Source organism: Bufo bufo, chromosome 3 (genome assembly GCF_905171765.1).
Source record: "Bufo bufo chromosome 3, aBufBuf1.1, whole genome shotgun sequence".
NCBI classification, from domain to species: Eukaryota; Metazoa; Chordata; class Amphibia; order Anura; family Bufonidae; genus Bufo; species Bufo bufo.
Genome location: NC_053391.1, coordinates 624121080 through 625142652, shown reverse-complemented (window position 1 = coordinate 625142652; position 1021573 = coordinate 624121080). Strand labels below are relative to the sequence as shown.

Below are 1021573 nucleotides of genomic sequence, written 5' to 3'. Positions count from 1 at the left end.
AGCGGCCTAACTATTGTACGCTATTTAGCGCAGGATGCGCTACAAATAGATATTGCTTCAACACACAATAGTCCTTAGAAGGACTTTTGGATCTGTAAAGTTTTAGCTATTTAGCGCAGGTTGCACTAAAAATATAGATTGCTGCTGCCACACACAATAGTCTTTAAAAGGACTTTTGGGTCTCTGAAAAGTTTTGGTGGTAAAATTATTCTTAAATCACTCCCTACACTGTCTGTCCCTTCCTCAGCATAGCTCTCCCTGACTAAGAGTGAGCCGAACATGTGTCATCGGGTGCTATATAGCACCCGATGACGCGTTCTGGCCAGCCAATCACTGTAATGCCAGCAGCCAACATGGCTACGGCATGACAGTGAGGGCAGTACTTACCTGCACGTTTATTGGCTGCGTAGCAAGCAAAAAACATGCGGGGCGGAGACTCGAGCATTGCGCTCAAGCACATGCGGTATTCGGCCGAATACCGCCATGTGCCGAGCATCGAGTTGCTCGAGCTGAACTGGTGTTCGGCCGAGCATGCTCGATTATCACTAGTGGTGATATCCGCTCTTTACCCTGACCTAGAAGTGAAGGTGCAAGAGGCCCAGGGAGACGCATCGGATTCTTGTCCCTGTGGGAAACTGTTTGTGCCATCGGAATTGCATCACAAGATGTTTGAGGAACATCACTGTACGGTTCTTACGGGAGACCCTGGGAGCAGATCCTCTGCCGATTTCATCTCTAGTAGATTCTGGTGGCCAGGGTTGCGTAAGTGTGTTGAGGACTATGTGTCAGCCTGTAGTACCTGTGCACGCGCTAATTTGACACATACTCAGAGTTCCGGATCTCTACTTCCGTTGCCCATCCCGTCCAGACCATAGACTCGCTTATCCATGGATTTTATCACTTATCTACCTAATTCTTCAGGAAAGACAGTTATTCTGGTGGTAGTTGATCGCTTTATTAAAATGGAGCACTTTGTAGCATTGCAGGGCTTACCTAATGCTAAAACACTTGCAGAAGTGTTTATTGACAACATTGTGAAACTCCATGGCATTCCCTCTGACGTCGTCTCGGATCGTGGGACTCAGTTTGTTTCCAGATTCTGGAAGGGGTTCTGTACTCGACTGGGGATACAACTGTCCTTTTCTTTGGCTTTTCATTCTCAGTCGAACGGACAGACGGAGAGCACTAATCAGAGTCTGGAGACTTACTTGAGATGTTTTGTCTCTGAGAACCAGGAGGGGTGGTCTTTGTTTTTGTCTTTGGCGGAGTTTGCCATAAATAATCGTAAACAGGAGTCCACTGGGAAGTCGCCGTTTTTTGGGGCATATGGGTTTCACCCACAGTTTGGCACATTTTCTGGTTCAGATACTGGTATCCCTGAGGAGGAACGTTTTTTGTCCTCATTGTCATCTATATGGCGGAAAAATCAAGATAACTTGATGAATATGGGCAACAAGTATAAACGTGTCAGAAAACATATGAATGGTCTGGACCTAAGAGTGGGTGATTCTGTGTGGCTGTCCACAAGAAACATTTAGTTGAAGGTAACTTCTTGGAAGTTGGGTCCAAGGTTTATTGGTCCATATAAGATCACTGCCATTATTAATCCTGTAGCTTTTCGTCTTGAACTTCATCAGGCCATGAAAATTCATAATGTGTTTCATAAATCTTTGTTGAAGAGATATGTTGAACCTTTCGAGCCATCTTCCTTGCCACCCGCTCCTGTCATAGTGGACGGTAGTTTGGAATTTCAGATCGCCAAGATAATTGACTCTCGAGTTCTCCGTTGATCTCTTCAGTATCTTGGTTACTGGAAGGGTTATGGAGAGGTTGTGGGTACAGGCAACTGACATGAATGCCAGTCGTTTGGTGAAAGATTTTCACAGGTCTCACGCGGATAAGGTTGGTTCTGGGTGCCCGGAGGTCACCCGTAGAAGGGGAGGTACTGTCACGGACGTACTGAGACATACGGACGTCCCGGCGACAGTAAGTGGCAGGAGATCTGTGAGACTGGCAAAACGTGGCTTGATCTGACAGGTTTTCCTTGTGGATCAATAGGAGTCTGTGTGGTTTCTGGTAATGGCCACACCCCTTGCCTCCAGGAGTTGCTTATGTGGTCATTTAACCTTCCTTATTTATAGTTGCTTCTCCCACTATGCTGTGCGGTTTATAGCTTCTGTGCCTGTGGATTGTTTGTAGTTGGTACTCGGCTGAGTTCCTGGTGCTTCCATAGCCTCTTTGAAGTTAAGTCTTTTCTTTTCCTTTTGTATTTTGTTTGGGTTCTGTGTGTTGCATTTCCCTATTGTTTGTATTAGGCCTGAAGTAGACTCCTGTTCGTCCTTCCTTTTGGAGGAACAGGTAGTCTCGTACCTGCCATTAGTACCAGGGTCCTATAAGGCTAGACAGGACTCTAGGTATTCCTGCATATGAACTCACCTACCTTTGGGGCCTGTTCATAGTGGTAGTCAGTCAGGATTTTGGTTAGATTTTTCCCTAGGAGGTGTCCATCTTCCTTCCCTAGTTCTCAGGCCTGATTCCCTGTTTCCCCCTTCCCTCCTATGCTCGGTGTGGTGTTTTCCTCCCACACCGAAGCGTGACACTTTCTTCCACTCCTCAGCTTTATACTGTTCACACTTTTCAAACCTAATTTAGATTTCAATCACTTTTCGTGTCGATTATAATTAACACATTTTTATTTTAGCTCCGGCTTTTCACCTTTTACTTGTTGTTAATTGGCTGAGAGCTTTTTATCCGCGTGTTGCTGAGATTGTATTATGTGTAAATTTATTCTGAGATATTTAATACAAGCCATGTGACCTTTCTCTGACAATAAGGAACTTTAAAGTGCACTGAATATGCACTCATCAATGACAATAGGTACAATATTGTACATACTAACCATTGTGATATGTAAATTAGCTAATTTACATACTTGTTTCCCATTGAGCATTACTTGAAAATCAGTCTCTGTTCACTGCTGTGTTTCTTCAATGAAAAACAGTACCCCCACTAAATTATTGTCATATTAACTTGCTTGATGAGCATTTTTAGACATACAATGCATTCTGAAAGTCTTTAGACCCTTCACATTTTGTTATGTTGCAGTCTTTTGCTAAAATAAAAATAAAAATTCAAGTTTTTGCCCATCCTTTTGCACTCAAAACCACTTAGAAAGTGAGAACAACATTTTAGAAATCTTTGTTAAGTGGAGAGAAAAAACTGAAACATTGCATTGATATAAGTATTTAGACACTTTACTCAGGACTTAGTTGAAGTCCCTTTGGCAGTGATTACAGTCTCCAGTCTTCTTGGGTGTGATGACACAAGGTTTGCACATCTGGATTTGGAGATTTTCTACTATTCTTCTCTGCAGATCCTCTCAAGCTCTGTCAGGTTGGATCGGTACTGTTGGTGGACAACTATTTTCAGGTCTCTCCAGAGATGTTCAGTTGGGTTCAAGTAAGGGCTCTGGCTTGACCACTCAAGGACATTCCCAGAGTTATTCCTAAGTCTATGATGTCTTAGCTGTGTGCATAGGGTTATTGTCTTGTTGAAAGGTTAACCTTTGGCACAGTCTGAGGTTCAATGCACTCTGGATGATGTTATCATCTCCATTCAGCTTTCCCTCAAACCTGACCAGTCTCCCTGTGCCAGCAGATGAAAAACACCCCCACAGCATGATGCTTCCACCACCATGTTTCACTGTAAGGATAGTATTGGACAGGTGAAGGGCATGGCTTCCTCCAAATATAACACTTAGAACTGAATCCAAAAAGTTCAAACTTGTTTCTCACAGTCCTTTAGGTGTTTTTTGCAAACTCCAGGCCGGCTTTCATGTGTCTTTTATTGAGAAGAGGCTTCTTTTTGGCCACTCTGCCATAAAGCCCAGATTTGTGTAGTGTTGCAGTGATGGTTGACCTTCTGGAAGTTTCTCCCAACTGCACACATGATCTTTGGAGCTCAGCTAGAGTGACGATTGGGTTGTTGGCCACCTCTCTTACCAAGGTCTTTCTCCCCTGATTACTTTTTGGTGGGACTGCCAGTTTTAAGAACAGTCCTGATTGTTCCAAACTGCTTCCATGTAAGAATTATGGAGGCCACTGTGCTCTTGGGAACTTTCAATGAGGCAGACATTTTATGTACCCTTCTCCAGATCTGTGCCTCCATAAATACAATGTAGTCTCTGGGCTCTTCATGCAGTTGTTTCCTCCTCATGGCTTTTTGCACTGATATGTGTTGTCAGCTGTGACATCGTATATGGTCAGGGCGATGTCTGTCCAATAAACAGAATTGACTACAGGTGGACTCCAATAAAGGTGTAGAAACATCTCATGGATGATCAAGAGAAAGAGCTCAATGTCAAGTTTCATAGCAAAAGGTCTGAATAATTATGTCCTTACAAAATTTTAGTTTTTTCTTTTATAATAACTTTGCAAATATTTCAAAAATGTTGTTTTCACTTTCTCATTATGGGGGATTGAGTGCAGAATGATGGGGAAAGCTTGATTATTATTTTTTATTCTAGCACAAGGCTGCGGCATAACAAAATATGCAAAAAGTGAAAGGGTCTGAAGACTTCAGAATGCACTGTATCATGAAGATATGTTCATTGGCTCAAGGATTGGTTAGATTCTGTTCAAATAGGCTCCGCTCCAAGTATGACCTACCACCCCTAGCTGAAGTCATTGGCAAAACTTGCATCGGTCTGGTAGGTGGGTGCTGATATTAAGCAGATAGATAATGGTGGTCGCACTGCCCAGTACACAGAGGTTCGTCAGGTAAAGGTATATAGCAGGGATTGCCAACCTGAGGCTCTCCAGCTGTTGCAAAACTACAACTCCCAGCATGCCTAGGCTACCTACAGCTATCAGCCTACAGCAGGGCATGGTGGGAGTTGTAGTTTTGCAACAGCTGGAGAGCCTCAGGTTGGCCATGCCTGGTATATAGGATATCCAAGCTCTTTACAATGCAGCCACACAATAGAGTTCAGGGATCGATGCACCTGGGGACATCAAAACCGCTGTAATGGAAATTTGGCGCAAAATAGTGAAGTTCCACAAGGATCGAATTCCCAAGGATTTTTATTTATACTCGCAAGAAAGTGAATTATAAAAGCATAAAACCAGATGGTAGTTCCTCGTATAGCACCCGACCTAGGTTTCGCCGGTCAGCTTCGTCAGGGGCGATAATACCACCCCTTTCAGGTGTGGTATTTAAGGGCAGTGCATAAAGCACGCCCCCCTTTTTTTTCCCGAGGTTACAACATATTCTTTAAAAAACAGTAAAACTCTTTTCCAGCAATAACATACAATTCAAAGATCCATATAATCAGCATATGCAAAATATAATCAGCATATACAATGGGACAATAAATCTCATCCCTTTTCTTGATAAAACGCAATAACTAAATCTCTCCTCCTTTCATTTCCAAGTTACCACCCTTTTCATTGATAAAAGGTCACATGACCATACCTCCGATCACATGATCGTGTTCTTCCAGTAACATTTTACAACTCCTGTTACTCTAGTCACATGATCCATAGAGTAACAGTGTGTTAAATTGGGTAATGCAAATCTAAAATCCATTGGCTCTTTAGTAGCACTTTTTTTATCCCACATTTCCACTTCTTTTTATATTTTCTCTAGTTGATTATGATCGTATCCTTTCTTCTTAAACCTACTCTGAATTACTCGACTCTGCTCTCTATAGTCGTCAACGTCAGTACAATTTCTCCGAATTCGGATAAATTGTTATCATTGTGACTGATACCTGATATTCACACGCTCAGTATTAGGCAATGATATCACACTGTAACATTAAGAGGCTTTGCTGCATAGCCTCCTTTATGATTTGCTCTCTATTTCTAATGTATCATATTTTTGAACCATAAGACGCACCCAAGATTTAGCCAACAGAAAATCAGAAAATAATATTTTCTATATTTAAAACCTTCCCTGGTGGATTAATGAAGTGGAGGGGTCAAGGTCAGTAAACTTTGCGTTCTATCATAGAAGGGCTCAATAGTTTTGGTCAGCTTCTGCTAACCTTAGCGTGTCATCTGCTGATCATTGAAACAAACAGCATGGTGCATTTTCTGTCATTGCTCTGTAGTGTCCCCCCATGCTTGTTATGCTAGATTGTTCATTTTTTTAGGTAATTTTTTACTCTCCTTCATCATGACAAAATTATACAAATACACGCACACAGCTCTACAGCACACACATTTTATATGCACAGCTCTGCTGCATCCGCAGCTGACATACACACACAGCGCTGCTACATACATGACAAATGACAATGACAAACATTTGCATTGCTGACAAACAGTTCTGCTGCATGCACACATGACACATACACTCACCTAAAGAATTATTAGGAACACCTGTTCTATTTCTCATTAATGCAATTATCTAGTCAACCAATCACATGGCAGTTGCTTCAATGCATTTAGGGGTGTGGTCCTGGTCAAGACAATCTCCTGAACTCCAAACTGAATGTCAGAATGGGAAAGAAAGGTGATTTAAGCAATTTTGAGCGTGGCATGGTGGTTGGTGCCAGACGGGCCGGTCTGAGTATTTCACAATCTGCTCAGTTAATGGGATTTTCACGCACAACCATTTCTAGGGTTTACAAAGAATGGTGTGAAAAGGGAAAAACATCCAGTATGCAGTCCTGTGGGCGAAAATGCCTTGTGGATGCTAGAGGTCAGAGGAGAATGGGCCGACTGATTCAAGCTGATAGAAGAGCAACGTTGACTGAAATAACCACTCGTTACAACTGAGGTATGCAGGAAAGCATTTGTGAAGCCACAACACGCACAACCTTGAGGCGGATGGGCTACAACAGCAGAAGACCCCACCGGGTACCACTCATCTCCACTACAAATAGGAAAAAGAGGTTACAATTTGCACGAGCTCACCAAAATTGGACTGTTGAAGACTGGAAAAATGTTGCCTGGTCTGATGAGTCTCGATTTCTGTTGAGACATTCAAATGGTAGAGTCTGAATTTGGCGTAAACAGAATGAGAACATGTATCCATCATGCCTTGTTACCACTGTGCAGGCTGCTGGTGGTGTAATGGTGTGGGGGATGTTTTCTGGGCACACTTTAGGCCCCTTAGTGCCAATTGGGCATTGTTTAAATGCCACAGGCTACCTGAGCATTGTTTCTGACAATGTCCATCCCTTCATGACCACCATGTACCCATCCTCTGATGGCTACTTCCAGCAGGATAATGCACCATGTCACAAAGCTCATATCATTTCAAATTGGTTTCTTGAACATGACAATGAGTTCACTGTACTAAAAATGGCCCCCACAGTCACCAGATCTCAACCCAATAGAGCATCTTTGGGATGTGGTGGAACGGGAGCTTCGTGCCCTGGATGTGCATCCCTCAAATCTCCATCAACTGCAAGATGCTATCCTATCAATATGGGCCAACATTTCTAAAGAATGCTATCAGCACCTTGTTGAATCAATGCCACGTAGAATTAAGGCAGTTTTGAAGGCAAAAGGGGGTCCAACACTGTATTAGTATGGTGTTCCTAATAATTCTTTAGGTGAGTGTATACACACAGTTCTGCTGCATGGACAGCTGACACATACACACACAGTTCTGCTGAATACACAGCTTGAATTTGTCAGCAGAACATCCTCTGAAAAAAAGGAAGATTGTAACTGACACCAATAGGTCCAGATTTTGTAAATTGTCTGTGCCAAAAATCTGTCTAAAAGGTGGTGCAATTTCTGGGGTTTCAACACTTTCAGAGTCATGTTTGACAAAGCGGTGGGACTTAGCAGAAATGGCTGGAGCTTTGTGGACCAAGATGTGCCATTTTGTGCCAAAATTGGGCCCCAATTCTGGTGGAAAATTCTGTCTCAGAGGAAGCCAACCAATATTTGGTATAGAATCAGAGAAGAAAAGTGTATGCTCCGGCACCACATTTATCATCAAGCCCGAACCCTGGAGATAAATCTGGTGCAGGTCTAGACAGCAGAGGATGTCCCCTTGACAAAGGCTCATAGCAGCCGAAACATGTCACTTACCACATGTATGTGACCATTAAAATCACTTGAAAATTATAACCAAGGCGAGTGCCGGTCCTTTCTATACAAGTATCTGCGGACCTTCCCTGGACACGCGCACCGCATCACCGACAGCGGAGTGCCGCCTGTATCTTCCTTGGATCTGTACCCTCGTCACAGTCACAGTCCTGGGGATAAATAGATGATGGGAGAGATCTCTGTACTGACCCCTGATATATTTATACATAGTTATTAGATCTCCCCTCAGTCGTCTTTTTTCTAAAGTGAATAACCCTAATTTTGATAATCTTTCAGGGTACTGTAGTTGCCCCATTCCAGTTATTACTTTAGTTGCCCTCCTCTGGACCCTCGCCAACTCTGCTATGTCTGCCTTGTTTACAGGAGCTCAGAACTGTACACAGTACTCCATGTGTGGTCTGACTAGCGATTTGTAAAGTGGTAGGACTATGTTCTTATCACGGGCATCCATGCCCCTTTTGATGCAACCCATTATCTTATTGACCTTGGCAGCAGCTGCCTGACACTGGTTTTTACAGCATTGTTTGCTGTTTATTAAAATTCCTAGATCCTTTTCCATGTCAGTGTTACCGAGTGTTTTACCATTTAGTATGTACGGGTGACTTGCATTATTCCTTCCCATGTGCATAACTTTACATTTGTCAGTGTTAAACCTCATCTGCCACTTATCTGCCCAAGCCTCCAATCTATCCAGATCCCTCTGTAGTAGTATACTGTCCTCTTCAGTGTTAATTACTTTACACAGTTTAGTGTCATCTGCGAAAATTCATACTTTACTATGCAAGCCTTCTACAAGATCATTAATAAATATATTGGAGAGAATTGTGCCCGATACTGACCCCTGAGGTACCCCACTAGTGACAGTGACCCAATCTGAGTGTGTACCGTTAATAACCACCCTCTGTTTTCTATCACTCAGCCAGTTACTTACTCACATACAGACGTTTTCTCCCAGTCCGAGCATTCTCATTTTATATACTAACCTTTGATGCGGTATAGTGTCAAATGCTTTGGAGAAGTCCAGATATACGACATCCATTGATTCGCCGCTGTCAAGTCTAGAACTTACCTCCTCATAGAAACTGATTAAATTAGTTTGGCATGACCGATCCCTCTCGAAGCCATGCTTATATGGCGTTATTTGCTTATTTCCGTTGAGATGCTCTAAGATAGCATCTCTCAGAAAACCTTCAAACAGTTTACCCACAACAGATGTTAAACTTACCGGCCTATAGTTTCCAGGCTCTGTTTTTGGACCCTTTTTGAATATTGGCACCACATTTGCCATGCGCCAATCCTGTGGGACATTCCCTGTCAGTATAGAGTCCGCAAATATCAGAAATAAGGGTCTGGCTATGACATTACTTAATTCCCTTAGGATACGGGGGTTTATGCCATCCGGTACTGGCGATTTGTCTATTTTAATTTTTTAAGTTGCTGTTGTACTTCTTCCTGGCTCAGACAAGACACTTTTAATGGGGAATTTAGTTTTACATTCTGCATGTCATCTGACAGTTTATTTTCCTAAGTGATTACATTGGAGAAATTTTTTTTTAACAGCTTTGCTTTCTCCTCGTTGCTCTCTGCGACTCCCTCCTCATTACTCTTTAATGGGCCGACACCTTCAGATTTATACTTTTTAACATTTATATAATTGAAGAACATTTTAGGGTTAGTTTTACTCTCTTTGGCAATTAATCTCTCGGTCTCTAGTTTGGCCGCTTTTATTTGTTTTTTACATGTTCTATTTTTTTCCTTATAGTTTTTCAGTGCTTCCGTGCAACCCTCCTGTTTTAGTGATTTATATGCTTTCTTTTTTGTCATTTATTGCTTTCTTTACAGTTCTATTTATCCACATTGGTTTCTTCTTGTTCCATAACCTTTTATTCCCATACGGTATGTACCTCTGACAATAAGATTTTAGGATGCTTTTAAAGATATCCCATTTTGTGGCTGTATTTTTTATTTTTCAGGACTTTGTCCCAGTTAGTTAGGCCTATGGCCTCTCTTAGTTGGCTAAATTTAGCTTTTTTGAAGTTTGGCATTTTTGTTCCTCCCTGAAACGCTCTTTTGAATGATAATTGGAAGGTTATTACTTTATGGTCACTATTTCCCAGCTGTCCCCCAACCTGCACGTCTGTTGTTCTGTCAGGCCTATTGGTTAATTCTAAGTCCAGTATGGCCGTCCCTCTAGTCGGGTCCTGAATCAGTTGGGAAAGGTAATTGTCTTTGGTTATTGCCAAGAACCTGTTTCCTTTATGAGATATACAAGTTTCAGTTTCCCAGTCTATATCTGGTTAGTTGAAGTCCCCCATAATAACCACCTCATTATGATTTGCCGCCTCGTCTATCTCGTTTAGTAGTAGATTTTCTGTGGACTTTGGTATATTAGGTGGTTTATAGTAAACTTCTATTAGTAATTTATTTGTCACGGCCACGGTTTTGGCCGTGACTCCTTGGGAGCCGCATACTGTTGCCCGCGGTTTTGGGTTGTAGTGTCAACCGCAGCTTGAGGCATAAGGTTGTTAGCTTCAAGTGCGGTTGCCGCGGACAACAGCTATGTGTGCGGTTCCCTCAGAGTTGTGTGCACGTTTGTAAGCACTTTTGTATGTCTGTGTGCACTTTGTTTATGTTTGGTGTGCACTGACATTTTCCCTGCACTGTGGCTGTCCGTGGCAACGTTTGGTGGTATGATGTACATGTGGTGGCAGTGTCCCGGCCTTCGGGCTGACTCCCAAGACACGCTTGCCACCCATGTCGTTGCCTGCGGCAACAGCCACAGTGTGTTTGTTGTTTGGACACTTCCCCTTTAAGTTATGTTTTCCCTTCTGTGGTTTTGGAAGGGTTAACTCCCTTTCAGTGTGTGTGAGTCACGGGGTGTGTCTGATTGTTGGGTGTGGCCTCTTGGCCCTATAAAGCCTCAGTTGTAGGCAGTAGCCAGAGAGGGTGTTTCAGCCATGCTGGCTGTAGACATCCTCCTGGTTACTTACCAACTGCCAGTGGGGGCCAACCTTCTGGTCATAAGCTAAATATATGTCCTTTGGTGTCTGGAAGAAGTGTTTGGTTTTATGTTTCTTGGGTGGTCCTGGGTTCCCGTGTGTTGTGTGTTTGTGTGCTGAGTCCTGCTGTCTGTGGGCAGTACATCCACATGGGTTCCAGGCTTGGTTGTCTGTGGTAGGTCTCTGCTATGTTTGTGGCAAGTACCTGCCATTGCCATAGGTTGCATTGGTTTCCCCTTGCTTGCAGCTTGGCCAGTGAGACTCCTGTTCCTCCGTATCCAGAAGGAACAGGATGTCTTACTCTGACTCCTAGCCCAGGGACCAGTCGGAGGGTAAGTTAGGGCTCCGAGGTTCCTGCGCATGGGTCCTCCTACCTTCAAGGTCGGCCCATGCAGGTAGGAGTTAGGGTCAGGTTAGGGACGCTGTAGGAGGTGACCTGCTCCCTAATCCTGTTTGTCCTGGTCAAGCAGCGACCATCATCCTTCGGCACACGGCTGAGGGTTTCCCCCATCCTCAGCCGTGACATTATTGTTGTTTTTAACTCCATGTATCTCTACCCACAGTGACTCCACATGTTCCTGTCGCTCACTTATATCTTCACGGAGTGTGGGCTTTAGACAGGACTTTACATAAAGGCAACCCCCTCCCCCTCTCCGGTTTTGACGATCCTTTCTAAACAGACTGTAACCTTGTACATTAACTGCCCAGTCATAGCTATCATCCAGCCATGTCTCAGTTATTCCCACTATGTCATAGTTCTTCTCACACATCACAAATTCCAGTTTCCCAGTTTTATTAGTCAGGCTTCTGGCATTAGTATACATACATTTGAGAGGTTTATGTATATTTTTTACCCTACTCCTTTCCTTGTGAACTGTTCTAGTCCCTACTTCCATTCCTCTTCCAGTCCCACTACCTTGCCCCCGGTCTCTATCTGCACTATCTTCCCCTCCCATAATGTAATTATCCTCCCCCCGGTCCCTAGTTTAAACACTCCTCCAACCTTCTAGCCATCTTCTCCCCCAACACAGCTGCCCCTTTCCCATTGAGGTGCAGCCTGTCCCTACGATAGAGCCTGTAGCCAATAGAGAAGTCGGCCCAGTTCTCCAGGAACCCAAACCCCTCCTTCCTACACCAGTTCTTCAGCCACTTGTTAATCTCCCTAATCTCCCGCTGCCTTTCTTGTATGGCCCGTGGTACAGGCAGTATTTCGGAAAATACTACCTTTGAGGTCTTTGCCCTAAGCTTTTGACCTAAATCCCTGAAATCATTTTTAAGGACTCTCCACCTACCTCTAACTTTGTCATTGGTTCCGATATGGACCATGACCGCTGGATCTTCTCCAGCCCCTTCCAGTAATCTGTCAACCCGATCCGCGATGTGTCGAACTCTAGCGCCAGGAAGACAGCACACTGTTTGGCGATCACGGTCTTTGTGACAGATTGCCCTATCTGTTCCCCTGTGACGGTATCATCCGTGTCACCGTCTAGTATTCCCTTCTCCCCTTGAAATAGCACAGCCAAATAATCCACAGAGCAATAGATCGCTATTATCGCTAGTATCGCTGGTATCGCCGGTATCGCCAAATAAGTCTATACATTAGCCCAAGCTGAATTCTAGAAATACTTTACTGGAAGGCCTCACATTGAAAAAATACAATTGCTTTTATCCCCTGCTCCCATGCAAGGGAGACACCCACAACAAACATACATTAACCCATAACACAAAGGTTACAACCCACATAGACTCCTCCCCTCGGCCTGTGATATAATCATGGTACACCATGGTTAACATAATCAACACAGGCAGGAGAATACACATTGCCCTCTGTCCTGAGAGACAATCGAATTACAACTCGGTTGTCTCCAGGACAGAGGACAATCGCCGATACACACAGAGAGACAATGGAACAGACATCACTTACTCAAACATACAATGTCCCACCCTTTACAATACACATAGACATTTAACACATCCCAAAATGGCACGAATTAGACCAGGAATTCAAAAGTTAGTACAAGTCTCTTTGGCCTGGCTGTACTCATGGCTTTTCTGCACAAAACCGGTGCATTCAACATGGGACCATAATTAAATGGTAAGAGGCTGGCAAGTAGTCCTCTCCAAGCACTTGTGGCCACCTCAAAAGAGGGGAGTTTGTCACATCTTCCTTTCCCTTTGGGTTAAGATTAAACAGGTATCTGACCTCCTGTCGGTCAGTACCTAGATTAGTCGGGAAGCCCACCCACAAAGAAACATTAGCAGAGTTGCCCACCCACAGTAAATAGTTAACAGGGTAGCTCACCCACCAGGGACTGTACTGGTCTATAGGTCCCAGGTTGTGGTGAAACAGTTCTGCATCCTCAGTCTCCCTGGTGCAGCTAGGCAAACCGCTGGGGCTACTTGGGGAACAGCGGCCAGCGGCGTTCTGCACTGATGCCAGCACTTCTGCTGGAGCGAGGGGGGTGCAAGCCAGTCCTGTAACAAGGGGGTCGGTGGAGCAGAGGCTAGCGGCGCTCTGCCCTGATGCCAGCACTTCTGCTGGGGTGAGTGGGGTGCAAGCCAGTCCTGTAACAAGGGGGTCGGTGGAGCAGAGGCTAGCGGCACTCTGCCCGGATGCCAGCTCTTCCGCTGGGAAGGGATCAGTGGGTATCGCAGGCTCATCCCCTGCCCCCAGAACTTGGTTGGAGGGATCAGTGGGTATCGCAGGCTCATCCCCTGCCCCCAGAACTCGGTTGGAAGGATCAGTGGGTATCGCAGGCTCATCCCCTGCCAACAGAACTCGGCTGGAGGGATCAGTGGGCATCACAGGCTCATCCCCTGCCCCCAGAACTCGGTTGGAGGGATCAGTGGGTATCGCAGGCTCATCACCTGCCCCCAGAACTCGGTTGGAGGGATCAGTGGGTATCGCAGGCTCATCCCCTGCCAACAGAACTATGCTGGAGGGATCAGTGGGCATCGCAGGCTCATCCCCTGCCCCCAGAACTCGGTTGGGAAGTAGCTGGGAAGGGGAGGGCTCGCTTACCTCCTCCTTCTGGTATCCCTGCGGAGATGGCTGGGGATCTGCACCGACCATCCAGCATCCCTGTAGGACTGGCACAGAGCCCGCGGTCTCATCTGCGCCCGTGCAGAGGGGCTTGTGTTCCCCTTTTCCCGGTATCTCCGGCTGCTGTTGGAAGGTTAGGCCGGTTGCCTCTCCTCCCCAGGACTCTGGTTGCTGTAGGGCAGAGGGACCCAGCATCTCCTCCCCCTGGAACTCAGGTTGCCGCTGGGGAGAGAGACCGGTTGACTCCTCTCCCTGTGATATGCACTGCCGCTGGAGATCTGGGCAGGCGGCCCAGCATCCCTGTAGGGCTGGTAGAGAGACCTCGGTCCCATCTCCACCTGCCATCTGTGGGTCCTCCCCGGACAAGTCTATGAAGTTGCTCACCTCTGAGGTTGGTTGGGCAAAAGAGGGTATAATTTCCAGGCAATCCTCTGGGCTGAGGGATGGTGGTTGAGCTAGGTTGAACAGTTGACGGTAGCTCTGCTCCAGCTCCCACTCCATGATGAATAGATGAATCAGGTCTGGCCCAAGGTCGTCCGCTCGGGGAAGGTCCAGCTCGGTTTCCCTGATGTCGTGGATGTCCCAGAACCGACATTCTGTGGGGCATCCAAAGTCATCGCCCTCATCAAAGGCTTCCCACAGTAAGCCCGGACCACTATAATCCTCTCCCTCCGGCAGATAGTGGTTAGTCATCCATGGGTTGCGCTGGGTGGCATACCACTTTAGTGCCTGGTACGCTTTGTCCAGCCACAACTCCCTCCAAATCAGGGTCCACAGTTCTGTCACCCACTCAGCCAAGGGTTGCTTTCCTAGGAAGGGTGACCGCAGGGCCATGAGTACCTGGAACCTCTGTTCCTCACCGGGAAGGCTCTCTCTCCGCTGCCACTGTACCTCCTCCAAGGCGTCATACCACAGCCCCTTTCGAGTGGCATCTCTGTAGTCCAGTATGCCCTCCTCTGATACAGGCCCATCCTGTTGGGCCAAGTACTGCTGCAACCTCCAGCGAAACTCCTCTTCCATGTTGCTGTGGATAGGAACGCTGCCCGGTAGCTACCTCTGTCCCTTGAGCTCCTTCAAAGCCAGGGTCGCTGCACGAGTGCCAGCGTTGCCCTCCATGCACCATACACTAGTGCCTTCCTTGAATCCTCTGTGCAGAGAAAAAGAAGGGAAAATCCCGCTGCTTGCCACCAGTTGTGACGGTATCATCCGCAATAAATCGCTATTATCGCTAGTATCGCTGGTATTGCCGGTATTGCCAAATAAGTCTATACATTAGCCCAAGCTGAATGCTAGAAATACTTTACTGGAAGGCCTCACATTGAAAAAATACAATTGCTTTTATCCCCTGCTCCCATGCAAGGGAGACACCCACAACAAACATACATTAACCCATAACACAAAGGTTACAACCCACATAGACTCCTCCCCTCGGCCTGTGATATAATCATGGTACACCATGGTTAACATAATCAACACAGGCAGGAGAATACACATTGCCCTCTGTCCTGAGAGACAATCGAATTACAACTCGGTTGTCTCCAGGACAGAGGACAATCGCCAATACACACAGAGAGACAATGGAACAGACATCACTTACTCAAACATACAATGTCCCACCCTTTACAATACACATAGACATTTAACACATCCCGAAATGGCACGAATTAGACCAGGAATTCAAAAGTTAGTACAAGTCTCTTTGGCCTGGCTGTACTCATGGCTTTTCTGCACAAAACCGGTGCATTTAACATGAGACCATAATCACATGGTAAGAGGCTGGCAAGTAGTCCTCTCCAAGCACTCGTGGCCACCTCAAAAGAGGGGAGTTTGTCACATCCCCTAATAATGGAGTCTCCCACTACCAGCACCTGTCTGCCCTGCCCTGCTCTCCTGGTTCTCTGCTTACTGGAGCTGACATTCCCCTGACTGGCAGAGGAAGTATCCGGCTGCAGCAGTGCTGTCCCTGAACCGACATCCCCCTCATCTGCCAACGTGCAAATTTGTTGGGGTGTGTCAGATCAGGGCTAGCCTCCCTGGCACTCTTCCCTCTACCCCACTTTCTAACTCACTTTTCTCAGCCTCATCTCTGTCCAGGACTGCATACATCATGCAAGATGTGCACTGGACTGCGTTGTCAATTGTGCAACACATACTAAATGGGGATTACAACAGTAAAAAGTAAAACAGTAAATATGATTTAGAATTAATAGTGAAAAATGGTGGCTCACTGAGGACGTGATCACAGAATTGGTGCTGCTAACCCGCAAGAGGGACACCCACCCTCTGGTCAAAAAGCAGTAGTTATAGAATAGATAAGGGTGAGCACTCAACAAATGGCACTTGGAAATTAAAAGTTTAATTAAACACTAAAATATTAAAATACAATAAAATAATATACTGTTAGATGAAGGATAAAACGGTATAGACAATTTCATATATAAACAATTTCATATAAACAGTTGACATGTGTTCATAATTCGCATAAATATGCATAAATACACATTAGACCTATTCAGTATGCGTGACTTTTGATATAGGTTGGTTCAGTCAATAGCTTGAATAGGTGATCCCATTCAGCTGTTTCTTGGAACAGTTGAATAATCAGTTAATACAGCTCCAGTAATAATGTGTTGATATATATTATTATGTTCACTCCATGTCCTCGATAAGTGATCCTATTCAATTGTCTCTTACAGCAATTGGTGCTGGATAATGGATAAAGGCACCTCCAGTGACGTCATTCAGTATCATGCAAATTAGTTAGATTTGGCGTTTGCTGGTCTCCAATATAGTGCCGGCCTAACCCGTATAAGGGCAGATTGCGGAGGTAGTAGATTCTTACCTACCTCGTATCTGATCTCCAATATAGTGCCGGCCTTATCGGTATAGGGGCAGATTGCAGGGGTAACAGGATCTTACCTTCCTCGTGTCTGTCCCAAACTTTCCTCTCATCCGGTGCGGTACCGATAAGGCCGGCACTATATTGGAGATCAGATACGAGGTAGGTAAGAATCTACTACCTCCGCAATCTGCCCTTATACGGGTTAGGCCGGCACTATATTGGAGACCAGCAAACGCCAAATCTAACTAATTTACATGATACTGAATGACGTCACTGGAGGTGCCTTTATCCATTATCCAGCACCAATTGCTGTAAGAGACAATTGAATAGGATCACTTATCGAGGACATGGAGTGAACATAATAATATATATCAACACATTATTACTGGAGCTGTATTAACTGATTATTCAACTGTTCCAAGAAACAGCTGAATGGGATCACCTATTCAAGCTATTGACTGAACCAACCTATATCAAAAGTCACGCATACTGAATAGGTCTAATGTGTATTTATGCATATTTATGCGAATTATGAACACATGTCAACTGTTTATATGAAATTGTTTATATATGAAATTGTCTATACCGTTTTATCCTTCATCTAACAGTATATTATTTTATTGTATTTTAATATTTTAGTGTTTAATTAAACTTTTAATTTCCAAGTGCCATTTGTTGAGTGCTCACCCTTATCTATTCTAACACTAATGATTTAGAATTAGACCCTGTCTGCTGTAGTTGAAGGACTACCTAGAATTAAGCCAACAACACACAAGGAAAATATATCCAACCTTATATATCCAACCTTAGTTTCCTGCTCCTTGTCTTAAACTCCACTTAATAAGAAGCCCACTTAGTACAGCAAGCCTCAGGAAGAGCAAGCTCTGGGAGAGTTCAGTGGTTCAATTTATAGCACCTGGTTGTCCAGGCCACTCCCCTGGGCCTTAATCAAGCAGAGAAAAAAAAATGGGTTTAAATGGCAATACACAGCAGAGAAAAAAAAAGTTTTAAATGGCAGTTCTAAAATGCAAAAACTTAACTTTCAAGGATCTCTGCTTCAAACCACACTCAGCCACCTGCAATCACTCCCACAAAATCACACTCAGCACCAGAACTCCTTTTCTTTAACTCCACATGACAGTATTTTTCATTTGCGCGCTCTCTGCATTTTTTGCTCCACTCATTTCTTTTGGGGCCATGCACCCATCGGTATTTTGTGTGGCTGTTCTGAAAATTGTAGAGCACGTCTCATTATTGTTTGTATTGCAGATGAGAAAAGTCATTTCTATTAATGGGAGTGAGAAGATACGGGAAGCACACGGAAGGTATCGATATTTTGCAAGGCGTGATATTGTTAATCGATATGCAAATGAGCTATTAAATGCACCAAGGGGTGGGCCTAAACCACTGTGTGCACCCTTGCTCCTCCTGCTTCCTCTGCCAGACCTCCAGGTGAGACGACAATGCAGGAACCTGGCCTTGTCAATCAACAAGGAGAAGGAGGGTCTGGCAGAGGACGCAGGAGGAGCAAGGGTGCACACAGTGGTATTGGCCCACACTCTGTGCACTTAAATGCTAATTTGCATATGGATTAAAAGGCTTTTTCTCAACGGATATCATTACATTCAGCTGAGCTAGCCCTACAAGGCACGGTGCCTGGTTTACCAGTGACATCAGTGCTGAACAATGTTGTTTCCTCATAAATGCCACGATAACGGGAAATGTGTCTATGATTTTATTCAAGTCCCCTTTGTCTAATATTATATTTTGTTTAGACATCATAAACCATTCAGAGTGACAAATATCCATTGATTTGGGGCAACTGGACAGGTACAAATATTTTTTAAATCACTCTGTATGTTTTTTATTGTGCTTATTACATATGTCCATATTACATACATGCTGTCCACAGCCATCACTTTATATTTCCATACTTTATATATCTTTATATATAAAGAAAGACGTATATACACTCACCTAAAGAATTATTAGGAACACCTGTTCTATTTCTCATTAATGCAATTATCTAGTCAACCAATCACATGGCAGTTGCTTCAATGCATTTAGGGGGGTGGTCCTGGTCAAGACAATCTCCTGAACTCCAAACTGAATGTCAGAATGGGAAAGAAAGGTGATTTAAGCAATTTTGAGCGTGGCATGGTTGTTGGTGCCAGACGGGCCGGTCTGAGTATTTCACAATCTGCTCAGTTACTGGGATTTTCACGCACAACCATTTCTAGGGTTTACAAAGAATGGTGTGAAAAGGGAAAAACATCCAGTATGCGGCAGTCCTGTGGGCGAAAATGCCTTGTGGATGCTAGAGGTCAGAGGAGAATGGGCCGACTGATTCAAGCTAATAGAAGAGCAATGTTGACTGAAATAACCACTCGTTACAACCGAGGTATGCAGCAAAGCATTTGTGAAGCCACAACACGCACAACCTTGAGGCGGATGGGCTACAACTGCAGAAGACCCCACCGGGTACCACTCATCTCCACTACAAATAGGAAAAAGAGGCTACAATTTGCACGAGCTCACCAAAATTGGACTGTTGAAGACTGGAAAAATGTTGCCTGGTCTGATGAGTCTCGATTTCTGTTGAGACATTCAAATGGTAGAGTCCGAATTTGGCGTAAACAGAATGAGAACATGTATCCATCCTCTGATGGCTACTTCCAGCAGGATAATGCACCATGTCACAAAGCTGGAATCATTTCAAATTGGTTTCTTGAACATGACAATGAGTTCACTGTACTAAAATGGCCCCCACAGTCACCAGATCTCAACCCAATAGAGAATCTTTGTGATATGGTGGAACGGGAGCTTCGTGCCCTGGATGTGCATCCCTCAAATCTCCATCAACTGCAAGATACTATCCTATCAATATGGGCCAACATTTCTAAAGAATGCTATCAGCACCTTGTTGAATCAATGCCACGTAGAATTAAGGCAGTTCTGAAGGCAAAAGGGGGTCCAACACCGTATTAGTATGGTGTTCCTAATAATTCTTTAGGTGAGTGTATATATGTATGTATTGTGGGGACTCGCTCTGGTCGACAGGATTAGCGGATGCAGTATAGAGGCAACAACAAGTTCTTTGGATCAAACAGTTCAGTGTTTTATTCACACTTTAGGCAAGTGACAAAACAAGCAGTCATATTCAAACAAAAAGTCCCCTTGCGGTGTTGGTGGTAATTCACACCATGCGGTAATTCTGCCTCAAAGAGTCCTTGCTGATAGCAGCACCAACCTGTTTTCACCCCAAACAGGTAGCAAGCCTTCATCCAGACACAAGGCTCCCAGATCCCGACACAGAGACATGGCTTCTGAGCCCAGCTGCCTATTTAAAGGCAGCCAGGTTCTGCCAAAATCCGGACCGGCATTTAAAATCTGGTCTGGTATTTGACCTTACCTGACTGTAAATCAGCCCAGCAGCACATGCTGGGAGGAAAAAAACAGTTTTCCCAGACGAAACCTCTCACTGTGTCACAGTATGTATGTTTTGCGATCACTGAAAAACGCAACCTTCGATCTCAACGAAACTTGGTATACACAAGCCTTGCTACCTGGAAAGAAATCTTGTGGGGGTCACAGCTCTCTAGCACGTACCATTCCTGAGATATTCCCAAAAAATCCAAATATCTCACATCGCATGACATACATTAGCCAACAGAAGCCTGCAGGTCTTTCTCTTCACATTCCAACTGCCATACACACGGTCACATGTCCCTTATCAGCCAATAGAAGCTCGCAGTCCCTTAGTCTCCACAAACACACAGTTTGACACCAGGTTTCCAATAACAACCCAGCCATTTTTCTTCACTGCTGCAGGTCAGCTCTAAAGGGGCAGGGCGCTGTGGATGACACTGTTAAGAAAGCGGAGTGCTGTGGAGGTGACAGTTCAGGGGGTAGGTAAGGGGGCCATTCAGGCCACCCTCAAAATACAGACTTAAAACCCCGCCCCCAGGTCCCGCTAAACCACGCCCTAATCTGGTTAGGCCATGCCCCATCCCACTCCGCAACCGACAGGGATTGAAAAAATGAAGGTAAATCAACTTCTGTCAGCTGCAGGGGTGGGAGGGACGGTGACTTTCTCCCTGCAGCTGACGCTCAGACAGCACAGTGCAGCCCCCCCCACCACCGCAAACACTAGCACTGAAGACATTTTACTGTACTTGCTATACAGCTATACAGGAGGCACGTACCTCTCACATCCAGTGCCTCCCAGGTGACGTCTCCTCCGATGTAGATCTTCTCATCATCGTCTCCATTCGGTCCGGACAACTTCTCTCAGCCGCCTCGTCTCTGCAGAGTGTGACACACAGATATCTATCTCCCCCTACTGTTATAATACTGTTATAATGCTCACCCTGACGTGCCCCAGTATTTATATCGCCCCCTATTGTTATAATGCCCCTAAAGTGTCGGGGGCCTTCATCGGGCTGTTCTCGGAACTGCCTGCTCCCGGGGACCGCATTTAATTTCAGACCGGCTCCCGACACAGGCACAGGTAGGGGCTTTCCTGTGCATCGCCGGAGTTGTGAGTCAAGATGGCAGCCCGAATGTGTTCGCTGGCGAAACACTGCGAACTGACCATCACTGTTTATAATGCCCCCTGTAGTTATATTCCTCTGTTTAGTGTCCTCAGAAATTATAATTCCTCAGCCCCTCCACCATACAGTCCCATGTAAATAACATTATTTCTCTCCCTCCTACATAGAGTCCTATGTAAATACCATCACGCCACCTCTCCAGCCCCCTCCAATATACAGTCCCATGTAAATAACATCCCTCTCTCCCTACAGCCCCCTCCAAATACAGTTCCATGTAAATAATATCACACCATCTCTCCTGCCCCCTCTAATATACAGTCCCACGTAAATAGCATCACCCCCTTCCGAGCCGCATTCAACATACAGTCCCATGTAAAGAACATCACCCTCTCCCCAGCCGCCTTCAACATACAGCCCCATGTAAATAACATTACCCCTCAACATTTAGTCCCGTGTAAATAATATCACTCCCTTCCACAGCCCCTTCAACATATAGTCCTATCTAAATAACATCACCCTGCCCTAGCAACCTCCAACATGCATTCCTGTGTAAATAACATCACCCCCTCAATTTTAAGTCCCATGTAAATAACTTCCCTCCCTTCAGCCCTAACATACAGTCCCAGTTAAATAACCACAACTCCCAGCATTGCTCTGCCTCTCCCTTCACTTACCTCTCCTCATGTAGAAGACCTCACCACAGCTTCTTCCCAGGACTTCTCTTCACTGCTGAGCCATCCTCTCCTACACTGGTCACATGATGGTGACATCATCGCATGTCCTTTTCAGCTACTGCATTTAGAACTGATCACATGACCTGTGATGTCACCACAGGTCCTTCAGCTCTTGCAGGGCATTAGATTTAATTGTATTGGCATCCTGAGGATGGCAATACAGTTGTATCTATCTGGCAGGAAGGACATTCGGGGCCTGGGTCAAAATATAAGGGGCCCAGGGCCCGAATATTTTAACCTAGCAACGCACCTAACAACCCAGCCATTTTTCTTCACTGCTGTAGGTCAGCTTTAAAGGGGCATGGCACTGTGGATGACACTGTTAAGGAAGCGGAGTGCTGTGGAGGTCACAGTTCAGGGGCAGGTAGGGTGGCCATTCAGGCCACCCTCAAAAGACGGACTTAAAAACTCCGCCCCCAGGTCCTGCTAAGCCATTCCCCCTCCCACTCCACAGCCGACAGGGATTGAAAAAATGAAGGTAAAACTCAACTTCTGTCGGCTGCAGGTGATCGAGGGAGGGTGACTTTTTCCCTGCAGCTAATGCTCAGACAGCACAGTGCAGCTGTCTGAGAGTGAGCTGTTCAAAAGAACATCCCTGTGTCCGTCGGATGGAGAACAGGGAGTCTAAAAGCCGGACTGTACGGCCTAAAACCGGACCTCTGGCCACCCTAGGGGCAGGCTGCTGTGGAGGTCACAGTTAAGGAGATTGTACGCTATGGAGGTCAGTGTTAAGGGGCAGATTGCTGTAGAGGCAGGGCCATCTTTAACGCGAGGCAAAAGGGGCAGCTGCCTCAGGCCCAGTTGCTCCTGGAGGGCCCAAGGCAGCTGCCTCTTGAGCCCCACTGGCCACTGCGCACAAAGTCAATGACATTGGATTTTCATAAAATATCTTGTGTGTCCCGATCCTATCCTTCACTATGGGAGCAGCATGGCTCGCATAGTGAAAGCCTTACTTGCTTGCTCCTCCTCCCGACCTCCCCTGCCCTTTCACGAGACGGGTACTGTGGAGGTCACTAATAAAGGGGCGGCTGCTGTGGAGGTCATTGTAAAAGGGGAGGGCGATGTAGATGTTACTGTCAGGGGCAGACTGCTGTGGGGGTCACTGTTAAAGGGCGGGGGGTAATGTAGATATCACTGTTATAGTGGATACTGTCGATATATTTGAATGACATACACAAACATTAAATGAAATACACCCGTGCGAAGCCGGGTCCTTCTGCTAGTTACTTTATATTTGTAAAACATGGAAGCGTAGCACATAATGATGATAATGTCCCATAATTACATCTTTACCATGCTTCAAAGCAGCTATTGACTTTATGTCATCCGTTTTTTGAGAGGGTAACTTCATTATACCGGGTATGACATCAGCAGCGAATTAAGTCGGATTACTGTCAAATTACAATTCATGAAAGTAACACAGTCCCATTTACCTAAAGCGGCAATTTTCTGCTAACTCCCCATTCATTTTTACGTGTATTTTTGCAGAGTATGAAAATTCTCTCTGCTTTTGAGTTCTTCCTTTAGCTATACTGTATATTCTAGACTAACAGGAATTAGAGCAATAGTTTCATTGCTATCAACTGATTCTGCAACGTGCCACCCCCCAGGGCATTGTCGGGGTCCCAGTGTATAGGAATTGCCGAGTGGTGATGCGGCCCTAATAGTTTGTGTCACGGTACTTCTACCTGGATACCGTCGCTCCCCAGCGTTAGGCTCCGTAGCATGCAAGGAGTTATAGTTTGAGGAATAAGTCGAGTCCAGACTTGGTGAAGTTTAACAGTTTTACTTGAATAAACTAGTGTCATCCAAAAAATTCAAGATATTTCTCTTGGCTCCAGCAGGTAAATTGGCAGGCTTTCTCTTTCTCTGCTGTGCTAATCTCTGGCTTCTGTCTGTTTACTGGACTTTTTGACAGTTCTGGTACCTTTGGGTGGGGTGCCTTTGATCATTGACCTCCTCATAATACTCCATCTATGAACTGCCTGGAGCCATGGTGCTCTCCGAGCTGCTTACCTTGGAAGGATCCTGCTGCAGGATGGGGGAGGCTCCCCTCACTGCATCATGTCTGCTTTCCTTCCAACTCTCAACTGCCTCTAGTTTCCTGCAACACTTCTCCTGGTAGAAAGCAGGACTACCCCGTTTCTGCCCAAAGGGGGAAGAATGGAATAGTAAGTTCCATTCTATTTAAAGGTACTCTCTGCCAGATACACTGCCACCTGCTGGACAACCAAGCATTAAATACAATACATAACAGTTACATAGCAATATTATTAAGGCACATTATCAGAGGACCTGGAATTAAATACACAGATGCCATTCCAGACAGTAGCTAGGTGTATGATTGGTAGTGCCCCCTCTGGGGTACTACAATCCTAAATACATTTTATTGCACAAAATTAGTATTTCTCTCCTTATTGAAACCAATACAGGGTTTAAAGGTGGTTTGTCACCAGGAAGTTTACTGATAACCAGGCACAATGTGCAGCTGAATGTAACAATATCTTTCACTTAGCGACCTGTGGCTTCATTCTGGAGAATAAATACTTTTAATCCATATGCAGCGGCGTACTTCCAATGGAGGCAGACCACGCAACTGTTATTGGGCCAGCACTGAACTCCTTTCCCTTCATGATGTAAAAGCACTGCATTTTATGCAGAAGCCACTAGGGGCAGCTCAGTGCAAAGAGAATATTTCAGCTTCCAGTAAACAGAACTGTATAAATTCCTCCCCCTAGTGGTGGCTGCAGGTAGATAGCTGTATAATAGAAGGGAAGCAGGAGACGTATTAATGTATTTTTGCCAGTTGTCTGGTGTGAATACATTGAGAAATATGATGTTCAAAATGAGTAAAAGATGGGTTATGAGGGATTAGTAGTACAGCATAAGTCAGAAACCATAACTTGACACCCCGCAAACCGCAGGGTTGGTAGAACATAACAGTAGCCCAACATGTTCACCTCTCCACCACAGTCAGTGGAATTAAAACCCAAGCAAGCACGCGGTGCGCAGGGACCCCCGCTGAAGTAGATTCATATCCCTGAAATTGGTGGATCATTTAATAAGATGCATCTGATACCAGAAAGTGAGTTGAAAACATTCCTGAATGCACCTTCTAACCTGGAGGGGCAGTATATCTATGAAGCTCTCCCAGCATGCAAAGAACTGCTTCACATGGAGCTCCTTCCTGGAAGATGCCTCCACCCAGTCCATCTTCATTAAGAAGGAGACTTTCTTGAGAAATAGCTAAAATGGTGGGGGTGTGGGGTCAATCCATGTGTGGAGGATAGTCTTGATTCCTGCCGCTGCTATCAGACATAATGGTTTTCTACTACCAGGGGTGCAACGTGTAATAGTCGGGTCAATGTACCCAAAGATAGCCCATGTAGGATCTAAAGGTGCTGCTGATGTCAAATGGGTGGTGGTAAATGTGTGGGCTTTACGCCAGAAAGATTGTATCACCGGGCACAGCCACAAATAAAGCAATATATCTGCTCCTGTCTCTTTATATCGGAAGCAGTTGTCAGATTCAAAGACACCCATATGGTGCCTTGAACTGGAGAGATGTATGCCCGGTGATAAATCTGTAGGGTCACTACCCTGTAACAGCTGGATGGCAAATAATGAAGATTACGTTCCAGAGCCTGATATAAGCCCATGTCCATATGCAAAGGAGCAGTGCGAACCCAAGCCAATGTGTGCAACCTTGCTTCTCCGGCTTCCTCTGCCAACCTACCCCTTGACAGGGTCAGGCAAGGTGACTATGCAGGAACCTGTCCTTGTCAATCAAGCAGGAAAGGGAGGGGCTGGCAGAGGAAGTAGGAGGAGCAAGGGTGCACAGAGTGACTTGGGTCAGTGGCGTGCCTAGGGTATTGGGCACCCCTGGCGGGTACTTTCTCTGACACCCCCCTTCCCCCCGCCGAAACCATAAGAAACTTTATTTTTATATTTATTTTGTTTGAAATAAAAAATGTATCGCTAGTAAACAGAAAATTGCTCGTAAATAAAAATTTAAAGGCAATCTGTCACCATGAAAATACAATGTAAGCTTGGTATTACATATTTTGTGAAGGAAGGTGAAGAAAAAAAGGCTGTTTTTGCACAGCTTTTATATATTTTTTTACAGGTTCACCTGACAGGACGGATCATGTTATATTTTTATAGAGCGGGCTGGAGTTTTCACTGATGCCGGTGCACCCTGCCCTGATAGTAGGGGCTCAGCTGTCAGTGACAGCCGGACCCGTGCCGTTGATCGGACGGGCATAGCTCCTGCACCTGCCCGATCAGCCCGCCATACCTGTATAGAGCTGGGACTCAAGTCGCGTCCTGCAGCGCCTAGTCCGTCTAGTCTGCTGCCTCTTGCCTGCACACTGTTCTGCCACAGTGCCACTGTCTGCACCACTCCTAACTGCCACACACCACAGTGCTTTTTGCAGGCTCAGCTCAGCGGCAGTGTATCTGCAGACACACACTGTGACACACAGAACACTGGTGAGGTGGTCACTTCACTAGAAGGCACAGGCCGCACAGCACAGCTGTTTTCTTGCTCAGGAGCACTGGCGCAAGCAGCTACAAGGAAGATGGGAGGTTTTCCCACCTGGAAGGTGAGCGGCGGACGGCGGCGAGCATACAAGTGAGATAGGCGTGAGAGCGCTCGCTGACTTATCAGGGGCGGATTAAGTATATCATAGGCCGGGGGCTGTTTACCCATCTTGGGCCTCATCTGTCCATTTGCCCCGATCGTCCCCTCTTTCGCGTTGTGCACCATGTTTATTTTTTTTATGGTAAATATTAAAGAAAACTATGCCACGTATATAGTGTCGTTTCCCATTACCCCTGAGGATGCCAGGGATCTGGCAAACATTTTGGGGGCAGCGTATGAAGCGATTTTAGAGGCCGGCTATCGTCAGTGCTGACCCTAAACCATAGAGGGACAATAGAGGGCTGAGTGGTGATAGAACCATATTCCTGGTGCAGGAGTGACGTCTATCATATAAGACCCCCAGCCCCTCATAGTGTATAGCGTACAACACTCCGCAGTATACAGTGTAATACCTCACTTTATACAGTATATAACATCGCCCAGTATACAGTACCCCATAGTAAGCAATACACAGTATACAGCACCCCACAGTATGCAGTATAGCACCCTATAGTATACAGCACCTCACAGTATGCAATATATAGTATAGCACCCCACAGTATGCAGTAAAGCACCCTAAAGCATACAGTACCCCACAGTATGCAATATATAGTATAACACCTGTGAGATAGTGACAGATCTCACAGAGGTGAGAGGCAAGGAAGGGGTGGATAGTGCAGTCCACCACCCCTATTCCACCACAGGTGAGACCAGCTGGAGGTGCTCGGGCTGGCATAAAGCACCTCCCAGGGTGTCAGTCTAGGGGTAGGAGATTCGTTGTGCAACAGGGTCCTGCTGGAGGCTCTGTATTAGGTGTCTCAGCTGGGCTGGCTGATGGACCACGGGCTAGGTGCTAGCAGGAGCATTGGGGGACGCCGTGACGCCTGGGCGCAAGGGTCATGAGGCCGGAGTTTGAGGGACTACTGGGCCACACTCCCCCGTAAAGGTACTGGATGTGAGACCGTGTGTGAACAGGGCTCTGTACAACCAGGCGGCTGTGGGACAGTGGGCTGGGAAAGCCGCTTGTAATTACCGTGTGCGAATGGTGCTTTAAGTAAGGTAGGAAGATACCTTGTTTAGTGAGAGCCCAGCCGGGCAGGTGTTTATTTTGTATGATTTATGTTTGTTTTGTTGAGGTGCCAAATAAAAGCGATGTTTGGACCTTAAACTTGGTGTCTGGCGAAGATACTTGTGTGAATGACCCCCGGAGAAGAGCTAACCCCCCCACACACCCCACAGTATGCAGTATAGCATTCTATAGCATACAGTATAGCACCCCACAGTATACAACACCCAACAGTATACAGCACCCCACAGTATACAATGCCCCACAGTATATAGTACCCCACAGTATGCAATACATAGTATAACACCCCACAGTATGCAGTATAGCATCCTATAGCATACAGTATAGCACCCCACAGTATATAGTAGAGCAGTATAGCACCCCACAGTATACAGCACCCCACATTATACAGCACCCCACAGTATACAGCACCACACAGTATACAGTAGAGCAGTATAGCACTCCGCAATATACAGCACCCCACAGTATACAGAACCCCACAGTATATAGTATATAGCACCCCACAGTATACAGCACCCCACAGTATACAGTAGAGCAGTACAGCACCCCACAGTATACAGCACCCCAGAGTATACAGTATACAGCACCCCACAGTATACAGCACCCCACAGTATACAGTAGAGCAGTATAGTATCCCACACTATACATCATCCCACACTATACAGTAGCTTTCAATATAATAGCATAACAGCCCCTGTCACCTTTTCCTGATGTAATCTTCACAAAAAAAGCTCCGCAATTATGGCAAACTTCTCCTGCAGCAACACTCCTGATAGAGAGAAAGGACCTTTGATTACCTCATAGCCATGTGACCAGTAATATCAATATGTTACTGGTCACATGGTAATGATGTCATCAAAGGTCCTTTCTCCTAAGAGAATCACAGCTCTCCTTCCTTGCAGAGATGTTGGGCTGGGCGCTGCTGCTCAGGCAGCACCCCCCTGTATAGCTGACAGTCTGACCCCCCCCCCAGGCACGAGACTGACTTTGGTCCACCCTCGGTGCACTTCACTGCTCATTTGCACATGGATTAAAAGTATTTTTCTCCAGAATAAAGCAACAGATCGCTACATTCAGCTGAGCTAGTCCTACAAGGCATGGTGCCTGGATTGACAATGAATTTCTGGTGACAGCTTTCTATCAACTACACATGCTGCAAAGTTATTCTTCTTGTTTAACAGGCATTGCTATAAGGTGACTGAACATTTGTACCGAAACACAATTTAATGGATTCACTGATGAAATGCTGTTATAGTCCATACCAAGACTTTACTGCTATCCCAAGGGACCATTAATGAAGGTGGAAGTTCAGAACTTCATGAAAGGTCCAACAAATAAGTTATATGGGAAATGCCTGAGTAGCCATTAGTTCTCCAAGACTAATATCCTGCAGGTCTGGAAAAAGGCCATTCATTCCCAAGAGTTGAAGGTCTAGAGAATAAATTGTAAGTATGTCTTGTAATATTGGCGTCATATTAGTTAGTGCTCTTTACATCTACAAAAATACTAGTAGTAACTCTTATAAAATGGATAAATCGAGCAGGCAATGAACCACCCTGCTGCCTACCTAACATACCGAGGCTATTTGCTCCAGCTGTAGTCTTTTATTACCGTTACATACGTGCTACATACGTGTTATGGTGCCCCCTATTGTTCTTTTGAGTCCCTCTCCATATAATGTGTAGGATGTTGGTGAGAACACGGTAGAGATTTGGCTTGAACAGCACGAGGTATCTCTCTGCCGCTTGAGTAAGAAGATAAAGATTTCGAGGCCGGGTTACTGAACATGTGTGACCACCAGCACTGAATGCATTAGATGGATGTTCTGTGAAGGAAGAGAACACCAGGGGGCGCCATAAAAAGTATGGAACAGTGACATCTAGACACAGGAGCATTTTGTTTTAATGATTCCAATTGAAAAATTATTAGATTTTGTGTTGAGTGGGAATGAATATTTACTCAGGAGACATCCCCTTTAAGGTGATCACACATATTGGATTGCAGCATTCTAGATCCTTGGCCCCCTCACTAACAAACCGATATATAAGTGAATATATTTATGTGTTCTATGAAGGATGTCTACAGGTTCCTATGAATGACTGTACATCCAAGACTCTCCTCCAGCACATTGGAGGAGATTTACAAGTACTGTATAGTGTTTTAGACACTTTTAGGGACTCGTCTGACAAGGAGTATGGCTATACTGGAAATGGTGCATTGCTTATGTTGTTTAATTTGCATTGTTGTATTTGGCGCATTTTTGGAGTAAAACTAAGCCAACAAATAGGTGGTATAAAGTTAGAGTAGACTAGGGATGCTCAACCTGCGGCCCTCCAGCTGTTGCAAAACTACAACTCCTAAAATAGCACAGCCCCAGCACAGCTAGAATAGCTGTAGGCTATCCAGGCATGCTGGGAGTTATAGTTTTTTAACAGCTGAGGGGCCGCAGGTTGGGCATGCCTAGACTAGATAGATTACAGGTGCGCCAAATTTATTATCATCCAGCATCAGTAAAAACATCTGGTACAATTTAAGACTTACTCTTAGACGGTGTTAGTACATCTTTCCCAATGTATTTCCATAGATTATTGTAAGATATAGTGGGGGAGCCCCAGTGGGTCCATAGACATTGGAAATCAGACATAAAGAAAAACTTCAATATGAAAGAGATTCTTAAAATGTTCTAGTTGGCCTATAAGACATGTCTGTTGACAAGTTATCAAGAGGAAAATATTCAGGGGATCCTGAGGGGCTGCATAGAATCCTTCAGTCCCTAAGACTTGTTGGAAGTGTCTAGAAGTCAGGGGGACCGCCATAAAAAACTGCATGAATCTGGAGCTGTTATTTAGTTATCCAGCCATGAGATGTTACCCCTTTACCTCTCCTCAAGGGGTTTTTGGCTAATGCTACTAAAGTTCTGTTAGGACATTTCATTTTGCTTTTCTGATTTAGGATTTTTCTTTCCTCTCTGTTCCTCTAGTTCCCCTCTACACTTCCTCTATTACTACCTTTTCTTTTCTTCACCTTACTTAACATACATAAGCCATATACCTTTGGATTGTCTGGTGATGTTATATAGCGGTGCACCTAGCCTTTCTGCTGCCTGAGGTGAAAACTGAAACGGCGCCCCCCCCCCTCCCCCAATACCCCCAATGCCAATTTGTTAAAGGGAACCTGTCACCGGGATTTTGTGTATAGAGCTGAGGACATGGGTTGCTAAATGGCCGCTAGCACATCCGCAATACCCAGTCCCCATAGCTCTGTGTGCTTTTATTGTGTAAAAAAAACGATTTGATACATATGCAAATTAACCTGAGATGAGTCCTGTCCCTGACTCATCTCAGGTAATTTGCATATGTATCAAATCGTTTTTTTTACACAATAAAAGCACACAGAGCTATGGGGACTGGATATTGCGGATGTGCTAGCGGCCATCTAGCAGCCCATGTCCTCAGCTCTATACACAAAATCCAGGTGACAGGTTCCCTTTAACCTAACCCCTTTACCAAAATGAAAACGCTCATCACCCATGGCCCTTCTGCTGCCCCCCTCTTGCCCCTTCCTGGTGCTGCCTGAGGTCTCATTGGTGGTGCACCCCTAATGTTATATCACCAGACGAAGACTGGGAACTTAAAGAGGCCCTGAAAAAAAATCTGAAAGTGGCTCCATGTTGTAGGCGGCTCTAAATTGTTAGAAAGTGGCGCCATAATGCAGCACAAAATATCAACCCAGCGAACCAAATACCACAGGGCAGCACAGTATACTGCCCCAGCAGCAGAAAATTCTTCTCCAGAAGTTGCCCTTCTATGGTGGCCAGAACCAGCTGCCAAGTTCTGTCCTTCTCCAGTTGTCCCTAATTAAGATATGGAGAAGGGTCTTGAGGAGGTGAGGCATGGGCCATGGCACTGAGCCCTAAATTTAATGTGCTGCCTGGTCTTTCAGCATTACCAACAACTCAGGAGAATACAGCACCACGTACCATACCTATTACATCTAATAGTGTTTTCAGTATTAATAATGTCTCCTATTGTCTGCCCATTAATGACCCCTATAGTGCCCTGTATGCTCCTCGTGTGGCCTTTTGGGCAGCCCCTGGGTATCGGCCCACATGGCAGTTTCCTGGAGCGGTCTATGGCCAGTCTACTCCGTTTATCATTGTGCTTTTCACATTACATTGTTTATTTTGGTGTCACTGTTTTTTTCATATTGTATATTAATACTATTTGAAATTGGCAACAACAATTTACTTTGGTCGTTGCCATTACGGCACATGAACCAATCGGCACTTGTGTCAAAGGTTCACTTCATGACTTCTTCACCCTATTTTATATTGTGCTGTATTCTACAATATCAATACAAATGTGATGTTCTCTAAATTTTTAATTACTATCGCTTAATCTTTTTTCATATACTGTTTCCACGGATTACCTGTATAACCTGATTAGGATGCTTCTACAATATGTAACAAGACTCGAGTGCATAGAGAACGATACAAATATTACAGATTGCATCTGATTGTTGCTATGGACAATACTCCTACTTGTGTGCGCAAGGTTAGTCCTCGTATGTCAGGAGCACTATTAGACATTAGCATGCATTAACCCGTCCTATTATGTGCTATTATGGTTGTTTCCAGATAATTACATTTGGATTTTCACTGCCGTTTTGCAGTATGAGTAAACGGACCTTTCTTCTTCAGATGGAAACTGCATGACGATTGATGTGGTCAATGATACTGAATTAGGGAAGTGTTTGTATCTAAATATTGATGGAGAGATGTAAGTGCGGCTGATGCACTGAACGGCTGTTATGGTCTTATTCCCCTGTTAAAGGGGTTGGCTCATTTCACACTTTGATGGCATATTGCTAGGATATGCCACCAAAGGTGTTTTCCCGGGCTTTTAATATTGATGACGTATTCACAGGATAGGTCATCAATATCAGATCGGCGTGGGTCCGACACCCGGCACCCCTGACGATCAGTTGTTCGAGGAGATGCGCGCGCAGTGTGCACATGCCATCACCCTTCTGTCTTCCTTCTCGCCGCTGATGTCTATGGCAAAGCAGCGGTGAGCAGGAAGAGAGAAGGGAGACGTCACGTGCGCACTGCGCGCCGTCTTCTCATACAGATGATTGTCGGGGTACCGGGTGTTAGCCCCTCGCTGAGGATAGGTCATCAATATTAAAAGCCCGGGGAACCCCTTTAATATCACATAGGTACGGATCTCTGGGACCTGCTCCTATCTCTAGAATGGGGCCCTCAAAGTGAATGGAGAGCAGCTGTGCATGCGCAGTCATCCTGTGTTCACCACTATGGGAGTTCCGAAAAACATCTGAGCGCACTGGTTTGGCTCTTTTTTGCGCAGTGCACTGTCCATTGACCGCTATGGTACTTCAAAAAACATCTGAGCGCACTCACTCGGCTATCATAAGAGAGCATACCGCGCATGCGCAGCTGCTCTCCTTTCACTTCAGGGGCACATTCTGGAGATAGCAGTGGATCCCAGAGGTGGGAGCAGCACCTATCTGACATTGATGGCATATCCTAGCGATATTAGGTGAGCTAACTCCTATAAGACTTTATTTTGATGTAGATTATCATGGCACCATGCATACATATGTCCTTACGGTGGTATATTCAGTTATGAACATGGAGCATTTTCATGTGTTCAGGATCAATGGAAGAAAGCATTTCCTTGATGCTCAGACAATCAATCATGGATGTTCTGACCCAGGGATGGATCTATGACATCAGGTGTTTTTCACATACAGCAGACAAGCCCATAGACTTCAGAGATATGCTGAAATCTGTCCTTTCATAACTGTGTTGAAAAGTGAAGTCAACTAAGCCTTTCAATCCAGAGACATCCTGCAAAACAAAAAACAACTTCATGGGAATCAATCCGTGTAAAACATTTGCAACATTATAGGCATACACTTGCGTAGGTCTGTGGCACACGTTTGGCAGTAAAATTCCCTCTTTGCTCTGTGCTTTGTTCTTCAGCCACTTACATGCAGTACACTTGGGCAGCTGACGGTTGTGTGACACAGCTGACACCCACTGGTAGTGTCCATTATGAGAGATGCTTAACCCCTTTGGATGTCACTGTGCACAGTTAGATGGAGGGGTCTCCACGTGACCCCCAGATTGGTCCACCACGTCAGGTGCCGTTTGATTGTCAGGGCAGCCTGGGGCATTGTGAAGACTCTAGGGCTGCCCATTGTAATCTTCCTATTAAAGGGAACCTGTCCGCATGTTTGGGGCTACTAAATCTTAGTTGTGTAATGGCATTTTGGTGGTTTAGTGGCCCAAAACTAAGTGACAGGTTCTGTTTAGGCCCTGGAAGCACAGGAAGATGTCATAATTCCCACAGACTGCAAAAGTAAAGTATTCCAATGTGTGGATACGATTGCAGCATGTTCCAGTCCCCTGTGGGGACTAAAAATTATAACTAGGGATGAACAAATCGACTTTGGATGAAACATCCGAAGTTGATTCGCATAAAACTTTGTTTCAATACTGTACGGAGTGAGCGGAGCAAGTGGTACCTTGGAACCGAACCAGAGTTCGGGAAATGTTTTTTTACAGTATAAATCAATTTCTGAAATTATTATGCGAAGTCAAGTCTCGCGAGACTTCGCAAAGTAATGACTTCGGCTCATCGAAGCCAATACATTCTAATACTGTACGGAGCACTCGCTCCGTACAGTATTGAAACAAAGTTTTATGCGAATCGACTTCGGATGTTTCACCCGAAGTCGATTCGCTCACCCCCGTATTATAACAACAAAAAAAAGGTTTTTTAAAATCTAAAAAAAAAAAGGCTTGAGGAAGGCTCCAGCATAGAGCTGAAACGTCGCATGTCCTGTCTGGGTAAATAAAGATTTTTCTACTTTTTATCTCATGGAGTGCTGCCCGCTTTTTTGACTTAAAAAAAAAAATTCAAAAAAAAAAATAAAAAAAAAAATATATATATATATATATATATATAAAAAATTTAGATCATCCCACTTTGCAAATGTTACAAATAAAAATAAACAATAAAAAATAACCATCATTATTACCACTGCATCCAAAATGTCTGAACTATTAAAACATAAAAGTATTCTGCCCCCAATCGCCATTTTTTTGGTTACCTCGCCCCCTGAAAAAGAAGCAGTCAAAAAGTCACATGTAGTCCAATACAGGACAGATAAAAACTACAGCTTGCCCCACAAAAAGATAATTTCTCACATGGCTGTGTAGATTGAAACATAAATTTAGTGTCGGCATATGGCTACAGAAAAGGAATAATTTTTAAAAAATTTTTGAAACTACTAAACTATAAGAAAAACTATATAAATTGAATATCAATCTATTCTTACTGACCATACAAAAAAATGTTGACATCAACTTTTTGGGCACAAAAATGAACTCCCCCACCCAAAAAAATAAATAAAAATTTGATGGAATTTTCAATACATGATATGATAAATATAAAGGATACCACAAAAAAATACAACTTGCCCCACAAAAAAAAAATCTCATATGCAGCATGTGAAAATAAAACGTGTGCCTCTTGGAAGGGTTAAAAGTTGTCCCGGTGAGTTGAGTTGCAATGTTTGATGGCTAAGAATTAGTCACGTGACCAGTGTTTGCGCACAACAAGAGTGCCACCTTCAGGTTCAAAAAGTGTAGATGCTTAAGTACACTTTATTATATGTAATGTTTTAATAAACAGCTGTAATTTTTATCTTTGTTGAAAGTAGGTGCATGGGTTTGGCTGGAAAAGTAGTTCTATTTGAAGCTCTTATTCCAGTTGCGTGAACCATATCAGTCTACAAAAGTTTACGATTTCATGCTACGTCTGGAGTCCATCAGAACACAGTAAAAACCACATCAAATGTGCTGCAAAAACATATTCAGCAAGTCATAAAATATCCCCCAAAAAAACATCAAAATAACTGCAGATCTCTCTACCACCAGCTAAGAACAGTGGGGGTCAATTACTTAGGGCTGGCATTTCACCAGTCATTGAGGCATTGGCTTGGATCTGGTGTAGATTTTCGTTAATTATATAGTTGTCTGGTGTAAATGATAGTAAATGTGTAGGGCCATGGGACCCCCGTCCCTTCTGAAAAGCGGCAAGCGCAGTGGAGAAATGCCAAAAGTGGCAAATCTTTGAGCAAAATGCTCTAGGTGACTTTTGTACAGCAAAAAAATGGTTTACACGTTTTGTAAATGACCCCTGGTGGTTCATAATAAGGCCTCATGCACACGACCGTACGTAAATCCACGGATCCACAAAATATGGATACTGGCCACGTGCATCCCACAATTTCCACAAGCCCCATTTTAAAAATGCCTATTCATGTCTGCAACATGGACTTTTTTTCGGGACAGCATGCGGTGTGCTTTTTGCATCGGCCCCATTGAAATGACTAGGTCCGCATCCGCTCTGCAAAAATTGACCAAAAATACAGTTGTGTGTGTAAGGCCAAAAAAGGGAGCTAGGTAATCCTGGTATTCATGGGAAACAAGCAAGGTGCAAATCATTGGTATCTAAGAGTAAAATCAATACTACAACTGCAAAAAAAAGCTCCAAAATGATTCCTTTACTGGCTGTGCTCGGTATTGCCTCCCAGGCCTATTCACTTGAAAGGGGCAGAGCTGCGCCTAGGCCATGTGACCGGTGAACGTGACGTCACTGGCCTAGGGAACGGCTGCAGCGCTCACCGGATCACCACATCCTCTTCAAACAGCTGATCGGTGGCAGGGTAGGGGGTGTGCTGAGAGACGGGGTAAAGGAAAGGGGGTGGGTTCTTCTAATCTGTGGGCACCAATCAGCCTAGATGAACGTTCAGCAGAGGTCAGAGGGGGCCCGAGAACCAGCCCTCAGACTGCATTTGTTATATAGTGTGAAATGTAAGAGCTGTAGAAGCCAAACAGTAATCTATTACAAAATGCTTATTAGCCTCAAATTTATGTTATTTTTTTAAATTGGCTCCAAAGGTGCCCATAGTTAAAAGTGTAATGTAATGAAATAAAGATCAGACATCATACAGGACATGACAATCTCTTTCTAACAAAGTTGAACCAGCCCTGTACCTCACATGGGTCCAGAGCAGGGCCGGACTGGGACAAAAAATAGGCCTGGGCATTTTTGACTGAGCAGCCCAATCACATGACCCCCAACAGGCCCCACCCCCTTGCAGTCTAGGGGCGGAGCCAAAACCGGAAGCACAATTGAGGGGCAGGGCCAGCCACCAGTAAGATAGGAAGGTTTCAGCCAACACACAAGCTTTGCAACAACCAACATACAGACCTTGCAACAATATAGGAAGCTACAGAAAAGTCTTATAATATCCTCAGTGGATCTCAACCTCCCCATCCTCCACACCCTGTACAGGTCAGTGCCCCCGAAATAGCACTCACAGTTCTCCAGCAACTCTGGCAAATACCACCAATTCCGTACAGGCGAACCACAACACCACCTCACTGACAGCTTTTTCCTGGTCTGTCAAAGACAATACTCTATTGGCTGGGAAGTCTGCTGTGATACGCAATTTCCGCTCCAAATTGAAAGCTTTGTTGGTAGCAGAGAATGCTGACACTCAGGTGGATGCTTGCAGAATGTGGAGCTAGCATACAGGTAATAAAATGTTATCAGAGGCAGAGCAGACAGATGTAAACGAGCGCCGGTCTGTCAGGTACTAGTGCAGTATGCATCAGCCTGCTCAGATGACTAACGCTCGTTTACATCTGCCTGCTCGGCCTCTGAGCAGGGCAATGAGAGGGAGGAGCTACCTCAACATCTGCATCGGGCATAACGGCCGTGCCCGGGAAATGGAATAGCGGCCGTGCCCGGGAATAGCGGCCGTGCCCGGCCGAACACAATCAGGCTAACCAGGGGTCAAGTCCTGGGAAAAAAAGTGTGGGAACTCACCCAAGTGCCTCCGCGTGATGTCACAGCACGCGGCGTTCGCAAAGGGCAGGGGTGGTCGGCTGGAGCAAGCAAATACTGTATTTTTTGCCCTATTAGACGCACCGGCCCATAAGACGCACCTAGGTTTTAGAGGGGGACAATAAGAAAAAAATATTTTTCATTACACCTCAGGTCAGACCACCAATCAGACCCCCAATGTTAATCAGACCTCAGCTAACAGCCCCAATAATATCCCCAATGTTAATAAGACCCCAATAAGACCTCAGATCAGACCCCAATATGAATGACCCCCAATCAGACCTCAGATAATAGCCCCATGCCTCATAGCAGCCCCCAATAGCCTCATAGCAGCCACCAGTGCCTCTCCATCAGCCCCCCAGTGCCTCTCATCAGCCCCCCAGTGCCTCTCATCAGCCCCCCTGCGCCTCTCATCAGCCCCACAGCGCCTCTCATCAGCCCCCCAGTGCCTCTCATCAGCCCCCCAGTGCCTCTCATCAGCCCCCCAGTGCCTCGTCTCATCAGCCCCCCAGTGCCTCTCATCAGCCCCCCTGCGCCTCTCATCAGCCCCACAGCGCCTCTCATCAGCCCCCAGTGCCTCTCATCAGCCCCCCAGTGCCTCGTCTCATCAGCCCCACAGCTCCTCTCATCAGCCCCCCTGCGCCTCTCATCAGCCCCACAGCACCTCTCATCAGCCCCTCTGTGCCTCTCATCAGCCCCCCAGTGCCTCTCATCAGCCCCCCAGTGCCTCTCATCAGCCCCCCAGTGCCTCGTCTCATCAGCCCCCCAGTGCCTCGTCTCATCAGCCCCCCTGAGCCTCTCATCAGCCCCACAGCACCTCTCATCAGCCCCCCTGCGCCTCTCATCAGCCCCTCTGTGCCTCTCATCAGCCCACTGCCCATAATATATGGAAAAAAAACACTTACCTCTCCTGCTCCTGGACGCAGACGCTCCTCTTCTCCTGCTGTCGGCTGTGCTGTGAAGGCTGCGCACAGCATGACGTCGTCACATCACAGAGCGACTCACTCCTGTGCGCACTCTGCGCAGCCTGCAGAGCCGACAGCCGAGGACCAGGTAGCGGTGAGTACAAAGCATTCACCGCTTCCTTCCTGGTCCTTTTGCCCTGAAACTTGTTGGAACGGCGTTCCTGCCATGAAAAAAGTGCAGGAACGCCGTTCCCACCCGTTCCCCCTCGACTCGAGCCCTGAGGTGGCCCGGTCTGCCCTGTGGCCAGTCCGCCCCTGATGCCTAGAGATGCGTGTCTGCCCTGTCGCCCTCATCCAAGACTCCAGAATCATAATTAGGCTTTCCTTCACCAAGATTCAGTTCACTGCATAGCCCCGTACCTGGGGCCCAACCTTGGCACCTAACACAGGCCCACTCCCTGCCAGCATTCTATCCTCTTACTCAGTGTCTCACAACTGATAGGGGTTACACACTGTAGTTCGTTCTTCCTGACTAGCAAAAAAAATAATTACATCAGAATGTTGTATTTGAGCCTGGAATTCCCGTTCTTTTGGAGTAGCAAGGAAACCTGGCATCAGGACATTGTATTAGGGCTTGGGACTCCCCTCTAAGAGCTAAAACTGAGAGCTGCTTTGTATGAGCATCCCTGACTCATTCAGACTTAGGTCACCCTTCTGTTACAGGGACAGCCATTCATCTGAAATGAAATACCTGGCTGGATGTGGATGGTCGAGGCTTCCCCCTGTTTTCTGGAGATGTTGAGAGAACATCAGCTGATGACTCCAGTGGCCACATTTTCAGTGAACAAGGAGTGAAGGAGTGACAGCTCCTTTAACTTAGGGGTTTGCTACGAGGTCTGAAATAATTTAGGGTTCTGGTCAGAGGTTAGAATACATTTTTTGGCCTGGTTTGGGTCTGAATTAATTCAGAGGTCAGGTCTGGGGTCTCAATTATATATACAGCAAACTGTAATGCACAGTGTGCTCTGACTGCTTTTTCCTGCTTCCAGTACATCAACTTCAGAACTGAATGTTCACTTGTCACCTTATATGTATAATCCACAATTGATATTGACACAATATAATGTTATTCAGTTCACCTACAGTATGTGGTTCCAATGTTATGGCTGATCGGTGTGTAATGTACTGTGCACCGCAGTTGGGCAGCCATATAGCAGAGCAAGTATTTATTGCAACTTTAATTCTGATGCCCTTTCCTTAGGTGAGGCCATCAGTGCTTGATTTCTTGGAGTCTGCCATGTCCCCTTCATAGTATACACAGGCACAATGCACAGCCCCTTTCTGCAGACCATGCCCAATTCTAATAGGCCACACATCCTTTTCATGACATGGCACTGCCCCCTCGGTGTACATTTGGGTGCCAGAGCTGCATCTGATCCCACACACAGGTTCATGTAGGACTGTAGTACGGGAAGTGCCAGAATGCTTCCGTGATGCCCAGACGATTTGCCAACTCATGCAATAGATCTCTCCGTTTTTCAGGAGCCTCCTGGATAGTCTTCTTTTTTCTTTTCTTTTTTCTTTTTATCTCAAACACAGAATTAAATTAAACATATCGCAAAAAAAGGTAAATACAAAATCAGAGAAATAAAAATTTAGAAAATTTAGAAAAAGAGTCTCTTAATGGCTTGGATAATTAAAGCATCCCAAAGTTACAGATTTTTAAAACTAGGCTCTGTCAGGAAGGTGAAAAATAACAGGAACGGGGTGAAATCCATCTAGTGGGATTAATAATAATGCTTATTTACGGCATAGTGAAATAAAAAAAAAAAAATTTCTTTAACCATATGTACCCTGCTATAAACAAAAAAGTTGAAGTATTTCAGGGGAAAAAGAGCAAAAGTATGGACACTAATGGGAAATGTAATTTGCATCAACCCTACCAACACTTTGCTATGGGGGTAATAATTGCTCCACCTCACAGTCGCACACATCAGTTGTGCTGCACTCAGGGCTCGGGCTGTTGTGTGCTCCTCCAGTCCCAGGCTGTAGAGAACAGAGAGCTGCTGATTGGTGGATTAGAATCTGATCAACCAATCAGCACTTCCCCTCAGAAACATGAATGATAATTGCTGTTACCAACTGTCATTCCTGGTTGCCGGCTGCAGGAGGAGGAAGATGTCTCCCAGCTCTGCTGCATCACCCCCTCCCCCCGCCTCTGTCTGCAGGAGAGAAGCATCCGCGTGTCTGTAGTGAAGTCTGCGACCCCTCTTTAGATCATGGTAGGTTCTGACATTGCAGGAGGGGGATCATTACTGGACCAGGGAACTGTATGGGAGGATTTATGTGTATGAAGAGGTTCATCTAAACCTCTGTATAAGACGAGTGGAGCTGTTCATAGCAGCCAATAAAGTTCCAGCTTTCAGACTATTTGGAAAGTGCCTTTGGTTCATCTATTCACTGCCCCCTCTATCGTACTGGTCACTTCCCACCCTAATTTACAGATCACTGCCTTATCTTACAATTCACTTCCATATATTACTGGTCACTGTCCTAACTCACTGGTTATTACCCTACCTTACTGGTCTCTATCCGCCCGATTTTACTGTTAACTGTCCTAATCTTCAATTCACTGAGATTGATGATGTAGAACACCAAAGAAGATATGTTGGGAATTATGGGTTATCTCAATGTCCTGTTTTTGGGTATGGTCACGAATCAGTAAAATCCGTTTTTTTACACTACAATTGGGGTTATGGATGATATTTATTGTGGGTGACTCTCACAACTTACACATTATTAATTATTGTATCGCCCATTATCGTATGTATCAGTGGTCCTAATAGTCTGACATTTCCATTGTCCTGTCTTACTGGTCATTACCCTATCATACTGGTTATTATTCATCCTATCTTACTGGTCTCTGTCCTATCTTACTGCTTACCATCTCCCCTATCTTCCTGGATGCTGCTCTATCTTACTGGTCAATGTTCCCCCTATTTCACTGGTCACTGTCAATGGTCACACAAACAACAGCAACCATGATAACACCAAGGTAAGGAGAGGCGATGATTAAGGCTACTTTCACACTGGTGTTTTGGCTTTCCGTTTGTGAGATCCGTTCAGGGCTCTCACAAGCGGCCCAAAACTGATCAGTTTTGCCCTAATGCATTCTGAATGGAAAAGGATACGATCAGTATACCTCAGCTTGCCTTCGTTACGTCTCCATTCCGCTTTGGTGCCCGTCTGACGAAACGGAGCCAAACGGATCCGTTCTGACACACAATGTAAGTCAATGGGGACGGATCCGTTTTCTATGACACAATCTGGCACAATAGAAAATGGATCCGTCCTCCAATGACTTTCAATGGTGTTCAAGACGGATCCGTCCTGGCTATGTTAAAGATAATACAAACGGATCTGTTCAGAACGGATGCAAACTTTTGTATTTGTATAGAGAGGACCGTCACTCACTTTAGTTATGATTTTCAAGTAATTTTAATGGTCACATACAAGTGGTAAGTGACGCGTTTCGGCTACTATGAGCCTTTGTCAAACATAATCATTGCAAGCAACAAACAAGTTTAAATAGCCCGCGATGGAGCCGGAAATGACGTAGGTAACCATGGCAACGTCGTAAACAAAGGGCACAACAATACAGAAATAAGATTTTTGTAAAAGAATGTCATTAGTTGTCAGGGCACCATGCTTTATAGTGCTGTATTTTGCTGCACATTGTTATAGTGGTGTATAATGCTAGAAGCTGCAAAAAAATCCGCTGGAAAAAATGTCATAAATTCACAAGGCACCATGCTTTACACTGCTGTAACATGCTAAGCATTATGTTGTAGGTACAGAATGTTACATAATAATGAATATTAAATACTTCATGCTGAATGGTAAGCTTGCGTAATACTATATTATACTTTACAGTGCTAAACACCATACTTTACAGTGCTATATTTTGCTGCATATTGTTATAATGGTGTGAAATGCTAAAAGCTACATACTGCAATGAATTCGCAGGTACAGAGGTCATAAATATACAGGACACCATGCTTTACAGTGCTGCAGCATACAAAGCATTATTGTGATGGTACAAGATATTAGATATTAAACACTATATGCTAAACGGTGAACTTACGCCCTGATCAGACACTAAATGGCACAGATTTTGGAATGCATCAAGTTCTCTGTGGAAGAAAGAATAAGGGAACATGTTGAAAGGGTAACTACAGACTATATCTTAAAGGAAACTGTTCAGATCATAGTCACGATTTAACCCCTTAGGTTCTAGGGTTTGCAGGCGATGAATCCAGTAGGCTTCTCGTTTTTTAAGCATTTTAAGCCTGTCCTCTCCTCTCCGGGGTAGTGATACGTGTTCTATTATTTATAGTGTTTAATATCTAATATCTTGTACCATCACAATAATGCTTTGTATGCTGCAGCACTGTAAAGCATGGTGTCCTGTATATTTATGACCTCTGTTCCTGCAAATTCATTGCAGTATGTAGCTTTTAGCATTTCACACCATTATAACAATATGCAGCAAAATATAGCACTGTAAAGTATGGTGTTTAGCACTGTAAAGTATAATATAGTATTACGCAAGCTTACCATTCAGCATGAAGTATTTAATATTCATTATTATGTAACATTCTGTACCTACAACATAATGCTTAGCATGTTACAGCAGTGTAAAGCATGGGGCCTTGTGAATTTATGACATTTTTTAAAGCGGATTTTTTTGCAGCTTCTAGCATTATACACCACTATAACAATGTGCAGCAAAATACAGCACTATAAAGCATGGTGCCCTGACAACTAATGACATTCTTTTACAAAAATCTTATTTCTGTATTGTTGTGCCCTTTGTTTACGACGTTGCCATGGTTACCTACGTCATTTCCGGCTCCATCGCGGGCTATTTAAACTTGTTTGTTGCTTGTAATGATTATGTTTGACAAAGGCTCATAGTAGCCGAAACGCGTCACTTACCACTTGTATGTGACCATTAAAATTACTTGAAAATCATAACTAAAGCGAGTGCCGGTCCTCTCTATACAAGTATCTGCGTACCTTCCCTGGACACGCGCACCGCATCACTGACAGCGGAGTGCCGCCTGTATCTTCTTTGGAACAAACGGTTGTATTATCTGAACGGATCCATCTGTGCAGATCCATGACGGATCCGCACCAAACGCGAGTGTGAAAGTAGCCTAATTATTATGTCCACTGCTTTTGGTAGTTCACAGCACAAGGAGAGATTTATCATTCCTGTACACCACAAAACTGATAAACAAAAGTTGCAAATTCTGTTTAAAAATGTTTGAAGGCTACTTTCACACTAGCATTGTTTGAATCTGGCGTTCAATTCCGACACCGGAACTGCCCACTGGATCCGGAAAAACGCGTGAAGACTGATTACATTTGAATCCTGATCAGGATTTTGATCACAATAAAAAAATGCATTGGAAAAAACGGATCCGCCGTTTATGGACTTTAACTTTTTTTCACATTTTTCGGGTTTAACATGCAAAAGCCGGATCCGGTTTGACTGAACACACGGTGCCGAATCCGGCGTTAATGCAAGTCAATGGGAAAAAGACCAGATCCGGCGTTCAGTCAAAGTGTTCAGGATTTTTGGCCGGAGGTGCTACGGTTTTCTGAAAAGCCTGATCAGTCAAAAAGACTGAACTGAAGACATCCTGATGCATCCTGAACAGATTGCTCTCCATTCAGAATGCATTAGGATAAAACTGATCAGTTCTTTTCCGGATTTGAGCCCCTAGGACGGAACTCAGCGCCGGAAAAGAAAAACGCTAGTGTGAAAATAATGTTTTTACTGCCAGCCTCTCCATTTTTTGAAAGGGGTGGGCTTGGACATCAGCCCCAGAAGATTTACTTGATGTATGCCAGTTTTCTGCTCTAAATGATCGAAGTGCATCAGAGGATGCACTTAATTTTTAATTAGGCATGACCTTCATGATAAATCCCTCCTGCTCTTGATAAATCTCCCCTGAGATGTTTGGTGAGTGGAAAACAACTCCAAACATGTTCTGACAGTTGCAGGCTATTGTGGGATGATGGGAGTTGTATTACTATAGTAGCACTTGCTGAGCCAGAGGTTGGAGATCATTGTTCTAGAAGTTGAAATAATTTCTTGCATCAATCGTTTTGGTTTTGGTTTATTTCTAGTTTATATCAAGTTTTATAGTTCTCCTCTATTGCCTCCACATCTGCCTGAAAATGATTTATATGTTGTATTCCTTGCAGGTGTGCACATGTCCATTTTGTAGGAAGGATGACATCACAGCTACAGAGTTGACCGTCTGATAGCCTAGCTCAACTACCCACCTCTCCTGAAGACCCCTCAGTCGAGTGGAGGACATCATCTCTGAAAGAGGGTCCCACAGATGCATCCTAGCAGTTTGAGCACCACTCCTACAAGAAGAGTCAATGCCCTGAGTGATTTCACTGGGGAATTACTCCGGGTGGTACTTGTGTTGGGATGCACCTCTGGCTGACTATCATCATTCTATATAATGATTTAGGTGTGTGCTGTCAATAACCCCATAAAGATTTGTGAATGTTTAGATTAAATGGCTACTATCAGACAACCAGGAATGGATGTATAACATCCCATGATCTATGCAGCTTATCTGGATACTTCATGCAGTACGGGAAGTCTAAGTGGCCATTTATGGACAGGTAGGAAAGATAGTTAGCTAACAAATGAGAAATGCATATATGAGTGATAATGTAATGATCAAAAGAGGAGAAAATGTGGCAGGAAATAATTAACTCTGATTTCTTGTATTAATCATTATCAGAGTTTTGGTTCATGTCTGGTTTCTTTCCACTTTCCTGCTTCTCCTCTATTGATATAACATTCAATTATTGCCTGGAAATGATTAATATGTTATATTCCTAGTTGATGGTGTGGATATGTCCATTTTGTAGGAAGGATGACATCACAGCTACAGAGTTGACCGTCTGATAGCCCAGCTCGACTACTCACCTCTCCTGAAGACCCCTCAGCTTTTTGAGAGTTGGGTGGAGGACATCATCTCTGAAAGAGGGTCCCACAGATGCACCCTAGCAGTTTGAGCACCACTCTTACAAGAAGAGTCAATGCCCTAAAAGCGTGATTTCACCGGGGATTACTCCGGGGTGGTCCTTGTGTTGGGATGCACCTCTGGCTGGCTGTCGTCATCCTTTTAGGTAGATAATGAAGTGAGTGCTGTAAATAACCCCATAAAGAAGCGGGAATGTTCAGATGACATGGCTACTATGAGGTGGTCAGGAAGGGATATCTAACATCCCATGATGTATACAGCTTACCTAAATACTTCATGCAGTACATCCAGCTTAAGGGGCCTTTTCTAGACAGCTAGGACAGATAGTTAGCTAACAAATCAATGAGAAATGCATATATGAGTGATAATGTAATGATCAAAAGAAGAGAAATTGTGAAAGGAAAGAATTAACTCTGATTTCTTGTATCAATCATTATCAGGGTTTTGGTTCATGTCTGGTTTCTTTCCACTTTCCTGCTTCTCCTCTATTGATATAACATTCAATTATTGCCTGGAAATGATTAATATGTTATATTCCTAGTTGAGGGTGTGGATATGTCCATTTTGTAGGAAGGATGACATCACAGCTACAGAGTTGACCGTCTGATAGCCCAGCTCGACTGCCCACCTCTCCTGAAGACCCCTCAGCTTTTTGAGAGTTGGGTGGAGGACATCATCTCTGAAAGAGGGTCCCACAGATGCACCCTAGCAGTTTGAGCACCACTCTTACAAGAAGAGTCAATGCCCTAAAAGCGTGATTTCACCGGGGATTACTCCGGGGTGGTCCTTGTGTTGGGATGCACCTCTGGCTGGCTGTCGTCATCCTTTTAGGTAGATAATGATGTGTGTGTGTGTTGTCAACAACTCCATAAAGATGTGTGAATGTTCAGATGAAATGGCTACTATGAGGCGGCCAGGAATGGATGTCTAACATCCCATGATCTATGCAGCTTATCTGTATACTTCATGCAGTACAGGCAGTCTAAGGGGCCTTTTCTAGATAGGTAGGATAGATAGTTAGCTAATAAATCAATGAGAAATACATATGTGTGATAATGTAATGATCAAAATGGTGAAAAACGTTAAAGAAATAAATTATTTCTGATACCCTGCCTGCCTGTAATCTAATTTTATTCATATTAATAATATATTCTGTTGTGCTTGAGAAAATTATACATATATACTCATAAAACCTTTTTTAACAAGAAGACCTCATATCTTGAGGACCCGTCGAGCCTACCATCAACCCCCCACATTCCAAGAAGACAGAAGACAAGGACACATATCTCTGGAATATGACTGCTCGCATTCTAATTAGTTGTTTACCATGTTCAATACTACATGCTCTTTGCATGCTGTATGTGACTATATTGTAATCTTACAATATATTGTCATATAACTTTATTGTAATCCCCTGCGGGGACCCTTAAAATGAGTGGAGAGGCAATTCTACTTGAACTAGATGATCGCGATAATTATCTTATGAAGAATGCCTTCGTTAAAGTGGGCAATGTTAACCAGTTGTTGACTGCCCATTTATATACATCTGGGGGGGTGTTGCATTTAACTCCACAAGGACATTTCTGAGTGTCCTTGCAGAGTTAGGATACTTTCACATCTGAGCTTTCACTTTCAGCTATTGATATCCGTCATAGGATCTCAAAAGTGGGGAAAACGCTTCAGTTTTGTCTCCATTTTTTTTGTCAACGGGGACAAAACTGAAATGAAGGGAACAGAGTGCACCAAAATGCATTCCGTTCCATTTCATTGTGTTCCAATGATGCACACAAAAACGCTGCAAGCAGAGCTTTTGAGTGCGTCCTGGGATGCAGAGCAAAACGGATCTGTCATGACTCACAATTGTGACAGATTCGCTTTCTCTGACACAAAAAAAAATATTCTGTCATGGCTATATTAGAGATAATACAATCGGATCCGTTCGTAATGGATGCAGAAGGTTGTATTATCATGACGGAAGCGTTTTTTCCTGATCCATGACGGATCCAGCAAAAATGCAGATGTGAAAGTAGCCTTAGCAGTTGCAAGGACATCATGCAGCTGCAGAAGCAGTATTCCCCCTTAGCTGGGGCTAATAGGTTGGCCTCTGTTACAGGAGAAATCAGCAATTAAAATAAATGTAAAAATGTATAAGAATTATAAAACACCACCAATCAGGGCCATTGCAGGGGTCCCAAAAGATCCAGGGCCCAAGCCCCAATTCATATGGCTCCAGTCGACACCCTACCGCTTGCACTAGCACTAAAGACATTTTAGGCTACTTTCACACTTGCGGTAGCAGGGTCCAGCAGGCATTATAGTGATTGGGGCCGGAGCAGACTTCCGGTGGCATGGTGGGTTAGCGTTAGCACGGATCCGGCAAAAGCCCCCTCAAAGCCCCACCAATAATAATTCCTTTCATTAGTAATAGAGCCCCCTACAGTGCCCCTGTTATAGGACACATCAATTATTAATATTTGGAATTTAATATTAATAATTAATATTAATAAATAGGCAATTACTACTGACTCCGCCTACTTCCTATCTCTATGTCTCTGTTCCTTTACCTTTCTGAACTGCGTGTCTGTACTAAACTATAGTGGTATTTTGATTACCGTATTTTTCGCCCTATAAGACGCACCTAGGTTTTTGAGGGGGAAAATAAGAAAAAAAATGTTTTAACCAAAAGGTGTGCTTTTGGTGGGTTTTGAACTAATGGTGGTCTGTGCATGACACTACTATGGGGGATCTGTGGATGGCACTGTTATGAGTGGATCTGTGGGTGGCACTGTTATGGCGGGATTTGTGGATGGCACTGTTATGGGGGATCTGAGGGGGGCACTGTTATGGGGGGATCTGTGGATGGCACTGTTATGGGGGGGTGATCTGTGGATGGCACTGTTATGGGGGGTGATCTGTGGATGGCACTGTTATGGGGGGAGATCTGTGGATGGCACTGTTATGAGGGGGGTGATCTGTGGATGGCACTGTTATGTGGGGGTGATCTGTGGATGGCACTATTATGGAGGGGATCTGTGGATGGCACTGTTATGGGGGGTGGATCTGTAGATGGCACTGCTATATATGTGCCACCCACAGATCCCCCACCCCATAACAGTGCCATCCACATATCCCCCACCCCATAATAGTGGCATCCACAGATGCCCTAATATACTGGAGCTAAACCTGTGGGAGGGGCCGGTGGAATGCAGGTGCGGTCACTGTACTCCGGCCCCACCGCTCACTCACTGCTTTATTGCCTAAACCTTTTATAATAATAACTTTAATTGAAGTTCCGATTCCCAGCCCCATCTCTACTACTTACTAAATGTCCTGTAGCAGGCAGAGCAGGGCGGATGGCCGGCCGTAACTCACTGATGTCACGTGCCTGCGCCGCCTACTTTATGAATGAAGTAGGCGGTGTAGGCACGTGACATCAGTGAGTTACGGCCACCCGCCCTGCTCTGCCTGCTAGAGGACATTTAGTAAGTAGTACAGATGGGGCTGGGGATCGGAACTTCAATTAAAGTTATTATAAAAGGTTTAGGCAATAAAGCAGTGAGTTAGCGGCGGGGCCAGAGAACAGTGACCGCATCGGCCCCACCGCATTTGCGTGACACCGGCCCCTCCTCCCTCCCACCTCCAGCTGATACATCGCAGTCTGCGATGCTGCAGCATCACAGACTGCGAAGTAAAAAGGCAGCTTTCTCCCCATAAGACACAGGGGCATTTTCCCCGGGAAAAAGTGCGTCTTATGGGGCGAAAAATATGGTAAATACATTTATTAAAACAATACAAAGTTTACAGTCCATTATTTTCTACTACGTATATATTTATATACATGAACTATAAATATACAGTATATATTTATACATATATATATACGGGGGGCGTGGCCTAGACTGGGAGCGCAATGGCTCACCAAAAACTTGGCAACCATCAACCCCTGTAAGACCCCACTCCACAAAAGATGCCTAAGAGGAGTAAGAAAGAAACTCCTAAGCTTCTTACAGCTTTTTTTCCGACGGCGAACAATGGTGCTCGCGATCCCGCCACCGCGAGACAGGCCGCTCCCGATGGAGACGAGCCGCAACAAGAGAGGACGGAGAAAGCACAGCTCAGTCCCACAGAACAATGCGGTACCTCTTCTCCCATAAGGTCAGATCATAGTTAAGGGGAACAAAGCCCGAGATCCTCTCCTTGCCCTTCATCCGTGAGGGCCCCTGCTACGGGGCATAAAAGGAGCAGCAGACGTGCCACCAGTCCGCCATATTCTCAGCTAGAGTCACAGGAGTCCAGATTTGCTGTATTGCAAGACTCGCCGGAGGATGAAACGCAGGAGGATGAACTCACCTTCACTACTACTAATCAGGCTGCCACCGAAGCCTTCCCGATAAACGCCATGAGAGCGTTAAGGCAATCTATCCAAAAAGACATTACACAAGCACTCACCAACATCTCAGCCACTGTAGATGGCTTGGGAGAACGTATTGACCATATACTGTAGAAACAAAATTGGGGGAATTCTCCTCGGCACACAACAAACTAGTTGATGCTCACAATACCCTATCAGGGGAAATGGAGGTCATGAAATCCAAAATGGCGGACCTAAACGACCGCAACTGCTGCAACAATGTAAAATTCTGCAGCATTCCAAAATCCGTATCAGCAGACAACTTGGCAAAATTCCTTCAGAAACTGATCATCACTACACTCCTCCATGCTACATATACGGATGTACAGGTGAAACTTGAAAAATTAGAATATTGTGCAAAAGTCCATTTATTTAAGTAATGCAAATTAAAAGGAATTGCATTAATGCAGCTTAAATCACAAATGCTTAGCCTAAACATTCTATCTACAGTCAAAAGTGAAATCTCGTCTAATACTCAATTCCCCTGGGCTGAACAATCCATCACATATGCAGCGTCCCACTAGCTTATGTGGGAACTGCAAAAGCTTGTTTCTGTCATCTGTAATTTCATGCTGCATTGTATTATCATGTGAAATCCCTTTTTACCAGGCTGTCAGGTGCACCACATGCATCTCACCACTAGATGGGGGTAGCACCACCGTGTATATATAGTGCAGTTCAGGCCTAGTTAGGAAGTTGAGTCAGTTGAGAGAAGAAGTAGGAGATGAAGGAGTGAGAGTGCAGCTGCTAGCTGTAAACACATGCAAGGCAATTCAAGGGAAACAGAGTGGATATAAACACAAAGGACAACAGCCATTTATTCAGGCTTTAAGGACCTTTGGATCCAAGGTGAAGGACTTACTAGCTTCTGGCAGCCTCACCATTAAAGAGCTGGAGAAACAGAACCAGATTAAGGAGCTGTGAGGCAGTGACAGGCCTCACGGCTGCTAGGGGAGAGATATGGCAGGAGTTTCCATTTCTTCGCTGTCAATCAGCAGGTCAGAGGCCGCACTAGGTGGAACAATCAGTCTGGGATAAGAGCCCAGTCCAGACTGTTAGGAGGAGGAAGAGTCTGTGTGCAGCAGAGGCCTGGGAAGGCTCTGTACAAGTGGGCTCAGCCGAGCTGGCTGAGGGGCCACGGGGCTAGGTGTTAGCCTGAACTTTGGGGGACTCCGCGAGGTCTTGGAATCGACGGTCGCTAGGCCAGAGTCAGGAGGTCTTCTGGGCCACAATCCCCCAAAAGGTACTGGACTTTGTTACAGCCTGGAAGTGCTGGATTGTTAGGCTGGGAAAAGCTGCATGTTCTTCCTGTGTGTGAACGGGGCTTTCAGTGAAGTACGGAGTCCTCATGTTTAGTTAGAGCCCAGCCAGGCAGGTGTTTTATTTGTATTGTTTGTTTTGGTTTTGCTGAGGTGCCAAATAAAAACAATGCCCCTAACCCTGTGGTCGATGAAGATCATTGTGAGAATAACCCCCGAATAAGAGACGATCCTTTACATATGGTGGAGGATGCGGGCAATAACAGCAGCAGGTTGCTAGGGGCAACGACCTGATGGAAAAGAGCAGGTGCTGCTGAATGTTGCCAAGGAATTGCTGTGTTGCTGTGCAGTGATTTAAAGGGCCGGAAGCCTGCTTGTTCGCTGGAGCAGGTGCTGCTGGAAAACTGCTGGTTAATCTGGACCTTTTTTTTTCTGAGGTGAAAGCTGTGCAGGGATTTAAAGGGCACAGTAAAAGAAACTGACCTGTCAAAATGGCTGCCAAATGGTGGAGCGCGTGGGAAAAGTCCTGTATGATGATAATCGGGGGGATCCCGCTGGGGGTTATACTAGACTCCTGCCAACAAATGTCTCAGGTCCTGCCCGAAATTCTGGACTTTGTAACAAGAGGGCCAGAGACAACAACTAAGGTGTTACTTACCTTTATAACAGACTATGGCCCTGTGCAATGGGAGCTCTTAAAATGTGAGACCCTGGAAGTGGAGTTTGTGCTTGGCAAAGACTTCCCATTATTTTGGCAGCTGTGGAGCGGAGAAAATGCTACAAATTGTGTACCTGGAGAATCTGATGAACAGCAGATATGTGCCGTTGCCAAGGGCAACCGTCGGGAAGACAAAGAGGTGGAGAGCGGTGCGGTTTTCAGGAGTGCATATCTTCCCTGCGACTGTGTCCGGGGTCCTAGAGAGGAAGTGCGGAGGTGCAGTAAAGCTGTTGCTAGGAACAACCACAACCTTGATGAGTCCGCGGGAGAGAATGTCACTGCTTTACTGGAATGGTTGATTACAAGGGGTAAGATCGTTCCAGCAATTACTTGTATAGCTGACAAAGTGACAGTGAGCTCAGCTCTGGAGGGTGGGCATGTTAATGACCAGTGCCCTGGTACCTCAGAAGCCGTGAACTGGGGTGTGAGCAGGCAGCAATTGCTACCTGCCGAGTCGGGAGGTGTTGAGACACCGGAAATAAAGACTGCTAAACAAATGTGTGACATTATGGTAAAGGACAGTGCAGTCCAAGTGTTGGTGGACACCGAAAGCCAGGTGAGCCTGGTACAGTACATGCCAGCTTGGTAGCTGGGGACTATGCGAGGAAGCTGCACAATGGTTTAAGTGATATGACCATTGAAAACAATGGTGCCAAGTTTGCGGATAGGCATAATGGCAATGTGAACAAAATATATATAAAATATATAAAACAGCCTTTTGTACGTTGCCTTTTTGGTGCGTCGCGAGTTCCAATAGTGAAGTGGGCAATGTTCACATCTATAGATGCGTTTTCTTTAAGTGGACCGCGCTGCACCAGGACAGAGCTGAAAATATCCTCCCTTCCAGATCTCACAGGAATTTCCTGGACATGGGTAAGCAGTCAGTTCACTCGAATTCACCTTTTCTCCAGGAGGATCTGGAAGGGAGGATATTTTCAGCTCTGTCCTGGTGCAGCGCGGTCCACTTAAAGATAATGGCAATGTGGATACTAGTAAAAAATATATGCGGTATAAAAACGCTGATTGATGTTGAGAGCTCACAGCTGAGTAAACCCACTGTAGTGAATGTGCAGGAAACTGTGGCAATGCTGAGGGGTGTACCACACTTACCAGAGGTGGATGTGCAGTCTCCACAGGTTTCTATGATTAATAAAATGTCCCAGGTGGGGATTGACTCATGGGTGCCCCTAGAGGTCAGGGTTAATAATGACACGAGCAGTATAAGTGGCGTATGTGCCGTGACAGTTAGCAACTCAGAGAGTGAGGCTACCATGTCAAGACCCAGCAAAACTAAAGTGGTTACTAGTAGCGACCAGATGACAGTTATATCTGACGAGACGAGAGTTCAGTCGGGTGACAGCCTAGTGACTGAAGCTCATATCCAGACAGTTGTAGATGACCTGACAGGACAGTACAGCTACAAACTTGAAGATGTTTTCGCTCGCTCTGCACAGTCCCTAGATACACTAGAGATGGGGCTAGCGGTTCTCGCAGATCAATTGCAGGAATCTCCAGAGGAGTCACAGAATGAACTGAAGGAACTAGTCACTAATAGAAGTGGGAATTCTCCAAATTCAAGAGAAACTTGCAGCTTCTGAGCGATCCAGACTTCATGCAGAGCAAGAAATAGATGTGCTGGCTTATGAGTTTCTAAACAGCGCCTCAGAAAAATCTGCTCTCTTGGAGGAGAAAATACATTTGGAAGCCAGGATGGCTCAACTTGATCAAGAGTTGCGTGATTGGACCTGGACCACCAGAAACAAATTGTGTCTAAATTGGAGAAGAAACAGAAGATGTTGGACAAGATCCTGGCTAAAGAGAAAACCACCTCGGCCAGATATGCCGAAGAACGTGACCAAGCGGAGACTGATGCTCGAGAGAAGGCGACCAAGGCCCTCTCCTTTGAAGAAGTACTTGAGGAGCGAGATGAATTTGAAGTCCTCAGGTGCTCCGTGAGGTCTTGGAATCGATGGTCGTTAGGCCAGAGTCAGGAGGATTTCTGGGCCACAATCCCCCAAAAGGTACTGGACTTTGTTACAGCCTGGAAGTGCTGGTTTGTTAGGCTGGGAAAAGCCGCATTTTCTTCCCGTGTGTGAACGGGGCTTTCAGTGAAGTAGGGAGTCCTCATGTTTAGTTAGAGCCCAGCCGGGCAGGTGTTTTATTTGTATTGTTTGTTTTGGTTTTGCTGAGGTGCCAAATAAAAGCAATGTTTGGCCCCTAACCCTGTGGTCGATGAAGATCATTGTGAGAATGACCCCCGAATAAGAGACGATTAGAATTGAGCGAACACCTGGATGTTCGGGTTCGAGAAGTTCGGCCGAACTTCCCGGAAATGTTCGGGTTCGGGATCCGAACTCGACCCGAACTTCGCCCCGAACCCCATTGAAGTCAATAGGGACCCGAACTTTTCGGCACTAAAAAGGCTGTAAAATATCCCAGGAAAGGGCTAGAGGGCTGCAAAAGGCAGCAAAATGTAGGTAAATCCCCTGCAAACAAATGTGGATAGGGGAATGAATTAAAATAAAAATAAAATAAATTAAAATTAACCAATATCAATTGGAGAGAGGTCCCATGGCAGAGAATCAGGCTTCACGTCATAGCAGAGAATCAGGCTTCACGTCACCCAGCACTGGAACAGGCCATTGTCAGATATTTAGGCCCCGGCCCCCAGACAGAGGAGAGAGGTCCCATAGCAGAGAATCAGGCTTCATGTCATAGCAGAGAATCAGGCTTCAAGTCATAGCAGAGAATCAGGCTTCATGTCATAGCAGAGAATCAGGCTTCACGTCACCCACCACTGGAACAGGCCATTGTCAGATATTTAGGCCCCGGCACCCAGACAGAGGAGAGAGGTCCCATAGCAGAGAATCAGGTTTCATGGCATAGCAGAGAATCAGGCTATACGTCACCCACCACTGGAACAGGCCACTGTCAGATATTTTTAGGCCCTGGCACCCAGACAGAGGAGAGAGGTCCCATAGCAGAGATTCAGGCTTCATGTCATAGCAGAGAATCAGGCTTCACGTCAGCCACCACTGGAACAGGCCATTGTCAGATATTTAGGCCCCGGCACCCAGACAGAGGAGAGAGGTCCCATAGCAGAGAATCAGGCTTCATGTCATAGCAGAGAATCAGGCTTCAAGTCATAGCAGAGAATCAGGCTTCACGTCATAGCAGAGAATCAGGCTTCACGTCACCCAACAGTAGAACAGGCCATTGTCAGATATTTAGGCCTCGGCACCCAGACAGAGGAGAGAGGTCCCATAGCAGAGAATCAGGCACAGCTGCGTTGGCAACCTCTTGCTCCTCCTCTGCCTTCGCCTTGGGCTTCCACTTGTTCCCCTGTGACATTTGGGAATGCTCTCAGTAGCGCGTCTACCAATGTGCGCTTGTACTCGCGCATCTTCCTATCACGCTCCAGTGCAGGAAGTAAGGTGGGCACATTGTCTTTGTACCGGGGATCCAGCAGGGTGGCAACCCAGTAGTCCGCACACGTTAAAATCTGGGCAACTCTGCTGTCGTTGCGCAGGCACTGCAGCATGTAGTCGCTCATGTGTGCCAGGCTGCCCAGAGGTAAGGACAAGCTGTCCTCTGTGGGAGGCGTATCGTCATCGTCCTCCGTTTCCCCCCAGCCACGCACCAGTGTGCTTCATCCTCATCCTCCTCCACCTCCTCCTCATCCTCGTCCTCCAGTAGTGGGCCCTGGCTGGCCACATTTGTACCTGGCCTCTGCTGTTGCAAAAAACCTCCCTCTGAGTCACTTTGAAGAGACTGGCCTGAAAGTGCTAAAAATTACCCCTCTTCCTCCTCCTGGGCCACCTCCTCTTCCATCATCGCCCTAAGTGTTTTCTCAAGGAGACATAGAATTGGTATTGTAACGCTGATAACGGCGTCATCGCCACTGGCCATGTTGGTGGAGTACTCGAAACAGCGCAACAGGGCACACAGGTCTCACGTGGAGGCCCAGTCATTGGTGTTGAAGTGGTGCTGTTCCGCAGTGCGACTGACCCGTGCGTGCTGCAGCTGAAACTCCACTATGGCCTGCTGCTGCTCGCACAGTCAGTCCAGCATGTGCAAGGTGGAGTTCCACCTGGTGGGCACGTCGCATATGAGGCGGTGAGCGGGAAGGCCGAAGTTACGCTGTAGCGCAGACAGGCGAGCAGCGGCAGGATGTGAACGCCGGAAGCGCGCACAGACGGCCCGCACTTTATGCAGCAGCTCTGACATGTCGGGGTAGTTGTGAATGAACTTCTGCACCACCAAATTCAGCACATGCGCCAGGCAAGGGATGTGCGTCAAACCGGCTAGTCCCAGAGCTGCAACGAGATTTCGCCCATTATCGCACACCACCAGGCCGGGCTTGAGGCTCACCGGCAGCAACCACTCGTCGGTCTGTTGTTCTATACCCCGCCACAACTCCTGTGCGGTGTGGGGCCTGTCCCCCAAACATATGAGTTTCAGAATGGCCTGCTGACGTTTACCCCGGGCTGTGTTGAAGTTGGTGGTGAAGGTGTGTGGCTGACTGGATGAGCAGGTGGAAGAAGAGGAGGAGGAAGCCGAGTAGGAGGAGGAGGCAACAGGAGGCAAAGAATGTTGCCCTGCGATCCTTGGCGGCGGAAGGACGTGCGCCAAACAGCTCTCCGCCTGCGGCCCAGCCGCCACTACATTTACCCAGTGTGCAGTTAGGGAGATATAGCGTCCCTGGCCGTGCTTACTGGTCCACGTATCTTTGGTTAGGTGGACCTTGCCACAGATGGCGTTGCGCAGTGCACACTTGATTTTATCGGATACCTGGTTGTGCAGGGAAGGCACACTTGATTTTATCGGATACCTGGTTGTGCAGGGAAGGCACGGCTCTCTTGGAGAAGTAGTGGCGGCTGGGAACAACATACTGTGGGACAGCAAGTGACATGAGCTGTTTGAAGCTGTCTGTGTCCACCAGCCTGAATGACAGCATTTCATAGGCCAGTAGTTTAGAAATGCTGGCATTCAGGGCCAGGGATCGAGGGTGGCTAGGTGGGAATTTACGCTTTCTCTCAAATGTTTGTGAGATGGAGAGCTGAACGCTGCCGTGTGACATGGTTGAGATGCTTGGTGACGGAGGTGGTGGTGTTGGTGGTACATCCTCTGTTTGATGGGCGGCAGGTGCCAACGTTCCTCCAGAGGCGGAGGAAGAGGCCGAGGCGGCAGCAGCAGAAGAGGTAGCAAGGGGAGCCTGAGTGAGTTCCTTGTTTTTAAGGTGTTTACTCCACTGCAGTTCATGCTTTGCATGCAGGTGCCTGGTCATGCAGGTTGTGCTAAGGTTCAGAACGTTAATGCCTCGCTTCAGACTCTGATGGCACAGCATGCAAACCACTCGGGTCTTTTCGTCAGCACATTGTTTGAAGAACTGCCACGCCAGGGAACTCCTTGAAGCTGCCTTTGGGCTGCTCGGTCCCAGATGGCGGTGGCCAGTAGCAGACGGACTCTCTTGGCGGCGGGTGTTCTGCTTTTGCCCACTGCTCCCTCTTTTGCTACGCTGTTGGCTCGGTCTCACCACTGCCTCTTCCCACCCGTTCCCCCTCGACTCGAGCCCTGAGGTGGCCCGGCCCACCGGGAAAATGCCCGGTCTGCCCTGTGGCCAGTCCGCCCCTGCCTTGTTATGAGGGTCATTCACTACAGGGACACTGTTATGGAGGGGATCTGTGGATGACACATAGCATAAGATGCTATATATGTGTCATCCACAGATCCCCCCCCATAACTGTGTCATACACAGATCCCCATAACAGTGCCATCCAGAGACCCCAATAAGAGCCACCCACAGATCCCCCATAAGTGTCACCCACAGATCCCCCATAAGTGTCACCCACAGATCCCCCATAACAGTGCGTCACCCACAGATCCCCCATAACAGTGCGTCACCCACAGATCCCCCATAACAGTTCGCCATCCACAGATCCCCCATAACAGTGTGCCATCCACAGACCACAATTAGTTCAAAACCCACCAAAAGCACACCTATTGGTTCAAAATATTTTTTTTCTTATTTTCCTCCTCAAAATTCTAGGTGCGTCTTATGGGCCGGTGCGTCTTATAGGGCGAAAAATACGGTATTACTTGTCACATTATTTGCATTCACTTTATACCTTTATTTATAGATTATCATATTCATTAATTATTCACATATTTGTAATCACGTTGTTTACAAACATAGATGGCCCCCAATAATGTGCCAGTAACAAGTGCCCCCATAGATGCCCCCAATCATGTGCCAGTAACAAGTGCCCCCATAGATGCCCCCAATCATGTGCCAGTAACAAGTACCCCCATAGATGCCCCCAATCATGTGCCAGTAACAAGTGCCCCCATAGATGTCCCCCAATCATGTGCCAGTAACAGGTGCCCCCATAGATGCCCCCCAATTATGTGCCAGTAACAAGTGCCCCAATAGATGCCCCCCAATCATGTGCCAGTAACAGGTGCCCCAATAGATGCCCCCCAATTATGTGCCAGTAACAGATGCCCCCATAGATGCCCCCCAATCATGTGCCAGTAACAGGTGCCCCCATAGATGCCCCCCCAATCATGTGCCAGTAACAGGTGCCCCCATAGATGCCCCCCCAATCATGTGCCAGTAACAGGTGCCCCCATAGATGCCCCCCAATCATGTGCCAGTAGTAGTACCATATAAAAAGATAAACACTTATACTTACCTCCATCAGGCTGGCAGCGATGCGATGCAGGCCTCTTCCAGCCTGTGTCTCGCGCTGTACGGCTCAGGCAGCGCGATGATGTCATCGCGCCGCCTGCACCGACCTCTGATAGGTTGCAGGCCTATTGCCTGCAGCCTATCAGAGGAACGGGGAGGGAGACACCTCTCCCCTGCCCCGCCGCAGCACTTCCATCTGTATAGCTGTCCTGAGGACGGCGATACAGATTACTATGGAGATGAGCGCTTCCACAATGGAAGCGCTCATCTACCTGTGCCCTGCCGCCACCCCCCACGTCACCAGTGGCCAGCGAGGCTCAAGAGATAGCTGCCCGGAGCAGCTGCCCCTTTTGCACTGCGTTAAAGACGGCCCTGATTATAATCTGTGTATTGTTTTTTATGGATTTCATTTTGAGTGGGGATAATTCCAGGTCTGCGCATGCGCTATCATCTACTTGATGCCACTGGCATCTATCCTGTGATGATTCTATCACGAGATTTGCCGGCATCATCATGTGACCTGACGATGGATCACGTGACTGACTTGTCACATCACACATATGCGACCCGCTCTGCAGGAATTTTGTGATCCAGGTGTGCATAATTAGTGATAATGGATATCGAGCACTATGATTGGTGGTTACAAGAATTTAGTGTGTGTCCTGTAGTGATGACGCCACCCCCAGACGAAGGTTCGCCGAAACGCGCTTCGGGGTTGGCGCCATCCCGGAGGAGGCACATTATGGGTAATTGATTCTGCCTTTTGTATTTTGTAGCATTGTTTGCACTTGCACTTTAGTTCTTAATTTAATGTTGGAGCAGCATGAATTAGTAACATAGAAACATAGAAACATAGAATGTGTCGGCAGATAAGAACCATTTGGCCCATCTAGTCTGCCCAATATACTGAATACTATGGATAGCCCCCGGCCCTATCTTATATGAAGGATGGCCTTATGCCTATCCCATGCATGCTTAAACTCCTCCACTGTATTTGCAGCTGCCACTTCTGCAGGAAGGCTATTCCATCCTTTATAGTACCATTGTGCCCCCTTCTGGTTGATGTCGCTTTATACAGTTATACCCACCATTCTGCCCCCTCCCAAATGGCTCCAGCGGCCCCAGCTCCAATCCTCCCCGATACTGCAGCCATGACGTCACGTTTTTGACTGCAGCGATGACATGCCCATATGCTGCACCTGGCTTCAGCGGTACATGGCACGAAACTGAAGTGAGTGGCTGCAGCAGTTACATGCGGTATACAGATATGTCACCATTGTGGTCAGTGGTGTACCTTTCATAGAGACAGACCAGCAACTGATATGGGGCCCGGGGAAGGGGAGGCAGTGCTGAACAACTGCTTCTGTTCTGGACATGAAAACACTGGCCACTAGGGAGAGCTCCGTGCAAAAAGATCTTTACAGCTTCCATTCAGTCAATGGTAATAGTATAAATTCCTAGGCATTGAGCTCCCCCTAGTGGTGGCTTCAAGGAGGCAGTAATATACTGAGAGAAGCTGCAGACATAGTACATAGAATTATCAATGTATTTATGCCAATTGTCTGGTGTAAATACACTGAGAAATATAAATGAAGCTCCAGCATAGAAGTTAGTTAAAGTGGGTGAGGTGGAGTGCAATTTTTTTTATTAGTTTAATTTTTAATTTTTTTTAAATAAAAATTCCTTATGCTCAATAAAAAAAAAAAAATTGAAGTTTGGCAGACCATTGTCGGCCCCTTTCGGTCCTCCCATAGAAATGAATGGAGGGCAGCCATTTACGCGCATTGCGCCTTCCATCACTTTGTGTCCTCTCTTCTAGAGATACCCAAAGGTGTGACCTGCACCTATCAGACATTCGTGGCAAATCCTAGCGAAATTCCACCAATATATGAGATGGGCAAACCCCTTTAAATTTTGCTATGGGGCCCTGTGAGATCTGTGTACACCTCCAACTGCAGTCATAAAAGTGATGCCTGACGGAAGAAATAAGCAGTGGTGCTGGAGCAGAGGGGGTTTAGAACAGTGACTATAACTTTTAATACCATCCCTGCTTTTTACAAAAAAAAAATTACTTGGACAATCCCTTTAAGTACGCCAGGGTCTGCTAAAGTTTATGCCACTAGTTTTCCATTCAAATCTAATGAAATCTGCGATGGAAGCTCTGACACAGATGTGAACAGAGCCCTAGTTGATACTATTAATGTGAGACGGATAGACCTAGATAGGCACAACAGTGAGTATTGATGGTAAGGTCGGACTAATGTGTAGGTACCATCCAGCAGGGGCAGGTTGGCCGTCGACCTTACGGAGAAGTTTCTGTTGTCCCTGACTACTTGTGTTGCCCCATCTTCTGTAGGTTTGGACCCACCGCCAACATAGGGCCACTTTTTTACGTTTTTTCCCAGGGCCACTTCAAGTTACCAGTCCGCCCCCACTAACCAGAGAATAACCAGACTAATATATTCATATTAATGCAAAAGTGGAGCTGTTGCCTTTAGTATCCCATTTCCATTATAGTCCAGAGCTGCAATCATAATTCTGATACTTTTTTTTTTTTTTTAAAGATATGACAACAGTGGCTGACACAATGCAACTCCCCCCATGTCCTAGCACTAAAGACATACAGTATCTTACTTGCTTACATACAGGACTATACAGCACCACATTCCTATTTCATCCAATGCCTCACAGGTGACGTCTCCTCTGATGTAGATGTTCTCTTTCACCATCTTCTCCATTTGGCCATGACGACTTCTTCCAGCCAAGTCCTATCTCTGCAGAGTTTGACAAACTTAGGTTCCTCACTTTTCCATCATTATCTGGTGGTCTCAAGACAGAATAGGGCATAAGTGTCTGATGGGTGGAGATCGGACCACCACTGATCATGAGAATGGGCTCCTCCTCTTGGATGGAGCATGCATGTACATTGTTGCTTCATTCAACAGTGGGACTGCTGGAAGTAGCCAAGTAAAAGTGCTCTGTTCAAACGGGGGAACACTGGGACCCCAATCTAGTGATCAGTGAGGGCCCCAGGATTGACCTGAGCTGATCAAACATTTATCCTCTGTCCTGTGGATAACAGATAAGTGTTTGTCCTTTAACCCCTTAACGCATCACGTACAACACACAGCGTACAACACAGCCTGCACCCAACTGCAATGACCAGGATCGGCGATTGCACTGAACCCGGTTATTTAACCCCTTAGATGCATTTCCTAAAGTCTCGCGCTGCACTGTGTGCTTCAGTATCCAGCACAAACGCAGTACAGAAAAGAGGTTCTTGGGCAGTTGTCTTCCGTACTGTAAGCCTCTTTCCAGTACTGCAGTTAAAGCGCACAGCGCAGCGTGAGACTTTAGGAGAAGTCAGGGCCAAGTGTGATCACGTTTTTACTGCCTGGTCCTGTCAATCAAAGTGGAGAGGGCACAGCAGTTGCAGAGAGAGCAGAGCCTATAGGTGTAATGACAACGCCCCCGTTGCTCCTAGAGGCTCATTTGCATATAGTAAAACATAATTTTTCTCAGCAATGCGGCACATATGAACATGGGACCAACACAGATGCCTTCAGCTGCCAAGTGCACGTGTAACAGGTCAGCCAGAGTCATAGGGACAACTCTGCTGACAGATGCCATTTGAAGGAGCAGTCTGAAGAACATACTGTAGTTTCTTTCCATATGTCCCATTAGCCTTACAGGGAGGGGGAGCTCCTAGGGGTCTGCACATACAGGTCAGTGAGTAGGCTGCTTTGGTGGAGAACAATGGAACAATAACCTCCCCTTCCTTGCTAAAACAATTGTTTCAACATTTTACATTATCACCTAAATTAATTTATGGGTCTAATCTAGGATCTAGTCCGGAATCTGAATTAAATTAGTGGTTATGTCTGGGGGTCTCTGTTAGACTCTGGTCTAGGGTCTCAGTTATTTCTGAGAGAACTGCTGTACCCTGTAAAGCACTTTCTATGCTGTGAACAGGAGCTTCTTTTGGGCATTGTATGGTATGTTGAATATGGGTTCAAGTTACAGTGTCTCAGGTTTAAGATCACAGGGCCCGGACCCTGCTTATAAAAATAGCCAAGCGCTATCTCGGCTATTTTCAGAAGTCCCATAGCAGAGAATGGAGAGGACGCCATGCATGTGCAGTATGTTCTACATTTACACCCGGGCCCTGTTCTTTAGATATAAGCAGGTCCCAGAGGTGGGACCCGCACCTGTCAGATATATACACTGCGTGCAGAATTATTAGGCAAATGAGTATTTTGACCACATCATCCTCTTTATGCATGTTGTCTTACTCCAAACTGTATAGGCTCGAAAGCCTACTACCAATTAAGCATATCAGGTGATGTGCATCTTTGTAATGAGAAGGGGTGTGGTCTAATGACATCAACACCCTATATCAGGTGTGCATAATTATTAGGCAACTTCCTTTCCTTTGGCAAAATGGGTCAAAAGAAGGACTTGACAGGCTCAGAAAAGTCAAAAATAGTGAGATATCTTGCAGAGGGATGCAGCACTCTTAAAATTGCAAAGCTTCTGAAGCGTGATCATCGAACAATCAAGCGTTTCATTCAAAATAGTCAACAGGGTCGCAAGAAGCGTGTGGAAAAACCAAGGCGCAAAATAACTGCCCATGAACTGAGAAAAGTCAAGCGTGCAGCTGCCAAGATGCCACTTGCCACCAGTTTGGCCATATTTCAGAGCTGCAACATCACTGGAGTGCCCAAAAGCACAAGGTGTGCAATACTCAGAGACATGGCCAAGGTAAGAAAGGCTGAAAGACGACCACCACTGAACAAGACACACAAGCTGAAACGTCAAGACTGGGCCAAGAAATATCTCAAGACTGATTTTTCTAAGGTTTTATGGACTGATGAAATAAGAGTGAGTCTTGATGGGCCAGCTGGATGGGCCCGTGGCTGGATTGGTAAAGGGCAGAGAGCTCCAGTCCGACTCAGACGCCAGCAAGGTGGAGGTGGAGTACTGGTTTGGGCTGGTATCATCAAAGATGAGCTTGTGGGGCCTTTTCGGGATGAGGATGGAGTCAAGCTCAACTCCCAGTCCTACTGCCAGTTTCTGGAAGACACCTTCTTCAAGCAGTGGTACAGGAAGAAGTCTGCATCCTTCAAGAAAAACATGATTTTCATGCAGGACAATGCTCCATCACACGCGTCCAAGTACTCCACAGCGTGGCTGGCAAGAAAGGGTATAAAAGAAGAAAATCTAATGACATGGCCTCCTTGTTCACCTGATCTGAACCCCATTGAGAACCTGTGGTCCATCATCAAATGTGAGATTTACAAGGAGGGAAAACAGTACACCTCTCTGAACAGTGTCTGGGAGGCTGTGGTTGCTGCTACACGCAATGTTGATGGTGAACAGATCAAAACACTGACAGAATCCATGGATGGCAGGCTTTTGAGTGTCCTTGCAAAGAAAGGTGGCTATATTGGTCACTGATTTGTTTTTGTTTTGTTTTTGAATGTCAGAAATGTATATTTTTGAATGTTGAGATGTTATATTGGTTTCACTGGTAAAAATAAATAATTGAAATGGGTATATATTTGTTTTTTGTTAAGTTGCCTAATAATTATGCACAGTAATAGTCACCATCACACACAGATATCCCCCTAAAATAGCTAAAACTAAAAACAAACTAAAAACTACTTCCAAAAATATTCAGCTTTGATATTAATAAGTTTTTTGGGTTCATTGAGAACATGGTTGTTGTTCAATAATAAAATTAATCCTCAAAAATACAACTTGCCTAATAATTCTGCACTCCCTGTATGGCCTATCCTATCAATATGCCATAAATGTCCAGATGGGACAACCCCTTTAAGGAGCAACCGTCCAGCCTAGATAGAAATACAAAAAATTCTACTCTTGCAGAGAGGCACAGTTCTTCTAAGGCTATTTCACACTAGCAGTTTTTCTGGATCTGCCAGGGCTCAGCAAAAACGCTTCCGTTACTGATAATACAATTATGTTATGAACGGATCCGGTTGTATTGTCATAAACATAGCAATGATAGATCCATCATGAACACCATTGAAAGTCAATGGGGGACGCATACGTTTTCTATTGTGTCAGATTGTGTAATAGAAAACAGATCCGTCCCTTTGACTTGCATTGTGGGTCATGCCAGATCCATTTTGCTTCGCATCCCATGACGCAGTGGCGTAGCTAGAAATGACTGGGCCCCACAGCAAATTTTTTAATGGGGCCCCCCTCCCCCAGTAATTTTTTCGCAATCCCTTCCTTTAATGACTCCCCCATTTCTATGGGTAGTAAAGATCGCTCTCTCAGACCAGGCCCGGCAGCTGTTCCATCCGTTTTCTACACTGTCTATACTGTCACTGTATATAATTTCATTGTGTAATACTGTTGAGGGGGCCCTGACAAAGTCTTTTAGTCCTCCTCCTCTTCGATGGGCCCCTTCTGGGTCAGGGCCCCAAAGCAGCCACTTCCCTTGCTTCCCCTACAGCTACACCCCTGCCATGACGGAAAGAAAACTGCAGCTTGCAGAATGCATTGTGGAGCATTCTGTTCAGTTACGTTTTGTTCCATTGGCAATGAATGGTGGTTTATTTGACACAACTGTTTCATGATGCTAATGCAGTCTAAAAATTATGGTTGGTCTAGTGAGCAGTAAAATTCTGCATTTCATAATGTTTGAGCTCAGCTTATGGGTAATCTGAAAGCCCCTTTAAATTAAAACAAGATGTCTAGAGTTCTAGATATTGAGGACTTATCATTAGGACAGGTTATCAATATCAGATTGGGGTCCGACAACCAGTGCCCCCATGAACAGCTCCCCTAGAACCTTGAAAACCCTTCAAAGGGAACCTGTCACCATGACATTGCAGTACGATCTGTAGGAAGCATGTTATGGAGCAGGAGGAGCTGAGCAGATTGATTAAATATATATACTGTATATATATATATATATATATATATATAGTGGGGATTCACTCTGGTAGACAGGGTGTGCGGACGCAGTACAGAGGCAAATTACCAGTTCTTAAATCAAACCAGTGTTTATTTGCACATAAAGCAAAAACAGAACGTCACTTTGCAGTCTTGGTGTTAGTTCACACACAATGGAAAGTCCACATAGCAAAAAATCACCTTGTTGGCAGTTCTGCCTCCAGCAGTCCATAGCAGGCTTTTAGGGGGCCCGTTTCCCTTACAGACGGGTCTCAGCCCTCCAGCACGGTACAAGCCTCAGATCCCAGCACACACACCTCCTGAGCTCCAATGTCAGACTGAGGTAATCCCCCTCACCTGGCAGTGCTGGCTGGTTTTTAGGCCTGGCCACACCCGGCCTGGAACATGGGAGTAGTCACCCACCCAGCACTTTGAGTACTCCCATACAGCCATACTAACTATTAACGTGTCAAACAGCAACTTTCCCTGCAAGCGGCCTGCCCTGTGTTCCACTGAGAACTTGAAGCTCTGTAATGACAAGAACCATCTGGTGACCCGAGCATTCCTCTCTTTGGCCTTACTCATCCACTTGAGAGGGGAGTGGTTGGTCACCAGATGGAACTTTCTACCCAACAGATAATAGCAGAGAGACTCGAGTGCCCACTTGATAGCCAGGCACTCTCCCTCCACTATACTGTACCTGGTCTCGGCTGGGGTGAGTTTGCGGCTCAGGAAAACAACGGGATGTTCCTTCCCATTTATTTCTTAAGAGAGTACATCTCCGAGGCCTACTTCAGAGTCATCGGTCTGTACCACAAGCTTTCTCTTGAAGTTGGGCATCACCCAAACCGGTGACCCGCACAGGACCGAGGTACTTAGTCTCCTCTAACCCTATCGCGCATTTATTTGGGTTAGTGGTCAGTCCAGCCTTCCTAAGGGAGTCCACTACAGCCTGCACTTTGGGTAGATGACTTTCCCAGTCTGTACTGTGGATTACAATATCGTCCAGGTAAGCCGACGTGTACCGACGATGTGGACGCAGCACAATGTCCATGAGCCATTGAAAAGTTGCAGGGGCACCATGCAGACCGAAGGGTAGCACCTTGTACTGATACAGCCCTTCCGGGGTGATGGAGGCAATTTTCTCTTTGACAGCCTCTGTTAAGGGCACCTGCCAGTACCCTTTCGTGATGTCCAAAACAGAAAAATACCAGGCTTGTCCTAACCTCTCGATAAGCTCATCCACCCGGGGCATGGGATATGCATCTAATTTTAAAATCTCGTTCAGTTTACGAAAATCATTACAGAACCGGAGTGTCCCGTCCGGCTTGGGTATTAGCACTATAGGACTAGCCCAGGGGCGTAACTATAGGGAAAGCAGGGGAAGCGGGTGCTTTGGGGCCCTGACCCAGAAGGGGGCCCATCCAGGAAGAGGAGGACTAAAAGATTTTGTCTCGGCCCCCTCAACAGTATTACACAATGAAATTATATACAGGACGGATGGAACAGCTGCCGGGCCTGGTCTGAGAGAGCGATCTTTACTAGCCACAGGAATGGGGGCGGCATGAATGGAAGGGGTTGCGAAAAAATTACTGGGGGAGGGGGGCCCTATTCAAAAATTTGCTGTGGGGCCCAGTCATTTCTAGCTACGCCACTGGACTAGCCCACTCACTTTTAGACTCCTCAATGACGTCTAGCCTCAGCATCATCTGCACTTCCTCTGAGATGGCTTGTCGCCGAGCCTCGGGTACCCGGTATGGTTTTAGCCGGACTTTCGCCTAGGGCTCAGTGACAATGTCATGCCGAATTGTGGAAGTGCATCCAGGGAGATCCGAAAAAACATCCGTGTTCCGGCTAATAAACTCCCTGGCCTCCTGACCCTGCTTAGAAGAGAGGATGTCAGCAATTCTTACTGTGGCAGCCACTTCCCTTGCTTCTGACACAGGGGCCGAAACCGCTTCCCCTTGAAAACCTTCAGTACAGGTTTCCCTATCTTTCCACGCTTTGAGTAGATTCACATAGTACACCTGCTCCGGCTTTCGACTCCCTGGCTGGTGTACCTTGTAATTTACCTCTCCAATTTTTTCAAGTACCTCTTAGGGCCCCTGCCACCTGGCCAGGAACTTACTGTCCACGGTTGGCACCAGAACCAAAACCTGATCACCCGGGTTTAAGATCCTGACCCGAGTCTGACGATTATAGATCTGACTCTGGGCTCGCTGAGCGGCCTCCATATGCTCCCTGACAAGAGGCAAAACGGTCTCTATCCGCTGTTGCATCTTGTTAACATACTCAAGGACACTTTTATGCGGGGTGGGTTGCTATTCCCACGCCTCTTTGGCTTCGTCCAACACACCGCGAGGATGTCTGCCATATCGCAATTCGAAGGGCGAGAACCCAGTAGAGACCTGGGGCACCTCTCGCACAGCGAACATGAGATAGGGCAGAAGAAGGTCCCAGTCCTTCCCATCTTTAGACACCACCCTTTTTAACATGGTTTTTAATGTTTTATTAAACCTATCAACCAGACCGTCTGTTTGCGGATGGTAAACGGACGTCCATAACTGTTTGATATGCAGCAACTTACAGAGCTCCCTTATGACCTTAGACATAAAAGGGGTCCCCTGGTCAGTCAGAACCTCTTTAGGTAGCCCCACTCGGAAGAACATTTCCATTAGCTCCTTAGCTATCAGTTTAGTCGACGTACGTAGCAGTGGCACCGCCTCTGGATACCGAGTGGCGTAATCTAGGATGACCAGGATGTGTTGGTGTCCTCTAGCGGACTTCGGTACTGGGCCTACGAGGTCCATCGCGATTCGCTCAAACAGTCCCTCGAAGATCAGGAGAGGTACCAAGGGACTGTGAAAAAGGTGCTGGGGGCTAGTTGCCTGACAGGTCGGGCAAGACTTACAGAATTTGTCCACCTCTCTAAACACACTGGGCCAGTAAAACCGTTGTAGTATCTGGTCCTGTGTTTTCTGCATTCCCAGATGCCCCCCGAGAACATGTTGGTGGGCTAACTCTAACACGAGTTTGATATAAGCCTGGGGCATCACTAACTGTTCAATATGTTCACCCCGCAGTTGGTCCTGGTGAACCACAAAACGGGGAAACACGACTCTGCCCCTCGTTGTTGTGGTTCACAATCTACTATTAATACATTTCCCCAAGCTCGGGATAGGGTTGGGTCTTGGTGTTGTGCAGTACCAAAATTATCCCCAGAGACATTGAGGTCGGCCAGCTCAGGCCCCGGTGGCAATTCCTCTACATCGCCCACCATTACATTCAGTGTGGCCCCCCCTTTTCCACCAAAGTGGCGGTCACCCCTTCCGCTGGCCCTTCGGCCTTGGATTCCCTGGATTCTGGCCTTCCTCTGGAGCCACGCCACTCTGCTGGGGTTACCCATGTCTCATAGGTATCAGTCACTCTCGTAGAAGGCCACAGTGCCGGGAAGTCTCTCTCTATTATAAGTTCATAGTGTAAATTTGTGGCAACTGCCACTTCATGAGTCCACCTGCCGGCCCCTGTGGTTAGAGACACCAGGGCAGTGGGATAGTCTTTTAAGTCTCCATGGATGCACATGACCCCGACTTTCCGGCCAGTATACTCTATTGAAGTATACTCTATTGACCGTACCAGGGGAACCCTTACTAGGGAGTCTGGAGTGTCTCCCACTTCCACCTGGCACAAGTGGTTTAGAGTTTCTGGGGTACCTGCTGCACACAGCTTCCTGGCATATAACGACTGACGGTAGCCATAGTTAGTATCCATGGGTTCCACCTGATGTGGACAGTCAGCTCTAACATGGCCAGGCTCCTGACACCACCAGCAGACTATCAGGGCCAGTTTCGTAGGGGGTACATCCCGGGTGGGTTTGGTTGGTACAAGTTGCCGGGTCTGGGATGGAGATTTACGGGGTTTGACTGCCCCCCTCCCAAAAGAACCCCCGTAAGATTCTTAGTAGCCTCGTAGCGCTCCACCAGATGCACCATTTCCAGGGCATTGCCAGGAGACACATGGCCGATCCAGTGCTGGAGAGGGGGTGGCAGAGCCCTCCAGAACATATCAGCCAATAGTCTATCCAGCATAGCCGTGGGACTCAGCACATCAGGCTGTAGCCACTCTTGCAAGAGGTGGAGGAAGTCATAATACTGGGGTCTCGTAGCCTCCGCCGACTTAAACCCCCACTGATGTACCTGCTGGGCCCGGACCAACACATTCACCCCCAGTCTTGCCAAAATCTCACCCTTTATTTTTAGGTAGTCGGCCGCTTGATCATCCGGCAAGTCGAAATGCACTCGCTGGGAATTGGATGCCAGGAACGGAGCGATGACCTCAGCCCACTGGTCTTGGGGTAGCTTCTCCCTGATGGCCACTTTCACGTACATCGCCATGTAGGTTTTGATGTCGTCTGCGGGGGTCATCTTAGGAATCGCGGCACGGACTGCTTTCCGGGCATTGTGGACGTTCGGGGTTGCTCCTGATGTCTGCAAAGCCATCACATGTTGTAGCAGCAGCTGGTTGGTCTCCTGCTGCTGCTTATTAGCCCTGCCTTGGTGCAGGTTTGTCTCTTGCTGCTGCAGATTAGCTTCCATGAGGGCCTTCACAACAGCCTCCATTTTGTAGAGGGGCACTGGTTGTAATACAGCTGGTTTAATGTACGACATAAACCATGCCTGGAAAAATGCAGAACCCAAAAATATTGGCGTTCACGCCAGCCTCACTGCTCTTGCCCGCATCCTCCACCAATTGTGGGGATTGGCTCTGGTAGACAGGGTGTGCGGATGCAGTACAGAGGCAAATTACCAGTTCTTAAATCAAACTTTCGTGTTTATTCGCACATAAAGCAAAAACAAAATGTCACTTTGCAGTCTTGGTGTTAGTTCACACACAAGGGAAAGTCCACATAGCAAAAAATCACCTTGTTGGCAGTTCTGCCTCCAGAAGTCCATAGCAGGCTTTTAGGGGGCCCGTTTCCATTACAGACAGATCTCAGCCCTTCAGCACGGCACAAACCTCAGATACCAGCACACTCACCTCCTGAGCTCCACTGTCAGACTGAGGTAATCCCCCTTACCTGGCAGTGCTGGTTGGTTTTTAGACCTGGCCTGGAACATTGGGTGTAGTCACCCACCTAACACTTTGACTACTCCCAGTAAGAGCCGTCCCGGATCAACTATGTGCCTTTTGCGCTGTGGCATTAGAAGAATTTTGATATCTCTGACTTTTAGTCTAACCAGACTGTCTATTACTCTGTAATTCCTCTAGCGCCGTTCTATGGAAACAATAGGTTTAAAGAGCACACCAAATGCTTGAAATAACTTCTTTATTAACTTCAACTTTTCTTCATATATAACGCTGCCGCCTCCGCAGCAGATAGTCCATGTACATAAAACATGTTGAAAAGATGTCAGAAAATGGCAGTATGCATAAGATGGTGGTTCAACTGTTCAATCTTGTCATTCAACATAAAATGGTGGATATATTTCTCTCTTAAGTATCTGTACTCTCACTTTAAGTTATTTAAGCACTTTATGATCTTCTTGAGAGGTATATTTATGGTCAAACTAATGGTTCACTTGCTGAATTTGGTCGCAATTTGCAATACGCAGTTAGCAGTAACTATTTGCAGATTGGTTGAGTATGATCTGGTATGGTTGTATGCAATTTGGATTGCAATATGGAATTTGAATTTGGATTGTGAACTTCTTAGTTGGCAATTGAATTTGTGGTTTGCAATTGGTGAAACTGTAAGTAAACACACATATAACTGGTTCAGTATACAGTTCTAATCACTATATTAACAGTAGAAACATTATATAACTGCTTTAAATACTTATTTTGGCCTCAGTGCTTCCATAAAACACTCTTAGTGGAGTGAATGTCTTTTCAGCTTCTCTCTCTGGTGAATAATACAGTCCTGATCAAAAGTTTAAGACCACTTCAAAAATGGCAAAAAATCATATTTAGCATGGCTGGATCTTAACAAGGTTCCAAGTAGAGCTTCATCATGCAACAAGAAGAAATGGGAGTGAGACAAAACATTTTTTGAGCATTCAATTTAATGAAAACAACTAATAAACTGAAACAGGCTGTTTTTTAGCTGATCAAAAGTTTAGGACCACACCTCAAAAAAAAAACTAAACCCCCCCAAAACAGAAATCCAACTTCCAAACATGAACTCAGTAATGAGTAGCTCCGCCGTTATTGTTTATCACTTCAAAAATTCATTTCGGCATGCTTGATGCAAGCATTTCCATGAGGTGAGTGGGAACATTTCTCCAAGTGGTGAAGACGGCCGCACGAAGGCCATCTACTGTCTGGAACTGTTGTTCATTTTTGTAAACTTCCCTTGCCATCCATCCCCAAAGGTTGTCAATTGGATTTAGATCAGGGAAACACGCAGGATGGGCCAAAAGAGTGATGTTATTCTCCTGGAAGAAATCCCTTGTCCTGTGGGCATTGTGTACTGTAGCGTTGTCCTGTTGAAAAACCCAGCCGTTACCACACAGACGAGGGCCCTCAGTCATGAGGAATGCTCTCTGCAACATCTGGACATAGCCAGCGGCCGTTTGACGCCCCGGCACTTCCTGAAGCTCCATTGTTCCACTGAAGGAAAAAGCACCCCAGACCATTATGGCGCCCACTCCACTGTGGCTCGTAGAAAACATCTCAGGTGGGATCTGCTTGTCATGCCGGTAACGTTGGAAACCATCAGGACCAACAAGGTTAAATTTTTTCTCATCAGAGAATAAAACTTTCTTCAACCTTTGAATGTCCCATGTTTGGTGCTCTCTTGCAGTCCAAACAAGCAGTTCTGTGGCGTTCAAGGAGACGAGGTCTTTGAAGATGTTTTATGTTTTTGAAGCCCTTCAGTCTCAGATGCCGTCTGATGGTTATGGGGCTGCAGTCAGCACCAGTAAGGGCCTTAATTTGGGTCGAGGATCGTCCAGTGTCTTGACGGACAGCTAATTGGATCCTCCGGCTCATCAGTGCTGATGAAATTTCACTTGACTTTTTTGTTCCATAACCCTCAGGATCATTTAAGAAATTCCAAATGACTGTCTTACTGCGTCCCACCTCAGCAGCGATGGTGCGCTGTGAGAGACCCTGCTTATGCAGTTCAACAACCTGACCACGTTCAAAAAGGGAGATTTTTTTTGCCTTTGCAATCACAATGTGTGACTACCTGACAGAAAATGACAATGAATCCACATCTTTGCACAGATTTGGCCTTTTAAAGGCATGTGGTCCTAAAATTTGGATCAGCTGAAAAACAGCCTGTTTCAGTTTAATCGTTATTTTCAATTAATTGAATGCTCAAAAAATGTTTTGTCACACTCTCATTTTGCATGTTGAAGCTCTACTTGGAACCTTGTTAAGATCCAAAAATTTAAAATATGTTTTTTTGCCATTTTTCAAGTGGTCTCAAACTTTTGATCAGGACTGTAATATCTAGCAGCTCCTGCTAGGGAATTTCCCACACAGGCTGTGTGTGAGGATGGCTGTGATTGGCCAAGACTCCTGCTGTGTGTGAGGCTGGCTGTGATTGGTCTAGACTCCTGCCCAGCAACAACAGTTTAACTCTATGCTTTCTGTTGTTTCTGCTGTGTCATTGAGCTTACCTCACATCCATATAATGAATCTTAAAGGCATATTATCTTTTCTGCTTCTGTGAACACAATATATATAACTGTTATATGACATCCAAAACATGAAGTCACAGTAAATAACTCTGCTTTTGTCTTTAACACATAAACATATGAACTGTATTAAGGTTATTGGCAGGTCTAGCTGTATAAACATATAAGCTATATTAGCAACCTAGGACAGGTCTTAGCTGGCCAGCTACACTCCCACCAATATTACCTATAATTCTATGTTCTCAGTAGTAGGACTTACACATGAATTTGATGAATTTTCCATCATGTTCTCAACTTCCAAGTGTATTTTATCACTCTCAAGTAGAACAACTAACTTTTGTATAGGACGTTCCAACTTGAGTGGAGTAGTGAGACGTTTTCCTTTTTTTGTCAAGTTTTGAGTCTCCTATTTGTAACAACACTCTTCTTACTAGTTTGTCTTCATCATTTTGAACTTCTAGAACTTTGGCCAAGCTTCTTCTTTCACTAACACTATATCACCAACTTAGACATTTCTTCTGGGTTTTTGCAATTTACTTCTTAGCATAAGATTAGCACAAAGACCCTGTGGGTTGAGCCATTCCATCACTGCATTCAATTTCTCAGGACTAGGGTTGAGCGAACCCGAACTGTAAAGTTCGGGTTCGTACCGAACTTTAGGATTTTTGGACCCCGGACCCGAACCCGAACTTTTCAGTAAAAGTTCGGGTTCGGTGTTCGGCGAGTTAATGGCGCTTTTTGAAAGGCTGCAGAGCAGCCAATCAACAAGCGTTTAACTTGTGTGCCCTTAGAAGCCATCACAGCCATGCCTACTAATGGCATGGCTGTGATTGGCCAGTGCAGCATGTGACCCAGCCTCTATATAAGCTGGAGTCACGTAGCGCTGCACGTCACTCTGCTCTGATTAGTGTAGGGATAGGATGCTGCTGCTGTGAGGGAGAGAATAGTAAAGAATCAGAAGTGCTTGTTAACTCAGCGATCTACATAGATTATGTTTTATGGGTGCAGTGCACAATCTTTTTACCCTGCCCTGAGCCCAGTGACACAGAAAAATAGCTTTTATCCGTCTGTTAGTTAGGTGGGCGTCAGCACCATTTTATGCAAGTTCAGTGCACCAGCACAGCATATGTGCATTTGAGACAGTCAAATACAGTACAAGCTTGAAATACTGCAATAATATTCTGGGTTTAAAAAAAACACCCATTTTTTGCAATACCCTACATCAGGGGCCTTTTCAGCATTTGTCAGTGGGAAATACAAGCTTAAAATACTGCAAAAATATTCTGTTATTAAAAAAAACACCCATTTTTGGCAATACTCTACATCTGGGGCCTATGCTGCATTTGTTAGTGTGAAATACAAGCTGGAAATACTGCTGAAATATTGTGTTATTAAAAAAACACCCATTTTTGGCAATACTCTACATCTGGGGCCTATGCTGCATTTGTTAGTGTGAAATACAAGCTTGAAATACTGCAATAATATTCTGGGTTTAAAAAAACATCCATTTTAGGCAAAATACTAAATTTGCGGCCTTTGCTGCATCTGTCAGTGTGAAATACACGCGTTAGATACTGCTGTTATATTCTGTTTTTTTAATAACACCCATTTTGGGCAAGATCCTATATTTGCAGTGAATGAGGAGAGCGTCAAATAAGGGACGTGGCTCCGGTCGTGGTGCTGCTGGTGGAGTTCCTGTTTTAGGGAGAGGACGTATTCGATCTGTGCCAGATACACGCACAAGTGAAACACCTTCCTCAGGTGCGAGTAGGCGTCAGAACCTGCAGCGGTATTTGGTCGGACTAATGCAGCTCTACGAATGGTGAGTCCAGAACAAGTACAGGCGATAGTAGATTGGGTTGCTGACAGTGCCTCCAGTTCCTTCACATTGTCTCCCACCCAGTCTCCTGCAGAAAGATCAGAGTTGGCACCTGCAGCCAATGTCCATCAGTCTTTTACCTTACCCCCTTGCAAATCAGCCAAGCTGTCTGAGCCCCAAGTTATGCAGCAGGGTTTCCCAGGGCCATCCACATAGCCCTGCCCCAGAAGTGGAAGAAATTTAGTGCACCGATGCCCAACCACTTATGTTTCAGGATGGGTGCATGGGAGGACCACCGCAGCACGTCTCGGATGATGACAAAACACAGGTGCCAACTGCTGTGGCTTTCTGCAGTGTGCAGACCGACAAGGAGGGCAGGGGTGAAGACTGAATGGAAGATGATGTGGAGGACGATGAGGTCCTCGACCCCACATGGAATCAAGGTCATGCAAGTGACCTGTGTAGTTCGAAGGAAGAGGCAGTGGTCGCACAGAGCCACCAGCACAGCAACAGAGGGCGCACTGTGCAAAAGCAGAGCGGCTGTCCCCTAGTCAGTACACCTGCTACTGCCCACCGCAGCAAGGGACCGAGCACACCAAAGCCAGCTCCAAGGAGTTCCCTGGCGTGGCAGTTCTTCAGACAATGTGTTGACGACAAGACACGGGTGGTTTGCACGCTGTGCAATCAGAGCCTGAAGCGAGGCATAAACGCTCTCAACCTGAGCACAACCTGTATGACCAGGCATCTAAGTGCAAAGCACGAGCTGCAGTGGAGTAGACACCTCAAAAACAAAGAAAGGTCTCTGGCTCCTCCTGCTTCCTCTTCTGCTGCAGTCTCGGCCTCTTCATCCACCTCTGGAGTGACAGTGGCACCTGCCACCCCGCAAACAGAGGATCTGCCAGCAACACCACCACCTGGGTCACCAAGCATCTCCACAATGTCCCATGGAAGCGTTCAGCTCTCTATCTCCAAAACACTGGAGCGGAAGAGGAAGTACCCCCCTACCCACCCGCGATCCCTGGCCCTGAATGCCAGCATTTCTAAATTACTGGCCTTTGAAATGCTGTCATCCTGTCTGGTGGAGACGGAGAGTTTTAAAAACCTTATGGCGGTGGCTGTCCCACAGTACGTCGTGCCCAGCCGCCACTACTTTTCCAGGCGAGCCATCCCTTCCCTGCACAACCAAGTGGAGGACAAAATCAGGTGTGCACTGTGCAACGCCATCTGTGGCAAGGTCCACCTAACTATGGATACGTGGACCAGTAAGCACGGTCAGGGACGTTATATCTCCCTAACAGCACACTGGGTAAATGCAGTGGCAGCTGGGCCTGAGGCGGATAGCAGTATGGCGCATGTCCTTCCACCACAGAGGATTGCAGGGCTCTTCTCTTTGCCTCCTGTTGCTTCCTACTCCGCTTCCTAATCCTCAACCACCTCCTCAGCTGGTCAGCGTAACACCTTCACCACCAAATTCAGAACAGCCAGGGGTAAACAACAGCAGGCAGTTTTAAAACTTATCTGTTTTGGGGACAAACCCCACACCGCGCAGGAGCTGTGGATGGGCATGGAACAACAGATCGATGAGTGGTTGGTGCCAGTGAGCCTCAAGCCCGGCCTGGTGGTGTGCGATAATCGGCAAAATCTCGTAGCAGCTCTGGGACTAGCCGGTTTGACGCACATCCCTTGCCTGGCGCATGTGCAGAATTTGGTGTTGCAGAGGTTCCTTAAAAATTACCACAATATGTCAGAGGTTCTGCAGAAAGTGCGGGCCGTCTTCGGCCTTCCCGCTCACCACCTCATATGCGACGTGCCCACAAGGTGGGGCACCACCAGCACCTCAGAAGGCAGGGTTAGCATGGCCGAAATGTGGAAAAGCTTTGTCAGCACGCCACAACAACCAGCACCACCAACTGATATGGAACGTCTTAGCAGGAGGCAGCATTTCACCAACATGGTGGAGCAGTATGTGTGCACACGCCTACACGTACTAAATGATTGGTCTGCCCAGGGGAGGGCTGGCAGCCTTAGTCCTGGGGGGCAAATACAGTCAAGTGGCCCATTTTAGCCCCGCCTATTATTAAAAGCCCCTCCTACATATAATAGGCCACTCCCAACACACACGGTACAGCTGACATTCTATAGTTGCGGCCTGTCTCTACACAACATACGGAGAGGGGGGGCCTGTCCTGGCTGCACTGCCTGCTTATACAACAAGCTACAGCCAGGAAGCTCCTCCGCTCTCCTCCCTCCCCAGATCCTGCTCAAGGCTTGTGGTTCCCCCCCACCATCTGCCACCCGCCCGTGGCCTGCTGCCCCCTTTTGTCGTCCTCACCCAGCTCTGAATCCTCCTTCTGCAAATGGCAGGAGGAGGAGCCGGAGCATCTCCTCTCCTACATAGCACCTCATACCTCTTACATCCAGTGATGTCACCTTTGTTGTAGACGTTCTCTTTCCTCATCTTCTCCATTCAGACCAGACATGATGATTTTTCTGCCATCTCCCGTCTCTACAGAGATTGAGAAACAGACATTAGTTTCCTGCCACCCCCAATACTATACTGCAGAAACAGTCCCCCTGGAAATACTACTACCACACTGATAGTGCCCCCTTAAACAATTATTGGCACACAGTGCTCTAAAAAATAACTGCGCCCAGACACTAATAGTATAAAGATAATGTCCCCCAAAAATAATTGTGCTAAGCTGATACTATGCCAGAGTGCCCCCAAAGTAACAGTGCTCCCCAAAATCCCACCAATAGAAATAATTATCTGCCAGAGCACACTTAGTAGTAATAATGCCCCTATAGTGCCCTAGTAATCATGTTCCTCATAGCCCCCCAGTAGTAGTAAAGCTCCCCATAATACCCCCTAGTAGTACTAATTTTCCCTATAATATGACAGTACATGAAATACCCCCGCTTAGTGCCTGCAGTTGAGCTAATGTCCCCATAATGTATGCCAGTATAAAATACCCCTATATAGTGCCCCAGTAAATGCCCTCATACTGCTCCTCTCCCCCTTCCCCATAGTGTCCCCCATAATATGTCAGTAAAAAATGTGCCAGTAAAATAATGCCCCTTCTTAGTGCCACCATATGCCCCAATAGTGCTCTACTCCCCCATAGTGCCCCAATTAATGCCCCATAGTGCCGCTCTCCCCTTTAGTGCCTCCCATAATGTGCCAGTAAAAAATGCCCCCTTAGTGCTACCAAATGCCATAGTGCCCCCCATAATGTTCCAATACAAAAGGCCCCTTTAGAGCCCCCACTTCCCCATAGTGCCCCCAAATAATGCCCCTATAGTAACACCAGATGCCCCATAGTGCTGCTCTCCCCTATAGTGCCCCCCAGAATGTGCCAATAATTAAAAAAAGCCCCTTTAGAGCCCCCAGATACCCCCATAGTGCTCCTCTCCCCCATGGTGCCCCCCCCATAATGTGCCAGTAAGAAACGCCCCCATAGTGCCAGCTCCTCCAATAGTGCCAGCTCCCCTCATAGTGCCAGCCCCCCATAGTGCCAGCCCCCCCCCATAGTGCCAGCCCCCTATAGTGCCAGCCCCCTTATAGTGCCAGCCCCCCCCCATAGTGCTAGCTCCCCCATAGTGCCAGCCCCCCCTATAGTGCCAGCTCCCCCTAAAGTGCAAGCCCCTCCATAGTGCCAGCCCCCTTATAGTGCCAGATCCCCCCCAAAGTGACAGCCCCCTTATAGTGCCAGCCCCCCATAGTGCCAGCCCCCCCATAGTGCCAGCTTCCTCCATAGTGCCAGCTCCTCCTATAGTGCCATCTCCCCCATAGTGCCAGCCCCCCCTATAGTGCCAGCTCCCCCTATAGTGCAAGCCCCCCCATAGTGCCCCTATAGTGCTAGCTCCCCCATAGTGCCAGCCCCCCCTATAGCACCAGCTCACCATAGTTCCAGCCCCCCCATAGTGCTAGCTCCCCCATAGTGCTAGCTCCCCCATAGTGCCAGATCCCCCCCTATAGTGCAAGTCCCCCTATAGTGCCAGATCCCCCCCATAGTGCCAGATCCCCCCCCATAGTGCCAGCCCCCCCTATAGTGCCAGATCCCCCCCCCCATAGTGCCAGCCCCCCCTATAGTGCCAGCTCCTCCTATAGTGCAAGCCCCCCATAGTGCCAGATCCCCCCCCCATAGTGCCAGCCCCCCCGCAAAGAAGAATAAATAAAAACACTAATACTTACCTCCATCAGCAGCGATGCAAGCCTCTTCCAGCCTGTGTCCCTGCTGTGTGGTGCCCGGCTCAGGCGTCGCGATGATAATGACGTCATCGCGCTGCCTGAGCCGGCCTCTGATAGGCTGCAGGCATTAGTGCCTGCGGCCTATCAGAAGAACAGGGGAGGGACACGCCTCTCCCTCCCCTGCCCCACAGCCTGAGCACACAGCACGGCCGCATTTACATCCAGGGCCGCGCCGCCTGTGGTGATCGGCGGTGCGGCCCTGAAGAATAAAAAATAAATAAAAATTTTTTCAAGACGAGCAGCCGTTTATTTAGGGCGGCCTGGGGGGCAATTGCCTCCCTGCCCCCCGGCCCAGCCCGCCCCTGGGTCTGCCCCCTTCAACTTCTGGGTTTCCAAATTGGGCACATGGCCTGAGCTTGCCCTTTACGCATTGGAGGTGCTGGCTTGCCCTGCAGCCAGTGTATTGTCTGAACGTGTCTTTAGCTCAGCAGGGCGTTATCACAGCAGACAAGCGCAGCCGCCTGTCCACAGCCAATGTGGACAAGCTCACATTTATTAAAATGAACCATGCATGGATCCCATAGGACTTGTCCGTACCTTGTGCAGAATAGACATATATACCGGCCTTACTCAGCCATTGTTATACTACAGCGCAATTGCTCATTGTTGTATTTTTGATATTTCCCACTCTTTTGGGGTGTACCCTAATTTAAAAAAAAAATATTTAAACCAAAAACCAGTGTTGGCTACCTCGTCTTCCTCCACCGCCGCTTCCACCTACACAGCTATGTCCACCTCCTCCTCAACCTCCTACTCCATATGGACCTCCACCTCATACATCAAGATTCTTTTTTGTTAATTTTTACGTATTTTATTTTATTTTAAGTCACTATATAGGGGTATTTTAAGTCATTTGTCTGATTGATTGTTGGGTTACATATCCCAAATTTTTGGCTTTGATATACCCCTGCTCTACCTAGTGGACAGGTTAATAAATTTCACTAATTTGTCTCTTACATTGTCGGGGGAAATTCACCAATTTTTGGCTATGATATACCCCTGCTCTACCTAGTAGACAGGTTAATAAATTTCACTAATTTTTCTGTTACATAGTTGGGTGACATTCACCAATGTTTGGCTGTGATATACCCCTGCTCTACCTAGTGGACAGGTTAATAAATGTAACAAATTTTTCTGTTACATAGTTGGGTGACATTCACCAATTTTTGGCTGTGATATACCCCTGCTCTACCTAGTGGACAGGTTAATAAATTTAACAAATTTTTCTGTTACATAGTTGGGTGACATTCACCAATTTTTGGCTGTGATATACCCCTGCTCTACCTAGTGGACAGGTTAATAAATTTCACTAATTTGTCTGTTACATTGTCAAGTGAAATTCACAATTTTTTGACTGTGATAAACCCCTGTTCTACCTAGTGGACAGGTTAATAAATTTCACTAATTTTTCTGTTACATAGTTGGGTGACATTCACCAATTTTTGGCTGTGATATACCCCTGCTCTACCTAGTGGACAGGTTAATAAATTTCACTAATTTTTCTGTTACATAGTTGGGTGACATTCACCAATTTTTGGCTGTGATATACCCCTGCTCTACCTAGTGGACAGCTTAATACATTTCACTAATTTGTCTGTTACATTGTCAAGTGAAATTCACCAATTTTGGCTATGATATACCCCTGCTCTACCTAGTGGACAGGTTAATACATTTCACTAATTTTTCTGTTACATTGTCGGGTGACATTCACCAATTTTTGGCTGTGATATACCCCTGCTTTACCTAGTGGACAGGTTAATACATTTCACTAATTTGTCTGTTACATTGTCTGGTGAAATTCACCAATTTCTGGCTGTGATATACCCCTGCTCTACCTAGTGGACAGGTTAATAAATTTACAAACTGAAAAGAATGGCGTGGTATTAAACAAGCAGGACATGCTCAAACCCACATGAAGTTGTGCATATATATAGGGGAGCAGATCCTGCACTTGTGGCCCGTTGCTAATGACGATCCCCAGCAAAAATGCATACAGTGGAGGATGACCGCAGCGAACCACAAGTACCACAGTAGACATCCTACACACGATAGCAATTATGTGGATGTGATAATCAATATAACAATATAACAAAATAATAACAAAGACAGGTGCACTCTGCGGTCTTACTAAACCCTCAAACTGATTTTAAAATTGAGAGATTAGCCAACATATCCTATGGTGTAGGACATGTCTGAGCCCGAGCACCGTGCCAAGGTTTCTCAAGTAGCTCGGGGACCTAACACTCACCTACCTGGGCCATATGGGCTATACCAGGAGCCAGTGGGCAAATTACAGGAGCATGAGGCCGACTCACAAACAACTCACCAGTTACCTCCAGCATGTAACCATGCTAGCAATGGGAGGAGTCTGCGAGTCCCACTCAAGACTGGCTGATAAGGCCCAGGCCTCACAGGTGCACCTAAGTGTAACCTGTAGATGGAAAGCAGGCACATTTAAATTGGAGTTTATACACCTCCAGGAATCTCTATATATACAAACTGAAAAGAATGGCGTGGTATTAAACAAGCAGAACGTGCTCAAACCCACATGCAGTTGTGCATATATATAGGGGAGCAGATCCTGCACTTGTGGCCCGTTGCTAATGACGATCCCCAGCAAAAATGCATACAGTGGAGGATGACCGCAGCGAACCACAAGTACCACAGTAGACATCCTACACAAGATAGCAATTATGTGGATGTTATAATCAATATAACAATATAACAAAATAATAACAAAGACGGGTGCACTCTGCGGTCTTACTAAACCCCTGCTCTACCTAGTGGACAGCTTAATACATTTCACTAATTTGTCTGTTACATTGTCAAGAGAAATTCACCAATTTTTGACTGTGATATACCCCTGCTCTACCTAGTGGACAGGTTAATACATTTCACTAATTTTTCTGTCACATAGTTGGGTGACATTCACCAATTTTTGGCTGTGATATAGCCCTGCTCTACCTAGTGGACAGGTTAATAAATTTCACAACTTTTTCTGTTACATAGTTGGGTGACATTCACCAATTTTTGGCTGTGATATACCCCTGCTCTACCTAGTGGACAGGTTAATAAATTTCACTAAATTGTCTGTTACATTGTCGGGTGACATTCACCAATTTTTGGCTGTGATATACCCCTGCTCTACCTAGTGGACAAGGAAATACATTTCACTAATTCTTCTGTTACATTCTTGGGTGACATTTTACAATTTTTGCCATGAATAAACCTCTTCTCTGCATAGGTTACAGGGACCTAAATTGCAAAAAATCGTCTGTTACATTGTCAGGTGACATTTTACCAATTTTGCCATATACAAACCCCTGCTCTGCATAGGTGACTGGGACCTTATTTTTTGTAAAATCGTCTGTTGAATTGGTGGGTGACATGAACACAGTTTTGCAGTGAATAAACCCCTGCTCTACATAGTTGACAGGGCCCGAAATTTTAAAAAATCGTTTGTTCCATTGGTGGGTCACATTAACCAATTTTTGCCGATGAAAAACCCCTGCTCTGCACAGGTGACAGGGACTTAAATTTGAAAGAATTGTCTTTAGTTGGCCCTTTTATTCGATCCTTCTGCTTTAATAACTTCTCCCACATTTCAGCTCGATCACATTGCAGCCATTGACCTCCCTTGAATGTGGTCTCTCTTTCTCATGCTCCCTCTCCGGCGTGGAACCCTGATTCGCCGCTAACTGTGATTAACATGGTAGGCACAGAAAAGAACATCGAAAGTTGATAGAGCAGATATCCAATTCGATCCTGGACATCAAGGGGACATGCGCCATGGTGGAGCAGTATGTGTGCACACACCTACACGTACTGAAGCGAAATTGCAGAAGGCCTCGATGGTAAGGTGTGTCTTTTTGCTGATGACACAAAGATTTGTAACAGGGTTGATGTTCCTGGAGGGATACACCAAATGGAAAAGGATTTAGGAAAACTAGAGGAATGGTCAAAAATCTGGCAACTAAGATTTTATGTTGATAAGTGCAAGATAATGCATCTGGGGCGTAAAAACCCAAAAGCAGAATATTAAATCAGTGATACAGTCCTAACCTCAGTATCTGAGGAAAGGGATTTAGGAGTCATTATTTCAGAAGACTTAAAGGTAGGCAGACAATGTCATAGAGCAGCAGGAAATGCTAGCAGAATGCTTGGGTGTATAGGGAGAGACATTACCAGTAGAAAGAGGGAGGTGCTCATGCCGCTCTACAGAGCACTAGTGAGACCTTATTTGGAGTATTGTGCTCAGTACTGGAGACCATATCTCCAGAAGGATATTGATACTTTGGAGAGAGTTCAGAGAAGAGCTACTAAACTAGTACATGGATTGCAGGATAAAACTTACCAGGAAAGATTAACCCCTTAAGGACACAGCCTTATTTCACCTTAAGGACCAGGCCATTTTTTGCAAATCTGACCAGTGTCACTTTAAGTGGTGATAACTTTAAAACGCTTTGACTTATCCAGGCCATTCTGAGATTGTTTTTTCGTCACATATTGTACTTCATGACACTGGTAAAATGAAGTCCAAAAATTATTTTTTTTTTGCATAAAAAAATACCTAATTTACCAAAAATTTGGAAAAATTAGCAAATATCAAAGTTTCAGTTTCTCTACTTCTGTAATACATAGTAATACCCCCAAAAATTGTGATGTGATTTTTCAGAAATTTACAAAAACCCAATTTTTAGGGACCACTACAGCTCTGAAGTCACTTTGCGAGGCTTACATAATAGAAACCGCCCAAAAATGACCCCATTCTATAAACTACACCCCTCAAGGTATTCAAAACTGATTTGACAAACTTCGTTAACCCTTTAGGTGTTGCACAAGAGTTATTGGCAAATGGGGATAAAATTTGAGAATTTCATTTTTTTGCCTAATTTTCCATTTTAACCCATTTTTTCCACTAACAAAGCAAGGGTTAACAGCCAAACAAGACTGTATCTTTATTGCCCTGACTCTGCCGTTTACCGAAACACCCAATATGTGGCCGTAAACTACTGTACGGCCACACAGCGGGGCGCAGAGTGAAAGATGCGCCGTTTGGTTTTTGGAAGGCAGATTTTGCTGGACTGTTTTTTTGACACCATGTCCCATTTGAAGCCCCCTGATGCACACCTAGAGTAGAAACTCCATAAAAGTGACCCCATCTAAGAAACTACACCCCTCAAGGTATTCAAAACTGATTTTACAAACGTTGTTAACCCTTTAGGTGTTGCACAAGATTTAATGAAAAATAGAGATACAATTTCAAAATTTCACTTTTTTGGCAGATTTTCCATTTTAATATTTTTTTTCCAGTTACAAAGCAACTGGACTGTTTTTTTGACACCATGTCCCATTTGAAGCCCCCCTGATGCACCCCTAGAGTAGAAACTCCAGAAAAGGGACCCCATTTTAGAAACTACGGGATAGGGTGGCAGTTTTGTTGGTACTAGTTTAGGGTACATATGATTTTTGGTTGCTCTATATTACACTTTTTGTGCGGCAAGATAACAAGAAATAGCTTTTTTGGCACCGTTTTTTTTTTTTGTTATTTACAACATTCATCTGACAGGTTAGATCATGTGGTAATTTCATAGAGCAGGTTGTCACGGACGTGGCGATACCTAATATGTATTCAATTTTTTTAATTTATATAAGTTTTACCCAATGATTTCATTTTTAAAACAAAAAAAAGTTTTAGCGTCTACATAGTCTAAGAGCCATAGTTTTTTTAGTTTTTGGGTGATTATCTTAAGTAGGGTCTCATTTTTTGCGGGATGAGATGACGGTTTGATTTGCACTATTTTGGGGTGCATATGACTTTTTGATCGCTTGCTATTACACTTTTTGTGATGTAAGATGACAAAAAATGGCTTTTTTTACACCGTTTTTATTTTTATTTTTTTACGGTGGTCACCTGAGGGGTTAGATCATGTGATATTTTTATAGAGCCGGTCGATATGGACGCGGCAATACCTAATATGTATACTTTTTTTTTATTTATGTAAGTTTTACACAATGATTTCATTTTTGAAACAAAAAAAATGATGTTTTAGTGTTTCCATAGTCTAAGAGCCATAGTTTTTTCAGTTTTTGGGCGATTATCTTAAGTAGGGTCTCATTTTTTGCGGGATGAGATGATGGTTTGATTGTTACAATTTTGGCGTACATGCGACTTTTTTGATCACTTTTATTACCTTTTTTTGGGAAGTAAGGTGGGCAAAATTTCTATTTCATCATAGTTTTTTATTTTTTATTTTTATGGCGTTCACCGTTCGGGTAAAGTAACATGACCGTTTTATATATCAGGTCGTTATGGACGCGGCGATACCAAACATGTGTAGGGAATTTATTTTTTTAATTTTTAATCAGTGATAAATGTGTTTTTTGATTTTTACTCAGGGACCGCAGCGATCAGAAACTGCAGAAAGCGCAACAAACCGCAGGTCTGAATTGACCTGCGGCTTGTTGCGATCGCGGACATCGGGGGGTCACGGGACCCCCCCGCGCATTTAGCCGAGGTGCCTGCTCAATGATTTGAGCAGGCACCTTGTTCCGATCACAGCCGGCTGGGCGGCAGTGATCGGAACAACACATGACGTACCGGTACGTCATGTGTCCTTAAGGACTCGGGAAACATGCCGTACCGATACGTCATGTGTCCTTAAGGGGTTAAAGGACCTTAACATGTATAGCTTGGAAGAAAGACGAGACAGAGGGGATATGATAGAAACTTTTAAATACATAAAGGGAATCAACAAGGTAAAAGAGGAGAGAATATTTAAAAGAAGAAAAACTGCTACAAGAGGACATAGTTTTAAATTAGAGGGGCAAAGGTTTAAAAGTAATATCAGGAAGTATTACTTTACTGAGAGAGTAGTGGATGCATGGAATAGCCTTCCTGCAGAAGTGGTAGCTGCAAATACAGTGAAGGAGTTTAAGCATGCATGGGATAGGCATAAGGCCATCCTTCATATAAGATAGGGCCAAGGGCTATTCATAGTATTCAGTATATTGAGCAGACTAGATGGGCCAAATGGTTCTTATCTGCCGAAACATTCTATGTTTTCTATGTTTTTTTCTATAGTTCTGCCACCTTCAACTTCTGGGTCTCCAAATTGGGCACATGGCCTGAGCTTGCCCTTTACACCTTGGAGTTGCTGGCCTGCCCTGCAGCCAGTGTATTGTCTGAACGTTTGTTTAGCACGGCTGGAGGGGGTTATCACATGTTATATTTAGGGGTGTACCCCAATTAAAAAAAAAAAAGAATAAAAACCAAAAACCAGTGTTGGCTACCCTCTCCTCCTTCACCACTGATTCCACCTACACCGCCACATCCACCGCCTCCTCAACCTCCGACTCCATATGGACCTCGTCCTCCAAGATCATGATTATTATTTTTACGTATTTTATGTTATTTTAAGTCATTTCCATATCCACATTTGTTTGCATAGCACTTGCCATGCTTTTAACCACATTTTGCTGCCATTTCTACCACTTTCCATGCCTTTTTTAGAGCCATTTTAGTGCTCCAAAGTTCGGGTGCCCATTGACTTCAGTGGGGTTCGGGGTCAAGTTCGGGTCCCGAACTCGAACTTTTTTGTGAAGTTTAGCCGAACCCGTCGAACCCGAACATCCAGGTGTCCGCTCAACTCTACTCAGGATCCTTCTGCAATCCGGCATCCGAGATTATGTATCCTAGGAACGGTACAGTAGATTTTTCAAAGATGCATTTCTCTAGTTTGGCATAAAGTTGATTCTCTCTCAACCACTGTAAAATTAATTACATGCTTCTGGAGAATAGATTAGTATGTTGTCCAGGTACACTATCACACAGACATAGAGCAGGTCCCAGAAGATATTGTTTACCAACTCCTGGAATACCGAGGGAGCATTGCAGACCGAAGGACATGAGATACTCGTAGTATGCATCACGAGTGTTGAAAGCAGTCGCCCTCTCGAATGTGGATAAGGTTGTATGCGCCGCGTAGGTCGAATTTTGTGAAGACATTAGCTCCCTGGATCCTGTCAAAGAGTTCGGAGATTAGCGGGAGAGGGTATTGATTTTTGACTGTTACCTTATTCAGACCTCAATAGTCGATACAGGGCCATAAGAAACCATCTTTCTTCTGCACAAAGAACCCGACACCGGCTGGTGAAGTAGACTTCTGGAGATTCTCCTTGACATAATCAGACATCACTTGGGTCTCAAGAAGACCAGGCAGAAGGTTAATCGGACAATTATATGGACAATGCGGAGACAGTGTCTTCACCTCTTTCTTACTGAAGACATCCGCAAAACTGGCATACTGCTGCGGAAGTCCATCTGACCAGAGTGCCAGTCCAAAACTGGAGTATGCAGGCGCAGCCAAGGAAGACCAAGGATAACCGAATTCACGGACGCTGGCATAACATAGAAGGAAATCATCTCTGAGTGCAGAACCCCTATTTGCAACTTAAGTGGCATAGTAACAGAGAGCACAGGTTCAGGAAGTGGAAGTCCATTTACGGAAGCCACTGACAAAAGACTTTCTAGACGGATAGTAGGAAGCTGGTACTGATGGACCAGAGCTTGCTGAATAAAGTTACCTGCTGACCCAGACTCCAAGAATGCAGGCACAGACAGTGTGACTCCCTTGTGAGAGAGAGTCACCGGAACTGAAAGTTTCGGAGAGGACTTCTCCTTGTCTAGGACCACCTCTCCAACTGATCCTAGACAATGGCGTTTCCCGGCTTCTGTGGACAATTACGCACAAAGTGGGCCTTGCCACCACAATACAGACACAGGTTCTCAGTGTAAATGTTCCTAGTCAGACAATCGAAGGCGCTCTATTTGCATGGGCTCTTCAGGTTGGGTGGACACTAGAGGAAGGACTTGCCTCTGGAAGGATGGAGCCAAACAAGGTGCTTTTCTGGTGCATGCAACCTCCTTAGAACATTCTCTGAAATGCATATCTATTCTTGTGGCCAAGGTGATCAGGTCATTCAGAGTAGACGGACGGTCACGACCAGCTAATTCATCCTTAATCCGGTCAGAAAGACCCTCCCAGAACACCGCCAGTTGAGCCTCATTGTTCCATGCAAGTTCGGCAGCCAAGGTACGAAACTGGATGGCGTACTGACTCACAGACGAGGAACCCTGTAGACACAGCAGAGCTGATGCAGCAGAGGACGTGCGGCTGGGCTCTTCAAAGACTAGCCGGATGGTAGCCAGGAAAGACTGAAGATTAGTAGTCTCTGGACCTCCATGTTCCCAAATAGGATTTGACCAAGAGAGTGCCTCATCAGACACCAGGCAAAGAAAAAGAGGGTCAGTCAGCACATGTCAGTCAGCACATCCCAATGCGCAGGTGCGCACTGCCATGGCTAGAAACACAAAGAAAAAAACACAATGCAACAGCACTCTGCAAACCAAATAAAGTACAATAATGCCATAGTAATAGAAAATATTCTGGTGTTAATGATACGCTTATTTTTTTAATTTGAAATTCTTGGCAAATACATTTTGTACAAAATTATTTGGGCCCGTCTGCCACACGTCAAGGCGATCTCTCTAAGAAACAGGAACCTAACACTAAATGCTACCCGTTATGTGCCATAACGACCACCATAAAATTCAGGGAGTGCAGGTTCCACATGCATGCTGGGACCCAGCATGCATGTGGAACCTGCACTCCCTGAATTTTAATGGATGCCATTTTGGCACCAAAAATGATAAAAAGCAGTGGACCACTGCTTTTTATCATTTTTGGTGCCAAAATGGCATCCATTAAATTCATGGGAAGCAGGTACCAACATGCATACTGAGCCCGCTCTATACCTCTCCTGGTACCAGGAGAGGTAAAGAGTGGACTCTCATTGCATTCATTGGAAGCCGTCTGGCCAGGGCTGAGATGAAACTGTCGAGCGGATCCTCAGAAACGCAGCACCTACACAAACAGAGCCCAGAGCTGCAGCGGTGAATGGGAAGCTCTGGCCACAGATCACCGCTGAGCACGGCTCCTGGGACCATGGTGGTAAGCAGGGGAACAGCAGCGCACAGCAGCAGCTGTTACAAAGTCCTTCAATTTAAACCTAATAATCACTTGCTATGGAGATCCAGAGGAAGGCGAAAAACCCCTGAGTACTACTGGTTGTCTTGTCCTTGTATAAGGGGAAAAAAATCCTCCCTGACCCCAATTATGGCGATCAGAATAAAACCCTGGATTGTTGGTACTCGAATCTGCCTGGATGTTAAGTGGTGGACGTCTGGTAGGTTTGTCACAAATCGGTGAAGAAAGGTTAATTCCTGGATGTTACTGGAATGAGGCTGATTTATATCAGCCGCTTTCTCCTGTAAGAAGACAAATAGACATGTCTGAGAATTAATCGGCCACTTGGATATTATATCATGTATTGTTAATAATAAATGCCAGCACAATAGGATATAGTGTAATGTATATAAATCTTATCCCCATCCTTCTTCATCTGATCCTACTCACCCCTTCTATGATATTGATGGCATGAGGGCACATTCCAGGTAGAAATAAAGGAATATCCTACTGCAGTGGCAGATAATAATTATCCAATATGCCTTGGCCATAGAACGGCTCGTCTCCTACACTCTTCGAAAATAGGATGACGCCGAAGGAAAATGAGTCCACCAGATGATTGTAGCTGTAGGAGATCAGCTGAATATACTGGAGAGGGGGTTTATACACAGAGTGCTATGGGGAATGGTCTATATTAGTAATAGTCTAGATAGGGATTCTTTGGGGTCATGAAAGAAGTTACAGAAAGAAGGCCATAATCATCAGCTAACTTCTCATTCCTACTATGTGCATCAATCAGACAGGAATGGTCCTTATGTAGTGTCCCACTAGGTAAAGGTGGGCACTGCACAAAAGGGGTTAATGTGTCTTTATTACATTTAATGTTATGTGTATGCATTTCCCTGTGTTAGCTGGTGTCAGGCCTGTTAGGGTGCAGTTTAGCCTCCCAGACGTTAGAGGGAGCCAGAGAGCCCTAGATATATATAGGAAGGCCCAGACAGGGGAGTGGTAGTTCATTCCAGGGGACTAGAGGAGTTACTTCGTCCACCTGAAGCTCCTGAGGCTAGGATTAGCTCAGTAAAGACACCCCAGTTGCAGGACAGAACCTCCTGGGAGAAACCACAGCCCGTCATCAGTAAAGCAAGTATATTACAGGCAAAGATAAGTAACCCTGATAGGCAGATGCTATATAGGAAGCAAATCAAGGATTTAATACGAGAGGAAGATATATATATACCAAGGATTTAAGCCACCATTTAGGCATCCGGCCCTTGGGATTGAAACCAGACAGGAGTTCTAGAAAAGGACAGTGTACGCTATTTCTGAGGAAAGGTACAAGCTGATTCTGAGTGCATTGTGGAATTACCCTCTGAGTATCTTGCATAATTACTACCTGCCATCGTGTGGAATAAAGCCTGCTTGTAAAGCTGTGATCTAAAGGACTGTGTTAACATCTGTATGTACAAAGTTGGACTGTTCAGTAAAGCAACGTTTGGTTCACTATACCATCTGTGTACCTCAGTTATTCCAACTATAAATCGGTGTGCCACCGTTACAGGCACTGGCGTCACGAATCCAAAAGGGACCTTGCCCCAGGCACTCAAAATACCTGTAACATCCAGGGCACCTCATCCACCATCAGGCCTGGTCCCTACATACCGAGTGTGCCCCAGAGGAACTGTGTCTACCTCTCATTCACTGCCGCATGCCTGCCCAGGGTTCTCCAATACAGTGAGCAACCCTCGATTGCCCATAACCGTGACCTTGCTTCGCTATACCCTGCAGGTCTGGCGTGCTGCGTAAATTGGCATCACGAACAGGATAACGGACATTCCTGCGCCATTGCGGATATAAAACTGTGTGCTAAAAAGATTGCCTTAAAGTGACCAAGCCCCAATTGTTTTATTCAAAATTGCTGGGCCAAAGAACTGAAAAATTAGCGGTGTGAAGATAGTGTTTTCTGGACTATTTGCTGCTTGTTTAAGCCACCGCTAGCTGTCAGTGAATAGACAGCGTTTTGCTAAAGATGGCCGCTGAGCTTGCTTGAATTTACTGCTGCGTCATCTTCATCCTGAATTGGCGGTAAAAGTTGGCGCCTTTTTGCTGAAAAGAGCGGGAAAGGCTCAATGTCGGCGCCACCACCCTGTCTGGACATTTGCATGTCTGCAGAAATGGACTCCGCCTCCCCCATACTGGAGTACCTGGGGGGCGGCCTCCCAGTGCAATGGGAGGATCTGTCTGAACTTATTGGCGCCACCCTGTCGCTCTCCAGAGAAGGATCGAGCATGTTGAAGAGTGAAGACTGCTCTGTTGGGATGTCCGCGCCTGATTTGATAAAGATGGATTGTGTTGGTGTAGAGCCAGAGGACGCTCCACCGGCCTACTCTCCGGGACCGGAGAGACCCGCCTGCCCGCCCCCGAGGACGCAACCGGAGACCTATTATGGCTCCTGGAGAGACTTCTTCCAGCCCTCGTTCAAGTGGTCAGCGTTGATGGCAGAGATCCGGGAGGCCGCCATAAAGAAAACGACAAAGACAAAGATCTACTATGAGGAACTGGCAAAGACCGTTCATGAGCGCCACACTGACACCCAACCCCGCCTGGAAAGGAGAAAGGGGTTGGTTGTGGCCTTCGACAAGAACCGTGGCTACGGTTTCATACAGGACTATACCACCGGCAGAGACTTATGTCAATCGGAGGTCCGTCAAGCGGAGTTACCTCTCCGAATATATGCATAACCTCCGCGAGGGAGAGGAAGTGGAATTCACCCCTGCCGAGGGCCTGCGAGGCCCATATGCCACTGCCGTGACCCGTCCCAAGAAAGAACCGGAGGACTGGGAGGCCGATGAGGACTACTCTGGCTGCGAGCGCGAACCAGCGCGCTCTCCAGAACCGGCCCATCACGCATTCCAAGAGCGGGGCTCTTTCATTGGCCCGAATGTTTTCTGGCAGCCCACAGTATTGGAGAAATGGGTGAGCCCCTATCCATCCCCCGAGCTGCCTCGCCGGGAGAAAACGATGCATGAGATGGAGAATCTGAAAAGACTCCACGTTACCCTGGACAATATCCGGAAGGGTAAAAGACCTGATGCGCCACCTGAGCCTGCAGCGGCTGCGCAGGATGCACCTTCTATGGTACAAGTGCAGGCGGCGACAGCGGAGGACAGCGATCCTGAGACCGAGAGCCTGGATGACCAGATCGTCCGTCTGGAGGAAAAGTTGCGGGAGTTACGCAAAATTGCCACCTGCCAGGATCCAGACGCCACCGAGGAAGGAAGAGGTAAGGGTACCTGTCCCTACCAGTCGGCCACCTTCTGCTACCACAGCTGCGTTGAGGCCCCCAAGAAGGCCCTCTCACCCTGTGACTTGCTGCGCAGAGCCAGTTGTTCCAGCGCCCACCGGACCGCTTGGGCGGCAATACCTAGGCCAGCGCAACCTACAATTGTTATCCCTGCACCGGTGCGGTCAGCAACTGTCATTACCCCTAGGCCTATGGGGCCAATACCTATTAGGGGTCCCTTTATGCTGCAGCTGCCCCCCAATACCGTGTTGTGGGCACATCCGCCTGTGGAGGCTTATTACAGGCCTCATCTACAAGCAGAGCCAGGGAGCACCACTGAGATGCAAAGTGATTATGACATGCCCCTGTGAATTGGCCTGCTAGGCCGTTGATTTATTTGCTTTCATCAAAGGGACCTCATTGCTGAGAATTTAACCCTTTCAGGACAGGAGTCCTTTGTTTTTGGTCCTTTGTTGCTGCTGCCAGTTACCCACGGCTCAGTGGGGGTGGTCACCCACTGAAATACCAATTGCTGCAAAGCCATCTTGTTTACAGGACCTCCTGCCTGCTTCTACCTTATTACACCAAGTTGTGCCTGTTTCTATGTTGCACCTTTAACCCTTTAACCCCCTTTTCAGGTTGAGTAAGGGTATTACAGCACTTGTTTTTATATATATATGCCAATGGAATAATGTGGGCTATTTTTTATGTGCTGTCATTTTATTGTGCAACCTAATTCTAAGGAAACGTGCCCGGAGATAGACTCAAAAGTACATGAGCCTCTGAGATATTGCTACTTTAAAGAAATGTGCCCAGAGATGGACTCCACTGTAAGTGAGCCTCTGTGATCATCTACCTTGCTGGTATCCTGACTTGTCTGGTGAAAGACACTTGTTCTAAATAAGAAAGGAACCTGGGTACGGACTCATATTTGTTCCTTGAGCCTCCAAGGACTTATGTTTATTTATGTTTTCATGGACTATCCTGGTTATTAATACGCTGCACCAGGTCAGCGCCCCTGTTCCCTTCCATTATCCTGAGAGAAGAGAACGACGCCCCTTTTCACCATTCCTTGCAGTTACATTGTTTGTTAATTTTTATGCTGTTGCTGTGATAATTGCCATGTATGCCGGTTCTCATTTTGTCTTTCAGGCTGCAGTATCCAGCCGGGCAGGGCCCCTCCATGTTGCGCCGAGGACGGGCAACGTTATAGCGTGGTGGTATGTAGTGTCCCACTAGGTAAAGGTGGGCACTGCACAAAGGGGTTAATGTGTCTTTATTACATTTAATGTTATGTGTATGCATTTCCCTGTGTTAGCTGGTGTCAGGCCTGTTAGGGTGCAGTTTAGCCTCCCAGACGTTAGAGGGAGCCAGAGAGCCCTAGATATATATAGGAAGGCCCAGACAGGGGAGTGGTAGTTCATTCCAGGGGACTAGAGGAGTTACTTCGTCCACCTGAAGCTCCTGAGGCTAGGATTAGCTCAGTAGAGACACCCCAGTTGCAGGACAGAACCTCCTGGGAGAAACCACAGCCCGTCATTAGTAAAGCAAGTATATTACAGGCAAAGATAAGTAACCCTGATAGGCAGATGCTATATAGGAAGCAAAGCAAGGATTTAATACGAGAGGAAGATATATATATATATATACCAAGGATTTAAGCCACCATTTAGGCATCCGGGCCTTGGGATTGAAACCAGACAGGAGTTCTAGAAAAGGACAGTGTACGCTATTTCTGAGGAAAGGTACAACCTGATTCTGAGTGCATTGTGGAATTACCCTCTGAGTATCTTGCATAATTACTACCTGCCATCGTGTGGAATAAAGCCTGCTTGTAAAGCTGTGATCTAAAGGACTGTGTTAACATCTGTATGTACAAAGTTGGACTGTTCAGTAAAGCAACGTTTGGTTCACTATACCATCTGTGTACCTCAGTTATTCAAACTATAAATCGGTGTGCCACCATTACATGCACTGGCGTCACGAATCCAAAAGGGACCTTGCCCCAGGCACTCAAAATACCTGTAACATCCAGGGCACCTCATCCACCATCAGGCCTGGTCCCTACATACCGAGTGTGCCCCAGAGGAACTGTGTCTACCTCTCATTCACTGCCGCATGCCTGCCCAGGGTTCTCCAATACAGTGAGCAACCCTCGATTGCCCATAACCGTGACCTCGCTTCGCTATACCCTGCAGGTCTGGCGTGCTGCACTTACCTCTGGGGCAATGTAACCAGTCGAGCCTAGACATTCTGTCATTGTGTCCTCCCTAAAAACATTCATTGCTAATAAGCCAAAGTCAGCGATTTTGATGTGTCCGATGTCATCAAGGAGGATATTTTTTGGCTTCAGGTCACTGCAGAAAGAACAACACTTATTGTCGAGGATAATTCATGGAAAGAACTTTACACAATAGATTTGTAAAAATACAACTTGGGGAGTAAAGGATAATATGTTTATGTGTGAATTATCAATGAACGATGCCGTGTTCATGCAGGTATTGGAGTCCGCAGACCATCTCTTGTGAAAGAGTCTGTGGAGTAGAGAGCAGAGGAATGATTACACAGAGGTGTCCTATTCATGTTATATTTCCCCCTTTTGTCATTGTCCTTCACACTGGACTACAATGAACAGGCAGCAGATTTTTATGATTCAGCTATAAGAAATGTACCTTGTTGTCTGCATATCAAACACCTTCCATTCCATAATTAGGTCAAACAGGTCTCCTCCAGCCATATAGTCCATGGCAAGGATGTACTCATTTGGTGTCTCCATAGATGCCCGCATAGATGTTAGGAAGTTGCTCCTAGTGGCAATTCTCAGGACTTCTAGCTCTGTAGAGATTGTGTCCTCTATTTGACTCTTAGCCATGACTTTGACAGCCAGCAGTTCTTCGCTGACTGGATCTGATGCCAAGATGACCTGGAGGAGAATCAAGACAGATCAGACCAAGAAAAATTTTAAGGAATGAAAATTGATTTATTATCAGGATGTGTCTAATAACAAGAAGTAATGTAAAGATATTCTGACACTTAGGCCCCTTTCACACGAGCGAGTATTCCGCGCGGATGTGATGCGGGAGGTGAACGCATTGCACCCGCACTGAATACTGACCCATTCATTTCTATGGGGCTGTGCACACGAGCGGTGATTTTCACGCATCACGCAGCATGCTCCTCTTTGTGCGTTTTTCACGCAACGCAGGCCCTATAGAAGTGAATGGGGTTGCGTGAAAATCGCAAGCATCCGCAAGCAAGTGCGGATGCGGTGCGATTTTCACGCATGGTTGCTAGGTGAACTATCGGCTAAAGGACTATCGGCTAAAGGACCTTTGGTGACGTCAGATCACATGCTCCAATCACATGGTACATCACCGTGGTGATGTACCATGTGATTGGAGCATGTGATCTGACGTCACCACAGGTCCTAGCCGATAGTTCATCTTTTGAGAAGTAAAGAATAGACCGGGAGCTACGCGAACAAGAGGAGAAGGTGAGTTAATTTTTTTATTTTTTTTAACCCTCAATTGATCACCTACTATGCATTCTGTATTCAGAATGCTATTATTTTCCCTAATAACCATGTTATAAGGGAAAATAATACAATCTACAGAACACCTAACCCAAGCCCGAACTTCTGTGAAGAAGTTCGGGTTTGGGTACCAAACATGCGTGATTTTTCTCACGCGAGTGCAAAACGCATTACAATGTTTTGCACTCGCGCGGAAAAATCGCGGGTGTTCCCGCAACGCACCCGCACCTTTTCCCGCAACGCCCGTGTGAAAGAGGCCTTACTTTTCCGTAGGCTCCCTCTCCAAGCTCTTTTTGAAACTGGAGATTGTTAAAGTTGTTTATGATGTTGACCAGTTCTTTCGCCGATGGAGTTTGGCTACTGGCATCACCAAAGTCTTCTACTGTAATAACCACTGTATTGGAGCGTTTAATAAAGCTTCCTTCTGCTGTGAAACATTTCTTTATTACATAAACTCAACATAATAGATAAGCAAGCAGTGTATCCTATGTGGGGCCTCATTTATCAAACGGGAACGTTCACACAGCGTAATTTGCATTTTTTTATATTCCAGTGGATTCCTCTGGTTTCTGCTGCCGTGTTTCAAGGTGAGTGCTGTGCATCTGCTTGTGATTTGGTCCCGTTAATTGGGGCTAAACTTCGAGTAGACATCCACAGCAGTTTCCAGCAGCTGCTGCACCAACAACGGACAGTCGTGGAAATAAACTGTGGCCCCATGAACAGCAGTCTGGCCTCCCGCTGAGATTAGCGGGAGGAGGTTTCACCCTGGGGTTTTTGGTATAGAAGCTGCCCAAATTCTTCAGACAAAAAATGAGACCTATGAGAGAATATTGCCAATAGCAACCAATCAGATTCTATTTCCTAAAATGCCGTGGAACAATAAATGCTGCATTATGATTGGATGCTATGGGCAACAAGGAAAGTTTGAAATTCTTTTGATAAATGAGGCCTGATATATAATAATAACAGTAACATCCACCTCACCCCTGCACCCCTATTACACTAAACTATTTCCATCTTACTTGGTGCATCTTCCTCCAATGATCCTTTGGGAGCAGAGACAATCCATGTGCCTTGCTTGGGCTTTGTGAAGGAGATGTTTTTTTCTGATGACCTGGACTTTTTTTTAAAGCCCTATTTCCATTCACTATTGGTCTGGCATACATAGACGTCTCCTACATTGGACAACCCAGTCTCTGTTGTTTTTGATTCTCTTCTGGGCTGCCTCATTTTGTAGGTTTGGAGTCTCATGACTTACAGATCGGAAGAAAGGGACATGTGTTGGTGTTTTTTGGTGAACCTCTTCCAACTCTAAGGGCTCATGCACATGACCGTTGTTGTTTTGCGGTCCTTTTTTCACGGATACGTTGTTACGTATCTGAGTTTTTTTTCTCTCTGATTTAAGTCCTCTTCCGTTTCGTTAGTCCACAAAACATATCCGTATGGTTTCCGTATGCGATCCGTTTTTGCGGAGCGTTAACGGAAACAGTAACTTATTACTCACCAAACACATGAGCAATATAGGCTGGGCATAGCATTTCTACAGTATGGATCTGCAAAATACGGATGAAATACGGATAACATACAAATGTGTTCCGTGTGCGTTCCGTATTTTTTGTGGACCCATTGACTTGAATGGGGCCTCGGACCGTGATTTGTGGACAATAATAGGACATGCACTACTTTTTTGCGGAACGTAAATACGGAAACGGAATGCACACGGAGTACCTGCCGCTGCCCAAAGAAACGGAACGGAATTGGAAAGAAAATACGTTTGTGTGCATGAGCCCTAACTCTGAACTGATGATCTTTTTTCTGCGTTTTCAGGATCACATCTTTGTTCATCCTCCTTCTCACAAGGACCAGTTCTCCAATTTTCCTCATGGTGTCAAGAATGGTCCTCTGAAGTTCTTCATTGGCAGAATTTGCAGAGTGAGATTTCATTTGCAGAGTGAGATTTCATGAGGTTCTCCATTTTCCTTTTCTCTGTAAGGATTTCATGTCTCTTGATCTTTCTTGCTTTCTCCAGATTCTGTCTTTCAGATGCCATTTTTGTGGTATCTTTGTCCGTATCCTGTGATGGAGAGTCTTTTCACCCTAAAGCGAACAATGGTATCTGTTCATCATTGATTCCTCTCCTCTGTCTGAGAACCCGGTCTCTTTGGGTTCTTCTCCTCTTCTCTTCCTCCACTACAAAATCAGTTTTTGCTTCGTTTATCATGAAACGCATAGTGACCACCTCACCCGCGGGAGTCTGAAACGCATAGTGACCACCTCACCCGCGGGAGTCTGTAAGGCAGTGATTTTCCCAAGAAGGAACTTCGACATATAGAAGGTGGGGATGTCATAGTGTTTCTTGTGATGTCACAGTACTAGGGTTCAGTGGCGTTGCTAGGGCTGGTGTCACCCGGTGGGTGAAGCACCCCCCCCCCCCCCCAAGCTTAGAGCCCTAGCACCTAAGTAACCTAACCGCCAAACTACAGGAGCCATTGTCTATTGGCGGTTGCATATAGCAATCAATCACAGCTCAGCTTCTATTTTGCTACAGGTCATTAATATGAACTCTGATTGGTTGCTATAGGCAACTAAGGACATTCTTTAGTATAAGCCAGCATATGTGTGAGTTAATATGATTTTGATTGCGAAGCTTAGCCAAAATTGTTGTAGAGGCTGATGTAACTCACATGACCTTAAGTGCGTACTAATTCTGTGGGGTTTTATATACTGTCAATTAAAGGGCTCACGCATATGGCGGGTCCGCAATAAACGGGCACCGGCCGTGTGCACCCCGCATCCGCATCAATTGAATGGGTCCGCAATCCAGGAGATGCGGTGCGGAATGGAAGCACGGATCGGAAGCCCATGGAAGCACTGCTTCCGTGGTGTTTCTGTCTGTGCCTCTGCACTGCAAAAAAATAGAACATCTTTTATTTTTTTACAGTGCAGACGGATCACAGACTCATTCAAGTTGAATGGGTCTCGGTCCATCGCGGCCATCCCACGGAAGTTGCCCGTGCATGGGGGACCGCAAATTGCACGGAACGGCTGCACAATGGCCGTGTGCATGAGCTGAAAGACAATAATGCCCCGCTGTGGAGGTCTTTATTAGGGGGGAAGTTGGGGTGTTATGGAGGTCACTGTTAAAGGAGCAGGCTGCTGTGAAGGTCAAAGTTAAGGGGGTGGGCTGCTGTGGAGGTCACATTTTAAGGAGGCGGGGCATTGGTGGGGGTCAGTGTTAGGGGTGGGTGCTGTGGAGTTCACTGTTAAGGGGGCGGGGTGCTGTAGAGGTCACTGCTATGGGGGATACTGACGATATCTTTTAACGACACACACAAATATTAAATTAAATAGTGAAAGTATACCCGTGCGAAGCCGGGTCATCCTGCTAGTTTATATATATAGTAGAGTTCCATGTTATTTTAAATGAATGTACAGTAAAACTATAATGAATAAACATTTTTTTTTTTTTATCTTGCCTTGAAAAACGAGAATGAAAATTGATAAAAAGGTCTTATATATCAAAATGGTAGCAATAAAAAAGGATACTTCTCTCCGAAAAAAAGAAGTCTTTACACCTCTATCCAAAGTTTTGACTCCACAATATGGTGAAAAAAAACTAACGATTTTTTAAATGCTCATAGTGCAGAAGTAGAAAACATTTCATAAAAAGTTAAATACATTTAGTATTGCTGTAATTGTAATGATTGGGGATAAAGGGAATGTTATACAGTGAAAAGTGCAAAATCCTTAGAAATATAATACAAAGTAACAAATCTAACATAGTTTTTTTTAGTAAAGGGGTGTACAGTTTTCCTGTGCACGTGTTTTTAAATGAATTGGGCCACAAGCTAGATCATTAATGTCTTAAATTGGAAATGAAATAAAAGGTATCTTATATCTTTCATTGTTAAAGTAAAGAAATGTTGCTTTCATATTTACTTCTTATGTATTATATTCATATACACTAGAAAAAAGTTAGGTCAGGTACCCTTTCAGTTCATCTAGCACGCAGACCACGCTGATGTAAACAGTTTTGAATGGTCTGACGTAACACTTAGGTGCCTCTCACCTCCCTTAAATGTGCCTGGAACTTGTGTGGCATTCATCATCCGATTCTGCAGGGCATTGTTGACAATGAAAAGGTCATCAGTGTGGGATGTGGCCAAAGGAGTCCACTTCTATGCCTTTCTGTGACTCTTCCAGTCTCTCTGTATCTCTGTTGCAACCTGCTGATGACTTTTCTAAGCTCAGTGGTCACTTCCATCAGAGAACATCCTGCTTGAAGCCTCGCAATATCGAGGTACTGTCGATCAATTGTTAGGTGTCGTCTTGGTCTCATGATGTCAAAATGTGAACAGCATGATGAGGAGGACTGTTTAAATATCAATTCTAATTGAACCAGGACATTTATTGGGCGATTCATGTATCAAACACCTGTTGTGAATTTTGCCGCTAAGTTGTGCAAAAAGTACTGAAACATTGAACAGTTGGATATGTGCATTCAAAAGTTTAGAGAAGATCACATTAAGTTCTCCTGTAAAGGTTAGAGTGCATTTTAGGTTCATCCTGAAATTTCACCTTCAAGCCAAATATCCCTAACTTTTTGTGAGTAGTGTATCAGCCAATCTGTCAGGGTTGAAGTGGCCATAAACCCTACAGGTAAGTTCACTGATCTACCTAATCACATAAAGGGCCGCTGGTGCTCCCTTGTTTTGGTCATTATTAATTGTTGCTTACTTAGTATGCACCAGCAGCCCGCTATATAACTCATTAATACTGCAGCAGCCCCATAGAAATGAATGGGTCGGGATTCAGTGCGGGTGCAATGCGTTCAACTCACACATCGCATCCGCGCGGAATACTCGCCCGTGTGAAAGGGGCCTTAGGTAGATGCCGGCCAGTGTTTATACACACACATGGTAGAGACAGTGGCATAACTACCGGGGAAGCAGGGGAAGCAGCTGCTTCGGGGCCCGGCGTCCAGGCAGCGTGTGTGACAGTTTATTTTCAAGTTCGCTAAATATCGATGTCTTACTGTTCAGGGCCCCTTCACAGCAGCTGACCAGGCCCCCTCGCTAATGTGATCTAATCTTACTGTCTCCTAAAGTCTTCTGATGTGTCTGGGATTCGAACCCACAAACTCCAAAGTCTGAGTGTATCAGAGGCAAAGCATTTACCCTCACAACCATAAAGGCTGCATTACAACTGATTGAAAAAAAAAAAAAAAAAAAAAGAGACTTCTACATATAGCTGGCTAAGTGTACATCTATACACATGACAGCTGCCCCAACACACCCAGCACTGCTATATCTCTATATGACAGCTGCCCCAACACACCCAGCACTGCTATATCTCTATATGACAGCTGCCCCAGCACACTCAGCTCTGCTATATCTCTATATATGAGCAGCTGTCATGTGTATAGATGTACACTTAGCCAGCTATAACAGTAGAAGTCTCATATTTTTTCAGTCAGAAGCAAGGCATTTCTTATGGTCTTGTGGTTAGATGCTTTGCCTCTGATACAGAAGGTCGTGGGTTCGAATCCCAGCAGAAACCTTTTCTGAAATACAAGCACTGACTCCATATATGGACATACAGGGCGGGACACAGGAAGAGGCTGACATGGAGGTAAGTAGAAGTGTTTTTTTTTTTTTTTTTTTAATACCCGACTGTTACTGCCATGGAGGGAGGGGAGGCACCTGATACTGGCACATGGGGGGAGGCACCTGATACTGGCACATGGGGGGGGGGGGGTTGGCACCTGATACTGGCACATGGGGGGGGGGAGGCACCTGATACTGGCACATGGGGGGGGAAGAGGGGTTGGCACCTGATACTGGCACCTGGGGGGGGGGTTGGCACCTGATACTGGCACATGGGGGGGGGAGAGAGGCACCTGATACTGGCACCTGGGGGGGAGAGGGGTTGGCACCTGATACTGGCACATGGGGGGAGGCACCTGATACTGGCACCTGGGGGGGAGGGGGGGTTGGCACCTGATACTGGCACATGGGGAGGGGGAGAGAGGCACCTGATACTGGCACATGGGGGGGAGAGGGGTTGGCACCTGATACTGGCACCTGGGGGGAGGGGGGCTTGGCACCTGATACTGGCACATGGGGGGGAGAGAGGCACTTGATACTGGCACTTTTTTTGTGGGGGGGGGGGAGATGGCACTATGATACTGGGACATGTGGGGGGGGGGGAGAGAGGCACTTGATACTGGCACATGATGGGGGGGCATTATGGGGGACACTAGGCCGGCAGCCTATCAGAGGCCGGACACTGAGGGGCATCTACTGGGGCACTATATATGGGGCATTTTATACTGGTACATTATGGGGGGCACTAGCAGGAAGGGGGGAGAGGAGCACTATGGGGGCATTTACTGGGGGTACTATATAGGGGTATTTTATACTGGGACATTATGGGGGCACTATGGGGACATTAGCTCAACTGGCTCAAATTACAAGGGGGTATTTTTGCACTGTCACATTATAAGGAGAATTATTACTACTGGGGGGGCATTATGGTGGGCTTTATTACTCCCCCATGGTATGACCCCCTAGTAGCAGCACCAGCCTCTCCCTGCTCTGCGACCCCACTGCCCCTTCTCCAAATCCTTATTATGAAATCTTTCTCATTAGGATAAAGCACAACATCAGCTCCGCCGAGCCCCCGGCCAAGTGTTGAAGTGGCGTCCGAGATCCCCAATGGTCAAGTAACTGTAAGTTTTCATGTGAAATATGTTTATGTTATACACATATAGCACCCACTGTGCCCCACAATATACAGTATACCGCTACACTGTGCCCCACAATATACAGTATACCGCTACACTGTGCCAAAGGAGTGGGGTTTATACAGGAGGAGGGAGGTGCGAAGCGTGCTGGGGGGGGCCCTTACAAATATTTGCTGTGGGGCCCAGTCACTTCTAGTTACGCCCCTGGGTAGAGAGTATCAAAAGGGGGCCTTTAACTAAATGGTCTTTACAGGATTAAGAAGCCATGGCTTTCTTAGACCCCTTTCACACGGGCGTTGCGGATTGGGGCCGGATGCGTTCAGGGTGCGTTCAGTGAAACTCGCACTATTTTGCAAGCAAGTTCAGTCAGTTTTGTCTGGGATTGCGTTCAGGGTACTTTCACACTAGCTTTTTTCTTTTCCGGCGCTGAGTTCCGTCCTAGGGGCTCAAATCTGGAAAATAACTGATCAGTTTAATCCCCATGCATTCTGAATGGAGAGCAATCCGTTCAGGATGCATCAGGATGTCTTCAGTTCAGTCTTTTTGACTGATCAGGCTTTTCAGAAAACCGTAGCATGTTGTATTTTTACCTCCGGCCAAAAATCCTGAACACTTTGACTGAACGCCGGATCCGGCCTTTTTCCCATTGACTTGCATTAACGCCGGCGCCGTGTGTTCCGTCAAACCGGATCCGGCTTTTGCATGTTAAGCCCGAAAAATGTGGCGGATCCGTTTTTTCCAATGCATTTTTTCATTGTGATCAAAATCCTGATCAGGATTCAAATGTAATCCGTTTTCACATGTTTTTCCGGATCCGGCGGGCATTTCCGGTGCCTTAGTAGTTCAGTTTTTTCCGCGCGGGTGCAATGCGTTTTGATGCGTTTTTCACGCGCGTGATAAAAAACTGAAGGTTTACAAACAACATTTATTAGCAACCATCAGTGAAAAATGCATCGCACCCGCACTTGCTTGCAGATGCAATGCGTTTTTCACGCAGCCCCATTCACTTCTATGGAGCTAGGGAAAAACGCTGAATATAGAACATGCTGCGATTTTTACGCAACGCAGAACTGATGCGTGAAAAACAACGCTCATGTACACAGACCCATTGAAATGAATGGGTCAGGATTCAGTGCGGGTGCTATGCGTTCACGTCACGCATTACACCCGCGCGGAAAAACTCGCTCGTGTGAAAGGGGCCTTAATCCCACATTTTCATAGGTTGTTTTCTTGTTATTGCAGCTCAGCCTCATTCACTTCAATGGACAGGAGTGGAGCTGTTCGTGAAAGAAAGCAGACATTTTTTTCTAACTGTGTACAACTAGGGATGAGCGAACCCGAACTGTATAGTTTTCGTAAAAGTCCGGGTTCGAGTTCGGTGTTCGGCGCTTTCTTGGCGCTTTTTGAAAGGCTGCAAAGCAGCCAATCAACAAGCATCATACTACTTGCCCCAAGAGGCCATCATAGCCATGCCTACTATTGGCATGGCTGTGATTGGCCAGTGCAGCATGTGACCCAGCCTCTATATAAGCTTGGGTCACGTATCGCTGCACGTCACTCTGCTGATACAAGTGTAGGGAGAGGTGCAGCTGCGACGTTAGGGCGAGATTAGGCAGTGATTAACTCCTCCAAAAGACTTCATTCAGTGATCGATCTACAGCTGTGGATCATTGAACTGCTGCTCACTGTTTTTTGGCTGCCCAGAGCGTTTTTCAGTCACTTTTTTCTGGGGTGATCGGCGGCCATTTTGTGGCTTGTGGTGCGCCAGCACAAGCTATCACCAAGTCCATTTAACCATCAATAGTGTGGTTATTTTTTGCTATATCCTACATAAGGGTCAAGCTTTCATCAAGTGCATTTAACCATCAATAGTGTGGTTATTTTTTGCTATATCCTACATAAGGGTCAAGCTGTCATCAAGTGCATTTAACCATCAATAGTGTGGTTATTTTTTGGCCATATACTACATCAGGGGCAAGCTGAGCCTGTCACCCAAGTGCATTTAATCATCAATAATGTGGTTATTTTTTGGCTATATCCTACATCAGGGTCAAGCTGTCATCAAGTGCATTTAACCATCAATAGTGTGGTTATTTTTTGGCCATATGCTACATCAGGGGCAAGTTGAGCCTGTCACCCAGCGCCTAAAAAATAGGCCTCACATTTATATTCATCCAAACCTGTCATTACTGTTTTAGCTGGTCAAGTTATTTAGTGTCCGTCAAAGCACAGTTTTTGTTCTGGGTTGAAAAACAATTCCCAATTTTGCAATTCTCAAAATTAGTGGTTTCTGCTGTATCAGGCCTACTTTAAATCTATCCCTAAAAGGGTATATTAGATTCAAGGTGCTGATAGGGTAATTCTCAAGAACTTCACACACACGCTACAGTGCAGATCCAAGTCTAATTCTGTCCGTAAACGTATACCTGTCACCCAGCGCCTAAATAATAGGCCTCAAATTTATATTCAGCTAAATCTGTCATTACTGGTGTGCCTGTATTAGTGTAATACGGTACCTAAATAGATAGCCAGATAGTGTTAGGTGTCTGTAAAAAAAGGCCTGAATTTGAATTCAATACATTGGCCCGAATAATATTTTTCTTATTGTGGTGAACGGTAACAATGAGGAAAACATCTAGTAAGGGACGCGGACGCGGACATGGTCGTGGTGGTGTTAGTGGACCCTCTGGTGCTGGGAGAGGACGTGGCCGTTCTGCCACAGCCACACGTCCTAGTGTACCAACTACCTCAGGTCCAGTAGCCGCCAGAATTTACAGGGATATTTGGTGGGGCCCAATGCCATTCTAAGGATGGTAAGGCCTGAGCAGGTACAGGCATTAGTCAATTGGGTGGCCGACAGTGCATCCAGCACGTTCACATTATCTCCCACCCAGTCTTCTGCAGAAAGCGCACAGATGGCGCATGAAAACCAAGCCCATCAGTCTGTCACATCACCCCCATGCATATCAGGAAAACTGTCTGAGCCTCAAGTTATGCAGCAGTCTCTTATGCTGTTTGAAGACTCTGCTGGCAGGGTTTCCCAAGGGCATCCACCTAGCCCTTCCCCAGGGGTGGAAGAGATAGAATGCACTAACGCACAACCACTTATGTTTCCTGATGATGAGGACATGGGAATACCACCTCAGCACGTCTCTGATGATGACGAAACACAGGTGCCAACTGCTGCGTCTTTCTGCAGTGTGCAGACTGAACAGGAGGTCAGGGATCAAGACTGGGTGGAAGACGATTCAGGGGACGATGAGGTCCTAGACCCCACATGGAATGAAGGTCGTGCCACTGACTTTCACAGTTCGGAGGAAGAGGCAGTGGTGAGACTGAGCCAACAGCGTAGCAAAAGACAAAGAGGGAGCAGTGGGCAAAAGCAGAACACCCGCCGCCAAGAGACTCCGCCTGCTAATGACCGCCGCCATCTGGGACCGAGCACCCCAAAGGCAATTTCAAGGAGTTCCCTGGCATGGCACTTCTTCAAACAATGTGCTGACGACAAGACCCGAGTGGTTTGCACGCTGTGCCATCAGAGCCTGAAGCGAGGCATTAACGTTCTGAACCTTAGCACAACCTGCATGACCAGGCACCTGCATGCAAAGCATGAACTGCAGTGGAGTAAACACCTTAAAAACAAGGAAGTCACTCAGGCTCCCCCTGCTACCTCTTCTGCTGCTGCCGCCTCGGCCTCTTCTGCTGCTGCCGCCGCCTCGGCCTCTTCCTCCGCCTCTGGAGGAACGTTGGCACCTGCCGCCCAGCAAACATGGGATGTACCACCAACACCACCACCTGCGTCACCAAGCATCTCAACCATGTCACACGGCAGCGTTCAGCTCTCCATCTCACAAATATTTGAGAGAAAGCGTAAATTCCCACCTAGCCACCCTCGATCCCTGGCCCTGAATGCCAGCATTTCTAAACTACTGGCCTATGAAATGCTGTCATTTAGGCTGGTGGACACAGACAGCTTCAAACAGCTCATGTCGCTTGCTGTCCCACAGTATGTTGTTCCCAGCCGACACTACTTCTCCAAGAGAGCCGTGCCTTCCCTGCACAACCAAGTATCCGATAAAATCAAGTGTGCACTGCGCAACGCCATCTGTGGCAAGGTCCACCTAACCACAGATACGTGGACCAGTAAGCACGGCCAGGGACGCTATATCTCCCTAACTGCACACTGGGTAAATGTAGTGGCGGCTGGGCCCCAGGCGGAGAGCTGTTTGGCGCACGTCCTTCCGCCGCCAAGGATCGCAGGGCAACATTCTTTGCCTCCTGTCTCCTCCTCCTCCTCCTCCTACTCAGCTTCCTCCTCCTCTTCTTCCACCAGCTCATCCAGTCAGCCACACACCTTCACCACCAACTTCAGCACAGCCCGGGGTAAACGTCAGCAGGCCGTTCTGAAACTCATATGTTTGAGGGACAGGCCCCACACCGCACAGGAGTTGTGGGGGGGTATAGAACAACAGACCGACAAGTGGTTGCTGCCGGTGAGCCTCAAGCCCCGCCTGGTGGTGTGCGATAATGGGCGAAATCTCGTTGCAGCTCTGGGACTAGCCAGTTTGACGCACATCCCTTGCCTGGTGCATGTGCTGAATTTGGTGGTGCAGAAGTTCATTCACAACTACCCCGACATGTCAGAGCTGCTGCATAAAGTGCGGGCCATCTGTTCGCGCTTCCGGCGTTCACATCCTGCCGCTGCTCGCCTGTCTGCGCTACAGCGTAACTTCGGCCTTCCCGCTCACCGCCTCATATGCGACGTGCCCACCAGGTGGAACTCCACCTTGCACATGCTGGACAGACTGTGCGAGCAGCAGCAGGCCATAGTGGAGTTTCAGCTGCACCACGCACGGGTCAGTCGCACTGTGGAACAGCACCACTTCACCACCAATGACTGGGCCTCCATGCGAGACCTGTGTGCCCTGTTGCGCTGTTTCGAGTACTCCACCAACATGGCCAGTGGCGATGACGCCGTTATCAGCGTTACAATACCACTTCTATGTCTCCTTGAGAAAACACTTAGGGCGATGATGGAAGAGGAGGTGGCCCAGGAGGAGGAGGAGGAAGAGGGATCATTTTTAGCACTTTCAGGCCAGTCTCTTCGAAGTGACTCAGAGGGAGGTTTTTTGCAACAGCAGAGGCCAGGTACAAATGTCGCCAGACAGGGCCCACTACTGAAGGACGATGAGGACGAGGATGAGGAGGAGGTGGAAGAGGATGAGGATGAAGCAGGTTCACAGCGGGCTGGCACCCAACGCAGCTCGGGCCCATCACTGGTGCGTGGCTGGGGGGAAACGCAGGACGATGACGATACGCCTCCCACAGAGGACAGCTTGTCCTTACCTCTGGGCAGCCTGGCACACATGAGCGACTACATGCTGCAGTGCCTGCGCAACGACAGCAGAGTTGCCCACATTATAACGTGTGCGGACTACTGGGTTGCCACCCTGCTGGATCCCCGGTACAAAGACAATGTGCCCACCTTACTTCCTGCACTGGAGCGTGATAGGAAGATGCGCGAGTACAAGCGCACATTGGTAGACGCGCTACTGAGAGCATTCCCAAATGTCACAGGGGAACAAGTGGAAGCCCAAGGCGAAGGCAGAGGAGGAGCAAGAGGTCGCCAACGCAGCTGTGTCATGGTAAGCTCCTCTGAGGGCAGGGTTAGCATGGCAGAGATGTGGAAAAGTTTTGTCACCACCCCACAGCTAACTGCACCACCACCTGATACGGAACGTGTTAGCAGGAGGCAACATTTCAATAACATGGTGGAACAGTACCTGTGCACACCCCTCCACGTACTGACTGATGGTTCGGCCCCATTCAACTTCTGGGTCTCCAAATTGTCCACGTGGCCAGAGCTAGCCTTTTATGCCTTGGAGGTGCTGGCCTGCCCGGCGGCCAGCGTTTTGTCTGAACGTGTATTCAGCGCGGCAGGGGGCGTCATTACAGACAAACGCAGCCGCCTGTCTACAGCCAATGTGGACAAGCTGACGTTCATAAAAATGAACCAGGCATGGATCCCACAGGACCTGTCCATCCCTTGTGCAGATTACACATTAACTACCTCCCCTTAACAATATATTATTGTACTCCAGGGCACTTCCTCATTCAATCCTATTTTTATTTTCATTTTACCATTATATTGCGGGGCAACCCAAAGTTGAATGAATCTCTCCTCTGTCTGGGTGCCGGGGCCTAAAAATATCTGACAGTGGCCTGTTCCAGTGGTGGGTGACATGAAGCCTGATTCTCTGCTACGACATGAAGCCTGAATCTCTGCTATGGGACCTCTCTCCTCTGTCTGGGTGCCAGGGCCTAAAAATATCTGACAGTGGCCTGTTCCAGTTGTGGGTGACATGAAGCCTGATTCTCTGCTATGGGACATCTCTCCTCTGTCTGGGTGCCGGGGCCTAAATATCTGACAATGGCCTGTTCCAGTGGTGGGTGACGTGAAGCCTGATTCTCTGCTATGCCATGAAACCTGATTCTCTGCTATGGGACCTCTCTCCTCTGTCTGGGTGCCGGGGCCTAAATATCTGACAATGGCCTGTTCCAGTGGTGGGTGACGTGAAGCCTGATTCTCTGCTATGACATGAAGCCTGATTCTCTGCTATGACTTGAAGCCTGATTCTCTGCTATGACATGAAGCCTGATTCTCTGCTATGGGACCTCTCTCCTCTGTCTGGGTGCCGGGGCCTAAATATCTGACAATAGCCTGTTCCAGTGGTGGGTGACGTGAAGCCTGATTCTCTGCTATGACATGAAGCCTGATTCTCTGCCATGAGACCTCTCTCCAATTGATATTGGTTAATTTTAATTTATTTTATTTTTATTTTAATTCATTTCCCTATCCACATTTGTTTGCAGGGGATTTACCTACATTTTGCTGCCTTTTGCAGCCCTCTAGCCCTTTCCTGGGCTATTTTACAGCCTTTTTAGTGCCGAAAAGTTCGGGTCCCCATTGACTTCAATGGGGTTCGGGGCGTGGGCACTACACAAGGGTCAATTGGGTGACGTGTTAATCCTGCTCACAAGGGACAGAAATATTATATTTGTCTATGCATTTAATGTATTTTTCTGTGTGTTTTTACATGCAAAGTTTCCCCTGTATTGTGCATAGCAGGCCTATTAGGGTGTAGTTAGGCATCCTAGGCACTAGAGGGAGATAGGGAGCCCCTAGTATAAATGTTCAGGCCCAGACAGGGAGGGGGGAGTTCATAGTCAGGAGTCTGTGGAGACAGAAGTGAGAAGGCAACAGCCAGAGATATGCTGAGGGTCTCCTCCTGACATGCAGCTTGATAGCCCTGGCTGCTAGCTATGACTAGGAGGCTAGTGAAGAATCCTAGCCTGCCTGTAGATCAAGTGAGCCTCAGTTAGCTCAGAAGATACCCCAGTAGTATCATAAATATATGACAATGGACTGTTACAGTGGTGGGTGACGTGAAGCCTGATTCTCTGCTATGACATGCAGACTGATTCTCTGCTGACATGAAGCCAGATTCTCTGTTACGGGACCTCTCTCCTCTGCCTGGGTGCCTGGGCCTAAATATCTGACAATGGACTGTTCCAGTGTTGGGTGACGTAAAGCCTGATTCTCTGCTATGACATGCAGACTGATTCTCTGCTGACATGAAGCCAGATTCTCTGTTATGGGACCTCTCTCCTCTGCCTGGGTGCCTGGGCCTAAATATCTGACAAAGGACTGTTCCAGTGTTGGGTGACGTGAAGCCTGATTCTCTGCTATGACATGAAGACTGATTCTCTGCTGACATGAAGCCAGATTCTCTGTTACGGGACCTCTCTCCTCTGCCTGGGTGCCTGGGCCTAAATATATGACAATGGACTGTTACAGTGTTGGGTGACGTGAAGCCTGATTCTCTGCTATGACATGCAGACTGATTCTCTGCTGACATGAAGCCAGATTCTCTGTTACGGGACCTCTCTCCTCTGCCTGGGTGCCTGGACCTAAATATCTGACAATGGACTGTTCCAGTGTTGGGTGACGTAAAGCATGATTCTCTGCTATGACATGCAGACTGATTCTCTGCTGACATGAAGCCAGATTCTCTGTTACGGGACCTCTCTCCTCTGCCTGGGTGCCTGGGCCTAATATATGACAATGGACTGTTACAGTGTTGGGTGACGTGAAGCCTGATTCTCTGCTATGACATGCAGACTGATTCTCTGCTGACATGAAGCCAGATTCTCTGTTACGGGACCTCTCTCTTCTGCCTGGGTGCCTGGGCCTAAATATCTGACAATGGACTGTTCCAGTGTTGGGTGACGTAAAGCATGATTCTCTGCTATGACATGCACACTGATTCTCTGCTGACATGAAGCCAGATTCTCTGTTACGGGACCTCTCTCCTCTGCCTGGGTGCCGGGGCCAAAATATATGACAATGGACTGTTACGGTGGTGGGTGACGTGAAGCCAGATTCTCTGCTATGACATGAAGACTGATTCTCTGCTGACGTGAAGACAGATTCTCTGCTATGGGACCTCTCTCCAATTGATATTGGTTAATTTTTATTTATTTTATTTTTATTTTTATTCATTTCCCTATCCACATTTGTTTGCAGGGGATTTACCTACATGTTGCTGCCTTTTGCAGCCCTCTAGCTCTTTCCTGGGCTGTTTTACAGCCTTTTTAGTGCCGAAAAGTTCGGGTCCCCATTGACTTCAATGGGGTTCGGGTTCGGGACGAAGTTCGGGTCTGGTTCGGATCCCGAACCCGAACATTTCCGGGAAGTTCGGCCGAACTTCTCGAACCCGAACATCCAGGTGTTCGCTCAACTCTATGTACAACCCATTTTAAGACACATAAAGAGTCTTTAGAGTATGCACTATAATTTAATGATGCAAATACAGTCCACCATTTAACATTAAGTCAATCTACAGCTTAAAGGGGTTGTGCCACGAAAAATATTCCTATTCCACATTTTCAAACCAGTATCTGGAGCTGAATACGTTTGTAATTGCATGGAATTAAACATTTTTATGTAGCCAGTGTACGATTCAAATTAAATGTATCTGTATAGTGCCACCTGCTGTTAGTTCTTTTACTTATTTCTTAAACTCACTGAGGTGGTCGCACACGCTCAGTTTAAATCTTTAACCACCACCAGCTGTATCTTCTTTTAGAAGCTGTGACAGTTAGGCTGCGTTCACACGGGCGAGATTTCCGCGCGGGTGCAATGCGGTAGGTGAACGTATTGCACCCGCACTGAATCCCGACCCATTCATTTCTATGGGGCTGTTCAGATGAGCGGTGATTTTCACGCATCACTTGTGCGTTGCGTGAAAATCGCAGCATGCTCTATATTCTGCGTTTTTCACGCAACGCAGGCCCCATAGAAGTGAATGGGGTTGCGTGAAAATCGCAAGCATCCACAAGCAAGTGCGGATGCGGTGCGATTTTCACGCATGGTTGGTAGGTGACAGTCTATTCACTGTATTATTTTCCATTATAACATGGTTATAAGGGAAAATAATAGCATTCTGAATACAGAATGCATAGTAGGTGATCAATTGAGGGTTAAAAAAATAAATAAAAATTAACTCACCTTCTCCTCTTGTTCGCGTAGTTCCCAGTCTCTTCTTTACTTCTTAAAAGATGAAAATACTGGCTAGGACCTGTGGTGACGTCAGATCACATGCTCCAATCACATGGTCCATCACCGTGGTGATGGACCATGTGATTAGAGCATGTGATCTGACGTCACCAAAGGTCCTTTAGCCCACAGCTCATCATTAAAGAAGTAAAGAAGAGACCGGGAACTACGCGAACAAGAGGAGAAGGTGAGTTAATTTTTTTTTTTTTTTTTAACCCTCAATTGATCACCTACTAAGCATTCTGTATTCAGAATGCTATTATTTTTCCTTATAACCATATTAATAATAACATCTACACAACACCGAACCCAAATCTGAACTTCTGTGAAGAAGTTCGGGTCTGGGTACCACAGTCGGTTGTTTATCACGCGCGTAAAAACTGAACATCGGAACGCAATCGCAGTCAAAACTGACTGCAATTGCGTACCTACTCGTGCGGGTTTGCCGCAATACACCGGGACGCATCCGGACCTAATCCGGACACGCTTGTGTGAACCCAGCCTTAGGCCCCTTTCACACGAGCGTGACAGATTAGGTCCGGATGCGCTCAGGGTGCGTTCAGTGAAACTCACACTATATTGAAAGCAAGTTCAGTCAGTTTTGTCTGCGATTGCGTTCAGTTGTTAATTTTTTTCCGCGCGGGTGCAATGCGTTTTGATGCGTTTTTCACGTGCGTGATAAAAAACTGAAGGTTTACAAACAACATCTCTTAGCAACCATCAGTGAAAAACGCATCGCAACCGCACTTGCTTGCGGATGCAATGCGTTTTTCACGCAGCCCCATTCACTTCTATGGGGCCAGGGCTGCGTGAAAAACGCAGAATATAGAACATGCTGCGATTTTCACGCAACGCAGAACTGATGCGTGAAAAACAACGCTCATGTACACAGACCCATTAAAATGAATGGGTCAGGATTCAGTGCGGGTGCTGTGCGTTCACAACACGCATTTCACCCGCGCGGAAAACTCGCTCGTGTGAAAGGGGCCTAAGGGTGTATTAGACTGCCAGATGATCGCTAACGAGCGTTTCTATGGAAGCTCGTTAGCAAATATCTGGCAGTCTAAGGCCCCTTTCACACGAGCGAGTTTTCCACGCAAGCAGGTGCGGAAGCAATAAGTTTTTCACTGATAGTTGCTAAGAGATGTTGTTTGTAAACCTTCAGATTTTTATCACGCACGTGAAAAACGCATCAAAACACATTGCACCCGCACGGAAAAAACTGAACAACTGAACGCAATTGCAGACAAAACTGACTAAACTTGCTTGCAGTTTCACTGAAAGCACCCTGAACGCAGACCTCTTTCACACTAGCGTGACGGATGCGTTCAGGGTGCGTTCAGTGAAACTCGCACCATTTTGCAAGCAAGTTCAGTCAGTTTTGTCTGCGATTGCGTAGTTTTTAACGTGCGGGTGCAATGCGTTTTGATATGTTTTTCATGCGCGTGATTAAAAAACCTGAGGTTTTACAAACAACATCTCCTAGCAACCATCAGTGAAAAACGCATTGCATCCGCACTTGCTTTCGGATGCAATGCGTTTTCACTGATGCCCCATTCACTTCTATAGGGCCAGGCCTGCGTGAAAAACGCGGAATATAGAACATGCTGCGTTTTCACACAACGCAGAACTGATGCGTGAAAAAAACGCTCATGTACACAGACCCATTAAAATGAATGGGCCAGGATCCAGTGCGGATGCTATGCGTTCACGTCACGCTTTGCACCCGCGCGGAAAACTCGCTCGTGTGAAAGGGGCCTAATACTGCCTCCAAATGCCCGATGAATGAGCAAACGCTCGTTCATCAGGCAATTGTAATTTTTAAGTATGCTTAAAAATCACAATGGTAATAGCCTTAAATAAATCTAACAGAACAACTGGAGCAATGAATGGGGAGATCTCTGGATCCATGTGAGGTACAGGGAAGGTTCCAGCTTTGTTAGAAAGAGATTGTCATGTCCTATACGATGTCTGATTTTAATTTTTTACATTAATCTTGGCACAACCCCTTTAAATCCAGAGGTTATTGTGATGTTAACACTTAACGATGTAGATAGCGAGGCGGCACAGCTGTGAACATACACATGTAGCGATCAAAAGGACGGCAATCCCACTGGCCTCCCGATGTAACACGCTATCGGTGGTGCACAGCTGAAGACAAGTAGATGTACATATGCACAGATTCAGAGAAGAGAACACTCAGCGGCACTCACCAGTATGTAGTTCCAACTTTACGCTTTATTCAGTAAAGTTGCAATCAAAGTAAAAGCGGCATGAGGCAGACAGACAAACTACACGCACCAAACAGCGACGGCCGTTTTGCGCACAGCAGTAGATACACCACATATGTGCTCTTACAGTTGATGAAATTCCTAATTCTATACTGTATACCAGCAAACTCAATGACCTTCCTTTGGGAAATTTACCTACACAGTGAACAGCTGCCACATTTTAATTTACCTTTCGGTATACTATTAGTCAGCCAATTGTCTCTTTTGACCGGGATAAACCTACTCCTTACAAGTCTATCTCTAATTGTATGGCTTCTTCTAAAAGATATCAGTGGCTTCTGCTCTGTAAGCTCACCCAAAGTTGTGCCCCTTTTTAAAATATCCCAATTCCTGAAGATCGCAGAACGGATCTGTTCCGCCATAGGGCTATACTTAAAGGAGAACGCAAATCTGGTAGTGTCCCTCTTGTCCTGTATTTGCTTCCTCTTATTCTTTCTTTTAGTGAGTAAGTCGCTCTGGGAGAAATCCTTTTCCACTCTCTTCATATCCCTGTTCACCATTTCTTCCGGATAACCTTTTTTCTAACGGGCGTTGTTTCAGCTCCATTGCTTGTTTATGGTAACCCTCATCCTCACTATTTATTCTCCTAAGCCTAATAAATTGGCCATACGGTACGGCTTTCTTAACACTATGTGGATGAAAGCTGTCGTGGTGGAGCAAGGAATTGGCCGCCGTGGGCTTTACGAAAGTCCTTCGTGACCAACCCCCAACCACGACAGCCACATCTAAAAATTCCAATCGCAAGCCCCCAAAATTTATGGTAAATATCATCCCCATATCATTACCATTGAGGTACTCCACAAACTCCTTGCACTGCGCCTCCGTGCCTTCCCATACTATGAATATGTCGTCCACAAACCGTAAAAATACCTTCAAACGGGATAGGAAAGGGTTCAAGGTGGAAAAAATGAATCTGTCCTCTAATCTAGCGAGATACACATTTGCAAAGGTGCAAGAGACGGAGGTCCCCATAGCCGTACCCAACTTCTGACTATGCCAATCATTTCCAAACCTGAACACGTTATTGGTTACAATAAATCTCAGTGCTTCACCAATGAATTCACAAAACATATGGCTCTTTCCCAAATTGCTCACAATGTCAAGGACCGCCTCCACACCCTCAGCATGAGGCATGCCGGTGTAGAGGCTTTCCACATCGAGGGACACCAGCTGGTAACCCTCCTGCCAATGTATCTCTTTCAATGCCAACAGAAAATCATTGGTGTCCCTAAGATATGCAGGAGCACTAACCAAAGCAGGTCTCAAAAGCCAGTCGACATATTTTATAAAGGCTCTATCACCGAGCCAATCCTGGCCACGATGGGACGTCCCAGGGGTTGGCTCAGCGACTTGTGGCTCTTCGGCAGAAAATACCACCACGGTCTGGCTGGAAATGAGGGTATACATTTTTCCACCAGGTAATTGGGAAGAAAGCCGGCCTCTATGTACTTCACAATGAGGCGTCTAAGTTGTTGTTGGATAACAGGTAATGGGTCCTCTCGTTCCTTTTCATAAGTGCGTACATCCCCCAGTTGCCTGAGGGCTTCGTTCACATAATATTCTTTTGACATTAATACCACATTACCCCCCTTGTCTGCCGGTTTCACAACTATATCACTCTTAGAGCTAAGCCAATACAAGGCTTTCTGCTCCTCATAACTAATGTTGACCTGAGCTAGCATGGACATTTCTCATAACCTGATGTTGAAAGATATCGATGCTACTACCGGCGGGAATAGGGGGGCAAAAAGTGGACTTGAGGGGACCCATTACCTATTATCCAACAACAACTTAGACGCCTCATTGTGAAGTACGTAGAGGCCGGCTTTCTTCCCAATTACATGGTGAAAAAATTTATTGGGATTGGTTCGGTGATAGAGCCTTTATCAAAATATGTCAACTGGCTCCTGAGACCTGCTTTGATTAGTGCTCCTGCGTATCTTAGGGACACAAATGATTTTCTGTTGGCATTGGAAATGATTGGTATAGGCAGAAGTTGGGTACGGCTATTGGGACCCCCATCTCTTGCACCTTTGCAAATATGTATCTAGCTAGATTAGAGGACAGATTCACTTTTTCCACCTTGAACCCTTTCCTATCCCATTTGAAGGCATTTTTACAGTTTGTGGACGACATATTCATAGTATGGGAAGGCACGGAGGCGCAGTGCAAGGAGTTTGTGGAGTACCTCAATGCTAATGATATGGGGATGATATTTACCATGAATTTTGGGGGCTTGCGATTGGAATTTTTGGATGTGGCTGTCGTTGTTGGGGGTGACGGATTGGTCACGGAGGGCTTTCGTAAAGCCCACGGCGACCAATTCCTTGCTCCTCCACGACAGCTTTCATCCACATAGTGTTAAGAAAGCCGTACCGTATGGCCAATTTATTAGGCTTAGGAGAATAAATAGTGAGGATGAGGGTTACCATAAACAAGCAATGGAGCTGAAACAATGCCTGTTAGAAAAGAGGTTATCCGGAGGAAATGGTGAACAGGGATATGAAGAGAGTGGAAAAGGATTTCTCCCAGAGCGACTTACTCACTAAAAGAAAGAATAAGAGGAAGCAAGTACAGGACAAGAGGGACACTACCAGATTTGCGTTCTCCTTTAAGTATAGCCCTATGGCGGAACAGATCCGTTCTGCGATCTTCAGGAATTGGGATATTTTAAAAAGGGGCGCAACTTCGGGTGAGCTTACAGAGCAGAAACCACCGATATCTTTTAGAAGAAGCCATACAATTAGAGATAGACTTGTAAGGAGTAGGTTTATCCCGGTCAAAAGAGACAATTGGCTGACTAATAGTATACCGAAAGGTAATTTAAAATGTGGCAGCTGTTCACTGTGTAGGTAAATTTCCCAAAGGAAGTTCATTGAGTTTGCTGGTATACAGTATAGAATTAGGAATTTCATCAACTGTAAGAGCACATATGTGGTGTATCTACTGCTGTGTAGTTGTGGCAGGTTTTATATTGGTAAAACAATCAGGTGCCTTTATGAACGAGTAAGAGCATCTAAACTCTGTCAGGACAGGTAAGGGGTGCCCGAGATTAATTGATCATATAAGAAATGCCAATGGAAGTAATGTGGATTGTATATCTTTCACAGGCTTGGAGATAGTAACTGCTCCTCTGCAGGGGGGATAGACATCGCCTCCTTCTGCAGAGAGAAGCAAGGTGGATTCTACGGACTTAAGCATTGGGAGAGCTGGGTCTAAATGACTAGAGTTGAGCGGACACCTGGATGTTCGGGTTCGGCAGGTTCGGCCGAACTTGAAAAAAAAATCGGGTTCGGGACCCGAACTTGACCCCGAACCCCATTGAAGTCAATTGGGGCCCGAACTTTTGAGCACTAAAATGGCTGTAAAAATGTCATGGAAAGAGCTAGAGGGCTGCAAAAGGAAGCAAAATGTGCTTAAGAGCATGGCAAATGCTCTGCAAACAAATGTGGATAGGTTAATGAATTAAAAAAACATAAAAGACCTTAAAAAAATAAAAATTAGGAATGATGTAGGAGGAAGAGGTTGAGGAGGCGGTGAATGGGTGGATGTGGCCGTGTAGGCTCATGTGGCGGTCTAGGTGGAAGCGGCGGCGAAGGAGGAATAGGTAGCCAACACAGATGTGTGATATTTTGCATTTTTACATAGGGGTATCCCCCAAAATATTGGGACATATAAAAAAAAACAAAGGAATAAGTGCACTTGAGTACAAGGATGGAAGGTTGAGGCTGTTAGAACTGTCTATTCTGCACAAGGTACAGACAAGTCCTGAGGGATCCAAGCCTGGTTCATTTTAATGAACGTGAGCTTGTCCACGTTGGCTGTGGACAGGCGGCTGCGTCTGTCTGTAATGACGCCTCCTGCCGTGCTAAATACACGTTCAGAGAGTACACTGGCTGCAGGGCAGGCCAGCACCTCCAAGGCATACAGGGCAAGCTCTGGCCATGTGGACAATTTGGAGACCCAGAAGTTGAATGGGGCAGAACCATCAGTCAGTATGTGTAGTCGTGTGCACAGGTACTGTTCCACCATGTTGTTCAAATGCTGCCTCCTGCTAACACGCTCCATATCAGCAGTTGGGGCCGGTTGTTGCGGTGAGGTGACAAAGCTTTTCCACATGTCGGCCATCCTAACCCTGCCTTCTGAGGTGCTGGCGCTGACACAGCTGCGTTGGCGACCTCTTCCTCCTCCCCTGCCTTCGCCTTGTGCTTCTACTTGTCTCCCGGCGTCAGTCGGGAATGCTTTCAGGAGCGCGTCTAACAGCGTGCGCCTGTAGTCGCGCATCTTCCGATCATGCTCCAGTGAGGGAATTAAGAACGGCACATTGTCTTTGTAACGGCGATCCAGCAGGGTGGCCACCCAGTAGTCAGCACACGTTAAAATGTGGGCAACTCTGCAGTCGTTGCGCAGGCACTGCAGCATGTAGTCGCTCATGTGTGCCAGGCTGCCCAGAGGTAAGGACAAGCTGTCCTCTGTGGGAGGCGTATCGTCTGCGTCCTCCGTATGCCCCCAGCCGCGCACCAGTGATGGGCCCGAGCTGCGTTGGATGCCACCCCGCTGTGAACATGCTTCATCCCCATCCTCCTCCTCCTCCTCCTCATCATCATCATCCTCCTCCTCCTCCTCAAGTAGTGGGCCCTGGCTGGCCAAATTTGTACCTGGCCTCTGCTGTTGCAAAAATCCTCTTTCTGAGCCACTTCTAAAAGACTGGCCTGAAAGTGTTAGAGATGACCCCTCTTCCTCCTCCTCGTCCTGGGCCACATCCTCTTCCATCATCGCCCTAAGTGTTTTCTCAAGGAGACATAGAAGTGGTATTGTAACGCTGATAACAGCTTTATCGCCACTGGCCATGTTGGTGGAGTACTCGAAACAGTGCAACAGGGCACACAGGTCTCGCATGGAGGCCCAGTCATTGGTGGTGAAGTGGTGCAGCTGAAACTCCACTATGGCCTGCTGCTGCTCGCACAGTCTCTCCAACATGTGCAAGGTGGAGTTCCACCTGGTGGGCACGCCGCATATGAGGCGGTGAGCGGGAAGGCCGAAGTTATGCTGTAGAGCAGACAGCCGAGCGGCGGCAGGATGAGAACGCCGGAAGCGCAAACAGACAGCCCGCACTTTATGCAGCAGCTCAGACATGTCGGGGTAGTTGTGAATGAATTTCTGCACCACCAAATTCAGCACATGCGCCATGCAAGGGATGTGCGTCAAACCGGCTAGTCCCAGAGCTGCAACGAGATTTCGCCCATTATCGCACACCACCAGGCCGGGCTTGAGGCTCACTGGCAGCAACCACTCGTCATTCTGTTGTTCTATACCCCCCCACAACTCCTCCGCGCTGTGGGGCCTGTCCCCCAAACACATTCGTTTCAGAACGGCCTGCTGACGTTTACCCCTGGCTGTGCTGAATTTGGTGGTGAAGGTCTGTCACTGACCAGAAGAGGAGGAGGAAGCCGAGTAGGAAGAGGAGGCAACAGGAAGCAAAGAATGATGCCCTGCGATCCTTGGCGGCGGAAGGACGTGTGCCAAACAGCTCTCCGCACTGGGGGCCCAGCCGCCACTACATTTACCCAGTGTGCAGTTAGGGAGATATAGCGTCCCTGGCTGTGCTTACTGTTCCACGTATCTGTGGTTAGGTGGACCTTGCCACAGATGGGGTTGCGCAGTGCACACTTGATTTTATCCGATACTTGGTTGTGCAGGGAGGGCACGGCTCTCCTGGAGAAGTAGTGGCGGCTGGGAACGACCTACTGTGGGACAGCAAGTGACATGAGCTGTTTGAAGCTGTCCGTCTCCACCAGCCTGAATGACAGCATTTCAAATGCCAGCAGTTTAGAAATGCTGGCATTCAGGGCCAGGGATCGAGGGTGGCTAGGTGGGAATTTACGCTTTCTCTCAAGGGTTTGTGAGATGGAGAGATGAACGCTTCCGTGTGACATGGTGGAGATGCTTGGTGACGGAGGTGGTGTTGTTGGTGGCACATCCTCTGTTTGCTGGGCGGCAGGTGCCAACGTTCCTCCAGGGCGGAGGAAGAGGCCGAGGCAGCAGCAGAAGAGGGGAGCAGAAGAGGCCTTAGGCCTTTCTTGGTTTTGAAGGTGCTTACTCCACTGCAGCCCGTGTCTCGCATGTAGATGCCTGGTCATGCAGGTTGTGCTAAGGTTCAGAACGTTAATGCCTCGCTTCAGGCTCTGATGGCACAGCGTGCAAACCACTCGGGTCTTGTCGTCAGCACATTGTGTGAAGAAGTGCCATGCCAGGGCACTCCTTGAAGCTGCCTTTGGTGTGCTCGGTCCCTGGTGACGGTGGCCAGTAGCAGGCGAACTGTTTTGGCGACGGCTGCTCTGCTTTTGCACCCTGCTCCCGCTTTTGCTACGCTGTTGGCTCGGTCTCACCACTGCCTCTTCCTCCGAACTCTGAAAGTCAGTGGCACGACCTTCATTCCATGTGGGGTCTAGGACCTCATCGTCCCCTGCATCGTCTTCCCCCCAGTCTTCCTCCCTGAGCTCCTTTTCGGTCTGCACACTGCAGAAAGACGCAGCAGTTGGCACCTGTGTTTCGTCATCATCAAAGACGTGCTGAGGTGGTATTCCCATGTCCTCATCAGGAAACATAAGTGGTTGTGCGTCAGTGCATTCTATGTCTTCCACCCCTGGGGAAGGGCTAGGTGGATGCCCTTGGGAAACCCTGCCAGCAGAGTCTTCAAACAGCATAAGAGACTGCTGCATGACTTGAGGCTCAGACAGGTTCCCCGATATGCACGGGGGTGATGTGACAGACTGATGGGCATGGGTTTCAAGCGCCACCTGTGCGCTTTCTGCAGAAGACTAGGTGGGAGATAATGTGAACGTGCTGGATCCACTGTCGGACACCCATTGACTAGCGCCTGTACTTTCTCAGGCCTTACATCCTTAGACGGCATTAGGCCTGACCAATTATCGCTGTAGATTCTGGCGGCTACTGGGGACCTGAGGTAATAGGTTCAGTAGGACGTGTAGCTGTGGCAGAACGGCCACGTCCTCTCCCTGCACCAAAGGCTCCACCAACACCACCACCATGGACCATGACCGTGTCCCTTATTAGAGGTTTGCCTCATAGTTAGCGTTTACAAAGCAAAGTAAAAAGTGGTTAAGTCTGTTAAAAATAATTAACCGCCAATAAAAACCCTGATGTAGGGTTATTGCACTAAATTTTTTTTTTTAACTCTATATGACAGCGGTATTTGTGCCTAAATGTGACACTCACTTATGCACGGTCTTATCCCAGATGTGCAGTATATTAGAGGGTTTTTTCACCCCAGTAACCAAAAATCCATATTTCTGCCTATATGTGACAGTGACTTATGCACGGAGAATCCCAGGTGTGCAGTAATATTAGAGGGTTTTTTCACCCTGTAACCAAAAAGCCCGTTATTTCTGGCCTAAATGTGACAGTCACTTATGCTTGTCTAATCCTAGATGTGCAGTATATTAGAGGGTTTTTTCACCCCAGTAACCAAAAAGCCATATTTCTGCCCTAAATGTGACAGTCACTTATGCATGTGTAATCCCAGATGTGCAGTATATTAGAGGGTTTTTTCCCCCAGTAACCAAAAATCCGTATTTAAGCCTAAATGTGACAGTCACTTATGCTTGTCTAATCCCAGATGTGCAGTATATTAGAGGTTTTTTCACCCTAGTAACCAAAAAGCCGTATTTCTGGCCTAAATGTGACAGTCACTTATGCATGTGTAATCCCAGATGGGCAATATATTAGAGGGTTTTTTCACCACAGTATGCCAAAGCCGTATTTCTGGCCTAAATGTGACAGTCACTTATGTACGTGTAATCCCAGATGTGCACTATATTTAACAGATGTATTTTTTTTTTAACCCCAGTAAGCAAAAAGCTGTATTTCTGGACTTGCAGACATGTAGATAGCCTGTGCCGGTGCACTATCGTTGCATAAAAAGGCTCCCGATTATGTAACCAAAAATCCGTATTTCTGGCCTAAATGTGACAGTCACTTATGCTTGTCTAATCCCAGATGTGCAGTATATTAGAGGGTTTTTTCACCCCAGCAACCAAAAATCCATATTTCTGGCCTAAATGTGACAGTGATTTATGCACGTATAATCCCAGATGTGCAGTATATTAGAGGGGTTTTTCACCCCAGTAACCAAAAAACGTATTTCTGCCTAATTGTGACAGTCACTTATGCTTGTCTATCCTAGATGTGCAGTATATTAGAGGGTTTTTTCACCCCAGTAACCAAAAAGCCATATTTCTGGCCTAAATGTGACAGTCACTTATGCATGTGTAATCCCAGATGTGCAATATATTAGAGGGTTTTTTCACCACAGTATGCCAAAGCCGTATTTCTGGCCTAAATGTGACAGTCACTTATGCACGTGTAATCCCAGTAAGCAAAAAGCTGTATTTCTGGACTTGCAGACATGCAGATAGCCTGTGCTGGTGCACTATCGTTGCATAAAATGGCTGCCGATTATGTATTGATATTGAAAAAAAAGTTCGTTTTCAGTAGGTAGTTGGCTCAGGGCAGGCTTAAAAAAAATTGTGCACTGCACCCACAAAACACATTTGCTGTAGATCGCTGAGTACAAAAAACAGTTCTTGATAAGATTTCTCCCTTATCTCTCCCTCACAGCAGCTGCAGCCTCTCCCTACACTAATCCGAGCAGAGTGACGGGCGGGCGCTACGTGACTCCAGCTTAGAGGGCTGGGTCACATGCTGCAGTTGGCCAATCACAGCCAGCCAATAGTAGGCATGGCTGTGATGGCCTTTTGGGGGCAAAGTAGTATGACGCTTGTTGCTTGGCAGCCTTTCAAAAAGCGCCATAAAAATCGCCGAACACCGAACCCGAACTTTTACGTAAATGTTCGGGTTCGGGTCCGGGTGCCGAAAACCCTTTACAGTTCGGGTTCGCTCAACTCTATAAATGACAGAAATGATTTGAGTGTTTTCCTCTGAATGATGTCTTGATAAATGCATATACGTGCTACTTGCTGTTGCTGCTGTTACTGAATTCTGTTAATGTCTTTATTTATCATTTTTAACTGACCTTCTATGTAGGCACATGTTGTTGTCTGTTTCCATGGCAGCATACAGTGCCTGTGCTTAAGAGGGCGGCGCCAACATACTCGCTGACGTACAGCCCGATGAAGCACAACTAGCGCAAAACGGTCGTCGCTGTTTGGTGCGTGTAGTTTGTCTGTCTGCCTCATGCCGCTTTTACTTGGATTGCAACTGTACTGAATAAAGCGTCAAGTTGGAACTACATACTGGTGAGTGCCGCTGAGTGTTCTCTTCTCTGAATCTGTTATTGTGATGTTAAGTCACGCATGCTGACAGTGGTTCACATAAAAAGAGAAAAGTCAGGTTTTGCAGGCATTTATTTATAAAGCAATGCACGTGGTACTTTTATCACAGTGAGGAGTGTCACTGGAAGCTGGAAAACAAGCACAAAGTAGATTCAGAATGGAAAATATACAGCCAAACTAATTGTAATGTATGCACCTAGCAGGCTAAGAGCCCCTACTATCACCCTTTATGCATTTGCTCCAATACAGTTTTTCTTGGCATCTGAAAGAATATCTCCACCCGTTTCCGAATATTCAGTGTTGCCTGTTCTGCATACAAAATGCAAACTAGACAGTAATAATAACCTTATACCATCATGTGTGGTTGACGTCTGTAGGGGCAATGCTACGGGAGGCTGGAACGGTATGTGCCCTGGGTGCCAGTGGGCACCAACAAGAGTTACAGAAGAAACAGCACAGCCTGCTCTTCTATTTCCGTAGTCCCCACTACCTCTGGCCGCCTCTTGCAGATGGGAAAGGGTCACACAGTCCCCAATGGAGAGGCAGGTGCGGGTCCCAGAAGTGGGATCTATGGCATATACTGTGGATATGTTTGTTGGCTCCGTAATAGGAAAAGACCTAACTACAGTCTTAGGACTCATGCACTGAACCATATTTTGCATCCGTGTTTGATCTGAATTTTTGTGGACTGCACACGGACCAATTCATTTCTATGGTTCTGCAAAAGAAAAAAGAAAAAAATGGACAGCACACGGATGTCATCCATGTTCTGTCCGTATTTCTGTGTCTGTTTTGAAAATTACAGAACATGTCCTATTCATCTCTGCTTTGTGGAAAAGAATAGTCATTTCTACTGATGGGAGGGAGAAAATTGCGGTATCCGTATTTTGAGAATCTGTGGTTTTCAGACTGCAATGCAGATACTGTTGTGTGCATGAGGCCTAACATACCCGGGGACCAAAACTGAAAAGTTAAAAACATTGTCTTCATTTAACCATTCTCCTCTTATGAGCAGAATACTGCTAGAACAAGAAAAGTGGCAGCGATTCATTATTGGAAAGCCGTCACCTAGTTAAGATATTAAGCATCCCTAGACTGAGGCACACCCTACAGACCTTGCCAATCCTACCAAAACATGCAGATATTAACCAAATCAACTCCATCATATGTTCTGGTAACAGACAATGTATAGCCCTTCAAAAATGTATTGGTGGAATTTATCATAGACCAGTGTTTTACGTGGGTCTATGGTCTCCCCTGTGCTGCTGGAGGAGTGACCTAATATATGCCTCAACATAAATTAACACTAAACTGAAATCTATTTTTCAGTCGTCTTTTACGCCAGAAAACTGGCCACACCCCTTTCTACCCTTGTCACACCCACTTTTCTGGAAATTGACGAGGCAGTGGCAAAATTCCACATACACAAAGGTTTTTGCACAAGTGGTGTTAAAAAAAGTCGTAAACACAGTGCAGTGTTTTGTAAGAATAAGACAATGAGGGGAGTTTGATATTTTGGGCAAGCTATAATCCTGTTGCCGTTACACCGGGGGCGTTGCCGTTACACCTAGAGGCTCCTCTTTCTCTGCAACTGCCACACCCCTTGCACTTTAATTGACATGGCCAGGGATGAAAATATCATCACTCCTGGCCCTGTCAATTAAAGTGCAGAGGACGCAACAGTTGCAGAGACAGTAGAGTCTCTAGGTGTAATGGCAATGGCACCGTTGCTCCTAGAAACTCATAGAAGATGCCTTCAGCTGCTAAGTACATATGACAGATGCCCTTTAATCTCATGTACTCACCCTCCTCAAATTACCCAGCAGGATTATAGCCTGCCCAAAATTTCTAATCCCCTCACTAATTTATAGCATGGAGTCCGGAACTGTATCCATACTAACTTATTCTTGCAAAAAGTAGTTAGCTATACAGACACATATTGGCAGCTTACACTAAAGTTTAACTAAACTAGACATCCAGATAAGGGTCCCTTTTGTGTGCACAATGGCCTAGATTTACTAATGTGTATGTGCCAAAAATATATCTAATCATAATAATCTAAAGTACCATATTTTCCGCATCGGCCCATAAGACGCACTTAGATTTTAGAGGAGGAAAAAATAAATAAATAAATAAATCAAACCCCCAATGTTAACCAGACCCCCAGTGTTAATTAGACCTCAGTTCAGACCCCCAATGTTAATTAGACTTCATCTCAGACACCTTATGTTAGATAGACCTCAGATCAGACCCTCAATGTTAATTAGACCTCAGATCCGACCCCCAATGTTATTTAGACCTCAGATCAGACCCCCATTATTAATTAGACTTAAGATTACACAAAAAATAAATCAACTCACCTCTCCTCTGGACTTCGCCACCATTACAGAGATCCAGCACTCTTCCTACCACGCTGTGCTGTGACCCGATGTCGCACAGCATAAGGTCACACAGCATGTCCACTCCCTCATGCTTTTGCCGCAATTTTTGTGACATGCTTAGCAAAGGGTGGGGCTTAGCAGAAAGGGGTATGGCTTCACATGAAATGGGCTGGGTCTAAGATGCACCATTTTGCCCCAAAATTGCTCCACGATTCTGGCATAAAAAATGCCTGTGATAAATCTAGTGCAAGTGTTGATAGTCTGTCTAAGCTTACAACATGTTTAGGATTAGTAAATTGGCCAATGTTCCCACAAATAATTTATCTAATCCTGGTGATGGCCATTAGATGTTTATTCACCAAATGGATCCAACAAGAAAACTCCTAATATAAGGGTAGTTATTTCTCAATTGAACATTTTAATGGGGTTAGGAGAAAAAACAATACATCTATAAATGGAAAACCTGAAGCACATAATTCCAAGCAGGAATTAGAACACCTGGTGAAGCCCTTCAGATACAATAGATGCTACAGCCAGGAAGACTTAAAGAGCACACGTGGTGTAACTGCAGTCATAGAAGGGGATGGTGAGATTTCATCAATCTCCAGGGCTCTTGGTCAGTTTCTCCAAAAGGGTCATTAAAGTTTCGGTTGCAGACACTGTTTCTCCCTTTCTCAATTGAAACTCTTGTATCATCTGTGAAGAATCAAAGTGCAAATGAATAATATATATATAGTTAGGATATATTATGGAAACTCTGATACTGTTTTCTTTATGGATGAATGTTCGCAAATCTCAATATGGTGGTGCAATGAGGGGGAACGGTGGTGGTGGCGGGAGCCCATTCTAGTAATTGGTAGTGTTCCCAGTCATTATAGGGTTCCCAGTCGTGGTAGGGGTCCCAGTCGATCTAACATTTATCCTGTGGAGATGGGCTAAATTTCCACTGTGGGAAAAGCTCTTTAATTTGTGAGTCACCATATCAGTAGTGTTGATAGAGCACCGTAGTGTAATATAAGTATAATGGAAGTCAATGGGAGAACCCGAGCATTAAACCAGGTACCCCCTGCTCTGAAGAGGGGAGGGTGCCTGGTTCATAAGAAAATGACAAAAATTGTTAGTAACACCACCGAAATGGTTCTGTAACCGGATGGGGAGGATGTATGGAGGCATCTTGGACTCGCTGGTCGCTGCTGGGAACTATGTTGTCCGAATAGTAACATAGTACATAATAGTACTCCACTTTTACATAATGACAAAAATACGCACAAAACCAAGAAAAAAAATAGATTTTAGAGGAAAAACATTATTTCCTGAATATTTACTTGTATAGAAACTGCAAGTGCTGCCAAAAATTACAAGGAAGAGGCACTCCCATACCCCCATAGTTACACATAAAGGAGGGCATCATACACACACTTTAAAAATTATGATTGATGGCCTGCTGGTGACCCTAAAAAACATTAGGAGCAAGAGCCTGCTGATCTGACCATCTAAAACATTATGGGCGGTGACCTGCTGCCGCTTTGGTGACTCTAGTTAACCTGGGGCCGATGGCACGTCTCCGTGACGGCGACGATCCATTCAGATGTCTGGCCTATCAACTTTCGATGTAATTGTCAGCTCAAAACCACTGTAAACTACTGGTAACGGGGAATCAGTGTTTGATTCTGGGGAGGGTCTGAGAAACGGCTACTACATCCAAGGAAGGCAAGCCGGTGTCCCGCAAATCACACACTCCCAACTAGTGGAGGTAGTGACGATAAATAACAATACAGGACTCTTAAAATGCCCTGTTATTGGAATGAGTAATAAAAATTACAGGGAATGTCACTGCAGTATTTTGGATAAGGAAACGTTATACAGGAGAGGCCCTGCTGCCGCTTTGTTGACTCTAGATAACTTCTGCCACGATCCATTCAGATATCTTCCCTATCAACTTTCGATGTTCTTTTATGCGCCTAACATGGTGACTACCGTTAACGGGGAATCATTGTTCGATTTCAGAGAGGGAGCCTAATAAACGGCTACGGCTACTACTTCAAAGCAAGGCAGCATGAGTTGCGGGCCCGCAGGTGAGCTGACCCTGTAAAATATTTTAGGTGTGGGCCTGCTGGTGAGCTGACCCTGTAAAAAATTCTATGCGAGGGCCTGCATGTGAGCTGACCCTGTAAAAGATTTGAGTTGCGGGCCTGCAGGTGAGCTGACCCAGTAAAAGATTTTAGGTGCGAGCCTGCAGGTGAGCTGACCCTGTAAAAAATTCTATGCGAGGGCCTGCATGTGAGCTGACCCTGTAAAAGATTTGAGTTGCGGGCCTGCAGCTGAGCTGACCCTGTAAAAGATTTGAGTTGCGGGCCTGCAGGTGAGCTGACCCAGTAAAAGATTTTAGGTGCGGGCCTGCAGGTGAGCTGACCCAGTAAAAGATTTTAGGTGCGGGCCTGCAGGTGAGCTGAGGAGGAACCGACAAAACTAACTTGATTTTGATGGCTGCATTAATCTGCAGGTGACCGTCATACAGCTCCACAGATTTGTTTCCACATGCATCTTTCTCAAGAATCTGTGGCCTCAGTCTTTTATCCAGACTCTATCATTGTGCCACTATGTAGCCTCCTCATGCTGCCATCTCCACACTATGTCACCTTGCCACTCATTTTTTTATTACCATGCTGCTGCTGATGCTGCTTAAAAGGCCTTAAAGTGATCACAAGGCCCACAATTTAATAAAGGTTTTGGAATCGATAAACCCAACTTGCTTTTGTGGGCTGCATCAGTGGCATAGCTAGAAATGACTGGGCCCCACAGCAAATTTTTGAATGGGGCTCCATCCCACAGTAATTTTTTAGCGACCCCTTCCTTTTATGCCACCCCCATTCCACTGTTTGCTGTGCAATGCCATTTTCTACATTAACTTTTATAAAAATGAAAATGTATAGAAGGTAAATGCTAATAGACTAATTTATAGACTTGTTCACCAGCCTCAGGTTCTTGAGATGATCAAGTGGCTGCCAGCGCTCCACTAGAAATCCTGTATAACCTGTTTATTAGAAAGTAACACATACTACATTAATATTTGCCGAATAAATACTGTACACTCACACAAACAATATATTTAACTATGAGATAGGCAATGTACTGTTAGCTATGTACACCTCAGACTAAAGAATTGTACTGTAGTTTAAAACACATTAGTACATATTACACTATGTATACGCAGAAGTGGCAAATAGTTTATTATTATTATTATTATTATTATTATTATTATTAGTTATTTGAAATCGCCATTAATTCCATAAACATACATAATATAAAAAAAGGTTAAACATACATAATATAAAAAATACAAATATGAAACTATTAACAAACTGGTAAAGAGGGGGACAGGGCCCTTCTCATGAGAGCTTACTATCTGCAAGATTTATGCCTTCATTATGCTAAAGGTCTTCTCCAAAGCCTAATATTTCCTACAGTTTGATTGTTTTGCACAGTTTTATTGTACCAAGATGGTATTTCATTCTTTTGTTTTCTTTGTCTGCCTTCCCTGGGTTTGTTTGGCATCCTTTGGTCCTTAGTTATCTATTAACACGACCAAATTAAACACCAAACGCTCACCCAGAATTACTTCCTTTTTGATGGGGTCTTTTACCACCAGCTCAGGGGCACGGCGATGGGGAGTCCTTGCGCCCCATCATACGCTAACCTGTTCCTGGACTGGCGATCCACCAATCCCCCAGACACTGGACGTCATCATGTGGGCAAGGTACATAGATGATGTCTTTGTTATCTGGAGAGGGACTAAGAATGGCTTTGAAAAATTTGTACAGTTGCTCAATCAAAACGACCTTGGTCTGCGGTCCACATTTGAATTAGGTGATAACACGCTACCTTTCTTTGACATTGAAATTGCATAGGCACAAGGAGGTGAAGTACATACAAAAACGTATAGAAAACCCACAGCAACAAATTCCCTCTTGAAATGGGATAGTCATCATCCCGAGTAGTGATGTCGTGAACATAAAATTTTCCGTTCGCAAACGGCGAACGCGAATTTTTTGCAAGTGTTTGCGAACCGGGCGAACCGCCATAGACTTCAATAGACACGCAAATTTTAAAACCCACAGGGACTCTTTCTAGCCACAGTAGTGATGGAAAAGTTGTTTCAAGGGGACTAACACCTGGACTGTGGCATGCCGGAGGGGGATCCATGGCAAAACTCCCATGGAAAATTACATAGTTGACGCAGAGTTGGATTTTAATCCATAAAGGGCATAAATCACCTAACAATCCAATTTTTTTTTGAACAACGTGGTTTAAAACATCCAGTGTGTGTATACGATCAGGTATGATGTTGTATCGATCAGGTAGTGTAAGGGTTACGCCCGCTTCACAGACTTTGACAGACCAAACTCCCCTTTTAATGCACCGCAAACAACACAAACAGACACCCTGTAACGGTATAAGTGGAGGCCTAGCCACTAGCCAGTGGCCACGATACAGTCTGTGATTAGATCACAGAAAAATATTAAATAGAATTTTTTTTATCTGAAAGGTATTTGAGTGAGTGACACCCTGTAACGGTATAAGTGGAGGCCTAGCCAGTGGCCACAATACAGTCTGTGTGGGCCTGACACACACGGGCTTGCAAATGTGATTAGATCACAGAAAAATATTAAATTGAATTTTTTTTTATCTGCGAGGTATTTGTGAGTGAGTGACACCCTGTAACGGTATAAGTGGAGGCCTAGCCACTAGCCAGTGGCCACAATACAGTCTGTGTGGGCCTGACACACACGGGCTTGCAACTGTGATTTTATCACAGAAAAATATTAAATATAATTTTTTTTTATCTGCAAGGTATTTTCTGTCACACCCTGTATGAATGGTGTGCACACAGTACTGTCTGTGACTGAGCCTGCAGCCTCTCACACACGGGCAGGCAACTGCAATATATATATATATATATATATAAAAAAAGCAGACTGATGTACCAGCCCTGAAAAGGGCTTTTTGGGGTGCTGTCAGGACGCTGTCCTTACAGCAGATGAGTCTGTGGACACAGAACAATACCCTAGCTAACGCTTTCCCTATTGAATCAGCAGCAGCAGCACTGTCCCTCCTCTCACTGAGAATGCAGATTCCGAATGAATCTAAAATGGATGCTGTCCAGGAGGTGGGAGGGTCTGCTGCTGATTGGCTGGAATGTGTCTGCTGACTGTGAGGTACAGGGTCAAAGTTTACTCAATGATGATGTATAGGGGGCGGACCGAACATCGCATATGTTCGCCCGCCGCGGCGAACGCGAAGAAGCTATGTTCGCCGGGAACTATTCGCCGGTGAACTATTCGGGCCATCTCTAATCCCGAGCCACTGAAGAGGGGGATACCAGTGGGTCAATACTTGAGGATAAGGAGGAATTGCTCATCCCTTGCCGATTTTAAACTAAAGCCAAGGGATTTGGAGCAAAGACCTAGACAGAGGATATCCCAGTGCAGCCTTGATAAAGGCCTATCAAAGGGCATTTAAATGTAACAGAACAGGGCTCTTACACCCCCCGCCCGACAGACAATTACTAACCCAATACTCCTCATTGGCACATATGACAGAGCAGCTAATGAGATAAAAAAAGGTGATCTCGAAACACTGGGAGATACTACAACTAGACCCTGACATTAAGAATGTGATCACAAGCAGATCACAGATAACATATCGTAGAGGACGTAGTCTGCGGGATCGGCTGGTACACAGCCATTTCCTGGATGCAACCAGAAATAAAGGTCTGGATGGCTGAGACCGGTGTGAGGTTGCTACCGATGTAGTGGGTGTGTGGCATGCAATTATGTCACGCAGGGCCGTGAGTTCACGGGAGGTGTTGCCCAGAAACGTTACTCCAGCAGACAATTTATAAACTGTCGAACAAGAGGTGTCATATACAAGGCCACCTGTGTATGCGGTTTGGAGTACGTGGGCAAGACTACCCGTGAGTTCAGAAGGCATGTGGGTGAGCACGTGTGAGACATGAAACATTGTAGGGACACCCCTTTGGCAAAACATGTTGAGAGCCACCACAGGGGCATTTTTCCGGGTCTCAAATTTATGGGCATCGAATCAGTGCCGTACACGAAAAGAAGGGGGGACTGGGATAGAAAGATCCTGCAGCGCGAGGCATGGTGGATCTTTGAATTGAGAACTGTACAACCAGGGGGGCTCAATGAGCAGCTATCCTTTGGCTGCTTCATTTAGCCAGAGCCAGTTTCATGACTATACTCATGTCTCCCTCTGGAGTGATAATTATCGCCCTACAGCCCTTGTGCTACCCCAAGTGTGACTGATACGTGGGAGACAGGGAGCGGGGATATGGATTCTAACCATCCAGGCACTGTTTTCATAATTTTGGACAAGTGGGTTTCGGATATCTAATCTGCCTATGATATATCATAGTAACATAGTACATAAGGCCGAAAAAAGACATTTGTCCATCCAGTTGATCCAGAGGAAGGCAAAAAAAATAACTGTGAGGTAGAAGCCCATTTTCCCCACTTTAGGGGAATAAAAAATTCCTTCCCTACTCCAATCAGGCAATCAGAATAACTCCCTGGGTCAACGACCCCTCTAGTAGCTATAGCCTGTAATATTATTACACTCCAGAAATACATCCAGGCCCCTCTTGAATTCTTTTATTGTACTCACCATCACCACCTCCTCAGGCAGAGAGTTCCATAGTCTCACTGCTCTTACCGTAAAGAATCCTCTTCTATGTTTGTGTATTAACCTTCTTTCCTCCAGACGCAGAGGATGTCCCCTCGTCACAGTCCTGGGGATAAATAGATGATGGGATAGATCTCTGTACTGACCCCTGATATATTTATACATAGTAATTAGATCTCCCCTCAGTCATCTTTTTTCGAAAGTGAATAACCCTAATTTTGATAATCTTTCAGGGTACTGTAGTTGCCCCATTCCAGTTATTACTTTAGTTGCCCTCCTCTGGACCCTCTCCAGCTCTGCTATGTCTGCGTTGTTCACTGGAGCCCAGAACTGTACACAGTACTCCATGTGTGGTCTGACTAGTGATTTGTAAAGTGGTAGGACTATGTTCTCATCACGAGCATCTATGCCGCTTTTGATGCAACCCATTATCTTTTTGGCCTTGGCAGCAGCTGCCTGACACTGGTTTTTGCAGCTAAGTTTGCTGTTTATTAAAATTCCTAGATCCTTTTCCATGTCAGTGTTACCGAGTGTTTTACCATTTAGTATGTACGGGTGACTTGCATTATTCCTCATCTGCCAATTCTCTGCCCAAGCCTCCAATCTATCCAGATCCCTCTGTAGTAGTATACTGTCCTCTTCAGTGTTAATTATTTTACACAGTTTAGTGTCATCTGCGAAAATTGATATTTTACTATGCAAGCCTTCTACAAGATCATTAATAAATATATTGAAGAGAATAGGGCCCAGTACTGACCCCTGAGGTACTCCGCTAGTGACAGTGACCTAATCTGAGTGTGTACCGTTAATAACCACCCTCTGTTTTCTATCATTGAGCCAATTACTTACCCACATACAGACGTTTTCTCCCAGTCCGAGCATTATCATTTTTTATACTAACCTTTTATGTGGTACAGTGTCAAATGCTTTGGAGAAGTCCAGATATAAGACATCCATTGATTCGCCGCTGTCAAGTCTAGAACTTACCTCCTCATAGAAACTGATTAAATTAGTTTGGCATGACCGATCCCTCATGAAGCCATGCTGATATGGCGTTATTTGCTCATTTCCGTTGAGATGCTTTAACATAGCATCTCTCAGAAAACCTTGAAAACGGTTTACCGACAACAGATGTTAAACTTACCGGCCTATAGTTTCCAGGCTCTGTTTTTGGACCGGTGTCCATTTCCTGATATACTGTAGTGTTTAGTCTATAGACATTTCATATATATGATAACCCCCCCCCCCATAAGTGGGATTTGTGAGATTATTCACCCCCTCTGCCAAATAGCCATGGTTGTGGATACATAGAAAGGTTTGCTGATGATTTTTATGCCGCTCTAAATGCTCTATAGCGCGCTGTTTGCACTGACATTGAAAGCGCCGCTATCTGATTACAATCTGTGAATAAATTTGCTTACAACGAGTGGAGAGGAGGAGCGCTGGTATCCCGCAGTGAAGACCTCCTCCCCTTTGTTTGAACATCCGCCCACATTGGCAAAAACATTAAGGGGGAGGAACACTTCCTCCCTGACGTCACCTCCCTGGATCACATGGCACGCGCATCATTGAGCCTCAGGGATCATCGGGAGGCGCGGCGGTCATGTGATCCTATGGCGGAGGTGACGGCGGTTGCTGCGCATTGCATGTGGCACTGTTGCTGCCACAAGCCACAATACAGCCGCATCCGTGTGGACCGATAAATGGGGGGCAAAGATAAGTAATATGCTAACTAATGCACTACTGTAAAGGCTTAATTTCCCTATAGCATGTTATTTTGGCACTGTAAACAAGTGGACAAAGGTGGGTGTGAATCTGGAGTTATAAATACTGTATATTCCAGTAAAAGTGATCACCACCTCCGAAACTGGAGTAATAACTAATAGGTCCCCTGATGAGTTGGACCTAACTCGTTGGGACTTTTTATAGGACTTAAGAGTGCTACTGTATCAATATCAATACACTGTTGACAGAGCCCTCCACCACAGCGTGACGAAGCTTGTCAGTCTCCATTGCTGTGCAGGGACAGGGAGGGTCTTATAGGTGTCCACTGGCAATTTGGGATTGTGGATACTGCCTTGCCACCTCAAGGTACATCCAGTGCAGGGTGTGATTAGTCTTCAGAGACCCAGTATTAGCCTCCCCTATCCCTAGTTCCGGGTCACCAATTGCGCAGCGTTTAGGGTTATTTAGGGATTTAATTGATCACAATAAATGTTACGTTTTAATGGTATCTCATTGAAAATATACTGTATATACATCCTTTGGTCCAGTGGCGTAGGGATCGCCATAGCAGCCATAGCAATGGCTATGGGGCCCTACGCCACTGGGGGCCCGCCGGCTCGGGCCGCCGACTGAGGATTAAAAAAAAAAATTAAGAAATTTATGTGGCGAGTGGGCCGTGGCGCTGCGATAGGGGGCGGTCGGAGCCGGAGGCAGAGAGGGAGTGGTCCCGCAGTCTGGGCGGCAGTTCTTCTGACTAGTCCTGGCCGGAAGTGGAGGAGGCAGACTCGGAGCATGCCGTACAGCGAAGCTGCTGGAGTGTGGACAGCTGGCTTGGCACGCAGACGTACGGCACGGTTCGGTTCAAGTGGCTGAGCTGAGGTGAGGGCTGGCTCTGGTCTGGCTGGGGAGGGGGACTGGCACTGTAGCGGTGTGTGTCCGACCGAAGCGTCAGTGGAGAACTGGAGTTATATCATCTGTGAGGTACAGCCGGATCTCAGCAGCATCTTCCCTATTTACACATATACCTGCTCAAGCCTGGCTGCTGCATTTTTTAATAGTGTGGTGTGGTAATGGTTAATGGCATTGGCGAAGACAGAGCCACCTAGTCCGGTATTTGATACCCAGTCCTCCGGAGATCTGTGCTTGATGTCCCTCTCCCTTAGGCCTCTTTCACACGGGCGTTGCGGGAAAATGTGCGGGTGCGTTGCGGGAACACCCGCGATTTATCCGCACCAGTGCAAAACATTGTAATGCGTTTTGCACTCGCGTGAGAAAAATCGCGCGTGTTTGGTACCCAAACCCGAACTTCTTCACAGAAGTTCGGGCTTGGGATCAGTGTTCTGTAGATTGTATTATTTTCCCTTATAACATGGTTATAAGGGAAAATAATAGCATTCTGAATACAGAATGCATAGTAAAACATAGCTGAAGGGGTTAAAAAAATAAAAATAAAAATGTAACTCACCTTAATCCACTTTTTCGCGATGCCGGCATCTCCTTCTGTCTTCATCTGATCTCTGTGCAGCAACAGGACCTTTGATGACGTCACTCCAGTCATCACATGGTACGTCACATGATCTTTTACCATGGTGATGGATCATGTGATGACCAGAATGACGTCACCAAAGGTCCTGTTGCTGCACAGAGATCAGATGAAGCCAGAAGGAGATGCCGGGCCGCGAACAAGTGGATTAAGGTGAGTTAAATTTTTATTTTTTATTTTTTAACCCCTCCAGCGCTGTTTTACTATGCATTCTGTATTCAGAATGCTATTATTTTCCCTTATAACCATGTTATAAGGGAAAATAATAATGATCGGGTCCCCATCCCGATCGCCTCCTAGCAACCATGCGTGAAAATCGCACCGCATCCGCACTTGCTTGCGAATGCTTGCGATTTTCACGCAACCCCATTCATTTCTATGGGGCCTGCGTTACGTAAAAAACGCACAAAGAGGAGCATGCTGCGATTTTCACGCAACGCATAAGTGATGCGTGAAAATCACTGCTCGTGTGCACAACCCCATAGAAATGAATGGGTCGGTATTCAGTGCGGGTGCAATGCGTTCACCTCCCGCATTGCATCCGCACGGATACTCGCTCGTGTGAAAAGGGCCTAAGAAATCGTGCTGATACAGAGGACATTTAAATTCATACATTTCCTACACTGGCACAAATGCGTTGCCAGTGACCAACCGTCTGTGCTCAGTCCTACGCGTAACCGTCACAAGTGCATGAGGAGCTGCGGATGTGGCGGAGAGGTCCGAGAGGTATGTGGGGGTGGGAGATCCGGGAGGGGGGGGGCCATAATTTTTTTTTGCTATGGGGCCCAGTCATTTCTAGCTACGCCCCTGCTTTGGTCCTTCCAGTTTCACCGCTATATGGAAATCCTGCATCATTATCACTCATGAGCAGGCTCGGACAGGCCCACAGGGGTACAGGTTAATCCCTTCGGGCGGCCCCTGAGCAAGGTGGGCCCCTAGTCTCCCATCCCCCTGCACAATTGGCACATAACACAGTAAACTTTACTGCACTAGATATATATATACTGTGTGTGTGTATATATATATATACAGGTCCTTCTCAAAAAATTAGCATATTGTGATAAAGTTCCTTATTTTCTGTAATGTACTGATAAACATTAGACTTTCATATATTTTAGATTCATTACACACATCTGAAGTAGTTCAAGCCTTTTCTTGTTTTAATATTGATGATTTTGGCATACAGCTCATGAAAACCCAAAATTCCTATCTCAAAAAATTTGCATATTTCATCCGACAAATAAAAGAAAAGTGTTTTTAATACAAAAAAAGTCAACCTTCAAATAATTAAGTTCAGTTATGCACTCAATACTTGGTCGGGAATCCTTTTGCAGAAATGACTGCTTCAATGCGGCGTGGCATGGAGGCAATCAGCCTGCGGCACTGCTGAGGTGTTATGGAGGCCCAGGATGCTTCGATAGCGCCCTTAAGTTCATCCAGAGTGTTGGGTCTTGCGTCTCTCAACTTTCTCTTCCCAATATCCCACAGATTCTCTATGGGGTTCAGGTCAGGAGAGTTGGCAGGCCAATTGAGCACAGTAATACCATGGTCAGTAAACCATTTACCAGTGGTTTTGGCACTGTGAGCAGGTGCCAGGTAGTGCTGAAAAATGAAATCTTCATCTCCATAAAGCTTTTCAGCAGATGGAAGCATGAAGTGCTCCAAAATCTCCTGATAGCTAGCTGCATTGACCCTGCCCTTGATAAAACACAGTGGACCATCACTGACTGTGGGTACTTGACACTGGACTTCAGGCATTTTGGCATTTCCCTTTCCCCAGTCTTCCTCCAGACTCTGGCACCTTGATTTCCGAATGACATGCAAAATTTGCTTTCATCCGAAAAAAGTACTTTGGACCACTGAGCAACAGTCCAGTGCTGCTTCTCTGTAGCCCAGGTCAGGCGCTTCTGCCGCTGTTTCTGGTTCAAAAGTGGCTTGACCTGGGGAATGCGGCACCTGTAGCCCATTTCCTGCACACGCCTGTACACGGTGGCTCTGGATGTTTCTACTCCAGACTCAGTCCACTGCTTCTGCAGGTCCCCCAAGGTCTGGAATTGGTCCTTCTCCACAATCTTCCTCAGGGTCCGGTCACCTCTTCTCGTTGTGCAGCGTTTTCTGCCACACTTTTTCCTTCCCACAGACTTCCCACTGAGGTGCCTTGATACAGCACTCTGGGAACAGCCTATTCGTTCAGAAATTTCTTTCTGTGTCTTACCCTCTTGCTTGAGGGTGTCAATGATGGCCTTCTGAACAGCAGTCAGGTCGGCAGTCTTACCCATGATTGCGGTTTTGAGTAATGAACCAGGCTGGGAGTTTTTAAAAGCCTCAGGAATCTTTTGCAGGTGTTTAGAGTTAATTAGTTGATTCAGATGATTAGGTTAATAGCTCGTTTAGAGAACCTTTTCATGATATGCTAATTTTTTTAGATAGGAATTTTGGGTTTTCATGAGCTGTATGCCAAAATCATCAATATTAAAACAAGAAAAGGCTTGAACTACTTCAGTTGTGTGTAATGAATCTAAAATATATGAAAGTCTAATGTTTATCAGTACATTACAGAAAATAATGAACTTTATCACAATATGCTAATTTTTTGAGAAGGACCTGTATATATATATATACAGTACAGACCAAAAGTTTGGACACACCTTCTCATTCAAAGAGTTTTCTTTATTTTCATGACTATGAAGGCATCAAAACTATGAATTAACACATGTGGAATTATATACATAACAAACAAGTGTGAAACAACTGAAAATATGTCATATTCTAGGTTCTTCAAAGTAGCCACCTTTTGCTTTGATTACTGCTTTGCACACTCTTGGCATTCTCTTGATGAGCTTCAAGAGGTAGTCCCCTGAAATGGTCTTCCAACAGTCTTGAAGGAGTTCCCAGAGATGCTTAGCACTTGTTGGCCCTTTTGCCTTCACTCTGCGGTCCAGCTCACCCCAAACCATCTCGATTGGTTTCAGGTCCGGTGACTGTGGAGGCCAGGTCATCTGGCGCAGAACCCCATCACTCTCCTTCATGGTCAAATAGCCCTTACTTTCAAAGTTTTCCCAATTTTTCGGGTGACTGACTGACCTTCATTTCTTAAAATTTCGTAAAGTTTCTTTACTTAGCTGCTTTTTTCTTGCCATAATACAAATTCTAACAGTCTATTCAGTAGGACTATCAGCTGTGTATCCACCTGACTTCTCAACGCCACTGATGGTCCACTCCCCATTTATAAGGCAATAAATCCCACTTATTAAACCTGACAGGGCACACCTATGAAGTGAAAATCATTTCAGGGGACTACCTCTTGAAGCTCATCAAGAGAATGCCAAGAGTGTGCAAAGCAGTAATCAAAGCAAAAGGTGGCTACTTTGAAGAACCTAGAATATGACATATTTTCAGTTGTTTCACACTTGTTTGTTATGTATATAATTCCACATGTGTTAATTCATAGTTTTGATGCCTTCAGTGTGAATCTACAATTTTCATAGTCATGAAAATAAAGAAAACTCTTTGAATGAGAAGGTGTGTCCAAACTTTTGGTCTGTACTGTATATATATATATATATATATATATACATAGGCAATGTACAGGCCCTCAACCAGCCTATGTTCATATAAAAAACTTGATAGAGTATTAAAGAAACTCCCCTCATTATTATTATAGACACAATCGGAACTGAGATGACTTCTAGGTATAGTGGAAAGCTGCCAGTGTCCTCTTTTCCTTTAAGACCTACCTTCTCAAAGTTGCTGCAGGGACCCCCAAATTTCAGTCATCTGGAAGCATCTTGCTGCTGTGTGAGCAGGTAATATTTTAATGTATCTATACGGTGGGCCCCCAAAATAAATTTTAATGGTGGGCTCTAGGCACCCCAGTTCGACACTGCCCATGAGGGTTTGCAGGCTTCACTAATTGCTGTAGTTCCTCCTAGTTCACCTTTGTGCTGTAGACCCCACTAATTGAACACTGAATATTCCAATCCTAGAAAACACCAGGCGCAAGCGCAATACAATTCAGTGGTAGCACATGAGCTTTGAGGACAACTTTGGGCTGGCTGTTGACCTTAGAAGACTAGGGTGGACCCAGCCTTGGTCAGGTTGATGACATTCCGTTGACAAAGGCACAAGGGCAATGTCAATGTGATTTCAGCAGATGTTAAAAATCATCACAGTGTTGAAAAAGCAAGTACCGTACTATACAAGCATGCACGTTTGTATATTTTATTATGATGTTTCAGGTCTTGGAGAACCCCTTTTAAAGGGCTTCTGTCACCCCACTAAAGTGATTTTTTTTTTTGGGCTAGTTAAATTAGTTATATTGCGATATATGAAAATATAATTGTGTTACTTACTTTGATCCAGCAGTTTCTTCAAAAAACAAAGTTTTATAATATGTAAATTCGGTCTCTACCAGCAAGTAGGGCGGCTACTTGCTGGTAGCTGCTGCAGAAATCCGCCCCCTCGTCGTGTTGATTTCCTCCTCCGGCCAGCCCTGTCGGCATTTCAAAAATCGCGCGCCTGTGTTGATTCGGCGCAGGCGCCTGCGCGGATGACATAACCGAAATAGAAGAGGTTAATTCACACAATCGTGATCAATCCTAGAAAAACATCCGTACATCAGATGCATCTCTCAGACTGACCTCATCTCCCCTGACCCAGTGGCTGATCCAGAGCCTGGTCTCGGGAGGGGCACTTCCAGATTATTTTCTGTCTGCCGCCACAAAACAATGGTGCTTATAGAACAGACTCCGCAGTGTAGAGGTATACTGTATATTGTGTGGCACAGTGTAGGCTATATGTGTATAACAAACATATTTCACATAAAAACTTACAATTACTTGGCTTGGCACTTGGGGATCTCGGACACCACTTCAACACTTGGCTGGGGGCTCGGTGGAGCTGATGTGTTTTATCCTAATGAGAAAGATTTCATTATAAGGATTTGGAGAAGGGGCAGAGGAATAGCAGAGCAGGGAGAGGATGGTGCTGCTACTAGGGAACTCATACCATGGGGGAGTAATAAAGCCCACCATAATGCCCCACAGTAGAAATAATTCTCCTAATAATGTGACAGTGCAAAAAATACCCCCTTGTAATGCCCCCAGGTGAGCTAATGTCCCCATAGTGCCCCCATAATGTGCCAGTATAAAATACCCTTATATAGTGCCCCCAATAAATGCCCCCATAGTGCTCCACACCCTCCTTCCTCCTAGTGCCCCCCACAATGTACCAGTATAAAATGCCCTCAGTGTCCCCCATAATTTGCAAGTATAAAATACCCCTTCTTAGTCCCCCCCGTAGATGACCCCATAGTACTCCTCTCCCCCCCTTCCCCATAGTACCCACCATAATGTGTCCCAGTATAAAATTGTACTGTACAGAGCCCCCCATATAAAATACCCCTTCTTTGTGGCCTCAGTAGATGCCCCTATAGTGTCCTTAATAATGTGCCAGTAACAAGAGCAACCCCCCCAATCATGTGCAAGTAATAAGTGCCCCCCCATGTGCCAGTGATAACAGCCCCCCATGTGCCAGTAATAATAGCCCCCCCATGTGCAAGTAATAACAGCCCCCCATGTGCCAGTAATAACAGCACCCATGTGCCAGTAATAACAGCCCCCATGTGCCAGTAATAACAGCCCCCCCAGGTGCCAGTAATAACAGCCCCCCATGTGCTAGTAATAACAGCCCCCCATGTGCCAGTAATAATAGCCCCCAGGTGCCAGTAATAATAGCCCGACAGGTGCCAGTAATAATAGCCCCCCAGGTGCCAGTAATAACAGCCCCCCAGGTGCCAGTAATAACAGCCCCCCAGGTGCCAGTAATAACAGCCCCCCCAGGTGCCAGTAATAACAGCGCCCCCGGTGCCAGTAATAACAGCCCCCCCAGGTGCCAGTAATAACAGCCCCCCCAGGTGCCAGTAATAACAGCCCCCCCAGGTGCCAGTAATAACAGGCCCCTCATGTGCCAGTTATAACAGCCCCCCATGTGCCAGTAATAACAGACCCCCATGTGCCAGTAATGACAGACCCCCATGTGCCAGTAATAACAGCCCCCCATGTGCCAGTAATAACAGCCCCCCCATGTGCCTGTAATAACAGCCCCCCCCCCCCTCATGTGCCAGTAAAAGTATTGTATGTATAAAAAAAAACATACTTACCATGCTGTACGGCTCAGGCGGCGCGATGACGTCACCTGCGCCGGCCTCTGATAGGCTGCTGGCCTAGTGCCTGCAGCCTATCAGAGGAAGGGAAAGGGACACGCCTCTCCCTCCCCTGCCTCAGCACAGCCTTCTGTATCGCTGTCATGAGGACGGCGATACAGATGACTATGGAGATGAGCGCTTCCACAATAGAAGCGCTCATTTCCCTGTGCCCCGCTGCCGCCAGCTCAGGGGGGCAATTGCCCCATTGCCCCCCCCCCCCCTGTATCCGCCACTACCCTGACCAGAACTGGCTGTATCATAGTGATTTCTGATACAGTCAGTTCATATGTGATTGCGGATCTATTGTACTGTACTCACATAATGATCACATATGAACTGACTATATCGTAAATCACTTTGATGCAGTCAATTCGGGTCAAGGAAGCTGCGGTCTGTTTGAGAGATGCGGCCACCACATGGACCATGTTTCCTGGGCCGATCACGGTTGTGTGAATTAGCCCTAAAGGAGTTTTCTGCGAATTAAAAAATTATGCCCTATCCTTAGGTCATGATTATCTGATCGTGGGGTCCGATTCTGAAACCCCTGCCGATCAGCTACTTCATAATATTCCAAGCACCTCACCGTACATTATAGAGTGGTTGTGCCTGCTATTGCAGCTCGGTTCCGTTCACTTGAATGGGACTGAGCTGCACAAAAACTATGTTCCCTATGGATGTGATGTTAGAGGCTAAGACCTCCTGCACATGACCGTATCCATTTTGCAGTCCGCAAATCGTGAATCCACAAAATACAGATGCAATTTTCACGGGACCCACTATCAAAAAACCTATTCTTGACTACAAATTAGCTAAGAATAGGACATGTTCTATCATTTGCAGCCTGGCTTTTTGCGAATTTGTGTACTTTATTTTTTTTATTTTTTTTATTTTTGCAGGCCCAAAGAAATCAATGTGCGATCTGCAAAAAATGCGGATTGGACACGGACGAAAAATAGTGTGCATTAGGCCTTAGAAAAAGGTTGCAGTGCTTAACTGAGCGCCACAGCTCCTTCTAACAGCTAATCGGATGTGGTGCTAGGAGTCGGACTCCCATCCATCAGATACTAATGACCAGTTTGGACGGCAAAGTTTCCTGGAAAACCCTTAATATTTTACCTAGCAACATTTTTTGATAGCGATGAATGTACATACAGTATACAGTGTGACAGGCTGAAAACAATAGATATGGAAAAACAATTTCCTTTTGGCTATTGATTTTAGGTCAAATGCCAGCAGAGCTTAACAGTGTTTGATTTACTGCATATATTTATGTATACTAGGCTCCAGAAAATATATATCTCTTCAAGGGAAACCTGGATGAGACATAAGGAATCTAGGAAAGCTCAGTATCCCTAGCAAAGGGTGGTTTGCTAAAGCTGTGCCCACATATGTTCACAACTACAGCAGCCTGATCTGACAGAGGAACAAACTACTGGAGTTCACCATGTCCAGTGTAGTCGGATAGGGCCGCACACTGCCGGATATCCATTGACTATAATGGAATCCAACGGGGATCCAGCCACTTTGTATCAAAAATGTCGACTTTTGGCCGGACAAAAAGCCCTGAATGCATTTATGCCAAAAAGCAGCCGGATCCCAGTCGGATCTAATTATAAAGTAGATTGGTGGTTGGCTCGCACTCAGGTGATTACGGGCAGGTGCTGCAAACTCACAACTTGGGTGCCCGAACCCAAAAAATGGTAGACAATATAACAAAAAGAAAGGAGTGAGCACTCACACTATCTGGACCATGGGGAATAAATGGTATTTAATAATTCGTACCTACACTCAATTACAATAAAATCACATAAAATGATAATTGGTACCAACATAAAATCACACTGGCGGGTGATAGTTGCGCAAACCTTATGTAATAATTAGTCACAATTCACACTTGACACCACCTAAGATTGTATGGTGACAATGAAACCGCAGGCCGCAACTTAGCAGCAGTAGTGTCCCGGTACAAATTCGTATGGCTCCGGATTAAAGTGTCCACGTACATAAAAATGTCTCTCAATAGAGCAGTCTCTCCACAATTATTCCGGTGTATCCACACAGGGCTATAGATAATATGTGCCCAGTTCAGGTTCCTACCTTATTCCAAGGTTCACCAAACTGTTCTCCGCTGGGCCGTCCTGCCACGAGCAGCAAGTGATGCCGGCCGCTTCGGCGTCTCACGTCACAGATCTCGAGTCGCTGACGTCACAGTATCGCGGGAACAGAAAATTTGGCTGATATGGATGGTAGGCAATTGTTGGGACCTGTATTCAGCTCCTGTGTCCTAGTAAAGTGTTAGTAAGATTCCTTATCGCATGGCCATGCAATGTATTCCATCAGAATCCAGTGGGTTAGGTGGGTTAGGTGGTGACTGGAAGAAGCGCCCACCTAACCCACTGGATTCTGATGGAATACATTGCATGGCCATGCGATAAGGAATCTTACTAACACTTTACTAGGACACAGGAGCTGAATACAGGTCCCAACAATTGCCTACCATCCATATCAGCCAAATTTTCTGTTCCCGCGATACTGTGACGTCAGCGACTCGAGATCTGTGACGTGAGACGCCGAAGCGGCCGGCATCACTTGCTGCTCGTGGCAGGACGGCCCAGCGGAGAACAGTTTGGTGAACCTTGGAATAAGGTAGGAACCTGAACTGGGCACATATTATCTATAGCCCTGTGTGGATACACCGGAATAATTGTGGAGAGACTGCTCTATTGAGAGACATTTTTATGTACGTGGACACTTTAATCCGGAGCCATACGAATTTGTACCGGGACACTACTGCTGCTAAGTTGCGGCCTGCGGTTTCATTGTCACCATACAATCTTAGGTGGTGTCAAGTGTGAATTGTGACTAATTATTACATAAGGTTTGCGCAACTATCACCCGCCAGTGTGATTTTATGTCGGATCTAATTATAGTCAATGAGGATCCAGTGGTATGTGGCCTTACCTGGCTATGCTGGATATGGTGAACTATGGCAGTCTGTTCCTCTAGGTAAATGACAGAAAAAGAGAGAGAGAAAAAAACTGGAAGTGAGATGAGGTGGAAGAAAAGGTATAGTTCCAACGGATATTATCCAGAGCTTTATGGTATAAAACAAATCAGTGTATAAAAACATATATAGAAATAAAAACAAATATATATATATATATATATATATATATATGTGTCTCACTTCACTGGGGAGGTAGTCTATGGGATAAGCTCAAGGCACCCATAGGCTTAACTCCCCTGCCAGGATCACTTGTAGAATCTCAGGAAGAACCGCAGTCACCACGGAAGGTACTGGAAAATTCCCTTTTTTTGGTATCAAGGCTCAATGCGTTTCGGGGGTTTTAAACAAGTACCCCCTTCCTCAGGAGCAGTCAATATACATATACAATAAAGTCATAAGAATATAAGAATGTGTCAAATATATAGGTCTTATATACCTCTGTATTGTGTGTGCCAACTTGAAACATGCACGTGGGGAGGCGGGAGAGGGGAAATTATGTCCCTTCTGGTTTCAGGGAACATGCGTTCCATGGTGGAACGCATGCCCGTTCTTTAGTGGCTAACATGGTTTATCTATGAGTAAGAAGGCTATTAGTTTTTTTAAATGTCTGATAGAACCAGTAATTTACCTATCTTAAAAGTATGTGGGGATTAAGAGAGTAGGGGAGGAGGTATCGGGGTTCAGCCTAGGCCGGAAGTCAGAAACTTCCAGTTTGTTCGCCGGTGGAACACACCCATGGATCGCAAAGGCCAGCCCACGTGACTTCTGGTTCCGGTTGAAAAGATGCAGCGGCGGAATGCCAAGGAATAGGCCCGCCTACCACGTTGGGGCGTGTATTACCAGAACGGGGAACAAAAAGGGGGAGGGGCAATGTCTGTATATCGTGACACTGTTTAGGGGATGAGAAATGGTCGTGTATTCTTATTGGGGAGTATATAATAGTAAAAGGGTAAAATAGCCTCATTGGATAGACGAATCATATTGATAGTATATAAATTGTAGGAGAGTACCTGGGGTGGTGGTAGACGGGAGGTACGTGCCACCAGGGGTCCTGGCCCCGGTGGAGTAAGAGCCGGAAAAGTGCATTTTGCAGCGGTTATGCTGTTAACACAGCGGATCCGGGCCGGCTCTTACTGGGAGCAGGCAGAGATGCGGGTGGGTGCCTGTCTCCCCACGGTCCAGGCCAGGTTTTGCAGGGAAGGGTTAAAATCCGACCAGCAACAAGGGTGTGGGGTGCAATGTGGAGCTTCTGTGTTCTCTGGCTGTGAGAATGAGAGGTGGAGGTGAGCTGGGCTGCACTCTGAGGCCTGTAAAGGACTGTGCGGGGAACCGCAGCTAAAGCCAGGAGGGATCCGTATTCCGTGGCTAGAAGCCGGACCCAGGGACTTACTTCACCAAGGAGAGAAAGGTGACATTACTCCTGGCTTTAAATAGATTTCGCTTTATGTGACGGAAACAGGCCTCAAGTAGCCTGCAGCAGGTTTGGGGCCCATTCAGGGACTTGCTGTGATTGAACTATTATTTTGCTGTTGTGTGTGACCACCCTCCCTATGAACTGCACCGCCTTTCACTTGTATGCACCGTGTGAATAAACAAAGCACCGTGTTTTACACCAAGACCGGTCTGTGTTGCCTCTATACTGAACTGGCTACCACTGCCTACCAGAGCGGATCCCTACTAAATAAACAATAAAAAATAATAAAAAACATAAAAAACATATACTCTAATGTTGGATTCCACTGAGATGAAGCAAACCAATATAATAAATTAAATAAAAATAAATAATGCATTATTGGCATATGGTCATGTGTGATATGAGTATCTGTCCCTAAAAACATGTGATATATCTACCCCTAAAATATGTAATATATATCTCTGCCCTTAAAATGTATAGTGTATATCTGCCCCTAAAAAATCTATATAATATATAAAATTTATTGTAAAATCCCCAATATATAAAATATATGGTAATAGATGATGTATGAAACATATATAGTAGCAACACATATAATGACATACCATATATATAAAAAATCTATATAATATATATATATATATATATTTATATATAAGAAAAAAATATATATTTCACATCAAACATTGTTGTATAATAAAGTGGTGCATATAAAAGGTAATAAAAACATAAAATAATATAAAATAAAATTTTATGATAGGAAGAGAGACCAAATGATCAGACCGGGGATTATTCCCATAAAGATGGATTGCGCACTGTGTGGAGTATGAGTAGTAGATGGATGTGATACTAGTGGTACCCGAAAGTGTCTAATAGTTGGTGTATTCCAAGGACTCATTGAGTCCGAACAGAGATAAAGTATTGAGGCGGTAGATCCAATACATTTCTTTTCTACAAAGGGATTGGTAGGAGTTTGGGATCCACTCAAGGGGAGTCACTTGCAGTGCAGAAGGGTTGCTGTCATGACAGATAGAAAAATGTTGGGAGACACTGTGCGTAAGAACTTTCCGTATAAGGGTACTTTCACACTTGCGTTGTGAAGATCCGGCAGGCAGTTCTGTCGCCGGAACTGCCTGCCGGATACGGAAATCCGTGTGCAAACGGATAGCATTTGTAGACGGATCTGGATGCAGATCCCTCTGACAAATTCATTGAAACACTGGATCCATCTCTCCGGTGTCATCCGGATAAACGGATCTGGTATTTATTTTTTTGCATTTTTAAAGGTCTGCGCATGCGCAAACCGGTAAACCGGAATTGTTTTGCCGGAACACTTAGTGCCGGATCTAACATGAATGCATTTCAATGGAAAATAATGCCAGATCCGGCATTTCGGCAAGTGTTCCGAAATTTTGGACGGAGAAAATACTGCAGCATGCTGCGGTATTTTCTCCGGCCAACTACCGTAAAAGTGACTAAACTGAAGACATCCTGATGCATACTGAACGGAATGCTCTCCATTCTAAATGCATTAGGATCAGTTTTTTTTCCGGTATTGAGCCCCTAGGACGGAACTCAATACCGGAAAACTTTAACGCAAGTGCGAAAGTACTCTTAGAACGGTGCTCATTCATTCTTTCACGCAGAGTTTGGGTGGTTCTGCCGATGTATTGTAGATTACATGGGCATTGCAGGAGATAAATAATGTTACTTGACCCACAGCCCATCTCTTGTTTAACAGCCGGTTCAGACCTGAGCGTTTTACAGCGCGTTCCTACGCGCTGTAAAACGCTCAACAAGGAGAAACCAATGCTTCCCTATCGGCATGGTTCTCATCTGAGCGTTTTACAGCGCGTACGATCGCGCTGTAAAATGCCCGACGCCCCAAGAAGTTCAGGAGCTTCTTTGGGGCGTAGTGTCGCGCGTTCCCGTACATAGACTTCCGGGAACGCGCGACAATGGGCGTTTGCATACTTCTGGAGCAGCGTATGTGAGACGCCGGAGAATCGCGCATACAGAGCGCTCAGGTCGGTACGCTCAAGTCTGAACCGGCTGTTAAAGTGAATGTTTCATTCGAAGAAGAACCTACAATTTATTTTATATTATGCGTTATGATAGAGCAACATTTGCATCTTTTAATATTGGTACGACCCTGTCCTAGCGGAGTTGTCCTTTCTGATCTAGGGATGTGTAGTTTATTTTTTCAGTGGTAACTTCAGGCAGGAGGGTGCAATAATGTTCTTTAATGTTTGTGCTTGTCGATAAGTGATCACAGGGAAACGAGGTAGTTCTTTTTTGAGTACCGGGTCTTTTAGGGGTAAATGTTTAGTTAAAGGGAACCTGTCACCGGGATTTTGGGTATAGACCTGAGGACATGGGTTGCTAGATTGCCACTAGCACATCCGCAATACCCAGTCCCCATAGCTCTGTGTGCTTTTATTGTGTAAAAAAAACGATTTGATACATATGCAAATTAACATAAAAGAATCATATCTTACTTGTGTGACCAGAGAAGAGTCATATTTTCAAGCTCTGACTCATCTCAGGTTAATTTGCATATGTATCAAATCGGTTTTTTTTTACACAATAAAAGCACACAGAGCTATGGGGACTGGGTATTGCGGATGTGCTAGCGGCCATCTAGCAACCCATGTCCTCAGCTCTATACACAAAATCCAGGTGACAGGTTCCCTTTAATATTTGTCTTATAGTCATATGATTAGAATTATACCTTGTTATGAGGCTCACCCAGGAATCTATTATGGTTTTTTATTGTTGATGGGTTTCTTTGGGGTCAATTGGTTTCGGTTTTAGGGCTTCTTTTTGGCTTTCGCTCAGGGTTCTCTTAATGGATTCTTTTATGAGTTGTTTAGGATACCCATTTTCTTGGAAACGGTCTGTGAGGGTCTTAAGTTGCTGTTTTAGGGTATGATCTTCGGAGCAGTTTCAAGTTGGCACACACAATACAGAGGTATATAAGACCTATATACTCTGAGAAAAAATATAAACGCAACACTTTCGGTTTTGCTCCCATTTTGCATGAGCTGACCTCAAAGATCTTAAACATTTTCTACATTCACAAAAGACCCATTACTCTCAAATATTGTTCACAAATCTGTCTAAATCTGTGTTAGTGAGCACTTCTCCTTTGCCGAGATAATCCATCCCACCTCATAGATGTATCAAGGTGCTGATTAGACAGCATGAATATTGCACAGGTCTGCCTTAGACTGCCCACAATATAAGCCCACTCTGAAATGTACACAGTTTTGCCTTACTGGGGGGGTCAGAAAACCAGTCAGTATCTGGTGTGGCCACCATTTGCCTCACGCAGTGCAACACATCTTCGTCGCATAGAGTTGATCAGGTTGTTGATTGTGGCCTGTAGAATGTTGGTCCACTCCCCTTTAATAGCTGTGCGAAGTAGCAGAATATTGGCAAGAACTGGAACACGCTGTCGTATACGCCGATCCAGAGCATCCCAAACATGCTCAATGGGTGACATGTCCGCTGACTATGCTGGCCATGCAAGAACTGGGATGTTTTCAGTTTTCAGGAATTGTGTACAGATCCTTGCAATATGGGGCCGTGCATTATCATGCTGAAACATGAGGTGATGGTTGTGGATGAATGGAACAACAATGGGCCTCAGGATCTCGTCACGGTATCTCTGTGCATTCAAAATGCCATCAATAAAATGCACCTGTGTTTGTTGTCCATAACATACGCCTGCCCATACCATAACCCCATCGCTACCATGGACCACTCGATCCACAACATTGACGTCAGCAAACCGTTCACCCACACAATGCCACACTGCCCTGAACAGTGAAAACTGGGTCTCATCCGTGAACAGAACGCCTCTCCAGCGTGCATTTGCCCACTCAAGTCGGTTACGACGACGAACTGCTGTCAGGTCCAGACCCCGATGAGGACGACGAGCATGCAGATGAGCTTCCCTGAGACGGTTCCTGACAGTTTGTGTAGAAATTCTTTGGTTATGCAAACCGATTGTTGTTGCAGCTGTCCAGGTGGCTGGTCTCAGACGATCATGGAGTTGAACATGCTAAATGTAGAGGTCCTGGGCTGGTGTGGTTACACCAGGTCTGCAGTTGTGAGGCCGGTTGTATGTACTGCCAAATTCTCTGAAGCGCCTTTGGAGACGGATTATGGTAGAGAAATGAACATTCATTGCACGGGCAACAGCTCTGGTAGACATTCCTGGAGTCAGCATGCCAATTGCACGCTCCCTCAAACGTTGCAACATCTGTGGCATTGTGCTGTGTGATCAAACTGCACATTTCAGAGTGGTCTTTTATTGTGGGAAGTCTAAGGCACACCTGTGCAATATTCATGCTGTCTAATCAGCACCTTGATATACCACACCTGTGAGGTGGGATGGATTATCTCGGCAAAGGAGAAGTGCTCACTAACACAGATTTAGACAGATTTGTGAACAATATTTGAGAGTAATGGGTCTTTTGTATATGTAGAAAATGTTTCAGATCTTTGAGTTCAGCTCATGCAAAATGGGAGCAAAACCGAAAGTGTTGCGTTTATATTTTTGCTCAGTGTACTTGACACACTCTTATATTGTTATGATTTTATCGTATATGTATATTGACTGCTCCTGAGGAAGGGGGTACTTTGAAAACCTTGAAACGCATTGAGCATTGATACCAATAAGGCCTCATGCACACGACCGTTGTGTGCATCCGTGGCCGTTTTTTTTCGCGGACCCATTGACTTTCAATGGGTCCGTGGAAAAATCGGAAAATGCACCGTTTTGCAGCCGAGACCGTGATCCGTGTATCCTGTCCGTCAAAAAAATATGACCTGTCCTATTTTTTTGACGGACAACGGTTCACGGACCCCTTCAAGTCAATGGGTCCGTGAAAGAACACGGATGCACACAAGATTGGCATCCGTGTCCGTGATCCGTGGCCGTAGGTTACTTTAATACAGACGGATCCAAAGATCCGTCTGCATAAAAGCTTTTTCAGATCTAAGTTTTCACTTCGTGAAAACTCAGATCCGACAGTATATTCTAACACAGAAGCGTTCCCATGGTGATGGGGACGCTTCTAGTTAGAATACACTACAAACTGTGTACAAGACTGCCCCCTGCTGCCTGGCAGCACCCGATCTCTTACAGGGGGCCGTGATCAGCACAATTAACCCTTCAGGTGCGGCACCTGAAGGGGTTAATTGTACTATCATATCCCCCTGTAAGAGATCAGGGCTGCCAGGCAGCAGGGGGCAGACCCCCCCCCTCCCCAGTTTGAATATCATTGGTGGCCAGTGCGGCCCCCCCCCCCCTTCCTCCCTCTATTGTAATAATTTGTTGGTGGCACAGTGTGCGCCCCCCCGCCCCCCCCCCTTCCTCCAATGAATATCATTGGTGGCCAGTGCGGCCCCCCCCCTCTATTGTAATAATAGGTTGGTGGCCAGTGCGGCCCCCCCTCCCTCTATTGTAATAATTCGTTGGTGGCACAGTGTGCGCCCCCCATCGGCCCCCCCTCCATCTATAGCATTAACAACATTGGTGGCCAGTGTGCGGCCTCCCATCTCCCCCCCCCCTCATCATTGGTGGCAGCGGAGTTCCGATCGGAGTCCCAGTTTAATCGCTGGGGCTCCGATCGGTAACCATGGCAACCAGGACGCTACTACAGTCCTGGTTGCCATGGTTACTTAGCAATAGTACAATAGTAGAAGATTCATACTTACCTGCTCCTGGCTGCTGCGATGTTCGTTTCCGGCCGGGAGCTCCACCTACTGGTAAGTGACAGGTCTGTGCGGCGCATTGCTAAATGAACTGTCACTTACCAGTAGGAGGAGCTCCCGGCCGGACACAGACATCGCAGCTCCCAGGTAAGTATGAATCTTTTACTATTGTACTATTGCTAGTAACCCGCTGCCACCAATGATCGGGGGGGGGGGGGGTAGATGGGAGGCCGCACACTGGCCACCAATGTTGTTAATGCTATAGAGGGAGGGGGGGCCGATGGGGGGCGCACACTGTGCCACCAACGATTTATTACAATAGAGGGAGGAAGGGGGGGGGCGCACACTGTGCCACCAACGATTTATTACAATAGAGGGAGGAAGGGGGGGGCGCACACTGTGCCACCAACGATTTATTACAATAGAGGGAGGAGGGGGGGGGGGCGCACACTGTGCCACCAACGAATTATTACAATAGAGGGAGGAAGGGGGGGGCGGGGGGGGGCGGGGGGGTCGGCGCACACTGTGCCACCAACGAATTATTACAATAGAGGGAGGAAGGGGGGGGCCACACTGGCCACCAATGATATTCAAACTGGGGAGGGGGGGGGTCTGCCCCCTGCTGCCTGGCAGCCCTAATCTCTTACAGGGGGATATGATAGTACAATTAACCCCTTCAGGTGCGGCACCTGAGGGGTTAATTGTGCTGATCACGGCCCCCTGTAAGAGATCGGATGCTGCTAGGCAGCAGGGGGCAGTCATGTAAACAGTTTGTAGTATATTCTAACTAGAAGCGTCCCCATCACCATGGGAACGCCTCTGTGTTAGAATATACTGTCGGAAATGAGGTTTCACGATCTAACTCATATCCGACAGTATATTCTAACATAGAGGCGTTCCCATGGTGATGGGGAAGCTTCAAGTTAAAATATACCATCGGATTGGAGAAAACTCCGATCCGATGGTATAAAAGGGACTCCAGACTTTACATTGAAAGTCAATGGGGACGGATCCGTTTGAAATGGCACCATATTGTGTCAACGTCAAACGGATCCGTCCTTATTGACTTGCATTGTAATTCAGGACGGATCCGTTTGGCTCCGCACGGCCAGGCGGACACCAAAATGACTTTTTTTTTATGTCCGTGGATCCTCCAAAAATCAAGGAAGACCCACGGACGAAAAAACGGTCACGGATCACGGACCTACGGACCCCGTTTTTGCGGACCGTGAAAAAAAACGTCCGTGTGCATGAGGCCTAAAGGGAATTTTCCAGAAGTACCTTCCGTGGTGACTGCGGTTCTTCCTGAGATTCTACAAGCGATCCTGGCAGGGGAGTTAAGCCTATGGGTGCCTTGAGCTTATCCCATAGACTACCTCCCCAGTGAAGTGAGTCACTTATATATATATATTTGTGGTCAAGGCTACGGCCGAGCTCGTGCCTGAACGTGCCGAACCTGACAGAGGAAAACCACCATGCCTACCTGATATGGCTGGAGATGTGCCCTTAGCCATGCCGCGGGTAAGCCTAAAAGGGGGCATACCCTGATGAGTATAAATAGAAAAGGGGAGGGTGGGTGGGGCACCAGGAACGCACGCAAATGGGGAGAGGGCATGCCTCCTTTTAAGGGCGCCTACGCCCCTCCCACAAATGCAGGCTGACATGTCAGCCTTAACCTACTTGTGGTCAAGGCTACGGCCGAGCTCGTGCCTGAACGTGCCGAACCTGACAGAGGAAAACCACCATGCCTACCTGATATGGCTGGAGATGTGCCCTTAGCCATGCCGCGGGTAAGCCTAAAAGGGGGCAAAAAGACAAACAGGTAGGGAGGAAAAACCTTTATTGGGCAGTGAACCGATTTACAAAACCAACTTGTGGAAAGCCTGGGATATCTCGACCTGGGGGTTAGGTATGTATCGTGTGAAGCATGAGGAGCGCCAGCGACCCATTTTTCGGATGATGTGGCCGGGGACGTTGTGTTTTGACGCTGCGGATGCGGCACCAATGCGGAATGAGTGCCCTGAAATGGCCTTGGGGTCGAAACCCCAACCCATAGCCAGAGTGCGGACGTGTGAAATGAATTGCGAAGCGGTGAGGGCTGTGGCCTGAAACGGGAGCAATGGTTGGTCAGGGGCGGAGTCCCCCAGAGCCGATAGCAGACTCTTGAGTACCTGGACCGGGCACCATGTGTTGGCAGAAGGGAAGAAATCCACCTCCACTGGTGGACCTACCTGCGAGGTTTTGGAAGTAAGGAGGTGCAGGGAGAAATGGTCGTGGTGCCAGACTAGTTGACCCCTGGTGAGACCCTTGGACCTAGCTGAAGTGCGGGTGACTTCGCCGGGTCTTAAGAACCCGTAGAAACTAAGGTACATGGCAGCCTTGATGACTATGCTGGGAAGGAGCCCAAAAGGAAGACTATCTAGGGAGGTTGAAAGTTTCCTAAATAGTTCCCCCGATACGGGCTGCCTGCTTGGGGTGGCTGTGATACTACTTTTCTGAACCCCCCTAAGGGTTGCCCTGACTGCTTGGGATAGAAAGACCGACCTGCTTTCGGGGTCTTCCAACATGAAAAAATGTTGGACTCCGGCCAAATACACTTTGATGGTGCTGAAGGACAGCTTGAGATCGAAATGACAGAAGGCTATGAAAGCTGTGATGTACGTGGTTTTGTTGGTGTCTCGACTTGGGTGTAGGCCCCTGAACCTGTTGAAGGTGTTCCAGGCGGTCTTGTAGTTCCTGGCGGTGTTGTGAGACAAAGACTTCTGCATCAATGTTTTTGCTGAATTAATAAAAAGGTTTAATCCAACACTAGCAATTGGTACATCGGAGGAGGAAGCCCCACACGGTCTGCCGCTGGCATGACCTGGAAGAAAGTTTCGTAATTAAAACGAGATAGGGCATCTGCGGCCACATTGTGAACCCCCTGGATGTGCTTGCATGTTACGTGGAAATTGTGCACCAGCGAGAGCCAGACCAGCCTGCGGACAAATGACATGATCTGGGGCGACTGAGACCTGCCCCTGGTGATGATGTCCACCACTGTTTGATTATCAGTGATGAACGCCACCGAAGAGTTGGCCCATTGGCTGCCCCATACCTGGGCAGCCGCCACCACTGGGTAGAATTCCAGCAAAGGGGATGACTGCAAAGCGTCTCTGGCTGTTGATACCTCGGATGGCCAAGGGCCCGCGAACCATTGGTTCCCACAGATCGCCGCGAACCCCCCGGAGGCGGCGGCGTCTGAGAAAATCAAGGTGGACTCTGGCCCTAGCCGAGGAACGAACAACGAGACACCGTTCCAAGAGGCCAGGAAGTTCTCCCACATGGACAAGTCGGCCATGGCTTGTGCGTCTAAGGTGACGAGACTGTCCTGCTCTGGGGCTGAGGGGAGCAATTGGAGAAGCCTGGACATGAAGGCCCTGCCCTGGGGCATGACTTTGGTGGCAAAGTTGAGCATGCCTAAAAGGGACTGCAACTCGACCTTGGTGCAGGTCCTGCAGCCCGCCGCGGTTGAAATGGCTGTCTTGATCTTTGCCAATTTCTCGGCTGGAAGCCTGGCCTCCATCTTCCCTGTATCTAGCGTTATGCCTAGGAAGGTGATTACCGTGGCGGGTCCTTCGGTTTTTGCAGCTGCCACCGGAACATTAAGTCGGCCGAACATGTGCAGCAGAGCCTGGAGTTTGCAAGGCTGGCGGTCTGGGCTTTCAATGATGAGAAAATCATCCAAGTAGTGGATGGTCATAGGGCAACCACAGTGGTTGACCAGGATCCAATGCAATGCCTGCGCGAACTGGTCGAACAGCCAGGGACTGCTCTTGGACCCGAACGTCAGGCGATTGGCAAAGAAGTACTGATCTTGCCACTTGATGCCGTAGAACCCCCAGAGCCGTGGATGAATGGGCAGCAGCTTGAAGGCGTCGGCGATATCTGCCTTTGCCAACCACGCCCCCCGACCTACCTGGAGGATCAGCTGTATGGCTTCGTCTATGGTGGCGTAGCTCATGGAGAACTCCTCAGAAGGCACTAAGGAGTTGAGACTGGGTACACTGGAGCCATGAGGCGCCGACAAGTCATAGATTAAACGTGCTTTATTTGTAAACTGCTTGGTCACAATACCGATAGGGTTGATCCTCCAGAGGTCGAATGGAATGAAGGGGAAGGGGCCGATGAGAAACCCCTTCTCCAACTCTGATTTGATCAGAGTCCCCACCGGCTCCGGGTCCCTGCTCGCTGACAGTAGATTGGGCCCTTCCCAGGAAGTTTGTGGGAGAGCTACTAGCCCCGTGTGGAACCCTGTGGTGAACCCGGAGACCAGGAACTGCACCCAATGCGGCCTATGGTGCTCGCGCAAAAGGGACTCTAACAAGACCACGTTGACCCCGCTTAGTCAGGATGGCCTTGTTCTTTGAGGACACGCCGTCTGCGGGTGAGCCCTGAAACAGCCTGTGCAGACGTGGAGAGCCCTGCACTTGTTGTAATAACAAGCCTCCTGATTAAAATTATTACAAACCTGGCTGTTGCCCAGAAAAACTATTGGCCGGCCTAATTTATCCGTGGTGGCGCCAGGACGTGGGAGGGGCCCGGAGCTACTACGGAGGGATCTGCCCTGGGATGTGGAGGGACCTGAGTTGGGGCACCAGTCCGACGAGTGAGTAATGGACTGGCATGACGTACATGCCGGTGCCCTGAGGCACGCGAAATGTCGGCAAAAGAGTTCCATGTCCATTACCGCCCAGTTCGTAAGGTGCTGGAATTGGACCAGCGAGGCGGCGGCTTTAGCTGAGAACGAACGATGGTAATCGTAAAAAGCCTGCCCACCGTACTTGTGGCCCAACTCCGTGACCCTGTATAAGTAAGTGTCCAACTCTTCCCGCCTCTCAGGGTGGACGGAGCAGATGACATCTCTGTATAAGCTAAACGCCAGGACAAACTCCATGGGGGTTAGCTTCCTGTTGAGGCGGGGGTCCCTTGCTTTGAGGACGATGGACATGTCGCCGCAAGCAATGGTCTTGCTCTCCACTGTGTCATGGGTTGCTATCAAAATAGACGCCAGGTTGACGTCCTTGCCCTCTAAAATGTCCTTCTTGATGTTGCTGGGGATGAAATGGGCCGGAGCTACCTCGGGTGCGCAAAGAACTCTACCTGGTGGAACCAACCCTGCCACGAGGGCCACCGGCAGTGGAGAGGCGACCCGCTCGGATGACAGTCCCTGGTGAGACTCAACTGCCTGGAGTCTGGACTGCACGTCTGAGACTGAGGAGGCAATAGTGTTCATCATAGCGTGCAGTTGTGTCAGAGACACTTGCATAGTGGACATGGAGACTTGCTCCAAGTCCTGGGCTGCTGGCTCCGCCGTGAGTAGCCTGAATAGTTCGGCTTTCCGGGCGGAAGCGGGGTGTTGGATCCCTCTTCTATTAAGCTCCGCAATTAATTTGGCGATCGTCCAACTCCTCAGTGATGAGGAGCAGGGCCGTTCGGATGCGGGTGTCTCCGGGACGGACAGAGCTTCCTCGATATTGGAAATCTGCGACATTTCGTGGCTGTGAGGTGATAAACAAAAAATTAACATCTGAGCTGGAGACCCCAAGTGACAGAACGACGACACCCGAGCCGTGAATGGTGATGAAGAGCGAACTTGGGGCGGGCGAGTGCCTAGAGTTATGAAGGGGGTACTACAGTGGAAGACCTTACCAACCTGAAAGTGAAAACAAGACGTAAGCGCTACGAGGACGTGGCCATTGACAGAGGAGTGAACACATGGAAAAACACCAAACCTTGGGTCGTACCGTAGAAAATAATATCGCACGAACCTGAAAAACAATGATAGCGACAAAATAGTGATTAACCGCATGATCCTGACCTGTAACCGGTAATGGACAACGTAAAACCGGCAGCGTGACGGGAAATAAAAACATGGGAGAAACGTACGCCTGACGACGTGACAGGCAACAGACGGGGTACAGTAGATACGTAAGCCTGAAGCGTAACAGGCAACAATTGGAAAAACGTAAGCCTGAATCGTGACAGGGAGCAGGACATGTATAGAAAAGTGAACCGGAGAGAAACAGGCAAGAGAAAAAAGGAAAAACGTAAGCCCGCGGACGTGGCGGGCAACAGACATGAAATAACGGGAAATGTGAGCCAGGAAAGTGACTGACGCTAGACAGAGAAAAACGTAAGCCTGGAACGTAACAGGCAGCAGACATGTTATGACAGAAACGTGAGCCAGAAACGTAACTGACGACAGAAAGCACCCAACAAGTGAGTCTGCAAACGGAAATACAGACAGCAAACATGAGAATAAGCCCCTTTTTTTTTTTTTTTTTTGTTCCTGACCCCGGCTCTGACGAAACTGAAACGTGAGCCTGAACCGCGACCGGGAACCGGTATGGTATGAGAGAAAAACGTAAGCCCGTAGCGCCAAGGCAATGAGATGACAAGAAATACGTAAACTTTACCAAAAATAGGCCCCAAACATGGCGGAGCATGTTATGACATAGAATCAAGAAGTAATTACCGAACAATGTCCGTAGATGCGGCAGAGCAGAATGGCGGTGTTCGCAGCGGGTGGAATTCGTAGAGAACTTTTTGGCAGACGATGGATGTCAAGCACGGCAGAGTAACCAGAGTCTGCAACAATAACCAGTAGCGTGAGGGGGGCGGGGGGGGAGGGGGGGGGGGGGTGAGGGGGGGGGGGGGCCCTGATGCCATGGTACGACCCTGGACCAGGGAAATGCGTGTCCCTGTGACTGATGAGACTGTGTTTGTGGGAGCTGAGGTGCGAGGTAGCGGGACCGCTGCCGTGGGGTGTGGAGGGTTGACTGGTCTGTAGTTTAGCCAGACAGAGGGGGGGGGGCCCGTGGGAGCCAGCGGAGTGCCAGCCCCTGGCAAGCAGCGGTGATGTATGTGAGCTGGCGAGGGCCTATGATGGGGTTTATGGTGTGGAACCAGTGTGTGTAACAATCCTTTTTTTTTTTTTTTTTTTTAACTTTATTGCTGGCGAACAGCAGCCGGCGCCGGCCAGTGGCTGCATGTGAAAGAAGCGGTGCCCCTGGGTCTCGACGGACCTGCCCGTGGGGAGAGCGCCAGGACCAGCCAGACGAGGGGGTTTGAGCTGCTGTGGCGGCCGGAGCCAGGACGGGAACCCGACAGCAGAGACCGGCGAGATCTGTTTCAGGGCGGCACCTGAGCAAGGCCGAGCCTGGCGTGCGAACCGGGATGCGAGGTGAGTGGTGAGTGGAGCGGACCGGGAAGGGGGGGTAGATGGTCCCGCCGGAGGGGGGTGCGGTGTAGCCTTAAACTTACCCCAACAGCCGCCCGGAAAGCGATGGAGGGGAACCCTCAGCAAAACTTACCTACCCAGCAGAGCAGCAGGACGGGGCGTGACGTCAGGCGGGAAAAAAGCACCAGGAACGCACGCAAATGGGGAGAGGGCATGCCTCCTCTTAAGGGCGCCTACGCCCCTCCCACAAATGCAGGCTGACATGTCAGCCTTAACCTACATATATATATATATATATTTGTTTTTATTTCTATATATGTTTTTATACACAGATTTTTTTTATACCATAAAACTCTGGATAACTTCCTTTGGAATTATACCTTTTCTTCCACCTCATCTCACTTCCATAAATTACATCTAGGTGATTGGTGATTTCTCTCTTTTTCTGTCCTTTACCTTTTGCCTTTTGTAGCAGCCTCTGCCGCATATTCAGCCACTACTGGCAGCCTTCTACCATTTTCCGCAACACAGTTTCCTTTTCTCTCCCCTTTGGTGCCGTGCAGTTACTCTAAGACCTTTTGGATTCCATCCAAAAGAAGTCTGCGACTAACACTCTTTTTTCTTGGGGTTTATTCCTCTTCTCTCTCCCTTTAGTCCAGGCATCCTCAAACTGCGGCCCTCCAGCCGTTGCAAAAATACAACTCCCAGCATGCCCGAACAGCCTACAGGTATCAGCCTACAGCAGGGCATTGTGGGAGTTGTAGTTTTACAACAGCTGGAGGGCCGCAGGTTGAGGATGCCTGCTTTAGTCTGTTCCTCTGCCAGATCAAGCTGCTGGAGTTCACATTGCATATGTGAATGTAGCGTAAGGGCTTTGGTAAATCCTGTTATCAGGCCTGGATTTTTATAGAATAATGCAGGGATGCCCATCCTGTGGCCCTCCAGCTGTTGCAAAACTACAACTCCCAAAATGCCCTGATATCTGTAGGCTGTCCAGAAATGCTGGGAGTTGTAGTTTTGCAACAGCTGGGGGGCCGCAGGTTGGGCATCCCTGGAATAATGGACAGGTTGGGTAGTGAGACCTATCATTCCCTTCCTGGCTAGTACACATTTTCTTTCTAACACAGTCCAACTCATTAGTGGGCTATTTAGGTGTGAGGTTTGCCCTAGAGACAAAGAGACATCTGAGGAGACAGACTGTCTGGACTCTGGAGAGACTGTTACTGTGAAAGCTAGCCTCAAAGTGGACATTTGCACTTGCCGTGAGGGAAAACATGTTAATGTAATTTTCTTCAAATGGTGGGTAGTAAGTCACTACTATAACCAGGAGAATATACTTTATTTAGTTAGTGCTCAGCCAAGCAGTGGTTGATTTGTGTTTTGTGATAGAACACCAATTAGCGCCAACCTTTCATACTGGGTGACATCCATACTCGGAACCTGGAGTAGGCAAGAAAAACTCCAGCACCCAATGTCTCCATAAAAATCCATTTATTGAAAATCCATTAAAAAGCTTGTGTGAGCAGGTACTACATGCATGATTGACGCATTTCGGATTTAAAATCCTTAATCATTATTACATTGATTTAGACTTCTGTGTCACTGCCTCTGACTGCATTTGATCCCATTTTGCCTGCCGCTGCAGAGCTACTTCCCACATTTATAAAATATATATTATTGAATATTAAACACACCTATATGAAAAAGCAAATTCCATTAAAGTGTCTAAATAACAGTAGATATATTAGGACATACAGGCTCGGACTGGCCCACCGGGGAGACTGGGGGTCTGAAGTGGTCTAATGGGGGGGGGGGGGGGGGTCTGGAGAGGTCTGACTGGGGGGTCTGGAGAGGTCTGACTGGGGGGTCTGGAGAGGTCCGACTGGGGGTCTGGAGGTCTAATTGGGGGTCTAGAGGTCTAATGGGGGTCTGATTGAGGGTCTGGAGGTATAATGGGGGTCTAGAGGTCTGATATGGGGGTCTGGAGGGCTGATATGGGGCCTGGAGGTCTAATGGGGGTCTGGAGGTCTAATGGGGGTTTTATAGGGGGTCTGGAGGTCTAAAGGGGGTCTTATCTGAGGTCTGATATTGGGTCGGGGTCTTACCTGGAGGTCTAAAACTGGGGTCTTATAATGGGTTTCATATAGAGGTCTAAAGGGGGTTTGGTCTGAGATGGGGGGATCTCATTTAGGGTTTTATATGGGGGTCTGAAAGAAAGGAGTGTTTTTGTACTTACGCGTGTGGTACGAGTATTTTCAGGGGGACTGTTTCTGCAGGAAAGTATTGGGGAGCACAGTGGACACAGTATTGGGGGTGGCAGCATGGAGTGTTGAGAAGGTGAAGGGGATGATAGAAAAGTAGGAAAGTAAGATGTCTGTTTGTTAAACTCTGCAGAGACGAGGCGCGGCTGAAAGAAGTCACCATGCTGGTCTGGTCTAACAGGAGAAGAACAGAGAAAGCAGCTGTCATAAAAGTGCTGACCTCTCTTCAAATAGCTGATCGCCGGGGGTGCCGGAGGACCCTGGCTGATCTGATATTGATGACCTAGTAGGACTGGAGAGAGGGAGGGGGGGGGGGGGGGATTTCAATATTTGCCTTGGGCAGCAGAAAAGCTACAGTAGGTGCACCAGCGTGAAGGGGGGGGGGGGGGGGTCCAAGCTAAACTCTTGCACCAGGGCCCATGAGCCTTTAGCTACACCCCTGACTATATGAATAGTGGGGTCAGATTCTTCAACCCCCACTGATGGGTCTTGTTCCCCCTTTTTATGGTGTGACAGGCTACACATACGCCCTACTGCTCCATTCATTCTCTTTGGGACCACTGGAAATAGCCAGCACTGTACTCTGCCATCTGGAAGGGGGATCAGTGGGGGCTCCAGCGTTCAGCCCCCCTCGGATTACTTAGTTATCCCCGATCCTGTGGATAGAGGATTACTAGAAAAGTGGACACAGGCCCTTTAACAGGCAAGCATTTCTATTTTAGTTTGACACATATTTTGGCCCAGATTTTACATTTTTATTTAAAAATTATTTTTTACGGATAGGGAATGTGAAAAGGTGAAACAGCTATGACATGACAGCTGATAAGTGTCTGATTGGTGGGGTTCTGACTGCTGGGACCCCCATGATCAAGGGAACGTGGTCTAAGGCTACATTTACACGTCCGCAACGGACAGCGGCAATGTGCGTTTCGCATTTTGCGGACCGCACATTGCCGACACTATAGAATATGCCTATTCTTGTCCGCAATTGCGGACAAGAATAGGACATGTTCTATTTTTTTCGGGAACGGAATTACGGACCCGGAAGTGCGGGTCCGCAATTCCGTGTCCGGGCAGCACATCGTGCTGCCCCATAGGAATGAATGGGTCCGCAATTCCGTTCCGCAAATTGCGGAACGAAATTGCGGACGTGTGAATGGAGCCTTAGGCCGAGTTCACACGAACGTGTGTGACCCGTGCCCATGCTGCGGCCCGCAAATTGCGGGCCGCAATGGATGATCGCCGGCCGTAGGTCAGCCACATGGGATCGCGGACCCATTCACTTTAATGGGTCCACGATCCGCCCGTTCCGCAAAAAGATAGGACATGTTCTATCTTTTTGCGGAACGGAAGAACGGGACGCAACCCCACGGAAGCACTCCGTAGTGCTTCCGAGGGGTCCCGTTCCGTGCTGCCGTTCCGCAATTCCGGATTTGCGGACCCATTGAAGTGAATAGGTCCGCATCCGTGATGCGGAATGCACACGGAACTGTGGCCGTGTATTGCGGGCCGCAATACGGCCACGGATCACACACGTTCGTGTGAACTAGGCCTTAGGCCTAGTTTACATGAACGTGTGTGATCCGTGGCCGTATTATGGCCCGCAAATTGCAGCCCGCAATACACGGCCACAGTTCCGTGTGCATTCCGCATCACGGATGCGCACCTATTAACTTTAATGGGTCCGCAAATCCAGAATTGCGAAACGGCCGCATGGAACGGGACCCCTCGGAAGCACTACGGAGTGCTTCCGTGGGGTTGCGTCCCGTACTTCCGTTCCGCAAAAAGATAGAACATGTCCTATCTTTTTGCGGAACGGGCGGATCGCGGACCCATTAAAGTGAATGGGTCCGCGTTCCGATGCGGCTGACCTACGGCCAGCGATCGTGCATTGCGGCCCGCAATTTGCGGGCCGCAGCACGGGCACGGGTCACACACGTTCGTGTGAAATCGGCCTTAAAGAGGTTGTCTCACTTCAGTAAGTCGGATTTATCATGTAGAGAAAGTTAATACAAGCCACTTACTAATATATTGTTATTATCCATATTGCCTCCTTTCCATCACATTATATACAGCACGTATCCGTGGTTACGACCACCCTGCAATCCAGCAGTGGTGGCCGTGCTTACACACTATAGGGAAAGGCTGGAAGTGCGCATAGGCCAACATCTATAGTGTGCAAGGACGGCCACCACTGCTGGATTGCAGAGTGGTCAAAACCATGGATATGAGCTGTGTATAATGTGATGGAAAAAAGCCAATATGGAGAATCAGAATACATTAGTAAGTGCCTTGTATTAACTTTCTATACATAATAAATGCCATTTGTTGAAGCGAGGCAGCCCCTTTAAGTGTGCTACACTTAAAAGGGTTAGGCAAAAAATGTGTGATAGGAGCTGCATGTGTCCTATGTGTGATAGGAACTGCACGTGTCTTGTTTCTAACTGACTTAAGAGCAGGATATCCATATACCGTATTTTTCGCCCTATAAGACGCACCGGCCCATAAGACGCACCTAGGTTTTTGAGCAGGAAAATAAGAAAAAAAATATTTTGAACCAATAGGTGTGCTTTTGGTGGGTTTTGAACTAATTGTGGTCTGTGGATGGCACACTGTTATGGGGGATCTGTGGATGGTGAACTGTTATGGGGGATCTGTGGATGGTGAACTGTTATGGGGGATCTGTGGGTGACGCACTGTTATGGGGGATCTGTGGGTGACACTTATGGGGGATCTGTGGGTGACACTTATGGGGGATCTGTGGGTGACACTTATGGGGGATCTGTGGGTGGCTCTTATTGGGGTCTCTGGATGGCACTGTTATGGGAATCTGTGTATGACACAGTTATGGGGGGGATCTGTGGATGACACATATATAGCATCTTATGCTATGTGTCATCCACAGATCCCCTCCATAACAGTGTCCCTGTAGTGAATGACCCTCATAACAAGGCAGGGGCGGACTGGCCACAGGGCAGACCGGGCATTTTCCCGGTGGGCCGGGCCACCTCAGGGCTCAAGTCGAGGGGGAACGGGTGGGAAGAGGCAGTGGTGAGACCGAGCCAACAGCGTAGCAAAAGAGGGAGCAGTGGGCAAAAGCAGAGCACCCGCTGCCAAGAGAGTCCGTCTGCTACTGGCCACCGCCATATGGGACCGAGCAGCCCAAAGGCAGCTTCAAGGAGTTCCCTGGCGTGGCAGTTCTTCAAACAATGTGCTGACAAAAAGACCCGAGTGGTTTGCACGCTGTGCCATCAGAGCCTGAAGCGAGGCATTAACGTTCTGAACCTTAGCACAACCTGCATGACCAGGCACCTGCATGCAAAGCATGAACTGCAGTGGAGTAAACACCTTAAAAACAAGGAACTCACTCAGGCTCCCCTTGCTACCTCTTCTGCTGCTGCCGCCTCGGCCTCTTCCTCCGCCTCTGGAGGAACGTTGGCACCTGCCGCCCAGCAAACAGAGGATGTACCACCAACACCACCACCTCCGTCACCAAGCATCTCAACCATGTCACACGGCAGCGTTCAGCTCTCCATCTCACAAACATTTGAGAGAAAGCGTAAATTCCCACCTAGCCACCCTCGATCCCTGGCCCTGAATGCCAGCATTTCTAAACTACTGGCCTATGAAATGCTGTCATTCAGGCTGGTGGACACAGACAGCTTCAAACAGCTCATGTCGCTTGCTGTCCCACAGTATGTTGTTCCCAGCCGCCACTACTTCTCCAAGAGAGCCGTGCCTTCCCTGCACAACCAAGTATCCGATAAAATCAAGTGTGCACTGCGCAACGCCATCTGTGGCAAGGTCCACCTAACCACAGATACGTGGACCAGTAAGCACGGCCAGGGACGCTATATCTCCCTAACTGCACACTGGGTAAATGTAGTGGCTGCTGGGCCCCAGGCGGAGAGCTGTTTGGCGCACGTCCTTCCGCCGCCAAGGATCGCAGGGCAACATTCTTTGCCTCCTGTTGCCTCCTCCTCCTACTCGGCTTCCTCCTCTTCTTCTTCCACCTGCTCATCCAGTCAGCCACACACCTTCACCACCAACTTCAGCACAGCCCGGGGTAAACGTCAGCAGGCCATTCTGAAACTCATATGTTTGGGGGACAGGCCCCACACCGCACAGGAGTTGTGGCGGGGTATAGAACAACAGATCGACGAGTGGTTGCTGCCGCTGAGCCTCAAGCCCGGCCTGGTGGTGTGCGATAATGGGCAAATCTCGTTGCAGCTCTGGGACTAGCCGGTTTGACGCACATCCCTTGCCTGGCGCATGTGCTGAATTTGGTGGTGCAGAAGTTCATTCACAACTACCCCGACATGTCAGAGCTGCTGCATAAAGTGCGGGCCGTCTGTGCGCGCTTCCGGCGATCACATCCTGCCGCTGCTCGCCTGTCTGCGCTACAGCGTAACTTCGGCCTTCCCGCTCACCGCCTCATATGCGACGTGCCCACCAGGTGGAACTCCACCTTGCACATGCTGGACTGACTGTGCGATCAGCAGCAGGCCATAGTGGAGTTTCAGCTGCAGCACGCACGGGTCAGTCGTACTGCGGAACAGCACCACTTCACCACCAATGACTGGGCCTCCATGCGAGACCTGTGTGCCCTGTTGCGCTGTTTCGAGTACTCCACCAACATGGCCAGTGGCGATGACGCCGTTATCACCGTTACAATACCACTTCTATGTCTCCTTGAGAAAACACTTAGGGCGATGATGGAAGAGGAGGTGGCCCAGGAGGAGGAGGAAGAGGGGTCATTTTTAGCACTTTCAGGCCAGTCTCTTCGAAGTGACTCAGAAGGAGGTTTTTTGCAACAGCAGAGGCCAGGTACAAATGTGGCCAGCAAGGGCCCACTACTGGAGGACGAGGATGAGGAGGAGGTGGAGGAGGATGAGGATGAAGCATGTTCACAGCGGGGTGGCACCTAACGCAGCTTGGGCCCATCACTGGTGCGTGGCTGGGGGGAAACGGAGGACGATGACGATACGCCTCCCACAGAGGACAGCTTGTCCTTATCTCTGGGCAGCCTGGCACACATGAGCGACTACATGCTGCAGTGCCTGTGCAACGACAGCAGAGTTGCCCACATTTTAACGTGTGCGGACTACTGGGTTGCCACCCTGCTGGATCCCCGGTACAAAGACAATGTGCCCACCTTACTTCCTGCACTGGAGCGTGATAGGAAGATGCGCGAGTACAAGCGCACATTGGTAGACGCGCTACTGAGAGCATTCCCAAATGTCACAGGGGAACAAGTGGAAGCCCAAGGCGAAGGCAGAGGAGGAGCAAGAGGTCGCCAACGCAGCTGTGTCATGGCCAGCTCCTCTGAGGGCAGGGTTAGCATGGCAGAGATGTGGAAAAGTTTTGTCACCACGCCACAGCTAACTGCACCACCACCTGATACGGAACGTGTTAGCAGGAGGCAACATTTCACTAACATGGTGGAACAGTACGTGTGCACACCCCTCCACGTACTGACTGATGGTTCGGCCCCATTCAACTTCTGGGTCTCCAAATTGTCCACGTGGCCAGAGCTAGCCTTTTATGCCTTGGAGGTGCTGGCCTGCCCGGCGGCCAGCGTTTTGTCTGAACGTGTATTCAGCACGGCAGGGGGCGTCATTACAGACAAACGCAGCCGCCTGTCTACAGCCAATGTGGACAAGCTGATGTTCATAAAAATGAACCAGGCATGGATCCCGCAGGACCTGTCCATCCCTTGTGCAGATTAGACATTTATAACTACCTCCCCTTAACCATATATTATTGTACTCCAGGGCACTTCCTCATTCAATCCTTTTTTTATTTTCATTTTACCATTATATTGCGGGGCACCCCAAAGTTGAATGAACCTCTCCTCTGTCTGGGTGCCGGGGCCTAAAAATATCTGACAGTGGCCTGTTCCAGTGGTGGGTGACATGAAGCCTGATTCTCTGCTATGGGACCTCTCTCCTCTGTTTGGGTGCCGGGGCCTAAATATGGCCTGTTCCAGTGGTGGGTGACGTGAAGCCTGATTCTCTGCTATGCCATTAAACCTGATTCTCTGCTATGGGACCTCTCTCCTCTGTCTGGGTGCCGGGGCCTAAATATCTGACAATGGCCTGTTCCAGTGGTGGGTGACGTGAAGCCTGATTCTCTGCTATGACATAAAGCCTGATTCTCTGCTATGACTTGAAGCCTGATTCTCTGCTATGACATGAAGCCTGATTCTCTGCTATGGGCCCTCTCTCCTCTGTCTGGGTGCCGGGGCCTAAATATCTGACAATGGCCTGTTCCAGTGGTGGGTGACGTGAAGCCTGATTCTCTGCTATGACGTGAAGCCTGATTCTCTGCCATGAGACCTCTCTCCAATTGATATTGGTTAATTTTAATTTATTTTATTTTTATTTTAATTCATTTCCCTATCCACATTTGTTTGCAGGGGATTTACCTACATTTTGCTGCCTTTTGCAGCCCTCTAGCCCTTTCCTGGGCTATTTTACAGCCTTTTTAGTGCCGAAAAGTTCGGGTCCCCATTGATTTCAATGGGGTTCGGGGCGAAGTTCGGGTCGAGTTCGGATCCCGAACCCGAACATTTCAGGGAAGTTCGGCCGAACTTCTCGAACCCGAACATCCAGGTGTTCGCTCAATTCTAATCGTCTCTTATTCGGGGGTCATTCTCACAATGATCTTCATCGACCACAGGGTTAGGGGCCAAACATTGCTTTTATTTGGCACCTCAGCAAAACCAAAACAAACAATACAAATAAAACACCTGCCCGACTGGGCTCTAACTAAACATGAGGACTCCCTACTTCACTGAAAGCCCCGTTCACACACGGGAAGAAAATGCGGCTTTTCCAAGCCTAACAAACCAGCACTTCCAGGCTGTAACAAAGTCCAGTACCTTTTGCGGGATTGTGGCCCAGAAGTCCTCATGACTCTGGCCTAGCGACCATCGATTCCAAGACCTCGCGGAGCACCTGAGGACTTTAAATTCATTTCGCTCCTCAAGTACTTCTTCAAGAACTCTGGCCAAGGAGAGGGCCTTGGTCGCCTTCTCTCGAGCATCAGTCTCCGCTTGGTCACGTTCTTCGGTATATCTGGCCGAGGTGGTTTTCTCTTCAGCCAGGATCTTGTCCAACATCTTCTGTTTCTTCTCCAATTTAGACACAATTTGTTTCTGGTGGTCCAGGTCTACCATCCAATCACGCAACTCTTGATCAAGTTGAGCCATCCTGGCTTCCAAATGTATTTTCTCCTCCAAGAGAGCAGATTTTTCTGAGGCGCTGTTTAGAAACTCATAAGCCAGCACATCTATTTCTTGCTCTGCATGAAGTCTGGATCGCTCAGAAGCTGCAAGTTCCTCTTGAAGTTGGAGAATTTCCACTTCTATTAGTGACTCTAGTTCCTTCAGTTCATTCTGTGACTCCTCTGGAGATTCCTGCAGTTGATCTGCGAGAACCGCTAGCCCCATCTCTAGTGTATCTAGGGACTGTGCAGAGCGAGCGAAAACATCTTCAAGTTTGCAGCTGTACTGTCCTGTCAGGTCATCTACAACTGTCTGGATATGAGCTTCAGTCACTAGGCTGTCACCCGACTTAACTCTCGTCTCGTCAGATATAACTGTCATCTGGTCGCTACTAGTAACCACTTTAGTTTTGCTGGGTCTTGACATGGTAGCCTCACTCTCGGAGTTGCTAACTGTCACGGCACATACGCCACTTATACTGCTCGTGTCATTATTAACCCTGACCTCTAGGGGCACCCATGAGTCAATCCCCACCTGGGACATTTTATTAATCATAGAAACCTGTGGAGACTGCACATCCACCTCTGGTAAGTGTGGTACACCCCTCAGCATTGCCACAGTTTCCTGCACATTCACTACAGTGGGTTTACTCAGCTGTGAGCTCTCAACATCAATCAGCGTTTTTATACCGCATATATTTTTTACTAGTATCCACATTGCCATTATCTTTAAGTGGACCGCGCTGCACCAGGACAGAGCTGAAAATATCCTCCCTTCCAGATCCTCCTGGAGAAAAGGTGAATTTGAGTGAACTGACTGCTTACCCATGTCCAGGAAATTCCTGTGAGATCTGGAAGGGAGGATATTTTCAGCTTTGTCCTGGTGCAGCGCGGTCCACTTAAAGAAAACGCATCTATAGATGTGAACATTGCCCTTCAGGGTTAGGGGCATTGTTTTTATTTGGCACCTCAGCAAAACCAAAACAAACAATACAAATAAAACACCTGCCCGGCTGGGCTCTAACTAAACATGAGGACTCCGTACTTCACTGAAAGCCCCGTTCACACACAGGAAGAACATGCGGCTTTTCCCAGCCTAACAATCCAGCACTTCCAGGCTGTAACAAAGTCCAGTACCTTTTGGGGGATTGTGGCCCAGAAGTCCTCCTGACTCTGGCCTAGCGACCGTCGATTCCAAGACCTCGCGGAGTCCCACAAAGTTCAGGCTAACACCTAGCCCCGTGGCCCCTCAGCCAGCTCGGCTGAGCCCACTTGTACAGAGTCTTCCCAGGCCTCTGCTGCACACAGACTCTTCCTCCTCCTAACAGTCTGGACTGGGCTCTTATCCCAGACTGATTGTTCCACCTAGTGCGGCCTCTGACCTGCTGATTGACAACGAAGAAATGGAAACTCCTGCCATATCTCTCCTCTAGCAGCCGTGAGGCCTGTCACTGCCTCACAGCTCCTTAATCTGGTTCTGTTTCTCCAGCTCTTTAATGGTGAGGCTGCCAGAAGCTAGTAAGTCCTTCACCTTGGATCCAAAGGTCCTTAAAGCCTGAATAAATGCCTGTTGTCCTTTGTGTTTATATCCACTCTGTTTCCCTTGACTTGCTTTGCATTAAACACAGCTACTAGCTGCACTCTCACTCCTTCATCTCCTACTTCTTCTCTCAACTGACTCAACTTCCTAACTAGGCCTGAACTGCACTACAGGGAGTGCAGAATTATTAGGCAAGTTGTATTATTGAGGATTAATTTTATTATTGAACAACAATCATGTTCTCAATGAACCCAAAAAACTCATTAATATCAAAGCTGAATATTTTTGGAAGTAGTTTTTAGTTTGTTTTTAGTTTTAGCTATTTTAGGGGGATATCTGTGTGTGCAGGTGACTATTACTGTGCATAATTATTAGGCAACTTAACAAAAAACAAATATATACCCATTTCAATTATTTATTTTTACCAGTGAAACCAATATAACATCTCAACATTCACAAATATACATTTCTGACATTCAAAAACAAAACAAAAACAAATCAGTGACCAATATAGCCACCTTTCTTTGCAAGGACACTCAAAAGCCTGCCATCCATGGATTCTGTCAGTGTTTTGATCTGTTCACCATCAACATTGCGTGCAGCAGCAACCACAACCTCCCAGACACTGTTCAGAGAGGTGTACTGTTTTCCCTCCTTGTAAATCTCACATTTGATGATGGACCACAGGTTCTCAATAGGGTTCAGATCAGGGGAACAAGGAGGCCATGTCATTAGATTTTATTCTTTTATACCCTTTATTGCCAGCCACGCTGTGGAGTACTTGGACGCGTGTGATGGAGCATTGTCCTGCATGAAAATCATGTTTTTCTTGAAGGATGCAGACTTCTTCCTGTACCACTGCTTGAAGAAGGTGTCTTCCAGAAACTGGCAGTAGGACTGGGAGTTGAGCTTGACTCCATCCTCAACCCGAAAAGGCCCCACAAGCTCATCTTTGATGATACCAGCCCAAACCAGTACTCCACCTCCACCTTGCTGGCGTCTGAGTCGGACTGGAGCTCTCTGCCCTTTACCAATCCAGCCACGGGCCCATCCATCTGGCCCATCAAGACTCACTCTCATTTCATCAGTCCATAAAACCTTAGAAAAATCAGTCTTGAGATATTTCTTGGCCCAGTCTTGACGTTTCAGCTTGTGTGTCTTGTTCAGTGGTGGTCGTCTTTCAGCCTTTCTTACCTTGGCCATGTCTCTGAGTATTGCACACCTTGTGCTTTTGGGCACTCCAGTGATGTTGTAGCTCTGAAATATGGCCAAACTGGTGGCAAGTGGCATCTTGGCAGCTGCACGCTTGACTTTTCTCAGTTCATGGGCAGTTATTTTGCGCCTTGGTTTTTCCACACGCTTCTTTTTTGAATGAAACGCTTGATTGTTCGATGATCACGCTTCAGAAGCTTTGCAATTTTAAGAGTGCTGCATCCCTCTGCAAGATATCTCACTATTTTTGACTTTTCTGAGCCTGTCAAGTCCTTCTTTTGACCCATTTTGCCAAAGGAAAGGAAGTTGCCTAATATTTATGCACACCTAATATAGGGTGTTGATGTCATTAGACCACACCCCTTCTTATTACAGAGATGCACATCACCTAATATGCTTAATTGGTAGTAGGCTTTCGAGCCTATACAGCTTGGAGTAAGACAACATGCATAAAGAGGATGATGTGGTCAAAATACTAATTTGCCTAATAATTCTGCACGCAGTGTATATATACGGTGGTGCTACCCCCATCTAGTGGTGAGATGCATGTGGTGCACCTGACAGCCTGGTAAAAAGGGATTTCACATGATAATACAATGCAGCATGAAATTACAGATGACAGAAACAAGCTTTTGCAGTTCCCACATAAGCTAGTGGGACGCTGCATATGTGACGGAGTATTCAGCTTAGGGGAATTGAGTATTAGACGAGATTTCACTTTTGACTGTAGATAGAATGTTTAGGCTAAGCATTTGTGATTTAAGCTGCATTAATGCAATTCCTTTTAATTTGCATTACTGAAATAAATGGACTTTTGCACAATATTCTAATTTTTCAAGTTTCACCTGTACATCCGTATATGTAGCATGGAGGAGTGTAGTGATGATCAGTTTCTGGAGGAATTTTGCCAAGTTGTCTGCTGATACGGATTTTGGAATGCTGCAGAATTTGACATTGTTGCAGCAGTTGCGGTCGTTTAGGTCCGCCATTTTGGATTTTATGACCTCCATTTCCCCTGATAGGGTATTGTGAGCATCAACTAGTTTGTTGTGTGCCGAGGAGAATTCCCCCAATTTTGTTTCTACAGTATATGGTCAATACGTTCTCCCAAGCCATCTACAGTGGCTGAGATGTTGGTGAGTGCTTGTGTAATGTCTTTTTGGATAGATTGCCTTAACGCTCTCATGGCGTTTATCGGGAAGGCCTCGGTGGCAGCCTGATTAGTAGTAGTGAAGGTGAGTTCATCCTCCTGCGTTTCAACAGAGGCCCCCTCCTGATTATCTGTCACAGCAGAGAAGGATAATGTAGTCTCCCATCGTGCTTTCTGTTTGATAGGGCTGGCGGTGGCCGAGGCAGGGGTAGGCGAGTCTTGCAATACAGCAAATCTGGACTCCTGTGACTCTAGCTGAGAATATGGCGGACTGGTGGCACGTCTGCTGCTCCTTTTATGCCCCGTAGCAGGGGCCCTCACGGATGAAGAGCAAGGAGAGGATCCTGGGCTTTGTTCCCCTTAACTATGATCTGACCTTATGGGAGAAGAGGTACCGCATTGTTCTGTGGGACTGAGCTGTGCTTTCTCCGTCCTCTCTTGTTGTGGCTCGTCTCCATCGGGAGCGGCCTGTCTCGCGGTGGCGGAAATCGCGAGCACCATTGTTCGCCGTCGGAAAAAAAGCTGTAAGAAGCTTAGGAGTTTCTTTCTTACCCCTCTTAGGCATCTTTTGGTGAGCCATTGCGCTCCCAGTCTAGGCCACGCCCCCGTATATATATATGTATAAATATATACTGTATATTTATAGTTCATGTATATAAATATATACGATGTATCAGCTAGAGGGGGGAGGGAGGAGGGGCCGGTGTCACGCAAATGCGGTGGGGCCGATGCGGTCACTGTACTCTGGCCCCGCCGCTCACTCACTGCTTTATTGCCTAAACCTTTTATAATAACTTTAATTGAAGTTCCGATCCCCAGCCCCATCTGTACTACTTACTAAATGTCCTCTAGCAGGCAGAGCAGGGCGGGTGGCCGTAACTCACTGATGTCACGTGCCTACACCGCCTACTTCATTCATAAAGTAGGCGGCGCAGGCACGTGACATCAGTGAGTTACGGCCGGCCATCCGCCCTGCTCTGCCTGCTACAGGACATTTAGTAAGTAGTACAGATGGGGCTGGGAATCGGAACTTCAATTAAAGTTATTATTATAAAAGGTTTAGGCAATAAAGCAGTGAGTGAGCGGTGGGGCCGGAGTACAGTGACCGCACCGGTCCCGCCGCATTTGCATTCCACCGGCCCCTCCCACAGGTTTAGCTCCAGTATATTAGGGCATCTGTGGATGCCACTATTATGGGGTGGGGGATATGTGGATGGCACTGTTATGGGGTGGGGGATCTGTGGGTGACACATATATAGCAGTGCCATCTACAGATCAACCCCCCATAACAGTACCATCCACAGATCCCCTCCATAACAGTGCCATCCACAGATCACCCCCACATAACAGTGCCATCCACAGATCACCCCCCTCATAACAGTGCCATCCACAGATCTCCCCCCATAACAGTGCCATCCACAGATCACCCCCCATAACAGTGCCATCCACAGATCACCCCCCCATAACAGTGCCATCCACAGATCCCCCCATAACAGTGCCACCCACAGATCCACTCATAACAGTGCCATCCACAGATCCCCCATTGTAGTGTCATGCACAGACCACCATTAGTTCAAAACCCACCAAAAGCACACCTTTTGGTTAAAACATTTTTTTTCTTATTTTCCCCCTCAAAAACCTAGGTGCGTCTTATAGGGCGAAAAATACGGTAATCAAAATACCACTATAGTTTAGTACAGACACGCAGTTCAGAAAGGTAAAGGAACAGAGACATAGAGATAGGAAGTAGGCAGAGTCAGTAGTAATTGCCTATTTATTAATATTAATTAATAATATTAAATTCCAAATATTAATAATTGATGTGTCCTATAACAGGGGCACTGTAGGGGGGTCTATTACTAATGAAGGGAATTATTATTGGTGGGGCTTTGAGGGGCACAATTACTATGGGGGGGGGAACTATCTCTTTGGCACTATTATTTTTTCTGGATAGTATTTGGGGGTATTGGGGAGCACAGAGAGCAGCAGTATAATACTTGTGGGACTTGAGGATGGGGAGAATGATAGAAAAGTGAGGAACCTAAGATGTCTATGTGTTAATCTCTGCAGAGATGAGGCATGGCTGAAATAAGTTGTCTAGGAGAAGATGAAAGAAAACATCTACATCAGAGTAGACGTCACCTGGGATGCTCTGGATATGAGAAGTATGTGCTGCTGTATAGTCCTGTATGTTTGATAGTGTCTATGCAGCAAGTAAAGCAATTAAGGCTTTCACACTTGCGGTAGCAGGGTCCAGCAGGCTGTTCCAGCGGGGGAACAGCCTGCCGGAGCCGTGCTAACGCTAGCCCACCATGCCACCGGAAGTCTGCTCCGGCCCCAATCACTATAACGCCTGCTGGACCCTGCTACCGCAAGTGTGAAAGTAGCCTAAAATGTCTTTAGTGCTAGTGCGAGCGGTAGGGTGTCGACTGGAGCCATATGAATTGGGGCTTGGGCCCTGGATCTTTTGGGACCCCTGCAATGGCCCTGATTGAAACATAGAAACATAGAATGTGTCGGCAGATAAGAACCATTTGGCCCATCTAGTCTGCCCAATATACTGAATACTATGGATAGCCCCTGGCTTTATCTTATATAAAGGATGGCCTTATGCCTATCCCATGCATGCTTAAACCCCTTCACTGTATTTGCAGCTACCACTTCTGCAGGAAGGTTATTCCATGCATCCACTACTCTCTCAGTAAAGTAATACTTCCTTATATTACTTTTAAACCTTTGCCCCTCTAATTTAAAACTGTGTCCTCTTGTGGTAGTTTTTCTTCTTTTAAATATGCTCTCTTCCTTTACCGAGTTGATTCCCTTTATGTATTTAAAAGTTTCTATCATATCCCCTCTGTCTCTTCTTTCTTCCAAGCTATACATATTAAGGTCCTTTAACCTTTCCTGGTAAGTTTTATCCTGCAATCCATGTACTAGTTTAGTAGCTCTTCTCTGAACTCTCTCTAGAGTATCTATATCCTTCTGGAGATATGGCCTCCAGTACTGCGCACAATACTCCAAGTGAGGTCTCACCAGTGTTCTGTACAGCGGCATAAGCACTTCACTCTTTCTACTGCTTATACCTCTCCCTATACATCCAAGCATTCTGCTGGCATTTCGTGCTGCTCTATTACATTGTCTTCCCACCTTTAAGTCTTCTGAAATAATTACTCCTAAATCCCTTTCCTCAGATACTGAGGTCAGGACTGTGTCAAATATTCTATATTCTGCCCTTGGGTTTTTACGCCCCAGGTGCATTATCTTGCACTTATCCACATTAAATTTCAGTTTCCAGAGTTCTGACCATTCTTCTAGTTTTCCTAAATCCTTTTCCATTTGGCGTTTCCCTCCAGGAACATCAACCCTGTTACATATCTTTGTGTCATCAGCAAAAAGACAAACCTTACCAGCGAGGCCTTTTGCAATATCACTTATGAAGATATTAAACAAAATCGGTCCCAGTACAGATCCCTGTGGAACCCCACTGGTAACATTACCTTGTTTTGAATGTTCTCCATTGACTACAACCCTCTGTTGTCTGTCACTCAGCCACTGCCTAATCCACTCAACAATATGGGAGTCCATGCTCAATGACTGCAGTTTATTGATAAGTCTTCTATGTGGGACAGTGTCAAAAGCCTTACTAAAATCTAGATATGCGATGTCTACTGCACCTCCACCGTCTATTATTTTATTCACCCAGTCAAAAAAATCTATAAGATTTGTTTGACATGATCTCCCTGAAGTAAACCCATGTTGTTTTTCATCTTGCAATCCATGGGATTTTAGATGTTCCACAATCCTATCCTTTAATAGGGTTTCCATTAATTTGCCTACTATTGATGTCAGACTCACTGGTCTATAGTTGCTCGATTCCTCCCTACTACCTTTCTTGTGAATGGGCACGACATTTGCCAATTTCCAATCTTCCGGGACGACTCCTGTTACTAATGATTGGTTAAATAAATCTGTTAACGGTTTTGCCAGCTCACCACTAAGCTCTTTTAATAATTTTGGGTGTATCTCATCAGGCCCCTGTGACTTATCTGTCTTCACCTTAGACAGCAAACTTAGAACATCTTCCTCTGTAAAGATACATGCATCAAACGATTTAATAGTCATTCTTTCTAGTGGAGGTCCTTCTCCTTTTTCTTTTGTAAAAACTGAACAGAAGTATTCATTAAGGCAGTCGGCTAGCCCTTTATTCTCTTCTACATACCTTCCGTCCTTTGTTTTTAATTTAGTTATTCCTTGTTTTAATTTCCTTTTTTCATTTATATATCTGAAGAATGTCTTATCCCCTTTTTTCATAGACTGAGCTAGTTTTTCTTCTGCCTGCGCTTTAGAAGTTCTTATAACTTGCTTGGCCTCTCTCTGCCTAATCTTGTAGATTTCCTTATCTTCATTGCTCTGGGTTTTTTTATAATTACAAAATGCTAGCTATTTATTTTTAATGATTTGGGCCACTTCTGCTGAGTACCACATTGGTCTCCTCCTTTTTTTGCTTTTACTGACGAGTCTAATGCAATTTTCTGTTGCCTTCAATAATGCACCTTTTAAGTAGTCCCATTTCTCCTGGACTCCATGTAATCCGTTCCAGTCTGATAAGGACTCATTTATGACTAATTTCATTTTTGAAAAGTCTGTTTTTCTAAAATCTAAAACTTTTGTTTTTGTGTGGTGGGACTCTTTCACAGTTCTTATATTAAACCACACTGACTGGTGATCACTAGATCCCAAGGTTTCGCCTACAATGACATCATATACCGAATCCCCGTTTGTGAATACCAAATCCAAAATGGCCTCCCTTCGGGTTGGCTCCTCAACCACTTGTTGTAGAGATAACCCCAGTAGGGAATTTAGAATATCTGTACTCCTGGTAGAACTTGCTATTTTGGTTTTCCAGTTTATATCTGGAAGATTGAAATCTCCCATAATGATAACTTCTCCTTTCATTGTCATTTTAGCTATTTCTTCAACTAGTAGATCATCTAGTTCTTTAACTTGACCAGGTGGTCTATATATCACACCTACACGAGTTACTGCATGGTTAGCAAACTGCAACGTAACCCAAACTGACTCTATGTTGGCCTCACCAACTTGTATTAGGTTAGATTTAATGCTATCTTTCACATACAGGGCCACTCCTCCTCCTTTCTTGCCTTCTCTGTCTCTTCTGTATAAAGAGTACCCTGGTATGGTTATGTCCCAGTCATTTCTTTCATTAAACCATGTCTCCGTAACAGCCACTAAATCTACATTCTCAGATGCCATTATTGACCCAAGTTCATTGATTTTTTTACCTAAACTGCGAGCATTTGTAGACAGGACTCTGAGCTTATCATTTCTTAACCTCTGTGCTTCTGACCTGTTCTGGCATTGTTTCGGGGGGCAATTGGACTCTTTTATTTTCACTCTTTTGCCCCCCCTTCCTAGTTTAAATACTCTTTCGCAAATTCTTGGAGCTGTTCACTAAGTACATTTGTTCCTTTGAGAGAAAGATGCAAACCATCTTTTTTGTACAGTTCCTTTCTATTCCAAGTAGAGCTATCATGAGAAACAAAGCCAAATCCTTGCTCTTGACACCATTTACCAAGCCATATGTTGAACTCCTTTATGCGCCTCTGCCTATCATTCTGAACATTATGCACAGGCAGAACTTCAGAAAATGAAATGGTAGATGCAAAATCCTGTACGTCATTACCAAGTGTGATAAAAGATTTTTTCACCTCTGACACTTCATTGCAAGCCAGGTCATTTGTCCCTAGATGGACAAGAACATCCACGTCCCCTTCCTGCTTTGCTTGCTTAACAATATTAATAATACGTCTTCTATCTCTTCTAGCAGTAGCCCCAGGGAGACATCTCACAAAAGCATTTTCTTTAAGCTCCACACTTCTTATGATTGAATCACCCAGCAACAGCTGCATCCTTTGAGACTTCACTTTATCTTTTTTGTTGCATACATTAGACATAGGAGTCGATGGTTTCTCACCCTCTGTGCTTGAGTCCATATCCATGTTGTCCTTACATTCTGAGAGTGCTGCAAATGAATTATGGAGAACCACCGACTGTGGGACATGTCTTCTATCCACCACTCTAAGACTTCCAGAACCTACATTAACCCATCTGCCATTTCTGGGGGTCCTCTGTGGCAGTGGCATTGCAGCAGTCCTAGCTGGAGTTTGTTTAACAGATAATTTAAATATTTCAGCTTTCAAAAATGCAATTTCCTGCTGCAGTAAGGAGAACTGTCTACAGATCTGACAGCATCCGAATCTCCAAAGAGTGGAACATGAAATAAATGCACAACAATTCCTGCACTGAACCAAGTCTGCCATTTTAAAGAGGAGAAAAAAAATAAAAAATAAAATAAATTTGTAACTTTAAATCAAACAAATCTTACCTTTTTTTTTGTATTGTTTCCACCTTCCAGCCTACCTCCTGACTATCTCCTGCAATATCTCTTTACTAGTACTTAATGTAGTACTTGAAGCTAGTACTTTCAGCTAATGAATTAGGCCAGCTAATGAGTCTGTCTCTATATATACACACACTCCTTCCCAAACTCCTCCCCCAGCAACAAATGTAACACCTTAGTGAGCTAGGCTCATTAGCAAACGCACAATAGCAAACAGCTGACCGAATTCCTTACCTCTTAAGCAATGATCAGCAAAAACAACACAGATGAGCCAGTTGGAGACTCTAAGCCAATCTCTTGCAGTATCTCTTGAATCTCTTCAGTCTGCTGCAATATCTCTTTACTAGTACTTAATGTAGTACTTGAAGCTAGTACTTTCAGCTAATGAATTAGGCCAGCTAATGAGTCTGTCTCTATATATACACACACTCCTTCCCAAACTCCTCCCCCAGCAACAAATGTAACACCTTAGTGAGCTAGGCTCATTAGCAAACGCACAATAGCAAACAGCTGACCGAATTCCTTACCTCTTAAGCAATGATCAGCAAAAACAACACAGATGAGCCAGTTGGAGACTCTAAGCCAATCTCTTGCAGTATCTCTTAAATCTCTTCAGTCTGCTGCAATATCTCTTTACTAGTACTTAATGTAGTACTTGAAGCTAGTACTTTCAGCTAATGAATTAGGCCAGCTAATGAGTCTGTCTCTATATATACACACACTCCTTCCCAAACTCCTCCCCCAGCAACAAATGTAACACCTTAGTGAGCTAGGCTCATTAGCAAACGCACAATAGCAAACAGCTGACCGAATTCCTTACCTCTTAAGCAATGATCAGCAAAAACAACACAGATGAGCCAGTTGGAGACTCTAAGCCAATCTCTTGCAGTATCTCTTGAATCTCTTCAGTCTGCTGCAATATCTCTTTACTAGTACTTAATGTAGTACTTGAAGCTAGTACTTTCAGCTAATGAATTAGGCCAGCTAATGAGTCTGTCTCTATATATACACACACTCCTTCCCAAACTCCTCCCCCAGCAACAAATGTAACACCTTAGTGAGCTAGGCTCATTAGCAAACGCACAATAGCAAACAGCTGACCGAATTCCTTACCTCTTAAGCAATGATCAGCAAAAACAACACAGATGAGCCAGTTGGAGACTCTAAGCCAATCTCTTGCAGTATCTCTTAAATCTCTTCAGTCTGCTGCAATATCTCTTTACTAGTACTTAATGTAGTACTTGAAGCTAGTACTTTCAGCTAATGAATTAGGCCAGCTAATGAGTCTGTCTCTATATATACACACACTCCTTCCCAAACTCCTCCCCCAGCAACAAATGTAACACCTTAGTGAGCTAGGCTCATTAGCAAACGCACAATAGCAAACAGCTGACCGAATTCCTTACCTCTTAAGCAATGATCAGCAAAAACAACACAGATGAGCCAGTTGGAGACTCTAAGCCAATCTCTTGCAGTATCTCTTGAATCTCTTCAGTCTGCTGCAATATCTCTTTACTAGTACTTAATGTAGTACTTGAAGCTAGTACTTTCAGCTAATGAATTAGGCCAGCTAATGAGTCTGTCTCTATATATACACACACTCCTTCCCAAACTCCTCCCCCAGCAACAAATGTAACACCTTAGTGAGCTAGGCTCATTAGCAAACGCACAATAGCAAACAGCTGACCGAATTCCTTACCTCTTAAGCAATGATCAGCAAAAACAACACAGATGAGCCAGTTGGAGACTCTAAGCCAATCTCTTGCAGTATCTCTTAAATCTCTTCAGTCTGCTGCAATATCTCTTTACTAGTACTTAATGTAGTACTTGAAGCTAGTACTTTCAGCTAATGAATTAGGCCAGCTAATGAGTCTGTCTCTATATATACACACACTCCTTCCCAAACTCCTCCCCCAGCAACAAATGTAACACCTTAGTGAGCTAGGCTCATTAGCAAACGCACAATAGCAAACAGCTGACCGAATTCCTTACCTCTTAAGCAATGATCAGCAAAAACAACACAGATGAGCCAGTTGGAGACTCTAAGCCAATCTCTTGCAGTATCTCTTGAATCTCTTCAGTCTGCTGCAATATCTCTTTACTAGTACTTAATGTAGTACTTGAAGCTAGTACTTTCAGCTAATGAATTAGGCCAGCTAATGAGTCTGTCTCTATATATACACACACTCCTTCCCAAACTCCTCCCCCAGCAACAAATGTAACACCTTAGTGAGCTAGGCTCATTAGCAAACGCACAATAGCAAACAGCTGACCGAATTCCTTACCTCTTTAGCAATGATCAGCAAAAACAACACAGATGAGCCAGTTGGAGACTCTAAGCCAATCTCTTGCAGTATCTCTTGAATCTCTTCAGTCTGCTGCAATATCTCTTTACTAGTACTTAATGTAGTACTTGAAGCTAGTACTTTCAGCTAATGAATTAGGCCAGCTAATGAGTCTGTCTCTATATATACACACACTCCTTCCCAAACTCCTCCCCCAGCAACAAATGTAACACCTTAGTGAGCTAGGCTCATTAGCAAACGCACAATAGCAAACAGCTGACCGAATTCCTTACCTCTTAAGCAATGATCAGCAAAAACAACACAGATGAGCCAGTTGGAGACTCTAAGCCAATCTCTTGCAGTATCTCTTAAATCTCTTCAGTCTGCTGCAATATCTCTTTACTAGTACTTAATGTAGTACTTGAAGCTAGTACTTTCAGCTAATGAATTAGGCCAGCTAATGAGTCTGTCTCTATATATACACACACTCCTTCCCAAACTCCTCCCCCAGCAACAAATGTAACACCTTAGTGAGCTAGGCTCATTAGCAAACGCACAATAGCAAACAGCTGACCGAATTCCTTACCTCTTAAGCAATGATCAGCAAAAACAACACAGATGAGCCAGTTGGAGACTCTAAGCCAATCTCTTGCAGTATCTCTTGAATCTCTTCAGTCTGCTGCAATATCTCTTTACTAGTACTTAATGTAGTACTTGAAGCTAGTACTTTCAGCTAATGAATTAGGCCAGCTAATGAGTCTGTCTCTATATATACACACACTCCTTCCCAAACTCCTCCCCCAGCAACAAATGTAACACCTTAGTGAGCTAGGCTCATTAGCAAACGCACAATAGCAAACAGCTGACCGAATTCCTTACCTCTTAAGCAATGATCAGCAAAAACAACACAGATGAGCCAGTTGGAGACTCTAAGCCAATCTCTTGCAGTATCTCTTGAATCTCTTCAGTCTGCTGCAATATCTCTTTACTAGTACTTAATGTAGTACTTGAAGCTAGTACTTTCAGCTAATGAATTAGGCCAGCTAATGAGTCTGTCTCTATATATACACACACTCCTTCCCAAACTCCTCCCCCAGCAACAAATGTAACACCTTAGTGAGCTAGGCTCATTAGCAAACGCACAATAGCAAACAGCTGACCGAATTCCTTACCTCTTAAGCAATGATCAGCAAAAACAACACAGATGAGCCAGTTGGAGACTCTAAGCCAATCTCTTGCAGTATCTCTTGAATCTCTTCAGTCTGCTGCAATATCTCTTTACTAGTACTTAATGTAGTACTTGAAGCTAGTACTTTCAGCTAATGAATTAGGCCAGCTAATGAGTCTGTCTCTATATATACACACACTCCTTCCCAAACTCCTCCCCCAGCAACAAATGTAACACCTTAGTGAGCTAGGCTCATTAGCAAACGCACAATAGCAAACAGCTGACCGAATTCCTTACCTCTTAAGCAATGATCAGCAAAAACAACACAGATGAGCCAGTTGGAGACTCTAAGCCAATCTCTTGCAGTATCTCTTGAATCTCTTCAGTCTGCTGCAATATCTCTTTACTAGTACTTAATGTAGTACTTGAAGCTAGATTGGTGGTGTTTTATAATTCTTATACATTTTTACATTTATTTTAATTGCTGATTTCTCCTGTAACAGAGGCCAACCTATTAGCCCCAGCTAAGGGGGAATACTGCTTCTGCAGCTGCATGATTTCCTTGCAAATGCTAAGGCTACTTTCACATCTGCATTTTTGCTGGATCCGTCATGGATCAGGAAAAAACGCTTCCGTCATGATAATACAACCTTCTGCATCCATTACGAACGGATCCGATTGCATTATCTCTAAAATAGCCATGACAGAATATTTTTTTTTGTGTCAGAGAAAGCGAATCTGTCACAATTGTGAGTCATGACGTATCCGTTTTGCTCTGCATCCCAGGACGCACTCAAAAGCTCTGCTTGCAGCGTTTTTGTGTGCATCATTGTAACACAATGAAATGGAACGGAATGCATTTTGGTGCACTCTGTTCCCTTCAGTTCAGTTTTGTCCCCGTTGACAAAAAAAATGGGGACAAAACTGAATCGTTTTCCCCACTTTTGAGATCCTATGACGGATATCAATAGCTAAAAGTGAAAGCGCAGATGTGAAAGTATCCTAACTCTGCAAGGACACTCAGAAATGTCCTTGTGGAGTTAAATGCAACACCCCCCCAGATGTATATAAATGGGCAGTCAACAACTGGTTAACATTGCCCACTTTAATGAAGGCATTCTTCATAAGATAATTAACGCGATCATCTAGTTCAAGTAGAATTGCCTCTCCACTCATTTTAAGGGTCCCCGCAGGGGATTACAATAAAGTTATATGACAATATATTGTAAGATTACAATATAGTCACATACAGCATGCAAAGAGCATGTAGTATTGAACATGGTAAACAACTAATTAGAATGCGAGCAGTCATATTACAGAGATATGTGTCCTTGTCTTCTGTCTTCTTGGAATGTGGGGGTGTTGATGGTAGGCTCGACGGGTCCTCAAGATATGAGGTCTTCTTGTTAAAAAAGGTTTTATGCGTATATATGTATAATTTTCTCAAGCACAACAGAATATATTATTAATAGGAATAAAATTTGACTACAGGCAGGCAGGGTATCAGAAATAATTTATTTCTTTAACGTTTTTCACGATTTTGATCATTACATTATCACACATATGTATTTCTTATTGATTTATTAGCTAACTATCTATCCTACCTATCTAGAAAAGGCCCCTTAGACTGCCTGTACTGCATGAAGTATACAGATAAGCTGCATAGATCATGGGATGTTAGACATCCATTCCTGGCCGCCTCATAGTAGCCATTTCATCTGAACATTCACACATCTTTATGGAGTTGTTGACAACACACACACACACATCATTATCTACCTAAAAGGATGACGACAGCCAGCCAGAGGTGCATCCCAACACAAGGACCACCCTGGAGTAATCCCCGGTGAAATCACGCTTTTAGGGCATTGACTCTTCTTGTAAGAGTGGTGCTCAAACTGCTAGGGTGCATCTGTGGGACCCTCTTTCAGAGATGATGTCCTCCACCCAACTCTCAAAAAGCTGAGGGGTCTTCAGGAGAGGTGGGCAGTCGAGCTGGGCTATCAGACGGTCAACTCTGTAGCTGTGATGTCATCCTTCCTACAAAATGGACATATCCACACCCTCAACTAGGAATATAACATATTAATCATTTCCAGGCAATAATTGAATGTTATATCAATAGAGGAGAAGCAGGAAAGTGGAAAGAAACCAGACATGAACCAAAACCCTGATAATGATTGATACAAGAAATCAGAGTTAATTCTTTCCTTTCACATTTTCTCTTTTGATCATTACATTATAACTCTTATATGCATTTCTCATTGATTTGTTAGCTAACTGTCTGTCCTAGCTGTCTAGAAAAGGCCCCTTAAGCTGGATGTACTGCATGAAGTATTTAGGTAAGCTGTATACATCATGGGATGTTAGATATCCCTTCCTGACCACCTCATAGCAGCCATTTCATCTGAACATTCACACATCTTTATGGAGTTGTTGACAACACACACATCATTATCTACCTAAAAGGATGACGACAGCCAGCCAGAGGTGCATCCCAACACAAGGACCACCCCGGAGTAATCCCTGGTGAAATCACGCTTTTAGGGCATTGACTCTTCTTGTAAGAGTGGTGCTCAAACTGCTAGGGTGCATCTGTGGGACCCACTTTCAGAGATGATGTCCTCCACCCAACTCTCAAAAAGCTGAGGGGTCTTCAGGAGAGGTGGGCAGTCGAGCTGGGCTATCAGACGGTCAACTCTGTAGCTGTGATGTCATCCTTCCTACAAAATGGACATATCCACACCCTCAACTAGGAATATAACATATTAATCATTTCCAGGCAATAATTGAATGTTATATCAATAGAGGAGAAGCAGGAAAGTGGAAAGAAACCAGACATGAACCAAAACCCTGATAATGATTGATACAAGAAATCAGAGTTAATTCTTTCCTTTCACATTTTCTCTTTTGATCATTACATTATAACTCTTATATGCATTTCTCATTGATTTGTTAGCTAACTGTCTGTCCTAGCTGTCTAGAAAAGGCCCCTTAAGCTGGATGTACTGCATGACGTATTTAGGTAAGCTGTATACATCATGGGATGTTAGATATCCCTTCCTGACCACCTCATAGCAGCCATTTCATCTGAACATTCACACATCTTTATGGAGTTGTTGACAACACACACATCATTATCTACCTAAAAGGATGACGACAGCCAGCCAGAGGTGCATCCCAACACAAGGACCACCCCGGAGTAATCCCCGGTGAAATCACGCTTTTAGGGCATTGACTCTTCTTGTAAGAGTGGTGCTCAAACTGCTAGGGTGCATCTGTGGGACCCTCTTTCAGAGATGATGTCCTCCACCCAACTCTCAAAAAGCTGAGGGGTCTTCAGGAGAGTTGGGCAGTCGAGCTGGGCTATCAGACGGTCAACTCTGTAGCTGTGATGTCATCCTTCCTACAAAATGGACATATCCACACCCTCAACTAGGAATATAACATATTAATCATTTCCAGGCAATAATTGCATGTTATATCAATAGAGGAGAAGCAGGAAAGTGGAAAGAAACAAGACATGAACCAAAACCCTGATAATGATTGATACAAGAAATCAGAGTTAATTCTTTCCTTTCACAATTTCTCTTCTTTTGATCATTACATTATCACTCATATATGGATTTCTCATTGATTTGTTAGCTAACTATCTGTCCTAGCTGTCTAGAAAAGGCCCCTTAAACTGCATGTACTGCATAGAGTATTTAGGTAAGCTGTATACATCATGGGATGTTAGATATCCCTTCCTGACCACCTCATAGTAGCCATGTCATCTGAACATTCCCGCTTCTTTATGGGGTTATTTACAGCACTCACTTCATTATCTACCTAAAAGGATGACGACAGCCAGCCAGAGGTGCATCCCAACACAAGGACCACCCCGGAGTAATCCCCGGTGAAATCACGCTTTTAGGGCATTGACTCTTCTTGTAAGAGTGGTGCTCAAACTGCTAGGGTGCATCTGTGGGACCCTCTTTCAGAGATGATGTCCTCCACCCAACTCTCAAAAAGCTGAGGGGTCTTCAGGAGAGGTGGGCAGTCGAGCTGGGCTATCAGACGGTCAACTCTGTAGCTGTGATGTCATCCTTCCTACAAAATGGACATATCCACACCATCAACTAGGAATATAACATATTAATCATTTCCAGGCAATAATTGAATGTTATATCAATAGAGGAGAAGCAGGAAAGTGGAAAGAAACCAGACATGAACCAAAACTCTGATAATGATTAATACAAGAAATCAGAGTTAATTATTTCCTGACACATTTTCTCCTCTTTTGATCATTACATTATCACTCATATATGCATTTCTCATTTGTTATCTAACTATCTTTCCTACCTGTCCATAAATGGCCACTTAGACTTCCCGTACTGCATGAAGTATCCAGATAAGCTGCATAGATCATGGGATGTTATACATCCATTCCTGGTTGTCTGATAGTAGCCATTTCATCTAAACATTCACAAATCTTTATGGGGTTATTGACAGCACACACCTAAATCATTATCTTATAGAATGATGATAGTCAGCCAGAGGTGCATCCCAACACAAGTACCACCCGGAGTAATTCCCCAGTGAAATCACTCAGGGCATTGACTCTTCATGTAGGAGTGGTGCTCAAACTGCTAGGATGCATCTGTGGGACCCTCTTTCAGAGATGATGTCCTCCACTCGGCTGAGGGGTCTTCAGGAGAGGTGGGTAGTCGAGCTAGGCTATCAGACGGTCAAGTCTGTAGCTGTGATGTCATCCTTCCTACAAAATGGACATGTGCACACCTGCAAGGAAGAATACAACATATAAATCATTTTCAGGCAATTGTGGAGGCAATAGAGGAGAACTATAAAACTTGATATAAACTAGAAATAAACCAAAACCAAAACGATTGATGCAAGAAATTATTTCAACTTCTAGAACAATGGTCTCCAACCTCTGGCTCAGCAAGTGCTGCTAGTAATACAACGCCCATCATCCCATAATAGCCTGCAACTGTCAGAACATGTTTGGAGTTGTTTTCCACTCACCAAACATCTCAGGGGTGATTTATCAAGAGCAGGAGGGATTTATCATGAAGGTCATGCCTGATTAAAAATTAAGTGCATCCTCTGATGCACTTCGATCATTTAGAGCAGAAAACTGGCATACATCAAGTAAATCTTCTGGGGCTGATGTCCAAGCCCACCCCTTTCAAAAAATGGAGAGGCTGGCAGTAAAAACGTCATTTTCACACTAGCGTTTTTCTTTTCCGGCGCTGAGTTCCGTCCTAGGGGCTCAAATCCGGAAAAGAACTGATCAGTTTTATCCTAATGCATTCTGAATGGAGAGCAATCTGTTCAGGATGCATAAGGATGTCTTCAGTTCAGTCTTTTTGACTGATCAGGCTTTTCAGAAAACCGTAGCACCTCCGGCCAAAAATCCTGAACACTTTGACTGAACGCCGGATCTGGTCTTTTTCCCATTGACTTGCATCGGCGCCGTGTGTTCAGTCAAACCGGATCCGGCTTTTGCATGTTAAACCCGAAAAATGTGAAAAAATGTGAAAAAAAGTTAAAGTCCATAAACGGCGGATCCGTTTTTTCCAATGCATTTTTTCATTGTGATCAAAATCCTGATCAGGATTCAAATGTAATCAATCTTCACACGTTTTTCCGGATCCAGTGGGCAGTTCCGGTGTCGGAATTGAACGCCAGATTCAAACAATGCTAGTGTGAAAGTAGCCTTCAAACATTTTTAAACAGAATTTGCAACTTTTGTTTATCAGTTTTGTGGTGTACAGGAATGATAAATCTCTCCTTGTGCTGTGAACTACCAAAAGCAGTGGACATAATAATTAGGCTACTTTCACACTCGCGTTTGGTGCGGATCCGTCATGGATCTGCACAGATGGATCCGTTCAGATAATACAACCGTTTGCTCCAAAGAAGATACAGGCGGCACTCCGCTGTCAGCTATGCGGTGCGCGTGTCCAGGGAAGGTCCGCAGATACTTGTATAGAGAGGACCGGCACTCGCTTTAGTTATGATTTTCAAGTAATTTTAATGGTCACATACAAGTGGTAAGTGACGCGTTTCGGTTACTATGAGCCTTTGTCAAACATAATCATTACAAGCAACAAACAAGTTTAAATAGCCCGCGATAGAGCCGGAAATGACGTAGGTAACCATGGCAACGTCGTAAACAAAGGGCACAACAATACAGAAATAAGATTTTTGTAAAAGAATGTCATTAGTTGTCAGGGCACCATGCTTTATAGTGCTGTATTTTGCTGCACATTGTTATAGTGGTGTATAATGCTAGAAGCTGCAAAAAAATCCGCTTTAAAAAATGTCATAAATTCACAAGGCACCATGCTTTACACTGCTGTAACATGCTAAGCATTATGTTGTAGGTACAGAATGTTACATAATAATGAATATTAAATACTTCATGCTGAATGGTAAGCTTGCGTAATACTATATTATACTTTACAGTGCTAAACACCATACTTTACAGTGCTATATTTTGCTGCATATTGTTATAATGGTGTGAAATGCTAAAAGCTACATACTGCAATGAATTCGCAGGAACAGAGGTCATAAATATACAGGACACCATGCTTTACAGTGCTGCAGCATACAAAGCATTATTGTGATGGTACAAGATATTAGATATTAAACACTATAGATAATAGAACACGTATCACTACCCCGGAGAGGAGGAGACAGGCTTAAAATGCTTAAAAAACGAGAAGCCTACTGGATTCATCGCCTGCAAACCCTAGAACCTAAGGGGTTAAATCGTGACTATGATCTGAACAGTTTCCTTTAAGATATAGTCTGTAGTTACCCTTTCAACATGTTCCCTTATTCTTTCTTCCACAGAGAACTTGATGCATTCCAAAATCTGTGTCATTTAGTGTCTGATCAGGGCGTAAGTTCACCGTTTAGCATATAGTGTTTAATATCTAAATAATATTTAATATAGTATTACGCAAGCTTACCATTCAGCATGAAGTATTTAATATTCATTATTATGTAACATTCTGTACCTACAACATAATGCTTAGCATGTTACAGCAGTGTAAAGCATGGTGCCTTGTGAATTTATGACATTTTTTAAAGCGGATTTTTTTGCAGCTTCTAGCATTATACACCACTATAACAATGTGCAGCAAAATACAGCACTATAAAGCATGGTGCCCTGACAACTAATGACATTCTTTTACAAAAATCTTATTTCTGTATTGTTGTGCCCTTAGTTTACGACGTTGCCATGGTTACCTACGTCATTTCCGGCTCCATCGCGGGCTATTTAAACTTGTTGGTTGCTTGTAATGATTATGTTTGACAAAGGCTCATAGTAGCCGAAACGCGTCACTTACCACTTGTATGTGACCATTAAAATTACTTGAAAATCATAACTAAAGTGAGTGCCGGTCCTCTCTATACAAATACAAAAGTTTGCATCCGTTCTGAACGGATCCGTTTGTATTATCTGTAACATAGCCAGGACGGATCCGTCTTGAACACCATTGAAAGTCATTGGAGGACGGATCCATTTTCTATTGTGCCAGATTGTGTCATAGAAAACGGATCCGTCCCCATTGACTTGCATTGTGTGTCAGAACGGATCCGTTTGGCTCAGTTTCGTCAGACGGACACCAAAGCGGAATGGAGACGTAACGAAGGCAAGCTGAGGCATACTGATCGTATCCTTTTCCATTCAGAATGCATTAGGGCAAAACTGATCAGTTTTGCGCCGCTTGTGAGAGCCCTGAACGGATCTCACAAACGGAAAGCCAAAACACCAGTGTGAAAGTAGCCTTAATCATCGCCTCTCCTTACCTTGGTGTTATCATGGTTGCTGTTGTTTGTGTGACCAGTGACATAGTTGGAACATTGACCAGTGAAATAGGGGGAACATTGACCAGTAAGATAGAGCAGCATCCAGGAAGATAGGGGAGATAATAAGCAGTAAGATAGGACAGAGACCAGTAAGATAGGATGAATAATGACCAGTAAGACAGGACAGTGGAAATGTCAGACTATTAGGACCACTGATACATACGATAATGGGCGATACAGTAATTATTAATGGGTAAGTTGTGAGAGTCACCCACAATAAATATCATCCATAACCCCAATTGTAGTGTAAAAAGACGGATTTTACTGATTCGTGACCATACCCAAAAACAGGACATTGAGATAACCCATAATTCCCAACATATCTTCTTTGGTGTTCTACTTCATCAATCTCAGTGAATTGAAGATAGGACAGTTAGCAGTAAAATAGGGCGGATAGAGACCAGTAAGGTAGGGTAATAACTAGTAAGTTAGGACAGTGACCAGTAATATATGGAAGTGAATTGTAAGATAAGGCAGTGATCTGTAAATTAGGGTGGGAAGTGACCAGTACGATAAAGGGGGCAGTGAATAGATGAACCAAAGGCACTTTCCAAATAGTCTGAAAGCTGGAACCTTATTGGCTGCTATGAACAGCTCCACTCGTCTTATACAGAGGTTTAGATGAACCTCTTCATACACATAAATCATCCCATACAGTTCCCTGGTACAGTAATGATCCCCCTCCTGCAATGTCAGAACTTACCATGATCTAAAGAGGGGTCGCAGACTTCACTACAGACACACGGATGCTTCTCTCTTGCAGACAGAGGAGGGGGAGGGGGTGATGCAGCAGAGCTGGGAGACATCTTCCTCCTCCTGCAGCCGGCAACCAGGAATGACAGTTGGTAACAGCAATTATCATTCATGTTTCTAAGGGGAAGTGCTGATTGGTTGATCAGATTCTAATCCACCAATCAGCAGCTCTCTGTTCTCTACAGCCTGGGACTGGAGGAGCACACAACAGCCCGAGCCCTGAGTGCAGCACAACTGATGTGTGCGACTGCGAGGTGGACCAGTTATTACCCCCATAGCAAAGTGTTGGTAGGGCTGATGCAAATTACATTTCCCATTAGTGTCCATACTTTTGCGCTTTTTCCCCTGAAATACTTCAACTTTTTTGTTTATAGCAAGGTACATATGGTTAAAGGAAAACATTTTTTTTAATTTCACTATGCCGTAAATAAGCATTATTATTAATCCCACTAGATGGATTTTATCCCGTTCCTGTTATTTTTCACCTTCCTGACAGAGCCTAGTTTTAAAAATCTGTAACTTTGGGATGCTTTAATTATCCAAGCCATTAAGAGACTCTTTTTCTAAATTTTCTAAAAAAAAAATTCTCTGCTTTTGTATTTAACTTTTTTTGCGATATGTTTAATTTAATTCTGTGTTAGAGATAAAAAGCAAAAAGAAAAGAAAAAAGAAGACTATCCAGGAGGCTCCTGAAAAATGGAGAGATCTTTTGCATGAGTAGGCATTCTGGCACTTCCCGTACTACAGTCCTCCATGAACCTGTGTGTGCGATCAGATGCAGCTCTGGCACCCAAATGTACACCGAGGGGGCAGTGCCATGTCATGAAAAGGACGTGTGGCCTATTAGAATTGGGCATGGTCTGCAGAAAGGGGCTGTGCATTGTGCCTATGTATACTATGAAGGGGTCATGGCAGACTCCAAGAAATCAAGCACTGATGGCCTCACCTAAGGAAAGGGCATCAGAATTAAAGTTGCAATAAAAACTTGCTCTGCTATATGGCTGCCCAACTGCAGTGCACAGTACATTACACACCGATCAGCCATAACATTGGAACCACATACTGTAGGTGAACTGAATAACATTATATTGTGTCAATATCAATTGTGGATTATACATATAAGGTGACAAGTGAACATTCAGTTCTGAAGTTGATGTACTGGAAGCAGGAAAAAGCAGTCAGAGCACACTGTGCATTACAGCTTGCTGTATATGTAATTGAGACCCCAGACCTGACCTCTGAATTAATTCAGACCCAAACCAGGCCAAAAAATGTATTCTAACCTCTGACCAGAACCCTAAATTATTTCAGACCTCGTAGCAAACCCCTAAGTTAAAGTTGCTGTCACTCCTTCACTCCTTGTTCACTGAAAATGTGGCCACTGGAGTCATCAGCTGATGTTCTCTCAACATCTCCAGAAAACAGGGGGACGCCTCGACCATCCACATCCAGCCAGGTATTTCATTTCAGATGAATGGCTGTCCCTGTAACAGAAGGGTGACCTAAGTCTGAATGAGTCAGGGATGCTCATACAAAGCAGCTCTCAGTTTTAGCTCTTAGAGGGGAGTCCCAAGCCCTAATACAATGTCCTGATGCCAGGTTTCCTTGCTACTCCAAAAGAACGGGAATTCCAGGCTCAAATACAACGTTCTGATGTAATTTTTTTTTTTGCTAGTCAGGAAGAACGAACTACAGTGTGTAACGCCTATCAGTTGTGAGACACTGAGTTAGAGGATGGAATGCTGGCAGGGAGTGGGCCTGTGTTAGGTGCCAAGGTTGGGCCCCAGGTACGGGGCTATGCAGTGAACTGAATCTTGGTGAAGGAAAGCCTAATTATGATTCTGGAGTCTTGGATGAGGGCGACAGGGCAGACACGCATCTCTAGGCATCAGGGGCGGACTGGCCACAGGGCAGACCGGGCATTTTCCCGGTGGGCCGGGCCGCCTCAGGGCTCGAGTCAAGGGGGAACGGGTGGGAACGGCGTTCCTGCACTTTTTTCATGGCAGGAACGCCGTTCCAACAAGTTTCAGGGCAAAAGGACCAGGAAGGAAGCGGTGAATGCTTTGTACTCACCGCTACCTGGTCCTCGGCTGTCGGCTCTGCAGGCTGCGCAGTGCGCACAGGAGTGAGTCGCTCTGTGATGTGACGACGTCATGCTGTGCGCAGCCTTCACAGCACAGCCGACAGCAGGAGAAGAGGAGCGTCTGCGTCCAGGAGCAGGAGAGGTAAGTGTTTTTTTTCCATATATTATGGGCAGTGGGCTGATGAGAGGCACAGAGGGGCTGATGAGAGGCGCAGGGGGGCTGATGAGAGGAGCTGTGGGGCTGATGAGAGGCGCAGGGGGGCTGATGAGAGGCGCTGTGGGGCTGATGAGACGAGGCACTGGGGGGCTGATGAGAGGCACTGGGGGGCTGATGAGAGGCACTGGGGGGCTGATGAGAGGCACAGAGGGGCTGATGACAGGCGCAGGGGGGCTGATGAGAGGGGCTGTGGGGCTGATGAGAGGCGCAGGGGGGCTGATGAGAGGCGCTGTGGGGCTGATGAGACGAGGCACTGGGGGGCTGATGAGAGGCACTGGGGGGCTGATGAGAGGCACTGGGGGGCTGATGAGAGGCGCTGTGGGGCTGATGAGAGGCGCAGGGGGGCTGATGAGAGGCACTGGGGGGCTGATGAGAGGCACTGGGGGGCTGATGGAGAGGCACTGGTGGCTGCTATGAGGCTATTGGGGGCTGCTATGAGGCATGGGGCTATTATCTGAGGTCTGATTGGGGGTCATTCATATTGGGGTCTGATCTGAGGTCTTATTGGGGTCTTATTAACATTGGGGATATTATTGGGGCTGTTAGCTGAGGTCTGATTAACATTGGGGGTCTGATTGGTGGTCTGACCTGAGGTGTAATGAAAAATATTTTTTTCTTATTGTCCCCCTCTAAAACCTAGGTGCGTCTTATGGGCCGGTGCGTCTAATAGGGCAAAAAATACAGTATTTGCTTGCTCCAGCCGACCTCCCCTGCCCTTTGCGAACGCCGCGTGCTTTGACATCACGCGGAGGCACTTGGGTGAGTTCCCACACTTTTTTTCCCAGGACTTGACCCCTGGTTAGCCTGATTGTGTTCGGCCGGGCACGGCCGCTATTCCCGGGCACGGCCGTTATTCCATTTCCCGGGCACGGCCGTTATGCCCGATGCAGATGTTGAGGTAGCTCCTCCCTCTCATTGCCCTGCTCAGAGGCCGAGCAGGCAGATGTAAACGAGCGTTGATCATCTGAGCAGGCTGATGCATACTGCACTAGTACCTGACAGACCGGCGCTCGTTTACATCTGTCTGCTCTGCCTCTGATAACATTTTATTACCTGTATGCTAGCTCCACATTCTGCAAGCATCCACCTGAGTGTCAGCATTCTCTGCTACCAACAAAGCTTTCAATTTGGAGCGGAAATTGCGTATCACAGCAGACTTCCCAGCCAATAGAGTATTGTCTTTGACAGACCAGGAAAAAGCTGTCAGTGAGGTGGTGTTGTGGTTCGCATTTGCATTTATAATGACAGCGGAGCCGGTGCAGTGACTGTATTCTACTACACGGGCCCCGCTCACTGTATAATCGTATCTGTATTCTGTAATAGTTAATTGTGTATATAATGTAATCGCATAATCAGCGCTACTTACAACTACAAGCGCTCGGTAGGTAGCAGAGAGGAGGCAGGCCGGGAGGACGGGCGCTGGCAGCATGAGTCACTACGTCATGCGCCCACGCCGCCTGCTTCATTCATAAAGTGGGCGGGGCAGGCGCGTGACGTAGTGAGTGACGCGCCGCCTGCCCGTCCTCCCGGCCTGCCTCCTCCCTCCTCTCTGCTACCTACCGAGCGCTTGTAGTTGTAAGTAGCGCTGATTATGCGATTACATTATATACACAATTAACTATTACAGAATACAGATACGATTATACAGTGAGCGAGGCCCGTGTAGTAGAATATAGTCACTGCACGGGCCCCGCTGTCATTATAAATGCAGATGCCAGCCCCTAGCCCCTCCTCCCTCACAGCTGATACACCCGCCGCACGGCATCGCAGCGGGTGTATCATTGAAAATACAGCAAAATCAGCAGCATTCGCCCCATAAGACGCACTGCTATTTTTCCCCCACTTTTGGATTGCGTCTTTGCGGCGGTCCTGTTGTTCTGGGTGGACGCGCCGGTGCGTCCTCTCGCGAGATGCGAGATTTCGTGCATTGCCGGCCCGCGCATGCGCATCGCGGGCCGGCAAAAGTTAAAGAAGTATTTCGTCACCAGCCTGCCAGCAACGATCATTGGCTGGCAGGCTGGCGATTTTCAAAAAATCAAATCAGAAGCCAGATAACAGATCATATTAGTAAATATGATCTGTTATATGGCTTCTCTGCTGGTCCTTTTCGTCGGTTGGATCCAGCAGAGAAGCAGACTTCACTGTGAGTACCCACCAACACTACACCTTAGCCCCAGATCACCCTCCATCACCCCCATCATCCTAATTAACCCCTTGATCGCCCCCTGTCAATCACTTAGTGAAAGACAAAAAGTGATCAGTGTAAACTGTCACTTTTTTTTTTTCACTAGTATTGGCTGTTAGGTTTTAGGATAGTTTAGGTCCCTTGGTTAGGTAGTTTAGCGTCAGTTAGCGCCCAGCCCACCGCACCGCAGTCACTTTTATTCGCTGTTTAGCGTATCGCTAATCAGCATTTGTACTTTTATAGTATCTGTAAGTGATCAAAACTGATCACGGTCAGATCTATAATAGTATTAGTGTCACTTTAGTTCGCCCTCCACTCAAAACGCAGTGTTTGCCCGATCAGGCCTGATCGGTCGCCCACACGTGCGTTCACCCACGCCCGCCCCACCGCAGTGACAAAAAAAATTTGTTTTTTGATTACTGCACATTCACTTTACACGCACTGTGGCGATAAAAAAATCAGTTTTGATATTTTTTATCAACCGCAGCGGCCTCCGGTACTTCGCTAGCCTCCCCTTTGTAAGACAGGCTTGCTTTTTTTCTTGGGTAGTCTCAGGGAATACCCCTAAATTTAGTAGTCCAAAATGTCAAACAGGGGGTATTCTTCTGAAGAGGCCTACAGGATTCTGACCCAGTCGGATGAGGAGTGGGAACCCTCATCTGACGAATCTAGCGGGTCAGAATATAAACCTGTAGAAAGCAGTGGCTCTCTGACCCAAAGTTCGGACGAGGAGGTTGAGGTCCCTGGCAGCACCAGGCGTACCCGGCCCCGTGTCGCTAGACCACAGGTTATGCAGGATCCGCTTCAAGAGCAGCAGAGTGGGGCTGTCGCTGCCGGATCACGTGGTGAGGCATACACCAGCAGCGCAGCCCTTCCTGGACCTAGTACCAGCACTGCCGTACAACATGGTGACGTGGCGAGCACCAGAAGGGCAGTTGAAGCTGGTACGGTGGCACGTGCAGTAGTTACCCCGTCGCAGCCACCGCGCAGACAGGCCCGTAGAGCCCCTAGAATCCCTGAGGTGCTGGCAAACCCTGATTGGCAGTCACCAACTTCAGCCGCACCTGTAGTTCCCCCTTTCACCGCCCAGTCTGGAGTTCGGGTTGAGACGGCTCAAATCGGTTCGGCCCTGGGATTTTTTGAGCTGTTCTTGACTGCGGAGCTCTTGGACTTAGTCGTGGCAGAGACAAACCGGTATGCCACACAATTTATATCCGCCAACCCAGGAAGCTCTTATGCCCAGTCTTTCCGGTGGAAACCAGTCCAAGTTTCCGAACTTAAAATTTTTCTGGGCCTTCTCCTCAACATGGGTCTAACTAAAAAGCATGAATTGCGGTCATATTGGTCCATGAACCCGATTCATCACATGCCCATGTTCTCTGCTGCTATGTCCACGACACGATTTGAGACCATCCTGCGTTTCCTGCACTTTAGCGACAACACCACCTCCCGTCCCAGAGGCCACCCAGCTTTTGACCGGCTCCACAAAATTCGGCCCCTCATAGACCATTTCAACCAGAAATTTGCAGATTTGTATACCCCTGAGCAAAACATCTGCGTAGACGAGTCCCTAATACATTTTACCGGGCGCCTTGGCTTCAAACAATACATCCCAAGCAAGCGTGCCCGGTATAGGGTCAAATTGTATAAGCTCTGTGAAAGGGCCACAGGCTATACCCACAAATTTCGGATCTATGAGGGAAAAGATCAGACCCTGGAGCCGGTCGGTTGCCCTGACTACCTGGGGAGCAGTGGGAAGACAGTCTGGGACTTGGTGTCACCCTTATTCGGCAAGGGGTACCATCTTTATGTGGACAATTTTTACACAAGTGTGGCCCTCTTTAGGCATTTGTTTCTAGAACGGATTTGCGCCTGTGGCACCGCGCGAACTAGTCGCGTGGGCTTCCCCCAACGGCTTGTAACCACCCGTCTTGCAAGGGGGGAGAGGGCTGCCTTGTGTAACGAAGAACTGCTCGCGGTGAAATGAAGAGACAAGCGTGACATTTACATGCTCTCCTCCATTCACGCAGACACGACAATCCAAATTAAAAGGGCAACCCGTGTCATTGAAAAGCCCCTCTCAGTCCACGACTATAATGCGCTCATGGGAGGGGTGGACTTCAATGACCAGATGTTGGCTCCCTATTTAGTTTCCCGCAGAACCAGACGCTGGTATAAGAAGGTGTCTGTATATTTAATTCAATTGGCTGCCTATAATAGTTTTGTTCTCTACAGTAAGGCTGGGAGAACAGGATCCTTCCTCAAATTCCAGGAAGAGATCATCGAGAACCTCATTTATCCGGGAGGTTCCGTGGCCCCATCCACCAGTGTAGTTAGCCGTCTACACGAGCGACATTTCCCCAGTGTCGTTGCTGGTACCTCAACCCAACCGCCACCCCGAAAAAAATGTCGTGTCTGTAGCAGGAGTGGAATAAGGCGTGACACCCGCTATTTCTGTCCTGACTGTCCGGACCACCCTGCCCTATGCTATGGTGAGTGTTTCCGGAAGTACCACACACAGGTACACTTAGCATAGGGATCACATCTCACCAGAACAGGCACACAGGGCTATTAGGGCCCTTTCTCTCACAGCTGCTGCAAACCTCTCCTTTCACCTGGGATAAAGTGCATAACGTACTTCGTCACATCTTTGGGCGATTTGCGCTTTGCACATTGTCCCATGGGGAAGGAGAGGTTTGTTCTATAAAGGCAAAAAAAACTAAACAAAAAAAAAATTACCGGTAAGTAAAAAAGTTAAAAAAAGTTAATATGTTCTGTTCTAAAGTTAATAAAGTTATTGCTTTGCGGCCTGTTTTTTTCTTTTTTGTTTTGTTTTTTTTACCTTCCAGGGGGACCAACCGATCGACTAGCTGCAGCACTGATGTGCATTCATTGCGCTGCTGTCAGATTACACGCAAGTCGGTGTATGCGGCGCTGCAAGACGAGATTTCTCCTCTGCAGTAAAAGATACGTTTGCCGAGACATATGAGCTGAGGAGGTGGCGGTGTTCATATACTTTGGCAAACACTTTGTATATATAAAAAAAAAAATCCCGGCAATGATTTATTCATCCACATCGATTGATGTGAATGGAGAAATCTGGTTTGCCAGGGCATACGAGCTGAAGTGGGTATGGATGTTGGGCGGAGCTCCTATGTCCTGGCAGACGCCTTTCCCCTCCTTTTTCTTTTTTTGGCAGAGATTTTTTCATCCACATTGATCGATGCGAATGAAGAAATCTGTGCCGTTCATTTTTTTCTTTCAGCCCAGAGGCTGAACGGAAAAAAAAAATCTCATTACCCGTATGCTCAATATAAGGAGATTAGCAGAAACTTCTAATGCTGGGCATACATGTAATGATTGCGGAGACCCTCAAATGCCAGGGCAGTACAAACACCCCACAAATAACACCATTTTGGAAAGAAGACACCCCAAGGTATTCGCTGAGGGGCATATTGAGTCCATGAAAGATTGAAATTTTTGTCCCAAGTTAGCGGAAAGGGAGACTTTGTGAGAACAAAATCAAAAAAATCAATTTCCGCTAACTAGTCCCAAAATTATTTTTTTTCAATGAACTCGCCATGCCCCTCATTGAATACCTTGGGGTGTCTTCTTTCCAAAATGGGGTCACATGTGGGGTATTTATACTGCCCTGGCATTTTAGGGGCCCCAAAGCGTGAGAAGAAGTCTGGTATCCAAATGTCTAAAAATGCCCTCCTAAAAGGAATTTGGGCACCTTTGCCCACCTAGGCTGCAAAAAAGTGTCACACATGTGGTATCTCCGTATTCAGCAGAAGTTGGGGAATATGTTTTGGGGTGTCATTTTACATATACCCATGCTGGGTGAGAGAAATATCTTGGTCAAATGCCAACTTTGTATAAAAAAATGGGAAAAGTTGTCTTTTTCCAAGATATTTCTCTCACCCAGCATGGGTATATGTAAAATGACACCCCAAAACACATTCCCCAACTTCTCCTGAATACGGCGATACCACATGTGTGACACTTTTTTGCAGCCTAGGTGGGCAAAGGGGCCCACATTCCAAAGTGCACCTTTCGGATTTTACAGGTCATTTACCTACTTACCACACATTAGGGCCCCTGGAAAATGCCAGGGCAGTAAAACTACCCCACAAGTGACCCCATTTTGGAAAGAAGACACCCCAAGGTATTCCGTGAGGGGCATGGCAAGTTCCTAGAATTTTTTATTTTTTGTCACAAGTTAGTGGAAAATGATGATTTTTTTTAAAAAAATTTTTTTCATACAAAGTCTCATATTCCACTAACTTGTGACAAAAAATAAAAACTTCCATGAACTCACTATGCCCATCAGCGAATACCTTGGGGTCTCTTCTTTCCAAAATGGGGTCACTTGTGGGGTAGTTATACTGCCCTGGCATTCTAGGGGCCCAAATGTGTGGTAAGGAGTTTGAAATCAAATTCTGTAAAAAATGGCCTGTGAAATCCGAAAGGTGCTCTTTGGAATATGGGCCCCTTTGCCCACCTAGGCTGCAAAAAAGTGTCACACATCTGGTATCTCTGTATTCAGGAGAAGTTGAGGAATGTGTTTTGGGGTGTCTTTTTACATATACCCATGCTGGGTGAGATAAATATCTTGGTCAAATGCCAACTTTGTATAAAAAAATGGGAAAAGTTGTCTTTTGCCAAGATATTTCTCTCACCCAGCATGGGTATATGTAAAATGACACCCCAAAACACATTCCCCAACTTCTCCTGAGTACGGAGATACCAGATGTGTGACACTTTTTTGCAGCCTAGGTGGGCAAAGGGGCCCATATTACAAAGAGCACCTTTCGGATTTCACTGGTCAGTTTTTACAGAATTTGATTTCAAACTCCTTACCACACATTTGGGCCCCTAGAATGCCAGGGCAGTATAACTACCCCACAAGTGACCCCATTTTGGAAAGAAGACACCCCAAGGTATTCCGTGAGGGGCATGGCGAGTTCCTAGAATTTTTATTTTTTGTCACAAGTTAGTGGAAAATGATTCTTTTTTTTTTTTCATACAAAGTCTCATATTCCACTAACTTGTGACAAAAAATAAAAACTTCCATGAACTCACTATGCCCATCAGCGAATACCTTGGGGTGTCTTCTTTCCAAAATGGGGTCACTTGTGGGGTAGTTATACTGCCCTGGCATTCTAGGGGCCTAAATGTGTGGTAAGGAGTTTGAAATCAAATTCTGTAAAAACTGACCAGTGAAATCCGAAAGGTGCTCTTTGGAATATGGGCCCCTTTGCCCACCTAGGCTGCAAAAAAGTGTCACACATCTGGTATCTCCGTACTCAGGAGAAGTTGGGGAATGTGTTTTGGGGTGTCATTTTACATATACCCATGCTGGGTGAGAGAAATATCTTGGCAAAAGACAACTTTTCCCATTTTTTTATACAAAGTTGACATTTGACCAAGATATTTATCTCACCCAGCATGGGTATATGTAAAAAGACACCCCAAAACACATTCCTCAACTTCTCCTGAATACAGAGATACCAGATGTGTGACACTTTTTTGCAGCTTAGGTGGGCAAAGGGGCCCATATTCCAAAGAGCACCTTTCGGATTTCACTGGTCATTTTTTACAGAATTTGATTTCAAACTCCTTACCACACATTTGGGCCCCTAGAATGCCAGGACAGTATAACTACCCCACAAGTGACCCCATTTTGGAAAGAAGACACCCCAAGGTATTCCGTGAGGGGCATGGCGAGTTCCTAGAATTTTTTATTTTTTGTCACAAGTTAGTGGAAAATGATGATTTTTTTTTTTTTTTTTTTTCATACAAAGTCTCATATTCCACTAACTTGTGACAAAAAATAAAAACTTCCATGAACTCACTATGCCCATCAGCAAATACCTTGGGGTCTCTTCTTTCCAAAATGGGGTCACTTGTGGGGTAGTTATACTGCCCTGGCATTCTAGGGGCCCAAATGAGTGGTAAGGAGTTTGAAATCAAATTCTGTAAAAACTGACCAGTGAAATCCGAAAGGTGCTCTTTGGAATGTGGGCCCCTTTGCCCACCTAGGCTGCAAAAAAGTGTCACACATCTGGTATCTCTGTATTCAGGAGAAGTTGAGGAATGTGTTTTGGGGTGTCTTTTTACATATACCCATGCTGGGTGAGATAAATATCTTGGTCAAATGCCAACTTTGTATAAAAAAAATGGTAAAAGTTGTCTTTTGCCAAGATATTTCTCTCACCCAGCATGGGTATATGTAAAATGACACCCCAAAACACATTCCCCAACTTCTCCTGAGTACGGAGATACCAGATGTGTGACTTTTTTGCAGCCTAGGTGGGCAAAGGGGCCCATATTACAAAGAGCACCATTCGGATTTCACTGGTCAGTTTTTACAGAATTTGATTTCAAACTCCTTACCACACATTTGGGCCCCTAGAATGCCAGGGCAGTATAACTACCCCACAAGTGACCCCATTTTGGAAAGAAGAGACCCCAAGGTATTTCGGGATGGGCATAGTGAGTTCATAGAACTTTTTATTTTTTGTCACAAGTTAGTGGAATATGAGACTTTGTAAGAAAAAAAATAAAAATAAAAAAATCATCATTTTCCGCTAACTTGTGACAAAAAATAAAAAGTTCTATGAACTCACTATGCCCATCAGCGAATACCTTAGGGTGTGTACTTTCCGAAATGGGGTCATTTGTGGGGTGTTTGTACTGTCTGGCCATTGTAGAACCTCAGGAAACATGACAGGTGCTCAGAAAGTCAGAGCTGCTTCAAAAAGCGGAAATTCACATTTTTGTACCATAGTTTGTAAACGCTATAACTTTTACCCAAACCATTTTTTTTTTTACCCAAACTTTTTTTTTTATCAAAGACATGTAGAACAATAAATTTAGAGCAAAATTTATATATGGATGTCGTTTTTTTTGCAAAATTTTACAACTGAAAGTGAAAAATGTCATTTTTTTGCAAAAAAATCGTGAAATTTCGATTAATAACAAAAAAAGTAAAAATGTCAGCAGCAATGAAATACCACCAAATGAAAGCTCTATTAGTGAGAAGAAAAGGAGGTAAAATTCATTTGGGTGGTAAGTTGCATGACCGAGCAATAAACGGTGAAAGTAGTGTAGGTCAGAAGTGTAAAAAGTGGCCTGGTCTTTCAGGGTGTTTAAGCACTGGGGGCTGAGGTGGTTAAAGGGCGGGCACTGTGAAAGTCACTATTAAAGGGGCTATCACTGTGAAAGTCACTGTTAAAGGGGCGGTCACTGTGAAAGTCACTGTTAAAGGGGCAGTCATTGTGAAAGTCACTGTTAAAAGGGCGGTCACTGTGAAAGTCACTGTTAAAGGGGCGGCCACTGTAAAAGTCACTGTTAAAGGGGAGGCCACTGTGAAAGTCACTGGTAAAGGGGCGGACACTGTGAAAGTCACTGTTAAAGGGGCGGTCACTGTAAAAGTCACTGTTAAAGGGGCGGTCACTGTGAAAGTCACTGTAAAGGGGCGGTCACTGTGAAAGTCACTGTTAAAGGGGCGGCCACTGTGAAAGTCACTGTTAAAGGGATGGTCACTGTGAAAGTCACTGTTAAAAGGGCGGTCACTGTGAAAGTCACTGTTAAAGGGGTGGTCACTGTGAAAGTCACTGTTAAAGGGGCAGTCACTGTGAAAGTCACTGTTAAAGGGGCGGTAACTGTTAAAAGGGCGGCCACTGTGAAAGTCACTTTTAAAGGGGCGGCCACTGTGAAAGTCACTGTTAAAGGGGCGGCCACTGTGAAAGTCACTGTTAAAGGGATGGTCACTGTGAAAGTCACTGTTAAAAGGGCGGTCACTGTGAAAGTCACTGTTAAAGGGGTGGTCACTGTGAAAGTCACTGTTAAAGGGGCAGTCACTGTGAAAGTCACTGTTAAAGGGGCGGTAACTGTTAAAAGGGCGGCCACTGTGAAAGTCACTTTTAAAGGGGCGGCCACTGTGAAAGTCACTGTTAAAGGGGCGGTCACTGTGAAAGTCATTTTTAAAGGGGAGGTCACTGTGAAAGTCACTGTTAAAGGGGCGGTCACTGTGAAAGTCACTGTTAAAGGGCGATCACTGTAAAAGTCATTGTTAAAGGGGTTGTCACTGTGAAAGTCATTGTTAAAGGGGCGGTCACTGTAAAAGTCACTTTTAAAGGGGCGGGCACTGTGGAGATCTCTGTTAAAGTGACGGGCACTGTGTAAGTCACTGTTAAAGGGGCGGGCACTATGAAGGTCACTGTTAAAGGGGTGGTAAATGCTAAAGGGGCGGGCACTGTGGAGGTCACTGTTAAAGGGGCAGGCACTGTTAAAGGGGCGGGCACTGTGGAGGTCAATATTAAAGGGCGGCCACTGTGGAGGTCAATGTTAAAGGGGTGGGCACTGTGGAGGTCATATAAAGGATCGGGCAGAGAGTGTCGTATAAAGGATGGGGCAGAGTGTGTCATAAAAAGGATCGGGCAGAGTGTGCTGTATAAAGTATTGGGCAGAGCGTGTCGTATAAAGGATAGGGCAGAAAGTGTTGTATAAATTATCAGGAAGAGTATGTTGTATAAAGGATAGGGCAGAGCATGTCATATAAAGGATCGGGCAGAGCATGTCACAAAAATGATCGGGGAGTGTGTAGTATAAAGGATCGGGCAGAGCGTGTCGTATAAAGGATCGGGAAGAGCGCGTCATATAAAGGATCAGGCAGAGCGTTTCATATAAACGATCGGGCAACGCGTGTTGCATAAAAAATGGGGCAGAGCGTGTCGTATAAAGGATCGGGCAGAGCGTGTCGTATAAAGGATCAGGCAGAGCGTGTCATATAAAGGATCGGGCAGCGTGTCTTGTATAAAGAATGGGGCAGAGCGTGTCATATAAAGGATCGGGCAGAGCGTGTCCTATAAAGAATTGGGCAGAGCGTGTAGTATAAAGGATCGGGCAGCGCGTGTTGTATAAAGAATGGGCAGAGCGTGTCGTATAAAGGATCGGGCAGAGCGTGTCATATAAAGGATCGGGCAGAGCGTGTCATATAAAGGATCGGGCAGAGCGTGTCATATAAAGGATCGCGCAGAGCGTGTCGTATAAAGGATCGGGCAGAGTGTGTCATATAAAGGATCGGGCAGAGTGTGTCATATAAAGGATCGGGCAGAGTGTGTTGTATAAAAGATCGGGCAGAGTGTGTCATGTAAAGGATCGGGCAGAGTATGTCCTATAAAGAATTGGGCAGAGCGTGTCGTATAAAGGATCGGGCAGAGCGTGTTGTATAAATTATGGGCAGAGCGTGTCATATAAAGGATCGGGAAGAGAGTGTCGTATAACGGATCGGGCAGAGAGTGTCGTATAACGGATCGGGCAGAGTGTGTCGTATAAAGGATCGGGCAGAGCGTGTCGTATAAAGGATCGGGCAGAGTGTGTCATATAAAGGATCGGGCAGAGTGTGTGGTATAAAGGATCGGGCAGAGTGTGTCATATAAAGGATCGGGCAGAGTGTGTTGTATAAAGGATCGGGCAGAGTGTGTCGTATAAAGGATCGGGCAGAGTGTGTTGTATAAAGGATAGGGCAGAGCGTGTCATATAAAGGATCGGGCAGAGTGTGTCGTATAAAGGATAGGGCAGAGTGTGTCATATAAAGGATCGGGCAGAGCGTGTCATATAAAGAATCGGGCAGAGCGTGTCATATAAAGGATTGGGCAAAGTGTGTCCTATAAAGGATCGCGCAGCGCGTGTTGTATAAAGAATGGGCAGAGCGTGTCGTATAAAGGATCGGGCAGAGCGTGTCATATAAAGGATCGGGCAGAGCTTGTCATATAAAGGATCGGGCAGAGTGTGTCGTATAAAGAATGGGCAGAGTGTGTAGTATAAAGGATCGGGCAGCGCATGTTGTATAAAGAATGGGCAGAGCGTGTCATATAAAGGATCGGGCAGAGCGTGTCATATAAAGGATCGGGCAGAGCGTGTCGTATAAAGGATAGGGCAGAGTGTGTCGTATAAAGAATGGGGCAGAGCGTGTCGTATAAAAGATCGGGCAGAGTGTGTCGTATAAAGAATTGGGCAGAGCGTGTAGTATAAAGGATCGGGCAGAGCGTGTTGTATAAAGGATCGGGCAGAGCGTGTCATATAAAGGATCGGGCAGAGCGTGTCATATAAAGAATCGGGCAGAGCGTGTCATATAAAGAATCGGGCAGAGCGTGTCATATAAAGGATCGGGCAGAGCGTGTCATATAAAGGATCGGGCAGAGCGTGTAGTATAAAGGATCGGGCAGAGCGTGTTGTATAAAGGATCGGGCAGAGCGTGTCGTATAAAGTATCGGGCAGAGCGTGTCCTATAAAGAATTGGGCAGAGCCTGTTGTATAAAGGATCGGGCAGAGCGTGTCGTATAAAGGATCGGGCAGAGCGTGTCATATAAAGGATCGGGCAGAGCGTGTTGTATAAAGGATCGGGCAGAGCGTGTCGTATAAAGGATCGGGCAGAGTGTGTCGTATAAAGGATCGGGCAGCGCATGTTGTATAAAGAATGGGCAGAGCGTGTAGTATAAAGAATGGGGCAGAGTGTGTCGTATAAAAGATCGGGCAGAGTGTGTCATATAAAGAATTGGGCAGAGCGTGTCATATAAAGGATCGGGCAGAGCGTGTCATATAAAGAATCGGGCAGAGCGTGTCATATAAAGGATCGGGCAGAGCGTGTCGTATAAAGGATTGGGCAGAGCGTGTCGTATAAAGGATCGGGCAGAGCGTGTCGTATAAAAGATCGGGCAGAGTGTGTCATATAAAGAATTGGGCAGAGCGTGTCATATAAAGGATCGGGCAGAGCGTGTCATATAAAGGATCGGGCAGAGCGTGTCGTATAAAGGATTGTGGCCTAAAAATGACATTGGCGACTGCGAGTCCTGGGCACAAGGCTGGCAGTCACTGTGAATGTGCGCGCGGACGTATAGATGGAAGGTACACATGAGGCACTACACAGACAGCTGTGAGAAGCATGCCTGTGACTGCCACGATGCCAGCCTGACCACACAAGGCGCCCTCCACGTCCCGGGCACCTGTTCACCTGTCCATCCTTGTGGTCGCTAGGCGGACTCGGCCCCGCCCCCCGGCAGCGCTGGCGCAGGCGCAGTTCACCCTACCGCAGGCAGGGGGCGTCAACATGGCGGAGGAGTGAGCGGTGTCTGCTCTTATCATAACATCTCCAGCTGCAGCCGCCGCAGTTATCCCGTTACCGGGCGACCGTGACCCGCAGACATCTGGTGGCAGCGGGCGGTGATGGAGGGGGGCTGTGCCAGGATCCGTACCCCGGGGACCGTGGATTAGTCAGTGCATCTCGCGCAGGTGTCTCCCTCTGCTCTCTGACACTGCCGGGCGATCCCTGGGACTGGTCCCCGTCAGCCCCGTTATCTGCGGAGGAGATCGTCATCGTCTGCGGCGGGTCGGCCGCTGTGCGCGGAGGAGACATGGCCGAGCACAAGCTGGGGGCCGGCTGCCCGGACAGGGATGCTGCTGCTGCCGCCCCGGGGGGCTCCGGCTCCATGGTGCTGCCCGGCGGGGTCATGCCCATCCGTAATATGAGGATGAAATTCGCCGTCCTGATCGGGCTCATCCAGGTCGGGGAGGTCAGCAACCGGGACATCGTGGAGACCGTGCTCAACCTGGTAAGCCACACTGTATGAGGATCACTACCCCCATCATCCTGTAATACTTCATTAGCTCCTGATCGCACTGATTTATAAATTTTTTTTAATAGGTAATATGGGTCTCCTATGGCCCATCAGGGGTTAAAGCTGGCATCCTCCGGGGATACTGCGTGGCGTTACGTGTCTCGGAAGCCATGTACAACCGCTTCCTTGATCATTATGACGTCTTGTCATTGGCCTCACCTCAAGGGGTTAACGATCGCTGCTCGGCGTGTTGTCTGATCCAACCCCCCCCCCCCCCCCCCCTTCATTATCCCTGAAGATTTGAAGCATCAGGGTGCATGGAAACCTGGCCCGGTGTCATACGTGTGCGCTGTCATGGAGGTGTTAGAAAGGCGGTGTGATCCGTTAAACGCCACCCCGGCCTGTGGGTGACTACTGGCATCCTTCCCCGGTGGGTGCAGGCCTCGCCACCGTCGTCATCCTCCTCCGACCAGGCCCCTTATTGCATTGCAGGGATGCTTTGTGCCATTCATCGGCACGCTCCGTCCATTCATAGAGATGATTAGGATCCGGGGGGATGGAAGGACCATGTAGCGGTATAATTGCAGCCTCCTACATAAAAGCGAGGCCTTTAGAGGCTGCGACCCCCCCCCCCCCCCCCCCTGTGCTGAATAGGTGGATCTCGCCCGCAAAGTTGTGTCCTCCCCGATTTGATTTTTCGTATTTGATCCTCGCCTCTGTTAGAACTGTCCCCCCCTCCCTCTCCTCCTCCTCCTAGCAAACACGACCCGGTAATCCTTCACACCGCGGCTTTAGCACTGCTTCATTAGTACAGTCTTAAGAGTCACAATTGCAGCTAATGGATTAAAGCGCACACGGCCGTGACATGCCTTCATTGTCTGGCGGCGGCGGGCGCGCGGTCTGTCACTCGCTGACAGGGGAGAGTTCACGGGCAGTGCATCTTGTCTTCTCCAGTCAGGTGTCGCCTCGCTGAAGCCGGCGCCGCCATCTGCTACCTTGTGTCTGACCTGACGCAGGGAGCTGCGGCAGCACAGCGGAGACGAGTGTGGGGCGGTTGATTGGGATGTTTCTGGAGGGCTTTGTGTTAGCTAGGCCTGTCATCAGCTTCACCCGGAGAAATGACTGATTCTGGATAAACGCAGCAAAATATCCGGTGGGGTTGTCTGTAGCCATACTGACCACCCTATAGTATAGGATGGATGTAGAGCGTCCCTGTGGGACGCAGCGGAAAAGCCACATAAACGACACTACTGTGTGCATGGACCTGTAGTATTTAATCCCAATTGGAGATGTAGAGGGACTAGCACTGCACAGGGGAACTGCATGCAGAAAACCCATATAAGCGACACTACTGTGTGCATTATCCTGTAGTATCTGATGGATGCCGTGTGAGCACCAGTGGGGGATGTAGGAGGACTAGCACTGCACAGGAGAACTGCGTGCAGAAAATCCATATAAATTACACTACTGTGTGCATTATACCGTAGTATTGGATGGATGACGTGTGAGCACCAGTGGGGGATGTAGGGGGACTAGCACTGCACAGGAGAACTGCATGCAGAAAATCCATATAAGCGACACTACTGTGTGCATTATCCTGTAGTATCTGATGGATGATGTGTGAGCACCAGTGGGGATGTAGGGGACTAGCACTGCACAGGAGAACTGCATGCAGAAAATTTTCCCTTTCTGAACGCACCCTTAGCCTGACGGACTTCAGGAACCCATACTGACATAGCGGGTACAGGACAGCAGTGGTCAAGATGTCTACACACACTGCACTACAGGTACAAGACTACGGGCTTAGGCTGGCACACAGACTCCAGGAGAACACACAAAGTCCATACAATGCATAGAAGAGACACATGGGACTAGGTCAGAATTCAGACACGGAAAGAACCCGAACCATCCAGACACGAACTTGAGAAACAAATTCCAACGCAGGTCTCAGGCAGACTCCAAATGGATCAAAGCACGGCATGAGATGTGGCACAAGCAGGGCCGGTCACAGAGACTTGTATCAGATGGAGCCAGAACTAAGGAACAGAAATAGCCGATTAACAAGCTCATTACACCAGCAGAGCCCGGGAATGATTAACCCTCGTTATGCAGAACTGAGGAGAGAGGCAAGCACTTTGGCACAATTCACACCCTCAAGAATTAAAGCCTGCATACACGGAGCACTGTCCACATGGACCGCCATAGAACACCACCAAATTCAAACTCGCAGGCAGCCAGCACTGGTGTGCACGGAACAGTGGCGACAAGTGCAAACGCTGTTGTAACATACCTATAGTAATGGACGGATATTGTGTGAGCCCCAGAGGGGACATAGGGGGCCAAGCACTGCGCAGCCATATGCGGTATTTTAATAAATCTCACCCACTCTGTGGAGATGGCCCCACGGGGATCTGCACATAACTTGGCCTACAGAGCGATCTTATCCGTGACACCAGTCGGACGACCAAAGACCGCTGTGTAGCAGTGCGGCCACTGAACTCAAAGGGTTACAGCACGACTCGCAAGTTAACGCAACCCCAGAGTTGCAAAAGAAATTCCTGCACTGCTGGATTTTTTTTTGTAATTCTGGGGTCGCAGCAACTTCTGAGTCGCTCCTCGACCCTTTTCAGTTTAGCGCCCTCACTGCTACACAGCGGTCTTTGGCCGTGCGCTCTCCTTCATTCTGGAGATAGCTGTGGACACGCTTATCTGACATTGACGGCATATCCTCGTGATGCGCTACCAGTGTCCCACATAGGAATATCCCTTTAACAGCAATGTGATCTTTTTGATTGAGACTTGGGGCTCATGCTCACGGCCGTTGACTTCTTTGCGGTCCGCAAATTGCAGATCCGCAAAACAGATACTAGCCGTGCGCGTTCTACATTTTGCACAACGGTACGTCCTGCCTTCTGTAGAACTGTCCTATTCTTATCCGCAAAATGGACAAGAATAGGACATGTTCTATATTTTTGCGGATGCCACGGAACCGACGTGTGCTGTCCGCACCCATTCCTGCCCTATAGAGAATGAATGGGTCCGCACCCGTTCCGCAAATTGCTGCGGACTCGTTCTACGGACGTGTGAATGGACCCTAAGGGAACGATTTGCTCCTATTTTGTGTTTAGAGCCACACCTGGTTTTCGCCTTGAAACCACTGATGGAAATAACTGACCGAACACTGATGTGTGAATAAGCCGAATGCACACGGCCGTGAACGGTCCGTGGTATCCCGGCTTGGCATCCTGCTAAGAGCCGTGCGCTTCATGCCGCCGCTGCACTACAGTAATACACTCGGCATGAAGCGCGCGGCGTCCTAGCCACCAAAGACGCCGTGCGCTCCTGCTCTCAGCGGGATGCCAAGCCGGGATACCACGGACCGTTGACGGCCACGACCGTGTGCATTCGGCCTAAGGCCTAAAGGTATATACATACGGCATTACTGCTAGACGCCCCCTTTAGGCTGAGATCAGGGCCGCGCTCCGCAAATGCGGATGCGGTCAGCACACTGTGTGCTGTCCGTATCCATTCCGTCCCCATAGAAAATGAATGGATCCGCACCCGTTCCGCAAAATTGCGGAACGGATGCGGACCCAATCTGCGGACGTGTGAATGGACTCTTAGGCTCCATTCACACGTCCGCAATGTGTTTTGCGGATACACGGAGCCACGGATCCGCAAAACACGGAAAGCGGCAATGTGCGTTCCGCATTTTGCGGACCGCACATTGCCGGCACTAATAGAATATGCCTGTTCTTGTCCGCAATTGCGGACAAGAATAGGACATGTTCTATTTTTTCGCGGAAACGGAAGCACGGATGCGGAAGTGCGGATCCGCAAATGTGGATGCGGACAGCACATTCCGTCCCCATAGAGAATGAATGGGTCCGCACCCTTTCCGCAAAATTGCGGAAAGGATGCGGACACATTTTGCGGACGTGTGAATGGAGCCTTAAGCGTCTTCCAGATATTGGGGTGGATCTGTGTATTCCTGGCAGGTTTCGATAAGCTTTTCCTTTACCAGAATGGAAAGGAGTGATTTTCTCTCTGCCCGTGTGTGTTGAGTATTGTGTGAGAGCGCCGGGGCTTTCATCAGCAGGAAGCTGATCAGTCTGGAGAGCGGCTGCAGTCGCCGCGCACTGGGTAGGAAGGACAGAAGGGAATCCGGTTCATGATGCCACGCCACGTCACCGACCGGCATCACACCGCCGCCGCCCTTTAATCTCCTCCGCTGCTTGGTTTAAAGGAGTCGCCCAAATGTCATTGAAATAATTGTATTAATGCTCTAATAACGAATACTGATCAGATAGAGGGCTCATTCCGTTCTCACTGTGGTCGCCGCTAGTGTGATTATAACCAGAATATCGTAGGGGTGCAGCGATTGTGATGCTGGTGTTGTATACGGTTTGTAGCAAAAAACAGGTTTTGGTATTTTAGTAATTATTTTTTTTTTTTTTACGTATTATTTTCTAAGAAATAATCTACATCACGTACTGGCCTGAAATACAGTTTTACGCATCCCGTCTAATCTCCATTTAGAGATGCCAAGTTTAGAAGTTCTCCCCTCTCCACAGGATTGTCAATAGCTAACTGATCACTGGTGGTCTGACTGCTAGAACCCCCACCGGTCCCAAGGACACGGATCCCATTCCCCCCCCCATCGATCATGCGCCCTGCCACTACATTTATTCACTACGGGGGTGCTCGAAATAGCCCTGTACTCCGCTGTCTCTGATGCTCCCGACGAGAATGAATGGAGCGGCAGGGCACATTCTCGAGCTGCTGTTCCATCAGAACTGAGGAATCGGACCCCTGTTCTTGGTGCGGGTCCCAGGATTTGGACCCTCAGCGATCAGTTAGTTATCTGCTATCCTGTGGATAGGGGACAACTTCTAAACTTGGCACAACCCCTTCAGGGGGCTACGAGCTGGGAGGTGCACGGACTGTCGGAGGACGCTTTTAATCTGTGATGACGCGTGCTCCTCGTCATAAATTATCTGCATCCTCGGGCAGCGCAGGGGGATATCAAGACCATGCTTGATAAATGACCCCCCCCCCCCCCCCCCAATAGTGTTGTAAAGTGCTGTGATTATAATTGTGTAAGGTTTATTGAGCAGTTTCTGAATGATCCCAGAATTGACATGGCGTGTTGGAGGTTTGTGGCAGACACCCTGTATGTATCATCTCTTCTTATATTCATATCTGTAATGCAGAAAGATGGTCGTCACATCACTGACTAACTGCAGCCTGCCCTCGCCGTCCGTTATTGAAACGCCTACCCCAAGTATAGGACAGGGAATGTAGAATCACTATAGTAGGGAAGTATGTCTCAATTATATTCACGAAACCATGCAGATCAGAGGCCAGTTGTGGAATATTCACACATGGTATTTTATATATATATATATATATATATATATATATATATATACATATACACTGCTCAAAAAAATAAAGGGAACACAAAAATAACACATCCTAGATTGGAATTAATTAAATATTCTTCTGAAATACTTTGTTCTTTACATAGTTGAATGTGCTGACAACAAAATCACACAAAAAAAAAATGGAAATCAAATTTTTCAACCCATGGAGGTCTGGATTTGGAGTCACCCTCAAAATTAAAGTGGAAAAACACACCACAGGCTGATCCAACTTTGATGTAATGTCCTTAAAACAAGTCAAAATGAGGCTCAGTAGTGTGTGTGGCCTCCACGTGCCTGTATGACCTCCCTACAACGCCTGTGCATGCTCCTGATGAGGTGGCGGACGGTCTCCTGAGGGATCTCCTCCCAGACCTGGACTAAAGCATCTGCCAACTCCTGGACAGTCTGTGGTGCAACGTGACGTTGGTGGATAGAGCGAGACATTATGTCCCAGATGTGCTCAATTGGATTCAGGTCTGGGGAACGGGCGGGCCAGTCCATAGCATCAATGCCTTCATCTTGCAGGAACTGCTGACACACTCCAGCCACATGAGGTCTAGCATTGTTTTGCATTAGGAGGAACCCAGGGCCAACCGCACCAGCATATGGTCTCACAAGGGGTCTGAGGATCTCATCTCGGTACCTAATGGCAGTCAGGCGAGCACATGGAGGGCTGTGCGGCCCTCCAAAGAAATGCCACCCACACCATTACTGACCCAATGCCAAACCGGTCATGCTGGAGGATGTTGCAGGCAGCAGAACGTTCTCCACGGCGTCTCCAGACTCTGTCACGTCTGTCACATCTGTCAGTGTGAACCTGCTTTCATCTGTAAAGAGCACAGGGCACCAGTGGCGAATTTGCCAATCTTGGTGTTTTCTGGCAAATGCCAAACGTCCTACGCGGTGTTGGGCTGTAAGCACAACCCCCACCTGTGGACGTCGGACCCTCATATCACCCTCATAAAGTCTTTCTGACCGTTTGAGCAGACACATGCACATTTGTGGCCTGCTAGAGGTCATTTTGCAGGGCTCTGGCAGTGCTCCTCCTGTTCCTCCTTGCACAAAGGCGGAGGTAGCGGTCCTGCTGCTGGGTTGTTGCCCTCCTACGGCCTCCTCCACGTCTCCTGATGTACTGGCCTGTCTCCTGGTAGCGCCTCCATGCTCTGGACACTACGCTGACAGACACAGCAAACCTTCTTGCCACAGCTCGCATTGATGTGCCATCCTGGATAAGCTGCACTACCTGAGCCACTTGTGTGGGTTGTAGACTTCGTCTCATGCTACCACTAGCATGAAAGCACCGCCAGCATTCAAAAGTGACCAAAACATCAGCCAGGAAGCATAGGAACTGAGAAGTGGTCAGGTCACCACCTGCAGAACCACTCCTTTATTGGGGGTGTCTTGCTAATTGCCTATAATTTCCACCTGTTGTCTATCCCATTTGCACAACAGCATGTGAAATTGATTGTCACTCAGTGTTGCTTCCTAAGTGGACAGTTTGATTTCACAGAAGTGTGATTGACTTGGAGTTACATTGTGTTGTTTAAGTGTTCCCTTTATTTTTTTGAGCAGTGTGTATATATATAATATATTTTTTTTGCAACTGTCCTACTCCTTTAATTAAAGCTTGCAGAAATCCATTCAACTGCTGCGGAAACGATGCCATTCAGAAACAAATCTGCTGCATGTGAACATGCCCGTGATCTAGTGGGATGTGAAGAAACCAAATACCGATGGGAACCGAAGAAAACACAGGAAGAACAATCGATCTCCGTGCAGATGCTGTGTGGTCGCGTACCCCCCCCCCAGCGCTCACCACTGGTGTATACATACCACCCTCCATAGACAGTCCCAAATATTTTAACCAGTTGTCACCCAAATCTCCATACCTCCTCTGACTTCATGTGCACGTTAGTTTACTAATGGAGCGACCACAGCTACCTGATGCCTCAGCCACTGCTTCTCTCTGGTTGAGGTAAGGGATTGGAATGAATCCACCATACAGGGTTATCAGGCTGCTCTCCCCTCTCTGGCAAATGGTGCTGTATGTGTCCCTACTGCGGCACAACCTCCTCTACACGGCTCTGGGGGTCTAAAATTGACCAAAAAAATAAAGCTGTCTTGCCTAGCACTACTCTGTATATGTTATTTTACACACATGATGGGGTCAGGTTACATGTCTTACATTAATACTAATCCCATAAACTATGTACATAAAGCAGCGCATGAGTCAGCAAGGTTCATGCGCTTCTGTGGTCTTCATCTTCTTTTCTTACCCATCGAGCCATATAGCAGTATTGTCTCACTAAGCCAGGTAGCTACAATAGGATGAATGGGGAGAGCCTGTGAATACTTGTGCCAAATGTCTGCTGCCGTAGTGGTGAGCACGCGGGGTTATCGTTTTCTGCAGAGAATTTCTTAAAGGGGGTTGTCCCATGAAAAATGTTCTACATTTTTCAAACCAGCAGCTGGAGCTGAATACTTTTATAATTGCATGTAATTAAAAATATTGCATAGCCACTGAGATATTCAATGAATCCTGTATGTATAGCGCCACCTGCTGTTTGCTGTTTTTCAAAATTCTTTGTCCAGCTCACAGAGATGGAAGCACACGCTCAGTTCCATCCTACAACAGCGGCAGCAAAAAGGACACACCCCCTGAGAAAGGTCACGCGCCCTGAGTTGTCAGCTTGATATAAATGTAGCAGAGCAATGAATGGAGACATCTTTGGGTCCATGTGAGGTACAGGGCTGGTTCTAAGTTTGTTAGAAACACACTGTCATGTATTATATGATGTCTGATACCATTTTTTTTTTAAACGTTTCATGGGATAACCCCTTTAACGATTACTTTCTGAGTAGAGATGAGCGAACTTCTGTTTTAAGTTCGGCGTCTAAAGTTCGGCTTCCGGTTAGCGGAGGATCCCGATATGGATTCCGAATTCCATTGTGGTCCGTGGTAGCGGAATCAATAATGGTCATTATTGATTCCGCTACCACGGACCACAACGGAATTCGGAATCCATATCGCGATCCTCCGCTAACCGGAAGCCGAACTTTGGACGCCGAACTTAAAACAGAAGTTCGCTCATCTCTATTTCTGAGTTCTTCCTATGTGTGCAGTTATATTCTGGTGGAGCAGGAAAATGCTTTTCAATCTACTAAAATAGTCCTTTTACTTCCAATAAGAGCAATTTTACACAAGAATAATACGGATGCAAGTTGCAGCCTCGCAGCGGGTCTAATGACTCGAAATAACACTTTTAATAGCAATATTTGATTGATGGGTCTGGTCACTGGGCGAAAGCGGATCCGGAACACGTGGCTGTAACGGGCACAAAAATGTACTTTTTGATTGCGGTTCGCTCGGGTCAGGACCTAGGCAAATTTCACACGAGTGTCTTCGGGCTGGCAAACATGCTGCGGGTGACGGCTGCATTTCCAGGACCAAACACTCCTCCTCTGACCCGAACTCACAGCATCATCCTGACTTCCGATGCTGTGAGTTCCTTCCTGACCCTGGGTTTACTGTACTCGCGTATGGCCCTGGGTACAGAAACAGTAGACCTGCGGCGAGACAGGAGCTCACAGCATCAGGAGTCATGATGATGCCATGAGTTTGGGTGAAAGGGGCAGTGTTTGGTCATTAAATGGAGCGTGTTTCTCTGGCTGAATATGCATAATAGCATGCCTCCCAAGTGTCCCTCTTTTTGACCCAGTCCCTCTGTCCCTCTTTTTCACCAGTATATCTGAAAGCACTGCCCCACAGAAGATTGCAGACACATTCCACGCACGCCTGTGTGCACTGTGTCTGTAGTCCGTGTCCAGAAAAAGCACTGTTAGGCCCCCTGCACACGAACGTGTACTTCCTGTTGCTCTATTGCGGACCGCATTCGCGGATCCGCAATACACGGGTGCCATTCCGTGGGCATTCTGCATCACGGATGCGGACCCATTCACTTGAAAGGGTCCGCAAATCCGGAGATGCGGAATGGTGCAGAACTGAAGCACGGGACGGAACCCTACGGAGTGCTTCCATGGGGTTTCTTCCCGTACTTCCGTTCCGCAAAAAGATAGGACATGTTCTATCATCTTTTTGCGGAACGGCCAGATCGCGGACCCATTAAAGTGAATGGGTCCGCGATCTGCTGCGGCTGCCCCACGGACTGTGTTCGTGCATTGCGGCCCGCATTTTGCGGGCCGCAGCACGACCACGGGGTGCACACGTTCGTGTGCAGGGGGCCTTATTCTGCTGGAAAACAGTTCCCCAGTGCCCAGCTCTGCTGCTCCAAGTGCTCAAAGCAAACCAGACTAAAGAGGGGAGGGCTGCTTTGGTTGCTCATATTTTAGGATTGGTACCAGCTAGAAACATGGCCTTGACCAAGGGTTGGGTGATATACCGCGGTATTAAAAAAAACGGCGATATGGCGATATCGCTGTTTTCTAATTACCGCAGTATTTTGTGACGTCATCGAAACGGTTATGTGCTCTGACCGCTTCTAAATCTGCGTCCGCCCGCCCCTGCACCTTGCATAGCGCTGAGTAGTGACTACAAACGCATTACTTCCACTGGCTCTTGGCTCCTTCTTGCTCCGCCTCCCTTAGTCAAGTCTCCAGACTCCACCCACCATCTGACATCACTGTCTGTCACCCACCCGGGCCAGTTCTATTGTATGTGGCGAACTCTGTGTGAGTACTGGGTGTCTCTGGAGAGACTTTTCCTGCGGCTGCCTCGCTCTTGTGCTCTGATGACAAAATTAGAAACATATTACTTCCCGCAGCAGCCGCCCCCGACTCTCCCTCCTCCTTGCTCCCATATTCAAATCTCTGTCCACCGACATCCCATGTCAGAATCGGAGCACACAAGCGAGGCAGCCGCGGGAAAAGTATATCGTAAAGTATTATTGTATGTATGGTGGCCTGTGGCCACAAGACTTTATTATAACATCTCCTTGTGGCCCCCACCCCCTACAGTGTAACGTCCCCTTGGGGCTTCCCCCATACAGTATAACGTCCCCTTGGGGCTTCCCCCATACAGTATAACGTCCCCTTGGGGCTGCCCCCATACAGTATAACGTCCCCTTGGGGCTTTCCCCATACAGTATAACGTCTCCTTGTGTTTTTTTTCTTTTAAACGGGTATTTTTTCGCAATATATCGTGATAAATTTTTTAATATCGTTATCGTCTGAATATTTTTGATATCGCCCAACCCTACCTTGACCTTGTTTGAAAGCAGGCATTCCAACCTTGCAAACTATACCAGAGCATTATATCCACTATATCAGAAGATATAGCAGTTAAAAATCGAGTCAGGAGTGAAAGCTGTTTTTACTTTCACTTTTCAGCTGGGCACTTGGGAGCTGTTTTTCAGCGGAATAAGGCTACTTTCACACTGGTGTTTTTGGTTTCCGTTTGTGAGATCCGATCAGGGATCTCACAAGCTGTCCAAACCGGATCACTTTTGCCCTTAATGCATTCTGAATCGATAAGGCCTCATGCACACGACCGTATTTTGTTTCCGTGTCCGATCCGTTTTTTTTTTTGCGGATAGGATGTGGACCCATTCATTTAGTTTGCGGACAAGGATAGGCATTATTACAATGGATCCGCAAAAAGAAACGGATGCCATACGGAACGTCATCCGTTTTTTTTTTTTTGCGGATCCGCAATTTGCGGACCGCAAAACACATACGGTCGTGTGCATGTAGCCTAAGGATCATAGTATAGTACACACAGGTATGCTTGGAAAGCGTTTGCAATCTTCTATGGGACAGTGTTGTTAGTTATGTGGGTGAAAATTAGGTGACAGACTCCCTTTAACCACCTCAGCTCCCCTAGCTTAAACACCCTGAAAGACCAGGCCACTTTTTACACTTCTGACCTACACTACTTTCACCGTTTATTGCTCGGTCATGCAACTTACCACCCAAATGAATTTTACCTCCTTTTCTTCTCACTAATAGAGCTTTCATTTGGTGGTATTTCATTGCTGCTGACATTTTTACTTTTTTTGTTATTAATCGAAATTTAACGATTTTTTTTGCAAAAAAATGACATTTTTCACTTTCAGTTGTAAAATTTTGCAAAAAAAAACGACATCCATATATAAATTTTGCTCTAAATTTATTGTTCTACATGTCTTTGATAAAAAAAAAATGGTTTGGGTAAAAGTTATAGCGTTTACAAACTATGGTACAAAAATGTGAATTTCCGCTTTTTGAAGCAGCTCTGACTTTCTGAGCACCTGTCATGTTTCCTGAGGTTCTACAATGCCCAGACAGTACAAACACTCCACAAATGACCCAATTTCGGAAAGTAGACACCCTAAGGTATTCGCTGATGGGCATAGTGAGTTCATAGAACTTTTTATTTTTTGTCACAAGTTAGCGGAAAATTATGACTTTTTTTTTTTTTCTTACAAAGTCTCATATTCCACTAACTTGTGACAAAAAATAAAAACTTCTATGAACTCACTCTGCCCATCACGAAATACCTGGGGATGTCTTCTTTCCAAAATGGGGTCACTTGTGGGGTAGTTAGACTGCCCTGGCATTCTAGGGGCCCAAATGTGTGGTAAGAAGTTTGAAATCAAAATGTGTAAAAAATGACCAGTGAAATCCGAAAGGTGCTCTTTGGAATATGGGCCCTTTTGCCCACCTAGGCTGCAAAAAAGTGTCACACATATGGTATCTCCGTACTCAGGAGAAGTTGAGCAATGTGTTTTGGGGTGTCATTTTACATATACCCATGCTGGGTGAGAGAAATATCTTGGCAAAAGACAACTTTTCCCATTTTATTTATACAAAGTTGGCATTTGACCAAGATATTTATCTCACCCAGCATGGGTATATGTAAAATGACACCCCAAAACACATTCCCCAACTTCTCCTGAGTACGGCGATACCAGATGTGTGGCACTTTTTTGCAGCCTAGGTGGGCAAAGGGGCCCATATTCCAAAGAGCACCTTTCGGATTTCACTGGTGATTTTTTACACATTTTGATTTCAAACTTCTTACCACACATTTGGGCCCCTAGAATGCCAGGGCAGTCTAACTACCCCACAAGTGACCCCATTTTGGAAAGAAGACACCCCCAGGTATTTTGTGATGGGCATAGTGAGTTCATGGAAGTTTTTATTTTTTGTCACAAGTTAGTGGAATATGAGACTTTGTAAGAAAAAAAAAAAAAAAAAAAATCATCATTTTCCGCTAACTTGTGACAAAAAATATAAAATTCGAGGAACTTGCCATGCCCCTCACGGAATACCTTGGGGTGTCTTCTTTCCAAAATGGGGTCACTTGTGGGGTAGTTATACTGCCCTGGCATTTTCCAGAGGCCCTAATGTGTGGTAAGTAGGTAAATGACCTGTGAAATCCGAAAGGTGCTCTTTGGAATGTGGGCCCCTTTGCCCACCTAGGCTGCAAAAAAGTGTCACACATGTGGTATCGCCGTATTCAGGAGAAGTTGGGCAATGTGTTTTGGGGTGTCTTTTTACATATACTCATGCTGGGTGAGAGAAATATCTCGGCCAAAGACAACTTTTCCCATTTTTTTTTTTTTATACAAAGTTGGCATTTGACCAAGATATTTATCTCACCCAGCATGGGTATATGTAAAATGACACCCCAAAACACATTGCCCAACTTCTCCTGAGTACGGCGATACCAGATGTGTGACACTTTTTTGCAGCCTAGATGCGCAAAGGGGCCCACATTCCTTTTATGAGGGCATTTTTAGACATTTGGATCCCAGACTTCTTCTCACGATTTAGGGCCCCTAGAATGCCAGGGCAGTATAAATACCCCACATGTGACCCCATTTTGGAAAGAAGACACCCCAAGGTATTCAATGAGGGGCGCGGCGAGTTCATAGGAATTTTTATTTTTTGGCACAAGTTAGCGGAAATTGATTTTATTTATTTTTTTCTCACAAAGTCTCCCTTTCCGCTAACTTGGGACAAAAATTTCAATCTTTCATGGACTCAATATGCCCCTCACGAAATACCTTGGGGTGTCTTCTTTCCGAAATGGGGTCACATGTGGGGTATTTATACTGCCCTGGCATTCTAGGGGCCCTAAAGCGTGAGAAGAAGTCTGGAATATAAATCTCAAAAAATTTTTACGCATTTGGATTCCGTGAGGGGTATGGTGAGTTCATGTGAGATTTTATTTTTTGACACAAGTTAGTGGAATATGAGACTTTGTAAGAAAAAAATAATAATTTCCGCTAACTTGGGCCAAAAAAATGTCTGAATGGAGCCTTACAGAGGGGTGATCAATGACAGGGGGGGGTGATCAATGACAGGGGGAGTGATCAATGACAGGGGTGGTGATCAATGACAGGGGGGTGATAAGGGAGTCTATATGGGGTGATCACCACAGTCATTGATCACCCCCCCTGGAAGGCTCCATTCAAATGTCCGTATGTGTTTTGCGGATCCGATCCATGTATCCGTGGATCCGTAAAAATCATACGGACATCTGAATGCAGCCTGACAGGGGGGGTGATCAATGACAGGGGGGTGATCAGGGAGTCTATATGGGGTGATCACCACAGTCATTGATCACCCCCCTATAAGGCTCCATTCAAATGTCCGTATGTGTTTTGCGGATCCGATCCATGGATCCGTAAAAATCATACGGACATCTGAATGCAGCCTGACGGGGGGGTGATCAATGACAGGGGGGGGTGATCAATGACAGGGGGGTGATCAGGGAGTCTATATGGGGTGATCACCACAGTCATTGATCACGCCCCTGTAAGGCTCCATTCAGACGTCCGTATGCGTTTTGCGGATCCGATCCATCTATCAGTTGATCCGTAAAAATCATGCGGACATCTGAATGGAGCTTTACAGGGGGGTAATCAATGACAGGGGGTGATCAGGGAGTCTATATGGGGTGATCACCACAGTCATTGATCACGCCCCTGTAAGGCTCCATTCAGACGTCCGTATGCGTTTTGCGGATCCGATCCATCTATCAGTGGATCCGTAAAAATCATGCGGACGTCTGAATAGAGCTTTACAGGGGGGTAATCAATGACAGGGGGGTGATCAGGGAGTCTATATGGGGTGATCAGGGGTGATCAAGGGTGAATAAGGGGTTAATAAGTGACGGGGGGGGGGGGGGGGTGTAGTGTAGTGGTGCTTGGTGCAACATATTACTGAGCTACCTGTGTCCTCTGGTGGTCGATCCAAACAAAGGGGACCACCAGAGGACCAGGTAGCAGGTATATTAGACGCTGTTATCAAAACAGCGTCTAATATACCTGTTAGGGGTTGAAAAAAATCACATCTCCAGCCTGCCAGCGAACGATCGCCGCTGGCAGGCTGGAGATCCACTCGCTTACCTTCCGATCCTGTGAACACGCGCGCCTGTGTGCGCGCGTTCACAGGAAATCTCGCGTCTTGCGAGAGGACGCGCCGGCGCGTCCACTCGGAATGAATCAACCACCTCCAGGACGCGTCTGTGCGTACAGCGGTCCGGAGGTGGTTAAATGTCCCTCTTTTTGACCTGGGGAATTAATGTATAAATGTGCATTAATACATTTACTAAATTGCTTCTTACTAAAGTGTCTGTATGGTTTCTACTAGAGATGAGCGAACTTCTGTTTTAAGTTCGGCGTCTAAAGTTCGGCTTCCGGTTAGCGGAGGATCCCGATATGGATTCCGAATTCCGTTGTGGTTCGTGGTAGCGGAATCAATAATGACCATTATTGATTCCGCTACCACGGACCACAACGGAATTCGGAATCCATATCGGGATCCTCCGCTAACCGGAAGCCGAACTTTAGACGCCGAACTTAAAACAGAAGTTCGCTCATCTCTAGTTTCTACCTGTATACTAGACCAGAACTTCATTATTTGTGCTATTTGGACCTTCTAAACATCTATAATCTGATGATTTATGAGCCAATATTTAAATAGATATTGAAGAGCAAGAAAAAAAATTGCCCGAGGGGCTCCACATGCTGTAAAAAAACATAAAGGAACTTATACTCACCTAACCGATCCCCAGCTGCTGCAGTTCTGATGGAGTCAGTAATTATGCTTTGGGCGGAGTTAGAGGCGTGGCCTAGTATGAAAAATACTGCCGTGATGCACGCCGCACATATCGTCCCTCTTTGCGATTTTTCAAAAGTTGGGAGGTATGTAATAGCGGTATTAGACTTGTTTTCACCCTGACTAATGAAAGTTACCCTCCAGTCACTATTTAATGGGTTATCCCTTGACTAATGTAAAAAAAAACTAAAATCAGACATCATACAGCACATGACAACCTCTTTATAATAAAGCTAGAACCAGCCCTGTACCTCTAATGGATCCAGAGATCTCCACATTCATTGTTCTGCTAGATTTATATCAAGCTGACAGCTCAGGGGGCGTGTCTCAGCTCTCCCTATCACCGCTCAGGGGGCGTGTCTCAGCTCTCCCTATCACCGCTCAGGGGGCGTGTCTCAGCTCTCCCTATCACCGCTCAGGGGGCGTGTCTCAGCTCTCCCTATCACCGCTCAGGGGGCGTGTCTCAGCTCTCCCTATCACCGCTCAGGGGGCGTGTCTCAGCTCTCCCTATCACCGCTCAGGGGGCGTGTCTCAGCTCTCCCTATCACCGCTCAGGGGGCGTGTCTCAGCTCTCCCTATCACCGCTCAGGGGGCGTGTCTCAGCTCTCCCTATCACCGCTCAGGGGGCGTGTCTCAGCTCTCCCTATCACCGCTCAGGGGGCGTGTCTCAGCTCTCCCTATCACCGCTCAGGGGGCGTGTCTCAGCTCTCCCTATCACCGCTCAGGGGGCGTGTCTCAGCTCTCCCTATCACCGCTCAGGGGGCGTGTCTCAGCTCTCCCTATCACCGCTCAGGGGGCGTGTCTCAGCTCTCCCTATCACCGCTCAGGGGGCGTGTCTCAGCTCTCCCTATCACCGCTCAGGGGGCGTGTCTCAGCTCTCCCTATCACCGCTCAGGGGGCGTGTCTCAGCTCTCCCTATCACCGCTCAGGGGGCGTGTCTCAGCTCTCCCTATCACCGCTCAGGGGGCGTGTCTCAGCTCTCCCTATCACCGCTCAGGGGGCGTGTCTCAGCTCTCCCTATCACCGCTCAGGGGGCGTGACTCAGCTCTCCCTATCACAGCTCAGGAGGCAGTTGAAGGATGAAACTGAGCATGTGCGACCTTCTCAGTGAGCAGGACAAAGAAATAAGAAAAAGTGCTATACAGATACATTTTATTGAATAACTCAGTGGCTTTGCTAAATTTTTAATTACTTGGCATTACAAATGTATTCAGATCCAGGTTCTGGTTTGAAAAATGTAGAATATTTTTAGTGGGACAACCCCTTTTAATGCAATACGTGTATTGGGTGGGGGTGGAACTCGTCATCAGCTCTAATGGCTATGTTCATATGCACATGGGGATCGTCGCTGCATTTCAGGATTTTAGGTCAGATAGTAGAAATAATAGTGTAAACATCAACCTAAAACTGCTGATCCTGTGTGTATAAGCAGCACACGTGACAGACACCTTTCGATATCTCTATATGTCAATGTGTGTGCAAATATGGAAATTACATGGACTTTAGAATAGAAGGGGGGGCCCTCTGCCAAGTGTCAGAAAACCAAATCCTGGCACTGATGTTTTTCTTTCACACCAGCCTAAGTAAAAGGAGGTATTCTGAGTCATTTGGCCAAATTTATAAGAAGGTGAACACCTTTTAAAGGACTGTCTCGGATCAAGAAAGAAACGGGCAGTGGTAGGAAATTGTAGAAAACAATGAAAGAAGCAGAACTTGCCTATTAGATCACCTGCCGTTCCTGCGCCGCTGCTTTGGTGCCCCCGCCAGTGTTTACTGTATTGCAGGACTGATGTCACATCAACACGCACGACACATGGTCACAATGCAAAGGCCAGTGATTGGCTGTGTTCGTCATAAGTGTCAACATGACCTCACTCCTGCAGCGGGAACACCTGGGTGAGGGTGCTGGAACGGCGAGTTTGACTTCATGTATTATTTTATAGAATTTTTTTACCATTGCCCTGTGTTGTTGTTTGTGTTTTTTTTTTTTTTTTTGTCTGTCTTCCTTGATCCTGGACAACCCCTTTAATGAATTCTGAATTTGATTTTTTTTTTTTTTCACATACACTCCCTGACAGTCAGATTTACCTGTCGTATGAGCAGGTGCAGATTTGTGCCAAATACTAAAAATAAAATGAGAAAATGTTTCCAATGGCTTGGTCATTTTCCCTGTTCTCATTCAGCAGCTGTTCGCTTGGTTTAGGTCACATTTTGGCCACAATGGTTAACCTCAGCCTGACTGAATCTTCTAGTTTCTTGATAAAGCCTCAAAATACACCGTCTTGGGCATCCTCAGATCTCCAGTTGCGATGCAGCTCAAGCCTTTACTCTAGACTTGAACTTTCCATATGTTTCTCAGGAGATGAAAAGTACTTTCAAAGTTTCCTGAACCATTGACACTTCTTCAGGCGAGATCACTAAGAAACTTTTCTCGGAGAAAAGAGGGGACTCTGAGAAGTAATAGATGTTTATTTTAGGACTTCTTTAAAGTGCTAACCCTTAACTTCTTACGCTTTGGCTGGAAGCATGTGCCCTTTGTGGTGATTATCGCTATAACTTAGAGAAGCCTATTAAAGAACATTGAGAAAGATTTAGGAAACTGCCTTGTTGACCATTTTTCAAGAGGAGAATATAAAATGAAATCTGCAGTATGATTGGTTGCGTTGAATTGGGCCATGTTGTGCTGAAAAAGGTCGACTTTACAGCATATTTTAGGAATGCCATGTAGCACTATGCAACTTCTTGGAACTTAAAGGAGTTCTCTGGGAATTAAGAAAATTTAAAATACTTAAATATTACTTATAAATAAATTCCCAAATACCTTTCATTAGTTATAATGGCTCGTTTTGTTTAGGGAGAAATCATTAGGAAAAAATAAAATGGCTGCCGTCCCATTAGTTCACACAAAACCTGTCCTAATCACACAGGAGGACAAGTTACTTCAAAACACTGAGCAAAAGAGCTGCCTCATCCTCCTCTCTGCTCTGCTCGTCAGGGATTATGGAGGAGCTTGGATTGTGAGGGGTTCTTGGAGAACTTCATGTCCTTTTAACTCTGGACACATTACCACGTTACTCCCACTCTCAGAAGCTGCGTACAATCCCATCTCTAATTGAGAATACGCATAGTAGGCACTTACAGAGTCTAGTGAATTAAATCGGACATCATATAGTACATGACAGTCTCTTTATGGCAACTCTAGAACCAGCCCTGTACCTCACGTGGATCCAGAGATCTCCACATTCTTTGCTCAGATTGTTCAGCTAGATTCTCTTCAGGCTGACGGCTCAGGTGGGCATGTCCTTTCTCGGGGGTTGTGTTTTTTTTTTTTTTTTTTTTGCTGCAGCTCTTTACTTGTAACTGTCACGGCTTCTAACAGAACATATGGCTGGTGGCAGTTGAAGATCTAAACTGAGCACGAGCGACCACCTCAGTAAGGTGGACAAGAAATAAAAACAGCAGGTGGTGTTACACAGATACATTTTATTGAGTAGCTCAGTGGTTATGCAAAATTTTTAATGACATGCACAACCCCTTTAACTCATTATGGGCATCTTGTGGATGCCCTCATTCAGTCTGCTACCATCTCATCGCTTTTAGCAAGTCTAACCAGTTGTTTTTTTTTGGCTGTTTGTTGGTCAGATCAATATAGGAACTACATTGATCCCCTCTCCTTCTTGATTGACAGGCCTGGTTTCTGCACAGTGATCTTGCTTGGTCCTGTCAATCAACAAGGAAAGGGAGGGGCTGTCACAGGAAGTGGGGGGAGCAAGGGTGCACAGAGTAGCTTGGATCAGCACTTGGTGCGCCTAACTGCTAATTTGCATGTGGAATAGAAGTACCTATTCTCCAGAATGAAGCATCCAATTACTAAGGCCTCTTGCACACGACCGTATGCCCTTTGAGACATACGGTCCATGAGTGGGCCATATGTCCTTGAGTGGCATTGATCGCGCGCGGGCGGCCCGACGTGCACAGCTGAGCGTCATTGTAATCTATGATGCTGTGTGCTCCTGTGCGCACGATCAATGCCGGCGAGGGACTTATGGCCCGCTCACGTACCGTATGTCTCAGAGGGCATACAGTCGTGTGCAAGAGGCCTAAGTGTAAGGTATCATTAGACTCAGCTGAGCTAGACCTACAAGACATTGTCTGTGGTTTATCAGTGAATTTCCTGGCGAGGGATCCCTTTAAACTTTACCCACATATAGTACCGCTCTGTGTACTTGGTGTTTATCGTACGCCGCTATCTGTATGAGCTAGACCGTGGAAACGCCAGCTCTTCTCTCCTGCACTGTATCTGAGGAATGCACCTCACTACATCGTCAATCTCATTGAGCTGTCATCTACTCTAGATCTTAAGGAGACGCTCCCCAGCACCTCCTGGTATTCTTATCTTTTTCGGAGCAGACAGCTTGGCGGAGTATTCGCTATCGCTGGCACGGTCATTTTACAGATATGTTAGCCTGGACAGGGATAGACAAAGTACTGCAAGATGTAGGAGCGGGCCAGCAATCCAGGAGGATCCGTTCTGGCTTTTTATTGGTCCGACAAGAAGAAATTTCTAGGCTATCAAGGACAAACAGCCCAAAAAAGTTAGGCATCGAAGTTAGTGCCTTGTCTGCCTGGCCCCTCTCAGCCCTGTAATGTGCTGTATATAAATATCGTAAGGGGATGTTAAAGGGTTAACTTGGCTCTTTTTACAGTTCTGTCTGTTTCGGTGAAGCTCACTTATTAATGGGAGCGCTCCTGGGATGCTGTCCTATTTTGATCGATATCTACGTGGCTCTGGCAGGAGCTCCATCATTGATTTCCCCGCTCTACAGACTTGGTTCTGTGGACTTTCTGTATATATAGAATATAAGAGGCGACGTAACAAACCATAGTGGAAAATACACATTTTTCATCCTACTACACAAAGCCATAAGGTTAGATTATTGGTTCTACAGGAAGTCAGTAAGGTTCCTCTGGTGACATCATACATCCTGATTTTTGGACCTGTCGCTCTGGATAGTGGCCGAGGTCCAGGGATTAGGAAGTCTAACGCAAGAAGAGTCCAAGGCTCTGCTCGTTGAATGTAGGCACCTAAGTCAAATACGGTAACGTTTCGGCACACAGGCCTTTCTTAGGCTAGTTACACACTAGCGGCGGTGGCGGCAATCCAGCATGGCCGGAAGTCTGTAAAGCCCCGACTGTCCCCATTCACTATAAAGGGGACTGGGAGGAGATCCGACCGCATTCCGGCAAATATGCAGAGAATCGGCAGGTAGAAAAGTGGGGTTGGATGGAGCCTTACAAACATCTGGCAATTCCCGGATCACTACCTCTAATGTACAATTAGCCTTAAAAAGGTCTTCTGACATTTTAAAATTTATGACCTGTCCTCTGGATAGGTCATCAGTATCTGACCGGTGGGGAGGTGGTCAGACATCCAGGACTCCCACCGATCAGCTGTTTGAGAAGTTATCAGCGCTCCCAGCAGCGCCGCAGCCTTCTCGCTGCTTTCCATAGACCATGTGACGTCACGTTCATCGGTCACGTGGTCTAGGCGCAGCCTCATAGAAGTGAATGGGGCTGAGCGCGACACCAAGCAATGGCCGCGGAGCTACTGCAAGTGCCAATGTCTTCTCAGATACTGATTGGTGGGGGACCGCCGAAGGATGGGCTATCAGTTCAAAGATCTCAGAAAACCCATTTAAGCTGAATGAAGTCCTGAAACGCTACTGGTTTTTCTTTTTCTTGGAGCGTGAGCCAGTTTATACTTCTTCCTTTTAGCAGAGCCTTGGACTCGTCTTTCAACTTTGGATTTCTTTGGTGGATTTAGGTAGAACCCGTTCCCCCAAGATGGCACCCCACAAATTAACAATATAGGTGTGCCTCAGGTGAAAGTAATATAGTCCTGCCCCTACAGCCGGGGCTAAAATCTGGCCACGTGAACACTGGGGCTCTCTCTGTATCAACCAGGAGCAGAGAGAACTCAGATCCCAGCCGTTTAACCCCCTAGATGCCACAGTAAGGGCCCATTCACACGACCGTACGGTCACCGTGTCCATGTTGCAGACTGCAAACAGCAGTTCTGCAAAACATGTGCACCAGCCGTGTGAACTCCGTATCGCGGTGTGGACCCATTGACTTGAATGGGCCTGCGATCCGCAAGATACTACAAAACATTGGACATGTTCTATTTTATTTTTTTTGCAGTGCAGAGGCACGGCCCGAAATCCCACAGAAGGGCTCCCAATCTTTGCCTCCACACCGCGAAAGATAGGACATGTCCTCTCTTTGACCGTATCCTGCGGATCGCGGACTCATTAAAGTCAATGGGTCCACACCGCGATACGGAGTTCACACGGCTGGTGCACATGTTTTGCCCCCATTCACCCCCTGCCCTCTAAAAAAAAAAAAAAAAAGTCAGTTTGCTCCTCTCCTGACGTATATTTTAGTAACTACTTCTCTGTGTGTTTAACAATTCTGGAGCATCTTTTCTTAGAACTCTCTGCATTGTGTATTTCTTCTGTTATTCCTCCTAGAAATTAACAAACACATTAACTGGGTGTAACCCTTCCCCGTTTTAAAGAGGTGTGCACACACTCGGTGTATGGACACAACTCCAACTGGTAACTCCCAGTCCTCAATTTATTGACACACTTCTAGGAGGAGTTAGGCCCCTTTCACACGGGCGAGTATTTCGCGCGGATTGAACGCATTGCACCCGCACTGAATCCGGACCCCATAGAAGTGAATGGGGTTGCGTGAAAATCGCAAGCATCCGCAAGCAAGTGCGGATGCGGTGCGATTTTCACGCACGGTTGCTAGGTGACGATCGGGATGGGGACCCGATCATTATTATTTCCCCTTATAACATGGTTATAAGGGAAAATAATAGCATTCTGAATACAGAATGCATAGTACAATAGGGCTGGAGGGGTTAATAAAAATAAAATTTAACTCCCCTTAATCCACTTGTTCGCGCAGCCCGGCATCTCTTCTGTCTTTAACTGTGAGCAATAGGACCTTTTGATGTTACTGGCTTCATCACATGATCCATCACCATAGTGATGGATCATGTGACGGACCATGTGATGATCGCAGTGACATCATCAAAGGTCCTATTGCTCACAGGAACAATGAGCTTCACAGTTCTAAAAACAAAACAAAAAAATGCTCCAGAAATGTTAAATTATTTGGAATGAATACACTATTTTCTGGAACAGACATATCGGTAGAGCTGATGGGTCCTCTTTATATCTATCTGCGCAGCGGGCTAAGTGCCGAAAATATCATTTACCCCCAAAAGGAGCCAAATAATAATTTTTGTTGGTGTTTTTGGTCAGCTTTCAGCCATTGCATTGTACTGTGTGGTTTGCTGGCTTTATTACGCAGCTTTCATTCACTTCTCCATGCTGTTTATGTCACAGTTCACACTTCATTATGTCTGGAATCCGAGTCGGCTGGATATATAGTGATTGCTGGACTCTGTTTTTCCTCTGCAATTTTCTGCATGACCGCCATCTTGCTGACGGCAAATGATTTTTTTTATTTTTTTGCTAGCAACGTTCTGCTCAGCACTCTGTTTTGGATTTATAAATGGATTCCTTTAGATTATCCTGTTTTGTTTAAAAAGCCACGTGCTGGATAGCGCGGTCTACGCAGACCCTTTACTAGGCGTTGCCGTGTAAGCGCTGGCTTCCATAATATAATGCTAATGAACACGTCTAGCAGGGCAGAAAGAATATGGAGGAGGGAAAAGCACTATTCATCAATTACCTCTCTGGTGAGGAATTCTGCCGCGGTTTGCCAATTAAAACTAAGGTATAGCGGTTATTACGTAGCGTTGGAATTTATGTATAATGGAGCGCTAGAAATAACGCTTTTAATGTGTCACTATACCTAGAAATGAATAGGGGGGAAAAAAATCAATCCCCTACCTATACATCGTGGACCTGTCGCCTTGTCTGTTTTAGTAACTACTTACATCCGCCATGTGCTAAAATTCTGGAGCATCTATCTGTAGGAGCCATTCCTCTACTATTCCTGCTAGAAGTTATGAATGAATTACTGGCAGTGAAGCTCCAGATGGGTGTTACCAGTTTGGGGTGTTTTACTGCACAGTCTGACACTATTCAATCGGTGCTGTCAGTGTCAGATCTTGTAGGGACCCCCCCAACGGGTAACACCCCTTTGGACCTTCATTGAAGACTGCTAGCAATTCGTTCATAACTTCTAGCAGGAATAATAGAGGAATGGCACATTATAGAGCCATTAGAATAGATTCTCCAGAATTCTTATTGCATGCGGGATGCAAGTAGTTACTAAACCTGACATGTCGGGAGAGGGGACAGCTCCTCTTTAAAGGGGGTTTCCCTTCTTCGGATATTACCATTGGGTACCACTTTCTTGAATTGTGTCACAATGCAACATGCTGCGACAGTCGTAGCATGTTGCTTTGCGACACCATTGACTGTCATTACAAAATATGTTGTGGGACTTTTCAGTGACCAGTAGCCGGACCCTAAAGCCTTCTGTCCAATGTTCTGTTTCCTGTGTTTGCTGAAAACAGCTGGTCGGCGGGGGTGCCACATGTCGGACCGATCAGGCATTTATTGATGACCTATCCTGCAGACAACGTCATTGATAGCAGAAGAATGGAAATCCCCTTTAAAGGATTAGGTTATACGGTACCAGTGTCCAGTAGACAGAGGTCACAGGCCGTTTAGGTGGCCATTTTAGGGTAGGGTGAGCGGAGACAAAGTCATGCCGTGCTTTGCTTGTGCCACTTCATTCTAGGAATCGTGGTCGTCATAGTAGTCAGGTGCCCTGCCAATGGTCATTGATGCCACCAGTATCTTGGCTGGGGCAAGACTTTTAGACTTTGTTTACACGTTAATTTTTATTTATTTTTGTTTTATACATTTTAGTGGCATATTTAATCTTTTTTTTTTATTTTCTTGTGACACTTTAAAAATTGCAGTGTGTGGGGAAACTGCAAGAAATAGCTCCCCGCCTAGCTGTGTTCGGCCTAGCTGAACGTGTATGCGGGTGGAGGAGTTGTTAGGTAGTCGGGGGAGAGAGCTGTCGGATGAACGATTGCGTGGCTGACAACTATTGAATGTGTGTGCCCGGCTGTGTATTGGCAGACTTCTAAGGCCTCTTTCACACGGGCGTTGCGGGAAAATGTGCGGGTGCGTTGCGGGAACACGCGCGATTTTTCCGCGCGAGTGCAAAACATTGTAATGCGTTTTGCACTTGCGTGAGAAAAATCTGCATGTTTGGTACCCAAACCCGAACTTCTTCACAGAAGTTCGGGCTTGGGATCGGTGTTCTGTAGATTGTATTATTTTCCCTTATAACATGGTTAGAAGGGAAAATAATAGCATTCTGAATACAGAATGCAAAGTAAAATAGCGCTGGATGGGTTAAAAAATAAATAAATAATAATTTAACTCAGCTTAATCCACTTGATCGTGGAGCCGACATCTCCTTCTGTCTTCATCTTAGCTGTGTGCAAGAAAAAGACGTGTGGTGATGTCACTCCGGTCATCACATGGTCCGTCACCATGGTAAAAGATCATGTGACGGACCATGTGATGACCGGAGTGACGTCACCACAGGTCCTGTTGCTCCACACAGCTAAGATAAGGACAGAAGAGATGTCGGCTGCGCGATCAAGTGGATTAAGGTGAGTTAAATTATTATTTATTTATTTTTTAACCCCTCCAGCGCTATTTTACTATGCATTCTGTATTCAGAATGCTATTATTTTCCCTTATAACCATGTTATAATGTTATAATGATCGGGTCCCCATCCCGATAGTCTCCTAGCAACCGTGCGTGAAAATCGCACCGCATCCGCACTTGCAGAATAGGGCTGGAGGGGTTAAAAAAAATAAAATAAAAAATTAACTCACCTTAGTCCACTTGTTCGCTCAGCCGGCATCTCTTCTGTCTTTAACTGTGAGCAATAGGATCTTTGATCTCACTGGCTTCATCACATGATCCATCACCATGGTGATGGATCATGTGATGGACCATGTGATGAATGCAGTGACATCATCAAAGGTCCTATTGCTCACAGTTAAAGACAGAAGAGATGCCGGCTGCGCGAACAAGTGGATTAAGGTGAGTTAAATTTTATTTTAATTTTTTTTAACCCCTCCAGCCCTATTGTACTATGCAGTCTGTATTCAGAATGCTATTATTTTCCCTTATAACCATGTTATAAGGGGAAATAATAATGATCGGGTCCCCATCCCGATCGTCACCTAGCAACCGTGCGTGAAAATCGCACCGCATCTGCACTTGCTTGCGATTTTCACGCAACCCCATTCAATTCTATAGGGACTGCGTTGCGTGAAAAACACAGAATTTAGAGCATGCTGCGATTTTCACGCAACGCACAAGTGATGCGTGAAAATCACCGCTTGTGTACACAGCCCCATAGAAATGAATGGGTCATGATTCAGTGCGGGTGCAATGCGTTCAACTCGCGCATCGCATCCGCACGGAAAACTCGCCCGTGTGAAACAGTCTTGCACAGGACAGGGAAATCTATTAAGGGCTCATGTCCACGAACATAAGGGCCCCGTGCCCATGCTACGGACAGCTATTTGCGGTCGTGTGCACTCAATGGTGCAGATGCCGACCCATTGACTTGAATGGGTCCCCAATCTGCACGGTACGGGTGAAGATAGGACATGTGGTATCTTTTGTGGTGCAGAGTCATGGACCCATAAGCCCACTGAAGTGCTTCGTAGTGTTTCCGTGGGCCTCCATTATGGGACTCTGCTATTCAAAAGATACATGTCCTATCTTTGGCCGTGTCTTGCAGGTCACTGACCCATTCAAGTCAATGGGTCCTGCACCACGGAGTGCACACGCCCTGTGCCTGTATATTGCAGACCTGCCGTTTGCGGTGTACAATTCGGGCACGGATCCCTTAAGTTTGTGGGCATGAGCCCTTAGGCGGAGGACTGCTGGGGCCACGGTGCGGCATACTCCATTGGATGTACAATGTTGGGGGGAGGTTTCTCTCAGCCGTCTGATACCCACATCTTTTACAAGTCATGGCTCCAGATCCATGAAGAGAAGGATGGTGACTATCGATGGCTCCTGATTATAGGAAATGTGTCACCAAAAATGTCATCTCTCAGTTAAAACCAGATAGTGACACATCTCCTTTTCTTTTAATATGTTCTTATTTTCTGATTGCAGATATTTTTTTTATTCTATTTTATGAACATAATTATGGGGGCGGCCATCTTGCCTGAGCTGTTGTTAAAGGGGTTGTCCAAGTTATATTTATTGATGACCTATCCTCAGGATAGGTCATTAATATCATATCGGTGGGGGTCCGACACCCGGCACCCCCACCGATCAGCTGTTTGAAGAGAAGGCGCGCCCCGTGCCAGCGCTGCCTCCCCTTTACTGTTTACCTTCTTGCCGTCACCTCTGCAGCGGTGAGCAGGTGTGATTACACCCAAGCCGTCCCATTCATTTCAATGGGACGGATCGCTCCTATTATTATTTATTATTAAAGCGCCATTCATTCCATAGCGCTGTACATAATACAGACAAGTGCACTAAATACAGCGATCCGCTGTCTAGTGCTGGCGGCAGATAGTTATTTGACACCACGATCTGCCGCCTGCAAACGAGAATTTTGATTGCACGATGATTGAGTTGTCGGCGGCAGTATTACACTGCCAGTTGATCGCTAACAAGCATTCGTTAGCGATTATCTGCCCAAAACTTGGGCTTTAGAATGACAGATAAGCAGATAACTGCAGTAAAGTGATCTGTACAGACCAAGAAGTGGTGCCAATTATTAGGCCTAGTGGCCAGTGCGAAAACTGCAGGATTTTATGGTTTTTGTTTAAATATTGATATTGACATGGAACATTTTAAAATATCAAAAATTCTTTTAAAAGTTAAACAATAGGTCACATTCCCTTTGCATTTTCTTTTGTTGCTGCTGGACCGCAGTAAATTAGAGGATATCCTGGTACAGGTTATTAGTACTGAATAATGAGGTGCATCGCCCGGTCTTCTGTGCGATACAGAAATGAGGTTTATCCGCTAGGACTGAGAGATTATATGGTAGATACTGATGCAGGGTCCTGAATTAAAGGGTGATTCCATCTATTCTCTTTATACTCCATTACTGGCTCATTGCTTGCTGTGCTGGGCACGGTGGTGTGAACAGGTGAGATCCAGCATTTATCATTTAGCCGGGTGCTGACTTATCCGTAGTGACCTAAGGTGTCGCCGAGCTGACATTATACTATTATACAGTATGTTTTTGTGTTTTAATGTGCTTGCCTTGAGTTGAAGCTGAATACGAATGAATATTTAGCAGTAGCTAATGGACTGCGTTATGGCTGTGTATATCTATTGCAGCAGTGTTTTTTTTTGTTGAATTACTTTTTTTATGTGGTAAAATTTTTTTTTTGTATATTGGTGTTCCTGAAAAGTTCTCAGTAGTTTGTCTTCTGCGGCCTGCACGTGTTCTCCTACATTGCAGGCTGCTCAGTCCTGCTCAAAGGGTGAACTGTGACAGTTCAATCTCTAGACCACGATCTATTAATCCGACGTGTTTTTGATTTGTTGCTATTTTCTTCTTAACCATTGGGCATGTACTACTGATTATAGGTCATCAGCATCTGATCGGTCCGGGTCTGACACCCGGGACCCCACCAATGAGCTGTTTTGAGAAGGCAGTGGCACTCCTGTGAGCACCGCGGCCTTCTCTCCGCTCACCAAGCACGGCGCCGTACATTGTATAGCGTTTGTGCTCGGTATCACAGCTCGGCATCATTCACTTCTATGGGGCTGCGCCTAGACCTTGTGACCGATGAACATGACGTCACTCAGCCTAGTAAAAGCTGAGAGAAGGCTGTGGCGGCGTGGCGCTGTTGCGAGCACTGGTGCTTTCTCCAGCAGCTGATCTGCGGGGGTCCTGGGTGTTGGCCCCCCCCCCCCCCTTCGATCAGATACTGATGACCTATCCTGAGGATTTCCAGTATAAAAATCTTGGAAAACCTCTTTAAATATAAAACTGCATTTTCAGCTTGTGGTTTTTGGGACGGACACATACGGAGCAGTTTCTTGACACTTTCCATTCATTTCAGTAGGAGATTCATCGCAGATTCCGCCCCAAGATAGGCCATGCTGCCTAAAAGAAACTGCTTCCCATTGAAATGAATAAGAGGCTGGTTTGAGTTTTTTTTTATATATTTTTTTGGGAACCGAAATGCACCAAAAACTCAGTGTGAATTTCCTGGTGACAGTCTCCCCATAAAGGGGTTGTGCAAGAGTGGGTATTGGGGGTGGCTTGGCATACCCTCCTCATTCTGTGGGACCTGCAAAGGGGAGATGACTTATCTGCTTCCCGGTGCCAACTCCCCGCTCCTTCTTCCAACCTGTGACGCTCCTCTGGGCTCCAGCGATGTCATCATCTGTTTTGACATTGCCGCAGCCAATCACAGGCCACGGCGGTGTCCGGTTCGCCTTTGCGACCATTTGTCATGATGCAAGGGGAGCCTGATATTGCTGTGACCTCCAATTGGCTGTGCCAAAACGTTGCAGGTCAGGAGAAAAAGCAGGAAGCCGGTAAAACATCTTCCCTTTGCAGGTCCCGCAGAATGGAAGGGGGGGGATTTCCAAAAACCCTCCCATTCTTGTACAACCCCTTTTAAACATGGTCCATGCAGTAACGCTGAGGATCCGATGGCCGTCTTATGGAGGCCTCCACATTTACTATTGTTTAATTCTGCTCCTTTATCCGCCAAATGAAAAGAAGCATTTCTGCGGTGAAGATTTGATTTATGGAATGGGATTCCCAGTATGGGTGTCATGTTTGTGAACGATTCCATAGTGGAGCCGTGTCAGCGGGCCGAGCGCAATGATGGATTACACAAATTACCAGAAGGAGACCCGTGTAAGATACACAACTTCTAGAGGATATAGAAGTAATGTCATTCATAGCCTTCGCAGCGTCCGACTCTTCCTTCTGAACACAGACCGTCGTCCTGCTTGGCTACATATTGTATTAAAGAGTATTCTCCCTGGCTGACTGCTCTGCGCGACTTCAAAAAGCGACATAAACGATTGCAAATCAGCCGTATGAATAAATAATGCTCCGTATAACCGTGATCGCCGATTACAGGAGATCCATCACCAGACCGGATAACCATGAGCTATGGGTGCGTTCAGCTCCCTTTAAGGCTGCACCGTAATCCACCTCTGCACCGTAATCCACACTATTTGTTGCATTTTGTTTTGCACCACGAGATGCAGTTCAATCTGCCGGCACCAGGTTATAGAGCGGGAGAAGATGAGCGGATTGATGTGTATTTTTGTGGTGGTTTTGCGGCCCCAACCCTAGTGACGGGTTCCCTTTACACTGGCCAAGTGATTGAATCTACCATTTATGTTCTTAAAGGGGTTCTCTGGAACCAGAACCTCCTTTTTTTTTTTTTTGATATTGACAAACGGGGTGCAGGAATTGAAAGTTTTTTTTTTCATTTGAGCCAAAGGGGGCATATTGCTAGGATATCCCCTAAAGTGGTCAAAGCTGCGCTGCGCTTGCGCCCTCCATTCATTTCTATGGGGCCGGTGAAAATAGCCGAGCGTCGCTCTCCCATTTACTTCTATGGGGAGGGCGCTTGGTGGTGGACCGACCGGAGTCCTCCAGTCACCACTTTCCCAGCTCCCTTCTCAATATAGGTGCGGGTCGCAGCGGTGGGACCCGCACCTATCGGACAAAGGAGGTATATCCTAGAGATATTCCCCTTATTGTCTCAGATGAGAATACCCCTTTAAAGGGTTGTGCAGTGCCATGATCTTGATGACCTTTCCTCGGGACAGGTCAGATCTCTGATCGATCAGGGTCTGAAAGCCAGCACCCCCGCCAAACAGAGAGACGCTTGTACATGGAAAAAGCACCGGCCTCTCTGGTGGCCGGGACTGTGGGAGCGCACATAGGCCTGTCCTTTTTTTTTTCTTTAGTATGCAAGCACGGCCACCGCTGCTGGATTACAGGGTGGTCAAATGATTCCAGCCAGCAAAGGAAGCAATATGGACAATCACAATACATTAGTAAGTGCAAGGTGTTCACTTTCTCTACATGATAAATGCCATTAGTTGAAGTGAGACAACCCCTTTTAAAGGGTTTCTGTCACCCCACAAAACTCTTTTTTTTTTTTTTGGATAGTTAGATTCCTTATAGGGCGATATAGGAGAATATAATAGTCTTACTTACTTTCATGCGGCCGATTCTTTATAAAACGAAGTTTTATAATATGTAAATGAGGGCTCTACCAGCAAGTAGGGCGTCTACTTGCTGGTAGCCGCAGCAGCAATCCGCCCCCTCGCCGTGTTGATTGACAGGGCCAGCCGTGATCTCCTCCTCCGGCCGGCCCTGTCAGTAATTCAAAAATCGCGCGCCTCTGGTCATTCGGCGCAGGCGCTCTGAGATGAGGAGGCTCATCTCCTCAGTGCGCCTGCGCCGATGACATCACCGAAAGAGAAGACGTCATCGGCGCAGGCGCACTGAGGGAGTGCTGAGGAGACGAGCCTCCTCATCTCAGAGCGTCTGCGCCGAATGACCAGAGGCGCGCGATTTTTGAATTACTGACAGGGCCGGCCGAAGGAGGAGATCCCGGCTGGCCCTGTCAATCAACACGGCGAGGGGGCGGATTGCTGCTGCGGCTACCAGCAAGTAGACGCCCTACTTGCTGGTAGAGCCCTCATTTACATATGATAAAACTTCGTTTTATAAAGAATCGGCCGCATGAAAGTAAGTAAGACTATTATATTCTCCTATATCGCACTATAAGGAATATAACTATCCAAAAAAAAAAAGAGTTTTGTGGGGTGACAGAAACCCTTTAAGTGTGTGCCGGGGCCTCTTGACTGTGCCCCACCTGCTAATGTCCGTGTTCAAGGGGAGATCAGACATGTTGGATTTCAATAAGCCTCTGGTAGAGCAACTTCCTCTTATCTGCATTGAAATAAGAAACCGAACCAAACATGCGTGTTTACAGGAGAAATGGCGAACGTGCCAGCAGGATTCGGGTTCCCGGCCAGCATATCTTGTGAAATGTCAATTTGATGAGGAGCTTCCCGTCACCTGAGATGGGCTGAATGTTTCCCAAGGTATACAGATTATCCCAGTGCTCTAATGTAGTTTATAGTTTGGCCACCATCTTTGGCAAGTAATGTAGTACTGCATAGCAAAAGGTTCATGTACCTCAACAGCTCATTTTTGTGACTTGCCTGATTTGACATCACAGGGATCTGTTCTAGAAACGCCCGCACGCCCTATAACAGTACTATTTTCCAGGTAGTTCTATTATCTTAGTGCCTTTTACAAGTTTTGCTTTGAGGCATTGCCAGCATTATTCACATTCCAGTATCTGCAATACTGACTGCACTATTCTTTATGGCACAGGTTTATAAATCTTGCTCAACAATGGTCCTTCCCCCCCCCCCCCCCCACCTCCACCTGAATAACTGGATAATTAGGAGGGGGATGGGGCCCATTGAAACCACCGATGTGTAATAATAGGAAAATGTTCGTATTTGTTTGCCGTTAATTTGTCTTCTGTATGATACTTTGTCATTAGCCTTTGGCCGCTTTCACACGAGCGAGTTGTACTCGGAGCGTGAGTATAAGACAGCTCCCGTCCTGACCTCCCAGCACTGCCGGGGTCGCATAGCATTATATTGATTTATGATGCTATGTAACCCTTACAGTTCTGGAATGTATTAGATAACAGTGGCATAATGCTGTCAGTGTTATCCTGTACATTCCAAACCTCTAAGGGTTACATAGCATCATAAATCAAAATAATGCTATGTGACCCCAGCAGTGCTGGGAGTTCAGGACGGGAGCTGTATTAGACCTCTTGCACACGACCAGGGTGGATTTAAATCACTAGTCAGTAAGGCTTGATTTAAATCATAGTTTTCTACATAAAGACCAATTCTTGCTGGTATAACTTATAATATGCAAGTAGATGAAAATTTTAGAATAACAACTTTTCATATTAGTTTGATTAGGTTGATTCTGTATTCATAGGTTTGTAGAAGTTAGGATTAAGGTCTTTTTCTCAACTCTGTTCATGTTATAACATTTTTGCTGTGAAGAAGAGGCATGTGATCTCTGCTGAGTCAAATTCAGTTTTGAGAACTGCAAAAGTAAACCAAGCATCTGTGATAATATCTTGTAGGCAGAAAAACTGCCCAATAATCTTACAAAAACCTCTGTTAAGAGCATGACATTGTGAATGGACAAAGGGGGAAACTAACTCTCCTTAGGGAGAGAGCACCTTTATCAGTGTGAGGAGACTTTTAGGCCATACATGCTCCTCTGGAATTCTGGGAGGGAAGAAATGCAAATGAGCTCTTAACAAGCTCTGCCTCTGATGCCACCAGATATAAGGCAGCTATTCTATAAGTCAATATTCAGCTCTTAAAATAAACCTTGAGACATGACTTGGATATTAAATAAGCCAGCACCTCATCTGCAGACAGCTGTTTCGGACACAGGCCTCCAGTACTCTCTGCTCTGCACTGTTGAGGGGCAATCACCCCGAAACAGCTGTCTGCAGATGAGGTGCTGGCTTATTTAATATCCAAGTCATGTCTCAAGGCTTATTTTAAGAGCTGAATGTTGACTTATAGGATAGCTGCCTTACATCTGGTGGCATTAGAGGCAAAGCTTGTTAAGAGCTCATTTGCATTTCTTCCCTCCCATTGTGAATGGATTAATGGAATTTATTTACCAAAAAAATTAAACATATACAGCCTTATTCTACATAATTAAAAAAACTAATCTTTATTTCATGATGAAATAACCTTTTGGATGGTAGTATATACTGCTCAAAAAAATAAAGGGAACACAAAAATAACACATCCTAGATCTGAATTACTTAAATATTCTTCTGAAATACTTTGTTCTTTACATAGTTGAATGTGCTGACAACAAAATCACACAAAAATAAAAAAATGGAAATCAAATTTTTCAACCCATGGAGGTCTGGATTTGGAGTCGCACTCAAAATTAAAGTGGAAAAAAACACTACAGGCTGATCCAACTTTGATGTAATGTCCTTAAAACAAGTCAAAATGAGGCTCAGTAGTGTGTGTGGCCTCCACGTGCCTGTATGACCTCCCTACAACGCCTGTGCATGCTCCTGATGAGGTGGCGGACGGTCTCCTGAGGGATCTCCTCCCAGACCTGGACTAAAGCATCTGCCAACTCCTGGACAGTCTGTGGTGCAACGTGACGTTGGTGGATAGAGCGAGACATGATGTCCCAGATGTGCTCAATTGGATTCAGGTCTGGGGAACGGGCGGGCCAGTCCATAGCATCAATGCCTTCGTCTTGCAGGAACTGCTGACACACTCCAGCCACATGAGGTCTAGCATTGTCTTGCATTAGGAGTAGGGATGTCCTGATACCGATACCAGTATCGGTATCGGGACCGATACCGGGCATTTGCACGAGTACATGTACTCGTGCAAATGTCCCCGATACCACTGCCGATACCTGTGCGCCGCTTCTATGTGTCCGTCCGCGGCCCCTGCATCTCGCACAGCTAACAGCTTTACAGACAGCAGCAGGCAGTGTAATTGGAGCCTAGAGTGGAAGCTAGGCCCGCCCCTCCCCGCCCTCCAACCAATCAGAGGCAGCCAGCACTGACTCACAGCACAAGGAGCTTAGTGCAGAGACTCAGAGAATCGTCTGACAGTTTATTAGTTAAAAGAATCCAATGAGTCACAGACCGTGTCACCAAGTCCCTGCCAGGCTTCCTGCTCTGCGGCTCCCTGTAAGTCCGTCGGGAAGGGGGGGCATTATTAGCATAGCATTTAGTGGAGCTGTGTGTGTACAGGGTGCATGTAGCAGAGCAGGAAGTCTGGGGTGACACAGTCTCTGACTCATTCGATTCGTTTTAACTAATAAACTATTGAGTCCCTGCAATAACTATACATTGTAATTACATCAGTCTGCTCCACTGCATTCACTGCAGCAGAGCTGTGTTTGCCAGGAGCGAGTCCCTCTAAAGGTGATAGTGTCTGTCTTCTATGGCCCTGGTCCTTCCCTTCCTGCCTGCAAGCTGCACATTGATCTCTAAAAGCAGGCATTAGGGCAAGAAGAAATATACATTACTGTATGATGGCCACAAGACTATTATACTGAGGAGGGGGGGCTTCAAAAATTGTTGTCCTGACTCCTTACAGTAGCGTCTCCTTGTGGCCGCCCCCCATACAGTGTAACGTCTCCTTGTGGCCCTCATACAGTATAACGTCTCCTTGTGGCTGCCCCCATACAGTATGTCTCCTTGTGGCTGCCCCCATACAGTATAATGTCTCCTTGTGGCTGCCCCCATACAGTGTAACGTCTCCTTGTGGCTGCCCCCATACAGTGTAATGTCTCCTTGTGGCCGCCCCATACAGTGTAACGTCTCCTTGTGGCTGCCCCCATACAGTGTAATGTCTCCTTGTGGCCGCCCCATACAGTATAACGTCTCCTTGTGGCCGCCCCATACAGTATAACGTCTCCTTGTGGCTGCCCCCATACAGTGTAACGTCTCCTTGTGGCTGCCCCCATACAGTGTAACGTCTCCTTGTGGCCGCCCCATACAGTGTAACGTCTCCTTGTGGCCGCCCCATACAGTGTAACGTCTCCTTGTGGCCGCCCCATACAGTGTAACGTCTCCTTGTGGCCGCCCCATACAGTGTAACGTCTCCTTGTGGCTGCCCCCCATACAGTATAACGTCTCCTTGTGGCTGCCCCCCATACAGTATAACATCTCCTTGTGGCTGCCCCCATACCGTATAACGTCTCCTTGTGGCTGCCCCCCATACAGTGTAACGTCTCCTTGTGGCTGCCCCCCATACAGTGTAACGTCTCCTTGTGGCTGCCCCCCATACAGTGTAACGTCTCCTTGTGGCTGCCCCCCATACAGTGTAACGTCTCCTTGTGGCTGCCCCCCATACAGTGTAACGTCTCCTTGTGGCTGCCCCCCATACAGTATAACGTCTCCTTGTGGCTGCCCCCCATACAGTATAACGTCTCCTTGGAATGTTATAGTTCTGTTTTTGGGCCTTTTGGTTGGTCAGTAGTTAGAAAATACATGTGTGTGTATTTTATTGTTAAAATTAGTATCGGTAATTGGTATCGGTGAGTACTTAAATAAAAGTATCGGTACTCGTACTCAGTCTTAAAAAAATGGTATCGGGACATCCCTAATTAGGAGGAACCCAGGGCCAACCGCACCAGCATATGGTCTCACAAGGGGTCTGAGGATCTCATATCGGTACCTAATGGCAGTCAGGCTACCTCTGGCGAGCACATGGAGGGCTGTGCGGTCCTCCAAAGAAATGCCACCCCACACCATTACTGACCCAATGCCAAACCGGTCATGCTGGAGGATGTTGCAGGCAGCAGAACGTTCTCCACGGCGTCTCCAGACTCTGTCACGTCTGTCACATGTGCTCAGTGTGAACCTGCTTTCATCTGTCAAGAGCACAGGGCGCCAGTGGTGAATTTGCCAATCTTGGTGTTCTCTGGCAAATGCCAAACGTCCTGCAAGGTGTTGGGCTGTAAGCACAACCCCCACCTGTGGATGTCGGGCCCTCATATCACCCTCATGGAGTCTGTTTCTGACCGTTTGAGCAGACACATGCACATTTGTGGCCTGCTGGAGGTCATTTTGCAGGGCTCTGGCAGTGCTCCTCCTGTTCCTCCTTGCACAAAGGCGGAGGTAGCGGTCCTGCTGCTGGGTTGTTGCCCTCCTACGGCCTCTTCTACGTCTCCTGATGTACTGGCCTGTCTCCTTGTAGCGCCTCCATGCTCTGGACACTACACTGACAGACACAGCAAACCTTCTTGCCACAGCTCGCATTGATGTGCCATCCTGGATAAGCTGCACTACCTGAGCCACTTGTGTGGGTTGTAGACTTCGTCTCATGCTACCACTAGAGTGAAAGCACCGCCAGCATTCAAAAGTGACCAAAACATCAGCCAGGAAGCATAGGAACTGAGAAGTGGTCTGTGGTCACCACTCCTTTATTGGGGGGGGGGGGGGGGGGGGGGGGGGTCTTGCTAATTGCCTATAATTTCCACCTGTTGTCTATCCCATTTGCACAACAGCATGTGAAATTGATTGTCACTCAGTGTTGCTTCCTAAGTGGACAGTTTGATTTCACAGAAGTGTGATTGACTTGGAGTTACATTGTGTTGTTTAAGTGTTCCCTTTATTTTTTTGAGCAGTGTATTTTCCTCAAAAAGCATTTTATATAAAAAAAAAATCTGATTTAAATAAAAAAATATATGATTTTTTTTTAGATTTAAAAAAAAAAAAAATCATAGATTTTTATCCACCCTGTTATGGCTTTTTCGTTGTGTTTTTTATTTTTTATTTTTTGCGGATCCATTGAAATGAATGGTTCTGTATACGGAATGCAAAAAATGGAACGTAAACGGACAAAAAAAAAAACTTTGTGTCCATGAGCCCTTATACTCACGCTCGGAGTCCGGGGTGTACAACTCGCTTGTGTGAAAGCAGCTTTTTTCCAATTATTTAAAGGGTATTTCCAGGACGTCCTCCATGACAGCACTACATGGAGGTTGTCTCCCCCGCCCACTATTGGGACAGGAAACAGAGAGGTTAAAAGCTCCCCCCCCACCCACCATCACCAGTGTTTTTTCCTGTCCCAATAATGGACAGGGCAGAGAGTGGTCTCTTGTAGACCTGTATAATCCTTTTTTCTTTTTCTATTTCGCCGGGCTAAAACCCCTATGCTGGGGTCCCTTAGCCTCCCAGCCCTCTCCAGTACCTGTGGGTCACGCGACTCGCGGCTGGAGGCGGGTATACCAGGGGCTGGGATACGGTAGCCGCAACCCCGCTGGGGCTCTGGGCTGCAGGACGCTCCTCCAGGAGGGATCGCGCGGGAACCGGAGCGCTTCTCTTCTCACTTCCGGGTTCGGCGCTGAACCGGAAGTGACGACTAAGCGCCGGCAGAGGAGTGCGCATGCGCGTGACCTCCGACGCCGGAACCAGCATGGCGGCGCCCTGCGGACGATCCCCAAGCGGCGAGGGACGCTGGAGGCCTAGCGAACGGCCTCGCGTCCATCCAGAATTTGTGGGAGGAGCATCCACGTCAGGAGGGGTAAGTGCCAGTGGCATTTAAAAGTCTGGTGGGCTAGGTGTCAGTCCCTCAGTCATGGACTCGTCTGGTGTGAGAGAGCAGTCCCCAGACCCTCCTGCCCAGGGACATGTGAGTAACCCAGCACTACATGTGGTGAAGCTGGCATATGGGATAGTGATAGGCTCAGGGATTTATGGCCTGTTTTTTCTATCACCATGTCTCCTAGGGAGAGAAAGATCCTACCCTAAAGGTGGACATCAAAAAGAAGCCCAGGAGATGTGCTATTTGCAATAAAAGGCTTCAGGAGTCATATACAAAGAAGCTTTGTACCGATTGTATTAACAAAATGATGAAAGAGGAACAGTCGTCCCTTTTAACGGACATTAGAGCCATCATTAAGGAAGAGGTCAAAGCGTCAGTTTCCTCCTTAATAACGCCTAAGGTGGCTGAACAGACCACCGGGATTAAAAGACCTAGGGAAATCTTGGAGTCAGACACAGAGGTCATAGAGGTGGAATATTCAGGGGAGGAGGAAGAAGAGGAGTCCTTACCTTCCTCATCCCATGAGGAGAGACGCAAGTACTGCTTATCAACTGAGGATATGGATTCCCTCCTAACTGCAGTTAGACAGACTATGGATATCTCAGACGAACCAGCTAAGAGATCCATTCAGGAGGAGATGTTTGCTGGCCTGATTACAAAACAGAGGAAGGTGTTCCCCTTAAATTCTAGCCTAAAACAAATGATCCTGGACGAATGGGAGGATGTAGAAAAAAGGCTGTTTATTCCTAGAGAATTTAAAAGCCGTTTATCCTTCGACAAAGAGGACACTAAAATTTGGGAAGAAATCCCCAAAATCGACGCCCCGGTCGCAAGGGTAGCTAAAAAAAACAGCGATCCCATTCGAAGACTCCTCCCAGCTGAAAGACCCCATGGACCGCAAAGCCGATGGTCTCCTGAGGAAATCTTGGGAAGCTTCTGCGGCCTTGATGTCTACTAACGTGGCAGCTACTTCAGTGGCTAGGTCCCTTTTATTGTGGTTATCTCAGCTGGAGAATCATTTGTCAATGGGAACTCCCAGGGAAGACATTTTGGAGACTATCCCGCTCCTAAAGATGGCGACAGCCTTTACAGCAGACGCCTCAGCAGAGTCAGTCAGGTTCGCAGCTAAAGGCGGGGCCCTTCTGAACACCGCAAGAAGGGCTTTGTGGCTGAAGAACTGGTCTGGTGATCTCACCTCAAAGAATAAGCTATGTGCAATCCCCTTCTCAGGATCATACGTGTTCGGCCCTAGTCTGGACAAAATTCTGGAGAAGGCCTCAGATAAAAAGATAGGGTTTCCTGAGACTAAAACTAAGAAGACGCAGTTTTTTCGTAAAAAATTCCAGCCAAAAAACCAAGCGTATAAGGATAAGGGGAAATCAGGGAGATGGTCCTATCCTAAAGGGGGTAGGGGCAGAGGATTTCTGCTTAACCCCAACACTTCCCAGGACAAACAATGACGCCAGACCAGTCGGGGGGAGATTAAGATCCTTTCTCCCAGCATGGAGCCAGGTAACTCAGAATCCTTGGGTGCTCCAAATTATTCAAGAAGGGTACAAGATAGAATTCATATCTATTCCGCAACACAAATTTGTGCTAACAGGGTACGGAGGAGGTACACAACAGGAATCTTTTAAAAGACGTCGCAAAACTAAAAAATCTAGGTGCAGTGACTCGCGTCCCTGCGGGTCAGGAAGGCAGGGGCTTCTATTCAAGGTTATTCCTGGTCAAGAAGCCGGATGGTTCTTTCAGAACTATAATCAACCTAAAACCTCTAAACGTCTTCATAAAGTACCGTCGTTTCAAGATGGAATCAATAAGATCAACAACACCCCTCATTTCTCAGGGAGCGGTAATGTGCACCTTAGACTTAAAAGATGCATATTACCATGTACCAATACATCCGGACCACCAAAAATTCCTAAGATTTGCAGTAAGGGAAGCAGGCAGAGTAAACCACTATCAGTTTCAGTGCCTGCCCTTTGGGATATCAACAGCCCCCCGGGTGTTCACAAAATTGATAATAGAGATAGTGGCCTTCCTCAGGCTGAAGGGAATAAAGATTGTACCTTATCTGGACGATCTCCTCCTGACCGCAGACTCTGCACCGGTTCTAGCGTCACAAACCCAGACAACAATATCCCTCTTACAGGATCTCGGCTGGATCATAAATTGGGAAAAATCGAACCTATTACCAGAGACCAAGAAGATCTTCCTGGGAACACTACTAGATTCAAACCTACAGAGGTCTTTTCTTCCACCTCAAAAACAACAAAACCTGGTCAAGAAATTGAGAGCATTTCAGGGGAAATCAGTGTGCACCATCAGAAATGCCATGAGCATCCTGGGCCTGATGACATCTTGCATATTTACAGTACCGTGGAGTCAACATCACACGAGAGTCCTGCAGAAGATGATTCTATCGGTCTGGGACGGAGACCACCGATCCATAGACCGGAGGATCCTTATAAAGGAGAATGCTCGAAGATCCCTGGACTGGTGGCAGACATCAAGCAACCTATCAAAAGGCGTTTCCTGGAATCTAAATCCGTATGTCATAGTAACTACAGATGCCAGCCAACAGGGTTGGGGGGCAAAGGTTGGAATCTACTATTTCCAAGGAACCTGGAGCCAGACCATAAAAAACAGGTCTTCAAACTTCAGAGAACTTCAGGCCGTTTGGGAAGCTCTCAGACAGAGTCAGGATCTTCTGAGTGGACAGAACATACGAATCCTGTCAGACAACATGACAGCAGTCTCTTTCCTCAGACATCAGGGAGGAACAAGATACCCTCTCCTCCAGAATCTAACAAACAAGATTTTTTCCTGGGCAGAGGAGAATGTGCTGTCAATCTCAGCCGTACACCTACAAGGTTCAAAAAACCAGTCGGCAGATTTCCTCAGCAGACACTTTATAGATCCAAACGAGTGGACTTTGAACAGACAGGTGTTTCTAGAGTTGACAGCCTCATGGGGATATCCGGACATCGACCTCTTTGCTTCAAGGGAGAATACTCAAACAACCTCCTTCTTCTCCCGGAATCCTGCCGATCACCCCACGGCCGTAGACGCTCTATCTCAGTCCTGGAACATGAAGCTGGCGTATGCGTTTCCTCCTTTCCCTCTGATTTCAGTAGCCCTAAAGAAGATCAGCAGAGAATCGGCCAAAGTGATCTTCATAGCTCCCTTTTGGCCAAAACAAGCCTGGTTCCCGGTCCTGTCCTCCCTGAGTCAAGAGGAACCGGTTCCCCTCCCTCTCAGGCCAGACCTGTTGCATCAGGGTCCAATATGGAATCCGGAAATAAACAGGCTGAAATTAACAGCGTGGCTTCTGAAAGGGACTTGTTAAGATTACAGGGGTTCTCAGAAGAAGTAATAGCCACTATTCAGAGAGGCCATAAACAGGTGACCTCGGCGATTTATAATAAAATCTGGAAAAAATTCTGCTCCTGGATGGCGCTGAGAGAGAAGAATCCTCTACTCCCGAGTGTGGGAGATATTCTTGATTTCCTCCAGGAAGGGTTTAACATGGGTCTCAGGCCCAGTACCCTTAAGGTCCAAACTGCAGCCTTAAGTTGGTTTCTAAACTATTCCCTGTCAGAAAATCGATGGGTAAGCAGGTTCTTAAAGGCAACCACACGGATTAGGCCAACACTAAGGTCCCAGGTCCCTCCCTGGGATCTGTCGCTAGTTCTTAATGCCTTAACAAAATCACCCTTTGAACCCCTACACGACAGTAGCCTAAGAAACCTGACCTTAAAGATGATGTTCTTAGTGGCTATCACATCAGCCCGTAGGCTAGGGGAGATCCAGGCCCTCACCATCCGTGAACCGTACCTTACAATCTGTGAAGATAGAGTCATATTAAGACTAGACCCGTCCTTTATACCGAAGGTAGCTTCTTCCTTTCATCGTAACCAGGAGATAGTACTACCAACTTTCTTCACAGACCCAAAGACCGAAAGGGAGAAGGAGTTCCATCTTCTAGACGTCAGACGTTCTCTCCTTTTCTACCTAGACGTTACCAGTTCCTTTAGAGTGGACTCAAATCTGTTTGTTCAGTTTTCAGGCCGCAATAAAGGCAAGAAAGCTTCTAAAGCAACCTTAGCTAGATGGATTAAGATAGTCATTAAAGAGGCCTATCAGAGCCAGGAGCTTCCCTGTCCCCAGGAGATTAGGGCTCATTCAACGAGAGCAGTCTCGGCTTCATGGGCCGAACATGCGAATGCTTCTATCGACCAGATATGTAGAGCAGCCACCTGGGCAAGCTCCCAAACCTTTTGTAAGCATTACAGACTAAATGTGTCAGGGAATATTGACCAGTCTTTTGGACGTAAAGTTCTTCAGGCTGCGGTCCCTCCCTAGTTTTGGATTAATTTGGTATTCCTACTCCATGTAGTGCTGTCATGGAGGACGTCCTGGAAAGTAAGAATTAGTCTTACCGGTAATGATGTTTCCAGGAGTCCGACATGACAGCACTGGTAGTTCCCTCCCTAATGATTAGAGTAATCTTCCTTTACTTTTTTTCACTATGTTACCCATTATTGTGTGATAATCTATAAAACACTGGTGATGGTGGGTGGGGGGGGAGCTTTTAACCTCTCTGTTTCCTGTCCCAATAGTGGGCGGGGGAGACAACCTCCATGTAGTGCTGTCATGTCGGACTCCTGGAAACATCATTACCGGTAAGACTAATTCTTACTTTCCTCACAAAATGTGAGCCTGCATGCCAACCCCCTTTACATACTTCTTTCAGGTTGTTAATGTTCTAGGATTTATCGGTACAGATTGACTCCAACATCTCTGAAGACGTGTAATTGTTAGGTTTTCTTCTGCATTCCCTTCTACAAGTGTTTTAGATATGATACTAAGATCAAAGCTAAGTACTGTAGTGCAATAACTGTCTCTTCATTTGTATTATTTACAGACTGCATACTATAACCATCGGCAAAATTGACCGTACATGTATGGTGGGAGTTGACATTTTAAACATGGCACTCATTCAGAGCTGAGCAGGCACTATAGCTGGCCATAGACAGCTGTGTTATACAGAAAACACCTGCAGGCAGTGTCCTTAATCGGCAATCACTCCAATCACAGACTAGTAAACCCTCGGATGCTGGGGTCACTTGTGAGATCATTTATCGGAAACAGCATGCTCCCAGTGAATGAATGGCCCCTCCTGCCTGTTCAGTTGCTAAGGCAGCCCGGAGCCTTGTGAAGGCTACCACGCCTGCTGTAGTAAAATGCCTGTTGAGCCCTGCCTGCGGTAGAGCTTAATAGGAACGGGTATTTTTTTTCCATAGCATATGATATAAGCAGTTTTAGTCCAGACGATTCTCGGCATATTTGCCAGGTTGTGGCCAGATGTCCGCCCCCCCCATAATCAAGTTCAGAAAACATAATTTTAAAATCTGTAATCAGAAAATAAAATTGGATTAGAAAAAAAAATGTCACTATCTGGTTTTAACTGGCAGACAAATTTTTGGTGACACATTTAACTAGTTCACATCTGCGTTGGAGGCTCCGCTCGGGGCCTCTGTTGCAGATTCTGTCAAAAAGACCGCAAAAAAATCTTGCATGCAGGATTTATTTGTCTGGTAAAAAGACAGGATCCCTAACGGAAACTGAACGTACTCCATCATAGTCAGTGGAGGGTGTGCTGTGACCGGCACCTGCCGGCGCCTGAAATATCCAATGACAAAGCTCCGTACAGCAAGGAGCTTTGTCATTGGTCGGTTTGAATGGGCTGCTGGACCATTCGGTGCACTGCTGTGGCTTGTGCTGTTCCACATGATCTTCCCGGGAGGGATCTGGAGTGAATGCAGGCAGGGTACTACTATAACCAAGTGATAAAGAACAGGAACGAGGGAAGAGCCACTATATTGGACTGTATGTTATCACTTGGCTATAATAACCTGCTGCCCATTCACTCCACCCCTCCCACAGGCTTAATAACCCTATTCTGAAAGGAGAGGAGATAAGTTATTTACATGGGGCTGTATGTTGGAGGGGGTGATGTTTATTTACATGGGGCTGTATGTTGGAGGGGGTGATGTTATTTACATGGGGCTGTATGTTGGAGGGGGTGATGTTATTTACATGGGGGTGATGTTATTTACATGGGGCTGTATGTTGGAGGGGGTGATGTTATTTACATGGGGCTGTATGTTGGAGGTAGGGGGTGATGTTATTTACATGGGGCTGTATGTTGGAGGGAGGGGGTGATGTTATTTACATGGGACTGTATGTTGGAGGGAGGGGGTGATGTTATTTACATGGGACTGTATGTTGGAGGGGCTGGAGGGAGGGGGTGATGTTATTTACATGGGACTGTATGTTGGAGGGGCTGGAGGAAGGGGGTGATGTTATTTACATGGGCGGTATGTTGGAGGGGCTGGAGGGAGGGGGTGATATTTACATGGGGCTGTATGTTGGAGGGAAGGGGTGATGGTATTTACATGGGGCTGTATGTTGGAGGGGCTGGAGGGATGGGGTGACGGTATTTACATGGGGCTGTATGTTGGAGAGGCTGGAGGGAGGGGGTGATGTTATTTACATGGGGCTGTATGCTGGAAGGGATGGTATTATTCACATGGAATTATATGTTGGAGATGCACATGGGGTTGGAGACCACTGCTGTGGCATCCATTATTTTTGAGTAAGGGGCATATTGAGGTTCAAACTTTGAAATTGGGATGCAGACTTATTATTCAAGATGCCTCCTCTGAACTGAGATTGAATATCTCTATAAAGATGTAAAATGCCAGAAAATTACAAGCTTCTTTGATTTCTGCCTACATGGGTTGCACTGTGCAGAGAGTTTAACCTCAGAAGCAATCTCTGCTAAATGCTGCCAAGAGACCTTTCTTCACCCCATTACGTCCTGGAGAAAATTCCACTTCGGCATTAGAGTTAAAGTGTTTTGTAGCTTATTCCACTTTCCGAGTTCCTGTAGTCAGGTACTTTGTAGGGCTTGTCTGTGTATGGTAACCCCATCTTTATTGTTACCCTTGACCTTTCTCCGCTTTACATCTTCCATAAAGAAACGGCTTTTTGAAGGAAGTCTGAATGCCTTTATACGAAGTAACGCCCCTCACATTAGAGACGTCAGTAAGGCGTCAGTAATGATTGCGTATGACGGTCTAGAATATTTTAGTGAAGTCATGCTAAGGAGCAGTGAAGAGAACTAGCACAGTGGTGTGACAGGGGCAGACATCCTCCATGCTCCGATGCCAGGACCGGCGAGAGTACTATCGGATCACGTGCGGATCTCATTCGGCGGTCCCAGCTGAGATCAGGACTGTGCATGCGCGGATCGTACTCCGACGTATGCACGAGGCCCGGCATCAGACCTGAGAGGGAGTGGCAGAGGCAGAAAGGCGGAGGCTGGGCCCGCCCCTCAGTGCTCACAGAACCTTATTAGCATAAAAATAAAAGTGTGAATTTCTCAAAAACTACTTTGGATTGCTGAAGGTATACTAGAAACTATGCACCCGCCCATGTTCCCACCAATTTCTAGGCACAGAGGTGCGAATATTTTTGTTGTTGACCATAGTTGTTGGTGAGATATAGCTATGCATGGCCCACCTCATGTTGAGATCTGTGAAATTAGAGAAAGCTCAAATATAGCAAATATAGTTCTAAAATATTGTAGAAGGATCCTTGCACAATCCATTTGATAACGCGGAAGGTATCGGTCTAAAAGCCACTTTACACGGGCTGACTCTGCGGGCAATTATTGGGAACAAACTATTCGTTATTGATAATTGCCTACTCGTCAGAGGAGGTGAGAGCTGCATTTACGTGCAGTGGTGATCGCTCTTCCCAGTACAGTTACATTGTATGTGGACAGCAGATCCCAGTTTGTGCTGCCTAGTGCACAAACCTGGTGCCAAAGAAAGCTGGCGTAGTTGCCCATAGCAACCAATTAGATGCCACCTTTCATTTTTCCAAGCTCCTTTGGAAAAAATGAAAGGATCAATCTGATGGTTGCCATGGGCAACTAAGCCAGTCACTTTATTATGTATCATCTCTAATTGCAGTCAGCAGTGTAAACATTCTAGTTGCCATGACTACGTCCAGAGACTTGTAAACATCTGTGTTTCTCTACAGAAATGTCCTTTTACCATATATCTTGTTTTATGGCTTCCTTTATAGTAAAATGTAGCTATGGTCAGATAGTGCCAATGTAACAAAAATGTAGAATCTGACCTCAGTAAATGGCATTAATCACGTACAGAAAGCTAATACAAGGCACTTACTAATGTATTGTGATTGTCCATATTTAAGACCATCTCTACATGCTGAGGATCCACCTGTTCAGTGCCTAAATTCTGACAGAATCTGCTGAACATCGATCAACAATGGGGAATTTTATGTGCGGGATAATGAACCTTGTGCGAATTATAAAACCTACTGCAGGCACCTTACTGCATCGATTAAATTGCAATGGGGCTAAGGCTACTTTCACACTTGCGGCAGTGTGATCCGGCGGGCTGTTCCGTCTCCGGAACTGCCTGCCGGATCCGCCAATTTGGATGTGACTGAAAGCATTTGTGAGACGGATCCGGATGCGGATCCGTCTCACAAATGCATTGCAAGAACGGATCTGTGTCTCCGCTTGTCATGCGGACAGACGGATCCGTCTTGTATTTTTTTTTCACATTTTTACCGGTCTGCGCAGGCCAGAAGGACGGATCCGGCACTAATACATTCCTATGGGGAAAAATGCCGGATCCGGCATTCAGGCAAGTCTTCAGTTTTTTTTTCGCCGGAGATAAAACCGCAGCATGCTACGGTTTTATCTTTTGCCTGAACAGTAGTTTTGACTGAACTGAAGTAATCCTGATGCTTCCTGAACGGATCGCTCTCCATTCAGAATGCAGGGGGATAAAACTGATCAGTTCTTTTCCGGTATAGAGCCCCTGTGACGGAACTCTATGCCGGAAAAGAAAAACGCAAGTGTGAAAGTACTCTAATACGTGCGCCCAATCCTTGACCTGTTTCAGCTGCGTGTTTTTGCTGCAAATTATCTACAAATTTCATTGTAGATTAACGGTGGTAAATCCATACAGTGTGAACATTCCGTAATTACTGGTATGATAAAAAAAAAAAAAAAAAAAATGTATGCTTTTATTTTCATTGTATTTTTATTTATTTTTTTTTTTTTTTAAATCTTTTTCTTTTTTTCACTTTTCTCTTGGACATTGCTTATGTTTCCTGTGAAAGTGCTGAGCCTAAAAAAAACAAAAACCCCAGTGCTTCTCCAGGAATACATTTCTTTGGGACGGCTGCCAAAGCATATTACTAACGGGCATGGTTTGCGGAGTGACAGGTCTGCTCCGCTGCCTGACAAGAATAATGACTAGCATGTTGAACTGTCATCGTGTCACTACCATGAAAAGTGATGCCACATCACCCACTGCTCGGAAACATCTTAATTGCGTCATAAAGCCGATTTGTGATTGTTTTATAGTTTCTGTTTAGAAGGGTGCAGGGCATATTAGAGGGATTTGCGAAATGTCATCATGGGGCTGCTTGTAACATTACCTCGGTGTGACAGACAATGGATGAGCAGGTGTTAGCACCCACCTAAATACCTTTGTCTGCTCAGGAGCACATGCGGTGGGTGTGGGGTGGGGGGTAAGCTTGGTGACTGTCTAGGTGTGTGTAGTTGACAGGAGCACACCGCCCGGGGACTTCTGTCACATAACATTGCGAGCTGACTCTGCTCCATTCACATCCGAGACTCGTTAGCCGGAGCGGAAATGTTGTGAGTCTGATATTTTACGACTGTGAATGTTACATCAGCCTTTGTGTTGTATAATCGCCGCATGTCACAGAGTGGATTTAGGCCCAACGCAACGCACCCATGTCTTGTCCAGGCCTTGTTGTGGCGTATTTCACGTGGTCGTCTGTGTGCTGTAATGATGAGTGTTGTCACCATACCTACGCAGGTGCATTAGTTCCATGTGACTCACTCAGATGTATAAATTCTATTTTACAGCTTCTCAGTTATATCCGTTTGTGGAAAATGTGGGTGAAAAGCATGGTGGGCGCCTGTAGGGCTAAGGCTAGGTTCACATTTGTCAGCGGAGTTCTTCCAGTTGTGTTGTGCTGAAGCAGGGTAAAACTGATGATATTTGCCTGCACCGATCATCCGGCTTCCATAGCCTGAAAACACTGGAAAGAAAAACGACGCATGCTACATTTTGTGTCCAGCTCTGGGAGACATCCCATATTACTACTGATGTGCTGAGAGCCAAAAAACTATCCCAAAGAAAACCAACGGGTGAACCCCATAGTTACAGGGGTTGTCCAAGATCTTACCATTTTTTTTATTGTGGCAGGGCATAGGCTAAAAAAGGAAAAATGAACACTACTCATCTTAACGGCGCCTCTCCACGGGATGTGTGACTTGGCGTCTATATGCACATTACGGTTGCCAGCCAATCAGAGGCCTCAACAGGGATATGTGCTGTAAAAGCACATGACCACGGAAGCTCAGTGGTCATGTGGCGTTTGATGCATTATTGCCCATTTACGGTAGTATTTTTAAATTTTTTATTTTACAACTAAAATGTTTTACACCCACTTTAATTTAAAAAGATGGGTGATACCTCTGAACCATAACCTAAAGCCAAATAGAAAATATATTTTACTAGTAAATCTTACCACTGATGTGAGTGCATTAATGCCAATAAATACCATAAACGGTAAACCAATCTGGAGTGGACGTGGCCAGATGGTCAGGCAATGCAAGATTATTAGATGAGATATTAACTAGATCAGAATCTAATTTTTATTGTTAGTTATTAGATGCTTCAATATGCAATGTTGCTTGAAAGTTTGTGAGCCCTTCAGACTTTTCTATATTTTTGCATACATTTAAAGGGGTTCTGCACTTTGTTTAAACTGATGATCTATCCTCTGGATAGATCATCAGTATCTAATCGGCGGGCGGTCCGACACCCGGGACCCCTGTCGATCGGCTGTTTGAGAAGGCAGCGGCGCTCCAGGAGTGCCGTGCCTTCTCACTGTTTACCGCAGACCCAGTCACGACTTGTATCATCTGGCCTGGGCGGGGCTAAGCCCTGTTTACTTGAATGGAGCTTAGCGTGACGTCACTGGGCCTGCGGTAAACAGAGAGAAGGCCGCGGCGCTCCTGGAGCGCTGCTGCCTTCTCAAACAGCCGATCGACAGGGGTCCCGGGTGTCGGACCCCCGCCGATCAGATGCTGATGATCTATCCAGAGGATAAATCATCAGTTTTTAAACAAAGTGCAGAACCGCTTTAACCTAAAATCTGATTTTCACACAAGTCCTAAAAGTAGATAAAGATAACAAAGGGGTCAAAAATATTAGACTTGGTCATTTATTTATTGAGGAAAATGATCCAATATCACATGTCTGTGAGTGGTAAAACATAGAAACATAGAATGTGTCGGCAGATAAGAACCATTTGGCCCATCTAGTCTGCCCAATATACTGAATACTATGGATAGCCCCCGGCCCTATCTTATATGAAGGATGGCCTTATGCCTATCCCATGCATGCTTAAACCCCTTCACTGTATTTGCAGCTACCACTTCTGCAGGAAGGCTATTCCATGCATCCACTACTCTCTCAGTAAAGTAATACTTCCTTATATTACTTTTAAACCTTTGCCCCTCTAATTTAAAACTGTGTCCTCTTGTGGTAGTTTTTCTTCTTTTAAATATGCTCTCTTCCTTTACCGAGTTGATTCCCTTTATGTATTTAAAAGTTTCTATCATATCCCCTCTGTCTCTTCTTTCTTCCAAGCTATACATATTAAGGTCCTTTAACCTTTCCTGGTAAGTTTTATCCTGCAATCCATGTACTAGTTTAGTAGCTCTTCTCTGAACTCTCTCTAGAGTATCTATATCCTTCTGGAGATATGGCCTCCAGTACTGCGCACAATACTCCAAGTGAGGTCTCACCAGTGTTCTGTACAGCGGCATAAGCACTTCACTCTTTCTACTGCTTATACCTCTCCCTATACATCCAAGCATTCTGCTGGCATTTCGTGCTGCTCTATTACATTGTCTTCCCACCTTTAAGTCTTCTGAAATAATTACTCCTAAATCCCTTTCCTCAGATACTGAGGTCAGGACTGTGTCAAATATTCTATATTCTGCCCTTGGGTTTTTACGCCCCAGGTGCATTATCTTGCACTTACCCACATTAAATTTCAGTTGCCAGAGTTCTGACCATTCTTCTAGTTTTCCTAAATCCTTTTCCATTTGGCGTTTCCCTCCATGAACATCAACCCTGTTACATATCTTTGTGTCATCAGCAAAAAGACAAACCTTACCTGCGAGGCCTTTTGCAATATCACTTATGAAGATATTAAACAAAATCGGTCCCAGTACAGATCCCTGTGGAACCCCACTGGTAACATTACCTTGTTTTGAATGTTCTCCATTGACTACAACCCTCTGTTGTCTGTCACTCAGCCACTGCCTAATCCACTCAACAATATGGGAGTCCATGCTCAATGACTGCAGTTTATTGATAAGTCTTCTATGTGGGACAGTGTCAAAAGCCTTACTAAAATCTAGATATGCGATGTCTACTGCACCTCCACCGTCTATTATTTTATTCACCCAGTCAAAAAAATCTATAAGATTTGTTTGACATGATCTCCCTGAAGTAAACCCATGTTGTTTTTCATCTTGCAATCCATGGGATTTTAGATGTTCCACAATCCTATCCTTTAATAGGGTTTCCATTAATTTGCCTACTATTGATGTCAGTATGTGAACCTTTGCTTTCAGTATCTGCAGCTAAACGTTTCCAGTAATTGTAGTCCTGCACATCGGCTTTGAGGAATTTTATCCCATTCCTCCGTATAAAAAAAAGCTTCAACTCTGTTATGTTGGTGGGCTTCCTCCCATGGACTTTTCTCCAAGTTCTTTCACAATTGGCCATTCCAAAACTTTTACTTTATTGGGCTTAAACCATCCTTTGGTAGAACAACCTATGTAACTTAGGGTCGTTGTCTTGCAGCATGACCCACATTCTCTTAAAGGGAACCTGTCATCAACTTTATGCTGACCTCACTGAGGGCAGCATAAAATAGTGACAGAAATGCTGATGTCAGCGGTGTGTCACTCATGAGCTAAAAGTCAGTGGTTACCGAGGACCAGCCTCATAATCATTGCAGCCCAGGGCTGGAAAAGAGTCAAATCTACCTGAGAAGAGTCCAGGTTATTCATAATTTCCTGCTCTCACCCATCTGCTGATGATTGGCAGTTCTCTCCTAGAGAGAAAGAGAGAAAACTAGGTAGAAGACTGTCAGCCATCAGCAGGTGGGCAGGAGAGCAGGAATTCATGAATAACCATGACTCTTCTCAGGTGGCCGTGACTCTTTTCCAGAAAACAGTGTCCGTGTTTTGCGGATCCACAGAACACTTACGGACGTGTGAACGACATAAAGTTGTCACTGTGATTTTGTAGCAAAAAAAGTCAGAGAGGCACAGAGCATTATCAATCATGTTAATGCTTTGCGTCTCTGCTGTCCGTAACAGGGCTTGGCACTCTTTCACGCAGCGGATTACCCGCATGCCATCCGCTCATGTGAAAGAGCCCTAAAGTTGATGACAGGTTCCCTTTAATATTCAGCTCAGACAGATGTCCTGACATTTTCTTTGACACTTTGCTGGTATAATTTAGAATTCCTTGTTCCATCAATGATGACAAGCTGTCTTTGCCAAGATGCAGCAAAACCGGCCCAAACCATAATACTACCACCACCGTATTTCACAGAAGGGAATGTTAGTTCATAGGGTGAAATGATTAAAGGTGGAGACACCTCAATCATTGTTTCTGGGCAGCCCAGGAGCTGTATGAGGACGAGCGGTAGCGGTAGCCGTCGCTTGTCCTCATACTGTGGAGGTGATCGTGCAGGGCTTCAACTCCCGTAACAAACGGTCAGTTGTTGGCATGGAAGGCTTTCTTCCAAACAATCATCTGTTCATCTGCGCAGTGTAAGTGCACCTTTTAAAAGGATTTTCTGAGAGTTTTATTTTGTTTTCTGATGACCTATGCTCAGGATAGGTCATCAGTATCTGATTGGTGGGGGACCGACACCTGGGACCCCTGCCGACCAGCCGTTTTGAGAAGGCAGCGGCGCTCCGCTGAGCACCGCAGCCTTCTCACAGCGTCATACATAGTGTACAGGCTGAGCTGCCCCTAGGCCACGTGACCGATGAACGTGACGTCACTGGCCTAGGAAAAGCAGCGAGAAGGCTGTGGCGCTCACAGAAGCGCAGGTGCCTTCCTAAACAACAGATTGGCGGGGGTCCCAGGTGTCAGAATCCAACCGATCAGATACTGATGACCTATCCAGAGGATAGATCATCAAAAAAAAATTAAAAAATCGCGGAAAACCCCTTTAACGTTCCATACAAGACTGGTCTCTAAGGAGATCCAGCACCCTGCCTAGATAACACCTTCATGCGTTGTATATAGTATCTGTACAGCCTTTTGTCTACAGGACATTCATCGTGTCCATTGTATTGCAGAAGGTGATCCGGTGCCCTTTAAACCCCGGCACAGTGATGCCAGGCCAGATTTACGCCATGTTGTTTACGCTGGATATTTATGTCTGTGAACATCCGGTCCAGATAAAGCTCCGCTCTGGCTGCTTGATAAATGATTTAATAAATTTTCTTCTCCATTGTTCTGCTGTCGGTGGCTTCTTTTGTTCCATCCTTGTGAGGATTGCTTGGAAAAGAGCCTAGTGTAATTAACCCTTTAGCTGCGGCACACTTGTGTGTACTGTCGGCGGTGCCCTGTCCTCGGAGGTTAATGCGTCCTGGCTCTGAGTAACTAGCAGCCGAGTGACTTTTATGTTATTAGGTTGTTGTAATGTGGTGTTTGTTAAAAAAATTGGAAAGAATGAAGCTGTTGCCGTGGAAACCTGGAAGCCGTTCGAAGGCTCCGCTAAAACTGTCAGCTTTCTATGGTTTTTAATAGCGATTTTTGTGTGCGGGGCGGAGAAGAATCACATGATTGACTTTTTTGTTATTGTAACTTTATATCGCGCAATCAGTTGCCAAGTACCCCCGCGTTTAGTTTGTTAAAAAACATCTATAACCTTCTGATCATAAAAAATAAAATAAAGCAATATAGAGCTACAGACTACAAAAGATGTCTCTTTATCACAGCGCCACGACAAGGGTATGACTCATCTCAGTGCCCGGCGTTCAAGATAGCGCTAATGAAAAAGCGACACACGTGTCTGTGTTTTGTCCGTTTCCTTTCTTTTGGCCGGTGGCTTTATTCATGCCTAGAGGAAGAAATGTATTACCGTAGTGAAAACTGATTAAAGAGACAAGGGGCACACCAAATAATTCAGGGAGTGCAAAGGATGGTATAACTGCATATAACAAATGACCTGACCCAAGAGTGAGTCAAAAAGAGCCACCCCATGAATGCACATCCGACCATAAGGGAGTATTAAAAATGTATATAAAGTTTATTAGACACAACAACAGACACGCATTAAAAAATTGTATACAATATAGAACAAAGTGCGGTATGCAATAAAATGTATGTAACCGACACACACAGGTCCACTGAATTACCAGGGGAGAGGCACAAATCTGTGTTCCCGGTCCCGGACAATATCCAGAAGATGATACGGGCAGAATGGGAGAAGCCAGAGAAGGGTTCCTTTATCCCACGGGGCCTCAAAAGGCGATACCCCTTCGACGAAGTGGACTGTGCCGACTGGGAGGTCATTCCCAGGGTGGATGCTCCCGTTGCTAAGGTAGCGAAACGAACGGTCCTTCCGTTTGAGGACGCAGCGCAGCTCAAGGACCCTCTAGATAGGAAAGCCGAGAGTCTGCTCAAGAGAACCTGGGAAGCTACAGCAGCTCTCTTAAAACTGGGGGTAGCAGCGACATGTGTGGCTCGTACACTCGCAGTGTGGCTTGAACAACTAGAGCACCATATAGCGAATAAGGCCCCTTGGGAGGAGATCCTGGATAGTATTCCTCTTCTGAAGAAGGCTACTTTCTTCCTTGCCGATGCCGCTGCAGAATCGGTTAGGCTTTCTGCCCGCACGGCGGTTCTGTCCAATACCACCAGACGGGTACTATGGCTTAAAGCCTAGTCGGGCGACACCGTATCGAAAAACAGGCTGGTATCTCTACCCTTTCACGGTCAGTACGTGTTCGGGTCCGACCTGGCCAAAATCCTTGAGAATGCCACGGACCGTAAGAAGGGCTTTCCAGAGGACAAATCCAAGTCCAGGAGACCGTTATTTTTTTTCGAGGCCCCAGCAGGATCCCAGGGCTGATAGGAGGAGCCGCGAGGGTCGCGGATTTACGAGAGGCAGGAGAGGAAAAGTTTTTTTTCTTAATCCCAACAGGGGAGATCCCTCTCCCTCTTCATCAAAACAATGACATCACCCCGGTCGGAGGAAGGCTCAGCTCCTTTCTGGGGGTTTGGGAACAAACCATCACGGATCCGTATATATTGGGCATCGTAGAACATGGCTACACTATAGAACTGGATTCCCTTCCTCCGCAGAGGTTCGTCCTGACCAAGCTCACCAGGGGCCTCGAGTCTCCTTTATCCGAGGGCGTAAGAAACTTATTACGCCTGGGGGCAGTAGAAAAGGTACCTGCCAGAGATTTGGGGAGAGGTCACTATTCCCCCTTATTCCTGGTCCGGAAATCGAATGGCAATTTTCGGACCATCATAAATTTAAAACCCCTGAACAAACACATCTCCTACCACAAGTTCAGGATAGAGACATTCAAGTCAGCGGTGAAGCTCATCAAAAGAGGGTCTATGATGGCTACAATAGACCTCTCCGACGCATACTTCCATATCCCAATACAGGTCCGTTCCAGAAGATACCTGAGGTTCGCGGTGGAGCAAGGCGGGACAGTTTGCCACTATCAGTTCAGGTGCCTCCCGTTCGGCATATCATCGGCACCTCGCATATTCACCAAGGTGATGGCGGAGGTCGTAGCCTCCCTAAGCAAGGAGGGGATAATAATCGTCCCTTACCTAGACGACCTGCTAATAGTAGCAGAAACCTCAGATCTCCTTCACAGACACATCCAAGTGGTTCTCTCGCGCCTCCAGAACTTGGGCTGGTTGATCAACCGGGAGAAGTCCGACATGTTCCCAGACCATCGGAAGGTATTCCTGGGTATTCTCTTGGATTCAGTTCTTCAAAAATCTTTTCTCCCTCCGCTAAAGGTACAGAAGCTGAGGTCAAGGGTCCTCCACTTCACCAAGCTGTCCCGTTGCTCAATAAGGCAGGGCATGGAAATGCTGGGCCATCTCACCTCCTGCATCCCCGCGGTAGCCTGGGCCCAATTCCATACGAGACCTTTACAGAAGCTGGTTCTAAAACAATGGAACAGGTATCAATCATCCCTGGACCAGGGGTTGTCAGTGTCCCAGGAGGTAAAGGCTTCACTGGGCTGGTGGCTCAAGACCAAGAACCTGGAATCGGGAGTTCCATAGAGGCAGGAAAGAGTGTTTTCCCTCATGACGGACGCCAGCTCTTGGGGCAGGCGGGCCATCACGGCTTCGAAGACTTTTCAAGGGATTTGGTCCGAGGACCAGAGAAAGATGTCCTCCAACTATAGAGAACTCCGTGCGGTGTGGGAAGGCCTCAGGTCCATCCAAATACAGGCCAAAAATCGCCACGTCCTGGTCCATTCGGACAATTCCACAGCGGTGGCATTTATCCAGCACCAAGGAGGAACAAGACACTGTCATCTCCAGAGGCTCTCAGACCGAATCTTCCTTTGGGCAGAAAAGAATCTACAATCCCTTGCGGCAGTACATCTAAAAGGATCCCTGAATCCCCAGGCGGATTACCTCAGTCGGCAAAGTCTGGATCCAGGCGAGTGGTCTTTGTCCCAGACCGCTTTCCAACAGATTCGGGACCGTTGGGGGAATCCCATCCTAGACCTGTTCGCATCAGCAAAGAATCGCAAGGTTCAGAATTTCTTCTCCTTCAATCGAAGAGACCCATGTGTGGCAATAGACGCTTTTACCCAGAGCTGGACGACGGGCCTAGTCTACGCCTTTTCCCCGATACCAGTAATCCCAAGAGTGCTCCAAAAGTTTCAGTCCGAAAAGTGCAGACTTATTCTGGTGGTCCCATTCTGCCCCAGGAGAAGCTGGTACGGGCTCCTCAGGTCCCTCAGCCCGGAAGATCCCATTCGTTTCCGGCCGGAGGAGGGCCTTCTAACCCAGGGTCCCATACCGCACCCCAATACCAACCTCCTCAAGCTGTCCGCTTGGATTCTGAGCAATCCCTCTTGCTAGGGCTAGGGCTCTCTGAAAGAGTAGTTAAGACCCTCTTACTCAGTAGGAAGTCCAACACCTCCAAAGCGTACCTCAAGGTTTGGAGGAAGTTCGCCTCCTGGGGCGGAGTCAGGTTCAACCAGTCCACCCCTAATATCCTGCTTATCCTGGAATAAATCCAGGATGGGCTGGATTTGGGTCTTGCTCCTAACACTTTGCGAGTTCAGGTGTCTGCCTTGGGGGCCCTCTATAATACCAGCCTTTATGAGGTCCCCTGGGTAGCAAGATTCCTGAAAGCGGCAGATCGACTAAAACCCAGAGTCAGGAATATGGTCGCACCATGGAACCTCAACACCGTCCTTTTAGGGCTGTCAGATGTTCCGTTTAAGCCTCTGCTCTCTCTATCTATTAAGTGGCTCACTCTGAAAACCATCTTCCTAGTGGCCATATCCTCCGCAAGGAGGGTTTGCGAGCTCCAGGCCCTGTCCATACAGGAACCCTTCCTCAAGGTCCTAGACGACAAGCTCGTTTTCAAATTAGACCCCTGTTTTCTCCCCAAGGTGGTCTCCCCCTTTCATAGGTCGCAAGATATAGTTATCCCGTCTTTTTTTCCTAACCCTAAAGACGAGCAGGAATCTAGATTCCACAATTTAGATGTTAGGCGTTCAGTTCTTCATTATTTACACGCCACAGAGGAGTGGCGTATCGACAAGAATTTATTTATCCAGTTTTCAGGTCCAAATAAGGGTAAGAAGGCAGCTAAGAGCTCTATATCCCGCTGAATTAGATGCACCATTTCCGAGGCCTATAAAGCCTCCGTTAGAGAGGCTCCTCCATCCCTTAGAGCCCACTCAGTTAGATCGGTCTCCACTTCTTGGGCTGAAAGAGCCTCTGCTTCGTTAGAACAGATCTGCAGGGCAGCTACCTGGAAGAGGGCCCACACCTTCACCAAGCATTATAGGATGGATGTGTTTGCTGACGAGGTCTTGGCCTTTGGACGTAAACTCCTAGGTGCTGTAGTCCCCCCCCCCCTAAGTTACTTTGTTAGTTCTCAGTTTGTGCTGTCATGGAGACGACTGGGGAAATGAGTATTACACTCACCGGTAATCCGGTTTCCTGGAAGTCTCCATGACAGCACAACTTTGTCCCGCCCTTGTTTTTTCTTTGTCAATAGACTATTTGGCTAGTTTTACGTTCTACCCCTTGTCCTAGTCCTGTTATAATACACTGGCGATGAGGGGTGGGGGTGGGGTGTTTAACCTCTCTGTGTGCTTTTTCCTGTCCTATCAGAGGAAGGCAATCTCAGTTTGTTCTGTCATGGAGACTTCCAGGAAACCGGATTACCAGTGAGATATATATATATATATATATATATATATATATATATATATATATATATATATATATATATATCTATATATATATCTATATCTCTATCTATCTCTCACCTGAAGAATTATTAGGAACACTTCTATTTCTCATTAATGCAATTATCTAGTTTAACCAATCACATGGCAGTTGCTTCAATGCATTTAGGGGTGTGCTCCTGGTCAAGACAATCTCCTGAACTCCAAACTGAATGTCAGAATGGGAAAGAAAGGTGATTTAAGCAATTTTGAGCGTGGCATGGTTGTTGGTGCCAGACGGGCCGGTCTGAGTATTTCACAATCTGCTCAGTTACTGGGATTTTCACGCACAACCATTTCTAGGGTTTACAAAGAATGGTGTAAAAAGGGAAAGACATCCAGTATGCGGCAGTCCTGTGGGCAAAAATGGCTTGTGGATGCTAGAGGTCAGAGGAGAATGGGCCGACTGATAGAAGAGCAACGTTGACTGAAATAACCACTCGTTACAACCAAGGTATGCAGCAAAGCATTTGTGAAGCCACAACACGCACAACCTTGAGGCGGATGGGCTACAACAGCAGAAGACCCCACCGGGTACCACTCATCTCCACTACAAATAGGAAAAAGAGGCTACAATTTGCACGAGCTCACCAAAATTGGACTGTTGAAGACTGGAAAAATGTTGCCTGGTCTGATGAGTCTCGATTTCTGTTGAGACATTCAAACGGTAGAGTCCGAATTTGACGTAAACAGAATGAGAACATGTATCCATCATGCCTTGTTACCACTGTGCAGGCTGGTGGTGGTGGTGTAATGGTGTGGGGGATGTTTTCTGGGCACACTTTAGGCCTCTTAGTGCCAATTAGGCATCGTTTAAATGCCACGGGCTACCTGGGCATTGTTTCTGACCATGTCCATCCCTTCATGACCACCATGTACCCATCCTCTAATGGCTACTTCCAGCAGGATAATGCACCATGTCACAAAGCTCGAATCATTTCAAATTGGTTTCTTGAACATGACAATGAGTTCACTGTACTAAAATGGCCCCCACAGTCACCAGATCTCAACCCAATAGAGCATCTTTGGGATGTGGTGGAACGGGAGCTTCGTGCCCTGGATGTGTATCCCTCAAATCTCTATCAACTGCAAGATGCTATCCTATCAATATGGGCCAACATTTCTAAAGAATGCTATCAGCACCTTGTTGAATCAATGCCACGTAGAATTAAGGCAGTTCTGAAGGCAAAAAGGGGGTCCAACACCGTATTAGTATGGTGTTCCTAATAATTCTTTAGGTGAGTGTACTGTATATATCTTCTTTTTTTTTTATTTTGTTTATTTATGTATTTTTAATTATATGTTGTCTTTGTTTGGAATCTGCATTGCATAAGAACCATCAGAATTTCTACAAATAAAGCAAAGAATTTCAGTTTTTTTTATTTATTTATTTTATTTTTATTTATTATATTTATTTTACCTTGTAAACAATTGAACAGATGGAAAACGGAGATGGAAAACGGTCACCCATTTTTCCGGTCGTTTTATATACATTGCAATTTTTTGGAAAAATAAATAAATAACATGTAATCAGTGGGATTGGTTTTGCCTTCTGTTACCAGTTGTGACTGGTAAAGAGGTTGGAAACAGATGGGGTACAGATTGATGTGACCTGGTCAGCATTGGATCCATAGGTCTGATCGTGATCTTTACAGATTCTGGGTCATGTTCTGCCATATCTGTTTAGGTTGCAACTAGGGATGAGAGAATCGACTTCAGATGAAACAACCGAAATCGATTCGCTCATCCCTAGTTATAAACGTACCGAAAACATATAGTGACGGTATATTTTTATATTTAGGAGGTGCATAGGTTCTGACTGCTATAGGCAAGCATTACAACATTGCTGCTTGCTTCCCATACAAGAAGGCTCTTCAAAAATTCTGTTATTCCCCCCTCCCCCTTCTTCCTTATCTCATCCTACTGAACCTTGTAGATCTGTGAAATAATGAAAGGAAGGGTAACAAAGGGGTTGAGTACAAGGAAGGGAAATGTCTTAAAGGAGTTTTCCAGGATTATGACCCTTTTTAATTAACCCATCCCCCAGCACCAGATACCTGTGTTGTGTCAGTGGGGGTGGTCTAGTGGTCCCTTTTACACAGGACGACGATCTAGCAGTGTTCCTTCCCGACAATATGCTGATCGCTAGCGGAGGAGAAAGGTGCATTTACATGCAGCGATCTCCTTCAGAGTATGGGGAGGAGGCATCACTAATGCCATCGCTCTTCCCCGTACGGTCTCGTTGTTTTGCGGCAGCAGATCGTGTTTACACAGCACAATCTGTCAGCAGGAAACAAGGATTTTGTGCTGCACAGAAGATACAAGTACTCAATAAACAAGCATTTTGCTCATTCATCGGGTAATCTGCGGTGCATGTACACCGCCAGGTCATCTCTAATGAGCGTTAGGGCGGGTTCATCAGCGTTGCGAATTCCGTTATAACATCCTGGATAACGGAAACCAGACAGATCTGTTGTGCTTGCCTATAGACCTCTATTATGACTGATCAAAACAGAACACCTCTAAGACCACTTTCACACGAGTGCTTTTTCCGCGCGGGTGCAGTGCGTGACTTGAACGCATGCCACCCGCACTGAATCCTGACCCATTCATTTCAATGGGTCTGTGTACATGAGCGTTGTTTTTCACACATCAGTTCTGCATTGCGTGAAAAATGCAGCATGTTCTATATTTCACGCAGCCCTGGCCCCATAGAAGTGAATGGGTCTTCAGTGAAAAACGTATTGCATCTGGAAGCAAGTGCGGATGCAGTGCGTTTTTTCACTGATGGTTGCTAGGAGATGTTGTTTGTAAACCTTCAGGGTTTTTTTTATCACGCGCGTGAAAAACGCATAAAAAAACGCATTGCACCCGCGCAGAAAAAAACTGAACGCAATCACAGAGAAAACTGACTGAGCTTGCTTGCAAAATGGTGCGTGTTTCACTGAACGCATCCGGACCTAATCCGTCACACTCGTGTGAAAGAGGCCTAAATGTTTACATTTTGAATTCAGTCTTGCAAATTCTGTTTATAACAGAAAACAATAACGTAATTCTTAACGCTGATGTGAACCCGCCCTTACTAGTAACTGGTTAGTGATGATCTATTCAATTGTCGGCCCGTGTAAAGGGCTCTTAAAGGGAGTCTGTCATCAGCATTTCACTTTTTTAACCCTTCCCACAGCTCCCTAGCATGCTTACATTTAGGCCTCATGCACACGACCGTGGGTCTTCCTTGATTTTTGGAGGATCCACGGACATGAAAAAAAAGTCATTTTGGTGTCCGCCTGGCCGTGCGGAGCCAAACGGATCCGTCCTGAATTACAATGCAAGTCAATGAGGACGGATCCGTTTGACGTTGACACAATATGGTGCAATTTCAAACGGATCCCTGACTTTAGTCCCTGACTTTACATTGATGGGGACGCTTCTAGTTAGAATATACTACGAACTGTGTACATGACTGCCCCCTGCTGCCTGGCAGCACCCGATCTCTTACAGGGGGCTGTGATCCGCACAATTAACTTCTCATATCATAGCCCCCTGTAAGAGATCAGGGGCTGCCAGGCAGCAGGGGGCAGACCCCCCTCCCTCTATTGTATTATCATTGGTGGCCAGTGTGCGGGCCCCCCCTCCCTCCCTCTATTGTAATATCATTGGTGGCCAGTGTGCGGCCTCCCCTCTTCTTCCCCCCCCCCGATCATTGGTGACAGCGGAGAGTTCCGATCGGAGTCCCAGTTTAATCGCTGGGGCTCCGATCGGTAACCATGGCAACCAGGACGCTACTGCAGGCCTGGTTGCCATGGTTACTTAGCAATATTACAATATTAGAAGCATCATACTTACCTCCTGCGCTGTCTGTGACCGGCCGGGAGCTCCTCCTACTGATAAGTGACAGGTCTGTGCGGCGCATTGCTTAATGATCTGTCACTTACCAGTAGGAGGAGCTCCCGGCCGGTCACAGCAGGTAAGTATGATGCTTCTAATATTGTAATATTGCTAAGTAACCATGGCAACCAGGCCTGCAGCAGCGTCCTGGTTGCCATGGTTACCGATCGGAGCCCCAGAGCGATTAAACTGGGACTCCAATCGGAACTCTCCGCTGCCACCAATGATCGGGGGGGGGGGGGGAGAAAGGAGGCCGCACACTGGCCACCAATGATATTAATACAATAGAGGGAGGGGGGGCCGGGGGAGGCCGCACACTGGCCACCAATGATAATACAATAGAGGGAGGGGGGGCTGGGAGAGGCCGCACACTGGCCACCAATGATATTACAATAGAGGGAGGGGGGGCCGTCTACATTGTGAGCTCAGTTGGCCACCAATGAAATTAAAACTGGGGAGGGAGGGGGGTCTGCCCCCTGCTGCCTGGCAGTTCCTGATCTCTTATTGGGGACTATGATATGCACAATTAACCCCTCAGGTGCAGCACCTGAGGGGTTAATTGTGCGGATCACAGCCCCCTGTAAGAGATCGGGTGCTGCCAGGCAGCAGGGGGCAGTCATGTACACAGTTCGTAGTATATTCTAACTAGAAGCGTCCCCATCACGAAGTGAAAACTCAGCTCGGAAAAAGCTTTTATGCAGACGGATCTTCGGATCCGTCTGTATGAAAGTAACCTACGGCCACGGATCACGGACGCGGATGCCAATCTTGTGTGCATCCGTGTTCTTTCACGGACCCATTGACTTGAATGGGCCTGTGAACCGTTGTCCGTCAAAAAAATAGGACAGGTCTTATTTTTTTGACGGACAGGAAACACGGATCACGGATGTGGCTGCAAAACAGTGCATTTTCAGATTTTTCCACGGACCCATTGAAAGTCAATGGGTCCGCGAAAAAAAAAAAGGAAAACGGCACAACGGCCACGGATGCACACAACGGTCGTGTGCATGAGGCCTTAATAAAAACGTTACCTCTGGCATCAATCCTGGACTTATAGAACCATCAAAAACGATCTTTATAACTTATGCAAATGAGGGCTCACAAGTGCCCAGGGGCGGCGTTACACTCGTAGGTGCCCTGCTTGCTCAGCCTTTTCATTGTGTCCCTCCGCCCCTTCCTACCCTCTGCCCGCCCATCCTTTCCCTCTGACCGCCTTTCTACTAACTTGTTATTCCGCCGAGATCCCGCGCCTGCGCAGTCAGTCCGTCGGCGCATGCGCACTGCGATGCCCATTCCTTGTATGGCATCACAGTAATTAATGCGCATGCGCCGGCTTCACGCCGTTAGCCGGCGCATGCGCATGTAAGCATGCTAGGGAGCTATGGAAAGGGTTAAAAAAGTGAAATGCTGATGACAGACTCCCTTTAACTTCCCCCAACATCAGAAGAGGGGGAAAGAAAAATCCGATTTTGGCGCAGACACATTATAGTAAATCACAGCCAATCCGCCATTGCAAATGTACTTTCCGTTTCTATGGCGTTAATGGAATAGATCCCTGATTTTACCCTTGATATTCATTTTAATTATGATATATTACACACACTTTTTCTCCATGTTGCAGCCAACTGTTATTTACATCCTTACCCAGTACATGATAATTTTACATTTCACCTACTTTTATTAGTCATTCATTTGGTACCAATTGTAAATCCTTTCTCTATGGCAATTATGTTACAGTAACACCAGTCAAAAAGGCCAATTCTTGCACAAATCTTATTTTTTTACGTGAGCTTCTTTGCGACCGGGTCTGATTAAAATTAATCTTGATTTCTCTCCTGCTTCCGTGAAAACATTACTTAATAATTAATGGTGGAAATGGATGGCCGGCACCTAATGCATCAGTTCTGCTCCAGGTGACAAGCCAACTGCCTTGGAGATTACCGGTATTTCCTGTTCGGCCTAATACCGGGCTGGCTAATTGGCTACTTGTCTTTTATTTTGCGCCTCTTCAATGTACAATTGTAGAACATCGATGTCATTAATCAACCTGGTCTTGTACAGATAAGGGCACCGACTAGGGTTCTACAGCATATGCTTCTGAAGGTATATGTAATCAAGTCTAATAAAGTAGAAGTATTTAGGATGTCCTTATAGTCTAGCTGTTCACTTTGGCATCGTAGAGAGACGCCTGGTGAGATTCCCTCACTTTTTAACGCCAAGTATAACACTGTATGCCGCAAAATCTTCGTGTGAAAAGTGACGGACATTGACAACTGAGCTCACAATGTAGACGTGAACCAAGAATTATGCATGTAGCACAATTCTTGCTGCCACACCATGGGAACCCTAGTTTGACCCCTTTATAGGTCATTGGATGATGTTTGGATGTGTCATACAACGGATCTGGTGCAACCGAAGCCATGACGACTTCTGTGTGAACAGAGTCTACTTTTCTCAATCTTAAAACCATTATCTTGTACATGGCAAACGCCACCAATGGAGTATTCAAAAATGTTGGGTTCATCCTGCGTCAATCATCACCTATCCACAGCCGAACTCAGTTTTTGACTATCCATGTCAGCCTTGTAGACTGAGCGATCACCACTCCATTTAAATGCTTCCGTAAGGGATGAGTCAGGACCCCTGTTCTACTGATCCAGTGGTTGACCCACACCAGTCAAACATTTCTCATCTGTTCTGTGGATAGGCGATACATGTTTGTCATGGGATAATCCCTTTAATTTGCTAGGATGCCGTATTCTCAAGTTCTTTATTAGCCCGGCATTAAAGGGGTTGTGCTGGCAGTATATACAGTCCTGATCAAAAGTTTAGGACCACTTGAAAAATGGCAAAAAAATCATATTTAGCATGGCTGGATCTTAACAAGGTTTCAAGTAGAGCTTCGACATGCAACAAGAAGAAATGGGAGTGAGACAAAACATTTTTTGAGCATTCAATTTAATGAAAACAACGAATAAACTGAAACAGGCTGTTTTTCAGCTGATCAAAAGTTTAGGACCATACCTCCAAAAAAAACTATACCCCCCCCAAGACAGAAATCCAACTTCCAAACATATACTCAGTAATGAGTAGCTCCGCCGTTATTGTTTATCACTTCCAAAATTGTTGGAAAGACTGGTGAAGACGGCCGCACGAAGGCCATCTACTGTCTGGAACTGTTGTCCGTTTTTGTAAACTTCCCTTGCCATCCATCCCCAAAGGTTCTCAATTGGATTTAGATCAGGGGAACACACAGGATGGGCCAAAAGAGTGATGTTATTCTCCTGGAAGAAGTGCCTTGTCCTGCTGGCATTGTGTACTGTAGCGTTGTCCTGTTGAAAAACCCAGTCGTTACCACACAGACGAGGGCCCTCAGTCATGAGGAATGCTCTCTGCAACATCTGGACATAGCCAGCGGCCGTTTGACGCCCCTGCACTTCCTGAAGCTCCATTGTTCCACTGAAGGAAAAAGCACCCCAGACCATTATGGCGCCCCCTCCACTGTGGCGCGTAGAAAACATCTCAGGTGGGATCTGCTTGTCATGCCAGTAACGTTGGAAACCATCAGGACCATCAAGGTTAGATTTTTTTTCTCATCAGAGAATAAAACTTTCTTCCACCTTTTGAATGTCCCATGTTTGGTGCTCTCTTGCAAAGTCCAAACGAGCAGTTCTGTGGCGTTCAAGGAGACGAGGTCTTTGAGGACGTTTTATGTTTTTGAAGCCCTTCAGTCTCAGATGCCGTCTGATGGTTATGGGGCTGCAGTCAGCACCAGTAAGGGCCTTAATTTGGGTCGAGGCCATTTGGATCCTTCGGCTCAGTGCTGATGAGATTTTTTGGGGTCTTCCACTTGACTTTTTTGTTCCATAACCCTCAGGATCATTTAAGAAATTCCAAATGACTGTCTTACTGCGTCCCACCTCAGCAGCGATGGCGCGCTGTGTGAGACCCTGCTTATGCAGTTCAACAACCCGACCACGTTCAAAAAGTGAGAGTTCTTTTGCCTTTGCCATCACAACGTGTGACTACCTGACAGAAAATGACAATGAATCCACATCTTTGCACAGATTTGGTCTTTTAAAGGCATGTGGTCCTAAAATTTTGATCAGCTGAAAAACAGCCCGTTTCAGTTTAATCGTTATTTTTAATTAATTGAATGCTCAAAAAATGTTTTGTCTCACTCTCATTTCTTCTTGTTGCATGTTGAAGCTCTACTTGGAACCTTGTTAAGATCCAACAATGTAAAATAAAATTTTTTGCTATTTTTCAAGTGGTCTTAAACAGTTGGAGCCCCAGCAACAAAGAACTCCTCTGACTTAACCTTTTTAGTAAGGCCTCATGCACGCAACAGTTTCCAGATTTTGGTCCACAAACCACGGATTCAAAAAATACTTGTAGAACGGCCATGTGTGCATATGAAGCCTTAGAGTTAGTTCACATCTGCGTTGGAGGCTCCGTTCAGACCGGACGAAAAGGTCTTGCATGCTTGACTTTATCGTCCAATGAAAAAACAGAACGGAAACTGAACAGACTCCATTGTAATCAGTGGAGTCTGTTTAGCTTTGGTTGGATCAGGTATTTACCCTATCCGACTCTATGGGCTCTAATGTAGAGGAACAACGGAATACAAAAGTGGTGAAGTGAACCTGGCCTTAGACAGAGAGGTTTTAGGAAAAGGTCTTGTTATTTTATCCAATTTCCATGTTCTTTTTTTTTTTTGCGTGGCTACGGAACGGACATACTGATGCGGATAGCACACGGTGTGCTGTCCGCATTTTTTGCGGACCCATTGAAATGAATGGGTCCGCATCCTATCCGCAAAAAAACCCCGGAACGGACGCGGAAACAAAATACGTTTGTGTGCATGTAGCCTTAATCTGACTCTCTTCTGAGCATTTTTCAGCAGTGAACCTTCTTGGCTGGCTCACACTGATAATTAGAGATATATTAACGGACAGCTGAGTCTATTTCTGGATTTCACTGAAACCCAGTAATTAGCCAACCTATACTGGGCAGAGACAAATAGGAGGTGTTACCAGATTTCTTCTATTTATGCTATTATATCTGAGCCTAATTGAGTGCTTGGCGCTCAATGGTGTTTTGTAGCATAACACGTATAGAAAACGGCCTGGAAAATATGAAAACTCTTCGCTAATCAAATAATGAGTCCATTGCTGGCTTATAAGCGGACGCCACTGCGTTCCAATAACCGCTGCTTTTAACTATTCAGAATCTATCTACGAGTAAATGTGCCAACTGTTCATTCCTCATCATGAGCTTCCTAGTGACAAGCTGACCACGTGCTAGTCAAACGTTTAAGACCCCACACACATAAGAGAAAAGTGGGCCAAACCTGCCCTGGAATCAGGAACGGACAATTTTCCCTTTGTGTATGAATGCCCTTGAGACTCTCCCTGTCTTATGATGTCAGTGAAAAGAAGGATCAGGCATGTTGAAGTTTAATTCCCGATCCTTTTGTTGTCAGGGGAGATAAGCCACTGGCAAAGGCATCGGCTTACTGCAGTGTCCTCACTGACATTACATGTACGCTCTGTGTATGGGGGATCCAGGGAGAATTGCTGTCCGCTATTGAAGCTTGTATGGGCACATTAAGATACTGGTTGGCCGAAATCCACCATATACATCCATGTTCAGAATGCTCTCACAGCCTTGTATAGCATTGTGGGCACTCTGCCATAGGGAATGGTGGGGCTCTCGCTGATAAAAGCCAACCCACAATGGTGGGTAATAAAACTGGTACTGCATAGACAGCATAAAGACTGAAGCATGATAGGCCCATGAACCAATGTACCGAGAACCAAATTACTGTAGGTTTGTGGTTGGAAGTATATTTCCTTTTAGGCCTTTTAAGGCAATAACTTTGAAGTATGGAATTGAATACATGCAGTGCTCCAGTGGTTTCAAAAAGAACCAGATGAAGATCTTTACCTAACCAAAAAGATCACGGTTGTAGAGTCTGGTATCTATTTAGCCTCTCAAATGACAGTAAGGGACCGTTACCTGAACTGTGGGGCTTGGTGATGTCATACTTTAGGTCTTTAGTGACTATATTGGCTGAATATAATATTATTCATGAATTTTCAGTCTGACTAACTTGAAAGTAGTCCCTCATCCTGGTACGCCGTGACACAGCCTTCTTATGTCAGGTATTTCGAGTTTGTAGAGCATCTTGGATCTAATTTCAGTTTCCTTCCTTCCCTTGTGTCAGTAGTTTTGCAAGGATGCCGTGTCTTCTAGAGTCAATTCTCCAAGGAAGCCTTAAGCAGTGTCATTCGTTGTGTCTAAGGAACCAGAATTTGTCCGCTGCCTCTGAGGACTGTCTCACTAGTAACGCTGCATGCCCTTCACTGCTCGCTGCTGTAGAGAGTCATCCATCTCAACCAGAAGGTGAACTGTGCTGACAGTACAGGCGGTGCTAGCTCGCTGATTCATGTGCTTATTACCGCGACACGGCGTATACAAAGGAGCAATATATGATATAGACCTTTTAGGTACAAACAATTAGTCCACTGACATTTACCGGTACCACGAGGCTTCACCATAATGGATCTAAACCTTCATTTAACTAGGTGGCTGTGAATATGTCACGAGGCCTATGTCGTCTCCTAGTAATTGTGTTCTTCAATCCTACTTACAAGGAATAAAGTTGTACTTGATGTTCTGGGAAATGAGTGGATAACACTTCTCTGTAGAAATGTGCTTTATCGTCACATTTACGAGCAGTGAGCAGTTTTTTTTTATAGTTCTACAAAGGCTTAGAAGTCTTGAGGGCAAGATGGGCAAGCAACAAGAAGAAAAATCAGATGGATGGTTGCAATTAGCAGCAATTTTACCGTATGGGGCGTTTGAGCATTTTCTCCCCTCACAATTACTGCAGAGCGCATATAGTGTTTCTTCTGACATTCTTGGCCTTCCTATTAGGGTTTGGGCACACCTTCCGGTTTCCTGATGCAGTTTTGGAAGCCAAAATCTGGAGTTGGTCATTAAAAGAGAGGAAAGGACAGATACAACTTTTCTTCTTCTTCTTTTTTTTTTTTTTTTTTTTTTTTTTTATATTCGCTCCTGGTTTTGACTTCCAAACCGGCATCAGGAAACCTGACTGTCTGGTGGTACCCTTATACTTCATGACTATGGTCGTGTTTTACATGGCAGATTATCTGGGATGAACGTTCCTAAGGACGCTCGTTACCAATAATCTGCTCGACTCAAGGTGCCACAGATCACTCGATGACTGAGGGAACAAAAAAACTTTCATGGGAGTCGAGCGGGCAGGCTGTCCAGATCGTGCACAATGGCTCGGACTGGATTACATGCGTGGTGCAGGGATGGTCACTTTTTTCTCTATACCCAACTTTTAGTTGGCTTATATTCAGATGGAATTTTATGCCAGAATTCAGAAGCAGTTCTGGTGCAATATGGTGCACCCTTTCTTTGGAAGCTCCATCCATTCTGGCTAAGCACCGCACCATTTTTGAGCAAGTTTAGAAACCCTAGTTGCACCAAATTGCACCTATTTTACGCGTAGACACATTAGTCAATCTGGGCCAGTGTTAGTACATGGGTGCCTGTGTGTGAAACCAGCAAAAGGCCCATAGCAGATTGCGACAACATTGTCCGTACTGCGACAACAATCCCAGTACATACTTGGGACACCCCATGGTTCCGTTCAACAGACTTGGACAGCTATTGCCTTCCGATACTGCGACCGGCGATGAAGGAACTGCAAAAATCTGGTCACTAAACGTCTGACCGAAGTAAAATGAATCGCAGCGTCAGTAAGCCCCCGCCTGCCGAGAGCTTTTATTTTTACTTCTTCCTATTCCATTCTCAATATGGCAACTCACAGCAGGACTTCTAGAAAAGCAAATATCACGGAGCGAGAAGAGCCATCGCTTTCTAGCAATAAACAATGCGCATATGTTTTACTGCTCACATGATAGGACTCTTCTTATACCCACATTAGAATGGAGGGAGGATTGCGCAATTTACATCTTCTAGCTATTGGCGGCTTTTTAACGTATGAAGCCATTGTATACGTATTTACCGTCATAAGAATTCAGAACTACTTTTTGAATTCTGCGGCACAGATGGCCGACTTGCAATCCCTTTATAGGAATCCAAGACAGTTTATCACCATCTGACGTTACTTGCTGATAAAAACCTGATAATGTGGGGCAGATCACGTGAAGATATGCCATATCGTCCCCTGGGTCCTGGAGGCGGCCAGTGTTCAGCTGTGATGAAACCCTAGTGGTAATCAAGCTTTTGTTCTTCCGTCTCCCTGCTAAAAATGGCCGCCTTGCTGCTGGTAATCCTATTAAATCAGAGTACGCTGTTCTTATTATTTTCCAAGTCGCTTTTTATCCTTCTTGCTGTCTTCCTTTATAGAGCAATAACTAAAATGGGCAGATTAAAGGAGCATTATGTGCATCGCCCACCGCGAACTCTGGTTAAAATGGAGAAAATCGCTTCTGGAATTTGGTCACGGTGACTCGCAGACACTGAAAGTACAGCGTGTAGTTATTAGGACAGGTTTTATACAGACTGTGCAGGGAAGAAAGAAAAGTTAGTGTCCTCTTGGATAGAAGGGTTTATTGGATGTTTTGTATTGTTCATTTGTAGCATTTTTTTCTAAATATTTTATATATACAGTACATACATAATAGGCTGAGATTTATCATCCCTCTCAGGGCTCATGCACACCACCGTATGTATTTTGCGGTCCGCAAAACACTGATCCGCAAAATGTAAGAATGCCTGTCCTTGTCTGCAAAATGGACAAAAATAGGAGATGTTCTATTTTTTTGCGTAACGGACATACGGAAATGGAATGCACACAGAGTAATTTCCATTTGCAGACCCATTGAAATGAAGGTTCCGCATACGGTCCGCAAAAAAATGGAAAGAAAATACGTTTGTGTGCATGAGCCCTCACTCATCTTCTAGCATAAAAAAAAGTAGCAAACCCTGGGTTTACTGCTTTTTAAACACCATTGTGCCTAAATCTAGGCTCACATGGTGTTTCTATGCCACCCTCGCTACTTTTCCTGTGGTGGGGGCAGAGCAATGGATGGGACCATGGCCCCCGGCGCATTTATTATTTCGGCCAGTTTTCTGGCGTGAATGATGACTGAAATGTACACTAGCTCATAGCTCGTTTCATTTCAGGTTCATGGACTGCCAGAGGATGTACCTAATTTACGACACGGCCTGTGCCTCATCATTATATAATATAAATATTTTTAGCAGTTTTTGTGATACTTGTGGTTAAAAATTAGTCTATTTGCAGATTGTCCCTTCTTGATTCTGTCAGCTGACCACTCATGTGAAGCCTTATCTCTGATCTCCTGACCTTTTATAAACACGTTTAAGCCTTATTCTTATTAGTTTGATAAGACTTTAGCTATAAGGAATGTTTGAGGTCAGGAGATCAGAGATGAGGCTTGGCATGAGCCACTGTAAATCAGGAGGGACAGTATGCAAATGACTGATTTTTAACCCTAGGTATCACAAAAACTGTTGCAAATTTTTAATAAACACTATTTGAAAAAGTGATTTTTGCACCCAAAGTGATTTGAAATGCAATCATAAAAAATTGCCCCAAATGTGCCCATTCCTTTTAAATTTAAAATCTGTTACCGTATTTTCATTTCCTATGACCCTTGATAGCTGATTATTTGTTGATGATCATTATAGACCATAGAGATGGCAATTATCTGGTAAGAGAATTTCCAACATGGGGCCTTTCTCTCTCTGATGGAACAGATTTCCATGGGGAATAATTTAACCATCCATCACAGGTAACCTAGTTACTGGCCCAAGTCATCAGACTAGTCCTATATGACCCCATTATACGTTCCTGTTGGGGCATAGGCTTGTGATGTTATAGTAATATATTATTTCAGTATGCTGTCCATATTTTTGTTGTTGTGCTTAGGTTTTATGTATACTGTATAATATATCAGGCTGTCGTAAGATTTTGACATGGGTCTTACTTAAAATACCTCTTCCTCTGCAGCGAGGAAAACACAGCTAATGAGTTTCATTGTCTGGTAGAAGGCCCTTTAATTAAAATTGTATATTATTGCAGGTTCCTAATTGATCTCTAAGCATCAATTTACAACAAAGACACCCAGCCCCCCCTGCACGAACTGGATGTGGAACGCTGCCAAGCATGGGGATGACATGTCCCAAATGCCAAAATGTGATGTTAGGAGAGGCTTTTCAACAAATTGTAACAGGGATGATCAATTTAGAGTCTTGGCCCGTTACTCCATGGGGTCTCCCTTGACGCAAAGGTGTTGTCTTGTACAAAATGATCCAAATGGTGAGCTTCTCTGGAAAAACAAATGGTTTTGGTTCCTGATACATTTCTATATATTGTAATTTTTAAATATTTTTTTAAATATTTTTTTTTTTACTGCCTTGCGTGTGAAAAATTCGGGGTGGAAATGGATGTGACTTACTGGGAGGAGCGCAGTTTAAACTTTTATACAGATTTATTAATACTAAAATCAGAATGTGGTACAAATTTTGGTCTAAATCTATGCCCACAGCAGTCTGAATTTTTATTTCCTGACTTTAGGACAGTCCAAATGCGCCAAACGTATTAAGATATATGCACCTTTAAAAGGGCTCATGCACACGGATGCGGACCCATTCACTTGAATAGGTCCGCAATCTAGAAGGTCGGTGTGGAACGGAGGCACGGAACCCCACGGAAGCATTACGGAGTGCTTCCGTGGGGTGGGGTTTCTCTCCATGCCTCCGCGCCACAAAAAAATAGAACATGTTCTATTTTTTTTGCGGTGCGGACGGATCACGAACGCATTCAAGTTGAATGGGTCTGGATCTGTCTGCGGAATACGCACGATGTTTCCCATGCGCTAGGGACCGCAAATTGTGGCCCCCAATGCACGGAACGGCCGATTAATGGCAGTGTGCTTGAGCCTAAAATGTGGTATGTTTCTACCTCTCAGCTTTTTTTAATATATATATATAATAGCTTATAAAATAGGGGCTTATGTAGCCTATGTATGGAATTGGGGGCACACAAAGGTACAGTAGGAGCATGCAGCACTAGTGCAGCTCCATACAAAACGGAGCCATAACAAAATGGAAACACTATGAGGGAGATTGATCAAAACTGGTGCTAAGGAAAACTGACTTAGGGTTTGTTCACACACGAGTTTATTTCAACATGGATTTTGGTGTGGCTTCCTGCTGCACTTACCCGACAGTTCAGACTCTCCTTCTGCAGGGTGGGCCCAGCTGCCAGGCTCGCTTCCCAATCTTCACCAGCCAATGGCTTGATAACTTGGGGTATTTCAGGCACCTTTTCCAGTGAAATGGTGCCTGAGCGATAGGGTTGTTAGCTTGCTAAGTACCTTTTAAGGTGTATTACATCCTGCGGTCTCCCTGTGTACCTACATCTGCCAATTTACCTGTATTGACCCTTCATGAAGTGACCTGACCTTGGCCCGTGGCCTGTCCCTGACTGCGATTTTGCCTGCCTCAGGGTCTCTGACCCCAGTGGGTCAGCTGTTAACTACACAGAAAACTAGTGGCCCGGTGGCTGCTCTGCAGCAAAGTCTGGATCCCTGTATAAGGGCTATCGGGTGAAAACTATGGGACTACCAGGTTAACAATCTTAAGTTTAGCCCGAAGCCAAATCTGTCGCTTAACACAGTGGTTCCACACCCATTTCCGGAGGTCCAGGAGTTTTGTCTGTAATATGGGTTCAAGAAAGCACTAGTTTTAGGGTATGACCACCCTTGCCATAAGCGCTGTGTATTTTCTGTAAAGGAATTGTGTTTCAAAACTATGCAGTATTTACGTGGCAAAGAGGTGTGTGAGAAATCTCATGCACATACTGCAGAAAGTGTCCTCAATGAAATCTGCACATAACTTGACATGTGGTGCACAGGCATCGGCCGTGTGCTGATGCAAACCCATTCACTTGAATGGGTCCGCGATCCGCAACATTCAGTCTGCACTGCAAAAAGATTAAATGTTCTATTTTTTTGTGGTGTGGGGCGAAATCCCACTGAAGCGCTTTGTAGTGCTTCCGTGGGCTTCCACTCTGTGCCTCTGCTCCGCATTGCTCTATATCTTACGAATTACGGACCCATTCAAGTGAATAGGTCCGCATCCGTGATACGGAGCACACGCGGCCGGTGCCGCTGTTTGCAGGTCGCAATACGGACACGGGCCGCACATCTGACTTTTACCGATAACCGTTGAGCACAACGCAGTCATCATCATTATTGATCGCCAGTTGAATCATTACCGTGTTGGATGGTGGAAACTCATCCTATGTTTTTGCCTGGAGGTAAAATCGTGACGACGTTCTGAACGCCATCCACGCCTTAATGTCCCGCTTATTTTGCCAATGTAAACCTTTAACTTGCCTGTAAAGTGGATGAGTTTACATGCAGACCACTTTGTGTGCCGTCTTTGGTTAAACCCTTGCATAAAAAATTATGATTTTTAATTTTTTTTGCTGAAGGACTGTTCAGGACATGCAGAAATGCTGGCAGAAGCTGTCCAGCTGGCACGGTGCAAAAGCCATGATTGTACCTCTGTAGTTTCATTACAGCAAGGTCATTTGGAGCAGTCGGAGCACAGAGGGTTATGGGATACTACAGGACCTTTGTTTGCGCTTAATAAGCGTGACGTGAGGGCAGCTGACGGGCTGAGCAGGTGGAAAAGCTGGCAATAATTACAGGCTGCTGAAACGGACTTGATAGATGGCACAGCACCGTATCGATGGAAGCCGGAGCTTCATGATGAACCCCCCAACGTTTCCACCAGCCTACTGATGGCACTGCAGAGCTGCAGACCTTCCACAATTAAAATGCTAAGCTCACATCTGTTAGATGCTAGCAGTGCTGCTAATTAGTATCCTGAAGCACCACCGCATAATAATGCCGGTCTAGAGCGGCTAATGATCTTTATCTATAGACTTGTCAAAATTTTCCTACTGGGGCATCAGCAGCCAGACCGTGGTGTCAGCTGGACCTCACTCATGGTTGGCTTCCATGCCAAAACTGCAAATATTACTCAACTTATCTTATTCCTACACCTAGTAACCTCACAATAGGTTCAGAAAACCTTTCTGCCAAGGTTAGCTTTTAAAGGGATTCTGTCACCAGGAAATGGACCGATAAACCAGGTACAATGCCTTGATGAGGTAGCTCCGCTGAATGTAATAGGTTCCATGTCTGTCAGGTTGATGCTGCCCTAACCATGAGTAGCAGAAAGTACCAACGGGCTCCCGCATAGCAATGAAGTGTGTTTTAGATAAAACAGCAGGGGACGGGGAGGTGTCCTGCTAAAACTAGTGGCCTGGTGACTGCTCTGCAGCAAAGTCTGGATCCCTGTATAAGGGCTATCGGGTGAAAACTATGGGACTACCAGGTTAACAATCTCTGCCTTCTCCCCACCAGGTGTTCCATGATATTTCCCTACCCGTGAAATTTCCCTACCCTTGTCACTTCCTGTTGTGATGCAGCCGCACAGGACATGACGTTCCCAGCTTTGGAAGGAGGTGTGCCGCGCCGCGCAGGCGCACAACGACGGGGTAGGGAAACTTCACACCAGAGTTGGGGAGAAGGGGCCACCTAATGTGCTTGCGCCTTACCTCTCAACTGGCTCCAGATGATCAGACACCGTGCGTGTGCAGTGAGTGGTAGGGATATTTAACAGAACAACTCGCCAGCAGATCTCCCTACCCCCACACTGGGCAGGCGCGGTGATCAGATGGATGTTCGGTATAAGAGATCTCCCTGTCCGCTGATGCGCACGCGCAGTGTATCCCGACGGGAGTAGCTAGCCGCGCTTGCGCACTGGCCCGTAATTTTTCCCTAACCTCTAACCGCTGGTGAGGCTCCCGGCGCATGCGCAGTGTCAGCCGGTGTCCAGCTGAGAGGTAAGGTGCAAGCGCATTAGGTGGCCCCTTCTCCCCAACTCTGGTGTGAAATTTCCCTACCCCGTCGTTGTGCGCCTGCGCGGCGCGGCACACCTCCTTCCAAAGCTGGGAACGTCATATCTGGTGCGGCCGCTTCACAACAGGAAGTGACGAGGGTAGGGAAATTTCACGGGTTTTTTAAATATCACGGAACATCGGCTCAGCATGATGGACAGGTTTCTCACTACATGAGAACAGGTAATGAACAACTCTGTTGGCCCAAAACAGGAGTAGATCCTATCAGAGCAGAGAAAAAAAAAAATTACATTATTTTAATCTATTTTTGGAATATTAAAATGGATTAAAATGTAACGGAACCTGACTTTCAGGTATTCTGCAAACTGTACTTTAAAGGGGTTATCTAACCCCTAAAATGCCTCCCCAAATGCACGGGCCCCTCACACAGATTGTACATACCTCATTCCCCAGCACCGTGTCGCTTCTGAGCCTGCACAGCCGCCGCTGCATCTCCCTGTCATGCGGATGAAAACATCTGGTGATTGGGGGAGCAGCCAATAGCAGGCCGCAACGGGGACGAGCCACCCTAGCATCGCTCCCCATCGCGGCCTGCTATTGGTTGCTTCCCATCGTGACCCGATGTTTTCATCTACACGGTGGGGAAATGCAGCGGTGGCCGTGCAGGCGTCGGAAGTGAGGCAAGTACAATCTGTTTGAGGGGCCCGGGCATTTGGGGAGGCATTTTAAGGGTTGGATAACCCATTTACAGGGGTTGTACGCAAGTGGCCGGACTTACAGAAACGGCCAAAAGGGCTGGTGCTCTGCTATTTCCCTAACTCCCATTGTAGTGAATTGGAACTAAGCAAACGGCGAGATGGGACAACCACTTTAAAGTCACATAAACACTTCAATTGGGGCTTGCCACCATCCTACATGTATGGAAAAGGTCACTTGCATTGTCTACTATACAGTGCACTGCCTCTCCATGCCACACAGACTTGTTTTCACTCTATCCATAAAGAGAAAACATAGACAGGACGAGGACGCTTCAGGACACATGAAACGTTGATGAGGCAGAATAGCTTCCATACCCTCAGTGTATTTTTCATTATTTGCTGCTGATCGTGCTGCAGACATTCTCTCTGGTTTACGTAGGCAGCTGTTATTAGTGCTTACTAAGCATTCTTGCACTTTCTGTACTTATTAGTTTACTTATAGATGATGGTGATCAGACAGTTTCTCAGGAACAGATATCAGAACAATATTTCTGTATCAAACATGAATAGTCAAAGTTTAGATACTTAAGCTTTAACGTTCATGTCCTGGTACTGGATATAAAATGAATAGAGCCCTTAAATGTGAAGTGAACAGAGCCTTACACACCCCCTAAAAAGTTAGTTTATGATTCATTTTATTAATATCATTTTAGATGATGTGGATCATTGTATAGTTGTGCACCCACATAAAAACTGATACCTTTACCATATGTCCTGTCTTCTGGCATTGATCAAGAAATATCTACTCTAGATCATAGAAATATCGAAGAATGACAGAAAAAAAAACCTGGTCCATCCAGTCTGACCTTATATTATTCCTCATCTCAGGATAGACATGAGTTTTTACCAGACATGCTTAAATTCACTTACTGTTGATTTCCCAACTCCCATCTGAAGGGAGTTTGTTCCCTTCCAGTGTAATATTTTCTGACGTTTGTTCTGATTTCCCCCCCCCCCCCTAACTAATTTTTAGATTGTGTCCCCTTGTTCTTGTGTTTTTAGTTTTGTAATAAAATTACTTCCCTTCTGAACCTTATTTATACCTTTTTTTTTAAAGAGCTGAACATTGACTTATAGGATAGCTGCCTTACATCTGGTGACATCGGAGGCAGAGCTCGTTAAGAGCTCATTTGCATCCCTTTCTTCCCAGAAGTCCAGAGGAGCATGTATGGCCTGTAAGTCTCCTCGTGCCGATTAAGGCGTCTCCCCGAGGAGGGATAGAACCCCCCCCAAATCCAGTGAAGCCAGTACTCTCTGCACTGCACTGATGACGAGCAATCACCTCGAAACAAATGTCTGCAGATGAGGTGCTGTCTTACTTATTATCCAAGTCATTTCTCAAGGCCTATTTAAAGGGTCAAATATTGACTTATAGGATAGCTCCCTTACATCTGGTGGCATTGGAGGCAGAGCTTGTTATGAGCTCATTTGCATCACTTTCTTCCCTATTTTATACCTTTTTAGCCTAGTTGAAGGTTTCGATAATTCCCTCTCCCTTCTTTCCTCAAGGCTATACATATTGAATTGCCAAAAGCTTGCATCTTGTCGTCGGAGATAGTATCTGGAAGGTAAATTTTCAGCAAACCATCGGTAGTCCTTCTATTTCAGCATTTACAGAACCTCACTGGTTGGGAGCCAATTAGGATAGTAATTGGACTAGAACCAATTTGTAGCCAGTCAGTATTAGACTACTCGCAGAGATAAAGTGACCCCATAAGATCATTATATCGGGATAATTCATCACCTGAATAGACCTACCTGAGAAGAGCCTGAGCTTCAGATAATGTACAAGACTCACACAGACTCTGGTCAATGGGATCATCACATTTGCAAGACTACTCCAACTTTCATTTTACATCTGTTGGCTATGAACTTGTGATTATAATGAACCCATGCTGTGGTTGTATGAGGAGACCTAATATCACATGGCTGGTATGTAGTGCTGGATCACCAGTCTAAGTTCTTGAAGCTTCTTAAGGTGTGACTTGATAATACAAGATGAGCTGATTATCCTTGTACCTCAAGCCTGACGGTGGGCAGCCCTCAATACAGTCTCCAGTTTTTACAGTAACCTGGTTGTGTCTGAGGGCTCATGTCTCCCCTCTCCTGCTCCACGGCTCTCTGAGTCTGATTAATCTGATATTCTCCAAAGCTTTACTTAATGTCTCTAAAGAGTACAAAGAGTTTTCTCCTCAAAATCACTGTAGAGAAAGCAGAGGCTTCAAAGCCGAATAGATATTCCCTACACTCGGGTCTCTCTTTCATAAAGTGTTTTTTCTCCCCCCCCCCCTTTCTAATTTACCTTGAGGCAGATTTGATTGATGTATCTACAGTACATTAATCAGTCCCATCTTTCATGCCCCGTTTAATGGGAATATTTTCATTAAAAAATACCCCTTTTATTCCATGAGACTTCGGATGTGAGCGTGAGAATAATTAGGACATATTTTCACAGTTATATATCCGATCTCTGTTACAGATTCCGTATTAGGTCTGTTTTAAAGGGGTTGTCCAGGATTAGAAAAGCATAATAGGGCACCTTTACTAAGAATGGCTTTTGACCGGTCTTAGTTGTCCTCCTTGAGCTGCCATGCACCTCATCATAAATTAGGCTCCTATATGGCCGCCTGTTCACCTGTTTTAAAAACGGTGCCGTCTCCTGGCTGACGTAGTTTTCTGTCTACTTTTAAAAAAAATCTGTTTCCAGGTAAAAAAGTAATACATTTGCAGGGGCTGGATATCCCACCATGACGTGCCCCCACTCTCCCCCATCTCCATCCCACCCATCTGTCAAACTTGGTGTAAAAACGCTTGTGTGGCAAAATATTGTTGCACGGCATTTGAAATAGTGGCAAAAATGCCCTTTGTGGCTATTTTTATGTCAGACGAACATAATAAATGACCCACAATGGTTTTCCTCCGAAAAAACAAACAAAAAAAAATGAAAAAAAAAAACGGCATCACACGTGACCATGGATTTTCTGTTGATGGAGCGTGGGCTCATTCAAGTGAATAGAGCTGATCTCCAATACCACACACAACCAGTGGACAGGTGTGGTACTGGTTTTGGAAGCAAGAAACACTTTTTTAAACTTTTTTTTTTCTGGTCAACCCCCTTTCACACGAACGATACGGACTGTGTCAGGATGCGTTCAGTGAAACTCGCACCATTTCACAAGCAAGTTCAGTCAGTTTTGTCTGCATTTGCGTTCAGCGTTTCCTTTTTTCCCGCGTGGGTGCAATCAGTTTTGATACGTTTTTCACGCGCGTCTGAAAAAAAAAACCTGAAGATTTACCAACAACATCTCCTAGCAACCATCACTGAAAAACGTATTGCATCTGGATGCAATGCGTTTTTCACTGAAGCCCTATTCACTTCTATGGGACCGAAGCTACGTAAAAAACACGTGAGAATCGCAGCATGTTCTCTATTCTGTAACACAGAGGCGATGCGTGAAAAACAACTCTCATGTGCACAGACCCATTTAAATAAATGGGTGAGGATTCAGTGCGGGTGCTATGTGTTGACTTTGCACATTGCACCCGTGCGGAAAACTCGCTCGTGTGAAAGGGGCCTTAGTACATGTCCTGGAGCCTCGTTACAGTAGTATGTAGATTTTTATTATGTGTAATGGTGTATGGAATTTTTTTGTGTCTTTGATCTTTCCTGGAGATTCAGGCTTTCATAGTCGTGTGCGAGGAGGGTTTGCATAGGCTGCTTCTATGTGGCTAGCATTTCCTAAAAACAACCACCCAACATAGCCCCTGGAGGCAGGTTTATAAGCATTTCTCTCATAAAGTTGAGTGATTGTATGTGGCATATTTATTTGAGGATTTTTACCAGAGGAATAGAAACTGTGAAATTTGTTTTGTTTCTTTTCTTTAATACCTCCTGTGATCTCTTGAATGTACATGTCTAAAGTGGGCATCCTACTGAGAGCTTCTGAGGACACTAGTCCAATTTCTGACTGGTTCCTGCTATCGTGGAGACCTCAGTAGCGTCCTGTTTTGGGGAAATTTTAGTTAGGTGGGAACAGGTCTAAAGCTGGTCACACGTTAGACGTCTTTTCTGAACAAATTGTTGATCGTTGTCGTCTTGAAGAACAACGCCTGAAGTAAAAAAGAACAATTCAAACAAATACCGTCAGATGTCTGCCACCAGTTGGCATATCAGACTTATTTTGTGTCCAGAAAAGGTGTGAATGGTTGGCAGAAAAGGGTCTAACTTGGCCTTTTTGGTTATCCATAATCCTTGAAGGGGTTGTCTCCATTGCATTCCCTTATCCCCTTGTCCATAGGATAGGGGAGAAGTGCCTGATCAGCAGGAGTCCAATGCTTAGGCCCCTGCCAATCTTGAGAATGTGTGTTTTTTTTTTATTTATTTTTTTATTGCTTCGCTAAATCGGCTAACCCCTTTAAGGAGTTTCTGTATTGATGGTGACCAGTCATTCTCACCCTATGTTCAGCAGTATATCTGAGGTAATGGTACAGGTCCATCAGAGGAAGATGCCAAATTATGTATTTGGTCAATGACAGAATCCTTCATTGAAATTCCAGAGAAGCCATTTTAATTAAGATACACAGATACTTTGGTCCAAATTTAATAATGTCAGTGCACCTAGTTGTAAACTGTGGCGGAATTTGGCCCCATTTTGGCTCATTTTTAGCACCCCTAGCACTATAGAAATCCTCAGCACCTAGGAAAACCTGGGGTGGGCTTATCAGAAGAAGTTGTGGCTTCTGAGAAAGAGGTGGAGCTTAAAGGGATTGTCCCATCTTGTACTTTAGGGGCATATCCACCTCTGGGACCTACACCTATACTTAGAACGGAGCTCGCAAAGTGCCGGATGATGCACCGCGCATACATTGCCACCCTCAATTAATTTCTATGGGAGCACCGAAAATTGCCGAGCTCTGGCTCAGTTACTTCCGTAAGCCCCATAGAAGTGAATGGAACAGAGACCGCACTTGCGCAGTGCACCTCCCATTCTTTTCTTTGGGACTTCTGAATATAGCGACCATGCCGCTCGGCTTTGCACCTTGTTGGCTCTGTTTTACGCATAGGTGCTGGTCCTAGAGGTGACCAGCACCTATCAGACATTGGGGGCATATCAGTATCCAAGATGGGAATTTAGGCGTACGTGTGAAACAACTGTTACGTAGTGCAAAATATTTTTTTGAATGGGGCCACAAATGTATGTCCGTTCATCTGCGCCGCCGATTTTTTGGACAAGAATAGACCATTCTAACAAAGGGCGGAATGCACATGGTTGGTATCCATGTTTTACGGATCTGCAATTTGCGGACGGATACAGTCAAATGGATACGGTTGTGTGAATGCCCTCTTAGAGTCGTGGTGTTGCCACAAGGTCACTGATTACTTTGCTTTTATAATGTGGTGTCCGCCCCTATTATTGGGAGGTTATTACACGTGATGACTTAGAAGATATTACTTAGTATTCTTGATGTTGTTCACCTTGTCGCAGGGTAGAATCTCTCTGTGGTTGGTTTTCACTTCCGCCAGCCGTGTGTTATGCTGAATAGTTTATTTTTTTATAGTTTTGCATAGCTGTTTATTTGAATAAAGCCCTTAGGTTGCTGGTTTTTAATTCGGGCTGTTTTGTGATGAAAAGTGGTTCCTGTCAGTGTGCACCGTGTGCTGAGAAATGCACAAGTGTGTACTTGCATACAGAAGATCTTTTCCATTGTTGCCTGCAGAGCGTTTCCATTCATTCGATTGGAATAAAGGTCAGATAAACCTACATGATCTGTCGTAGGTATGGCTGGACACCTATGGCAATAGCTAGGAGGATTTTCCTCAGACTCCCCCGATGAGCTGTAGTTGATTTGTTTTTAGGAGTTTCTTGTATGGGGTTTTTGATTACAGGAGATTATTGTGCTTGGCCTTTGACGTCTGACCTCTTCGGCATATATACACTGCTCACAAAAAGTTAGATGGACCTCTGAGGAAGCTAGTCCTTGTACTAGCGATACGCGTTAGGATCCCTTTTGCTCTCCTCTCTGATTGGCTTCAGTCATTCCTTGTGCTACCACTGTGTTTCACGATAAGTATTCCACCTAGGTCACAGATATTCTACTCTTTTCCTGTTGTGGCATTATGATTGCATGGTGACTTCTCTGATATACTGTAGCACTTTAATTTTCCCCATCAGTGGGGTTTGCTTCATGAATCCATGTTTTTAACTTATATTTAATAACTATTAGCCTCCTTAAGGGCTAGAACCCTTGTCATATTCACCCTGATAGAGCTCTATTAGGGTGAATAGGACTTTACACTCTCCCTGCTGCCCTGTGCTTTGTGCATTAGCAATGCGCCGCACAGACAGAAGAAAGAGCGACCGGCGGCCACGGCGCACGTGAGTATAATGCTGCTCACTAACATATCATGGCAGCCAGGACTTCAGTAGAGTCCTGGCTGCCATGGTAACCGATCGGAGCCCCAGCATTACACTGTTGGGACTCCGATCGGAACTGCCCACTGCCACCAATGATGGGGGGGAGGAGGGGGACCCTGTGGGATATGGCCGGCACATTCATTGGTGGCGCAGTGGCCACAGTCCCTCCCCTCCTCCTCCTACTCTGTTCTTAGTGGCCAGCGGCAGCCGCGCACAGTGGGGAGGGGGGGGAGGGACTTCCTCCTTCTCCACTGTGCCGGTGTTCTGCCAGATCTCTATAGATTGCCGAAAGTCTATAGCGGAAGTCACGTGCTGCGCAAGCGCACAAGCGCACTTCCACGAATCATCCCTGCAGCCTCCATAGAGACGTCTTAAAGTGACAGTCATCTCCATTAAAATACAGCATCTACATTAATTTGTACCCTCGCGGGCTCACTTCGCTCGCCACGCATCGGGCTCGGCCTCGCTGCGCTCGGCATTTAGTAGAACTAATTCTGTGCCGCCATTGATAGTAAAGAAGGATATGGATGGTAAAGAAAGAGACTATCCATCTCTTTCTTCACCATCCATTTCCTTCTTTACTATCAATGGCGGCATAGAGTTAGTTTTACTAAATGCCGAGCGCAGCGAGGCCGAGCCCGATGCGTGGCGAGCGAAGTGAGCCCGCGAGGGTACAAATTAATGTAGATGCTGTATTTTAATGGAGATGACTGTCACTTTAAGATGTCTCTATACCTTAAGTGTGCGCACGCGCGGTGTGCGGACTACTGCAGTGGAGGCTGCAGGAATGATTCGAGGAAGTACGATTGTGCGCTTGCGCAGCGCGCCACGTGACTTCCGCTATAGACTTTCGGCAAACTATAGACTTTCGCCAGAACACTGGCTCAGGAGAAAATGGTGCGCGCAGAGAGCGCAATCATATCGCGGTCCGGCGATATGACGAAAATCCATATCGTGGCCCAAATTTATATCGCATATCGCCTATATCGCCCACCCCTAGTGAGGCCCACTGGTCCCTCATCCAGTGTAGATGCCCCCTGGACCATGCAAGATGATGAGGCCTGTGGTCAGGGACCATTGCAGGTCGTCTAACACGCAGACCACGCTGATGAAAATAATTTTGAATGGTCTGACGTGACACTTGGGTGCCTCTCACGTCCCTTAAAGGGAGTCTGTCGCCACACGTTGACTTTATAGACCGCTTACATAGCGCTGTAGCATAACTATACATGAGTCAGATGGTACCTTTTTGTGGTGTTGTTCCGAAGTTCACATAACTTCTCCCCAGCCTGTTGCTTGGCTGTCCTGTAAGCCTCTTGCATCATCCAGTGTACTGGGCAAGATCCCGCCGGCGCATGCGCACTGCATGGGGCGATGACGCTGCCCACAATGGTCATCACAGTGTGCATGCCCGGGCCGGCGATGAACTGCGCACTCATCGGATCTCGGCTAGTACACTGGATGACGCAAGAGGCTTACAGGGCTGACCAAGCAAGAGGCTGGGGAGAAGTTATGTGAGAAGAAGGCAGAGAGGCCTGGGCACTTACAGCCCGAATGCCGCCCCTGGGCACTTGCGAGACCTAATTTACATATGAATAAAACTGCGATTTTGCCTCTGTTGAACTTCAGAACAACACAACAAAGGTACCATTTGACTCATGTATAGTTATGCTACAGCGCTATGTAAGCGGTCTATAATGTCAAATTGTGGTGACATGCTCCCTTTAAATGTGCCTGGAGTTGTGTGGCATTCATCATCCGGTTTCCCAGGGCATTGTTGACAATGAAGCGGTCATCAATGTGGCATGTGGCCAAAGGACGTCCACTTCTATGCCTTTCTGTGACTCTTCCAGTCTCTCTGTATGGCCTCATGCACACGACCGTTCCGTTTTTTGCGGTCCGCAAAACACGAAAGCCGCCCCGTGTGCCTTTCGCAATTTGCTGAACGGAACGGGTGGCCCATTGTAGAAATGCCTATTCTTCTCCGCAAAACGGACAAGAATAGGACATGTTTTTTTTTTTTTTTGCGGGGCTACATAACGGAACCACGGATGCGGCACATGGAGTGCTGTCCGCATTTTTTGTGGCTCCATTGAAGTGAATGGGTCGGCACCCGAGCCGCAAAAACTGCTGCTCAGATGCAGACCAGAACGACGGTCGTGTGCATGAGGCCTATCTCTGATGCAATCTGCTGATGACCCTCTGACACTCTAGGCTCAGTGGCCACTTCCATCTGACAAAAATCCTGCTTGAAGCCTCACAATATCGAGGTACTGGTTGATCAATTGTTAGGCGTCATCTTTGGTCTCATGATGTCAAAATGTGAACAGCATGATGAGGAGGACTATACCTAAATGAACCAGGAAATTTATTGGGCGATTCATGTGTCAAACACCTGTTGTGAATGTTGCTGTTAAGCTCCTTGTTAATGAACAGCAAGTTGTGCAAAAAGTACTGAAACATTATACAGTTGGACCTGTGCATTCAAAAGTTTAGAGAAGAAGTTCACCTGTAAAGGTAAGGGTACTTTCACACTTGTGTTAGAAGAATCTGGCAGGCAGTTCCTGCAACGGAACTGCCTGCCGTATCCGGAAATCTGTATGCAAACTGATATCACTTGTTTCCGGATCCGGATGCGAATCAGTCTGACAAATGCATTGCAATACCAGATCGGTCTCTCTGGTGCATGCTCAGACCGGGAAATCGGATCCGTTTTTCCAGAACACTTGCTACCGGATCTGGCATTAATACATTTTAATGGAAATGAATGCCGATCTGGCAAGTGTTCCGGAATTTTGGCCGGAGAAAATACCGCAGCATGCTGCAGTATTTTTTTTCTGGCCAAATACCGTAAAAGGGACTGAACTGAAGACATCCTGATGCATCCTGAACGTATTGCTCTCCAATTAGAATGCATTGGGATAAAATTGATGCTTTTTTTCCGGTACTGAGCCCCTGTGACGGAACTCAATACCGGAGAACTTTAACGCTAGTGTGAAAGTATCCATAGAGTGCATTTTTTTTGTGAGTAGTGTATATTGGGAAAAGTGCCCGTCATTGATGCCAGTGTACTCTTAGGTTACCACTAAGGGTACTTGCACATTTTCCATATTAAGGCCAAGTTCACACTTCAGTTATTTTTCAAGTGATTTCCATCAGTGACTGTGAGCCAAAATCAGTAGTGAAGCCTACACAGAGATGAGGTATAATGGAAAGATCTGCACCTGTTCTGTGATTTTCACCCACACCTGGTTTTGGCTCCCAATAACTGATAGAAATAACTGAAATGCAGATTTCACCCTTTGCAATGGAAAGGGTGAAATATGTGGCAAATCTGCGTCAAAATCCATGACAAAATCTGCAATTAATGATTTTAGCTTTCAGGGATTATTATTTATGGCATCCTTACAGAACACATCACATGTGATCCACACGCTACATCGAATATGAGTTGTCATGTAGTTAATGTGTGACCATACATAATCCTAGGGTTGTTCTTCTTAGGATGTGACCAACCACCTATACGTTATCATCCAGACACTGATAACACTGCATCTCCTTAATCCTGCTCTATCCCACATCTACATATCAGTGGTGTATATGATGCATTTGGTAGAATCAATATCGACATATGGACACCTTTTGTCCTCTCTGTATTAGAGAAGGTCCGCTTGACAAGTTGGGCTCTGTTCATGCCGTGCTTGAGCCTTCAATTTTAAAGGGTTGTCCATAATCTAAAAAAATAATAAATAAATAAATAATAATAAAAAATAAAAAAATATATATATATATATATATACAGTACAGACCAAAAGTTTGGACACACCTTCTCATTCAAAGAGTTTTCTTTATTTTCACGACTATGAAAATTGTAGATTCACACTGAAGGCATCAAAACTATGAATTAACACATGTGAAATTATATACATAACAAACAAGTGTGAAACAACTGAAAATGTCATATTCTAGGTTTTTCAAAGTAGCCACCTTTTGCTTTGATTACTGCTTTGCACACTCTTGGCATTCTCTTGATGAGCTTCAAGGGGTAGTCCCCTGAAATGGTCTTCCAACAGTCTTGAAGGAGTTCCCACAGATGCTTAGCACTTGTTGGCCCTTTTGCCTTCACTCTGCGGTCCAGCTCACCCCAAACCATCTCGATTGGGTTCAGGTCCGGTGACTGTGGAGGCCAGGTCATCTGGCGCAGCACCCCATCACTCTCCTTCATGGTCAAATAGCCCTTACTTTCAAAGTTTCCCCAATTTTTCGGCTGACTGACTGACCTTTCTTAAAGTAATGATGGCCACTCGTTTTTCCTTACTTAGCTGCTTTTTTCTTGCCATAATACAAATTCTAACAGTCTATTCAGTAGGACTATCAGCTGTGTATCCACCTGACTTCTCCTCAATACAACTGATGGTCCCAACCCCATTTATAAGGCAAGAAATCCCACTTATTAAACCTGACAGGGCACACCTGTGAAGTGAAAACCATTTCAGGGGACTACCTCTTGACGCTCATCAAGAGAATGCCAAGAGTGTGCAAAGCAGTAATCAAAGCAAAAGGTGGCTACTTTGAAGAACCTAGAATATGACATATTTTCAGTTGTTTCACACTTGTTTGTTATGTATATAATTCCACATGTGTTAATTCATAGTTTTGATGCCTTCAGTGTGAATCTACAATTTTCATAGTCATGAAAATAAAGAAAACTCTTTGAATGAGAAGGTGTGTCCAAACTTTTGGTCTGTACTGTATACAGTGGGATGCAAAAGTTTGGGCAACCTTGGTAATCGTCATGATTTTCCTGTATAAATCGTTAGTTGTTACGATAAAAAATGTCAGTTAAATATATCATATAGGAGACACACACAGTGATATTTGAGAAGTGAAATGAAGTTTATTGGATTTACAGAAAGTGTGCTATAATTGTTTAAACAAAATTAGGCAGGTGCATAAATTTGGGCACCACAAAAAAAGAAATGAAATCAATATTTAGTAGATCTTCCTTTTGCAGAAATTACAGCCTCTAAACGCTTCCTGTTGGTTCCAATGAGAGTCTGGATTCTGGTTTAAGGTATTTTGGACCATTCCTCTTTACAAAACATCTTTAGTTCATTCAGGTTTGATGGCTTCCGAGCATGGACAGCTCTCTTTAAGTCACACCACAGATTTTCAATTATATTCAGGTCTGGGGACTGAGATGGCCATTCCAGAACATTGTACTTGTTCCTCTGCATAAATGCCTTAGTGGATTTTGAGCAGTGTTTAGGCTCGTTGTCTTGTTGAAAGATCCAGCCCCGGCGCAGCTTCAGCTTTGTCACCGATTCCTGGACATTGGTCTCCAGAATCTGCTGATACTGAGTGGAATCCATGCGTCCCTCAACTTTGACAAGATTCCCAGTCCCTGCACTGGCCACACAGCCCCACATCATGATGGAACAACCACCATATTTTACTGTAGGTATCAGGTGTTTTTCTTGGAATGCTGTGTTCTTTTTCCTCCATGCATAACGCCCCTTGTTATGGCCAAATAACTCAATTTTAGTTTCATCAGTCCACAGCACCTTATTCCAAAATGAAGCTGGCTTGTCCAAATGTGCTTTAGCCCACCTCAAGCGGCACTTTTTGTGCTGTGGGCGGAGAAAAGGCTTCCTCTGCATCAATCTCGCATACAGCATCTCCTTGTGTAAAGTGCGCCGAATGGTTGAACGATGCACAGTGACTCCATCTGCAGCAAGATGATGTTATAGGTCTTTGGTGCTGGTCTGTGGGTTGACTCTGACTGTTCTCACCATTCGTCACTTCTGTCTATCCGAGATTTTTCTTGGTCTGCCACTTCGAGCCTTAACTTGAACTGAGCCTGTGGTCTTCCATTTCCTCAATATGTTCCTAACTGTGGAAACAGACAGCTGAAATCTCTGAGACAGCTTTCTGTATCCTTCCCCTAAACCATGATGGTGAACAATCTTTGTCTTCAGGTCATTTGAGAGTTGTTTTGAGACCCCCATGTTGCTACACTTCAGAGAAAATTAAAAAAGGAGGGAAACTTACAATTGACCCCCTTAAATACTCTTTCTCATAATTGGATTCACCTGTGTATGTAGGTCAGGGGTCACTGAGCTTAACAAGCCAATTTGAGTTCCAATAATTAGTTCTAAAGGTTTTGGAATCAATAAAATGACAACAGTGCCCAAATTTATGCACCTGCCTAATTTTGTTTAAACAATTATAGCACACTTTCTGTAAATCCAATAAACTTCATTTCACTTCTCAAATATCACTGTGTGTGTCTCCTATATGATATATTTAACTGACATTTTTTATCGTAACAACCAACGATTTATACAGGAAAATCATGACGATTAACAAGGTTGCCCAAACTTTCGCATCCCACTGTATATTACACACACACACACACACACACACACACACACACACACACACACACACACTATATGCCATCCCTCTACCCCTTACCTGTGATGGGAAGAGTACCTACCTGCCCACCGCTGCTTTGATCCATCCAGGCTTTCTTTACTGCACTTTGGTCCCTGCATGTAAACTTCCAAAGACTGGCCTCAGAGGTGACCTGTCCCGAAGCAGCATGTAACACAGCAGTAGCTTGTGGACATGTCACAGCCAAGGATATTCATTGACTGTAGCGCTGCACATGAGCCCTAACGTGCCAGAAGTTTACATGTGGGGGCTAAAGTACAGTGGAGACGGCCTGGAACTGAACTAGGCTGCGGTGAGCCGGTAAGTATGCCTCCCTTTACAGGCAGCCCCTTTTGAAGGCCTTATGCACATGTTTGTTTGTGCTTTGTGATCTACAAATCGGGTCAGTAAACACGGATACTGGCTGGGTAGGTCATCAGTATCTGATCGGTCGGGGTCTGACACCTGGGTCCCCCGCCGATCAGCTGTTTGAGAAAGCACCAATGTTCCTGTGAGCGCCGCGGCCTTCATCCTGATCACTTAGCACAGCGCCGTACATTGTACGGTGTCTGACCCCCAACGATCAGATGCTGATGACCTGTCCAGAGGATAGCCTCTTTAAGGACCATTTAAATGAAGCAATGATCGATTGTACTGTTGTGCTGTTGACAAGTAATGATTCTGTATATGGCTGAATGATCGCAGTAGCGATCGCTCATCCCCATGCAGAGGGGTTAATTGCAGCCTGTAAATGCAACTGGTTGGATCGGCCTGTGTAAATGCTCACTTCGTTTTGCCCCACTTATAGTTGTTATGGGCCTGTGTCCGGAGAGATACGTTTTAATTGATCTCCTTATATATCTAGATGTGATCACGTTTCTGATGACAGGTCACGATGTAGTGAGGAGAATGCCAAAGATCAAGGATCAGCAACCTCCGGCACTCCAGCTGTTTTGAAACTACAACTCCCAGAATCCTCCTCTCGGTCCTATGGGAGTTACAAGAACAGCAGATTGAGTGTGGCTGCTGGGAGTTGCAGTTTCAGATCAGAGTGCTGAAGGTTGCCGATCCCTGCCCTAGACAAGCTACAGAAGGAGCATGGAAGTCCAAGAGACCTCCATGTACAGTTTCGGGAGGACTCCTGAATTTATCGCGGGATATGTGGAGGATATTTATGTATGTACCAAGTCTCTGTGCATTGCAGATGAATAACTCCACATAAAGGCGGATTATTAACTCTTTAGAAATGTTGAAGGCTCGTCGGGTGTCAGAGTGATGGGGCTTCTGGTTGCTCAGCATGCTGTTCTGTGAATTACGGGAGTAGTCATGCATCAGTAAGGATAATTACTGTACACAGAAGTGACTTCTTTTCTGCTGGAGGCAAGATTTTGGTCTTTTCACATTCGAGAAGTTTGAACAAAGTTAATCGAGTGTCAAAAACTATTTATATTGTTTTTAAGGTCTACAGAAGGAAATCTTATGTTGTGGTGGGAATATTTGTGCTGTATACTAGTGGGTATCTTTTTATCTAGTGCAATACAGGATGGGGAGAAGGTTTTGATTTAGGGCTTTCCTCGGACTTTGTTGTCGTTGGCCTGTCCTTAGGATAGACCATTAATATCTGATCTGTCATGGTTCGACTCTCAAGACTACCACCAATCAAATGACTGAAAGGGCTGCGCAGCTCTCGGAGTGCCATGTGGCATTTTTTTGTTTACCAGGCACAGCGGGGCAGGTTTTGAAGTGGTTGTGCCAGATATTGCAGCCCAGTCTTATTCATTCAATGGGACTGAGCTACAGAGAGCTGCAATGCCAGGAACAGCCACTAGAAAATGCATGGCGCTGTGCCTGGTAAACAGTAAAGGAGACCCCTTCAATCAGTTGAATAATGCCTTGTGGCTGGGGCCCGAATAATGTCTTGTAGGTAAGACCTGAATAATGCCTTGTGGCTGGGGCCCGAATAATGCCTTGTGAATCGGGCCCGAATAATGCCTTGTAGGTCGGGCCCCAATAATTCCTTTGTGGATCGGGCCCCAATAATTCCTTTGTGGGTCGGGCCCCAATAATTCCTTTGTGGGTCGGGCCCCAATAATTCCTTTGTGGGTCGGGCCCCAATAATTCCTTTGTGGGTCGGGCCCCAATAATTCCTTTGTGGGTCGGGCCCCAATAATTCCTTTGTGGGTCGGGCCCCAATAATTCCTTTGTGGGCCGGGCCCCAATAATTCCTTGTAGACCAGGCCAAAACATACGATAGGTTGCAGTAGGAGGACCTATGGCCATCATAGCTTGAGATTATCAGACTAGTTACTCCACTTGAGCCATTTTGAAATTATTGGTCACCAGCAATAGCAAAAACTTTCATAAATGTTGTTCTCTTTTTTGGCCTGAAACTCTGTCCCTCTTATTACTGGGCTTTGTCTGGTATTGCAGCTCATTCTCATTTAAAAGTATAGGGCTGAACTGTAATACCAGACACCACCTATAGACGAGAGTGGCACTATTTGCTGGAAAAAAAACTGACAGGTTACATGACCGCAAGACATGATGCCAGGAGAGCCCTAAGGGGAGCAGGTCACTGCTGCGGTAAAGAGATGGGCTGTAGCTGCGTCAAAATGTAAGCTTACATCCTGGTAGCAGGGCCGGGGAGAGCAGGAGCAGGTAAGTATACTTCTCTTCACAGGTCTGCCCAAGAGGGGGGAGGTTTGCCAAAAGCCAAGAGGCTGATTGCACCCCTCTCCATTATAATGTAGAACTTTTTTTTTCTTTTTGGCCTCATGCACACGAACGTTGTGTTGGTCCGCATCCGAGCCGCAGTTTTTGCGGCTTGGATGCGGACCCATTCGCTTCAATGGGGCCGCAAACGATGCGGACAGCTTTCAGTTTGCTTTCCGCATCCGTTGCTCCGTTCCGTGGTCCGCAAAAAAAATATAACCTGTCCTATTTTTGTCCGTTTTGCGGACAAGAATAGACAGTAATATTAATGGCTGTCCGTGCCGTTCCGCAAATTGCAGAACACACAATACGTGTTTTTCAGGTCCGCAATTTGCGGACCGCAAAACACGCAACGGTCGTGTGCATGTAGCCTTTATGTAGAATATTTTACTGACATCTTCATTAGATCTCATGCAACGACTGTGTCTGTGTGTTTCGGTCAGCATAAGAATGGATGCACCTCCGTGTTTTTCGCGCTCCAAGCAATAGAATGGGCTGTTCTAGTTCGCAATATGGACGAAAATAGGACCTGCTCTATAATTTTGGAATGGCCACACGGATCCGCCTGGATGTGTACCCGGGCCCATAGAAATGAATAGGTCAGTGTGCTATCCGCAAAAATTTTTTTAAAAAAATCAGCACAAGGATGAGAAATACGATTGCGTGCACGAGCCCTAATTGCGTAATTATGGTTGTGCAATCCCAAAAATGCAATGAATGTTGCTCTTTTTTTTTTTTTTTCTCAATTCCTGCTCTAAATTTCGCACAGCATTTTACAGCTTGAAGAATGTGCGTGGGAGCGCGGACGCTGCAAATATTTCACCTGTACGCAGGAAGCTCCAGTCGCGGTATCTGAAGGATAAAATAGGCGATGACTTTGAAATCCTCCGAATGTCTCCATCGAGCAGCCTCGCAGCGGCACCTCCATGCTTTATTATATCTGCCGCAGCAATGTGTAATTGAAATGTTTTAAGCGTTTCTCGCTGTCAGGAAGTGGCTGTAATTCACAATAGGTGATTTCTCTCTTATACATCAGAGAAATCTCCGCCACCATTACAGCAATCAAGAGCGATTGTTCCTGCTACTCGCTGATCAGATAACCTTAGAACATGAATGAGACTGCGCCGCTTGGGATAGCACATATGCACGAACACGTGAGAGTGCGCACATGTGCCATATGTAGACGTAGCAGAGCTGAACTGGTTCTAGCACTCTGACAGACCACAGACTCTAATCCAGCGTCTCCGTAGTGTCCATCAAAGAGCAATAAGTTATCTATATCCATACATCGTTTTCCATTTCCATCCGGCAGAGGATCTCAAAATCGGAATTAATTGGATCTGTGCCATTTAATACATGAAAATGAAAATCATTGTAAGTTCATAGGTGCCGGATCATTATTATTATTATTATTATTATTATTATTATTATTATTATTATTATTATTATTTTCTGTAACAAAAAATCCGGCACGAAAATCAATGGTGCCGAATCGTTTTTTTGTTTGTTTCCAGTTTGTTTTTTTTCATACACAAAACCGCAGCTTACATGGCTATTGTGTTCACCAAAACACAACAAAATGGAACGGATGCATTCTTATAAAACCGGTTTGGTCGCCATTGACAATGAATGGGGACAAAACTGAACACCGGTTTTGAGATCCTCTGCCAGATTTCAAAAGCGGAATTGAAGACTCAGATGTGAAAGTAACCTTAAAAGGATGCCAACAGTAAGCTGATCATAGAGGGTTTCTGCTGCAGAGACCCCAAGAGATTTAATATGTGGGGGGGAACCTGGCAGCCCCTCCACAGGGGTAACGACACATTGTGTTCAGCCCATTAAAGCAGATTTCCGGAATCAACATATTGATGGCCTATCAGACTACAGATCAGCGGCTACTGCGTGCGCACATAGGCTTCTTCCTAGGCCACGTGACATCATGTTCATTGGTCACATGACAAAGGCGCAGCTAAACCCCGTTTAAGCGAATGGGGCTGAGCTGCAATACCAAGCATGGCCTCTATACAATGTACGGTGCTGTGCCTGGTAAGCGGCTAGGAGGCTGCCGCGTTCACCAAAGCTCTGTTAGGTGCAACGACTTCCTCAAACGCCTCATCAGAGGAAGTGCCGGGAGTTGTACGTACCCCACCGATCTTAAATTGATGACCTATCCTGAGCTTAGGTCATCAATATGTGTGAATCGCAGAGAACCACTTTAAAGGGTCACTAACTTTTCATAGAGACATCTCAAAAGTTTTAATCTGTGGGGGTCTGATCACGGAGATCCCCACTGATCCCTAGAACAAGGGGAGAGTAGCAGACGCCTAGCGCGCTCTCTCTTCTCGCTGCTGGAGATGAGCTCCATAGAAATCAATGGGCCCATCTCAATTCCGTCCTCATCAGCGGGGAGACACGAGCTTCTCTGCCCTTGTTCAAGTGATACTCAGATCCCACCTATGTACATTTTTTAGATATTCCTGCAGCCACCACTAGGGGTAGCTTAGTGCACATAGATTTTTACGGCTTCCGCCAATGGTGTCTGTCAACATTCCTTTGCACTGGCCACCCCAAGTGGCTGCAGCTAGCCAATATTTTTATATATATCTTGTGAAGGGAAGCAGGAGACACAGAGATGTATACGGGGGTGTGTGTGTGTGGGGGGGTAGATTTATCGATGAATTTATGCCCGTTCTTAGGCTACTTTCACATTAGCGTTTTTTGCGGAATCGTCATGGATCTGCAGAAACGCTTCTGTTACCATAATACAACCCCATGCATCCATCATGAACGGATCTGGTTGTATTATGTCTTCTATAGCCATGACGGATCCGTCATGAACACGATTGAAAGTCAATGAGGGACGGATCCGTTTTCTATTGTGTCCGAGAAAACGCATCCGTCCCCGTTCAATTACATTGTGTGTCAGAAATGGCGACTGAACTGATGCATTCTGAGCGGATCCTTTTCCATTCAGAATGCATTAGGGCAAAACTGATCCGTTTTGGACCGCTTGTGGGAGCCCATGACGGATCTCAGAAACGGAAAGCCAAAACGCGAGTGTGAAAGTAGCCTAAGATGTGAATACATTGAGAAATATTGTATTCAGAGAGAGTCCATATTTATGAAGCGCCTGGTCTTTGAAGTAGGTTAAAGTGGGCGAATGTGCAACTTATTGTATTAAAAGATATTTCCATGATTTTAAAAAAATTTAATTTCTTCGTAATCTCACTGGGGCCCTTGCTAGGTTTTTCTATGGGGCCCTGTGATATCTCTGTATACTTTCTGGTAACACCTCTTTCCCATACTGGGAGAGGAATGTGACATGTTACTTGTTGAACGTGCCTCCCTTGTATTGTGATACCTCTTTAGGATAATACAATTTTCTTGCAGTCCTATGTAAAAGCCCAGATCTTCATAGCCCTATTTGCACGCATGTCTACTTGTGTAGGAAACTACAGATAGTTCTCATCTGGAAATATCTCCCCTCGACCTGTGTGCAGTACAGTGACCGTATGAGCACGTTCCTCCTCCTGCACTGAATGAGGGCGGCTGAAATCTGGAGCAATAGGATAAATTGTGCATCGTAGCGGTGACCGATTATAGATTCTATCTATCACCAAACTGGAATAATGCTGACCTGTATATAGGCTGAAATAAATAGGTCCGGATTATTGATCTGATGCAGAAGTGTAACTGCCTCATGTCCGCCTCAGATCCAGCTAGGGTTGGGCGATATAAAAAATATTCCCATGAAAAATTTCTTAAAGGGGTTATCCAATCCTATAAAAAGCCCCCCCCCCCCCCCCCCTTCACTGAATATACTTACCTGGCTCCCCGTTCCCTGCGCCGCTCGTGGTGCCCGCACCGCCACTGCTGCTTCTCCCCATCCGGTGCGGCGCTCCCTAGCGTCACCCGCCATGCTAGAGAGGCTCGTCCCCGCCTGCCATTGGCTGCTCCCCCCTGACACCGGATGTTCTCATCCGTGCACAGTGAGAAGCAGGAGCGGAGACCCAGGTAAGTATAATCGGTGTGAATGGTGGGATCCTGGACATTAGGGAAGGGTCCTCATGGGATTAAGGTCATCCCTAGGTGGTTTATGCTATCAGTTTTGGCGGGAAATTTTCCCGCCATTTTTACTATTGCCGTGTCTGGGCAGATTGCCTGGGATGGCAACATGTTTTTGATTGGTCACTACCATCTGGGTAGTTCTTCCCAGTGGTGGCAACCCTTATTTTATTGGCTGATATTTTAAGCCAATGGATATCTTTGTTTAGGTTGTCAAGACTCTGATTGGCTGGTCGGGTTGAGCTGGTGCAGATAAATATGTGGGTGCAGGTGAAGCTGGGGTCCGTTACCTCATCTGTGAAGAAGGAAGCATCACTGCCCCGCCCGCCCTTCCCGATAGTCTGTCGTTTTTATTTTATTTTTAAGCTGGGGTATGAGTTGTTTGATAAGCTGCAATTTTGGAGCTTGAGCTTATGGCTGATCTCGTGCTTTTTTGTATATGAGGTCAAATGAATGTTTAAATTGAGTTGGTAATGTTAAATTATTGAGTTATAATGAGCTTGAGCTTATGGCTGAGCTCGTGTTTTTGAGTTTAATGGAATTTTAATTGAGTTGTTAATGTTAAATTATTAATTTAGTAAATAATTATTTTCCAATCAAATTGTCTGGCTTCAGTGTTTTTATTGATATAATTAGGAATATGTTAAGTGGGGGTATGACCTTTCATCCCATTGGCCCAGGTTAATGGGGGAGGAGGGTGTCTTTTTATAGGATTGGATAACCCCTTTAAGAAATTTAACGATATATTGCGATAAGGAGACATTATACTGTGATCTGTTCCCCTTGTGTCAGGGGAGCAGTTCACCACTGCAGCCATCGATTGACTGCAGCGGTGTCAAGCCGAGAGAGGCGGCGAGGCTGGGGAGAGAAGGTGCTGGGTCCAGCACTCGGGAGCAGGTAAGTATGCTTCCCTTTGCAGGTCTGATCAGGAAAGGGGTTGAGTAAATCCTGCATATAATATACAACAAGCAAGGGAGCCCGCACAGCTATACCCAGCATACACGCACCTGCCGTGCATTGTGAGGAGTCGTGCACCGAACACATAACTCTAAGCTGTAGAGATCAGGACAAGGTATACAGGAGCATAGGAGTGACCATGCATGGGTGATGTATTATGTTTAAGTTGGGGGTTGTATGGAGCCGTAATACACTGGACGCTCACTCGTGATTTGTAAGGATCATACTAGTGACCTACAGATGGGGGTGTGAAGATGTCTCTTCAGTGAGATGGAGTGGATGGACTTGCTTCGATGTATTGAATAGTTGTCAGCACACCATGGAGCGGCCAGATTTATTAGTGCATGAGGGAATAGAGGGCTTCATGGCAGTAAAGTCTATCTTTTGTTATGTAATGCAGTGGAAGGATTGGTACTTTGGTACTCTCTTCAAAAACAGATGGAACATTCTCTGTGTATCCCTGGGGTGTAATGCGGTAACACAAGAGTGCCCATGCTGCTTTACATGTATTTCTGTTGGCCATAGAGCAATATGGGTCCCACTAGTACTTATAGGTGGGCAGCTATGTCTTTGATTGCCCGTTATAACCAATCACATCACCGCTTTCATTATAATTCTGCTTTCAAAAAATGACAGCTGCGCGGTGATTGGTTTCTAAGGGCAACAGACGGGATTTCTTTCTGAGAGTTTTCAGAAATCTTCCCCATTTAGTGCAAGTCGTTAATATGGGTGCAGTATAGCCTATGTTACTGGGGAGGAATGCCCAAAAATGCTGTGGATCTACTGACCTGGACTTGGGTCACCTTGGCTTCCTTTGCTGCATATAGATGATGTGTTTTGGGGTTTTACATGAAATCCACAAATTAAAGAATATTTCTTACCAGCCCTACTGTACCCTATTTTTCCCGTTTTGCACTAGGCCAGAGTCTCAAATGGTACCTGGTACGTTTTTTGGTACCACATCTGTGGAGGTTCCAAGCAAGCCAGACCAATACCATGCAGACTACTGACTAGTGATTGGTCTGGTACAACGAGGGGGTACCGTATCCACAGTGGAAAACAAATTATCTGGTACCAATACTGAGCTGCAAATGGTAATTGTGCACATAGTACGACGAGATGTGTATATGTCCAACTATGGCTGTCTTGTGTTCATCAGAAGGGGTTGTCCCACGAAGAGTATTTTACATTTTTCAAACCAGCACCTGGATCTGAACAATTTTCTATAGCATTAGCTACTTTATCCAATAAGATGTATCTGTACAGTGACACCTGCTGTTGGTTCTTCTCCTCATTTCTCTGTCCACCTCTGAGGTGGACGCACATGATCAATACCCTCCTGCCATTACCATCAGCCCTATCTTCTGTTAGAAGCAATGACAGTTAGGCTCCATTCACACGTCCGCAAAATGGGTCCGCATCCGTTCCGCAATTTTGCGGAACGGGTGCGGACTCATTCATTCTCTATGGGGACAGAATGGATGCGGAATGGATGCGCGGCCCCGATTTTGGGTCCGCAGCTCCGCAAAAAGATAGAGCATGTCCTATTCTTGTCCGCAGCTTGCGGACAAGAATAGCCATTTCTATGGGGGTGCGGGGCTGGTGTGTTGCGGACCCGCAATTTGCGAGTCCGCAACACACCATGGACGTGTGAATGCAGCCTTACAGGGAGAGAGTTCTAGTAGAAAGGACACCCCATCCCCCCCCCGAGCTGCAAACTTTAAATAAATCTAGCAGAGCAATTGGATCAATGAATGAGGAGATCTCAGGAACCGAGTGGGGTACGGGGCTGGTTCTAGCTTTATTAAAAAAAGATTCAGGGAGATTTATCAAACTGGTGTAAAGTAGAACTGGCTTAGATGCCCATAGCAGCCAATCAGATTCCACCTTTCATTTTTCACCACTCAATTGGAAAATGAAAGGTGGAATCTGATTGGTTGCTATGGGCATCTAAGCCAGTTGTACTTTACACCAGTTTGATAAATCTCCCCCATTGTCTTGTACTATATGATGTCTGATTTTAGTTTTTTACATTAACCATGGGGATAACCCCCCTTTAATTTCCTGCTGGCAATAAGCAGTGGTCAGTACAAGTAATCACAGGTACTTTGCCCACTCGCAGCCATTGACGTCATCGCCCCCAGCTCCGAGCAGTGTTCAATTTGCGTTTTGCGTTCTTTAAAATGAATCACTAATTGCATAATGGTTTTTGCTCACTTCAGACACAGGCGGGCGATTGTCATGGAGGCACATTTCACCTTCCCCAAGACACCAAAACTTAACCTATCTATATATATAAAAATGGACGTATGTATGTATGTACGTATGTGTGTATGTTCCGCGAAAACTCAAAAACGCAACCATCCATTTCAACGCAACTTCGTATACACATCCCTTGCTACCTGGAAAGAAATCTTGCGGGGGTCTCAGCTCTCATATGACGTATGACGGCACAACTACACTGCTACATGCATGGGGGGCAGGGGCCACTATTAAACGGATGGGCGCTGTGGAGTTCACTGTTGAAGGGGCAGGCACCGTGGAGTTCACTGTTAAAGGGGCGGGCGCCGTGGAGTTCACTGTTAAAGGGGCGGGCGCTGTGGAGTTCACTGTTAAAGCGGCGGGCACCGTTAAAGGGGCGGTCACCGCTAAAATGCTGGCCATTGTCAAAGTCACTGTTATCTAATATAAAATTGCAATAAATAAATACCCGAGCAACGTCGGGTCATCAGCTAGTAATAAGACACTACAATCCTGATTGGATGAATGATGGCCGCAATGCTTTATTATGGGTTACCTTAAATAAATTAACACCACAATAAATTATCATAAATAATTAAATATAATTAATTCGACATTAAATAAATAATTAAAGGGAACCTGCCACCAGGATTTTGGGTATAGAGCTGAGGACATGAGTTACTAGATGGCCACTAGCACATCCGCAATACCCAGTCCCCATAGCTCTGTGTGATTTTATTGTGTAAAAAAACCGATTTGATACATATGCAAATTACCCTGAGATGAGTCAGAGCTTGAAAATATGACTCTTCTCTGGTCACACAAGTAAGAGATGACTCTTATGTTAATTTGCATATGTATCAAATCATTTTTTTTCCACAATAAAAGCACACAGAGCTATGGGGACTGGGTATTGCGGATGTGCTAGCGGCCATCTAGCAACCCATGTCCTCAGCTCTATACACAAAATCCCGATGACAGGTTCCCTTTAAATAAAACCATAAGCATAATCAATTAAAGAGGACCTTTCACAACTGTACAAAATAAAAACTAACTAGATCAGTGGGCAGAGCGGCGCCCAGGGGTCCCCCTGCACTTACTAGTAAGTCTGGACGCCGCTCCGTTCGCCCGGTATAGGCTCCGGTGTCTGCGCTCCCTCTGACTGATTTCTTGTATGAGGCGTGTCTTGCTGCAGCGCTGGCCTATCGCAGCGCACAGCTCATAGCCTGGCTATAAGTGACATACTAGTAAGTGCAGGGGGACCCCTGGGCGCCGCTCTGCCCACTGATCTAGTTAGTTTTTATTTTGTACAGTTGTGAAAGGTCCTCTTTGATGAGAACTACATCCACCCAGCTACACTGAGTTCTGCCCCACTAACTCAGCAAAGCGACAAGGAACATATGTTTCAAATTTTTATTATTTTATTTTATATAATTTTATTTAATTTTTTTAAAGGGAGGGAGGGGGGTGATCCTCCTCTTCTTCTTCAAACTGGGGAACACCTGAAAATATATAAAGGGAGCAAGCTTCCCGCCGCATACATAACCACAAATCACAAAGCCGGATTTCTCCGCCAGCAACCAATCAGCATTGAGGATTCTTCAGCCACCACCACATTCAAAACTGGAATTAACCAGTTACCTCAGCACCAAGTTCAGGTATTTCTGCAAATAAAAGAGCGGGCAAAAAAGAATGGTGGGAAAAGAAAGAGGCAATTCCACAGGAATATAGGAGGTGCCTGTGTCCCCCAAGCTAAGCGCTCTGGGGGACTATTCATTCTTGCAGGACACGTTCTACTTCCTGCTCCTCGATTCGAGGTGTCTTGCCGTGGCGGCCTGGGCGATCCCTGATACCGTAACCAGCTCCGTTCTAATTGAGCTGATTTCATTTGCGGCTTATTTTTAGATGTGTGTCTGTGCCGAGCAGAAGTGAATTACTTGGGCTCACAGCAGGAAGCCATAATGAAAGAAAACGCGAGTGAATGCGGATTGACGATAGCACGCTCTCACATGTCAAAAGGCATTGTGTCGCTTTTATTTGAGTTGCGCTTGTGCTCTTTGTGCCGAGGGCCCCTCGTGTGCGCCTGCACAGTCTTCTACAGAATTCGTCATCTGCCATGGGATTTACCATCTGCTGCAGAATTTGATCTAACTGGTTAACAATTAATGAACTCCTGGGTTGGAGGACTTGTGCTGACAGTGGCTTTGTAATGTTAAATTACTGGAAGGTGCGGCACCAATTACTGGAAGTATTGATTTAAATTTTTTTTGCAGGGTATGGCTGTTAAATTCCCTCTGTCGCCCATGTCACGTTCCTATTTGCCGCGTGCGGTGTGATGTAAAATAGATTTGTTTTAGTCTAGTAAAGATATCAGATGCCGATTCCCAGGGAACTGCTTTGGAGTAATGGAAGTGTAAGGTTTATAGGAGCGGCTGTTAGCGGGGATTGTGCCGCGCTTGATTTAGCTGGATGTCCTCTTACAAATTGAGAAGTGTTTTATATGGATGTGCTTTGAACCCCATAGGAATGAATGTGATGAAGACCGCCAATTAGAGGGGAGCGCTTTCATGCCGCTGTAGCTGCTTATTTGGTTTACGTTTTTTTTTTTTTTATCTGATTTTTATGTTTGACTGCATGTTGAAGTAATCTGTCTTTCTCTTCTCCTACCTCCCTCGCGCGTCGCATTTTCCGTCTTGGAGAAGCTCGAGAAGCAGTGTGGGCAGACCACAAAAGGTGCTGCAGACTTTGCTGATGAGATTGGTCGGAGTTGGCCGTTGATACCCACAGGTACAGGCTGAGTTCACATCATCCGGTTTTTAGATGCAGGTTATGAAGCCATAGACGAGAGTGGATTGGCAGAAAAACTAAGATCTGTCCTGTATATGTGTCTCCTTTTATGCTCTACACCTCATTTTGGCTTCAAATCCTAAAACCGGAACGTGTAAACCCAATCATAGAATCAATTCTTCCCTAAGCCGTTAAAGGACATCTGTCAGCAGATTTGTGACCGGTTACATGTGCACTTGGCAGCTGAAGGCCTCATGCACACGACCGTGTTTTGTTTCCGTGTCCGTTCCGTTTTTTTTGCGGATAGGATGCGGACCCATTCATTTCAATTCATGGACCGCAAAACACATACGGTCGTGTGCATGTAGCCAAAGGCATCTGTGTTGGTCCCATGTCCGTATGTGCCCGCATTGCTGATAAAAATGTAGTTTTTATATATATATATATGCAAATGAGCCAAGGAGCAACGGGGGCGTTGCCATTACACCTAGAGGCTCCGCTTTTTGTACCGCTGCTGTGCCCTCTGCAATTTAATTGACAGGACCAGGCAGTGTAAACATGACCACGTCTGGTCTATCGTTCAAAGTGGAGAGGACATGGCAGTTGCAGAGAGAGCAGAGCCTCTAGGTGTAGCGGCAATGCCCCCGTTGCTCCTAGAGGCTCATTTGCATATATTAAAACATCACTCTTCTCAGCAATGCGGGCACATATGAACATGGGACCAACACAGATGTCTTCAGCTGCCAAGTGCACGTGTAACAGGTCAGCCAGTGTCATAGGTACAAATCTGCTGACAGATGCCCTTTAAAGGGATCCTGTCACTGAGGAAATGCAGTCAGATCTGCAGGCAGCATGTTATAGAGCAGGACGAGCTGAGCAGACTGATAAATAGTTTCTGGGAAAAGATCCAGTATAACGTATTCATTCATTTAAACCCCTGCTATTCCTTGGTTTAGGAGTCATGTGGGCGGTCCTATCAGTGATATGCATGGGCAGGCAGAGTTAGCGGTCAGTCTTGGTGTTATTTGGGATCCATGTGAAGGTCCTGCAGCCAGGCTCCATCGTGTACGGTCACCCTAGAAGGACTTAGATTGCCGGTGGTCTGATTACAGAGAAATTGGTCACGTATAAAGATCAGTCCAGTTTCTCTCCGATCAGTCTGTACATTGATGTGTTGATCTGATTTGGTTTTCTGGCAAACGAGACAAATTTCAGTCTGTGCCAGATATCTAAAAGACCACTCTATTAAAAGCTGTAGGACAATGACCATTGGTTCCATCCTAAAAAAAATATCTAGACATGCAGATTATCGCGAACGAACGTTTCTGCGAACGCTTGCTCCCAACAATCTGCCCGTGCAGCAGATTCCCATTCACTTCATAGAGCCTGAGCTGCACCTATGCCATGTGTCCGATGGGCGCGACATCACATAGGCTAGGAGTAGTGTTGGGCGAATCGAGTTTCACATCCTAGATCCGAAGTCGATTCGAATGCTGTAACATACAGTACAGACCAAAAGTTTGGACACACCTTCTCATTCAAAGAGTTTTCTTTATTTTCATGACTATGAAGGCATCAAAACTATGAATTAACACATGTGGAATTATATACATAATAAACAAGTGTGAAACAACTGAAAATATGTCATATTCTAGGTTCTTCAAAGTAGCCACCTTTTGCTTTGATTACTGCTTTGCACACTCTTGGCATTCTCTTGATGAGCTTCAAGAGGTAGTCCCCTGAAATGGTCTTCCAACAGTCTTGAAGGAGTTCCCAGAGATGCTTAGCACTTGTTGGCCCTTTTGCCTTCACTCTGCGGTCCAGCTCACCCCAAACCATCTCGATTGGGTTCAGGTCCGGTGACTGTGGAGGCCAGGTCATCTGGCGCAGCACCCCATCACTCTCCTTCATGGTCATATAGCCCTTACTTTCAAAGTTTTCCCAATTTTTCGGCCAACTGACTTACCTTAATTTCTTAAAGTAATGATGGCCACTCGTTTTTCTTTACTTAGCTGCTTTTTTCTTGCCATAATACAAATTCTAACAGTCTATTCAGTAGGACTATCAGCTGTGCATCCACCTGACTTCTCCTCAACGCAACTGATGGTCGCAACCACATTTATAAGGCAAGAAATCCCACTTATTAAACCTGACAGGGCACACCTGTGAAGTGAAAACCATTTCAGGGGACTACCTCTTGAAGCTCATCAAGAGAATGCCAAGAGTGTGCAAAGCAGTAATCAAAGCAAAAGGTGGCTACTTTGAAGAACCTAGAATATTACATATTTTTAGTTGTTTCACACTTGTTTGTTATGTATATAATTCCACATGTGTTAATTCATAGTTTTTCATAGTCATGAAAGTAAAGAAAACTCTTTGAATGAGAAGGTGTGTCCAAACTTTTGGTCTGTACTGTATATGGGCTCCGGCGAGGTGAACCGTTTTGTTATTACGTTAAGTTATTGTTCAGCCATTGATTTTTCAACTTTAAAACCATTTTAAAACATGGATCCGAAGTCGGCTTCAGTACCGGCTGGTACCTCGGTACCAAAGCCAACTTTGGATCCATGTTTTAAAATGGTTTTAAAGTTGGAAAATCGAAATTTCGAGACTTCAGTGATAACAAATTTTTCTTGCCGGAGCCCATATATTTGACAAATCTCCGTACAGCGTTCAAACGAAGTTTTGAACAAATCTACTTCAGATCTGGGATCCGAAGATCGATTCGCTCAACACTAGCTAGGAGGAGGCCTAAGCGCTCATGGAGCACGGCGGCCTCTTCTTACAGCAGATCGGTTTGCCGGGAGTCGGATCCCCACCGATCAGATATTGATTACCTACCCTGAGGATAGGTCATCCATATCAAAATCCTGGAAAACCTGTTTAAAAATATAAAAAAAAAGAGGCCATACTCCGCCTCACCGATCCCTCACACTGCTGCATTGCTACGTGGTGTTCTCCGCATACTGGTCTTGGCATGACATTCTAGAAATTCCAGAAAAAGCCAGCTTAGTCAGTCACGGACCATACCGGTGGGTTGTCTCATCCAGTGACTGACTGGGTCTTAGATGGTGTTTCTGGCTTGTTGAATTTATGCTGAAGATATCAAATTCAGGTTTCACCCTTTGCAATGTATAGGGTGTAAGCAAATATGCAGCGAAATCTGGAACATATCCGCAAACGGATACAGAATTTTACGGGCCCATACGTGTATCTCCAGGTGCCTCTGAGGTCGCCCCCCCCTTCCCCCCCCCCGAATTTATAGGATCTCAATAGCGGAAGAAAACGCTTCAGTTTTGTCCCCATTCATTGTCATTGAGGTGAACAAAACGGAGTGCACTAAAATGCACTCCGTTCGGTTTGGTTGTTTCCCCATGGTGGACAGAATAACGCTGCAAGTAGTGTTTTTCTGTCCGCAATGTGGTACGGAGCTAGACGGGACGGATCCGTTTTCTCTAAAACGATAGAAAACTGATCCGTCCCCCATTGACTCTCAATGGTGTTCATGATGGATCCATCATGGCTATAGAAGACATAATACAACCGGATCCGTTCATGACGGATGCATGCGGTTGTATTATGGTAATGGAAGCTTTTTTGCAGATCCATGACGGATCCGCAAAAAACTCTAGTGTGAAAGTAGCCCAAGGCCCAGTTCACACATCAGTTATTTGGTCAGTTATCCTCATCAGTTTACTATGAGCCAAAACCAGTAGTAAAGCCTACAGAGAAATAAGGTATAATGGAAAGATTTCCACCTGTTCTGTGCTTCTCACCCGCACCTGGTTTTGGCTCCCAATCACTGATGGAAAGAACTGATCCAATAACTGAAGTGTGACCTAGGTCTTACCTCTGTTTCTAAAGAAGCCAGTATCTTGGATTATGTGCATGTTCTTATTCTTGCAGAGGTAAGGGATATACATAATGGGGTAATTTGACATACACCACCTAGTGCAGCCTCATGAATGAAGAGGAGTTAGCGCACAGGGCCCGATATATGAGAATCCATGCAGGGAGATTATTCTAATCATCGCCCTACACTTAATCCGCTAATTTCCGAAGCTACTGCGCTGCACAACCCGAGGGATCTTCATCCATACTTCCTGCCTCACTGCGCTAATGGCTGCAGATATGGAAGAACGTCATGACAAACAGATGAATTAATAGCGGTGTCTGGAGACGCGACCTCCAATATTACATAGCTGGCTTTAAGGGGCCTCGCGCTTCATGGTGACATTTGCTTTAAGGTATTTAAAGAACACCGCTCACTTTTCTCACTGCGTAATGTTAGCCGAAGCGCGCACTGACGCATGGGGAGCCGACTCTCCGGCTCAGCTGTTAGTCATCTAGTTATTTAACCTTTCCTGCGCAAGCGACTTTGTTGAAATGTTGCCTGACATTATCAGCGCTGCCTCTGTAATGTGAGGAAGAGAATTTCCAGGCTCAGTCTATGGGTGCCAGCTACCTGAGGATGATCTTCTCATTGCTCGGGGAGGCTTGTTGTTTTCTGGTATTGAGATCCGGCAGAGGATCTCAATACCGGGAAAAAAACGTTTTCCTTTTAGGCCTTAATGAATTCTGAATGGAAAGAGATCCGTTCAGGATGCATCAGGCTGCGTTCCGGCAGCATTCAGTTTTGTCACCGGACACAAAACCGTTGCAAGCTGCGGCTTTGTTTCTGGTCATAAAAACAGAAAACAAACGGATTCCGGCCCTGAAAACAATGTAAATCAATAGTCACAGATCCGTTTTTTTTGGAGCCTAAAAAAACTGATCAGTCGCCCATTTATTTTCAATGTATTTACTGTAGTGACGGATCCGTCTTTTTCTGTTTTGATTTCACACAACCGCATCCTAACGGAACGGATGTATCCTGATGACGTGCAGAATCCAAAAGGATCCTTTTAATTTAGGTATTGAGATCCTCTGATGGATCTTAATACTGGAATTAACAACGTAAGTGTGAAAGTAGCCTTAGTTATATGTAATGTATAAAAATTGTTTCCTTGTAATGGAAATGAGATCTCCAAACCTTTGCTTATATGCACCAGTCACTCTAAATAATCAGAGCTGCAGTGTAAAGCATGGGCGAGGGTCTGTTTAAGCACCTCTTATGACATGTCTGTTTTACTAACTGCTTGCACTTTTCATGTAATATGCACTTCTATTATGACTCTATGATTTGCCATTCCTTTATTATTCCTGCTAGAAATTGAGTGGCTTTCTAGCGAGATCCAGTTGGGGGGTTGGGGGGGGGAGGAAATGTCCCTGCACAGTCTGACACTGGCAGCACTGATTGGATAGTGTCAGACTATGCAGGGACACCCTCTCCAAACTGATAACACCCATCTGGACCTTCATTGCAAACTGCTACTAATTAATTCATAACTAGCAGGAATAATAGAGGAATACCATAAGAATAGAAGCCCCAGAATTGTTATTAGATGGGGAATGGAATTAGTTACTTTTTTTCATTTGATTGTTTATATGATTGAGGTCTACATAAATGACCCTGATGTATGAATGTTTGTGCAGTTTGTGTACACCACAGACGGATTGTCTTTCATATGGATGGACCAGGGACATTGTAAATGTGGACACTGTTACTATTCTGTTCTAATCTGGTCGAGGTCTTTATTTTTTATGGTTTCATGTGATCAGCACACAACATGGATTCTACCAGTTCTCAGTAATCCTATTGAACATTGAAATGATCTCGCCCTAATTCCAAGCAGCCAGAAAGGATTTCTTGGGTTTAGATGAAAAGTGAAAACCGCCATCAAACTCCCTATATAAAAGGCTTTTATGTCGCCTGGATCAGGATTACAGAAGGGCATGCACGGTTATGCTGGATTTACCCTGCACAGTTGTCGGGCAGATTATTGGGAACTACTTTTACTATGAAGGCTCCTTCCCAATAATCTGCCCTTGTAAGTGTGCTGCCGATCGCCTGGTCAACAAGCCAACTGCTCGTTCATTGGATGAAATAGTCGCTTATGCGGCACATGGAGCCACAGGGGCAGAGCTTTGCAGGAGGAGGGAGCGTTACTTAGCAGTGCAGTGGGGCACAGTTTAGCGGTGGAACAGGGGCTACCAGGTATACGTTTTCCTGGGGCCCCAGAAATGTCAAATCTACCTCTGGCTGGCGGCAGCGTCGCAGTCTTTTGAGCCCTAACATGTGATTACAGTGTAGTGATGGACTACAAAGACTACTGAAGTGTTAAATTGCCAATCTGATGCACAGTCCGTTCTTAATAATGGACGTTCATGACCTCAATGAGTAGGGGCAGCTTTTATCCTGAGCCAGTAAGGGCCTGTTAACATTTAGTTTTCCCTTCACGTTCCACGTACCTGGCAGGAAAGCTCCTAATGCATCGGCCTTGTGGGTCAGCGGTCGATGTACGCCTACGCAGTGGCATATGTCAGAGAATACTCTACCAGCATAAAACTCCAGGGGAAGCAAAGCATAAATGCGAGTCTGAGGTGTGTTTTATTAGACAATTTGGCCCTAAATTGGCCCATAAGCGTTAGATAGAAGTTGGTTGATGGTTGAGCAAAAAATAATCTAGTGAAGAATTTTTTCACGGGACACGGCCATACACATTTTAGTCCATATCGGCTGTTGGATAATCATTCAAACAGGCCATACATGTTCAACCTGACCAGGCGATGGGCGAAAAATCTTTCTGGGAATGTTCTTTTAAAGAAAGATGATCAGACGAAAGTTTCAAACATGGCTGACTTCTTTTCAGACTCCAGTGGCCTGTCACTATTCTGCTAAAACAATCATTTCTCTTGAATTTCACCCCATGAACTATCGTTTTGGTTGCGATCGTCCATTTTCATCAATTTAGACTGACTATGGATCCCTTAATTATCTGTACGCCTTATGTGGAGATGTCTCCTGGTTGATATGACCCAAAAGATCATTTTAGGCCAAGCTCTGAAGAAATATTGAACGTGACTCCTGTTACCGTCAGACATACTGTAATCTCATCAAGTTCACGTTGATGATAAACCAGACTTTTCCTATCAGCCGCACTTTGGAGGTGAAGTGAAACCCCTCTCACATCACATAATTCATTTTCATGTCTCTCAATGATGGGAGATGTTCTAATTATCAGATATGACACTGCATTAATAAATTGGTAAATGTCTTCACAGCGTGATAGCTGTGATTATGGAAGCCTCACAGGCTGACCTGCTCTTTTGTGAATTTAAGAACATCTTTAATAGGCCGTTTCTCTGTGACAAGTGAATTGGAAAAGCGTTACAGTATTTTCTATGCGAACATAAAAATTTACTTTTTTTTTTGGTCTATCAGCCTGTCTAATGAATGTGTCTACCTAATCTAGGTCTCTATTCAATGTGTCTACCTAATCTAGGTCTCTAATCGATGTGTCTGCCTAATCTAGGTCTCTAATCGATGTGTCTGCCTAATCTAGGTCTCTAATCGATGTGTCTACCTAATCTAGGTCTCTAATCGATGTGTCTACCTAATCTAGGTCTCTAATCGATGTGTCTGCCTAATCTAGATCTCTAATCAGTGTGTCTACCTAATCTAGGTCTCTAATCGATGTGTCTGCCTAATCTAGGTCTCTAATCGATGTGTCTGCCTAATCTAGGTCTCTAATCGATGTGTCTACCTAATCTAGGTCTCTAATCGATGTGTCTACCTAATCTAGGTCTCTAATCGATGTGTCTACCTAATCTAGGTCTCTAATCGATGTGTCTACCTAATCTAGGTCTCTAATCGATGTGTCTGCCTAATCTAGATCTCTAATCAGTGTGTCTACCTAATCTAGGTCTCTAATCGATGTGTCTGCCTAATCTAGGTCTCTAATCGATGTGTCTGCCTAATCTAGATCTCTAATCAGTGTGTCTACCTAATCTAAGTGTCTAATCCGTGTCTTCCTAATCTAGGTCTCTAATACTGTATGTGTGTCTACCTAATCTAAATCTTTTTAATCCGCCTACCTACAGCCATGGCATTATTACAGGTGTTTTGTGCCAATGGCTTTCACAATGGGTAGAATGTATTAGGCGGTAAGTGGATAGTCAGTGCCTGAAGTTCATGCGTTGGATGCAGGAAAAATGGACAGGTGGAAGGATCTGTTAAGGTTTTGACAAAGAGCCAAATAGTGGCGTCTAGAAGTCTGGGTCAGAAGATCTCAAAAACAGCAGCTCTTTTGAGGTATTCCTTGTATGCAGTGGTTTGACCTACCAATTGTGGTCCAATGAAGGACAACCATTTTGAGGGTCATGGGTGCCCAAATGCTTGGTCTTCTAGAGTGGGAAGGGAAGGTCAAATCCTTCTGGTCCGACAACACAGAAGAACTAAGTACTGTAGCACATATTGCTGATGATGCTTACTACGACAGAAAGTTGTCAGGTCGCATAGTGTATTACAAAATATAGGATGTGTCCTATGTGTTTCTGAATCATGCGGACCACGAACCCATTAAAGTCAGTGCATCCACACAGTGATCCGGCATGTGCTTGGCAGGTATCTAAGTTTTGCGGAAATACGGTTATTGTGCGAATGCCGCTTCACAGAGATCCTCTTCTGTTCTTTACTAGGCCTGAATCCTGTGCTGTCCTGAACCCCCTCAGAGTCAGTAGAAGACATATACACAAACTCTCCTGAAGGATACTGAGGGGACACCAGTGATAATGGGGTGTGGATAGGTTTAAGATGTAAGATTACCTCAGGTTTATGTCTCTCATGCCCCCCCTATTTTTGCACAAACCCTTTAGAGAGGTTGTCCAAGATTTTGATGTTGATGGCCTATCTTCAAAATGGCATTTGACTCCCCACACCACAGCTGTTTTCTGGCACCAGAAGCCAATACCAAAACTATACCACTCCATCCATTGTGTAGTGGAGGGAGCTGGTAAAAGCAAAATCCTGGACACCCCCTTTTAATGTAATGTGTGTATCCTGAGTAGGCTCTGGCAGGGAAAAGTGTTAAGTGACTTAAGCAGCTTTTTACTTTTGGGGCTTGTCGCCTATTAGAGCTTCCACTGGACTCGCTGTATATGATAGCTTGTACACAACGCTAGCTTCCTAGAGTTAATTTTAATATCTGCTTTTACACAGGTCACATGACCAGCAAATTATAATAGGATTAAAATACTGAGATTATAATGTACTTCTGGTAAGTAGCACATCCAGCGCAACGTTGTAGTCCTGTGTAATCACACTTATGGAGATTATTGGCTTAACTGGTCCGCAAAGGTCGAGATTGTAAAAAAAATACTTGGGGTCATATATTTATATAGAGAGACATTTAAAAAAAATTGGTTCATCAAGGTCTTCACAATCGGTCTAATCATGGTATATACATACTGGCAAAATCCTAATATATATTGTGATACCATACTGGAACTTCTCAGCCTTGGGCAAAACTCTTGCCTTTACCGGTACATACTGCCACGTGTGCTGTTCTTTAGCTTTTTTTATTTTTTATTTTATCCTGATGTAGCGATATATTTAGACCTGTTTTAAAGGGGGTGTCTCTACAGATGTCCTATTAAACTTCCCACTATGGGACTGATTTGGTAATCCCATCTAAGTCATACGCCAGTGAATCGCATACGGTGGTCTCCACTGACTGTGGGTCTGTAGTGACACCAGGGAAGCATGCAGTATTTTTTTCTGTGATTAAGGATCCCTCACGCCCATTATAGTCTATGGGTCCATGAAGACCAGAGGTGGGACCCACACCTATCTGACACTGATGGCATATCCTAGTGATATGAGGGGAGGGGAGAAGAGAAGAGAGATCTGTTGAAGGTGTATGGACACCATTAGCGACTCTCCACTCTGGTTCATAGTGGAAGAGTCCATCTCCAGGACCTTACTCTATGGTGCCTTTATAGAAAATATGGTCCACTTTGTCCTACTGGGACAGTCGGTTCAGTTGCGTAAGTCTTGTGTACTTTGTGGTCCCCCAATCCTCGTTGTTTTGCTTGGATTCTGCAGACTCCAGCTGTTGTACTTGCTCAGTTTTCTGTGCGTTTGGTTAGACATATTGATTATTGTCTCTCTGCTTTTATATGTATATACACCGCATGGTTCTGCTGAGCATTGATTTATTTTTTTCAGGCTTCTTTGCTTTTGACTTGAAGAACGTGATCTTTATGTATCGGTAAAGACCTCCATGGAGCATCAAAGCATCACTGGTTCATTCAGGTTCTTTTCCTGAAATTATTTCTAGAAATATCTGATTAATATTACAACTGTAGGTTATGGACATGGCTGCCGCTAAGGCTAGAGTCACACTAGTGTTAAAATCTCCTGGCAGAGGAACAGCCTGCTGGAGTTCATCGTATCCGGCATAGCCGGAAAGGGCCTGACCACCGCCATAGTCTATAATGGGACCCGGAGGGGATCCGATCTGTTTTTCTGCATTAGTGCTGGTATTTTGCCAGACATAAACCAGTGCTTGCATTGTCAGCAGAGAGCCATCGGAAATGGAGGGATCCAGTACACAGCTGCTCAGGTTAATGTCCTGTTCACACGTGACGGGTGCTTGGTTTCCACTGTGCTTTTTGGCTGCGCTTTTCAGCAATATGTGAACACAGCCTGATAATGCTGGTTGACGTATATATCAGCCCTATGTTAACCTACCAGTATATGTTGCATATTCATTATTCACAGTAGGACAATCATGCAGCATCCATCACGTGTGCCATTTGCATGTTTTGCCTACGCTCGGGGCACTGCCTTCTACCCTTGAAGTATTTCCTGGCAGGGTGGCTTAATTACAAAGATCCACTATGCCTATTCACTGCTCTAGCAGTTTTGGGGGTATGCCTTAAAGGGGTTGTCCTGTCTCAGGAGGAAACCAGACAGCACACGCAATTCGGCTGTAGTATAGAATAGATCGTTACTTATCCAGCAGATCCTGCGCTGTCGCTCTGCTTACCTGGCTTCCGCAGCGATGTCGCATCTAGAACATGTGACCACTGCAGCCAGTCATTGGCCTCTTCGGTGACTGCTGAGGCCAGTGACTGGCTGCAGCAGTCACATGATGTCAATGTGATGTCACCTCCTGCAGCCGGGTAAACAGAGCTCAGCCAGGAGAACCAGAGCGCCAGCACTTGATCTGTCAGTTAAAAGGGTCATGTCACGAAACATATTCTACATTTTTCAAACCAGCCCCTGGATCTGAACACTTTTTCGTAATTCAGTTTAATTAAAAATTTAGTATAGCCAGTGAGCTCTTAAATAAAATGTATCTGTAGAGCGCCACCTGCTGTTTGTGCTTTTCATTGTTCTTTTGTTTGTCTCGCTGAGGTGGTCACACATGCTCAGTTTAAATCTTTAACTGTCACCAGCTATATGTTCTGTTAGAAGCTGTGGTAGTTACAGGGAGAGAGCTGCAGCAGAAAGGACCCCCCCCCAGCTGCCAGGCAGTGAATGTGGAGATCTCTGGACCCATGTGCAGAACATGGATGGTTCTAGCTTTGTTAGGCTTCTTTCACTCTTGCGGCAGAGTGATCCTCACATTTTTACCGGTCTGCGCATGCGCAGACTGGAAGGACGGATCCAGCATTGCGTTATTTTTAATGCCGGATCCTGCACTAATACATTTCAATGTAAATTAATGGCAACTGATCCGGAATTTTGGACGGAGATAATACCGCAGCTGCGGTATTTCCTCCGTCCAAAACGCCGCCCAGTTACTGAACTGAAGACCTCCTGATGCATCCTGAACGGATTTCTCTCCATTCAGAATGCAGGGGGATATGACCAGTTTTTTTCTGGTATTGAGCCCCTAGGACGGAACTCAGCGCCGGAAAAGAAAAACGCTAGTGTGAAAGTACCCTTAGAACAACCCCTTTAATGGGTGTGTCAAGCACTGCCATCAGCTTTTGAGTTGCACCTTTATTAATTGAAGATTATAGAAACCTAGAAGAGGACTGTTCACACAATGGTGCCCTTTGTTGTAAAGTGAAGGTGGAAAAAGCTTCACTTTTGATATATTGTATAACATATCCAGTGCATAGAAGTGCGTTTTATTTATTTTTCTTACTTTTTAGTGTATTATATAGCATGTACTTTTTTTTTCTTGACCCCTCAACGCTGTACCTCCAATGCTTTCAGGAAAATGTTTCTTCAAGGTCGTTCTCGGTGTAATTCTGGTGGTTTTATACCTGCAATATGGTCAGCAGACCTTTCCCGTCTCCTAATAGTCCAAGCACGTTTAGATATTGAGTCATTTCCGTTCCAAGGAGCTCAAATATAGATTATGGTAACATTAATGCCCTTCTTGGAGGCTGCTTGAATGAGTTCCACTTGATTATGGAACTTCGCTACCAGCTCGAAATCTCATAAAAGCACCACAACAAAAAGAACGCTGACAACGATTTTCTGTGCTCCGCTCATAATTGGTCATTGCTTGCTGAAATCTGCTGAGTACAATTAGACGCCAATTTTTTTTTTTTCCCCGCTACCATGAACAGTTTGTTGTGTAACTAACTAAACCCTGACAAGCTTTTGATTTCAGTGTCGCCTCCTGCCCTTAGATGGTACATACACTATACTGAGTATGGCTCTACGTGAAATTAGTTGTAGGCAACTCCGTTCGTTCATTTATTGTAGTTGTCAGTAAATGTGAATATTAAGAGGAGCTTCTTTAAAGAGGTGCTCCACATAAATGTATGCTTAAAAAAAAAAATCTGATTAATAAAGCAGGCTGAGGTAGACAGTGATTGGTATGGTGTGATGTTTAGGGATGAGCGAACCTCTGTTTTCAAGTTCGGCGTACAAGGTTCGGGTTCAGGCCATCTAAGAATTCCGTTACGGATTCCGCCACCACGGACAATAAGTTATTGTCCGTGGTAGCGGAATCTATAATGGAATTCTTAGATAACCCGAATTTTGTACGCCGAACTTGAAAACAGAAGTTCGCTCAACGCTAGTGATGTCTCCTTTAGGCCTCATGCGCACGACTGTTGCCTGGCCGTGCCACTATTGCGGCCCGCAAACAGCTTGAATGGGTCCACAATCTGGAAGGAGCGGTGCGGAAAAAGCGCCAGCCTCTCAGGTTGCCAGGGCCATGGCAGCGCATATAGGCTAGTGCTTTTTCTTATACGTGTGCAAGCACGACCATCGCTGATGGATTGCAGGGTGGTCATAACCATGGAAACAGTGTATAATGTGATGGAAAAATGAATCCAGCCAGCAAAGGAAGCAATATGGATAATAACAGTACATTCGTAAGTGGCTTATATTAACTTTCTCTACATGATAAATGTCATTTGCTGAAGTGAGACAAACCCTTTAAGGTCTTCAACTCAAGCACCAATTGGCACTGAAAAACAGGCAGGGAAGTTGAGAAGGACATTTGGCTGCAGTGGTCATATAAAATGTATTATTTTTTTTCATCTCTTCTTCTGCTTTACTAATCAGATTTTTATTAAATGCTTTGTCCCACAGAAAAAAAAAATCTACATTTTTCATAACCGCACCTGGACCTGAATACTTTTGTAACTTCACGTAATAAGAAAATATTATAGCTGAGTTATTCAATGAAATCCATCTGTATAGCACCACATGCTGTTTCTACCTTTTCTAATTTCTCTATCCACCCCAGTAAGATGGACGCACATGCTCAGTTTCATCCTTCAACTGCCACCAGCTGCAGCATAAGGACAAGCCCCCTAAGCTGCTAGTTTAAAATAAATGTTGGGGAGCAATTGAAGCAATGAATGGAGAGATCTCTGGATCCAGAGGTACAGGGCTGGTTCTAGCTTTGTTATAAAGAGGTTGTCATGTGCTGTATGATGTCTGATTTTTACTTGATGTAATGTAAAAAATGAAAATCAGACATCATATAGTACATGGCAGTATGTTTCTAACCAAGCTAGAACCAGCCCTGTACCTCACTTGGATCCAGAGATCTCCTCATTCATAGCTCTGTTAGATTTATATCAAGCTGACAACTCAGGAGGCGTGTCTCAGCTGTCCCTATCACAGCTCAGGGGGCGTGTCTCAGCTCCCCCTATCAGATCAGGGGGAGCTGAGACACGCCCCCTGATCTATTACAGCTCAGGGTGTGTGTCTCAGCTCTCCCTATCACAGCTCAGGAGGCGTGTCTCAGCTCTCCCTATCACAGCTCAGGAGGCGTGTCTCAGCTCTCCCTATCACAGCTATGGGTGTGTGTCTCAGCTCTCCCTATCACAGCTCAGGGTGTGTGTCTCAGCTCTCCCTATCACAGCTCAGGAGGCGTGTCTCAGCTCTCCCTATCACAGCTATGGGTGTGTGTCTCAGCTCTCCCTATCACAGCTCAGGGTGTGTGTCTCAGCTCCCCCTATCACAGCTCAGGAGGCGTGTCTCAGCTCCCCCTATCACAGCTCAGGGTGTGTGTCTCAGCTCCCCCTATCACAGCTCAGGAGGCGTGTCTCCGCTCCCCCTATCACAGCTCAGGGTGTGTGTCTCAGCTCCCCCTATCACAGCTCAGGAGGCGTGTCTCCGCTCCCCCTATCACAGCTCAGGGTGTGTGTCTCAGCTCCCCCTATCACAGCTCAGGAGGCGTGTCTCCGCTCCCCCTATCACAGCTCAGGGTGTGTGTCTCAGCTCCCCCTATCACAGCTCAGGAGGCGTGTCTCCGCTCCCCCTATCACAGCTCAGGGTGTGTGTCTCAGCTCCCCCTATCACAGCTCAGGAGGCGTGTCTCCGCTCCCCCTATCACAGCTCAGGGTGTGTGTCTCAGCTCCCCCTATCACAGCTCAGGAGGCGTGTCTCCGCTCCCCCTATCACAGCTCAGGGTGTGTGTCTCAGCTCTCCCTATCACAGCTCAGGAGGCAGTTGAAGGGTGAAACGGAGAATGTGTGGCCATCTCAGTGAGCAGGACAAAGAAATAAGAAAAAGAACAAACAGGTGGTGCTATACAAATAGATTTTATTAAATAACTCAGTGGCTATGCTAAATTTATAATTACATGCAATTACAAGTATTCAGATCCAGGGGCTGGTTTACTGTAGAATATTTTTCGTGGGACAACCCCTTTAAAGGGAGTCTGTCATCAGCATTTCACTTTTTTAACCCTTCCCATAGCTCCCTAGCATGCTTACATTTAATAAAAACGTTACCTCTGGCATCAATCCTGGACTTATAAAACCATCAAAAACGATCTTTATAACTTATGCAAATGGGGGGTCACAAGTGCCCAGGGCGGTGTTACACTCGTAGGTGCCCTGCTTGCTCAGCCTTTTCATTGCGTCCCCCCGCCCCTTCCTACCCTCCGCCTGCCCATCCTTTCCCTCTGACCGCCTTTCTACTAACTTGTTATTCCGCCGAGATCCCGCGCCTGCGCACTCAGTCCGTCGGCCGGCGCATGCGCACTGCGATGCCCATTTCTTGTATGGCATCACAGTAATTAATGCGCATGTGCCGGCCGACTGACTGAGTGCGCAGGCGCGGGATCTCGGCGGAATAACAAGTTAGTAGAAAGGCGGTCAGAGGGAAAGGATGGGCAGGCGGAGGGTAGGAAGGGGCGGGGGGACGCAATGAAAAGGCTGAGCAAGCAGGGCACCTACGAGTGTACGCCGCCCCTGGGCACTTGCGAGCCCTCATTTGCATAAGTTATAAAGATAGTTTTTGATGGTTCTATAAGTCCAGGATTGATGCCAGAGGTAACGTTTTTATTAAATGTAAGCATGCTAGGGAGCTATGGGAAGGGTTAAAAAAGTGAAATGCTGATGACAGACTCCCTTTAAGCTTAACTCCACCTTGAGATACCTGTTTGTTTGTTTGTTTGTTTTTATCTGATTTTAGCCACAATGTTTGGCTGAAGGCCCTTTTTTTTAGGAGGTACGGTAGCTTAGTTGCTCACAGGGAGACGTCGAGAGATAAAACGGATATTACATAATCCGTATACAAAGCAGTGCTTCATCTGGACAACTGCAAAATGGTGTCACAACTGTTCCTCCTGAATAATGTACGCTGTATTAATAAATTCTGATCATCTCCCGTCCTCAGTACCAGGATCTTATTTACAGCACATGATGCTTCTTCTAATACCCTGGTTATTAATGTGTAGATACAGCAGGAATACTGTGTACAGATAATCCTTCATATACAGTAGAGCTGAGTTTGCCATTTCAGCTTTTTTTAGGCTACAGTTTGTGCTCCTTTTGTAAGGGCCCATTCAGACGGCCGTATGTACGGTTCCGCATTTTGGCAAAACTGGTATGGACCCATTCATTTCAGTAGGGCCGCAAAAGATGCGGACAGCACACCGTGTGCTGTCCGCATCCGTAGTTCAGTTCCGTGGCCCCGCAAATAATATAGAGCATGTCCTGTTCTTGTCCGCAATAGGCATTTCTATATAGGGCTGGCCTTGTGCGTTCCGCAAAATTCGGAACGCACACAGCTGGTATCCGTGTTTTGCGGATCTGCAATTTGATGACTGCAAAACACTTATGGCCGTCTGAATGAGCCCTAAGGCTTGTTATATACCTGTATATAAGTCTACTAATCTTTGGTCAGCATTTAGTAGACCGTGTATGCGCTAGGGCATTGTTAGATAAGAATATAAGGGGTGTAGTGGTAGCAGTTGCTCCCTGGCGCTTTTGCTTGAGATGGCCCAGTGGCTTCTTTTCCACATAAGATGTTACTAGTAGGATAAATGGTAGGTCAGGGCCCAATTACAGATTTAGCACTGGGGCCCAGGACCAAGTTACACTTCTGAACGTCTGGGAGACCCCTGTGAATGGGAGCCGAGCTGCAGTAACCCGTCACAGCCACTGCGCAGTGGGTGGAGCTGTCTGATTCCAGCTCTGTTTCCTGTGTTAGTTTAGGCATAGGCTTTGCTGACTGGTGAGGCATATGTCGGACCCCCACCGATATATACATGACCTCTTTTGAGGAGCGGTCATCATAATCTACAGTATGACCTAAAAAAAATCTGATTTTTAAAGAATGTACAGCAAAATTCCTCTAATTCAGTATTCTGATAACCCAGCACTTGCTTCTGATTTAAAGGGGTCATTCGCGATCCGAAAAACATTGCTGCTTTATCCTGAAAACCGGTCCGCACCTGTCCATGGGTTGTGTTAGGTATTGATGCTCTGCTCCATTGAAGTGAATGGGGCTGAGCTCTAATACCACTCGCAACCTGTGGATAGGTGTGGTGCTGTTTTTGGAAGAAAGCCAACATGTTTTGTACCCCTTAAAGAGGACCTTTCACCATAATAAAACATCTAAACTAACTATACAGACATGTAGAGCGGCGCCCAGGGATCCCTCTGCACTTACTGTTATCCCCGGGCGCCGCTCCGTTCTCCCGGTATCTTCATAGTTAGGCTCCACCCAGGGGAACCTGCCGGTGTCTCCTTCTCCCATGCTGTAGCACTGGCCAATCGCTGCTCTCAGCTCATAGCCTGAGAGAAAAAAAAGCCTCTCAGGCTATGAGCTGAGTGCTGCGATTGGCCAGCGCTACAGCATAGGAGAAAGAGACGGCGTCAGGTTCCACTGGGTGGAGCCTAACTATGAAGATACCGGAGGCTATAACCGGAGAACGGAGCGGCGCCCAGGTATAACAGTAAGTGCAGGGGGATCCCTGGGCAGCTCTACACGTCTGTATAGTTAGTTTAGATGTTTTATTCTAGTGAAAGGTCCTCTTTAAGATCACCTTGAACACCAGCTTTACACCTAGAAAGATTTCTGTATTTTTACTAGACTAGCCAAAAATCCAGCACCATGTGTTACTGCTGTGCTTACAAATTCCGCTCTGCTACATCTGTATCTATCTGCATCATACTAAGGCCTCATGCACACGACTGTTTTTGTGGTCCGCATCCGAGCCGCATTTTTTGCGGTTCGGGTGCGGACCCATTCACTTTAATGGGGCCGCAAAACATGTGGAGAGCACTCAGTGTGCTGTCCGCATCCGTTGCACCGTTCCGTGACCCAGCAAAAAAAAAATATATAACCTGTCCTATTCTTGTCCGTTTTGCGGACAAGAATGGGCATTTCTACAATGGGCCATCCGTTCCGTTCCGCAAATTGCGGAAGGCATACGGACGGCTTCCGTTTTTTTTTTTTTGCGGATCCGAGGTTTGCGGACCGCAAAAAAAGGCACGGTCGTGTGCATGAGGCCTTGCAGTGCAGAGCAGAATTGCAGTGAGAAAGACAAAAAAATTAATGCAAAAGTGGAGAAGTTGTCGGTAGCATCCAATCAGAATCTAGCTCTCATTTATCATAGGCCTTTGTTTAAGGGACCATTCACACGTCCTTAACATGTTTTACGGATCCACAAAACACTGACACGGCAATGTGCGTGCCGCATTTTGCGGACTGCACATCGCCGGCACTAATAGAATATGGCTATCCCGTTTCGGGAACGGAAATGGGGACCCGGAAGTGCGGGTCCGCATTTCCGGAGGCGAGTCGCACATCGTGCGGCCCCATAGAAATGAATGGGTCCGCAATTCCGTTCCGCAAAATGCGGAATGAAATTTCGGATGTGTGAATGGGGGCTAAATGTGTGCTACAACTTGATTGGCTGATGAGGGCACCTGGACAGTTCTCTGCATGACTAAGCGTACCGGTGTGGCTGAGTAGGACCGCCCTGAGCATAGAAAAAGTTGTGATTTAAATAAATACATTTTATATTTTACTGAATCTTTTCCCATAAAACCATATATCAATCTGCTCAGCTCCTCCTGCTCTATAACATGCTGCTTTGGGTACTTTCACACTAGCGTTTTTCTTTTCCGGCATAGAGTTCCGTCACAGGGGCGCTATACTGGAAAAGAACTGAACAGGCATATCCCCATGCATTCTGAATGCAGAGTAATCCGTTCAGGATGCATCAGGATGTCTTTAGTTCAGTCATTTTGACTGATCAGGCAAAAGAGAAAACCGCAGCATGCTATGGTTTTATCTCCGGTGAAAAAAAAAACTGAAGACTTGCCTGAATGCCGGATCCGGCATTTTTCCCCATAGGAATGTATTAGTGTATTTAAAATGCCGGATCCGTCCTTCTGGTCTGCGCATGCACAGACCGGTAAAAATGTGAAAAAAGATACAAGACGGATCCGTTCTTGCAATGCATTTGTGACACTGATCCGCATCCGGATGCGTCTCACAAATGCTTTCAGTCACATCCAGATCGGCGGATCCGGCGGGCAGTTCCGACGACGGAACTGCTTGCCGGATCACACTGCCACAAGTGTGAAAGTAGCCTTAGCATTTTCATATGGATAGATTCCCTTTAAATAATGCATATTTTATTAGCAATCTGGCATCCAGCTCGCTAACCCTGGAGCTGAGAAATCTTCAGTAATCCTTTCTGTTTCCTGAGATTAAACAGGAACTGATACTGTTCATGAATGGCTATTTATAGACCCTGGAAGTGCAGAAGATCCTGCTGCCTCAGCCCAGCAGTCTGTGAATGGTACACATAGTCCTGTGCGTGCACACACTGGAACACATATGTCAGGTTCTTTTTAGTTGTTATTGGTGAAGCTGCCACGTCTGGGGTCATCAGTCACTGCGCACGTCTTCATCTGCTCTGCAGCCCTGGAACATGCATTTTCCTGATTACAAGGATATACGTCGGGTAGGACTCCACAGGCAGGAAGGAGGAGGAAGCGGAGGCGGTCAAGATACAACTCTTACAGGAAAGTCAGTATTGTCTGGGGTAAACGTCAAGGGAAATTATAGGGATCATTATAATACGAATGAACAATATATCATAAGAGTTAAAAAAAAAATCACTCTCTCCGCCCCATGGAGAGCTATTTCTGGGGACATCATGTGTCCTGTGTTTATGGCTCCTCTCCAACAGGAAAAGGAACCACTGGAACTCCAGATGTGGAAGGACAACACAGGTCTCAGCTCATCAAGATGAGGAATAGCATATATTATACATATATATATATTACTGGGCAAAGTTTTAAGCAGGTTTGGCAGAAATGCTTCAAAGTAAGAATGCCTTCAAAAATAGAAGCGTTAATAGTGTATTTTTATAAATAAAAATAAAAAATGCAAATTGAACAGAAGAAAAATCCATATTTGGTATGACCAGCCTTTGCCTTCAAAACCGCATCAGTTCTTCTAGGTATACTTGTACACTGTTTTTGAAGGAACTCGGCAGGGAAGTTGTTCTAAACATCTTGGAGAGCTCACCACAGAACCTCTGTGGATGTAGGCTTGATCAAATCCTTCTGACCCTTTATGTAATCCCAGACAGACTCCTTGTTCTTCTTTACACTGAAGATGGTTATTAATGACATTAGCTGTATGCTTGGGGTGGTTGTTCTGTTGCAGAATAAATTTGGAGTCCGACACCTCCCTCAAGGTATTTCATGAAGGGTAAATATCTGCCTGTATTTCTCAGTATTGAGGATACCATTAATCCTGCATAAATCGAAACAAGGAGTCCTGGAGGTGGTAATATGGCCTTTACAGAGCCCCGATCTCAACATGAGGTCTGTCTGGGATTACATTGGAGACAGAAGGATTTGAGCAAGCCCATATCCACAAAAGATCTGTGGTTAGTTCTCCAAGATGTTTAGAACAACCTCCTTCCCGAGTTCTTTCAAAAACTGTGTGTAAGCCTAGCTAGAAGAATTAATGCTGTTCTAAAGGCAAAAGGTGGTCACACTGAATACTGATTTGATTTAGATTTCTCTTTCGTTCGTTCATTTTGCATTTTGTTAAAGAGTCACTAACTTTTCACAAAACGTTTGATATGTCATAGAGGCATGTCAAAAGTTGTGATTGGTGGAGGTCTGATTGCTGAGACCCACACAATCCCTAGAATGAGGGGAGAGAACCTCTAGCATCTCTCTCTTTCTATCCTCGCTGCTAAGGATGGAATTGAGTCAGGCCTATAGACTTCTATGGAGCCCATCTCATGCAGTGAGGAGAGAGAGCACAATATGTGCCTGTTTCTCTCCCATTGTTCTAGGGATCAGCGGGGGTCTCAGCACTGAGACCCCACCGATCGCCACTTTTGATATGCTTCTGTGACATATCAAATGTTTTATGAAAAGTTTGTGACACTTTAAACGGATTCTGTCACCAGAATAAACCCTATTAAAGGGAACCTGTCATGTGGATATTTGATTATAATCTAACTAATTATATACAATCATTAACTACTAAAAAGTGCCTTAGATGTATTCACTTACTGGTGAATGGTTACCTCATAATATACACAAAAAGATGCCACATGCCGCATGCTAATGAGCTGATTTGAGTCCAGCGTGATGTCAGTGAGTTCAGTGTTTTTTTAATTCAGCGCTGTAGCCACTCCCCTGCCCACCTGCTGCTGATTCATATGGAAAAAATCTGTCAATCAGCAGCAGGTGGGCGGGGAGAGTCAGGAGCTCATGAATATTCATGACTCATCATTATGAGCTGGAGCTTTTCAATACAAGATGTTGGCAGATTGACTGGGTCAATTAAAGAAAGTGACCCAGCATTGTGCTAAGAGAATCAGTCACTTATTTATGTTGCCCTTAGTTAGGACACCATCAAACTGGTGACAGGTTCCCTTTAAGCTAGCTGACATTAGCGATGTGCTAATGTCAGCTAAACCTAACTAGCCTATTTCTACTTTTATCTATGCCCCTGTTATGCCAGAAACTTTTATAATATGCCAATTAGCCTCTAGGAGCAGGGGGGCGTTGTTCCTGCTCCTAGAGGCTCTGTTCTCCCACCTTTTTGTCGCCTCCCTCAAAGTCCTGATTGACAGGGCCAGGCAGCGCTCGCATTTGTCTGCCAGCCCTGTGCTCTGGTGAAATCTCGCGCTGTTCAGTATTTGGCGCAGGCGCGGTGAGGAAGCTGGCAGCCTGCGAGCGTCTTTCCCTCACCGCGCCTGCGCCAAATGCTGAATGGTGCGAGATTTCACCAGAGCCCCCCCCCCCCCCGCTCCTAGAGGCTAATTGGCATATTATAAAAGTTAGATTTCTGGCGTAACGGGGGCATAGATAAAAGTAGGAATAGGCTGGTCAGGTTTAGCTGAGATTAGCACATCGCTAATGTCAGCTAGCTTAATAGGGTTAATTATTATCATTTCTATTTTTGAAAACTTTCTTACTTTACAGCTTCTCTCCCCCCCCCCCCCCAACACCTGCCTAACACTTTTGAACAATACTGGGAAAAGAGGTCCACATGCTCTCCTCCTGAACCTTACAGAAATGTTTAACATGTCTATCCATACTCAGGTCCCATTCCTTCCCGGACAAAGATGTTGGTGCCCATCCTCCTCCTCTCTGTTGGTCCCAACTTTCTGACAATGTGTAAAGTGATAAGATTGTGGCCGGGATGACAGAAGTACAGTGCGCTCTGGGAGTTGTGTCTTCAGATTTTACCTCCAGGCTTGAGCAGGTTCTGGTCTGAACTGTGATCTCTCCTGTGTGCAGTGACTTCAGGTGCTGGACAGCTCCCCACTAGTCGTCTACTATCCGTCTTTATTGTGTCAGTCAGTTTACGGTAGGATGAGAAGCTGCAGATTTTCTGAACTGGTACCCCACTGACTATCTGCAGCGGATGACAGTACAATGCCAGTATGTGGGGGTCCTACAAAACTCCCATCAGTCTGCTTTTGGGCATTTCACATTCTTTGGGCATTTTTGTGGCATGTTTCACCCTAAGCAGTCTGTTTTCCTGCTGCTGGGACCCCCACGAGTATAGGGCAGGGATTAGCAACCTCCAGCACTCTAGCTGTGGTAAGACTACGACTCCCAGCATGCACCCTGGCTTGGCTGTCTCAGAGCTCCTGTAGAGATAAACAGTGCATGCTGGGAGTTGTAGTTTCACAACAGCTGGAGTGCTGGCCCCTGGTAGAGTGGAACCATCTTGATGCTGCTGCATACGAGCACGCCGCCTGCTGCTCCATGCAACTCTGCCGCTCTATGGCTCTCAGATTTATCTTCAATACAGGTTCATGCAATTGCAATATGCATGCTCACCGCGGATGTGGTAGTGAAGGGGGGCGGGGGGTTGTTCCTGCACCCCGGTGATCCATGGGGACCCTCACCTGTCCTGAGGACTTTTGCACGCATCATGAAGCCCCTGTGTGCATTGTGTCCTGTTGTACAGTGGTTTATGTATATCAGGTTAGAGGTCCTTTTCCCTAAATATCATGAGTGTTGAGATCCAGGCCTACAGGTTCTTGGTGCACGTGAGTTTTTATTTTTGCACTAATGTACGTGCTCCATGTTCTTGGAAACTTCCCCTTTGCAATAAGCCGATGTCAGGCTTTTGTACATCCTTCTTTGACACTAATCTCTAATGAAAGGGCTTGTAATGAGCAGAAGATCTCTGCTAGGCCAGTCCTAATGTGACACCAATGACTTTCTGGAGATATCGAGAATTAATTGGGGGAAAAAAAAAATCTCTTTTCTTTCATTTTAATAGACGTATTTCCACTGTTCTTTAAGTTCTTTACTCTCATTCTATGTAAGTTCAGCTGCGAATAACCTCATGCTGCCAGGATCACTGATGGGTAATTAAAACCGGCTGTCATGGCGCCCGCCATCGCAATGTGTGGCTATGTGGATGTTGTAATATTTTTTATTTTTTACTCTTGTGGTAGTCGGGTTGTTATCGTAGAGTAATTTCCCTTACATTTAGTGTCCATAGCTTTTCATAGAACGGTCTTGGTGACATGTATAATGTATTTATGTATAAATTTGGCATCTGAAAAAGTTTGGGAAGCTTAGAGGCGTGCAGCTATAGAGGGTGCAGAGGTAGCGGCTTCACCCTGGGTTCTGGACCCAAAATGCCTTTACTACTTAGTATTATAAATATAGATGGGGACCGTTTTTTGATTTTGCAATGGGTCCCAAGAGCTTCCAACAACACCTCTGTCAGTCATTACTCAGTAACACCACCCCTTGGAAGAAATTACACGAGTCTTTTGGTTCAGAAATATTTTTTGGTCATCTTAAGTGTCCAGCATATCAGTTATCCTCTTAGCACCTGTCTACAGGATAGGACAAAATGTACAATCGCTGGGATCCCACTGTTAAAACCCCCACCAACTACTAGAATGACTGTCCAGAGCCTCTCGTTCCCCCTCACTGCACAATCACGGTGAGGATTTTGAATGCCGCTGTGGTCATTCATGTGCACTGCCACACCGTAAATTCTATGGGGCTGATGGAAACTGATGTGCTGTAGTTAATTGCCTTTGGTCAGCCCCATAGAACGGAGTGGCAAGGCACCCCTCCATTCAGACTCTTCCCCTCTGAGTTCATCTAGTGAAGAGGGTTGGGTATAGGCTCACCATTTTAGTAGAGATCCGTGGGGCCCCCAGCAGTCCGGTGGCTATTGCTCATGTGAGCGCTGTCTCGCCTCTTGCATGTTTACTGATCTAGTCTGAACGTGCTGATCTTCTGGGTGAAGAAAGGATTGGACAGGTAGACATGCAAAATGCCCAGTGCTTGGTTTTACTGACCCAGATGCAGAGGACAGATGAACTGCATCCATACCCATCCAATCATTGGCTGATCTCGCCTGATCAGTAGACTCAGATGACGTTTAGCTGTTGTGTTTCGCCCAATGTCGTCTGTCTTTCTTGTTAGCAGCAGCATTTTAGGTTATATTTTAATATCCAACCTCTTTTTTTTTAGTTGTAATCTTCTGTAGCTGTGCTGGGTCTGTCAGACCATCTTAGAGGGACCAGCACTACCTTACATGGTGGTCTAGTACTCTGCAGTAACCACGTGTGCAGGGGGCTCCAGCGGCTTATACTTGTCACTCCTTACTTGTTAGATGGCTTGTACAGTTGTCACAACCCTCTGAGTATGTAGCGGACTGATAAAGGAATTGTACCAGTGGCATACATCATTCTTATAGGGCACCATGGCAGAAACTTAGTATGGGCCACTAGTGAAATTTATTTTTATTTTGAAAATTTAAAGAAAAGTTGCACTCCGCCTCATCCACTTTTTCCACCTTCTCCTTTGGAAAAGAGGCACTTTCCAAATCACTAGTCAGACCACACATGGAGTACTGTGTACAGTTCTGGGCTCCTGTGAACAAGGCAGACATAGCAGAGCTGGAGAGGGTTCAGAGGAGGGCAACTAAAGTAATAACTGGAATGGGGAGACTACAGTACCCTGAAAGATTTTCAAAATTAGGGTTATTCACTTTAGAAAAAGACTGAGGGGAGATCTAATTACTATGTATAAATATATCAGGGGTCAGTACAGAGATCTATCCCATCATCTATTTATCCCCAGGACTGTGACGAGGGGACATCCTCTGCGTCTGGAGGAAAGAAGGTTTGTACACAAACATAGAAGAGGATTCTTTACGGTAAGAGCAGTGAGACTATGGAACTCTCTGCCTGAGGAGGTGGTGATGGTGAATTCACTAAGAGTTCAAGAGGGGCCTGGATGTGTTTCTGGAGTGTAATAATATTACAGGTTATACTGTATTTTTCGCCCCATAAGAGAGACACTTTTCCCCCACCTAAAATGGGGGGAAAACGCTAGTGCATCTTATGGGGTGAATACAGGGCAAAAAAAATAAAATATGCGGCACATTGCTTGTGCGCGGTACATCGTAGGCTGCGCTGCATAGAAACAGCAGCCTGCAATGTATCAGACATCCCTGTTACCTGAGGAGGGAGAGCCCGATGGCCGCAACACGTGCTTGTTGATAGGGACGGCCGCATCTTCTGCTGGGTGGTAGGGAAAGGTCTGCTGCGGCGGGCGCTTGGTGGTAGAGTCAGGTTGTTTGTCTGGTGCAGGGTGATGGAGAACGGCCGGCCCTGTCTGGTGCCGGTTGATAGGGGCGGGGCGGGCTGGCCGGCTGGCAGATTTGCAGGGAGACGTTGATGGGAGTGTGGGAGCAAGCAGATAAGGGGCAGGCTTTCCTGCCACACATGCCTGCTCCTGTGTATGTGCTCTAGAAGCTGATGAGTGGCATGGGGGCTGATTAGAGGTATAGGGTCTTATAGGGGGCAGAGGGGCTGATGATGGGAGGCATGGGGCTGATCTGAGGGCTGAATGATGGTCTTATTTAGATTGGGGCTCTTATCTGAGGTCTGATCGGCGGTCATTCACATTGCGGTCTGAGCTGAGGTATTATTAGGGTCTTATTAACATTGGGGGTCTGATTGGGGCTGTCAGTTGAGTTCTGAATAACATTGGGGGTCTAACTGCTGGTCTGACCTGAGGTCTAATGAACAATATTTTTTTTTCTTACTGTCCTTCTCTAAAACCTAGGTGCGTCTTATAGGGCGAAAAATGCGGTAGTTACTAGAGAGGGGTCGTTGATCCAGGGAGTTATTCTGATTGGAGTCGGGAAGGAATTTTTTCCCCTAAAGTGAGGAAAATTGGCTTCTACCTCTGGATCAACTTGCAGGATAACAGGCCGAACTGGATGGACAGATGTCTTTTTCAGCCTTATAAACCATGTTACTATGTAAAAGAGCGCTCACTGTGATCACCATGTTTTTCAATTGATTTACACAACAGACAACTGGCATAAAAATGCATTGTCAAATCTCCCACATGCAGCTGTAAATTTCCTGCTGAATAAACAGTCTACCTGCAGTCACCACTAGAGGGTGCTGAGTGCATAGAAATATATACAGTTAACACCTAACTCAATGGCAGCTGTAAACATTCTTTGCACGGAGCTTCTCGTAGTGGTGACTGTGGGTAAAATGCTATGGCTCTATGCTCAGAACGGAAAGAGTAGTTCAGTGCCAGGCCCCCATTAATCTTGACTACATAGCAGTCGTCTGGTTTGCCTTCTTGATCAGCATGCCACTGGGTTTTATTGGATTAGAAATACGTTCCTGCTTTGTTCCAGTGCCTGACTGGCCTGCGGGAAGCATCGAGAAGGCCTGGGCGCTACTGCGAGTGCCGCTGCCTTCTCAAACGGCTGATCAGCGGATGTCGGACCCCCACCCATCAGATGCTGATGAGCTATCCAGAGGATAGATTGTCAGTAAGAAAAAGGTATAGAACCCCCTTTAAACATTTGACAGAGCATGTAATTAGACAGATGGTACCGTACCCGAGGATGCTCTCGAATGCTGGGAAAGGCGCAAGCTGTTGAAGGGAATGACTAAATTTTGAAGCATCATGAGTAGAGTCCCAGATGTCAGCAGTGGTTGCCTTCACGTACATAATTTCTTGCATTTTTTTTTTTTGCAATTCAAATGTCTGGTAATCAGTAAAATCCCCTTATTTGGCACTACGCCACCGTTTTTATGTGTATAGAAAAGTTTAGCAGACTTTTTTTTGTTTGTTCCTTTCTGAGCTGCATACTTGACTATTGAAGAAAACTGCAGGGAACCAAGCAGCGGATTATGAAAGACAATCGCCTGCCTACAGGCTGCCACCAAGATTACAAGGAAGTTTTGGCAATCGGAGCAGAAAGGCAATCGCCCGTCGTCACTTAGTTTACAGTTGCCAAAGGCACTGGGAGATGAATGGGGCCCAGTTATGTAACCCCGTGCCTCTGTATCTGTTTACTGAAGGTCACCGTCTCATTTGAAAAGTCATGTAGTGGATTTCACTGCAAATTTTCTTTGAGGAAATAATCGCACCCATTACTGTAGTGTGGAAATACACAGGGACTGAACCATACCTTCTTAAAGGGGTTGTCTGTGAGTGCAGTATAAATGGCCTATTTTTAGGATAAGTCATCAATATGTGATCTCCGGGGGTCCAACTCCTGGCAACTTGCCAGGCAGCTGTTTAAACAGGCTGCTTTGTCCTAGTGAGAGCTGTAACCTCTTCCTAGGCCAGGGCTAGGCAACCTCCGGCACTCCAGGTGTTGTGAAACTACAACTCCCAGCATGCATACTTGCTCTGCTCTTCTCAGAACTCTCATAGAAATGAATGGAGCATGCTGGGAATTGTAGTTTCACAACAGCTGGAGTGCCGAAGGTTGCTGATCCCTGTCCTAGGCCATTGACATCATGGTCAGTGGTCAGATGGCTTATGCACAGCTCAGTTCAATTCAAGTGAATGGGCCTGGCTACAGTACCAAGCTCAGCCACCATACGACGCTGTGCTTTGTATGCTGTGAGGAGGCCACAAGCACTGCAAACATCTGATCGTCAGGGGTGCTGTGAGTCAGACCCCCGCTGATCAGGTATTGATGACCCATCCTGAGGATAGGCCATCAACATTGAACTCTCGGAAGGTCTCTTTAATGATACTGTGTTGAGTTTTCTCCATTCTTGAGAATGAGTGTTCCCCTTTAGTTAAAGGGGTTCTGCAGTTTTTTTAAACTGATGATCTATCCTCTGGATAGATCATCAGCATCTGATCGGCGGGGGTCCGACACCTGGGACCCCTGCCGATCAGCTGTTTGAGAAGGCAGTGGCGCTGGCAGTAGTGTCGTGGCCTTCTGACTGTTTACCGCTGGCCCAGTGACGTCACGACTAGTATCAGTGTCCTGGGTGCGGCTAAGTTCCATTCAAGTGAACAGAGCTTAGCCCCGCCCAGGCCATTGATACTAGTTATGACGTCACTGGGCCTGCGGTAAACAGCGAGAAGGCCGCGGCGCTACTGCCAGCGCCGCTGCCTTCTCAAACAGCTGATCGGCAGGGGTCCCGGGTGTCGGACCCCCGCCGATCAGATGCTGATGATCTATCCAGAGGATAGATCATCAGTTTAAAAAAACTGCAGAACCCCTTTAAGATGTCGGAAGGGTCTGGGAATAAGTGAAGATTAGCTGAAGATCTGTTTGGAGATCACATGGGCAACTTCTTAAACAGGCCTGTTTCACACTGGTGCTTAATAACCGGCCGGCCGCTCTGGCAGGGAACAACCTGTTGGATATCTCTGCTTTACGGCATTGCCAGAAGCATTGCTGTCCAGCCCCATTAACTATAATGGGGATCGGGGGAGATCTTAGCGAACCCCGCTAATATGCAGAGAAATGGCCAGATGAAAACCGCTGTCCTTTTTCGTGTGGGCGATTCTCGACATATTTGCCAGGTTGTGGCTGGATCTCCGCCGGTCCCCATTATAGTGAATGGGGCCTGACAGCGACACTTTAGCTTCCGACAGTGGCGGAATGCAGAGCGATCCGGCAGGCTGTTCCCTGCCAGAGCGGCCTGCCGGTTATTAAGCGCTAGTGTGAAACGAGCCTAACAGCTCGGCGTTGAATAGATTTTGTTGTGGTGGTACGCCCATTTCTCCAGAGTGTCCCAGGAGCCATCTTTCAACAGGACAACGCCAGGCAGCACGTTGCATGTGTGACTGTGAGCAGCCTGTGGCCTAAATGTGCTACCATGGGCTGCAGACTTGTCTCCCATCAAGCACATCTAGGACATCATTGGTCAGAATATGCAAAGGGAGCTGTCAGCAGCGGATCTTGATGATTTGTGTGCCCAAGTGCATTCAGCGTGGCAGAGCATTTCTCAGACAACCATTAATAACCTCATTGATTGCATGCCAAGGCATCAAAGTGTATGTATTACTGCACTTGGTGCTCATACTCTATATTGAATAAATTAAGATGTTTTGACTAATTAGTTTCCATTTGCATATCATTAACATGTCTGATGATCCTGTGATTTCCTTCATTCCATGACTTTTCCTTTTTGGAGTTGCAATTTCAATGTTGAGGAGTGTAGTATTTCTGGCTGCGGAAGACCCAACAGGCTGATACACTACATTGATTACATTGTGAACTATGCAGTTCTTCACTCCTCCTGTGGAGGCACTGCAGGACACACTTGAACACTTGCTGCCAGGTTCACCCTGATTGGCGGGGGTTCCAGGAACGGCTTCATCCTGTGATCAGTTCATTTTTGGGGCTCCAAAAAGTTAACCCCTTGATATTATTTGTTCCCCTTTTTTCCCCCCTAGTTTTATTTTTAATTGGCCATGAAACTTTTTCAGCATTCCCCATGTGGTCTGTAGATACATATCACCTACACAAACCACTATCTTTAAACCGACGACTTCTCCAGCTTTCACATGATACTGAAAAAAATGTCATCTGTGAGAAGGACGATTGTGTTTTTCACAGCGTTATCCATCATATATTTTTGCTGAGTGAAGCACAGCATCTGATCAATCACAATGTTCTCCTCGCCGGCCTTTCCCACAAGCTGAGCAGATTCATCGTAATGCCATCTTCTGCCGCCTGGGCTTGTGTGATGATTGGAACGTGTGAGAATTTCTGTACATCAGGACCTGACCAGCTCTGGTCTGACCTTACATGGCTTAAAGAGAACCTGCAGTGCAACCTGCGGGCAGCATGTTATAGAGCAGGAGGAGCGGAGCAGATTGAGATGGATATATACTTTGTGTATATACAGTATATCTCTTGGTCCTGTCAGTCAAAGTGCAGAGGATGCATTAGTTGCAGAGAGAGCAGAGCCTCTAGGTGTAATGACAACGCCTCCGTTGCTCCTAGAAGCTCATTTGCATATAGTAAAACATCATTTTTCTTGAACATATGAAGATGGGACCAACACAGATGCCTTCACCTGGCAAGTGAACAGGTAACAGGTCAGCCGGTGTCATAGGTACAAATCTGCTGACAGATGCCCTTTTAACTGATTGCAGCCACATTGTATCGTCTCTTAGGGCTCTTTCACACTTGCGTTATTGTCTTCCGGCATAGAGTTCCGTCGTCGGGACTCTATGCCGGAAGCATACTGATCAGGATTATCCTAATGCATTCTGAATGGAGAGTAATCCGTTCAGGATGCATCAGGATGTCTTCAGTTCCGGTACGGAACGTTTTTTGGCCGGAGAAAATACCGCAGCATGCTGCGCTTTTTGCTCCGGCCAAAAATCCTGAAGACTTGCCGCAAGGCCGGATCCGGGATCAATGCCCATTGAAAGGCATTGATCCGGATCCGGCCTTAAGCTAAACGTCGTTTCGGCGCATTGCCGGACCCGACGTTTAGCTTTTTCTGAATAGTTACCATGGCTGCCGGGACGCTAAAGTCCTGACAGCCATGGTAAGTGTAGCGGGGAGCAGGGGAGCAGCATACTTACCGTCCGTGCGGCTCCCGGGGCGCTCCAGAGTGACGTCAGGGCGCCCCAAGCGCATGGATCACGTGATCACATGGATCACGTCATCCATGCGCATGGGGCGCTCTGACGTCATTCTGGAGCGCCCGGGGAGCCGCACGGACTGTAAGTATACCGCTCCCCCGCTCCCCGCTCCTACTATGGCAACCAGGACTTTAATAGCGTCCTGGGTGCCATAGTAACACTGAAAGCATTTGGAAGACGGTTCCGTCTTCAAATGCTTTCAGTACACTTGCGTTGTTACGGATCCGGCAGGCACCTCCGGCAACGGAAGTGCATGCCGGATCCCAACAACGCAAGTGTGAAAGAGGCCTTAGTCTACGTTCACACTCATGTTTTGGCTTTCCGTTTCTGAGATCCGTTCAGGGCTCTCACAATCGGTCCAAAACGGATCAGTTTGCATTCTAACGCATTCTGAATGGAAAAGGATCCGCTCAGAATGCATCAGTTTGCATCAGTTCAGTCTCCATTCCGCTTTGGAGGTGGACACCAACACGCTGCTTGCGTCCGTCTAATGAAACTGAGCCAAACGGATCCGTCCTGGCACACATTGTAAGTCAATGGGGACGGATCCGCTTTCACTGACACAATCTGGCACAATAGAAAAGGGATCAGTCTCCTGTTGACTTTCAATGGTGTTCATGACGGATCCGTTTTGGCTATGTTAAAGATAATACAAACGGATCCGTTCTGAACGGATGCAGACGGTTGTATTATCTGAACGGATCCGTCCATGACGGATCCGCACAAAACGTGGGTGTGAAAGTAGCCTAATTGTTAATGGCCACGCGGTAACCTGCAAAACCGCGCTGCCATTAACCATGAAGACAGAAGAAACAGTGCAGTTGTACTCAGTTGATATAATGCAGGTGTGGATCATAGGGCCACTTTGGTTGCACTATTAGGGTCCTTCAATGGACCATGGGCGGCTGTCTACCTGTGTATGGCATGGGTATAGATCACATCACAGGACATTTCTGGGATCTGATCAGGGGGGATTGTTTTCCTCTTGTATTTCTCAAAAATTAGCCACATGGTTACATTACCCAACTTGCCCCAGACTGACTGAAAAAAATGTTAAAATATAACTTTTAATCAGAATTTTCTAAAATTACTGCAACAGTGCAAAATAAGTGTGCGCTAAAGATAAAAATGAGCCAACATTTGAATATGTGAATATTAGATGCTGAACGCAGGTGAGGGCGCGGGGTGTGCACTACCCTTAGCAGCCTCCTATTGCCGCTTCTTGTAAACTCTGTGCTCTAAGTTAGGGTACTTTCACACTAGCGTTATTCTTTTCCGGTATTGAAATCCGGTAAAGGGTCTCAATACCGGAAAAAAACGCTTCCGTTTTGTCCCAATGCATTCTAAATGGAAAGCAATGCGTTCAGTATGCATCAGGATGTCTTCCGTTCCGTCCCTTGTACGGTATTTTTTCCGGACAAAATTCCAGAACACTACCGCACCGCATTAATTTCCTTTTGAAATGTATTAAGGCCGGATCCGGTACCAACTGTTCTGGAAATTGCCACATCGCCGGATCCGGTTTTCCAGTCTGCGCATGCGCAGTTCTTTCTAGCGTTGAGAAAATTAAATACCGGATCCGTTATTCCGGATGATACCAGAAAGACTGATCCAGTAGATCGAACGTATCCGGATCCGGAAAAATAAGATATCCGTTTGCATACAGATTTCCGGATCCGGCAGGCAGTTCCCTCAACTAGCTTTATTTTTCATCACACATACAGAGCTAGTTCAGATTAAAAGTCGGGTATTGTAGCCATATGGCTAATTATTGAACAATATTTCAATTGATTTGTACCCTTCCCCTGACGGGGTCGCTCTGGACTTTGTTTTTTGTTTCCCCTTGTATTTCGGGATAGTATTATTATAGCGTTGGGCCTCTGAGAATCCCTGCCTGCACCATACTATTATGATACTGGTCCTCCGTGGTAACTGCTATAAAAAAAATAGCAAATAATAACTCATTTCTTTCGTGTTATTAAAAAATCAGCCACAATAATGATAAGAATATTTACCATGTAATAAAAAAAAAAATCCAATAATGTGCCATCTGTTCATTTCCCACCGATCATAAAAGGATGCTTCCTCCTCCCTTGATCGTTTATTCTCTGAGACCTCATAATGTGTATTTACAAAAGCAAGACTTTCCACCATTTTCTTATAGGAGAACTACTCTGAGCTCTTATTAAAGGGGTTGGCCCATTTTGTACATTGGACAGCCTAATGATATGCTGTCTACTAGGTGCGATTCCCACCTCTGGGACCCACACTTAGTCTTAGAACGGAGCCCGCAAAGCGCAGGAGGACTCACTGCACATGCGTGGCTACCCTCCAGTCATTTCTATGGGACTGCCGAAAATAGCTGAGCGCCAGCTCTGCTATTTCTTTCAGCCCCATAGAAGTGAATGGAGCAGTGGCCCCGCTTCCCATTCATTTCAGTGGGATTTCCGAAAATAGCTGAGCGCACTATTCATAGAAAAATAATGGAAGGGCCACCGCGCATGTGCGGAACTCTCTCCTTCATTTTGAGGGCTCCGTTCTGATGATAGGTGCAGGTCCTAGCGATATGCCCCCAATGTCCAAGATGGGCCAACCCCTTTAATATGCAACAATTAGGCATTCTTGTCTGGGACCCACACCTATCAGACATTAGGGGCATATTCTAGCGATATGCCCCCAATGTCCAAGATGGGAATTTCCCTTTTAAAACTTAATGGGTTTTCAAAGAATTAAATATTGATTACCTATTGTTAGGATAGATCATCCGTATCTTATTGGTGAGGGTTCAACTCCCAGCAACCCCGCCGATCAGCTGAAATCTGAGTGCTCCGGCCTCTTTTAGTATGCCAAGCAGAGTACTGCACATTATATAGTGCCTGGTGTTGCAGCTCAGTCTGATCACTAGAATGGGATTGTGCTCCACAAAGGCCGTGTTAACTCTGGACGTAATGTTGCAGGCTAAGGCTACTTGTACACGATCACGCCATGCTTTGCCGCCCGTGTGCATTCCACAATTTGCTTAATGGAATGGGCCACCCATTATAGAAATGCCTATTCTTGTCCTTTCTATTTTTTTGGCGGGGCCACGGAACGGAGCAATGGATAGGGACAGCAGACGGAGTGTTCTCCACATCTTTTACGGCCTTACTGACGTGAATCGGTCTGCATCCCAGCTGCAAAAAAATGTGGCCCGGATGTGGACCCAAACAGCAGTCGTGTGCATGAGACCTAAGGCTACATTCACGTGACCGTTGTGTTTTGCGGTCTGCAAATTGCGGATCTGCAAGACACTGATACCGGCCCGTGTGTGTTCTGCAATTTGCGGACCGCACATGGCCGGCACTTTGATAGAAATGCCTATTCTTGTCCGCAATTGCGCATAAGAATAGTAGATGCTCTATCTTTTTTGCGGGTCTGCGGAACGGAACTACGGGTGCTGACGGAACGCGGTGTGCTGTCCGCATCTTTTGCAGCCCCATTGAAATGAATGGGTCCGCACCTGTTCCGCAAAATTGCCACTGCAATCACCCAAGTTCCATGGCTCCTTCCAACAGCTGATTGGCGGGGGTGCTGGTTGTCGATCCCCTATGGAACTGATATTGATGACCTATCCTTTAGACAATCCCTTTAATGTAACTTAACCATTACTTTAGACACTGCGCTATTAACTATTGAGAAAAGTCAAGATCAAAGGGTTCTGATGTCATAGAGGGGGCTTCCCCTGCTCAGGAACCTCATATGAGCCAGAACACAGGGCCACTTACAATCAGACATCTGAGGGAATGAGCTGAACCCCTGATGCCACCAGATGTAAGGTAACTATCCTATAAGTCAGTGCTCGACCTTTTAAACAGGCCTTGAAGCATAACTTGGATGATAGCTAAACCAGTACCTCATTTGCAGACAGCTATTTTGGGGTAATTGCCCCTCATCAGTGCAGAGCAGAGAGTACTGGCTTAACTGGGTGAGAGGCCAAAGTCAGGATTTGGGGGGTACTATCTCTCCTTATTGAGAGCGCCTATTGGGCGTACAGAGTCTTATAGAGCAGGCAATGCTCCTCTGGAAAAAATGTATGCAAAATAGCTCTTTCCAAAAAGACAAGATTTTGAAAGATAAATAGAATTAGTACCCCCAAAATTCTGACAGTCCTCTCACCCAGTTAAGCCAGTACTCTCTGCTCTGCATTGATGAGGAGCAATCAACCCAAAACAGCTGTCTGCAGATGAGGTCCTGGCTTAGCTGCCATCCAAATTATGCTGTTTAAAAGGTTGTGCATTGACTTACAGGATAGCTACCTTACATCTGGTGGCATTAGAGGATCCGCTTTCTTTTCTTTTTGGAAAGAGCTAATAGCCAGTGACTATATAACTCCTATGTGGAAGGGACGGCTGAAATCAGAGCTCTTGCTTTTTTACCGCTATCTCAAAAACCTCCTAGTTTTTGCTAGTTTCACACTAGCATTGTGAGATCCGCCAGGCTGTTCCCTGCTGGTTCTCTCTGGATCTGGCATTGCTGAGCAGCGGTCTGCCGATTATCGGCATGTTAGCCAGGTTGTGGTTGCATCTCCACTAGTCCCCATTATATTTTAATGGGTCCGGGTGGGAATGCAGTTGCTTGCGGCAATGCTGGATCCAGAGAGACGGCAGGCTGCTGGATCTCACAATGCTTGAGTGAAACTAGCCCAAGTTGATTTTCCCTTTTTAATATTTCTCTATTCTGGCCCCTGGGACATCTCTTCTGTTATCACCTCATTTTTGTCTTAAGCCTTTAAGGCTATGCTGTTCTTCCTTGTCTTGTTCTGTATAGTCGTCAGAATTACATCTCGGCAAAACTTACTTCTGATTTTGCCATCTAAGTCCTTGATTTTCTGAAGACTCCTCGGGGAAATTTCACTTTATATTAAAGTTGAAAAAGGTGAAAGACAAAAAAAGAGCAAAAGACCAACGTTGGAATGTCCAGTTATGCAAGCTTTCTGCTCTGCCTTCTCTTGGGTATAGGACAGAATGAAAGGGGATGTCAAGAAATGTGGTTAATGCGCGTCCCAGGGCCCTGTGCATGTAGCCTATATGGACCCTTTTATATGCAGCCACCCAGGCTCTCTGCACTACTCTACAGACTTTGTTTGGAAGCTTCGTTACAGATTTCATGGGAGGAGTAGTGCCATTTTGTCCCTTAAAATGACAGTCACCCCATTGTAACCTGACCGATCCTATAACGAGCTAATGGGATCTGTCAGGCACCTGTGGTGTCCACAGTATGACTGATCCTGCACTGCCATGGTTTCTGTCAACATGTCGCAGTAATGTCGTGCAACATTTTTTTATAATGATAGTCTATGGAGTCGTCGTGCGGCATACTGCGACAAAGCAGTTGCACTAAAATCCATCCAAGTTGGATTTTTGTGTGTCGTGTCGCAGCATGTCAGTGTGACACCATAGACTATCATTACAAAAAAATGTTGCATGACATTACTGCGACAAATAGTCGCTGTGTAGCCCTAGCCTAACGGTGGTGTACGGGGAATAGCTGTACCGGAGTGGAATGGTAGGTGCCTCTACCATTCCAATAATCCAGCCCATAGTTCTAGACAAGTATTTTCACACATCAGGCGGCTTTTTACCCTTCAAACAGAAAAGGACGCTCTTGCTCTCAGCAGCGTGCTATACATTCTCCGCTACCTGCTTGACTGCTGTCCATACCGCCAGCATTTTCTGTCGTTAGAAGATATCTACTGATTGAAAAGAAAAATTATTTTATTATCAAAAGATCTAATTTCATTATAGAGTTCATTCAACATTTCTTCATACTTTGCTTTCATTTTTGTCTTTTATGTTGAAAATAATTAACTTCTATCATTTATGCATTAAAATTTGTAGTTTCATTGTAAGACTCGTTTGGCTTCCTTTGTTATGCTGTGCAATTTCCTGTAGCAATCAGAAGGTCAATAGATAGAAGTTCTATTAGTAGAATTTCACATCTTTTACCAAATTTGTGTAATTTTGAAAAATGGATTAAAAAAAAAAAATTGTTAAAAGTTTGTAGTAGACCTCAGTTTTATGAGCAGCTTTTGAATCTTTGCGGGCCCCCACTGTGGACATCTTGGGGGTTCTTATGTTGGAAGCAGGAAAACTGGGCAAGTGTAAGGATCTAAGCCAAATTTTGCTGTCTAGATGACTGGATCAGAACGTCTCCAAATGGCAGGTCTTATAGGGTGTTCCTGGTATGCAGTTTTTCGTGCCTACCAAAAATGGTCCAAAAAAAGATAACTGGTGAACCAACGACAGGGTCTTGTGGGATTAATGCTGGACACCTTTACAGTTCTTTTTACGGAGTCTTTCTTGGTCAGATTGGTCTTGGTGGAACAAGGAAGGTGTTCACAATTTTAGACTTTTAAAGGGAACCTGTCACCTGGATTTTGTGTATAGAGCTGAGCACATGGGTTGCTAGATGTCCGCTAGCACTTCCGCAATACCCAGTCCCCATAGCTCTGTGTGCTTTTATTATGTCAAAAAAACGATTTGATACATATGCAAATTAACCTGAGATGAGTCCTGACTCATCTCACGTACAGGACTCATCTCAGGTTAATTTGCATATGTATCAAATATTTTTTTTTTTACACAATAAAAACTAAAAGCACACAGAGCTATGGGGACTGGGTATTGCGGATGTGCTAGCGGCCATCTAGCAACCCATGTCCTCAGCTCTATACACAAAATCCCAGTGATGGGTTCCCTTTAAGGGAGTTTAACGTTGAGGGCCTATCCACAGGATAGATCATTAATATCTAGTTGGTGAGGGTCTAACTCCTGGCATCCTCACCGATCATCTGTTTGAAGAAGCCATGGTGCTCCGGTGAGCACTGCGTCCTTTTTACAACCAGTGACGTGATGTCCGTCGGTCCGATGGCTTAGGGACAGCTCAGTCCCATTCTAGTGAATGGGCTTTGGCTACAGTTCCAAGCACTGCCACTATATGGTAAAGGGCAGTGAACCTCCTTAAACAGCTGATTTTTGGTGGTTCCAGGTGTCTGAACACCACCGATCAGACATTGATAACTCAGTAGGGATGAGCGAACCAGAACCTCACAAGGTTCAGGTAGTGAAGGAATTCCGTTATGGATTCCGTTATAACGGAATTTGATGACAGAATGCAAAATCGAAGCCTTTAAGAGGCATTCTGTTTTGATCTGTCATAATAGAAGTCTATGGGCAAGCATAATGGATCCGTCTGGTTCTATTATGCAGAACTTTGTTTTCCGTCCTGCATAACGGAAACCAGACGGATCCGTTATGCTTGGCCTTAGACTTCTTTTATGACGGATCAAAACTGAATGCCTCTTAAAGGCTTCCATTTTGCATTCTGTCTACGAATTCCGATATAACGGAATCCATAACTGAATTCCTTCACTACCCGGTGAGGTTCGAGTTCGCTCATTCCTAATCCTGAGGATAGGTCATCAATATTTTCCTCCTGTTATGGTTGATGGTTTATGTAGATCAGTCCCATTGTGCTAATCGGGAGGAAACAAGGAGAACCCCCAATATCTGTGATATCTACCCTTTGAACACCGCAAGTCCTGTTTTGCCTAGAATTTCCCATTATTGCCGTAGTCCTTGCTAACGCAAAAAGCTGCAATCTCACCATGTTTTCTAACAAAGTGTGCAAGTGGCAGTTATCGGAAATATAATTGATTTTGACAGTGTCTTGAGGCGACCCCTTTCTGTCTCTGCAGACCCTGGCGTTTGATCTTGTCTGCTTGTCCCCTGTAATTCCGGAGACATTTTATCAATCATTCCAGAATAAAGAAAAATCTTTTTTATATCTCCGACTGAAACAATCGCCGGGGCTTTCCTCTTGTGCGAGTATATAGCTCCCTGCCTCACTTAGAAGACTTTTCATGCACACTTTGTAATTAAACCGCGTCCGCCTCAGGCGCATTCTCTCCCAGCAAAGTTAATGGGCTGTTTATCATAATAGATTTTTAAACTGCCCTATGAATAATAGAAATAAATCTTGGCCGTGAACTCTGCACTGTCTGCCATTGTCATTTTATTAATTTTTTTGAATCGGATCATTTTTATTGTAATTTATAGCTCAATAAAAATACAGTTGGTATAACCAGTACAAGTAGTGTCTTCTAAGTTAACAATCCAATCCTAATAGAACTTCCACTACAAGTCCTATGAGCAATTACAGATGTAATTATGATAATTAATCCAACCCCTCTTCCATGACACCCGCCCTTTCTGTAGTTATACCCCCCTTCCCCATGCCTCCCCTCCCGCACTCCATCATTGGTAGATCGGTTGATAATTAACTGATAAGACCATCCAAAGACTCCATAGCTTATCGAACTTATGAGGACAGCCCCTTTTCAAGAATATTGCTTTCTCATACATCAGCATAGTATTAACCTTGCTTCGAAATTCTTCCTCCCCTGGGGTACACGCCTGAATCCAATGTAGTGCTATAAGTTTCCTGGCTACGTATAAAAGCCTCCCTATTGCAATCCTACTCCCCTTGTCTATTCCAGCCTCAGTCATGTATCCCAAAATGCATACTTTAGGCTCACGAGGGACTCGTATTGAGAAGACTCTCTGAATTAGATCTAAGACCCTTGTCCAAAACTCATCAAGTTTTGGGCATTGCCACAGCATGTGTAGTAAATCTGCTGGTTCTGTCTGGCATCTTGGGCATTTTGCATCTGCTCTGACGCCTATGCGATGTAAAAACACCAGAGTTTTGTAGACCCTGTGTATGATATACAACGTGTTCATTTAAGGACGATTTCGGTACTGCCTCTAAGATGTCTTCCCATTGTTCCTTAGTTATCTCCCCTACATCTCTCTCCCATGCTTGCATTCTAGATCGTGGGTAAGATTACAGAAACGTATCTAGGAGCATTTGGTATATTGTAGATATTCTTCCTTTTTTGTCCCCTCCCGAGATTATTAAGTGAAGAGTGGCATCTCTAGAGCTCACAACACTATCAGTTTTAGACATAGAGGTAAATGCGTGTCTTATCGGCAAATATTGGTAGAAGTTCTCTCTTGGTATATTGTAGACCTCCTGTATGTTCATAAATGTTCTAACTACCCCCTTGTCTAATAAATTACCTATTCTAGTCACTTTGTTTTGCCAACTTTGTAACCCCTTCAGGAGTGAAAATTTAGTAAGCATACGATTGTGCCATAAGGGAGTATACTCTGTAGTGCCCGTGATACCTCTCATTTGTTTGACCATTTCTTATACTTTCCTTATGAGTCGTATTAGCGGAGTCCGTTCATCCACTAGTCGCACTCCCGACCCCTCCAGCAACCACATGAGTTCTTTCCCTCCTAGCTTTTGTCTGACCCGTCATGTATCCGACCCGTCATGTCACTTATGTCTGGATCTATCCAACCCCTGAAGTGCTAACATTGTGCCGCCAGATAATATCGCCACGGGTTAGGTAGTGCCAATCGCCCAGCCGATTTCGCATACTGTAATGATTCCAGCTTAATTCTAGGATGACCCCGCTGCCACACCAGTTCCCTAAAAATAGAGTTGATTTTCTGGAACCTATCTATTGGTATCCATATCGGAGCATTATGTAATACATATAAAAGTTGAGGCATCAGTATCATCTTTAAGAGATTGACTCTCCCCACCACTGACAAAAACAACATGCACCTTGCCCTGTTTTTTTGTAAAAATTTAGAGAGTATTGGCGTTAAATTAAGCTCCTCAAAGTCTAACAGACTGGGTGAGATATTAATCCCCAAATATTTAATGCTGTTTACACGTGGTATGTTATTCTCTATAGCAGTCGCCGAGGAAGTCTGCCCATCCAGAAACATCAATACTGATTTATGCCAGTTTATATTCAGACCTGACAATTTCCCAAAACGTCCAGAGACGCCGACGTGGGTCTGAGTAGAGTATCTGCACCCACTTGTCCGAAGCCCATTTTGCGTAGTGTACACCATAAATACCTCCGCTCCACACTATCGAAGGCCTTTGCTGCGTCAAGTGCTAACAGTGCTCTATCACCTTTATTATCTGCCCCAATCTGCAGACTGGTAAAAACCCTGCGTATGTTAATGGAGGTAGATGTTTGATGCATAAAACCAGTCTGGTCTGGATGTATTATGGTTGATATCACTTTAGACAATCTCATCGCTAAGACCTTGGCCAATATCTTAACATCAGCCGTGAGCATTGAAATAGGCCTATATGAGTCTGGTAGTGTGGGGTCTTTCCCAGGTTTTGGTGTTCCCACTATAAGTGCTTCCTGCATTGATGCAGCAAGAGTGCCCACCTCTAGAGAATATTGAAAGACCTTCAGCAACTCTGGGAGCAACACCCCTTGAAACCTTTTATATATCTCTACAGGGAGTCCATCTGTGCCTGGAGCTTTATCATTGGCCATGCTTTTCAGAGCTTCGTCAAGTTCATCTAAGCTTATCGGGCCTTCTAACAATGCTCTTGCTTCTGGAGTTAGTTTGGGCAAGTCAGTCCCTTCCAAGAAGTCCACTATCTCATCTTCTGAGCATGAAATCTTAGATGTATATAAGGAGCTGTAGAAGCCCTCCAGAGTATCTAGTATTTCCACAGTACCTGTCCTCCTCTGTCCTTGAGAAGCCACTAACTCTGTGATACATGTCAATCCTTGCTGCGCTTTTGAAATGATTGATAATAAATGCCCTACTCTTTCCCCTTCTTCAAGGAGACGCTGCTTAAAAAAAATAATCTTTCTGTCTGCCACTTGGAGCAGGTAGTATCTCAGATTTACCTGGACTTCTTTCAACTGTATACTAGACAGCACTGAAGGAGCTAGCACAAATGCCTCTTTAACTTTCTCATGCATACGTGTATCCGCCTCCCTCAATTTTGATTTATGCCTACATATAGACTGGATTAATATCCCTCTCAGGAAGCTTTTCATGGCGTCCCATATCACGTGCCTAGATGCCATCCCTGCATTAAAAAGAAAATACTCCCTCAACATCTTTCATATCACCCAAACCTGCAACCAAAAAGCGTTGCATCTCCACATCCTGACTCCCGGCCTAGTGTCTGCAGACAGGGATATTTCAATCTTCAGGGGAGAATGATCTGTTGTGGATCTAGGTAAGTATTCGGAAGATTGTACTAATGTTTACATACAGTTATTAGCTAGGGCCAGGTCGATTTTCGATAATGAAGACTGTGTGGAAGAACTGCATGAATGTGCGCGCTTTGCCGGATGCTGTAACCTCCAGACATCCAACAGCCCCACTTCAGTCATTGTTATGTAAAGAGGAGGGGCCCGCCCGCCTTCCCGGCCCAGCAACCCTACAGCTATCTTTGTTCTCGTCAGGTACATTATTAAAATCCCCTACCAGAATCCAAGGAATTCCTGCGTAGGAGGCCAAAAACTCCATTATTAATCTTATTGGAACCACCGAGAACGGAGGGGGGACATAAACACCACCATCTAGAATACAGTATAAACATATAAATCTCCCTTCAGGGTCAACATGTTCACTAATGGCTTCAAAGCGAATGTTCCTGTGTATTAAAATGCTTACCCCTCTGGAATGGGAGGAGAACACCGAATGGCCCTACAATATGTAACGTCTGTTTGGTCAAATGGGTCTCTTGTAGGCATTATATGGCAGGGTGAAATCACGTCAAGTATGTGAATATGCTTTGGCGCTTTGCCACATCGGCCATTCCCCTCACATTCCAGCTAATTATCTTAGTCATATGAGTCATTTCTGAATATAATCCAGTAATTCCACCCCATAAGCCATGCATACGATATATCTATAGAGCTTTGCTCGATCCTTGAGCAAAGCTCAAGGATTACTCCAATGCTGGAGTAATCCCATCTCCCTCCCCCCCCCAACATTTGTTTGTCCCCAATTAGAACATTTCAAACAATGTGCCTGTAATAGGCCTTATAGATTACCCAACATGGGCATAACCACACTGCTTTGCCCAACATATTCTGCAACATGGCCCAGCCCTGTGCTTTCAAATGCACCGACTAGAGTCTCTTGGTAGAGTCCACATGCTACTCACGCTCCTGCGTCAAGGCTGCTGTAGGTACCTCTCCAACGTAGCATTAAGTCCCTTTTTGGTCTGTACTGCCGGTGGCAATACGTTCCTCCCCTCCCAACTATAACATGAGGAACTAGATAGAGAGTAGGGTAGAAGAAGGAAATAGAACAACTCAAACACCCCGTCAGGGAGTAAAACCATAATAGTGTCAGAACAACTGTTCCTCCCGGTCTTGTATTCTTCATGTGCCGACATCCTTCGTCTTCAGCTGATTCTCATGCAGATCCAACCACTTCAGTGCGTCTTCCGGATTGTCGATAAACTGTGTATATCCTACAGCTGCTACTCTCAATTTCGCTGGGAATAACATGGAGTATGGTATTTGAAGGTGTAGCAATCTCGGTTTAATGTCCATAAAGCGAGCCCTTTTTTTCTGGACTCCAGTGGAATAGTCCGGAAAGAATAATATCTGGATACCAATAATGGATAGATCTGGATGGTCTCGTGCTTGTCTCAGGATGGTGTCCCTGTCCTTATAATGAAGTATTTTAGCTAAAATCGGACGTGGTGGTCTCCCACGGGGAAGCGGTCTGGTGGGGACTCTGTGTGCCCTTTCCACAGCATATAGGGATGATAGTCCCTTGAAACACAGAGAGAAAATGCACCAAACCGATAAACCGCTAACTATACTGGCAGGTAATAAATGCAGGTATAAAAAGCTGAGACTTTCGCCAATATGTTCCTATCAGGAAAATATCGGAGCCCATCAATGCACCACGTCACGGTCACTCAGCATGGCAGAGGGTCCTAACCGTTGCTCTAACTATGGTGTGAACAAGGGGTGATAGTCCCTTGTCCTGAAACTTTTGAGATATCCATTTCTCTATATAATCAGTGGCATTCACACCTTCAATCTTCTCAGGAACACCTACAATTCTGATGTTATCACGCTGCGACCTATTCTCTAAGTCGTCTATCTCGAGCTGTTGTCTTGGCCACCATTTTCAGAGGCCCTGTTACATCTTCCAGGTCAGACACCCTTCTTTCCACTTCAGTAGTTCTTTCAGCAATTTTATGTAGGTCATTCCTTTATCAAGGACAGATCCTCCCTTAAGTTCCCCACTTGCAGGGACAGCGATTTAAGAGTGGTATTACAGTTTGCCACCGCCTTCATAACATCCTTTAAAGTAGGCTCCTTTTCAGAGGAATTATGTCGTTCACCAGTCACCCTTTTTTGCTTACTAGGTGTTAGCCTTGCTGGGGTCTCCTCCTCTTGTCTTTCCTTGTCTCTCCTTCCTCAGATGAGAGATCGGGCGCCATGTGCCACTCTTTATTTCCCTCCTGTGTGCTGGCATATTTGCCTCGACTCCTCCTTGCAGATCCTCCCCCTCCTCCTCACCAGCGCCATGTTGGAAATGAACTTCCCGCTCCGACCTGGGCGTCAATTTAGCCTTCCTGGGCATATTTCTGCTCCCTGGAGGATGATACTGCGATCCCCCAGAGTTCGGCAGGAGCGCTTACACATGCGACTCACACCTTGTCGCGTCAGGCCATACCCCTATTGTCATTTATTTTTAATAGGCCCTTCAACTTGGCTGTGACTGTCATGCTGCTCAGTTTAAACTTAGCACTGTGTACGCCGCAGCGACTCTAGGGAGATCGTATTGACATGTAAACTCGCAATCTTGCAGTCCGTGGAGTGCCTCCAAGTCTCTGTGATAATTACTGTTATAATAGTAAATGTACGCTGCGCTCTTCCTTCCTGGAGCATATGTTGTGCGACAGTTCACCGCGCCAGTGTGATCTGTAAAAAGAAGCAGCAAGAGATCTGGGTAAACACCTGTGTGCCTGCTATGCCAACACACCAGAGAGGATTATGGGACTGTGCAGGGCTTGATTAGAGGAGGCGAGTGGAATTTAGTCAGAACTTTGTCAGTTTATGTTCATTTCTTGAGCTGTTTAAAGGGCATCTGTCAGCAGATTTGTACCTATAAAACTGACCTGTTACATGTGCACTTGGCAGCTGAAGACATCTGTGTTGGTCCCATGTTCATGTGTGTCCGGATTGCTGAGAAGAATTCTGTTTTAATATATGCAAATGAGCCTCTAGGAGCAACAGGGGCGTTGCCGTTACACCTAGAGGCTCAGCTCTCTCCAACTGCTGCACACTCTCCACTTTGATTGACAGGACCAGGCTGTGTACGTGATCACGCTTGGCCACGAATTCTGTCAGGCCAACAGCCGGCAATTATGCTGCAACAGGCTGTCAGATTTCTTAAAGGGTTTATCCGGTAAATTTATATTGATGACCTCTCCTCAGAATATGTCACCAACATCAGATCGGCAGGGGTCTGACACCTGGAAGCCCCTGCTAATCACTTGTTAGAAGAGGTCGGGCGCTCCTTGAGCGCCGTGGCCTCTTCCGAAGCCATGTGACATCATCGTACATTGGTCACATGGCCTAGTTACAGCTCATCCCCATTGATGTGAATGGGGCTGAGCTGCAATAGCAAACACTGCCATTATACTATGTACGGCGCTGTGCTTGGAGAGATGCTGGGAGTTGGCTGTGCTCACCAGAGCATCGGCGACCACAGCGGCTCCCTGGAACAGCAGATCGATGGGGGGCCGGGACTCAGACCCCTGCTGAGGATAGGTCATCAGTATCTTTACCTGGATAACCTTTTTAATGCTAATGTGAACCTAACGTAAGGGACACATTTCCAAGCTTTATGCCAGCCACTTAATTTCCGCTTCATATATAGGGCTAAGAGTTCTCATTTATATTTTTTTTCCCGTATCTGGTTTTACGTTGTGGTTATAGTTCAGTAGTGAGGAGATCTGTTAGGTCGCACAGTCTTTTCTTCCTACAGTACAAGGTTAATTGGTTAGCCCGATGCATTCTCCCACTGCAATTATTATGTACATTTGGTTACTTGTAAAGCTTTTAGGAGAATTAATTGTGTACACAAATGAGATTTCCTTGAACATTTCAGAAATGACCTTGAGTCCTGAATCCAGCGATGCTACTTTATTGCTACTGGATGTCGAGACAGTGGAAGGTGACTAAAGCCGCATCGCCTGTAATCCTGAGATCTCTGTATACTTTCTCATAGGCTGTGGAAGCAGAATGTTAGACTACAGGAGGGTAGACCATGGGTCTGCCCTGCTGTAGTCACAGCCTTATTGGAGTACAGAACAGTAGACCCGTGGTCCAGCTGGAACTTAGAGCAACATAGATCATTATGATGCCGGGATGAGGTGTCCCGGGAAATGCAGCATCTTTCATGGACCACACTTGCCCACCTAAAAGCAACTTAAATCCTCATCAAAACCTGAACATGTGAACAGACCCTTCCTTTTCTAATAACCATTTTTTAAGAACTGGATTCCATTATTGGTTACCAGTAGGGTTCATACCAAAGAGCTAATGATGACCATAAACTGTTTACTCTACTTTTTGAGAAGAAGACGTGGAGAATGCTAAGAGTACTGTCAAGTATGTGCTCATGAATACATAACGTTAATTGTTCCTTCCCCGTAAAACAAATTGTTCTTTGTGATTTTTTTTTTGCATATGGGTTGCTTGCTAATGCCTCTAATGAGATACATTGCTTCATTTTAATTAGATATTTGGCATGCAGTCTGTCTTATAATTCTTCCCGTAGACTTACTGTGTAAATGAATGCTGCAGGACATTAATATTTACATTTCTTCTTTCCGTTTCCAGCTGGTCGGTGGAGAATTTGATCTGGAGATGAATTTTATCATTCAAGATGCAGAGAGCATTACCTGCATGTCGGAGCTGCTGGAGCACTGTGATGTAACGTGCCAGGCCGAAATCTGGAGCATGTTCACAGCTATTCTACGGAAGAGTGTCCGTAACCTGCAGACCAGCACTGAAGTTGGCCTCATTGAGCAAGTTCTGCTGAAGATGAGCTCTGTAGATGATATGATTGCAGGTATTGTACTGGAATTTCTTAGTCTAGTGCATTACGTTAGGATGGGAACTATCTATACATGTCCATACAGTCACACCAAATGCTTTCTGATATTTTGCAAGGAGCTATCTCTCAGAGAAAGAGAACCTCAAGCCTTGGAACACGACGAAGAAAAAAACGCCAAACCAAATATACTGTACATCAACCGAAAGCTGTTTCAGGGTGTTTGCCCCCTCGTCATTATGGTCTAGGATTCTGGCTGAGTCTTCATACACAGCTGATCTCCTTAAAGGCCTCTTCACCCCTAGGGAACTTTTCTACAGCCCCCCCTTCCCCCAGTGTGGCTGGACCCGCTTTGGTAATCATACTTACCTGATCCCTGCTGGATCAGGTTTGACTCTGTTCATGTGACCACTGCAGTGAACGCCTCGCTGCAGTAGTGATCTGTCACCTACGCATGAAACTCATTGTGCCATTACTCATCGGTGACACGACAACACTACGACTAGTCGCTGGTTGCAACAGTCCTGTGACCCACTGGGCATGAATACAGGGCAGCAATGGAGCTGGGACCCAGTGTCAGGGGTCAGGTAAGTGTGATTACCACTGCAGGTTCGGCCATGCTGGGGAAGTCTGTAGAAAAGTTCCCCAGGGGTGAACAACCCCTTTAATTGGAGCTAGAACCCTGTAAGATATTTTGCAAACACAGACCCTGGTTAAATACCAAAACAATAGTACAACTAGAGTACTTGGATCATGTCACATGTTTACACGTGACAATTTTTTTTAAGAAGCTGAGAAAATAAGTGGCTGCTGGGAAGTGCAGTTCAGTGCTTCGTCCTGGTGTCTCTGACCCCCCATGGCTCAGCTGCCAACTACTCCGGGATAATCTTCCCTGCGGAGGAGACTAGATCCTTGTATAGGGGTTAAAGGGTGAAAACTAGAGCCAGGATAACATCCTTCGAGATAGCCCAACTGGTTAGTAGGTACAATGGATTCACACTCTCTGCTATTTCACCTGCCATGAGCACCATGGTTATTCATTGTCCCCTGATGGTGGACTCATTAACATTAGGTAAGGTGAGAAAGATCTCTAGTTGCTTAGAGGTTACCTTGGATTTATTTGTGACCTCACAAACTATTACATGGCTTGCTGTTGGTATGATCTTTGTAGGTCAACCACTCCTGGGGAGAGTAATAATAGTTTAGAAATTCCTCCATTTGTACACAATCTGTCTGATTAGTGGAGTCAAAATTCTTTAGAGATGGTTTTGTAACCTTTTCCAGCCTGATGAGCATCAACAACTGTTCATCAGAGGTCCTTAGAAATCTACTTTGTTTGTGCTATGATACACTTTCACAGACCTGTGTGGTGAAGATTAGACTCTGATAGATCCCTGTTCTTTAAATAGGTCGCCTGCTCTCATCTGATTGTCATCCCATTGATTGAAAACGCCTAACACTAATTTAGCCTTTAACTTATCTGCTAGACCTAAAGGTTCACATACAATTTCCACACACACATGTGGTATTAGATTGTTTTCCTCAATAGATAACTGAACAAGACTAATATTTTTAACTCATGTGTTTAATTTGGTTGTCTTTATCTTGTTTTGGGGTGAAAATCCGATGTAGTTTTAGGTCAATTTTATGCAGAAATATTTTGAAGGATTGACAAACATTTCAGCCCCAATCATTTTATTGTCCCTGTGATGTTGCATTCATCATTGGCGTCTGTGGTCATGGAACGTGGGAATGCTTTGAAAGTGATCTTGATACCCAGGGAGAAGCAGTGGGCCCCTTTTAATGTGATAGGAATTTCCAAATTTATTTCCACGAGCCCTAAGTGGGAGTTTTCTGAAATATTACAGCATTATTGCGGTATGTGCTGTGGGTGTAAGATGGAGGTTATATCTATCGTGCTGTCAGGTCGATGGGTTCCATAGGACAGGGTCCTATGTCCACTGAATGTGGTGGAGGTAAATGTTACTTATCTAGTCCATTCTGGTTCCTTTCATCGTTCTCTACTGATCCGAAAACATAACTCCTAAGAACCACATAAACCACACATGTGCAGGCACAGACAGAAGATTATTATTTAGCCTTGCTAGACTTAACCATTATATTAATAAATGTACATTATCCAAAATTATTTTTGTTGCGAACATATCATCCCTTGATTTAGTGGAGTTTACAAATGACTTATGTTGAATTATGTTTTCTCATAATGCAGCTCACTAGTTCCCCTCTGTCGTTCCTTATGTTATCCACACATACACATTTGGGCAAGTCCTCATGGGAAGCCTAGTGACCCTATGTGGATTGCATAAAAGCATTACAGAAAGAACACAGACTGTGCATTCACATAAGATAAAGGTCAGGTTCTATTTCGGCTGACAATCATGTGAAAATTATACTGAAACGATCATGGTAGCTTCTGTCTTCCAAAAATGTGATCTGTTGGGAAAATGTATGCTTTGATCAGCCAAAAATACCAGTGCATGGCCAAGCATTTTGCACAAAACCGATGTCCCTTTCTTTTTTTTCCCCTAAACTATCTTGCTAATTGACCATTTTAGTCTGTTATGTTAAAAGTGGGATCATAAGGTTGAAAAAAGACACAGGTACATGAAGTCCAACATATAATCCTGCTGTGCTAATTCAGAGGTAGGCAAAAATCCCTATGAGGTCGATGCCAGTTGCCCCATATGAAGACATCAGGCGCATGGCACAAGTTTTGGGTCTGCATCTGATCTGCATGTTTTGCGGGTTGCACGCGGACCCATTCATTTCTACGGGAATGAAAAGAATGCGGGCTATCATCTTTGTCTGCAAATTATAGAATATGTCGATAATAGGAAACTGCTGGATGCACACGGCCAGTATCTATATTTTGCAGATCCTGTGTTTGTGGGCCTCAAAATGGCAAAGGCCATGTTCATGGGAGAAGAATTCCTTTTCAGATCCGGCAATCAGAATAAATCCCTGGATCAACATCCCATCTCCAGAAATCTAGTACATATAACTTGTGATATTTTTACATTCATGGAAGATATCAATGCTCTTGAACTTGAATCTTCCATCACAACCTCCTCTGGCAGAGAGTTCCCTAGTGTCACTACTCTTACAGTGAAGAACCCCTATCTATGGTGATGGTAAAACCTTCTTTGCTGTAGATGATGTCTTATTGTGGTTACAGACCTAGGTATAAAAAGATCATCTGCAATATCTATGTGCCGTCCATTCATGTATTGTGTACTTCTTAAAAATAAATATGGCCTTAGAGTAAATAAACCCAAGTTTAACCTATCTTTGGTACTGCAGTCCACCTATTCCCTTAATTCCCTTGGTTGCTCTTCTCTGCACCCGCTCTAGTACCGCTATGTCCTTCTTATACAAGGGTGCACAAAAATGTAATATTCCATGTGTCCCCATACAGCTACATCAGCGGAAAAATCAAAAAAGTTGTGAGTTTCAGAACGTGGCAACATAAAAATGTTTTTTTCCTATAAAGCATATTATTTATATCTCACTATGAATGGGGTAAAAAATGCACACAAAACGCAGTGGAAAAAGACAAGTTCTGGCTCTTGAAATTCATTATTGATAAAAAAAAAAAAAAAAAAATTAAAGGGAATCTGTCACCAGCATATTATCAATTTTTTTTTTTCATGAATCCATGTGTAATAAAGTACCTTATATCCAGATGTCTTGTTCTTTTTATTGTGAGTCTTGTCATTTCTTCATAAAAAGGCTTTTTATGATATGCAAATCAAGCTGTAAGGAGCCCAGAGGGGCGTTATTCTTTCTCCACGGTGCCCAGGAACGCCCCTCTGAAGTGCCGTGCCCGCCGAAATTTGAAAACGAATACCTCCTACAAGTTCAGCTAAATCGCCTCCCAGAGGCGCGGCTGAGTGCTCAAACCCCCTCCCCCCCAGCGCCGCGCTCTGCGGCAAACACCCCGAACCTCCTCTCGCCGCATCCTAAATCCTGCGCAGGCGCAGTGCCGGTGATTGCCTGCGCAATGATAAAAAGACTGAGGGCAACAGCGTCACTGGGACCGGCGCATGCCCAGTGACGCTGTTGAAGCTGTTGCCCTCAGTCTTTTTATCATTGCGCAGGAAATCGCCGGCACTGCGCCTGCGCAGGATTTAGGATGCGGCGAGAGGAGGTTCGGGGTGTTTGCCGCAGAGCGCGGCGCTGGGGGGGAGGGGGTTTGAGCACTCAGCCGCGCCTCTGGGAGGCGATTTAGCTGAACTTGTAGGAGGTATTCGTTTTCAAATTTCGGCGGGCACGGCACTTCAGAGGGGCGTTCCTGGGCACCGTGGAGAAAGAATAACGCCCCTCTGGGCTCCTTACAGCTTGATTTGCATATCATAAAAAGCCTTTTTATGAAGAAATGACAAGACTCACAATAAAAAGAACAAGACATCTGGATATAAGGTACTTTATTACACATGGATTCATGAAGAAAAAAAAATTGATAATATGCTGGTGACAGATTCCCTTTAAGGCTCAAAATTCACCAATACTTAAAGTGGTTTTCCCCGGATTTTTTATTCATGGCCTATCCTTAGGATAGGCCATGAATATCTGATTGATGAGGGTCCAACTCATCACAGCTCCCTCCGATCAGCTGTTCCTGAGTAGCTCCGACTCCGAAACTACATTTCTCCATCCATTGTGTAGTGGACTGAGCGGGTTAATGCAGTGGTGCTCCCTTTGAAGAGAATGGGAGCAGTTGTTTGTGATCCTGTGAGCAGTCAGGCCTCTGTCCAATAAGATATTGATGGCTTATCGTGAAGGTACACAGTCAGTATCAAAATACTTGAATGTATTATGTTGGAACTTTTCCCATAGAAGTTTACAACCTACAGGGAATAGATCCAAGAAGTGAGGGAAAGAAGATGGTAGCACTAGACATGTCCAATGGAGGTAGTGTTGGAGACTTTTAGGCCACGCTTATACAGTTGTCAGAAGATGTCAGTTGTCAGTGAGTGTTTGAAGGAATTAGAGAGGAAGTTCCAGAATAGAGAGAAGTCTGGTATACAAGGCTGTAAGGAGGTTAGTAAAGAGTTTGAGTTACAGGCGATGTCTGTGAATTTAAGAAGAAATGTACAAAACAATAAAATATATGTTATGTTCCAAATACTAAGCCTCTGAAATAGCTAAACATAAAGCTATTGTAAGGTTCCATATTCTATCTGGAGTGGCCTCTCATGACACATATAAGGGATAGACATTAAGGGATAGAAATTTTGATGTCAAGTCAATTAGGTTGCTTTCCGTGTCTGGCATGTTCCACACTCTTTGGGGTCATATACCCAAGGACTGATGTTTTTTTTTCTTCCTTTTTCTCCTCTGATAAGTGATAATTAGAGATGAGCGAACTTCTGTTTTAAGTTCGGCGTCTAAAGTTCGGCTTCCGGTTAGCGGAGGATCCCGATATGGATTCCGAATTCCGTTGTGGTCCGTGGTAGCGGAATCAATAATGACCATTATTGATTCCGCTACCACGGACCACAACGGAATTCGGAATCCATATCGGGATCCTCCGCTAACCGGAAGCCGAACTTTAGACGCCGAACTTAAAACAGAAGTTCGCTCATCTCTAGTGATAATACAAAAGTTGGAAAATTTTACATTTTGTCCTAGTCCGTTACCCCCCCCCGATGTGTTGCAGCCTCTGAAGCTTTCTTGACTCTTTTCATCTCACAGCAAAGCTTCATGAAAGTCTGCTGGGGTATTTAACTGTGAAATTTAGAAGCGAAACAGAATAATGGAAAAAATATATGAAACGTCTCAATTACTTAGTTACATAGTTAATACGGTTGAAAAAAGACATAAGTCCATCAAGTTCCACCAAGGGATAGGTGGGGACGCGAATCCCAGAAAGAAGTGAGACTCCGATTTCTACATGTTTTCATAAGCATTAATGTTGTTTGCTTTTAAGAATTCGTCTAAACTCTTTTTGAAACTGTCCACTGTTCCTGTTGTGACCACGTCCTGAGGAAGTCTATTCCACAGATTCACAGTTCTTACAGTAAAGAAGCTTTGATGCTTCTGGAGACTGAACTATCTTCTGAAAGTGTGGGGAGGACGTCCGACTGACATGAGAGAAGAGGTCATCTCTGGGCAGGCTGAGGTTGAACTAATGTTATTTTTATCTACCCTTTTAGATCTTCTGGTTGACATGTTGGGAGTGCTCGCCAGCTACAGTATCACAGTCAAAGAGCTGAAGCTTCTCTTTAGCATGTTACGAGGAGAAAATGGAATCTGGGTAAGCTGCGGTCAGGGCCGGCATCCTGCGTATTAATGCTTTATAGCTTGAGGTTACCATCAAATGTCTCCTGAGGCACATAGAAGTAAACGTGTTCCTCTTGCTAATTGAACGTCTCTCTAAAGTAACCTCAAATAGCTGGTCTTAAATTAGGTATTCAGTAATCTATGGCTGTTTATGGACATTTGTCTGAGAGTGCTTTTACTTAGCATTTACGGCTTTCTCTGTTTTGGCAGCCGAGGCATGCAGTGAAATTGTTATCAGTGCTCAATCAAATGCCACAGAGACATGGACCCGACACGTTCTTCAATTTCCCAGGACGGAGTGCGGCAGTAAGTGTTTTATTGATGCAAAATTTCTTCAAACAGTATAGGATTTGTGTTAAAATATTAGGTAAGGTCCTGACAGCAGCCATACCTGTAGTTATGTCATCTATCTATCTATCTATCTATCTATCTATCTATCTATCTATCTATCTATCTATCTATCTATCGCTCTATCTCTCTATCATCTATTTATCCATCTCTCTATCATCTCTCTATCATCTATCTCTCTATCATCTATCTCTCTATCGATAGATAGATGATAGAGCGATAGATAGATAGATAACCCTGTAGATCAGTAATGCCTAACTGATGCCCCATGAGCAACATGTGACCCAAGGGGAAGCCGGATTTATATGACACATCCCCCCCACCTCAGGCCTGTGAGTGAGTGTACGTTTTCCTTCTGTTGTATGACCCCTGGCGCTGGTTGAATGTGATTTGTAGCGGAGTTGAGGGCCACATGTGATGCCCCCAGAGTATGTTGGCTGACCCTTGTTGCTCAAGATAAACCATACAGATCGCTTCTGCTCATAGTTGAAATTGTTTGGTATGTGATTGGGTAAAGCAAGTTAGTGGCCCCTGTTAAGGCAGCGGTACCAAGCCACAACTTCTACAGAGACCCTTAATTGTGCTCCATTCACTTCTATGGGAGTTGTAGTTTCACAGCAGCTGTAGTGCAGTCCCTGCTTACATGCCGTGTAGTAACTGCTATTTCTAACCCTCTCATTCTAGGCTATTGCACTGCCTCCTATTGCCAAGTGGCCTTATCAGAATGGTTTCACATTGAACACGTGGTTTCGGATGGATCCTTTAAATAATATAAATGTTGACAAGGATAAACCTTACCTCTACTGGTGAGTGAATGTCTTGGTGTGGTTGTGTTATTAGTTACGTTGTCCAATTGGCTCCTATCGACAGGATATTACTCCGGCCTAGTCCTGCCACAAAAGCAAGTTGTATTGACTACTGGGTGAAGAATGATGGCTGGAGTTTCATATGCCAGTCTAGAAAGAAAAAACTTTGACATGAATTGTGCCATATTTATTAAAATAAAATAATAAATGTCACATTTTGGACTGTCCTAAAGTTGGAAAGCGAAATCTATTTTTTGCCAAAATTTATGCCTTTTTCTGGTTTTAGTATTAAGAAATCTGAACGTTTGAAGACATCCCGCACTAAAACACGGCCTTTTTTTTTTTTCAGTCTGTGACTTTTTATGCATTTTTGAGCAAATTGTGTATTTTTAAAGCCAAAAGTGTGTTGCACAGCTGTTGATGATTTTTCTCTAATGTTTTAAAAAGTTTGGGGGGACATTTATCAAGACTGGCGTATTTTACACCAGTCTTGATTTCATCTGTGCTACTGGAGGATGATCCAAATTTATGCAGAGGCGCATGGCTCTCATATATTTGCTGCATCTTCTGGCAGTGCAAAAAACTCAAATCTACAGCAGTCTCTTGGCTGCGGCAGATTTAAGTCTTTCTTCACACCAGATAACTGGCACAAACAAAGATAAATGTTTTGAGCCACCTGCTACCCGCCCATGACACACCTCCTTTTCTGCGCCACAAAATGTGCAACCTATTTACACCACTGAAGGGGCATAAATAGGTTAGTAAATGTCCCCCTTTGTTTTGTTTTTTGACAGATTCCAGGGCTTTTAAAGGGGATATCCTATGACTAATGTAAAAAATTCAAATCAGACATCATCTAGTACATAACATGGTTATAACATTGTTGGAAGCAGCCCTGTACCTCACATGGATCTGCTAGATTTATATAAAGCTGACAGCTCAAGGGGCGTGTCTTTTCTCCTGCAGCTCAGGGGGTGTGTCTCAGCTCTCCCTATCACAGCTCAGGGGGCGTGTCTCAGCTATCTCTATCACAGCTCAGGGGGCGTGTCTCAGCTCTCCCTATCACAGCTCAGGAGGCAGTTGAAGGATGAAACTGAGCATGTGCGGCCATCTCAGTGAGCAGGACAAAAAAATTATAAAAAAACAAACAGCAGGTGGCGCTATACAGATACATTTTATTGAATAACTCAGTGGCTATGCTAAAAAAAATGTATTGCATGTAATTAGCAAACTGTAGAGTATTTTTCGTGGGACAGCTCCTTTAAGTAGTAATTCTAAGGTCTGTTTCACTTGTTTTGGCTTCCGGTTTTGAGGTCAGGCAGAGGATCTCGAACCAGACCAAAACGGTTCCATTTGATGTTAACACATGCGGATGCATCCGTTCCATTAGGATGCAGATGTAGTACATCGAAACGGATGAAACTGGATTCGGCACTAAAATCATTGTCAATGGGTGACGGATCAATTTTTTTTCTGATCCGAAAAAAAAGGGAACCGGCGTCAATGACTTACATTAGCTTTTGCTGCTGGATCCGGTTTGTTCCGTTTCACAGACCAGACACAAAGCCGCAGCAGGTTTTGTGTCCAGTCAAAAAACGCAGCAAAACGGAACAAAATGCATCCTGATTAGTTTTGACAATGAATAGGAAAAAAACTGAACCGTTTTGGCCCGGTTTTGAGATCCTCTGCCGGATCTCAAAATCAGAAAGCCACAACGCAAGCGTGATACAGGCCTCAGTCCTTGAACTCAGACTGTCCAGAAGAAGGACGCCGTCAGAGTATCCATAATATGCTCATATACATTTGTATGCAATTGCTTGCATATTGTACAGGCATCCGTCCTCAGAGTCCCTATAGTAATCCGTCTCAGATTTCTACCTTTTCCGGGTGTTTTGGTCTATTTTATATGGTCCTTTCTATACCTGTGGGGGGTTTATCATGAAGTCACTTGTCAGATCTTAAAGAAAACCTCAGTCAAGGAGATGTTGGGTTATGTGCCTACATACTGTACTAATAAAAAGAAACTTCAATGTGAAAAGGTTGTCCACTCACCAAACTTTCATCATATGACCTCCTGTCTGGTGCACAGCAATAAGTAGCAAAGACAATTGTGTCGCCAGTTGCTAAGGGTACTTTCACACTTGCGTTGCTGGATTCCGGTGGGCAGTTCTGTTGTCGGAACTGCCTGCCGGATCCGGCAATCTGTATGCAAACGGAAACCATTTGTAGATGGATCCGGATGCGGATCCATCTCACAAATGCATTGCAATACCGGATCCGTCTCTCCAGTGTCATCTGGAAAAACGGATCCGGTATTTCTATTTTTAAAATTTTTAGAGGAAGACCGGATCCGTCAATGCGGCAATTTTTAAGGCGGATCCGGCACTAATACGCTCCGGCAAGTGTTCAGAATTTTTGGCCGGAGAGAAAAATGCAGCAATACAGTAAAAGGACTGAACTGATTCATCCTGAACGGATTGCTTTCCATTCAGAATGCATTAGGATAAAACTGATCCGTTTTTTTCCAGTATTGAGCCCCTGTGACGATACTCAGTACCGTAAAACTTTGACGCAAGTGTGAAAGTACCCTAAGAGTACTTTGACACTAGTGGCAGGGGACTCCGGCAGGCTGTTCCGGCAGGCTGTTCCTTGACTATAATGGGGGCGGAGTTCCGGCGGAAGCACGGCAGCGCACCAGTCGCCTGCTGGTCTCCATTTGGGAACTGGCAGCCAATATATATATATATATATATATATATATATATATATATATATATATATATATATATATATATATATATATATGTGTGTGTAAAATAATAAAATAGATTTTCATTTTATCATTGTTTAATTGTTGTAATGTCTATGCAAAGAAGGAGTTTTGTGTTTCTAATGTGGCTGCCTCCAGTGAAATTATAATTTTTTTTAAAAAAAACAAACAAAATGTATACAACATACAAATAATAAAAAACTAAACAAAAATGACTGTCTTCTAGCAAAACAACAATAAAATACATGAGAAATTTGCTTTAAATTGGCATAGTAATTATGACTGCTGTGCCTCAGTGGTCGGCTATTGAAACATCAAATTTAAAGGGGTTATCCCATGATTAATGTACTACAGGATGTCTAATTTTCATTATTTATGACCGTCTCTTTCTAACAAAGTTACAACCAGCCTTGTACTGCACATAGGGCACGCCATGGGCTATGGGTCTTTCTGGTGGAGGTCCTTGAAGGGGGGCGCGTCTCCCTCCTGCTGCAACTCTCTCCCTGTAGCTGTAGCAGTAGATATGGCCGGTAACAGTTGGTTGGAACATGTGTGACCAGTGATTTTACTTACGTGGACAGAGAATTAAGGAAAAGAACAAACAGCAGGTGGCGCTATAGGGATACATTTTATTGAATGACCATAATAAACGTTTAATTACATACAATGACAGAAGTATTCACATCCAGTTACTGGTTTGAAAAATGGGGAATTCCTGGTAACATGACCTGTAGTGATAGACGTTGCTGTTTTTTGGACAGCTTTTTTCATGCACATCAGTTTTTAAGCTCCTCAGTCTATGTTCACCTCTGGTTCATGTGCTCGGCCTTTCTGCAGTTTTAGGACTTTTTGCTGCTAGCGTTGATAATACATCAAAATGACTGATTTTGATTCTCTGATTTTAGCTTTCGCACCAGTAAAGGCGTTGGTTATTCTGCGCATTTTGTGGGGAATTGTTTGATCGTCACATCCCTGAAATCAAAAGGAAAAGGTTTCCAGCACTGTGTGAAGTACGACTTCCAGCCACGCAAGGTAAATGATGAGAAACAAACCTGTGCCAGGGTCCGCAGTCTCTGCTTTCTCCTTCAGATAGTAGATTCCCATGTGGTGTCCCTCTGTCTGTGTATTAGCCGCTCTCAGTTTAAATGATGGATTTCGGTGCCAATCCTATCTAATATTTAGATGGCTTAGACTAGACAGTCTGAAAATGCACCAAATCTATCACAGTGACTTATCCTGGATGAAAAATTGGGTGCATCTCTAGACACTTTTGTCTAATTTTACCGCACCTATTGATTGGCTTACTTTACAGCAAAACTTTAGGCGCAATTGTGGTGCCTATTGTTGCATAGCAAGCCACGCCCTTTTTCTGCTAAGCCACACCCCTTTCTGCTGAGCCACTTCTTTTCCCACTAAGTCACACCCCTTTCCCACTACGTTATGGCGCCTTGGCATGTACAGCATCTAAACCATTTAATGAATGTGGCTCAATTTGATAAGTAAATCTGCCCCTTGTGTTTATTTTCACTCTCTCTGTTTTTCCCTCTGTCTCTTTCTGTTACTATTTCTGTTTTGTCTTGCTGTCTTTTGTACTCTTTTATAATATCTTGCTGTCTGATGCTGTGCAGCTTTTATTTTATTTTGATCATTCCCTTACCCACCATCCTGCTGTCTCTTCATCATGGTTTATCACTTTGTCTCTTCCTCATGTTAAGGGTCTGTTCACATTTAATTTCTACTTTACGTCAGTTTTTTTTTACACTGTATAGGAGAGCTTTTATATATATATATATATATTATATATATATATATATATATAATATATATATATATATATATGGCACAGCAAAAAACATATACTGTATGTTATATATCTGATTTTCCATGGGAGTCAATCGCCAATGTATGCCACTGTCAGGGGCGAACTGGAAGCTTAAAAAACTAAAAGTTGCCCCATTTTGTAGTTAACAGAAGGTAGGGACAACACAAGTAGGCGGGGCCAGCAATGCCATATTGCGGCATATTATACCACCCCCGCAGAGCTCAATACCACAGTGCATCACAAAATACCTCCCCAGAAGCTGCCCTTCTTTGGTGGCCAGTGCCAGTTGCCACATTCTGTCCTTCTACTCCAGTTTCATCAGGATTTCAATACAGTGGAATTTGGGAGGGGAGCGCCAGATCATTACTTACCATGGTTGGCGGCCATGAAGAGGGCTAAGATGCCCCCCCCTGGGCATTGGTCCACCAGGAAGTTTCCCTGTAGGGTCTATAGCCTTTCCACCCTTGGCAACTGTATGCATTTACGTTGGCATACATGGAGGAATACTCCCTACTGATACCTGAAATGGCAAAAAAAATAACTAGATGTGAGCAGAGCCTTAGATTGTCTATTTCACTCTGTCTATCCCCAGCAGGGGGCGGGATTGGCCATAGACCCTACAGGGAAATTTCCCAGTGGGCTGATGCCAAGGAAGGCCACCCAAGCCCTCCCCAGGCCACCAGCCGGGTACATAATGATCTGATTCTCTCCTACATAAGTAGGCCAGCAGCTGCAGGTGTCCTCCTGAATTCAACTGTATCGACCTCCTCGGGACATTGATACAATTAAATACTGTGTCGCAGGTGGCAGTATTCTGTGCTGCATTGTGGTATTTGGTTCAGCTGGGGCGGTATATTGCTCTGCACTATGGTATTGCTGGCCCTGCCTACATATGTTGGCCCTGCCTAATTATGTTGCCCTGCCTTCAGTCAATTTGGACCTGTCTGCACATGGGGCCACTTTTTTTTTCCAGGGCCACTTTTAGTTCCCAGTACGCCCCTTCTCCCCAGTCGTCTTCTTGATGTTGGTTTGTCTCCCATTTGCTTTCTCTTGCTTTTTATCTCTGTTGGACTGGTTCTGTCTACCTTGTCTCATTGGCATACATTTATTTGTGTGTATTGCGGTGCCTAGTATGGTGTCTCCTTGCCATCCATCTCTTCCTCATTCTACTTGTCACACTTTATCACTTTCTTGCTTTTTATTGCTTTTGTACAGTCTCTTCCTCACCTTCTGTCAACTTCTGCACCGTGTGCTTTTATTTTTCCTTACTACTTTTATCTCTTGCTTTCTTGAAGACTCTGCCTTTTGCTTGTCTCTCCATCACCCTGTCTCTCTCATGTGGTCACCTTTTCTCTCCGCTTCTACATCTGTTAAGTTTCTCCGTGAACTCATTAGTCTAGGCTAATTCCAGTGGAAATATTTAATAACATGTCTCTGGATAACATCCTGTGATTGTGATGTATGCCTTAGAATGGCTTTCGAGCCATGACACAAACTAAATTATGAACCAGCTCTGAAATCCGTAAGTTATATCAATTGAGTTTTAGATTTCCTTTTCACATTTGTTATAATGAATGTTTGAACTTCACTGCTTGCTCCCTTTGGGAATTGAGTAGCTGATTGACAGTGCATTAATTGTACCTTCTGAGAAGGGCTCGGCTCTCTCCGAACTCACACATCATATGCAAAAAATTTGAATTAGAACCTAGCCAACCCTAAAATGAGGCGATTTTACTGCCATTACACAATGATATAAACACCAAGCAAACTCATTGACCACACTGAAAAATATAAGCTTATTCTAATGTAATAGGTAGTTTGAGCATTGAGCATGAGTTTTTGATCTCTCTCTCTAAAAATATCTCCCTCCATGTGTGATGGGTATCAGGTTAATTCAGAACCCCCTTCAAATCTAAGCGATTTGTACTTCAGACCTCTCCTTCCTAGTTTCCTTACAGAAAGTTATCCTTGTCTGCCATGTTAGGGTCCATTCAGACGTCCGGAGATTGCGGACATCAAAACACGGACACCACGCATGGCCGACACTTATATAGAAATGCCTATTCTTGTCCATGGCTGCGGAGAGGAATAGGACATGTTCTATTTTTTTGCGGGGCCACGGACCGAAAGTGCGGATGTGGACAGCACATTGAAAATCAATGCTGACCATTCATGCGGACGTCTGAATGGACCCTTAGAGATACAATAGAGCTACAGTCCGGTCTCAGTCCCTTTGTCTATAAGCCTGCTACTTGCCACTTCCAGGAGTGTAGCTATAAGGGGTGCAGAGGTAGCAGTCGCTACTGGGCCCAGGAGCCTGGGGGGCCCAAAGACCCTTGGGCCACATAAGAAGACACCAGTATTATAGAAAGTGCATGCTGGTCAAGTCACACCTCTGGCTGGGGGTAATTAGTTCAGCCAGCTACTATTTGTTCTATCCATTTCAATAAAATGTAATGGGGGTCTGTAAAGAAGACTTCGGATTAAAAGTGGCTAAAAAATACAGAATATTACACTTTCTTTTGAGACCCAAAATTAAGCCCATATGTGGGAGGTTAAAAGAAAAAGCCGATCACAATAAAATAAACCACAGATATAAATAATTCACATTCATGAGAAGACGACTAAAGAGTAGGCAGACATTTTATTCATAAGATTTGCCCATCGATTTGTCACACTTGAAGGAGGATAATAGACCTACAGAGATGTTGCATATAAAACCTCTGCCTTGAACATCTTCATGTTACAGATTCGAAAATAACGTAACCTATTAATCCTGACTGACTGCAAACGCCAGAAAAATATGCAAAGACTGTAACACTTTTCCTGTGAAGGTGACATATCTGTTAATACTCTGCTGTATTCTGTACTAACATGGTTAATCTCTCTCACGACAGTGGTACATGATCAGCATTGTTCACATCTACAACCGCTGGAGGAACAGTGAAATCCGCTGCTATGTAAATGGCCAGCTAGTATCTTATGGGGACATGGCGTGGCACGTGAACACAAACGACGTGAGTATTGGTTACAAGGACACCGCCTTATGTATGGCTTCGTCATGCCTCCTCTGTAATGTAATTATATTGCCTTCACAATTCCAGATCATTCTATTGGATGGAAATTCATAAACCGGCATTGGAATAAGATGTAATTTTCTAGTATAATGTTTAAAGGCATTGTCCTAGACTTTTAAAAAAGATGGATAAGAGTCATCCATGTATGATCTGACCCCCACGAGTGTGGCTGTTCCTGCTACTACAATTCTGCCTCATTCACTTAAATAGACTGCCACATTGTTCCCTGGATAAATAATGAACTGTCTTTGTGTCTTCATTCTGCTGATTGGTGGTGTCCCTAGAGTTGGACTCCCCACATTTATACTTTGCCAAATAGAAGCCATAACTAGGAAATCCATGAAACCGTTTTAAATATTAACCTATTTTTGCCATGATCATAGTATCTTTTGACCGGGAAGTTCTCGAGCATGTCATTCTATTTCCTTAAAAGGGATCTAACCACTAAGGGGCGAGGGAATGGATGGTGGTGCATGAGTCGAGTCTGTAGAGGAGCCAGCACCACTTTCAGAAAAGACATTGAATTACTTGGGAAGGCATAGGCATTCTCGAAAGACCCAAAGTTGTCCCGCTAAAAGACTATTTCTCATTTTGAAGGAAGTCAAGATTTTGCTGCTTCCATCCTCTCGCTATGGTTTGACAGCAATAATCTAGTTATTTTATTTGAGGTACCTCTTCAGTAGTTTTATGGAGGAGCACCTTCCATGGGCTTCAGGATTGGTTGAAGCCTTTAAAGGGGTTGACAACATTCTGGCTACTGTTTGCCAGTATGTATGTAGAATGATTATATGGCACTTACTGATATAGCATATAGTTAGTACCATGGCACTCGTCAGTTTACTGTATATAAAGCAGAGAATTTTATTGATTCATACAGTCAACATAAGTCCGGACAAACGTAAAATATCTTATTGCCAGAAATACTCATTACAATTGGACATTTTGGTCGTAAGACCTTCTATAGCACAATAAGTCTAGAGCAAGGAAGCAAGTGGATCTGTGGATGTCCGCCTTTCATTAGTTATAATGGCTCATTTTGCCCAGGGAGCAATCATTAGGTAAAATAAAATGGCTGCTGTCCTATTAGTATACAGAAAACCTGTCCAAATCACACAGGAGGACAAGTTACTTCAGAACACTGAGGTAAAGAGCTGCCTCTTCCTCCTCTCTGCTCTGCTTGTCAGGAATTGTGATCCTAAATACAGTTTAATATGAACTTCAGCTGAATCTCTGTAGGAATGGAGCTCATGAGGAGACATGAAGTACAACGAGGAGGGTGGAGGTGTAGTAATGAGCAGCAGCACTTGTATGCAGTCTCCATTACCACAGTCTGTCCCGTCCGTCCTTTCTGTACTTTAGCTGTCTCCTCGTGAACTCCATTCCTACAGAGCTTCGGCTGAACATCTTATCAGCTGTATTCAGCTCTTTAGCTCAGTGTTATTTTTATTTCTCCTATTGATTTCTCCCAAGACAAAATGAGCCATTATAACTAATGAAAAGTATTTGGGAATATATTTATAATAAAGTAGTAATTAAGCATTTTCATTTTCTTAATTCCCGGAGAATCCTTTTAAGAGGGTAAAAAATGTGTACTCGATTTATAAGAGGTGCAATAGTAGAATACAGTTTTCTCTAACCACTGGTGTACATTATGCAAAAGACAGCATATGAACCCCTTGCACCTCCAGTAGCTCATCATAGAGCACCCCGTTATATGTTTAGAATGATCCAGCTTTGAAATCTATTTTTCAAGCACCTGAATCAATCTAAAAGACAGTCGGACTCTGCTTTAAAGAAGACAAAGAGCAGGTTGCACATACGATAAACCCACCCCTATCTCCAATAAATCTTTGACCTTACAGTTGTTGGTTAGTATTCCCTGGAAATATGCATAATATGTTAGTATACTGGATATTGTATGGATTATTATGGTTTTTATATTTTCCTAACATGTGGTATTTTCTTTTTCCAGAGCTATGATAAATGCTTCCTTGGTTCATCAGAGACAGCCGACGCCAACCGAGTGTTTTGTGGTCAACTTGGAGCAGTGTATGTGTTCATCGAGGCCCTGAACCCTGCACAGATCTTTGCTATACATCAACTTGGACCAGGTTATAAGGTGAGATACTTCATGGATGGGTTCTGCTGGATGGCTGCAAGCCTTTTGTTCCCCGATTTTAGTTCGGTGAATGACATTAATACATCTGGCTTCATCAGGGGGTCATACATGAATGAATTGTAGCCTCTCAAGAGCTGCAACTATGATCTCGCTTTTGAGGCCAATACTGTATACTTCAAATGTGTGCAGAAAAAGAGGATTTCTAAGCTCAGATTATAATTTGTCAAATATATTTTTTGATTCCTTTGCTGGCTTGATTCATTTTTCCATCACATTATACACTGCTCATTTTCATGGTTACGACAATAGTGTGCAAGCACGACCACCACTGATAGTTTGCAGGGTGGTCATAACCTCTAAAACAAGCAGTGTATAATGTGCTGGAAATTTTTTTAAAGCCAGCAAAGGTGGCAATGTGGACAATCACAATACATTAGTGAGTGCCTTGTATTAACCTCCTCTACATAATAAATGCCATTTAGTAAAGTGAGACAACCCCTTTAATGATATCTAATCTGATTTAAATGAGCAGTAATTGTAAAGTGCAAACCTTGTAGATTGTATATTGATGATGTGGTTTCATCTGGCGTCCAATAGCAGTATCAGCACTTGCAAGTACACGGATGTAACTCGCTCTCCTCAATGACGTGTATCTGAAGATGGATACAGTAGTATCCAGAACATTACATTGTGAAATATAAAGGCCACATGCGCAGTAAAAGCATTGAGGCCCGTGATATCACCGCAGGATAGTGTCTAGTTGCTGGCTGTTACTCTATACCTTTTAGTAGCAGTCTTCCCATCCGAATGATGCAGCCTGCTGTACTGACGCATTTTTCCCCTGTTCACCCTGGCAGAATGTACAGTAAACATTGATTTCCTTGCACAGTCATAAATCACTTCATCTTCTGATATAGAGCATGCTGGTCGCTGGCGCATCCCCGTGCTGCGCTGCTGGTATTCTCCATTACAATTGGTATTCACCAGGTTACAATAAATTCTAGGACTTGTCATCCGCCTGAGCCGAGGACTGGATATCGATTTCCCTGCGTTCTTAGCTGATTACTTGCGCGTTGTCAATTGCGTGCACGTTGCTGGCGTGTTTTTATTTTAATTTTTTCAGAAAATATCTGTGAGGTTATTAAATATTTAGTCCTCCTAAGGGTACAAGCACATGTTCAGGTTTCCTGATGCAGTCTTGGAAGCTAAAGTCAAGAGTGGATCATAAAATGAGAGAAGATATGAAGAACAGATATGATTTCTCCTCTTTTTTGAATTCACTCCTGGCTTTGGCTCAGGAATACCTGACTGTGTGGCCATAGCCTAATCTGACTATCCCAGTGAGCAGCATGTGGTGTGCGAGCGTCTTCAAACTTGGGGCCCAGATGTCTCTGGAAGCTCCTGAGATAAGGTTATTGATGACAGGTAGCACTTTGCACAACCAATGTTCAGTGATCATTTTCTATTGTTTGACGTCATTGGTTTAATGTTATCCTGGAGAAGTCTATGCTTCAGCCGAATAAGTATACTAATGTTTGAGGTTAGAGTTGTGTAGGAATCTTCTTCTGGTGTCATCCACACAAGCCCATAACCGACCCGTAATACAGAGACAATATTGTATGGGCCAATATGTTACCTTCTATGTGCTAAGAATTTTAACACTGAAGGTTTTCATTCAGATTCGTGTTACCTCTGATTAAAAAAATATCATGCCATGTTTTTTTGGATGAGGTATTATAGGGCTATGCTTCCGTTGAACCTTTGCTTCTTGTTGCATTGAGTCACCATCCAAAAGGACATGAAATGCCTATGGCAGGGGTGGCCCACCTTTGGCTCTCCAGCTGTTGTAAAACTACAACTCCCACCATGCCCTGCTGTAGGCTGATAGCTGTAGGCAGTCGGGACATGCTGGGAGTTGTAGTTTTGCAACAGCTGGAGAGCCTCAGGTTGGCCATTCCTGGCCTATGGAAAGGACATGAAATGCCTATGGCTCCACGTTATGGATCTGTGGGTACACTGATTACCACCGTATAAGGTCAGTGCATGAGGCTTAAAGGGGTTCTTGTTTACCTGCGCACCGTCGACATTGCAACGTTGAGCAGGTGTAATTGCAAGTCGCCCCATTCACCTCAATACACTTGTAAAGGAACGAGCCGTTCTATAGATGTGAATGGGATGGCATCTTGTAGTTACTGACCTGTGGAGAGGATAGTGTGCTCAGTATTTACCCTCTATAGCGCTGCAAGTCTGCCATCTCCATTGCCCTCACTTGATCGTCGGGAATAGATGCGGGCTATACCTCTTAGGTCCTCGCCAGATGTCCTCTTTAGTCTTCCTGTTCAACTGCATACAGTAAATGCAGCTGAACAGGAAGACTTAGAAACATATCTGGATGGAACCTGTAGGAAAGAGCCCGCTTCCATTCCTGGCCGTCACGTGAGAACAATGCAAACATTGGAATTGGCGGCACATCGGAGGGGGAAGTACTGAGAAGGCTATCTTCTCTCCACAGCTCAGCAGACAGGAGGATTTACGCCAAAACCTAGAACCTCCTTTAAGTATGAAAAATGGAAATCAGTTATGGTCAGGATGTTATGACTAATTTGTCCACCCAGTGAAAAGCAGGTTGAGAAAGAACGCACCTACCTTCAAGGTAAAACAGGTGGGATGTATGGAGCTTAGCCTTGGGTCTCCCTTGAATTACATGTGTTGGGTAATGTACTACAGAGGGGAAACGGTTGTATAAATGTCTCTCAGCAGCTTGGTGGATTGAAGAAGGCCTATGTGAGAAGATCTTATCATGCCCCGCAGAGCATGTTTACGTGTGCTCGCCTATCAGCTTGGGCTTTCGGTGTTGAGTCTTTCCTAAATCACTGCAGCTCTTTATGTGCCTCCCCCTCCCCCATGCTGTCAGTACTTGGCTCATTGTTTGGCCAATTATACTACCTCATCCTGTGTGCTTTGTGATTGCCGAGAGAATGCAAAATATGAATATTTTAAATACTACATTTGCAGCCAATTTTCATAAACTGTATAATCACATCACCAGGCTGGTAGATTTCTATTCATTGCAGCATTTCTATTGTCACCTAGATGGTATTAGAGTCCCAGAGACCGAACATGTCACTCATGTAATAGACACATCATGATTGCAGTAATTTCTCGGTGTGACGCCCCCTTCTGCTGCAAATAATGTACTACAGGCTGTACCTGTCAGTCATTTTAAGTAAATGTGTCATCTCTTAGCAGAACTGTCATGGTCAGTGACAGTAATTCCATTAGCAACTTAAAGGGGTTTTCTGGGATTTTAATATTGATGACCTATCCTCAGGATAGGTCATCAATATCAGATCTGCGGGGGTCCGACACCCAACACCCCCGCCGATCAGCTGGTTGAAGAGAAGACCACAGGCTTCCCATCCTTGTTTACCTACGCACTGTCGACATTGCAGGTGTAATTACAAGCCGCCCCATTCACTTCAATACACTTATATAGGAACGAGACGTTCCATAGATGTGCATGGGATGGCATCTTGTAGTTACACCTGCTCACCGCTGCAATGTTGACAGCGAGCAGATAAATAATGGAGAAGGCAGCGCTCACACAGAGCATGGCCTTCTCTTTAACCAGCTGATCGGCGGGGGTCCAGGGTGTCGGATCTCTGCCGATCTGATATTGATGACCCACCCATTAGGCGAGTTTACACAGCACGATGATACAGATGGTCGCTTCCTTCCTGACAGTCGGGTGCTCGTTTAGTGAAGGAGACCTCTACATTTACATGCAGCGATCTCCTTCACAATATGAGGACGAGAGATCGCTATTACGATCGCTCATCCTCATACAGAATAATTTTTTCCTGGGCAGCAGATCGTGGTTTAGACCGCACGATCTGCTGTCCAGAAAGGATAATTGTTGTGCCTGTTGAAACGACAGGATCACCCGAGAATCGTTTCACTCGTTCATCAGTTGATCGGCAACACGTTTAGATGGGCAGATTGTTGGAAACGAGCGTTTGCAGGGATGGTCCACAACCGTAACAGCAGCATGTTATAAAGCTAAAGGAGCTGAGCAAATTGAGATATAGTTATGTGGGGAAAGATTCAGTAAAACTTGTAATTTATACATCTGTTGTTTCTGATTTCAGTTGTACATGGGGATGTGTTATCAGTGATTGATAACTCCCCCTGTATAAGGGCTCATGCACATGACCATAGCCGTTTTTACGGTCCACAAATTGCGGATCTGCAAAACACGGATACCGGCCGTGTGCGTTCTGCATTTTGCGGAACAGAACATACGGCCCATAATAGAACAGTCCTTTCCTTGTGTCACGGATGTAGTAGGGGAGAACACCAAAAGACAACGAGAAGGAAGGGGAAAGACACTAGGCCTCACCGCTAGGGAAGGAAAATGGTCACCACCTATAAATCCCTGCTCCTGGCCCTAACTCCTATCCGTATGGGCACCTCTCGATGGTAAAGATGCCCATACACAAGAACCTAGAAAACCCTGGTGACCCTCGGATGCCCTAAAGTTAATGACAGGGCAGAGACAACCCATTCCTTCCCTGGTGAAGGAACCAGCATCTCACTGAGGCCTAGTAAACAACCAGGAGGGGGAAATACAAAATACAACAAGCGGAACACTTAACTTCTGAGGATGATGGATGAACAGGACTTCAACAAGAACCACACTCCAGCTCTTCCAAAATCAAATAAAGCTATCCAGAGCAAGGAGTGATGGGTAAAGTCAGACTAAATAGGGAGAGGTAAAGGTCACATGATCCACACCTGAACAGGAGGTGTGGACATACCAGCAACACACAGACAAAGTGAAACCAAAAGAGGATGTCAGATCACTAATGTGCAGATAATCTTTCAGAAACATAGAAACATAGAATGTGTCGGCAGATAAGAACCATTTGGCCCATCTAGTCTGCCCAATATACTGAATACTATGGATAGCCCCCGGCCCTATCTTATATGAAGGATGGCCTTGTGCCTATTCCATGAATGCTTTAACCCCTTCACTGTATTTGCAGCTACCACTTCTGCAGGAAGGCTATTCCATGCATCCACTACTCTCTCAGTAAAGTAATACTTCCTTATATTACTTTTAAACCTTTGCCCCTCTAATTTAAAACTGTGTCCTCTTGTGGTAGTTTTTCTTCTTTTAAATATGCTCTCTTCCTTTACCGAGTTGATTCCCTTTATGTATTTAAAAGTTTCTATCATATCCCCTCTGTCTCTTCTTTCTTCCAAGCTATACATATTAAGGTCCTTTCCTGGTAAGTTTTATCCTGCAATCCATGTACTAGTTTAGTAGCTCTTCTCTGAACTCTCTCTAGAGTATCTATATCCTTCTGGAGATATGGCCTCCAGTACTGCGCACAATACTCCAAGTGAGGTCTCACCAGTGTTCTGTACAGCGGCATAAGCACTTCACTCTTTCTACTGCTTATACCTCTCCCTATACATCCAAGCATTCTGCTGGCATTTCGTGCTGCTCTATTACATTGTTTTCCCACCTTTAAGTCTTCTGAAATAATTACTCCTAAATCCCTTTCCTCAGATACTGAGGTCAGGACTGTGTCAAATATTCTATATTCTGCCTTTGGGTTTTTACGCCCCAGGTGCATTATCTTGCACTTATCCACATTAAATTTCAGTTTCCAGAGTTCTGACCATTCTTCTAGTTTTCCTAAATCCTTTTCCATTTGGCGTTTCCCTCCAGGAACATCAACCCTGTTACCTATCTTTGTGTCATCAGCAAAAAGACAAACCTTACCAGCGAGGCCTTTTGCAATATCACTTATGAAGATATTAAACAAAATCGGTCCCAGTACAGATCCCTGTGGAACCCCACTGGTAACATGACCTTGTTTTGAATGTTCTCCATTGACTACCACCCTCTGTTGTCTGTCACTCAGCCACTGCCTAATCCACTCAACAAGACCTTCTAAGATCTGTCACAGGTGTGATACCTTGTCCGTAAAGCAGACAATAATAGGACATGATTTATATTTTTGCGGATGCCGCAGAACGAACATAAGGACGCAGACAGCACACTGTTTTCTGTCCTCATATTTTGCGGCCCCATTGAAGTGATTTCAACTCGCATCGAATGGGAATAAAAAATAAGTTTGTGCAGATGTGCTTTAAGTGTGTACACATAGGTCGCTGTCAGTCACTGATAGGTGTACACAGGGATGGTCCTAAGTTTAGAAATAGCAGAGTTAAATTACACATTTTGCTGAATCTTTTCAAATTACACTGCATTTTTATGGTGACCGGTTCCCTTTAAAATTAAAAAGTAAAAAAAAAAACTTTTAAAATGACAGCACTTTATAATGGGATCTTTATTTCATGTTCTCATTAAAATAATGTTCATGACACTAGATGATTGGGTTGATAATCCTGAAGAGTGCCCTGTCTGCAGTACCTGAGCTCCGAAATATCTTAATGAATTGAATTGGGACATTACATCAATGCCTACAAACCCCTGTAGCAAGTCAGCAATTCATTAAGTCCACTTGGTTGGCTGGAAGTGTATGCCGAATGAACCTGCCAACAAAACCAATGGGACAGAATTCCTAACATGATTAAATATGACGTTCTTGGTTCACTTGGCAAAAGAAAAGGGGAAGAGATTTAAAATGCTTGATGTCTTTTTATTTCTAGCTAAATATAGAGCGGTTCGAGGCCGAGAGAATGAAATGTTTAAGCTAATAACCTATTAGCAGCTGAGCAGAAATCCTGGCCTGAAAAGTAAAGTTTGAAAGTGTTTTTATTAAAGAGGAGTCTTAGTTCTTCTCCCCCAACCAGCAGGAACATCGAGGGGAACGCCTCATTCCCACTCATGACAGTTTTCTTGTATAAAAAAGTTGCAAACACAGGGTGTCATTTATTAAGACCGGCATTTTAGACGCTGCTCTTAACCACTGCGCTGGCGGTGGATCCGCCGAAATTATGTAGAGGCGCCGGCCTCTTCATAACTTTGGCGCATCCACCGCCTGTCTAAATCTACACCAGCTCCCTTGCTGGAGTTGATTTAGAACATTTTCTACACCTAAAACAGGTGTAAAAAGGATAAATGAGACGGGCCTGGCGATACATCCCCTTCTCTGCTCACGCCAGCTGTAAAAAGGGGGCGTGGCATGGTCGGGGAAGCCAGTGTATTTCTCATTTTTCATTTATCAAAGTTGCGGATTGCGGCGCAAATAACTTGGTGTATATCAGTTAGTAAATGACCCCCACAGTGTTTGCGACTTTAACACCACGTCTGCAAAAATTTTGCGCAAGTTCCATTTCTCTGCCGCCATCAGCACTTTCCCAAAAAGGGGGCATGGCAACGGAGGGAGCAGGTCCAGCAGCCCCCCGCATATTTGTCTTCTGTTACGCCAGTTTTATGATGTAAAAGAAAACTGAAATCCACGCCAGCTAGAGGGGCTGGCATAGATTTCAGACTAGGCGCATGGACCATCGAAGGCGTGAGCCGCACCATAACTTAGGCACAACCTCTGGCAACGCTCGGGGGGGTTATCAAAGAAAAGTGTAAAACGCTGATCTATGATATATTGCCCCCTTTGAGATTGGCCATGTGAGTCCTATATCCATCTTCTGCATATTGCTTTCCATGGTTTCTCTTCCTCTTCTTGATGACGCACATATCCGAGGCATAGAGATTGAGGGAAAACTGAAAGGGGGGGATTTATCAAAACTGGTGTAAAGTAGAACAAGCTTAGTTGCCCCTAGCAGCCAATCAGATTCCACCTTTAATTTTTTCAGAGCTCTTTTGGAAAATGAGGTGGAATGTGATTGGTTGCTATGGGCGCTGGCTGCAATACTCAGAGGAGCCATTGGGAACAGTATGGCAGTCTGAGTATAAAACGGCCTTAAACATGGCCATGGATATTGCATGAATATTTACATTACTCTGATTATGAAAGCTATTTAACGTAAGGAGATCGCCTTGAGTACCATTATATCTTCTTCCCCCTCTCTGCAGTGGTTGCGGAGTATGTCGTGCAGCCTTATCTATAGTAAAACATGGAACTATTAGGAAGAATATGCGTAGCAAGCCGTCTGCTGTCCTCGATACAAGGGTGGGGCATAAGGAAAGAGGCTCAATGCACACGGTCAGGATTGCGTGTGGATTTTCCGTAGGACATGTACATTGTATTCTATGAGAATTTGAAATTCTCAATGCACACGATGCAGATTTTAAAATCCACAGCATCTCAATTTATTTTATTTTTCCTGACCAGATTTTCTTCATTCACTTAGTAAAATCCGCATGCAAATCCGCACCGATTGATGTGGATTGACCGCACGGATTTGCCTGTGAAAACCTGCGGATTTCAGTGCGTATTCTCCGCACATGAATCCTGAACATGAATAGGACATGTTAATTTTTTTTTTTTGTGGAGTCACGTGTGCTGTCTGCATCTTTTGCGGGCCCATTGAAGTGAAAGGGTCCGTGTCCGACCTGCCTTTTGAAATAAAGGTCACCTTCCCTTCACCTACCTGCTTGCTTCACCATCACATTCGTTATGTGTACTAAGAGAAAAACGGAAAGTTTCAATCTGTATAATAAAGACTTTTCTGTCGGAGAATCGAGTCATTAACCCCTTAAGGACCCTGGGATTTTCCATTTTTGTGTTTTTTGTTTTTCACTCCTCGCCTTCCCATAGTCCTAACTTTTTTTTATTTTTCCATTCACACAGCCTTATGAGGGCTTATTTTTTGCGGTACAAGTTGCACTTTCTAATGGCACCATTTACGGTTGCATGCCATGTGATAAGAAGCAGGAAAATAATTCCAAATGGGGTAGAATTGGGAAAAAATGCAATTCAGATATAGGTTTTTATTTTTTACACTGTACACTATGCGGTAAAATTGACCTTTTATCTTCATTCTTCAGGTCAGTACGGTTACAACGATGCCACACTTGTATAATTTTTCTTGCGTTTTAATACTGTTTTTTTGTTTTTTTTAAACCTTTGAGGAAAAAAAAAAATATAATTTTATAACCATATTCTGACCCCCTACAACTTTTTTGTAGCTATGTGTACAGGGCTGTGTGAGTGACAGCGGGACGATCTGTTCTTTTCAGTGATACCAATTTGAAGTGTGTGCGACTTTTTGATCACTTTTTATAAAAAAAATTATTGGGTAGTTAAAGTGAAAAAAAAAAGGGAAATGGCTGGTTTTATTTATTTTTCCCGTTACACCATTTGCCGTATGCCATTAATATTGTTATATTTTAATAGTATGGGCATGCCCATGATGTTTATTTTAAGGAAATGGGAGTGATTTGAACTTTTTTTTTTTTTTTTTTTTTTTTGTTATAATTGCAAAAACTTTTTTTTTACATTTTTTTAAGTCACCTTGGGTGACAATACCTGGCAATCATTGTGTTCATTGATGTCTATATAGACACCATTGAACACTTCATTTGCATATACCAATACAATGCTGCCACCTTGTGGCCTGTATTGGTATAGTCATCTAATAGGCACCAAAGCCTGCTTGAGGCTTCAGTCTATTAGATCAATGTATACGGTTCCCTGATCTTAGCCGGGGAACACTGTTACCGGAGCTGAAGTGCGCAACTTCCGCTTCCGGACTGCGCAGAGCGGGCGCCATGTTTGGGGACCGGACTTCCGCCATACATGTACAGCGGAGGTCCTTAAAGGGTTAACAGCTAGATCACGTGGACAATGCCCTGTCAGTATACTTGCCTTACAGCCAGATTGGTAACATTTTACAGCTATAGGTGTATCACAGAGAACTACAATAAAATGTACAGATATAGGTGTATTACAGACAAGGTTAAGCTTCTAGGCTGCAGATTCTTTCCTTCCCTTACCCCTATCTAAATACCGTGGCCAAGGCCACTTGTTAACACCTGCCGTCCTGGAACATGGGGCCTATCCCCCCCCCCGTCACTGGATGTTTTGACGGGGAGAGGCAGCGGCAACCGTGCGGGAGTGACGCGGGTGCCAGGGAGCTTGGTGAGTATAACCTATATGAGGGGCCCGGGCATTAGGGGGGGTCATTATAGAGGTTAGATAACCCCTTTAAGGTTAGGACTCCACTGTAGCTTCTGGTCGTGTGGCAGTACCTTTAATGTTTCGCCCTGGGAGATAAAGATATAGGAAAAGATTACAACAATAATGTCCATGTGGGAATTTATGAGACTGTGATGTGACTTTTCCCACATTTGAAAACACAGGGGTTTTCCAGGATTTGCCCCTTTTTTTTATTTATTTTTTATTAGACCCCCTAGCATGAGATACCAGATCCTGAAAAACCCCTTAAAGATTGCATGATGGTTTCAGTATTGATTTTACAAAGGTGCTGCTCATGTGTGCCCCATCAGTTCCTTCATATGACCTGATATGTTGATCCAGAGGAAGACTATCCAGAGTTCCAACTAAGCAGGTGCCTATGTATTTTCTCCGGGGGAGGGGGAAATCTTGGCAGTATATGGCATTTGCATATGTCGCCTGGAGCAGCTTTGCCAACAATACATTCCGATAATTGTGGCTGAAAATATTGTTTCTGGTAAGAATCACAGTTCACTTTTCCTAACCCTCTAATGACTTGCTTGTTCCCGGTTGACTAATACGTTCCACAGCGCCACTTGAGAGATGTCAATTTCCTGACTTTTGTGCCTCTCCTCTTCTATTTCTGGTGGGATAATGTACGGATGAAATGCGCAGCGTCCCCGCTCCCGACAAACACATTGCAAGTCAATGAGCTCCTGTTTTAAGCGCTTTCATTGTCTTGCTCGTTGTCTGCATGTAGCTGTCATCCGGCTGCAACATTTTAAAGAAGCGCGTCAAATGGAAATGACAGCTAGCTTTCTGGAAGTCTCTTATCTATTCATGCTCGGACAATTTGACAGGGAAATGTTTTACAGCAGCCGCGTCAGTCATTTCGGGGGCGAGATTTTATAAAGGCAATTAAGTGCTACCACTTGAGGAAAGGGGAAAAGGAGGAATTTCCAGTTAAAACAGTAGTATGTCGTGATGCCGAGTAGACTTCATTCCAGGCTGCTAGCTTAGAGGAATGTCCTGAGGGCACGCAGTTAAGGATCCATGGGAGGCGCGCTCCTCCAAGGCCTTTCCATTAAGTCTGATGGTATTTGTTAATACTGGTAGCTATGCATGTGTAAACAGCCTTCCGAAAATGCTTCAGTTCATCTGACTGTATAAACAGTGCCGGGCCGAGAACTGGGGAAAGAACGTTAGAAGTGTGCCGCTTATTAATGTCTGGTGTTAAGTGCACAAGTTATTCCTGTTCTCTGTGTACGTGCCTTGTCTCAGTCGTATTTTATTTCTTTTATGCACTTATATATCGCTACTATATTCCGCAGCGCTTTACAGACATTAGCATTAAGCTGTCCCCAGTGGGGCTCACAATCTAAGGTCCCTATCAGTGGAGTGTGGGAGGAAACCGGACCACCCGGGGGAAACCCACTCAAACAGAGAACATACAAACTCCATGCAGATGTTGTCCTTGGTTGGATTTGAACCCAGGAGCCCACTAGTGCTAACCACTGAGCCACCGTGCTGGCCTCATGAAGACTGTTGATGCCTACTGTCCTGTATTACGGCCCCTTTACACAGGCTAAACAGGAATTAGCGCTTGTACTTTCAGGTGACAATGGTCCGTCTAGCCCAGGCATGCTCAACCTGTGGCCCTCCAGCTGTGGTAAAACTACAACTCCCACAATGCCTTGCTGAAGGCTGTTCGGGCATGCTGGGAGTTGTAGTTTTGGAACAGCTGGAGGGCCGCAGGTTGAGCATGCCTGGTCTAGGCACTCGGCGTTCACCTTAGTGTTTTCGTCGTTTCTGGATTGTGCTGCACTAATAAGCAAACAGGGTGGGGGACAAACAGTTGTATTAATGATCGTCCATTCCCCATCCAGTACACTGCCCTTTAAAGGGCATCTGTCAGCAGGTTTATCCCTATGACACTGGCTGACCTGTTACATGTGCGCTTGGCAGCTGAAGACATCTGTGTTGGTCCCATGTTCATATGTGTCTGCATTACTGAGAAAAATGAAGTTTTGATATATGCAAATGAGCCTCTAGGAGCAACGGGGGCGTTACCATTACACCTAGAGTCTCTGCAACTGCTGCAACCTCTGCACTTTGATTGACAGGGTCAGGCAGTATAAACGTCATCCGCCTGGCCCTGACTTCTCCTAAAATGCAGAGAGTGCGGCAGTTTCAGAGAGAGCAGAGCCTCTAGGTGTAACCGCAACGCCCCCATTGCTCTTAGAGGGATTGATTGTTATATCGTCGGTCCTTGCTTGTTCTGGGCCCATGTACAAGGAATCTTAAGGCGCATTCACATGCGCTGATAAACAAGCAATTATCGGGGCGCGACCATTCCTTTCCGATAACTGCCGGCTATTTAGTGGAGGTGAAGAGCTTAATACATGCATCAGTCTCGTCCACTGTATGGGGACGAGCGATGGCTACTGCTTTCACTCGTCCTCCTACAGTTTTATTGTTTCTGGGCAGCAGATTGCGGTTCACACAGGACGTTTACCTTCCCAGAAATGATGATGTAATGTGCTGCGCAAAATACGACAAAATTAATTTCACCCGGGATTTCAAAACTCCCATTAAAATGAATGGAGAGCACCAAGCTCATGCACAGTGCGCTCTCCTTCACTTTCGGTCGCCGTTCTAGAGATGGTTGAGGGTCCCTGCGGTGGGACCTGCACCTATCTGACATTGGTGGCATATCTTAGCGATATTCCACCAATGTCTCAGATGAGACAAACCCCTTTAAGGGGTTGAGTGGTTCATTATTTTTCCTGGAGTGTCTTTGTTTCTTGGTCCATATTCTCCTGAATATTCCCCTAACATTTTGCAACCTTCTTTTCGTGCAGAGTACATTCAAGTTCAAATCTGAGAGCGACATACATTTGGCCGAGCACCACAAACAAGTCCTGTATGACGGAAAACTTGCGAGCAGTATAGCATTCACTTACAACGCAAAGGCCACTGATGCCCAGCTCTGCCTTGAATCGTCACCAAAGGAAAATCCCTCCATATTTGTGCATTCTCCCCATGCACTTATGCTACAGGTAAGGCATTGAAATGGCATGTTCTCCTTAGTTCCTGTATATCTTGGATGCCCATAGATCTGTTACCATCTTTTATTTCTGTGGGTGCCTTTGAGCAATCTAATTAGCTGGATGGAATCCTTAGGATAGGTCTTCAATATCAGCACTGGAAATAGTCGCTGGAACTACACAGTTCCTTCCACTATATAATGGACTCCACTACATACACTACAGAATAGCTGACTGTCCGGGGAGTCTAACTCCACTGATATGATATTGATGACATATCCTAAGGAAAAATCCTGGAGAAGACCTTTTGAGTCTGAGCCTTCTACTTGCACTCCTCTCCCACCTTCTTCCTGCGTCAACGCAGATGCTTGGACTTTCTTTCCATTTCTGGCACCCTTACCACCGTTCTGTATGAAGGATCACTATTAAAGGGTTATTGCAGGATTTCCTTCCTTCCTTCCTTCCTTTTTTTTTTTTTTTTTTTTTTTTTATACGCCTTTTCCCTGCCGGATATGTTGCTTGGGAACACGTCACTGCTGCTGCTATTTATTGGATGCAGCGGTGCTCATGATTCCAGTCCATGGTAAAAGTTTACATGCAGGGACCAAAGTCAAGTGAAGGCGGTGGTGGAGCAATGAACTGAGTGGCGGAGAACAGTATGCTTCCTTTCACAGGGTGTGGCGAGATAAAAAAAATTAAAAAAAGGAAAGTCTGAAATAACCCTTTAAGGCTGGCCATCTAGTGTTGCTGACCACTTGTCCCCCTACATCACCCATATACACATGCGCAGTGACGTTTCTGTATTCAGTGCCTCACCGCTGCAGCCAATCACTGTCCTCAGCTGTAGACCTCCAAGGGCAGTGATTGGCTGCAGCAGTCACCTGCTGTATCCAGGTTGTGTTACCGCTGCTGTTTGAAAACAAACTGCATTGGGATTACTGGAGCAGCTCTGCAGAGAACGGCCCTGCAGTTAGGGGGTTAGTACAGTATATGATGTGACAAAGTATTTTAATGATCTTGGACAACCCCCTCTAAGGCTCTGATCTGTCAGATTTTTGCTGCTGTTTGAAGGCGAGGACATCCCTGCTGCACTATTAAGAAAAAGAAAAAACGTAAAAATAACCTTTCACTGTTCCTAGAATAAACTCACAGATAAAGAGCCTTATTTATGATATTATTTTATTTTTAGCTGCTGTTTAGTCATAGGTTTGTTTTTGTTGTTGTCGTCTTTCTTACTGATATGTCATGTACATTGTAAAGGTCTCCTCAGCGCTGTGTTTGTTGCTATTCGGTCATGAGGAGCTCTTTGGAGATCAGAAGTTTAGTTATTTTGTGCTGCTAAACAGGTGACCAGGAAAGCGTTCACGGTATGGTTTTTAGACTATGCCAAGGCTCAGAGGAGGCACATCTGTTGCTCACCGACCCATAACATCACATTCTCAAAATAGCTTCTGCTTCAGACAGACTCATTTTACATCTTGCCGTTCTGCGTGAAGACCAATGACATTTGAAGGATCAGGGAGAGGCTTGCATTGAAGTAAAGGATCATTATTGGTTCTAAAGAACCTCTGAATCAAACTCAAAAAGCTGCCAAATGATACAGTATTACCTCCTTGCACAATTTAAAGATATCATAATGAGATTTCAGAGGAAGAGTTGTTGTCTGGCTCCTTCCAATCTTCCTACTTTCAAGATACCTACGTGCTCTATGACAAACATTTGTAATGCGCTTTTCTCACAGGGACTTAAAGTACAGGGGAAGTTGTGTGGCCTGCGCGACTCCTGGGAAGTCAGTGACTGCCATATAGGCGCTTGACCCCAACACACACTAGGGCCAACTTGCCTATTTGTATGTCTTTGGAGTGTGGGAGGAAACCGGAGAACCCGGAGGAACCCACGCAAACATCGGGAGATCATACAAACTCCATGCAGATGTTGTCCTTGGTCGGATAAGAACCCAGGACCCCAGCACTATGCCACCATGCTGCCCTAGAATGGCATAAAGCTATCTTACTGCTTATACCAACCAGTTAGGTTCCAAAATGGAAGCCATGACTTTGTGGTCTCTTCAATGCGTTGTCTATGTAGTCGTATGTACACTAAAGCTCTTTTTCACCCCTTCCATTTAGGACGTAAAAGCTATAGTAACGCACTCAATACACAGCGCAATCCACTCCATTGGGGGCATCCAGGTTCTCTTCCCACTTTTTGCGCAGTTGGACAATCGACAGCTGAACGACAGTCAGGTGGAAACTACCGTCTGGTAAGAACATTTAGTTTTCTATGTAAATTTTGCTGGTACACATCGTTGCACATTTTCGGATTAGTAATGGGTCGATTCCATCAGAGGTGAAGCTCGAGTTTCTCGGTAAATGGATTGTGAGTTTTTAATTGATTGGTGGTGGCCATTTCATCTAGGGAAGACAATAGATTTTGCAATCTTCTGAGTAAATGCACTCATGGGAATGCATAGCAAACGCTAAGAGATGTTCTAATCGTAAAGGGTTATTGATTTATTTTCAATGCGGCTTTTGAGGATTACCACAGAGAGTCTAGTTTGAGCATATTATGAAGGATTGGAGGTGTGCATTGAGCTGTGCATATCTCTGGCAAGGGAAATGATGATCATATTTTAAGATACGCTTAAAGGTTGTATACTTTATGAGTTCATCAGTTATCCTTTAGCCAGCTGTCTTATTGATAGCTCTCTGGTTTTGACTGGTCCTCTGTCTCTGAAGGACATCTGTTGAGCAGTGGATTTAATCCTGAAGATTTTGCAGGACCACCCTTCATACCTTTTTGACTGTGTGCTAATGAATGCATAAATTATTACATGATAGGGCTTGTCTGCTTCAGAAAACCTGTTTTATTGGTCTGTAGGGATTGGTGAAGCTTGTTGTAGATGACCACCTCTTGGGACGTCCGCATGCTTTGGCTTTAGAACTAGCAGCTTCCACTGACATCATTGGTCTCCAAGTAACTAAAGAGCTTGTCGCTCCACTAGTTAGAAAAGTCACTTCATAATAAGCACATCACAAAGCGTCCTTCTGCTGTGAACCCCAGTAATAAGCTGCAATCGTTAGAGAGACCTGGCGGTAAGTGCTAGGTTTTCCTGCAGCACCTCCACAGGAGAAAACTGAGCATTACACAGTGCCTATTTAAATCAATGTGTTACCGCTGTATTGTAGGACAGGACAGGTCCTCCAGAGCTAGAGACACTCTTTACTGTAACCTACTTTATTCTCTGGCCTACAGCTGAGAATCTTGAACAGGGGACCCCCATTTATTAAAGGGTTTCCTTGGAGTATAATATTGATAACCTATCCTTAGGAGAGATCATCAATATCTGACGGATGGGGGTCTGACTCCTCCCATCCCCATTCCGGTGTCTGCCTTTACCCCTTATGGGATTCAATTTGAAGGAGAGAGCCTGGTGCTCTGCAAATGTACAGAAGCTGACCGCTGTAGAGAGAAAACGGCAGAATTTTTTTTAATAAAGCCCAATAAAAAAATTACTATTACCCCAAAATGCAATAATAATAAAAATTGTCCCCCAAAGGTATCCATAGCCCTTTAACCCCCTTCTCCACTTCCCCTGTACATGTACAGGAGAGGTTGGGACTTTAAAGATGGCGCCCTCTCAGAAACTTAGCGGGTTCCATACCTGCCGTGTATGCTGTTTTACACTGCAGACACCCGTAGCCAATGTCCATGGTAACACAAATCATGGTAATTTAACCCCTTTGATGCCGTGGTCACGATTGATCTGAGCGGTGAAACTCTGTTAGTTCTGGTACCCTAACGGCTTCCCCACAACGTGATCGGGGGAGCCGTTCAGTTGCTGTGGCATCCTCTGAGCCTCATAGGAACACAGTGAATTTCCCTTAGAACATTAGACTACAGAATGTGTTTATTAATAGGAACATTAAAGGGATTGTGCAGAATTAGAAAAGCATGGCTGCCTTCATCTAGAAACAGCGTTATACACAGGGGTGGAATCGCCATAGACTCTACAGGGAAATTTCCCGGTGAGCTGATGTCCAGGGGGCCACCTGGGCCTTCCTCATGGCCGCCGGCTGGGTATATAACGATCTGATGCTTTCAGCATTAATTAATACTAGGAGCGTCAGGTACTTATGCACCTGGCCGGCCTTCACAGCGCGTCTTCAGCGCATCTGTGGCGCGGACGGCAGTGTTTTGTGCTGCTGTATGGTATATGGTTTTGCTGAGGCAGTATTTTGTGCTGTACTGTGGTATTTGGCTTTTTTGGGGCAGTATATTGTGCTGTACTGTAGAATTTGGTTCTGCTGGGGCGGTATTTTGTGCTCCACTGTGGTATTTTGTTCTCTGGGGCAGTATATTGTGCTGCACTGTAGTATTTTGTTCTGCACTGTGGTATTTGGTTCTGCTGGGCCGGTATTTTGTGCTGCACTGTGGTTTTTTTGTTCTGCTGGGGCAGTATTTTGTGCTGTACTGTGGTATATGGTTCTGCTGTGGCGGTATATTGGGCAGCACTGTGGTATTTGGTTCTGCTGGGGGTGGTGTTTTGTGCTCTGCTACAACATGGGGCCACATTTAGTTTTTTTTTCCAGAGCTACGTTAAGTTCACATGTCCGCCTCTGGTTATACACATTTGTGGTATTGCAGGTCCAATGACATAAATTGTGTTCAGTTACTGATCGAAAGCAGCCATGTTTTTCTAATCCTGTAAACCCCTTTAAACATATTATTGTTAAGGGTACGTTCACATCTGCAGATTCATGGATTCGGCAGACTATATGCCAGATCCGGGGAACTCTGGCAGGCTCGGACGCCGGAGATGTGAACGTACCCTTCCATTCAGTATTAGAGGACGTGTTGTATTGTTTATTCAGTAGGCCACCTGCTCTCATCATAGAGAACCCACCACTAGTACCTCAGTGGATTATATGTAATCTGCAGGGAGGCCTGGAAGCAAAGTGTTTAATGTCCCTGCAGTTCCATCACAGGAGAACATTACCTGCCCCTGCTACCTGTTAAAATGAATGGACATGGTGGGTCCTCCAGAATGAGAGATGCTCTTTGCTGGTTATGAATGCTATTCTCTGCTATTGACTCACAAGGTCACATATAAGGTCTAGACACAACCTCATTAACCTCAATCAGCAACATCTCATGTGTGTTTATGGCATCTTACTGCTACTGGGTGAAAATAGTGTGACATATTACAGTTCTGTATACGAACCCTTTAAAGAGGACCTTTCACCTCTCCTGACATTCCTGTTTTTAAAGCTTCATGCATTCCCCATGTAATAACAGTTCTGGAGCATCTATTCCTATGGTTCTATGGTGTGCCATTCTTTTATTATTTCTACTAGAAGTTATGAATGAGCTGCTAGCAGTCTGCAGTAAGGGTACAGAGGGGTGTTACCGGTTGGGGGGGTGTCCCTGCACAGTCTCACTCTATCCAATCAGTGCTGCCATTGTCAGACTGTACAGGGACACACCCACAACTCGTAACACCCCTCTATACCCTTACTGCAGATTGCTAGCAATTCATTCATAACTTCTAGTGGAAATAATAAAGGAATGGCACAACATACCGACATAAGAATAGAGGATCCAGAATTGTTTTTTACACTGGGAATGCATGGGGGAGGTGAAAGGTCCTCAATCCAACATCTCTCAAAACTGGATGGCCTTGGTTACTGCGAGTTCAGATTTTCTGCCAAGTATAATCCATTTCACCAGGTGTAACTATCCAAATATCCTAGAAAGCGTTACAAATACAGCTGATTGGAAGGACTGAGCAGGTTCTAGTCACCCTGTGCCCACGTGTCCTCATCCACTATTAAATATAGAGACTGTAGATTAATTTTCCACTGATATTAAGCCTCAGTGTACTTTATATATAAGGATTCCCTTGTAGTAGAAAACCGTACAATTTAAAACCGCACCACTCCCTGTTCAACAGTCCGTCACAGACTGCAAAGCTTCTGGTTGGTGTTTTTTTTTTTTTTTTTTCTTCTTTTCATTTTGAAAAATCTGATTAATTGTACAGAACACATTCTGCTGCTTTAGAGTTTTAGAAACAGACTGTTTGCTATGGATACACAACCTAATTACCGTCTTGTTGTCAGACAGCAAGGCCTTAGCATGCATCCTAGTTTGGCCTTCTTAGGTCTTTTTATCGTTCTGTAGGAAGGTTTAGCTAACCTATTTCCATCCCAAAAATAACCATAAAATAGCATTTACTGATTTGGTGTGATAGTGTATGTATATATATATATATGTATATATATATATATATATATGTATATATATATATATATATATGTATGTATATATATATACAGTACAGACCAAAAGTTTGGACACACCTTCTCATTCAAAGAGTTTTCTTTATTTTCATGGCTATGAAAATTGTAGATTCACACGGAAGGCATCAAAACTATGAATTAACACATGTGGAATTATATACATAACAAACAAGTGTGAAACAACTGAAAATATGTCATATTCTAGGTTCTTCAAAGTAGCCACCTTTTGCTTTGATTACTGCTTGGCACACTCTTGGCATTCTCTTGATGAGCTTCAAGAGGTAGTCCCCTGAAATGGTTTTCACTTCACAGGTGTGCCCTGTCAGGTTTAATAAGTGGGATTTCTTGCCTTATAAATGGGGTTGGGACCATCAGTTGCGTTGAGGAGAAGTCAGGTGGATACACAGCTGATAGTCCTACTGAATAGACTGTTAGAATTTGTATTATGGCAAGAAAAAAGCAGCTAAGTAAAGAAAAACGAGTGGCCATCATTACTTTAAGAAAAGAAGGTCAGTCAGTGAGCCGAAAAATTGGGAAAACTTTGAAAGTAAGGGCTATTTGACCATGAAGGAGAGTGATGGGGTGCTGCGCCAGATGACCTGGCCTCCACAGTCACCGGACCTGAACCCAATCAAGATGGTTTGGGGTGAGCTGGACCGCAGAGTGAAGGCAAAAGGGCCAACAAGTGCTAAGCATCTCTGGGAACTCCTTCGAGACTGTTGGAAGACCATTTCAGGGGACTACCTCTTGAAGCTCATCAAGAGAATGCCAAGAGTGTGCAAAGCAGTAATCAAAGCAAAAGGTGGCTACTTTGAAGAACCTAGAATATGACATATTTTCAGTTGATTCACACTTGTTTGTTATGTATATAATTCCACATGTGTTAATTCATAGTTTTGATGCCTTCATAGTCATGAAAATAAAGAAAACTCTTTGAATGAGAAGGTGTGTCCAAACTTTTGGTCTGTACTGTATGTATGTGTGTGTGTGTGTGTGTGTGTGTGTATATATGTGTGTATGTATGTATGTATTAGGCTACTTTCACACTAGCGTTCTGCTGTCCGCTCGTGAGCTCCGTTTGAAGGGGCTCACGAGCGGAGCAGAACGCTTCCGTCCAGCCCTGATGCAGTCTGAATGGATGCGGATCCGCTCAGACTGCATCAGTCTGGCGGCGTTCAGCCTCCGCTCCGCTCGCCTCCGCACGGCCAGGCGGACAGCTGAACGCTGCTTGCAGCGTTCGGGTGTCCGCCTGGCCGTGCGGAGGCGTGCGGATCCGTCCAGACTTACAATGTAAGTCAATGGGAACGGATCCGCTTGAAGATGACACCATATGGCTCAATCTTCAAGCGGATCCGTCCCCTATTGACTTTACATTGAAGTCTGAACGGATCCGCTCAGGCTACTTAGTTATTAATGCAGACGGATCCGTACTGAACGGAGCCTCCGTCTGCATTAATATGATCGGATCCGTTCAGAACGGATCCGATCAAGCGCAAGTGTGAAAGTAGCCTAAGTGTGTGTGTATGTATGTATGTATGTATGTGTGTGTGTGTGTATATATATACTGTATATATAAAATATTTCCTTACAGTGATGTTGGCATTCTTCAGTTTTGTTTCTGATGCCTGCCGCTTTGTTGACTGTCTGTCTCTTGTAAATCAGTTTCTCAGCCATTGATTCAGTTAATGATAGACTTTTGACTCTATTCACACTGCGTTTGGGAGAAATCTCCCAGTGTATGCCTAAATGTAACGCCTCATCATCAGGGCCAGTATGGCATTAAAAAGCAGCCTAAGCTGCACACAAACACCACCCTCCTACATAACAATTTTCGTTGCCTCCACTTATGTTGTGATAAATAGTGGCATGTAGGGCAGACTGGATCAGACTTTGCTGAATTTGGTCAGGCTCCTCTCTACTCACTAAATGAGTAAACCACACCATTCATGCAAGAAGGGAAATAAGTTGTCAAGGACAGTTGTCACCTCCCCGCCTAAATGGCAGCGCCATACACATGCCACAGTGCATCACAGATACCTCCCCAGAAGACCCAAATAGCACAGTGCACCACATCATAGCTTTCCTGCAGTGCCAATTAAATAGCTTGGTGTGGCACCATGGACAGCAGCATTGTCCCCCTTCCTACCCCTCTCCCACTGGCGGTAGCATTGACCTCTTTCAAACCTCTCTCCCACTGGCAACAACAATGATCTCTTTCCCTCCTCTGTCCCAATGAAAGCAGCATTGATCTCTTTCCTATCTCTTTCTCACTGGCAGCAACAATGATCTCTTTCCCTACTCTCTCCCACTGGAAACAGCACCTTTCTCCTTCCCACTTCTCTCCATGGCAATATTGGCCCCCTTCTTCTGCCTCTCCCCCCTGGCAACAAGATTTTCCATTGAACCATACTTCCCCAATGGTAGTAACACTTTTCCCATCCTCATCCCTCCCAGACTAACAGGAGCACAGATGTGCTAGAGGTGTAGGGAGAGCTCTCTAGCCTTCTCTCAAATCAGCTTGCCAGAAATCTATCCAGTAGGACCGATTATATGTTCAAACCTGTCTGAAATATGCCACTGGTATACCTTACAGTGGCATATACTGTCCATAGGATCCTATGATGTTTTTTTGCAAGATGCCTCTGCAACGAAAGTTTTTATCAGCTACATTTTGTAGTATGCCTGCCAAAGGGACCAAATTTTGGCATACTTCTGATAAATTAAGCTCTATGGAGTTGATTAATATATGCAGTGGGATCTTCTCTTGGTATGTACACCAATTATAGTAGGAAAGCTCCATGTTGACATTGTGAGCCTCCATTGGTGTTCCTCTACTTTTGACAGCAACAATAGTGCATTGGAACCAGGACATTTTTCCATTATAGGAAGAGCATTACTGATGACATTAAACAATTGAAATGAAACAATTGACAGTTTTTGAGAAGATAATTCAAAAGTGGCCACCAATATGGCTGTAGTTTCCTATCACAGTGAAATAGCAGGTGAATAGATTATTATAAAAGTTTCGCTACTGCCCTTATTTTGGTTTTTCGGTAGAAATTCAAGTGGAGAATCTCATATCCAAGTTCTAAAGAACTTACTTTTAGGTTCCAGCATGAAAATATCTAGAAGACCATCTAAGGTATTCCAAAGCTGGATATATCCTTCAGAAGGTGAAATATCAAAAACTATACTCTGTCGTTCACAGGCTCTTTAAATAATGAACATACTGAACCGAAAAATGGCCTCTGTCCTTGTGTATAAATAGAAGCGTCTAGCCGCCCTGCAGGGTCTGCCTCACTCGTATATTTAATAGAAGTTTTTCGAGACCTTCTTTAATATAATATGAGAAATATCAAAACTCTGATGTAACAAATCTCTCTGAGGGCTTGAGGCAGAGGCTTTTCAAATGCTTTATATGAACTTTCTGTTCATTGCTTTTTCTTCCCAAGGAAATCGCTTCATTCTCATGGAGGCTGAATAATCTTCTTAGCCGTGAGAGCACCACAGTTACAGAAATGTGACGGATTATTGGGGGTATAATGTTGAATTTTGCCGTTGCAAATGGGTTCTTTAAAGTGCTTAGTGAACACATGGTGCTAAATCCATTCTAAAATTGCATACTTTTAAGAAGAATTAATTTAGTATTTGCAGACATGTAAAAAGCGGCCTGTTTCGTTACCGGCATTAGGATTTGGGATAATAGACAAAGATCAGATGGTATTGAGTATTTCCATTATGTTCGCTCCCCAAGCTCTCATTCTCGGTGTCCATGGGAGAAATGAGGCAATGTTCTTTGTGGGCTAATTGAATATATTTAAGTTCTAATTTTTCCATTGATTCCACTTGAGGTCTCTTCTTTTCCTTAATGTTATACAGCACTATAGTACATCCTGTAGATCAGGGTTCCTCAACTCCGGTCCCCGGGACCCACCTGCCGGTCATGTTTTCAGGATTTCCTTAGTATTGAGCAGGTGATATAATTAGTGTCAATGCATTAGATATTCATTAGGTGGCCCTGAGTACTGGAGTTGAGGAACACTGCCATAGATGATCTTGGTCATTTAAAGAAGAAATCACACAACATTTTTTTTATTCTATGACCTAAATGTTTATTCTTGGACCTGTTAGAAAAGAACATGATGTAAACTGTAGTGAAGGTAATGTTCTTACAGTGACTGTATTTGTGAGTTATAACCTACCTTCTGCTCCTCAACTGTGTCATGTGACCAACACTCTGACTCTGCAAGTAACGCAGCATCTTATGTGTTGACAGTAAGCCAGTTCTCTATGTATTCCTATAGGAATCTCAATGTCCTTATCATAGGAATGAGTAGAGAAGTAACTTCCTGTCCTGTGTCAGTTGGAGATCAAAGTGCTGGTCACATGATACAGCTGAGGATCAGAAAGGAGGTTATAACTTACAAATACAGTCACTGGTAAGAACATTACCTTCACTACAGTTTACATCATGTTCTTTTCTAACAGGTCCAAGAATAAACATTTTTGTGGGAGTGCTACTTTAAAATATTCCATTTATTAATCTAGAGATTTTTATAAGACCTCATGCACGCAACCTTTTCTATTTTGCGGACTGCAAATCACAGATGCACAAAATACGGGTGCCTTCCACATTTTTTTTTATGGACCCTTTGACTTCAATGTGTTCGTGGTCCACCTTTTTCAGACCAAAATAAGACATGTTCTATAATATGCAGAACAGACATACCGATGCGGTAGTGTGCATGAGGCCTTAGTCATTTTACTTAATCATTAATTACATGGTTGAGCCTCTGTTAACATGTGCATTAAAATTTCTGTTCTTTTGCTCAGTTATACTGTATAGTAGCAGATTACGAAAATAACGGAAATGCTGGATCCATCATATGCAGAACATGAAAGGCACCTGATGGACTCCATTGACCATAATAGTGCCTTCCAGGTTTCTTTGAGGGAATTTAGCATTTTACTGGACAAAATAACACAGCATGGGGCTCTATGGGGCAGATTATTAATGGATTATGAAGTTGCAATCAATATGGTTGCATTTCCTGCAATACCCTCTACAGTCATTTTTCAGATCTTCTATGGATCTACACTCTGCACACCCAGCTTTCCGAGGCGAGCGGATCAGAAACTAAGTAACACGGCACTGAGATGAGCGCATGGTGGGGGTTTCAGTACCTGGAACCCCATCAATCAAAACTTCTGACATACCAAAAGTATTTAGATTTAGGTTCCCTTTCAAGTAAAAAAGAAATAATTGGAAAAATGTGGCCTTATCACTAACTTCTGATGTACTAGGATGTGCTTGTTTTTAAGGTTTGCTTTAAAATCCTTTTCTGGGCTTGTCCGAGATTCTTATCTTGATGGCCTATCCTAAGGACAGGTCATCAATATCCGCTTGGTGGATGTCCGACTCCTGGCACCCCTGCCAATCAGATTTTGGAAAAGGCAGCAGTGCTCCATTGATTGCTGCACCCTCTTCCTAAGCAGTGATGTCTCATGGCCTTAGGCGCAGCTCAGTCCCATGTAGGTGAATGCGGCTGAGATGCAATACCATGCATAGCGGCTATACAATGGACGGTGCTGTGCTTGGTAAGCTGATAGGCCATGGTGCTCGAGGACCCCTGCCAATCTGATACTGATAAACCACCCTTGCTCTGTGATTAAAAAAATAATAAATAATATGTAAAGCAAAAATCTGGCAGCATCCACATGGCGTATCCACATGGGTGCATTGACTGTATTGAATATGAACCCTCTGTCATTTCAGTGCAACACTCCTGGCTTTCCTGGTGGAGCTGCTGAAGAGTTCGGTGGCCATGCAGGAACAGATGTTGGGTGGGAAAGGCTTTTTAGTCATCGGCTACCTCTTGGAAAAGGTAAGATGTTGTATCACAGACTTTTCTAACCGCTCCAGCTATATTGTAAGACAGCTTCACCATTTCTATGAAATCTTGCGTAGCATCTGTGGGTGTCACCTACATTCGCAGTTATTAGATCGTCTCTAGCGGCAAATCCTCCTTATTCCATATTCTGTAAAATGATCCTGGAAATTAAACCCAGTTAACATGAGGGAACGTGTGCCTCATTCTAATGTAGGGTTTCCGGTGTGTGATTCCATAGGATTTGCATGTGCTCAGTAACATTATACCACGGGGCAGCGGCTGATAAGAGATTGAGCTATGGATTACAGATGACATTTTTAAAGAGTTTTCTTATAAAGGGACTCAGTCAGTGACTGTGGAAAAAAAGGTGTATTACTGTTTCAGCAAATCTGTTCTTCACAGGATCTTCAGGATCTCTGCTTGCAGTCATTTCGTTAAAAATGTTATCATTTACGTTCAGGGAATAATAAAATCAGTGCTAAATATTCCGCTCTCCAGTGCAGGTTGTGCTCCTGATTGACTTGCTAGGCAGATTGCTATTTTACCGCAAGGGAGGCTGCACCAGAGCTCTGTAAAAGAGATTCTTAAAATTTCACTTATAAGGGAGGTAGATTGGTTCCACATGACGACATGCCCACGAACGTGTGCCGGTGGGGCCCGTGCTGCGGACCGCAAATTGCACCGTCCGCACCACAAAAAAGTAGTTCTTCCTTGGGGTTCTGTGTCTCCGTTCCACGTCGCACCTTTCAGATTGCGGACCCATTCAAGTGAATGGGTCCGCATCCGTGGCGCGGTGCACCCGCTGTTTGCAGGCCGCAATACGGGCTTGGCCGGCACACGTTTTTGTGCATTAACCCTAACTTGGGATTCCGGTTGTGTGTGGAGCAGTGTGAAAATGTGTATTAATTAGTGTTTCCTACAATGGTTAAAGCTTCTATGTGAATAATCTCTTCAGTTTTTTCAGGTGGTAGTTTGTGTACTGGTTCTCCTTGAGGAGATCCTGCTGGTGTATGGAGACTTATGTATGTGCCGTGCTCCATGGGAAAAAAGTATGCAAATTAGCTTTCTTATATCTGTCAAACCAGAGAGTCCTCTACAAGGAAGAGCTATCCATCTGTGTAGACAGCTGTTTTGGGGTTCTCACCACTAGTATTCGTATACCGTATATGAGTTTCTATGATGTCCCGTCCTAGAGCTAAGGTTTGTAATGTTGTGTTTTTTTTGCAGTCCTCTAGGGTTCACATAACTAGAGCGGTACTGGAGCAATTCCTGTCATTTGCGAAATACCTGGATGGATTGTCTCACGGGGCACCTTTACTAAAGCAGCTGTGTGATCATATCCTCTTCAACCCTGCCATCTGGATCCACACTCCAGCCAAGGTACTGCACCCTCCAGTCTTGTATTATCTTAGTATAAAGTCAGTCAGCGCAGAGGCACAGGCCTCTTAATAAACTTGGCAGTCCATGCGCTAGAAATGTATATTTATGCCACCTATGAGTTGGCGTAGATTAGAATTATCCTTTACTCCAGGAAGACGTAAATGATAGTAAATCTGTTGGGCTGTGGTAGGCTACAACCCCTCCAGCTAAGCCCCACTCACTTTTACAGCCCCTCTTAAAAAGTGATGGAAAGTCGCAAATTATGGCTGAGATATGGCATGTGCCAGAATTTAAGATTTTTATTATTTTTTATATTTTTTTTTATGTCACAGTAGCTTCAGAAACTCCATTTAAATGATGGACAGAAACCTGAAGGGCCCATTATAAGTCTGTCACAATTGGTGTCTCGTATTACAAATCCAGCACTTCTATCGGTTGCGTTGTTCCGCTCTTATGACGGAGAAGAATGATGGAGTAGACTGACAGACTTGAATAGTGTCCGTTATTTGAACTCTCGCCATCCACTACTCCCCGGTCACAGGGATCCCCAGAATTTTACATTTTAGTGCAAAGAAAAAAACATTTTATTAAAACCGGTACAAGCTCTTTGTCATTGAATGCACTTTTTTGTGGTCTCCAGGTGCAGCTTTCACTATACACCTACTTATCAGCTGAGTTTATCGGCACTGCCACAATATACACCACCATCCGAAGGGTGGGAACAGTATTACAGCTAATGCACACGCTGAAATATTACTACTGGGTTGTGAATCCTGTGGACAGTAGCGGGATCAATCCTAAGGGTCTTGGTAAGTAATAATGTCTACAATGTGTTCTTTTCTCTTAGACCTGTATTTTATGGAATGACATTTTGCAGTGTTTCTGTACAGTAGCTATCAGTCTTCCAGTTCACACTGGCATTTAGGCTTACAGATGTGACCAATCCGTTTTTTTTTTTTTTGTTTTTTTTCTGGTTTCTAATGCTGCTTTAGCATCCACGGTAATGTTCTTCCACCATACATACACGGTCCAGCGTGAAGGTGTTAAGTCACTACCAGTCACCTCTGGGTGCTACTTATCTCCTTTGAAAAGAAATAGGAACAGGTGTTGAAATTCAACGTGTCCAGTCCTTCTTTCCCCTCTACAGCATCTGTCAGGGTAAATTCACATTAGGTGGTTGGTCGGTTCTACTGAATTTTGCGGGTTCAGCCGACCTTAATCTAATATATAAAGGCACCTTAAATGTTTATCCCAGAAATGTATTTATCACCTATCCATGGAAAGATTGGATCTTGGGGGTCCGACCACTGTGGCTCCCAGTGATGCCACGAGCAGAGGATGTGGTAGTTCCCTCTCTAAATGGATATGTAATACGTATGTTGGTTCACCTCTCCATTCACTACTATGGTGTAGACAGCTCTCCATCAGTCCCATAGAAGTAAACAAAGCAGTGGACCGACCTGTACAATGCTGCTCTATTCAGAGAGGGGACCCCCTGTTCTCGTGATTACCTCGGACCCCCCACAATCTGAGACTTATCACCTGTCTTATATATATATATATATATATATATATATATACACTGCTCAAAAAAATAAAGGGAACACTTAAACAAGACAATGTAACTTCAAGTCAATCACACTTCTGTGAAATCAAACTGTCCACTTAGGAAGCAACACTGAGTGACAATCAATTTCACATGCTGTTATGCAAATGGGATAGACAACAGGTGGAAATTATAGGCAATTAGCAAGACACCCCCAATAAAGGAGTGGTTCTGCAGGTGGTAACCACAGACCATTTCTCAGTTGCTATGCTTCCTGGCTGATGTTTTGGTCACTTTTGAATGCTGGCGGTGCTTTCACTCTAGTGGTAGCATGAGACGGAGTCTACAACCCACACAAGTGGCTCAGGTAGTGCAGCTTATCCAGGATGGCACATCAATGCGAGCTGTGGCAAGAAGGTTTGCTGTGTCTGTCAGCGTAGTGTCCAGAGCATGGAGGCGCTACCAGGAGACAGGCCAGTACATCAGGAGAGGTGGAGGAGGCCGTAGGAAGGCAACAACCCAGCTGCAGGACCGCTACCTCTGCCTTTGTGCAAGGAGGAACAGGAGGAGCACTGCCAGAGCCCTGCAAAATGACCTCCGGCAGGCCACAAATGTGCATGTGTCTGCTCAAACGGTCAGAAACAGACTCCATGAGGGTGATATGAGGTCCCGACGTCCACAGGTGGGGGTTGTGCTTACAGCCCAACACCGTGCAGGACGTTTGGCATTTGCCAGAGAACACCAAGATTGGCAAATTCGCCACTGGCGCCCTGTGCTCTTCACAGATGAAAGCAGGTTCACACTGAGCACATGTGACAGACGTGACAGAGTCTGGAGACGCCGTGGAGAACGTTCTGCTGCCTGCAACATCCTCCAGCATGACCGGTTTGGCATTGGGTCAGTAATGGTGTGGGGTGGCATTTCTTTGGAGGGCCGCACAGCCCTCCATGTGCTCGCCAGAGGTAGCCTGACTGCCATTAGGTACCGAGATGAGATCCTCAGACCCCTTGTGAGACCATATACTGGTGCGGTTGGCCCTGGGTTCCTCCTAATGCAAGACAATGCTAGGCCTCATGTGGCTGGAGTGTGTCAGCAGTTCCTGCAAGACGAAGGCATTGATGCTATGGACTGGCCCGCCCGTTCCCCAGACCTGAATCCAATTGAGCACATCTGGGACATCATGTCTCGCTCTATCCACCAACGTCACATTGCACCACAGACTGTCCAGGAGTTGGCAGATGCTTTAGTCCAGGTCTGGGAGGAGATCCCTCAGGAGACCGTCCGCCACATCATCAGGAGCATGCACAGGCGTTGTAGGGAGGTCATACAGGCACGTGGAGGCCACACACACTACTGAGCCTCATTTTGACTTGTTTTAAGGACATTACATCAAAGTTGGATCAGCCTGTAGTGTGTTTTTCCACTTTAATTTTGAGTGTGACTCCAAATCCAGACCTCCATGGGTTAAAAATTTGATTTCCATTTTTTAATTTTTGTGTGATTTTGTTGTCAGCACATTCAACTATGTAAAGAACAAAGTATTTCAGAAGAATTTTTAATTAACTCGGATCTAGGATGTGTTATTTTTGTGTTCCCTTTATTTTTTTTTTTTATATATATATATATATATTACACTCAGACACATGGAAAAATCCAGTTTATTAATGCAAAAAGATAAAAAGCCATACACACAGACAACAGTGTCTTTGCTTTCAAATCATTGCGTACAGACCCTTACTCATGTCATAATGATGTAACAGAGGCAGTACTCATATATAACATAAAGCAGCCAATCACACTCCTGTCTCTCATATCTTTGCAAACCCAAGAAAAAACTGGACTATGCAATAAAAAGAACATTTTGTGTGTGTGTGTGTGTGTGTATATGTATATGTGTATATATATATATATATGTGTATGTATATATATATATATATATATATATATATATATATACATATACATATACATATATACACATATACATATATACACACGCACACTATCTAGAAGTTTCTCTATTCAAGTTTTCTTCTGTGATGAGGTTTTCATAACTCTTGTAACAAAGTGTTCATATATATATATATATATATATATATATATATTTATATAATTTTATACTTTTGTAACTATATGGACTTTGCCTCCATGTAGCTGCGACCCTCAGAATTTCTTCTCTTGGACTGAATGTCTAAAACTGGAGAACCTCTTAATTGCTGTGAACCCATGGTGCATCTTCTACATTGGGAGCTACCATGCCTTTTCCTGAGCATCTAATATCCGCAAGCACCGCCATCTGCTCGGTTCTTGGTGTCTTGCCTTACATGCTGTTGTTTCTTTGAGAATAAAATATCGTACATTGTTTCGTAATGCTCAAGGGATACTGGGTATCAAAAATGTGTTGTGCTGTTTGCTTTTCTGTCCTACAGAAGTGTGGGGAAAAAAAACTAACATAAAAGAAGCAGAAAGTGAAGATTAGTCTTATGAGTCTTTAGAAATGAAAGCGTGGGCTGTTCTCCTAGATCTTTTATCTGTGCAGACAGCTTGACGTTAGAAAACCTCTGTCTGAATTGTGTTGAGCAGTCATCGGTTCTTACTTTGTGTCATAGGCAATGATAATACCATGCTTTTTGCTTGTGTTAGGGTTGATGTCCCAAAGCCCAAATCCTGAAATGTCAGCGTTTCCTCCAGATCATGACACCCTAGCGATCATTCATGTAAGGAGTCATGATCCAGAGAAACAATGCAAGGAGAAACCCTGTCATCTTTGCAGAACTTCAGGTAAGTAAGAATTGGTTGCCAGGGGTTTGATCATAACACAAGTCACTGAGTTTACTCCCCGTGTATCACCGTTTGGCTTTGGCTCTTGATTATTTCAGTTGCGTTCAGGGGCGGATATAAAATATGCAACCACAGAGGGGCCTTGAACACAAGGTGGCTACTGCTTACTTTAAAGGATTCACAGTACTCCCTACTGTCTGTCAGATCTCAGTTAAGGAGCTATGCTCATCCCCATCCATGACTCTATTTTCTGGTCCCCGCTGTCAGGAAATTGGCAGGTGGAAAACAAGGGGCCCATATTCAGTTTTGGAAAAAGGGCCCTTTGTTGATGTAGTCTGAAGTGTTTCAGAAGAGTTTTTACAATCTGTGACATAAGGTTTCTCATGCTGTACTGAGTGCTATAAGCTCATGGATCCCCCCACCCTGCTGTTATATTCTTACTTTAGAAATGGCATTACATGATGCCATTAAGATGAAATATAGTCCATGTAATGCAAAGGCAGCTTGTTTCCACCAAAATGGGAGCCACTCTCTGTTCTGGCTCATATAGAGGGGATGGGGGAGGGGTGGGGGGTCAGTGCTGAACAGGGGAGAGGTCCTGGTGCAATGCTCACACATTGTGCTGGTAGATGGATATTCCCCAATCTCCGTGCTCTGTTAAAGGGAGTGTCATCTTTTAGATATAGTGTACAGTAGGAGCAGAATGGCTCCAAGGTTTGGGTCTTTCAGTTCAGTCGTTGAATGAATTAAGGTCTTAAAATACATGACCATGAATGTTGGTAGTGGTACACTCCTTCTATATTGATAGTCTAGCCGTCCAATGTGTAGTGGTTGTCCTCTCCTTCTATATTGATGGTCTAGCCGTCCAATGTGTAGTGGTTGTCCACTCCTTCTATATTGATGGTCTAGCCGTCCAATGTGTAGTGGTTGTCCACTCCTTCTATATTGATGGTCTAGCTGTCCAATGTGTAGTGGTTGTCCACTCCTTCTATATTGATGGTCTAGCCGTCCAATGTGTAGTGGTTGTCCACTCCTTCTATATTGATGGTCTAGCCGTCCAATGTGTAGTGGTTGTCCACTCCTTCTATATTGATGGTCTAGCCGTCCAATGTGTAGTGGTTGTCCACTCCTTCTATATTGATGGTCTAGCCTTAGGATGCAGTAGGTCCTGCACTCCTGGTGATTGGCTTTTCTGGAGTAGCTCTGGTGCTGGAACTATACAGCTCCGTCCAATGTGTAGTGGATTGAGCAGCACTGCTTCCACTGAAGCTTCAGTACCCAGCTCCATCCACTACACAATAGATGGATCTGTGAAGTTCCGACACCAGAGCTACTCCATAAAAGCTGATCAGTGGGGCGTGGCGGGCATCAAACCCCCACCATTAAGATATCCCGAGGATAGGCCATCAATAACCCTTTTAAAGTTTCTGTCTTTTATAGGTAGATTACATTTTATTTTTCTTACATTTGACGCTCGACCACCTTTTACACAATTTCACTTTTCAAAATGACGTTACCTTAACTAATACTTATGTTTTCTAAAGAATAATATTCCTGCCATTTTCATTCAGATGCACAAAATGGCTTCTTCCATGCTTTGGAGGCAGGTTTCAAATGTAGATGGATTTGATCGCTTTACCTGTATTCACTTGCAGGATTTGGATGAACGCCTATGTTAATAACAGGATTCATATCTGCTGCTCTCACGTATTTAGCCAAACAAGCACATCATTTCTTGTAAAATGGATATTCCAAGTAAAAGCAAATATAAATCTCTTCAGTGGTAATCACGGGCGCTCCCGCCACCGCCAGAGCAATTGCCAGTGCATACAAATGCCGTACTTTCTTCCCTCTGCCTCCGCTTGTATCAGGACAGAGCAGTCATTGCCCTCCCGACACTCGCTCACTTCTCACACAATGCAATTGTTGTTGCTGATAAATTTGGGGAAATGTCGTATTGACATTCATAGGACGTTCCCACAATTGTTCCTGTTATGAGAATATTTTACCGTTATTTGCTTTTTTAAGCCCAGGCACAAGAAGCCACTGCAGGATATTGTCCTGTTTTCACCCTCCAGACATTGCACGGCAAAGTACGGTAGGAACTGTATAGTCACATGGAACCTGTCACAAGTTTTTAGTCCCCAAAGACTTACCAGGGTTATATACTTGATGAGAATAGGATTTTAAAGATGCTTTCCTTTGCTAAATTATATTTTACATAAAATTGTAAAATATTGCATTGTATGGTAATTACCACTAAAGAGTCATGGAGGTGGCGTCACTATTCTGAAGAGTCATGCAGTCCAGTCTCCAAATCCACCCTTGCGGACTTGATTGACACCCTCCCGGCCACTGAACCTCACTACTAACCTCTACATAATCCCGTGAATGCTCAGTGCACTGATGAAGCTGGACAGAAAACATGTGTGACAGCTTTTCTTTAACCACTTCAGCCCCCAGTGCTTAAACACCCTGAAAGACCAGGCCACTTTTTACACTTCTGACCTACACTACTTTCACCGTTTATTGCTCGGTCATGCAACTTACCACCCAAATGAATTTTACCTCCTTTTCTTCTCACTAATAGAGCTTTCATTTGGTGGTATTTCTTTGCTGCTGACATTTTTACTTTTTTTGTTATTAATCGAAATTTTACGATTTATTTGCAAAAAAATGACATTTTTCACTTTCAGTTGTCAAATTTTGCAAAAAAAACTACATCCATATATAAATTTTGCTCTAAATTTATTGTTCTACATGTCTTTGATAAAAAAAAAATGTTTGGGTAAAAAAAAAAATGGTTTGGGTAAAAGTTATAGCGTTTACAAACTATGGTACAAAAATGTGAATTTCCGCTTTTTGAAGCAGCTCTGACTTTCTGAGCACCTGTCATGTTTCCTGAGGTTCTACAATGCCCAGACAGTACAAACACCACACAAATGACCCCATTTCTGAAAGTAGACACCCTAAGGTATTCACTGATGGGCATAGTGAGTTCATAGAACTTTTTATTTTTTGTCACAAGTTAGCGGAAAATGATGATTTTTTTTTTTTCTTACAAAGTCTCATATTCCACTAACTTGTGACAAAAAATAAAAAGTTCTATGAACTCACTATGCCCATCAGCGAATACCTTGGGGTCTCTTCTTTCCAAAATGGGGTCACTTGTGGGGTGTTTGTACTGTCTGGGCATTGTAGAACCTCAGGAAACATGACAGGTGCTCAGAAAGACAACTTTTCCCATTTTTTTTATACAAAGTTGGCATTTGACCAAGATATTTATCTCACCCAGCATGGGTATATGTAAAAAGACACCCCAAAACACATTCCCCAACTTCTCCTGAGTACGGAGATACCAGATGTGTGACACTTTTTTGCAGCCTAGGTGGGCAAAGGGGCCCATATTCCAAAGAGCACCTTTCGGATTTCACAGGTCATTTTTTACAGAATTTGATTTCAAACTCCTTACCACACATTTGGGCCCCTAGAATGCCAGGGCAGTATAACTACCCCACAAGTGACCCCATTTTGGAAAGAAGACACCCCAAGGTATTCCGTGAGGGGCATGGCGAGTTCCTAGAATTTTTTATTTTTTGTCACAAGTTAGTGGAAAATGATGATTTTTTATTTTTTTTCCATACAAAGTCTCATATTCCACTAACTTGTGACAAAAAATAAAAACTTCCATGAACTCACTATGCCCATCAGCGAATACCTTGGGGTGTCTTCTTTCCAAAATGGGGTCACTTGTGGGGTAGTTATACTGCCCTGGCATTCTAGGGGCCCAAATGTGTGGTAAGGAGTTTGAAATCAAATTCTGTAAAAAATGACCTGTGAAATCCGAAAGGTGCTCTTTGGAATGTGGGCCCCTTTGCCCACCTAGGCTGCAAAAAAGTGTCACACATCTGGTATCTCCGTACTCAGGAGAAGTTGAGGAATGTGTTTTGGGGTGTCTTTTTACATATACCCATGCTGGGTGAGATAAATATCTTGGTCAAATGCCAACTTTGTATAAAAAAATGGGAAAAGTTGTCTTTTGCCAAGATATTTCTCTCACCCAGCATGGGTATATGTAAAATGACACCCCAAAACACATTCCCCACCTTCTCCTGAGTACGGAGATACCAGATGTGTGACACTTTTTTGCAGCCTAGGTGGGCAAAGGGGCCCATATTCGAAAGAGCACCTTTCGGATTTCACAGGTCATTTTTTACAGAATTTGATTTCAAACTCCTTACCACACATTTGGGCCCCTAGAATGCCAGGGCAGTATAACTACCCCACAAGTGACCCCATTTTGGAAAGAAGAGACCCCAAGGTATTCGCTGATGGGCATAGTGAGTTCATGGAAGTTTTTATTTTTTTTCACAAGTTAGTGGAATATGAGACTTTGTATGAAAAATAAAAAAAATCAAAAAAAAAAAATCATCATTTTCCACTAACTTGTGACAAAAAATAAAAAATTCTAGGAACTTGCCATGCCCCTCACGGAATACCTTGGGGTGTCTTCTTTCCAAAATGGGGTCACTTGTGGGGTAGTTATACTGCCCTGGCATTTTCCAGGGGCCCTAATGTGTGGTAAGTAGGTAAATGACCTGTGAAATCCGAAAGGTGCTCTTTGGAATGTGGGCCCCTTTGCCCACCTAGGCTGCAAAAAAGTGTCACACATCTGGTATCTCCGTACTCAGGAGAAGGTGGGGAATGTGTTTTGTGGTGTCATTTTACATATACCCATGCTGGGTGAGAGAAATATCTTGGCAAAAGACAACTTTTCCCATTTTTTTATACAAAGTTGGCATTTGACCAAGATATTTATCTCACCCAGCATGGGTATATGTAAAAAGACACCCCAAAACACATTCCTCAACTTCTCCTGAGTACGGAGATACCAGATGTGTGACACTTTTTTGCAGCCTAGGTGGGCAAAGGTGCCCAAATTCCTTTTAGGAGGGCATTTTTAGACATTTGGATACCAGACTTCTTCTCACGCTTTGGGGCCCCTAAAATGCCAGGGCAGTATAAATACCCCACATGTGACCCCATTTTGGAAAGAAGACACCCCAAGGTATTCAATGAGGGGCATGGTGAGTTCATTGAAAAAAAAAAATTTTGGCACAAGTTAGCGGAAATTGATTTTTTTGATTTTGTTCTCACAAAGTCTCCCTTTCCGCTAACTTGGGACAAAAATTTCAATCTTTCATGGACTCAATATGCCCCTCAGCGAATACCTTGGGGTGTCTTCTTTCCAAAATGGTGTTATTTGTGGGGTGTTTGTACTGCCCTGGCATTTGAGGGTCTCCGCAATCATTACATGTATGCCCAGCATTAGGAGTTTCTGCTATTCTCCTTATATTGAGCATACGGGTAATGAGATTTTTTTTTTTCCGTTCAGCCTCTGGGCTGAAAGAAAAAAATGAACGGCACAGATTTCTTCATTCGCATCGATCAATGTGGATGAAAAAATCTCTGCCAAAAAAAGAAAAAGGAGGGGAAAGGCGTCTGCCAGGACATAGGAGCTCCGCCCAACATCCATACCCACTTCAGCTCGTATGCCCTGGCAAACCAGATTTCTCCATTCACATCAATCGATGTGGATGAATAAATCATTGCCGGGATTTTTTTTTATATATATACAAAGTGTTTGCCAAAGTATATGAACACCGCCACCTCCTCAGCTCATATGCCTCGGCAAACGTATCTTTTACTGCAGAGGAGAAATCTCGTCTTGCAGCGCCGCATACACCGACTTGCGTGTAATCTGACAGCAGCGCAATGCTTCTGTCCGAATGCACATCAGTGCTGCAGCTAGTCGATCGGTTGGTCCACCTGAAAGGTAAAAAAAAACAAAACAAAAAAGAAAAAACCAGGCCGCAAAGCAATAACTTTATTAACTGTTGAACAGAACATAGAAACTTTTTTTAAACTTTTTTAACTGAACGTTTAACTTTTTTACTTACCGGTATTTTTTTTTTTGTTTAGTTTTTTTTACCTTTATAGAACAAACCTCTCCTTCCCCATGGGACAATGTGCAAAGCGCAAATCGCCCAAAGATGTGGCGAAGTACGTTATGCACTTTATCCCAGGTGAAAGGAGAGGTTTGCAGCAGCTGTGAGTGAATGGGCCCTAATAGCCCTGTGTGCCTGTCCTGGTGAGATGTGATCCCTATGCTAGGTGTACCTGTGTGTGGTACTTCCGGAAACACTCTCCATAGCATAGGGCAGGGTGGTCAGCACAGTCAGGACAGAAATAGCGGGTGTCACGCCTTATTCCACTCCTGCTACAGACACGACATCTTTTTCGGGGTGACGGTTGGGTTGAGGTACCAGGAACGACACATTTGAGAAATGTCGCTCGTGTAGACGGCTAACTACACTGGTGGATGGGGCCACGGAACCTCCTGGGTAAAGGAGGTTCTCGATGATCTCTCCCTGGAATTTGAGGAAGGATCCTGTTCTCCCAGCCTTACTGTAGAGAACAAAACTATTGTACAGCGCCAATTGAATCAAATATACAGACACCTTCTTATACCAGCGTCTGGTTCTGCAGGAAACTAAATACGGAGACAACATCTGGTCATTGAAGTCCACCCCTCCCATGAGCGCATTATAGTCGTGGACACAGAGGGGCTTTTCAATGACACGGGTTGCTCGCTCAATTTGGATTGTCGTGTCTGCGTGAATGGAGGAGAGCATGTAAACGTCACGCTTGTCTCTCCATTTCACCGCGAGCAGTTCTTCGTTACACAAGGCAGCCCTCTGCCCCCTTGCAAGACGGGTGGTTACAAGCCGTTGGGGGAAGCCCACGCGACTAGTTCGCGCGGTGCCACAGGCGCAAATCCGTTCTAGAAACAAATGCCTAAAGAGGGCCACACTTGTGTAGAAATTGTCCACATAAAGATGGTACCCCTTGCCGAATAAGGGTGACACCAAGTCCCAGACTGTCTTCCCACTGCTTCCCAGGTAGTCAGGGCAACCGACCGGCTCCAGGGTCTGATCTTTTCCCTCATAGATCCGAAATTTGTGGGTATAGCCTGTGGCCCTTTCACAGAGCTTATACAATTTGACCCCATACCGGGCACGCTTGCTTGGGATGTATTGTTTGAAGCCAAGGCGCCCGGTAAAATGTATTAGGGACTCGTCTACGCAGATGTTTTGCTCAGGGGTATACAAATCTGCAAATTTCAGGTTGAAATGGTCTATGAGGGGCCGAATTTTGTGGAGCCGGTCAAAAGCAGGGTGGCCTCTGGGACGGGAGGTGGTGTTGTCGCTAAAATGCAGAAAACGGAGGATGGTCTCAAATCGTGTCCTGGACATAGCAGCAGAGAACATGGGCATGTGATGAATTGGGTGCGTTGACCAATATGACCGCAATTCATGCTTTTTTGTCAGGCCCATGTTGAGGAGAAGGCCCAAAAAAATTTTAAGTTCGGAAACTTGGACTGGTTTCCACCGGAAAGGCTGGGCATAATAGCTTCCCGGGTTTGCGGTTATAAATTGTGTGGCATACCGGTTGGTCTCTGCCACGACTAAGTCCAAGAGCTCCGCAGTCAAGAACAGCTCAAAAAATCCCAGGGCCGAACCGATTTGAGCCGTCTCAACCCGAACTCCAGACTGGGCGGTGAAAGGGGGAACTACTGGTGCGGCTGAAGTTGGTGACTGCCAATCAGGATTTGCCAGCACCTCAGGGACTCTAGGGGCTCTACGGGCCTGTCTGTGCGGTGGCTGCTACGGGGTAACTAGTGCACGTGCCACCGTACCAGCTTCAACTGCCCTTCTGGTGCTCGCTACTTCACCATGTTGTACGGCAGTGCTGGTACTAGGTCCAGGAAGGGCTGCGCTGCTGGTGTATGCCTCACCACGTGATCCGGCAGCGACAGCCCCACTCTGCTGCTCTTGAAGCGGATCCTGCGTAACCTGTGGTCTAGCGACATGGGGCCGGGTACGCCTGGTGCTGCCAGGGACCTCCACCTCCTCGTCCGAACTTTGGGTCAGAGAGCCACTGCTTTCCACAGGTTCATATTCTGACCCGCTAGATTCGTCAGATGAGGGTTCCCACTCCTCATCCGACTGGGTCAGAATCCTGTAGGCCTCTTCAGAAGAATGCCCCCTGTTTGACATTTTGGACTACTAAATTTAGGGGTATTCCCTGAGACTACCCAAGAAAAAAAGCAAACCTGTCTTACAAAGGGGAGGCTAGCGAAGTACCGGAGGCCGCTGCGGTTGATAAAAAATATCAAAACAGATTTTTTTTATCGCCGCAGTGCGTGTAAAATGAATGTGCAGTGATCAAAAAATATATATTTTTTGTCACTGCGGTGGGGCGGGCGTGGGTGAACGCACGTGTGGGCGACCGATCAGGCCTGATCGGGCAAACACTGCGTTTTGGGTGGAGGGCGAGCTAAGGTGACACTAATACTATTATAGATCTGACCGTGATCAGTTTTGATCACTTACAGATACTATAAAAGTACAAATGCTGATTAGCGATACGCTAAACAGCGAATAAAAGTGACTGCGGTGCGGTGGGGTGGGCGCTAACTGACGCTAACTACCTAACCAAGGGGCCTAAACTATCCCTAAAACCTAACAGCCAATACCAGTGAAAAAAAAAAAGTGACAGTTTACACTGATCACTTTTTTTCCTTTCACTAGTGATTGACAGGGGCGATCAAAGGGGTGATCAAAGGGTTAATTGGGGTGCAGGTGGGTGATCTGGGGCTAAGGTGTAGTGTTGGTGTACTCACAGTTCAGTCTGCTCCTGTGCTGGATCCAACCGACGAAAAGGACCAGCACAGGAGCAGACAAGCCATATAACAGATCATATTTACTAATATGATCTGTTATATGACTTTGGATTGGATTTTTTGAAAATCGGCAGCCTGCCAGCCAATGATCGTTGCTGGCAGGCTGGTGACGAAATACTTCTTTTAATTTTGCCGGCCCGCGATGCGCATGCGCGGGACGGCTTTGAGCGAAATCTCGCGTCTCGCGAGATGACGCGTATATGCGTGACTCTGCGCAGCGCTGCCACCTCCGGAACGCAATCCTGCGTTAGGCGGTCCGGAGGTGGTTAAAGGGGTTGTCCACTCCTCCGGATAGGCCATCACTATCTGACACCCCGCACCTCTGCCAATCAGCTGTTCTGTAGTAGCATTGGTGGATGGAGCTGGTAACTTCAGCACTGATCCCGTTCACTTCAACAGGAGCAGTGCAGCTGACATATTCTGCAGCACTTTACAGACATGAGCATCCAACTGTCCCCAATGGGGCTCACAATCTAAGGTCCCTATCGGGAAACCGGAGAAACCCACGCAAACACCGGGAGAACTTACAGACTCCATGCAGATGTTGTTCTTGGTCGGATTCAACCCCAGAACCCCAGCGCCGCAAGTCACCAGTGCTAACCGCTGAGCCACCGTGCTGCCCGTTTTCCACCCATTGCACAATGGACAGAGTTGTTTAGTTCCGTTGACAACTTCTGGCCCTGAAGTTGCTGCGGAAAAGCTGATTGGTGGGGTGTCGGATCTCTACCAATAAGATAGCGATGGCCTATCCTGAGGATAGGCCTTCACTTGTATTGGAGAGGCAGTCCCACATGGGACTGCAACACTCCGGTTTTGCTGCCCAGATTTGGGCATGGCAGATCCTCAGTGTTTTACAGTACCCACAAGGTAGATGAGGTTATAAGATCTCGTATCTACACCCTGTGAAAAAATCTGTGGCCTAAATTGACCTGCGGTGTGTATTTTAAATCTGCTGTATGTCTATTCATGTTGCTGATTTCCAACGCTGATTTCGGGATTTGCGATGCCTAGGGTGACATCCACGGCATATCCACAGCAAAATTTGCTACAAATCTTTATGTAATTTATGCTTATTTTGGCATGGATTTGTTTTAGGAGCTGTTTCATAATGCATCATAGTTATTTCTGATAAATGGCTCTTACTATTAAAACGATTTCTCTTTATCTGCCCTTCCTCATTTCCACGCACAGGTATGTAAAGGGTTATTTCTTGCTGACAACCCCTTTTCTAAACACATCCACCTCAGCGATGATCTGTTACAGTCGAGGGGGTAGAGTAGTCCGCCCATAGCATTGCCCTGCAAGCGGGTGCAGCATGGAAAACGTAGGAATACACGTCAGCCATTCGATTGAATGAAGGCTCTGTCCTGTACCTCACATGGATCCAGAGCTCCCCCCATTTATTGCTCTGCTAGGAGCTCAGGGGGCATGCCCTTCTGCTCTAGCACTCTTCCTGTATTTGTCAAAGCGTCAGTAGATATGGCTGGTGGCAGTTGAAGGATGGAATTGAGCATGTACGACCACCTCAGTAGGTGGACGTGCACATTACTATAAAGGGACACCGTGACACGGCGTGAAATAAAGAGAATATCTCACAACTGGCACCTTTTTGTATAAGAAAGTTAATTACTGTTCATCAATTGTTGGATTATGGGTAGCTACGGTATATGCAACCCTAACAGGAACTGCAATAACAGACATAACATTTGTTCAGGAGATCCAGATATCTCACTACACAGGGACCTATTCCAGGTATAAAAAGTTAGGTCATCAATATTTCTTTAGTGGGAGTAACCCAGAGCCCCACCGTGGGTCAACCGAATGAGGGGTCTGCTTAGATGGGGCCTGGCTTCAATCCCAGATACAGCCTGGGTGAGGGTCCAAGTGTTGAAGTGCCCTAAGGCTACTTTCCCACTTGCGTTGTTAATTCCGGTATTAAGATCCGTTTTGATTTTACACATCAGGATGCGTCCGTTCCATTAGGATGCGGTTGTTTGAAATCAAAACGGAAAAAAAACGGATCTGTCACTTAATACATTGAAAGTCAATGACTGACCCGTTTTTTTTTTGGGCTCCTAAACAAACAGATCCATCACCATTGACTTACATTGTTTTCAGTGCCAGATCCGTTTTTTTCAGTTTTAATGACCAGGCACAAAACCGCAGCCTGCAGCGGTTTTGTGTCCGGTCACAAAACGGAATGCTGCTGTAACGGACGACATCCTGATACATCCTGAACAGATCTCTTTCCATTCAGAACTAAACGTCCAGATTGTTTCAGCCAACTTTTCTCTTATGTCTAGGGGCCTTAGAGGGTTATTATTACATGGACATTTTTAGCTGATTGACGGACATATCTGAGTGCGCTTACTTGTCTGTTCTCATAAGTCCCATAGAAGTTAATGGGGAGAGCCACGCCACCTCTCCATTCACAGCGGCGCATGGTGGTGCACCTTCCAGGACATGGTGATCAGTGCTGTACCAGGAAGTCCTCTTTGAAATGTAATAATGATGATATCCGATGTATCACCTTTTACCTTGCTGATATATCTTTCTAGACCCAGAAATTCCTTTTGCTGTAACGTATTAACTGAAGTTGTGCTCGGATCGTTGACTCTGGTGAAGGCATTTGTTTTCCCTGACATGTTTGTTACAAGTCCAGCCAGTTTTGAGATTTGTTTAATGCTTTGCTGACCTTAAAAGGGCTCCCTAGAGCTGGTACGTGGGGTTTGAAGATATTGCAAGACTCGCTGCTGAGACATTTGTATGTCCTGTTAAATTGGCCATAAAATTGGTCTCATGGAATGAGGCTACAAACCGTCGCTGTTTTAATTATCCCAGGCACGGTTGCTGCATATTGACTGTAAAGCTTTGTCAATAATCTGGCAAAAAATACAGCTTTTTGATGTTTTTGAGGATAAAAAGAAACACCATAAGATGGCGACATATAAAATGATCATCTGTAAGAACTGAATAAGTGTTTTTTTTATTTGGGTGGTTGGACTTGGCTATTGGTACAGTCACATCGCTGGGTGTCTGTAGTTGCTAGGGTTATATTTTTAATATTCCTACTGGGAGAGATTTATTGTTAGTGTTTTTTTTTTATTTAGACTGCTTAAAACTAGACGAGGCAGTCAGGAGATGCGCCAGATTTTACACAATCATAGACTTGGCATATCTTGCTAGACAAATCAGATGTTTTTCCTGATGGTACCTTTTGGTTAGCTTCCTGTAAACTTTTTTTTCTGCTGCTGCTATATTGAGAATAGAGGTTTTCTATGCTTAGAAATCTAATACATATTGCTGTTTTATTCACTGCCACAACATATCTAAGTATAGAAAAACCTCTAAAACCTTGTCAATATAGTACAGCTATAACTTTTATTATGGGTTAAAAAAGGGAGAAAAAAAACTGAACGTGGGACATCTACATGCAAGGCTGACCACTTACCTCCAGTCCACAACCTTATCATATTGAGAAAAGTGCTTTTCTATACTTAGAAAGCTAATACATATGACTGTTTTCTTTATAATCCTATATTGTGCCTGTGAATAAACCAGTAATTAGCTTTGTAATCATATAGAACTTAGCTAGTGTATATTATATGTGGATAACTAGCAGTATAAAATAAAGCACATATGATGGCTCATAGTATAGAGTACACATGGATAGCTATCAGTATGGGGCTCATATGGATAACTTGCCATATAGAGCGCACATGAATAGCTCAGACTGTATACAGTGCACATGGATAGCTTGTAGTAACAATTGTTTAGTCCTATCTTAGTTGGTTGCTGAGTGTTTTTTTCATATACTACTGTAAGTATATCTGTAAAATTGTTGGGGAATGAACCTTTACTATTGAAGCCTGTGGATCTGTATGTTCAAGGAAACCTAATATGTGTGAATTTAATAGAACAGCAAACACTTAGCTCTAGGTGCAGTGTATTTATTTTCTGTGTTGAAGATGAACACACCTCACTGAAAATCCTTGTGTGTGATTATAATGTGATCTATCCAGACTGTCCTCTGAGTTCTTACAATGAACCCACTTTTATCCTAAAGTGAATTTCCATCTTTTATCATTAATTTTGGTAAAACATTCTGAACTGATTATTTCTTCAATGTAGTTTATAACAGTAAAAAGTTCTGATATACAGAGCTCTGAATCGCCTGCATAGATCTAGATGTTAACATGCTAGCTGCCTGCAGCTGCCACTAGAGGGAGTTTTTGAGCTAAGGGCATACAGCCTCTTGGATTCAATGTATAACAGTATGCCGTATGCTCCTTCTAGTGGTTTACCATTGGCCTCTCTGTGACCTGGTCGGTAGTACAGAGATGTATTTTCAGGCCTGCTGGTTGCTATTGGAAGCCATTGACAGATTCTTGATGCTCCCCACTAACAGTTCAGCTAAATTTCTCTAATGCGGTGCTTTGTGCGTTATTACATTTAAAGCGAACCTTTCACCTGCATTTCACTTAATAAACTATCAAAAGTACCTTATAGATCATCGTCATTGTGTTAGCACACGGTCTTGTCCCACTTTTCTGCCATGTATATGCATGAAAAAAAATTGCCTTATAAAGTACTCTTCTCCAGCTCCACAAGTCACGGTAGAAGTCAAGGGGGTAGCCCTTCCCTCACTCCAGGCTGTAACTCCCCTGCCCTAACCCCGCCTCTATGCAGTCTAATTGACACCCGGCTCAGTCGCCGGGACCGCGCTTGTACAGGCGGCGCATGCGCCGTCGGACTCGAGCGCGATCCCTTAACTGAATCGCGCATGCGCCGTCCCCGATGCTTGCCTGTCTTCTCTTCCTCACGCACGATTCAGTAACAGGATCGCGCTTGAGTCCGGCGGCGCATTCGCCACCTGTACAAGCGCGGTCCCGGCGACTGAGCCGGGTGTCAGTTAGACTGCAGAGAGGCGGGGTTAGGGCAGGGGAGTTACAGCCTGGAGTGAGGGAAGGGCTACCGCCTTGACTTCTAGCGTGACTTGTGGAGCTGGAGAAGAGTACTTTATAAGGCGATTTTTTCATGCATACACTGCGTGCAGAATTATTAAGCAAATGAGTATTTTGACCACATCATCCTCTTTATGCATGTTGTCTTACTCCAAGCTGTATAGGCTCGAAAGCCTACTACCAATCAAGCATATTAGGTGATGTGCATCTCTGTAATGAGAAGGGGTGTGGTCTAATGACATCAACACCCTATATTAGGTGTGCATAATTATTAGGCAACTTCCTTTCCTTTGGCAAAATGGGTCAAAAGAAGGACTTGACAGGCTCAGAAAAGTCAAAAATAGTGAGATATCTTGCAGAGGGATGCAGCACTCTTAAAATTGCAAAGCTTCTGAAGCGTGATCATCGAACAATCAAGCGTTTCATTCAAAATAGTCAACAGGGTCGCAAGAAGCGTGTGGAAAAACCAAGGCGCAAAATAACTGCCCATGAACTGAGAAAAGTCAAGCGTGCAGCTGCCAAGATGCCACTTGCCACCAGTTTGGCCATATTTAAGAGCTGCAACATCACTGGAGTGCCCAAAAGCACAAGGTGTGCAATACTCAGAGACATGGCCAAGGTAAGAAAGGCTGAAAGACGACCACCACTGAACAAGACACACAAGCTGAAACGTCAAGACTGGGCCAAGAAATATCTCAAGACTGATTTTTCTAAGGTTTTATGGACTGATGAAATGAGAGTGAGTCTTGATGGGCCAGATGGATGGGCCCGTGGCTGGATTGGTAAAGGGCAGAGAGCTCCAGTCCGACTCAGACGCCAGCAAGGTGGAGGTGGAGTACTGGTTTGGGCTGGTATCATCAAAGATGAGCTTGTGGGGCCTTTTCGGGTTGAGGATGGAGTCAAGCTCAACTCCCAGTCCTACTGCCAGTTTCTGGAAGACACCTTCTTCAAGTAGTGGTACAGGAAGAAGTCTGCATCCTTCAAGAAAAACATGATTTTCATGCAGGACAATGCTCCATCACACGCGTCCAAGTACTCCACAGCGTGGCTGGCAAGAAAGTGTATAAAAGAAGAAAATCTAATGACATGGCCTCCTTGTTCACCTGATCTGAACCCCATTGAGAACCTGTGGTCCATCATCAAATGTGAGATTTACAAGGAGGGAAAACAGTACACCTCTCTGAACAGTGTCTGGGAGGCTGTGGTTGCTGCTGCACGCAATGTTGATGGTGAACAGATCAAAACACTGACAGAATCCATGGATGGCAGGCTTTTGAGTGTCCTTGCAAAGAAAGGTGGCTATATTGGTCACTGATTTTGTTTTTGTTTTGTTTTTGAATGTCAGAAATGTATATTTGTGAATGTTGAGATGTTATATTGGTTTCACTGGTAAAAATAAATAATTGAAATGGGTATATATTTGTTTTTTGTTAAGTTGCCTAATAATTATGCACAGTAATAGTCAACTGCACACACAGATATCCCCCTAAAATAGCTAAAACTAAAAACAAACTAAAAACTACTTCCAAAAATATTCAGCTTTGATATTAATGAGTTTTTTGGGTTCATTGAGAACATGGTTGTTGTTCAATAATAAAATTAATCCTCAAAAATACAACTTGCCTAATAATTCTGCACTCCCTGTATACATCACAGAAAAGCGGGACAAGACCGTGTGCTAACACAATGAGGATGATCTATAAGGTACTTTTGATAGTTTATTAAGTGAAATCCAGGTGAAAGGTTCGCTTTAAGGAGTGGTGGTAAATTTTGTATTTGGTTACTGTACCTGTTTTAAAAAATTAAGTTCCTAGAAAACAAGTCACCAGTGCATGTTCTGTGCAGACACTGCACAAGCAGGGAATGCTAATAGATTAGAAGGGATATCGTGGATCTTAGAACTGTGAATGTAGTTCTGAGACAGGGTACAACTCAAGACCAGCCCATTATGTTCCCTGTACAAAACCTGCAATAGTGAGCGCCTCATGTATTTTTATGTAAATGTGTTAATCTACAGAACGTGATGTATTCATTTTTACTTTTTCTATTGTAGATGGCTCCAGACCTTCCCAAAAAGAAATTATTTCCTTGCGTGCATTTATGCTGCTTTTCCTGAAGCAACTCATTCTGAAGGTAAACTATGGGAACTTGCTATTGTATGCATCAGTCACTTACCTACACCTTTACTAGGGTTAGGATGGTTGATACTGGACAGCATGTCCTTGACGTTTTGCACAGAAATGCTTAAAGGGGTTATACCACAACTTGATGAAAATCAGACATCATATGATACATGCCAATCCCTTTTAACAAATCTAGAACCAGTCCTGTACCTCACATGGATCCAGAGATCTCCCCATTTATTGCTCCAATTATTCAGCTAGATTCTCTTCAGACTGACAGCTCAAGGGGCGTGTGTCGTTTCTGCTGCCGCTCTCTTCCCATCATAGTTCGTGGTGGGGATTCTCATAGAATATGCCCTTTTTTCTACAGCTCTCTCCATATCACAGCTCAGGGTGTGTCCTTTCTGCTGCAGCTCTCTCCCTGTAATGGTCACAGCTTCTAATAGTAGATACAACTTGTGGCAGTTGAAGGATGGAATTGAGCATGTATGTCCTCCTGTGTAGGTGGACCTACACATATACTATAGAGATTATATACCAGGGGTACCGTTATAATGAAGAAAAGAGAATATCTCACAACTGGAGTGTTTTTGTAACAAAGTAAATTACAAACTAGTCTTTTATTCTGAATTATGTTAAAATAACATTTAATGTCAACAAATTCCTTTTAACAAAATGTCTCTCCCCCTGGGGGCAACTCTAAATATTGTTGCACCCTAGTGCACTCTTGATGTCATAGTATTACTGAAACTTGGCCCTGAAATCAAAACCATGCCATTGGCAGTTAAAGAATGTCTGTCAGTGGTTTTGACCATGCTAAACATACCTTTTGTGGAGTTTTTATTTTCAGGAGTAGTGTGGATATGAAGATTTATTCAGCCAGAATCTGCTCTTCATGGTCCCAGGAAGTGAAGCTTCACTTTGAAGGGCTTTCTGCCTTGAGCTGCTTCACCGTCCCTTCCTTCTGCTGTGAGTGACAGCTATAGCATCCAACCAGGAGACCACTACAGCTGTAACTCAGAGCAGGGGTAAGGGACTATGAAGCATCTCAATGCAGAGAGCACTTCACATTGAAGCTCCACCTCCAGAACACTTCAAAGAGCAGATTATAGCAGAATAAAACTTCATATTCTCACCACTCCCGATGAGAAAGGATCCACAAAAGTTATGTTTGTCCTGCTTTGCTCAAGCCCTACCTAGTGCGGTTAGCAGTTTAGCATGGTCAGACCTGCTAACAGACTCCATTTGACAACAGAGGAAAAAAAATCATGTGATATCTTTAATATAGTTTATTCTTTTTAATATCCTGTGTAGCCCAGCACTATCTGATATAATTAAATGTGGCTCAAAAAATGTCTGAAAACCTCTGTTTTAGAACCACACAGGAGAGCATCTCGTACATGGGAAATCCAAGACAATCTGTGATCTGATTGATTATTATGGATAGACATTAAAAGGGTTTTCCAAGATTTTAATACTGATGACCTGTCCTCTAGATAGGTCATTAGTTTCTGTCCGTGGGGGTCCCACACCTGGGACCCCTGCCGATAGGCTGTTTGAGACGGCATTGGCGGTCCTGTGTGCGCTACGGCCTTCTTCACGCTTACCAAGCACAGCTCCATACGTTTGATAGTGGCTGTGCATGGTATCGCGCTCAGTCCCATTCACTTCAATGGGATTGAGCTGCACCTAGGCCACGTGACAGATGAACGTGTTGTCATTGGCCTAGGAAAAGGTGGGAGAAGGAGAGTACCGGTGCCTTCTCAAACAGCTGGCAGGAGGAGGTCCCAGGTGTCGGACCCCCACTGATCAGATACTGGTAAACTATCCAAAGGATACGTTAGCAGTATTTTAAAGTCATGGAAAAGCCCTTTAAGCATAATATATTGCCCTTCCTTTTGACCATTATATCGTAAAACACAAGTCTTTCACCATAACGGACACTGATGTCATCTGCGATTATTACTGCCCAAGCTGAGTATAGTAGTCACAAATGCAGAAAACCTTGCCTTTCCAATTCAGACCCATTCCCACAGCCTACATCCGCTCCTCTTAATGTCATTTCACTGGTCCTTCATTCCTCTGACGATAAACATTAAGGCTCTGAATTATTCTGTCTCATAAAATGTTACCTACAGTGTATAAAATTCTTTTCTTTTTTTCCCTTCAGGATCGAGGGGTGAAAGAAGATGAGCTCCAGAGCATTTTAAATTACCTGCTGACAATGCATGAGGTATGCACAGTATCATTAGCTTGTCCGTTTAGTTGTCGGCGGGTTCATTATCGAAGGTTTATCACAATAGTATAAAGTATGTCAGTTATATGGCTCCATCTGAGCAGAGCTTTCCAATTATTTGGTTGCTGTCCCTGTCCCTGGTATACGGTTGACTGTAAAAGCTACCAGGAGCAGCTTAAATTAATGATTTCTTGTAAAATACTGTAAAAGCCAATCACTTTTATTTTTAAATATAAATTTAACAGGAGAAACAAGTTTATAACTTGGTAATTGCCGGCTGTGTAATGCAGATCTGCTCTTCCCGGTTAACGTGTGCTGGGCTTGTGCTTATACACAGCAGCCAATCTGAGTGTAAAGAGCTGCAGTGCAAATAGGGGTGGGAGAGAGGTAAGTATCTGAGCAGTTCAGTACTGTGGTAGTTCCAGGCCCCAGGCTCCTATTTTTTTGGTACACAGACAAGATATCAATTCCTTTACTCCTTTCTAGTCAAAGACTCCCCTTAAAGGGCATCTGTCAGCAGATTTGTACCTATGACACTGGCTGAGCTGTTACATGTGCACTTGGCAGCTGATTACATCTGTGTTGGTCCCATGTTCATATGTGCCCGCATTGCTGAGAAAATATATATCATTTTATATATGCAAATGATCCTCTAGGAGCAACGGGGGCGTTGCCGTTACACCTAGTGGCTCTGCACTCTCTGCAACTGCCGCACCCTCTGCTCCTTTGATTGATAGGCCAGACGTGATGATGTTTACACTGCCTGGTCCTGTCAATCAAAGTGCAGACGGCGTGGCAGTTGCAGAGAGAGAGCAGAGCCTCTAGGTGTAACGGCAACGCCCCCGTTGCATCTAGAGGCTCATTTTCATATATTAAAGGGAGTCTTTCACCTATACTGACCATTATAGAACACTAACACCATTATCAGCATTATAGTCCTCATATTGGAATGCTACTTACTGTTTAGCTGTCCGTCGCTTATTTTCTTAAAAAAAACACTTCTATTCAATATGCAAATTAATTCTGAAGGTGCCCAGGGGCGGCGCTCAAGAGGCCGGTACCCAGGCCTCTTGTCGCTATTCATATGAAACCCCTCCCCTTTCACCCCTCTGGCCCGCCCTAGGTTCTTCAGAAATCCAGCGCAGCGCCGTTCACAAGATTTGTCACGCCTGCGCACTTCATGATGTTTACACTGGCTATAAATAAAACAAAAAAATGCTAAAATAAAAAATGACGGAAAAAAAGACACACAAGGAATGTCTATGGGCTATATGGGAAAAAAAGGTATGGCTTTTAATGACTTGGGCTACTTTCACACTTGCTGCAGTGTGATTCGGCGGGCAGTTCCGTCGTCGGAACTGCCCGCCGATCTGCTGCTGACTGAAAGCATTTGTGAGTTGGATCCGTCTCACAAATGCATTGCAAGGACGGATCCGTCTCTCCGCTTGTCATGCGGACAGACGGATCAGTCTTGTATCTTTTTTCACATTTTTACCAGTCTGCGCAGGCCGGAAGGGCGGATCCGGCATTCCGGTATTTTGAATGCCGGATCCAGCACTAATACATTCCTATGGGAAAAAATGCTGTATCAGGCAAGTCTTCAGTTTTTTTCGCCGGAGATAAAACCGTAGCATGCTACGGTTTTATCTTTTGCCTGATCAGTCAAAACGACTGAACTGAAGACATGAATCCTGATGCCTGATCAGTTCTTTTCCGGTATAGAGCCCCTGTGTCGGAACTCTATGCCAGAAAAGAAAAACGTTAGTGTGAAAGTACCCTTACAGTATGTGCTAAAAATGGAAACTGTGGCTGGTCAGGAAGGTGGTTAAATTGCCTCTGTCAGTATAATCAACCCTATTAAACCAGGCTTGCAGTATTGTGGAGATATCATTACTGTGATTTTTATGCAAATTAAGTAGTTTGAGCATTGAGGGGCCTGCGTAGCTCTTGGAGCACCCCTCGCTGCTTAGTACACTTCCCCCTCTCCTTGATTGACAGAGCTAGACAGCCCTGTCTAATGGTGTCTGCGCTGTGGTCCAGTATTATTTATGGTATAAAAACAGTCATTGGTGGCAGTATTTTAGCTAAATTATATTCTTTCCCCTAGAAATGCATGATTTTGCTAATGCTGTGTGGGCAGTATGTAGACATGCATACAAATAAGGTCTAATATGTAGGCATTCAAGGAAGTGAGCACTATGTGGGAAGGAGAGGATATATACTTTGTGATCCCCCCAGCAGCTGTGCTCCCCCACTGTGTGTGAAGCCAGCCTGTCAGTCCACCCGGAAGTGGAGGGGCGGGTGGCTTCGAAAAACACACTGCCACCAATGACTGTTTTTATACCATAAATAACGCTGGACCACTAATGATTATCAGTGTGTCACAATGCGGGCACCAGACAGGGCTGTCATGGGGAGGGAGGAGTGTACTGAGCACTGTGGGGCGTAGCAGTGCTTCAGGGCTGCGGTACAGAAGTACGGATGCGGGCAGCACGTGGTGTACTGTCCGCATATTTTTGGCTCCCTTGAAATGAATGGGTCCACACCCACGGATGCAGACCCAAAAATACAGTTGTGTGAATGGACCCCAATAGATATATGGCCATACTTATCATTTAGCCATGTAAGAGCTAAAGTGGGGCAAATATAGCTTGTAACTATTAGTCTGGGTATCCTTATATACCCATGCCTCTCAGCCATGCATACATATCAGACATGTGGCATATCACGAGATTGTGGCATATTCACAAACGTTGTGGGGGAAATGAGAGTCTGGCTTGGCAGCTTTGCCCATATTATGTCCCATTTAAGGGGTTATCCAGGAATTTGATAGTGATGGCCTATCGTCAGAGTAGATCAAGAATATATTTAGGTCTCCACCTCCCAGGACCCCTGCCAATCAGCTGTTCAACGAAGCCACGGCGCTCACTGAGTTATGCCACCGTACAACGGTCACGTGGCCTAGGTGCAGCTCAGCCCCATACAAGTGAATGTGACTGAGCTACAATCCCAAGCACAGCCACTATACAATGTACTGTGCTTGGTGAGCTGTGGAGAGACAGTAGCACTCACTAGGGCAGCCTGTTCAAACAGCTGATCCGACTCCCAACCACCAATCTCATGTTGATGACCTGTCCTGAGGATAGGCCATCAATATTAACCACTTCACGACCACCCATTGACTATAAACGTCCTATGGGCGGTCTTTGATCCCTGAATGGACGTTCTGGACGTCAGTGACAGCAGGGCACCCCAGAGAGAAGGCAGGGACAGTTCCCAGGTGCCCCTGCCTTCTAGATCGCTGTATACACAGCGCTCGAGCGCTGTGTATACAAGTCAGAAAGCGCCATGCGCTTACTGTCCCGGCCGGTGGTCATGTGACGGCCTGGGCCGGGAGAGTGCAGGAGCTGACGGGTCTTCCACAGACCTCGATCAGCCTTGCATTGAGGCTGTACAGCGCTGTATTCTGCTGTACAGCCTCTGGGAGGTATATTCCCCCTGTTACTGGGGCTACTATGTCAGCCCCAGTTACAGGAGATATCAATAGTGGAAAAAAAAGTGATGTTAAATGTCCCCCACAAGTTTCACATGTAAAGAAAAAATAAAAATCCCCAATTAAGTAATAAAAAAATAAAAAAAGTTAAATATCGATAAAAATAGACATATTTGGTATTGTCACGTCCGTGACAGCTGGCTCTATAAATATATCACATGATCCACCCCGTCCAATAAACACAATTAAAAAAATAAATCAAAACTGTCAAAAAAAAGCCATTTTTGTCACCTTACATCACAAAAAGTGCAACACCAAGTGATCAAAAAGGCATATGGCCCACAAAATGGTACCAAAAAAGTCACCTCATCCCACAAAAAATGAGCCCCTATATAAGAAAATCGCTCAAAAAATTAAAAAAAACTATAGCTCTCAGAACATGAAGACATTAAAACATACTTTTTTTGTTTCAAAAATGCTATTATTGTGTTATAGTGAAATAAATTTAAAAAAGTATACAAATTAGGTATTGCCGCGTCCATAACAACCTGCTCTATAGAAATATCACATAACCTAACCCCCTCAGGTGAACACAGTGAAAAAAATAAAAACAGTGCCAAAAAAGCCATTTTTTTGTCACCTACATCACATAAAGTGCAACACCAAGCGATTAAAAAAGCGTATGCCCCCCAAAATAGTACCAATGTCCCCTCATCCCGTAAAAAATTAGATCCTACCTAAGACAATTGGTCAAAAAATAAAAAAGCTTTGGCTCTCAGACTATGGAGACACTAAAACGTAATTTTTTTTTGGTTTTTAAAAATGCTATTATTGTGTAAAACTTAAATAAACAAGAAAAAGTATACATATTAGGTATTGCCACGTCCATAACGATCTGCTCTATAAAAATGACACGTGACCAAACCCCTCAGGTGAACGCTGTAAAAATAAATAAAAACTGTGCTAAAACAACCAATTTTTTGGTCACCCTGCCCCATAAAGTGTAATAATAATGATCAAAAAATCATATGTACCCAAAAATGGTACAAATAAAAACGTTAACTCTTCCTGCAAAAAACGAGCCCCTGCACAAGATGATCGGCAGAAAAATAAAAAATATGGCGTTCAGAAAATGGAGACACAAAAACATAATTTCTTTTTTCAAAAATGCTTTATTATGTAAAACTGAAATAAACAAAGACAGATTTTATATCATTGCATCCGTAACAACCTGCTCTATAAAAATAGCACATGATCTTCACTGTCAGATGAATGTTGTAAAAAAATTTAAAATACAAACAGTGCCAAAACAGCCATTTTTTTGTTACCTTGCCTCACAAGAACGTAATATAGAGCAATTAAAAATCATATGTACCCCAAAATAGTACCAATAAAACTGGCACCTTATCCCCTAGTTTCCACTGTAAGGTTACATCAGGGGGGCTTCAAATGGGACATGGCATCTAAAAACCAGTTCAGCAAAATCTGCCTTTCAAAAACCATCCTTTTCTTCTGCGCCCTGCCGTGTGCCCTTACATCAGTTTACGACCACATGTGGGGTGTTTATGTAAACCGCAGAATCAGGGTAATAAATACTAAGTTTTGTTTGGCTGTTAACACTCGATGTGTTAAGGAATTTTTTTTATTAAAATGGAAAATCTGCCAAAAAAGTTAAATTTTTACATTTCATTTCCATTTTCCTTTAATTCTTGTAGAACACCTAAAGGGTTAACAAAGTTTGTAAAATCAGTTTTGAGTAACTTGAGGGGTGTAGTTTGTACAATAAGGTCATTTATTGGGGGTTTCCACTATGTAAGCCCCACAAAGTAACTACAGAACTGAACTGGTACTTAAAAAATTCTAAAATTGCTTCAAAAATTCTAAACCTAAAAAATAAAATAAAACTACATTACCAAAATGATGCCCACATAAAGTAGATATATAGAGAATTTTAATTAATGAATATTTTATGAGGCATCACTATCTGTCTTAAAAGCAGAGAGATTCAAATTTAGAAAACAGTGAATTATCATTAACTTTTGGATTTTTTTAAATAAATAAAGGTAAAACATATTGACTCAAATTTACCATTAACATGAAGTACAATGTGTCACGAGAAAACAATCTCTGAATGGCTTGGATAAGTAAAAGCGTTCCAAAGTTATTACCACATAAAGTGACACATGTCAGATTTGCAAAATTAGGCCTGGTCAGGAAGGGGGTAAATGGCCCGGTCTGGAAGTGGTTAAATTCCTGAATAACCCCTGAATGTGGTAAGTATGATTTGCACTAGTTTGCATATATGAACCCAAATGTTTCCAAACTTTTTGGTTAGCTGAAATTAGCATTCATCTCTGTGAAATGTATAACGGCTCCCGTTGCTGCGGCACAGAAGTGGGTGTAAGCAGAACGCATGTCATTTGGGATTCTGTCTTCTTCCATTACAGGATGAGAATATTCATGACGTTCTGCAGCTGCTCGTGGCTCTAATGTCTGAACATCCCGCCTCGATGATACCTGCATTTGATCAGCGAAATGGAATACGGTGAGACAAGCTGAAAATCAATTAATTCACCATTTTCCTTTTATCTGTGGCATCGGCATAGCTGGATAATCACAGAAATGGCATTATTTGCTTTCCTGAAAATGATTTGTTTAGCTGTGAACCTGAGCTGTCACCAAGGCAAAAAAAGCCTAGCTGCTAATTGTGTGTGCTGTAATTATAATGAAGAACATGCCAAAACATGCCCCGTGAATCCTCTGGATTCTGTCCTCACCAGTTTCTGCGGCCATCTTGTTGAAGACCACATTGTAAGCAGTCCTATTTCTAGGTCATGAAGAGGGAAATTTTTCATTCCCTCCTCTTCACGACACTTTTCTGGCGTAAAAAAAAGTTGCAAATCCCACGTTTGTGACTCTTAAAAAGCCATTTCCAGAAAATTTTGCAGCAGGTGAAGTTTCTACACTGCCCTCAACGCTTTCTAAAGAGTGGGCAGGACCAGTGGGGCCCGCACATTTATCTTTATTCACCCCTTTTTTCCGGTGTCAATGAAGATGGAAATGTACAGCAACTCTGAACTGCCGTAGGTTTCTGTTTAGGCGCATGGACTGCCTGAAGGTGTGCCTAATATGTCAGAAATTAGGCACATCCTCCGCCAGCGCAAGAGATATCATAGGCAGGTGTAAAACGCCGGTCTTTGATAAATTTTCCCTGAAATCTTATCTGGTGCCCCATTTTCTTCATGAATTTGAGTTCTTTGTGGACTGCAGGCATGGCTACACATTGATATCAGCAAGTTTCACTATAGAACAGTAAGTGCTCATGCACACGATCGTATGTATTTTGCAGTCTGCAAAACACGGATCTGCAAAAAATATGGATGACGTTTGTGTGCATTACATATTTTTCTGGCCCCTAATAGAACAGTCCTATCCTTGTCCGTGATGCAGACAATAATAGGACATGTTCTATTTCTTTGCGGAGCGGACATACGGAAACGGAATGCACGCAGAGTAACTTCCGTTTTTTGTTTTGCGGACCCATTGAAATGAATCCGCATACAGTCAGAATGAAAAAATTGAACGGACACAGAAAGAAAATACGTTTGTGTGCATGAGCCCTAAAGCCTAGAAGTCCACAGCAAGGTCGGCAATTCCACTACATAATTAGCACAACAGGATATTGTAGATGGTGCAGAGTGAAGACCTGACGTGCATGAGACCTGTGTGTGGGCAGTAGTTGCTCTCGCTTTTTAAAAGATAAAGTAGATTTATTCAGAATATAAGTGAAAATCCATATATTTCTATATATCATTTCTTGAACCTTCTCTTACAATAGGAGCGCATCTGGCTTCAGAGACCCCCCTACCTACGATCAGCTGATATTGTTGAAAGGCTGCCCAGCCATACATTTGCTCTGCAGTGACCTCTGCAGGTGAACTGTAGTATTACATGTAGTCATTCATATGTATGGTCAACGATCCCATGTGTGGATAGCGTCTGCCAGAGCGAGAGCCAAACTTTTAAGGTGCCCCTACACCAGGGATGGCCAACCTGCGTCTCTCCAGCTGCTGTAAAACTACAATTGCCACCATGCCCTGCTGTAGGCTGATAGTTGTAGACAGTCTGGGCACGCTGGGAGTTGTAGTTTTGCAACAGTTGTAGAGCCGCAGGTTGGCCATCCCTGCCCTACACACTAAATGAATATCAGCCAAAGCGCAAACGGTGGGTCCACAATATAAGGCACCGGCCGTGTGAATTCCATATCACGAATGTGGACCCATTGACTTAAATGGGTCCACAATCCTCAAGATGCGGAGCTGGGGCACGGATCGGAAGCGCTTCCGTGGGCTTTTGGGTCCATGACTCTCCACTGCAAAAGATAAGACGTGTCCTATCTTTTGCCGTATATTGAGGATGAAGCCAATGGGTCCGCGCCGCAATACGGGATTCACACGGCCGGTGCCCGTGCATTGCGGACCGCTATTTTCGGTCCACAGCACGGGCACGGACGGCTTATGCTCATGTGAATGAGGCCTTAAAGATACATTTATCAAACATCATGCGACATGAGATAAATGTGGTATAAAGTACGCAAACACAGACTCTGATGATAAATTCTTCCGGATGTATTTACCTGTCTAGAAATACATGTGAATCCCATTGAATGCATCCTGAAGTCCTACATCACCTCTGAAACATGAAAGCTGTGGGGAGAGGAAGCAGAGAGAGCGCGTTATATAATACTGGCTGAACGCAGGGTTACATAATGCCGGTTGTGACAGGTGCTCCATTTAAATGAAAGAAATCTTTGACATGCCAGCCACGTACCGCCCGTGGTGCCCGTTTCAGCGCTGAGTTATACCTGCTGACTTTATGGCTGCTTTACACAAGAGGATTGGAGGTCAGACTTTCCTTCTATTTTCCTTGCCAAAAACTTGATTGGATCCCAGAATGAAGGAACAGAACCATGCAGAGAATACTGATGTTAATAAGCTCCTTTATACCAGCCTTCAAGGGTTCAGGACATTTCATGGCTCTAAAGACGGCCTGCTGCATTTCAAGGGATTCATTATTTTTTTTTGCTGCAGTTTGGAGCGGTGACCGTTTTGTATTAGAAACTATTTGAAGAACTTTTTCTTAGAGCGGTGCCTGTGAAGGAATCCTAGGCCACACTTAAGCAAGTTGTATGATCTCCCAGTTTAGAAAGCGCAATTTCTTTCAATGAACCGGTCAGGTCTGATATTGCTTTCTTATCATAGCAGTGACGGACACGCTGAATTCACTGTTCTGTCACTAATGTGTTAAAGTGCAGCAGATTTAGAAGACTTGTGTTTTCATCTTGATGGTCAGCAAGATGTCCAATGGTATTATGCAAGATTACTCCAGTCTTCCCGTATCCTACATTAGCTGACTTCTCCCCATGCACAGTAATAAGGAGAAATCTGTCAATCAGCGACTGGAGGCCAGGGGGGAGCCCACCGCCATCAGACTCCTTCCTGTCCATGTGCTGCGAGATTAACAAGCCCTCAAAGTCTGTTGCACTCATGTGACAGATCGCTGAAACCAGCGTCTTTCACTAGAGAGGACCTCACAGGTTCCCTTTAATGTCATGCCAAAATGTGAGACGTTAAAGGGGTTTTCCAAGACTATAACAAACCTCCTGGAGTGGTCGACCCGTGGTGGTGATCATACTTACCTGGTCATGGCTGGTTGATAAGTCTACAGGGAGTGCAGAATTATTAGGCAAGTTGTATTTTTGAGGATTAATTTTATTATTGAACAACAACCATGTTCTCAATGAACCCAAAAAACTCATTAATATCAAAGCTGAATATTTTTGGAAGTAGTTTTTAGTTTGTTTTTAGTTTTAGCTATTTTAGGGGGATATCTGTGTGTGTTCAGGTGACTATTACTGTGCATAATTATTAGGCAACTTAACAAAAAACAAATATATACTCATTTCAATTATTTATTTTTATCAGTGAAACCAATATAACATCTCAACATTCACAAATATACATTTCTGACATTCAAAAACAAAACAAAAACAAATCAGTGACCAATATAGCCACCTTTCTTTGCAAGGACACTCAAAAGCCTGCCATCCATGGATTCTGTCAGTGTTTTGATCTGTTCACCATCAACATTGCGTGCAGCAGCAACCACAGCCTCCCAGACACTGTTCAGAGAGGTGTACTGTTTTCCCTCCTTGTAAATCTCACATTTGATGATGGACCACAGGTTCTCAATGGGGTTCAGATCAGGTGAGCAAGGAGGCCATGTCATTAGATTTTCTTCTTTTATACCCTTTCTTGCCAGCCACGCTGTGGAGTACTTGGACGCGTGTGATGGAGCATTGTCCTGCATGAAAATCATGTTTTTCTTGAAGGATGCAGACTTCTTCCTGTACCACTGCTTGAAGAAGGTGTCTTCCAGAAACTGGCAGTAGGACTGGGAGTTGAGCTTGACTCCATCCTCAACCCGAAAAGGCCCCACAAGCTCATCTTTGATGATACCAGCCCAAACCAGTACTCCACCTCCACCTTGCTGGCGTCTGAGTCGGACTGGAGCTTTCTGCCCTTTACCAATCCAGCCACGGGCCCATCCATCTGGCCCATCAAGACTCACTCTCATTTCATCAGTCCATAAAACCTTAGAAAAATCAGTCTTGAGATATTTCTTGGCCCAGTCTTGACGTTTCAGCTTGTGTGTCTTGTTCAGTGGTGGTCGTCTTTCAGCCTTTCTTACCTTGGCCATGTCTGAGTATTGCACACCTTGTGCTTTTGGGCACTCCAGTGATGTTGCAGCTCTGAAATATGGCCAAACTGGTGGCAAGTGGCATCTTGGCAGCTGCACGCTTGACTTTTCTCAGTTCATGGGCAGTTATTTTGCGCCTTGGTTTTTCCACACGCTTCTTGCGACCCTGTTGACTATTTTGAATGAAACGCTTGATTGTTCGATGATCACGCTTCAGAAGCTTTGCAATTTTAAGAGTGCTGCATCCCTCTGCAAGATATCTCACTATTTTTGACTTTTCTGAGCCTGTCAAGTCCTTCTTTTGACCCATTTTGCCAAAGGAAAGGAAGTTGCCTAATAATTATGCACACCTAATATAGGGTGTTGATGCCATTAGACCACACCCCTTCTCATTACAGAGATGCACATCACCTAATATGCTTAATTGGTAGTAGGCTTTCGAGCCTATACAGCTTGGAGTAAGACAACATGCATAAAGAGGATGATGTGGTCAAAATACTCATTTGCCTAATAATTCTGCACGCAGTGTAAAGACTTAGCACCATGGCTGGTTAATAGAGGATGCACATGACCACTGCAGCCAATCGCAGCGGTGACCTGCTCCCCATGCATCCCAGAGATTGGCTGCAGCAGTCATGTGCCCTTCGGTCAACAGGATGTTGATTTCAGCGCAGCAGAGAGATGAATAGCTGGCTGTGGAGCGATGGAGACTGAACCAAGTGATGAGGACCAGGTAAGTATGATCACCACTGCGGGTCGCCCACTCTTGAGAGATCTGATATAGTCTTGGATAACCCCTTTAAAACAGGTGACAAACTTTTACATGAGCAGCTCTAAACCTGCTCCTCTGACATGTCTGTTCTAGTTCTTGTATTCCCCATAAAAAAAAAAAATCTGAAGCATCTTTTTACAACTACATGGTGTTATTCCCCTGTTATTACTCCGGGAAAATAGTGTATACATTGACAACTAGTTATTACCATTCCCCCTTGTCAGTAGAGTGTACCCACACACTGAATCTGCCAGTACCGATTGAACTATGTCCGAATGTGTAATGGCATGCACCATGGACAAGAGGAATGTCCATTTATCCATAGATTTCTAGTAGGAAGGACAAAGGAACAGCACAGTCCTGCGGTCAGGACAAAGTGACGCTGTAAGGAGTCGACAGTTACTTCAGTTTGATGCATCTGAATATTTGAAATTAAATTAGTTCTGTTCATATTATGCATGGAAATGTCCTAAAACATAGATTCTGGGATGCCGATGCTTAAGTCTGAAGACCTACGTGGCAGTGCCAGCTCCTCATGACCGTGGACAATGAAGCTTTTTCTGTAATTCAGACTTGCTGAAATCTCCGGGACAATAGACCTCTGTCTGTTTCATTCCTGTATGACAAAGTCCCGATTGTTGTGTGGGTCCCGGAGAACAGTGCTGGGCTGTTGTCGATTATTTCTTGTAGTGGATCAAGATAATTATTAGTGGGAGGAATTTCAGCGCTTTACGTATCCCCATTGTCCGGCTTCTGCGGAAAGCCATCTAGATGTACAAACAATACGTATTAGGGGCTCACTGCAAAAACACATAGCGAGAGGAGGTTTAGTGTCATGTAATAATGCGAGGCTGTTCTTCTGGAAATGGCCATCACCCTGTGATTCTTGGAGCAGTCACTGCGGCTTTGTATATAGATCCCAGTTTATATAACCTTTATGTCACTGCTACCATTGTTAAATATTAGCAGGAGAAAAACGAATGAGGCTACTTTCACATCTGCGTTTTCCTTACCGATTTTGAGATCTCGCAGAGGATCTCAAAATCGGAGGAAAACGCTTCAGTTTTTTCCCCATTCATTTTCAGTGGGGACAAAACTGAACAAACCGGAATGGAGTGCGCCAAAACCACAGCAATAACGCATCTGTTTTTAATAATACAACCGTCTGCATCCCTTCAGAATGGATCCGGTTGTATTATATTGAAAATGAACATGCTGTATCCGGCACTATAACCATGGTAAGTCAATGGGTGCCGGATCTGGGTTTTTTGGTGTCCGATAAAAAACTGATCTGGTATCATTGAGTTATATCGTTTTTGATGCCAGATCCGTTTATTTCGGGACACCAAAAAAAAAACTGATCCGGCACCTGTTGACTTACCGTGGTTTTAGTGCCAGATCCGGCATGTTCATTTTCGATATAATACAACCGGATCCATTCTGAACGGATGCAGCCAGTTGTATTATTCAAATGGATGCGTTTTGCTGTGGTTTTGAGATCTCAAAACTGGACAGCAAAAATGCATGTGTGAAAGTAGCCTTAACTGGATTGTCTGTATTTAGATTAGTTGTGGACTGTCCTGTGTGTAGCTTGATGTGGTCATACATTAGCTGTGGACTGTCCTGTATGTAGCTTGATGTGGTCATACATTAGTTGTGGACTGTCCTGTATGTAGCTTGATGTGGTCATACATTAGTTGTGGACTGTCCTGTATGTAGCTTGATGTGGTCATACATTAGTTGTGGACTGTCCTGTATGTAGCTTGATGTGGTCATACATTAGTTGTGGACTGTCCTGTATGTAGCTTGATGTGGTCATACATTAGTTGTGGACTGTCCTGTATGTAGCTTGATGTGGTCATACATTAGTTGTGGACTGTCCTGTATGTAGCTTGATGTGGTCATACATTAGTTGTGGACTGTCCTGTGTGTAGCTTGATGTGGTCATACATTAGCTGTGCACTGTCCTGTATGTAGCTTCATGTGGTCATACATTAGCTGTGGACTGTCCTGTATGTAGCTTGATGTGGTCATACATTAGCTGTGGACTGTCCTGTATGTAGGATGATGTGGTCATACATTAGTTGTGGACTGTCCTGTATGTGGGTTGATGTGGTCATACATTAGTTGTGGACTGTCCTGTATGTGGGTTGATGTGGTCATGCTTTCATTAGTTGTGGGCTGTGCTGTACATAACTTGACGTGGTCATATATTCGTTATGGACTCTGTATGTAGCTTAGTGGTTATACTTACATTGTGAACTGTCCTGTACGTAGGTTGATGTGGTCATACATTAGCTGTGGACTGTCCTGTATGTGGGTTGATGTGGTCATACATTAGTTGTGGACTGTCCTGTATGTGGGTTGATGTGGTCATACATTAGCTGTGGACTGTCCTGTATGTGGCTTGATGTGGTCATACATTAGCTGTGGACTGTCCTGTATGTAGCTTCATGTGGTCACACATTAGTTGTGGAGTGTCCTGTATGTGGGTTGATGTGGTCATACATTAGCTGTGGACTGTCCTGTATGTGGGTTGATGTGGTCATACATTAGCTGTGGACTGTCCTGTATGTGGCTTGATGTGGTCATACATTAGCTGTGGACTGTCCTGTATGTAGCTTCATGTGGTCATACATTACCTGTGGACTGTCCTGTATGTGGGTTGACGTGGTCATACATTAGCTGTGGACTGTCCTGTATGTAGCTTCATGTGGTCACACATTAGTTGTGGAGTGTCCTGTATGTGGGTTGATGTGGTCACACATTAGTTGTGGAGTGTCCTGTATGTGGGTTGATGTGGTCATACATTAGTTGTGGAGTGTCCTGTATGTGGGTTGATGTGGTCATACATTAGTTGTGGACTGTCCTGTATGTGGGTTGATGTGGTCATGCTTTCATTAGTTGTGGGCTGTGCTGTACATAACTTGACGTGGTCATATATTCGTTATGGACTCTGTATGTAGATTAGTGGGCATACTTACATTGTGAACTGTCCTGTGTGTAGCTTGATGTGGTCATACATCAATGTCTCTTTTTACAAATATTCAAATATATTTTGCATGTATTTTGCCCTTTACTTCAGTAAATACTTTCTTCATGAAATAACAATTCTTAACACTTTACATTGCACCATTCCTCTGTTATACCTCCAAGTAATGTATGAATAAATAGACTACTGGCTCTTACCAGTTGGCGTTAGTCCCCATTCAGTCTGACACTGTCCAATCAATGCTTCCAGACTGTGTAGGAGGACACCCATTTGAGAAGGGGAATGTTAAAGGGGTTGTCTTCAGGATAGGATTAATAGTGATCTGTAATGTAGATTACTTTATTGCATTGACCATGGAGACCATGTCCCCCCGTCATGCCCCTCAGTAGTTCTCCTCAGATCGAAAAATAGATGAGATTTCTACATAATTGTTCCAGGAGCCTCCAGACTGACTGCTGACTTCTCTTTTTTGTGTAGTAGTTAATATAGTTTAGGAATTTATACTGAAATAAACAGTTTTTTATAATGTTATTTTTTTAGTTTTTGTAGTTTGCAGATTTGACTCTGAATAGGAACCTGGACCTAATAAAATGAAGTCCAAAAATATCCGGTTGACTTCTTTGAGCATGTGTTGTGTTGTGAGCATGCACTGTAACCTTTGCAGGGAGGGGAAGGAGGTGAGCTGTGTCCATTTACCTAGTCAAAGGTGGATCCTGTGTTATCTGCCTCCAGTGTTATAATTAAGGTGTTACATTTCATTGTAATCCTGCCTGTGATGATAATGAGATGACTACTATGAAATGATCTCTACAGAACAAGACGTGTCAGGCTATTCGCAATCTTGGTGACCCGAGTGCAGTCTGCAAAAATAAGGATTATTGTGTGATAGAAAGTGGCAAGGGACAAAGGAAAAACCAATTTCTCTAAAATGCTTAAAATAAAAACATGATTTAATGTTTGATATCTTTTGTTACACCAGTAAATTCCCGCTTGTGTCTTTTCAGGGTCATTTACAAGCTACTAGCCTCTAAAAGTGAAAGTATCCGAGTGCAGGCGCTGAAAGTCCTTGGATATTTTCTAAAGCACCTCGGTCACAAGTAAGTGTTGATGTGTCCTCCCCGTAGGATGTGATCCTTCTGTTACTATATCACTGCTTCTTGTTTGGCGGTTCTGTTGTAGTTACTCCAATTTGTTATTAAAAAGGAACCTGTCAGTAGGTTTGTGCCGCTCTAACCACCAGCAGCGTGAAATATTGGAGGACTCCCAAACGGTGCAGCATTTCAGAGCCGGGCACGAGAAGAAGCGTCCGCTATGTGGCTCCCTGCCCCGACCTCCAGTCACGCCAACCTAGGCAGAGCCGGAGAGGCGCTGCCCAGCAGACACTTCTCCCTAAGCCCGACTCTCTTCAGCTCAGTTATTAACTGGTAGGGGCTTCTCAGTACTTCAGGCTGCCTATGGTTAGTGCAGGATTCTGCTCACAGATACCTTTTGAAGTTGACTTGTAGTTTTAGAAAACTTCTCTTATGTCTGAAGTTTTGATCTCTGGGGTTGGGGTGCTGAGACCCCTGCTGATCTCTGAAATGAAGGCAGAAGCACTCCGCTTTACATGGCTCTCCTCGGAGATGTCAGCAGAACGGTGTATGAAGTCATTGACCTTCTGTTGGCCGCTCCAGGATCAGCAGAGACGATCAAAGCCTAAGGGGCAGTGCTCTGCTAAATATCGTTCCAGTGACCTGTGGGTGTCTCGGTACCCAGATCTTTACCAATCAAAACTTCTGACGGTTTTCTGAAAATAGAGGTACATTTTAAAGAGGTTTTTCTGGATCATGGGCATTTTAACAAGCCCCTATAGCGTGTGGCAAAAATCACACTCGCCCGTTACCCGCCGCTCTATTTGGCGATCTTCCAAACCTGGCCTGTTTACTTCCAGTCGGGGTACAGACATGGTCATATGCTCTGCAGAAACCAATGACTGTCCTCAGTGGTTACAGCTCCCAAAGCTGCATGTGTCTCTGCACTGCAGTGGCGCTCGCGACCCCGTCTGTAGCCTGGCCCCAAGTAAACAGGCCAGGTACTGGAAGATCGCCAAACGGAGCGTCGGAGCAACCTAGTATGATTTTTATTTCATTGGGAACCAGTGGCCAGAATCCTGAAAAATCTCTTAAGTCATCCTTCTCTCTATTTGATGCAAATAACGTACTAATTTACAATATCCGATTCGGGATTGCTTACACTTTATCCGTTTTTCTTACTGTTTCAGGCGAAAAGTTGAAATCATGCACACTCACAGCCTGTTCACATTACTTGGAGAGAGGCTGATGCTGCATACTAACACAGTGACCGTAACAACGTACAACACCCTGTATGAGGTGCGTTGCGTCTGATGAAGGTCGTAATATAAAGTGCCGCCAGTGGGTTTTGTCATGTCTTTAATTATCTTGCAAGGACAAGAAGGATTGGCTGAAACACCGATATTTGTTTGGCAAATTGTCACTGTGAGACGCTCCCCTTCTTTCCTCCACGTGGTTGATAAATAGTGACCTGAAATTGTTCATCCTGCAGTTTTTTGGTGTCACCTTTCGCTATATCGGATGTATCCGTGCCGCAATAACTATGCACAATATAGAGATAGTTGGTGCTAACACGTGCTGATTTCTTGGTGGGGTTTTTCTTGCTTTCTTACTGTTGGGGGGCCTCGAGCGCCGAGTGTTTTCGTACAGTGATCCATACTATTCAGTATTTGTGCTGCAGCGTACAGTGGTATATAACTTTGTGGGACTGCACGGCTCCAAACTAAACCTGTGACCCAAGTGAGAGCCGAGCTTCTTCCCGGGATTCTGTGCAATGGTCCCTTGTCCTCTTATATTGTGCATTTAAAAAAAAAAAAAAACAGGTGCTTTCATTGTACTTGGGCTAGAATTCTCTTCTTTCATCAAAGCAGTGACATTTCTGTGTGGCGGTATCATCGGGACTTGTTACCCACGTATTAGTCACTCACTTTCATCCTCTGGGCTGCAGTCTCTGTTCTAGGACTTTGTAGCCTCACAATACAAGTGTAAGGGATATAATTGCTTTTCAGTAGATGGCAGTGGTAAAGGGACACTTCTGTCAGGGTATTTAAATCAAATTTTTGACAGTTTTTCATTTTCATTTTGGCAGTAATATACCATAGAAATGAAATACAAAATATTGTCCTTCTGTAGCAGTCAGCGCAGAGAGAGAGAGAAATATCCTATAGAGATGATAAACCTATTATTTAGGTTACTACTGCTGTGCGGGAAAGATGTTATCGTTTAATAAAATAGTAAATTAGTAGAATTAGGATAACAGTGTGGCAACTGAATTGTTCTCTTGATAGATCTAGATAAAGATGCCTACAGAAGAGCATTGCACTGATCAGTGTAATGTGTGGAGCTCTAAGGCGAGTTTCACATCTACGCTAAAGGTATCCAGCAGTGTGTTCCAGCAGAGGAACAGCCTGCCGAAGTTAACCGGATCCAGTCGGTCACTGCCGGAACCAATTCACTACAATAGGATCTGACAAAGGTTTAGCTGGTTTCCGGCATGGGTGCCTGGTTTTGGCCGAACAAAAACTGGTGCATGCCTGCAATAATTTTTGTCCATCCGAAACCCAGCGCTAATGCTGGAAAGCGGCAGAATCCCCCTTGGATGGCATTATAGTCAATGGACTCCTTTAGCGTATATGTGAAAGTAGCCTAAGTCACTCTGAGAAAGACCAGCGAGGCTGTATGCCGCACTTAATGTCCAAACTAAAGAGGAAGTTAAAAAGAGCCAGTATAGGAAGTAGAATACATGGAGCAACTTAAAAAAAAGTTATATCCAGAAAATCATTTACTCATTTTTTGAAAAAATAAAATTAAAAAAATTAAAAAAACATTAAATATTTACATGTAGGCTGTTAATAGGTGATAAAAAAATAATGCTACATGGTAGTGTACCTTTAAAGAGCACCTGTCAGGTAGGGTTAATCCTTTTGATTAAAATGATACCTGTCTGGTGAAAATCTGTTGCGGCGTTCCCAAGAAAAATACTTTTATTGTCAATACAAATGATGGCGTCAGTGCCGTGAGGGGTGGGGCCTAGCCTCTCATGCACCTCACCTCCTCAGCTTTCCAGTGCTGGCCCCGCCCCTCAGTGCTCTGAAGTCCTTATTTGCATAAACAATAAGAGTCTCTTTCTCAGGAACGGTGCAACCGATTTTCACAAGGCAGGCATCCTTTTAATCAGCAGGATTAACCCTACCAATAGGTCTGATTTAATAGAGTTGGTCCTGCTCTTTAATGGTAGGAAGTACAATGTGGAATCTGAGTACACATGAATAGAAGATTCTTCCACCAGGATTCAGGCGCACACATTCTTTATAATATCATGTGGACCACGATGAGACTCTCCTTACCCTGCGTCGTCTGTGCACTGTGGCCCCTGGTTTGAATGTCTGTACCTTTTGGATTTGCTCGCTGCAGTTTTCTTCTGCAGATGGGTGACGTTTGTCTGTCTCCTCCCTGGCGTCACTGTGTAAGCATGGTGGCACCAGAGATGTATGTTTACTTCCTAGCTGTCCTCTGCTTATATCTCTGGGTAATCTCATTATCTGTTTTCCTTACGTTTAGAGAATATTTTAGGATCCATTATCTAGCAGAGTAATGTAATTTCCTAGAGGAAGACGGCTGGAGCTGTGTGACTGGTCTTGTGATGTTTATTAGTCTTGTGCATCGGCCTTCAGCAGCTCAAAATGTTACTTGCCTTTTTAAGGGTACTTTCACACTTGCGTTGTTTGTCATCCGGAAAAACGGATCCGGTATTTATTATTATTCGGATCCGTTTTACCGGAACACTTGATACCAGATCCGGCAGTAATACATTTCAATGGAAATTAATGCCGGATCCAGCATTCAGGCAAGTGTTCCGGAATTCAAATACCGTAAGAAGGACTGAACGTATGCATATGGAACGGATTGCTCTCCATTCAGAATGCATTAGGATTAAACTGATCAGTTTTTTTCCGGTATTGGGCCCCTAGGATGGAACTCAATACCGGAAAAGAATAACGCCAGTGTGAAAGTACCCTAAGCTGGTGATATATCTGTCAGAAATATGTATTTTCCTTGTGGAGAAGAAGTTGTTGGGTTGGGAAGTCTTACAGGCTATGCTTCCTGGGAAAAAGTATGTAAATTTGCTCTCTGGTTTCGATGAAACCCAGAGTAATAGTTTAAAGGGTTATCCCATGATTAATGTAAAAAATAGAAATCGGACGCCCTATAGCACATAACAAAGCTAGAACCAGCTCTCCTCATTTATTAATCAATTGTTGTGCTAGATTTATTTCAAACTGTCATCTCAGGGGCCTCGTCCTTTCCCCAGGGGTATGTCCTTTCTACTGCAACTCTCTCCACCATCACAGCTTTTAACAGAAGATAGGGCTGGTGGCAGTTGCCAGATTGTTCTGAGCATGTGCGTCCACCCCAGCGAGGTGGACAGAGAAATAAGGAGAAGAACAAATAGCAGGTGTCACTCTACAGACATTAAATAAGTGAGTGACTATACTACATTTTTTTACACAAAAGGTAGAAGTCAGCAGCACATGGAGTACACCAATGTGGATATGTTCAATATTATATTGGCGGGTACATGCAGTGTCAGATCCTGGCTCATAACCCCAAATTATATGAGAGAAGAAAAACTGCAGCACTCCTCCAGTCGATGCAACAGCGGTTTATTCACATATAGGCATCAAACAAAGCGACGTTTCGACCTAGATAGGTCTTTTTTTCAGCTTCAGAAAGACTTATCTAAGTCAAATTGTTGCTTTGTTTGATGCCTATACTACATTTTTAATTACATGCACTTACAATCACAGGTCAGGGGATGTGTCCTTTCTGCTCTCTCCCTGTAACTGTCACAGCTTCTAACAGTGGATAAGGCTGCAGGAAGTCAAATGATGGCAACTGAGCATGTGCGGCCACCTCAGCGATGTTACTGAGGACAGAGCACTAAGGACAAACAGCAGGTGGCGCTTTATAGATACATTTAATTGAATAACTCAGTGGTTATACTAATTTTTTAATTACAATAAATTACAAAAGGATTTAGAGTTACAGGTGCTATTTAAAAAAATGTAGAATATATTTTTTTTATGGAAACACTACGGTAATTTAAGAAGTTTTAATGATTTTGGACATTGACCTACAGGGTAGCTTCCTATGGGTGGCACTAGCCAGACAGTGTTGTTCTGTCTGGAGGAGAGCTAATATGTAGATCGTGTATTTCAGTAGGGAGGGGAGGAAAAGCAGCTGACAGACAGTTCTTAGTCTCTGTGGGGTCTACCTGCATCTTAAAGGAGTTTAGAGAGGATCTGTCACCACTCCTGACATGTCTTATTAGGTAAATACATCAAATACTATTCAGGGCAGATTTACGGATGCTGTAGACAGCGTTACTGTAGTATTAAGATGGTTATTATGTATATTTACTAAAACAGACATGGCAGAAAAGCCAGGGCCACCTCATTTACTAGCTTAGCTCTGCTACATCTGTTCACTATTTTATACACATTTAACATCTAAGGTTGTTTTTGTGTCAGTTTTGAGTCTGGCTTTGCTTTGTGTGTCTGCACCAAATTTATGAACTGGCACCCCTTAATAATATATGTGGTGTGAGTGCCATGTGGGTTACACCTTTAGGTGGCAAAGTGGATCGGGGGTTGCCTGCTGGGGGTTGTGATTTTTTGCTAAAGTCGCACACAGTAAATGAGCCATAATCCAGGTCTAATCTCACTGTTGAGCAAACTTGCGATTTGCAAGTTCAGCGTTTGGGTTTTCTAGGAATTCCGTAACGGATTCCATTACCACGGACCATAACTGAATTCTACGACGGCATGCACCGCGGAAGCCTATAAGAGTCTATGGCCAGCATAGACTTCTATTATGACGGAATGCAATACGGAATGCCTCTTATAGGCTTCCGTGGTGCACGCCATCATAGAAGTCCGTTGAGGTCCGTGGTAGTGGAATCCATTAGGAATTTCTTAGATAAGCCGAACTTGCAATTTGCAAGTTCGCTCAACACTAGTCTTAAACCTTGACCACTGTGAAAACTGGTGAGGATCACCAAATATCACAAAAATGTTGCAGTTACCATGACGTGTGACTTTTTTATGCCACAAAACTGGCATATCTGCTTTCATAAATGACCCCCACAGTAAGTATAAGACGAATCATCCAGGACCAGTGGGGTCGATTTATGGAATTTAAAGGAGTTACTTATTTTATTTTATTTTCCTTATATCCGCCCTCTGCTGAGTTGCGCAGTGGTAGCTTTCTGCTGACAGCTTCTTCTGCACCCTTTGAACGGTTCACCCCATGTCAGACCATTATTGTCTGATGCTTTTTCATGTGTCTTTTGTGTAGTGCGATTTATATTATTTAATGGAAACATTTTTATTAGATTGCGTGTAATCAGAACGGCGCAGGCGCAACAATTTTTTTTTTTTTATTATAGTGAACTTGTCCCATTGAAAATGTATTTTCATCTGAAGGCAGTATAGTTTGTAGGAGTCCAGTGGGCGGTCCTTCTCAGTGATTGATTGCTATCTCCATACAGGTGTGGCTGTCAGTCACTTAGAAGGACTGCCCACTGGACTCCGAAGCACAGGACGAGATGAAATTTAGCAATCTGCTGGACTACGTTTTTAATGTGACAGGTTTGCTTTAAGCTCTGCCTTCTAATAAATAAGAAGACAATAAAAAGATATGGACTGTAAAAGTCTGTAAGGTTCGATACTTCTTGGCGCAAAAACTCGACCTCAATGTATTAAAGATAATTCCTTTTTGAGATGTAGGTGACAACGCGTTTTGGAGTGGATATACTCCTAATCCAGATGGCGCGGTTTTCATTTGGATTATTAGGACATGAGCTCGCAGCACAAAATGCCCCTTCTTGTCTCGTGAGCACGGACTTGCAGACTTGAGTATATCCACTCCAAAACGCGTTGTCACCTACATCTCAATTAAAAGGAATTATCTTCAATACATTGAGGTCGAGTTTTTGCGCCAAGAAGTATCGAACCTTACGGACTTTTACAGTCTATCGCTTTCTATTGTCCACTTTATCATTCCTCTTGAGGACTGGCAGCCCCACTAGCAAGGAGTGAACAATACTGGCAGCACCGACCATCTGCTCTCACGAGTAGTGTTGAGCGAATTTGTGTTTTAAGTTCAGCATCGGGTTATCAAAGAATCGCGTTATGGATTCCGCTACCACGGACCATAACGGAATTGAGAATCCATAACACTATTCTTCGATAACCAGAACTTTAGACGCCGAACTTAAAATACAAGTTCGCTCAACGCTACTCACGAGTGTTGTGCCTATTGCTTTCAACCTAGTTCTCAAAAAAATATATATACTACCCAATGAGCGCCTCTCCCTCTTCTTTTTTGCCACATATGCTGCTTCTAATAAATAAATTGCTTATACTGTACCCAAGTGCTTTACATCAAGACAAAGGGGGTCCATCAAAAAATCTCAGTGGGGTCCATGTTTTTGTGCCGATTTAGGTGACTACATTCCACCCTGCTAAGGCCTCATGCACACGACCATATATGTTTTACGGTCTGCAAACCGCAGATCTTCAAAATACGGATACCCTCTGCGTGCCATCTGCATCTTTTTTGAGGATCCATTGACTTCAATGGGTCCTTGGACCTCATTTTGCGGACCAGAATAGGACATGTTCTATAATTTGTGGAACAGACATATGGATGCAAACAGCACATGGTTTGCACCATAAGTGCAATCTGCACAAGAGAATCTTCTAAAAAAGGGATTGTCCAGGACTTAACGGGGTTATCCTAGACCTATAACGCCCAGGCCCCTCATACTGGTCATACTTACCCCTGTCCCCAGAACCCGCGTCGCTTCTGATGGCACCAATAGCAGGCCGCAATGGGAACAAGCCTCCCTAGCATTGTGGGTGGCATTAGGGAGGCTCATTCCCGTCGCGGCCTGCTATTGGTTGCACAATATCCCCAGTCGCCAGATGTTTTGACTGATGGACAACATCACAGGCAGAGAAAGAGGCCGCAGCGCTCGTCTGACAACTGATGGACCACCACTGATCAGCTATTGATGATCTACTGTATCTTGAGGATAGGTTATCAGTTCTTAAAAGGGGTTGTCCAACCCAACAACAAAATTAAAGCCCCAGAAAAATAATAAAATACGCCATGCACCTGCTGATAGCCCATTTATTTTAGCACCACCATTATGGGTGCACTTACTGGTCGTTAGGCCAAGCAACCCCTTTAGTGAAAACTAATTGCTGAAATGTTTTATTTTGTATAATACATACAGTGCAGTAAAAAAACACCACCTTTAAAGCTAACCGTTCCCTGGACGCAGGAGTATTTTCACGCTTTGAGAAGGCATGTTAGGTTTGAGCGTCCTGTCGTTTTCTGGATTTGTAGAAGGTATGGCAGAATATCATCTGACAACATTTCCAGTTCCATGCTTGTGGCAGTCACGCTACTCCTCCTGACTTTCTATGTAAAAATATTCAGCTGTTCTTGGAAATTGGCCAGGATTTAATTATTTCTTCCTCTCCTCTCTCCTTCCAACAAGCCTCCATTTTGAAGATGGATCACAGATCTCTAATGCTCTCCTAAAAGCCCCTGTAGTGCAGCTTGCGTGATTAAATTTGATATCGTTTTAGTCAAATGCACACAAAGTGCTCAGAAACCAGTGTGACTGGGAACAGATATGTCTCTAGCAATTATAAAGTATATGACATGAGAAGAAATTGGTGACATTAATCTGAATAATTACATCCATAGCGGTTACGTTTCCCATGTCCTGATGAAGCAAGCACCCAGAGGAAGTGGTGTGCTGGCCCCTGTGCCTCCCTGTATCCAGCTCCTCGTCCCTTCAGGACAAGAATACAGAGATGCTAGAGAAGGTCTCATTAGTGCACTTGCATGTTCCATTTTGTTTTTCATCTTCCAAAAAGCCAGGTAGGAACATTTTGCCCACAAAGTGTCCTTATGTGTAAGGCTGGGTTCACGTCACGTTTTTCTATCCGTTTAACACATAAAAAATAAATAAATACGTTAAGTGGATGCCTCAGACTGATGTTATACCGTGGCAACCTTTCACCGTTGTAAAAAAAAAAAAAAAAAAATATGCGTTTTTTTTAAACAGACTGTGCAGGATACAAGAACGCGGTTTGCTGCATTTTTGTATCCTTTTTTTCCTAACGTATACGTCAAACAGAGGTATAAAACGTGATGTGAAACCGCCCTAACTACTCAATAATTGCGGCAACACCAGTGACCCCAAGATAGTTCACCAGCCTCATATATTGCCAGGCACAATCACGGCAGATTGCTGGCGCCTTCATTGTCTCTACAGTAAAGAGCCATCGGCTTATTCTGCAGAGGTGACATCACTAGACAGATGTAGAAGTGAGCTTAAATCGCAGAAGGGATTGTGATGTGTGCTGCTACTGTGGTGTGAATAGTATAATCCCAAATAGTCACAGCACTCAGCAATAGTCTGGCTTATTTTAGGGTGCTCGTCACGGTTCTTTTCCTGACTCCACCTCAGGATCCACACTTGTAGTATATATACAAGTAGACAGCACCCCAAATGGTAGATATGCAAATTAGTGTATTTATTCAGCCGGACATGGTGATACACAACAATACAACGTTTCGGGCTAAAGGAAAGGCCTTCATCAGGCTGGGTTGTGACCAGGGTCAGGGAAAGCCTGTGCTACTGTGGTGTGAATAAGGACAATGCCGATGACTATAACTTACAAAAAAAAAAAAACTTTTGGAGCCAGTTTTTAGTGAATTTAGATGTATTTTGCACATAAAAAAAACTCTTTTGTAATATGTTTTTATTAAAATTTTTAGCTGCAGCTACAAGGTTTCACCCTGCATAGCAGCTGTAGAATACCTTTCTGTGATAAATACATCAAGACCGAGTGTATAATTAATTGCTTGTTCTCCAGCCCCTCTCTCTCTTCGTCTGAATAAGCTTCTTAGCTGATGCCACAAATCATCTTAAAAAAATGTCCAGGAGAGCGGATGGAGAACAAGGAATTACACAGCCAGTCTAAAGGATTTATCACTGAATGGTATTCTGCAGCTGCTATGTGCTGTGAAACCTTAAATGCATTGTGCAACCAGTACATATTGATGACCTATCCTCAGGATAGGTCATCAATATCAGATCGGTGGTGGTGTTTTCAAGATTACACTCCGCATTGGCTTAGAAGTCTCGGCAGTGAAGTGTAATTACAGATGCTTGTTCCATTCACTTGAATGGGGTGAACACTTGTAATTACACTGCACCGACGCTACAAGCGAGATGACGCGCAGTGAAATCTTGGAAAGAAAGCAGTGCTCTTATAAGAGACACCTTCTCTCCAAACAGCTGATTGGTGGGGGTGTCTGGAAATGGACCACCACCGATCAGATATTGATGAACTATCCTAGCTCATCAGTATGTACTGGCTGCACAACCCCTTTATTATACAAAAGCTAAAATATATATATATATATATATATAAATATAAAATGTTTATTTATTTTAAATAATACCTATTACAAAATCATCTAAATCATAAAAAAAATAAAAAGTATTCAGGCGCAGAACCGCATTCTGCGACTTTGCCCGGCTCAGAATCTGTCTTGCATCTAGAACTGGCGCTGGATGCGCTGAAGTTATGGAGAGGCCTGCGTCAGCTATGGGGCTTTATTAAGACTGGTGTCTAAAACCTCGGTCTTAATAAGTGTGCCCCATAGTCTCTAAAGGTGTCCATAACCGTTAAACAAAATATCCTACTTTGAAAAGGTCATACATTCTTAGGTACACTTTGTAGATAGGTAAAGAGAGGGCAGCAGGTGGTGGAAGGTCTAGATGGATAAATAGAGCTCGGTATGTGGATTGACTTGGCTGATGCAGAAGAGACAGTGGGTGTCGAGAAAATGCCGTAGATTGAAGTTTGGTAGGCATGAAATGACCGTGGGCCCGCACAATACAGGTCTTTGTGAAGAAAATGACTTGCACCTTAAAGATACTCATCATAGCAAAGGAGTGGAAGCTCCCAAATCACATCAGGACATGCTTCTCCATTAGGGGTTGTGAAACACACCACCACCACCACACCTGTCCATGGGTTGTTTTTGGTATTTGTGCACTGAAGTCATTGGGGCTGAATGTTTTTGGAAGGAAGCAGCCATTTTTTTTTTTTTTTTTTTTTTTAACCCTGGACAATCCCTTTAGTTTAAATGCTGCATTCACATCCAAAGGAGAGAAGCCTAAAGGTTTCTGTTATTACTGCCACATTTAGGATTTATACCCAGAAACTGTACCACAAGTGAATTGCATGGTCCGGGCATATAAACCAAAACTCATCTGTTTTACTGCGGGCCATAATAATGGTCATTACAGTATAGGAAATTCATCTCCGAGACAAATGTTCTATTTCTCAGCACTGCAGAGATGTACTGTATTTGTTGTAAGGTTAAATGTGACTCGTCTAAGCTCCTCCATGATGCTGTACTCCTTGTCTTCAGCTATTTGAGACAGTAGCTCTAAGTATTGCATTTACACAATGTGATGCACATGACCTTTAAAACTCAACAGATTTTTTTCCTTTCTCTTCTCCAAGGCATATGTGTTAGGAAATTAGCGGCAGCGTTTAATGCCTATTTCATTCAGTGTCAGAATATGTACAGTGGAGACACTAATGCTTAGTTTTGCCCTTACTAAACGGTGTTGATTAAAACCTGTGAAGACAAGTTCTTGTATTTGCAGTGAATAATCGCAATGGCCAATGAAAATTCATGATGGCTACTAATAATTCACAAGCACCTCCGTTCTTGGATCTTCCAGACAGCTGTCGTTTAGACCACAGTGTTTGACTTCATGTCTCATCCACATGGATTCCTCCAATCTTTACTAGAAAGGCATTAAGGGGATGGGCCACTTTCTGGCTACTTTTGACCAATGTGTATGTAAGATGACAATATGACACTAATATGGCCTTCTATGCTGTACAGACAGGAGACCTGTCCATAAGATGGCCGCTGATGGACCAGGCAAAAATTACTCCAGACACCTCACTCGGCATACTCCACTCTTTCCAATTCTGACGGGATCGCACAGCATTATAATTATTTATAATACTTTGTTTCCATGCGACACCTTGAATCTACTGCATTGTTCTGACATAATGCCATCGGTGTAATTCTGTAGATAGATATCTGGCAGGGACACACAGCATACCGTGCGATTCTGTCAGAACGGTAAATTCCACCTACCCACATACTGTAACTCGTTTCTCACTCATTTCAGTCTGGCCTTAGCATGCCAAAATACTGGCAGATCATGGACATAAAAAATAAATAAAAATGGAATGTGGGATGAGCCTTAATCGACCAATCTGAGTCATGCAGATTAGCTCTCTCTCCAAAAAGAAGAGAAAGCTGAGCCACTAATGCCACCTGATGTAAGATATCCTATAAGTCAGTGCTCAACCTTTTAAAAAGGCCTTGAGGCATAATTTGGAAAATAGCTAAGCCAGTACCTCATCTGCAGACAGCTGTTTTCGGGTTGATTGCCCCTCATTAGTGCAGAGCAGAGAAAACTGGCATAACTGGGACTGAGGCCTTAGTCAGAGGTTGCAGCTTGCGTGTAGATCCTGCACACTTGTAGGTTCCCTAAGCTTGCGCCCCATCTGGTTCCATAAATGCTTAATTGGTGATAAATCTGCTGACTAGGCAGGCTAAGGAAGTATTGCAATCTGGTGAAGACATTCCTGGGAAACCCCTGTGGGTGAGCATTATCCTGCTTGACAATGCCAGTTGGAAGCCCTACCATGAGAGGCAATACATGTGGCTGCACATATCACTAAGATGTTAGAGTCCTGGGAGTGAAAGTGTGGGAGCTGCTCGTGCTTGTCAGAGGATCAAATTATCCTCTCTACTGGTGGTCTTCAGAGCTGTTTGGAGCCTGTTCACCATGTGTGCATTCCCTCATGTAACCAAGCTCTTACCACCTCCTAACAGCTTGGTCAGAAAAGCCTAGATGAGGGCAATGACGATCCTGCTCATCTCATTCCAATAATGTGCCACCTCACAGTCTGTCAACTGAGCAGAATGGCTTTGAGTGAGTCATAGAGGCATGTATAGTAGTCACTGATCTGTCACCAAGAGGTGATACTTGATGATGGCCACATTCTCATCTCATTCTAAATGTATACTAATATGATGTTAATAAGGAAAATCTGAATAGAAGTTGTAATGACTAAATGCAATTCTTATTCCCTGCAGATCTTGACGGAGCAGGTTTGCACTCAAGTTGTCCACAAACCTCACCCAGAGCCAGACTCAACTGTAAAGATTCAGAATCCAAGTAAGAAGCGGTGAATGTAGATATGACCTGATTCTACTTACCGTACATTTGTTTTGTCTGTTAGAACGTGACATGTCCATCTCACCAGGTTACTATGTTGTAAAACTAACCTGTGTGTCATCTCCTACCATTGCCTTCATGAATTTTCTGCCAGCAGACAGAGCTCATCCAGAATCTTGTGCTCACCAGGCTGTGTTATCGAACGTGCACAAGTCTTAATTTCATGATCTGTCTCCTTATTAAAGTGTAGCTTCGTTTTAGTAGAAAGAAAGAGATGGGACTTCTTAAGTATACTTATCAGAGGAGCGCTGCCTTGTTACAAAGATCATGCCCTGTGCTCTAAAATTCTTGCTTTGGAATGTCGTAAAATAGGGCTTGTCCACTTTCTTTGCTTCTCTGCTCCAAAATGTTGTAACATTTAGCTTTTTTTCATCATTCTAGTCTTGAAAAGTGTGTGGGAAGTGAGCATGGTTGAGCTGATTTAAGCTTGATTTATTAACTGTGACTATAAAAAAAATAAAAACTTATCAGCCGGCCATGCCATCAGTCCTCAGCGACATCGCCCACTTCTATGCCATCAGTTCCTCCCGGTGCCATCGGCTTTCCCCGGTAGTGATGGACGAACATCGGCGGAGACCGTTCACGAACGTGATCAAATGTTCGAGAACCGCAAGTTCGCGACCGGCCCCATTTACTTTAATGGCAGGCGATCCTGAAAAACCTTCAGCTCATATTTGCAGCCACCAAATACTTACTAGAAGTGCACAAATAGTCCCACCACATGGACAGTGATATACCAGAGGGGGATCAATGACAAAAATTCCCACAAAAAATATGTATCTTAATCAGGGGCCATTTTTATGCGTCTTAAAAGGGAAATTCTCTGAAATGTGTCCTGTTGGAGCCTAGAAAAAGGCTATTTTAGGCCACCAGAGTACGTTGTTCCAATGTCGTTTGTCTCTATCTGTAGCTGAGGTAACGCAGCAAAACCGCAAAAAAATTCTGTACTACCCAAATGCACTATATAGAAAGTATATTATTAGTATATCACACCCCTGCTTCAATCAGTTTTTTTGGGGGGCGACTGGTATATCACATCAGTAGCGTTTGGTACTCTGTGTAGCTGCGGTATCGCAGCAGAACCGCACACAACTGCTGCACAATACAAATGCACTATAATATACTTTCGATGTTAGAAAGTATATTATAAGTATATTACACCCCTCAGTAAGTCACACCTGTCGATAGCACACCTATACCAGTCCTTATAAGGACTTTTGTGGCCCTATTAGCTGGCATTTGGTGTCCCTAACAGCCTGTCCCTGCTCCATACAGCAACCTCTCCTTACACTGGCAAAAGACTGAATGTAAAATGACGGCCAGATCAATTGGCTGTCCTGTCCCACCTGATGGATGTGTCATGGGTCAAAGTTCTTCACAATGTAAAAGAATATGGCACTGGCGGACATCTCCATATGTAAAGTTCGCCGCGAAACGACCACCGGGCGAACCACAAGGCCATCGGCTCTCCCCAGTGCCATCGGCTACCACCGGTGCCATCTGTCCCCAGCGCTAGTGAAATCAAATTCTTACCTTTCCTGCTAGGGGCACCGCTGACACTCCACAGCTCTTCCACCATCCTCTTCATGCGATGCACTGGGACCTGATGTCACACAGCATTAGGTCATAGTGCATGCTTATGCCGGCGGGAGTGGTGAGTAATGGCTAGCACTTCACTCTCACTCCGTGGTCACATGGTACAAACAAATCCTTAATGCCGAAAATTAGCATCGAGGATTTTTTTTGTGTCATGTAGGTTAGGCTACTTTCACATTAGCGTTTTTTGCGGATCTGTCATGGATCTGCAAAAACGCTTCTGTTACCATAATACAACCGCATGCATCCGTCATGAACGTATCCGGTTGTATTATGTCTTATATAGCCATGACGGATCCGTCATGAACACGATTGAAAGTCAATGGGGGACGGATCCGTTTTCTATTGTGTCAGAGAAAACTGATCAATCCCCATTGACTTAGATGGTATGTCAGGATGGATCCGTCTTGCACCCCACCACATCGCGGACAGAAAAACGCTGCTTGCAGCGTTATTCTGTCCGCGATGAGGACGCAACCAAACGGAACGGAATGCATTTTGGTGCACTCCGTTTCGTTCAGTTTTGTCCCCATTGACAATGAATAGGGACAAAACTGAAGTGTTTTCTTCCGCTATTGAGATCCTATGACAGATCTCAATAGCGGACTTGAAAACGCTAGTGTGAAAGTAGCCTGATAGATAAAGGTCTTTACCAGGGGAAATGAAAACGCTAGTGTGAAACTCTGTTGATTTGAGTAATCATGGGGCCCCTACTTCAGACCCTAGTTTGGGTCATTCCACTTTCTCTTTTTATCTGGTTAAGGCAAACACTTTTGTAGAACAATCTTGAAGATGTTTAAAAGTATAACTGTGATTTTTATTCTTAGTGATTCTGAAGGTGGTCGCCACTCTGCTTAAGAACTCTACTCCAAGCTCTGAGCTGATGGAAGTAAGACGCCTGTTCCTCTCCGACATGATAAAGCTTTTTAGCAACAGTCGTGAGAATCGGAGGTGGGTTTGTTTTCTACTCTTCCTGATTCCACTTGTCTTCTCCTTTGCTTTATAATCTTCTGTTACCCTTAGTACATTCACCTATATGTTTCATGGCAGTTCCTAATGAACATCAGCAGTGTCTGCAATAAAGAGGTCCTGAATACTTGTATATCCCTTTAAATAATCCTGGAACATTTTAACTAAAGAACTGTTATTACACCTGCAAATGTCAACTCTGTGTTACCATACTCCTTGTCAATAGGATGCATCTCTACATAGCCTGTATTCATTATGCAGGTTCAGGGTGCGTCAAGACAAGTCTGATTGACAACTGCGTGTCAGCATTCCTTTTCTCAATCTATGCATAATTTTCCAGTAGGAATAACAGAGGGTTGGCAGAATGCAGAGTTCTAAGCAGATTTTTACTTAATGAAGAATACAAGCAGACAGGACAGTCAGGATATCTGATATATTGAGGCTGCAGCAGGCCCCCAGTATAGCATGTCATTTATAGCTCTAGTGTCCTCTTGTTGCCCATATATACTGGGCTCTCTCTCAGGAAATGGTCTGGGCTGTTAAACAGGTTGTCTGGTTTGGTGAGATCTCAGGATCAGCCTGCAATAAGGAACTGGTAAGTACTTACCTGGCAGAGTCTGTGCCGCCACTTCAGTTCTTCTGGCCTTGGTCTGTTTACTCGCCTGCAGCAAAGACGTGACGATGACCACATGTGACCACTGCGGCCTGTACTGTGCACTGCTGAGGCCAGTGATTGGCTTCAGAGGTGACATCTGGTTGACATGACATCATCACTGCAGCCCAGTAACTGCAGCCTGGCCCGGAGAATTGGAGTGGCAATGTGGGACCTGCCAGGTAAGTACTTACAAGTTCTTAATTGCTAGCTGATTCCAAAGGTTGTCCAATTTTCTCCTGAAAGTAGACATCCTTAAAGGGGTTTTCGATGATGACCTATTGATGACCTATCCTGAGAAAAGCTCATCAGTATCAGAGGGTAGGGAGTCGACACCAACATCCCCACCAATCAGATGTGTTGGGAAGCTTTTGGTACCGTAAATTGGCAGAGTACTAAAGGCTCCATCCACTCTGTAATTTCTGGCACCGGCATACTGCAGCTCATACCCCATTTACTTAAAGGGGTTCTCCGGGAATTAAGAAAATGAAAATACTTAAATATTACTTTAGTATAAATATATTCCCAAATGCATTTCGTTAGCTATAATGGTTCATTTTGTCTGGGGAGCAATCATTAGGAGAAATAAAATGGCCGCCGTCCTATTAGTTCACACAAAACCTGTCCTAATCACACAGCAGGACAAGTTACTTCACAACACTGAAGTAAAGAGCTGCCTCATTCTCCTCTTACTTGTCAGGGTTTATAATCCTTAATGCAGTTGATAAGATCTTCAGCTGAATCTCTTTAGGAATGGAGTTCATGAGGAGACATGAAGTACAGAGAGGACAGACAGGGCAGACTGTGGTAACGGAGACTACATACAAGTGCTGTTGCTGATTATCTACACCCCCACTATCCTCTCTGTACTTCATGTCTCCTAATGAACTCCATTCCTATAGAGATTCATCTGAAGATCATATTAAACTGTATTCAGGATTATAATCCCAGACAAGTAAGACAGGAAGATAGTGCAGCTCTTCAACTTGTCCTCCTGTGTAATTAGGACAGGTTTTGTGTGGACTAGTAGGATGGCGGGCATTTTATTTTTCCTAATGATTGCTCCCCGGACAAAACAAGACATTATAACTAATGGTAATATATTTGTAATGAATTAATATTTAAATATTTTCATTTTTTTAATTCCCGGAGAACCCCTTTAAATAGGGGCTGAGTTGCAATGCCCTGGCATGTCCACTATACACTGTATAGTTTCCAAAGTCAGCAGCTGCCAAAAACAGCTGATCACTGGGGGTGTGAGGTGTCGGACTCCCACCAATGTGATATTGATGATCGATGCCGAGTCCCTAAATTTTATTAGAAATACCTAAGAAGTCCTCTCATTTTGTGGTCTTAATGGAAGATCTCTACTGGCAGCCTTAGCATCAGAGGGATGACTCTATCAAGAAATTACAGTTCCTCAGGCACATTTACTTTTACACTTACTGCGGCCTCTGTAAAAATGAAGTGAAATTGTTAGTAATAGAAATTGCTCTCAACAGACATTGAAATCAATGGAATAATATTCTACGGTAATGGCTTCTATTTACCAGTAGTATTGTTGTTCATTTTAAGGTATGAGACAGAAGTCTTCTTTTATGTTATGCTGTGTGCAGCTATAACCAGGAAACTTGGTCTGGCAACACTTAGAGTATTGTCTTCCAATGATTGTTGTCGGGGAAGTATTGCATATGAAAGATTGTGAGCCACCATTCAAAAATCAAGCTGAATAAACCAGTGGACTGTTGTGCTTTGTAGCTGTATGGATAGGGACCTGGGGGAGAAGGCATGTGATTCCAGCATGAGAACATACACCCTGCCCATGTACTGGCTTTCTATAAGGCCTGATTCAGACAGGTAATTTCTGTCTGTGTGCTATCCAGACCTCAGAGCACAAGGATTCATTAAAGGCCATCTGTTAGCAGATTTGTACCTCTGAAACTGGCTGACCTGTCGCATGTGCACTTGGCAGCTGAAGACATCTGTGTTGGTCCCATGTTCATATGTGTCCGCATTGCTGAGGATTTTCTTTTTAGTTTTAATATATGCAAATGAGCCTCTAGGAGCAATGGGGGCGTTGCCTTTACTCTTAGAGACGCGGCTCTCTCTGCAGTTGCTGCACCCTCTGTACTTTCATTGACCGGGCCAGGCAGTGAAAATGTGATCATGCCTGGCCCTGACTTCTCCTAAAGTCAATCAAAGTGCAGAGGGCGCAGCAGTTGCAGAGAGAGCTGAATCTCAACGAGTAAAGGCCACACCCCATTGCTCCTACAGGCTCATTTGCATATAATAAAACATCATTTTTCTCAGCAGTGCGGACACATATGAACATGGGAACAACACAGATGTCTTCAGCTGCCAAGTGCACATGTAACAGGTCAGCCAGTGTCATAGGGACAAATCTGCTGACAGATGCCCTTTAAAGCCAATGGTGCAATTCACACGTCTGCAGCATTTACCACTCTTATCCATGTTACATCCAAGACTCATTCAATTGATTTAAATCTATGCACTTGGATGGCATACAGATACCTACCTGTTTTTTAGACCGAAATTGGAACAGCCATCTGAATCCAACCTATGAGAGGCATGATTAAAATAGGCCAAAATATAACAGTTCTGTTAATTCTTTTTAATATATGTATGTGCCCCCCTTTATATATACCTCTTTATTCCAGGTGCCTCCTACAATGCTCAGTGTGGCAGGACTGGATGTTTTCTCTCGGATACATAAATCCCAAAACCTCTGAGGAGCAGAAGATCACGGAGATGGTGTACAACATTTTTCGGATACTGCTGTACCACGCCATCAAATATGAATGGGGGGGCTGGAGAGTCTGGGTGGACACGCTCTCCATAGCTCATTCCAAGGTATGGCTTGCCTTCAGGAGTCCCTCAAATTCACCTCAAGCTCTTATACATATTTATCTGGTGCCACCTTGTGGACTCTTGAGTTCAGCTGCTCTCGTCTGTATGTGGCACTGTGAGGAGTGCCCGTCGCTTAGTCTTATGGCTAGGCCTGAAATACTAGACGTGTAGATAATTCATCTTCCACTACATGACAATATGGGTAATTAATAATCGTGTGTAATTGCTTTATAAGCCAAAAAGGGTGTGATATCATTGAATACGCTTATGCAGATCAATAGGAGGAAGAGGATGAGAGCTGAAAAAGCTAAATGTCATAGCTCCCCATAGATAGAGACGTATTGCGTTGTGTAGGGGGAGATAAGCGGCTGCCAGACACTGCCAGCACCACCTATCTTGGTGGAAACAACAGGATCATTGATCTGCGAAATCTGTAATGTCTTTGACCATGTATGTATCTTTGGAGTAATGACAAGGAGCATGCCCACTCACTAAATGGTTGTGCCAAAGCTGTGGTGTGCCCCCCTGCACCATCCAATACCTATGCTTTTAAGGGTTACCTATAGGTGTCGCTATTATAACATTATATAGAGCAGTGGTGGCGAACCTATGGCACGGGTGCCAGAGGCGGCACGCAAAGCCTTCTCTGTGGGCACCCGCACCCTGGAAAAAGTCTATGGTGTACTAATATGCCTTAGACTTTTCCTGCCATTCATCAGCGCAGGGCGCACTATGCACAGCACAGGCAGCGCACTGAATGTAGGCAGGCTTTAATAGCTAAATGATAAAGTACATGGAAGTTATACTATATTGGACTGTACTGTTCTGGTTAAATTGCCATGTTGGCACTTTACAATAAATAAGTGGGTTTTGGTTTGCAGTTTGGGTACTTGGCCTCTAAAAGGTTCGCCATCACTGGTCTAAAGCATTTGCTCAATTAGAGGTTGAGTACATTACATGCGTTGACTTGTACAACTTGTCATAGAGGATGGAAATGGCAGTATTATGTCTGTATGGGGTGGTAGCGGTTGTATGTACATATTCATACACTATATGAATATATATATATATATATATATATATATAGGGTCAGACTGGCCCAGAGTAACAGAAGAATCTTCTGGTGGTTCCAGGCCAGGTTCTGATACCATAATGGGCCCAAGATCCAAGAGAAAAGAACCCATTTGGCTGTCTTTAGTGCCGACCACTTGTCGCTAGGGTCTATTTCTTTGATTCAAAACCCATTAAACTTTATGGATGATATAGCAGTTGGGCCTCAAGAATAATTTCCTTTGGTGGGCCCTAGGATCCCCAGTCTGCACTGCGGTTGGATAGAGAGAGACAGGGATGTTGGATAGAGAGAGAGAGGGATGTTGGATAGATAGATAATTTGTGCATTTACATGCGTTCCTGTGTGTTAGGCCTCATGCACACAACAGTATTTTTTCACGGTCCGCAAAACGGGGTTCCGTTGATCCGTGACCGTTTTTTCGTCCGTGGGCCTTCCTTGATTTTTGGTGTCCGCCTGGCCGTGCGGAGCCAAACGGATCCGTCCTGACTTACAATGCAAGTCAATGTGGACGGATCCGTTTGACGTTGACACAATATGGTGCAATTGCAAACGGATCCGTCTCCCATTGACTTTCAATGTAAAGTCAGGAGTTAATATACCATCGGATCAGAGTTTTCTCCAATCCGATGGTATATTTTAACTTGAAGCGTCCCCATCACCATGGGAACGCCTCTATGTTAGAATATACTGTCGGATATGAGTTAGATCGTGAAACTCAGATCCGACAGTATATTCTAAAACAGAGGCGTTCCCATGGTGATGTGGACGCTTCAAGTTAGAATATACTAAGAACTGTGTACATGACTGCCCCCTGCTGCCTGGCAGCACCCGATCTCTTACAGGGGGCTGTGATCCGCACAATTAACCCCTCAGGTGCTGCACCTGAGGGGGGTTAATTGTGTGTATCATAGTCCCCTGTAAGAGATCAGGGGCTGCCAGGCAGCAGGGGGCAGACCCCCTCGGCCCCCCCCTCCCTCCCTCTATTGTATTAATTTCATTGGTGGCACAGTGTGCGGCCCCCCCGGCCCCCCCTCCCTCTATTGTATTATTTTCATTGGTGGCACAGTGTGCGGCCCCCCCCCCTCCCTCCCTCTATTGTATTATTTTCATTGGTGGCACAGTGTGCGGCCCCCCCTCCCTCCCTCTATTGTATTATTTTCATTGGTGGCACAGTGTGCGGCCCCCCCTCCCTCCCTCTATTGTATTATTTTCATTGGTGGCACAGTGTGTGGCCTCCCCTCTCCCCCCCCCCCTGATCATTGGTGGCAGCGGAGAGTTCCGATCGGAGTCCCAGTTTAATCGCTGGGGCTCCGATCGGTAACCATGGCAACCAGGACGCTACTGCAGTCCTGGTTGCCATGGTTACTTAGCAATATTAGAAGCATCATACTTACCTGCTGCGCTGTCTGTGACCGGCCGGGAGCTCCTCCTACTGGTAAGTGATAGGTCTGTGCGGCACATTGTTTAATGATCTGTCACTTACCAGTAGGAGGAGCTCCCGGCCGGTCACAGACAGCGCAGCAGGTAAGTATGATGCTTCTAATATTGCTAAGTAAGGGGAGGCCGCACACTGTGCCACCAATGAAAATAATACAATAGAGGGAGGGAGGGGGGGGGGCCACACTGGCCACCAATGAAATTAAAACTGGGGAGGGAGAGGGGTCTGCCCCCTGCTGCCTGGCAGCCCCTGATCTCTTATAGGGGGCTATGATATGCACAATTAACCCCTCAGGTGCAGCACCTGAGGGGTTAATTGTGCGGATCACAGCCCCCTGTAAGAGATCGGGTGCTGCCAGGCAGCAGGGGGCAGTCATGTACACAGTTCGTAGTATATTCTAACTAGAAGCGTCCCCATCACTATGGGAACACCTCTGTGTTAGAATATACTGTCGGATATGAGTTTTGATATGAAAACTCATCTCTGAAAAAGCTTTTATGCAGACGGATCTTCGGATCCGTCTGTATGAAAGTAACCTACGGCCACGGATCACGGATGCCAATCTTGTGTGCATCAGTGTTCTTTCACGGACCCATTGACTTGAATGGGTCCGTGAACCGTTGTCCGTCAAAAAAATGCGGCTGCAAAACGGTGCATTTTCAGATTTTTCCACGGACCCATTGAAAGTCAATGGGTCCGCGAAAAAAAACAGAGAACGGCACAACGGTCGTGTGCATGAGGCCTTAATCTTATTTTTGTAACTTAAATCTGCTGTATCATATTTAATTTTTTCACACATTACTTTTATGCGATTTTCAAGCAAAGAATGTGTTTCTGTGGGAAAAAGATAAAAGTATTCACTGCTGAGGAATAAACAGTTATAGTTAAGATCTGCAAAGTAAAATGCGAACTGTAGATCTGATATAAACTTGCTTGATTATTGCTTTGAAGTCTTATTTGCATGTGCAGTGAAGGCTGGGAGAGCGGTGACTGACAGGCAGAAGGATGTGTTGTGATTGCTTGTACATGTCTTCACATTAAATTCTTCTTTGATGAGCCTTCACCATGGCTACGTGTGTAATCGCGTCTACAGCGATTCATATTTAAAGCATCAGGTCCTGTCCTGGGCGAACGTTCCCATGTGAGGAGCTTTCGCCATCATCTAGCTTTGCCTTCAGTAGCCCCTTCTTTGTTCCTTGTGTAATTGCGGAGATAATGACTTTAATTTGTTTATCCCTGCCCTGCAAATGAAACGGGACATGAAAAATATTCTATGACGAGGGCAGGAAGCAATTAATATGAAGTGCATAATGGCAGAATATTTCGGACAAGAGTTTCCAAACAGCTCGCCTCTTGTAATTATCTATACTTAGTCTATGAAGCCACTTTAGGCACGATGTAGGCGCTCCAGGGCTCCTCTGTGTTTCCAAAAAGAATGCCAAGAAAATTACCGTAATTGCTTTTTTTTGCAGTTTGATCTCTTTAAATGTAGCCTGGGATGAATCGCTGTAAGAAGTAGAATAAATGAAATGAGATGTCTATTTTTATTTAAGAAATTATTGTGCTTTAGCTCTCCTTTTTTTAGTCCTTTTTTCTTTTTAGACTTTAAGTTAAATGTTAATTTCTTATCTCTTTAATTATCTTTCATTCTTTTATGTTATGAATTTACACATTTGGAATAGCCATTATAAATCTGTATGGGGCCATGTGCATTTCCAATTTTTTTTTTTTTCTCGGATCTGCAAATCCCAGCACAGGTTCTATACTTTTTTTTAATGAGGAAAGCACTTTCTAATGATGGGAGCAAGAAAAGAAAAAAAAACAGCATGCGTATGAAAACTATCTGTATCTGATGCCTAAAAGGGGTCCTGTCAGCTAGTAAATGATTACCATTGTTCAATCATTGTTGCCAGTGTCAGACTATGTAGGGACACAACTCTTGAATAAGGGAGGACATTTTTCTTATGGTGGAATGACGTTGTGTAGAGCTCCAAAAAAGATGGCAAAGAATTCTTATATTATAGGGAATACAATAATTTAGTGTACGGACATGTCAGAAGTGGACATAGCTGCTCTTTAAAAAGGTATTCCCATCTCGGACATTTGGGGCATATCGCTAGTATATGCTCCCAGTGTCTGATAGGTGCAGGTTTCCCCTCTGTGACCCGCACCTATACTTAGAACGGAGCCAACAAAGTGCCATAGGACGCAACGCGCATGGGTGGACGCCCTCCAGTCATTCTTATGCTAGTACCAAAATAAATGGGAATCGCACCGCGCAAATGCTGCCACTGCTCCATTCACTTCTATGGGGCTGACGGAAATAGACGAGCCAGCTCTTGCATCAAACATCCGAAGTTGATTCGCATAAAACCTAGTTTCAATACTGTTCGGAGCGAGTGCTCCGTACAGTATTATGATGAATTGACTCTGATGAGCCGAAGATATTACTACACGAAGTCTCGCGAGACTTCGCGTAATAACTTCATAAATTGATTTCTGCAGTAAAAAATAATTTTCTGAACTCTGGTAAGGTTCAGTTTATGAAGTTATTACGCGAAGTATCGCGTAACTTCGCAAAGTAATAACTTCGGTTCATCTGAGCTGCCAATACATTCTAATACTGTACGGAGCTCCGTACAGTATTGAAACAAAGTTTTATCAAAATGGACTTCGGATGTTTCATCCGACGTCGATTCGCTCATCCCTACTCGCAACTTTTTAAAAATAGTGAGTGTGGCGTAGCGGTAGGGGGCTTGGCCCCTGATAGCCTGTTGGATTTACTGTCATTTACACCAGAAATCCAAAACTCCTAGTTTGTGTAGATTTGAAAGCCTGGCACAAAGCGAGGGACATTTTATCAAGACTGGTGCTCCCATACTCCAGTCTCAATCTCGCTGGAGTAATATGCACCTTAATAAATTAGTCGCATATCTGGCGCTCCGTGTAACAGAATCTCGGGTCTACGCTATCCAGGTCTGGCATAGACTTGAGCTATAACTTACGCCAGTTTCTGGCGCCTTTATAGTACATGTGGTGGGCTATGCTAAGCCCCTCCCCTACCACTAAGCCCCACCTCTTTCTCACCACTTTTCTAAATGTCACAAATAGTGGCGTAAAAGCATTAGTAAATGCCTGGAAATGGGACAAATTTATTAAAAGGCTTTCACCTCTTAAAAAATTTGCCACAGTCTGACACACCAGTCTTAGTATATTTATCCCACTGTGTGTAGAACAATCTATGGTCCAGGACTTTCCAGAACCACTTACCTGAGGATAGGCCATCAATATCAACATCCTGGACATCCCTTCAAGCATGATGACCACCTAGATGCTATATAGTTTGTTGCTGTGCCAAGACAGCACTGTATATGTAGATGTCAGATAGGTTCATTATAGTATAGACTTGTTATACAATTCAGTGCACGTTAACACTCATTATTTTCTCTTTAAGGTCACCTATGAGGCGCATAAGGAGTACTTGGCTAAAATGTACGAAGAGTATCAGAGACAGGAAGAGGAGAACATCAAGAAGGGCAAGAAAGGAAATGTCAGCACCATATCTGGACTTTCTTCTCAAGCAGTAGCCGCCAAGGGTGGATTAGAAATTAGAGAAATTGATGACCTTTCCCAAAGTCAAAGTCCAGAAAGTGAGACTGATTATCCCGTCAATTCAGATACTAGAGATCTTCTTATAGCCACTAAAATTTCGGATGATACCATTTCCAACACTGATAGGCCAGCTGGTGGTGTTCGGGTAGAGGTTCATGACCTATTGGTGGACATCAAAGCTGAGAAGGTTGAGGCTACTGAGGTCAAACTTGACGACTTGGATCTGTCTCCTGAGACGCTTGTTACCGGAGAAAATGGTGCCCTTGTTGAAGTAGAGTCTCTACTGGATAACGTCTACAGTGCGGCTGTTGAAAAGCTCCAAAACAACGTTCATGACAGTGTTGGTATTATTAAGGAAACTGAAGAAAAAGATGGCCCTTTGATCACCCTAGCTGACGAGAAAGACCAAACCACTTCTAACAATACCTCATTTCTTTTTGATAAAATGACACATTCAGAGGACAAACTGTTGCCCGAACTGACTAGCGGTAACCATATAACCATCGGTAACGTCCAGGATACCCACGTTCATCTTGGTGTCAATGATGACCTTGGTTTGCTGGCCCACATGACAAGCAGTGTTGACCTCACTTGTGCATCAGCTGTAATTGGGGACAAAGATTTTAAAATCCATACTACCGCTGATAGCTTAGGCAGCATTTCTGATCGAGAGTTGGCTTCATCATCAAAAAGTCTAGACTATACTCAAATGACCACTGCAAACTTAGAAACCGAGTCTTCTGGTAACAAATCCATAGTCAATATGGATGCTGGCAGTACCGTGTCTGATACTGAGAGGTCTGATGATGGTCGGGACCTTGGGAAGGAGATCAAGAAGATACAGACTACTACAACTACAACACAGGTGTGTTATTTAAATTGAGGTTTCGGCTTCTTTAAAATTGATGGGCGCAACTTTTTGACGGGTACTTCATACACTTCTTTGGTTTCTGGGCATGGTTGTGCCAGGTGTTACAGCTCCGTCCCATGAAGTGAAAAGGACTAAGCTGTATTACCGTGTACAGCACAGTGGGACCAGTCAAACGGCTGTTCCACAGGGGTGCTGAGAATCAGACCCCCTCCAATCTAATATAGATGCTATGTTGTAAGGTTGGCCATCAATTTTGAAGAATCGGATGTTCCCCTTAATGTTATTGATTTCTACATCTTGACCTAGTTATATTGCATGTGGTACGCATAATTCCTGGTGAGGAGAAATTATATGATTTAATGAATACCTCCACTGTTCTGAATGTGCGTCAACAATATCGTGGTGGGGGTTCACATTAATCTTCTCATGCACAATCTTATTCTGTCCCGATAACCATATTAAAATATTTCGCCATGCGTTCTTCCGGTGGATGCTTCTAAGGCTGTGAGCACATATTCATGTCAAGCTCTTTGCATACACTAGTGCATAATGTAAGCAAATAATTTCACACGCTGCTGCTCTTTTTATTTGCTCAGCGTGTCATTCAGTTAATCTCCATGAATAATATGGATCAAGGCTATCTATTGCTGGAAGTATCTAAAGATATATCCGGATTGTGTTTAGGGTATTTATTCCTCTGCTAGCAGCCGATATTCTCCTTTTAGATTGAATCACTTCTTCTATGTTCAATAACACGGTTTCCAGTCAGATTATTCCTAACCTGATAAGACAACCTGGAATATCCAGCACAGTTCATCACACGGTAGACCGTGGGGCCCCGTGTTTAGTTATGTTATTACACACTGCCACAGGCGAAGACATGATTATTGTTTACAGACCTATTCATTGGCAATACAATGAATCCTCCAAGGCATGGTCTATTCCAGCAGGACCGTGGAGATCTCAGGTTCATCACAGAAGATTACACAGATGTTACACACCTGCTGATAAGGGAACACTAAACACATGAAAATGCACTAAAGAAAAAATGTCTCAGAACTTCTCTTCATCATCTTCTTTTGGCCTATTTTATCTCACATTACAGCAGGTCAGCCATGTCCCACCCCCTTGTCCTGAGTGTCCTGTGTCTGGCTTTTTCTGCAGCCTAAATCTGGTACCTGCTCGCATCACCTCCAGGCCTGGAGGTTACATAGGGTACTTTCACACTTCTTTTCCGGCATAGAGTTCCGTCCTAGGGGCTCTACACCAGAAAAGAACTGATCAGGCATACCCCAATGCATTCTGAATGGAGAGCAATCCGTTCAGGACGTATTCAGTTCAGTCTTTTTGACTGATCAGGCAAAAGATAAAACCACAGCATGCTACGGTTTTATCTCCGGCCCAAAAAACAAGACTTGCCTGAATGCCGGCATTTTTTTCCATAGGAATGTATTAGTGCCGTATTCGGCATTCAAAATACATGCGCAGACTGAACAAAAAGGTAAAAAAAATACCGGATCCGTTTTTCTGGATTCGGCATTTGAATTCATTTTTCGGACTGATCAGGATCCTGATCAGTCCTAGGCCTTCAGTTGGCATACGTTTTGCCGGATCCGGCAGGCAGTTCCGGCGACGGAACAGTGAGCCGAAAACGGGCAGTGTACTGCGCAGGCGCCGGATTTCGGTTGCAGAAAAAGAATGATGTCACAAGCATAGTTAGGCGTAAGGTCTGAGGGGGGTTGGGGGGCGCGGCCTGGGAACTTAAAGCAAACGTGCCGCCCCTGGGCACTTGCAATGGCTCATTTGCATATCTTTAAAACTTGATTTGGGGCGTTTTGGAGACTCACAAATAAAGATAACATCAGCGTCATGTACTTGTGTCCCACACAGATTTATAAACCGTTTAAAACGTGAAGTGGGTGTCAGGCTCCCTTTAATGAATATTGATGTATTTGGTGATTTATGCAGAATACTGTTGAACATTTTGGTTCTTTACTTGGAGGTAGGATGGAGTGTTATGTAGTAGTACTCCTATAGGAGAGGTTACTATACTGACATGCTGATAATTTCTTCATAGCCAATGCCCGGGGATGGGCAGAGATGGCGGTCTCAGGCCGTAGCAGCCTGAAGAATAGGGAGAGACCACTGTGCAGGACAGCCTCTGTTATGTACCTGGCACTGGGGGGTGCCTTATAGATGGAGGAGCTTTTTCTGAGAGCTGTCCATTCTTGAGAGTCCTTATATCTGGCTGTGGTACTGTACAGAATAGTGATGGGTCGTTTGCAACTGATTTGGTACAAAGAGCCGACCCTTTTACCTGAATGATGGGAGCTGGGTCCGAAGCGAGAGTGAGCCGAAAACAGACAGGGCAGAGGTCAGGCACAGTGAGTGGCAGTCTGCAGGGCATAAATGAGAAGGACAGGTAGTGTTTCGGGGAGGCATCAGTGGCCCAGCCCTACTAGTCTCGTGAGGATTATAGGTGTTGTCTCACCTCACTAGGATATACCCCAATGTCTGATAGCTGCAGGTCCGACCTCTGGGATCCGCACCTATCCTTAGAGTGGAGCGCTGGCTCAGCTATTTCTGTCAGCCCTATAGAAGTGAATGGAGCTGTGGCTGCACTTGCACTGCGAGCTTCCTATTCATTTCAATGGGACTGCCAAGAAATAGCAAATTTTCGGCGCTCCCATAGGAATGAATAGAGGGCGAGTGTGTATATGCGGTGGGCCTTCAGGGACTTTGTGGGTTTCCCTCAAAGGATAGCTGCAGGTCCCAGAAGTGGGACCCACACCTATCCGACATTGGGGGCATATCCTGGAGAGATATGCCCCAAAGTCTGAGGTGGGAATACCCTTTTAATGCTTCTGTTTTCACATTATTTCTTTTGTATTTGTTATATGGCACAATATATAGCATGCCAATAAAAAATACTGCCAAATTTCTCAGAATAATAAAAGCCGTAAATTCTACTAAAAGAAGAGCCATTTAACAGCCATAAGAGCCAGTTCTTTTTGGTGAGCTGAGCCTAATGATCAGGATGACTGAAAAGAGTCGTCCATCACTACTAGAGGAGCCGGGAAGACACAGGTGCCGGGTCTAACACCTGATTGGTGGTTCAGATTGAGGCTAAGGGGGAGGAGCTACATGTCGCTGTGGAGTTGGTTTCATTTTCAGTCAGAGAGCAGCTGAGGAGATGACTGAGAGGACGGCCCCAGAGCGTCCATGTTTATTAAAATTATCAGCTAAAGAAAATAAGTAATTAGTTAAAAAGGAAAGCCCAGTGACTGGGGGTTGGGGAGAAGTCAGGCAAGGGAATAAGACATTTCCAGCAGTACATTATTTCTACAGCAAGGGTGATGCAAGCCCAGTAGATGAAAATTACCTCAGTTATGTTGTTTATAATGAAATCTAACTCTGGATAAGGCCCCATTCACACAGCTGTATTTTTGCGGATCGGAAGCGGACCCATTAATTTCAATGGGTCCGCAAAAGATGCGGACAGCACACCGTGTGATGTCCGCATCCGTATGTTCGTTCCGCGTCTCCACAAAAAAGATAAAACATGTCCTACTTTTGTCCATTTTGTGGATAAGGATAGGAATTGTTACAATGGGCCTGCAAAAAAAACAAACAAACAAAAAAAGGATGCAACATGGATGTCACATCGATGTCATCCATATTTTTTGCGGACCGCAAAATACATACGGTCGTGTGACTGTAGCCTAAAAGTTTGTGTTACCACAAAGTTGCCCTAGTTTGATAAAGAATCCAGGTTTATAGCTGTTCTTACATTCATTTACATGCAAGCCTCTCCGAGTCACTGGTATAAACATGCATGCTCAGCTGCAACAAGCTTGCATGTTAACTTCACATTTTTATAGCGCCTATGTTTCTGGCTTGCGTATTACTCCTAATGAAACGGATATTAACATTTCTTTTTTCCAAATCCCAGTTTCCGGTGTGAAACCCTTGACCTTAAAATCTAGAAATCAGTTTACCCTGCCGAGCCGCAAGAACCCAGAGCTCAGAATAGTCAGGTGGTAAAAAGACGATGTTGTCCGTGTTTTATATCATTCAAGTCGTTTGTCCATCAGTCAGTGATGATCAGGAGTCCGGAGCCCTTTGTTCCTCTTCACCAGTTTCCCAGACAAATACCTGGAGAACATCTCAGCTCATTGCAGATGTCGTCTTTGGGCGGATTCAAACCCAGAGCCCCAGCACTCCAAGGCACCAGTGCTAACCACTGAGCCGCCATACTGCCCAAGGAGAATTGGCCATCGAGATTGTCCCTAACTTTCCATTGGTATCCATTGGTAACTTTTTCTTTTTCTTTGGGACATAGGCCTGGAAAATCTTCTGAAATGTATTCCGCATCTAAAGCTCTGACGTATTTAAAGGGGTTTTCCGGGAGTTTAATTTTGATGGGCCTGTCCACAGGGTAGGTGATCAATATTTGATCAGTGGAGGTCTGACTCCCGGCATCCGTGCTGATCTGCTGTTTGAAGAGATGGTGGCCCTCCAGTGAGCCCCATGGCCTCATCCTAGGCCAGTGACATCACGTTCATCAGTCACATGGCCTATGCGCTGTTCAGTCCCTTTCAAGTGAATGGGTCTGGGGTGCAATGTCTTGATATCCTATGAGCTGCCAGAGGATGCACCACATTTATGATGAGGTTTAGGCCTCATAATAAATTAGGCGCATCTTCCGGCAGTGCGTGGGCCTAAACAGTGCCCCCCAGAAATTTATTCCAATGAAGGGGACACTGGGCTTTGTGGCTCCTTCTGAATTTTTGTGAACAATGGTTCTTCTGTCTAGAGCAGCGCCTTCGTTCTTATGTGAATATGGCTTAATCCAGCCCTGCACATTTGTATGTATCTCAGCAATGGCCTCAAATGGGAAACACTCGCACAAAGTGAGCTCGGATGGATCCATCCATATTGAATGACATTTTTTTACTATATTTTTTTATGGACTTAAACAGGAAAAAACTTGTTAAATTGCAGTTTTCACACTGACCAGGCTTCGGAGATGGCATCATAATGTGTGCCGTATCCTGAATGTTATAAACCAATTCAGTGTATATTCTGTCTCCAGTATTGTAAGGTGTCCATATAAATGATTAGGAGACCTTGTATTACGTCCTCATGACAAGTCTTCTGCCCTGGCTGCTATAGAAGACGTCAGAGAACCAGCCTCTGCGAACCGTCACATTATTTATGGACAAGGTTCTCCATTTAGGACCAAAAAAATCTGAGCTTCATTATTTATTGGTCAAGATTTCCTATAAGGGTAACATGGGGACCTGTATTTTAGCCTCCACTAACTTACTGTATATGCTGGAAACACTGCTGGTGAAGATTTGTAGACATCCTATTCTCCATGATGGGAACCTCTGGTCACATCATAAGTGGATATTAGCAGCTTCCTCTCCCAACATGACTGTTAGGGCTCATGCGCACAGACTTATTTGTTTTCCATTCTGTTTTTTTGCAGCCCATATGCGGATCCATTTACTTTAATGGGTCCACATAAAATATGGGATATACACCGTGTGCATTCCTTTTCCGTTTGTCCGCATGGCTGTTTCGAAAAATAAAAAATAGAGCATGTCCAATTATTGTCTGTATTACGGACAATATAGGACTGGTCTTTAGATGGCAGGAAGTTCCGTTCCGCAAAACGCGGAATGCACACGACTGGTATCTGCAATTTGCGGACTGCACAGGCAACGGTCGTGTGCATGAGCGCTTGTTGTAATTGTCAAATCGGGTACAAAAAAAACAGATTTTCTTTAAAGTTCTACTTCAAAGTTACCTGGCTTCTTTGCAGTTTCTGGCGCAAATTATAGTAAATCTGGTGGGCTCTGACAAGTTGCACCCCCCACCATTAGTCCCCGCCCTTTTTCTTGCCGCTATTCAAAAGTGTCGAGAAGCTCAAAAAGTTGCAAATATCATTTGCACCTAATTTGCAACTTTTTTTATGCTAGGGTGGTGGCATATAAGCTTTAATAAATGTCCCCCACAGTTCCCAGCAGATACGAACGTTCCTTGCCGCTGTATGCACAAGGTTTCTTCTTGTTTCTTTTCTCACTGTCTTATTTTTCTTTTGTCTTAGGCCATTCAGGGCCGAATCATCAGTCAACATGAGCGAGACTTGCGCGTGGATTTGGGGTTCCGTGGCATGCCGATGACTGAGGAGCAGCGGCGGCAGTTCAGCCCTGGTCCACGAACTACGATGTTCCGTATTCCTGAGTTCAAATGGTCCCCCATGCATCAACGATTATTAACAGATCTGCTGTTTGCGTTAGAGACGGACGTCCATGTTTGGAGAAGGTAATAATTGTTTGCCCTATCAATCACCAGGCTGGTACACAGAGCTCTGCCATGGGGCATGCTCCACGCATATTTATACCTATCATATTCATTGTACAGATCACATAAAATGAAGCAAACAATCCAGTGAAGAGTTTTGACATTTACTTACCTAGTATGGAGTCACCCTGGTGTTCAAAGCATATAGCAATATGCACGTCCACCTAATGAGCTGAGTGCTGGTGCAGAGGCATGTTTAGTCGCTCTCCCCACAGCCAGGTCTCTGCATAGTAATCCTCTATTGTCGGGAAAGGAGCAGAGCCCTGCAGTAGCATGGCAGTATGGCTGAGAAGACTTCTTCTGCAGGGGAAGTAAGAAGGGATTATATTCTCAGCTGCCAGAGGGTGAAGGAGACTGATGCTCTTCAGAGAATGCCTCCATTAAGAGGAACCCATGGACTAAATATTGATAAAAATATATATTTTTTTTTTTGTTAGAAACACTATAAATGACATTAAAACAAATAGTAATAGCTTTTTAGGTCTTTTTCTATGAGAATGATTTATATGAACTCCACTCCAAAATCCATGTCCTGTACATGCCCCGCTGTTCTCATTGGGAAACCGCTGCAGATCTGATTTTTGACTAAGGCCTCAACATTTCCATGTCTGTTTGACGTCCTTGAAAAATCAGTCCATGTTTCATCCGTGAAGATGTCCGTGTTTGGTCTGTGTGTCATGCGTATTCCACGGACACTGCTCAGCTGAAAATTAATTTCCAGAGCATCTCCTATTAGTGGTCATTGCAAAACGGACCAACCATGAATGCCCTCCGTGTTGTGTCTGTGTTTTTTCACTGACCCATAGACTGTAATGGGCGTGTTTGGTCCGCATCACAGACAAAAGTAGCGCATGTCTCCGGGTTTTTTTTCACTGTAAAATATACTGATGTGTAAACAGACGCATTCAAATCAGGGGGTATATGTCCTGTCCATAGTATATGCGGACAGCACACGTCAGGGAAAAACAGTATTGTGAAGTATGGGAAACAACCACAAGCAGATTAGCTCCATTGAATCGAGTGAATTCACCCGCAGGCCCATGTTGTTCAGGCTCCAAATCTGCAGCAGAAATCTCAGGATCGGCCTCAGATTTCTGACATGGGTTCCACACCAGGCTTTTCCACAAAACGCAATAGTGGTGTGAACATGCCCTTGAAGAAAAATAATCTGGGGGCAAGCATTCTCCAACTGTGGGGTGTGTTCCTAACACAATGTAGGAAGTTAACTTAGGATACTTTCACACTAGCGTTTTTCTTTTCCGGCATAGAGTTCCGTCCAATACCGGAAAATAACTGATCAGTTTTATCCCCATGCATTCTGAATGGAGAGCATCAGGATGTCTTCAGTTCAGTCTTTTTGACGGTTCAGGATGGAGATAATACAGCAGCATGCTACAGTTTTATCTCCGGCCAAAAAAACTGAAGACTTGCCTGAATGCCGGATCCAGCATTTTTTTCTTATAGGAATGTATTAGTGCCGGATCAGACATTCAAAATACCGCAATGCCGAATCTATCCTTCCAGTCTGCGCATGCGATCTGATTGGTTACTGTGTGTGCCCCCATTTTTATTTTAACTCCTACCTGTGCACTTGATGTTTTCTTGCTGTTGCGTCCCTCATTATGGTTACAGCTTATATGAGGATCTCTCCAATATTATTATGATCCTGAGAGCGCCCACTGCTTGTGCTCATTACGGTTTTTTTCTGGTGCATGTGTCTTTAACCATAAAGAATATGTTGCACATTTTCCGTTTTCAGCTCTTATGAAGTTTGCACTGGAAACCCTTTGCATATCCCTAACGCACCAGCAGAATATTTATGCAGATTGCTTTTTCCAGATGTACCATCTCATGACAATCCTTTCTTCCACAGCCATTCCACAAAATCTGTCATGGACTTTGTCAATAGCAACGAAAACATTATCTTTGTTCACAACACCATCCACCTGATCTCCCAAATGGTAGATAACATCATCATCGCCTGCGGAGGGATACTGCCTTTGTTGTCTGCAGCCACATCACCAACTGTAAGTACAATGTCGCCATCTAGTGGCCCTTGAGAGAATAGAATTCATTTTAATTGCTGCTGATGCTTTAGTTAAGTTTATATTCAGTATATATTAATATTGAAATCTTCTTAGATTTATTTCAAGTGATTTGCTGATTTCTATTTATTATTATTTTCAAAATGTTATTAGAACATTAGCCATTTATATTATTTGATTAATTTATTTACTGGCTGATGTGTTTAGTATTAGATAATGCAGTAGATTTACGTTGTTTTCACTTTGATTTTTCATTTGGATTTTAATGCTTTTCTTTTTCTTGTACTGTTGTGGTCTGTTGTCTGTGTGTCTTTTTCATGTCCAGGGTTCTAAGGTTAGTATATCTGATGTAAGTTTCCTTTTTTATTATTTTTCATTACCCCCTCATTGTATGTTGTGTGCCTTTTACTCGGCAGTATTACGTTTTTTAACTCTGACGCATGCGTGTATAAAAGTTTAATACACATGTCATTAGTCCAATTCATGCTAGACGTGACGTTAAAGGGGATGTCAAATCTCATGTCAATAAAGTGCTTTCTTTGTATAATGAAAAGTCATCACTGTATATTATATACTTTGGGTGTTCATTTCTTATTGTATCCAGGACATCTGCTTCCTGTCAAAGAACAGACTTTTTCATTGCTTACATTCAGAGACTGAAAACCCAGCCCGGCGGCAAGATCTGCGCCATAAATTTCCGCCGCTTGGGGCCTTACCCTTCCAGCTTTTTAGCCTGCTGCTGTGGTCTGTTCAAGGACTACATGGTGAAACTTAGTCATACACTGTAACAAACCCTTAGCTGTGGAAGAAGGACAAGACCAGGATAGGTTTTCAGACTCTGCTTTCAAATATGATTTCCATTCACTGACAGAAAGCAGAAATCTTGAAAGTGGTAAGGGGCAATGCATATAGTTAATTATGCAGTGATTTATTTGTGCATAAGACTAAACAGCCCCTTTAAAGTGTTTGCTTAGATTTATATATATTTTTTTTTTTGTGTGCGGTCATTTCATACAGACGAATAAGTAATTTCATTGCTAAAATGTGATCAGATGGGGGAATGATATCCAACTGAGCCCCAGGCCAGTGGTGTCTGCATTTACTCCACCTCTTAGTCCACATGGACTTGGGGGAGATTTATCAAAACTGGTATAAAGGAAAACGGGCCTGTTTGCAAATAGCAACCAATCAGATTCCATCTTTAAAGGGGTTATCCAACCCTTAAAATGCCTCCCCATACGCCCAGGCCCCTCAGAGAGGTTGGACTTACCTCCTCCCTGGCACCCACGTCGCTTCTGATGCTCGTGCGGCCACCATGCCACTGCGCAGACTAAAACAATAGCAGGCCGCGACGGGAATGAGCTTCCCTAGCGTCACCATGCTGGGGAGGATCGTTCCCTTTGCGGCCTGCTATTGTCTCCGGATGTTTTTATCCACGCGAAGGGGAGATGTAGCGGCAGGCGGCAGAATCGATGTGGGTGCAGGGGAGCCTCTGTGAGGGGCCTGGGCGTATAGGGGAGGCATTTTAGGGGGTAGATAACCACTTTTCAGAGCTCCTTTGGAAAATGAAAGGTGGAATCTCCTTAGATATAATTCCCCAAACCTAGCGCTGTGTGCTTGAGAAGGAAGTAGATATAATACAATCAGATGGTACAATGACCTTCAGCTCTGTAGTCCTATGGTGCAGTCATATCCTCCACTCCTGGTGAGGCTTGACATTGAGTGTGGAGATCTTGGGCTTGTGTCCTGCTGCTCAGCCTTTGAAACCCAATCTGTGGAGCTCCTGAAGAACAATTTTCATGTTGCTTCCAGAGTCAAATCCGCAGTGAGAGTGAAGTTTCCTATGTACTATGTTTTTAGGAACTTTACAGTGGTGTCTCTGAGAGCCCCATCTATTGGGATTAAAGGGCATCTGTCTGAAGATTTTTACCTATGACTCTGGCTGACATGTTACATGTGCACGTGTTACATGTTCATATGTGCCCGCATTTCTGAGAAGAGTGATGTTTTAATATATGCAAATGAGCCTGTAGGAGCAACAGAGGTGTTGCCATTACACCTAGAGGCTCTGCTCTCTCTGCAACTGCCGCGCCTTCTGCACATTGACAGGGCCAAGCAGTGAAAACATTATCACACCTCCGCCCTGTCAATTAAAATGTAGAGGACATGGCAGTTGCAGAGGGACCTGAGACTCTAGGTGTAATGGTAACGCCCCCGTTGCTCCTAGAGGCTCATTTACATACATTAAAACATTATTTTTCTCAGCAATGCGGACACATATGAATATGGGACCAATACGCATGAAACAGGTCAGCCAGTTTCTAAGGGACAAATCTGCTGACAGATGCCCTTTAAAAAAGGTCCCTGACTTTGGATTTTTAGCACATATCGACCACCACTAAGATGAGCAGATGTCGACAAGAGCTAGCCATACATATTACATTATAATCTAGTGCAGGGATCGGCAACCGCTGGCACTCCAGCTGTTCTGAAACTACAACTCCCAGAATCCTCCTTTCAACTTCTGTGGGAGTTGCAACAGCAACCGACCCGGTATGTCTGCTGGGAATTGTAGTTTCACAGCAGCTGGAGTGCTGAAGGTTGCACAGGCAAATAAAAATGATTTATATGGCAAAATGAGGCCAGCCACCATAACTTTAGGGCTTTCATTATCTGTGGGACTCCATCTATCAGACATTTAGGCTACCTGCACATTGGTGTGCACTGTGTAGCAGATATTCTGCACCAATTTCTGTGCAATAAAAAGGCTTAAATCGGCACAAAAGAACTGACATTCTGCAGATTTCTAAATCGGCGCCTCAGGTCAATTTCCTTAGGCCTCGTGCACACGACCTTTTTCGGCTCCGCATCCGAGCCGCAGTTTTTGCGGCTCGGGTGCGGACCCATTGACTTCAATGGGGCCGGAAAAGATGTGGACAGCACTCCGTGTGCTGTCCGCATCTGTTGCTTCATTCTGAGGCCCCGCAAAAAAAATATAGCATGTCCTATTCTTGTCCGTTTTGCGGACAAGAATAGGCATTTCTACAATGGGCCGCCCGTTCTGTTCCACAAATTGCGGAAAGCACACGGGCGGCTTCCGTTTTTTGCAGATCCGCGGTTTGCGGACCGCAAAAAACTAAACGGCCGTGTCCATGAGGCCTTACGGAACAAAAATGCAAAGTGTACATGAGACTTGTACACTTTGCTGGAACTGTATTACGCTGGGATGTTTCTGTAGGAGAATCCGCACAGAAGAATCCCGTGTAACCCAGGCAGGTAGTCTTATGGAGTATTTGAAATATGTGGCGTATATGCCTTTGGCTAGAATACCCCTTTAATATGTCAGCAATAAGTGTGTTTGAAATCTATAAAACCATCTAGCTAGAGGGGTGTCTGTAGACTACACATTTTTAGGGCGCATGCACACAAATGTATTTTTGGTCCGCATCGGATACACATTTTTTGTGGGTCAGATGCGGACTCATTCACTTCATTGGGGCTGTGAAAGATATCCGCATCCATATTTTTTTTCCACAAAAAAAAAGAACATGTCCTATTCTTGTACGTTTTACGGACGAGTATAGGACAGTTCTATAGAGGGCAGGATGTTGCGTTCCGCAGAATGCGGCACACACAACCGATATCCGTGGTTTTCAGATCCACAGTTTGCGGACTGCAAAACATCCAATGGTTGTGTGCATGTGCCCTTAAGGAACCTAACTGAACTACGTATCTTCCCAAAACGGCTGCTAACTTTTCATGTGTCTACAAGGAGGAGGAGAGGTTGAATCATTTGGAGCCATGTTGGAAAATAATTTTCTGTGGCCGATAGCCAGTTCTATGACAGATGATGCATTTTTCTGCAGTCTGTCCCCTTTGGTACGTAGTGCAAAGTGTCAGAAATGTGAGATCTGTGTTAGTGAGGCCCCGCATACCAGAATCAGCAGGCCTCCATGTGCGGAGAGTAGTCCCTTCTCTAGCATCACCCCCTGAGATTTGACTTTTCCTAGCGGCTCATCTTTAGGAGAAAGTATATATCATTCACAACTGTATGAGATGAGTTGGGTGTATGGAAATCCGTAGCCATATTAATTGATTTAGGAAGTTTCCTGTAATATAGATGTTTAGCAGATGTCAAGCACCTGTTACATAAGTCCGCTGGGTGCAACCATTCTGTAGAATAGAGTATATAGAATTAAAGGGAGGATCAGTAAGGTATAGTAACACAGTACATAAGGCCGAAAAAAGACATTTGTCCATCCAGTTCGGCCTGTCATCCTGCAAGTTGATCCAGAGGAAGGCAAAAAAAAACCCTGTGAGGTAGAAGTCAATTTTCCCCACTTTAGGGGAATAAAAAATACCTTCCCGACACCAACAGGTAATCAGAATAACTCCCTGGATCAACGACCCCTCTCTAGTAGCTATATCCTGTAATATTATTACACTCAAGAAATACATCCAGGCCCCTCTTGAATTCCTTTATTGTACTCACCATCACCACCTCCTCAGGCAGAGAGTTCCATAGTCTCACTGCTCTTACCGTAAAGAATCCTCTTCTATGTTTGTGTACAAACCTTCTTTCCTCCAGACGCAGAGGATGTCCCCTCGTCACAGTCACAGTCCTGGGGATAAATAGATGATGGGAGAGATCTCTGTACTGACCCCTGATATATTTATACATAGTAATTAGATCTCCCCTCAGTCGTCTTTTTTTCTAAAGTGAATAACCCTAATTTTGATAATCTTTCAGGGTACTGTAGTTGCCCCATTCCAGTTATTACTTTAGTTGCCCTCCTCTGGACCCTCTCCAGCTCTGCTATGTCTGCCTTGTTCACTGGAGCCCAGAACTGTACACAGTACTCCATGTGTGGTCCGACTAATGATTTGTAAAGTGGTAGGACTATGTTCTCATCACAGGCATCTATGCCCCTTCTGATGCAACCCATTATCTTATTGGCCTTGGCAGCAGCTGCCTGACACTGGTTTCTACAGCTTAGTTTGCTGTTTATTAAAATTCCTAGATCCTTTTCCATGTCAGTGTTACCGAGTGTTTTACCATTTAGTATGTACGGCTGACTTGCATTATTCCTTCCTATGTGCATAACTTTACATTTGTCAGTGTTAAACCTCATCTGCCACTTATCTGCCCAAGCCTCCAATCTATCCAGATCCCTCTGTAGTAGTATACTGTCCTCTTCCGTGTTAATTACTTTACACAGTTTAGTGTCATCTGCAAAAATTGATACTTTACTGTGCAAGCCTTCTACAAGATCATTAATAAATATATTGAAGAGAATAGGGCCCAATACTAACCCCTGAGGTACCCCACTAGTGACAGTGACCCAATCTGAGTGTGTACCGTTAATAACCACCCTCTGTTTTCTATCCCTCAGCCAGTTACTTACCCACATACAGACGTTTTCTCCCAGTCCGAGCATTATCATTTTATATACTAACCTTTTATGTGGTACAGTGTCAAATGCTTTGGAGAAGTCCAGATAAACGACATCCATTGATTCGCCTCTGTCAAGTCTAGAACTTACCTCCTCATAGAAACTGATTAAATTAGTTTGACATGACCGATCCCTCATCAAGCCTTGCTGATATGGCGTTATTTGCTTATTTCCGTTGAGATGCTCTAAGATAGCATCTCTCAGAAAACCTTCAAACAGTTTACCCACAACAGATGTTAAACTTGCCGGCTTATAGTTTCCAGGCTCTGTTTTTGGACCATTTTTGAATATTGGCACCACATTTGCCATGCGCCAATCCTGTGGGACATTCCCTGTCAGTATAGAGTCCGCAAATATCAGAAATAAGGGTCTGGCTATGACATTACTTAATTCCCTTAGTATACGGGGGTGTATGCCATCTGGTCCTGGCGATTTGTCTATTTTAATCTTTTTAAGTCGATGATGTACTTCTTCCTGGGTCAGACAGGTATGCTTTACATGTTTTATTATTTTATAGTATTCTAAGCTGTTAAATCATTTTTCATGGCTGGACAACCCCTTTAAGACAGGCCTTAAAGGGGTTGTCCACTCCATTTATATTAATGGCCTAGCCTGCCAATCAATTGTTCTGCAATAGCTCAGTCACCAACATTATACTACTTCGTTTGTTCACTTCAGTGGGAGCAGCAATGCAGGAACCAACTTCGTCCACTACTCAATGGACAGCTTACTTTTGGTGCCAAAGCTACATCCAAACAACTGAGTGGGAGGGGTTTTAGAGCGTCAGACCCCTGCTGAGCAGATATAGATGACCTTTCATCAGTAACAATGTGCTAGTGAGTCAGTGAATGCAAAGGATATAGCATGGAGTGGCAATGCAGCCGCTTCCTTCTCTGGATCCATGTGATTGCCAGGGGCTGCTGGGTCTTTTCAAGCCTAAATCAGCTCTGCGGTGAGGTTAAGGCTGAGTTCACATCAGCGTTCAGCCTTTCCCTTCTCCAGCTCCGTTATAGGAGCAGGAGAACGGAAAGGACGGATTCTGCACATAACTGAGCCGAACGGAGCCTATGAACCCCATAGACTATAATGGGGTCCGTTAGTATTCCGCTCAGAGGAAGATTTTTGAATCGGAGACAAAAGTCCTGCGCGCACAACTTTTGTCTCCGTTCCAAAATCATCTTCTGAGCGGAAACCTAATGGACCCCATTATAGTCTATGGGGTCCGTAGGCTCAGTTATGTGCTGAATCCGTCCTTTCCGTTCTCCTGCTCCTATAACGGAGCTGGAGAAGGGAAAGGCTGAACGCTGATGTGAACTCAGCCTCCGTAGCTTTGTTAAAACCTCCAGGGGCTATTTTCCCCCTGTGAATGGGGCTAACATGTCAGCTCCAGTTACAGGAGCAATCAGTAATAAAAAAAATGTAATGTTTTATTACTGATCTACAATTTCCAGATCTCCAGATTATTGCTGCTTATTACCTGCATCTACATGCAGCCTTCATAACCTCTGTGTGGGGATGAATGATCGTTACTGGGATTATTTGTCTTGATACAGTTTTATTAATTGTCAGCAGCACATCCCTTTTTATTTTTATTTTTTTGTGTTTCACATAAAACAATCGTATCATCCAACAAACTAATGTTTGCTTGTTTGCCGGTTGGTTGCCAGCACATTTACCGGGGACAGTTATCGGGAACGAGTATTCATCCTAAGGTCTTTGAAGCCAAAATCAGGAGTGTATTCAAAAGAGAGGAGAATTAGTTACTTTCTATCCTGTTGTGGTCCACACCTGATTTTGGCTTAAAAAGTGCATCAACAAACCTGGATGTTGTAGCAGCACCCTAATGTTCATTCCCGATAATTGGCCTGATCCTCGACCCGTGTAAATGGCCCCTTAGAGCAGTGTTTCCCTACCAGTGTGCCTCCAGCTGTTGCAAAACTACAACTCCCAGCATGCCCAGACAGCCTTTGGTAATGACCAACCACCACCTATAGCATGAACCTTCTGGCAACTTTGAGCATTTCCTTTGTAGTTGCCATGTTTCAAGCTTGTCTGGTCAAGGGTTGTATATTTTTCGACATTGCTGTTACGGCTTTGTGTCTCAGGCACCATTCCAGCAGACACAACCATTCCTGTTTGATCCTATGAAGATGATTGGCAGGGTGCTGATTGTCTTATGTGTTTGTTTACTGCCTCTGGATGCAACGTGGTCAGACATTTTGTGTGATGAATCAGTGGCACCAAAAATGGTAAAAGGCAGAGTGGACCCAGCATGCATGTGGAACCTGAACTCCCTGACTTTTGTGGTGGCCGTTATGGCACATAACAGGTACTATTTAGTGTTAGGTTCCCGTCTTACAGAGATCGCCTTGACGTTTGGCAGACAGGCCCAAATAATTTTGTATAAAATATATATTTGCCAAGAATTTCAAATGTACAAAATAAGCGGAGCATTAGCACCAGAATATTTTCTCTAACTATGGCATTATTGTGCGTTATTTGTGTTTGCAGTGTGCTGTTGCATTGGTTTTTTGTTCATGTTTCTAGCCATGGCGGCGTGCACCTGCACATTGGGATGTGCTCATTGACCCCCCTTTTTTTGCAGTTTCATTATACTATGTTATTCTCCCAATCTCACCGATTATTTTTTGCTAAGAGGTGTGGTTACATAGATGCAATATTCCAGCATAGGTTACCACATTTACAATGGGTGAGACCTGTCATACCCTCTTTTTAGGTTTCAATTAAATGTAAGGCATAATTCCACTTTTAACAGCAATTCTAATCTACTTACAGAAGTTTAATAACTTGGCATAGTCTTTGCTTTGCTGTTTACATTAGTTAATGTGTTTTTGTCTATGCTTTCAGAATTCTGCTTGTTGCCGTTAGAAACAGACAGCAGCTAAGCTCCACCCCAGCGTCAGCCATGTGACCTAACAGCTGATTTATCATTAAAGGGGTTATCCGGGAACAGATAATGACTTATCCTCAGGATAGGTCATCATTATTACATCAGCAGGGGTCCAAGTACCGGCACCCCTGCCGATTAGCTGTCTCAGGGAGCAGCTGCATTCGCCAGAGATCTGGTGAGCGATGCAGGCTTCCAGCAGCTTTCTGAGGACAGCGCTGTAGATCGTTTAGTGGCAGTCCTTGGTATTGCAGCTGAACCCCATTGACTTGACTGGGGCTGAGCTGCATCTAGTCCATGTGACTTGGCCCCCAGAGGAAGGTTTCCACCGAAACGCGCGTCGGGTTGTGCGGTCTTCCTGAGGAGATATAAAATAGTAATTTTTATAGCTAATTAGCCTCAGTGTTTCGTTGTAGGTGATTTCATTTTGCTGAGCTAGCTTTGTTTAGAGGGGTTCATGTGGCTTGTCATCTTTCCTTGTTTTTTGTAACCTACTTTTTGGTCTAAATAGTCCATGTGACTGATGTACAGTGATGTCACTGGCCAAGGAAGAGGCTGCAAAGCTCAAGACTTCTTGATCGGTGGACAGTTGATCGGTGGGGGTCCCAGATGTCGCACACCCGCATATCTGATACTGATGGCCTATCCTGAGAATACGTCATAAATATATTTTCCTGGATAACCCCTGTCATCTGAGCTCCCACAGTGCACTGCTCTCTAGTGACTAGACACCAGCAGAATTCTGAAATTATATTTATGGGGAAAAATAATCAGTAAATGAGTTGAAGAAGAAAGCAGAATATTTACAATGTTAGGGCAGGTTCGCATTGGCGTTATTGAATTCTGTTATAGGTTCCGTTATAACAGAAATATAATAGAATTTTAGGACGGAATGCAAAATGGGAACCTTTGAGAGGCATTCCGTTTTGCTCAGTCCTAATACAGATCTGTGGGGAAACATAACTGTTGCGTTTGGTTCCGTCATACATGATGGAAAAAATAGTCCTGTCGACTGTTTTTTCCATCATGTATAACGGAACCATTTTGTGCCCCCATAGACATGTATTAGGACGGAGCAAAATGGAATGCCTCTCAAAGGTTCCTGTTTTGCATTCTGTCCTTGAATTCCGTTATATTCCGTTATAACTCTGTTATAATGAAATTCAATAACGCCAATGCGAACCTGCCCTTACTTGATATTTTATGCAGAATGGCTAGTCAGAAATTTATCCTGAAGAAATGCGGTATGACCTACTGTGTCTTACAAACTCATGCTCCTAGTGTGTGCACTGAAGTGTGATCAATTAAATCATCAAAGTGCTTGATTGCTGGGGGCCCGACAGCAGGGACCCCCATGATCACTAGGCTGGTGGTCCATATGTCCCATACCCCTTAAATGGGACTACACCAGACATGCTCGACCACCGCACCATTCAAACTCCCCCTCCCTGTGGTCATGCATTGAGGAGGAATGTGGGCCTCAGGACCTCCATTCTTAGTGATTGTGAGGATCCCAGAGATCATCTTTCCTGTGGATACGTGATAAATCTCCATGATAGATAAACCCCTTTAAATGGTCATATAGACTATCCCATTTCTCAAACGGGCGCACTCCTACGGACCTCACTGATTTTTAACGGGGTCATCTGGGGTTCTGTGTTTTTGCCAGCAAGACTAATTCTGCAGACTGTTATTCTTACTGGAAAAATAGCAGAAGCTTGATGGATTCTGTGTCCGCACCCCATAACGCAAGTGTGAACATAGCCTTACATTTTACAAGATGTACAACACGTACACTTCCTATTACCGCTATGTTTGTTCACGTCTGACCTGCTTCGACCTCTTGGTGTCAGATAAAGTCTGTTCTTCCTTTGCATGTAGGAACACCTTGTTCTTTACTATTAATTTTTATTGCCATTTTGTCTTAGAATAACATTGTTTTGTCTGCATATGAAGCCCCTGTCCGGACTTTGTGTGTTTTTGTGACATGCTTGCTCTAATATGTTCTGTCTTTAGCCTTTGGCCAAGTGCATAGCCCCTCTCTCTCTGTCATGGGGGGCTGAGCAATTACCGATCACGGCAGTGGAATCAGATTGTCATTGTTTATTTTTGTATTTTAAGACTGAGCTGGAGAATATAGAAGTGACACAGGGGATGTCATCGGAGACCGCCGTGACTTTCCTCAGCCGTCTCATGGCCATGGTCGATGTCCTGGTTTTCGCCAGCTCCCTGAATTTCAGTGAAATTGAAGCAGAGAAAAACATGTCTTCTGGTGGCTTAATGCGACAGTGCCTGAGGCTTGGTAAGTTCATGCTGTATAGTGCAGATGGTGTCTGGAAACCATTTGTGTGCTGAAAAGCTCATCCACCCACCCCCTCCCTCCGTATTGTCTGCCGCTGTATGATGGAAAGGGTTAAGAACTGCTCGTCTGTAGGAGTGGAGTACATGGCTGCATTTCAGGTTCTGACCTAGTTCTAGATCTGCTGTGATATTATATATTTATAAATCACCTGCTGTACAGCCTTATTATACAGCGCTGAACAATGGGATGAATTCATGAGTTCCAATCCCCAGTAGAGAAAGGAAAGAGGTTTCAGAAGTGTGTTCTTTAAAGTAGAAATGCATTTATTTTCTACAGGGTATTTTCATTCCACTCACAGCTGCAGCTTATCTAAACTCAAAGTGGACCTGTCACCGTGCATTAACCTGTTTTGATTTGATGGGGCTTGGAAAGGCGCTTTCTTTTTCAGATTTAATTTTTTTAAATACTGGCACCATTGTGAAGTTCTAGGCATAAGCAAAGCGCTACTAATAAAATACTGTTAGGGTAGAAATGTGAATAAAGAGACAGCGCCGTGGTCCAGTCCTGCTGTGTCCATGATCAGTAGGTTCCCAATCTCAAAAGAGGATGTCCTATGAACTCATCCCATGTCCACAGGAGAGGGGATAATTGTCAGATTGTTTTGTTTTGCCCTTGCCGATCACGAGAACAAGGGCTCATTCTTCCCCTTGCAATGGAGTGTCATGCATGGGGCTCTCGTAGATAGACAAGAACTCAGCTATATTCAACTGTCCCGTAGTATAGAATTGAGAGGTGGACATGCATGTGTACATTGCCCACAAATCACGACTGATCCTTGTGAGTCCCAGAATGGGGATGCCCCATGAACACCTTATTTTCATACCATTCTATTAAGGGGTTGTCCAGGTTCAGAGCTGAACCCAGACATATCCCCATCTTCACTCCTTCTGCCTTCCTGATATGAGCATCGGAGCATTTCATGCTTTGGTGCTCTCGCTTGCCCTTCCGCCCACCAGTGTTCCCAATGACGTCACCAGCTCAGATGGGCGGGCTTTAGTGCTGCCCTAGCTGTCTTACAGGCTAGGGCAGCGCTAAAGCCTGCCCATTAGTGCCAGTGACGTCACCGGGCTTACTGCTAGGCGGAAGCCTCCGCCTAGCAGTCCTCATGAAGGGCCCGGTACGTCACCGGATTTTAAAAAAAGCCTTTGCTCTTCACAATTCAGCGCAGGGCAAAGGAGAGCATTGGAGCATAAAATGATGGAGGGGAGAAAATGGGGATATGTTCGGGTTCATCTCTGAACCCGGACAACCCCTTTAACAAAATTGTTTGTTCAAGTCGGATACCCCCCTCTAAATTATCGTAAGGGCTCATGCACACAACCGTATGACAGCAAAACACAGATCCGCAAAAAATACGGATGACGTCCATGTGCATTCCCTATTTTGCGAAACGGAACAGCTGGCCTCTAATAGAACAGTCTTATCCTTGTCCGTAATGCGGATAATAGTAGGACATTTATTTTTTATTTTTTTCCGGAATCGACAAACGGAAAAGTAATGCACACAGAGTAATTTCCGTTATTTTATTTTTTATTTTTCGCGGACCCATTGAAATGAATGATTCCGCAAAGGGTCTGCAAAAAAACTAAAGAAAAACGGAACAGACATGGAAAGAAAATGCGTTCATGTGCATAAGCCCTAGAATAGATATACTGTGGATCTGAACCAGCAGGACTCCTACAAGCCTGTTTGCGAGATTTCTTTTCTCGTGACAGACCTATATAAATCAGAAGCACTTAGGTATATTTTAAGAGACACTCTTCATCTTATTTCAACACATTTCTTGCACATGTGTTACTCGTTTGTGGATCAGATCCTCTTCTTATGTCATCCTGTTTCCCAGCTATATATATGATGAAATGGCAGCCGCCATCATAAATTCTCACATATCTAGAAATGTTAAAATGACAGTGGATGTCCACATACAGAGACGTTCAACAATACTTATGTCTGTTATATAGATCGGAAATGTAAGCGTTGTCTCAGTAATGTCACACGAACGTCAAAGTGCAGGGGACGCCCCTCTGAATGGAGAGCCTCTAAGTTGTGCTGGAGTCTCTATGTAATCTATCACATTTCCCCTGCAGAGACCATCTCTTGTCCAGCCATACTGTCCTGCCCGATCTGACATCAGGTGTGTGGAGAGATTCGACTACATGCTGGGTGGTATCGTTTTTGAGGCGACCGCCATCTGGGTCCCGTTCCTTAGAATAGTATCAGCGAGCATGCAGCTATTTCTTTCCACTCCCCATGTCTGATCAGACAGGAGAGCATACCCCGAGGACCACCATACAGAAATGCCATGGCAGAGGCAACACATTTGAAGGCAGACAGTCTTTAAACATTGTTTAAAAGAACCTGTCACCAGTTTTATGTCCTTTCTAGGGGCAGCATAGACTTGTGACATATAATATGAGCAAAATGTTAGGTCACTTACATAATTTGATCGAGTTGTTTTACCAAAATCAGTAATAACTTTAGCCTGAGCTGAGCCCTCAGTACAGAACACATGCCAGAGAGTCCTCATATTCATGAGCTCCCAGCTTTCACCACCTCCAGTTTCCCTACATATAAGCACTGTCCTGAGCAGATGCCAATACCTTACTCAAGCTGGAGCGGCTCAATACAGATTTTGGCAAAACAACTGGGTCAGTTCAAGAAGCAACCTAGCATTTGCCCCCGGTTCTGTCACCAGTTTATGCTGTCCTCAGATTGCTTTCACAGTAGTGTCTGTCAGGTTAAAGGGGTTGTCTCACTTCAGCAAAAGGCAGTTATCATGTAGAGAAAGTTAATACAAGCCACTTGCTAATGTATTGTGATTGTCCATATTGCCTCCTTTGCTGGCTGGATTAATTTTCCCATCACATTATACACTGCTCGTTTCCATGGTTACAGACGACCCTCAAATCAATCAGTGGTGGTCATATCCAGGGGTTACGACCACCCTGTAAATCCTGCAGCAGAGGCCGTGCTTACACACTATAGGAAAAAGCACCAGTCTATGTGAGCTCTCATGTTCCCGGGCACCAGAGAGGCTGGCGCTTTTTCCTATATTATGCAAGCACGACCACCACTGCTGGATTGTAGGGTGGTCATAACCCCAGGAAACGAGCAGTGTATAATGTGATGGAAAAATGAATCAAGCCAGCAAAGGAGGCAATATGGACAATCACAATACATTAGGAAGTGGGTAATATAAACTTTCTCTACATGATGAATGATACTTGCTGAAGTGAGACATCCCTTTAAGCCACTTTGCAGCACGAGACCATTGATGATCAGTTTTCAGTCATAGCCCCAATAGGAAATTATATATTTCTCAGAAGTTAAACAATAAATCTTTTTACTGACGTTTCACCTCACCAGTCAGTTACATGATGAAATAAATGTAAGTCGATTTTGATTAAACCTTTTTTAGTTTGCTGTGTAGCTGTACGAAACTGCTTGGAGTGTCGGCAGAGGCAGCGAGATCGGGTGACCAAGCCCATGGGCAGCAATAAGGTCCAGGACAATCTACAGAGTGTCCCAATTGGCAGTGCCACAAAGGTAAGATGGAGATTTTATAATTTGATTTATCTAGTGCTATCACCATCTAGAAGACTCTTGAAATGTTTAACTACAGTGTACAAGCTACTGTATAAGTGGGGGCACCTTCAAGATATTTTTTTCTTCCACGGAAACAATGCCACCCTTGTCCACAGGCTGTATTTGGTATTGCAGCTCTGCCTTATCTAAGTGAATGGAGCCAATGGACAAGAGTGGCATTACTTCAACTCTTTTAATCTCCGTACATTTACTTTTAAAATATTGAACTATTATTGCTTTAAAGAGGTTTTCTGGTTTATAAAATCCATTTTCATACGCCTTATTAGGGTGTAATTGCGGGCATCCTCATCTGTAGGCCAGAGTGGAGAGCAGTTACAAAGAGCATCTCTTGCTCTGGAGGACCTGTCCTGTCCTGCATTACACAGAGAACCCACTATTTGAGCGCGCACTGTGTAGTACTTTATTTCTCCTGTGGTGGCGCTGCAGGGAAAGTGAATGCTTTGTGCCAGGTTTCACCATAGATTACAGCTAATTGCAGGGATGCACTTTGGCATCAGATAATTGTCTAACAAGTAGGGACTGTCCAAAGCTGAGATCCTTTAATTCAGTTGTAACATTCTAGCATCCACTACTTAAAGGGGTATGTTTTATTTGAAAATCAATACCCCAGAGTTTAGATCAGTGCCCTATACTTATTGCACCCGTGGGGTTATCTCTGTGTAACGGATGAGCATAAATGTATGGCATAGATTTCAGTCTTCCTTTATGCCAGAAAGTTGGTGTAAAAGAAGATAAATGTACCAGGCCCGCTGGACCCACCCTCACTATGCCCCCTCTTTGGCAATGTGGCGAGGACAGCGGAGAAACACCACTTGCTCAAAAAATTTTGCTCACGTGTGATAATTGCTCATTCAGACGATAAGGTGCAGATCCCATAACTTGGCCTAGGGCAAAGCATGGAAGATATTCTATCTGGTGGAGTTTCCTGAAGACCGTCTACAAGGCAGTGAAGGAAGGTGTATGGTCAGAGGTTACCAAAACGGAATTAACTCTGGCACAAGTGGGACTTATTGAATTTGCAGAGTAAAGCTTTTAAACACGAGTAAAAAGTGAAATGAAATCCTAGAAAAACATTACTGCAATGGCCGCGGATATTATTTTTTTTAAAATCAGAACCATACTCTTCAAATGATTAAAAGCCAAAGCGGGAGGAGGCGACCGGCCAATTATCATTGAGAAGCCTTCGGTCCCCTGCGACCGGCAATAGAGTACATTCCATTCCTTCAGATCACCGTTACTGCCATACTGCAGACTGAACTGTGTACTCTGAACAGAATGAATTCTGCCTAATCCGTTCTCCACCTGCGCCATGAGTGTGCAGCGAGAACACTGTATATTGGCCTCGAGCAGTGTGTAGAAGACAGGCCGAGGCTGGCATCGACTTTCTGAATGGGGAGTATTAGTTGGTAACGGGTTGTGATCCCACCAAGGCAACATCTGCATGTAGTTTGTGCGTTTTAACCCCCGGGGTTAACCAGATTTTCTGGTACTTTGCCTTCCTCAAGAACATACAGACCGCTGTTTGTCTGACATAGCTGCAGCAGAGATAAGGACTGCTGAGAGTCATTACTGCCTTTGTGCAGCCCAGCAGAATGTATCTTAGTCATGACTTTTTTTTCTTAGCTCTTCACCATATCTTTATTATATAATATAGTCTTATTAAAATATTACTACTTGAAGTCACCAAAATGTCCTGTTGCTAAAATGGGTCTTACCTATAAACATAGGGGGTCATTTATTATTCTGAAATATGACCAACCAAGTCTGAAATTGTGGGCGAGCTGGCCGGCCCGTCTCATTTACCATTGTTTTACGCCTGTTTCAGGTGTAGAAAAAGGTCTAAATGTAAGACGCTTGGAAGCTGTCTTACATTTAGAACTGGCGCTGGCTGCGCCAAAGTTATGGAGAGGCCTGCGCCTCTTCATATCTTCAGCAGAACCACCGCCGGCTTAGGGCTTTATTAAGACCAGTGTCTAAAACACCGGTCTTAATAAATGTGCCCCATATTCTTTTGCGGCCCTGTTGGGAGAAACCCCTACACCGCTTGAGCATTTAAAGGGGATGTCCACTTTTCTCATACTATACTCAGTATAAGTCATCAATATCAGATCGGTGGGGGGCCGACACCCGGCACCCCCACCAATCGGCTGTTTTCAGCCTAGTAAAAGCGTTGCATTCTCTTCAAACAGCTGATTGGCGGAGATGCCGGGAGTCGATCTGATAGTGATGACCTGTCCTGAGATATGGGAAAACCAGGCAACCCATATCACAGGCTTTGAGAGCGTTCTTAATTCTGTGCTGTGATCTCTGTGATAATGGGGCACGCTCCCAGGAATAGTTAGGCCTCTTTCACACGGGCGTCTTGTTTTTGGGCCGGATAAGATGCGGGTGCGTCGTGGCAAAATGCGTGATTTTTCCGCGCGAGTGCAAAACATTGTAATGCGTTTTGCACGCGCGTGAGAAAAATCGGCATGTTTGGTACCCAAACCCGAACTTCTTCACAGAAGTTCGGGTTTGGGATCGGTGTTGTGTAGATTGTATTATTTTCCCTTATAACATGGTTATAAGGGAAAATAATGGCATTCTTAATACAGAATGCATAGTACAATAGGGCTGGAGGGGTTAAAAATAAAAAATACAAATTTAACTCCCCTTAATCCACTTGTTCGCACAGCCCGGCTTCTCTTCTGTCTTTATCTTTGAGGAGTAGGACCTTTGATGACGTCACTGCGCTCATCACATGATCCATCACTTGATCTTTTACCATGGTGATGGATCGTGTGACGGACCATGTGATGAGTGCAGTGATGTCACCACAGGTCCTTTTCCTACTGCACAGCAAAGATGAAGACAGAAGAGATGCCGGCTGCGCGAACAAGTGGATTAAGGCGAGTTACTTTTTTTTTTTTTTTAACCCCTCTATCCCTCATTTACTTTGCATTCTGTATTAAGAATGCTATTATTTTCGCTTATAACCATGTTATAAGGGAAATTAATAAAGATCGGGTCCCCATCCCGATCGTCTCCTAGCAACCGTGCGTGAAAATCGCACTGCATCCGCACTTGCTTGCGGATGCTTGCGATTTTCACGCAGCCCCATTCACTTCTATGGGACCTGCGTTGCGTGGAAAACGCACAATATAGAGCTTGCTGCGATTTTCACGCAATGCACAAGTGATGCGTGAAAATCACCGCTCATGTGAACAGCCTCATAGAAGTGAATGGGTCCGGATTCAGTGCGGGTACAATGCGTTCACCTCACGCATTGCACCCGCGCGGAAATATCGCCCGTCTGAAAGAGGCCTTAGTGTTGACATATGGGTAGTTATGGCAGAAAGATCACAGCACAGACTACTGGCACCAATGTGATGAGGCCCTCTTAGTAGAGCAGCAGCAAGGATTTTGGTAGCAAAAGTTGAAGCTGGAGAGAAGAGAGCGATGCTTGAATTAACACTATGGAAATAAGATGAGCACTGCTGAAATGCAGGAGGTGGTTTTTACTTCAGTTGTTTTTGCAAATGTTGAAATGATAGGATTCACTTTAAAGAGGAGCTGTCCCCTCTCCTGACATGTCTGTTTTAGTAACTACTTGCATTCCCCATGTAATAACAATAATGGAGCATCTATTCTTATGACTCTATGATGTACTATTCCTTTATTAATTCTGCTAGAAGTGAATGATTTGCTAGCAGTTTGTAATGAAGCTCCAGATGTGTGTTAACAGTTGGGGTTATGTCTCTGCACAGTCAGCACAGTTTGGATAGGGTCAGACTATGCAGGGACACACCTCCAACTGGTAGCACCCATCTGGACCATCAATACAAACTGCTGGCAATTCATTCATAACTTCTAGCAGGAATAATCAAGGAATTGCACAAGATAGAATCATAAGAATAGATGCTCCATTATTGTTATTACATGGGAAATGAAAGTAGTTACTAAAATGGAGAAGTCAGGAGAGGGGACAGGTCCTCAGTAAGCCTTAGAGACTATTTTAGTAAAAAAAAAAAAAAAAAAAAAAATTCCCTCTATCTCACTTATCTAACTTTTTACTTTTGTTATAATATTTTGGGATACCTGTGACATTGTATAGTCCCATTGACCATCATCTCATGGGGATTCTTCATCTCCTATTGATGTTTTATTAACCCTACACAACATTTTTCTTTTTCTGTATACATAGACCCCTCTGGATAATGTTCCCGGTAATCTTTCACCCATAAAGGACCCTGACCGACTTCTCCAGGATGTAGATATTAATCGTCTGCGGGCAGTCGTGTTCCGCGATGTGGTGAGTTGTTGCATGTGTGAATCTTTTTGTAACTTTATTTGTGGCATGCACGTTGTGAAAGAAGTAGATGAGCGATGCACTTGATGCAGATCTGGCTATAGGGGAACTTCAGTAAAGAGTCGTGTATCTTTGAGCATGGAGTTGTCTGAGACAGACCACCCTTTAAAGGGTCAGTGAGTTATCAGAAAACTTATGATAAGCCATAGACCTATCAAAAGTTTTGATCGGTGGGAGTCCAGTGCTGTGACCACCATCGATCCCCAGAACAGTTTCCTGCAGTGAGGAGAGAGAGCACAATATGTGGACGCGTCTCTCTTCTTGTTCTAGCGATCTTTGGGGTCTTAGCACTCACAACTCATCATTACTGCATTTAATACCAAAGCACACTAATCAAAGTGTTGTAAAAATGCGGAAAGTCACATCACAACTCCATCCACCCAGTTTTTTAACTCCTTAATGCAAAATGATGCACACTTACATAATTTGCATATAAGGAATATATGGTGTGGCCTCACAAGCTGCTCAGTTGCTACTACGACCTTGTGATGGCTCCCCGGTCTGCCATAGAAAACTGCCTATTAAGCCTGGCATGCGGCAGTGCTCAATACGAATGCAGTAAAATTCCCATAGACTGCCATAATATAATATCGCAGCCTATGGTTTAAGCCAGGGATGCTCAACCTGCGGCACTCCAAGTGTTGTAAAAACTAAAAAAAATAATAATAATTACTGTCGTTTTTTTGGTCCCCTTAGAGGACTTGAACATGTGATCCTCTGATTGTTTAAACCAGGGATGCCTGCCCAACCTGCGGCTTTCCAGCTGTTGCAAAACTACAACTCCCACCATTACTTGCTGTAGGCTGTCCAGGCATGCTGGGAGTTGTAGTTTTACAAAGTTGGAGGGCCGCAGGTTGGGCATCCCTGGTAAGCAATCAGAGGGTCACATGTTCAAGTCCTCTAAGGGGACAAAAAAAAACTACAGTCCTTTTTTAATTACATTTTTTTTTGTTTTTAAAACTATGAAAAACACATCACCCCCTTTCCCAATTTTATTTACAATTGAAATAAAAACAAAAAAGAACATGATTGGTATCATCTCCAAACTATAAAATTATTTATCATGTTTGGTGAACGCCATAAACTTACCCCCCAAAAAGTTAGTGATCAAAAAAAGTTACATGTGCCTCAAAACGGTACCAATAAAAACTGCAGGTTACCCAGCAAAAATCAAAGCCTCAGACAGTTCTGTAGTAAAGTAGTAAACATAACTATATAAATTTGGTTTTGCCGTAATCTCGCAGAATAAGGTTGAATAAGGCCCGCAGAATAAGGTTGTCATGTCAATCCCATATTGTAGGTTTTTTGTTTCATTTTCACCCCACAAAGAATTTGTTCCTATCCCCCCCCCCCCCCCCATTTTTCAACACAATATATGATAAATTAAATGATGCTATTAAAAAATACATTTTCCACAAAAAATTACCCCACATAAGGGTTTGTGAATGGAAAACTAAAAACGTGTGGCTCTTGGAGGGCAGGGATTAAAAAAGAGAATTGCAAAAACAAAAATTGGCCCGATCCTGAAGAAAATGTGTAGTGGTCAGTGAACGTCTCTGTTTCTACGATAATATTATTATGCACCATACACTGATAAACTGTTGCCTAGTGGATCCGCAGCATGCAGTGTAACTGCGATATTTTATCTTGACGGGTTTCCAGATATATATCTTCCCTGGCATTTTGGTCGTATCCCAAGCAGCCAAATGATCAAACCAGTTGTGAACTGAATTTCACTTTTCAAGCCCCATCTGAGCAATGCGAGATTCAAGCCAAATGCAACTGTTTCCCAATTAATGATGGCTTTTTAGTATCCACCCTTGACCACCAGGGGGAGCAGCAGTGCTTGTTTATTATAAGCAGTACCTATTTTCTGAGCTGTGTTTGCCTAGAAATCCTGCAGAATTCATTGCATGACATGGCCATTTAAATAATATTGTATTTTCTTATATGCTTATGCAGCTTATAGTTATTATTAGTTATCTACTGTTGCTGCGTATAATTACTATATATTTTAGTATATTTCTTGTAATCAGCATTGTAAATGGTATAAACCTACATTCATGTTTTCTGTTGAGGAAATTTACCTAAAAAGTAAATTTCCTGGGCTTAGCTATAGGTCTTCTTTTTAAAATTAGTTATACATAAAAAAGTCTAGAGACTTGAGTGATGTAAAAGTGGACCTGCATTTCCACTGCTGGCCACTAGACTGCACTGTAGAACTACATGTTCCAATTGCTAGTGCATCAATGGCTCAAGTACAATGAGATATGGAGTTTAATAGCTCTTTACATGGATACAGGCTGTTGGTCATTAAGTGTTATGTATATTGTCCATATTTTAATTTATTTTGCATTTATTTTATGAGATTTTTATGCAATCCCTGTGTGTCAGATGTACAGACCAATAACTAGAGACGTCCTTGGTGGTCTGGGCTCTGAAGTTTAATTGATAGCTGGCCAACCTGTCTGAAACAAGATGATGAATGGCTCTAATCCCTTTAAGTTCCTGATCATTTCAGTTGTGGCACCGTAGAGAGGAGGGTTAGAGGTGTTTCATTATGGTCACCCAGACTGGCCCTTTAAGCGGCCAATATATCCGAATATGGAGCTCTGTCTTTCTTCCACCTGTCAGTACAGAAGTGGACTTTCCCCACCAGCCAGGAGAACAAAAGCTACCAGTGCTGCCCGTTATTTTCATAGATCGATCTAGTGGCAAATCCGGGAAGAGTAAGGACTCATTCAGACGGCCGTATGCTGTCTGCAAAAATGTGGATCCGTTTTTTATGCAGATTAGATGCAGGTCTATTCATTTCTATGGGGCCCTTTTCTTCCGTTCAACGGCTCCGCAAAACAAATACATGTCCTATAATTCTCAGTGAAAATCAGGACTTGGCCCCATTGAAGTCTATGGGTCTTCAAAAATGTGGAATGCAATGTTTTTTTTTTGTGGACATGCTGAACTGTCCGCAAAAGAACTAATCCACATTTTTGCGGACAGCATACGGCCGTCCATAATGTGATCCAAACATGTTCAAAGTGGATTTTTTTTCTTGTTATTTTGCTTCTACAAATTTGACAGCTTTTGACCTCTAACATAAAAAATATAATAAATCTATAGAAAAAGAGTTTTAGTTGCGCTCTGTTTTTAGGAAACATTATGGTTATGAACATATTTCACCATGATTACACTTCTGTAATGTGATTATCATGCAGCTTTCCGTTTAGGCCAATTCTGTGCCATTTTTTCTTCCATTTTTCTGTTCACAACTAGTGTTAAGCGAATCGAAGGGGAAATTCGATTCGCCACAAAGCCGAATTCCTTGGTGGTAACAAATCAGTGTTCCCTGAAATGGGGTTTAAAAAAATAAAATAAAATCATACTTGCCTATCTCATTGATTTGAATGCAAAGAGCTGGCCGCCGCCATCTTGATTGAAGATGCTGAGCGAAATCCCGTGCACGGTGGCGTATGACCTACGTGATGACATCATCACAAGCCGCGACAGATTTTGCGCTGGATCTTTAACTAAGATGTCTGTGGCGGGCGCTTTGCGATCAAATAGATGAGTTTAGTATGATTTTTTATTTTAATTTTGTTATAGACCTAAATATTAAAGTCAGATGCCGCGATCAGCGATGAACGTGGCATCTGAGGGGTACCATGACAAAGAGCGGAGTAATTGCCGTTCCCTATCAATACACCCGCTATTTACAAAGAAATGCGCTTAGTGATGATGAAGTATTTAGCTACGAATCGAATTTAGAGAACTTTGCTAAACACTATGACTGAAATGCACAGCGGCAGATGGACCTCATTGACTATAATGTCAGAGAGTCCTCTACTGGACAAAGTTTTTTTAAAAATTTTTTAATCAGACTAGTATGACTAAATCTGCGATGGAGGCTCCTAACGGATCCTCAGATGTAGATTTGAACCCATCTTCACTAAAGCCTTCTAATAATCACTGCATAACTGTTGAAGCTTTGCCCAGGTCTGTAGGAAAGCTTGGTGAGAATGCTCTTGGAGCTGCAATAATTTCAATGTTCCTTTTGATTTTACTGAATGAGATATGTCTTGTGTAAGAGCAGCCATACACATTCAGTAGCTGTTGGCCGACAGCTCTTTCTAGGAACTCAATGAACTCTCCCCCATACACATACACGTATGTGTATTCAATGGGGGAAAGCCGCTGCCAGACCCTACTGCCAGCGGCTTATCTTTTGGTAGAGCAAAAGGATCAGGCGAAAATATTAATTTCACCAGATCCTTCTCTCCCCCGACATCTTCTGTGGGGGGAGTCTGGAGCTCCCCTAAGAAGCAGAGACCCTTACCATTATGACACTAAATGTGGATGACGCCATCTGTTATGGACTACACACATATACTGTAAGATATTTGTGCTCTCTCTGTCTTTTCCCCTCTGTGCTCGTCATCAGGTGCACGCTGACAGTGTTTTGTCCCTCTTTTAGGATGACAGTAAACAGGCTCAGTTCCTTGCTCTGGCGGTTGTCTACTTCATATCTGTATTAATGGTGTCTAAATACCGTGATATTCTGGAACCTCAGCGGGAGACTGCGCGCTCCGCCAGCCAAAGCATTCGCAACATCAGGCAAGAAATTAACTCGCCAACGAGTACAGGTATGTCCTTATTGCTCTTATGTCTTTAAAGGGAATGTGTCACCAGTTTCTGATCCCCTTAGCAAAGTGCTAGGTTACTTGAATTGAGCCGATGAGTCCTGATATTCATGAACTCCGAGAAACATTGGGGAGCCTCGAGTATGAAGACTCCTCGACTCAAGCTGTGTGTTGTACAGCTCCTGCGCAGGTTCTGTTCAGTACCAGAATTTAGCAAAACTATTGGATCATTTAAAGAAAGTTTATTTTCTCTGTTGTGTTTGTATTTTAATTGCGTCTTTATAATTAAAAATTTCAACGTTTTTCTAATCTGCTGTTTCTTAAAGTGGTTGTAAGAGCTTAAACAGTGCTTAGCTTTTGTCATCAGCATGAGACTGGTGGGATCAAAAATGAAGTGGCTGCCACTTCCACTGAGGCTCTGAAAACCCTATAAAAGTGAAAGTAGACAAACTGAAATACCAGACCCAGTACATTGTTGAGAATGACAATGTGTCTATATAATATCTTAAGTGACTTTAGTATTTTTTAGGATTTCTGCCTCTTCCACCTCTTGATTAGTAGGGGTCCCTGTGGTCGCACCGGCACCATTCTAACATTGATGGCTAAACCTAGGGGTATATAACATTATAAACGTTTAAATAGTCAATGCACCTTCAAATGTGCATAAATCAGTACTATCAGTAAAAATAGGGAAACTTTGTAATATATCTCATCAAATAAAAATAGCTCTTTCTCCCTCCCCCGCTCCTCTTAATCTAACATTCTCTGCTGAATCATTCCGGAGAGAGAAAATGAACTGTCAGCATTCTACATGCTGCCCATAGACGCCTATGGAGAAAGCAGCAAGCCGATAGAGAGAAACCAGTTTTCTCTGATAAGATATATTACAATTTTTCTTATATTCACCTATACTTTTGATTCATGCAAAGTTTGTTGAATGTACAGTGTCCACTGAAGTTCATATGTGAACTTAGGGGTGCCCAACATTTTTGGTTGAAGGGCTACATTGTCATTGTATGTTCCTTGAAGGGTCTTCATAAAAGTTAATAAGCCATTGAAGTATCCATTACGTATATGAATTGTACTCCTGTCTGGTCACTCTAAATACATCATCTTTTGTTATCTATTAAATTCCTAATGAATTTCCTTTCCTCACCCACAAGATTCACTCAGTCGCAGAAATCAAATATTTATTTTTTTATTAGAAGAACTCTGGTTTTCACCCTTGAAAAATATTCACCTTTCATATCAGCCCTTGGATCTTTCTGTTCTGTCAATCATTTTTCATTTATTTCTTTAATGGTTGAACAGAATTTTAACATCTTGAGAGAAGAGGACATGACATTGACTGGTAATAAGGAAACTCCAACCTTATTTCACTTGTGGCGCTGTGGACCGTCTCTTAATTCTCCTGTGTAGATCTTGTTTCCCTGGTTCGGCTTTTTGACTGAGCAATCACTTCCTGAGCCCCTACCATGTCAGATAAATGTAATGAAGGATAAAATAGGAGAGAATATGTGTACCAGTCCTAGAAGAACATGAGTATTGCCAGCTATGTGTAATAGAGTCCTGTTCTGTGAATACTTTCCCTCGAGGACTGGTGTCGTGAATGAGATCATTGTTGTCAACAGTGGGCCTGACGTCTCACCATGTCAAGTGTATGACACGAAGCTCCATCGGACATGATTCCTGGAAAAGGACAACATAAGGACAGTTTTATGAGTTTTAAAGGCTATAAATGATCAAACTGATAAGAATATGGCTTAAATGGGTGTTCATAAGCTGTCAGGAGTTCAGAGATAAAGGCTACAGATTGAGCCGTCAAAGCAGCTCCATGACAGGTTCAGTGTGAGTCATAGTAACATAGTTTGTAAGGCTTAAAAAAGACATTTGTCCATCTAGTTCAGCATGTTATCCTGCAGGTTGATCCAGAGGAAGGCAAAAAAAAACAAAAAACTGTAAGGTAGAAGCCAATTTTCCTCACTTCAGGGCGAAAAAATTCCTTCCTAACTCCAATCAGGCAATCAGAATAACTCCCTGGATCAACGACCCCTCTCTAGTAGCTATAGCCTGTAATATTATTACACTCCAGAAATACATTCAGGCCCCTGATGCACTGACCCCTGATATATTTATACATAGTAATTACATCTCCCATCAGTCGTCTTTTTTCTAAAGTGAATAACCCTAAATTTGATAATCTTTCAGGGTACTGTAGTTGCCTCATTCCAGTTATTACTTTAGTTGCCCTTCTCTGGACCCTCTCCAGCTCTGCTATGTCTGCCTTGTTCACAGGAGCCCAGAACTGTACACAGTACTCCATGTGTGGTCTGACTAGTGATTTGTAAAGTGGTAGGACTATGTTCTCATCACAGGCATCTATGGCCCTTTTGATGCAACCCATTATCTTATTGGCCAGTCAGAACAATAGTCTGTAGGTAAAGTGAAAGCTGTAGAGGGAAAACTGTTGACAATTTTGAATAAAAAACGGATTTAAAAAATGTTGTGGTTTTTTTTTTGTCCCATCTCACTGTTTCCATGGCACAGCCGAGCATGCCTGTTTCTGTAACTCCCATTGCAATGACCATATCATAGCAAGCTACGCTGCTTCCAATATCCTGAAAACAGAAAGGTGGGACAAACCCTTTCAGTAGTCTTAAATAATATTAAATGGGCCATTCAGTTTATAAATCCTACTTTCTTTTACACAGGGGATCTTAAAGAGGACCTTTCATGGTTTTTATTTATTCTAGATAAATACCTTTACTTGCGGGGTACCCCTCGCTGATGCTGCCACTCTGCCTGTTTTTTGTTTTTTAAATATCGCTCCTGCGCCCCGCTGTGCCCCCCTGTAGTTTTCCCGCTCAGTATGTTAATATTGAGCATCGGTACAGAGAGGAGGAGACGCCAGGGTTCCTCAATGGGCGTCTCCTTCTCCCTGGCTGTGCCGCGATCTAATCACAGCGGAGAGCGTCACAGCCAGGGAGAAGGTGAGCTTTTTTCTCTCCACGGCTGTGACGCTCTCCGCTGTGATTGGATCACGGCACAGCCAGGGAGAAGGAGACGCCCATTGAGGAACCCTGGCGTCTCCTCCTCCCTGTACCGATGCTCAGTATTAACATACTGAGCGGGAAAACTGCAGGGGGGCACAGCGGGGCGCAGGAGCGATATTTTAAAAAAACAGGCAGGGTGGCAGCATCAGCGGGGGGTACCCCGCAAGTAAAGGTATTTATCTAGAATAAATAAAAACCAAGAAAGGTCCTCTTTAAGGCATCTTTTATTCAGGAACCAAATCTCTTGACCAGCGTGAAGACCAATATCAGAGTGTCTCTCTCTGGAGGACCTGTCTTTTCCTGCATTACACATACAACCCATTGATTTGAAGGGGGCACTATGTAGTGCTTAATTTCTCCCATGGTGGTCCTGAAGGGAGAATATTGTCAGATTTTCCTACAGATTGCATGTGGTTACTGGGAGTCCCAGCAGGGAGGACGCTGTGTGATCAGCCTATTGGGACTCTTCTAACAAGTAACGAAGGTCAGCGGTGACCCAGCACCCATGTGGTTTCCAGTCCCTAAACTTTCCATATGGAAATAGATTTTTAATTTCTTTTCTTTTACCTGTAAAATGGAGCCCCTAAGTAGAATGGCAGGATGACAGAGAAGAATGTATGCTTACTCATATCTGCATTTGCCTAAATTGCCTTCGACAGTTGCTTAAACCCAGTGAAATATTGGATTGGACAGTTTTATACAGTGCTGAGCATTTTATATTACATCGGACAGTTTTACACTGTGTTTGAGAATTTACTGTTCTTATTAGATGATGGCAGCTTTTCTCTCCTGCCAGCCATCTTACCTTTAAGCTTCTGATACGCTGACATAATAAGTTACCTTACAGCTGGTCTATAGCTTGTGCCCCCCCTAGCACATGGGCTTGTTGAAGCTTATTCCCAGTCTAGTGAATGATGCCGAGCTGTAATACCAAGCACAGCCACTGGCCAATAGGTGGCACTGTGCTTGGTAGGCTTCAAGTAGAAGGCGGTGCTTACTGAAGCGCCATGGCCGCTTAATCCAGCTGATTGGTAGGGGTGCCCCTCTCCCCACCCTGATATGTCATCCGTGTTAAACACCTGAAAACCCCCTTTAATTCAGTGTGGTAAGGTTTGTGATATCAGTGCACTAATATTCACACTGTTGGGGGAATTTTAGACTTGGACTTTTTGGCACCAGATGGCCTATTTTTTTTGTACTGCCCTAATTTCAAATACGGTATATTGAAATACGCATGATGTATGGTAAATTTGTTACCCCACCCCCACAGAAATTTGAGAATTTTAAAAATGTTTTGGTTTATAAACCTGTTGCAAATACAGCGCTCGGAGAAAGACGGAACCAGAAAATGACGAGAGGAACAAAACTCCTCAGGAACGCCATGGACTCTATAACAAAGTCCACTCTAGTCCAAAAACATGGCACAACTACAATAACTCTTCCCCCCCTCCCCTCTCCATTGTGCTTCTGCTGCTGTCCAGCGATCAAGAATACCAATTTTCACAATTTGCTTTTAATCTAATGATGATAAATAATTGAATAAATTTAAGATTTTATTCCTTTAATGGCGCCTTACATACACTTATTTTTTCTGTATTGTGTAGATGTAAAAAAGCCATACGTTTCATGCTTTTGTCATGACGTTTTTTTACGTGTATATGTTCCTGGCATAGAAACCTGTGGGAAAAGCGCCTGAAATAATGCCAGAGCATGCAGAGTTTGGATGCAGTCCTAGGAGACCCCAGAGTGTTACACATGACTTTTCAGGGCAGTTGGAGCATTCACTGTTTAAATCAAACTTAGTGGGACCTGAACTGAATTGCCCAACCAACGCGGACAAATCTTTCCAAGAAATCCGCTCATCGCTAGTTTTAAATATTTTACTATACACTTTAAAGAAGCATCTGACCACAGCATTGATAAGCACAGCAAGTCTTAGGTCAGTGATGGCAAACCTTTTACAGACCGAGTGCCCAAACTGCAACATAAACCCACTTATTTATCGCAAAGTGCCAACACAGCAATTTACCCTGAATACTACAGTCCAATATAGAATATCTTCCATGTACTTTATCATTTAGCTATAATAGCCTGCCTACATTCAGTGCGCTGCCTGTGCTGTTCATAGTGCGCCCTGCGCTGATGAATAGCAGGAAAAGTCTAAGGCATATTGGTACACCATAGACTTTTTCCAGGGTATGGGTGCCCACAAAGAGGGCTCTGAGTGCCGCCTCTGGCACCCGTGCCATAGGTTCGCCATCACTGTCTTAGGCTATCTACACACACTGCAGACTATGCGTTTTTTTTCCGCGCAGATTTTTGTTCAGAAAAACTGCAGCATAATGTAGTACCAGCAAAGTTTTCGAGTTCAGACAAATCTCATGTACACTTTTTGTTAGTTTTTTCGATGGGGAAATTGACCTGTTGTGCGGATTTAGAGATCTGCAGCAAGTCAATTATACCCTTAGGGGGTCATTTATTACTGAAAGTACACAATTTTTTGGCGTACTGTTTTTGCAGATCTGTTCGGAAAGGGGTTTTTGCGTCCGAACCTGCGACTTTTCCCAAGGTGGCGGAAAAAAAAGGGGCTTGGTATGGTTGAGGAAGGGGGAGGTTCCACAGGCCCGTCTGATTCATCTTTCTCTACGGCTGGTTTTGGCGTATAAAATGATTTAAATCTATGCCAGCGAGGTAGCTGTCGAAGATTTAAGCAAGTCGCACTGCCACCGGTAAAGCCTCTAAGTTATGTAGAGGCCGGCACCTCTACATAACTTAGGCGCATCAAGCGGCAGCGGACATGGACTAAGACTGGCGTCTAAATGTGCACCCTAAAGGAGGAATAACAGAGGAACAGCCTAAAGCAGAGTTCTAAGAGTAGATGCTTCATTTTATTGGGAATTCATGTATTTTCTAAAACCGACGTGGGGACAGCTGACAGATGCTCTATCAGTCACGATAATAGTTCTACATTGGTCATGAGTTTTTTGCCACCATTGTCCACTGTAGCCTTCCCTGATGAAGTGGTCAGGAAAAATTACCGTAAACCTAGTTAAAAAAAAAATGCATTAACAGTAGCAATATATGTATTTTGCATATTAGCTTTTTGTTCCTGTCGGCAGGGTCCCAGAGGGCAGTACTAGGCCATCAACATTTAAAGAAGATGTTTTACCTGTATTATTTTTATTAGACATAGCAGTGTCTCACATCTACAGAGGTCATTGTGTAGGGAGGTGGAGCAGATAAGCTGTGCATATCATGTATTTAATGGAATCTGTCACCACATACCTTGAAATGCATGTAAATCCAGCTGACATGGCAGATGTGATGAGCACTTGTCAGCTGATTCTAATGATCTTTGTCCCATATTTATACGTGGGCCAAACGCAGAGAATAAGCATTTTAATTTTAGGCGACTTTATGCCCCTTGGTGCCTCAAAGGTGTTGTCCCAGAGGCTCCGCTCATTTTCTTTGCCGGCCACGCTGATCAAAGAGGCGTATGCCCTGTCACAAGATTTCAAGACTAGGCGGGATTACTGTACCTATACACTGCCGCACCCTGTCAGTCAAAGAGGAGGGGGCAAAACCAGCAAAGAAAATGAGCAGAGTCTTGGGTTCACCGGTGGCAATGCCCTTTATGCACAAAGGGGCTAAAAATAGAGGGCATCGTCTTACTTCTCCGTATTTGGGCCACGTATAAAGAGGGGACCAAGAGCAGTGGAATTTGCTGACAAGTGCACATCTCCAATATCTGGTATATAGTATACCTGTCAATGTAATCCTGCCTATGATTTTAATAAGATGACTGCTGAAAAGTGATCTCTGCCGAACAGAACACGTCAGTCTATTATTAAGCTTAGCATCCTTTTTTCAGCTCAATTCTAAGCCATAAAAATCAAACCATGAATCGTTACTGTGATTTTGTTCCACCAGATTTTTGACATTATGTCGGCTGCACATCCCCAGCGTTAATGAGTTGTGCTGCCAACCAGCGAGAGCTTTCATGCCTGCATTAGGCTAGGTCTACACGGCGACATATTGGGCTCAACTACACTGCAACATTTGTGGTACCAATGTCGCGCGACAATTTTTATAATAGTCTATGGTGTCGCAATGCAAGACGCTGCGACGCGACAGTCGCAAAAAAATCCATCTCGAATGGATATTTTGCGACTGTTGCAGTGCAACACCATAGACTATCATTATAAAAATTGTCACGCGACATTGGTGCGATAAATGTCGTTGTGTAGACCTAGCCTTAGGCTACTTTCATACTTTAGGTAGCAGGGTCCGTCAGGCTGTTCCGGCGGGAGAACAGCCTGCCGGATTTGTGCTACCGCTAACCCAACGTGCTGCTGGGAGTCCGCTCCGACCCCATTCACTATAATAGGGGCGGGTCGGATGCCGCATGATAAACATGCCTAGAGGCCGCCAGACAAAAACGACAACATACTGCGGTTTTTGTCCGGCTGGACCTCCGGCATGTCCCCATTATAGTGAATGGGGCCGACTTGGACTTCCAGTGGCACAGTGGGCTAGTGGTAGCACGGATTCGGCAGGTTGTTCCTCTGCTGGAACAGCCTGCCAGACCCTGCTACCACAAGTGTGAATATAGCCCAAGCGATCTGATCAGCTGGTTGTTGGCACATTTACACACCGCTCATGCGGACGTCCATTCCCGATAATTGGCCTGATCATCTGTTGGTGTTCCCTGGTAGATACTGATCACATAGCCATGCAGCGTCTTCTCCGTTATCACATCCTCCACCCCCCTCTTGCTGAGCACATGACTGACATGAATGAAACCCTGCAGAAGCCTCAGTAAAAAGATGAAAACACGTTTCTGTCAGAGCACAATTGTACATTACACAACCCAGTGTGAACTGTGCCTGCGCTGACGTAAAACCATTTTCGGAACTCTCTAATGGCTAAATAGATTCAGTCTCTCCGCAGATTGCAATTCTTTCAGAGGTTGAATGATTTAAAAAAAAAAAAAAAGACTAACATGTCAAGCCCCAGCACCTCCCCAGAGCCCCTCAGTCTTTTTAGTTTGTGTCCACGCTCATCGTGCTGTAAAACTAATGCCGCACAAAGCGCCCGTGTCCTCCATCTCTTTGTCTGCACGCTCTGCTTTCACCCTGAAAGCTGATGGCTCTGCCCTGTGGGAAGAAGCTCTCCTCGTATGGAGACGCTTGTCAGGAGTTTTTACATCAATGCTGCATTTTCACCTTTAGAGCGTTACTCGTACAAAGCTTTCATTGGTCTCCTGTATAATGCAACATGCCTTTTTTTTTTTTTTTTTTACAGATTGAGCATTGTGCATAGAAAAGTTTATACAGTTGTGTGAGTGTGGTTGGAGTATGACATTACCATGAGCCTGCATTATCTGATATCACGTTAGGCTACTTTCACACTAGCGTTTTTGCTAGATCCAGCAGGGCTCAGCAAAAACGCTTTCGTTACTCAAAATACAACCATCTGCATCTGTTATGAAAGGATCCGGTTGTATTATCTTTAACATAGCCAAGACGGGTCCGTCATGAACTCCACTGAAAGTCAATGAGGGATGAATCCGTTTTCTATTGTTTCCAAGAAAACGGATCTGTCCCCATTGACTTTCATTGTGGTTCATGATGGATCACTCTTGCTCCGCATCCCATTACGGAAAAAAAAAAAACGCAACTTGCTGTGGTTTGCTCTCCGGTATGAGAACGCAACCAAATGGAACGGAATACATTTTCTGAGCATTCTGTTCTGTTCCGTTACATTTTGTCCCCATAGACAATGAATTGGGACAAAACAGAAGTGTTTTCTCCGGTATTGAGACCCTATGACGGATCTCAATACCGAAAAAGAGAAACGCTAGTGTGAAAGTAGCCTTAGCTGAGGTTGCCTATCTTTTACATACTGGACCCCCTCTCCTTACATGTCTGCTTTAGTAAATACTTGTATTCACCATGAAAAAATAAATCTGAAACAATTTTTACTTAGAACGCTGCATGGTGCAGTTCCTCTGTAATTCATCCTGGAAATATATGAATAAATTGTCTATGGGCTATTACCATTGCCCTAGAGCAGGGGTGCACAGCCTGGGGGCCACATGCGGTCTGCAATGCCATTCTGTGCAGCCCCAACTGTCTGGTCACACACGCTTGTCTGTGTCTGTTGGCTGCTAACATACATTTGTCAGAGTGTCAGAGAGGAGTTGCCCGTGGGCAGTAGCAAGAATGGGCAAGTACTAATTATTTTTGCCTATGAGACCCACAGATACTGGCAGAATGAAGGTCTTCTGGTACCTGTGTGGCACTTCAGTAAGGACTAGATGTAATGGAGAGGTGGCCATTCATTGTAGATTTTGGGAATAGTAAAACACTTGTTTCAGCAACTAAATTAAGGCCTGTTTCACAATGTCTGTCAGTATTTTGCATCAGTATTTGTAAGCCAAAACCAGGAGTGGAACCTACAGAGAAAAGGTATAATAGAAATATGTGCACCTGCTCCTTTCTGTGTTTTGGACCCACTCCTGGTTACAAATACTGATGCAAAAATACTGAGCGTGTGAGAGAGGGACTTTCTGGCGTGCAGACGGGAGCAGAGGATCCCCATTCTCCAGATATATGGCAGTCCTGGAGGTGAAACCAGCACCTAACAGTCATTTATGGTATACTCTCTTTATATACCGTAAGGGTTTCAGATGATAATAATACCCTTTTAAGCTTTATTGTGGCCCTTGGGATTGGATCAAACTGCTGACAGTTGCCTCTGTCGGCACTGATTGGACAATGTTAGTGTGTATGAACACATCCCTTTCATAAGGGGAATGGTAACGGTCAGTTATCATTTTATGTATTTATACACTTTCCGGAGTAATAACAGAGGAACCAGCACAAACCAAACCTTTATGAAGAAGCGCTGAGAAACTGACATTCGAAACATCATCCATTGTATATGTGGTTTATTTAACGTCAGAGTTATTACACCCTTCATGCAAAATCACTCTAAACTTATATAAAAAAATATATATTCCGGTAAATATTTATTATATATTATTAATATTCTAATATAATATGTAATATATAATAATATTTAATTTTATATATATATAAATATATACCAGTCTATCTATCTCATATCTATCTGTCTAACCATCTCATATCTATCTCCTCTGTATACAAGTGTTATTAACCCTGTAGTTGCGGTAATTCTTTTTAGATTGTGTGTTAGTGAATAGTCTTATGTGTGATGACCGGTACTTAATGACACCTCATGCCTGTGCTTGGCCGTTTACTGATCTTGCCCCTAGGGCAGGCAGGTTGCTGCTGTTTAATTCTCCCGTGTCAGGATTTGATCATTTGGTCATTGGATAAGTTGTATTATTTTCCATTTGCAGCATGCTCTGATGTAACTGACACATCCCAACGCTCTGGTGTATGTGAATGAATTTACATCAAATGTCTCCTTCCCCTGGGATTCCTGCGGGTGTGAACCCCCGCTCAATATTCCTAAACTGATGTCACCCGGAGACCTTGTCCATCCCCTTGTCCATCTCTGCACAGCTCTTTGTGTGTGCAGATGGCACACTTCTGACCTCTTATCACCCGTATCTTTTGAAACCATTGCTGTGTTGATTTTGTAGATTTCTTTTGTACTAGTATTTATTATTGCCTATCCTTAAAGGGAACCCATCACCGTGGAAATGCAGTGCAATCTGCAGGCAGCCTGTTATAGAGCAGGACGAGCTGAGCAGATAGTAGGAAAAGATTTAGCACAACTTTATTCTATTTTATTCATTTAATCCTCTGCTCTTTTTATGCTTAGCCCTCCAGCGGGCGGTCCTATCAGTGATTGACAGCCAACTCTCTATTCTTAGTCTTGCAAAGTCAGCAGTCACTGAATAGGACCGCCCACATGACTCCTAAGCATAGAAAGAGCAGGTTTGAAATTAATACATTACATATTTTACTTAATCTTTCCCATAAATTATGGTGACAGGTTCTCTTTAACTGCGTGCTGATCACCCGCTGACTGTGCATGTCCTGGCGGTTGGCATAGTCCTCAGCGCGGACGTTTCTAAACATCCTTGTAGAGAGTAACAGAGAGACTTCCCATAGAGGAGGCAGGGGTGGCTTTTTTCACAATCCCTCCCTTCCCCATTTCTCTATACAGAGCTCTCAAGAAGCACTGTGTATAGAGATCTGTAAGCGCCAATGCTGCTTCCTGCTCTGGTCCCAATGGTCATGTGATCACTGGGGCGAGGAGTCTGCGCGACCTGCCAGGTCTTAGACCCATATCAGCTCTGCAATGAGGTTGTACGCCGCTCTACAACCTCTCTGGGAATGGGTTTCCCGGTTACATGAAAAATCACCAATAATTGTAAAAAAAAAAAATGAAAAAAAAAAATGTAATATTAAATGTCCTCCAAAGGTTTTATATGTCGTTATAACTTTTGTGTGAAATAAAAAAAATTGTTTCCAGGTGCCACTTCTAGCCCTGCCCTCATATATCAAAATGGCTGTTATTGAAAGGGGACATTTTTTTTTTTAAATATAGATTTTACTTGCAAATTATGTTATTAAAAAAAAAAATTATTAAAGAATGTGAAAAACTTTTTGTAACATTTTTATGGTTATAAAAAAAAAAGCTAAAATAAAAATGGGATAAAAATAAAGTCCATGGATCACCGAAATGTGCAAAAATGATTTACTTAACAGAACAGAACCGAAAAAAAAAATATGACGTATGTGCTAAAAAAATGCACCTGTTGAGGAAGTGGAGTAAATGGCGCAGTCTTGAACTATTTAAACACCATTTTAGTATTGTTTTTTCTAAATATAAATAGGTTTTGTACCGATTTCTTAATATATCTTTATAGTGGCTGGAGCTTTGTGTTTCTGATACAGAACTTGTTTTTGGAGGTACTATCTCTACTTGGGGGGGACGCCTTGATACAGAACTTGAAATCCCCTGTGGATATAAATGATGAACATTCTCCCTGTGTTCACTAGGGGGAGCCAAGGAGCTTGTTATACACTGAACTGAATGGTTACACTGTATGCAGTAAGCGCCCTCTAGAGACAGCTGCAAGCGACCAACACTTTATCTTTTAAATCAGGTTTCAAGCTCTAGATCATAACAATTGCATTTCAACCATGTTCAAGGCATATGGAGAAATTAATCAGCACAGAATATCGGACCTAAAAATGATATGATGATTAAAAAATAAGAATCACTTTAAGTGTGTTTTTTTTTCACCATTTGAATGGGGGGGGCACGGTCAAAGGATTTCTTGTGACTGAACTCATTTTTGTGTTCTTTCTTTAGATACACCAGCTCTATTCCCTGATATCAAGGAAAAAGAAACCCCCACACCTATTGAAGAACTTCATTTAGAGAGCTCTATTCCTCACACAGACTCAGGCATTGGAGAAGAACACCTCAGCAGCATCCTAAATGGAACTGATCTAGATAGCAGCACAAGCCCAGACGTCATGGGTGAACTGCTATCTACACTGTCATCGGATGTGAAAAAGTCGCAGGAAAGTTTAACAGACAGCCCTAGCGAAATGCTAAAACCAGCTCCCTCCATTTCTAGCATCAGCCAAAGCAAGGGTATCAATATCAAAGAAATTCTTAAAAGTCTAGTGGCTGCTCCATTCGAGTTGGCCGAAGCTGGACCAGACCCAGTACCGTACCCAGACCCTGCGCTCAAAAGGGAAGCCCAGGTCATTCTTCCCATGCAGTTTCATTCCTTTGACAGGTATGACATCATATCAGACTTGAATGTTTTTTTTTCTTTTCTATGTTTCTTTCTCAAAATGTTAATTACCATATCATTTCTATGAGAAGTTTTTGTTGGCTTTGTGTCTAGACATCTGGTCGGACAGACTCGTGTAGTTAACGCTCAATTTTCCTGATAATTGTAGTTTATTATTTCACCATGATCAAAGACTGATGTGATTGCATTGCATCGGAATGATCATGTCATCAGGTTAAACGGTGCAAATGTCAGGTCACCTGCTGAAATCGGGCAGCACCTTATTATTTTACGTATGTCCATGTAGTGAGTGCTGGAGCAACATTACTTCTACACAGTGGAGAACCAAGTGTGGAGAAGCCCATCAGACTCATCAGGGTTAACACCCTCCTAACCATGAAATCTAAAGATAATTAAAGGGGGAACAGAGCTACTATGTCTTGGGATTAAACTGCAAGTTTTTGATGTGGTTGTCTCCACTGGGCAATATCAGTTTTGAGTCAAGCTGGTCATGGTGGGGAGCAGGGTGTCTTACTGCAGAGTCCCCACTATCCGCTAAATTGTGAATCAGATGTTCATTTTCCATTAGGGTGCTGCCCGATGGTGCGACTGGCCGGGGCGTTCTAGGAACTTAAAGAGGCTCTGGGAAAAAACTAAAAGTGGCCCCATATTTGTAGGACAGTCCAAATTTGACAAAAGGTGGGACAACAGAAGTAGGCAGAGCCAACACAAGCCTCAAGTAGGTAGAGACAACAGAAGTAGGTGAGGCCAGCAATACCAGAGTGCAGCACAAAATACTCCCCAAGTAAAAACCAGATACCACAGTGAAGCATAAAATACTGCCCTATGCCCATACAGAGGACAGTGATACATTTGAATTCAGGAGAACGGCTGCGGGCCAGGTGCATAAGTGCCTGATGCTCCTAGCATTAATGCTGAGAGAATCAGATCATTATGTAGCTGGCCATTGGACAGCCCGCTGGGTGTTGGCCCACGGGGAAATTTCCCTGTATAGTCTGTTGACAGTCCACTCCTGGTGACTGGCCACATGCGCCCATGTCCATCCATGGCATGAAAAAGCTGCACGATTTTGTAGTTAAATCGTGTGGTCATTGCTTGCCCTCGGCCTCGTGTGACAAGCCGCAGCACCATTGGGCTTTACCCTTATTCTTTTCCTTACCAGAACCCCATTCAGTCATGATTCTCCACGTGAGCTCATATCGAGAAGTACGGGAAGCAGAACTTGTGTCTATAATAATTAATGTCCATGTCAGGATTAATGTCCATGTCAGGATCGGTTCAGTATTCTGGCACTTAGAGGCAATCCCGAGCATGAGGACCCCTCCCTCGGTGATATCCATATACCCTAATTGGGAATATAGAGAGGGTTTATCCTTATGAGACAACCCCTTTAATGCAGATTTAAAGGGGTTGACATTTGAACAACATTTATCACCAATTGACAGTGAGATATGTGATCGTGGGGCAGTCTGACCTCTGGAGCCCCCAGGGATCATGTAGATGGGGGTCCTAGAATCCCCAGTTTATGACATTACCAAGTACAGCCCATGGCTATCTCATAGAAGTGAAGTGGAGTGGTGGTCATATGCATTCTCTTTTGTGATAGGTAATAAATGGGGATAACTCTTTAAAATGAACACTAAGGTAACTAGCTTCAGACCTTGATTAGATCAGTATCTAAGTAGAGCTTGGAGCAGGGATATTTGCTGTGCATTCCCCTTTTGTCCTTATCGTACTGCCTAGTAAATACACCTATTTGCCATTATCCAGATCTTTTTTATGTCTAAGCCCAGGTTTTAGCGAGAAGAGGCAGAATGAGCTGTAGAAAAGCCATCATGCTCTTGTTAGGCCCATTATTGTTCACAAGCGGGGGACTCTGACAAGATCGAGATACAAAGTAGGCTAATACGCTGCAACAAAAGGTGCCTCGGTTTGTAATGTATGCAGCAGCTCTAGAACTATCGAATGTAAATGATGAGGTGATATTGATGAAAGGAGGGGATTGAGGTCTCGGGGGGCGCCGATGACGGATTGAACAGAAGCGGCCTTGCGCCACTCTTAACTGAAGCCTGTCGTCTTCACCGCTCAAAGCCATAATGGGAGGTGGCAGTCTGAAATGAGTTGCCTCGGCACAGAGTATTATTTTTGAAATGCTTTCACACAAATCACCAGGCCCTGCATACAACTTAGTTTCATGCTTTAATGTCATCAGGAGGCACAAATTGGTGTGTCTAATTGTTTGCCACCTGCCAGCAAAATGAGCTGCCAGCTTGCCAGACGGGTTTGATTGTCTGTCAGCCATTCAGGCGATTGAGAGTGACAACATCAAAAATTATCCTTCAAACTCGGAGACCTTGGTGCAGCTTTCCAGGCAGCCCTCCTTCACTGAGGCTTGTGGACCCCGGCATTTTCACTGAATTACCAATAAATCTGTTCCTACAGCCAAATCTGTGCGGGAGCTGATACAGTGACTGCACTGCCAACGGCCGACATCAGTATTTTAGGATTGGTAGTCCTTTTACACATTTTAGGGGAGGAAAAGAATATATATATATATATATATACAGTTAGGTCCATATATATTTGGACAGACAATGGTTTTCAAATTTTTGTTCCAAACATTACCACAATGGATTTTGAACAAAACAATTCAGATTTTCAGCTTTAATTCAGTGGGTGGAACAAAAAGATTGCATAAAATGTGAGGAACTAAAGTATTTTTTAAACTCAATCCCTTCATTTCAGGCGCTCAAAAGTAATTGGACAAATTAAATAATTGTAAATAAAATGTTAATTTCTAATACTTGGTTGGAAACCCTTTGTTGGCAATGACTGCTTGAAGTCTTGAACTCATGGACATCACCAGACGCTGTGTTTCCTCCTTCTTAATGCCCGGCCTTTACTGCCGCGGTTTTCAGTTGCTGTTTGTTTGTGGCCTTTCTGTCTGAAGTTTAGTTTTTAACAAGTGAAATGCTCTATTGCGTTCAGATCAGGTGACTGACTCGGCCATTCAAGAATATTCCACTTCTTTCTTAAATTGCTTTAATAAACTCCTGGGTTGCTTTGGCTTTATGTGTTTGGTCATTGTCCATCTGTATTATGAAACGCTGACCAATCAGTTTGGCTGGATTTGAATTCATCCGGCTGCTTCTGTCCTGTGTCACATCATCAATAAACACTAGGGACCCTTTGCCACCTGCAGCCATGCATGCCCAAGTCATTACACTGCCTCTGCCGTGTTTTACAGATGATGGTATGCTTTGGATCAGGAGCTGTACCATGCCTTCGCCATACTTTTTTCTTTCCATCATTCTGGTAGAAGTTGATCTTGGTTTCATCTGTCCAAAGAATGTTCTTCCAGAAGTGTTCTGTTTTTTTAAGATGTTTTTAAGCAAAGTCCAATCTAGCCGCCTTATTCTTGAGGCTTATGAGTGGCTTGCACCGTGCAGTGAACCCTCTGTATTTACTTTCAGCCAGTCTTCTCTTTATGGTAGATTTGGATATTGATACGCCTATATCCTGGAGAGCGTTGTTCACTTGGTTGGCTGTTGTGAAGGGGTTTCTCTTCACCATGGTAATTATTCTGTGATCATCCACCACTGTTGTCTTCCGTGGGCAATCCAGGTCTTTTTGCATTGTTGAGGTCACCAGTGCTTTCTTTCTTTCTCAGGATGTACCAAACTGTAGATTTTGCCACTCCTAATAGCGTAGCAATTTCTGGGATTTTTCGGTTTTCGCAGATGAAGGATGGCTTGTTTCACCTGCATGGAGAGCTCCTTTGACCTCATGTTTACTTCTCAGCAAAATCTTCAAAATGCAATCACCACACCTCAAATCAACTCCAGGCCTTTTATGTGCTTAATTGAGAATGAAATAATGAAGGAATTGCCCATGATACAGCCTTTGAGTCAATTGTCCAATTACTTTTGGTCCCTTTAAAAACAGGGTGCAACATGTAAAGGAGCTGAAACTCTTAAACCCTTAATCCAATTTTAATGTGGATACCCTCTGGATACCCTTATGTCCATGTCCATTATATAACTATGATTTGAATATGTTTTAGTAAACAGGTAATAAAATTTTTTTGTGTCAGTGTCCAAATATCTATGGACCTAACTGTATGTGTGTGTGTGTGTGTGTGTGTGGTGACACAGTGAGGGGAATGGTCTGGTAAAACAGGTATTTTCCTCCCACCCTGTGCTGCTGGGCTAATTTGCAGCCAGGTGGGGTCAAATACTGGACTGGATTTTAATTATCGGTCCAGGTTTTTTGGCAGCACCTGGCTGTCCTTAAATAGGCAGCTGGGCTCAGCAGCAGGATCTCTGTGTTAGGATCTGAGGCTTGGTGCCAGGTTGGAGGGCTGAGACCCATGGGACGAGGAAACAGGCCCCCTAAAGCCTGGCGTGGACTGCTGGAGGCAGAACTAACATCAAGGTGACTTTTTTCTTAGGGTCCATTCACACGTCCTTAGTGCATTGCGGATCCGCAATACACCCGGGCGGAACCCCCATAGAAATGCCTATTCTTGTCCGCAATTGCGGACAAGAATAGGACATGCTCTTTTTTTTCCGGAGCTGCGGACCAAAAGATCGCGGCCCGCGCTCCGTAAATGCAGATGCACATAGTGTGCTCTCCGCATCCATTCAGTCCCCATAGAGAATGAATGGGTCTGCACCCGGTCCGCACAACACTTGCGGACGTGTGAATGGAGCCTAATATGAACTTTCCATTGTGTGTGAAGTAAACACCAAGACTGCAAAGTAACGAATTGTTTTGTGCATTTGCCTCAAGTGTGAATAAACACTGAAGTTTTGCGTTAAGAACTTGTCTTTTGCCTCTGTACTGCGTCCGCTTACCCTATCTACCAGAGCTAAACCCCACAATATATACTGTGTGTGTGTATATATACACTCACCTAAAGAATTATTAGGAACACCATACTAATACGGTGTTGGACCCCCTATCGCCTTCAGAACTGCCTTAATGCTACGTGGCATTGATTCAACAAGGTGCTGATAGCATTCTTTAGAAATGTTGGCCCATATTGGTAGGATAGCATCTTGCAGTTGATGGAGATTTGAGGGATGCACATCCAGGGCACGAAGCTCCCGTTCCACCACATCCCAAAGATGCTCTATTGGGTTGAGATCTGGTGACTGTGGGGGCCATTTTAGTACAGTGAACTCATTGTCATGTTCAAGAAACCAATTTGAAATGATTCGAGCTTTGTGACATGGTGCATTATCCTGCTGGAAGTAGCCATCAGAGGATGGATACATGTTCTCATTCTGTTTACGCCAAATTCGGACTCTACCATTTGAATGTCTCAACAGAAATCGAGACTCATCAGACCAGGCAACATTTTTCCAGTCTTCAACAGTCCAATTTTGGTGAGCTCGTGCAAATTGTAGCCTCTATTTCCTATTTGTAGTGGAGATAAGTGGTACCCGGTGGGGTCTTCTGCTGTTGTAGCCCATCCGCCTCAAGGTTGTGCGTGTTATGGCTTCACAAATGCTTTGCTGCATACCTCGGTTGTAACGAGTGGTTATTTCAGTCAACGTTGCTCTTCTATCAGCTTGAATCAGTCGTCCCATTCTCCTCTGACCTCTAGCATCCACAAGGCATTTTTGCCCACAGGACTGCCGCATACTGGATGTTTTTCCCTTTTCACACCATTCTTTGTAAACCCTAGAAATGGTTGTGCGTGAAAATCCCAGTAACTGAGCAGATTGTGAAATACTAAGACCGGCCCGTCTGGCACCAACAACCATGCCACGCTCAAAATTGCTTAAATCACCTTTCTTTCCCATTCTGACATTCAGTTTGGAGTTCAGGAGATTGTCTTGACCAGGAGCACCCCTAAATGCATTGAAGCAACTGCCATGTGATTGGTTGACTAGATAATTGCATTAATGAGAAATAGAACAGGTGTTCCTAATAATTCTTTAGGTGAGTGTTTATATACAGTGTATATATATATATATATATATATATATATATATATACACCGCTCAAAAAAATAAATGTAACAACACAATGTAACTCCAAGTCAATCACACTTCTGTGAAATCAAACTGTCCACTTAGGAAGCAACACTGAGTGACAATCAATTTCACATGCTGTTGCGCAAATGGGATAGACAACAGGTGGAAATTATAGGCAATTAGCAAGACACCCCCAATAAAGGAGTGGTTCTGCAGGTGGTGAACACAGACCACTTCTCAGTTCCTATGCTTCCTGGCTGATGTTTTGGTCACTTTTGAATGCTGGCGGTGCTTTCACTCTAGTGGTAGCATGAGACGGAGTCTACAACCCACACAAGTAGCTCAGGTAGTGCAGCTTATCCAGGATGGCACATCAATGCGAGCTGTGGCAAGAAGGTTTGCTGTGTCTGTCAGCGTAGTGTCCAGAACATGGAGGCGCTACCAGGAGACAGGCCAGTACATCAGGAGACGTGGAGGAGGCCGTAGGAGGGCAACAACCCAGCAGCAGGACCGCTACCTCCGCCTTTGTGCAAGGAGGAACAGGAGGAGCACTGCCAGAGCCCTGCAAAATGACCTCCAGCAGGCCACAAATGTGCATATGTCTGCTCAAACGGTCAGAAACAGACTCCATGAGGGTGATATGAGGGCCCGACGTCCACAGGTGGGGGTTGTGCTTACAGCCTAACACCGTGCAGGACGTTTGGCATTTGCCAGAGAACACCAAGATTGGCAAATTCGCCACTGGCGCCCTGTGCTCTTCACAGATGAAAGCAGGTTCACACTGAGCACATGTGACAGACGTGACAGAATCTGGAGATGCCGTGGAGAACGTTCTGCTGCCTGCAACATCCTCCAGCATGACCGGTTTGGCATTGGGTCAGTAATGGTGTGGGGTGGCATTTCTTTGGAGGGCCGCACAGCCCTCCATGTGCTCGCCAGAGGTAGCCTGACTGCCATTAGGTACCGAGATGAGATCCTCAGACCCCTTGTGAGACCATATGCTGGTGCGGTTGGCCCTGGGTTCCTCCTAATGCAAGACAATGCTAGACCTCATGTGGCTGGAGTGTGTCAGCAGTTCCTGCAAGACGAAGGCATTGATGCTATGGACTGGCCCGTCCGTTCCCCAGACCTCAATCCAATTGAGCACATCTGGGACATCATGTCTCGCTCTATCCACCAACGTCACGTTGCACCACAGACTGTCCAGGAGTTGGCAGATGCTTTAGTCCAGGTCTGGGAGGAGATCCCTCAGGAGACCGTCCGCCACCTCATCAGGAGCATGCACAGGCGTTGTAGGGAGGTCATATAGGCACATGGAGGCCACACACACTACTGAGCCTCATTTTGACTTGTTTTAAGGACATTACATCAAAGTTGGATCAGCCTGTAGTGTGTTTTTCCACTTTCATTTTGAGTGTGACTCCAAATCCAGACCTCCATGGGTTGAAAAATTTGATTTCCATTTTTTTTATTTTTGTTTGATTTTGTTGTCAGCACATTCAACTATGTAAACTATGTAAAGAGATCTATGTGAATAGGACAAGGGTTCTAGTCCCTAAGGGGGCTAAAAGTTAATAAAAAAAAAAAAATTAAGTATAAATGAAAGAAAGATTTAAAAAAAAAAAAAAAAAAAAATACACGTTAACAATAAACATTAATTTTCAGCAGATTTGTGTAGGAATTTTTTATTTTTTTTTCAAAAATGAAAATTACCAGAATATCGGTATAAATTATCAGCTATCAGCCTGAAAGTTCACAAATTATCGGTATAGGCCCTAAAAAATCAATATCGGTTGATCCCTACACACGACCGTATGTATTTAGCGGTCCGCAAAAAATACGGATGACATCCGTGTGCATTCCGTATTTGGCGGAACGGAACAGCTGGCCCTTCATAGAACAGTACTATACTTGTCAGTAATGCGGACAATATTAGGACATGTTCTATTTTTTGGCGGAACGGAAATACCGAGACGGAATGCACACAGAGTAACTTCCGTTTTTTTGCGGACCCATTGAAGTGAATAGTTCAGCATACGGTCCGCAAAAGAAAGGAACGGACACGTAAAGAAAATACGTTCGTGTGCATGAGCCCAAGATATTGACAGTGACCTCTACAGCACCCCGTCCCACTGTCTGCTGAGCTGTGTATCTAATCCTATCCTTTGTAATACTGTCTGGTCAGCTGTGTATCTAATATCCTATCCTGTTTGATACTGCCTGCTGAGCTGTGTATCTAATCCTGTCACCTGCGAACTACTCAAACATGTGATCAGTTGTTATGGAAACCTGGAGTAGGACCTGCGAGCTTCTATTGGCTGATAAGGGACATGTGACCATGTGTATGGCAGTTGGCATATGAAGAGAAACGCTTGCAGGCTTGTATTGGCTAATGCAGGTAATATTTTGGGAATATCTCCGGAACGGTACGTCCTAGAGAGCTGAGACCCGCTCTAAAACCTTGCCGGACACCTGATGTACCTGTGTGTCAAATTTGGTGAAGATCGGTCCAGTCGTTTAGTCGCGCATAAAGAACAGACAGACAGACGTCCAGACAGAAAGTGGCTGGCCCTTTAACAGTGACCTTCACAGTGCCCACCCCTTTAACAGTGACTTCCACAGTGCCTCCCCTTTAACAGTCACCTCTGCACTGCCTGCCCGTTAACATTGACCTCCACAGTGCCCGCCCCTTTAATAGTGACCGCCCCTTTAACAATGGCCACCCCTTTAACATTGACCTTCATAGTGGCTGCCCCTTTAACAATGATCTCCACAGTGCCAGCCCCTTTAACAGTGACCTCCACAGTGCCGGCCCCTTTTACAGTGACCGCCCCTTTAACAGTGACCTCCACAGTACCCGCTATTTTACTAGTGACCTCCACAGTGCCCGCCCCTTTACTAGTGACCTCCACAGTACCTGCCCCTTTAACATTGACCACCCCTTTAACAGTGACCTCCACAGTGTCCGCCCCTTTAACAGTGACCTCCACAGTACCCGCTATTTTACTAGTGACCTCCACAGTGCCCTCCCCTTTACTAGTGACCTCCACAGTACCTGCCCATTTAACATTGACCACCCCTTTAACAGTGACCTCCACAGTGTCCGCCCCTTTAACAGTGACCTCCACAGTGCCTGCCCCTTTTACAGTGACCGCCCCTTTAACAGTGACCTCCACAGTGCCTGCTATTTTACTAGTGACCTCCACAGTACCTGCCCCTTTAACATTGACCACCTCTTTAACAGTGACCTCCACAGTGTCCGCCCCTTTAACAGTGACCTTCACAGTGTCCACCTCTTTAACATTGACCTCCACAGTGTCCGCGCCTTTAACATTGACCACTCCTTTAACTGTGACCTTCATAGTGGCCGCCCCTTTAACAGTGACCTTCACAGTGCACGCCGCTTTAACAGTGTCTTCCACAGTGTAGTTGTGCCGTCATACGACTGAATATTTAAGGACCTGTGAACTGCTAAAGTCTGTGATCAGTTGTTATGGCAACCTGGAGTAGGACTGTGAGCTTCTATTGGCTAATAAGGGACATGTGACCATGTAAATGGCAGTTCGGATTTAAGTGAAAGGCTTGCTGGCTTGTATTGGCTAATGCGGGTCATTTTTTGGGAATATCTCCGGAACGGTACGTCCTAGAGAGCTGAGACCCGGTCTAAAACCTTCCCGGACACCTGATGTACCTGTGTGCCAAATTTAGTGAAGATCGGTCCAGTCGTTTGGTCACGCATAAAGAACGTCCAGACAGACAGATGTCTAGACAGACAGGCAGAAACTCATTTATATAGTTTTATATATATATATATATATATATATATATATATATATATATATAAATATATATATTTTTTTTTTTTTGCGACACTGATCCTTGGGTGCGACAGCTGCTGTCGTGTAGCCGAGCCCTTAGGGTACATGCACACGGCAGTGTAGTTTATATAGATATGCACCCAAATCCACATGTGTGACTTGCAGATTTTAACATGGATTTGCCACAAGTCCTCACTGCACGTCAATTTCTGCATGGAAAACTCCACTCCGTGATATTTTAAAAATCTCCTCCCCTTAGCTGCTACTGTATTACACTGGATTTTCTGCATGAAAGTCTGGGTGGAAAATCCACGTGTAGTATGCACCGTATTCCCTATTTTATGTGCATATTTTAGATGAATTGTGAGTGCAGCAATGTATATAAGTGGAGAAAACAAAGCAAGATAAGGCAAATAACCACAACCATATCAGAATTTGGGAATACATCCTTAGGCCGTATTCTGGTCAGTACTTGTGCCTTTTCACAGCACTGAAGATGTGCAGATCTTTCCATTATCCTTTTTTATGTTTATTTTTTTAATCCTGTAAAAAAAATGTACTGTGTGGAAAAGGGGCGTACGTAGATTTCCCATAGCAAAACTTAGTATGGGCCCCACACCCAGTTTCCTAGTACATGTGTCATTCTTTCTCAGGCAATGCAGAATGCGATGTGCAATGCCCCAGATTTCGGATGAATTTTTAATAAAAAAAAATAGTAATTAAAATAGAAAAGGCAGGAAAGTGGAACACGTGCTTCATAAATATGGCACCGATTCTGACCACCATATTTTTCAATGTATTCACGCCAGACGACGATAAATCTTCAGCTTCTCATCTATTACAAATCTGGCTGCTTGCAGCCACCACTAGGGGGAGCTCAGTGGATAGGAATGTATGCAGTTGCAATTAACTGAAATGGAAGCTCTAATGATCTGTTTGCACTGGCACCCCCTAATGGTGGCTGCAAGAAAATGCAGTGTTTTCACATTGGAAAGAGAAGGAGTTCAGTGTCGGGAGCTTCCCAGGCCCCATAGCAGTTGCCTGGTCTGCCTCCATTGAAGATATGCCCCTGCTGTGGAACCTAAAAACCAGTCCTAACATCCACACTGAAATCCACATTGTTGTTGACTTTGTAGTGCAATTTCGCCACAGATCTTCAAGATGCCTTGAATCTTCGGCATTTATTTAGTTTTTTATTAATTTGTCTGTATTGTATGTACATTTTGACCCAATCTACTAACATTGTAATGTAATATGGATTCTGCAAGTGAAATGGCACAAGAAGTGCACAGCGTGTGAATCCACCCTCTTGTAAGTTGAATCAATAAATGCTGACAACAGACGGCCCATCTGACTGGCAAGTTTTTACCAGTAATTCAGGTCAAAAAATATTCCTCTTCAAGGAGTTATCCCACAAAAATGAGTTATCACTAATTCACAGGATAGGTGTTAATTGTCTGAACGTGGGGGGTCTGACTGCTGGCAGAACAGAGGGTACCCAGTAGTGCCTGTCCACCGCTTCCTTCACTTCTGAGCCCTGTCTACTTCACCTGTCCCACTTTTTATGGGATAACTTTAATGTAGGGCCCCATTCGCATCTCCATCAAGATTTTCCGGCCCGACCAAAAACCGCTGCATACAATGATTTTTTTCCGAATGAAACACAACATTTATGCCGGAAAGTGGCCTGATCACAGCTGGATCCCATTATAGTCAATAGGGACTTGGCTGTGAACCGCGGCAGGCTGTTCTCTACTGGGACCAGTCTGCCGGAATCGATTCCCTGGAGATGTGAACAAGGCCATAGTTCCTATATTTGGTGAACAAGGGTCTGTGTAATAAATTGTCTTCTGGTATGAAATGTACACAGTGTTGAATATCCTACACGTGGTCATGTGTGTTCTCTCTGTGCTCTGCCCCTCACAGAAGTGTAGTGGTCCCGGTGAAGAAGCCCCCACCTGGCAGTTTAGCTGTGAACACAGTGGGTACTGCCAGCGGTAGTCTCACCCCCAGCACAACACCAAATATATTCGCTGCTACTGGAGCAACACCCAAAAGTATGATCAATACAACAGGTATTTGTTCCCCCATTTCATCTTCCATCAATAATGTGGTGTTGGTAATGTAAGTCTTGTACCCTGAGGCACCGTCGTGTAGCTTGCATGTGAATGTGCTTGAATAGACTCCAGTCATAGTTTACTTTCATGAAATATTACCTGTGGTATATTGACAGGTGTAAGGATATGCATTTCGCCTATTTCGGAGGAAGTGCAGCAACCAATCAGAATCCTTGTTTCAAATTGTATTTGTTTTCTAGAGAATGGAAACCAACCTCTGAATGGCTGCAACCAGACCACTTTTTCCCTAAGAAATTAGCTGTGTGACTAGCGTCATTCTGTGCTGCTCTACGATGTCCTGTCTTGTCCTGTTATGTCCTGTGCTGCCGCCTGCTGTTCACATACTCCATGTGTCCTGTATGACGCCATATGACATGTGCTGCTGTGTTCTGCTATAATATGATATGCTTTCATGTCCAGGGCAGCTCTGTTCTGCACTATTGTCCTCACCTTAGACTGTATTGAAGAACCCCTAACACCACTGCTAGTCTCTGAATGCGTCCATCTTGTGGCTCAGCTAGTGATCATTGGAAAAGACCTATTCATATGTTGTACAGCAAACATTAAAGGGGCTTTCCAGGACTTAGATATTGATGACCTTTCCTCAGATTTGTGGGTGCATCACTCAGCACCCACATGGATCAGCTGTTGGAAACTATACAGTGGATGGAGTCGTCTGAAGAAGGCTCTGACCACTGTGTGGACACCATGTTGGGGTACCACAGCTCATCTCCCATTCAAGTGAATGGATGCTGGCCTGCAGCATGCCAGCAGGGCCGCTACACAGCCTTCCATCCTCTTTATACTGTCCTACAGCTGATTATTGCTGGTGCATGTTATCTGATCCCCACCGATCTGATATTTACCCATCTTGAGGACCGGCCATCAATATCGAAGTCCTAGAAAACCCCCTTTAACAGCCTCTTAGGCAGCCTAAAGACAGTTTTCTCCTCATAAGACGTAGCTATAGGCAGTTCTAAATAGAATTTCTGCCACATAGTAAGACATCAGTATTGTAGTTGGGGGTCCGTGAGATTTTGCAGGCCCAGGAGATTAAAGATATTTTTCTGAGCCTTTAATGAGTTTCTTAAGAACATCCAATAGTCACCGGGCCACTGAATTTTTTTTAATGGACCTTGAATGTCCATGCATTAAAGGGAACCTGTCATCAACTTTGTGCTGCCCATACTAATGGCAGCATAACTGCTGATGATAGAAAGGGAGAAAACTAGGTAGAAGCCTGTCAGTCTAGGAGAGAACTGCCAATCATCAGCAGATGGTGAGAGAGCAGGAGATTAGGAATAACCAGGACTCTTCTCGGGTAGATTTGACTCTTTTCCAGGCCTGTGCTGCGATGATTTTGAGACTGGTTCTCGGCAACCACTGACTTTCAGCTCATGAATTGACACACCGCTGACATCAGCATTTCTGTCACTACTTTATGCTGCCCTCAGTGAGGTCAGCATAAAGTTGATGACAGGTTCCCTTTAAAGCCCATGGATTTCAGTGGGAGTGGTGTAATGCCATCTTTCCTTCGTGGTGGCACTGAAGTTTAAAGAGTAACTAAACTTTTATAATAATTTTTTAATATGTCGTCCCTAATCCCCTAAAAACATTTTTTCTAATATACTTTATTAATTTTCTATTTTTACTATACTTTTACATTCCTAAAGTGCACCATTCAGTGTGCGCTTAAAACTCAGATCTCCGTACACCGCTGACAGCTCAGCGATGTACGGAGTACTCATTTTATGAATGGGCAGCAGCAGCGTAGGGAATACGGGCAGGAGGGCACATTGCTGCTCCTGCCTGTGCTCCTCGGACAATTACTAACTCCTGGCATAGCACATGGGTACTCTGTACCCATGTACTATGTCAGGATTACCTGAACGGAGCGTCTCCTGCTTCTGCCTGTTCCGCTAAGCAAGAGAACTGTATGACAGCTTTCTTAGCTTAGCAGAGCAGGCAGAAGCAGGAGCCCACTCCACTCAGCTAATCCTGACATAGTACATGGGCACAGAGTACCCATGTGCTATGCCAGGAGTTAGTAATTGTCTGGTGAGCACGGGCAGGAGCAGCAATGTGCCCTCCTGCCCATACTCCCTGCACTGCTGCCCATTCATAAAATGAGTACTCTGTACATCGCTGAGCTGGTAAAGGTTCAAGCAGTGGAAAATCCCGTAATCATCTTATCAGAGGACACTTATAACAAAATAAATTCTCTCCAGTGCACAACCCCACACCAGCCTTTCGTAGTACGCTATTGGCAAAAATACTCTGGGATGCCATTCCTGGCAGCTGTGGGAGTGAAAAACTCCTTCAACTTTAGACCACAAAGATGTTTACAGCAGCCTATAGTAAAGTAACAGAACCCGAATGAAAGAATAATGCAAAATCTATGGTATCTGTCATTGGGAGGCCAAATGCATAAATTCGACATTTTTTAAATAGTATAATAAAAAAAACAGCTGTTAAACGTCACAAAAAGCCAGGAAAATGATTTTCCATCTAAGCCATATAAATATGGAGTCCAAAAAGTTGAGATCGACTCTACTGTTTGTGAAGGGTCATCTGCAGAACTATTATTTTGAAAGACGGGGAAAGACCATCGCCATCAATTTTAGCCATATTAAAATTATTTTTATTAGTATTTCATAAGCACCATTAAAGCGACCCTCTATTTCAAGAAAAAAATCACATTAACTGGGCAAGGATCAGAACACTTACATGACCTCTTTTTATCTGCAGATCTGCCGATTTCCATCATATAAGATGGAACCACCACTTCTCAGACTACCTGATGCATACTGTGCAAAGTAGTCCAAGACACTTCCTACTGCCATCGGATTGACCAGCACTGCTCACATGAACAGTTCTGGCCAATCCAAGAGCAGTAGTCTTGGACTACTGTTTCACAGTGTGCATCAGATAGTCTGAGAAGTGGTGCAGCCATCTTGGATGACAGAAGAGGAGAATCGATGGATCTGTAGCTGAAAAGATAAGGAGGTCACTAGATAAGTGTTCTGTAGCAGCCCTTCAGTACAAACTTGGCTTTGTGTGTGAAGTGCTTTTAAGGGGCTATCCATGAAGTTTAATATTGATGGCTTATCTTCAGTAGGTCATTAGTATGAGATCGTCGGTGTTCGGCTCCCAGCATTACCTCCAATCAGCTGTTTGAAGAGGCCCAGTGCTCCAGTGAGTGCCATGGCTTCCTCACAGCTTACAGAGCATGGCACCGTACAATTTATAGCAGCTGTGCTTGGTATTGCGGCTCGGCACCATTCACTTGAATGCGACTGAACTGCTCCTAGGCCACATGGCCGATGTACAGTGACATCACTGGCCTATGAAGAGGCCTAAGTACTCATGGAGCGCTACGACCTCTTCCGACAGGTGATGGGCAGGGGTCACAGGAATCAGACCTCCTCCAATCTGATATTGATGACCTATCCTGAGGATAGCTTATCAATATCAAGTTCCTGGACAACCCCTTTAAATAGTAAAGTATGCTATTCCCTATCAGTCTAACCTAGAATTTGCCAATTCTCAGAGTAGATATACGATCATCTTTGTCTAGGGTATGGTCTCTTCATGGAGCTTTTCTGCTGCCACTTGATAATATTATGTCTGTATGTTTCACATGTTGAGTTTTTCTCTGTGAAACAGGCGCTGTGGATTCAGCTTCATCCTCCTCATCTTCATCATCCAGTTTTGTAAATGGTGCTACCAGCAAAAACCTACCAGCAGTGCAGACTGTGGCTCCCATGCCTGAGGACACTGCAGAAAGCATGAGGTATTTATCATAGGTTTTATACATACACGTAAAAAATGTTTTCACTTTAATAGTGCCACCGATTACCCGATGAACGAGCAATTGGAATCTTTCAACAAGTTTAAAAATCATCGTTTGCCGGTGACAGATCGTGGTATCTAATCATGATCTGCTGCCGGCAAACTGATTCAGTATGGGGATGAGTGATGGCATTAGTGATCTCTCCTCCCCATACTGAGAAGGAGATCGCTGGATGTAAAAGCAGCGGTCTCCTCCGCTAGCGAGCAGGAGAATTTCTGGGAAGAAACACTTCCCTCCCTATAATCGCCTGTGTGATATAAACTTCAGAACAGAGGGACGTAAATCTGCAGCTTTTATACTTGTATGTGTATTTTAAAATTGTTTGTTACCAGCCGTAGACTGAGAGCAACATTGCCGTATGCTTGTTTACGTCTGTGTCGACTACTGTTAACAGCTTGTAGTGTAATTAAAATGAAATTTGCACGTGTGTTCCTCCTATATTTACAGCGCAATGACATATGTAGGCACTGGATAATTAATCATTTACAGGATCCCATACAGAGTCTTCAGATTGCTCCGTCCTAGTCTACAATCACCAGTTTAGTCATGCATATAATAGATGTACACTCATCTGCCCAGGTCCTTTCTTTATAAATCCTTGATAAATAACTTGATTGTACTTATACCAGTATAGTATATCATTGACTATATGTATTGGTGTTTTTTTATTTATTTAACTGTATATTGTTCCTTTGTGCCCGACTCACAGCATCACTGCCAAATTAGAGAGAGCTCTCGAAAAGGTGGCTCCTCTTCTGCGTGAGATCTTTGTGGACTTTGCCCCATTCCTCTCCCGGACATTGCTGGGAAGTCATGGACAGGAGCTGTTGATAGAAGGTATGAAAAACACATACCAAGTCTTTGTATTATTCTTTTAATATTTTATATGTTTTATATTGTGCATTTCTATTTTCTTAAATACAATAATTATTTAAAGACTACAGACACCTTCCAGTTGATATTGTTAATGAATGTATTTTACTTATTTTGGGCATAAAATACTTCTTTTTTTATTTTCAAATGGTTTTTATTTTAAAAAAAATAGCAGTTTTTGTGATACACGTGGTTGAAAAATGTTAATTTTATTTTAAGACTGTCCCTGAGTTCCATCAGCTGACTGTTCATGTGAAGCATTATCTCTGATCTCCTAACACTCATTATAGCTACACTCTTATTAATCTGAGTGTTTATAAGGTCAGGAGATGAGACATAAGGCTACACGTGAGCCTTCAGCAGGAGTGACAGTATGCAAATAGACTGATTTCTAACCGCATGTATCACAAAAACTGCTGAAAATTTATAATAAAGACCAATTGAAAAATGATTTTTGGACCAAATGCAATCATAGAAAAAGTATTGCCCCAAAGGAGTCCATAGCCTTTAATAAATGCTAATAAACAATTAAAAAGTTACACACTGTATGCATTTTTTAAATTATAGTTTACCCAGCCCTTGTCCTGGAGCTGGCATATCTTACAACCAGTTACATACTGTAGACCACAAAGGTTGTATTATAGTTTATATCATATATGTATGATCGAATCTTGTGCGTGGTACCATTAACCTGTGAGTGTAGTTACTTCTGCATATGGACATGCTTTACATTTCTTAAGGCCGCATTTATAGAAACTGAAATACTTCAGGCAGGTTAGAGTGGCTTTAATAAACTTGGAGATAGATGGGCAGATTTACTAAAGCTAGATTAAAACTATATTATAGCCGCTGTCTAGACCGGCACCGGATTTATCACAGGGGCTCAGACTCGATGAGAAATGTGGTGCAGAGATAGACATTTTTGTCTAATTCCATACCAGCTATTGGCTGAACTTGGGCGCAAAATATCACATCTTAGACCACGCCTGCTTCTCATGAAGCCTTATCTTTCCACTAAGCCCCAAGCCCTTTTCGGGCAAGTCAGAAAACATTGTAGAAACCCTAGTTATTTTTCTCCATGTAGTCTCTAGGTTGTAAAAAGTGTTTATCCGGTAATTTTTGTATATTTTTTTTAAAACGATAGATAGTTTTTATTAAACATACCCAATTAATATCCATGACCTATTCTCAGGACCACCGCTGATCAGCTGTTAGAAGAGGCTGGGCGTCCAGTAATCGCTGCGGTCTCTTCCTAGGCCATTTTACGTTGCCATATATCGGTCACATGGCCCAATTGTAGCTCAGCCACATAGAAGTGAATGGGGCTGAGCTGCAATACCAAGCATAGCTGCCATACTATGTGCAGCACTCTGCTTGGTGAGGTGCTGAGAGCAGGCATCGCTCGCTAGAGCTCCCTTTAACAGATTATCGGTGGGGATGCCAGGACTCGAACCCCCACTGATCTGATAATGACGACTTATCCTGAGGATAGATCATCATATCCATTACTGGATAACCCCTTTAACTAAGAAGTCCTATGTAGTGCATTCACATATGTCTTCGCTCTAAAGAAAGTCCACACAAGATTTCTTTTTTAGGGGACCTTTTTGGATTCACCTTCAGTTGAATAGAAATAGTTAATATGTAATGTAATGTAATAATAGACAGGGAGGCATATTCGATATTTTCCTTGATATCCCAGCAACCCAAAATTAAAAATCTGAGACAGGATATCATTCATGACTGTTAATTGTTTAGTTTTGATATCTTTGTCCCTGTACTATATTGGTGTTGGACTTAGATCTGTGAGTTTTCCCACATGTATTGTAATGTGTCATCACGGATACCCAATATGGAAGTAGAGACGTATTTCATTGTGTAGTTCATGCAGCCCTTCTGTTGATTCTTCTTCTACAAACACCATGGGCGTGAATTTATCACTTGAATGGGGTTGCTCTGCACCTAGGCCATGTAACTAATGAATGTGACATCACATGGAAGAGGCCTAAGCGCTTACAGAGCACCACAGCCTCTTTGTGCAGATGATTGGTGGGGGTCCCAGGAATCAGCCCCCCACCGATCTGATATTAAAGACCTGTCCTGAGGAATGGCCATCAATATGTAATTTCTGGAAAACCCCTTTTAATTTTGTATGCTTCTTCAAGCGTATGCTAGGAATAAGGGTCAGTTTTACTTGAAATGTGACCGCAGTTAGTCTGTTTTTAGGAACACTACTGAGTAAAGTTCTATTTTATATGGACAAGTACCATGCTAGATTCCTCATGGTCACGGTGCTCCGACATCTCCAGGCATGCACCTTGTTCAGCCAAAAGTAGTTTGGTTGTAGACAATACAAGAGCAGGCTACGGTGATCTACACAGATTATGGACATACAGTTGTGTATATCTGGAGAATTTGATTATTGTATAAGGAAAAGTTCAGCAATTTTTAAAAATGTAATATAATACTTTGTATTTCAATTCCTCATCGTTCTCAAGATCTCTGTGTGCTGTAAGTGAACAGGAACATGCTTGTTTACATCCAAAATATGAAAAATCCTTACTGGAGATTTACTACAATGTGAGCTAGTCTGTTAGTTTAGGCAATCCTCTGTGAGCTAGTCTGTTAGCTTAGGCAATCCTCTATGAGCTAGTCTGTCAGCTTAGGCAATCCTCTATGAGCTAGTCTGTCAGCTTAGGCAATCCTCTATGAGCTAGTCTGTCAGCTTAGGCAATCCTCTATGAGCTAGTATGTTAGCTTAGGCAATCCTCTATGAGCTAGTATGTTAGCTTAGGCAATCCTCTGTGAGCTAGTATGTCAGCTTAGGCAATCCTCTGTGAGCTAGTATGTTAGCTTAGGCAATCCTCTGTGAGCTAGTCTGTTAGCTTAGGCAATCCTCTGTGAGCTAGTATGTCAGCTTAGGCAATCCTCTGTGAGCTAGTATGTCAGTTTAGGCAATCCTCTATGAGCTAGTATGTCAGCTTAGGCAATCCTCTGTGAGCTAGTCTGTTAGCTTAGGCAATCCTCTGTGAGCTAGTCTGTTAGTTTAGGCAATCCTCTGTGAGCTAGTATGTCAGCTTAGGCAATCCTCTGTGAGCTAGTATGTTAGCTTAGGCAATCCTCTGTGAGCTAGTATGTCAGCTTAGGCAATCCTCTGTGAGCTAGTATGTTAGCTTAGGCAATCCTCTGTGAGCTAGTATGTCAGCTTAGGCAATCCTCTGTGAGCTAGTCTGTTAGCTTAGGCAATCCTCTGTGAGCTAGTATGTCAGCTTAGGCAATCCTCTGTGAGCTAGTATGTCAGCTTAGGCAATCCTCTGTGAGCTAGTATGTCAGCTTAGGCAATCCTCTGTGAGCTAGTATGTCAGCTTAGGCAATCCTCTGTGAGCTAGTATGTTAGCTAAGACAATCCTCTGTGAGCTAGTATGTTAGTTTAGGCAATCCTCTGTGAGCTAGTATGTTAGCTTAGGCAATCCTCTGTGAGCCAGTATGTTAGCTTAGGCAATCCTCTGTGTGCTAGTATGTTAGTTTAGGCAATCATATGAGCTAAAATATCTCAGGTGTAGGCTGATACATTTTACCTTTACCAATACTTTTTGGAAACCTATTGGGACCGTAAAATTTAGGCTGCTGCCATATTTTCAAGGTTTTTTATTAAAGAATTAAAGAAAAAAATAGAGTAGTATTTGACATTAATACTTTCTCTACTTTTATGATCCACTCCTAATTTTGGCTTCAGAAAGTGCATCATACAGAATTGTCTAGACGGGATTCTTGTGTAGCAGGGAAAATGGGCACACTTGCAGTCGTATCAGCTGACGTTCTTAGTAACCTAATCGAGGTCGGTTATAAACATCCCAGTTCTTGGGAAACGTGGGTGCTGCAGCCTTACTGTCTATTAAAGTAAAGCAAAAATATATCCAAGAGTCATCATGCTTTCTGTTCTTATGCTCCATGAAATTCAATATTTCTGCAAGTCAGAGTTAACTTCAGGAGTGAGGAAATCTGCCATCGGGATAAGCCGTAACCTGTGATTTATGAAGAAGTGTCGTTTATTTTTTATTGCGAATACCAGTCCCTTCCCTAAGCTCCTATCTTATTATGTCTAGAAAGGAAGATATATTGCAACATAAAACACTTATTCTTCATGTAATTTGTCAGTGGGTCAGGCCGTCTGCTTTTCATTTTAGCTAAATACATGATTTTTTTAATTGACAGCTTAATATTCTAATCAGGAATGTTGTCAGTCACATTAGCAAAATAGATAATAGAAAGAAAGGTAGAGATAGAAAGTGAGGTAGAAAGATATATATATATATATATATATATATATATACATATATATATATATATAATATCACAAATACCGCAGCAGCACAGTTAGACCGTGTGTACTGGGTGCAATTCCTCACAGAGGTCGGCAGCACTCCCAGGTTTCGGTGACAGGGTGAAGACCCCAAAACTTTATTCCCAGCAACGTTTCGGTTTACTCAATGAGGCCTTTGTCAAGCTTGACAAAGGCCTCATTGAGTAGGCCGAAACGTTGCTGGGAATAAAGTTTTGGGGTCTTCACCCTGTCATCGAAAAAAAAAAAAAAAAATATATATATATATATATATATATATATATATATATATATATATATATGAGAGAGAGAGATATATTACATAGATATTAGATATAAATCAGAAAAATGAGGCAGCACTCAGTGAATGGGGTGTTGGACCCAGTTTATTCCCCTGCCGGTGAACACCCCATTAGATGGATGGATAGATAGATATTAGATGGATAGACAGATATAAGATGTGTAGGTATTAGGACTCATGCACACGAACTTATGTTTTTTTGTGGCCTGTATGCGGAAACATTCACTTCAATTCAGCTGCAAAAAAAATGAAATAACTCCATGTGCATTGCATGTCCGCATGGCCGTTCCTCAAAAAAAAAGATCATGTATTATTGTCTGCATTACAGACAAGGATAGGACTGTTCTATTAAGGGCAGTTACATTCCGCAAAATGCGGAATGCATGCGGCAGGGATCCGCAATTTGTGGACTGCAAAAATCCAGCGGTCGTGTGCATGAGCCCTTAGATAGATTTTAGATGGATAGGTATTCGATAAATATTAGATGGATAGATATTAGATAAATATTAGATGGATAGGTAATAGATGGATAGATATTAGATAAATATTAGAGGGATAGGTATTAGATAGATGGATAGATATTAGATAATCAATAGATATTAGATACTGTTAGATAGATAGTATCTATCTATCTATCTGAGTATGGATGCTGTAGGAGGTTCTGTAGATAGATATTACTTACAGATTTTTGTTGCTTTTTGGTGAGGTTACAATAACAGAGGCAGCCCCCCTTCCCTGTAGTTTGGTGGTCAATGGTCTCTATTACTAACAAGGACCTGCATTCCCTCATGCATAATTATAAGTGGTGGTTTCAGCATTGGAAAAAATATTGTTAAATTGAGTTAGAGAGCTTGTAGTCAGCATGGAACATTTAAAAGATTTAGAGGGCGATTTATTAAGATGGTCCCTATTAATAAATTAGGTGCATCTCTTCCACTCCGTGGAGCAGAAACGCAAATCTACACCAGCCAGGGGCCAGCGCAGACTTCAGCTATAACTTACGACGCAAAGTATAGTAAATCCAGCAGGCTGCTATAGGCTCCACCTCCTCTATTAAGCCCCGCCCCATTTCTCAACACTTCAGAAAAGTGGTGAGAAGCTTAAAAAGTCACAAATTATGCTGTGTGCCATAAATTGCGACTTTTACACCACAATAGTGGCAGAAAACTTTAATAAATATCCCGCGAAGAACTGAATTATTTATGCTGCAAGCAAGAACTATTAATTCCGATAAAGCTTTCCCATCTTTGTGTCTAAACTGGAGGAGGTGGTTTGATTTCTTGTGATTCCATCAGAATTGTATGTAATCAGCTATTATATATTGAAATTGCAACACCAAGAAGGAATTATTGAAATCACCGAATTGAGTGACATGTTAATGATATGCAATATAATCAAAAATGTAAACAAAATATTCAAAACATCTCGATTTATTCAGTATGGAGTGTGAGCGCCATGCGCAGAAATCCACGTACTTACACACTTTGGCATGCTATCAGTGAGGTTACTAATGGTGGTCTGAAGAACTTTCTGCCACGCTGGATGCACTTGGGTACACAAATAATCAAGATCCTCTACTGGCAGCTCCCTTTGCAATTGCCAACCAATTACACCCCAGATTTTCTCAATGGGAGATAAATCTGGAGATGCTGCAGCCAAGCCATGGTAGCATGTTTAGGCCACCGAGCCTGCTCACAGTGACTCGTCTGGTCCCTGTAATGTCATGCCTGCACCTGTGCCAAGGTTGTAACACAAGGCGCAGGCGCAAGATTACAGGGCCAGGTGAGAGCTGATCAACAAAGGGAAGGAGGGGCTTCAGCATTATAGCAGTGGAGCTTGGGTGCATTGGGGGTCTGGGCCTGCAAAACCACAACTCCCAGCACCACCAGCATGCTTTTAGTTTTATAGGGGTGTTTTTACACATGGTGGAACTTTCCGCAAGAAAATATGCAATATCAAGACTTGCCCTATGTTATCCTCCGAGGCTGAAAATTGTCTACCCTGAGTTGTTTCGCTGCGGAATTTACATTCTCCAGCATATTAATGTGTTGAGAATCTCTCAATTTAATGAAAAATTTATTCTACAGTGGAAAATGCAGCAAAAATTCCGCTCTGATTTTATTGAGGAATTTTCCACAGCGTTTTCCCCTGCCGAATGAATTTTCTATTGTATTGAATGGAGAGATTCTCATATAGGAAAATCCACACCATAATTCACACCCAAAAAATCTGCAACTTTGTAAAAAAGTGGAAAGATCTACCAGGTGTGAGGGCAAATAAAGGCCCCTTTGACACGAGCGTGACAGATTAGGTCCGGATGCGTTCAGGGTGCGTTCAGTGAAACTCGCACCAATTTGCAAGCAAGTTCAGTCAGTTTTGTCTGCGATTGCAGTTATTCAGTTTTTTCTGCTCGGGTGCAATGCGTTTTGATGCGTTTTTCACACGTGTGATAAAAAACTGAAGGTTTACAAACAACATCTCCTAGCAACCATCAGTGAAAAACGCATTGCCTCCATACTTGCTTCCGGATGCAATGCATTTTTCACTGAAGCTCCATTCACTTCTATGGGGCCAGGGCTGCGTGAAAGATGCAGAATATAGAACATGCTGCGTTTTTCACGCAACGCAGAACTGATGCGTGAAAAAAAAAAAACGCTCATGTACACAGACCCATTGAAATGAATTGGTCAGGATTCAGTGCGGGTGCTGTGCGTTCACGTCACGCATTGCACCCGCGCGGAAAACTCACTCGTGTGAAAAGGGCCCTAACAGGTTGGAGACCACTCACATAGAAAATTATAGGGTCAGGATGAGCCATACCATAAGGTTGAAAACTTAGTCTCCAAATCTGTCACTTGCAGTTATAGATAGTGTAAGGGTGTCTTCACAGGACCGCATTTTTTGCAGATCGCATGCGGACCCATTTATTTCAATGTGTCTGCATAAAAATAAAAGGACAACACAACGTGTCCTGTCCACATCTATATGTCCGTTTCGCAGCCACGCAAAACATGTCCTATTCTTGTCCGTTTTGCGGATAAGAATAGGGATTGTTACAATGGGTCCTTAAAAAAACTAGAACGTCAATGTCATCTATATTTTGACGATCCGTATTTTGAGAACCGCAAAATACATATGGTCATGTAAATGCATCCTTATACAGTATATACTGTGCTCGTGATGGTAAAATATGTGAAACGTTACCGCACAAATCATGAAAGCATTTTAAATTTCAAGTTTTACTTGAGTAGGCAATAAGTATTTCCGCTATTAGTTGTGCACATCTGCGGCCTGAGCTGATTTTCTAACTAATGTCTTTTTGTAAGTGAGACATATGAAAATGAAGTGACTGGAGTGGCGGAGTAAGCACACAATTTGCACTGCTTGCATTTTAGATGGCGGTGCGCTAACAGGGCTGGAAACAATGGTAAACTGCCTGTTTGGTTGGGTTTAGCATCTCATTAAATTCACTCAGGCTTCGCTTAGTTTCTTTCTTTTCTCCTCATTTATCTTTTATAGGATTTTCAATTTAGGTATAAAAGTCTTGTAACTAGAAAAGCTTCCACTGATAATGGCACACGCTGCACTAATAAATAACCCGAGTGTGTTCCCAGCAGTGTGCCACAGGGACAGTAACTGTGGTCACTTCCGATACAACACTGACAATTTACCCTAAGTGATGGCTAACCTCCAGCACTCCAGCTGTGTGAAACTACGACTCCCAGCATGCTCCATTCATTTCTATGGAGTTCTAAGAACAGCCAAGCAAGTGTGCATTTTGGGAGTTGTAGTTTTACCACAGCTGGAGTGCCGGAGGTTAACCATCACAGCCCTACAGGTATGTTCACACAGTGGATTTTAATGCTGTCAAAACCTGCTGTGTTACCCACTGCAGCTCCACGGGGCATCCGTCCAGACACCATGCCATGAAGGGGGGCAGCACACAAGCTGCAGCGCTGCCTCCTGTTGAAAACAATGGGAGGCGGACACTGACGGATTTTTGGCGGCATAAACTGCCATGTGAACGTCTACTAAGAGGAACGTTCACACAGATCAGATACACTCTGAAAATCAGCAGCCTATTTACAGTAGCAGCAAAATGGATGCGATTCTACCTAATGTTATCCACCTGCTGCTGAAAGAATTCGCACAGCACTTGACCTGCAGAACGGATTTTAAATCCGCAGCATGTCCATTTACTGTACGTTGCGGAATTTCATTGCAGATTTCACCCTTTGGAATGCATAGTGTGAAATCTGTGGCATAGCCAATGCAAAATCCGCACTTAAAGGGTTTGTCTCACTTCAGCAAATAGCATTTATTATCTAGAGATAGTTAATAGGCACTTACTAATGTATAGTGATTGTACATGTTGCCTCCTTTGCTGGCTTGATTCATTTTTCCATCACATTATACACTGCTCGTTTCCATGGTTACGACCACCCTGCAATCCAGCAGAGGTGGCCGTACTATAGAAAATAGTGTATAGTGTACAAGCAAGACCACCACTAATGGATTGCAGGGTGGAAACGAACAGTGTATAATGTGATAGAAAAATGAATGAAGCCAGCAAAGGAAGCAATATGAAAAATCTAAATACAATAGTAAGTGCCTTGTGTTAACTTTCTCTACATGATAACTGCCACTTGCTCTTTAACGAATACGCATTTTGCAGCAGATTCAGGGTTGAGTGGCTGATTCTTTCTGCTGAATTTACACGGACATACCCGAATACTTTTGAAATACAAGGGACAGATTAATGGATCTGTTGCCTATACTAACCAGTCACAGCTCAGCTTCCATTTCTAACAGTGATCTTGTAAAATGAAAACTGTGCTCTGGTTGCTTTGGGGAACAAGGCCTGTCAGTTCTCAGTAGATGCACTGGTTCTGAGAGAGTCAGGGGGCTCCTTTTAAAATTTACAGTTCACCCAAAATAATGTCAGGAGAGTGTCCTTGTAAAAAAAAAAAAATATATATATATTTTGGAAAACATTTTAAGAAACAATTGTTTTATGGAAAAAGGGTGTTTTAGCTTTGTACTGTAGCGAGGTGCATCTCCCCTAGCCGTTCTGACACTGGTGTGGAGAGAGTCTTCTGGACCCGGGCCAGTACAGCGCCTGGAGAGTATGGTGTATGGGCCCAATATTCTGCTGGCATCGGACAGTTTGAACTCACTTGGGTGGGAAGGTGTGCATTTTTTTGATATCTCTCTAATAATTCACTAGGTCAGCCTATTCATGCAAATTATTATGTATGCCAAATTTTTAAGATACAACATACCACAACTAACAAATATTTGTAAGATATAGCATAACATTCTTTTTAGGCCCTACATCTCCTTTATCCATTATTCTTCATCTCCATCTTTTATTCGACCCTTTACCACCTGGAGATAAAAATGGTTGTATGCCTGGATGCCGCCTTTATCGATGAGCCTTTTGCAATGCCTCTCTCCACATTGGAAGCAGGAAGGCAAGTGCAGTCTCCACAAATTAGACCAATTTTAAAGTTTCTTTTTCTAAATTAATCCAAGCAAACAAAGCATTATAATTTAACTTTCTGTGCTTGCTTCCCAATTGATTCCATTTGTGAGAAGGACTTCTGGTGGGCGCATTGGGGAAATCATGGGGAGTAAACTGTAGACAAACCTTGATAAAGACCAGACGGAATGGCTGTGGTATCCTGCTAGTCTCCTGCACATATTGGAGCAATAAAAAGTAAAACACATCAAAACCGTGCTCTTATTTCATAGGAAACCTACCCCCCTCTCTTTTAACTTCTTCAACGCCAGGGGGGAAGCTCCAAAAATTAGATGGCAGGCCCCAGTGGAATTAAAAGGTTACATGCAATTTATATTCCTCTTCTATGTCGCGAGGCAGGAAATTCATGTTAACGGTGGGAGCCGCAGTTTTACAATGGCAGTCAACAGGGAAGGGAATGCGAATTTCTAAGAAGTAGGTAATAATTGACCTAAAAATACACTTCTAAGCTTAAGTGCCATGGATACAATTATTTTCATAGACTTGACAAAAATATTCCTAAAATAAGCAAATGCTCTCTTAACTGGGCTACCATATGCAATATTAGGGTACGTTCTGCCACAGATTCTGCGCAATCCTCAACGGAAACGCCAACAGCAGCTTCTTAAAAACGCTACTATGTGCACATGGTGATGGGGGGGGGGGGGGGGGGGGGTTTCTGCTGCTGATTTCCAGTCTGCTTCATGAGTAGCATGTTGCGTCTTTGAAGTGGATTTTTGCTGCGTTCCTCATTGAAGTCAATGGTGAAGGACTTTTAATAAGTAACATTTTTGTACATGGAAACGCTGCCAAAAACATGCCGCTCACAGCTTCAGATCTGCACTGTTTATGGCTACTTTCACACTTGCGGCAGAGTGATATGGCGAGCAGTTCCGTCGCCGATCCGGCAATCTGCATTCAAACGGACAGCATTTGTAGACTGATCCGGATGCGGTAATGCCGGATCGGACACTAATACATTTCAATGTAAATTAATGCCAGATCCGGCATTCCGGCAACTGATCCGGAATTTTGGACGGAGATAATACTGCAGCATGCTGTGGTATTTCCTCCTTCCAAAACGCCGTTCAGTGACTAAACTGAAGACATCCTGATGCATCCTGAACGGATTTCTCTCCATTCAGAATGCAGGGGGATGAAACTGATCAGTTCTTTTCCGGTATAGAGCCCCTGTGACGGAACTCAGTGCCAGAAAAGAAAAATGCTAGTGTGAAAGTACCCTATGCCGCGCATCTGTGCCGCGTGAACCCTAAACTTCTCTTTCAAAAAATAAATAAATGAGAGGGGTGCCACATACATGAGTACATTGCGTAAAATGCATAAATACATTAAAAAAAAACTGCATTACATTCTTTTTTTTTTTTTTTGGGGGTTAAACGTAAAGGCCCAGATTTACTAATGTGACTAATGTAAATCTGTCTAAAAGTGGGGAGACTAGGGTTTTTTCACTTTATTTGTGCACATTGGAAAAAAAAGAAAAAATCCTAGTGGGGCAATACGGGGCCACTAAGGTTTGTTTCCAACTTGCACGAAAATAGTGCAGGGTTTAGTGGGTAGGGGGTGGAGCTTCACAGGGCAAGGCCTAATATGGGAGACATTTTTTGACCAAATTGTGCGACAATTCTGGAGTAAAATTCTTTCTTCTAGTAAGCCAACCAAGTCAGAGAAAAGTGTCTGTCCCTGCAGCACATGTATCATCCAGCCGGAGCCCCTGTGATTAATTTGGTGCAGGTCTAGACCACCGATTTAAGCTTATTCCATCTACAGGGTTAGTAAATCTGTGCCACAGATTCAGAAAACCTCCACCAATGTTTAATTGCTTCACATAACCGCAATAGTTCATGCTTTTTGTTCTTCGCTCTTTATAACCTTACTGTTGTTTAGCTAAACTATTGCCCACATTACTGCTTGCTCTGGGGTTTCTATGGTGACATCACATACTGCAGCTGTCTATTTTCCACATGGACTTTGACATGTGACCTCTGCTCTATTGAATGGGTTCTGAGTAACTGGACAGGATTTCCTGATCTGTTGTTACCGTGGCAGACCCAGGGCAAGCGGTAATGTAAAATTGTTAATACAGTTTATATATTTAGGGGAGAACACAGAACATAGTGTATACAATAAATTTTAAATATTTAAATATAAAATCTATTCCCTTATTTATAATATACAGAACCTCATTTAACTGTGGCTATGGCTGTGGTGGAAGGAACAGATTACTCATATTCCCGTTTGGTGGTTCTACTCTAGTGCTTGATTCAGAAATAACCAGTTTTAGGTCTCTGGTGATCCCTTAGGCCCCTTTTACACGGGCGAGTATTCCGCGCGGATGAGATGCGTGAGTTGAACGCATTGCACCCGCACTGAATCCTGACCCATTCATTTCTATGGGGCTGTGCACACGAGCAGTGATTTTCACGCATCACTTGTGCGTTGCGTGAAAAATCGCAGCATGCTCTATATTGTGCGTTTTTCACGTAACGCAGGCCTCATAGAAATGAATGGGGTTGCGTGAAAATCGCAAGCATCCGCAAGCAAGTGCGGATGCGGTGCGATTTTCACGCACGGTTGCTAGGTGACGATCGGGATGGGGAACCGATCATTATTATTTCCCCTTATAACATGGTTATAAGGGAAAATAATAGCATTCTGAATACAGAATGCATAGTAAAATAGGGCTGGAGGGGTTAAAATAAATAAATATTTAACTCACCTTAATCCACTTGTTCGCGCAGCCGGCATCTCTTCTGTCTTTATCTGTAATCAATAGGACCTTTGATGACGTCACTACGCTCATCACATGATCCATCACCATGGTGATGGATCATGTGATGGACCATGTGATGAACGCAGTGACGTCATCAAAGGTCCTATTGCTCACAGATGAAGACAGAAGAGATGCCGGCTGCGCGAACAAGTGGATTAAGGTGAGTTAAATTATATATATATATATATATATATATATATATATAAAAAAAAAATTAACCCCTCCAGCCCTATTGTACTATGCATTCTGTATTCAGAATGCTATTATTTCCCCTTATAACCATGTTATAAGGGGAAATAATACAATCTACACTACAACTAACCCAAACCTGAACTTCTGTAAAGAAGTCTGGGTCTGGGTACCACAGTCGGTTTTTTATTACGCGCGTGCAAAACACATTGCACCCGCGCTATAAAAACTGAACATCGGAACGCAATCGCAGTCAAAACTGACTGCAATTGCGTTCCTACTCGCGCGGGTTTGCCGCAATGCATCGGGACACATCCAGACCTAATCCGGACACGCCCGTGTGAAAGAGGCCTTAGAGTCATGCAAACAGTGGTAGTTAGCAAGGACGTGTATGATTGGGAAGTGTTGTGGTTTCTTTGCTTTTACCCTTGGTAATTGAAGCTTTACTGATGAAAGCAACTTGATAATTGCTTTATTTTCAACAACATGCTATCATAAGGGTCCATTCACACGACTGTATTTCTGGGTCCGCATCCGTTCTGCTATTTTGCGGAATGGGTCTGGACCTTTTCATTTCAATGAGGCTGCAAAAGACGCGGACACACTGTGTGCTGTCCCCATCCGTAGTTCCATTCTGCAGCCCCGCAAAAAAGATAGAACATGTCCTATTCAAGAATAGGCATTTCTATCTAAGGGCTGGCCGTCTGCATTCCACAAAATATGTATACCTTAATATTCCACCTTAACATGTATAGCTTGGAAGAAAGACGAGACAGAGGGGATATGAGAGAAACTGCTAAATACATAAAGGGAATCAACAAGGTAAAAGAGGAGATAATATTTAAAAGAAGAAAAACTGCTACAAGAGGACATAGTTTTAAATTAGAGGGGCAAAGGTTTAAAAGTAATATAAGGAAGTATTACTTTACTGAGAGAGTAGTGGATGCATGGAATAGCCTTCCTGCAGAAGTGGTAGCTGCAAATACAGTGAAGGGGTTTAAGCATGCATGGGATAGCATAAGGCCATCCTTCATATAAGATAAGGCCGGGGGCTATCCATAGTATTCAGTATAATGGGCAGACTGGATGGGCCAAATGGTTCTTATCTGCCGACACACATTCTATGTTTCTATGTAAAATGCGGAATACACACGGCCAGCACCCCATGTTTTGCGGATCTGCAATTTGTGGGCCACAAAACACTTAGTCGTGTGAATGGACCCTAAAAGTGATTAAATAGATCTGGTGACTCTATAAATATCAGATATATGAGCAAAAAGTCAAGGCCCAGTTTCACAGTCATAGCCTTTCACCTCTAAACCTGTCCAAATAAGTTAAATTGTATATATAGAATTTACAATATATGTGGGAACTACTTATTTATTTATTTATTTATTTTTTAAAGCCTATAGACATGGCAATTGTTTTTGCATTATGCAAAATTTAGGGCTAGAAATTTTTTTTTTTCAATTGGTCTTCTTTAAAAAATTTCAACAGTTTTACTTCTACAACATGCACCTTTGGTGCATTTGCAGTCTTAGCAGTGATGGTTAACCTCTGGCACTTCAGCTGTGGTGAAACTACGACTCCCAGCATGCTCCGTTCATTTCTATGGAGTTCTGAGAACAGCCAAGCAAGTGTACATCTTGGGAGTCGTAGTTTTACCACAGCTGGAGTGCCGGAGGTTAGCCGTCACAGGACTAGAGCATCCATAGAGCTTTTCTGAAAGCTGGACCTGTAGCCCTTATCTGTACCTAACAGCTCCTAAACACTCATTAAAGCAAAAATTTTATTAAACTGATGAGCTTTAATGAGTGTTCTGCTGTCAGAAGCTCAGAGATCAATAGTCTGGAAGTGAAAGCTGTAGAGCGAAAACTGTTGAAAATGTTCCTGCAAAGGTGTTTAAGCTTGTAAAATAGCACTTTAGGTGTCTGGCAGACTTCTCCCCACCTTCTGCTCGGGTTGACATGCAGCTATGTATAATGACGGCATGCACGGTTTAAAGGGAACTGGTTATTTTGATCATTGTACTGAATTAAATCATATCTACTCTTCTAAAAGGATATAGCTTTTCAAGGAATGTGTGTCTATATCTTGGAATATCCGTTCTCCTCAATTGCCCCAATGATGTAATCCCCTCCACTGTGCCTACTAACAAATCAGGCTGGATTCACGAGACTGTGAGCTGGCAGCAAGGACCCCAAAGAATTTTCCGTATATTTCCATGTTCTAAACATTTGTAAATATGTTGGACTGTAGTTAAACATTTATATATATAAGCACATGGACTCCATAACTGAATGCTCATGGCTCTTGTTCTGCTCCAGCAGTGCATGTGGATTACCTAAACCACCCTTATTAAATAATCCCTTTCAATGATTTTAGATGGACATTTACATATACCATGCATGCTGTCCTTAGAAAACTGAACTGGAGATTTCATGAACCAGTTTCTTCTCTGTAAGTCATCAGTCGCTGTGGTGCAGTTACTGGACTTTCACAGCCAGTGTGTATGCTTGTATTGTATATCTGTCTAAGGCCTCTTGCATACGAACGTGCCGTGTTTTGCGGATCCGCAAAACATGGATGTCATCCGTGTGCCTTCGGAAATTTGCGTAACGGAACAGACTGCCCATTATAAAAATGCCTATTCTTGTCTGCAAAACGGACAAGAATAGGACATGATCTATAATTTTTGCGGGGCCATGGAACGGAGCAACGGATGCGGACAATTTGCAGCGCCATTGAAGTGAATGGGTCCGCATTCGAGCCGCAAAAAATGCAAGAGGCCTACGGGTTCACATGAGTGTATTAAGGCTCTGTGCAGGTGCCAAGAGAGGAATCGGATCAGTTCCTGTTATGAGGTAAGCCTTTTAGGGTGGTTTCAGTTTATTTTTGTTTTTTTGTTTTTACTATTTTTGCCATTTTTTCAAAGTGTTTATGCTGCATTTATTTTAATGTGGCCAGATACAGTCCTGATCCAAAGTTTAAGACCACTTAAGAAAAATGGCAAAAAATCTTATTTTACATTGTTGTATCTTAAAGGGTTTCTACCACCAGATTTTCACCTATTTAGCTGTCTGACAATAGCGATCTGCTAGTGTCTGCTGTACCTAACCATGTTCATGTATTACCTTTGTATGGAACGGTTAAGCTTAAAAACGTAGTTTTATTGATATGCAAATGAGCCTCTAGGTGCTATGGGGGCGTCTTTTCAGCACCTAGAGGCTCCGTCTACTCGCTATTTCTGCCGCCCATCTCGTCCCTCCAGCCAAAACATTTTTTGAGCATTAAATTAATTGAAAATAACGATTAAAATGAAATAGGCTGTTTTTCAGCTGATCCAAATTTTAGGACCACATGCCTTTTAAAAGGCCAAATCTGTGTAAAGATGTGGATTCATTGTAATTTTCTGTCAGGTAGTCACACGTTGTGATGGCAAAGGCAAAAAAACTCTCCATTTTCGAAAGTGGTCGGGTTGTTGAACTGCATAAGCAGGGTCTCACACAGCGCGCCATCGCTGCTGAGGTGGGACGCAGTAAGACAGTAATTTGGAATTTCTTAAATGTTCCTGACGGTTATGGAACAAAAAAGTCAAGTGGAAGACCCAAAAACATTTCATCAGCACTGAGCCGAAGGATCCAATTGGCTGTCCGTCAAGACACTGGACGATCCTCGACCCAAATTAAGGACCTTACTGGTGCTTACTGCAGCCCCATAACCATCAGACGTCATCTGAGACTGAAGGGCTTCAAAAACAAAAAAACGTCTTCAAAGACCTCGTCTCCTTGAACGCCACAGAACTGCTGATTTGGACTTTGCAAGAGAGCACCAAACATGGGACATTCAAAGGTGGATGAAAGTTTTATTCTCTGATGAGAAAAAATTTAACCTTGATGGTCCTGATGGTTTCCAACGTTACTGGCATGACAAGCAGATCCCACCTGAGATGTTTTCTACACGCCACAGTGGAGGGGGCGCCATAATGGTCTGGGGTGCTTTTTCCTTCAGTGGAACAATGGAGCTTCAGGAAGTGCAGGGGCGTCAAACGGCCGCTGGCCATGTCCAGATGTTGCAGAGAGCATTCCTCATGACTGGGCCCTCGTCTGTGTGGTAACGACTGGGTTTTTCAACAGGACAACGCTACAGTACACAATGCCCGCAGGACAAGGGACTTCTTCCAGGAGAATAACATCACTCTTTTGGCCCATCCAGCGTGTTCCCCTGATCTAAATACAATTGAGAACCTTTTGGGAATGGATGGCAAGGGAAGTTTACAAAAATGGACAACAGTTCCAGACAGTAGATGGCCTTCGTGCGGCCGTCTTCACCACTTGGAGAAATGTTCCCACTCACCCCATGGAAACGCTTGCATCAAGCATGCCGAATTTCTGAAGTGATAAACAATAACGGCGGAGCTACTCATTACGGAGTTCATGTTTGGAAGTTGGATTTCTGTTTTGGGGGGGTTTAAGGTTTTTTTGGAGGTGTGGTCCTAAACTTTTGATCATCTGAAAAACAGCCTGTTTCAGTTTATTCGTTGTTTTCATTAAATTGCATGCTTAAAAAATGTTGTCTCACTCCCATTTCTTCTTGTTGCATGTTGAAGCTCTACTTGGAACCTTGTTAAAGAGGACCTTTCACCGATTATTACACTATGAACTAACTATACAGACATGTAGAGCGGCGCCCGGGGATCTCACTGCACTTACTATTATCCCTGGGCGCCGCTCCGTTCTCCTGCTATGCCCTCCGGTATCTCCGTTCCCTAAGTTATGGTAGGCGGAGTCTGCCCTTGTTCTTCTGTAGCGCTGGCCAATCGCATTGCAGAGCTCACAGCCTGGGAGAAAATAACCTCCCAGGCTGTGAGCTCTGCGCTGCGATTGGCCAGCGCTAGAGCAGAACAAGGGCAGACTCCGCTTACCATAACTTAGTGACTGGAATCTCCGCCTACTATAACTTAGTGAGCGGAGATACCGGAGGGCATAGCGGGAGAACGGAGCGGCGCCCAGGGATAATAGTAAGTGCAGTGAGATCCCCGGGCGCCGCTCTACATGTCTGTATAGTTAGTTCATAGTGTAATAATCGGTGAAAGGTCCTCTTTAAGATCCAGCCATGCTAAATATGATTTTTTGCCATTTTATCAAGCGGTCTTAAACTTTTGATCAGGACTGTATTACTTTAAGTCTATATAAAATGCGTTTTTGCAATATTATAATTTTTTTTCATTTTTTTTTACAAAGCACAACACACTGTCAGAATGACGTTTTTTTGCGTTTTTTTCTGTGTCATCAGAAAATGACCTATTGTTTAAATCACACTTTTATGTTTAACATATTTTAAAGATTTTTTGATGGTTATTTTTATCCATATCACTATCTATATTTTAACAAAAACTATAAAATCCTGCAGTTTTCGCACTGGCCACTAAGCCTAATAATAGGCTCCATATCTTGTTCTGTACAGATCACCGTACTGCAGTTATCTGCTTATCTGTCATTCTAATCATGCCTATAATAATATCACCTCTATGTATAGATAAGAGAATAATAAAGGATAAGCAGCACTACAGACTCCAACAATTGGGGAAAGTATCTACCATTAATGGGAAAGGTGGTGCTTGCGGGTAGAGATCCTGGCTGGGGGTCCCGACATGTACCAACAATATGTAGAAATCTGCAGCACTCTTCCGTTTGTGAAAAATCCAGTCTTTTTATTTAAATCAGCAGCATATTGACAGCGACGTTTCGACCATCACTTGTCTTTATCAAGCAGTGAATGATAAAGACCAGAGATGGTCGAAACGTCGCTGTCAATATGCTGCTGATTTAAATAAAAAGACTGTATTTTTCACAAACTGAAGAGTGCTGCGGATTTCTACATATTGTTGGTACAGATAAGACTACTTTCACATCCGCGCTTTTGCTGTCTGGTTTTGAGATCCGACATGGGATCTCAAAACCACATTAAAATGTTTCCATTATAATAATACAACCAGCTGCATCCGTTCAGAACGGATCCGGTTGTATTGTATCAAAAATGAAGAAACCTGATCCAGCTCTAAAACCATTGTAATTCAATGGGCGCCAGATCCGTTCTTTTTGTGTCAAAAAAAATATAAAAAATAGCTTCTTCAGTTTCCCATGCCACACACAAGCGCTGCTTGCGGTATGGGAACGCAACAAACCGGAACGGAATGCATTCTGGTGCACTCCGTTTCGGTTTGTTCAGTTTTGTCCCCATTGACAGTTTTGTGTGCGGTTTTGAGACCCTGTTCCGGATTTCAAAACTAGACCGCACAACGCACATGTGAAAGTAGCCTAAGACAGGATCCTCAATTCACAATAGGCGATTGTCAAAGCTTATTTATTCTTTCCTTGTTCAATGACCTCCGCACAGGTCACAGAGCATGTCTAAAAAACTCTCCCATAGAAGTCATTGAGGTCCTCTCCTGACCATAGTGTCTATGGACCATGTGGCTGCAGTAAAGCAATTATCTTAATGCCTTCTAAATGCTGTTAGAGAGAGTTCTTCTGATCCGTCAGAAGAACAGGGGAAAAACAACAGGATCCTGTAAAATAATGGATACTATGCATCAGTTATGCACATTTGGCATCCGTTTGAGCAATTTCCTTCTGAGAGCCGTTTTTTTAGACGGAAAAAAAAAGTCCTGCTTGCTTTTTTTCCATCTAAAAAAAGGGATCGCTGACAGGTCAGAAGTACGGGAAAATAATAGTGATTTGAACTCTTCCTAAAGAATGGCTCAGGAAAGATGGCCACCCCCATAATCATGTTCAGAAAATAATAAAATCTGCAATCAGAATAGGAGAACAGATTAGATAAAAAAAAGAGATGTATCGCTATGTTGTTTTAACTGGCGGATATAATTTTGGGTTACACATTTCCTTTAAATTTATATGCCTTATGCTCCTTGCTGTATAGGACACTGATATATGGTTGCTGTAATATTAGGGCGATCTGTCACAAATACCAGGATCGTCGAACGGTGTGTTGTCTTCCTGGCGCTGGAGTTCGACACATCGCGGATTGGGTTGACAGATTACTGGGAGGGGCTGGAGCAGATCCAGTGGTCATGGTCCATATCGGAACCAATGACAAAGTTAGAGGTAGGTGGAGCGTCCTTAAAAATGATTTTGGGGATTTAGGTCAAAAGCTTAGGGCAAGGACCTCAAAGGTAGTGTTTTCCGAAATAGTACCTGTACCACGAGCCACACAAGAAAGGCAGCTTGAGATTAGGGAGGTTAATAAGTGGCTCAAGAACTGGTCTAGGAAGGAGGGGTTTGGGTTCCTGGAGAACTGGGCCGACTTCTCTGTCGGCTACAGGCTCTATTGTAGGGACGGGCTGCACCTCAATGGGGAAGGGGCAGCTGTGCTGGGGAGAAAGATGGCTTGAAGGTTGGAGGAGTGTTTAAACTAGGGACTGGGGGAGGGTAATTACGTTATAGGATGGGAAGATAGTGCAGATAGAGACCGGGGGCAAGGTAGTGGGCCTGGGGGAGGAATGGAAGGAGAGACTAGAACAGTTCATAAGGAAAGGTGTAGGGTAAAAAATATACATAAACCTCTTAAATGTATGTATACTAATGCCAGAAGCCTGACTAATAAAACTGGGGAACTGGGGAATAACGGAGACATGGCTGGATGATAGCTATGACTGGGCAGTTAATGTACAAGGTTACAGTCTGTTTAGAAAGCATCGCCAAAACCGGAGAGGGGGAGGGGTCTGCCTTTATGTAAAGTCCTGTCTGAAGCCCACAGTCCGAGAAGATATAAGTGAGGGACATGAACATGTGGAGTCACTGTGGGTAGAAATACATGGAGGCAAAAACAATAATAAATTACTAATAGGAGTTTATTATAAACCACCTAATATACCAGAGTCCACAGAAAATCTACTACTAAACGCGATAGACAAGGCGGCAAATCATAATGAGGTCGTTATTATGGGGGACTTCAACTATCCAGTTATAGACTGGGAAACGGAAACCTGTACATCTCATAAAGGAAACAGGTTCTTGGCAATAACCAAAGACAATTACCTCTCCCAACTAGTTCAGGACCAGTGATGGCCAGTTCGCCGTGTTCGCCCACGAACACATGCGGGCTGCCATCTTAACTCACAAGTCCGGCGATGCACAGGTAAGTCCTTACCTGTGCCTGTGCGCGAGCCGGTCTGAAACAAATGCGGTCACCGGGAGCAGGCAGTTCCGAGAACAGCCGCCGGGGGCCTTCATCGGACTGTTCTCGTAACTGCCTCCTCCCGGTGACCGAATTTGTTTCAGACCGGCTCCCAGCACAGGTAAGGATTTACCTGCGCATCGCCGGACTTGTGAGTTAAGATGGCACCCGCATGTGTTCGCGGGTGAACACGGCGAACTGGCCATTACTGTTCAGGACCCGACTAGAGGGACGGCCATACTAGACTTAGTATTAAACAATAGACCTGACAGAACAACAGATGTGCAGGTTGGGGGACACCTGGGAAATAGTGACCATAAAGTAATAACCTTCCAATTGTCATTCAAAAGAACGTTTCTACAGGGAGGAACAAAAATACCAAACTTCAAAAAAGCTAAATTTAGCCAACTAAGAGAGGCCATAGGCCTAACTAACTGGGACAAAGTCCTCAAAAATAAAAATACAGCCACAAAATGGGATATTTTTAGCATCCTAAAATCTAATTGTCAGAGGTACATACCTTATGGGAATAAAAAGTTAACCCCTTCCTAACCAGCGGCGTAATAGAGTACGTGACTTGTCGCCAAGCGCTGTACTATTACGGCGCGGTGTTTGGGCGGGTTCAGGAGCTGCGCCCACCCGATCAGCGGCAGGGTTCCGGCATTCACTGATAGCGGGACCCCTGCTGTATGCACTTGCATCGGTAAAAACACAGATGCCAGCGCATTAACCCTTGATGTGCTGCGGTCAGCGCTGACCGCAGCACGTACGATGTGTGCAGAGGCAGAGAACTTCCATCGGGTTCCCGCGCTGCTGTGACAGTGACCCGATGGTAGGGAAGGCAGCCTGATGCCTTTCTTAGGCATCGTGACTGACTTCCGTGACAGCCTGTCAGATCCAGCCCCATGGATCTCACAAGCAGGAAGGCTGTAAGTGTATTACACTGGTAATACACTTACAGCTAATGCATTACAATACAGAAATATTGTGATGCATTGTAAAGGGGATCAGACTCTCAAAAGTTGAAGTTCCAGAATGGGACAAAAAATAAAGTAAATAAAAAAAAGTCCTTTTCCCAAAATAAAATATATACATTATTTTTCTTTTAAATGGGGAAAAAAGAAAAGTAGACATATTAGGTATCGCCACGTCCGTATCGACCAGCTCTATAAAAATATCACGTGACCTAACCCCTCAGGTGAACACCGTCAAAAAAATTAAATAAAACCTCTGCTGAAAAAAAATTTTTTCGTCACCTTACATCACTAAAAGTGCAACACCAAGGAATCAAAAAGGTGTATGGCCCCAAAATAGTAACAATTTAACCGTCACATAGTCCTGCCAAAAATTAGCCCCTACCTAAGACAATCGCCCAAAAAAATTTAATTAAAATTATGGTTCTCAGACTATGGAGAACCTAAAACATGTGTTTTTTTAGACATATTAGGTATTGTCGCGTCTGTAACAACCTGCTCTATAAAATTACCACATGACCTAACCCCTCAGGTGAACACTGTAAAAAAGATAAAATATAAACGGTGTCAAAAAAGCCATTTTTTGTCACCTTACATCACAAAAAGTGATCAAAAAGTCATATTCCCCCCCAAAATAGTGCCAATCAAACCGTCATCTCATCCCGCAAAAATTAGCTCCTACCTAAAGACAATCGCCCAAAAAAAAAAAAAATAAATATGGATCTTAGAATATGGACACACTAAAACATGATTTTTTGGTTTCAAAAATGCTGTTATTGTGTAAAACTTAAATAAATAAAAAGTAGATTACATATTGGGTATCACCACGTCCATAAGAATCTGCCGTATAAAAATATCACATGACCTAACCCCTCAGGTGAACACCGTAAAAAAAAAAATTGTCACCTTACATCACAAAAAGTGTAATACTAAGCGATCAAAATGTCATATGCAACCTAAAATACTACCAATCAAACAGTCATCTCATACTGAAAAAAAATGATCCTCTACATAAGACCGTTGCCCAAATTTTTTTTTAAAAATATGGCTTTCAGAATATGGAGACACTAAAAAAAATCCTTTTTTTTTTCAAAAATGTGGTATTGTCGCGTCAGTAACAACTGATCTAACCTGTCAGATGAACACTGTAAATAACAAAAAATAAAAACAGTGCCAAAACCGCTATTTTTTGTTACCTTGCCTCACAAAAAGTGTAATATAGAGCAACCAAAAATCATATGTACCCTAAAATAGTACTAACAAAACTGCCACCTTATCTCTTAGTTACCAAAATGGTGTAATTTTTTGGGAGTTTCTACTCTAGGGGTGCATCAGGGGGTCTTCAAATGTGACATGGCAGCTTAAAATTATCCCAGTGAAATCTGCCTTCCAAAAACCATATGGCGTTCCTTTCCTTCTGCGTCCTGCCGCGTGCCCGTACAGCAATTTACGACCACATATGGGGTGTTTCTGTAAACGACAGAATCGGGGCAATAAATATTGTGTTTAGCTGTTAACCCTTGCTTTGTTAGCGGAAAAAAATTATTAAAAAGGAAAATCTGCCAAAAAAGTGAAATTCTGAAATTTCATCTCCATTTTCCATTAATTCTTGTGGAACATCTAAAGGGTTAACAAAGTTTATAAAATCAGTTTTGAATACCTTTTAGAGGTGTAGTTTCTAAAATGCGGTCATTTTTGGGTACTTTCTATTATGTAAGCCTCACAAAGTGACTTCAGACCTAAACTGGTCCTTAAAGGGATTCTGTCACAGGGATTTTAGTGAGAGAGCTTTTTACATTATCACATCAGTCTGCTCGTTTTGTATTAAAATATGCTAGTATTACTACCCTAAGTGTTGTCCTTTGACTAGAAAATCGCTTTTATTAATATGGTAATTACCTGAGTAAGGAGCCCAAGGGGCTGTCCCTCCTGCTGTTGGAGCCCAGACGCGCCCCTTCTCCTGGAGCCCAGCACCGCCCCACGGCTAATTTATTCACTCCCCATTGCCGACTGGCGCATGTGCAGTGCGTCCTGTGAGGCCGATTCAAAGGACAACACTTAAGGCTGGTTTCACACAGGCATTGCGGGAAAAGATGTGGGTGCATTGCGGGAACATGCACGATTTTTCCGCGCGAGTGCAAAACATTGCAATTCGTTTTGCACGCGCGTGAGAAAAATCGGCATGTTTGGTACCCAGACCCGAACCTGGACTTCTTCACAGAAGTTCGGGTTTGGGTTAGGTGCTGTGTAGATTTGTATTATTTTCCCTTATAACATGGTTATAAGGGAAAATTATAGCATTCTTAATGCAGAATGCGAAGTACAATAGGGCTGGAGGTGTTAAAAAAAAAAAAAAAATAATAATAATTTAACTCACCTTAATCCACTTGTTCGCGCAGCCCGGCTTCTCTTCTGTCTTCATCTGTGAGGAAAAAGACCTGTGGTGACGTCACTGCCATGGTGATGGATCATGTGACGGACCATGTGATGAGCGCAGTGACGTCACCACAGGTCCTTTTCCTACTGCACAGCAAAGATGAAGAAAGAAGAGATGCCGAGCTGCGCGAACAAGTGGATTAAGGTGAGTTAAATTATTATAATTTATTTTTTTAACCCCTCCAGCCCTATTGTACTATGCATTCTGAACTAAGAATGCTATTATTTTCCTTTATAACCATGTTATAATGGAATATAATAATGATCAGGTTTCCATCCCAATCATCTCCTAGCAACCGTGCGTGAAAATCGCACTGCATACGCACTTGCTCGCGGATGCTTGCGATTTTCACGCAGCCCCATTCACTTCTATGAAGCCTGCGTTGCGTGGAAAACGCACAATATAGAGCATGCTGCGATTTTCACGCAACGCACAAGTTATGCGTGAAAATCACTGCTCATCTGCACAGCCCCATTGAAGTGAATGGGTCCGGATTCAGTATGTGTGCAAATGCGTTAACCTCACGCATCGCACCCGCGCGTAAATCTCGCCTGTGTGAAAGAGGCCTTAGGGTAGTAATACTAGTATATTTTAATACAAAACGAGCAGACTGATGTGATGATGTTAAAAGCTCTGTCACTAAAATCCAGGTGACAGAATCCCTTTAAAAAGTGGGTTTTGGAAATTTTCTGAAAAATTTCAAGATTTGCTTCTAAACGTCTAAGCCTTTTAACGTCCCTAGAAAATAAAATGGCATTCACAAAATGATCCAAACATGAAGTAGACATATGGGGAATGTAAAGTAATAACTATTTTCGGAGTTATTACTATCTATTATAACAGTAGAGAAATTGAAATTTTCTAAATTTTGGGTAAATTTGTTTTTTTTAAATAAATTTTACCACTATCATGAAGTACAATATGTGACGAAAAAACAATCTCAGAATGGCCTGGATAAGTAAAAGCGTTTTAAAGTTATACTACATAAAGTGACATGTTGGATTTGCAAAAAATGGCCTGGGCAGGAAGGTGAAAACTGGACCGGGGTTGAATGGGTTAAGGAACAAGAAAAAAAAAAACAATGTGGATAAATAGAACTCGTAAGAAAGAATTGAATAAAAGAAAGCATTTAAATCACTAAAACAGGAGGGCAGCAAGGAAGCACTGAAAACCCGTAAGGAAATAAATAGAATGTGAAAAAAAACGAATAATAGGAGCCAAACTAGAGACCGAGAGATTAATTGCCGAAGAGTAAAACGAATCCAAAAATTTTCTTCAAATATATAAATGGTAAAAAGTTTAAATCTGAAGGTGTCGGCCCTCTACGGAGTAATGCTGGGGGAGTTGCAGAAAGTGATGAGGAGAAAGCAAAACTATTAACCCCTTAGTGACCACCCATACACCTTTTTACGGCCCGCCGCTTTTTTAAGTCGGCCCAGTCTAAGCGCTGCACGGCTCCTCCTTGCAGCAGGGAGTGGAGGCCCGACTCTCACATGAGAGCCTCGGCCCAGCACTAACAGCCCATTCCGGCAGGAGTGCCGATCCGGGCTGTTTAGCACTTTACGTGCGGCGGTCGCCATTGCCCGCGGCATGTAAAGTGCTGACAGAGGGAGCGCACCCTGCAAATGGGATTGTGGGTTGCCGATGTGTGTGAAGGCTGGCTGGGGTCTCGTGTAGGCCCCAGACCAGCCTTGAGTAGTTTCCAGCCTACTGGTCAATGTCAGAATAGCACTGATATTAAAATGCAATGCACTATAGGGATAATGCATTGCATTTTAAAATCAATCAGAATGTTGTCTGTTATAGTTCCCTTGTGGGACTATTAAGTGGTAAAAAAAACACATTTATTCAATAAAAAAAAACATTAAAAAAATTATGCTTTTTTTCCATTGAAAATAAGCTTTTCAATGGAAAAAAAAATCTCCCCCATATGTTTGGTATTTCCACGTCCGTAACGACCCAGACTACAAAAATATCACGTAAATTATCCCCTACGGTTAACGCTGTAAAAAAAAAAGTATTCTTAGCTACCGTCGAAATAGCGTAATAACAAGCGATCAAAAAGCGCCATTTACTCCAAAAAGATACCAATAAAAAATACAAGTCATCCCGCAAAAATCAAGCCTTCACACAACTCCATAAAAAAAGTTATGGGTCTTGGGATGCAGCAATGCAAAAATATATATATATTTTTTTTTTTTTAAAAAAGGGTTTTATTTAAAAAAAGTAGTAAAACAAAAAAAAACTATATGTATTTGGTATCACTGTAATCGTAGTTGACCCAGAGAATAAAGATATTATGTTATTTATACCGAAAAATGAATGCTATAAAATGTATAACGTAAAAACGCAGTGGCAGTATTGCTGTAGTTATGTGTACCCCAAAATGGTACCTCAAGACGACAACTTGTCCCGCAAAAAACAAGCCCTCATAAAGTTATATAGACGGAAAAATAAAAAGTTATAGCTCTTGGAACGCGACAATGAAAAAAAGGAAGAAAAACGCTTTGTCAGTAAGGCCCAACACAGGCTGGTCACTAAGGGGTTAAATATTTTTTTCTCCACTGTATTAACTGAGGAAAATAAACTGTCAGATGAAATGCAGAATGTAAAAGTAAATTCCCCATTAAAAGTGCCCTGTCTGACCTAGAAAGAAGTACAGCGGCGTCTTAAAAAGATTAAAATAGACAAATCGTCAGGACCAGATGGCATACACCCTCGTATCCTAAGAGAATTAAGTAATATCATAGCCCTTATTTCTGATATTTAAGGACTCTATACTGACAGGGAGTGTTCCACAGGATTGGCGCATAGCAAATGTGGTGCATTCAAAAAGGGTCCAAAAACAGAACCCAGAAACTATAAGCCGGTAAGTTTAACATCTGTCGTGGGTTAACTGTGGGTTTTCTAAGAGATGCTATCTTGGAGTACTTCAATGAAAATAAACAAATAACACGATATCAGTATGGCTTCATGATGGATCGGTCATGTCAAACTAATTTATTCGGTTTCTATGAGGAGGAAATTCTAGATTTGACAGCGGCGAATTAATGGATGTCATATATCTGGACTTCTGCAAATCACTTGACACTGTACTGCATGAAAGGTTACAGGGCTGGGAGAAAATGCCGATGACGTCTTCTCTTTCGGTGACGTCATCGGCGCAGGCGCACTGACGGAGTACTGAGGAGGCGAGCGTCCTCCTCTCAGAGCGCCTGCGCCGAATGAAGACAGGCGCGGGATTTGAAATGCTGACAGGGCCAGCCGGAGAAGGAGAGCGCTCCCTGGCCCTGTCAATCAACTGGAGGAGGGGGTGGTTTTTTGTGGTGGCTACCAGCAAGTAGACGCCCTACTTGCTGGTAGTGAAGTGATTTGCATATTTTAAAAGATCGATTTTTAAGGAAAAGAAGCCACAGACAAAGGTAAGAGCCTATATAGGGAATAGTCATTAAATAAGGATTTTAACAAGCCCAAGGAAAAAAAATGTGTTTTGGGGGTGACAGAAGCCCTTTAATTCAATAATTTTTTAGTCAGAATGTGGAACAGAAATACTTTTCTTAGATGCATTTGGATCAGTCGGGTCTCTACAGTTTTTGGAACAGGTTATCATTCCACATTTTGTTTTATTTTATATAGTAGATTATATGAAAGTAGCCGCAATGAGGAGGTTGTTAGTAAGAGGATGTGCAGTTTTTTCATATGTAAATGTAACACTTGTTTATTATTGTATATATTGTATAAATAAATACAAATTTTACAAGTTTGATACTAGCACATCTTCCTTTACTAGTAATACTAAGATAAGTAATACTATTATAAGCAGTAAATGTGCTAGTTGTGTCTTAGTTTTACACTTGCTGCTATGTAAATGTACTATTTAATAATGCCCCCTCCCCCACAGATCTAGGATTTGAATTTCACCTACGGATATATAAAGTACTGTATATATACAGCAGGGTGAATTTGATTTAAATCAAACTGATTTAAATCATGATTGAAATCGCAATTTAAATCACTAGTCAGTAAGGCTTGATTTAAATCATAGTTTTCTACATAAAGACCAATTCTTGCTGGTATAACTTATAATATGCAAGTAGATCAAGATTTTTAGAATAACAACTTTTCATATTAGTTTGATTAGGTTGATTCTGCATTCATAGGTTTGTAGAAGTTAGGATTAAGGTCTTTTTCTCAACTCTGTTCATGTTATAACATTTTTGCTGTGAAGTAGAGGCATGTGATCTCTGCTGAGTCAAATTCAGTTTTGAGAACTGCAAAAGTAAACCAAGCATCTGTGATAATATCTTGTAGGCAGAGAAACTGCCCAATAATCTTACAAAAACCTCTGGAAGAGCATGACATTGTGAATGGACTAATGGAATTTATTTACCCAAAAAATTTAACGTGTACATATTCTACATAATTAAAAAACAAATCTTTATTTCATGATGGAATAACCTTTGGATGGTAATATATTTTCCTCAAAAAGCATTTTACATAAAAAAAAATCAGATTTAAATTTAATAAAATCAGATTTAAATAAAAAAAATCTGATTTAAATTAAAAAAAATCTGATTTAAATTAAAAAAATCTGATTTAAATTAAAAAAAAATTGATTTAAATAAAAATCTGATTTAAATAAAAAAATCTGATTAAAATAAAAAAATCTGATTATTTTTTTTTTTTAAATCATTGATTTTTATCCACCCTGATATACAGTATATATGTTGTTGCAATTTTTTTAGGCCATTCTTTAACAGTGTATTTCTTTATGTATTTCATTTAGGACTCGTTTGCATGAAGTCCAGTACGTCGGTAGTGGAACTGGTCATGTTGCTTTGCTCTCAGGTAATTTGTGTACTTATTGCTTGCCCACAGATTGAGAATGTTACTATTTGAATCATTTGCCATTCATTTAATTATTGAAATCTTTTAATGTGACCTTTTTACATGTCAGAGGATTACCCTAAGGAACTTGGCAAATGGCCAAACCCCTTAGGCTGGGTTCACATCACATTTTTCCTGTCCGTTTAATGTATACAAAAAAACGTATACGTTAAACGGGAGCCTCAGACTGATGCCATACAGTGGCATCTATTCCCGACAGAGTTCCATTGTAAAAAAAAAAAAAAAAGTATACTTTTTTTTTTTACCGGACTGTGCAGGATACAAGAACGTGGTGTGATGCGTTTTTGTATCCTTTTTTTTCTAATGTATACTTCAAACTGAGGCATAAAATGTGATGTGAACCCACCCATAAAGGTCTGATGAGAGGTTCCCATAAAGCTTTATTTGCATGACCATGTTACAACTCAGTGTGAAAACCGTATCTAAAAAGTCCAAAAACTGAATCGGGAACCATCATGGGAAAGCAGGAAAATCTTTACCAAAGGTTTGCTTTCCCATGACGGGATGTAATCCCAAATTTGGCAGTGAATAATTTCCACCATACATGCATATAAAGCCTAACTCACATCTACACTCAAACATGGTTGATGTAAGAATAGAAATGGGTAGATTGGGTCCTAGATCATGGATAACCCCAAACAAAAGTTATCTTCTAATAAAGAAAAGCTAGAACATTGAAAATGCTGTTAAACCAGCAACTTGTCACCTAGAGATGCAAACTAATATGTTACAATTGTGAAGATAGAACTGTGTTCACGTTTATTTTGCAAGATCATGAAATTCCATTAGGGTTGGTTCACACATAGCTTTTTGATGGGGTTTGTCTGAATTTATGTGTTTTTAGTAACTTTTTTTGCAACTGCAGTTTTTGATGCATTTTTGTATTAAAAACATGTTAGCCCAATGCCTATGGGGAATATGAATAGGAAATGCAAGCAGTTTTTGCGAATAGTGTTTTTGACTTTCTGGCTTCTTTAAAAAAAAAAGAAAAAAACGCACCGTGCTGAAGCATTGACTTTTTTCTGGGGTTTTCACTTCTTTCAGTGTATGAGAAAAATGCAGTTTACACAGCCATGTAGAAAAATTGTTACTAAAATAACACCATAAAAACCACATGTGGCATGGAAAAAGAAACCAAGTGGTTTATTTTATTTTATTTGTTTATTTTATTTTATTTTGTGGTACAAATACAAACAGCAGTGAAAATTCATTTGAGTAGAGACCGTAAAAGGGGCACTGAAAGTAGTCTTTTTTTTTTTTATTATTGCATTAAAAAACAAAAAAGCATAATAAAACCTAAAAATAAAACATATCACTAACGACATTACAGATCCCTCACGAGATTGTAACAGAAATCCATTTTTTTTTATAAATGAGTCTATATTTTTCTAGAAACCATTATTTCTCTAATGTCCTTCCCATATTTTTGGATCAGTAAATTGACTATAAATACCTACTTACTATAAATATCTATTAGTAGATGTATAAAACTATTATGAAGTAATGACAAATGAGTTCGGCTAATTCTAAAATACAAACCTAAAGGTTGCAAGACCATCGAGAGGTTGCATTTATACACAGTGAAATATATTTTTTAGCTGTGACAACTTGCAACATGATTTCTTCTATATACAGTAGTCACCTGCAGGTTTGTGTGTTGAGATAACCATAACTGAATAATAAAATTACTTAATTTTCGAAGAGTGTAGAGCCACTGTTGATGCAAGGGACACTGAGGAGCTGTTTTTTTTTCTGGTATATGTGGTACAGTAAATTTTTATATTTCAAGGTTCCAATTTTTTGCCTTAAGCAACCTTACACGAAATCTCAGAATATCATCTGGGATGTAGCACAGTGATAGCCATGCACACACACTCCTGTACTTGCTCCAGTTCCTCCGATGTTGACAGGTTGCTCGGGAGTCCACGGTAAGGTCTCTCAGCTTTGTACAGTTTCTGACAGTGACTAGCTTGTATTATGTGAATCACTGCTTGCTTGAACTTGTGTTCTTAGATTCACCTGTTGGATTGTCTTTTTGACAGTGATTTGTAGACAGAACCTTTTTTTCTACTGTCTGTTAAAGAAATTGATTTCCAGTGTGTTTTCTTTTACTTTTAAAATTTGCACAGTGATAAATAAAAAAAAATGGTGACAAATCCTTTCGGAACAGTGTCTCAAACCAATTTTTTTTTCTATTTGTAAAATTGTAGTTATTGTAGTTATACCATTTCCATTATGACATTTTTAATCACTAGTTTGATAACAGATTTCAGTTTTAAGTCCGGATTAACCATAGATGACCTTGGGCAAGCAGTTCACGTCAAGCTCTATAGGTCTATGTGATGATTAACCACTTCCAGACCGGGCCATTTACCCCCTTTCTAACCAGGCCTAATTTTGCTAATCTGACATGTGTTTATGTGGTAATAACTTTGGAACGCTTTTACTTATCCAAGCCATTCTGAGATTGTTTTCTCATGACACATTGTACTTCATGATGGTCATAAATTTGAGTCAATATATTTCAACTTTATTTATGAAAAAATCCCAAATTTACCAAAAATGTAGAAAAATTTGCAATTTTCAAAATTTCAATTTCTCTGCTTTTAAAACAGAAAGTGATTCCTCATAAAATATTTATTACTTCACATTCCCCATATGTCTACTTTATGTTGGCATCGTTTTGTAAATGTCATTTTATTTTTTTAGGACTTAGAAGGCTTAGAATTTTAGAAGCAATTCTTAACATTTTTAAGAAAATTTCCAAAACCCACTTTTTAAGGACCAGTTCAGTTCTGAAGTCACATTGTGGGGCTTACATAATAGAACCAACCCATAAATGACCCCATTTTAGAAATGACGCCCCTCAAACTATTCAAAACTGGTTTTAGAAATGTTGTTAACCCTTTAGGTTTCCCACAGGAATTAAAGCAAAATAGAGGTGAAATTTCAAAATTTCACATTTTTTTGCAGATTTTCCATTTAATAAATTTTTTATTATGCAGAGCGCCATATGGTTTTTGGAGGGCAGAAAATTTCTGCTGGAATGGTCTTTGGGCACCATGTTGCATTTAAAAAGGCCCTGAGGTAACCCCACAGTTAAAACCTCCCAAAAGTGACCACATTTTGTAAACTACACCACCCAAGGAATTTTTAAGGGGTGTAGCGAGCACTTCACTGAACAGCTGTTTCATAGATTTTTTTTTATGTGTGAAAATGAAAAATCAAAATTATTATTTTTTTACATGAAAATGGTGCTTTAGGACCAAACTTTCTTTTTCACAAAAGATAACAGGAGAATACCCCCCCCCCCATTTGCTACCCACTTTCTCCTGAATACAGTAACTCCCCAATTGTGGTCGTAAACTGTTATTTGGGGATATTCTAGGGCTCAGAAGGGAAGGAGAGCGATCTAGTTTTTCTAACATGGAATTTTCTGTCAAGGTTTTTAAGAACGATAACTTTTTTATTTTTTGTTAAATGAGCTGCGTGAGGGCTTATTTTGTGTGAGACAAGCTGTAGTTTCTATTGGCACCATTTTGGGGTACATTTGGCTTTCTGGTTGCTTTTTTGCTCATTTTTGGGAGGTGAAGTCACAAAAAAAGCAGTTTGGTGTCATTAATATTTTATTTTTTTATTTTATACACCGTTCACTTGATGGGGTAGATCATGTGATATCTTTAATGATCCGGTCATTACGGATGCAACAATACCAAATATGTCTAGGTTTTCTTACGTTTCACACAATAAAATAAATTTTAGATAAAGAAAATCATGTTTTTGTGTTGCCATTTTCTTAGAGCCATATTTTTTTCATTTTTCTGGCTATAGTCTTGTGTGATTGCTACCATTTTGGGGTACATGCAACTTTTTGATTGATTTGATATCATGTTTTTGGTGGTGACTAAAAAAATTGTTTTGGCATAATTTTTCTTATTTTTTATTTTTTACACCATTCACTTGATAGGGTAGATCATGTGATATTTTTGTAGAGCCAATTGTTACGGATGCGACGATACCAAATATGTCTTTTTTTTTTTTCTTTTTTTTTTACATTTTACACAATAAGAGCATTTTTAGAAAAAATTTATCATGTTTTTGTGTTGCAATTTTCAAAAAGCCATATATTTTTTTTTTTTCTGGCTATGGTCTTGTATGGGGGCTTATTTTTTGCTGGATGAGGTGACGTTTTTATTGCTACCATTTTGGGGTACATATGACTTTTTGATTGATTTACATGTTTTTTGGGAAGTGAGCTCACAAAAAAATCTGTTTTGGCGTAATGTTTGTTTATTTTTATTTTTTTACGGTGTTCACTTGATGGGGTAGATCATATGATATTGTTATAGAGCTGGTCGTTGTGGACACGGTGATACCAAATATGTATTTTATTTTTATTTTTTAAATAACTGATTTGGGGGGAACTTTTTATTTTTTTCAAAACACTATTTTTTTATTTTTTTTATTTGACACTTTATGTCCCCATTCATTTATTTATTTTTTTTAACTAGTGATTTCTCCTGTAACTGGGGCTGACATAGTATCCCCAGTTACAGGGGAAATACACCCCCCAGAGAGGCTGTACAGCCTCAGTGCAGGGCTGATCGGGGTCTATGGAAGACCAGTCAGCTCCTGCACTCTCCCGACCCAGGTGGTCACATGACCGCCGGGCCGGGATAGGAAGCTCATAGCGCTTCCTGATCTGTATACACAGCGCTCGTTGAGCGCTGTGTATACAGCGATCTAGAAGGCAGGGACACCTTGGAACTGTCCCTGCCTTCTCTCTGGGGTGCACTGCTGTCACTTATAGCGGGCCCCCCGATTAGCATGCAGCTGCCATCTCTGAATGGACGTTCCAGAATGTCCATTCAGAGATAAACCGACAGCCCAAGGACGTTTATAGTCAATGGGCGGTCGGGAAGTGGTTAATATGAGTTTTGCATGTTCATGGCTAAGGGAAGTAGAACATTGGTAAATTAAATTGTACCAAATACCATTACCAGTTCTACATAGACTGATTTAGGCTTAGTCTACCTTAGCAGTCTAGCTTCTTGCCATTTCATCGAAAGTTCCAGAATTTTTTATACAAGAAGACTTGAACCTCGACAGAAGCCTGACAGACCCACTATAAAATCACAAAAACATGCAATGCATAAACTTTGGCCCTGATTCATCATGCCTTTACTCCAGAATTCTGTCTAAGTATGGGTTGGAAAGTGGGTGTGGCTAGCCATGTTAATGAGTTCCGGTCCAGATTTATCACTGAGACTTAAAAAAAAAAAAAAAAAAGTCGCAATCTCACTCCAGTAGAATGGTGGAGGAGGAAAACTGGAATTGCTTTTCTAGACAAAAGTGTGAGGTCTTAAGGCCCTTTTACATGGGACAACAATCTAGTAGATTGTCGGGAAGGAAGTGTTCCTTCCCAACATTCTGCTGATCGCTAGTGGAGGAGACTGGTGCATTTTTACATGCTGCGATCTCCTCCAGAGCATGGGGAGGAGTGATCGCTAATGCCATCGCTCTTCCCTGTACTGTCTCGTTGTATCCCGACAGCAGATCATGTTTACACAGCACAATCTGACATTGGGAAACGATGTATTATTGGCATTTACACCGCCAGATCATCGCTGACGAGCATTACTACCACATAACACTGGTTAGCGATGATCTGTTCAATGGTCAGCCATGTAAAGGGCCTTTAAGTATGAGACAAATTGATGAAACAACATGCGACATTTGATAAATGTGGCATAAAGTACAACGCAGACTCAAGCATAACTGACTTCAAATATTCTCCTCATGATGCATTTTCCCCATTGACTATATTGCTCATACATTTTACTAATGCTGATTCACTAAATAAATGACTATTAAGTACATGGCAAATATTTATTGACCAAAATAATTTGTGCTCATCCACCACAAAAAGGTCACCTTTTATAAATGAAACCCTACTCCAAAATGACTGGCTTTTCTTTGGCCTCAATTGAATTCAGGGAATATAGGATCCATCGCTCTCTCTCTCTATGTATATATATTATATTATCACCCTTTGGGGTCCTTCAGAATCCATCTGAAAATAGAACCGACATAACTGTCATGGCAGTGTTAACAGAAAGAATATCTGTATGGTCTTAGCCGGTAGATAGAGAAGATACAAATAGATGAAAGCTGGTGTCACTAGATCCTAATAATAAAGTACATAATCAACACAAACAACCCGAAATAGAGATTCGTTTTTAATCAATCTGGTTTACATTTCGCAGCCATTTCTTTTTTGTCATTTTTATATGCCTTTTTATAGCGATTTTGCACAAGCTAACATCAAGTGATATAACCATTTAAGAATTTCAAGCAAAAGTTTGAACATTTCCTTACTTTAGCTATAATGAATACAGAATTCCCCATCTATTATGCAATGTGCCTTAAGATCTGAAACTAGAGATATTTGCAGCATGCAGATTATTGAAGTGGCATGTATCCTCTACGTACCTGCTGTTTGTTTGCCCATTCTCCTCCGCTTGGTCTGTAAGGAAATGATTAGTTTCATTTTTTTCTTTGGATAGAAGATGGTGAGAGAGGACTTAGAAAAATACAACCTTGGCAGGGATCCTCGGTGGGGTTCCAGCTTCAGGCTCACTCCTGCAGGGCACTTGCAAAATCTGTTGATTGTATTGAAGGTTGAAGGCAAATTCCACAAGATCTGTTATGGCCTCTGATCTTTATGTCGATCAGTAATTCTAAAAATTACAATTTTTTTTAAGTTGTGCTCCTTTTGTTTGGTAGAGAAGAAAAATGGTACAGAGCTACCTTCATCCTTTGCCGTTCACATGAATAAAGTGAAATGTAACATGAGGTTCTTGATGGCCTCATCATCTAATCAGAGGTCTAGCATTACGCTTTTGCTGGCTCCAGCAATTCCTGCCATTAGTGGCCCCAGAGATGAAACTTTGCCTCTAGTATTGATTGAAGGAAAGAGTGAGAAACTTAAGCCCTATCAATGTTTCCTCACTAACAACATTTAGCAGAACCTTATGTATGATACCCTCTTAATGGCTCTCCATATTACATGTTTTGAAGGCACAAGAAGATGTCCAAAGCTTTAATTTTTCAAATTTTCGCTCTCAGTTATATCCGATATCTAGCTGCATATAGATGGACAAATGAAATACCGTTATTTGACACTTCTGTTTGCTGCTTGTGCAAGGGTAAAAGGTTACAGACTGCAAAACATGTCTCTTGTTACATATATGCCGCCTTAAAATGGCTCTCAAAGCTTTAGTTTTAGACATGCTAATAGCAAGGTAAAAGAGATGAGATCATTTCCAAGTATTCATCAGTGTTGCCTTTAAAACATGTGTTGCCTCAAGTAGAGCGCTGTGTATTCATGTAAAATTATGAATTTCTAATATATTATGTTTCTACTATACCAATGGATGTGCCCGACATTTGATATATCAAAGGTATACTGCCAACATCTTGAAAACTAATACTTGCATTTATTCTCTGCTGAGCTGGTGGTGAATTTCATTCTCTGGTAGGAATGGTAGGCGTACCAGGTTTATTATACTTGGCCTCAGGTGTATCGGATTCACAGTACCTGGCCTCCGGTGTACTGGCTTGTTACCACCGGCCTTGGGTTTACTAGATTCATAGTGCCCAGCCTCGGGTGTTCTAGGCTCCTAGCAATGGCTTCCAGTATGCGGAGTTCAAAGGAACCCAGGCTCGGTTGAACCACAGTTTGTCTTCCTTTCAGAGATTAATGCCAGAGAGAGAGAAAAAATAGAACAGCTGCCATCTGATCACACCCTCCATATTCTCCCAGACGATAGCTGGTAGTACCACCAGAGCATGACACAACATCTAATGTGGTATAGTTTGCATGTTCATGAGGGAAGACATTTGGGATGTGTACTTCAAGCCAAAAGTAAAGTATGTGTGTTTACAGACTTCCTCTTGCAAGTTCGGCCATTTCTTTTCCAGGCTTCTAATGCCTTTAGGAAGTTGATTCCTGTCGATATACAAAATGCCTGCCATGGTATTTTGTATATTTTAGGGCAAATATCTTGGTGTCCTTAAATACTTAAAGAGGTTGCCAAAGTTAAAAGGAAAAAACTGCAGCAACAGTAAATCGTCTAAAATTTTAAGAATTCATACCATTTTTCTCCCCTGCTGCTTCCAGCACCGTGCTCCAATCTTGCAGAGGTGCTATCATCTTCCTGGCTCCAGCAGTGACATCCTGTACACCTGAGGTCATCATGCATCCAATCAGTAGCCTCATCAGTGCATGGGATGTGACTTCTGAGGCCAGTGATTGGCTGCAGCGATGATGTGGTATGCACAGACATCACTGCTGCAACCAGGACAACAAACAGTGGCAAGGGAGAATAGAATACATATACATAAACCGTGCAGGTGAGCATTAAATAATATATAAACAGACATGGATAGTGAGCTATCTGAGCTTAGCATGCTGGGAAATGTAGGTCAGTGACAAACATTAAAATATGCAATGAAATGTGCATTTTATATGCAGCCTAAAGCCTCATGCACACAACTATAGCAGATTTCTGCTATTGCAGCCCACAAACAGCAGGTATGCAATATACGGGCATCACGGATGCAGGCCAGTTTACTTGAATGGGTCTGCAAGCTGGAAGATATGGTGCGGAATCCAGGCACGGATCAGAAACACTACGGAGTGCTTCCATAGGCTTTCTGTCCATGCCTCCGCACCATAAAAAAGTAGTGCATGCACTACTTTTTTGCAATGCGGATCATGGACCCCATTCAAGTGAATGGGTCCATGTCCGTAGATGGCAGGCACACGATCAGTACCCGTGCATTTGGGACCGCAGTTTGCGGTCCACAGCACGGGCACAGCCAGGCCCCGGTGTGCACGAGGCCTAACACATTGGATGTTGGAAAATTGTAAACCAAAAGATGTATTAAAAGCAAAAAAATTGTGGTAATGTTGTAGACCCGATGACACATATCTAGAATAATTTTGTCCAGATCACTTTTTAAAAAAAGAAATAATTTTTTCTTTTTTCAAAATAAAACAAAACAAAAACAAACAAGATATATAATTAAAAAAAACAATATCCCCAAAAATGTAACTCTCCTCCCTGCTGAAGAGGAGGTATAAAAGACCTGAACAACCCTCTCATGTTAAGCCAGCAGAACAATTTTTTTCTCTTTTTACATAGGCAACCATTCCATGTACGGTATAATTGTCTCACTGTCGTTAACCAAATTCATAGAGACATTTCAGCTGCATCTTATACACAAGCCTCAAGTTGAACAACATTCATTTTATTTTAATGCCCCCGTGCAGTTTGGGATTAAGATTTATTTTAATATTAGTCAGGGAATTCTTTAAAATTCCCATTTAGCTAATTTTGCCTAATATCTCTTAGGTAATTCTGCTTTTATTTTCAAACAGCCAAATGGTCAAGCATTAAAAATGTTCACGACAGGAGTTTATTCAGGATTCTCATATGATGGCCCATTCTTAGGATCAATATCTGATCTGCAGGGGTCCAACACCCCTCACCCCCACCCATCAGCTGTTTCGGTGTCGGAACTATAGTGGATGGAGCTGTGTAGTTTTGATGCCTACTTACAGCTCAGGAACTACTTTGGAACAGCTGATTATGTTGGACCCCCACCTATCTTGAGCATAGTTCATCAAAATTCCTGGCTTTCCCCTTTAAGCACTTCATAAATTAAGTTTTATGCATGGTTAACTTTGGAAACCTTTTAAGAATATGTGATCGGCCATTAATGGTAAAACGGGGGATATTTGTTTGGTTTTCTTAACAAAGTTAAAGTAGACATTTTTTCAGAAAAATAATTTACCCGGGGTTCATATTGGAAGTAAATGTGTCCTCATGCATGCAAAGAAAACAACGGTTTGTATTAATGAGGCTGTAATGACATATGCAATCTGATACAAGTTCATAATGAGAAATATCCCTTCCTGGGTAATCTATATATAAACTAACAGCAGCTCACGTCTTGATACTTTTCTAAGAAACACATGCAGGCCGGGGAGATACTTGATTAAATCCAGTTGACGTTCTGGTTAGCTGGACACTGAATATTTGACTGTGAATATACAGACAAAAGCAGCTTACAGTCTGGAATTGGGCGATCAGTGACAGAATGAAGCTTTGTTTGAGAAGGGGCTTCACTTGTGCGTTAAAATGAACTAGACACGCACCATATTCACAATAAGTTGATGATCTCCAGATTGGGTCCTCACTTATACTGTTCTCCTTTCAACCTGCGTATTAAAGGGGTTATCCAATATCTAACAAATCCCCCCAATGCCTGGGCCCTTCCATGGATTATACTTACATGCTCCCCGGCACCCGCACCTCTCCTTTACGCTGGGATCAAAACATCCGGTGACAGAGGGAGCAGACAATAGCAGGCCGCGGCAGTGACCAGCCTCAAGGGGGCTTGTCTCCATTGCAGCCTGCCATTGGCTGCTCGCCAAGACCCCCTTCCACCCCCCGTCACTGGATGTTTTTAACCGATCGACAGGGAAATGCAGAGGCGGCCGTGCGGGGATCCGGGCATTGGGGGGATATTTTAGATATTGGATAACCCCTTTAATTACTGTGTGATTTTGATTCAATTAAAGGTATATTCTGGGACATAGATACTGATAACCTATCATTAGAATACATCATCAATATCAGATCGGTTGGTGTCCAACACCCTGCAACCCCACCGATCAGACAGAGCTGGAAACAGAAGGTGCCATCCACTGTGTAGTGACCCTGCCCGGGTACTGTGGTTCAGTACCCATTCATGTGATGTTAGATTTTGAAGATATTAAAATATTAGAACATCTATTCTTTACTTGGTAATGTAGCGCAAAGCATTCATGCATTCAAAAGATATTAAGTGGTCGCTTTCAGACCCTCAAGTAATGGATAATTTGTGGCAGCATACGCTTTCTGTAGAAATCCCAGAATCACCATTTTGCCTGATTATAAACTTTTCGGATGGCCAGCACTCGCTGTATACATGCAGTATATATAGCTGTCTCTGTACACTGTAGAACTGCTTCTCTCTGTCTCCCTGCCGGACTCTCCTGTAGCTCGGCAGCGGCTAGTTAGTGAGCACAGATATACTCTGCTCTCACCAGTGACTGTATAGAGGTCAGAAGGGGGTGTTTTTATAGTATCTATTACTATCTAAGGTCACTTGATATCTGTAGGAGGGAGGCAGTGAGGGTAGAGGCGGACACCCTGTGCATCCAACAGTAAGCGGGAGCATCCTCAGTGTTGTGTGCCGAACTCTGAAGACTGGTGTTTTAAGAACATTGCTAAGGGGCAACTTCAGAGCCAGTTTTTTTTTTTTTTTGTTTTAATTAAACCAAAAGTACAAAATCACCTAATAAAGTATATTACAAAAATACTCCTAATCATGTCCCCTACACACAAAAAAAGTTAAAATAACTTCACCTTGTTAACCCTTTCGCTACCAGCGCCGTACCATAGGGACACTGTGCATATGGAAATCACTGAATCACCGCCCACGTCAATGTCCACATTTATACACGCAGAACTGGTTGTAGTGAAATCGGTCTAAATAGAAGTACGATGTTTACTTCCCTGTAAGGAGAGGTTCACACAGAGGTTTTTTGGTGGAGGCTTTGAGGCAGATTTTCCTGAAGGTTTTTCAGCCAAAAGTGGATTCGAAAGAAATCCGAAATATAAAGGAAGAATTAAGCTTAGGCCGGAGCAGGTTCTCTTGCTGTTTAGTGGAGCAGTAGAGTATTGAACACATGTAGCAAAGTGCAAACCGTATCAAGTGTTTGTATTGAGGTTTTAGCTTTCATGTAGGTTGGAGGTAGTTACTTTAATCACCTCAATCCATCCAATGTTTATAACCAGCAGGATTTATAGCTCATACTATCGTATCAGCAGCCCATTTATTCCACTGTTAGGATCTCTTTCACTTACAGAAAGCAAATGACATTAGATTTATTTGCTTACATTGGATTTCCCATGTCTTACAGCAGAAGTGGAAATCCATGGACGCTTCTCCCCCCAGTCTTTTTTTTTCTTACAAGCTGTAAGCAGAGGAATTGGGTTACTGTATATATTCCAACAGGAAGAGGAAATGCCAAGTTTGTTTTTCTTTAAATTACTACAGCAAATTAGATACTTTTATGCCCTTTAAGATGGAAATTCCATGTTAACGACTGTAGATTAGCAAAAATGTCAGATTTTCTTCTCCCCCTTATCTCGGCTCCTGAATAGATGTAGCATAGCCAGAGGCTCCTTTTTGAGGTATGGTCTAAATTTACGTGAAATATCAGATTACGAGTGTCTGAAGGTACATGTCATAGATAATTCAGTTCATATGGACGGCCTCTCAGACTATACAGGATCCACAATCGGGACCAATGGACATCTAGGTGAATGAAACATATACGTTGTGTAAGTCCTGTACAAAGCCGGCAATCTTTGATTTAGCCATCTCCCATCATTTATAACATTATTTCCTTAATTTGTAGCCTTAGAAGTTTAAGGCAATTATATATTTTTTTTCAGTGAGTGCCATCTCCATGATATATGTTTTCCTTCAAACTAAGCTGGAAAGCATTAAATCTAAATTATTTTTCTTGATTTTCAAATCCATATGTGAAGCTTTATAAAGAAATAAGTTTGGGTAATGGGTATCATGTTAGCCTATGATCATCAAAAGGAGATGGATACTATTGAATATCAACCTTTTATGCTCAGTTGCAAACGAGCTGCATGTTATCTGGTGGTATTGCATTGAGTATATTTTTTGGAGTATTTTCAATATACAGTCTTAGCTAAACTGTACTAATACAGAATATAGGAAAATGTGACTGAGACCAATAACATCCTAGAAGTCCTTCATCTAACCCATCAGTAAAGGTTTAACATGGTTCCTACACTTGACCTTCACAGATCTTCTGATGCCTTTGACCTGTACAAACTTCTAGCTAGAGATATTGGATTAAATGTGTGTTTGGGACTATTTTTTACAAGTTTGTCTAGAGTCTGAGATTCCTTTTAAAGTGAAGAGCTGTGATATTGAAAATTGGTCTTAAACCTATCGTATGCACTGGATTAGTGATTCCCAATCTTATTACCATGCGCAATTGTACCACTCTCCAAGATGCCCCTGCTCCCAGTCGTACTGCAAATAGATTGAAAATAGGGGCGAGTATAGCATTGCTTAATTCTTGCCCAGCATTATATTGTCTTAAGCCTCATAGACAATAATGGGCGTGATGGATCCGTGAACACAGACGAAATAGAGCATCATCCGTGCTAAAAAAAAAAAACGGACCCCCGGACTGTGCTAAAACACTGATGTGTGAAAATGCACAGTAAAATGAATGGGGACATGTGCTGTCCGTGGAGAACACGTACAGCACACATCCGTGGAACACTGACATGTCATTGAGGCTTTAGGCGTGCTGAGGCTTTTATCTAAGCATCTTCATCCCTGCTGTAAAAACAACAGGTCTTGCTACTGTGTTACGAAGAATCCCAGCATTGCAGGGAACCCTGTTAGGGGAAACTACTCTGAATTGACTATGACCATGGATGCTATAAGTACAGATAAGGCTACTTTCACATCTGCGCTTTCCCTTTCCAGAATTGAGATCCGTAATAGGATCTCAATATCGAGGGGGAAACGCTTTAGTTTTGTCCCCATTCATTGACGGTGGTGACAAAACTGCACTAAACGGAGTGCACCAGAATGTATTCTGTTCCATTTCATTGCTTTCCCATGAGGCACGCAAAAGCACTGCAAGCAGCGTTTTTGAGTGTATCCTGGGATGCGGAGCAAGACGGATCCATCTTGACTCGCAATATAAGTCAATGGAGACAGATCCGTTTTCTCTGACGCAAAAGAAAACTGATCTGTTCCCCATTGACTTACAACGGTTTTAGAGACGGATCCGTCATGGCTATTTTAGAGATAATACAACTGGACCAGTTCATAACGGATGCAGACGGCTGTATTATCATGACGGAAGCGCTTTTTCTGATGCATGACGGATCCAGCAAAAACGCAGATGTGAAAGTAGCCTAACTTATTATGTGATGTACAATATCAAATAAGATTTAGTGTATGAAAAGGTCCTATATACATAAATGGGATGCAAAGCTGCAAAACAACAGCCAGGAAAAACAGGCAGGATCCAATGTCATATACTGTTGTTTAAAAAATATATAAATAAAAAGTGCAGTGCGTTAAAAATGCTCCCAGGAGGTAGATAAGATCTGCCACACCAGACTCGTGACACTAGGAATGTGTTTGCTTATCCGGATCAGACACTGATCTTTAGAAGAAAAAAAAAGATGTTCCTAGGTGCACTTCTTCTATTAGGCACCTTACATACTGAGTGTCAAGAAACAAATGGCAAAAAGGAGAAGGGAGCAATCCACAATTACATTTTGATAAGGATTGCTTCCCCCTCTCCTTTGTGTGAAGACTGTCTTCATATAACTTTGTTGTGGCCTTAGCAGAGAACCTGAAGAGATCCTGATTGTTTTCTTGCAGCCCTAAGGCCTCTTTGACACGAGCGAGCTGAATGAGATAAACCCGCAGTGTGCGTCGGAGAGAGGTCCGGTTCTGGCCTCCGCTCCACTGACGGAATCGCACAGCATTATACTGATTTATAATGCAGTGCAACCTTAGGGTACTTTCACAAGAGTGACTCCATTGCAGGAATCACGTTCTGTGCGTGAGCGTGATCCTCCGTTCTGGACTTACAGGAGCACATGACATTATACTGATTTATAATGCTGTGTGCTTCTACATGAAGCTGTCAGTATGATCCTGTAGAAGTAAGGTCATGCAGAAGCACACAGCATTATCAATCAGTATAATGCCACACTCGCACACGGAGCGTGACTCACGCAGTGGATTTGTGTGAAACGGCCCTTAGAGTCCTGAAATCTGCTGAATTAGGCCGCAGATTTTTGGTTTCCGCGTCCGTTCCGTTTTTTTGTTTTTTTTTGCAGATAGGATGCGGACTCATTCTTTTCAATGGATCCACAAAAAATGCCGACAGCACACCATGTGCTATCCGCATCCGTATGTCCGTTCCCCGCAAATAAAATAGAACATGTCCTATTCTTGTCCGTCTTAGGCATTGTTACAATGGATCCTCATGCTTTTTTGATACGTCTTTTGAGGCTTTTATTTTTTTAACCACTTGTTGTTCACTTCAATGCAAAACTGCATTTTCAGCTTGTGGTTTTTGCCATCCATTCAAACAACACATGGACACGAAGCTGTATTTTGATGCTTCCCATTTACTTCAATGGTAGATTCAGCGTAGATTCCACCCCAAGATAGTCCATGTTGCTTTTTGATTCTGCAAGAGCCTCTTCCCATTGGAATGAATGCGGGGCTGTTCTGACACGTTTTTTGGAGCTGATTTTGGGAGGGAATGCTCCAAAATCAGTGCCAAAAAACTGCGTGAACTGGCCCTAAGAGAATCTAAAATATAAGTAAAAAAAAAATAAGTCTAAATTTCACCAAGCAGCAGAAGAATGATCAATTTTACAGTCTGGTCAGCCTCTGGGTTCTGCAGGTAAAGGGTGCCGGATTATATTTCAGGTTTCGTGGTCCTTTAAGTGAATGAAGATATTTTTCTTGGCCCAGCCGGTCTTTGTTCTCTTCAGACTTTGTCATGCCTTTGATAACGTTGTTAGTGGTGGATTTTCAAAATAACTCGTGTAGAAATTTGTTTCACTTTTTTTTCCCCCCATCTTTGATGACTAGCAGATCTAGAGCTTGCTTCAAGAAAAATCCTGTCTTCTCTCAGATTCTATAGTTATCTCTAATTGCTTCCAGTTGCTGCTCATAAGGTTGTCTTAACCCTTCGGCAACTATAGCAACTGAATGTTGTGCTGATTTCTTTATTAAAACAAATGGCTGCGTGAGTAGGAATGTAAGGTTCAGATTGAATTATTTACATTAGGTTGGCTTCCATGTGTCAGCTGGAGTTTCTTTAGCACTGCAAAAATGCCACCTCCTTCCAGTGAAGGCATGGAAGAAATTGTCTGCAGGCTTCCAACAATTGGCCCCGCACATTTGTCAGGTTTTGTTTTGTTTTGACCTTTTACTCGGTTTAACAGGAACCATAACTGCAATAAGGAGAGAAGGAAAATCTGATTTGGGGCTTTGTATAGCGAGCACATAATGAAGCAACCTGACTCGTTTCGATTTCCTAGTAACAGTCCTGGAAAACTGCATTAAAGATGATAGCTATCTAAAATGACTAACACATTGCAGAAGGTTAAAGCCGTGGTTATGTAGACCCAGGTATATATCCGCAAACATCTAAAGGGCGTGTGCGAGAGTTCAAATAAGTCTGTGTTTTTTCTCCCATAAATAGCGCCACTTGATTCTATGTCTGGTATTGCAGTTGATCATGGAAAAAAAGGAAATCTGTAAGCTGTTTTACAGAAAATATAATGAATGAATAACAATAATGATTTTTCCATGGCCTGTATTGTATTTAATGTTGTACTGATTCATTTACTATAGGGAAGATACTCAGTACTCTGTCCTGTGGTCATACAGATAACCATATGTTTTGGACTATAAAACACACCTGATTATAAAATACACCCCAGGATTAGACAACAGAAAATATTATATTATTTTCTAATTATTAAAGAGGTTATCCGTTAATTAATATTGCTGACCTATCCTCAGGATAGGTCCTCAATATCACATCAGCAGGGGTCTGAGTCCCAGGACCCCCATCGATCCAATCAACTGTTAGAAGAGGCTGGCACTCCATGAGCGCCACAGCCTCTTCCTAGGCCGTATGTCGGTCACACATAGTAGTGAATTGGGCTGAGCTGCGGTACCAAGCACAGCTGCTATACTATGTATGGCGCTGTGCTTGGAGAGATGCCGGTAGCTGGCTGTGCTCACCAGAGCTCTGAGAGCGGTAGCTCCCTGTAACAACTGATCGGCAAGGGGTGCTGGGACTTGGACCCCCCCACCAATCTGATAATGATGACCTATCCTGAGGATAGGTTATCATTGTGTGTGTGTGTATGTATATATATATATATATATATATATATATATATATATATTAATTTTATTTTATTTTTTTCTTTATTCACTCTCCATGATCATAACATTATACTAATACACATACACACCTCTACAGCACGCACATTATATATATATACACACACACACACCTTTGCGGTACAAATATTATGCACACACACAACTCTGCTGTATACACACAGCTCCGCTGCATATACGTACACACGCATCTATAATCCATCTTTTGCCCTGATCTCCTGCCTGCACTGATCATACAGATCGGCGTCAGACTGAGAGAGTGAGAAGTGTGCAGACACTCGCCTCTCTCTGTGATTGGGGAGAATGCTTTGCCGGATCATTGAGGAAGCAGTCAGGGAGGTCTGGCACTGCTGGACCAACCTGACTGTGGACTATAATGCGCAGTCACTTTTAACAACATTTTTTCCTTCTAAAAAGTGAGTCTTTTAGCCAAATAGCTATGGTATTCATTTCAAGGCAGATGGCATTTACTAATGTGTCTACAGCTCCTATGCACATCTTTATGTTTCCATGGTTACACACACAAGCCCTGTGATCTTGTTATGGATTACTTACTTCCATCTGTCCATTCGTCAAGTGCCTATAAGAAAATTCTTGGTCAGTGCGCCAAAGAGTAATTAATAACTGCAGGGTCAGACTGCAGACAGGTTTGTTTGTAGTCTGTAACCACGGAGACATCTACATAGTAACTGTAGGCACCAAACAGTAGGGGATTTTTAATTAAACTATTTACTAAATTACTTTATTTCATGCTTTAAAGGCATTACAGCAATGGAAAGCATTTTTGCAAAGGTGGAGATATATTTTAAGTGGTTTCCATATAATATTGATGACCCATCCTCAGCATAGGCCATCAAGATCTGATTAGTGGGGATCTGAGTCCCACCACCCCCGCCAATCAGCTATCTGAAGAGGAGTACTGCCACCTCTTCCTAGGCCAGTTAAGTAACGTTCATCGGACACATGCTCCAGGGTGTAACTCAGTCTCATTGAAATGAAGGTGCCTGGCCTGCAATACCAAGCAGAGCCGCTATACAGTGGATGGTGCTGTGCTCTTTAAGCTGCGACCCCCTGCCAATGTCTGATTTTGATGTCCTATTCTGAGAAAAGCTCATCAATAATAAACACCTAGAAGACCCCTTTAAAGCGATGAAAATGGTTATAAACTGTGTTTCATTTTTGCAGTGATGACAGGAAAACATGAGCAGGTTGGGCTTCTTCATACTCGTAGCTCTTCTATAGTCCATAGCGGTCAGGGAACTGGAGTTGCTTAGAAGTAATCTGATAGTTTGCTATCGTTCAGACATCCATTAAATACTAAAAGTATGTGTGTAGGCATCTCTAACTTAAAGGCAATGTGTCATCATTTTTTTCTGCCAGTAAAAAACATTTAAAACCAGATAACCAGATCTTCTTTTCTTCTAATCTGTTTTTATTTTCTGACTGCAGAATTTTTATTCTATATCCTGAACATGATTATGAGGGCGGCCATCTTGCCTGAGCTGTTCTTAACAGCATTTAGAAAGCATTAAGAAAATTGCTTTAAGACAGCCCCATAGGCCATAGACACAATAGTCAGGAGGGGACCTTACTGACTTCTATGGGAGAGTTTTCTAGGCATCCAGAGGTCATTGTACAAGGAAATAATAGATAACATTTGACAACCACCTATTGTGAATGGTGGATCCTGCCTTATCAGTACAGGCAGGGTTAGAGTGACAGATAAGCAGATAACTGCAGTAAAGTGATCTGTACAGACCAGTGTCGCTTAGTGGTCAGTGCGAAAACTGCAGGATTTTATGGTTTTTGCTTATAGATATTGACATGGAAAATTACAAATAACATCACCAAAAATTCTTTAAAATATGATTTAAACAATAGGTAATTTTGCAGTGACACAATCCCTGTAATGAGGTTAGCCATTTCAGGTGCAGTCAAATGGAGGCCCATGGAAATTGTGAGATGCATGCCGGTATCCATATTTTGTAGAACTGCAAAATACATAGGGTCGTGTGCACGAGGCCTGATACCTAAAATGTAATAACTTTATACCAAAAATAACCTTTATTTGCTCAAACGGTAATAATTATACCTCTTTAACTGCATCTTTATACAGTGCTACCTGTTTAACAAGTTACATTGGTACAGTACTGTTAATGCCGATAATGTATCAGAATGCATCTGTGACCAGATATGTATTTATGTGGCTCCTGTCTAATAATAATGATATTAGGGTGCTTTCATAATTAAAGGGGTTGTCTCACTTCAGCAAATGACATTTATAATGTAGAGAAAGTTTAATACAAGGCACTTACTAATGTAGTGTTATATTATTTATATATATATATATATATATATATATATATATATATATATCTTCCTTTGCTGGCTGGATTCATGTTTCCATCACACTTTACACGGCTGGTATCCAGGGGTTATGACCACCCTGCAATCCAGCAGTGGTGGACGTGCTTGCACACTATAGAAAATCCATCAGCCTATGCACACTCCCTTGGTCCTGGCTACTGAGGACAGCTTTTTCTATAGTGTGCAAGCATGGGGACCATGGTCATGACCCCTGAATACGAGCAGTGTATAATGTGATGGAAACATGGATCCGGCCAGCAAAGGAGGCAATATGGAAAATCACAATACATTAGTAAGGGCCTTGTATTAACTTAATATACATGATAAATGTAATTTGCTGAGGTGAGACAACCCCTTTAATGTCACCTGTAATACCGCATGATGCAAGCACTGGATGAGCATGTGGCTTCAAAAAAAGTGATTGATTTAGAATAGAGTGAATCTTTTCCTGACATGCTAAATATCTGTTAATTATCAGACACGTCAAAGTTTTAGTTACAAGCTGTAATCAGGATTCTTGTGTTACAAGCAATTACAGTTCACCCATACATCCAGTCTACAAACGCCTTATACACACTGTATATTACCTCTATATTACACTTCCACTAGGATCTTCTTGTTACTATTAGATAATCATGTGCATTAAAAGTGATGTGATATACTATAGAGTCGTGTAAATTGATATACAATCTATATTATGCTAGTAATTAATAAATTAACTTGTTTCTTCTAGGAATGGCAGAACTCCATTCAGAAGAACGCTGGACTGGCTTTTATTGAGCTCATCAATGAAGGAAGGTAATGTATATGGCCACGGTAGCCAGCATTAAAGATCTATCTCTCTGTCTGTCCTTCTGTCAGTCTATATCTATCCATCTCTGTCTATCATAATGCAATAGCCATTTTTACACAGGTTCAGGAAGGTTTCGAATGTTTTCCACCATCCTAGTAACAACCTAGTAACATTGTTTCACACTGAGAAAGTAGGAGAACCCAATCTGCAAATCCATCTGCTCTCCCATCTGTTTTGGGCAGTGCAGCTCCACTTGCCGCATTTACTCTTCACTGTACTCATCAGGGCATAGGAAACAATATTGCAGTTGAAAGACTTGGTGCTGTCCAAGGTGCTGCTTCAGTCGCTGAGCTGTAGTCCTGCATAAAGTAAATAGATTCTAAACACCATATCCAGTAATAAGAGCAAAACGCAATGTCACTCTGCAGACGGTGGCTCTTCTCTTTTTTTATATGTATTGTTCTTTGCTACAAAATAACAAACCGTTTCTGAAAAGTTAATCTATCTGTTTCTGTTGAGTGTGTTACTTGATAGTGTTCTGTATTGCGTTTCTATTTTTATACAATGACATCATATTCTCCTGTGTTGCGCCTGTGAGGCTCACATTGTCATTCCCCCTATCACACACTAACATGTTTAATTTCATTGGGACATGAACCATATCACTGTATTATTATTAGATTTTTTTTTTACATTTTCATTTTTCCGTTATTGTATCTACTTTAATCACTATATATGAAGGGAAGTGCCAAATATCATAGTATAAAGAAATATTGAATACATAGCATATTATGGAGTCCATGAGTATTGAGTACATAGCATTATAGATGTGTAATGAAAATATCAATGTCAATCAAAGTGCAGAGGGGTGCGGCAGTTGCAGAGAGAGCAGAGCCTCTAGGTGTAATGGTAACGCCCCCGATGCTCCTAGAGGCTCATTTGCATATAATAAAACAAAACAAAACAGATGCCCATTAAAAGGGTTTTCAGGATTTCAATATTGATGGCCTGTCTTAATAATATACAATTGTAGAGATAGATAGATAATGTAAGGTTTGCATAGTGTTTCTGTAGTACACAGCTTTTCTTTCCTTACCAAGGCAGACAAGAAGTGTGTGGTCAATGTCATACTTAACTTATACTTATGAGATTGTTTTTAGCCTCTTAGTGCTTGGAGAACAGATGCAGACATGGGAAGGATAAAGCACATTTGTCTGCTTGTAATCCAATCCTCGGGCCCAGCACAATCATCTAGTGGTATTAAAGATTTGTTCCAAAATTGGCCAGGAATGCCAAGATACTTAGGACTATAGTGACACTGTTTGTGCAGGAATTTTATGCATTTGTGGGAAGATATTTACAAAGAAATTAAAATCTGCCCTCCTGGGGGGTTGATAAAAATGTACATGAATTTTTTTAATCTTTTTTTTAAATCTTTTTAGTATGAGCCACTAAATATACAAGCTTGTAACTTGCCTCGAACAGTCGTGAATTTATATATATATATATATATATATATATATATATATATATTTTTTTTTTTACTATAGGAAATATTGACTTTAGAAAAGAAACCATCCAATATTTTGTAATAGACATTTGGTGATGATACCAGTTGAGACCTAGAATCTTTCTTGTAGCATCGCCTCTGGCTTTACAGGAGTATTGCACTTGTTGCTAGGCTCTTTATCTTACATAAGTGAAAAGGAAATGAGAAGACAGTGGTGAGAGCAGGAAGCAAGCATCTTTACGGCTTGCATTACATTTCCGCACGCTCTTGGGAGGTTTGTGATAGGAATCTGAAGGGGAGAAATAGTTATAAATATTTATTCTCCTCTGCTACTCCTCTCGTGAATGCAGTTCATCAATCATAGCCGGGCTGTGTAATTGTGCGCTTGTCAACAATTAACGGGACATAAACAGTTGATGAATGGGCAGTTAAATTAAGTGTTCCCAAGGACAGGCTGAAATTATAAACTAGGTCGTTCCAAATATTACAACAAAAGGATTGCTATAATTAAAACAATGCAAGGTTAATGAGATGTAAAATTGCATATAATGTCTGCAGTATGATGGTTGAATCCAGCAAATCACGTGTCTGATTCAAGTGTCAGACAAAGAGAAAAGTGCTGCACAGTTTTATTTGTTTTATTTTTGCATGTATTACTTTGTATAGTTGTTACAAAATTCACCCCCCAAAAAATGCTGTGTAATTCTGGACTTTATTATAGTCATACTCGGTGACTAGATGTCACTTTACTTTTTCCAATGCTGCAACAATGTGTTTGAGAGTCAAAAAGGCAAATATTTGTTAGATTTTAGGCTTTATTAATATGTCCACAAATATATAATGTTTATAGAGCTATGGCAATAGATAATGTGTACAACATTTATACAGTCATATGCATATACATATATAACTGAATTAAATATTGGAATAGGTAGATATAGATATGTGATATTGTAAAGATAGATATTGGGGAGATGGATGGATAGACTTCATAGATATTAGATATATTGGATGGATAGACACATATTGGATATATGATAGATGGATATTGTGATTGATACATAGAAATAAAAAACAATGAGGCAGCACTCCAAATTCCATTTTTTTCAGTTTGAAGTGCTGTCTTTTTTTTGTGGAGTATTGTTAACAGGACATTGGGCTTGGGTCCTGGAGCGATCGCACCCAACAACTTGGTGCTGTGTGACTTTCTTCTGTAATAGATAGATGATGAGATAGATAGAAAAAAAAAGACCATGACCTAAATGGATTGCTAAGTGGTCAAACCCTTTGACACTTCTATTTTTGAAAGCATTTTTACTTAAAGGTAATCTGTCAGCTCTGAAACACACCCAAAATTAGAGTAAATGGTGTATAGTGTAGGAGTCAAATTATATCATTTTTACCTTTATACTCCCTTGCATTCTGACACTGCTGTGACACTGCACAGTAAGATACATGAAAAGTACTTCTGATACTCAAAGAGGAGTCCTCTCCAGTCATCTTACTGCTGGTTTGCAGGAGCACAGTGTCAGAATGCAAGGGAGTATAAAGATAAAAATTACATAATCGGACTCTGCATCCCTTACACTATACACGGCTTACTCTAGTTTGGCAGGTGTTTTGGAGCTGAAAGATTCTCTTTAAAGGGAACCTGTCACCGGGATTTTGTGTATAGAGCTGAGGACATGGGTTGCTAGATGGCCACTAGCACATCCGCAATACCCAGTCCCCATAGCTCTGTGTGATTTTATTGTGTAAAAAAAACCGATTTGATACATATGCAAATTACCCTGAGATGAGTCCTGTCCCTGACTCATCTCACGTACAGGACTCATCTCAGGTTAATTTGCATATGTATAAAATTGTTTTTTTTTACACAATAAAAGCGCAGAGAGCTATGGGGACTGGGTATTGCGGATGTGCTAGTGGCCATCTAGCAACCCATGTCCTCAGCTCTATACACAAAATCTCAGTGACCGGTTCCCTTTAAGCATTTTTACACACACACACACACACACACACACACACACACACACACATACATACACACATACATACATACATACATACACACACACACACACACATTCAGACCCTTTCACTATTTTCTCATCTTGTTATTTTGTGGTCAAAAAAATTCTAGTTTTCCACCATTAATCTGCTCTTAATAACCTTTATAATGAGAAAGTGAAAATAGAATTTTAGAAACTTGTGGAAATTTATTAAAAAGGAAAAGCTAAAATTTCATATGGACATGCATATCCAAACCCTTTGCTATGACCGTTTCGGTTTAGTTTTGGGGCCTCCATGAGGTGGAAAGAACTGCCTGTAGAGCTCGGGGAAAGGGTTGTGTGGAGGCACAGGTCTGGAGAAGTGTACATTCTTAGTTGGAAAAAGTTGGAACAACCAGGATTCTTCCTACAGCCCTTTATCAGGGCCTTGATAAATGAGGTGACCAAGAACCCAATGGTCACTCTGGCTGAGCTCCAAAGATCCTGTGTGCAGATGGGGGAAACTTCCAGAAGGTCAACCATCACTGCAGCACTCCACTAAGCATGGCCAGAAAGAGGCATCTCCTCTGTAAAAGACAAATGAAAGTTTGTAAAAAAATAAATCTAAGAGTCTCAGACTGTGAGAAACTAGATTTTCTGGTCTGAAGAAACCAACATTGAACTTTTTGACCTGAATTCTAATTGTCATATTTGGAGGAAACCGGGCACTGCCCGATACCATCCCTACAGTAGTGGTGTTTTTTAGTAGCTGGAACAAGGAGATTGGTCAGGATTGTATAGAGATATTCTTAATTAAAACCTGATCCAGAGTGCTCTGACCCCAAGAACACAGACAACACCACTGTAATTTGAACCCAATCAAAAATCTCTGGAGAGACCTTAAAATGGCTGTCCACTGACGGTCTCCATCCAACCTGACAGAGCTTGAGAAGAATGACAGAAAATCCCCAAATCCAGATATGCATACCCAAGACCTTCATCTAAGTCTTGAGTAAAGGGTTTGAATACTTATGTCAATGCAAGATTTTAGTTTTTCCTTTTAATAAATTAGCAAGATTGTTAAAAATATTCTGTTTTCGCCTTCTGGGGGCATTGAGTGCAGCAGATTCATGGTGGAAACTAGAATTATTGTTTATTTTAGCACAAGGAGCAACATAACAAAATGTAAAAGGTGAAAGGATCTGAAGACTTTCCAAATGCATTGTGTATGTGTATATATTGTGTGTTTTGAAACTTGCACATCTTATGTAGTGTAATTGCTGTCTGATAGAGATGTGCAGTGTCCTCTGGTGACACGCATGCTTGTTTATGTGTCCTATAGTGATGGATTGTTGTCTTCTGACACTTCTCCGTGTTTTCTTTCTCGTAGACTGCTGTGCCATGCTATGAAAGATCACATAGTGCGGGTTGCTAATGAAGCAGAGTTTATTTTAAACAGACAGAGAGCGGAGGATGTGCACAAACACGCAGAGTTTGAGGTAAGCAGCGCTGATGATGAAGTCCTGCCTCTCTGCTTTCAATCAGTCAACACTTCCCCTGGAACGCCATTCCCAGGGCTCTTTTCTTTTTTATATTTTAGCAGTAGGAATGTGTGTTTAATTCAGCTCAGGCCATTTTGGAAAGCTTTGGTTAATGTCAGGCACAAGGAACTGGTTGTTATTTGCTTCCCTATCTGAAATTCATGATCATATTTGCAGCTTGGAGCAAATCCTTCACCACAAATGTGCATTTATTGCGCCGACTATTACTGAAGTCCCACAGATTCATTACAGAACCCCCCCCGCCCCATCGCTTTTACAGCCTCTCATCAGGCTAGTTTACATATTTCCAGATTGTGCTTCTTATGAGGAGGAAATTGAACAAATGTTTTCTATATGTATGGGGAAGGTGGACTTAAATTGCAATTAAAGTTGTGTTTGTCTTTCCAAGGACTTGCTGGCTAGGATCCCTGTAATCATGTGTGTGTGTGTGTGGTTAGCACTTACAGTTGACCTAAACCTGTGTAACATATGCAGGAAGGACATATCTTCAGCTGTGTATTTAGATGAAATCTACTGTTCCCTGGCAGACGCGTTTTCAGGCTGCGGAGAGGCTGACTGTAGTGCTTTTTAAATGGGGATTCCAGTTTTGACAAATAATAATAATTAATCGCATAATATTTTTTTGACCGAACCAAGCCGGGTATGGTAGCAATGTTTTTTAGTTTTTTTAATTCTGTTGACTGCTAGGGCAAGGCTTGTTTTTTGCAGGACTAGCTGTAGTTTTTGTTACCTTTTGGCTACATTCACACGAATGTATTTTGCTTCCGTGTCCGTTCAGTTGTTTTTTTGGCGGATAGGATGCAGACCCATTAATTTTAATAGGTCCGCAAAAAATGCTGACAGCACACCGTGTGATATCCGCATCCGTATGTGCGTTCCGTAGGCCCGCAAAAAAAAAATAGAACATGTCCTATTCTTGTCTGTTTTGCGGACAAGGATAGGCATTTTTACAATGGATCGTCATCCGTTTTTTTGCGAATCCGCAATATGTGGACCGCAAAACACATACGGTCGTGTGAGTGTAGCCTTTTGATCATGTTTTATTCAGTTCTTATCATTTTGATAAGAATTTGGCTACATTGAGTGGAGTTCAGAGATAAAGGCTACAGGTCGAGCTGTCAGAGCCAGCAGCTCGCTGACGGATTCAGTGAGAGACAGAAAGAAGTAATCCGTGGATGCACTGAAACAGAATTTTTTTGTAAATAATAAATTCATTTTAAAATATTGTCCCCAAAGATGTCCATAAACTTTAATACTATACAGGTCTTATAATAAACCTTATCTCTAAACTACTGAGAGGTCATAAATAGTGTTGAGCAAAGCAAGCTTCAGATGCTTCATCCGAAGTCGCTTCATTCAAAAGTTTGGAATAATACTGTACAGAGATTTGTCTCCGTACAGTATAGAATCTTACTTATTCACAAAGTGGCACGTGACTTTGTTGAATAAGGCCTCCTGCACACGACCGTTGTGTGCACCCGTGGCCGTTGTGCCGTTTTCCGTTTTTTTTTTTCGCGGACCAATTGACTTTCAATGGGTCCGTGGGAAAATCGGATAATGCACCGTTTTGCAGCCGCATCCGTGATCCGTGTTTCCTGTTCGTCAAAAAAATATGACCTATCATATTTTTTTGACGGACAACGGTTCACGGACCCATTTAAGTCAATGGGTCTGTGAAAGAACACGGATGCACACAAGATTGGCATCCGCGTCTGTGATCCGTGGCCGTAGGTTACTTTCATGCAGACGGATCCGAAGATCCGTCTGCATAAAAGCTTTTTCAGAGCTGAGTTTTCACTTTGTGAAAACTCAGAACCGACAGTATATTCTAACACAGAGGCGTTTCCATAGTGATGGGGATGCTTCTAGTTAGAATATACTACGAACTGTGTACTTGACTGCCCCCTGCTGCCTGGCAGCACCCGATCTCTTACAGGGGGCTGTGATCCGCACAATTAACCCCTCAGGTGCTGCACCTGAGGGGTTGGGGAGGACTCTCCGCTGCCACCAATGATCGGGGTTGGGGAGGAGAGGGGAGGCCGCACACTGGCCACCAATGATATTAAAACAATAGAGGGGGGGCCGGATGGGGGTGCACACTGGCCACCAATTATAATACAATAGAGGGAGGGAGGGGGGGCCGCACACTGGCCACCAATGATAATACAATAGAGGGAGGGAGGGGGGGGCGCACACTGGCCACCAATGATATTCAAACTGGGGAGGGAGGGGGGTCTGCCCCCTGCTGCCTGGCAGCCCCTGATCTCTTACAGGGGGCTATGATAAGCACAATTAACCCCTTCAGGTGCGGCACCTGAGGGGTTAATTGTGCTGATCACAGCCCCCTGTAAGAGATCAGGTGCTGCCAGGCAGCAGGCGGCAGTCATGTACACAGTTCGTAGGATATTCTAACTTGAAGCGTCCCCATCACCATGGGAACGCCTCTGTGTTAGAATATACTGTCGGATATGAGTTTCACGATCTAACTCAAATCCGTTAGTATATTCTAACATAGAGGCGTTCCCATGGTGATGGGGACGCTTCAAGTTAAAATATACTATCGGATTGGAGAAAACTCCGATCCTATGGTATATTAACTCCTGACTTTACATTGAAAGTCAATGGGGGACGGATCCGTTTGCAATTGCACCATATTGTGTCAACGTCAAACGGATCCGTCCTCATTGACTTGCATTGTAAAAGTCAGGACGGATCCGTTTGGCTCCGCACGGCCAGGCGGACACCAAAACGACTTTTTTTTCATGTCCGTGGATCCTCCAAAAATCAAGGAAGACCCACGGACGAAAAAACGGTCACGGATCACGGAAAAACGAAACCCGAAAAACGGGAAAAAACGGTCGTGTGCATGAGGCCTAACTTTGGTAATTGGTTTTTAAAGTGGAAAACAACTTTAAAACTTGAAACCGAACTCTGCTTCGTGTCCGACTAGTACCTTGGAACTAAAGCCAAGTTCGGTTTCAAGTTTTAAAGTGGTTTTCCACTTTAAATTACTGCTATTGAAGCTATTTAACGAAGTCACAGAGACGAATCTCCGTACAGTATTTTGACGTTTTGAACGAAGTCACTTTGGATGAAGCATCCGAAGCTCGATTCGCTCAACCCAATTTATGAACTCTCAGTAGTTTAGAGATAAGCTTTATTAGATGACAGGCACAAAGTGAAAGTACCAGTCACACAGAAAAACTGTTAACCCTTTGCGACAGAATGGCTCAATATTTTTGATAAAGGCCCATTTGAAAATATGATTTTTAACCATTTTTTCCTCTTTTTCTTACAAAATTGGCATCTGGAGTTCAGTTGTCTATCAGTACTTTGGAATCTCACTGAGGGCAGTATAGTATAGTGACCGACCCGACATTTTTATCTGATGGAACAGAACAACAGAAAAGTCAACGCAGATAAGAAATTAGGGTGGGTTCATATCACGTTTTTCCCATCCTTTTAACATATACATAGAACATATACCTTAAATGGATGCCTCAAACTGATGCCATACAGCAGCATCCGTTCACCATAGAGTTCCATTTAAAAACAAAAAGTATGTTTTTTTTTAACGAACTCTGCAGGATACAAGAAAGCGGTGTGCTGTGTTTTTGTATCCTTTTATTTCTAATGTTTACATGCAACAAAGGCATAAAACGTGATGTGAACCCACCCTTAGCCTTATAAGTAAAGTGCTTGTGCATGAAAATACCAGTGTACAATATGAGTGATCGATACAATAAAAATAATGACAATTCACGTCACCATTACATAAGAAATAATGTATACATTGGCCTCAGGTTCTATAGCAGAATGAGTCTTTATGTATACAAAGCTCAGAATTATAACTTTATTTTCTCCACATGCATTATCGTTGCCGTCAACCAGGACTTGGTCGAAATTTGTTAAAAATAAATAAATATCCTGATAGAATACAGCCAGGAATGATAACTAGGGGATTCGTGCCATGTGGATGTGCTGAGAAGGACATCAGAAATGTAGGATGGTGTCAGAATTCTGTAAAGGTGCCCTCCAGCTGGAAAACAGGAATGATCCGAGACTTGATGAGCTTCTTATCTCTGCTAGACAGTTCTCTGAAGCCTGCAGTTTGATGTACTGGCCCTTGTGCTTGTTGACCTACAAGAGAAGGATCGAATGAGAGGCTGGAGCTGTATTTTTCATCTTCTGTAAAGCATCTTTACATCTGTAGATATTCATTTTTCAGAAATGATCAGTTCGGAGATTAGGGGATAAATATAAGAATAATTAGAGAAGGGAACATGTAAAGAGAATGGCAAATACAAAGATCCAGAGGTAACCAGCAGAGAATTTATATTGATGGCATCAAGTAACCTAAGCGGGAATATTCCTGTGCATGAGTAATGATATATTTTGCTGTTCAATAATTTGTATTGTAAAGAAACCACATATGACAATAGGTAATCATTTTATGGGCCATGACAGCCACACAAAGTCCAGGGAATGCAGGTACAGCATGCATGCCAAGCACACTCTGCTTTTAACCCCGTCCAGGGCCATTACAGCTTTCATCGGATCCAGGGATGCAAGTACCAACATGCATGCTGAGCCCACTATATACTTCTCCTGGAGCCAAATGGCTACTGGTAGGTGCTATATAATCAGACTCAGTTTTATACTGACTTTAAAACCAGCCTCCAGGGTCTTCTTATATAGCACCTACCAGTAGCCGTTTGGCTCCAGGAGAAGTATATAGTGGGCTCAGCATGCATGTTGGTACTTGCATCCCTGGATCCGATGAAAGCTGTAATGGCACCGGACGGGGTTAAAAGCAGAGTGTGCTTGGCGTGCATGCTGACCTGCATTCCCTGGACTTTGTGTGGCTGTCATGGCCCATAACAGGTAGGAACTAGTGTTAGGGACCACTCAGAGGCGACCTTGACGTGGTGAGTGGCTTATTACGCTTTGGCCAAAATGTACACCAATGCCTCATCCAGCATCCAGCATGGAGGCAGGGCAGAGTGCTGGTTGCAGAGTGCTACTGCATTTGTATTTTGCGTTTGTATATGTATTTCGCCATAGCGATGTGCACCTGCATACAGGGTTGTGCTGACTGAATCCCCCACATTTAATCATTTTATGGGTATAATATACAGCAGGTAGAACAATAGCATGAGTAACAAATATGTATGTGAAGATGGCTGTATATAAGTGTATGTATGTATGTATGTATGTGTGTGTGTATATATATATATATATATATATATATATATATATATACACACCTAAAGAATTATTAGGAACACCTGTTCTATTTCTCATTAATGCAATTATCTAGTCAACCAATCACATGGCAGTTGCTTCAATGCATTTAGGGGGGTGGTCCTGGTCAAGAGAATCTCCTGAACTCCAAACTGAATGTCAGAATGGGAAAGAAAGGTGATTTAAGCAATTTTGAGCGTGGCATGGTTGTTGGTGCCAGACGGGCCGGTCTGAGTATTTCACAATCTGCTCAGTTACTGGGATTTTCACGCACAACCATTTCTAGGGTTTACAAAGAATGGTGTGAAAAGGGAAAAACATCCAGTATGCGGCAGTCCTGTGGGCAAAAATGCCTTGTGGATGCTAGAGGTCAGAGGAGAATGGGCCGACTGATTCAAGCTGATAGAAGAGCAACGTTGACTGGAATAACCACTCACTACAACCGAGGTATGCAGCAAAGCATTTGTGAAGCCACAACACGCACAACCTTGAGGCGGATGGGCTACAACAGCAGAAGACCCCACCGGGTACCACTCATCTCCACTACAAATAGGAAAAAGAGGCTACAATTTGCACGAGCTCACCAAAATTGGACTGTTGAAGACTGGAAAAATGTTTCTCGATTTCTGTTGAGACATTCAAATGGTAGAGTCCGAATTTGGCGTAAACAGAATGAGAACATGTATCCATCCTCTAATGGCTACTTCCAGCAGGATAATGCACCATGTCACAAAGCTCGAATCATTTCAAATTGGTTTCTTGAACATGACAATGAGTTCACTGTACTAAAATGGCCCCCACAGTCACCAGATCTCAACCCAATAGAGCATCTTTGGGATGTGGTGGAACGGGAGCTTCGTGCCCTAGATGTGCATCCCTCAAATCTCCATCAACTGCAAGATGCTATCCTATCAATATGGGACAACATTTCTAAAGATTGCTATCAGCACTTTGTTGAATCAATGCCACGTAGAATTAAGGCAGTTCTGAAGGCAAAAGGGGGTCCAACAACGTATTAGTATGGTGTTCCTAATAATTCTTTAGGTGAGTGTGAGTGTGTGTGTGTGTGTGTATATATATATATATATATATATATATATATATATATACACACTGCTTAAAAAAATTAAGGGAACACTTAAACAACATAATGTAACTCCAAGTCAATCACACTTCTGTGAAATCAAACTGTCCACTTAGGAAGCAACACTGAGTGACAATCAATTTCACATGCTGTTGTGCAAATGGGATAGACAACAGGTGGAAATTATAGGCAATTACCAAGACACCCCAAATAAAGGAGTGGTTCTGCAGGTGGTGACCACAGACCACTTCTCAGTTCCTATGCTTCCTGGCTGATGTTTTGGTCACTTTTGAATGCTGGTGGTGCTTTCACTCTAGTGGTAGCATGAGATGGAGTCTACAACCCACACAAGTGGCTCAGGTAGTGCAGCTTATCCAGGATGGCACATCAATGCGAGCTGTGGCAAGAAGGTTTGCTGTGTCTGTCAGCGTAGTGTCAAGAGCATGGAGGCCCTACCAGGAGACAGGCCAGTACATCAAGAGACGTGGAGGAGGCCGTAGGAGGGCAACAACCCAGCAGCAGGACCGCTGTATACTAATGCCTCTTAATAGTGCACAGCACTAATGCCTCTTAATAGTGCACAGCAAATGATTGATATAACCGCTGTATAGCCATGTTTTATCATAAGAAATGCTGCTTATTACATACAGTAGTCAATAGTATAGGAATGAGGAGGTGCGATTTAGTTTCACTCTACAAACCATGATTTAAATGCTATATAGTCTTTTCTCCCCCATACTAAGTCAGCACTCCTCCCCATGTGGCACAGGTGCTCTTTACTTAAATTAGCAGTAGTCTGCACAGGGTTTTAATTCCTACCACATCTCAGTTGGAGTTCCTGAGAAGCTGTGAACAGGTGATCCTTTAGCACCAGTTCACATGCGGTGCTGGATGGCGGCCGTCGCTGTTTCTGTGCTGTGCTGGTGGAGCTGTGGGATCCGAGGCCTAGGCGGCTCCGCTGTACAGCGGGGTAACTGGTTGGCTGCTGCATCCCATTGCCTGCTGGAGCAGCGTGGAGACGCTGTGGTCGCCACACGGCACTGCGCTACGGTTAGAGTAGGTTCCCACTTAACAAGAGGCAACCTTGTCGCGGTAAGTGGGCCTATGCTCTTTGACCAAACTGTATACTAATGCCTCTTAATAGTGCACAGCAAATGATTGATATAACCGCTGTATAGCCATGTTTTATCATAAGAAATGCTGCTTATTACATACAGTAGTCAATAGTATAGGAATGAGGAGGTGCGATTTAGTTTCACTCTACAAACCATGATTTGGACCGCTACCTCCGCCTTTGTGCAAGGAGGATGTGTATATATATATATATATACACTGCTCAAAAAAATAAAGGGAACACAAAAATAACACATCCTAGATCTGAGTTAATTAAATATTCTTCTGAAATACTTTGTTCTTTACATAGTTGAATGTGCTGACAACAAAATCACACAAAAATAAAAAAAATGGAAATCAAATTTTTCAACCCATGGAGGTCTGGATTTGGAGTCACACTCAAAATTAAAGTGGAAAAACACACTACAGGCTGATCCAACTTTGATGTAATGTCCTTAAAACAAGTCAAAATGAGGCTCAGTAGTGTGTGTAGCCTCCACGTGCCTGTATGACCTCCCTACAATGCCTGTGCATGCTCCTGATGAGGTGGCGGACGGCCTCCTGAGGGATCTCCTCCCAGACCTGGACTAAAGCATCTGCCAACTCCTGGACAGTCTGTGGTGCAACGTGACGTTGGTGGATAGAGCGAGACTTGATGTCCCAGATGTGCTCAATTGTATTCAGGTCTGGGGAACGGGCGGGCCAGTCCATAGCATCAATGCCTTCGTCTTGCAGGAACTGCTGACACACTCCAGCCACATGAGGTCTAGCATTGTCTTGCATTAGGAGGAACCCAGGGCCAACTGCACCAGCATATGGTCTCACAAGGGGTCTGAGGATCTCATCTCGGTACCTAATGGCAGTCAGGCTACCTCTGGCGAGCACATGGAGGGCTGTGCGGCCCTCCAAAGAAATGCCACCCCACACCATTACTGACCCAATGCCAAACCGGTCATGCTGGAGGATGTTGCAGGCAGCAGAACGTTCTCCACGGCGTCTTGAGACTCTGTCACGTCTGTCACGTGCTCAGTGTGAACCTGCTTTCATCTGTGAAGAGCACAGGGCGCCAGTGGCGAATTTGCCAATCTTGGGGTTCTCTGGCAAATGCCAAACGTCCTGCACGGTGTTGGGCTGTAAGCCCAACCTCCACCTGTGGACGTCAGGCCCTCATATCACCCTCATGGAGTCTGTTTCTGACTGTTTGAGCAGACACATGCACATTTGTGGCCTGCTGGAGGTCATTTTGCAGGGCTCTGGCTCCTCCTGTTCCTCCTTGCACAAAGGCGGAGGTAGCGGTCCTGCTGCTGGGTTGTTGCCCTCCTACGGCCGCCTCCACGTCTCCTGATGTACTGGCCTGTCTCCTGGTAGCGCCTCCATGCTCTGGACACTACGCTGAAAGACACAGCAAACCTTCTTGCCACAGCTCGCATTGATGTGCCATCCTGGATAAGCTGCACTACCTGAGCCACTTGTGTGGGTTGTAGACTCCGTCTCATGCTACCACTAGAGTGAAAGCACCGCCAGCATTCAAAAGTGACCAAAACATCAGCCAGGAAGCATAGGAACTGAGAAGTGGTCTGTGGTCACCACCTGCAGAACCATTCCTTTATTGGGGGTGTCTTGCTAATTGCCTATAATTTCCACCTGTTGTCTATCCCATTTGCACAACAGCATGTGAAATTGATTGTCACTCAGTGTTGCTTCCTAAGTGGACAGTTTGATTTCACAGAAGTGTGATTGACTTGGAGTTACATTGTGCTGTTTAAGTGTTATCTTTTTTTTTTTTGAGCAGTGTACATTAAAGGGGTCCTCCAGTTATTTAAAAAGAAATAATAAATCTAAAATGTTATAAAATACTGCGAGGTCATTCTCACCTTGCCGATCAGGTTCTGATGCTTTCCAGGTCACCCGTCAGTCTCTAGTTCCTTTTCTCTCAGAAAGTGACTGTTGCAGCCAAATCCCTGGATAACCCCTTTCAACCAGAACTTCCTGGGCTTCAGTGTAAAATGTGTAACGCCCCCACCCCAGCTTCCATATGTTATACCAGTGTCTTTTTATGTGTTAGAAAGGCCTTTGAGCCCCTTTAGACACCAGGCCACTGGGGCAACTGCAACCTCTGCACCTTCTATGGCTATGTACCTGCTTTGAACTGGCCTTTTTTTCAGCAGCGCTCCATAGGCTGTCTATTAATGAATGGTGATTGCGTGAACAGCGTAGCTACAACAATTCATTCTCTACAATGAGGGTCAGTGGAACAAGCGGTACGGAAAGTGTGGTCCAAATCTCAAACTCTCTTCATTTAGGGAGCATTCACATGACCATATGTATTTTGTGGTCGTCAAAATGCAGATTCTCAAAACACACGGAGGACATCCATATTGCGTCGTCATTATTTTTTTTGTGTGCCCCCATTGTAACAATGTCTATTGTTGTCTGCAAAAGAGACAAGAATAGGACATGTTCTATCTTTTTTGCAGGGCTGTGGAACAGACATACGGATGCGGACAGCACACTGTGTGCTGTGCAAATTTTTTGCATCCCCATTGAAATGAACGGGTCCACATCCAATCCTCAAAAATACAGTTGTGTGAATGGGGTCTTACATGGTAAAAAATATCAAGGCACTGTAACCCACTCAGATACTGGATATTAGTGTGAATCATTCTGTCCACTCAATGAGCAAACTGTTAATATTCATTACCGCATCAGTCATAGTGAGGCATGATAATTTAATCTTACAGTCCAATTAGAGGATGAAATATTAGCCTCATTACCAGGGCAGACCATTGAGCTAATTGCTTATTTTCTTTGGGTATGTTTGATAACGGATTAACCCCCTTTTTTTCTTTTTGTTGAAATACACATTCTCCTTTCATATCATTATTAGAATTTGCGCTATGGTTTAAAATAAAATATTACTCCCAACAACAAAAAAATTTGTTCCAATACTATTTTATCAATAACATTTTTAAGAAGCCTGAAAAAATATATAAACGGTGCATGCGAAGAATAAGAAAAAAATGTTGTCTTGTACATAGCATTCGGTCAGATGACTGCTTTCATTTTCCCAATATTCTGTGATTGGCTGACCCTTGCATTCACTGGTTATATTCACACGTAGCAGCTGAGCTGCGGTGTCAAATGCAGTTTCGCAATGGCTTTCAATACCGTTAGGGTTGCATTTCACCTGAAAAGACTGTAGCTTCACTGAAAACAGCGACAAAACTGCATGCGCTTTTCTGACACGGTTTTTAACTATGCCTTAACAGCTGCCTGTGAATATAACCTTACAGTGTGGTTTCCATATTGCAAGTGCTCATTGACATCATATCGATTACATCTGTTCTCCCAAAGAAATATGTCAGATGTATGTTAACTTTCCAAGTGTACAAAGTTGTACTACTGATAAGCTTCTTCCAGGATAGGAAAACTTTAAGGGATTTTCCAGGACTTAGATATTGATGGCAGTCCTCCAGAATGGGTCCTCAGATCTAGGAAACAATACAGTGGATGGAAGGCTCCATCCAATGTGTGGTCTTCTGGAGCCGGCTCAGCTGTCATGAGTGGGAGGTGTGCTGCCGTAGACTGCCACTTCCACTACACAGTGGATGACACCTTGAGCTTCTGGCTTCATCCACGGTATAGTTTTCAGCTGCCCGAAACAGCTGATTGGTGGTGGTGCTGGGACGTCCATTGATCTGGTATTGATGTCCTATCCTAAGGACAGGACATCAATATCTAAGTAGTGGAAAACTCCATTAAAATGAAGCATCAGAAAATGAGGCATCTTGTGACCTGACCGTTCTACCATTTTATGCCTGGTCATCACGGGGGCACTGAAGGGTTTCAGTAAACGTAACATCATGTAATGGGTAGAGGTTTTACTGTTTAATGTTGGTTTTCTTTAATGTTCCTTTTAGTATTATTTTTTACATTTGTTTACTGCCTGCAACAAAAATTCATGACCTATAATATGGTCAGACCCTCTGATGACTCTGTCAGACACCGACACGATCACCAGTTAATAATATATGTATTTTTTCCTTAAAGTCACAATGTGCACAGTACGCTGCTGATAGGAGAGAAGAGGAAAAGATGTGTGATCATCTCATCAGTGCTGCCAAACATAGGGACCATGTGACGGCCAACCAGCTGAAGCAGAAGATCCTCAACATCCTGACCAATAAGCATGGTGCGTGGGGAGCCATATCTCAGAGGTAAGACACATTGACTAGCTACAAATATCCATTTGCCCTGATGAGGTTTATGTTGTCCACTATTACATCCGGGGCACCATTGTTGTGTGGTCTTGTATCCTAATTTTAATATCCCCTTTGAATTAATAGAATTTTGGGAATAGTAATGAAAAGTTCAGGATGATTGGATACGTAATAGCAATAATTGTGTAAAGCCTCATGCACACGTCCGTGAAACACGGACCGTGAGATACCAGCCTGGATTCCTGCTGAGTGCAGGAGCGCACGGCGTCATTGCTTGCTATGACGCCGTGCGCCCGCTGCTGTACAGTAATACACTCAGATTATTTATGCGAGTGTATTACTGTACTGCAGCGGCGGCACGAAGCGCATGGCGTCATAGCAACCAATGACGCTGTGCGCTCCTGCACTCAGCAGGAATCCAGGCCGGTATCTCAAGGTCCGTGTTCCACGGACGTGTGCATGAGGCTTAATAGTCTGTGATCTATGAGACTTTCCGGTTAATGGGAACCTGTCATTCGATCATGCAACAGAATTTTCATAGAGCAGGAAATGTGTTAAAGATCAGGAGGAGCTGAGCAAATTCACATGTAGTTTTGTGGGAAAATATTCAGTATAATATCTATCTTATTTAATGAAATCTGTGCTTAAGAGTCCAGTGGGCGGTCCTACTCCTGATGGCTCTGTGTGCAGGCTCATAAATGAAAGGTTTCAGTCACTGGACTTCTAATCGTAGATGACCAGAAATTTAGATCATTACATTTTAAAGTGGTTTTCCAGGAGTTGAATACTGATGTGCTATCCTCAGGATCGGTGAGAGTCCGTCTCCCTGCAGTGACCTCTTCAGAAACAGACAGTCAACTGTTTGGAGAGGTTTCGACGCTCCGGTGAGTGCGAGGGCCTCTTCTTGGCCAAGTGATGTCAAGGCGCAGCTTAGCCTCATTCAAGTAAACAAGCTTGAGCTGCAATACCAACCAATGCCACTGTACAATGTATAGCGCTGTGTGGAGGCTGCAGTGCTCACCAGGGTGCTGCAACCTCTTCAAACACCTGATCGGTGGTGGTCCTGGGTGTTGGACCCTCTCTATCAGATATTGATAACCTGTCCTGAAGGAAGGACCCCAAAAAAACTTTTAAGTCATACTAAATCTCTTAAGACAAATATATATATATATATATATATATATAAAGAGAAAAATGGCTGCACTGGCTCCAAAGGGAAAGGCGGGTGCACGTCCCAAAGGGAATGGATTAGTTTCCCTGATAGATAAATTCAGAAAAATGAGCGGCACTCCAAAGGATAAAAGCAGTGAACCCTTTATTCACACCGGTGGTGAATAAAGGGTTCACTGCTTTTATCCTTTGGAGTGCCGCTCATTTTTCTGAATTTATATATATATATATATATATATATATATATATATATATCCAACAAAGAAAAAACAGCAGCACTATATGGTGAATCCTGGTGCAAGTTCCTCAGACTACTGGCAAAGTAGTCATCAATGGTGGTAGTTCTCCAAAAAAGAGGCAATGTAAATGGTGAAACGACCCGCTTTATTCCCCTCTGCAACGTTTCAACTGCTCATTGCAGTCTTTATCAAGCATACAAGCTGGTGCCAAAACATCCACATTTATACCCACAATCCCTTGTGAGTCAATTAGTGATAATGACATAATCAAATATCCAAAATGTTATAAAATACATAATCAAGTGTAAAAATAATATAGAAGATACAAAACATGTAATCAAATCAGTGACATGACAACTTGTGATACATCTCGTGTTACTATGATTCAAAAATCACATACTTCGTTGCATATTCGCTTAAAGTGCCATGTGCATTCATCAGTGTGATCACCTGTGTGTATTTAGATGACCGGTCAATCGGCCACATAAATTATATAAGAGACAACTTACACAGCAGTGTACTTGGATGGCGCTCATCTCGGCGTCCCCGGTCTGTCTATGCGCATGCCCGGTAACCAGTACACACTAGGTCACGCGACCCGTCACCTGACCACGTGTGATCAGTGACGTCAGTCGCGAGGCGTGCACCGGGAACCCGACTCCACCATAGGTGCACGTGACGAACCAGGAAGAGGCGCTCCAGCTACCAGGCCACCAGGTCACGTGACACCGTCACATGAACCGTAACCCGGAAAGCGTCCCAAAAGCCGGCAAGTCACAGCCACCCAGGGCGAACAGGGCACCGCTAAAGCCAGACCTGAAAGGGAAAAATCACATGTGGGGCATGATGAGGTAGTCTAGTGCTGTTATACACATCATGAAGCGATAATACTGAAAGAATGGGATATCAAGCCGTCTATATAGGAAGAAATGGAGTCATAAGTTCCCATAAGGAAACAATGTCTCTGTATAGATAAAGGATAATAGGAAAGAGGGTGTAGTTTATGCGGTTATGCCACATTAGTGACCATCACCGCACACCAATTATGGCACCAAGGTGTCAAGTGCGGTCAGCGCCCAACATCCTCAGAGCCAAGGTCCACCCTTATTCCTCCTCATGAAACTGTAAGTGACAATCTTCCATTCACGACTTATCCACAATGCATTTATCTTGATTTATAAATTATAATTCCAACAAGGCTCCCTATCATGGGACTAAAAACACTGTAGATGGCCGCCATCGTTTTCCACTGCTGTCATGAACTTGAAAAAATCTATCAGATCTGATAAAATCTGAAATAAAAAGAAGAAAAGAACATGATAAGTAAAATATTTGACACCATAGGTGATCACACTACCAGAGTACCGAATACATAAGCCTAATCCACAGGATGAAAGGATCCCAAAAGCATATTACATTAGATTCCATTTGAATTCGACATTCAGGCCCTGTGGTTTGAGGGTCTGAAGACGATATATCCAACGCAGTTCCCTTTGTTTAAGGGTAAAGGTGCGATCACCACCTCGTCTGGCCCTTGGAACTTGGTCAATAATCATGCATTTTAGGTCTCTTTCAGTGTGACCGTACTCAACAAAATGTTTAGGAACCGGCAAATCTGTTCTTTTGCGCCTGATGGAAAAGCGATGATTGTTTAGTCGTGTTTTCATGTCACATGTGGTCTCCCCCACATAGAGGAGACCACATGGACATTGCAGTACATATATGACAAAAGAGCTGTCACAAGTCAGATAATAACGAATATCATACTGTGATCCCATACCTGGGAAATGTATATATAATTTTTTTTTTTATAATTATCACTTTACTCAGATCCTCCTGCTGTATACTTATGCAACTCAGCAACGTACTCGCTTGTCATCAACCCTTTGCTTACATCTTTCAGCGGCCTTTTACCTACTTTAAATACATTTCTCTGTCATGAGCTGAGATTTTTATTTTCCACTCTAATATTATAAACTTATGTTTGATTTGTACGACATTTTATTGACTTTGCATATGTGAGCTATATCTTTGTATTTTTACATCTGATACAAGGTTTATTAAGGACAAGAAGGGAATGTCAAAGCAAGCATTGTACATGTACAGACAAGCGAGTTTCACTGTTGGAGGGGGTAGGAGAAACACATGTGGCACATGCCGAAAATCTTAACTGTGGGACACGGTCATTTTAGACAAAGACAGAGAATGCTCATAAATCACGTCCCGATATGAGGGGCACACGATAAGACTTTATAAATTAGAGCCGCTCCCTAATATACATCTTGAACACCCCTCTCTCAGCTCTGGTCCCTCACCATTGCTGTGGACCACAGATGGTAATTGATAGGATCTTGTGATCTAAAGTAAAAGCAGCTTTCTGTTGGCTGCTGTGCATGGGCTGGCAAACCTAGACTTACCTGGTATTGTTCTTATTAAGTATTCCTATAAGTCTATAAACTGGCACAGCATAAACAAAGGTCTGAAAGCCTATAATGGGATCCTCGTCTTCGGGTGTTTTTGATGAATTTCAGGTGAACTCGCTACAATATGTATTTTTATAGCCGTGTTAAGAGGCATCTGTTTTCATACGGTTGAGCTGTAACATTCCTTTAAAGGTTCCGCATTCTGTGACGAATTACTTTGAAAAATCAAATTTAAAAAAAACACACCGGTAATAAAGTCCAGATGAGATTTTCCAGAAGTAAATTGAAATGTTTCTGCTTTGTGGTCTTCTATCTGTACCTAAAGACTGCCACTAGTGCACAAAGCAAATCAGTCAGAGGTTTGATGTGCCCCCAATTAAGACTCCAAAGCCACCAACTCACAAACCAATTTTACAGGAATTGGTGAAAGAAAATTTGTCTGCATAAAATTGATCAGTTATGGATCTAATATGCCCTATACATGATGTTTATATAGATGTTTTTTTTTTAATACTTTCTGTATAAACAGTATTTTCTTTAGTAATTAGTATATCTAAAGCACAGTTAACCCTAAACATATACTAATAAATCCATTCTATGCTTAATGAAGTGTATTTACAACCAATTTCCTGGGGTTTATGCTGGCCAATATTTGAGTTTCAATTGTACAGGTAAAAAAGTTAATTACATGGAAGGTAAAAGGCAATTGCCATCCCCCCCAGTTCCATCTGACTTTACCAAGACAGTCACAACTGAAATATTTACAGAACGTTTAATGAGTTGTCATATTACAACAACTAATCCTATATGCACAGAATATGTGTCTGATCGGCAGGGGTCCAACCGTGGGGCGCATGCAAGTCCTCTACTTCATTCAGATGGGCCCCCATTCTCGTAATCAGCAGGGGCCCTAGAGGATGGACCCACACCAATCAGACACTTATGATGGACCCACACCAATCGGACACTTATGATGGACCCACACCAATCGGACACTTATGATGGACCCACACCAATCGGACACTTATGATGGACCCACACCAATCGGACACTTGTGATGGACCCACACCAATTGGACACTTGTGATGGACCCACATTAATTGGACACTTATAAGCCGTTGTAAAGGGCCAACCCCTTTAATGCCTGGATCAGAATTTATTGTAGCCTGCCTGTCCCCCGATGATCTATTTGTCCTGTAGTGCTTTTTAGAGGAAATCCATTTTTTTGTGCTACTAGAAGAGGTACTGTACCTCCTGGCTTTCATATTGCAGAAAGAATTTAGCATTTTAAAATTCAACATTGAAACTTGTTTTCTTTCAGAAAACTAGAAGTCAGAGTACAACGGGGCCTATATTGTTGTTGGGTCCTGTTTATATTGGTGAAGTTGATTAACAATTATCTAATACTTTTGTCCTGCTTAAATTGGCCACATAGTCAAAGTGGAAGGGAGCTCCACTAATTTTACCCGTATAATATCTATAAGCAGCTTTTAGAAGCTACAATTTTCATATGAAAGAACTGCTATATACCTCCATATGCATGCCCTCAATGAACCGCGTAAACAAAATCTTTCGGCTCCATGTAAAACGAATCCAAAATACGATCATATTTGTGAAGCATAGCAATAAAAAGAGGAGTCTGCTAAAAGAAGCTGAAGTACAGCAAAGGAAATTGGGTTTCCAGCTAGCCTCTCTACCAGAATAGTTTCTACTTAAAGGGACTCTATCAGCAATATTAACCGTGCTAAACTGCTGACAGCACTAGGTAGGAGTTGGTGAGAGGAGTACAAACATACCTTTTGTGGAGTGTTTATCTGCAGGAGTAGTGAAAATATGAAGTTTTAGTCTGCCAGATTCTGCTATAGTGGTCTGCTTGCCAGATGCTACAGCCCACACTCGGAGCTAGGAGGAGGGGCTGTGAAGCATCTCAATGTAGATTACATTTCACAGTGAAGTTCCGCCTCCTGGACACTTGCAGGAGCAGAATCTGGCAGAATAAAACTTCATATTCACACTACCCAATGATAAAAGCAAGAACGATAGGTTTGTACTGATGTCTCCAGCCTCTGCCTAGCGCTGTCAGCAGTTTTGCATGGTCAAGACTGCCGAACTCTTCCCTTTAAGCTATTCCAATTTTAACATTGTTAGAGAATTTCACGTGAATGGGACAAGCTGCAGTACCTTGCACGGCTATTACTGAGTAGACCGCATGCAGTATAAATAATGAGGAGGCCACAGAGATCCCGAGGTGCAGCGTCCCTTCAAAAAGCTAATCGGGATGGGTGTCGAGAGCTGGAACCCCACCAATCTGATACGGTTTGGCCATTTATATTATGAACCTGCAAATGTCCTTTAAGGGGTTATTTGATGAGTCTCCTGTGTTCTCCCTGTCTTCCCATGTATAATATACATAAAATTATAAAGGTGTTGTATAACATATATGATGGAATTAATCATATATCCATCTAGTTTGTATACATGACTAACACGTCAATGGTTTCAGATGTGGTTCTTTGTATTTTGTTTTTAGAGACATTAACCCCTTGGCTTCCCAGGCTGATCTCTACCCTTCACAGCTCTCAAGTTTGATTAATGATCTGTGTTCAGAATCCAGCCTGCAAGTAATGAGTTATTTGTCGGTCATCACACAGGGGCTGTCTGAAGACATAGACTGGGTATGCAACCATTGTATCTCACCGTACAGGCAGCCCGGCTGATGTGGAGGACATGCAGGGATTAACTGCACAATTTATTAGTGATCATGACCCATTAGTCTGTGTCATTTTACTGACAGTGTTAAATCACGCTCTCTCATATAATGCCGGTTTTGCAATTCTTTTTCTGGCATGCCTGCCATAACCAAGCCAGAAGGGAAATAATAGATTGGAGTAAAGAGTAATGACCCTAGTTAAGTGGGTGGCATGTGTGTGGTTAGTCGTATAACACTTCCTGCGCTTTAGTGGCCGAGGTTGTGGTTTCTGTTCTGTTTTAATTCACTTATTGAAAAAAAGATCTAAATCTGAAGGCTTGAAAATTGAATGATTGCTCTGAATGGTGCACCTAAACTCCAACTGCAAGAGCAGCCAGGAATGACCACATGTAACCTGTCCATACTGATTTCTCTGATATTCTCTTAAAGTATTCCTCCTGTTCCACAGTGCTGAAATTAGACTGCCAGCATTTACATTACCCCTAGTCCTCAGCGATGTATCCTCAGTCCTATGATGTATGATGGGAAATATGGAGGTAACCCTTACGATCGCTGTGATCAAATACAAACCCTATGCAGATGTTGTCCTTGGTCAGAATGGAACCTAGAACCTAACCACTGCTCCACCTGTCCAATCTTCTGTTGCCCTGTCCATGCAGAAGTATAGGATGCAATACTGGCAGATCGGGCGGTAGCAGGAGAGGCTTTGGGCATACTGCAATTGGCTCAGTAACTGTACGTCTTGCTGTACTGATTTGTCTCTCCTACATCAAACTTAAAGGGGTTGTGCTATCATTGATGTAAAAAAATGAAAATTGGACATCATATAGTACATGACAATCTCGTTCTGTAAAAAACTTAGGCTGGATTCACATCACATTTTATACCTCTGCTTGACGTGTACGTTACAAAAAAAAGGATACAAAAACTCAGCATGCCACGTTCTTGTATCCTGCACAGTCCGGTAAAAAAAAAAAGTATGTTTTTTTTTACAATGAGAAAAAAATGTATACTTTTTTTTTTGCATAAGTTAAACAGATGGGAAAAACATGATGTGAACCCATCCTTGGAACCAGCCCTGTACTTCACAGGGAACCAGAGATCTCCCCATTTATTGCTCCAATTTCTGTGCAAGATTTATTTCAGGCTGGCAGCTCAGGGGGCGTGTCCTTTCTGTGTGTGGGGGCGGGGAGGGATCATTTCTCCTGCAGCTCTCTCCCTGTAACTGTCACAGCTTCTTACAGAACATATAGCTGGTGACAGTTGACAATTTAAACTGAACATGTGCCACCACCTCATTGAGTTGGACGCTGTACAGATACATTTTATTGAATAGCTCAGTGTCGATACTACATTTTAATTATAATATGCAATTACAAAAGTATTCAGATCCAGGTGCTGGTTTGAAAAATTTAGAATATTTTATGCGGTAGAACCCCTTTAAAGGGTTGTCCCATCTTTCCATTTCCACCATGAGATGGGACTAATCGGCAGTCACACATGGCCAGGCTTGCTCCGGGAGTTACGGAAGCAACAATAGGTGTTACAGAAGCAGTGGTTCATCGGCCTGCTCGGCTGTTTCTGTAAGCCAAGCGACCTAGGCCCAGCACTCAGTCTCATCTCCGTGTGGAAATGGTGAGATGGGACAACCCCTTAAAACTTCTTGAGGGAAACAAAGCATGTAGCAACTCTGGAAGAAGGATTTAAATGGGAATTACCATCTCAGGCATTCATGGCTGAGATTGGAGTACCCACTGTAAGTGATGGCTAGAGGTGGCAAGTGTTAAGGAAACGGCCAAGCCTCAGAAGTGAAGAGGCTTTATGGAAACTGCATAACACAACGAGCTAGATCTTTTCATAGCTCCTAATCAGTTTGTGTGAGTTACAGAAACGGGGAAGGCCAACTACCTCTGACCACTGCACAAGGCTGGTATTCCGATCTCAGCCTTGAATGGAAATGGCCATTTAAGTTCTCCAAACATGAATCTAAGACCTCTGTTGCCCACTCCATCCTAATAGTTTATATCAGGTGAAATAATTACATCTCTAGCCACATTGCGTATTATTTTGCTTCTCAACGAGAACTCCTTGCCGCCATCTCATACTTGTTAATGTCTCCTATAATTCCTTATCCTTAATACCGATGAAGTATTAATTGTAGTCAATCATAAAATCAGTATTTATGTATTAAGATGACAAGTGTATTCTCTGAGAGATCATGAAATATTCAATGATGAAAGATCCTTTATAGATGAATGGCGTGGAATGATTTGTTTGGTAAAACAATGGAAAGATGCACATATGGTCCCGAAAGTGGAATCCTCTGCATCAGACAGAATTGAACATATGGTCATCATTGATTCAAGTAATAAATGCCAACAGCATAAAACAAAGCTTTCTTGATTTAATAAAAAAATCCTTAATTTGTACCATGTAAGCCTGTGCATATATTGGATATTGGAGCTATTGGGGTGCTCACTCCTCATCCATGTCATTTGCATGAGATTGCAGGGACCAATGAATAGAATTCTTGAAGACTGGCATAGTTTAGCGAATTTATTGGCTTCCCTTGCATGAATATTAATTGTAGTATTTTTTAACTCCCTCCAGTCATGTGAATTCTTCCCATTGAAATGAAAATACAAGATCTGACCATACATTTTAGCCATCTCTCCCCACCCCCATACACATGCACACGTTGCTCAGCCAAATGTGCATGTGTTCTTATTAGAGAGAGTGTAGACTATTTCTACCATACTCCTTTGGTAGTGGCTTATTCTCCTTGAGAACATAGGATTAGGAAAATTGCATGGGGAGAAGGGAGTAAGCTGCTGCCAGATATCTCTTGTTGCAGCTTATCTCTCCGGAAATAAGAAGATCAAGCATGTTGAAGTCCAACTGACCTATCCTTCTTTCTCCTTGCATCCTCTGTTGGGGGAGAGTTTGGGATGTCCCCATACAGATTAGTTGGTTGTCCAGTCCTACCGAAGTCTCCTGGCGTTTCCAAAATTAATGTAATGCCAACTTTAGCCTTTTAAGTAGCTGATGGAAATGTTTAACAATTGTAGACCAGGTGCACCTCAATATCATCGACTTTTGGTAGATTTGGCTCTGCTATCACAGATAGGATCACAGGACCACAAGAGAATGCAAAGGTTCACACCTGTTATATGGCCCCACACAATGGGTTCCTCAGAGGATCTGTCATGGAAGAAGAACTTCAGTGTTGGACAAACCAGGACCTGACCAAAAATATATGCAGGATGCCTTCTTAGCAGCATCTGCTAACCAAACATACAGATGTTAGCATTGCTGCCTTGTGGCGTAAGTCCTCCTCTGACACCTTTATATTTCTATCTCATAACTCAAACCTTATGTTTAGACTAATCAGTATAGATATGTGTGAAAAAGCACAATCTACAGCTGCCTGTCTAAGGCCTCTTTCACACGAGCAATATGGATTGTGTCAGGATCTGTTCAGGAAAACAACGGATGGTTTTGCAGTCAAGTTCAATAGTTTTTTTCTGTAACTACATTCAGTGTGTGTGTTTTTTCCATGAGGATGTGATCAGTTTTTGATGCGTTTTTCACATGTGAAGAAAAAACTGAAAAATAACAATCTACATGTCCTCAACCATCAGTGAAAAACGCATTGCATCCAGATGTCTTCCGTTTTTCACACAAGTCCCATTCACTGTTATGGAGCCTGGAGTGTGTGAAAAAGGCACAAGATAGACCCCGGACAGAAAACTCTCTCGTGTGAAAGAGCCCTTATGCATTAAAGGGGTTGTGTGAGAGGGTTGTTTTTCCGGAAACGGCACCTCTCCTCGGGTTGTATCTGGTGTTGCCATGCAGTTCCAACAAGGTGAATAGGATTGAGCTGTATTACCAGACACGGCCCAAGAGTGGCGCTATTTATTGTGAAAAGGATGCGATTTTCTAATCCTAAAACTCTCTGACTGAGTCTTTTAACCTTGTGCTTTTCTAGGTGAATGTATACCAAGCAGCGAACAGGGGATTGCTCTAAACCAGTCTGTACTCACGACTCCTAGTAGTAAACCTCTCGTGACTCTATCACAGCCAAGATGTACATTCATACAATTATGTATATAGATACGTTACAATTATTCCTGTGACCACATAATGTGGGGGTGGGGGCTGTTCCTGACAGCATCTTCCTTTCATTTTAAATGAGTTAATGTCTTTTAAATCGAATTCAATACCTGCTACCATCTTGACCATCTTAACTGAAGAAATTAGATTAACCTTTGGAAATGCCATAGATTTGTTTTCTGTGATGCATGGCGGCAAAGGTTAATTTAGATTTTAACTTCTTCAATGCTTTGGGCTTAACCTCTGAGATATAGAACAGGAGATCTAAATGTAATCAGAAATCTAATATCCGATTATCTGTTTGTTTGTTTTTTATTTTATTTTGAGCCTATATGTCGTGTGAGTACAGATGTAGCAGAGCTGCATTTGTCATTCAACTGTTTTTCTTTCGCACATTGTGTCTAGTAGGTTTGCATATACAGATAACAACGTATTGTGATATTACAATGTATGTACCATATCTGAATATTCACCTGCACGTTTATACCCTCTTCAGTGTTAGTCGACTTCATGTCTACATACAGTAAACATACGACTGACATTTCACTTTCCCCCGGGGTAAATACTCAATCTCTGAGAGGCTAGATGAGGAATCACACCTTTCTGTAGAGGATGTCTTAGCACAGCTGAGCCACTTTCAGGCTTATAGATTTCACGTATATCCCCCAAGCTTGGTCTCCAAAAATTTAATTCAAACATGTCGGTGCTCAATTATAGAAATGTGTCGGGGTGGAAATTGTTGATCACTCCATGTCATCAGTTCCCCCAAAAGGAGAGCAACCCATTTGTAGACAGCTGTTTCAGGGTTGCTGGCCCTCATCAGTGCAGAGCTCAGGGTACTTGATGGCTACATAAGATGTACAGGAGCTCAGGGATGGTACTGGTGGTACTGGTCCTCATTAAAGAGAACCAGCAGTGAATTTTCAGGCAGTGCTTTGAGTCTTTTCAATGAGAACTAGAGCCTTCTTGAGCTGTGTTTAAAGCACCTCATCCAGCCAACCAGTACTCGTCTTTGTACTGATGAGGGATAAGAACCCTGAAACAGCTGTCTACGGATAGCTCTCGCATCTTTTGTAGGATTCTCTGGTTTGGCTGACATTATGCATACTTTTTCCCATGGAGTATTTCTTTGTTCCCCTCGTTGGGCTAATTTAATGAGAGCCAGTAATCCACTAAATTGGATCTTAGAGATTTCAGTCTTTGGAAATTCAGAGCATGGGGATTGGAGGATGGGAAGAGTGGCAGTGGTTATGATGGTGGTAGTTGCATACACAGTTGATGGTGGTAATTTCCACCAAATAACAATTTAGATAATGAGGGTGACCACCTGAGTCAAACAGAAGAATTATGTAATAAGTGGTCAGAATAAAACTTAACGTTTAATTAGAATATTTAGAAAAAATGGGTCCCAAAATACGAGATATCAACAAATTATATAAATATATACAGTCGGAGTACCACAGCGTTTCGCCAGACAGATGTAAATAGTGCCAAAACCAAATAAACACTAATGTAAGATGCTCGGCGGCACCAAGATGATAACCGGTTGGTCCTACCACTCAGATGGGGTACTCCACGATCAGCAATCGTCCGGCCGGTGTTGATTGATGTGCACACCGTTGCTGACGGCAATTGCATAACACAGGGTGGTTTGTAGATTTGGCTGGCCCTAGAAATACCCTAGAGCCCTACACTGGCCTACGTGACCGGATGGCGGTTACCCGCCACCAGTCACCTACAGGAACCTCACCCTGGAATTTGTGCGCCCTAGAAAGCCCTTGCTTACCTGGTCCCTACATGCATGTTTCGCTGGGAGAGATGAATAACACGCTCATCAGGGGAAACACGGGAGCTTGGGCTGAACCTGTGCAGGGTGCACTGACAATAATGTCAGAGGTGCGCTCTGCACAGAGACAAAAAACACACCACGATCCAGATATAGATCTAAGTGGGCGATTTAGCTATAAGGGGAAAGGGGGGTCAGGATATAGAGCCCCTCTCCTAACAGCTCACTGAGACGCATGGGCTGATGTAGCCTATGTCAGTGCACCCTGCACAGGTTCAGCCCAAGCTCCCGTGTTTCCCCTGATGAGCGTGTTACTCATCTCTCCCAGCGAAACATGCATGTAGGGACCAGGTAAGCAAGGGCTTTCTAGGGCGCACAAATTCCAGGGTGAGGTTCCTGTAGGTGACTGGTGGCGGGTAACCGCCATCCGGTCACGTAGGCCAGTGTAGGGCTCTAGGGTATTTCTAGGGCCAGCCAGATCTACAAACCACCCTGTGTTATGCAATTGCCGTCAGCAACGGTGTGCACATCAATCAACACCGGCCGGACGATTGCTGATCGTGGAGTACCCCATCTGAGTGGTAGGACCAACCGGTTATCATCTTGGTGCCGCCGAGCATCTTACATTAGTGTTTATTTGGTTTTGGCACTATTTACATCTGTCTGGCGAACCGCCGTGGTACTCCGACTGTATATATTTATATAATTTGTTGATCTCTTATTTTGGGACCTATTTTTTCTAAATATTCTAATTAAACGTTAAGTTTTATTCTGACCACTTATTACATAATTCTTCTGGTAATTTCCACCCTAGTGCCCCCTGGGGCCGTGTAGTGATAGGAGGGTGCACCCTTTCTTCCCTTGCAGCACACCCTGGACTTCTTGGGGCTATTGCATGGTGTTAGGTAGATGGGTGCAAGGCAAAAGAGCAGGTGCAGTGGCCAGCAGATGTATGGTGCAGTCAGTAACCAGGCTCGGTGGTTGCATTCAAAAGTCTTTCTTTACTGCAGTTGATGATGGGAGCAGTAGTACAGTAAAAGGCACAGTTCCAAAGGATATATCGCAATGTTATCTTCTCCCAATAGCAGCATATAGGCAGCAACTATGATGGTAGTTGTAGTACTCCCTGTCTTTCTCTCTCTGAGGACACTCAGCAGTCTCTCAACAGAACAAATGGCATGCAGTTAGGTTCTTGTTAACCCTTTCTACAATTCCTGGACTGAGATGTGCAGATCTAAGACACGGATCACCCTTCCGTCTCAGTGTGGTAGATGCTGAAGGCAATAATCCTTACCAAAGCAGCAGAGACTGAGGTCCTCAGATTGGGCCTGGTCTGCAGGAACTCTCTCACATACCTCTTTCTTGTAGCTTTCCACAGACTAGACTCCTCAACTAATCAGGGGATGGACCCAGTCCATCACCCCAGTAACCTAATCAGTCTGCCAATTTGTTAACCGTTTGGTTGTCTTTACATAGCTATTCAGTACACATAAAACACAATAACAACATTTAACTCCATAACTTTGCATTAACCCTTTTAGCTTTAGTTGACCCTTTGCAGTATTCCTACTGGAATATTGCACGTTTGTACTATATACATTAAATCTGTGAGCTGAAACATAACTTTTTTTTATTTTAGATATTCCAATAAATACATTGTCATTTGAAACAGTAAACTAATAGTTGATCTGATAGGTGACCCATATTAACCATGTTTTTGTGGAGTTGATAGCTGAAACCCATGGGCCCTAATACAAAATGTTTAGCAGGGCTCTCCAACTTTGATTTGCTATTTGTAGTACTGGTGTCTTATGTGGATGTTGGGCATTTGAGACCCCAGCAGGAATTAGGCGAAACTGATTCCTCTTCAAGCACCGTCTAAAGCCACATCCCTGCCTAAAGTGATTGTCTCACTTCAGAACATGGCATCTATCATGTAGACAAAGGGGTTATCGGGTATTTAATATTGATGTCCTATCCCCACAATGGATCATCAATATCAGATTGGCAGGTGTCCGACTCCTAGGACCCCTGCCAATCAGCTGTTAGAAGAGGCCGGAAGCTCCATGAGCGCTGCAGCCTCTTCATAGGCCATGTGACGTCACGTTCATCGGTCACATGGCCTAGTTGCAGCTCAGCCCCATTGAAGTGAATGGGGTTGAGCTGCAATACCAAGCACAGCCACTATACAATGTACGACACTGTGCTTGGAAAGATGCCGGAAGCCTGTAGCACTCACCAGAGCTCCAGTGAGTGCAGTGGCTCCCTGAAATGGCTGGTCCAAGTCCCAGCACCCTTTGCCAATGTGGTAATTATGACCGGTCCTGAAGGTAGATTATTATCATCATCATTTACTGGCTAACCTCTTTTAATACAAGGCACTTACTAATGTATTGTGATTATTCATATTGCTTCCATTGCTGGTTTGATTTATTTTTCCATCACATTATACACTGCTTGTTTTCATGGTTACGACTAGAGATGAGCAAATCGAAGCTGACGATGTGGAATTTGATCCATATTTCAGGAATTATTCGATTCGCTCCGAATATCCTCACGCTTCGTGGTAACGAATCACATTTTTTCCTAAAATGGCTGCTGCACATGTTAGGACATGGAGCAAGGAACTCTGGGAACGAGGGATCACCCACAATGCCATGCATGCAGCCAATCAGCAGCCAGCCAGCCCTGTGATGTCACAGCCCTATAAATAGCCTCAGCCATCTTGGATTCAGCCATTTTCCAGTGTACTTAGTGCAGAGAGAGACGTTAGCAGGCTCTAGGGACATTGATAGGAAAGACTTGAAAACGTATATATTACTCAGTAGAAGTTCAGGGAAAGAGCATTAGAAGTGTAGGGAAAGGATAGGGAGGAATTATTATACAGTATTGAAGCAGAACAGGGTTCAATAGGGGAGTTTACAGCCTGGGTAATAGGAACAATCCTATTACACCTTGCTGCACTGACTGCGGATCCAAATTGCAATTATACTTCTGCTCATTTCAGGTTTGCAATACCTCTGTAATTCCAGCTAAGCGTTCTTGTTATTGGGGTCTTTTTAGCCCTTGTGCGGTGCAGTTATATATATATACAGTATGTTCTAAAGCCTTTTTTTTTCGTGTATTAGTGGGGGGGGGGGGGGGCTTATTAACCATTGTGTGGTGAAGTGAGAAAATTATAGCCCTTTTTGTGTGTATTAGTGGCAAAAAAAAATATTATTTGCTGTTCAGTGGTGAAGTTCCATTGTACTACAGCCATTTACTGTATTAATAGGATAGATGCGTACTTCCTATTAGCCGTTCTGCGGTGAATTGTGATTGTTATATTAATTTTTTTGGGGTGTATTAATAGGAAAAAGAATACGTCTTATTAGCCAATCTGCAGTGAACCGACATTGGTATACAGCCATTGTTGGGGTGTATTAATGGGAAAAATAAGTACGTTATTAGCCGTTCTGCGGTGAATTTACATTGTCATACAGACAATATTAATAGCAAAAATAATTGTGTTATTAGCCGTTCTCTGGGGAATTTACATTGTCATACAGCCATTGTTGGTGTTTATTATTAGGAAAAATAAGTACTTCTTATTAGCCGTTCTGCTGTGAATTTACGTTGTCATTCAGTGATGAAATTTTTTAGTGAAACTGCCTTTCTTGGGAAAATTGATGGGTGATTGTAGAGTATCTTCCATAGGGACTAACAATTCGTCGATAAGTCATTCAGTGGTGAAATTTGTTTGTTATACAGCCTTTTTTGGGAAAATTGGTAGGTAGCTGTAACTACGGTCAAGGACAATATAATGTCCTTTACGGCCCACTGGGTAAATGTGGTTCCTGCTCAGCAACACCAGCAATTTGGCCAGGTGACGCCGCTTCCGCCTTCAAGTTCTCACGCCGTTGGTCCTGCAACTCTGCCTCCTCATCCTCCACCTCCTCATCCTCCACCGTGTCCTCAGCCTCCACTGCAGGGACAATTGACAGTGCTCCTGCAGCATATCACATGTGCAGGGAACGGCGCTGTCACGCTGTTCTACACCTAGTTTGCCTGGGCTAACAGAGTCACACAGGGGAGGAACTGCTCCGTGTCCTTCATCAAGAAATCAATTCCTGGCTTTCTTCGCGACATCTCAGAATTGGAACCATGGCGACCGATAACGGGAAGAACATGGTGTCGGCGCTGCATCAAGGAGGGCTGAGCCATGCACCCTGCATGGCGCACGTGTTCAATCTGGTTGTAAAGCTGTTCCTGAAGTCTTCCACCCATCTGCAGGATATCCTAAAAATGGCCAGGAAACTTTGCATGCACTTCAGCCACTCGTACATTGCCAAGCACACCCTCCTTGAGCTGCAGCGGCAGAACGGCATCCCCCAACATAGGCTGATATGCGACGTTTCCACCCGTTGGAATTCCACCCTTCATATGTTGGACCGACTATACGAACAGAGAAAAACCATAAAGGTGACCCAAGCAAGGTGACCCAGGCACACCGTGGCAATATGCAGTGGAGATAGAGGCAGGGAGTCCCTCCGAGTCACTTGCGCAAATGGCCCGATGCATGCTCAATTGCTTACATAGTGACAGCCGAATTGTCACCATTCGCCAGAGGGATGACTACTGGCTTTCCACCATGTTAGACCCCTCGCTACCGGTCCAAAATGGGGGGCCTTTTTTACACCCGCTGAGAGGGAGGACAAACTGAATTACTATAGAGACATCCTATGTAGTCAGTTGGCCGCTGCATATCTGCGCCATCGTCCATCCTCTCGCAGGTCTGACTTTGGGGCCCTCTGCGCTCATGTTCCACTGCCATGGCTGCTGGGGATGGGTTGGCAGGAGCAGTACCAGCTCCATCAGCATCAGTCTGAGTCTAGAGTCGCTGATGAGCAGCTTTCTTCACCCGCATAGTGAAGAAACTACTGACCAGCAGCTAGACATAGAGCAGAACCTGAACCAGCAGGTGGTAGCATACTTGGAGTGCACCCTGCCACCTGTCATCGAAGATCCACTGGACTACTAGGCAACCAAAGTGGATTTGTGGCCGCAACTGGTCAAGTTTTCCCTGGAAAAGCTATACTTCCCGGCCAGTAGTGTGGCATCAGAGCGGGTGTTTAGTGCGGCAGGAGCCATAGTTACCCCAAAGAGAACTCGCCTGTTCTGTGTCACCTTGCCACTTAGTGGCCTCCTCATGCTTCTGCTGCCACCTCACCACTATGTCACTGGGCCACCCTGTGGTCTCCTCATGCTGCTTCCACCTCACCACTATGTCATTGGGCCACTCTGTGGACTTCTCAAGCTGTTCTCCCGCCCTCCCCACTCCATGACTGGGCCACTATTTTGCCTTTTTGGCCTGGATGACATCACCATTTATTTGACCCTTCTGCTCTGTCAGAAGGAAGTTAAAATGAGATGCACTGTCTGTGTAGCAGCTGTAAGACCTGTATGGTCCCATCAAAATTGGCTTATGATTTGGTAGCCAAAAGCAGGAGTGGGTACAAAACACAGAAGACATGCAAATATTCCTTTCACGTGTCATCTCTGTTTTGGATCCACTCCTGTTATTTTTGGCATTAGCAATACTGATGGATTACTGACCAAATGCTGACCGAGTGAAGGCAGATGCTCAACAGAAAGGATCAGTTTTTTGGGGGGTTATTGTTCTGACGGATCAGAGGAGGGGCAAAATAATCAGTGACGTCAACACAAACTTACTGCTGACACCCACGCCACTCTGTCGCGGGGCTCTACTTGTATAAGCATTTAATAGAACAGGTTCTGTAGACATCTATGTGGAATCACTTGACGACGGTGTAAAAGGAGTGCGCTTCTTCTTGACGCTAACATTGACCTGTAAGGGTCCATTCACACGTCCGCAACATGTTTTGCGGATCCGCAAAACACGGACAGCGGCAATGTGCGTTCCGCATTTTGTGGACCGCACATTGCCGGAACTAATAGAATATGCCTATTCTTGTCCGCAATTTCGGACAAGAATAGGACATGTTCTATTTTTTTCGGGAACAGAATTGCGGACCCGGAAGTGCAGGTCCGCAATTCCGTGTCCGGGCAGCACATCGTGCTGCCCCATAGAAATGAATAGGTCCGCAATTCCGTTCTGCAAAATGCGGAACGAAATTGCGGACGTGTGAATGGACCCTTAGGCTGAGTTGATACTAGTTATTTGGTCAGTTTTGGTCCCATAACTGTCCAAATAAGTGAAGTATGCAGTGATTCTAAGAGCTACACCTGTCATCTGCGTGTCATACTGACTCATAGTATTGTTTCACTACCACAGCAGACTCCCTATGCGTGTTACTGCAAGGCACAGTGTTCTACACCACTATACAGGCTTTCTGCAGCCAGAAAATAGCTGCTTTGTAGCGTGATTCGCCACGAATATATTTAGATTGACTCGTTTCGGAAAATTTGGCGAACTGGCCGAATAGAATTTTTTAAAAATTCGCTCATCTCTAGTTAAGACCACCCTGCAATGCAGCACCAGTGGTCGTGCTTGCACATTATAGGAAAAAGCGCCGGCCTATGCGCACTCCTGCGGTCTCGGCCACCAGAGAGGCCTGTGTCTTTTTCTACAGTTGGGAAATACCACCACTGCTGCTGGATTGGAGGGTGGTCATAACCCCTGGATACCAGCAGTGTATAATGTGAAGAGAAAATGTATCAAGCCAGCAAAGGAAGCAATATGGACAATAACAATACATTAGTAATTGCCTTGTATTAAGTTTCTCTACATGATAAATGTCATTTGCTGAAGTTAGACAACCCCTCTTTTATTGTGTTAAATATGTTTTTGGATGTGTGTGTGTGTGTGTGTATGTATGTATATATATATATATATATATATATATATATATATTTTGTGGGGTTTGGCTCTGGTAGGTAGGGTAAGCAGACGCAGTACAGAGGCAAAAGACAAGTTCTTAACGCAAAACTTCAGTGTTTATTCACACTTGAGGCAAATGCACAAAACAATGCGTTACTTTGCAGTCTTGGTGTTTACTTCACACAAAATGGAAAATTTATATAGGATAAGTCACCTTGATGTCAGTTCTGCCTCCAGCAGTCCAGGGCAGGCTTTAGGGGGCCTGTTTCCTCGGCCCATGGGTCTCGGGTCTCAGCCCTCCAACCTGGCACCAAGCCTCAGATCCCAACACAGAGATCCTGCTGCTGAGCCCAGCTGCCTATTTAAGGACAGCCAGGTGCTGCCAAAAACCCAGACTGGCAATTAAAATCCAGTCCGGTATTTGATCCCACCTGACTGCAAATCAGCCCAGCGGTGCACGGTGGGAGGAAAATACCTGTTTTCCCAGACCATTCCCCTCACTGTGTCACAACCATGTTTGTTCAACCATGAGGGGGTGAACACTCTCCAGACAATGCACTCGGGACAGGGCATCTGTGTTTTCCTGCAACCGGCCTGCCCTGTGTTCCACTGTAAATTTAAAGTTCTGTAGGGAAAGGAACCATCTGGTGACCCGGGAATTTTTGTCTTTGGCCTGGCTCATCCACTTGAGAGGGGAGTGGTCGGTTACCAGGCAGAATTTTCTCCCCAACAAATAATTAAAAGAGAGACTCGAGTGCCTACCCTCGAGACCCCAAATGTTAATCAGACCTCCGATCAGACCCCAAATGTTAATCAGACCTCAGATCAGACCCCCAATGCCTCAGATCAACCCCCCAACCTTCAGCCATCTATCAGCCCCCCACGTCAGCCAGCCGTCAGCCCCCCATGTCAGCCAGCCGTCAACCCCCCCATGTCAGCCAGCCGTCAACCCCCCCATGTCAGCGAGCCATCAACCCCCCCATGTCAGCGAGCCATCAACCCCCCCATGTCAGCGAGCCATCAACCCCCCCATGTCAGCGAGCCATCAACCCCCCCATGTCAGCGAGCCATCAACCCCCCCATGTCAGCGAGCCATCAACCCCCCCATGTCAGCCAGCCATCAACCCCCCCATGTCAGCCAGCCATCAACCCCCCCATGTCAGCCAGCCATCAACCCCCCCATGTCAGCCAGCCATCAACCCCCCCATGTCAGCCAGCCATCAACCCCCCCATGTCAGCCAGCCATCAACCCCCCCATGTCAGCCAGCCATCAACCCCCCCATGTCAGCCAGCCATCAACCCCCCCATGTCAGCCAGCCATCAACCCCCCCATGTCAGCCAGCCATCAACCCCCCCATGTCAGCCAGCCATCAACCCCCCCATGTCAGCCAGCCATCAACCCCCCCATGTCAGCCAGCCATCAACCCCCCCATGTCAGCCAGCCATCAACCCCCCCATGTCAGCCAGCCATCAACCCCCCCATGTCAGCCAGCCATCAACCCCTCATGTCAGCCAGCCATCAACCCCCTCATGTCAGCCAGCCATCAACCCCCTCATGTCAGCCAGCCATCAACCCCCCCATGTCAGCCAGCCATCAGTCCCCATGTCAGCCATCAGCCTCCAGCCATCAGCGCAAAAAAAAAACCGAAAAAAAAAACCACTTACCTCTCCTGCTCCTGGGCGCCACCGCTCCTCACCATTGCGATCCTCTTTGTCCTGCTGTCGGCTGTGTATGGCGGGCGCGGCGCACAGTGTGAGGTCACAGTGCGCCCTCACACTGTGCGGAGCCCTGCATAGCCGACAGCCAAGCTGAGGACCAGGAAGCGGTGAGTACAGATCCTTCACTGCTTCCTGGTTCTCCGGTACTAATGAAGTACTTCCATAATGGAAGCGCTTCTATAGTACCGCGTTAAAGACGGCCCTGATTGCCGTGGCTCGGCAAACAATCTTCCAGGGCCCGGACTTCGATACTGGACCTATGAGGCCCATAGCAATTCGCTCAAATGGTACCATAATGATTGGGAGAGGTACTAAGGGACTGCAGAAAAGGTGCTGGGGGCTAGTTGTTTGGCAGGTCGGGCAAGACTTGCAAAACTTGTCCACCTCTCTAAACACACTGGGCCAGTAAAATCGTTGTAATATCCGGTTCTGTGTTTTCTGCATTCCCAGATGACCCCCGAGAACATGTTGGTGGGCTAACTCTAACACGAGTTTGCGATAAGCCTGGGGCACCACCAACTGTTCAGTATGTTCACCCCGTAGCTGGTTTACCAGATACAGCATATTCTGATTAACTACAAAACAGAGAAATATCGACTCAGCCTCAGGTTGTTGTGGTTCACCATCAATTATTACCACATTCTCCCAGGCTCGGGATAGGGTTGAGTCCCGGTGTTGTGCTGTACTGAAATTTTCCCCGGAGAAGTTGAGGTCTGCCAACTCAGGACCTGGTGGAAAGTCCTCCACTTCTCCCACCATTACACTCAGCGGGGTTGTCTCCCCCTCTTCCACCGAAGTGGCTGTCACCCCTACTGCTGGCCCTTCGGCCTCAGGTTCCCAGGGTTCTGACCTTCGTCCTGAACAAGGCCAATCTCCTGGGTTTACCCCTGACTCACGGGTATCATTAACTCTTACAACCGGCCATAGGGCCGGGAAGCCCGGAAAGTCTCTCCCTATTATGAGTTCGTAGTGTAGATTTGTTGCGACTGCCACCTCGTGGGTCCGCCTGCCGTCTACCGTGGTTAGACACCATCGCAGTGGGGTAGTCTTTTAAGTCTTCATAGATGCACATCACCCTGACTTTCCGGCTAGTATACTCAGTGGACCGCACTAGGGTAGCCCTTACTAGGGTCACCAGGCTCCGAGTCCAGCAGCGCCTCTGCTTGAGTGTCTCCCACTTCCACCTGACACAAGTGGTCCAGAGATTCCAGGGTACCTGTTGCACACAGTTTCCTGGCATAAAGCGACTGACTGTAACCACAATTAGTGTCCATGGGCTCAACCCGATGAGGACAGTAAGCCCTTACATGGCTAGGCTCCTGACTCTGCCAGCCGACTAACGGAGCCAGGCCCATAGTGGGTACATCCCGGGTGGGTTCCATCTGCTGAAATCTCCAGGCCTGGGGTGGAGATTTCCGGGGTTTGACTGATCCCCCTCCCAAAAGAACCCCCCTCTAGATTCTTAATAGCCTTATAGCGTTCCACCAGGTTCACCATCTCCAGGGCATAGCCAGACACCTGGCCAATCCAGTACTGGAGAGGGGGTGGCAAAGTCCTCCAGAACATATCAGCTGCTAATAGTCGATCCAGCATAGCCGTGGGACTAAGCACATCAGGCTGTATATAAGTCATAATACTGGGGTCTCGTGGGCTCAGCCGGGTTAAACCCCCACTGATGTACCCGCTGGGCCCATACCAATACATTAACCCCCAGTCTTGCCAGATTCTCACCCTTTACTTTCTGGTAGTCGGCTGCTTTATCGTCCGGCAAGTCGAAATACACCCGCTGAGAATCTGATGCCAGGGATGGAAAGATGACCTCAGCCCACTGGTCTCGAGGTAGTTTCTCCCTTGTGGCCACCTTCTCGTACATCCCCAGGTAGGTTTCGACGTCATCTAAGGGTGTCATCTTGGGGATCGCCGCATGGACCGCTTTCCGGACATCATGGACGCTTTGGGATGTTCCTGCCGTCTGTATAGCCATCATGTTGTAACAGCAGCTGGTTTGTTTCTTGCTGCTGCCTGTTAGTCTCCCGTTGTTGCAGGTTGGTTTCTCACTGCTGCTAGTTAGCCTCCACAAGAGCCTTCGTTATGGCCTCCATTTTGTCGAGGGTCACTGGTTGAAATTTAGCTGGTTTAATGCAAGACATACAGCCGTGCCCGGAGCAAAACGTGATCACGCCTGCCTCACTGCGCTTGTCTGCATCCTCCACCAATTGTGGGGTTTCGCTCTGCTAAATAGGGTAAGCGGACGCAGTTCAGAGGCAAAAGACAAATTCCTAACTCAAAACTTCAGTGTTTATTCACACTTGAGGGAAATGCACAAAACAATGCGTTACTTTGCAGTCTTGGTGTTTACTTTACACACAATGGAAAATTCATATAAGACAAGTCACCTTGATGTCAGTTCTGCCTCCAGCAGTCCACGGCAGGCTTTAGGGGGCCTGGTTGGAGGGCTGAGACCCGAGCCCATATATATATATATATATCCTGTAGTTTTAATAGCAGATTTTCTCTGAGTTTTATTTACTAATTGGACAATGCTCTTAATATCTCCCTCACCATGATAGTATTATATTGATATATTTAAATTGTACATGGTAAATGTTGTGTTTTCTTGGGGGCTAGAGGACTGTAAATAATATATAGAGGAGCATTATAAAATATCTGAAGCTTCTTTCTGTATAGCTGATGATAGATTCCTCTGTGCTGGTTATATCAAAAAATCAATATTTGTAAAATTGAAACAGTATAGGCTTGTATTGATCCACGTAGCTAAATCAGGACCAATGACTCAGTAACAGCTTTCTCGTGTTGCCCGCTCTCAGTAATACCGAATTATCAAATTTAGCTTTCCACTGATAAATCAGCCTGAAAATTGCATGTCAAATTTTTCTCCCAAACTAACCTAATGATTTTTTTCTTCTGCACTTTAACCTTCTGTAACCTAGTGAATTGGATTGTAATATGGAGTCTAAGGAAAAAAAAATATCTGGTTTTCTAGGCTGGTGATGCCACCTGACAAGATTTTGAAGGTGAAACCATTTAAACCTTTTTGTTTTCCATGGAATAAAAAATTTACATTCCTAATGGATTCTTAACCCTTGTTTTTTTCTGTCTGTGTACGTGTGTGTGTGTGTGTGTGTGTGTATATATATATATATATATGTATGTATATATATATATATATATATATATATATGTATATATATATATATATATATATATATATATTAAGCTTTTAAAAATTAAAAGAATATATTCTTGACTTTTTGACCTTCTTGCAATTTTAGAATATTGGAGAAAGTTCGGATTCTGCCTAAAACCCAGTTATAATCATGGTATCTATGGGGAATAAACAAAGGAAGTAGACTCCTTTTGTTGTCTGTCAGCCCGTGCACCATAATAGCCAAAGCTGACTGGTTTTGTACAGTACAGGCTGAAGAGGGAGGAGAGCCTTACAGTATCTATCTACAGTATCTATCCATCATCTATCTCTCTATGTATCTATTTACATACACACACACACACACACGCGTGAGACAAATATGCATTAAAAGTTAAAGACTAAGGGGTCATGCACACGGTCATAGCAGTTTTTGCCGTCTGCAAATTACAGGTCCGCAAAACATGGATAACGGCTGTGTGCGTTCCGTATTTTGTGGAACAGAACGTCGTGCCATCTATAGAACAGTCCTACTCTTGTCTGTAAAACAGACAAGTGTAGGACATATTCTATTTTTGTTGCAGGGCCACAGAACAGACACATGAATGCAGACAGTACACGGTGTGCTGTCCGCATCTTTTGCAGCCCCATTGAAGTGAATGGCTCCACATCTGACCCGCAAAAAATGCGGAACGGATTTGGGAAAAAAAGTCATGTGCATGAGCCCTAATATAACGGTATATATACTACAAAATGATCAAAATTAGCAGAAAGAGCGTTCCATCCTGCCAAAAACAAGGGTTAGGGCTAGGATTAATCTTAAAAATTAAGACTAAATTTAGAGGTGAGTTGTTAAAGGGGATGTGCCATCAGAAAATGCGGATCCGCAAAACACGGATGCCGCCGGTGTGCCTTCCGCGATTTGCTGAACGGAACAGGAGGCCCATTATAGAAATGCCTATTCTTATCCGCAAAACGGACAAGAATAGGACATGCCTCATAATTTTGCGGGGCCACGGAACGGAGCAATGGATGCGGACAGCACACGGAGTGCTGTCCACATCTTTTGCGGCCCCATTGAAGTGAATGGGTCCGCACACGAGCCGCAAAAAATGCAGCTCGGATGCGGACCAAAACCACGATCGTGTGAACGAGCCCTAAGGCTTAGTTCACGCTTCAGTGATTTGTTCAGTGATTTCCATCAGTGATTTTGAGCCAGAGCCTCCACAGAGAAGGTATAAGGCCTCATGCACACGACCGTTGTGTGCATCCGTGCCGTTTTCTGTTTTTTTTCGCGGACCCATTGACTTTCAATGGGTCCGTTGAAAAATCTGAAAATGCACCGTTTTGCAGCCGCATCCGTGATCCGTGTTTCCTGTCCGTCAAAAAAATAAGACCTGTCCTATTTTTTGGACGGACAACTGTTCACGGACCCATTCAAGTCAATGGGTCCGTGAAAGAACACGGATGCACACAAGATTGGCATCCGCGTCCGTAGGTTACTTTCATACAGACGGATCCGAAGATCCGTCTGCATAAAAGCTTTTTCAGAGATGAGTTTTCACTTTGTGAAAACTCATATCCGACAGTATATTCTAACACAGAGGCGTTCCCATAGTAATGAGGACGCTTCTAGTTAGAATATACTACGAACTGTGTACATGACTGCCCCCTGCTGCCTGGCAGCACCCGATCTCTTACAGGGGGCTGTGATCCGCATAATTAACCCCTCAGGTTAACCTGAGGGGTTAATTGTGCATATCATAGCCCCCTATAAGAGATCAGGGGCTGCCAGGCAGCAGGGGGCAGACCCCCCTCTCTCCCCAGTTTTAATTTCATTGGTGGCCAATGTGCGCCCCCCCCCCCCTCTATTGTAATATCATTGGTGGCCAGTGTGTGGCCCCCCCTCCCTCCCTCTATTGTATTATCATTGGTGGCGAGTGTGCGCCCCCCCCCCCGGCCCCCCCTCTATTGTATTAATATCATTAGTGGTCAGTGTGCGGCCTCCCCTCTCCCCCCCCCCTCCCCCGATCATTGGTGGCAGCGGAGAGTTCCGATCGGAGTCCCAGTTTAATCGCTCTGGGGCTCCGATCGGTAACCATGCAGTAGCGTCCTGGTTGCCATGGTTACTTAGCAATATTACAATATTAGAAGCATCATACTTACCTGCTGCGCTGTCTGTGACCGGCCGGGAGCTCCTACTACTGGTAAGTGACAGATCATTAAGCAATGCGCCGCACAGACCTGTCAATTACTAGTAGGAGGAGCTCCCGGCCGGTCACAGACAGCGCAGCAGGTAAGTATGATGCTTCTAATATTGTAATATTGCTAAGTAACCATGGCAACCAGGACGCTACTGCATGGTTACCAATCGGAGCGATTAAACTGGGACTCCAATCGGAACTCTCCGCTGCCACCAATGATCGGGGGGGGGGAGAGGGGAGGCCGCACACTGGCCACCAATGATAATACAATAAAGGGAGGGAGGAGAGGCCGCACACTGGCCACCAATGATAATACAATAGAGGGGGGGCGGGGGTGGGGGCCGCACATTGGCCACCAATGATATTCAAACTGGGGAGGGAGGGGGGTCTGCCCCCTGCTGCCTGGCAGCCCCTGATCTTTTATAGGGGGCTATGATATGCACAATTAACCCCTCAGGTGCAGCACCTGAGGGGTTAATTGTGCGGATCACAGCCCCCTGTAAGAGATCGGGTGCTGCCAGGCAGCAGGGGGCAGTCATGTACACAGTTCGTAGTATATTCTAACTAGAAGCGTCCCCATCACTATGGGAACGCCTCTGTGTTAGAATATACTGTTGGATATGAGTTTCACGATCTAACTCATATCCAACAGTATATTCTAACATAGAGGCGTTCCCATGGTGATGGGGACGCTTCAAGTTAAAATATACCATCGGATTGGAGAAAACTCCGATCCTATGGTATATTAACTCCTGACTTTACATTGAAAGTCAATGGGGGACGGATCCATTTGAAATTGCACCATATTGTGTCAACGTCAAACGGCCCCATTGACTTGCATTGTAATTCAGGATGGATCCCTTTGGCTCCGCACGGCCAGGCGGTCACCAAAACGGATCCTCCAAAAATCGTGGATCCTCCAAAAATCAAGGAAGACCCATGGACGAAAAAACGGTCACGGATCACGGACCAACGGAACCCCGTTTTGCGGACCGTGAAAAAATACTGTCGTGTGCATGAGGCCTAAGGGAAAGATCTGCACCTGTCCTGTGTTTAGAGCTGCACCTGGTTTGGGCTCACAGTCACTGGTGGAAATCACTGACCAAACACTGAAGTCTCATTCACATTTCCGTGTCAGTGTCACGTACGTGAAAAAAAGTGTACGTGTTTCATCTGTGAAGATGTCCGTGGTTGGTCTGTGTGTCTGTTTTTACCATCAATGTGTCATCCGTAATTCACTGACGTTGCTCAGCTGAAAATTTATTTCCAAAGACTGTCCCATAAGGCTGGGTTCACACTTGAGCGTTTCAAACGCGCTGTAAAACGCTCAACACATGAAAACCAATGCTTCCCTATGGCCCTGGTTCTCACTTGAGCGTTTTACAGCGCGTTTGAACGCGCTGAAAAACGCCCTACGCTCAAACAAGTTCTTGAGCTTCTTTGGGGCGTTTTGACGCGCGTTTGTGGCCATAGGACACTGCAGTCAACCACACAAACGCGTTTACTATTGCAAAAAACGCGCATAAAAACGCGCGTTAAACGCGCATATAAAATGTGCTCAAGTGTGAACCCAGCCTTAGTCTTCAGTGAAAAACGGATGAAACACGGATGTGTGTCATTGATTTTCACAGACCCATAGATTTGAAGGGGCATGCTTGGACCGCGTCACAGATCAAAGTAGTGCATGTCCCCGTGAATTTTTTAATGACCCACAGTCTGTAAAAAAAATACTGAAATATGAACAGACACATGTAAATCAATGGGTACATGTGCTGTCAGCAGAAAATGCGGACAGCACACGTCAGTGAGGCCTGACTGTGTGAACTAGGGCTAAATCACTTTGCTTGAAAAAGACTTTGTGAAGTCAGAATGTTTTGATGTCTGTTGGCGTATAAATGACCTATGCTTTAATTGGAGGAGTGCTGCAGATATTTTGGATTTTTATATGCTGGGATCCGACGCTGAGTGCACCAGGTACCCTCTAAGGAATTATTTAGTACACTTCTATTTTTTTTTTGGGCTCTACAGAGGTGTGGGTTCGGATTGCTGCTCATCCATGAACTGTTTTGCTATTTAAATCACGTTTTATGTAAGAATTTCTGGTAATTATGTCACTTTCTATATACAGTATAAGAAGAACTAACATTCTGCTGCTAGGCCTAAAATATGTAAAGACTTCCAGCCTTTTGAGAGCAGCTACATGAGCAACAGACACAAGACAGGAGGGGACCCCATTGGCTTCAATGGGAGAGTTCTCTAGGCTTGCTCTGTGACCTGTGCAGAGGTCAAGAGGGTGAAGATAAGCCGTGATATCACTTATTGAGAATGGTGGATCCTGTGTTATCTATACAGAGGTGTTACTTGTAATTCTGCCTGTGATGATAATGAAAATGGCTGCTGAAAAGTTACCCGTACAGAACAGGAAATCATGACCTGTTATTAGAACTAGTGGGCAGTGAAAATTGCAGGATTATATACCTTTTTTTATATATATATATATATATATATATATATATATATATATATATATATATATATGGGGACATGGGGGGGAAAAAATCACCCAAAATTCTACAAAAAATATTTAAACAATAGGTCATTTTCTGACGACACGTTCCCTTTAACCCCTACCTACTTGTTGACGTTGGCCCGATTTGTGTTTGCTTAAGCATAAGGCATTGACAGCTGACAGAGTGACTTACCTTCACGGCTGCCCCGCACACATGTGGTTGGTTTAACTCAATATTGATTGTGAAGTTTGCAGTTAAATAATTACTTTTTGCTTGGGGAAATGCGCTGCGAATTGATCTGTATGGCAGCGTATGAAAAGCAGTTTCCCTTTCCGAGTGGTGAATGTCAACTCTCCGTTCTGATAAATGGAAGCCTGGCATAATTACATTTTTGGAAAATCATCTCCTTCCAGTTGTTGTCACTGTCACAGGACTGCCATCAACCTGAGCAGAGTCTCAGAGCATAGCACGGTGGATAGGTAAACTCATATCTTCCGATCTCTAGGCCATGTCCGCCAGACGTTCTGCTCAGGAAATTTCTTTTCAATCTATGGGGATTATTTCAGGTTCTCACATTCAGCAATTTTTTGCTGTTCTTACATTGTGTGAGTGAGGCCACGTGCTGTGCGGAGGAGGCACAAGGAGCCCTTGTGGCTCTATAATATAATAATAATAATATAGAGATCTGTAGTCACTCTTTGTGCTGCTATATTGTGCTTTTTATGTTACCTGATTGTGAAGGTATTCTCCCCTAGAGACAGTGGAGAGAATATGTCACTCCCTGTATTAAAGAATTTTGCCTTCAATAAGTTGCACAATAAGGCTTTGCAGCGTTTGGGCTTTATTTGCGCAAAAATGATGTGACATTTAGTATTTTTACACCACTCATTCCAGTTCTGACAAAGTGGATGGGAAAGTAGCTGTGATTAGCCTGTCTAGTTGATTTATGCCAGATTTATCAACTTCAACTTTTGAAAAAATTGCAAAAATTCACAGTCTTAAGCCTCATACACACGGAAAGAAACACCACGGACGCACTCCGTAGTGCTTCCGGTGTTCCCGTTCCGTGACTCCGTTCCGCATCTCCGGAATTGCGGACCCATTCAAGTGAATGGGTCCGCATCTGTAATGCGTGGTGCACACGGCCTGCGGCCGTGGATTGCCGACCCGCCATTTGCACACGGTTTGCCGGCCGATCACTCGAATGGGTCCGCAATTCCGGAGATACAGAACGGAACACCGGAAGCACTACGGAGTGCACAGTCTGACACTATCCAATCAGTACTGTCAGTGGCACATGTGCAGGGACACACCCCTAACTGGTAACTCCTATCGGTACCTATATCCATAAACTTCTTGTAGAAATAAGAAAAGAATGACAACAGAGATTTATAAGAAATGATTCTTCAGAGTTATTACATTTGGAATGCAAGTAGCTACTAAAACAGACAAGTCAAGGAGGGTGACAGCCCCTCTTTGAAGATGCACCAAATTTTTCAAACATGGTAAGATATTTGATTAATTTGTCACAAAGTATGGCGTCATAGGGGGCATTTTTTTTGCGGGGCAACGGAACGGACATACTGATGCGGACAGTAAATGAAAGCATCACGGACCAAAGTGGTGCATGTCTCCATGGTTTTTCCACCGACCCACAGTCAGTGGCAAATCACTAATTTGTAAATAAACACATTAAATTCAATAGGTACGTGTGCTGTCCATGGAGAACACAGACAACCTATGTCTGAGATTCACCTTTGTGTGAAAGAGGCCTTACATGTGGATTGTCTTTGCAAAGGGTGAAATCGACAACATATATTGAGTTGTTGTGGTCTTTGAAGGTCAGTTTGTTACTTCTGCAAGGGTACGACCACACCGTCAGGTTTCCTGAATCCAGAATTGGGAGTGGGTCATAAAAGAAGAGAAAGTATAAAGGACAGATACGACTTCTCCCCTTTTTTGAAAACACTCCTGGTTTTTGGCTTTCGTGTGGCCGTACCCTTAATTCTTCTGTCTAATATTTCTCTACAGAAAATCCGCCACATGTGAACTTAATCTAACTGTTCGTGATACACATCAGTACAATCTGATGAGGTTGTTATTAGCCTGTATCGATGCCTTGTTTGTTGCGGTTCAGAAGAATAATGCAGTTTTCCTCTGAGACCCATTCTACGTTACCTTCTTTTCAAGCTTAATGTGTTGATTGAACCTAAAAAATGATCAAGTGAATCAGAAGTGGACTAATCGTCCCCATATATCATAGTCCGTACAAGGTGAAAGATTCCTTGGCTCAAGTTTTCTTAGAATTCAGGATCAAGTTACGTCAACGACTCTCAAGCGAAGGTTGTGTCTTGTTGCTGAAAACCTGTTGGTCTGTACGTGCAAGTAGTGTGATACGGCCCTGGGGCTAGGAGGGTTTTTTTCTTTTTTTTCTTCGGGGTAATCAGTGTTATTTAAAGAAAATCTGGCAATGGTTTTAGATCATTTTAACGCAGCTGAGAAATGTTTGGGGAAAGGTCAACTTCAATGATTATCCTTAGCCAAATAAATGCACAAGTTTTTACAATGGGGACCTTGCTTTTCAGTGAGCTGTCATAAATTTCCTGTCCCCACATCTGGGAATTGTGAGTGAAATGCTGGGCTTTTTGACTGCAGGGCACGATATTTTCTAGCTGACTTGTTTGTCTTCTGCTAATAATTCTGTGTAAGGGAGGGGTGTTGCTTTAATTTTGTCATCATTGAGATCCACTCGTTTTTGGCAGGTCAGTTCCGCATGGAATAAGGATTGTTTTCCCCTATTACAGAATCTGGTTTGTGTGCATTTTTTTTCTGCTTCCCTCCCTGTAGCTTAATCCCTAATAGTCTTCCATTTTCTGGCAGATCGGCCTCCACTGTGCCCTGTGTGCAGATTCTGCGCCTTTCCCCGGCCCCAGCTGGCCTTTTGCTGTTCACAGCTGAAAAGTGAAATGAATTCTGGGGTGTAACATAACGCAGATGAAAGTCATTCTCAACGTATATAGTCATTTCCCGTAATTGTATCAGTCTTTTCTTGTTGCAAATGATCTCTGGAAGCTATTGTTTGCTCATGTTAAAACAATGCGTGCTTTACGGTTGGGTTTAGCTCCTTCTCCGAGATGGCGGTACCATATCACACATCTGTAGACTTTTAGGAATCAATGAAGAAATATTCTGGGGAAAAGCATTTATTTGTTTATTTAAAATGTTAGATGCCAAAAATCTCAAAATCTATATCTTGACATGAGTAGATAAGGCTACTTTCACACTGGCGTTTTGGCTTTCCGTTTGTGAGATCCGTTCAGGGCTCTCACAAGCGGTCCAAACGGATCAGTTTTGCCCTATTGCATTCTGAATGGAAAAGGATCCGCTCAGAATACATCAGTTTGCCTCCGTTCCGTCTCCATTCCGCTTTGGAGGCCAACACCAAAACGCTGCCTGCAGGGTTTTGGTGTCCGTCTGACGAAACTGAGCCAAACTGATCCGCTCTGACACACAATGTAAGTCATCGGGGACGGATCCGTCCTGACACACAATGTAAATCAATGGGGACGGATCCATTTTCACTGACACAATCTGACACAATAGAAAACGGATCCGTCCTCCATTGACTTTCTATGGTGTTCAAAACTGATCTGTCTTGGCTATGTCAGGCTACTTTCACACCTGCGTTCGGTGCGGATGCATCTTATATCTGCACAGACGGATCCGCACCGATAATGCAAATGCTTGTATCCGTTCGCATTATTCTTTAAAAAAAAAAAAAAGTCTAAGTCAAAACGGATCTGTCCTTACTTATATTGAATGTCAATGGGGGACAGATCCGTTTTCAATTGCACCATATTGTGTCAGTGAAAACGGATCCGTCCCCATTGACTTACATTGTAAGTCAGAACGGATCCGTTTGGCTCCGCATCGCTCCTCAGCTCATAACGTGAGAGATAAAAACCTCCCAGGCTATGAGCTGAGCGCTGCGATTGGCCAGCACTCCAGCCTGGGAGAAGGAGACACCCAGGAGAATAAGAGCAGGCTCCTCCCGGTTGAGCCGAAAATCTGAAGATACCGGAGCCTATACTGGGAGAACGGAGCGGCGCCCAGGGATAATAGTAACTGCAGGGAGATCCCTGGGCGCCGCTCTCCATGCCTGTATACTTAGTTTAGATTTTTTATCGTAATGAAAGGTCCTCTTTAAAGATAATACAAACTGATCCGTTCTGAACGGATGCAGACGGTTGTATTATCTTTTCACATATTCTTTATTAGTTTTGTAGTAATAACACAAGAGAGCAACAGAGTAGTGGGCGCAGCCACTGTGAGACATGTCCTACGGCACCCGCATAGGTGCTGCCTACGTAGAACAATCAATAATAATGGTAAGGTATCAAGAACAAGTAATACAATAAAATAACATACACTAGTAAACAATAACAGAAACAAAAAGCGATATTAAATTTTGATGCTCTCGCATAAACAATAACAATAGAAGTTATAGTAAGAAATAGATCACGGCGGTGTAGGGAAATTTGAGATCCAGGGTTCCCAGAAGGTCTGAAAGTGAGAGCCTATTATTTCTCTGTGCCATTAGGTGTTCATATATAGCATGGGTAGAGATTCTATCTTTAAGCTCTCTCATTGATGGGATGTTGGAAGATTTCCAGTTATTTGCAATCAAGAGTTTAGCTGTAAGTAAAATATGACATACAAGTAGCCGAACGGGACGGGAGATTTTGTCTATCTCTAAAGAGAGTAGAGTCAGACTCTGGGTCAGTTTAATTTTGGAGCCCGTCACATCTGACAATAGTTTTTCCACTGATGTCCAGTAATCGCGTATTAGTGAACAATCCCAAAATATGTGAAGCAGGTCGCCGGGTGTTTTTAGGCACCGCCAGCACGAGTTCTCTACATTAGGGAAAAATCTGTTAAGTTTAGTCGGCGTAAAATACCATCTCGTTATCATTTTGTGATAACATTCTAAAAGGTTGGAGCAAGCTGTGGACTGAGAAGTGATCTTTATCGCCTCCTGCCATTGAGTGGTGGTATATGATAATTGGAGATCTTTTTCCCAATTAAGTAGATGAGCTCTCCTGTAACGGTTTTGTTAATCATACTGGTGGGGATCTGTGAGTCACCCGGCGAGACTGATAAATAGTTATAAAAGGTGACCGGAAGTAATACATCTTTTTTAGGGAATTGTCTCAAAAAATGTACTATTCTAATATATTGGAAATAACACAAGTCAGGGATATCATAAGTTGATTGCAAAGAAGGGAATGTTTTCACTACTTTGTCGTCATAAAAATCACTCAGAACTCGCATTCCAGCCCTCCTCCATATTTTTATTAAGATATCTGGAATGTAGTACTGTAATACTTCCAAAGGAACTTGGACCTTTTTCATCGGGGTATTAGGACTAATGCGATGAAGTAGCCCTTTCCACACCTGAATAGAGGCCTTCAAGGATAAAGCTGAGGGGAGTGGTAATCCCGGATCTATAGCATGAACTAGGAGCAGGGTGTACAGTGATTTCCCTTGATTAAGATCTTCCTCTATCATCGGCCAACTAGGGAAGTTGTCTTGCAGGCGCCAATAACGCAGTTGTTTGAATATGAAAGATTCATAGTAGCCCCTCAGATTCGGAACTTCCATCCCCCCATGTCTCCTATGTGTATATAATATAGAGGCCGCTAGTCTATGTGCCCCTTTCTTCCAAATAAATGAGAGCATTTGGGATTTAAATCTTGTCAGTACTTTAGTAGGTATAGGCATCGGGAGAGTGCGAAAGAAGTATATAATCTTTGGGAGAATCATCATCTTATACGTCACTATACATCCCAGCCAAGTGAGATTTAGCTTATTATATCGATCCAAGTCATTCTGGAGAGAGATAAGTAACCTATCATAGTTGTGGGTGACTAGTTGTGAGAGGGGAAAACATAGTTGTATACCCAGGAAGGTGGTCGAAGAAGGGGAATTCACTCTCTATTGTTGTACGTAGGGAGGGTGTAATCTTAGCAGCCAGAATCTGGGACTTAGATTCATTGATTTTATAGTACGAGACTTCTCCAAATTCTCTAATAATTTGTACTGTAGATCTCAAGGAGGGTAAGGGGTCTGTTAAGGTCAAGATGACATCATCTGCGAACAGACCTAATTTGTGTTGGCGATTACCGGCTGGGATACCTCTAATGCCTTCTGATATTCTTATCTGTTCAGCAAATGGTTCCATCACCATCAACAAAAGAAAAGGAGACAGGGGGCAACCCTGTCGAGTACCGTTAGTGATGTAAAAAGGTGTGGACAAGGAGCCATTGGCTAGCACTCTAGCAGAAGGTTTAGAATATAATGCTTGAATGGCATTCTTTTTTTTTTTCCAAGAGTAAAGATTTTTATTCTGCAAAAACATCTTATGTCTTCAACAATAACGTTGGGGAAAAATTACCAAAACCTGCAGCTCCTGTCACCCCCACCCATCCCCCGTCCATAACAGTAGTGGAGGAATACACAGCAAGGTAGTATCTCACTAGATGATAGTGCTGTCCTGTGCTGCTGAAGGAACATCCGGGCCTGATGTATGCCGGGATGAGCAGGAGAACTTTAGTCCTTGCAACCAAATTAGGACACAATGGAGGAGGAGGAAGAAGGCCATGAAGATAAATAAAGGCAGGAGGACTTTAAGAAAAATGGCTTTAGCAAAGTTCATATGACTTTCACTCGAGATGTTCTTCATCCCTGCACCAAAGTTCATATAACTTTCACTCGAGATGTTCTTCATCCCTGCACCGGTGTTATGAACAAGCAGCGACGTGCAATGGATTATGGGAGACGAAGTTCAAGAGCGGCGGCCGTTGTTCCGTTAAATTACGGTATCCTTTAAACTCTGGTACCCTCGTCACTTCCGCTTGACAAGGAGGCGTGATCGTTCAAGTCGGCACCAGATTGGCTGATTGAATGGCATTCTTAGGCTACTTTCACACTAGCGTTCGGGTGTCCGCTCGTGCGCACCGTTTGAAGGGGCTCACGAGCGGCCCCGAACGCATCCGTCTGGCCCCAATGCATTCTCAATGGATGCGGATCCACTGAGAATGCATCCGCCTGCCAGCGTTCAGCCTCCGCTCCGCTCAGTGAGCGGACACCTGAACGCTGCTTGCAGTGTTCGGGTGTCCGCCTGGCCGTACGGAGGCGAGCGGATCCGTCCACACTTACAATGGAAGTCAATGGGGACGGATCCGCTTGAAGATGACACAATATGGCTCAATCTTCAAGCGGATCCGTTCCCCATTGACTTTCAATGTAAAGTCTGAACGGATCCGCTCAGACAACTTTCACACTTAGAAAATTTTCTAAGTTTTAATGCAGACGCATCCGTTCTGAACGGATGCGAACGTCTGCATTATCAGAGCGGATCCGTCTGATGAAACATCAGACGGATCCGCTCCGAACGCTAGTGTGAAAGTAGCCTTAATGGGTCCTTGAAAACCGAATTTATCTAGCACTGCCCATGCAAATCCCCAATGGATCTGGTCGAACGCCTTCTCCGCATCAAGAGTTAGAAACAGAGAAGGCGTCCCCAGCCCCTCGGCCTTCTGCATAAGCTCCAAGATTCGGCGTGTGCCATCCGGTGCTTCTCTACCCTTTGTAAATCCCACTTGGTCACTGTGACTCGGCTGCGGTAGGATTTTTAAAAGTCTGCAGGTAATTATTTTTGTGTGCAATTTTACATCGCAGTTGAGCAGAGAAATAGGGCGGAAGTTAGCTGGCGTGTCCATAAGTTTCCCTGGTTTCGGTATAGTAACTATCGTAGCTTGCAGCATTTCTGCAGGGAATTGTTCTCCATTTAAAACCTGGTTAACCATCTCTACCAAATGGGGAAGTAATAGAGGACAGAATATTTGGTAATATCCGTCGGGGCCAGGGGATTTGTAGTGTTTCAGAGATATAATAGCCATTTCTACTTCCGTAGAGGATACAGGAATATTAAGATCTGCAATTTGTTGGTTATCTAGGGAAGTGAGTTCGACCTTTTGAATAAAGGATGTGATTTTGTCTATTGAAGGTTGCAAGGTATTAGAGTCTCTGTTCAGGTTGTATAGTTTAGCATAATATTTGCTAAAGGCTTCTGCTATCTCGCCTGGATGAGTGAGTTTGGTAGTACCGTCTGGAGCTAGCATGTATGGGATAGCAGTTTTTTGGATTAGTGGTTTTATTTTCTGGGCCATTAGTTTACTAGGTTTGTTGTAAAGTTTATAGTATGACATAAGGGTGTTGGTAATCTGTCTGTCATAATCCATTTGTAAAGTCGAGTGAATTTCATGTCTAACGGCCATTAAAGTTCTGTGTAGATCTAGTGAAGATTCTTTCCTTAACTGTTCCTCTAGGGCGGCTGCTCTAGATAGGTCTGTCAGTTTAGCCTCCCGAAGTTTTTTATAATGTGTGAGCTCTGTTTTAATAGTTCACCACTAATAGTTGCTTTGTGCGCTCGCCATAGAAGCAAAGTGTTAATGCCTTCTGTATTGTTTAGAGAGAAATACTCGGCTATCCGGGCTTTGGTCTGTGGTTTGTATTTTGGATGTCTTAGCAGAAAGATATTATTTCTCCAAGAATTCTGGGAGTTTAAATTCTGGGACAGGGAGATATAACAGATTATAGGGGCATGGTCTGACCATGTTGGAACCGCTATAGATGATTTGGAGATCCTAATCAGCAATGGCCTTTCCGTGAGGAATAGGTCAATACGAGAGAATGATCTGTGTCGTGGGGAATAAAAGCTAAATTCTCTTGAGTTCGCATTTAGGCATCTAAAGGTGTCATACAGATTATACCTCAGCCATTGTCCCAGGGCCGGAGATGGCAGTCTACTACAGCCTGTCGAGTCAAGAGTTCTGTCTGGGACAATGTTGAAGTCTCCACATATCAATAGATTCCCTTTTTCGATTTCACCTGCTCTCTTGAGAACTTTATTTAAAAATCGGATAGGTGATTTACTAGGGGGCATAGACATTAATCAAGGTCATTGCCACCGAGTTAATCATTCCCACTAGGATAATATATCTCCCTCCTTTATCTGTCAGTACTTACTCTATCTGGAAGCCTAAGGAATCTTTTAACGCTATAGCAACCCCAGCTTTCTTCTTTACAGAGTTTGCTAGTAAAATGTTGCAGAAGCCTCGCCGTGAAAGGGCTGGATACTTATTGTGCATAAAGTGTGTTTCTTGAACACATACAATGTCTACCTGGGAGGAGCAAACGTCCCTCCACAGCGAGGCTCTTTTATAAGGGGAGTTTAGCCGTCATAATTACAATTTATACCAACAAGCTGAAAATCTAACAATACCCTACTATTTCGATTCTGGAGTGATGTAGACCCAAAAGATGGTCTATCGTTGGAGCAACTAGAAAAGAATAAAGAACATAAAAACCATAAAAGACACGAAAACCAAAATAAGGCGGACATGTCAACCTGTAAAACAAGTCTTAGTTAGTAGAACAGAAAGTCACTGGTCACACAGGGGTCTCGCTGAACCCAAACCAGTTATATGGGGATCAACAGTTCAGCCTTGCCCCGCCATCCCTCTTGGCGATTGAGAGCTTGGAAAGGAGACAAATTATATGACACTTATCAGTCTCCTACTGTGGTCCACTCCGATTGCACCCTTGGAGGAGACTTCTTTCTTGGGGGATTAGTTGTAGCGAGATCTTTGATTTTCCAGGAGCGCAGTAGGGATTCTCTCTCCTCCAGGTTTTTAATAACATGTGTTTTCCCATCTTTATGAATCAGAAGCTTCAACGGAAAACCCCACTTGTACAGGATTCTTAAGTCTCTCAGTACACTGGTGACTGGGGACAGATGCTTCCTGGCTTGTAATCTAGCTTGAGATAGGTCCGCGTACACTTGAATATCCTGGAATGGAGGGGGTAGGTTCCTATTTTTCCTGATATAAGCGACCAGTTCCTCTTTGGTACAGTAAAAGTGGAGCCGCGCAATAACATCTTTAGGAAAAGAGGCCGGGATATGCTTCGGTTTAGGCAGGTGGTGAGCCCTATCAATCAGAAGTAGTTGAGGGTCTTTATCTGGTAACACCATCTTGAGCATAGAAAAGTCAAGGTTTGGTGGCTCACTCACTGATATATTCTGGAATAGGTGCACTGCCACACAGCACTCCCTGTTGCTGTTTGGAAGTGTAGATAGGATTGCAAAGGATTGGGCGTCACTCAATATCTGGCATTGATCTAGGCAAAAGCAAGGAATGGTTTAAACAGTATTATTTAATAACTAACAACATGTTGTATAAAATACATAAAATAACATAAAACACTCTAAAATGCACATATACCCTGTTAGGACCACTATAGTAATGATGTTCAATCTCTATTGTTCTTGTTAAAGTCCATAATAGGTCATATTGAAGTCCTTAATGGGTCATATGGTGATAACCAGGTGAAGTAAATGCGGTTAGTATTGGTGTGGAAAGCGCTATATTAATTGCAAGTGTACTTTACCACTCCTAATAGTCGGGTCGTTACTTGGCTGTGAGTCACAGGAATCACTCCTGTTAGCCGTCCGGCTGTTGAGCTGTGAGCTGCAAGGACCTTTGGAGGCGTGCTCGCCTGTTGGCGATTCCCCGTATTGCTGAATGTACTCTGACCTTCCAGGACCTGACGGTGGCGTCCCACGTGGTTTCAGTCCGATAGGTCAGGTGACTTCCTGTTTCAAGCGGGGTTTTCAAATAGTTGTAAAGTTCACTTAAGTTGTAAGCGTCTTCCTTATCTTGTCCCACACTGTCTGTCCTACCATCTTGAGCATGTCTCCCAAATACTGTGATAGTCCCGAGGGGGGGTATAGAGTCCGGGATGAATTTTAGGTAATTACGTCTATTTCTATCCTCCAAGTTAGCCAGCTTGGTTTTTAATACAGAAACTTCATCTTCTAGAGAGTAGTGAGCATCAATAAGCTCATTGTGAGAGCTTGTCAGTTCTCCCATTTTGTTTTCAATATGATTCACCTTCGTGCAAAGGTCATCTAATGTAGACGTGATGGATGATGCTACTTGCTGCAGCTGGGAGATGAGCGAGTGGTGGACGGCCGACATCATGGCCTTGAGAGTTGTCTCAGACTCTACTTGATCTGAGCAAGCGAAACTGCAAAGTGGTTCCTTTACTGACCCCACAGGTAATGGTGTCTGGGGTGAAAGAGTGTCTGAGCTAGGGGACACGAAATGTTTGCAGCGTGTGGCATATCAGAGGCACTCACCGTTTGTGGAGTTATTGTGAAGTCCTCCTGTGATGGCCTAAAAGGGCTGCGGTGTGTGCCATCTTCCCCACTTTCCATGGACCCATGCGGCGTGTCTTGATGATCCCCAGAGCCCTCCCGTACTTCGGGCTCCACAGCTGGGGAAGATGAATGAGAGACACCCGGCTGTCTTCTGAGCGCCGGAGGTGATCTTTTGCCTGTAGTCTGCGGCGGAGGCTGGGAGGCCGAGCGCGCTGGCGGGAAACCGCCATCTGAATCTTGCGCCGCGAAAAATTCAGTAAGGCGGCGGAGACCCGGGCGGGAAGACGTCTTACGAGTCATCATGACTCTTGCTGGGTGGATCGAGGGCTGGAGGGATTAATTCACCTTCTCCAAGAGACGCTGTGATAGTTGCTGTGCAGGGATGTACCAGGGATAGTTGCTGTGCAGGGATGAAAGAATGGGTTGCTATCAGTCAGGAATTGGCCCAGAAGTTGATTGAGAGCATGCCAAGTCGAATTGGTCCTGAAAAAGAAGGGCCAACACTGCAAATACTGACTCTTTGCATAAATGTCATGTAATCGTCGATAAAAGCCTTTGAAACGTATGAAGTGCGTGTAATTATATTTCACTACATCACAGAAACAACTGAAACAAAGATCTAAAAGCAGTCTAGCAGCAAACTTTGTGAAAACTAATATTTGTGTCATTTCAGTTGTTTCTGTGATGTAGTGAAATATAATTACACGCACTTCATACGTTTCAAAGGCTTTTATCGACAATTACATGACATTTATGCAAAGAGTCAGTATTTGCAGTGTTGGCCCTTCTTTTTCAGGACCTCTGCAATTCGACTGGGCATACTCTCAATCAACTTCTTGGCCAATTCCTGACTGATAGCAACCCATTCTTTCATAATCACTTCTTGGAGTTTGTCAGAATTTGTGGGTTTTTGTTTGTCCACCCGCCTCTTGAGGATTGACCACAAGTTCTCAATGGGATTAAGATCTGGGGAGTTTCCAGGCCATGGACCCAAAATGTCAACGTTTTGGTCCCCGAGCCACTTAGTTATCACTTTTGCCTTATGGCACGGTGCTCCATCGTGCTGGAAAATGCATTGTTCTTCACCAAACTGTTGTTGGATTGTTGGAAGAAGTTGCTGTTGGAGGGTGTTCTGGTACCATTCTTTATTCATGGCTGTGTTTTTGGGAAAAATTGTGAGTGAGCCCTTGGATGAGAAGCAACCCCACACATGAATGGTCTCAGGATGCTTTACTGTTGGCATGACACAGGACTGATAGTAGCGCTCACCTTTTCTTCTCCGGACAAGCCTTTTTCCAGATGCCCCAAACAATCGGAAAGAGGCTTCATCGGAGAATATGATTTTGCCCCAGTACTCAGCAGTCCATTCACCATACTTTCTGCAGAAGATCAATCTGTCCCTGATGGTTTTTTTTGGAGAGAAGTGGCTTCTTTGCTGCCCTTCTTGACACCAGGCCATCTTCCAAAAGTCTTCGCCTCACTGTGCGTGCAGATGCACTCACACCTGCCTCCTGCCATTCCTGAGCAAGCTCTGCACTGGTGGCACTCTGATCCCGCAGCTGAATCCTCTTTAGGAGACGATCCTGGCGCTTGCTGGACTTTCTTGGATGCCCTGAAGCCTTCTTAACAAGAATTGAACCTCTTTCCTTGAAGTTCTTGATGATCCTATAAATTGTTGATTGAGGTGCAATCTTAGTAGCCACAATATCCTTGCCTGTGAAGCCATTTTTATGCAACGCAATGATGGCTGCACGCGTTTCTTTGCAGGTCACCATGGTTAACAATGGAAGAACAATGATTTCAAGCATCACCCTCCTTTTAACATGTCAAGTCTGCCATTTTAACCCAATCAGCCTGACATAATGATCTCCAGCCTTGTGCTCATCAACATTCTCACCTCAGTTAACAAGACGATCACTGAAATGATCTCAGCAGGTCCTTTAATGACAGCAATGAAATGCAGTGGAAAGGTTTTTTTGGGGATTAAAGGGCTTCTGTCACCCCACTAAACAGTTTTTTTTTTTTGTGTACTTATAATCCCTATACTGCGATTTATCCATACATAATGTGATTAATCATTTTGGTTCAGTAGATTCTGCTAAAAACGTACTTTTATAATATGTCAATTACCTGTCTACCAGCAAGTAGGGCGGCTACTTGCTAGTAGCAGCCGCATCCTCCTATCATAATGACACCCCCTCCGCATGTTGATTGACAGGGCCAGCGAACAGGATCTTTCTCTGCTGGCACTGTTTGCATTCAAAATCTGGCGCCTGCGCCGTACCTGTCTTTAGTCGGCGCAGGCGCACTGAGAGGAGGACGCTCGCTCGGCCGCTCCATCCTCAATGCGCCTGCGCCGGGTGTAGATGTGACGTCATCGGCGCATTGAGGATGGAGCGGCCGAGCGAGCGTCCGCCTCTGTGCGCCTGCGTCGATTGAATACCGTTACGGTGCAGGCGCGAGATCTTGATAGCAGACAGGACCAGCCAGAGAAAGATCGCCCTGTCAATCAACATGCGGAGGGGGCGTCATTATGAGAGGAGGATGCGGTTGCTACCAGCAAGTAGCCGCCCTACTTGCTGGTAGACAGGTAATTTACATATTATAAATGTACGTTTTTAGCAGAATCTACTGAACCAAAATGATTCATCACATTATGTATGGATAAATCGCAGTATAGGGATTATAAGTACACAAAAAAAAAAACTGTTTAGTGGGGTGACAGTAGCCCTTTAAGTTAATTTTCATGGCAAAGAAGGACTATGCAATTCATCTGATCACTCTTTATAACATTCTGGAGTATATGCAAATTGCTATTATAAAAATTTAAGCAGCAACTTTTCCAATATTTATGTAATTCTCAAAACCTTTGGCCACGACTGTAGACTAAAGTGTATGTACTAGTATAGTGGACTATAAATCACCTTAGCAGATTTGTCCCTATGACACTGGCTGACCTGTTACATGTGCACTTGGCAGCTGATGGCATCTGTGTTGGTCCCATGACTATACAGGGAGTGCAGAATTATTAGGCAAGTTGTATTTTTGAGGATTAATTTTATTATTGAACAACAACCATGTTCTCAATGAACCCAAAAAACTCATTAATATCAAAGCTGAATATTTTTGGAAGTAGTTTTTAGTTTGTTTTTAGTTTTAGCTATTTTAGGGGGATATCTGTGTGTGCAGGTGACTATTACTGTGCATAATTATTAGGCAACTTAACAAAAAACAAATATATACCCATTTCAATTATTTATTTTTACCAGTGAAACCAATATAACATCTCAACATTCACAAATATACATTTCTGACATTCAAAAACAAAACAAAAACAAATCAGTGACCAATATAGCCACCTTTCTTTGCAAGGACACTCAAAAGCCTGCCATCCATGGATTCTGTCAGTGTTTTGATCTGTTCACCATCAACATTGCGTGCAGCAGCAACCACAGCCTCCCAGACACTGTTCAGAGAGGTGTACTGTTTTCCCTCCTTGTAAATCTCACATTTGATGATGGACCACAGGTTCTCAATGGGGTTCAGATCAGGTGAACAAGGAGGCCATGTCATTAGATTTTCTTCTTTTATACCCTTTCTTGCCAGCCACGCTGTGGAGTACTTGGACGCGTGTGATGGAGCATTTACCTGCATGAAAATCATGTTTTTCTTGAAGGATGCAGACTTCTTCCTGTACCACTGCTTGAAGAAGGTGTCTTCCAGAAACTGGCAGTAGGACTGGGAGTTGAGCTTGACTCCATCCTCAACCCGAAAAGGCCCCACAAGCTCATCTTTGAGGATACCAGCCCAAACCAGTACTCCACCTCCACCTTGCTGGCGTCTGAGTCGGACTGGAGCTCTCTGCCCTTTACCAATCCAGCCACGGGCCCATCCATCTGGCCCATCAAGACTCACTCTCATTTCATCAGTCCATAAAACCTTAGAAAAATCAGTCTTGAGATATTTCTTGGCCCAGTCTTGACGTTTCAGCTTGTGTGTCTTGTTCAGTGGTGGTTGTCTTTCAGCCTTTCTTACCTTGGCCATGTCTCTGAGTATTGCACACCTTGTGCTTTTGGGCACTCCAGTGATGTTGCAGCTCTGAAATATGACCAAACTGGTGGCAAGTGGCATCTTGGCAGCTGCACGCTTGACTATTCTCAGTTCATGGGCAGTTATTTTGCGCCTTGGTTTTTCCACACGCTTCTTGCGACCCTGTTGACTATTTTGAATGAAACGCTTGATTGTTCGATGATCACGCTTCAGAAGCTTTGCAATTTTAAGAGTGCTGCATCCCTCTGCAAGATATCTCACTATTTTTGTCTTTTCTGAGCCTGTCAAGTCCTTCTTTTGACCCATTTTGCCAAAGGAAAGGAAGTTGCCTAATAATTATGCACACCTAATATAGGGTGTTGATGTCATTAGACCACACCCCTTCTCATTACAGAGATGCACATCACCTAATATGCTTAATTGGTAGTAGGCTTTCGAGCCTATACAGCTTGGAGTAAGACAACATGCATAAAGAGGATGATGTGGTCAAAATACTCATTTGCCTAATAATTCTGCACGCAGTGTATGTGTCCGCATTGCTGAGAAAAATGATGTTTTAATATATGCAATTGAGCCTCTGGGAGCAACAGGGGCGTTGTCATTACACCTAGTGGCTCTGCTCTCGCTGCAACTGCCGCCCCCTCTGCACTTTGATTGTCAGGGCCAGGCAGTGAAACCGTGATGAGGTCTGGCCCTGACTTCTCCTAAAGTCAAAGTGCAGCCTCTAGGAGTAACGGCAATGCCCCCTATCCTGAGGATAGGCCAGCATTCTCTGATGAGCGGGGGATCCAACACTGTGCAGCCCTGCTGATTAGCTCCAGAGGTCGGGACCAGAACTACACAGCTCCATTGTGTAGTGGACAAAGCTGGTAACTGCAGCACTACTACCATGGAGGATAATGCGCTGCAGTTACCAGCTCCATCCCCGGCTGATTGGATAAAGCTGTGCAGGTCTAAGTTCCAGAGCTACCCCTAAACAGCTGATCTGTGAAGGTGCAAGGTGTTGGACCACTGCCGATCTAATATTGATGATGTATCCAGAGAATAGGGCATCCATTTCAAAATCCTGGACAACCCCTTTAAACAAAGTTCACCATAGTTTAATATTTGAACCCTTGATGCTTGATCCCACGTAATACCTTTACAGGTGAAATGGGGGTAATTATCCTAGAAGGTAAGTCCCCACATTGCTGACTCATCCTGAAGGACATCTGGAACATGCCACCTTAGGTTGCCCTAAAACTGCAACTTACGCATTTCACGTACTCCAGGGACTAATAGAGCAACATAGGTACATACATGTGTGGAGAGGGGATAACTTGTTATAACCAGAATACCCTTTCAATAATCTTGTGACAATGGAGCAGATTTACTATCGTTTAGACAGTGTAAACATAAGCAGTCTAAAAATGGGCCAGATTTGGTTCAGGCAGGATGATAATTTTGGTGCACAACTAGACGTTTTGACTTTATACCACTTTTTTGTTGGCCTATTTTGCAACTGAATTTTATTCCAAAATGTTGGCGCAGAATGGTGCATTTAAAAGGGGTTGTTCAGTGTTTGGATATTGCTGGCCTATCTTCAGGATAGGCCATCTATATCAGAATAATGGGGGTACGACACCCTACACCCCTGCCAGTCAGCTGTTTAGGAGTACCGTAGCTCTGGTGTCGATGCTACATAGCTCGGTTGATTGTGTAGTGCAGGGATCAGCAACCTTCGGCACTCCAGCTGTTGTGAAACTACACTTCCCAGCATGCCCCATTTATTTCTGTGAGATTTCTGAGAAGAGCAGAGGAAGTATGCCTGCTGGGAGTTGTAGTTTCACAACAGCTGGAGTGCCGGAGGTTGCCTACCCCTGGTGTAGTGGATGAAGCTTTCTGCTGTGCTGCTCCCATTCACTTCCAGTAAGCAACTGATCGGCGGAATGTCAGAACTCAGGATAGCCTCTGATATCAAAATACTGGCATCCCACTAATCCATGCCCTCTTGGCTGACGAGGCTCAGTGGGTTATTCTTTTGGCTTAATATGTGTAAATTAAGAATCACCAAATTGTGCCAAAAATGCCCCAAAGTTCAGGTGCAGCCACAATAGTAGATGTGGCTGTTGGAGATGATAACAATACAGGACCGCCTCCTTTACTAGTGCTTCTTCATGGCTAGCTTTCATTTGCTGCATTTGTGTGTTATTATCTGAATGTTATCCTTATAGCTGTGTGCTCCTAAGGTTAGCACTCTACAGCCCGCCTGATTGAAAACAGCCTCCCTGGTTAAAATGGTTCCTGCTTTGATTATAGGCATTTATGACAATCATCAGGAGATTAGTCTGTTCCTGGATAATACCCACGGAACCTTCTAAAAGGATTATAATAGAGGTTTATTGGATTTAGCAAAAACATATATATTGTTTTTCTACTTGTGAAACTGCAGTTTAATTGTGCAGCAAGGTACATGTAGTCCAAGGGTTTTGTGCCTTAGAGGACAAGTTGGCAATGCACAGTATGTTTTGGGTTTAACTCTATGTTTGGGTAGCAAAATACTGGTACTGGTCCACATTTTCATCTGTCAGTTCTGGTGTTTGTCTCAGTTTGTTGGTATTTCATGGTGCAACTTTTTTTTGGGATAAATGTTTCAAAATGTGTACCTGTTGATGTATGGGTTTCCTTCATAGTTTCCAGTCTTGGACTGACACAATAGCTCAGCATATTCTGCGCTAGATGCAATTCTGGACAGCATTCTCTTTACAGAAAACATTGAGGTGATATTCACAGTTTGTTTTTTTTTTGTTTCCCCTCCATCAGTGTTAATGGACTAATTGAATTCACATGTTGTGATCACTAACACCGCCATATGTGAGCATAAGGGACATTCTTGGCGCTTTCGCAGTATTGCAACATAAGCCTCTGTATTGTTTTATAGAAAGTAGGAGCTTGCAAAGGGATGAAGGTCAACCTAAAGTCTTTGGCGTGTTCTGTTTAGATGCAAATTTTTGTAGCCAGAACTAGAGGTGCAATAGAAAAAAACTGAATAAAATTCTGTCCTAAATTCATTCCCTCTCTTTACAGTCCACTCCTGCATAAGCTGTACCTGTGAAAGCACCATTAGGTTAAAGTGATTATCCAGCTTTCTAATATTAATTGCCTATCCCTGGGACAGGCCATCGATATTAGATTGTGGCTGTTCAACTCTCAGAGCCGCCACCTATCGGCTCATATGGCTGGAACAATGTTGCATTGTGTGATGCAGATGTGCTTGCCTGCTTTGGTGGTTGTTATTGCATCTTGCATATGGAGCTGTGGCTGCTTCCGTTTTGGTCTTGCAGCCTAGACCTTTCCCCCCCCCCCCCCCATCTTTCTGAAGCTGTTATTAATTAAAGCAGGTGGGTCAGAATAGCCCTGAATTGATTTGGCACAAGGAAAAGGGAGTCGTTTAGAGTAGAGTCCCACCTAAAGGAGGTCACCTTTACCATGATGGATGGGTACAGATGGTTTTGTTCAAACTGTATTTACCTCGTATTCATTTATATAGTGAATATAGCGTTAGTACAATTAAAGGAGTTATCCGAATTCTAAAAGATTCCGTCATCCCCCTACCCCCAATGCCTGGGCCCCTCATTTACATTATACTTACCTGCTCACTGGCCTCCGCGACGCTCTGGAACCCTGCATGGCCACCACTGCATCTCCACTTGAGGCTGGTCACCGTCGCAGCCTGCTATTGGCTGCTCCCATATTAGAAAGCTGGATAACACCTTGCACAGCTTAACTGTGTGCACATGGCTGTATTACAGATCCATGCATGAACTGTATCATTAGGGCCAGGGGCAGCATGGAATATCATCCATACAAATTTCACCATCCAAGAGGGATACCCTTTGGAAAAGTTTTAAGTCCCCAATAGAATGGCTGGCCTCAGTTGAGGGATCATTTCCTGTATGTTGAGAGAGACAAGGATTTCAAGACCAGCAGGGACCAGGGAAGTGTTTGAATGAGAGCCCAGGGGATTAGTGAAGGGAGCATCACTTGTTTTGTTTTTCTTGCATTTTGACTTTTGTATTATAGCATACCTCCGTTTTTTTTAAAATGTCCGCTTGATGGCTCTGCCTCTTTGTACAATCATAACTATAAAGGAACAGTAATTTTTGGACTTCCCTAATGTTTTTTAAACCTAATTAGTCCCCTCTTAAGCAGCACAGCTAGATGCATTTCTCTCACAAGCAGTGGACATATCCCTTCTATTGAAGTCTCCTAGCACTGTATGCCGTCACATCCTTTCCCTTACTTCTCACTACTTTGTTTATTTTCTTCTAGGGAGCTCAGACATGTTCAGACACACAGGAGGCTTCTGTAATGTACAGAAAAAGTGTAGAAGCAGTTCTTTTATCAGGCTGAGGATGACACGACCCCATTTCCTTTGAACCGTCTCCCTTGTCTCTGTTACCAAGGACAGATCTTGCCTCACAACAGGAAGTGAGATCCCTAGTGGCAATGACTTTTCAGCTTTTTTTCCGGGTGGATGCATGCAGATTTCTTAAATTAAGTGGGCAACCCTGTATAAGCGCAACAATACTGCTAGCATAGGCTCAGATAGTTGAACATTTTAAAGGGGTTGTCCAGTCTTTAGTAAGTGATGGCCTGTCCTCAGATCAGCTGTTTGCTGTAGCTCTGTCAACATTGTAGCATACCCAGCTCATTACTGCAGCACTGATCCCATTGATTTCAACTATACTTGGTTGGTGCAAGTAAAAAAATTTTTTAATATTACATTAATAAATGTTGAGTTTTATATACATTTGTAGCAAGTTTGGAATTGGAATATCTTTTACCCTAGGGCGATGGACTTTATGCGTATATTACAGATGTAACTATATTGACCCAAAGTCTGTTGTGGAATCGCCCAAAATGTCTTACTGTAAAAGGCAAATTCTTCTTACAATGTTTCCCTTTATTAATGAGTTTTCTCTTTCATTCATTTAAACTGTTACCATCTATTTTTTATTGCACAAATTCTGAACTACAGTGATTTATGGCTGTGACACCCCCCATAATTAGTAGCGTTTTCATGGTGCCTCTATTGTTGGAAGAAAATAGAAAGTTTCTCCCGCTGTGTTTCTGGGCTTACTTCTGTTCTGTAAGTAAACTGTTCTGGGATGTAAAATCATGCTGTAGATGACTTGAAAAGAACCTTTGTTGAAGGTCAGGACCCTGGAATTAGGATCAGTGAATTGCCAGCCCTGACCTCCTGTGTCTCGCCATGTTTCTGTGTCGATGGTTATAATACTTAAAAATGTCTTTCTTCGCAGCAGAAATATGAAGTTGATTTAGAGCCTGATAAGGAAATATGTGAGCGGTTAGGCATGAGCTGTAAATCTTGTTAATTGATGGCTTCATAGCCCTCTGTCTATATATGCTTCAGTCCAAATAATTTATCTACAGGGCACGTCTGTAGATCATATGTAGTATTGTCTCCCCCCTGACGGTGTAGTGTGTATGTCGTACTTGTATTATATATTACAATATCCTCTATTATAACCCATTAGATATAATGATGAGTTAGTTCTCTAAGCATCACCACCGAAAGGATTCATGCTTTCCATAGAACCCTTTCGTTCTGAATATCAGGGAATGGTCCAAGGTTCTCAGACTTCTCCAAACTTCCAGAGGGGTTCCCATTGTGGAACTCCCAGTGAGTGGTGTCTGTACATAAGAAGCCACCAGTAATTAAATTTCACCTAGGATGCACTTGTTCTCAAGAGCATTGGACTGGCCCAACATTCAGACCCCTACTGATCTGACTCTTACATCAGACAAGTCTGATTGAAGTAGTTAAATATAGGACTCCACAACTCCCGAAGCAGCGCTCATGTTTATTTCAATGGGTTGAGGCTACTACCAGAGGTCTTCCTTGGGAGAATAATGTTGGCATGATTAAACCCGACATGCTCAATTCTTCCTTCTCCTTACATCTGCCATCAAGGTAGAGTACGTTGGCCCCATGGCCATTTTAAATCATTGATGGGTTTGACTGAGTTTTGTCTGAAAGTTGGAACCAAGTTGGGGGCCATAACAAACAGAGTTATAATAAGGAATAGGACTGAGAAGGGAGCAGAGATGGACAAGTACCAGGTCCTTAAGTCCCATAAGAAAAGAATGGTCATAGCCACAATTTAAAAAACAAAACAAAACATGTACTGCAGAGTCTAAGAGTTTTATGGTGGCCCATTTATATAAAACTAGGCAGTTTGCTGCTCTCTTGTACCGGTACAAATAATGTATGCCTGATGCACACCACCTCAAGGACATTCTTTTGGCCTCAATCAGATGAATTCCTACTTTCAGTGTATAGCATATATGCCAAACATGTCTGCATGGAGCAATGTGAACAAAGCCTAAAATGTTGTTGCCACATTTCCATTAGAAGAAATCGCTGTGCCGTGCCAGGAGGTTTAGAGGGGTTTTGCCACATACAGGATGGGAACAAATCAGAGGGATTTGTCAGGAGAGTCCAAATTGGAAAAAAACTGAGGAGATGTAAATGAGGACAAGCAACTACGTGAGTGTATTTGTGATTTTTTTTTTTTTGTAATAGCAGAAAACCCAATTAAGCTTTTTGTTGGGCGTTTTTGCATCTCAGATCTCCCTACCATAACAAGGTCTACACATTAACAGGATAGGGTATGTCTTGCTTATTGTGGAAGGTCCAACCACTGGGATACCATCTATTGCTAGAATGAAGGGGCCAAAAATGTCTGCGTTGCAGTTATCTACACTGCACCTGGACTGGTGAGGCGCTGTGCAAAAGAAGTTCAGTAGGTACTGTACCTAAGCACCCTCTTTTTCACAACTAGTGAGGGTCAGCAAACAGATCTGACTTTTCTGGCCTATTTTATTTATAGGACAACCCTTAAATGCCGATTTTTAGTGAAATGTATTTTCCTTTCGTCTTCAGTCACGACTTTAATATAACGCAGACCTTAGGGAAGAAAATGCTGAGAGACATAGAAAAATAGTTGTCATAGAGCCGGCTGAAAAATGACTTGCGTGTAAGTGGTGTATTCCATTTCATGGGAATGTATTTGGTCATATCAACACCTGGAATGATAGCTGCTGTGGTAGTGTCAGGTTTAAAGGACACGTTTTTGGGAATTGCAATCAGATATATTTTCTTACAGCAGTCCCAGTGTCATGACTCTTATCTTTCAGCTGTATGTAAAGCATTTCCCTACTTTCTTCATTTAGTGGTGAAGAAGGGGAGTCAGACTGAAGAGACGGGAGACTAAATGCAGAATGTTTCACCAGCAGTTTGAATAGTGATTGAAGAAAACGGATCGGTTACTTGTGGAACCAAAACTTAAAAAATAGGTCATCAATATCGGATCAGTAGGGGTCACTGGAGCGGCAGCTGATTGGCCTTTAATCCTCCATCAGGGCCAGCATCAGCATCAATTTTCGGGGCCCTCAGGTCTATGCTGAAGATCGCTGTACAGGGAATCCCCCAGTGTTACTGAACAGTCAGGACTCTAGTTCCTGGATTAGGAATCAGTGCTATGAACATGAAGCGTATTGAAGTCTAATTTAGCCTCTATTTCAGAAATGTTTCTGCCAGGATTTGAACTCGCAACCTTTTATATTAGAGGCAAGAACCTTAACCACTGAGCTATGAAGCTCATTGCTAAACTGTGCTAGAAAAACCTCATAGTAGTTTCTCATGTATTAGGTATTCCTATACAGCAGAAGTATAATTTTATATTTTTTTTTTAAATAATTGTAAAAAAATGTATGGCACAAAATTAATGTGTAATTACGAAAAAAAATAAAAAAATATATATATATATATATGTGTACAGTAGGTGAACATGAAGCTCTATAGCCCAGTGGTTAAGGTTATTGACTTTAATGTAGAAGTCTGTGAGTTCGAATCCCAGCATAATCATTTCAAAAATGGAGGCTAAATAAAACTTAAATAGACACACCAGCCTTTTTAATTTGTGTAACTATTATTTTTTGTTTGGAAAGGTGGCAACCCTAGCAGAACCCCTGCTCCCCGGTGACCCTCATAACTTTTTTTTATAGTTATGTCTACAGAGATGTGTGGGGGCTCATTTGAGGGAAATCTGTCATTTTTTTTACAATACCGTTTTGGGGTGTGTATGACTTGATCACTTTTTATTCAATTTTCTTGGGAGATAAAGTGATTAAAAAAACGGCAAATCAGCCTTTTTTTTCTGTTACATTCTTCACCATATGGGCTAACTTTTTTTATATTTTAATAGTATGGGTGTTTTCGCATGCGACGATGCCCACAATTTTATTCTTTTTTTTGTTCATTTTTGGGGAAAGTGGGGTGATTTAACATTTTAAATTTTTTATATTTTTTTTCAAAACTTTTTTTTTTACTTTTCATCAGTTTGCAACTTATACAGAATAATGGAAATTGCTCCATTATTCTCTATAGAAATCCCTATATCACAGTTTAGTGCTGCCACCTAGTGGCCTGAACTGGGATATACTGACAATGAGCCTGGTAGCCTAGTACAGGCTGCGGCTCATTTTTAGAGCAGGGTGCTTTCCCTGATCTCCGCTGGGGGAAGGCGCGTCTGAGTAGGAAGCCCGCGTTTCAGTTTTTTAGCACTCTCAGATATTGTGGTGACATTTGACAAATGCCACAAGGGGGCCCACTGAGATTTATCGCCCAAGGGCCCACATGAACCTGGAGCCAGCCCTGTCCCTCATGATCAGATATTGATGACCGATTATGAGGATAGGACACAGTATTCTACTCCCTACAGATTAGATGCTTGATCAGTCCTGCCCAGATCTACTGGTTGAGCTCGTGTTCATCTGCCATGTCTGGCTAGCATTTTACCCATCATTTTAACCACAGTGCCATTGGATTGAGTGACCGTATGTTCAGAATGCTGTGTCAGATTTCCCGTGACGTGCTTTTCTGTAATTTAGGGAATATATGGAGGTCTAAATTCTTGGATTGCACGGTCGTCATCTTTTGACATTTCCCTTTCCTATGTCAACACAGTCCATCACTTTTGTTGGATTTGAAGCCTCATCACAGTCCGTACATAATCTGGTCTGTGAGATTAGTGCCAAATCTTAATTTACACCAGGTTGCATAATCACATGGTCTTTTTTTTTATTTTTTATGTTGTAATACTTTATACTAACTGTGTGCCCATTAAACTTACATGCCACACAGACTTCCAGAGTTAGCACTGGTGCTTTGCAGAGCTGGGGTCCTAGGTTCGAATCCGACCAAGGACAACATATGCATGAGTTTGTATGTTCTCCCTGTGTTTGCCTGGGGTTTCCTCCAAGTATTCCAGTTTCCTCCCACACTCCACTGATAGGGAACTTAGATTGTGAGACCCATTGGGTACAGCTTGATGCTTATGTCTGTAAAGCACTGTGGAATATAGTAGCGCTATATAAATGCATTAAAAAAAAAAAATTTAATGGTAGGTTTACAGGGGCTGAGGAGCAGTCGATTATCGGGAAGGAAGGGTTACTTCCCGACAAATAGCTGCTTGTTCAGTGGGGGTGAAGCACTATATTTACATGCAGTGATCACCACTACAATATGAGAACCTCATACAGCTGCATTGTTTCTGGGCAGCAGATCGCTATTTAGACAGAACGATCTGCTGCACAGAAACGATAATTTACTTGCCTGCACTAACGGCTCCACCTTTAGACGGGTAGATTGTCAGGAACAAGTGTGGGGGCGGTGTAAACCCGCCATTAGGCTTCAGAACTACAATCAGGCATTTTTGTCTTTAGCACAACCTTTGCCCCCGGTATTGTATGCCTCTCTTGTGGATTACAGAAGACCATAGTGCCATTTGTTGAAACCTTTTTTCACCACAGCTGTATAGAGCTTCCGGTACCTAACTTATGTTAGTTTTAGTTCCAAGCATAATTTAGTTTCACTTGGTCATGGCTTGCAGGTATCTGAAGGTTGGCCTAGTTCAAGGAGGTCTTCAAGGAGGTTAATTCAAGGATCTTTTCTTCAAAACCCCTTTAGATTATAGAACATTTTAAGCATGTCTTCCCTTGCGCTCCTCTATTATATCATTAGACTTCCATACCGTCAGCAGTCCATTCAGATACTACCACCTGTTCTGCTCCAGTCATTTACGAAGGCAACTAATCTCTGACAAGTTGTTGGGTGAAGAAAGCAATGATATTACTGATCTTGCCTCTAGAGCAGTGGTCTGTAACTGGTTCCGGAGCTGTTTTGAGACTTCCCTGCTGGGAGGGTATCCTGAGAGTTGCAGCTGGAAAGTTTCAGGTTTTTGGTTTCCCACCCTACCAGTGATATGTTGACCTTGGTACCATGTTCTAGAACGTAATGGCATCTCTGGTGCCACTGATGGTAATATCTGCAACTACCAACATCTTGGAGTCACAAGTGGCTCCTTTTGGGGACCACTGTCCTATACAGTTTAGTGCAGGTCTACATATAACCTTTGCCTCCCAATGTATTATGTGCAATAGGCTAACATTTCCAAGGCTTGAGTGTCTGAAAGAGAACCTGTCACCTGTAACCTTTCTTGACATGTCTGTTTCCAGGGGCAGACAGGCCATAAACCCTACACGATGGGCCGATGCTTTGGGGGCCCACCCAATCCCTCCTCACGGCCACCAGCTGGGTACATAAGGATCTGATACTGTTAGCATTTATTAATGCTAGGAGCATCGGGTACCTTTGCCCCTGGTCAGGTGCCCTCCTGAATCCAACTGTATGGCCATCCTCAAGATGGTGATCTAGTTAAATAGTGCAGCAAGGACGGCAGAATTCTGTACTGCACTGTAGTATTTGGTTCTGCAGGTGCGTTATTTTGTGCTCCACTATAGTATTGCTGGCCCGCCTTCTTCTCTTGTCTCTGTCTACTTGTGTTGCCCACTTTTCATATTTTCTTTTTCCCAAGGCCACTTTTAGTGCCCAGTACAGCAATGTCTGTTTTAGTAACTACTTGCATTCCCCATGTGATAACAATTCAGGAGCCTCTATTCTTATGAGTCCATGTTGTACCATTCCTATATTATTCCTGCTAGAAATTAGGAAAGAGTTTCCAGCAGTCTGTAATGACAGTCCTGATAGGTGATACCAGTTGTGTCAGACTGTGCAGGGACACATGCCCAGCTGGAAACGCCCATCTGAACCTTCATTACAAACGACTGGCAATTCATTTATGACTTCTAGCAGGAATAATAAGGGAATAGCACAACATGGAGTCATAAGAAGAATCGATGCTCCACAATTATTACATGGGGAATACAAGTAGTTGCTAAAACGTGCATGTCAGGAGAGGGGACTGCTCCTCTTTTACAGTCTCTCGCCTAGTTCTTTGTGAGGCAGCTTTGAGATATTCCATTGTTACCCTGAACACACATTTATTTTATTTGCTTGCTCTTAATGGTGATTTTCATGCTGTTTACATCATTCCGTGTAAAATATAACCTCGGCATTAGCCGTTATTAGAGCTGCCCGCCATTTACCAGCAAGAAATAAAGCAATTTGCATTTGTCGAAACAAAAGCCATTTAACCTGGAAGTATCCACGGCCCAAAATGGTTTGTTTTCACTAGGGCCCATAAACCGTAATACGCGGCACATTAATGGTGGACGGGTAATAATTCACCACAACAATTACCGCACCCGGGAACATTTTTGCACCTCTAATTCAAAGTTATTAATAATGAATAAAATAGCAATTTTCTGAGCTCGCTGGGGGCAGTGGGGAATCATTCTGATGAATATTTCAGCACGTTATTTTAATCATGGTCCCGCCAAATTCATGTGTGTCATATTTTCTGCTTATAAATTCCAGGCTGCCGAGGGACCGGAGTCATTAAAAGGAACTGTTTATAGGGAGGTTTGCTCTTTGATTTACAAGGCGCGTTAAACCACTGTAAAGGAAAGCAAGCTGCATGTCATTAATGCCTGTAATGTGATGCAGCAGGAGTGAATGGGCTGCTTGTGATTAATGCTCTTTACCAGTACGAGAAGCCATTTAATACTGGCTACTTTAGGCTGTTTAACATGTATATACATTGTGGCAGCCTGCCCTCCATCATGATTGTGCTCTCCATTGCTAGTGGTGTCACACGTTAGGTTCTTGATAAACTCAACACAGTTGTTAAATCATAGCTTATACGAGGGTTTTTTTCCCCCAAAGGACTGTGAAGGCGGCCATTTTGTTATTTGGCTTGGATCACTTAAAGGGGTTGTGCCACAAAAAATATTCAGTATTTTTTGAAACTAGCACCTGGATCTGAACACTTTTGTAATTAACAATGAAGTATAGCCACTGAGCTATTCGATAAAATGCATCTGTTTGTCGCCACCTGCTGTTTGTTCTTTTCCTTATTTCTTGTCCACCTCACTGGGGCAGTCGTAGTCACTCAGTTTCACTTCAACTGCCACCAGCCATATCTTCTGTTAGAAGCTGTGACAGTTAGGCTCCATTCACACGTCCGCAGTTCCGTTCCGCATTTTGCGGAATGGAATTGCGGACCCATTCATTTCTATGGGGCCACACTATGTGCTGTCCGGATCCGGAAATGCGGATCCGCACTTCCAGGTCCGCAATTCCGTTTCCGAAAAAAACAGAACATGTCCTATTCTTGTCCGCTTAGGCATTTTCTATTATAGTGCCGGCGATGTGCGGTCCGCAAAATGCGCGGTGTCCGTGAATTGACCCTTACAGGGAGAGAGCTGCAGCAGAAAGGACATACCCCTGAGAAAGGACATGTCCCATGAGCTGAACAATTGGACAATGAATGAGGAGATCTCTGGACCCATGTCAGGTACAGGGCTGGCTCTAGCTTTGTTAGAAAGAGGTTGTCATGTCCTATATGATGTCTGATTTGACATTTTTTGACATCAGTTATGGCATAACCCCTTTTAAATGGGTGTTCTGGTTTCATGTAACGGGTTTGTCCCACAATAAACATCATCTGTCCACAGGATAGGTGATAAATGCCTCATAACTGGGGGTCCCATCTCTTGATCAATAGGACAGGGTCCTGAACACTGTTTTTCTTGACTGAAGAGGCGGCCAAGCATGTGTCCTGACACTCCCCTCATTGTCCATGGTGTTCACATAAACGGGCAATCGCTCAAAGTTCCCGCTGCTACAGTCATCCAATTAGGAGGAAGAGGGGACTCAGGACCTCCATTCTACCGAATAGTGGAGCCCCCAGTGATCAGACATTTATCACCCATTGTGTGAAAATCCCTTTAAAAAAAGCATAAAAAGATTCTATCTGAGACATTTCTGGCACATCTACTGGATAGATCATGATCTTGGCTATGAAAACTCCCTTATCCAATGGAAGGGGGCAGATGTGGATCTAGATGTGGAGCTCCCAGCTATCAAACATAAATGGTATATCCTTTGGCTACGCCATAAATGCTTCAGTTGGAAATAGCTCTTTAAAGGGGTTGTCTCACTCGAAGTACATGGCAGCCGTTGGATTGCTGTACTATTTAGGTTGCTAGGGAGGTTGCCTTTGCTTGTTCTCCACCCTGACTTGTAGGGGAGGGGGACTGAGGATAGACTCCCTCTATAAAGTCCAGCCTAAATGAAGAAAAAAATGCATGGCAGCCCTGAGCTGTCGTACATTTCAGTACAGGCACACGGACTGCTGGAGGATGCGCCTTATATATGACAACACCTGTGCCTCTCCATGAATTAGGCGCATTTCTTGGCTGCGCAGGAGATATGAAGATCAAGAGATAGGAAATGCTGGTCTGTAGTAAATCACCCACTTTATTTCAGTACGTCATCGTTTTTACAGTGTCCTTATGCTCGCATTTTATAGAAGTATTCTGTTTACATCCAGAGGCCGTAAACCTGTTCAGACCTAACCAATCAAACTCAGGTTGATTGGGCAACTGAACTACTGTAGATCTCCATCTATCTATGATTCTACTAGATTAGGGATGCTCAACCTGCGGCCCTCCAGCTGTTGTAAAACTACAACTCCCATCATGCCTTGCTGTAGGCTGATAGCTGTAGGCTGTTCAGGCATGCTGGGAGTTGTAGTTTTGCAACAGCTGGAGGGCCGCAGGTTGAGCATGCCTGTAACTAGATTGTAACCAAATCTAATGCCCTTGAAAAGGCTTTCAAAAACTGGACAAAATATCAGAAAATGGGGGAAATGCCATAAAATCACCAAAGAACCGATCGTGCGCTTCCTGATGGTCATAGTTTACTGCTTCAGTGATGATGTGCCCGTCTACCTACATGACTGCCAATTGTTGGCTTCAGGGATCTTGTGTTGGAAATCGCCAATAATTGGCTGCAGCGGTCTCCTGAATAGATGGGCATGTCATCACTGCAGCAGAGTAAACTACGGCTACTTTCACACTAGCGTTTCTATTTTCCTGTCATAGGGGCTCAATCCCAGAAAAAAACACTTCACTTTTTGTCCCCATTCATTGTCAATGGGGATAAAACATAACTGAACAGAATAGAATGCTCCAAAAATGCATTCCGTTCTGTTTGGTTGCGTTCCCAGACCGGAGAGCAAACCACAACATGCTGCAGTCTTCTTTCCATCATGGGATCCGGAGCAAAACCAATCCGGCATGACCCACAATGCAAGTCAAGGGGGACGGATCCGTTTTTTCAAACACAGTAGAAAATGGAACCTTCCCTTATTGACTTTCAGTGGAGTTCATGCCGGATCCGTCTTGGCAATGTTAAAGATAATACAACGGATCCATTCATAACGGATGCAGACGGTTGTATTATCAGTAACGGAAGCGTTTTTGCTGATCCCTGCCGGATCCAGCAAAAACACTGGTGTGAAAGTAGCCTAAGATCATCAGTGATTGGTGGAGCAACAACAGGGGATCAGAGGATGAACCCTTTTGGCCAGTTTATCTTCAGATCTTGGAAAACACCTTTAATCTTAGGTCATGATTTTCTCTTTTGGGTGCAGCACCCTTGTACGTTTGTTGCACCAGCATGCATAGCTTTTTACTCACTTTATTATATCTTTTCTTTTAGTCAACTCCATGACTTCTGGAGACTGGATTATTGGGAAGACGACTTACGAAGGCGAAGACGTTTTGTGCGCAATGCATTTGGCTCCACTCATTCAGATGCCAGATTAAAGGCTGCCATTGAATACGGTCAGTATGATGATCCATGTTCTCAGACACTATATTAAATTTGCTTTGTGTGCCCTGATTTATTTTTTTTCCTCCAGCTTGGATTTAGTTTTTAAAAGTCAAGAAACACAACACTTTTGTACTTTCGTGTTCGCTCCGGTTCACTTTTCAAAAAGCAGATGTGCAGATGTGTTTGTCTTTTTGAAGTTTGGACACATGGAGATCAGCCTATGAAACTTCACATGGACCCTATTCCACTTCTACGCCTCTTTTACACTGATGCTATTTCTATTCCTCTTGGTGATACTAATGAGTTGAATAATTTATGAGCTTGTCATGTGAAAGGGATTTGGTGCAGTTTGATGTACTCTCAGCGTCTGGTGCTGGAATGTGATTAATAAGAGAGCTAGAGGCGGAGAGGGCTTTTTTTTTCATGGCAATTAATTCTAATTATTTTATTTCTTCATACACATATTTGCACCTTTTAAAGTACATTTTGTCCTTTCCCTAGTTTATATACTGTGCCTTCCATCCAAAGCCATTTTTGGTTGTGTATTCGATGTTCTCCAACTGGCCTGTTTTTGTTGAGGACTATTAGGTGTTGTACTTAAATGATGGGTTCTCTGAGACATCTTTTCATATGGGTAGGTTGCCGGGATTAAAAAAATTTAATTAAAGAAAAAAACTCATCAGCGCTCCTGTTCCAGTGCCAAGATCCCTCCTCCTCCGATCGTGGTCTCTTCTGAACCAGTAGTGTGACATACCATCCACTTGCATGTGGCCGTGGCTTTCACGTGCTGTACCTGCACACGTCACAGCTGAGGCCGTTGTTTGTCCGGCAGCGGTGAAATGCATGTAGACGGTGCGTCACACTTCCAGTAGAGTGGGGGACCAGAAGTGGAGGAGAAGGGAGCTCGGTGTTGGAACCGGAGCACCGGTGGCAGGTGAGTGTTTTCTTACCCCTGCACCCTGCCTGGCCATATGAAAAGGGGTTCTTGGTCTCTAAGAACCCCATTAATTGTCGCCAGGCCTTGTTAATATTAGCAGGGATGTATAGCAGATGTATAGTGGATGATGACCATGAAGGGTTGGACACTTTTTGTTGCTGCTCCTAGGCCACATGACAGATGAACATATCGTCACTGGCCTAGGAAAAGCTGAGAGAAGAGCGCGGTGCTACTGCTAGCAACTCTGCCTTCTCAAACAGCTGATAAGTGGGGGTCCCGGTCGTCAGACCCCCACTGATCAGTCAAAAATAATAATAATAGGAAAACTCCTTTACAGAAATTTAAAATCGCACTGGAGAAAATGTTCACGACAGAATCGACACATAACTTTCCCTTCAGTGCGTGTGTTAAATTTGCAGCGTGTCAATTTATTTGGATTTCTGCCATAGATTTCATCCTTTGCAATGTTGAAAAAATCCGGCAGGTCCACCACACGGGGCCATACCTTGGAGGTGTTTCCAAGTCCAGGTAGAAAGTTCCTTCCTTTGGGACCGCTATTCGAAAAAAGTCATGATGTTTGGATGATCTCAGATGCTTGAACGGTGGAAGTTTTTAAGTTTTAGGGCTTGAATTAAAGGGTTTTACATCTATGATATACATGAAACATGAATCATTAGTGTGATATGTATCATACAGAACATTAGCCATATCTTACAAGTAGTTACATGGAAAACCTTCACTTTTGCTGAAGTCAGTCAAGAATGCGGGATAAATGCTTGTGTTTTGTCACACAGACAGCTCCCTAATTACATTTTAATAGGTCTGGAACTCTGTACCGGGCAACTGACAGGAACCAGTGTTCCCCAAAATCAATGCTTGCCAGAGTAGTTGCTCTTTTTTTTCTTCGTCAGTGAACTCATGAATGAACGCTCATTAAAAGTTCCATATGGTTCTTAAATTTGATTATCTGCCTTGTCCAGCTCCTGTATGATGTACATACATAACCATTTAATTATCCTGCTGCAGGCATAGTAGACCACACAACTGATCTAAGGACCATGCACGTGAAGCCCCCGCTTTACTTTTGCTGGGTTTTTTTACCACTTAGCCAGGTATATGACTGTATCCCAGTTGGAAAATTTAAGTTTGAGGAAGAATGTACATTCCTGAAGAACAGAATGAGGAAATCCAGTGCATAGAAAAACACAGTTCTGCTTGGAGAATAGGAAGATGTGTAGATATGGTGATAGAAATGATGTCAATGAGAAAAGACGGTATTAAATTATAATACAGACGGTTGTTTGTCTAAACCAACTCGATGGCACTTAAAGGTAATAAATCTAAATTATTAAGCCACCTTTTCATAGTCCAAGCAAGTGCTTATCAGATATGCCAGCCGTCTGGTCTTAAAGTCCCATTTACAAATCCCCTATCAGGCAGTTCTGAGTTAGTAGAGGGAGGTCCTCTATTGAGGACCCTAGTCCATTTGCCAGATCAGCTACAAAGAGATCTCTAGTTCTGGAGGACCAAACATGTCTGTGCATTGCATGGTAGCCTATTGATTTCAAAGGGAAACTGAATTCCAGCTGCCATCAGCTGTACTCTTTGTGATCATCTTTATAGTCCTGGGATCAGCAACCTCCGGCCCTCCAGCTGTTCTGAAACTACAACTCCCAGAATCCTCCTTTCACTTCCATTGGAGTTATAAGAACAGCCGAGTACCTGTGTATGCTGGGAATTGTAGTTTCACAGCAGCTGGAGTGCCGAAGGTTGCCGACCCCTGTTACAGAAAGAGGGCCCTGATGACAAAGTGAACAAGCCCTTTAAGCAAATCGTTTTTTCTCACTCAGCAGAATTTGTCTGAAAATGACTATGATGATTATGTGAAGGGAAAAAAACTTTTATAGTCAGCTCACTTAACGTTTCTGGCCACACCGCTGCCTCTCACTCTGGAAGTACATGGAGAAACGTCATCTCCTTTCTCAGAACTTGCGAAATGAAGCAAGACAAAAACTCCAACACTTGAAGAAAAAGATTCCTTAAACCGATCTCATTATTGTGAATCCATAAAAAGCAACATGACACAGTCTCTCGATTGAAAAAAAAAAAAAAGCGCAACATTTCAAACCTATGTGCACCAGTTCTTAATCATAGCACCGACTTAAAACCGATGCACGCAGGTTCGAAATGTGCAGCCTTTGTTTTAATTATTTATTATATTTTATTATTTATTACATCATGCTGCTTTTTATGGATTTACAGTAAAGAGATTGCTTTTAGTAACCCTTTTCTTCAAGTGCTGGAATTTTTTTCTTCCTTCCTTGCACAAGATGCTGATGACTACAGTAGTATACGTTCTGCTTTTTCTTTGAGCTCCTGACAGATGCTAATCTGTTCAAAAAGAATTATGATGGATGTACTAGAGTGTTTCCAGGGCCTGTCTTTCATCTGAGAAATGGGCTGTCCGAACAGACGGCAATATGGAATAGAAGATAATGGATAATTAGTATAAGAATATTGTGCCTCTAAAACACAAGCTTTCCCATCGCCCTTTTTGTCAGCAGAATTGGGAATTTATTTTTTTAACCGTTAGATTTTTCTTCTCAACCCATGTGCCGGATTCTGGGATGTCACTTTGTCACCAAAGTATAGGCATTCAAATATTAATACATGAACCCAGTGCACGGCTTGTTATAGGCATCAGTTGAAGTAAGCCTGAAGGTGCGTTGGTCTGGCACAAACATTGGACAAAGGTGGCAGAGAATCAGTTATTTTTTTTGCCTGGTGGTAGAAAGAACTGCAGGGACCACAGCCGACAGGTTTAGCGGAGAGCGCCTTTGTGACCTTCAAGAAGAAAACCTTTTCTTTACAACAAGAGCAAATCTAAATCATTATTGATGGTGCACTCCTAACGCCGCGCTGATACGGTCGAAGGTGCACAGCGCATCAGCAATGTGTCCAGCCAAGCATGGTGTCCTGTGATTTACCCGTGAAGTCTTCCAGCTATTTTTACCCTGATGCACTTGAAGTACATTGTGCATTGTATGATGTTTGCCACAGTATTGGTACAGCTACACCTGCAACATTATAATATAATCAGTCACATAGTGCGGTACGCATGGTCACTGCCAGAAAAAGTTTAGGATAGGACTGACCTTTTTACAGGGAGTCTGTCACCAAGTTTTGGACTGCTTATATAGCGTTCTTGCATACACACGATTATAACAGTACCTTTGTTGTTTTTGTCCCATCTAGTAAGGCTGAAACAACGAGTTTATAAAGTTATGCAAATAAGGACATGCAAGTGCCCAGGGGTGGCGTTTTGGCTGCAAGTGCCCAGGCCCCTCGGTGATCTGCACGCCTGCCCTGTAATGATCTTGCGTCATCCTCTTCAGTTCTTGCCTGCACACTTTACTGCTGGGCCCAGGCATGCGCAGTGCTCTGCCCACTATAGGCAGAGGCACACACATGTGCAGTGAGCATGCGCCGGTTAATACCATGGCTCACCAGCAGAGGACAGCGAGAGGTGGCATTAAAAAGCACATGCGCACTGCACATTTCTGTGCCTCTGCCCATGCACATCCGTACATTACAGATAATATTTCATTTTTCCTGCAGCACCCCCACAGGAGAAATAAACACATGCCTGTGGGTTGTCCCATACACCACAGTTGGTTGCTGGTAGTCTAGCTGTGGGTTAGGCCACGGTCAGTGTTCCATCAGTGATTGTGAACCAAAACCAGGAGAGGCTCAAAACACAGAACAGTTTGAAATCTTCCATTAGACCTTATCTGGAGGCTCCACTCCTGGTTTTTGCTCACAATCACCGATTTAAATGACTGTCCAAACACTGACTGTGTGAAAGCGGCCTAATGCCTATATAAGACGGATAGGATATCAAACTGAATGTCCTTATGCGAATGAAATTGAACAAGCCTCGCAAGATGTAATAAGTATGAGTGATTAAACAACGAGCACGGAGATCAATCGTGATCTTTCATCCTGCTAAGAAAAATTATCGATCCTCGGTCACAGATCCAGTCGTATCATATGGAGTCGTCTACTCGCTTACAGATCACATAGAGGCGTGCTACTTTGTAGCGAACAATTAACAAATACGTACGAAAGTACGAACAAACATCGCTCTATGTAATAAGATCATTTTTGGCCGCTAACGAGTCGCAACATCTTCGATCTATAATAGTTATCTGCAAGACATCTGCTAGTCTAAAACAAGCCGAACACTGTGATCAGCTAATTTTTTCAGGTACTCATAAACAAAGGGGACAACCCCTTTAAACTCAATGCAGTCGTTTTTATAAGGGTGTCCTCTACAAATGTCTTCACAGGTGTGCAGCGTAACGCAGATTAGGAGTCATGGGTGAAATATCTTCACATATAATGGTGCAATTATATCAGAATAAATTGCATGTGTAGCTCGAGTCCTATATGTGAATGCATGTTGCCTAGGACTGACAGCACTGAACAGTATGGCTTACGTTAGGCAGTCACTGTCTGTGGATAAGGGAGAAGTTTAAATCTTCGGACAACCCCTTCAAAGAGGACCTTTCACCGCTCCTGACATGTCTGTTTTAATAGCTTCATGCTTTCCCCATGTAATAATAATTCAGGAGCCTCTATTCTTATGGCTCTATGTTGTGCTATTCCTTTATTATTCCTGCTAGAAGTTATGAATTGCTGTTAGCCTTCAGTAAGGGTACAGAGGGGAGGTAACCAGTTAGGGGGGTGTACCTGCACAGTCTGAAAACGGCAGCACTGATTGGATAGAGTGAGACTGTGCAGGTACACACCCCCAACTGGTAACGCCCCTCTGTACCCTTACTGAAGGCTAACAGCAATTCATAACTTCTAGCAGGAATAATAAAGGAATAGCACAACATACAGACAGAAGAATAGATGCTCCAGAATAGTTATTACACGGGGAATGCATGAAATTATTAAAACAGGCATGTCAGGAGTGGTGAAAGGTCCACTTTAAGTGTTGCCCAAACGACAATATTTATGCATAACCTTCCAAGATGTTCATAAGGGGTACATAAAAGGAAGGTACACCTATGGTGCCTGGTGTCATACAGCATTTCTCCAGAGTATCCAGTTCCTAATGGTTTCTTGTAGGGTCTACACACTTTGTTGACTCTATAGCTGCAATATAACCTTCTTCTATGGTTATACTACTGGTCCAACTCTTGGAATACACTTCTTATCCTAATGGAGATCCAGCCGAGTCTTTCTCCCTGAGAAAAATACAGTATATGCAGATTAGCAGTCCTTCAGAAGGAAAAAAATGTCTCTCACGTGCCACTTACACACAATACACCACTGGAATTACTTTGAGGTGATTTTGATTTCTCCTTTATAATTATAGAATCCCATCTGAAGAGAGAGTAACTTACTGGGTGTAGAGGTGTCAGATTTTACATACTGCATTTCATGTAATATTAATACACGAGAAGGTGAAAACCACTGTCTGTTTATAGAAAATATCTCCTGTCAGGTAGGGTTGTGGAAGAGCTTAGTGCATCTCTAAAAAGCAGCACAGTCCTATTAGCAGTGCTGTCAGTGTGGAGAACACTCCATTTCCCGTGCTTTTCCTAATAAGCTTTCTTGTGTTACGCAAAGGTAACTCCCATAATCAGAGTATATTGTCAGCCCTCCCCTAACTGGGCAAGCATGAAATGAAAAGCTTGTTAATATTGATCCACTTTTTTTTTTCCTTCTGTGTGTCCTTGATGTCTTTTCGCTGTGAGCTGCAGGTCCTAGGCCTATGTCCACTTTCACAATGATAAATGCAGACCCTTCATTGTAGTAACTACACGGCCCCGTATTGATGTAATAAAGTAGGTTCTAATTGAGTAGCTGCAAAACCAATCTGCTCATTGCCACTCTTTGTATCTTGGGTAATATGTACTATGTTTCACATTACTGCTCCCAGATCTATCTCTTTTTGGCTTAAACTAGTTATTGATTGTAATCTGCCAACATCAGATAAAATATACCTTTAGCCATCATTGAGGTTTGACTCTTCTAGACCATGCATCAAAAAAAGTGATTGAAGATATACTCCTCAACATGGAAGGACAAGCCATAAGGTTATGCAAATCCAGGAAGTAGCAGGTGTTGCTAAGATCTGCAAATGATCAAATTTTCAAGCACCTAGCTCCAATCTGTAGCATGTGGGAGGAGCATTAAAGCCAGACTAAAAAAATTTTTTATCCACATGAATACTCAAAAATTGGAACAAGTCATGTGGGATGATTGTGTGATGCCTCTTGTTCATCGACGTGACCGTTATCTCCACTTGTCTCAAACTGAAAGCAATAGAATCCGTGAACTGGGAGACCTTGGTTTATCGTTCCAGCAGATTGTTATGTGCCTAGGCCAGGATTTCAGCACTGTTGAACGTTTCATGTCCCACTGGTTGGGAGACCAAAGACAAACTGGAATAACAGCAAGAGGTGCACAGAGGCCAACCTCTGCATGGACAGATCGTCTAATGAGAAGAATGGCACGTAGTGATCCATTCTGTATTGCAATTTAAATTGAATGTCGCATCCCATGCCTAGGGCGGCAAACATTGTCTACACAAAGCATCAGAAGGCGTTTTCACAACTTTGGGTTATGAGCCAGATGTCCGTCTGCAGGTGTTTCACTGACTTCACATCACCCCTCTCAAAGGCTATCAGGGTGCACAGCAAGATGGCAGTGGAGGTCTGTCCACTTCAGGGATAAGTCCCGCTTTTGTCTCCAAAACAATGATAGCCAGAAATTGGTCTGGAGACCATGTGGGAAATGCCACGAAAAGACCTTCACAAGGGAACATCACACTGCTCCTACTTACAGGATTATGGTGTGGGGTGGCATAATGTACAGTAGCCAAGCTCCTTTAGTCTACATTTTAGGTACACTAACAGTTCAGCATTACACAGATTTGGCCATGGAACCAGTGAAACGGCCATTTCTCCAAGGGGCTCTTATTTAATAGGACAATGCCAGGCCACGTGCTGCCCTTCCTACTGCGAGTAGCCTGCATGGCCTAAAGGTGCTACCATGCCCTGAGGCCTATCCAACGTGCACATTTGGGACATAATTGTTCTGCAACTGCAAAGGGAGCTGCCAGCAGCGGATCTTGATGATTTGCATGCCCGAGTGCATTCAGTGTGGCAGAGCATTACTCAGACAACCATTAATAACCTCATTGATAGTATACCAAGGCATGTATGCATGTGTATTGCTGCACATGACGCTAATACTCCATACTGAATAAATCAAGAAGTTTTGAATATTTTATTTCCATTTTTTATCAATTGCATATCAACATGTCTAGCGATCCTGTTATATCCATCATTCCACGACTTACGTTCTTGGTGTTGCAATAAGAATGTTAAATAGTGTACATCTTCTACATACTTGTGCCGTGGAAGATGTAATGGTGGACCATTAAAGGAAAATGAGTCTGCTGCAACCTAGGTTTATACAGGTGAAACTCGAAAAATTAGAATATCGTGCAAAGTTTATTTATTTCAGAAATGCAACTTAAAAGGTGAAACTAACATATGAGATAGACTCATTACATGCAAAGCGAGATATTTCAAGCCTTTATTTGTTATAATTTGGATGATTATGGCTTACAGCTTATGAAACCCCAAAGTCACAATTTTAAAGTACCCTTTGCTCAGGGGATATGGATTAATTAGCTGACTAGAGTGTGACACTTTGAGCCTAGAATATTGAACCTTTTCACAATATTCTATTTTTAAGCTGCATTAATGCAATTCCTTCTAAGTTGCATTACTGAAATAAATAAACTTTTGCACGATATTCAAATTTTTCGAGTTTCTCCTGTATACTGCTAAACCTTAGAGCTCCCTTTCAGCTATGCTCAATGCAGTTGCAAATCCTGCAGACGAGGAGTAAAGGCAATGGGACCAAAAGAGTTGTACCCTCATAGCGGATTCACAGTCTGCCTCAATAGCTCAAATGGCAGCAAAAACTACTGTGAATAAAGCAATAAAGCAAATAAAAACAATGCATGGTTGTACGCACACTAATATAAAACATTTTTTTCCATTCTACAGTTTTTAAGCAGTATCCTATTACCTTCAAGAAGGCCTGTCATTTCTCCTGACAAGTCTGTTTTAGGAAATAATAGTATTTTTCGTAGTATAACATTTGTCTTCACACTCTGACTCTACCCGGTCAGTGCTGCCAGTGCCCAACACACACCCCTTTGAAAAAAAAAAAATTTTAACGGAGGAACCTCACAACACAGAATTGTAGATGTTCTAGATTTGTTAGGTCATGCGAAAGTAAGTAAGTAAGTAAGTATTTACTAAAACCAACAAAGCTGACCAGTGCTCTTTATTGATCAGCTGAAGATCTCATGCATTTGACAGCGCTGTACCATATGCAAGAGGCTGTAGTGCAGAGTCCTTGTGTCTCTGAGCTTTGTTTGTTGCCATATGTAGGGAAATATTCTTCTCTAGAAGCATCCCACAGTCCGATAAATGACATAGCGCTGAGCACCATAGGGTGTTACAAGGAGTCCCTGCAGCTTTGTAAACCTCTGTATGAAACCAGAGGCAAAGGAATGTCTAGTAAAGCACCATTGAAGTCTACATGTGATACATGCATGTCGGCACTTGTGGTCTTATGGTAGGCCAAGTTATGGAAGAACATCAGCTGTCAGATGGACTTTTGTACGTACACGATCTGAAAATTATACAATAAAACCTCTATGAAGAAACCATCCAAAATTGCTCCTGAAATGGCCTTCTAGAGTAGCAGTCCATTCAAGGAAGATTGCCGTATACATAGATTAGCACATATTAACAAATATTGCAACCTTAAGAGATACTCAAGAGCCAAGCTCAGGGAACAAGTTCAAGTCACTCGATGTGTGCCTGATTTTACATCTAAGAATATACTATACAGAGCCTGAGATTAATATTTCTGTATGTATTAAGACTAATTGTCTGCAGAACCACAGCTGAAGTAGCGGTGAAGCAGACCCTTTTATCTATTGCTGTCATCTTGCTGGAGCAGTAGTTTTTCGAAGTTGTCTTCATCTGGCCTCATTCGGTTAGTTCTTAACTCGCACTCTGCAGGAGATGACTGCAGCTCAACCCCAGGGACAGATAGTATTTCACTGCGGAGGGGAAGGATGGAAATGTTACCTTAACTTGAAACTAGTCTTGTTTGGTTTTATACTTCTTCTCATGCAACACCGTGTCCCTGTTTATCCAACACTTCACATCTTGTTACATTAACAGGGGTATATATTACATATTGACTTCTGCTTAATAGCTTTGCAGACCGCCTTCTTTCACATAACCTAATGTAATGCTAGAAATCTCAACAAGCATTTCTGTCCATGGCCAACAAACAAGCTTATATTCACCTTGCCGATTCCCTACCACTGCTGTTCTAACGGTGCCTGGGTCCTGCTGATGTTCCAACACAGACGACAATGGTTGTGAATGGACACCCCAATGCTGCTAGCGATTGTCAAGAGGGAAGCGTTCCCTCCCGGCGGACACCACTGCTATTACATGCAGTGATGTCCTCCGCAAAATGGGGAGGAGTAATCACTATGCCATAGTTCATCCTCATGCAGGACAGTGATGTGCCGGCAGAAAAACTTAATTAGACAGAGCGATCTGCCGCTGGCAAATCCAGATCTTTCATCGGGCCAGATGATCGTTAATGAGTGTTCATAGGAACGCACGTTAGCAATTATCGGGCAGAAAATCTGGCAGTCTAATATGCCCTTTTAGTCATTCACTGGTTGATGTGGGTCATTACTCCAGCCAGTAATTAGCTGAGCAGCGTTCAGCATTTTATTTATTATTTTTTATTATTTTTATTTCTTTAGCATTAGTGTTCTTTCATCTTTATTTAATAACGTGGAATACAAGATAAAACAACATATTTTTTCTGTGACATTAAATACTAGTCACTGGAGTTTATAATGCTGTTTAATATACAGTACATGCTACGGCTTCGCAAGACAAATTTTCACCAAGCTGTGACCTTTATTTAGTCAATCTAAGGATATACTGTACAATATAACAACTATCTCTGTAAAAATATAGATACCTCCTTAAAATAGTTGTCCCACAAAACATTTTCTGCAATTTTCAACCCAGCACCTGGATCTGAATACTTTTGTAATTGCATGTAATTAAAAATGTATTATAGCTACTGAGTTATTCAATGACATGTGTAAGTATAGCGCCACCTGCTGTTTGCTATTTTTCTAATTTCTCCGTCCTGCTCACTGAGATGGAGGCACGTGCGTTCAGCATTGATCGAAGCACATCAGGGATCTCGTTGTGTCGGGGGATCTCGTGTGTGTATATATTGTTTGTGTGTCGTTAAAAGATATCAACACTATCCACTATAACAGTGACCTCTACAGCACTCTGCTCCCAAAACAGTGACCTCCACAGGCCCCCACCCCTTAACACTGACCCCTCCCCCCACAGTGCCCCCTCCCTTGAAATTGGACCTCCACAGCAGCCCACCCCCTTAACTTTGACCTTTACAGCAGCCTTCCCCTTTAACAGTGACTTTCAGAGCATACCTCCCCCTTGACAGTGACCTCCACAGGGGCCCGCCCCCTTAACAGTGTCCTTTACTGGATCGGGGGCGTGTTCTTTTGAACAGCTCACTCTAAGACAGCAGCACTGTACTGTCTGAGTGTGAGCTGCAGGGAGAAAGTCACCCTCCCTCCCACCCCTGCAGCTGACAGAAGTTAATTTTTACCTTCATTTTTTCAATCCCTGTCAGCTGAGGAGTAGAGGGGGCGTGGCCTAACCAGATCGGGGCGTGGCTTAGCGGGACCAAAAGTTGATTTGTAACTTCATTTTTTCAATCTGTCAACTGAGGAGTGGGAGGGGCCGTGGCCTAACCGGATCAGGGGCGTGTCCTTTTGAACAGCACACTGTAATACAGCATCACTGTTTTGTCTGAGTGTGAGCTGCAGGGAGAGTCACCCTCCCTCCCTCCCTCCCCTGCATCTGACAGAAGTTGATTTTTGCCTTCATTTTTTCAATCCCCGTCGGCTCAGGAGTGGGAGTGGGCGTAGCCTAACCAGATCTGGACGTGGCTTAGCAGGACCTAGAAGTTGATTTTTAACTTCATTTTTTCAATCTGTCGGCTTAGGAGTGGGAGGAGGCGTGGACTAACCGAATCGGGGGCGTGTCCTTTTGAACAGCTCACTCTAAGACAGCAGCACTGTGCTGTCTGAATGTGAGCTGCAGGGAGAAAGTCACCCTCCCTCCCACCCCTGCAGCTGACAGAAGTTTAATTTTACCTTCATTTTTTTCAATCCCCGTCGACTCAGGAGTGGTAGGGGGCGTGCCCTAACCAGATCAGGAACGTGGCTTAGCGGGACCTGGGGGCTGGGTTTTAAGTATTTTGAGGGTGGACACATTGTTGCAGGGGGCGTGTCTGGGCTCCTTCCTGCAAATGTGATGCCTTTCTGGGCACCTTACTGGCTTATTTGCATACCAAATAAACTGGATTTTCAGAGGATAAAAACATCTATTGCTGGAACAAAGGCACATCCTGAAATAAGGCACTAAGTGCTATTAGGCCATGGCTTTACTGCAATAGCGATTATCCTGGTGACATATTTCCTTTAAAGCTCTCCTACAGCAGTGAATATAAAAGGCTGGGTTGTTATGGAAACCTGGAGTAAAACTGCGCATGTGGAGATTGGAGGACCTGCGAGCTTCTATTGGCTGATAAGGGTCATGTGACCAAGCTTCTATTAGCTAATGCATTTTTTTTTTTTATATCTCGGGAACGCTACGTCCTAGAGAGCGGAGACTTGCTCTAAAACCTTCCCGTACACCTAATGTACCTGTGTGCCAAATTTCGTGATTGTAAATGTGATGGTACGGATTCCTTTAGCGGACATACACACACACACACACATAGACTCTGCTTTTTATATTATATATATATATATATATATATTCATTTTTTTGGTAATGGAATACCCCTTTGAGTAAGTTTACCTGATTGTTACCTGATGTATGTCTGTTTTAGTAAATACTTCTAATCCCCATTAAATTACATCTCTGATTCATCCTTCATTAGAACTGTCTTGTGCTATGCCTCTGTTATTCCTTAAATTGACAACTGGGTGTTACCATTCCACTTGCCAGTTTGTGTCTCCATCCAATCAGCTCTGTCACCCTTTTGACAAGGAGAATGATGGCACCCATTCGTCAACCAGACCAGTTAAATTTTAACCCGTTGCTATTATTTCTATGAATGGCTCTTTCCTCCCATTTATTCTTTTTTCCCTGTTCAAATCTTTATCAGGGTATGAAACTGCTAAAATTGTCTTGTTGGTCACATTATTGCTGAGCCTTCCCTTAGATAATACGTAGCATACGTGCACATTGGCTGAAGAATGTCTACTAAATTAGGAATATTTCTTCAAGGATCAATAATGTAGGACTGCTTAGAAACAGCAGTGTAATATAGAATAATCTGGAATGCCATATGCAATTCCTGACGAAAACTATTTAAAAAATGAGTACAGGTTCCTTCACATATGTCTGGCTATCCAGACGTTTGCGGGAAACTGAAGCTATGACTGATTCGATTTCTATGAAATCGTTCATGTTCATTTGGTACATCAGTTGCAATGCCAGATGTCAAATAGTGCTTGCTGCATGCTCCGATTTTCTGTCCAGCGCTATCAGTCTATTGACACCGGACCTGTGCACACATACATATATCCTCTCTGTTCAGCTTAACAAAAAGCAACTGGCCAGACATAACTGATGTATCCTCACCCAGCCTAGAGATGCATTTAAACATGCCGACAAGCAGGCAATTATTGGGAAGGGACTGTTAGTTCCCGATAATAGCCTGCTCGTCAGTTGGGGGGGGAGAGCTGCATTTACATGCAGCAATCACCTCCACTGTATGGGGACACGCAATGGCTACATTAATGAAATGGCACACGTGGTGTACCCCTCTTCTTTATGCTGCCTCTTCCATTGACTTCATAAATTCATTGAATTTGGCACATTTTATATCTTCTCTAAGCTGCACCCGTTTTTCTACCTTAAACTTCATCTTAAATTTCCCTCGTTTTCCTTATTTGTCTGTCCTTATACGTCTTCTAGAAGGGAGATCTTCATTCATTATTATCAATTAGCTGCCACCCATCGGGGATCTCTACTAAGCAATTCCATGCTGAGACAGAACCTGAAGTTTCACCTTCTTTAACCCTGACATGTTCTCCCAGAATAGTCACCAAAGTAGGTCTGGAAGATGGCTGCCCATTAATGTCATCACTTGCGGTGTTATCCTGGAGAGCATGTCGTCGACACTGTTCTGTTGCCTTCTCCTGCCTTTTAAAGATTACACCGAGTGCTACTTCACAAAGGGAGACGTATAATCGCAGACATTTACCGAAAAACGTGTCTGAGGTGTTCATTTCACAAACACGTATCCTCCAGAACATCCTCACATCTTGAAATCATTGCCATCATTGTACTGTACTTGGAAGGAGTTGTCTAAAATGGTCATATTGATGTGTTGAACTTTCAATATACCGCTAGGAATAGCATCTTTCAAAAGGGGGGAAAAAAAAGAGAAGTTCCATTGAAGCAGATTTCCAGATGTTTGGAAACATTAGAATTTCCTGTCAGTACATTTAGGTAACACTGTGATGAGGTTAACTTTCCATCCTGCCAGCCTTTTCTGGAGATGAAAGCTTGCTTTTTCCATACATTGCCTTATCAGTGATCTAGCGTGGTTGAGAAAGCAACCCAAATGGCATCTTGCATGTACGAAGAGCTGTCCGTTGTATCACGGGCGTGCTTACTGTTTAATTAAAGCCCTAATTGCTGTTACACAGAATTTCTAAGCCTGTAATTTATTAATAGATGTGCCAGTATCCGTGCCAAGTCTGGGTGGTGAACTTGCCAATTCTTCTGTTTTTCTTCCTATTAGGAGAAGTGAGGGTTCTTACAATTAAATCGAGCATCTAAAAATCAACAGAGCTCAGGGGTACTGAGACTCTTCCACAGATTCAGTGATCACCAGATCTGTCCCTTTTCATAAGGGTTTAGTCAATATTTCTAAAAAGAATATATTTTTTAATAAGTGCCACCAATTTTTTCTTTAATTTCTCCCCTTCATTTCATTCTAATTTGTCTCATGTTGCAATTAAAACTGAGAAAAACATAAAGCCAGTGAGGAGGAGGAGGAGGGGACATGGCTGATCTCCTGGGACACAAAGAGATTTTTTCTTTAAGACAATGGGCAGAAGCAGGAGCCGTCTTCCCCTCTGCTTTACCTGTACTAGCACAATGTTATTAAGCTCTGCCCCTCAGTTGATACCCAGTCCCTAGTGGATTGCAAATTTGCCGTCCCCTGGGGTCACTGTATCATTATCCAGACTGTGGCACTTTGTGTTGCCCAGCACTGGACTTTGTGCTTCATCACGGGACTGTACCTCCATTGAGTGCCATTGTTAGTGGTGTCACCCACCTCACTAACCATTACATTGTTGATGTACACTCCTCTGCCTATGGTATGTTTTTAGGTCATACACCTTGTATGCACATTCCTAATTATACCTAATAAAATATTTATTATTTTGTCCCTATCAACGTCCTTGTAGTTATATGGTTCCAAATCTTTCAGGACGTATACATCTCCACGCATGTTTTTTGTAGTTCAGTTGATACCCAGCCTAAAAATGGAAGAGCTCTTGAGAAAGTGTATACCCTGTCTTTCCAAGGTTTCTCCAAGATTGTTTGCTTTAGTAATATGCAGAAAATCCTGTAGACTGATATATACTGCCAGAGTTATCACTGGTGCCTTGCAGTGCTGGGGTCCTAAGTTCGAATCCGATCAGGGACAACATCTGCATGGAGTTTGAATGATCTCCCGATGTTTGCGTGGGTTTCCTCCGGGTTCTCAAGTTTCCTCTCACACTCCAAAGACATACTGACAGGGAACCTAGATTGTGAGCCCCATTGGGGACAGCACGATGATAATGTCTGTAAAGCGCTGTGGAATATAGTAGTGCTATATAAGTGCATTATTTGCCAGCTTACAGAGTGCTCTCTCTGGCATCCATTCGATCCCTTTGTCATGCGCCGTACCTCCCAGGGCTCGCACTAGGTACAACATAGATGTGCTATGAGTGTTAGGCTCTGGCATAAGTTGCTCATTGGCCACAGTCTATTTTGCTTCCCTGCAGTAAAAAGAAAAAGGGCAGCCAACGCATACAACCCAAAAGAGGCCAAAAGGACGCTCTTTTGGCCTCCATCTGGGGAACTGTAGATTTTTTTTAATTTTTTTACCCAGTTGAACACACATGTCACTGTATAAGAAAATACATATAAATACCTCCCACATAGGCTCTGATGGGATGTGAACAGAACCTATTTGAATGTTTCTTACCCCTGCACAGAGGGTCTATAGCAGGGATGCCCAACCTGTGGCCCTCCAGCTGTTCAAAAACTACAACTCCCAGCATGCCTGGACAGCCTACAGCTATTAGGGCATGCTGGGAGTTGTAGTTTTGCAACAGCTGGAGGGCCGCAGGTTGACTATCCCTGGTCTATAGTATCAGAACTACAACATTGGGGGTCATCATGGCATTTGTATGTTCTTCCTTAAGATGCCATAGATGCCTTCTGTGGCCATATGTATTAATTTCCTATAAATGTTGTACTATCATGATAGAAAATTGTGTCCACGTCATGTAACTATTTATTACATCACTTCAGTGTGCGACCAGAACTTTGTGTGTGTGTATATATATATATATATATATATATATATATATATATATGACATTTCTGATGTCCTCTGCTCTTTTTTAACACGGGTGGAAATTATCTATCACGGTATTTAAATGATTTCTTTCTGTGGGCTGATTGAATCTGTCTGGCTATGTGGCGCTTTCGTCTGAGCGCAGTTCATACAGTGTATTATGAATTAATGAAGATGGATGATTTACGTATGACTTCCTGGAACAAAACATTGCCTTGTTTTTCTGCCTTCGAGTCTATTAAATCAAGGACGTTCTGCATATCCTCATTGGTATCAGTATCATTTAGGATGAACTGTGAATCTGTTGCACACGCCATCTCTTGAGAAAGTTCCTGAAATTCTCAGCAGCGGCATTTGGAATGGACATTGGATTAGAAAGATTTTGTGGTGTATGTTTGGATCACTTTCTGTATGTGTTTGTGTGATAGTTGAGAGATTTATATATTATACATTATTTGTCAATAGTAGCTACAGTGATGACATAAAATAACAAGAATAAAACACCAAAAAGAATCAAAATCATGGAATACAGTAGGATAATGTTCTAATTTACTTTTTATTTTTATCCGCATTAAAATGTATGTTGGTTTTGACATTCAGCTCATTGACGAAGCAGTTCCTCTCCATAACTTGCTCTTGATTTGTGGAGTGTTAAAGTAATATAGTGGGAGGACAGTCTTTACAAGCCATGTAATGAGCCCGCCCTTGGGAGACCTCATTCCTCCTATGCCTCTTATATTGATTAATGAGACCCTAATTCATAAAAGATTCCCGTCAGGCCTTACATTTAGGTAAATGTACATTTCATACATCTGGAAAACAAACCCCGGTCTTCTTTAATGAGAGATCACTAAAGCGATAGCAATGATACGTGATTGAAACAGTTTTATAGTGGACATATGGACAGCGAGCGTAAAGAATCTGTAAGGTTTACGTCTTATTCAGCGTCACGGTGGAAATGATGTGCAGTTCTGGTTGTCTGGGTTTTCTAATAGATTTGGCTAAGTCACTGAACCTGATGCTCGTAAATATGTCTCTGATGCTCAGAATACTGTATATTTATTGTATATAACTTCTTATATGTTGATTTATAAAACCTTTGTGTTATAGGCACAGAAGAAGATGTCATGAAATCAAAGAAAGCTTTCCGAAGCCAGGCTGCGGTAAATCAAAATGCAGAAACTGAGCTAATGCTGGAAGGGGATGATGACGCTGTTAGCCTTCTTCAGGAAAAGGAAATCGACAACCTTGCAGGTAGACCACCCCTCTTATAGTAACATCTGGAGTGGACTATAAAGTCACACACTTTTTTTTTTTTTTTTCATTTAATTTTCAATCTTTCATTCTTTGACCTAAACTCAAATTTCCAGGGCGTACTAAAACAAATGGTCCCCCAATATTTCACCTACCGTACATATTCATGTTTGTAAATCCTATCATGTTAGATTGTATTACAATTTAGTGTGTACGGGTGCCAGCAGACCACCTCCATCACCAGTACTTCCTATAAATTCATCTCATCCCACTCCTCCATAGTCATATCGTACTATTTGACCCATCCAAAAATGCAGACTATTGGGAGAATCCCATTTGATAACTGGGAGACAGAAATCTGTTAGCCCAATGTCATCTGAAGTGTTTGATCATCTTAAAACATCAGCAAATACTTAAAGGCCATGCCATTTATGTTTTTTATGATAGCATTTTACCCATCATTTTTCGATTGGTCTTTATTAAATATGTCCAGCTGTTATAGAGGTACAGGGGTTAAAAATCAGTCTGTTTGCAGAGGTCAGGAGACCAGTGATAAACATGAGCCGTCAGATGACAGGACTGAGAAGTGATACCCTGCAAACAGACTAATTTTTAACTCCTGTATGTCAAAAATGGCTGACAATTGCCCTGAAGGTGTTCATAACGTTTAAAGATAATGGTCGACCATACATTGGTTATATTGACCTTCACTAACTGTCAGGACGCATTCAGACGACAGCTATTCCTTTCAACCTTCTTATACACATTCAGTTTGCCAAATGCTTCTGTTCTGAACAGGTGACAGATTAGTCAATGGCTTACTCAACAGATATAAAGAATATCATTAAAGGGGTTTTCCCATGACAACTTATCCCCTATCCGAAAGAATAGTGGGTGTGGCGGAGATGACTTGTTGTTATGGGACAACCCCTTGAAAGGGATTCTGTAAGATTTGAAAAACATGTCTGCTTTTGGAGTCTGGTATTACAGCTTTGTCCCCATTCATTTGATTGACTATTTTTTGGCAGAGCTGACAGCTCAAGCTGCCATAGCAATCCATCAGTACTCCGCAGTCATGCTGGGGCGGGGGGGGACAAAGGTTCCCCTCTTTTTGCTTATGTCCCTAAAGTGCTCTTATCGACTGAAGTTTAGGAAGTTTCCACAACAGTTCAGTGGTTCCCTAAAAAACGTTTCCCCAGCCATACTATTATGAGATACATATTAAATACCATATGGATAGATCTGATTTCTTTAAAGGGAACCTGTCACCATGAAAATGCAGCACAATCTGCAAGCAGCATATTATAGTGCAGGAGAAGCTGAGCAGATTGATATATAGTTATATGGGATAAAAGACTCAGTAAAACATGTGTGTTATTCATTTAAATCCCTGCTCATTTTCAGTTTTGAAGTCCAGGAGGCGGTCCTATCAGTGATTGACAGCTCTCTCTGTATACACAGTCATAGAGGGAAGGCTGTCAATCACTGATAGGACCGCCTCCTGGACTTCAAAACTGAAAATGAGCAGGGATTTAAATGAATAACACACATGTTTTACTGAGTCTTTTATCCCATATAACTATATATCAATCTGCTCAGCTCCTCCTGCTCTATAACATGCTGCCTGCAGATTACACTGCATTTTCATGGTTTCTGGTTACCTTTAAATGACCTTTAAAACTGTTTACAGCACTGAAGATATTCACCTACAAAGGAGAGGGAAATATTATTTTATACAAGGGCAGCCTCCTATTTAAGGTTCACACATCTTTCACTTAGGGCTCATGCACACGGCCGTTGCTTGGCTTTGCCCGTATTGCGGCCCGCAAACAGCGGGCCCACAATATGCAGACACTGGCCGTTTGTGCACCGCATCACAATCCGGAAGGTGTGATGCAGAACGGAGGCACAGAACCCCACAGAAGCACTATGGAGAGCTTCCATGGGGTTTCTGTCCGTGCCTCCGCATGGCAAAATAATAGAACATGTTCTATTTTTTTGTGGTGCAGACGATTCACGGACCCATTCAGGGTGAATAGGTCTGCATCCGTCTGCGGCAGCCACACGGATGTTGCCCAGGCTTTGGGGACCGCAAGTTGCATCCCCAATACACAGAACTGCCAAGCAACGGCCGTGTACATGAGCCTTTAGAGTTGTCTTCTGGGTCACTTACCTGACAGGTGTATTGAGAGAGCCCGTCTTTTGTTCTGATTTTAGTCCATCATCTAAAATTGAAACCACTGGCTTTACCCAAGTAAGAAGCAGAAGGTTGATTTCATACTTATTTCTGTTTCAGTTTTAGTTCCTTTCGTCCCCAGACTTTTTACATCGAGAGGCAAGTTGCGTAGTATTGTAGTAATTATTACCCTAGTCATATTCTATACAAATCGTCAATCAGATCCAGAAGTACTAAACTCCCCGTCCTGATCTCAGAATCGATTATTACACGTAGTTACCACTGCTGTCTCACTAACCAGTTTCCTAAATGGCAGATGCTCATAAATCTTCTAACATATCTGATGTTTGTGTGAATTGGTTAAATTGTCAGTTGTTGGTATGGAATATAAAACCGTATGCACAAACCGTACAGAGAATATACAAGGTAATATATATGTTATTGGATGTTGAAAAGCACGTTTTTTAGAGTAAACACATTGGCCTACTGTTAGGATAGTGCCTGGTACTGATGCTGATCCCATTCACTCCAAGAGGAGATGTAGGGTAAGCGCTACAGCCAATGCAACAGCTGCATGTCTGTGCTACTGCGTCTTCGCTGGAGCAGAAAGAAAAGAGAGATAAGGCAAACCTGGAAAAATGGGTAAATATCCTGTACACTTGTCAAACTGGTGGTCGGTGTAGACCAGCCTCTGGCAATCCAGCTGTGCTGAAACTACAACTCCCAGAATCCTCCTTTTACTTCTGTACGAGTTACAAGAAAAGCCAAGTAACTGTGCATGCTGAGAGTTGTAGTTTCAGAGTAGCTGGAGTATCGATGGTTGCTGACCCCTTGTGTAGACAGTGGGGGAGATTTTTCAAACCCTTTACACCACTTCCATGGCATAATAAAGTTGCAAATTGATGGGGTTCTCCAGGTTACAGATATTGATGACCTATTCTCCAGAAAGGGCATTGATATCAGATGCATGAAAGTCCAGCACCCAGTACCCTCACTGATCAGCTATGTTGGGTAGCCGCGCCGCTGGAACCTATACACAGTGTACGCAACTGGATGCAGACAGCGCCACACACTGTTTAGTGGCCATGCCTGGGTACTGCAACTCAGCTCTCAATCAAGTGAATGGGAGCTGAGTTTCAATACTCCAGTTTCAGCGTCTCTGTGTGCGCAGCACAACTGGGCGCTGCTCAGTAAGCATCTGTACAGTGAGAGGAGCTGAAGTGGGCGTACTACACATGCACCCAAATGACGATGTGAGATTACAAGGCAAGGAGTAAGAACATCTGGCCTGGACAATCACATGAGAGGGGAGGGACCAGAGCTTAAGGCTAAGGGCTACACGGCGACGCTGGTCATGGCCAGGATCGCTGAGTAGCTATGATGCCATAGAATCCAATGGGATCACCGCGGCAGTCGCAAGAAATCCAACACAGCTGGATTTATTGCGACTGCCGGGTGATCCCATTAATTTTTATGGGATCACCGTGACAGGTGTCGCCATGTAGCCCTAACCTAAAAGTGGAGGAGCTAAGCTGCAAAGAGGGGCTATGGCGTGCCTCTCAGGGTACGGAAGCCATAATTTGCTTTAAAATAAAACAATTTGCTACAGAAAGATGTAATGGATTTGCACAATAAGGATATGCTTTTAGCTGTCAGGATCAGCCCTACCAGGCATTACGCTTGGTTTAGTAGGGTTGATCCTGCTTGGCAGATGCTCTTTAAAGGGTTTTCCAGGATATTGATATTGACTATCTAGCCCAGTGGTGGAGAACCAATGGCACGGGTGCCAGAGGGGGCACTCAGAGCCCTCTCTGTGGGCACCCGCACCCTGGAAAAAACTATGGTGTACCAACATGCCAGACTTCTCCTGCCTATGAACGGCACAAGCAGCGCACTGAATGCAAGCTATTACAGCTAAATGATAAAGTGAACTTGTCCTTGTGGGACTGATTTGAATGCAGTGTTGGACATGCAAGTAATGAAGGCGCTGCGACACATAGAATTTTTCAAGGCTTAATAGAAGATTTCTAACTGGAAGTGTAAAGAAATAAATAAAAAAACTTGTAATTTCAGGTAGAGAATTTTTTATTTTTTTTCTGTGAGGTGTTAATTTGTTACCAAGAAACTGTAGAGCATCTTCTAACACCTTTCTCACCCTCGATCTAACACAGCAGCCTTGTGTGACATGTTATATCAATGGTATCCAGAGCAATTAAAATGTTTTACGTCGTCGTCCCCCCTTTCCCCCCCCCAGTCAAATGGAAAAGAGATTGTCCGATTATTTGTGTATCGGATCGTTCCACTTTACCAAGTGACAGTACCGGTAAGAGCTCGACTCATCATGGGCTGAGATACCAGCTTGATCAGCTGCCCAAGGTTTACAAGATCCCACATGACCATAAAATGAAGAATGCATTATGGTATTTGGAGCGGAAGAGATCAGTGAGCGGAAAACTTGCCTGGTTATATAAGGAAAGATATTTTTACTAGCCGTAAATGCAAACCTTGCTGTTTTCAATGCAATGGGGCACATTTGCTATTGTCACTTTGGCATATTGTCACAAAATGTTAAGTGAATACTCTGAAAAAAGAACATGCAGATACGAAAGTATTCAGATGCAGGGGCTAGTTTAGAAAATGTAGAAAATACGTCTATTTCGTTGGGAAACCCCTTTAGCAGGCTTTCATCTTCAGTCAGATGTTGACCCACACTACTGGATGTACTGTATAAGTACATATGCAATAGTTTGGCATCAACATGACCTGAATTGTCCTCAGAGTAAAAGTCGAAACGCTGGACTGTCCCAGAAGTTGGATAGTATGTGGCCTTAGGCTAGGTCTACATGACAAATAGGGCGCAACATTTGTCGCGCAACATTTTGTTGCACCAATGTCGCGCGACAATTTTTATAATGGCAGTCTATGGTGTCGCACTGCAACATGCGACATGCTGCGACTGTGACGCAAGAGTCGCAGAAAAATCCATCTCGAATGGATTTTCTGCAACTGTTGTGTCGCAGCATGTTGCATGTTGCAGTGCGACACCATAGACTGCCATTATAAAAATTGTCGCGCGACATTGGTGCAACAAAATGTCGCGCGACAAATGTCGTCGTGTAGACCTAGCCTTACTGGGCATGTCACACAAGCTGGGTATCCACCGTGAATCTCCAGAATACATCTGCTGTGATGTGGTAATGGCCCGCTTGCATTGACTGCAGTAACTGGCCACCACGTCTCTGCGCGGTAACAATTCTGCCAGGATCCTCGGCCTGTGTGACGTGGTCTGTAATCTTACTCAAATCTCATTACCACCAGATTTTGGAGCATTAAAGGCCTTCTTGCTGACTGAAATGTAGCAGAAGTGTTAAATTTCCGTCTACATTCAAAAAGTTTCATTTGGCCGCGACCCAGAAGTAAAATGATATTTTTTATGATAGTAAAATGCTCCTTAAGGTGCACTAATCGTCTGCGGGAGCTTGGTGGTACCTTAGGTAAACATTATAATATGGGATGTGAGGAGAGCAGAGCATCTCCCAGTGGGGATTAGCACATAATCCTCTCTCCATAGCTGGAGTGGATTAACTTCACATTCTCCGAGGGGTTTGTGTGCTCCTTTTGACTGCGACAAGACGTCCTCCCTCCTCAGACATGCTTTGCCAGAGTCATGTAATTTCAGGGAGATATTGTAATAGCCACCACCTTCTTCTCCTCTACCTTGTCATGGACTCACAGTAATACCACTACTGCATTGTGAAATTAATAATGGGATTTCGAGGCCTGTCCCTCCGGAGTTGCGTGAACACTAAAGGTACAAGGTATATAAATGGAGGTGCTAATATCCCTCACACGTATGTACAGCGTGGACGCCCACAAGTGGACATAGATTAGATAAGTAATGATCATGGAGGGGACATATTTCCTGTCTGTAATCTCATTGATCGCTGCACTCCTTGTCCCACCATCTTTAAATCCCCAATGACAGACAATAGACTGTATTCCGCTTTACAGCATTTGCCGTAAAGATGTTTTTTTGTGGCTAGATTTAAATAACGTCCAGGTTTCGAGCTTCGTACAGCTGTTCTAGAGTTGGCTGAGACGCCCCGGAGCGGACTCTGTATAAGCTAATGGTGTGATGCGGTCACAGCGCGGGTTACTAATGTGCCTGGAGGGGTTAATGCAGTAGGCTTCGTGCAGGCTGCACCTGGCCATCTGTGCTGGAAACAGGCTTGAGAGGAGGGTGGCTATTGCCTATGTCTACATGTGATTGGCACCAACTAAACTGAATCACTCGCCCCTTCCCCTACCAGAAACAACACAGAGTATCCACGGCTGGAAGGCTTTAACTAGTGTGTGCCCGACGTGATATCTTGGTGCCCTCTGAGGTTGGATAGGTGGGGTTGTACACAGCACAGTGGGCCACATTTATCAAGCTCGCCAGTTTTTTAGGTGTAAAAGTCACACATCAGTTCACAAATTAGACTATGTGTAGTTTTATTAGTCTGACCCCTGCTGGTTGTTTTTCAGTTAGACAGGTTCATATTCACTCAGACAGGACTCATTTATTTGCGCATGGAAAAAGTTGCATCTTTGCGGACAAAATTTGCATGTCTCCCGGAAAGTGCGACTTTTAATGCAAAAAAATAAGTCGCACTTCACAGCTCCAAACAGACGAAGAAAAGTACGCCAGCCCTAGAGTGGAGTAGAAATTAGACTGTGTTTGCGTAAACTTCAGGCACAAAAGTTACATAACTTCTGAATTAGCCTACAAAATCTAAAAAGGGGAACAAGGCGCAAAAGCCTCCAAAACTGGCACATTTTCAGTAGTAAATGTGACTTTTAAAAAAACACTGTCTAAAACAGCATTTTTTACTAAAAACCGGTTTAAACACTTTAGTTCGCTCAGTCCAAGTGAGTTCACGCTTGCGTTCGGGAACTCAGTTATAGGTTGCGTTATAACGGAATTCTAGGAAGGAATGTAAAACGAAACAGGACAGGACTATTTTTTCCGTTGTGTATAACGGAAACAAACGAAACCGTTATGTGCCCCCATAGACACGTATTAGGATGGAGCAAAACAGAATGGTCTCTTTAAGGCCTCTTGCACACGAACGTGTGCGCCCCGTAGTGCTTCTGTAATGTTCCGTTCCGTGCTTCCGTTCCGCACCATTCCGCATCTCCGGATTTGCGGACCCATTGAAGTGAATAGGTCCGCATCCGTGATGCGGAATGCCCACGGAACGGCGCCCGTGTATTGCGGATGCGCAAATTGCGGGCCCGCAATGCACGAACACCGACCGTGGGGCAGCCGCAGTGGATCGTGCACCCATTCACTTTAATGGGTCCGCGATCCGCCCATTCCGCAAAAAGATAGGACATGTTCTATCTTTTTGCGGAACGGAAGTACGAGACGAAACCCCACGGAAGCACTCCGTAGTGCTTCTGTAATGTTCCGTTCCGTGCTTCCATTCCGCATCTCCGGATTTGCGGACCCATTGAAGTGAATAGGTCCGCATCCGTGATGCGGAATGCCCACGGAACGGCGCCCGTGTATTGCGGATCCGCAAATACGGCGCACACGTTCGTGTGCAGGAGGGCAAAGGCTTCCGTTTTGCATTCCGTCCTAGAATTTCGTTATAATTCTGTTATAAAGGAATTCCCGAACGCGAGTGCGAAGCCGCCCTTACACTCGGGTAGCTATTCATGGCAGTAAATAGCTCATCTTGTGTATTATCTGCTCACACATCCATGTGACGCTCAGCCTGAAAGCGCCAAGCTATTATCAGCTCATTCCTCAGTGTACATGAGACTCTGTATAATCCGATGGCTGTTATTATTAGTCATTCTACAATGGGGATATATCCCATGACATGATGATTTTATACTACTTTTAATATGTGGTACTCATCACCCATCCGCTGTTGGTCTTGTACGAGCAGCCCTCTCTCTATGGAAATGTGGTCCTGTCACTAGTCTGTACAGGAGGTAGAAATGTGCAGCGCTGCTCCCCGGACTCCTCCGGTGTTGCTTTTATTCCCCACAGGATCCTATGCCCTCAGGATGTGGAGATACTGTACTGACCCGTCCAGGGAGCTGCTTCTGCATCGGTGACTACAACAGCGGCTAAATGGGCAGTTCTATTAGCACACAGCCTGTATGCATATTTTGCGGATGTGCGGTTTGCGGAATATAAAATACATACCGACCTGTGCATTGGTGACATGCAGACATTTGATGCCAACTTAAACTGGGCCTATACAAGAATGTGGCAGATCAATCATATCAGATCGTACATAATTTATCAGACTGAACTGGCAGGTCAAATGCTTATTTAAACCCTTAATCACCAGCTATTTTTTTCAGTTTTTGCCTCTCCGCGTTTAAGCAGCCCTAGCATTTTTTATTTTTTCATTGACATCGCCGTACAATCCCTAGTTGTATGTGGGAGTAATTGCATTTTGACACTACATATAATTTAGTTTGTAATTTATATACATTTTTCTTTTCACTGCAAATCTAAAATAAGTGATTTTTTACATTGCTTTTTTACTTCATTGTACATATTTCACACTGAATAGCCGGTTAAATGACTTGTTCAAGTGGTTTCAGTTGTGTGGGTACCTAATATTAGTGGAGGGTTTTCTTTTTTGCTTTTACATAAAGTATGCACAATAAAATGTATTTTATGTAAAATTATCACTTATTTATTATATTTTTTGCAAGCTTTTTTTATTACAGTTTTATTACATTTTTTTTAAAAAGCCCATTGAAGAATTACTATCTTGCAAAATGATTTTGTGATTATAACGTCTAAGCAACACTCCTTTATGCTAATATATTATGTTGTGTCTATGATTTACAGTCCTGGGGTCCTTTCTAGGGCTCACTCTGTCTCCGATCAGATCACTGGGACACTGTGAGAGGGGGGGGGGGAAATCCCCTATGAACATGCTGTGGTCAGACTGTGGCAGTCAGAGGGTTAACAATTGGCATCGGAGCTTCCTCCGATCCTGGCTGTAAAGCAAAAGACTGCTCTAAGAACTGGAGCTGTCACAGTTCATTCCTAGAGCATGATCGCTCACTGACCCTTTAGCATAGCAAAGACAAAAGACCTTAGGGGGTTAAAAAAAAGGGGAAAAATGCAATGCACATGGGCAGAGTGACAAATAATTGTCCAGATTTAATTGCGCCATAAAATTTTCAAATGATTTTGCCCATTAGTAAGAGTTGCACAACTTTCCTCTTCCCATAGACTGCAAATCGTGTACTGCAGAAAGCTGTTTGATGCATAGGGATCCTTACACACGTGAATTTTGGCGTCCCTTTATTTTTTTTATATATAACCAATTAAAATGTAGAATAACCCATGGGTATTTTTTTTTGCAACCTGCATTTTCTGCTGTTTTTGTGGCATTTTCTTTTTCTGGCTTTTTTTTATGTAAACAGTGTGTTTGCCCACTAAGGGTACTTTCACACTAGCGTTATTCTTTTTCCGGCATTGAGTTCCGTCCTCTGGGCTCAATCCCGGAAAAGAACTGATCAGTTTAATCCCCCTGCATTCTGAATGAAGAGCAATCCGTTCAGGACGCATCAGGATGTCTTCAGTTCAGTCTTTTTGACTTTTCAGGACGGAGATAATACCGCAGTATACTGCGGTTTTATCTCCGTCCAAACTTCCGGAACACTTGCCGGAATGCTGGATCTGGCATTTTTTCCCATTGACATGCATTAATGCCGGATTCGGCCCTCCGTATTCCAGCAAAACAGATCCAGCATTGCGGTCTGCGCATGCTCAGACCACAAAAAATTTGAAAAAAAAAAAATGCCGCATCTGTTTTTCCGGATGACACCGGAGAGACGGATCCAGCATTTCAATGCATTTGTCATACGGATCAGGATCCTGATCCGTCTGACAAATGCTATCAGTTTGCATGCGTTTTGGCAGTTCCGCAAGTGTGAAAGTACCCTTACATTGTTTTAATGTGTTGTAAGTGATGTATAAATGCCTGTAACAACGCCGAGTGCTCCAGCATGCTTGGCTTTTGAAAAGATGCCAGGAAGACAAAAAACGTCACCTGATGGAAAAAAATGCCAGTGGCAAAAAAAAATTCAAAAACTTTTTTGTGTCCTGCATTTCATATTTCCCATAGACCTTCAGCTAACATCTGGAGCTGGCATTTTACTGCAAAAAAAAAAGGGGGGGGGGCAAAGAAACGTACTTACAAAAAAGAACGCCACTAAAAATGCAAAAGTAGAAATCATCAGCAAAAGCCTGTCTATGAAAGTGTCCTAATACCGCCAGCTTCACTGCACAAATTGAAGGAAAAGTTAAAAAGGCAACTGTCCAGGAGCTTCCACCACCTTAGAGCCTCCACTTTTTCCAGCAGGTCCATAGGACTTGTGTACACACATATTGTAACACTACTAGAGAGGGAGTTCTACCAAATGTTACTGGATGGTCTCCACTAACTGTGCTTGGGCCCTGGCAGCTCACCTTGCTTGTACAGACAACTTTCAAGGGATATGAATATGGCTATGGCATGACAGAATATCAATATCTAGTAGAAAGACATGGGGTGAAAAAGCAAAAAAGAAGTGTGCATGTAAGTTTGTATTGCAGCTGCTCGTGGCTGTATTGTGGATCTGTGTTGTACATAGACTGCTATTAGGCCTATGGTGTCCCTGGACATGGAACTGATTTTATATGTTACAGTTTATCATTGGAAGCTATATTACCAAAGTTTCCTCCTCTATAAGGGCCTGTTCACATCACGTTTTTACTGTACGTCAAGCGGACACGTTTGTAAACTGAAATAACATGTAGAAACGTATGGCCTGACGTACCCATAGACTATAATTGGGCAAACAGTTCAAAAGTGCATACTTCTGACTCAGTTTGTCATGGTTTACGTTTCTGTACTTAAAAAATAAAAATTCCAGTATAGGATGATGTAGTATACCACACTATTCTGTCCCGCAAAAAAATAAATAAATGAAGAAAAGTATGTTTTGGTTTTTCTATTACATTGTAGTGAATGGGAGACTAATGGAACCGTAAGACAATGTGTTTCCATTTGTTAAATGTATCCATTTTTATCCAGATACTTCCTACTCCCTTTGATATATTTCAAATTTTTTTAAAAAAAAATTGCACAAAAATTGATACTTTTTTGTTTAAAAAAAACGACACATACGTATTGAAATATATGCACATCCTTTAAACCTGTATGTAAAAAAAAAAAAGTATAGATAACCACTAGATTGCATACTGTTTGTATACTTTTTTTTTTACTGTATGTCTAAATGTTTCCTCTTGACATACAGCAAAAAAAAGGGGTGTGAACAGGCCCTTAGAAGTTCTTCTAGTGTAGAGGAGAATATGGTGCCTAAGGTCTCATGCACACGACTGTATGTATTTTGCGATCCGCATAAAATACAGATGACGTCCGTGTGCATTCCGTATTTTGCAAAACAGAACAGCTAGCCCCTAATAGAACAGTCCTATCCTTGTCTGTAATGCGGACAATAATAGGACCTGTTCTATTTTTTTGCGGAACAGAAATACGGACATACGGAAACTGAATGCACACAGAGTAACTTCCGTTTTTTTATGCAGACCCATTGAAATGAATGGTTCCGTACAGGTTCTTAAAAAAATGGAACGATGTGGAAAGAAAATACGGTCGTGTGCATGAGCCCTAACAGAGGAGATCTTCAGACCTGCAGGGTCTCCATCTGCTGCCATAGGCCTCATGCACACGACCGTTGTTGTGTTCCGTTCCGCAAAATGGGGTTCCGTGATCTGTTTCCGTTTTTGTTTCCGTGTGTCTTCCTTTATTTTTGGAGGATCACCAGACATGAAGGAAAGTAAAAAAAAAGTCTAAGTAAAGTTTGCCATGCAAATGATAGGAAAAAAACGGATGCGGATGACAATCTTGTGTACCTCCGCGTTTTTTCACGGTCTCATTGACTTGAATGGGTCCTCGAACCGTTTTCCATGAAAAAAATAGGACAGGTTATATTTTTTGGACGGACTGGAACCACGGGTCACGGACGCGGATGACAAACGGTGCATTAGCCGAGTTTTCAACTGACCCATTGAAAGTCAATGGGTCCGCAGAAATTCACGAAAAACTGAACAACGGACACGGAATAAAACAACGGTCGTGTGCATGAGGCGTTACTCTGTGCACTCATGTGTGTCAGCTGGGGGAAGCCTGCATGGAGGAAATGGGGCTGAATGTTACTGTTTCTTTAGAAAAAAATCATAAGGAAAAAAATGCTAAAGGTTCATTGTATCCCCTATTATATTCCATGGGGAATTAATCTAATAGTGAGAAAACTGCTGTAAAATATAATACATGTAAAAATCTTCTATTCCCTGCTCCTCACAGTAAATGTCTGGTCACTGTAATATTATAAAAGAATTCTTAAAGAACATAATTCTCACCCCCTGATGATGATTAGTAGTAGTTTCCTATGTATTTTATCATGTTGTAGTAGAAGGTGGTCAGTGGTTCTCCATATAATGACTAGGAGAAGAGCTCAGACTGGAGATCTGGCCCATTACACAGGCTGCCTGTACTCAAACACACTGAGAACAACCACCACCATCATCATCATCATCACAGGCACTGATTGAAATCTACAGATCTAGTTCCTTGTAGATGGCATGGTCTTGTTCAAGAACTAGGATTGTATTATTGATGCATTGTCTATATGATGTCTTCACCCCCAGTATATATATATTACACAGTATACAGGCCTGTGCTCCCTGTGTGCAGCTGCTGGGGTTTCCTCTGCAGCTTTAGGAGAGACATCCTATAATAACTATTTGCTGGTTTTGCATCTTGTAGATGATACAGTGATGTTTGTGGCAGAACATGAATAATAAAACAATAAATCACATAGTAACATAGAGCTGGCTGATGTGTGTGTCTGTGTTACAGGTCCTGTGGTGCTCAGCACCCCTGCCCAGCTGATCGCACCCATTGTGGTGGCCAAGGGCACCCTCTCCATCACCACCACCGAGATCTACTTTGAGGTGGATGAAGAAGACCTCAGCTTCAAGAAGATCGATCCCAAAGTGAGTAGTTACTGTAATAACCGCTAAATAATAGAGTGTGAGCAAAGCATGGGTGATAGATATGAGATAGATAGATAGATAGATAGATAGATAGATAGAGATATTAGATAGATAGATAGATAGATAGATAGATAGATAGATAGAGATATTAGATAGATAGAGATATTAGATAGATAGAGATATTAGATAGATAGAGATATTAGATAGACCAATAGATATTAAACAGATATATTCGAGAGATCGATATATAAAACAGATATTAGATACAGATAGATAAATTAGATATATTAGCGAGTTAGATAAATAGATGTTAGATAGATAACTATATGATAGAGAGAGAGATCGATAGATATGAGATAATAGATATGACAGACATCCTGCACATTTATATTGGGCCTGTATTGTCAGTTCTATAATATGGGCTGTGATTATTCCCAGTGTTATATGTATGAGGTTATCCCCCCTATATACAGTATACACACATTATATACAGCTGTGATTATCCCCCCTATATACAGTATACACACATTATATACAGCTGTGATTATCCCCCCTATATACAGTATACACACATTATGTACAGCTGTGATTATCCCCCCTATATACAGTATACACACATTATACTACAGATGTGATGATGTAAAATAATGAGGAGAAATCCATTCTTCAGATTTGAGAATAAACGTCTTGTTTTCCCCCTGAGGTGGGAAGAAATCTAATCTCCGGCCCCGTATTCTAATCATCCCAATCCAAACCCCGACCCTCCTTATACCAGGGTGACCCCATCATCTATAGAGAGTCGCCGAAATCCTCCCCGCTATTAGAGGGTTAATACTGCAGACTATCCCTTCACCAGCGTTTTATTATTTGTCCATACTGTGTTTGTGCGTTTTCTATAGGACATTTGCCGAATTTTTATGTTTTTCTTTTGGGACGATTCTGTGGATTTATGTAACGATGTTGCCTGCGTCCAGTATATCTGACAGCAGTGTGTAGAAAATGTAAAGGAAGGAAGGAAAAAGGGTAGAAAATAAGGCAAGAAGGTGAGGACTGTAATAATTCAATGAAGGAAAATGATGAAATAAAGATATGGAGGAAGCGGAAAGAAATACTGCAGTGAATGTAAGGTCTAAGACTATCAAATAGCTGCTTAAAAATCTATATAATATTTATAAAATTATAAGTATTGAATAAAAGTCTAAAAAAAAGTAGGAAGCACAAAAAAGAATTAAATAAAATATGAAAAATCTCTAATATGTACAAAATGATAAAATATCAAATAAAAGTCTAAAAAAAGTAGGAAGCACAAATAATAATGAAATAAAATATCAAACAAATCTATATAATATGTACAAAATTATAATTATTAAATAAGTCTAAAAAAAAGTATGAAGCACAAAAAAAGGAAATATATCAAACAAATCTATATATGTACAAAATTATAAATATCAAATAATAGTCTAAAAAAAGCACGAAGCACAAAATAAATAAAATATGAAACTAATGTATATATGTATAAATTTATAAATATCAAAGAAAAGTAAAAAAAAAAGTACAAAGCACAAATAATAATTAAAATAAAATATGAAACAAATGTATAGAAAATAAAAGGATGAAGAGACTGATTGAGTCCTAGAAAAAAACGAATGAATTAATCCTAGAAAATCTGCGAGAAGATTATGTTTTTTTAAAATATTTTTACAAACCCAAATGAATGAAAAACTCTCAGCAATATCTTTTCAGGCCATTTATTTCACCGTCATTAAATTAAAATCTCCATCACAGAGGTCAGGATCCAGTGTTATCTCAAGTGCATCGTCCAATAGATAGAATTCCAAGCGCCATCATAAAAGCCAAAAAAAAAATAATACAAATTTCATTTGAATAATTTTTTTTTTTTTAAATAACATTTCAAGTATTTTCACGGAATGTCAGGAGAACAAGAGCAAATGTAAACTTCTGAGTTCTGCCTCCAAAATTAAAGAAAAGCTACCTGATCCCCCGGCATCTCCAGAGCAGATCTAGAACAAGTCCTGCAGTATCCCCCAAAAAATCTAGAACAGGTCACCAGAGCACAGAACGACGACAAGCTGACACACAGTCACAGAGATGCGGAGAATGGGAGTGCTCCTCCCGTCATCCTTCTAGAATGAAGAACGGATGGATAATTCCAGTGGAGCCCCCTGTGGTTGGGGGTGCTGTCCAGGTAGTGGATGATGGTGGTGGTAGTCCTCTCAGAGCTTCTCCAGGCTCTTGGGGTTGGTGAGGATCTCCCGGGCCAGCCTCCACGTCTGTTTGGCCGCGTTCTCCAGGGCGGAGTGGGGCTTGCCCTGGAAGAGGTCCAGGGTGGGCAGGAAGTAGTGCGGGCACCTGCGGCACTGCAGGCAGGAGATGAGCTGCAGGAGGATGCCGTTCAGCCGGTCCCCCAGGCACGACTCGTCCCAGTCCGACTCCCGGGGGTGCTTCTCGCACTCGTAGGAGACCAGAGTCTTCATGTGGTAGTTGTTGAGGGGCTGGCCGGGGAGCTCCAGGTGCCGGTCCCGCAGGGTCTTGAGCACCGACAGGCACTTCTTCCTGCAGCCCCCCAGCTGCAGCCGGTTCTCGGCCTCGGCGAACTGCAGCACCCAGGCGTCGCTCTCGGCCGAGCTCTGCTTGCCGGCCAGGGTATGGCACTCCTTGGAGAGCAGGTTGAAGCCCTCCGCCTTGACCTCGGCCACCCGGTTAGGACCGGGCCAGGGGATGTGCGGCAGGGGCCAGTGGGCAGCGCTGCGGGGCCAGATGCCGGTGCACTTGAAGGCCGGGGTGATCTGCACCACGTAGCGGTCTCTGATCCTCAGCTTCACCTCGCTGGTGTCGGCCACCATCTTCACCACGTCCCGGTAGCTGCACTTGTCCACCGCCTGGGCCACCAGGGTCTGGAAGCGGGAGCGGATCTTGCGGGCGGACAGGTAGCCGGACGCCGTGATGAACTCCACCCACAGGGACATGCTCCTCTTGCGGCCGTCGCTCAGCTTCAGCACGGCGCAGCCCGGCAGGGAGCCGTCGTCCACGAAGTTGAAGACCCCCATCTGGTTGAGGTAGAGGACCACCTCGAACTCGCTGGGGGAGATGACCTCCAGGCCCTCGAAGCGGTTCTCCATCTCGTTGAGGGAGCTGATGAAGCGCGGCTCCTGCACCTCCACCTCCTTCAGCACGTCGGAGACCACCTTGCACACCTCGCGGATGGTCTTGGCGATGGCCACCTTCCTGGCCTGGCACTTCTCGTTGTAGTACTTGTTCAGGTGGTACACCAGCTTGGCCTGGGCGGCGATCATGTTGGGGCAGAGATCCGGATTGTACACCGGAGTCTCGCAGTAAGCCGAGGGATCCAAGGCGGCGGCGGCTATGGCGGGAGCCAACTTTACCGGAGGAAGAAGAGGAGCTCAGGAGGATGGCATGGGCAGGGGTGCCAGCCCCTCCTCCACACACAGAAGGGCAGAGGGCAGGGTGCGCGCAGGTAGGTACAGCGGCGGCTGCCCCGGACAGTGTGGATAATGCATTGCTACAGCCCGGTGTGGGGATGATTATAAAGGGAGGAGGGGGGGGGGGGGACTCCGCCCCTCACAGGAGCAGCACCCCCTCCCCAAATCTCACTGTGAGAGCTGGCACCCAGGGCAGTGCCACCCGGGACAGGAGCCCCGTGATGGGCAGGGCGAGGACTCTGTCATGTGTGTGCCGAGGGATGGGGGCAGGAGCCAACTGCAGGGTACCAGGGACCCGGCTGTCATTGGAGTGACATCACTGCGCACCTGTCCTGTGTACCAGGAGTGTGTACCTGTCCTGTGTATGTGGAGGATGTCTACCTGTCCTGGCTACCTGGAGGATCTGTACCTGTCCTGGGTACCTGGAGGATGTCTACCTGTCCTGGGTACCTGAGGATGTCTACCTGTCCTGGGTACCTGGAGGATGTCTACCTGTCCTGGGTACCTGGAGGATGTCTACCTGTCCTGGGTACCTGGAGGATGTCTACCTGTCCTGGGTACCTGGAGGATACCCAGGGCCACACAGTGTACAGAATGATGCCAGGAAGAGGTGCCAGCTGAGGGCAGAGATACAGAAATCCCAGCCAAAGAACAAGTTGTGCTGTGTTTCCAGGACTCGGAGGTGGTCGGTGTTATAGGGTTGGTTTAATGGTACCTGCAAGATATTATTGTATTTTCTGGTAAATAATAAAAAACACATACAACTTCCACCGCTGTCTGTGTGTGAACTGTGCTGTATACGCTGACTGTACATGGATTGTGGGGTCTCTGTGACCATTTATCTCAATCTGTACTGTTAGGCCTTTTCTATAAAATAGTTCCATAAGTAAGATGTATAGAAACTGCCTGTGGCTGCTGATATATATATATTGTATATAAATGTGTGTATATGTGTATGGCCATATAACTAACTATCTCTAATATGTATGTATCTATCTTATATCTATCCATATATCTATCTCTCTCTCTCTAAATAACATCTTACCTGTCTACCTATCTCTATATAATGTGTGTATACTGTATGTGTGTGTGTCCTATACTAATACTATACCACACATATACACATACACCCGGTCCTGGGTGAATGGCATCTTGTATGACTTGACCCCGATGCGGAGTATACAGGGTGACTGGCCGTACACTGGGCGGTCACATGACAGGTCTGCCTTCACACCACATCCCGCTCACACTGCGCCGTCTCCTAGCAACCAACAGCGGCTCTTAACCATGTCATGTCCTGATGCCAGCACCTACTTCACATTGACACATCCACCTCCCCTTACTCCTGTTCTATCCCACTGCTCCCCTGTGTACTGTATGTACTGTACTGCTCTCCGTATACTGTATGTACTGTACTGCTCTCCTGTGTACTGTATGTACTGCTCCCCGTGTACTGTATGTAGTGTACTGCTCCCCTGTGTACTGTATGTACTGTACTGCTCCCCTGTGTACTGTATGTACTGTACTGCTCCCCTGTGTACTGTATGTACTGCTCCCCATGTACTGTACTGCTCCCCGTGTACTGTATGTACTGTACTGCTCCCCTGTGTACTGTATGTACTGCTCCCCTGTGTACTGTACTGCTCCCCTGTGTACTGTACTGCTCCCCTGTGTACTGTACTGCTCCCCTGTGTACTGTATGTACTGTACTGCTCCCCTGTGTACTGTATGTACTGTACTGCTCCCCTGTGTACTGTATGTACTGTACTGCTCCCCTGTGTACTGTATGTACTGCTCCCCATGTACTGTACTGCTCCCCGTGTACTGTATGTACTGTACTGCTCCCCTGTGTACTGTATGTACTGCTCCCCATGTACTGTACTGCTCCCCGTGTACTGTATGTACTGTACTGCTCCCCTGTGTACTGTACTGCTCCCCTGTGTACTGTATGTACTGTACTGCTCCCCTGTGTACTGTATGTACTGTACTGCTCCCCTGTGTACTGTATGTACTGCTCCCCATGTACTGTTTGGCTCTCTGTGTACTGTATGTACTGCTCCCCGTGTACTGTATGTACTGTACTGCTCCCCTGTGTACTGTATGTACTGTACTGCTCCCCTGTGTACTGTATGTACTGCTCCCCATGTACTGTACTGCTCCTGTGTACTGTGTACTGTACTGCTCCCCTGTGTATTGTATGTACTGTACTGCTCCCCTGTGTACTGTATGTACTGTACTGCTCCCCTGTGTACTGTATGTACTGTACTGCTCCCCTGTGTACTGTATGTACTGCTCTCCGTGTACTGTATGTACTGTACTGCTCCCCTGTGTACTGTATGTACTGTACTGCTCCCCTGTGTACTGTACTGCTCCCCTGTGTACTGTATGTACTGCTCCCCTGTGTACTGTATGTACTGTACTGCTCCCCTGTGTACTGTACTGCTCCCCTGTGTACTGTACTGCTCCCCTGTGTACTGTACTGCTCCCCTGTGTACTGTACTGCTCCCCTGTGTACTGTATGTACTGTACTGCTCCCCTGTGTACTGTATGTACTGCTCCCCATGTACTGTACTGCTCCCCATGTACTGTATGTACTGTACTGCTCCCCTGTGTACTGTGTACTGTACTGCTCCCCTGTGTACTGTGTACTGTACTGCTCCCCTGTGTACTGTATGTACTGTACTCCTCCCCTGTGTACTGTATGTACTGTACTGCTCCCCTGTGTACTGTACTGCTCCCCTGTGTACTGTATGTACTGCTCCCCTGTGTACTGTATGTACTGTACTGGTCCCCTGTGTACTGTATGTACTGTACTGCTCCCCTGTGTACTGTATGTACTGCTCCCCATGTACTGTACGGCTCTGTGTACTGTATGTACTGCTCCCCTGTGTACTGTGTACTGTACTGCTCTCCTGTGTACTGTATGTACTGCTCCCCGTGTACTGTACTGCTCCCCTGTGTACTGTGTACTGTACTGCTCTCCTGTGTACTGTATGTACTGTACTGCACTGCTCTCCTGTGTACTGTATGTACTGTACTGCACTGCTCTCCTGTGTACTGTATGTACTGTACTGCTCTCCTGTGTACTGTATGTACTGTACTGCTCTCCTGTGTACTGTATGTACTGTACTGCTCCCCTGTGTACTGTATGTACTGTACTGCTCCCCTGTGTACTGTATGTACTGCTCTCCGTGTACTGTATGTACTGTACTACTCCCCTGTGTACTGTATGTACTGCTCCCCATGTACTGTACGGCTCCCCTGTGTACTGTGTACTGTACTGCTCCCCTGTGTATTGTATGTACTGTACTGCTCCCCTGTGTACTGTATGTACTGTACTGCTCCCCTGTGTACTGTATGTACTGTACTGCTCCCCTGTGTACTGTATGTACTGCTCTCCGTGTACTGTATGTACTGTACTGCTCCCCTGTGTACTGTATGTACTGTACTGCTCCCCTGTGTACTGTACTGCTCCCCTGTGTACTGTATGTACTGCTCCCCTGTGTACTGTATGTACTGTACTGCTCCCCTGTGTACTGTACTGCTCCCCTGTGTACTGTACTGCTCCCCTGTGTACTGTACTGCTCCCCTGTGTACTGTATGTACTGTACTGCTCCCCTGTGTACTGTATGTACTGTACTGCTCCCCTGTGTACTGTATGTACTGCTCCCCATGTACTGTACTGCTCCCCATGTACTGTATGTACTGTACTGCTCCCCTGTGTACTGTGTACTGTACTGCTCCCCTGTGTACTGTGTACTGTACTGCTCCCCTGTGTACTGTATGTACTGTACTCCTCCCCTGTGTACTGTATGTACTGTACTGCTCCCCTGTGTACTGTACTGCTCCCCTGTGTACTGTATGTACTGCTCCCCTGTGTACTGTATGTACTGTACTGCTCCCCTGTGTACTGTATGTACTGTACTGCTCCCCTGTGTACTGTATGTACTGCTCCCCATGTACTGTACGGCTCTGTGTACTGTATGTACTGCTCCCCTGTGTACTGTGTACTGTACTGCTCTCCTGTGTACTGTATGTACTGCTCCCCGTGTACTGTACTGCTCCCCTGTGTACTGTGTACTGTACTGCTCTCCTGTGTACTGTATGTACTGTACTGCACTGCTCTCCTGTGTACTGTATGTACTGTACTGCACTGCTCTCCTGTGTACTGTATGTACTGTACTGCTCTCCTGTGTACTGTATGTACTGTACTGCTCTCCTGTGTACTGTATGTACTGTACTGCTCCCCTGTGTACTGTATGTACTGCTCTCCGTGTACTGTATGTACTGTACTACTCCCCTGTGTACTGTATGTACTGCTCCCCATGTACTGTACGGCTCTGTGTACTGTATGTACTGCTCCCCATGTACTGTACGGCTCTGTGTACTGTATGTACTGCTCCCCTGTGTACTGTGTACTGTACTGCTCTCCTGTGTACTGTATGTACTGCTCCCCGTGTACTGTACTGCTCCCCTGTGTACTGTGTACTGTACTGCTCTCCTGTGTACTGTATGTACTGTACTGCACTGCTCTCCTGTGTACTGTATGTACTGTACTGCTCTCCTGTGTACTGTATGTACTGTACTGCTCTCCTGTGTACTGTATGTACTGTACTGCTCTCCTGTGTACTGTATGTACTGTACTGCTCCCCTGTGTACTGTATGTACTGCTCTCCGTGTACTGTATGTACTGTACTACTCCCCTGTGTACTGTATGTACTGCTCTCCATGTACTGTATGTACTGCTCCCCATGTACTGTACGGCTCTCCGTGTACTTTATGTACTGCTCCCCTGTGTACTGTATGTACTGTACTGCTCCCCTGTGTACTGTGTGTACTGTACTGCTCCTGTGTACTGTACTGCTCCCCTGTGTACTGTATGTACTGTACTGCTCCCCTGTGTACTGTACTGCTCCCCGTGTACTGTACTGCTCCCCTGTGTACTGTATGTACTGTACTGCTCCCCTGTGTACTGTACTGCTCCCCTGTGTACTGTATGTACTGCTCCCCATGTACTGTACGACTCTCCGTGTACTGTATATACTGCTCCCCGTGTACTGTGTGTACTGTACTGCTCCCCTGTGTACTGTATGTACTGTACTGCTCCCCTGTGTACTGTATGTACTGTACTGCTCCCCTGTGTACTGTATGTACTGCTCCCCTGTGTACTGTACTGCTCCCCTGTGTATTGTATGTACTGTACTGCTCCCCTGTGTACTGTGTGTACTGTACTGCTCCCCTGTGTACTGTATGTACTGCTCCCCTGTGTACTGTACTGCTCCCCTGTGTATTGTATGTACTGCTCTCCGTGTACTGTATGTACTGTACTGCTCCCCTGTGTACTGTATGTACCGTATTGCTCCCCTGTGTACTGTATGTACTGTACTGCTCTCCTGTGTACTGTATGTACCGTACTGCTCCCCTGTGTACTGTATGTACGTTACTGCTCTCCTGTGTACTGTATGTACTGCTCTCCTGTGTACTGTATGTACTGCTCTCCTGTGTACTGTATGTACCGTACTGCTCCCCTGTGTACTGTATGTACTGTACTGCTCCCTGTGTACTGTATGTACTGTACTGCTCCCTGTATACTGTATGTACTGGACTGCTCCCTGTATACTGTATGTACTGGACTGCTCCCTGTATACTGTATGTACTGGACTGCTCCCCTGTGTACTGTATGTACTGTACTGCCCCCTGTATACTGTATGTACTGTACTGTTCCCCTGTGTACTGTATGTACTGTTCCCCTGTGTACTGTATGTACTGTACTGCTCTCCTGTGTACTGTATGTACTGCTCTCCTGTGTACTGTATGTACTGATCTCCTGTGTACTGTATGTACTGCTCTCCTGTGTACTGTATGTACTGCTCTCCTGTGTACTGTATGTACTGATCTCCTGTGTACTGTATGTACTGTACTGCTCTCCTGTGTACTGTATGTACTGTACTGCTCTCCTGTGTACTGTATGTACTGCTCTCCTGTGTACTGTATGTACTGCTCTCCTGTGTACTGTCTGTACTGCTCCCCTGTGTACTGTATGTACTGCTGTACTGTTCCCCTCTGTACTGTATGTACTGTATCCCCGTGTACTGTATGTACTGTACTGATCTCCTGTGTACTGTATGTACTGTACTGCTCTCCTGTGTACTGTATGTACTGCTCTCCTGTGTACTGTATGTACTGATCTCCTGTGTACTGTCTGTACTGCTCCCCTGTGTACTGTATGTACTGCTGTACTATTCCCCTCTGTACTGTATGTACTGTATCCCCGTGTACTGTATGTACTGTACCCCCAATTACTGTACCCCCGTGTACTGTATGTACTGTACCCCGTGTACTGTATGTACTGTACTGCTCCCTGTGTACTGTGTGTACTGTACTGCTCCCTGTATACTGTATGTACTGCTCCCCTGGCGCTCAGTATATAGCAGCCAATGAGTTCACGGCTTTCAGTGCGCTTGCCGCTGTGGAATGACAGATGATCTGTGATTGGCTGCTGTGTTTATTGCCTGCATCAGGGTTTATTGTAGTATGATGTCCTCCCCAGCACTGACATCTTATACAATATCTCATCATCCACTTTATGTATTTGTATTATATGTTTTTATTACTAACCACAAATATCAGAATGTTGTATTTTTGGAAGCAATCTTTTTTTTTTTTTATGAAGCACACAGATCCATATAGTTACACATATTGGAATACACGGGGTGATTCTCCATACTTCATAATGAAAGCAGTGCTCATGGCTGCAGCATTCACTGGGCAGCTCCCTAATGTGCACCCGTCCTTTACTGGATTTCACTACTGGTTACAGTATGGACCAAGAGAACACTTACTGGAGTATTTTTTGTATTTAATTTTCCCAGTTTAAATTAACTATTTATTATATATATATATATATATATATATATATTATTTTTATTATTTATTTTTTTTAAATATATATACACTTATATACACACACATTACACACGTATATATTACAATTTGCATGTTTTCTTTTTTTTTTTTTTCAATTTTAAATATCTAGAAATCAAATCCTTAAATGCTATATTTATTATTTATATATTTTTTTTTTAAGTGTTTGCCCCCGTGAAAAGTTGCCTGCAAAATTTGAAATCTGTAATTCAACTGCCTGGAGCCAATTCCGCTTGGTTGCCTAGCAACTCCTCCATTATAGCTCCGCAAATGTCATATGAAGTCATTTTATGAAATAGAAAACAAATGGGAAGAAATGGCTCCCAGGCCATTTTTTTTTTTTTTTTTTGCATATTGTATTTGTATAAAGGACACATTTATTGCAGATCATGTGTTGTAAGAAACTGAAATAAACTGATAGTAAACAAAAGCATGGTCACCAAAAGAAAGAATTTTCCAGTAATCAAAGAAAGTAATGTTGATGCAGTATATGTGTGTGTGTGTGTGTATATATATATGTGTGTGTGTGTGTGTATGTATATATATATATATATATATATATATGTGTGTGTGTGTGTATATATTTGTGCCTCGTTACTATTGGAAGACAGGAATTTCTTCCCTCCTATAACGGTTCCTTGAGAAGAAGAATAGTTAACGCTCATAAACTGCTTCAAAGCCGCTTTCACATAGTAGAAAAGGAAACAATTTTCCAAGACGAGGGCAGCAAAGGTCAATGATGTAGACAGGAATAGAATAAGAGAGCAGATTTTAGCATGGAGGGGGGACTGTGACGGGTTCTACAGCCTCACAATACCAAGATCAATTAATTGTAACCTCATTAGGATAATTGCAGAGCAGGAATGGGGACAGGACATGTCTTTTTACCTGCTTACTGAAGAAATAAAGGAAATTGTATCAGTATATTCCTTTAATAAGTATGGTGACCAGACAGGATTCCAGGAAAATGTTGGAATTTTGAGGCAGTGATTCCTTGTTGTGCACTAGAATATTTGACATCCATCATTTTAGCAACTAAAGTAATTTAATTGTATTTACATTTTTGATCTGACTGCAGTTCTCTTATAATGTAATGTATAACTTGTTACTGATGTGATGCATTTACATTTTTGGTTGTTTTTGCATTTTAAAATCCCACCTTTCACCATTCTTCAACCATATAGTAAGAGTCTTTTTATAACCCACTTTCTGGATCAGCACAGGGCATTCATTTTCTTTTTTTCCCCTAACATGCCAGTGCACAGTTCAGCCATGGGTGTCCTTGGTCCTTGTGGCGTTCAATATAGCAGGCAAAAGCCATTTGTGTGTAAATAAAAATAAATAAAAAAAAAGTATACAGAAAATTAAAAAAAGTCTTTTTTTTTTCATAGCCGGGTGACTAATATTGTTATGCCTCCAGACAGCGAAATAAGTGCTAATAATTAATGGCTCCTCTTCTCCAAGCATCTTCACTTCTCACTTGCAATATGGAATGCTTGTCAGCTTTTCTGATCAATGAGGGGCCTTCATTTACATACTTTTCACATTAACACAAAAATAATTTTTTGATTTGGATGTGAACTGGTTTACATAATAGAAAATCTCAAGCGACATAGAGCCAATTATAAAGCAAAATAATCCATGAGAAAACTAAAATTGCATGGATCTCTCTATATATTATAATATATTTATATGTAATTCAACTTATTTCTCCCTTTACTGTGTGTGTATATATATATATATATATATATATACTTAGTATTTTTATATAGTATTACATATATAATATATAAAAAATGTTTCATTATTTATTATTAGTAGTATTATATTATTATTTTATTTATTTATTTTTGTCTGATCCGAGGCAATAGATTAGTCTCTAATTATGTAGGTCAGTTTCACATCATCTTATTTCCTAGAAATTGACTGCACATTGTTAAAACTTCACACTGTGACTATGCCATAGGCTTTATTTAGTGGATTCTTTATTGGACATCCAACTTGAACCCCTCTTAGTGCACAACATCTAAAGACAATGGCAACTTAAATGCAGGGTTTTTGTTTTGTTTTTTTGCTACTTTTCCTAAGCTGGGACACAGTGGGTGCCAGCTGTCAGAGCTCAGCTAATGATGACAAATGCCCTTCTAGATGCAGATTGTAGTGTTCGCAGGCTGTTCTCCAAGTCTGCCAGATTACCTTCCCTCAGATAGTAATTTAACCTTGTAAACTCTTATGTCACACGGACACGATCCGGTTTATCCAAGAAGCACAAATATTTGTTAAAAAGAAACAAAAACAAAAAAAAGAACACTATGTACAGAATTTTACATATCCCATATAAAAATGCAAACAGCAGTTACGATACATAAATCATCTTCTATTTAGATTAAGACGATCAGTCACCTATGGACTTTGGTGGAGGATTATTATTATTTGATGGTAACTTTTTATAAGCAAAAATAAATAAACAAATCTTGACAATGAAGTCTGATTTCTTCCTCCCAAAGGGTTAATGTGCATTTTGGATCTGGGTTAATTCCACAGGCTTGTTAATGAACGATTCAGGGAATGGCGTTTCCTCCCCCCCCCCTTCCAATTTGCCTTACTCTTTTTTTTTTTTTTTTCTTTCCTGGAGAGCAATCTGCATTTAGTTGCTTGAATGACTATCAAATCAAGTCCTGAGTGCAGACAATAGAGGCCCCTTTTCATGTTTGGTTTTGCCCCATCTGTGTCCTCTGGTGGTTTATGCACTGGGAGGTGTTGCCACATGAATCCAAATGTGCCAGGCGGTTGTTTTATGGACTCTCCCTCTCAGCGAGAAGGAGTTTATAAGTTGTCCACCCTATTGTCTGGCCCTCCCAGCTGACATGTGTACGTTCTGCTCACCATATTTGCAGGGTAATAATAACTAATGAAGCCTGGAACACTGCTTGTTCAGAGTGATTGAATCTGGTCCCTCGCTGGGGCTTTTCTTTGTAGGTCTGCGGAATGTCCACTTGACACTCATTAGTTGGCACATGCCTTGCCTTTTTCCCCATTGTCTGTCTCTAGCTTTTATGGGCAAACTTTTCAGCTAGACCAGACACGACACTGGACATTTTTTTAGTCCATGGCTTTAAAGCTGATAATGATTTCACTGTTTCTCGCAACTTTTACCATTAGATTTTTTGTCTTCCTCTTTAGTATTTTGCCTTCATTCATTCTGTCTGTCGATTCATCTATTAGGCTGGTGTCACACACAGGTTTTTCTTGGCTTTTTTTTAGAGGGTTTGCTTTTTTATGCCTTTTTTTTGGCTACAGTTTTTTAAACTTTTAATTTTTTTTTTCTCCCTTGATGTGTACTTAGTGGCATTTAATTTTTTTTTTCACTAGATCCGTTGTAACAATGCCTGTCCCTAAACGCAAAACGCACAAGAATAGGACATGTTCTGTTTTTTTTTTCGTTTTGTTTTTTTGTGTGGAACAGACTTGTGATCATACGGATATGGAATGCAAACCAAGTCATTTCCGTTTTGTTTGTTTTTTTGCGGCTCCATTGAAACAAATGGTTCCGCATACAGGCTGCCATAAAAACGGAACGGACAAAAAATATGTTTGTGTCCACTAGCCCTAAAACACATGCGCAATTGTTGCATGCTCTTTTTTTTTTACCAATGTTTTTTCTCCAATGTGGCTCTGTTGAGGAAGTGACATTACAGAAGGGGGCACACATAGTTTTGTTTAAAAAAAATAACAGGTGCTAAAATTTACTATTGGGCAAAAATACCCCAAAACACTTCAGAAACACTGTCAGACATTTTTTGAGTCTTTTTTATTTTATTTTTTCTTTGCCCAAAAATATATATAAAATATATATATTTAAAAAAAAAACTATTTTGGCCAATTTGTAAAAATTCTAAACATTTTAATACACCATTTCCTCCCAGGTCCTGTCGGATCTGCTCGCACAGTCGTGTGCTGAGATGATGTGGCGTCAATACAGTTAGCTGTTACTAGCCGTCCCGTATACATGGCGTTGTGCCCCTATGGACGATGCCCTATTTTGTGAGAGTGTAAGCCGATACAGCAGGAGACCGAGTGGCGGGAGAATGGAGAGTTCTAAAAGTAGTTACATTGAAAGGTTTATCATTTTCACATCTTGGCTGCATTTTAAACCTTTCTTCAAGATCATTAAAATGAACAAATACGATTTCCAGATTACCGTACATTTTTATTTTTGGATTGCGTAGTCATTTCTGGAGGATCTGGTTATTACATCGGTTTGCATTTTTGTATGTCTTTGGCAATGTTAATGCAGTCAGTTTAGTGGGAAATAATTATTTTTAATTTTCTGTCATTTAACATATTGTGCAGCACTCTGTGTCCTCACATTTGCCTGTTTCCAGTGGGGCTCACAATTGAATTACCCTATTTCAAGGCTTACATGCCCTCTAGGGTTTATTACGTAGGAAGTCTATTAACATATTTTTCAGAGGAGGAAAAACATCTAAAGTCCATGCAGACATTGCCTTTAATGCAGTGTTCAAGAACCCCCCACCCCCCCTGTCCTTTAGAGCCAGGCACCCAGAGAAACCAGTGGGGTTGCCCATTGATTATGTGGGTGGCATGCATTGGAGACAAGCATTTGTGCTGAGGCTTACTTCATGTTAGTGGCTGATTGCAGGGGAGTGACCTGCGAACATGGGGCGTCACAGCAAAACTTGAAATCAGGATCACTACATAAGAGATATTTTCAACAGTGAGTGAGTTCAGTACTCGAAATGTGTATAATCAGGTCCCCATACATCTATCACACCCCAGTAGTGGTACCCATTCCAAGCAGCTAGTCGTACTGGTCTCTAAATACTTAAGAAGCATTAGGGCCTTTTTCAGTTCTTTCTATGTAAAGGGATTGTCTGGATCAGAAAACCTACTTTCAAATTCCCTTTAAGGACACTCAGGATCACCACAATCAAATGGCGTCTCTCAATTTGAAGGACCAAGTGTGTCCATGCATTGCACACAGCAGATTGATCTTAATGAGGAGCTGTCCCCTCTCCTGACATGTCTTTTTTACTAAACAGAGTGATAACAGTATTTATTGTTATCACTCTGTGTTGTGCTATTCTTCTTCTATTCCTACTAGAAGTTTTTAAATGAATTGTCGGCAGTTTGCAGTAAAGGTCCAGATGGGTGATACCATTTGGGAGGGTGTCTCAGCACAATCTGACAATGGCAGCCCTGATTGGGTAGTGTTAGACTGTGCAGGGTCACCCCTCAACTGGTGACACTCCTCTGGACCCTCAATTCAAACTGCTGATAAATTCATTCAAAACTTCTAGTAGGAATAATAAAGGAATGGCACAGCATAGAGTCATAAGAATACATGCTCAAAAATTGTTATTTCATGGGGAATATTAGTAGTTACTAAAATAGACATGTCCGGAGAGGTTACAGACTCCCCTTAACACCTTAAGGACCCAGGACCAGAATGCTCGTCCTAAATGGCCGGTACTTTGCGCCCCAGGACGAGCATTCTCGTCCTGCGGTCCTCCTTCCCCACATGAGCGGTCCGGCAATCAGCAGCACGGATCCGACTGTTACTCAGCACTGACCTCGGCATATGGGAGGTTTGCGCTCCCTCTCCTTAGCCATCGGGTCCCCGAGCTGCTGTGGCGGGGACCCGATGGTTGCCATGGCAGCCCCAAGCCATTCCAAGGCCTTGGAGCCCGGCATGTACGGAGGCCTATGAGGCCCAGTCCCCAGGCTGGGTCTCATAGGCAAACTATCAGTGTATTACACTGTGTAATACACCAATAGTCAATGCAGTACAATACAGATGTATTGTGCTGCATTGAAACAGGGATCAGACCCTGTAATGTTGAAGACCCATAGTGGGACAAAAAAAAAATATTAAAAGTGAGATAAAAGTTTTTCTAACTATAAATTTTTTTTTTTAAGTTTCAACAACATAAAAAGCCCCTTTCCCATAAATAGAGACATATAAAATTGTAAAAAATAGAAAAAAAACATACATATTAGGTATCACCGCGTGCGTAACAACCTGCTCTATAAAAATATCACATGATCCACGCCGTCTGGTCAACACCGTAAAAAAAAATATAGCTACAAAAAAATAAATTTTTTTGTTACCTTTCATCACAAAAAGTTTAATACCAAGTGATCAAAAAGTGGTTTGATTGGTACTATTTTAGGGTACATACTGTCATCTCACCCTGCACAAAATGAGCACCTACCTAAGACAATCACCCAAAAAATATATATATATATGGCTCTCAGACTATGGAGACACTAAAACATGATTTATTATTTGTTTAAAAAAATGCTTCTATTGTTTTATGTAAAAAATAAATAAAAAAAAGCAAACATATTATGTTTCGCCGCGTCCCTAACAACCTGCTCTATAAAGATACCACATGACCCCTCTGGTGAACACCGTAATTTTTTTTTATAAAAACGGTGTAAATAAAAGCCAATTTTTTCACCTTACATCACAAAAAGTGTCATACCAAGCGATCAAAAAGCCATACACACCCCAAAATCCTACCAATCAAACGTCATCTTAACGCCTACCTAAGACAATCGCCCCAAAAAAATATATATATGCCTCTAAAATATGGAGACACTAAAACATGATTTTTTTGGGTTTCAAAAATGCTGTTATGGTATAAAACTTAAATAAAAAAAAAGTAAACATATTAGGCATCGCCACGTCTGTAAAAACCTGCTGTATATAAATATCACATGACCTAACCCCTCAGGTGAACACCGTAAAAAAAAAAAGTTGTGTCAAAAAAGCCATCACAAAAAGTTTAATACCAAGCAATCAAAAAGTCATATGCACCCTAAAATAGTATCAATCAAACTGTCATCTCATACCGGAAAAAAATGAGACCCTACATAAGACAGTCGCCCAAAAAAAAAAAATATGGCTTTCAGAATATGGAGACACAAAAAAAAACATTTTTTTCAAAAATGCTTTATTATGTAAAACTGAAACAACCAACCAAAATATTTGGTATTGTCGCGTCCGTAACAACCTGCTATATAAAAATACCACACGATCTAACCTGTCATGTGAACATTGTAAATAAAAAATAAAAGCGGTGCCAAAACAGCAATTTTTTTTTGTTACCTTGCCTCACAAAAAGTGTAATATAGAGCAACCAAAACTCATATGTACCCTAAAATAGTACCAACAAAACTGCCACCTTATCCCGTAGTTTCCAAAATGGGGTATTTTTTTGGAGTTTCTACTCTAGGGGTGCATCAGGGGGTCTTCAAATGTGACATGGCAGCTTAAAATTATCCCAGTAAAATCTGCCCTCCAAAAACCATATGGCGTTTCTTTCCTTTTGTGCAATGCCGTGTGCCCGTACAGCAGTTTACGACCACATATGGGGTGTTTCTGTAAACTACAGAAACAGGGTAATAAATATTGAGTATTGTTTGGCTGTTAACCCTTGCTTTATTACTTGAAAAAATGGATTAAAATGGAAAATCTGCCAAAAAAGTTACATTCTGAAATTTCATCTCCATTTTCCTTTAATTCTTGTGGAACACCTAAAGGGTTAAAAACGTTTGTAAAATCAGTTTTGAATACCTTGAGGGGTGTATTATGTAAGCCTCACAAAGTGACTTCAGACCTGAACTGGTCCTTAAAAAGTTACGTTTAGTTGCGTTCCCAACATGTTGTAGTTTGCTTTCCGTCCTGGGATGCGGAGCAAGACGGATCCGGCATGACCCCCAATGCAAGTCAATGGGGACGGATCCGTTTTCTCTGACACAATCTGCCAAAATAGAAAACTGATCCGTCCCCCATTGACTTTCAATAGTGTTCATGACGGATCCGTCTTGTCTATGTTAAAGATAATACAACCGGATCCGTTCATAACAGATGCAGATGGTTGTATTATCAGTTACGGAAGCGTTTTTTGCTGAACCCTGCCGGATCCAGCAAAAACGCAAGTGTGAAAGTAGCCTTAGGCTTGGTGTACATATGTGGCAGATATAGTATAGAAACAGAAAACATCAAGGAAGCACCAGATCCACCATATGCTGGACACCAAGGGCACTCCGACGCACCCCATTAACTTTAATGGGGTTAGTCGGGATTCTGGCATTCTGTCGGACAAAATTAGGGTTGCCAACCAGAATTTTTCACTTTTCTGGACAACTTATCCCAAAATGGACAAATTAGAAAACCATAATGAATGATAAAGATTATAAGTAGGGATGAGTTAAACTGAACCCAGACTTCTGTCTGAAGAATGCTATTATTTTCCGATATAACCATGTTATAACGGAAAATAATAAAGTGAAGATCGGGTCGCCAATGACTTCAATGGGGTTCGGGGTCAAGTTCAGGTCCCGAACCCGAACTTTGACCTGAAGTTCGTCTGAACCCGGCGATCCCAAACTTCCACGGGTTCGCTCATCCCTGATTATAAGTAGTACATGTCTATAGCTCAATATACTGATAAAAACAGCATTTACTATGAGCTTTAAAATGATGACAATTACCACCAAAAAAATTCTAGTCAGGTATCACCAACCTCAAAAAAAACAATCACGGACACATCTATTTTTTTTTTTTCACGGACACAGCAAAAAAGTCGCCTATTTTTACAGACTGTCCAGAAATTTCTGGACAGTTTGCAACCCTGGACAAAATACTGCTCCATGCCTCTAGGGTGGCTCAGATCAGTAAAGCAGTAGGATAAAAAGATGAGGGGCAGATGGAGTGAAGTAGCACTTGACTGCAAGATCAGACTGCACAGGTTTGTAGTCTGTAACCATGGAGAGATATAGGTCTGCATAGGAGCTGCATACATAAAACGGTAGGCTGTTCTTAAACGAGACTTGTCAGAAATGCTTTCTTTTTCCATGCACTGGAACAATTAAAATGGTCATAAAATCGAGATGTTTGAGAAAATAAATAGGTGTGTGTGAGTACGTTAGGCCGGGTGATCTGGGCAGGTTAGGTCCATGTGCCACCTTTTGTGTGTAACCTCATCGCATCTATTTACCTGGGTGATATTCAGATTGCTGTATTGTAGTGACAGTGTTTTGGCAGCATCTCTGAAGTGTCTGAGCTCAGAAAGGACTACAAGGCTGAATGAAAGCCAGTGTTGACACCACCTAACAAGAAGGGATTAGGTGTTTACAGAAGAAGCAATATGATAGGTCAAGTAGAAGAGGCACTTCACAAGAGTGCTGAGCACATAATGAGTGAGTGACACTCCGCATGCTGATGCCTCGCGTCTCCCTCGCCCTCTTGATCATGCTCAGCTGCTCTGCTCTTGTGTGGAGACTAAAAAGCCTCTTTCTGACTCATTTTCCTTCCTAATTTACACATTCGGTTCAGTTTTATTTGCTCACTTCACTTGTCATTCTTTTTATTGTGCTGCTCTTTTTTTTGGTGTCCAGAACCTGAAGAAATAAAATATATATATATATATATATATATATATATATATATATACACACTTTTTTCATTTTTTATATTTTGTTTTTTATATATATATATATATATATATATATATATATATATATATATATATATAATTTTTTTTTTTTTCAAGTCTTCACGTTCTCATCTGAATTCCATATGTATGTATTTTCTAATATCTAATATTCAGGTGAATCATCTCCTGAGCAGCAGATCTTCTGTTACATATAGTTTGAATATGTGCTGATAGTTATTACTAGAAGCATCATGGCAGTATACATCTTTGGAGGACTCCACCTCCCGTCTGTTATAATCGCCATCAGACTCCATAGTCATATACAGTATGTCCATTTAAAGAAATGCATTCTACTAATACTACAGCTGGAGAAAGATGTGACTCAGCTGCTGACAAACTTTTGTGTTGCTTTTCCCTTTCCCAGTGCGAATCCAGCATCCCCATGGAAATGTTCAGCTTGTACAATGGGAGCATTCCTATACGGTTCTGTTCACATCTATGTTGTGGCTCCTGTTTCTAATGGGAGCCACAATGCCAGTGGCGGACTGGGAACTTAAAGTGGCCCTGGAAAAAACAAACAAAAGTGGCCCCATTTTGTAGGCAGGTCCAAATTAACAGAAGGGGGGGGGGGGGCAACACAAGTAGACGGGGTCAACAATACCATAGTGCAAAATACCATACCAGCAGAACCAACATATACTGCTCCAAAAGCTGGCCCTCAGTGATGGCCATCAATAGCTACCATTTTCTGTCTTCCTCCTCCTCCTCCTCCACCAGTTGTCTTTGATTAAGATATGGAGCAGGTGGCTTAGGAGGTGAGGTGGGGACCACAGCAGTTGAATTCAAGAGGGCATGTGTGGCCACTGGCCGGGCACTTGAGTACCTGATTTTTCACAGCGCTAATTACTGTTAAGAACTCATTATGTTCCCAGTTAGCGGCAGAGAGGACTTGGGTGGCCCCCTGGGGAAATTTTCCTGTAAGGTCTATGGCCAATCCTCCCTTGCACAATGCCATGCTGGATCTGTCAGGTGGTGGACACTAGCAGATCCCAGATGACCCCAGGGGTTCCACTAAGGTGCACGCAACACTTATTTTCCCCTCCAAAACCATAGGAATCTGCTACAGAGTGTCCGGTGCAGATGTGATCATAGCGGTGGACACTCATTAGTCATCTTGTTTCCTCCTTATATCTGATGTATAAGGATTGGATATGACGTGAAGAGCAGCCACTGACCTGACAGCGTGGCTCACAGTACCTGCACCAGATGTTTTTTTTTTTTATGTTACTAGAATTACTCTTCAATATCCATGGATGATCGTAGGACGTTTTACGTGCTTCTTTTACAGAAGACACATTGTGCTCCTTTTTGTACCTTTTGAGCATTTCTATTTTGATAAATTTGGGTTATTTGATGACTGACGAGACCTGTTTTTTTTGTTCAGCATCTTCCCACATTAACAATATACTCCTCGAGCTGGAAGAGCGGGGGATGGAGCCCCAGGTACTAGAAAAAATGTGCTTCATGCAAATAAATGGTTGGATGCACAGCAGGCTAGCAGCAACATTATTAGTTGTCTTTTTTTGGCCGTTGTCTTGTAGAATTAGCGATCTCCCCTTCATTCGTTGTTGCAGGCGCCCTCCACCACCAACAAAGGCTAGATGCGTTCTCTGTGTAAGATTCTCACCCGGCAGTCTTTGCTTCCCCAAGATACAGCTGAAAATATACACCATTCAATGCCTCCTGAGCATTCATTATTTTTGATGGGATGACAACTGCTTAGGTTTTTGCAATTATCGTTCACACTATGTTCAAGCTTCACATAAGAATTTCGCTTGTTAAATCTTTCACACAGTAAATGGGTTTACAGGTTGTTACATCTTCTATGGGACAAACCTGAAATCGCTTTATATGCGTCTCTGCTCCCCCCCCCCCTCCCCAAAGTCAAGTTGCGCAAGAAAGACATAAAATCCCTATGGTGAAGCCATGCATTTCTTCTAGTGCATGATGGGCGGAACTGAACGTCATTAATAGTGTGTGTTATGTGGAAGCCTGTCCTTGTGGGAAGAATGTTCCGTTTTCTAGAGATATTGAGCGATATCTGATCGGTTCTCTTCCACGATAATTCACATGCTCCATTAAACTTCACACATTTTTGAGCGGATTTAGTGGCATACTTTATTTCTCATGTAGTAGTTTAAAGATGCAGGTTTTCTGGAATTCTTCAAATCCTTTAGATAATCCTATAGGAACATCATACCTAAAACATTCTGTTCATTGTAGCTTGCGTCATAATGCTCTATAGGCTTTGATATAACGTCTTCCTATATACAAACACCAAAAAAAGCCACCAAAAATGCTGCATCACAACACCTTTAAATCGTACTTGAGTTTTCAAAATAAAAAGTTTGGATAATAGCTGTACTTCTATGTACAGTCATAACTGTGAAGGAACATTTTTTTTTTGGGCTTCTTTTTTAGCCATATTAATCCCAGTTTTATCTGCACAGCTAGATGCATTTCACTCAGAACCAGATGGTCTCTCCCTTCTGTGAAATCTGCCAGCGCTGTTCTGCTGTAACATATTTTCCCTTACTTTCTGCTGTGTTTGTTTTCAGCTCCAGAGCTCACAGAAAAGCTAAAGGGGGAAAATTACACTTTCAGACACACAGGCCGCTCCTATTATCTGCAAAAGCTTTGTAGAAGCATTTTTTTTTTTTTTTTTTTTTTTTTTTTTTTAAATCAGGCTCAGTATCTCGGCTAGCTTTGACACTCACCCTTTTCATGTGAGGCGTCTTCTGTATCTGTTACAAGGAACGAATCCTGTCTGACAACAGGAAGTGGACTACAATTAGGTGGGAGTAAGACCCCTAGTGGCCATAACTTTGCAGCTTTTTTTCAGGTGGAGGCAGGCAGATTTTTTAATGAAGTGATTTAGAAATTTACTATTTACACCATTTTCTGTTTTAATGAAATTTAATTGTGTGAAAGTACAGTGACTCTTTACTGTCACCAGGAAATTCAATAATAAACCAGGCATAATCCCTTGTAGGGCTAGCTTAGCCAAATGTAATGATACCTTTCACTTAGCGCCCCATTGCTTCATTGTGGAGAAAAAAATACTTTGAATCCATATGCAAATAAGCATTAAAGTGCATTGAGGGCAGGCTCAAGTCACTCTGTGCACTGTTGCTTCACCTGCTTCCTCTGCCGGTGTCTCCTTCTCCTTCTTGATTGACAGGGCCAGGTAAAAGGATGATACAGGAACCTGGCTCTGTTAAAGGGGTTATCTCAGCTTAGACAATTGGGGCATATCGCTAGGATATGCCCCCATTGTCTGATAGGTGTGGGTCCCACCTCTGGGACCCACACCTACAAGGTGAACGGAGTGGAGAAAGTTGAGGAGGGTGCTCTGCGCATGCGCAGCCGCCCTCCATTCATTTCTATAGAGCCTCTGAAAATAGCCGAGCGCTGCCTCGGCTATTTCCATCAGCCCGATAGAAATTAATGGGAGCGGTGGCCGCGAATGCGCGGTGCGCTCCCATTCACTTCAATGGGAGAGGCGGGGAGCTGCGCCTGGTGGTGGACGGACCCCGGGAAACCTGGGGTTCTCCAGCCACAACTCTCTCTGGCTCCGTTCTCCTTGTAGGTGCGGGTCCTAGAGGTGGGACCCGCCCCTATGAGACAATGGGGCATATCCTAACGATATGCCCCCATTGTCTAAGATGGGATAACTCCTTTAATCAAGAAGGAGAGAGAGGAGTTAACAGAGGAAGGAGGAGGAGCAATAGTGCACATAGTGGCTTGGACCCGTAAAGATAATTGTTAATCAACAAACGTTTTGCATGTAAAGCCAACTTTAAACTCCTTTTATAGATTGTACAGTATCCACCCAGTAATTGTTACAGCTTATCTACTCCCCCTCCCTGTATAATGACGTGTCCACATCTCACAGAGCATGTCTAGAATACTCTTTCATAGAAGTCAATGAACATCTCTTGTCTTATTGCAGGGATGCCCAACCTGCGGCTCTCCAGCTGTTGTAAAATTACATCTCCCAGCATGCCCAGACAGTTTACAGCTATCCGCCTACAGCAGGGCATGGTGGGAGTTGTAGTTTTACAACAGCTGGAGGGCCGCAGGTTATTGTGTCTTTGGTGCATGTGGCTGCCATAAAGCATCTCTCTAAATGCTGTTGAGCAGCTCAGCCAATATGGCTGCCCACAAAATCTTGCATAGAAAAAAAAATTAAAATTAAAATTAGAAAATTAAATCAGATTAGCAAAAATTTATGTTTCTCTTTTTGGTTTTAATTAGTAAAACATATTTCCCTATCTACCCCTTGAAAATGAAGTAAACTTATTAATTTTATCCAAAACATGTGGTCTGGTGATCTTATCCTGTTCCTGCCATTATAAGAAGATGGTAGATGCATTCCACATTATGGCAGACATTTTCCCCTTCGTTCTGCTCAGCTTAACGGACACTGTTGTTGGCTCTGCTCTGGCGCTGCTCCTGTAGGTGGGGTATGGGTTGCGGGACTGCACAATGCCTCCACAGCAGCTTTGTCTGCGCCACACAAAGTCGCGATTTATCTAAAAATAACACTTGCATTGTTCTTTTTCCTCTTGAAAACCATTAATACGTACTTTAGCGTCATGCGAGGTTTCATAGTTTAATCCTTTCTCAAAAGCTTTTCAGAATAAAGGCTCTAAATGGTCCTCAGCATTAATTTGATGTGACTTCTGTACAATATGTTTGAAGCCCTCAGATGCAGTTTTTTTTTGGGTTTTTTTTGCAGCTTACGTCTTTTCATTGGAGACCAGCTAAATGTTTAATGGAGTCGGTACTATAAACCCTTCCATTGTGCTTCGTTATTCTGCCACCCTTTCAAGCATTTTGTTTTATTATCATCATTACCCCTCTATGTACACCAGATCAGGGTCTTACTGTTTCTCCCCATTTTGCAAGTGTAATTCAAAGCATTTTACTTAACCCATATAACACGGAGAGTTCAGTGGGAATAATCTCCTTAAAGACTGCTCAGACCGGAGTGTTACATAGTGTAACGTACAACCTAATTCTCCGATAAAATAAAAACGCATAGTTTATGATCCCATTTCTACCAGTCTTATTAAACCCTTTGCATGTTCTCTAGATTATGCAAAGCAAAAAAAAAAACACAAATTCCTCATTGTTTTGCCCCTTTATATAGAAGACCAAAGCCCCAATTCAGGCTGAGTTGCGTTTTAGCCTCTGCAGGGTCTTCCTTCTTGGAGTATATATCTGAATACCCAGAAACGGTATTAAGATGTATACCGCGAGTAGTACATTCATTTTAATGGGGCAAATGGTGCTCGAAGAATTCACCTTTCTACGCTGTTGGACCTGCTCTCCGCTTTTTTTCAAACCGAGTCCAAATATGAATGTTTTGAGCTTCATTGACCCATTAAAGTGAAGGCACACAATGCAGGATATATTTTTGAATGCAGTTTTCTGGTATTCAGACGTATACCGCCACCCGGAAGCCCTGCAGAGGCTAGAATGCAATCTGAACCCAACTTCAGTTTGCAATTCCAATGACACTGGGCTTTTTTATTTTTTGTTTGACTGAAATCCTGCCCTTTTATATGTAGCTATGGTACCACTGGATGAAGGTCCTAGTGTGCAGTTGATTAGGTTAGAATGACATTTTTGGACACTTAAAGAAGGGGTTTTGCCATGACTGATGTAAAAAAAAAACTAAATTAGACCTCATATAGTACATGAAATTTTATTTCTAACAAAGCTAGAACCGGCCCTGTACCTCACATGGGTCTAGAGATCTCCCCAGTCATTGCTCCATTTGCTCTGCTAGATTATCTTCAGCCTGGCAGCTCAGGGGGTATGTCCTTTCTGCTGCAGCTCTCTCCCTGTAACTGCAACAGCTTCTAACAGAACATATAGCTGGTGGCAGGTGAAGATTTAAACTGAGCACATTCGACCAGCTCAGTGAGACGGACAGAAAATAAGGAAAATAACAAACAGCAGGTGGCGCTATACAGATACATTGTATTGAATAGCTCACTGGCTGTAATACATTTTTAATTACATGTAATTACAAAGTGTTCAGATCCAGGTGCTGGTTTCAAAAATGTAGAATATTTCAAGACACAACCCCTTTTAAAGTTTTTTATTTTATTTCGAAAGTCCATTTACAAACACATTATTGGGGCATTATGACCTAATAGAGGGAAGTCCCACATTTGTGACCTCTATGGATTAGTCAGTACAGAGAATGCCTATATAGTATACAGGTGAAACTCGAAAAATTAGAATACCATGCAAAGTTCATTTATTTCAGTAATGCAACTTAAGAGGTGAAACTAATATATGAGATAAAGCGAGATATTTCAAGCCTTTATTAGTTATAATTTGGATGATTATGGCTTACAGCTTATAAAACCCCAAAGTCACAATTTTGAGGTCCCCTTTGCTCAGGGGGTATGGATTAATTAGCTGACTAGAGTGTGACACTTTGAGCCTAGAATATTGAACCTTTTCACAATATTCTATTTTTAAGCTGCATTAATGCAATTCCTTTTAATTTGCATTACTGAAATAAATGGACTTTTGCACGATATTCAAATTTTTCGAGTTTCACCTGTATACTCTCATTGACAAAAAAAAATGATTCCCCAAGATAAATATGTTGGATTGCTGCAAAACTCAGCGTGCAGTTATGTCTCAGGCAGATATGTAAATCATTACATGTCTTGCCACAAGAGGGCATAAAAGTGATTCCCTACTGTACTATAAAAAGGCTCTCAGAGGCTGCTTTTGTGTAGTGTACCTCTTAGTTAGAGATCGCTGACTGCTAGACATGCCTGTAGGATGCACTCAAATACATTTTGTCCAGTGACAGACTTTGAGAGGGGGCACAGGAATGGACTTGAAGAAGTAGAATTGTCATTTTGACGAACTGTCCGTCATCTAGACCATTCTGACCTAGTTGTTAGTTTTTCATCTGTGGTTATGTAAAGGTAAGTGCAAACAGCTCCAGACCTTCGAGATTGACCACCAGTAAAGAGGATTGTTTGATCCGCCGACAAGCACAAGGAGCTCCCATAGTTTTGTTGTCCGTCATCCAGACACAGGTGGCACCTTCATTACACCCCTGTCTCTGCCCAGACCATTTCCAAGTGCTTAGTTTCACAGCACCCATTACGTGTCCTGCCAATGCCAGCCAGCCACCTTCGCCTTAGTTTGCAGTGGTGTCGTGAATGAGAAACCTGAACTGCTATGGACTTTAACGGTCTTGTATATCCAAGTTCTGTTTGGGATCCCACAATGGTTGAGTTAGAGTATGGAGGCCTCATCATGAGCACTTCAGTCCTGCCTTTGCTGTGGAGTGACACATTGCCCTTATTATTGGTGTGATGATCTGGGGAATAGTAGTGATAAGAAGAACACTAACAGCTCAGCCATATTTGCCACATGTGATGCATTTTTCAGCAGGATGATGCTCGTCTACCCACTGCAAGGGTTTCCCAGGAATCTCCGATCACTAGATTTATCTCCAGTCAAGCATTTATGGGACCAGCTGGGATGCCAGCATCAGCAACCTACAAGTGTGCAGGATCTACAGGCCCAACTGCAACATCTGTGGGCAAATGTGCCGCAGGATACCATACAGAACCTGTATGCCTCCATGCCCAACCTTTTCTTATCTTGGGCTGCCTCTAGGCTGGATACAACAGGTCCTAGAGACACCTTTCCATTGTACAGCTATCCCCAATAAACCTATCCTTTGGCTCTAATATTGTAATAACTTCCATATATCATAACTACATTCACACATAGAAAATTTCAATCCATTCCAACAACAGCTTTTTGGTGTAATATATTTATTATTTTTTTGTCGATGAGTGAACATGTGCATATATGTATAGCCGGCTTAGAATAATAACTTATGAATAGTAGGAAATAGTTAAAGAGAATGTCAGCTGTCTGAAGAGACGGCGCACGCAGTTTGCACGTGCCGTATACCTTCTCTCTTCCTGCTCTGCTGCTGTATGTCTATGGGGCAGGAAGAGAGAAGGGAGACGGCATGTGCACACTTTGCGCGCCATCTCCTCAAACAGCTGATCGGCGTGGGTGCCGGGTGTCAGACCCCCGCCGATCTGATATTGATGACCTATCCTGAGGATAAGTCATCAATATTAAAAGCCTGGAGAACCCCCTTTAAATACATGAAACTGTCTAAAAGAGGAACCGTCTGCTCTAAGCAACCAATCACAGCAAAGCTTTCATTTCCCATAGTGCGCCAAATTGAAAGCTGTGCTGTGATTGGTTGCTTTCTTTTAGACCGTTTCTTATCTGCACAAGATGTCTTCGATCTTATATTCAGAGATGGTTTTGTTTTTTCTCCCCATTCTGACACGTCTTAGAAGCAGAGAGTCGGAGAGGTTCCTCTGTTCTTTTTCCTGAAAGCTGATGAGCAGACTGGAGGTATTTTAATTTTTCATCAAAGGAACCCTTGAGGTGGAAAGTTAAAGAAGACTGTATTGCTTTAGAGTAGACAAAATGTCGTTTGCATTTTGCTGCTCACGAGTTTGATATACTCATTTGCTGATGTGAACCGACGAGAGCTTAGAAAGCATTTTTTCGCCCTCTGTCTACAGACCAAGTGGGGCCTTGCAGAACCCAGTCAGCAGGTCATTAGCTCTGGAGAAAACAGCTTGCATTAATATGCTCTAATCCGGTATAATTAGTCAAATTACTGCACGCCGACCAGCTTGTCATGTGTTGTCAAATTTGGCATGCAATCTGGATAGCCGGGGTCCCTCTGGAATGCCACCCCAGATCAGGGGAAACGGCTCGTTTGCGACGGGGCTGATCTTTTGATAAAGAGAGCAAGCTGACTTTGCTGGCATGGAGATCCAGGCTGGGGATCACAATTGGTGGGCTTCAGCTGTAGATGTCTCAAATGCTCAAGTCATCTGGTTAAGCTGGCGTGTAGGCTCTCTGAAATATTCATCATGTACCAGGGCAGTAATAAGAATATTTTGTGATGAACTATAGCAGGTTGGTATCTAGCGACATGTGACACAAGTGATCTGCTCGGAGACGGCCATCACGAACAAAGCACTTTGACGGCTGCCCGTATGACGATGGTTTTTCCTGCTGCATTGCTTACATCTTCCATGTGTATGAAAGAAAATGAGACCCTATAGCAGGATATGGTCTTTGTCTCCTGAGGGAAGGCCAGAATTCGGTTTCTCCTTGACATCCCTGTTCCTATATTATAGTGTTATAGTGGGATCGGATCCGCAAAAACTATACGGTCATGTGCATGTTGCCTTAGGGTGGCATTTTTATTACGGTGGTCTAATTAGGGATCTTGGCCTGATTTTGAACAGATCTGGTAAATTGAACCAGTAACAAAAACTTTGATTAACAAGGAAAATGATAAAAATATTTTCTATTATTTTTTTTTTGGGGGGGGGGGGGGGGCTTTCGAGCTAGCTGACAATACCAATTACTATAGCGATGGATGAACCAAAGTGTGAACGTAGCCTTTCCCTAGGAAACTATGAAAGGGACACATTAGCATACATTTACAAGCGCTCCATGTCCTGGCTCCCTGATAAGAACCCATTTTACCTATGCATTACCACCAGATTGCTTGTTGTGCTTTTGGCAATGACAGATAAGTCAGTGTAATTCCCCTCCACAAGGAAAATGATGCTCCAGATTCCAAATGCATCCTGAAGATGTCACCAACAATAATCTTCAAAGTGCGGCCAGCAAAAGTGGGCTGTGTGTTTGCCGGATGATATACTGCAAATGACAGGAAGAATTATGCGAGGGAAGACGAATCTGTAACATATTATTAAGCAATTTCATGTGAATAACGGGGATAAAAGGATAATGGATGAGGGTGTCATTATTACCTTGGTGTAGAGAGAAAGCCGGTGTGAAGGTAGGACGACAAGATTAATTGAGGGACGGTAAGCCATTCATCCCTCATCAGCTGGATTGCGAAGCAGCCTCCTAAAATTTCCCGGCCCCTCCGTGCGAAAACAAAAATGGCTGCAGCTCGGCATGTTAATTCCTGAGCTGGGAGCAATAAAATAACAGGTCACATATCAGCCTCTTTCTAATGTATTACCTCTAAGTGGCTTAATGAAGAGTTGATTGTCTCGGCGCTCACACTTCTAAGAAGGAGCAGGTGAGTTTACCGTCCACTTCCCGTGTGAGTGTCAGCCACTTAACAAGGTGTTCCCAGATAGACTTGGGTTTTAATTGTCTTCTGGAATACTGATTAATAATATGCCGCTCACATTCACACCGTCACTTATTAAGGCTTGTCCTGTTTTACAGGACCGACTCTTCTCCAAATGCATTTTGCTAATTAGGCAGCTTTATACTTGATTTATCTATATAATATACGTTTGGTGAATGCAGAATTTTATCTTATGTATAAGGCTAAATGCACATGATCAGGATTGCGGGCGTATTTTCGGCATGGATTTGCGCGCACCGTAGCTCATGTACATTGTATTCTATTACAATTTTTAATTCTCATGCACACGTTGTGGAATTTTTCCGCTCAGATTTTGACCTATGGTGCATATTTTTTAATCTGCAGCATGTCAATAAATTTTCTTTCCTGTCCGGATTTTCTCCATTCACTTCATTGGGGAGAGGAAAATCTGCATCATATCCACATGCAAATCCGCACCAATTGATGCGCATTGACCGCACGGATTTCCCTGCGAACACCTGCAGTTTCAGTGCGGATTGTCCGCAGATAAATCCTGAACGTGTGCATTTACCCTTATACCTCATTGTTGGGTATTTTAGACATATCTGGCATAGGCTGTGTTCACATTAGCATCATGACTTCCATTTATACCAAAGCCATGGCCGTTATGCTGGATCCTGGTATGGATGCTGTTGAAACCAGGTGGCACAGATCGACTTAAAATGGGACCCGTCAAGTTTTCAGCAAAGTTCAAGTATTTTACAGGTTAAGTCTAGAACCTCTTACTCATTGTCAGGAATGCCAGAGTGACCCAGAGCCTTAGAGGGGTTGTCTCATGAAGACAACCCTTGTCCGTACTGTATGCTGTCATAGAGGAGACCCCCACCCTATCAGCCAGAACGGAGTACTCCTTTATATGTGTGACTTGTACAGCCATTTATCTGAATGGCCACCATGATGTACATTTCCCATGTAGTAGCCTCTCTAGGGGGAAATTACTTGTTTTGCAGGGTTGTTGGCAGCAGGACCTGGGACTGCATTTTGAAAGGAGTTGTCATTGACAAACAACACTTTAAAGGGCATCTGTCAGCAGATTTGTCCCTATGACACTGGCTGACCTGTTACATCTGTGTTGGTCCCATGTTCATATGTGTCCGCATTGCTGAGAAAAATGATGTTTTATTATATGTAAATGAGCCTCCAGGAGCAACGGGGGTGTTGCCATTACACCTAGAGGCTCAGCTCTCTCTGCAACTGCCGTGTCCTTTGTACTTTGACAGGGCCAGGCAGCGAAAACATCATCACACCTGGCCCTGTGCATGGAAGGTACAGAGAGCAGAGACTCTAGGTGTAATGGCAACGCCCCCGTTGCTCCTAGAGGCTCATTTGCATATATTAAAACATCACTCTTCTCAGCAGTGCGGCACATATGAACATGGGACCAACACAGATGTCTTCAGCTGCCAAGTGCACATGTAACAGGTCAGCCAGTGTCATAGGGACCAACCAATAAGTAGGGGCTGAGGAGAGCAGTACAAGCATACCTTTCGTGGAGAGTTCATTATCAGGAGTATTTTGAATATTTTATTCTGCCATGTTCTGCCCCTGCAAGTGCCCAGGAGGTGGAGTTTCACTTTGAAGTGCCCTTCCCTCTGCTCTGAGTGACAGCTATAGCATCCAGCTAACAGACCTCCACAGCTGCCACTCAGTTCATAGGAAGCAGTTCAATGCAGAGAGCCCTGCCGCAAGGGCCTTGCAGGAGCAGAATAACCCTTCATATTCTCACTTCTTCTGATAATGAAAGCTCCGCAAGAGGTATGTTTTAAGGCTACTCGCGTTTGGTGCGGATCAGTCATGGATCTGCACAGACGGATCGTCTCCGATAATACAACCGCATGCATCCGTTCAGAACGGATCCGTTTGTATTATCTTTAACATAGCCAAAACGGATCCGTCTTGAACACCATTGAAAGTCAATGTGAGACGGATCTGTTTTCTATTGTGCCATATTGTGTCATTGAAAGCGGATCCATTGACTTACATTGTGTGTCAGGACGGATCCATTTGGCTCAGTTTCGCCTCCAAAGCGGAACGGAGCCAAACTGATCCTTATCCATTCAGAATGCATTAAGGGCAAAACTGTTATGTTTTGGACCACTTGTGAGAGTCCTGAACGGATTTCACAAACGGAAACCAAAACGCCAGTGTGAAAGTAGCCTTACTGCTGTCCCTGGCCGCTGCCTAGTGCTGTCAGCAGTTTAGCATGGATGGACTAAATGTCAAGTTAGATGAGTTTAAAAAAATGCAGTAATGTTTCATACTCCATCGCCAGGAAAGAGGCACCAGACTAGTAGAAACCTTGACCACATGATCTAAGAGAAGATATTTTATTCTAAGGCTACTTTCACACTAGCGGCACGGACTTCCGGCAGGCTGTTCCGTCGGGTGAACAGCCTGTCGGATCCGTCCTGCCGCTAGTGAACGTGTGCCCCCGGACTACCGCTTTGTCCCCATTGACTATAATGGGGGCGGAGTTCCGGCAGCAGCGCACAGCGAGAGGCTGCTGGAATAAAACTATGACATGTCTCTCGCGTGCGCTGACTACCGTGCCTCTGCCGGAACTCCGCCCCGCCCTCATTATAGTCATTACAGTCTGGGGGCGCACGTTCACTAGCGGCAGGACGTATCCGACAGGCTGTTCACTCAACTGAACAGCCTGCCGGATGTCCGTGCCACTAGTGTGAAAGTAGCCTAAGCCACCATAGCCAGACCAGTTGTTTCCATTTATCTATGAGGATGCAAGTTTTCATTTATCGTTATGCATTATATCTAGCGCCAGGCTATAGGCATCATCTGTGATGAATTCAAGGCTATACTGTATACATGGAAAATGTATGTGGTCCATGGTCCCTCTGAGATGTTGGCATTGTGACTTGTCACAGAATGGTTGTTGTAGTACATCGTCTTTACAGTCATTGACTTCCCCTTCTCTGTAGACTCTCACATTAGTGGCTGTAGACCCTGGTCTTTTCTATAGACCACATGTAGTACTGCTCGTTTGATGTATTTTTAGAGGCATCATGAATTAGTCCATTCATTGATTTTGACTCTCACATCAGCACAATGTTGCTGTCTCACTAAAGACTTTGTTACATGGCTAAAATGGCAGAGGAATGAGCATAATTTATTACCAGCATCCTGGTCAAGTGATGACATCATTGAATATGATGCGTTGTGTTTCTTCCCAGCATTGTTCAAGACTTGCACCGCCAGAGAGTTCCAGTCTAGCATTCTGCTGAACCTGCCAGACAACAGCATCTCTGTACAGAACACATCACCTACAGATATCGTAGTAACGGGCTGTGTATCCAGAAGACTTATGGAATCGGCTCATCTAATTTAATTTCTAATTTGCATTTATTTGGCTATACGTTGCCTATTTGGAATGTTTTATTGTATGATATGTAGGGATGCTGCTCTTTGTCCTTAGTCTTGTGGCTTTGTGGTCATTCTTTCAAACCTGCTTGTATTATTTGGGTTGTTTGCCAGTTCTGAGCTCACATCTCCCATTAGCCTCCTGCTGGTTCAATATCTGATTAGTATTCTGGGGCTGTAGTCTTTACACCATACACTCTGTAGTGTTAAATTGACATAAAAACCAACAATCTGCCACTTTACGTAGTAAACTTACCTAATGTGCTGCTAGGCCCATACTGATGAGAACGGAGTGTAGTACATGAGCATTCATGTGCTTGAACATTAGCACGAGTTAAGTAAAGCAAGGTGGTTCCTTAGGTGTCATTTTGGACATGGATTAGTAGTAACGCATTGCTACTAGATGCTATAATACAATCATAGACCAATAATAAAGGGAATGTCCTCAACCATAGTATAAGGTGATACAGATATCTTCTCACTACTAAATAGCAACCCACTAGGAAATGCCTTAAAACACTTATTTGTCTCCTTGAGTATTTGAAGTCGATCATCAAGTGATTGACACATTTTGTGAATTCCACCATCTGGCGCTCGGTCACAGAATCTGACAGTAAATAAACCCTAGGTTTCGATGTGACGGCTGTTCCTCCATGTGTAGATCTGTAAAGTGTAGCAGCGCTGGTTAAATCTTAGATACTTTGTAATTCCTACTGCAGCTCTTGTAATTCAATCTAAAACGAGGTCCTACTGTACATTTAGCTGATAATTTGATGGTGGATGGGGAGCGGCTCCTCTTCTATTACCAGACTGGAGACTGTTACATGTCATGCTGAAGCCATCTGCTCTGTGGACGTCATGGGGTTTATAGACAGTATAACTTGTCTCCATGCTCACATAGTAATACACTATTATTCAGGGCTTCCGTTGGCCTGATAAATTGAGCATCTTTGTTTGTGTGTTTTTTTTGTAAATGTCAATGAAATTTAGGGTTAATGAGGATTGAATCCTCTTAAAGTGAATGTCCTCCTTTTGACACCTTGTCACTTTTCTGCTGATTAGTTTTTTAATGTCTTTATAGTGGTCTGAGCTCTTTTCTTTAGCTACAGGTCTTCAAATCCGCTGCTTTGTCATGAAGGTAAATGATAACATTCTGTCTGCCTACAGTTACCACTAGAGGGAGCTTAGGTGATTATACTTTTTTCAGGGCCAGACTTTTGTCCTGAAAGAGCTAGTTGCAGTTGTGAGGCTGGCTTAGCTATTCTCCTAGCTATGCTGTGTAATGCCTTATTCCACGTCCGTGATTTCCATCAGTGATTCTGAACCAAAACCAGGATTGGAGGCTACTCAGATATAAGATCTGACCTGTTCTTTGTTTAGACCCACACCTACTTTTGGTCCAAAATCACTGATAGAAATCTCTGATCAAACGCTGACTGTGACAATGAGGTATAAGTCTGTTTAAAAGGCTGATCAATGACTGGTAGAATATACTGTGGTTGTGAAACACTTATTTTTTTCAATAATTTCGGAAGGAAAGCTGAATTGCACATGTTTTTCATGTGCAAGTCTCTCTCTTGATTTCCTGAAATTAATTGCAAAATAATTTTGTTTTTTAGAATAAAAAAAATTCTGAAATTTTAGGATGAATTCCAAATTGATTTGTTCATCTCTAGTATGTATATTTATACACACATATCTCCTTTTGCTAATTTTCCGCAATTTTTCCCCACTATGTTTGTGGTGGTAGCCTCAAACTGTTCAATCAGTGTTTTTTCATAATACGATTTTTTTTTGTCCATTGCTGTGCTTGCATCCCCACATAATGCTTCTCTGGAAAATAAACATGCAAACTAGTCTCCTTTCCAAAAGGAAAACTGAGTGTCTCCTACCCTTAAGCAGCTGAGCTGCCTGAGAGTCCTTGGTTGAGGTACTATTTCTCCTTATGGAGGACGACAAGTATCCATAAGGAGTATCGTAAGCCATTCAATGCTGCACTGGATTTCTGGGAAAAATATATGAAAATGGGCACATCTTGTATCTGCTGGCATCATATAGGATTAGGAAAGGAGTGAGGAAATGACTGAATGTGCACAGAAGGTACGGTATCTGTATTTTGCGAATCTGTGAAGCCTCACAGTGATAATTTACAGCCTTACCACACTTCCCAGTGTAATATAAATTGTGGTGAATGGCATCCATTAATAACCGTAAGCAATATGGTGTCGTTCAGCCTGTGTACTTTATTACAGGTCAAACATGCAATGCTAATTGGAGCGATTAAGCACCCACTCTAATGCCACTAATTACTTGGCCGTCTATTTCCTGTGCATGAATGTGGCAGCATCAAAATGCCTCCATTGTTCTGTACAGGCAGAGGAGCGGCTCGGATGAACCCACTCAGATCTATCCCTTGGAGTAGTCGCAGAATAGGACACGGGGATAATGTAGTTTTGCTTATCTGAAATCCGACAAATATAAAGAAAATCCCAGTTATACTGTTTTGATTAGTGTAGGACGATGATGTAGTAGCGATGGTGCGAAGTAGCAGAGCTGAAGGAAAGATATACTAGAACAGTGGTCTCCAACCCGTGGCTCTCCTGCTATTGAGGAACTACAGCTCCCTGCATGCCGTGACAGCCGCTTACACGTTGAAGTGAAGCTCCACCGCGAGCGACCCCAGATTGTGTGGAATTTGGATTCAGATTTTCTGAACGAATTTTTCAGAGGCAGAGATAGGTTAAAGGGGTATTCAAATGCATGGAAAAACTTCTTCGTAAGGCGTTATGTGATAACTTTTCCCGTAGGAATACTGAAAATGTCATGTGACCAGCCTGTGACTTTGTCACTACGTAGCCTACGCCATACATTAGCCCTCTTAGTTGAGCGGACCTCAATGGTATACTCACAAGGGGTTGTCTGAGCTATAAGAAAACTCCCCCCAAATGTAATACAATAATAAAAGTACAAATACTCACCACTTAACCCCCTGCTGTTTCCAGCGCTGCAGCTTTGTTCCTGCTCCTTTCTGTGGACAGGCTGCAGCAGTGACGTACCTATATATGGCATGTGACCACTGTAGCCAATGGCCTTAGCGGTCTCCTGTATTATACCACTATATAGGTGAGGACTATAGTGGCAGATTAAGGGGTACATATTAGAGTTTTTTCTATCTTATTACATTTGGGGGGCACTGAGTGTTCATATAACTAAGACACCCCCTTTAACCTGAATGGGGCTTTCCGAGATCCATGCACATGCTGCAGAAACAGGATGTATGGAAGGAATCCTTTATTATCAATTATTATTATAAAGCACCATATTTATACCGTACATGCTTGAATGTTTTTCAGCATATATATGTTTATGTATTTTTGTATATGTATAATTTGTGCTTCTCCTGTAGGCGTGTTGCATGTAATTTATGTGTGTGAATGTATGAAAAGTGTGGGTTAGGGAACATAGACACGTCTAGTAATTTATGCGCTGTGTTTTTTCATCTCCTCTTGTGTCATGGTGTTTCAGCTACTTTTCATATGGCCTGATAATTACTTTTGGACCCCCTCAAGAAAGGTATTTCTGCAAGGTCACGTTTATCCTTGGTGGTAATGCCATTTAATTATTGTGTGAATAGGTATGTAATTGAAACAAAAAGCATTGTTCCCATCGCTGCTCCTCTTCACCCCTCTCTGCCTGGAGCCCATCCTGTCAGGCTGGAAGCGTGAAACTTCTTTTCTGCTGGTGTGATTAGATTGGGGCTGAACTCTCCAGCTGGCAGGGCTGTCTATGACTGCCGGCACCCTGTCCCCTGTGCTTGTCATTTCTTGACACTTCTGACAGGATGGGGACAGCAGCCCCAGACAGGTTCATTAGATAGCTTTTTCTGCAGCTGGGATAAAAATATATATAAAGAATGAAGCCCATAATCCTGTGCTGCAGAGACGAGCCCTTTTTTATGCTTTTTTTAAAGCAGGGCCCGTGTTAGGACACATTTTCTTCTGTCCTTCTGGTCAGCGTATTCTTTCTCTTCTGTTTATTTGACCTGTGCTTTGTGTCTCTTCTGTCTTACCAGGCAATGCACGGAGATGCACAAAGCCTTAGAGACGATGCACAATCACATATACACATTCCCTCATTTCAGTTCTTTTCAGGGTTTCTAGAAGATCATTGCTGGACCATATGTGATTGTATTATGGACGCTTCAATAATTGGTGCTCCTGTACTGACAGCACTGTCACCTCCGACCATAGGAAAACTGATCCATTGATTTCTTCTTGAATGTGTTAAAACTATGTCATCTTTGCCAGTGGATACATAGTGAAGTGCATGTTTCTATTATATGCATCCTGTCACATTGCAAATGCAGTCTGATCTGCAGGCAGCAGGTTACAGAGCAGGAGGAGCTGAAGCAGAATGATATTGGGGAAAGTCAGGATCACTTTGTGACTCTACACTGAACACAGGAGGGAAGGGGAACAGTAACTGGGACTGGAAACTAGGGAAGAAACAGGTCACCTCCTAGACAACCCTAATCCGGGCCCTAACTACCTATCAATATGAATAGTGCTTGAAGGTAGGAATATTCATATGCAGGATACCTAGGCCCTGATTTCCCTATAAGGCCCCGGAATAAGTTAAGGACCAGAGACAACCCATTCCTCCCCAGATGGACGAATGGAAGTCTCTGTCTCAGGCCCAGATGCAACAACAGGGAATAAAACAAATACAAGCAAACGCGACAACTAACTTCTGTAGAGATGGAAGAACAGGAAAACCAGAGACGATAGCTGTCAATCACTGATAGGACCACCCACTAGACTAAAGACCAGAATAAGCAGGGATTTAGATGAATAACATACAAGTGCAAGCTATATATTAGTCTGCTCTGTTCCTCCTGCTCTATAACCTGTTGCTTGCAGATCAGACTGAATTTGCACTGTGAAAGGTTGCTTTTAATAGAAATTTTTTATTTTTAGATAAATGGAATATACATTTATTTTTACAGTATCTTTAACCACAAAATTATATATCAGCTCCTCCTGCTGCCTGCAGATCAGATTATCCTTTCATTTTGACAGGTTCCCCTTAAAGGGCTTGTCCAGCCTTGTGAATTTATTTATTTTTACAAGACACGACATGTGACCACTGCAGCCACTGGCCGCCTGCAGAGACCTCAGTAGCGTTGACTCATCAGTGGTTACATGTCAACAAGCCATCACTGGGGGGGAATGACGTGCGACTCGAAATTCGTTAACTCAGGAGCAGCAGAGAAAACAGGTTTTTATAGTGACATATATTTACATTGAAACATTTATAAAATTCTACCCAGAACTTTGTGTTTATGATGAAGTTCCCATGCACGTGGATGCAACATGGGCCATGGGTCGTTCAGACTTGATATGGAGGTTTTATCTTGGTCTGTGAGAAACAAAAATGATGGCATGCACTAACACATGCAGTATTACAGAGCCACTCATCCCTAAAAGTTTTGCTGCTAGAGGAGAGTACAGTGCCACATGGTGAGGAGCACCGCCATATAGATGCATGCACACAGTGTAATAGCTATGTGTGTGGGTCCAGATCACCAGGGGACTTCTAAATCCTGTACATTGCAAGGTCTAAATAGTTGAATTCAGGCTTCACCCTGTATCGCTCTTGTAGCCGATAGTTGCTAACGGGATTAGATCTGTTACCATAGTAACAGATGATCAATATGCCGATAGACCGCTGCTTCCTCCCATTGGCTTTAGGTGAAACTGCGCATGTGAAACCTATTATCTCTGACATGTGGCAGTAGTATATAGTACTACAAGAAAATTTAGACTAGAACCTTCAGAATCACGGGTGCATATCCATCAAGCAAACATGATTATAAAAAAGACAATGGCTGCACACCGTTCTACATACAAACAATAGAGCTAAGAAATGGGGATCATTCTAAGGCCTCATGCACACGACCGTTGTGTGCATCCGTGGCTGTTGTGCCGTTTTCCGTATTTTTTCGCGGACCCATTGACTTTCAATGGGTCCGTGGAAAAATCGGAAAATGCACCGTTTTGCAGCCGCATCCGTGATCCGTGTTTCCTGTCCGTCAAAAAAATAGGACCTGTCCTATTTTTTTGACGGACAACGGTTCACGGACCCATTCAAGTCAATGGGTCCGTGAAAGAACACGGATGCACACAAGATTGGCATCCGCGTCCGTGATCCGTGGCCGTAGGCTACTTTCATACAGACGGATCCGAAGATCCGTCTGCATAAAAGCTTTTTCAGAGATGAGTTTTCACTTCGTGAAAACTCATATCCGACAGTATATTCTAACACAGAGGCGTTCCCATAGTGATGGGGACGCTTCTAGTTAGAATATACTATGAACTGTGTACATGACTGCCCCCTGCTGCCTGGCAGCACCCGATCTCTTACAGGGGGCTGTGATCCGCACAATTAACCCCTCAGGTGCTGCACCTGAGGGGTTAATTGTGCATATTATAGCCCCCTATAAGAGATCAGGGGCTGCCAGGCAGCAGGGGGCAGACCCCCCTCCCTCCCCAATTTGAATATCATTGGTGGCCAGTGTGCGGCCTCCCCCGGCCCCCCCTCCCTCTATTGTAATATCATTGGTGGCCAGTGTGCGGCCCCCCCCCTTCTCTCCCTCTATTGTATTATCATTGGTGGCCAGTGTGCGGCCCCCCCTCTATTGTATTAATATCATTGGTGGCCAGTGTGCGGCCTCCCCCCCCCCCCCCCTTTCCCCCGATCATTGGTGGCAGCGGAGAGTTCCGATCGGAGTCCCAGTTTAATCGCTGGGGCTCCGATCGGTAACCATGGCAACCAGGACGCTACTGCAGGCCTGGTTGCCATGGTTACTTAGCAATATTACAATATTAGAAGCATCATACTTACCTGCTGCGCTGTCTGTGACCGGCCGGGAGCTCCTCCTACTGGTAAGTGACAGATCATTAAGCAATGCGCCACACAGACCTGTCACTTACCAGTAGGAGGAGCTCCCGGCCGGTCACAGACAGCGCAGCAGGTAAGTATGATGCTTCTAATATTGTAATATTGCCTGCAGTAGCGTCCTGGTTGCCATGGTTACCGATCGGAGCCCCAGCGATTAAACTGGGACTCCGATCGGAACTCTCCACTGCCACCAATGATCGGGCAGGGGGGGGGGGGGAGAGGGGAGGCCGCACACTGGCCACCAATGATATTACAATAGAGGGAGGGGGGGGCCGGGGGAGGCCGCACACTGGCCACCAATGATATTACAATAAAGGGAGGGAGGGGTGGGGGGGCGACGGAGGCCGCACACTGGCCACCAATGATATTACAATAGAGGGAGGGAGGGGGGGCCGGGGGAGGCCGCACACTGGCCACCAATGATATTACAATAGAGGGAGGGGGGGCCGGGGGAGGCCGCACACTGGCCACCAATTATATTCAAACTGGGGAGGGAGGGGAGTCTGCTGCCTGGCAGCCCCTGATCTCTTACAGGGGGCTATGATACGCAGAATTAACCCCTTCAGGTGCGGCACCTGAAGGGTTAATTGTGCTGATCACAGCCCCCTGTAAAAGATCGGGTGCTGCCAGGCAGCAGGGGGCAGTCATGTACACAGTTCTCAGTATATTCTAACCTGAAGCGTCCCCATCACCATGGGAACGCCTCTGTGTTAGAATATACTGTCGGATCTGAGTTTCACGATGTAACTCAAATCCGATGGTATATTCTAACATAGAGGCGTTCCCATGGTGATGGGGACGCTTCAAGTTAAAATATACCATCGGATTGGAGAAAACTCCGATCCTATGGTATATTAACTCCTGACTTTACATTGAAAGTCAATGGGGGACGGATCCGTTTGCAATTGCACCATATTGTGTCAACGTCAAACGGATCCGTCCACATTGACTTGCATTGTAAGTCGGGACGAATCCGTTTGGCTCCGCACGGCCAGACGGACACCAAAACGACTTTTTTTTCATGTCCGTGGATCCTCCAAAAATCAAGGAAGACCCACGGACGAAAAAACGGTCACGGATCACGGAAAAACGGAACCCGTTTTTGCGGACCGCAAAAAAAACCGGTCGTGTGCATGAGGCCTAAATAAAAGTGGTTTATGTTGGCCCAAGACACGTTGGATCAAATATGTGCGCTAAGAGCTTCCATTGACTCATTTATAGTAGTAGATAGTAGTTAGATGTTCCTGGATGTGAAGGCAGCAGGTGAGGAACCTCTGTGAAGTCAGCCTCCCCCACCGGCACTTCATGCAAGCTGTTAGGCACTGGGTCAAGGAGCAAACAAATGTAGGCATTGCATTTAACAGTAATAGAAACCTGTGTTTTTTAGGACTTTTGTACACAGCTGTTCCACGTACAAGGAGTTATACATGGGTACATAATACAAACCCTTAGGCACTCTGTGTGCCCCCATGCCGTAACTTAATGATGCATCGTAATTAGCACCACTCAGAATCCACCTGGAAAACACAATGGCCAAGATTTACTAATGCTGTAGATGGTGTAAACTTAGACAGACCATCTAGATCTGCACCAGATGTATCACAGACGCTCCCGCTGGATGATAAATGTGGTGCAGGGACAGACACTTTTCTCTGACTCAATACCAACTATGGGTTTGCTTACTTTAAGACAGAATTTTACGCCAGAATTGTGGCACATTTTTGGCACAAAACGACGCATCTTGGGCCACACCCGTTTCTGAGAAACTCCATCCATTCCCACCCCTTTTTGAACAGGACCCAAAGTAAGCGTAGAAAGCTGTGCCCAAATTACTCTAATTTACACCCCTGTTTACAAGTTTCTAGGCAAAGTTGGTAAGTAGTAAACCTGGGTCTCTGTGTGGCACTGTGTGAGCATCCGTGTGATACAGATCCCGAGCACGGCCATGGTGATCCCTAATTGGTAAAATTATTTTTTTTATATAATATTTTTTTTAATAAAGAAATATAATTATTTATAAAGGTGATTGAATAAAATCTCTGCCCTTGTAACCTATGTAAAACGTGCAGGTTTAATGTAACTTGTACTCCTTAAAAGTTGGCATGATCTGACAGCCAGTCACATCTGAAATAATTCAAGATGTAAGGAATTTGTAAGAAGCATGTGACAGGTGTCAATGCAAATTATTATTTTTTTTACACGGAGGATGAAGTTGCCAAGTGATTGTTTGACTTGAACCACTGCGTCTTCCCATTCACAGGCAGCATCCAAAGTAAAACCTCAACCATTAGTGCTAATAGGCCCATACCTTCAGGGAATTAGTTCTAGATAATTTGAATAGTTAAAAGGTTGTTGTCTTGTTATTCGGAATATTGAGTGTTTGCTGTAATTTGCTTGTTTACGTGAGTATCATCGGGGATCTAAACCACCTCCAGTTATAACATGAATAATGAATGGAAGTGTTGTGTTTTCTGTTTAGACATAGATGGGCTAGACCACCAACCCACCCACTGATCTTAATTTCCATGTGATGGTTGTCTACATTGTTGTATTATTGTAGTCTTTTGGATATATACTGTAAGGCAGTATGCATGTTTGTTATGATCAGATAAAATCAGTTTGCATAAAGGTATTTTTGGTTGAGAAAGCCCATTTTCAAATGTTTATCTGAATTCTAAGTCAATTATGAAAGATTCCATAGTAAAGTGGTCAAAAAGAGCATCTTGCAACTGAATTTGGAAATTTACAGTAATTCTTAATTTCTCCTGTGGAGGCACTGCAGGGAAATTGAACACTTGTGACCACAGACAACAGCTTTTAAAGTAAATTGTGTTACAGCAATGGCTCACAGCCGTCATTCCTCCGCTCACTTCTCTCAGAGATCCAGACCCACCTCCCGCTGTCTCCTTCCTGGCTGCACGACCGCCAGGCCTCCTTTGCCCCTCCCCAAAGTCTATAGCCCTCTTGCCAGCAAGGCCTCTCTTCCTCTTTCCAGACACACACCCTAATCTTCACCAGCCAATGGCGAGAAGGTGCCTGAACAATAGGTTCCTAAGCTCGATAAGTTCCACCAACAGTGTGCTGTCTCTGTTTGCCTCTGTACAACCTCTGCCCGTTTACTAGATTCTGACCCTTTCTTCACTGCCGAACCTCCATATTGACCTCCTGTTGTCGGCTCTGTCTTCAGACCGTTTACTGTTAAGTTTTGTATGATGGGGAACCAATTATTGACCCCTTTTGTTCACTAGAACAAGCTACACTAGTGCTAGGATAGCGCCATTCCATGTCCTCTCCTGTTGTCGGACTTTGATTTCTCTAGATACTACATGGTCAACCATTAACTTGAATGGGTTGACCACCCTGGCCTTTTACGTTGGAAGGGTTATCCGTTTTCAGGAGGAAACTGGTCAGCATAGGAGATCACCTGTATTAAAAGCCTGATCACTACTTACCTGTCAGATCCCTTGCTGTTTCGGTGGCTCTCCCGGCCACAGGCCTTAGCAAGCATCGGAGAAGTCTGATTGGCTGCATATGCTGGAAACGGGTAAACTGATCCCAGGAGAACTGGAGCAGTGTTGTGGCGTCTACCAGGTAAGTAATGATCACTTCTTTATTGCAGGCGTATTACCTGGGCTAATCGGTTTCCTCCTGAAACCAGACATCCCCTTTAATACCGGTCTGCCAATATAAGATGGTCAAACCTGTAGTCTGTTATAAAAAGTCTTTACGGCGGCAGTGACTGAATTCTTTCTTGGACTGCTCTGTACTACAATAGTTAACCAGTAAAGGATTTATCTCCAGCATAGAAATGAGGCAAATAAAATCGTTTTTAGGAAGGAGAGCTTTTTGCCTCGTCTTTAACCGCATTACAGGGGAAGGGCCTTCATTCAGAGAAATCCCCCTGCTTACCTTGCCTTTGTCCTCTTAGATGTTGCTCCTCTTAACGCTTGGTCTCTATGACAACTGTTTAAATTGGGATGGGTACCTGTCATCTGGAGTATTACCGAGAAAAGTGTTACTGAATACCCAGTCCCATGGATGGAGCATCTCAATGTAATCCAATTTTAATTGAACTCTAGAGACTTTGATGTAGTGCACAAGGTTGGGAGAGTGCTATTCCTGAGAGAAATTATAGCCGCCACCACCGCTTCGCTGGTCCAGACTGTCACCGCTTTAAATAAGCATTAGCATCAGCCGTAACCTTCCCCATAGAACATCTTACTCCTCTCGCATCACAAAATGTGCATCGGCTATTCCCCCACCTTCGGCACAGGCAATCAATTTGTCTTTTCTCTGTTTACTTGACGCATTTAATAATTGAGAAATGAATTTGTGTTTTATAACAGTATTTATTTAATTGACTTATATAGCGCTTAAATATACAGCAGCGATGTACAGAAGTGGTTGTCACTCACATCCCACATACAGTATTGTCTATACAGAACTTATCATTGATATGCTCCACTGACTACTCACATTCTAGATTTAAAGGGGTTATCCCATGATTAATGTAAAAAATTTAAATCAGACATCATATAGTACACGACAACCTCTTTCTAACAAAGCTAGAACCAGCCCTGTACCTCACATGGATCCAGAGATCTCCCCATCCATTTCTCCAATTTGCTTCTAGATTTATTCTGGCAGATCAGGCAGTGTTTCTTTTGTCAGGGGTGCATGTCTGTCCTTTCTCCCATGAACTATTCAATCCAGGTCCTTCCACAACATTTCTTTTGGATTAAGGTCAGGGCTCTGACTCCAAAATTTTTACTTTATCTTTGGTTTTATCTTGGTTTATGACTCCAGCAGCTCACTATGTGCCTAGGGCAAGATGTCAGCACTGGTCAATGTTTACCGGTGATTGGGAGAACTGGGAGAACGATGACAAGCTGGAATGACAGCAAGAGGTGCACAGAGGTAAACCTCTGCTCGTATGGATCTTCTAATTGGAATAATGTTGTGTAGTGATCAATTCTGTACTTCAAGTGAAATTGGACGTCACTTCACAAGCCTAGGGTGGCAAACAGTGTCTACACAAACTATCAGAAGCTGTTTGCACGACATTGACCTCATACCACTGTGGTGCACCTCTACCATGATGTATAGCAAGATGGCAATAGAGGCTGGAATGGAGGTCTGTCCTCTTCAGCGATGAGTCCTGCTTTTGTCTTGGACACAATGATAGCCAGAGATTCGTTTGGGCAACACTATGAAGAGGCCTTCACAAAGGAATGTCACACCAGTCCTACTCCCACGATGATAGTGTATAGTAGCTGGGCCCCTCTAGTCTACATTTCGGGTACGGTACAAAAACAGCTCGGGGTTACATTAATTTGGCCGTTGAACCAGTGGTACGGCTATTTGTCCAAAGGAGCTGTTTTTAAACAGGACAACGCAAGGCCGCATGTTGCTTGTGCTACTGTGAGCGGGCTGCATGTCCTAAACATGATACCATAGCCAGTGTCTCCGGACTTGGTTGCCCATTGCAATGGGAACTGCCAGCGGATCTTGTTGATTTACGTGATTTCCATAATTCCACAAATTTTCCTTCTTGGTGTTGCAATTTCAATGTTAAGGGGTGAATATATCCACGTGCTCAGCTCCTCCTGCTCTGTAACATGCTGCCCATAAATACTAGATGTGCAATGGGACAGGTTCCATTTAAGTGACATATTTGTCCGTTACGCCATAGCTCTATAATTTCAACTTAGAAAGTTGGTACCCAAAGCCTAAACTGAGGGCTATGACTGAGGGGAGTGTTTGGAATATTTGTGGCCTGTATGAATATGATTTGTAAATAAGGATCAGTGTAGCTATCATGTCCATAAAGCCTGCTGTATGCATGTGCATAAGTGCCAAACACTGTCTGCTGCTGTGACCCCCATAATCAGTCTCTGGGGACTGAATATTGGCATGTAACAATCTCCCCATCACTCATTCTTATATATAATGTAAATTTGACTTAATCTAGGACACCGCTTTCTAGATTTGCAGTGTGACGTGAACTTGACAGGCTTTTCAGCCTCATCAGCCATGTTAATAAGTTGGACTTCTTATTTTCACCATGAAGAAGCATTACATGCAGCATGAAATCACCATCTGCCTCCTGCTCATCTGCTCTTGAGCTAATAACACAGAAGGACTGGTGAATTTATATATTAGCACCCACAAATGGAGTCCAAGGCTCGGATCAAGGCAATAGACATAAACATGGACTCTATTGTAAATGTGATCGAAAAAGGAGTCTTCAAGGTTGTGTCCCACATTAGTCTATGAGCTCTGTGCAGCCAGAATTCCTAAGAATAATAGATGTGAGGAGCAATTCCTTTATTGCCTTTACATATCTACATGTATGTGTGTGTGTGTATATATATATATATTATTTTCAGTCAGGCTACGGGCTTGTGCTCATGACTGTTTGTTTGTTTTTCTTCCATTTTTTTGAATCCGCACACACTGACCCATAGAAATAAATCTATTTTTGTGGATGAAAATAACCCTTCCTATACATAGATATGTGGAAAAACACAATACACATGGAAACTATAAATTTTTCACGGATCCATCTTTTGCTGGCCAAAATTGATTACAGCCTTGTGGCTTAACGGTGTGAATTCTCTATTTTATCCTTGTGTATACACGTTGAAAACCCATGGTTATAATGTGAAAAAAACTGCAGTAGATCCACTCAAACATGAGATATAGACGCATGGTCCGAGAGCATTTTTTACTTTTAATTACTGACCAAAGTTGACCTTATATAGAGGTACACACAGTCCCTATATGGTCTGTATGGTGGATGGGTATTTGGCGGTACATTAAAGGGGATTTTCAAGATTACTTTGGTATTTAGCAGATACAGTGGCATACCTTAGAACAGCAAATTTTAGAACAAACCCCCTCTTCCCATTCAACCCTCTTTCCTGCTGCTAGTTAAACTTACTCTCTTGGACCAGGCCCGGCAGCCGCTCCATCCGTTTCCTACACTGCAACCGCATACCTCCCAACTTTGTAAACGAACAAAGAGGGACACATTTTTTCCGCACTACCCCACACCTCTAACTCCAACTAAAACATAACTATACACCTAATCCCACCCAGTCCCCTTAATGCCCCACATAGTAATTATCCCCCCTTCATGCCACCGCACAGTATTTATGCTCACATTGAGCCTCCTTCACAGAATTATGCCCAGTTATGTGCCCCTAGTAAAATGCCCAGCTGTGCCCCCAGTAATATGCCCACATTGTGCCCCTCACCTTCTTCCTAGCAGCAGCTGCAGGACATTGGCAGCTCTAGTCTGTGGAGGAGGCGGAGCTTAGTCTGACTGCCGGCCAGCTCCGCCCCCGCACAGACCAGAGTGGGGAGAGCCGACAGGGGGGAGGAATGATCAAGCAGGGAGCCGATGCCGGCTCTCTGCTTCATCATAGTACAGGCTTCCTATGGACGCAGGGACAGCTGCCAGAAAGCGGGACATACCTTCCCCCGTATCAGGACAGCCACTGCCATCCGGGACGGTTGGAAGGGATGCAACTGTATAATCTTGATGGGGTCATGACAATAAAATCTTTCAGTCCTCCTCCTGGGTGGTCCTTCTGAGTTCTGCTTCCTACTATAGCTATGCCCCTGAACAGAGATGCTCATGTGGTTGCTTACCTCATGTCCATCTTTTCTCTATGTAAACAAAGCACTCTAGTTGGTTCCCATCCTGTATGTGGCCCTTCCTGTTCCTGTATCCAACCAAAGCCATGATGCACTTCTCCTTCCTCTACCACAACTCCAGCACCACCCCTGAAAATGCTCAGCTAGTTTATAGCTCCTCCCACCCAGCTAGTTACATAGACACTCCCCTAACCTTGGCCCTGTATGGACATAACACAGGGAATAATAGAGCGGCATGGACTTGGTCATGTGACCACAGAACAGAAGATAGGAGCAAGAAAGGTAAAATACATACAATACAAAATGACAGCCATCTTCATAAATGACTATTATAAAGGGTGTTGATGCAAAACCGAACTCCCCTTTATGGCCCATAAACTTCTGCACGCTACTCAGAGCCATAATACACTTGTGTCCTCGAGTCCTCACTTTCGCTATCTACTTCTAACTATAGTACCAGCAATTTTAGGTTGACATCTGAAGATTGTTTTCTGTTGGATATGGATTATTGGAAGGATTTTCATTTTGTCGCACTGTTTGCTGGTTATTTTTATATATTTGTTAAAATAGATGCCAATGTTACATAGAAATCATATTCTTCATGAATGTAATCTGTCTATATGTGCATGCAAGAGTAAACACCAACCACATAATGGGCAGTGAGCGAGAAGTGAGGAGCTACCATAATATCTGAAAGGTTCTTCAGGGTGAATTGCTCTTTTCCTTAACATAGCATATTAAAGCCAAGGAGTGACGGTACATCACGTACCACCATAACGTGCTACTCTGCCATTCTGCCATCAAGTAGACAGTTGAATCACATTATTTTGACCACTTCCTACTTTCGATGTCGGCAGCGCATAGCTCATGAAGGAAGTCACGTGTTGTCAGCTGGCTTGGTGGGTATATGAGGTGTGTGATAGGCTGTCTGCACAAATATTCCTCTTTGGACAAATGGCACCATTGCGAATTAGCGACATGAAAACTGCGGAGCACTAAGTGCCATTGATGTGTGAGTTGAACGCCAGCTACGATGGTGCACAAGGGTGGACCGACACTCTATAGTGGAGAAGATCACCACCAAAATGAACCAGGGGGCTACCAGATGTGTGTCTAAAGCAACAGTTCCTTGAACCCTACTGCGTATGGGGATCCAAAGAAGACTGATGTCACTGCACCTCTGCTAATGAAGCTGCATCAACAGAAAATACTTTTGCTAAGGGTTGCCGTCTCCAATAAGTCACATTTTTAGCTTCATTGAACAGATGGAAATTGTCGTGTCAACCAAGAAACATCAGAGAACAAACAGCCTGCAACCATTGTTGGCATGGTCTGGGGAATGTTTTCTTGGTGTTCTCTGGGGCCACTTATCCATGTGGAAGGCACTCTCAACTGATTTGGCTATGAATCCATCCTTGCAGATCACTTACACCCATACATGCTGATCGTCTATCCTGTAGCGGATGGGATCTTTCAGCAAGAACAATGAGACATGGTTAGAAATGTCCAACATTGGTTTCAAGAGTGACTAAGAAGAATGACTAAGACTTCCAAGTACTACCCTGGCCCCCTAAATCCCCAGACTTGAACCCAATTGAGCATCTGTGGAACCACCTTGATCGTTGTGCTCACTCTATGGATTCTTCCCAACGCACCCTCCTGCAGCTGTGGGAATCACTGCAGTCAGCATGGCTCCAGATACCTGTGACAACCTACCAGGCCTTATCGAGTGACTCTCAGCTCATCTAGCCGCTGTCCGTGCTGCACGTGGCAGTTACTCTGGATATTAGCTAGTGGCTACAATATTGTCACTCGACTGTGTATATTGTATATGCTGCTTTTTTTTTTTTTTTTATAGGTGTGAAAAACTTAAAACAGTAGTTGATGTGTACATATATACATACAGTATGTCTAAGACTAGTTTCACACTAGTGGCAGGGGACTCCGTCCTGCCGCTAGTTCTCGGCGTGTGCGCTGCTGTGTTGCCGCCGGTACTCCGCCCCCGCCCCCATTATAGTCGATGGGGACGGAGCGGCAGTCCGGGGGCACACGTGAACTAGCGGCAGGACGGATCCAACAGGCTGTTCACCCGCCGGAACAGCCTGCCAGAGTCCCCTGCCACTAGTGTGAAAGTACCCTTAGGCTCTGTGCATACTGCATTTGAGCCTTCACATTGGAGTTATACATTTGGAAAATTTACCTCCAACAGAAGACTCGGACATATGCCAATGTATAGGCATACAGTGGCTGACATGTATCACCCAACATAGGCCGGAAGGATGCTATTTTGGCCTTTTTTGGGTCAATAGAGCCCTATAGATTCGTGTAACTTATTCACTGAGAACTTTTTCTAGGCTCTGAAGCAGTATTTGTTATATACATGCATGGATATAGCATATATATATACCGCCACATAGCCACTTATGATCTCCAGCAGATAAAATCAGAGCGCCTAAATATTAATCTAGTAAATCGTAATACACGGTAGTTTTCCAAAGGCGGTGAGATGTATCCTCAGCTGTGTTGTGTGATGGAAATGCTTGTTTTTGCAGATTGTTGGCATTTCAGTGCGTTTTTGTTTCCTGACGCTGGCAGAGCATTCACATGGGCCGTTGTTCAATCTTTATGAAAGGAGAATGAGAGAAGTGGTGTCACAATACGCAGTGTGATTAAAAAAAAAAGTTTATTCAAACATGTCTGACAAGTGTCGTCCTCAGAGACCATTCAATCATAGCCGACTGTCTTCATTTTGTATTTCCCATAGGTTCCTGTTATAGTCAATAGCAGCTGATCCTCAAAGACTAACCTTTTCTAATTAATCTCTCCTACTAAGTAATGATAATGAATTCACAGGGAAAGCTCTGCAAAAAGAAATGTCATTTCTTGTAAAAAACACCCCTGGAAGCGTATTTCACAATATAATTTTGGGGATTTTCCTGTGCTCTTTTTGCTAGGTTCTTGCTTACACCGAAGGCCTCCATGGAAAATGGATGTTCAGCGAGATCCGAGCGGTTTTTTCAAGACGGTACCTCCTTCAGAACACGGCCTTGGAAGTCTTCATGGCTAATCGTAGTGAGTTTATATATATAAAGATATATTGAATAGATGTTATCAGTCTACTGTCTTCCTCTAGACCAGGGGTGCACAACCTGCGGCCTGGGGGCCACATGCGGCCCTTGATACCATTCTGTGCGGCCTCCAAACATCTGGTAACAGACATGTATGTCTTTGTCTTGTGGCTGCTCACATGTATTTTATATGTATTTCTCCCAGTAGATGGGAGTCCTGGAGGTGTAACCAGACGTTTATAGTATATACGGTATGTACAATGCGCAATAAATTACAGTATTTCAGTTGTTAATACCCCTTTAAATTTAATTTTTCGGCCCTATTTGTTGGTTCAGGCTGACAATGTGGCTCCCGACCAGAAAACGTTGTGCACCCCTGCTCTAGACAGTCACAATCGATGAGTAAAAGGGACATAGGGGGGGAATTTATTCTTTGAGTTGTGCCACTTATTATAGTACATGTTACATATTTTAAAAAGAGCTTGAGTTTAGCATGAGGAGACAAAGCCAACAACAGTGCCACAAATCTAAACAGCGTTGTATTTTGTCAAGGTTACGTCCATACGAAGATACTAGTCACCTGACCGCTGTCATGACCAGGCTTGCAGGGGCATCACATTGTAGCAGTGAACCAATAGAAATGAAAGAGGTCACAGCATTGAGTTACATGTGGGCCGCTACTGAAAACCCTGAATCGCAAACGATCCAGCAGAGTTTCAGGGGTCGCAGTCGCGGCACACATGCAACTCATGCTGTGACCTCTTTCATTTCTACTGGTACTGCGACCACATTCATTTCTATGGGATTAACACCACCCTGCGATCCTGACCCCTGCTAGTGTCGCCGTACCCTCTAAAAGGGTTGCTTCATCTGGACATTTATGACAAATTGATAGGATACTCGATGAATGTCCAATAGGTGCTGGTCCCACCTCTTGAACCTGCTCCTATCCCAAGAATGGGGCTCGACTATGAATAGAGAGCATGCTCAGCGTCCTCTCCATTCACTGCTATGGGACTCCCAAAAATAGCCTAGCCAGCGCTTGGCAAATATTAGAGGTTCTAAGCGGTAAATGGAGAATTAAATGTAGGGCTCCGTTCTTGAGATAGGAAAGCAGGTCCCAGAGTCAGGACCAGCACCTATCGGACGTTTATGGTCTATCCTCTGCATATTTCATAAATGTCCAGGTCGGACTGTCTCTTTCTGCAAAATTTAAAAAAAAAATACATTTCTGTCAAAGTACTTAAACTTACATTATGTTCTCAAAACTGTTGCTGTACTTAGAGCAGTTGTTTGAGCTCAAGAGCTGTTCTTCCTACTGTTATTGGAAATTACAGTAGTAAACTGCAACCCTAGCCAGTCATTATATATCTTCTGATCATAATGCATCTTGCTCTGTCTGGCTTCCCCTTTCCTTTCTCTACGTCTCCAAATAGTGTTATGTTATGTTCTTGGTGTCAACCTTTTGTACCAAAGGAAGACACACCTATACCTAGCTAGAAACAGGGTTTTTAGGCTGTAAGTGCTCAACCTGAACTACTTTTTCCACCTCTTTCCATTTTGTTCTGTAGCCTCCGTTATGTTTAATTTTCCCGATCAAGCCACTGTCAAGAAAGTTGTATACAGTTTACCTCGGGTTGGCGTTGGCACCAGCTATGGTTTACCACAAGCCAGGTATGTGTCTTCTTTTATTAGCTGGTTCCTTGTGTAACTAGAGTTTGTTCTTAGCTTATGTTGCTGCAGTATTTTCCACAGCGCTGTACAACAAACGGGGAAGCAAATATATAGAAACCAATACTTTATTTACATAACATATAAAAATATCTAAAATAATTAGATACAAAATAGCAATGGCAGGAATAGGGGGAAAAAAGGAGATAACTGGATGGTTGAAACTTATGCTAAAGTGTGGCGTCAGCCCTCATATATAACCACCTGATATAAGCTGTTGTGAACTGATGTTTCCATGTGCTATTAAGTAAATGGCACAGAAGGACCTAATGATATAATACAGATAAAGCTAGAGGTGGGAAAGAAATAGTGGGCAAAAAACATACAATTCACACTCATGCGTTTCGCATGTAGCCTCTTCTGTGGATAGGTCCTGGGGACAGCACTGTACATATTTTGTATTTGTACACTACCAGTCAATTTTTGACAATCAATGCTGTTTTAAGGGGTCTTTGGAAAACCCCACTGTGCAGAAGCTTTGCATGGAACATGTGCAGAGAGCCCCAGGGGAGTCAGTGCAGGAGATGGAAGTGGTAGTAGCCCTGCTGGAGTTTTGTTGCACGGTGTACTCCCTCAGGCCGTTGCTCTCTGGGGAAGTGGAAATGTAGCGTTGAAGAATGAGGCCAGAAGTAAACTTAGAACAGTCTTTTTTTTACTAAATGCAAAGTGTAACTTCAGGTACATTCAATAGCAGCAATTTCCAAGTGCAGTTTTTTGCCACCAGTAAGGATTACTGGATGGCTGGAATTTAGCACTTGTATTGTACTGGCCTAGTAGTAGTATAGGTGACGGGTGTCTTAGTTGTAGTCCCTCACCTTACAGCAGCGTCCTTTAATGCTGGTCTCAGCTGGTCACTCTGCTGTCTCTCTTCTCAAGGATTTACTTAAGAAAATTGTTGGTTGTTCTCTCTGGAGAATCCCTCTCAGGAGCTCAGACGTGTGCTTCCTCTCCTGTCTCAGGTTGCTCTGGAACTCCCCCTCCTGGCAGGAAGTAGGACCAGCCTGCATAATATTAAGAAAACATTTGCGGATACCCCCAGGTCTGGGGTACTGCACATGCAATGGTTATTTACAGCACAGCGCCACGGAATATGTTGGTGTTGTATAACTAGGGATTATTATTATCAAGCGAATCTTCTAAAGATACAGTAACAAGCCCAGAAAAGATCACTGAAGCTTTTTCTACCACTGTGAGGCCTTTCTCGATGTCATATATCCAGAAAGTAAAGACATTTTTGACAGCTTGCTAGTAGATCATAAGAGCTGCACGGGCAAAGCAAAAGCTGTCAGTCATGGGGTCTATGATGCTCATCAAGAACACGTCTCCCATTCCTATCCCCGATGTTAGCGATGCCACTTATCGGAGCCGCTGACATGCAGTAACTATAAGATATAAAGAGAAGCTTACTATGTATTTACAGCTTTTTTTTTTGTAATATATTTTATATAGGAAAATGACCATTATTGTCTGGCTGGTTGTTGCATGCTGTGATGGCCCCTTCCTTCGTTATTTTACAGGAGAATCTCCCTGGCCACTCCCAGGCAGCTCTTTAAATCCTCCAACATGACTCAGCGTTGGCAGCGACGAGAGATTTCAAACTTTGAATACTTGATGTTTCTTAATACCATAGCAGGTAAGGCTTCTGGCTCTACAATCCTTTCTAATATGTTTATGTTTGTCAGAATCCTGAGCAGCGTGACTTGATCGAATGCGTTTATCCCTCCGGGACTCAGCTGCAGCCCTATGATAGACTCTCACATTAAATTTGATAAGGGAATGCAGGAACCTATCAGCCCAGCTCTAGATGCATTGATTGGTATGGAGGCAGTGCCTAACTCTCTTGCCATTTCCCCAGCTGACAGCTTTGTCTGAAGCTTTATTAGAGGCAACAAACCATTGCCAGGAACTGTCTGGAAATAATAATGGGGGGGGATGTAATTTTACTATTCAGTCATTTTCAACAGCAGAAGCAGATACAAGACTAACAGCAGCATGCCTAGTACAGATGTCACCTACAGTGTGGCATGATTAGGTAACCATGTTCTGTCTACTTACCTCTAATCCCGCTCTTCACATAAATTATGCTGTGGATCCAGCGCTTCTATCACTTCTGATAGCATTCTTTCCTGAATCATATTTATTAAACAGGATATTCACCCCAGTGTAATTATTCTCTGTATGTTTTTTGTTTATTTTGTTTTTATATATATTTTTTCCTTTAGGTCTTGTTTTTTTTAGAGGTTTTGTTATGCAGGATCTCTGCAAAACCTGTGGCAAAAGACAACAGTATTTCAAATAAATTTTAGGTATATGTGAATATATAATTTTAGGCTACTTTTACACTCGCGGTAGGTAGCCTTTTCTGGCAGGGGAACAGCCTGCCGGATCCGTGCTACAACTAGTCCACCGCGCCCCTCTGGCCCCAATCACTATGATGGAGGCGGGCCGGAGGTTTGGCTGTAGCATGGCAAACAAGCCGAGAGGCGGCCGGACAAGAAAACGCAGCATGTTGTAGTTTTTGTCCGGCCGCCTCTCGGCATGTTTGCTGTGCTACAGCCAAACCCCCGGCCCGCCTCCATCATAGTGAATGGGGCCAGAGGGGCGCGGTGGACTAGTTGTAGCACGGATCCGGCAGGCTGTTCCCCCGCCAGAACAGCCTGCCGGAAAAGCCTACCGCAAGTGTGAAAGTAGCCTTAAAGGGGTTTTCTTGTAATACTGTTTTTTTTGTTTTTTTTTTAACAAATGCCCTCAGCCTGCCCCTGAAACAGAAGATTAGTACTTGCCTAATCAATGCCCTCAGCCTGCCCCTGAAACAGAAGATTAGTACTTGCCTGATCCTCTGGTACTCCGCACTGTCTCCATTTTCCTGTCCTTGCGCTGTTTTCTTCTAGCGGTGCATGGGCACCAAAGACTGGCTTCAGTGGTAATGTGGCCACAAGCAGCATGTCACTGCTGAAACCAGTCATTGGCTGGAGCTGTGTATGTGACCATGCCCATATGTCGCTAGTGCGGGGACCAGAAGATGGAGGCAGCGCAGGGGACCAGAGAAGGTAAGTATGAATCTTCTATTTCAGGGGGCAGGCTGCGGGCACCTGCTAAAAGATCTGTATTACCGGAAAACCCATTTAAAGTGTACCTGTCAGGTCATTATTTCTGCCTTAGGCCTCATGCACACGACCGTGTCCAATTTGTGGCCAACAAAATACGGATAAAGACTTATTGACTTCAATGGGTCCATGCTCCAGTTTTTGCAAGCATATTCTATCTTTTTGCAGAACAGACATATGGATGTGGAAAGCACACGGATGGCCCATGTTCTTTCCGCATCCGTATGTATGTTCTGCTAAAGGATAGAACATGTCCTATAATTGGCTGCAAAATGCGGACCATGGACTTATTGAGGCCCATGGGTCAAAAATAATTGTGTGGGTCCACAATTTGTGGACCGCAAAATACATACGGTCGTGTGCTTGAGGCCTTATCTGTGAGACAGATATGGTAGAGGGAGAGAGTTTGAGCTCTGGGATATATTAGTTTATGTGGTTTGGAGCAGGATTTTTGAGAAAGAACAAGAATAAATCCTGACAGGATTCCTATGAGAGACACTGAGAGTCCGGATAACCAAGCCCATAAAAGATTTAAATCTTATGCAGATTTTGTAGAATGTTTATTTCTGCTGCAAAAAAAATTAAAAAAAGTTTACTAGATAGATGCTGATAGGGACTTGGATTCACCTATTATATTGTGTAATATAAACTTTGTAATGTTGGTTATTTTCTCCCTTAAAATATTGACAGAAAAGACAAAGATAGCAACAATCATAAACTGGCATTACAGATCCCTGTGGTAATAAAGGGGTTTACTGAGTCTAGAAAAAGATGGCTGCTTTCTTCCAAAAACAGCCACACACCTGTCCGCGGGTTGTGTATAGTATTACTGCTCAGCCCCATTCCCTTTGGTGGAGCTGAGCTGCAATACCAGACACAACCCATGAACAAGTGTGGCACTGTTTTTGGAATGAAGCAGCCATGTTTTTCTAATGCTGGACGACCCCTTTAACGTCACTGTGGAAATATAGCTTGCTTTCTGTTCTACAGTGATTCTCAAAATATTCCTTCTCCTCCTCTTTCTCCTCCTGATCCCTCTACTGAGATACAGCCCAGAACTGACACATGCTCCTGCATGGCCTAAGAACACTCCTGCCCAATAGGGTAGACTGGAGCGTAAAGGGGACCAGGCGATCCTTAAAGGGGTATTCTCATCTTGGACATTGTCCCACCTCTGGGACCTGCACTTATACTTAGAACAGAACCCGCAAATGTCAGAGGCCTGCACCTATCGGACATCAGCCAAGTGGGACCCACACCTATCAGACATCGAGGGCATATCCTAGCTATATGCCCCCAATGTCCAAGATTGGCCAACCCCTTTAATAAATACATCATGAGATATATATATATATATATATATATATACTGCCTAGCATTTAACATCCAAAGCCTCTAAAAAGCACCATAAACAGGCGCAGCAGGTGTAGAATATTAGTTAACACCGCAGTAGTGTCCTTACGGCACTGGACGACCATAACCTTGAAATTATTAATTAGATTGGGAATATAGGTGAGCCCCCTCCCCCACAATTTTCAGCGTGTTTCCCCCTCTGTGATGTGCAAGCTTTTGCTAACTAATTATGTGTATATTTAGCTGCAGTCTGTGTTGGGCTTATTATTGTCATGTAATTTGATGTAACTCGAACTGCCGGCTTCTAAAAAAAAAAAAAAAAAAAAATCATTAAAAATTCCTTCCTAATGACCTAGAGATGACAAAATGTCTGTAAAGTGTGAAAACGCAGACAAGCATAGGAACATCGCTCGCAGAGTGTTAATCCAGATGCTGGAATCATCTAATTAAACAATATTTTGCTGTCATTAACATGATCACCAAGAAAATGCAGCTGTAATTTTTTTTGGCAGCTCTTCCCGAGTTTTTTTACCTTTTAAAACTCAACCAGTAAATTGAACGTTTTAATTAAGGAAATTTAAAAAAAGTTTATTGTTGTTTTGAGCCTTTGTCTGAAGCGGCCGTTGTGGATCCCTACATATCGATGCGGGCGCGGTGTTACCCTGTCCTGTCTTCTGGTTTTACATGTGCATCCCCAGTGACATTGTCACCTGGTGTAGGTGGCCTGGAAGAACCATATTAGGACTTGTGCACACGACCGTGTGGATTTTGCCGATCCACAAAATAGGGATACTGTCCGTGTTGCATCCTTATTTTTTGCAGACCCGTTGGCTTCATTGGGTCTGTGGTCCGCATTCTGCGGAGACTAGTATAAGACTTGTTTGCGGGGGCGGATGCGGAAAGCACGCGTTACAGCCATATGCTTTCCGTATGAAAAGTGTAGAATATGTCTGCTATTTCCGAAACTCCCATAGAGGTGACTGGAGAGGTGTCCGCCCATGTGCAGTGCGCTCTCCATTCACGTCTTTAGGAGTTTTGGAAATAGTCAAGCGGAAAGTCAGAACTTAAATAGAAGTGGAAGGGAGAGCAGGCAGCGCATGCGCGGTGCACACTCCATCTAACACTGGTGGCCAACGATGTCTCAGATGACACAACCCCTTTAAGGATGACCCTGCACTTGTCTACAAATGTGCACATTGCAGGAAAACTTTTTTTGAACATGGAAACGGCTGCATTTCGATGACTTCTCAGAGAACAAGGAGCGCTCTGTTCAGTATTCTCAGGTCTGGTAAACCAACCATCATTAAAACCTAGAAGGAAGCCGTCCTATGACAGCACTGTAAATCTGCTCCTGGCCTGGGAATTGATAACCTCGGTTCTTTTTGTCAGGTTTAGCAGGGATAGATTTTCAATTTAGTTTGTAGCCAGGGAACACCAAAAACAGATCATTAAACATGGGTGTTATGTGACCCAGTGAAAGCAATACCGGTTTTCTCAGCGCAGTGGGGGGCCTTCTGACACCATTTGCTGCCACATACCATTCAGCGCTGTATGGAAATTTGTTATATGTTCACAAAATTAAAGGGTTTGGCCTCTTTGCAGTGTTTTTTGTGTTCCTCGCTGTATGATAGTCACTGCTCCTGATGGGTTCAGTAGCATCCACATTCTGTCTCTTCTGCACTTCTGGTCCTGACGGCTGTGGTGTGTTCTTGCAGCTGCGGCCCCCACATATAACATCACTGAAAATGGCTGTGTTACATCTCCTGTCCAGTCGGCATTGTGCACTCTGGTCCTTTCTTCTACAGCGCAGACTTCACATGAGTTGTCCGGCGTCTGCGCAGTAGAAACCCTTCTCTGCCTCCAGTGTCCTGTCCTATATGCGCAGCTGCCTAGTGAAGCGGGCGTGCCCACTGTGAAAGCCCCAGTGCAGCCTCAACTCGGATTCTGCACCTGTGGCATTTTACAGTGCGCCTGCTCGCTTTACATGGCAGCTGCCCGTATAGGAAGGGACACAGGAGGCAGAGGAGAATTGTCTATACTGTGCAGGCGCTGAAAGCCTGTGCAGTAGAAGAAAAAACACAGCAGAGAAAAAAAGTCCATTTTTAGTGGCAGTGAGGAGCAAAAGTGCAGAAGAAATACAATATGGATTGAAGTTACTGCACACATCAGCAGAGGTGTCATACAGAAAAACATTGCAAAGTGGCCAACACTTTTAATTAGTGATATATTTATTATTTTTTCTTGCTTTAATTAGTTTTTATTGCTTTTATTATTACAGTTTTATTTTATTGGTTTTTTTTTTGGGGGGGGGGGGGGGGGGGTTACTAGGGGGTTTTAGTGGATATTCTGCAAACCAGCTCAGTTTATCAGTTTAGCTTCTTGTCATTTACAGTGGGAGAAACTTTCTTTCTGACAATGTTCCACTGGAAAAACTGTAGCAGAGTAATTTTCTATTTGCCTTCATATACACTTTTTATGTGCTGTTTTTTTTCTATAGAGAAAAATTTGAAAAACTACCTTGAAAAAAATGTCCAACTTCCAGAGCATCTCCAACCAATGGTCCGTAAAAATCTCTCGGATGCTATCTGTGTTGTGTCAGTGGTTTTCATGGACCCATAGACTTCAATGGAGGTGCTTAGTCTGCCTCACATGTCTCTGTGGTTTTTCCACTGACCCACTGTCAGTGGAAAATCACTGATGTATAAACACATTAAAATCCATGGGTTAAGTGTCCTGTCCGTGGAGACCAAGGACGGCACGTGTCCGTGATTCACTGACATGTAAAAGAGCCCTAACATTGTTTACAGGTGCTGGTAAGATTCAGACCAAGGGCTCATGCACACGACCATTGCAGTTTTTGCAGTCCTCAAATCGCAGATCGTCATAACACGGATAACTGACGCATGCATTCCACATCCGTTTTGCGGACAAGAATAGGCAGTTATATTAATGGCTGTCCGTGCCGTTCCACAAATTGCGGAACGCACACGAACGCCTTCCGTGTTTTGCGGATCCGCAAAACACACAACAGTTGGGTGCATGTAGCCTTAAAACCTTACTTCTTGAATCCAAATAATACACCAAAACGAATCAAAAGCCACAGAAATTCAATAAATTGTATCTGTATAGCGCCACCTTATGTTTGTTCTTTTTCCTTATATTTTGTCCAACTCACTGAGGTGGTTGCATGCGCTCCGTTTAATTCTTCCACTACTGTTAGAAGATTTGGCAGTAACAGGGGAACTACAGCAGAAGGAGATGTGAGGTACAGGGCTGGTTCTAGCTTTGTTAGGAAGATGTTGTCATGTGCTGTATGATGTCTGATTATGTCAACCATGACATAACCCTTTTAAACTGATTTCGATCTGAAGGCCTGGTGCATTGTTTGTAATGTGGTTCCAGTTATGAGAGAGACCCTATCTCCTGTCCCCAGACACTGGGCCAGGCAACTGTACAGTGTTGGAAGCCTGTCCTGCTAGGTGAACCTCCTGCTGGATTTCCCGATCGCGCCGTTTTAAATCTCTTGACGGGAGACATTGCTTCATTTTATACCTGGAACAATACATTACGCACCCTATTTGTGGTGTTTTGTGTGTTATTTTTAATTGCAGATATTTTTTTTAGGGAAATCAGAATATAAAGGACAACATTGTTTTTCAGCGCCCCAATAATTTATTATTTTTTTTATAGAAAACGGTGATGTTCTTCCAGTGATGAATACAACCCTATAGGAGGTGTCTGTGGTCTACAGTATTACCATAAATGCGCTAAAAAGTCTCTTGGGAATGACGGTAACACTTCTTTTTTTTTTGGTCTGATTTTTTCAGGGAGAACCTATAACGACTTGAATCAGTATCCTGTATTCCCATGGGTGTTAACAAATTATGAATCCGAGGAGTTGGATTTAACCTTACCAGGAAACTTCAGGGATCTTTCAAAGGTAATTCATATTTATGTAGAAACTTTTCTTTTCACAAAATATAAGAAACTTTTTTTTTTTAAAAACTGTCAAGATGCAGATGTGTTTTTTGTGTTTACATATAATTGTATGTTTTTTGATGGTTTGTTACTATATATATATATATATATATATATATATATATATATATATATATATTGTGTTCTCTAAGCGTATTCCTACAGAGAGGATGTTTGTCGTTGGAGCTTGAGGGTGCCTATAGAAGACCAGTCCTACACATCGTGCATGATGTTGGGGAGATGAAACTGCAACAGATTTTGCATTGGTGACAAAAAAAAAAATGTCACTGCTTGGGTGTATTTTCACAGATCTGATCTACAATGCAATACGTCCATGTGCATGAATCCTAACCTCCACTAGAGGCAGCATTTTCTGATAGTGGCTGTCACAGCGCTGCACCCACTGTAGTCCGCCTCCAGTTTCTTCTTCATTGCGCCCATGTTTCTCATATGTTGATGTTGCCATAGTTGATAAATACTTTTTGTCTCCTTTCCATTCTTACACTTTCCACCATTCCCTGTGGGTTCACTGATACAATATATAACGATGAAGAGAATTCCCTTCGAACTCTTGCGGCTCCCTATAACGGTCTCTGTGGGACTCTGCGGTGTGCACATTTTTCAGTTTTGTTGTTCTCTATAAAACAATAAGACTCAAATCCTCTAATTTCCGATTAATATGGTATCCAGCTGTTAGATTTACTGATGTGCTAATTGGCGTTCCCCTCCCTACTCTGCAGGGAGTGTGCCGTAAATGTTAGCAATTAGTAGACGCGTATTAAGAGCGTAAAGCGTCATGTGTTACATACATACAATATTCTTTCTGTACATAATGGGGGATGTTTGATACAGGAAGACTTTATGTACTGCATATCATTTAATTTCCATTGGCGACAATTATTACCATTCTAACCAGAGGGGGGGCAATAGAGTGGAGGGGCCACAGGGCAACACTTATAGTGGGGGCTTCCTTCAAGTCCTGGTTAGCAGTACCACAGGAAGGTGTAATTGCACTGCATCTCCGCTATAAGGGAGACAGTGTGCAGAAGACTCAGCACTTGCAGCCTTTTCATCCAGCCACTTGGATAGGGCAGGGGTAGGCAACCTCCCGCACTCCAGCTGTTGTGAAACTACAACTCCCAGCATGCATACTTCCTCTGTTCTTCTCAGAATTCTCATAGAAATGAAAGGAGCATGCTGGGAATTGTAGTTTCACAACAGCTGGAGTGCCAAAGGTTGCTGACCCCTGGGATAGGCCCCCCTTACACATTAGTGTATTGTTGCCCAAACTCGCCAAGATCAGCGGGTTCGATCAATGGTCTTTTGTGTATGGGGAGCTCCTGACTCTCCCAAAAGATAACAAGCTGTTGAATGTGTATGGCCAGCTTTAGGCCTCTTTCACACAAGCGAGCTTTCTGCTCCCGCGCTGAATCCTGACCCATTCGTTTCAGTGGGTCTGTGCACATGAGCGGGTTTTGTCATGCATCATCTCTGTGTTCAGGAAAAATCTCAAAGTATATTGTGCAGTTTTCACACATCTGATTGCGTGAAAAATGGAAGACATCCGGATGCAATGCGTTTTTCACTGATGGTTGAGGAGATAAAAATTATTTTTCAGTTTTTCTTTACGCGCGTGAAAAACGAATCAAAACTGATTGCATCCGTAGGGAAAAACGCACACACTGAACGCCATCGCAAACAAACTTGAGAGAACTTGAGTGCAAAACCATCAGTTTGTTCCTGAACAGATCCTGACACAATCGGTATCGCTCGTGTGGAAGAGGCCTTAGAATTCAGTGATGGCTAACCTCCGGCAGTCTAGCTGTGGTGAACTACGACTCCCAGCATGCTCCATTCATTCTCAGAACAGCCAAGCAAGTGTACATCTTGGGAGTCATAGTTTTACCACAGCTGGAGCGTCGGAGGTTAGCCGTCACAGCCTTAGATGGACCTGCAAGTCTCCATGCCTGTATTGTCCATATGTCCTTGCTTCTGGTATTTACACGCAATGACAAATCCCAGTGAGCGCAGGGATAGTTGTGTGGCTGGGCAGACTTCCTGGGAAGTCGGTGGCTGCCATAGGCGACCACTGACGCTGGCTGTCAAGGGTCAATTTCCTAGGAAGCCAATTTTGTATATTTTTGGAGTCTGGGAGGAAACCGGAGAACCTGGAGGAAACCCACGTAAACACGGGGAGAACAAACAAACTCCATGCAGATGTTGTCCCTGATCGGATTCAAACCTAGGGCCCCAGCGCTGCAAGGCACCAGTGATAACCACTGATCATAGATGGCCTTGGGCATTTGTCGGATTATTGGACAGATCACAACATGTGCACCCGTCACCACGCTGAACTCGCTCTGACTAATCCAACAACGAGTCGGAAACCACACACAGTCGAGTTCATCACAGTTCACTGTTACCAGCAATGATGGGAGTGTGAGGCCGCGGACAAGCCTCCTCACTGAGCACCAGATATGCTGTCTGCTAATACTTGAGCGGTTTGAGTGGCAGGAGATAAGAATGACAATTAGTGTGTTGCAGGAAGTGATCACGCCTGCAGGCCTCGTACTGTAATAATGCAAATGAAAGCATTGAAGTGTGAACTCTTCTGCCAAAAGCAGTGTGCAGTTCGTTTTCTCTTCAGCAGGGAAAACGATGAGATGTTCATTTTCCTTACGTTTTCTATGGCGGTTTTAGGGAACTCACTGGACTAGGATCAGGCACTGCTGATGGTGTTTATAGGGGTTATCCAATACTATAAAAATGTCCCCCATATGCCAGGGCCCCTCACACACAACTCCCTAGCATCGCGGGTGATGCTAGGGAGGCCCGTCCCCGCCTGCCATTGGCTCCTCCCCCCCTCCCGAAACCGTATGTTTGGATCCGTGCACGGGGAGAAGCAGCGGTAGTGCAGGGACCAGGAGCGGTACGGGGAGCCAGGTAAGTATATTCATTGTGAGGGGCACGGCATAGGGGGGACATTTTTATATTATTGGATAACCCCTTTAATGGCACCATGATCATGCTGTAGTTAATAATAATTTCCACAGGTTTAGACTATTGTCTCTTAATTTTATAGGAGTTTCTTGTCCCCGTGTGATGCAGTGCCTGTACTGCCATTTGTAACCATAAAAAACAAGTAAGCCTACTTTCACGTCTGCATTTTTGCTGGATCCGTCATGGATCAGCAAAAACATTTCCGTTAGTATAATACAACCGCCTGCATCCGTTCTGAACATCTCTAAAATAGCAATAACAGATCCTTCACTAAAACCATTGTAACTCAATGAGTGCCGGATCCGTTCTCTTTTGTGTCCATTTTGCTCCGCATTGCATGACTCACTCAAAAACGCTGCTTGCAGCATTTTTATGTCCAGGATGGGAACACAACCAAAGAGAACGGAATGCATTTTGGTGTACGCCGTTCAGTTTTGTCCCCATTGACAATGAATGGGGACAAAACGGAAGCGTTTTCCTCCAGTATTGAGATCCTATGATGGATCTCAATAACGGAAAGGAAAAGCGCAGATGTGAAAGTAGCCTTATATAGTGATAAGTGAAAGGAAATCAATATCTGATTGGTGGGGGTGTGGCACCCCTCGCCGCACCGATCGGCTGCTCTGCAGTAGCTGTGGGGCTATGACTACGCAGCTCCGTCCATTGTGTAGTGGACAGAGTTGGTTACTGCAGCACTGCTCCTGGTGAATTGAATGGACGCAGCACTGAGAGTAACCAGCCCAGTCCACTACATAGTTGGTGGAGCTGTGTTGTTCCAGTGCAGGAGCTGCTATAGCACTGCCTTGAGCATGAGTAAGAATTTTTCTTGAGCACGAGTAAGAATTTTCGAAAAAGCGTAGGTGATAACATGCAGACCAAGTACCATGGTGATTTTAGTCTTGTCTACAATAAAGAAGAATTGTTTTATGCAACACGTTTCATTGCTGGATCAACTTGTATGTACTGTAGAACTGCTGATCCATTAGGGGTTGGAGGGGTGTCAGACCCATGCCAATCAGATATTAATGACCTAACCTGAGGATAAGACATTAATATAAAAGTACCGGAAAGCCAATCTAATTGGTAATACTCTGGCATGCCTGCCTTAATAGACTATTTTAAGGACCTTTATTAGTTCAATATTACTAAAAATATATAATCAGATAACTAAAAATTTATTTTAAATACCTGATGTAAAGCATTATCCAAAAGTCAGTAGGAGTTTTCATCTGAGTCCCGCCACTTGTGTTACAGAGGATAACTTCCCAGTCTTCATTGCAGAGTCTTAAAAATATGAAAATTGCTATTAGCCAATTGCACTTCCAGTTGATGTTATTGGCCTTATCTGCAGAGCAGCGCACTGCGGTACTTCACTACATAGCTTTAAAAGATATCCTGTCACCAGGTTACCTTTAGATTAAGGCATCAGTTTGATGTACGGTTAAAGCTGAAGATTGCACCCTGTAAATCCCATCACCAAAGTGTCAATCAAAGTATCAGAATAAGTAAGTTGCCACAGTTCCTCACATACAGCATGTTTCCTATTTTTTTAGTAATCTGGAAAATTGTGTCCAGATGGTAGTCAGATTTTTAACCAGTCATAGGTGCTTTCTGTTTTCAGTAACTCATTAATGGCTTTGCTGTATAGATTGGGACATGATAAGCAGAGCCATCTCCTCATTAGAGGCTGGATGAGCAATGAATGCTCAGTTTTACTTATAGAGGCATAGATAAGGTAGGATAGCAACACTAGACAAGTAGAGAAGAGGCATCACCAGACTGCAGAGCAGGAGCTAGACCTATATGAACCGTGCATGCTTGTCCACCACAGCTTGACTCACTAGGGGGATACAACTATTGGCAGTGAAGGAAAAATAGAGGGTCACTACCACTGCCACCAATGTAAGTTATCTCAACAGAGACAAAATATTTTATTACATTCCAGGTGGAGAAATTATTTTACCATGGTTTTACATTTTTTTATTACATGAGACCTTCTCGTTAAGCAGATCATTTGTTCCCGGACCTAGTCATGTCTCCTCTTGTATGTTCTACAGCTGCTGAGATTTCTGAGGTTTGTTTTTTTAACATGACTTCAGCCCTGTTCACAAAATGTAAAATTCAACCCCACTATGTGTAGCGTGGCTGCTCAGTGTCACCAAACACCATCAGCCATTCTCCATGAGCCGTTTTCATCATTAAACGTGCTTTACAAACGTATCCTGTGCGAGCCAACGTCTCTTTCCATTAGACGTGTTATTCCAGTGATAGACTTCAGCAGGCATATTGATCTGGTTTGTAGGCAGCCTCCGCCCTCAGTCTCCCCAAGCTTCATAGCCCTGGGGCAAGTAGCCCAGTTATATGCTCTTATTTCCTTCTGAGAGTAATTCAGTTTTTTTTGTTGTTTTTTTACACACTTTTATGAGCACCTTTTATATGAATGGTGAAACCCATGTACGGGTTTCCCATATTATTTTGTGAAGGCATTCAGTGGATAATGACTATCTTAGGGAGTTCACATCTCCGTTTCATTTTCCATTCTTCTTATCTGTTAGTAGAACAGGGGGGGGGGAACGGATCCTGTAAAAAATAAATAAAAGGATCCGGAGCATTCGTTATGCACATTTTGCATCCATTTTAGCCATTTCCATCTGACGGAAAAAAAGTACTGCATACAGGACTTTTTTTCCATCTAAAAAAATGTATCTGAGAAATGGCTCAAAAGGATTCCAAATGTGCATAAGTGATGCACAGGATCCGTTTTTTCTTCCTTTATTTTTCTGTTCTTCTGACGAATCGGAAGAACGGAAAAATAACGGTGATGTGAACTCTCCCTTAATATAATTGAGGTAATAAATGTGTAATATTTTACATTGGCCACTGGTCATTTATAGATATTTTCCAGGTTTAGATTAGACCTATGAAAAGTGGAAATCCATCCCCTCTGACTGCGGATGGAAGGGGAACTTGAACAGCCTGAACTGTAGTATCTGACAGCCAAATGTGAATGGATGTAACTGTGCCGCACTGCCGCCACATGACAGCATTATGTAGAAAATAAAGTTATAATGTAGTGCATGCTGTATACCAATTACGGTTGAAGTCATGGGGGTGGCACCGCTATCCTGAAGAGTCACAAAGTCTAGTCTTCAAACCTTCACTTCCAGCTTGGTTGATGTGCCCCTCACTCCATCAAGGCTCAGATTTATAAATAATTCGGGTCAGTACAGAGATCTCTCCCATCATCTATTTATCCCCAGGACTGTGACTGTGACGAGGGGACATCCTCTGCGTCTGGAGGAAAGAAGGTTTGTACACAAACATAGAAGAGGATTCTTTACGGTAAGAGCAGTGAGACTATGGAGCTCTCTGCCTGAGGAGGTGGTGATGGTGAATTCACTAAAAGAGGGGCCTGGATGTATTTCTGGAGTGTAATAATATTACAGGCTATAGTTACTAGAGAAGGGTCGTTGATCCAGTGAGTTATTCTGATTGGAGTCGGGAAGGAATTTTTTTTCTCCTTAGGGAGAATTGGCTTCTACCTCAGGTTTTTTTTCGCCTTCCTCTGGATCAACTTGCAGGATGACAGGCCGAACTGGATGGACAGATGTCTTTTTTCAGCCTTATATACTATGTTACTATGCATTTGTCTTTGCTTGTTCTTTCTGCTCATGTGTAGTGTAGCGAGGCAGCCTCATCGCTGAACCGCACATGCCCAGGAAGTGCACCTTGCTGTATTAGGCATGAGCGGGAGAGTACAAGGCATCAGCACATCCAAAACTTGTAGGAGGTGGTCAGTCAAGCTGGAAGAGAGGTTTTGTAGCCCGAACTTTGTGACTCTTCAAGAGAACATCGCCATCTCACGAGTCTTCAACCATAATTATCATACTGCGTGTACTAAATTATAACTTTATTTTCTAGATAATACTTAAAATGGATAATCTATACAGGGGCATCTTGATACAGCTACTCTCCAGAGGTATAATGTGATAGTGGTTGAAGAGGTCTCAAATCTCAGATTTGCAGTAATTGTGACTACACAAAAATAAAACTATTTCTGCATTTTTTTTTTTCATACTGTTCATGTTTTAGACCAAATAACATGATAAATTAATTCTTCAGATTATTACAATTGCATGAACACCTAATAATATGTGCATGTTTTTTAATGATATGTATGTTTTTATTTTATACAAAATAATGTTTCATTTATGTATTCATTTATATATTTATTTATTTATTGTGGACTTTGTGTATTGAGTAAGTCCCTCCTAGGGGCAGCTGCTGGCTTCTTTAATTCTAAGCCATAGCTTTGTTAGGCCTCATGCAAACAGCCGGTTTGCAAATCGCAAAACACGGATACCAGCCGCGTGCGTTCCGCATTTTGTGGAATTGAAGGTTTGGCCCTCAATAGGCCAAGTCCTATCCTTGTCCATGATATGGACAAGAATAGGACATGATCTTTTTTTTTTGCAGGGCTGCTGAACACTTTCCAATTCACTGACCACTCGTTCTGCCCTGTTTTCATTTAGATCACGTTCAGTGCACGTTGATTTTGGAAAGTTTCAGTTTACATCTCCGCTTTGTTTTTTTGGTTGTTGTTTTTGTACGATGTGCCCCTCTTTCGATTTCCCTACATGCTGTGTGAAGCAAATCGAGCTGTCATTTAGTTTTGTGGAATGTGACAGGCGTATTTGAGCTCTTAAACACCCAATGTTGTGTGTTAACCCTGAAAGATAAGGCTTTTGTATTAGGCAGAGCTGTATTATGTATAAACTGTTGATTAATGGGAAGTTATTAGATTGTCAGGTGTCTGTGTTCATATGATAACTTCTAAGGCATTATCTGTGAAATTAAACAGCGGCCTGCGTTCTCCTATTGCCGGTATATCCTTAGTGAGTTCTGCAGCTACTATGCAGGAAGGGTTACAGTAAATATATGCAGCTGTTGAAATGTATCTTAATGTGAAAAAACTGAGTTGATGTCTAAAAACAAAATCATATATATATATTTTTTTTTTATTGTAGCCTATTGGTGCTTTGAATCCAAAGAGAGCAGTGTTTTATGCCGAGCGCTATGAGACCTGGGAAGACGACCAAACGCCACCCTATCACTACAACACACATTACTCCACGTCCACCTTAACGCTGTGCTGGCTTGTTAGAATCGTAAGTATATCTTTGGGTTCATTGTGTGTTAAAAAAAAATCTTTAAAGTGACCCTCTGGTTCATGAAAAAAAAAATCACATTAACTGGGTAATGAACAGAACACTTACATGGTTCTCTCCTTTGTAATTTTTTTTTTAGCTGCAGATCAGAAGGTTCCTGGGTGTCTCCTCTGCCTTCCAAGATGGACGTACCGCTTCTCAGACCCTGCCTGTCCAGCCCTGCTCTTGGATTGGCCAGCGCTGTTCAAATGAGCAGTGCGGGCCAATCTGAGGGCAACAGGAAGTGTCTTGGACCACCAAATAGGCAGTCTGAGAAGCGATGTGACCATCTTGGATGGCAGAAGAGGATCCTGGGAATTGGCGGACCTACAGCTGAAAAGATTAAAAGGAGGGAACCGGGTAATTTTTTTTTCTCTTGAAAAGGAGAGCTGCTATATGGATTTTAAACCCAAACCATAATCCTTGGGTAACAAAGGGACTTACCCCACAAATACACTAGTCTGGGTACAATCCTCGATTTACAGTTTTATTGTATCCTTGGAAAACCAGGTGCTTGTCTATGCAGAACCTGCTCAATTTCTAGTATTGTTCTGTATGAGTATTTTTCTACTATTTTATTGAGTTTTATTATTTTTTCTGTTATTGTATTTATTATGACATTTTTCTCAATTATGCTCCTCTTAGAAGCTATTGTTATATCTGTTATAGTCATTATATCTGTTAAAGGGGTTATCCAACCACAAAAATGCCCCCCCAAATGCCTGGGCCCCTCTCACAGATTGTACTTACCTCACTCCCCGGCACCCGCATCACTTCAAATGCTGTCACAGCCGCCGCTGCATCTCCCCGCCACACAGATCAAAGCATCTGGCGATGGAGCAGCCAATAGCAAGCCGCGACGGGAACGAGTCTCCCTAGCATCGCTGGCTACGCTAGGGAGGCTCGTTCCTGTCGCAGCCTGCTATTGGCTTGACTTTGTGGCTTTTTGGTCTTACTGGCTCTCAAAAATTGCACCATTTTGCATTTTTACACCACTTATTCCAGCTTGCAGAAATGGGTGCGAAAGTGGGAATGGTTAGCCCCTTGAGCTGATTTAAGCTAGATTGATCAACTGCGACTTTTCAGGGGGGAAAAAGTATAGGGGTGCATAGAAGGTTGAGTAACAGCTCAAGACAGAAATGTTAGACTTAAAGATGCACCACATTTATCAAGCTGTGTGTGATATTTGATAAATTTGGTACAAATTACAGCAAAGCAGATTCCTTGAAAAACTGGCTTTAAAAATTCCCCTCATAATAAATATTTGCCAGGGACTTTATTATTAGTGATGTGTGTTAGCACTAAGGCCCTGATTATATCTGCTACTTATTTCACTGCAACTTATAAGCCTTGATCTTAAAGCGAACCTGTCACCAGCATAATACCTCCCCAACCATCCACAGTACCTCATAGCTGAAGTCATCATGTCTTCCATTGATGTCTTTGCCTATTTCATCTGATGAAAAGTTTGCCAACATAAAAAGCAACTTTATTCACCCCGAGTGGCGTATGCAAATAGACTGCTTGAAGTTAAGGGGGCACTGGTCTTAAAGAGGCTGTGTAGCAATTTATATTGATGACCTATCCTCAGAATAGGTCATCAGTATCTGATCTGTGGGGGTCCAAAACCTGGGATGAAGAGGCGGCGCTCTATGCTAGCAAAGCTTCCTGTTCTTTACGCTGCACTTTATCTCGGACGTGCAGTGTAATGACGCTCCACAGGAGATGACGCGCAGTATAATGACCAGGAAGCAGCACTCACATGGAGCACCTCTTTCTTGTCAAACAGCTGATCGGCTGGGGTACGGGGTGTCAGACCCCCACAGATCAGATATTGATGATGATAGGTCATCAATATAAATCGCTGCACAACCCCTTTAACACTTAAGTCATATTAGCTGCACCCCTGTCAGGCCTCTTTCCTCCTGGTTGAAGCCTCAGTGCTTTTTTTCTTCAGATACAATGCGCCTGAGATCCCGCGCATGTGCTGTTTTGTTTTTAGCGCCTGCACAAATGTCAGTGTCTGCGCAGTGAATTAGTCGGGTCCTGCGCAGTGAGTCTCTGAAGCAAGGTACGCCAGGCGAGGCTCACCGCAGAGGCCCTGAAGACGAAGCAGAAGGGCTCACGCACAGAATCTCGAGTGTATTGCGTCTGAAGAAAAGAAAAAAAACACACACAGCTGTCAATCAGGAGAAAGCGCTAAGAAGGTGACGCCACTCGCTTGCCTTGGAGCATCAAGACCACTGCCCCCTTGACTTCAAGCAGCCCATTTGCACACACCGTGCGGGGTGAATAAAGTAGTTTTTTGGCAAACTTTTCCATTGGATGACAAAGACATCGTTGGAGACATGTTGACTATAGCTGTGAGGTATGGCCGGCGGTTGGGGAACATTATGGTGGTGACAGGTTACCTTTAATATTAATTACTACTTATAGGAAGTCTTCTGCCTTTGCATGTACAAAGCCTTCAAGTTATCTCCTTATGTTTTGTAGGTTTTGTGATGCACAATACTTAAAAAACTGGAATGACTGAAATTCTTCCGAAATGGGTCCTTATAAACCCACTTTTACCTGTAACCTTATATAAACCCTATATAACCGAGAGGCTATTGGAGGTCGTTGCCCCTGCCCCTGGTTACATCTTGTTCATGCCTTGACTTCATCAGGATCCATCTCCCTTACACCGTCCACCCTTTTACCATAAGCTGCTTAAGTGACTAATTGTAAATTCCATTAACCTGTCAGGTGTCTGCTTCTTTCTCACACAATCCGCGACGTTATCATTGAAATCAAACAGCAAATTGACTTGAAAATGTAAAAAATTCTGAGCAGCAGGTATTTGAGTGACACGTCTGTGTGCAAAGGTTTTCTCAGCCAGCAGCTGCGGTTATGAGGAAAGTCATGAGTGATGATGAGAGCAGCGCTCCTACTGATTACTATTGTAGTCACAATGTAAAGCACATGTAGCCGTCACTCCTACTAACACTACCGGCAATGCTCCGCCGTGGCAGAGCTCTTAAAGTGTCTCTGAAATAAAAAATAAATAAATAAAAAAAACTTTTGATATTTCAAAGGTTTTGATTGTTGGGGGTCTCAATGCTGAGACCCCCACTGAACGCTAGAATGAGTACACTGTAACGCTCACATAGCGCAGTTCCTCTTCTTCCTGCAAGAGATGAGCCCATAGACTTTCTATTGATCCCACCTCCTGCAGCGAGGAGAGTGAGCACGCTATGTAGGTGCTTCTTTTCCTTCATTCTGATCAGTGGGGGTCTCAGCACTCAGACCCCCACCGCTATGACACATCAAAAGTTCACTGCATTCACATCGCCCTTTCTTTTTTTTTTTCTTTTTTTTTGGGGGTTTAAAAAAAAAATCCATAATATGATGGAAACCCTGCTGACTATAAATGGGGGGTTCCTTGGGTTTCCCTCAGGGAGCCCATCATTTTACTGGACAAAATAGTTCAGCTTGCTGAAAAGAAAGCATTTCTCGGCTCGGCGGAGTCGCACGGTGTGTAACTTCACTGAACCCCCTTTGTCTTGGGTGGGTGATCTCTCTCGTCAAGGAGAACTCCCCCCACGTAGCTATGGGGAGCACCAACTGCTCGCTTTCAGCCTACAGCTGAGTTTTTTCCCCTTTATCCCCTAGAGCTACTATCCGGATCAGGGAGACCTGAGCAGATGCCAGGTCTTGGAGAGCCCATGGTGTTCTTGGTGACCATGAAGTAGTGGAGTAGACAAGAAGCCTACTGTGACTTTAGTGCCCGAGGGCCCACATATACCTTGAGCCAGTCCTCTACAGCTCACGGGCATACTGCTCAATACATCTCTAACTTATTTGCATTGGAAGGGAGCTTCAGTTCATCTGTCATCAACATTCAATGGACATTTTCTATTCCTGCCAATAGTCTTAGCTGCTGCAGTCTAAAATCTTTCAGACCTTCCTTAGACTTGAAAAACAATGTTTTGAAGTATGTGGAGATTGAGGATGTAAAAAACTGAATTATTCATATAGGTTCTCATTAGGTGAATGTGCTGTGCTCACAGTGTCGAATACTGGCTTTATATATCTTTATATATCTGATGTCTGAGAACTAATCTTAGGGTCTGTCACCATTGAGATTCTCTACATTCTTATGTCTATATGAAAATAGATTTTTATGGATGTAAGAAACAAACAGGCGGTCTACCCCTTTCCAGCTGCTGAGACTTTTACACTGACTATAGAACATTAGTTCTGTGCTTAAAGGGGTTGTTGAGGATCAGAAAAACATGGTTGCTTTCTTCCAAAAATGCATGCCATCCATGAGTTGTCTCTGGCATTGCACTGTAGCTCAGTTGCATTGGAGTCAAGGGGCAGAGCTGCAATGCAGCATGCAGAAAGCAACCATGTTTCTCTAATCTTGAACAACCCCTTTAAATGTCTGTTGTAATAACTACTAGCATCCCCTATGTAATAACAATTCTGGAGCATCTATTCTTATGGCTCTATGGCGTGTAATTCCTCTTATGAATTTCCAGCAGTTTGCAATAAGGCTCCAGGTGGGTGTTACCAGTGTGTCCCTGCACACATTATCCAATCAGTGCTGCCAAGGTTACTGTGCAGGAACACCCCCCCCCCAACTGGTAACACCCATCTGGACCTTCACTTCAAACTCCTAGCAGAGGACCAGTCATCACTTGGGATATTTCTGTTTTAGTATATACTTGTATTTACTATCAAATAACAGTTTTGGAGCATCTTTTTCATAACTTTGTTGCGTTCTTTCTGTTATTTCTCCTGGAAATGTAGGAAGAAATGAATAACTAGGTGTCACCATTCTTCTTGTTAAAGGGGCGTGTCCCTACATAGTCTGGATGTGTCAGTACTGATTGGACAATGTCAGACTGTGTAAGGGCACACCCTTAAGTAGTAACACAAAGTTGTCCATTTATTCATGCTTTTCTAGGAGGAATAACAGTGGAACAGCTCAACACGCAATTGTAATAAAAGGAAACCCAGAATTAGTTCTTGAAAAATCCAATTATTTACTAAAAACAGAGCTGACAGGCGCTTTTTTTTTTTACTTAAAACTCCCTATAAATTCAGTGGTTTTATATCTTCATAGACTTCTACTTTTATGTAAAATACAGATAAAAGATCAATGCAATCATAACAAAATCCTAACAAACAATTGGCGGGAAGGGTCCTGTAGAAGTTCTTTGTGGGTCACAGGCCTCGTAGAGCTCAGGACTGGTGACTGGTTTCACAGCACAAGAACATACACATTGCACAGGACTGTAAACCTCTGTTACTTGGCGAGGTGAGCACATACATGGCCTCCTAGCTTTCCCACGTTCACTTGTAACTCTATCCAAATGTTCCCTAAGAAAAATAACGCCCCAGTATACACTAAAAGTTTGTTTGTATGGGATACGGGTTATTAAGACCCCCCGGGGGGCAACCAGGTGACCCTAAGCTCATTACAAATTCAGAGTAGAAGCCAAGAACAGCAACTCAGAAAAGCCACATCACTCCAGAAGCCACTAGTATGTTTATAAAAAGAGCAAGTTCATCTGTCCGCTCCTGGTGCACTACATGAAATATGGACGCTTATATTAGCATGACATTAATGATATTTTCGTTGGAGGTTTGCAGACAAATGCTGAATCTGTAATTTCGTAGACTATAAAATGTGTAACAGGGTTGTTGGTTTCCTACCAGCCTTTAATAGAAGAAAGCAAACTGCAGGCAGATAACATTGTAAAAAAACAATATATAATAAAGTAGAAATACAGCATAAGGGGCCTCTCGAGTTTCCTTGCTTCGAGGACCACATCATTATGCATTCTATGTGCAAGGCCTCCATAGGCTCTTTAAAGGTCACCACTTGAAAATGTAAAACAATATTCTAGACAAAAGTTATTTGAGAGTAATTTCTGGATTTGACAACTCAATGAGGTTGAGGGCAGAGCTCATACTTATGTGTTACAATGTCAACACAAGTAACGACGTTTAAAATGGTATCACAGTATTAATACCCAACTAACAAAAGAGAAATAAAACAACAAGACTGTTAATGTGGTACAATCCCTCAGAAGGAAGACACCTTGACAAGTCTGAGAGGCATGGGCGGATTAAGTGGCCCAGAGGCACTGAGATGTTCCTCAAGCTGAAGCCCCCAGTGCTAAAGAGATATTTAGATAGACATTACATTCAGTGCTACCAAACATACAACACTACTTACCTATTATATCCAGGGACGTCTCCTCTGATGTAGATGTTCTCTTTCCTCGTGTTCTCCATTCGGAGCAGACCACAATAAGGACATCTTTCAGCTACGTCTCGTTTGCCACACAGACATCTTGGGTTCTTCACCTTTCTATCATCCTTCTCCTGGTTCCCCAACATTGTCATCCTGCTGCTACCCCCAATGCCCCCAAACACTATACTGCAGAAATAATAGTGCCATACAGATAGTCCCCCCATAGTAATTGTGCCCCTACAGTGCCTCCAATAATATTATTGCTTCCCGAGAGTGCCCCCATTAGTAGTAGTGCCCTTCATATTGTGCTCACTAATAATAATGACCCCATATTGCTGCGGTAAGGATAACACCCCCACAATGCCCCCAGTAGTAACAGTGCTTCCTCGGTGCCCCAATAATAACACTCCCACAGTGTCCCCAGTAGTAATATAGCCCCTCTGCAAATCATGCCTATAAAGTCTCCAGTAGTAATAAGTCCTCCTATATTTTACCAGTAGTTCTAATGTCCTGTAATGCCACCAGTAGTTCTATTATGCTCCCAGTAGGTATTTTGTCCAGTTTTGTTTAGTTTTTTTGCTGGATCTGTGACAAGCTCTTAATGGAACCTCCTCTAGAGATGTGAACCTGTGGCGCGCACGGAGGTGAGCAGGGAGTGATCAGAGCACAAAAGCAGTGCTCCAAGGACTCTGGCCAGCCTCTTGCTGCTCAGACTTGCTTTTTTGCATATAAATAAAAAGGCAGATCTTTCTTCAGCTGTTTAACATACAGACAGAAAGAAAGGTATCATTTCACTCGGCATGATCAACCCTACCAGGCAGTATGCCTGATTTAAATGGGTTGATTACATTGACAGATGCTAGTTAAGGTAAAAAAAGTAAATTGTTTAAATAAAATAACGAAATATTATGCTGGATTTCTTTGCATAATTCTATATTAATAAATGCATGGAAATTGTATGTTAGGCTAGGTTCACATGTCTTGCATAGATTCCATTAAGAGCTTGTGTCAGAGTCCATCAAAAAAGTTGTACAAAATACAGCTGTATGGAGTGGTCAAGTAACCCAAGAAAACTGCAATAGGAACCCGACAGTGGGGTCCGTTGAACATCATGGATGTCTGGCATTTGCTGGATTGGACTCACATGTTGCTACACTGCAACAGAAAAAACTATATAATTGTATGTTAAAAGGGTTGTCCAGTTTTTCATCAGGATAGGTCATTAATATCAGATCGGCAGGGGGGCAACTTCCGGCACATCCACCAATCAGCTCACAGAGTTTGTGCAAGCGCTGCCTTCTCTTCACTGTTTACCTGCTTGATGAAAACATTGCAGCGGCTGAGCAGTGTAATTACAGCCGTTTCCATTCAAGTGAATGGGACGGATGAGCTGTAATTACACTGCTCAGCCGCTGCTATGTTGACATCAAGCAGATAAACAGTGAAGAGAAGGCAGCACTCTCAAGAGCGTCAAACAGCTGATCACAGAGGGGCAGGAGTCTGACCCCCACTTATGTGATATTGATTAATTAAAATTATACTAAAAATATACAACACAACTTACAAAGAAAAAAAACTATAGAATTCACAGAGGCAGAAAAAAAAAAACAAATAACCACGCTTGTTTAATGCCGACATGTCTCTCTGCGCTAGAGGCTACTTTCTGCTGGCTGCTTTGTTTCTTTAATGGGTGACACGGAGCACAATTAATTTCCATGGCACTGCCAGTTTACAAAGTAACGTACTCGGGCAGCGGTAGCCTGGTAACTTTGAAACCTGTCATTGCATGTTTTACACCAGAGCAGACTGCAGTGACAAGAACAAAACAAAAAGAAATGAGCTTAGGAGTGGACCCGAGTCGTGTGGATGCAGAGCGGCAAATTATGTGTGAAGAGGTTTTAGGAATAATTATTGCAAGTTTGCAGAGTGATGGCATGTCATTTACTGGTGGACTAGGTAACTGGTGGTTAGTGGCCTCTGGATATAATGGCCAAAAGGGAGATGTTTCTCAGATTCAGAGGACTTGTCTCCTCTCCTGACATGTCTGTTTTAGGAAATAATTCTATTCCCCGTGAAATGACAATTCTGGAGCTTCTATTCTTATGACTTTCTGTTGAGCTATTCTTGCTAGACCTTTATAGATAAAGGTCCAGATGGGTGTTACCAGTTAGGGGCGTGTCCCTGCACAGTCTGACATTGGCAGCACTGATTGAATAATGTCAGACTATGCAGGGACACCGCCCCAATTGGCAGCACCCAGCTGGACCTTTATCCTTAAACTTGTAGCAGGCATAAGGATAGAATGACACAACATGGAGTCATAAGAACAGATGCTTCAGAATTGTTATTACATGAGGGACACAAGTAGTTACTAAAACAGACAAGTCAGGAGAAGGAGAGGCGACAGCTTCTCCTTAAGCAGCACATTATCAGTACCTAGGTTCATTAGGTTCATATAAAGATTTGTTTCCATATAATTGGTTTCAAAGACTTATCACCTCTCCTAGAGTGTCTATTATAGTAAGGGTACTTTTACACTAGCGTTAATACCGGAAAAAAATTGATCAGTTTTATCCTAATGCATTCCGAATGGAGAGCATTCCGTTCAGGATTAATCAGTTCAGTCCCTCTTACGTTTTTTGGCCGGAGAAAATACCGCAGCATTCTGCAGTTTTCTCTCCGGCCAAAAATCCTGAACACTTGCCGGAATTCCGGATCCGGCATTAATTTCCATTGAAATGCATTAATGCCGGATCCGGCCCCAAGTGTTCCAGCAAAGTGGATCCGCATGCGCAGACCTTTAAAAATGAGAAGAAAATAAATACTGGATCCGTTTTTCCGGATGACAACCGGAAAGACGGATACGGTATTGCAATACTTATGTGAGTCGGATCTGTCTCACAAATGCATCCGTTTACGTCAATATTGCCGCATCTGACAGCCAGCTCCGGCAACGGAACTGTTTGCCGCAAGTGTGAAAGTACCCTAACTGATTGTATTTCCCCTGTAATAACATTTCTGGAGCATCTATTCTAGGGCTCATTCAGACGGCCATATGCTGTCCGCAAAAATGCGGATCCGTTTTTTTGCAGACAGTTCAGCATGTCCGCAAAAAAACGGATTGCATTCCGTATTTTTGCGGACCCATAGACTTCAATGAGGCCACGTCCTGATTTTCACTGAAAAGTATAGGACATGTTTCAGTTGTTTTGTGGAGCTGTGGAATAGAAGAAAAAATTGCCCGAGGGGCTCCACATGCTGTAAAAAAACATAAAGGAACTTATACTCACCTAACTGATCCCCAGCTGCTGCAGTTCTGATGGAGTCAGTAATTATGCTTTGGGCGGAGTTAGAGGCGTGGCCTACTAGGAAAAAATTGCCACGATGCGCGCTGCACATATTGTCCCTCTTTGCAATTTTTAAATGTCGGGAGGTATGTGCTTACAGACGTAGTCATAATGTCGTCTGCATAGTGTTATGTGGAATATAAGAAAAAGCGCTGGCCTGGATCTCTAGAGTGCACATAGGCCGCCACTTTTTCCTATAGTGCGGAAGCACGACCACTGCTGCTGGATTTGCAAGGTGGTTGTAACCCCTGAACACCAGCAGTCTATATTATCTCTATGTGTCTATGTACCTTTCTAGGCTCTAGCTGTTTATTTATTATCTATCTATGGCCTCATGCACACGACCGTTGTTCTGGTCCGCATCTGAGACGGAGTATTTGCGGCTTGGACGCGGACCCATTCACTTCAATGGGGCCGCAAAAGATGCGGACAGCACTCCGTGTGCTGTCCGCATCCGTGGCTCCGTTTTGTAGCCCCGCAAAAAAAAAATATAACCTGTCCTATTCTTGTCTGTTTTGCTGACAAAAATAGGCATTTCTACAATGGGCCGCCCGTTCCGTTCCACAAATTGCGGAAGGCACACGGATGGCTTCCGTTTTTTGCGGACCGCAAAAAACGGAGCGTTGTGTGCATGAGGCCTATCTCATATCTCTCTGTCTAGCTATCTCTTTCTCTCTCTCTTCTGTTCTGTATGTTTTTTTTAACTCCCGCCCTGCAGTCTACATCCAATTTAACTTAATTGCAAGTGTATGCAATTCTAATGTAAATTATTATTTCACCATTGCCAACTGTGCATGTGTAAGTAAATAAGATTTATTATTTAAAAGCCTTGCAAGCAGATAATTCAGGCGGCGTGCTGGTATAATCTACCCCCAGCTGTGGGTAAAACCGTGCTGTGGAGGAATACAACCGCTATAAGATCAGTTCTGCGTTTGCAGCTTTATAAAAAGACGGTGGAAATACCGTTCTCTGTATAGAAACCCTTTCAGACATTTGTGGTTGTGTGATTACATAAGTTACAACCCAGTAACTGTACATTTATGTTATATCCTCTCTGGAGGACTCTATAGGGATCTATTCTTGAAACCGTTTACTGTCATTTGTATACCGCTGTCTAACGAAGCACCTATCAGCCACTGTATAGGAGAATGGTTTAGTTCAGGACATCTCTACTTGAGGTAGAAAAAAACTAGAATCCTGGAAATAAAATAACAGCATTGTGAACCAAACCTTAGTTAGAATTTTTATCTGATGGTTCAGTATTCCTTCTAGTTTCAAGTTTGTTGGCGAGGTTGAAATCAGACAACATGGACTATTTTGAGTGAGAAGAAGCCAAGACGTGGTCTGCTAGTTCCCTCGTTTTGTTGCTTATTTGTTTGTTCGGTACATTCTGGAGGGTTTTTCTTAGTAGAGTGTTCTTCTGAAATACCCAACTCATGTGATCACCCTTTTATTTTTGATATTTTACAGGAACCCTTCACTACATTTTTCCTTAATGCCAACGAAGGCAAGTTTGATCACCCAGACCGAACGTTCTCCGCTGTGGCAAGATCATGGAGGAACTGCCAAAGAGACACATCTGATGTGAAGGTATGCAGCAAATTAGTGTGGTATTAGTTACAATATAAGAGGGTCGCATGCGCAGTGGAAGATATTCTACAGTATGGTAATTGCGTAACTGTGGGCGTCTGACCACTATGACCTCCAGTGAACGCTAGAACAAAGTGCCACCATACTTTGACTATAATGGCCATCTGTGCGTCTTCCTGGAAACAGCTGTGTGGAGCCAACAGAAGATGAAGTAACAGTTCTTTCCTTGCTAATTTTTGAGGTAGGTACACTGATCAAAAGGATTAGGAGAAAAAAAAACTCTTCTGGTGGGAGCCACCCATTTCGATTGCTCCTCCTCCTGTCCTTGCCATGCTGGAAGTTGTATATGACATTCGTCACTGCTGTTAGGCAATCAATGACGTCAGCATTTATGTCAGTAACGAGACTTGGCCACCGAGCCTCAGTGTTCACATGCTGTTCCTGCACATGTTACTGCTGAGGGCTAGGTAACAGTAACATGCATGTAGACAACATGTAATGTTTCTGATCCAGCATGGACCCTGAAGCTCGGAAGACTAGAGTTGCACTCTTGGAACTGGGAGGCTCTGATAAGGTGAGTAGTGTTTTTTTCATTTTTTTTTCAGGCTATGCACGGCAAACCCTAAAACTTTTTAGATCTTAGGCAACCCCCTTTAAATGCTCCATACGATAATTCCATACGATATCACGTCACAGAAAATCACATCACAGAAAATCACATGCATAAATTGCATATGTTTTACTCAAGCCCCCGTTTTGAAGGTGACATTATTAAAATTGCTGTGCACATGCAATGTCCTGGAACCCCATAGAAATATATTCATTAGGCCTCATGCACACGTCCGTTCCGCCGCATCCATCATCCGTGGTTCCAGTCCATCGAAAAAATATAACCTGTCCTATTATTTCCGCGTAAAACGGTTTGCGGATCCATTCAAGTCAATGGGACCGCTAAAAAACGCGGAGGCACACAAGATTGTCATCCGCGTCCGTTTTATTGCTATCATTTGCATGGCAAACCTGTCTTAGACTTTTTTACATTCCTTTATGTCTGGTGGTCCTCCAAAAATAAAGGAAGACACACTGAAATGGATCACGGAACCCCATTTTGCGGAACGGAACACAACAACGGTTGTGTGCATGAGGCCTTAGTGCGATAATTATGTTGGTTTTATTGCCCTGACTTTAAAAGAAATCCTTGAGATATGACCTGTCGGGGACTGGTTCATGAAACGATTTGGCTAAATTTACAAAAACTTTCTAAGGGCCCCTTTACCCAGGCTGACTGTTCAGGCAGTTATGATGGTTAGAATGGTGCGTTCCTGATAATTGCCTGCTTGTAAGAGAAGGTGAGACCCGCATTTACATGCAGCAATCATCTCTACTGTAGGGGGACGAGCGAATGCTACAGCGATCACTCATCCTAATGCAAACGCATTGGCCGAGATTTACTAATCCTAAAGATGGTCTAAAGGTAGCCTGTCTAGACCTGAACCAGATTTATCACAGGGGCTCAGGCTGGATGATAAGTGTGGTGCAGGGACTGACACTTTACTCTGACTCTATACCAACTATTGGTTGGTCTAATTTAAGACAAATTTTTATGCCAGAATTGTGGTGCAATTTTGGTGCAAAATGGTCCATCTTAGGTCCACCCCTTTCCAGTGGCGTGCCTAGGGAGTTTGGCACCCGGGGCGTGTCCTTTCTCTGGCACTTCCCCACCCCCCATTACTTTAAAAAAAATTGTCCCCCACACAAAGTAGTATTGCCCTCACTGTACAACCTTCACAGTAGTTTTGTACAGATGTGTGCCCCCTCACAGTAGTTATGCCCACATTTTGCCCCCCTCGCAGTAGTTATGCCCTCTCTGTGCCCCTTTCACAGTTGTAATGCCTTCTTTGTGCCCCCTTCACAGTAATTATCCCCATTGTGCCCCTTTCACAGTAATTATCCCCATTGTGCCCCCTTCACAGTAATAATCCCCATTGTGCCCCCTTCACAGTAATAATCCCCATTGTGCCTCCTTCATAGTAATAATCCCCATTGTGTCCCCTTTATAGTAATAATCCCCATTGTGCCCCCTTTATAGTAATAATCCCCATTGTGCCCCCTTTATAGTAATAATCCCCATTGTGCCCCCTTCACAGTAATAATCCCCATTGTGCCTCCTTCATAGTAATAATCCCCATTGTGTCCCCTTTATAGTAATAATCCCCATTGTGCTCCCTTTATAGTAATAATCCCCATTGTGCCCCCTTCACAGTAATAATTCCCATTGTGTCTTCATAGTAATAATCCTCATTGTGCCCCCTTTGTAGTAATAATGCCCACTGTGCCCCCTTAATAGTAGTAATGCCCATTGTTCCCCTTCACAGTAATAATGCCCTCTGTGCCCCGTTTATTGTAGTAATGCCCTATGGCTCTGTGCCCCCTCCAGAGTAGTAATGCCCTCTGTGCCCCGGGAAAACAAAAAGCACAGTAACTACTCACCTTGTCCCGTTCCTGAAGCTCACATACCCCTCTTTTCTGCAGGCACTGATCGCTCTGCAGCACGGTGTGGGCGGAGCATATGCAGATTTGCAGGCTCCGCCCACACCGGCCTGCAGAGCGATCTGTGTCTGCATGCTGAGTGGTGGAGCGTGGAGAAGTCTTCCTGCTTCATCATTCAGAGCGCCGCCGGCCTGAAGGAGGGGAGGAGCGTGGTGAGCTGAGTGGTGAGTGACAGGACTGCAGTTCCCTGCGCTCCAGCAATGAGCGCTTCCATCTGTATTGATTGAAACGCTCATTGCTTCTAGCACCCCCCTGAGAGCGGGCAGCCGGGACAGACCACCCCTCACCCCCCCCTTAGCACACCACTGCCCGGTTCCCATAAAGCCCCACCACCGTCAAACATGTTGTGGGGAAAAGTGTACAAATCATAGATGCGCCAAACTGCAGAGTTTTTGTGCAGACTCATTAGTAAATCTGGGCCATTCTTTCTCAGCTGCAGATCCCTGTTTACGTAGGACAGATCTGCTGCCCAGAAACCATGATTTTGGTGTCCGCATCTACGATGCTTTCACCTATTTAATGAGCTTTTGCCCTTTCATCAGATGATCGGCAGCACCTTTACACAGGGCAATTATAGGCAGGGGCGGATTGGCCATAGATCCTACAGGGAAATTTCCTGGTGGGCCAATGCCTTGGAAGGCCACTCGAGCCCTCCTGACGGCCGCCAGCTGGTTACAACATAATTTGATTCTCTCCTACTCACCTGGCCAGCAGCCGCAGGTGTCCTCCTGAATTCAACTGTATTGACATCCTAAGGACATCGATACAGTTCAATACTGTGGCGCAGGTGGCAGTATTTTGTGCTGCCTGCACTGTGGTATTTGGTTCAGCTGGGGCGGTATATTGCTCTGCACTATGGTATTGCTGGCCCTGCCTAATTATGTTGCCCCGCCTTCTGTCAATTTGGACCCACCTGCAACATGGGGCCACTTTTATGTATTTTCCATGGCCACTTTTGGTTCTCAATCCGCCTCTGATTATAGGGAATGAGCGTTGGAGCAAACTTTCATTGCTGGTAATTGGCCAATGTAAGGGGGCCTTAGGCTTCTTTCACACTTGCGTTAGGCTTGTCCGACCGCCTTTTAGGCATCTTTGCCATGCTGCGACCGGATCTCCAGCCCATCCCCATTATAGTGAGTACGGAACAGCCTGTCGGACAAGCCTAACGCGAGTGTGAAAGAAGCCTTAAACAAAAAAAAACTTGTCTTTGTTGCCCATCACAGCCAATCACAGTGCAGCTTCCATGTTTACAGAGCAGCTTAAAAAATAAAAAGCCAAGATCTAATTGGTTGTTATGGACAGTAAGGTAATTTTTTCCCATTACGTCTCTTTGTATGTCACTACCAAGCGCATTCTGCCTTCATATCTGAACAGTCCACCAGTTCTTCGCAACGACTGGAAGGACAGACAGACGGTTAAATAACCCCAGCTCCTAAATATCATCATTTTCAGTCATTTAAGCTCCTGTCGTAAATCTGTTAGCATGTCATTGGCAGCCCCATAACGCGGCCTTTCATTTATCCCCATAAAGTGATTGGTCAGGAAGTTGTTATCGCGGTGAACATCTGTACAATGAATAATTTCGAGGGCTGTCTAGAAATTCGGCAAGAGTTATTGTCGCTGTTTAAAACAATTGATGTTTGTTTGATGTCGAGCGCGAAAGGTTTTCTGCCTCTATTAAAATTTCTGCTTTAATTTAGATCAAATGTTGGTGAGACTGATGCCGGAAAAAAAAACAAAAAACAATAAATTCTGCTTTCCTGCTGTTAACTCAATATTTGGTCTAGTCCATAAAACACAGCAGGAATTGGATTTGACCTTAAAGTGTCATATTGTAGCGGCTCACCCAGCACTGAGCTTGCATCGCCCGGGGCAATTAATAAAGCATTAATGACAAGATCTATTTAAAATGTGGGTTCTCTCTCTCCAGCCTCGGCTTCTGCCTCACTTGCCTGGGGATATTATGCAACAGCGCACATTAGATTAATCCAGCCGGCACGCGGCACGAAGAGCCTGATGGAGAATCCCCCTTATTGCGCTGTTTGCAAGTCGCCCGCATTTATTGTTAACCCGTGATAAAAGGCAAGCGTTGGTTTTCTTCATTTGTCACGGCGTTGATGTCGTCTCTGTGTGTGATTTACGCCCGACGTCTAATAGCGTTTACGCTTCCTAGCGAATTCTTGGGAGAATTTTCTGGCCTGCAGAACCCAGTAAACTGTTTTCCCTACACATGAGATAAACACCATGAATATTTCATGTGCATCAACATGCCAAGCAATAAACGCTAGCTGCAGAGGTGTCAGAGAGGTGCCCAATGGGGTGTTTCTAGGCGCATGTTACTACCGTTACTATAGTTACCCTGGATTGCTGCAGGCCGATTCCACCATTTTTATCCATTTCTGCTGGGGATTTGATGCGTACGGGTGGCTGCTACTTCCACCTCATCCCAGTGTCCATTACGTTAAATTGACATTCATGGTGGTTGTCTCTCCCCCCTAAAGGGGTTATGCCATGATTGATGTAAAAAATAAAAATCAGACATCAAATAGTACATGAAAATACCTTTCTAACAAAGCCAGAACCAGCCCTGCACCCCATATGGATCCAGAAATCTCCGATAGCATACCGCATTGGGGACGAGCCTCCCTAGCCTCACCCGTGTAATCATGTACAGGAAATAGAATACAAAAATCTGCAATCAGAAAATAAAAACAGATTAGAAAAAAGGAGATGCATCACTATCTGGTTTTAATTTTTGGTGACCCATTTCCCGATATAGTGTTATATATAATGCACATGCAGGCCGGCAGGGAATTTTGAGCTGTATACTCATCTTGAGAATCAATTAGTGAAACAGTATTTTGATTTATGAGATTCTGGAGACCACTGATGACCACAGGCTATGCTAATAGCATCACAAGACAGATTGAAAATAGCGCCTGCATATTGTGTGCGGTAAAGCTTCTGCTTTGTCTGATGACATTGCTATTTTAAGGAATTGCTTTTTCGCTACCATTTTTTTAAATATTGCTCCAATGCATTTAAAAGAAACCATAAAGCATTTCTGTCAGTCTTAATTATTGTACTGTTTTGTTTTGACAGGTCCTTTGCAGACCTATGTGTCTCCATGGTAACCGACCACCAAGAAACCCTTTGTACTCTGACCCTGTAGTCTTACTGGCATCCATATCTCCCTTACTTCTTTTGGAGGGTACTGTATCTCCTTAATCGTCTGGAGGAGTCTTATAGGCTCCTCTGGAATTCTGGGAAGAAGGGATGCAAATGAGCTCTTAGCAAGCTCTGCCTCTAATGCCACCAAATGTAAGGCAGTTATCTATAAGACTTCTCATGCTGATTAAGGCACTCTCCATATATGCCTCCCCTAAATCTTGATGGACCTCTCACCCAGTTAAGCCAGTAGTCTCTGCTCTGCACTGATGAGGGGCAATGGCCCTGAAAAGCTGTCTGCAGAAGTGATGCTGGCTTATTTATTATCCAAGTCATGTCTCAAGGCCTGTTTAAAAGGTGGAACATTGCTTTATAGGATAGCTGCCTTACATCTGGTGGCATCAGAGGCAGAACTAGCCAAGTGCTCATTTGCATCCCTGTTTCCCTTACATCTTAACATATGGTTTGTTGGGTTAGCAAGAAGCCGAGGACAGATAGATGGGATTATGACTACAGGCTTGGATTACACAGGGATTCTTTGTAGTCTGTTACTATGGAGACATATCAGTCTACAGAGGGACTGGAGAAGGAGCAGGAACAGTCAGTCGTTTTGCAAGGTTGCTTTTTTATAAGAATACTTGATTCTTGGTCTTGAAGAAATAATTATTTTATGATTACAATATATGGTGTATTCAATTAAAATTTTAAAGTATAAAAAAAAAGGCAAGTAGGACGTATATATAATAATATACAACGATCATCATTCTATCTGTGGTTTTTAGTCAATAGCTGACCTTACAACTCTGCTCCACTTTTTGTTTTGGAAGTTTAAGATTTCTTTCTCGTATTATTGGTAATGAAAAGAATATGGCAGAAGAATTATCGTTCAGAGAATGCCCTTTCAGGAAGCAAGTCACCCGGAAACGACCTTAGCCTGGTCCGTCGTCTCACTTCTCTTTCCTCTCCCTGCCCCCCTCCCTGGCTCGCCTGTAACAGATGACATCTAAAAAAAACCTACTGTTGAGCCTTAATCTGGCCTGAAGCCTCTGAAAATTGTTATATTACTTTCTGGATATTATTTTTCGCGGCCTGAAAAGGTAGTTGTGACAAGATGTCATTAAGTTGATATAGTGTAAATTAATACAGTTAATGGAGATGACCAGGGCTGACTTCCTGACCCATAGCAAGGCTCATTCCAGCTTAATAGAGGCCTGGGGATCAAGTTTTGAAGAAAAGAAATATGGCCGCCATAAAGCCTCCTTGTGATGGATGGTTTAGAGATTGGAAAAAGCACCTCCTTAGGATTTCATTTCATAGAGGGCCCATAAAAACAGTAGGCTTTTGTGGCAAGATGTATTAAAATGAAACGTCAGGTTTGATTCAGAGAGTATACAGTTTTGATAGTGTTAATAGTCGTCCTTTATCACTCGGAGACATTCGCGAAAGTCTCTTTAATTTTTCAGCAGCTCAGGCCTGTCACAAGCCTGTAAATAAGAAATGTGCTGGGGACGTGTCTGCTCTGTTAGCTGTATTGAAGGGCTTTATGAAGGCTGGATCTGGATCACATTTACACAGGTGACACGTCACTTATCAGATGTTTTAGAGCCACATCGCCACCTCCGCCCTCCCTTCAGTATTTTTCTTGTGGGGTGTCACAGGACACCTTATAAGCTCACTTAATGTAGGATTTCTTCATCTTTTTGGAGGCTTTTAAGGGAGGAATTCAAATAGTTGTTAATTTTTTAATTAACAGTGAAAAAGAATGGCGCAGGGGTGGCTGAGTGGTTAGCACTGGTGTCTTACAGCGCCGGGTCCTAGGTTCGAATCTGACCAAGGAGTTTTATATGCTCTCCCAGTGTTTGCTTGGGTTTCCTGCCACACTCCAAAGACATACTGCAGCGCAGATACGAGGTGGCCAGGATGGGAACTGCTGCGTATGCGCGCTCCCACAGTCTCAGCCACCAGAGAGGCCAGCGCCTTTTCCTATAGTGTGGAAGCACGACCATCACTAATGGATTGCAGGGGAATCGTAAACGTGGAAAAATGAATCCAGCCAGCAAAGGTGGCAATATGGACAATCACAATACATTAGTAAGTGCCTTGTATTAACTTTCTCTACATGATAAATGCCACTTGCTGAAATGGCACAACCCCTTTAATGCTTGACATAGACCCTGCCAATAAGGAGTTATGTGCAGAGTTACTTAAAGCCTATGTACACACTTAAGCTTCGGAAGAATTTTTTTTTATGATTGCATGTTACTCATTTTTGGCTAAAAATCTTTTTTTCAATTGGCCTTTATTAAAATAATATTGAGCTGTTTTGTCACAAGGGTTAACAGTTTTTCTAGCTCTGTGGCTACTTTTACTTTGTGCCAGTCATCGAATAAACCTTATCTCTAAATTACTTAGAGGTCATAAACACTTATTTATAATGAGTGTTTAGGAGGTCAGAGCAAAGATAAGGAGTCTGTCGGCTCCTGGTCTGACAGAAAATCCAAAAAGTGCTACTACAGCATCTCAGCTCTTTACAGAAAAAAAGACTTCATATTTTTAATAAAGACCAATTTAAAAATATATTTTAGCTCAAAATGAGTACAATGCAATAATAATAAAAACAATTGCCCCCAAAGGAGTACATAGCCTTTAAGATATCCATGCAGCTCGGGCTGTTTGACAGATTTTTTTTTCCTGAACAGCCCCTTCCTCTGCCCATACACATGTACACTCAGCTGAGCATGCATATGTGCTCTCAATTGGGTGAGTGGAATACTGTGCTGCCATATACCTCTTATCTACCGTAAAAACTAAGGATTTGGCATGTTGAGATCCACTATGCCCAGTCCTTCTTTTTCCAATCAGCATCCATTAAATGAGGGTCAGCAAACCACATACACACAAGATAAGTCAGCCAGTGCTTTCCAAATTGACGGGTTCGTCCAACTTCCCCACATTTATGAGCACTTTTCAGTAGCTTCTGGGGAGCAACTTTATAAATGCAATACATTACTTATCTTGCACCGATCACGTGCCTCATTTCTGAGCAACATTTACAATTCTGGGGACATCAGAGCTGAAATCTCATAGCATTTTTGAAATCTGTTTGACAGAAGCCACAACGCTGTGATGTATCTATCAAACGATGAACATGAGTGGCGCCTCACGGACCCTATTGACTTATAATGGGCCCCATCGTGGTGTCCATCGTTTCTAGGGGTAAGCAAATTGTGCTTCAGATCCAAGATCCAAAGTCAATTTGTTCCCCAGCTTCATGTTAATGCTGTACAGAGACCTGTCACCTCACCCATCAGCTGTTTTCGGCAGCCACCAGAGCGGGAAGCAAAACAGCAGAAGGTCAATGGGAGCCACTGATCTGGTATTGATGACCTATCCAGAGGATAGGTATCAATATCTGAAATATGGAAAACCCCTTTAAGGGAAATGTGTCACCACATTTTTTTCTGCCAAGACAGTAACATGTATTATTTTGTTTCTAATCTTTTTTTTTCTGATTGCAGATTTTTTTAATTCTGTTTTTCCTAAATATGATTTTTGGGGCGGCCATCTTGCCTGAGCTGTTCTTATCAGCATTTAGAAAGCATTAAGAAAATTTCTTTGCGGCAGCCCCATGGGCCATAGACATAATGATCTTGAGGGGACCTCATTGACTTCTGTGGGAGAGTTTTCTAGGCATGTTCTGTGACCTGTGCAGAGGTCATTGTACAAGGAGAGAATAGATAAGATGTGTATCACCTGTTGTGAATGGTGGATCCTGTCTTATCAGAGATTCTAATCCTGCCGGTAATGATGTCACCTCTCTGTATAAATAAGCAGATAACTGCAGTAAAGGGACCTGTACAGACCAAGAAGTGCCGCCTATTATTAGGCTTAGTGGCCAGTGGGAAAACTGCAGGATTATTTGGCCTTTATTTAAATATAGGTATTGACATGGAACATTAAAAATAACATCATGAAAACTTCTTTAAAAATATGTTAAACATAAAAACGCTGTTCCAGTAAAGCAATAAATGCACCTTGGAGGTGGAACGCTTGAGATGTTTGTTTTAGCAATGTAATTACCATTTACTATTTTCTCTAATGGGTTCTGTGCTAATACGTATTAATTCGATTTATCAAGAGATTAGGGGATGCGGGTGTGTAAGGGCAGTAGCCCTGGTTATCTGTAGATCATCTCTTTGTAGTGTCGCCCAGTGACTGAGGCTTTTTGAAAAAGCTTTTAGCAGTGATCTGGTTCCTTGTCTCAGGAGCATCATCATAGCGTCCACAGCTAGTCCGGAGGAGAGTGAGTCCTTATAGTCCTCTACTGTGCCCTGTGCTGTCTTATTCATTTAGAAGCTTTGTTTGAAAAAGTTATATTTTTGGCCTATTATTTGTCAGGGTAAGTCTGTTGTCTTCTACTTTGACCCTCACTACAGTACTTGCTGTTAGATATATTCCATGAAGATACAGCTAGTCATGTCGTCTTTGCATCTATACTATATTATAAAAATAAAAAATATGTTAATCCCAGAGTCCATGGACGCTGGCCAGTATTTGTCAGGAAATTACTGACCTATTACACTGGCAATAAGCTACAAATGTAGTCATCGCCCATTGTGGGTGCAGCTGTAATGTTCAGTGAAAACTACTCTTAAAGGGCAAATGGTATTTATCATGTAGAAAAAGTTAAAGGGGTTGTCCAGGATCAAAATTTTTTTTTTTTAAACCGCTTACTCACCGTTACTAGCCGAGTCTACATGTTCCCCAGATGTTTTTAGGTAGCTTTTATACTGCAGCATGGCTTCTATAGTCACCAACAGATTGTTTACATGCAGTTGCAAGAAAAAGTATGTGAACCCTTTGGAATTATATGGCTTTCTGCACAAATTATAAAATGTGAGCTTCATCTAAGTCACAACAATAGACAATCACAGTCGGCTTAAACTAATAACACACAAAGAATTAACTGTTACCATGTTTTTATTGAACACACCATGTAAACATTCACAGTGCAAGTGGAAAAAGTATGTGAACCCTTGGATTTAATAACTGGTTCAACCTCCTTTGGCAGCAATAACTTCAACCAAACGTTTCCTGTAGTTGCAGATCAGACGTGCACAACGGTCAGGAGTAATTCTTGACCATTCCTCTTTACAGAACCGTTTCAGTTCAGCAATATTCTTGGGATGTCTGGTGTGAATCGCTTTCTTGAGGTCATGCCACAGCATCTCAATCGGGTTGAGGTCAGGACTCTGACTGGGCCACTCCAGAAGGCGTATTTTCTTCTGTTTAAGCCATTCTGTTGTTGATTTACTTCTATGCTTTGGGTCGTTGTCCTGTTGCAACACCCATCTTCTGTTGAGCTTCAGCTGGTGGACAGATGGCCTTAAGTTCTCCTGCAAAATGTCTTGATAAACTTGGGAATTAATTTTGCCTTCGATGATAGCAATCCATCCAGGCCCTGACACAGCAAAGCAGCCCCAAACCATGATGCCCCCACCACCATACTTCACAGTTGGGATGAGGTTTTGATGTTGTGCTGTGCCTCTTTTTCTCCACACATAGTGTTGTGTGTTTCTTCCAAACAACTCAACTTTAGTTTCATCTGTCCACAGAATATTTTGCCAGTACTGCTGTGGAACATCCAGGTGCTCTTGTGCAAACTGTAAACGTGCAGCAATGTTATTTTTGGACAGCAGTGGCTTCCTCTGTGGTATCCTCCCATGAAATCCATTCTTGTTTAGTGTTTTACGTATCGTAAATTCACTAACGGGGATGTTAGCATATGCCAGAGACTTTTGTAAGTCTTTAGCTGACACTCTAGGATTCTTCTTCACCTCATTGAGCAGTCTGCGCTGTGCTCTTGCAGTCATCTTTACAGGACACCCACTCCTAGGGAGAGTAGCAGCAGTGCTGAACTTTCTACATTTATAGACAATTTGTCTTACCGTGGACTGATGAACAGCAAGGCTTTTGGAGATACTTTCATAACACTTTCCAGCTTTATGCAAGTCAACAATTCTTAATCGTAGGTCTTCTGAGAGCTCTTTTGTGCGAGGCATCATTTACATCAGGCAATGCTTCTTGTGAAAAGCAAACCCCGAACTGGTGTGTGTTTTTTATAGGGCAGGGCAGCTGTAACCAACACCTCCAATCTCATCTCATTGATTGGACTCCAGTTGGCTGACACCTCACTCCAATTAGCTCTTGGAGATGTCATTAGTCTAGGGGTTCACATACTTTTTCCACCTGCACTGTGAATGTTTACATGGTGTGTTCAATAAAAACATGGTAACATTTAATTCTTTGTGTGTTATTAGTTTAAGCAGACTGTGATTGTCTATTGCTGCGACTTAGATGAAGATCAGATCACATTTTATGACCAATTTGTGCAGAAATCAATATCATTCCAAAGGGTTCACATACTTTTTCTTGCAACTGTATCTGTTTATCTGTGCAATCACTTCCTGCCGCACTGCACTGTGAGTCCCAGCGCAGCGCGGCATCTCCCGGTTTCTACATTCTAACATTGCGTCCCTGCGCCCGCCCCTTCATACATATTCATGCCTCATGCACATTACATGGAAGGAGTTTTTTATGCTAACTAGCATAGTGATCTGCTTCCATTCATTATAAAGCTCCATGCCCGGTGACGTCACCAGAGGGGCAGTGCTTTGCTCGCCTGCAAGGGATCCGGTACGTCACTGAGAACAAGAAAACAGTCGCTTCCGGCCAAGAATTTACTGAATGAAAACGGGGCTTGAGAAATATGTGCAAAAGGTAGTATATGCATGTTTGTAATGTGTAAGGCAGTCTAGTACTATTAGGCCAATGTCCCCAATACCGGACAAGCCCTTTAATACAAACAACCTTACTAATGCATTGTGATTGTCCATATTGCTTCCTTTCATGGCTTGATTCATTTTTTCATCACATTATACACTGCTCGTTTCCATGGTTATGACCACCCTGGCCCCATTCAGCAATCTTCTGATCCCCAGCTTGTTTACTTCCGAGTGCGGTACAGACGGAGTTTAATGCACCTCTGTGGCCAATAACTGGATTCAGCAGGGACTTGTCACTAAGCATCACATGACCAAGACGAGAATTGTTGTGCTGCTTGGGTGGGGACACATGGTCGCTGAGGCTAGCCATTTGGCCCTGTCTGTACCCCGCCCGGAAGTAAACAAGCCAGTGCGCCAGACCGATGCAGCCAGGAGCAGGTGAGTGTGTTTTTTCATTAGGTGCCATACTCTGAGGGCTAATGAAAAAAGGACCAAATCCTTGAAAACTGTTTTAAGACTTTCACTGTCTTTGATAACATGAGATGCTACGTACACATATAATTATGGGATGATCTGCAGAGTGGACTCCCGCTGCTAAAGACATGCTTAAGCAATCTTGCACTGATGGATTTTGTGGAAGATCTCTCTGTTATTACAAAGGGAACACTAGGTTTACCAGCACGGTGGCGTTGTAATTTTCTTTCGCTTAGTGACTTTTACTTGCGGTTTTTGATGTTTCCAGTGTGGCTTTTTACATGGGTTAAATGGCTCTCAGATTTCCAGAGCTGGAGAATCATTTGGATCATGTTACATTGCTGATGAACATAATGCTTTTAGGAGCTTTGAGGAGTGAAGTTCATCCATGTCCAGAGATGATTAGGGTGACATGGCGGTATTCTGGCAGCGTAAATAACAGCATTGTACCAGAATCTTCTATTACCGTAGTTCTTATTTTCAATGCACTTGGGGGAAGCTGGAAGGTGCTACCAAATTACATAGCTTTTTTGCCCAAATAGCATATTTAAGAAAGTATGGTTTGTTTACGTCTTTTCTTTTTTGTAAGGCATGCATTTTTCTACAGGAAAGTATGCATGTCCCCTCTTGTCACTTCCCCTGGGCCCTGTAGATCAGAAGACGGTAAAAAATAATTTTTTTAGAGCATATTGGAGGGAGTTTATTATAGGCTCAAAAAGTTGGAAATTTTAATGCATTGGCCAAGACTCTTTTTTTTTTTTTTTTTTTTAAAGAGTGTCCGAGGCTTAGTGAGATGGGTGTGACCTCTCACAGCCCAACAGATTTAGGGCTCATACCCACGGGCTTAAGAGCTCAGTTCCCGTGCTGCCGACCACAAATCCGGCCCACAATGCACGGGCACTGGCCGTGTGAACACCGCTTGTGGATACGGAATGGGTCAGCGATCCGCAACATACAGTCAAAGATAGAACATGTTCTATCTTTTTGCTTTGCAGAGGCACTTTGTAGTGCTTCCGTGGGCTTCTGATCCGTACTTCCGCACTGCAAAAAGATAGGCAAAGTCCTGTCTTCGGTCATATGTTGCGGATTGCGTACCCATTTAAGTCAGTGGCTCCGCATCCGCACCATGGAGTGCACATGGCCAGTGCCCGTATATTGCGGATCGGCCGTGTACGGTCTGCAATACGGGCCCTGAGAAAGTACGCTCATGGGCATGAGCCATCACTGAAATTGGCATCAATTATAATGCACCAGTCTCATTCATACACTGCTAGAAGATGCGCCAAACTAATTAAGAGGTCAGCCCGTTGGTGATGATATTAACGTGAATTCCTTTGGGCTTCTTCCTTGTGATATTTTTGCTCTTGCAGAATGTAACCCTCTTTTATTTGTCCTCCTCTGCAGGAGCTCATTCCTGAGTTCTACTACCTACCAGAGATGTTCGTTAACAGCAATAGCTATAACTTTGGAGTGAGGGACGACAGCAGTGTCGTTAACGATGTCGATCTCCCATCATGGGCAAAGAATCCTGAAGACTTTGTTCGTATCAACAGAATGGTAAGAGCTTTATGATGTAGATCTGTTTTGTGCTGAGAGATCTCTCTAAGGTCATTGCTGGTTTTGGACACCTTTTTCTTTTTTTTGTACTTTATTACCCTATTTCTCTACAAGAGTTTTGGACCAGAGTCTAAAAGTGACTCCCAGCCCCCCTGTACCCTCTACAAGTGCTGCTTTAAATTAAGAAAAATACTCTAAAAGCCCCCCATTCACACAAGTGTACTCTCGAGCGAACCCGCTAAAAGGGGCAGGTTCGGCCAACCCTCTAATGTGCATGGGGAGCTCCCGACTCTCCCCTGACAGATGATGTTGGGGGAGAGAAGGATCAGGCAAAATTAATATTTTCGCTGATCCTTTTGTTTTCTTGGGAGGTAAGCCACCACCAGAAGTGTCTGGCAGCGTCTTTCTCCGCTCTCTATAGAATACACAGACACGTTCAACCGAGCCAAATGTGCGTGGAGGAGTTGGGAGAGAGAGCTCTCTGCAGAACTGTTTGACTGACAGCTACTGAATGTGTATGGTTGCCTTAAAGGGGTATTCCCATCAGCAGTTTTCATACTTACCTGCGGCGAGCGCGACGTTCACTACCTGGATTTGGTTAGGCTTGATTGACGTCTTCGCCGGGCCGCGCTTGCGCAGAAGACTTAAGATTTACGGGCCGCGCAATGTCCTGAACGCCCACGCCGCCGCGCCTGCGCCTTGGTGACTTGTTTCTGGCCTGTATAGTACAGAGCCGGCGTGCGCGTTCGTGGCTCTGTACTATACTGGCCTGGAAGAAGTCATCATGGCGCATGCACGGCGGTGTGCGTGTTCAGGACATTGCGCGGCCCGGCCGGGAGAAAATCTTCAGTCTTCTGCGCAAGCGCGGCCACAGGATTAGGTCTCATGCACAGGACCGGCGGCTCGGATGCGGACCCATTAATTTCAATGGGGCCGCAAAAGATGAGGACAGCACTCCGTGTGCTGTCTGCATCCGTGGCTCCGTTCCGCGGCCCCGCTAAAAAAATATAACATGTCCTATTCTTGTCCGCGCTTTGCTGACAAGAATAGGCATTTATATTGCCGGCGCCTGTTCCGCAAATTGCGGAAGACAACACGGGCGCCTTCCGTTTTTTGCGGACCGCAAAAAACAGCACAGTCGTGTGCATGAGGCCTTAGACAGGCGAGAGGTGGCCGTAACCAGGGGAGACGAAAGACAACAATCAGGTAGGAGGGGACTTATTTTCTCAAAAAGGGTGGGAATTGGGTAATAAAATGTATTTACAAAAATGATCACTGTCAAATGATTAACAGATTTAACAGTGATCATTGTGATGGGAATACCCCTTTAAGAAGTCCCTGGCAGGTGTCACATCCCAGAATCACTAGCCTGCACTCAGTGCATGTGCTGGATCCCTGCATGCGCAGTGATATCTGAAGTTGTCGCATCCCCTCTTATAAGCATGAGCCTGAATTGATTTGGACTGTTCTTGTCAAACAGCTAGACTGAAAAATGCTCCATAATAAATAATTGCATGTCCCCTCTCCTGACATGTCTGTTCTAGTGACTCTGTGCATTCCCCATGTAATAACGATTCTGGAGCATCTATTCATATGACTCCATCTTGTGCCAATCCTTTATTATTCCTGCTAGAAGTTATGAATGAATTACTAGCAATTTGCAATGAAGGACAAGATGGGAGTTACCAGTTAGGGAGGGGGGGGGGGGGGGGTCCCTGTACAGTCTGGCACTCTTTAGGAAAATATGGATGCAGCCCATGTGCATCCCGCAATTTTAGTGGGACCCACTTTGAAAAAGTTTATTCTTGTCTGAAAAATGGACAAGAATAGGACAGGTAATATAATTTCATTATTCAGTACAGGAGCAGCTCAATGTGGGATCTTTGATGTAGTTTGTTGTTTTAATAAAATTTTTATCTATTTGGATTTTCACAGTAAAGCCTGTATTGCACCTCCCGATTTTTGGGCAGATTATTACTAACGAGCGTTCATCTTGCAGTGTAATACTGTACGCTTAAAAATCATAATTTGCCGGCGTCAGATCATGCTGTCTAATTACAATCTGCCGCCTGCAAACCTCTATAGAGCATGGGGACGAGCAATGGCATAGCGATCACTCCTCCCCATGCTGCGGAGGAGATTGCTGCATGTAATACCTATTGCGATCGCTTGCCCCCATACAAAAATCATTGTTCTAGTCAGCAGATCTCTTTTTAGACTGCACGATCCGCTGCCAAAGATTGATAATTGATGTGCCTGCACTGACGACAGGATCACCCTATGAACGAGCGTTTTGCTCGTTCATAGGGTGATCAGTGGCACATTTAGATGGGCAGATTGTCGGGAACGAGCGTTCGCAGGATCAGGCAGTCTAAATCCACCTTGAGAACGTTGAACAAAAATTCCATCACTGTTGACTAAAAATGTAGCAGAGCTGAGATTGTCATCTGGCTAATGTGATATCCTAGTGTATTAGCGTAAGAGCTGCAGGTAGACATGCCATGTTATCTTAGTTCAGCCATTCTGAAACAATTGGCTAAAATGACGGGATTAGCTCTGCTGCATCTTTTTAATGTAATGCCCTTTGTTCATCATCTTGTATTGAATTTTGGAGCCACTACTACGAGACAGCAGCGATCCGCCCTGCACGCTTGATGTCATGGCGGTGGACTGTGCTGGTTTGTGGGGCAGAAATGGTTGGAAATATCCCGGTTCTGCATTGGGGATGTCGTCCTGGTCTCATTTACCCATAGGATTCCGTCTGATTACTGAGGAGTTACTCATGAAACATTAATAAAGCATTGTGTTCAATGCTAACGCGGTTACGTCCTGACCTCTCTGATGTCACAAAGGACAGGAGCAGTAAGTAGTCCCTGATAACATTACCTTAATGCTGGCTTCATCAATCATAATCTAGCAGCGTAGAGACAGCGTGCACAGATGTGCATCTGCAGCCCTCCTCTGCCCCGCAGTCCCCGCAGGCCTGCATTCATGCCCATGGAAGCAAATAGAAGCACAAAGGCAAATTCATCCTTTTTATTAGAATTCTGCATGAACAATGTTAGAGTGCGCGTAGTGAGCGACCAAACGCATCTGTGGTGGCTTTATAATGAACTACCTGGGAAAGAATCTGTGCTGGTATTATATGGCCGCCTGGTCTGCGTTCGCAGAACCTGACAAAACCTGTCATTTATTACTGGGAATGGTTTGAACTGACACAAAATGACAGATTCCCAAGACCGTGAGCAAAATGACCAAAAGTAAACATGATCTACAAACAGCTATTCCTCCTCCCTCCCCATACACATGTGCACTTGGTCCTGCCGAGCCTGTGCACCCAGTAGGATGAAGGAATTGTGGCTACTTTCACCCATGCGTCAAAGAAATCCCGCATGCTATTCCAGCAGAGAACTCCGAATCCAGCATAGGCGGACACTGGCATGTGCCTGCCGTACCTCATTGTCTACAATGGGATATCAGCTTGGATTCGGACAGAAAACCGTTGCTGCACGCCACAGTTTTATGTCCGGCTCTATCTCGGCATATATTTCAGGGAGCGCCCAGATTCCTGCTTCATCCCAGTGTAGTCAATGGGGTCCGGCGGGCACACGCCACTATCCAGTTTGCCGCATGTGTGAAATTAGCCTAAAGGCCCCTTTACACTGCTCGAGCAGGCAATTGTCGGGAAGAAAGCGTTCCTTTCCAGCAATCGCCTGCTCATCAGTGCTCGCTAATGCCATCGTTCTTCCCCATACAGAATCATTATTCGCCGGCAGCAGAGGGTGATTGCTGGCAAACGATGATTTAGGTGTTTACACCATCGACCCTATCATCGAATGCACAAGTGTTTTGCTAGTTTATGGGGTAATCGGCTTCCCCTTTACATCGGCAGATCATCACTAGTAACACTTGTTTGTAGCGATGATCTGCTCGATGTTCGGGCAGTGCAAAGGGGCCTTTAGCCGTTGTCAGACACCGCTTATCTCCCATGAGAACAAAAGGATCAGCCATGCTGCAGTCCAATATGCCTGATTCTTCTGTCCCTCATCAGATGAGTCAGCACCATGCATACTAGATAGTTGGCCTTCCCTGCCGAAGTCAGTGGGTTCAGGCAACTGTGCACTTGTGTAAGGGCACCTTTAGTATGTACCAAAGTTTGGGATTAGAAAAGTAAGGGGCTATTCACATCATGTTTTTTTCCCACGTGTAACATATGCATTGAGAAAAAGACTACGTGTTTGCATCCTGCAGAGTCCAGAAAAAAAGATGTATGTTACTGTATGCAATTACAATGGAACTCTATGGGTAACGGATGTCACTGTACGCCTTCTGTTTAACATGTAGGTCATGTGTATGTGTTACAAAAACGCGATGTGAACACAGGCTTACAGAACTTATTCTCAGCTCAGACATCACAAATTTTTGGGTCATCTGCCTGATCCATTTTCGTCCATGGGCGGTCTCTGCTATTGCACTTTATAGTAATTCACTTGCATGGAGGTGACAGTGCCCATGGGCACAAGTGGGGGCGAGCAGCAGGCCCTTGTTTAGGACACCTAACCTTCTCTTCACTGACATACCGGGCTGCAGGTGAAAGGGTAGGGTCCTGTAATTTCCATGGAGGCATGACTACACGCATGTGGCCAACTCTCTGTTCTAAGTAGTGGACACTCCCCGGGAGTTTGGTTCTCTACAAAATATAGGGCAAAATCCTGCTTTAACAGAAAGCTCACTTCGTATGTAGATGGCCGGGTCTGCAGCGTCTGAAGATGGCACAAGGTGTTAAAAAAAAAAAAGGAGGATGTGAAGTAGCTGATACAGGGAAACATTATTACAGCCCCTCAGCCCCCGGACCCCTGCTCTCTAATGTGCATAATTAGATCAGAGCGCCGCTTTCTGCAGCTTCCATGAATCTTTAAAAGTCAGCGAGATATAGGCAAAAAATCTGTGAATACATTACAGGAGCGTCTTCATGCTGACATCCACTGGAATCCTACTGCAGACAGAAAGTTATTTCCTCAGGATTTAGTGTGTGTGTATATATATATATACATACAGCCTCCTTTCTATTCCTCTCCCCAGATATTTCTCACTCTTCCAGTTTTTATTTGTTTTTTTTTACTCTCACTTTCTGTTTCTCTTTTATTCTCTCTATTTTTCTCTCTTACCCCCTCTCTGTCCATCACTTTCACTCTCTAACCCTCTCTCTATTTTTCTCGCCGTCTCTTTATTTCTCTCATCCACTCTCTCTCTCTCATCCACTTTCCCTCATCCACATTCTCTTTCTTACCCCCTCTGTCCATCACTTTCCATCTCTCGAACCCTCTCTCTATTTTTCTCGCCGTCTCTTTATTTCTCTCATCCACACTTTCTCACTCATCCACACTCTCTCACTCATCCACACTCTCTCACTCATCCACACTCTCTCACTCATCCACACTCTCTCACTCATCCACACTCTCTCACTCATCCACACTCTCTCACTCATCAACTCTCTCTCTCACTCATCAACTCTCTCTCTCACTCATCAACTCTCTCTCACTCATCAACTCTCTCTCACTCATCCACTCTCTCTCACTCATCCACTCTCTCTCACTCATCCACTCTCTCTCACTCATCCACTCTCTCTCACTCATCCACTCTCTCTCACTCATCCACTCTCTCTCACTCATCCACTCTCTCTCACTCATCCACTCTCTCTCACTCATCCACTCTCTCTCACTCATCCACTCTCTCTCACTCATCCACTCTCTCTCACTCATCCACTCTCTCTCACTCATCCACTCTCTCTCACTCATCCACTCTCATCTTCTCTCTTTCTTTCCTCCACTCTCTCTCTTCTTCTCTCTCTTTTTTTCTTCAACTATCTCTTTCAGGAGCGTACATTAAAATCATTGGGCCCCATAGCAAGAATCTGAATTGGGCCCCCATGTCCGGATGAGCCAGATCCAGCACTACTGTTGTTGTGCTCCTATGACAGAGCAGAATACTGAACGTCACTAGCGTAGATGTGAACAAAGCCTTATACACCTCAGCTGCTGCTGGAGCTCTCTGGGTACAATGGGGCCGGCGGGCACTCCGATGACCTCCAGCAGTTCCAGACCCAGGTTGTTCTCTGCTGGAACAGTTTGCTGGAACTACTGTTGGCAGTGTAAAACAGGGGAAAATTAGTGGGCAATACATGAGAAGGGCAAACTAACAGAGAACTATAACTCCCAGCATGTCCAGGCTGTTATTATGGAACACAAGATGACATTACAGGGGTAGGCATTACCAGACTCTTATTATACAGCATCAGTGGATTTTATAAGAGGAGAGTATTGCAACTACATTTTCCTCTCAATGGCTGAGCTCTATCTCCCTGCCCTGGTGAAATGACGATGACATCATCACAGGTCCTTCTGCTGTAAAGCTACTGACTCTGTATGGCTATCCTGATCACATGCTGATGACATCGTTGAAGGTCCTTCTGCCCAGCTAGGTTTTCACAGCTAGCTATGTAAATGTGATTGGGGGTGGGGCTTTCCTGCAGGGCGGGGCCCTCTTCCTCCACAGGCCCCAAAGTAGTTGTGTGGGCTGCTTCTGTTAGGGTGGGATTACATCACGTGTTATGCCTCCGTTTAACGTACACGTTAGGAAAAAAAGAAACAAAAATGCAGCACAATGTTCTTGTATCCTGCGCAGTCTGGTATAAAAAAGTATGTTTTTTGTTTTGTTTTAAAATATAGAATAGATTTTGACAGGCACTCACTCACTTGGACATATGTGGATTCAAAATTTATTACTAGAGTATAATACAAACCATAAAAACGAATTAAAATATAGCAGCATATACTGATAGGTTAGAAGTGACTCAATCACTGTAAATTAAAACTGTAAGTAGGAACAGGCAAGATGGTCCACCTATATCAAAATCAGGGTCAGAATTCCTCAATGCATAGGAAAATGTTCACATTTAAATCAGGAGAGTGTTCACATTGAGGTTAAAAAGAGAAACCGCATGATTATGGTTTGTATACGTTAAACGGACAGGAAAAACGTGATGTGAACCCAGCCTTAGAGGTACACCACTGCTTTCTTTCTCTCATCCTCCATTTTTCTCTGGTTGGAAGATTTCCACAAAAGCCCTATACATATTAGATTCCACTGACATTGACAGCTTTCATTAAAGAGGGATTCCAATTTTTTTAAATTACCGTACATTTATTTCTTTAGAGAATAGAATATCAAACTAAATTTTCAATTATAGATTTAAAATGTTGCTTGCCGACCTGTATTATATATCCATGCAGTAGCCTCTCTCTGAAAAAGAGAAAATGGTATGGCCTGTTTTAGTTCTGGGAAGTGAATCCATAGGAGAGCTGAATAAATGTAAAAAAAAAACTGCAATACCTCCTTAATATGAATGCAGTGTGCATTGCTGTTTAAAGGGGTTGTCCGGACATACCCAGAATTTTACCCAGGCATTTCATACTCCGATGCTCTGCTTTGTCCTGTGCTAAATCCCGCAGGGCAAAGGCTTATTTAGGAGATCCGGTGACCTTCCGGGCTCTCCTTGGGGCTGCCAGGCGGAGGCTTGTAAAACGGCTAGGGCAGTGCTAAAGCCAGCCCATCAGAGCCGGTGACGTTACCGAATACACTGCTGGGCGGATGCCTCCGCCTGGCAGTGTGTTGTTGTAAATAAAAAAGGCCCTTGCCCTGCATCGGAGCGTGACATCGCTAATACCCCATACACCCCTGACAAAGCCGAAACATGTCGGGAGGAGTGTTGTCTGTCATATTTTAGGGAGGGAATAGCAGAGGGATATTTCCAGCAATTTCGCAGGGAAAGTTGATAGAGACAGTCCGAACTGTAGATAACCAACAGTGTGTCCGAAATAGGTGTAAATGTGTAGGTGCCCTGAATAGTGTGTGCATCTACCTATCTGTGTGTGTTTGTGGTAGGAGACGCACTCCTTGAGCTGACATATAATTGCTACAGGCAGTGTAAGCAGTACTCTCGGAACCAATACGTTTTACTGCCACATTGTAACAACAATCTAACAATGTGAGCAGAAAAAAACACAGTGATGGAGATACTGCATAGTTAGCCGTAATTGGGAGCATTGTTGTATCACGCGTCTCGCTTCCATAAGGCACACCAGACAAGTGAAGGCAGTGTAAACACCCATAAAATATATGGCTAGAATATATAGTTAGCTGTAAGAAAGAGTGGCAACAAATGTAGAGTTGGAGATAAAAACAAGATCACACAATTACCTCCAGTAAAATAATAAAAAAGTGGCAATGAATGTTGATCTGGAAATAAGAGCACCGCACATTTCACCTTTAAATTAGTGTTTATTAATAGTACAGTGTTACACAATGAAGCACTGACCCAGTGACCACTATCACACATTGATAATTGTCCCCTGCTACGTTTGGTTTATTTTCTGTTTTGGTTTAAAAAAAAATAATAAATAAAATATGTAGTTTTAAAATTCTGTAGTTAGGACCCCTAAAGGGATTTTATGGTCAATTGACCGCTTGTATATTTGTGGATTCATCCCGAGGGTCCCAACAAGGGCCTAAGAGTTTGGTACATGCTCCGATGGTAACATCAGGGGGGCTGCCTGGGTGAAAATATGGGTATGTCCGGGTTTAGATCTGAACCCCGGACAACCCCTTTAATAGGGTTGATTGGTTTAGGGAGAGTTCACATCTCCATTTCATTTTCCATTCTTCTGATCCGTCAGAAGAACAGAAATCTATTTGAGGCATTTCCATCAGAGATCTGTTATTTTAGACAGGAAAAAAGAACTACATGCAGTACTTTTTTTCAGTCTAAAAATCTGATCTCAGATGGAAATGTCTCAAATGCCAAATGTGCAACAGGATCCTTTTTTTTTTTTCCTGTTTGTCTGACGGGATCAGAAGAATGGAAAATGAAATATAGATGTGAACTCTCCCTTACAACACCTTCTCTTATACCCTATGAGGGCATTATTGGGTAGACAGCCCCTTCTGTAGAACCTCCATCAATTAGCCAGAGTGAAAGAGACTAGACACAGATCTTCTCTCCCCCTGGAGGACCTGACAAATCCATGCATTACGTGAACAAACCATTGATTTCAATGGGCACCATGTAATCCTTCTTTTGCCCTGTAGTGACGCTGAAGGGACATTGAACCTACACTAGCGGGCCGTCCTGTGATCAGTGGATGTTCAGGGGACGTGTCGGACAAAATGGCATTGTTACAAGTGGACATCCCACATCATGTAAACTAATAGATAAATGAATAAAGATATATGTAAATGTACACTGTGTTGTGCCTGTTCACCTATTCCTATGAATTGCCTGTACCTATCTCCACACTTCTGTTACTGTGTATTGCTATCAATTGTTCTCTTTCTGAATGCTCCTGTTTTTCCATTTGATCCAGGCTCTGGAGAGTGAGTTTGTGTCCTGTCAGCTACACCAGTGGATAGATCTGATATTTGGCTACAAGCAGCGAGGTCCAGAAGCAGTGCGTGCATTGAATGTCTTTCATTATCTGACATACGAGGGGTCTGTGAACCTGGACAGTGTCACCGATCCTGTGATACGAGAGGTATGTATTTGACATGGTGATTTCTACCTCCTCCAATAGCCCACCTTATCTCCTTCTCTGCTGAATTAGGTGGAGGAGGAGGGAGTAGTCGCTGATTGCTGAGCCCTCGTTCCTCTGGGTGCGGGTTCATACAGCGCTGGCCGATTGTGCAGTGGTCCTTTATATTCTGAGGGTGATCTTTGTGTCTCATTGGATCTATCTGCTCTAGTTAATATGTATGGACTGTAGATATGAGCCACCCTGAATCACATCACCACAACTATTTAGGACGCATGCTATCACCCACACTCAGAGGCCAATGCCATAGGAAACTGTTTGCACCAGCTTCCATTTTCAATTGAACCAGGCAAGTAATCCAATGAGGACAACAGGGGCAATATGTTGGGGAAACCCACCGATTAGCTAAGGGCTAGTTCACACAACGTTTTTTGGCTCTGTTTTGGGAGGCAGAACTTGCTTTTTTTCACACTGAAAAAAAAACTGCATGGAAAAAGAAGCAGCATGCTCTGTTTTGGAGCAGAATCCCCGCCATTGAAATGAATTGGAAGCTGAAATAAAAAAAACACCAAAAACCACACTAAAACTGCATAGAAAATTAGCACGGATTCCGCACGGACTTTTTCAGCGCGTTTTTCAAAATCAGTCGTGTTAACTGGCCCTAATGGTATCCATGTGTCCCGACACTCCCGCAACGTAAGATTTCAGGCAAAAGAAAGATTGGACATGCTGTATTTCAGAGTGCTCCGATCCTTTGTTCTCACAAGAAATAAGCCGCTGTCTGAGAATTCCTCATTAAGAGCAGATGAATGCTATGCACGGGTGATAGCTGCTGGCGGTCCCTCCCGACTGCCCCGTACACATGCACCTTTGAGTCCTCCGAGCATGCATGTGATTTATAGCCACCTTTATTTTGTACTAGCTGTGCAGTTAAAGCGGTATTCTCATCTGTCATTGCCTCTGGGACCTGCTTCTATCTCTAGAACGGACACCGCTATGGGAGTTCGGAAAATAGTCGAACCAGCAGTCCTATAGCAGTGGATAGAGAGGCGGCTGTGCATGCGCAGTGCGCACTTTATTCACCGCTATATGACTATATGAAAATAGTTAAGCGTGCTTACTTGTCTGTGCGGTGTGCTTTCCTTCATTTTTGGGGCCCCGTTCTGGAGATGGCTGTGGCTCCCGTGTCTGGGACCTGGTCCTATCTTACATTGATATGCTATATGCCATGAATGCAGCCAACTGCTCCCTGTTATCAGCTTTTTCAGGCTGGTTGGACTTGACTGCCATGTTCCTCAGTGGGATTACTGAAATACCGATCTGCCCCATGACCACCGCTTTATGTTACATACCTGCAAACATGTGCAGTTTATGTGTGTGACTCTACCAGATGTTGTTCTGCACAGCTGCCAGACTCCACCTAAGCATTCATAAAGGATACCAGGAAAATATTGCATTTCTTGGAAGGAATAAGCCTGGAATAAGTGTTATCTAGATCTTTTAAGGTGCTAAAGTTTAATATTACTATATCTATAACAATAGTCACACAGTTTCTTTTTAAAATCCTCTGTAGCATTTCTGCATAGCTGTTGTGTGCATTTGCTATGTTTCTGAAATGTTCATTTATGGGGTTTTTTATTTCTTGTATTCACCGTCGGTCGTCAGTAGGTTCCCCATATATCACCCTATCGTATATGATTATATGGCTTCATGAGAAACCAACTGCTTCTGATAATTATTGTAGTTGTAGGGATGGTCACATACAGTGCAGTGAGAGAACCTGGGCAATTATTAAAATTCAGACCATTAAAGGGTTGCCCGGATGAAGGACTCTTATGACATGTCAGTCAAGCATTGGTAGAGGTCTAGCTGCTGAGACCCTCACCAGAAAGTGATCCTATTTGCACCGGAGATACGGCAGTCAGTGTGACGCCCCTCCATGGAAATTAATGTAAGGTAGGAGAATGTATGAGAGCTCTTCCACTTGGGTTTCTCTCAGTCAGTACAGAGCCATCTCTTATATACGTGGTCTTGGACCACCTCCAGACGCCACCAAAAGGACTTCAGTTTAATTATGTTTGTAGTTGAGAAAACCCAATGAGCGTACAATTCAGAACTTTCTTGTGTGAGATTGTGAGAACGGTACTGTATATTTCATACTATGTGGCCGTATACTGTATTATCTCATTATACATTCATTATGACTCCATAATTGTACTTTTCTTTGTTAATTTATGGCAGCTCCCAACGTTTGGTTATTTGTACATATGTTATCACCCGTATAAGATGAGCTCATCCCGCTACATTGCAGTCACCCAAAATAGGATCCTACTGGATAGTAAAGTATGTAAATCTGATGTGAGAAGTCTCGGAGTGCAACAGCTGCTGGATGAGCAATGCTGAGACGTGGAAGACACTCTCGACATCCTCCATTCCCCATGATATCTGCCATCTGTTGTATGTAAAAGATGCTCTAATTTATACATTGCCAGGCTGGGGGCTGGATTGCCCTCTCACAGTCTCTATAGGCGGATATACCCCGTATAATTCTCAGGAGCGAATGTTACTACGAACACTCGTTCCCGATGATAGGCCGGTGTAAATGTGCTGGCAATCACCTGATGAGCTTGGGTGAATTTATCGTAGTACCAGCGGTCTTCTGCCCAGAGACAATGAATCTGTCATAGCTGTAGCCATCGCTTGTATGATACAGTGGAGGTGATCGCTGCATGTAAATAAAGCTCCACTCGCCTCCACTAATGAGCAGACAGTTATCGGGAAGTAATGGTCCCTTCCCAATATTTCCCAATAGGAACGCTCATTAGCGATTGTCTGGTGGCGTAAAGGTGCTGACGATTACCCAATGAACTAGCGAATCGCTCATTCGTTGGGCAATCTGATTGTTTGTGCAGACACCAAAATCATTGTTTGTCGGCGGCAGATCGTGCCGTCTAAACAGCGCTCTGCTGACGGCAAACACCAAGTCTGTATGGAAACAAGCGATGGCGTTAGTGATCACTCCTCCTAATACTGTGGAGGAGAAATGTAAATACAGCGGTCTCCTTTACTGACGAGCAGGCGATTGTCGAGAAGGAACATCTCCTTCACGTCAATCTCCTGCTAAACTGTCCTGTGGACCTTAGCTCTCTCTCTATCCCTCTGACTCTTATCTCTCTCTAACTCCCTATATCTCTGTCTCTCTCTCTAAAGGTGGATTTGGACAAGCCAATAATCGTCCAGATAATCTGCCCATCTAAATGTGCCGCCGATCACCTGATAAATGAGCAAAATGCTTGTTCATCGGGTGATCCTGTCGTTTGTGCAGGTACCACCGATCATGATTCCTGGGCAGCAGATCGTGCTCTCTAAAAAGTGATCTGCTGCCCAGAAGCAATGATTCTATATGAGGAGAAGGGTTGCCAATAACCATCCCTTGTACTCATACTGTGGAGGAGATCGCTGCTTGTAAATACAGCAGTCTCCTTCATTGAGTGAGCAGCCAACTGTCGGGAAGGAACACAATCAGTCACTATATCGTCCCATCTAAACCCACCTTAAAAAGGGACACTGACAGGCCGTTAGAGCATATAAAGTGACATATATTCTTCTATTGGTCTTAATATGCTTAATTAAACTATATCATTATCACCCCTCGCTGCCTTTCCGTTACTTATAAAAAGTGTTTTTATCAATATGCAAATTACCTTACTTTGTGCCCAAGGGGCTGTCCCTCATTCAGTGCTGTGCCCAGCCGCGCCCCAACTGCCGTCTCCTAGTGCCGCCCAGCTCATTAGTATTCACTGCACTGGGTGGCTTTTTTTTTCTTCCGACGCAGTGAAATCCCGCGCATGCCCAGTACTATCTTCTACTGGAGCTGGAGGGTGCCGGGGACCTTATCCGGCGCAGGCACCGAGAGACAAGATGAAGCTGATGCCAGGAAGATAGTACTGGGCATGCGCAGGATTTTGCCGCTTTGGGAGAAAAAAAAGCCACCCAGTGCAGTGAATACTAATGAGCTGGGCGGCACTAGGAGACGGCAGTTGGGGCGCGGCTGGGCACAGCACTGAATGAGGGACAGCCCCTTGGGCACAAAGTAAGGTAATTTGCATATTGATAAAAACACTTTTTATAAGTAACGGAAAGGCAGTGAGGGGTGATAATGGTATAGTTTAATTAAGCATATTAAGACCAGTAGAAGAATATATGTCACTTTATATGCTCTAACGGCCTGTCAGTGTCCCTTTAACTCTCTCTATCTCAAAGCAGCTGATCTGTAGGAGTGTGGGGAGTCGGACCCCCAGATATTGATTACCTATCCTGATGATAGGCCATTAGTAAGTACTGAAAAACCCCTTAAATGACAATTGTTAGTGATTGTAACATTGGTGGTTTATGCAGCATTTATCAAACATGGTTCAGTATCATTACTGCCCATATCAGGGCTGGCTTTTGATTAAAAAAAAATGACCAAGATTTACTGGGGAATTCAAGACAATTATATTTTCAGTAATTGGAATGATCTTTAACCGAGTGCCTATTAAGAGACCAAGTAGCTGCTTACACACATGGGGAGTGCGTTCTCTCCCTCCCACCAAGTGCTTCTGCCACCATAGAGAATGAAAATCCTAATGATATATCACCCTAGTGGTAGAGCGTAGGGGTGTGTGTGTGTATATATATATATATACACACAATGTGTAAGGGGGCAGCATGACTGTGCCCGAAATCTCCTATCTTATATTATGGCCGATTCTTCTAATCTCTGAGATCAGCGAAGTATATGGACTGAAGCACTAAACCTGGGACAATAGTAAGGGTCACCACCACCGCAACCTCCTCTCCTCCAGCCCGTCAAGAATTTTCCACTTTTCACTTCATCCCACTGAAGTGCTGCCTCTCCTGTTTTCACATTTTATAGAGATTCTCTGGGGTAGGGGTATAGCTGTCTCTTTGAATTGGTTCTTCACGTGTTGAGCATCCGTGCAGCACAGTCTATGGTCACGATGTATACATTGAAGTCTATAGTCACAGCCTGTCCCATAGAGTTAAATAACATCCCGCCCATTCATCCGTATAGGGATTAGTTTGGAGAGTCTGCTTACATTAGGAGTCGAGGATGTTTTCTTATGATATACTTAGAGTTTGTTATTAGTAAGAAAGATCTTTTGCTTTCTACAAAAAACATCACTCACCTCTAAAGGCTGTGTCTGGTATTGCAGCTTAGCTCCATTAAATCTCAAAAAGGTTAAGCTGTAATTGAAAAATTTAAAGGGATTTTCCGGTCTATAGATATTGATGTATAGTGATGAGCGAAGTTGTTGAAAATTCAATTTAGCTGCTTTGCGATTCTTACAAAAAAATTCACTTCATGACGAATTACTTCATCACGAAGCGCATTTCTTTGTAAGTAGTGGGTGCAATGACAGGGAGAGGCGATTGCGCTGCTGCCTGTCATTGTACCCCTCAGATGCCATGTTCATAGCTGATCGCGGCATCTGACAGTAAAACCACAGTGTAAAATTGAAAATAAAACAAATTAAATCATACTTACCTCCTCCATTTGATCGTGATGAGCTGGCCGAAATCATCTTGATTAAAGATCTAGCGCGAAATCTAGCGAGGCTCGTGATGAAGTCGGCTGGTGCTGTGACGACGTATGTCACTTCGATAAGGAATTCTTGCAAGATCTTCAGTCAAGATGGCGGCCGAAGGTAAGTATGGTTTTGTTTATTTTTTACCGCCATTGAGGGAAAATTGATTCGCTACTATGAAGCACGAGGAAATTCTTCTTCGCGCTGAAACAAATTTTCCCTGAAATTCGGATCGAAGTCCACATTCGCTCAACACGATTACTTATGCTTACGGTAGGTCATCAGTGTTAGATCGCTGGGGGTCTGACACCCTGCTGGCTGCACCACAGCCTAAAGGGGACAGATTGGAAGCAGAAAGTTCTGTACACTGTGTAGTTTCCGGTGCTGGTGTTCTGAAACTTGCCTCCTATTGACTTGAAGGTGAGCTGAGCTGCAGTACCCCAGCACGGCCACCACGCGGTGTATGGAGCATGTAGTAACTGGCACAGCTGATCGGTAGCGATGCCGACCCCCACCTATCTGATATTGATGACTTATCGAGATGATAGGCCATAAATATCTGTAACCTGAAGAACGGAACAGTATATGACATAAATATACTAATTTGATCAATTTAACTTAAATAAACCCCTTTCTGACAGTATCTCATGTTTTACTGCTTTACTATTTTCTCTTGCTTTTTCTATATAAGGATATAGTATTATTTTAGTGCTTTTTCAGTATGTGGGTTGGTGGGCCTCGCAAAGTAAATGCCATATCATAGGCAATAACTAGTAAGTGCTGTCTTGTATATCATGCTTTCCTATTATATCTATTGAAGCATAGATTTCCATTCATTCTTATGAAGTTTAGCTTTTCTCGTGACATTTTTTTGTGCAGGTGTGTAGATAGCGTTAGTCGTATGTGTAATGAAACGCACATTATAACCAATGCTGAAATGTGAAGAGACGCTGGAGGGTATTGATTCATTCTTGGTTGACAGGTGAAATCATGGCTGCACGACTAAGCACGGCAATTATAGTATTAAAATATCAGAAGGTCAGAGGAACAGATAATATTCTTCCCTGTGTCAGATTAAAAATTGACACTCTTTGACAGCACGGGATCCCTGGCTGAGAAAATTATGACAGCCTAACTCATATTGCAGTTGTAATTTATAATGAACTTTACAATGACTGCCTTGTCCTGTGGTGAAACATGACAGAACACTCCGGATACAAAGCCGCTATCTCTTTCTAATATGTAAACATCAATTATATGGAGTATTAGATATTAGATATTATTTGGAATTGTCTTTACCACAATAGGGACATCATAATCCTGTCACATTTTCTGTAGGCAGATCTGCTGTGTAATGGTAAAGAATGCTGTTCCAGCCCATTAGACCGCACTGGTATAACTGGTTTCAAAGGGAATGGTTTATTTAAAGGCTATGTACACCTTTGGGGGCAATTCTTTTTATTATTGCATTGTATTCATTTTGAGCTAAAAAACATTTTTTCAATTGGTCTTTATTAAAAAATGTCAACACCTTTCAGGTTTGAGATTCTCTTATTAGCAGGCTCTGGTTTGCGCTGTGTCCTGTCAAGTAACTCAGCTGATGGCTCATGTGAAGCATATCTCTAATTCCTGACAGCTTATTTAAAGGGGTTATCCGAGACTAGAAAATGACCCCCATATGCCCGGGCCCCTCGCACTGAATATACTTACCTGACTCCCAGCTTCCTGCGCCGCTCATGGTCCTCGCTGCAGCTGCTTCTCCCTGTGTGAGGATGAAAACATCTGGTGGTGGTGGGGGGGGGGGCAGCCAATGGCAGGCGGTGTAACCGGGACGAGCCTGCCTAGTGACACCCCCGATGCTAGGGATGCTCGTCTCCGCCTGCCATTTCCATTTGCTGTTCCCACCCCGGAGGGGAGAAGCTGCGGCGGCGGTGCGGGAACCAGGAGCAGCGCGGGGAGCCAGGTAATTATATTCAGTGTCAGGGGCCCGGGCATATGGGGGACATTTTTTGTCTCGGATAACCCCTTTAAGCTATATTCTCATAGTAAGATAGGAATTAAGCTACAGTGAGTCTTTATAAGTGTTTATGAGCAGTTCATAGACAAGGGTTTACATTGTCGAGAGGACGGCTCAAAGTGAAAGTAAGATGCTCAGACTAAAACTTAAAGATGTTATCCAATGTCTAAAACATGACCCCAGTGCTCGGGCCCCTCATATAGAGTATACTTACCCTGATCCCCGCAGTGCCACCGCTGCATCTCCTCGCGATTCTAAGGAGGCTCATCCACATTTGGATAACCCCTTTAACTATTTATGACAGAAAATGCCGAAGATTTTTAATAAAGACCAAATGAAAAAATTATTTTTTAGACCAAAATGAGTAGAATGCAATTATTTAAAAAATTGCCTCCGAAGGTGTTGATAGCATTTAAAGAATGTGTGTAAGTGTTTCAGATCCTCATAGTGACAGTAACCTCCCAAATAGCCTAGTAGTGGCGGATTATGGTTCCTAATTGTATCTTTTTTTCCAAGGTTCTCAAAATTGTTATAGGAATCTTTGTCAATGATCCAGCTACAAATATATCAATGATCAGTACAGAGATCTGTCTATCTTTTCATAACTCGGACTATAACATGGGGGGAATCAGGATGAGCTGAACAGATTTATATATAATTCTGTGGGAAAAGATTCAGTAAACGTGTAATTTATTCAATTTAATTCATTCCAACTCTGGTTTTAGGAGTCCAGTGGGTGGTCCTACTCAGTGATTGACAGCGTCCCACTGGACTCCTTAAAAAAAAAAAAAAGAGCAGATTTATTGAATAAATCATATATTAATCTGCTTGGCTCCTCCAGCTCTAGAACATGCTGCCCACAGATCAGACTCCATGTTCCATGTCAAAGGTTTCCTTTAAAGGCATTGGCCTGTTTCCTGTATTGATAACCTATCTTAAGGATGGGTAATCAATATCAGATAAGCGGGGGTCTGACTCCCAGTACCCCTGCCTGTCAGCTGTTTGAAGAGAACACAGCGCTGCTGCGAGTTCTGTGTTCTCTTCACTGTTTCCCTACTCACTGTCAATTTCACAGCGCCTGTGCAGTGTGATTACAGCTCCTCCGTCCCTATTCATATCAATGGAAAAGAACAGTTCCACTCCGTCTGCTCCTTCTCATAGAAGTGAATGGGGATGGAGGAGCTGTAATTACACCTGCTTGTCATTGCAATGTCGACAGTGAGCAAGTAAACAGTGAAAGAAGGTAGTGCTCGTATGAGCTCTGTGTTCTCTTCAAACATCTGATCGGCAGTGGTGCCAGGAGTCAGACCCTCACCGATCTGATATTGATGACCTATCCGAAGGATAGGTTATCAATACAGAGAACTGGCCAACCCCTTTAATAGAAAATGGAATTGTTATTCACACCATTGGTATAATCAGAACATCTGTATAATCGCTTTATTTTTAATACATGTACATACTTGAGAGGCACTGTACTGATAAAAAATGATGCACAGTAGGTAAGTGAATCTGTCACGGGGTGGAGGGGGTTAGGGATGTGAAAGGAAGTGTAATCGGACACCAGCAATATTCCTTGGCATACGTATGATATTATTAGTAGTAATAAGAGACTCCTTAATGTAAAGGGTGTGATTATGGTCTCATAGTAACCAGAATTTGTCATTGTTGGGGCAGTGATAGACTGCAGCAGACATTTTTTTGCACTGGAGAGCTCCCGGTAAAGTCCTCCTCTGGGGACAGGGAATGATCTAGTTAGGTGGGAATCGTTTCATAACATGTTACTTATATGAAATCTGATGAGCTGACATTCAGCCTGCAGGAATGCATGAAGCACTTATTATAATTGCTTTAGCATATATATACAGTACAGACCAAAAGTTTGGACACACCTTCTCATTCCATGAGTTTTCTTTATTTTCATGACTATGAAAATTGTAGATTCACACTGAAGGCATCAAAACTATGAATTAACACATGTGGAATTATATACATAACAAACAAGTGTGAAACAACTGAAAATATGTCATATTCTAGGTACTTGAAGCTCATTAAGAGAATGCCAAGAGTGTGCAAAGCAGTAATCAAAGCAAAAGGTGGCTACTTTGAAGAACCTAGAATATGACATATTTTCAGTTGTTTCACACTTGTTTGTTATGTATATAATTCCACATGTGTTAATTCATAGTTTTGATGCCTTCAGTGTGAATCTACAATTTTCATAGTCATGAAAATAAAGAAAACTCTTTGAATGAGGTGTGTCCAAACTTTTGGTCTGTACTGTGTATATATATATATATATATATATATATATATACACACACATACATTAGAATATCTTTAACTTGACACTTAAAAGGACTTGTCTCCTTTTTTCACATGTCTGCTTTAGTAACTACTTGCATCCCTTTGTAATAACAACTCTGGAGCATCTCTTCTTATGATTTTGTTGTGGCGTTCCTCTATTATTCCTGCTGGAAGTTAAGAATGATTTAATAGCACTTTGCAATGTAGGTCCAGATGGGTGTTACCAATTGGCTTGTGTCCCTGCACAGTCTGATACTGGCAGTACTGATTGCATTATGTCAGACTGTGCAGGGACACCCCCCATTTGGACCTTCATTTCAAACTGCTAGTAATTCATTCATAGCATCTTATCAAATAACTGTTATAACCCTATTACAAAAAAAATATAAAGAAAAAACATCTCTTGGGCCATCTTGTGCTGCTACCTACTGACCTGTCTCTAATCTCCCCTTTCTCTCTAAACTCCTGAAACATCTGGACTACTGTCGCCTAATAAGTGTTACCTCTCTGCCAGTTCTCTCCTTGACCCTTTACATTCTAGCTTTCATACTCTACAGAAACTGCCCTTACCAAAGTGTCTAATGACCTCCTGACAGCGACAAGGAATGACCACTACTCTCTACTGATTCTTCTGGATCTCTCTGCATCATTTGACACTGTAGACCACAAACTCCTCCTCGCCATGCTCCACTCTATTGGCCTTAAGGACATTGTGCTCTCCTGGTTTTCTTCTTTCTTCTCTTTGTCCGCTCTTTCAGTGTATCATTCACTGCCTCTACTTCTTCCTCTTCCTTTGCAGTTGGAGTTCCTCAGTCCTTGATTCTCTCCTCTTTTCTGTCTATCCAGTCCCTATCAGACAGACCATCAGCAGATTTTGGTTTTCAGTACCATGCCCACTGTCGTATTTGACTCCGATCTTTCCTTTGCCACCCATATCAATCACTGACACGGTCATGTCATCTACTTCTCAAGAACATCTCCAGAATCTGCCCTTTTCTCACAATTGAAACGGGCAAAACTATAGTTGTTGCTTTGATCCATTCTCGTCTAACTCATGACTAATTGGTCTTGATCTCACTAATCACTCCCCCTTCAGTATGACCTAAATGCAGCAGCCAGGCTCATTTATCGTTGCACTGATGCCTCTAGCCTGTACCAGTCACTTCACTAGTTGCCCATCCACCACACAATACAGTTCAAACTTCTCAGCCACAAAGCTCTACACATTCCCCTCCCCCCCCCCCCCCCCCCCGTACATATCCCTCATTTGTCTACCACCGTACTCATGCTCTCCATTCTGCCAATGATCTAAGTCTAACATCCTCCATAATCCGAATCTCTCAATCCCGTCTTCGAGTCTTTTCTCGAGCTGCATCCCCCCGGCTTCATTCTTCATAACTGAACGCCATCGTCTGACAGTAATCCCCACACTCGGTGCACTAGCTCACGCAGCTCCGCCTGCACTGCTCTATCTAGTAGGCTAGATGGCTGGACCACTTTAGAGAAAAAACTATTTTACCATTTGCCACTCCTTTCCTCATAGATTGTAAGCTCTTGCGAGCAGGACCCTCACGTCTAATGTTTCAATTGTATATTAGTCTTTAATTCTATGGCGTCTGTTTTGATTTGTACATGTACCCTCTGAAAAGTAAAGCGTTGCAGAATATGGGATTTTATGTTTTAGAAGGAAAAGGGTTATTCTTTGTCTAATATAAGGACTAGAGATGATCGAACTTCTGTTTTAAGTTCGGCGTCTAAAGTTCGGCTTCTGGTTAGCGGAGGATCCCGATATGGATTCCGAATTCCGTTGTGGTCCGTGGTAGCGGAATCAATAATGGCCATTATTGATTCCGCTACCACGGACCACAACGGAATTCGGAATCCATATCGGGATCCTCCGCTAACCGGAAGCCGAACTTTAGACGCCGAACTTAAAACAGAAGTTCGCTCATCTCTAATAAGGACTAAAAAGTTTCCAAAATACTTACTGTACAAATTCTGCAAAGGTTTCAAGACCTCTGCTTGCAGTCATTCAATAGGAACATTTATTCTCTACCCCCGCAGCTCTGATAACTGTACTGTAATAAACCATGCACCGGTGAGTCCATCACATGCCCATATCCACTGAAAGTAGTCAATTGAAGGACAGCAAAGATCTTGTTGACCGTGAGGAATGTCTACAGGAATTATAGTGTATTGGAAATTAACTTAAAAACAAGACTCCTAGGAGAGACGGTGAGAGTCCTGCTTGCCTTGCCCACACACAACCTTCTGTACACTCAGACGTCCTGATCCAAATCCTATGAACCTATATATCACAGAGGTCAGCTTCTCTCCCTCTAACAGGGTAGCAGAAATCGCCTGACAGCTTCACGGTAAATACTGCGGCAAGCTGTGTGCTATAATCACACCTTTTTAGTTGTCATTGCCAAGTGTGAAGTCCCATTTTTGCGATGTGTATTCTTCTTGTCGTGTGTTCTTAACTGTTACTTTTCTCATTCCTCAAGATTCCTGAAGCCTACTTTATAAGAGACCCCCAAACATTCCTCCTTACTGGGGATTTTGTTAAGGTATCTGTGCACTGTTGGTGATGTGGGCACATATGATTAAAATGTTCACGTGTGTTCTCGGAGAGTCTGAGACATCTCTCCGGTCTTTAGCTGCATGTCACCACAGGTTAACATTCAAAGATAACCCAGATCCTATCATAAAATGGTTATTTGGTTAAGTGAAGCATGCTCAAGAGAAAGCAAAGCTTGTCTACAAAAATACTAACACTTGGATGAGTCTGCAGCCCGGGAGAAAAGCACCGGTGAATTTTTCTGGACTTCTTTCATGGCTGACTTGGGATGTGCTTGCATTGTCAAATAGTGTGTTGACCTATCTCTTTGATGCATATTGATTATGACAATCACTCCTCTCTCCCTGCAGGCCATGGAGGCACAGATACAGAATTTTGGACAGACGCCATCTCAGTTGCTTATTGAGCCACATCCGCCTCGGAGCTCAGCCATGCACCTGGTGAGATATAACGGCATGTAGGGAAATTGTGTGTTGTTTTTTTTTTTCTCCAGTTAGAAATGGGCCTGGTATTTTTGAAAAATGAGGGTACATTCAAGGAGATAGTGAGTACATGGATGAACATATATTCCAAAGCCACTCCAAAGTTTTTTCCACATCGTGTCCTTATTCATATTCAATTTTAGGATTAGGAGAGAGGAAAAAGATATTAAATTGTGGGGGCCTGACACATGGCTTAACCCCTTAACAGACTCATGAATATTGCAAAAAACCCTACTGAACATGTCACTACTTTATTCTAGATTCTGCATTTATGTCTCAAATTATTATAGTTTGCGCACAACTCAGGTGACTTAAAGGGGTCGTCCTGGATAATTGAAAGTCTTGGACATCTCCTACAATTGCTTAAAATAATAAAAACCCTTGATATATTCACCCTTTTCTCTGCAGTGCTGGTTTGGTACTCCTGCCACTGTTTACAAACAGCAGCGGTGACGTTTGGGATGTGGCACGTGACCCCTGCAGCTAAGCCACTGTCCTCTTCTTCAGGCTGCTGAAGGCAGCGGTTGCATTTTAAGCAATTGTACGGTTATCTGATATTTTTAATTGTCTTCTACAGTCCCTTTAAGTGCATTTTAACCCTTTTGATGACATACCTACAGTAATTTTGGTCTTAAAGAGGATGTCCCAAGCTCCCTCAGCAATGTGTTGTACCGACAGAAATTGCACAGCAAACTGTGCTGTTTTTGAGTTAGAGGAAACAGCAGTGCATGGGAGCTACGGAAACAATGTAGTGTAGCAAACTATGCGGTCTCCAAATTAGGGAAACACAGGCATTGACCAAAAAGAGTAAGATGCAATAATTCAAAAAAATGTCCCCAAAGGAGTCCATAGCCTTCATGTATAAAGATTAAAGGTTGTGTTCTAGTTTTATCTTACTTAAAGGGGTTATCCAATGTCTAACAAATTCCCTCCAATGCCCAGGTCCCTCATATAGATTACACTTCCTGGCACCCGCGTCACTTCTGATCCCCGCACGGCCACCGCTGAATCTCCCAGTTGCACAGATCAAAACATCTGGCGACAGGGAGAAGCAACTAATAGCAGACGGTGACGAGCCTTCCTAGCATCGCGGATGACGCTAGGGAGGTTCGTCCCTGTCGCGGCCTGCTACATGTTTAGATCCACGCGATGTTGAGATGCAGAGGTGGCTGTGTGGGGATCAGGAGCGAGTTAAATCTCAGTTAATCTGCTATAGACTTGACCCCAGCTCCAAGTGGCCCTGTTCTATATACAGATTCATGGGAAGGGGGGGGGGGGGGGGGCAGGAGGCTTTTCCAGATCATCTAAGCAGCAGGGAACAGAAGGTTATAGAAGAGGCAGTGATCCAATAGGTCTCTGCATGAGTCCAATGCCGAATATGGATTCCTAGCATATTTCATGTAATAGTTTGTCAGTTTGGCTTGTAAATTTTGTGTATGTCTCCCTGTAAATCTACAAAGCTGACATTACTTATCTTGTATTGATCCCAAGTTATAGGCTGTGTTATACTCCTGAGCTGTATTCACATTTCTTATTGTTATTCAAGCTTGGCCAGAGACACCCCAAACCACTTAACTCAGCTCCGATAACGGAATTAGTTTTCCTACATCAGACGACAATCACCATAACAAATTCTCTACAGACATTGAACCAGCAAGGAACGATGGAAGATTTCCGCTCTGAGGTCAACAGAATTGTAAATACAGCTCTGGACTAGAATACAAGCTGTGACTCAGGATCAGTAGATATTGTTTCTTATCCTTAGAAATTATGCTGTCTGCCCTATTATTTTCTTGCTCTAACTTTTGTCTTAATGGCATATTCTTTCTCCTTCCCCCTCCACAGTGTTTCCTTCCACAGAGTCCTCTCATGTTCAAAGACCAGATGCAGCAGGACGTCATTATGGTGTTGAAATTTCCATCCAACTCCCCAGTGACACATGTTGCAGCAAATACACTGCCCCATCTAACTATCCCTGCCGTGGTGACTGTCACTTGCAGCAGGCTTTTTGCAGTGAATAGGTGGCACAACACTGTGGGTAAGTTGTGACCTTATCCGCTGTAGGCCAATTATTTGAATTGCATTACAAGTGTGTCATATAAGATTTAGGATGCATGAAGACTTCTCCCAGGCATCAGAGCTTGTGTTTAGAGGGAACATAGAATAATAACATGTACACACTAGTAGCGGCACATAATTGCTGCCGAACATGTCTGCCAGTAGTGTTCCTTCCATCACATGTTATCATTGTAGGAGTCACCATTTGTAAGTACTAAGTATAAGGGAACTTAAAGTGGCACAGAGCATTCAAATTTTTTTGCAGTAATCAATAGTACAATGTGTGTGCATGAAGAATAGTGCTAATGCCATTATATCACTTTTATCTGGCATTCTTTAGCAGTTTTCCTCTGTGCTTGCTGAATATCTAGTTTGCAGTGCTCTTAGACATGGTAGGTATAGATTAGCTGACATCCACTGCTCACACAGAAAGTAGAGGAAAATCCATCCTTCAACTGTCTCACAGTCACTCAGCAGCCGCAGAATAATGGAGGGCTTAACAGAGAAGTACTGACCTATGTAGCTGTCCAGTCTGTCTTTGTCTGTGCATGTGTCCTTAGCTACTCCTCACTCTTTCCCCCTCCCCTCTCCATAGACTTGAACTGACATATGTAAAATGATCCCCCTACAGAGATGATCATAACTAGGCCGAAAAAAGGCATTTTTCAAAATGAAAAGCAATTAGCAAGGGTCCGGTTGGGGGGTAAAAAGCTGATAACAAGAGAACTAGATAAAGTATTTCTCACTGATAAAACATATTATAAAGTTTCTTGTAGTCGCTTGTACTATTGATTTATGCAAAGTAGCTTGAAATTTTATTAACAATATTGTGCAAGTCTGCCTAGCAATCAGCTGATCTTTAGGGCCTGGCATTTTTGTTGTTGGGGAAACCTGCCATGCGTATGCCTTAAAAGGGTTGTTCACCCGTGGGGGCCTCTTGAGTAGACTGGCTCCAGTGGTGACACATCTCCCATATGTTGTGTCACTGGGTCACGTGACCCATGAGAGAACCGTCACTACTGCAGCCAGCCAGATGTTGACGTGGGAAGACTTGAGAGCTGCAGCGGTCCAGGAACAGCAAAGGAGCAGGAATCCAGGCGAAGGGGGATCAGGTAAATATGATTCCCTCTGCACGTCCAGCCCCCAGGGGTGAATAACCCCTTTAATAAGAGAGTGTCCTTGTGAGACAACTCCTTCAAGTTCTGTGCATTTTCCCCCATTTTCCTCAGTTAATAGGTTTTTATATAATCATATTTCTGCGGTGCAGCAAGAAATTTCACATTCTCTGTAGCCCTGCGGTTCACAATTAGATCTCAGTTTAGGCAATAAGATATACATCATATTATATACATTAGTAGACTCCAGGCTTCCTTACCAGGTTATTTTACAGTTGTGTCCATTCTGTACGTAGCCTAATATGACAAGCAGCTTGGGTAGTGTTGGTGTCTGCTGGCTTATCTTGCCTTGCTACCATTAGCATTTGGGGAATTGAGTTCCCTTTGGGTAAGTGTCTTGTTACTTCAACGTGTGCTTGGTTATGTAGGCTCTTCCTTCACAGTAGGTATCTGGCACGTTGCATTCCTCAGAGACTTTTGAAGAACCACAGAGAAACAAGGAACAGCTTGTCAGTTCTTCTCAATACACTTTACTGAAAGCGTGAAATACATTTCTTCTGAAGAGTATGGACTGGGAATCCGAATGAAGTAGTTACCTATCCCGTACTATGTATGCTGCACTGCAGGACAGATGGCTCTGATTTATAGGTGTCCTTTCTAACTTCTGTTGGCTAGCAGAAATGAAGCAGTGGTCTAATCATAATCTGATTCCATGCAGGTCTGAGAGGAGCACCAGGTTACTCACTGGACCAAGCCCACCATCTTCCTATTGAGATGGACTCTCTGATTGGTATGTATCATAAGGGTTACTGACAATAGCAATACGACTTTTAAACATGTATAAGACAGCACTGATTCCACTTGAACATCTCCATGTTGGTAAAAGGCACAGCTCCATCAAAATCTTTCTTAGGTCTACCTGGGAGGGGGAGAATTGGAGAAGATGAGCAATCTCCACCACCAATTGTCAGTGGTGTAATCCTGTGTTATCTGTCTATAATAAAGGTGTTACTTTGGTAATGGTAATCCTGCCTTATGATGTAATGAGATGACTGCTGACCCCACCCCAGTGTACACAGTCCTAGTTAGGGCTCACGCACACAAATGTTTTTGTCCGCATTCAGTCCGCGGTTTTTGCAGATTGGATGCAGACCCATTCACTGCAATGGAGGAGCAAAAGATGCCGTGTGCTGTCCACATCCGTATGTTCATTCCACAGCACCTGATAAAAAAAATAGAACATGTCCTATTCGTGTCCGTATAACGGGCAAGGATAGTACAGTTCTATGGAGGGCCGGACGTTCTGTTTTGCGGGGGCACAAAAACGGCAATAGCCGTGTGCATGAGCCCTTATACAGAGATGTCTGCAGAATAGGAAGTGCCAGCCTATTCGGGTGTTCAGTGACCAGTATAAAAAACTGCAAGATTGGTAGTATATGTAGAATCATGCGAGTCCGTGTATTCGGTTTATTGCCACAGTGTGTAGTCATCAATATATTCATGTTTCTGGAAGGAATAAGGGAGGGGTGGCACAACAAGGAGGTCTAAAAAACAAAAACATGCTCCAGAAATGTTATATTATGGATAATACAAGTATTAAAGGGGTTTTCTGGCAGATACCTGGCATCCCCACTCCCCATAAATCATAGAGATGGGAAGCTGCTGGCTCCGGAAACTATACAGTGGGCAGAGCCCCATGCAGAAGTCTCCATCCAGTGTGTAGTGGCCGCGGCAGGGATTCAAGTGAATGGGAACCGAGCTGCAGTCCGGCAGCGCACAGAGATGATCGATCTGGGTCCAGAAAACCCCTTTAACTAAAACATGTCCGGAGCTGTGACATCTCCTATGAGTATTGAAGAAATAATGATGTCATTTTCCAACAGCCAATAATTCCGGAGTTAACAAACGCCAAATCACTGACCTCGTGGATCAGAGCATTCAGATTAATGCGCACTGTTTCGTGGTCACAGCAGATAATCGCTACATCCTCATCTGTGGCTTCTGGGACAAAAGCTTCAGGGTATACTCATCGGAAACAGGTAGAAGTGACATCCTTACCATTTGTCTCTACAAGTGCAGTTATGTATCTTTGTTCTGCTTTGTTCCTGTACGGCGCCATCTCCAATGTTTCTGAATGTAGCTGAGCTCTACGCCATCCGCAGCTTCAGTCTGATGGCCGCTACATGGCAATGTTTCAGCCTCGGGGTTAATCTGAATTTCTATGCACAAATATCTATTTCAGATTTTTTTTATTTATTTTTTTCTAGGAAAACTAACACAAATTGTGTTTGGTCACTGGGATGTTGTCACCTGTCTGGCCAGATCAGAATCCTACATCGGTGGTGATTGTTACATCGTGTCAGGCTCACGTGACGCAACGCTGCTTCTCTGGTACTGGAGCGGGAGACATCATATTATTGGAGACAATCCAAATAATAGTAAGTGCCCTAGTACTGGTATGTACGGTACATTGATTGCTTGCTGACCCTGTCTCCTTGCCCTGCTACATGGTGCACGCTCAATGGCAATTTTAAGAGAAATTCTACATGCAGATATAGGTAAGAACCCAAAATAGTGATGAAGCCCATTAGCAGGTTATACGCTTCACGTGAGGTCCTTTGCTGTGGGACCGCATGAGCGGTTTTGTGATTGCACCCCAATAGTGTGCGAGAACCTCGGTCAGTATGGAGAATTACAGTAAAGACCATGAGGATCTACTCTGTTATGTTTGCTATGGACTGACACTCACCCTTTAGGTTGGTCCAATTGGTAAAGGCTGGCTACCACCAATCATAGCTGATCATAGGCATGAGTAATTTTTTTACCTAAAGGCTTGTCTCATGAAAAATATTCTTCATTTTTTTTAAACCAGCACCTGGATCTGAATACTTTTGTAAATACAAATTTAGTATAGCCAGTGAGTCATTCACTGAAATCTATATGGCGCCACCTGCTGTTTGCTCTTTTTCTAATTTCTCTGTCCTGCTCACTGAGATGGAAGCACACGCTTAGTTCCATCCTTCAACTGCCTCCAGCTGCAGCAGAAAGGACACGTCCCCTGAGAGAGTGCACGCCTCCTAAGCCTTGAAATAAATCTGACTGTGGATATCTCTGGATCCATGTGCGGTACAGGGCTGGTTTTACGTTAAAAAGAGGTTGTCATGTACTTAATGATATTGGATTTTCATTTTTACATTAATCATGGGATAACCCTTTTAATTGTCTAAAGGCATCTGTCGCTCAGAAAACCGCTAACATCGCTACATAGCTGACAGCGAATGAATTTTCGACATCTTCCTTCTTGCATTACAGAAAAAAATCTAATGTTAATAATTTACACTCCATTTTTCTAATGAGAAATCAAGTGTCCACTGGACGTTTATCAACCAGGGAAATGTCTTGGGTTCTTGGCTGTAAATATCCCCCTCTCCCTCTGTTCTTGGTTCACCTTTCTAGTGGTGTCCTCTCCGCCCCGACTGCACTGCACATAAGAGTGGAAAGGTTGGGGGATGTTTACAGCCAGGAGCCCAGGACACTTACCTGGTTGTCATTAACATATGGCGCAATTCATTAAAACTTGATTTTCTCTGTTAAAGGATAACTGTCTAATTTAAATTTTCATATATGTAGTTACGAATAACATGATATTCCAGAATCAGTTACTATTAGACTGACTTACCCCATATTTAATAAGATTCAGCCCTTAGCAACCAGTCTTCATAAAACTGCAATTTCACTATTCAGTTAAGATGGCCGCCACTGACCTCACCCTGAGGCTAATCCCGCCTGCCCTCACTAGCCAGTAACAATAGCCCCCCAAAAGTCTCAGTAACCAGAGCCCTCCCCCCTAAAGGGTTAATCTCCTGCAGCACAAAGGGGTCCTCTTACCACATGTTGCTTTCATGTATACACTGAGCAGATGGCAGATCTCCCTTCCCTGGTCTGCGCTGCACCAACTCTGCATCCTCCAGCTCTGCTGAGTGAGGGAGCGTCTGCCAAGCGCAGGGACAGGGAGAAGTGCACACAGCCCAGGCACTGTTATCAGCTGCTGGGGAGGACCTGGCTTTAATCATTTACTTACAGTCCCTGGCTGTCAGTAATGTGACCTTGTACGCTGCGTGCTTCTGCGTGCTCCGTCCTTCAACAGATAGACGGACCATGCCTAGCAACCCTATTTTAAAAATGTGGGGGATTCAGTCAGCACAACCCTGTATGCAGGTGCACATCGCTATGGCGAAATACATATACAAACGCAAAATACAAATGCAATAGCACTCTGCAACCAGCACTCTGCCCTGCCTCCATGCTGGATGCTGAATGAGGCATTGGTGTACATTTTGGCCAAAGCGTAATAAGCCACTCACCACGTCAAGGTCGCCTCTATGAGTGGTCCCTAACACTAGTTCCTACCTATTTGTGGGCCATGACAGCCACACAAAGTCCAGGGAGTGCAGGTACAGCAAGCAACCCTATTTTAAGCACAGGTAAAAGTAGGCAGTACAGGGAACAAAAATGTGGAATTAAGGGGTAATTGAATACACAGTGAAAAGTTGAAATAGGGCCACCAAGGTGATATTAATCACCACAATCCAATACTCCAAAAAAAATAAAAAATACGACAGTTATACTTTAAGCTAGACGTATGATCAGCAAAATGGGGAGGCTGAAAATTCTTTCCCTGTCACCTGTGTAGTGATTTTAGCACTTTAGGGGGCCAAAACTGCCGACCGATTCCCTTTAAGAGACTGATTTTTGGCTGCCATGTTGGATTATTATAATTTTTTTTAACACAGTCATTTATTGTACAAATGGGCAGTTGCTGGCCACCTGGACATAGCAGCTGAGTATGATTTTGAAATGTATTCTGTCTTCAGAGTGTCATAACAGCTGTACCTGACCATTTTGGTTGGAAATTTTTGCTGTGGTACCAGAATGGCAAACATATCACCGATCCGTCATACATTGGGTACACATTTTTATCTTATGGCTATGGTCAGTTTGAAGCATATAAATGGTATGTCTTAAAGTGGTTGTCCTCCTTTCTAGAGCAGGGAAGTCTCCTGGTAAGGACCTTTATCTATCAGGCTACTTTCACACTAGCGGTTTCAATTCCGCTATTGAGATCCGTCATAGGATCTCAATAGTGGAAGAAAACGCTTCAGTTTTGTCCTCATTCATTGTAAATGGAGACAGAACTGAACGAAACGGAGTGCACCAAAATGCATTCCATTCCGTTTGGTTGCATCCCCATTGCGGACGGAAAAACGCTGCAAGCAGCGTTTTTCTGTCCGCAATGTGGTGCGGAGCAAGACGGATCTGTCCTGGCACACAATGTAAGTCAATGGGGACGGATCCATTGTCTCGGACACAATAGAAAACGGATCCGTCCCCCATTGACTTTCAATGGTGTTCATGATGGATCCTTCTTGGCTATAGAAGACATAATACAACCGGATCCGTTCATGATGGATGCATGCGGTTGTATTATGGTAATAGAAGCGTTTTTGCAGATCCGTGACGGATCCGCAAAAAATGCAAGTGTGAAAGTAGCCTTAGTTACAACAGAGAGCAACTCCAAAGACCATTTCTCTGGAGGGCTGAACACATCTGTGATTACACATTCTACCCGTTGATTTCAATGGGTGCCATGTATTTTTCAGTTTCCCGTTTGATGGTGCTGCTTAAGAATGTAACACTTGTTGCTGCATTCCACAGATTACAGCCAACTGTAGGAGGACTCTCTGTAAACAACTTACCTTTTGGGGTAAAGCAGACAAGCCAGGGACCAGTTGGATCCCTCCTTAGTAGAATGCAATAGAAAGGAGAAGCGCACATAGGGAAGACCGCTGGGACCTTTGTAGATTGCCAGAAGATGGAGTGCTGACCTGAAAAGGTTATGCTGGAGGCACAACACTCTGCAGAGCGTTTCATTATAACCACCATGGCTGCGTCTCATGCTGACCATTACCAATACAATGGTTCTTCTTGTTCCTTGGTAGAATGGCCGATCGTATATGAAATGACACGTAGCCTGCACCTCCTCTTTATTAACCAGCGTTTCTTCAAGCAAATTAGGGCTTGTTAGATGAAAGTTAATGAAAGCAGGCTCACTATGTAGGTTAAATCCAATTAGTTAACATCATTAGGATGAGTGTAAAAAATAAAAAGCTGCTGATGATACGCTTGGCAAAGAATTGGGTTTCAATCCTGTCATCTAGAGGTGCCTATAGGAGATAGAATGTAGGGGAAGGAGGCATGAAAAGCTGTTAGGTTATTATAATTAACTGGGCTAGGTGCTTGACTTGTGATGTCTTTCTGGGCTTTTCCTCTTTCTTTTCATGACATGTAAGACAACTAATTATCTGTTTTAGCTCGTGTGCATCCAATTAGCAAGTGACAGGTGTTTTAAGTATGTTGTATGTTCAAAACATCCTAAACCACGGATTGCTTAAAATGCACATATAAATGGTGGGGCATAAATCATTGTCCTTGAGTGATTCTTCAAAGTAGAATTCAGCGTAGTAATGTATAGGAATGCCAGTCGGAGATTTCAGTCCAGGTATTCTAAGCAAGGTCCTTTATTTAGTAACCGGTTATGTGGACTGCTGGAGGAGACGTGTCCAGTTAGGGGGTTGTATTAGCCAGACAGTGTCCAGAGGGTACAACTTTTTTTTTTCTTTTTTTCTTTTTTTTTTAACAAAGTCGCCAAAATCTATATTTTCCACCCTTGTAGCTTGGTGAGCCAGTGGTAAACTAAGCAGTCATGAGGCTGAATGTGATCAGGGCAAAATATCTCAATTGTTGCTTACTCCTCATGCACACGACCGTATTTTTTTGCGGTCCGCAAAACGGGGTTCCGTTTTTCCGTGATCCGTGACCGTTTTTTCGTCCGTGGGTCTTCCTTGATTTTTGGAGGATCCACGGACATGAAAAAAAAGTCGTTTTGGTGTCCGCCTGGCCGTGCGGAGCCAAACGGATCCGTCCTGAATTACAATGCAAGTCAATGGGGACGGATCCGTTTGACGTTGACACAATATGGTGCAATTTCAAACGGATCCGTCCCCCATTGACTTTCAATGTAAAGTCAGGAGTTAATATACCATCGGATCGGAGTTTTCTCCAATCCGATGGTATATTTTAACTTGAAGCGTCCCCATCACCATGGGAACGCCTCTATGTTAGAATATACTGTCGGATTTGAGTTACATCGTGAAACTCAAATCCGACAGTATATTCTAACACAGAGGCGTTCCCATGGTGATGGGGACGCTTCAGGTTAGAATATACTAAAAGAACTGTGTACATGACTGCCCCCTGCTGCCTGGCAGGTGCTGCCAGGCAGCAGGGGGCAGTCCCCCCCCCTGTAGTTAACACATTGGTGGCCGCCCCCCCCCCCTCCCCTGTAGTTAACTCATTGGTGGCCAGTGCGGCTGCCCCCCCCCTCCCCTGTAGTTAACTCATTGGTGGCCAGTGGGCCCCCCCCCTCCCCTGTAGTTAACTCATTGGTGTCCAGTGGGCCCCCCCCTCCCCTGTAGTTAACTCATTGGTGGCCAGTGGGCCCCCCCTCCCCTGTAATTAACTCATTGGTGGCCAGTGGGCCCCCCCCCTCCCTCCCCTGTAGTTAACTCGTTGGTGGCCAGTGGGCCTTCTCCCCTCCCTCCCCCTCCTAATTAAAATCTCCCCCCTATCATTGGTGGCAGTGGAGTGTACCGATCGGAGTCCCAGTTTAATTGCTGGGGCTCCGATCGGTAACCATGGCAACGCTACTGCAGTCCCGGTTGCCATGGTTACTTAGCAATTTGTAGAACCATTATACTTACCTGCGAGCTGCGATCTCTGCGTCCGGCCGGGAGCTCCTCCTACTGGTAAGTGACAGGTCCGGCCGGGAGCTCCTCCTACTGGTAAGTGACATGACCGACACCTGGGGCCTCCGCCGATCAGTACTGCCGCAGCCTTCTCTCAGCTCACCAAGCACAGCACTGTACATTGTATAGTGCTTTGTATTGCGCTCAGCACCATTTACTTCTATGGGGCACGTAACAAATGAACGTGACATCACTTGCCTAGGAAGAGCTGAGAGAAGGCCACGGCACTCACAGGAGCCTTCTCAAACAGCTGATTGGCGGGGGTCCCGGGTGTTGGACACTCACCAATCAGATACTGATGATCTATCCAGGGAATAGGCCATCAGTATAAAAATCTCAGAAAACCCCATTAAGTACTGCCCCATTGTGGTGGTTCTGAAAAGTTGTTCTACTCACTCAGTCTGTGTACAAGTATACACAGGACGGATCACTAATCATGCCTCACATGTGGACAGTGTAAACTTAGACATGCTGTCTATCACAGTGGATTAGAACTGAAGGAGAAAATTGGTGCATGGCTGAACATTTTTGTGTAACTTTTGACCTACTATTTTTACCCTCAGCGCATGGTTCAATGGTGCATATTAAAGGGTTTCGGTCACCTGAATTTTCGCTATTAAACAGACTGACATTATAGATGTGAAAATGTCACCTGAATTTAACTCTGCATTTCTTTTATTTTAGTATCCCCCCGTTTTCGTGTAATTTTAACTTTTATTATATGCAAATGAGCCTCTAGGAGCAGGGGGGGCGTTGCACCTGCTCCTAGAGGCTCCGTTCGCCCACCTCATTTCCACTCCCTTCTGTCTTGATTGACAGTGCCAGGCCAGCGTTGGTTCTCCTGCTGGCCCTGTCTGCCATGTAAATCTCGCGCCTGTGCTAAATACTGAACGTGACGGTGACAGGTTCCCTTTAAGCCACATGTCCTTTCCTGCTAAACTCAACTCATTTCCTGCTAGGCTGCAACCCATTAGCGGGTGCGACACTGTGGATTATTCTTTCTAGTTTACTTGCTACATACCGTAAATATGTCTAAAATGAGATGCATAAAATTACACCAAAGATGTTTTTATGTTTTGGCCCAAATTTTGTTAGAATTCAGAGGCAGCTACAAAAGTAAGTGCGGTTGGGTATCTTGCAATTCAAACAAAAATAGTATTGCTGCACCCTGACTCTCACCCCTGCACCCACACAAACACATATATAAACACGTGCAAAAATACACACACCTTCATACACACATAAAGCGTATGCTATTATTGTGCACTTTTCATTCTCAGATTTAGGCTACATGCACACGAATGTTGTTTGTTTCCATGTCCATTCAGTTTTTTTTGCGGATAGGATGAGGACCCATTCATTTCAATGGGTCCGCAAAAAATGCGGACCCATGCAAAAAATGTATCAGTATGTCCGTTCCGTAGCTCCGCAAAAAAAATAGAACATGTCCTATTCTTGTCCGTTTTAGGCATTGTTACAATGGATCCGCGGAAAAAAACGGATAGCATACGGATCTCACCTGTTTATTTTTGCGGAGCCATAATTTGCAGACCGCAAAACACATACGGTCGTGTGCATGTAGCCTTAATGTGCTGAATTTACTATTATCTTCAGTAAATGAAACATTTTACATCAGAAGTAAGGCCTCATGCATACGATCGTTCCATTTTTTGTGGTCTGCAAATTGCGGATCCGCAAAACACGGAAGCTGCCCATGTGCCTTCCGCAATTTGCGGAACGGAACGGGCGGCCCATTGTAGAAATGCCTATTCTTGTCCGCAAAACAGACAAGAATAGGACATGTTTGTTTGTTTTTTGCTGGGCCACGGAACGGATGCGGACAGCACACTGAGTGCTGTCCGCATCTTTTGCGGTCCCATTGAAGTGAATGGGTCCGCACCCGAGCCACAAAAACTGCAGCTCTGATGCGGACCAGAACAACAGTCATGTGCATGAGGCCTAAGAGGCATGATCTTTATGAAAGTACTTCGGCCGATTTTTATTATGGACAATGAATAAGATGTTAGCTTGTGCAATAGCCTATGGCATTTATTGGTACCCTGCTAAACACCATGGCATACACGAACAAAGGCTAAACTGAGACTAGACGGGTATAGTTAGTAGCAAAATATACATATACTTTATTAGACAATACATAAAAAGTAAATTTATATGTGATGTAACACATCAGATAAAAAGGTGGACTACACCTGAGGGGACATAACATAGTTGCATACAATTAGAAAAAGAGGGCAGTGAGGCTAACAATCAGCTAAGATTCACAAATGTCCAAATGCAGATCTCCAAACTTGTACACATATATACACGCACATAGGACCTATTTCACATGTAAAAAATTGTCACAAGTATCCACAATTTTACTGGTATACACGTATGTATCTCCGGAAAAAAGGCTGCCAGTGCATCAAAGACCCCGATTTGAGACACACACGTGTATAGCAACTGGACAATCACAAATTCCCATCCACTTGTAAAAAAGAACTAATGCCTCAATCTCAGCAAAAAAGTGCATATGTGCATATTATCATCCATTATAAAAATAGAGATACAAAACATGCGTGAACATTTATGTACATATCACCTTAAGGGCAAGTAGGAATACTGCCAGTGCCCTAAGAATAGAGCCATGTATGGATGCATATACAGAAACATACACACAGGAATCGATCACCTAAATAGCTGTGTATAAACAGATAGAATCAAAAATCACAGAGGTTAATCCCTGCAACAAACACAAGAGTAACTGAGTTATATCACAAAGACATTGGTTTACAGAGCAAAGAGTAGCCTCACACTATGAAATGACATACCCATACAATGAAAAACTGTTCAAACTCAGGAGAGCCACGTATCCCGACACGCGTTTCGGCTGGAATGCCTTCTTCTGGGGGATGTGATTATAATTTTTTTGATTCTATCTGTTTATACACAGCTATTTAGGTGATCGATTCCTGTGTGTATGTTTCTGTATATGCATCCATACATGGCTCTATTCTTAGGGCACTGGCAGTATTCCTACTTGCCCTTAGGCCTCATGCACACGACCGTTATTGTGTTCCGTTCCGCAAAATGGGGTTCCGTTGTTCCGTGATCCGTTTTTGTTTCCGTGTGTCTTCCTTTATTTTTGTGTGCCTCCGTGTTTTTTAGCGGTCCCATTGACTTGAATGGGTCCGCGAACTGTTTTCCGCGAAAATAATAGGATAGGTTATATTTTTTTGACGGACTGGAACCACGGATCACGGACGCGGATGACAAACGGTGCATTAGCCGAGTTTTCAACGGACCCATTGAAAGTCAATGGGTCTGCAGAAAATCACGAAAAACGGCACAACGGACACAGAATAAAACAACGGTGGTGTGCATGAGGCCTTAAGGTGATATGTACATATATGTTCACGCATGTTTTGTATCTCTATTTTTATAATGGATGATAATATGCACATACGCACTTTTTTGCTGAGATTGAGGCATTAGTTCTTTTTTACAAGTGGATGGGAATTTGTGATTGTCCAGTTGCTATACACGTGTATGTCTCAAATCGGGGTCTTTGATGCACTGGCAGCCTTTTTTCCGGAGATACATACGTGTAATACCAGTAAAATTGTGGATACTTGTGACAATTTTTTACATGTGAAATAGGTCCTATGTGCGTGTATATATGTGTACAAGTTTGGAGATCTGCATTTGGACATTTGTGAATCTTAGCTGATTGTTAGCCTCACTGCCCTCTTTTTCTAATTGTATAAACTATGTTATGTCCCCTCAGGTGTAGTCCACCTTTTTATCTGATGTGTTACATCACATATAAATTTACTTTTTATGTATTGTCTAATAAAGTATATGTATATTTTGCTACTAACTATACCCGTCTAGTCTCAGTTTATCCTTTGTTTGTGTATGCATAGGTACACTGAGTGGGTACGTTACTATAGGGTATTTTCCATCACATAGGATCACTAAATGTGAACGCAAATCTGTGTGCATTCTGTGACTGTTGTATTCTGAACACCATGGCAACTGATGATGTCGGGTATTGTTATTTTATGTGGTATTTTCTTATAGTGGAATTATTAGTCTGCATTTTATGGTATATTGTGCACACTACATTTTTGTAATGTGCCTTCACTTTGCCACATACTGTTCTGTTGTGTGCAGTATATAATGTTCATTAGAGCGTACATTCATAGCACACATTACTTTTTAATTTGCTGTAATGATTCTGTGGTCATTTCCATTGTCGGATTGCCCTGCTACAATTACTTTTTGTTGAGAGTGACACATTGAGATTGTGTTAACAGTCTATGAAGATAAATTGTTTTGTAACAGAATATTGAACTTAAGGTCGTCTGTATAAGTAATGCTAAGATCAATACACATTGACATTTAAATCAACATAAGTCATCTTGTATGGATCTCCAGGGGAGAGCTTTCTAGGATTCAGCCAGTACATAAAATAACCATTCACCACTTGTAATTCCTTGTTAATCTCTGAGTTGTACAGACAGAAATTGCCTATAATAAGTGTAGTCAATGGATCTGCCTTTCACAAGAATATGCCTGTATATAACAATATGTACCTTCATACTCTCTACTTCTAATCCCCTGCTGTATGTGGCAGTCTGTATAAACCTAAAACTTAAGACAATGTGACGTCGAAGAACATCTCCACCCACATCATGATACTCTGGATTGTGCAGGACTTGTTAGACATTAAAGACTGAAAGTGCCGTCCAGTTTACCCGCAGCTTGTTACAGAGCAGGAGGAGCTGAGCAGATAGATATATACACACTCATTGGCAAAAAATAAATAAATAATGCACCTACATAGAAATGTTGGATTGCAGCAAAACTGGGCATGTGAATGAGTACAGGTGTGGTCTGCTTAGACACTGGGTCTTGCCACAAGAGAGCATAAAATGCTTCCCCCACTGCTCTACAAATGGCTCGCAGAAGTCACTCTTGGTGAGAGATCATTGACTGCTAGACATGCCTCTATGCCACACTCAAAGACATTTTTCCCAGTCAACAGACTTTGAGAGGGGGCACATCATTGAACTAAGATAAGCAGGATGGTCGTTCTGACGAATTGCCCTCTATCTAAGCTGTTCTGACCTGGCTGTTAGGTGTCAGGAGCAGTGGTTACATGAGGGCACACACATATGGCGAACAGGCTCCAGAAGGTCCAGACAGACCACCTGTAGAGAGGATCACCAGTAAGCATGAGCAGCTCCCACAGTTTCATTGTGCACCACCCCTATCTCTGGCCAGACTACACTGCTCAAAAAAATAAAGGGAACACTTAAACAACACAATGTAATTCCAAGTCAATCACACTTCTGTGAAATCAAACTGTCCACTTAGGAAGCAATACTGAGTGACGATCAATTTCACATGCTGTTGTGCAAATGGGATAGACAACAGGTGGAAATTATAGGCAATTAGCAAGACACCCCCAATAAAGGAGTGGTTCTGCAGGTGGTGAACACAGACCACTTCTCAGTTCCTATGCTTCCTGGCTGATGTTTTGGTCACTTTTGAATGCTGGCGGTGCTTTCACTCTAGTGGTAGCATGAGACGGAGTCTACAACCCACACAAGTGGCTCAGGTAGTGCAGCTTATCCAGGATGGCACATCAATGCGAGCTGTGGCAAGAAGGTTTGCTGTGTCTGTCAGCGTAGTGTCCAGAGCATGGAGGTGCTACCAGGAGACAGGCCAGTACATCAGGAGACGTGGAGGAGGCTGTAGGAGGGCAACAACCCGGCAGCAGGACTGCTACCTCCGCCTTTGTGCAAGGAGGAACAGGAGGAGCACTGCCAGAGCCCTGCAAAATGACCTCCAGCAGGCCACAAATGGGCATGTGTCTGCTCAAATGGTCAGAAACAGACTCCATGAGCGTGATATGAGGGCCCGACGTCCACAGGTGGGGGTTGTGCTTACAGCCCAACACCGTGCAGGACGTTTGGCATTTGCCAGAGAACACCAAGATTGGCAAATTCGCCACTGGCGCCCTGTGCCCTTCACAGATGAAAGCAGGTTCACACTGAGCACATGTGAAAGACGTGACAGAGTCTTGAGACGCCGTGGAGAATGTTCTGCTGCCTGCAACATCCTCCAGCATGACCGGTTTGGCATTGGGTCAGTAATGGTGTGGGGTGGCATTTCTTTGGAGGGCCGCACAGCCCTCCATGTGCTCGCCAGAGGTAGCCTGCCTGCCATTAGGTACCGAGATGAGATCCTCAGACCCCTTGTGAGACCATATGATGGTGCGGTTGGCCCTGGGTTCCTCCTAATGCAAGACAATGCTAGACCTCATGTGGCTGGAGTGTGTCAGCAGTTCCTGCAAGACGAAGGCATTGATGCTATGGACTGGCCCGCCCGTTCCCCAGACCTGAATCCAATTGAGCACATCTGGGACATCATGTCTCGCTCTATCCACCGTCACGTTGCACCACAGACTGTCCAGGAGTTGGCAGATGCTTCAGTCCAGGTCTGGGAGGAGATCCCTCAGGAGACCGTCCGCCACCTCATCAGGAGCATGCACAGGCGTTGTAGGGAGGTCATACAGGCACGTGGAGGCCACACACACTACTGAGCCTCATTTTGACTTGTTTTAAGGACATTACATCAAAGTTGGATCAGCCTGTAGTGTGTTTTTCCACTTTAATTTTGAGTGTGACTCCAAATCCAGACCTCCATGGGTTGAAAAATGTGATTTCCATTTTTAATTTTTGTGTGATTTTGTTGTCAGCACATTCAACTATGTAAAGAACAAAGTATTTCAGAAGAATATTTAATTAATTCAGATCTAGGATGTGTTATTTTTGTGTTCCCTTTATTTTTTTGAGCAGTGTATTTCCAGGTGCTCAACAGAAGGAAATTTGGTGTCACAGCACCCATTAATTGTTTTAGACCCTACAACAGTCAAGTTGGAGTATGGATGCCTTGTGGTGAGCGCTTCAATCCTGGCTTTGATGTGGAGCGACACACTGCCTCAACTGCAGGTGTGGTGATCTGTGTAGCCATCGGATATGACAGTGGGTCTCTAGTAGTCCCTAGTAGTGATATGATCGACACCAACAGCTCAGTGGTATGTGCAGGGCCGGTGCAACCATTAGGCGAACTAGGTCCTTCTTAAATATGGCAGAGCAGGCATCTGCTTACCCTGATGGCAGGTGCCTGCTCTGCCAGTAAATTACGGCGGCAAGGGAGGCTGTTCTAGCAGCTCCCCACTCCTCCCTCGCGCGCCCTCTGTGATGCCGGATTATGACGTCATTCCGGCCCCGGCATACTAAACGGCGCACTGGAGGACTGAGGAGCTGCACCACACTTGACCCCAGGGAGGTGAGTGTTTAAGTGTTTGACTGAGTGAGTGTCTGCCTGTGTATTTATGTCAGTGAGTGAGTGTATGTATGTCTGTCTTTCTGTCATTGAGTGTCTGTGTGTGGATGTCAGTGAGTGTGGATGTCTGTCGGTCAGTAAGTGTCTGTTTGTTTGTCAGTGAGTGTGTGTGTTTGTCTGCCAGTGAGTGAGTGTCTGTCAGTAAGTATGTCTGTCAGTGAGTTTCTGTGTACGTCATTCAGTGAGTGTCTGAGTGCGTGTCTGTCATTGAGTGAGTGACATGAGGGGGCGGCAAAATGGATCTTTGCTTAGGGCGGCAAAAACCCTTGCACCGACCCTGGGTATGTGCAGGACATCCTGCAGCCACATGTGTTGCCTTTCATGGAAGGGCTTCCAGCGAGAGTTTTTATAGCAGGATAATGCCCGCCAAAACACATGAAGGGTTTTCCAGGAATATCTCTGCCATGACCGGCCCATTTACTAGATTTATCACCAATCAAACATTTATGGGACCAGCTGGGACCCCAGCTTTGGCAACCTACGAGTAAACAATCTATAGGCCCAACTGTAAGGTCTGTGGGCAAATGTGCCGCAGGATACCAACAAAAAAAAACTTAATGCCTCCATCCCCAACAATATCTCATCTTGTATACAGGCTAGATACTCTTTTTGAAATTTTTGCTGGATCCGGCAGGGTTCAGCAAAAACACTTCTGTTACTGATAATACAACCATCTGCATCCGTTATGTACGGATCTGGTTGTATTTAACATAGCCAAGACAGATCCGTTATGAACTCCATTGAAAGTCAATAGAGGACGGATCAGTTTTCTATTGTGTCAAGAGAAAACTGATCCGTCCCCATTGACTTGCATTGTGACGGCTCCGTCTTGCTCCGTATCCCAGGATGGAAAGCAAACTACAGCATGCTGCGGTTTGCTCTCCAGTATGATAACAGAACAGACATTTTGGAGCATTCCGTTCTGTTCAGTTTGGTTTTGTCCCCATTGACAATAAATGGTGACAAAAGTTTTTTTTTCTGGTATTGAACCCCTATGACGGATCTCAATACCGGATAATATTAACGCAAGTGTGAAAGTAGCCTTACGTCCAAAATCAGCAGTGGTTTCAATTAATGAATACAGTAAATAATACTAGTTCTACTGAGTCGTCTTCCCACAATACCATAAATCCATCTGCTCAGCTCCTCCTGTTCTATAACTTGCTGCCTGCAGACTGCACTAAATGTGACTTTAGGCAGTGTATTCTTTGAAATTATTTTAAAGTAGGTCTTATGGCTGTCATATGGATGGTTTCTACTTCAGGGTAGGAGGACATTTATCTTGTCTACTAATACTAGTCAGTACAGAAAGCATTTGAACATTAATATATACACAGTTATAACAGAAATGAACGGTGAAGAGGAGTAATGTTATTGTATGCATGCAGCTGAGGGATTGGCTCGCCCAAACTCTGCCACTAGAAAATCTGTGCATTTGGTACATATGTCCACAGGAAGAAGAGCAGCTCTGAAGTACAAACAGCTTTTATAGCAAGTAAAATACTGTGAGGAGAACAGGAACATTTATGAGCCCTGATCTGATCTTTCTAGGAACTCTCTCCAGAACAGTTTTTTTTTTCCAATGCTCTCCATATTTGAATGGGGTTTTAACAAATCTCCTAAACAAGACTCCAGTTCCAATTATTGTAAAGTGGGAATCTATAGAGGTGCCAAAATCAAAAATGGAACTTGGCATACAGCAAAATTACAGTAAATACAAGGAAGAATATATTACTCCTTAAACAGGTTGGATTAATATGACATTTTGGTCCAATTTTGGACCTTCTTCAGGTGATGACCCTTATCCTCATAACTTATTGTATGAACATAACCCTACTCCAACCTAGATTTACGTGAAGTTGGTCTGGGATCATCCAACCTTGAGATCAGTTTCTAATTAGCATTCCATTTTAATGTGTACAGAGTTCCATTTCTGGTTTATGTGAACCCTCTACCCAGAGGTGCTGAAGACCCGACAGATGTCCACTGTTGTAGACATTTTCTCAGTAGAAAAAATGTATTTGATGTCCAATATAAAAGAGGAAAGAACCTTATTCTTAAATTGTGAAAGAGCATACGGATATTACACAAAGCTAATAACCCAGCGACTCATCACCAGCAGATGATGCCATGACAGAGCAGAAGGGAGAGCGGGAACAAAAGCCTTCACTGAAAAACAAGCTTTCACAAATCCAGAAACTAATTTGAAAGTGATAAAAATTAATTTGCACAGTTTAATTGGAAGCAGTCTCCCTCTCGAATGCCGGCAGAGGAGCTCAGGCGGCATGTGCTGATTGAATTTTTTTGTCAGCCAGGTATGTCGGACTCGCCTGCTTATCCTCTCGAGCCTTTCTGTGCAATATATTATGTTCAGCTTCTGACTGGTGTTCTTTAAAAGGATCAATGCTATTCATGTTACGTCCCCAGTGTCTGAAACTTCATTGATCTTGGGACTTCACCTGACATTTCTCATTACTTTGCTTCCAACAGGGTGCTCACCGAAGGTGTGGGCTTCAGCTTCTCCATGTGAATTACAGCTATTTCTAAAGGGACTTTTTCACCCCGGTAGATGAGGATCCTGTATCTTCCAGCACACATGTTCAATATAAATCCTAAGCCGTTCAGTGAAATAGGATTATTGTCTGCTGTCTGCCATTTTGGATATGATTTTTTATTTTTTCAAATCTAGCTTTTCCTCACGAAGCAGAGTTATATTATAGTGGACTGTTATAGGATCTACTGTATAGACCTGGTCCTACACTATGGCCTTGCTTATAGCATCCATAGCACTATGAATCTGATGCAGATTCTTGGTTTTTGCTACAATTGAATAGGTTACATAAGAAACTCTGTTCTTGCTATACAAATTGTGCACAGACTTGGCTGGAATTTCAGGGTTTTCTTTATTTATTACATTGAGTCTAAGTGGAAAATGATATTTGCAGAGCAGCTGAAATATGGCTATAAATTACTATGGCGGAATTTATTATGCGTCGCGACATTTTAACTTATATTAACACCGTACCTACATGCTCAGTTACTGCAAACGAGCACAACATGGAGATGCATGGAGGCTTCATCAGGATTCGATTTCAGCAGCCCATGATCAGCCTGTTCTTGATGTAGCAGCTTCAGCCAACAACCACTTACTACTTTCAATAAAAAAAAAAATTTTAAAATATTCCTCGCTATAAACTTGAGCATAAACCTAGACCAGACATGCAGATGACAGATGCGCCAAATGCATCATAGCGGTGCACGGCGTGTGATAGAGTCGACACATTTTAATAGACATGTTAGGGGCCGTTCCTACTGGTTTTTGCAGCCAGAATTTTGCACAGATTCAACACCAAAAAGTCACCGGGTGGCCATACGGAATGTGCCTCCCATTGTTTTCACTGGTTATGGCCGCGACCTCGTGCGGTAGTGGTCATGAATAGCATTGAAAACAGTGGGAGGAAGATTCGATGCATCTGTCAGAGGCTTTTTGCACAGAATCCAAATTCTACCTGCTCCAATCACCTCCAAGCTCCAAGTACCTCGACACCACAATAATGCAGACCCTTTGACTTAAATAGGTCTGCGGTCCGCATTTTGGGGACAAGTACTGTATGCAGTAGGACATATTCTATTTGTGGAATGGACATACAGTACAGATGCGGAAAACACACGGATCATCTGTGTGCTTTCTGCATGAGCATGTCCATTCTGCAAGAAGATAGAATATGTCCACAAAATGCCAACCAAGGGATCATGGTAAACAACGGTTCCACAAAAAAAACATGGACAGCACACGGACCTCATTCGTACTTTGCGGATCTTCAACTTGCAAGCGGCAAACTGGATACGGTTGCATGCATGAGGCCTTAGACTGGGAAAATAAGCAGCGTATCTTCTCTTCTTTTACACCTTAGCTATGTTTCGTTGTTTTGTTTTTGACTTTGTGTTTCCTTCCATGACTTTCTGCACGTAGAACATAAGCAATTTCTTCACATGTAATGGTGTCCTGCATTATCCCGTCCCCATCTGACCCGCTATATACGTAGCTAGCTGACCACCCTTCTGCTGAATTGGTTCAGCCTGGAGCAATACAATTTTCAATTCCCAATAGCATCTCATCGCCTAAAGCCCTTTTTGTTCCTTAGCCTTTAGCCCTTTGCTACATCTATCATTTAGGATGTGACAGTATGCGTTGCTGAATTTTGAGTGATTGCTGCGGTGCTTGGCATCTGTCCCTAGGAAGGATGGAGTTTGTCCTCCCTTTTTCCTGCATGATCTGAGGATACAAGGTTTTTCTTGTGCCACTGTCCTGATATTACAAAGATAACTAGACATTTACCCGTTTACATGATATCTTATGACGCTGTGGTTGCGCTGGTGCTGTTCTCTGGGATTGACATTACTAGTAATGCTTCTAAACAGTCGCGCTGTCATTGAAAATATTCCCGTCACGTTCCTCCCTACTATTACTGCATAAAGGTTTACAGTGCCACAGACATGTTTATGGGTCAGTGGACGTTTCGTGGCTATGTGCTTTTATCATTGTAGTATATAGCAGTGTTCATATCCAGGATATTACATACAGGAATACATTTTGCTTGGAGCCTACATGATGTGACTTTCCTTCATTTGTCACCAGTTTTATGTCCTATCACAAGATTATGGAACCTTTTTAACGGCATCTGTCAGCAGATTTGTACTTATGACACCCATGTCCATATGTGTCCGCATTGCTGAGAAAAATTATGTTTTAATATATGCAAGTGAGCCTCTAGGAGCAATGGGGGCGTTGTCTTTCACACAGCCGTTTTTTTTTTGTTTTTTTTAAAGTTTACGGGCCGTTTTTTGCGTTCCGTATACGGAACCATTCTTTTCAATGGTTCTGCAAAGAAAAACACGGAATGTACTCCGTATGCATTCCGTTTCCGTTTTTCTGTTCCGTTGAAAGATAGAACATGTCCTATTATTGCCCTCAAATCACGTTTCGTGGCTCCATTCAAGTCAATGGGTCCGCAAAAAAAACTGAACACATACGGAAATGCATCCGTATGTCTTCCGTATCCATTCTGTTTTTACAGAACCATCTTTTGAAAATGTTATGCCCAGCCCAATTTTTTCTATGTAATTACTCTATACTGTATATGCCATACGGAAAAACGGAAACAAGAAACGGAACAATGGATCCATGAAAAACGGACCGCAAAACACTGAAAAAGCCATAAGGTCATGTGAAAGAGGCCTTACACTGCCTGGTCCTGTCAATCAAAGTGCATAGGGAGTGGCAGTTGCAGAGATATCAGAGCCTCTAGGTGTAATGGTAACGCCCCCGTTGCTCCTAGAGGATCATTTGCATATATTAAAACATAATTCTTCTCAGCAATGCGGACACATATGAACATGGGACCAACACAGATGTCTTCAGCTGCCAAGTGCACATGTAACAGCTCAGCCAGTGTCATAGGGACAAATCTGCTGACAGATGCCATTTAAGGTACGGCTATACTTGGCATATACACTTCAGATATTTTGTAGTGGGATTGCTCGCAGTGAATGCGGTAGCAACAGAATCTGCACATACCTTGACATGCGGTGCAGGTTTTAAATCCACAACATATCCATTTACACTCACCTAAAGAATTATTAGGAACACCTGTTCTATTTCTCATTAATGCAATTCTCTAGTCAACCAATCACATGGCAGTTGCTTTAATGCATTTAGGGGGGTGATCCTGGTCAAGACAATCTCCTGAACTCCAAACTGAATGTCAGAATGGGAAAGAAAGGTGATTTAAGCAATTTTGAGCGTGGCATGGTTGTTGGTGCCAGACGGGCCGGTCTGAGTATTTCACAATCTGCTCAGTTACTGGGATTTTCACGCACAACCATTTTAGGGTTTACAAAGAATGGTGTGAAAAGGGAAAAACATCCAGTATGCGGCAGTCCTGTGGGCAAAAATGCCTTGTGGATGCTAGAGGTCAGAGGAGAATGGGCCGACTGATTCAAGCTGATAGAAGAGCAACGTTGACTGAAAGAACCACTCGTTACAACCGAGGTATGCAGCAAAGCATTTGTGAAGCCACAACACGCACAACCCTGAGGCGGATGGGCTACAACAGCAGAAGACCCCACCGGGTACCACTCATCTCCACTACAAATAGGAAAAAGAGGCTACAATTTGCACGAGCTCACCAAAATTGGACTGTGGAAGACTGGAAAAATGTTGCCTGGTCTGATGAGTCTCGATTTCTGTTGAGACATTCAAATGGTAGAGTCCGAATTTGGCGTAAACAGAATGAGAACATGTATCCATCCTCTGATGGCTACTTCCAGCAGGATAATGCACCATGTCACAAAGCTCGAATCATTTCAAATTGGTTTCTTGAACATGACAATTAGTTCACTGTACTAAAATGGCCCCCACAGTCACCAGATCTCAACCCAATAGAGCATCTTTGGGATGTGGTGGAACGGGAGCTTCGTGCCCTGGATGTGCATCCCTCAAATCTCCATCAACTGCAAGATGCTATCCTATCAAAGAATGCTATCGGCACCTTGTTGAATCAATGCCACGTAGAATTAAGGCAGTTCTGAAGGCAAAAGGGGGTCCAACACCTTAGTATGGTGTTCCTAATAATTCTTTAGGTGAGTGTGTACTGAGGATTTCCCTAGGTGCTTTCACCTTTTGCAGTGCAGATCCACATGAAGATTTCCAGCAACGAAACATGCCATGGGGTGGATTTTGCACAGCAGAATATCCACTGTGGATTTTTCTGCAATTCCGCAGTGGAATTTTTATTGCAGATTGTAAAGGGTGAAATCCATGGTGGAAATCTGCACCATAAATTGACATGCTGCTTATCAATTTGATTTACAGATTTTTTTATATAGTGTGTGGATGAGATTGATGTCAATCTCATTCCCTTTGTTACTACTATGAAAGCGTGGATTTGCTGCTAGAAAATCCACAGTGGTAAATCCACAGAGTATCTGTTCATGGACAAACACTTGGTGTATGTTTCAGTGGAATGCTCGCTTCTTATTGTTTCTCAATGAGAATCTGCATCCTGGAGAGATGAAAAGAAAATGAATCCACGTGCTGCGGCAGGTGGCCACATGTGGATTAGTGCTGATCCATGGCATGCACAACTGAAATACAAGGGTCAGCCTCAGATTTCTCCTGTGGATTCTGCAGCCAATATTTCCAACTTTCCCCCCCCCATGAAACTCCATGGCTAAAAAAAAACTGGTACTTGTATTGCTATGTATGCAGCATTCAATAAAAAGTCCATGACATAGTTTGTAGCTACATGTTTGTTGCGCATTAAGCGCTGAATCCTCGCTGTAACCGAAATGACACATACTGGACTTTACATAATGTACAGACATTGTCTGCATTGATATGTGCTTGTAAAAAGCATTTGTGGATGTAGAAGTTGTTTTTCATAAAGAAGCAAAGATAAAAAGAACCGTGGTTTTTGTGCGTTTTTTGGAATTGAATGTTACTATGTATGCAGCCATAGCTGATTGTGTCAGTATAAACCTGAGAGGAAAACTTTTACTTATAATAATTTGTAATCTTCCATGTTCTTTAAACATTTCAGGTGACTACCCAGCCCCAAGAGCAGTCCTAACGGGCCACGACCATGAAGTTGTCTGTGTGTCCGTATGTGCAGAACTGGGTCTCGTCATCAGCGGCGCTAAAGGTGAGTGCTCTGTTTTTATTTCTTCTGTTATATTATTGCTCTTGACCTTTGTACTAAATGTATATAGTTTTTGCTCAGTTTATTTTATTTTTATTGTCAACACCATTTAGCAAAAAAAAAATTGAAACGATAAAGACGCGAGGTACTGTAATATATTGTGTTTAGCTCTGGGGTCCTGGGTTGTAATCCAATCAACGACAACATCTGGTACTGATAGGTTAATTCAGAATTTAGATGATGAGGCCCAATGATGATCCATAGGTGATCCCATTGCAATGCAAAGTGGGTTCCTGACATTTACTTTAGATAGGATGGCTTGTGATGACTGACAGTCTGATGATTCGCCAGTTTTATTTCAGTGACTGGTGCGCCAGAATTGTGCACAAAAGTTCTGCGACAATTTTGACTCACCTTGTTGCATCTTAAGCCACAACCACTTTCTGCTAAACCAAGACCCCTTGTTGAGCGCAGCAAACAAAGTGTTTGAAACCCTTAGGCCCCTTGCAGACGAGCGTTCCTCCCGCAGCGAGTCCGCATCGCAGCACCCGGCCTGACTTTCCAGCGCTGACGGAATTCACATAGCATTATGTTGATTTATGATGCTATATGACCCTTACAGTTCTGGAATGTATTGGATAACACTGGCAGCATTATGTATCCAATACATTCCAGAACTGTAAGGGTTACATAGCATCATAAATCAATATAATGCTATGTGACCCCCGGCAGCGCTGGCAGGTCATCCCGGGAGCTGTGTTGCGCACTCGCTGCGGGAGGAACGGGAGGCCTTAAAGGGAACCTGTCACATTGTACATGGTGTCTAAGCTGAAGGCAGCCTATGCAGCAGAAGGAGCTGAGCAGATTGATTTATAGTTTTATGGACAAACGTATTTTGTTTCTGTGTCAGTTCTGTGTTTTTTATTTTTGCGGAGATCATGCAGACCCATTCATTTCAATGGGTCCGCAAAAAATACAGACAGCACACCGTGTGCTATCCGTATGTCCGTTCCGTAACCCCACAATAAAAATATGACATGTCCTTTTCTTGTCCGTTTTAGGCATTGTTACAAAAACTGATGGCATACAGACCGCAAAACACATACGGTCGTGTGCACGTAGCCTTAGTGTAATTTGTATTTCATTCACTTAAATTCCTGCTCGTTCTGGGCTTTGAAGTCCAGGATTCAGTGATTGACAGCTCTTTCTGTATACACAGCCATAGAGGGACGGCTGTCAATCACTGATAGGACCGCCTCCTGGACTTCAAAGCCCAGAATGAGCAGGAAATTAAGTGAATGAAATACAAATTATACTGAATCTTTTCCCATAAAACTATACATCAATCTGCTCAGCTCTTCCTGCTCTATAACATACGGCCTTCAACCCAGACACCATGTTCAACTTGACTGCTTCCCTTTAATAGTGGGACATAATGCATGTGTGGCTGAATTCTGGCACATTTTCATTAGTAAATTTATCAGTATTTCCTCCAGTGTTCTGATAATTCAGATGCTGTTTTGCCAGTTATTGAACAATTTTTATCTAAAAATACTGGAAGAAAAATTGGACAGTTGACGATTAGCATGATAGCAATTCATGGCAAACGTCAGGACTGGACATACATTTTTTGGCGCCTTGTGTCATTCCTGTTGCACCCCACTGATTTGGTATAGGTATTAGTGTTGAGCGAAGGCAAGCATCCGAATTCGATCTAAACTAATCCAAATTTCCTCGTGTGAATCAGTTCTCCTAAAATAGCGGCTGCACGTGTCCGAAAGTAAGTGTAGAGAAGAGAAGCTTGGAAACGGGGGCCACTCTGTCCCTGTGACCTATCCACAGACCATGTATCCTGATAACGGCTATTCCATCCGGAACCTGACCCTAAAACCTACATGCCCTAAGGCACACAGGATGCGGTGAACGCCGCCATACAGTGCCCAAATAATACAAAGTTATAGTGACTAGTGACGTAGTAGTTTGTGAAGGTCACAAACCTTGAATACCAGGCCAGACACCAGTCACCCCTCACAGTGTTTTTGCAAATAAGATTTAAGAAGAAGTGCCAACTTCACACCTGCCAACATCCCATACATATCGCACGCCCATAACTCGGTCAACTTCTCACATTTGAGACCATGACATTCTTTTTCTAATCTTTCGGCCCCAGTGAAGGAATCACATTCTGATGAATTCATCCTCCATAAATGGTGCTGGATTTACATGAATTTTCCCAGATGATTAGCTTACAAGTTATTTTGTCCCCGGCTGACACCAGTGAACACTCTACGATCCTTTGATTGGATTTTCTCTCCTGAGAAGGCTTTTGGTATACGGTTTCACTTAGCGTGTTTTTCCAAATAAGAGGACAGATGTCAGAAGCGCTTTAGGAAATCTCTCGATTGCACTTTATACCTAAGCTGCCGGTTACTTTGATCAGGATCCACCTCCTGTGCAGCAGGACGTGCCTGATAATGGCCATGTTAACATGCATTTCTCAATAGATTGCTTGTAGGCTCGCTCATTCTGATATACGCTTTGCCAGTGTCTATTCTTTCCCTCATTTCTCCTGCTTGTTGACTTGAATAACCCCAATGTTAATGACAAATCTAAGCACCCTTTACTTAATCGCCTGTCCCCGCTGCACCCTGCTGACTGATGTAGTCGCTGTATTTACCCTACTATAGTGTGTTTTATGGACTTTCCATTTGTATTATCTTTGGCATCCTCTCACCCTCTATACGGTAAACCATTTCTGCTGATGGGTTTAAACATCCCGTGTCCAGGCACCGAAACGGCATTGCTTTGCACACTGGGTAGCGGATGTGAATGGTACTGTATTATCTAGGCATCAGGCTGGCCATTTGGGAGCAGCCCTGCAGTACCTTTCACGGCCACTAGTCTGTGGAGCTGTGCTGATCCAATGCCTGGTTAAACGACTGATCGATGGGGGTGCTGGGAGTCGGAACCCCACCCAAGGACACATCATCAGTATTAAAGTCCTATAGATCACCTTTAGTAATCCTTTGCATCTAAGGCTACTTTCACACTCGCGTTTTGGCTTTCCGTTTGTGAGATCCGTTCAGGGCTCTCACAAGCGGTCCAAAACGGATCAGTTTTGCCCTAATCTGCTCAGAATGCATCAGTTTGCCTCCGATCAGTCTTCATTCCGCTTGACGAAACTGAGCCAAACGGATCCGTCCTTACACACAATGTAAGTCAATAGGGACGGATCGTTTTCTCTGACACAATCTGGCACAATAGAAAACATCTGTCTCCCATTGACTTTCAGTGGAGTTCATGATGGATCCGTCTTGGCAATGTTATAGATAATACAAACTGATCCGTTCATGACAGATGCATGCGGTTGTATTATTGTAATTAACTGATCCGTTTTTGCAGGCCCATGACGGATCTGCCCAAAACGCGAGTGTGAAAGTAGCCTAAAATTGTTACAGCATATCACAGTGATTGGTGGGGTCTGATCATGGGGGTTCCCACCTATCCTGAGACTAAAGGGGTCAAGAACCTTTTGGCTTATTCAAGAGGGAAAACATATTTTATTTATACCAAAAATAATTTCCCAGGGAGAAATAAGGAAAAAAAATTATAATGTGGACACTTTAAAGGGTTTTCCCACAGAACTACTTGCATCCAGTCAGTCACACCGAAGCCGAATGCTGTTCCCTGCAACCTCCACGCTCCAGAATTAGCCCTTTGAGGGTAGCCGGAAGCATAGCGCCATCCAAAGTGTAATGGCCGTGCTGGGTTACTGCAGCTCACCTCCCGTTAAAGTGAATGGTAACCTGGCATGGCCACTACACTTGGAACGGAGCTGTGTTGTGGAACACAGAGGCTGCAGGGAGAAGCCGATTGTTGGGGGTGTGGGGAGTCAGACCCTCAATAATCAGATATTAATGACCTATCCTGAGGATAGGTCTTCAGTGTCAGGAGCCTGGAAAACCCCCCCATTAAAGCAATGATGATGATTAGAGATGAACGAAGTATTGGAAAATTCAATTCGGCTGCTTCGCCGAATAAAAAAAAAAAAATTAGCTTTGTGACTAATTACTTCGCCATGAAGTGCATTTCTTTGTAAGTAGTGGGTGCAATGATGGGGAGCGGCGGTTGCGCCGCCCCTCGTCATTGTGCCCCTCAGATGCCACATTCATACAAAAAAAATTAAATCAAATTTACCTCCTCCATTTGCGGCTGACCCGTCGCAAGCAAATGGAGGAGGTAAGTATGATATGTTTTTTTTATTTTTTTTACACTATTTCAGGTGAAATCGATTCGCTACGACAAAGCACAAGGAAATTCAGCTTCGCGGTGAATTGAATTTATCCTGAAATTCGGATTGAATTCCACTTTGTCGGGTTCGATTCACTCAACACTAATGATAATAATAATATGCAGATATTAGGATTCCAAAATGTTACAGTTGTCGCCAAGGGGACCCCCCGATTATGAAGTGGTTAAAAAGTGGCAAATAGCAGCCTTTGGTAACCTGATTGATTTTGCGGACAATTAATAGTGAGGCTTTATGCTAAAAGCACATCAGAGAGCCGACCCACATAGAATTAACTCAATACTGCGCTCTTAGAAAACAGTGATTATGCGGGATGTGCTCTACACAACATTACAGCCCTCCCTGTGACTTCTTCAGAGGCCAAATTACTTTCATTTATGTGCAGCCAGCGGTGAATAATCCACGTTTCATTGAAATGACAAAAGGAGCAATCACCCAGAAGGCGGCCATCGCCTTTACATCTGTGTTCTCGCTTTCAGCAGTAAAAGACGAGTGCTGTATAGAGGCGTGTAGTAGATATGTGGGGAAGATGGGGGCCGTGGTAGCACCTGCAGCCGCCACCGTCCAATCTAAGGATAAATCATTCTAAGAACGATCTGACAAATTATTGATCGGGGGGGTGGCACAACTCTGACATCTTGTACCGGGTTATGCTCCGTGTCAGAGTTCAGGAATTGATGAAAGGGTTAATATACATTTAATTACATTAATTATTAAATCCAATTTTTGACTTTTTGCAGCCTTAAAGGTGTTGTCCTATGTCGGCGGGGCGCAACCACATCCGTTTCCACTTGTACTCTGCTATCTCTGGCAGCCCTATACCGTTGAATAGAGGGCGAGAAACGCATCGTGGTCTACCGCTCCATTCAGTTAGGGGAACGTAGGCTCCCCTTCTACTGATCACAGGGGACCCAGCGGTCAGTCCCCCGCGATCAGACACCTATCACAATTTAGAATTGTTTATCCTATCAGCAATATACTTTTAATTTCCTTCATAGAGAAATGTAATAATCCAAAAGTTCTTAGAATCCAGAACTTGTTTCAAACCTAGACCTACATTCTGTGCTTGATGTTTCCAAGACTAGAACCAGAAGACAGAACCTAGTGAGGGGCCTTTTACCAGGGCTGATGACTGGGAATGAATGTTGTTAAGGACATTTATTCGCCCGATCATTGCCACGTGTAACTTCACCCCAATCGGCCTACCAGTGAGAGAATGCTGATTTGGATATTTTATGCGGCAGTAAAAATGATTCTTTTTTTGGCAGCACCCCTCCCATAGAAATGGGATGTGCTGCCAATGTAATGGAAATGAACAATCGTAAGTAGTGAATGATCGTTTATAGGGCATCTTGTTTGGGCATTTTTCTGTTCAAGTGAAAGGTCCTTAAAGGGTTTGTCCAGGATTTTAATATTCACGACCTATCCTCAGGATTGGCTGTCAATATCAGACTGACGGGGGTGCAGGTTGCTAAATGAACTGTTTCGGGGTAAATCTACACAGATCCGTCCTCTGTGTAGCGGAAGAAGCTCGTTACTGCAGCGTTGCTCCATCACTACACAATGGATGAAGATCTGTAGTTCTGGTGCTGGAGCTACCTTTTAATCAGCTGATTGGGAGGGTGCAGGGTGTGGACCCCCACCAGTCAGATATTAGTGATGTATCTGTAGGATAGGCTATTATTAGTCAAATCCTGGACAACCCCTTTAAATGAGAACCGCTTGTTACGACCATGTAAAAGGATCCTAAGAAATTAAGTGATATCAGCATATGTTTACCTTCCAAGTGGCTCTCTTACCAGTAAATTCCATGTAATATTATGTCACCATTTTCTTTTTACTGTACTACAGTCTACTGTGTCTCATGCCAGATTACCACATATAAATTTAATTTGAGTTTTTGAGTTTTCCTCTTTTACATAGAAATCAAACCTCAGTACTAGCATTTATCTTGTGTTAATGCTATTTTTTCTGTTTTGTAGAGGGTCCATGCTTGGTCCATACAATCACAGGGGATCTTCTCAGAGCGCTGGAGGGACCCGACAACTGCTTGTACCCTCGCTTGATTTCAGTATCCAGTGAAGGACATTGTATTATATACTACGAGAGAGGGAGATTTTGCAACTTCAGCATAAATGGCAAACTTCTGGGCCAAATGGAGATCAGCGATTCAACCAGGGTATGTGTAGATCTATATACGATTTCATGTTTTTATGGTAAGATATATATAATTGTAAATTAAATTGAGTGACCTTTATTGCTTAAAGAGTATCTGTAAACCATATAGACCGTACAGTGAGGGCTCTGGGTCCAGGGGTTGTTTTCTTTGGACATTCCCTTTTTATTAGTAGAATTGCCCTCCTCACAATATAACCCACAGGGGAACCTTGCATCAAGTGTTCAGTTTCCCTGAAGTGTTACTGTAGGAGTGTTAAAGCATTAGGCTACATGCACACGACCATGCTGTGTTTTGCAGTCCGCAATTTTCGGAACGGAACGGGCGGCCCATTATATAAATGCCTATTCTTGTCCACAAAATGGACAAGCATAGGACATGATCTATTTTTTTTGCGGGGCCACGGAACAGAGCAACGGATCTGGACAGCACACGGAGTGCTGTCCTCATCTTTTGTTGCCCCATTGAAGTGAATGAGGTCGTGTGAATGAGGCCTTACTCAAAGTTTAGCAATGTATAGATGTGCCAGGTCCTCCAAAGTGAGAGATTCTTTCTAACTGCTACTAAGTGAGACAACCCCAGATTAGTCCACTAAATGGTAATGTGATGTACTGTTGTTTGCTAATAGACTTAAATTCCTTCCTATTTTAAATTACACATAAACTTTAATTTTATTTAATTCAATAGTATAGGTGATAATAGTGAACTTCGTAATATATTTTAATATAGAAAAGTGCCTGCTTCTACACTTATTTCCTGCTTGCCTGGTCTCTGGCTGCCTCTGCAGCTCGTCCTCCAACATGTATATTGACCAGATAGATAAAGTATAGAGCAGTGATCATATCATGCCTGCCAATAACGACCTAATATAGGATTTCCCTATCGGTAGTTCAGTTTTGGTTACTTTGTGCGAGTCTGCTTGCAGCTGTTCTGAATGGGAGCTTTTTTCTGTTTTGCCCAGGCCATCCTTCTGAGCAGCGATGGGCAGAATCTTGTGACTGGTGGAGATAATGGAGTCGTGGAAGTCTGGCAGGCTTGTGATTTTAAGCAACTGTATATTTATCCTGGTTGTGATGCCGGGATAAGAGCCATGGATTTGTCACATGATCAGAGGTAAGTTTGCGACCTCAAATATAGTATATGAGATTATCTGTCTGTCTTCGTCTGTCCTTGCAATGTATAATAGCAGTGTTCTAAAGGATAGCGTAGTGTACCTATGTTTTGGCTCCCGTCCCATTCCTTCAGTGGGACTTGTGGGAAATAACTGAAAATTCCATCACTCTCTGATAATTTGTTATTTTTTTTTTTTTTTTTTGTAAACGACTTGCCGCAGACATAGCATTAACTGCAATATAGTAATGATCCTCCAAAGTTTTCACTCATTGTAGCGGAACCCTTACTTCTCTCCCTATCACTAGTTCTGGCTTCCAACATATTTACTACTTGGCCCCATTATGTCTGCATTCTCCACAATTGACATTTTATGCTTTTTATTTTTATTTTTTATTTTTGGGGGAATACCTAACCAGGTAGCACAGGACCCCAGGCTACTGAAGAACCAGCCCTTCCCAGACACTACCACCTGCAAGTCATAGGACTTTCACAAAAGTGCACGCGATACAACATTATTTTAAAAAAATATGTGAAAAACAAAAAAATGAACAGAACTGGTGAGTAACCTCAAATAAGACTTAACTTTTAATACATCATTAAAAATACCCAAAAGGAGGTGAAAAGGCCGCTCGCCACAGTACAAGACACTTCAATGGTGAAAAAGTACAAAATTGCTATATGTAGTGCCAACAGACCTGAACGGGAGCAAAGGAGTGGGAGCGGAAGGGAGACTGGGTCTCTTTCTCCTATTGATCCCTCCCTATATGTCTACACCTCCTAAGTTGTCCCTACGCTGCGCCATGTGACTGTCCAGTCACATGGCGAGCAAGCGAGGGAACGATGTTGGCACACTAAGGGATATACTATAAATGGGCTAATTTATAGTATATCCCTTAGTGTGCCAACATAGTTCCCTCGCTTGCCCCCTTCTCTGATGAAACTGGGCAGTCACATGGCGCAGCGTAGGGACACCTAGGGACAACTTAGGTGTAGACATATAGGGAGGGATCAATAGGAGGAAGAGACCCAGTCTCCCTTCCCCTCCCACTCCTTTGCTCCCGTTCAGGTCTGTTGGCACTACATATAGCAATTTTGTACTTTTTCACCATTGAGGGACTTTTAATAAGTGTCTTGTACTGTGGCGAGCGACCTTTTCGCCTCCTTTTGGGTATTTTTAATGATGTATTAAAAGTTAAGTCTTATTTGAGGTTACTCACCAGTTCTGTTCATTTTTTTGTATTTACAATTGGGTACCCATTTTTTTGGTTATCATTAGTGACCATTATACTCCCGTGGTTAATTCAATATTTAAAAAATTTGTGCCAAAAATGGAGATTATGTACTTATTTTCTTTCTATTTATTAGGCAGGGTCTGAGCTTTGCTGTCCATGTACAGAGGTCAGAGAGCTCTTCTCACCTCCAGCCTCTCCTCTCATTGATGATCGATGGACTGCTCGGTATAGGTGCCTGTCAATCGTGGTCCTGAGAGGAGGGGGAAAGCAGGGAGAGCACTCTGTTCATTAATACACAACAATACAATATTTTTTGTGCCATTTTGGCTACTGGTACCAGAGACGTGTACTGTAGTTAACATATACTACTGTTTCATAGGAGAACATATTAAAGGGGTCCTCCACTACTGACAGGCAGCAGTGTGTTAAAGGGGCTGGCCACCTTCTGGTTATTCTTGACAGAGATGTTTGTGAGATGAATATATGACACTTACTAATATGGTCTTTCTGCACTATTTTCTAGATTTCATAAGGTATGCCCTCTTGTTTACAATGTCTTTTGTGCTGTCCACACAGAGGTCCTGTCCATAAAATGGCCGCTGATAGAGGGTCATGTGCTAATCACCTCCATGTGACGTCTCCTCGATTCAAATACACTGCACCTGCCATCTGCAGGTGCAATGTGTTTGAATGGAGGATAGCACAACATTTCAAATAAGACTATATTAATGTAAAGTGTCATATAATCATCTTACATACACATTGGTCAACGATAACCATAAAGTAGACAACCCCTTTAAAAAATAAAAAAACTCATCTTTCAAACCATCCTCATTCGCGGCTCCTGGCAGTCCACACCAGACAGGAAGTGACAGACACCCGTTCTTGGTCATGAGAACACTGCAGCCACTTGCTGGCCTCAGTGGTTACGTGTGCAAGAATAGCATGTCACTTCCAGTCGAGTGGGGGCTACCAGGAGTCATAGTGTTGTATACAGTGATGGCCAGTTCGCAGTGTTCGCCCGCGAACACATGCGGGCTGCCATCTTAACTCACAAGTCCGGCGATGCACAGGTAAGTCCTTACCTGTGCCTGTGCGCGAGCCGGTCTGAAACAAATGCGGTCACCGGGAGCAGGCAGCTCCGAGAACAGCCGCCGGGGGCCTTCATCGGGCTGTTCTCGGAACTGCCTGCTCCCGGTGACCGCATTTGTTTCAGACCGGCTCGCGCACAGGTAAGGACTTACCTGTGCATCGACGGACTTGTGAGTTAAGATGGCAGCCCGCATGTGTTCGCGGGCGAACTGGCAATCACTGGTTGTAAATGAGAGTCAAGTTTTTTTTTTGGACATACCCCTGCCCTGTCATTAGTTTTTAGGACAGGAAACCAATTTGAGCTGACAGATCCAGTTTAAATCTGATGACGATTACCCAATGTTTGTGTCCATTGTTTTTAACGTATGGAGCCGTTTAACCCGTGTTTCTTTTTATTGTCTTGTTAGGACCTTGATCACCGGCATGGCTTCTGGTAGCATTGTAGCTTTTAATATAGATTTTAATCGATGGCATTACGAACATCAGAACAGATACTAAAGTTGACTGAAGTGCTGAATGCCAAGTTTCATGCTGAGAGCACAAGCGCTGCAGTTAAAAGGCGCTGTCATCTCTGGTGGAAAAAGCAAGGCCGCATTGAGCTCCATTGTACATTCCATTACACTCAGCAATAGCTGTACATTGTAGTCAGCAGACCACTTTACATTGTGTGTGTTTTTATTTTTCACAACTGAACACCAGCTGCTAAAGGCAAGCTTGTACTGTGTATATTATGATGAGCGGCAGGAGGAGTCTCAAAAAATTTGTTTTTTGTTTTATTTATTCATGAAAACCTGGTAGGACACGTGGCAAAGAGACTTCTGGTCACTCACGAAGAAGACTGTGTCCGGCTGCTATGGTGTTTAGCCCATGAATCTTACATCCCATTTCCAGCCTCTTTTCAAGCTGTGAAAAAAAAATAAAAAAAAATATAAAAAATATGTTTGATACTTTGTACATCAGATGCACATCTTTAACTTTAAAAAGGGATACTTTTGTAAAAGTAAAACCTTGTATAAAGAACAAAAAGAAAAAAAAGTTTCTTAGTTTTATCGTGACGCTAAACCGTGCTTGTACTTTACGCCTGAGGGATCAGGTGTCTCCACGAAACGAAAAAAAAAAAAAAAAGATGCAGCTTGCATTAAAAGGTTGAAGATGGGTTTGTCCAATCCTTTTAACATTTACACCAAAATATCCTTTTGCACTTTCTTTTTTCCTTTTTACCCCCTTCTTAGTGAAATCCCATAAACTTTTAAAACCTAGGGATCTGAAGCCATGGTTTGCCATAAATCTCTCATAAGAGACATAATTGCTGTGGTTCTTGGTTGGTTTGTGATCACGATGAAGGAGAGATGAGGCAAATATATATATATATATATACCTTGTTTTTTTGTTTTTTGTTCCTAAGGGTCTTACATTTCATAGTGCCGATCAACATGGGTTCAAGATGAAAAGTCCAAGCCCCTCTGTACCCAGAGAAAGGAGGTTACAATAAAAAATGTAAACACTATTTACTGCTTTTAGGCTTTGGTTACTGATTGGTATCACGGTGGTAAAGCCGCATGGCCGGCCTAAGACACCGCAAGATATAATACTGCAGTGAAGGCGGTCGAAATATTTTCCTGCACATTGTACTGTTATAAATGACACACCCAGGGGTAAATAAACTTGTTTCTTCTTTGTATATTTAGTGACTGTATTGTCATAGATGTACATATTGTGTCGGTAGGGCTATGAGGCATGTAACAGGAATGTAATTTACACTCACTTGCAGTCATTTATTTAAAAACAAAAAAAACAAGAAATTGTCAAATAAAAATGAGAATTTGTATTGGCACTTTGCACCAGGAACATATCATAATTTATTGACGTGATTAATTATTTCTTCTCCACCTTGTATTAGTAAATTTTACCACTTGGTTTCTTCTACATTGTTGTTTGTATTTTAAAAGAAGAAGAAGAAGAAGAAAAAAATGAAGAAGAAAGTACGGTAATTGATTCCGATCCATTGACGGAGTCGCCGTAAATATTAAGTTATTCATCACCAGTCTGTAAGCAATATCTTGAGTTTTAGCTTAGAGTAGAAGAATATTGAACACCTGGAAAACAAGTTCATTTCATCTTGAAATCATGGTGAAATATTTTGGATAAATGAATTCCTTAAGCTATTGTAACCATGTTTTATTGCAAAGATGTAAAATATGCCAGATGTGTTCAGTTGGAAATAAAATTAAAAAAAAATTAAAATAAATTTTAAAAAAAGAAATGAGAAAAAAAGAAAAATAAAATATGCAAACAACTAAATTTTGCTTTTTTTTCCTTTTTTTTTTTTTTAAAGAAATTTCAAAAATGACATAGTGGCAAGTGCAAAACCTGAATATCTTTATACTTTTTCATATCTATGCTGGTCAAAGCAGTAGAAAGGAAGATCATGAAATTGATCTGAAATGGAAGCATTGGCTTAAAGGGAGTCTGTTGACTCATTCTCCCGTTTTAAACTACTGCCTGTGGACTGTAGGTGACATAAACAGCATGTGGTAGTGGCGTAACTAAAACGGACTGGGCCCCACAGCAAACTTTTTGAATAGGGCCCCCTTCCCCCAGCAACACCCTCCTCCTGTGCAATTCTCATTCCTGTGGCTGGTCAAGATATCTCTTTCAGACATACCAGGCAGCCGCTCTATCTATTTACGTATATACTGTACGTCATGCAGGGCCGTCTTTAACGCGGAGCAAAAGGGGCAGCTGCCTGTTGAGCCCCGCTGGCCACTGCCCACAAATTCAATGACATCGTTTAATAGCATTCTTTAATACAGAATGCTAAGTAAAATGTTCATTGATGGTTAAAAAATAATAAAATAATTACTTGCGCAATCAAGCGGATGTGGTGAGTAATTATTTTATTATTTTTTAATACCATTTATTAACTGCCTGAATAAACAGAACGCTTAAAATACAATTTTATTAAATACTACTTATTAAAAACTTGTGGCTCTCTACTAGATTTACGAAAACAGGCTCAATTTCAGAGGGCGGTGTTTGTCCACAAATTATAAGGACACAGCATCCATTTCACTGTTATCTCTCACACATTAGGCTACTTTCACACTCGCGTTTGGTGCGGATCAGTCATGTATCTGCACAGACAGATCCGTTCAGATAATTCAAACGTCTGCATCCGTTCAGAACGGATCCGTTTGTATTATCTTTAAAATAGCCAAGACGGATCAGTCTTGAACACCATTGAAACTCAATGGAGGACGGATCCATTTTCTATTGTGTCAGAACGGATCCGTTTGGCTCAGTTTCGTCAGACGGACACCAAAACGCTTTGGAACGCTTGTGAGAGCCCTGAACGGATCTTACAAACGGAAAGCCAAAACGCCACTGTGAAAGTAGCCTTAGTATATAGTTGTCTACTGTGGGAGATGTGTGCCAATATTGTTTATTTACAGTGTCAGTGTATGTCTACACACAATGTATCACTTTCCCTTTAAAGTGGTGTCTAGAAGATACAATGGGATGTTGTCCCAGGATCACTCATTCATATGCAAGCGCTATTGTTTTATGTGCCAAATCTGGCCACCGGCACCATACATCCGGGATGTGACCAGAGATCTAATAATGTATGGTGCTGGTGGCCCGATTTGGCACATAAAACAATAGCGCTTGCATATGAATGAGTGATCCTGGGACAACATCCCATTGTATCTTCTAGACACCACTTTAAAGGGAAAGTGATACATTGTGTGTTGACATACACTGACACTGTAAATAAACAATATTGGCACACATCTCCCATAGTGGACAACTATATACTAAGGCTACTTTCAAACTTGCGGCAGATTGATCCGTCGCGGGAACTGCCTGCCGGATCTGGCAAAAACGTATGTCAACTGATGGCATTTGTAAGACTGATCACGATCCTGATCAGTCAGAAACATGCATTGAAGTGCCGGATCCATATTCCGGTGTCATCCTGCAAAACTGATCCGGCATTTATTTTTTTCACCTTTTTTTTTCGGTCTGCGCATGTGCAGACCGGAAGGACGGATCCGGCATTTCGGTATTTTGAATGCTGGATCTGGCACTAATACATTCCTATGGAAAAAAATGCAGGATCCGGCATTCAGGCAAGTCTTCAGTTTTTTTTGGCCGGAGATAAAACCGTAGCATGCTGCGGTTTTGTCTTTTGCCTGATCAGTCAAAATGACTGAACTGAAGACATCCTGATGCATCCTGAACTGATTACTCTCCATTCAGAATGCATGGGGATATGCCTGATCAGTTATTTTCCAGCATTGAGCCCTTTTGACGGAACTCAGTGCCGGAAAAGAAAAACGCTAGTGTGAAAGTACCCTGTGTGAGAAATAACAGTGAAATGGATGTTGTGTCCTTTATAATTTGTGGACAAACACCGCCCTCTCACATTGAGCTTGTTTTTGTAAATCTAGTGAAGAGCCACAATTAGTATTTAATAAAATGGCATTTTAAGCGTTCTATTTATTCAGGCAGTTAATCAATGGTATTAAAAAATAATTACCTCATCCTCTTGCTCGCGCAGCTGTTATAGTCTTCATCCTTTTTCTTGCAGGACCTGCAAAAGGACCTTCGATGACATCACCGCGCTCACCACATGGTGAGCATTGTGACGTCAGCGCAGGTCCTGTTGAATGAAGATACAAGATCCTTTATTCAGGCAGTTAATCAATGGTATAGAATTTTGTATAACGCAAATCTAGTCATCAAATTTAAGTTAATCCTTATTATTTTTTAACCCTCAATGGACATTTTACTTAGCATTCTGTATTAAAAAAAGGCTATTATTTTCCCTTATAACCAGGTTATAATGGAAAATGATAAAATCTACAGAACACCGAACCCGAACTTCATTGAAGAAGTTCGGGTCTGGGTACCAACATTCAGTTTTTTATCACGCGCGTGCAAAACGCTTTGCACTCGCGCGGCAAAAACTGAACAATGCAATGCAATCGCAGACAAAACTGACTGAAATTGTGTGTGTGTTGTGGTGGAGGGCGTGATTGCATGCTAGGGTGTGGGAAAGTAAATTCTTGCCCAGGGTCCAATCAATATTAAAGACGGCCCTGACGTCATGTCCCTGTGTATTCAGTTACTGTATATAATATCTTTCAGTCCTCCTCCTGGACGGGCCCCTTATGAGTTTGCAGCCTCTTTCCCTTCTTCTACTACAGCTATGCCCCTGATGTAGACCATACCCTTTTCCCTTGCAGAGAAAGAAGTATGCTCTAAAGGGCAATAGTTGGGAGGCCCATAGCACAGCATGTGCCCAGCACCCCTCCCCCTTGCTAATAATTGAGAACTCCCACTCAACCTGGCATCATGTACAATGTGTCTGTGTGAGGTGTCAGAACAGTATTGTGATAAATGGCGGGATGGCCTAATTTTACCAACGGAAATGTTGGTAAGCCTGTAAATGAGCAAATCAAGGTTAAACTTTGTATATCAAAAAGTTGTGGAACTTTCCAAAATAGTGATCACTAGTCTGACTTACCATGGAATGTGTACAGTTTTTGGCATCAGTGCATAATAAAGGTATAGAGTGAACCAAAGTAATAAATGGACTGGGTGGACTACATTACCCAGAAGTATTATGCACATTTAACTATGGACTGTATATCGGGTCAGTACTGAGATCTCTCTCATCTATTTATACCCAGGACTGTAATTGCATCAAGGGGACATCCTCTATGTCTAGAACAAAACAATAGCTGATCTTAGGGAGACCAGCTACAGAAAACACTGTGGAGCCTCATTTAAGAGTCTCGACACAGCAATCCAAAGTGCAAAGCTCCCTGGGAAACCGTGATATGCAAAATAACCGTGGAGCCCCAGTTATGGGTCTTCAACACAGTGAAAGCCAGATATCCCTCAAAGGAAGGAAAACCGAGCAAAGGTGTCCCCATTACAGAGATCAACCAGAGATCCCATGTCTAGAAGGGATCAGCAACTTTCGGCACTCCAGCTGCTATGAAACTTCAACTCTCAGCGTGCAAACATGTTTAGCTGTCCTCAGGGCCGGTTTTAGACAAAATGTTGCCCTGGGCAAAATCAAGAGGGGGCCCACATCTTGTAATAATGTGCTAAAATCACAGTCCGACAGCCCCGCCGATCAGCTGTTTGAAGAGATGGAACACGCTGTCTCCTCAAACAGCTGATCATTGAGGGTGCCGGGTGTCAGACCCCCGCCGATCTAATATTGATGACCTATCCTAAGGATAGGTCATCAATATGAAAAATCACGGAGAACCTCTTGAAGCTGCTACCCCCAATACTGTGCCTGTTCTGCTACACCCCCCATGTTGACAAACACTATACTATACACCCAGACTGCCCTCATTAATAATAGTGCCCCCAATGGTGATAATACTCCCCAAGATAGCACCCATTAATAGCAATGCCCTCTGTATTGCGTCAAATAATAACAATGCCCCTACAGTACTTTAGTAGTAATAATATAACCATAATGCTCCCAGTGGCTCTAATGTCCCCCTGTAGTGCCCCCCACTAGTTCCAATATATAATGCTTCCCCCCCATAGTGTATATATATATATATATATATATATATACATATACATATATATATAATGTTCCACCATAGTGCCAGTATGCATATAATGCTCCTCCATTCCTCCCCAGTAGTGCCAAGTATATATAATGATCTCCTTCCCCCCATCCCTGGTGCCCTCAGAAGTGTGGACATTTTGTATAAAAAAAAAACTGCCTCCCTCACATCTCCCCGCCGCTGTCTGCGATGCAGACCACAGTTTTATCTGTGGCTTGTGTTGCTGCGTCCTGATGCATGCGGTCCCAATGACATCACCACTCCTGCTCCGGGTCTCACATGATGACGTTGCAGTGTAGGGTGGCCAGACATCTGGTTTTTAGACTCCTGGTCCGGCGCAAGGCCAGGACGGACGGCCAGAAGTCCTCCTTATTTTTCTTGACGGGATGGGCGGATCCTCTCAGGCATAGTCACTTTAAGTAAATGGCAGGAGGCAGGGCCTGGCAGCACGTTTGGATCACACTGCGCGCTTACGTGAGGTCGCGACGTTATCAGCACTGCAGCTGCACCGTCCAATTCTGGTTTTTACGGAAAGAAAGTCGGGAACAGAAGAAGCGCTGCGCAGGACGGGACCTCACGGGTGCGGGCTACCTCCAGCCTGTGTATGGCCGGGCAGGCTGCAGAGAACCGGCGTGTGCTCTTGCAGCCAGGAGCAAAGCAGGTTTGTTCAGGAAGCCGAAGGATAGTGGAGGACGAGCTGTGTGAGAGTGTGGCACCTGCACAGTGTAAACTTTTCTACTTGGCATGGAGGTTCCGCCGGGGCGGCTATGGGCACAGGTGTATGGCAGTTATTTGTATGTAGGAGATCCTGGCACGAAGGCGGATCTGCATTATTATCTAAATGGATTACCTGCAGATTATCCCCAGTCTTGTAGAGGACATTTCTGCACCTGCAGTCCTTTCACAGTAGTTATTAACCCCTCAGCAGTCACCCCTTCACTGAAGGAGGACTGCTGAAAGGGTCAATAAATACTGTGAAGGGAACAAGCCCATCCCCCCCCCACCCACCTGGGTGGCGATGGGGCTGTGGCTTCATGGAGGTGGGCGTGGTTACTGGTTTGGGGGCGTGGTTGGTGAGGTCCGGCTTTCTTGGGTGAAGCCAGTGGCCCCCCTATTTCAGTGATGTCATTTCGGCTTCTTGCTCTGTTCTAACGCCTCACAGGTTTGAGGCCTAGTGGCCTGAGGCTTGTGAAGTTGGACCACCATAAGTACGCCACCCTTTATGGGTAGCGAAGTGGCACCTTAGGAGGATGACTACCCTCCCCTATCCATCGTCCCGACCCTAATTCAGAGCACATTACTACAGGAGGGATAACAGGAGAGTACTATAACTCCTAGCATGTCTATTATTTAATATCAGAGCACATTACAGGGGGACGTGTAAGAGGATGGGACTACAACCAGCATGTCCAAGCCGTTATTATGTAATATCAGAGTACATTATAAGAGAAGACTACAACTCCCAGCCTGTCCAAGCAGTTACTATATAATATCTGAGTACATTGTAAGAGGAGGTATACAACTCTCAGCATATCCAGGGTGTTGTAATGTACCCTGATATTATATAATAATAGCCTGTACATGCTGAGAGTTGTAGTCCTCTCCTCTTATACCTCCTCTTGTAATGTACACTGATATTACATAACAAGCTGGACATGCTGGGAGTTGTAGTCCCAGTCTACAACTCCCAGCATTTCCCTGGCACTTACATTGAATCCATACCCATCAGTCATGGGCTCTCACAAGTGGTCCAAAACGGATCAGTTTTGCCCTAATGCATTCTGAATGGAAAAGGATCCGATCAGAATGCATCAGTTTGCCTCCGTTCAGTCACCATTCCGCTTTGGAGGCGGACACCAAAATGCTGCTTGTAGCGTTTTGGTGTCCATCTGACGAAACTGAGCCAAACGGATCCGTCCTGACACACAATGTAAGTCAATGGGGACGGATCAGTTTTCTATGACACAATCTGACACAATAGAAAACGGATCCGTCCTCCATTCACTTTCAATGGTGTTCAAGACGGATCCGTCTTGGCTATGTTACAGATAATACAAACGGATCCGTTCTGAGCGGATGCAGACGGTTGTTTTATCTGAACGGATCCGTCTATGCAGATCCATGACGGATCCGCACCAAACACAAGTGTGAAAGTAGTCTAAGGCCTCTTTCACACGAGCGTGTCCGGATAAGGTCCGAATGCGTTGCGGCAAACTCGCGCAAGTAGGTACCCAATTGCAGTCAGTTTTGACTGCGATTGCGTTCCGTTCAGTTTTTATCGCGCGGGTGCAATGCGTTTTGCACGCGCGTGATAAAAAACTGAATATGGTACCCAGACCCGAACTTCTTCACAGAAGTTCAGGTTTGGGTTAGGTGTTGTGTAGATTGTATTATTTTCCCTTATAACATGGTTCTAAGGAAAAATAATAGCATTCTGAATACACAATGCATAGTACAATAGGGCTGGAGGGGTTAAAAAAAAATAAAAAATAATTTAACTCACCTTAATCCACTTGTTCGCGCAGCCGGCATCTCTTCTGTCTTCTTCTTTGAGGAATAGGACCTTTGATGACGTCACTGCGCTGATCACATGGTCCATCACATGATCGTTTACCATGGTGATGGATCATGTGACGGACCATGTGATGAGCGTAGTGACGTCATCAAAGGTCCTATTCCTCAAAGAAGAAGACAGAAGAGATGCCGGCTGCGCGAACAAGTGGATTAAGGTGAGTTAAATAATTTTTTTTAACCCCTCCAGCCCTACTGTACTATGCATTCTGTATTCAGAATGCTATTATTTTCCCTTATAACCATGTTATAAGGGAAAATAATAATGATCGGGTCTCCATCCCGATCGTCTCCTAGCAACCGTGCGTGAAAATCGCACCGCATCCGCACTTGCTTGCGGATGCTTGCGATTTTCACGCAGCCCCATTCACTTCTATGGGGCCTGCGTTGCGTGAAAAACGCACAAAATAGAGCTTGCTGCGATTTTCACGCAACGCACAAGTGATGCGTGAAAATCACTGCTCATGTGCACAGCCCCATAGAAATGAATAGGTCCGGATTCAGTGCAGGTGCAATGCGTTCACTTCACGCATTGCACCCGCGCGGAAAACTCGCCCGTGTGAAAGGGGCCTAATAAGTCAGGGAGGGGACCTTACACTTTATTGTAAAGTGCAGCTGTTCAGCTGTCCGCCCGTTTGCTTCCTCGGACATTCAGCTGAACAGCAGCACTGAAGCAGGGGGCCCCTTTAGACAATGGCGGCCCTGGGCAATTGCCCAGTGTGATGTTTGTGATAGATCACTGTGACCTTTACCCTCTTTCTCCTGATGCATGATGGGGGAGGAGGAGCTGTACCAGGAAGTCAGACAGTGTGTGAGGGGAACCGGAAGCAGACACATGAGGCTGAGAAGGGATTGCATCTGATAAGGACAGAAGCTGTTTGGAATAAGACTCCTCCATGTAAGAATGCCATAATGTTCCGAGTAATAAACCTTGCTCTGGTTAAGTAGTACATCGGCCTGTGTGTGTAACTTGCTGAGCAGATACTGGCAGCATTGCCAGCGGCACCTGAGAGACACAGAGTGTCCAGGGGACATAACAGTGGCGACGAGGATTGTGGATTTTAGCACACATGGCCTTCATAGGGTTTATTCAACCATTTGATCCTGCAGCTGAGTCATGGATCTCCTGGGTGGAGAGGCTGGAACAGTATATGGAAGCAAATAATGTGACTGTTGAAAAGAAAGTTGCAGTTTTTCTCACTGCATTGGGTCAAGCTGCATATGGAACCCTCAGAGACCTTGTTTCTCCAGACAAGCCAGCCTCTAAGTCCCTGCCTGAGTTAATTCAGACGCTACATACACACTACAACCCGAAGCCGTTAGAAATCGCAGAGCGGTTTAAATTCTACAGTAGAAGGCAGCAGGCCGGGGAGGATATAAAGACATATATCATTGCTTTACGTAAACTAGCTGCCACTTGTCAGTTTGGAGACTACCTACAGACGGCTCTCCGTGACATGTTCGTCATGGGACTCTGCGACCCAGCCATACAGAAACGTTTTCTCACAGAACCCGACTTGACTCTGACGAAAGCCACTGACCTTGCTACGGTCATGGAGTTGGCAACACGGGACGCCACCCTACTGAAGGCACCACCTACAACTCCTGCAAGCCAGTGTGAGGAAATATTCCACACCGCTATCACTCAACGCTCGAGACGGCCGTCCCCTGCCACTCAGCTTAAACCTCGCCACCCTAATTCTTCTGTCTCTGGGACCCCGACTTGCTACCGTTGTGGTAACACTACTCACAGTGCGCCTGCTTGCAAGTTCAAGGATGTCGTTTGTTTTCGCTGTGGAAAGACTGGTCATATTGGGCGCGTTTGCCGCAGCTCTCGCTCCCCGAACACTACCACAAAAGATAGACGTAAACAGACATTCCGTGTGGATATGGACAATAACGGTTTTAGCTCTGATGAGGAGACATGTGTCCAGCATGTTGGACTGTTTCAAGTAGCTGGGAGTACTCCTGCGATTAAAGTGGATGTCACACTCAATGGCTGTCCTGTCTCCATGGATGTTGATACAGGGGCAGCTGTGTCTGTCATTTCATGGACTGATTTAAAGGCATCGGGTCTGTCCCTGCCGCTAAAACCTACAAAGCTCACACTACAAACCTACAGCAAGGAACTACTACAGCCCTTGGGTTATGTAAAACCCCTTGTTACATTAGGCAACCGCAGTCAAAGTCTACGCCTTTATGTTGTAAGGAATGGAGGTCCTCCGCTGTATGGGAGGGACTGGATCAAAGCCCTGGGCATGCCTCCTTTTTCCATTGCCCAATGTACATTGCTTTCTAAAGTAGACCATTGGGTGGAATCCCTGAAGTCACGTTTTAAAGAGGTTTTTGAGGACTCTTTGGGCACCGTAAAAGGAAAGATGGCCCACCTCCTCTTGAAGCCTGGTGCTACACCTCGTTTTTGTAAGGCAAGATCAGTACCTTTTGCCTTGAGAAAAAAAGTGGAAGCAGAGCTGGACCACCTATTGGCTGAAAAGATCATAACGAAAGTGGATAGAAGTGAATGGGCATCACCAATTGTGCCTGTCAAGAAAAAGAATGGAGACATTAGGATTTGTGGTGATTTCAGGGTAGCTCTGAACAACCAACTTCTTGTGGATCAATACCCATTGCCTCGACTTGAAGATTTATTTGGCTCACTGGCTGGGGGGCAAAAGTTTACAAAAATAGACTTAAAGCAAGCTTACCTGCAACTGCAAGTACACCCAGATTCACGCCATCTGTTGACCATTAACACTCATAAAGGATTATTCCAGTATAACCGCATGGTTTTTGGCATAGCCCCAGCTCCAGCCATCTGGCAGCGGATCATGGATGAGGTACTGGCAGGAATACCTTTCACCCAATGTCTACTGGATGACATGCTCATCACTGGTCCCACTGATGAAGAACACAGAAACAATGTTGAAGCTGTGCTAGAGAGACTCCAAAAGTATGGTTTGCGTGTCAATCTTTCAAAATGCGAATTTCTCAAGTCTCAACTGGAGTTTTGTGCCCACACGGTGGACCGACATGGGTTACACACTACTGAAGAAAAGGTTAAAGCCCTTACCCATGCCCCTACCCCCCGGAATGTCACCCAGCTCAGGTCCTACCTTGGCCTCCTAAATTACTACCACCGTTTCTTGCCGAACCTAGCACACCAGCTCTACCCATTACATCGCTTACTGGATGCAAGAGCTAAATGGATATGGACAGACAAATGTGAAGAAGCTTTTCGGCTTTCTAAAGAACTCATTCTGTCTTCTCGAGTTCTGGTCCACTATGATTTAAAGAAACCCGTCATCCTGGCTTGTGATGCCTCGCCTTATGGACCGGGTGCCGTGCTTTCCCATGTCATGCCGGATGGCACGGAGCGCCCCATTTCTTTTGCCTCCAGGTCTTTAACCTCAGCAGAACAAAACTACTCCCAGATTGACAAGGAAGCTTTGGCCATTGTATGGGCCACAAAAAAATTTCACGCGTACATCTATGGTCGGGAGTTCACACTTATCACTGACCACAAACCTCTGTTGTCAATACTGAACCCTCAGAAAGGAATTTCTACAACAACCGCATCTCGCTTACAAAGGTACGCTTTATTTTTAGGAGCTTATTCTATCAGATACCGCTCCCATGATACCCATGGAAATGCAGATGCATTTTCCAGATTGCCACTAAGAGATGACCACCCACTAAGAGAGGTACGTGTAGTGGAAGTACACAGGCCACAATCTTGCATGTCCACCTCCCTGATTGCCAGACATACAGCCACAGATCCTTTCCTGTCTCAGATATTCTCTTATGTTCAGACTGGATGGCCAGAGAGAGTTTCAGGTGAATTTCGTCCGTACTTTGCCAGAAAATGTGAGCTTGTGACTAATGCTGGTTGCCTACAATGGGGCAATAGAGTGATTGTACCCCAGTACTTGCAATCAACCATGCTAAGGATACTGCATGAAGGCCATCCTGGTGTGGTGCGCATGAAGCAGCGAGCCCGGAGCTATGTTTGGTGGCCACAAATGGATACAGCAATTGAAGATTATGTTGCTCAATGTCCTGGGTGCTGTCAAGCCCAGCGACTCCAAAAGAGAGGAACCCTGCAACCTTGGCCATGGCCAACAGAACCGTGGTCCAGACTCCATCTTGATTTTGCTGGCCCCATCCAGGGTAAAATGTATTTGATCGTGGTAGATGCGCATTCAAAATGGCCGGAGGTTTTTCAAATGCCTTCTATTACCTCAGCTGCTACCATTCTAGTCTTAAGGAAGCTCTTTGCTCAATATGGCTTGCCAACAGCCATAGTCTCCGACAATGGAACTCAATTTACATCGCATGAGTTTCAATCCTTCCTTAGTGGCTTGGGCGTCCAACACTACAAAACAGCTCCTTATCATCCAGCTTCAAATGGGCTGGCAGAACGATTTGTGCAGACATTTAAGAAGCACTTACTGTCCACTCTGGACCAGGTTGGACTGTCAGAAGAGAAGCTGCTGGAATTCTTGATCATGTACCGTAACACGAAACACGCTACTACTGGGCTGTCACCGGCTTTTCTTATGTTTGGCAGGCATCTCCGCACCAAACTTGATTTAGTTCGTCCGCAGGAACAGTCACCAACGCCTCCTCCGCCGGGCCGTCTGGGATTCCGTGCCGGTGATCTTGTATGGTCTCGGAATTACAGAGCTTTGTCTCCTTGGCTTCCTGGCGTTATTGATGGAACTCTTGGCAGAAGAATGTACCTTGTCCGCCTGGAGGAAGGCATTTGTGTTCGGCGACACCTTTCACAATTGAGGAAACGCATTTGCCGGCCACTAGTGACAAAACCGACCCCTCTTTCTAACCACCCACCAGAGTCTACTCTGAACTCTGCTGGTGACATATGGCATGGTGTCTGGCATGATCCCACAAGTTTACAACCAAACCCTGAACCGGTTGGTGGCCATATTCCTGAGGAGCCCGGACATGTGCCTGGAGTTACAGAGACTGATTTGTCTGTGGGACGCCCACTGACATCTCCAGAACCTTTGACTGACTCTATCCCTCCCAGTGCTGTGCCTCTGCGTAAGTCTACCCGTCAAAGACGTCAAACGCCGCGCTGGCAAAGTGCTGAAATCTTACGGGACACATTGGAGGTCAGGGAACAGAGACAAAGGGCTCATGAAGTGCTGCGGAAATCACAGAACTGAGTTGGAGATACTACTTGCTGAACTGATCTCGCTTGCCTTGTTATGTTATGTGTTCAACATTTGTTCTCTTGTTATGTTTTTTTTTTTTTTTGGGAAGGAAAGGAGGTGTGATGTTTGTGATAGATCACTGTGACCTTTACCCTCTTTCTCCTGATGCATGATGGGGGAGGAGGAGCTGTACCAGGAAGTCAGAGAGTGTGTGAGGGGAACCGGAAGCAGACACATGAGGCTGAGAAGGGATTGCATCTGATAAGGACAGAAGCTGTTTGGAATAAGACTCCTCCATGTAAGAATGCCATAATGTTCCGAGTAATAAACCTTGCTCTGGTTAAGTAGTACATCGGCCTGTGTGTGTAACTTGCTGAGCAGATACTGGCAGCATTGCCAGCGGCACCTGAGAGACACAGAGTGTCCAGGGGACATAACACCCAGTTTAGTCCCAAATTATTATTATCTCAAAATTGTGACTTTGGGGTTTCATAAGCTGTAAGCCATAATCATCAGAGTTTGTGACTTTTTCACGGCGTATAGTAATGATAATTCAGGTCCTTAGTATGTGAACACCCATTGACAAAATACTCAGCTTAGGCATTTCAAACCTAGAAGCGCTTCTTAGTCTTAAGAACTGTCATTAGGCCATGATTAAGAACAGTTTCTGGGTTCGAAATGCGCACACTGAGTTTTTTATCCTTGGGTGCGCACACACTATGGCCCTGATTTATCATGCCTTCACTCCTGAATTTTGGCTTTAAAAAGTAAAAAAATTGGGTTTTTGTGTTGTTTTTTTATTTTATTTACTTGCTCAAAAAAAAATATATATTATTTTGCATTTTTACATCACTCACTCCAGCTTTGAAGTATGGGTGGAAAACTAGACGTAGTTAGCCATGTTAATGAGCTTTACTCCAGATTTATCAACTGAGACTTTTTTAAAAAGTTGACAAAAAAAGTGGCAATCTCACTCTAGTGGGAGGGTGGAGAAGGAAAACTTGGAGGAACTTTTCTAGACAAAAGTGTTAGGTTTAAGGATGAGATAAACTTATCAAACAACCTGTGACTGTCACGGCCATGCCCATGACCGTGACTCCTTTACCGCATGCGGTTGCCTGCGGTTTTGTATGGGCGTTCAACCACGGGTGAGGGCCGCTTGTCTGTGGCCTCACTTGTGGTTGCCGCGGGCAACCAGTGTTGTTTTTAGCAGCAGAGCAGCCTGAGCGTCGCTAGGTAGCTTGCTGCCCTGGCATGCGGTCACACCTAGCAACCTTTTGTTAGGTGTGTGTGTTGTGTGCACCGTGTGGTATGTTATTGTGTGCACTTTCCCTTTATGTATGTGTGTTTTCCCTTCTGTGGCATTGGAAAGGGTTAACTTCCTTCCCAGTGTGTGTGTGATGTAACTGGGTGTGTCCAACCTTTGGGTGTGGCCACTTTGGCCTATATATACCCTCTCTCTAGCAGGGCTCAGTAGGTTGCTTCAGTCTTGCTAGCTGAGGCAGCCGCCTGTGCTTTCCATTCCTCTGTGAGAGCCACCACTGTGGTCATAGGTTTAAGTTCAGGTTTTATGTCTTATTAAGTTTATGCTTACCTGTATGTGTCATGTCTGAGTGATGGTCTGTTGGGATTTTCCTATGTTGGTTTGTGCAGCTAATGGTTCTGGATTCTCTGTGTCAGGGATCCAGTCAGCAAGGCTGTGGCAGGTTGGTTGAGCTACTTAGTTCACCTGCCATTTCCATTAGTCTGTTTATGTTTCCCCTTTTTCCCAACAGCTTGGCCGTTGAGACTCCTGCTCCTCCTTGCCTAGGAGGAGTAGGTCGTCTTACCCTGACCCCTAGCGCAGGGACCGGACGGAGGGTGAGTTAGGGATCCGAGGTTCCTGCGCATGGGTCCTCCTACCTTTAAGGTCGGCCCATGCAGTTAGGAGTTAGGGTCAGGGTAGGGACGCTGTTAGGAGGTGACCTGCTCCCTATCCTGTTCTCCTGGGTCAAGCAGCCATACCATCACCTGGCTGCACACGGCTGAGGATTTCCCCCATCCTCAGCCGTGACAGTGACATTTGATAAATGTGACAGTTCTGGGATGTACTATATAACACTGACAGCATTATACAATACTTTCCAGACCTCTAAGGGTTACATAGCATCATAAATCAATATAATACTATGTGACCCCAGCAGTACTGGGAGGTCAGGAAGGGAGCTGCCACAGACACGCTGCGAGTTCAATGTGTTGAACTCGATCGTGTGAAAGTGTCACGGATGATGTTGCAGATAGCTGGAAGTTATGGATAAACATCTGACTGGCTTGATCCCAAACTAAGGAGCATAAAGGTGACCCCTATAAAACCCTAAGAGCTCACCCTGACTGCTAAGCACATACAAGGGTCTCAGAGGTAGACGATTGCATGCCCTCGTACCTAGACTGTGTGACACCTGAAAACCCTATAATAGTGAGGGGACACGACCACCGGCTCCCTGCACTTATTACGGAGGGAGTCAGGGTCACCTAGAATAAAGCCAGCAAGGAAACACAATACATGAAAGGACTTATCTGAACAAGCAATAACAGAAGTCTCCAGCAGTGAACACTTCAATCCAGGAAGTAGTATAAACCGCAAAGTGAGGCAGTATGGGAGGGAATATAAAGGGAGGCAATTAGTGTAAATAGGTGACAGCTGGGAGAAGGAAAGGAGATGACAAAGTGAAACCAAAACAAAAAACATCATGCAAGAGGTACAGAAGAACGTCTGCCAGACCTTCTCAGAGAGCTGGCGGTGACAGAAAGGGGCCTTAATGTGTACAGAAGCAGTACTCTCATAAAAGAGTTCGGGCTGAGAGATGGAAAAGAGCTGGGACTGATATGCTGGTGCTTGTGAGTAACTTGCTGTGAGAGAGACTTCAGGGCTGACAGTACCGTGTATAGGACAGTTAGTGAAACACTGTTTAGGTAGTGCTCAGACGAGCAGGATTTGTTTTTTTTGTGTTTGCCTGAAATGTAAAGGCCCCTTTGTTTTGCTGTTGAAACCACAATAAATTGGAACTTTGTTTGGACTTTATCCTGTGTGTCACTGTCTCTGACTGTCCGCAAGCGGCCAGTCATGCCTCTACCAGAGCTTATTCTCACATATGGTAGAGGATGTGGGCACAGTCTTAAAGAGACATACACTGCATTAAGAGACTTTGCTGCACAGCGTTCAAAATGGATGAGCTACTCAAACAATTGTTACAGGCTAATGCTAGCCTCCAGCAGGTCGCTGCCAACCAAATACAAATCAGCGCATCCCTGCAAGAAGCCAGTGCCACCCAGCGTTGGGTACACGAGGAAGCCATGCGTGCCCAGGCGGAAACAAATTCCTTGCTAGTGGAATCTAACATACTGGTTTTAAAGGAACAGCAGCAGATTAACCGGCAGCTGCAGGAGCAAATACAGACTTTGGCAGAGAGAGTCCAGAGGCCTCAAGGGCTGCTTCCAATGGTTCATGCTGCAGTACAGACCTCCTTGCAGAAGATGACCCCCACTGATGACATTGAGTCCTACCTCACGGTATTTGAGCGAGTGGCAGAACGGGAGAAGTTACCTGCAGACCAGTGGGTCGATGTGGTGGCTCCTTTCCTAACGGGAGAACCGCAAAAGGCGTACTTTTGCAATGGACGGGTTCCTACCAGGGGTCCCTTAAAGTGAAAGAGTCCCTGGCCTGTCGTAACGCCACTTGCTTTGTAGCGGGCAGTTGACAGCATCTAGGGTATCCTTTGCCCCTTATGAGGTTTCTACGAAATATGTCCCTCTTATAGAGCAAGTAAACGTGACGCCAGTTGCAGTTAAGCAACGAGAACATGGAGTCACCTTTGTAGATGGTAATGTTGATACCCAGGGTAGGATTGCTAGAGTGGTGTAGAGTGTCCTATAATCTCTGTAGATGTTGTATACACGTGTCACGGTGTTCCTACCTGGATATCCTTGGATCCCAGACTTGGTGTAGTCCGAAGCCGCGCAAAAAGGGATGATGAACACGTGGAATTAATGGAGTCCAGACTTGTAGTAACGTTGAACACGGCTTTACTTGGCATAAACAGTAATCCAAACAGTTTCCAAGCGGTATCTTGGTCATCAGCAGGTATTGGCATAATCTGGCATGCAAATACTTATCTGCAACAATCTCAGCTCTGCTATGCTAGCTGGAGTAAATAGGAACTTTCCTCTTCTGCTGGAACTTAGTTTAGCTGTAGTCTGTCTGTTACTTGAATCCTAGGAACTTCTTGTCCTGGCTTTGGAGTACCTCAAGCTCTAGCTTCAGCTTGGATGACGGCAATGCAAGCCCAGGAGGGGACAAGCAACCATGTAGACTTCAGAGACAGGGCCTCTGGGCCTATCAGAGCAGGCAGAGCTCTGCTGGCCGACACACAACCTCACCCTAAGGAGGGTGAACTAGACTGACTTTGCAGGCTCATCCAGGAGGGACGAGATCCTGCTGCTTTCCCATACAGGGGCTACTCTGAACTGACTAACTAAACTTCTCCCTCTCTAGAGAGGGCTGGAAGGAACCAGAAGGTTCCTCTCCAGAGAAACTATCTCTACACAGATTTGCTGCCACCTGCTGGTAAACCAGGCAATAGCATGAACATAAAAGTTTTACATGAATAAATATGCACGGTGAAGATAAATACACTACTGCATTAGATGACACTTTATATTACCCTATAGGAAGTGGTAGCAAGGTGCCAAGGAGTGGTAATGGCACTCCGGGACATTATACTTTGACCTGAGCGAGCAGGATGCTAAGGACTATGCTAAGTTAAAGGGCGAAATCCTTGCCCATCTGGCGGTCAACATGAATGTCCGGGCGCGACGGGTGCACAATTGGACTTATGCAGAGCACGTACCTGCTCAGTCGCTGATGTATGACCTTATTCACCTGGTATGAAAGTGGCTGCAACCTGAGGAGTCAACCCCTGCACAGATCGTGGAGAGAGTGGTGCTAGACAAGTACATCTGTTCCTTACCTTCTAGGATCCAGTGCTGGGTCGGTCAAGGAGACCCCACAGACACCTAGTTGGTTAACCTGGTTGAAAGATACAAAGCAACTGAGGATCTACTCCAAGAAGTGGCTCCTGGACACACTAAACCTCGGAACAGCAAAACGCACAGATCGCCCAGTAAGACTGTTCCTTTTCCTAAAGAGGTAAAAAGTGTTGTTAAGGGAGGTGGCTCAAATGGGGAATTGCTGACTGAAGGTTCCAGAGGGACCCAGAAGTCTAGAACAGGTTCTCAATTTGGGGATCAGGGCCGCATACAGTGTTGGCGGTGTCGTCGTGGACATGATCATATTGCTGCAAGCTGTCCCCTGACTACTGAGCCTATGGAGTGTGACACAGCCAGACAAATATCTTTGTTTGCACATCCTGTTTGTTCTGCTGAGACTGTTTCTGAGACTGAACAGCAAATGCGTGCCATAAAAGTGAATGGATGTACTGTTAATGCTCTACTGGACTCTGGAACTTTGATTAGCCTGGTGCATGCCAGTCTGGTAGACCCGGGGGCATTCAGAGGACATTGCATTGGGATTCTGTGTATTCACAGGGACACTAAAGAATATCCCGCAGCCTTGGTCACACTAGAGACTGAATGTGGAACTGCCTGTCATGAAGTTGGTATGGTCAAGTCTCTGATGCACAGTGTCATCCAGGGGAGAGACTTTCCATTGTTCTGGGACTTGTGGGGAATGAAAAGTGTGCGCTCCACTGTAAGGGTTCCTGATGACAATAATGTGTACCGTGTGATAAGCCCTGTACCCTTTCAGCAGGATGATGAAGTGCCAGCAGTAGGGGTGACCACCGAACCCAATAATTTTCCCTTAGTGGTTCTTGCTGGTGGAGGAGCCAGAGGAAAGTGGAGATATGCCTGATTTAGAGGTATCCCAGGATAATTTTGGCACTGCGCAACTCAGAGATCCCACATTATTAAAGGCAAGAGAGAATGTTAAAGTCATAAATGGTGTGCCTCGATTTCCAGGGGCCGATAAAATGTTTCCCCACATGGCTATTAACCAAGATTTGTTGTATCAGGCTGATAAAATATGTGGGGAAGTTGTTGAGCAGCTCGTTGTGCCACAGCCATACCGTAGAATGGTGTTAGACCTGGCTCATAAGCATGTGCTTGGTGGACACATAGGTTGTGACAAAACCAGAGAGAGCATTTTACAGAGATTTTTCTGGCCTGGTGTGTATACTGAGGTACAAAGGTACTGTGAGTCCTGCCCTGAGTGCCAGCTGACCGCTCCTATGGCAAATTTCAGGAGTCCACTGGTTCCTCTACTTATCATAGAGGTTCCTTTTGACAGGATTGCCATGGATTTGGTTGGCCCTTTAGTAAAGTCTGCTAGGGGTCATCAGTATATACTGATATCCTGAGGTGTTCCCGCTAAGAAACACCTCGTCTAAGACCATAGCACGAGAATTGTTTTACATGTTTACCCGTACTGGTATACCTAAAGAGATACTTACCAACCAGGGTACCCCCTTCATGTCCAGAGTCATAAGGGAGTTGTGTAAACTGTTAAAAATTAAACACATGCGTACATCTGTGTATCACCCACAAACTAACGGTTTTGTAGAAAGATTTAATAAGACACTAAAGAGTTAAGGAAGGTGGTCAGCAAGGATGGGAATGATTAGAACTGTCTTTTGCCACATCTGATGTTTGCCATTTGTGAAGTTCCTCAATCATCCACAGGTTTTTCGCCCTTTGAACTTGTATATGGCAGACATTCACATGGTGTCCTTGATATAGCAAAGGAAACCTGGGATCAAAAGCCCACCCCTTAACCCCTTAAGGACACAGCCTTTTTACACCTTAGGACCAGGCCATTTTTTGAAAATCTGACCAGAGTCCCTTTAAGTGCTGATAACTTTAAAACGGTTTGACTTATCCAGGCCGTTCTGAGATTGTTTTTTCGTCACATATTGTACTTCATGACACTGGTAAAATGGAGTCAAAAAAAAAATTTTTTTTGCACCAAAAAATACCTAATTTAACAAAAATTTGAAAAAAATTAGCAAATTTCAAAGTTTCAGTTTCTCTACTTCTGTAATACATAGTAATACCCCCAAAAATTGTGATGACTTTACATTCCCCATATGTCTACTTCATGTTTGAATTGTTTTGGGAATGATATTTTATTTTTTGGGGATGTTATAAGGCTTAGAAGTTTAGAAGCAAATCTTGAAATTTTTCCGAAATTTACAAAAACTCAATTTCTAGGGACCAGTTCAGGTCTCAAGTCACTTTGCGAGGCTTACATTATAGAAACCACCCAAAAATGACCCCATCTAAGAAACTACACCCCTCAAGGTATTCAAAACTGATTTTGCATACGTTGTTAACCCTTTAGGTGTTGCACAAGAGTTATTGGCAAATAGGGAGGAAATTTGAGAATTTCATTTTTTTGTCTAATTTTTCATTTTAACCCATTTTTTCCACTAACAAACCAAGGGTTAACAGCCAAACAAGACTGTATCTTTATTGCCCTGACTCTGCCATTTACAGAAACACCCAATATGTGGCCGTAAACTACTGTACGGCCACACAGCGGGGCGTAGAGTGAAAGGTGCGCCGTTTGGTTTTTGGAAGGCTGATTTTTATGGACTGGTTTATTTACACCATGTCCCATTTGAAGCCCCCTGATGCACCCCTAGAGGAGAAACTCCCTAAAAGTGACCCCATCTAAGAAACTACACCCCTCAAGGTATTCAAAACTGATTTTACATACGTCGTTAACCCTTTAGGTGTTGCACAAGAGTTATTGGCAAATGGCGATGAAATTTGAGAATTTCATTTTTTTGCCTAATTTTCCATTTTAACCCATTTTTTCCACTAACAAAGCAAGGGTTAACAGCCAAACAAGACTGTATCTTTATTGCCCTGACTCTGCTGTTTACAGAAACACCCCATATGTGGCCGTAAACTACTGTACGGGCACACAGCGGGGCGTAGAGTGAAAGGTGCGCCGTTTGGTTTTTGGAGGGCTGATTTTGCTGGACTGTTTTTTTGGCACCATGTCCCATTTGAAGCCCCCCTGATGCACCCCTAGATTATAAACTCCATAAAAGTGACCCCATCTAAGAAACTACACCCCTCAAGGTATTCAAAACTGATTTTACAAACTTTGTTAACCCTTTAGGTGTTGCACAAGATTTAATGGAAAATAGAGATACAATTTCAAAATTTCACTTTTTTGGCAGATTTTCCATTTTAATATTTTTTTTCCAGTTACAAAGCAAGGGTTAACAGCCAAACAAAACTCATTATTTATGGCCCTAATTCTGTAGTTTACAGAAACACCCCATATGTGGTCGTAAACAGCTGTACGGGCACATGGCAGGGCGCAGAAGGAAAGGAACACCATATGGTTTTTGGAAGGCATATTTTGCTGGACTGGTTTTTTTGACACCATGTCCCATTTGAAGCCCCCCTGATGCACCCCTAGAGTAGAAACTCCAAAAAAGTGACCCCATTTTAGAAACTACGGGATAGGGTGGCAGTTTTGTTGGTACTAGTTTAGGGTACATATGATTTTTGGTTGCTCTATATTACACTTTTTGTGCGGCAAGGTAACAAGAAATAGCTTTTTTGGCACCGTTTTTTTTTTGTTATTTACAACATTCATCTGACAGGTTAGATCATGTGGTAATTTTATAGAGCAGGTTGTCACGGACGCGGAGATACCTAATATGTATACAATTTTTTTTATTTATGTAAGTTTTACACAATGATTTCATTTTTAAAACCAAAAAAATGTTTTAGTGTCTCCATAGTCTAAGAGCCATAGTTTTTTCAGTTTTTGGGCGATTATCTTAAGTAGGGTCTCATTTTTTGCGGGATGAGATGACGGTTTGATTGGCATCTATTTTGGGGTGCATATGACTTTTTGATTGCTTGCTATTACACTTTTTGTGACGTAAGATGACAAAAAATGGCTTTTTTTACACCGTTTTTATTTTTATTTTTTTACGGTGGTCATCTGAGGGGTTAGATCATGTGATATTTTTATAGAGCCGGGCGATACGGACGCGGCGATACCTAATATGTATACTTTTTTTTTATTTATGTAAGTTTTACACAATGATTTCATTTTTGAAACAAAAAAAATCATGTTTTAGTGTTTCCATAGTCTAAGAGCCATAGTTTTTTCAGTTTTTGGGCGATTATCTTGGGTAGGGTATGATTTTTGCGAGATGAGATGACGGTTTGATTGTTACAATTTTGGCGTACATGCGACTTTTTTGATCACTTTTATTACCTTTTTTGGGAAGTAAGGTGGGCAAAATTTAAATTTCATCATAGTTTTTTATTTTTTATTTTTATGGTGTTCACCGTTCGGGTAAAGTAACATGACCGTTTTATAGATCAGGTCGTTACGGACGCGGCGATACCAAACATGTGTAGGGAATTTTATTTTTTTCATTTTTTATCAGTGATAAATGTGTTTTTTGATTTTTACTTTTTTTTCACTTTTATTCACTTTTTTTTGACCCAGACCCACTTGGTTCTTGAAGATCCAGTGGGTCTGATGTCTGAATAATACAGTACAGTACAATATATATTGTTCTGTACTGTATTTTACTTACACTGAACAGATCTATGCTTTCAGCACAGATCTGTTCAGCACCATGGACAGCAGGACGCCTGAGAGGCGTCCTGTTGCCATGGGAACCTTCCCCGTCTGCTCAGTACTGCTCAGAACTTCGCAGACGGGGAAGGGTAAGGAGGGGATCTCTCGGGGGGCTCTCTGGGGGCTCTCTCCCTCCCCATCGGGGGGCTGCAAAGGCACAGCAGCCCCCCGATGGGAGAGGGAGGGAGCTCCCTGCGCTGTTAACCTTTTCCATACAGCGGTCCGTACGGACCGCTGTATGGAAAGGGTTAAACGGCTGACATCGCATCGCAGATGTCAGCCGTTTATACCAGGGTGCCAGCAATGTGCTGGCACCCTGGTATCCCCACTAGACACCAACGATTATACAAGGGGAGGCGGGCGGGGGATCGCGATCCCGCCTGCCGCACCGCCCGCCTCCCGCACCGCCCACACCGCCCGCAACCCTCCCCCTGCACCTCCCGCCACCATAAAAATCATTCGGGGGTGCAGGGGGGGGTAAATAAAACTTTTTTTTTGGCATATAAAGTTTCTGATCCCTGCGGTCAGGGACTGCGGGGACCAGAAACTTCAGAAATCGCAGCAAACCGCAGGTCTGAATTGACCTGCGGTTTGCAGCGATCGCCGACATGGGGGGGTCACGGGACCCCCCCGCGCATTTAGCCTAGGTGCCTGCTCAATGATTTGAGCAGGCACCGGGTTCCGATCACTGCCAGCCGCACGGCAGTGATCGAAAATACACAGGGCGTACATGTACGCCCTGTGTCCTTAAGTACCAGGGCACAAGGGCGTACCTGTACGCCCTATGTCCTTAAGAGGTTAAAGGAGTGTGATAGAACATATCTCCCTGATGCAAGACCGAATTGCTGCTGTCATGCCAATTGTTAAGGAGCATTTAGAACAAGCTCAAGAGGACCAAAGCCAGGTGTATAACAGGTCCGCTAGAATAAGAACCTTTAACCCCGGGGACCGAGTGTTGGTTTTAGTGCCCACGGTAGACTTCTTGCTAAATTTCTTGCTAAATGGCAGGGGCTTATGAGATAATTGAGCGAGTGGGTGAGGTAAACTATAGGGTGTACCAGCCTTGTAAGAGAAAGCCAGAACAGTTGTACCATGTGAACCTCATTAAGCCCTGGAAAGACAGAGAGGCTCTGTCAGCGGTGAGTGCCTCCTGCAGTAGAACTCCTGAAGTGCGTGTGTCAGACTCCTTGTTAAAGTCGCAGAGACAGAAAGCTAAGGAGTTCATGGAGAGGAACCCTGACGTGTTTTCAGAGTTGCCAGGGCGGACGAACGTCATTAAGCATGACATTGTCACCGAACCACAGGTACGGGTCCATTTAAAACCTTACAGAGTCCCTGAAGCCCGCAGACAGGCCATATCTGAAGAGGTCAAGAAAATGTTAGACCTTTGTGTGATTGAAGAATCAAAAAGTGAGTGGTCCAGTCCCATAGTGTTGATTCCTAAACCCTATGGCACATTACGCTTTTGTAATGACTTCCGTAAGTTAAATGACATGCCAAAGTTTGACACATATCCTGTGCCATGAGTTGATGAACTCATTGAGAGACTGGGTCATGCTAGATATTTCTCCACTCTTGACCTAACCAAAGGCTACTGGCAAGTTCCTCTCATTGATAGCGCCAAAGAGAAAACTGCGTTTGTTACCCCAGATGGGCTCTTCCATTATGTCTGCTTATCCTTTGGGTTACATGGAGCTCCAGCGACTTTTCAAAGATTAATGGACATAGTCCTTAAACCCTATCGTCGGTATGCTTCAGCATATTTGGACTATATCATTATCTATAGTGATCATAGGGAGAGCCACTTACCGAAAGTACAAGCGGTAGTAGATTCTCTCAGAGCAGCAGGGTTAACAGTAACCCCTAAAAAGTGTACTTTGGGCATGGATGAAGCACGTTACCTGGGGTACATAAATGGCAGCGGAGTGGTAAAGCCTCAGATAAAGTTGAGGCTATCCACAGTGGCCACATCCTGTCACCAAAAAGCAGGTGAAAGCTTTTTTAGTTTTATTCCTCACTTTGTCAGCACAGCAGCCCCGTTAACAGACCTTACTAAGGGACATAAGTCTGTCATGGTCAAGTTCAGTGCCGAGGCTGAAAGGGCGTTCCAAGAATTAAAAGTGTCTCTATGTAAATAGCCAGTCCTAGTCACACCAGACTTCAGAAAGCAGTTTGTGGTCCAAACTGATGTGTCTGATGTAGGGCTAGGTGCAGTCCTGTCACAGGAGGTTGGCGGTGAGGAACATCCTGTGACATATCTGAGCAGGAAGCAAACTCCCGCTGAGAAAAATTACAGCATTGTTGAACGGGAGTGCTTAGGAATCAAGTGGGCCTTGGAATCTCTTAAGTATTACCTGTTGGGGCGCCACTTTAGGTTGGTCACCGACCACTCTCTACTTACGTGGATGTGCCAGCAAAAAGAGAGAAATGCACCAGTGACAAGGTGGTTTCTCACTTTACAAAATTTTAATTTTTTCATTGAGCACAGAGCAGGGAAGCTACTAGGAAATGCAGATGCTCTGTCCAGCACACATTGCCTGATAGCTTAAAGTGTCCGACCCCACAGATTCGAACAGAGAGGGAGGGTATGTGAGACAGTGAAAGGAAGAATGATTGATGGCAGGTACTTTCCCTCCAGAATCCTGTCATATGCAGCTTAAGCTCCAGGGAGTGACCAGTATGTAGCAGAAAGCCCAAGCTTTCCTGAGGTGGCTTTGTAAAAAAGCCGGTATAGGGCCTGGAGTTTTGGATTGGGAAAGAGTTGGGCGGGTTCCCCAATCCACAGACAACGTCTGGTAAGAGTTCTAGCCTGCTGTCTCTGATTAGCTGCACCTGCAGTACTCTTATAAAAGAGTCTGGGCTGAGGGCTGGAAAAGAGCTGGGACTGATATGCTGGTGCTTGTGAGTAACTTGCTGTGAGAGGAACTTCAGTGCTACCAGTACTGTGCAGTGGCGTCTATAGCTTTTAAATTTTGGGGGGGCAAACTGGGGGCCAGGACAAAAGTAGGGGGGGGCAGCTATAACAACAAGGCCGAGCAACGATTATGTGTCCACACACACTACCAGGGGCGGATTGGGAACTTTAAGTGGCCCTGGAAAAGAAACATAAAAGTGGCCCCAAGTTGTAGGCGGGTCCAGTGACAGGAGGCGGGTCATTACAAGTAGGTGGGACCAACAGAAGTAGGTGGGGCCAGCAATAGCATGGTGCAGCACAAAATACTGCCTTTTCCCCATACTGAGGGCAGTCATATGGCTGAATTCAGGAAAGTGCCCGCAGCTGCTGGCCAAGTGCATAAGTACCTGAAGCTCCTAGCATTAAGTAATGCTGAGAGCATCAGATCATTATGATCTGTGGATGGCACTGTTATGGGGGATCTGTGGATAACACTGTTATGGGGATCTGTGGATAACACTGTTATGGAGATCTGTGGATGACACACTGTTATGGAGGGGGATCTGTGGATGACACTTATGGGGGGGGATCTGTGGATGACACTGTTATGGAGGCACTTATGGGGGAGATCTGTGGATGACACTGTTATGGAGGGGGATCAGTGGATGACACTTATGGGGGGATCTGTGGATGACACTGTTATGGAGGGGGATCTGTGGATGACACTGCTATGGGGGGGATCTGTGGATGACACATACCGTATATAGCATCTTATGCTATATGTGTCATCCACAGATCCACCCCATGACGGTGTCATCCACAGATCCCCCTCCCTATAACTGTGTCATCCACAGATCCCCCCACCATAATAGTGTCATCCACAGATCCCCCTCCCTATAACAGTGTCATCCACAGATCCCACCCCATAACAGTGTCATCCACAGATCCCCCTTCCCGCCGCTCACAGGAGTGTACATTTGACAGTCACATTTCTAAACTGTAATCCATATCCTGCAGTAATTTTAACTTTAAATAAGCAGCCACTCATCTCTACTAGTACCTTACACCACTCCTCAGCTAGCTTCGGTAACAGGGCCAGGCTACAGCCTACAGGCAGTGCGCGTGTGGCGCTCAGTGATGTCACGCGCCTGCGCCGCCCAGTGGAAGGAGCAGGCACGCCGCCCGCACTGCCTGTTAGTTGTTACCGAGCGAGCGCTGATTCAAAGTTAAAGTTACTGCAGGACCAGGTCAGAGGATACCGATTAGTTTAGAAGAAATGTACACTCCTTTGAGCGGTCAAAATGAATGGGGGGGGCACAGCGTGAAGTAGGGCGGGCCGTGGCCCCCCCTTGGCGACGCCACTAGTACCGTGTATAGGACAGTTAGTGAAACACTGTTTAGGTAGTGCTCAGACAAGCAGGATTTGTTTTTTTGTGTTTGCCTGAAATGTAAAGGCCCCTTAGGTAGGGTCTAGGTAGGGTCTTAGGTAGGGTCTTAGGTAGGGTCTAGTGATGAGCGAGCATGTCTTAGGTAGGGTCTAGTGATGAGCGAGCATGCTCGCCCGAGTACCGGTTCGGCTCGAGCATCGCCATGCTCGGCTCGTAGCGGTACTCGGCCGAATACCACGTGTGCTCATCGCATTGCTCGAGTCTCCGCCCCGCACGTTTGGCGCCTCCTGAAGCATCCAATCAGAGTTCAGGTAAGTAATTCCCTCCAGTGTAATGCCATAGCCATGTTAGCTATAAGCCTTACACTGGTTGGCTGGCCGGAACTCGTGGTACTAGTTTATATAGGAGCCGATGTCCCGCGCTCGGATCATTCAGCGTCAGGGAGAGCCGACAGTAGGCAGGGACATATAGCGGTTTGCTGAAATTACAACGATTGAACTCCCAAAAAGCTCTTGAAAGACAAAACAGTCCTCTTCAGGACTAAAGTGTGTGTTTGACAGCAGTACAGCATATATATTTTTTTTAAGAAGGGTTAAATTCAGCAGTATTAGGCCTCTTTCACACGGGCGAGATTTCCGCGCGGGTGCAATGCGTGACGTGAACCCATTGCACCCGCACTGAATCCGGACCCATTCATTTCTATGGGGCTGTGCACACGAGCGGTGATTTTCAAACATCACTTGTGCGTTGCGTGAAATTCGCAGCATGTTCTATATTCTGTTTTTCACGCAACGCAGGCCCCATAAAAGTGAATGGGGCTGCGTGAAAATCGCAAGCATCCGCAAGCAAGTGCGGATGCGGTACGATTTTCTCGCACGGTTGCTAGGAGACGATCGGGATGGGGACCCGATCATTATTATTTTCCCTTATAACATGGTTATAAGGAAAATAATAGCATTCTGAATACAGAATGCTAAGTAAAATAGGGCTGGAGGGGTTAAAAAATAAATAAATATGTAACTCACCTTAATCCACTTGTTCGCGCAGCCGGCTTCCCTTCTGTCTTCCTTGCTGTGTACAGGAAAAGGACCTGTGGTGACGTCACTCCGGTTATCACATGGTCCATCACATGATCCATCACCATGGTAAAAAATCATGTGATGGACCATGTAATGACCGGAGTGACGTCACCACAGGTCCTTTTCCTGTACACAGCAAAGAAGACAGAAGAGAAGCCGGCTGCGCGAACAAGTGGATTAAGGTGAGTTACATATTTATTTATTTTTTAACCCCTCCAGCCCTATTTTACTTAGCATTCTGTATTCAGAATGCTATTATTTCCCCTTATAACCATGTTATAAGGGAAAATAATACAATCTACACAACCCCGATCCCAAACCCGAACTTCTGTGAAGAAGTTCGGGTTTGGGTACCAAACATGCCGATTTTTCTCACGCGCATGCAAAACGCATTACAATGTTTTGCACTCGCTCTGAAAAATCATGCATGTTCCCGCAACGCACCCGCACCTTTTCCCGCAACGCCCGTGTGAAACCAGCCTTAGGGACTGGCGTCTGCAGGAAGGGACAGATAGTGCAGGGCTGTAAAATCGCTGTGTTCAGTACCAAAAAGCTTTTAAAAGAAAGAAATATTACATATCAGTCAGATCTACAGTACACCATCAGAAAGCAGTATGTTTAGCAGAAATTCTAAAAAGGGGCTTATTCACTAGAGTGTGCCTGCTAGTGAGATATACACCGCTCCATCATAGAAATTTATTTTTCTGGGGAAATTAACCTAATTTGTGCCACATCTGTGTGCGCGCTCAATCCACAAACGTTATATACAGTATTCCAGCCTAGAATTATTTCTATTTGGGACAAATTTAACTCGTTTGGGTGACTTCTGTGCGCAACCATATATACAGTAATTCAGCACATAATTCTTTCTATTTGGGCAAATTTCCATAGTTTGGGTCACGTCTGTGCGTGAATTTAGTCTGCAACCATATATACAGTAATTCAGCAGAGAATTCTTTATATTTGGGACAAATATCCTCAGTTTGGGTCAGAACTGTCTGTGAATTTAGACTGCAACCATATATACAGTAATTCAGCAGAGAATTCTTTCTATTTGGGAAAAAAATCCCTAGTTTGGGTTTCATCTGTGTGTGAATTTAGGCCGCAACAGTTATATACAGTAATTCAGCATAGATTTATTTCTATTTGGGACACATTTCCCTAGTTTGGGTGACTTCTGTGCGTAAATTTAGTCCGCAACTATATATACAGTTAGTCAACAGAGAATTATTTCTATTTGTGACAAATTTCACTACTTTTGGTCACATCTGTGCGTGAATTTAGGCCACAACCATATATACAGTTAGTCACCAGAGAATATTTCTATTTATGACAAGTTTTACTGGTTTTGGTCACATCTGTGCGTGAATTTAGGCCACAACCGTTATATACAGTAATTCATCAAATAATTATTTATATTTGTTATAAATTAAAAATATATTTATATTTGTCACAAATAGAAATAATTCTTTGATCAATTATTTCTGTTTGTCACAAATATAAATAATTCATCAAATAATTATTTATATTTATGACAAATTTCACTGGTTTAGGTCACATCTGTGTCTGCATTTAGGCGGCAACCATACAGTATATACAGTAATCCAGCAGAGAAGAAATTTTGCTGGTGGCAAATTTAACAAAGTTGTCTGACATCTATACAATAAAACTTTTAATATGAAGAAGGAGAGCACTAAGGGACGGGGAAGTGGGCGTGGTGCTGACGGTTCAGGCAGAGGCCGTGGCCCTGGCCGCAATGAAACTGTGCCAGCTGCCGGTGAAACTGGAAAAAAGAAAAAAAACACTGTACCCAGTTTAATTTCACAGTTAATTTGGCGTCGCAGGACAACACTGTCCAAGTCGGACCAGTGCGACCAGGTGGTCGGTTGGATGACAGAAGATTATTCTTCCACCCCCTCTTCCACCAAGACCAGTCTCATTAGCAAAGAGTCTGGTCCACAGAATCCTCACCCTCATCCTCCTTCCTCCCACCATGTAGAGTCAGGAGTCGGACAAACCGTTGATAACACACTCAGACATTCCCAGGACCTATTTTCATCGCCTTCACTAGATTTGGCCTTCTCGCCAAGCACGCTTGAAGAGGCACAGATCTTGTGCCCTGATTCACAACCTCTTGACCTATTACAGGGTCAAGAAGATGAGCGTGGTGAACGTCAATTATTTGTTCACGAGGTGGATAAGGATGAGATACAGTTGTCAATCACTGAGGTTGTGCTTAGGTCAAGTCAGGAGGATGGGGATGAGGAAGTGGAAGAGGAGGTGGTGGACGATGAGGTCACTGACCCAACTTGGGAAGGTGAAAAGCCGAGCGAGGAAAGCAGTAAAGATAGGGAATATCTGCAGCACCGCAACAAGCTGTAAGAGGCAGTGGGGTGGCAAAAGGGAGAAGTCAGCCCACACCAAACAGGCCCGCAACCGTTACACCGAACTTGCAAATGCGTAAGTCTCCTTTGCCAAGGGGTAGGTGTTCAGCAGTATGGCGCTTTTTTGCAGAAGGTGCAGACGACAAAAGAGTGGTAGTTTGCAACCTGTGCCATACCAAAATGAGCCGGGGCGCGAACACCAGCAACCTCACCACCACCAGCATGATCCGCCACATGGCATCCTAGCACCCTAATCAGTGGGCCGAACATCTGGGTCCACAATCTGGGTCTGCCGGCCACTCCACCGCCTCCTCTTCCCCTGTGTTACGCACTGCTGGCCAATCCCCTGTCAAAGGCGCAGGTCCGGATGCCCCTTGCCCTGCACCTGGGCCTTCACATGCACCATCAGCAAATACATCCACTTCCCTGTCCCAGCACAGCATCCAATTGTCCTTACCTCAGGCATTTGAATGCAAGAGGACATACCCAGCCACCCACCCACTGTCCATAGCTCAAAATGCGCAACTTTCAAAATTACTGGCCCTTGAAATGCTGCCATATAGGCTTGTGGAGACTGAGGCCTTCCGCAGCCTAATGTCGGTGGCCGCCCCTCGGTACGCGGTCCCCAGCCGCCACTATTTTTCACGGTGGGCCGTGCCCGCCTTACACCAACATGTGTCCCAGAACATCACCCGTGCCCTGACCAATGCAGTTACTGGGAAGGTCCACTTCACCACAGACACATGGACAAGTGCTGGTGGCCAGGGACGCTACATTTCCCTGACCGCACACTGGCTGAATGTTGTGGAGGCCAGGAGTGAGTCGTACCCTGGGATGGCACAGGTGCTACCCATGCCCAGGATTGTGGGCCCTACGTCCATCAGGGTCTCTGCCAGCAGCTATGTTACTGGCTCCAACCCCCACTTCTCCTCCTCCTCCTCCTCTTCCGCCGCTGCCTCCACCACTTCTACCTCCAGCAGTCAGCCATCAGTCGGGACCTGGAAGCAGTTTAGCACTGCTGTGGGGAAACGTCAACAGGCCGTGCTGAAGCTGATCTGCCTAAGGGAAAAATAGAACACCGCTGCAGAGCTGTGGCAGGGTATAAGGGACCAGACCGAGCAGTGGCAACCTACAACCAGGCATGGTTGTGTCGGACAATGGCCGTAACTTGGTGGTGGCTTTGGAGCTCGGCAACCTGATGCATGTGCCATGCCTAGCACACATATTAAACTTAGTGGTTCAGCGCTTTATTAAAACATACCCAAATTTGACAGAGCTACTAGTAAAGGCGCGCCGCGTGGGTGCCTATTTCCGCAAGTCGTCCACAGCTTCAGCTGCTCTGTCAACGCTGCAGCAGCGCTTGGGGCTTCCAGCTCACCGACTGTTGTGCGACGTGAGCGGCTGAAGTCTACATGTTGTCCAGGCTTTGTGAGCAGCAGAGGGCCATTTGTGGAATACCAGCTGCAACATGGTCGTCGCCTTTCGAGTCAACTTCCACTATTCACAAGCGAGGAGTGGGCATTGATGGCAGACCTCTGTGAGGTGTTAAGAAACTTTGAGGAATCCACACAGATGGTTAGTGGCGATAACGCTATATTCAGCGTCACCATCCCACTTCTGTGTCTACTCAAACGATCGCTGCTCACAATTAAGGACTTTAGTGTGGGTGATAGCCAGACCACCCACATTTCATCTTCTCAGCGCGAATTAGACCATGAGGAGGAGGAGCTGGAGAATGTTGCCTCTGCTACAGAGGGTACTACCGACGGAACTTTAATTCCACTGGTTCGACGTGGATAGGCACAAGGGGATGAGGAGGAGGATGAGGAGATGGAGAGTCATGCTGACGTCGACATAGACGTCTTGCCTGTTGGTACTCTGGCACACATGGCTGACTTCATGTTAGGCTGCCTTTCCCGTGACCCTTGCGTTATACGCATTTTAGACAACACGGATTACTGGGTGTTCACCCTTCTCGACCCCCGCTACAAAGAGAACTTCTCATCTCCCATTCCTGCAGTGGAGAGGGCAAGTAAAATGGTGCAATACCAGAAGGTCCTTGCTGAGAAATTGCTCCAAACATTTACATCTGACAATGCTGGCGGAGGAGTCCGTACTTCCTTTGGCAACCGAGGAAGGGAGACAAGGGGAACACACACCTGTTCCAACAAACGCAGGGCAACACTGTCCAAGGCATGGGACACTTTGATGACACCCCGCCAACAACCTCACCCTGAAGCGCGGCCTGATGGCTCACGGAGGGACAAGTTTTGGAAGATGGTGAAAGAATACATAGCAGACCGTGTCAGCGTCCTGAATGATCCCTCGGTGCCTTACAACTACTGGGTGTCCAAGCTCGACATGTGGACCGAACTTGGGCTCTATGCCTTGGAGGTGCTGGCCTGCCCTGCCGCCAGTGTATTGTCTGAGCGTGTATTTAGTGCTGCTGGTGGCATTATAACAGATAAGCGTATCCGCTTGTCCACTGGAAATGCTGACAGGTTGACTCAGATAAAAATGAACAAGGCCTGGATTGCCCCTGACTTCTCCACTCCACCAGAGGAACGCTGAGCTAACGAGGAACAAACACGCAATTTAAATGTATGCTTTACAATGTACTCAATCCACAAGATTCAGATGCACCCTTTTCACTTCCAAAAAAGGGAATACTGTATGTTTGAATCTTGTTTTCTCATCCTCCTCCTCCTTCTGTTCCATACAGTATATATGCCCTCAGTACAATGTTTTATGGGGTTCGCTCACCTTCAGGCCCTCACCTCCAATGTTTCATACGGTCTGCTCACCTGCAGACCCTTGCTCCTAATGTTTTTTGAGGGTCACCAGCAGGCCATTAATTATAATTTTGAAAGGGTGTGTATGATGCCCTCCTTTATGTGTAATAAAAGGTGCATTGGAGTGCCGGTTCCTTGTAATTTTTGGCAGCACTTACACTGTATATACAATTGAATCTACAGGAAAGAAAGTTTCCTAACAATTTTTCCTCTAAAACAGATTTTTTTTTTTGTGGGTGCGGGGTTTTGGGCTTTTTTTGTCAGTCTGTAAAAGTGGCATACAACTTGGACAACATGGTTCCCAGCAGCGATATTGGTGTCCAAGATGCATCCAGACATGGTCCCCCTGCTGTTCCTGATCAATTTCAGAGGTGTTTCCATCACTTTCAGACCTTTTCCTATGGTCCAGGCACCCTCCCCTCATCCGAGTAGGGGGTGCCTGGTTGTCTCCCATTGACTTCCATTATACTTGGGTGCTCAGCCGAGCGCACGAATATCGTGATGTGTTTGGACCGAACACCCGAACACTTTGGTGCTCGCTCATCACTAGTAGGGTCTCATTTTTTGAGGGATGAGATGACGGTTTGATTGGTACCATTATGGGGCACATATTACTTTTTGATTGCTTGGTATTACACTTTTTGTGATGCAAAGTAAAAATAAATTTTGGCACATTTTTATTTTTTATGGTGTTCACCAGATGGGTTGGATCACATGATATTTTTATAGAGCAGGTCATTACGGACATGATGATACCTATAAGTGCATTTTTTTTACTTTACTTTTACAAACCGGATTCCCAAAAAGTTGGGACACTAAATAAATTGTGAATAAAAACTGAATGCAATGATGTGGAGATGGCAAATGTCAATATTTTATTTGTAATAGAACGTAGATGACAGATCAAACATTTAATCCGAGTAAATGTATCATTTTAAAGGAAAAATACGTTGATTCAAAATTTCACGGTGTCAACAAATCCAAAAAAAGTTGGGACAAGTAGCAATAAAAGGTTGGAAAAAGTAAATTTGAGCATAACGAAGAGCTGGAAGACCAATTAACACTAATTAGGTCAATTGGCATGATTGGGTATAAAAAGAGCTTCTCAGAGTGGCAGTGTCTCTCAGAAGCCAAGATGGGTAGAAGATCACCAATTCCCACAATGTTGCGCAGAAAGATAGTGGAGCAATATCAGAAAGGTGTTACCCAGCGAAAAATTGCAAAGACTTTGCATCTATCATCATTAACTGTGCATAACATCATCCGAAGATTCAGAGAATCTGGAACAATCTCTGTGCGTAAGGGTCAAGGCCGTAAAACCATACTGGATGCCCGTGATCTCTGGGCCCTTAAACGACACTGCACCACAAACAGGAATGCTACTGTAAAGGAAATCACAGAATGGGCTCAGGAATACTTCCAGAAACCATTGTCAGTGAACACAATCCACCGTGCTATCCGCCGTTGCCATCTGAAACTCTACAGTGCAAAGAAGAAGCCATTTCTAAGCAAGATCCACAAGCTCAGGCGTTTTCACTGGGCCAGGGATCATTTAAAATGGAGTGTGGCAAAATGGAAGACTGTTCTGTGGTCAGACGAGCCACGATTCAAAGTTCTTTTTGGAAATCTGCGACGCCATGTCATCCGGACCAAAGAGGACAAGGACAACTCAAGTTGTTATCAACGCTCAGTTCAGAAGCCTGCATCTCTGATGGTATGGGGTTGCATGAGTGCGTGTGGCATGGGCAGCTTGCATGTCTGGAAAGGCACCATCAATGCAGAAAAATATATTCAGGTTCTAGAACAACATATGCTCCCATCCAGACGTCATCTCTTTCAGTGAAGACCCTGCATTTTTCAACAAGATAATGCCAGACCACATTCTGCATCAATCACAACATCATGGCTGCGTAGGAGAAGGATCCAGGTACTGAAATGGCCAGTCTGCAGTCCAGATCTTTCACCTATAGAGAACATTTGGCGCATCATAAAGAGGAAGGTGCAACAAAGAAGGCCCAAGACGATTGAACAGTTAGAGGCCTGTATTAGACAAGAATGGGAGAGCATTCCTATTTCTAAACTTGAGAAACTGGTCTCCTCGGTCCCCAGACGTCTGTTGAGTGTTGTAAGAAGAAGGGGAGATGCCACACAGTGGTGAAAATGGCCTTGTCCCAACTTTTTGGGGATTTGTTGACACCATGAAATTCTGATTCAACATATTTTTCCCTTAAAATGGTACATTTTCTCAGTTTAAACTTTTGTTCCGTGATTTATGTTGTATTCTGAATAAAATATTAGAAGTTGGCACCTCCACATCATTGCATTCAGTTTTTATTCACGATTTGTATAGTGTCCCAACTTTTTTGGAATCCGGTTTGTATTCAATAAAGGCATGTTTGAAAAAAAAATCATGTTTTTGTGTCTCCATTTTCTGAAAAGCCATATATATATTTTTTTTTGGACGATTGCCTTATGTAGGGGCTCATTTTTTGTGGGATAAGGTCACGGTTTAATTGGTGCTAATTTTGGATACATATGACTTTTTAGATCCCTTTTTATACCATTTTTTGGGAAGTGCTTTGGGCAAAATTGCAAATCCATCATAGTTTTTCTTTTTTTTTTTATGGTGTTCACCATGCGGTAAAAGTAACATGTTCCTTTTATAGATCAGGTCCTTACGGACGTGGCGATACCAAACATGTTTAGTGTTTTTTATTTTTTACATTTTTAACCAATTATGTGTGGATATAGGAAGGTTTGTTTTTTAACTTTTTTTTTACTTTTTTTGGACCCAGACCCACTTGGTTCTTGAAGATCCAGTGGGTCTGATGGCTTACAATACACTGCAGTACACTATATAGTGTACTGCAGTGTATTGAACTCACACTATGCCTGATCAGGCTCCTGCCTTTACCTCAAGCCGGATGCCTGTCAAGCAGCGGCCCGATGGTTAGCCCCTCCATACAGCGGTCCCTAAGGACCACGGCATGAAAGGGGTTAAACAGCCGACATCGGTGCCAGCGTTTCAAGCAGAGTGTTAGCTGGACATTACAGCTAACACTCTACTCCGCTGCCGCTCTGCCATCCTAAAAGGGGGGTGGGGGTGCTGCACGGTCTGCTTCTCCTCCACGGCCGCTCATCAGGACTTCAATTCCTAGAGGTCTGTGTGGCGAATGCGCACTGGCTGTTTGTGTGCTACACTGCTGGTGAGCCAAGAGAGGAGCGGACGACGGTGAGGGAGTTGTGGCCTGCCTATAGGGTCTCGGTGGTATCTATGGGCAGTCAGGCTGCTGACACACTGCAGGGGAACTTGTGTGGAGCGCTGTGTCTGTGTGGAGCGCTGTGTCCTGATTGGACGTCCGGCCGCGCATGCCCAGTGCAAAACTGGTGACACACACACGGACACAACACACTCACACAGGGATTTTATTATGTAGGATACACAAACACACAACACTTGTATTAGTGCATGCAATGCAGACTGAAGGCAGGTGATAAACCTCATAAAACAGATCCATACCAAACCCTGTCATGTGCTCACCTAACAATACATGGACCACAAACCATCTTTGCTGGAGGGTGGGCGGCCACAGCTTTTATTTGTTAACACTGTAACAGCTTTAAAACAGGACCATTAATTCTGCAAACTCGACCTTGGCTGAGAAACGCTATGCTAGCTGATAACTCCCGGCAGGCAAGTCTGCCCTTGCATCTCCTTCATACACCACCAGGATTTCCATACCACCAGCTGTGACTTGTATGCGATAAACCAGACAAACATATGAACTGTAATAAGTACAAATTAGTCAATAAATGGGGAAAAAAAACTTACACCTTAAGAAAAGGGGAGGGCGGGAGGGACAATCTATCTCCAGGATCCTCGGGGGAAGAGGAAGATGTAAGCAGGGTTTATATAGGTCCACCTAAGCAACAAGGGGAGGGTTTAGAGGTTGTCTCCTATTGGGCAACATCACTGGGCTTAAACCACACATCCAAAATACAAGTTAGGGTGGCATTCCGTTATAGGTTCCATTTGTAACAGAATATAACGGAATTCCCGGACGGATGCAAGACGAAAGCCTTTAAGAGGCATTCTGTTTTGATCCGTCATAGTAGAAGTCTATGGGCAGTATAATGGATCTGTCTAGTTTCCGTTATGCTGGACAGAAAACAAAGTCCTGCAGTCCCTATACACCCTCCCTATTCTGTCGAGTGTACTCCAAAATAGGAGACAAGTGAATCACGTATTATAGCAATAATATGAAATGAATTAAGGTAGTCGGTACAACTACCCTGTTTCCCCGAAAATAAGACAGTGTCTTATATAAATTGTTGCTCCAAAAGATGCGCTAGATCTTATTTTCAGGGTATGTCTTATTTTTCCATGACACAGGGGGATCAGAGGAGGGAATCAAAATGACACAGGGGGATCAGAAGGGGAAATCAAAATGGCACAGGAGAATCAGAGGGGGGATTACCATTTTAGTACCCCCTTCTGATCCTCCTGTGTCATTTTAATTCCCTCTGTGTCATTTTAAGTGCTCCCCCTCCCCTGTGCCAGCGGACAGTGGATTATTTAGTCTCTCCCCCCCTCCCACCTTCACCAGCCGACTCCTGCCCTGTGCGACTCACTTACTGTCTAATTGTGAGTCAGCCAGACTCCGTCAGGGCAGAGCAAGCAGCAGGCAGCAGCTTGTCCTGACGGCGGCGCGGGCTCTCTGATTTGAAGAGACCTCGCACTGCCTGAACAGCTCTGGCTGCGCTGCGGCCAATCAGCGAGCTGCGCGGCGGCGCCAGCCGCTATGGTCCAGAGGAGTCAGACGCCTTACAGTAGCTTCGGGGGCCTTATATTCCAGGGGGGGCCCTTATATTCGGGGGTGGCCTTATGTTCGGAGAGGTCTTATTTTCGGGGGGATGCCTTATATTACAGCGAGAGGCAAAACTGGAAGTAGGTCTTATTTTCGGGGGAAGTCTTATTTTTGGGGAAACACGGTATATAAGATTTAACCCTTTTGTTAAGAGGCCAAAAAGCGTTGCCTGTTTACTCTTTCTATACCAGTTACTTTAAAGTTACTCTTGTTGCCACAGTGTTTTTCCAAAAAAGTGATGTGACGCTCCAGACAGGGAGTGTTTTGGTTGGTTTTTATTAGGTTGGGGACCCACAGCATCTTCTGAGACCCTGATTTTAATTTGCAAATGGTGCACCTCACTTATTGGCGATTGCAGGTGACACACTCCAAAAGATACGGCACCTGGTGAGTATTGCAGTTTGCAGTGCATTCGAAAAATCTTCTGACCCTTTCACTTTTTTTAACATTTTGTTATGTTTTGGCCTTGTTCTAAAACAACATAATAAAAAATATTCACATTTTTCCCGTCATTCTGCACTCGGTACCTCATAATGAAAAAGTGAAATTAGAATGTTTGAAATCTTTGCTAATTTATTGAAAATGAAAAACAAAATTCTTGCATTGACATAAGTATTCAGACCCTTTACTCAGGACTTAGCTGAAGCACCTTTGGCAGTGATTACAACCTCCAGTCCTCTTGGCAGGGGTGCCCCTAGCTTTTCTGCTGCCTGAGGTGAAAACTGAAACTGTGGTCCCCCTTCCCAATGCCAATTTCTTAACATAACTCATTCCCTTCAGCCCATGGCCCTTTGGCTGCCCCCCTCTTGCTCCTACCTGGTGCTGCCTAAAGCGATCGCCTTACCTGGCCTCATTGGTGGTGCACCCCTGCTTCTTGGGGATCATGCCACAAGGTTTGGGATTTGTGGATTTTCTGCCATTCTTCTCTGCAGATCTTCTCAAGCTCCGTCAGGTTGGATGGAGCCATTTTAAGGTCTCTCCGGAGATGTTCGATTGGGTTAAAATCTCTGACTGAGCCACTCAAGGACATTCCCAGACTTGTCCCTAAGCCTCTCCTGTATTGTCTTGGCACTTTGTTATGTTGGAAGGTGAATCTTTGGCCAAGTCTGAGGTCTGGATCAGGTTTTCATTAGAATATGTCTGTACTTTGCTCCCATTCAGCGTTAAAGGGGTAGTCCTGTTCGTTAAAGTTATCCTCTATCCACAGCAGCCCTGTACCCAGGGAAGGGATTAAAATTTTTAACAACAGGTTCCCTCCTCAACGGCGAACACGTGGCATAACAACATGTTTTCATATACATACACCATATATATCTTTAACACGCGTACACATAAATACACCCTATACATGGTACACATACATAAATACACCATATATACTGTACACACACATACCACCCAACTAAGGAGCTAAACTATCAGCGGTGCACGAAGCAATGGAAATGAACATCTCCAGCTGCCCTGCTGCCGCCAGAGCACCGGATCTGGACTCAGCCGGTAACATAGTTCTCCAGTTGTAATTTAAAAAAACGGATCTGGAGAACTGGAGGGAACTGTCTGAATCCCATGCCTGCCCGTACCCCCTGCAGCCCCCCTGAAAAGAATGGAGCGGCCAGTCACACATGCTCCATTCATTTCTTTGAGCGTTCCGGTGATAGTGGAGCGTTGTACTCAGCTATCTCCGGAACTCTTAGGCCTCTTTCACACGGGCGTTGCGGGAAAATGTGCGGGTGCGTTACGGGATTTTTTGGTACCCAAACCCGAACTTCTTCACAGAAGTTCAGGCTTGGGATCGGTGTTCTGTAAATAGTATTATTTTCCCTTATAACATGGTTATAAGGGAAAATAATAGCATTCTGAATACAGAATGCATAGTAAAACATCGCTGGAGGGGTTAAAAAAATAAATAAAAAATTTAACTCACCTTAGTCCACTGGATCGTGGCCCGGCATCTCCTTCTGGCTTCATCTGTGGTGACGTCATTCCAATCATCACATGGTACGTCACATGATCTTTTACCATGGTGATTCACCATGGTAAAAGATCATGTGACGTACCATGTGATGACCGGAGTGACGTCATCAAAGGTCCTTGAACTATAATTAATGCTCACCACAGGTCCTATTCAGTAAAGGGGACAGAAGGAGATGCCGACATCGCGATCAAGTGGATTAAGGTGAGTTAAATGATTTATTTTATTTTTTTAACCCCTCCAGCGCTGTTTTACTTTGCATTCTGTATTCAGAATGCTATTATTTTCCCTTATAACCATGTTATAAGGGAAAATAATAATGATCGGGTCTCCATCCCGATCGTCTCCTAGCAACCATGCGTGAAAATCGCACCGCATCCGCACTTGCTTGCGGATGCTTGCGATTTTCACGCAACCCCATTCATTTCTATGGGGCTTGCGTTACGTGAAAAACGCACAAAGAGGAGCATGCTGCGATTTTCACGCAACGCACAAGTGATGCGTGAAAATCACCGCTCATGTGAACATCCCCATAGAAATGAATGGGTCAGGATTCCGTGTGGGTGCAATGCGTTCACCTCCCACAACGCTTCCGCGCGGAAAACTCGCTCGTGTGAAAGGGGCCTTATAGAAATGAATGGAGCAGCCACTCGCATGTGCGACCAGTTACTCTGTTCTTTTCAGGGGGCATGGGGCCCCCTTTCTCACTGCTGGGGGCCCCCCCCCCCCCCCCCCTCCTCGATCTGATAGTTATCCCCTGTCCACGGATAACTTCAACCAACTGGAATACCCCTTTCACTCAACTCTGACCAGTCTCCGTGTCCCAGCTGCTGAAAAAAAGACCCCCCACACATAAATTTGTTCCAAAAAACTGAACTGCAACGCAAGACAGACACTCCAGAAAATGACAGCAAAAAGTAGCATATTAATACAGTACCGCAAACAGATATCTTGAAAGTGGGGAGGTATATATTAAAAGAAAGTCCTGTGTATCAAAAACCTGTGGAACTTTTCATTTCACAGTCATTATACCTTAATTATTGGAAACCAGAAATCAGTTGAGATCGGCACTGATTGGGCTTATTCCCTGTCTGGCTGGTAAATGGGGATTTAAGCATACAGCTGTAGATAAGGCATTATAATAAAAGTTATGTTTTAGAAATGGTGAGATCTCAGTGGTAAAGAGTTAACTACAGGATATGCTTGGTTACGAGGAGCCTCTGTCCTGCAGATGACCCTCTGTGACAGATCATCTCATCCAGGCGCTGACAGAATCTCCCCAAACTGCTGCATATCTGACCTGCTTTGATGGGTGACTGCATCTTAATCCTGAACTCACAGGCTAGTGACAAGTGACTAACTCAGGACTTCATATACTTTTTGTAGAACGTTCAGCCTATGAGGGCGCCTTCACATGTGGCAGATTCTGGTGTAGAAATTTCTGCAACTTTAAAATGAGTTCCTCTGATTGGGGCTTGTAAAAATCATTGCGCATGCTGCCCAAACAACCCCATGCAGACAAATGGAACTGATTTTCAAGTCATAGATATGTCTCCAACAACATCTGCTGGGTGTAAGTGTAACACCCCAGAGTGGTGTGACCACTTCTGCACCTTGCTACTGTCTTTATTGGTCTAACCTCATGTCATCTTATACATTTATTCCAGGTCCTCCACAATGTGCAATCTCTGCAGGTGGCAGTAAACCTGGCAGAGTTATATTTAGGTAGAATGGAGCATTCCATTCTAACCCCCCTCTGTGGAGAAGTAGGCTAGCCCTATTTCCTGCAGGAAATGTGGGGACCAGTTATAGGGAGTCTAGCTTACCCCCCTGTTAGGGGAAGGGTGTGCAGGGGCATGTCTCTGCTGGACGTGCCCACGCCAGCCGGAGCACCCTAAGCTCTGCTGGCCATGGAAGCCAAAGCTTAAAGCCTCAGGAGCCAGGAGGAAAGTTCCCTGGCATAACCTAGACTAAGACTACAAAGAGAATTGCAGCATACTGAAGAAGCTGAGTTATACAGCCAGCCTGTCAGTACAGAAGAGTCAGAGAAACAGATATAACAGTGTGGAGTTTGCCTGCCAGTTTAATGCTAAAGCCTGCTGGAACCAAGATAAAGCCTGAAACAGTTTCGGAGAAACATTTATGCAATCTCACGGTATGGACTCAAGTTATTCTTTTATTCCCCCAATTTGTTGCTTCGGAGCCAAAGCCTGGGGTCCAGCGGTATCCATGTAGGAGCACCGTGACACACATAAAGAGACATTTTAGGCAGCAACATACCGCTCAGCATTTCCTACACCTGGGACGCGTTACATATATATAGAGGGCCCTAGGGGGAGGCGCCCATTGCATAAGCACCCTAAGGACTCATGCCAACAAAGGTATTTTCAGTCTGCAACCGCATTTTTTACAGCCCCGATGCGGACCCGTTCATTTCAATGGGGCAGCAAAAAATGCGGACAGCACACTGTGTGCTTTCCATATCCGTATCCGTGTTCCATGGCATCAGCAAAAATATAAAAACATGTCCTATTCTTGTCCGCATTACAGACAAGGATAGGACTGTTCTATTATGGGCCGGACATTACGTTCCAGAAAATGCAGAAACCATACGAACCGTATCTGTGTTTTGCGTACAGCAAAAATGTCTACGGCCGTGTGCATGAGCCCTATGAGTGGATTCACAAAGAGTTTAATGCGTTTTTCAGCACTTGTTAACTAAATGTTTATTATAAACATGAAATGCAGGACATACATGTTTTTTATAGGTACTGATGTTTTTTTCAGTTTGATGGTGCTTTTTGTATCTCTTCTTTTTTTTTTTTTAAGTGGCATGTTGAAGCAATGACATTTTTTCTGAAATTTCTTTTTTTCCCTTTCTCTATAGGAAAAAAAAAACACCATAAACAGCGCATTATAGCAAACATGATGTGGCAAAATCTCAAGCATTAGAAGCACAAGAAAAACACCAGCGCAAATTTGTGCATGAAGGAAGCCATACTGGGGTTATCTACTACCGAAGAAAATCTCAATATTTCTTCACCAAAGAGCAAAACCGTATTTGTAACATCAAATAAGAAGGTTTTAATCTAGTGTGTCTTGTATCCCAGCACCCGTCCAGGAGCTTCATATCCTGATAAGGTGTTGATTGGCAGCATTAATATCTCCTGACAGGGTGCCCAGGGCCATTCATTTACAACTTTTGTTCCTTTTGAGTTTGTTCATTTATCGATGACCTTAAAGGGCATCTGTCAGCAGATTTGTACCTATGACACTGGCTGACCTGTTACATGTGCACTTGGCAGCTGAAGACATCTGTGTTGGTCCCATGTTCATATGTGTCCGCATTACTGAGAAAAATTATGTTTTATTATATGCAAATGAGCCTCTAGGAGCAACAGAGAAGTTGCCATTACACCTAGAGACTCTGCTCTTTCTACAACTACCACGCCCTCTCCACTTTGATTGACAGGACCAGTCATGATGACGCTTACACTGCTTGGCCCTGTCAATCAAAGTGCAGAGGGCGCAGCAGTTGCAGGGAGAGTAGAGCCCCTAGGTGTAATGGCTCCTAGGTGTAATGCTCCTAGAGGCTCATTTGCATATATTAAAATATCATTTTTCTCAGCAATACGGACACATACACTCACCTAAAGAATTATTAGGAACACCATACTAATACGGTGTTGGACCCCCTTTTGCCTTCAGAACTGCCTTAATTCTACGTGGCATTGATTCAACAAGGTGCTGATAGCATTCTTTAGAAATGTTGGCCCATATTGATAGGATAGCATCTTGCAGTTGATGGAGATTTGAGGGATGCACATCCAGGGCACGAAGCTCCCGTTCCACCACATCCCAAAGATGCTCTATTGGGTTGAGATCTGGTGACTGTGGGGGCCATTTTAGTACAGTGAACTCATTGTCATGTTCAAGAAACCAATTTGAAATTATTCGAGGTAGCCCGTGGCATTTAAACGATGCCCAATTGGCACTAAGGGGCCTAAAGTGTGCCCAGAAAACATCCCCCACACCGTTACACCACCACCACCAGCCTGCACAGTGGTAACAAGGCATGATGGATACATGTTCTCATTCTGTTTACGCCAAATTCGGACTCTACCATTTGAATGTCTCAACAGAAATCGAGACTCATCAGACCAGGCAACATTTTTCCAGTCTTCAACAGTCCAATTTTGGTGAGCTCGTGCAAATTGTAGCCTCTTTTTCCTATTTGTAGTGGAGATGAGTGGTACCCGGTGGGATCTTCTGCTGTTGTAGCCCATCCGCCTCAAGGTTGTGCGTGTTGTGGCTTCACAAATGCTTTGCTGCATACCTCGGTTGTAACGAGTGGTTATTTCAGTCAACGTTGCTCTTCTATCAGCTTGAATCAGTCGGCCCATTCTCCTCTGACCTCTAGCATCCACAAGGCATTTTTGCCCACAGGACTGCCGCATACTGGATGTTTTTCCCTTTTCACACCATTCTTTGTAAACCCCAGAAATGGTTGTGCGTGAAAATCCCAGTAACTGAGCAGATTGTGAAATACTCGGACCGGCCCGTCTGGCACCAACAACCATGCCACGCTCAAAATTGCTTAAATCACCTTTCTTTCCCATTCTGACATTCAGTTTGGAGTTCAGGAGATTGTCTTGACCAGGAGCACCCCCCTAAATGCATTGAAGCAACTGCCATGTGATTGGTTGACTAGATAATTGCATTAATGAGAAATAGAACAGGTGTTCCTAATAATTCTTTAGGTGAGTGTATGAACATGGGACCAACACAGATGCCTTCAGCTGCCAAGTGCACATGTAACAGGTCAGCCAGTTTCATAGGTACAAATCTGCTGACAGATGCCCTATAAAAATTAAAGCCAAGCTAACAGAAAATATAATATAAGATGATCTCACAACATTACCAATGCCATATCTGCTCTGATAGTGTGCAGTCACTAAATATATTTAATGCTTATAGGGCAAGTTTCTTGAAATATGTTCAAGTCGATAAAAACTCTGGTTAAGTCCTTTTGCACACGAACGTTTTTTTTCCGTTTCCGTTCCGTTTTTGCGGGTTCCGTTTGCAGTCCGTATGGTTCCGCAAAAAAAACGGAATGTACTCCTTGTGCATTCTGTTTCTGTATTTCCGTATATCCTTTCCGCTAAAAGATAGAACTTGTCCTATTATTGCCCGCAAATAACGCTCCGTCGCTCCATTCAAGTCAATGGGTCTGCAAAAAATACGGAATGCATACAAAACACATCCGTATGTCAATCGTATTTTGCGGATCCATGCCCACTTTGCCCATGTGTTTACTGTTCACAAACTTTACAGTACATTACAGTAATGATTGCAAATATTGTTTCTGTTTGCAATCTGCAAAAAACTGATCGCATACAGAAACAATACAGAGATGTTTTTGCGGAAATACGGAACGGAAACAGAAACACAACGGAAACAAATAAAGGAACAACTGATCCGTGAAAAACGGACCGCAAAATACAGAAAAATACATACGGTTGTGTGCAAGAGGCCTAATTGGACAACTTTTCTGGGTAATTGGACAGTTTCTGCAGCGTATTCTCTTAGGCCTTTTGCACACGAACGTTGTGCATCCGTTCTGTGCACTGGAGACTGCAATTTGCGGTCCCCAATGCACGGGCATCGTCCGTGCGGCGGCCGGGACGGAACGAGATCCATTCAACTTGAATGGGTCCGTGATCCGTCCGAACCGCAAAAAAAATAGAACAAGTTCTATTTTTTTGCAGTGCGGAGGCACGGACAGAAACACCCGCGGTCAGTAAAAAAAATACTGATATGTGAACAGACACATTTAAATCAATGGGTACGTGTGGTCTCCATGGAAAACCGGACAGCACACCTCCATGAAAAACAGAAGTGTGGACAAGACCTTATTCACATGTCAATGTTTTTGAGCCAAACCAGAATTGGAGCCTTCACAGACATAAGGTACAGTCCTGATCAAAAGTTTAAGACCACTTGAAAAATGGCAAAAAATCATATTTTACATTGTTGGATCTTAACAAGGTTCCAAGTAGAGCTTCAACATGCAACAAGAAGAAATGGGAGTGAGACAAAACATTTTTTGAGCATTCAATTAATTGAAAATAACGATTAAACTGAAACAGGCTGTTTTTCAGCTGATCAAAATTTTAGGACCACATGCCTTTAAAAGACCAAATCTGTGCAAAGATGTGGATTCATTGTCATTTTCTGTCAGGTAGTTACACGTTGTGATGGCAAAGGCAAAAAAAAACTCCCTTTTTGAACGTGGTCAGGTTGTTGAACTGCATAAGCAGGGTCTCTCACAGCGCGCCATCGCTGCTGAGGTGGGACACAGTAAGACAGTCATTTGGAATTTCTTAAATGATCCTGAGGGTTATGGAACAAAAAAGTCAAGTGGAAGACCCAAAAAAAATTCATCAGCACTGAGCCGGAGGATCCAATTGGCTGTCCATCAAGACACTGGACGATCCTCGACCCAAATTAAGGCCCTTACTGGTGCTGACTGCAGCCCCATAACCATCAGATGGCATCTGAGACTGAAGGGCTTCAAAAACAAAAAACGTCTTCAAAGACCTCGTCTCCTTGAACGTCACAGAACTGCTCGTTTGGAGTTTGCAAGAGAGCACCAAACATGGGACATTCAAAGGTGGAAGAAAGTTTTATTCTCTGATGAGAAACAATTTAACCTTGATGGTTTCCAACGTTACTGGCATGACAAGCAGATCCCACCTGAGATGTTTTCTACGCGCCACAGTGGAGGGGGCGCCATAATGGTCTGGGGTGCTTTTTCCTTCAGTGGAACAATGGAGCTTCAGGAAGTGCAGGGGCGTCAAATGGCTGCTGGCTATGTCCAGATGTTGCAGAGAGCATTCCTCATGACTGAGGGCCCTCGTCTGTGTGGTAACGACTGGGGTTTTCAACAGGACAACGCTACAGTACACAATGCCCGCAGGACAAGGGACTTCTTCCAGGAGAATAACATCACTCTTTTGGCCCATCCTGCGTGTTCCCCTGATCTAAAACCAATTGAGAACCTTTGGGGATGGATAGCAAGGGAAGTTTACAAAAATGGACAACAGTTCCAGACAGTAGATGGCCTTCGTGTGGCCGTCTTCACCACTTGGAGAAATGTTTCCACTCACCTCATGGAAACGCTTGCATCAAGCAATGCCGAAACGAATTTTTGAAGTGATTATAAACAATAATGGCGGAGCTACTCATTACTGAGTTCATGTTTGGAAGTTGAATTTCTGTTTTGGGGGGGTTTAGTTTTTTTTGGAGGTGTGGTCCTAAACTTTTGATCAGCTGAAAAACAGCCTGTTTCAGTTTACTCGTTGTTTTCATTAAATTGAATGCTCAAAAAATGTTTTGTCTCACTCCCATTTTTTCTTGTTGCATGTTGAAGCTCTACTTGGAACCTTGTTAAGATCCAGCCATGCTAAATATGATTTTTTTGCCATTTTTCAAGTGGTCTTAAACTTTTGATCAGGACTGTATAAGGGAAAGATTTGCTCCTGTTCTGTGTTTAGAGCTGCACCTGGTTTTGGCTCAAAATCACTGATGGAAATCACTGACCGAACACTGACTGTGTGAATAAGGCCTCATGCACACGACCGTTGTTAGCTTCTGTGTCCGTTCCGCCAATTTTAGCGTTTCAGGTGCGGACCCATTCATTTCTATGGAGCCGTTGAAAATGTGGATAGTGCACCTTTGCCATCTGCGTCCGTGATCCGTGGTTCCAATCCGTCAAAAAAATATAACCTGTCATATTATTTCCGTGGAAAATGGTTTGCGGACCCATTCAAGTCAATGGGACCGCTAAAAAACGCAGAGGCACACAAGATTGTCACCCGCGTTCGCGCATCCACGTCCGTTTTTTTCCTATCATTTGCATGGCAAACCTGTCTTAGACTTTTTTTACATTCCTTTATGTCTGGTGGTCCTCCAAAAATAAAGGAAGGCACACGGAAACAAAAACGGAAACGGATCATGGAACAACGGAACCCCATTTTGCGGAACGTAACACAACAACGGTCGTGTGCATGAGGCCTAAAGCCTCATAATGTTGCTGTCAGCAATAATCTAGTTACTAGGTTATTAAAGGGGTTTCCCCATTAAGACAATTTATCCCCCATCCTCAAGATGTGGGAAATATATGGTCTATAGGACAAGTGATCAGAAAATTGCATGTTCAAGTCCCCTAAGGGGACTAAAATTACAGAAAACAATATTTAAAAAATGTAAAAAAACATTCAAATCACTCCCCTTTCCCAATTTTACATTTAAAAATAAATAGGAAAAAACGGTTTCGCATAATGGTATCGCCCTGTTCCTGCACGGTATATGCTGTAATGGAAAAGAGAATAAAAAAAGTGCAATTTGTCATTTTTTGGTCACCTTGTATCTCCCCCAAAAAATTTTTTTTATGAAAACTGATCAAAAAGTGGTACAGTGTATGTACCCCCAGCTCTGTAGACAGACATTTAAATAAGTTATAGGTGTCAGAATATTGCGATTCAAAGAAAAAAAAAGTTTTTTTAAAAGATTTTTATTCTTTTAAAGTAGCAAAACATAACAAACAATATAAATCTGCATGTCAATTTTAGGGCACAATGAATATCAGAAAAACTAAACCCAAAAAACCTTAACAGAATCGTCCAATTTTTTGCCAATTTCACTTTTTCCCGTATTTCAATACAAGGTATTATGAAAAAAGTAGCGCAGTTAAAAAACTGGCTCATGGAAATCACTGATCAAATACACTGTGTGAAAACGGCCTTTGCTCCCAGGCTCCTCTTCAGCTCTGGTTGCAGCTGTAAACAGGGTTCTAATGGCACCAGTGCCAGGACGTTGTGTGTTCCGCCGCTGCACACTACATCCTGAAGCAAATTTCTTTGTGAAATTCAGCGAAGCAGCCGAATTGAATTCTCCATAACTTCACCATCTCTAGTTGTTGGCTTAACTTCTTCCCTAGGCGGTCCTCCGTCATTGTGGGTAATTTTAATGATTATTGTTATGTTGTCGGGAAACGTGTGTGTAGTATTTTAGCGTAGTCGTAGGTGTGCAGCGTGTAGAGCATGGGTGGCGGGATGCAACTTTGTAGGCGTCCTGTGCTGAGTGTAAGAGAGGGAGAAGTATAGGTACTCTTCCTAATAGACTGAGGTCTTCAGGTGAGGAAACCCATCATCCAGTTGCACAATGTATGACCTGTTCCAAGAGTGTTCAGTTTGGAGATCAGTCTGAACGGGATGATGGTATTAAGGGCAGAGATCTGTTACAATGACTAGTCTGAGGCCATGACCGAAGACAGTATCCATTTCTGGAGATGGATAGTTGAGCTATTCTCTTGTCTATGCGTACAACACAATACTGTACATACAGACATAGTACTGTACATATATACATAGTACTGTACATACATACCCAGCACTATACATACAAAATATAGTACATACATAGAAAGTACTATACATACATACATAGTACTATACATACATAGAACTGTACATAGAGAGTACTGTACATACATACATAGTACTATACATACATAATACTGTACATACATAGACAGTACTCTATACATACACAGTGCTGTACATACATACATACATAGTACTGTACATACATAAATAGTACTGTACATACATAGTACTGTCCATACATACACAGTACTGTACATACATACATATCACTGTACATACATAGTACTGTCCATACATACACAGTACTGTACATACATAGTACTGTACATACATACTCAGTCCTATACACAGTACTGTACACACATACACAATACTGTACACACATACACAGTACTGTACATACATAGTACTGTACATACATAAATAGTACTGTACATACATACATACATAGTACTGTTCATACATACACAGTACTGTACATACATACATACATACATATCACAGTACATACATAGTACTGTCCATACATACACAGTACTGTACATACATACTCAGTCCTATACACAGTACTGTACATACATACACAATACTGTCCATACATACACAGTACTGTACATACATACATACACAGTACTGTACATACATAGTCCTATACACAGTACTGTACATACATAGTACTGTACACACATACACAATACTGTACACACATACACAGTACTGTACATACATACATATCACTGTACATACATACATACATACATATCACAGTACATACATAGTACTGTCCATACATACACAGTACTGTACATACATACTCAGTCCTATACACAGTACTGTACATACATACACAATACTGTCCATACATACACAGTACTGTACATACATACATACACAGTACTGTACATACATACACAATACTGTCCATACATACACAGTACTGTACATACATACATACATACACAGTACTGTACATACATAGTCCTATACACAGTACTGTACATACATAGTACTGTACACACATACACAATACTGTACACACATACACAGTACTGTACATACATACATATCACTGTACATACATACATACATACATATCACAGTACATACATAGTACTGTCCATACATACACAGTACTGTACATACATACTCAGTCCTATACACAGTACTGTACATACATACACAATACTGTCCATACATACACAGTACTGTACATACATACATACACAGTACTGTACATACATACACAATACTGTCCATACATACACAGTACTGTACATACATACACAATACTGTCCATACATACACAGTACTGTACATACATACATACACAGTACTGTACATACATACACAATACTGTCCATACATACACAGTACTGTACATACATACACAATACTGTCCATACATACACAGTACTGTACATACATACATACACAGTACTGTACATACATACACAATACTGTCCATACATACACAGTACTGTACATACATACATACACAGTACTGTACATACATAGTCCTATACACAGTACTGTACATACATAGTACTGTACACACATACACAATACTGTACACACATACACAGTACTGTACATACATACATATCACTGTACATACATACATACATACATACATAGCACACACAGTGATATATTCACACTCGGCTGCTTTTCTTTTTTAGGACGGGTATAACAGTTATGTGTATAAGACGTCAGAGATTCAGCCACGGGCCATTCCTATCTGTGTTGTGCTCATTACTCCATGACATATTAATTAGTGCAGCGAGTGCATGACTTGGGTGTGTCCAGGTGATGGGTCGGAATGTCGGAGATTGAATGACAAGGGGTTAGTGGAGTAATATTACCAGGCTAACCAGCGAGCCTAAACTCCTGACCTTATGCTTATGTACAGCTGGAGGCGAATATTTGTGACAGGTTGACTTAGCTCACGGCATGTGATGTCCACTTCTTTACGTTAAGTAGAAGCTGTGGGTTAAATCGCGTTGGAAACATCTGCCAATACGCCACATATTTTCTGGTCTATAGAGTAGACATGGAAACTATTTGTCATGAGTAGCGATAGTGATAACGTACAGGGGATATTATAGGGGATTCAGCAAAATTACTTAGGTACAGTACAAGAAATTGGGCTTATGTAATAAAAAAACTCTTCTGGTTTAGAGAGGAGCTGTCACCTCTCCTGACATGTCTGTTTTACTATCAACTTGCATTCCCCATGTAATAACAGTTCTGGAGCATCTGTTCTTATGGCTCTATGTTGTACCATTCCTCTATTATTCTTACTAGAAGTTTAAGATTTCATTTCCAGCAGAAAGATCCAACTGGGTATTACCAGTTGGGGCTGTGACCCTGCACAGTCTGCCACTAGCGGCACTGATTGGATAGTGTCAACTGGTAACACCCATCAGGACCTTTGCTGCAGGAATTGTACAACATACAGTTATATAGATCGATGCTATAGAATTGTTATTACATAGGGAATGGTAGTAGTTACTAAGGTAGGTCCTTTTTAAGCAAATAAATCTCAAAAGGGATAAACTCAAGCCCTTCTCTTTTTTTTTTTTTTTAAATAAATATATATTTTTATTTTCCAAATCAAAATGTTAATACATAAAACGATATCAATCTCAACGGTGTGTCCAGCATGACAATCATAAACATCTTTACAAGAAAAAATTGGACACCCTCAAAATAATATACAATAATAACTATATCAACCCCCCCCCCCCCCATTGGCTGCCGTCCGCTCCATTCATTGTTATATAGAATAGTATCAGTATTAATTATAACTATACAGCTCTGCGTGCAACTCTCCTTTTCTTTTCAATATCCTCATACACCCTAATTTTTTGGAGGTATAAACTCCACTCCCTTGTTGAGGGCGGGGAGACAGAGCCCCAATACTTTATCAATATAGCCTTAGCAACCATCGATCCCCGCATCCAAATCCGTCTAACCTGGGGTGGGACTTCCACTTCTGACCCATAATCTCCAAAAATCACTATCAAAATACTCGGGTTATAATTCAGTGAAGTCTCCTTCTGTAAAATAGCGAAGACCTCATCCCAATAACTTCTTATTTTTCTGCAGCTCCAAAGCAAATGAACATAGTTGGCATTAACATATCCACATTTAGAGCAGCAGCAATCATGATCTTTATTTTGGGGAAATTTTCCCTGGGTTTTAGGCGTATAATACAGTCTATGGAGTATCTTAAATTGAATTAGCCTATGCGCACTGGAAACTGTCACCTTTCTCACATTCCTATAAATGGTAGACCACTGTAGTGGGGGGCAATTCAACTCTTGCTCCCACTTATCTGTGCTTTGAAAAGGCGTTACAGTTGCCAGTGCCAATCGGAGTTTCGCATAAAGTCTAGATAGCTTCACCTTTTCATACTTCTGGGCGTCACAAAAATCAAAAAATATATTCTCTCGTAGAAAAATAAGACCCCTATTCCTAGAGGTTTCAAATATATGTTTCAAACGTGAATACATAAATAAATCTAATGGTGAACTATCGGTAAAACCAAATTCCAAAAGTGATTTAAAGCGACCCATATAAAAAAGGTCAGACACCCTGTTGATACCATTACATGACCAATAACCAAAATCTGTAATTTTAAAGAACTCCTCCAGATCCCTGTTCTCCCACAGAGGGGTGAAACCAAACGGTCCAGAAGATTTAAGGGTCTTCTTCAGTCTGTTCCACACCCTCTGCAGTGATCATGGGATCAACAAGGACCTCCCCATTCCCATAAACCCAGTCTCCAAACATGCAAAAATATTATCAACTGGTTTATCAAAGACTTTTTTCAAATATCGTGAAAGTGAACTCTCTTTTGAATAACAGCAACGCTGAATCTGTGCACATAAATAATAACCTTGAAAAAAAGGTAATGACAGCCCACCATCTGCCTCCGACAACCATAGATACTTCTGCTTTATGCGCACCCTCTTCCTTCCCCAGATTAGATCATTGATCATAGTCTCCAACCTATAAAAAAAGATGTCATCTATCCAGATGGGGGAGGCGCACAACGGAAACAAAACTATCGGTAAAATAATCATTTTAATCAAAGCTATTCGGTCCGTTTGGGCCAGTGTCAATTTCCGCCACGCGCTGACTTTATCCCTGACTTTATTCAAAACCGGGGCCAGATTAAGATCATAAAACCTATTTATAGGGACCCCAATCTTAACCCCCAGATAATCTAAAGTGTCATTAGGGGCCAAAACACGGACTCGCCCCCCCTCATCTACGGCTTTGCGATTCAGTGGGAGGAGAGATGACTTTGACCAATTAATTCTGTAACCTGATAGTTTGCCATATTCTTCTATTACCTCCATGACATGCAAGAGAATCTTCCATCCCTGATCCAGGAACAGAATAACGTCATCGGCATATAGGCTTATTTTATCACTCACTCCCGCCACCCCAAAACCATCTATACAGTTATCTAAGCGAATCCGGGAAGCCAATGGTTCAATAAAAAGGGCAAAGAGGAGAGGAGACAGCGGACAGCCCTGTCTCATCCCTCTCCGCATCTTGACAGGGGAAGAGCTAATACCATTGACACTAATAGATGCAACTGGCTGTGCATATAGCATTTGGGTCATTTCCAGGAACGAATTCCCAAGGCCAAAATGGGACATTGTAGCCCACAAAAAAGACCACTCCATCCTGTCAAACGCCTTTGCGGCATCTAAAGACAGAATGGAGTGGTCTATACCTCCCCCAACAGACAAATTCAGATAAACCCTATATAGACTCATCTGTATCTGCCGTCCCGGGATAAAGCCCGTCTGATTGGGGTGTACCAAACTCGCTATAACCTTCTTTAGACGGTTGGCCAAAATTTTAGCGAAAATCTTGTAGTCCGTATTTAAAAGTGATATGGGTCTATATGACCCCATATCGCACGGATCCTTCTCCTTTTTTAAAACCAAGATAATCACTGCCTCACTAAATGATGGAGGTACAGAGTAGCATGCGCGGGACTCATTCAGGACTAAAAGCAGGATCGGCAAAAGTACTTTAGCGTGATACCTATATAGATCAAACGGCAATCCATCTGAACCAGGGGCTGATTCATATTTTAAAGAAAGAATGCAGCGTACTCAAGTTGTGTGTAGTAGGTGTTTCTGGGTGATGTAGTGCAATATACACTAACCTGGTACAGCTGACTCTCTGCAAGGGCAGGTATAGGTAAGGGTAGTTCGTGACGCCAGTGCCAAGTAAACGGTGGCACGCCGTTTGCGGATGCAGGAATAAATTGAGGAAATGTAGTCTTAAAACAGAACTCCAACTTTAGTAGTTTTGCAAGCAGAGACAATATAGGAAATGCAGTTCCTAAGCATACAGTCGATTTTGCAATTCGGTCGATGCAGGCAATTCAGTTATAGCAGGGTAATTACAGAGTGTTGAACACAGGACTTGCAGCACAGGAGCTTGCACTCTAATTCTGTCTGATCCTGGAATACAGCAATTCTTCACCAAGGCCCATTAACCTAATTCTGGCTTTATATCCTTGGCTATGGCTTCTATAAGTACCTCCTCTGTTATTCTGAGTACCTCTTGCTTTCCTGATCTTTGCCTCTGTCTCTCTCAGCTTCTGGAAACTTCCTCAGGCTCTTGATCTAACATATTCCTGTTTCTGCATATGGGAATTCAGGAGGGAATCTTCTCCTGGACAGCAGGCTTCAGGCCTGGACTTGTCTCAGACATTGTCTAATCTCCAACTGTAGATTACAGACACTAGACTCCGTCTGCCTTGTACTTCCCTGTCTGGCCTTATATAAACTAGGGCTCCCTAGCTCCCTCTAGCGACTAGAAGCTGGAATGACACCCCTGCAGGCCTGTACATGCAAGTTTCACAGTAACAGGGAAACACATAGCATTGCATTACATGACATCCTATAAAACTGACATATACCAACTTCCCCACAATTAGGAGGGACGACAGCACACCAAGTGACACTTTGGTAGTGACGGGTATTACAGTTCCCGTACACTACATACCCCACTGCTTTAAGCTGAGTACGACCTCGTACTCCATCATGGGTCGCCCAACTGGAATCTCTACCTGAAATAGAAAATAGAGACATGCAGGCATACATACATGTAATTCATCTGCATTTACATTTACATCAGGTCCAATTGGCAAAAGTGAAGGGTAGTGACAAGGGGCGTCGTTCTCTTCTCTCAGGATAGTGAATGGAACGGGGGCGCTGACCTGGCACAGCGTAACATTAGAACCAGGATAGTCCATGACAATGAATAAGTCCATGATAAAACAGTAGAAAACAGTATAAAAGTTCTTGGAGGCTCAAATAACAAACATGAGTCCGTACCCAGGTTATTTCTCATTAAATCACAGAGGCTCTCATGCGGTGGAGTCCATCCCTGGGCACAATACTTTTAAAAGAGTAAGAATCTCAGAGGCTCAGGTACTTTTGAGTCTGTCTCCGGGCACGGTTCCTTAGTATCAAGTTGCACAATAAAAGGACAGCAAAGACAAGTGCTGTAATACCCCTGATCAACCTGAAAAGGGGGTGAAGGGTAAAAGTGCAACAAAGGAACAGGCACAACTTGGTGTGGGGTAACAAAAGCAGGCAGGAGGTCCTAGAAACAAACGTGGCCTTGCTGACTTTGTGATTTCAGTGGTCAACACCTACCACTGAGCCGTGGACAAACTGGCAGCCGCAACAAAGGACCAGAAACATAGGACTCCTGTCCTGAAAGGGTTAACATCACTTCTGGTGAAATCAATCAAAGGCCTAGCAGGCTGATTCACAGTGAAATATTGTAATCACTTGGCTCCGCTGGCAAGTATCGTCTGTAGTCTTGGCTGTCTGGTCTCTCACAGGCACTGCTACAACAAACTTTGTGAAATGGTCAATAATAGTCATGGCATAAGCATACCCTGAGCGACTAGGCTCCAGTTTTACATGGTCGATGGCGACAAGTTCAAGAGGACGAGTACTTACAATGGGTCTCAGTGGTGCCCTCTGATCATGGTGCTCACTTCGTTTCAAGGCACAGGCTACACACTCTCGACACCACTTCTCCATGTCTTCTCTCATGCCTACCCAGTAAAACCGCTGGCGGATAGTAGCTTCAGTCTTTTGGACCCCAAAGTGACCGGATTGATTGTGGTACATCTCCAACACCATACCTGCATCTCGTCGGGGTATGAGAATCTGGTGCACTCTCTCGTTGGACACTGGGTCTAGGCTTCTCCGTAGCAATAGGCCCTTTTGTATGAAGAGTTGATGGCGCTGTCTCCACAATTTGATGAGCTCAGGATCTGCACTCTTACGCCGGATCCTCTCAGGGGCTCTGCCACTAGTAATGAAGTCCAACAACTCACCCAGCACTCTACTTTCAGACTGTAGTTTCACCCACCTTTCTTCCTTAGGTTCAGGCCTACTGAAGGGTGAAGGAACTGCAGCTCTGTTATTGGTAGCTCGAGCCTGATCCTGTTGAGCAAATTTGTTATAGAAAGCCGGCATCTCTCTTTTCTCATTCCACTCAATGGGCACAGGAGTTCTAGGACTCTTTTTGGGTTGCCCCCTCAAGAGCTCCTGGATAGGATCAGCTATTTGAGCAAAATGGGGGATAAAACGTCTATAGTAGCCGGCAAAACCAAGGAAACTCCTCACCTCTTTGACAGTAGTAGGAACCGGCCAATTACGGACAGCTGCTAATTTATCAGGGTCAGGTTGCACTCCCTCTCCGCTTACTATATGCCCCAGGTATCTTACTGCAGGCTTGAGCAGGTGACACTTGGATGGCTTTACCTTCAAGCCATATTTGATAAGGATTTCAAATACTTCTGCCAAATGTTTCAGATGGTCCTCATATGTTTTTGAGTACACAATGACGTCATCTAGATACAGCAGCACTGTTTCGAAGTTTTTGTGACCCAAACACCGTTCCATTAGTCTCTGGAAAGTTCCTGGGGCATTACATAGCCCGAACGGCATACAATTGAATTCGAACAGGCCCATGGGAGTAGTGAAGGCAGTCTTTTCTCTATCTGCAGGGGCCATGGGTACTTGCCAGTAGCCACTGGTCAAGTCCAATGTGGAGAAATAGGCAGAGGAGCCCAGAGCAGTTAGTGACTCCTCAATGCGGGGCAGTGGGTATGCATCTTTGTGGGTTATTTGATTAATTTTCCTATAATCCACACAGAAACGGATACCACCGTCCTTCTTCTTTACAAGGACCAGGGGTGCAGCCCACGGACTACGGCTGTCCCGGATTACATTAGAGTCCTTCATCTCTTGGATCATTTCCTTTACAGTCTGATATGAAGTAGGCGGTAAAGGTCGGTACCTCTCCTTGATAGGAGGATGAGAGCCAGTAGGTATAGTGTGTTGTATGGCACTCACCTCTCCATAATCAGTGGCATGCTTACTGAAGGCCTGGTGGTGCTCCTTGACAAGCTGTATAATCCCTTCTTGTTGTTGTTGGGGGGTATTCTCGTCCCCGACATGGAGCTCTTCCCACCAGGGCACTTGTGGCTGGGTCACCGGCGAACATCTGCTGTCTGCAGCTGGCGGCTTTTCTGTCACTGGAAGACGAATGATGTCTTGGAAGGACACCTGGGACAGCTGGGCAACAGGGCAATGCTTAGTAAGCGCAACAGGATGATTACTCAGATTAATCAGACGGACAGGTACTTTACCTTGGGAGACGTTCACCAGGCACTTGGCAGCTCTCACATAAGGATAATCCTCCATCTGGAGTGGTTCCACCAGGGCTGGATAATCTCGGCCTTCGACTCCCAGGACAGCACGACACCACAAAAGAGTTTGAGAATTAGGAGGCAAAGTCACAGGCTTAATATCACGGATCCTGGCAGTACAAATTTCTCCTTTCCCATTAGCAAACCTCTGCTGGGCACTTAACACAGTGATAGTCTTTTGAATCACCCTCCTGGATGCAGAGGAAGCAGTGGGCAAAGTCTGATGTAATACAGCAAGTATTTCTGAATAACAGTTTTTGAAGACATTGGTGCCTAGAATGACAGGATGTCCTCCTCTGTCACCGGCCTGTACTACGATCACTCCCTGTTGAGGCAGGGTTACTTCTCCCACCTGCAGGGTGGGTTCCCAGTATCCATGAGTCTTTACTGGTTTGCCATTGCTGGCGATAATTTCCACCCAGGATTCAGGCGGCTGGGTCAACTGGTTGGTGTCCCAGAACCTTTCAAATGCAGGCAGCTGAATAGTAGTGACCTGAGACCCAGTATCTAATAGGGCTTCAAAGGGGACCCCGTTGATCTCTATATTGATTTTAGGATGGGATCCTACATACCGTGGCATCCAATTTGGATCCTCTGGACCTAGTGTTCTACCTCCCGAGGGGTGGTCCTCAGCCTCAGGGGTTGCCCGTTTAACTGCCAGCACGTGGATTCTGTGTGTCCCAGCTTTTTGCAGTATGTACACACGGGCTTCTTGCGACCTCTATTACGCCTCCCAGGATCCCTGGGGTGAGTCTCTTGGTAAGGAGGTGGGAACGGCCTAGGAGGTGACAGGAATTCTTCATCTAGCATTATGGGTTTTTCCCATTCCTCTATTTTTCTGCACACTTTCTCTAAACTTTTAGTGAGGTGATTTACTTGCTCTGTCAGCATGGCAATAGTATCAGTAGCTGACACTTGAACAGCTTGGCCGGCCTCAGCTCGGTTAGTGACAAGCGGTTTTGGCTTGCAGGCTGATGACTCAGATAGGGCGCTCAACTCAGGAGATACTGTGGACCCCAGAATTTTTATAGCCAGTTCTTTAAAGTCCAGAAAGGTACTGTTAGGGTGCTGGGCGGACAGCATCTTTAACTGGGTCCTTATTTGTTCACTAGACACCCCGTTGATAAATTGTTCCCTCAGGGTCTGGTCCCGGTTATCAGCCTCTTTGGGATCTATCTGGATTACAGCCCCTAAAGCCTCCTGAAGTGATAGGGCAAAGTCACGGAGGGACTCACCGGACTTCTGTTTCTTGCCAAAGAAGTGCATCTTTATCTCTGAGGCAGTCCTAGTTTCAAAAGTGGCTCTGAGGCGGGTGAATATCTGTTCTAGAGTACTCCGCTCAGTAGCAGGCCAGGATAATACCTCCCTGCGGGCAGCTCCCTCCAGCTGCGCTAGCAGGATTTCCATTTGCTGGTCGGCATTTATAGGGTACAATCGGAATAGTGCCAGCAACTTTTCTTTAAAGTCCCTTAGGGTATGGGTCTCTCCCCTGTAGCGGGGGAACCATGGGGCCCCGAAATAGTAGGGCATGGTAAAGGGCATCATGCTAGGGGCTGTAGGGTGATCAGGAGCCGCAAGCTCTCCTGGGGCCGGCTGCTCAGGCACTCCTGGCTCTGACATGGTAGTCTATTGAGAGGTGGCCGCTGGCGACTAAAGGGGCCGGTACACTCCCCTTCCCTCCGGTTACAAGTGCTTACCGGTATCGCTGGTCTTGCGCAGGCCAAGTCTCGCGAGATTCCGGACGTCCTGAGACCGCGGTGACGCAGGAGAAGCAGGGCCGCGGCGGTGCGGTGATGAAGAGGGGCGGGACTCTCTGTGTCTTTGCAGGGATCCGCCCACGAATGTCCTCAGCGGCGCGGGAAACTTTACTCCAGGCAGCCGGTGGCCATCTTTAGCAAAACGCTGTCCATTCACTGACAGCAAGCAGGATTGTAAAAAGTCCACAAAACCACACTCCAATGCGGCGATTTTCTTCCTCTGTGCAGCGCAATACTGCACAGCGCTTTTTAGAGGTTTTTGGGACACTTTGGGTATGATTTTCAGTCCACAAAGTCCACTTGAATAAAACAGGCAAATTGTCACTTTGGTCACAGGGCAACGGTATAAGGCACAAAGTTCACGCTTCTTGCACTAGAAAGCGTGCGTATCCTGTTCGTGACGCCAAAAGAGAAGTGCAGCGTACTCAAGTTGTGTGTAGTAGGTGTTTCTGGGTGATGTAGTGCAATATACACTAACCTGGTACAGCTGACTCTCTGCAAGGGCAGGTATAGGTAAGGGTAGTTCGTGACGCCAGTGCCAAGTAAACGGTGGCACGCCGTTTGCGGATGCAGGAATAAATTGAGGAAATGTAGTCTTAAAACAGAACTCCAACTTTAGTAGTTTTGCAAGCAGAGACAATATAGGAAATGCAGTTCCTAAGCATACAGTCGATTTTGCAATTCGGTCGATGCAGGCAATTCAGTTATAGCAGGGTAATTACAGAGTGTTGAACACAGGACTTGCAGCACAGGAGCTTGCACTCTAATTCTGTCTGATCCTGGAATACAGCAATTCTTCACCAAGGCCCATTAACCTAATTCTGGCTTTATATCCTTGGCTATGGCTTCTATAAGTACCTCCTCTGTTATTCTGAGTACCTCTTGCTTTCCTGATCTTTGCCTCTGTCTCTCTCAGCTTCTGGAAACTTCCTCAGGCTCTTGATCTAACATATTCCTGTTTCTGCATATGGGAATTCAGGAGGGAATCTTCTCCTGGACAGCAGGCTTCAGGCCTGGACTTGTCTCAGACATTGTCTAATCTCCAACTGTAGATTACAGACACTAGACTCCGTCTGCCTTGTACTTCCCTGTCTGGCCTTATATAAACTAGGGCTCCCTAGCTCCCTCTAGCGACTAGAAGCTGGAATGACACCCCTGCAGGCCTGTACATGCAAGTTTCACAGTAACAGGGAAACACATAGCATTGCATTACATGACATCCTATAAAACTGACATATACCAACTTCCCCACAATTAGGAGGGACGACAGCACACCAAGTGACACTTTGGTAGTGACGGGTATTACAGTTCCCGTACACTACAAGAAGAGTCGCCTGAAGTTCCTCTAAAAGAATAGGGGATTCCAAGCGCTCTCTATCTTGAGGACATAACTGGGGGAGCTCTAATTTTTGAAGATATCGATCCATATCGATACGACTAAGCGTAGACTCAGATTTATAAAGGTCGGAATAATATCTCACAAACTCCTCCCTTATCTCCGCTGCAGAGCTCACCCCAACACCCTGTAGGTTCCTAATTTCTCTTATACTGGTAGACTCTCTCTGGTTGGCCACCAGACGAGCCAGTAACCTGCCCGTTTTACCAGATTCGCAGAAGCGATTCTGGCCTTGAAATAGGAGCTTATGTTGTGCTTTTTTATATAGGAGCGTCTTAAGCTGTAAGTTAGCCTCTTTTAACTGATTAATGGATTGCTCCGTATAGGAGTCAATTAATGCGGCGCGTAAGTTCCTTATTGAGTCTATCAATTGTTGTTCCCTGTGCCGTACTTCTGTTCTAAACCTGTTAATTTTACTAAAGTATAAGCCCCTTATATGGGCTTTCAAAGCATCCCACACGTAGTGAATATGTGCCGATCCTACATTAAAGTCCCAAAATTCCTGAATATCCTGCTCTATTCTAACTTGCTCCCCTATCACATCAAACCAATGCGGGTTCAGTTTAAAAATTCTACCTGTACTCAGGGCCTCCGCAAATATCACAAGAACTGGGGAATGATCCGAGATTCCATGAGGTTCATACCTCATTCTCAGGACGCGACCGCACAGATCCCGGCTTGCAAATGCCAAGTCTATACGGGACATAGACCCGAATGACTGGCTAAAACATGAAAAGATTTTTTTATTGCCATAGAGGTGGCGCCAGATATCAACCAGCGCCAGCTCCTGGCATACAGCAGACAAGGGGGATCCCGCGCGGCCGCGCCCAGAGAACGACGAGAACCGATCCAGCTCAGGATCCAGTACTGCATTAAAGTCACCTGCCACTAATAACGCACATTGATTTTTTGTGGATATATACTGAACTAACTGTGAAAACACTGTTGCGTTAAATGGCGGGGGAATATAGATAAAAGCCAGTATGACCTCCTGCCCTTTCCAATACCCATGGAGGAATACAAATCTACCTTCTTTATCGATCAGATTATCTAGCGGCTGATACTCCATCCCATGATGAATATATACACTAACCCCTCTTGCATAGGACGAGTAGCAAGCGTGGTACTCAAGAGAGGCCCATTTCCTTTTCAGTCTATAAATCCTATCTAATGTAGCATGGGTCTCTAACAGTACCACAATCGCCGGCAGATGGCGGACCACAAGGTCAAATACAACCGTCCTCTTCACCCTGTCTCCCAGCCCTCTCACATTCCAGAATAAAATATTACACGGCATTTCCTATGGATAAACAGGGTTTCCATCCCCCCTTCACTAGCGGAGAGGCACGCATATGTGCACAGCAACCGACGGCAGCCAATCCCTCCCTTAAACCCACCCCCAAAACAAACCCCTGCATGGTTGACAGGGCATTTCACAATACCCATCAACCTCTCTCCTACCACCAAACCTCCTCCCTGCCACCTCCCCTCATTAACCTCCCCCCTCACCCACCTTCCATATTTTTCATAGGCCCTTTAAATCCAACCATTGCGCCACTTCCGACTGTGTGGAAAAAAAGCTCACAGACTCATTGTATACCACTCTCAATTTAGCGGGATATAACATTGAATAAGTAATCTTAGCTGCAATCAATCTTTTTTTCACATCAAAAAAAGATCTTCTTTTATTTTGGGTCTCGCGCGAGAAATCGGGAAAAATTGATATCAGATTACCATTAAATTTTATATTTTCTACTTCTCTTTTGCGTCTAAGGACCCAGTCCCGATCCTTTGAGCAAACAAATTTTGCCAGGATTGCCCTAGGAGGGGCCCCTGGGGGAGGTTTTTTGAAGGGGATTCTATGGGCTCTTTCCACACAGAAGGTAGATACATCATAGTCTGGACCCAGACTTTCTACCAACCACTTCTGAATAAAGTTCGACGGATTATCCTGTTCTGCCCCTTCTGGGAACCCTACTAACCGCAAATTATATCTACGTGACCTATCCTCCAACTCTACCACCTTTTTCCTTAACCAAGAACGGTCTTCATCTACCTCTTCTAGTTTGTTCTTTAATACACCGTTATCTACGGTGACAGAGTTGACTGCCGATTCCAATTCCTTCCCCTTTAGTCTCAGCTTTGTCATTTCGTCTCTTATTATGGTAACATCGCCTTGAACTACTGCAAGAGAAGAAGTCAACTCTGCCACCGAAGTGTTAGTAGCGTTTACTACTCCCAATATATCCTGGAGTTTTTTATTAATACTATCAAAACCTTCACTATGGGAGGAACTGGCCTTTGATAAACCCCGTTCTAACTGATCCGTATTATCTAATCCTGGCTCAATCTGAGGAGCAGACCTATGAACCCCTCCTCTAGTTTTAGGTGGTGGTGACTTCAGAAATTTATCTAATCGGGCCTGTGGGCTCCCCCCTACACCTCCTTTTGGGGAGGTCAGTCCTCCCGATTTGCGAAATTTTGGCGGCATTTTTATCTAAATAGGTAAGCTGCAGTTATAAACACAATTCAATGCCCCAACTATGGAGCCACCTCAGCACCTCAGAAGGCCGGTTATTAACGGTATCAAATACTTATAGGAAGAAAAAAAGATAGGTTACAGGACAAATAATAAAAAGCGGATACTGGGTAGGGACACAGCCCTGCGCACAAACTAATTGCAGACTAAATAAATAGTTACATCCCCCAAGTAAAAGACTGCAGGTAAACATATAGCAATCGTCACACAGGGCAGAGAAAGGTACAAGATCACTAACAAACAGGCTATATAGCTTATTGGAGGAACTAAAATAACCCATTTAAAATTAGAGTTAGTGTGTAAGTCCAGTTTAGTGAGTACAACAGCAGGGTACCCAGCAATAGCGCCAATTTTACTTTCTGGTTAGGGCCCCCACAAGTATGGCTTTTCAGCCGCGTAGGCTCCCCTCAAATAGAAAAAAGTCCTCTTGGGCCTTGACGCTTCATCTGTAGAAATTAGGGGGGGGACCGTTCCTTAAGATCCCAGAACCCAAGTCCAAATGACCACAGCGGGTCATACAGCTACCCACCCCCCGGGAATCCAACAAGGGCCACAGAAGGTATCGTGAAGTGTAATACACCCCGACCTCACAGCGCCCCCCGCCAACAACGCCAGTCCACTGCCGTCTCCCAAAAGTATGTTAGTAAGTTAGTAATCAAGAGAAAACTCCGGATTCACCCATCGGACACCCGACCCAGGCTCTCTCCACTCCACCCACGAAAAACCGGAGCTCAATAGCACACCACGCTCACCAGCTCCAACGCCCCCAATACCTCACAGGCAGCAGCCCACATGCGGCAAGACACAGGGACACCACCGGTCAAAGGCAGCGGACAGCATGGAGGCGGGTCACAGCCGGCAGCAAGCGAAGGGCAGAGCAGACTCCATATATCGGATCGCAGGCAGGTACCGTGAAGGCAGCAGGCGTCAGCAGGCGTCAGGACCAAACGGCAGATCACATCGTATAGGATGAAACCGAACAGGGCAGGTAACGCACGGCAAGTTGGGTCACAACAGGTCACGGCAGGCGGCAGGGCAAGACGGCAGGCGGCGGATCACATCAGTAACCAGGGGACCGCTCAGAGTAGGTAACATGCAGGAGGTAGCGTCTCAGCAGGTCACGGTCCCATCTGGGCTCAATTAGCCAGGGCTGGGATCGGCGTTCCTTCGGCGGTTTAGATCAGGAGCGAGGTGGGGGAAGAGAGAGGAGAGGGCAGCCAGAGGAGGAGCGCGGCACACCTACGTCATGCCGCACACCTACGTCAAGCCCTTCTCTAATGACAGTGGCCTGGTCACTGCAGCTTCTATACAACAAGTGGAATTCCTTTACACCGTTTTCCAGCAATATTAGATTATCATTATTATAGGAGTTAATTAAATTATCAAATATGTTAATAATTTAATTTTTTTGATATTTGTTTCATAGTTTCTTTAAGAAAATCATGATTATTTTGAAAATGTTTTAAAATAATTTTACACATTTATTTAAATTGTATTATGTTGTTTTATTTAACATATTTTCCTCCTTTTAATCTTTTAATTTTAATTAAAATGTATTAGTGTATCTGTATTTATTCCACTAATTGTACTAATATCTGAATATATAAAATACAGACATTTTACATACAGTACCCAGATTTACTAAAGTGTCAGGACCTAGAATTTGTCTACAAACTGGCACAATTTGGCACAGCTTGTTTTTCTCCATTGTCTTCTGACTTGAAAGGGGGTGGTACTTAGCAGGGAAGGGGCATGGTCTAAGATGCTACATTTGGGCTAAAATTGCACCTCAACTTTGGTGTAAAATTCTGTCTCAAAGTGAGCCAACCGGTAGTTGGTATAGAGTCAGAGAAAAGTGTCAGTCCCTGCACCAGATTTATCATCCAGCCTGAGCCCCTGTGATAAATCTGGTGCAGGTTTCAGACGTTCTAAGAGGGTAATGCATGAAGTTAGCTGAGCCAAAAATTGGAGTGATTTTGGCAGTTTTGTCGGTGGAGCAGGCATTTGCGCCAAGCTTATGATGCATTTGCACCTTTTTAGAGGGGTTTGCTCCATGCCCGGCAAAATGCATTTACTAAGTAGTGGACAGATGTTTTCTGGGCAGGGCTTTTAGTCAGATTTATCAATGCAAATTTTTGACCAAAAAGTTGCAAGTCACCTCAAAAAGTTACAAGTGTACTCCAGTCCACTGGTGGCTTACAGACTGTTGGAAACTTCTATAATAAAAGAGGTTAGAGTTTAGACTGAAAATGTCATAGGTATTCTGTACAACAAATAAAAAAATATATTTTACTTGTTCTGCCCTAACAGCGTAATTGCCAACAGTTCCAAATTTGCAGGGACTGTCCCTAATTGAGGCTGCCCTGTGCCACAAATAGGAGGGTCTTATGTAAGCCACACTGATATGTGGGTGGCTCTTGTGTGGGTTTGGAGATTCCTGAGGGGCTAGATTTTAATGCCAACCAACAACATTTGGGCAGATCTGCTAATCTTAAAGATAGCATAAACCTAGGGGGTAATGTATTATTATGCCACTTTTTGCTCTTTTAGAGCATCTGTCATGAGTTACATTTGTTTTTTGCGACAAATATACATGTCACACACCGTTCTTTACATATATCAGCTGTTGCTTAAGCCAGAGAAGAGCCTTTTCAGTAGAAGCGATCAGTCACTCCTGTCAGCTCCTATGGAGCTACTAGGCACTGTGTTAGGGTATGCCTAAGATATACTTATATTCAGGTTTGGACTGGGGTTCATTGGGCTCACCAGAATAAATTATTCTCGTGGGCCATACCACATATCATCAATAAGTCTAATAGAATTTGATTTAAAGGGGTTATCCCATGAATAATGTATATAATGAAAATCAGACATCATATAGTACGTGACAAATGCAATCTCTAAAAAAACTAGAACCAGCCCTGTACCTCACATGGATCCAAAGATCTCCACATTCATTGCTCTGCTAGATTCATATCAAGTTGACAGCTCAGGGGGCGTGTCTTTTCTATTGCAGCTAAGGGGGCGTGTCTCAGCTCTCCCTATCACAGCTCAGGATGAAACTGAGCATGTGCGGCCATCTCAGTAAGAGTACTTTCACACTAGCGTTTTTCTTTTCCGGCACTGAGTTCCGTCCTAGAGGCTCTATACAGGAAAAGAACTGATCAGTTTTATACACATGCATTCTGAATGGAGAGTAATCCGTTCAGGATGCATCAGGATGTCTTCAGTTCAGTCTTTTTGACTGTTCAGGACAGAGATAATACTGCAGCATGCTGCAGTTTTATCTCCGGCCAAAAAACTGAAGACTTGCCTGAATGCCGGAGCCGGCATTTTTTTCCATAGGAATGTATTAGTGCCGGAAATACCGGAATTCCAGAACCGTCCTTCTGGTCTGCGCATGCGCAGACCGAAAAAGAGGTGAAAAAAAGTTCCCTAAGTAGGACAGAGAAATAAGAAAAAACAAACAGCAGGTGGCGCTATACAGATACATTTTATTGAATAACTCGGTGCCTATGCAAAATGTTTAATTAGATGCAATTACAATAGTATTCAGATGCAGGGGCTGGTTTGAAAACTGTAGAATATTTTTCGTGGGACAACCCCTTTAAATACACCCTAATTGTAAGTTATTGGCTCGAAAAGGCAGCTCTAAATGTTTTTTTTTCTCCTTGACCTTTGGGGCCCACTATGGTATCAAAGCCTGGTCCCACCGGAGGATCCTCTGGAAATCTAGTGGGCCAGTCTGATGCTGCATATACCCTACCAGCCATTACTATTGGGCATCCTTGGTGGCCTACTTCGGCCTTTGGTAGTCAAGGCTGAAACTTGACCAGCCTTGAAGATCCTAATAGTAGAGGTGATAGAGATCAGTAATTGACAGCAACTAAGGAGATAAACCATCTGGATCTGAGGATTTTCTGAAGCCAGACATCCCTGGCTGCTGTTATTAGCCACCATCCCGCTGTTGATTGAACAAATGGCAAATCATGGAGCACATTTATGTTATGTGGCACCAAAGGGTTAAATAACGAATAGCATTCAGTGTATGACTGTGGTTCCTATATTAGGCTCTATGCAGAATGGATCTTCTCATAATATCATTAGCATCAAAAGTGGATCTTTTCTTTGATCAAACTGAGTTTTTAGTACGAAAGAAAGTTGACAGTTTTCTCTTCAAGTGAAGGAGATGAAACAAATAAATATTCAGTACAAGGGAATGATATCTCATGTGAGCATCACTGGTATTTAAATTTGTCATTAGATCTTACCTCTGGAACAGTGCGGACTGGAAGTCATCTGACACTAGTCCTCTTCTCTTTTCTTCTAATTATAGAGAAGAGCTGAAGGACTTAGTAATGGAGAAGTAAAAATATATGTAAAGTACTTCCAAAAGCCAACACGCGCTCCTTCTTGCTAATGTATCTGTGAATACAGATGTGTCCACCCTCACCTTAGCTCAGACTTAGTTAAGGACTCCAATTTCTCATGAAACAAATCGAACACAATGGGGGGGATTATTAAAGGGGCTGTCCAGTTTCATAATACTGATGACTTATCCTGGTGGTACAGCTGTTTGTCCCATTCGCTTGAATAGAAAAGGAAGCAGTAATTACGCCGTTTTACAGGTTAGGGCACCGCTAAAACCCGCCCATTAGTGCCGGTGATGTCACCGGGCTCATTGCTAGGTGCAAGCCTTCGCCTAGCTTTACTCATGGAGAGCCCGATACGTCACTGGATCTCCAAAAAATGCCTTTGTCCTGACCGATTCATCTGATTACAGGGGACTGGAGAGGTGAAGATGTGGGTTATGTCTGAGACTGGGTTCAGCTCTGAACCTGGACAACCCCTTTACCAGATCAGACTAGACCAGTCAGAACTACTTGAAGAATGTATGTGAAAAATGTGGTAGCTCGTTTTTCAATTGTGGAGTATTGCAGTGCTTTAAGCTACATAGGAAAAGTCTGTACCAGGCCCCCATGACCACACCTCTTGCTACATGTATTCAACTGTTTCAGACTCTTGGTCGTATCAGTGAATCCGCAGCACCTTCTTCCTCAGTATTCACATCTTGACTTGCATAGAAGCAGTTTTAATTAAATACTTATAATTGCGGTTATATAATACTGGATCAGAAATGACATGCAGTGCATGCTGATTATGAAGCTGCAGGGAAAAGGAAACCTAATGGCTGACATCTGAGAAGAGACGTGATTTATAGTTCTGGGACTGTTATTCTTTAAAAAAAAAAACACTTAATATAGAAAATGCATACAACAAAATAAAAAATTGCAGCAATTCCTTCTTGAACATCCTTTCATTTAACTTTCTGCTTTCTTATATTACAATTTAAGGCCTCATGCACACAGCCGTTCCGTTTTTTTGCGGTACGCAAAACGTGGATCCGCAAAAAACGGAAGCCGCCCGTGTGCTTTCCGCAATTTGCGGAACGGGCGGCCCATTGTAGAAATGCCTATTCTTGTCCGCAAAACGGACAAGAATAGGACATGCTATTTTTTTTTTTTTGCGGGGCCTCGGAACGGAGCAACGGATGCGGACAGCACACGGAGTGCTGTCCACATCTTTTGTGGCCCCATTGAAGTGAATGGGTCCACACCTGAGCCGCAAAAACTGCGGCTCGAATGCGGACCCGAAAAACGGTTGTGTGCATGAGGCCTAATACTGTATGTAAATAATTCTATATACAGTACAGACCAAAAGTTTGGACACACCTTCTCATTCAAAGAGTTTTCTTTATTTTCCTGACTATGAAAATTGTAGATTCACACTGAAGGCATCAAAACTATCAATTAACACATGTGGAATTATATACATAACAAACAAGTGTGAAACAACTGAAAATATGTCATATTCTAGGTTCTTCAAAGTAGCCACCTTTTGCTTTGATTACTGCTTTGCACACTCTTGGCATTCTCTTGATGAGCTTCAAGAGGTAGTCCCCTGAAATTGTTTTCACTTCACAGGTGTGCCCTGTCAGGTTTAATAAGTGGGATTTCTTGCCTGATAAATGGGGTTGGGACCATCAGTGGCGTTGAGGAGAGGTCAGGTGGATACACAGCTGATAGTCCTACTGAATAGACTGTTAGAATTTGTATTATGGCAAGAAAAAAGCAGCTAAGTAAAGAAAAACGAGTGGCCATCATTACTTTAAGAAATGAAGGTCAGTCAGTCAGCCGAAAAATTGGGAAAACTTTGAAAGTAAGGGCTATTTGACCATGAAGGAGAGTGATGGGGTGCTGCGCCAGATGACCTGGCCTCCACAGTCACCGGACCTGAACCCAATCGAGATGGTTTGGGGTGAGCTGGACCGCAGAGTGAAGGCAAAAGAGCCAACAAGTGCTAAGCATCCTTGGGAACTCCTTCAAGACTGTTGGAAGACCATTTCAGGGGACTACCTCTTGAAGCTCATCAAGAGAATGCCAAGAGTGTGCAAAGCAGTAATCAAAGCAAAAGGTGGCTACTTTGAAGAACCTAGAATATGACATATTTTCAGTTGTTTCACACTTGTTTGTTATGTATATAATTCCACATGTGTTAATTCATAGTTTTGATGCCTTCATAGTCATGAAAATAAAGAAAACTCTTTGAATGAGAAGGTGTGTCCAAACTTTTGGTCTGTACTGTATGTCCGAGGTGATCAGCCATAGCCACCCTTCTCTTAATCTTCAGGCCAGATCTGTTTCTGTACACGGCGTTTGGAGAGTCTTCAGATCCTTCCACTTTTGTCACATTTTGTTATGTTGCAGCCTTACAATTTTTTTTAAAAAAAAATAACATTTCCCCCCATTAGTCTGCACTCAGTGGCCCATAATTGACAAAGTTTAAACAGAATCTTTGAAATCCTTGCTAATTTATTGAAAAGGAAAACTAAAATAAATATTCTGATTCTTACTTTACTCAGGAGTTAAAATACTTTCACATTAGTGTTTTTTGCGGATCCGTCATGGATCTGCAAAAATGCTTCCGTTACAATAATACAACCAAATGGATCCGGTTGTATTATGTCTTCTATAGCCATGATGGATCCGTCTTGAACACCAATGAAAGTCAATCCGTTTTCTATTTTGTTAGAGAAAACGGATCCGTCCCCATTAACTGAAATTGTGTGCCAGGACGGATCCTCTTGCTCCACACCACATCGCGGACAGAAAAACGCTGCATACAGCGTTTTGGTGTCCGCCTCCAGAGCGGAATGGTGATGGAACGGAGGCAAACTGATGCATTCTGAGCGGATCCTTTTCCATTCAGAATGCATTAGGGCAAAACTAATCCGTTTTGGACCGCTTTTGAGAGCCCATGACGGATCTCAGAAACGGAAAGCCAAAGCGCTAGTTTGAAAGTAGCCTTAGTTGAAGTCCCTTTGTCAGTGATTAGAGCATCCAGTCTTCTTGGGTATGATGCCACAAGGTTTGCACATCTGGATTTGGGAATTTTCTGCCATTCTTCTCTGCAGATCCTCTCAAGCTCTGTCAGCTTTGATGAGGACCGTCTATGGACAACCATTTTCAGGTCTCTCCAGAGATGTTCAGTTGGGTTCAAGTTAGGGCTCTGGCTGGGCCACTCAAGGACATTGTCCCTGAGCCACTCTTGTGTTGTTGTGTCTGGGTGCTTAGGGTTAATGTATTGTTGAAAAGTGAACCTTCAGCCTGGTCTGAGATTTCTCCCACATGGAAGCCTGGGATGCCCATCTATTGTGATGTATTATAGAGCAACCATCTTAGACCAGCTCAAACATCTATGGATAAATGATACTAGTAAACAATGGGTGAATATGGAGAATCACTTAGTTGACACAACCAATATGAAGTTCTTTCTGTGGTGCACCACTTTGAGCAGAAAGCCTCACCTATCCCCCTCACTTCTCTTCCAAGCAGGAATCAATTTGTGGACTAGATGTTTCTTTATTAGGACATTAATTCTCCTATGACAAGGGAACTACAATCTCATGGGGCCCAGAAGTGGCTTTACTTTCTTTAGGATTAGAGAATTTGTCCATCGATGACATCACCATCACATCTCACGTCCTTACAGTAACCAGGACATTCATTGCACAACGATGGAAATCCACTAACCTCCCTGTTTTAGCAGAGGTAATTAATAAAGTACAGTATAACTACACAATGCAAGAGATCATTGCTAACCAACTTGGTAAAGCTGCAATGACTGCAGAGAGATGGGAGAAATGGAAGCTATTTATGAATACATGCAAGGCTTGATGTCCTCTAATTATTGTGTTTTTTTTAATTTTCTTATTTATATCCACCTTCCTTCTTCCTATTCTTTTTTTTTTTTTGTCCTTTGCTAAACTATGGATATTTAATATATGAGCCATATATGTTATGTCTCTGCTTTAATTAAGATTTGTTGTTTGAAACTGGCGATTCCCAGATTTGGGGGACAAGAAATAATTCGGTTAATCTTACTCTCATTTTACTAGGCAATATATGTTTGCTGTTTTATTTCTTTTTTCTGGAAATACGATTTTGTCTGTAATGTTTTTTATTTTTTAAACTTCACAAAATCAATAAACAATATGTTAAAAAAGAAAAAGAATATATCTGTACTTTGTTCCATTCAGCTTTCACTCAACTCTGACCAGTCGCAGCTTCTAGCAAAATACCCCCACATCATGATGCTGCCACCACCATGATTCACTGTAGGGATGGTGATGAGCAGTGCTTGGTTTCCTCCAGACACAATGTTTATAATTGAAATACAACCGCATGCATCCGTTCAGAACGGATCCGTTTATATTATCTGTAACATAGCCAAAACAGATCCGTCTTGAACACCATTGAAAGTCAATGGGGGACGGATCCATTTTCTATTGTGCCATATTGTGTCAGTGAAAACGGATCCATCCCCATTGACTTACATTGTAAGTCAGGACGGATCCGTTTGCCTCCGCATGATCAGGCGGACACCAAAACGCTGCAAGCAGAGTTTTGGTGTCCGCCTCCAGAGCGGAATGGAGGCGCAACGGAGGCAAACTGATGCATTCTGAGCGGATCCTTATCCATTCATAAGGCATTAGGGCAAAACTGATCCGTTTTGGACCGCTTGTGAGAGCCCTGAACAGATCTCACAAACGGAAACCAAAAGGCCAATGTGAAAGTAGCCTTAGGTGCTTTTGCAAGTGTCTTTTATTGAGGAGAGGCTTTTTTCTGGTTCCTCTGCCATAACGCCAAGATTGATAGAGTGCTAGAATGATCGTTGACCTTCTGGAAGTTTCTCCCATCTGCACACAGGATCCTTGGAGCTCAGCCAGAGTGACCACTGACTTTGAGGTCACCTCTCTTACCAAAGCCCTTTCCCCCAGATTACTTAGTTTTTAGGGGTGGCCAGCTCTAGAAAGAGTCCTGGTTGTTCCAAACTTCTTTCATTTAAAGTGTAACAGTTGTTACGGTTTATTTTTAATATTGTGTAGGGACAGGGATGTTAAACATTTTTGTAATGTACTTTGTTAGGGAAATATATTTATTTCTGCTACAAAACAGGCTGTAAAGAGTCTTCTTAGCAAACTCTAACAGCAATGCCAACGAGAATCTGTCTTCAGTCTACAGAAGATACCTCGTCATCCTGCCTATCTCACTTGTTACACACAGGATTCTTTAGTGCTCAAAAAATGCTGAGGACTGAAGACAGGCTCTCCTTAGTAGAAGACTCATTAAGCCGAAACACCAGTTACACTTTAAGAACTATGGAGGACACTATGCTCTTGGAAACTTTCAGTGCAGCTGAACATTTTTTGTACCCTTCTCCAGTTCTGTGCCTCCACAAATCCTGTCTGTGAGCTCTACAGGCAGCTTGGTTTTTGCTCTCATAGGCATTGTCAGCTTATATAGACGGGGTTTGTCTTTCGAAATCATGTCCAATCAACTGAATTTACCACAGGTGGACTCAAATTAAGGTGTAGAATCGTCTCAAAGATGAACAAAAGAAATAGGAGGCCCCCAGAGCTAAGCACAAGGCTGCGACAAAATGTGAAAAAAGTGAAAGGGTCTGAAGATTTTCCAAATTCATTGTAAGCAATTGGCTGTCCAATGGTCCTGTCTTCAAAAGTTGACCAGGCATACCACTCCCTCCCATTAATAAAGCTCTGCACACTGAAAGACTTTTTAAGGAACAGGCAGAAAATTCGGTAGGTTTGCAAGCATTTTGGAAACAGTTTTCCTTTGTATGTGGTTAAACAGTTTACCTTTCCTTTAAGTTCCTACTCGGCATTCAAGTGATCATGTCAGGATATTATAGAGGAAGAGAAACTGAGCTTTGTGATATGTAGGTTGTTATGGGCAGTGGGTGTAGATTCAATGTGTCAACCAACCAGTTGGACTTAAAGGGGTTTTCCGGGCTTTTCATATTGATGACCTATCCTCAGGATAGGTCATCAATATCAGATCGGCGGGGGTCTCTTACCCGGCACCCCCGCCGATCATCTGTATGAAGGAAAGACAGGCGCAGTGTGCACGTGCCGTCTGCTGTCTCTCTTCCTGCGCACCATAGACATAGCGAGCAGGAAGAGAGATGGGAGACGGCACATTCACACTGCGTGTGCCTTCCCTTCATACAGCTGATCTACGGGGGTGCCGGGTGTCAGACGCCTGCCGATCTGATATTGATCACCTATCCTAAGGATAGGTTATTAATATTAAACGCCCGGAGAACCCTTTTAACCCCTGTACAGGGATCTGAATTTGCTGCAGGGGAGCCATCAGACCGCTACCTCTTGAAATAGTCCTGTTGTGGTTGAGAGCTTACCCACAGAGGACAGAGACCTCGGTATGAAGCACTAAGGGTTCAGGCAAAATGAAGGCAAGGTCAGAGCAGGCAGCACAGGGTCGGTACGGAGATCAGGCACGGGTCAGGTCAGACAGCCAAGGGTCAGAATCTGGTAATCAGGCAACAGTTAATACATTGGCAGTCAAGCAGACTATAGCACCATTGTTGGATCTAGCAAGCTAGTAAACCTATTGCGTAAGCAGAGGACAAGAACAAATCATGGTATATATAGCAGAAGTTTAAAACAGCCTGGCAGCTGCACACAAAACCGAAGGAGGGTTTAACCCTTAGCTGCACTGAAAAATCAGATGAAGACCAATGACACACAGGACACTGACACCCAGGCCAGCTGCCTGGCAAAACGAATATGGTCGTGTGCAGGAGGCCTTATACTCAGAAATCTTGATCCAAATCACACAAATCTATATATCTCAGCGCTTCACTTCTCTCTCTCTCTATCATATCTGGTTCTCACATAGGGCAGCAGAAATGGCCTTAACGGTTTTTACTTTAACTTTCATGTATCGCAAGCTTAGAAAAATAAATCAGTACCACAGATAATTTTGTACCAGAATAAATTGTAAATAGGAAGGAGGGGGCCATACAGCCCATCAGCACTGTTCATATAAATATTGAAGCATTCAGTTTATCTGAAAACATAATTAGTAAACCAAAATCTACCTGAAAGCATCCATCTCGATGGAGAGTGTTGTGGGCGCTATTTCTTTTGCATTGTTTGTATCTTCAGGAGTTTAGCAACAATTATCTTTTTCTTTGACAACCATATTTACCACATAAGAGCTCCCATCAGAATATTTCAGGATTTCATTCAGTTGACATTTTTGCTACAAACTTGCCTCATTTAAAGCTCTGCTCAGCATAAAGTGACAGCATGGCTGAACAATACACTACCTCCTCCTTATCTTCCTACGGCTTTGAACTTTACTACTGCAAGGTAAAGCAGAAGTCAAAAACCTCTTGCACCTCTCCTCATCTGTGAACATCTATAGGCCTGTCTGGGTGGAAAGTTGGATATTTCTTGTCATCAGCACAACCAGTCATGGGCGATATGTAATGTATTATTAACCCTGCTGAGCCTATAAACCGCTGATGCTGTCATTCTCACTCTTTTGCATAGTCATGATTTATTAATATCTTCTCATTGCACCATATGAGCAGCACCTGGAATAGGAGATATGGGGCAATAATTTTGTGTTTGGTGACAGTGTGAGATCCAAGTATTTGGAAATCCCAAATCTAGAATAGAAATCTTATACATGAACTCTCATTGCAAACTTCTATAAAACTCTTTGCATTGCCATATAATTCCTAGAATATTTGCTATTGAAGAACAGTATGGCCAATTGGGCAGATATACTAAGACTGGCGTTACAAATGCCATAATTGCCAGGGCTGGGTGAGATGACTACTATCAATCTAGAAGGAGAGGGAGGGGTGGCAGAGAATGCAGGAGAAGCAAGGGTGCACAGAGTGGCTTGGGCCTGCCCTCAGTACACTTAACTGTTCATTTGAATAAGTACGACCACCTTCGTCCTCCCCGACACCACTCCCTTCCTCTCCAACCACCTCCCTGCACATTCCTCTGCAGCATAGCCTGGTGGATTCCTAGCATTTAAAGCATACCTCCAAACTTTCAAAAAGAATTGAGCTATTTGCGGAAAAATGTTTCTACACTAGGCCACACCTCAACTAAGCCCAAAACATAACTAAACACCTAATCCCACCCAGTCCCTCCCCCTTTATGCCACCTCACAGTATTTATGCCCACATTGTGCCTCCTTCACAGATTATGCCCATCTTTGCCCCCTCACAGTAATAAGCCAGTTGTGTCCCCTCACAGTGATATGCCCAGCTTGTCCCCTCACAGTATTATGCCCAGTTGTGCCCCCTCACAGTAATATGCCCAGCTGTGCCCCCTCACAGTAATATGCCCAGGATTGTGACCCCGTCACAGGCAGTAAAAAAATAAACTCAACATACTCACTTCGTTCCCCAGCAGCAGCAGGATACACAGAGCTGCCGTCCGGCCCCGCCTTCTACCCCGACGTGCGGTGTGGAGCGCCGGCAAGGGAGCTAACAGATGGCTCTTGCTTCATCATTACAGGCAGCTGTCTCTGCTTCCTATGAAAGATAGCTGCTAGAGAGCAGGACATACCTCCCCTGTACCGGGACCGCGGGACAGCCCCTGAAATCCGAGACTGTCCCGTCAAATCTGAGACAGTTTCCAAAGGAGGGCAAGGACAGTACAGAATGCAGCAATTATAGGCCCATATTATTACTAAACCTAGATGTAAAAATCTGGGCTAAGCTATTGGCAGGTAGACTCAAAACCTATATCCCAATACTCGTTCATCAAGAGCAAACTGGGTTTGTGATGGGCAGAGAAGGAAATCCCCAGTCTTGCAGACTCATTAATGCTATATCATGGGCAAGGAAAAAAGCATCTCCTCTGGTACTTTTAGGCACGGATGCGGAGAAGGCCTTTGATAGAGTAGACTGGCTATTCATGCAACGCACATTACACATATTTGGCTTTCCCGGTGCATTCATACAAGCAGTTATGTCTCTTTACAACATACCAAGTGCGAGGGTGAGGGTTAATGGCTCTCTATCGAAGGCTTTCCAAATAACTAATGGAACACGCCAGGGTTGCCCCCTCTCCTCTTCCTTATTCATATTAGTCATGGAGACACTACTTCAGGCTTTTTGAGATAATTCTCTTATCAAAGGCCTAACAGTAGATGGATTGGAGCACAAGTGTGCCGCTTTTGCAGACGATCTGCTCCTGCTCATTACGAACCCCAAACAAGCGTTACCACAAATTTTGGACACCTTTGAAAAATTCGGAAGGCTGTCTAAATTAAAGATTTACTTTACCAAGTCCGAAGCTATGGGACTCTCCTTAGCAGAGGGTACAGTCAAGTGGCTTAAAGCATAATTTCCCTTTAAATGGAACCAGAACTTATTACCTTACTTGGGAATCGCATTTACTTGTAACCCAGCATACCTATATAGGACTAACTATCTTACACTCTTAAAAAAGATCAAGACCCAACTACAATCTCACTCTATCCCGTGGGTGTCTTGGTTGGGACGGAAAAACGTACTTCAAACATGCATAGTCCCTAAACTGACTTACTTACTCCAGATGGTCCCCACAAACATCTACCACAAACTTTCTTTAAGCAAGTTAGACACGTCTTTACAACCTTCCTCTGGAAAGGCAAGAAACCAAGATTGGCATATGATAAACTAATGAGAAGCCGGACAGAGGGAGGTTGTGGATTACCAGACTTACAGACATATTATAAGGCCACACAACTAAAAAGATGGCTTCAAATGTGTATACCTAAGTTCAGACCTTTGGGTTCTGACATTGAACTAGCACTACTATTAGAGAGTCAACTAGCAGGACTCTGGGGCTTGGGCCAAACTACAGCTACCCCAGAAGGCCTCACTAAAGAAATATTCCTAACCATATGCTCCATACACGCCAAAACCCCTCTTTTCTCGGACCCACCAACACATTTGACAGCTGACTTCATCCCATACTTAACGCAAGTGCCTAAAACCCCTGTCCCAGTTTTAGAAACGTATGAGAAATATCCAGATCTCAACACTTTTGGAGCTCCTCAGAGATCAAAAAGAAGTACCCCCTGTATGCACTCAAGCGATTGGGAAAAGCAGTTTTCTGGCCACAGTTTTGCTCCTGCAAATTATTAGAAAAAAAATACAGCACTACTCCGGCTCCACTGTGGTTTGAGAAACTAGCTCTAGGAGACAAAATCCCAAAACACACTGTCTAACTGTCACGGATGAAGTTAGCAGATAGCTGGAACATATAAATAAACGAGCGACTGGCTTGATCCCAAACTAAGGAGCTTATAGGTGAGCCCTATAAAACCCTAAGAGCTCTCCCTGACTGCTATGCACATGCAAGGGTCTGTATGGTAGACGATTGCATGCCCACATACCTAATACTGTGTGACACCTGAAAACCCTATAATAGTGAGGGGACACGACCACCGGCTCCCTGCACTTAATACGGACGGAGTCAGGGTCACCTAGAATCAAGCCAGCAAGGAAACACAATAAAGTAAATGACTTATCTGAACAAACAGCAGAAGCAGCCTCCAGCAGTGAACACCTCATCCAGGAAGTAGTATAAACCGCAAAGTGAGGCAATATGGGAGGGATTATAAAGCAAGACGATTAGTTGAAATAAGTGACACCTGGCAGAAGGAAAGGAGATGAGAAAGTGAAACCAAAACAAAGAACATCATACATGACACGTTGGTACAATGATCCAAGTAAACTATTTAAGATAGGACTTGCAGACTCAGACTTCTGTTGGAGATGTAAAAAACAAAAAGGCACCCTGGGCTACATTCTGTGGTCTTGCCCTCTATTGCACCAATATTGGAGTCAAGTGGAACAAAAGATCAATGAGATTTGTAAGTCTTCCATTAAGCTATCGCCCCAGTCAGTTCTGCTGTGGCTACCTTCCACAGGTTGGCATCCTTCAGCGACAGATTTGCCTACCTAGCTTATTCAGGCTGCTAGACTGCTAATACCGCTTCGATGGTTAAGCACTGATCCCCCCACCTTGGAACAATGGTTTGATAAGGTCGACCAGTTATGCCGAATGGAAGAATTAGCAGGTTGGGCTAACAGAAAGCATACTAAGTATACTCACCTGTGAAAACTTTGGTAAAAAATTTTGCCAGCCTCATTGACATTTGTAGGTATAAACGTGGAACCTAACTACAAAATAACGCCTAGAGGTGCTAGGATTCACCTCACTAGTGTCACCGCAGCCACCTCAACCGCTCAGGCCTCAATTCAAGCCTCAACTCAAGCCTCAACTATATCGCTAATCTTTCTTGCTCTATGGCCCATAGGATATAAACGTCCGGGAGGTGGATCTCTATTTCTGAATGGACGTTCCAGAACGTCCGTTCAGAAACTGCAGCTGCACGCTAATCGTGCAGCTGCTGATCGGGTTGCCTGCTGTCAGTGACAGCAGGGCAACCCAGAGAGAAGGCAGGGACAGTGCCTAGGTGTCCCTGCCTTCTGGATCGCTGCATACACAGCGCTCGCCGAGCGCTGTGTATGCAGAGCAGGAAGCGCTATGCGCTTCCTGTTCCGGCCCGGCGGTCATGTGATCGCCGGGACCGGAGAGTGCAGGAGCTGTGTGAGGTCTTTCAGAGACCTCGATCAGCCCTGCACTGAGGCTGTACAGCACTGAATTATGCTGTACAGTATCTCTGGAGGGTGTATTTCTCCTGCCCCAGTTACAGGAGAAATCAACAGTGAAAAAAAAAAAAAAAAAGTGAAGTAAATGTCCCCCAGAGGTCTTGTATGACCTTATGGGGGACGAAAAGTGTAAAATAAAAAATAAATAAATAAAGGGTTGAAAAAAATAAATAAAAAAAAAGGTTTCACATGTAAAAAAAAAAAAGTCCCCAAGTAAGGAATAAAAAAATAATTGAAAAAATAAAATAAAATAGACATATTTGGTATTGCCGCGTCCGTAAAAACCAGCTCTATAAAAATATCACATGACCTAACCCCTCGGATGAACACCGTAAAAAAAAACAAGAAAAAACTGTGTCAAAACAAGCAATTTTTGTCACCTTACATCACAAAAGGTGCAACACCAAGTGATCAAAAACGCGTATGTCCCACAAAATGGTACCAATAAAACCGTCACCTCATCCCGCAAAAAAATGAGCCCCAACATAAGAAAATCTCTCAAAAAATAAAAAAACTATAGCTCTTAGAACATGGAGACACTAAAACATCATTTTTTTGGTTTCAAAAATGCTATTATTGTGTTAAAGTGAAACAAATAAAAAAAAGTATACATATTAGGTATTGCCGCGTCCGTAAAAAACAGCTCTATAAAAATATCACATGAGCTAACCCCTCAGGTGAACACCGTAGAAAAAAAAAAAAACTGTGTCAAAACAAGCAATTTTTGTCACCTTACATCACAAAAGGTGCAACACAAAGTGATCAAAAACGCGTATGTCCCACAAAATGGTACTAATAAAACCGTCACCTCATCCCGCAAAAAATGAGCCCCTACATAAGAAAATCTCTCAAAAAATAAAAAAACTATAGCTTTTAGAACATGGAGACACTAAAACATCATTTTTTTGGTTTCAAAAATGCTATTATTGTGTTAAAGTGAAACAAATAAAAAAAAGTATACATATTAGGTATTGCCGCGTCCGTAAAAACCAGCTCTATAAAAATATCACATGAGCTAACCCCTCAGATGAACACCGTAAAAAAACAAAAAAAGAACTGTCAAAACAAGCAATTTTTGTCACCTTGCATCACAAAAGGTGCAACACCAAGTGATCAAGAACGCGTATGTCCCACAAAATGGTACCAAAAAACCGTCACCTCATCCCGCAAAAAATGAGCCCCTACATAATAAAATCTCTCAAAAAATAAAAAAAAATATAGCTCTCAGAACATGAACACATTAAAACATATTTTTTTTGTTTCAAAAAAGCTATTATTGTGTAAAACTTTAATAAATGAGAAAAAGTATACATATTAGGTATCGCCACGTCCGTAATAATCTGCTCTATAAACATTTCACTTGACTGAACCCCTCAGGTGAACGCTGTAAAAATAAATAAATAGAAACTGTGCTAAAACAACCAATTTTTTGGTCACCTTGCCCCATAAAGTGTTATAATGAATGATCAAAAAATCATATGTACCCAAAAATAGTAGCAATTAAACTGGCACCTTATCCCCTAGTTTCCAAAATGGGATCACTTCTTGGGAGTTTCTACTGTAAGGGTGCATCAGGGGGCTTCAAATGGGACATGGCATGTAAAAACCATGTGGAGTTCCTTTTCTTCTGTGCCCTGCCATGTGCCCATACAGCAGTTTATGACCACATGTGGGGTGTTTCTGTAAACCGCAGAATCTGGGTAATAAATATTGAGTTTTGTTTGGCTGTTAACCATCGATGTGTTAAAGAAAAAATTTGATTTAAATGGAAAATCTGCCAAAAAAGTGAAATTAAAAAATTTGATCTCCATATTCCTTGAATTCTTGTGGAACGTCTAAAGGGTTAACAAAGTTTGTAAAATCGGTTTTGAATACCTTGATGGGTGTAGTTTCTACAATGGGGTCATTTATGGGGGTATCCACTATGTAGGCCCCACAAAGTGACTTCAGACCTGAACTGGTCCTTAAAAAGTGGGTTTTGGCAATTTTCTTAAAAATTTGAAGAATTGCTTCTAAATTTCTAAGCCTTCTAACATCCTAAAAAAATAAAATGAAATTTCCAAAATGATGCCAACATAAAGTAGACATATGGGGAATGTTAAGTAATAATGAAGTACAATGTGTCACGAGAAAACAATCTCTGAATGACTTGGATAAATAAAGGCGTTCCAAAGTTATTACCACATAAAGTGAGATATGTCAGTTTTGCAAAATTAGGCCTGGTCAGGAAGGGGGCAAATGGCCCAGATGGCAAGTGGTTATGTATTGACCTTTAGGGATCCCTCTTTTGAGGGCCAATGGGTGCCCACTCTCCCATTTCAACAAATTGTTGGTAGCCGTGGGCTTCCTAAACACGTTAGTACTAATCAGCATCAAGTGAAATGGTGAGATCTAAGAAGGAAATAACAGTAGAATCAATCTCCGTTGTAAAAAATAACCCTAATGTGTTGATATTCAGGGCTGCAACGAACTCCTGGAACAAACCTCTGCCACCCCCCCCCACAGGACCAGCACATCGTCGATGTATCTGATCCAGAGGGGGATGACAGATGTAAAATGCTCCATATCCTCACAAAAGACCACCTCTCTTTCCCACCAGCCCAGGTAGAGGTTCGCAAACGTCGGGGCACAGGGACTGCCCATTGCGACCCCCCTGAGCTGGTGGAAAATCCGCCCATCGAACAGAAACACATTGTGCTTGAGAATGAAACTCAAAAGTTCCATGACAAAGGTGTTGTGGTTCCTACAGTGCTCGCCTCTTTGTTGGAGGAACGTGTGGGATCCAACTTATACCCCGAGTTGGCTCCATTGCCATCCATGTGGTTGGTATAGGTGTGGTCCCATAAAACAGTGAAGATTTAGTTGCTGCTTTCCGCAGTGACGGGCAGATACCCCTATATTTTAACAAAATAAGTTAATAAAGCATTCGTTATTTTGTTTTAAGCGTCCTACCCCCACATACATTTGTTTACTAAGGGCTCATACACACAACCATATTTTCTTGCATTTTTGCAGACCGTATGAGGAACCATTAATTTCAATAGGTCCGCAAAAAAAAAGGAAGTTACTCCGTGTGCATTCCATTTCCGTTCCGCAAAAAAATAAAACATGTCCTATTACTGTCCGCTTTACGGACAAGAATAGCACTGTTCTATGAGGGGCCAGCTGTTCCGTTCCGCAAAATACTGAATGCACACGGACATTATCCATTTTTGTTTTTGCGGACCGCGTGCATGAGCCCTAAGCCTCCATAAAACTGGTGGCAGATTCCCTGGTCATCAATATCTGGTTGGTGGGTGTCAAACTCTTAGCACCTGTCCTCCACCATCAGTTGTTTGAAGAGGCCATGGTGCTTGTGTGAGCGCTGCATCCTCTTCAATGGTTAGTCTGTGTGCACATATGTATTGTGAACTCCGGCAACCTGATCAGCAGAGTAACAGAATGCCGGAGCTCACCGTATCTTACATAGCCGGATAGGGCTGCACACAGCCAAATCCCATTTGACTACAAGAACATCCTATGGGGATGCCAGTTTTCAGCAGGACAAAAAGTTCTGCATGCAGGATTTTTTGTCCGGCCAAAAGCCAGCATTTATGCTAGAAGTGGCCGAATCCCCGTTGGTTCAAAAAAACGGATTCTGTAAATTTCTATCGGATCTTTCATAGCATCTGGCGCATCAGTTTTGATGCCAGATATTTTCTAGCACTGCACAGAAAAAATGAGCATGCAGCATTTCTCTGTCTGGTGCCAGCAGGCATGTCACTAGGCCAAAACATCCGGGACTAAGGCCCTGGATGTTTTGCCCAAGGCCTCTAGCATCAAGATGGCTGGCGGCAGTGCAGCACATTCAAGTGTATCGCCATCCTCAAGACGGACATATAGTTGAATACTGCATGCAGGGTGGCACGAGACCCAAAGGCTCCCTGCCCCACCGTTTCCTCTAATAGGCCACAGGCCACTAGGACTGCATGACTAATGGGGCCCTATAGCAGGCATGGCCAACCTGAGGCTCTCCAGCTGTTACAAAATTACAACTCCCAGTATACTCAGAGGAAGGTTTCAAATCGAAACGCGCGTCGGGTGTGCAGTCTTCCTGTGAATTTGCTACCTTTAATATACGGTATGTGACCTTACCTGTTTTAGACCGCATGGCTGATGTATCTTTTTGCGGTTTCTGCCTTTTGAATCAACATATGTTTTTTCATTACTTTTTACAGCTTGCACATGCACTTTACTATTTGCTGTAGTTGGCTGAATAGATATATATACATATATACTTAAAAGACCCACATTGGAGAGTTGCCATCTTTTTTCTTGCTTATATTACAGCATGCACTTGCACTTTATATTTGATGCTATTACTTGCACTCTTACCAATAGTGGATACCTTTTCAATATATATCTTACATAGCAGTCTTTTTTACTTATAGGCGCTTATATTCAGGTCACTTAACCCATCACACTGTTGTACTTGATAAATTCTCCCAGGATTGTACTGCACTTTTTGCATTTGTCTGTCATCTCCTTGTATGTTTTTAATTATATACTTAATAAAACAATATTTTTTAGCTTAGTAGTTCTCAGTGTCCTTTCATAGGTTTCCCAGTATACTCAGACTGCCTACAGCTATCAGCCTGCAGCAGGGCATGGTGGGAGTTGTAGTTTTACAACAGCTGGAGAGCCGCAGGTTGGCCATGCCTTCCCTATAGGGTTTGGGCTGCATAACTTCTGGGATCCTATTGGTGTCAGGGGCAAAATAACTACTGGGGCGCTATAGGAGACAGGGACTGCATAACTACTGGGGCACTATAGGAGTCAGAGGCTGTATAACTACTTGGGCACTATAGGGATCAGGGCGGGCTGTATAACTACTGGGGTGCTATAGGGGTCAGGGTCTCTATAACTATTGGGGCACTATGGGAGTGAAGGGCTGTATAACTACTGGGGCACTATAGGGTGATTATAACTACAGAGGCACTAAAGGGGACACTTTAGGGGCATTTGAACTAGTGGGGGGTGCTACATGGGGCCTTAACTACTGAACTCACTATGATGGGTCCTTATTACTACTGGGGCAGTGTAGAGGGTCCTTATTACTACTGGGGCAGTGTAGAGGGCCCTTATTACTACTGGGTGCACTATGGTGGGCATTATTATTGGAAAAACTATGGATGGTACTACTACTAAGGGCCAGGTCTTGGGGAGTAGTATCATTATTGGAGGCATTGTAGAGGGAATTTATTACTGATAAGGGAACTATGGGAGAAAATTATTAATATTGGTAGGACTTTTGTATTATTATGGTGGAGCTATCTGTATGGTACTGTTATTTTGTAAGCATAACATTTGGGGACATTGGAGAGCACAGCGGGAACAGTATTGGGGGTAGCAGCAGGATAACAGGGTGGGGACATCGGGTTGGGGAGAATGATGGAAAAATGAGGAATCCGAGATGTCTGACAAACTCTGCAGAGACGAGAAGTGTCTGGAACAGGTTGTCATGGGTGGAATGGAGAAGTTGAGTAAAGAGAATGTGTATCGTGGATAGTCCTGTATGTTTTGTACTGCTGGATGCAGTATTAATCTAGCAAGTAAAATAAGTCTTTAGTGCTAGGATGGGCGGGTGGGGGAATGGTCAGTTGGTTCAAGAATTATGAGACCCTATCAATGCCTCTGGGTGCCAGACCGGTGTACTGATGTGCACTACACATATATCAGTTGTATCTGGTTCCTGTATAAATAACTGGCTGGACACAACCAATATAATGTACTAGAACCCAGCCTAATCCAGACAGTACAGCTGCCTAGGGAGGAATGTCTTCTATTCTGTACATAGTTGTGTATAGTACGTATGGAGAACCTACAGTATATATTCACCTTGGACTTCTTGCATGGGTAGAAGATATAAGGTTGTACAGACATGTTTAACACTAGCTGAGATCCAGGTGAAGAAAACAAAGCTAAAGATCTTATGAGGTAACAACCTGAGCAGGTGTCAAAGAGGGAGTGTGATTTCGGATAACAGCCAAAGAAAGAAATAACTTTCTTCTTCTCATTTCTCTGTAGCACTGTAAACCTTTCCATGAAATATTCATTTCAAGTAGCTGAACGCATTTGTAATATTATACTCCAATTTTTACACATATCAGTTCAATGCCCTAATTATGGTATAGTTCCCATAATAAAAAAAACTAGTCATTACCATGATATCTTGTTTCATATTGTGACTAACCCGGTACTAGAACCTAATATCAGGTGCAGCTGCTTCTATGCTCTCACCTTAATTCACTGAAATCACTTGCTTTACAGGTTCTAAGGCTATGTTCACACACATAAAAATCACTTGCGGAAATCGCTGTGATTTCCCACTATGACATCTGCTATCAAAACGCCACCAACAGCTTCCTATTGACTTAAATCGGAAACAATGCCGACATGTGTGCAGCGAGCCCCTGATGAGCCGGATCAGAGGATGGGAGTGGTAGTGACCCTGATGATATGTCATGGTGTACTCCCTCACGCAATCGCTCCCTGGGGTCAGTGCAATGAAAGTGCAGTGAAGGACAAGCACCCTATATTCCCTCTGGGCACTCCTTGTAGCTGGGGTGCCTTTGATGCTAAATGTCCAAGTGGGTACAAGATAGGACTTAAAATGATGCAATGGCCAGTGTGTGGTGTTAGGAGAGTCAGTAACCAGGTCACCCCCGTTGCTCCTAAAGGCACATTTGCATATATTAAAATAAAATTTTTCTCAGCAATGCGGGCACATATGACTATGGGACCAACACGGACGTTTTCAGCTGCCAAGCGCACATGTAACAGGTCAGCCAGTGTCATAGGTACAAACAGTAGCATGCCTAGGGTGTCTGGCACTCGGGGCCGGTCCTTTTTCTGGCACCCCCCAATACCTTCATAGTAGTTTTGTGTAGTTTTGTGCCCCCTCACGGTAGTTATGCCCACACTGTGCCCTCTCACATTATTTATGCCCTCAGTGTACAACTTTCACAGTAGTTATGCCCACATTGTGCCCCCTTAAAGTACTTATCCCCTTATTGTGCCCCCTCACAGTAGTAATGCCCACTCTGTGCCCCCTTCACAGTTGTAATGCCCTCTCTGTGCCCCTCTGAGTAGTTATGCCATCACTGTTCCCCCATAACAGTAATAATGCCCTCTGTGCTCCTTCACAGTAGTAATGCCCATTGTGCCCCCTTCACAGTAATGATGCCCACTCAGTGCCCCATAACAGTTATGCCCACCCCTTTAACAGGAGTAATGCTCTCTGTGCCCCTTCATAGTAGTAATGGCCATTGTGCCCCTTCATAGTAGTAATGCCTATTGTGCCCCCCACAGTAGTAATGTCCATTGTTCCCCCTTCATAGTAGTAATGCCCATTGTCCCCCCTTCATAGTAGTAATGCCCTCTGTGCCCCTTTGCAGTAGTATTGCCCTCCGTGCCTTCTTTGTAGTAGTAAAGCCCTCTGTGCCCCCTTTGTAGTAGTATTGCCCTCTGTGCCCCCTTTGTAGTAGTAATGTCCTGTTTCCCCTCCATGGTAGAAATGCCTCCTGTGCCCCCTCCATGGTAGAAATGCCTATTGGGCCCCTTCATAGCAGTAATGCCCATTGTGTCCCTTCATATTAGTAATGCCCATTGTGCCCCCTCCACAGTAATAATGCCCATTGTGCCCCCTTCATAGTAGTTATACCTATTGTCCCCCCCATCGTAGTAGTAATGCCCTCTGTGCCCCCTTTGTAGTAGTATTTCTCTCTGTGCCCCCTTTGTAGTAGTATTGCCCTCTGTGCCCCCTTTGTAGTAGTAAAGTCCTCTGTGCCCCCTTTGTAGTAGTATTGTCCTCTGTGCCCCCTTTGTAGTAGTAATGCCTTCTGTGCCCCCTTTGTAGTAGTAAAGCCCTCTGTGCCCCCTTTGTAGTAGCATTGCCCTCTGTGCCCCCTTTGTAGTAGTAATGCCCTCTGCACCCCTTTGTAGTAGTAATGCCCTCTGTGCCACTTTTGCAGTAGTAATGCCCTCTGTGCCGCTTTTGCAGTAGTATTGCCCTCTGTATTGATGGAATCGCTCATTTCTTCTGGCACCCCTCTGAGAGCGCCCCCCCTGGCGGCCCCCCCCTCCTCCCCAGCACGCTACTTGTACCGTACAAATACCCCCTCAATGAGTGAGACACAGTGTATTATCCTTAAACTGATTTTACAAGTCGCATTTCACAAGGTCTAGTCACAATCTTGGTGGCAAATCTGCCCATTCTCTGCCACATTTACCAGACCCCACCACTCCCAGATCAGAGACCCTAGGAGAAAAGCAATCCACCAGGTATTTTCAGTTTCTGTGTGGTAGTAATTTTGAGACTTGTATCAATTGAAACTAGAGGACACTTTTATGTAAACAGATTTTTAATTTATATATATATATATATATATATATATATATATATATATATATGTATTATCGGCACAATATATGGTACTGTATGAAGTTATAAATGGCAAGATTGAGGGTCTGCATTGCATGTTTCCCAGGGCCTGCACAGAGTGTATACTCACCATGCAAATACGTACATGGCTTTGTGAAAACTTTTCCTGGAAAATATTTAGGACTAAGCTTTTAATTTATTCAACTATTCCCTTATAAACTGATGAATGCTCGACTTTAGAGGGTGTATCAATGATCATAATGAGTTTTCCCCACACAGCGAGGCACAGCATGATCTCAGTTATTACTCTCTTGGCAGTCAATACCAGGCATTATTAAGAGCAATAAATGTCACTGTCAAAGTTTTAGCTCCTTCTTGCGCTAATGTCTACCAGAGTGTCAAAAGCAGTAAATGAAGAAGTGACAACGTGTCCTCCAGAACCTGCGCATGAGAGCGGCTCACTAGCCAGACACCTAGAATGGAGGTAATGAAAGCTATATTTATATACGCCGTCTGATAGGGATCCCACGTCAAGTCTCTTCTCACCTGATAATAACCATCCTTTGAAGTCTACCAATTATGTGTAATCAATACCTCACCGACATATCACTTCAGGATCCACGTTAACAATTTCTCCTCCATAAATTCAGCCTAGAAATATTAGAATGAACTATATCCATCAACAAACCCGTATTGTGAATCACCTCTCCAGAAGGATAGAACATCTAATATTACAGCATTTATACTTACATTTTACTTCTCACTATGTTTAATGAATTGTATCATTTACACCCCAAACCTGCACCAACCTAAAGGTGCATTAAGATGGGCCGAGAATCAGGCAGATTATAGGGAATGACCGTTCCGGTGAATGGTCGTTCCCGACAATCTGGCCATGTAAATGTGCCGTCGATCACCCAATGTATGAGTGAAACGCTTGTTCGTTGGGTGATCCTTTCGTTCATGTAGGCACCACCGATCATGGCTTCTGGGCAGCAGATCGTGTGTTCTAAACAGCTATCTGCTCCTCAGAAACCATGAATCTGTACGAGGACGAGTGATCGCGAAAGCTATGGAGGAGATTGCTGCATGTAAATACAGCGGTCTCCTTCACTGAACGAGCAGCCGACTGGAGCTTCCTTCCCAACAATCGCCTGCAGAATCGTCCCGTCTAAATCCACCTTTATTCTCCACAAAAATGATTCCAAATATATTGCTGTCTAAACCATTTCTTCAAGAAACGCCATGCTTATTAAAAGGGTTGTACAGGATTAGATAAAAATGTCGGCAGCACCACACCTGTCCGCAGTTTGTGTGTGGTGTTGAGGCTCAGCCCCATCCACTGCAGTGGAGCTGAGCTGGAAGAAAGCGGCCATATTTTCTTAATCCTGTGCAACCCTCTTTTAGGCCTCATGCAAATGACCGTATGTATTTTGCGGTCCGCAAAATACGGATCCTCAAAAAATATGGATGACATCTATGTGCTTTCCGTACTATCCTTGTCCGTAATGAGGACAATAATAGGACATGTTCTATTTTTTTCCAAAACGGACATACAGAAACAGAATGCACATAGAGTAATTTCCGTTTTTTTTTCAGCCTCATTGAAGTGAATGGTTCTGCATATGGGCCGCAAAAAAAACAGACACAGAAACAAAATACGTTCGTGTGCATGAGCCCTTAGGCTGGGGCTACACATCTTGGCTGTGTGAACTGCTTTTTTTTTTGGCGTTCCTCTATAGTGAAAGAGATGTAAAAACGTATGAAAAAAATTGCTGCAGCTACATGCTATGTTTTAAAAAAGAAGCAAGACAATGACAAAAACGTCACCTACATAGTTAACAAAAACGCAGAAGCAAAAAAATTAAAAACTTGTGTGCCCTGCGCCCAAACTCTGCCCATTTCTGTGGCCAGCCCCTCCCTGGCTGCTTGCCCACTGACTGGCCCTGTCAATCAAAGCAGCCAGAAAGGGGCTTGGGTGAAACAAGAGCAATGGTTACACCCTCATTGCACCAAAGGCCTAATTTACATATTAAGAAAAAGTATAACAACCCGGGAACAGAGTTTTGGATCAACAAAAGAACAAGAGCACCTTAATCAGATGGACCACAGCCATGTCTCCATGCTTCTAGTTAAACCTTTACCGCTGACCACTGGGTCACACTGGAGAAGGTTGCACCTTTCATCTTGAGAGCTCATGCGAGTGCACTGAATGTCCTTGTTATAATTCACCATCTCACGTGAGCTGAAGGTTATGAGCATCGATGACAGGATGATTCCCTCCAGTTTTGTGTGAAGTATTTGTAAGAGATTTGAGATCAGCAACGTCAAAGTCATTTTTTCAGGCATTGATGATACAATCTCTGGAGCTTCACCGTGTGACCCTCTCCATGGGGTCTCCAACATTTCTAGTCATGACATGAATGACCAAAAACTCAGCAGCTCTTTATATATTGATAAAAAGGTAGAAAATGTATTTGCGCCCACACGGCTTTTACCCTCCAGCCTCCTCCTTACTAAGGCTCATTCTGCAGAAATTACCGGATAAATCTTTTTCTCATTGGTGGTTTACTAATCTCTTCTTTATGATCGTTCTACCCTTGATGTAATGGAAATAAATTAAGGGGGTCATTTATTACCCAGAAATACCTCTTTCACACTTGCGTTGTTGGGATCCGGCGTGCACTTCCGTTGCCGGAGGTGCCCGCCGGATCCGGAAAAACGCAAGTGTACTGAAAGCATTTGAAGACGGAACCGTCTTCCAAATGCTTTCAGTGTTACTATGGCACCCAGGACGCTATTAAAGTCCTGGTTGCCATAGTAGGAGCGGGGAGCGGGGGAGCGGTATACTTACAGTTCGTGCGGCTCCCGGGGCGCTCCAGAATGACGTCAGAGCGCCCCATGCGCATGGATGACGTGATCCATGCGATCACGTGATCCATGCGCTTGGGGCACCCTGACGTCACTCTGGAGCGCCCGGGGAGCCGCACGGACGGTAAGTATGCTGCTCCCCCGCTCCCCGCTACACTTTACCATGGCTGCCAGGACTTTAGCGTCCCGGCAGCCATGGTAACCACTCTGAAAAAGCTAAATGTCGGCTCCGGCAATGCGCCGAAACAACGTTTAGCTTAAGGCCGGATCCGGATTAATGCCTTCCAATGGGCATTAATTCCGGATCCGGCCTTGCGGCAAGTGTTCCGGATTTTTGGCCGGAGCAAAAAGCGCAGCATGCTGCGGTATTTTCTCCGGCCAAAAAACGTTCCGTTCCGGAACTGTAGACATCCTGATGCATCCTGAACGGATTACTCTCCATTCAGAATGCATTAGGATAATCCTGATCAGGATTCTTCCGGCATAGAGCCCCGACGACGGAACTCTATGCCGGAAGACAAGAACGCAAGTGTGAAAGAGCCCTTAGGTGTATTTCTGGCACAGATGGCAGCGCAAGGTTTAGTTGCACCACAATCTGCGACTTCTCCTCGTTCACTCCAGGTCTAAAAAAGTAAGCGTGGGTGGGAAAGGGGAGGGGCCGGCAGGCCCGTCTCACTCATCATTTTCTACGCATGGTTTAGGCATAGAAAATGGTCTAAATGTAAGACAGCAAGGAAGCTGGCTTACATTTAGACTGACGCTGGGTTATGCTGATTATGCCATGGAGAGGCCTGCGCTTCTTCATAACTTTGGCGGATCCACCACCAGATATAGAGGTTATTAAGAACGGCGTCTAAAATGCCGGTCTTAATAAATGACCCCTAAGTCTTCATATAATGACTTTTGGTGATGCAGTTAATCTGACGAGGCAGAGCTACAGGTGGAGGGAGGGAGTAAGAACTGGAACCAATGATGAGACAGGAGGTGTGGCTCAGACTACCTCAGACCACCTGTAAGCACTGAAGATAAACTAAAGTCAGATCAGGGATACCCAACCTGCGGCCCTCTATCTGTTGCTAAACTACAATTCCCAGCATGCCTGCCTACAGCTATTAGGGCATGCTGGGAGTTGTAGTTTTGCAACAGCTGTAGGGACACCAAATGAGCATCCCTGTCATAGATCTTCGCTCAAACCTAATGGAGCTGAGTTAAAAGCAGCCAATAAGCAAACACGGAGGAATGTAAATAGGTCCATACATCATGAACCTGCCAAACTTCTGTTCAAACATTTTCATATGCCATCAGGGACAGACTGGGATCTTAAAGTGGCCCTGGAGAAGAACCTAAAAGGTGGGTCCAAATCAACAAAAGTAGATGGGGTCAGCAATACCATAGTGCAGAATAAAAAAACACCCCAGAGGAACCAAATATGTCAGTGTGCAATGAGCCGGACCGTGGTAAGGTTAGGCGGACGCCAAAATATGCAGTGGATCCGGATATGGGTATAATAGTCTATGTTTTTTGTTTGTGACGCCAATTGCAGCGTGCGCAGGGTACAGTCTCAGGGCCCTTTAAGGTGTTGCAACTCACGTACCAGGTTAGGGATGCCAGAGTGGTGTAATGTCTCTGTGTAGCAGTAGTAATAGTGTCAACGGTGTCTCCTACCTGGGTACGGCTAGACTCCTGGATCCTGGCTCATTTGCAATAAATGAGTGTGTTGCTAGTAGGAGTAATTGAGGGTTTTGGTAGCAATAATTGAGATCCAGACTTGGGATATAATTCAACTTGTCTTTACTGGTTGCAGCAGTAATCCATATGAGATACAGCAATAATCTGAAGTCCCAGCAGGTATTGGCAATGTATGGCAGGGATCAATATCTCTTCTGCTTCTATCATGTGCCTGGAGGTCTCTTGCAGGATTAGTCGTCTGCTTATGGCTCTGTAATATGTGGCAGGAATCTGTATCTTCTGCTCTGTCTATCTTCTGCTGTGTATGGGACTGACTAGCTGAGTAGGAATTTGGCTTCTCCTGGTCTCTGGATGGTACTCACAGTTATGCTCACAGGGGATGGTTCTTCCTGGAGTTCTGGAGGTGGCTGCTTGCTTGTCAACCAGCTGAGGCTGAAGGCTCAGACTGGGCATGAAGATCTTTGGTCTCAGCCGAGACACGACCCTGGGTTGGGATCCCTAAAACTGGGAGCTCCTACCAGCACAGCCTTCCCCCTAGCCGGGGTGGCTGGCACACTAACATTAACTTCCTTCCCTCCCCATGAGGCAGGACATGGGCCAGCCCACTCTGCTCAAAGAGGGGGGAGCTAAACTGGAATGTACTATTCCAGTCTAGATATGCTAAACTGTAACTAAGGCCCTGCTGACACAATGCTGCCACCTGCTGGTGTACATGGAAATTACAGCAAAGTACATTCAAACAAGGCTTTCAATGCACATTTGTGAGGAATATTAAATAAAATCAAGTGACAAGGCACATGTTACCAACAAATAGTAGCGGGGAAAAAGAGTTTAGTAACATAACTCTGGGATGTTACAAGTGCAGCAGAATATACCGCTACAGCAGAACCAGTGTAGCACAAATACTATCTCTGCAAAACCAAATACCACAGTGCCGGACAAAATACTGCCACCCATGCCACAATATGAAACTGTATCATTGACCAGGGCATGGTGGTGCTCTGATGTTTGCTTTTATCAGCCACCAGCTCTTCACTTGCAGACAAGGAATCAGTGGCACCATCCTCTGCCTGAGACATTTTAGTGGTGTCCCCACTACAGTCTTGTTCACACTCTTGGTCTGATGCTTCCTCAGCAGCAAGTTCCATTAAACCACCGCCTTAGTGTGTTCAGCCAATTTAGCAGGTGTAGCCACTAATGATGGAGACATAGCTCCTTTTTACTGACAACACTGGCCATCTTCTCCACCTCTCCCTACTGTCCTGTCCTGGCCATCTGACAGTTATGTTGCAGGGGCATCTCTCAGGTCCAGTCTCTACATTGTTAGGGATATGCTCTCTGCCCCTGTAGGTCCTGCCATGCTACCAGTATGTCTTTGAGTTCCTGTGCATCACCAGATACAGCACTATCCTGCCGACTACGCCAAAATGCAGGTCATGGCTGGTACTGCAGGCGGTATACCAGTAAAATAACTCAGGCAGGCTTTACTCCAAGGAGGCAATAAGTGTGATGGATATAAGTAGGGATGAGCGAATTAGGGATGCTTCACCCGAAGTCGATTCCTATAAAACTTCGTTAGAATACCATAAGGAGCGAGAAATTAATTTACAGAGTTATTACCCAAAATCTCGCGAGACTTCGTAAAGTAATAACTTTGGGTCATCGGAGCCAATACATTCTACTGTACAAAGCGCTCGCTCCGTACAGTATTCTAACAAAGTTTTATGCAAATCGACTTCGTATGAAGCATCCAAAGTCGATTCGCTCATCCCTAGTTATAAGCAAGGTTCAAAATTTGCTGGTTTTGCTCATATGTTTTGCTGCAAAACATACTAGCTTAGTAAATTAAACAGTCACTCATAGAAGTTTGTAGGGAGGATGCAGCCTCTCCAATTTGAGTATCTGCTTGTGTAAATTCACCTTCAATTCCATAGCAATAAACAAGCATTAGTTGTCACACAGAATCCTTAGACTAGTTACATATATTTGACTCATCCAGAATATATTTTCTATGTGCTATATAATGCCCTCAGCTCAGTTGAAAATAGCTATACTGGTAATTTTTTGTATTTTATATTGTTTGCTTTTTATAGAGCTGTTGCAATTATCATAAATCATGTCTGTAAATTCCAGTTTATTGAATATTAATTTGCCAAAGTTTACATTGAAAATCCCTGCACATCTGTCATCGGCCATTAAAAATAGTCATATGTTAAACAATATTTTGTGACTTTTAGTGATTTTACACCTCTCTTCCTACTTTTGAAGTGACTGGGAAAGTAGCCATGGTTAGCTTGGCGAGCAGGTGTTCACCTGATTTCTGCAAGTTTTTAAGAAATCACACAAATGTCACAATCTTTCTCCAGCCTCGTTCTTGAGATGCATTATTTTTAAACATGCACCGAAAAGATCAAACAGCGTTCAATATATTTGGTGCAAATTACTGCAACACGGACTCAAACAAAAGTAACTTCAAAAAGTCCCTTCATGGTAACTATTACCAGTGATTGCATTTTTGTACCAATTATAACCCACTAAGGACATGACTATATTGACCCTTAGAAGGCAATGTTTTTTTTTGTATAGAGTCATATCTTTTTTTTTCTTCATTTTTTCTGCTGTGTGAGGCCTTGTTTTTTATGTATGTTTGTTATGGTATAGTTTTTTCATCAATATAACATGTAGCTTATTTAAATGCAAATAAATAAGCAAATAAATAAATAAATAAAATTCCCCTAAATTACACGATAGCTAAATTGTAGGGGTTGTCACAATTAAGAAATATGCATATATATTTTTACGTTTTCTTTTAATTAAAAGATTTTTTAAAAAATAATTGCTAATAATTAATTTCTTGTTTATTTATTTTTTATTAAACTTTATTTAAATATTTTGTCCTACAAGTGGACTTTTATTTTTCATACATTAAAGGGGTTAAAGGGGTTATCCAATTCTAAAAATGCCCCCCACAATGCCTGGGCCCATCTTATAGAGGCTTGCTATTGGTTGGACCTCTGTTGCCGGATGTTTTGATCCGCACCGCGAGATGCAGTGGCGGCCGTGCAGGATCCGGAGTGATACGGGTGCTGGGGAGCAGGGTAAGTATGATCTATAGGAGGGGCCTGGGCATTGTGGGGGGCATTTTTAGAAATGGATAACCCCTTTAATATGTATTCCAAAGCATCACTGCCAGTGTATTTTACATGAAAAGGTACCTGTAAAGGCATACCACAGGTGTACCATAAAAAGCATTAGTTCAGGGCATCTCTGTTGTTTTTTTTGAGGCTCAGGGCTCTCTCTTATAACCATCAAGCACAGGGAAAATCTGGACACCTTAGCACCCTAGTTGTAGCACTCTAGTAATTTTATTTCTGGGATTGACTAGAAAATACGTCCCATGGCACATCCCATGGAGCGGTGCTATTTCTGGACGAAAACATATCTGATATCTCATATAACTGCTTCAGGACAAAATGGCACAGATGACAGTAGAAAAAATACATTTTCAAAGGTTTTTCCTATTTTTTGCAAAAGGAAAATGCTACAGTACATGAAGCCAAGATGTACGTATTCATCTATAACAGCGTTGTGAGAAAAAAATGACATTGCATTATAAATATTGTATTATTCAATTATCTCGTGATTAATAGAACATTTGGCTTCATCCTCTAGAGACTAATTGTATTGGGTATTTTTTTTTAGAAGAAAATTTGTTTCGTCGCAAAGGCCATTCACAAATGCGTTTCAATCCAATGAGATCTTTAGACGTCCCTTGAGCCTGCATGAAAAAAGTGTCATTTAATTTCACACTCAAGTAATCCTTTAACAGTTTTCTTTCCAACAGAATATAAAAGGCAAACATTATTAATTTCCTAATTAAATAAAATAAGTCATAAAAGATACGTTCGTAACCCCTGACAGTTCGTAATATGAATTTTCTGAGCAGACAAAGACCATTGCGAGCGGAGAATGATAAATTACTCTTCAAGACTTTTTTTTTTAATTCATCAGATGGCACCAACTCATTCATTTGGACTTCAAATAAGTTTTTGAAAAGTATTTGCATTTTTTAAAGATTCTTCGTAAGACATATTCACATATCTGACAGTACAAAAGATGCTGCAGCTGTCATCACGTCTTTCTATTATACATGATCCTCATATCAGAATTTATAAACATATAGGGGGAGATTTATCAAACTGATGTAAAGTAGAACTGGCTTAGTCCATAGCAACCAATCAGATTCCACCTTTCATTTTTCACAGCTCTTTTGGAAAATGAAAGGTGGAATCTGATTGGTTGCTATGGACAACTAAGCCAGTTCTACTTTGATAATTCTCCCCCATACTCTTTGTGTATGGGGATGTAACTGTAAGGGGTGGAATTTACATAATTTATCTAGTTCTGTTTCCATATTTTTCATCACAAAGAGGGGAGATTTGATAAGACTGGGATGAGTCGGTTAGGAAATATGATGATTTTGGTATCCTCTGCCCTGTTCTAGTAGAACCTTCGAAAATCAATCACACTTTATCATTATCATTATTATTATATACACAGACAGCTCCAAATCTTCATCCTGAGAAGCGCATGGGCCTATATTGGATGCCATACTATGTGGGTATTCTTCCATAGAAACTCAGAGTATATTTTCCTGCAGGGGCGTAGCTAGAACTGACTGGCCCAACATCCTCTGATATTGATGACAAGTATCTGTTGCAGGTTCATTGTCCTAAATATCTGGATAGGAGTAGTAGGGCTCTAATTCTTTATATATATAAACCAGGGGCTTTGCTCGGTTAAAACATTCTGGGCCTGGGCCCCTGATGTTTTATCCCAGGCCCCGAATGTCCTGCCTGCCAGCTAGATACAACTGTATTGCCGAGGACGGCAATACAATTGAATCTAATTCAGTGGAAGAGCTGAAGGACCTGTTGTGACATCACAGGTCATGTGACCAGTAAAACAGGCAGTGGTTGAGAAAGACCTGCGATGATGTTACCATCATGTGACCAGTGCAGGAGAGGATGGCAGTGAAGAGGAGAAGACCTGGGGAAAGAAGCTGTAGTGTATAGGAGGTAAAACCTGCCAAAATTAAAATGAAATTGAAAAAACTAAAATTATAATTAACATAACGTTTTAACATTTAAATTTCATCTAGTGTCTGCAAAATGCATGCCATAATTAAAAAGAAAATTCAATTTCTCCATTTGAATTTTCTTTTCCAACTCCAGTGTGGGTCATAAGTGTCAAAAATAAAAATAAATAGCCTTTTTTATTTTACATTTCCACTTTGGCCGGCTCACAAACTGGTGAGCTGTTTGTGAGTCGGCCTTATGCTCCTGTAATTTGCCCACTGGCTCCTGGTATTGCCCATACGGCTCAGGTAGGAGAGTGTTAGGTCCCGGGCTACTTGAGAAACCTTGGCGTGGTGCCCGGGCTTAGACATGTTCTACACCGTAGGACATGTTGACTAATCTCTCAATTTTAAAATCAGTTTGAGGGTTTAGTGAGACTGCAGAGTGCACCTGTCTTTGTTATTGTTTTGTTATATTGTTATATTAATTATGACATCCGCACTTGTTACCTTGTGTAGGATGTCTATTGTGGTACTTGTGGTTCGCCGCGGGCATCCTCCACTGTATGCATTTTGCTGGGGATTGCCATTGGCAACAGGCCACAAGTGCAGGATTTGCTCCCCTATATATATGCACAACTGCATGTGGGTTTGAGCACCTCCTGCTAATGCCAACCTGTCTTCTTAGTTTGTATATATACATTTCCACTTTGTCAATTCATTCTCCTCTTCCTATAGTGAGTTTTTCATATCAAAATCAAATGAAAACACCATGTAGAAGCTGAAAATGGTAGATTGAGATTCAAATTTCATCTCTTGCAGGCATTTTTCCTGCCAAAAGTCGAATGATAAAAAAAAGAAAGTCCATTTGAATTTTAATGTTGTACTAACATTCAGATTCATTTAAATGAGCAGTAGTGGGCGTGGTGCAGCATGCAAAATGTTATTTTATACCTGACTGAACAGACAGTGACTCTGTATGTCCACTAGAGGGCGCTGTGCTTCTCCACATTTCCAATAGCTAACACAGGATTAAGTTTACAATTCCAATAGATGGCGCTGTGACAGTGAAATCCTAGTCCTGTGCTGAATGCATAGGATAAGATTAGGGATGAGCAATGCTGGGAGTTGTGGTTATTTAACTGGGACTGTATGTTAGGGCTGAAGGGAGGGATGTTATTTACATGGAACTGTGTGTTGGATGTGGCTAAGGAGGGGGTCATGTTATTTACATGGGACTGTATGTTGATAGTGGCTGTAGGAGGGAGTGATGTTATTTACATGGGACAGTATGTTGGAGGGGGATAGGGGAGGGAGTGATGTAATTTACATGGGATTGTATGTTTGAAGGGGCTGGGGGAGGGAGTGATGTTATTTACATGGGACTGTATGTTGAAGGTGGTTGGTGGGGGGGAATGATGTTATTTACATGGGACTGAATGTTGAGAGGGTGATGTTTACTTGGGATTGCATGTTGAAGGCAGCTGGGGAGGGGGTGATAGTATTTACTTGGGACTGTATGTTGACGGCGGCTGGGGAGGAGGTGATGTTATTTACATGGGACTGTATTTTGGAGGGGGCTGTAGATTGAGAGGAATGTTATTTAAATAGAAATGTATATTGGAGGGGGCTGGAGAGATAGTGTGATGTTATTTACATGGGACTCTATGGCGGAGGGAGGGAAATAGTGTTATTTACATAGGACTGTATGTTGGAGGGGCTGAAGGGAGGGGATTGATGTTATTGACATAGGACTGTATTTCCAGGAGACATTAGGCGTTCTTATTACTACTGGGGGCTCTATAGGAGGGACTTATAGATCCGCCTTATTTCTAAATTTCTACTAAAAGCACTATGGGGGGGCCTTATTACTACTGAGGGGTCTGTAGAGAGCTTTATTTCCACTGGGGGAACAATAGGGGGTCGTATTTCTACTGCGGGCTCTGTGATGGTATTATTAATACTGGAGGGCTCTTTTACTAATGGGGGCACTCTTGGGGAGCGTCATCACGGTTAGGGGCACTGTGGGGGGCAGTATTACTATGGGGGCACTAATTTTTCTTCAGGATAATATTTGGGGGGAATCAGGAGCACAGCGAGCAGCAGGATAACACTGTGGGGACTCCAGGTTGGGGGATGATGATAGAAAAGTGAAGAAGCTGCAGAGACGAGGCGCGGCTAAAATAAGTTGTACGGACGAAATGGAGAAGATGATGACAGAGAATACGTCACCTGGGAGTAGGGTTGCCACCCGGCCGGTATCTCACCAGCAACGCCAGTATTTTAGTGGCCCTGCTGGTGCCGGTAATTATACATTGCCGGTATTTTCCTGTTACTAATGAGCGCTTCCATTGTGGAGCGCTCATTAGTACAGCCCTTACCTCTCAGACCCCGCCCCCCCACCCCCACCCGTGCTGACTGGATGTGCAAGACAGGCCCTGCGAGACGTCATCGCGCTGGAGCGCAGGTCCTGTCCTGAGCTTCCAGTCAGCCGGGAGCGTTCACACAGTAGCCCGAGCAGTGGAGGTGAGTTCTTATTTTTGCAGCAGCAGCAGAGAAGGGGGCACTTATGGGGGGCATTATTCTAACTGGGGGCACTAATGGGGGGCAGATTTTAACTGGAGGCATAATTCTTATTGGGGGCACTAATGGGGGCATTATTCTTATTGGGGGCACTAATGGGGGCATTATTCTAACTAGGGGCACTAATGGGGGACATTATTGTAACTGGGGGCACTAAAGGGGGAAATTATTATTACTGGGGGGCACTAATGGGGGGCATTATTCTTAATGGGGGCATTATTCTAACTGGGGGCACTAATGGGGGGCATTATTCTAACTTGGGGCCCTAATGGGGGCATTATTTTAACTGGGGCACTAATGGGGGGCATTATTCTTACTGGGGGGGCACTAATGGGGCATTATTCTTCCTGGGGGGCACTAATGGGGGCACTATTCTTCCTGGGGGCAATAATAGGGGCATTATTCTTCCTGGGGGCACTAATAGGGGCATTATTCTTCCTGGGGAGCACAAATAGGGGGCATTATTCTTCCTGGGGGGCATAAATTCTGGGGTGCACTAATGGGGGTATTATTCTTACTGGGGGCACTAATGAGGGAATTATTTTTACTGGGGGCACTAATGGGCCCATTATTCTTACTGGGGGCACTTATGGGGGGCATTAATTCTGGAGTGCACTGATGGGGGCATTACTCTTATTGGGGGCACTAATAGGGGCATTAATATTACTGGGGGCCACAGTATGATAGCGACACAACGTGTTAAGCCACGCCCAACAACTACACCCCCTCTGGGGTGTGACTTAAAGAGGACCTTTCACCGATTCTTACCCTATGAACTAACTATACAGACATGTAGAGCGGCGCCCGGGGATCTCACTGCACTTACTATTATCCCCGGGCGCCGCTCCGTTCTCCTGCTATGCCCTCCGGTATCTCCGCTCACTAAGTTATAGTAGGTAGATACCAGGGAGATACCAGTCCCTAAGTTATGGTAGGCGGAGTCTGCCCTAGCGCTGGCCAATCGCAGCGCAGAGCTCACAGCCTGGGAGGTTATTTTCTCCCAGGCTGTGAGCTCTGCAATGCGATTGGCCAGCGCTAGGGCAGACTCCGCCTACCATAACTTAGGGAACGGAGATACCGGAGGACATAGCAGGAGAACGGAGCGGTGCCCGGGGATAATAGTAAGTGCAGAGAGATCCCTGGGCGCCGCTCTACATGGCTGTATACTTAGTTCATAGGGTAAGAATCGGTGAAAGGTCCTCTTTAACTTGGCCGGTATTTTTTGTTGGGAAATGTGGCAACCCTACCTGGGAGGCACTGGATGTGACAGGTATGTGCTGCTGTATAGCAAGTACAGGAAAATGTGGTGTGTGGGGAGAGGGGGTATGCGACTTAGAGAACTGGGCCATATTCATTGGGGCTTGGGCCCCGGATCTTTTGAGACCCTAGCAACGCCCCTGATATAAACACTACTACCCATATCCAGATATCTCCTGTATACACAATAAGCAGATATTGACATAGATAAACAAACACTCACATACTAACTCACACACAGATAAACATATATATACACACATATATACATACACACACAGATATATATATATATATATATATATATACACACACACACACACACAAGCACACAGATAAACACATACATATACACTGTGAGGACTCGCTCTGGTAGACAGGATTAGCGGACACAGTATAGAGGCAACAACAAGTTATTTGGATCAAACAGTTCAGTGTTTTATTTACACTTTAGCCAAGTGACAAAACAAGTAGTCATATTTAAACAAAAAGTCACCTTGCGGGGTTGGCGGTAATTCACACCATGCGGCAATTCTGCCTCAAAGAGTCCTTGCTGATAGCAGCACCAACCTGTTTTCATGCCAAACAGGTAGCAAGCCTTCATCCAGACACAAGGCTCCCAGATCCCAACACAGAGACATGGCTTCTGAGCCCAGCTGCCTATCTAAGGACAGCCAGGTGCTGCCAAAACCCGGACCGGAATTTAAAATCCGGTCCGGTATTTGACCTCACCTGGCTGTAAATTAGCCCAGCAGCACATGCTGGGAGGAAAATACCTGTTTTCCCAGACCAAACCTCTCACTGTGTCACAACACACACAGATATACACTCACCTAAAGAATTATTAGGAACAGCTGTTCTATTTCTCATTAATGCAATTATCGAGTCAACCAATCACATGGCAGTTGCTTCAATGCATTTAGGAGAGTGGTCCTGGTCAAGACAATCTCCTGAACTCCAAACTGAATGTCAGAATGGGAAAGAAAGGTGATTTAAGCAATTTTGAGCGTGGCATGGTTATTGGTGCTAGACGGGCCGGTCTGAGTATTTCACAATCTGCTCAGTTACTGGGATTTTCACGCACAATCATTTCTAGGGTTTACAAAGAATGGTGTGAAAAGGGAAAAACATCCAGTATGCGGCAGTCCTGTGGGCAAAAATGCCTTGTGGATGCTAGAGGTCAGAGGAGAATGGGCCGACTGATTCAAGCTGATAGAAGAGCAACGTTGACTGAAATAACCACTCGTTACAACCGAGGTATGCAGCAAAGCATTTGTGAAGCCACAACACGCACAACCTTGAGGCGGATGGGCTACAACAGCAGAAGACCCCACCGGGTACCACTCATCTCCACTACAAATAGGAAAAAGAGGCTACAATTTGCACGAGCTCACCAAAATTGGACTGTTGAAGACTGGATACATGTTGCCTGGTCTGATGAGTCTCGATTTCTGTTGAGACATTCAAATGGTAGAGTCCGAATTTGGCGTAAACAGAATGAGAACATGTATCCATCCTCTGATGGCTACTTCCAGCAGGATAATGCACCATGTCACAAAGCTCGAATCATTTCAAATTGGTTTCTTGAACATGACAATGAGTTCACTGTACTAAAATGGCCCCACAGTCACCAGATCTCAACCCAATAGAGCATCTTTGGGATGTGGTGGAACGGGAGCTTCGTGCCCTGGATGTGCCCTGGGTCCAACACCGTATTAGTATGGTGTTCCTAATAATTCTTTAGGTGAGTGTATATACACACACACATATACATTTGCACATATAAACACATATACACACACACACACATACATAAACACACCTATATATATATATATATATATATATATATATATATTGTAAGAAGGAATAAGGGGCCGTCGTTGACGGAAGATACGTGTCACCAAGGTTCCTGTCCTCGGTGAGGTAAGAACCAGATTTTTCCCTGAAGTGTCAGTTTTAAGTTGCAGTCTGACACTTCAGCTGTTAGTATGGCTGTAAATCCGATCCGGGCCGGTTCTTATTGGGAGCAGCCAAAGAGCAGGGTGGGTGGCTGTTCCCCACGGTTCCAGGCATGGTTTTGGGCTGGGATATAAAAACCCAGCCAGCACGTTCAGCTGGTGTGGATTATCCTCCATGACAGAGGAGCTGAGGAGTCTGTGGTTTGAGCAGGGCTGGCCTTAGGTGTTCAGGCGCCCTGTGTGAGCTAATCTTGTTGCGCCCCCCCGGTTCACCTAAACATACACAAAGAGGAAAACAATCTTTGTAACAAATAGTTTTTCACACAATCTCAGGCCGGCCTGCTATAAGAGACCGACTGCGAGCTGTGTCCAGTGGCGGATCCAGAGCCTAGTCTCGGGAGGGGCACTTTCAGATTATTTTCTGTCCGCCGCCACAAAACAATGGTGCTTATAGAACAGACTACACAGTGTAGCGGTATACTGTATATTGTGTGGCACAGTGTAGGCTATATGTGTATAACAAACATATTTCACATGAAAACTTACAATTACTTGGCTTGGCGCTTGGGGATCTCGGACACCATTTCAACACTTTGGCCGGGGGCTCGGCGAAGCTGATGTGTTTTATCCTAATGAGAAAGATTTCATAATAAGGATTTGGAGAAGGGGCAGAGGAATAGCAGAGCAGGGAGAGGATGGTGCTGCTACTAGGGAACTCATACCATGGGGGAGTAATAAAGCCCACCATAATGCCCCACAGTAGAAATAATTCTCCTTATAATGTGACAGTGCAAAAAATACCCCCTTGTAATGCCCCCAGCTGAGCTAATGTTCCCATAGTGCCCCCATAATGTGCCAGTATAAAATACCCCTATACAGTGCCCCCATAGTGCTCCTCTCCCCCTTCTTTCTACTGCCCCCCATAATGTACCAGTATAAAATGCCCCTTAAGGCCTGTGTCCCCCTTAATTTCCAAGTATAAAATACCCCTTCTTAGTGCCCCCCATAGATGACCCCATAGTACTCCTCTCCCCTCTTCCCCATAGTGCCCACCATAATGTGTCCCAGTATAAAATTCTACTGTACAGAGCCCCCATATAAAATACCCCTTCTTTGTGGCCTCAGTAGATGCCCCTATAGTGCCCCCATTAATGTGCCAGTAACAAGAGCAACCCCGCAATCATGTGCCAGTATTAAGAGCCCCCCCATCATGTGCCAGTAATAAGAGCACCCCAATGTGACAATAATAACAGCCCCCCAATGTGCCAGTAATAACAGCCCCCCAATGTGCCAGTAATAACAGCCCCCCCAATGTGCCAGTAATAACAGCCCCCCATCATGTGCCAGTAATAACAGCCCCCCATTATGTGCCAGTAATAACAGCCCCCCATCATGTGCCAGTAATAACAGCCCCCCATCATGTGCCAGTAATAACAGCCCCCATCATGTGCCAGTATTAACAGCCCCCATCATGTACCAGTATTAACAGCCCCCCCATCATGTGCCAGTAATAACAGCCCCCCATCATGTGCCAGTAATAACAGTCCCCCCCATCATGTGCCAGTAATAACAGCCCCGCCATCATGTGCCAGTAATAACAGCCCCCCCAATGCGCCAGTAATAACAGCCCCCCAATGTGCCAGTAATAACAGCCCCCCCAATGTGGCAGTAATAACAGCCCCCCAACGTGCCAGTAAAAGCATTGCATATATAAAAATATATATATATATACTTATACTTACCTCAGTGTCAGCGATGCGATGCAGGCCTCTTCCCACCTGTGTCCCGCTCTGTACGGCTCAGGCGGCGTGATGACGTCATCGCACCACCTGCGCCGGCCTCTTATAGGCTGCAGGCACTAGGCCGGCAGCCTATCAGAGGAAGGGAAAGGGACACGCCTCTCCCTCCCCTGCCTCAGCACAGTCATCTGTATCGCTGTCCTGAGGACGGCGATACAGGTGACTATGGAGATGAGAGCTTCCACAATGGAAGCGTTCATCTCCCTGTTCCCCTCCGTCGCTGCCGCCGCCCCCTGCTGCGCCCCTGGATCCGCCAGTGGCTGTGTCGGCCTCCGGGCGCCCTGTGCGGCCGCACAGCTCGCACACCTCAAAGGCCGGCCATGGGTTTGAGACACTGAGGCCATCTATTTGTGAGAGCCGCAGGCTGGGGACTGCGGGTGAAAATCATCTGCTGACCAGGTGAAGTCTTTTTGCACTGTGGACTTTGTGTGGTGTGAACAGGCACCAAAACTGAACACTTACTTTAGGCTTGTTTTTTTTTCTATGTGTGAATAAACACTGAACTTTGATTTACAACCTTGTTTTTGCCTCTGTTCTGCGTCTGCTTACCCTGCCTACCAGAGCGAATCCCCACAATATATAGTCGTGGCCAAAGGTTTTGAGAATTACATAAATATTAGAAATTGGAAAAGTTGCTGCTTAGGTTTTTATAATAGCAATTTGCATATACTTCAGAATGTTATGAAGAGTGATCAGATGAATTGCATAGTCCTTCTTTGCCATGAAAATTAACTTAATCCCAAAAAAACCTTTCCACTGCATTTCATTGCTGTCATTAAAGGACCTGCTGAGATCATTTCAGTAATCATCTTGTTAACTCAGGTGAGAATGTTGACGAGCACAAGGCTGGAGATCATTATGTCAGGCTGATTGGGTTAAAATGGCAGACTTGACATGTTAAAAGGAGGGTGATGCTTGAAATCATTGTTCTTCCATTGTTAACCATGGTGACCTGCAAAGAAACGCGTGCAGCCATCATTGCGTTGCATAAAAATGGCTTCACAGGCAAGGATATTGTCGCTACTAAGATTGCACCTCAATCAACAATTTATAGGATCATCAAGAACTTCAAGGAAAGAGGTTAAATTCTTGTTAAGAAGGCTTCAGGGCGTCCAAGAAAGTCCAGCAAGCGCCAGGATCATCTCCTAAAGAGGATTCAGCTGCGGGATCGGAGTGCCACCAGTGCAGAGCTTGCTCAGGAATGGCAGCAGGCAGGTGTGAGCGCATCTGCACGCACCGTGAGGCGAAGACTTTTGGAAGATGGCCTGATGTCAAGAAGGGCAGCAAAGAAGCCACTTCTCTCCAAAAAAAACATCAGGGACAGATTGATCTTCTGCAGAAAGTATGGTGAATGGACTGCTGAGGACTGGGGCAAAGTCATATTCTCCGAAGAAGCCTCTTTCCGATTGTTTGGGGCATCTGGAAAAAGGCTTGTCCGGAGAAGAAAAGGTGAGGGCTACCATCAGTCCTGTGTCATGCCAACAGTAAAGCATCCTGAGACCATTCATGTGTGGGGTAGCTTCTCATCCAAGGGAGTGGGCTCACTCACAATTTTGCCCAAAAACACAGCCATGAATAAAGAATGGTACAAAAACACGCTCCAACAGCAACTTCTTCCAACAATCCAACAACTGTTTGGTGAAGAACAATGCATTTTCCAGCACGATGGAGCACCGTGCCATAAGGCAAAAGTGATAACTAAGTGGCTCGGGGACCAAAACGTTGACATTTTGGGTCCATGGCCTGGAAACTCCCCAGATCTTAATCCCATTGAGAACTTGTGGTCAATCCTCAAGAGGCGGGTGGACAAACAAAAACCCACTAATTCTGACAAACTCCAAGAAGTGATTATGAAAGAAAGGGTTGCTATCAGTCAGGAATTGGCCCAGAAGTTGATTGAGAGCATCCCAGTCGAATTTCAGAGGTCCTGAAAAAGAAGGGCCAACACTGCAAATACTGACTCTTTGCATAAATGTCATGTAATTGTCGATAAAAGCCTTTGAAACGTATGAAGTGCGTGTAATTATATTTCACTACATCACAGAAACAACTGAAACAAAGATCTAAAAGCAGTTTAGCAGCAAACTTTGTGAAAACTGGCCACGACTGTATATATATATATATATATAGACACACACACACACACACACACACACACACACACACATACATACACTTATTTACTTACAGGCTGCAGGTTCTTTGTTCTCCTCTGATGTCTCTTGGCGGCTTAAGGGCCTTTGGAATGCAGTAATGGTAGGCTAAAGGACCTTCGATCATGTGACATGATGACATCAACATAGGTCCTTTAGACTACAATTACTGCATTCCAAATGTCCTTCATACTGGTATGTACACCTTATCTAGTACATTTCAGGCCAGGCCTTGCCCCCTTCAGTCACACTGGGGGCCCGGCCTTTCTTGAATTATACTAGAAAAGACACTGCTTCCGGGCCCCTTCACCACTCGCGTCCTGAAGCAGCTGCTTCCCCTGTAGTTATGCCACTGTTTTCATGTGACCGTTTTGTGATTTTTTTTTGCATTGATTTGAAGTCGCTATAGTTTTGCCAAATCAATGCTTTTTCGCTGTGATGTTGCTACAATTGCACAAAAAAGCACAAAACAGGCATGTGTTAGTACAAACTGCAACATAATCATCTTGTCCTTGTATGAAACAGGTGATGTACATGGTTCATTGGGAGGCTTTACTATCTACCGTGGCACAGGCTCAGTTGAAGTGTCATGATTGCTGATTGCTGAATATAAAGTGCACATTAGATAGATCCATGGATATGTTCTGAACATTAAAGGGGTTGTGCAGTCAAAGATATTGACGATCTATCCTCTCTATAGGTCATTATCATCTGTTTGAACAGGTAGACGCGCTCATGTGGGCGCTTGTAGAGGCAGCGCAGTGTAATTAGAATACATTCACTTGAATGGGCCAAGCTACACTGCAAACGATGCAAAAAAGTCAGCTCACCACCTCATAGCAGGAGCATGGAAGAAGATCCTGCGCCGAAACAGGAGAGAACAGATATCTAAAAAAGAAAGGTTTCTTTCAGAACTTGTATAAAATTCAAACTTTTATTATCACACGTTAAAAAACATCAAAGCTTCAGAACGGACGCTCACGCCTTTCAAACAATAAAATCCATGTATGATGCTATGATTAAGAACATCCATTTTATTGTTCGAAACGCGTGAGCGTCCGTGCTGAACCTCTGATGTTTTTTTAAGATGTGATAATAGAAGTTTTAATTTTATACAGAAGAAACATTTGTTTTTTGGATAATTATACTGCGCCTCCTCTACAAGTGAGATGGCAGGCAGGTAATTTTAAAGCGGAAGCAGAGTTCCGCTACCTCTTCAAACAGCGGTGCAAGGAGTCAGACCACTGCCGATCTAGTATTGATGACCTATCCTGAGTATAGGACTTCATTATCTTTCACTGCACAACCCCTTTAAGGCTAACATACACGTTCTCAATGTTAGAAAAAAAAATCTTACATCAATGATAATTGTTGAGGAACGGTTGAGACGTGTGCATATATATCCATGCATGCCTGCAAACACGTGCGGGCATGTATGGTATATATATGCATACATTAACCACCGCATCATGGGGTGATGCCCATGGTGATCCCCAGGGGCTCATGGTGGCCCCTGTGGGAAATATGTGGTCCCTGGAAGCTGTGCCCCCTTATAATCCCCCTTATATTAGTATATATATGTGCCCCCTTATATATGTCCCCTGTATGCCCCAGATATATGCGAGGGTGTGTGTATATATAGATATGTGTGTATGTATTTGCACACGTGTCTATGTATATACACTTATGTCAGCATGACAGTATGTGTTTATAGATGAGCCCCCAAGCATCTGTGGATATATATATGCATATATGCAATTCCAACTGTTATCAACAGAGTTGTTTAGCCTGTAGGATAACAGCTGATTAGCATCTAGTCCCCTTTTGTTCAGGCCCAAAGCAATCAGACGCTTTGGCACCATTTGTGAGGGGACCTTCTAATCAGAGAACCTGTTTTTCCACACCTCTGCCCATGGCTAAAACTCCATCCCACTACTCCCAGCATCTTTGGGACTAGGGGGGGGGGGGGCTCTGGGGATTGTAGGCAGGCATACGTCACAGTGACACTATGATGTCACATCCCTGAGGAAGGAGGAGGGGTTGCTTTTGGGATATAAAACCCCGAACCGGCCAGAGGTGGGGTCTCTTGCAACCAGACTAGATTCAGAGATGCAGGGGAGAGGGCAGCTTCATGATGACCACCTGGATAAGGCCTAAGTATACCTGTGTAGCCCCTACCTACCCCTCACATATCACCCCTGGTCCTGTAACCCCTTACCCTTGCCATGTTACTGGACACCCTGATCCCCCAAACCCTTGCTCCACCGTGTTACCCTTTCCCTACCCTGATTAACCCCTGGTGGTAACCCCTGCTCTAACCCTGCCACACCCCCCCCCCCCTTCCCACTGTACACTTGCAGGATATTCACCCTTGCATTGCTGTACAGTTCTGATATTATATCCCCTGACCCCCGACCGCTATATCTCTCCCCATTTCACATTGGCGAGTCAGGCCCACTGCTTAGATTTTGAAATCTGTGTTTGGTTTTGAGGCTATAGTTCGGTTATACTGTCAATTATCAGGCAAGAGAGACGCGGTCTGAGCGTCTAGGACCTGATAATTCGGACAGGTAACGCGGCTCTACCTCACAGCACCAAACACGGATCAAAATCTTTAGCAGAGAATCTATTGTCTATCTGTGTATTAATATTTTGCTGTTTGCTTTACACGGTCACTGCATCGCTCAAGTGATTGCAAGGGAGAAGAGCACACGTCACTGGAGGAGATCCATCTTCGTGGGAGCGGCGTACAAGTCAGGCTGGTCGGGAAGAGGCGATCCGGGAAAATGGACTTCTTCCAAGCAGCTGCGAGATACGGCGCCAAGGAGAAGATGGACACTCATCAAACGGTGAGTATGGACTTCCCCACACTGCAACACTTGAGCAGACACAGCACATTTAACCCCATCCTCCCCACTACATACAAGTCAGCAGAAATGCTGTGGTCCGATTTGTTAGCACAGGCTTGTAGTTACGACAAGCTTTGTGTTAACAAACGGACGGTTTTGAACAAGGCCACCAAACGGCTTCGGATGCTAGCCAAACTCGTTCATACGTTTGAGGCTAGCATCTGTAAGCCAAAGGAAGTGGCGCTGGTGTCTCGGTCAACGGAGACAATTCCTCCGGCCATTCACTGCCAGTGCTGTGCCAGTAATTCGGACCAGGTTTCGGCATTGCGGACACAGCTGGCAGAGAATGTGCAGTCTACTGTTGACCGAGATGCGCAGGTGGCTAGGATAGAGTCACAGTTGGTAGAGCTGCAGAGGCAGAAGGAGGAAATTGAGGCTAAGTTGACTCAGTCTTATACTGAAGTCAATGCCTTCAAGGAGCGGACTGCCTCTACTGACGTGACGGTAGCCAAATTGAAGGCTCAGGTTGCTGTAAGGTCCCAGCTAATGTCTGGCATGCAACAGGTTATCACCAAGTTGGTGCCGGCCCTTTCTTTTTCCGTAAAGCCAGGGTTGGAATCTCCCAAAACGTTGCCCTGTGCAGGGCCACAAGGGGGGAGAGTAGTCTGTGACCGGTCTGATCATCAGGTCAAGCCGGTCCAGACTAACAGAGATTTTTCCCTGACTTTGGGAAAAACAACTGTGGTGAAGAGTGCGTCCCTGAGGATGGAACAATTCAGGAGAAGGGAGCACGGATGCAGTGTAGATGGACCTGGGCCATGCAGAGCAAACATCAGATGTTTTGCATGTGGTGGCCTAGGTCACATAGCGAGACACTGCGAAACAGATGGGAACATAACACACAGGACAGGAAACCAAGTCACGTGTTTCAGGTGTAGGAACAAAGGACACATTGCAAGGAATTGCCCTTGTGCAAGTAATTGCAATGTGTCCAACAGTATCAGCCAGGTAACAAGTTGTGCAGTGGGGTCTAGTCAGCCTGGCCATAACGGGGTTACCTCTCGGCAGCATCACCAGCTGCTGAGAGGTCAGAGTGGCCAAGCTAGGCTAGGCAACATTTGACACCCCTGTACTATTTGTTACACAGTTTGTTCCCTGTGTATGTCCATGTTGTGTGTTTTTGTTATCTGTTTGTACGTTCTTCTTGATGTTGATGGTGGTAGTCCTTGTCTACGGATGTGTTCTACCATGCTGATTTATGTAGTGTTGTAAGTCCCGTCTGCTGTCTTTGTTTCATTCTGTGTCCCCTTGGAGTGGAACAGTGTTATACTGTGGATCGAGAACGTATAGGTTCGCGAGCAGATAATATCACACGGGAAATCCTGCTGGTCGGGAGAAGGCATAAGGACCTTCTCCATGCAGCACACAAAGGATGATGTGATATTATTCTGGGCAACCAGGGTCTCAGATCGATACAGATAGCACTGTTGTGCTCCAGGTTTTCGGTAGGGCTGTGTTGCGCTGGGGACTGGGGCGGACAGACAACATTGGTGTAATGTTGTGCTGCGCACTTAATTCTAGTCCGGTCAGGTAGCACAGCTCTGATAGGGATTGGACGCAGAGTGTTTGGCAGCAGAGTGTGGACTGTGTTCTTGTGTTGTGGGGTCCTGGGGAGCCAGGGCATGCCTATGCCATTGGTTCTGCGGGCCTCCACAAGATGGGATCACAGGGGGAAATCGGCCTGGGTACACACGAGCGGACGGGGATACGGTGCCATCAATAACAAGATGGTGCTTTGTCCACAGAGCTCCAGTTATCCCAACCTAGTAGGGTGGCCATCCTTATCTGTTGGTGCAGAGGGATGTGCAGCAGAGGATGCAATCCTCTGAAGGTACGGTGTTAAGACACCAGTGTTGGGATAACGAGGGGTCCTGTGAGATAAAGGGCAGCTCAATGCCTTTCTCTACCCATGGGTCAAAGGTATTGGTGCTGGAAATTTTCACATTAATTGCACTGTTAGGGGAGAAATTCCCCTGGGAGCGCCTGGTATTTTCTTCTGCCATAGGTGTGATTTTATATGGAGCGGAAGAAAAACTCAGGAGATGCCACAGAAGAGACCAGCTATTCCCCCTGACACTGTTGTGAAGCTCCAGAGGATCCCACTGGATTTTGGCAACAAAGCGACCTCTGCCTAGAGGTGTTATAGAAGACTGCCACAATCCAGCGGGAGCATTATTTAGGCTCTGGAGGAAGACTTGGGAGACGTTCGGGTGGAAGAACTTATTCAATTGTTTCACCCAGTGAAACTTCTTCTGGTTCTGGTCATCGTAATCTGAGGGTCAAGGGACTTACTGACCAAATACACCAGAACCAGACAGAACTTTACAGAACTATCCGGAGGAGGAGGCTCAGGACATAACTCAAGCATTGTTCCTGTAGCCAAATATTGTATTGATTGTGTTTGTTGCTCGATGGTGTACCCATGGACACTCTAGGTACAAATGTGTGACAGCCTATATTCGGCTGTACACATTTGCATCCTATAGTCGTTTCCCATTGACACAGGGGTCTGCGACCTACCTGTGTCTTTGGAGGTGTAGAGATATGCCAGGTTGCATGAGTCTCTATGGGTACACATACATATAATGATTTTGGTGGTGTTGGGAGGGATGTGACATGTGTTTTGTGTGAATGGGGATAAGGTTAGGTCACGATAGGGACAGGCATCATTCATTTGCCACCTTGAACCCTGGAACGGTGAGGTTCTTAAGGGAAGGGCTGGAGGTGTAGTGTGGCGGAGGTGTTCTCCGCAGTAGAATTTAGGTACCATGACATCACCGCTTGAGAGTCTGACCTGCCTTGTAAAGACCTATTAATCTGTCCACGGGAGAACCGCACCCATCAAGATGGAAACAGACGTTGGATAGAAGAAAGTTGGGACAAAGACTGTAAGGGTGAACCCGCTCCAGAATTGGGGGGGGCGAAGATACCTGAAGATCGGCAGAATTACCGAGAGACTGTGGGGGTGTGGTCACTCCGAAGTGGGGGTGGCCGACACCAAGAGACTGTTATAGAAAGGTAAAGACTGTAAGGGTGAACCCGCTCCAGAATTGGGGGGGACGAAGATACCTGAAGATCGGCAGAATTACCGAGAGACTGTGGGGGTGTGGTCACTCCAAAGTGGGGGTGGCCGACACTAAGACTGTTAAAGAAAGACCAGCTAACCAAGAGACTGTGGGTGTGTGGTATCCTAAAGAGAAGACAGAAGGGCAGGTCGGAGGAAGCTGGATTGGGGATGTCTAAGTACCTAAAGATCAGTGTGCACTACAGTTCTTCCTGAACTTCCACCAAAGATGGGGTTGAAGGGGGGCAAACATACCTCAACCCGTTCCCCCATTATATTGTCGTATTATATTCCGACAACAGGGGGATTGTTGAGGAACGGTTGAGACGTGTGCATATATATCCATGCATGCCTGCAAACACGTGCGGGCATGTATGGTATATATATGCATACATTAACCACCGCATCATGGGGTGATGCCCATGGTGATCCCCAGGGGCTCATGGTGGCCCCTGTGGGAAATATGTGGTCCCTGGAAGCTGTGCCCCCTTATAATCCCCCTTATATTAGTATATATATGTGCCCCCTTATATATGTCCCCTGTATGCCCCAGATATATGCGAGGGTGTGTGTATATATAGATATGTGTGTATGTATTTGCACACGTGTCTATGTATATACACTTATGTCAGCATGACAGTATGTGTTTATAGATGAGCCCCCAAGCATCTGTGGATATATATATGCATATATGCAATTCCAACTGTTATCAACAGAGTTGTTTAGCCTGTAGGATAACAGCTGATTAGCATCTAGTCCCCTTTTGTTCAGGCCCAAAGCAATCAGACGCTTTGGCACCATTTGTGAGGGGACCTTCTAATCAGAGAACCTGTTTTTCCACACCTCTGCCCATGGCTAAAACTCCATCCCACTACTCCCAGCATCTTTGGGACTAGGGGGGGGGGGGACTCTGGGGATTGTAGGCAGGCATACGTCACAGTGACACTATGATGTCACATCCCTGAGGAAGGAGGAGGGGTTGCTTTTGGGATATAAAACCCCGAACCGGCCAGAGGTGGGGTCTCTTGCAACCAGACTAGATTCAGAGATGCAGGGGAGAGAGCAGCTTCATGATGACCACCTGGATAAGGCCTAAGTATACCTGTGTAGCCCCTACCTACCCCTCACATATCACCCCTGGTCCTGTAACCCCTTACCCTTGCCATGTTACTGGACACCCTGATCCCCCAAACCCTTGCTCCACCGTGTTACCCTTTCCCTACCCTGATTAACCCCTGGTGGTAACCCCTGCTCTAACCCTGCCACACCCCCCCCCCCCCTTCCCACTGTACACTTGCAGGATATTCACCCTTGCATTGCTGTACAGTTCTGATATTATATCCCCTGACCCCCGACCGCTATATCTCTCCCCATTGTTAACCCTTTGTGTTTGTGGTCGGTTTACACCCCTGTGAGGCCACCATTAACCGTCGTCGTACCCCGTAGGGACAGTGAATAGTCAGGTGGGGTGGGTTACTGATATTTGTGTGTATGATGTATTATTGTAATGTATAGATAGTATGTGGGGTGGAATTTGTGCTGTGTAGTGTAGTTTAGGATTGTATATTTAGTGCTGTATTGTAGTGTACTAAGTGCGTAGTGTATTGTAGTGTACTGCGTGCGTAGTGTATTATTAGTGTATTGCGTGGTGTAATAAATACTGTTATATTTGTACCCTTTTGTGTGGCGTGTACTTGTTAGCGGTAGCGAGTTAGTAAGGCGCTTGCAGTTAGCATAAGTGATCAGTGTAGAGCATAGCGAAGGTATTGTGTAATTATTATATAAAGGTATAAATAGGCGGAGTTATCAATAGACGGCTCCTCCTATTTATGAATATTAATTATCGATATTTGCATAAATATTGGTGATTAATATTCCCCCTTTACAATAATGTATTATATTGTTATTTTTACATTTTCTAAAGGGAACCTGTCACCAGGAAATTCTCTAATAAACCAAGCACAATGCCTTGTAGCTCCAGCTAAGGCTACTTTCACACCTGCGTTAGGTGCGGATCCGTCTGGTGTCTGCACAGACGGATCCGCACCTATAATGCAAACGCTTAGATCCGTTCAGAACAGATCCGTTTGCATTACCATGTTGATGCAAACGGATCCGTTTTGACTTTACATTGAAAGTCAATGGGGGACGGATCCGTTTGAAAATTGAGCCATACTGTGTCAACTTCAAACGGATCCGTCCCCATTGACTAATACATTGTAAGTCTGGACGGATCCGTTTGCCTCCGCACGGCCAGGCGGACACCCGAACGCTGCAAGCTGCGTTCAGGTGTCCGCCTGCTGAGCGGAGGACAAACGGTGCCAAACTGATGCATTCTGAGCGGATCCGCATCCACTTAGAATGCATTAGGGCTGGACGGATTCGTTCAGGGCCGCTTGTGAGAGCCTTCAAACGGAACTCACAAGCGGAGCCCCGAACGCTAGTGTGAAAGTAGCCTAAGCTGAATGTAATGATACCTTTCACGAGACCAGACACTTCATTCTCGAGAAAGAGAATACTTTTAATCCATATGCAAATGAGCAGGTAAGTGCACTAAGGGTGGGCCCAAGTCACTCTGTGCACTCTTACTCTTCCTGCTTCCTCTGCCAGCCCCTCCATTTCCTTCTTGTTTGACAGGGCCAAGTTCCTGCATAGTCGCCTCGTCTTGCCCTATCAGTGAAGAAGGAGAGGCTGGCAGAGGAAGCATGAGTGCACAGAATGGGTTGGGACCACTCTTTGTGCAATTAACTGTTCATTTGCACCTGGATTAAAAGTACTTTTTCTCCAGAATGAAGCAATAAGTGAGATGTATCATTACATTCAGCTCAGCTGCTCTACAAGGCATTGGTTTAAAAGTGAATTTCCCGGTGACATACTCCCTTTAGGCCAGGGCATTTTTGAAAAACTGACAAGGGGAAGTTAGCAAATTATATTGTTAGCAAATGTCTTCATTCTTAAATCCGTAAGAAAGTTTCCTACTAGCTAAATTAATGGTAACAAATCAACAAAGCTGCACTTTCTGTTGTCAAATTTATATATATATATTTGTGGTCGGGGCTATGTGTGAAAGAACCTACCCCCTAATGTATGCCCCAACAGAACTAGCGGCTTGAGTTGTGCCATAACCGCTTCCGTCGAGAGTACACCTGAAAGAGGCCAAAAACCCAGCATAAAAATACAAAGCGTGTTCATTGACGTATTACAACGCCAAATTCTGAAAGGCACAAGAAATCTCGCTAACGGGGTTCGGAACATAACGGCTGTAACAAGACGAGCGCCACCGGCCCAACTTACGGATAATGTGTGCTGGCACCTGATTCCTGAAGCGGCCGAGGCTGCCCCAATCCTGAACGAATGCCCTGACACCGTGAGGGGGTCAAAAACCTAGATTGACCGCCAGTATACGCGCATGCGCTATGAATTGGGAGGTGGACAACGCTGCTGTCCCGAAGGGTAACAGTGGGGTGTTAGTGCCGCGACCGACCAGTGCCCCTGACAATCCCTGCAGGACGTGGACCGGACCCCATTTGTGAGACGTGGGGGAAGAATTTGACCTGGGTAGGGGGACCTGACTGGGAGGTCTTGGTCATTTAGACCACAGTACGGCCTGTCCAATGGTTACCCTAAACATGCGCTGCTGCCACCACGGGATACAGGTCCCTAGCCTCCGTTGACTGGAAATTCCCGTGGCCTCGCAAAACTCCTCCGGCCACGCCCCATTCAGCCAATGGGGGCCAAAAATAGCAGCGAAACCAGTGCTGACCCCGCTGTTGGAGAATATGACGGGGGAGTTGTGGGAGACCGCTGGGACAAACATGGACACGCCATTCCCATGACTCAAGAAGTGGTCCCACATGCTCAAATCCGCTTGCGCTTGACTGTCCAGGAACACTGGACTATCCTGACAGGGAATAACTGAGACATGGCTGGATGATAGCTATGACAGTGGGAATAACTGAGACACGGCTGGATGATAGCTATGACAGTGGGAATAACTGAGACACGGCTGGATGATAGCTATGACAGTGGGGATAACTGAGACACGGCTGGATGATAGCTTTGACAGTGGGGATAACTGAGACACGGCTGGATGATAGCTATGACAGTGGGGATAACTGAGACACGGCTGGATGATAGCTATGACAGTGGGAATAACTGAGACACGGCTGGATGATAGCTATGACAGTGGGAATAACTGAGACACGGCTGGATGATAGCTATGACAGTGGGAATAACTGAGACATGGCTGGATGATAGCTATGACAGTGGGAATAACTGAGACATGGCTGGATGATAGCTATGACAGTGGGAATAACTGAGACACGGCTGGATGATAGCTATGGCAGTGGGAATATCTGAGACACGGCTGGATGATAACTATGACAGTGGGAATAACTGAGACACGGCTGGATGATAGCTATGACAGTGGGAATAACTGAGACACGGCTGGACATGGCTGGATGATAGCTATGACAGTGGGAATAACTGAGACATGGCTGGATGATAGCTATGACAGTGGGAATAACTGAGACATGGCTGGATGATAGCTATGACAGTGGGAATAACTGAGACACGGCTGGATGATAGCTATGGCAGTGGGAATAACTGAGACACGGCTGGATGATAACTATGACAGTGGGAATAACTGAGACACGGCTGGATGATAGCTATGACAGTGGGAGTAACTGAGACATGGCTGGATGATAGCTATGACAGTGGGAATAACTGAGACATGGCTGGATGATAGCTATGGCAGTGGGAATAACTGAGACATGGCTGGATGATAGCTATGACAGTGGGAATAACTGAGACATGGCTGGATGATAGCTATGACAGTGGGAATAACTGAGACATGGCTGGATGATAGCTATGACAGTGGGAGTAACTGAGACACGGCTGGATGATAGCTATGGCAGTGGGAATAACTGAGACATGGCTGGATGATAGCTATGACAGTGGGAGTGGTAACAATCTGGCTACGAAAACCTACCCTGAGGAATGACGCGCATCGCAAAATTTACATGCCTAACAACGACTGCAGTTCCACCTTGGTGGTGACCCTACCAGTGACGAAACTGTGAATGACTGCGAGGACCCTAACCAACTTGTCTTCCGGCAACCTAGCTGACATGCTCTCTGTGACTGTAAAGCAAGCAAAAAGACGGACCGTCACTACCACTGTTTAGCAACAATTTGACTACCACCCGTGCCTAGACACCACCACCGCCACTGCAGAAACCATCATGCAAAGGTAACTGACCCTGGTGACCACCTGACAGCTGAGGTACGGAGAAAGAGGAGACGTGTGACAGTGGAAAATAAATTGGAGACAAAGAAGGAGGACCTTACCGGAAACAGGACACGATGCTGATATGAGAAGAACACAAGGAACCAACCGTGGAAATAGACCTATCCGCATGAATTAAGCAGAATAAGTATTTTTTTTTTTTTAACAACGCTTGCGCCTGTGTTCAGGTGGCCCGAAGCTGGGTGACGAGACACGATTGTCAGATTGCCGGGGTTCTCACGGAGTTGGCTGAACGGCTGACGTGCATATGCCAAAAATAAAAACACAGCTATCTATGTAGCAAGCAAAATGCGACAAGTGTATGAAGACAGGCAAGTGAGAAACCTGCCCATCTGAAACAGAACAATGGAATAAAATGCCATACAATGTGAAGGGTCTGGTGTGCCCCTGCTGGCCTACGTCTAGGGGCGCCTGTTACTGGGGGTACTACCATCACCATCACGCTGTATGGCATTAACCCCCTACCTAACTGACAGCACGGCGGCCCGTGCCAGACTTTGCCCCCCATATAACAGTCATGGTGATTATACAAAATTCGTCTTGACAGAAAAGTTAAAAACAGCTAGGCTGTGATTAATCAGGCAGATTGAAACTCCGCCCTCAAACTAGCCTTCTCATTGACATTCCCCCCCCTCCCCCCGTCCTTACTCCCTTACAAGCCTCCCCCAATGCAGAAAGATAGAGCCTAATGCGAGTAGCCCCAGCAAATATACGAACGGAGTCCCGCTGACTCCTGCTACCTGCGTGCAAGTCACGTGGGAGCGGGGCGTGCTGCCAGACTGCCTTTCCGGTGTGGGGATGTCCCTCTTATACCTTAGAGGGACCGACCCCACCGACCGGACTAAGGAGCCGACACTGCTCTGAGGCAGCAGCTACTCACGCGCCGCACGAGGAGGAACAGGACGCCGGACTGCAGGAGGAAGCGCCGACCGGAAGTGACGCTCTGTCGCCTAGGAGATGCTGACGCCGCCGGCTGTAACAGGAACACTGCTGCCGTCCGTCCCCTCTGGAGAAAGGTGCGTGCCAGATATAGGGAAGGGCGCCCCTCCCACAAATACAGGCCAATTAATCGGCCTTAACACTTATTTGTTTGTTACAACAAAAAAAAAAAACATCTATATAAGTAAAATAAATATAAATACCAAACCTCTTCTATCACTCTAATTTCTTATTTAATTATAGGTGGCCAAATAGATTTTTTACATGTGACAGTAATATAGTAACATAGGGGGAGAGTCATCAAACTGGTGTAAAGTAGAACTGGCTTAGTTGCCCATAGCAACCAATCAGATTCCACCTTTCATTTTCAGTCTGTCATAGACTTGTAGAGATTTTCAATACAGGTCTAAGGGAATGACTAAGCAGTTTTTCCAGACATAAACAAGTCTACAGACATAAAGTACAGAGCTGAACCAGACAGTCAAAAGGTCAGTGCAGTGGCGTAACTACCGGGGAAGCAGGGGAAGCGGCTGCTTCGGGGCCCGGGCTGACAAGGGGCTGCCGTACACAAGCTCCGGCTCCTCTGATTGCCAAACGGGGGATCCGGAGCATTACCAGAAGCGCGTATTGAAAAAAAGGACTATGTAAATTAAAAAGTTCCTGATCTTGGAGGCAAAGGAGGAAATAAAAAATAAAAATTAAAGCGAACCTTTCACCTGGATTTCACTTACTAAACTATCAAAAGTACCTTATAGATCATCCTCATTGTGTTAGCACACGGTCTTGTCCCGCTTTTCTGTGATGTATATGCATGAAAAAATCGCCTTATAAAGTACTCTTCTCCAGCTCCACAAGTCACGGTAGAAGTCAAGGGGGTAGCCCTTCCCTCACTCCAGGCTGTAACTCCCCTGCCCTAACCCCGCCTCTATGCAGTCTAACTGACACCCGGCTCAGTCGCCGGGACCGCGCTTGTACAGGCGGCGCATGCCCAGTCGATCCTGTAACTGAATCGCGTGTGAGGAAGAGAAGACAGGCAGTTACAGGATCGCGCTTGAGTCCGACGGCGCATGCGCCGCCTGTACAAGCGCGGTCCCGGCGACTGAGCCGGGTGTCAGTTAGACTGCAGAGAGGCGGGGTTAGGGCAGGGGAGTTACAGCCTGGAGTGAGGGAAGGGCTACCCCCTTGACTTCTACCGTGACTTGTGGAGCTGGAGACGAAGACTTTATAAAGCGATTTTTTCATGCATATACATCACAGAAAAGCGGGACAAGACCGTGTGCTAACACAATGAGGATGATCTATAAGGTACTTTTGATAGTTTAGTAAGTGAAATCCAGGTGAAAGGTTCGCTTTAAGTATTAAAGGGGTTGTGTAATCTTAGACATTAGTGGCATGTTGCTACAAAATGCCACCAATGTCAGTTAGGTGCGGGTCCCCCCTTTGGGGCCCAAACTTATCTCTATAGCGAAACACCAAAACTGAAAATAGCCAAGCGCACTGCTCAGGTCATGTCTAGGATTCGATGACTTTCTTACCCTCATCTTACATTTTCTACCTCTTGTGCTAATAGTATATTACAAAATATTTTTTTCTACCTTCTAGATTTCATTGCTTGGAGCAGTGCGTCGGCAGAACTTGAAGAGGAGAAGAGCAAGTCAGTGAAGACGGCAGTCCAGTGAGAAAGATCCCAACAAGGGTGAGTATGGCTGGCTTCAGTGCTGTGGACCCGAGTGTCTCCTTCTCAGCCTCTACATCTTAGTAAAATTAGAGGAGGAGAAGGATGGACTTCCGTGGCATCCGGCACTTCGCGCCAGGCTACACCGAGAGGGACTTGGAATGTGCAGGGTGTTGGAGGAGGGCAGCAGCAGACTACTAAGAGAATCTCCTTAAAGGCTTTGTCTGTTTTTTTTTCTATTCATGACCTATCCAGATCGGTGGGGGGAGGGGAGACTCCTGATACCCCCACCAATCAGCTGTTTGAAGAGAAGGCAGCTCATACAAGCGCTGCCTTCTCCTCATTGTTAACCTACTTACCGACTGCAGTGAAGAGCAGTGTAATTGCAACTATGGCATCCCCATTCACTTCTATGGGACATTACCCTACTACTCACTTGGACAGGAAGGAGCTGTCCCATTGAAGTGAATGCAGTTGCGAGGGCAAGCAGGCAAACAATGAGGAGAAGGCAGTGCTTGTATGAGCGCCGCTTTCTCTTCAAACAACTGATCGGCGGGGGGGCTGGTGTCAGACCCACGCTGATCTGATATTGATGACCTATTTTGAGAATGGGTCATCAATAGAAAAAAAGCAAGGAAATGATCTGCTTTTGTGAAACTGATAACCGATCAGGATAGGATATCAACATTAGAGCTCATGCACACAATAGAAGTTTTCCCCCATGTCCATTAGTTTTTTCTTAGGCCTGTATGTATAACCATTCACTACAATGGGCCTGGAAATGGAAATGACACAAAGTGCATTACATGCCTGTAAGTGTGGATGGTGGTTCCACGGGCAAGGATAGGAAATTTCTGCAGGAGCCAAAAATAAAGGACAGTACGTCCTAGGGCAGAATCAGTGTTTTTTAAAAAACGATTTTAAAATGCGAAGTCGGCTTCGGTACTGACTGGTACCTTGGTTCTGAAGCCGACTTCAGATACCTGTTTAAAATCTGTTTTAAGTTAAATAATCAAATACCGAAGTTATGGACCGAAGTCTCCCAAGACTTCGGCAATAACGAAGTTTGAAGCAAATTGACTTTGGATCTTGGCTTTAAAGATCAGTACGCTCAACCCTAGTGAGGATGCTTGTTACTGATAGTGTGAGCATATAAGGGGGCTTTCACACGAGCGGATCCTGTGTGTGGAATCCGCTGCGTGAAAGAGTGCCAAGCCCCGTTCCGGACAGCGGAGACACGGAGCATTAACATGACTGATAATGCTCCCTGCCTCTCTGTGACCATTTTGCTACAAAATCACAGTGACAACTTTATCTCACTGTAATTTTGTAGTAAAAAGGTCACAGAGAGGCAGGGAGCATTATCAGTCATGTTACATGACAGACTGTGTGTGTGCATAGATATATATACAGTATATTATATAGGAAAAGGATGGCGTGGCAGCCTGGTGTGGTCTAGATCGTGACTAGCCAAAGGAGTGGGGTTTACACAGGAGGAGGGAGTTGCGAACCCCGGGATGGGGGGGGCATACAAAAATTTGCTGTGGGGCCCAGTCACTTCTAGTTACGCCGCTGGGTCAGTGTCTCTATTTTTTTCCCTCCAAAACTTTGCATTGTCCCGTATAGTAGCTGTGAAAGAATTCCAACTTCTCGGGGCATAGGTAGAAAATCCCAATGTCAGCTGGCTGCATTTTAACCCTTTCCAAAGTGCAGTGCAGATATAGTGCAATAACAGTGCAAGTGAACAGGATATATTACAATAAACATACAAAATACAGTTCGGCAATATAAAACTGCATAAGTTTAAACAATGGCATAAAATAAATCATAGTGCTTTAACCCTTCCAAGTGCAATAAAGTAGAGAGTTGATGGCTTTGTGATAGCAGCAATAGGGCCAAATGTCCACAAACATCCACAGACCAACGTACCCTTGTTCCAGGGCTCTACACATATGCTGATCCACCCATCGTCAGAGACGTGGTTTCGAATGGATGTGTACATTAGTTTCTGATTATATTACTTTGTTTGTTGCTCGCACTGTATTTTCTGTGTCAGTCTTGTCGTGGGTCTCATAAAACTGCTTTGTTACATTGCAGCTAAAGTGCTTTCCGTCTTAAAACAACATTATCCAATTTTTTATTGCCGAGTAATAAGCGCCTTAATTTGTATGCCTTGAAATGCGTCAGCCAGTTAAGTAGGCAGCTGTACGAGCACAGAACAGCACTAATGCACAATTTGCACATAAAGCCATCAATTCCAGCCTGTTAACAGAGATCACAAATCCCCATAGAAGTGGCGCATTGGAAAATAGCACTTGAAAGTACTAATGAGAATTGTGGAGTTTGCAGCTTCTGGAACAGCAGCACATCCATTAATGTATTATTTATGAAACTGTAAACTGCAAAATAAGTGTCAGGCTGTAAATGATGTTTTCTTTACAGTTCTCTACCATTCTCTGCCATTTCCCAGCATTCCTCTTAACACCAGAAGACGCTGAACCACAGCAGACATGACATAACTGACTATCATACATTGAGCAGATGTCATGAGGTTGGGTGTAAAGTGGGAGCAATTTCTCTATCAGTAATATTTTTTATAAATAAGGATTGGCACTTGGCAGTCCCTTCCCAATATTTTCCAGTCCACGTCACTAGCATAACCCTGTATAAGGATGGAAGAAAATATTTACGTCGTGTGTCTCATTCTCAACCCATTAAAATAATTTTGCCTTACTGTCTTTATGATCCCAAGGGCTCATGCACACAAACGTATTTTCTTTTCGTGTCCATTCAGGTTTTTTTGCGGACCGTATGCGGAACCATTTATTCCAATGGGGCTGAAAAAAAACGGAAGTTACTCCGTGTGCGTTCTGTTTCTGTTTGTCTGTTATTCCGTTCCGCAAAAAAATAGAACATGTTCTATTATTGTCCGCATTACGGACAAGGATAGGACTGTTCTATTAGGGGCCAGCTGTTGTGTTCCACAAAATACAGACGACATCCATATTTTTGGCGGACCGCAAAATACATTCAGTCGTGTGCATGAGCCCCTAGGGTTACAATTAATAATGGGTCAAGTATTACAGTTACGGTTATTATTAGGGGTGGTATTACAGTTAGGAGTCCGGATTAGGATTAGTAATAAGGTTAGGGTCAGTATTATGGTTAGGCTCTGTATTAGGATTAGGGTTATTATTACAGTTAGGGTCAGTATTAGCGTAAGGGGTCAATATTACAGTTTGGATCAGTATTAGGGCCAGGGGTCAGTTTTCGGGCACATGAACAGAAAAGGGAAGGACAGTCTTAACTAACCTGTCCCAGAGGGGTCCACGATGATCATGCAGCGATGCAGACAGGCCTCTTCTGGCAGATCTGCTCTGGGGTAACGTCGCAGGCGGTGCGATGACATCATCTACGTCACAGAGAATCGCCAGGAATAGAGGGACAGGGAACCAATCGTTCCCTTTTTCCGCTGGAGCTGCCAGATGCTCAATTGTATTTGCGTCCAGTGGACACAGATACAATTGAGTGCAGGGGCTCCAGAAACCAAGTGAATTCACCTGGTGCCTGGGGTCATTGTTGGACTGGGGTACCTAGGGCCCACCAGAAGAACTGATTCTGGGGCCCACCCTACAGCTACATGGAAATATTAGGGTATATCATGTCACACTGGACATAAACGCTGTAGATTTGCTGCACACAAGGATATGGTGGCAGGGTGGCCGTAATCATGGAAACGAGCAGTGTATAATGTGATGGAAAAATGAATAGAGTCAGCAAAGGAGGCAATATGGACAATCACAATACATTAGTAAGGGCTTGTAATAACTTCCTCTACATAATAAATGCTATTTGCTGAAGTGACACAACCCCTTTAAGTGCTTCAATCCATATTAAACAGTGACGGGTCCTCTGATGGATATGTGTAATTCCATTGTGAAGGGCTCTCTTTTCCTGACGCAGGCTCTGACGGCACACATCTGCGTTCTTCCTAAACCAGGGAAAAATCCTTTGGTTTGTAGTAACTACCAACCAATATCTTTAATCAACATAGATGTAAAGATCTATGCTAAAATTCTCGCCAACAGATTGAAGGTCCATTTACCTTCCGTGATATACGCAGATCAAGTGGGGTTTGTTCCTGGTCGTGAATCGAGAGACAATACTATTAGATCCTTGGCACATATTGCTAGGGCTACGTCCATGAACTCGCCTTTATGCCTTTTCTCAGTCGACGCGGAAAAGGCTTTTGACCGCGTCGACTGGGATTTCTTGAGGGAGGCCCTGAGGGCATTCGGCCTTGGTCCTAACATGGTGTTAAGAATAATGGCTTTATATCATAAGCCAAGGGCCCAGGTGAGGGTAAATGGGGCTTTGTCATCTCCATTTGAGATCCATAATGGGACACGTCAAAGATGTCCCCTGTCCCCGCTGTTGTATATTTTGGTCATGGAGTTTCTGGCAAGGGCACTTAGGGCTAATGCGTCCATACGGGGTCTCTGTTTTGGTTCCCTAGAATCTAAAATGGCTATTTATGCAGATGATCTATTAATCTATTGCTCCGACCCGATTGTCAGTTTACCGAACATTGTAAAAGAGTTCTCTTCATTTGGGGATTTAAGTAACTTTAAGGTGAACTTCCATAAGTCTTGATCTTGAATGTCACGGTCCCGCACAATATCGTACAATCCTTGAGACAAGCCTTTCCGTTTCAATGGAAAACGGACTGCATATCTTATTTGGGGGTGTCTATCCCTTCCCGACTTAAGGACCTATACCAGTTGAACTTTGTCCCATTGCTTTCAGAGATTAGGAGAGATCTGTCTGCTTGGAGGCAGCTACCATTGTCGTGGTTTGGGAGGTTTGGGAGGATACACGCGCTGAAAATGAATGTGCTACCCAGGATTCTGTACCTACTTAGGACCATTCCCATCCCAATGCCGCGTGTGTTCTTCAAAACCATGCGTAGTATGTTTCTGGATTTTATCTGGGCGGGTTCTTTTCCTAGATTGGGGATAAAGTTTCTAATGAGACCGAAGGTGAGGGGAGGGGCGGGTGTCCCTGATATACATTTATACCATAGAGCGACGATCCTTGCTTATATATTGGATTGGTTTCATGGTGAGGGCTCTAAAAGATGGATTAACTTTGAGAGGAGCGAAGTGGGGGAACCACCTCAGAATCTTCTGTGGGTGTCCAAATCTTTACGTAGTAACAGGCTCCCGTTCCTTATGGCAGGTGTCCTTCAGGTGTGGGACAGATGTGCGGAATCCTCAGGGTGTACGTCCTTCCCGGGTCCCATGACGCCAATATTCAATAACCCTAGCTTCCCGATGGGTGTGGAGCGGGAGGAGGTATTGGGTTTACGTAGGGAGGATAATTTGAGAGTGTATCAACTGTTAACGAAGACACACGTTCGTCCTTTGGATTCTTTCCCGGGACGAAATGAGAGGGGGGCTTGGATACATTATAACGGATCAAGAATTTCATTTTATCCCTGGGCTCGATCATTTCTTTATCTAGGGATCTAACATCCTTTGAGGCGCTGTGTACCCAAAAATCCCCGCCTTCTCATTTGATGTCTCTGATGTACGGGCTGCTTCAGGAGGGTGGTGGACCTCCCTCCTCCTTGCCCTATGTACGGGCATGGGAGAAAGAATTAGGCAGGGAATTCTCTGCAGAACAATGGGCTAAGGCATTCACGCTGTCTCACAAGTCCTCCATCTGTTGCGGGCTGCAGGAGAAAATTTTTTAGATCCTCTCCAGATGGTATAGGACTCCTGCCGTCTTACACTCCTTTTATCCGACATGCTCAAATATATGTTGGAGGTGTGAGGGGGCAGTTGGTACGATGTCTCATATTTGGTGGCAATGCCCAAAAATTGTCCCTTTTTGGACCGCACTGAATGATCTATATAATAAGATGTCCGGTTCCACGACCCGATGGACACTAGAAGGTGCTTTGCTTTCAATGGTTCCAGGTCCCATTCGTTTAGTTAAGAGAGGCCTCCTGAGATTTTTTGTTCAAGCGGCCCGTTTGGTGGTGCCGAGGCACTGGAAATCTCGGGATGCCCCACAGGTTGGGGAATGGTTGGAGACGTTCGAAAATATACGTAGGATGGAGGAGTTAATAGCAGAGGATGAACGTTTGGACCAGAAGTATCTGAAATTATGGACGCCATGGCTTCTCTTTAAAGGGTCTCAGGCGTTCCATGATTGGTTAGTTCGGGCCAATAATTCATCAGATGCTCTGGAATGATTAATTGGGTTTCATGGTAGGATACCTTCCATGTTTGTATATCTACCCTTGCGCGTCTTGTGATGTTGTTGTCTTGTCATATATGTATTTGTAATGATTTGTAATGTGGGTCAATTATTCTTGGGATTGCGGGATGCTATTCTGTACATGTCTTACATTTTTCATTCAGTAGCCTAATTGAACAATACTTTGATGTGTATGCTGCAATGTTAATGGACATGATGTCCTACCTATTTATGATTACTTCTTTAATAAAAGTGATTGAACAACAAAATACTGAAAAAGCCATACGGTCGTGTGCAAGAGGCCTCATACGAAGCACAGTTCAAGGAGAAGCTGTTAGCTGCTGATGGTATGAGACCTATACACAGGTTTCCCAGTATCATCATTCAATGGTCTCAGCCGAGAGGCCACCATCACATCCAACACCCTCCGTAAGAGAAAATATTAATGGCCAATGGTGTATATAAATTATATTCTCTACTATGAGGATAACCCGAAGAGGAATGAAGCCCTAGCAAAGCTAAATATACAGTAGGCAGAAAACATTTCTAATACACAGAAGATCCTTCCCAATCACTGCAAAATTAGCGGACTTACTGAGTACAGTATGATGGCTCCATCTAGCGTGATTGTGTGTGGCATCCTGCAATTAGGATGCTTGCACATAATGAGCTTGCATACAGAAAGGGCTGTTATGGGCTCCCTGTAAGCATAAGGGCCAAGAGATGACTGCAACCTCTGCACCCCCTTCCTCTACCGCATAGTGTTACCCTTGTGATGGTGACATCTACTTATAGGTAACACTGGTGAAATATACTTTAAAATTCCTACAATTAAATATTACTGAGACCTGACAGATTCTGGATTATCACATTGCATGACTGAACTCTCAAGTATAAAATGGGCCAAGAATTTTTTTGGAGAAAAGTCCAAAATTAAATGTTTTAAAGAGAATTTCTGTGATTGATTTGCTGCTACAGGCTTGTGAGCACTGTGCTTCCATCAGCCAATGGATGGGAAAGTATATGGATGAAGGCAAGCAGTATGGCTGAACTTAAAAAATATTTTCTCCTTATTGTTCAAAGGTAAAGTTGAAAACCCATAATGCACACTCCAGTCTGGTCTAAAAAGTACAGAATTCCTATTCTATGAATATGACATTCCAGATAAGGCATTGTTGTAATATACATCCTATATGCAACAAAAACATTGTTCTTTTATATGTACATTACATTTTTTTACTTTCTGGTAGCGCTCTCTGCTGTTTATCCTTCTGGTCCACCTGGTTTTGGACTAATATGCTCAGTAGCTTCCCTGACTTCCTTCCCCTCCCTGCTAGTGAGGCACTTGAAGCAGCCCAGACACCGTTCATTTATTCATCCATTCACTCATTCATTTAGTTATTCATTTTCTCTTACTTTTAAATTCAAAGAAATATATAGCTATATCTCCCTCTAGACATAGATGACGGAAATCTTGGGGGCGTGACAAACCATATGTATCTCTGGGGCTGTATGTGAGCTACTATTTTCTATGCAGGGGAGGAAAGGGTTAACAAGAGCTAATTGCCGTGCATCCTGGATGATGCAGGTACTTGATGGGCTGCTGCCCACCCACAGAAAGGGAAGAAAGTCCTCTAGATAATTGAGTGCCTATGTGCATGTAACAGCGGCTGCGGGGCGCCGCTGTTCCCCCTGCAGTCCTGGATTCTGTCGGGATTCTGCTATTGCTTCTGAGGATTCCGCTCCACAGCTTCCACTCAGCCCTGGTCACAGCCTGTGTTCGACTGGTTTTATGCTTCACTGCTCTAAGGGCAGAGCGCATCACTTCCTGGGCTGTGTGGGTTGGGTCTGGTGACCTCGCTGACCAACCCTGGCTCTCCTGTAGGTACTAAAGTGGCTCAGCCCTATTCCCAGATGCCTCAGGGTCAAGGTCCTTGCGTTTGTTAGTTCCTGATACTCACATGTGCTTCTGACCAGGGGCGGACTGGCCACAGGGCAGACCGGGCATTTGCCCGGTGGGCCGGGCCACCTCAGGGCTCGAGTCAAGGGGGAACGGGTGGGAAGAGGCAGTGGTGAGACCGAGCCAACAGCGTAGCAAAAGAGGGAGCAGTGGGCAAAATCAGAACACCCACCGCCAAGAGAGTCCGTCTGCTACTGGCCACCGCCATCTGGGACCGAGCACCCCAAAGGCAGCTTCAAGGAGTTCCCTGGCGTAGCAGTTCTTCAAACAATGTGCTGACGACAAGACCCGAGTGGTTTGCACGCTGTGCCATCAGAGCCTGAAGCGAGGCATTAACGTTCTGAACCTTAGCGCAACCTGCATGACCAGGCACCTGCATGCAAAGCATTAACTGCAGTGGAGTAAACACCTTAAAAACAAGGAACTCACTCAGGCTCCCCTTGCTACCTCTTCTGCTGCTGCCGCCTCGGCCTCTTCCTCTGCCTCTGGAGGAACGTTGGCACCTGCCGCCCAGCAAACAGAGGATGTACCACCAACACCACCACCTCCGTCACCAAGCATCTCAACCATGTCACACGGCAGCGTTCAGCTCTCCATCTCACAAACATTTGAGAGAAAGCGTAAATTCCCACCTAGCCACCCTCGATCCCTGGCCCTGAATGCCAGCATTTCTAAACTACTGGCCTATGAAATGCTGTCATTCAGGCTGGTGGACACAGACAGCTTCAAACAGCTCATGTCGCTTGCTGTCCCACAGTATGTTGTTCCCAGCCGCCACTACTTCTCCAAGAGAGCCATGCCTTCCCTGCACAACCAAGTATCCGATAAAATCAAGTGTGCACTGCGCAACGCCATCTGTGGCAAGGTCCACCTAACCACAGATACGTGGACCAGTAAGCACGGCCAGGGACGCTATATCTCCCTAACTGCACACTGGGTAAATGTAGTGGCGGCTGGGCCCCAGGCGGAGAGCTGTTTGGCGCACGTCCTTCCGCCACCAAGGATCGCAGGGCAACATTCTTTGCCTCCTGTTGCCTCCTCCTCCTACTCGGCTTCCTCCTCCCCTTCTTCCACCTGCTCATCCAGTCAGCCACACACCTTCACCACCAACTTCAGCACAGCCCGGGGTAAACGTCAGCAGGCCATTCTGAAACTCATATGTTTGGGGGACAGGCCCCACACCGCACAGGAGTTGTGGCGGGGTATAGAACAACAGACCGACGAGTGGTTGCTGCCGGTGAGCCTCAAGCCCGGCCTGGTGGTGTGCGATAATGGGCGAAATCTCGTTGCAGCTCTGGGACTAGCCGGTTTGACGCACATCCCTTGGCTGGCGCATGTGCTGAATTTGGTGGTGCAGAAGTTCATTCACAACTACCCCGACATGTCAGAGCTGCTGCATAAAGTGCGGGCCGTCTGTGCGCGCTTCCGGCGTTCACATCCTGCCGCTGCTCGCCTGTCTGCGCTACAGCGTAACTTCGGCCTTCCCGCTCACCGCTTCATATGCGATGTGCCCACCAGGTGGAACTCCACCTTGCACATGCTGGACAGACTGTGCAAGCAGCAGCAGGCCATAGTGGAGTTTCAGCTGCAGCACGCACGGGTCAGTCGCACTGCGGAACAGCACCACTTCACCACCAATGACTGGGCCTCCATGCGAGACCTGTGTGCCCTGTTGCGCTGTTTCGAGTACTCCACAAACATGGCCAGTGGCGATGACGCCGTTATCAGCGTTACAATACCACTTCTATGTCTCCTTGAGAAAACACTTAGGGCGATGATGGAAGAGGAGGTGGCCCAGGAGGAGGAGGATGAGGAAGAGGGGTCATTTTTAGCACTTTCAGGCCAGTCTCTTCGAAGTGACTCAGAGGGAGGTTTTTTGCAACAGCAGAGGCCAGGTACAAATGTGGCCAGCCAGGGCCCACTACTGGAGGACGAGGATGAGGTGGAGGAGGATGAGGATGAAGCATGTTCACAGCGGGGTGGCACCCAACGCAGCTTGGGCCCATCACTGGTGCGTGGCTGGGGGGAAACGGAGCACGATGACGATACGCCTCCCACAGAGGACAGCTTGTCCTTACCTCTGGGCAGCCTGGCACACATGAGCGACTACATGCTGCAGTGCCTGCGCAACGACAGCAGAGTTGCCCACATTTTAACGTGTGCGGACTACTGGGTTGCCACCCTGCTGGATCCCCGGTACAAAGACAATGTGCCCACCTTACTTCCTGCACTGGAGCATGATAGGAAGATGCGCGAGTACAAGCGCACATTGGTAGACGCGCTACTGAGAGCATTCCCAAATGTCACAGGGGAACAAGTGGAAGCCCAAGGCGAAGGCAGAGGAGGAGCAAGAGGTCGCCAACGCAGCTGTGTCACGGCCAGCTCCTCTGAGGGCAGGGTTAGCATGGCAGAGATGTGGAAGTTTTGTCACCACGCCACAGCTAACTGCACCACCACCTGATACGGAACGTGTTAGCAGGAGGCAACATTTCACTAACATGGTGGAACAGTACGTGTGCACACCCCTCCACGTACTGACTGATGATTCGGCCCCATTCAACTTCTGGGTCTCCAAATTGTCCACGTGGCCAGAGCTAGCCTTTTATGCCTTGGAGGTGCTGGCCTGCCCGGCGGCCAGCGTTTTGTCTGAACGTGTATTCAGCACGGCAGGGGGCGTCATTACAGACAAACGCAGCCGCCTGTCTACAGCCAATGTGGACAAGCTGATGTTCATAAAAATGAACCAAGCATGGATCCCACAGGACCTATCCATCCCTTGTGCAGATTAGACATTTATAACTACCTCCCCTTAACCATATATTATTGTACTCCAGGGAACTTCCTCATTCAAGCCTTTTTTTATTTTCATTTTACCATTATATTGCGGGGAAACCCAAAGTTGAATGAACCTCTCCTCTGTCTGGGCGCCGGGGCCTAAAAATATCTGACAGTGGCCTGTTCCAGTGTTGGGTGACATGAAGCCTGATTCTCTGCTATGACATGAAGCCTGAATCTCTGCTATGGGACCTCTCTCCTCTGTCTGGGTGCCAGGGCCTAAAAATATCTGACAGTGGCCTGTTCCAGTGGTGGGTGACATGAAGCCTGATTCTCTGCTATGGGACCTCTCTCCTCTGTCTGGGTGCCGGGGCCTAAATATCTGACAATGGCCTGTTCCAGTGTTGGGTGACGTGAAGCCTGATTCTCTGCTATGACATGAAGCCTGATTCTTTGCTATGACTTGAAGCCTGATTCTCTGCTATGACATGAAGCCTGATTCTCTGCTATGGGACCTCTCTCCACTGTCTGGGTGCCGGGGCCTAAATATCTGACAATGGCCTGTTCCAGTGGTGGGTGACGTGAAGCCTGATTCTCTGCTATGCCATGAAACCTGATTCTCTGCTATGGGACCTCTCTCCTCTGTCTGGGTGCCAGGGCCTAAATATCGGACAATGGCCTGTTCCAGTGGTGGGTGACGTGAAGCCTGATTCTCTGCTATGACATGAACCCTGATTCTCTGCTATGACATGAAGCCTGATTCTCTGCTACAGGACCTCTCTCCTCTGTCTGGGTGCCGGGGCCTAAAAATCTGACAATGGCCTGTTCCAGTGGTGGGTGACGTGAAGCCTGATTCTCTGCTATGGGACCTCTCTCCTCTGTCTGGGTGCCGGGACCTAAATATCTGACAATGGCCTGTTCCAGTGGTGGGTGACGTGAAGCCTGATTCTCTGCTATGACATGAAGCCTGATTCTCTGCTATGACTTGAAGCCTGATTCTCTGCTATGACATGAAGCCTGATTCTCTGCTATGGGACCTCTCTCCTCTGTCTGGGTGCCGGGGCCTAAATATCTGACAATGACCTGTTCCAGTGGGGGGTGACGTGAAGCCTGATTCTCTGCTATGACATGAAGCCTGATTCTCTGCCATGAGACCTCTCTCCAATTGATATTGGTTAATTTTAATTTATTTTATTTTTATTTTAATTCATTTCCCTATCCACATTTATTTGCAGGGGATTTACCTACATTTTGCTGCCTTTTGCAGCCCTCTAGCCCTTTCCTGGGCTATTTTACAGCCTTTTTAGTGCCGAAAAGTTTGGGTCCCCATTGACTTCAATGGGGTTCGGGGCGAAGTTCGGGTCGAGTTCGGATCCCGAACCCGAACATTTCTGGGAAGTTCGGCCGAACTTCTCGAACCCGAACATCCAGGTGTTCGCTCAACTCTAATCGTCTCTTATTCGGGAGTCATTCTCACATTGATCTTCATCGACCACAGGGTTAGGGGCCAAACATTGCTTTTATTTGGCACCTCAGCAAAACCAAAACAAACAATACAAATAAAACACCTGCCCGGCTGGGCTCTAACTAAACATGAGGACTCCCTACTTCACTGAAAGCCCCGTTCACACACGGGAAGAAAATGCGGCTTTTCCCAGCCTAACAAACCAGCACTTTCAGGCTGTAACAAAGTCCAGTACCTTTTGGGGGATTGTGGCCGAGAAGTCCTCCTGACTCTGGCCTAGCGACCATCGATTTCAAGACCTCACGGAGCACCTTAGGACTTCAAATTCATCTCGCTCCTCAAGTACTGCTTTAAGAGCTCTGGCCAAGGAGAAGGCCTTGGTCGCCTTCTCTCGAGCATCAGTCTCCGCTTGGTCACGTTCTTCGGCATATCTGGCCGAGGTGGTTTTCTCTTCAGCCAGGATCTTGTCCAACATCTTCTGTTTCTTCTCCAATTTAGACACAATTTGTTTCTGGTGGTCCAGGTCTACCATCCAATCACGCAACTCTTGATCAAGTTGAGCCATCCTGGCTTCCAAATGTATTTTCTCCTCCAAGAGAGCAGATTTTTCTGAGGCGCTGTTTAGAACCTCATAAGCCAGCACATCTATTTCTTGCTCTGCATGAAGTCTGGATCGCTCAGAAGCTGCAAGTTCCTCTTGAAGTTGGAGAATTTCCACTTCTATTAGTGACTCTAGTTCCTTCAGTTCATTCTGTGACTCCTCTGGAGATTCCTGCAGTTGATCTGCGAGAACCGCTAGCCCCATCTCTAGTGTATCTAGGGACTGTGCAGAGCGAGCGAAAACATCTTCAAGTTTGTAGCTGTACTGTCCTGTCAGGTCATCTACAACTGTCTGGATATGAGCTTCAGTCACTAGGCTGTCACCCGACTGAACTCTCGTCTCGTCAGATATAACTGTCATCTGGTCGCTACTAGTAACCACTTTAGTTTTGCTGGGTCTTGACATGGTAGCCTCACTCTCGGAGTTGCTAACTGTCACGGCACATACGCCACTTATACTGCTCGTGTCATTATTAACCCTGACCTCTAGGGGCACCCATGAGTCAATCCCCACCTGGGACATTTTATTAATCATAGAAACCTGTGGAGACTGCACATCCACCTCTGGTAAGTGTGGTACACCCCTCAGCATTGCCACAGTTTCCTGCACATTCACTACAGTGGGTTTACTCAGCTGTGAGCTCTCAACATCAATCAGCGTTTTTATACCATATATATTTTTCACTAGTATCCACATTGCCATTATCTTTAAGTGGACCGCGCTGCACCAGGACAGAGCTGAAAATATCCTCCCTTCCAGATCCTCCTGGAGAAAAGGGGAATTCGAGTGAACTGACTGCTTACCCATGTCCAGGAAATTCCTGTGAGATCTGGAAGGGAGGATATTTTCAGCTCTGTCCTGGTGCAGCGCGGTCCACTTAAAGAAAACGCATCTATAGATGTGACCATTGCCCACTTCACTATTGGAACTCGCGACGCACCAAAAAGGCAACGTACAAAAGGCTGTTTTATATATTTTATATATATTTTGTTCACATTGCCATTATGCCTATCCGCAAACTTGGCACCATTGTTTTCAATGGTCATATCACTTAAACCATTGTGCAGCTTCCTCGCATAGTCCCCAGCTACCAAGCTGGCATGTACCAGGCTCACCTGGCTTTCGGTGTCCACCAACACTTGGACTGCACTGTCCTTTACCATAATGTCACACATTTGTTTAGCAGTCTTTATTTCCGGTGTCTCAACACCTCCCGACTCGGCAGGTAGCAATTGCTGCCGGCTCACACCCCAGTTCACGGCTTCTGAGGTACCAGGGCACGGGTCATTAACATGCCCACCCTCCAGAGCTGAGCTCATTGTCACTTTGTCAGCTATACAAGTAATTGCTGGAACGATCTTACCCCTTGTAATCAACCATTCCGGTAAAGCAGTGACATTCTCTCCCGCGGACTCATCAAGGTTGTGGTTGCTCCTAGCAACAGCTTTACTGCACCTCCGCACTTCCTCTCTAGGACCCCGGACACAGTCGCAGGGAAGATATGCACTCCTGAGAACAGGACCGCTCTCCACCTCTTTGTCTTCCCGACGGTTGCCCTTGGCAACGGCACATATCTGCTGTTCATCAGATTCTCCAGGTACACAATTTTCTCCGCTCCACAGCTGCCAAAATAATGGGAAGTCTTTGCCAAGCACAAACTCCACCTCCAGGGTCTCACATTTTAAGAGCTCCCATTGCACAGGGCCATAGTCTGTTATAAAGGTAAGTAACACCTTAGTTGTTGTCTCTGGCCTTCTTGTTACAAAGTCCAGAATTTCGGGCAGGACCTGAGACATTTGTTGGCGGGAGTCTAGTATAACCCCCAGCGGGATCCCCCCGATCATCATCATACAGGACTTTTCCCACGCGCTCCACCATTTGGCAGCCATTTTGACAGGTCAGTTTATTTTACTGTGCCCTTTAAATCCCTGCACAGCTTTCACCTCAGAAAAAAAAAGTCCCCCAAAGTTCAAGCTAACACCTAGCCCCGTGGCCCCTCAGCCAGCTCGGCTGAGCCCACTTGTACAGAGCCTTCCCAGGCCTCTGCTGCACACAGACTCTTCCTCCTCCTAACAGTCTGGACTGGGCTCTTATCCCAGACTGATTGTTCCACCTAGTGCGGCCTCTGACCTGCTAATTGACAGCGAAGAAATGGAAACTCCTGACATATCTCTCCCCTAGCAGCCGTGAGGCCTGTCACTGCCTCACAGCTCCTTAATCTGATTCTGTTTCTCCAGCTCTTTAATGGTGAGGCTGCCAGAAGCTAGTAAGTCCTTCCCCTTGGATCCAAAGGTCCTTAAAGCCTGAATAAATGGCTGTTGTCCTTTGTGTTTATATCCACTCTTTTTCCATTGAATTGCCTTGCATGTGTTTACAGCTAGCAGCTGCACTCTCACTCCTTCATCTCCTACTTCTTCTCTCAACTGACTCAACTTCCTAACTAGGCCTGAACTGCACTATATATACTGTGGTGCTACCCCCATCTAGTGGTGAGATGCATGTGGTGCACCTGACAGCCTGGTAAAAAGGGATTTCACATGATAATACAATGCAGCATGAAATTACAGATGACAGAAACAAGCTTTTGCAGTTCCCACATAAGCTAGTGGGACGCTGCATATGTGGCGGAGTGTTCAGCCCAGGGGAATTGAGTATTAGACGAGATTTCACTTTTGACTGTAGATAGAATGTTTAGGCTAAGCATTTGCGATTTAAGCTGCATTAATGCAATTCCTTTTAATTTGCATTACTGAAATAAATGGACTTTTGCACAATATTCTAATTTTTCAAGTTTCACCTGTACATCCGTATATGTAACATGGAGGAGTGTAGTGATGATCAGTTTCTGGAGGAATTTTGCCAAGTTGTCTGCTGATACGGATTTTGGAATGCTGCAGAATTTTACATTGTTGCAGCAGTTGCGGTCGTTTAGGTCCGCCATTTTGGATCTCATGACCTCCATTTCCCCTGATAGGGTATTGTGAGCATCAACTAGTTTGTTGTGTGCCGAGGAGAATTCCCCCAATTTTGTTTCTACAGTATATGGTCAATACGTTCTCCCAAGCCATCTACAGTGGCTGAGATGTTGGTGAGTGCTTGTGTAATGTCTTTTTGGATAGATTGCCTTAACGCTCTCATGGCGTTTATCGGGAAGGCCTCGGTGGCAGCCTGATTAGTAGTAGTGAAGGTGAGTTCATCCTCCTGCTTTCAACAGAGGCCCCCTCCTGATTATCTGTCACAGCAGAGAAGGATAATGTAGTCTCCCATCGTGCTTTCTGTTTGATAGGGCTGGCGGTGGCCGAGGCAGGGGTAGGCGAGTCTTGCAATACAGCAAATCTGGACTCCTGTGACTCTAGCTGAGAATATGGCGGACTGTTGGCACGTCTGCTGCTCCTTTTATGCCCCGTAGCAGGGGCCCTCACGGATGAAGAGCAAGGAGAGGATCCCGGGCTTTGTTCCCCTTAACTATGATCTGACCTTATGGGAGAAGAGGTACCGCATTGTTCTGTGGGACTGAGCTGTGCTTTCTCCGTCCTCTCTTGTTGCGGCTCGTCTCCATCGGGAGCGGCCTGTCTCGCGGTGGCGGGATCGCGAGCACCATTGTTCGCCGTCGGAAAAAAAGCTGTAAGAAGCTTAGGAGTTTCTTTCTTACCCCTCTTAGGCATATTTTGTGTCCTCTAGCAGGCAGAGCAGGGCGGGTGGCCGTAACTCACTGATGTCACGTGCCTACACCGCCTACTTCATTCATAAAGTAGGCGGCGCAGGCACGTGACATCAGTGAGTTACGGCCGGCCATCCGCCCTGCTCTGCCTGCTACAGGACATTTAGTAAGTAGTACAGATGGGGCTGGGAATCGGAACTTTAATTAAAGTTATTATTATAAAAGGTTTAGGCAATAAAGCAGTGAGTGAGCGGTGGGGCCGGAGTACAGTGACCGCACCGGTCCCGCCGCATTTGCATTCCACCGGCCCCTCCCACAGGTTTAGCTCCGGTATATTAGGACATCTGTGGATGCCACGATTATGGGGTGGGGGATATGTGGATGGCACTGTTATGGGGTGGGGGATCTGTGGGTGACACATATATAGCAGTGCCATCTACAGATCCACCCCCCATAACAGTGCCATCCACAGATCCCCTCCATAACAGTGCCATTCACAGATCACCCCCACATAACAGTGCCATCCACAGATCACCCCCCTCATAACAGTGCCATCCACAGATCTCCCCCATAACAGTGCCATCCACAGATCACCCCCCATAACAGTGCCATCCACAGATCACCCCCCCATAACAGTGCCATCCACAGATCCCCCCATAACAGTGCCCCCCCTCAGATCCCCCATAACAGTGCCATCCACAGATCCTGCCATAACAGTGCCACCCACAGATCCCGCCATAACAGTGCCACCCACAGATCCCCTCATAACAGTGCCATCCACAGATCCCCCATAGTAGTGTCATGCACAGACCACCATTAGTTCAAAACCCACCAAAAGCACACCTTTTGGTTAAAACATTTTTTTTTCTTGTTTTCCCCCTCAAAAACCTAGGTGCGTCTTATAGGGTGAAAAATACGGTAATCAAAATACCACTATAGTTTAGTACAGACACGCAGTTCAGAAAGGTAAAGGAACAGAGACATAGAGATAGGAAGTAGGCAGAGTCAGTAGTAATTGCCTATTTATTAATATTAATTATTAATATTAAATTCCAAATATTAATTATTGATGTGTCCTATAACAGGGGCACTGTAGGGGGCTCTATTACTAATAAAGGGAATTATTATTGGTGGGGCTTTGAGGAGCACAATTACTATGGGGGGAACTATCTCTTTGGCACTATTATTTTTTCTGGATAGTATTTGGGGGTATTGGGGGCAGCAGTATAATACTTGTGGAACTTGAGAATGATAGAAAAGTGAGGAACCTAAGATGTCTATGTGTTAATCTCTGCAGAGATGAGGCATGGCTGAAATAAGTTGTCTAGGAGAAGATGAAAGAAAACATCTACATCAGAGTAGACGTCACCTGGGAGGCTCTGGATATGAGAAGTATGTGCTGCTGTATAGTCCTGTATGTTTGATAGTTTCTATGCAGCAAGTAAAGCAATTAAGGCTTTCACACTTGCGGTAGCAGGGTCCAGCAGGCTGTTCCAGCGGGGGAACAGCCTGCCGGATCCGTGCTAACGCTAGCCCACCATGCCACTGGAAGTCTGCTCCGGCCCCAATCACTATAATGCCTGCTGGACCCTGCTACCGCAAGTGTGAAAGTAGCCTAAAATGTCTTTAGTGCTAGTGCGAGCGGTAGGGTGTCGACTGGAGCCATATGAATTGGGGCTTGGGCCCTGGATCTTTTGGGACCCCTGCAATGGCCCTGATTGGTGGTGTTTTATAATTCTTATACATTTTTACATTTATTTTTTAACATTTATTTTAATTGCTGATTTTTCCTGTAACAGAGGCCAACCTATTAGCCCCAGCTAAGGGGGAATACTGCTTCTGCAGCTGCATGATGTCCTTACAACTGCTAAGGCTACTTTCACATCTGCATTTTTGCTGGATCCGTCATGGATCAGGAAAAAGCGCTTCCGTCATGATAATACAACCTTCTGCATCCATTACGAACGGATCCGATTATATTATCTCTAAAATAGCCATGACAGAATATTTTTTTTTGTGTCAGAGAAAGCAAATCTGTCACAATTGTGAGTCATGACGGATCCGTTTTGCTCTGCATCCCAGGACGCACTCAAAAGCTCTGCTTGCAGCGTTTTTGTGTGCGTCATTGGAACACAATGAAATGGAACGGAATGCATTTTGGTGCACTCTGTTCCCTTCAGTTCAGTTTTGTCCCCGTTGACAAAAAAAATGGGGACAAAACTGAAGCGTTTTCCCCACTTTTGAGATCCTATGACGGATATCAATAGCTGAAAGTGAAAGCGCAGATGTGAAAGTATCCTAACTCTGCAAGGACACTCAGAAATTTCCTTGTGGAGTTAAATGCAACACCCCCCCAGATGTATATAAATGGGCAGTCAACAACTGGTTAACATTGCCCACTTTAATGAAGGCATTCTTCATAAGATAATTAACGCGATCATCTAGTTCAAGTAGAATTGCCTCTCCACTCATTTTAAGGGTCCCCGCAGGGGATTACAATAAAGTTATATGACAATATATTGTAAGATTACAATATAGTCACATACAGCATGCAAAGAGCATGTAGTATTGAACATGGTAAACAACTAATTAGAATGCGAGCAGTCATATTCCAGAGATATGTGTCCTTGTCTTCTGTCTTCTTGGAATGTGGGGGTGTTGATGGTAGGCTCGACGGGTCCTCAAGATATGAGGTCTTCTTGTTAAAAAAGGTTTTATGCGTATATATGTATAATTTTCTCAAGCACAACAGAATATATTATTAATATGAATAAAATTAGATTACAGGCAGGCAGGGTATCAGAAATAATTTATTTCTTTAACGTTTTTTACCATTTTGATCATTACATTATCACACATATGTATTTCTCATTGATTTATTAGCTAACTATCTATCCTACCTATCTAGAAAAGGCCCCTTAGACTGCCTGTACTGCATGAAGTATACAGATAAGCTGCATAGATCATGGGATGTTAGACATCCATTCCTGGCCGCCTCATAGTAGCCATTTCATCTGAACATTCACACATCTTTATGGAGTTGTTGACAACACACACACACACACACACATCATTATCTACCTAAAAGGATGACGACAGCCAGCCAGAGGTGCATCCCAACACAAGGACCACCCCGGAGTAATCCCCGGTGAAATCACGCTTTTAGGGCATTGACTCTTCTTGTAAGAGTGGTGCTCAAACTGCTAGGGTGCATCTGTGGGACCCTCTTTCAGAGATGATGTCCTCCACCCAACTCTCAAAAAGCTGAGGGGTCTTCAGGAGAGGTGGGTAGTCGAGCTGGGCTATCAGACGGTCAACTCTGTAGCTGTGATGTCATCCTTCCTACAAAATGGACATATCCACGCCCTCAACTAGGAATATAACATATTAATCATTTCCAGGCAATAATTGAATGTTATATCAATAGAGGAGAAGCAGGAAAGTGGAAAGAAACCAGACATGAACCAAAACCCTGATAATGATTGATACAAGAAATCAGAGTTAATTCTTTCCTTTCACATTTTCTCTTTTGATCATTACATTATAACTCATATATGCATTTCTCATTGATTTGTTAGCTAACTGTCTGTCCTAGCTGTCTAGAAAAGGCCCCTTAAGCTGGATGTACTGCATGAAGTATTTAGGTAAGCTGTATACATCATGGGATGTTAGATATCCCTTCCTGACCACCTCATAGTAGCCATTTCATCTGAACATTCACACATCTATATGGAGTTGTTGACAACACACACATCATTATCTACCTAAAAGGATGACGACAGCCAGCCAGAGGTGCATCCCAACACAAGGACCACCCCGGAGTAATCCCCGGTGAAATCACGCTTTTAGGGCATTGACTCTTCTTGTAAGAGTGGTGCTCAAACTGCTAGGGTGCATCTGTGGGACCCTCTTTCAGAGATGATGTCCTCCACCCAACTCTCAAAAAGCTGAGGGGTCTTCAGGAGAGGTGGGCAGTCGAGCTGGGCTATCAGACGGTCAACTCTGTAGCTGTGATGTCATCCTTCCTACAAAATGGACATATCCACACCCTCAACTAGGAATATAACATATTAATCATTTCCAGGCAATAATTGAATGTTATATCAATAGAGGAGAAGCAGGAAAGTGGAAAGAAACCAGACATGAACCAAAACCCTGATAATGATTGATACAAGAAATCAGAGTTAATTCTTTCCTTTCACAATTTCTCTTCTTTTGATCATTACATTATCACTCATATATGGATTTCTCATTGATTTGTTAGCTAACTATCTGTCCTAGCTGTCTAGAAAAGGCCCCTTAAACTGCATGTACTGCATAGAGTATTTAGGTAAGCTGTATACATCATGGGATGTTAGATATCCCTTCCTGACCACCTCATAGTAGCCATGTCATCTGAACATTCCCGCTTCTTTATGGGGTTATTTACAGCACTCACTTCATTATCTACCTAAAAGGATGACGACAGCCAGCCAGAGGTGCATCCCAACACAAGGACCACCCCGGAGTAATCCCCGGTGAAATCACGCTTTTAGGGCATTGACTCTTCTTGTAAGAGTGGTGCTCAAACTGCTAGGGTGCATCTGTGGGACCCTCTTTCAGAGATGATGTCCTCCACCCAACTCTCAAAAAGCTGAGGGGTCTTCAGGAGAGGTGGGCAGTCGAGCTGGGCTATCAGACGGTCAACTCTGTAGCTGTGATGTCATCCTTCCTACAAAATGGACATATCCACACCATCAACTAGGAATATAACATATTAATCATTTCCAGGCAATAATTGAATGTTATATCAATAGAGGAGAAGCAGGAAAGTGGAAAGAAACCAGACATGAACCAAAACTCTGATAATGATTAATACAAGAAATCTGAGTTAATTATTTCCTGCCACAATTTCTCCTCTTTTGATCATTACATTATCACTCATATATGCATTTCTCATTTGTTAGCTAACTATCTTTCCTACCTGTCCATAAATGGCCACTTAGACTTCCCGTACTGCATGAAGTATCCAGATAAGCTGCATAGATCATGGGATGTTATACATCCATTCCTGGTTGTCTGATAGTAGCCATTTCATCTAAACATTAACAAATCTTTATGGGGTTATTGACAGCACACACCTAAATCATTATCTTATAGAATGATGATAGTCAGCCAGAGGTGCATCCCAACACAAGTACCACCCGGAGTAATTCCCCAGTGAAATCACTCAGGGCATTGACTCTTCTTGTAGGAGTGGTGCTCAAACTGCTAGGATGCATCTGTGGGACCCTCTTTCAGAGATGATGTCCTCCACTCGGCTGAGGGGTCTTCAGGAGAGGTGGGTAGTCGAGCTAGGCTATCAGACGGTCAACTCTGTAGCTGTGATGTCATCCTTCCTACAAAATGGACATGTGCACACCTGCAAGGAAGAATACAACATATAAATCATTTTCAGGCAATTGTGGAGGCAATAGAGGAGAACTATAAAACTTGATATAAACTAGAAATAAACCAAAACCAAAACGATTGATGCAAGAAATTATTTCAACTTCTAGAACAATGGTCTCCAACCTCTGGCTCAGCAAGTGCTGCTAGTAATACAACTCCCATCATCCCATAATAGCCTGCAACTGTCAGAACATGTTTGGAGTTGTTTTCCACTCACCAAACATCTCAGGGGTGATTTATCAAGAGCAGGAGGGATTTATCATGAAGGTCATGCCTGATTAAAAATTAAGTGCATCCTCTGATGCACTTCGATCATTTAGAGCAGAAAACTGGCATACATCAAGTAAATCTTCTGGGGCTGATGTCCAAGCCCACCCCTTTCAAAAAATGGAGAGGCTGGCAGTAAAAACGTCATTTTCACACTAGCGTTTTTCTTTTCCGGCGCTGAGTTCCGTCCTAGGGGCTCAAATCCGGAAAAGAACTGATCAGTTTTATCCTAATGCATTCTGAATGGAGAGCAATCTGTTCAGGATGCATCAGGATGTCTTCAGTTCAGTCTTTTTGACCGATCAGGCTTTTCAGAAAACCGTAGCACCTCCGGCCAAAAATCCTGAACACTTTGACTGAACGCCGGATCTGGTCTTTTTCCCATTGACTTGCATTAACGCCGGATCCGGCGCCGTGTGTTCAGTCAAACCGGATCCGGCTTTTGCATGTTAAACCCGAAAAATTTGAAAAAAAAGTTAAAGTCCATAAACGGCGGATCCGTTTTTTCCAATGCATTTTTTCATTGTGATCAAAATCCTGATCAGGATCGAATGTAATCAGTCTTCACACGTTTTTCCGGATCCAGTGGGCAGTTCCGGTGTCGGAATTGAACGCCAGATTCAAACAATGCTAAAGTAGCCTTCAAACATTTTTAAACAGAATTTGCAACTTTTGTTTATCAGTTTTGTGGTGTACAGGAATGAGAAATCTCTCCTTGTGCTGTGAACTACCAAAAGCAGTGGACATAATAATTAGGCTACTTTCACACTCGCGTTTGGTGCGGATCCGTCATGGATCTGCACAGATGGATCCGTTCAGATAATACAACCGTTTGCTCCAAAGAAGATACACCGCTGTCGGCGATGCGGTGCGCGTGTCCAGGGAAGGTCCGCAGATACTTGTATAGAGAGGATCGGCACTCGCTTTAGTTATGATTTTCAAGTAATTTTAATGGTCACATACAAGTGGTAAGTGACGCGTTTCGGCTACTATGAGCCTTTGTCAAACATAATCATTACAAGCAACAAACAAGTTTAAATAGCCCGCGATGGAGCCGGAAATGACGTAGGTAACCATGGCAACGTCGTAAACAAAGGGCACAACAATACAGAAATAAGATTTGTAAAAGAATGTCCTTAGTTGTCAGGGCACCATGCTTTATAGTGCTGTATTTTGCTGCACATTGTTATAGTGGTGTATAATGCTAGAAGCTGCAAAAAAAATCCACTGGAAAAAATGTCATAAATTCACAAGGCACCATGCTTTACACTGCTGTAACATGCTAAGCATTATGTTGTAGGTACAGAATGTTACATAATAATGAATATTAAATACTTCATGCTGAATGGTAAGCTTGCGTAATACTATATTATACTTTACAGTGCTAAACACCATACTTTACAGTTCTATATTTTGCTGCATATTGTTATAATGGTGTGAAATGCTAAAAGCTACATACTGCAATGAATTCGCAGGAACAGAGGTCATAAATATACAGGACACCATGCTTTACAGTGCTGCAGCATACAAAGCATTATAGTGATGGTACAAGATATTAGATATTAAACACTATAGATAATAGAACACGTATCACTACCCCGGAGAGGAGAGGACAGGCTTAAAATGCTTAAAAAACGAGAAGCCTACTGGATTCATCGCCTGCAAACCCTAGAACCTAAGGGGTTAAATCGTGACTATGATCTGAACAGTTTCCTTTAAGATTTAGTCTGTAGTTACCCTTTCAACATGTTCCCTTATTCTTTCTTCCACAGAGAACTTGATGCATTCCAAAATCTGTGTCATTTAGTGTCTGATCAGGGCGTAAGTTCACCGTTTAGCATATAGTGTTTAATATCTAATATCTTGTACCATCACAATAATGCTTTGTATGCTGCAGCACTGTAAAGCATGGTGTCCTGCATATTTATGACCTCTGTTCCTGCGAATTCATTGCAGTATGTAGCTTTTAGCATTTCACACCATTATAACAATATGCAGCAAAATATAGCACTGTAAAGTATGATGTTTAGCACTGTAAAGTATAATATAGTATTACGCAAGCTTACCATTCAGCATGAAGTATTTAATATTCATTATTATGTAACATTCTGTACCTACAACATAATGCTTAGCATGTTACAGCAGTGTAAAGCATGGTGCCTTGTGAATTTATGACATTTTTTCCAGCAGATTTTTTTGCAGCTTCTAGCATTATACACCACTATAACAATGTGCAGCAAAATACAGCACTATAAAGCATGGTGCCCTGACAACTAATGGCATTCTTTTACAAAAATCTTATTTCTGTATTGTTGTGTTGTGAATTGTAAGATACAGTAAGGCAGTGATCTGTAAATTAGGGTGGGAAGTGACCAGTACAATAGAGGGGGCAGTGAATAGATGAACCAAAGGCACTTTCCAAATGGTCTGAAAGCTGGAACTTTATTGGCTGCTATGAACAGCTCCACTCGTCTTATACAGAGGTTTAGATGAACCTCTTCATACACATAAATCATCCCATACAGTTCCCTGGTCCAGTAATGATCCCCCTCCTGCAATGTCAGAACTTACCATGATCTAAAGAGGGGTCGCAGACTTCACTACAGACACGCGGATGCTTCTCTCTTGCAGACAGAGGCGGGGGAGGGGGTGATGCAGCAGAGCTGGGAGACATCTTCCTCCTCCTGCAGCCGGCAACCAGGAATGACAGTTGGTAACAGCAATTATCATTCATGTCTCTGAGGGGAAGTGCTGATTGGTTGATCAGATTCTAATCCACCAATCAGCAGCTCTCTGTTCTCTACAGCCTGGGACTGGAGGAACACACAACAGCCCGAGCCCTGAGTGCAGCACAACTGATGTGTGCGACTGCGAGGTGGACCAGTTATTACCCCCATAGCAAAGTGTTGGTAGGGTTGATGCAAATTACATTTCTCATTAGTGTCCATACTTTTGCTCTTTTTCCCCTGAAAAACGTTTTTTTTAATTTCACTATGCCGTAAATAAGCATTATTATTAATCCCACTAGATGGATTTTATCCCGTTCCTGTTATTTTTCACCTTCCTGACAGAGCCTAGTTTTAAAAATCTGTAACTTTGGGATGGTTTAATTATCCAAGCCATTAAGAGACTCTTTTTCTAAATTTTCTAAATTTTTATTTCTCTGCTTTTGTATTTAACTTTGTTTGCGATATTTTTAATTTAATTCTGTGTTTGAGATAAAAAGAAAAAAGAAAAGAAAAAAGAAGAATATCCAGGAGGCTCCTGAAAAATGGAGAGATCTATTGCATGAGTAGGCATTCTGGCACTTCCCGTACTACAGTCCTCCATGAACCTGTGTGTGCGATCAGATGCAGCTCTGGCACCCAAATGTACACCGAGGGGCAGTGCCATGTCATGAAAAGGATGTGTGGCCTATTAGAATTGGGCATGGTCTGCAGAAAGGGGCTGTGCATTGTGCCTGTGTATACTATGAAGGGGACATGGCAGACTCCAAGAAATCAAGCACTGATGGCCTCACCTAAGGAAAGGGCATCAGAATTAAAGTTGCAATAAAAACTTGCTCTTTATATTGTGTCAATATCAATTGTGGATTATACATATAAGGTGACAAGTGAACATTCAGTTCTGAAGTTGATGTACTGGAAGCAGGAAAAAGCAGTCAGAGCACACTGTGCATTACAGTTTGCTGTATATGTAATTGAGACCCCAGACCTGACCTCTGAATTAATTCAGACCCAAACCAGGCCAAAAAATTTATTCTAACCTCTGACCAGAACCCTAAATTAATTCAGACCTCGTAGCAAACCCCTAAGTTAAAGGAGCTGTCACTCCTTCACTCCTTGTTCACTGAAAATGTGGCCGCTGGAGTCATCAGCTGATGTTCTCTCAACATCTCCAGAAAACAGGGGGAAGCCTCGACCATCCACATCCAGACAGGTATTTCATTTCAGATGAATGGCTGTCCCTGTAATAGAAGGGTGACCTAAGTCTGACTGAGTCAGGGATGCTCATACAAAGCAGCTCTCAGTTTTAGCTCTTAGAGGGGAGTCCCAAGCCCTAATACAATGTCCTGATGCCAGGTTTCCTTGCTACTCCAAAAGAACGGGAATTCCAGGCTCAAATACAACGTTCTGATGTCATTCTTTTTTTTGCTAGTCAGGAAGAACGAACTACAGTGTGTAACCCCTATCAGTTGTGAGACACTGAGTAAGAGGATGGAATGCTGGCAGGGAGTGGGCCTGTGTTAGGTGCCAAGGTTGGGCCCCAGGTACTGGGCTATGCAGTGAACTGAATCTTGGTGAAGGAAAGCCTAATTATGATTCTGGAGTCTTGGATGAGGGCGACAGGGCAGACACGCATCTCTAGGCATCAGGGGCGGACTGGCCACAGGGCAGACCGGGCATTTGCCCGATGGGCCGGGCCACCTCAGGGCTCGAGTCGAGGAGGAACGGGTGGGAATGGCGTTCCTGCACTTTTTTCATGGCAGGAACGCTGTTCCCAAAGTTTCAGGGCAAAAGGACCAGGAAGGAAGCGGTGAATGCTTTGTACTCACCGCTACCTGGTCCTCGGCTGTCGGCTCTGCAGGCTGCGCAGTGCGCACAGGAGTGAGTCGCTCTGTGATGTGACGACGTCATGCTGTGCGCAGCCTTCACAGCACAGCCGACAGCAGGAGAAGAGGAGCGTCTGCGTCCAGGAGCAGGAGAGGTAAGTGTTTTTTTTTTCATATATTATGGGCAGTGGGCTGATGAGAGGCACAGAGGGGCTGATGAGAGGCGCAGAGGGGCTGATGAGAGGTGCTGTGGGGCTGATGAGAGGCGCAGGGGGGCTGATGAGAGGCGCTGTGGGGCTGATGAGACGAGGCACTGGGGGGCTGATGAGAGGCACTGGGGGTCTGATGAGAGGCACTGGGGGTCTGATGAGAGGCACAGAGGAGCTGATGAGAGGCGCAGGGGGGCTGATGAGAGGTGCTGTGGGGCTGATGAGAGGCGCAGGGGGGCTGATGAGAGGCGCTGTGGGGCTGATGAGATGAGGCACTGGGGGGCTGATGAGAGGCACTGGGGGGCTGATGAGAGGCACTAGGGGGCTGATGAGAGGCGCTGTGGGGCTGATGAGAGGCGCAGGGGGGCTGATGAGAGGCACTGGGGGGCTGATGAGAGGCACTGGGGGGGCTGATGGAGAGGCACTGGTGGCTGCTATGAGGCTATTGGAGGCTGCTATGAGGCATGGGGCTATTATCTGAGGTCTGATTGGGGGTCATTCATATTGGGGTCTGATCTGAGGTCTTATTGGGGTCTTATTAACATTGGGGATATTATTGGGGCTGTTAGCTGAGGTCTGATTAACATTGGGGGTCTGATTGGTGGTCTGACCTGAGGTGTAATGAAAAATATTTTTTTCTTATTGTCCCCCTCTAAAACCTAGGTGCATCTTATGGGCCGGTGCGTCTAATAGGGCAAAAAATACAGTATTTGCTTGCTCCAGCCGACCACCCCTGCCCTTTGCGAACGCCGCGTGCTGTGACATCACGCGGAGGCACTTGGGTGAGTTCCCACACTTTTTTTCCCAGGACTTGACCCCTGGTTAGCCTAATTGTGTTCGGCCGGGCACGGCCGCTATTCCCGGGCACGGCCGCTATTCCATTTCCCGGGCACGGCCGTTATGCCCGATGCAGATGTTGAGGTAGCTCCTCCCTCTCATTGCCCTGCTCAGAGGCCGAGCAGGCAGATGTAAACGAGCGTTAGTCATCTGAGCAGGCTGATGCATACTGCACTAGTACCTGACAGACCGGCGCTCGTTTACATCTGTCTGCTCTGCATCTGATAACATTTTATTACCTGTATGCTAGCTCCACATTCTGCAAGCATCCACCTGAGTGTCAGCATTCTCTGCTACTAACAAAGCTTTCAATTTGGAACGGAAATTGCGTATCACAGCAGACTTCCCAGCCAATAGAGTATTGTCTTTGACAGACCAGGAAAAAGCTGTCAGTGAGGTGGTGTTGTGGTTCGCCTGTACGGAATTGGTGGTATTTGCCAGAGTTGCTGGAGAACTGTGAGTGCTATTTCGGGGGCACTGACCTGTACAGGGTGTGGAGGATGGGGAGGTTGAGATCCACTGAGGATATTATAAGACTTTTCTGTAGCTTCCTATATTGTTGCAAGGTCTGTATGTTGGTTGTTGCAAAGCTTGTGTGTTGGCTGAAACCTTCCTATCTTACTGGTGGCTGGCCCTGCCCCTCAATTGTGCTTCCGGTTTTGGCTCCGCCCCTAGACTGTAGGGGGTGGGGCCTGTTGGGGTCATGTGATTGGGCTGCTCAGTCAAAAAGGCCCAGGCCTATTTTTTGTCCCAGTCCGGCCCTGCTTCTGACCTATACTTCGTTCCTGGATTCTGCTTATCGTCTGATTCCTGCCGCATCCTTCGGATCTTCCGTTGCTCCTGGTAACGTCTCTGCTCGCCTGACTACATTTATACTTCAGGTACCTACTCAGGTACCTCCTGGTTCGCCCTGACCAGCTGCCACTGACTCTGGGATTGCTCTGGAGTAGCCCCTGGAAACCACCCTAACGGCTCAAGTCTATCCTCACCATCAGAGGCTCTAGTGTAAACCAGGTAGTTGCTTAGACATGCCCCTCCAGAGTATAGCCAGTCAGAGGCACAGTGGGTTCACGCCTGCTGATCCGTGAAAGTGCACTGAGGCCATGGACCCCGCTGGTCATCCCAAACCTGTCGTCCAGGAACTGTTACGTGAAGTTAAGCGCCTGAGCGAACGTCAGGATGTCTTGATTTAGTTCTTGCAAAATGCTGCTGATTGTCTGGATGCCATCCCGTCTCCAGTTACTACAGGGTCGTCGGTCGCGACTACTCCGGCTATGCCCACTTCGGTGAATCCGGCTTCATGTACCGCTGGTGTGCAACTCCCTCTGCCATGCCGCTATGGGGGAGATCCTAAAACCTGTCGTGGATTCCTGAATTAGTGTTTGATCCACTTCGAGGTGCATGGTCGGAGGTTCCTACGGAGCGCACCAAGGTTGCCTTCATCGTGTCCCTGCTGACTGAGGAGGCCCTGGCTTGGGCAAATCCTATTTGTGAATATGGAGGTCCAGAGACCACTAATCTGCAAATTTTTCTGGATGCCTTCTGGCAGGTCTTTGAAGAGTCCAGCTGCACATCCCTCGCTGCATCAGCTCTGCTACGTCTACGACAGGATTCCTCATCTGTGGGTCAGTACGCCATCCAGTTCCGTACCCTAGCTGCCGAACTTGCATGGAACAATGAGGCTCAACTGACGGTGTTCTGGGAGGGCCTTTCTGACTGGATTAAGGATGAATTAGCTGATTGCGACTGTCCTTCTACTCTGAATGACCTGATCACCTTGCCCACTAGGATAGATATGCGTTTCAAGGAACGTTCTAAGAAGGTTGCATGTACCAGAAGAACACCTTGTGTGGCTCCATCTTTCCAGGGTCCGGTCCTTCCTCTAGTGTCTACCCCACCTGAAGAGCCCATGCAAATAGAGCGCCTTTGATTGTTTTATCAGGAACATCTACGCCGCAGAGCAGACAGCCTGTGTTTGTATTGTGGAGGCAAGGGTCACTTCGTGCGTTATTGTCCCCAGAAGCTGGTAGAACGCCAATGCCTAGGATCTATCGGAAAGGTGATTCTCGACAATGAGAAGTCTTCTCCTAAACTTTCTGTTCCGGTGACTCTCTCTCACAATGGAGTCACATTGTCTGTGCCTGCAGTCTTGGACTCCGGGTCAGCCACTAATTTCATTCAGCAAGCTCTGGTCCATCAGAACCGACTTCCTACCATCCCGCTGGGGAGGGCGCTGTCGGTGGCTTCCGTTAATAGACTGCCACTCCCTGAGCCAGTGCTCTCCGTGACTAAGCCCCTTAAACTGCAAGTTGGGGTTTTGCATTGAAATGATCTCCTTCTATGTGCTGCCAACCACTCTCCAGTTAACTCCAGCATCTACCATGCCAGCAATGGGAGGAGGAAGGAGAATGCAAGTCCCACTCAAGACTGGCTGGTATGGCCCAGGCTTCACAGGTGCACCTAAATGTAGCCTGTGAAGCCTGGGCCATACCAGCCAGTCTTGAGTGGGACTTGCAGACTCCTTCCTCCTCCCATTACTGGCATGGTAGATGCTGGAGTTAACTGGTGAGTGGTCTAAGATCGCAGAGTGCACCTGTTCTTGGTATTAGATTGTTATACTGTTTCTCACATCCACACAATTGCTATCTTGTATAGGATGTCTCTTGTGGTACTTGTGGTCCGCTGCAGGCATCTTCCACTGTATGCATTTTTTCTGTGGATCGTCATTAGCAACGGGCCACAAGTGCAGGATTTGCTCCCCTGTATATATGTGCATATGGGTTTGAGCATTTCCTGCCTGTTGAACACCACGCTATTTCTGTTAGTTCACTGTTTTGGGGGGCATATGGCCGGTGCTGTAGGTTTAGCACCCTCTAAGGCCTCATGCACACGACCGTAGTTATGGTCCGCATCCGAGCCGCAGTATTTGCAGCTTGGATCAGGACCCATTCACTTCAATGGGGCCGCAAAAGATGCGGACAGCACTCCGTGTGCTGTCCGCATCCGTTGCTCCGTTTTGTAGCCCCACTAAAAAAAGATAGCATGTCCTATTCTTGTCCATTTTGCGGACAAGAATAGGCATTTCTACAATGTGCCGCCCGTTCCGTAAATTACGGAAGGCACACGGGCAGCTTCCGTATTTTGCGGATCCGTGGTTTGCGGACCGCAAAAAATGGCACAGTCCTGTGCATGGGGCCTAACTGACATTAAGAGGTCTCCAAACTACACTCACCTAAAGAATTATTAGGAACACCATACTAATATGGTGTTGGACCCCCTTTTGCCTTCAGAACTGCCTTAATTCTACGTGACATTGATTCAACAAGGTGCTGATAGCATTCTTTAGAAATGTTGGCCCATATTGATAGGATAGCATCTTGCAGTTGATGGAGATTTGAGGGTGGCACATCCAGGGCACGAAGCTCCTGTTCCACCACATCCCAAAGATGCTCTATTGGGTTGAGATCTGGTGACTGTGGGGGCCATTTTAGTACAGTGAACTCATTGTCATGTTCAAGAAACCAATTTGAAATGATTCGAGCTTTATGACATGGATACATGTTCTCATTCTGTCTCATTCGGACTCTACCATTTGAATGTCTCAACAGAAATTGAGACTCATCAGACCAGGCAACATTTTTCTAGTCTTCAACAGTCCAATTTTGGTGAGCTCGTGCAAATTGTAGCCTCTTTTTCCTATTTGTAGTGGAGATGAGTGGTACCCGGTGGGGTCTTCTGCTGTTGTAGCCCATCCGCCTCAAGGTTGTGCGTGTTGTGGCTTCACAAATGCTTTGCTGCATACCTCGGTCAACGTTGCTCTTTTATCAGCTTGAATCAGTCGGCCCATTCTCCTCTGACCTCTAGCATCCACAAGGCATTTTTGCCCACAGGACTGCCGCATACTGGATGTTTTTCCCTTTTCACACCATTCTTTGTAAACCCTAGAAATGGTTGTGCGTGAAAATCCCAGTAACTGAGCAGATTGTGAAATACTCAGACCGGCCCGTCTGGCACCAACAACCATGCCACGCTCAAAATTGCTTAAATCACCTTTCTTTCCCATTCTGACATTCAGTTTGGAGTTCAGGAGATTGTCTTGACCAGGACCACACCCCTAAATGCATTGAAGCAACTGCCATGTGATTGGTTGACTAGATAATTGCATTAATGAGAAATAGAACAGGTGTTCCTAATAATTCTTTAGGTGAGTGTATATAGAAAAGTGGGACACAGAAATTGATGGGATATGACATGCAGCCTAATATGACCCCCATGAAGAAGCGCCAGATCATATTCATCCAGGATAGAGGTAATGTTTAGTAGCGCTTAGAGATGAAGGTCTAGAGGGCATCGGGATGGGACATCAATGCAAGTCCTGTCACTGCTACAGCAAGTTCACCTGAGGGAAACATCCTACGACTCTGAAGCCTTTTTTTAATTCCTGTCTGGATTTATGTTAAATACATTTGTCATAAAACAGGAAGACTTGGTAGTTCCTAACGTCACAGCACACACTGGGTCAAGCAGTAGCTGGCACCCTGGATTGTCAAAGGGGTTATCCCACAAATTTAACCCCATACATGTATGCTGGTGGTTGTGTCTTTAAAGGTGATAGCTGCTGGGTTTCTGCTTTTTCACACAGCAGAGACCCAGGGATAATCTCTGTGATTGGCGATAGCGCACAGTGAGCGGGGAAGCTGGTCATTCCTGTGTAGGGGGAGGGCACAGGCTGATTCCTGAGCCTACATGCTCCTCCGACACAGTCACACAGCCCAGCAGAGCAATGTGTGTGTGACTGCATCGTGCCTGCTGGGGAGCACCAGTCCAGCAGAGCAATGTGTGTGTGACTGCATCGTGCCTGCTGGGGAGCACCAGTCCAGCAGAGCAATGTGTGTGTGACTGCATCATGCCTGCTGGGGAGCACCAGCCCAGCAGAGCAATGTGTGTGTGTGACTGCATCGTGCCTGCTGGGGAGCACCAGTCCAGCAGAGCAATGTGTGTGTGACTGCATCGTGCCTGCTGGGGAGCACCAGCCCAGCAGAGCAATGTGTGTGTGTGACTGCATCGTGCCTGCTGGGGAGCACCAGTCCAGCAGAGCAATGTGTGTGTGACTGCATCGTGCCTGCTGGGGAGCACCAGCAGCTGAGCTGAATGGTGAAGCGAGGAGGGGATAGCCCCTGCTTCACCATTAAAATCAACTGACTCTGCTGCTTTTATGGATGCAGAGACAGCAGAGAGCCGGACATACCTCGACCCTCCAGTGCGGCCCTGATTACAGTATATCAGCACACATGACTCTCTTATTTAGACCCTGTATAGTGACATACTTTGAGTACAAGATGACAGTCACTATTCGGGCATATACTATTTCAGCACTAAATGCTAATATCTGTAACTAAGCACTGTATGGCAATGAGAGTTGGTGCCCTGTATAGTATTATTATTTGGACACTGTGCAGCAGCATTATTTGGGCACTGTAGGAGGAGGCACGATATGGCAGCATTAATGGTATTGCAGGCTGCAGATTTGGCATTGTAAAACAGTGAATGTAGTTTTTCTTAGACATTGTGAGACAATACTGGCTTTCATACCCCCGCAATGTTAATGAGTCAACTAATCTGCAGCGTACCGGGCCACAGGGGAAACATGTGAGGCTCACGGTGGGCCGATGGGGGTAGTAGTTAATTTACTCACAGTTAGCAGAGCCTCCCTGGGCCGGCATGCAGTGATGGGGAAGACAGCACTAAATCCTCTGGGGCACTCTCTATCGCAGGGAACACCAGCCAGATGGAAGTTAAGGTGCCCTTGATGGTGTAGGTGTTTAAGGTGCTTTGGTGGCTGGGCCCCTGTGTTCGTGACGCCAGCACCGTAAGGTGCAAATGTTGAGTGTAGTAGTAGTAATGAAGAGTCAGTTGTTGTAAAACAATTGAACATTTACTTGAATCAATAGTCTCAAGGCAGATGTTACAGTCCATCAATAAAGTGCATTCATATGGCACCAGTAATGATTCAGATGTTAAGGTAACTGTAAACCTTATATCAGGTTTAGGCAGTTGTCAATGGAGGGATTTTCTAATGCTGTTACTTGAGAGGCAAAGACTGAGTATATTTACTTTAAGTCCCAACTATAGCACTCTGGTACTAAATATGCTGTTTTCTACGTATCTTGAGCTATTCAATACGGGCGTTCTCCCTCGTGGCAGGCATCGGTCTTCTGCTACATTATTTGCATGATGCTCTCCGGAAGTAATCAGGTTTTTAGGTTTTTCACTAGAAGGCTTCTAGTGAATAAGGACAATTTTGCGCACTAATTATCTATTCGTGTCCCAGCACTTGGAAAGTTGCTCTCAGGCACTTGTGCTGGTGAGGTCCATAGGCTAGACTCAGCTGTAACCCTCACATGGCTTGCTTCATATTTAGATATAGACTTATGGTTTTGTGCTTTGGCTGCTGTAGATACAGTCAAGTCCATAAATATTGGGACATCGACACAATTCTAACATTTTTGGCTCTATACACCACCACAATAGATTTGAAATGAAACGAACAAGATGTGCTTTAACTGCAGACTGTCAGCTTTAATTTGAGGGTATTTACATTTAAATCAAGTAATCGGTGTAGGAATTACAACAGTTTGCATATGTGCCTCCCACTTTTCAAAGAACCAAAAGTAATGGGACAATTGGCTTCTCAGCTGTTCCATGGCCAGGTGTGTGTTATTCCCTCATTATCCCAATTACAATGAGCAGATAAAAGGTCCAGAGTTCCTTTCAAGTGTGCTATTTGCATTTGGAATCTGTTGCTGTCAACTCTCAAGATGAGATCCAAAGAGCTGTCACTATCAGTGAAGCAAGCCATTATTAGGCTTAAAAAAACAAAACAAACCCATCAGAGAGATAGCAAAAACATTAGGCATGGCCAAAACAACTGTTTGGAACATTCTTAAAAAGAAGGAACGCACCGGTGAGCTCAGCAACACCAAAAGACCCGGAAAACCACGGAAAACAACTGTGGTGGATGACCGAATAATTCTTTCCCTGGTGAAGAAAACACCCTTCACAACAGTTGGCCAGATCAAGAACACTCTCCAGGAGGTAGGTGTATGTGTGTCAAAGTCAACAATCAAGAGAAGACTTCACCAGAGTGAATACAGAGGGTTCACCACAAGATGTAAACCATTGGTGAGCCTCAAAAACAGGAATGCCAGATTAGAGTTTGCCAAATGACATCTAAAAAAGCCTTCACAGTTCTGGAACAACATCCTATGGACAGATGAGACCAAGATCAACTTCTTCCAGAGTGATGGGAAAGAAGAGTATGGAGAAGGAAAGGAACTGCTCATGATCCTAAGCATACCACCTCATCAGTGAAGCATGGTGGTGGTAGTGTCATGGCGTGGGCATGTATGGCTGCCAATGAAACTGGTTCTCTCGTATTTATTGATTATGTGACTGCTGACAAAAGCAGCAGGATGAATTCTGAAGTGTTTCAGGCAATATTATCTGATCATATTCAGCCAAATGCTTCATAACTCATTGGACGGCACTTCACAGTGCAGATGGACAATGACCCAAAGCATACTGCAAAAGCAACCAAAGAGTTTTTTAAGGGAAAGAAGTGGATTGTTATGCAATGGCCAAGTCAATCACCTGACCTGAATCCGATTGAGCATGCATTTCACTTGCTGAAGACAAAACTGAAGGGAAAATGCCCCAAGAACAAGCAGGAACTGAAGACAGTTGCAGTAGAGGCCTGGCAGAGCATCACCAGGGATGAAACCCAGCGTCTGGTGATGTCTATGCGTTCCAGACTTCAGGCTGTAATTGACTGCAAAGGATTTGCAACCAAGTATTAAAAAGTGAAAGTTTGATTTATGATTATTATTCTGTCCCATTACTTTTGGTTCCTTAACAAGTGGGAGGCACATACACAAACTATTGTAATTCCTACACCATTCATCTGATTTGGATGTAAATACCCTCAAATTAAAGCTGACAGTCTGCAGTTAAAGCACATCTTGTTCGTTTCATTTCAAATCCATTGTGGTGGTATATAGAGCCAAAAATGTTAGAATTGTGTCGATGTCCCAATATTTATGGACCTGACTGTAAATGTTCACTGTACTCCCTTAGCCTGGCCATGACCAAGGGGTAGAAATGGCAGACTACATGGTGGACGATGCTTGTTTCTCTCCTCCATACACTTGCTTCTCCTCTCTACAATCCACTCTGTACTAACTAACTTTACTTCCTGTTCTTCTCTCTCTTCTAGACACACCCCAGCTATATATATTATGTGGTGCCAGCACCACCTATGGGCGAATGGGTGAAATGGCATTGCCAGCCTGATAATAGGAAATACCATACAATGCAAATAAATACATAAATAAGCAGATGTTTAAAGTGTCCCATTTACACATATACAGTCACCTAAAGAATTATTAGGAACACCATACTAAGGCTACATTCACACTTGCGTTTGGAGCGGATCCGTCTGGTGTCTGCACAGACGGATCCGCTCCTATAATGCAAATGCTTGCATTCGTTCAGAACAGATCCGTCTGCATAACTGGTTTTTACAGATCTGATTTTTCACTTCGTGAAAACTCAGATCCGAAAGTATATTCTAACACAGAGGCGTTCCCATGGTGATGGGGACGCTTAAAGTTAGAATATACTAAAATAACTGTGTACATGACTGCCCCCTGCTGCCTGGCAGCACCCGATCCCTTACAGGGGGCTGTGATCTGCACAATTATTGTGCGAATCATAGCCCCCTGTAAGAGATCAGGTGCTGCCAGGCAGGAGGGGGCAGACCCCCTCCCTCCCCTGTATTAAATGTGACCAGTGCGGCCCCCCTCCCTCTATATTCATTGGTGGCCAGTGCGGCCCCCCCTCCCTCCCTCCCCAGTATTAAATGTGACCAGTGCGGCCTCCCCCTCCCTCTATATTCATTGGTGGCCAGTGCAGATTTCCAGTATTAAATGTGACCAGTGCGGCCTCACCTCTTCCCCCCCCCCAATTAAAATCACCCCCCCATCATTGGTGGCAGTTGAGAGTTCTGATCGGAGTCCCAGTTTAATCGCTGGGGCTCCGATCGGTTACCATGGCAGCCAAGACGCTATTGCAGTCTTGGCTGCCATGGTTACTTAGCAATAAATAGAAGCATTATACTTACCTGCGATGTCTGTGACCGGCCGGGAGCTCCTCCTACTGGTAAGTGAAAGGTCTGGGCGGCGCATTGCTTATAGCACAGACCTGTCACTTACCAGTAGGAGGAGCGCCCGGCCGGTCACAGACATCGCAGCTCGCAGGTAAGTATAATGCTTCTAAAAATTGCTAAGTAACCATGGCAACCAGGACTGCAGTAGCCTCCTGGTTGCCATGGTTACCGATCGGAGCCCCAGCGATTAAACTGGGACTCCGATCGGTACTCTCCGCTGCCACCAATGATAGGGGGGTGATTTTAATTAGGGGGGGGGGGAGAGGGGAGGCCGCACTGGTCACATTTAATACTGGGAATCCGCACTGGCCACCAATGAATATAGAGGGAGGGGGGCCGCACTGGTCACATTTAATACTGGGGAGGGAGGGGGGGCCGCACTGGCCACCAATGAGTTAAATAAACCTTTGCCCCTCTAATTTAAAACTATGTCCTCTTGTAGCAGTTTTTCTTCTTTTAAATATTCTCTCCTCTTTTACCTTGTTGATTCCCTTTATGTATTTAAAAGTTTCTATCATATCCCCTCTGTCTCGTCTTTCTTCCAAGCTATACATGTTAAGGTCCTTTAACCTTTCCTGGTAAGTTTTATCCTGCAATCAATGTACTAGTTTAGTAGCTCTTCTCTGAACTCTCCAATATCTATCAATATCCTTCTGGAGATATGGTCTCCAGTACTGAGCACAATACTCCAAATGAGGTCTCACTAGTGCTCTGTAGAGCGGCATGAGCACCTCCCTCTGTCTACTGGTAATGCCTCTCCCTATACACCCAAGCATTCTGCTAGCATTTCCTGCTGCTCTATGACATTGTCTGCCTACCTTTAAGTCTTCTGAAATAATGACCCCTAAATCCCTTTCCTCAGATACTGATGTTAGGACTGTATCACTGATTTTATTTTCTGCTCTTGTGTTTTTACGCCCTAGGTGCATTATCTTGCACTTATCAACATTAAATTTTAGTAGCCAGATTTTTGACCATTCCTCTAGTTTTCCTAAATCCTTTTCCATTTGGTGTATCCCTCCAGGAACATCAACCCTGTTACAAATCTTTGTGTCATCGGCAAAAAGACACACCTTACCATCGAGGCCTTCTGCAATTTCGCTGATAAAGATATTAAACAATATGGGTCCCAGAACAGATCCCTGAGGTACCCCACTGGTAACAAGACCTTGGTCTGAATATACTCCATTGACTACAACCCTCTGTTGTCTGTCCCTCAGCCACTGCCTAATCCATTCAACAATATGGGAGTCCACGCACAAAGACTGCAATTTATTGATAAGCCTTGTATGTGGGACAGTATCAAAAGCTTTACTAAAGTCCAGATAAGCGATGTCTACTGCACCTCTGCCATCTATTATTTTAGTCACCCAATCAAAAAAAATCAATAAGATTAGTTTGACATGATCTCCCTGAAGTAAACCCATGCTGTTTTTCATCTTTCAATCCATGGGATTTTAGATGTTCCACAATCCTCTCCTTAAGTATGGTTTTGTCATGCCCCACTCTGACGATGTGCGGAGGTCGGCCAGGATAGCAGCACGAGTTTAGTATTTGTTTTGGTGCCGTGCTGGATCCGCCTCTCATCAAGTGCACTGGGTGGAGTCATTAGTTTAAATGGCCTCCAGCTAAGTGCTCTGAGCGGATTATACTGATCATTTTGGTCTGGGAAGTTTGGAGAGAAGGTTGGCTGTCAGTTCCTGCTCTCAGAAGATAAGTGTCCTTTCTTGTTTGGTTGTTTGTGTCATCTATCCCATCCAGGTTCTGTGCGAGCAGGCTGCTCCTATCTCCCCACTTCACCATCTCAGGGAGTTCAGGGTTTTGTCAGTCCAGGCTGGAGGACACAGCACACCTACCTTCAAGGTCTGCCTGTGGGCTGAGCAGTGCAGGGAAAGAGGTCAGGGATAAACTAGGAGGTGACCCTTCCCCTGTCTCTCGTCCAGAGCCTGGTTGGTGTGTTATATTTTATACTGAGTGCACGTCCGTCGTGACATTATAATCCGCCATACTGTGACTGCCATTGCTCAGCGTTTATGTGATGGCGTCAATTGATGCACTGGTTGACCGCATGCAGGGTTTGTCCCTGGAGGTTGCGGATTTGCGTAGTTCGGTCACACAGTGTCAGAGGGTGCTGGCTTCAGGTACAGGTCAAATTGTTGGGGAGCCTAAAGTTGCTCTTTCTGAGAAATTTGCAGGGGGTACTGATGATTTTTTCAGTTTCAAAGAGTCATGTAATTTGTACTTTTGATTGTGCCCATTTTCATCAGGTAATGAGGATCAGAGGGTGGGGGTCATCATGTCTTTGCTTAAAGGGGACGCGCAGTCCTGGGCTTTTTCTCTGCCGCCCCGGTTCTCTGGCCCTCCGGTCGGTGGAGGAATTTTTTTAAAGCCCTGGGATTGATTTACGATGACCCAGAGTTTCGATGGCAGAATAAAAATTACGTAACTTACTACAGGGTAAACATACCGCTGAGGTTCACTGCACAGAGTTTAGGAGGTGGGCTACTGAGTCGGGGGTGGAACGAACCCGCGTTACGTAGTCAGTTTTGTCAGGGGTTATCTGAAAGGTTGAAAGATGCTCTGGCTTTTCATGAATACCCAGATACTTTGGAGAACGCAATGTCTTTGGCTATACGTTTGGATAGACGTATCAGAGAGAGGTGTAAGGGTCCCTCCGTGCAGGGGATTCCTCCCGCGTGTGGTTTTGTTTCATCAGCTGCCCAGGGTGATATTGCTTGTTACTCTGGGGTAGGGGAGGAACCCATGCAGTTAGGTCAGATATCTTGCCATTTGGATAGTAGAGACTTTCGAAAATTGCACAATCTATGTTTCAATTGTGGGAAGAGGGGTCATTTTGTTTTTTCTTGTCCGTATGTTGAACCACAGGGGGAAGAGATAAAGAAAAAAAGAGAAAAAAAAAAAACTCCCCTCACACTTGGTAGTATGAATGGTGTGGTGGAGCAGACTGGTATGCAAGTTCCCTGCAGTTCTCATTTTCTCCTTTCAGCTATGGTGGCGCTAGAGTCTAGAAATGTGTTTGTTAATGTTTTTCTTGATTGTGGTGCTGGGGTAAACCTAATTGGCTTTCTGTTTCTTCAGGGTCTGGGACTAAGTACTTGCACGTTAGAGAACGAGATTTTGTGTTTTTGCTATTGATTCTTCCCCTCTTTCTCAAGGGAGCCTTACTCACGTTGTTCATGGTATTCAGTTAAGGGTGGGTGAGGCACATGCTGAGATTATTTCCTGTTTCGTCATGAAGGATTTGCCAGCTCCAATAGTTTTGGGGTTGCCATGGCTGTCTAGACATAACCCAATTATAGACTGGCAAGCGAGACAAATCATTGGTTGGAGCAAGTTTTGTTCGGATAATTGTCTTGTCACATCTATTTCTGAAGTGTCCGTTACGGCCTTGCCTCAGTATGTCTCGGATTTTTCGGACGTCTTTTCGGAGGGTGGGGCTCAGGAATTGCCCCCTCATCGTGACTATGATTGTCCAGTGAATCTCATTCCGGGGGCTAAGTTGCCTAAGTCTCGGCTCTACAACCTCTCTCAACCCGAGAGAGAGGTCATGCGAAAGTATGTCGCCGAGAGTTTGGCAAAGGGTCATATTAGACCATCTAAGTCTCCAGTGGCTGTAGGTTTATTCTTCGTGAAGAAGAAAGATGGATCACTGAGACCGTGTTTGGATTTCCGGGAGCTGAACCGTATTACAGTCCGGGATCCATATCCCCTGCCTTTGATCTCTGATCTTTTTGATCAGATTGTTGGAGCCAAGGTGTTCTCCAAGTTGGATTTGAGAGGAGCATACAATCTGATCAGGATCAAGGAGGGGGGTGAGTGGAAAACGGCCTTCAATACGCACGAGGGTCATTTTGAGAACCTGGTAATGCCTTTTGGGTTGACGAATGCGCCAGCGGTATTTCACCGATTCGTCAATGATATTTTTCATCACTTGGTGGGGAGGTTCGTAGTAGTCTACCTAGATGACATTTTAATTTATTCTCCTGATCTGAAGACCCATCAGGATCATGTGAGACAGGTTTTGACGATCCTTCGGGAGAATAAGTTATATGCCAAATTGGAGAAATGTTTGTTTGCGGTGCAAGAGCTTCCATTCTTGGGATACATGCTTTCTGATTCCGGTTTTCGTATGGACCCCGAAAAGGTCCGGGCGGTTCTGGAGTGGGACCGACCGGAGAATCAGAAAGCTTTGATGCGGTTTTTGGGGTTTACGAATTATTATAGAAAATTTATTTTGAATTATTCCACGCTAGTCAAACCTCTTACTGATATGACCAAGAAGGGCGCTGATGTCTCTGTCTGGTCGGATGAGGCATTGCAGGCCTTTTCGGCTATTAAGGAGCATTTTGCGTCTGCTCCCATTCTGGTGCAGCCGGATGTATCTCAGCCATTCGTGGTCGAGGTTGATGCATCAGAGGTGGGGGTTGGGAAAGTGCTTTCGCAGGGTCCTTCTCCTGGCAAGTGGGTCCCGTGTGCCTTCTTCTCCAGGAAGCTCTCGGTCGCTGAGAGGAATTATGATGTTGGAGATAGGGAGTTGTTGGCTATGAAGTTGGCCTTTGAAGAATGGCGTCACTGGTTAGAGGGGGCTTCTCACCCCGTTACTGTGTATACAGACCATAAGAATTTGGCTTACCTGCAATCTGCCAAGCGTCTGAACCCTAGACAGGCCAGATGGTCATTGTTTTTTACCAGGTTCAATTTCGTGGTTACCTTTCGCCCAGGGGTCAAGAACGTCAAGGCAGATGCCTTGTCTCGCAGCTTCCCTGGGGGAGGTTGATTCAGAAGATCCAGCGCCGATTTTGGCGGATGGAGTGGGGGTCTCCGCTCTGTACCCTGAATTAGAGATGAAGGTATTGGGAGCTCAGGAGGGGGCTCTTGGTTTGTGTCCCCCAGGGAGGTTGTTTGTTCCTGAGGGCCTACAATACAAGGTGTTCAAGGAACATCACGATACTGTTCTCGCTGGACATCCTGGTGGTAAGTCCACCTGTGATCTGGTGTCCCGGAGGTTCTGGTGGCCAGGGTTGTGTAAGAGTATTGAGAATTACGTGACAGCTTGTGAAACCTGCGCTCGGTCAAAGGTTGCTCATACTCGACCGCCTGGTTCACTTCTTTCATTGTCTATTCCATCTCGTCCTTGGACGCATCTGTCCATGGACTTTATTACGGACCTGCCGAGTTCCTCCGGGAGAACAGTGATTTTGGTGGTAGTTGACCGTTTCAGTAAAATGGCTCACTTTATACCACTAACAAGTCTGCCTAACGCTAAGACTCTTGCGCAGATTTTTGTGGATAATATTGTGAAATTGCACGGTATTCCTTCAGATGTGGTCTCTGATAGGGGCAAGCAGTTTGTCTCCAGGTTTTGGAGGGCGTTCTGCTCTCGACTTGGCATTCAACTTTCTTTCTCGTCAGCTTTTCATCCACAGTCGAATGGTCAGACGGAGCGTACCAATCAAAACCTGGAGACCTACTTGAGGTGCTTTGTGGCTGAGAATCAGAAGGACTGGTCCTCATTCTTGTCCTTAGCAGAATTCGCATTGAATAACCGTAGGCAGGAGTCCACGGGTAAGTCGCCATTTTTTGGCGCATACGGTTTCCATCCTCAGTTTGGTACCTTTTCTGGGTCTGGTTCCTCCGGAATGCCAGAGGAGGAGAGATTCTCTTCTGCCTTGTCCTCTATTCGGCGGAGGATTCAAGGAAATTTGGAGAGGATGGGTGAGAGGTATAAACGAATGGCTGACAGGAGACGTGTGACTGGTCCGGACCTGTGTGTGGGTGATCTGGTGTGGTTGTCCACTAAGAATATCAAGTTGAGAGTGCCATCTTGGAAACTGGGTCCAAGATTTGTTGGTCCATATAAAATTTCTGCGGTGATCAATCCTGTGGCGTTTCGACTGGATCTGCCGCAGACTTGGAGGATCCATGATGTCTTTCACAAGTCTTTACTAAAAAAATATGTTAAACCGGTGGTACCATCGCCATTGCCTCCCCCTCCTGTTCTAGTCGAGGGAAACTTGGAGTTCGAGATCTCCAGGATTCTCGACTCGAGAGTTCTGCGGGGTTCCCTCCATTACCTGGTGCACTGGAGGGGATACGGTCCTGAGGAGAGGATGTGGGTTCCGGCGTCAGATGTCAACGTCAGCCGACTGGTGAGGGCCTTTCATAGGTCCCATCCGGATAAGGTTGGTCCAGGGTGTCCGGAGGTCACCCGTAGAGGGGGGGGGGGGGTACTGTCATGCCCCACTCTGACGATGTGCGGAGGTCGGCCAGAATAGCAGCACGAGTTTAGTATTTGTTTTGGTGCCGTGCTGGATCCGCCTCTCATCAAGTGCACTGGGTGGAGTCATTAGTTTAAATGGCCTCCAGCTAAGTGCTCTGAGCGGATTATACTGATCATTTTGGTCTGGGAAGTTTGGAGAGAAGGTTGGCTGTCAGTTCCTGCTCTCAGAAGATAAGTGTCATTTCTTGTTTGGTTGTTTGTGTCATCTATCCCATCCAGGTTCTGTGTGAGCAGGCTGCTCCTATCTCCCCACTTCACATCTCAGGGAGTTCAGGGTTTTGTCAGTCCAGGCTGGAGGACACAGCACACCTACCTTCAAGGTCTGCCTGTGGGCTGAGCGGTGCAGGGAAAGAGGTCAGGGATAAACTAGGAGGTGACCCTTCCCCTGTCTCTCGTCCAGAGCCTGGTTGGTGTGTTATCTTTTATACTGAGTGCACGTCCGTCGTGACAGGTTTCCATTAATTTCCCCACTATTGATGTCAGGCTTACTGGCCTATAGTTGCCCGATTCCTCCCTACTACCTTTTTTGTAAATGGACACAACATTTGCCAATTTCCAATCTTCTGGGACGACTCCTGTTGCCAGTGATTGGTTAAATAAATCTGGTAATGGTTTTGCTAGTTCGCGGCTGAGCTCTTTTAATAGCCTTGGGTGTATCCCATCAGGCCCCTGTGACTTATTTGTATTCATTTTAGACAGCTGACTTAGAACCTTTTCCTCTGTAACAACACATGCATCAAAAGATTCATTAGTCTTCCTTCCTAACTGAGGTCCTTTTCCTTCATTTTCCTTTGTAAAAACTGAACAGAAGTATTCATTGAGGCAGTCAGCTAGTTCTTTACTTCTTCCATATACCTTCCTCCTTTTGTTTTTAATTTGGTAATTCCTTGTTTTAGTTTCCTTTTTTCATTTATGTATCTGAAGGATGTCTTATCGCCACTGTCTTTGCAATCAGTGGCATAACTACCATAGAGGCAAACTATGTGACTGCTATGGGGCCCAGGGGTACGGGGGGCCTGGTCCTGAACTGCTTCTCCTGTTCCTGCACTTTTATCACCCATCACTAGGGGGAGCTCAATGCAAAGAGCTTATTTACAGCTTCCACCGAAATCAATGGTAACTGTATAAATTCCTATGTACTGAGCTCCCCCTAGTGGTGTCTGCAGGCAGACATTTTTATACAAAATACTGTGTGAATGGAAGCAGGAGGTTTATCAGGGGATTTATGCAGGTTGTGTGGTGTAAATACACTGAGAAATATGAAGTTCAGAATGACTGCCATATTTATGAAGCACCGGTTCAACTTTAAAAATTTGATAAAGTGTGTGAAGCAAAGGGCAACTTTTTTATGAACTTAAAAAAAAAAAAAGATAAATTAATGAAAGGTCTAGGGGCCGCGCTTTGCATTGTATGTTGCCTGGGAGTGTTTGACTCCTAGGCACCACAGGGAAACTAGGTATCGTGGAGGGAGGTTCATGCTAAGGTTTACTATAGGGCCCTTTCAGATCTGTATATGCCCTTGTTCATAACAAAAGCATTCTTTTATCTTTCCTGTCATCAAAGTGTATATGTCACTGTCCCTCCTGTGAGAGTGGTGAGAAGATAGACTTGCTGCACGTGAGGCTATCTGACAGGTCTCTCTGTTTTCCTCTATGTATGTTGTTGTTTGGCAGGATCTCACCTCTCCTCAGGCGCCGCTCATTATCAGTGATGAGGCTTTATTTAGATCCGCCTCACACTGCTAACCATGCGGTTGATAGTTTCTGCTTGGAGTTGCTAGTGCTGGTTTGTCTTGGATCTCCTGCTTCTCCATACATCTCTAAGCTAAGTACTTGTTGCCTTCGCTGTTTCTTATTATCTGGAGTGTGTTGTTTCTAGGCCTCAGGGACACACAGGTTCCTTCATTCTGGAAGAAACCAGCTGTCTCATCCCCTGCTACCTATTCTAGGGCTCGTCAGTTTTAGCAGGGCTTTAGGTATCCGGTATATGAGTATTTCCACCATCAGGATCTGCTCATACTGGCAGGAGTTAGGGAAAGGCTGCACTGGTCACAATACTTGGAATCCGCACTGGCCACCAATGAATATAGAGGGAGGGGGAGGCCGCACTGGTCATATTTAATACTGGGGAGGGAGGGAGGGGGAGGCCGCACTGGTCATATTTAATACTGGGAATCCGCACTGGCCACCGATGAATATAGAGGGAGGGGGGCCGCACTGGTTACAATTAATACTGGGGAGGGAGGGGGGGCCGCACTGGCCACCAATAAGTTAAATACAGGAGGGGGGGTCTGCCCCCTGCTGCCTGGCAGCATCAGTCATGTACACAGTTCTCAGTATATTCTTACTTGAAGCGTCGCCATCACCATGGGAACGCCTCTGTGTTAGAATATACTGTCGGATCTGAGTTTCACGATGTAACTCAAATCTGATGGTATATTCTAACATATAGAGGCGTTCCCATGGGGATGGGGACGCTTCAAGTTAAAATATACCATCGGATTGGAGAAAACTCCGATCTGATGGTATATTAATAGGGACTCCTGACTTTACATTGAAAGTCAATGGGGGACGGATCCGTTTGAAATTGCACCATATTGTGTCAACGTCAAACGGATCCGTCCCCATTGACTTGCATTGTAAGTCTGGACGGATCCGTTTGGCTCCGCACGGCCAGGCGGACACGAAAACGCTGCAAGCTGCGTTCGGGTGTCCGCCTGCTGAGCGGAGCGGAGGCCAAACGGTGCCAAACTGATGCATTCTAAGCGGATCCGCATCCACTCAGAATGCATTGGGGCAGTATGGATCCGTTCGGGGCCGCTTGTGAGACCCTTCAAACGGAGCTCACAAGCGGAGCCCCGAACGCTAGTGTGAAAGTAGCCTAAAGCATCTTTGGTTTTTTGCAAAGCTTCATATTTTCTTGGAGAGGTAATGCAGGGTGCTTGGCGCCACCTTGTGGTCAGTAAGCATCACCATTGTTGCCCAGTCTCTGTATTTACTGATGGTTCATGTATGGAAGAACCAGCGCAGAGTTCAGGATGAGTCTTAGAATTTTTAGACTGCTTATTGTACAATGCACATGGCTCCTGTTGTCGACGTTGTATAGATAATATGTATATTAACTGCATCATAAAGATAGGACGTGCATACCTGGCAAATAGCCTGGGACTCCACTGTTCAGTTCTATACTAGACTTCTTCCTCAATCTTCCGCACTAACAACGAAAATGATAAAAAAGAGCTAGGCCAGTGATAGTGTAACAGCTGCTGTGCGCCGTTGTTCCCCTGCTTACCACCGCGGTCCCGGGCGCCGCGCTCAGCGGTGATCTGTGGCCAGTGCTTACTATTCACTGCTGCAGTCCTGGGCTCTGTCTGTGTGGGTGCTGTGGTTCTGGGATCCGCTCCACAGTTTCCCCTCATCCCTGGCCACTGCATGCTTGCTGTTTATTTTCTGCAGCACTTCCTTAAGGGCTGGCACGCCTCACTTCCTGGGCTTTATGGGTTAGGTCCTGTGACTTAGCTGACCAATCCTAGCCCTCCTGAGCATATATAAGTGACTCAGCCCCCTTCCCAGATGCCTCAGTTTTAAGGTCCTTGTGCTCTGCTAGGGCTCCTGATAGCCACCTGTGTGCCTGTACTTGTAGTCCTGGACTCTGCTACCTGTTTGATCCCTGCCTGCTAGCCTTGACTCTCCTGTTGCCGATCTGGATTGCCTGACCTGTACCTGTGCCGCCTGCCTTGAGCTTTTGCCTGTCTGACTACGCCTCTGCCTCGTCCTTCGGTCCTGCACTGTTGCTCCTGGTAATGACTCCCTGCCTGACTACATCTGTATTTCTGGTACCTTTCTCTGGTACCTCCTGGTCCACCTGGACCAGCTGCCTTGTGTGCCTATCCTCCTCAAGAGGTAGTGACCTGGTGTTCCCCTCGGGAAAATCTATCCCCACCATCAGGGGTACTGTGAAGAATCAAGGGGTTCACTTAGACAACACCCTTAGAGGCGGTAGTACACATGGCACAGTGGGTTCACACCCGCTGGTTCGTGACAGATGGTGAACCTTTTAGAGACCGAGTACCCAAACTGCAACCCAACCTACCTATTTATCACAAAGAGTCAACATGGCAATTTAACCTTAATACTACAGTCCAGTATAGTATATTTTCCATGTACTTTATTATTTAGCTATAATAGCCTGCCTACATTCAATGCCTGTGCTGTTCATAGTGCGTCCTGCGCTGATGAATGGCAGGAAAAGTCTAAGGCATATTGGTACACCATAGACTTTTTCCAGGGTGCGGGTGCCCACAGAGAGGGCTCTGAGTGCCGCCTCTGGCAGCTGGGCCATAGATTTGCCACCAATGAGCTATACCATCATGGCTGCAGTTGGGGGGCGGGGGAAAACTAGGCAAATGCCCAGGACCCTCATTCCCTGGCCTTCCTCCTCTGATGAGGAGCATTTTATATTTATTGGCACTATGGTGGGGGGGAGAAGCATTATATATACTGGCACTACAGGGGGGGGGGGACAGGGGATGATTATATATACTGGCACTACAGGGGGTGGGGACAAGCAATATATATACTGGCACTAGGATGGGAATCATTATATATACAGGCACCACAAGGGAGGACAAGGGAGCATTATATTTATACTGCCACTTCAGGAGGGGCAGGGTAGCATTATATACTCACACTACAGGGAGGGTGATGGGTATTATAATACAGGAAGCACTACAGTAGGCAGGGGCGTTGCTAGGTTAAAACATTCTGAACATGCTGAAGGACCTGTGGTGACATCACAGGTCATGTGATCAGTTCTAAATGCAGTAGCTGAAAAGGACCTGCAATCATGTGACCAGTGCAGGAGAGGACGGCTCAGCAGTGAAGAGAAGTCCTGGGAAGTAGCTGTGGTGAGGTCTGTACATGAGGGGAGGTAAGTGAAGGGAGAGGCAGAGCAATGCTGGGAGTTGTGGTTATTTAACTAAGACTGTATGTTAGGTCTGAAAGGAGAGAAGTTATTTACATGGGACTGAAAATTGAGGGGTTGATGTTATTTACATGGGAATGCATGTTGGAGGTTGCTAGGGCAGGGTGATGTTATTTACATGGGACTGTATGTTGAAGGCGGCTGGAGAGGGGGTGATGCTATTTACATGGGACTGTATATTGGAAGCGGCAGGAGAGGTGGTGTGATGGTATTCACATTAGACTCTATGATGGAGGGACGGAAATAATGTTATTTACATGAGACTGTATGGTTGAGGGGCTGAAGAATTATAATTTCTGAGGACACTAAACGGAGGAATATAACTGCAGGGGTCATTATAAATACTGGGGCGCTTCAGGGTGAGCATTATAAAGGTAGGGGACGATATAAATATGGGGGCACTGTGGGGGCATTTTAAAAAAATTCCTTCCCGACTCCAATCAGGCATCAGAATATCTCCCTGGATCAACGACCCCTCTCTAGTAGCTATATCCTGTAATATTATTACGCTCCAGAAATACATCCAGGTCCCTTGTGAACTCTTTTAGTGAATTCACCATCACCACCTCCTCAGGCAGAGAGTTCCATAGTCTCACTGCTCTTACCGTAAAGAATCCTCTTCTATGTTTGTCGAAGAGGGTGTGGAGTGTTAACTGCAGAGACCAAGGGCATTAAGTGGTATAATTGGTAATCTTGTCCTTTATACAGTGCGTTTGGACTGTTGCCTATTTTCTTCAGCCATATCAACTATGCAATGTATTTAATATTTTATCACTTTACATTGGTAATATTTGGTCCTTATATAGTGTTACAAGGAGGGGGGGCATATGCCTTGAGACTTTTGCCCCTGATCTTTTATGATCTTAGCCATACTCTGGTATATCGCCTTTTGAAGTGACTAAATGTGAGTGCATTACAATATGTAATATTGGGCCCCACATTATACCCAGGTCCACATATTGTCTAAAACCGGCCCTGCATACCATACCACGTTCTGCCATAGACAATGCTATGTATCTTGGGCACTTGGGCAAGCGCTGCGGTCTCTTCATTGCTTACACCGCCCGTCATCTATTTAGCAGCGGCTCTGCAGATATTGCAGATTTGTCTCATTCACGTGAATAAAAATAATTTATGTTGAGAAAACCCCTTTAAATCATCATTCCAAGAGATCCATGACAATAAATAAGGGCTCGCAGTACGTCTCCTCAGTAAATACTTTATTCACAGGTTTGGCTTTGCTTTATGTAGTATGCACCACATTGACATTGAGATGAGAGCTACTGTAAATATACATTTCCTATCAAGAAAGTCTTACTCTCCGCTCTAACAGTCTAAAGCAAGAAATGTATTGGTGGATATGAACGAGTTAACGGTCTGCTACGGTCAACATCATGAAAAGTAGTGGAATTCTTCTTTTTTTTTTTTATTGTTTATACAATGGAAATACAATATTAAAGGGAAAGAAAACCTGGGGAAAACTGATAATGATGGGGGTAGAGCATGATGCAGAGATTCTTTATCAATCCCTGTGTCATGCTCCGCCCCCTCTGTGAGGGAAATTCTGCCAACTCTTTGTTGCCCATAGTAACCATTCACAGTGCAACATGATTTCTGTGCTGTGATGGGTTGCTATGGGCAACAAAAAGTTTTAGATTTTGACACTTTCCTAATCATCTTTCATTGGTTTTGGGTGGAGTGTTCCTTTACTAATGTTTTCATTCTAGAGAAGACAATCTTGAAGATCAAAGACAGTATCAGTCACCTAGACCAAAACTGTGAGCCGTAAAGAGCACTACCCAGTGTATGGAGCTGTGTTGTTCCGGAGAACGGCAGCCTGACCGGTGGGGATGCAGAGAGTTGGACCCCCACCAATGTGATATTGATGACTATATAGTATAGATAGGGTTGTAGCCAGCTCACCTCAACGTCCTGCACGGCAGTGCACGGAGCGGACTCAAGCCAGTCCTTTTGGAAACAGGAGAAAATGAAAGAAATGCTCCAGCACTACGGTAGATGGTATAAAAGTCCCGGTCTTTAATGTCACCACGAATCCAGGTGATGGGAGACACCTGTGTAAACCCAATCACATGTTAGACAATTCAAATCCCAATAGCACTATTGGGATTTGAATTGTCTAACATGTGATTGGGTTTACACAGGTGTCTCCCATGGACCCAGCTGATTGTACTGCACACCTTGATTCACCATACTCCTCCCCTACTAGGCGGTGATGGTGGCAGGTGAACAGTATTTTAGCTTGGAACATGAGACACACTTAGGATCATGACTAAGAACACGACTGTTCGAAACGCGTAGATCCGGGGAACCGGGGACCACCAGTGTTTTTTGTGATTGCTGTACTCACCTGGATTCGTGGTGACATTAAAGACCGGGACTTTTATACCATCTACCGTAGTGCTGGAGCATTTCTTTCATTTTCTCCTGATATTGATGACCTCTTGTAAGGATAGTTCATCAATATCCCAATCTCTTTTAAAAAGCAGATATGAGGCATGAATGATTCAATAATGCTTCTAGTTCTTGTCCTTTTCTGTTATCCCTCTAAACGCGGATATTTCCAGGATTGTCACACCCATATTATAGTGATTAGAATTCCAAATAATCTGAACACTTTTTGTCCAAATGTCCAAACCCTCAACATAATGACATCCAACAGACCTGCTGCATACCGCTGTATTTGTGTCGGACATTCCATAATATGGCTCCAACAGAAGTCTTTGGATCCACAATGTACCTCTGTGGGATCATGCAGGAGCATGTGGATGTTTTTTTTTTTTTTTTCTCTCTCGTGGATTAATATGGAATCCATGAGAAAAACAATTTAAATGTTGTATGCTATAGTACGGAGATAATCTCCCCTTGAAACCATATGACGACACACAGAAAGCCTATATAATATACAGTTGCAAGAAAAAGTATGTGAACCCTTTGGAATGATATTGATTTCTGCACAAATTGGTCATAAAATGTGATCTGATCTTCATCTAAGTCACAACAATAGACAATCACAGTCTGCTTAAACTAATAACACACAAAGAATTAAATGTTACCATGTTTTTATTGAACACACCATGTAAACATTCACAGTGCAGGTGGAAAAAGTATGTGAACCCTTGGATTTAATAACTGGTTGAACCTCCTTTTGCAGCAATAACTTCAACCAAACGTTTCCTGTAGTTGCAGATCAGACGTGCACAACGGTCAGGAGTAATTCTTGACCATTCCTCTTTACAGAACTGTTTCAGTTCAGCAATATTTTTGGGATGTCTTGTGTGAATCGCTTTCTTGAGGTCATGCCACAGCATCTCAATCGGGTTGAGGTCAGGACTCTGACTGGGCCACTCCAGAAGGCGTATTTTCTTCTGTTTAAGCCATTCTGTTGTTGATTTACTTCTATGCTTTGGGTCGTTGTCCTGTTGCAACACCCATCTTCTGTTGAGCTTCAGCTGGTGGACAGATGGCCTTAAGTTCTCCTGCAAAATGTCTTGATAAACTTGGGAATTCATTTTTCCTTCGATGATAGCAATCCGTCCAGGCCCTGACGCAGCAAAGCAGACCCAAACCATGATGCCCCCACCGCCATACTTCACAGTTGGGATGAGGTTTTGATGTTGTGCTGTGCCTCTTTTTCTCCACACATAGTGTTGTGTGTTTCTTTCAAACAACTCAACTTTGGTTTCATCTGTCTACAGAATATTTTTTTCCATCAGTATTCCAATTTAGTTTCTGCATATAATTGCAGGGTCTCTATAGTTCCGGTGGTGAAATTAGACTGATCATAGTCACTATTACAAGTTACACACGATGCGTTCCACAGCCGGCTACGCTTGCGTTCCATAGAGAGGAAGTAGTGATCATGTGAGGTTGAGCTCCCGATCACATGACCGGACATGACGCATAGGCTTACCGGCGCTCTCGTAGGAAGTAAGCAAACGGGCACTGGCTGACAGGTATGTGACGATCCCACCACTCTAACCTAGACCAATGACTTTACTAATATAATGGAGCATTACTAACGAATGGCCATTGCAGACTTCAATCATTCCCCATTTAAATAAAAAGGGGCGGCACCGTTTATCTGGCGCGAAAATTCTGCTACTTAAACCCTGCTTCTAGACATAGTAGCTGCTTATCATCAGCCACTGCCAGCATATAGCCACCATCCTTCGGCTACGTGATTTTTACCATCGTGGTCCCCTGAGGAACCAAGGATTGACTTGGGGAAACGCGTCCATATAGCCACCATCCTTCGGCTACGTGATTTTTACCATCGTGGTCCCCTGAGGAACCAAGGATTGACTTGGGGAAACGCGTCGGGACAACTTAAAACTTCCATCATTTAGGACTAATATCTTTGTCCTATTCAACAGAGGAGAACAATTGAACCCACCGTGAGTTAACATTTAGGGTCACGTGAGGGTAAGTAAAGGGTTTAGCCACCGAGAGGTGGGGTCGCCCCTTTCGGGGCGGGTGCTCTGCCTGTAGGCAGGGGTAGACACCTTAGGGTATCAATAGGGATACTTATTCCTCCTGACCTCACTGGATCTCACTTAGAAAACATCTAACTGTAAGTGCTACACCTCTTACCTTCCTTATCATATGACCTTCTGCTTTGAAGTCCACGGTGGGTATTGTTTCTACCTTTAATCTGGCAATTGATAATATCAAAAAATATATCAGATTGATATTGTCAAGTGAAATTATATCAGAAATTTGGAAAATTATACCTCTATTAACATTACCTATTAAAAGTTAAATTTTATTGAACAGCTTACAATTTCTGTGACATATTGATGATAGCTCTTCAGCATATTATATGACACTCTGTGATTGTACAGAATATTTTGCCAGTACTGCTGTGGAACATCCAGGTGCTCTTGTGAAAACTGTAAACGTGCAGCAATGTTTTTTTTTGGCTTCCTCTGTGGTATCCTCCCATGAAATCCATTCTTGTTTTGTGTTTTACATATCGTAGATTCGCTAACAGGGATATTAGCATATGCCAGAGACTTTTGTAAGTCTTTAGCTGACACTCTAGGATTCTTCTTCACCTCATTGAGCAGTCTGCGCTGTGCTCTTGCAGTCATCTTTACAGGACGGCCACTCCTAGGGAGAGTAGTAGCAGTGCTGAACTTTCTCCATTTATAGACAATTTGTCTTACCGTGGACTGATGAACAGCAAGGCTTTTGGAGATACTTTTATAACCCTGTCCAGCTTTATGCAAGTCAACAATTCTTAATCGCAGGTCTTCTAAGAGCTCTTTTGTGCGAGGCATCATTCACATCAGGCAATGCTTCTTGTGAAAAGCAAACTCAGAATTGGTGTGTGTTTTTTATAGGGCAGGGCAGCTGTAACCAACACCTCTAATCTCATCTCATTGATTGGACTCCAGTTGGCTGACACCTCACTCCAATTAGCTCTTGGAGATGTCATTAGTCTAGGGGTTCACATACTTTTTCCACTTGCACTGTGAATGTTTACATGGTGTGTTCAATAAAAACATGGTAACATTTAATTCTTTGTGTGTTATTAGTTTAAGCAGACTGTGATTGTCTATTGTTGTGACGTAGATGAAGATCAGATCACATTTTATGACCAATTTGTGCAGAATCCATATCATTCCAAAGGGTTCACATACTTTTTCTTGCAACTGTATATAGTCCTTCAGGTGCCACAGTGTTCCCAAAGTGAAGCATAAAGGCATTATCCTGTTTTCTGAGCTAAACTGAGTGAGACAGTGATTTGTTAAGTTCATGGATTACTCTTACGCTAAAATTAATGACTGAAATTTGTTTTGGTCTAAAACACTTTAGATAGCCATAGTCTATTCTAGAGCAATGGACTGCGAGTGGTGAAGATCACAGGATGACTGAGGTAACAGAAAAACTGATGACCCTAGATGACAACTACTACTCATTGATAATGCATCTACAATATGAATTCTGATCTAAGAAGCATTGGTGGAAATGTCTACGCTGCCCAGCAATTAAAGGGCTTTTCTGGGAATTATTAAAGAATAACTGTCATATTTTTTTTATTTGCTAGTTTATTACAGCTAGGCATGTATACCTGAGTTAGTCTGTCAATGATTGCCAAAAGATCTGTAATTGCCTTATAATAACAGCTTTCATTAATTTCCACTGCTCCCTTAAAGGGAACCTGTCACCGGGATTTTGTGTATAGAGCTGAGGACTTGGGTTGCTAGATGGCCACTAGCACATCCGCAATACCCAGTCCCCATAACTCAGGTATACTTGCCTAGCTGTAATAAAGTAGCAAATAAAAAATATTACGTCCTACCTACCCTTGTCCGTTTTGCGGACAGGGGTAGGATACTTCTACAGAAGGAAAAAAAGAAAATGGCAGCACACGGCTCATATGGGTGATTTGCAGATACGTGGTTTGCGGAGCTCAATACACATACGGTCGTGAGCAGGAGACCTTAAAGGTACACTCCAGGAAAACCGTATCCACTGAAGGGGGGTGTCATTGGGGTTCTCTGCAGCGCCCCCTCATGCCCTCGACTTCACATTAAAGGGATTCTGTCATGACATTTGAGGCCTATAACCTAAACATATGGCCAGGTCCTTACTAATAACCTGAATCCGAAACTGTCCTTATTAAATGTGCCTGTGGCTCTATTAGCTCATAAAACAGGTTTTTATAACCTGTCATTCACCTACCTAAGGTGTCCAACGGGATGTCGCTTCATACAGGGTGCCCGGCTGCAGCCATCTCCGTCTGGTGCCCAGCGCCGCCTTCCTTACCTCAGCCCCACCTCCGAAATCGTCCGCTCCCTCAGCCAGATCCCGTGCGGCTGTGAGAGGATGGCTGCAATAGGGCAGTCAAGGCAGGCTTGAGCGAAGTGCGCCAGCCGGCGCATGCGCACTTCGCTCAACAAGACCACTGCCAGGAGTCCGCACGGGCGCATCAGGTTATACCTAGTGCGCACTCGCGGGATCTGGCTGAGGGAGGCGGCGCTGAGGTGAGGAAGGCGCTCTATATAAAGGGAGGGCGGCGATTTCTAGTGGGAAGGCGGCGCTGGGCACCAGACGGAGATGGCTGCAGCCGGGCACCTTGTATGAAGCGTCGTCCCCTTGGACACCTTAGGTAGGTGAATGACAGGTTATAAAAACCTGTTTTATGAGCTAATAGAGCCACAGGCACATTTAATAAGGACAGTTTCGGATTCAGGTTATTAGTAAGGACCTGGCCATATGTTTAGGTTATAGGCCTCAAATGTCATGACAGAATCCCTTTAAGCAGTGTTGCTCATCGTGTTCATTTACACCATTCATCTCCAGGGGTGGAAAACATGAAACTTCTGCAGAAAAAGCCATTAGGGATGATCAATGAACATGTGGAAGTCCCCAGAGCTTACGGTTTTTGTCTTGGAAGCGGTCACTCCCTTTTAAGCTATTCATTGTAGGTATGATAGCAAGAATAACATATCGGAAACAGTATATTTCTTTGTTCTACTTAATTAGCATTTTCATAATGTATGTATCAAAATGTATCAGGTTTCCTCTAGTTTATCATGCAAATACATTTCTTGCTCAGACAGTATAATAAAAAAGATCGGCAGAAGGGCTGGAACATAGTTGACAGCTGGACTACAAGTTATTGCAAATGAAAGATTGTACAGTTTACATACATGATCAAGATATGACATGAAGAATAATCGTCAGACCCGGGTGTCACCTCTGTCCTGTTAGACCGAGTAGTTAGTGTGGTTATCTCTATGTCATGCATCAGCTTATGACAAACATACAAAATGGCACAATTATAGAAATGCCTCCTCTTGGAGGAAGTCAAAGCCAAGGGTCAGGGGAACGTTCCCTATGGCTTAGTGCTACATTGAAAACCAGATGAGAGTCATCAATACCCAATCACAGGCCTTCCGAAATATGGCACTGGACCTTGACCTATTTTTGCTACTGGATAGTTGTCATTTCTTTTGTTTAGATGCATATATTTTTTAGAAAATAACACATTATTAAGCTGAAGACCTTTTACAATCTTTTAAATGGGAGCATTTATTTTTCTGGTAACTGGAAATATGGCTTTAGAAACTTCATATATGTGAATATTTTCATGTTATAGATATTTTTGATGTAGATATTCTAGACTACCGGTGAGGAAACAAGCTAAAAGGAGTTGTCTAAGTGCCTAAAGGGAACCTGTCATGAGTTGCTAGATGTCCGCTAGCACATCCGCAATATCCAGTCCCCATAGCTCGGTGTGCTTTTATTGTGTATGCAAATTACCCTGAGACGAGAACTGTCCCTGACTCATCTCATGTACAGGACTCATCTCAGGGTAATTTGCATATGTATCAAATCGTTTTTTTTACACAATAAAAGCACACAGAGCTATGGGGACTGGATATTGTGGATGTGCTAGCAGACATCTAGCAACCCATGTCCTCAGCTCTATACACAAAATCCCGGTGACCGGTTCCCTTTAATACTGATGATCTATCCTCAGGATAGGTCATCAATATCTTCTCAGTGGGGGCCGACTCCTGGCACCCCTCTCAATCAGCTGTTGGAAGAGACTGCAGCAATCCATGAGTGCTACTAGTGGCATCATGTTCATTGGTCATACGGCCTAGGCGCAGCTCAGTACCACTTAAGTGAATGGAGCTGTGCAGCAGTACCAAGCAAAGTCGCTATTCAATGGACGGCGCTGTGCTGTTTAAGCTCAAGCACTGACACCTCTTCAAACAGCTGATTAGCAGGGGTCCCAGGTGTCGGACCCTCACCGATCACATACTGATTAGGAGGTTGTTCTTAAAGAGGTTTTCCAGGATCAGAAAAAGGGTCTTCTTTTTGTCAGAGGCAGTGCCACACTTGTCCATAGATTTTGTATGGTATTGTAGCCTAACCCCTTTCTCTTAAATGGGGATAAAGTGCAATACAATACACGTCCTATGGACCAGAGTGGTGCAGTTTTTGGAAAAAACGTGAACCCTATTTGCTAATTCTGGACATAGTAAAGTCTGCATTCTGAAACTACCACTGCTTTCTGCAAAGCCAAGGCTCCATAAACTCTCTTTGACCTGGCTCAAAGATCTTTCTGAAAGTTTTATGCCCCCCATACAAGAATGATGGGTCAGGCTGGCAGTCTTTGTGTATGTCTGCTGTCTCTCCCCGACAGGTGATGTCAGAAGAGAGAAGAATGGGGTAAAGTGAATATGTTCACCCGATCCTTTAGTTCTCTCTGGAGATGAACTGTCACCAGAGTTGTCTCCACACTCCCCACTGAATACACATACACCTTTGGCCAGACTGAACTTGTATGTGTATGGAGGAGGTAGCCAGGAGAGATCATTCGTCTGATAGCTGGACGTGTATGGCTTTACTAATGTAATCAATCAATGGCCCTTTATTTAGAATTTTGTGCCAAATTTACACAAACAGCGCCAAAAGGTTTAATGGTTAGTAGAGCCCTTTCTTTTTGACCAGATCTGCCCAACATTCTTATATAGTTTGTACCTCTCACTATCAGAGGCACAACTGACTGCTACCTCTGCCTCCCTTCAGCTATGACCCTGATCACTGTGACCGGAATTCCCCATGAAATCAAACAAGCACCAGTTTCTGGTCAACTTTTGATGGATTAAAGGGCATCTGTCAGCAGGTTTGTCCCTATGACACTGGCTGACCTGTTACATGTGCACTTGGCAGCTGAAGACATCTGTGTTGGTCCCATGTTCATATGTGCCCGCATTGCTGAGAAAAATTCTGTTTTATTATATGCAAATGAGCCTCTAGGAGCAATGGGGTGTGGCCTTTACTCCTAGAGGCTCTGCTTTCTCTGCAACTGCCTCACCCTCTGCACTATGATTGTCAGGAGTCATCACACCTGGTGCTGCCAATGAAAGTGCAGGAGGCGTGGCTATTGCAGAGAGAGCAGAGCCTCTTGGTGTAATGGCAACACCCCCGTTGCTCCTAGAAGCTCATTTGCATATACTAAAACATCATTTTTGTCAGCAATGTGGACACATATGAACATGGGACCAACACAGATGTCTTCAGCTGCCAAGTGCACATGTAACAGGTCAGCCAGTGTCATAGGGACAAATCTGCTGACAGATGGCCTTTAAGGGATGGAATGGATCAACTTCTTCCTAATGTATTAACAGCCGTCTGTGGCCCGGGGGGCTGGAAGGGTTGTTGTTGCGGCATCTTACTACTGCACCTACTTGACAAAAAATCTGAGAAGTAGCGAGATACGTCTGGTGTCAGATTCATCATCTTCACTATACTATGCTCCTATCTACTTTGTTGAAGAAAGGCCAAAACTGCATAAAAAAATCTAAAATAAATACTTTCATATCAACTACAGCCGCAAAGTCTTTGCCCTGACAGACTGTCACCTATGTGGACTGATTGGAGTCAAGCAAGTTGGCATTATTTTGCAATCTCCTCATCTGTGATATAAATTCTGCTACAAATACCAAGACTCAGAGGGCTAACATTGCTCATAAGAAAACGCATACCCCTTCTTAAGAAAGTAGTACATTCATTGCCCATATGAAACAAAATCCGGAAAGGTGGCTTAACCCTTCGGAAACGGTTACAGCAAGGTAGACGTGTCTGAGACTACAGTCGGCTTTAAGAGAGCATCCAGTTTTATGTTAACAAAGCTTAATGAATGTATAATAAACCCTGTGTAAAGAAGAGTGCTTATGTTCTCTGAAAGCAAGCAGAGATCTTGAGCATTGTGAGAACTTCAGATACAAATGATATTAGAAAGTGTAACCTAAATAAAAGTGTCAGTCTCCACACAACATCTTGGACATAAATGCCGGATAACAGCCGCTTTCCTTCTCTGACTGCTGACAAATATTGCACATTTTAGTATTTCTGTATAGGATGAAATGTACAGTACAGACCAAAAGTTTGGACACACCTTCTCATTCAAAGAGTTTTCTTTATTTTCATGACTATGAAGGCATCAAAACTATGAATTAACACATGTGGAATTATATACATAACAAACAAGTGTGAAACAACTGAAAATATGTCATATTCTAGGTTCTTCAAAGTAGCCACCTTTTGCTTTGATTACTGCTTTGCACACTCTTGGCATTCTCTTGATGAGCTTCAAGAGGTAGTCCCCTGAAATGGTCTTCCAACAGTCTTGAAGGAGTTCCCAGAGATGCTTAGCACTTGTTGGCCCTTTTGCCTTCACTCTGCGGTCCAGCTCACCCCAAACCATCTCGATTGGGTTCAGGTCCGGTGACTGTGGAGGCCAGGTCATCTGGCGCAGCACCCCATCACTCTCCTTCATGGTCAAATAGCCCTTACTTTCAAAGTTTTCCCAATTTTTCGGCTGACTGACTGACCTTCATTTCTTAAAGTAATGATGGCCACTCGTTTTTCTTTACTTAGCTGCTTTTTTCTTGCCATAATACAAATTCTAACAGTCTATTCAGTAGGACTATCAGCTGTGTATCCACCTGACTTCTCCTCAACGCCACTGATGGTCCCAACCCCATCTATAAGGCAAGAAATCCCAATTATTAAACCTGACAGGGCACAGCTGTGAAGTGAAAACCATTTCAGGGGACTACCTCTTGAAGCTCATCAAGAGAATGCCAGGAGTGTGCAAAGCAGTAATCAAAGCAAAAGGTGGCTACTTTGAAGAACCTAGAATATAACATATTTTCAGTTGTTTCCCACTTGTTTGTTATGTATATAATTCCACATGTGTTAATTCATAGTTTTGATGCCTTCAGTGTGAATCTACAATTTTCATAGTCATGAAAATAAAGAAAACTCTTTGAATGAGAAGGTGTGTCCAAACTTTTGGTCTGTAATGTATATTGTGTGACGTCTTGACGGTTATGAACTGCTTCTGGTCAGATGTCTCAATGTACAGCTTGGAGACACTTAGGGTAAATGCAGGCGTTCAGGATTTATGTGTGGACAATCCGCACTGAAATCCGCAGGGGTTTCGCAGAGAAATCAGTGCGGTAAATCCGCATCAATTGTAGCGGATTTACATGCAGATTTGACTCTCTCCATTGAAGTGAAAGGAGAAAATCCGGAAAAGTAAAATAAATGGACATGCTGCAGATTTTAAAATCCACGCGGAAAGAAATCTGCATCGTGTACATGAGAATTTCAAATTCTCATAGAATACAATATACATGACCTACGGTGCGGAGTTTCCGCAGGCAATCCTGATCGTGTGCATTTAGCCTAAAGCAAGAGATATGATGTTTTTTGCTCCTCACACATCCATTGGGCTCCATCCATATCTGCCACCCAATGAGATGAAATGAAGTGACCCCCTAGCTACAGTATAACCCCGCGTACAGACACATCTTGCTTCTTCTTTGTATTTCCTGCCTTGTTCCTGCGTAACGTTTTTTTACATCTCTGTGCTTTTACCTTTTAATACATGAGAAAATCAATGCTGTTTATAGTCATGGCTTCAGGGGTCAGATATAAAGGGGCCTCCGGGTCCAGT

At 44.3% G+C, this 1021573-nt stretch overlaps 2 protein-coding genes across 11 annotated transcripts; one reads left to right on the top strand and one right to left on the bottom strand.

Annotated features, from left to right (window-relative positions):
• The first annotated feature begins 207857 nt into the window (after positions 1-207857).
• Positions 207858-838733, top strand: NBEA (neurobeachin). 10 transcript variants are annotated; one of them, XM_040426119.1, is made up of 59 exons: positions 207858-208359; positions 356773-357004; positions 363163-363263; positions 363500-363595; positions 364322-364443; positions 368119-368245; positions 371933-372052; positions 374085-374231; positions 387148-387345; positions 389463-389596; positions 399409-399517; positions 400751-400903; positions 401544-401712; positions 405093-405230; positions 421054-421133; positions 423294-423356; positions 429300-429397; positions 438380-438472; positions 439636-439744; positions 451733-451814; positions 454298-454421; positions 457770-457962; positions 463924-464946; positions 471068-471285; positions 473198-473351; positions 473695-473703; positions 483852-484032; positions 487511-487638; positions 491882-491989; positions 496518-496686; positions 509055-509490; positions 521237-521385; positions 525094-525220; positions 525990-526117; positions 555694-555755; positions 576046-576110; positions 580997-581105; positions 592660-592826; positions 652079-652203; positions 670077-670220; positions 683346-683482; positions 734595-734712; positions 736280-736382; positions 737957-738072; positions 744727-744839; positions 752905-753045; positions 764149-764268; positions 778650-778802; positions 788225-788392; positions 800812-800874; positions 801236-801325; positions 803213-803405; positions 805259-805330; positions 806424-806579; positions 806808-806978; positions 827426-827527; positions 833816-834012; positions 834971-835122; positions 837854-838733. In XM_040426119.1, exons 1-59 carry the CDS (start codon positions 208162-208164, stop codon positions 837942-837944), a joined length of 8844 nt encoding a protein of 2947 aa, XP_040282053.1. In that variant the 5' UTR covers positions 207858-208161; the 3' UTR covers positions 837945-838733. The 10 variants fall into 10 exon arrangements, with proteins under 10 accessions (XP_040282053.1, XP_040282052.1, XP_040282057.1 ...); XM_040426118.1 differs by having other exon boundaries at positions 473695-473718; XM_040426123.1 differs by lacking the exon at positions 405093-405230.
• MAB21L1 (mab-21 like 1) lies at positions 685327-686894 on the bottom strand. The gene has a single exon (XM_040426129.1). It carries the CDS (start codon positions 686794-686796, stop codon positions 685717-685719), a length of 1080 nt encoding a protein of 359 aa, XP_040282063.1. The 5' UTR covers positions 686797-686894; the 3' UTR covers positions 685327-685716.
• Positions 838734-1021573: the final 182840 nt, after the last annotated feature.

Excerpts from the sequence above, each read along its gene's own strand:
- NBEA (XM_040426118.1), top strand. The coding sequence starts at position 208,162 with ATGGCCGAGCACAAGCTGGGGGCCGGCTGCCCGGACAGGGATGCTGCT. Across the intron at positions 683,483-734,594 it reads TCAAGAAGATCGATCCCAAA|GTTCTTGCTTACACCGAAGG; the intron begins GTGAGTAGTTAC and ends TCTTTTTGCTAG. Across the intron at positions 806,580-806,807 it reads GGTATACTCATCGGAAACAG|GAAAACTAACACAAATTGTG; the intron begins GTAGAAGTGACA and ends ATTTTTTTCTAG.
- MAB21L1 (XM_040426129.1), bottom strand. The coding sequence starts at position 686,796 with ATGATCGCCGCCCAGGCCAAGCTGGTGTACCACCTGAACAAGTACTAC.